The 1153433-nt window shown below is 42.1% G+C and overlaps 4 protein-coding genes, 2 non-coding genes and 2 pseudogenes across 15 annotated transcripts; 4 read left to right on the top strand and 4 right to left on the bottom strand.

Annotated features, from left to right (window-relative positions):
• Positions 1-200680: 200680 nt before the first annotated feature.
• MID1 (midline 1) lies at positions 200681-844035 on the bottom strand. 7 transcript variants are annotated; one of them, XM_022559856.3, is made up of 12 exons: positions 843783-844035; positions 825192-825290; positions 818304-818428; positions 328094-328809; positions 286404-286499; positions 257311-257418; positions 248495-248643; positions 240122-240249; positions 232258-232401; positions 212545-212706; positions 209064-209271; positions 200681-201476 (listed from the first exon to the last, which is right to left on the bottom strand). In XM_022559856.3, exons 4-12 carry the CDS (start codon positions 328751-328753, stop codon positions 201128-201130), a joined length of 2004 nt encoding a protein of 667 aa, XP_022415564.1. In that variant the 5' UTR covers positions 328754-328809; positions 818304-818428; positions 825192-825290; positions 843783-844035; the 3' UTR covers positions 200681-201127. The 7 variants fall into 7 exon arrangements, with proteins under 7 accessions (XP_022415564.1, XP_089760927.1, XP_089760929.1 ...); XM_089904801.1 differs by lacking the exons at positions 825192-825290; positions 843783-844035 and adding an exon at positions 819757-819944; XM_089904803.1 differs by lacking the exons at positions 818304-818428; positions 825192-825290; positions 843783-844035 and adding exons at positions 344210-344459; positions 345430-350217.
• On the bottom strand, positions 264407-264479 carry TRNAD-GUC (transfer RNA aspartic acid (anticodon GUC)). Its single transcript has one exon. It is a non-coding gene; the product is annotated as a tRNA-Asp (tRNA).
• On the top strand, positions 389382-389994 carry LOC111167233 (large ribosomal subunit protein uL23 pseudogene; annotated as a pseudogene).
• LOC115804222 (U6 spliceosomal RNA) lies at positions 417248-417355 on the top strand. Its single transcript, XR_004025090.1, has one exon. It is a non-coding gene; the product is annotated as a U6 spliceosomal RNA (small nuclear RNA).
• Positions 844036-844230: 195 nt separating the features above from the next.
• Positions 844231-854559, top strand: HCCS (holocytochrome c synthase). Of its 2 annotated transcripts, none has more exons than XM_022559834.3 (7): positions 844231-844352; positions 845144-845278; positions 848374-848525; positions 849352-849500; positions 850223-850342; positions 852353-852439; positions 853055-854559. In XM_022559834.3, exons 2-7 carry the CDS (start codon positions 845176-845178, stop codon positions 853251-853253), a joined length of 810 nt encoding a protein of 269 aa, XP_022415542.1. In that variant the 5' UTR covers positions 844231-844352; positions 845144-845175; the 3' UTR covers positions 853254-854559. The 2 variants fall into 2 exon arrangements, with proteins under 2 accessions (XP_022415542.1, XP_022415543.1); XM_022559835.3 differs by having other exon boundaries at positions 844238-844352; positions 845210-845278.
• Positions 854560-865895: 11336 nt separating this feature from the next.
• Positions 865896-1134035, bottom strand: ARHGAP6 (Rho GTPase activating protein 6). Of its 3 annotated transcripts, none has more exons than XM_089904800.1 (13): positions 1133846-1134035; positions 952519-952678; positions 922065-922136; positions 915182-915438; positions 912718-912913; positions 907346-907401; positions 904445-904595; positions 903228-903376; positions 896108-896287; positions 882536-882633; positions 872507-872772; positions 870602-870682; positions 865896-867889 (listed from the first exon to the last, which is right to left on the bottom strand). In XM_089904800.1, exons 1-13 carry the CDS (start codon positions 1133888-1133890, stop codon positions 867204-867206), a joined length of 2397 nt encoding a protein of 798 aa, XP_089760926.1. In that variant the 5' UTR covers positions 1133891-1134035; the 3' UTR covers positions 865896-867203. The 3 variants fall into 3 exon arrangements, with proteins under 3 accessions (XP_089760926.1, XP_022415559.2, XP_022415560.2); XM_022559851.2 differs by having other exon boundaries at positions 872507-872775; positions 1133846-1134034; XM_022559852.2 differs by lacking the exon at positions 1133846-1134035 and adding an exon at positions 965956-966252 and having other exon boundaries at positions 872507-872775.
• On the bottom strand, positions 955676-956780 carry LOC111167210 (zinc finger CCHC domain-containing protein 17 pseudogene; annotated as a pseudogene).
• Positions 1002664-1007855, top strand: AMELX (amelogenin X-linked). The gene is given in 4 exon segments (XM_089903900.1): positions 1002664-1002854; positions 1005260-1005307; positions 1006680-1006724; positions 1007478-1007855. Coding segments are annotated over 4 exon segments (549 nt in total). The 5' UTR covers positions 1002664-1002776.
• Positions 1134036-1153433: the final 19398 nt, after the last annotated feature.

The following is a 1153433-nucleotide window of genomic DNA, read 5'->3' as shown; positions in this document are numbered from 1 at the left end:
TTGTAGTTTTGATTTGCATTTTTCTAATAATTGGCGATGTTGAGCATCTTTCATGTGCCTATTGGCCATCTGTATGTCTATGAAGGGGTTTTAATATTTGTGTTTATTCCCCTCAGTGGTCCTGTGGGGTAAAAATTATTATACCCATCGTTTAGAAGACAAAGCTGAGGCTCAGAGAGGTGAAAACACAGGGGAATTACCCCAAGATTCTGATTCAGTCCATCTTGGGTGGGGCTTGGCATTAACTTGGTAAAAGGCTGCTGGGGGATTCTGGAGTGTGGTTGAGATTGAAAAGCCCTACCCAAGTTGGCATAGCTCATTGGTGGTCTGACCAGAGCTCAAACTTGGCTCTTCTTGGTGACTTTAAGTCCAGGAACGTTTTCTTCAGCATGACAACTCACCATCGCTTATGTTAGTCTCTGAGTTGAACTGGTTGGTCTAACGCAGTTGTCCTCAAAGTGTGGTCCCTGGACCCAGCAGCATCAAGATCCTCCAGCAGTTTGTTAGAAATGCAAATTTTCTGCCCGAGGCTGGACCTAGAGAATTGGAAAGTCCGGGGACAGAGCCCAGCCATCTGAGTTTTAATAGCTGATTCAGATGCAGGTCAGGTTTGAGAACCACAGGTCTAAAGTGATGGGAGAGTTGTGATGGAGGTAAGATGCTAAAACCAGAACACACACGTACACACAGGCACGCGCAGACACACACACACACACACACCTGGAACAGGCACTGCCTCTGGGAAATTAGCCTGGGTGTAGCGGGGCAGAATGAGTGTGAGAAGGGATGGAAAAAGTAAGAATCCATGGGCGTTTGGGGAAGTATGAAAATACCAGGGCAGTGAAAAGAAAAAAAGATCTTATTGTCCCGGGATGAGCCTCTGCTAACTTAATGTTACCTGGGCGGCCCTGAAGGTGTTAGCAAGAATTCCTGCATTCCTTTGTTGTGCTGGCAAGTCTTTTGTTTTGTTTCCTTTTTGTTTTTTAAAGTTTTGGGGGTCTTCTGAATCAAGCACTTGGTAGAGATGAACATTGTTGCGTGATTACACGAGCCCCCTTCTACTTAGAGCCAGAGTCACATTCTTTGCTTCGATTTCAGCCCAGGTGCCTCTTTTTAATTGCATTTCATATTCAGCTGTGCAGCCATCTCCTTCCCAGAGAGGGCGGCCCCCTAATCACTACAGTGCTTTTGCTCCTGCAGCTGGGACTTCAAAGACCCCAGAAGTCATATTGTAACGCGAGCTCCACAATAGGCATCGTTAGTCGAGGCTTGTCAAGGGGAAGGGACACCTCAGTGTGGCACAGAGGGGTGGAAGAATCCAGCCTCACCCTCAGTCCCTTTCAGAGCTTCCCCCTCCAAAGCATCGCCATTCCCAATTTGAAAATTGCACCAAGACATACATAATTCAGGGCTGTGTACTGGTCGCCCAGAGCGAGGGGACAGACATTCATGCCCCGGCAAAGAATGTTTGTTTCAACCGAACGTTCACAGCACCAGCTGCCAACGGGAGAAGAAAAGCAGAGAGGGGGACTCGCACAGACTGACATGGGAAAGTATAAACAGTGATTACAGACTCCGAGAAAGGACTCTTGTTGGGTGAAATCACATCATCTGATTTGGGTTTTGTTTTTGCAATTACTGGATCTAGAGAGTGGAACTGAAAAGCACATGCTGTTTCCAAGATGAGTGGGGCCATGTGAGCTCATGACGGTTTCAAGTCTGCACTTTGACATTCAAGTTGGACTCTTAAGAGTTAACAAGAGCGGCCCTCGCTTTCTGTAGTAGCTTAATTTTAAGTTCCAAAGCACAGTCTCTAGAAGCAGATGTGATCACTTGCAGTTTTGTTTGATTTTTCAGCCCAGAACTAAGATACATAGGGTATTGATTCTGAAAGTGGGAATTCTGAAGGTGAAAAATTGAGATTGGCCTTCTTGGTCAAATCTGTGAGTTTCTCAAGGTTAAGGAGTGATGTCTCCAAGATCTTTCTTCAGTGTCAGTTCTAATTCTTGTATATAGATGATAACCATTACATATTTTTGAAGAATAGATAAGTGCTGAAAACCCATTTTTTAGTTGTGACCTTTTAGAATAAATCAAGAAAATAATCCTGGCAGAGTTTTCTGAAGACACAGAGCGTCTCCTCAGAAGAGACCCATCTGTCATTGTGTAAAGTGTCACAAAAAACACTCCGTGTCAAAAGAAAATGGTAATTGGCTTGGTGTTTCACGGCCTGAGAAGGGCTGCTGGGTTGAGAGATCCTGAACTTGCAAAGAATGAATCTGAAAGTGGAGTCTGAAGACTCTGTGCCCTGGTGTATCTTTGATCCAGCTGAACCTACAAAGAAGCGTGGCAAGTTCTAAATGCTGCAGAGACCAACGGCTCAGGAAATCCATGCCCATGGCTTTACTGAACACGCCACATCAAAGGGAAAAATGCCCTACTGACTGGAAAGTTCTTTTGGTGTTCAGTGTTGAGAGAGAATAGAAATGAGATTAAATTTCAGGATTTCTGGATTTGCTTAATAGATTCTCTCTCTCTTTTAAATGTAAGAACTTGAAGTGATTTTGTAGAAAAAGTCTCCAAAAGGCGCATCTCATAGCCATGTCTGAAGGGGAATAAAAATACAGCTGTAGATAGAAGGAGCATTGTAATCTTTAGAGAAGTGGTTCCAAAAGTGGTTTTCAGCCTTGACATTCCACATGGCTGAAATTCACCAGCACAAATGCTCCCACAGGGAGACTCTGAGTTTGTGGGCAAACCCGAGGACAGTGTTTGCACCCTGACTCTTTTCTTGGGGATTCAGAGAGGCTGAGGCAAAATGTTGGGGAATGATATGGGAGGAATAAGTATACTAATTTATATTTTTTAAGAAGAAGAGATACTGTGCATACGTCAGTACGTCATATTATTAACAAACTGCTCGTACCCTACTTCACAGCCGCTGATGCAGAGCTGTGTTGGTGGATGTCTGCTTTTCCCTCCTGTATCTGGAAGAGTCCATTCCTGCTTAAGGCTCACCAGTAAGACAAAAGTCAGTGTCTGAAAGTTTCAGTTCTCATCTGTAAAAGATGTTAATTCATCTGTCCATATAAACTGGTTGAGGACAGTACCTGACACATGAAAGCTCAAAAATGTGACTGTGGTAGAGACAGCGGATGCTCACCAAATCCGTGTTCTCTCTTCTTCCTGCGCACACAGCTAGACTACATTTCCCAGCATCCTTTGTAGTTAGGTGTGGCCATGTACTAGTTCTAGCCAGTGGGGTGTGAGCCAGCTTGTATAGCTCACAAGACCAATGCTTAAATTTGTAGGAGTTCTGCCAGGAGGTTGATGTCACATTTCTAGCTTGAAATCAGCCATGGTGGGAATATTACACCATGGATATCAGCAGGTACTACAGCCAGCTTTTTTGCTTTTTTTTTTTTTTGCTCTTTTGGAGAACATTTACCAGAACACGACTGACTGGGAATATATCTATTTCCCCTTTCTCTCATCCCAGAGCCTCATAACCCACTGTGTATGTGTATAACTCAGAAAGTGTGTGTGTCTGTGAATCAAGATCAGGTTTGAATAACTTCAACAGAGGAGACATTCTGAAAGGATGGAAGCTGACACCCGAGGTTAGGTGGGGCATATGGTGAAGGGGGAGAACAGTCTAATCTTTGCCCTTTGAAAATAGGGATATTTGTGGGGCTTCCCTGGTGGCACAGTGGTTAAGAATCTGCCTGCAATGCAGGGGACCCGGGTTCTATCCCTGGCCCTGGAAGATCCCACGTGCTGCGAAGCAGCTAAGCCCGTGCGCCACAACTACTGAGCCTCTGCTCTAGAGCCCGTGAGTCACAACTGCTGAGCCCACGTGCCACAGCTACTGAATTCCGTGTGCCTAGAGCCCTTGGTCTGCAACAGGAGAAGCCACAACAATGAGAAGCCCACGCACCACAACAAAGAGGAGCCCCCTCTCGCCGCAACTAGGGAAGGCCCATGCACAGCAACGAAGACCCAACACAGCCAAAAAACAAACAAAAAAAACAAATAAATAAAATAAATTTATTTTTTTAAAAAAAGGGATACTTGAGACGAGGGCTACATTTTTATGTGTTGGGTCTCTTGAGAAATTTCAGGTCTTCTTTTGCCCCCCTGCTTTATCTGGTTGTCACTGGTCCACCTGGCCGGTGGGTGCCCTCTGCAGCCTGGTGCAGAAGACACCCACCGGCCAGGTGGACCAGCCTAGTATGCCCTCACTCCCAAGCACTCGGTAATGACAGGCACCAGGGAAAGTGTCTTATTGTCTCTGCACTCCTGTGAGGGAGGCTGACGCCAGGACAGAGGGGGCTCAGTCTGGATTCTCCTAACAGCAGACCCCGAGATGAGGATTCAAGGGCAAGTCATTTATTTGGAAGGCGATGCCGGGAAACAGCACACGGGGGCAGGAAGCAGTGAGGCAGGGGGGAGAGGCGGCCGACAAAAGGTGTGTTATCCAGCAAGTCGCCTCTGCAGGCGACTGGAGACATGGGAGACAGTGTGGAACACGCATCTCAGAGCTCTCACCCCAAGGGGACAGTGGCTGCGGTATCTTATCTGTCAGCTCTCTTCGGTCAGTGGCATGTCTAGGATGCCCATAACCTGTCCAGACTGCCAGCTTGTGTCTGTTCTTTCCCTAACTGGCCTCTGAGAATCTCTTTACTCTTTGCTTTGTGAGAGGTGAGCTGACTCCCCTATTCTGAGCTCTCCGTGTGGACATCACGTGTATTGTCCTGGCGGCCCTTGACCCTGACTTTGATATAACGTATGCACCCTGACCTCTGTTGCGTTCAATCCCTTCAGTGCCATCACGTATAAGAAGAATGATTTGAAGAATGATTTGAATCACACTCTTAGAAATGACAGAACTGGAGAGTTCTCTTACAATCTCACATGATTATAGTCATCTTGGATTAGGTGTATATTTCATCAGAATTTCTGCCTTGTGGTAGATACCACATCCTAATCCCTAGGACTGATGAATATTTTACCCTATTTGGCAAAAGGGACTTTGCAGGTGTGATTCAGTTAAGGATCCTGAGATGCAGAGATGATCCTGGATTGTCTGAGTGGGCTCGTAAAGGTTCACATGAGAGGGAGGCGGGAATGTCAAAGTCAGAGAGGGTGATGGGATGATGGAAACAGCGTGGAGTTATGCAGGGCCAGGAGTCAAGGAATGTGGGCAACTCTTAGAGGCTGGAAAAGACAAGGAATGCGTATGAGACCCATGTGGATTCTGCCCTCTAGAACTATAATACATTTGTGTTGCTATAAGTTTGTAGGAATTTGTTACAACAGCAAGAGGAAACTAATATACCCACACAGTCAAGTTTTAAAAATTATGTATTTTGTAAAAATTATGTATTTATTTGGCCGCGCTGGGTCTTAGCTGTGGCACATGGGATCTTTTGTTGCGACATGCGGGATCTTCAGTTGTGGCATGCGGGATCTTTTTTTTTTTTTTTTTTTAGTTGCGGCATGCCTGCGGGATCTAGTTCGCCGAGCAGGGATCGAACCCAGGCTCCCTGCTTTGGGAGTGCAGAGTCTTAACTACTGGACCACCAGGGAAATCCCCCCAAATTATGTATTTTTAAATTGCCTTTGAGGGGTCCAATGTAATTGTGATGTTTGGGAGTCTATTTTCAGTTAGTTTTGGGAATCAGCTCAGTGGGCTAACTGTGATCAAATCAAGGTCAGGGTTGGTGTGTCTCTGAGGTCTATCACTTTATTGTCTGGGGCTTCTCAGCACAGAGCCCCTGACCTTGCACGCAGGTAGGTTAGCCGTTGCCGGGAGAGAAATCTGCTGGTCATGGGGGCCGCTGATTGCGGTCCAGGTATTTCTGGATTAACTGCTGCTTTTGATTACCCGAACTATTTGTGGATAATCCCTCATCCAGATAATTGAAAATTCTCTGCCTGAGCACACTCTTTTTTTGGCCGCTTGGAATCCTAAGGTTTTGCAGCTCCAAGTCTCTGGTAGGACCTTCCAAGCACCAATAACTTTTATCTTCTCGCAAAACTGGTTGGCTAATTCAGGAATGTGCTTAATTCTAGGTAATAATAAAAAATATTTCCTGAACACTTGACCAGTCAATCTCCCAGCTGAGCACTTTTTAAGATCATTACGTTTTTGAAGACTTTGCTCAGAGCTGAGTCCCCCAGGGCCGCCCTCACTGTACAGACGAGGATGGGGGCTCTGGGCAGCTCACTTAACTAGCGCACGGCAGAGCCCTCCCCCGACACCAGGCAGCCAGATTCTCGAGCCCACGCTTCTAACCAGCACTGATACTGTCACCCTCTTTTTGGAAATGGCTCGAGTTTGTTCTCGGAAATAGACCTGAAGTTGGCATCTCTCTTTAGCCGGTAGTGGAAGAGGCCACGAACGAGTCAGGAGGCAAAGCAGCCTTCTGGGAACTGTCGCGCGTTCTCCTGGAGACACGTTTTTGTGAGGGGAGGGCCTCCCTGGGTGTGATGGATGCTGGACTTCACCACCGACGTTGTAAGGTCTCAATGTTTCGTGATCAAAATGGGTTAAAAAGTGTTCCTGCTCGTGTCCAGTGGTGGTTCAGAGAGAATGTCTAAGCAACAGAAAAGCAAGGTGCTGCTCATTCTGCACTACCGCTCCCTTGATCCAGTTGCCGTCCGCGTTTGCCAGGCATGTCAGTGGTCTCAACCTGGGTTCAGTTTGTATGATGGCTGGGCAGCATTTACGGACTCAGGAATTCCTTCCTTTTAGACTGGAAGATTCCTTCCCTTTCGATTTTAGAAACTGTAATGCTAACACAGTGGGTCTCGACCGGGGCACTTTTGCTCCTCATGGGACATCTGAGGTATTTTTTTAAATAGATCTTTATTGGAGTATAATTGCTTTACAATGGTGTGTCAGTTTCTGCTGTATAACAAAGTGAATCAGCTACACATATACGTATATCCCCATATCTCCTCCCTCTTGCATCTCCCTCCCACCCTCCCTATCCCACCCCTCTAGGTGGTCACAGAGCACCGAGCTGATCTCCCTGTGCTATGCGGCTGCTTTTGGGAAGTGTTTTTGATTGTCACAACTGGAGGACGGTGCTACTGGCGTCTGATGGGGTGTATTAGGTTCCTGGTGCTGCTGTATCAAACTCCCACAAGCCAGGTGGCTTAAAATAAGGGAAATTTCTTTCTCTCGCATTTCTGGAGGCCAGGAGTCCAAAAGATGTCTGCAGAGTTGGTCCCTTCTGGAGACTCTGAGGGAGAATTCAATTCAGCCCTCTGTCCTCGCTTCCGGGGGCTGCCGGCAATCCTTGCGGCCGCATCACTCCAATCTCTGCGTCCAGCTTCACGGGGCCTTCCCCTCTTCTCCCGTGCCTCAAATCTCCCTTTCCTTTCTCTTGTAAGGACACCCGTTACTGGATTTAAGGCCCACCCTAAAGCCAGGATGATCTCATCTCCAGACCCTTAACTTAATTACATCTGCAAAGGCACTATTTCCAAATAAGGTCCCAGTTACAGGTCCTGGGGGTTAGGACTTGGACATATATTTCGAGGGGGGACACAGTTCAACCCACTACATGAGTAGAGGCTGGGAAAGCTGAGAACCACGCTACAATGCACCGGACGGCCTCCACCACAAAGAGGCTGAGAAACCCCGCTCCGCCGTGAGTGAGAAGTTCGATTGTGGCAGAGAATACCTTTCAGCACGCTCCGTGTCCTTCGCCAGCTGTCACGTGCAGTGTGGCCCAGCCAGGCAATGCGGTCAGATGCCAGCTGTCACCGCCCAGTTCATTTCCAATGAGTGGAGGCCATTAGCGCCCAGCAGGTGGCCTTCAAATACCCACTCTAACCAAGGCTGGTGTGCCAATGACAGGAAAAGTGAATGCAATGTTCAGAAGCGTGTGTACTCCAGTGTAGACGTAATCAGGTTTGCACCTGTCTTGTCAATGTGCATTAAGAACCTCTGATTTAACGGCGTAGACGCCCAAGGCTGCCCCCTTCTCCAGCCCCCTCCTCGCCGTCATGATTAATCTCTTGGGGAATACGTGTTATGGAAATTTGTACCAGTGGTCTCAGGCTTTCTCTGTAGAGCGATAGTAAGTATTCCTGATTTTGCAGGTCAAGAGGCAAAGCGGAGCCTCGTCTGCAGGTTCTGATGGAACGAGAGAGAGAGTGCTGCCACGCGCTGCCCCATTTGACCACGTGGCTGGTCTTGGCTGGTGGGCAAGTCGGTGTCCAGTTGCCGGCCGCTGGAGCCTTCCAGAGGCCCGGTGGCCCACCCTTGGGCTGGGGCCTGGCGCTGGCTGAAGCAGCGGGGGGCTGCGAGGAGGGGCCCACACCGCCCTGCCCAGTTTCCCTCTGTGCCTCAGGGACGCCAGGTGCCAGCACACTCGTCTCTTCTCCTGAAGCGCCAAGTCATCTGAACCTGGGCGCCTGGCTGCAGGGCCCGGGATGCTCAACGCCCAGCACGTGCCCACAGCAGAGGCCCCGGTGTAGAGCTGGAGACCAGCGCGCATCCAAAGCAGCGGCCACTGGGCCCGGACGCAGATTCTGGGTGCAGAGCGGGGCGTAGGGGTGGAGGGTGACGTCCTGGCTGCTCTCCGGGTTCTCAGGTGCCGGCCTGCTCCAGCCACATCTGCGGACCACACAGCACAGCCGGGCGGGAGGGGCATGAGGACAGGGGGCTGGATTTGGCCCGCGGGCCACACTTTGCCAGACCCTGCTTTGACCTTCTGGCAGATACTCAGTCCTTTTTTGGCTTGACCGACTGCGTACCTCATTTGCAAAATCATGGTGTTGAAAGCAGCGAGGACCATCTGACAGCCCTGAGCTAAGCCAGTCCTCGGGGTTTTTGTAGGTAACGCGCGGAGGCTCGGGAAAATGGGAGATGCACAGCTTCCCTTAGCAACTGAGTGTGCGACCCGGGAGACCCCCAGGATCAGGGTGGTGAACCGAATGTTTTTGCCTTTTGAAGTTTAGCTTCTCTTCTCCTTCTAAACCCTCAGCCATCTTATTGGAGCAAATATTCCTGGAAAAGTCCAGGCGCTAGGGGTCAGATTCTATTTCATCGCTTGTCTTTCGCTGGACAGTCGTCAAAGGCAAATATTAGAAGCAATATATTTGGAAAGAATAAAAGAGCGGAGAATTCCGTCACCCGAAGTTGCAGATGTCATTATGAAGTGCGTGCTGTGCACACCAGCCGTCTGGCATTTGCAGTATGGACGCCTTCCCAGTCAAAGCCCCAGAAAATTGTCTGCTCTCATAGTAGCGACCGGTGTCAGCAAGTGTTCTTTCCTCGCTTAGAAACTTCATCACGATGCCTTCTCAACGATCAGCTGTCACCTCCCATTTTATTCAGCTAACCTCACACTGTATCGTCCTTGCGGTGCGCACTTCCCAAGCCTCTCTAAGCCAAGTTCAGCCAGGTTTGTGGAATGTCAGCTCTTTCCCCGTCCCCTCTTAAATTCCTCTTTGATGCCGTTCGAGCATGACTGCAAAGCCCGGGGACATTTCCCGAGTCCTTAATTGTGCACAAATTCAGAACTAAGTAAATTTCAGGCCTGCCACTCGACCACGGAAGTGATCAGCGGCCACCAGAAACGGAGAGGTTTTTAATGGAAAAACGAGAAATCAAAGATAAAAAATGAGAGATCTGAGCCTAGAAAAGAGGGTAGCAATTGGTTTTCAGCCCTCCGAACCGCACTCGTGCCCCAGTCAGTCGTCATTAGTGACCTGATCGGTGCTGACAGGGAGCTGTCTTGGAGCGGGGGCTCGACACTTAGAGGCGCGGCCTGGGTCTTTCTTTATCTTTTGGAGCACCTGAAATTTTGTTGTTGAGGTTTCCTCTGGGCCCATGTAACATGCCTGTAATGTCGGGGAGACTAACAGCACTGGCCTTCTCCAGCCCCTAAATATGGGCTTGCGGGCTCCGGCCTTGACCTTCCCGTCTGTCAAGCTGTTTCAGCGACCTCATGCAGGCTCTTGGTTTTGACCATCTCTCCCCAACATCTGGCCTTGCCCTATCTCCAGGGACTCCAGATTGGCTTCTGTACCTTCCTGATCGGGTGCACCTGGAGGTCCCCCAGGCACTTCAGTCTCAACGTGCTGTCTATAAGAGACCCGCTTTAGATGCAGAACACCGAAAGCTTGCAAGGTTTGTCGTCTGTTCGTATGTGGGAGGAGACGGATGAGAAGGAGTCAGTGGTGACACTTTGTCTTCCTGGAGCTGACTGGGAGCGTGGAGAGGTATTGGGAAGGTGGGCATGGTGGTGATTAATGGGGGTGATGAGCCACTTAGAAGAGGAGAATAAGGTTGTGGTGGGTGAGTTGTTTTTCAGTTGCAAATTACAAAGACTCAAAGTAGCTTAAACACATGCACACATACAACAAAGAAAGGAAAAAAAAAGAAACTCGATAATTTTATTGACTCAAGGAATTGAGAAGGCCAAGGGAGTGGTTTCAGGAACAGCTGGATCCAGGTGCTCAATTAGTGTTATCTGTCATAGGCTGGGTTCCTCCACAAAAGAACCTAAGACAAAGGCTTGTATCCTGGTAGTCTATTTGGGAGCAGCATTGGAAAGGGAAGGTGGGAGACCTAAGCAAAAGATGCCTGAACAAGTTGCCTGGCATTATGGGAAACTGGAGCTCAAGCTGTGGGATCTTCGGGAGGTCCTTCCAGGGCATCTCAGGACTGTCCTTCTCAGAGACAGAAGGGGGAAGCATGGGTTCATCGGCTCTGTCCTGCAGGCATCAAGCGTGGCCCATGGGTGTGGACTCCTCCCACATTGATGGCTGGCACGTGCGAGCACTGACAGCTTCCACAGTTGTCCCACCGGAGAGAAGCCTCCGGGGAGAAAGTGAACTCGCTGCGGCCACAGGGAAGTCACAGGGTGGCACATAGTGTCAGGTCGTGTCTGCACGAGCCTGGTCGAAGCCTGCGTGAAATTGATCTCGGCAGCAGTGGGGTAAGGGCAGAGGCCAAGAGGATTGGGAGTGGCTCAGACAGGGGTCTCCCTCACCATCAGTGTGTCTCCATCTCCCTGTCTCTTGTTCCATCTCTTGACTGTGTGCATCTGCCTGATTCTCAGACAGGCTTATCCACATGGTAATAAGATGCCCCCGCCCCGGGAAGCGACAAGCTGTCATGGTCCTTAGAGTTCATCACTGCAGAGAAAGAGAGAGGCCCTCGCCGCCTTCTGCCTGATGTCCAAAAACTGATTCTGATCATCCCTCCGTGGGGCGTGTGCTCATCCCCGTGACCAAGAAAGCAAAGGGTCTCAAATCCTTGCCCTGCTAGAGTTGCGTGGTGCTGGCGTGGGGCTCTTTCCCAGTGGAGAGGTGGTTGGCTCTGGCACACGCAGAGATGTGCTGTCCGGGTCTTTCTTCCAGCTTCAAGAAAAAGCTGGCCGCTGAGTATGTGTTTGGCCAACTGCCTTCGCTTTGGAGCCAGGGTCACGCTCTTCCAAGGGCAGTCCCTGGCCGGGTCCTGAACAAGACAAGGCTACGAAGTGCCTAGCCACTTCTTCCCAGTGCAGAGGCTCCTCTAAGGGTGGCTTTTGCTCTGGGCCTCCCAGTTGTGATGATGGAGAAATTGTCGGGTCAGCGTCATAGTGTGGCATCTTCTTCTGCCCCGATTCCTCTTCCTCCCTTTTCTCCCCTCAGGCGTTTCTCTCCAATACATCTTTCGCATTCCTAAGTACATCTCGGTGCTCGCTTCCTGGAGGACTCAGCTGGCACACGGACAGAGGAAGAAGTAACCGACGTTCACCCAGGGGGTGAGACACCTGGAAGGATGAAAGGAGGGAGGAGGGAGGCGAGAACCCCAAGCTTTGAGTGGGTGCAGCAAAGGGCTCCCAATCACCTCCTCGTTGGTGATTCTTTTCAAAACCACTTCCAAACTACCTCTCTGAAACTGGCCCTAGAAATACAAGGCAGACCTGGATTTGAAAACTATGCTTTAGCTTTGGGCAACCCACCAACTGCAGGGCCTGCACTTTCGTGAGGCCATGGGTTCCATCAAGCTGGGGCAATGAACACAGAGAGCAGGGAGACAGCCCGCTTACCCACACTTTTCAGGGCAGCCCATGCAGCCAAGGCCACTTCTCGTGGAGGCATTGACCTTGGTCAGAAGCTGATGTAGGACCACACGAATTCCAAAGACTACCTGCCATTTGAGTTGCCTTCTGCCCGCAGGCATATTACGGAAGGGGATGAGTTCTTTTGTTTGGGGGTCGGCTTTAGCCTTGCTGAACTGGGAATCCAAGGTCCAGGGGAGAGTGAGGAAACAGGTTATTACCCTAGACTTGAGTGTCATCATTTCTCTGAGACCACTCTGTCTAGTGTGTCTCCAGAAACCTGGTTTGCATGTCATTGGCCTTGGGCTTACAAACTGGGAGTGAATTTTATGGGAAGGTGGCACATAGAATTATGGGTCTATAAATGGCCATCAGAAGAAGCCAGCCAAGTAAAAGGCATGAATTCCAGGTCACATGGTCTGAAGAAACTGAGCTGCAATCGCTGTTATTTTCGCTGGCAGGCAAATAAAAATGAACAGAATCCTTATTTTTCTGAGTGTATGAGAATCATAATACATTCCCGTAGTGACTTCTCATGACCTGAATTCAAGAGAACAAAATAGAAGGTCTGGTTCACCCATCTGACTTCTAATCACTGAGGTTTGATATGAATACAAATAATGATGGACTTCCGTGGAAGCTTTGTCTTGGAAATCCAGTATGCGTCACTGGCAGTGTCCTAAAACTTTTCCCATGGCCCCAAGGGGCAAATTTAAGGCACATGCTATTACAAGCATGTCTGTAGCTGGATAAATTTAACAAGCAAAGGGCTGTATAATTACTACTTGGCAATTTAAAGAATTGAGCTCTTTTTTGTCCATTCCTGTTAAATCATGAACTACAACAAAGGTGAGTGACTTTGTTGTACTGAGTCCCTGTGGGTGCAATCCAGGGAGAAGTCTTCACAGGTGCAGCTAAAGACAGGAGAGAGGTGAGGTGAGGTGATGGGCTGACAGTTTAGGCAATGCAGGGGCTCACCATGTTCTGGGTTTTCAAAGACAGAAAGTGTATTTTATCAATGTCGTCAGAGATGTTGGGCTCTTGGGAATTGACTCAAGCTAGCCAATCACCTAAGACACGGAGGGATAACACAGAACACAAATGCAAGGTCTAACCGGGTGCCGGGCTGGAGTATTTGTGCCAGCCATCCTGATGCCTTCTGTCCTGGTGTCCAGACATGTGGGGAGTTGGCTTAAAAATGAGAAGACTGGGTGGATGACAAGGAATTAGGATCAAGGCTGGTGGATGGTCAAGGCTACTCCATCCAGGTCACGGTGACTCTGTTAAACGACTCAACTCTCTCCCTAGTATTTATCTCTAAGAATGAGAGCGTTTGTATTTGTCAGATTCAGTGCTGGCTTCCCTCTCCTGGATAAACCCTACCATATTTTGCTTCTATTATACACATGTTTCTAGTCTACAGGTAGACCAGTATCATCTCACCGTAAAAAAAAAAAAAAAAAAAAGAGCCTTTCTTTAGAAAGAATATAACACAGTGGAATAGTTTACAATCACCTTCTAGACCTGCCTCTCTAAGTTGAGGCTGGTGTAATTCTGATCTTACCAGGTTAGGGGCAACTTCTTACTCGTCCTCATTATCTCATTGGTTTTTTTTTTTTTTTTTTTGCAGTACGCGGGCCTCTCACTGTTGTGGCCTCTCCCGTTGCGGAGCACAGGCTCCGGACGCGCAGGCTCAGCGGCCATGGCTCACGGGCCCAGCCGTTCCGTGGCATGTGGGATCTTCCCAGACCGGGGCACGAACCCGTGTCCCCTGCATCGGCAGGCGGACTCTCAACCACTGTGCCACCAGGGAAGCCCCTCTCATTGGTTTTTGAAAGTGTTGGGATGGACATTTCAAAACACAAAGAGATAGGCAAACAAACACAAGAAGAGTTTTTCTTTCATTTCTTTTTTCCATGACAGTATCAAGTAATAATCACATTAACCACACTGGGATTTTTAGCCCTATATCGGTGAGATTTTCTTTATCTTTCAAATTTTGGAACTTGGCGTGCTCATCCCAAGATGGTGGACAGGGCAAAGAGAGGCATGCCTGTAGCCAAGCTTGGCTGGTATGACAGAGTGACTTTGTCTCCTCTGGGGCAGAAATGATGAGAGCTGGTGTTTTCTGCTTATGATTTACTCTTCTCATTGGAAGGTTTCCCCTCATAATATCATTAAGATAGCAAGTCACAATTTTGGAAGAGGAAGCTCTGTCTCAGGAATTTTATACTTGTATCTGCAATTCTCTTCCCTTTCTGCAGCGTGTCTAAATTATATCGGGTTGAAGCAAGAGTCTGGCAGCACCTTGCCTTATTGACAAAAGTGTCAGTTTAGACATCCCTTCTTTCCCAGGCAAAGGAAAAATTGACACACTGCCAGTGACCGGAAGCCCCAGTGCCCGTTAATCTCCAGATTAACCAATGATTTTCCAGAGCCTCAAGGTCTTCATGGAGCTCTGGATATCTCCCTGACTCTTCAGTCACCCATTTACACACATGCTCCTGATTCCTAATTGCATTCATGATATGTGAATTTTGCCTGTTTAATTTTCTAAAAGTAATTTTATTTCTCTTATATGGCGAAGATGGTTAGTCATCAAATTTACAGTGTGCTCCCCTATATTTCTGAGCCTTTTGGGAACTGGGGGTCATCTGACAACTTCTAGTGAAGGAACTGTGTGTGGAAATGGCATGTGTTACTTATGGGCCAGGGAAGTGAAGGATTGGCCCATAAGTGACACATCCCTCTCTTTCCCAAGCATGGCAACCCAGGAATTCACATATTATGATGGCAACGTCACCAGATGGAGGAAGCTTGGATCCCTGAGTCACCAGATGGAAGCGAGCCCTGGCCAACTTGCATTGGACTTCACGTAAGTAAGAAGTAAATTTATGTTGTGCTCAGCCTTTGAGATACTTATTACTGCAGCATAGCCAATCCTATACTGACTAAACTTAACTTCCAGCTTCTCGGAAAAATATACACTGTCTTCTCTGTGAACTGGTTACAAATATATTAAAAGTATGGAGATCTCAGCCTCAAATGTCTGAAGTATCAGAATAGGCTAGGTGGAGAAACCTTCTGGTTAGACCCCTTTAGGACTCAAACTAAAAAAGTAAACAAAAATGAACAGGCAAATACAAACCCAAGTTTTCTGCTCAAATAATCTCTTCTTCTAAACTACCCAGGACCCCAGAAGTTCTGTGGTTTGTCAATGCAGAACTGCAGAACACTACCTCTTCAGGAATATTAAGTGTTTACAAGATGGGTACAGTTGGCTTGAAAGTAGTATTGAGGAGTGTCCCTGGTGGGGCAGGGATTGGAGGGGACTATGGGAATTTGTGCATTTGCCAGTGTTTTCTGTATTCCTGTCCCTTATCTTCTGGCATTCATTCTTTAGTTACTGGGCTAATGATAGGCAGACAATGCATGGGCTTAGGATACTCATAACACACACACACACACACACACACACACACACACACACACACCCCGTTCGGTGTGGGGGGAGATTAGATGTTTTGAAAAAATAGCAAACTTATGGGAAAATCAGAAACTTGTTGGACTTCCTTACCTTTATTCTTTGGGGCTCAGTATTGTTTTTATTTAGGTTGACATTGGGAAAGGGGGTTGGCTATGGATGGCGTTTCTGTCATATCTTTCAGAGCTTAGAGCCTCTAAAGCTCTTCACAGGACCCTACTTAGATATTTCTTCAGAGTTATATCGTGTATCCAATTCTTCTCAAATGGCTGCTAACAGCCATTAAATGCAAATTAAGCATTTTTGCAATAACAGAGGGTATTTACATTTCAGAAACATAGGGATGGGTTAGTAAGAGTTTGTGGCAAAGCCTGACTAGTTGATCTCCCAACTGTTTTCCTTTCTTTTCAGGGCACAAACTTGACAACATTTCCCAGATTCCTTGTAGTTAGATGAAGTGTTTGTGAAGCCATCTCCAGGCCCGGCCCATCAAGAGTTTCCTTGTTATTTCCCATACTTTCTCTTTCCTTGAGGGATGACCTAATGCAGAGCATGTAGTGTAGGCCCTCAGGACCCCCAGGGATGTTAGAGCCATTAGGTGGAAGGAATCTGGGTCCTAGAATAACTGTGTGGAGGAGAGCCTGCCTGATGGACTGCATTGAACTGTGACATGCATGAGAAATGAACCTTTAAATTAATGTGAGACCCCTGACATCTGGGAGTTGTTTGTTGCAGTAGTTAATCTACCTGACTAATACAAACCTCTTAGGCAGTCACAGTTTATTCTTCCCTAAGAAATGTGCACCCTAAACACCTCCGCTAAAGCTCAAGGGTTTGAGGATTACTGCAAAGCGTTTCCACCTTTGTGAAGAATTTCCAGATGCATCCTTCTGAAATCAGTGTTGATTATGTCCTCTTTCCTGACAACATGATAACAAATTTTTACCTGTCTGACGTCACCTTGTCACACAGTACTGAAATTCACCGTTAATGATGTAACTTGACAACCTTAGGCAAAAGGGGGAATTTATATCCTATGAGGAAGTGGGGTAAACAGTCTCCAAAGATGGGCACCATCCATTCCTCTCCTCCCTGTACACACATGCTGCTCCACCCAACAAGGGTGGCATCTATATCCCCTCCCCTGGTATCTGAACCATGGCCTTGTGACTTGCTTTGCCCAATGGAATGTCAAGGATATGACATTCTAGGACTTCTGCGTCCAGGCCTTAAAAGGAATGGCAGCTTTAAGGTCCTCCCTCTGGGAAGCCAGCTGCCATTTGAGAGGTCTGACTATGCTGAGACCCCCATGCTGTGAGAAAGCCCAAGGCGACCACGTTGAGAGCCCACTTAGGCACCAGATGTGAGTGAAGGCTTTGTGACCCTTCCAGCCAGCTCAGATGCCCACTGAATACAGCCGAGTGAGTGACTCTAGCCAAGGCCAGAAGAACCACCAGCTGAGCCCAGTGAACTCACAGATTCGTGCGGAAAAAATAAATCGTTTCTGGTTTAAGCCAAGTTCGGAGTGGCTTGTTACACAGCAATAGATAACCGAGACAGAAGGGACTCTAGGTGTGAGGTTCTGACTGGTTAAGGAAAGACTTGTGAAATCTCCCATGGGATTGTTCACCATTGTGTTTTAACTCATGAAGGTGGAAACATGGCTTTGAAAGAGGTCTGAGAAAGGCTTTTATGGTCAGGGGCATACAGTAGCCACTTTCCCATGCTCTTACTTGAGCCTTGGCAAATATTTCTTCAACAGAAGTTTTTTGAATGAAAGTAATTATCACGTACCTCTCTGTTCCGTGTCTTAGGCTGTGAGCTCTTTTGGGGGAGATCATAGTCTGGACATAGAACAGTGCCTCCACGACGTTGCAGGCTTTAAAGGTTTATTGAGTGAGTTAATGCTGGGCTTGGGGGTGGGCCTCATCCTTTCAGTGGATGAGGATGTGATGAAGAGGAACCCTTGCCTTGCCCCTAATGTCTCACCCAAAGGTCAAAAGGAAGCAGCTAAATGAAGAAATCTTCAGTGCATCTAGACAGTTGCAGTAAATCAATAAATACACCTCTGTATGTTGCAAAAAAGAATTCAGTTGCCACTCAATAGGAAAAGAAAAGAAGTTCCTTATCATTAGGCCAGAAAGCACCATCCGAGCATAAGGATCAATCAAGTTGCATTTGCAACACTCTCTTTATTGCTCTTAGGGTCCTTTTCTTGAGTCATGATTTAGCACTCACTATAGACAGGGCAGTGACTCCAGGTACAAATAACAGCAGAGATGGCCCTGGACTAGGAAAAGCAGATGTGAGAGGGAGCACATCTGACAGAAATAAGCCTGCTGGAGACAAAATATGCGAGGGCTGTCACTTACCTGCTTTGCCTCAGATTTTGGGTATAGTTACCTTGACTTCAGTAGCCAGGTAGAGCTTGTTCAATTTATAAGTCAATTTATAACAAAGCAACAGGGGTTCCTTGACCTGGGACTTTATGAAGATAATAAGAGGATTAGCTGAGAGGAAATGAACCAGGCTATGGAAAGAGAACTATATCCATTTCAATACTGTTAAATAGATATTTACCACAAACTCCAAAGAATATACTGCAGGGTTGTGTTATAACTTCCAGCTACTGTGTTTTAGGGAGCTGATCAGAACTTCTACAAGGACTCAGGGTGTAACAGGGACTGGAGGTAGGACTTCCTACTCAGGATTTCCTTCCTTCCTTCCACCCACCTACCCATCCGTTTATCCACGTATCCACCTACCCACCTACCTACCCATGTGTCACTTCCGCATTGTATCAGGCACTGTTCAGGGGGCCGGTGGTACATTTTCAAGCAAAACAAAACCCATCTCTGTTATCTTGGTGTTTATGACCTGGATGTGCTTTTTAGAATTTAGGCATTCACACCTCAATCTGTTTGGGGGAATTTACAGTTGAATTTCTTGTTAGGAAAATATACTTGGCATCTTTGAAATCCACCAGTGGACTCTTTTCGTACCTACAGTATCCTACTTCAGGAAAAAAGAAACTGTCTCCTGATGCAGCTGGAAGAAGCCACCCGCATAACGTCCTATCTCCATTCCCAGTTACAAAGGTGGGTAACTTGTTATCATCTTATAACGATGTGGCCGTGAACTTCACAGTTCCCTTTGGCTTGGTTTTCTCTCCTAGAACTTGGAACCTGCAGTGGTTGTAAACACTGGACAGGAAAGTGGATACACGATATTTTTAAGAGGAGCTACTCATATATGATCCAAGGAATATGAGAACCAAATGTGACTTCTGAATAATGAATCATTTATCGAAGGATTTTGTAACTCACAGCATCAGGAGTGTATAATATCCATCTACATATATGCATATGCACATTTTTTAATGATACAAATATTTAAAAAATAAGATTTGGATGCTCGTGCCTGTGAAGCCCTCCGTGAGCCCCTAGGCTTTTTAGTGCTTAATTACAGACTGTTTCTCGCCTAGTACATGCACGTCATGGCTGTTTTGGGAGACTGTTGAAATGTGCAGAATCCCCCATCCTCTGGCACAGCAGGAGAAGCGTAATAATCATTTGCAAACAAATAACTGAACTCTGACCTTTGTGACTTTTCCTGTCTTGTGATGACTTCTTTTATTTTAATCACAATTTTATCTCCTTCTGATCCTGACATTTACGCTCCGGTTTCTCTTGATCTGAGGAAGCTTTGAAGTTCATTTGAACCCGATTTCTCCTGAGGAAATGTATTTCAGCACCAGAAGACTCAGTTATCTCCTGTGACTTGCCCCAGGCTCCAAAGCCCTCTGGAGATCATCCTAGTTCTTTGCAAACATACCCAGGGAATTTTAATGCCCAGTTAATTGGAAGGTTTTACAAACTTCGGCCCTTCTACCTGCCCAGATAGCACAGTGTTTACTGTGGAAAAGAAAAATTTTAAAAATTGCAGAATTAAAAAAATTGGTTGTGACTTGTCATGTTTTTGTGCCAGTCTTCATTTCTGTACGAGATCAAAAATGAATGAATGAATACTCTTATTCAGTTTTTGTTTTGTTTTGTTTTTTTGCAGTACGCGGGCCTCTCACTGCTGTGGCCTCTCCCGTTGCGGAGCACAGGCTCCGGACGCGCAGGCTCAGCGGCCATGGCTCACGGGCCCAGCCGCTCCGCGGTATGTGGGATCTTCCCGGACTGGGGCACGAACCCGTGTCCCCTGCATCGGCAGGCGGACTCTCAACCACTGCGCCACCAAGGAAGCCCTCTTATTCAGTTTTTCATTCTTCTACCTTACAAAAAGTGTGAGGCCGCCGGTGAGAAATGGGAGCGGTCTCTGAAACATGACTGTGAGCCATGTGAAAGAAGGACTTGGCAATGAAATAGACAATCACTCAGCACAAGTTTCATTCAAGTTGTTCATTCTCACTGGGGATTTAAAATATGCCTTCATATATCCAGAGAAAACTCTAATTTGAAAAGATACATGTACCCTAATGTTCATTACAGCACTATTTACAATAGCCAAGACATGGAAGCAACCTAAATGTCCATGGACAGATGAATGGATAAAGAAGATGTGGTACATACACACACACACACACACACACACACATATATATGTATGGTATCTATGGTGTGTGTATATATACACATATATATACACATATATATATATACACATATATATATGTAATGGATTATTACTCAGCCATACAAAAGAATGAAATAATGCCATTTGCAGCAACATGGATGGACCTAGAGATGATCATACTAAGTCATAGAAAGACAAATATCATACGATATCACTTATATATGAAATATTTTAAAAAGTGATACAAATGGAGTTATTTACAAAACAAAAACAGACTCACAGATGTAGAAAACAAACTTATGGTTACCAAAGGGAAAGGGTGGCAGGAAGGGATAAAAGAGGAGTTTGGGCTTAACAGATACACACTACTACATATAAAATAGATAACCAACAAGGACCTACTGTATAGCACAGAGAATAATACTCAGTATTTTGTAATAACCTGTAAGGGAAAAGAATCTGAAGAAGAATATATATATATATATATATATATATACACATATATATGTAACTGACTCACTTTGCTGTACGCCTGAAACTAACACAACATTGTACATCGACTCCAGTTAAAAAAACATGCCTCCTTATTCAGCAATGTAACACATTCACAATTTTTCTGGACTCTACCTGTGGCATAGAGTGAGACACACCTCACACCTGTAGATGATAAAAAGGGAAACAGTCTCCTCCGCTGACCTCCCAATCAAAAACATGCTCAGTGGAAACCAGCAGGAAGGAAGAGCTAGCTTTCTTCCTGGGTGGGAAAATAATGAGTCATCATATCCTTGTGGTAAACAGAATTATCAATTCATAAATTCCGTGTATTAGGTTTTCACTTTCCAGGGGCTAATGCCCCATTATTTTACTTATGGGAAATAGCACCTTGTAGTTCCTGGTACAGACAGCTGCCAGATGACACGTGCCGGCATCTGTCGGTCTCTGCCCACGTCTAATGAGTGTGTTCTCCTCATTGCGATGCCGCCTCTAAAATGGAAGAAATAGTAACAGCTTCTACCAGCAGCTGTGGAGGGGGATGTCTTCTTCAGGGCAGGCACGAGTTGGGAATACATTATCTGTTTGGCACAATTTATCCACGGCTACTGCCTGACCTTCTCAAAACAGAAAAGGTCATCACAGCCTGGCTCTCCCAGAGCTGAGCTGGGCATAGTCGTTCACCACTGGAAAGGTCCTCCTCTCTCTGCATTCTCTCTGTAGGATGTGTCACAGGTCACTGTTTGAGGCCTCAGTTTCAGAGATGAAAATATTTAATGGTGTTGAGTCCACTGTTCTCTCATCCAAGGAGTTTATTTTGACCCTTAGGGTACATGAAAATCTGTCCTATGAACTGATTTCCTCTCCTTTTTTTTGGACTATATTTGCCATAAGAAACGAATCATCAAACAGACAAATGTGACATCATAAAATTCAGGCACCTTAAAAAAAAAGAAAGAAATCTATGTACACGGTTCTGAGCTAATCCTTGTTAAAAGTAATTTTCTTTGGGCTAACATGACCTACAAGCACATTCTTTCAAAACTAGTCATTGTTTTGGGGCTGCTGAATGTTTTGAGCTCACAAACCACGTACATTTCTTTTCACTTCTTGCTTCCTGTATGTTACAGCCCCGTACAGACACTGGACATGCTGGCTCCATAGCTAATGTGGTGTGGGAGTTGGTATGCTAGCTATGTCTCTCAGACAAATGTAGATGTGGCAAGTCTTTGTCTAGAAGGCTGGACGGGAGCTTAAAGCGTGGGCTCTAGAGAGGAGATAGCAGGGCTGAACCGGCAGGAGGTCCCAATTTTAATGCCAGTAATTGCTAACTTTGTGACTTTGGACAAGTCACTTAAAACAATTTTTCCCCCAGAAAGCAAAAGGATTGGCTGTGTCTTCTAAGAGCCCATCACTTTTACAATTCTGGTTTCTAGACATTCACCTATGTGGGGTCACCCAGACTAGAGGGTCAACTAGTCTGTAACTTTGCAGCCGTAGCTCATGGTTCCTGCCCATGTTTAGCACGCTTCCTAAATTTGGAACACCTGACCATTTTTTCTTTGTAATAGCACTTGTATTTTTTTTTAAATTTTATTGAAGTATAGTTGATTTACAATGTTGTGTTAATTTCTGCCGTACAGCAAAGTGATTCACTTATATATATCTATACATTCTTTTTCATGTTCTTTTCATTATGGTTTATCACAGGATACTGAATAGAGTTCCCTGTGCTCTACAGTAGGACCTTGTTGTCTATCCATCCTATATATAATAGTTTGCATCTGCTGACCCCACACTCCCAATTCCTCCCTCCCCCACTCCCCTTCCCCCTGGCAACCACAAGTCTGTTCTCTGTGTCTGTGTTGACTCACTGTTTACAGCTTAAATTTATTGAAGGCAACACAGGTTGGTACTGATTGTAGCAGAAATAACTACAATGACAGAAAACACTACCCAGGGGTCAGGTTAACAAATTAAGGAGAACTGGAGATGTTTTCAGAAGAACCGAGGGAATTCGTTGCTAGCAGACCTGCACTATGAGAAATGCTAACAGCAGGTGGGAAGGAAGTGACACTAGATCACAACTTGGATCTTCAAGAAAGGATGAAGAGCAGTTCCTGGTGTGCTGGGTGATGTGGCAACGGTGTCCCTTAGATGTAGGGCTGGAACGTGGCACAAGGAGCCATGTTTGGGGTACCATGATGGTGTAAGAGTGACATGAAGGTGCTGCTGTAGGATTTCAGTTTTCCCCAGTAAAGAGACTGCATCTAGCAGAGCAGCCTCAGTTGGAGTCACCCTCTGACTTTCCACGACCCATCTCTCTTTTTCCGCTTTACAATGCAGAGGTTAGTGGAGATGGATGAGAATTCCCAACCTGCGTCTTCCATGTCTTCAGTGGTGCTTCCAATCAGTAATGAATCCCTCGGGTTCATGGTGTTGCTCGTAATGGCCATTCTAGCTCTGGAGGGAGGACTCTGGAGCCTTCCACACACCTCCTACCACGGGCTGGGAGCACAGTTGGTATTTAGCTCATGGCTCAGCATACGCTCAGGATTTGGAAGAACTAAACACAGGTGGACCTGAGGTTCCACTGGGCTTACCACTAGGTCAGCTCAGCTCAAATTCTGTTTAACTTCTGATCCCCATTAAGTCCCAACTCTAACACATGTGCAGCAGAAACATTCCGCTGCTCTAGATGCTACTGTTGTCTCAATGTCCTGGAGGGCTTTGAACGCTGACCACCAAAGGGAAAAAAAATCCCAGCATCTACTTTCCTTGGTGGTGTGTTCTCCTTATGTCTTTGATGAGTATTTCCCTTGTTCTACCACAAAGGGTTCCACAGCAAAGTAATAGCCTATTTTTCTTAAAACATTTTAAATGTTCAAATTGGGAAGCCTGACCTCTTTTGCCAGTGGCGGTTATTAGTTATACAAATTGGGGAACTGGTTGGGGGCGGGGCGGGGAGAAAGGTTGAGGGAGGGTGTTCTCTCAGGGAGAGCCTCTGCAGGCCTGGGGGCCATGGTCTGCGTGTCACCAGCAGCACATCCCAACAAGGGACAGAGTTCCTAACACGGGCCTCTGTCATGGTGGCCAGGAACCTAGTTCTGCCCGCTGTGGGCTGGGGAATCTAGACCGCGATAGGAAGGCTGCTCTTATTGCTGGTTGGTATTAGTTCCCTATGGCTGCTGTAACAAATTGCTACAACTGAGCGACGTGAAGCACCACAGATTCCTTATCTTATTGCTCTGTGGGTCTAAAAATCAAGGTGTGGGCAGGGCTGGTTCCTTCTGGAAGCTCTGAAGGAGAATCCCTTCATTGCCTTTTCGGCTTCCTTGGCTCATTGGCTCCCTTTCCTCCAGCCATGGCAGGACTCCAAAAATCTGCTCCCGTCAGCATGTCCCGTTCTCTGACTCTGACTCTCCCACTTTCCTGTTGTACGGACACTAGTGATTCCTTTGGGCCCATCTGGATAACCCTGGAGAATTGCCCCACCTCAAGACCCTTAACTATTTCACATCTGCAAAATCCCCTCTGCCGTCTAAGGTAACACCTTCTTGGGTTTCAGGGCTGAGGATGTGGACATCTTTGGGGGCTATTACTCTGCCTACCACGCCGTGGTCTGCATATGACAATTCACGATGGAGTTCATTAACCCAGGAGCTCGGGAGCATGAAAGAAGGATGTGGCACAGAGCCAAAAATAACTCTAAAAACTACTCTGAGAGGTCCTGTCGCCCATCTCCAGGTCCTAGTCATCAGTGATCTTCACCAGGCAGCTGCAAGGATGGTCTCCATTTGGTCTGGTTGGGGCTTCTCTCTCTCTCCAGCTTCTGCTGAATCTTCTCTTCTGAGCTCACGAAAGGGGGTGGGTGCATAGAAATAAGCAAGGATGCGTGATCATTTCACATCTTTGCATTCTATAGTGCTCCAAACCTAGAGGTGCTTAATAAATAGGTATTATTACTGGTGGTGGTCCATTGTTAGCACTTTTGTGGCAAATATCGGTTGGCTACCCCTAAATCCCAGATGCCCAAAGTGAATGCCAAAACCCTGGGGCTCGGGGGCTGACAGCAGCTACGGTTGTCGTCGCGCTGCAGCCAGTTGTGCAAAAGAGCATTCAGAACAGAAGGGATCAAGTTCTGCTCTTCCTCTCGGGGACTGGGAAAAAGCACGCACAAGAGAATGAGCTCCAGGGCGCCGAAGCCCGGGAGGAATATTTAGGCCAAGGCTCTCAACCAGGGTTGCATACAGGAATCACCTGGGGAGATTTCCACAGTGCCCTTGCTCGGCCTGCGCGGCCCGAGATTTGCATGTAATTGGTCTGGGCATCAGAATTGTAAAAGGTCCCCAGATGATGCCAATGTTGAGTGACCGCTGAGAACCAGTGAGTGAGTCGTCGGAAGCAGGCTGCACGGAGGGAGGACCCCAGGTGAGGCAGCCTTGCACCCACAGACGCCGTCCCCATCAGAGCCTCACTGCCCTCCGCGTGCGTTCGAATCTCCGGGAGTCTTGTTAAAATCAGATACTGACTCAGCCGGTCTGGGGGAGGCCCCGAGGTGCTGTGTGCATTTCTCGCACGCTTCCAGGTGATGCTGACGCAGCTAATCCAAGGACCAGGCTTGAAGGAGTGAGGATCTCGCAACTCATTTCACAGAAGAGACAATGGAGGCCCGGGGCGCGCGGCTAAGTTTCCAGAGATTTGTGGCTGAGTTGGAACTGGATCAAGTCGCCTTCTTCCCAGTCCAGTGACCATCCTACGTCACAGGCCTCTCTCAGGTGAGCAAAGGATTCAACTGTGCTCGCTATGTTCATCAGTGAAAATAGGGCCTTGACTGATGAGACAAAAATTACCAAGATTTTAAAAAGTACGGTAGTGGGAATTAATTGTTTTAATTCCTTGTGAGCAAAGTGGGCATACGTGGTTTATTTGCTTAAGGCACCAAAGTCTATGTCGATTCAGGTTTTATATATCAGTTTTTTTCTTTATGAAACACTATTTTAATGAGAAGAAACCCTGATGACTGTTAGTGGGCTAGGAGTGAGATAGGGGCTCTGAACCCGGCACATAAGCCTCGTTGAAGGAATCAGACCAAATTTCTTCTAGTTGGAGATAGCTGTTTCAGACCGGGAGTGCTCAGACGGACACGTCGGGGGCTCTACGGCCGGGGGTTATCTCTGGTTGGTCTGTTACCACCAGCAACAGATGATTTTCTTTCCTTCCCTTTTCCTTATTTTTTTCCTTTTTCCCTCTTTCCTCCCTCCCTCCCTCTCTTCCTTTCTCTCATAAACATTCAATGGGTGACCGTAAAGCTCTTCGGTCTCTGAGAATCTCCCCACCCCAATTCAGTACAAATGTTTTAGAATGTTCTTGAAGCCGGGTCGATGAAAAGGAAGGCAAAGTCAAGTTGCCAACTTTACCATTTTGCCCCAAGGCCAAATGGAAGGAGGTGGGCTGTGCTAAGAGCTTTATATCTGGGAGAGTGCTGGCCTTCCCATATCCCCTGCCCCCCCCACCCCGCATAGCTCTTTGCCCTTGGACAAGCCACTTAGACCTCTCCTAACCCCACTGGTTAGAAGCGGGCAATGAGTTTATTTTTGAAGTGTTCTTGTAAAAGATAATTCAGGGGAAAATGGAAAATTCTTCCTGAAGGGCGCTGCCCCTGTTGTTGCTTGCCTAAGGTGAACCCTGATGAAGACCACCGCTTAAACATTAAGACAGAGGAAAGAGTAAAAAGGACTCTCTTAGGGAGGGCACAAAGTACAGGACGACCATGGCTTTATTTTATCATTGACCTGACCCCCACGAGTACCAGCTGGCCTGGCAGGAAGAGGTCCTAGCACTGCCAGGCCCTCGAGATTACAGGCCTGGTGTTCAGAAGCCCCGACAGGCCCCAGGCAGACGGGGGTCAGCATGGCTGGTGGCTGTGCACACAGGCCTTCAGCGACACACCCTGTCTGGTCTACATTGGGAACAGGAATTCTCTTGATGGTGTGTCTTCTTGGGACAGTGCGGCTCTATGAAAGCAGAATTAAAACTCACATTGCTTGAAAAATCACTACCTGGAGATGACATTTATCCAGGAGGAACGGCTAGAGAAAGGTTGGTAGCGAAGAGAAATAATCAAATGTGAATAGAACCCCGAACCCTGTAATGTCGGTGGCCACCATACTCAATATCAGTGACATCTGGGGAGGCTGTGCTGTTGGATTGGTGGTTTTTTCCAGTTTATATTGACTTTATGTTTGTTTATAAATTTATTTATTTTTGGCTGCGTTGGGTCTCTGTTGCGCGTGGGCTTTCTCTAGTTGCGGTGAGCAGGGGCTACTCTTCATTGCGGTGTGTGGGCTTCTCATTGCGATGGCTTCTTGTTGCAGAGCTCGGGCTCTAGGCGCGTGGGCTTCAGTAGTTGTGGCATGCGGGCTCAGTAGTTGTGGCTGGCGGGCTCTAGAGCGCAGGCTCGGTGGTTATGGCGCATGGGCTTAGTTGCTCCGCGGCATGTGGGATCTTCCCGGACCAGGGCTCGAACCCATGTCCCCTGCATTGGCAGGTGGATTCTTAACCACTGCACCACCACGCAAGTCCCTATATTGACTTTAAAGTCTGCCCTACATCTGAAAATACCACTGGCAAGAAAGCATGACATTAGCCTGAAGAAAACATTGAAAGCAGTTCTTTACAAAAACATTTCTTGGTGCGGTTCTTGTATTTTTCTTGCATTTCTTGGGTTTGTGTTCTGAAAAGGTGAAGTTTGGATACTGAAAAGAAGTGCGAGGAGCACCTAGGGATTGTGGGTGAGGAAATGGATCATGACATTGACTCTAAGCCCTGCCTTATGGCTGACAACCAAGTAAGCTGTATGGATGACCCCAGGCCACTTGCCAAAGAGCTGCCTGGGGTCTTGTTTAAAAATGTACATTCCAGGGTGCTGTCATTGAGGCTGACAACTCAGTGGGTCGGGGAAATTGTATTTTGAAAGCTCTCCTGTTGGTTCTACAGCTTAGCCAGATTGAACACAGGCTAGGCTGCATGGGGCACGTGATCCCTTAGGGCTAAATCCAGGATCTTCGGCCAAATAGGATTGATGGGTAATCGAACTAGATCAAGGGCGCAGTGACTTTTTGGAAAAAAGTGGTTCCAGAGAAAGGAAAACAGCTAGCAATTCTTGAATACTTACTATGGGTCAGCCACCATGCTAAAAGCTTTGTAGAGATTAATCCTGGGCATTTATTTACTTATTTTTAGCAAATGAGGAAACTGACACTTTAAAAGCTTAGGCAGTTTGGCCCAGGTCATACAGTTACAAGTGCTGGGGTGGTGGTTTGACCTCAAGTCTGTATGACTCTGCAGTTCAAAGCCCAAGGGCGGGGGGGGGGGGGGGGGGGGTGGCGGGGAGGGAGAGAGAGAGAAAGTTGCATCTCCCCTAACAAAAAGACATACAATTTTCCTTTGGAAGAAGTTCGGTGAATTTACATATAACTACTACAAGGACCCGACAAAAGGACATTAGATGATTTTCAGTTGCTGTTAAAATTCTCATTATGTTTGAAAGGATGAATCTTGTTAAATGTGGTCCAAACAAAGAAACTTACTCTTAGGGAAAAATTATAATCAGATATTAAACATCTGTGTGATTAATTTTATTTGGTTGACACCAGAGGCCAGTGTTTTTTCTTGGTATAGCCTTAAATGTAATAAATTGATGGTTTAAATATAATATTAGCTGTATAATTTTATTCTGCTTTGTTAGCTTATGTTAGCCCAGTAAAATCTGACAATGGAATGAAAGACTCTCCTTGGGGTGATATTTTAATTGTCATAAAAATGTCATATGGATTAAGGGGCCAGCTGAGCCCTTATAGTTTCTCAGGGACTAGAGAAATCATTTAAAAAAAAATGCATATGCTATTTCCGAGATAAAATGCTGGCCATGATTCCAGCCATAATGTTCTTTTTATGTGAATTTTGCCAAATACCAAACCCTGAATTATACTAATACCCAGAAATCATCTTCCAAAACACGTGAGATACTAGAAATTTCTTCCTCCTCCTCCTTCACTTATTGATTTAATTTATTTACTTTTGGCTGTGTTGGGTGTTCGTTGTTGCACGGGCTTTTCTCTAGTTGCGGCGAGCCGGGGCTACTCTTTGTTGCGGTGCGCGGGCTTCTCATCGCAGTGGCTTCTCTTGTTGCGGAGCACGGGCTCTAGGCACGCGGGCTTCAGTAGTTGTGGCACGTGGGCTCAGTAGTTGTGGCTTGCGGGATCTAGAGCGCAGGCTCAGTGGTTATGGCGCACGGGCTTAGTTGCTCCGCGGCATGTGGGATCTTCCCGGACCAGGGCTCGAACCCGTGTCCCCTGCATTGGCAGGCGGATTCTTAACCACTGCGCCACCAGGGAAGCCCCTCCTCCTTCACTTTTTGTTACAGGGAATTTTGAATTAACACAAAAGTGTACATCATTGTGTAGCAAATTCCTTATACTAAAAATATTTAATTCCATAGCAATTTCTGCCCTTCCACTTCTGCTCAACTTTGAGTCCAGTGGATTCTCTGGTCCTTTATTTCTGGCAGGCTTTTCCTGCAGCAGTTGGGAAACACAGAGAGTGAATAGGTTTTTCCTCTCAGCTATGATTACCTCCTTCTTTGGAATGTCTGTCAGCCCTTCCCCCACCGGGAAGAAATACATGGAGACTCTAAGACTGAGTTACTTAGATAGTTAGGTTAGACCGTTGGCAAACTACTGCCCTGCAGGTCAAATCCAGCTGCTACTTGTTTTTGTAAATAGGGTTTTATTGGTACAGTCACGCCCATTCATTTACGTTTTTATTGCCCGAGGCTGCTTCCCTGCTGCAGTGGTAGGGTGGAAGGGTTGTGACGGACTACAAAGCTGAAAATAGGTACTTTCTGAGCCTTTCCAGAAAAAATTGTCTAACCCCTGGTTTAGAGGAGCTGCTGTTCAGACGAGGGTGTTAAACTAGGTCAGTGTCTTTATTAGTCAGGGTGTAGTCAGAAAAAACGAGTGCCCCCGCAGATGAGAGTTTAATACCCAGGCTGAAAGAATGTTGACCATCTGGAATTTGCTGGTTACTATGACGGAGGAAAACAGTCATCTATGGTTTTTTTTTTAATTTAAAAAATTTTTTATTTATTTTATTTTTGGCTGCATTGGGTCTTCATTGCTGCGTGCGGGCTTTCTCTAGTTGCTGCGAGCGGGGGCTACTCTTCGTTGCAGTGCGTGGGCTTCTCATTGCGGTGGCTTCTTCTGTTGCGGAGCATGGGCTCTAGGCACACGGGCTCAGTAGTTGTGGCTCGCAGGCTCTAGAGTGCAGGCTCAGTAGTTGTGGCGCACGGGCTTAGTTGCTCCACGGCATGTGGGATCTTCCCGGACCAGGGCTCGAACCCATGTCCCCTGCATTGGCAGGCAGATTCTTAACCACTGTGCCACCAGGGAAGTCCATCATCTATGGTTCTGAAAGCTTCTGCCTGAAGGTGACACACATCACATTTGCTTCTGTTGGATGACTAGTCAAAACTTAAATGAATCACCACCATAAGCGGATACACACACTTAGAAAATACTGAAATCCTTCTAATGTTTCTAAAATATCTAACAATATTTCTAATAATTTAACTGGGTTGCAGCCTTGCATTGTGTTTACTTAAGAATTTGCTGAGGAGTTTCCCTCTTAAGACTTCAAATGCCTTCTTTCTCAACATTATGTATACAAATCACTGTTTGGGAAAAGAACTGGAACATACATGTCTATATCTAATTAGAATTCTTTTAGTTTTACACAGACTATTGAAAGTGACTTAAAGCAGAAGTAGTGGAAAGAAACAAAACAGTGACATTTGCATATAGTTGGAGTTTGGAGGAAAAATTCTAAGTGCTTTCATTTGTAGGCACAGCATGTAATAAGTATGCTGATAGGCAGAACTTTGTCTCTGCCAGAAGCAAACACCTCTCAATTCCCAGGAACGTTGACTAGAGTCTGTCATGGTTACAGGGCTGACGGAATGTTCTGGAATGTTCTCGGCATCAGTCTGCAGTTTCTGGGAAAAGTTGTGCTCTTCTGGACCCGGTTTGTTCACTCCCCTCCTTTTGGCACCTGGTTGTGAAGAAGGGGAAGGTCTGTAAAGATATTACTATGGAAGAGGAGTCCTCAGATGAGGGTCCTCAGGGGAAATCTAGCTCACTGCTTGGTTTTGTAAATAAAGTTTTATTGGAGTACAGCCATGCCCATTCTTATCCACGTGCTTTATGGCTATTTTCCTGCTACTGCAGCAGAGTTGAGAAGTTGTGGCAGAGACCGTCTGGCCTGCAAATGTGAAAATATTCACTATCTGGTCCTTTGGAGAAAAAGTTTAGTGACCCTGCTTCTAAAGTCTTTCCCATCTGCAGAAAAAGGTCTACATGTAAATTTTACACCCACCTGGAAAGTTAGGTTAAACCTTTCAACCATATATAGAAGAACATGATGCTGTAACAAAGGAATTTTTAAAGGATTTTAATCATTCCTTTTGGTAAATGGAATATTTTTCTTCTTCTTCTTCTTTTTTTTTTTTTTTTTTTTTTTGTGGTACGCGGGCCTCTCACTGTTGTGGCCTCTCCCGTTGCGGAACACAGGCTCCGGACGCGCAGGCTCTGCGGCCATGGCTCACGGGCCCAGCCGCTCCGCGGCATGTAGGATCTTCCTGGATCGGGGCACGAACCCGTGTCCCCTGCATCGGCAGGCAGACTCTCAACCACTGCGCCACCAGGGAAGCCCTCAAATGCACATTTGATGATACTCACACACTGAAAACTCTCCAGTGGGTCCTCATCACCCACACAACGTTTAGAGAAATATTCAAACATTCTAGCAAGGAATTTAGGTGCCTTCATGACATGGCTTTTACTTAACTATTCAGCCCCATCTCCCACCATCCCCTTCCCTCAAACCTTTTGCTCCTTACTCCAGCCAGCACATACTCATGCTCATGATATTACCTCTGACCTGAGTGCCTTTTTCTACCTTGATGCTGCTTCCTGCTCTTCATCCTTTAAGTTGAGCTCAAGCATCACCTCCTCCTGGAAGCTTTCCCTGACTGTCCCACATCAGTCGATACCCCACACTGACACCAGAGTCACCTGCCTCTAATGCACATTTTGATGATACTCACATACTGATAGACCATAGATGTGTGGCGAGTGGTTTTTATATTCTAAAAAGTAATGTTTGAGCTATGTATAGGAAAAATAAGGGTATTTCCGTTCCAGTGAGCAAAGAGTCAGAATTTGGCTTTGAGTATATGTGAGGGGATTGGATCCAATGTACTGCTGAGACTGTTTTAGGAGAGGCTGGGCTGGTGGCTGTTACCTTAGGAGGAGCTCTGTAGTTCAACCAGAAGAAGGATTCCCAGGATCTCTACATCTCTAGATAGTAAAACTGGAAGGGGCTACTGATATCTGTGCCCTGAGCCTCAGCTGGAGAGGGAATCGGTGTCTTTTTACTTGGGTCATTGGCTGTGATGTTGGAATCCAGTAGCAGCATGGAGGAAGCCCCCCTGTGGGAGACACTGTGACACCACAAATGGGGAGACACTGACCTGGAGATCAGAGGGAGAGCCAGGGAGAGTGAGGTAGCAATGGTATTTGAATTCCGGATCAGCATGCCTTGAGTTAGAACTTATGTGAATCAATAAACCTCTCTTCTTTTCCTTGAACAAGTCTCAGTTGAGTTTGTATCACTTAAGATGCAAAGATTCTTGATTGTTACTAAGTTTGACAAATTTATGTTTTATTTTTTTCTTGACAGCAGAACCGAAATTAAATTTATATAAGCCACATCTACTCTGTCACAAGGATGAATGCATCGATGAACTTTTATTAAAATCCCTTGTACTACCTTATGACAGATAAAGAGAACTTATGAAGGGTGATAAGATGGCCAATGATAACTTAAAAAGGAACTGTAAGATCTGTGTGCATGGGCCAAACACTAGGATTTGTAGGTCTTGGAGAAGAGAAAACATACTTGTGATCTCGATGTATATGAATGGTTGTTACTCAGAGGAGGGTGATGAGACTTCCGCTCCAGGAGATAGGTTGGAGGTTCAGGTATGGTGGAGAGAAATTGTGACAGTGATCAAATACTGAAGGCATTTATGGAATCTTATTTGGAGGCTGAAATGAAATTTTATTATTTGGAAAATGACTTCTGTGGGCTTTGCCTTAAAGCCAGGTTAGGTCATTTGTTGGAATTAGTTTTTCTGTATCCTGTAATGCAGAATGGCTCCACTTCATAACTTTCTGAAACTTTTAGCGTTATTAACCAGCAGTAAGACTCAAGTATTGAACTTGGCTCAGGAATGACCACTGGAGAAGACCCTTTGGTGGCATGTGACATGCAGCTCTATTGTGAGAACACGGGCTTCCTTGTCCTTCCTTGTGTATTTCTGGAAGAAGAGATTTCACTTTTCCTTATTCTAATAAAATAAAAAATAATGTATGTTTAAGAAAACTAAAGAATATCTCTACTGTCATTTTTCAGTACTACCAGAGTTAGAAATACAGTGTCCCTACCTTTCATACCTATGTTCTTCCTTCCTTTCTTCCTTCTATCCATCCATCCATCCATCCATCCATCCATCCATTTATCCTTTCTAGGAATATTCATTGACTGCCTATGATGTGTCAGAATTTGGGCTTAGGTCCTTGTACTTGTAACACGGTTCTCAGCTCTCCTGTAGCCCAAGCTCTGAAAATGGAATCCCCTTCTCACAAAATGGCCTCTTCACAAGTCACTATTTACCCTCACAATCAGTTTGTTCTAACCCCTGGTTCCTGAACCAGCCAGGCATTTTTTTTGCCACTTCAGACCTACCTGTTTTCTTTTCTTGATCCTTTTCTTAGCATTCGTGGTGGCCTCAGCATAGAGAGTTGAAAGTACTGAGGCAGATTTAGAGCTTAATCTGGGTCGGGGAAACACTGCTCCAAATTCTGATTTTTCGGTAGGAGGTTGGCTAGACACCTCTTGGCATGGCCTTCATTTTCTGTCTTTCCAGGCTCTCTGTTTGGCTTCATAGTGAGTTGGTCTTGTCTCCTGGGTTGCAAGATTTCCGTTTTGAAGCCGGGCAAAACACCGTCTACCCTCTGTTCATGTTTCCTTTGTGGATTCTCTCTCTGCCCCGTTCTCATGACTTCCAGTGAATTTTCAGCCCTTAATCTATTGAAAGAGAAATGGCTCAAGGGAGGTGGCCGTGGAATGTATATCTTAAACTTAAATTCTTAAAACTTTAACATTTAAGGTTTCTTTAACATTTAGGACACATAAAATAAATTTTAAAACATTGCTAAACATTTTCCGTGGATTATCTGCTTAATTACTTATGTGAAAAGATTTAAACTCCGCAGGCTCTCTGTCAGTTCTGCCTTCCTTCCAATGATCTACTTTTGGCTTCTAATATTGGCTTCCAGTGACTGATTCTCCCATCATGTAGCCACTAGACTTTTCCTCACCACCTGGCCCCAATGCTCCGTCCTGTCATATGGCTTTGAGTCAAATAGTTGCTTATGCCCTGGTACTCTCAGACACGCATGTGTGCACCTACACAGCAGACCAGAGCCTTCTGTTTGGAAGCCATGCATATGGCAGTCAGATCTTCTTTTCATCAGGATCAGGTTCAATGCCGTGGTTGCATCCAGTTCACTGGATGATGCCCCGATCAAAGGTTGGTTTCCTGGTCACTGGTATTAGCCTTTCATTTCCCAACTTCAATTTGAATCACGTTCACCAAGTTGAAATTCTCTTTAGCAGTCATGGCCAAGGGGGGAATGAGCCTAAAGAAAATGTTCAGACAATTTTTCAATTCCTTAAGCAGTAGAATAAATGCCTTCATTCAATTCTTAGACTATTGGCTGATCAGGTGGCCGGAGTAATAATTTGTATCGTATTTGTCAGTAATCACAGTCATCATAAGAACTGATAATGTTTATTCTGAACATACTGGGATGGGCCCTTGACAGGGATTATCTCATTAGTTCATCCTTGGATACCAGTCATATGGCCAAAACAGCCATTTGAGGGAGAAGAAAGGGAAAGCTGGCTGTATTTCTCTCTCTCTGTCTCTCTCTCTCCATCCAATTTTAAAAAATATTTTTCGGTTTTATAACTTTTTACTTTGAAATAGTTTAAAACTTACAAGAAGTTGGAAAAATAGTACAGAGAGTTCCTGGGCTATGGCTTCCTCCAGTGATAATATCTTACATAAAAGTAGTACATTGTCAAGACCAGGGAATTAACATTGGTACAATACTATTAAAGCGCGCGCGCGCGCGTGTGTGTGTTGCGTAGGTTCAAATAACCGTCACAATCAGGATACAGAATTGTTGCATCACCACAAAGAAACTCCCTCACGTTACCCCTCAGTGGTCACCTCCTTCCCCCAACCCTAACTCCTGGCGACTGCCGATTTTTCTCTCTCACTGTAATTTTGTCCCTTCAAGGTGGTTGTATAAATGGAATCATACTCCATGTAACCCTTTGAGATTGGCTTTTTCACCCAGCATACCCTTAAGCTCCATCCAAGTTGGATATATCAAGAGATTATTATTTTTTGTGCCCTTTATTACAATGAGACTTTCTTAAACAGTGCCCTAACTGGAGTGTTCAGATTTCAGCCAACTGTTGCTCAGTTCTTCAGCCTGTACTGGGCAGGGTCCCCTTTAAAAGGTCAGCCATGGGGCAACCTGGAATCTAGGAGGTTAGTCTTTGTAAAGACGCTTCTGGCTTCGATCAGCCTCTTGCCTTTCACCCAAAGTGTGGAATCTTCCTTCAGCACCTCGTCTTGTCTTTCCCTCGTTTCCAGCCGTCTCTTGGTCTTAGCCCCTGAGATGAGCGTCTGTGATAAGGATTTAGATGCAGTTCTTTTATTGGAGAGGTGATGGCAGGCAACAGGAATGAGGGACTAAGGAGAGGGAGGAAAGGAGGGTGGAAAAAACCAATAAACAGTACGTTCATGAGTGTTACAGCTGCGGACAGCTGGGGCTCAGTCCTACCAGGGACTCCTACGGAACTTTGTAGAATGTGCTTTAGAATTGCCACTCTGAAGCATGGGACGGGAGGCATTTACCCTCTAATTCCAGCTCTCCTTAGTGGAACGTTATTCCAAGTACATTAATGCCCTGCACTTTGGGACGGTCCCTGAACAGGGGGATTGAGAGAGCTCTGGGCTCTGCAGAGAAAACCCCAAGAAAACACAGTGGAGAGACCCAGCCTGGCACCGAGGTGAGAACCAGCAGTGTGTTTGGGAGCTGGCCGCCCCCACGGCGCAGGGTCGGATGGGGTGGGGATGGAGAGGTGTGTCCAAGGCAACCTGGCCTGGCGCGAGCTCTTGCCATCTGACGGCCAGCTCCCTGGCTGCGTGTCACACCCTGACCTCCATGTTCTCTGGGGACCAGGTCAGGACCGGTCAGGAAGCTGGCTGCCTTCTGGTTTGCACAGCTACTGATTCTTCTGCTTTCTCCAAATGTTCACGTCACTCACTTTGAGAGCGTATCACTCTTTGGAGGGCTTCTATCCATGAAATTAAATGAACCTAAACCTAAATCTGTTTTTCACCCCGACTAGCTTCAGATAGTTTAAATAATAATTTTTCCCCATGTATCAACAATTTGTTGATGAAAAAACCAATGTGTATGTGTACAGGTGTTAGACAGTTAATGAAAATACTTGAGGGAATTCCCTGGCGGTCCAGTGGTTAGGACTCCGGGCTTTCACTGCCAAGGGCCCGGGTTCAATCCCTGGTTGGGGAACTAAGATCCTGCAAGCCACACAGCGTGGCCAAAAACAAAAACAAAAACAAAACTTGGATGCACAGAAGCAGACGTGCTGGTGAAGCAGGTACGATTAGGATATGAAACTGAGTTTTAAAAGTCTGTGAAGGTTTCCAGTAAGACATAAAAATTATTTCCAAATATTATAGAAAGGACAGGGGCTACTTTGAGAATATGGAACATTGTGAGAAAAATCTTAAATACTCAACAGAGAAAATTGGCTGAGAAACTCATATAAGAACTGAGTTGTTGGGGGTTTCCCTGGGGGCACAGTGGGTAAGAATCCACCTACCAACGCAGGGGACACGGGTTTGAGCCCTGGTCCAGGAAGATCCCACATGCCTCAGAGCAACTTAGCCCGTGCGCCACAACTACTGAGCCTGCACTCTAGAGCCCATGCGCCACAACTACTGAGCCTGTGTGCCACAACTACTGAAGCCCACGTGCCTAGACCCCATGCTCCGCAACAAGAGAAGCCACCGCAATGAGAAGCCCACCTACCACAGCAGAGAGTAGCCCCCGCTCGCCGCAAATAGAGAAAGCCCGCGCGCAGCAACGAAGACCCAACACAGCCAAAAATAAATAAATTAAATAAATAAATAAATAAAAGAACTGAGTTGCTTTATGGAGGGTACAAGAATTTGATAGAGGATTTGAAAATCTGGCTAGGAATTTGGATGTTAAAATTCAGAAAATTGAAAACTTTTCAGAAATAAATTTTTTTCCCTGTAAGATCAGTCCTTAGAGCTGTGAAAGTCCCCTTCTCACTAGAGAAATCCAGGTTGTGCTGCTGGGAGTCTAGTTTATTCTTCTGCCCTCCCAGAGGGGCCCCGTACTCACCCTGATGTCTTATCCGAGTGCAGTTTTTCTAAAGTGTTCTTTCTTCTTCTTGTGCATATGGCCATGTGCTGCTGCTTGTGGCTGATGTGTTTATCTGTCTCCTCCATTAACTTCCTTGATGTCAACCTTGGAGTTTTAATCTCTTTGTACCTGGGCTGCTAGCACAGGGCCCTGCATGGAGTTGGGGTCCAGGAATCTTTGCAGCTGATGTTGGGGATGCAGGTGGCGGGTAAACTACAAAAGGAAGGTTCCCACTTGGGTCTTCAGGGGACATAAGAGTGGGTCTTGGTTTTGGTCCCAGTGAAGCAATTCCTGGCGAGGCTGCTGCCTGCAGCATGAGACACAGGGGATGACAGTCACCTGTGCGCAGGTGTCCGGCCAGGCTCAATGCTCGTGGCTGGGGAGTTGGGTCATATGGCTTTGGTGACTAAAGTTCCTGTCCGTAAAAGGGAAGACGCATGATACAGAAAGATGAGCAGGGGTATAAAAGTCAGGTTTAAATCCCAGATAAGGACTTGATGGAAGTTGGATCAACACCCTTTTCCCCAAAAGATTAGCTGGCTCATAGGGTTGGGGTGAGGCCAGAATGATGGGACGAGGGAAGGCCGGGTCCTGCTGGAGCCAGCGATCCTGCTTCTCTCTGGCTTCACTGATGACACCATTGGTAGGCATCACCTAGACAACCGTCTGCCTATCTGGCTATTACCCTTCCCCTGTTTTACCTTATGAAAAATGTTATTAAAAATCACACTAGCCCACTGTTGCACTGATCTCTTGCTGCGTAACAAACTAGCCCCAAACTTAGACCCTTGAAACAATGATTTATTATTTGGTACAGTGTGGCGCGTCTGGGATTTGGGCAGGGCTCAGAGGGCTGGTTCTTCTGCTCCAGGTACGTCAGCTAGGGTTATTCATTTGGCTGTATCACCTGGCAGCTGAACTGGGCCAGAACATCCAAGAAAGCTTTGCTTATGGATCTAGGACCTCAGTGCTACTCCACGATGCCATTTGGTCTCTCTCTCTTTCAGTCCCCATATCTTCATGTACGTAGTTTGGTCTTCCTTGCAACATGGTGTAAGGGCTTGGGCTTATTTTCAACAGGGTGGTCAGACTTCGAACATGGTGGCTGGTTTCCAAGAGCAAGGAGACAGAAGCTGTCATTATTACTCAGACCTGGGCTCAGAAGTGCCAGAATGTCTCTGCCACCACAAATTATTGGCCAAAGCAAATCACAGGACAGCCCAGATTCAAGGGGAGGGGAAGTGGACTCATCTCTTGCAGCATGCTCATGTGGGGGTGGGAGAACTGTTGGGAGACTTCTCTGGAGGTCACTTACCACGTGCATCTAACTAGTCCGGTGGCAACAGTGGGCTCGACTCAAGGGAAGGCAATGCTAGGCTGTACAGTGTGGCCTGGCCTGATAAAGCCACCAGCCAGCCATTTTCTAGAGAAACTGGAGTCAAAAGGAGAGAGAGAGGGGGAGAGAGAGAGACGGGGAGGGAGGGAGCAAGGAAGAAAGGAAGGGAGTGGGGGGGGGGAAGAGGGGGGAGAGAAAGAGAGGGAGGGAGGAAGGGAGAGGTGGGGAGAGAAAGAAGTAGAAGGAACCATGAGATGCCACCAGCTGGAGAGCATGGAGACATGCAGAGAGAAAGGGAGATTCTTGGAGCCACAGACCATGACTGAGAGAGGCAGAGAGAGTTAGTGCTGTCTCTGACGGGAGGCTTTCAGTTCCAGTGTTAATTCCAGTGAGTCCACGTGCATTCTGAGATACTCCTTTTGACCTGAGATAACCATGTGTGTTTCTTTTCTTGATTTCTAACAAAATGATTCAAGAGGTGGATTTGAATCCCAGCCCTGCCACCTACTGTAACTTCCTTGGACAAGTTACTTCTGTGCTTCAGTTTTCTCATCTTCAAATGAGAATAATAATTACGCTTATGTCCTATGGTTGTTTTCAGTGTTATAATATTTATATTAGGATGGTTAATAGATTTGTAAGCCTTTGGAACAGTGCCTGGCCTGTAATAAGCCCTGTATAAATAATTGTTAAATTAAAAAAAAAAAGACAATGTTTAGGGGTGTTGTGTTGAACGAACAAATGATTCTATTTTGGAAAGCAAGGTATCTTATTGGGAAAAATACATTATTTTCCCCTGTAATCAAGGTCAGTCAGTCCTACCAGGCTGTTATTGGGTGCCACTGAACTAAAAACATGTAGCCTGAAAAATCTGGAGCCAAGTTGTCTGCGGAGTAGCCGGAACTGTGACTGTAGTAAATCACAGAGCTGAGCCATCTCGATCCTTATCAGGAATTTAGAGCTTCTTTGAGCTTGCTGTGCTCTTTTTTCCATCCTTTTTCTTCTCGCTCACTTCTGCCCTTCTCGAGATAACCTAATTTATAGAATTATCTCCAGATATGGTGGTTGACATGACAGCCTGAGTGGAGAAGAATGCCAGAGAGACCCAGTTGTAACCTGTTGATTTATGGTCAGTTCGCTCCACTGTCACTTGGTGATTTAACATCAAAAGAACCGATGAAGGCAATCATGCTGGACAAACAAATATACTGTTGCAAGTGACTTGGCAAAAAAATTTTTTTTATTATTCTGGCTGTGTATAAAGTGAGCTAAAAGTGGCCCTTGGTGCAATCATGCAAATGCCTTCTGCCCTTGTACCATATGTTTCTTACATTTTCTTTTATCACATGTGATTGTATATTATAACACACAGCAATTCCAAAGGGGAAACAGATGGCTGCATGTTGCCCAGGATTCTCTGGAAAAAAGGCAGAAGGAATCTGGGCCTGGCCATTGGGAGGTGATAATCACTGGTATTTAAGGAAGGCTCACATTGTCGATAAAGAGTCCAAGTGCTCAATCACGTCTGAATGTGTCTGTAATGGGCATATCCATTAACAACGGATTTAATGTATTCCTTTACATCTGCTCAATTTGAATATGTTGAGACAAGCAATATTTTAAACTAGTTTTTCTTTTTAAAATCTACACATTTCAAAGCTAAGAGAATTCAGCACCACCAAACCAGCTTTACAACAAATGCTAAAGGAACTTCTTTAGGTGGGAAACACAGAGAAGGAAAAGAGCCACAAAACAAACCCAAAACAATTAAGAAAATGGTAATAGGAACGTACATATCAATACTAACCTTGAATGTAAATGAATTAAATGCTCCAACCAAAAGACACAGACAGGCTGAATGGGTACAAGAACAAGACCCATATATATGCTGTCTACAAGAGACCCACTTCAGACCTAGGGACACATACAGACTGAAAGTGAAGGGATGGAAAAAGATATTACCCGCAAACGGAAATCAAAAGAAAGCTGGAGTAGCAATACTTGTATCAGATAAAATAGACTTTAAAATAAAGACTGTTACAAGAGATAAGGAAGGACACTACATAATGATCAAGAGATGAATCCAAGAAAAAGTTATAACAATTATAAATATTTATGCACCCAACAGAGGAGCACCTCAGTACATAAGGCAAATGCTAACAACCATAAAAGGGGAAATCGACAGTAACACAGTAATAGCGGGGGACTTTAACACCTCACTTACACCAATGGACAGATCATCCAAACAGAAAATAAATAAGGAAACATAAGCTTTAAATGACACAATAGACCAGATAGATCTACTTGATATTTATAGGACATTCCATCCAAAAACAGCAGATTACACTTTCTTCTCAAGTGTGCATGGAACATCCTCCAGGATAGATCACATCTTGGGTCACAAATCAAGCCTTGGAAAATTTAAGAAAATTGAAATCGTATCGAGCATCTTTTCCGACCACAATGCTATGAAATTGGAAATCAATGACAGGAAATAAACTGTAAAAACCACAAAGACCTGGAGGCTAAACAGTGCACTAGTAAATAACCAAGAGATCACTGAAGAAGTCAAAGAAGAGATAAAAAAAATACATAGAAACAATGACAATGAAAACATGACAACCCAAAACCTATGGGACACAGCAAAAGCAGTTCTAAAAGGGAAGTTTATAGCAATTCAATCTCACCTCAAGAAACAAGAAAAATCTCAAACAAACAATCTAACCTTACACCTAAAGCAACTAGAGAAAGAGCAAAGAAAACCCAAAGTCAGTAGAAGGAAAGAAATCATAAAGATCAGAGCAGAAATAAATGAAATAGAAACGAAGAAAGCAGTAGCAAAGATCAATAAAACTAAAAGTTGGTTCTTTGAGAAGATAATCAAAATTGATAAACCTTTAGCCAGACTCATCAAGAAAAAAAGGGAGAGGACGAAATCAATAAAATTAGAAATGAAAAAGGAGAAATCACAACTGACACTGCAGAAATACAAAGGATTATAAGAGACTACTACAAACAACTATATGCCAATAAAATGGACAACCACAAAGAAATGGACAAATTCTTGGAAACATACAATTTTCCAAGACTGAACCAGGAAGAATTAGAAAATATAAACAGACCTATCACAAGTAATGAAATTGAAACTGTAAGTAAAAATCTTCCAACAAACAAAAGTCCAGGACCAGATGGCTTCACAGGAGAATTCTATGAAAAATTTAGAGAAGAGCTAACACCGATCCTTCTCAAACTCTTCCAAAAAATTGCAGAGGGAAGAACACTCCCAAATTTGTTCTACAAAGCCACCATCACCCTGATACCAAAACCAGACACATATCACAAAAAAAGAAAATTACAGACCAATATCACTGATGAACATAGATGCAAAAATCCTGAGCAAAATTCTAGCAAACAGAATCCAACAATGCATTAAAAGGATCATACACCATGATCAAGTGGGATTTATCCCAAGAATGCAAGGATTCTTCAATATATTACAAAGCTACAGTAATCAAGACAGTATGGTACTGGCACAAAAACAGAAATATAGATCAATGGTCCAGGATAGAAAGCCCAGAGATAAACCTACACACCTCTGGTCAACTAATCTTTGACAAAGGAGGCAAGGATATACAATGGAGGAAAGACAGTGTCTTCAGTAAGTGGTGCTGGGAAAACTGGACAGCTACATGTAAAAGAATGAAATTAGAACACTCCCTAACACCATACACAAAAGTAAGCTCCAAATGGATTAGAGACCTAAATGTAAGACTGGACACTATAAAACTCTTAGAGGAAAACATAGGAAAAACACTCTTTGACATAAACCACAGCAAGATCTTTTTTGACCCACCTCCTAGAGAAATGGAAATAAAAACAAAAATAAACAAATGGGACCTAATGAAATTTAAAAGCTTTTGCACAGCAAAGGAAACCATAAACAAGACGAAAAGACAACCCTCAGAATGGGAGAAAATATTTGCAAATGAAGCAGTTGACAAAGGATTAATCACCAAAATATACAAACAGCTCATGGAGCTCAATATCAAAAAAACAAACAACCCAATTAAAAAATGGGCGGAAGACCTAAATAGATATTTCACCAAAGAAGACATACAGATGGCCAAGAGGCACATGAAAAGATGCTCAACATCACTATTAGAGAAATGCAAATCAAAACTACAGTGAGGTATCACCTCACACCGGTCAGAATGGCCATCATCAAAAAAGTCTACAGGGACTTCCCTGGTGGCGCAGTAGTTAAGAATCCTCCTGACAATGCAGGGGACACAGGTTCGAGCCCTGGTTCAGGAAGATCCTACATGCCGTGGAGCAACTAAGCCCGTGTGTCAAAACTACTGAGTCTGTGCTCTAGAGCCCACGAGCCACAACTACTGAGTCCATGTGCCACAACTACTGAACCCCATGGGCCCAGAGCCCATGCTCCACAACAGGAGAAGCCACTGCAATGAGAAGCCCACACACCGCAATAAAGAGTAGCCCCTGCTCGCCACAACTAGAGAAAGCCCATGCGAAGCAACGAAGACCCAATGCAGCCAAAAATAAATAAATAAATGTATTTATTTTAAAAAATCTACAAACAATAAATGCTGGAGAGGGTATGGAGAAAAGGGAACGCTTTTGCACTGTTGGTGGGAATGTAAATTGATACAGCCACTATGGAGAACAGTATGGAGATTTCTTAAAAAACTAAAAATAGAGCTACTATATGACCCAGCAAACCCACTACTGGGCATGTACCCTGAGAAAACCATAATTCAAAAAGACACATGCACCCCAGTGTTCATTGCAGCACTATTTACAATAGCCAGTACGTGGAAACAACTTAAATGTCCAACAATAGATGAATGGATAAAGAAGATGTGGTACACATATACAGTGGAATATTACTCAGCCATAACAAGGAATGAAATTGGGTCATTTGCAGAGATGTGGATGGACCTAGAGCCTGTCATACAGAGTGAAGTAAGTCAGAAAGAGAAAAACAAATATCGTATATTAATGCATACATGTGGAATCTAGAAAAATGGTACAGATGAACCTATTTGTAGGGCAGGAATAGAGACGTAGACATAGAGAATGGACTTGTGAACACAGTGGGGCAAGGGGAGGGTGGGACGAATAGGGAGATTAGGTTTGACATAAATACACTACCATGTGTAAAATAGATAGTGGGAATCTGCTGTGTAGTACAGGGAGTTCAGCTCGGTGCTCTGTGATGACCTAGATGGGGGGGGGGGAAGGGCGGGAGGGAGGTCCAGGAGGGAGGGGATATAGGTATACATGTAGCTGATTCACTTCATGCTACAGCAGAAACACAACATTGTAAAGCAATTTTACTCCGATAAAAAAAAAATCTACACGTTTCAGAAAAAGCAAATAATTTCTTGGAAAGACAGTTCAAAATATGGCCAGTTTTCAACTCTGGCTCCCTTATTGTTGAGACTGCTAGAGAATCATTTGCTCAGTAAGAAAAACTGGGCTAAACTGGTGGGAAGGAAGTAGGGAGGGAGGTGACTTGATACTTTCCTTCACATGGTTGAAGAGTTCTTGTTCGCCCCCAGCCCCACAAAGTGAAAGCATTTTGCCCTTAGAAGTGGGCTGGGACAATCACAGTACGGGCAGCTGGCCATGCAAATTGCACAATATATGTTGCTGTCTTTGCTCTGCAACAGTACAAAAATGATGAACCTCTCAGCATGAAAAAAAAGAGACAAAATCTGTGACCACTTTGTTGGATTGTACTGATGACCAGGCTATCGCCAGGCTATTTCTGTATGTGGCTCTACGCCCACCTGCCCATCACAACATTTGTTCATGGAGAAATGTGTGTAGTGGTCTCTTAAAAATTGGTGATGTTCTCACGACTCGGGGGGTGAACTACAGATGTATGAAGGAAAATGCCTTTTCCAAAAAATGGTGGGGAAGTGTAAGAGCTAGGATTCGAATGCCAGATGGTGGCAACAGTGGCTCATTTTTTTTTTAAGATACTTTTCCATTATGGTTTATTACAGGATACTGAATATCGTTCCCTGTGCTATACAGTAGGTCCTTGTTGCTTATCTATTTTATATATAGTAGTGTGTGTCTGCTCATCTCAAATTCCTAATTTATTTCCCCCCCTTCCGTTTGGTAACCATAAGTTTGTTTTCTATGTTATGAGTCTGTTTCTGTTTTGCAAATAAGTTCATTTGTGTCATATTTTAGATTCCACATACAAGTGATATCATATGGTATTTGTCTTTCTCTTTCTGACTTCACTTAGTATGATCATCTCCAGGTCCATCCATGTTGCTGCAAATGGCATTATTTCATTCTTTTTTATGGCTGAGTAGTATTCCATTGTATACACGTACCACATCTTCTTTTTTTTTTTTTTTTTTTTTTGCGGTACGCGGGCCTCTCACTGTTGTGGCCTCTTCCGTTGCGGAGCGCAGGCTCAGCGGCCATGGCTCACGGGCCCAGCCGCTCCGCGGCATGTGGGATCTTCCCGGACCGGGGCATGAACCCACGTCCCCTGCATCGGCAGGCAGACTCTCAACCACTGCGCCACCAGGGAAGCCCCACATCTTCTTTATGCATTCATCTCTCCATGGACACTTAAGTTGTTTCTGTGTCTTGGCTAAACAATAGCTCAACTTCATGTGCTCTGGACTGAGAGCCCTGCTCTCCTCTCACCACCTGTAAATGTCACTTCCCTCCACACCCTCTTTCATGTCTGGCTCCGTCCCTCTCCTTTTGGGGACCTCAGCTACACTCATGCTTCCTCTTCTACCTGGCGCTGTTCACCTTATCTCTCCTAAGGCTCCCTCTGATTCTCCAAACTCAGTCACCCGACCCTTCCAGAAAGTTCCATCTCCAGTTCCCATAGGCATATTCAACTCAAAAGGACCCAAACTGGACTTAGCACTGCCCACCCTCTCTCCCCACCTTCCCGTCCCCTTGAATTCCTTTCTTTACTGATGGCCTTGTTCCTTGTTCCACACTGCGAGAGTATTTTTTCTAAAATAGAAATCTGATTATGGCATTCCCTCCATCAAGCCCATCAGGAGAGCCCCATGGTATTTCGGATGAAGTTCAAACATCATAGCAGGGCCTATGAGACCCCCTCATCCTCCCACCCGTGCTTGTCTTCTTTCTCTTCACTCCACGGGGGTCTTGGCAGTTCCTCAAACGTCACTTGGACATTCACACGATGCTCCCTTTCCCTCTGAGACAAGCCCTTTCCTTTCTCCTCTCCTCGCCTCCCCTGTTAAGAACTGCGCATGTCCTGGCATTTCTTACCTCCCCCTTCCTGTGAGTTCTTACTTAAGGTTGTGGGCTCTTCCAACCAGTTGGCAGCATCAGAGGAGGCCACAACGAGGGACCCACATCCCTGAACAAGGAACATAGAGGGACTCCTCCTTTGTCTCCCTGGCCGGAGGGGAAGCAGTAGGGAGGGTGGACAGGCAGGAGAAATGGCAGTTGGGGTAGAGGTTCAGAGGTCTCATGGACAGATAGATGGACAGACAAAGTGCTGTCATGGAGGGAGAAATGAGGGCAGAGAATAGGCTACTCATAGCGGGGCTGTGGCCACCCACACCAGCCAGCCCTTCCCCTAGAACGTTTCAAAGGCCAACATTTGGTGGAGGGCTTTTATGTGCCTAAAAAGCCCTATGTAGATTCTGTGCCAACCACTTCCCTGGAATTTTTTCATTTAATCTTCACAACAATCTAAGGAGTTAATACCCTTATTAGCCCTATTTGTTTATTTATGAGGTGATAATTCAGTCTATAAAATTCACCATTTTAAAGTGTACAATTCATTGTTTTTTAGGAGATTCACAATGGTTGTCCAACCGTCACCACTAATTCCAGAATATTTCCATCACCTCTCAAAGAAACTTGGTCCCCATTAGCATTCACTCCCCATTGCCCACTACTCCCATCACCTGGCAATCACTAATCTTTCTCCATGATTCTAGACATTTCAAAAAATGAAATCACACAATATGTGGCCTTTTGTGTCTGGCTTCTTTCACTTAGCATAATGTTTCAAGGTTCATCTGTGTCATAGCTTATGTCAGTACTTCATGCCTTTTTATGGCTGAATGATATGCCACTGGATGGCTAGATCATATTTTTTTATGCGTTCATCCCTTGATGGACACTGGGGTCATTTCCACCTTTTGGCCATTATGAATAGAGCTATTGTGAGCCCCATTTTACAGGCAAAGAAACTGAGGTCCAGGGGGATTAATTAAAACATAATAATGAAAAGTATTGCTTTTTGAACCAGACAGACCTAGATTCAAAACTTAGCTTCGTCACTCACTAGCCATATGACTTTGGACAAATTATTCTTCCTCTTTAGTGTCCAGAGTCGATACAAAGATAGTAATATCATCTGAATGTCAGGGTTGGTATGAGGATTCTTGGTAATTCATATAAAGGAGTCTTTTGGACATATTAGGACTTCCATGGAGAGTAATGATGGGACCCTTCACGCCTGGCCCTTCATAGGTGTCCAATAACTAATTTTAAAGAAATGAATAAAAACATGATTTGAATTCTGATTTGGTCACTTATCAACTATGACTTTGAACAAGTTACACATCTGCAAAATTGGAGGTGGCAGCTGTCACAGGAGTCATAAATGAGGTCAAGCACAAGATCTGGCAGAGTCCCTAGCACATGATAGGGACTCAGTAAATGTCAGTTCTCTTTCCCATAACGCCAGCTTAGTATTTCCCCTTTGATTACGATGCAACATACACCTTAACCCCTGAACTAAGCTTTCAGGTCTGCATTTACCTGTAATTTTTCACTTTTGAGTTTTATAAAATTAATCTTATATATTATTGGGGAAAGAAAAGTACAGCATTAAAAACATGATCTGGGAGCTGCTTTTTTGGGTAAACGCACAGTGTGTTCATGAAACATTATTTTCCTTTTGCCAGAACCTTTTTGTTGTTATTGTTGTTAAAGCAAACTTCTCAAAAGTCAATAAAGTAAAATTGAAAGGCACCAAAACATCTAGCTTCTGCAGAAAGGCCTAAGTGTAAATTGATGATCTGGTGTTCTCAAGGGTTCTGCTTAGCGAGAGGGCGAGGACAGGTCTAAATGGAGAAGTCATTCCAAGGAGCTCCATTCACTTCGCAAGGGATGAAGTGTAGGTCGGGGTTGGGCAGGGCGAAGGGAAATGTCTTAGAAAGAGGTCATCAGATGTCACTCAGGGATTATTAATTTACTGAAAAGTCTACCTTTGGCCTGGGGATTGACTACATTTAGAATTTGCTAGCTGTTTCCTTTGAACCCTGCGTCCAGGCATCTAGAGGAGTGCTGGCTTGCTCCTGTGCCGCGACCTTGCAAACCTGGCCCGCGTCATCACCCAGCTTGGGCCTGTGGCCGGGTTTTTTGTACACCTGAGGCTGATGACGTGTTTCTGCTCAGACTGTTCCGTAACATCAGGGTTTCAAAGATGAGGAGAAAAAAAAAAAAAAAGAAAAACACATTGGGCTTCATGGTATTTTGGTCGTCCACTGCTTTTACCCAATCATTAGAATTCTTAAGTCTAAGGAGATAAAGGGCACAGAGGCCACTTAGGATCTGGTGAGAAATGAGATGTGTGGTGTGGAAAGAAGGTGAGAGGGTGTTAGGGCAGGTTACTTAGCAACAACATCACTTACTGGGAAATTGGCACCAGCGCACGTTACTAGCGTTGATACTAGTATGATACCCATACTCTTTTCATCTTTTCTCTTCCCCTGCAAATGGTTTATCAGTACGTATTTTTATGCTATTTTAAAGTCTCGGTTGGTATTTATCCACTTCTGCACTTCAGGAATTTTAGCAAATTCATAGAGACAGAAAGTAGAATGGTGGTTTCCAGGGGTGAGGGGAGGGGAAATGGGTTGTTTAATGGTCACAGAGTTTCAGTCTTGCAAGATGAAGAGTTCTGGACATGGACAGTGGTGATGGTTGCACAGCAGCACGAACGTGCTTAATGTCACTGAACCGTATGCTTAAAACGATTAAGGTGATAAATTTTATGTGATGTGTATTTTATCACAATTTAAAATAATTTTTAATTTATGCTGCCAATCTTAAAGCTGTTGAAGGTAGTAAGTTCAAAGCACCAGTTTTGAAATGAAATACATCATTTTGATGCTGTTTATTACTGCTCCTGTCACCTTGTATCGTATATATGTGTGTGTGTGTGTGTGTGTAATGTATTTAATTTTTTTAAAGACTTTGTTTTTTAGAGCAATTTTAGATTCACAGCAAAACTGATCCCCCAACATGTACAACCTCCCCCATTATCAACATTCCCACCAGAGGGTTACGTTTGTTACAGCTGATGGACCTATTGAAACATCATTATTATCCAAGTCCAGAATTTACAGTAAGGTTCTCTCTTGGTGTTGTACATTCTATAGGTTTGGACAAATGTACAGTGATGTGTATCCACGATTATAATATCATCCAGAGTAGTTTCACTGCCCTAAAAATCCTCTGTGTTCCACCTATTCGTCCCTGCCCCGAGCCCATGGCAGCCACTCATCTTTTCGCTGTCTTCATAGTTTTGCCTTTTCCAGAGTGTCATATAGTTGGAATCATACAGTACGTAGTCTTTTCTGATTGACTGCTTTCACTTAGTAATGTACATTTAAGGTTCCCCCATGTCTTTTCCTGGATCGATGGATCATTTCTTTTTAGTGCTGAATAATACTGTGTTGTCTGGATGTACCACAGTTTATTTATCCATTCACCTACTGAAGGACATCTTGGTAGCTTCCAGGTTTGGGCAGTTATGAATAAAGTTGCTATAAACATCCATGCGCAGGTTTTTGTGGGGACATAAATTTTTGACTCCTTTGGATAAATGCTGGATGGTATTGCTGAATGGTATGTAAAGAGTATGTATACTTTTGTAAGAAACCACTAAACTGTCTTCCAAAGTAGCTGTACCAGTTTGCATTTCCACCAGCAATGAATGAGAGTTCCTGTTGATCCACTTCCTCACCAGCGTTTGGTGTTGTCAGTGTTGTGCATTTTGGCCCTTCTAATAGGTATGGGGTGATATCTCATTATTGTTTTAATTTCCAGTTCCCCGGTGACACATGATGTAGAGCTTCTTTTCATATGTTTATGTGCCATCTTTATGTCTTTGTTGGTGAGGTGTCTGTGAAGGTCTTTGGGCCATTTTAATATCAGGTTACTCGGGTTGTTTATTATTGTTCAGTTTTAAGAGTTCTCTATATATTTTGCACAGCAATCAGATGGATCTTTCGCAAATGTTTTCTCCTAGCCCATGTCTTGTCATAGCATTCTCTTGACATTGCCTCATGCAGAGCAGAAATTTTTAATGTTAATGAAGTCCAGTGTGTCACTTATTTCTTCCATGGAATGTGCCTTTGGTGTTGAACCTAAAAAGTCATCACTATACCCAAGATCATCCAGGTTTTCTCCTCTGTTATCTTCTAGGAGTTTTATAGTTTTTCATTTTACATTTAGGTCTATGATCCAATTTGAGTTGATTTTTATAAATGGTGTAAGTTTTGTGTCTAGATACAATTTTTCTTCGCATGTGGATGTCTAGGCGTTCTAGTACCATTTGTTGAAAGGACTACATTTGCTCCATTGTGTAGCCTCTGCTCCTTTGTCAAAGATCAGTTGACTATATTTGTGAGTCTATTTCTGGGCTCTCTATTCTGTTCCACTGATCTATTTGTTCTCTTGCCAACACCACACTGTCTTGATGATTGTCATTTTATACTAAGTCTTGAAGTCAGGTAGCGTCAGTCCTCCAACTCTGTTCTCTTCCTTGAATATTGTGTTAGCTATTCTGGGTATTTTGCCTCCTCATATAAACTTTTTTTTTTTTTCATATAAACTTTAGAATCAGTTTGTCAGTATCCACAAAATAACTTGCTGGACCTTGTATCATTTCAAAACACAAGTTACAACATGGTGTATATATTTTCTTTCCCAAAGATAAAATTATACTTGCACGAAAGGAGAACGTAGATTTTTGTGCTGATACAAGGCTGGTAAAACTTTCTTGAATATTCATACAAGACATCTCTAGTTAATACAATTAGCCATAAACTTTTAACGGGTTCCGTGGACAGTTAATTCATCTAATCAGCTGAAGGTACAGCTGGTCACCTTCGAGCCCTTGATGTTTCAAGAAACTATTTAGAGAAGATCTAAGGCAACTGGTTCTCAAAGTGTGGCCCTGGCCACAGCATTGGTACCACCTGGAAACTTGTTAGAAATAAAGTTCTTGAAGTTCATCCCAGACTTTCTAAATCAGAAATGCTGGGGATGGAGCCCAGAAATCTGTTTTAACAAGCCCTCCAAGCGTTTTTGATGCACACTGAAGTTTGAGAACCAGTTCTCTAAGGAAAGAGTATGAAACTTATAGTGATCAGACTTTGTTTTCTTCTTATGCCTTATTGTAATATCTGCACCAAGCTTGCAGAATGAGAGCTTAGTAGAAAGAAAATACCGCAAATAACGAAAGAACATCAGTCTTTGAAATGATGCATCAAAACAGAACATGATAAAATGACATCATAAAACCTCATGACTGAGCCCAGAGTGATGTAGAGGAGTCTTTAATTCACAATGTGAAGGAGGTCTAGACTAAAACTTAGATGTTTCTATTGAAAAAGAAAGTGGTGTTCATGGATAATTAAATACAGTAAGTCCCCTATGTACGAACCTGCAAGTTGCAAACTTTCAAAGATGCAAACGTGCGTTTGCATGTCCAATCATGTAAGTTAGTTCACGTGTCTGGCGTATATTGTCGCGTGTGTACATCCTCTACAAGTGGAACTGAACTCATTCGTATGTAGGGGACTTACTGTAGTATGATTGGTTAATTAAAAAAGACATTTTAGGAGCTGCTAAGGCGTTTTGAGGGGTGGTATTAGGCAGATGCATGCTACCCTTCTAGAGGAGAGTTGCAAATGGTTTAGCTCTTCAGTGGGACCCAACACAAGATCCCAGTCTGAAGGTCTGAATGGTTGATGTCTTCATCATAGTTGGGAAGGATTAAAGAACACCAACCATACTGTCAGCCTTGACCCACCAGAGGGTGAGAGGGATGATAGAGGTTAGAGGGCACTTCTGAGTAAGGTTAGAACGTGGTGTGTCATTAAAATGAAACTGAAGACTCCAGAGATTCCAACTCTGCTAATGTACACCAGGTATTTAGGCTTTCATGATATTCTTCCAGGTACCTTTGAAATAAAAGCAGAACAACACAAAATCACTTTTTCAGCCCTTCCTGGCCACAGGATTGAATAGACCTCATTGACTCTTGGTTCCCCAATATTTCTCATATATATGTCTGTCCTTGTATGTTAATGAATGTCTTGCCAAATTTTGTTCACAAGTCTGAATCCCTCCTAAGGGCCTTAAGCCCTTCAAGACTAGGGCATCCTACTCTCCTCAGCATCTAATACGCACTAAATGTTATTGAAGGGAAGGAGTGAATAAATGCATAAAGGCTAAAGATTAAGATTAGGAATTAGGATCTTAGGGAAACTCTATGAGGTAGTGAGTTTTCACCATTGAAAACAAATTTTAAAAACTTAGAAACTGTGTGGTAGAAATCTTTTGGGGAGTTTCTGGTCACAAGCTACCCTCTCCGTTTGAGAACTGTCCTCAAGAGTGCAAACGTCTGTCCTGGTGATCACTGCTTTTTTTCCAGCATCTGGTCGAATAGGCACTTAATACATATTCGTTGCAATATTGGATATATGGATGACCCTCTAGCAGCCTCAATTATGACATGTGAGCATGCCCACTCTGGCTAAAATGGACTGGATCAGGTTTGTACTCTTGACCCAATGGGCCAATGAGATTTTCTCCTGGGAACTTAATTTGGTACTAAAAGACAGCTGAGCTCTGAGTGTCCTTGGAATAGTAGTATGTACGTATGTATGTATGTGTTGGCTGCGTTGGGTCTTCGTTGCTGCGTGCAGGCTTTCTCTAGTTGTGGCCAGTGGGGACGACTCTTCGTTGCGGTGCGCGGGCTTCTCATTGCAGTGACTTCTCCTGTTGCAGAACACGGGCTCTAGGCGCACGGGATTCAGTAGTTGTGGCTTGCGGGCTCTAGAGCGCAGGCTCAGTAGTTGCGGCACAGGGGCTTAGTTGCTCCGCGGCAGGTGGGGTCTTCCTGAACCAGGGCTCAAACCCGTGTCGCCCGCACTGGCAGGCAGATTCTTAACCACTGTGCCAGCAGGGAAGCCCAGAATGGTAGTATTTAAGTTGAGGGTCTTGTCAGGTTAGCCATATTCTGCCACATGGATGGAGATGCAGGAAAAGCCAATCAACACGGATATGCATGCATGTACACATGTGCATACACACACATACACATACACACCCCTCAGCCTTTTTTTTTGGCCTCCTTTCTGGTTCTTGTTTATATTCCCTCCCTGAGGCCCAACTTCATCCCTTCCTTTGGTTCTATAAGACACCCGTATCCTTAAAATAAATCCTTCTCCTGTCTAAACCACCTGGATTTTGGCCACATGCAACCGAGAACTAATAGCAAATACATTGTCACCACAATCCATTTTCCTTCTCTGCTATTTCAACATTTGGAAGGTTTAAAAATCACCCTAGTAAATATTTGTCTTAATTTGAAGCAATTTCCATTTCCCTGGACTTTAGCTATTTTGAAATGCCTACTTGGCCCCCTTCTGCTGTTTGAAAAGCAAAGCAAAACAAAGGCAACCATGAGCCATCAGCTGATGTGAACTCTTAAGCTCTCTGTGTAAATTATGCCTTTGAAACTCTTGGAATCTTTCTGGGAAACTGTTGCCCAGCAGGAGAAGAAAAGCTAACAGGTTTCAGAAATAAACTTGAAATATTACTCATTGCTATGGAAAAGTACAGCTTAGAAGTACCAAAGAAATGAAAACAAGCGAGTTATCTCTAGTGTCAGGACTCACAATAGTCAAGAGTGGAGACCCAGAGCGAGATGGCTTATTGATATGTTGCAGCCATGCAACTGGAGGGCACACATTGTAAAAGTAGCATCTGGGTCTTAGCTTTGTCCCCTCAGCTCCTAGCATAGGGTCTCACCTGAGAAGATGCTCCACATATGTTAGTTGAAAAAAGACTGAGTGATGAAATAAAGTGTAGTGATTAAGTCTGAAGGTCAGACTCAGAGGGAAATTGTGTGACCGTGGGTGTGTCACTCGTCCATGTCTTGGCTTCCATACCTGTAAAATGGGGTGAGAACAGAGCCAACGGTTCCAGAGATTGCTTCCTGATCTCCGCTTTCCTGATTAAGAAAGAACTAGCAACGCTCATGCAACACTAGTTCTGCAGTGGGTTCCAGAGACTATTCCTAGGGGCCCAGCCCAAAGCCCTTCCTGCAGTACAAGGACCCTGCTTGTGCTCCATGGAGACAATGTAGACAGAAGTTCCTGGCACACAATAGTTTTCCAAGCCACGGCTCTATGAATGAACATTAGTAAGTGCTTCGTTAAGTCAATACATGTTTAGGGAATTCCTAATGCTGAGAAGTTGCTAAGCAGGCTCTGGATTCTCTTGTATCAGGTATTTGCTATATGCCTTCAGCCTCAGTTTCCTTCTTTGTGAAGTGGTAACAATAACTTCACCCACGTCGTGGGAATGCATGAAGGATACATGAAATGATGCATATAAAAAGCAGCAGTGAGGTGCCTGGCACAGAGGAAGAGGTCAGTTAGCCATGGAAATGGGATTGGTTCTGTGCTAGGTGCTAGGACACAAAAATAAATACCTGGGCTCTGACCTGATGGAGCTTGTAGTGGAAAGGGGAAAGCAGACATTTAAGCAAGGTTAAAGACAGCACAAGAATACCCTGAGAGAGGAGCACAGGCCACCAGGGGGCAAACAGCTGGGACACCAAAAGCAGCCTTGCGGAGGGAGGGTGGAGGGGACAGAGACGTAGCCTCGGAGACAATGTGCTGAAAACCAGTTGGCCAAGGACCAACTTGCTGAGAGCTAATTGCCCAATGGGCAAGTCACCTAATGCCTAGTGGCTGATTCATCCAAGTTTAAAAGTTTACTTACAAAACACTTTAAGAATATCCTTCTTGGGCTTCCCTGGTGGCGCAGTCGTTGAGAGTCCGCCTGCCGATGCAGGGGACGCAGGTTCGTGCCCCGGTCCGGGAGGATCCCACAAGCCGCGGAGCGGCTGGGCCTGTGAGCCATGGCCGCTGGGCCTGCGCGTCTGGAGCCTGTGCTCTGCAAAAAAAAAAAAAAAAAAAAAAAAGAATATTCTTCTTGAGTCTAGTCAATTCCTGTATTTTCCCTAGACACAGTAACTTGTCGAAAGTTCTGGGTTTTAGGGTGGTTTTTGACTTCATGAATACATTTTCCATTAATATTTGTGGAAAACCACGCTAGTGAAGTTCTGTATTGAATATATTAATAATTATGAATATTTTATATTATGAATATATTGAATATATTCCAAAACAGTTATTCAGTGTTTTTTTTTTTTTTTTTTTTTGCGGTACGCGGGCCTCTCACTGTTGTGGCCTCTCCCGTAGTGGAGCACAGGCTCCGGACGCGCAGGGTCAGCGGCCATGGCTCACGGGCCCAGCTGCTCCGCGGCATGTGGGATCTTCCCAGACGGGGGCACGGACCCGTGTCCCCTGCATCGGCAGGCGGACTCTCAACCACTGCGCCACCAGGGAAGCCCTATTCAGTGTTTTTATTTACCATAGTTAAGAAGAATATGATCCTAAAAATCAAGTATTTCATTAAATATATTCAAGAAGACTATCCCTTAAAGGAAGGTTTTAGACAATGGGTAATTTTGGCGAATTCAATCAGTTGGTCATTTGGCAAATCCATCATTTTGCAAATTGATCCTTCAGTTAATTGCATTTAAACCTATTGATCATTTGGTGTGTTGGGCATTTGGCTAGTTGGCCATTGCTTCTTTCAGACTCTCTTTCTCTGTGCATCTGTCATTCACACACAGACAGCAACGCATGTAGTTGTGTTGTCTCCTTGTCCCCCAGTGATAAATCCACACGATATTATACAAAATGGACAACTGAAAGAGGGAATTGCCCAACAAAAAAGCAAGTGCAGCAAAGAAATGAAAAGTGATATGAAATGCAAACCACACATAAATGGAATTTCAGAAGAGAAAGCTGACTGCGGAAATACTGATGCTGCCACCATTTAAGAGACTTGAGACAAGCAGCCAGAGAAACGTAGTGAAGGGGAACAGAGCAACATAAATGAGCAAAGTGGTTGTGATGAAAAGGATGAAGTTGTCCCAGAGGCAGTGATGCTGGCAAAAAAGTTCACTGAAGGAACTCTCAGAGGTACTTCATGATACTGAAGGGACAAAGGATAGAATGGTAGAAGCAGTTCCAGGTTTAAAAAGGAGTATGACAGTTTTCCAAGGTGTAGAAAAGATACTCCATCATGAGTGAAATGGTTTACAAACAAGTAAAGCACTTTGATTCTTAATGTTTCTAACGTTTTATTAGAATTAGAGTGTACCAAGTAAATAACAGTTTTGCTGTGTTTTATTTCCCTATGCATTTGTAACGGACAATAAGAGTTTTTAATAGTTTGGCACACTTTGTAATTGACAGTACAATCACCTTTGTCCTGATTGATGGTTAGGTTCACTTGGCACAGTTCCAGCTTGCACGGTCATTTATGGTCCTGCGCCGCCATGCAAAGGAGCACTGCCTGTGCATCAGATCAGGCAGAAGGGGGATAAAACCTAGGGCTGTTGTCTGTCTTGCGTTCCCTTTGATGTTCCCACTTCAAGAAATATACAAAATTCAAACATTTTGCATTATAAAGCCTGACCTCTGGGCAATTTCAGAGCAGTGAAATGAACACCGTTCCTTTCCTCTCTGGCAGCTAATTCAAATGAAACAGGTGGTGAGGACCAGAGTACTGTACTTGTGGAAGATGAGAGAGAGTTTTGATGGCATCTGGAAGGATGTTATCTGATAGCTAATGGTGATTTTTCTCCCATGCGTCATGATTGCCCGTCGGTGGAGCCGAGCCGTGCTCTTCACACAGTCAAGAACAATTTTCTCCTTCAGTGATCTTTTCCAAAAGCGTTCTCACTGATGAGTTATTTTTCATTATTATTAGAATTTAAGTACCACACTTAAGTCAGACCTCTGCATTCTGAGATGTAACCTTTAGCTGTCACTGTAAAAAGATAAAACAGAAGTGAAACTATACACCTGGTTAAATGAAAGGAAACAAAGAATGAGGACCATTTATGCAAAGATAGGAATATGAATATTTGTGTGCTGCTGCCTAAGCCACTGAGCTGGTTCTGCAACAGAACTCACTAAACACTTCTGTCTTGATTTTAGGACCATATCTCTCATAACTACCTGCAATTATTCCTATTAACCACTTGAAATTATGTCGATTAACTATAAAATTGGATTAGTAGTTCTCAGGGATTTTTTTTCTCTGAACCACTATATGATCCAGCAATTCTACTCCTGGATATATATCTAAAAAAACCAAAAACACTAATTCGAAAAGATACATGCACCCCAGTGTTCATAGCAGCATTATTTACAATTGCCAAGATATGGAAGCGACCTAAATGTCCATCAGCAGATGAATGGATAAACAAAAGGTGGTATATATATACATATATATATATAAAATGGAATATATTTATTAGTATTAGTATATATATATAATTAGAATATATATAATGGACTACTTCTCAGCAGTAAAAAAGAATGAAATTTTGCCATTTGCAGCAACATGGATGGACGTGGAAGGCATTATGCTAAGTGAAATAATTCGGACAAAGACAAATACTGTGTACTATCATTTATGTGTGGAATCTAAGAAATACAACAAACTAGTGAATATAATGAAAAAGAAGCAGACTCACAGTTATAGAGAACGAACTAGCGGTTCCCGGTGGGGAGAGGGAAGGGGGAGGGGCAAGAAAGGGGGAGGGGATTCAGAGGTACAGACTATTAGGTATAAAATAAGCTACAAGGATATATTGTATAGCATGGGGAATATAGTCAATATTTTATAACTCTAAATGGAGGCTAACCTTTAAGAATTGTGAATTGCTGTATTGTGCACCTGTAACATATTGTACAGCAACTTTACTTCAATTTAAAAAATTGTAAAGAATGTGAGACGCTTCTCTCAAGTGTCTGCCGGCTCTAAAACGCAATGGTTTCAGACTCACCTCAGCTCTGTAACTTAGTAGGAAAAAAAGTTACAGAAATTTATTTTGAATATTATTTTTAAATGCCCTGAAGAAACGGAACAGATAAAACGTCAATTTAGGGTTGGAGAAGGAAGTAGTAAGTCCAAAAGTTAGGGGTATGTTGCAAGAGAATCTCCATGGGCTGAACTGATTACTGTATAGTCTAGTTTCCTTTCCCCAGCGAGCCCAAATGGTTCAGATGAATTAAGCACTTTAAGACTTGGCTCTTACAAATACAATAAATAATACTATTTACTGCTTTTGGGGACAAATGAAAGAAGCAGAGTTGGCATAATGACTCAGCCTTAGTGTCTGCTACTCCTGACTCCAAGAGGAACACCCAGCATTATGTCTGTATAACGTGGAGGATACCAGTTGGGAGACAATTCTCCATGACTATTCCCATGTTTCCACAGGGTCCAGGTTTTCTGGGCAAAGGTCTCTGAAGCTGAGATAGCATCTCCCTAACGTCAGAGAGATTTAGAGCCTGACCTTAGGGCCATTTGCTTTGTGATCAGGGTAAGGAAGCTAGAGACACCCGCCCAACCCCCAGACGGATGAGCTTTGCTTCCTGAGTCATCTTTCTGTTTGTAGGAGGGGACGATGGGCAGATGTGCTGGCAGGCTATAGAAGCTTCGGGTCTCCTAATTTGGGAGCTCTTCTTAGAGGCTGCAGCCCTGTTGCATGCGCAGGTAACGTTTGGCTTTCATTCCATCACCCCATGGGGGTGAGGGCTCGGGAAACCGGTGCAAGGATGCTGCTCTGGCTGGTTTTGCCTTGAGTAATAAATTGTTCTCCAGTTCTGAAAGCCTCGTGCCTCCCATCAGATCAAATAGAATAAGGTCTCAGACTTTTCAGAGTTTCTGACTTCATATTATGTACCGGGTAGAGTTATTATGGGTATTAAATTAGATATATAAGCATGGAAGAGCTAAAAAATGGTTTCTTTTAACTTCCCTGCTCTGATCTGAATGTTTGTGTCCCCCCCCCAAATTCATATGTTGAAATCCTAATCCCCAATGTGATGGCATTAGCAGGTGGGGCCTTTGGGACGTGATTAGGTCGTGGGGGTGGAGCCCTCATGAATGGGCTTAAGGTTCCTGTAAAAGAGGCCCCAGAGAGCTCCCTCGCCCCTTCCAGCAGGTGAGAACACAGCTGAAGTGAGCAGCTGCAACCTGGAAGACGCCTTCCCCCACCTGATCATCCTGGCACCCTGATCTCGGACTCCCAGGCTGCAGAACAGTGAGAAGTCAATTTCTGTTGTTATAAGCCACGTAGCCTGTGGTATTTGGTTACAGCAGCCCAAATGGATTGAGACATTCCCTAAGGCTAGATTAATAGTAGCTAACAAATATTAGGTCTTATTATGGGACAGACACCGTGTTATGCATTTTCCACTGAAGCAAGTAAACCACTACCTGGACTTTTTTAGAGGAGGACACTAGGCTCAGAGAATTGAATGAGCTTGTTCAAAGTTGCAAGGTTTTTTTTTTTTTTTTTTGTGACTGCGTTGGGTCTTCGTTGCTGCACAGGGGCTTTCTCTAGTTGCAGCGAGCAGGGGCTACTCTTTGTTGAGGTGCGCGGGCTTCTCATTGCGGTGGCTTCTCGTTGCAGAGCATGGGCTCTAGGCGCGCAGGCTTCAGTAGTTGTGGCACGGGGACTCCATAGTTGTGGCTCACGGACTTAGTTGCTCCGTGGCATGTGGGATCTTCCCGGACCAGGGCTCGAAACTGTGTCCCCTGCATTGGCATGTAGATTCTTAACCACTGCGCCACCAGGGAAGTCCCAAAGTTGCAAGGCTTGTCGGTGGCAAAACAGGAATTCAAGTGCCCTGAGAAGGCAGACCTAAGTCAGAAACCTCTACACTCTCCTGTTGCTCCCGACAAAGTGTCTGATTTTCCCATATTAAACTTAAGATTGCAAAAGAACCAGCCTAGCCATTTGATGCCACGTTACTTAGTAATTTATTTCCTCTTGTGCACGTGGGCATTTCCTTACCTAGAATCTGGTCTGTGAAGTTAATAGGGGTGTAAATCCCTCAGAATCACCATCTGTGGGCCTCCCTGTTAGCAGGTGACACTAAGCTTTTAAGGGCTAATTCCAACGAGAGAGCCTGTTAAAAACGCTCCAGGGCCCTCGCGAAGCTACCAACACTCATGACCGACCGTGCACCTTGGAAAATCGACTTGTTCCCTTGAAGTCTCATGATAAGCCCTCTGCCTTTGAAGCTTAGGAAAACCTGCTTTATACGGCCTGGGTCAAAGCAGAGAGGGAGAAAGAGAGAGAGAAAGTGGAAAAGAAGAAGACAGGAAAAGTGAGAACATGAAAGAGGAAGAAAGGGAGAGAGGAGGAAAGGCAAGACAGAAAGGAGGGAGGGAGGGATCTGACAGGAGAGTAAATCAACAGAGCCCGGCAAAGTCTGCACTGACTGAGGATTAGAGGAAATGGACCAGGGGACAGCAAATTAGGAAATGCATAATGCATAGAGAATGCACTTTCTGGTGCAGTCCTAGATCAAAGATCCCACAGAAGGGCCTGGAATCCATAAGTTTACTTTTAGTGCCAGAAAATGTTTCAGAAAAGCCTGCAAGAAGGCCTGGGAAATTTTCTTTTAGGATCACATTTACCCCAAAGGAGTCAGCCAAATGTTTTCTATAGCACCAGGCAAGATTTCTTCTAGACCCCTCCTCTGCCAGAAGATTCTTCTTCTGTCAAAAAACACCCAGTATGAAGAGAAAACGGGCAAGAGAGAGATCACCGTGGGGAAAGGGGAGTGGGTGGGCGCTCGTGAAAAATAACCCAAGCAGAGGAAAACACCGAGTCACTGGGAGTTACAGGGAACTGAAATACTATCATGAGAAAGAAAGTAGCTGTGTGTGTTAATTTTTTGCATTTCTGTTATGCCTTGGGGACCAGTAGTAGGAGGTTATGACTGCCCCCAGTTATCTCTGTGTGTCTTATAAATTGTGACCCGATCTTCTCTATTAAACTGCTCATCTGAATTGCAGACAAGAGATTTTGCAGTTGATGGTAGGCATTGAAAAGTCCAGGTCACGTTTACATGGAATCTTTGTTTCAAGATACCTTTATTTGCCTACAGTGTGGTAAAAATAATGACGGAGTCGTGCCGTGGTGATGTTTGCTAGACAGTTTGCCAGTATATCATCACAGTCTCCAAATCATCGAGGTACAGATGGGTGACAAACACCTACCCTTGGCCAAAGAGAGAGACGCAAGGCATGGCTATTTACATTTCCACGGTTCTCACTGAGAAGCATGAGTCACATCAGATTTCTGCAGTGTATTAGTTTCCACTGGCTTCTGTAACAAAATACCACCAATTGAGTGGTTTAATGCACCACAGATTTAGTATCTTACAGTTCTGGAGGTCACAAGTCTCAAATAGGTCCAGGGGCTGCATACCTCCTGGAGGCTCTGTGGGATAGTCTGTTTCTTTACCTTTTCCGCCTTCTGGAGGCTGCTCAGTTTCCTTGGCCCACGGTTCCTTTGTCCATCTTCAAAGGCAACAGTGAAGCATCTTCTCTCCTCTCTGAACTCTGCTTCCATCCTTATATCTTTCTCTCTCCCTCTCCCCCCCACCACCTCCACCTCCACGGGCCTCTATGATCATATTGAGCCCGCTTGAATAATCCAGGATCGTCTCCCCATGTCAAGATCCTTAACTTCACATCTGCAAAGCCCCTTTTGCCATGTTAGGTAAGATAGTCAGAGGTTCAGGGCATTAGGATGTGGACATCTTTGGGGTCATTATTCAGCCTATCACATGTGGTCTTTGCGTAAGAGCAGCTTGTTAAAATATAAGGTATATGAATATATTTATCAATTAAAGCCATATATATGTATTAAGGTCCCATATATTTGATGCAAAAATATATATCTTCTTTAGCGCTTATTATAACTGGTTTAATGTCATTTGGGCTTTGGTTCTCCAACTGAAAGGCGAGTGAAATGTAGTCCAGATAACAGAGGTATTCTATATTATGTTTTCCTAGTTTCTTGACCTGCAATATATTAGCTAAGAAATCCTCAGTCCACATGCACTGGATGGAAGAATGGTGGCAGGGTCCAATCCAAATATTGAAGATATTCAAATATCGACATACAGAGCTAGACTTGGTTCTAAATATTGATATGCATCTAGATATTGACATATAGAACTTTCAGTAAGGGCAATACAAATGTATCATCTATCTGTAATTGATCCCCCATTCACTTGGAACTGGACTGGGTGTTTTCCACACATATCTCATTTATTACTTACCAGAACTTTCTGAAGCTGGTATAACTACATTGATTTTACATGTGGGGCAACTGAGGGTCCGGGAGAAAAAGTAACTTGCTCAAGGCCAAAAACATGTTAGTTGCAATCTTGAGGGAGCCACCTACTGTTCTTTCTGAGGAGTGTATGTGAGGAACGCCCCATTCCCAACACACAAACACAAATTCCTGTGTTCGTTCATTTGGCTGACATATTGTAGATGTTTGGGAAATTCGAGTTCCCTCATTTTAAAATTTGTTTTTTATGTTTCTTTTAATTTAAAATATTTATTTTATTCAAGTATAGTTGATTTACAATGTTGTGTTAGTTTCTGCTGTACAGAAATTACCATTATGGTTTATCCCAGGATATTGAATATAGTTTCCTGTGCTCTACAGTAGGACCTTGTTGTTTATCCATTCTATATATAATAGTTTGCATCTGCTAATCTGAAACTCCCAATCTATCCCCCCCATCTTTTTAGAGGCATGTGCAAGATCAGATCAGAATGAGAGTTAACCAGTCAAATTTTGAAGATACAAAACATCTGAACATGAGATACTTGAAGCGTAGTTCATCTTCATTACTTCCCTCTTTATTTTCATTTCATCTTGGCTCAGTTCTTGTAGCTGAAATGGCTTAATGGTCATTACTGTTGTATAAATTTGCTACTAAATTTATTTCCTCAGTTGTTCCTCACAGATGGTGGGAACCTCCCCTCATTGCCTTTCCTTTTTCCACCTACTACGAAAATGTCTCTCTGAACATCATGCCACTCTCTGGGCTCTGAACATGGCCCATATTAAACATATTGATTTCAAAGAAATAGCTTGAAGGTCCCACCAGTTGGGTGACAGTAAACAGTGGGGGGTGGGGCTTTGCTGGTTCATGTCAGGGGCTGGGTTTGTGGTCTTAGATCTTATTCAGCTCAAATCCCAGGGATCATCAATAACAATGATGAGGATAAAATAGCCTCAAGAAATACAGATGAAAAAGGAGTAGAGGCCTGTTTAGTGAGTTTCCTTCAAAGTTCCAGGAAAATTGATAATCCCTAGGGGAGTGCCTCCATGGAGAGCAATTCTGAAAGAAATGTCAGGCCTCTGTTTAGACTGGCTGCTTGGGAGGAGGAGAAGAGGCTCGAGATGGGGGGAGGGGAGGTGAAGTAGGGGTGCTCATTCAAAGGAAAATGCTCTTACGTTCCCAATCAGCATCCCAAGGTTGTAAACAGAGTCGTGTGTTTGTACACCAGTGTCCTCCTGCCTGGCGAGTCCTTCAAGTGCACTTTTGTTTAAGTCATCTCTAATTTCATTTAAAATATAACCAAAGGCGGGCTAAGAGAATCCACACATCATCTCATTTTCACTCCCAGAGACCAGTTTTTACTCCAAGTCATCATGAGAACCAAGGCCGTGTGATCTGAGTCCTACCTGCCTTTCTCTGGCGATCAGGCCAAAGTCTTGTCATGGATATTCTAATTTATATTATTGTTCATCTTATACAAAATCACCCAAAAATGTCGTCCTAGGTCCTTTCCTGACATTGTAGTGAAAGGAACACCAGACTTGGAGTCAACAGATTTGGGGGGAATAATACCTACCGGGAAGCATCGTCATGAAAATTAAACGCAGTTGTTGTGAAAGCTCGAGATAAATGAAGTATTTAGTGTAATACAGATGTAAATATGTTACACCAGGAAGCAGTGGGCAGTTCGGAGGACCTATAACATTAAAAGTAATTACTGTGCAGAGAGTCCCTGGAATGACAAAGGGCCACAGTTTCACAGAGAACAATAAGAAACCAGAGAATTGTTTTAGAGCCATACAAATTCTCGGAGTATCCCACAAGTTACAGGTAACACCGCAGCACTAAATTTTACCTGCACTTCGTAGGTGACAACGCTGGTCCTGGAAGCCAGGTCTTCTGATTCCCAGTTGAATTCTTGCTCTGTGATAAGACAGGGTTCCACAGGACTAACACAGAGTGCCTTAAACGATCCTCTTAATATACCTACTAATGGTCGTATATGTGAACACCTAAATAAATAGTGATTCAGTGTAAGGTAAAGCTTTGGAAAAAGACAAGCGCTAAGGGTTTATACACTCAGAATACATTCCTAAGGAATGGGAATTAATATATTAGTTCATTAAGCAAATTCTATTTGAATTTTTGCGTTAATCGTGGAACCATGCTGAAGCTGTCTAAGAGGTACGCCACATTACAGGAGACGTAGCTCTTGAAGAACTCACAATCTAAGGGGGTGGTGGGGTTGTGAGTGTTGAAGAGGGATGAGACATGCACCATATCGATCAGAAAAGCACCATGTTGGGGAAGGCATTTAATGAGGCCCCGGAGGATGGGCAGGGCTTTCTTGAATAGAATTAAGAGCTAAGAGTAGTCCATTGCATGCAGATGGAAGAGTTGCCTGGGTGCGGAGAGCAAGCAGAGAAACTGGGGTTTTATTTTTCTGGGAGGTAAGGAAAAGAAATACAATAGTTCAAAGCATCATGTGTTGTGGATGTGTGAACCACATCTAAAGCACTCCCTCATCACTATTTCTATTTGTTATTATGAATTCAAAGTCTTGTAGAAAATGTATACTATAAATGTGATATTCTGTGGCAACCACACATTTTGAGGGCGTGGCATGTTTGTCATTCTTCCTTTTTCTGGTTCCTGTGAGACTCTTCTCCTCTCTTCTATGTGGTCTCAATGGGGCTCTCTGTCACTTACAGGAGAGGAAACATAAACCAAGCTTGACTCATCATGGTGCATTACAGTAGACGTGGTGATTGGTTAAAAGATGGGCACGGGGACCATACCAGACTAATCAGAATAATTCTTAAGCGGAGATCTTAGGAAAGATCAATGTTCGTTCTTCACTTTGCTAGAATAGAAGAATGTAAATCTTGACCGGCACGTAGAGCGTGACAAAGATTCTCTCCTTGAGCAAACTTTAGTTAGGCCCCTCTGAGCCCTCTTCTCAACTGGGCCTCAACCTTGGCCTTCTGTGTCCATCCTTTCCTTGCTGGCCTGCATAGCCCAGTCTTAGCAAAAATCCTGCTAAGTCTGTTTATTGAGAATCTCACCCACCCCCACCCCCCACTTGATTTCTGATCACCTTTGATATATGATCAAGTTTCTCATCCTCCACTTTTGATGTCTAAGCCCTTGGCCTGCGTTTAGCAAGAATCCCTCTACCCTGTGTGTCTCTAATGAGTAATTTTCCACCCACTGACTCCCTCACCCTGCTTTCTAGCTATAAATCCTCACTCGTCCTTGCTGTATTAGGAGTTCAGCCCAGTCTCTCTCCTCTACTGCAGTAGTGTTGAATAAAGTCTTCCTTATAATGTTAACAAGTGTCGGAATAATTTTTTCCTTTAAAAGGGACTAACAGAACTCGTTGGAGCTGAGAGATGGGGAAGCAAAGAACTGACCACATTTGAGACCCTGTGCCTGAAGCCACATGCGCGCATGGACTTGCCAGTTATATGAGCCAGTTATCACTCTTTTACTTAACCTAGATGGCACTGGGTTTCTCTCACTTGCCATGGAAAATGCCCTAATAAATACAACTTCTTATTCCTCTTAGGAAGATAGACATAGACTTAACTGAGTAAAATAGCATTAAAGATAGAAATCCAAGAATGCCCAGGTTTTCCCCAGGCCCTCCTTCTCGTGGCAATGGGAATAGCAGTTGGTATTTCTCATGGGTATTTTGTCCTTTCAAAAAAATTAACATTTTAAAAACTTCTGTTGTAAGGCAGACACTATGCTAGACATTTTCATATAGGCAATTTTATTTAATCCTTCCTCTCAAAGAAGTCCTTATTATACCGAATACACAGATAAGGCAACCGAGGTCCAAAGTTTTAATGAATCTTGGACTGTCTCCTTCAAATCACACAGTCTTTCTTCCACGGCTCTCTAAATATCCTTTGACAAGGAATTCTTTACATAGCTTTTTCCCTCTGCTTTAAGAAAATTGTGGTGAAAATTTACCAAGCATTTTACGTTGTTTCTTGATTAGTTTCTTCACACTCAAGCAAATATGCTGGAAAAGAATGAAACAACCTTAAATCTATCAGACTTAGTTTCTGTCCTTTCTTTAAAAACAATATAATATTTACCTAATAGCAGGAAGGGAAGCCTCAATGGATCAAGATATGAAACACTCCCTGGAAAAACTCTGGGATGCCTCTAGGCTTTTACTGCGTGATTGCCTTGATGTGAAAGCAGCCCAAAATGTAGACGTTTCCACAACACAGGGACAGTGTTTCACAGCTGTCTCATGAAAGCACTCTTACTGACTCTCAAACCAGACAAAGTTTCTGTTTCATGAGTTTTTTTAAAGCAAAAAACCTTTTGACTTCTCTGGAGACAACCATTTTGAGACTTTCATGAAATCCCTTAAATCCTCAAGGCACGATAAATTTCACAATTGGATACCAAATGATGTTCCCAATCTTAAATCAGAAAGAAGTTACTTATTTTTAATCTAGCTGGGTTTCTAAAAAGATGGGTATCTAATTCATTCTCTTTTGAGCCAAGATGTTTTTTAAAAGTCTTTTCATAGTTTTCCTCTAGAAGAAAAATATTCATATTTGTTACTTTACAAGAAATATTCTTTTTGTTTTCGTAAGTGACATCTATACAGAGAACAGAATCTGGCATTGTTGTCAGCATTGCCAGAGAGTTTCTTTGGCTTGAGACTGTGAGTAAAATGTTGTTCAAATGGCAGTGCAGGTTGTTAAACTTCTGAGGGGTCTTCTAGTTCATTCTTGAAGGGCTGAACACAGCATTTAGCGTGGTGCCTTACGTGTATTACGCACTCAATAAATGAACAACCAGTATCCAGTAAGTTGCGGGTTGGGATATCTCACTTTCACTAAGAGCAAGAAGCAGGATAGAGAAAAAGTGAGTAAACAAAGAGATCATCAGAAAGACTTACTTTATTTGCGGCACATGGACTCTTAGTTGTGGCATGCCTGTGGGATCTAGTTCCCTGACCAGGGATCGAACCTGGGCACCCTACCTTGGGAACAAGGAGTCTTACCCACTGGACTGCGTGCCGCAACTAAGACCTGGCACAGCCAAAAAATACATAAATTAAAAAAATAAAAAATACATATATATTTAAAAAATACCTACTACTTAAAAAAAAGACTTTGATTGTAATCTCAAGAAATAATTTCAGGGACACAGTATCACAAGATCTGGCAACATTAGCCCATCTGTGGCATTGAGTGGGTTGTTTACAGCTGGTTTTGTTTTCTTGAAAAAACAAAGCAGTACAAATTTAAGCCGAACAAGGCTTTTGCAAACATGAATATTTTCCAGTAATAATGTAGTATGAAAGTTTCAAACCATGGAAATGTAATATTCAAAATTGTTTACATCCCTCTTTCCCTCCCCTTCCCCTCTACCCCTTGCATCCTTTGCAAAGTAAAAAAAAAAGTGTAAAAGCATGTTTTAAGCATGTTTCAGTATTTGTCAATTCTAACGATAAACCCAGGGCCCATGAATCACTCCAGTATACAGTTCCAACATGAAACAACCAAACCCACCCCTCCCTTTAAAACACACACACACAACTATTTTTAATAGCACTTTTAGGTTCACAGCAAAACTGATTGGAAATTATAGAAAGTTCGCACATACCCCCTGCTTCCATAGGTGGACAGCCTCCTTGACATTCCCACCAGAGTGGTATATTTGTTATGACTGATGAACCTATATTGACACATCATCGTCACCCAAACTCCATAGTTTACATTAGGGTTCACTCTCGGTGTGGTATAGTCTATGGTTTTGACAAATCTATAATGACACGTATCTACCTTTATAATATCATACAGACTGTTTTCCCTGCCCTAAAATTCCTCTGTGTCCTGCCTGTTCATCGCTCCCTTCCCTACTAGGCCCTGGAAACCATTGATCTTTTTACTGTCTTCATAGTTTTGCCTTCTCCAGAATGCCTTATAGCTAATTCCCTTTTCAAGTATTGCTCAGGATCACAATAATGAATACAGTTGTTTGATAGGTATATGTAAGCCCCCAAGTCACTTATATTTCTCTGCTTGCTGAAGGGTACAATCATATTGGATAGGTTAACCACTTTGGGCGGGGGGGTGGGGGTTAAGTCTTTTTAAAAATTTATTTGATTGAAGTATAGTTGATTTACAATGTTGTGTTAATGTCTGCTGTACAGCAAAGTGATTCAGTTATACATATATATATATATACATTCTTTTTCATATTCTTTTCCATTATGGTTTATCACAGGGTATTGAATGTAGTTCCCTACACAGTAGGACCTTGTTGTTTATTCTATACGTAAATAGTCTGCATCTGTTAACCCCAAACTCCCAATCCATCCCTCCCGGGTCAGGATGGAGTGGTGGTTAAGTCTTAAACCCTCATTTCTGTTTCCAAAAGTAAGACACAGTTGGTTTAGAAATTAATGTCTAGTTCAGGAATGTAGATTTTTTTAATAAGAGAAAAGATCAACTAATGTTATTAATTAAGGAGATGGAGAAATATATAATCACATCAATAGATGTATATAAGGCTTTTAATAAAATGCAATATTCACGATAAAAATCTTGGTAAACAAGGATTAGAACAAAACTTCCTTTACATTTTGTAAAGAATAATTACAAAGAGATTATAGCAAATTTCACACATAATGATGACTTGTTAAATGTATTCCTTTAAAATCATGTGTAAGAAAATTTCTTGCTGTCAATAGTTCTATTCATCATTGTATTAGAGATACTGGCCGGGAAAATTACTATAGGAATTGAAAAAAGAACTCTCATTATTCACAGATAATATGATTATCTACATAGAAAACTCCAGGTCATTTGCAGACAAGTGTTTGGAAACGCTGAATACGAAATAAACACACAAAATTAATGCTATTTCATTTCACCAGTAACAAACAGAAAAGGAAAAAAATTACATCAAAATTTTTAAGTATTTAGGGATAATTTTCACAGAGCTTTATGGAAATAATAAAGAGTTGTTGAATGTCATTAAAGAGGATTAAAAAATGGAGAGTCATATTCATAGAAATGAACACGTGTATTAGTTATCTCTTGGCACATAACAAATTATCCCACACTTATACTAAGTGGTATAAAAATAAGAGGTATAAAAACAAACATTTATTATCTCACAGTTCCTGCAGTTCAGGTACTCAGGAGCAGATTAGCTGTGTGGTTCTGGCTCGGGTCTTTTGTGAGGTTGCAATCAAGGTGTCAGTTGGGGGAATGTGGTGTGATCTGGGAGCTTGACTGGGGTAGAGGATCCACTTCTAAGTTCACTTACATGGCTGTTGGCTGGAGGCATCAGTTGCTCACCACACGGGTCTTTCCAAGTGGCAACCTGACAGCTGGCTTCCCCGGGAGAGAGAGATCCAAAAAAGAAAGAGTCTCTGAAGTCACTTCTGCTTTTTTCTATTTATTTGAAACAAGTCACTAAGTCAAGCCCGTACTCAAGGGAGGGAGAAATAGTTTATCTTTTGAAGGGAATGTCAAAGAGTTTTTGGACATATTTTGAACTGCCAGAAACCTCAATACTATAAAGATACCAGTTGTCTACCAGTTCATCAGTAGATTCAATGCATCCTTTTTCCTTAATTGTAAGTTTTGGATATATTTTCCTAAACACTTAGATTTATAAGACTTTAAAAAAATGCAAACCTAAGTAACATTTATACAAATATAAGTGATAAAACCTATCAGCAACAAACAATAAACCCAAAACTCAGGATGAGCTTTACCTCTAGAGCAGTGGTTCTCAAACAGGGGTGATTCTAAGATCGGATAGCATTTCAGTTGGCTTCCAGGGGACATCTGGCAATATCTGGCAACATTTTTGCTTTTCTTGTCTGGGGAGATGCTATTGGCATTCTGCAATGCACAGGACAGCCTTCTGCAGCAAGTGCTGAGGTTGAGATACCTTGGGAAAGGGAGTGGGTTTGAGGTGGGGCACGTAGGGGAAAAAATAATAGTAATGTTCATTTTTCTTGAATTAATGCAGCGATGCAAACACAGGGATATATTTTATAATGATTTAAAAAACATGTAGCATAAATATTGTCTCGTGTTCACTCAGTAATAAGCACAATAAAAAAGAAAAACTGTTGAAACAACAGGACTTTGGACTCATTGGGCTTGGAAGGCTCGGGAGCTTCCTGTTTTGAACACTTAGATAAATGGTGGTACCATTTAATGCTACATTTTTTTCCCCTAAGATAAAAGCCTGCCCAGAACATCGCTCTAGACACTTAGCATTTTACTGAGATGGAAAACAGCTCTTCAACATCAATATTTTGAAGATGACCTTAGACGCAGAGTGCATTGGCGAACTCTGATAAATCTCTCAACTTGGCCATTTGTAAGTCACAGTTTACCTTTTCAAATCCTGCCGACCTTAAGTCATTGTTCCACCTCCTCTGAGGGAGGGTCAAAAGAATAAATTCAGCAGTGAAGCAGAGACCTTGTAGCACTGGAAACATCAGGTAAGCAGAGGCCTCCGAGATCTCACAGCTCAGACGCTGGGTTAGCTGGCTTCAGCGCCCTGGCAGAACTTGCTGGCAGCCTGAGTCAGCGTCAACCAGCGGACACTGGGCAGGTGAAAGCAATTCACCCTGAGCCCAAAGCCCAGACCAACCACATTCTCTTGGGGGCTGGTCTAGGGCATCTCTAGCCTCGCTCTGAACTCGCACATAAGTTCGTGGTTAGCCTCGGCTTTAAATGGATGAAAATCAAGTCTTCCGTGATTAAAAACAAATGCTATGTTTGGTGCCACAGTTGCAGAGAGCTGCAGGCCTGCTATGTGTATCTTATACCGGAATGAACTGGAGGAGACAGAGTAAGAGATGGAGTTTGAGGTAACATGTGATCTTTTTTACTTTTAGATGATTCTCTGATTTCCCCCTTACCATGTAGTTGAATTTTCACACATGATAACAATATTTTTCCTTGCAGCAGATGGGGCCTGTTATGAAAGGGGTTTTGCACCTTATTTTGTCTTTCATATGTCTAAAAATTATACATAAAAACCCCAAATGGGAGCAATTCGCCTAAACTCTGCCAACCCTTTGTGTTTTTAAACAGCCAACCAGGAGGCAGTGGGGCTGTTTGAGTCTTAAAAGTGTGTAATGACCCCCATTACGGAAATTTGAAATGCTATCCAATCTTAGAGAACCCCCATTTCGTGGGGAAAAAAAACTGCCCAGTGACAGCTTTGGACAAAGAAGGATGACATGTTGTGAGTCCAAAGGTCAAGGCAAAACCAGCCCCACAAAAGATGGAGCTTACCCAGCATTAAGCCGTTTTTAACGTCTGCTACTTTAAGCATATTTTAAAGTGGGACCCTGACCTGAGTAAAATTTCCTGGTAAAGGCAGAGCCATAGCCATCTCATATGATTCTTCTCCAGGATTTCAGCAGAGTTTTGGACTGCTAAATGTTGAAGAGATTATAAAAAGAGGGAAGGATTCCTTTTGTTATCGAACCAGGTTCATTTTGCATAACTTACAGCAAGCCAAAATGGTGAGATGCTGAGGTTTGCAACAAAGAGAGGGTTTATTCGCAAGGCAGACAAGAGAGGAGACGAGAAAACAAGTCTCGTATCCACCTTTCCGAAGGGGAGGGGCTCGGAGTATTTATGGGATAATGAATAAAAAAGCAGGGCGGTCTGAGGTATGGGAAGCGCCGGGAAAGGTGATTGGAGAAAGGTACAGTGATTGTTTTTCTGCTCAGGCGTAACTAAAGTACAGACTTCTGCACCTTCAAAAATGGAGGTGCTTAGCACGATCTGAGGGTGGAGCTTTTGGCCCTCTGATGTCAAAACATCACTGAGCAGACACTCGCGCATGCCCAGTTGGAGGGTCGGTGGCCCTATCCAGTCTTAACCAGCTCAGCTCAAACTAGACACAGCTGACTCCAAGTTCCCGGAAAACAATTTGGGCAAACATTGTTTAGGGCTACCTGCTGCTTGGAGGACATGCAAGTCTTCTGTAGCAACAATTAAAACAACCTTGATTACTTAAGGCAGGTGCAATGTGATTACACATGGTTTCACTTTCAGATTTGGCATAATACTTGGGAAAATTCTTAGGTCGTAAAATGACAGGGATTGAAGAGGCCTCTACCCTGAATCCTGAAGGACAGGAATGTGATGGAATGACAGACTGGTGGAGTGAAAAACTGGTGTCCTACCAGGTAGCTACCTGTGTGATCCTGAATCTTTCTCCTCTCTTGATCTAGTTTTCTGTTTTGTGAGGTGAGAGTTTTAGACCCATAATCTCTGGAATCCAATTCATTTCTAGCACTCTGTGATTCTTACAGCTAATGAAGTTTCATCTGCCAGGATATTCTTTCTCCCACTTCTTTTATATTTTAAAGTCCATATGAAATTGTAAAAATTGTATCTGTAAATCTTACCCCCTATAAATTGGGCTGAGTTAGCCCAGTCTGGGTGAAATGGCTGAAATGAGTTTTGGCACGTTTTGGCGTGGTCATTGGCCCAAAGATGAGAAGCAGTGATGAAGATGGAAGAAACAAGGGGAGAGTTCGTCCCTCTTTCGTATTTGAGGACCCGTCAGTGTACATGGAAAATGGTGGATGAATAAGATAATCTTTCGCATTTTCTGCTTCTCCAGGAAAGACAAGACTGAGCATGTACTTTGTGTTCAGGACAGCACAACCCCTCCGTGGGTGTTTATGGTTCATGTCAAGCAGGCACAGCTGAACTTATCGTTGCTCAATTATGTTAGCTATCTATTGCCATGCAACAGTATTACCACAAACTTATCAACCTAAAACCATGCACATTGTTCATCTCCTGGCGCGGCTTAGTTGGGTCCTCTGCAAGGCTGAGATCAGGGTGTTGGACAGGGTGGCAGTCTTATCTGAGGTTCAGGGTTCCCTTCCCAGCTCACTCAAATTGTTGACAGCAGTCAGTTCCTGGCTGGGTGTCAGACCGAGGCCTCAGTTTCTCGCTGGGTTGGACACCCAGCCAATCAACCCTTTCCACCAGCAGCTCTCAACGTGGCAGTTTGCCTCCTCCAAGCCAGAAAGAAGAGAGAGGGAGACTCCAGTAAGATGGGGCTCCGATTATGTAATCATGTACACGTAGGCACGTACCTCCTGTCACCTTTACCACATTGAATCTCACCTTTCTATTAGTTAGATGCAAGTCACAGGTCGTGCCCACACTCAACCGGAGGGGATTACACAAAGCGTGGACAGCAGGAGGTGGGGATCACGGGGGCCGCCACCTCAGCTGCTCCCAGCTTGCCCCCTGATAGTTAATTAATGAGTTCACCCGACACACATCCACTGGGCGTTTATCATAGCTTGACCCTGTGCTGCGTGCTAGAGCATACAAAGAAAAGAGGCTATGGTCTCTGCCCTGGGAGCAGCCGATGAGTCGGTGGGGGGTGGTGATGGTGCCACCGGCTTCTTCCCACAGTTCGGTTCTGCTGTCCTGGGCGTGGCTATTCTCCCCAGCACATGGCACATGGGGCTGAGCCAGTGTTCCGCACTCCCCTGCACTCAAGGCCACCGGTCTGGCTGGGAGGCCGTTGGCCTTTAGAGTGCAATCTCCTGATGACCTCCAAAACTTGCAGCGCCACCTGTGGCGGAACTGCTCCTGTTCATCACTGACTCACTTCCCCCAACCAGAGAGCCCTCCCCAGAGTCCATCCAGCTGCTTTTTCTTTTTCTTTTTTTTTTCGTTACGCGGGCCTCTCACTGTTGCGGCCTCTCCCGTTGCGGAGCACAGGCTCCGGACGCGCAGGCTCAGCGGCCATGGCTCACGGGCCCAGCCGCTCCGCGGCATGTGGGATCTTCCCGGACCAGGGCACAAACCCGTGTCCCCTGCATCGGCAGGCGGACTCTCAACCACTGCGCCACCAGGGGAGCCCTCTTTTTCTTTTTTTAATATATATATTTTGTTGGAGTATAGTTGATTTACAATGTTGTGTTAGTTTCAGGTATAGCAAAGTGATTCAGTTATACATATACATACGTTCATTCTTTTTCAGATTCGTTACCCATATAGGTTATTACAGAATATTGAGTAGAGTTCCCTGTGCTATACAGTAGGTCCTCGTTGATTATTTATTTTATATATAGTAGTGTGTATATGTTAATCCCAAGCTCCTAATTTATCCCTCTCCCCATGTTTCCTCTTTGGTAGCTGTAGTTAGTTTTCAAAATCTGTTAAGTCTGGGGCTTCCCTGGTGGCGTAGTGGTTAAGAATCCTCCTGCCAGTGCAGGGGACACGGGTTCGAGCCCTGGTCCGGGAAGATCCCACGTGCCACGGAGCAACTAAGCCCGTGAGCCACAACTACTGAGCCTGTGTGCCACAACTACTGAAGCCCACGCGCCTAGAGCCTGTGGTCCGCAACGAGAGAAGCCACCGCAATGAGAAGCCCGCACACCACAACGAAGAGTAGCCCCCGCTCCCTGCAACTAGAGAAAGCCTGCACGCAGCAACAAAGACCCAGTGCAGCCAAAAATAAATACAATAAATAAATTTATTAAAAATAAAGTATTAAAAAATCTGTGAATCTGTTTCTGTTTTATAAATAAGTTCATTTGTATAATTTTTAAAAATTAGATTCCACACATGAGTGATATCGTAGGATATTTGTGTCTGGCTTGCTTCACTTAGCATGATCAACTCTAGGTCCATCCGTGTTGCTGCAGATGGCATTATTTCCTTCTTTTTCGTGGCTGAGTAATATTCCATTGCATATATGTACCACATCTTCTTTGTCCTTTCCTCTGTCCTGGATAGATTGCTTCCGTGTCTTGGCTGTTGTAAATAGTGATGCAGTGGATATTGGGGTGCACGTATCTTTTCAAAGTATGGTTTTCTCTGGATATATGCCCAGGAGTGGGATTGCTGGATCATATGGTAGCTCTATTTTTAGCTTTTGAAGGAACCGCCATACTCTTCCCCTTAGTGGTTGTACCCATGTATCCAGCTGCTTTCTCATCATCTTTTCCAGAACCTCTGCTGGGGTGGTGATCAGGGTGGGGAGTTGGGGACGTGGCACTGGCCTTTGAGACTTCACAAGACCCAGTCCATCCTTATAAGTCATCTCTGTCTTGGGTTAGGTTTCCAAGAGGTGGAGCCAGTGATAAGGATTCATGTAAAGGTGGTTTTGAGGAAAAACCCATCAAAGGGCAGAGGGGAATGTGGGCCTGGGCTGAGGGGGGCCCGTGAGCGTGTGGTATCCAGCCAAGCCCCATGGAAGGGAATTGTGGAGCCAGCTCTGGAGCCTCTACACCTCAGAGGAGTTAGATACCGGGAAGGTGACCTGGGGGCCTTCTATTCCTGTACCCATGAGTCATTGGTGTAGAGCAGCTCCAAGGTGATGTGAATTCTTCCAGAATTCCAGAAGCTTCCGGAGCTCCAGAAAGGAGCTCCCCGTGCTCCTTTCTGTGGGCCACGCAGGTTCCAGTAGTCTCAGGGCAGTTTTTCGACCGAGAGAGGTAGGAGCTACTTGTGAGTAAAAAGACTGGGGGAGCTGGTATGTACAAAACATGGCGCAGAAATCCCAGGGGGTGTGTGATAGCATCACCCCGATTAAAACCTCCTTGAATTTCAGCACTTCAGTTGACCTTCTGTGTTCTGCCTGAACCCTGACAATTATCTGCCTAGAAGTTGATTGCCCGACTTTGCATATCGCTCTAAAACCATATTTAGGTTTCCCCCATGCATGAGTTCTTACTCTTTAGACCAAGTTTTTGCAACTTTAGCACGACATTTGGGGCTAGTTAATTCTTTGTGGTGCAAGCTGTTCCGTGTATTGGTGATTTTGTGATTTATAAGAAATATATGCCTATTTGGTCATTCAGATGACTAAACTATATTTCTCATATATTTGGTCTTGATCCACAGTTCTTGACTCACATCTCCCCAAATCCTTGGAATTTCTTGAGTGAAAAGGACAATGGGAGTATCTTTTGTTACAGTATTTGGCTACTTCTCCTCAGTTCCAGAAAACTGGAATTTCAGAGCCGTAGAGGAAAAATGGTTGTCTTGTAATTCATAACAAGCCCCGTTCCACCACAATAGGGTTTATATTAATGAGGTGACTTTTGGAAAGCACCTAAGGATGGGGGCTTGTTGCCAGGGGAATCAAACTCGATTAAAGGGTTGGAAATTTCAGTCCCACCCTGTGATTTCTGGGGAGGGGAGAGAGGCTGGGGGTTGAATCCATCACCAATGGCCAGTGAGTTAATCAATCGTGTTGTTGACCTGAAACAAATAGACTTCCAGAAATTTCTCTAGCAAAGTTGGGTTTATTCGGGATCGGCAGAGAATTGCAACTCAGAGTCTGCAACCGTAGCAAGCTGTGTGCAGGCAAGGGAAGGAAAAGGAACTTGGGATGGCTATAGTAAACAAAGAATCCATGGCTTTTCACTGGCTGAGTCCTTGCCAGGAAAGAAGAGGATGCTTTCTTCTTTGTGTTGGGCTCTGCTGTAGTCACAGGGCATTACAGCTCCCACTTGTGGTCTCCCAATTCTAGTTATGTGACCTTTCTGTTTATTGAGTTTTTAGATTTCCCTCTTTTGATCAAGATCCATCTCTGAAAGCATTGCTGGTCAAAAGTCAGGTTTTCTAGATTCAGAGGCTTTTTTTCGTCAACGTCAGGAAGGACCTTTCTTGGATTGGATGTGAAGTCTCCTATTGGAGAGAAAGTGTACAGAGTGGAAACCTATTAAGTTCACATTTGAGTTACATGGAGGGGTAGGAGGGAGAACTCTCAGGTATTTTTTAATCTAAAATCTCTGTTATCAAGATCGTGGACACTGGAGATCATCTGAAGCGTAATGTCATCGTCAAAGATTTGGTGACAGAATTCTGAAAGGCCTGGTCCAGATAGCTTGGGAAAGCTGTATCATCAGATGTCATCTGCTTCATTTCTGGGAAATCTTTACTTTCAGGTCGCCAGATAATGTGCAGATCCAGTCAGGGCTTGGCAATTTCTTTTGGTGTGTCACGTGAATTCAAGAGTCTACTGCCTGGAGTTGGATGGCACAAGACTTTGTTAGCAGTACTTGATAAGGGCCTTTCCGGTGAGGTTGAAGAGAGTTTTCTTCTGATGGTGTCTTTTCCAATAGACAAAATCTTCCGGATGCAAACTATGTATGATGCTTAAGGTATTCTCCCAAGGGCACACTGTGGAAAGATTGCTTTACCAAAGTATCGTTATTTATTTTTTAATCGAAGTATAGTTGACTTACAATGTTGTGTTAGTTTCAGGTGTGCAGCAAAGTGATTCAGTTTTATATCTGTATTCTTTTTCGGATTCTTTTCCCTTATAGGCTGTTACAAAATATTGAGTATAGTTCTGTGTGCTATACAGTAGGTCTTTGTTTATTTTATATATAGTGGTGTGTATATGTTAATCCCAAACTCCTAATTTATCCCTCCCCCCTTTCCCCTTTGGTAACCATAAGTTTGTTTTCTATGTCTGTGGGTCTATTCCTATTTTATAAACAAGTTCATTTGTATCATATTTTTAGATTCCACATGTAAGCGATATCACATGATATATGTCTGTGTCTGACTGACTTCACACAGTATGATAATCTCTAGGTCCATCCATGCTGCTGTAAATGGCATTATTTCCTTCTTTTTTACGGCTGAGTAATATTCCATCGTGTGTATATATATATATATATATATATATATATATATATATATACCACATCTTTATCCATTCGTCTGTCGATGGACGTTTAGGTTAAAGCGTCGTTACTTTTGATAGAAGAATTAGGCCTTTTCAATACTGGAGTATCTCTTCTTTTAACAGTTGTGGGTCCCAAGAAGCAGAAGCCAAGTGCATTGGGCATCCTGCAGCTGTCTCAAAGGGTGAGAGTTTATGAGTTCCAAAAGGGGTGGATCTGAGATTTAGAAGGACCAATGGCAGTGCTCTCAGCCAAGGTGTTTGGAGGGCCTCTACAAATTTTGCCAGTTTGAGTCTTAATAATGCCATTAATGTGGTCAACTAAACCAGAGGCCTGAGGATGCTAAGCCCAGTGAAAGTGTTGTAAAACCAGCCAAACAGCACAGCTGTTGAAGTACCTGGCCAGTAAAAACAGGTTCCTTGATCACTATGAAATTCGAGAGGAGTTCCCCAGGTAGGGATAATCTTTTCCAAAAGAACTTTACCCACAGAAGAGGCAGTAGCCTTTCTGCAAGGGAGACTTCAGTCTAGTGTGAAAACATACAGAGCATGACTAAAACATATTTATATCCATTAGATGGAGGAAGTTGTATGAAATCCATTTGCCAGGCTTCGAATGGTCCATTAGGAAGTTTAAAATGTCTGGGAGTAGTACGATCAGACTTCCCTGGGTTGTACATCGAACAAGTAAGATAAGTGCAGTAGGCAGTTTTTGTGGCCTTGTTCATGTTTCCCCACCAATGCTGAGTCATGAAGGCTATCATTTTGTTAGCGGACCAATGGTTTAATGCATGTATGGTGGTGAGAAGTGGGAATTTTAGAGTCTCTGGTAGGACTGGGTTGTTATTTGGTTCAAACCAGAGCTTTCTCTTTTTATCAAACCAATGATTGCTAAACTTCCAATCTTGTTTTTCCTTTTCTGAAGCCGATTGTTGGGCCTTTCTAGCCAGTTTTTCTAAATTATCATCTGGGGATAAATCCCTTAGGGCCATGCCAGCGGTTTGGGTGCCGTTGATCCCGTTAAGAGCGGCATTCCTTGCAGAAGTATCAGCAAGGTGATTTCCCTTAGCTTCCAGAGAGTCAGGTTTAGAATGCCCTGGAATCTTAATAATAGCTAAACAGCAGATAAAAGTACTGCGTTCATTAATTCCTGAGCGTGGAGACCATTTTAAATTTTACTTACTTTAGAAGTAAGGAAACCACATTGCTCCCATAACATTCCAAAATCATGAGCTACTCCGAAAGCGTATCTACTATTAGGATAAATATTGGCAGTTTTGTCCTGGGCTAAAGTACAAGCCTGTGTGTAATCCTGCTTGTTGGGCCAAAGTAGCCATAGGTAAAGATGTCGCCCCAACATCAAAAGGATTTGTAGTAATATACCCAGCACAATATTTGCCTTTGTCACCTTTTAAATAAGAACCACCAGTAAACCGTGAGAAGTCAGTGTGACCCAATGGAACTTCCTGTAGATCCATCCTGAGTCAGGAGGTGCTACATCAGGGTTAAGTAGTCATGAGGGACTTCATCTGTGACAGGAGGGAGAAAAGTAATTGGGTTATAAGGTTATTACAGTGTAAGAGAGTTACGTGAGGAACAGTTAACAAAAGGACATCACAGGAGGTGAGGCGCCTGACTGAGAATGTGGAGTGTGATGAGGACTCGGGAGATCTTCTGCATGCGGTGCAAAAATGGTTAAAGGGGATCCAACAGTGATTTTCTGGCTTTAACCAAAAGCGCAGTGGCCATAATAGCTCTAGGGTAAGAGGGGTATCCCCATGCCACAGGGTCCAGTTGTGGGCCACAGTATCCTATGGGTCCATGGTGGACCCCACGTTCTTGGGTGAGTACTTTGAGGGCATTCCCTTCCTTCTCATACACTAAAAGGAAAAGAGGGAATCTGCCAATTGGGATACCCAAGGGCAGGTGGGTTCGTCAAACTCTCCTTTAAGGCCTTGAAGGCCGTGCCATCCAGTTCATCCCATTAAATTGGGTCCAGGTTGTTATTGTTGAGTACAACATACAGACGTTTGATCATAAGAAAGGAATTTGGAATTCAGTTTTCGTAATAACCAGCTAGCCAGAGAAAACCTTGCAGTTGGTGCTTGGTTTTGGGTTTGGGGAAGCTTAGGATACCATGAAGCCTATCTGGATCTAGGTGTAGCCCTTGTTCTGATATCAGATGCCCTAAATACCGAACCTGGCTTTGGGCAAACTGCAGTTTTTCTTTGGCAAACTTATGTCCCTTTAAGGCGAAAAGTTTTAGCAAGTGGATGCTGTCTTCCTGTGAGGAGGCTTGAGAAGGAGAGCAAAGAAGCAAATCGTCCACGTATTGCGACAGAGTAGAGCCTCTAGGGAACTTCATGTCATCCAGATCAGCCTTCAGGATTTGCAAGAAATAAGAACTCTCAGTAGGACGCTGAGGCAGTACTGTCCAGGTGAATTGTTCTTCTTCCCAAGTGAACGCAAAGGTATTGGCTATAGCTTCATCAACTGGAACGCAAAAGAATACACTGCATGAATCAATTACAGTAAAGAACTGACTTCTGGTGGGAATGGATGTTAGTAACGTAATGTATGAGGGTTAGGAATAACACGGTGTCAAGGGTTAACAATGTTTATTGCTTGGAGGTCCTGAGCAAACCTCCACCCTTGGTACCTTGTGTTTTCTCACCGGTAAAAAGGAGTTTACAGGGGCTAGTAAAAGGGGTAATGAGTTCTTGAGCCTTGTAATTTCATATTATGGGCTTTATGTCTTAGAGGGTTTCTTTACTTATAGGGTATTGATTAATTCTGGGAAGAAGTTTTGAGGGGTCGATTTCAATTTGGATTGGAGTTGTGCCATGGGTTTTCCCAACATCAGTTGGAGATTTTGCCCACAGAAAAGTGGTAGCTGATTGAATAGAGACAAATGGTCAGTGTTTCCAGAATCTGCTCTAGTTCCGTCAGAGATGGAACAAATAAAAGACGTCAAAGGGTCATTCAATTCACCTGGTGGGTTATTTTGATGACTACTGTCAAGTTCTATGATTATTTCCCCCTTTTGGGAGAAAGAAATCCCAGCATGATACTTGTCTAAGAAGTCTCAGCCTAGTAAATGCATTGGGGAAGAGGAACTAAGGAGAAACGGTATGTATCTCTCAAAGGGCCTAAGCATAAGGGAATAAGTTCAGAGACAGGACCCTCTTGAAGTTCATTAGAGATCCCACTGTTTGAACTGTTTTAGTATTCCGAGGCAGGGGCTTTGTAGTAGTGGGGTCGAGCACCAAGAGTGTAGCTCCGGTGTCAATTAGGACTGGGCATTTCATCCCCAATCTGGAGAAGTGCTTCACCAAGGCAATTAAGAGGGAGAATTGGGAAGACCCCCATCACTGAGAATTGGGGGGATGTTGGAAAGGCTGGTGAGGGAGCTGAAAGCGTCTAGAGCACTTAACTTTGTAACAGTCTCTTTTCCAAAGCCCTGCCTCTTTGCAATGATAGCAGAAACTAGGAGGCTTTTGGTCTTGTTTAGGAGCCTTCATTTGCTGGAGTTGAAAATTAAGAATTTTGGTGGTCTTCCTTGGAGGTGACTTATCTGCAGTGCGAGAGAGCTCGTTTGTCAGATTAACCAAATCCGGAGTGGACATAGTTTGCCTTTCCACCCTGGTCCTGATAACTAGAAGGGGAAAGTGGCGGTTCAGCCCATCAGTAAACATAGAGTTAAAAGCTACTCAGGTGGAATCAACATCTGAAGGAAGACCAGAATTTCCTTTAAAGACAATCTGGAGTTGATTGTAATAGCCATGAGCAGATTCACCAGATTTTTGTGTGCAAGCCTGAATTTTGTTCCAATCCATAGGCTTTGGAAAAGCCCTGGGAATTTCTCCATGAAGTTGCCTAGTGATTGCCCTGATCATATACTAAGTTAGCGGGCTTGTCTCCCAGGTGTAATTCTAGACACCTTTCTGAACTTTCCCACTTAGAGGTTTTCATCCAGTGCTGGGCCCGGCCTTCACCGACAAGTATATGAACAGCTGATATAAGTCAGAGAAACCAGGTTGAGAAGTTTGCATGACTATATTAAATTCCTCAGCACATCTGTGAGGATCTTCAGTTACTCTGGGAAAATCTTTGTGGCTCACAATTCAGTTTTAGTCCAGGGAATATAAGAAATTAAGGGTTTAGCTTCCAGATCTTCAGAAGGCTTAATTTTAAAGGGACAGGTTCTGACATGTTCAGAGGAAGGGAGAGTGAGTTTCAGAGGAAAAGGGAAGTTTGGCAAGAGAGTATGGGTGACTTGAGGGTATAGTGGAGGCATGGGCAGCACAGAAGGGAAGGAGGAAGAGGGTGCCGGAGGCAGAGCCTGCCACGGAGAAGCCCAAGAAGAAGAGTGAGGCTGTGGGTGCCCTTTTACATTCCTCTAGTCGTTTGTTTGCCTCAGTTAACCTTCAAATCTTATTTTGCACAGGGACAATGTTGTTATTCTTTTTAATTGAAGTATAGTAGATTTACAATGCTGTGTTAGTTTCAGGTGTATGGCAAAGTGATTCAGTACATATATATATTCTTTTTCGTATTCCTTTCCATGATAGGTTATTACAAGACACTGAGTATAGTTCCCTGTGCTCCACAGTAGGACCTTGTTGGTTATCTGTTTTATATATAGTAGTGTGTGTCTGTTAATCCCAAACTCCTAATTTATCCCTCCCCACCCTTTTCCCTTTGGTATCCATAAGCTTGTTTTCTATGTCTTTGAGTCTATTTCTGGTTTGTAAATAAGTTCATTTCTATCATCTTTTTAGAGTCCACATGTAAGTGATATCATATGGCATTTGTCTTTCTCTGTCTGACTTACTTCACTCAGTATGATCGTCTCTAGGTCCATCCATGTTGCTGCAAATGGCATTATTTCATTCTTTTTTATGGCTGAGTATTATTTCATATGTATATGTGTGTGTGTGTGTGTATAGCTATATATCTCACATCTTCTCTGTATATATTCCCATCCATTCGTCCGTCGATGGGCATTTAGGTTGCTTCCCTGTCTTAGCTGTTGTAAATAGTGCTACTGTGAACATTGGGTTTCATGTATCTTTTCGAATTAGAGTTTTTGTCTTTTCTGGATATATGCTGAGAGGCAATTTTAGATTCCTGATAACATTGGGAAGCCTCAAAAAAACCAGTTGAAACAAGAATTCCTCTCAGTTCTGGAAATTTGAGCTATTTGGTCTAATTTGGTTTTTTTTTTTAAATTAATTTATTTTTGGCTGCGTTGGATCTTCGGTGCTGCGCGTGGGCTCTCTCTAGTTGCGGCGAGCGGGGGCCACTCTTCATTGCGGTGCGCGGGCTTCTCATTGCGGTGGCTTCTCTTGTTGCGGTGGCTTCTCTTGTTGCGGAGCACGGGCTCTAGGCGCACGGGCTTCAGTAGTTGTGGCACGTGGGCTCAGTAGTTGTGGCGCATGGGCTTAGTTGCTCCGTGGCATGTGGGCAGGGCTCGAACCCGTGTCCCCTGCACTGGCAGGCGGATTCTTAACCACCGCGCCACCAGGGAAGCCCCCTAATTCGGTTTTAAGGGAATTAAGTTTGGGGATTTCAGAAGTTCTCAGGGGGTTCAGAGAGCTTCCAGGTTAGGGAACCAGTACACTTGCATATTGCCACCCTGCCAGGCCCCAAACTCCACAAGGACAGAAACTCCTTTGTTCAGGAACTCGCCCTGTGTGTCTCTTCATCTGGTTGTTGATTTGTATCCTTTAATATTCTTAATAATAAGTTGATAATCTAGTGAGTAAACAGGATTCCTGAGTCCTGTGAGTCATTCTAGCAAGTTAATCAAACCCAAGGAGAGGTCGTGGGAAACTCTGATTTATAGCCAGATGGTCAGAAGTACACGTGACACCCTGGACTTGAGATTAGCGTCCTGAGTTGAGCGGGTCATAGGGACCTCCAATTGTAGCTGGTTGTTCAGAAGCACAGGTAACAACCTGGGCTTGTGATGGGTGTTTGAAGTGGAGGGTGGTCTTGTCGGACTGAGCCCTTTACCTGTGGCAACTGATACTCTCCAGGTAGACAGCGTCAGAGTTGAGGTGAATTCTCGGACACCCTGTTGGTGTCTGAGAATTTCTTGTTGATATGGGGAAGTCTCCACACACACACACACACACACACACACACACACACACACACACGCTGGAAATGGGTCCAAAAACCCAAAAGAGCTTTGTAAAATGTTTAGCAGCGTCCCTGGCCTCTTCGCACTCGATTCCAGGAGCTCTCTCCCAGTTGTGACAAACACAGATGTCTCCAGACATTGCCAGATGTCCTCTGGGGGCAAAACTGCCCCTGGTTGAGGACCACTGCTTTAGACCGAAAACCTAGCCCAAGGGCTGAGGAGACAGCATTGCAGGCTCCCCGTCTCCACTATGAAAGCGGAAACTCCTGGGGTACACCTTGTTTGTCTCAACTGGTGCCTGGAACTGGTTCAAAAAGGGTTAAAGAAAAACAAAAGGAAAATGCTTTTTTTTAAAAATTGGAGTGTACTTGCTTTACAATGTTGTGTTAGTTTCTGCTGTACAGCAAAGTCATTCAGCTCTACGTATCCATATATCCCCTCCCGTATGGACCTCCCTGCCACCCTCCATCCCACCCATCTAGGTCACCACAGAGCACCGAGCTGAGCTCCTTGTGCTCTACAGCAGGTTCTCATTAGTTATCTGTTTTATACATAGTAGTGTATATATGTCAATCCCAATCTCCCAATTCACTCCAACCCCTCTTTCCCCCCCTTGGTGTCCATACGTTTGTTCTCTACGTCTGTGTCTCTATATTTCTGCTTTGCAAATAGGTTCATCTGTACCATTTTTCTAGATTCCACATATATGCGTTAATATGTGATATTTGTTTTTCTCTTACTGACTTCACTCTGTAGGTCCATCCATGCTGGTGCACATGGCACGATTTCATCCCTTCTTACGGTTCAGTAATATTCCATTGTATAGATGTACCACATCTTCTTTATCTGTTCATCTGTCTATGGACATTTAGGTGGCTTCCATGTCCTGGCTATTGTAAATAGTGCTGCAGTGAACATTGGGGTGCGTGTATCTTTTGGAATTACGGTTTCCTCTGGGGGAAATGCTCTTATCAAGTACAATTTTGATCAGAGTCATTGTTGTCAGGTTACACAGCTAGATACCTGTGATGCTTGTTGGCAAGCACCCGCTTCTGAATCAAAGAAGGATAAGGCTCTACACCACTCAAGTCTCCGCTAGTTACTAAAAGCAGAAATAGTGAATGGTGGAGACCTGGAAGGGGGTTTGACTGCCTCTCCAATCATGGCTGCAAACACAGCTATTTAAAGATCACCCAGAGAGAGAGCCTTGTCCATCCAGTCTATAAATACTAGGTTTTTTACTGTGGTCGCAGCCTCTTCCCATTACGCACACCTCCTGCAAATAGAGAAAGGAAAGGTGGAAGCTTGGGGCCATTTCACCCTCATTGGTCACACGTAATAAGACTGACCACTCCAGTAAGACCAAAGTTGAGATCCGTGCCTTTATCTGACCAAGCAGAGTAGAATGTGAATTTTTATATGTACTATAATCTTCTGAATCTTACATTCTTTTGACAGTAGAGATGTGTTTTAAATCAGCATCTAAACTCTGTGGCTTTCTAAATCACAGCAATTACTTAATGCATTTTCTTTAATCATTTCCATTTCTTCCTCTTCCTCTACCTCTTCTTTCTTCTCTGATATTCTTACCTTCTTATTTTACAGGGTTAATTTTGTCTTTCTGAGCTGGGTGTTTATAGTTTTGCCCACAGAATGCTAAGATCACAGATGGGTTCAGCAAACTAAAACAAAATGCAAATTTACCCATTGGATGAAGGTAGACTGGTGGAAAGGGAAGCCTCAATCAATCAAACACCTGCGTGGTAGAAATGAGTTCGTTTCAGCCCAAACCAATCAACCTCCCAAATGCATCCAGGAAGTGATGGGTTTTCATAGCTATACATGTTAGGGAATGGTAGTGGAGATTTATTAAGGTAACTCTTCTAGTATCTTTTTGTATTGCCTCCATACATTTCAAAATGACTATAAAAGAAAACAAAGGCATGAGACACACCAAAAAACTTTGGAGGCCCGTGTAGTCCTCTCAGTAACATCACTAGACAAAGGGCAGGCAGGCAACATGAAGAGAGGGCCAAGTTTGCCTTTGGTGGCCATCTGGCCCAGGTGGCTCTACATCCTGGTCTCAGCACCCTTGCTCTTCTCTGTGTCCCACTCCCCTTGGGGGCACAGATCTGGGTTTCCTCTCCTTTGTGTTTCACGTATTTCCCTTCCTCTTTTCACAAATCTTCTGTAGTCACCTGCGAGAAAAATGGTTGGCCAAGGAACTTCATTTACATATTTAAAAATCATTCCCTATAAGCGCCTCTTCTGTCTCCACCCAGGATATGGGGGTTGCTGAATTTTTCACTTTTCATATATGCTGCTGTGGATTACAAACAGCTAATACCACCTCATTTTCTTTTACTAAAATATAGAGAATGTTTCTTTTTGTAGATGATATTTTTGACATGTTTTAGAATTTTTTACTATGAGAAACTCAACTGTGAAAAGATCAGTTTCCAAAGTGTTTCACTTAATTACATGTTGGTGCATCCTGTGTTCATTCCTGCAAAGGTTCTTTGATAATTTTTACTAGAAAAATTATTGGAAAAACTTTGATGAGGTTCTGATAGAGGGCAGGCATTACACCTAGCGTTCGGGTTCAGAGACGAGTATAATACTACCCCTGTCCTTTAGAGCTTTCTTATATATTAGAGGAGTCAGAAATAGAAATACAGTTTAGCACCATAGGGAGCTTGAGGACAGGGACTAGCAAATAAGAGGTCAAGTAATGTCTGTTAAATATCATGAGAGCGATCTTAAAAATCAGGCTTGAGTGGACACACACAAAAAAAGCCAAATATAAAGAAACTACAAAAAAATAAACATAAAGTAGACAAAAAACAGAAAGAAAAAAGGAAGACATTGAAAACCGTTAGACATTTACTTCCTCGAGACAGACGATTGGGCTTAATGGTCGCTCTAGCTCTCTTTGAAAATTCTGTTGGCATATCCATCGTTAACATCCCTAGGTAGTAGCCTCAAATGTGAATTTATTAGAACAGCACAGTTTATAATGCAGCCACTAGATTCACAATGACTTGGTCCATTAATATGCTTGTGAAAATAACAAGGAATCATTTCTGCACCACCTCTCAGCCCGACTCGGCAGTGATCCCAGCCCCAGGTTAATTATCCCACTCAGGAAACTAGATGCCCATGTCTCTCCCTTGCTGTTTTGGTTGTATCTCCATAGACTTTCATCATTAGATGAAATTACTACAGTATTCATGGCCGGTGTGCAGAAAGTCACAGTTTTTGCAGTTCTTATTTCCAGAACCTTGTCATCCCCACAACTTTAACAAGGTCCGACATTCGTGTTCTCTTCACATTCTCTTGGGTTCACTTGAAAAGCAGGTAGGACAGTGTACTTGATGACTCAAATCCCCAACTTTGCAAGCAAAGAGAAACCATTTCCTTAATAGAAATGTTTAAGAAAAGTGAATCCCTTCTCTCCATCTTTTTCCTGGAGGCTGCACCTTTATAAATGGCTTGGCCTGATGACCTTTAAATGAATAGGACACTGAGAAGGGTCTCTTCTGTGGAAGAAAATGTTATCACCATCAGATGTGACTTAGAGTTCCCTTCTTTTCTGAAGTATGCAGAACTGAATTTCCAGAGAGCCAGATTTAGAGGTGCAGGATGGGGTGAGATGGCAGGGGTTTCTCCCTTGTATTGAACTGGGGTCGGCATCCTGCAGGGACCTTCCTCGTGCCCAGAGGGTGCTGGGGAGTCTGAGCCGGACACCACGTCAAACTCGCATCCCCTGTGCTGGGTACTCAGTTCTGGATGGATGCTTTCTACTTCACGTTTAAGCTCCTTTAGTCTCATTTCTAGGCATCCAATTATACTTGTCTCTTGCAGGCAATGTTTGAGGTCAACACCTGGTGTTTTATTTGAAGAGCTAGAACCCGGTCCTCTTAATCAGTCTCCGCATTTGGCCTTTGCAGCTGGAAAACATGTTTGCTCACGCTGCATTTTTACCACACAGGAAATCCTCCAGGGAATTCGGGGTCCATGTGGTACCTTTGAAGTACCACAAACAATTTTCTCTTTCCTACTTTCCTCCGTGTTTTGTTACATTATTTTAATCGATGTATTTTGTCTGATGTATTATATTAGGAGAGCTTGAAGGATGATGTGCTTAGCATACAATGTCTCTTACGATTAAATTTCTTTGCAGAAACCCAACGCCTCAGTTTTCACTCTGCTCACTCCTCCTGGCGCTGGGTTACAATGACGCAAAACAATGCCGGGTGCGCCGTGCAGGAAAATCACTCAGACCCCCCATCTCTCACGTTCCTGCCCCAGAGCTGGAAATCCCTAACTCAAATTTGTTTTAGGTTTAGAAACTCTAATATTTACAGCACATATTTCCTCCCTTTATGTGTCCTGCATGTCCAGTGAAACCTTTGATGATATAAATTTCTATGTATGTGCACATACAAATGTTGTTTGACCTCGTATTATTTAATGATGGAAGCGCACCCCAGCTCTGATAAAGTTGACCTACTTAGCGTCTAATGCAAGTCCAAGGAAGGTAAAGACAAATACCAGTCCTGCTAACCTGCATTTTTATATTGGCTTAAATTTCATTTAATGGAAATTCCTTGAAACTTAAAGACACTGATGTTTTTCTTTCTTCTTCATGCATCCGTCATGCCTGGAAATAAGACATGTCCAAGAACAACCGTAGGATTCTCTCTGCTTTGCGACTTGCTCCAGAGAAGAAAAAAAAACAAAGGCCCCCTTCCTTTGCCACGAATATTTAAGTCCAAGTAATTCACAAAGTCTTTGGGTAGAATCTTAAGAATAAAAGCAGACATTTATTTAAAACCATCAGAGTTTGATCTAAGAGAGCACAGCAAAGCGATACAGCATCAAATCCCATTTTAGAGATAATAGGTGGAAATGTGAATAAAAGTAATTCTTTTCTAGCTATTTTGAGAATTTCTTTTGGAATTTCTAAGAGTTGCTTGTTTTTTTTTTTCACACAAGTGACACATTACGCCTTTTTCTTTTCCCACTTCCTTTTCCCCCTTTAATATTTATTTATTTATTTATTTACATCTTTATTGGGGTATAATTGCTTTACAATGGTGTGTTAGGTTCTGCTTTATAACAAAGTGAATCAGCTATACGTATACATATGTTCCCATATCTCTTCCCTCTCGCGTCTCCCTCCCTTCCACCCTCCCTATCCCACCCCTCTAGGTGGTCACACAGCACCGAGCCGATCTCCCTGTGCTATGCGGCTGCTTCCCACTAGCTATCTACCTTACTTTTGGTAGTGTATATATGTCCATGCCACTCTCTCACTTCGTCCCAGCTTACCCTTCCCCCTCCCCGTGTCCTCAGGTTGTGCTTAAATGAACCTAGAAACATGCATTTGTCAATAGAAGGTCCAAATAATGAATTTATGATGATCCTCTCTGCTCAAGAGGTCAGAGAATCTCTGACCTTTGCAAGGGTGGAATCGTTTTTGGCTGTGTTAGACGGAGTGCAAGCCAGAGGCCCAGTCAGCCATTTTATGTTTGATTTTATCTCAAGCATGTCAGGGTTGATTCGTCCAACCCAGATTAGGGTGAGAGTGAGGCAGGGAGTTGCCGAAATTGGAACAAATAAGAGTTGTTTTCAGGCTGAATGATACACAAAATCCATAAAGAATTCTCAGATGTTTTCAGTAAAATGAATGAGATTCAGAATTTGCCATAGTAGGTTGCCACGAAATATAGTTTGGACCGCACAGCACAAAAGGTTCTGGAATTGATGAGACGGATGCATGTGGCTGGTTTTATGTATATCGTTTCCCAAAATGACCACTTCCAAGTTTGTGTTCTAAGAATAGGTGCATCTGGCTCCATCTTTTAGGCTGAAAATCTATACATTTAAGGGGAGTATTAGTTCTATGAGAAAAGGTAAAAGTTGTTTCATTTGCTGTAGAGATCCCCTGCTGCATTATTTGCTATATAAAACCTATGTCTGATCGGTCATTTGGTACCTTTTTTAGGATTAGCCAGGATCAAGTATTCCACTGGGGACCCTTCTCTGCAGCCCAGAATTAATCAGCTCTTGGGCGCCGCTGGTCCTCCCAGCTTCTCACCGCACTGCAGCCTCAGCCTGCCCTTCCGTTTAGCTGTCAAGAAGCAGAATCATTCCAGGGACACCTGTAAACATCAACGGCCAAGGCTATTGGTTGTAGGCTGAGTGTGTCCGGGAGCTCTCACAGAGCAAAATAGGGAAGTAACAGAGTCAGGGTCACTGGTGGGGAGGGAGGATGGAGGAAGGAAGCTGGTGAGATAGTATGACTCATGCTGACCCAGGTTGTGTTTTTGCTGGCAGCATCGTTATTCCTTTGCCCTCTGGTACTGCATCAACCTGATGCCCTGCCCAGTGTGCTGGCACAGAGAGAGAGGACCTAAGTTCATGCGTTTCCAAGCGTGCTGACGTTTTTTTTTTGTTTGTTTGTTTGTTTTGCGGTACGCGGGCCTCTCAGTGTTGCGGCCTCTCCCGTTGCGGAGCACAGGCTCTGGACGCGCAGGCTCAGCGGCCATGGCTCACGGGCCCAGCCGCTCCGCGGCATGCGGGATCTTCCCGGACCGGGGCACGAACCCGCGTCCCCTGCATCGGCAGGCGGACTCTCGACCACTGCGCCACCAGGGAAGCCCGTGCTGATGATTTTTAACCAATACATTTGTCACTGTCCAAAACTGTGGTGAAGGTCAAGTGCTTTTGTCCGGCCAAAGAGATACAAGTCTATTTCTGATTGTGCCCGGGCCAGTTCAGCTCTTCAGTGACTTTAATGAATCATTCATTTATTGAAATACAGTTATTAAATAACTGAAAGAGGTTAGCCTTTAAAAATACCTTTCAGCCTGGTTCTACAACCAACATATTGGTCAAAATGAGGCTGGATTCTCCTATCACCATCTTCCAGGGCAATTTGGAGTCTAGAAAGGCCCATTTCTGCAGGGATATGATGGAGAAAATGCAGGGAATAATTGGTTCCATTCATTTTTAAATTCCTTTCAAAACCGTGAGGAATTAATTCATATTCAGAGAGAACTGAACAAAGCCTCAGAGAAAGCCATTGTGTTTTCACAGATCTTTTGGAGTGGTGGGGTAGGGAGAGGTAAGTAGCCGTGATGAGTAGTTTTTCATAGAAAACGTTCATTCGTGAGAATTTCATGTATCGCCCAGCAATCTCCAAGCCTGGAGGAAAATCACCATCCCAGGACTCACATATTTTGTCTTACGAACGTTGCGCATACAAACATGTATATGTATGTGGTGTTTGAGTACATTTACACCTGTGATTCTCATGGTTCTGTATCCGAATCACTTCTGGGAATGATTGAGTCCTAATAGAACTGGCTGTACTGCTGTAACAAACGGTCCCCAAATCTCATGGCTTACTACAGTGAAGACTTAGTTCTTACTTGCCACATGTGTTCATTGTGGGTCTCCCATGGCTCTGCTCCCTCCTGTGTTCACTGTGACATCAAGGTGACAGAGTAGCCTCTAGCTGGAATACTACTGGTTGTCACCAATGCTCAGTTTCATTGGCCAGGGCGAGTCACATGGCCCAGGTTAAAGGTGGGCTTCGGGAAGTATGGTTCTCCTCAGGGAGCCACAGCGAATCTTTGTGAATAATAATGCCATCTCTCACAGGGGCGTTTAAGTGCTGCAAATTCCTTGATCGACTTCAGATCTATTAAGAATTTCAGGATGGGACCTGAGGAACTGTATTTTCTAAAGTTCTGTAGCAAGTATGATGAGTAAGCAAGGTTGGAAAACACAGACTTATATAAGTCTGTGTCAGGCCATTGCAGTGAGCGTTGTCCGTTCTGCAGTTACGTGAAAAAGCAGATTTAGTGCATGTTTTAGTCTTCCATAGTCAAATAGTTCAATAATTAGGAGACTTGGGGGTTTTAGAAGATTGCTTTTTTAAAGTTTCAAATATCCTTTTTTGATAGGACAGACAATATAGAAGTATAAAATAGTCTCAAAATTGCTGTTGGCTTCATGGAACACTGTGATTTATTCAACGATAAGAACGCCCCCTGGTAATAAAAGTATGAGACCTTCACAGGTAATGGATGAGATCAGCATGTAAGTAAAAAAAATTGTAATGCAGTGAGGTTCTGCCTGAGACGCGTGGCCTCAAACAAACTCAGAGGCACTCGTTTGGGTTTGGTGCTAACGTTATAGTGGTGTTCGCACCATCTGTGGAGGTGAAATAAATCACGTGCTTGTTGATGTCGGAGTGGTGGGTACTGTGAGCTAACAGTACCCACACTGATTCCATTTGGAGGCTCACTGCATGTACACAGCTTGAGTTAGAACAGTGGAAGGAACGCTGGATTCAAATTTAAAATGTACCTTCTATAGCAGACCGTAATGGAAAAGAATATTTCTGAAAAGTATATGTACAGCTGAGTCACTTTGCTGTACAGCAGAAATTAACACAACCCTGTGAATCAACTATACTTCAACTTAAAAAATCGGATTGAAAAATAAATAAAATATATCTTCTGGGTGAGCCCTAAATACCTTACTATACCATCTGATCTGGTAATCCAGGGAGAGAATTTGTCTGGTGTCAGTGCACTGGCAGTGCGTCCGGGAGTATGTTTGCCCACGTGCTCTGGACTTGGCTGCTAGAGAGGATCCGAACCTTCTTTCACAGCGTCAGCAGCCTCAGAAACACTGGCCTCCCGCTTGTGGTTCCAAAGCAGGCAGGAAGGTGCTCTGTTGGCTTTACTCCTGCTGCTCGGACCTGGGGTGACTTGCCGGTGTATGTTGAGGTTGCCTCGCAGTCACACTTCTTCTCATTCTGCTATGAGACACTGTGGATGAGAAACAGTGATTAGTCCTTCAATCACCTGCACTGGCCTACTTTTGAACCCACAGCTGTTTGGGGGAGGGGGAGGGGAGGGAGGAGGGTTAGAAAGGCCCTCAGACAATATGATGCTAGCCCCTTAATCTGATAAAGCCCTAGACCCACGCCTTAGAGAGATGAAGTGTCTTACCCCAAGTGACCACAGAGCCAAGTAATTCTAGAGCTCATCCTCTCCTGTGTGTTCCGATTTCTTTAGCTACTCCCGTTAGGAGATGCTGTATACTGAGAGCACTGTGGCCCAGGGCAGCATCGTCCCTTATCCAGACTACTCCAGTGGCCTCCTAACTGCTGTCTCCATGTGTACCAGAATGTCCCCAGTCCATTTTTGGACAGGAGCCTGAGGGAGCCTGATATGTCAACATTAATTCCCTTGAATGTGTTTACCTGGTGCCACCATGCTGACCTCTATGGCCAACCTATGTAGCCTATCCTGGCTCAATTCACTGATCAATCTTCCTTGTTTCCTCTGGGCCTACATAGGTCCTATGAGTTCAAACACCCAGACAGGCGATGATATCCACCTCTGTGTACTATTTCTAATTTGTCCTGTCGTTCCATTTAATTGTGAGGTCAGTCATTCTCAAATAATCAGTTGGTTTGCCTCAAAGTCCCAAGTTATTCATCGGGTTATAAATAGCCTTATATTTATAAGAAACCGTACGTAGATATCTGAGATTGATGAGCAGTATTGATTTTTAGAGTCGAGGTAACTGGCCCTCAGCTCCTGGAGAGTAAACGCAGTGTGGCTTTATCCAAGCTTGTGTCACTTTGGGAACATTCAGGTTCCATGTAGGGTAGACCAATAGTTCCCAACTTAGTATGATTTTGTCCCCCAGGGGATATTTGGAGTCTAGAGAAATTTTTTTTTTTTTTTTTTTTTTTTTTGCGATACGTGGGCCTCTCACTGTTGTGGCCTCTCCCGTTGTGGATGGACGCGCAGGCTCAGCGGCCAAGGCTCACGGGCCCAGCCGCTCCGTGGCATGTGGGATCTTCCCCGACCGCGGCACGAACCTGTGTTCCCTGCATCGGCAGGCGGACTCTCAACCACTGCGCCACCAGGGAAGCCCTCTAGAGAGATTTTTAATTGTCATGACTGTTGGGGAGGTACTAGTGGCATCTAGTGGATAGAGGCCAAGGATGCTGCTAATAAACATATTTCAATGTACAGGTCAATCTCCCCCAACAAAGAATCGTCCAGCTCAAAATGTCAGCGGTGCTGGGACCGGTAAACACCAGCGTAGATCACACGATTTTGCTGGTAGGCTCTAGCATAATGTAGAAGCAGTTATTTTCTTTTCCTGACGTTAACAACATGAGTAAATGGACTCTTTCAGTCAACTTATTCGGTAGAAAATACAAGTATATGTGCTGGTAGGGGGCGAGAAGAGAAATATGGAAAGGAGCAGAGTGGAGAGGCATTTTATCATTTGTAGAAGACAAAGAAAAATCATCGAATTAGGGACCTGACAATTCCCCCTCCTCCATGGAAATGAAAGTAGTCAGTTGCTCCAAGAAGCAGCTTCTGGAGGGACAGGGAGAGAACACGGCCAAAGCCTCAGGCTCATGACCTTTAGCCTCTCTGGAGCTGAGAATGGCCTCAAGCAAGTATGGCCTCAAAATCACTGGCAAGAATCTTCACATCACATGCACCTGAGCTGAAAAGTAAGGTCATTATGTAGGATAACATGTCTGGGATTTTTTGTTTTTTGAAGCCCCTTTAAGATTTACATATGCAACAACTGTATTCTCTATTTGAGGTCTTCCTGCAACACAGCAACTCATATCTTCTCTCTGGATTTTTCTGTAGGTACTTTTATGGGTTAGAAGAAGAGAAAAATGTGGCTCAGCACAGGCAAGCAGAAGTAGTATGAAAGACTGGTGGCAGAGCATGGCGAAGGGATGGGAATAAACACGGATGTGGTAGCCAGACTGTGCAAAGGACAGAAGTGTCCTGGCCGAGACCCCGAGGGCAAGTGAGCAGCAGGAGACTGGGGTGCTGGGGAGGGGCGGTGGAGATGGCAGCAGGAAAGCAGACGACACATCCATCATCTTGCAGGAAACTGAAGGGCTTCTGCTGTCCAGGCAGCTGCAGGCAGGCCATCTTGTCAGATACTGTGAAACGTTCGCACTCGAGCAGCCAGAGCTTTAGTGTCCGAAACACTCAGCCTTTTGCCCTTTTTTTTTTTTTTGCCATTCGTATTTCTTCCTTTGTGATACGACAGTTTTTGAGTTAAACATTGCAAGTCCTCATTTTCAAGCAATGTAACAGCTACCTTCATTGCGAAGGTCTCTGCACTTTGCACCTTTGTTCCTTGCAGAGTTCTTTGGCACAGAATAGGTGCCTATGAAGTGTTGAATTAAAGAAAGTGCCTTGTTTTCCATGAACATGTTCTTGAGGATTAATTCAGCACCTTGGACCCTATCTCACAACCAGCGCGACCCAGGAGTGCTATGGGGGGGTTCATTCATCGAAGCCAGGACAGAAGACACACCAGCTGGCTGGGGGGCAGGTCCTCAAGAGGAAGAGACAAATCAGGGTGGCTTGTGCCCTCTAGAACCTAGCAGTCATCACTGATTTTGAAAACAATTGCAGGGCAAACCTTGGTATTCGTTACTTAACCTTCTCGTTTTGTCTATTAGCCTCCACAGGACCGAGACATATTGGAATTTCTTAGTGTGTTGAAGTGCAAATTTATTTTTTAAAATATTTTAAAAATTGAAGTACAGTTGATTTACAATATCGTGGTAGTTTCAGGTATACAGCACAGCAATTCAGTTATATATATAACTTTTCCCTTATAGGTTGTTACAAAATATCGAGTATAGTTCCCTGTCTATACAGTAGGTCCTTGTTTGTCTGTTTTATTTTAAATTGAAAGTTTATTTTATTTTTTTAAAGTTATTTTATGTTTTGACTGCGCCGTGTGGCTTGTGGGATTTTTCATTCCCTGACCGGGGACTGAACCCAGGCCCTCGGCAGTGAGAGTGCAGAGCCCTAACCACTGGACCGCCAGAGGATTCCCTATCTATTTTATATATAGTAGTGTGTATCTGTTAATCCCAGTCTCCTAGTTTGTCCCTCCCCCTCCCCCACTTTCCCCTTTGGTAACCATAAGTTTGTTTTCTATGTCTGTGAGTCTCTTTCTGTTTTGGAAATAAGTTTATTTGTATCTTTTTCTTTTCAATTCCATATATAAGCTATATCACATGATATTTGTCTTTCTTTGTCTGACTTACTTCACTTAGTGTGATAATCTCTAGGTTCATCCATGGTGCTGTAAATGGCATTATTGCATTCTTTTTTATGGCTGAGTAGTATTCCATTATACACACACACACACACACACACACACACACACACACACACATCACATCTTCTTTATCCATTCATCTGTTGATGGGCATTTAGGCTGCTTCCATGTCTTGCCTGTTGTCAATAACGCTGCTGAAATGAAAATTTAAACCAAACTGAAAATAAGGCTGGGATGTGTGATCAGGCCTGCGGGCCTCCATTCTCTCAGGGCATCTGTGGTAACCCTTGTCATGTGATAAAATATTTCATGTCTTCAGACACCCCGTTGCACCATGAATTACTGTGCAAACTGGAATAAGCTTTCAGGAGGACCAATTGGGACAGGTATTAGGAGTTTTAAAAGTGTTTTTATTGTTTTGTTTAAATGAGTGATTACTCCTCTAGGAATTCAGGCCGAGGAAACAGAGATGTACATTCATAAAGGCATATCATCAAAGAATGCCACTGAAGCATTGAACATTGGGAAAAGACAAATCCACAGACCTAGGAAATTGGCTAAATTGGTTAAATAAATCGTGTACCTTCCTTAGAAGTATTGGCAGTTAGTCACATAAACAAACACGTTTCCAAGACAATTTTTGTGTAACACTTGGGGAGCACAGCATATGCATAGGTAAGTGATGACTGGTGCTTCCCTCTAGGTGATAGGAGAATGATTCTTTTTGTTTTGTTTTTGGTGGTACGTGGGCCTCTCACTGTTGTGGCCTCTCCCGTTGCGGAGCACAGGCTCCGGACGCGCAGGCTCAGCGGCCATGGCTCACGGGCCCAGCCGCTCCGCGGCATGTGGGATCTTCCCAGACCGGGGCACGAACCCAGGTCCCCTGCATCGGCAGGCGGACTCTCAACCACTGCGCCACCAGGGAAGCCCCAGAATGATTCATTTTTATTTTTTATACTTGTATATTCCACAGTTTATTTAGTTATTTTTTTAACATTAATGTGAGTTAAGGGAGTTAGAAAAAAAATTCTCTCAAGACTCAACTTTGCCTCTTTGCTTTTGGTTATAAGATTCACAAATTACAGCAGTCTCTTGCCCTTTCTAGAGGGGTAAGGTACAGAATTCTATGGGAACATCATTTACTGTCCCAACAACTCAAGGACATAGGTACTATGATTATCCTTATTTTACACATGAGGGCGCTAAATTTAGAGAAGTAACTTTCCTATCACACATACCAAAAAAAAAAGGTGGCCAAGTTGGAACTCCGAGCCGGGTCTACAAAGCCAGGTATACAGTACTCAATTCACACTCACTTTAGAAAGTGAGCATTTAAGTATGAACTTTCTAATACCTGTCAACGTGGATGTGTCTTAATAAATGCAGCGAAAGAACACTAACCGTGGAAACAAGCCCTTGAATTTGAAGACAGGTCTTCACAAGTCAGTTAATCCAGAACTGCAGTGAGACACGCAGTTTCGCCTGCAGCCTAAAGCTGTTTCCATCAATATGAAAAGTGGGACATGAACTTTTGGTTGTCTCCTACTCAGTATAGGGTGGTTCATACTCCAGGCTTGTCTTAGTTTGCAAGGACTACCATAACAAAATACTGTAGACCAGGGGGCTTCAACAACAGACATTTATTTCTCACAGTTTTGGAGGCTGGAAGTCTGATAGCAAGGTGCCAGCCAGGTAGTTTTCATTCTGAGACCTTCTCTTGGCTTGTAGGTAGCCATCTTCTTGCTGTGTGCTCACATGACCTCTTCTTTGTGCATGTGGGTGGGGGGGGGAGAGAGAGAGAGATCTCTTCCTTTTCTTTTAAGGCCACTAATCCTAGTGGATTAGGGCCCCACCCTTATGACCTCATTTAACTTTAATTACCTCCTCACAGGCTCCGTGTCCAAATAAAGTCACATCAGGGGTGAGAGCTTCAACATATGAATTTGGGGCAGGAGCAGAGATACAGTTCAGTTAGTAGTAGTGATGGATCAAAGGTCTTATGTTTTGGTCCTATTGACCTTCCCAGGCTGGCAAAATTTAGCTATCATAGCTTGGGCTCCTATAATAAAAATACCAAAGACTGGGTGGCTTAAACAACAGAAATATATCTCTCAAAGTTCTGGAGACTGAGAAGTGCAAGATCAAGGTGGTGGCAGATTCCATGACTGGTGAGAGCCCACTTCCTAGTTCATAGATGGCTGTCTTTTTGCTGTCACCTCACGTGGCTGGAAGGAGTGAGAGAGCTCCCTGGGGGTCTCTTTTAGGCACTAATCCCGTTCATGAGGGCTCCACCCTCATTATCTAAGCACCTCCCAAAGACTCCAAATACCATCACAGTGGGAATTAGGATTTCAGCCTATGAATTTTGGGGGGACACAAACATTCAGTGTACAGCAATAGCCTTGGCCTTCACACAACTACATGATTTACCTCACTTCACAATTTGTAGCTAAAAAAACCTAAAAACCAAAACCCCAATACTATGCATCATCTCTGCACAGCCCATTGCAACAAATGCTTTTATTTAAAATTTGCCAAAGATAAAGGTTTAGAAAACTCATCAGTTTTGATATTCCCCCAAATGAAGATCAAGGTGCAGTGTTTGAAGACATTATAAAACTGTTGCTGAATGTTCATGCATAGAGCTGCTGTGCAATTTTGGAGACTAGAACAACAAAGAGGAAAATGCCACAAAAAGCTACGCAAAACCCGGGCTCTAAAAAGACCTCTTCTTCAAACTCAGGCAAATAAGTTGATTTTTGTACACAAATCCCTACCCTTTTGCCCTGGAAGATATTTAGAATGGAAATGAAAGGTGTGGCTTTTAAAGGAAAGCCTCTGGGTGTAGCAGCTCTGAACACTTCATCTGTGGAATTGTCTAATCTTCTCCAAGAACCAAGCTACAAAGTCTTTATTGTATCTTCTCTCTGAATAACAAGTAAACTCTTTTTTTTTTTTTTTTTTTTTTTTTTGCGGTACGCGGGCCTCTCACTGCTGTGGCCTCTCCCGTTGCGGAGCACAGGCTCCGGACGCGCAGGCTCAGCGGCCATGGCTCACGGGCCCAGCCGCTCCGCGGCACATGGGATCCTCCCTGACCGGGGCACGACCCCGTGTCCCCTGCATCGGCAGGCGGACTCTCAACCACTGCACCACCAGGGAAGCCCAACAAGTAAACTCTTTCTTCATCTTTTTTTGTGGTGGGCTTATGGGCAAATTCTACAACCAGTGACATTTTCCCCCAAACCTATGAGCATTACTAGCATCTGAATGCATTCGTGTGACAGCTAGTTGGAATCCAGTTGGGTTCCCCCAGTAACAGACTCTGAGCCCAGGGTTTGAGCATCAGTAGTTTATTTGGGAGGTGGTTTCAGGACACTGTGGTGGGAGAGGGAGAGAAGGGAAGTAAGACAGAGAATTGTTGAATATAGGGTTTGATATCAAGCAGATCATCACTGTGGGCAACTGTGGCTTAATCCTGCTGGGCACTCCAAAAATCTGGATAAAACACGTGCCTCAGAGTTGTCCCACTTGAGGTATTGATACGCCAACTCCCATCAGTCATTGGCTGAGGCAACTCCGAGGGAGGTAAATTCCCCAGTTTGTCCTAATTGCTATTGCTGTCCCAACAGCAATATTATGTCTGGCAGCCAGAGAACATTCTCAGGCAAAAAATAATGCAGGTCCTGACAGTTGGGAGTTGGCTGGTATTCATCGAAGTGCTAAGAGTGAGGGGATACGGGTAGGGTGCCGATGGCATCTGCTACAGATTCATTTGCCAAATTAGTACTTGGATCCGAAATGTCTTTTCTCCTGCGGTTCTATGAAGCTAGGAAGCATACCTAGAAAACTTCAGGGCTATTTCAAAGGGCGTGAAGTGGTATGACCACATTTGAGAGTAGTTTGTTATCTAGAAATGATGAGAGGCGTATCCTATTTCCCATCAGTTGTTTCCTAGTTCAGAGAAAGAGCCTCGCATGTGAAAAGAGAGAAAGGTACAAAATTTCTGTTGCAGCAATTTTGCTAAAGGGAAAAAACCAGAAATAACCCATATGTCCTTCAACAGAAAAGTTGAATGCAAAAAGGAAATTGTTGAATGGCAGATCCAGAATATCATGTATGTACTGTTTCAAGCTTGAAAAACAGCTTTTTATATTGTTTATGAATACCTACCCATGCTGGAAGAGCATAAGGCGTGCATGGGAATGAGAAACACCAAATTCACTGGCAGCTACTTCTTGAGAGGGGGAGAAGCAGGTGGGATAAGGGAAGAGGGACACAGGAGCCTTGAATCACATCCAAAATTATTTGTTTTTAAAGAATTATCTGAAGCAAATATGGCAAACGTTTAAGATTTAACAAAGTTTTCTAGTAGGTACATGGATGTTCTTTAGAATATCCTCTCTATTTTTTTGTATACCTGAAACATTTCAGACTATGACAGAAAACAAAGCAAAAACAAACAAAAAAAAGATGAAGTTTTTCTTGCGGAATTTGTATTTTTGCCATTTTGGGGGAAACAAAATTGTACAACAGAGTGGTGGAATTTGGATTTTTTCCTACGGTGGAATTTCAGTTTGTATTTTGAACCTTCTGGTTTGCGGTTTGAACTTTATAGTTTCAATTTTGAATTTTCTAGTTCTAATTTTGATTTCCAAAGCCGGACCTACTGTGTGATGGTACTCACTTAAGAAACCTAATTATTCCCTTTCCCTTCCCAAGTTTTGGGACCAAGAAATGGAACTCCTGCGGTGAGATGTCCGAAAAGATGATCTGGTAGTACATCACAAGTCCAAGCTCTCCGTCAGGAGCACCAACATAAAACACGGGTCCTAAGCAAGAGATAGAGAAGGACTTGCTGCTTTTAAAGACTTAGATTCTGGAATTTTGTACATTTAAGTGTGCATTAAATTCCTGTCAAAACACAACCATCTGTGACATTCCAAATTTCTGGGTGAAAAGCAGTAAAAGAAAGAGCCGGGGGAGGGGGGAGTTTGTTACTAGTTACCTGCTGAGGTCAGGAGGCAGATTGCAAGGACGATGAATCAGCACTGGCTCACCCAGTCTTTTTTGGACAACCTGGCTTCCAGAGTTTTCCGCCCTCCCTCTCTGCCTGGGCTGAGAACAGCCTTAGGCAAAACCGAGAAAAAAAAACAAACCAAGTTTGTCTTGGGCACTCTCTCTTCGGCACTTCCATGTAAGGCCAACCACAAGAAGACAGACCGTTTTAAAAATTGATAATATGTTCACACGGTTTAAAATGCAAAAAGTACAAAAGGGTTTACAATGATAAGTCTCCCTCTTACCTTCCTTCTCCAGGTACCTGGGTCCCCAACCTGGAGGCAGCCAACACTGACAGAATGTTTTATGTACCCTTCCAATAATATTTTATGGCTCTACAAAGGTGTGAATATGTACTTTTTTTAAAAAACATAAGATGTACACAGTTCTACACCTTACACTTTCCACTGAACATGTATCTTGGATATTGCCTCATATAAGTATATTAAAATATTTTCATTTGTAAAAATAACACATAATATTCTATTGTATGGATGTACATAATTTATCGAAATAGTTCCCTCTTAATAGGCATATAAGTTCTTTCAAATGTTAGGTTATTACAAGTAATGATGCAATGAATAAGCTTCACATGCGCTATTATGTGTAGAATAAATTCCTGAAAGTAGAGTTTCTGGGTCAAAAGGTATATGTATTTGTAATTATGACAGAAATGGCTAGATTGCTCTCTCTAAAAGTGGTACCAGTCTTCTACTCCCATCAGCAATGTACAGGAGTACTCATTTCCCCAAATTCTCACCAACAGTCTGTTAAACTTATATTTGCTGAATTAATACAAGAGAAATGGTATCTCAGTGAGCGTTTAATTTGCGTCTCCTTTATTACCTTTTCACCTGTGAAAAGTCATTTTCAACATGGGAAATTTGCTTTCTAGGGTACTAGAAGCTCTACAAAGCTCTGATGGTATAACACATCCAGATTCTGGAGAAATTAACAACATATTTTTTTCTGAGTATCCAATAAAGGGAAGGAAAATTATAAAGGAAAAATGGTGATAATAATAATAAAAACAACAAGCATGATCAGACCAGGAAAGTGGGCAGGAAGCAAACAGAAATTTTAGAGTTGCCCTGGGCACAAATGCCACTATTACGGCAGGCAGGGTTGAATGGGGGGAGAAAATTGGGTACTTAATCTCGGGCTTCTGGAAAATGGGGCTGCTGGCCCTGAAACTCCTGCACTGAGCCAGGACCCTGGGAGGGGGCTCTGGGTGAAGAATAACGTCATGAAGATATTAAGAAGAAGAATGATGATGATGGCTATAACAAGGTCTTCCTTTGTTAACCTGCAGCCACAGACCTGATATCACTTACGTTCTGAGGTTCAGATTTATACTAGTCCTGAATGTGGATACATTAAAGTAGTTCCAGATAGGTAGCTCCTGGAGTCCATCAGAAGTCAATACAAATCTTTGCTAGAGGAAACAACAATAAATATGAGCTCACCGTAAAAAACTTACTAAAAAAATGAGGAAACAAGCCAGTACAAGTGAATCAGCAAAAACAACTAGAAGATGTTGACTCTCAGGACTTAAGACATTAGGATTATCAGATAAAGACTATGCAATGGCTATGTCTATGAAATGTTTGCAGACAGAATAACAATGAGCGAGGAGCAGGAAACAATAACAAATATCCAGGCAGGTTTTCAAAAGAGCCAAATTGAACTTTTGGAAATGAAAAAAACAATCATTGTAATTAGAAACTCTGGTTATATGCCTGCATAGGTAGGAAAACTATAAAGAAAAGTGGGGAAGAGGTTGCAGGATATGGCAGGAAAGTATATCCTGTAGTGCGGAAGGAGCAGCAGTGTGATTGAGTAGTCATATGTGGAGATTTCTGGAGTGCTCACAATGTCTTAATTCTTGACCTGGGTGGGAGTTACACAGATGTTTGACTTATGGTTATATAATTTGCTGAATTTTGTGTTTTACACACTGCTATAGACTGAATGTTAGTGTTCCCTCAAAATTCGTGTACTGAAATCTAATGCACAATGTGAAGGTATTAAGGGGTATGACCTTTGGGGAGGTGATTTGGTCATGAGGGCAGAGCCCTCATGAATGGGATTAGTGCCCTTATGAAAAAAAAAAAAAAAAAAGACTCCAGAGAGCCCCCTTGCCCCTTCTGCCATGTGAGGACACAGCAAAAAGACAGCCATCTGTGAACTAGGAAGTGGGTCTCACCAGACACTGAATCTGCCAGCCCCTTGATCTTGGACTTCCCAGCCTCCAGAACTGTGAGAAATACATTTCTGTTGTGTATGAGGCACCCGGTCTATGGTATTTTTGTTGTAGCAACCCAAATGGACTAAGACACACACTTTTCTGTACATGTGTGGTATTTCACAATAAAAGTGATTAAACTATGTTTAAACAGCAGATTAGACATAGATGAAGAAAGATTTAGTGAAATTGCATAAAAATTTGAAGAAATTACCCAGAATGAAGCAGTGAGTAATAAAGGACTGGAAAATACAAGAGTGAAGAGACATGGAAGAGAGAAGGGCTGATACAGATCCAATCGGAGTTCCATAAAGAGAGAACAGCTACAGTGAGGCGAGGAGATATTCAAAGAAATAATGACTGAGATTTGCCGGAACTGATGAAAATTATGAATTCACAGATGGAAGAAACACCATGTATACCAAGAATGGTAAATAAAAAGAAATCTCCTAAACATGTAGTTATAAAACTGCAGCCATGGATAAAAAACGTTTTCATCTTCAAAGGGATGAGCCAAATAATGGGGAATATCTTTTAAATGTGGGCAGAAAATAGCCCTCAACCAAGCATTGTATTCTTAGCAAAGCTATACTTCAGGAACAAGGGTAAATTATAGGAGTCTCTAAGGGATTTATTTTAGGATGAAGGAAAATAAATTCAGAATAAACATTTAAGATGCAAAACAAATGATCATGTACATTTATAAAATCATATGGAAATGTAAATGAACGTTATCTTTATAAATAACAGTATGAAAACGTTATCTAAAATTCTTCAGAAAAGTAGTGGGTCAGGTGGGAAGGAATTATTAAGTGTTCTAAGGTCTTTCAATTTGTTGGGAAAGAGTTAAAATATTGATCAGTTTTATATTGTGTTAAGTGTAGGTGATAAATTTTCAAGGCTTTAACTTCTAAGCTAGTAGAAGAGAAAAGGAAATTTAAAAAAAATCAAACATATGAGGCTACCCTAACACCAAACCCAGACAAAGACATTAGAAGAAAACTATAGACCAGTACTCTCATGAACATAGATGCAAAAATCCTCAACAAAATATTAGTAAATCTAATTTACAATATATAAATTGAATTATATACCACACAACAACCAAGTGGGATTTATCCCAGGTATGCAAGGCTGGTTCAACATTTGAAAATCAACTAATGTAATCCATCACATCAACAGGCTAAGGAAGAACAATTACATGATCATATCAATAGATGCTTTGAAAAGTCTTTGACACTCTGAGACATCACCAATGCCATGTGGTTTCTTCTAGTGTGTGTGTGTGTGTATATACATGCACACGTGTATGTATATATGTATGTGTATCATATGTTTGTGTATATTATATATACATAAACATAAAGGTATATATATTTCATTTATTTATCTGATATTTATCCTTATACGATGGGTGAATTATAGAACTTTTTGTATTTTTTTCCCCCAGTTTTTAATCTGATACCATGCCCAATTTATCGACGAATCTATCTTTTTTTCATTGACTTGAGATGTCAATTTTAACAGATACTGAAATTCTTGGATGTATTTGGGTCTATTTCTAGGCTTTCTATTCTGACTCAATGATCTTTTCGTATTTCCATGCTAAGCCCTATTTAAGGTGTTACGGTTTTATAATGGGTTTTATTTTTATTTTTTTAAATTTATGATGTATTTTTGGCTGCATTGGGTCTTTGTTGCTGCGCGGGAGCTTCCTCTAGTTGCAGAGAGTGGGGGTACTCTTCGTTGCGGTGCGCGGGCTTCTCATTGCCGTGGCTTCTCTGTTGTAGAGCATGGACTCTAGGCGCGTGGGCTTCAGTAGTTGTGGCACAAGGGCTCAGTAGTTGTGGCTTGTGGGCTCTAAAGCTCAGGCTCAGTAGTTGTGGCTCACGGGCCTAGTTGCTCCACGGCACGTGGGATCTTCCCGGACCAGGGCTCGAACCCGTGTCCCCTGCGTTGGCAGGCGGATTCTCGACCACTGCGCCACCAGGGAAGTCCTTATAATGTGTTTTAATATGCTATAGGGCTCGTCCCCCTTTATTATTCTGTTTAAAATGGAAAAGCTACTTTACATCCAATTTAGTAATTGTCAGGTACAAACGGTGACCAGGAAAACTATTGGCACTTTATACCAATAACTATGTGTGAGCAGGAACAAACTACGACGTGTGAGCTGGGGAGGAATGAGGAGAACGGGAGATGAGTCAGTTCAGCACAGATATGGGTCAGTTGGCCCAGCGACCCATTGGGCTACAGATGCAATTGCTGCAAATTAATTAATGAAGTATTACTTGATTTACGATGTTGTGTTTATTGCTGCTGTACAGCAAAGTGAGTCGGTTATACGTATATATATTCTTTTCCATTACGGTTTATCACAGGGTATTGAGTATAGTTCCCTGTGCTCTGCAGTAGGACCTTGTTGTCTATCCGTTCTATACATACTAGTTTTCATCTGCTAACCCCAAACTCCCAATCCATCCCTCCCTGAACCCCCCCTCCCCGAACCCCCCCTCCCCCTTGGCAACCACAAGTCTGTTCTCTATATCTGTGAGTCTGTTTCTGAATTAGTTCATTTGTGTCACATTTTAGATTCCACATGTAAGTGTTACCATATGGTACTTGTCTTTCTCTGTCTTACTTCACTGAGTATGATCATCTCTAGGCCCATCATGTTGCTGCAAATGGCCTTACTTCACTCTTTTTATGGCTGAGTAGTATTCCACTGTGTGTGTGTGTGTGTATACACATACATTATATGTCACATCTTTCTTTTTCAAAACATGTTTTTGTATTGAGATAAAATTCATTATTTTAAAGTAGACAATTTTAAAGTGTGTGGGTTGGTTTGTTTTGTTTTGTTTTTTGCGGTACGCGGGCCTCTCACTGTTGTGACCTCTCCCGTTGCGGAGCACAGGCTCCGGACGCGCAGGCTCAGCGGCCATGGCTCACGGGCCCAGCCGCCCCGCGGCATGTGGGATCTTCCCAGACCTGGACACGAACCCGTGTCCCCTGCATCGGCAGGCGGACTCTCAACCACTGCGCCACCAGGGAAGCCCGAAGTGTGTGGGTTTTTAAAGTATATTTGTAGTGTTGGGCAACTATCACCATTACATAATTCTAGAACATTTCTATCATTCCAAAACAAAATCTGTACCTCTTAGCAGTCGCTCCTGGTTCCCTTCTCCCTCATCCCGTGGGAACCACTAATCTAGTTTCTGTCTCTATGGAGTTGCCTCTTCTGCATATTTCATATATACGTAATCATCTGGTATCTGGAGTTTAGTGTGTGGCTTCTTTCAATTAGTGTAATATCCTCCAGGTTCATCCATGTTGTAGAATATGTTAGTACTTCATTCTTTTTTTTATGGCTGATAATATTCCACTATACAGGCGTACCACATTTCATTAATCCTCTCATCCAGTGATGGACATTTGGGTTTTTTCCTGTTGTTTGGCCATTATGAGTAATGGTGCTATAAACATTTGGTTTTTTAATTTTTATTTTATATTGGAGTATAGTTGATTTACAAGGCTGTGTTAGTTTCAGGTATACAGCAAAGTGATTTAGTTATACATATATCTATTCTTTTTCAGATTCTTTTCTCATTTGGTTACAGAGTAGAGTCCCTGTGCTATACAGTAGGTCCTTGTTGATTATCTGTTTTATATATAGTAGCGTGTACCTGTTAATTCCAACCTCCTAAATTATCGCCCCTCCCCCCCTTCCCCTTTGGTAACCATAAGTTTGTTTTCCATGTCTGTGAGTCTGTTTCTGTTTTATAAATAAGTTCATTTGTATCATTTTTTAGATTCCACATATAAGTGATATCATATGGTATTTGTCTTTCTCTGTCTGACTTACTTCACTTAGTATGAGAATCTCTAGGTCCATCCATGTTGCTGCAAATGGCATTATTTCATTTCTTTTTATGGCTGAGTAATATTCCATTGTATATATGCACCACATCTTCTTTATCCATTCATCTGTTGATGGGCATTTAGGTTGTTTCCATGTCTTGGCTATTGTGAACAGGGCTGCTATGAGCATAGGGGTGTATGTATCTTTTTGAATTATAGTTTTGTCCAGATATATGCCCAGGAGTGGGATTGCTGGATCATATGAATTGCCACAATTTACATTTTCATCATTGTGTATTGATTATTGTAGGGGATATGCATCATCGTTGTGGCTCCCCATCATCTTTTTCAAAGCCTTTCTGTACTTGGGGAAATGCACAGGTTATGGGTTCTCAGTCTAGTAACCAATTGTGCTGGTTTGCCTGAGACTGAGGGGTTTCCTGGGATGCAGTTCCTTTAATTGCAAAACCAGAAAATTCCTGCCCAAGTTGGGATTAGTTGGTCACCCTGGGTCTTATTTCCCAGATCTAGAATCAGAGCTCAAATCCCCAGGCTCTGTTGGGGCTAAGATGTGGCATATAACCAAGGCTGTGCCATTTAGAACTGAAAAACACCGAAGACCTGGATTCAGACCGGAGCTAGGAAGGAAACGAACTGGCAGCGAGCTTCCATCTTGCTGGCAGGGATGATGCTTCCCGCTGGCTGACTTTCAGGGGTGGGGGCAGTGGCTGCAAGATTGAGGTCCTGATGCGCAAGGGCCAGAGGCTTGAAGCTCTATCATTTGCAATCAAGCTGAAGTTCTGGCACTAGGGGCTTGGTGGTGGCAACAGTAAAGCGGCAGTGGCGTCTCCCCCCAAATCAGGCTAATTTGCTGCATGGTTTTGGCATTTTTCCTGGAAGCTACGCCTTGGATTTGTTTCTTCAGCCCTCCCAATGATTCCGGAGCTACTGAATATCTTTCAGTAAGCCCTTTTCCTCCTTAAACTCACCAGAGAATAGATTCCATTGTTTACTAGTCAGAATCCTGACCAATAAAATAAAATTTGAGTACTTCATATATGTGATGATGGATATAGCGCTTTTTTAAGTGTATATTTTTTCACTGCTTTTTTTCCACTAAAAATTGTTTTTGGTAGATATTTGAAGGGAGAGGTGAAACAAATTGCTTAAGGGAGATTCTGCCATCATTTCATATTCTTAACGTATATTTGTCAAATCTCTGGCACTATAGTTATAATCACTCATTCTCCTTTGTTCCTTTTTCTGGCTTTTTCATACCCTTGTGCCCCATTGGGTTTGCTAAGCAACAGGTATATGCTGTTATAACATAGGGTGAAAAAATATGGTGAATATGTAAGAAGGGTGTTTGTTTATCCCCATTGCTCTATTTTTTCCCCACTTCTAATGTCTTTAGCTCTTTAAATAATGCCATTTGAAAAGTTTCTGGGGGGGGACTCATTTTCCTTAATTGCAAGCCAAATTTTATACTTTTAAAAATAAGCTTTTAATTTTGGAATAATTTCCTATTTATAGAAAAGTTGCAAAGATAGTACAGAGAGTTCCCGCATACCCTTCACCTGGCTGCCGCTAATGTTAATATCTTACATAATCACGGCATTACTGGTTTATTTTCCATGACACCTAAATTATAAAGAAATGTTGGACCTTGAAATATCACATACTATCAGTACCCTGAGAGCAGCTTCTCATAAATAAACAGAGGGCATTTGGATTTTTTATTATTTTTTTTAAATGTTGAGCCTTCTTTTAATTTATTTATTTTTATTTTTGGCTGTGTTGGGTCTTCGTTTCTGTGCAAGGGTTTTCTCTTGTTGTGGCAAGCGGGGGCCACTCTCCATCGCAGTGCGCGGGCCTCTCACTGTCGCGGCCTCTCTTGTTGCAGAGCACAGGCTCCAGACGCGCAGGCTCAGTAGTTGTGGCTCGCGGGCTCTAGAGTGCAGGCTCAGTAGCTGTGGCGCACGGGCTTAGTTGCTCCGCGGCATGTGGGATCTTCCCAGACCGGGGCTCGAACCCGTGTCCCCTGCATTAGCAGGCAGATTCTCAACCACTGCGCCACCAGGGAAGCCCTGGCATTTGGATTTTTAACAACAGTGGCTTCCTTTATTCTTTGCATCCAGTCTTGCTATATATTTTGATGTGGAAGCCTCTGCTGCCAATGGACTTTACTCCGTGTAGGCCTCATTCTGGCCTTGCTGTTTCTCATTAAGCCAGTGTCCTTGGGTGGTGTGTGAAGATCACAGCTACAACCCGAGGAGCCACCCAAGGATATAGTTTGTTGGAGGTAGGCCCATTACCAATGTAAGCTCAGCATTTTAGCATCTAGTTTACAGGTACTGGGGAAACGAGGAGAGCTGGCAGTAAAGGCTAGATGTCCAATCCACCTGGAGGTACAGTCCGCCACGAAATGGAGCTTCTCCAGCGTTCTCACACACAAGAGGCTCTTATTCAGATGTAGATTCTGACTCAGCAGGTCTTGGGCGGGGACTGAGTGTCCCCTTCCTTCTTGTAATGTGGATTTGTATCACAGGCTTGTATATTTCTCCTCATATATGGACAGTCTCTGAAAACAGTTAAATATTACAAAAAACACAGTAGATTTAGACGACTAATTATGACCATTTAACACATTTTTGACTGGATACGTATTACGGCCACAGGCGTTAGTTTCTGCAAAAATCCCCCAGTCAATAATGTGTTAAGTTCAGACTTTAGGATCCCGGAGAGGAAGAAAACTGGAATTGATGGAGAGTTTACCGTGGGATTTGGGAGGTGCTGGAAACTTTTATGGGTTTGTTGAACGTCAGAGTTGAAAATATCCTCCATAGTCACACACCACATTAAGGATGAAACATGGAATAGAATGAATTATTTTGTCTTAGGGCCCAGCTTGACATTTCATAGAAGACTTTCTTGTAGTTTGATAATACTCTGAAGCCATTTATTTAAGGAATCCATGACCCTGTGATAGTAGATCAGAGAGGGAGAACACGGTATTTGAAGATACTTATAGATCAGATCAGTTCTCAATGTGGTCAAAAGAATTGATCTTACTACCGTCATAGAATTTCCAGGCCAGATTAAAAGTTTCACTAAGATCAGCTCATGAGATTTACAATAGAAGTTGCTACCCATGATATAAAAACGTGATTTGAGTTTAGGAATGAAAGAATCATTTTATATCAGAGCTACTATAGATCTTTTGTGCCTATGTGCAATTTATTCTAACGGACCAATTTATAAAACCATATGCAACATTTCTATTTTCAGTAAGCTATTAAAAACCAAACCAAGGAAGCTGGAATCTATGTTGAAAAACAAGTCAAATGCCACCAAACATGCTGAAGGCTACAATTCTTTAAAATTCATACCTGTAGAGTCTCTCTCTCACCTGGGAAAAGGAGAGTATTTTCTAAGTATAAACTCCTTGAATGCCATGAGAGTTGAGAGGTGAATGTGTGCTTGAGGGTAACTTTAGTGCAATAATAATTAAATTGCATCATCATAAAGGAGTCTGTGTGGGTTTATGTTATCCAGAAAATCAGTGGGCTTCTGGGATTTCCCACTCTGCTGAGGTGACCTCTAAGCAATGTACATGTTATTTATAGGAAAAGAGCTGTAGGGTGGAAAAGTCCAGTTTCTCTTTTCCACTCAATGTTAAAAGCCCACAGTGGGTTTCTCTCTCTGAATAGGGCATTACCCAGATTCTGATCTATTAGAGAAAATTAAACTGATGATTAATTATAGTAATAATAGAATCCAATGTAATATTTTATGTATGTAGTATTCTATGTATTAGTTTCCTATTGCTGTGTAACAACTTACCACTAATTTAGAGGCTTCACAGAGCTTCAGTCAGGGTGCCAACCGGGTTGCCTTCTCATCAGAGGCTTGACTGGGGAAGGTTCTGCTTCCATGCTCTCTCAGGTCATTGGTAGACTTTGCTTCCTTGTGGTTGTAGGACTGAGGTGCCGGCATCTTCCTGGACGTTGGCTGGAGGCTCCTGTAAGGTCCTAGAGGCTGCCAGCAGTGTTCTGCCGTGTGACTCTTTTCACAGGTAGTTCACAACATGAGTGTGTGTTTCTGCAAGGCCAGTGGGAAAGTGTCTCCCTCTCCAGTCTGCTAAGATGGAGTCTTCTATAATGCAACCATGAGAGTGACATCCTGTCACCTTTGCCACATTCTGTTGGTTAGAAACAAATCACAGCTTCCACTCACATGCAAAAGGAGGGAATAATACAACAGAATGACTCCTTTGGGGTCACCTTAGGGTGTGTCTACCACAAATAGTGAGAAATGGGGCAAAACCTGGGGCACTGAATTACTGTTTTTGTTTGAGTACTTCTGCTTCATTCCACATGGTACCTCTTTTACCATTGAGTGCCTGTCTCATAGCAGGTGTGGAATGAACTGAGGGACAGTGATCCTTCTGGAATGGGCCTCCTTTTGCTCCCCTCTCTGAGAAGTATGCTGGAGGCAAACACCAAGGGAGTTAAAGGGAAGATATTTTCCATGCTGCCCCCCAAATAAAACCCTGGAAAATGACAATATCTATAAAATTATAAGAAAACTTCAAAGTCACAAGAAAGATGCCAACTCCACAGCTTTCATCACCTCAGTGATTAGGGGAATCATTCTATTGGTGTCGGAAGAATTTTTAAAAATTATTATTAAAGGTGACACACGACACCTTTTCTACTGACCTCAATCAAGAACTCACTCAGAGAATATGGGGGTGACTCTAGGTATATTTGTACCATCTTTGAAAATCTCATCATTGTGGCCTTTAGATGCCACCACGGCCAAGGTCTGGGAAGAGAGGCAGCTCAGCATACAGTTGTAGAGGTTGTGCACTGTACAACCCTAGGGGTGCCATTTACATAGACCACAGTGTCTATTCCAGCCAGTCCCTCTGAGGGAAAAGGGTCCATCACCCAATTCTCCCCAGTGTCAGTATTATTCCTGGTAAGAATGTTCTACATATCAGTGGACCATTTCACGTTCAAATGCAGCTGAGCTACAGAGCCACCCAGGCATATTATCCTGATTCTACAGATGAGGAAACCAAGGCTGAAAAGGTTTACATAACTTGCCTAGCGTCTAACAGTGTAAGAAACAGGGCCAGGGCTGCAACCGAAGACCAGGAAGTTGAACACAATGTCCCACTTTTCCCCAAAAGTCTTATTTTATTTTTTTTAGAGCTGTTTTCTTTCTTACTTGTTTTTTTTTTAATATCTGCCCTTCCCAGTGCTCTTCTCCAGATAAATCAGGATCACGCATGCAGCCTGCCCTGGGAGTTCCCTCTATAGGTGTTAAAATCTCTCACCCTGTTAGAAATTCTTCAACTAACCCTAATCCACACACACGCGCACACACACACACAAATGTTTGGGAACCTGCACTGTCCCCTTGGATGGAGTTCCCCTGCTCCCTTCTACATGCCCATTACATGGTGACGCATTCACCTTTGAGTGTCTGGCTCATGGCAGCTGGGTGGACGGTGATCTTTCTGGAACTGGCTTCTTTTTGCTCCCCTTATTTATTTATTTATTTATTTTACTTTGTTATTATTATTTTTAATATTTATTTATTTGGCTGTGCTGGGTCTTAGTCACGGCATGCGGGATCTTAGTTGTGGCATGCATGTGAGGTCTAATTGCCCGACCAGGGATGGAACCCGGGCCCCCTGCATTGGGAGCACGGAGTCTTACCACTGGACCACCAGGGAAGTCCCTTGCTCCCCTTTCAGCAGGACGTCGCCAGTTACTTGGCATCTTGAGCAGAATCCATGCATTTTTCACTTCAACAAATACTTATTGAGCCCAGTGTCCCAGTGACTGAACTCAGGAAATGAAGGCTCTCTCAGTCTGGTCATCAAGGGATTTTTAAGTTGCCTTCTCATCTTCCCCAGGGTACAGTGGTGTCGCCCCCAGTCCTGCAATGATTGCACGTCTGACACATGATTAATTCTGTTAGTGGGGGCCGACTTCACTGTATCTTCAGGGAAGATATGTTTCTCTTTGGCTGCTGCCACCTAAATGTGGTCGAGTCAATGGTGGGAATTTAAGAGAGTTTTCTTTCAAAAAACACAGTAGAAATATTCCGTCAGCTTTTCAAGGTGGAAATAACCACGGGGGGGAAATGCCGCAGCAGGTATTTCCCTGGATTTTTTTTTTTTTTTTTTTTTGTAAGTTCATCCTGCAATGGTTCTTTAGAAGTAGAACCAGAAAGGAAATCTGGATGGAAATTCTTTGTCCAGGGTTTATCACATGAACGTGAAAGAATGACAAAAAACTATCTATAGGCTGACTGCCACTCTCTTGAAATATCCGTTGTTCTCATTGGATTACCATTGTTAACCTCATGAAATTTAATGGCGTTCGATAGCTGGCAAGGTCTACCAATGGGTTTATTTACCCATTGTCCCAGTGTGGTCTATTAGATTTTTGTTCAGCAAATATTCACTTGGCTCACCTAGCCACGCGATCACCTGCATGAGTGTATATTTCTCTCCCCCACTGAGCTGCACCATGTGACCAGTTTGGGTCAATGAAACGAGGGCAGGAGAGGTGATGTCTCAGTTCTGAGACGAGGCCTTAAGAAGATCGACTCTCTGGGAGTTTCTGACTTCTGCCAGGAGAACTAGATGCCCAAGTAGTGGCCACCCGTCCACCAGAGCCCCAGAACAAGATGCATGGAGCACATCTGGGCCCAACCTGCCATCTGAAGCGCAGCTCCACAGCCAGCCTGCAGGAGCGGGGAGCAAGCGACCAGGGAGGAAGAACTGATGGGAGTCGGGTGCCCTGGAGATTTGGTGGGGTTGTATTTCATAGCTAATCTAACACACCTGGTGATAGCCGAGCACAAAAGCTACAGCATAACTGCGGTTCCTCTACTCCGGCACATCTCAGACTCGAGCTCACACCAGAGTCACCTGGAGGGCTTGAGAAACACAGATGACTAGGGCCACCCCCAGAGAGCCTGAGGCACTTGGTCTGGGTTGGGGCCCAAGGATTTGCATTTGTATCAAGCTTCTTGATGCTGCTGCTGCTGGACCAGGACCCACTTTGAGAACCACTGATGTAAAGCCGTGGATGTGAACTGGGTCAACCGTGTTTGGTCGATTGTGCTGCACAGATAGCAATGGTTCAGTTCTTCAGATGTAGCCATTCTGGGGGGACGTGATAGAAGCTGGGGACAGGATTATGACCCAGAGAAAATAGGCTGCAGGGAAGAGGATACCAGTAGTATTGGTGTTGCCGGGGGGACTCATCTTAAAAATGGATTTTGACCCCCAAAGGACTGGCATACGAGGCGCTAGAGACAATAATCTCTGGGGAGTAGCCCAGATAGACCTAGGCATGAAGAGGCCAGATTGGGGGTGCTGATACAGTAACTCGCATTTTCATCTTGTTAATAAACGTTTATGTTTTCCCTCCCAGTCTGGAGACCTGGAAGATAAGACTAGAACACTTGGGTTTCTTGAAACACTTAAAAAAATATCCAATAAAGACCATGAATGTAGGCATCTTTACATCAGGGTGAAAAACGAACAACTTTAGGAATCATCTGGAAGTTTTCAAACATCTGCAGGCCCCATGTAGATTTTGCCTGAATACAATAAGTGTGTAATTTGGAAATGGGAAGAGACAAGTCTAAAACGTTAACTGTTGGATCGTCTTGCACGTTCTGCTCTCGGTGTAGATGAGGTCCCAGTGGCCTGATGCTGACGTATTTATTGATACAGTGAGAGGCAGGAAGCTGATCCCAGCTTGGCCAGGCACAATTCCCAGGAAAAAAAAGTAATGAAATCAGATCACTTATTTGTAAAACGTATCCAGCTTTGAATTACATAGATTCCCCTGATAGCCCAAATTAGTTATATAATGGAAGAGAGTTTATAGGAATCACTTGATAAGTGATGGGTAGATGGTCCATTTGATTGTTGAATTAATTTATCCTTATTCATATTTACTCATAATCTCTTTTGAAAACAGTTCTTGCTGACCCAACCCTAATCCTCACCTCCTGAACTCAAGAACACTGTCTCTCAAATTTCACCACGTAGTAGAAGCTACTGGGGAACTTTGTATATCCAGATGCCCAGGCCACACACCAGACCAAGTTCATCAGAGTGTCTGGTAGCAAGACTCAGTGAGGCATTAGGATTTCTTTTGGACAGTTCCCCAGGGGATTGCAAAGAGCAGCTTTGTGTGGGAACCCCTGCTCACCTTGCTATTCAGTATTGCCATTTCCCGGGAGTTCTTTAGAAGTGCAGAGTCTCCAGGGCAGCCCCAGACCTACTGAATCAGAATCTACTTTTTAACAAGGTCCCAGGTGATTTGCTTGCACATTCAAGTGTGGATAAAAGTCACACGGTCCAACACCAGGTTTCCATCTTCCATCGGCCCCAGCTGTGCGGACCACTTCCTGACTTCCAAGCAAAGTGGATGCTGCTGCCCCCTCTGCACTTGGCAATGAGCAGGGCAGTGATTCCCTCACGTGTCCTGACAGGTGCAGAACGTCTCTCCTCTCTTTGTTTACTGAGCAAATATTGGCACTTCTCAAAGGGAGAGGAAGAGGGAAGAGGGAGAGGCAGAGAGAATGAGAGAAACGGTCACCAACACATATTTCTTATTTCACCTCAAAACTGGCCCATCGAGCCTTGGCTGTCACAAATTCAAGGAAATCTCCAGTTCCTTTCACCGACGACCAGGAGAAAAGTAGCTTAAGGTATGCGCCATATCAGGGTCTGAAGGATGGGGGTGAAGCTCCCTCTATCCCAGGGGTTGGCAAACTTTTTCTATCAGGGGCTAGATAGTAAATATTTGTGGCTTTGTGGCCATATTTTCTCTGTTGTAACTATTCAACTCTGCCATTGTAGCGTGAAAGAAGCCATAGACAATGTATAAATGAATGGGCGTGGCTATGCTCCAATAGAATTTATTTTCACGAACAGGCAGCTCTTCCACTTGGGGGTATATACCAGAAAGAATTGGAAACAGGTACTCAAACCCTTGTACACGAATGCTCATGGCAGCACTATTCACAATAACCAAAAAGTGGAAGCAACCTAAAGGCTTATCAGTGAATGAATGCATAAACAAACTGTGGTCTATCCGTACAATGCGATAGTATTTAGCCATAAAAAGGAATGAAGTACTGATCCATGCTTCAGTGTGAATGAACCTCAGAATCGTCATGCTTAAGTGAAAGGAACAGACACAGAAGGTCATGTTCTGTATGATCCCATTCATATGAAATATCCAGAATAGGTAAATCTATAGAAACAGGAAGCAGATGGTTGGTTGCCAGGGGCTGGGGGAAGGGGCAATGGGGTGTAACAGCTTCATGTGGACAGGATTTTATTTTGAAGTGATAAAAATGTTTTGGAACGCAGTAGAGGTGTCTGTACAACAATGTGAATATGCTAAATGCCACGGAATTGTTCGCTTTAAAATGGTTCATTTTATGTTATGTGGATTTGGAATTATAACTCAATAAAAAAAGTTAAAAACAAGCCCCCCCCCCCCCCCGCAAAACCAGGCAGCTGCTGGATTTGGCCCCGGGGCCATATTTTGCTAGGACCTGCTCTACCCCATTTAGACCCCACGTTGATAGATGATAGACTCTAACTCTGCCTGGAAACTGTTTCCAGGTCTTCTCTGTGAGCAGACATCATAGCTACGTGGTCCAGCTCTGGACAGTCCCCCTCATTTCACCTCTGCAGCTCCATGTACTGTCTTGGGTCCTGGTCTGGTTCTGGCTCTCCAAGCTTGGAAGGAGGCACCACATCTATTCTAAGATGTCTTCCGTTGTGCCTTGTAGGCTTTGGAACTGACCTTGCAGAAGCTTCCTTTCTCTTCACGGGCTCTTCATGCCTGAAGCACCTTCCCTAGCTAGTGTTAGACTTGGCCTTTCTCTTTGGTGACACCCCAGCCAGCTTTTAGGTTTTGAATCTATCAGCCTGGAGGGCAGACAGACAGACAGACACTCAGTATATCCCATTTCCCTTGGGGTCAGTGCTGTCACAACCAGATTTCTTATTTGTCTTTTCCCAGAGGAGCCCTAGCTAAGCTGCTGTTTCTTCTCCAAGGGATGTTAGTTCCTAGGGTAATATCTTTCTCTGTTGATGCCTGACCTATGTCAAGCACAGCGAATGACCCAAGATTTTCCTATGCAAGGGTAATGAGTCTGCTGAAATAAGGGTAGAAGACCCAGACTTCAGTATCAGCCCGGCTGATCCTACCTTTGTGGTCTTTGTGCATCATTTAACACTGAGCCTGAACTTTTTTTTTTTTTTTTTGTCTCTAAAGAACATCTGATCCTCGTCTGAAGGCTAAAGTGTTTTGTGAGATGTTTTCAAGGACTAGGGAAGAAAATGGCTTACATCACTTCCTATCACATTCTGTTGGCTGGAGCTTAGTCATATGGCCTCATTTAACTGGAAGGGAAGATGGGAAATGTCATCTTCCTATATGCCCAGGAATAAGTTACAGCATGTTGTCCACCCTAGCTATCTATAGTTTTCCCCCCCATTTTCCCTCTGGTGGATGGAACACAATCTTTGTTCTCCTCCTGTAAGTGGCATGGTGCTATAGCACTGAGGAGTCACCATCTCATTTCTTGCCTGATGTATCTTGCTTATATTAACCTCAAAGCCTCATCAGGTTAGTCTTGAAAACTCTCCAAAACAATCAGATCTGACGTTTTGACAATTCAGACCTGGCACTTCCCAGTGTTGGTAGCAGGAAATACAAACAGAAACAGAGCTGTACCGAATTCCTCCCCACTCAAAACCAAAGCTGCCATCTTAATAGTGATTATACCGTTAAGTCACCCCATTAACTTCATGCCCTCTTTCCTGACAACCTGAAGATAGTATATCTTAGTTTCTGTAGTAAGAGAAAATTCCATTTTATTTGCCAAAGTAACATACATACAGACATATTTCCAATAAACTGGTTTTTTAAAATAAATTTATTTGTTTTTGGCTGCGTTGGGTCTTCGTTGCCGCGCGCGGGTTTTCTCTAGTTGCGGCGAGCGGGGGCTACTCTTCGTTGCGGTGCGCGGGCTTCTCATTGCGGTGGCTTCTCTTGTTGCGGAGCACAGGCTCTAGGCACGCGGGCTTCAGTAGTTGTGGGTCGTGGGCTCAGTAGTTGTGGCTCGCGGGCTCTAGAGCGCGGGCTCAGTAGTTGTGGTGCACGGGATTAGTTGCTCCGCGGCATGTGGGATCTTCCCGGACCAGGGCTTGAGCCTGTGTCCCCTGCATTGGCAGGCGGATTCTTAACCACTGAGCCACCAGGGAAGCCCCTGTTTTTTATTTTTTATTCAGACAAAACAATGAATAGGAAACACATACCGAAAAGCTTAAGTCAACATATTGAAGAGAAATATTTTGAAGACAGCCAGTTTAAGATTCAAGTTGCAGGCTTGCGTCCTGTGGTGTGAAGTTTCAAGGTGGGAACTGATGGCCCTCATGCTCTCACATTTCATGATTTCTCCATAACTATTACAGTTTATTTTTGCATTACAACTGTAATAGAAGAAGTAAAACCTTTTTCTTGATACAGGGGTCCTGCCCATCTTGTCCCCACAGCATGGTCACTGGTGCAAGATTGAGGAGATAAGGGAAGAGAATTAGCCCGTCACTTCAGGGAGACAAAGTCTATGGATACATAGAAAGCAGCTAATGTTAGCATCTTTTCCTAAAAACATCCATTGGGCAGGAAGGATGAAAGTGATTTCTACTGGAAGCCAGCTTGATTTTATTTCATTCCTTTGTAATAGAGAGGTATTGTTTAAAAGAGGAGAATTAAAAGAAAAAAATGTGGTAAAATGACAGAAAGACTAAGCTGAAAAGGAACTTTCTGAGGTTTAGCCAATTTCCTTAGCTCCATTCACTCAGTTTGGTTCAATTCTATACATTTAAATCAACAAACATTCACTGAGTGTCTGGAATGTATCAGCCACGGAGATGCAATAAGTAAGATCCAGGCTGCCATCAAGTATCTCAGTCCTGAACGAAATTGGGTCATTTGTAGAGACGTGGATAGATCTAGAGTCTGTCATACAGAGTGAAGTAAGTCAGAAAGAGAAAAATATCGTATATTAACGCATATATGTGGAATCTAGAAAAATGGTACAGATGAACTGGTTTGCAAGGCAGAAATAGAGACACAAATGTAGAGAACAAACCTATGGACACCAAGGGGGGAAAGTGGCGGGGGGGGGAGTTGGTGGTGCGATGAATCGGGAGATTGGGATTGACATATATACACTAATATGTATAAAATACATAACTAATAACCTGCTGTATAAAAAATAAATAAAATTAAATTAAAAAAAAATCTCAGTCCTGTGTGAAGAAACTTCACCTGGAGATCTGAGGGGACTGATCTGAGTCCCACAGCTAGTCAGTGGAGAAAACAGGGCTAACACCCCTGCCTCATGACTCCTGGTTCAGCAGTCTGCCACCCAGACAATTTCCTATGCCAAGTCAGAGATGAGCAGCAAATAACTCACCCCAGTACTCGTGTGTTTCATCTATGTGATGTTCAAAAGAAGCCAGCCAAATGATCTTTGAGGTACTAAGTATGAGAGGTGAGATTTTATAGGAAGGGAGAAAGGGAGAAGGACAAAGGAAGTAATGATGCCTTAGAAAATGTTGATAATTTAGACACTAGAGTTAGTTATAGCCACTGATCCCTGAATTTCCTGGCTTGGGAGGAATTATGGATCTCAGTATTAGCTATAGTAGTAATAACGGTAGCTATGATATGAGTAGATAATACTTTTTGAGCGCTTACTAGGTACCAGTGACTCTTCTAAGGGGGCATACTTGAAATAACTCATTTGTCTAAAAATAAACCTATGATGTTAAGTATTATAGTCATCTCCATGTACTTATTAGCTCTTGTCATACGTAATGCTGTGTGACAAAGCTCCCCCAAACTCAGTGGATTATAACAGCCACCATTTACTATGGCTTTTGAGGATGTGGGGCAGCCGGTGTTTCTGCTGGGCTTGGCTGGGCTCACTCATTCATCCCCAGTCGGCCGCAGGTCCCCTGGCAGTAGATCTAGGATGGCCTCAGCTGGGTTGACTTCACCACCTGGCTAGCCTCCTCCACGTCTCTCAGGTCCCTCCCGCAGGCTAGCTCAGGCTTTTTCCCGTGGTAGAGGCAGGCGTGCATGAGCGAGCGGTGGGACAAGAAGAAATGCACGAGCACTTTTGAAGCCTGCTTGCATTCTGCTGTCTTGAAGTCACGGGAAGAACTGGGACCGTCATCGCAGACATCTACCACAGAGGTTAAGTAACTTTTCTTTTAGTGAGGACGTGGGTAAGTCTGTGTGTAGTAGAGGTCCCAAACCATGGTGGATTATTACTAGTGCAAAGACAGGCAGTCCAGGCTTGTGTGTTGGGTGTGCTCAACAAGGTCTCCAGGCGCCTGCGATCTTTTTATCTGCTTTCTCTGCCTTTCCCTCAAGTGGTGGACTCACGTGTACGGTCTAAGACTGGCCATCACTTCAACCAAAGTAAAGACGGTTCTCAGGGAGGGAAGAAAAGTATGCCTCCCCTCTCCCTTAAGAATATGAGTAGAAATCTCAGGATTTCCACTCCTGGTAATATAAACTAGGTAATAGGGGTCAATCTTGTCACAACTAAAGAAGCTGTATGGATTATTCTTAAAACCTAGGACGCATTCAAGCGCTAATACGATACTGAGCAATTATTGGTCTGACATCGCAGAGAGGCTGAGACCTCAGAAAGAAATGAGCACAGCCTTTGTCTTAGGGGATGCTTAGTTGTCCTTTTGGTGACCCCAAGGGACTAGGACAAAGGTCTGAACCCTCTTTAGGCTGGGCCCCAAAAAAGCCCCAAAAGATCGTCTCCTAGAAGTAAAGGTAAGCTGGAAGTAAACTAACCCTTGCCTCATCTGAAACAGTTTTGTGAAAATATGCTTTTCCCTCAGAAAAATCTCAAATCTAAAACTTAGATCAAGGTGACACTAAACTGCAAGCACTAGCCCCAGGTCCCTAACAGAGATCAATAGAACCAAGAAAATGTCACCTAAATCTTCAATTTGTTGGATAATATTAAAAAAAATTTTTTTTTAATTGGCAGGGAACTGGAAGATATAAAAAGTGATATAGAAATTTTGTAAAAGAGCCAAATAGAAATTCTAGATCTGAGAAAGACAACAGTAGAAAATAAGATTAACAGCAGATTGAGAGTAAGCTCAAAGCAACAGTCCAAGATGAAGCACAGAAAGCCGAAGGATGAAACTCAGAAGAGAAGAGAGACAGAAGATAGTGGTAAAGCTTAATATATGTTTAATTGGCATCTCAGAAACAGAAGGGAGAGAGAGAAATTGGGAGAGAATTTTTTTTTTTTTTTTTGCAATGCGCGGACCTCTCACCCTTGTGGCCGCTCCCGTTGCGGAGCACAGGCTCCGGATGCGCAGGCTCAGCGGCCATGGCTCACGGGCCCAGCCGCCCCGCGGCATGTGGGATCTTCCCGGACCGGGGCACGAACCCGCGTCCCCTGCATCGGCAGGCGGACTCCCAACCACTGCGCCACCAGGGAAGCCCTGGGAGAGAATTTTGAAACGATGAAGGATCAGAAACTTTGAGAAATGATGAAAGACGTCAATACACAGAAGCCCACTGAATCCCAAGGTGGATTTTTTAAAAATCCATGCATAAACACATCTAAGTTCTGAAAACAGAATTAATAAATCATATCACTTTTGTTCTCACTGTCCAGCTCTTGGTCATGTAGCTACACCTCTCTGCAGGAGAAGCTGAAAAATGTTGTTTTTATTCCATTGTTTCTTCAGAGCTATACGCCCTGACAGACACTGAGAGTTTATTACCATAAGAGAGAAGAGAAGCGTCAACATTGACATTGACATCTTTCCAAGGTCACACAGCTAGGAGGTGGCGGATCAGGTATTTCATTTGGCGTGGCCTGGCTCCACAGCCTGTGCTCTCAGTAGCTATGCGGAAGGCATGGCCCACGGTTTGGGTTTGCAACCTTTGACCACAGGTCAACATAATGTATTAATTAAGCAAATAGACTATTAAAAGCACATTGGAAATAGGGTAACCAGACCAGGATCGTGCTAGTGAAAAAGCTCTTCTCAAACATTTCAGTGTTGTTCGTGTTCATTAAGGATTCGCTGCCCACGATACAAGGTCCAGACGTGCACAGCAGGCTACAAATACTCCAAGTCTGATTAGTATTTATGAGTACAGGGGACGAGGTTTTGGTCTCTTCACAAGTTAATTCTTTGGGTCTCAAAATGAGAGCCTCAGGAATGCAACTAGAAGAGATGAAAAGTTGACTCTTGGCTTTCAGCGTCCAAAGTCAATTTTTTCAAACGTGATCTTAGATATATATCAAATAGAGTTGTATATTTTGTTAAGAAGCTGTAAGTCAGGGCCCTTAGCAAACGATGGCCCTTGGGCCAAATTCCTCCTGCCATCTGTTTTTGTTAATAAAGTTTTACTGGTACACAATCATATCCATTCATTTATGTATTGCCTATGACTGTGACTGTACTTCCGTGGCAGAATCTGAGTAGCTGCGACAGAAACCACCTGATTTGCAAAGCCTAAAATATGAACTGTCAGGTCCTTTTCAGGACCAGTTCGCTGATGCCTGCTCTAAGCCAATGACAGTTTCATGCAGCTATAGGCAAATATAAATTCATCTTCGTGTTCAGCCGTATTATGAAGGAACATCTAGGCCCTTTATCTCCTCTCGGCCTCCCTTATTTTCAGGTGGGAGATTTCTGACTGTGTGAAACCTCCTCATGTTTAATGAACCCCAAGAGTTGAACTTGACAATTTTGGATATGGTTTTTAATACGCAAACATTTCATAAATTCTCAATTTCTGATTTTGGGTTTTTTTTTAACTGAATTAAATCATCTTCAAAATTTAATTTGGTGAAGCAGCTTGATAAGTGTAAGCAAAACAAACCTTCCTATGCAATGAAAACTCAGCCCCCTAACCCCTAAAAGGTCTGTTTGGTATACAGGTTTCTCCAAAGAAAGGAAGTTTTTCTCTACAACGTGTGATTGAAAACCAAAGACATGTTTTTCTAAGGTCAGACCATAAGGAATCATAAAATCAATATTTCTAACGTTTATGGATTTGCTCTCATTAGTTTTTGGCAGTACATGATTTCTTGATTTTTGAAAGTGGTACAGCATGGTGCAGAAAGCTTCTGGAACATGAATAAAAAATGTATATATATATTTTATAATTATAGTGTAAACAAACTCCAAGCATATGGATTACATTTCCTTTTAAAAATAAAGGGTTTTAGCATTTAATGGGAAAAGCGATTTGCAAGATATGCTTTGGATTTTGCCAAAACCGAATCACTCAAAATGTACAATTAACCCTAAACGAAACCAAATTCAACTGTCTTTGCTTTAAATGACTAAAAAAGACAGCTCCCATTGTTGCTCGTGCCTTCGAGTTCCCAGGTCGAGAAAGGGAAGTCGGATGTGCTGTCAGCTAGGCACTGTTCTTGGTAATGTCTGCCTCAGAATGTGGTTGAGCGGGAGAGTGTTTCCCGGGGGGAATATGTGTGACCTTCTCAAGTGTAAATCGATTTTGACTAGTTGTAATGTTTAAGAGGAATTATAGAGAGGAACTGACGTGTTTCCTGGTAAGGGATCAAGTTGTTAATTTCCACCGGCTGTGAAATACTTATTGTTGTCCTGAGAGCTAAATAATCTGACAAAAGTCTTCTACATTTTAATGACCTTTTATATTTGTCACGAGAGCAGTGGAGTGGTCACAAATGTACCATTAAAAAAATACTTTAGGTTTTTCTCTTAGATCACGTTCATTTGCAGAAACACACATTGCTCTTTGCAAACCAAGTGGGACTGACTAATTGTCAGGCTAATACACCAAGGAGTACTTTGCTACTTGCTATTTTCGGTTAGTCTCCCGTTGCAGGAATCAAGCTGACTAGGGAGAGGCACAAACCAAACTGTGAGCCGGGGCTCCTGAGAACTCTTGTATCTCCCAGTCTCTACTCTTAAAATAATACATGTGCCTCCATTGAGGAGACAGAAAATTATGAACCAGGAGTGCTTTGGAATACGCAAGTGATTCTTATGAAAATTTAAATGGAACCTACAGTCTATAAGCCATTTGCAAAGAGTCAAAGATGGCAATAAAATTGAAGAGTATGAGATAATGATGCAAATAAATTCTTAGTTCTGGACAGAATGGGGAAAACATAGGGGCACTATTTAAACATTGAAATCTAGAAGCATAGTTAGAACAGATGCAAAACCACTATATAAACGGTATAAATAAATACAAGTGTGAGAGAGAGGGGGAAAATGATGGGAACATAAATGGAGGGAAAGAAATGAACCCTCTGCTTGCTTCCCTTCAAGGCTCGTGTAACATATTAAAGCATTCATTTTACTGTCTCACAGAATTTTTCATTTTTCAAAGAACTATCCAGTCAGGAGAGGAATTTTATATTTTCATGTACATTTCCTCAACTCTTTGATGCAACAATAAGGGCACAATAGCAAAAGGAAACATTGAATCTGGCATCGCAAAGGTCAACTTCTTTCATGTTTCAATAACACATTCTTAGTATGTTGGCTTTGTAGAACTCAGTGTGACTAACAATTCTTCACGCTATACATCCATTTTTAAATTGCACGTTTCTTCCAAACATCACTAAGTTCATTAATATTTAGGTTTCCTATTTTCAGTTCCCACCAAAACTGATTTAAATGTGAAATCCACACTGTTGACAGAGCGGCAAGGCTGCAAGGGACAGCAATCACCCCCGTTCCCCGTGAATCAGCCGCTTTTGCAGTTCAAGAGATTGGTCCCAGAGGTCACATCATTATTTCCCCGAGTTGCCCATTATGTGGTTAACATTTACATAAATATTAGGTACACTCGGTCCCTTCCCTGTGGCTTTTCCAGAAGGACTGCATTCCTGTATATTTATTAGGCACTTTCAAAGCTTCTTGTTGTTATATCTTGCAGAAAGGAGAAAGTCAGAACTATAAAGAAGTCTTAGATTTGTATAAATCAGGGCTGTGTTCTTATAATCTTATGAAGATTTAATAAATAAAGGCATAGCTGAACTCTAGAAGGCAGTTGGGCAAGAGTAGCCTTCTCTATCGTTCTTTCTGGAAAATATCCATGGGTCATTACCGTCTCTCTGGTCATTACACACTTCTTCCCCTCTGCCTTTATTTTTAAGGCTTACTTTCCCTCCTGGTATTATACTGCACAGAATTCCTTGTCAACTTCCATCAGAGCCCTCGGTCTCTCTAAATTTGCCTGTTACTTTAAACTTCTCTCTCGGTTTCACCCTATTTTCGTTTTATCAGGACTAGTTAATTTCCTGTGCCTGGCGTACTCTTCCGTTTCTGGTGCTTGGTGGTGGCATCAATGCAAGGTTCACAAAATTGTTTCCACTTCCTCCTTGCATCGAGCGGGCCATGAGATGATGTCTACATGGTGGATTGGGGACAGGGGTGATGTTTGCCCTGTCCAGGACCAGTCTTTGGAAAGGCCTGCAGTATCCTCCACCTTCATCCTCCTTTGATGGATTGGCCAGTTAGAGAGAATTCAGCAGTGTCGTTCCAGGCTCTGGAGTTCTCTGAGGCTCTAGGGGTTGGTGGAACCCCCAAATACAAGGAGTCTGGTTGAAAGAGAGCTGCCCAGGACAGCCGTGTGATGGGGGACATCCGCCTTGGGCTCTGTGTCCGCACAAACACTTCTCTTGTGTTAAGCCATTGAGATTTGGGGCTGTTTCTCACAGCGGTTTGCCTGTGTTGACTCTTGCAGTGATCTCGTTTAGGACCTTCAAGATTCAGCTCAATCATCATCCCCTCTATGGAATCTTCCTTCTATGGACTCCTGGGGCACCTTCATTTGCTGTAAGGCTACACAGTTTCTTCAGTTACGCGTTGAAACTAATATCTTACCTCTGGCTCTTTCTTAAAGAAAGCAACTTTGTATTCTAGCGCCTACTGCAGTGCCTGGCCCAGAGCAGAAAGATGCTCAATAAATCTTGGTAGACGTTGCCCCTCCCTGAAAAGATGGCATCACGAATGGGAGAATTTCACCCACGGTAGCCTTTGAGGATGGAATGGGTTTGGTGGTGATTGAAGGGGTTGGGGGAATCAAGCACGTATCCTTCAACACCGTCACCTACTCTGTTTACTACACGAGAAATGCTTTGTCATCATTCACTTCCTCGTGTAAATAAAGACAAGTTTACAAAATATTGATATGATGATCGTGCTTATGGATTCATTCTTTCAAGCATCTGTCTTTGCCTAAGTGCTGTTCTAGGTACTAGGGGAAAAGGTAAATATGACAGATCTGGTTCCTGCCTTCACAAGTCTATTAAGTCTATTTTCTGAACCATTAACATTTTGATATCATTTCTGAGACTCACCTTTCCTTTGCATGAATCACAGGGATGTTGATGAATTTATGAAGCGTAGTGTATCCCCTTTGCGCGAAACACAGAGACCGGGCGAGCAGTAGAAGCCTCTGGAATTCTAGACACTATAAACAGAGTATCCGTATAATTGCTCGTATCCTAGCTTCTACTGTTCATTTGTAAGGACTTTATTATCTGACTACAGAGGTCACACATGACATACTTTAATTTCTCCACTTGCATTTTTTTCTTCTTTTCAATATTTGAGAGCTCCTTGAGGATGGAGACTAAGTCTTTAATTCAGTTCAACAAACATTTATTGACACAATGATCTATTTAATTACTCTGGGGAAAAAAAGACTGCAGATTCCTCAAAATTCATTTTCTACTACTTACAAATAATCCCTTTCAAGTACTGAGCTTTCTTTGAAGCATTTACTGCTCAAGTCTTCTTTTTTTTTTTTTTTTTAAACATCTTTATTGGGGTATAATTGCTTTACAATTGTGTGTTAGTTTCTGCTTTATAACAAAGTGAATCAGTTATACATATACATATGTTCCCATATGTCTTCCCTCTTGCGTCTCCCTCCCTCCCACTCTCCCTCAAGTCTTCTTTTATGCTGCAAAAGATTTTACTTACCCCAGATTTCTTTTTCCCATCTTTTCTTCCATACTTATTTACCCAACATTCTCTGAGTCCATATTTTTAAAAAAAATTCTATCATTGAATTAGTAAATTAAATCAGACGTTGAATGTCCAAGGGAAATTTTCTACATAAAGGAATTGTATGAGGAATGCAATCATTTAATTATTCATATTTTTTTTTTGTAAAGGAGAACTTTAAAAAAACCAGGTTTGATGAAAATAGTAGCATGTTTACGTTCAGTTTCAGTTCGTTTCATTTTCCTAATGTAGGGCTTTTCAGAATAAGGTTTTTCATGCCTACCCCTCAGCCGCTCCTCAACTTGATCCACTTTTGGTGGAAAGGGGGATTAAAAATGTGTCACAGTTACTCGGGAGCATGGTTTAGAGTGCTTCAGGGAGAGCGTTGGCACCCATCTTAGGAGGAGGAGTTGGGAAGTCAAAGGAAGGGAAGAGAAAAGTGGGAAGAAACCACCAGAAGGAGAAAGAACTCAGAGACTCCTCCTTGACACGGCCCTGAATATACAGAAAATAGAGTTGCCAGATTTGGGCAAGAAAGACTCAGAAAAGACCAAAAATTTAAAAACCCCAACAATAACAAAAAACAGGATACCCAGTTAAATTTGAATTTCAATAAACAACAAATAATTTCTTAGCGTAAATATGTCTCAAATATGGCCTTGTGACACTGCTGAGATCCTACCATTGCCTGGGACATACTTATATGAAAAAACTTCGCTGTTTATCTGAAATTCAAATTTACGTAGGAGTCTATTTTATCTGGTGACTCTAACAAAAAAGCCACTCTGAAAACGTGAAGAAACGTTCTTGAAATCCTTTGAGTGTGTTCATAATTGGCTTTCTGTATAGAAATAGGGCCTCCAAAGGCCCATTTATCCTAGACGTTGTGAGCTAGAACAGAGGGTTAAGTATAACTCAGACGTGATCCCGTCCACTCCTGGGCTAAGGAGGGTGTTAAATAAAGAATCAAGAAGCACCATGGAAAGAAATGATTGTTTAGTTTCCCAGAAGGGACAGTCTAGTTGGTGGCCCTGTCTGGAGGCCAGTTCTTTACAACCCAATGGATGATTTTCCAGTGGGGGGTGAAGAGCCCCGACCCCCGTCCAGGCTGAAGGGGCTGTAACACGCGGAAGGGACGGGGTGAGCTGAGAATGAGTCCCCACGGTCAGAGCCCAGAGTCGGCAAGTGGCAGGAAGTGGCCTCCCCTGGGAGATGCCTGGGGAGGATGGGGGCACCGGATGGGTACCCTACGGCAGATTTTTGCAACCTCGGCACTATTAACATGTTTGACCAGATAATTGTCACGGGAGCGCGGCTGTCCTGTGCGCTGTAGGAGGTTTCGCAGCATCCCTGCTGCCTGCACTCACTAGATGCCAGTAGCAGTCCCCTCCTCTTGTTCGACAGCCAAAAATGTCTCCGGCCATTGCCAAATGTCCCCCGGTGGGCAACATCACGTCAGATGGGGTCTCTGTCCTATGGAGAGAGAAGCCACGGAACGGAGAGCAGGAACTGAATGGGAAAATGTACCTGAGAAACAAACGGGGCAGGCAAGGATCTGCAGCAGGGGGAACTAAGTCTCATGATCATAGCAGAAGTTCAGCATTGGGTTATTCGCTCAGGAAGCACCCCCCCTCCCCGTCCACCTGCCGCCCACCCTCACGGCCTGCAGAGCCTCCGAGAAATGGAAGCCTAACCCAGAGCATCTCCAACGGCACAGGGGGAGGCTTTAAGAGAGGACTATTATTATTGGGAGAAATAAACCACTGCACCTCTAACTGATCTTCCTGCCTCCGCTTGCGCCCCCTGCAGTCTCCTCTCCACATAACTGTCAGAAATTGGACCTCATGACACCCTTCAAAAGACTCGGTGGCGGCTTCCCCTTACACTCAGGCTAAACCCCACCTCCTTCCCATGACTTGCCAGGACCTACCTGTTCTGGCCCCTCTCTCCTTGCCCACCTTCATGCTGCCCAGATGGTCACCTTGATCGCTACTCTGTAGCCACACTCCTCAGCTTGCTGGTCCCACCCCAGGGCCTTTGTCCATGCTGTTCCGCCTACCGTGGATACTCTCCACAAGGTCTCTGCTTAAATATGACCTCCTTGAATTTTCCACCAGTTTTACCTGACCAATTAACAGTCCCCTGCACAACTTACACATTTGCCCCTTACCGTGCTTAAATTTTTTAAAATTTTCATTGAAATACAGTTGATTTACAGTGTTGTGTTAGTTTCAGGTGTACAGCGAAGTGATTCATATATATATATTCTTTTTTTAGATTCTCTTCCGTCGTAGCTTATTACAGAATTTTGAGTAGAGTTCCCTGTGCTATACAGTAGGTCCTTGTTGTTTATCTATTTTATATACAGTAGTGTGTGTATTTTATCCCGAACTCCTAATTTATCCTTTCTCCCTCCCCCTTGGTAACCATAAGTTTGTTTTCTATGTCTGTGAGCCTATTCCTGTTTTGTAAATAAGTTCATTTGTATCATTTTTTTAGATTCCACATATAAGTGACATCATACGGTATTTGTCTTTCTCTGTCTGACTTACTTCACTCAGTATGATCATCTCTAGGTCCATCCATGTTGCTGCAAATGGCGTTGTTTCATTCTTTCTATGGCTGAGTAGTATTCCATTATATATATGTACCACATCTTCTCTATCCATTCATTTGTTGATGGACACTTAGGTTGTTTCCATGTCTTGGCTATTGTGAATAGTGCTGCTATGAACATAGGGGTGCATGTATCTCTTCGAATTATCGTTTTCTCCATATCTCTTCCCGGGAGTGGGATTGCTGGATCATATGATAGCTCTATTTTTAATTTCTTAAGGAACCTCTATACTGTTCTCCATAGTGGCTGCAACCAAGTTACATTCCCACCAACAGTGTAGGAGGGTTCCCTTTTCTCCACACCCGCTCCAGCATTTGTTGTTCGTAGATATTCTGATGAGGCCCATTCTAACTGGTGTGAGGTGATACCTCACTGTAGTTTTGATTTGCATTTCTCTAATAATTAGTGATGTTGAGCAGCTTTTCATGTGCCTCTTGGCCATCTGTATGTCTTCTTTGGAGAAATGTCTTTTTAGATCTTCTGCGCATTCTTTGATTGGGTTGTTTGTATTTCTTTTTGATATTGAGCTGCGTGAGCTGCTTGTATATTTTGGAGATTACTCCCTTGTCAGTCAGCATGCTTAATTTGTTATAGCATTCATCAGTGTTTCTATTCCATTTATTTTATCCATTTATTCGCTATATTCATTGATACTATTCAGTATTTTTGTGCTTACTTTTTTATTGACTGTATATTTACAGGGTCATTTACTCGTCTCTGTCTACATTTTCAGGGCCTAGAAGAGGGCCAGGCACATCCTAGCAGCTCAGTAAATATTTGTTGAACAAAAGAGTGACTGGCAATGGGCAAAGCTAATTACAGGAATGCTGTAATTAATCATATATATGTTTAATCTAAGCATTTATCAATGCAGTTAGCATTTCTCAGTTATTCTCCACGATCTCTTTGTATTTTAAGTACCGTTGGAGAACATCAGATCATTTGCCACTTAGAAGGAAGGACCGTATGGCCCATAGCGTCCCAATTTATGCCTGTTGTCCCAGTGGAATGATTAATAGCACTCTAACTCTCCAAAACCTCCTCATTTCGACAATAAATTAAATGTATGTAGGGTACTGATGTGTCTTTCATGGGCAATGAGTCGTAGCAGTTGAGACTAAAAAGAGATGAGTGGGGCCTGGAATTGTCAAGCGTGACGTCATGGAAGATTCTGAAGTAGAGTTGAGCCTGGAAGGATGGCTAGGAAGAAGGAAGGATTATTTGGATGGAGAAAGTCACATGCGCAGAGGGACAAAGATGTGACTGCGATCCAGGCAAAATGTGATGGAAGCTTTAGGCAGATTGTGAATAGATCCCAAGGCTAAGACTCAGGCCTCCATCCCCTAGGCCTGTTATGCTCCTGTCACGTAAACACAGATTTCGATGGCTGGGTTGGAATGTTTGACACTCACTGAAAAAACAATCTCTTAAAAACAAATGACTTTTTCAAATCAGTCCCAGAAAAGATGAGAGAGAAGATGATATGGGCTTTAGGGAAACCTAGATGAGGCAGAATTGGCTCGTTAATGGCAGCTGTTTCAACAATTAGAGTTAAGTTCAGCACAATGATTCCATTTACTTTAATGAAATCAAGTCTTACATTTCAGCTTCTTAGTAGCTTCCACTCTACCAGCAGAGCCAGGAGAGCTTGGTTTTGGTATAAGCCACTGCCACTTTTGTTTAGTCAACATTAAGACAAGAAACCAGGAGGAGAATGTCCGCTCTTGCACCCTTGAGAAAATAAGTCACTAAGGACTTGATCCCAAGCAACTGGAAGAAGGTGAGCGTGGCTGACGCATCCATTGAGGTTAGTAATGTTCATTGTTGGGCCAAGTCTTAGTTCCCAGCTAGGTCAACAACATTTTGAAGTCTCATTAAAACAAGCAAACAAACAAAGTCCGTCTTTCAGTCAAGTTCACCTCTCTGAAAGTTTTGTTTTTCTATAAAAAGGATATTTTATCATTCAGATGCATTTGATTCAATGGGTGCGTTTTCAAGACCAGATGGACCCCCCCTCTCCCACCATTCTCAGCTAGAGACAGAAGAACACTGCTTAGACGACGACATGGCCGCGGATTACAGCCTGAAGTCTCTTGTCGCAGGTGTTTCCACGGAGACAAGCTTTTTGGTTTAAAAGCATCTTTGTCCTCAGAGGCACCCTCTGGGTTCCTCTAGAGAAAACGCGCTTCATGAAAGAAAGATAAAACAAAGGTAGAGGCAGATGTCAACTACCACAAAGTGTCTAGAGTAAGAAAAATGTGATGTCACCCTAATTGTCACCAAAGGATTTGAATTTGGGCTGAGAGTCCCTCATCTACTTTTTTGGGAAAAGCTGAGGGAAGCCAAGTTCCCTGGCTCTTACACTTCCGTTGCTGTTTGAGATGTTCAGTTGCGAAGGATCGTTGTCTCGGATAGGTGATAGAGCAGCCTTTAGATGGCCAAGACCCCTGTGCTGAGCTGCAGGCCGGGGTGCAGCTGAGGAATCAGTGACAGATGATCCTATACACAGTAAAGTCCAAGTTGGTGTCAAATTCTTTTTGCGCTGGGCTCAATTTAGACCTCTGTTTGTTTCACTGTTGGCCGTGGTGTTTCTGGGAATGAAACGAAATGTAGAGCTCTGTTTGGATAAATGTCTTCAGCTTGCTTAAGAATAGACTAGGAAGATTAAGAAGAGAGAATGGAAATCTACAAAGAGTAATAAAAGTGAAACCAATCATCTTTTAAAACTTAACTCATCTCTTTTCAGAATTGGATTCGATTTTATTTCCATTAAGAAGAAAAGAAATTATTAGAAAGACTTTTTTTTCTCAAAATAGAAGGAAACAATAGTCAAAAGAACATTTCTAATTAATAGGGTACGATTGACATTCTGAAATTTCCAAGGCTAGGGCATAAGAAGCCTTGCCAAGTTCTCTTGGGATGCTTGCTCTGGGGGAAGCCTGCCGCCACACTGTGAGGAAGTCCAAGCTAGCCGAGTGGAGAAGCCGCACGGAGAGAGAGATGACTGAGCGGCTCCAGCCATCCCAGCCATCCCAGGCACCATTCGTGTGAGTGCAAACCCTTCAGATGATCTCAGCTCCAACCACCTGACAAGAGACTTCTAGCAAGAACCATCAGCTGAGCCTAATCCACCCACAGAATCACAGAGATAATAATAATACATGTCTTAAAAGCCAGTTGGGTGGTTTGTTGTGCAGTAATAAATAATTAGAGCAGACCCTGAAAGCGACTTCACCTTGCAGATTTGGTGGTAACCAGAGGAGTAAGATACAGAGGCGGCTGAGAGCCTCAGTTTTGCTGCCAGGTTGCGTGGGGTTGACTCATGGGTTCAAATTCTGACCCCATCACCTTGGGTGATTACTTACCCCCTCAAAACCTCAGCTGCTTATCTGTAACGTGGGGAGGAGGAGGATAGTATTTTTGAACGGTAGTTTTGAAGCGAAAATAAATTCGTGTAACGTACCTAGCATGCAGCTTGTCAAAGAGTACACGCTAAATAAATTTCATCTGTTTTCATTGTTCACTAAAATGGCCCATAGAAAGCCATAGGCTTTGGGGGAAAAGTAACCTGTTTACTTATTTAGAAAAATGGTCTCTATATTTGGATAACTTATTCTGCCGTTTCCAGTGGGCTGCCCACCTCTCTGGAAAAGAATCATCTCTGAGATGGTGAACTGGGCCCATTCAAAGGTCGCTTTTGGGAAATGATGTTCTCTGTCCTATGTGGGTGAAAAGCTTAATGTTTCTTCTAAAAACCCACCAACAGAGAAACAAACACAGAAATGAGTCTTGAGGCATCTGTGGCAAAGTTAACTCCGCTGGGCCCTGGGTAATGTATACTGTACATTCCAGGAATGGCACTGCCTTGGAAATTTATTATGTGTAACATTTAATAAAGGGAAGAGCTTAACGAAACACCCTGTAGACCTGCATTCTGATTGAGGATCTGCTTTGATGTCTGTCTGAGAGCAAGTCAATGGAGCTCTGTCTCTTATTTCCAACTACTATAAAACAGGACTATGAGCACATTCGGAGCACCCTCAAACCCTGCGAAATAAAAGAGGCGGGTGGAGGACCTGAAAATGAGGATGCTTATCAGAATGGCCAGAAGGTGTGCATGGTAATACCATTAGCATCAGGACAGTCAGGAGTCCCTCTGGGTCTCAGCAGGGGCAGATGGCGGAAGGAGCAGGACCTTCCAGCCTGTTACTTATTGATGCCGGAATGTTCCGAGCCTAGAAAGAACCACCTTCTTATCTGTAGAATCAAGTGGCACATATGGTGTGTGTGTGGGTGTGTGGGTGTGTGGTATATATATGCCTACATACGCCATGTAGTCCATATCCCATATCCAGGTATATGGACACTGGGGTATCTTTGGGAAAAGTCCTGTTGAAATCATACCCACCTGGCTTTGATCAAACTCAAGCCTTGAAAATCAGTGGAGCCTGTGGTTGACACCTGCAAGAGGTCTTGGAAATTCACCCTATCAAAAGTTGAGCCACTGGAGGATTTTCCAATGACCAGGAAGGGCCCGTCTATTGGATATAATGATGAGAGGGTGTCAACCGCAGAGAGAACTGGTCACATTTCACTGAGAGGGACCCCTTCCATTTTGGGAGAGTTGCCTTTCTAAAGCAATGGTTGACAAATACTTGGCTTCTCTGGGATTCATATTGGAATTCCTATCTCCTAGCTCTTGGTTAGGCCTAAATCCCCTTTGTTAGCGTCATAATTCATCCCAAATTTGGCACATTCTGTTGTAGACTCTCAAAGTCATATGTCTCCCCAAATCATATGTGAGCTTAGGGATCAACTGATGTGGAGGGGTGGAGAGTAGATATAAAAGATGCTTCCGTCTCAAGATCTTATGGAGACAGCTGTTGGAGCCCCAGGGCACCCAGAGAGTATTAAATAGAGCTAGAGATGGAAGGTCAGTGGAGGCAGGGCCGGGCATTTTGTCCCGTTCACGGCAGAAATCCCAGCGCATTCTAGGACACAGCAGAAATTCTAGGACAGTGCCCAGAATACAGCAGTGCTCCAAGAATATTTGTTGGAAGGATGGTGACTTGAAGGCAGTGTTGGGCCACAGATGTAGCTATTAGATGGCAGGTAGTGATGTGAAAGGTGGGTGACCTGCAGAGGATCTTGTTTCGGAATCAGTGAAGAAGGACCCAGGAAGACAAGCCAGGAGCTTCAGCAGGGTCTCTGCTCTGGTCCTTGGGTGGAGGAAGGGAGACTCTAAGGCAGAGAAATGATGTGGACAGACCCCTGCGGGACTTCCAGGTTAGGGGTGTGATGTTTGTGAGGAGACTTGCATCCTGAAATCGAGAGATAAAGGGCGTTTCCTCCAGAACGTGAGCAGCTCTCAGAGTGACCTTGGGTGCAGGAGCCGATGGCACGGGTGCCTGATGTGTGTCACACTGAGCTCAGTGGAAAAGACGAGACCCATCTGTACGGTCAGGCCACTCAAGGTGGCTGTTCTCTCGCTCTTGGTACATCCCCTGCTTCGTCTACGCCTCCTCACACCGTCGTGCTTGCCCCCTGCCCCTCAGGACGGAACAGCGCCACCTGGTGGTTTATTAAAGGGAAACACCTGCCCTCCCGATGCTCGTTAACCTGAGGGGCTGTGCCGGACGTGCCTCAGCTGCTGGTATAACTAATGAGCCTCTGACGTCAGTTCCTACCGGTCGTCTCCTTCAACCCTTGGGCAGTGAAGGGTTCTGTGGTGTCTTGTCTCGCGTCTGTCGGACACGGTGGGGTGTTGCTCCAGGACCTCTCTTCAGGTGTGTAAGATTCCCCCACCTCTTAAACCATTCATGCCCCTGTCACTGGTTCCGGGCTCTTTATTCCGTTTTGCGTCCGGGCAAGTGCAGGGTCTGCAAGCCTGCGGAGTGCAGCCCAACACATCCAAATCTCCCCACGGTGGTAAAGGAGCTTTTTTTTTCCCCCAAATGGTCAGGTTACAGTGGAAACTAGGAAGAGAGGGTATTTATAAGAAGACAGGCAGAGGGCTTCCCTGTTGGGTCACCATCTTGGTTGGGCCTCTAAGAACTCAGAGTTCTTGTAGAAGAAATATATCATTTATGGCAAAAAAACCCAAAAAATTCCCTTGTTCTGTAGCAGAGGCGAAGGGGCTGTTTTAGCAGGTGATTGATCTGTATTTAACCATTTTTTCCCTTATATTCCTCCTCTGGCCTTATCACCTTTCCTTTTGTCAAATCCTTTTAAAAACATGTTCGGGACGGCAGAACCTAACCATGCAATGTGTGCGAGGCTCTTCATGGATTTCAAAACACTTCCACACTCTCACCACAACGGATGCTCCACAGACTAGCGTGATCATATAACTGAGTCTATCAACCTTTTCTCTAAAGGGCCAGATGGTAAGTGTTTTCAGCTGTGTGGACTATACTCTCCATCGTGACTATGCAGCTCTGCACGGTAGAGTGAGAGCAGCCATTGACCATGCGTAAAAGAATGAGCGAGGCTACGTTCCAATAAAGTTTTATTTACAAAAATAGGTAGCAGGCCAAATTTGGCCTGTGGGCCGGAGTTCGCAGGCCTTTGGACTAGACTCCTGCTATTTAAAGGGTGCTCTGTAGGCAGCATCACCAGCCTCGCCTGGGAGTTTCTTAGCAGTTCAGAATCCTGGTCCCAGACCTCCTGAGTCAGAATCTGCCTTTTAACGAGACCCAGGTGAGCAGCAGTGAGCCGAATGGTGTAGGTTCCTTAAAGGAACGATTTGATTTTCCTCTCCTCATTGCTCCTGAAATCTACTGGGGCACATCCATTTTCCCCACCCCTGTCCCACTAGATCATATCTCAGGCTAGGTGTTTTGGCGTCTTCTGGGCACTAGAACAGTCTCATGTATAGCTTTTAAGAAGTCTGGGCCAATCTAAATGGATACTTTCTTAGCAAAAGCAATTCAAAGGTTCTCGGCTTTCGCCTTAGGCAGCCTGGCAAGCTGGGAAACCTTAGAGAAGAAAAGGCACAGGGTCTCTTCCTCACGCCCATCTTGAGCCTTGCCCTCCTTCCCCCGCGGTGTCCAGGAGGAGGGAGGAAGATGAGGGGGTGAACCCTTCCACGGGTGACACTCTCACCATCGGCTGTTGGGGTCCAGCTTGGGCAGCGCCCTCTTTGTCACATGTGGTACTGCCGTGGGGTGGGGGGGTACCTACTCCTATGGGTCCTCGGACTCTTCCTAGTTTCCCCACCGTGTTATGACAGTCGTGTTCTGGGGAAGGTCACTCTGGCCCAGCTACCTTCAGCATCACTCTCTGGGCCTTAGGAAGACGCAGCCCCTCCCAGCTTTGGACGTGGAGGCTGTGCCAGCCACAGCCTCTGACTTCTCCCCTCATTTTTTAAAAAAAATTATTTATTTATTTATTTATGGCTGCGTTGGGTCTTGGTTGCTGCGCACGGTCTTTCTGTAGTTGCGGCGAGCGGGGGCTACTCTTTGTTGTGGTGCGCGGGCTTCTCATTGCAGTGGCTTCTCTTGTTGCAGAGCACAGGCTCTAGGCGCGCGGGCTTCAGTAGTTGCGGCTCACAGGCTCAGTAGTTGTGGCTCGCGGGCTCTAGGGTGCAGGCTCAGTAGTTGTGGCGCACGGGCTTAGTTGCTCCGCGGCATGTGGGATCTTCCCAGACCAGGGCTCAGACCCATGTCCCCTGCGTTGGCAGGCGGATTCTTAACCACTGCGCCACCAAGGAGGTCCCTCCCTTCATCTTAAAACTTGCCCAGCAAGAGCGGAGTCAGGTGCCAATCTCCACCTCCCAAACGCTGGGACACGGGGAAGATCACTGTCCCTGAGACTGGCTTCTGTCCAAAGGGCACGAGAGCCGACTTGTGACCCTCCCCTTTCCACACGCAGCTCCCTTCTCTTGGGGCCTGGGCTCCTCTCGTGTGCAGGCAGGTGGTGGGCAATGAGTAAGGGTCATAGGGACAGTCTGGAGCCATTTAGCAGATCCTTCATGGACAGACTTACATCATCTATTGTCTTTAGCTTTAGGCTACAGGCAGGGACGTGCCCCCGCGGTAGGCCGTCTAAGCGTGTTAATTCCAGCCTCTTCACACAGAACGGGGTAGTGGCACTTAGATGCTAAGTGACTGTCACAGGGTCCCTCAACTATTTAAGGGAGAGCCGACGATCCACATCTCTGATGCCAAGGCCCGGCTCTCCTTCTCCCAAAGCTTACCTTACAGACCCTTTCTTCCAATCCCTCATTTTACATAGAAGCAAATGAACCCAGAGGTAAAAGTGAAGTTGTTGGGGCTTCCCTGGTGGCGCAGTGGTTGGGAGCCCGCCTGCCGATGCAGGGGACACGGGTTTGTGCCCCGGTCCGGGAGGATCCCACATGCCGCGGAGCGGCTGGGCCCGTGAGCCGTGGCCGCGGAGCCTGCGCGTCCGGAGCCTGTGCTCCGCAGCGGGAGAGGCCACAGCAGTGAGAGGCCACAGCAGTGAGAGGCCTGCGTACCGCAAAAACAAAAAACCTCCCTCTTTCCAAGTCAGTTATTTGCCGTTGGGAGCAGGTCTCTTTCAAGATTCAGGAGTTCAGGGAGGGCTTCCCTGGTGGCGCAGTGGTTGAGAGTCCGCCTGCCGACGCAGGGGACACGGGTTCGTGCCCTGGTCCGCGAGGATCCCACGTACCGCAGAGCGGCTGGGCCCGTGAGCCATGGCCGCTGAGCCTGCGCGTCCGGAGCCTGTGCTCCGCAACGGGAGAGGCCGCAGCGGTGAGAGGCCCGCGTACTGCCAAAAAAAAAAAAAGTGAAGTTGTTGGATTTCCAGCAAAGAACCATTTTGCGGGGGGAGCAGAAGATCCAGCCATCGGATAAATAAGGGGAGACTTTAAGAATTCAATAAAGAAAATCCTGCTTTTTACACATGTTCTTTGAGAAACTGGGGGTGAATTGACAGGGAAAAATGTTTACTCTGTGAAAAAAGTAGGTCTCTAAATAAAATACATTAAGTGATTGCAGTTCTGTTTTAAAAACATACTCACATGCATGTAAAAGTACTGGGAATGGTGTCACGTGTTACCGTTCTTGTCGGTCTCTAGGGGGTCGGTTGGGAGCTCTCCTATGTGTCCACCTTGATGATGCCCTTCTTCGTGTTGGAAGTTTACTTTCTTTTAAATTTATTTTTTTGGCTGTGTTGGGTCTTTGTAGCTGCATGCAGGCTTTCTCTAGTTGCGGCAAGTGGGGGCTACTCCTCACTCTGGTGAGAAGGCTTCTCATTGTGGTGGCTTCTCTTGTTGTGGAGCACGGGCTCTAGATGTGCGGGCTTCAGTAGTTGTGGCACGTGACCTTCAGTAGTCGTGGCACGCGGGCTCCGTAGTTGTGGCTCGCAGGCTCTAGAGCGCAGGCTCAGTAGTTGTGGTGCACGGGCTTAGTTGCTCCGTGGCATGTGGGATCTTCCCGGACCAGGGATCGAACCCATGTCCCCTGCATTGACAGGCGGATTCTTAACCAGAGCACCACCAGGGAAGTCTGAAAGTTTACTTTCATAAAAAGGAATCAGGCACATTTTGACCAAATACAGAAAATAGGGATGTTTGGTTTTAGCTTTGGTTACTATGATCTTTCCATTCTGATTTCAGCTCAGCCGGGAGAACGAGAGCAGTAACCAGCCCTTGGAATTCAGGCAAGTTTTCTTACCTGGGATTCATCATCTCTACCATGTGAAAAAGACAACGGTGAGTTTGATAAAATATAACTCTTGGGGAAAATGATTTATCTAAAGCAAATCGTTTCGGGGGAAAAAGCCCTGAGTGTGTTTGGGTGAACATCGTGTTGGTGTCGGTTCTGTGATTGGCAGGGCCTCGGGATCGGAATCTTCTGTGTGTATATAATGCAGCCGCCAGGAGCCTGATCTGCCTTCACCTTTGATTGGCAGAGGTCAAGGTTTCAACTGGGAAGTTTGTTGATTTATTTCTTGGTTTCCTGGTGTCCAGTTTGACAATCATGAACTCAGTCCCCAAACCACAAACTCAGTTCCTGTTGCCATACTGAAAGCATTTAGATGACAAACCAAGTTGGTCATCATAACCTTGAGATGGGTGGGTCCGTGCAATATTGAGGGGTGAGGACATGCGTCTCATGACCAAATCCGAGTGCCTTTCTCATATGTCCTCCCCAGTCCCACGTGCCTTTCACTGCATCCTCATCGCAGCTGGAGAAAATCCACCTTATCCTTCCAGCTCCTCCACAAAGTTGCCACTGATAGCCCTCCTTTCAACCTTCCACCCCAAGTAGGAAGTAGAGGAAGTAGTTCTTTCTTCCTTTATGGTTCTTGACACCTGGACTTGGGGCTGTTTACTTGCGTGTCTTCCTTTCCCTGGGATGTAAACTCCTTGAGTTTTAAGACTATGTGTTATTTATCATTGGATCCCCCAAACAGCTTAGCACAGGGGCTGGCACAGAATACACACTCGGTAGCCTTTCTCTTGCAGTCTAGTCATTATTATTCTGCAAGTTATGCATGCACGCAGGTCCAAAAGGGACATAGTTCCATAGGCTTGCCCCCTCTAGTAAGTTCTTACTCCATTCTTCCCACAACCTCAACTGACTGTCTGGAAGCTGCTCTTGATGCCTGTAGGTTACGAGCTTATATCACCGCTTCTTAATTTTTCACTTTCGCATCATCTACTGGCTTCCCATTTTGGAGGTTGAGGATTGAGTTTCTTTTTTGTTCGTTTGTTTGTTTGTCACCACCTCTTTGCCCCCCACCACCACGTGCACAGCTCCTGTCCTCCCATCCTGGAAATGGTCATTCTATATTCAAGATTAAACATTCAACATTCCGAGTTGGCATGATCATGACAACGTATTGCTGTTGACAACGGAGCCGTCCCAGCTGCTCCTGTGGGCTCCCTCTGGAAGTAGAAATAGGCTTTTAGTTTTTCTGGTTGGCTTAGTTTTCTAGGCATGTATCGGATGCATTCTCAAGCCTTACCTCGGCTTTATACCTCTCCTCTGTGCATTCACACACTCCTTTCTGCGGTGGAGTGCACCCCTTGGTTGATTCCTGAGGATGGGTGCATGGCACATACATTTGAGACATTGCATAGCTGAAAATGTCTTGACCCTTTATTGATAGCTTTATCTGGCTATGGAATTCCATGCCAAATGTCGTTTTCCCTCAGCAGTTGGAAGGCATTGCTTTAGTTTCTTTCAGCTTCGATCCGGTGTTGCTGTCGAGAATTTCGATGCCGCTCTGATTCCTGGTCCTTTGTGTCAAAACTGTTGCTTTTTCCTCCCTCTCTGTAGACACTTTGACCATCTTCTCTTGGTGCTTAGCGGTCTTAGGTTTCATGATGAGACAACCTGGTGGGAGTCTGTTGTTAAGCATTGCCCTGGATGCACTGTGGGTAAACTTTGCAAATGGCACAATCAAGCCTCTTGTTTCTGGGAAATTTTCTTGGATTACGTGATAATTTCCAACTCCCCGTTTTCATCGTTCTCTACTTTGTAACCCCAATTTTTTTTGAATTTTGTGTTTCTGGACATTTTATGTCACCTCCCCCTCCTTATTTTTTCTTCTCCCATTTTTCTTTGTCTTTTAAGGTGATTTTGTGGCCGATTTTCTCACCTTTCCTTCCAATCCTTAAAGTATTTGATTTCTGCTATTAGACTCTAAAATTCTAATTGCTGTCATTTTTATCCTCAGTGTTCCTTTTTTCATGACATTTGTCCTTGTTTCATGCATGTGACATTTTCTGTCCTTCTCCAAGGATATTAATTTCCTTGATTTTCCTTCTCCTTGAATTTTCCTTCTCCTTCCTTCTCCTCTTACTGCTCCAAATTTCTTCCTTTTGCCTTATACGCCACTTCCCCCAACTGTTTGGCAATCCTTGACCATTGATGTGTAAGAGTGGGGCGCTAAGACTGACGGGAAGCTCTGAGCACATGGGGGAAGCTGTGTACTACAGGCTTAGTTCTAAGGCAACTGGCCTGTTGGATTGGGAAGTTTCTGATGTCAGTTTCTTCAGACAAGTCTTTCTGATAAGCTTCTGATACGATTGCTCTGAGGGGACTCCTACACGCCTACCTGCACACTGGAGCATATGCAGAGCTGTCAGCATTGTGGGAGCTGAGTATGGGAAGCTGGGAGAAGTTGTAGTGTTGGTGTCTCAGTATTTAGAATATATATGTTGGTTAATTCCATTCTCTCCAATGTGGAATCCTTGCCCTAACCTAGAGTTTCTCAGCCTTGGCAGTATTGCCATTTTGGGTGGGATGACTCTTTGTGGTGGGGGCCGCTCTGTGTGGTGTAGCATCTTGAACAGCATCCTGGTCTGTACCCATTACATGCCAGTAGCATCCATCCCCCCAGTTGGTACAAAGATGTCTCCACACGTTGCCAAATCGCCCCCAAGTTGAGAAGCAGTTTCCCAGGCAGAGACTCCCTGTTTGTCTCTTTTCTAAGAATAAACACTCATTTTTGTTCTGGGTTTAGTGGACATTAGAACCTTAGTTGTTGAGAGGATCTCTGAGTTGAACTCTTTCTTAAATAAACATTCTACTAACCCTTCTATCATTAGCTCTACGTTTGTACTTTTTTGCTGGAGTGTCTGGGCCAATCAATGCCTGAGCCTTTGGAGGTTCCTTAATACTGGTTTTCCCTTGGCTTTCCCCACTGCTGATTTAGGGTCCCATTTTCTTGGGCCTAATAAATCAATTAACACCAACAGCTGCTGAAGTTTGGTTCCTATTATCTCTTTTTCTTCATTGTCCCAGGTTTCTGCCTTTCGTGAATGTGTTTAACAGTCATGAGAGTTAAGGAAAGGATTTGAGGAAGGGGAAGAGGTACAAGTGTGTGTTAATGGGAAGCTGAATCAACCATTTTCAAGTTGTAGAAATGTTATCTATAATTTTTTGGGAGGGGGCACAGGTAGGGAGCTGTCTCGTGAGAACTGCAGGAAGGAGCAGTGGCTAATAGGTGCATTTAAAGTTGGCCTGTTTCAGTACTCCAAAGACCAACCAAAATAGCATGTTTCCACCAAATTATGTCGTGGGTACACAAAGCACTTCAAAGGGAGGTGGACGTGGGGAAGAAGCCTGCTACGTACTTGGCTCCGTGACAGTATTCCTTGAGGACGATTTGCTCACACCTTGAGGTGTGGTATTAATCCCCTCATGTGCCATGTTTGGGTCATGAGAGTCTGTCCTCATCTTTCCTGTGTGAGAAAAGGAGAGAAGGAGAATTGAGTCTCTGGGAAGTGTGAACATGGTGGCTGGAACGCATCGATTCCAGTGGCCTTAGCTTTAGGCCTTAGCCTGCTCTCCGTGCCCTACCCCCACTCTTGTCAATTATAGGAAAGGTACGGTGGTTCTTCACTGGCCCTTCCCTTCCAGAGCTCCAGATTCTGTCCTCTCTGGTTTACTTTCTCCTCAGGCCCAGTCAGAGGAGTCGGGGTGGAAGGGTGAGTCTATTTACTGTGGCTCAGCTGCTCTGTCTACTTTAGGGGGACAAATTCAGCAAGTCACAGCGTCTTCTGACTAGGTTATACCAACTGGTACCTAGTCAGAAGACTGCTATGACTTGCTGAATTTGTCCCCCTAAATTAGAGTAATACCACCTGGTACCAAAGTTACCACTGGTAGGGAATACACTTGATGCCAATATGTAGCCACTGCCTGAATCATATATATGAGTAGTTTGACTTCTTAACCTTTATTCTTCCAAAAATAAACAGAATAACATTTTGTGGGAAAATTCCTGATACACACTTTCCTCCTCTAAGATTGGATAATCCCAAACAGAACTTGAAACTATTAATCATTTTATAAAACACTTCTCACTTGATCGTAGCTTAAGTAATACAAACAATATAGAGGTTTTTAGTGCTATCACAAATACTCTAATTGTCTTCTCTTTGCTGGCATGCCATAGGATGTCCGTCCTCTGATTGTTCTGAAGGTAGGCATGACCAGATGACTTGGATTGGTTTTAAAAAAAAAAAAAGGGAGGAGATGCTTTAAGAGTCAGTATTTAACTTAGCATTTACTTTCTGCCTAGCTTGTTTATTATGGAAGAATATCCAGATGGAGTTTCCACCAACCTTGCTCCCCAAGTGATTGCATTGAGCGTAAACCTGTGCCAACTGCTGTAATGCATATAATACAAGAAAGAATGAGGTTTTTGTTGAGTGAAGCACTAAGACTTGGGAGCTGTTTGTTACTGTAGTATAATCTAGTCTCTACTGACTGATACAAACTTGATACTTGATGGAGTTTGATAGAAACTTGACAGTTGATGGAGTTTGTATAATTCAGAAGTGTTCATAATATCTTCCAGTGAAATGTGTCTGTGTGTGTGTTAGACAGATGCAAACAAAACTGCTTTGTTTGAACCTGGGTTGGGAGTCTGGAGACCCAGCTTGGCCCCTCCTTCGCTCCCTGTGTACTCCTGAAACACCTTCTCACAATCTTATCAGAAGACAGTTGGAAAACCATTACTAAAGGCTCCCAAAGTAATATCGAGAAGTTTTCGCGACAAGAGTTTTAGGCTTTCTTGTTATCCAGCGGCAGTGGGGAGAAGTCCACTCCTTAACCACTAAATAATAAGCTAAAACTAATGATAATCAGGCAAATGAAATAAAGACTAAAGCAACAGAGGTCTTTGCCCAGTGAATGTTACCGTAATCACATACCTGCGGGTTCAGTATGAAGGCAGGGTTGTGTGCTTGCGTTTCCATATGCAGCAGAACTTTGAGAACAGGACTGAATAGTAGTACGGGAACCGGGAGATACTACAGTAGCTTGTCCTGCCCTGGGTCTGCTTTCATCTTCTCCAGCTCACCTGATTCCTCATCTCCATCAGCATGATCTTTTAGTCCAAGCTAAAGGTCACAATGCTTTCAAGCATCCTCAAATGTTAGGGTGTCCTAGTCCTTTGAAAATCTGAATTAAACCATGGCCTCCAGGAAAAAAATCACATCTACACACTTCATATGTACATCAAATTGCAGGAGTTTTAAGGCCTACCTGAACCTCAGCTTAAGAAATCCTGGTCAAATAGTTCTCCAAATATATCCAGAATGAATTTGGCCTCTTGAAGACGTGTGTATTTCTTTATTGGGTTGAGATGTGTGTGAAATAGGGACACTATATTTAATAGTTTTTCATATTGGTTAATATTTCAAGAGCATCTCAAATGGTAGAATTCTTTAATTCCATCTTTTTTTTTATGTAGGTAGAAAATAGAGAACATACGGAATCATGTGGAATCATACGGTATTTGTCCTATTGTGACTGACTTATTTCACTTAGCATAATGCCTTCAAGGTCCATCCATGTTGTAGCCTGTGTCAGAACTTCCTTTTTAAGGCTGAATAATATTCCATTGAGTATATAGACCACATTTTGTGTATCCGTACCTCCGTTGATGGACACTTCAGTTGCTTCCACCTTCTAGCTGTTGTGAATAATGCTGCTGTGAACATGGGTGTGCAAATATCCAAGCACTTGCTTTCAATTCTTTTCAGTATATATCCGGAAGTGGACTTGATGGAACATGTGGTAATGCTATTTTTAAATTTTTTGAGGAACTGCCACACTGCTTTCCATAGCAGCTGCACCATTTCACTTTCCCCCCAGCAGGGTACGAGGGTTTCTCCATGTGCCTGTCAAGAGTTACTTTCTGTTTTTTGATAACAGCCATCCTAATGGGCGTGACGTGGTATCTCATCGTGGTTTTGATTTGCTTTCCCTTAATGCTTAGTGATGTTGAGCGTCATTGCATGTGGTTATTGGCCATTTATATATCTTTGCAGAAATGTCTGCTCAAGTCCTTTGCTCATTTTTTAAATTGGGTTTTTCATTGTTGAGTTGTAGGAGTTCTTCATATATTCTGGATATTAACACTTTAGCAGATAAATGATTTTCAAATATTCTCTCCCCTGGGCTGCCTTTTCACTGTGATAGTGTCCTTTGCACAGTTTTGAATTTTGATGTAGTCAAATTTCTTTTCTTTCTTTGGTGTAATATCCAAGAAATGATTTCCAAATCTAAAGTCACGAAGCTTTCCTCCCATGTTTTCTTCCAAGAGCTTTATGGTTTTAGCTCTTACATTTAAGTCTCTGATCCATTCTGAGTTAACTTTTGTATACGATGTAAGATACGCGTTCGACTTCGTTCTCTTGCACATGGATATCCAGTTTTTCTAACACCATTTGTTGAAAAACCTGTCCTTTCCCCATTGAATGGCCTTGGCACTCTTCGAAATTCACTTGGCAGTGTGTTGAAGGGTTTATTTCTGGGCTGTCTATTCTATCCATTAGTGTATACATTTGTCTTTATGCCAGTGCCACACTGTTTTGATGACTGTAACTTTAATAAACTTTGAAATCAGGAGGTGTGGGACTTGCAAATTTGTCCTTTTTGAAGATTATTTTGTCTGTTGAGGTCCCTTGAGATTTTATATTAATTTTAGAATAGATTTTCCTTTCTACAAAGGAAATTTTGTAATTGCTACAAAAAATTAGTAGGATTTTGATAGGGATTGCATTGAATCTGTAGATATCTATGGGTAGTATGGACCTCTTAACAATATTAAGTCTTCCAGTCCATGAACACAGGATATCTTTATTTGTGTGTTCTTCAATTTCTTCATTGTTGTGTAGTTTTCAGTATAAGTCTTTAACCTTCTTGCTTAAGTTTAATCCTAAGTATTTAATTGTTTTTGTATTATAAACGGAATTATTTTTTCACTTTCCTCTTTGGATTGTTCATTGTGTATAGAAAAAGCTCATTTTTGGATGCTGATCTCATGTTGGACAACTTTACTGAATTTGTTTAGTAGTCTAAACGATTTGGGGGGGAATGTTTAGGATTTTCCATGTATAAGATCGTGTCATATGTGAACAGAGGTAATGTTCTTCCTTTTCAACTTGGGTGTCCTGTGTTTCTTTTTCTTGCCTAATTGCTTTGGCTAGAAGTTTCAGTACTATGAATAGAACTGAAGTGGTAAAAGTGGGCATCCTTACCTTGTTTCTGATCTTAGAGGAAATCTTTCCCACCTTTCACCATTGTCTATAACGTTTGCTGTGAGTTTTTAATATACGGCCTTTATTATGTTGAAATTTTCCCTTCTATTCCTAGTTTTTTTCTTTTTTAGCATTTTGATCACAAAAGTGTGAAGTTTTTCAAATGCTCATTCTGCATCAATTGAGATGATGATGTGATTTTTTTCATTCTTTAATGTGGTGTATTACATTGATTCCATATCTTTTTTTTTTTTAACATCTTTATTGGAGTATAATTGCTTTACAATGGTGTGTTAGTTGCTGCTGTATAACAAAGTGAATCAGCTACACATATACATATATCCCCATATCTCCTCCCTCTTGAGCCTCCCTCCCACCCTCCCTATCCCACCCCTCTAGGTGGTCACAAAGCACCGAGCTGATCTCCCTGTGCTATGTGGCTGCTTCCCACTAGCTATCTGTTTTACATGTGGTAGTATATATAAGTCCATGCCACTCTCTCACTTCGTCCCAGCTTACCCTTCCCACTCCCCATGTCCTCAAGTCCATTCTCTACGTCTGCGTCTTTATTCCTGTCCTGCCCCTAGGTTCTTCAGAACCATTTTTTTTTTTTTTAGATTCCATATATATGTGTTAGCATATGGTATTTGTTTTTCTCTTTCTGACTTACTTCACTCTGTATGACAGTCTCTAGGTCCATTCACCTCACTACAAATAACTCAACTTCGTTTCTTTTTATGGCTGAGTAATATTCCATTGTATATATGTGCCACAGCTTCTTTATCCATTCATCTGTCGATGGACACTTAGGTTGCTTCCATGTCCTGGCTATTGTAAATAGAGCTGCAATGCACACTGTGGTACCTGACTCTTTGAATTATGGTTTTCTCAGGGTATATGCCCAGTAGTGGGATTGCTGGGTCATATGGTAGTTCTATTTTTAGTTTTTTAAGGAACCTCCATACTGTTCTCCGTAGTAGCTGTATCAATTTACATTCCCACCAACAGTGCAAGAGGGTTTCCTTTTCTCCACACCCTCTCCAGCATTTGTTGTTTGTAGATTTTCTGATGATGCCCATTCTGACTGGTGTGAGGTGATACCTCATTGTAGTTTTGATTTGCATTTCTCTAATAATTAGTGATGTTGAGCATCTTTTCATGTGCTTTTAAACCATGTGTATGTCTTCTTTGGAGAAATGTCTATTTCGACCTTCCCCCCAGTTTTGGATTGGGTTGCTTGTTTTTTTGATATTTAGCTGCATGAGCTGCTTGTATATTTTGGAGATTAATCCTTTGTTAGTTGCTTCGTTTGCAAATATTTTCTCCCATTCTGAGGGTTGTCTTTTTGTCTTGTTTATGGTTTCTTCTGCTGTGCAAAAGCTTTGAAGTTTCATTAGGTCCCGTTTGTTTATTTTTATTTATATTTCCATTTCTCTAGGAGGTGGGTCAAAAAGGATCTTGCTGTGATTTATGTCATAGAGTGTTCTGCCTATGTCTTCCTCTAAGAGTTTGATAGTGTCTGGCTGTACCTTTAGGTCTTTAATCCATTTTGAGTTTATTTTTGTGTATGGTGTTAGGGAGTGTTCTAATTTCATTCTTTTACATGTAGCTGTCCAGTTTTCCCAGCACCACTTATTGAAGAGGCTGTCTTTTCTCCATTGTATATTTTTGCCTCCTTTATCAAAAATAAGGTGACCATATGTGTGTGGGTTTATCTCTGGGCTTTCTATCCTGTTCCAGTGATCTGTATTTCTGTTTTGGTGCCAGTACCATACTGTCTTGATTACTGTAGCTTTGTAGTATGGTCTGAAGTCGGGGAGCCTGATTCCTCCAGCTCCGTTTTTCTTTCTCAAGATTGCTTTGGCTATTCGGGGTCTTTGTGTTTCCATACAAATTGTGAAATTTTTTGTTCTAGTCTGTGAAAAATGCCCTTGGTAGTTTGATCAGGATTGCAGTGAATCTGTAGATTGCTTTGGGTAGTAGAGTCATTTTCACAATGTTGATTCTTCCAGTCCAAGAACATGGTATATCTCTCCATCTTTTTGTATCATCTTTAATTTCTTTCATCAGTGTCTTATAGTTTTCTGCATACAGGACTTTTGTCTCCTTAGGTAGGTTTGTTCCTAGGTATCTTATTCTTTTTGTTGCAGTGGGAAATGGGAGTGTTTCCTTAATTTCTCTTTCAGATTTTTCATCATTAGTGTATAGGAATGCAAGAGATTTCTGTGCATTAATTTTGTATCCTGCTGCCTCACCAAATTCATTGATTAGCTCTAGTAGTTTTCTCCATATCTTTTTAAAATGTAGCATTAAAAATATTTTGAAATAAAGTCCAGGCTAAAGGAAGCATTGATGTGTTGTCTCATTGCTATCTGTGCACATAGACAAGGCCTCTCCACTTTTCCTTCTGAGAAGTCCCCTTGATTTCCTAGGCTTCGATCTTTTGCTCCTCACTTTCCTTGTGGTCTCCTCATGAAAATGTCCTCAAGTATAGAAATACTCACTTCTTAAGAAAAATACAACCCTAGAGGCATAGATGGTTAAAGCTTAAAATGACTTCAGAGTTTATTTTGTCACAAGGACACAGAGCTTGCTTTTTAAAAAATGTTATTGAAGTATATTTCAACAGTTCAGGTTTCTTATTTCATTATGTGTTTAAGGCTTGGTACATACATAAAAGTAGAAAAGTGATTATATATCTGGAACTAGCTGTGAGTAGATTCAAAACTATTCCACTTCAATTAGAAATACGTCTTTTTCCCAGTTTTACCTTTGTGAAAGCTATTTTATTGGTGTACATTTGTATGCTAATCAGAAAAAGCCAGTTTACCAAAAAAGTTTCACTTATCTCATTGAGTGTTTAAAACAACCCAGTGAGGTAGATATTATAATTCCCAGTAGACACATACAGGCCAAAAGTGATTACAAAATAGTGGTCAAAAAGACATGTGGAGAATTCGAGAGAGAAGGGATATGATTACAACTTGGGAAAGGAGTTAAAAGTGTAAGTTACGTTGTACAGAATATAAGGATGAAACACTTCGATGCAAGCAAAAGTTTTAAAAGGGATTTACTAGTATTAGCATTATAATAGAAATAACCATGTGAAGTCATGAGCTTAAATAGAAAAATCATTCTAGCTCTGTTACTACAGTGACCTGGAAACAAACTGTTAGCACATAGGTAGAAGTCCTTACTATGCACCCTGTCTGCCCAGATTTGGGCTCTTAATTCTGCTTTCCAGTAAAAGAGCATTTTGTGATTATTGGATTTTATATTTTGCTGGAGGGATAAACAAGGTGGGTATGAAATACTTTACCAAAAAGGTGAGTTTGTGGAAGGCTGAGTCCATGAGGAATACTGAAAAGGAGAAAAATTAATATAAAGTACCCAAAAGGAAATCATAATAAAAATGAAAGATGACAAGCATGGCAAATATTCTGTTCTATATTTTATTCCCTAAAGGGAGTATTGACTTTCAAGGGTGTTGGTAAATAAGCTCCCGAAATGCTTGGGGATCCCCCTACCCTCATCAAGAAAACTGAAATTAAAAGATTTTACGGTATAGCTGATTCACTTTTTTATACAGCAGAAACTAACACACCATTGTAAAGCAATTATACTCCAATGAAGATGTTAAAAAAAAAAATCCCGTATGTTTCAAGTCAAAGAAAAAAAAAAAGATTTTATGGTGGCCAAGCCAGGTTGATGTTGCCAAAACAGAAGGATGGGCTACGTGGAGACCGTTTGTTTTAAAAATGTAAGGATTTTGGCTGTACGTCAGTGCAGCTAGGGGGAGGTAATGTTTTCTTTTCCCCATCCATCAGAGATCTTGCTGCAGGCAAGGTCATGAACTGGACCTTGTTGCAGGCACGCCATCAAGGTTTGCACACCTGGGTATTCGGTCTAAGCTGGAAGCTGGCCTCTCTCCCTAAACCGAGGGCTCCCCACCTTTCTTTGGGGGAATAGCCATATACCATAAAGAATTTATGTTTATAAAGAATTTACTCGGGCAAGGGACCCCATTGGAAGCAGGGAAATTAGAACTTTCTGGGGACATATGTACCAGCTGAAAGCCGCACCCAGTGATTCAGCCCCCCTCCTACGTGGGAGGAGCTGACTATAATTATCCCTGTCAAGAATGACACTTCTCACCAAATTAATTGCAAGGGTATCAGCTTTTGCAACAGTGGAAATAATACTCCATGAAACGGCACAAAGTATCTGGTTTCCAGAACCAGAACTTTGGAACTTTTCATACAAACTTAAAGAATCTAAAATGAGACATTGTGATTTAAGTGATGAAAGTGGAAAATTAAATCATCTTACAAGCTACACACCAAGTCCCTAGTTTCCGGGTGTAGATAAGACAATTCCACCAAATTGAGATGAACTACTGAAAGAGATTAGTACTGTCAATGAAAAGAGTTAACTTGAAGAGAGGTATTTTGTGTTTTATTAATTGGGGAATTTAAAAAAAACTGGATGAAACGCCAGTAATTCAAAGCAAAATTATTTTTTCTGCACTGTGCCTAAACTAGCCATGAAGAATACACTTTTGGATCAAATGCAATTGATGGCTGTAACTGCATTGGGAAGGATGGTGAGATGCACCCTTGTCCAGGGAGAGAGGGCTATAACCAAATTAAGGATGTCTGCCCTAGACACCAGCTCAAATTCCCACACCATGCTAAGGGTTCTTTGCTGTGAAGTGGTGAGAAGTTACACTCCCTATATTTGAATAGCTTCCAATCTGGTTTGGGAATTGAGACACAGAAAGGTGAGGAAATAGAACATTTCTCAGGCAATAGAGACACTCCTATAAAGCTTTCCTGTGCCCCGCCTCGTGGGACTAATTGCTCCCTTTTGGCTACTTCCATTAACATTTTTACCTGACTGTTGCTCCCCTGTTAGTTTGTAATGCCCTCAAGGGTAGTGACTGCACTCAGTTGCCTACAGAGGCCCTAGAACCCTGCTTCCTGAGCTGAGGGGCCTTCACTGACAAAAGGATGAGCATACCACGAGGGTTATGGGAAAGAACAGAGTGTAAGTACCAGGCTTGGCTCTGTTACCAGGCCCTTCTTGTCCCCTAACCCCCGGCCCCAGGTATTCTGGGCCCATTTCTACGGCTGTCCCACTGAGTCTATCAGCTGCGCTTTCAACTTCCAAATAAATTCCTCTTCAGTCTAAGATCCGCAGAGTTGAGTTTCCCTTGCTTGAAAGTGTTACCGAGCCACATTCATTTCGCTTGCCGCGCAGCAAGCCAAAACGCCGAGACGTTGAGCTTTGCAGCAGAGAGAGGGTTTACCCTGAACTCTAGGGGCGAGGGATATTTATGGGGTAATGAATACAGAAGCAGGGCGGTCTGAGGGGGCGGGGGAGTGCGGGGAAGGGTGATTAGGAAATAGGTGGAGTAATTGTCATTCTGCGCAGGCGTGTCTAAGCCACAGGCCTCTGCACGTTAAAAGATGGAGGTGCTTAGCATGATTTAAGGGTGGAGTTTCGGCCCTCTGATATCAAGGGATGGACACTCGCACGTGCCCGGTTGGAGGGTCGGTGGTCCTATCCAGTCTTAAGCAGCTCGGGCCAAAGTAGACACGGGTGACTCCAAGTCCCTGGAAAATAATTCAGGCAAACATCTTTTGTTTAGGCTACTTGCAGCTTGGAGGACGTGCAAGTCTTAAAACGACCTTGATTAGTGAAGGTGGGTGAAATGGATTTGACTAATGATTACCCACAGTTTTAAAAGCAAGCACCCAGCCTGGGACTTTGTTCCACAGGTATCTGGCTTTTTGTCCCCTTCACGCCTTTGCCCCCATCACCATACTTCTTGTGTGATGTGGGCTGATAACGGGAGTCACATAATCTAAGAGCCGATCAAAACTCCCAGAGCAACGGATTGCCAGCCAGTTGACCCTGGGTTCGAATGTTAGCTCTGCCACCTACTGTTGGATCTTGGGCGAGTGATTTCTCCTTCCTGACACCCAGTTACCCACAATGAATCGGACACAAAGTCTACCTCGGGAAATTGCTATGAGGACCAAGACAGAGAATATATATACTAGGCATACAGCTCAGTACTGGTTACCCACCTCCCCTGTCTCCCCTACTCTAGGTGCAATTATTGAGTCATTGCCATGTCTATTTTGGATATTGTCATTTAAATCCTTTAGCCTCTTAGGTAGCGATGCCTTGTTTCCCGCGCTGCAGGGAAAAGGCCTGACCTCCCCCAGTCCCTGGAGGGTGGGCTGTGTGCAGTAGGTGCTCATCATACACATGTAGAGTGAGTGAGTGAGTGCTTGGGAGGTATATTTGCAGCCACAGGGTGGGCTCGTCTTTCTTTACTTCCTTAGCGTCGTGCTGCCTGCCCTCCATGGCCTTGCTGACTGGTCAGAATTGCAGCCTCTCTCCTGGAGGGGCTTCTAGGGGTAACACTGGACAGACGAGGACTGATGTCAGGGTTCCCCTTGAAAATCCTTGCAAACCGGCACTGGACAGTGTTAATGGCCTCCAGCCACAGACCCCTAGGAAGATACTTGGAGGTGAACAAATTAGGTTCCTTACTCACAGAGAGCGAGAATGCACACCTGGGGGCCAAGCGGGACGTCTGAGTCAGAGAAAAGGCTTGTGCAGAAAACAGGTAACGAAGCACGCATGAGGCTGCTGTTCTTTCAAAGGCCCGTTTGCAAGCCTGGCCCTTGGCCTTCATCTGGGAATCTAGACTTCGGGAATGTTCCCACCATTTCCAAACTGACAAGGGTGGCTCACTGTGTTTCAGCTGCCTGTGCAAGCAGTGAGGTGGTGCTGAGCATCTGTTTTTTTTCTGGGAGTCTGAAATGTTGGTACATGCTAGGCAGGAAGTGCCTGTGTGATCAGCCACCAGTAAAAACATGGGCCACTGAATCTCTCCTGAGGTTCCCCGGCGATGGCGTTCCACAGGCGTAGTCACAGCTTGATCCGTCCTGGAGGAATTAAGCATGTCCTGTGAGAGCCACCGGGAGAGGACTCTGGAAGCTGGAGCCTGGTCTTCTCTGGACTTGACTCAGGCACCTTTTCCCTTGGCTGACTTTTGCTTTGTATCTTTTCACTGTACTCCATCTTGGGGTTCCCTGACACACTTACTACGGGATTTGAACTCAAGGTAGGTGACTCTGGGGAGGGTGTGAGGAAGCGGGACTTCGCTCTGGATGGCACGATCTCGGGAAGCAGGGGTCCTTCTGGGACTGGGTAACACGATAACCCTCACTTAGGAGGAGGGAAAATGAGCCAGGAGGGGGGACATTTTGCCGTTTGTGGCTTGGGCGATGTTGGTGTTTTGTCTGTGTTCAGACATGACTGCAGAGGACTCCTGTTTCTGTCTTGATGCGTCCCGGTCACAGGGTGACCTTGACCGATGCTGCTGTTTTGTGAAAGTGTTCATGTTCAACAGAAGAACACCAAGGCCTGGCTGGGAGTGTCTGCCAGCTCCTTGATGACAGGGGCTCCTTTTCTTTTTCTCAACAGTAGTTCAATCTGAAATTGTCTCGTCTGTGAGGCCACAGCTTTCGTTTATACGGAAAAATGTCTCCATAATGGTTTAGGCCTTGATAATTATAACAGGTCTCTAATTTCCTGTGTCCACTGAGCGAAAATCCTACTGACCACAACCCTGGAAGAGTCTCGACCCATAGGCTGCAGATCAAATGACCTTGCACCTTGTAATGACTGCTCATCAGCGTACTGCCTCCCCCTGGACAGCGGGCTCTCCTAACGTGCATGCTACATCTAATTTCATGACTTTGGTCACTAGCACTTATTTCAACAGTCTTGTGTTGGGGATACAGTCCTGTGCATTTTAGGGCAGCACTGCCCAAGGCCATTCACAGCTCCCTTTTCCTGAAGCCCAAGGCTACAGCTGTGGCTCTAGCCATCTCTGCAGGCAGCTACTTGCAAGACCTAGCACTATTTTTTTTTTTTTAAATTATTATTGGAGCATATTTGCTTTACAGTGTTGTGTTAGTTTCAGGTGTACAGCAAAGTGAATCACCTATACGTGTACATATGTCCACTCTAATTCCCTTCCCATTTAGGTCACCACAGGTCATTGAGTAGAGATCTCTGTGCTATACAGTTGGTTCTCATTAGTTATCTATTTTATACGTGTATATATGTCAATCCCAATCTTCCAATTTGTCCCACCCCCACTTACCCCCTTGGTAACTGTAGGTTCTTTTTTTTTAATGTCTATTTAGGCCTTCTCTCCATTAAAATTTTTTTTTAATTAATTTTTATTTATTTTATTGTTGGCTGTGTTGGGTTTTCGTTGCTGTGTGCTGGCTTCCTCTAGTTGCGGCGAGTGGGGTCTACTCTTCGTTGCAGTGCGCGGGCTTCTCATCACGGTGTCTTCTCTTGTTGCGGAGCACGGGCTCTAGGTGCGCGGGCCTCAGTAGTTGTGGCTTGCAGGCTCTAGAGCACAGGCTCAGTAGTTGTGGCGCATGGGCTTAGTTGCTCCGCGGCATGTGCGATCTTCCCGGACCAGTGTTTGAACCCGTGTGCCCTGCATTGGCAGGTGGATTCTTAACCGCTGAGCCCCCAGGGAAGCCCACTGTAAGTTCTCTACATCTGTGACTCTGTTTCTGCTTTGCCAATAAGTTCATCTGTACCATTTTTCTAGATTCCACATTTAAGCGATATTATATCATATTTGTTTTTCTCTTTCTGACTTACTTCGCTCTGTAGGACAGTCTCTAGGTCCATCCACATCTCTGCAATTGGCACTATTTCATTTCTTTTTATGGCTGAGTAATAGTCCATTGTATATATGAAATCTTCTTTATCCGTTCCACTGTTGATGGACATTTAGGTTGCTTCCATGTCCTGGCTATTGTATTGAGTAAATACTGCTGCAGTGAACATCGGGGTGTATGCATCCTATCGAATTATGTTTTTTTCTGGCTCTGTGCCCAGGAGTGGGATTAAGACCCAGTGCTTTCTGACTCCATCCTGCAGCTCCACAGGCATCTGGCCCTCTGACAAGCACACTTCTTTGCCCTTTGCTCTGGGTACACCTGCAATCCCAACGCCAACCAATTTCCAGCAGCACCAGCTCTGGGCTGCCAGGCGCAGGTGGGATGTGTCTTCCAAGCCCATCAGGAGCTGCCCCTTCCCTTCTGTTCACTTGAATATTCCACCTCTCCCCAGGGCTCCTCTTTCCACGTCTGAGCAGTGGGGCAGGGCTGCAGGTGCAGTAGCTCAGGAAGTGCTCTGCCGTGAAATGGGATGCTCTGTTCTGCAGCTCATGGTGAGAGGGTTTTCAGGGAGCTCTCTCCTCTTGTTTGGGAAGGGATTGGGTCTAGGAGCTCTGCTGCTTCCTGGAGGCGACTTCATCTTATCTTTAAACCTGCATCCCTCATCATGGCCTCTTTGACATCTGAGGTGGGGCTTGTTGTGCTGACAGGGCCCGTCTCAGTGCATCCTCTGGGCGGGGGGAGAGGTGGCTGCCGGAAATTGGTGGTCCCCTGAGCTTAGGATATCGAAATCCAGTGCCTTTTCTCTGCCGTGAGTTCTAACTGCTAGTTCCAGAGAAGGAATTCCATGCAGTACTTCACACCAGTCATTCTAATTTCATCAGTCAGCAATTGTGGAGGGCAAAATCTTAACATTAGGGAACCTGGTTACAGTTGTGACAGAGCTTCTCAATTTGTCCCGTCCAAGACAGGAGCCCCTGGTGCTTATGGCTCTTGAGCCCTTGACATGTGACTAGTCTGCATTGAGATGTGCTGTGTTGGTAAAAACCACACTGGATTCCGAAGACAATAAAATCCAGAATATAAAACATCTCATTAATAATTTCTATATGGACTACATTTGTGATAATATTTTTTGATAATTTTTTTATTGAAGTATAGTTGATGTACAGTGCTATGTAAAATGCAGAGGTATGGTATAGTGATGGACAATTTGTAACGGTTGTACTCCATTTATAGTTATTTTAAAATATTGGCTATCTTCCTCATGTTGTATAATATATCCTTGTAGCTTATGTTTTACATAATAGTTTGTACCTTTCTCTATATTGCCCCTCCCCCCTTCCCTCTCCCCACTGGTAACCACTAGTCTGTTCTCCATATCTGTGAGTCTGCTTCTTATTCACTAGTTTGTATCTTTTAGATTGTACATATAAGTGAGATCATACAGTATTTGTCTTTCTCTGACTTATTTCACTTAGCATAATGCCCTTCAAGTCCATCCATGTTGCTGCAAATGGCAAAATTTCATTCTTTTTTTATGGTTGAGTAGTATTCCATCATATATGTGTGTGTGTGTGTGTGTGTGTATATATATATATCACATCTTTATCTATTTATCTGTTGCACTTAGGTTGCTTCCATATCTTGGCTATTGTAAATAATTCTGCTGTGAACATTGGGGTGCACGTATCTTTCCAAATTAGTGTTTGTTTTTTTCAGATATATACCCAGGAGTGGAATTGCTGGGTCTTATGGTAGCTCTGTTTTTTTAGTTTTTTGAGGAACTTCCATACTGCTTTCCACAGTGGCTGCACCAATTTATGTTCCCACCAACAGTGTACGAGGGTTCCCTTTTCTCCGCATCCTCGCCAACACTTGTTATTTGTGTTTTTTGATGATAGCCACTCTGACAAGTATTGTTATAATATTTTTGATATAATGGGGTAAATAAAATATATTATTGAAATTAATTTTACCCATTTCTTTTTTTTTTACAAGAAGGTTTTCAAGTGACAGCTGTTGTTGTTTTTCATTAATTAATTTATTTGTTTATCTTTGGCTGCCTTGGGTCTTTGTTGCTGTGCGTGGGCTTCCTCTACTTGTAGCGAGCAGGGACTACTCTTTGTTGTGGTTCGCGGGCTTCTCATTATGGTGGCTTCTCTTGTTGTGGAGCACGGGCTCTAGGCACACAGGCTTCAGTCATTGTGGCTCGCAGGCTCTAGAGCGCAGGCTCAGTAGTTGTGGCGCACGGGCTTAGTTGCTCTGCGGCATGTGGGATCTTCCCCTACCAGGGCTCGAACCCATGTCCCCTGCATTGGCAGGTGGATTCTTAACCACTGCGCCACCAGGGAAGCCCTACCCATTTCTTTTTTTTGCGGTACGCAGGCCTCTCACTGTTGTGGCCTCTCCCATTGCGGAGCACAGGCTCCGGACGCGCAGGCTCAGCGGCCATGGCTCATGGGCCCAGCCGCTCCGCGGCATGTGGGGTCTTCCCGGACCGGGGCACGAACCTGTGTCCCCTGCATCGGCAGGCGGACTCTCAACCACTGCGCCACCAGGGAGCCCCCATTTCTTTTTAATGTTTCTAAAGGTAGCTGCTAAAAATTTAACAGTACCTATGTAGTGTTATATTTCTATTGGGCAGGGCTGTTCTAGACGTAGTGTCTGCAAACCATGGCCCATTGATGAAATTCAGCTCACTGCCTGTTGGTGTAAATAAAGTTTTATTGGAACACAGCCATGCCATTTGCTTCCCTGTTGTACAACAGCAGAGTTAAGTAGGTGAGACAGATCATATGGCCTTCAAAGGCTAAAATATTTATGATTTGCCCTTTTGTAGACAAAGTTTGTCGGCTCCCTGTTCTAGACTACCAAATAAAATGCGTTTTGTAAATTTGTGGAATTTATTGAATTGTTAATTTCATATTAAATATACATCATAGTCTTTCACTTCACAGAAAATTGATGCATTTAGGCTAATCCTATATTAGGTTGGGTAGTTAAATAATCATGACACCGCACGGCCCAAATTGGGTAGCAGAGGATTTTCTCCATGAGTTTCTCATGCCAGTATCCTTAGAGTTCGTGCTCCCTTACTCCCTAAAGATCCCCACCACACAGTGAAGTTAATACACGCTCAGGAATTGAAGACAGTTTCCGGGGAAAATGCAGATGACCACTTTGACCTAAGTCTGAGCGACAAGCAGGGCTCCCTATGAAGATAAATGTCCACTGTGTGAGCGAAAGCCATGAGGATTCAGTGGAAATGCCCATCTCAGCCTCAAATCACAGGCTCGAGGTATACACTGGAATTACAGTTCTGCAGAAAGCGGGGTCTCTGCAGAACGCAGAGCAGCCCCTTCCACACTGTCACGGAATCGTATCGAGCAACATGTGGTCGCTTCTGGACTCGCGCTCAGAGCCAGTTGTCGTCATGGTTCCACTCCTCATTTCCCTCCTGACCTTTCATCTTTTTTATTCTTGTCGATTTTCTTTGGGAAGCATTACCATTATGGTGGGGTGGTGTATGTCACGAAAGCACGTTGTGCGTCGCGCTGAAAATTACGGCCACAAAGCCTGCTTAAATTACACCCTAGTGGTATTTTCTTGGAAGTCATTATGAATTTTGGCTCCTCCTAACCTTTGCCATTGGGGATCACATAGCACAGCTTAGCGTTTCCGTTGCTGTGCTTTATAATGGTGGTAATGTAAGAATTTACTGGGGACTTTATATATAGAGACAAAGGCCATTTTATGAAGCTATTAAACACCATGGATTTTTCCACATGAGAGATCAAGCTTATTGTATTTCCCAAGTCTCCCAGCAGTAACCCTCCCCCCGCACCCCGCCCAAAGCACGGCCCCGTTGTGTGCGACCGTGTGGTTTGCCTAGCCGTCCCTCAGCCCAGAGTTCTCAGCATCTGACTGCAGCCCAGCAAGATCACCAATGCATGGCTGCCAGAGACAACTCTCCCCTCTTTCCGCAGGCTTGTTACTGCAGGACACCTGGCCTCTATGCAGGAAAGGTTATTATATTTCCTACTGACAGTTGAAGCTTTTCATGGGCCCAACAATGCCATTTTTTTTTTATAGCAGAGATTAAAGTTAAAGACATGACAAGCAGAGAGCAATGTGCTTTTGTGTGCGGATAGCCAGACGGTTTCAGCCAGAGACGGCAGTAAGCTGCATGATCAAAATTCTAACTTGAAACTCCCAGGGTTCTCAAATTAGATGCTTATCTTCTCTTTTATGGGCGAGGCTTCATTTAAAACAAAATTTCTAATGGGGAAAATATGGTTTCACTCCCCAAATGCCTTTGCTAAGGAAATGGTAGGCTGCTGAAATAGATGAGACATTATTTGCATAGAAAATCATCAAATAATATACCTTTCTGTTCATAACATCTGAAAAGTCAGACCCATGTCCATTCAGGGGGAGGGGTGGTACCAATTAAGGCTCTCATTGTGGTAATTTAGTTCTTCAAATCAATTGTGTTTTATGGAAATGACCAAAATGTTTCTTAGATTTGAAGGTTTGTGTTTAAAAAAAAAAAATTAAGAGTTCTCTGAATCTGGAGGTATTTACTGTGTGGTTTTAGTCGCTGATATAACTCTAAAAGTATGTGAAGCTGCCTCTGAGATATAAATCATTCGACCACCAAACGTCCTCGTTTCTTCTTTGATTAGGAGAGGTAAGTTTCTGTCTAACAGTGGGCTGTTGAGTGGGCTGCGGCGCCGTGGTGACATCGGGACATCCAGATGGAGACAGTAGCGCGCAGTGGCAGCTCAGTGCATAGAAAAAGCGGGCTAGTCGTTGTGCATGGTTAAATCGCAGCTGGGCAGGGGCTTCTGACCCCTTGGATGGACATTGCACCGGCGACATGAAGATTTTGCTTCGAATTCATTGAGGTGACAGAGCGCAAGCGTCCACTCGGTGACCTTGGCTGCCTCGTGCGCCTTCCGTGGACTCGAGGCCCCCGCGACCCGGGCCGTTGCCCCGCGAGCGCGCGGGAAAGGCAGCCACACGCTGGGTACGCTCAGCACTTTGGATTTTGTAATTTTCACCCACATCAGTTTTCTTTGGGACTCCGAGTTCATAGGAGTGTCCGAGGCGGGGAAAGCTTGGAGTTGGAGGCGGTCGCAGGACTGCAGGGTACACTGGCTTCCACTGACTGATATCTGCTGACAGGATGCTCTCTGGGGAATCAAGGTGCTGTCGGAAGGACGGAGCTGGTGAGGGGGAAATACAAGACGTTTTAAGGCCCATCTCCTGAGAAAAATCAACTTAAAAGAAAGTGAAATGACGGAGGGCCTGACCCGAGCCTCCAAACACGGTTGAGGAGGCACATCTTTTCAGCATCGGCCATAAAAGCTCCCCGTGTTAGGAGGGACCCGAAATGTGATGGTGTGTCAATTGTTTTAAAACTCTCTTGTTGCTTCTTAGCTGCTGCCCGCAAATGTGGTAAAGCTTTTTTCTTTTTTTTTAAAGTTAGTTTTAGAAGCACAAAGAGGAAAATAAACAACACTAAATGCCCTGAGTTAAATGCACAGAGAACTTTGTGCTCAGAAAAAAACATCCAAATGCCGGCTCTCCTTGGCTTGTGGAAATTTCTAGACCCCAGGCGTCCAGGTCCCTGATACTACTTTTCTTTTGGCTGCTCAGACCTCCCTCTCTGCACCTGCCTCTGTCCGTTCAGGGTCCCAAAGCTCTGCAGGTATGTGGTCACCATTGGATGGGGGAACCCTGTCCTCTGTTCACTCCATTACTCACATGCTTGGGAATGTGGAGAATTGGATTCAAGGAGAAATGAGACGAAAATGATTTTTAATTTCAAAGAGAATCCGAGATATCTCTACGCTGTGAATATACGAATACGGTACAATTTATGAGGTGCTGGAAAATATACTACGTTACACAGTCCAATTTCACGCAATCCGTGGAGCTCCAAACGCCCTTTAGAGTGTCTGAAGCCAACATTTACAAATACAATTTTAAATGGAGGATAACTAAATGGGTGTGATTATTCTGTTTGGAGGCTGCTAACGAGTTCTCAAGAACGTAGCCTGAATGGGTTGTCAAGGTAATGTCTGGGAAGGTGGCAGAAACTGTCACTAAGCCAAGTGGAAAAATTCAACCCTGACTCCGTCATATTCCAGGAATTCTCAAGCAAAAAGAAATTCCTGGACACCTCTCGGAGCCCTTTTGTATTCTCTTCCCTTTCATCCTTCAACCGTCTTTTCCATTTCCCCATAGATGACCAAATGAAACAGAAAGTTCCCGAAGAAAACTCATATAAAGAAGTTGAGTTCAGGGTCAGTGTTTTATTTTATTTTATTTTTTTTCTGTCCACGGGTCTTTCTTTTAGTTTATACCCTCTGGGCTGATTCAAATTAGGAGAGTATTTTGGACTCTCTACGGAGGACACATGGTGGAATACCCTAAATTGAAAATGCATGTTTCATGATAACAGACATTTCCACTCTTGCTGGGCATTTCCAATTGCTGGAGAGCACCTCTGTGACATGAACTAATCCACAGACCCTCTGGAGACTCGGCAGAGAAACTGAGGCCATGAAAGTGATTACAGGGCCATTAAGTATAAATGGTGGAAAAGAAATTACATTTGAATTTTTTTCATGTTCCGCTTTCATATAAATTACCTAAGACAATGGAAAGAAAAGACCATCTGGGTTTGGATTTCATAAAATGAGACTCACATCTGCTTTGGTATGTCATATAAATATTCCCTCATTAGAGAGTTCAGTCTATGAAACACTTTCCGTCAAAAAAGCATTAAGAAAAAAGGGGAGAGATGGCTTTTCATGGGTGCTGATTATTTTTAAAGCCTCAGTCATAAATATTAACCGGAGAACACCTCAGAGGATTGTACGTGACTTTATTTTTAGAAATTAAAATGTCTTAAACTCTGTGTCTCCTTTGGCCAAGGAATGCACATCGCTTTTTTATTTGTTAAACAGGAGATTTGGTGCTTTTTTCATCAAAAATCAGAGGTCTCTTGTGTTCAGCTCAGCTTTTAGAAAGGGCTGCGAATGGCAAGGCACGTGTCTGTAGATACACCCTTTGGCCTCAGCAACGTGAGATTAATGTTTCTAGCCACATTAAATTAGTTAGCTTTCCAACAGTCTCTCTTGCCACCTCTTTTTCTAACCTTCTATCTCTTGACTCCATCTACTTTATATTGTTTCAACCTCAAACTTCATGTGATAACAAGATGGCGGCAGTAGGTCTAGACTTTTGCACCCTCTTAGGTTCAAACCCGTGGAGGTGAGAGGTTCCTTTTCAGAATCTTACTGATGCTGAATGGGTGATGTGCCTATCCTGAAACTAATCGGTAATCACAAAGCCTAGGGAAATGTGGCATTCTGACTGGCTAAGGCCTAATCACATGTCCCACTCCTGAATCAGGGGAGTCCTACCCGAAACTTACGGGCCAAAAATAAGGATGGGTGATGGCTATAGTAGGCGGTTTCTAATATGGCTCCCAGCTATCCCTGCCTCCTGCCATTTATGCTTTTGCGTATTCCTGTCCCCTTGACTCAAGGCTAGGTCTGGTCACTTGCTTCTAACCAGTGGAATACAGCAAAGGTGATGGTATGTCATTTCTGTGATTATATTACATAAGATAGTGACTTCTTCCTTGCTCTCGGACTCTCTCTATTGGCTTCTGAGCTTGCATACTTTGATGAAAGCGAGCTGCCGTGTTGGAGGAGCCCATATGGCAAAGAACTGAGGGCAACCTCCAGCCAATAGCCATTGAAGAATAGAGGCCGTTCGTCTACCCACCCTCTAGGAAGTGAATCCTGCCCTCAACCGTGTGAACTTGGAAGCAGATCGTTCCCCAGTCAAGTGTTCAGATGATACCCCAGCCTTGGCCAGCCACTCAATTGCCAACTTGTGACGACCATGAAGCAGAGGACCCAGCTAAGCTGTGCTCAAACTCCTTACTCAAAGAAACTGTAATAGTCAATGTTTGTTTTATGCTGCCAGGTTTGTGGTAACTTGTAGTACAGCAGTAGATAACCAATACATTGTACCAGAGGGATTGGGGATACAGATGCTGGAGAAGGGCAGTGTGTTAAAATGTACTGGGGATTTGTTTTAATCAGGTGTGGTAAGATACATAGACACAGAAATGATTATCACTAGGGAGAAAGTTCATACGGATCTCTAGAAACAGGAGTCATGACACACTACACAGGGCCACACCAGGAAGGGACCTAGAGCTGGTTAGGAAGTGGAGGGCTGAGGAAAATCATGGGCAAAAGGCTTTACTGTGGTTTTCACAGCTAGGAAGGGGCAAGGAAGGATATACATACTTGGGATTGGCTAGTTTGAATAATTTCAGGATGTAGGGACTGCCCCTAGTTGCCCGGTAGCTGGTCCTGGGGTGATACTAGGGCAGGGGGGTTGTCTTAGTTGATTTTGGCTGCCATAACAGGATCTAGTAGACTGGATGGCTTATAAACAACAGAAATTTATTTCTCACAGTTCTGGAAGCTGGAAGTCTGAGATCAGAGCTGCCAATACAGTCAGATTCTGGTTAGGGCCCTCTTCTGGGTTGCATACTCGCATGGTGGAAGGAACTAGAGATCTCTTTGGGGTCTCTTTTATAAGGGCACTAATCCCATCCATGAGGGCCCCACTCTCATGACCTAATCACCTCCCAAGGGCCACACCTCCTATCATGTTGGGGGTAAGGATTTCATTTCAACATATGAATTTGGAGGGAGTGCACAAACATGCAGATCATGCCAGGGATAGCGGCTCAGTCTGAGAGAGCCTATCGAGGAGGCAGCTGGCAGGTATGGGCTGTAGATTGATTGGTTTGCTGTCTCTAGGAATTAGCTTTGGGATGGCAGGTCTTTCTAGGATGAACCACCCCCAAATGTCAAAGCGTCATGAAATACAGAAAATGAACACATAATTCATACAAGTAGGTGAAGTTTGGGCAGCAGAACAATAGCTTCCCACAGCAGCACCTTGTAGGCATGAGTTCATTGTCTCAACAGTCCTGTGAAGTGGGTAGAAATTGCTTTCCCCCTATTTTTGTAAGGTGAGAAGACTAAAGAACAGAGGAATTAAATAACCTGCTCAAAAGTACACAGCGAGTCAGGAGAGCACGAGGCAAATGCGACTAGATAGGGCAGAAGATGCTATTGGCAGAGCACATTTTAACCTTAAGTTGTGTGAAATCTGATTGCTTCCTAGTCTCTGCGTAGTTAGTAATACTCAGGGAATTTCAGGTTTGAGATATTTTAGGTGCCACAGAACAGGAATCTTCTCAAGGCAAACTGCTGATCCATACCAAGGGGTCTTAAGAATTGGCTAAACTGGTTGATCCAGTACCAGCAGGTCACTGTCGCACACTGTCAGCCCTGCCTGCCCCTCCCCCCCCCAGCCTGCTGTTGGGCCTGCCACTGTATGTTCTTTCCCGAGCGGTTTCTGGGTCAGTCCTAAGCAGGACTGAGAGTGTCTTTCTCCTCAATCTCAAGTCCACTGGTGGTGTGATCTGGAACTGGTTTTGCTTTCCTTGACCTGGGCTCTGCATTGCCAGGGCTGGGCCATTCACACATCGTGACTCCTGTGTCCCAGCTCTGGTAGCACAGCACGCATGCCTGGGGAGTGCCTGGTTTCCCTGCCAAGAACTGCATCTTCCTGCCTGAGTAGGGTCCCTGGGACATGGTACTCCTGCAAAGAACTGAGAACTCTCCTCTTCAGGGATGCAGTCATGCAATCCAATAGGGCAGGGGCTGCACCAGATGGATTGTAAGAGCTCTTCCTGCCTTGGAAAGCCATGGCTCTACGTTTGCTTGCTTTGCTTGGTCTTGTATCATGGTACTTTTCATTCTTATTTGATCTCTCTTATTGGTTGAGATCAATGACTTTATGTATCTTGCACATACATAGTTTTAATTAAAAAAAAATCTAAAACAGTTTCAGTAGTTCTTACTTTGGAAATGGATCTAGGAAAAACAACGTTCCAAAGAAAAGTAAATCATCTCATAAGTAAAAAGAGCCTTTTATTTTTAGAAAAAAGTTCCTTTTTACGTTGCTCTTTTACATTGATCCTGTATGACGAACTCAATGAGCGCAGAATCCCAGTAGCCTGGGGTGTGTCTGCTGATGGTGGTAGCTGTGTTTCAGTTAAAAGCAAACCGGCTCACAAAAAAAGGCAAAGGTGTCCATTAACATCGCTGATTACTTCCAGCACATTCTGGAGGTCGTAGTCAAGATTAGAGTCATACTGCTTAGTTTTATTTTTAATATAATGACTGAGGTGTTCACACTGCTTAACAGAATGGAATGACCTCAGATATTATTTCTTAACATAGAGCAGGAGTTGGCAAACTACAGCCTTTCGGCCAGATCTGGCCCTCTGCTTGTATTTGTCATTAAAGTTTTATTGGAACGCTACCATGCTCATCTGTTTACATACTGTCTAGGGCTATTTATGCACTACAGTGGCAGCACTGAGTAGTGACAGAGACTATATGGCTGGCAAAACCAAAAATATTTCTCTTCGTCACTCTACAGAAAATGTCTGCTGGTGCCACACCTTAACGTTAAGGACAGTTAATAAAGTCTAAGCTTTTATTCTGTATTTCATTTCACTTTATTTTACGGTGCTCATTTCCTTTTGAGCAATGAGCAATTGGCGGTTTTTCAGTCCATTTATATGATACCTTCTGCTCAAGAATTTTAAGTCTGTTTGCTTATAGATTTACACACCTGGTACAAGGCTCATAAGCTCTTTTTCCAGACTCCGAGAGGTCAATTTGCCTTCATAAAGTTGCACATGTGGATGGTAGTAGGAGCCTAGAAGAGAGTTCAGGTTTACAGTTCAAAGCCACTAACTGGTTTTCTGTCTACCGCTTAACCTGAATAATACCAACAGCAAAATCTGTATCAATGCCAACAGCCATACTTGCAGACACAAATGCATCTTTGAAAAGGCAGTACAGATGTCCTCTAGTCCTTGATGCCTTTCCTAAGTGGCTGAGTCAGAATAACACTTCCACTTTGTACTCCTCAGTGTGTCTCCCCTGGACACCAGTCCTGGACCTCATGTCATAAGAGTCCTCCTCTGTCTACACTTCTCCTCAAGCCCAGGATTCCACTGGGCTAAGTGGATGTGGTGACCCCTTCTGGACCACATGCCTTGTACCCAAGACCTAGGAATTCCCTGCCCAAATGCCCAAGGCTGCTTCTAAGCCTGCATGGATTCTTCCCAATGTCCCTCCTGTGTCTGAGGGCAGACAGTGTTGCTGGGCACATGCCCAGGCCTGAAAGCTGGCCAAGGGGCTGCTGTTTGCAGAATGTCCAGATGGCCCTTGCGTGTGTACCCTGGGGTGTCTACTGTCATGTGTCCGAGGCCCTTCATGGCGTGAACCTCATTGAGCTTGTGACTGTGGTGACTTCCAAGCCTGGTTATTTTGGGGATTTTTACTCTCGGAACCCAGCCACCATGCTGTGTGGAAGCCCAAGCAGCCACAGAGAGACCAGGTGTGTGAGTGAATGAGCCTCCAAATGATTCCAGGCCCTGCTGTTGGGTTGCCCCCATCTGAGGCCCTAGACATTGTAGAGTAGGGATAAGCCATTCCTCTGCCCTTTCCAGATTCCTGGCCCACAGAGTTGTGAACGTAATGAAATGGTTATTTTTTGGCGGTAGGTTTGGGATGGTCTGTGGTGCAGCAATAGTGACGGGGACACTGACTTTCCATTTGGTTGTCATTTTAGTGACATGATGGTGGCATTCTATCAGTCCTCAAATATCTATCGGGCTCCCCAAATGCCTTAACCACTGTGTGGGTACCAGCGACGTGGAATCATTGGAGAGGTGGCTTTTGCATTCCAGAAGTTGACGGTTGAGCAGAGGGAGACTGCTTGTAAACCAGCTAGTTCAAGAATGGGTTTGGGCTTCCCTGGTGGCGCAGTGGTTGAGAGTCCGCCTGCCGATGCAGGGGACACAGGGTCGTGCCCCGGGCCGGGAAGATCCCACATGCCGCGGAGCGGCTGGGCCCGTGAGCCATGGCCGCTGAGCCTGCGCGTCCGGAGCCTGTGCTCCGCAACGGGAGAGGCCACAACAGGGAGAGGCCCGCGTACTGCAAATAAATAAATAAAGGGTTCTAGGTGACATAGTGAGTTTGCAGGGCATGGGCAAGAGTTTAAAAAAGATCTACTTTTCACCACCCTAGTGTTTACAGACATTGTGAGGAACCTATTGTGATAAAAAGTACAGACTGCCTCTATGAGGTGAGAGGTCTAGAATGTGGTCCATTTAAAATAATGATTAGTGGCGTGCAATGGTTTCTTTCCCACTGAGCGGTTGATGGTTTCATTGCACTTGCTGTGTCCCAGTGGTATAGAGTTACTTTTATATGAAGTACTAAGATAGCTTTTCAAAAATAAGACAGGAAGTTTCATGCTCTAATGAACTAATAGTAAAATGTCAATATCCTTAACTGGACAAAAAGAAGGTGAATGTTTGAGCTCAACTCTGCTATGAAAGTTCTTTTCTTTGGAAGAGTTCTTGTATTGAATAATGCTTAATTTGACATTGTCAAGAATTTATAGTCATTACCATTAATGCAGCAAAAAATGTATGACAAATAAGCAAAGACTGTATATAAAGATTCCATGAATTTGTTGTCCAAATGGTTTACTCTAAGGTTGGGGCACATGAATAAGCTACAATGATTATATGAAGTCTTCACGAATTTTTAAATGTATATAAATTTAAATTAGCAGTGAGTTCAAAGAAAAGGAAAAATTTGGACTGACGGAGGCCGTGCTGACACACCATTATAAAAATTCAGAGTAGCCTCCTATAGTTTCTTAAATTTTTAAATTTAACTTGCTTTTTTAGATTCTGAGAGTGACTCTCAAGAAACTAGAGACAAGTACTTCCAAAGCTGGGTCAGAAGTGATTTTGAATGGTGTTTTCCAGAATCTCCCTTAAAGTGTTTCTTTCTCCACCTCATCCTTCTCCCAGCTCAGCCCTCTTCAAGGCTAAGGAAGTCCCTGCTCCACATTTGTTTGGGTCTCAGAAGGGGGCAACCTCTTAGCCCCAAACCATCCACTCTTCTAAAATACCCTTCTCCAAATGCAGTTTCTAGGTGTTACTCGACAAGCACCTGCCTGCCCGGATTTCCAGGGTAAAGAAGCAGACCAAGTTTACCTTGGAGAGTAAATGCCCCCAAAGATGAAGGAACAGTGCCGTCCAGCTGGGTAGCCCCGTGGTTTTCAAATCCGCTCCGTGGGACATCTTTAGTGCCCACTGGAGGGAAGTAAAGGGGACTGTGGCAGATGGAGTTCTCCGTGCTCCACCTAAATTTTAATCAGATGTGTCCGGGTTTATCTGTTTTATATCAATAGAAGATCAGCCTCCCTTGCAAGCTTTCATCTGGGGACCTTTTGTAAGTCAGCGTAGCACTTCACTGTGGATATTCACGTCGCTTGGTCCTCAGAAATACCGGTGTTACAGAATAGCTTCTGGGCGGCTCTAAATAATTTGCAGAAAAAGCTCATTTCAGTTTTCCATCTCCTACTCATGGTTTAGCCTAGATAGACCTTTTTAACACCAAGAACGAAAATAAACAACCAAAAGAGGTCAGTTGTTGTTGGAATCATGAATAAAGTAGTGGTGCCGGATCCTCCAGATCTCCTGCCTTTGGCTCCAAAGGAGACGATTCTCAGGATTTGGACATTCATTTTATTAAGTTACTGAAAATTATTTAGTTGTTTAATTGTGAAAAACACAGAGACATCCCAACTTAATGACCTGTGTTGACCGTGACATGGTTCCATCTGGAGCCTCACTATTTTGCTTGTTTTACAAGGCCATTTGGGGAAGGGAAAGGGGAGAAACATCGGGAAGGTCACGTTGAATCTCGTGTTTCAACCGAAGAGGATCTTGTTGATCTGAACAAGAAACTTGTGCACTGTGGCAGTCCCAGCCTTTTGCTGGGACCCTGTCCTTTGGTAGTACTCCCCGCCCCCCCAATGTCTTGTTCAAGGTTGCTCTCTGCTGACTCCTCTACCTCAAGGCAATCAGTATATCATAAAGGGGGAGAGAGGGATTTATATTTCATTATTGCAACTACTTTGTGTTACTTAGTGTGGCAGGCTGTCTCTAATACAGCCCCCAATGACCCTCACTTTGTTATACTCATGCCCTGTGCAATCCCTTTCTCTTGAGTGTGGGCTGCCCTAGTGACTTACTTCTAACCAATAAAATATGGCAAAGGTGATGGGAAGTCATGTCTCTGCTGTTGTCACCTGCAACTTGCCAGCCAGCTAGGGGTGGCCAATAAATGTTGGTGTGACCCACCAGGTTACCCTAGAGTACCTTATCTCATAAGGGGTTCAGGTTTGTATTAAGGTAGACGAGCTGCTGTTAACAAAAGGTGACAAAATGTGTATTGGCTTTCATGCCACAGAAGTCCATTTCTCTTTTATTAATTTAATTTTTACTTTATATTGGAGTACAGTTGATTTACAATGTTGTGTTAGTTTCAGGTGTACAGCAAAGTGAATCAGTTATACATACACCTGTATCCATTCTTTTTTAGATTCTTTCCCATGTAGGTTATTACAGAGTGTCGAGTAGAGTTCCCTGTGCTCTACAGTAGGTCCTTGTTGATTATCTGTTATATACAGTAGTGTGTATATGCTAATCCCAGACTCCTAATTTATCCCGCCCTCTACCTTTCCCCTTTGGTAACCATAAGTTTGTTTTCTAAGTCTGTGAGTCTGTTTCTGTTTTGTAAATAAGTTCCTTTGTATCGTTTGTTTAGATTCCACATATAAGTGCTATCGTATGATATTTGTCTTTGTCTGACTTAGAAGTCCATTTCTTGATCATGAAACGGTACTGGGTAAGTGAAGAGTTTGGCAGACTGTCCCTCCCTCCCCCACACAGCCATCTGGGGCCCAGGGTGGTGGAAACGACACCACTTTTCACACAGAACTTCCAACGTTGCTCTGGGTATGGGGGTCATCATGATTCTAGCCCCCAGGAGGGCAAGAGCATATGGAAGAATTCCACGTTAGGAGATGTATAAGCAGGCCTAGGATTGGGGCATGCTTCTGCTCACGTTTCATGGGCCGGATCTCAGTCACCCGGTCACACCTCACTGCAAGGGAATCTGGGAACAGCCGCCTTTAGCTGAGCGGCCATTTCCTACTGACAACTCTATACTAAGCAGAGAGCAGAAGAAATTTTGGTGGGTAGCAACGTTTTCTGCTCTACTGATTCTAGGAAATTGCACGCTTTGCAATGGGGTAGGCAGATTAGCGTCCAGATATGACATGAAAGGTTTAATGTTCTAGACCTCTTCAACAAGGCCTGTTGCTTCCCACCCTTATCACCAGTCCCTTCATTGTTGCTTCTTCCACCCATGAACCAGCCAACCAGATCTTCAGCTACGGCCCATGACTCAGTATTGAAATTAATTGAGGGCTTCTGTCTTCCCACATCCTGGGCAAAGAGGGAAGTGAGATATCCTGCTTGACTGTATATTGAGGGGATTTCTTTTGTGCACTGTCCCTCTGGACCACCTGCAGTGGGAGCTGTCATGCTCTGAAATCTGCATCAAGCTAGCGCTGGTACCTTATAGACCTGCCTCTGAAATTTCCCTCATCAGAATCACTTCCTTGTTCTTAAACCATTGCTTCCTTCAGTATCACATTTGCCTCATTCTCTATGTTCTTTCCTTAGATGAGCAGGGATTTAAATTTCTCCTTATAGACTTACGACTTCCAATTTTCTACCTCTAGCTTTAATGTCTCTGAGCTACAAACTTTCCACTAGACATTTCCAAGTCCATGTCAACGGGCAGTCCACATTTCACATGACTCATTGATACCACTCCTGACTACTAATTGACATTAGCCAACCTCTGTCACTCCTTGTCTTTGTAACACATCACCATCTCAAGTTACTCGTCCATTTACTTGTTTGGCTCTTTAGCATCTATCCTAGGTATGTACCCTCCACAGGTGCTAAGACTTGGTTCACCTTGTGCAGACCCTAGCACAGTGCCTGGGAAATAGCCAACGCAACGCTCCATAGGTATTTGGCAAATGGATACATGAAGAATTCATTATAAGGAGGTCCCCTTGGAGTATAGATGTAAAGCTAGGAAAACTTCAGTGGAATAGCAGACATCCTGACTGGGTGAGTTGGGAATTGCTTTCCCACCAAGACCACTCACAATGGCGGAGAGGTAATTACTGCGTAGGAAAAAATACAGTGTTGAGTCCCTAGATCCCTTGATCAGAACGGGCAAACATTTTTCTATAAAAGGCTAGATTATACTTTAGGACTTCTGAACCATATGGCCTCTGCCGAAACTGCTCATCTCTGTCCTTGTAGCACGAGAGTAGCCACAGATAATATGGAAGCAAGTGGCCATGTTGCAATAAAGCTTTCTTTATAGACCCTGAAATTTGAATTTCGTCTAATTTTCATATGTCACCAAATATTATTCTTTAGATTTTCCCCAACCATGTAAATGTAAAAGTCGGGAATTCCCTGGAGGTCCAGTGGTTAGGACTCCCTGCTCTCACTGCCGAGGGCTCAGGTTCAATCCCTGGTTGGGGAACGAAGATCCCACAAGCCATGTGGCACAGCCAAAAAAATTTTTTAAATAAATAAATAAAATAAAAATGTAAAAATCATTCTGAGTGCACAGGTCATAGAAATACAGGCACTGGGCTGGATTTGGCTTGCGGGATGTGGTTTGCTGACCCCTAACCTAGATGGTCAGACAATTCAGCCTTGTATGTATTGGGATTTTTTTCCAGCTCTCAAGGCTACTTTATAAATAATGTTTCATAAAACATTTTCATGTCATCTTCGGACTTGAGTCTCTAGGGGCGCTCTGGGTTGGGGGGAGGGAGAAGGAAAAGAGCCTCCCAGGCCTAAATGGTTAACATTTATATTGCAACATGAATTATTCTCTGCTCCAGATTGCCTATGTCAAGATGATAAAATGATGCAGTCTCTTGAATTTGATTCCAGCTGTTCCCGTCTTTGATATGATTTGTGAATGACATTTGTATTCTTTACTGGTGATTAGTTAATGCTGGGAAGGACGGCCAGATGATAGCTGTCTAGAATTCTAAAGCCAAAGAGTTACTTGGCTAGAAACCTGTTCAATAGAATATCGTTACAACATTTACCACAAATTCATTTAGCATTTGTCATTAGAAGGTTCTTAGCATCAGGGAAAGCAATCTATAGCCAGCAGGATTTCTGAGACCATTGGATTATACCATGATTACAGAACAAGGGTAACCCGTGATGCATGGCTCTTGTTTAGAACTCAAGTGAATTCTTTTTTTTTTTTTTTTTTTTTTTGCGGTACGCGGGCCTCTCACCGCTGCGGCCTCTCCCGTTGCGGAGCACAGGCTCCGGACGCGCAGGCTCAGCGGCCATGGCTCACGGGCCCAGCCGCTCCGCGGCACGTGGGATCCTCCCGGACCGGGGCACGAACCCGTGTCCCCTGCGTCGGCAGGCGGACTCTCAACCACTGCGCCACCAGGGAAGCCCTCAAGTGAATTCTTAAAGAAATGATTCCAGTTTTTCTGAGAGCCCTTTATTGACTTGTTCATAGATGACATCTCCACCGTGCGTCTCAGTTTGGAAGCCAAGTATCACAAGTTACTGGACTTAGCCCACGATGATAATGGTGACCATTTATAGAGCCACTTACAATATGCAAGGCATTAAACTATTTTACACTCGTTTTGTCTTCACACCAGTGCTTTCTTAAAAAAACTTTTATTTCATATTGGAGTTGATTTGCAATGTTGTGTTAGTTTCAGGTATACAGCAAAGTGATTTAGTTATATATATACGTGTATTCATTCCTTTTCAGATTCTTTTCTCATATAGGTTATCACAGAATATTGAATAGCGTTCCCTGTGCTATACAGTAGGTGCTTGTTGATTATCTATTTTATATATAGTAGTGTGTAGATGTTAATGCCAAACTCCTAATTTATCCCCCCCCACCTTTCCCCTTTGGTAACCATAAGTTTTTTCTTTTTTAAAATTAATTAATTAATTAAATTTATTTATTTATTTTTTTTACGGTACGCGGGCCTCTCACTGTTGTGGCCTCTCCCGTTGCGGAGCACAGGCTCTGGACGCGCAGGCTCAGCGGCCATGGCTCATGGGCCCAGCCGCTCTGCAGCATGTGGGATCTTCCGGACTGGGACACGAACCCGTGTCCCCTGCATCGGCAGGCGGACTCTCAACCACTGCACCACCAGGGGAGCCCTTTAATTTATCTTCGGCTACGTTTGGTCTTCATTGCTGCGCACGGGCTTTCTCTAGTTGTGGCGAGCGGGGGTTACTCTTTGTTGCGGTGCGCAGGCTTCTCATTGCAGTGGCTTCTCTTGTTGTGGAGCACGGGCTGTAGGGATGTGGACTTCAGTAGTTGTGGCACGTGGGCTCAGTAGTTGTGGCTCACGGGCTTAGTTGCTCCGCGGCATGTGGAACCTTCCCGGACCAGAGCTCGAACCCGTGTTCCCTGCATTGGCAGGCAGATTCTTAACCACTACACCACCAGGGAAGTCCCACCATAAGTTTGTTTTTGAAGTCTGTAAGTCTGTTTCTATTTTGTACATAAGTTCATTTGTATCATTTTTTTTTAGATTCCACATATAAGTGATATCATGATATTTGTCTTTCTCTGACTTACTTCACTTAGTATGATAATCACTATTTGCATCCATGTTGCCGCAAATGGCGTTATTTCATTCGTTTTTATGGCTGAGTAATATTCCATTGTATATATGCACCACATCTTCTTTATCCATTCACCTGTCGATGGACATTTAGGTTGCTTCCATGTCTCGGCTATTGCAAATTGTGCTACAGTGAACATCAGGGTGCATGTATCTTTTCGAATTATCGTTTTCTCTGGGTATATGTCCAGGAATGGGATTGCTGGATCACATGGTAGCTCTATTTTAAGTTTTTTAAGGAACCTCCATACTGTTCTTCATAGTGGCTGTACCAGTTTACATTCCCACCAACAGTGCAGAAGGGTTCCCTTTTCTACACATACTCTCCAGCATTTATTGTTTGTTGTTGGTTTTTTTGGTGTGTGTGTGTGTGTGTGTGTGTGTGTGTGTTACTATTTTATCTTAAATTTTGATTTTTTATTTTATTTGTTAAGACATTTATTTATTTGGCTGTGCCGGGTCTTAGTTGCGGCATGCAGGCTCTCCATTTGCCACATGTGGGATCTTTGTTGCGGCATGCGGGATCTTTAGTTGCGGCAGGTGAACTCTTAGTTGCGACATGTGGCATCTAGTTCCCTGACCAGGGATTGAACTGAGGCCCCCTGCATTGTAGTTTTGATCTAATAATGAGTGATATTTCACACCAGTGCTTTTTTTTTGGCTGCACTGCATGGCATGTGGGATCTTAGTTCCCCCGCCAGAGGATGAACCTGTGTCCCCTGCAGTGGAAGGACAGAGTCTTAACCACTGGACCGCCAGGGAAGTCCCTCACACCACTGCTTTTAAACATTATGCTATGCTGTCAGAACATCTGTCCACCCCCCAAGTCATCAGAAAGGCAGCCCATCTGGTCTCTTCTCTCTGCATCCTTGTGGCCTCTTAGATTGTGATTCTCTGTGGGTAAGGATGGGATGAGTGTAATTCGGAGTTCCTCAGCCTCAGTACCATTGACACCTGGGGCTGGATCATTCTTTGTTGCCGTAGGGACATTCTTTGTTGTTCTGTGCATTGTAGGATGTTTAGCAGCATCTCTGGTCTCTACCCACTAGATGCCAGTATCACCCCCTCCCCAAGATGGGACAGCCAAAAAACGTCTCCAGACACTGCGAATGTCCTCTGTCCTCTGGGGGATAAAATCACTCCAAAATGAGAACCACTGGTTTAACTCAATCTCCCTGATGTAGCATCAAGCATATAAGATTGTCCTTGGGGTCCAGCCTGTATTTTCACTTCCTGCATGAGACCATCTTGTAATGAGTTTCTGTTTACTTGAGGAATTGAAATGGGAGCTGTGTCTAATTTATCATGAATTCTGTTTCATGGAAAATAGAGTTTATTACCATGTTGGCAACAGTGGCTGAATTCTCTACTCGCGATCTCTGGATCCCAATTGGTATGAAGAAGGTATCAGTGTTTTCAAGTGAAGAGAGCAGAATATAAAGGAGTGACTCTCTCTTCCCTCCCCCCTTCCCCCCATCTCTTCTGGATCGACATCTTCATAACCTTGAGCCTGAGGTAAATAAACCAGTGTTTTCTCTGCTTGTGGGGAGGGAAGCGTATTTTTTGTTTTCCTTTGTGCCATTCTTTATTTTCATAACGTCCTGCAATAAACATATATCAGTTTTCAAAAGTCAGATAAAAATTCCTTTAAAAAATGAAGTCACTAATCCATGCTGAGATTTCTAGCTGAGGTTAATAGTTTCTTTGGACGATGTGAGACTTAGCTTTCTGATCAGAACACTAATGCCATTGTAGCTGCAACGGTGAAACGTCTTACGGAGAGCTTGACGGGCAGATCTAGGAAAATAATATCTATTACTTAATCATGAAAATAAAATTAGAGCAATGTCCTGAAAATTAGAAGTGCCAGGGACCTGGAAAAATAAACATCCCACCGCCAGTTTCGAGTTATTGAATATTTTCATTAAAGAACAATGGAGGACAGGAATAGCAGTTGCTTTGAATTACATGCTATTTGGGATCAGCAACAGTGGATTAACGAGGTTTTACTATGTTTCAGATGTTTGTCAATGATTGATTGTCAGCATTCATATCTACATATGTTTACCAGGCTTTAGGGGCACAGGGTCTTCGAGACAGAGGTTATGTCTTTTACTGATTCTGTACAAGGCCAGACCACACTGGAGAGCCCTAATATGTTGGCAGGGTATGTTGACCATTGATAACAGTGTGCGGACCATTTAGCTCAGAATCCCAAGGCCAAGGTGGAAACAGCCTGGGAACAATGCCTGCAAAAGCTTTTTACGACTAAAAAGCCCCAAGCAAGCATATAGCTTTCCCAATCACAGAGGCACTTGGCTCCAGCCTGTCATTAAAATGTGGGCACGGACCCAGCCCCGGGTCCCAGAAAGCAGCCCCCTTCCAGGCTCAGGAGCAGGCTGCCCCTGACAGAGCAGGAAGCCCTGGCCGCGGGCCCCCTGGAAGCCGAGAAGCCTCCTGAGTGGCCCAGACGCCAGCGCCAGCCTGTAGAAGTTGGAGAAGTGATGGCTTTCAGGCTGGGGCCTGCAGAAGCAGAATTCCCCAATTCCCAGCCAAAGAACATAATCCTGAAGTTGAAAAACAAATGGCATTCATACAAACTGAGCCCAACAATTCCCTTTCTCCGTTGGAGAGGAAATAGTTGGGAGATGGTTGTGGACAAACAGTACACAGGGCCACACTCCTTCCTTCCTTCTTCTGGCAGAAGCTTGAGGAGACTCAGCTCAGAGTTAACAAGGTCAGAAGGTTCTGTCTGCCGGTCCCTCTGAGTGGCAGCACCCTCCATGGGGCTCCCTACACCATCATGACAGATTTCCTTTGGTTCTGAATTTTTGTTTAGCTTCTGGTTCTTTGACTGATGGAAGCAATTGGATTTCTTAACCAGAATTAAGTCGTTAAGTCCCTTATTGCACAAGGGAGGAAACGTTCTCAAGTAATTTTCATTCAGATGAAATGGGGGTAAACCGGTCTTGAAATAGAAGGAAAGAATTAAAATAGTAACTATTCCCAGGTATGTTTTTCTCCCGTAGGAAACAGTGGTTTAAAGTTTATGGAGCAGGTTAATGAGTTGGAGAACCTTGCCTGTTGGCCCATGTCCTAAAATAAGACTTTTTAAACACACTTCAAAAATATACAACACTTCTCATTAATGGCCGATAAAGAATTAGGTCTTGAATCAGGATGTAAAGGCAGAATGATTCATATAATAATATGTAGCAGAAATGGGGTTTTTCAGAAATGAAAATTTTCATTGATTACATGATTCCCAGAAGCATATGGATGTTTATTTTGCTTTGCTTTTTTTGTGTCCTTCTTTATTTTTCAAAAATTTCGTTAATAAATATATATTACTAGACTGGAGAAAACAGACTAAATTTGAGAGTTGACAACTTGATGTGATATAAAGAGGACCTTTCGAGAAGTGGAGTTGCCTTCAAACATCTGTAGAAAGGGAAAAAACAATTTTTTTTGGCTTTGCTTGAAGGCGGGGTGATGGATTGGGGGACCTTTATGCTTGTTGTTTTATTCTAATTCTGTTTCTCCTTTATGGCTCCAAAGCAGAAACGTTTGTTCCCTTTTCTAATATTAAGTTAATAGGAATTAAGTGAGCATCTACGGACTCATCGTCATTGCTTATTTTCTCTTGCTGTCAGTTTTTATTCCGCTGTATCTATTGTATCACCTACACCAGCACATCACTTCCTTTTGTTCTGCGTGAGATGCTGGATCCTGGAAGCACCACCAATCTCTGTGTTATATGGCAACAAATGAGAGTGAGTTAGGCCAACCATCACTTGAATAAATTCTTTAGCACTCGTAACAAATTTGAATTGTGTACTGCATGAATCTAACATTGGTGTCCTCCTTTTCTTTTTTCCTTCACTTATTTCCCTTCCTCCCTCTCTCTCTCCCCTTTTCTCCCCTGATCTCCTTCTCTCTCCCTTCTTGTCTCCCTTCCCTTCTTCCTGCTCCTTCTGTCCCTCCCTCAATCTGTCCTTTCCTTCCTCCTTCCTTCCTTCCCCTTTTTTTTTTTTTTTTTTTTTTTTTTTAGTAAATATCCTAAACCGTGTTAGGTACCAGAGATATTAAAAAGTAATGATTAAGCGCAACCCCTCCCTTCAGGGAACTTACACTCCAACAGAGGAAAAAATCCTTTGGAGGGGGGAAAAAAAGGGAGGGGGCGGGGTGAGAAAAAAATCCCTCAGGGGAAAGCAGAAATTTGTGGATTCTTCTGAGCTGTGGAAGGAAGGAAGATCAGAAAGAAAAGATATGATAGCTATACTTTTTTTTTAATTGAAGTACAGTTGATTTACAGTGTTGTGTTAGTTTCAGGTGTACAGCAAAGCGATTGTTACATGTCTGTATTTATTCTTCTTCAGATTATTTTCCTTTATAGGTTATTACAAAATATTGAGTGTAGCTCCCTGTGCTATACGGTAGGTCCTTGTTGTTTATTTTATATATAGTAGTGTGTATATGTTAATCCCAAACTCCTAATTTATCCCTCCTCCCTCTTTTCCAAAGTATATAATAGCTATACTTTGGAGCAGCCGTATCCTTTCCAAAAGCAGTCTCATAGAATTATCGTTCTATGCAGAATATGTCTCCAGGTTTATGTCCCATTTGTTTATTTTTGCTTTTATTTCCTTTGCTTTAGGAGATGGATCCCAAAAAATATTGCTATGATTTATGTCAAAGAGTGTTCTGCTTATGTTTTCCTCTGGGAGATTTATCGTTTCTCATCTTACGTTTGGGTCTTTGATCCACTTTGAGTTTATTTATTTTTTATTTTTTATGAATTTATTTTATTTATTTATTTTTGGCTGCATGGATCTTTGTTGCTGCACGTGGGCTTTCTCTAGTTGTGGTGAGCGGAGGCTACTCTTCGTTGCGGTGCGCGGGCTTCTCATTGCGGTGGTTTCTCTTGTTGCAGACCACAGGCTCTAGGTGCACAGGCTTCAGTAGTTGTGGCACACAGGCTCAGTAGTTGTGGCTCGCAGGCTCTAGAGCGCAGGCTCAGTAGTTGTGGCTCAATGGCTTAGTTGCTCCGCGGCATGTGGGATCTTCCCGGACCAGGGCTTGAACCTGTGTCCTCTGCATTGGCAGGCGGATTCTTAACCACTGCGCTACCAGGGAAGCCCTGAGTTTATTTTTGTATATGGTGTTAGAGAATATTCTAGTTTCATTCTTTTACCTGTAGCTGTCCAGTTTTCCCAGCACCACTTATTGAAGAGACTGTCTTTTCTCCATTGTATATCTTTGCCTCCTTTGTCATAGATTAATTGACCGTAAGTGTGTGAGTTTACTTCTGGACTCTCTCTTCTGTTCCATTGATCTATGAGTCTGTTTTTGTGCCAGTATCATGCTGTTTTGATGACTGTAGCTTTGTAGTATAGTCTGAAGACAGGGCGTGTGATTCCTCCAGCTCTATTCTTCTTTCTCAAGTTTGCTTTGACTATTTAGGGTCTTTTATGTTTCCATACAAATTTTAAAAAACCCTTGTTCTAGTTCTGTGAAAAATGCCACTGGTATTTTGATAGGGATGGCATTGAATCTGTAGATTGCCGTGGGTAGTATGGTCGCTTTAACAATATTCTTCCAATCCAAGAACACGGTATATCTTTCCATCTGCGTGTGTCATCATCAGTTTCTTTCATCAGTGTCTCATACCTTTTGGAGTATAGGTCTTTTGCCTCATTAGGTAGGTGTATTCTTAGATATGTTATTCTTTTTGATGTGATGGTAAGTGGGGTCATTTCCTTAATTTCTCTTTCTTGATAGTTCATTGTTAGTGTATAGAAATGCAACAGATTTCTGTATATTAATTCTCTATCCTGCAACTTTACCATATTCATTGATGAGCTCTAGTGGTTTTCTGGTGGCAACTTTAGGGTTTTCTATGTATAGTAGTATCATGTCGTCTGCAAACAGTGACAGTTTTACTTCTTCCTTTTCAGTTTGTATTCTTTTTATTTCTTTTTCTTGTCTGATTGCTATGGCTAGGACTTCCAGTACTATGTTGAATAAAAGTGGTGAGAGTGGGCATCATAATCTTGTTCCTGATCTTAGAGGAAATGCTTTCAGCTTTTCACTGTTCAGTACGGTGTTAGCTGTGGGTTTGTCATTGACGGCCTTTCTTATCTTGTGATATGTTCCCTCTATGCCCCCTTTCTGGAGAGGTTTTATCGTAAATGAATGTTGAACTTTGTCAGAAGCTTCTTCTGCATCTATTGAGATGATCATATATATTTTCTGGTTTTATTGAAGTATAGTTAATTTACAGTGTTGTGTTAATTTCTTCTGTACAGCACAGAAATTCAGTGTTATATATATATTCTTTTTCATATACTTTTCCATTATGGTTTGCCACAGGATATTGAATGTAGTTCTCTGTGCTATACAGTAGGGCCTTGTTGTTTATCCATCCTGTGTATAATAGTTTGCCTCTGCTAATCCCAAGCTCCCATTCCTCCCCTCCCCTCCCCCAGCCCCCTTGGCAACCACAAGTCTGTTCTCTATATCTGAGTCTGTTTTTGTGTCATAGATATGTTGATTTGTATTGTATTTTAGATTCTGCAAATAAGTGATACCATATGGTATTTGTCTTCTCTTTCTGACTCCTCTTTAGTATGATAATCTCTAGGTCCATTCATGTTGCTGCAAATCGCAAAATTTCATTGTTTTTGATAGCTGAGTCATATTCCATTGTGTGTGTGTGTGTGTGTGTGTGTGTGTGTATACACACCACATCTTCTTTAGCCGTTCTTCTTTCGATGGACATTTAGATTGTTTCCATGTCTTGGCTATTGTGAATAGTGCTGCTGTGAACATAGGGGTGCATGTACCTTTTGAATTATAGTTTTGTCCAAATATATGCCCAGGAGTGGGATTGCTGGATCATATGGCAATTGTATTTTTAGTTTTTGGAGAAGCCTACATACTGTTTTCCACAGTGGCTGCACCAATTTACATTCCTGCCAACAGTGTAAAAGGGTTTCCTTTTCTCCACACCCTCTCCAGCACTGTTTGTAGACTTTTTAAGGATGGCCATTCTGACTGGTGTGAGGTGGTTCCTCCTTGTAGTTTTGATTTGCATTTCTCTAATAATTAGCAATGTTGAGCATCTTTTCATGTGCCTCTTGGCCATCTGTATGTCTCCTTTGGAGAATTGTCTATTTAGGTCTTTTGCCTATTTTGGGGGTTGTTTGTTTTTTTGTTGTTGAGTTGTATCAGCTGTTTGTATACTTTGGAAATTAATGCCTTAAGTCGTATTATTTGCAAATATTTGGAAATTAATGCCTTAAGTCACGTTATTTGCAAATATTTGCTCCCATTCCACGGGTTGTCTTTTCATTTTGTTTATGGTTTCCTTTGCTGTGCAAAAGCTTGTAAATTTGGTTAGGTCCCAATTGTTTATTTTTGTTTTTATTTCTATTGCCTTGAGAGACTGACCTAAGAAAACATTGGTACAATTGATGTCAGAGAATGTTTTGTCTATGCTCTCTTCTAGGAGTTTTATGGTGTCATATCTTATGTTTAAGTCTTTAAGCCATTTTGAGTTTATTGTTGTGCATGGTGTGAGGGTGTGTTCTAACTTCATTGATTTACATGTGGCTGTCCAACTTTCCCAGCACCACTTGCTGAAGAGACTTTTTCCCATTGTATATTCTTGCCTCCTTTGTCGAACATTAATTGACTGTAGGTGTGTGGGTTTATTTCTGCACTCTGTTCTGATCCATTGATCCGTATGTCTGTTTTTGTGCCAATTCCACACTGTTTTGGTTACTGTACTTTGTTGTATTGTCTGAAGTCTGGGAGGGTTATGCCTCTTGCTTTGTTCTTTTCCCTTAGGATTGCTTTGGCTATTCTGGGTCTTTTATGGCTTCATATAAATTTTAGGATTATTTGTTCTAGTTATGTAAAAAAAAATGTCATGGGTAATTTGATAGGGATTGCATTGAATCCATAGATTGCTTTGGGTGGTATGGCCATTTTAACAATATTCTTGCAATCCAAGAGCATGGGATATCTTTCCATTTCTTTGAATCATCTTTAATTTCCTTCATTAATGTTTTGTAGTTCTCAGCATATAAGTCTTTTACCTCCTTGGTGAGGTTTATTCCTAAGTATTTTATTTTTTGATGTGGTTTTATTTTTATTTATTTATTTGGCTGCACTGTGCAGCTTGCGGGATCTCAGTTCCCCCACCAGGGGTTGAACCCAGGCCACAGCACTGAAAGTGCTGAATCCTAACCACTAGACCACCAGGGAACTCCCTTGACGTCATTTTAACAGGAATTGTTTATTTACATTCCCTTTCTGATATTTCATTATTAGTGTAAAGAAATGCAACTGATTTCTGTACATTAGTCTTGTATCCTGCTACCTTGCTGAATTCGTTGATCAGTTCTAGTAGTTTTTGTGTGGAGTCTTTAGGGTTTTCTACATATAATATTATGTCATCTGTGTATAATGACAATTTTACCTCTTCCCATCAATTTGAGTACATATTTCTGTGGTATCAGTTGTGATTTCTCCTCTTTCATTTCTTATTTTGTTTATTTGGGTCTTCTCTCTTTTCTTCTTGGTGAGCCGGTCAGCGGTTTGTCAATTTTGTTTACCCTTTCAAAGAACGAGCTCTTGGTTTTACTGACTTTTTTTCTATTGTTGTTTAAATCTCTGTTTTATTTATTTCCTCTGATCTTTATTATCTCCTTCCTTCTGCTGACTTTAGGTTTTGTTTGTTTGAGGTTTTTCTTATTTCCAGAAGGCGGCCTGTATCACTATGAACTTCCCTCTAAGAACTGCTCTTGCTGCATCTCATAGATTTTGTATGGTTGTGTTTTTATTGTCGTTTGCCTCTAGGTATTTTAAAATTTCTTTGGTTTCATCATTGACCCATTGGTTTTTTAGTAGCATGTTGTTTAGATGTAATTGTTTTCTTTCTCATTTCTTTTTCTGTGGTTGATTTCTAGTTTCATGCCATTGTGGTCAGAAAAGATGCCTGAAGTAATTTCTATACTCTTAAATTTGGTGAGGCTTGTTTTGGACCCTAGTATGTCGTCAATCCTAGAGAATATCCCATGTGCGCTTGAAATGTGTATTCTGCTTTCTTTTGGATGTAATGTCCTGAAGATAACAATTAAGTGTAACTGTTCTATTGTGTTATTTAGAACCTCTGTTGCCTTATTGATTTTCTGTCTCAAAGATATGTCCATTGATGTGAGTGGGGTGTTAAAGTCTCCGACAATTCTTGTATTCCTGTCAATTTCTCCTTTTATGTCTGTTAGTATTTGTTTTATGTATGTGGGTGCTCCTATATTGGGTGCATATACGTTTATGAGTATAATATCCTCTCCTTGTATTGATCCTTTTATCATTATATAGTGTCCTTCTTCATCTTTCCTTATAACCTTTGTTTTGAAGTCTATTCTGTCTGATATGAGTATTGTGACACCTGCTTTCTTGTCATTTCCCTTTGCATGAAATATCTTTTTTCCATCTCTTCACTTTATGTGTGTCCCTTGCCCTAAAGTGGGTCTCTTGTAGGCAGCATATTGTAGGCTCTTGTTTTTTTTATTCAATCTGCCACTCTGTGTCTTTTGATTGGAGCCTTTAGTCCCTTGACATTTAAGGGAATTATTGATAGATATCTATTTACTGACATTTTAAACCTTGTTTTCCCATTGATCTTATATTTCTTCTTTGTCCCTTTCTTTTTGTTTTTCCTTTTGTGGCTTGAGGATTTTTTTTGTATTATGCTTTTTTTCTCTTCTTTTTGTTTTTTGTGAATCTATTGTATGTTTTTGATTTATGGTTGCCCTATTTTTTAAGTATGTTAACCCCTCTATATCTACTTGCTTTAGACTGGTAGTCATATAGGCTCAAACACATTCTAGAAAAAAATATCTACCTTCTCTTACTCTCCTCCCTGACATTTTATGATTTTTTTTTACATTTTATGATTTTGACGTCCTCTTTTGCATCTTCATGTTCATCCTTTTGCTATTCATTGTGGTTATCATTGCTTTCACAGAAATTTTTTGATTTTTTTAAAAAAATCTGTGTACTGGCTTATTTAAGTGATTTACTTTCCAATTGTGATCTTCCCTTTCCTCTATATTCTTACTTCTTTTCTATTTAGAGAAGATCTTTTAATATTTCCTTTAGGATAGGCTTAGTACTGCTGTATTCTTTTAGTTTTTGCTTGTGTGAGAAATTCTTTGTCTCTCCTTTCATTCTAAATGGTAATCTTTCTGGGTAGAGTATCCTAGGTTGCAGATTTTTTCCCTTTCAGGACTTTGAATATCTCTTGCCACTCCCTTCTGGCCTGCAACGTTTCTGTAGAGAAATCAGCTGATAGCCTTATGGGGGTTCCCTTGTAATTAACTCTTTGTTTTTCTCTTGCTGCCTTTAGAATCCTCTCTTTATCTTTAACTTTTGCCATTTTTATTATAATATGTCTTGGTGTAGGTCTGTTTGGGTTTATCTTGTTCAGAACCCTCTGTGCTTCCTGTATCTGGATATGTGTTTCCTTCTTTAGGTTTGGGAAGTTTTCAGCCATAATTTCTTCAAATACATTTTCAATCCTCTTTTCTCTTTCTTTTCCTTTTGGAACCCCTATTATGCATACATTGGCACACTTTCTATTATCCCATAGGTCTCTTATATTGCTTTCATTTTTTTTTTCATTTGGGTTTCTGCTGTTGTTCTAATTGGGTGATTTCCATTATTTTATCTTCCAGATCACTTATTCATTCTGCTATTCATAGCCTTTATTTTTTATTTTAAAAATATTATTTATTTGGCTGTGCTGGGTCTCCGTTGTGGCACACAGGATCTGCGTTGCAGCGTGCGGGATCTTCATTGCCATGTGCTGGATCTTTAGTTGCGGCATGCAGAATCTTTAGTTGCAGCATGAGGAATCTTTAGTTGTGGCATGTGGAATCTTTAGCTGCGGCATGTGGGATCTAGTTCCCCGACCAGGGATCGAACCCGGGCCCCCTGCCTTGGGAGCGTGGAGTCTTAACCGCTGGACCACCAGGGAAGTCCCTTTTCATAGCCTTTATTTCAGCTTTCTTCTCTTCAAATGAATTCGCTAATTTTTCTTGGCTCCTCCTTATAGCTTTTAGTTCTTTTTACAGTAGTCTGCATTTATGTCAATAGCCTTTCTTCATTCCTTCAGTATTTCCATTATCTCCTTTTTGAACTCGGTGTCTGTTAGACTGAAGAGGTTTGTTTCGTTGTTTGTTCTTCGAGGGGAATTCTCTTGATCTTTTATTTGGATGTGGTTCCTTTGCTTCTTCATTTCACTTGTATTTCTCTTGCTCTTTGAGTTTAGAAATAATTCTGTACTGTGGTCTTGGAGGGCTATTTTTGTGTGGGAATGTCCCTGTGTAGCCTGCGTGGATTTGATATGTTTTGGCGCGAGGGCTGTTTTCAGTACGGATTCCTGCCACCGCTTTCCTCCGTGTGTGCTGGCCATTGACCTCTTGGTAGGAGGTGTGACTGGTGTTATGGATATTGAGTGGGGCCTCCTCTTTGCTCTGTGGTTGTCACTGCCCTGTCAGGGGCAGGGTCTGCTCCCTAGTTGCTGGAGTGGAAGCCCCCAGGTCTGTTTCTGAGCTACAGTTCTGACCTGCGTGTGAGGCAGGTGGGATTGGAGGACTCCCACTGGGAGAGGAGCCACTGAGTATTCCTCCGCTGGAGCTGTTCACCTGTGAGCGTGCTCTGTCGTGTCACTGTTCACCCATCGTGCGGGCTCACAAAGTACACTGTTGTTGCCATTGCCCTCGGCCCCACCCCAATCGTGGGTGTGCCGGCAGTTGGCCCTGGTGTCTCTCAGGCACTGTTTGCACCAGGCCACCAGGACAGATCCACTGAAGTCAGGTCCAAGGACTGCAGTTATCATGCACCTGGACCTGCTGTGGGAGCTGTGGAGGCAGCTCAGACTCTGGCCCAGCCCAGCCCAGCCCAGCCCAGCCCCCATGTGTACGCACCCACAAAGCCCCCAGCTGCTAAGGTCAGACCTGTCCCAGCCACAGGAGCACCTGTTGCATTCGGATGTTCCACAGGTGATGAATTTGCAAAGCCGTCAGTGGAGGTATAAATCAGTGGTTCACACAGCCCAGGAGAGATTTCAGCTCCGCTTCCTAAGTTGCACAGCCCCTGGGGCTCAGCTGTAATTTCAGCCCCACCACTGCATGTGGGCAACCCACCAGTGTCTGCTCCTGGGGCTGCCAAGGAGGTGGCCGGGGCATGAGAGCCTGCCCAGGCGGGAGCCTCTCCTGGAGCCTGCAGAGGCAGGGATTGGCACGCGGCGAAAGGGGCCGCTGTGGGGGCCCCGCCCCTCCCTTTGCATGCCGCTTAACAATGGTGCTCCGTTTCTATGGCAGCCTGGGCTGCTTCTGAGAACACTCCCCGCTGTGGTGCCCCAACTCCAGCCCCTTCAGGCTGTCTCCATGCAGCCAACAGCAGTCCTCTTCCCAGGTCTGTCCTCTAAACCCCAAGTTCCAGCACTCAGCCCCCACCCATACCAGAGGACACGCGTCTCAGGCTGGGGCGTGCAGGATGGTGGCACGGACCTTCTGTGTAGGTCCCTCTCTCTGTCCTGCCTGCTGCCAGCCAGTTGTTGTGCTCTCCTCTAAGCCTCAGAAGCTCCTTTTCTGTCCCAGCTGATCTCCGCACTGGTGAGGGGGCTTCCCAGGGTGCGGGAACCTTTTCTCTCCTTTAGCTCCCTCCCAGGGATGCAGATTCCATCCCACTTGCTCTTTTTTTTTTTTTTTTTTTTCCTTTCTCACACCCGGGTATGTGGAGATCTTTCTTGTCCTTTCAGGTGTTTGAAGTCTTCTGCTTTTGTTCAGTAGGTGTTCTGTGAGAATTGTTCCATTTGTAGATATATTCTTGATGTATTTGTGGAAAGAGGTGAGTCCCACTTCCTACTACTCTGCTGTCTTGATTTCTCTGCTGACCATATGGTTTTTATTCTTCAATTTGTTAATGCGGTGTATCACATTGATTGATTTATGGATATTGAAAATTCTTGCCTCCCTGGGATAAATCCCATTTGATCATGGTGTATGATCCCTTTAATGTCTTGAATTTGGTTTGCTAATATTTTGTTGAGGATTTTTACATCTATGTTTATCAGTGATATTGGCCTGTAATTACCTTTTTTGTGATACCTTTGTCTGGTTTTGGTATCAGGGTGAGGCTGGCCTCATAGAATGAGTTCAGAAGCGTTCCTTTCTCTTTACTTTTTTGGAATAGTCTGAGAAGGATAGGTGTTAACCCTTCTCTAAATGTTTGGTGGAACTCACCTGTGAAGCCATCTGGTCCTGCACTTTTGTTTGTTGGGAGTTGTAAAATTACTGATTCAGTTTCATTCACGTTAGTTGGTCTGTTCATATTTTCTATTTCTTCTTGGTTCAGTCTTGGGAGGTTGTACCTTTCTAAGAATGTGTCCATTTCTTCAAGGTTGTCCATTTTATTGGCGTATAGCTGTTCGTAGCAGTCTCTTAAGGTCCTTTGTATTTCAGTGGGGTCAGTTGTGACTTGTCCTTTTTCATTTCTGATGTGATAGATGTGGTCCATCACCCTTTTTTTCTTGATGACTCTGGCTAAAGGTTTATCAATTTTGTTTATCTTTTCAAAGAGCCAGCTTTTAGTTTTATTGATCGTTTCTCTTGTTTTTTTAGTCTCTATTCCATTTATTTCTGCTCTGATCTTTATGATTTCTTTCCTTCTAGTAACTTCGGGTTTTGTTTGTTCTTCTTTCTCTAGTTCCTTTAGATGTAAGGTTAGATTGTTTATTTGAGATTTTCCTTGTTTCCCGAGGTAGGCTTGTATCACTATAAACTTCCTTCTTAGAAGTGCTATTGCTGAGTTCCATAGGTTTTGGATCATCATGCTTTCATTTTCATTTGTCTCTAGGTATTTTTAAATGTCTTCTTTGATTTCTTCAGTGATACATTGGTTGTTTAGTAGCATATTGTTTAGCTTCGATGTGTTTGTGGTTTTTTGCATTTTTTTCTTATAGTTGATTTCTAGTCTCATAGCACTGTTGGTCAGAAAAGATGGTTGGTATGATTTCAGTTTTCTTAAATTTACCGAGGCTTGTTTTGTGGCCTTGCGTGTGATCTATCCTGGAGCATGTTCCTTGTGCACTTGAAAAAATGTGTGTTCTGCTACTTTCGCATGAATGGAGAAGTGGCCTTCTTTAGGACACGTCCTGTGCATCCCAGTAGTGCACTCCCCTCTCATCACCCAAGCTATATGCTTTAGGGGTTCCCCCTATGAGGGCTAATGAGTCCTTCTGTTGTGGTGGGCTATGTGGGTGACCTGGTAGGCTTGGGTAGCTCCTAATCCAGTTGGTTGCCAGACCCTGCCTTGTGTGGAGGCTGCCGGGTCATGAGGAAGCTGACTGTAGAAACCCAGGGGATTCCAGGGCTAGTGCTGGCTCACTGGTGGGTAAAGCCAGATCCTGGAGTTATTGCTGGACTACTTGCAGGCAGAGCTGTGTCCTGGAGCTTGGGTGCAGGGCCCAGGTGATCCCAGAGCTGATGTCAGATCTCTGGTGGCAAGGGGGCGGTTGCTGAGACAGTTGTGTACAGGGTCCAGAGTGTCCTGAAGCTTACGTTGGCCTGCTGGTAGGCAGGGACAGGTCTTAGCTGGTCCCTGGGCAGGGTCTGGCCTACGGTGGGCAGGCTGGGTCTGTAGGCTGCAGCATTATAGTCTTGCTGCATCTGGTACGTGCACCCTGGCGGGTGAGGCTGGTCTGGAGGCTAATGCAAGCTGCCTAGAGGGCAGAGCTACTGCCTGCCCGTTGGTGGGTGGAGCTGGGTCCTGGCCCTCTGGTGGGCAGGGCTGTGTTTTTTTTTTTTTTACATCTTTATTGGAGTATAATTGCTTTACAATGGTGTGTTCGTTTCTGCTGTATAACAAAGTGAATCAGTTATACGTATACATATGTTCCCATATCTCTTCCCTCTTGCGTCTCCCTCCCTCCCACCCTCCCTATCCCACCCCTCTAGGTGGTCACAAAGCACCGAGCTGATCTCCCTGTGCTATGCGGCTGCTTCCCACTAGCTATCTATTTTACATTTGGTAGTGTATCTATGTCCATGTCTCTCTCTTGCTTTGTCACAGCTTACCCTTCCCCCTCCCCATATCTTCAAGTCCATTCTCTAGTAGGTCTGTGTCTTTATTCTTGTCTTACCCCTAGGTTCTTCATGACATTTTTATTTCTTAAATTCCATATATATGTGTTAGCATACGGTATTTGTCTTTCTCTTTCTGACTTACTTCACTCTGTATGACAGACTCTAGGTCCATCCACCTCACTACAAATAGCTCAATTTCATTTCTTTTATGGCTGAGTAATATTCCATTGTATATATGTGCCACATCTTCTTTATCCATTCATCCGATGATGGACACTCAGGTTGCTTCCATCTCCAGGCTATTGTAAATAGAGCTGCAATGAACATTTTGGTAAATGACTCTTCTTGAATTATGGTTTTCTCAGGGTATATGCCCAGTAGTGGGATTGCTGGGTCCTGTGTTTAAGGGCTATGTGTAGAGGCAGCTGTGGGCTCAGAAAGTCTTCAGGCAGCCTGTCTGCTGATGCGTGGGGCTGTGTCCCTACTCAGTTGCTTGGCCTGAGGTGTCATAGCGCTGTCATACCACCAGCTGTTGGGTGGTACCATGTCTTGACACTAATGAGCTAGAGGGAGGATCCCACCATGGTGCCCTCCTGCACCAGTGTCCATGTGGTAGAACCTCCCCAGAATGGCTGACACCAGGGTCTCTGTCCCCAGGGTTATCTACAGGCACCCCCCCCCGACCTCTGCCTCTCCAGGAGACTCTCTAAGACCAGCAGGTGGGTCTGGCCCAGGCTCTTATCAAAATAGTGCTTTTGCCTTGGGTCCCGGTGCATTTGAGATTTCGTGTTCCCCCTTTAAGAGTGAAGTCTCTATTTCCTCCAGTCGTTTGGGACTCCTGAAATTAAGCCCTGCTGGCCTTCAGAAGCAAATGGTCTGGGGCCTCATCTTCCTGATGTAGGACCCCCAGGCTGGGGAGCCTGACATGGGGCTCAGAACTCTCGCTCCTGGGGACTTCCCTGGTGGCGCAATGGTTAAGAATCTGCCTGCCAATGCAGGGGACACGGGTTCGAGCCCTGGTCCGGGAAGATCCCACATGCCGTGGAGCAACTAAGCCCATGCGCCACAACTACTGAGCCTGTGCTCTAGAACCCGTGCTCCACAACAAGAGAAGCCATTGCAATGAGAAGCCCGCACACCGCAATGAAGAGTAGCCCCCGCTTGCCGCAACTAGAGAAAGCCCGTGCACGGCAACGAAGACCCAACACAGCCAATAAATAAACAAACAAACAAACTCTCCTGTGGGAGAACCTCTGCACTATAATTATTCTCCAGTTTGTGGGTCACCCACCTGGGTGTATGGGACTTGATTATATCGTGAGTGTGCCCCTCCTAGCCATCTTGTTGTGGTTCCTTCTTTTTGTAAAAGTTCTTTTCTGGTAGTTTCCAGTCTGTTTTGTTGATGGTTGTTCTGCCAATCGTTCTGATTTTGGTGTGCCCATGAGAGGAGGTGAGCTCTGGATCTTTCTATTCCGCCATCTTGGCCAATTTCTGTATTTGCATTTTTTGAGGGCTCCGGTTCCAGGAAGAAGAGGGAGACGTTTATTCTTCCGACATTCCTGCCTCCCTCTCTGCCAGTGTAACTGACAGCGCACTGGGCGGGCCCGGGGGTGTCGAGCCAGTGAGCTGGACAATGCCTGCATATCAACAGACTCCTCACAAGTGACCCAGCGGCCTGGGAGCAGAGGAAGGAATAGAAAATTGGTAGGAAGGTGATGTGAGAAGGTTCCGTGGACAGAAGGGATGTCGTCATGATATAGGATGGATGTCACCATTGAAGTGTTCATTAGGTCACTGGTCCTCAAAGAGGAGTGACTGTGCCCCCATCCCCCACCCCGCAGGGCACACTTGGCAGCTGTCTGGAGACATAGTTGGTTGGCACACCTGGGTCGGGGGTGGTCAGAGGCCAGGGATGTTGCTATACATCCTACAGTGCACGGGAGAGCCCCATAATAAGGAACTTTGCAACCCCAGATGTCCATGGTGCCAAGGCAGAGAACTCCTGCTTTAGAGACGGGACAGCTAGAGAAAGGACTGAACGGAGTCGAAACTGGGCATCAGAAGACTTTGTCCACAGGGACTTCCCTGGCGGTCCAGGGGTTAAGACTTCAAGCTTCCACTGCAGGGCACATGGGTTCAATCCCTAGTTGGGGAACTAAGATCCCACATGCTGCTCGGCCCCCCCAAAAAAGAAGAAGACGACGACCTTGTCCACGGAACAAGTGAGATGAGGAAGAGAGAGTATATCCGGAAATATACTCAAAAGATACCTGCTTTCCCATCCTGTGTGTCCATGAGGGTGGAAGATTGTACTTGGCAGTCTCATTAGACCCTCAGTACGTAAGCACACAAAGTTCGTAATATCCTGCGTAAATTGAAAATGAAAACTTGACACCCGGACTGTAATTAGCGAGAATGAACAACTTCCTCATTTCTACCCAATTCACCAGGGCATTGTAACACTCAGTCATCTCATTTCCTTCCAGAGCTGTAAAGGTGTCATGATTTCAGTCTCCCTGCAGTGGAATTTTTCTGCAACACGGAGCCTGGTCATTGCACTTTGGGGATGTTTTTGACGGCTGGGTCTGACAGCGTGAAGGGAAATTGTTCACATTTGTGTCTCGGATGCTGTCTTGAGCTGTGTTGATTTTCCTCCAGTCAGAGCTGTCCCCGAGGACTTCTGGTTTTAAGCGCAAAAGCCTCAGGAAGAGTGAGCTGCCTTTAAAGGTCAGCTGCCCCAGCATGTACGGTCACTCTCTGAAATTGTGCAGACGGCAGCCCAGAGCAGTGCTTCTGTGCTGATCCAGGAGAATCTCTTTGGCCTGGTTCCCTGCAGGGAGTGGGAGGCCTGTGGCATTTCTCTGGGCTGTCCTCCATGCCCGGGATATCTCCCCGTAGCCATCTGTGAGAACGATTGGACTCTCATCTGTTGCTCAATAAATGTTTGCGTTGTTCAAGCCCCTCCACCAAGAAAAGATGGATTGACTTGGAAATTTTAGAAATACATGTATTTCGGAGCCTAGAAATGAAGTCCAGGAGGGAGCAGCTGGCCTTACGTTTTTGGCACCGAGTCCAGCAGCATTGCTTAATGAGAACTGCCTGTCTAGCAGGATCAAGGGCCCGGGCTCTGCAGGCTGGTTGGCCCCGTGAACTCTGGGGTTGAGGGTTCACGCCCTGGCACTTCTGCTTCCAGTCAATCATTTGAAAGTTGCAAACATCCTCCTACCAGCAACCTTCTCCATTTCAGGATGTCCTGAGTGCCAGGTCCGGAATGCGGGGAGAGAGCAAGTGGCAACCGACAACAGATGCTGCGATTTGGACGCCCTGCCCTCCTTTCTCTGTGTGTACCAAGTCCCCAGGGGCTGAAGGGCAGAGGCCTTGAGTGGGCTTATTGGTCCACGATGAGGGCTAGACATTTATTCTTGTTTGCGTCTCTTGCTGCTTCTGAACCTGGCCTCGTCCAGAGGGATTTGCCCCAAGGCCTGACATAGGGATTTAAACCAGGAATAGTCATCTCTGTCATCGTCTACAGGAACTTATCTATTGGAGTAACAGACTCCAAAATGCAGTAGGCCCAAGCAAAATGCATAGCCAGCTCCCTTTGGATAGGTTTGCCCCAAATTTTCCAATTCCACATCCTGTATTCCTCAACTAACCCTGTCTTGACTCCCACTTTCATTCTTCTGGGGGTGGGGTGGTGAATTGTTGGCTCCTAGGAAATGTTCCCTGCTTGGAAGTCTCCTTGGTCTGCTGTTAATACAGGTACCCCAGCTTTCTTTGGGTGAGTGTTCGTGTGCTATATCTTTTACCATCTGTACTGGAGGAACTTCAACACAGCTCAACAGTAGCTGGGTTCTCTGTCCTTGAACTCCTGACGGGCAGATCTACTCGCCCAATTTGGAGGGTTTCTCTTCTGTTGGATGACATGAAGACAGGATGGAATTTGCTAGCAGGTAGATTTTCTGGCTTTTAGTTTGATATTATCTTTCATCCTGTAGGTATATGTGGTTTCTGCCAATATGAAGCACTTATTCATTGATTTATTTTTAACACAAGTCTTTTAAAGAGAAGAGTTGAAGTCACGCAGGGTGGGGGGCTTAAGAGAAAGTTGCAAGCAGAACACATTCATGAGACGTTGGAATTCTAGGCTAAATACTTCTGCACATACTGTGTGGCAGACGTTGAGCCAAGCCAATCCTGGTCTCAGACTTCAGTAATGTTACAGTCTAGTGGTGGCAAAGAAACGGAAGTAGTAAACAGAATTTACAGAAAGAAATGCTGGTCGAGAGCTAATCAAAAATATTAGCAGTAGGTAAGGAGGTTAGGGAAGGGTGGTCCCAGGAGAGGTCTGTGGCAGAGCAGAGCATCGCTCCAGCAGCCAGTGTAGCCGGAGTGCAGGGAATAAGGCGAGAATGGTCCAAGATGATGCTCGGGGAATATTCAGGGAGAAGGCCGTGGAGGGTCTCACAGGCACTGTGGAGGAGTTTCATGGAAAGTATCAAGACACGGAACACTCTGAAAAAGTTTAAGTCAGCGTGTGTGGGTCAGAAGCGGGGATAAGAATGGTGGAAGCAGCACGTTGGGGTATGTGTGATGTGATCCCACTTAGACATTACCTTGGCTGCTCTGGGGGATGAGTTGAAAGACAAGATGCAGTATGGATTACAGGTAGACCGGTTAGCAGGTTATGTCAGTGAGATGTGAAAGCTTGGAGGTTCTGTGCAGGCGTAGGGAGGAGGTCAGCTAGAGCTCTTTAAGAGAGAAAATCAACAGGACTTGGTGACAGACTGGACACGGAGGGTGAGGCAGCCATCAAACATGAACGTTTCATTTTTGGTTCGTGAAACTGGCTGGAGACGGCAAGGTTGGGGGGAAGAGACCCCGAGTGCCTTTTTGGACACATTGCATCTCAGGCGCCCCTTAGGCGTTCGGAAGCGATGACCAAGTAACCGGGTCAATATATGGGGCTGAGTTCAGCAGGGAAATGAGAGCTGGAGATAGAGATTTGGGAGGCATCTGCCCAGAGTGGCGAAGGAGGAGACGGTGTGGATGGCGTTGTCTAGGGAGGGATTAAAAAAGAACGGAAGCGGGTTAACATCTCAAAAGCTGCTGTGTGCCGAGATGAGGCCAGACATTCATGGGAATACGTATGGACGCAGCTGGCATTGCTGACATCACTGAACACTTCGGTAGATGGAAGACACTGAATGCCTGATGCGAGTGAGTGGGGAGGTATGATGAGAAGCGAGGAAACGGAAGCAGAACATCTGAACTGCCCTTTGTGAAGCTTGACGGAAAAGAGGCGGGAGAGAGGGCGCAGAAGCTGAAGGGAGAATAGACTGGGGAAGGGGTGAGATAAGCTTTATTACCTGAAATATTTTACTAAACAACCTTTAATGACCATCATCAAATATTGAGCTTTGGGGGTTTCCCTGGTGGCGCAGTGGTTGAGAGTCCGCCTGCCGATGCAGGGGACGCGGGTTCGTGCCCCGGTCCGGGAAGATCCCACATGCCGCGGAGCGGCTGCTCCCGTGAGCCATGGCCGCTGAGCCCGCGCGTCCGGAGCCTGTGCTCGGTAACGGGAGCGGCGACAGCAGTGACAGGCCCGCGTACCGCACAAAAAAAAAAAAAAAAAAATTGAGCTTTGAGGATAAATAGACCATGCTAAAGAACCAATGTTCATGAAATCATTTTTCTATGTCTCTCCTTAATTGGTAATTGGTTTTTGGCCATGACAGATTTGCTTGTTAATTGCCATACTTCCTATCTAATCGTGCCTTTATAATTCTCTTAGAGAACATGGCTGAAAAAGATTCAGAGGGAGACCTGAATTCCTTTCCATAAATCACCCATATTAAGACAGGACAACGACAAGAGAGGTTCTTCCATAAGCCCTTGACCCCATTTTTATTTTACATTCTTGAAAGTACATCCCACAGGGAAAGGGATCTTGCAAGTTCCACATGTCTCTTTTTATGCTCCTATTATAATCACAAGCAGCTCTCTTCTTCAACCTATTTTGCTTCTCTAATTTACAAAATAATAATTTGTAAAAGAGGGGAATGGGCGCTACTCTCTGGAGTGTGTGACATGCCCTTCAGGTTGACTTTGAAAGGTGATTAATTACAGCAGCATCTGTTTCAAAAGTTCAAACTAAATGTACTTCTCAACTCTTACTAAAGGGAATATATTTTACACCTGTGACTTGTGAAAAGGGCTGACCTAAGTCAAAATTATGAAGGAGGTAAAGCGAATCATTAGAACGGGCACAGCCTACTCTGTTGAACGAAAGAATCTTTTAATAGCCCTTGAGTGGCCCTGTCTTAAGCACTCGGTAACGGATTCTCCATGAGTTCTGTGATTGCAGAATTGATGTAATTCAGTGTTGGAAAGGACTTGTGAGCTCAGAGGCCCAGAGCCATGAGGGGACATGGCTGAGTCCCCAGCGAGCGAGGGATAGTTAGACAATGCACTGGAGGTTTCAGGCTGCTGGTCCAGTACTGTATCTGCTGTGGCCAATCACAGCGTGGGACAAATGTGCCCCGTGCTTGTTTTTGTAAATAAAGTTTTATTGGAACAGAGCCACACCCATTCGTTTACACATCCTCTCTGGCTGCTTTCACTCTCCAGCTGCAGAGCTGAGTAGCTGTCAGACAGTATGGCCTGCAAACCCTAGAAGAGTCCCTCTCTAACCTTGACAGAAAAGGGGCCGAGACCTGTGCTGCTAGGTAGCATTGGCTGCCATCCTGGCCGCACTTGAGAATCACTTCAAACAAAAGCACGGGGTGCTGCTGGGCCACACTCTGGACCTTCCCATCCCATCTTTCAGGATGGGATCCAGAAATTGGCATTTGTTTAAAAAAAAAAAAAAAAAAGATTTTCCTGCTCAGCCACGTTAAGAGTCACTGCATTACATCGTGCTGCCTCTAAAGCACATGACCTTGAAAAGACACTTCAGGCTATAAGTGCGTGTTTATATGGGATACGAGCCTGGAGAATGCCCTCTAGAGTGGCACTTCACACACTGTCCGCTAGTATCAGAATCCCCCGGAGGGCTGGTTGGAACTCTGATCGCTGGGTCCCAGCCCCGCAGATTCTGCCCAGTAGGTCTGGGGTGGTTACACGTGCCAGAGAGCTGGCACCTGTAACAAGCGTGCAGGTGCCACTCACGCCGCAGACCCATGACCGCAGTCTGCAGAGCGCTGACTTAGGTCAGAAAGGCTCCCATCTCTAATGAAAGTCAAGTCCTATTAGCCTGGGGAGGGGGCTGGCGATAGATTTATGGACCAACTGCTGGGATGGTTCCAGACCATGCTGTAAAGACCACCACCCGTCTGCTCAAATCGTGCTTGTCTTCCTCTCCACCCCATCCGGAAGCCTGGAACCAAGCCATTCTTCTTCCAGTCTCCGCTCCTGTACAGGTTTTCTCTTACTGCGTCTTTACATTCTCCGGGGACTATTTTGTGTCTTGTAAAGTAGCTGTATTTTGATTAGAGAGAGGCCGGATTGGTGGAGGCAGGAAAGTTTCAAGCATAAAAGAAAATGGATATGTTGCGAAGGAGTATAAAAATTAGCAGAAGTTGAATCAGTATTTGTGGAAATCGTGAATGTGAACACACACACTGGCAAAAAAGGCAACAGAGACAGGCAGAGACAGAGGGTGTGGGAACCACAAAAATGATTTTATTTTCAACCAGAAAGCAACAGCAATGGAGAGTCTGGGCTGAGGGCCTGGCAGCGTGACTCAAGTACCAGGGATTGAATTCGTTCGGGTGCAAGAGGCAGCATACAGAGACCTTTCATTTCCAAGCTAAGCAAATCACATCCAAATCTTTGTGACACTTGTCAGTGGATTTCTATCTACACAGGCTTGGGATTGCTTTTCAGATTTTTCAAGCAATTTTGTAAATATTTTTTTTAAAGGGAAGGAGCCACTGCAGTGAAGGTTTTGGTGCCCCCTTTCTTTTCTTTCTGATATACCAGGCATTGAATCAATTACAGGAAAAGTAAAAAAAAAAAAAAAATTTGTGAGGGCTCTGATTTAAAAAACCAAACCAAAATAAGAGTTTCTCATCTGCGGCACGATTGATATTTTGGGCCGGATAATTCTTTGTCGTAGCATCCTACAAAGCGTAGCACAGCCTCTGAAGCAGCAGCCCTGGTCTCTACCCACTAGATGCCGGTAGCACTTCCCCCAAGTTGGGCCAACCAAAGACGACTCCAGGCATTACCATATCGCCCCCTGGTTCAGAAGCGCTATTTTAGAAACATTCTCCCGCCCCCATTACCGTCTCTGTATCCTTTTTAAACCAGATCATCAGGTTCCCAACACCGAAAGCACGTGTATGCTCCCAGACATTGTGGGTCTCTCTGCAGGCCCTGCATATGTGCCCGGAGCCGAAATGGAATGCCGCGTCCACTGGGGGGCGCTGGTTCGGTTCCTCAGGAAGTCTGTAGATCTCAGTACCATGATAAAATGCCTCTTTGTCCTCAGGCCTTTTCCTCTTCTCCAGCAGAAACTCTCATCACTATGGGCAGTCAGTTTTTGAAGTCATTTTCTTTGAAAGCTGGAAAGAAAATCTTCACCCAAGCCCACTCTCATCTTCATCCATCTAGATTCCTACTTGAATTATATGGCCAGACACTTGTGACATGGGATCCAGGGTTCTTCATTTGTATCCAGCAGAAAAGAGAGAGGTACCATGTTTCTGAGTTCTGTTATGAGGACTGGCTACATAATTTGCAAGGCCCAGAGCAAAATGAAAACGCAGGCCCCCTTGTCCAAACATTATTAAGCACTTCAAGATGGTCCTAGCACTGTTCACACACCCATGACGTCGCACCTGGTAGCCTTGGTTGCCGCTGCATCACTTTTGTGTATTAACGTAATTGGCATTGCCAGCTCTTTCTCCCCTATTTTGCGGTGCCTCCTGTGAAGTAAGAACCTCAGAAACAAAAGGCCGTGCCCCCAATCCGTTTAAAGAATTGTACTGCATCAAATGTTTATAGCATATATTTTTCTGGCTTTCAAAGAAGATCCACATGGAAATCTTTCTACATCGTTACAGTAATGAAAGTAAACACTGTGGCCTTTCATCATATACATATTTTCCTGTAAATATGACAACATGGAAATAGTAATTGCTATTATCCACAATGTTTTTAAGTTAGCAAAGAGACTTCCACAACAGAATGATACATAATCCCTCTTGTCCATATAAAAATAACCAGAACACAACCTAAATGGCTTTCAGTGAAAGCTGGAGTAGTAACTTCTTCATATTGAAAAGCATTATAATTCATGGAAATACTGTCCTCGTAAATGCTTTAGATTAACATCATAAGGCAAACTGGAGCATGTATTGTACCTGGAGACCATGATTTTAAGAACCTCAGAAGCTGAGTTTTAGACCCTTTTATTTAAAACCTGTTAGTGTACAAAGTGCATGAAAATATCCATTATTCAGCTACCAAAAAAGTACGTAAAAATTACTAAGCCAACCCTTTTGGTTTATTCAGGCAAGGCCAATGCTCATTGTTTTTATATCGTAAGAAGAAAAAAATCCCATTAAGTTTCCAGAGAATGATTAATGTTTTTTTTTCCATTGAGGCGTCCATCTTTTAGATGTGAAATTGTCCTAAGTCGCTAACAAAATATTCATCTGGGTATAAATTATATAGTAAATATATAGAATCTATCTGTTAAGAAAAAGGAGCGCACCTGCCAGTGAAGAGGCCGGAGCACCGGGCAAGCCACCCGTGAAGTCCAGACTCGTCATCACATAACACGATGCTGAAACAGTGGGTCTATGGACGAATTTCAAAGAAACAGTTGGTTGATTTGCTCAAAAACAAAATCAGTAAAAACAATGTCTAAATCCCCCAGTCTGTTCAGTCAAAACGGCCAACCCCGTAGCCCAGATAAATATTTTAGCAAATGAAATGGTTGATAGATGTCACGCCCTTCGTCAAGGTAGAACCAATGCCAGATTCCTGGCCCAAGTCCAAGGACGGCTTAAAAAAGTCTTAATTCACGGACCGCTCCAACGTGTCAGGTCAGCACGCCAAGCATCCCATCTGACATGGTGTTAGCAGGTTCTACTAGCAGGTTCCGGAGTGGGAATAGTGAGTTTGATTTTTTTTTTTGCTTTTTCTTACAACTCTATGGTAAACTACACTAGAATATAGAGGGACTTCTACATCTTTCAAGATGTGTTTAATAAAAGTCTGTTTATAATAACTTTTGAGGCACGTATACTGGAGAACAGTACTTTATGCAATGTCCCTTGTCATTACCAACTCATATATATTAAGTGTTTTTCGGGTGACTTACAGTTGAATGTGGTAGTGGCAGCTGGGACCACGTGTTGACGTCCTGGAGAGCAAAATCGATCCAAAGTGGTGTTGCCATTTGTGACAGAAAATGTTTATTTCCTCAGCCCCAGAGACAAAAATTATTCGGGGGAGGGGGGACACAGGACAGCTATTAAACATAGTGAAGAAATTTCACAGGCCTAAAGAAACTATTAAAAGGAAATAGATTTCTATCACGTCACAGAATCCCACTTCCGAGGAAACGCAAATCAGCCCGAATTTTTGAATAATCAGTAGGACTCAAGGCGACTTTTTTCAACTGCAATCTCATTCTTCATGTTCTCCCAGCATCCTTAATCCTGGGAAAAACAGGGCCATACGTGGCCAAAGGTTTCAGAACCTTTCTTTCCAGCATCATCCCACCAGCCATCGGAGGGTAATTACAGATTTCACTATGGCAGATTCCAAGCTCCCGAGTCGTCTTTCCATTCTCCCTCTTCCTCTCTCCATCCTACACGACCCAATAAATTTTTCTGACATCGCAGTTAGAACACTTCAAGATAAACCAGAGTAAGAAAGCCTGTTTACTTCCCTACTGGATTCAAAACTACTTTTTATTTTGAAAATAGCTGCAGGACACAGGATGTGAGAAGGGTAGATAAGCACACAAAACGTTTTTCTCGAGCCCAGACACTGTGCTGAAATAAAGGTGGTCAAGAGCTGGTACACTTCCGGGCCTCCTAATGTGCAAAACCAGAGAATTCCTAAGAGTTGTAATCCTGGTTATGTTCCTTTTATAAATAATCTATAAATTTTCCTGTAAATACAAAAAAAAAAAAGGTGAAGAAATTATTAAAGCCTGTACTCGATACAAAACACAGTGACAGGGAGGAATCGCCCGTTTGGAGTCCTATCTTAGCTGATTTCTGGATACTTTTTGGTGAGATTTAATCACATTCTGGAAGCCTGTGTTTTCTGTGTCCCCGAAATGGTGGCCACCACCCTTTTCATTCCCCGGAAGACAGCTCCGCGCGGCCACGTGCTCACGGCAGCTGCTCGGTGCAGTCTAGATGGTCTGGGATGGGAAGGCCGGTTATGATGGTCAGACATTTGTTCCACACAGTGAAGGTGGGGCACACAGGCTGCGAGAATGTGATGTCGAAAGTGTAGAGGTGGATGGAGTTCAAGGCATCGTAGAACGCGATGGAGCCGTTATCGTAATCCAGCAGGATGCCGACGCGCCGGAGGTGGGGGGCTGGCTCGATGGGGATCTCCTTGCTGTTGTGTCTCACCACCCAGGTATTGTGGCAGCGGCACAGCGCCCATGAAGCAGAGTTCTTGCCAATCCACTCATGCTTCGGGGCTGATTTGTAAGCGAGGCCAATGGCATACCTGCAGACACAAAACAGCAACGACAAAAACCATGAGCCATGTTGCACACACGCGTGAAATCCTTTCTGCGGTCCTCAGGGGTCAGGAAAACGGGATCCTCTTGTCGTCCCTGTTCATTCTTCAGTGAAAGCTGGCATGAACCCTGGACCCACGTTCCTCATCTTTTTCCCTTCCGAACATAGAGTGGGCAGAAAGGGGACACTGTATTGCCCCACATTCCCGTTTTCAGTTCAGACGTTACAAGAGAAATTGGAACTTTGTGTTTTGCTGTCTTTTTTTTTTTACGTTCACGAAGACCCACGCGACGAATTCTCTAGACCAGTGCCGTCCCGTAGAACTTTCTGCAATGATGGACATGTTCTGCTCTGTTCAGTATGGTAGCCACGAGCTGCAATGCGGCTATTGGGCACTTGAACTGTGGCTGGTGTGAGCGAGGAACTGAATTGGAAATTTATTCAATTTTAATGAAATGAAACTATTTAAAGAGCTCCCAAACTGGACAGCACAACTCTAGACTTCTCCTTTTGACCTTCTTTGAATTTTTCACCTGACGCCTTGTCTGTCATTTTCCATGATTTCAAAAGGCAAGCATGGAGAATGATTTTCATTTAGGGGGATAAGTTCTTTGTCATCTCCCAGCCTCAGTTTTCTCATCTGTAACACAGGGACCGTCATTGCGTCTCAGGGTTATTTTGAGGAGTTCAGGAAAGAATACGTGTACAACCCCAGGCACGAGGCCTGGCATATAATACCCACTAATTGTTATTAGTTTTGCCCAGTGACACACGACTAATAACTACCAGAATCAGACTTTGAACGTAGAATGATTCAAAAGGCCACAAACTTACATAACACCCTCTAGTGCCTTTCCTCACCAGAAGAGCCCCTTCGGTTTTATTTCCTACTATACTTTTTAAAAATCTGACTCTCTCTGAGAAGATGGGCATTCTACTTATTCTAAATGTCCTCACTGCTCAAAAAAAAAAGTTAAGAATTCTTTCTACAGTGTTTTCACCCTGCTGGAGTTTGCCTCCGTAATATTTGCGGTATTTCATAGTTATTGAGATAAGCAAACCCCTTCATTCTCAATAAATAGTGAGCGATTCAGAGTTCCCTTCTTACAGGAGAAACTAGTCTAGCTGGATATTGACATATGGTACCTTACCCACTGCAGAGAGAAAAACTTCATTGGTCTTTGATAAAAAAGAAAAAAAAATGACATTCTTTCGAAAATCATGTGCTGGATGTAATGTACAATAAGAGAACACACCATGACTGAATTAAAAGAGGATGGACTTGGTCATCTGTTCAGCCCAGGGTAGCAGCCTGTGTGCCGTCAAACCGGCCTCTTCTCTTCCCTCGTCAATCCTGCTCTGCATCTCAGGGACAATCCTGGGGCTGCATTTCCCAGAGTCCTCCTTCCAATAAGAGTCTGCATCAGATTCAGCCACTGACACCCTTGCACAAGATCCAGAAGTTCTAACAGGAGGGGAAACACTGTTTTCCAGACAGTAGACAGCAGAGGTGAGGTCTGTGGAAGCTTCCAGGCAAACTCCTGGGTATAAGTTGTCTCTGGGCTGTGGGTAGCTTTCCAGCTTCATGGACTGGAGCAGTGGGCTCCCTGACCTGCGCTCCCAGCCCTTCCAGGGCCCCTGGAAGCCTCTGGCTCTCTTCCTCCTTGGTGTACCTAGAATGACTTCTGTTGTTCTCAGAACCCTAACAGACACTTGGGAAAGGGTTTCGTTTTGCAGTTTTAAGTATCCTCCCTCAAGACGTTCTCTCTGTCCTGGCAGCTGCCATTTCCCTTTTCAGATAATGTGGCACTTGCCTTTGCATCACGACATAGCTGCATGTCTGTACTGGTTCCTTCCTGTTGCTACACGCTGTTTTCATTTTTTGTTAAAGAACTTTGACGTTTCTTTTCCATATGAACCTTAACTGAACCCCCTACAAAGCAGCTGTGGCAGGTATGACTGACTTCACGTAGCAAGGGGGAAACCAAGAGGTTAAAATGAGGGGCAGGGGCTTCCCTGGTGGCGCAGTGGTTGAGAGTCCGCCTGCCGACGCAGGGGACGCGGGCTCGTGCCCCGGTCCGGGAAGATCCCACGGGCCGCGGAGCGGCTGGGCCCGTGAGCCATGGCCGCTGAGCCTGCGCGTCCGGAGCCTGTGCTCCGCAACCGGAGAGGCCGCAACAGTGAGAGGCCCGCGTACCGCAAAAAAAAAAAAAAAAAAAAAAAAAAAAAAAAGAGGGGCAAAGTCCAGACTCGCTTAACCCGGGGCCCAGTAATCTTTGCGTGAACCCACATTAGCACCATTTCCTAAAACACCAAGAGCATGTTAACAGCCTTAGAGTAAGAAAATAACTCCGTGTAGAGTCCATTAAGCAAAGGAAACCCCCATTATATTATCGTTAATCTGTAAAACTATGTACATCTTGCCACCGAGCTTGAAAGGTGCAGGCAGAAGGCAGTGTTCCATTAAGGTGCGCAGTGAGACTCGGAGAATTCAGAAAGTATAAGAATTATGTTTCTCGGCAGTGTTAACATGCCCCAGGGCATGGATCATACCGTACATGTTAATTTCAAGTCAGGACTATATGTCACGAGAAAATATCTGTGTCATTAGCTGGTGCAAATCAAGGTATTACAGGCATTTGATTGTAAGCGTCACCCTTTCCTCCCAGGAAATGTTCAACTACTTTCTGAGAATTTTCTGCAACGGACACAAGTTTGTAAAGATCCGAAAGCCTGGCGATTAATTTGAGAAACTTTTCCCCTCCTCGTGAGTTGGTTTTGACATCTGCTGTTTTCAAGGTAGTGCTAATCTATGTTTGTATAAGTGAAGTGGTCTGGTGGAATTCCCCACACCATTCATCAATGGCAATGAGATCATAATGATCAGGTATCATTTATCATAAGTAATTATTAGTGGGATTGTAATTATTTAGACACTGGATTCCATCCCAGATTAACAGAGCCCGTTAATTAACTGGAAATATTTGCTCTTTTGCGCCTGCAACAATTCACTGTATTTTCCTTTGGGCTTTTATCTTGTCCCAGTGCAGCTACAAACTATAAATGCCAGTCTGGCCCAGAGTGGGGGAAGGATTTGTCCTCCACCCTCCAGGGGGATGTTGGAACAGGAATGTTCTGGGCAAAGAGAACCGTGTGGGTGGCAAGAGAAAAGAAACCTACTTGCTTGGCTAATATGGGGACCGTTGTTGGGAGAAATAAGACACCCAAGTTTATGATTTGACTTCTTGGATTTTGCACGACTTGTACCAACACTGGAAAGGACTTAGACACACTGCACTGTCTGCAAAGATCTGAATTGAAAGTTTGTTGTTTTGGGTTTTTTTTTTTAGTAAATAAGAAGTGTTTTAGTATCCTGATCTCAAAAGTAACACTGTTATAATAATCATCAAGTTAGGCAGTTTTTTTTTTTAGGCACAGATTAAATTATCAGTCGTTAAGTACACCACAGTTAGCCCCAAAGCGTATTTTTTTTTCATTTCCTTTATGGTTTATTACAGGATACATATTTTTAAAATTTTCCTTGAGGCATAGCTGATTTACAGTGTTGTGTTAGTTTCAGGTGTACAGCAAAGTGAATCAGTTACACATATACACAGATCCACTCTTCTTTAGATTCCGTTCCCATACAGGTCATTACAGAGTACTGAGTAGAGCTCCCCGTGCTCTACAGCAGGTCCTTACTAGTTATCTATTTTATATATACTAGTGTGTATCTGTCAATCCCAATCTCTTCCTCCCCCCACCCTGTAACCAAAAGTTTGTTTTCTACATCTGTGACTCTATTTCTGTTTTGTAAGTTCATTTGTATCATTTCTTTTTAGGTTCCACATATGAGTGATATCATATGATATTTGTCTTTGTCTGACTTGCTTCACTCATTACGATCATCTCTGGGTCCATCCACGTTGCTGCAAATGGCATTATTTCGTTCTTTTTGATGACTGAGTAATTATTACAGGATACTGAATACAGTTCCCTGTGCTCTACAGCAGGACCTTGTTGTCTATCCATTCTATGTGTGTTGGTTTGCATCTGCTAGTCCCACACTCCCAATCCATCCCTACCCCGCCCCTACTTGGCGACCACAAGTCTGTTCTCTACGTGAGTCTGTTTCTGCTTCTTAGAGGGTTTCATTTGTGTCATATTTTAGATTCTACATATAAGTGATATCACATGGTATTTGTCTTTCTTTTTCTGACTTACTTCACTTAGTACGTTCATCTCGAGGTCCAGCCATGTTGCTGCAAATGGCGTTATTTCGTTCTTTTTTTTATGGCTGAGTAATATTCCGTTGTATATACGTACCACATCTTCTTTAATCCATTCCTCTGTCCATGTACATTTAGGCTGCTTCCATGTCTTGGCTGTTGTAAATAGTGCTGTTGTGAACACAGGGGTGCGTGTATCTTTCCGAATTAGAGTTTTGTCTGGGTATATGCCCAGGAGTGGGATTGCAGGCAACTCTATTTTTAGTTTTTGGAGGAACTTCCATACTGTTCTCCATAGTGGCTGCACCAGTTTACATTCCCACCCATGGTGTAGGAGGGTTGCCTTTTCTCCACACCCTCTCCAGGATTTGTTATTTGTAGACTTTTTGATGATGGCCAGTCTGACCGGTGTGAGGCGGTACCTCATTGTAGTTTTGATTTGCGTTTCTCTAATAGTTAGCGATGTTGAGCATCTTTTCATGTGCCTCTTGGCCGTCTGCATGTCTTCTTTGGGAAAAGTCTGTTTAGGTCTTTTGCCCATTTTTTGATGGGGTTGTTTGTTTTTGTTGTTGTTGAGTTGTATGAGCTGTTTGTATATTTTGGAAATTAAGCCCTTGTCGGTCGCATCATTGGTGAATATTTTCTCCCCGTCCGTAGGTCATCTTTTTGTTTTGTTTATGGTCTCCTTTGCTGTGCAAAAGCTTGTAAGTTTGATTAGGTCCCATTTGTTTATTTTTGCTTTTATTTCTACTGCTTTGGATTCCTATTGCTTTGGTAGACTGGCCTAAGAAACCATTGGTACGATTTGTGTCAGAGAACGTTTTGCCTATGTTCTCTTCTAGGAGTTTTAGGGTGTCATGCCTTATGTTTAAGTTCTTAAGCCATTTTGAGTTTATTTTTGTGTATGGTGAGAGGGTGTGTTCGAACTTCATCGATTTACACGTGGCTGTCCAACTTTGCCAACACCACTTGCTGAAGAGACTGCCTTTTCCCCGTTGTATATTCTTGCCTCCTTTGTCGAAGGTTAATTGACTGTAGGCGTGTGGGTTAATTTTGGGGTTCTCTATTCTGTTCCATTGATCCATATGTCTGTTTTTGTGCCAATACCATGCTGTTTTGATTACTGTAGCTTTGTAGAAGTACTGTCTGAAGTCTGGGAGGATTATGCCTCCTGCCTAAAGCGTAATTATAATGTTTCAAAAATACAGCATGGTGGTTAAGAGCGGGGGTTAGCAAACTACAACCCATGGGCCAAATCTGGCCCTCTGCTTGTTTTCATAAATGAAGCTGTATTGGCACCCAGCCACACCAATGCACGGATGTGTGGTCTATGGCTGCTTTCCCACCACCACAGTAGAGGTGAGCAGTTGAGACAAAATCATCTGGCCTGCAAACCTAGAAATACTGGCTCTCTGGCCCTTTACAGACAACGTTTGTGGACCCTTGGTTAACAGCTTGTACCCTGATTACAGACTCCCCAACTCTGTCACTATGAGCTTTGTGCCCTTGGGCCTCGGTCATCTCATCTGTAAAATGGGATATTAGCACCTACCTTTGTGGGGCTGTCAGGGTGAATAAATGAGTTGCCATTCGTAAAATGCTTAGATCAGTGCCTGGCACATAGCTGTGCTAGATAAGGGCTGGCTAAATAAAAATCATAATTGCTCAGAAAGGGAGCTCGTTAAGTGGGCATTTGTGAGACAGATGGCCAGGGTGAGAGGTGCAGTTTATGGCTGTGGAATAGGCAAGGTCAGCTTTGTAAGGTGAACTTGGTAGGGTTAACTAATTCCCACGTGGACTGCCCTGACCTCCACCCCTTAGGCTCAGAGAACTCAATGGGCTCAAAGCACTGGGCTGGATCTAAGGGACCCTCTGAAATGAGTCCTGGCCAAGGATCACTGCTTCACCCCCAGCCCCCAAATAGCTCTCAGCTCTTTGTACTGATGGGCCCAGTCTAAAATCACAAAACATACAAGGCGACAGAAATTAGTTTAAGTGATGAAGAGCAGGAATTTAGAGTAGGAATTGGAGAACTTATTCTGTAAAGGGCCAGAGAGCTAATAATTTTGGCTTCATGGACCACAGGATTCTGTTTTACCTCCTCAACTCTGCTGTGTGGCTCAAAGGCAGCCATAGACACTGTGGAAAAGGATGAGCCTGGCTGTGTTCCCATAAATAGTTTATTTACAAAAACAGACAGTGGGCTGGGTTTGGCCCAAGGGCTGTAGTCTGCTGACCCATGCTTTAAGGCATGAAAGAGCAGTGTTAGCATACTAGCTAGCTCTCCCTGGGACCAGGGCTCAATTCTTGCTGTAAATAAAAAATGGATGGCGTTAAAACGAGTACTTTTTCTTATTGGCCGAATGGTTAGATTAGATGATTGCTTGGTGTATTTCCACTCCCTCCTCTCGACTCCACGTGAAGAAAATATACTTCCCGGCACCACTAGCCTTGGGCTTGGCCACGTGACTGGCTTTGGCCAATAAGAAGTTAGCAGACATGATGCAAGCAGCGCTTTGAAATGTGCTTGCAGAGTTGGGCTTGTGCTCTTGGGCTCCTTGAGAAGGACGTGGCCTGGGTAGCCCACATGTCCAAAGAGGATGAAGAAACCCATAGAACAGACCTAGATCCAACCTCCAGCTTAAAGCAAGGCCCAGTTAAGATTAGCCTTGAACAGCTAACCCACAGATGTGGGTGTCAGTGAGCAACAGTAAATTATTATTGGTTGAAGCCACTGAATTTTGGGGTGTTTGTTATGCAGCATTACTGTAGCAACAGCTGACTGATCAAGATTTTCTGCATATCATGATTCAAGATGGACTCCGGTATGTGTTGATGCTCTGGCAAAGTCAGATGTGCCTTTTTATAGTTGTAGGACAACATCCATCAACAGACGAATGGATAAAGAAGATGTGGTGTGTGTGTGTATACACACACACACACACACACACTCTGGAATACTACTCAGCCATAAAAAAGAATGAAATAATGCCATCTGCAGCAACACGGACGGACCTAGAGATGATCATACTGAGTGAAGTAAGTCAAACAAAGACAAATATCATATGATATCACTTATGTATGGAATCTAAAATACGATAGAAAAGAATTTACTGACAAAACAGAAACAGACTCACAGACGTAGAAAACAAACTTTCGGTTACCAAAGGGGAAAGGGGAGAGGGATAAATTAAGAGTTTGGGATTAGCAGACACAAACTACCGTGTGTCAAAGAGATGGGGGACAAGGTCCTGCTGTGTGGCGCAGGGAGCTATGTTCAATACCTTGTAATAATCTGGGACGGAGGAGAACGTGAAAGAATATATTTAGATAAAATTGCCTACCATGTGCTTCCGCTTATGACCACTTCCCAGTAATGCCGGCCACTGTCAATGAACACGTTTCCAGCTACGCCGTAGCTGCCTTGGCTGGTGAAGCGTTCAGGCGTGTGGCTCTTTTTGGATGATGACTCATCACGTTCTACTGTCAAGTTATCGTGGGACACCTTTAGCTTGCGATGTGCAGATTTGGGGTCCAGTTTAAATGGTTGGCCTGGAGACGGTTACAAAACAGAAAGCGGAAGATGAAAAGAACTGTTGATTTTAACACGAGCATGAACGTATTTTCAGAATCAGCTTTAAAAAGTACCGGAAGATGGTAACGAGCACGTCCCTGCCATCATGGGCTCGCAGTCGGTCAGTTCTAAGATGCGGATGCAGGGGTGCTACGCTCACAATTCGACAACAGCTCGGGCGAGGATCCACCAGAACATGTGGTGTGAGCTATCCTGGGGGAATCCCAGCTGTACACCAGCGGCACAGGTACATACTGGCTGAACAGCATCCGGGAAGGGAGGAGAAAATGAAGGCTTCATTTTCAACCATTCCCATGTTCAGTCAGCTTAAAATGGGTTCATGCTCAATAGACTTCAGACCAGGAACCAAACAAGTCAAGACTGCAGGTTTTCACGTACAGAATAACCTACAGGCTTATATTACCTTGAGATTGTTCCAAATTAAAGCAATCCTCTCACGAGCTTACAGTGACTATAAAGTTGTCTGTTTTTCAGCCCACAAGATCAGGCAAACAGCGTGATGGTGACACCTGGGTTTTGCCTCGTGAGTTCATTTGTATGTATAAGAAGCTCCTCGCTCTCTCACATTTGTGTTTTGAAAATTGAACCATTATAAAATCTTGGGAGAATCGCACCTGAACATCTTGTTGTTAACTGTTACTTCTCTGAGAATTCACCATTGGTGTGGAGGCCACCCTGTCATTCAACACGACGTCGGTACAAGGCACTTAAAAGGCAGGAAATGAGGTACAACGTGATGCAAAAACACCATGATGTTCAAACTCCACAGCCACTGGCAGCTGGGAGGCTGCTTCCGCGCAGTGCACGGGTCTCAGACAATCACAGGAAAAAGTCTGGTAAATCTGACTGTGGCAATACACGATGGCTGAGAAACTGAGGCAGCGAGCCTGGAGCAGTGTGTGTGACATCGCATGCAGGCAGGCCAAAGGATTTCTAGTCGCTGCTTGGATACCGACATGACGTCAGCACTTCTAAAATCCTTTCTTTTAGATCGGGGACCAGCATACTTTTTCTGCAAGAGGCCAGATAGGAAATTTTTTCAGCTATGTTGGCCATGTGTTTTCTTCTGGGGCTATCGAACACTACTGTCCTCGCATGGAGACAGCCAGAGACATAGGTAAACAGATGGGCGTGGCTCTGTGCCAGTAAAAGTTTATTTACAAGAACAGGCAGCTGAATCTGGCCCACGGGCTGTACTTTGCTGACCCATTTTAGATTTCTGTTCATATCAGAGAAAAGCTTAAAGGGGAGCTGAGAAAATCCTCAAGTGCCCAGCAGGCAGTGGGTATTCTCAAAGGCTGTAAGACCGGCTGGATTCCACGTGTAGTTTAAATTTTGCCTTGGCTTGATTAAAAAAAAAAAAGAAACAAAACTGTCCTCAGGAATGATCCCACCGGCAACTATTAGGGATAAAGTATGAACGAAGACAAGAAGAGTCTGAAGGTAGTCTGGCTTAACAGGTGAGATAAACCATAATGGAAAAGGACATGAAAAAGAATGTATGTATAACTGAATCACTTTGCTGTACAGCAGAAATTAACCCAACATTGTAAATCAACTATACTTCAATAAAATTGGGAAAAAAAAAAAAAGGTGGAAGATAGAACGTGCGTAAAAATCATTGGACCCTAATGGGCGGATTAGGAAGGCCTTCCATAAAGGCGCGCACCCATCACTGACCGTGAAGGCCCTGTTCTGCTTGCCCTTCTTCCAGTGAGGAAGACCAGAACGTTACAGCCACCGAACAGACTGGCCTTCTAACGGTGAACTACATCGTGTTTGCTTCAGCTCCCGGCTTCACCGACACATGCATGGAGCAGGGTCAAGCCATCTGATGTCAGGCCCAACACCCTGCCTTCTCGGAACTAATTCCACTTGCGCCTCGGATGTGTTTCTCAAGGAAACTGTGACCTACTCTGTCTAGGTTCAAGGCTTTCGCTTTGATGAGGGCAAATGAGCGCAGGGAACAAATTAATCATTGACTTGGCTAAACAATTCAATGCACTGTAGGACTTGTACACCTAAGAGTTTAACAAACTATAGCCCGCAGGCCAGATTCAGCCCACTGCCTGTGTCAGTAAAGTTTTGATGAAGCACGGCCATGCCGTGCTTTTTGCACGACAGAGTTGAATACCTGTGACCAAGACCATCTGACCTGCACAGCCCCAAATAGTTACTGTTTGGCACGTTACAGAAAAAGTTTACCGACCTCTTGTACGTAAGTTAACAACATCCGGTCAATGACTGCATGTCTAGACGTAGAAGATGACATTACCTGTCTATATGAAATGAATACATTATGTTTGGTAAAACCGGTGAATTACAAACAAGATGTCTCTTAGATCTACTCTATGGAATTAACCTCAGTGGATGTATATATTCATTTTTTTTCTTAGTTACTCTCTGAGGACGTTTTCTTCTTTACCAGCAGAAACACGGAGAGGAGAAAGTAGCTTATGTTTAAGAGTTCTGTATCTTAAACACGTATACCTGGGATAAAGTTACTTGACTACTGAAATCAAGGATTTGGCTTAAATGAGGGTTCCTCTTAAAAAGTAGTTCCTGTTGGCTGGCAACCCTAGAACGCGCTGCGATATTGACACACTCCAAGTGACTTTCTCTTGGGAGGTCTTATGCAAAGAAATACCACATTGTACAGCATAATATTTCTAGCTCAAAAAGATGTAAAGAAAGATGAGCATAAAATAAAACACAGGTGGGCAGAGAGGGGGGAGATGACAGTGTTACAAGATGCACGTACCGCCTGGCTCGCCCTGTGTTGTAGGGGCCATCCTGAGGATTGTGGGACGTTTCCCGTCATCCCTGGCCTCTAACCACTAGACACCAGTAACATCCATCCCAGCTGTGACAACCAAAAATGACTCCAGACATGGCTCAGTGTCCCTCGGGGGACCAGAATCACCTCTGAGTGCGAACCACAGACCTGGACAGCTATCTGGAGTAAGAGAATTCCTGAAGAAAGAGTTAGTAATTTGCTGTTCCGCTACGGAAAAGAATACTATCTACCAGTTACAGCGCCCCGACTCTGTGTCAGGCTTGGAACCGAGAGGAATCTGATGCAAAACGCACGATCGCACACTGGCTCTTTGCTTGCTTTCTGAGGCTGTCAGCGATACCCGCGACCGAGAAAAGGAAAAGAAGGGGCGCTAGAGGCAGCTGAAAGGAGGGCAGATGAGAGACGACAGCTCTGCTGAGCTGGCGGCACGTACTGTTTGTCTTCAACTTCCCAGGCTCGCTGCTGCGGCTGCCCGCCTGGTTGATGGCCTTGACAATGAAGATGTACTTGGTGCCGCTCTGCAGACCGTGGACGGTGTAGTGGTTCTGCTTGATGTTGGGCACGATCATCCAGCTATCGGCCGAGTTACACAGACCTGCAAAGCCAAGCAGACGTGATGGGTTCTTTGGTGCAAGCATGGGGTAGATCTGCATAATGTTAAGGTCGCAGGGTTTTCGGTTATTTGAACCGCAAGTGGAGAGCTTTGTCACTTCTTAGGGAGGCCACCAGTCATCTCAAGGGCTCCGTCTCCTGCCTATAACTAGGATGGCAACCTGTAGTTATTATTATATGTTCCTGCTGTGTGCTCTAAGTGGAAAGACCGACTAAGGTGATTATACTGCAAATCCTGTTCAGTGCGACTAGGAGCAGCGAGGATTGTTCCGTCCAGCATCTTAAGCACCGTCTAGGTGCATGATGTGTTACTAGGTGCCGTGGGATGGAAAGCAAGCAAGTAACCACGGATCCCTCCCCCAGTTCTCACGATGATGACCGTTCAGTGTTTGATCTCATCCATTTTGAGACTCACAGGAGGTGAGGGAGAGACCCGGGTCACGTATGAGAAACTGACTTCACTAACGTAGATGTAGTAGAGGTTGCATTTCTTGCCTCTCCTTCTTCACCCTGCCCTGGATCCACGTCTAGGTGACTTTGCAGTTGCTCCTTCTAAAGACACGGGGTATATATTCTCTTACCTCGTAGCTTTGGATTTGGCCACGTGACCTGCTTTGGCCACTAGAATGAGGCTGAAACGATAACGTGCCAGTGGCCAGAGGAGGCATTCCAAGGCCTTGAGGGTTTGTTGCCCCCTCGTGCCACTGCCACAGGGAGGACGTGCCCGGTAATCTGCTCCTCTCATCGACTGCCCAGCCGATTTGGGAGTGAGGCCAGCAGAGACTGGCCAGCACCAGGGCAACTTCTGACAGGGGACCAAAGAGAACGCTCATTGGGGTTGTTTGTGACCCAGTGCTCTCCTGGTCGTGCTTCAGCGAGTCAGGACATGTGTCCCTAAGAGAACCCTGGAGTGGCAGCACCTGAGGGCAGCTCAGGGCCCAGGGTGGCTCTGAGAAAAGCATCAATAGGGATTGGGACCAGCTGCATCCCTAGCATGGCTGGTTCCAAAGAGCAGGGCCGCTCCCCCGGCTGCATCCTGCAGGGTGTGGTTTGAGGGGCAGGCTGCGGATGTAGGAGGTTTTGGAAGAACATGTAGGAAAGAGGAAGCCGTCTTGTTTTTCAGCTGGCTGATGCTGAAAACATTTCTTTGGTACTGGGCCCGACTCTCCTCTCCGCCCATCAATCTCCACGCTAATCGAACCTTTTCCCAGCCCCCTGGTGACCGGGCTGTCGTGGCGTTTCCGGACTCTGGTGAATTTCCTTCACCAATTCTCGGCAGAGGGCTTGGGCCCCTCCACTTCCTGAGGGGCGCTCAACTTGCCTCCCCTCCTTCCCTTTCAGGGGATTTGCAAGTCAAAGCGTTAGTTCTTTTGATCTTGAGGCAACTTACACCTTAACCATATGCCCAAGAAGCAGTCCCTTCATCTTTCTTTGGTCTTACCTCTTTGAGACTCTAATAAAACATTTCTGTAGAAAGAAAACTCACAAACGCATATCCCTACTAACCCACAAATACCTGCACAGCATTTCAAGATGTTCACGGCCCCATGACAGCTGTTTCTCAATCCTACTAAATACCGTCTCCGACTTTTCAGGTCAACATTGTTCACGGTAGTCTCACGGTTGAGACGAACGTGAAAATATTTTGTTAATTGTGAAAATTCACCTCCTACGATTTGTATCTTGGGTGCACCGTATTTGCAGGTGCACTTCAGAGAGTCTTAAGATAAGCACACATATATATAGTCATAAACATGAAAAATCCTGTGAATTTTCTCTCACCTCTTTTCACTTCCATCTGTAAACATTTAAACCAGGAGGACTGCAAGAGTTGACAGAGCCGCCATAAAGCAAGGAAATGATGTGAGACTCACAGAAGGGGTTGAGTGTGGTGCGCTTGTTTTCGGAGACATAACAGAGCAACTAAGGCACCATCCCCCCAGCCCCAATTTCCCCCTAATTCTCCGACCGGTTGTCACTTGTATTAGACCCAGGTGAACATCCACAAATAGCTTAGTAACATGGGACTCTCCCAATTACCTATCTCCTTTGATACTTTCTCACCTTCCCTTTTCCTTGAACACAGCAGTGACAAGCTCGACACTTCCAGACAGTGCCGCAACCAAATTGTAGATTTTGATCCACCCAAAATTGGATCTCAGCTCTGGGCCCCAAGAAGCCTGTAACTCAGTTTATTATTAGCGTTTTTTTGAATTTTATTTTATTTTTTTATACAGCAGGTTCTGAATAGTTATCTATTTCATATGTATTAGTGTATCCACGTCAATCCCAATCTCCCGATTCATCCCACCCCCCCCCCCACCACCACCACCACCACCACCTCCTCCCGTGCTTTCCCCCCTTGGTGTCCATACGTTGGTTCTCTACACCTCTGTCTCTATTTCTGCCCCGCAAACTGGTTCACCTGTACCATTTTTCTAGATGCCACACGTAAGCGTTAATATATGATATTTGTTTTTCTCTTTCTGACTTGCTTCACTCGGTATGACAGTCTCTAGGTCCATCCACGTCTCTGCAAATGACTCAGTTTTGTTCCTTTTTGTGGCTGAGTAATATTCCATTGTACATACGTACCACAACTTCTTTATCCATTCGTCTGTCGATGGGCATTTAGGTTGCTTCCGGGACGTGGCTGTCGTAAATAGAGCTGCAGTGAACATAGGGGTGCATGTGTCTTTTCGAATTACGGTTTTCTCTGGGTATATGCCCAGTAGTGGGATCGCTGGGTCATATGGTAATTCTATTTTTAGTTTTTTGAGGAACCTCTATACTGTTCTCCATAGTGGCTGTATCACTTTACATTCCCACCAACAGTGCAAGAGGGTTCCCTTTTCTCCACACCCTCTCCAGCATTTGTTGTTTGTAGATTTTCTGATGAAGCCCATTCTAACTGGTGTGAGGTGATACCTCATTGGAGTCTTGATTTGCATTTCTTTCATAATTAGTGACGTTGAGCTGCTTTTCATGTGCCTCCTGGCCATCTGTGTGTCTTCTTTGGAGAATAAGGTCTATGTCGGTCTTCTGCCCATTTTTGGATTGGGTTGTTTGTATTTTTTTTTGACACTGAGCTGAATGAGCTGTTTATATATATTTTAGAGATTAATCCTTTGTCCGTTAATTCGTCTGCAAATATTTTCTCCCATTCTGAGGGTTGTCTTTTTGTCTTGTTTATAGTTTCCTTTGCTGTGCCAAAGTTTCAGTAGGTCCCATTTGTTTATTTTTGTTTTTATTTCCATTTCTCTAGGAGGTGGGTCTAGAAGGATCTTGCTGTGATTTATGTCATAGAGTGTTCTGCCTATGCTTTCCTCTACGAGTTTGATAGTGTCTGGTCTTATATTTAGGTCTTACATCCTTTTTGAGTCTGCTTTGTGTATGGTGTTAGGAAGTGTTCTACTTTCATTTTTTTACACGTAGCTCTCTAGTGTTCCCAGCACCACTTATTGAAGAGACTGTCTTTTCTCCATTGTATATTCTTGCCTCCTTTATCAAAGATAAGATGACCATATGTGTGTGGGTTTATCTCTGGGCTTTCCCTCCTGTTGCATTGATCTATATTTCTGTTTTTGTGGCAGTATCATACTGTCTTGATTACTATAGCTCTGTAGTATAGTCTGAAGTCAGGGAGCCTGGTTGTTCGAGCTCCGTTTTTTTCCCCTCAAAATTGCTTTGGCTATTTGGGGTCTTTGGTGTCTCCATACAAATTTTAAGATTTTTTGGTCCTAGTTCTGTAAAAAAAAAAAAAAAAAAAAAAAATCCATTGGTAATTTGACAGGGATTTCACTGAATCTGTCGATTGCTTTGGGAACTGTAGTCATTTTCACAATATTGATTCTTCCAATCCAAGAGCAGATGGTGTATCTCTCCATCTGTTTGTGTCATCTTTGCTTTCTTTCATCAGTGTCCTGTAGTTTTCTGAGTACAGGTCTTTTACCTCCTTTGGTAGGTTTCTTCCTAGGTTTGTAATTCTTTTCGTTGCCGGGGCGAATGGGATTGTTTCCTTAATTTCTCTTTCTGATCTTTCGTTGCTGGTGTATAGGAATGCCCGACATTTCTGTGCCTTAATTTTGTATCCTGCAACTGTACGAAATTCATTCATTAGTTCTAGTAGTTTTCTGGTGGCATCTTTAGGACTGTCTATGTATAGTATCATGTCACCTGCAAACAGTGACAGTTTTACTTCTTCTTTTCTGATTTGGATTCCTTTTATTTCTTTTTCTTCTCTGACTGCTATGGCTAAAACTTCCAAGACTATGTTGAATAAGAGTGGTGAGAGTGGACAGACTTGTCTTGTTCTCTTTGATTTCTTCAGTGATCTCTTGGTTATTTAGTAACGTAGTGTTTACCCTGCATGTGTCTGTGGTTTTTATGGGTTTTTTCCCTGTAATTTATTTCTAATCTCATAGTGTTGTGCTTGGAAAAGATGCTTGACATGATTTCAATTTTCTTAAATTTACCAAGGCTTGATTTGTAACCCAAGATACGATCTGTCCTGGAGAATGTTCCATGTGCACTTCAGAATAAAGTGTATTCTGCCACTTTTGGGTGAAATGTTCTAAAAATATCAATTAAATCTAGCTGGTCTATTGTGTCATTTAGAGCTTGTGTTTGCTTGTTAATTTTCTGTCTGGATGATCTTTCCACTGGTGTGAGGTGTTAAGGGTCCCCCACTATCACTATGTTACCGTCGATTTCTCTTTTATAGCTGTTAGCAGTTGCCTTACGTATTGAGGTGCTATGTTGGGTGCATATATATTTATAATTGTTACATCTTCTTGGGTTGATCCCTTGATCATTACGTAGTATCCTTTCTTGTCTCTTGTAACATTCTTTCTTTTAAAGTCTATTTTATCTGATATGAGCGTTGCTACTCCAGCTTTCTTTTGATTTCCATTTGCATGGAATATCTTTTTCCATCCCCTCGCTTTCAGGCTGTATGTGTCCCTAGGTCTGAAGTGGGTCTCTTGTAGACAGCATATACAAATACGGGTCTTGTTTTCGTATCCATTCAGTGAGCCTGTGTCTTTTGGTTGGAGCATTTAATCCATTCACTTTTAAGGTAATTATTGATATGTATGTTCCTATGACCATTTTCTTAATTGTTATGGGTTTGGTTTTGTAGGTTCTTTTCTTCTCTTGTGTTTCCCACTTAGAGAAGTTCCTTTAGCATTTGTTGTAGAGCTGGTTTGGTGGTGCTGAATTCTCTTAGCTTTTGCTTGTCTGTAAAGCTTTTGATTTCTCCATCGAATCTGAATGAGATCCTCGCCGGGTAGAGTAATCTTGGTTGTAGGTTCTTCCCTTTCATCACTTTAAACATATCATGCCACTCCCTTCTGGCTTGCAGACTTTCTGCTGAGAAATCAGCTGTTAACCTTATGGGAGTTCCCTTGTATGTTATTTGTCATCTTTCCCTTGCTGCTTTCAGTAATTTTTCTTTGTCTTTAATTTTTGCCAGTTTGATTACTATGTGTCTCGGCGTGTTTCTCCTTGGGTTTATCCTGCCTGGGACTCTCTGCGCTTCCTGGACTTGGGGGGCTACTTCCTTTCCCATGTTAGGGAAGTTTTTTGACTCTAATCTCTTCACGTATTTTCTCTGGTCCCTTCTCTCTCTCTACTCCTTCTGGGACCCCTCTAATGGGAATGTTGGTGCGTATAATGTTGTCCCAGAGGTCTCTTAGGCAGTCTTCATTTCTTTTCATTCCTTTTTCTTTATCCTGTTCCGCAGCAGTGAATTCCACCATTCTGTCTTCCAGGTCACTTATCCGTTCTTCTGCCTCAGTTATTCTGCTAGTGATTCCTTCTAGTGTAGATTTCATTTCAGTTATCGTATTGTTCATCTCTGTTTGTTTGTTCTTTAAGTCTTCTAGGTCTTTGTGAAACATTTCTTGCATCTTCACTACCTTTGGCTCCATTCTTTTTCTGGAAGGTTGCCTGTCTCCACTTCATTTGGTTGTTTTTCTGGGGTTTTATCTTGTTCCTTCAGCTGGTACATAGCCCTCTGCCTTTTCATCTTGTCTATCTTTCTGTGAATGTGGCTTTTGTTCCACAGGCTGCAGGACTGTAGTTCTTCCTGCTTCTGCTGTCTGCCCTCTGGTGGATGAGGCTATCTAAGAGGCTTGTGCAAGCTTCCTGATGGGAGGGACTGGTGGTGGGTAGAGCCGGCTGTTGCTCTGGTGGGCGGGGCTCAGTAAAACTTTAATCTGCTCGTCTGCTGATGGGTGGGGCTGAGTTCACTCCCTGTTGGTTGTTTGGCCTGAGGTGACCCAGCACTGGAGGCCACAGGCTCTTTGGTGGGGCTAAGGGCGGAGTCTGGGAGGGCTCATGCATGCCAAGGAGCACTTCCCTGAACCTCTGCTGCCAGTGTCCTTGTCCCCACGGTGAGCCACAGCCGCCCCCCGCCTCTGCAGGAGACCCTCCAACACCAGCAGGTAGGTCCGGTTCAGTCTCCTATGGGGTCACTGCTCCCTCCCCCTGGGTCCGGATGTGCACACTACCTTGTGTGTGCCCTCCAGGAGTGGAGTCTCTGTTTCCCCCAGTCCTGCAATCAAATACAGCTAGGCTTCGAAGTCCGATTCTCTGGGAATTCCTCCTCCCATTGTCAGACCCCTAGGTTGGGAAACCTGACACGGGGCTCAGAAACTTCACTCCAGGGGGTGGACTTCTGTGGTATAACTGTTTTCCAGTCTGTGAGCCACCCACCCAGGGGTTACGGGATTTGATTTTATTGTGATTGCAGCCCTCCCACTGTCTCACTCTAGCGTCTACTTTGTCTTATGGATGTGGAGTGTCTTTTCCAGTGAGTTCCAGTGTCTTCCTGCTGATGACTGTCCAGCAGTTAGTTGTGATTCAGGTGCTCTCGCAAGAAGGAGTGAGCGCACGTCCTTCCGCTCTGCCATCTTCTCACCAAATCCAAAGGTCTTTAAAACGAGCTTGGCGTGTGTGTATGGATGGAGTGGGTGGGATATATATGTTGTCAAGCAGGTCTTAACCCCACACTTAATTTTTTTCCAAGTTCTGTTTTCCCCCTTGCTTTATCCAATATTCTTTTTCCATCCCTTAATGATCCCTCAGAATTATTTCACAACTTCCCAGTTACTTTCAACCTCAATGCACATCGCACCTGTTCCCCTTTCCCCAGCACAGGCTGGGCCTGTGCTTTGGGGAGCTACAGTGGGCCAGATGGTTTTTCCACTCTTCTCCTCTTTGTCCCACTCTAAGCACTCGAAATCGAGACGAGGCGGGGGGCCTTGTGTGTCTCTCGGACATCTTCGTCTTCTCCCACTTGTAAACTGTAGATTCTCCACTCACTGCAGTGAGCTGCTGCTTTGACTCAGGGTTTCTCTGCTACCTCGTGCCAACTTTAGGATCCCCTCTGGCGTTGACCGTCTCTGTGCTCACTGCCATGCGGAATCCTCTCATCTACAGCCTCATTAAAGCATGCTTTTTCTTACCCTCCTTGTCACTGCCCTCCCCCAAGTGAAGCCTCTTCTTAATTGCCTGGCTGTCCAGTGGTTAAGACTCCGTGCTTCTACCGCAGGGGGCGCGGGTTCGATCCCTGGTCAGGGAACTTTTACTCCCAGTAATGCCTCCCTGGGCAGCTCCTGAGCAAACCCAGGTCCCGTCAGCACGGACGTAGCCCCACATTCTCCTGAAGCCCAAAGCCCAGCGAGTACTCTGGAGACTGAACTCTGTTGCACGGAAGCTGGCCCTTCTAGTCCCAAAGCGGAAGCCCTGGCAGCGTGTGTAACTCACTTTAGATATTTAATAAGAGCATTACCCTAGTAATAAAGCAACAGACACCGAAAACAAACTTACGGTTACCAGAGGCGAAGGGACAAATTAGGAGTTTGGGATGAACATATGCACACTATTCTATATGAAACAGATAGATAGATACTCAACAAACTCCTACTGTAGAGCACAGGGAACTCTACTCAATATTCTGTGATAACCTATAAGGGAAAAGAATCTGAAAAAGAATGAATATGTACATATATGTATAACTGAATCACTTTGCTGTACACCTGAAACTAACACAACGTTGTAAATCAACTACACTCCAATAAAAAATTACTTAAAAAACAGAACAAAACGATGAGCTTTTCCACTGCCTAGGACAATCCACTCGTATTCCTAGACCTTTGTCAACAGCAGTCCGGCACAAATGCAAACAGTGACAGCATAATCAAATGAGAATCCTATCAATGTCACTGTGTTTACACTGTTCCTGTTTAATTGCATATGTTACAGCGAAATGAGTATTGTGGTCAAAGAAAGCAAATGTAAAAATGTTTCAATAAACTTTACATCACTGTACAACCCCAAAGCTGGGTTTAATGCGGTGGCGGAATGCTTTCAGCAACATCATAGAGCAGATGTCTGAAATCGCTGCAAACTCCAACTTGGCTTTTGCAATCCGAAGCCTTAACCCAACAGAAAAAGATTTACTATGTTTCAGAAAACTTTTCCAAACCAAAGGAGGGACGCTGGCCATCCTGATTAGTTTGTGAACAGGTCACTAATTATTTTACTTGATATGAAAAGAACAAAATGTTTATGGAGTAGTTAGTAAGATTTGATTGGCTATCTTTACCCTGGGACAATCTGCTTTGATGAACGCTACCTCTAACTATTTCGGCTTACCTTTATATTATTGTCATGGCCAAGGTCATAACTGAGAGGTTGCTTACAAACGCCAAGAAAGCAACATCGACCGTTCTCTTTCGGGGGTGCGGTTGGTGGGATGCCTCGGTGTACACCATTATTGCATTGCTAGTGTTGGTCTAGTGCCAGCACCACTTAACTTCTTGCATATGGTGCCAAGCGCCAGACTTCTCTGCCTTGATACCCACCCCACTGTGCTGAGACCGTTGACCAGGTTTTATTCATTCATCAGTCACTTTACGAAACATCCATATAACTGTCCTGACTGAAATCTCTACTTTTCTCTCAATTCGTTTCCAGTCATCTTGGAGGGGGTGCCAACATTCACCTTCTCCAATTCAGCTTGAAGTATTCAAACAACAGTGCAACTCGGCAGTTGATCAGTTCATAATACAATAATTGAGTTTTGTGATTTTGTACTTTTTCTCTCTCATTCACAAGGGGTCAGAAGCATCTCCCTACATAATGCCGCTCCTCACAAGATGCGAATTACAGGGGTCAGCAGCATCTCCCTACATAATGCCGCTCCTCACAAGATGCGAATTACAGGGGTCAGCAGCATCTCCCTACATAATGCCGCTCCTCACAAGATGCGAATTACGTCTGGGCCTTCAGAGCAACTGCCTGTCATCTTACAGTAAAACATTATGTATAAAACATTATGCAACACGGACGCCCTTCGGAGAGGCTGCACACCAGCTTCTCACACCCTTTGTTTCTTTGGACGTAAGTGAACATTCTTTTCCTTCTTCTCAATCCACATAGTAGATGTTTCATAACTTTCATGAATGTTTTCAAAATGACTAAAACAAATTAAATACAGATAATTACCTTGCCATGAAGGCTTGAAGACACGGATCTTTTGACTTTTGCCAAGGATAAAAACAATAGGCTGCTAGGAGAAGGCTCCAACTGAGGATTTGCAATGATGCATTAAAAGTAGTTCTGGAAAAAACTGTAAAATTGAATACATAGCTATTTCTCATAAGCAGTTCGTTAACCTCTGTAGTCGTAAGCCTGTTCATAACAATGAAAAATAAAAAATTAACTGTCATTAAGAGTGTATGAGTTTGATTAGAGAGAGTCTTTTTACAAGATTAAAAAGCTCCATAGATAGTATCGAATTCTCCTTCACTAAAGTCACTTGAGGGCAATTAACTAGAATTTATTATGACAAGTGCAGGAACTGTGACCTAGGGACAGTAAAAGACTGCCTAGTGGCACATGGAGCTACAGCCAGCTTTGGAGCATTCTTTCTCCTTCTTTCCAGTAGCGTTTGTACTCTTAGATCTTATCATTCAATAGAACATCTCCTTTCAAACGGTAGGACAGAAGAACAAACAACGTGCGAGGAAGGCCTTTCACGCGAAGACTGTGTAAAATGCCATTATGTAGATAATCCGGGCAGATCGCACGACGGACCTTTATGATACGACAAAAAATATAATGACGGGTGAGTCTAGGCTATATTTTTGTAGGAACAGTAACTTTGAATAGCTGTGTGCCAACGCTGGCAAACACAGGGCTAAGACCTTTACTTTTAATGTCTCAGCCATGTGAGGTTAAAACATTACCTCTTCTTACAGATGAAGAAACAGAGGATGTTCAATAATTTGCCCCAAATTATAGAGCTAGTGAGGTCCAAAGCTGGGATTCAAATCCAGATCTCCCTCAATCACTACAACTCTGCATAACAACAGTTCAGAAAAAAATTATCTATGGCCCAAAAGCACATGAAAAGATGCTCAACCTCACTAATCATTAGAGAATTGCAAACGAAAACTACAATGAGGTGTCACCTCACACTGATCAGAATGGCCATCATCAAAAACTCTGCAAATAACAAATGCTGGAGAGGGTGTGGAGAAAAGGGAACCCTCTTGCACTGTTGCTGGGAATGTAAATTGGTGCAGCCACTATGGAGAACAGTACGGAGGTTCCTCAAAAAACGAAAACTAAAACGACCATACGACCCAGCCATCCCACTCCTGGGCATAGATAAGGAGAAAATCATAACCTGAAAAAAACCGTGCACCCCAATGTTCACTGCAGCACTGTTTACAATAGCCAGGACATGGAAGCAAACCTAAACGTCCATCAACAGAGGAATGAATAAAGAAGATGTGGTACATATACACAATGGAACAGCGCTCAACCATACAAAAAGAATGAAATAATGCCACTTGCAGCAACATGGATGGACCTAGAGATGATCATACTAAGTGAAGTAAGTCAAAGAGAAAGACAAATACCGTATGATATCATTTCTATGTGGAATCTTAAAAAAATGGTACAGATGAACTTACGTACAAAACAGAAACAGACCCACAGACTTCAAAAACAAACTTGTGGTTACCAAAGGGGAGAGGTCAGGAGACGGGTAGATTAGGAGTTTGGGATTAACATCTACACACTACTATATATACCACAGATAACCCACAAGGACCTACTGTACAGCACAGGGAACTCTGGTCACTATTCTCTAAAAGCCTATATGAGAAAAGAATCTGTAAAGTAACGGATACACGTATATGTATAACTGATTCACTTTGCTGTACGCCTGAAACTAACGCTGCATTGTAAATCATCAACTATACTCCAATATAAAATAAAGAAAGATTAAATTACAAAAGAAAAGAAAAAATAATCTGAGAACGTTTACGTCTCAGTTACCTTTCATCTAAATTCATTCTTGCATTGTGGCAATTTGACCCTGTAGGCCTTGGGACTTCACTCTACTGCTTTAATAGACAGACATTAAAGAGACAAACAAATGCTGATACTAACAAGCTGACTAGAGCATCCCAGTTAGTTAGATGAACAAGTGCAGTTTCAGTGGTTTCCATCTGTCCTGGGAGGACAGGCCTTTTTAGCATCTACGTTTTAAATAAGGCAGATCTTGCACTGTGTAGCACAGGGAACTCTACTCAGTATTCTGTAACAACCTATATGGGGGAAGAATCTGAAAAAGAATGGATATATGTATAACGAAATCACTTTGCTGTACACCTGAAACTAACACAACATTGTAGATCAACTATACTCCAATATAAAATAAAAATGAAAAATACTAGCTAAACAAGGACCTACCGTATAGCACAGGGAACTATATTAATTATTTTCCATTATAGGTTCTTTCTTACAAGATAATCTGAAAAAATAACTGAAACTTTGCTGTACACCTGCAACTAACACACTATTGTAAATCAACCACACTTCGATAAAAAAAAATTATAAGAACAACAAAAGGCAGGTCTGTAATCTTCGTTAAGCCACGTGCATTTATTTCCTTGTGGCAACTGCTTTCTGGGAACAAATCCCCTTCTCTGGCATCACCCAACGTAAAGCTCTAATTTCAGTAGTATTGTTGTCGTTGGATTTCTACAGGTGTGGCCTTTTCTCATCTATTCCATTCTTGTGTCTTTTTTTCGTATCCTTTTCCATGCCAACAGCATGGAAGTCAAGGTAGTCACAGTTTAGTCACCTGGGAAACCCTAAGTTTCAAGCAACAGGTATCTTCCTTTCATCTTGGGGCTGGAATGAAGTGCTGGTACGGAGCTAAGGCTCTATAGTAGATGGTCCTCTGGCCCCACTCCCTTCCTTCTTGCTGTATCCACGCATTTTGTTTGCTATATAACCTTGCAGGCCTCTCATTGTGACTCCAGGCTCACTCGTGGGAATGGGTTTGGCCAATGGCATGTCAGCTAACGTGACAAAGACAGAGGCTTGAAAAGCATGTGGGCAACTGGGCCCAGCCATCTGCCTTCACCTCTGCAGTCCCCTGGAGAACATGCTTGAGGTAGATTGCAGGAGAGAGCTGTCCAGCAGTGGAGATGCGCCAGTTACCAGCCTGAGCTGCGAGGGAGCCTAACCAAGATCAGCAGGTTAGCTGACCCCCAGCTGACTCCAGATGCACAGACAGTAAGAACTAGACCTGTACGGGGTTGAGTCCTGGTTCTGTTTCTCTATCTTCATTTCTCACCGTCTCCCCTTCCTCACTCAACTCTCTAGCCAGGCTTAATTAGACGAGATCTCCCACCGCACCCTGCCACCTTCTGTCTCTATAGGTTTGCTTAACATGGCCGGCTGGTATGCCTTTACCGTACTGATAGGTACCCACTCTCTTCCAAGACTTAGTGATCACTTGCCCCAAGACCTTTTGGTTGTACCACCTCTGCCCTCTCTATGCCTTCTACCTCCTCAGGCAGCTTGGCAAAGCTGTTCTCAACGTTTCATGATTTTCCCTTTCGCTCCCAAATTACACATTCTTAGAAGATTGTAATAAAAGCTAAGTAAGAGTTTAAGAAAAGCTTCCAAGGCAGGCTGATTAAGGAGTGAAAGGTCAGAGGGGTCAGGAGGGGAAGCTGGGAAAAGGGGCTATAGGGAGGGGGGGGGGCATTTGTTGGTATGAGTCACTTATACTTTAGCCCCTTAGAGGTGTGGGTCTTTCTGCATCACTCTTTTAATTACTCCTAAATCAAATTTCTACTTGAAGCGTCATGCGCCTCAGAATTACTTGTGCTAGGAAAGAACAGTGTAGTTACAAAAAGGTTTATATAATGAAAGCAAGGCTGGTATGGATTTATTCAAAACATTTCTTTGTTGAAAAGTGACTGCTATTCTAGCCTCTTCTACTTTGGCATATTCTATTTTTATTTGCTAAAGAAGCTTTCAAACTTGCTCCCCTAAAAATACATTTCTTCTCGTCCTTTGCCATGTACTTAATTCAAATAACTGCGGGGCGAGAGGGAGTGCTTCCTCTATTATCATCTCTCTGGCCAGCTACTTGCTGCTATTCTAGATCATCACATTGTCTCCGATACGGAATATCTCATGGGCCCCAGTGAGAGAGGGGCTTCTCTGTGTTTCAAATAAGGTCTAAAATTCTTCCTAGGTGGGGGCCAATTGTTAATATTTCAGAAGATGGCCCTGCTCGCCTCTGAATGAGACCAGGTATTTGGTATTCTTCGGCTATTCATTTTATTAAGTCCTTTAAAAAAAAATGTGAAATAGATTCCGGAGACAAGATGGCAGAGGAGAAGAACTTGAGCTCACCTCCTCTCATGAAAACACCCAAATCAAAACTGCTGAACAACCACTGACAAAAAAGACTAGGACCTACCGAAAAAGATATTCTACATCCAAAGACAGACAGAAGAAGCCACAACAAGACGGACAGTAGGAGGGGTGCTTTTGCGATATAATCAAATCCCATGCCTGCCAGATGGGTGACCCAGAAAATGGAAAATAATTATATTGCAGAGGTTCTCTTACAGAAGTAAGCGTTCTGAGCCCCACTTCAGGCTCCCCAGCCTGGGGGTCTGGCACCAGGAGGAGGAGCCCCCAGAGCATTTGGCTTTGAAGACCAGCAGGGCTTGAGTGAGTGCAGGAGCCCCCACGGGACACGTGGTAACAGAGACTCCACTCTTGGAGGGCGCACGTAAGGTTTCCTGTGAACTGGGACCCAGGGCAAAGCAGTGACTCGACAGGAGCCTGGGTCAGACCTACCTGTGGGTCTCGGAGGGTCTCCTAGGGAGTTGGGGGTTGGCTGGGGCTCACTGTAGGGGCAAGGGCCAGAGGCCCCAGGAAATGCTCATCAGTGTGAGCTCTCCCGGAGATCGCCATTTCGGCACCGAGACCTTGCCCCCCCGCCCCCCACCACTGCCTGGGTCCAGTGCTGGTACACCTCAGGCCAAACAACGAACAGGGTGGAAACACAGCCCCAGCCACCCATCAGCAGACAGCCTGCCTGAAGTCGTCCTGAGCACAAAGTCTCCTCTAAATGCACCTCTTGACATGGCCCTGCCCACCAGGGGGCAGGCAGCAGTCCCTCCCACCAGGAAGCCCGCACAAGCCTCTGGACCAATCTCACCCACCAGGGTGCAGACACCAGAAGAAAGAGTGAACTACAAACGTGCAGCCTGAGAAACAGAGACCACAAACACAGACAGTTACACCAAATGAGACGGCAGAGAACTATATTCCAGACAAAGGAACAAGAGAGAACCCCAGAAGAACAACTAAGTGAAGTGGAGATAGGTAATCTACCTGAAGAAGAATTCAGACTAATGAATTAAAAAAGAAAAAGCAACGCAAACACAACACTAAAGACAGTCATCAGATCACAAGAGAAGCGAACAAAAGAGGAAGGGAAGAAGAAAGACTTACAAAAACAAATCCAAAAACTTACAATGAACAAGATGGCAATAAGAACATACATATTGATAATTACCTGAAATGTAAAAGGATTAAATACTCCGACCAAAAGACATAAACTGGCTGAATGGATACAAAAATAAATCCCGTATATGTGCTGTCTACAAGAGACCCACTTCAGACCTAGGGACACATACAGACTGAAAGTGAGAAGACGGAAAAAGGTATTCCATGCAAACGGAAATCAAAAGAAAGCTGGAGTAGCCATACTCATGTCAGACAAAATAGGCTTTAAAATCAAGACTGTTACAAGAGACAAAGAAGGACACTATATATATACAGTGATCAAAGGATCAAGCCGTGAAGAGGATAAAACAATTGTAAATGTATATGCACCCAACAAAGGAGCACCTCAGTATGCAAGGCAAATGCTAACAGCCGTAAAAGGAGAAATCAACAGTAACAGAGTAACAGTGGGGGACTTTAACACCCCACTTACATCAACGGACAGATCATCCAGACGGAAAATCAATAAGGAAACACAGGCCTTAAATGACACATGAGACCAGATGGACTTAATTGATACTTATAGAACATTCCATCTGAAAGCAGCAGATTACACATTCTTCTCAAAGGCACACATAACATTCTCCAGGAGAGATGACACTGCTGAGCCACAAAGCGAGCCTCGGTAAATTTAAGAAAATTGGACTCGTATCAAGCATCTTCTCCGACTACAACGCTATTAGATTAGAAATCAACTACAAGAAAACCCACAACTGTACAAAACACAAACACGTGGAGGTGAAACAATATGCTACTAACCAACCAATGGATCACTGAAGAAATCAAAGAAGACATGACAAAATACCTAGACACAAACGAAAGCCTGATGACCCAAGACCTACGGGACGCGGCAAAAGCAACTGTAAGAGGGAAGTTTATAGCAATACTGTCTTACCTCAGGAAACAAGAAAAATCTCAAATAAACAACTTAACCTTATGCCTAAAGCAACTAGAGAAAGAAGAAGAGACAAAACCCAAAGTCAGTAGAAGGAAAGAAACCCTAAAGATCAGAGCAGAAAGAAATGCGATAGAGACAAAGAATACGTAAACAAAATTGATAAATCTTTAGCCAGACTCATCAAGAAAAAAAGGGAGAAGGCTCTAATCCATAAAATTAGAAATGAAAAAGTTGAAGTTACAACAGGCACCACAGAAATACAAAGGATCATAAGAGACTACTACAAGCAACTCTATGCCAATGAAGTGGACAACCTATAAGAAACGGACAAATTCGTAGAAAGTTACAATCTCCCAAGACTGAACCAAGCAGAAATAGAAACTGTGAACAGACCAATCACAAGTACTGAAATGGAAAATGTGACTTAAAAACTCCCAACAAACAAAAGTCCAAGAGCAGATGGCTTCACAGGCGAATTCTACCAAGCATTTAGAGAAGAGTTAACACCTATCATTCTGAAACTCTTCCAAAAAAATCGCAGAGGAGGGAACACCCCCAGACTCATTCTACGAGGCCACCATCACCCTGATACCAAGACCAAACAAAGATAGCACAAAAAAAGAAAATTACAGGCCAATATCCCTGATGAATACAGATGCAAAATTCCTCAACATAATACTAGCAAACCGAACCCGACAATACAGTAAAAGGATCATACACCGTGATCAAGTGGGATTTATCCCAGGGATGCAAGGATTCTTCAACATACGCAAATCAATCAGTGTGATGCACCACATTGACAAACTGAAGGAGAAAAACCATATGATCATCTCAACGGATGCAGAAAAAGCTTCTGACAAAATGCAACACCCATTTATCATAAAAAACTCTCCAGAAAGTGGGCACAGAGCCTCAACATAATAAAGACCATATATGACAAACCCACAGCTAACATGATACTCAACAGTGAAAAGCCGAAAGCATTTCCTCTAAGATCAGGAACAAGACAAGGATGCGCACTCCCACCACTTTTCTTCAACATAGCTTTGGAAGTCCTAGCCATGGCAATCAGAGAAGAAAAAGAAATAGAAGGAATCCCAACTGGAAAAGAAGTAAAACTGCCACTGTTCACAGAGGACATGATACTATACATAGAAAATCCTAAAGATGCTACCAGAAAACTACTCGAGCTCATCAATGAATGTGGTAAGGTTGCAGCTTACAGAATTAATACACAGAAATCTCTTGCATTTCTATATGTTAACGATGACAGGTCAGAAAGAGAAATTAAGGAAACAATCCCATTTACCATCACATCAAAAAGAATAAAATTCCTAAGAATAAACTTACCCAAGGAGCCAAAATACCTGTACTCGAAAACTATAAGATGCTGATGAAAGAAACTGAAGATGACACACACAGATGGAAAGGAATTGGAAAAATCAATATTGTTCTTGAATTGGAAGAATCAATATTGTCAAAATGAGTATACTACCTAAGGCAAGCTACAGATTCAGTGCACAATCCCTGTTAAATTACCAATGGCATTTTTCACAGAACTAGAGCAAAAAAATTTTTAATTTGTATGGAAACACAAAAAACCCCGAAGAGCCAAAGCAATCCTGAGAAAGGAAAACAGAGCTGGAGGAATCAGGCTCCTTGACTACAAAGCTACTATGGCATTGGCAGAGAAACAGAAATATAGATCAGTGGGACAGGATAGAAAGTCCAGAAATAAACCCTTGCACCTATGGTCAACTAATCTATGTCAAAGGAGGCAAGGATACACAATGGAGAAGAGACAGCCTCTTCAATAAGTGTTGCAGGGAAAACTGGACAGCAACATGTTGAAGAATGAAACGAGAACATTTTCTCACACCATACACAAAAATCAACTCAAGATGGATTAAAGACCTAAATGTAAGACCAGATACTATAAAACTCTCGGAGGAAAATATAGGCAGAACAATCTCTGCATAAATTGCAACAATATCTTTTTGGATCCACCTCCTGGAGTAATGAAAATAAAAACAAAAATAAACAAATGGGACCTAATTAAACTTAAAAGCTTTTGCACAGCAAAGGAAACCATAAACAAAACAAAAGGACAACCCACAAAATGGGAGAAAATATTTGCAAACAAAGCAACTGACAAAGGATTAATCTCCAAAATATACAAAAGCAGCTCATGCAGCTCAATATCAAAAAAACAACCCAGTGAACAAATGGGCAGAAGATCTAAAGAGACATTTCTCCAAAGAAGACATACAGATGGCCAAAAAGCACATGAAAAGATGCTCAACATCACTAATTATTAGAGAAATGCAAATCAAAACGACCATGAGGTGTCAGCTCACACGGCTCAGAACGGCCATCATTAAAAAATCTACAAACCATAAATGCTGGAGAGGGTGTGGAGGGAAGGGAACCCTCCTATGCTGTTGGTGGGAATGTGAATTGGTGCAGCCACTATGGAGAACAGTATGGAGGTTCCCGAAAAGAACTTAAAATAGAACTATACCATATGATCCAGCAGTCCCACTCCTGGGCATGTATCCAGAGAAAACCATAATTTGAAAAGATACGTGCACCCCAGTGTTCAGTGCAGCGCCACTTACAATAGCCAAGGCGTGCAAGCAACCTAGATGTGTCCATCGGCAGAGGAGTGAATAATGAAGATGTGGCACATATACACAACGGACTAGTACTCAGACATAAAAAAGAATGAAATAATGCCATCTGCAGCAACATGGATGCACCTAGAGGTGATCATGCTAAGTGACGTAAGTCAGAAAGGCAAGTACCCTGTGATATCACTTCCATGTGGAATCTAAAAAAAGATACCAATGAACTTGTGTACAGAACAGAAACAGACTCACAGACTTCAGAAACAAACTTACGGTTACCAAAGGGGAGAGGTCGGGGGAGGGATAGATTAGGAGTTTGGGATTAACATCTCCACACTACTATATATACAACAGATAACCAACAAGGGCCTACTGTACAGCACAGGGAACTCTGGTCACTATTCTCTAATAACCTATATGAGAAAAGAATCTGTAAAGTAACGGATATACGTATCTGTATAGCTGAATCGCTTTGCTGTACGCCCGAAACTAACACAACACTGTAAGTCAACTGTACTCTAATATGAAATAAAAACTAAAATAAAAAATAAAGTGACACAGACCCAAGGTTAATAACGACAAAAAAATTCTGAAGTAACACTCAGAAAAGAAAACTAAATGTATGATATAATGACTAAACCATGTAACTCCCACCCAGAAAGTGCTGTTAACCCCATGATCTCCCCGTGTTTTTCCAGTGGTGCTACTGCCCTCCCATCCAAGAGGCAACCGTCATCCTGACTTTTATTTATAGGTCTTACACCTGTGTGTACATCTCTAAACACAAGAGCTTTTTATCTTTAACTTATGTACAAACAGACTCCTAGTGCGGTCATCCTTTTGTTTCCCGATTCCTTTAACAATATGTTTGTAAGAGTCGTCCACGTGGTTTGCTAGAGATCAAGAATTTTCAACGCCATCTGGCCTGTTATTTTTCCTAGCACAGTACGAGTGAGTGCTACCGTCTTCTTGGTTAGGAAAGACAAACCGATAAATATTGTGTACTCTTTCCGTCCTCGTCTTCCCTCGATATTTAAATTCAGAAATGCAGTCGATCTGAAAGCAGTCACCAAACAGAGAAGTCAAGAGGGCGTGCGATACTCACTCACAACATTGGCTTGTCCGGTGAATATGGTGTACTGCAGCTCGTAGGAAACCACACTGAATTCGTCATCGGAGGTCCAGTGAACGGTGATGGTGTCATAGGAAGCCGTGCAGAGCTCTTCTCTAATTGTGGGGGGGTTGGGAGCTGTGGGGAGCAAGACGGTCATCAGCAGAGAAGCAGACACCTCTGGGATACATCTCAAAGGAGATGTCTGACAGTCAAAGCAGGCCTTTTAAAACATATCCATGAGAACTGCTACCCAAGAGATGGTGACGCCAATCCAAAGAGCATTTGCGTGGCTGGTTATATCACTGTGATTTTTCCCAGGTAGTGTGACTTCAGCCAGCCAGTACCTTCTCTCCGTTTATCATGAAAGCATGTTCAGAAGGGTAAGCAAACAAACTCTCTTATTCGTGAAAGAAAACATGTCAAACAAAAAGTAAACAAGATGAACTCTTGTCATTTCATCCCCATTGTGGGGATGGCAAACTTCTTCGGTAAAGAGCTAGATGGTAAATATTTTAGGCTTTGTGGGTCCTCTGGTCTCTGTTCTGTACCGTGAAAGCGGCCAGAGACAATGTGTACTCAAGTAGACCCGGCCAGGTTCCAGTAGAACTTTATTTACAAAAACAAGTGAGGACCAGATTTGGCATGTGAGCCAGTTAGCCAACCTCTGAGCTACAAGATGCCACGTATTTTTATATTCAGGCGCCCAACTGCAAAAATACTGATGTTTGTTATCCCATAACATATCAGTCAGATAAGTGTCTGAAAATTTTCTTTCATTACATGTTTTGAGGCCTTATAAAAATGTATTAGTGTGATTCAGTTTTCTTCTCATTTTTCAGTTGATAGGTGATATGTCAAATTAAGAACACGATTGCCAATCAATCATATCTAAGAAGTACATTCTCCTTCCTCAAGAAAAACAGGATGCCTTGGCATTTGATTAACTTATCGTTGGGGAAGGCTGCTGTTTTATGTCTTGAACACATTCTGGAGTGGAGAAGTCTAAATCCTACCCAAATGATGATTTTAAGTGGACTTCTACTGGACGGATTTCAATAACTGCTTTTATGAGACGAGTTTGTGAGCAAGAAAAAGCCTAGGCAGTGAGTGCTTTGCACCGGCAATAATATTTTAGAGCAGGAGCTGGCAAGCTATGGCTATGGGCCAAATCTGGCCCACGGCCTGTTTTTGTAAATAAAGTTTTATTGGAACACAGCCAGGCTCATTCACTTATGGACTGTCTCTGGCTGCCTTTGTGCAATAGCAGAATTGAGTAGTTGCAACCATATGTCCTGCAAAGACTAAAATATTTACCATCTGGCCCTTTACAGTCACAGTCTGCCGAGCCCTGGTTTAAAGCGTCGATCCAGGCCTTTTTTTCCATTCTTCTGTACACCAGAACCTAACTTCAAAACGAGAAAAATATATCTGCATCCGACGGATGAGCAACGTTTGCTTACACTATTGGAGAACTCTTTCCTGCGTGAAACTTTGATTAGGATGCATTAGTCCCAAAGAAACCCCAAGAGGGAGGGAAGTTTATGAAAATGGTAAAATTTTAAACTTGAGTCGTTTTAGTACTCTGCACTTCGCCACTTGACGATACCTGCGGGACACATATCGTACGAAGCAAGTCCCTTTTACATCTGTGGCATCAAGTCAGTTAGCCCAGCTCAGTCTATTGATTACTGAATTCCACAGACATCATGGCGGCAGCCGCTGCATCACGGTGTGCGTTAAGGGATACTACTCAGCCATAAAATGAAATAATGCCATGTGCCATGGACTTAGAGATGATCACATTAAGTGAAGTAAGTCAGGCAGGCAAAGACAAATACCATATGATACCACTTACATGTGGAATCTAAAATATGACACAGATGAACCTATCTATGAAACAGCAACAGACTCACAGACACAGAGAACAGACTTGTGGTGGCCAAGGGGGAGGGGAGGTGCGGGAGGGATGGAGTGGGAGTTTGGGACTAGCAGATGCCAACTATTATATATAGGATGGATAAACAGCAAGGTGCTACTGTATAGCACAGGGAACTATATTCAATATCCCGTGATAAACCATAATGGAAAAGAATATGAAAAAGAATATATTGGGTTGGCTAAAAAGTTCATTTGGGTTTTGCCGGAAGCTTGTGTATACTATATATATATATATATATATATATATATATATATATATATATGTATATGTATAACTGAATCACTTTGCTGTACACCTGAAACTAACACAACATTGTAAATCACCTCTACTTCAACAAAGTAAATTAAAAAAAAAGAGATAACTTGAAAAAGAAAGTTGTGTATCAAGATGGAAGGGCTCTACAGAGCCTTAAAGCGTTCTTTCTGGAATATGACTTCATACATCTGTCTCCTGAAGTATCCACAGGCAAGATTTAGTGTCATCAAAAACAGAAGTATAAAAAAAAAACAAAAAAAACAGAAGTATAGATCAATGGAACAGGATAGAAAGCCCAGAGAGAAGACCACGCACCTACGGTCACCTTATCTTTGATAAAGGAGGCAAGAATATACAACGGAGAAAAGACAGCCTCTTCAATAAGTGGTGCTGGGAAAACTGGACAGCTACATGTAAAAGAATGAAATTAGAACACTTCCTAACACCATACACAAAAATAAACTCAAGATGGATTAAAGACCTGAATGTAAGGCCAGGCACTATAAAACTTAGAGGAAAACATAGGCAGAACACTCTATGACATAAATCACAGCAAGATCCTTTTTGACCCACCTCCTCGAGAAATGGAAATAAAAACAAAAATAAACAAATGGGACCTAATGAAACTTCAAAGCTTTTGCACAGCAAAGGAAACCATAAACAAGACGAAAAGACAACCCTCAGAATGGGAGAAAATATTTGCACGTGAAGCCAAGAATTAATCTCCAAAACATAGAAGCAGCTCATGCAGCTCAATATCAAAAGAACAACCCAATCCAAAAATACGCAGAAGCCCTAAGCGGACATTTCTCCAAAGAAGATATACAGCTTGCCAACAAACACATGAAAGGATGCTCAGCATTGCTACTCATTAGAGAAGTGCAAATCAAAACTACAGGGCTCCCCTGGTGGCGCAGTGGTTGAGAGTCCGCCTGCCGATGCAGGGCACATGGGTTCGTGCCCCGGTCCGGGAGGATCCCACATGCCGCAGAGCGGCTGGGCCCGTGAGCCATGGCCGCTGAGCCTGTGCGTCCGGAGCCTGTGCTCTGCGACGGAAGAGGCCACAACAGTGAGAGGCCCGCATACCACAAACAAACAAACCAACCAACCAACCAAAAAAAAAACTACAACGAGGTGGGCTTCCCTGGTGGCGCAGTGGTTGAGAGTCCGCCTGCCGATGCAGGGGACGCGGGTTCGTGCCCCGGTCCGGGAAGATCCCACATGCCGCGGAGCGGCTGGGCCCGTGAGCCATGGCCGCTGAGCCTGCGCGTCCGGAGCCTGTGCTCCGCAACGGGAGAGGCCAGAGGCCCGCGTACCGCCACAAAACAAAAACAAACAAACAAAAAACTACAACGAGGTATCACTTCACACTAGTCAGAATGGCCATCATCAAAAAATCTAGAAACAATAAATGCTGGAGAGGGTGTGGAGAAAAGGGAACCCTCCTGCACTGTTGGTGGGAATGTAAATTGATACAGCCACTGTGGAGAACAGTATGGAGGTTCCTTAAAGAACTAAAAAGAGAATTACCATACGACCCAGCAATCCCACTCCTGGACATATACCCTGAGAAAACCGTAACTCAAAAAGACATGCGCCCCAATGTTCACTGCAGCTCTATTTACAATAGCCAGGACGTGGAAGCAACCTAAGTGTCCATCGACAGATGAATGGATAAAGAAGATGTGGCACATGTATACAGTGGAGTGTTACTCAGCCATAAAAAGAAACGAAATTGAAGTTATTTGTAGTGAGGTGGATGGACCCAGAGTCTGTCGTACAGAGTGAAGTAAGTCAGAAGGAGAAAAACAAATACCATGTGCTAACACATATATGTGGAATCTAAGGGAAAAAAAAAAAGGTTCTGAAAAACCTAGGGGCAGGACAGGAATAGAGATGCAGACATAGAGAATGGGCTTGAGGACACGGGGAGGGGGAAGGGTAAGCTGGGACAAAGTGAGAGTGGCGTGGACATATATACACTACCAGATGTAAAACAGATAGCTAGTGGGAAGCAGCCGCATAGCACAGGGAGATCAGCTCGGTGCTTTGTGACCACCTAGAGGGGTGCGATAGGGAGGGTGGGAGGGAGACGCAAGAGGGAGGGGATGTGGAGACATATGTATACGTATAGCTGATTCACTTTGTTATACAGCGGAAGCTAACACAACACTGTAAAGCAATTATACTCCAATAAAGATGTTTAAAAAAAAAAAGAACAGATAGAAAGCTTGGAAATAGACCCATGATACGTAGAACTTGACGTACAAAAAAGGCAGCACCACAAAGGTGGCAAAGCCATCTTCATGAGGAAGGAATAGATTGCTTAGAAATTATGTTGATAAAACTGGTTCAAAATATGACGAAAAATTCAGTTAAATCCCTACCTTACACTAAATACAAAGGTAAACTTCAGATAGCTTAAAGATATAAATGGAAAAGTAAAACAGTGAGGCTAACGGAAGAAGCAGAATATCTTTGTGACTCAGGATGGGGAAAGGTTTCTTTAACAAGATCCAAAAATACAAAACTTAAATCACTAAGATGTATACTTTAAATATCTTACAATTTTATTTGTCGATTATACCTTAATAAAGCTGAAATGTTTTAAAAAATGAAAAAAATGGTAGAATTTATTAGTGAAAAACAAAGATTTAGTGCCATGTGCTGTGACTCGGATGAATAAGTGATATACCGATCGAGAGACGCCTTCCACGGAGGAGGCCCAGCTGCATCATAAACATGCTTATTACTGTCCGTGTGGTCCCTTACTGTTAGTGTGGGATCACCCTGCATGGGTCAGTGGAGAAATATTTACTCTCCCATCATCTAAACAGTTCATTGAATTATTTCTCCATCAACCAACGTAGAAAGGTTTGGTTCTCTCTGCACTGCAATACATGATTACATATAAAGAACACTGTGTTTGAAATCGGCAGGTAGCTGGGAGACACGTGGCAGGGGCTGTAATCAGGGAGGGAATGTCACCCCTCCGGGTTATTCACTTGACGTACCATTTAGAGGCATGTCAGAGGCGAGAAAAAAAAAAATCTTGTTTTCACAGCCAGGCAGACTAGCCCTGTTTTGATTATAAAGCCAATGGGGTTTGTCCTGAAAAGTCAATATCCAGCTTACGGTAAACGAGAACAGCAGCACGTTGCCAGTTTCAATATTCATGCAGCTGGTATACCAGAACTGTTATTTTCTTGCCTCTGTCATAAACAGGACACAAGAAATGGTGGGCTAATGCCCCACAAACACTCCATTTCCTGCTTACGAATGTCTGATAAACTATTTGGACTTGGCAGTATCAGCCGAGCATTGTATGTTATGGCCAGGATCGATGTTATGTCTAGAAATGGTCCAAATTTGTATCGGAGGGTGACAGCTAAGAAGGCGTAATAGCAGGTACCCCATATGGTCTTTAGTTTGGCATAAACAGCCATCGGGATGATATATGGCGTACACTCTACAAGTCAGTGCAAACTACTTTCACAGTTTCCCCTGCAGTCAGTACGCTGGCATTCACATAGAGATTAGAATGGGCATACGTTATTGAAATGCTCTTAAACAATTCTGGGGAAATGGGAAGGACATTCTTGACAATAAGACACTGATTCTGTGCAGAATGGCCACGTGCCCGGCCGAACACTTTTTGCTCTTCTCTGCCCTTGGGCGTGACCTTATGACATGGATCTAGCCCACAAGACACGAGTGGAAGTTTGCTAGATGGATCTTTTGAACAAGCTTTTGGTTTTCCTCATAAACAGACTTGGCTGACGGAGCTTTTGGTCATCATTTCCCGTCTGTCCCTCTCTTTTTGTCCGTAACTTGGGCATAACGCCTGGAGGTGGAGTAGTTCTGCAGTCACGTGGCAAGACAATGACGGTGGCAGAGCACAAAAAGAGAAAGAGCCTGGGGTCCGACGTCATCACTGAACCGCTGCCCAGCCCTGGACGGCAACAGAAGCCTCTGTTCTCCTGTTTCTGTGATAGGAACACTGTCTGATGGGTTTAGTCACTGCTAACTGGATTTTCTGTTGCTGTGACCACACTCATTCCCAAATGATATAAGAAAACAGGAGATTTTTAATAGGATGCCATCATCAAAGGCATCTCAGCCCGAGAAAGGCTCACCTGCATGGTCCAACACAGTAGCCACGAGCTCCGTGTGGCCCTTTACATTTCACTTTAATTAAAGTGAAACAAAAGTAAAAACTCACTAACCACATTTCAGGTTTTCAACACAGCCCCACGTGGCTAGCAGGTATCCTACTGGACAGTGCAGAGTGCTTCTATCATCCTAGAAAGTTCTGTGGCATGGTGTTAGTTGAGGTCAATCTCAGAGTGAAAAGCTACACTCATAAATAGTTGAAATCCAGTTTGGTTTCTTACTGGACGTGCTTTTTGAGTCAACTTATTTCTTCCTTCATAGGCATCGTATGGTGTGAAAGAATCACCTAAGATAAGAAGATGTTTCTGGGGTGACTCGCCTCCCTTGCAAATGCACAAAGGCTAAAACCGGCACCACTGATCTGGGTACAGTGCTCCTTGAACATAGAAATCCTTTGCTTTCTAGCCACAGGCTGTAAAAATAAACATCACCCAATGCTCCGTCTCTCCTGCTTCCCCTTTCCCAACTGCTCTCCCACAAACACACATACACAATGAGGGTGGAGACACTGGTGCCGCGCTAAGTTAGGGATGTGGTCTCTTGAAGGTGGCACATTCTAAATTCAGTGCACAGCTGGCTTCACTGTAGACGCGGAGCTTCACTGAATTCCCCGCGGCACCCGCGGCTCTGGATAACGCAAATAAAGTCATCTGAACAGTCAACATTCTATGAGCGAATGTGGTCAGTTCTTGCCTTAGCGGTCGACGGCTAAGAAAAATTCGGAAGCGTGGTTAGGAAAAGGAGTAGCCAGAGGTTTCTTTTATTATGGCTGCTTTCGTTTCTTAAGCTTGACCTCACCCCCCCACCCCCACCCCCCAAAAAAGTGCCTATCAAAAAGCACAGAAGTGAAACATGGCACCAGGAATACAAGTGTGATTTTTGGGACATCTGCCACGGTGACCTTTGCCAAGACGAAATTGAGTCTTTTACTAGAAAGTAAGGAGGTCTTTGGAGCCTGTACAGACCTGAGCTAAATCCTAATTCTGCCTCTCCCTAGCTATCTGACCTCCAGCAAGATGGATGACCTCTGTCGTTTGCAAAATGAGGATTATAATACTTTACCTCAATTCGATGTTGGGAAGATTAAACAAACACAAAGAGCCAGGGCAGAGCAGATACCCCCATTAGAGTTAGCTGCTAAGTTTTTCTCTGCCAAGGCACTGTGAGAGTCATCTGCCTTGCTGACATGAAACGGAAAACAGCCACGCTGCCCCATGTACCTCTCTGATGGCCAACAGAGGTATCATGTGTGGTACCCACACGCCGAGAGTGCGGGAAATGGTGGTCAGTATGCTTTCAATGACCGAGATTCTCTTTTTGCCTCTGTCCCCAGTTTAGTCTTGGACTGTATTATTTTGGTTGGAAAACAAACAAACCAACCAACCAACCAAAGGAATACCAAAAATGTTTTACGGGGATATTAGACTTCATTCCTAATGAAGTATCACTGAACGTACCCAGTATTAAAGAAAACACAAAAGACAATACCTGTAAGGTAATCCAGACATTCTAGCAATTTCTTCTCTCGGGAAAAATCTAAGGCAAAGGTGTCAAAGGTGTCGTTGAGGTTGATTTCAGGAATTAGCACCTGGGATGATGCCGTTGCCATGGAGACTCTGTAATTGAAACAAAACAACTTTTTAGAAATGTCAAGCTGGCTTTTACCATCACTGCATAGGAATGAAAAAATAAAAGGAAAAGAAATATCATTAAGAAATCGTGTTTTTTTTAAAATTAATTTATTTTTGGCTGTGTTGGGTCTTCACTGCTGCGTGCGGGCTTTCTCTAGTTGCGGCGAGTGGGGGCTGCTCTTCGTTGCGGTGCGAGGGCTTCTCATTGCGATGGCTTCTCTTGCTGCGGAGCACGGGCTCCGGACGCGCAGGCTCAGCGGCCATGGCTCACGGGCCCAGCCGCTCCGCGGCATGTGGGATCTTCCCGGACCGGGGCCCGAACCCGTGTCCCCTGCATCGGCAGGCGGGCTCTCAACCACTGCGCCACCAGGGAAGCCCACCACTGCTGTTTTTACACGTGAGCCTCAAGAAAAATCTCGGAGTGGCACAACAGGCAACACAATGCAAATGAGTATAAGCTACGAGAGGAGGCAGAGGAGCTGGGAAAACAGAAGAATGGCTTCCTCCCTTCCTTTTTACTATCGGGACAAAATTCCCCATGGAGGCGAAAGAATATTCATATTTCACATTGCTGTATATTTAACTCTCTGGCCCCCGCACATCTAACTCCAGCGAGAAGCGCATAGCTCCAGGCATTTCTTCACACATCTGTCTGGGAAACTGTTTGTTCTCTTCAGACTCAACCCTGCTCCACTTCAAAGAAGAGTCTTCCAAATTTCAAGCTGCATAAAAGGCAAAGTGAAGATTAAAAAAGAATGTTTCCAGATATTGGATTAGTTTAATCAATGACTAGCCTCTCCCTAAAATAAACATTAAAAAAGGAGTTTTTGTCAGGCTCGTTTTCATTCTCCTTGTCTTCATGTTCTTGCACCATATTCCCAGCAGATGCCACGGAAAATATACATGAGCTTCCTAACAAATTCCCCTGATGGGTCCACCATTTCCCCTCTTCATTAAGCTTGCTAGGTAGATAGACTTCTCGTTTGTAATCGGTCTCCTGCAGTGGACTGTCACGTTGATTGGGAAAGTTATTATTAATAGCAGAACATTTTGACTAATTAACGATGCAAGTGATTCTTCTAAGAACAAGAAAATTATGGGATGATGTAAACCACTTCTGAGCACATCAAACTATGCTAGACTCATAATCTTGATTTTGGTATCTCAGGAAGTTCGATAAACACCACCGAGGACCTACTATGTGCAGGATACTGTGTAGGGTACTGGGAATTTTTGAGCAAAGGAACAACCTTTAAATGATTTAGCCATAACCTAGTTACTTATTTTCTAACGAAGGGCATTGATGCTCATTTATACAAGACCACAGAGCTAGCTGGCAGCAGCCAGGAAGACAATTCTAGGTCTGTACTCTTCCATTTAATTTAGAAAAACGTCAACCTGGTTACACTAAAAGACAGATCTCCTCTTGCATCTCCTAATGGCTCTTAAAGTTTTGGATTTTATAAAGAAATATGTCTTGGCTATAAAAATTACATCTGTGGGCACATCTATACAATGGAGTATTTTTCAGCCATAAAAAGGAATGAAAGACTGACATATGCTATGACATGGATGAACCCTGAAAGTATTATGATAAGTGAAAGAAGCCAGACACAAAAGGCCACATATTGTATGATGTACTTGGATGAAATGTCCAGAACAGGCAAAAATCCATAGCGACAGAAGGTAGATCAGTGGTTGCCAGGGGCTGGGGGCAGGGGACAATGGGGAGTGATTACGTGTGGGGTTTTCTTTGGGGGTGATGAAAATAATTCGGAACTCGATAGAGGCAGGAATTGTACAACACTGTGACTGTACTAAATGCCCATGAATTGGTCACTTTAAAATGGTTAATTTTATGTTATGCAAATTTCACTGCAATAAAAAAGTTACACCTGTGAAATGCGCGAAATCCTTAAAGTTTCTATAATTGTACTTCTGGTGCATATTCAGTGCTATATAGGGAGGGAAGTAGAGAAGATAATCAACAATGTAATAATTGGAATGATACTGAGATCCATACATGAAAGTTTGAAGAGGAATAAACTCTGGAAAGAAAAGTTTCAAGTGTTTGAATGAGGATAGAGAATCTAAATTCACCGCCTGATCCTTTCACCAGGAAACAGCGACAAGCAGGGAGTTGTGTGATTTTATTGGCTAATTACTGCACCCAAGAGAATTGGACTAATTATTATGACAAACAACTGCTAACTCAGACCGATGGATAAAGGGATGGTTGCTAGGCACTTTTCACAGACGGTCAACCTGGACTTAAAAAACGCCTTCCTTATGACCTATAATCACAAACACTCCTTCAAACTCAGAGAGGTCTTAGGATTAGTCACCAAATATTCAACGAATACTGAGTAAGCCCTTCAAATATGTCATTTACTGAAGAGCCCAACAGATTTGCATCAATGCAGAAAGGTTCAAAGAAATGCTACACTGCCATTTGAATTCCTCGAATAAAAATTTCAAAGTGAAACCCCAGTTATTTCTGTTTCATGATGTCCAACAGGGAGAACTGCACCAAGCTATCGTGAAACAAGCACCGAACTTTCTATTGTGTTTCTCTGCTGTTCCCGCGTGGCACAGATCTTGTGCTCACCAGGTTGGGAGATCTCGAATGCTCTGAACAGATAATCTCAAGCTGGTACTTCCCCTGTCCAGTGGCACAAGCTTCTGTTCAGGTTCATGCAAAATAGATTTCATTCCCAAGTTTCTCCTGGCTCTATGGTCCACAAACAATTAGCTAAACCATGCTTTAGTCAAGGGACACTGTTGACAATGCCTGACATCTTGATGGTGGGAACTTTGTAGAGCAGGAACAGAGAGGCTGAAAGTTCCTAAGCCTGGGAGGCAAAGACTGACAGCAAGACTCTTTGGAGATGATTGCAGCTTTTAACACCTACACATTTTTTTCTGATAGAAGGAAAGATATTTATCTTCGGCTACAATTTCAAATTCTTAATTGGACTGACAGGCGAGCGGAGATCTGCCAAATTCAACATTTTAGGCTATGTTTTTCTTCCCCAAATCCTTGTTGCCCATCTCTTGGCCTTTCAGATAAATTGCCAAAATCCACCAGGGCCATCAGCACATGCCACTTTCTCAATTCTGTGCTTCTAGAGTCGTGTGTGTGTGTGTGTGTGTGTGTGTGTGTACGGGAATATGTGTACACATGCTTGTGGCTGTGTGTCAAGCTCTTAACATACTGGAGCAAATAACGGCATTGTGTCCTACCCTGACACTTAATAGGGTGGGCTGCACGCTACTTCCCCTTTCTATTTTGACTTTGATGCCCCTAATCTCCATGACACTCAGTTGCTAGCAGCCACATGGGGCCAGTTTTCTGGAAGGAAGACACGTCTAGAGCTAGAGTGCTTCCAAGATTTCTGCCGAACAGTCAACACCAGGGGAAGATGCTCTACCCTTCCCACTTAATATTCCCCCATGCCCAACCGCCTGACAATGGCACCTCAATGGGTCTCTCTCGGGCAGGTGGGCTACGACGCACATCACCATGGTAAAACCCGGTGAGTTCACACAGTAACAAAGTGTGGTTTACTTCAGTCAGCTCAGGAATTCCCAAACGCGTCTGACCCTGGAACCTTGTTGTTTTAACACCAATTAACACCCTGTAGAACACATTTCAAAAATCACTCGTCACATGCACTCTAATTCTTATAAGTGCCATCTTTCCAGCTGATAACTGGAGTTCTCCGGTTTGTACTCTGGGGAACTCTGCGGGATCCTTGAATTGCCTATGGCAGTGAGGGACAGAGGAGTCATCCCTGTCCACATCCCAGTGGAGTCTGAGTCCCTCCTAGGAACTCTGAAAAACGGGTACCGTTCAGAGGGAGTTTTCTTCTTATCATCCTCTTGACACAGATAATTTGCTGCTAAAAATGATTTTAATTTTAGATGTCTCCTAAGGAGTAGACCAACTTTCTTATACTTGGATTGAGTGAAGAGTTTTGCTTATTTCACATCATTTTAGAAAAGTGCACATAGAACTATCTATTAGCGAGGCTTGAGAATATAGTATGTTATACAATGCATTTGCATCCATTTAGTGAGTGGGAAGGAAGGAAATTAGCATTTATTGTAAGTTCACCTTGAGACAGGAACTCAGCTAATATCTTTACTCCATTATTTCATTTTATCCCTACAGCGACCATATTAGGTAGGAATAATCGGCCCTGTTTTATAGATTTGTTCACACATTCATTCAGATAAGGCAGTTTGCTACGTGCTGGGGCCATAATGGTGGAAACAAGATGGCCAGGGGTCCTGCCCGCTGGGAGCACATGAGCAAAAGGAGACTCACAAGGATTAGGGAGCAGCCCCAGTGCTACCTGTAATTACTCCTGAGCAAATTAGCACAGAGCCAAGCGCTCGATTCCAAAGCATATGCATCTCCTACAATGTAAAACTTGAGGCTCTCTCTCCCCTAGGGGTTTTCTGATGTTTCTGAATTGAAAAACTTGTGGTCTGATTCAGCTTGTAGGCGAACATGTCCACTTTAAGTGGTTTAACGATGCAGAAAAATCACATCCAACTCTCACTTTAGGGAGGCCTGCAGGATTAAAAGTTTGTTCTGGGCATTCCACCCTCGAATAGAAGAATAAAGATAGTTTAGAAATACACAGGCACCAAAGCCCAAGGCAGACACAGTAGTAAACACGACTGTGAAGTCACGTTCTAGAGAAGAATGTTAAGTGATATGAAAACATAAATCCAACAAACATTATGGACTATCTACAACACTTAAGGCCTGTTTATAGGAGTCGCCAGCAATGTTATCGCAACTACTGATAGAGGTAGCTAGTATGAGTCCAGTTTTCTAAGTCAAAAATAGCTCTTGGGGACTTCCCTGCTGGTCCAGTGGTTAAGAATCCGTCTTGCAATGCAGGGGACGCCGGTTCAATCCCTGGTAGGGGAACTAAGATCCCACATGCCGCGGGGCAACTAAGCCTGCACGCCACAACTACAGAGCCCGCACTCTGGAGCCCATGCGCCACAACTAGAGAGAAGCCTGTGCGCTGCAATGAAGAGCCCACGCATCACAACGAAAGATCCTGCGTGGGACTTCCCTGGTGGCGTGGTGGTTAAGAATCCACCTGCCAATGCAGGGGACACGGGTTCAAGCCCTGGTCAGGGAAGATCGCACATGCCGCGGAGCAACTAAGCCCGTGCGCCACAACTACTGAGCCTGCTTGCCACAACTACTGAAGTCCGCGTGCCTAGAGCCCATGCTCCACAACAAGAGAAGCTACCGCAATGAGAAGCCCGCGCACCACAACGAAGAGTAGCCCCCGCTCGCAGCAACAAAAGACCCAATGCAGCCAAAGATAAATAATATATAAATAAATTTATTTAAAAAAAAAAAAAAAGGGCTTCCCTGGTGGCACAGTGGTTGAGAGTCTGCCTGCCGATGCAGGGGACATGGGTTTGTGCCCCGGTCCGGGAGGATCCCACATGCCGCGGAGCGGCTGGGCCCGTGAGCCATGGCCGCTGAGCCTGTGCTCCGCAACGGGAGAGGCCACAACAGTGAGAGGCCCGCGTACCGCAAAAAAAAAAAAAAAAAAAAAGGATCCTGCGTGCTGCAACTAAGATCCGACGCAGCCAAAAAAAAAAAAATTTTTAAAGAAATGTTTTCGTTTTTTTTTTAAAAAGCTCTTGGAGAAGCCCAAAGAACAACAGTCAAAAAGTGACATTTCTAGGATTTAACCCAGGATTCCAAATTCCAAGTCCAAGCCCAGTGCCTTTTTACTATATTCTAATTGCTGGAAAGGGAAAAGGGCTCAGGAATTGACCAAGAGGATTGACAAATAGAGACAGAAAGAGATAGGATGCAGAAACAGGGACAAGGGCTCCTAGCAAAATTTTACAGGCACTACGTATTCACATCTGATGGAAGTGTAGACTTCTCATAAGCAGTGGGCCAACTTTCTTATGCCTGGATTTAGTGAAGAGTGTTGCTAATTTAACATCATTTTAGAAAAGTGTACATACAATCACACGGAGAACTATATATTAGCGAGGCCTGAGAATACAGTATATGATACAACTCATTTGTAGAAAGAGCAATCGGTCACGTTTCTGTTCTTGATGAGATGGGCTTGTGAGAGGTGGAGCTGAATGGATCCGGGTATGACCTGCTGGGTCTGAGCGAGATCACATGTGGGCATCCATGCGCTGTGTTAGACTTCAAATGCAGGTCTTAACATCCAGTTAAGTTCTCTCTTAACTGTTACGGGGCCACATTCTCCCCCCTGCTAGGTGAGAATTTATTCGTGTTAGACTGCATCGGATTTTTAGGGATTGCTGAGACGTGCAGCCCACACTAGCCATTTCATCTGGACATCTCACAATTTACAGCTGGAGAAAAGTCCTATCGGATCCCAGTGGGAAACCATGACGTAAGTGTAAACGCTGTCTAGCAGAGTGTCCTGGGGACACTGGAGTATTAGTGCCGCGTGCAGTTTTTAACTTTAGCAGGAATATTTCAGGCAACTGGGTGCAGCTGAGAGCAGCGAAGACAATTAAATACTTGGAACCTAGGAGTCATGAGGAAAGAAGCTGGCCGCTCTTGGAGAAGGGAGGAGACCATGTTAAGGATATAAGAGGGGTGGTAACCAGCTGTTATCCACGTGCTTTGGAAGAGATAAGTATCTAACCAGTCTCAGAGGAAATTTTCTCAAATAGAAGAAGTAACACAAAGAAGCCGGTTGGATTCTCGACCAGAGTTGTAAAGATACTCTACCCTCCTCCCATTGAAGGAACAGTGAAAACGGAAGTACCACCACCTGCCTCTATGTGGTATTCTGAGAATCAGCAGTGTGCAACACAAGCAAGCCCTCCATAATCACTAGTTTTCTTTCGCCTTCCTCGAAGAAATTCAAGTCAGAAGATGGTATTTTTTGCCCTAGGCCAAAGGTTGGCAAAGTACCGCCTGAGGGCCGAATCTGGCCTGCCGCCTGTTTTTGTCAATGGTCTTATTGGAACACACCCTCGCCCGCCCATTCATTTCCATCTACACCAGGCTGTTGGAGACCTACCCAGAGTTGAGTAGCTGTGATGGGGACCTGATAACCTGCAAAGCTGAAAATATTTACTCTCTGGTCCTTTACAGGCAAAGTTTGCAGACTCCTGGGCTTCCCTGGTGGCGCAGTGGTTGCGAGTCCGCCTGCCGATGCAGGGGACGCGGGTTCGTGCCCCGGTCCGGGAGGATCCCACATGCCGCGGAGCGGCTGGGCCCGTGAGCCATGGCCGCTGAGCCTGTGCTCCGCAACGGGAGAGGCCACAGCAGTGAGAGGCCCGCGAAGTTTGCAGACTCCTGCTCTAGGATAACAGACCAGCATGAAGGAGCTGTCTGGGGGTCTTCTAGGGATGGTCTTCTATTACGGCTTTGGAAGAGGATCAGTTGACTCTGAAACTTTGAACGAATGAAGAGTCAAGGCCACTGGCATTGGTTGGAGATGTCATTTAGGTGGCATTAGGTGCTTTTCCTGGGCTCCACAAGAATTGCTATGTGTTTGCATCAGTGAAGGTGAATAATTTTATGCCCATCAAGTACGAGCACTGAAGGCACAGTGACCCCTGTCAGTTTCACCGCTGACCTGCCCATTCAAATCATGTCATTTTTATGTCCCCCTACCATAGAATAAAGAATATTTTAAAAGAAGGAGGTATGAAGTTGACAGTTTTGTCCTTTCTTTGTCTCCCACATGAGTCGGTCTTGACCTTTCAGGAGAGGCAAAGCTTCTCAACCAAATAAAAACAGGCCTAACAGAGAATAACACCTGGGCGATTTTGAAAAACTAGATAAGCCCTGAGATGGAAGAAAAGATTCCCTTTTATGTTTTGGTCTTCATTTTGATGCTTTGTTATCAAGTACACGATAAGATCAGGTCTGAGAGTCACAGTAAATGCTGTTTTGTGCCATTGTAAGCTTTCTTCCCCCACTAAAAGCAGGCTGATTTCATTCTTTCTAACTGGCGGACTCTTGTTTCAAAGGCCTTGAACTCTAGGCTGATACTGAAAAGGCTTTGACATGTCAAAGGAAAGCATCTTTAGCTGGAACAAAGCACCTCAAAGCCTCTATTCTCTGTGGTACTCGGCCTTGAAAATGCAAACAAAGGCAAGGCAGGGCAAGGCCAACCAATCACACCCCAGACACAGGCGCCCAGGCGCCGAGAATTTCCCAGCAGCCCCCCGCACTCACCTCTCAGTGATATTCTTCGCGGTCTGTAGGAAACGCGCGTGATCATTCTCCTTCAGAGAGTGTTCTGCTTGGGAGATGAGTGATGCCGACCGCTCAATGCACTGCTTGCAGTTTGCAATCTGCTGAGCCAGTTTGCGAAGCCTCATCACCTTGAACAAAAGAGGCACGAAGATGGTTACACGGGTGGGCTCGCTTAGTGAAAACGTGTCGGGCTGGACCCTCCCGGTGTGTGCGTTTTATTGTATGCGAGTCATCCTTCAGTAAATGTTCAAAAAGGAGGCAGAGAAAGACGGAAACCCCAGTTATGGCACTCTTGTCTTAGCTATTCTTTATCTCCTTGGAGAAGTGTTGCTAATTTGTTTTAAGAGGAAACCCTGACTTGCGAATTGCTTCCCTGTTGATGGGGGAAAAAGGTGTTGCCCAGTGTGAGTTACAGAGGGTCACCGGACCCCTTCCCTCACACAATTACCATAAGATCGTAGGGAACCCTGAAACTTTCTCTAGTTCCATTTTTCAGCTGGGCCATTGAGAAAATAAAACACCTCTATAGGTGCAAATGTGTGCCTTCAGTCAAAACCATTTTCTAAAAAGTTCTTTGCTATCCATGTAATAAAATCGCGATGTAAAAACATTAGGCATCACTATTTCCCACACTATCTCAAACTCATGTGTTAAATTAAGAGAAAGGGAGCATTTTTTTCCCATTGATTAATATTTTTCCTGTTGAACCGATGAGAGAAAGCCAAAAAAAGCACAGCTGGGCCATTTCCCCTCACCGGGAACGTCATTTCCAGGCACTCTGTGCTTACTTGATAACTAAAACTATTTTGATAAGCATTTCCCAGTCGGGATAAAAACGCACGTTTGGTTCCAACCTCCATTCCAACTCCTGATTCCGTCTTGCTTGCAAACGACCCTCAAACGTAATTGACCATAACCTCTGGGGCAGGCCCAGATAAGTCCACGGTAACCCACTTGACCATTTGCTCTGGTGTTTGAAATGTGCTCAGAGATGAAGCCCTCTGGCCAGAAGCCAAGTTCAAATGAGACGGCTAATTGGAATTGCCGTGCGCCTGGTGCCCCGGTGCACACAGCCTGGGACAGGTCTTGGCCGGCTTTATGATCATTCCGGAACGGAAAACAGCCCTGGGTGAAAGGCTAGGGAGGCTCAGCCTCCCTCCACAATTCCTGCTAACTCCGAGAAATTCCTCCTTTCTCCAACTCATCATTATCGTCCCCGCGCAAGTCTAACAGAAGAAAAGGAAGGAAGGAGGTGTCAGGACTTGAGGCCTCTGAGGACTGTCCAATTTCAGCTCTGTCCTCCTGCAGCAAACAAAGGAAATGAATGCTGAATCGTGAGGCATCGGCCACAAGACCGCAGGCAAGAGTGAGAAAGATTCTTGAAAGTAAAGGCTTTAGAGAAATGAACTGTCAAAACTCTGGGGCAAAGAGTATGTTATCTTAAGCCCGGTAAGAGATTTACCTCATTGTATATAATTATAGTGACCATCACCGCAGATTAACTGTGTTCATTAGTTGAATAAAATAACACTTATTTTACACCAAATAGAATTCAGCTGCTAACATCATTATACCCAGAGGTAAAGCTAAGAAAGGCACAGAGTCCAATTCAAGACATTAGAACGTATCCTTAAGAAACTGTCAGAGGAAGAAATATTTAATCACATAACATAAAGAATGCTTTCAATTACACGGCAGAATTGAAGATATGTAACACAATTCTAACAACAACAACAAAATAAGGACCAAATATTCCTTCTGAATAACTTCATGTCCTTTCGGTATACCTAATAATAGTGACCCCACAGATGACAGAATGGAAAAATGCTTGAACTCCATTTTCTTCTTTTTTAAAAAATTTCTATCATGATACTGGAAATTAAAAGCGACATAAGAGGAAAAGGAAGAAGAAGAAAAAAAAAAGCCCTAAATCATGCATAAGTTGAAGCAAGCCCAAATGAGAGCCTCCTTTGAAAATACAGGAATTTTTTACAGAAAACTGTTGGCGTAATTATAATTTTAGTTCAGTGTACAAATTCCATCTGATATACCAGATTGGAGCTTTTCAAACCTGGTGTGTGCAAGATTCAGCTGGGGACCTTTGTTAAAGAAAAACTGTAGATGTTTGGGCCGGCACTCGCATATCCTAGGTGAGGAGTTGTAATTGGCAGGGTGGCAGGAATCCGCATTTTAACAAGCAATGAACGTTTTTTTGATCTGCAGGTGATGAATCGTCAGTATGGAGAGGATTAGCATTTAAAAGACTAAATGAAAGAGGAGAGGACAAAAGAAGGTAGCAGAAAGCATTCCTGGTAGAAAGGGCAAGATAAGTTTTGTAAAACTTATTTCTGTGTGTGTGTGTGTGTTGTTTATGTGTGTGTGTGTGTGTCAGTGCTGGGTTTGATGTTATATGTATTTTTTTTTACCGTGGGTTTCAGTAAAAAGAAAAAGGAAAAGAAAAACTTTTCTAAGTTAGTTCACGAACTATGGTCTGTGGACCATATCCAGCACACAACCTGTTTGTGCAAATAGTTTTCATGGCACACTGCCACGTGCGTTTGTTTATGAATCACCTGTGGCTGCTTTCACACCACACCATTGGGCAGCGGTGAGCTGTTCCGATAGAGACCGAAGGCAAAACCTACAATGTTCATTATCTGGCCCTTTACAGAAAAAAGTTTGCTGACTTAAATGATTCTGATCAGATGGCCCTGGATTTGAACACACTCTGTAAAACACTGTCCTATGTGGTACCACACTTCAGAATCAGACACTGAGTATTTAGCAATATACGAATTTCTTCATTAGAAAACACTTCTTTAATATATTACTTAAAACTTTTTCCACGTTGCCAGCGTTCTTCTTTTTTTCCTTTGGGAAGTGCGACTGCACACTGTAATCTGTGGAATTCACTCCACACTCATCATGGAAATACTCTGCCTCCTTTTGGGGACACAGGCCTATTTAAATCAATTTATTTGCTGTTTATTTTACCTTACAAATGCTTTTTAAAAGTGGCCCATTGTTCTTCTTTAAATGTATTTTAAATGCTTTCATATATACGTAGGGTTCCCATCCCAAAATTGTTAGGTCCAAACCATTGATCCTCAGTTAAAACAAGTATCTCAATCAACAAGGACTGTCCTCAGGGTTTCTATCAGGCTATACAAAAGCCCTGACATGTAGTCCAGGGGAATTATCTTACATTTTGGAGATTCAGAGTACATAAAAGCAGTGACGAGAAGGGACCCTTTTTCTCTTCAGCTGCAGCCTTCTACCACAGGTACGTGTCTGAACATAAACACATAATTGGCTTAATCTGGAGTTTGCTGTCAGCTTTTCCTGTGTTGGCGTGAAATTTATCCCCTACTACTGAAGAAATAAGCCAGTTCTTTCCCGGGGAGTCTCAGAGCTTGAGACTCTCCAATCAGTCTCAGTATAAAGGCTGCTGAGCTATTTATTTTAAAGAAGGTGCAATGGTCTGAGAGCAGGAATTACCAGCATGTGCTAACGTGTGACATCGCCTGATTGGCAACCTCCCCAGTTGGAGGATTTGCGGTGGGTTTGTTTCCTCCAGATCGAATGGCATTGTGATTGGCGCCAGAGACAGATGAGGGCAAAGTCGCTAGCCCTTCTCTGGATTGAGTGTCTTCAGACTTCCCAACCACCAGCCTGGGCACCCTCACTGGGCACCAAGTCCATACTTGCCCTCCCTGCCCAGCCTCTCTGATTTCCAGGGCGTTGGCACCCATGCTCTTCTTTTCTTTAAAACGTATCTCTGACACCCAATGCCCTGGCCAGGGACTTACTCACTGTGAATTCCTGGGTCTGGGATGAACCAGTCCTCGGTCGTGTACCAAAGTAGTAACTCAATGGAAAGCTGAACGGGGCCTTCCTCTCTTCATCTTTCCCAAGTAACACTGCCTTCTGAGATTATATCCCTGAGCAGACGTGCACTTTCAAAAAGTGACACATCTCAAACATACGGACCGTTTTTAAAGTCATATGATCAACTTTCCCATACACAGTACCGGCTTTAGCAAATCTCAGTGCTTTCATCATATTAGCGTCTGATTTTTCAAAAGGAAGTAAACTATTATCGATGGCATTGAAGCCTTTGTGCGTCCCTCCCTAATTTCATTCAGGTCCCTCTCCAGAGGAGAGCACCCTCTTGATGACTCCCAAGCATGTTGATGTATATATGCCTAAACATTATATGGGATTTTTTTGGTAGTTCATCAAATTTTATATAATATTCCTCATTCCCTAAGAATCATCATAAAACTTGCTCCCATTTTTGTGATCTGTCCATATGAATACGTATCACCCTAGTTCGTTACTTTTAATTTCTGAAGACTGTTCCATTGTACAAATGTACAATTTCCTTGTCTTATAAACAGCTTTACTGAGGTATGATTAATATATAAGAAACTGCACATATTTCAAGTACAAATCTGATTCGTTTTCAAATACGTGTAAACCCATTAAACAGTCCTCACATTCAAGATAATGAACATATGTATCACCCCCCCATTCTCCTGTCCCTTTGTAATTCATCCCGCCCACCCCTCTGTCACTCATCGCTAAGCATCCACTGACTCGTTTTCTGTCACTGTAGATTATTAGAAAGTGTTATTTCTAGAGTTTTGTATGAATATACTCATGCAGTATATACTATTTTCTGTCTGGCTTCTCTCACTCACCATAATTATATTGAGATTCATGTTGTTGCATGTGTCAAGAGTTCACTCCTTGCTGGATAGCACTGCATTGTGCGCAAATGCCACAAACCGTTCGTCTATTCATCTGTTGATAGACTTCGGGTCATTTCCAGTCAGGAAATTACCCTTAATATTACCCTTAATATTAACGTGAAAATTCACATACAAGTTTTATATAGACATCCGCTTTCATTTTTCTTGGTAAACACCTAGAATGGCTGGATCGAATGGTAAGTGTATGTTTAACTACTTAAGAACGGGCCAAACAGTTTTCTAAAATATACCGTCTCCATTCTTAGAAACAGTGTGTGAGCTATAGTTCCTTCACATTCCCACCAACACTTGGCATGGTCCATCTTTTTAAGTTAACTATCCTAGTAGGTAAGTAGTGGTATCTCATTGAGGTTTTAATTTGCATTTCCTTAATTATTAATGACTTTGACCATCTTTTCATGTGCTTACTTGCCATCCTTATACCTTCTTTGGTAAAGTATCTATCTATTCAAATCTTTTATCCATTTTGGTGAAGGGGTCATCTATTTCCTTATTAATGAGTTTTGAGAATTTGTAATATATTCTGGATACAATTACTTTATTAAATAAATAATTTATAAGTATTTTCTCCTAGTATGTGGCTTGTCTTTACATTCTCTTAAGAGTGCCTTTTGGGGCTTCCCTGGTGGCGCAGTGGCTAAGAGTCCGCCTGCCGATGCAGGGGACATGGGTTCGTGCCCCGGTCTGGGGGGATCCCACATGCCGCGGAGTGGCTGGGCCCGTGAGCCATGGCCGCTGAGCCTGCGCGTCCGGAGCCTGTGCTCCGCAACGGGAGAGGCCACAACAGTGAGAGGCCCGCGTACCGCAAAAAAAAAAAAAGAGTGCCTTTTGAGGAGAAGTTTTTACTTTTGGTGAAATACAGTATATAATTATCTCTATAGTATGTAAATATTTCTTTTATGTTTCTGCCAGTGTATATAATCTTTGGCCAACCGAAGTTCACCAAGATTTCCTCCCATGTTTTCTTTCTTCTAGAATTTTCAGTGTTTACCTTTTACATTTAGGTATATGATCCATTGACATTTAATTTTTGTATGTGGTGTGAAGTATGGGTCAAGTTTCCTATTCTTATGTGTAGACAGCCTCCCCTATGTGGAGGCTAAAACTCAGCTTCCAAAATTCCCTTCCCGCTCAGTTTTCTTTGCCATTTCAGTGCACACGTTTTTCCCTCCGAAACTTCTAATTTGTTATTTTTATATCGTTTTTTTTCTTATTTCACATCCTTCTTTTGTGGTTTCACAATTTTTTGCTCTTTTAAGATAGAAGTTATTCCTTCATGTATCTCTTTGAACATCTTCTTAACATTTTCACATAAAATTAATTTCAACTGAGGTGAGAAGATGTCTTTGATTCTGTTGGCTGTATTTTTAGAAATTCAAGATCTCTTTATTTGCTTTGGAATTGTGGTTTGACTTTCTGTGTTCAAGGGCTGAAGTCATTCATAATGTTTTTCTCCCTCACCCACCTTGCTTAGCCTCTCCTGTCTGTTTTACAGTCTCCTTCACCCCATCCTTGGGGGTCCTCATTCCAGAATCTTGTATTATCTCTGCATTTCTGAGGCTCCCGTTTTGTGTAGGTATCAGAAACAGTGCAGAGCCAGGCTCCAACCTGGCTGACTTACTCTAGACTCCCAGGCCTGAAGTTTGCTAACAGCTATGGCCCTAGGTGAAAACTGGCAATAATCTGTTTTCGGTCCCTTTGAATGAACTGCGAAGCCTTACACAGCCCATGGCATCAACCAATGAGCCTGATTTCACTTTCCCATACCATCTGGAGCACTTCTAGCCCTTTTACCCCAATGTTTCCAAAACTATTTAGCCATAGGAGTTGAAGGTGTAGCTGCTTTACTCTCTTCCAGACCAAGTCCCAGGAGCCTGCGTCTTAAAAAGCCACCATCATGGCTTTGTAGTTTTCTTCTATTTCTGGCCCATGGAGATGGTTATCTGGTTTTGGGCCCAGCTATGTGTCTCTTTGCTTTTCTGTTTTACTATGTTCCCTATCACGGACATGTGTCCAGGGTAGAGTGGGTGCACGAGAGCCTGAAGCCCATGCATCACCATGGCTGGAACTGGGGACACACACACCCCTTCGCTACTTTGCTCTAGCTCACGAGAGGAGCCCTCATGCTGGGAAGCTACGTAAGGGAAAGGAAGACCTGCCGGCCAGGAAGTTGTGGCGGAGAGTCACTGCAGGCTGAGTAAGGGCCCCCAAAGATGCCCACATCCTAATCCCAGGAGTTTTAAAAATATGTTACCTTACATGACCAAAGGGACTTCACAGATGTGATGAAGTGCAGGATCTGGAGATGCGGGATATCCTAGATTATCTGGTTGACCCCAATGTAATTATAAGGGTCCTTATGAGAGAGAACCAGGAGAGTCTGTGCCAGAGAAAGAGATTTGAGGATGGGTGCAATGCTCAGAGTGATATGAAGAAACCACAAGCCAAGGAATGTGGGTGGCTTCTAAAAGCCAGAAGAGAAGTGGATTCTGCCCTAGAGCCTCCAGAAAGAAAAAGCACTGCTGAAATCTTCACTTTAGCCCAGTTGTGACTGATTTTAGACCTCTGACCTCCAAAAGGTCAGGCGTCAATAAATCTCTGTTGTTTTAAGCCACCAAGTTTGTGGTAATCTGTTCCAGCAGCGATAAGGAAGTAATATGCATATTGAGAGCTGATCCCTGCACACGACCACGTAAAGGCAACAAATTACCTTCCTCGTGTATGTTAATAATTAATTACAGCTGTTTTCAGGCTCTCACGTGCCTGAGAACCCGGAAGACGTCAGGTATTAAGAGAAATACACATGGTGCATGATGACAGAAGAGGAAGTAGATTCTGTACAGATTCCAGGATAATTTGTATGTGGGGGGAAAGTAGCTGTTCAATGCATCTGAGTCCGTCCCTGGCCAGGGAAGAATTGTGTATTAATTTGATAATCTACTGGAACAGCTTCCAGAACTATTTGATTTGACTTCAACTTTTCTGATCACCATCACAGTGTACATGTATAAATATTTTTCAATGCATACAGACAAAGCAGTCTAAAACATTCTACAATATTAGAAGCACCTTTAAAAGTTTGAAGAAAACAGAGAAGAGCACATACATTAGCTGTTGTAATCTGTGTACTAAATACTTGCCAAGTGGATTTAATTATACGTGTCATAGTTATGAGCAGTAATAACAGAGATTCATGAACTGACTGGATCTGGAATGAATGTTTCTAGTTTTAGATATTTACAAAATTGTCTTGTGAGGGTGGCAGAGAAATGGGGAAAATAAAGTAGATCATAAGTATTTCAATAAAAACATGACTAATTTAAAAATAGGATAAAGTGATGGATTCTTAAGTTATCAACATTTCTGAATGAATTTTGAATAAAGAAGAAGATGGCCATAAAGAATATAACCTAAGTTTGTGAATTGCTTTTTGAATATAGTTTACTATAAAACCATAGGAATTTTAAACATACACACATTAGCAAAGAAGTACTATTAATATTGTATATCCACAAAGGGGTATAAGATATAGTGAAACTACAGGAGTTTTGCCACGATGAAACTGACACCTGTCTAAATTCCCTCAAGAGCATGAGAAAGCACTTCATAATTTCTGTATATAAAGTCTGATTGATTTAAACATTTATTTAATACTGTTTTGATTGCTAGGATATAGCAATAAATATGAAATGAACTTTTCCTCTATGGAACCCACCTTCTCATAGAGAGGAGAGATGGAAAACAGTAGCTACAACAGACCAGAGCTCCATGCTGTGCCCTGGAGCTGGGTAGCGGAGCAGCCTTTGTATTGCAGGTATGCACAGGAGACCGTAACACAAAGAAAGGGTGGAGGAAAAAATGGCCAACCAAGAGGCTTTGAACTACGTCTTCAAGACTTAGGAGGAGATTATAGACAATATAGAAGAAGGGGTCATTCATTATTTCCTAAGCTATTGAAGTGCATGGGCGTATATTTTCTCTAGGTAGAGAATACAAAACCTTCGGCCCTAGAAATCGTACCTTCCCTTCTTTGATCTTGGTTCCAATAATTTGTCGTCTTTGCTGAATGATCTCAATAAGAAGATCACACTCCTCCATCAATTTGGCTTCTTGACGTGATGCATTGACCTATGGGATAGATAAAATGGTGAGCATGAATTTGGCATTTGTTTTAGTTAAATGCTCTTTTTTTAATGTAGACTAGTATATTTCTGGTAAATGCTGAAAACATATTTTATTTATTTATTTATTTATTTATTTGCGGTACGTGGGCCTCTCACTGCTGTGGCCCCTCCCGGACGCGCAGGCTCAGCGGCCACGGCTCACGGGCCCAGCCGTTCTGCGGCACGTGGGATCTTCCCGGACCGGGGCACGAACCCGTGTCCCCTGCATCGGCAGGCGGACTCTCAACCACTGCACCACCAGGGAAGCCCGAAAACATATTTTATTAAAGAATTTACTGAGGTATAGTTGCTATACAATATTATATAAGTTTCAGGTGTACAATATACTGATTCACATTTTTTAAAGGTTATATTCCATTTATGGTTATTATTAAATATTGGCTATATTCCCTGTGTTGTACAATATATCCTTGTAGCTTATCTATTTTATACATAGTAGTTTGTACCTCTTATTCCCCTACCCCATCTTGCCCCTCCTCTCTTCCCACTCCCCACTGGTAACCACTAATTTGTTCTCTATATCTGTCATGAAAAGATATTTTTTTATTTGTCTACTTTTTTCTTTTTTTAACATCTTTATTGGAGTATAATTGCTTTACAATGTTCTGTTCGTTTCTGCTGTACAACAAAGTGAATCAGCTATACGTATACATATATCCCCATATCCCCTCCCTCTTGAGACTCCCTCCCACCCTCACTATCCCAGCCCTCTAGGTGGGCACAAAGCACTGAGCTGATCTCCCTGTGCTACGCGGCTGCTTCCCACTAGCTATCTCTTTCACCTTTGGTAGTGTATACATGTCCATGCCACTCTCTCACTTTGTCCCAGCTTACCCTTCCCCCACACCCTGTCCTCAATTCCATTCTCTACGTCTGCATCTTTATTCCTTTCCGGCCCCCAGGTTCTTCAGAACCTTTTTTTTTTTTTTTTTTTTTTAAGATTCCATATATATGCGTTAGCATACCGTATTTATTTTTCTCTTTCTGACTTACTTCACTCTGTATGACAGACTCTAGGTCCATCCACCTCACTACAAATAGCTCAGTTTCGTTTCTTTTTATGGCTGAGTAATGCTCCATTGTATACACGTGCCACATCTTCTTTATCCATTCATCTGTCGATGGACACTTAGGTTGCTTCCATGTCCTGGCTATTGTAAATAGCGCTGCAGTGAACATTGGGGTACATGTCTCTTTTTGAATTATGGTTTTCTCAGGGTATATGCCCAGTAGTGGGACTGCTGGGTCGTATGGTAGTTCTATTTTTAGTTTTTTAAGGCACCTCCATACTGTTCTCCACAGTGGCTGTTATCAATTTACATTCCCACCAACAGTGCAAGAGTGTTCCCTATGAAAAGATACTTTAAATGTTAACTCTTCTTCCAATAATGCAGGGATGGCAAATATAGGACTTACATGTCCACCCCCTATCTTCTTGCACCCCCGGAAAACATTTATTATCCAATGACAGCAGTCTTTTTTGCTAAGCCATACTGAACCTCAGGGTCTTGCTTTTTTAAAAAAAATATTTATTTATTTGGCCACGCTGGGTCTTAGCTGCAGCATGCGGGATTTTGTTACCATGTGCGGGATCTTTAGTTGCAGCAAGCAGGATCTAGCTCCCTGACCAGGGGTCGAACCCAGGCCCCCTGCACTGGGAGCACGGAGTCTTAGCCACTGGACCACCTGGGAAGCCCCTCAGGATCTTTCTTAACACACCATGTACGTAGCTATTACCAACTGATTGAAAACTGACACTTGAAATATATTTGCAGTTCCTGCTTTTCTATTTTGAAGGAAAGTGCAATTTTAGCCTGTTAAACATAAAAAGTTAGAAAAAACTAATATTATTCTTTTATGGAGGACAGATTATCATCAATATCTTTTGGACAAACTTTCCAAAAGCAAGATAGCAAGGTTACATTACATTTATTTAACTTTTCTTTTATATACAGACATGAACTTTGTATTTTATCTCTATAAAAACATCAAAAAGGAAAAGGATGGTTGAATATCTTATTAATCTTATGGCATAATTTTAAATCTTACTTCTGGTATACTTCAGGAAGGCCGGGGTTCTACAATGAAAGCCTGCCATTCTCCTGGCAAGGTAGATCATTGTAGAATGGCTTGTATTTGAAGTTTTTAAGGCTCATTGCATGCAAGGGAGGGTTAAAATTAGCTCATTCTTGGCAACTGGGCTTGGGAAATACTCTGCACGTGCTATTTCCTCCATCTCACGACAATTCTGAAATGCTTATTCACAGACAGAGACCCAGAAATCACAGCTGTGGGAAATGGAGAGAGCATGCGTGAGTTTTATGATTTTAACACAGCGCAGGAGAAAAGCTTGCAGTGTTACAAAGAACGACAATAGCACTGATTACTCCAGTATAACTCAGGGAGGAGACGTGGCCCAGTCATTAAGCCCTTTTGATTAGGGATACTTTCTTTAACTGGAGTAATTTCAGTCTCTATGAATGACACAAACCGGAAGTGGGGTCAGGAGTTCAGAATAAAAATTCACTGATGGCTGTTCAGAGAAATCATGTCCTGTTTCCAGAGACCAGGATTCCTTGAGTTTTATTCCTGATCACTGTAAGACAGGGCAGAGAGACAACTCAAGATACTGCCTTATTGAGGAGATGGTGGTCACTGGCCATTTGCAGCGAACTATGAGATCATGTCCTGTGTCAGATTAGCACACAGACATACTTGCTAAATGTTTCATAAACAAAAGAAAGAATTAAGAACGCACTGATGGACAAGCACAGAACGTGGAACTCAGGCTAATATTTCAAGGGAGTTAATCACTGGGCTCAATTTCTCTTACCATTACTTTTCTGTCATCATTTCTAGTTCCCCTTGAGGCTTCTCAAATAAGTTGAGCTATCTATGGAAATATTTACTTGAAACCCCACTACTCTCGAGAAATTTCTTGTCATTTCTTTTGACTTCAAACTGAATTTAATAACTGACTACAACCGAGCTGTGAAAAGGATGGGATCGTATTGAAACCATGGGCCCCTAGAATGAGCCCTCAGAGCTAAGCTGTACTTGAACATACAATCAAGGTAAATCCAATTGGATGCAAGCTCCATGAAGGGAGGGATCTTGGGCTGTTGTGTGAAATGAGGCATCTATCCCAAGCATCTGGCACCATATTTGGCACAGAATAGGCATTCACAAACTGTCTGTTGAATGAACAGATGGTGAAGAAGATCTTCCAACAAGAGACAAGGTAAAATGAAGTGAAGCAAGTAGCTATCATGATATATTACAAGCACTCAATAGGCAGGTATTGGATTTGTTGGTTTTCCAGGACTGTACAGACACAAAAATATGTCTTAAGTTTTTTTTTTTAGGGGGAAGGGTGTTGATTTTCTTTTTTTTTACAGCCTTATTGAAATATACTTCACATATCATAAAATTCGCCCATTTAAAGTGTACGGTTTGTGGGTTTGAGCGTATTCGGAGTTCTATAATCATCATTACAATCTAATTTTAGAAAACTGTCGATATCCCCTAAAGAATTCCCATACCCACTTGCAGTAACTCCACATTCTTGCTACCCACCCCATTTCAAGGCTTAGGTACCCACTAATCTATGTTCTGTCTCTTTATGGATTTGCCCGTTCTGGACATTTCATAAAAATGGAATCAGACAACGTGCGATCCTTTTTGTCTGGCTTATTTCACTTAGCATAACGTTTTCAAGATTCCTCCAAGTCACAGCATGTGTCAGTACTTCATCCCTTTTTATGCCAAATATTATTCCATTTAAGCAATATACCACATTTTGTTTATCCATTCTCTAGTAGATGGACATGTGGGTTGCTTCTACTTTTTAGTTACTATAAACAATATTGCTATGAACATTCACGTATAAATTTTTGTGTGCGCGTATGTATTCATTCCTCTTGAGTATAGGAGTAGAATTGCTGGGTCACGCGTTAATTCTGTTTAACTTTTTGAGGGACTGCCAAACGGTTTTCCAAAGGGGCCGCAACATTTTGTATTCCAACAAGAAGTATGTGAGGCTTCCAATTTCTCCACATCCTTGTCAACACTTGATACTGTCTGTCTTTTTTGTTTTATTCATCCTAGTGAGTGTGGAGTGGCATCTCACTGTGGTTTTGATTTGCATTTCCCTGATGGCTAATGATGTTGAGCATCTTTTCGTGTGCTTCTTGGCCATATGTGTACCCAATTTAGAGATAAGACTATTCAGATCCTTTGCTCACTGTGTAATTGGGCCATTTGTCTTATATAGTTGAATTGTATGATTTCTTTATATATTCTGGATACAAGTCCCTTGTTAGCTATGTGATTTGCAAATCTTTTCTCCCATTCTGTGGGTTGTCTTTTCATTTTCTTGATGGTGACTTTTGAAGCACAGAAGTTTTAAATTTTGATGGAGTCTAATTTATCTCTTGTTCTACTGTCACTTGTGCTTTTGGTGTTGTAGCTAAGAAACCTAATCCAAGGTCATGAAGATTTATACCTCAGTTTTCCTCTAGAAGTTTTATCTCCTACACTTATGTCTACAAACCATTTTAAATTAAGTTTTGTGTATTATTATGAGAAGTAGGGGCCCAACTTCATCCTTATATTTACGGATATCCAGTTGCCTAAGCACCATTTATTGAAAAGACTATTCTTTCCTCCACTGAAGTGTCTTAGCACTTGGTCAAAACTCAACTGACCACATTGTGAGGTCCTTAGGTTTTGAGGTGGCTGCTAACATATTCTCTGGTTAAAGATATTCTGGGTTTCATAACTCAAAAAGACACATGCACCCCAATGTTCATCGCAGCACTATTTACAATAGCCAGGTCATGGAAGCAACCTAAATGCCCATCGACAGATGAATGGATAAAGAAGATGTGGTACATATATACAATGGAATATTACTCGGCCATAAAAAGGAACAAAATTGGGTCATTTGTACAGACCTGGTGGGACCTAGAGACTGTCATACAGAGTGAAGTAAGTCAGAAAGAGAAAAATAAATACCGTATGCTAACACATATATATGGAATCTAAGGGGAAAAAAATGTATTGCCGGGATTGGCCTCCTGTCAGGCTCCCTACTGTACTGTATGCAATTCCATATATACAATGGAATATTACTCGGCCATAAAAAGGAACGAAATTGGGTCATTTGCAGAGACGTGGATGGACCTAGAGACTGTCATACAGAGTGAAGCAAGTCAGAAAGAGAAAAACAAATATCATATATTAACGCATATATGTGGAATCTGGAAAAATGGTGCAGATGAACCTGTTTGCAAGGCAGAAATAGAGACAAAGACGTAGAGAACAAACGTATGGACACCAAAGGGGGGAAAGGGGAGGTGGGATAAACTGGGAGATTGGGATTGACATATATATACTAACTAATATGTATAAAATAGATAACTAACAAGAACCTGCTGTATAGCACAGAGAACTCCACTTCACTGTATGGTAGAAACTAACACAACATTGTAAAACAACTATACCCCCCCCCCGAAAAGAAAAAGAAGATATTCTGGTTTTGACTGAACCTAGTAAGACCCTGCTAGTAACTCTAGAGTAGGTGCCATGAAATGTGGTATGGAGTACGAGCTCTGCTCGTAGGATGCTACTGAGAAAGTGGAGGAGTATGTCCGTTTCTAAGTTGTCCTATTTTGTAAAATGAGGTGAATATTATCTGCTCTCTCAGTCAAGTGGGATTTTTGTGGTAAATACAATACCACAAGATATGAGGAATAATATATGGGGAAATGACTTACATTATGAAGCCACAGACAGACCTGAGGTAGTATTGTCTGCATTGGGAAGTAGTTTTGTTAAGAGACTATGATTTAGTTTGGGATCTATTTCACTCTCAAAATCACTGCAATTTGGGTTACTCTATGGTAGGAAAGGTGTCTCAGTCACCATCATAACGTGGGGTTCAACTTACTCCAAATTCTGACTCATCCGCGTCGGCAGGCGGACTCTCAACCACTGCGCCACCAGGGAAGCCCTCATCTGATCATTTTAGGTCAAGTATTATCCTTAGATCTTTCAAAGAATACAGATGTGACCTTCCTTTGAAACTGGGAAAGTTGAATCTCTTTTCCCACTTTGATGAAGCTTCCAAATATCTGTAACCCTACCGTTCTTATATTCCAAAAGGTGCAATAAAATGAGTTGAATGCTATCCTATATTTCTAAAATCCTTCCAGTACAAAGAAGTTTTCCACAGTTGTGCTGTTTCATGTGTCACTTAAAAAAAAATAAAAGTTAATGATTTCATTGGACTTCATTTCTTATACGGGCTATTAATTAAAATATGGCAGGGTTTACTGGTTACTTGCAGTGTGTTCAGGTGTTTCCAGTTCCCTGGAAACTGGAAGCTCCTGGTTATGATTTTAGCTTGTATTTCTGATTCACATCTTTTGATTCAGAAACCACGAAGGCTGATGGAAGTGTTTTGAGTAGGGCCAATCTAAGGATTCAAGAAACAACCGCCAAACCTTCTTTTACAGACCTACACTTCTACCTCTGTGTCGTAAGTCTCCTTCTTGGTCCTTAACCTGAAGACAAGGGGGGTGGAGAGCATTAGGAATGCTGGCCAGTGGTAGCAACTGCTGTATACCACCTCTGGACCACATGGAAATAGGGTGCTTATCCCATAGAGCCCTTCACATCGCAGGGCAAAATATAGCTTAAAACTGAGCCCTCTTCCCATTTCAGCCTCCTCCCTGCTACTTTTTTTCTCACCTTCTTTGCACTCATGAGTAAATATCACATCAGCCCCTCATGAGGAGAAATTCGGTCACTCTCACCTCATCTGTGTGATGGCCTCAGCCACGTGCTCACCATGTATCTTCTCTACATCTGGAGTTACAGCTTCCTTTCTTTTCTTTTTTGGCCGTGCCATGCGGCTTGTGGGATCTTAGTTCCCCGACCAGGGATCGAACCCGGGCCCTCGGCAGTGACAGCACCGAGTCCTAACCACTGGACCACCAGGGAAGTCCCTACAGGTTCCTTTCTTGCCGCGAAATGCGTCATCCTACCCACCGTTGTCTCCTAGTCTTTAGTACTAACTTTGTCTCTTTGCAAAATACTCGAAATTAAATTCTTCTAAAGTGAGATCTAATCCCAATTCTTTCAGAACTTATTCTTTCCGGAGTTATCACCCTATCTTTTTTAAGGCCCTAACGAACACCTTTTCGGAGACTGGAAGTACCATAGCCGATGTCACACAAGCTCAAGCCGTGACTGCTCTCAGAATACACTTGCAGCCTTCACGGTGAAAGAGCTACATACCGCTGTTGACCCATTCACTTATTCATTCAAATAACAGCAACTGGGTTCCCACAGTGTATGAGCCAGGATTCCAAGTGCTGGGCATACACTGTGACCCAAGAGAGACAAAGTTCCCATTATCACAGAGTTTACATGTAAGCGAAGGGCAACAGGCTGAACAAGCCGAGAAATAAATAAAAATTTCAGATCGTGACGTGTGTAAAGGAAATCACAGAGGGTAATGTGATCGAACACGGCTGAGAGGAGGGTTGTTTTTTGTTTTTTGTTTTTTTGCGGTACGCGGGCCTCTCACTGTTGTGGCCCCTCCCGTTGCGGAGCACAGGCTCTGGACGCGCAGGCTCAGCGGCCATGGCTCACGGGCCCAGCCCGCTCGCTCTGCAGCATGTGGGATCTTCCCAGACCAGGGCACGAACCCGTGTCCCGTGCATCGGCAGGCGGACTCCCAACCACTGTGCCACCAGGGAGGCCCTAGGGTCTTTTTTAATAGTGGTCATGATCAGACAAGAATTCTCTGACAAGCCTCTCGAGGGATGAAAAGGAACCAGTCAAAAGATGTGGAAAGGGTGTCTGCAGGCACTCCTGATGCTGCTTTTTTGTTTGTTTTTGTATTTAGCAATGTCTTTTTATTTTATTTTTTGAAACATCTTTATTGGAGTATGATGGATTTAACAGACCTCCTGGCAAACATTTAAAAATTCGTTTCTGACCTCCACGTCAATACTTGGGGCCTTTTCACATCCATTTGCAGACAGGCTCAGAGCGTGAAAAAAATGAGCCAGCACCCAGCTGCGGTTGAACAAGACACGTTCCGCCTTCTTGTTGCGGCTCTCGTAGAACCATAGGATGGGGACAACAGAAGTGGCACAGCACTAAGCAGGAAGCGCCGGCTCTGCAGCCACTTAGACTGGGTCTGAGTCCCCGCTCTAGCATCTGTTGGTGGGGCGACCTCAGCCAAATCACTTCACACTTCGAAACCTCCTTTTCTTGTTTATAAAATAAAGAAAATACGATCAACCAGGATGACTTATTTTTAGGATTTAAGATTATAATCTATGTGTGTGTGTGTGTGTGTGTGTGTGTGTGTATTTCCCTGACGAGCAATGGTTCATGATTAGCCAGTGTTCCTGGAGTCTTCATGGAGTGTAACTAGTGTGCATTTCGAGAATGGACTGTATTTATCTTCTATCTAGGGTGTCCACAGGTGTCCTAAACTAACTTTTTTGGGGGCAGGAAGGGTAAAATGGGAAGGGAAATTTGTAAGATACAGAAGAAGAGAGTCTTGCTTGTAGGGGGTTGCTAACCCACTGTCTCCTATTCCTAGGGTAATTTTGCAGCTTCTCTTTGACAGACTCTGACTTTCTGATCCATTATAGCCCAGTGAAAGAGAAACTGGCAAGTTGAATAATGAAGTGAGGCCATTGCTCCTGTCTCACCCTAGTAGTAGCCCTGAGAGCTAATTCAGCACAGGGCCACCGGCCACATTCATGCTTGGATCAGCTGCCAAGAATCAGCCACAGTCCCATGTAAGTTGCCACTGGGTGCACAGTTTATCTGCCTTTTTTAGAAATGCAGTTACATGTACACATTCCCCAGATTAGTTAATGATCACGTAAATGGGTTGGCTATTTTCTCCAGAGCACTTGGTTAGCCAGGCCCAGTAAAAAGTGCCCCCCGCTAAATTTTATGGTGTAATAGTGCTAACAGTATTTCACAGAAAGGGTGGCGTGAAACGGACAATTTATTATTTTGGTCTTGTCATATGTATATAAACATTCAAGGGATCTAATTACATCCACACACTAAAAATTGTACTACGTGTCTGTGAAATGTTCCTTAGAAGTCTGTAAAGTTTCTAAGTATTTCTAAAAACTTGCTCTTTAATTTTTAAAACAAATATATTTATTTATTTTTGGCTGCGTTGGGTCTTTGTTGCTGTGGGTGGGCTTCCTCTCGTTGCGGTGCGCGGGCTTCTCGTTGCGGTGGCTTCTCTGGTTGCGGAGCACGGACTCTAGGCACGTGGGCTTCAGTAGTTGTGCCACACGGGCTTAGTAGTTGTGGCTCGCGGGCTCTAGAGTGCAGGCTCAGTAGTTGTGGCGCACGGGCGTAGTTGCTCCACGGCATGTGGGATCTTCCTGGACCAGGGCTCGAACCCGTGTCCCCTGCATTGGCAGGCAGATTCTTAACCACTGTGACACCAGGGAAGTCCCTGCTCTTTTAATTTGACTTGTATTCCACTGAGATGTTCAGTGCAGGGTATAATGCCATCAGATTTCAGATATGTGTGGCCTTCACATCTTTAGAAATATTTTATGGAACTCTTATAAGGAAATATCAATGGAGAAAAATATCTGGCCACTTCGCACAGGTGGAATTGGACTAATATGCATGTTAAAAACCTCTAGATTTTCAGAGTAAAACCTTTAAACTCCTCTTGTGAAAAGGATATGCTGACTTGTTAGATCACTTCCTATTCATACCCAATGCAAACAATGAAGTAAGCTTAGGAGAGGATGACCCCGATGTGCTAGGGAAAGGAAACTTTATTTCAGGGTGTTGAGCAAAGAAGGGTGCTGGCATTGCACAATTCCACAGGCCACCATTCACTTTGGGTTTTTTTTAAGATTTTTTTTTTTTTTGATGTGGACCATTTTTAAAGTCTTTATTGAACTTGTTACAATATTGCCTCGGTTTTGTGTTTTGGTTTTTTGGCCACGAAGCACGTGGGATCTTAGCTCCCTGACCAGATATCGAACCCGCACCCCCTGCATCGGAGGGCAAAGTCTTGACCACTGAACCGCCAGGGAAGTCCCCACCATTCACTTTGAAAGCACGAGACTGGTGCCCCCGCCAACCTGTGCAGCCCAGGAGAGCCCCCTACCACGCTGGCCCACCATTAGTGTATTCTTGATATTGTACCCCTTTGGTTTAAGACTCTAAACCTTGATCCCCTGAAATCACTACCAACGAGACTGGGGGTTTAAAAGACAAATGTCTACTTTACAAATTTGCCTAGAATTGGTCCTCCTGGCAAAAGCAAAGCTGTACCATGATTCAAATGATGGTGACCTTGAGAAAGGTCAAAACTCTTTTTTGGAAGCTCAACATTGCTAATTATTAGAGAAATGCAAATCGAAACTACAATGAGATATCACCTCACACCCGTCAGAGTGGCCATCATTAAAAAAATCAACAAATAAGAAATGCTGGAGAGGGTGTGGAGAAAAGGGAGCCCTCCTACACTGTTGGTGGGAATGTAAATTGATACAGCCACTATGGAGAACAGTACGGAGGTTCCCTAAAAAACTAAAAATAGAGTTGCCGTATTATCCAGCAATCCCACTCCTGGGCATATATCCAGACAGAGCTATAATTCAAAAGGGTACATGCACCCCTATGTTCACAGCAGCAGTATTTATAATAGCCAATACACGGAAACAACCTAAATGTCCATCAACAGATGAATGGATAAAGAAGATGTGGTATAGGGACTTCCCTGGTGGTCCAGTGGTAAAGAATCCACTCTGCAATGCAGGGGACGCGGGTTCGATCCCTGGTCGGGGAACTGAGATCCCACATGCCGCAGGGCAACTAAGCCCGCGTGCCACAACTACTGAGCCTGTGCACCTCAACTAGAGTCTGCGTGCCACAACTACAGAGCCCACGTGCCCTGGAGCCTGTGCGCCACAACTAGAGAAGAGAAAACCACACGCCACGATGAAGATCCTGCATGCCTCTACAAAGATCCTGCGTGCCACAACTAAGGCCCGAGGCAGCCAAAAATAAAATAAATCTTCTTAAAAAAGAAGATGTGGTATATACATAAAATGGAATATTACTCAGCCATTAAAAAAAGAATGAAATAATGCCGTTTGCAGCAACATGGATGGACCTAGAGACGATCATATTAAGTTAAGTAAGAAAGACAAACACCATACGATGTCACTTACATGTGGAATCTAAAATATGACACAAACGAACATATCTACGAAACAGAAACAGACTCACAGGCCTAGAGAACAGGGTTGTGGTCACCAAGGGGGAGGGATGGATTGGGAGTTTGCGGTTAGCAGATGCAAACTAGTATACACAGAATGGATGAACAACAAGGTCCTACTGTAGAGCACAGGGAACCACATTCAATATCCTGGGATAAACCATAATGGAAAAGAATGTGAACAAGAATGTATAGATATGTATAACTGAGTCACTTTGCTGTGTAGCAGAAATTAACACAACATTGTAAGTCGACTATACTTCAATAAAATAAATTTTAAAAAAACCCTTTACGGTTTGCTGCTATGTTGATATTGCTGCTATGGTTTAACCTCAACAGCACTTTTCTCTATTACTAAGAATATGGAATTTTGAGTCTGCATCCAAACTTAAAGGGATTAGTGTTATTGTATCTTAAAAACACTATTATTTCACACTGTTATATGTCACAGCGTCCCTAACAATCCTGTCTCGTTCAAAAAGAAAAACACCGGAGGAGTGAATTCCCATATGCCCAGGGCTGGAGCAACTAAAGCACCACAGAGCAGCAGATGAGCTGAGGATGTGGCCAGGAAGACGAGGGTACCGGGAAATCTGTGTGCAAGTAGGCTCTACGTCCCACTGCAGACTGCTGGCCAGGTGCAAAGAAAAATGTGAGGATCTGAGGGTGCTTTTGGGTTTTATTGTCCCAGGCAGCTGTAATGAACATTCCAGATCCTGGGGCAGAAGTTAGACAGAGCCGCCAGAAGGAACAATGAAAGGGATTCTAATATTTGAGTTTGTATATAAAACTGAGCCAAGGAGAGCTGAGGAAAAAGCAGACTGTATTACTGTAATTCATCTATCAATAATATGTTTATATGTAATCTTCATCCTCAAATTCTCTCACACCAAAGTCAAATATTTGTGGACCGAGCTGAAGGAGACGAGAGAGAGGAAGAATTGGCCACGTTCCCAGGGTCCCTGTCTTTGGAGGAGAAACTAGAGTACAGGATAACCTTTTAAAATATAATATTTAGCATGTTAACTTAATATTGAACACTTTTCACTAAGACTTTTAAAAGTCCAAGAAAGGCTTTAAAAAAAAAATAATGGAATTCCTTCATCAAGTGCTTTTGGTGAGAAGTAGTGATAGCATGGATAGAAGCCACATGTAATCCAACCTTTACTGTAGAGTACAACGTGGTGGAAAACGATTTGGCCCAGAGGAGACCAACTATACATATTAACTATCCAGATGGGATTTTGTTTTATTTCCACTATGCGATCAAAATAAAAAGCTCCCAGGAACCTCATGATAAATCCTCTTTTCTTGAGGTTTCTAAAATTATGAAGCTTGAACGCTGGATAACGAATCGAGATGCCATTAAAAACAGCAACAGGGCTCCCCTGGTGGCGCAGTGGTTGAGAGTCCGCCTGCCGATGCAGGGGACACGGGCTCGTGCCCCGGTCCGGGAGGATCCCACATGCCGCGGAGCGGCTGGGCCCGTGAGCCATGGCCGCTGAGCCTGCGCGTCCGGAGTCTGTGCTCCACAACGGGAGAGGCCACAACAGTGAGAGGCCCGCGTACCGCAAAAAAAACCAAAACAAAAACAGCAACACACTGTGGTGAGCTAAGCAATAAAAGCCTTCCTATAAATGAAACATAATGGTAACGATACATTAAAACTGTCCGGCAAGAACGCCCGCCACCGCTAATGCCTAAAACTTGGAAACGTCACCGCAAAAGAATTTTTCTCCCAAGAGTAGCACGCGCAACGTGACCATCCAAGATGTTGTTGACGCTGGTCATTCTGCAGTAAAGCAAAATCGTCTAACGAGGTGAAATTATTTGTTTGTTTAAATGTATTTATTTTATTTATCTATTTTTGGCTGTGTTGGGTCTTTGATGCGCGCAGACTTTCTCTAGTTGTGGCGAGAGGGTGCTCCTCTTTGTCGCGGTGCACAGACTTCTCATTGCGGTGGCTTCTCTTGTTGCAGAGCATGGGCTCTAGGCGCGCGGGCTTCAGTAGTTGGGGCTCGTGCGCTTCAGCAGTTGTGGCACGAGGGCTCAGTAGTTGTGGCGCACAGGCTTAGTTGCTCTGCCACACGTGGGATCTTCCCGGACCAGGGCTCCAACCCGTGTCCCCCTCGTTGGCAGCAGATTCTTAACCACTGCGCCACCAGGGAAGTCCCGAGATGAAATGATTTAGAGTGAACAAGGGCTAGAGGAGGCAGGAGTTCAGAACTCAGGGTCCTGAGGAAGTCTTCCCGGGATCGAACACCAGGTCTTTCTTCCTTACTAGCTGTATGTTCTCGGCCACTTGCTTCAACTATCCATTTCTCAAGTGCCTCATCTGCATAATGTAGAAAATACCAACTTCTACCTGGCTGACCAGATGTTCCCCCAGGGGACAATGGCAATGTCTGGAGACATTTTCCGTTGTCACAACTGGGGGCAGGGGAGAGGGTGTGTGAGTGCTACTGGCATCTAGAGGGTAGAGGTCAGAGTTGCTGCTAATTACACATCCTACGATGCTCAGGACAGCCCCCACTAGAAAAGAGAATTATCCAAGCCTCAAATGTCACCAGTGTCGTGGTAGAAACCCCGGGGGTGGACTGCGGTGAAAACTAAATGAATGAGTACATGGAAAGCCACTGAGAAATGCTCGGCACGCTATAATTACTCAATAAATGTTAACTACCACTGTGGTTAAGAAGCTCTGTTTATCTGGAATGTCCATATACAATCAACACTTTATGTTCTAGGACCACGTGGCCTGGGCCAACTACCTGGGGACTTTTCTAGCATGAATCAAAACTTGTATCCTTCATCATCTTTCACCAAAACAATAGCTTTGGAAGCTATAACATGAGGACCGATTCCAGAATTTTCGAGTTACTTTCAAATCCCGAATACAGTATTTCTTAGTCTTCTTGGTGCAATGGGAGGTGAGGGTTGGAGATGAGTCTTCCGTGATCTGGAGCAAGCGTTGGGAAACTTTGCTGGAAAGGGCTAGACCGTAAATATTGTAGCTCTGTGGACCGGAAGGCGTCTGCCTTAACTACTCCATGCCCCCGTCGTCATATGCAAAGCAGCCACACATGATACGCAACCAAATGGGTGTGGCCGTGTCCCAATAAAACTTTACTTAAAACACAGGTGACAAATCAGATCTGGCCCTAGGGGCATAGTTTGCCAACCTCTAGCACAGAGTCTATGGAGTCTGGAGCCTTTGGGCTTTGACGTGAAAGAGCCGCAGGTGTGAAAAATGTGTTGAATTTCTGTGAGAATGTTTTCTTATTTGCATACTTTCAATGAAGATATCTGTAAACTCTGTGGCACTTAACAGGTGCTTGATAAATAATAGTTTTCTTCCTTCAGGGCATGAACAGACGCAAAGACTGAACTCGTAGGATTTCAATTTGAAAGTGAAAACATACTTGCAGTATGGTTTTTACTCTGCCCGCCATGTCCTGCCGACTTCTGTCCCAGTTATACCAAATGCTGCTCTTCCCCTGAGGTGTTTCTCGGACTACACTCAAGTTAACTTCAGTCTTAACATTCTTGGCATGAATGCCGCTGACTTCCCTTTTTGTGTTTAATGGTAACTCTGTTCAAAGCCGTTCCAATATGAAGAAGCAGAATGGAAGGTGTTGCTCATAATTCATTCAAAAACAATAAACTCCTCCCTTCCTTTCTCTCATTAATTACACACTTTAGAACACAAGCGCTCTACACCCTTCCGTTTGGGTTGGGCACACTGAATGGAAAAAAAAAAACAAACCTGTTAATCTGTCATGGGCAGTTGTCTCTATCGAGTCTTTTCATAAAGTTTCTGGAGAGTGCTACTTTCTATGAAGTGATTCTGAACCAATGTATTTGGCAAAAGTCTCCTTTTAGACGTTGTGGTCAGAGCTGAAAAGTAACTTCTGGAAGAGGATGGTTGAATGCCGGGGAGGATGGAGGTGATATGTTTCAGGGAAGGGAAGTCATTTCTGATGGAAAGAGGAAGCTTTTATCCCATGACCTTCCATTACTCATTTTCAATCTTACATGTCATTTCTCATTAAGTGGCATTCTTTTTAGCTGTTGTGCCATGATTCCTGAATAGCAATGGACTGGAAAAATACAAAGTTGGACTCCTATTCAGGCTTGACTTACTCAAGGGTGGATGCCATCTGCTCTCCTGCAGAGTTGCGGAGAACAGGGGTTGGAGGCCGGCTCTTTGGTCTTCCTAACAGTGAGTGAAGTAGACTTGATTATGTCACTGATTAGACTTGCACTTGGAAGTATAACTGGAAAATGTCAAGCTTTGTTCTGGCTTTCTGATATATCCACAAGCACTAACTACGACCCATCTTGCCTGGTTGTTGTCACTCTAGAATACCAGCAGAAGCTGGGAGGTTGAGTTCTAAATATTTCTGATGCCCAGTGTTTACTATTCATATTTATTCAAATACAGTGAAAGGGACAGTTTAGAGAAAACGAACAACTGAGCTATGGCCGCAATGGGGAACATGGATTGGGTGCTATCATTCCGTTTGAGGGGAGGTCTGTGGCTCTGCTCCCCTTGGGGCGGAGCATGAGGCCAGGATGAAGTACTAGTTGTCACCAGGAAATACCAGTAGGGGTGTGGGGAAGCGAGATAGGAGGAAACGTATGCAGCCAGTTAAGTGTGATTTTACCAAGGCCACTGTGGTCAAACGCAGATGAATCCCAATGGGTAACTTTGGGAAACAGTGCAGAATGCTGTTTCCAGCTGATGGGGAAGGAGAAGGCTATTTATCTACTATGTCCCATCAGTGGCTGGTTGAAGCCTGTTGGGGGGTGGGTGGGCATGAACTCCTCTCTGGAATTAACTGGGGTGGGGGTGGGAAAAGCCCCCAGGCAGAGTCTTAGCCTCTTGCAGCTGGAAGCTCTCAGGCCCGCGGACACGGGACTGGTGAGTACATTACGGGCCTGGCACTGACAGTTAGAAAGGAGTGACTGCTAGCTGGATGTTCCTTAAAGAAGAGCTGTCATAGAGGTCAGAGGACACTGGTGTCACAGTCGTCCAGTCTGTCCTATATGTAGCTCCAGTGACTTACTTAGGACTACTTGCAGAGCTAAACGGAGTTTGCATCCGACAGCACTTTCTATCCTAACCTTGGTCAGTCCTAACCTTGGGGCCACAATCCACCTACAAACTTCCATTTGCAACGGACCGTGAACGGGTCTAAATCTGAGCAATGGGTCTAAACTCCAGCAACAAAGTTGCCTGGAAAAGAAAACGCATGAAATCTAAATACATATATTTCTCTCCCTCTCCCCCCCCAGCCCATTAACTGAAAGGTCAGCTGTATTTCTATACACAAACCTGACAGCTGTTGCCTTCTCACCTTCCTACCTGGGCAACAGAAGGCTCTGCTTATGTTTGTCAGGATCAGGGGGCGGCAAGGAGGTGGCATCCTGCCAGGTGGTGGGACCGCTGCTTTCTTTAATTTTATTACCAAGAACAAAGCCCTCTTATTGTTTAACAGGACACTTAAAGGCAGGCCTCATAAGCATAGCTCTCATTTTTTTGAGACCACAAATATGAGGAATTCTTTAAGGCCATGTCATGAAAAACAGAAGGAAAAAAGTACTTTATTCTGCAAAAAATTAAAGCAACCCTTTGTTGAAGCAGTCGGCGCCCGACTCCAGGTCAGCACGTGTGCGCACTCACTGTCTATGGCATTCGTTTCCATTGTCCACTGAGGCGGCCATTGTTTCGTTAAGGTTAGATAGAGGCTATGTCAGAGCTACAAAAGAAATCACCTTCCTCTAGGAGATCATCTCTTTGCCATCCTCATTCCCAGATAACACGCTAAAAGAAGGAACCTTGTGCACCAAAAATAAACAGGCCGACACTCTCCCCTTGCAAACTCTATTTATAAAACTGGGAACCACACGGATCTTAATGCAGTGATTCTTCTGATTCTGCCAGCAAACTCAACTTTTGATGCCGTCCCTGCTTCTTAGCTCTGAGTTTTAGAGTACACGTGGCGAAAGCTACTGCTCTCCAGAGATCTTTGCAATAGTCTTAGTAGCTAAGGAACCAAAGTAAGAGGAAATGCGCATGCCCTTATCCCTCCCTGAATAAGGATGTTACCGTTGTACAAGTGATGATACACGAAGCAACCCTATGGACTTGTTGAGCGCCTACCACGCTAGAAAGGGAACTTTGCCTTTTCGAGAAAATGACTGCACTAGAAAACAATTAGCAAACATGCCAAGCGCGCACATAATTAACGGCTAAACCATGGGCTACAGAAGTTCTAGCACCGTGGGGTCCAGTATGACAGCCACTAGCCACTTGCAGTTTCTGAGCACTTGACATGTGGCTAGTGTGAACCGAGATGTGCCGTGAGGATGAAACACGTACATCAATCACTCTTGTACTGATCACGTGTTGAAATGATGTTTTGAATATATCAGGTCCAATACATTGTCTAGTACAATTAATTTTCACTATTTGGTTTTACTTATTAAAAACTGTGTTTACTCGGAAATTTAAAATTATATATGTGGCTCCCATTATATCTCGACTGAACAGTGAATTGGGAGGCTTCACTCTGGCGGGGTTGGGGGTGTGGTCTTTCCTAGGCCTCACGTTCTTCTAACTGACTTCCTTTGCATCTTTCACCTAGTGGGTCTGCACCATCTCTCTTTGAAGCTAGCCAGGCTTACTTTCCTAGGGTTCTCTTCTGAAACTGCGGTGGCACTCAAAGTTATGAAGTGAGGAGAAGGGGAGATGGGAGGGAAACTGGAGAGCACTGCTGCTGTTCAAGATGGGCTTTGCCGGAAGGACAGTGACAGGTGAATCTAATCTGGTTTGAAAGAGACGAGGAAAGACCACAGAATTCAGATGTCTGTCAGTTGCTGATTTTGAGGCTGCAGTGTGAGTGTGTGTGTGTGTGTGTGTGTGTGTGTGTGTGTGTGTGTGTGTGTGTGTGTGTGTGTGTGTGTGTGTGTGTGTGTGTGTGTGTGTGTGTGTGTGTGTGTGTGTGTGTGTGTGTATCATGAGAGTCTGATATCGAAAACGTCACCGTCTTCAGACCTAAGTTGACTATCCGTACTACACTTGTGGAGGTGTTTAAAAGGGTTTCCCTCCACTTAATTCCAAGTGGCCTTCTGGTCATTTTCTAAGGAAAAGAAACATACTGTCCTGCTTCCCAAGGAGTCCAACCAACTAGGAGAGGGAATACGCGGGCACTTAAAGGTCATGAGGATTCTTGCCCAAGGACTGTACCTATATCAACAAATCACTATGCAGTTCTCCTTAAGCTTTTAAGTTGAAATTATGGATCTCATTATTCTATTCATAAATTCAAGAAATTTTATGAAACCAAGAATAATCACTCTCAGGGGTCCCTGAATCAATGTCTGATTAACTCAAGTTGAACAGACTCAACTCCATTAAACAGTCACTTCCATCTATATATTAGTTGATTCAGTTCCAGTACACATTTTAAGAATTGAGGTAAAACTTACATACAGGGAAATGCATAAATAAATCTTAAGGGACAATTCAACGGGTTTTGATAACCAACCTAACCAACAGCTTAATCAAGATATGTTTTCATTGCCCCAGAAAGTATCCTCAAGCCCCTCTTCCAGTCAATTTTCACCCCCTCAGGTAATCACTGTTCAGATTTTTATCACCAAATTCCTGTAACATTTTAAATTGTGTTTATAAATGTAACATATGCAATTTACTTTATAACCACTTTAAATGCTTAACGGGACAAAATTAAAACCCTAACAAGGTAAACCTTCCCAAGTCCTTAGGTAGCTCTCAGAAATCTAATAAAAACTTACAAATGTAGTGAAACTCTAGTTCTAGTGAACATTCTAACGTTGGCTTGAAACAAACGACTTTATGCTTTCACCTTAAAATCAGAGGTCTAAAATAAATTACATGTTTCAGATTAGAATCTCAAAGCTAACCTGTCAAATTTCTGTAGTGTGTCATATTCTCTTTAATGCTACAAACCCTTAAAATACAAACGTATGTTTTAGTCCTAAACTGTAACCCAAAATACTGATTCTATGCCTATTATTTACGTTTTCATTTTTTTTGTTGTAACATCATTCTCAAACTTCCAGGGGAGGAGGGAAAAAAGAACTTTATTTACTTAAGGAAGCAAACTGGTCATCTCAAAGAAGTTGAGGTTACCAGGTCAAGGATTAACAGTCAAAGATTTGAGAATAATTCACAAGACCCGAAGGCTCACTGGTTCTGCTGGTACCACTCATGTATACCCATTGGGCCCTCGCTATCGTGGGTTGGACAGGGTTTCCAATTCCCCAGCAGATGGGAATGTTTCTGGTCATGAGAGTTCCCCCTAGGAATTTTTAATCATGTCTTTCAACTCTATCACCTGGTTTGGGTAGCTGAGGTCGGGTAACCACTCCAGTTGCTTTACTACTTGATTGGATTCAACCCATTTCTTTACTGGCCGATTCTTGTTCTGTCTGGCTTCAAGTCATATTTCTGTGGTGACATTTACCTCAAAGGGCCATTAGGATATTGAAGTCAGGAAGTTACAGTAGGAGTCTGTCAAGTGGTCATTATCGTTTCTCATATACATTTGCATAAGGCCTACCATTTTTGCTTTCCCTACACCACAGTCTACACCTTGCTGTGGAGCTATACCCACTCGATACAGTAACCATCTCTTTCTAACACCTGCAAGAACAGACAAGGCACCATCTTCCTAACCTGGGTAAATAGATGGAAGGTATCCTTGAACTTAGCACAGCCTAATGCCAAGCTTGCCAAGTCAGAGAATTAGGCTACTATGATAGTTTTCATCACCTCATATATATGAACCTGCTGTTATATCTAGTGAAAATACTTTTAAAAGCATAGTAAAAGCTCTATCATAAATTCCTAAGCCAGGAAGTTACCTCACTTGGTTGTAAAAATCTTTTGTGCTGGTCCTCACTGAAAGCCTTGTACATTCAGGGGTAGCCTCAGGCTTTTTAAATAGCTGAATTTAAATTTTCATATTTCTGTTCCAAACAAAAAAAGCCAGCGCTACAACTGCGCTCTTGTTAACAAACATTTGATATGCATGACTCATCTATTTTGCTGGGGAGTTTCAAAATTAGAACAAAGCTTTTCACTTTTCCCTACAACATTTAGCAATTAAAAACAGAAGTCAGTTGAATAAAGGTAAAAGATGATGTGTCCTGTTTTTCTCATAATCTTATATACAGAGATAATTTCAGCTTGATTATCACAAAAAGCAATTTTATATTGAGAAAAATAATTTCAACTAGATATTTTTAAAAAACTTTTATTGACGTATAGTTGCTTTACAATGGTGTGTTCGTTTCTGGTGTACAGCAAAGTAATTCAGTTTTATCTATCTATATTCTTTTTCATATTCTTTTCCATTATGGTTTATTACAAGATATTGAATATAGTTCCCTGTGCTATACAGTAGGACCTTGTTGGGTTTTTTTCTTCTTTTTAAAAAAAAATGTATTGCGGTATAGCTGGTTTATAAACTAGATATTAAGACCCAGAAACAAAAGAGGCTGGTTCAGTAACAAAATGATGGATTGATGGGTGGGATCACACTTGTCTCTGGATGGCAGGCACAGGAGCAATAATGGGACTCAGTTTTCTACCTGACGGTCACCTTCTCACCTGGGATCATTCCTTTCACACCTCGGACTGTCTCACCTGGATCCATCCAACTACCACCATCTCAAGTGAAAGCTGAGTTAGAACTATGATGGCAATTAAAAAAATTTGTCATGACCCATTCTTATCATTCTTTATATCACACCAGAAACAACTCTGCTGCTCTAATCAAGCATCTAAATATTTCAAGGCAAGAAGGTTGTGTGTGGAATAGGGTAAGGGGAGACATGATAAAGAATTCCTGTGTTATGGGGAGAAACTACATTAAGATATATGTCAGTAAAACCATGACTTTGCTCTTCATTCCTAATGCTCAACCATTTGGCCTCCCCAACTAAGGCAGATTATTTCATATCTAAGTACTAGCCTTGGAAATCTGCATTGCTGAATCCAAATATGTAAGAGGGATTGTCTTCAGAGGCAGGTACACGTGATCATGCTCCAATACAAACCACCTGGTAGGATTCTGAATCTGACACAATAGTTCATTCCATCCAAATTGGAAAGACTATAGATGATAAAAGGTTTGGATCATGTTTTAAAAAAAGTTTCAAAGCTGAAATTTGGGAACGTTATTCTGAAAGTAATACCAAAGTAACTAAGCCTTATATTCATTCATTCATAAGATTCATCTCTTATTCCAAAATACTGGAAGACGTTCTACTGATGTCTTCTCATTATTCTTCATGAATGTAACTAAGAAGGAAACAGGATCCAATGCCCTTTATGAATCAATTTTTTTACGGCAAGAGCACAGACATTCAAGTATGTGTTACATACTACCTTAATAAACAAGTTAAATTTAATCTCCACTGAGAAAAGCTAAATTTGCTTCTTGAGTTGTCAATTTTAGCAACCTTGGTTGAGTAAACTGGATACAAAGCCATTAAACACATGCAGTAGCCAAAAATGAATCTTCTCATGATTCAAAGACATGGAAAGATATCCCATGCTCTTGGATTGGAGGAATATTGTTAAAATGGCCATACTACCCAAAGCAATCTACAGATTTAATATGATCCCTATCAAAATACCCATGACATTTTTTCACAGGCCTAGAAAAAATAATCCTAAAATTCATATGGAACTGTAAAAGACCCAGAATCGCCAAAGCAATGCTGAAGAAAGAGAACAAAGTAGGAGGCATAACCCTCCCAGACTTCAGACAATAATACTACAAAGCTACAGTAATCAAAACAGCATGGTACTGGCACAAAAACAGACATATGGCTCAATGGAACAGAACAGAGAACCCAGAAATAAACCCACACACCTACAGTCAATTAATCTTCAACAAAGGAGGCAAGAATATACAATGGGAAAAAGGCAGTCTCTTCAGCAAGTGGTGTTGGGAAAGTTGGACAGCCACATGTGAATCAATGAAGTTAGAACTCACCCTCTTACCATACACAGAAATAAACTCAAAATGCCTTAAAGACTTAAACATAAGACATGACACCATAAAACTCCTAGAAAACATAGGCAAAACATTCTCTGACATAAATTATACCAATGTTTTCTTAGGTCAGTTTCCCAAGGCAATAGAAATAAAAACACAAATAAACAAATGGGACCTAATCAAACTTACAAGCTTTTGCACAGCAAAGGAAACCACAAACAAAATGAAAAGACAACCTACAGAATGGGAGAAAATATTTGCAAATGATGTGACCAACAAGGGCTTAATTTCCAAAACATACAACAGTTCATATAACTCAACAACAACAAAAAAACAAACAACACTATCCAAAAGTTGGCAGAAGACTTAAATAGACATTTCTCCAAAGAGGACATACAGATGGCCAACAGGCACATGAAAAGATGTTCAACATTGCTAATTATTAGAGAAACACAAATCAAAACTACAATGAGGGGCTTCCCTGGTGGCGCAGTGGTTAAGAGTCCGCCTGCCGATGCAGGGGACACGGGTTCGTGCCCCGGTCTGGGAAGATCCCACAGGCCACAGAGCGGCTGGGCCCGTGAGCCATGGCCGCTGAGCCTGCGCGTCCGGAGCCTGTGCTCCGCAACGGGAGAGGCCACAACAGTGAGAGGCCTGCGTACTGCAAAAAAAAAAAAAAAAAAAAAAACTACAATGAGGTACCACCTCACGCCAGTCAGAACGGCCATCATTAAAAAGTCTACAAATAACAAATGCTGGAGAGGATGTGGAGAAGAGGGAACCCTCCTACACTGTTGGTGGGAATGGAAGTTGTTGCAGGTATGGAGGTTCCTCAGAAAACTGAAAATAGAATTACTAGATGATCCAGCAATCCCACTCCTGGGCATATATTCGGACAAAACTGTAATTCAAAAAGATACGTGCACCCCTATGTCCATAGCGGCACTATTCACAACAGCCAAGACATGAAACAACCTAAATGTCCATCAAAAGATGAGTGGATAAAGAAGATGTGGTAGATATATACAAGGGAATACTACTCAGCCATAAAAAAGAATGAGATAATGCCATTTGCAGCAACAGGGATGCAACTAGAGATAATCCTACTAAGTGAAGTAAGTCAGAAAGAGAAAGACAAATACCATACGATATCACTTATATGTGGAATCTAAAATACGACACAAATGAACCTATCTATGAAACAGAATCACTGACATAAAGTACAGACTGGTGGTTGCCAGGGGGGAGGGGGCTGGGGGAGGGGTGGAGGGGGAGGTTGGGGTCAGCAGATGTGAGCTTTTATATACAGGACGGATAAACAACAAGGTCCTACTGTAGAGCACAGGGAACTATATTCAGTATCCTGTGATAAACCATAATGGCAAAGAAAAGAATGTATCTATAGGCATAACCGAATCACTCTGCTGTACAGCAGACATTAACACAACACTGTAAATCAACAATACTTGAACTTAAAAAAAAAAAGAATCCTCTCCAGAGAAGATGAAGTTCTGTGTAGTCCAAGAGTTCCTTTTCTCCTTTGTCCTGAGAATCCTAAGACTTAAACTTAAGAGACCAATCTTTACCACAGTGGCTTCTCATAATCCAGTTTCTGAATGCCACCATATTTGCAGTATCACCTTATCCTTATTCCAGAGCTGTTCAACGAAGAGCCATGGATGACTGTGGGTTGTCTGATGTGGTTCCAGAATCTGACTCTAAATATACCTTGAGAACATTCTCACAAGGGCTCATGTGGGGTAGGAATCTAACCCTTATCTGCAAGTGACAGTGGATCACGACTTTGGACGTTCAAGTTGGCCCCTAGCAGGATACACGTCATCCAAGATCAGACACCTGTCCACAAGATACAAACAGCACCTCTGGTGTTCGGATGGTGGTCTTAATCCAGTGGCTGTAGATGGAGCAACTGTCAAGGTTTCCATAGACAGAGAATGCTCTGACATAAAACGACACAACAAAATGAATTGAAACATAAAGGTTCATCTTTCTTTTAACCCAGCAATTTTTTCCTTATTTCAAAGTTTACATTTGAATGCTTTTTAGAGCTTGGTGAATGGCTGAAAAATTCTTTTACAGACCCGCATCTGTTTTCCCTAATCGGTTTTTACCATTTCTTAAGCTATTTTATTAAAATAAAAGAAAAAAAATAATTTAAAGACTTGGTGTGAAAATCAACGGCAAAAGGACACAAAAAAAGTGAGTATAAACAAGGCAAGATAAGCCAAAGGACTAAAAAGCTAAAAAGCCAGGACTTTGACGGGATGCTGGCTTAGAGAATGGCCTGCTAGGATGAGCTTGGGCAAGGACGGTGAAGTCCGCTGAGCCTTTATCTTCTCCAAAATGCTATGGCAATTAGACATCCTTTCATAGTTTTTCTCTACCATCTCAATGTGGATTTAGTCACTGGTTACCGGTAATTCCCAAAATGAGTATCTATTGCATATCCGGGTATTGTATTCCCTGTGAAAGAACTCGATTCTCAGAATGTGTGGAGAATATGATATCCGTCATTGATTCTAAGTATTTGTTTAGCTAATAAACTAGGTCCTCTGATTTTTAAAAGAAAATGGGGAGGGGGCTTCCCTGGTGGCGCAGTGGTTGGGAGTCCGCCTGCCGATGCAGGGGACGCGGGTTCGTGCCCCGGTCCGGGAGGATCCCACATGCCGCACAGCGGCTGGGCCCGTGGGCCATGGCCGCTGAGCCTGCGCGTCCGGAGCCTGTGCTCCGCAACGGGAGAGGCCACGGCAGTGAGAGGCCCGCGTACCGCAAAAAAACAAACAAAAGAAAAGAAAATGGGGAGGAAGACGAGATGATGAAGAGAAATAGTCCATGTATGATCTAAAAATGTGAAGTGCTACAGCTGATCCAAATTCTGACCACTTTTCATGGACTCGTTCTACACCCCATAACTAACTCCAAACTCAACCCAAGGCAATTTTCTATTGCATTCTTCCCTTGCAGAAAACAAAACTCTGGCTAAAACCCACTAATTTTTAGAATCCCACCAAATTACACAAACATTTCCTGGGAGTTGACCTGATGTTGCCTTTTCAATGCCTCTATCTCTGAGTCCTAGACTGCCTTGGCCTCATACCCTCTGTCCTCTAGTTTTAAAAAAAGTTGGTACTTACTATCAAAAAGCTATTTCACTTGCTTGTTTAAAAACAAGCTATGAAAACAATGGGGATGGGGGTGGGAGACCTTCAAACTCTTTTCATTCTAAAGAAAAGCAGAAGTGAATCCCAGGAAGGAGGTGTGGATTTATAAGGATGTGGCATTTCCTCAGGATTTGGTGGGAATTCATTGATTTCATTTACAACAATTGAGAGTTGCCTCTGGGCTTTGAGTGTTTTTAGCTCCAGCTGGCACAGGGATTATTTTCCCCTGGAAGGCTCATACCCGAACACAAGGACACCTTCAGGCAGAGGAAAAGGAAGAAATAAGGTCTAGGAACCTAGGATGTGAACCAGGAAATTCTTTTCCACTGCGCTGATTTAAAAGACTGTCATGCTGGTGCCTAACAAATCCCACCACCTTTTTTGGAGCTTACTAGTGCTGGGACATTTTCCCTTGGATGTGTGATCGTTTTGCATCAAGATATCCACACTATTTTCCCAATAACCAAAAATATCATTTCCTGAAAAGAGTGAGGGATGCTAATTGTAATTGTGAAATTTACACAGCGTTCCTCAAGCCCTCACTAAACCTTCAAAACCAAATAAAGTTCAAACTCAGATGCAATGTTAAAGTCCACTGAACCCTCATCTCTCCAAAGCCAGTTCCTACTTATCCACCCTCAAACACTTTCTATTCCTATAGAATGAACTCCTGGCTTTGTGTACATACAACTCTTCATTTTTCCATCCCCATGCCTTGGTTTGCCCTGCAAGCAGTGCCTCTCCCGTGTCTCCACAGGCCCGAATGTTACATACCCTTGAAGGCAGCCTCACACCGTGTATGACCTCTCCCAGGTGAAAGAAATTTCTCACTTCTCTGAAATTCCAAAGTATATAATCCCAACCTCTCTCATGGCAATTCATTTTTCTATTTGGTATTGCTCTTTCATCTTAGTTGAGATAGTAAGCTCCGTGTGGGCAGGGTCCTTTCCACCTAGCACAGGGCAACACACACAAGGAGGACACTCGCCACGCACTAATGGAATGAACTGGTGCGACCACTTACCAAACCAAAGTAACTGACCTCAGACAAAAGTTGACACCCTCACCCAGAAATATGTGTTTAGTGAACACAGCTCGGAGATCAACAGTGTCCAGAACAGGAAGAGGAGAAAGTCAGGTTAAGCTAAATTATCCACATCTTGGAAATAAGGCAAAAAAGAAGACTGAGTCGTTCTGGTGTCATACTAGAGCGGACTCCATGAAACCAGCCTAAGGAAGGGGTCATCTGACTCTCCAGGCTGGGATGTAACGGAGTTTGACTTTCTATTTACTATTGAGGAGGGCTTAGTCTCTGCAAAGTTAAATGTTAACTTAGAGAAAACTGATGGTATGCAACTTATTTTGCTCAAAGGTAATGATTTTATTGCCCCTTAGGTCACCAACCAGTTTTGCATTGAATTTAGCTGTCTTACTCTAGCATCCTTTTACCTCCCAACCCCCATGTTTGTACGTGTCAGTCTCTGATACGAATCCTCCTTTAAGCCAGCTTTATCATCTTGCTTATTCCTTCATCAAAGATTAAATGAGGCAGACTCATTTGATTATTATATGAGATTTAGATGCTCAATTTTTTAAAATTATACTTTGAGAATATGAATAACTATGAATAAGGGCACACGTAAAAATAGGTACTGCTGGTATCATTATTTTTCTACTTATAATTTTCTTTGATTTTTATCTAGAATCAACTTCCTAAGTACCAAATTTATTCACACACACATTTCTTTCCATTCCAAAGGATTTATACAGAAATAATAACAGTGAATGGAATGAATATTCTTTACTCTTTGTCTAGAATAACTTCTAATGGCATGTACGTGTCTACTTGAAAGTCTGCTGCCATCAGTTCAGTAATACCTTTATTTTAAAAGCCTGTATGTCAACTAAATACCTAATCTTTTGAAATAAAAATAGAATCTGCTTGTAAATTTTGTGAATGACACATCTATCTATCATTTGAAATTACTGAACATTACAGAATGTAATTTTACATGTTAGGATGAACAGCATTTTTGTAAGTTCAAGCCATACTAATATTGCATTAGGAGCGAGACAGTTGTTCTGCAATCACTAAAGGCCATAATAGAAACCAGACACTAATGCTTTAAGAAGTAACTAGCTGAAACTGAATGAAATAATCACCTAATCCATAATGCATTTGTAAGATTTTGCCATACAACACAGATAATTTTTTCTTTTCTTTCTTTTTTTTTTTTTTAACTGAAGAGAAATAATTCTTTCTTATGGTCCTAAACATCAAATGCTATCACGTCATAAAAACGAAATATAGCACATGGATCATTGTTTTGTTCATCCATTTAATTCTATAATACCTATTCACTTCACCCTATAATGAAAACATTATGCTTGTTCACTATTATTTACAATGTTGTTAAATCAGCAAGGCTCCAAATGCTCCCTCGAAAGATCACTGCCAAAATCGAATCTGTTCTAAACGGAGGGTTGGAAAGACCTGGGTTCCGCAACTCGCCCTTGCTGTCAGTGCTGCCTGCATGCTCTTGACTTAACCCCAACATGCTGCAGTTGTGGTCAATTTCATGGAAACATATCTGACAACCAAGGTGTATTTAATACACACCTGTAATGGGATGAATTGTATCCCCCCCAAGAAAAGGCATGTCCAAGTCCTAACCCCTGGTATCTGTAAATATGACCTTATTTGGAAATGGGGTCTTTGCAGATGGAATCAAGTTAAAGTGAGTTCATACTAGAGTAGGGTGGAGCCTAATCCAATGACAGGCGTCCTTGTAAGAAGGAGATTTGGACACAGACACAGAGACGCACAGGGAGGAGGCCACGTGACGACAGAGGCTGAGATTAGAGCGATGCAGCCACAAGCCAAGGAACGCCAAGGATTGCCTGCATCCACTAGGAGGTGGGAAGAGGCATGAAAGGACACTCCCCAAGAGCCTTCAGAACGAGCAAGCCCTTGCCAACACCTTGATTTTGGACTTCCGGCCTTCAGAATGGCAAGAGAATCAATGTCTGTGTTTTATGCCATCCAAGTTTGTGGTGATTGGTTACAGCAGCCCTCAGAAACTAATACAACACCTTTTAAATAGTGCTTTTTTGGGCTCTTCTTTGTAAGAGTGATTCAAATCTACAAGATTAGGAATGCTAAGGAAAGCTGGATCAGGGAGAGCTGTGATAGGGGCGGGGGCAGAGCAAAGCAGTGGATGGGGAGAGATTCTCGAAGGTTCTAGTTCCTTCTAATTTCATCCATGTTGGATATCTAGCTTCCGCAAAAACTCTGACTTTAAGAAGATTCCCATTGGAGAAATATAAAGGGTGAGGGTATAAAAACCGTGATCAAGCAGTTTTCATATGAAAAATAGCACACAGAGATACTCACCTCCACATGTTGACATGTTTGGATGAGTTTAGCCAAGAGCGTCTCCAGTTCCGTGTTCCTCTTAATAAGGTTGGTGAGGTTACTCTCTAAGTTTTGCTGTTCAAAAAAAAGAGAGGAAAATATTATTCTGCATACTTTTAATACTTTAGTATATACAAAATTACTCATACTCAGGAAAATGGATACACTTTTAAAGAAATCTCAATGAAATCTACACAGTTTCAAGTACTTATAGATTTAAACTGGATTTTGAAAAGTCACAGTGTAAAAGATTATTTTCAAAATGTTCAGATCTCACTCTTTTTGTTCCTGCTTCCTGTACGAACTCAGGCATATTTCACTGAATAATTAGTCATAGGTTATTTCCAGGTTGTGAACGAGGGAGAAAAGAGGTAATTGGATTTCTAATTCCTTTACCTGAATCAGAAATGGCAATAATAGAAGGAATATATTCCCACATCAAATCAACTACTGTTGGATTTTTAGAATTTACCATCTTATGGGCAGGCTGAGGTCAATCCGTGGGACGAAGGTCTGAACTGTCCAGCTATTGATGACACTGTGGTCATTTATAGGCATTGATAAGAAGTCCTCATCATACACGTTTACTCATAGTACGTTTCACTGTACACGCTTCTGTTCTTTGCCTATCAACCTATCAATGCCAGATCAAATTTCCTTCAATGCTACATTTTTCACATCACTGTTCTCCTTAAGAATCTAGAACTATTCCCTGTTCCTTTAGAACATCAACATTTTTTGAAATTTAGTTTATTGAAGTATAGTTGATTTACAATGTTGTGTTCATTTCTGCTGCCACATGCTCCACCATGTTTCCCCTCAGGTCCCCACTGCCCCCTCGCTCTTCCCCCCTTCTCATGTCTGCATTTCCTTTCATTTCTGATCCTCGGAGACTTTCCACTTACGTTTAAGCTTGGTTATTATTCTTTAAAATCCATTTTAAAATATTTTATCTGTAATTCTCATGTGTTCAGAATTCAGAGGGAGGTTTGGGGCATTATTTCATCTGGACTGGAAGATCAACAGGAAGATCTTCCATTTCGACTTTGAGACCCTCAAAGTGTCTCAAATATAAATATTTTAAGGGAGAAAAAGAATCGTTTCTCCCCTGAAGGGTGGGATACCACAAAAAGTCAGAGAATGAACCAGACAGAGTGATTTAGGTGCGACTTAATGACCTCATGTTTGCATCAACGAAAAACTTGCTTTCAAAGCTCTTTACCACCAGCACAAAAGCCAAATGTTTTTCTACCGCTTGAATTAAACAAAGTGCAACCACTTTATGGTCCGAGACTAGAGAATAATTTCGACGCCTTCCATTATTCAGTGTCTTTGACTTAGATGTGACCACTTTATGGTATATTTATTTGTCAACTTCTTTTTGTATGTTCGTCTTAGGGAATCCTTTTACTTTTCTTTTTGGCTGACCCTTCAGAGCAGGAAATTACCAGGGAAATACATCATGAAACTGTTTAAAGTTCAACTGTCATAGGTACGACTTCTTAAGCTAGTCAGCAAGAGATCCAAATAAATATAATCTAACACAGTTAGACTTTACAAACATCTGCTTTTCCCTCCCTTTATTAAGGATACATCATGTATAAAATCTGTTTTTAATCAACTAATATGCAGACTAAAGCCTGTGGTTTAAACACATTGACCTACCTAGATCCTTTGGGGTTATTCAAATTTAAAAAGTACAAGTGTTACTGAAGCCCGCAAAGAATTACCAAGTCACTTAGAAGTATAATAAAGGGAAATGAAGCTGAGAGAGAGACTTGTTTCCAAGAGGTACCAAAGGGACTGACAACACGTTTCAAGAGAGCCCGGGTAATGGGCAGGTAAACAAATCCAGTCCTCAATGAACCATGCATCCATAAGCTTCCACTACGGGGACTTCTGTGGAGTTTTCTCGAATTTAACTGTATCACTAACCTCGTGTGTGGTGATCGGCAGGTCCTGTAACCCCTTGATTTTGACTGTGCCTTGTGCAAACGAGAGATAACATTTTTTGGCATCAGAGTCTTGGGGCTAAAGTGGATATAAGTATCTACTTCCCTATGGATATCTAAGGAATTCTACAGAGTACCCCCCCAAAAAGTTCTAGTTTCCTGTTCTCACCTCGAAAACATCAATACATTTCCATCTCCTTATGGAGCTGAACTTTGTAGAAGTCCAAGGAGTCAGGCATGAGTGGCCACACATGTAGAGTGAGGGGCCGGGGGCTACGACCCCAGTTGAATTCTCCTGGACAAATGACGCTTGGGCTCAGTTTTCCCATCCATGATGTGTAGAAACAATAAATGCACCCATTTATGCTACTGTTCAGTTCAGAGGAGAAAATGAAAACACACCAGGAACTATACAAATGCTTGTTGAAGAAATCATGAATTGTAGGGTGAAACATTGTTTGGTGTCAGTACCAGACACTACGGGGGGCCAACCCCATGCCTGCAGCAGTCACCGTTCTCAAGCTTGCTGGTGGCTTTTTGCTGCAAGTAGCTGTTCCTTTAGGCTCCAGGGCTTTTCCTGGCCCCAGGCAGGGCGGGCGGGGGGGGGGGGTGGGGGGGGTGCTGGGGAGGAGGAGGGAGGTTGATGCCCCTAGGAGCAGCCCTCATCCAGCAACTATTGGCAGTCGGTGGATGAACTGCCCAGCTTCCCCACCTCCAGGTGGGATCACTCTGAGTCGTGTTTCAGAAAATCTCCCGAGCGCCCGCACGGGCAGGAGCCCGATGCCCACAGCAATCACCTGCCCCTGACCATGCCCTCTTTCCGCTTCCTCTCCTTCGCTGTTCCGCCTCCCCTCTCCCTTCCGGATGCTTCCGGGATCACCTCCCAATTCGAATTCTGAGTTAGGGTCTTCTGGGAGAATTCAACTAAAACTTTTTCCATAGACGTCCTAATCTGTTAGTTTTGAGTATTCCTTCTTATGAGGAATAGCCAAATTAACAGAAGATTGTATTGCTTTTGAAAGATATTTGCTAATACAAGGGTTTGTTTTCTCTTCCCGCTTTCTAACCTTTTGTACAGATCACATAGCCTCCAAATTCCAGGCTCTAAACCAGCAGTGTCATTAGAAATACAGTGTGAGCCACAAATGGGAGTCACATCTAAAATTTTCTAATAGTCATATTTCTTTAAAAAAAATTAAAAAGAAACAGGTAAAATTAATTTTAACAATACATTTGACTTAATTTCCAAAATATTATTATTTCAACACATAATCAAATATTTTAAAACTGATGAGCTCTGGTACATTCTTTTTCTTTCTTTTTACTAAGTCTTTGGCATCTGGTGTGTGTTTTATACATATACCATATCTTGGGGTCAACAAAGCTTTTCTGCAAAGGGCCAGGTAGTAAATAGTTTAGGCTATGTTGGCCATATGCTCTCTGTCGCAGCTCCTCGATTCTCATGTTTTAGTAAGAAAGTGGTCATAGACAATATGTAAACAAGTGGGCAGGGCTGTGTGCCAATAAAACTTTATTTACAAAAACAGGTGGTGAGGGCTTCCCCGGTGGCGCAGTGGTTGAGAGTCCGCCTGCCGATGCAGGGGACGCGGGTTCGTGCCCCGGTCCGGGAAGATCCCACGTGCCGCGGAGCGGCTGGGCCCGTGAGCCCTGACCGCTGAGCCTGCGCGTCCGGAGCCTGTGCTCCGCGACGGGAGAGGCCACAGCAGTGAAGGCCCGCGTACCGCAAAAAAAAAAAAAAAAACAACAGGTGGTGAGGGAGATTTGGCCCATAGGCCAAGCTCCTTCCTGGGCCCGGGCACATGCTCTTCCCTCTGGAATGCATCTGCATGGCAGAAAGTAATTCTACTACCAAGGAGAGAGCATAACAAAACCACAGTATGTGTTGAGTACCTGCTGTATATCATGGCTTAGTCCGTTCCCATTATAAATCCTCAAACATTCACTGTGGGACCAATTAGCATGGAAAACTGAATATTCATTGGAGGACACTTCTGAAATTGAATGTAGTAAATCAACTAACTAGTAAGTTCATTTAGCAACTACTATAGATTGTTAAAACAACGACTTCTACCCTTTAAGGCTTTTCTCACTGGTAGTGTTGAGTGTGAACCCAAGAAGAGGGACTTGACAGTTTAGAAGCATTCTGAAGGGATGCTATACCACTCCATTAGATCACAAGATCTCAGGGAAGGCCAATACTACATTGTTGAAAAAACAAGCGTTTACGTGACTAGACAATCTAGCAATTATCACTGACACATCTATTTCAATTTCTACCTAAAATCAAGTTGTTCCTAGCCTTAATTCATTGTCTCTCTCCCGGGTATTTTTTTATAGTACTCCTTTTACTTTATGAAGGGAAAGGAAGCCTTTGTTGAGAAAGATGAGGCTTTTGTAAGTGTGCGACTATTCGTTGTAATTCAACACGCCCCCTCCTGCCAAGCCATCACCACCAAAGAGGAACATAAATAATTCAAGATGGTCCTTCTAAAGGTAAAGATGCAATGAGTCAGATTTCGTTTCTCCATATTAAGCAAAAGATTGGGTACAAGTCAAATTTGTGAAAGACAACATTGTTAAACATGTGTTGCTTCAAGAGTGAGGCTCCCCTGCATACTTTCTCCGGAAAGGATGACTAATTTTTCCTGTAATTTTTGTTTTAACACATACACTTCTAATGCATTTTCATGGAGCCAGACTCAGCCTCCTGAGTTGATCACTGAACAATCATGGCAGGATAGCTGATTTTACAACCCATCTCAATACAAGCCTTTAGGCATGGTTATGGACACCAGCTGAGAGGAGTAAATCCAACTTAACAGATGACCTTTGTACTTCTACATACACCGAGACCCAATCAAATAGCAAGGTAAGCAGACAAAAATACCCCTCATTTTAGCCTTTGGAGACCTGTACCTAAGGATCAGATTACAGGAATGAATGACTTGTCATTGAGGACTACTATGAAAATGTATGCCTGAAACAGGAGATTTCAGTAATTCCTTTCGGGTTTGTCCAGGCCTAAAGAATGTTTGCCCTTATTCTGAAGTCAACGCTTCAGAATGTCTTTAAAGTATAATATTAAGTCTGGATACCTTTCAAGGCAAACACAGATCTGGCTTGTTCCATTCCATAATATTCAGAGTGACACTCAGGAACTGTGTTCATGGCCCTGACACCCAACACCGCCCCTCCAGCACAACCAGGATATGAACACGTCGAGTGCCACCATCCGTATTTTTTTTTCTAACCAACTTTAATCACAATCCTTAATATAAAAACACACCCATATTAACACATGCCACCTGCATAAAAGCATAAATTCTTAACATGTAACTAAACTCTTCAGATGTTTTAATTACGTTGCAGGAATTTAAGGCTATCTTCAGGTTCAACTCACGACAGACCGCAAATCTGTGTGATTTATGCTGGTTTGATTTTTTAATGCCTTTTTTCATTGGTTATGATAGCTAACATTTCCAAATGCCCTGGCAAGACAGGTCGCCCAGGGAGCTTCAAAAACATAATAAAACCCAATCTGCATACAAATTTAAGTCTAGTGTTCCATGGACGACAATTTAAGCCATTTTGATATGCAATACTGTAGTTACCTTGTCAGGTTTTATTTGATATTTCTATATTAACACCACAGAATCGGCACCATATATTTATAAATTCCATCGTCAGGAGTTCAGTGTTTATTACTGTAATCTGGTAGTCAATAATATACAGAGAACAATTTTTAAATACCGTTTACGGCCTAGAAGAACTTTCAGATGTTAACGGAGATAAATACATCTCTTAGTATAATTATATTCATTTAGTTGTGATTTTAGCAGATCCAACGATGACTACTTATTTCCAGGTATTAGAGATGTGAGTGGCCTTTCTTGTTCATTCGACATCCCTCGGCCCTATTTCTGCCTGTAGTAAGAGAGCTGAGCAACTGACCAATAACACATTTGTCAGTTTTGAGAATCAATATTGAGTGAAGGGAGCTGGACTCCTAGGAAGCTTTGAAAGTCTCTGAACTTAAAAATAATGAACTCCTACAAACTAGTGGTTATCAGAGGGGAGAGGGAAGGGGAGAGGGACAATATAGGGGTGGGGGGGGGAAAGGGTTATTATGGGATTATATGAAATCATGTGTGTGAAACTTTTGAAAACTGTAAAGCACTATGGAATTTAAAGAATCTTTCATTCAATAAAAAAGGAAAATCTCGATTATTAAAAAAATAAATTGATCTCCTAAGAGAAATGTTCTAGAGAAAATGACTATGACTTTTATCATTGGAACATACGGGGAGCATTTTGTAAGATGACAGCATAGGGGTAAGAGCCATGAAGGTCCAATATGGCAGCCGTCCTGCAGTCTTCTTTGGTCACTGGCCCCAGTCAGGTTCTCGAATTTTCCTCAACCCAGCACTCTGGGCTGCCATAGAATTAGGTGGTGGGGCTTCCCTGGTGGCGCAGTGGTTGGAGTCCGCCTGCCGATGCAGGGGACGCGGGTTCGTGCCCCGGTCCGGGAGGATCCCACATGCCGCACAGCGGCTGGGCCCGTGAGCCATGGCCGCTGGGCCTGCGCGTCCGGAGCCTGTGCTCCGCAACGGGAGGGGCCGCAGCAGTGAGAGGCCCAGGTACCACAAAAAAAAAAAAAAAAAAAAAGAATTAGATGGTGAAAAGATTATGGGACTATTGGAAAACACACTAATAGTAGTTATTTTGATCAAGTGAGAGCTTTCAAGTTGGGGAAATATTTAATCTCCTAAACCAGGGGTCAGCAAACTACAGCCCACAGGCCAAATCCTGCCTGCTGTCCCATTTTCTATGGCTTGCCAGGTAGAAATGGTTTTTAAATGATTTTTTTAAATCAGAAGAAGGATAAAATTTTGTGACACATGAGAAATATATGAAATTCAAATTTCTTTGTCCATAAAGTTTCATGGGAACACAGATACTCCCATTCGTTGATGGTTTCTCTCTGCTTTTGTGCTACAGTGACAAAAACTGAGTACTGGCCCTTTACAGAAAATTGCTGTCTCCTTGGGAAAAAAAAAATCTTAAAAAATAATCCACGGCCTTCTTATTTATTAATACAGAGTATTTTCTCTATTGCTCCAAACCACTTAAAAATTTCAATGTAACTCAATTTGCTTAACATGAGAGTGTGGGAGTATGGCTAAAATTTCAATCATTCAGGTACTCAAAATTCTAAAGGAGAAGATCTTTCTGTTGGATACCCAAATAATTTTTAACTCACAAAAGAAAAAAAATAGCATTAAATCACCGGTAAACTGCAACGTCTGAATAAATTCCTCTGCAACCTTTGTTCAGAGGAGCAGAAGAGTCAGACCAGGAAAGAGTAGGAAAGAATCTTAAGTTGGATCAAGGCTGCTATAGCAAGAACATGGTCAAGAGTGAGTAAAGAAGACAACGGGCATATATCTGGAGAAAACTCTAATTTGAAAAGATACATGCACCCCAATGTTCATGCCAGCGGTACTCACAATAGCCAAGAAGTGGAAACAACTTAGATGTCCATCGACAGATGAATGGATAAAGAAGATGCGGTACATATGTACAATGGAATACTACTCGGTCACAAAAAAGAACAGAATAATGCCATTTGCAGCAACATGGCTAGACCTAGAGGTTAGCATACTAAGTGAAGTAAGCCCGACAGAGAAGGAAAAATATCATATGATATCACTTATATGTGGAATCTAAAATGATACAAATGAACTTATTTACAAAACAGAAACAGATTCACAGACACAGAAAACAAACTTATGACTACCAAAGGGGAACATGGTGGGGGGGATTAATTAGGAGCCTGGGATTGGCAGATGCAAGCTACGGTGTATACAACAGATAAACAACAAGGACCTACTGTAGAGCACAGGGAACTATATTCAGTGTCTTGTAATTAACTATAATGGAAAAGAATATGAAAAAGAATACAGACACATACACACACACACACACACACACACACATATAACAATCACTGTGCTGCACACCAGAAACTAACACAACATTGTAAACTGACTATACTTCAATTTAAAAAAAAGGCACAGCACAAGGATTAGTGAGTTCTTTCCATTCTGCAAATAAGTGTAAAGTGTTGGGTTCTGAGCACACCTCCAATGTGAAATTACTCATCGATTGCTGCTTCCATCAGTTTTCTTTTCCTCAGCATCTTCTTTCTTAATCATAAAATACACCTCAAAGGAGACCTTAGAGCACTGGATAATGAATGTCTTTAAAATCTGACACTGATGGATGTCATACGCGTTGTTTGTATATGTCACTTCAAGCTTTACTTCCTCCATCACTCAGAGATTGAATAATTTTGATTTTATCCCCTTTTCTCTGTCTTAAGTAGACGACGACGTTGCCAGATACTCATTAACAAACATGTTCTGGCCTTTCTACTTAAATAGGGTTTTAACTGACACCATCAAACATTTTTACCAGACCTGGATGTCTCATGGTGGATGCTTAGCCTTCGATGAATGGAAACATTTCTTTTTACATCTTTATTCTTAAGATACTGTGGGAAGACCAAATCTTTTTCTCAGCCAGCACCTATACTTCATGTTGAATGGAGTGAATATATCGAATGTATTTCAAGTTAAAACAGTTGAGTCTTTGATCTAATAACTTTGCACAGGTAACTATGATTTGCTTTGTTTCTACAGCAATTTTTATTTCCTCAAATTTTTAGGTTCTTCTGTAATTCAAAAAGATACAGGTACCGCAATGTTCATTGCAGCACTACCTACAATAGCCAGGACATGGAAGCAACCTAAATGTCCATCGACAGATGAATGTATAAAGAAGATGTGGCCCATATATACAATGGAATATTACACAGCCATAAAAAGGAACGAAATTGAATTATCTGTAGTGAGGTGGATGGACCTAGTGTCTGTCATACAGAGTGAAGTAAGTCAGAAAGAGAAAAACAAATACCGTGTGCTAACGCACGTATGTGGAATCTAAAAACATGGTACTGATGAACCTAGTGGCAGGGCAGGAATAAAGATGCAGACGTAGAGGACGGACTTGAGGACCCGGGGAAGTGGGGGGGAAGCTGGGACGAAGTGAGAGAGTAGCATTGACATATACACACTACCAAATGTAAAATGGATGGCTAGTGGAAAGCTGCTGTGTAGCACAGGGAGATCAGCTCGATGCTTTGTGACCACCTAGAGGGGTGGGATAGGGAGGGTGGGAGGGAGGCTCAAGATGGAGGGGATATGGGGATATAGGTACACGTATAGCTGATTCACTTTGTTATACAGCAGAAACTAACACGACATTGTAAAGCAATTATACTCCAATAAAGATATAAAAAATAATTTTAAGTTTTAGAGGAATACGCCTTTTCTGGACCCGCTGCTGAAAACGAATTAGAATTCAATACATGGTCAGCTTTGCTCTTGAATTTGTGGCATTCCCAAAAAGGGTTCATGATGTTCACAGAAGTCATATCCCCATTCTGGGTGGTGGAAAAAGTATTAAAGTCAAGGGAGGTTACAATCTTCGACTAAAAAAATATATAGATTAAAATTCCATTCCATCCAAAGTGGGTCTGGTCTGTTAAGAATTTACAAAATCAATGTTGTGTAAGAGAATTCCCCATTTGGGACAGCCTCGAGAATCAAAGAAGAATATGAAAGCATGGCATTGTTTCTCAGCCCTGTGTAACCTTCAAAGGCAGAACCTTCCTTGGGTTTCAGGCGTCTGAATCTCAGATTCCTTGAATTCACTGCATCCTTCATCCCTCACTTCACCACCTTTACTTAGCCACTTCCTCTGCTTTTAGTAGGACTGAGGCTGTCTTTATCCAATCAAAGTGAGTTGACTGAGTCCAAATTAAAGCAACATGAAAGTTATGGAAGGAGGGAAGCAAGGTGACAACCATCCACTGGGTGAGTGGTTCCCACCCTGGACTGCACTCTGCCCTCACTTGGGGGGCTACACAAATACCATGCTTGGTCTACACCCCCTTCCCGACCAGAGACTATGAATTACTTAGATTGGGGTGAGGTCCAGGGATTGGGATCTTTAAAACTCCCGAGGAGGGGCTTCCCTGGTGGCGCAGTGCTTGGGAGTCCGCCTGCCGATGCAGGGGACACGGGTTCGTGCCCCGGTCCGGGAAGATCCCACATGCCGCAGAGCGGCTGGGCCCGTGAGCCATGGCCGCTGAGCCTGCGCGTCCGGAGCCTGTGCTCCGCAACGGGAGAGGCCACAACAGTGAGAGGCCCGCATACCACAAAAACAAAAAACAAAAACCAAACACAAAAAAAACTCCTCAGGAGATTCTAACGTGCAACCAAGTGTGAAAACTCTTCCTCAAAACCAGGTTGCCAAGTAACTGGATTGTGATACGGTGTACAAAAATTAATCATGTACTCAATTTACTAGTCTTACACTTTAAGAGTTACTCAGGATAAAAGGAATATTTTTGTAATGCAGCATATGTACATAATAAGTGCAGGAATAAAATTATATATAGCTACACTAGAACTGTGAATTTATGTGAATGTATCATAGGAAATCCCAGGAACTTTACTGAAACAGTGCTCTGCAGGGAACACTGACTATTACTGTTAAGAAATTTAGAGGGGGACTTCCCTGGTGGTTCAGTGGTTAAGAACCCGCCTGCCAATGCAGGGGACACGGGTTCGAGCCCTGGTCTGGGAAGATCCCACATGCCGCAGAGGAACTAAGCCCGTGTGCCACAACTACTGAGCCTGCGCGCTAGAGCCCGCGAGCCACAACTACTGAGCCCGTGCGCCACAACTACTGGAGCTGCGCGCCTAGAGCCCGTGCTCCGCAACAAGAGAAGCCTCCTCAATGAGAAGCCCGTGCACCGCAATGAAGAGTAGTCCCCGCTCTCCGCAACTAGAGAGAAGCCCGCACGCGGCAACGAAGACCCAACGCAGCCAAAAATAAAATAAATAAATAAATAAATAAATAAATAAACGTTAAAAACGAAACTTAGAGGGCTTTTTTGACTTGAAAATATAGGGGAATGCTTTCTTGAATCATTCACGTATTCCTAATGTCTAAAAATAATTCCTGAGTGGTTACCTCAGTTTATACTTTGAACAGTATTAGTAGCATACAAATTTGGTTTGTTGATTTTAACAGTCATTACTTCCCCAGAAATATAAGAGAAGCAGACTGTAGATGTTTATAATTAAACAAGATTTTTATATGGTAAATTAAAGATTTAGGAAAAAAAATTTAAGGACTCTGATGACAAAAGAATAGATTCATTCCCCTACCCAGATTCTTTTCTTCTTTTTAACATCTTTATTGGAGTATAATTGCTTTCCAATGGTGTGCTAGTTTCTGCTTCATAACAAAGTGAATCAGTCACACACACACACATGTTCCCATACCTCTTCCCCCTCGCGTCTCCCTCCCTCCCACCCTCCCTATCCCACCCCTCTAGGTGGTCACAGAGCACCGAGCTGATCTCCCCGTGCTATGCGGCTGCTTCCCACTAGCTATCTATTTTACGCTTGGTAGTGTATATATGTCCATGCCTCTCTCTCGCTTTGTTACAGCTTACCCTTCCCCCTCCCCATATCCTCAAGTCCATTCTCTAGTAGGTCTGTGTCTTTATTCCTGTCTTACTCCTGGGTTCTTCATGACATTTTTTTCTTAGATTCCATATATATGTGTTAGCATAAAGTATTTGTCTTTCTCTTTCTGACTTACTTCACTCTGTATGACAGACTCTAGGTCCATCCACCTCACTACAAATAACTCAATTTCATTTCTTTTTATGGCTGAGTAATATTCCATTGTATATATATGTGCCACATCTTCTTTATCCATTCATCCGATGATGGACACTTAGGTTGTTTCCATCTCCTGGCTATTGTAAATAGAGCTGCAATGAACATTGTGGTGCATGACTCTTTTTGAATTTTGGTTTTCTCAGGGTATATGCCCAGTAGTGGGATTGCTGGGTCATATGGTAGTTCTGTTTGTAGTTTTTTAGGGAACCTCCAATTCACATTCCCACCAGCAGTACAAGAGTGTTCCCTTTTCTCCACACCCTCTCCAGCATTTATTGTTTCTAGATTTTTTGATGATGGCCAGAGGCAATACAACTGCCTTGAGGATTAGAAACTCCTCTGTGGTTTAAAAGGTAAAATGCAAATGTCTGAAATGATGGAAACCACAGGGATAACATTTAATTACTTCCATCTTTGCTTTACTATTGTTTCTTTGATGCATGGCCATCTGTCTGCTAGTTAAAACAACAACAACAAAAACAATCTGGAGAGTTAATTATTTAATTTGCAGTGCTTTGCAACAAATTATTCAGCCATTTTCCCAGAGTTGGTTTGTATACACATGACTAAAGACAATTTAAGGGTCATTGTATTTAAAAAATGAACTAACTCTCATTTCCCTGGAATATATTTTAATTTACATATACAGTGTTTTGCTAAAAGGAAAGACAAAGAACGAATGTCACTTAAAAAATGTTTTTAAAGTCAGTTCTTTTAACCCAGTGGGAGAAAATGGTCCAATATTCAGAGAACTTGGAGGAGACTTGCCGGTTATAAGAATCATGAATTACGACGTCTCCTCTTGTCCTATCTGTACAGTCTAGAACAGAGACCAGGAATTCCTGGATCCACAGCAACAGCTTCCCCAGGGAGCTGGTTGGAAAGGCAAATTCTTAGACCTGCTGAATCAGAAACTCTAGAGGTGGGGGGTCCAGCAACCTGTGGCTTAATAAACCCTTCAGGGGATCCTGTGAGTGCTAATGTTTGAGAACCACTTACACGAATGTTGTAACATCCTTCAGTGTGTGTGTCTGGGCGGGGAGGTGGTTAAACATTTTAAAGACAGGAAAAGCTATAGGTAAGCGATCCCCATACTGCTCTTTCCACCTTGCCTTTCTCATGGACACCTTTGGATCTAATCACTCAAGTCTCTGTCATCAGGCCCTATACTTGGGCTTTCCCCTGGTTCCTTGGTCTCCACTGGGGAACAGGAAGCATAATGGAAGAGGGTGCAAGCCAAGACGCAGGGACAAAGGAGGGCTGGAGAATTCTGGAGGTGGGGGAAGATGACGCAACGTCATGGCAGGGGGAAGCTTTGGGAATGGATGTGCACCTCACTCATCCATGCTTTTTACCCCTTTACCATTAGCCATTCCAAATTGCTTTTTCTAATAAAAACATACACAGAACTCAGATGTTCAGAATGTGCCAGAGGGGAAAACAACAACAACAACAGTCCTGGTGAAGTTGCCCTCGTGTATTCTCGATTACTTATAAATGCTGTTTAAAAAAATTTTTTTTGAGTGCTGTTGAAAGGGGGAGAGAACCCAAACTCATTTGTTTTTGACGAAAATACAATGCCCCCCCCCCCCGCCACTGGCTGGAGTAAGTGCACCTCTTGAAGATTTCGTTTGACACGAAATGTATAAAGCTGAAAGCCAACATGTTAAACTTTGCCCTCAGGGTTTTTTAGTGTGACCTTTGTCATTTGATTTTCAAATGTCTGTGACTTGGTCAACCACTGTGATAGGACATACGACATCAGAGACTGCTCAATAATTAAGCGGCGGTAGTAAATCACACGTAGTGGCCTTCCGCTAAGCACCGTCTTCCTCCAACGTCTTTCTTTTATTTGAATGAAGTGTCACTTAATATGGCTAACGAATACATTTTCGAACCAAAGGCATTTACTCTAAAGGCAGACTTTCACACCGTGTGTTTTTGACTGCAAGTTTTTTCACCACAACGTGTTCTTTCCATTTCCAAACAATTATGACACAGCAGTGACTTCAAATATACACTTTCCCTCAGTAAATGCATTCTTTTACAGCTTCGATTCTCTCCTCTGTCCTGATAATCAAATTTTGATCTCAGATCTCAAATCTGACCGACTCTTAGCTATGATGATCCCTTGTTATTTTAAACTCACCATTCTTAACTGCATCACGTGCCCCTCTGAAATTTCTTCCTACTTTCTAGTCTTCACAGAGGATATAAAGGATATTACCATTCCCCAGGTGAGCACCGGAACATCACCTGAGACTCGGACTTCTCATTTGTGCCTTCCCTTAATCACTCTCTAAGGCTGTTTGGTTGTTCATTAAAAGACCCTTTGGCTTCAGCCTTCCCTTTTCTTCCAAGGTTACCACTCTAACCATCTCCTTCCATAAATTGCTGGTTTTCATTCCTCTAACGTTTGCCCAGCCAGTCGGCTGCGTGCATGGCCACCAAAGTCATCATCCCAGTAAGCTTGTATTTTACTACACCATCACATCCTCAAAAGTTCAAAAAGCTGTCCATCCTTAAAGGATGAAGCTCAAACTCCCGAGTTGGGATGCGAAGTCCTCAAAACTATAGTGGGTTTAATAATTCTAAAAGACACATGCACCCCAATGTTCACTGCAGCACTATTCACAATAGCCAAGACATGGAAGCAAACCTAAATGTCCATCGACAGATGAATGGATAAAGAAGATGTGGTATATTTATACAGTGGAATATTACTCAGCCATCAAAAAGAATGAAATAATGCCATTTACAGCAACATGAAAGGACCTAGAGATTATCATACTAAAGAGAAGTCAGACTGAGAAAGACAAATACCGTATGATACCACTTACATGTGGAATCTAAAAAAAAAAACCCCAAAAAACAAAGATACAAATGAACTTATCTACAAAACAGAAACAGACTCACCGACTTCGAAAGCAAACTTATGGTTACTAAAGGGGAAACGTGATGGGGAGGGATAAATTAGGAGTTTCGGATTAACAGATACACACTACTATATATAACACAGATAATCAACAAGGACCTATTGTACAGCACAGGGAACTCTACTCAGTATTCTGTAATAAGCTACATGGGGAAAGAATCTGAAAAAGAATGGATATACGTATATGTATAACAATCATTTTGCTGTACACCTAAAACGAACACAACATTGTAAATCAACTATACTCCAATATAAAATAAACAATTAAAAGAAAAACTGCAGTAGGTTTAGAATTTCCCCAGTAGAAGCCAGCTATAACTACCACCGCCTTGCACAATGAACATTCAACTTCAGTTACAATGGATTCCTTATTGGTCAAGAACTGCCACATCCGTTGCTCCTTCTGAGCCCTTGGGCTGCATCTTTCCACCAATCTAGAATTTTTTCATTCCCCCCATGGCATCTCAGAATCTAGCAGAGGGCTAGAGGCACCAATAAATGCTTATTCGATAAAGGAGGACGTGAGTAATATTCATGCGACTAAAGATTTTCTATCAGTAACAGAAATTACATCAAGCCAAATCTTAATTCTATTTCAAAACTGGATAGGATTAAATCATACCTTTCCGAAGACATCAATACATATTTGAGACATCAAGCCAGAGTTCACTAAATCATAAAAACACTTTGATTAAATTAGTTTCAGAAATTGCTCTCCGGCCAAGGAACTATCTACTACGCAATGGATCAGGCAATAAATCTTAGACTCTATGTGCTGACAGGTGTAAGATGATTTATTGAATTGTAAGACAAGGAATTGTGAAGCATTACTAAGAAAATACACACTCTCTTCCAACGCAACATGATTTTACTTAACAAAAGCAATTTAGGAGGAAACTGTACTATTAAAATAATAGTAAATGCTTCCCATACAGCTCTAATTCTATGCATTAAAAATAATCCAGGAATGAAATCATTAGATCGTGCTGCTGGCTGGAGATCAGACGGATGACTTAATAATGACCCATCTCCGTCAAATAAAGCTCATCTCTGTCTGGTAATAATCAGAGAATTTACACTACCAGTAACCTCCAGTACTTCTTCAACCACATGTTAGCACTGTGATTTTTATTCTTCTATCCAATTTTTCTTTGCAATATTATTCTATTTTATATAATGACAACTAAAGAAACGTAGCTGCATATTTAACTTTCTCTTCCTGATTAAAGTTGATTACAGTGGTTTCCTGAATTTTAACATTTAATCAGTTTTCTTGAAAATTAATACTATTTACAGCTATAGTTTCCCCAACAACCAAACAATCAGACATTTTAAATTTTTTTAAAAATGAAGGGCGGGGGAAGGATAAATTAGGAGTTTGGGATTAATAGATACAGACTATTATATATAAAATAGATAAACAACAAGGTCCTACTGTATAGCACAGGGAACTATACTCAATATTTTGTAATAATCTGTAAGGTTACAGAATGTGAAAAAAATAGATATTCATGTATGTATAATGGAATCGCTTTGCTGTACACCTGAAACTAACACAACACCGTAGATCAACTATACTTCAATAAAAATAAATAAAAAAAAAATAAAAGTAAGCTGGTACAAGACTAGAAAAGAAATTTTTTTAATGTATCTAAGGGGAACTTCATGTAGGTTTAATGAAACGTGGCATCTTTGGTGCTCAGGATACAAAGGTAAACCGGAGCATCATGGGAGGGATTGATATGATTATGCCACAGCATATATGCAGAAGAGCTTGGAGGTGGACCAATCAGAAAGGCGTGTTTTGTGTTGTCAGGATGGAATGATATTGCTAGAGAATCTGACAGTCCTGCTATTGGTCGCTAGCTCCCCAAGTGTATTCTAGTCCTACACAAAAATCTTAGATCTAGAAAACAGGGCCCCTTAGGAGCCCACTCTAGGATGGTATGCCAAAGAGATCTGATTCTGGCTACAGCCAGCCCTTGGGATCAGAGGGAGGCTAAAAGACAGCAGGTAAGTGGGTTCCTGGCTCCTTGTGGAATCTAGACTTGTTGGCATGAATGTTAATGACCATTTAGTTCCTGAGACTTTACAGAGGAAATGAGGGCCAGTGGTTGGTTATTGGACGTGCAACACCAGAAGTGGGTCTATTACGCTCCTGATATATGGACAACAGAGCGATTGAGCCTATGTTCACCACCACTGTACAGGTGCTTTATGAGATGGGAATGGAAGCTCGGATAGAGGCAGAGCCCTGCATGCTGCCTGCAGAACTTCAGAAAGTAGACCCCTTTAGAGGGCCTTTGCAAGGTTCCAAGATTTGGGAAATTCCCAGATCCTTCAGAGCACCAAGTACTCATGAAATCAGTCCAGAGAGTTCTGCCTGTGATCTTAGTCTGTTTCCTGCGCTGTTAGTATTCCACACCAATGGTTCTAGCTGTTGTTTGCAGAATGCTCAGTGGGTCATAGAAAGAGGTTCAGAAAGAAACTAGCTCAATGATAGAATCTGATGCATTGCTTCAAGGTATGAGAGTCAGTTTGTCCTTGACCATCTGAGACAAGAATACCTTATCCTTGGAGTCATAGGCCATGAAGTTGAATATAGGGTACGGGTAATGAGAATTCCACCCAAATAGTCGATTTGGTGAACATTAAATCTACCAGTGCCAACGTCCTCTAGTAACACATACTGAGACTCTCCCTGCCTCTTCTTATAGTTAGAGGACTTCAGGTGGAAAAGATGTAAACTCCCTAAAGGAAAGCATCATTAGGACAGGACTCCCGTCTCTCTTTTTCCCTACTCGATTCAAAGTACCTGACGCATCGTAGATTAGGTACTTTGTTTGTTGCATAGTAGATTCTCAACAAATATTTGCTTAACAAAATGGGTGGATGGGTGGGTGAGTGGGCAGATAGATGGCAGGGTAGGTGGAGGAGGGTTCCTACAGAGTTTGGGAAAATAATTCAACACATTAGTCCCAAATCCTGAGAATGAATTTAGGGGGTACAGAAAGTTCTCCGATTACAGAGCTACGCTGGTGCAGCCTGGAAGTTGGAAGTTTTTCCAGTTCCCTCAAATGGGCACTTGTGATTCTACTGAGAGCTTTCTGGAAGGATCCATTCTGACATTCTATGGAAGATACCAAAGGCAGTAGGCCTGTCTCCTTCTCTGTCAAAAACCTTAATTCTTTCCTGTACTTGTGCTGGAAAGAAAGGCCTCACTCCCAGGGCTCCATATCTCCTCTTGTTTGCCTAGAAAGTTGCTACTGCAACTTAGCAGATGAAAACCAGCAGACACTAGTTTGGGGATTACAGACAAACAGAAAACATGGAGTTCAGGTGCTAGTAACAGGTTTTCCCTCCAGTCATTCAGAGCTGGTTATTCCAACTTCTCAATATCTACAATCACTAACTTTAAAACTTGAATCTGAAAATAAAATAAAATAAAATAAAATAAAATTAAAAAACTTGAATCTGAAGAAAATATTCTTCAAGGTACTCCGAAGCGGGCTACGTGCAGGCCATCCCTTTTGATAACCAATTACATGCATCGAGATGGAAAAACAGGAAGAAGTTGTCACTTGACAAGCATTTTCCTTCCTTTAGTCCTAAAGTACAACGAGGGTTTAAAAACGAGGACACGAAAGTCGTTTTACATGATTTGCATTTTGTAGTATAGCCAAGGATCTCCTCAACACATCAGCCTGAAATTGTAGTTTAGTGTCTGTTACAAGACATTTCCAAGAAGCGTAAGAGGAAATTGCAGAAATGAGTTCAAATCACAAAATAAAAACCCCAAGGGTGAATTTTCTGAGCACAGGTAGGCAAATTAAGGGATGGATAGAGGAATGTGGGAGGGTAGTGGCTGTAAGGGAGAAAACCATACTTCAAAGACTTCTGGGGCTTCCCTGGTGGCGCAGTGGTTGAGGGTCCGCCTGCCGATGCAGGGGACAGGAGTTCGTGCCCCGGTCCGGGAGGATCCCACGTGCCGCGGAGCGGCTGGGCCCGTGAGCCATGGCCGCTGAGCCTGCGCGTCCAGAGCCTGTGCTCCGCAACGGGAGAGGCCACAACAGTGAGAGGCCCGCGTACCGCAAAAAAAAAAAAAAAAAAAAAAAAGACTTCTGGAACCTTCCAGAGCTAGATATTTCCACTGGATTTTCCAGGCCTAATCAGACTCCCTAGGACTCCGGTTTGTTTATTTCCAGGCAGCCATTTTACCATTTGACTTAAGAGTCAAATCTATCTGGGGAGTTTTTTCACCACTAATGGAACCTAGTGTGGATTATGTTCTTATGGCATAAGATGGAATTTGGCAAAATCAATGGCCATTTGACATGGTTAACACACTTCTGGATCATATCAATTAAAGCCTTCACAGAATTTTCACCTAAATTAAACATTACAAATGTACAGCTGGAAGGCAGGTTCAAAAAAATCTCAACTGTATACATTACAACCATTAATGTGTTTTGCAGATTTTTTTTTTAAGTTGGGATGAATCCAAATTGACCATGTGCATGCTGTCTTTGGCAATCATATGGTTTTTCCAAAACAATTATAAAAATAAAAGGAACATTTGCTCCTTGCTACTAGTGTATACAGTGTCTCCATAGGGTACTTTGTGCTCTTAGAATAAGTGTTCAAGACCTTAAAAAAAATGTTGTAGCCCATTATTTACCAATGTCTGCTAGTTTTAAGAAATGAAAGGGCTACGATGAGGGCTTCTGGGGTGGGAAATTTAAGACTTAATGTGGTGATTAACATCAGAAATAATATCTAGGACTTCCCTGGTGGCACAGTGGTTGAGAGTCCGCCTGCCGATGCAGGGGACGCGGGTTCGTGCCCCGGTCTGGGAAGATCCCACATGCCGCGGAGCGGCTGGGCCCGCGAGCCATGGCCGCTGAGCCTGCGCGTCCGGAGCCTGTGTTCCGCAACGGGAGAGGCCACAACAGTGAGAGGCCCGCGTACCGCAAAACAAAAACAAAAACAACAACAACAACAAAAAATCTGCCTGCCAATGCAAGGGACACGGATTTGAGCCCTGGTCCGGGAAGATCCCACATGCTGTGGAGCAACTAAGCCCATGCGCCACAACTACTGAGCCTGCGCTCTAGAGCCCACGAGCCACAACTACTGAGCCCACGTGCTGCAACTACTGAGCCCATGGTCCGCAACAAGAGAAGCCACCGCAATGAGAAGCCTGTGCACCGCAACGAAAAGTAGCCCCCGTTCGCCGCAACTAGAGGAAGCCCGCACGCGACAACAAAGACCCAACCCAGCCAAAAATAAATAAATAAATAAAATATTTTTTAAAAAAAGAAATAGTGTCTAAACCAAACACTGAAGAATAAAAGGGTTGAACTGAACCCTTGCTGCTCTAAATACATTCTTTCCTTCAACTAATATGACCTTATAATGAAAACTAAAAACTTTTAAATGATCACAGATTAAACACAGCAGCCAGGTTTACTAGACAGTAACATCCTTAATGACAAAAGTACCTTTGTGCTAATCTTAGTGTCTTCCCCTCTGAACACTGAGTAGGATCAATAAATATCTAAGTTGCAATGGAACATAAATGGACCTTGGTGCTGGGAGTAACTGAAGTACTCCATTCCATTCTATTTCAAATGCAAAAGATTTCAAAGATACTCCAACCATGTCACATTGGTAGGAGCCACCATAATTACATTTGAGTTTACTTTTCTTAAGCAGTTTTTAGGGCAACTCAATTCCAGTTCATTAAGTCGAAGTCTTAGTTCAACTAACATGTACCCAACATATAATAATCCTCCCTATATGACACACTCACTGGTCTATAAATGCTCATGATAAAACACACACAACAAAGTCTACAAACTTCTAATCCAGTTCGAAGTATGTTATGTATTGATGAGCTTTGAAAGATCAAATATTGACCATGAGATAAATCTCAACACCTCTGACAATATTTGATTTCAGAAAAACAATGTTCACAGCCACACAAACAGCATTAGGAACGTACTCGAGTTCTCATAGCCTCTATGGTCCTATCATTCTTCATAAGTTACTCTTGAGTTTATCTGATTCCAAAGCACTTGGTCATTCTCCCATCACAGTAGAAAGGTGGGCTAGGACGAGGTAATGACTGATTTGCTTAGAACTAGAGGAGGTAATTCCTCTTTCCACACAGCTCTCCTCATGCAATAGGAGTCGGACTAGGAACAATAATAATAGTAGTAGATTAGTAGTAGCAGCAGCCCTAATAGCACAATAGGAGGAGGAGGAGTACTAGTAGTAGCAATGATAATAGCAGCTACCATTTATTGAACATATACTATGTGCCGAGTATTTCGCATATTTTATCCCTAGTCCCCTTAATAATGCTATAAGGAATGTATTATTACCCTGATCTTTACTGATGGAGAAACATACTCAGATAGACTTACTTTCCCAAGTTCACACAGCTACTGAACGCTGGAGCTGGACCTCTGAGCCCAGTTCCATTTGACTGCAAAGCCTGTTCTCCTCCTCCACCATCCAACTTCTGGAGTAGATTTATGTCTTGATCCTTATGGCATCATTCTCTAAAAAGTCAACTTATTTCATTCTTTTTTGCTGTTGTTCTTTTGCTCCCCTGTAACCTCTTGTAACATTGGCCTCCTTGTAACAGGAAAATGCCTGTTATGAGCACGTGCTGCACTGGCTTTACAAATTGCGATGCCAAAGGGAGAGTCAGTACTTCAAAGGGAAGGTAGGGCTTTCCAAGGTTACACTTAAGGGGGAAGAGCCAATAAGCAAGGTTCCTCATCTAAGTGCCACTGGTTAGAACCAAGAGGATTTGAAATCTCATCAACATTAGCTGCACCATGTGGAAAGCCCTCTTCTGGGAAAAGGCGTGCTTAGAACTGCTTACCAGGACTCAATGAAAAGACCTTAGTTTGGGAAAAGCTTTTCTACCATGAACTGAAATCTTTATCAGAAGACTTTTCAGAAGAAGGGAAATACTGTTTCATTTCCATATCCAACTCACTCTAAATAAAACAAACTCTGGGTCATTGACCCAATTTAGCATTTCATAAAAAATAACAGGACTGAATCCAACTTAAGAGTAGAAATATATATAGTATTCCATGTCATCATTCCTTCTTTAACACCACACGTTGCTCCCAAACTTTTTTTTTGTAGTTTATTTAGTTATTTATTTTTGGCTGCGTTGGGTCTTTGCTGCCGCATGCGGGCTTTCTCTAGTTGCGGCGAGCGGGGGCTACTCTTGGTTGCGGTGCACGGGCTTCTCATTGTGGCGGCTCCTCTTGTTGCGGAGCGTGAGCTTCAGTAGTTGCGGCGTGTGGGCTCAGCAGTGGCGGCGCACGGGCTTAGTTGCTCCGCGGCATGTGGGATCTTCCCAGACCAGGGATCGAACCCGTGTCCCCTGCATTGGCAGGTGGATTCTTAACGACTGTGCCACGAGGGAAGTCCCTCTCCCAAACTTTTACTAGGACTTCATTCTTATTTAGATCTGTATCAATTATAGGGAGATCTATCAATATTCAGCCTGATGAAAGTTTGGGTTCAAATTTGTAAGGAAAGGCTAATAGATGAACTCAGACTAGGTAAAAAGCGGTGCTGTCCCATAGAGTAAAAATGCAACATAATTATAAACTCTAATTTGTGAAAATATAGGCTATCTCCTTTCAAAGATAAATTTTAGATCATTACGTATGTACACCTTGACTTACTTCAGGATTTTCACAAGAAAAAATATCTGGGTGTAAGCGCGTTTGTGAAACCTAAGGTAGAGAACATTACGGAAAGTTTCAGCCCTTCTTTCTTGAAAAATGTGGAATTTCGAGCCCAGATGAATGAAATTTTCAACACCTAGTAGGCTATCATGATACCATTTGACAAACTCAGAAGGTAATTTTGGGAGCCTGGGTCTGTTGTGAAATAAGAAAAAAAATATTGTTCTCCACCCTTTGCTCAGTCTCCAATCATGGAAAGGCTCTTACCTTCCTTCAGTACATCTAGTAATCCCTTTGCTTGCCAAAAGGATGAAAGTCACACCAATATTCAGGTCAGAAAATTAAAAGAGAAGAAAAGGCCCCAAGTAAATGTCTTCAAAATGCGATGTATCCCTGTAGTGATAAGATGATTTTTTCTGAATGACGGAGGAAGCGGGGCGGGGATTGGGAGAAAGGAACCCATCCCAAATAATGCTACTTTAAAGCCCCCAAACAAGACTCTGCTCGATCTGTTGCTCTTTAAAAACTTTTGTTTATCACTTTATACTAGTCATGCTTTTCACATTTATATTATCTTTATTTTTTCCTTCTTTAGTTCTGTTTGGCAGCGCTGGCTGCTGGAAGAAACAAATAATACATCTGAATAAGCTTACAGTGTAGACTTCCAGAACTTTAGAAAAATATTGAATATCGCTAATGTATTTTAAGTGGAACTCCCAAACAACAGCATGTCCTCTAGGGGCTTCCCATGGTACTTTGAGACTTTACAAGATAAATGGCCAGGCTCCATGAGGCTGCTTCCTGGATCCATCCTGCTGTGGAGTTTCAGGCACGCCTGGAATGTTCTGGCATGACGCTCTCTGCTTATTGTCTTATTGCATGGAATTTATGACTTAGGAAAAAAAATTTTTTAATACTTTAAGGTAATAATTATTCTTTAAGCAGTAACAGCAAAACCCCCAAACAAACCAATATTTAGAAAGAGTGAAAGGAAGAACAATTTTGTCTCAATTTGGGGGAAAAAAAAGTTCTGAAATGTTTTGGTTTTGTTTCATGAAAATTATTTGTCAAGGGTTCAGTGGCATTTAATGACCACGCTCTGTCTCCTTTACAGCTGTTTTCGCGATGATAGTGTGAAACGAACAGAGCTTATTTTTTCGAACATTTTCCATGCCTCTTGTCCATCCTACAAAGACAACCTCAAGTGCAGAGCTTACCTGGGAAGGATCAGGGAACCATCAGTAGGTGTCTTAGCACCTAACACTTGCTTGTCCGAAGACATGCTTGGTATTAACTCCTATCACTGATCTTCTAGAACACTCCTTTGGAACACTTTATTTCATAAAATCACCTCGGGCTATACAACTCTCAACTGCGGAGGGGGGGAAAATGCATCTCCTTCAGCGTCCAGAATCAAAGATTAAGGCAGCAGTGAAGCTTCACTATGATGGAGTGAGCACAGTGAGGAAAGCAAACTTAGAGCCATTCTCACATCTGTGGGGCGTCAAAGAGGGGGACATGGGGGGGAGGGCATCCAAAACAGGGCGATCAGAGAGATGGATGAGGGACACTTCCTGTGGGAAACAAATTTGATTTTGTTTCACCATCTCTAGTGTTTATCCATTCAGAGAAATCTTTGCCAGAAAGTCACTTTCTCATTGTAAATATGATGTTGATTTTTTCAGGACAGGAGCACTTTTACTGAGCATACTGTTTAGACAGAAAATGGAAGAGATCGAGTCACTTTTGCTGAAAAATACAGGTACGTAGGTAGCTACCAAATAGAGGTAAATCAATTTCCAAGGAAAATGACCAGATTCAATGGCTTTTGAACCTTCCAAGAAACCTGTTTTATGAGTGCATTTTGGAGGAAGGGCTACACAAACAGTAAAAAAGACCAAAATTGTCATTAAGAACCAAACACATAACTCTCCAGATTAATTGTGATGGCTTCATTCCCACCCCCGTGGCCTTATTCCATGGTCACTCCTGAGGACTCCTGGGAGGCATCTCTAGCTCTCAGATATAATATTCAAGTTTGCTCAGATTTATTCAAAAGAAATCTGAATAAAATATCCCCTCGGGGCTTCCCTGGTGGCACAGTGGTTAAGAATCCTCCTGCCAATGCAGGGGACACGGGTTCGAGCCCTGGTCCCGGAAGATCCCACATGCCGCGGAGCAACTAAGCCCATGCACCGCAACTACTGAGCCTGCGCTCTAGAACCCACGTGCCGCGACTACTGAAGCCCGCGCGCCTGGAGCCCGTGCTCCGCAACGAGAGAGGCCACCGCAGTGAGAAGCCCGCGCACCGCAGCAAAGAGTGGCCCCTGCTCGCCGCAACTAGAGAAAAGCCCGCGCACAGCAACGAAGTCCCAACTCAGCACCCCCTGCCAAAAAAGAAAAAAAAAAAATCCCCTCACAGATCATCAGAGCAATGATAAAGAATTAGAGATTTACAACTGATTTCTTCACTGGTTGAAAAGAAAAATCGCAACCCGTTTTCCTTAGCAGAATTTTTTTTTCTTCTCGCATTGATGGTCTGATCATATTGTCTTATTTTCTGCCTTTTTCCAGTTGAAGAAAATCCCTTGGACAGAAATACTACTGATTGGCTTATTACTTCAGTAGAACAGAGACATTGTGATTATTATTATCATCTTAAATTTGATAGGTATCTTCAAAATGAAGACCCCTCATAAGAACACAGATAATGAAAATTTCTGTGCTCTAGACTAAAAGCATCTACATTAAGATACTTGTTTTAACTTACATAAAGGTATGTATTCAACTTCTACAGAAATTGGGTATGGGGCTTCCCTGGTGGCGCAGTGGTTGAGAGTCCGCCTGCCGATGCAGGGGACGCGGGTTCGTGCCCCGGTCCGGGAAGATCCCACATGCCGCGGAGCGGCTGGGCCCGTGAGCCATGGCCGCTGAGCCTGCGCGTCCGGAGCCTGTGCTCCGCAACGGGAGAGGCCGCAACAGTGAGAGGCCCGCGTAACGCAAAAAAAAAAAAGAAATTGGGTATGTTGTACACACTGCCTCAAACAGAAAGACTACATCAAGTGGAACAACATTTATTGAAGGTTGGTATATTTGTGGTCTGGTATATGGGTTTCCACTAACCAGTTGTGAGGCCTAAACCAGGGGTTGGCAAACTATAGCCCTCGGGTCAAATTGGCCAGCCACCTGTTTTTATACAGTTTCACTGGCACACAGCCACGCCCATTTGTTTACATCCTGTCTACTACTGTCTAGGGCTGCTTTCAGAGCGGTCCCGACTGAAATCGTATGACAGTATTCAGGAGCTGGCTCCTACAATGTTTGCTGACTCCTGCCTTTAGAAACTCATCTGGGCCTCAGTCTCCCCATCTGTGATTGAGAGGTTGGGCAAGACTGACGTTTTTCAACCAAGTTTGCACCTTAGAATAACTGACTCACTTTGCCGTACACCTGAAACACGACACTGTACATCAACTATACTTCAATATAAATGAATGAATGAATGAATGAATGATTCACTTGGGGGAGTTGGGGGAAATCTCAGGGCCTGAGCTGCACCCCAGGGGATCTCGTTCCATCCGGCTGGGCCCCCGTTCAAGGTGATCTCTGTGCAGCCAGGGCGAGATCCACTGGACTGGACAACAACAAAGGCCCTTCCAGCTTGCGGCTTCCAAGACGTGTACTTCTTGTGAAATAAACAGTATCTGCAGGCAGGAACAAACACTTGGAAACGATGCCTAAATAACTTCAACCTCAGCACTGAAGACTCACATTTGATTTATGCCATATTCCAAGTCTCCAACTTGAGGAGCTGAGAATCTACAGCCTTGCACAGATACACATGCAGAGCTATATACATATAAACAGTTCCTTCGGAAGACAGCTACCCCTGGAAGGTAGTCCTGAACGTGAACTGCCACAACTGGGAAATCTGGGGCATAGGAGATAATATCAAGTGCACCTAAATCACATTTGGGGAAGGGATTAAAGAATATTTAATAAGCCTTTGGAGGTTGAAATATTGCTGAAACAGCCTGGAGGACGGCATGGGCGGGCCCAGACTGCTCAAGACAGGGCGGGGGCCTGGGGTGGAGGGAGCCTGCTGTGCGCAGCCTTGCGGCGGCTGCCAGCCTGCCACTCAGGGCGTCCACAGATGGTGGGAGGGGATTCTGCAAGGGCTGAGCTTTCTAGTCTCAAAACAGATTTGGTTTTGGAGGTCACACAAACAAGTCAACGCCTCTGAGAGTGAAGCTGAGCTTTTTTCCCCTTTGCACTGCCGGCAAAGATGCTTTGGTTAATTACAGGTATCCCAGCCTTGGCACCACTGACATGTGGAGCCGCACGATTCTCTGCCACGGGGGCTTGTCTTGTGTATTCAGGATGTTGCGCGGCATCCCTGGCCTTGATCCACTAGATACCCCTCGCCCTTCAAGTTCTCATAATAAGGCAATTGTGTGCTGCTAAGTTTACCCGCTAAGGTCTTCATGATTTCTTATCATCCTGCCTCAAAGGGGAATTAAAGACAACTGTTCTGAGGCAGCAGGGAACAAACTAATATACATAAAAAACATGCATACTATATACATATATATATATATATATATATGTATACAGTATTATTTTATCCTGCCCCTTGTGAATGACAAATATTTCATCACCTCTGTCTGAACTAAAGTCTTTAAAAATCGAATGGTCTCTCTATAATACTTTCTCAAAAGAAATCACTGGGGAGCAATTTGTCGATTCAGAAATGAATGCAGAGACCTAAAAGGCAATATTTTTCTTGCTTATGTATTCAAAGTTCAAAAGAATGGCTGGTGGGCTACGATTTTCCTTTTTTACCTGATGGGCAAATTGTACTGCATTGTCTGATTAAATTATTACCGGCTGTTCCATTTGTTTCTACAAGTATTTACTACTGATAAAACACCTTGTAGGGCTTCCCTGGTGGCGCAGTGGTTGAGAGGCCGCCTGCCGATGCAGGGGACACGGGTTCGTGCCCCAGTCCGGGAAGATCCCACATGCCGCGGAGCGGCTGGGCCCGTGAGCCATGGCCGCTGAGCCTGCGCGTCCGGAGCCTGTGCTCCGCAACGGGAGAGGCCACGACGGTGAGAGGCCCGCGTACGCCCCACCCAAAAAAGAAAAAAAAAATTGGAGAACACCTTGTAGCTTCTAGAAATGCTCTAGTCACCGAAAAATGAATAATCAGATACCAAAGAACTATGAGATACAGGCGCTGAGCTTGAGAAATGAACAAATGGTTGGGGCAGGAAGGCTTGAACCCAGAAATGTTTATAAAATAATACGGAATGCAGTGTAATTCTGAAGGGGTAGTAAAGACAACATGGCATGTCTGAGATTAGAGAATTTCATGAAAAGCTAACCTAGAGTAGTCCTCGGTGAGCCTAGAGTTAGTCCTTTAAGAATCAACTGGGGAGGGGGAAGGGTAAGCTGGGACAAAGCGAGAGAGTGGCATGGACATATGTACACTACCAAACGTAAAACAGACAGCTAGCGGGAAGCAGCCGCATGGCACAGGGAGATCAGCTCGGTGCTTTGTGACCACCTAGAGGGCTGGGATAGGGAGGGTGGGAGGGAGGGAGACGCAAGAGGGAAGAGATATGGGAACATATGTATACGTATAACTGATTCACTTTGTTATACAGCAGAAACTAACACACCACTGTAAACCAATTATACTCCAATAAAGAGGTTAAAAACAAAAAAAGAATCAACTGGAGTTAGTAGAGGAAGAGGTAGAAGGCTTGAGGAGGAAGATTATCCACTTTGATTTATATCAACTTTACATTGTCTAACTTCTTAGAAGAATCTAGAATGTTTTTATAACTACAGAGAAGGCTTAAAATTTGCAAATAAGTTGGGGGATGGGGTAGAAGCCTTCAGGGGAGAAGAGCAATGGAGAGAGGAACTTTGGACTTCCCAAGGGTCAATCGTTACCGGGTTTAATCCTCAATCATACCTCTGTTGCACCGATGAACACCTAAGTCTTGGAGAAGTTAGTTGCGTTTTTTTTTTCCTTAACCTAAGTTCACACAAATTTAAAATGGCAAGGCCAGGGCACAAGGTGAAATCAGACTCCAAGCCTGTCTCAGACCTGCTGAATCAGAACCTGCATTTTAATAAGACCCCCAAGTATACTTCCTGTGTACATTTATACTTGAGACGTTCTGGTCTAAGAAACTAATTTAAACCTACAATTCTGACTGATAAGCAATCCTAGAGAGAGGAACGGATAACAGACCCCAAACCCTTTCATTGACTAACACGTGGTGACCATTTTCACTTGTGTACATGCTTTGCCAAAAATAACTAAATATGAATAAGAATTCATGTAGGTCTCTTAAGAGATTTGAAATGTCAAACTCATAGACCAAGATGCTAAATTTACATTTTTAACCACGGCAAATAAATCATCACATTTCGAGTGATGGAATGAATTCAGGGATCATCAGATATTCATTCATTCCTTCGTTTAAAACTAACGTATAGAGTAGCCAGTGAATATTGAATAATTCAGCATTACTGTAAGTAAATAAAAATTATTCCACGTGGATTTCCATATTTCATTTTTGTATTTTTACTCCATTATTTATATTAGAATGGAAAATAGATCGGCTTCAATCTAGTTACCACTTTAAAGGAAATTTCTCTTAGTCCAGGGAGCCCTTGTGTCAGAAGTTAAGGCAAAAGCACTTTGTCCCTCCATCACCCAAGCTCTTTTTCCTTCTCATTACTTTTTTGAAGTGTGGCATGTTTGGGCCATAGTTCTTTCTGCCTTAATCATAGGTGATGATTAGTTCGGGGCAGGATGGGGTCCCTCCTGGGTCTGAGCCCCCAAACTCGGATTTCTCTAACCATAGTTAATGCTATTTAATTTCCATGACCTCACGTTCCAAGTGATTAAGGAGGTTCGTATTTAACCAGCTTCCCCCACCCACTAGACACTGAGCTAGACACTTGGACCTATATTATCTCATTTAATCCTCCCAAGATCCCTAATGAGCAGGTATTATCATTCCCGTATTTTTGCAGGGGATACGTGGCTGTTCCAAGGATCAAATAATACTGATCAAACTGTCAATCTGGAGGTTTACAAATGCTAGTTATTCCTCTTGGTAATAGCTGGTTCTCAGTGTTGAATAAGCAAATACCCTTGAACCACATCTGAAAACAACTTCAAGCAGCATCTTGAAAGAGAATCTCCCCCCCCTTACCACCCCACAGCCCTGACCTACAGGACTGTTTTCTAGAGGTACAAAGGCAGCGTGATGGCCTTGCCTAATACGTTTCCAGATGAATTTCTAGAATAAAAGAGAAACTGGAACCACTTTATTTGACGAGCTGAACACTATAAATGGGTGAACACTCGTCGGCCGCGACCCTCCAGTGCTTTATTCAGCAATCCAGGGGCAAGAAAAGCACTTCCCTCCTGGGTGGAGTTTGTATGGGGACCTTGGGTCTCCTCGATATTCCAGAAGCGATGGGCCATACTGAGCATGAGTCGGAAAGCCTGCCCGTTTCACTCCTCTCAGCCTTAAATCTGACGCCACCAACGAAGAGCAGCTGAGCTCTGGACAGCCACATAAAGGGTCAAAGGACCGAGAAATAAACCTCTCTACCAGGCCAGGATGTTCATCCTAACACCTAAGTTTGTAAAAATTCCCTAACAGATAAAGCCAGCTCCCCAGCTGGCTTGGCCACACAACAGCTTTTCCTCCAGTGGCCTCTCACAGCGTCTTCCTAGAGATGGGTCCTTCCACAGTGGAAATGACATAAACTGCTCCCTTGCCTGGATATGCACCCGACCTATGAGCCCCGGTCAGGAAGGAAACGGAGACCTCTGAGGAAAGCACGTGAGAACGGCTAGCAGTTCAGCCCGTGATCAGCGGACCTTTAGTAAGAAAGGGTCTGGCCCAGATTTTTTCACGGACTGGAGTCCTCCTATGTTGCCCTGACTGCCACTGCAAAGGGATGCATGGTGCGAATGTCACTGTTGTCCTCTCTGAACACTGCTTTTCCTTGACATGTGTTTTCCCTTCGGCTTTTGGAATTAGGCAATTTCCAGAGAGCAACACGTAAGTCAGCAATTTTGGACAATAAGTCATATTAAAAACTATCTCATGGATTGAGTTTCATGGACTCTTCTCATAGCCCTTTTCTATACTCTTATCACAGTTAAAATTATGTCTAGACCATGAAAGCAATGACGTGTCTTTGTGACTCATTTCTGAATTCCCAGAGTTTATCCAGGGCTTATCTCATTAGCTAAACACAGATATCCTTTAGGTGAATAAATATGGGTCCTTTTCTTTTTATAAATTTATTTATTTATATTTATTTTTGTCTGTGTTGGGTCTTCGTTGCTGTGCACAGGTTTTCTATAGTTGTGGCGAGCGGGGGTCGCTCTTCACTGCCGTGCGCGGGCTTCTCATTGTGGTGGCTTCTCTTGTTGCGGAGCACGGGCTCTAGGCACGTGGGCTTCAGTAGTTGTAGCACGCGGGCTCAGTAGCTGTGGCTCACGGGCTCAGTAGCTGTGGCTCGCGGGCTCTAGAGCGCAGGCTCAGTAGTTGTGGCGCACAGGCTTAGTTGCTCGGCGGCATGTGGGATCTTCCGAGACCAGGGCTCGAACTCATGTCCCCTGCATTGGCAGGCGGATTCTTAACCACCGTGCCTTCAGGGAAGCTCCTCTTTTCTTTTCTTTTCTTTTTTCTTTTCTTCTCTCCTCTCCTCTCTCTCTCTCTTTCTTTCTTTCAAAGCAGGAACTGACAAAGCAGATGGGGAAGATCATTTATAAAGACACAAAGGGGGTAGAAGATTTTCAGCCTTTCCATATCGTTTCAGTAATAAGAACCCAATCTATCCCCATGGATAAAAGCTGTTATTTGCCTGACCGTTCTCCCCAGCAAGCGGTAAAGGAGATACGAGGGAGGAGGGAGACGATGACCGCGTTGCTCCATCCATTCTGTCGCAATGGTACAGAACACCCAGGGCCGCTACAGTGGAGGGGCCGAAGGCCTTCCCCTCCGTCTACAAGCTCCTTCGCTTCAGAGCTTTCCTCCTCCCCCAGCCCCATCCAATAGTGAAACCCCTCCTTCTTCCTATTCTAAGGGAGACAGCTGCTAACGCAGAGCCCAGGGCCGCCTTGCTCCATCCTTCGTTCACACACCCAAGGCAGTCTACAACAAAAAGCAAAGCTGGCCAACTGAGCTTGTGATTGGTCCAGGCTGCCCACCTGTCATGTCACCTATATTTGTCTCATCTGTCTTATCTGTATCGAAATGTGACAGTCATGGCATAAACCCGAATGCCAGCTTCTCTTTCCTCGGAAACAGCTGGAGTCCTCTGTCAACACCTGGGGTGCTGATTCCATCCAATAAAGCAGGAACATGAAAGACTAGCTCGTCCCCCTGGACTTCAAAATGCTGCCTGTTTTTAAAGTCATTTCTTTCAGTCCACCGCTCACTGCTTCTTAAAAGTCCATTTTACTACTTAGCTTGGTTTAAAAAGAAGGACAAATCAAAGTTTCCACCCAATTATAATTCCCCAGAGGGTTGTTCAAAATTTCCCATGTCAGCCAGAAACACAAATAGACCCTATAACCACTAAGTAATTTATGATACTGTCAGGAAATCCACGATTGGATTACACCAATGAAGCCTTTATTGTAACAGTAAATGCCCAGATATAATAATAACCTCATGCTCATGGAACGCTTACTATGTGCCAATCACAAGGCTAGGCACTTTACAAGCATTTTCTTTTTTGATGAGAAATGCAAAATGTATTCTCCTCTGTCAGCTTAAAAGCTATCCTCATGGGTAGGCAAAGTCCTTAAGTATCGTGCCCAAAAGTCTAAAACATAAAGTGAATTAAGTTTTAAGTGGATTTTGTAAGTGTATTGATAGTTTTATCAGATTTTTCCAGAATGTCACGTACTGAGAATATATCCAATCTTTAGCTACATTCACCTCCTCAGGCCACTTGTGTCCTCTTTATTATTTTACCCATCCAGTGTCCAAAAATTTGCCAGCCTTTCTAAGAAGAACCTAATTTATGAGTTGTCAGTGATAGAGAATGAAAGAGAATTCTGAATATCACAGCCTTAAAAAATGAAATATTTAGTTAATGTAAGTTCAGCAAATCCTGCTAGCTTTAACTCTGTAACTGGTCAAGACGAATTGTGCTCTTTCAAAACTTTTCAACTTAAATTCAAATACCATGCACAAATAGATACTCCTCACTTAACATTTACCCACTTTATATATTTAAATAAAATTAAGCAGTTAACTATATATTAAGACATTCAGGAAAAAAATTACGCTATGAGGGAAATCGGTGAGCCCATGGAAGCTTCAAGGACAATTCATTAGTTTCCACACGAGTATCTCCTTTCCTCTGAGGTGTCCCCAAGGTCATCCGGGGGCCCTCTGTGTGAACTCAGCTCCTGGCATGAGACCTGGCCCTTCAAGATAACCCAGTCTACGCTGGCTCAACTGGAGAAAATGTTGGCATGGAGATATCTTAAGGCAGCTTTTCTGGTGGCCCTAAAGGCAACATCCACCATCCATGATGGTGGCCTACAGCCCGGCCAGCTGTGTGTGTAAAGTCTCCAAACCTCAAAGGAAACCTCGGAAATGACGGAACCACTTGAAAGGCAGTGCGCTGTTAGCTGGAGAAGAAGTAGCCGAAGAGACACAGAACAACTGGGCGGCAGGGAACTGTGTTCTAGTCCTAGCTCAAAGTCCTCTGCCCAGGTGATGTGGGGTCACCCCTCTTACCACTGTCAGCCCCAATGTTGCATCTGGCTCTAAAGTATTCCTGAAGCCTGTGGTAGGCATTCAGAGGCTTGAACAGCAACCTCCTTATAAGTGCATCAAAAAGCCAGAAGAAATAAGGACACGTGGTCACCAGTATGTCGCTGCACTAGGGGAGCAGGAAAAGAATCACACTTATGTCTGGACCCAAGAGCCACTCATCAGTGACCACTCCTATTGATCCTGGGTCTTCAAGGACAAGATACTGACTCTTATCTATTTGCATGTTTCTGTTGAGTGTGGGAGGTTTTGACCTATGACACTACTTCACTTTGCATATTAAAAAAGAGACCACAAAACCTAAAGTAATGTGAACATCTTTTCCCCCTTCTGTTTCTTCTGTGGACACAATGACCCTAATCTTTCTGATATCCTCATTCGACCTTGCCTTCAGAAAACCTACATGACATCAGCCTCTCTCACAAAAACAAAACTCCTTCAGTGTTACGCTATAAAGAAGAGGAAAAATGCCCCAAACCCTTAACCTGGCACTCAAAGACTCAAACTCTTCCCCCAGCAAGACTCTTCCGACATCCTCCCTCCTGGCCGCTCCATCGGCAACCTGGGCTCTAGCCAGCATTGTCTAGAATCTCTAAGCTGTCTTGCGGATTCCTGCCAACAGGTCTCTGCTGGCCTCACTCCTGAGGAACGCCTTGCCCTTCTTCTTTGATGCATAATCCACCCATCTGTCAAGGCGGCTTAAAGCCCACCACCCTGAAGCACGGTTTCTTGTCTACTCAAACCCAGAGCTGGCTCTTCCTCCCCCGAATCCCGAAACACGCCTCTAACCCATCAATCCCGCACCTGTTCATCAACAAGCATTTATTCACTGTCACGCCCCCGCCCTTCGCCAGGTGCTTGAGACACAGAACTACAAAGCCCATGAAAGCAACAACGTGGACTCTTACCTCACACGCAAATAAGACAAGCACTGGTTAAAAAATAATTGGCCGGGCTTCCCTGGTGGCACAGTGGTTAAGAATCCGCCTGCCCATGCAGGGGACACGAGTTCGAGCCCTGGTCCTCGAAGATCCCGCATGCCGCGGAGCAACTAAGTCCGCGCGCCACAACGACTGAGCCCATGTGCCACAACTACTGAGCCCGCATGCCACAACTACTGAAGCCCACGTGCCTAGAGCCCGTGCTCTGCAACAAGAGAAGCCACAGCAGTGAGAAGCCTGCGCACCGCAACGAAGAGTAGCTCCCGCTCGCCACCACTAGAGAAAGCCCGCGCGCAGCAACAAAGACCCAACACAGCCAAAAAGAAATAAATAAAAATTAAGAAAGAAAAAAGAAAAAAAAATAATTGGCAGGTGGTCTGCCTCCAAATTCCACAGCTTAACCATCATGCCATTCTAACCCCCTGGTTTCTTACAGTATTTTTACGTAATAACATATTGCCAGGCGCGAGGCTGAGGGTTTACATGAAACATTTTATCTTGCTTTTCCATGATTCTACGCAAGTAAGTACATTATTAGCCCTGTTTTACAGAGGAACTTAAGCTAAGCAACAGGTTCAAAGACTACATTTGTTTCCACAGCCACGTGACTAAAAGGTACCTTGCATACTTGTCTGTGCATATCCCAGAACTCTCTGAGCTTCTCAAAAATGATTCCAATAACAATAAATCATCAGGCAATAAGACATTCCTATCCGCAGTTGAAGGAGGGAGAGGGGACTCCTCAGGGGGAATAGGCAGATGAGAAGGAGAGAGGAGAAAGATGGAGCCTTAAACTTACTGTTAAGAACATATCCCTAGAGATGTTTTCTTTTACTCCATATATCATAAATAGTTTTTGTACCCAACTAAGAAAATTAAAATATAGGTTTAACATATTTGACAAATATTTGGAAACTGTGTTTCATCACATGGGAAGTTTTAAAAAATATATTGCAGACTAAAGAAATGTTCCCATGAAATAAGTACAAGCAGAATCACAATTTGAAGGGGCCAGTTGGAACTGGTGAGACCTCATATAACCAAAACATTTTGGAAGACATGTGTCTGAAGTTCACATATCCCCAGTAGCATCGTGTGACAAAATGTCATAAGGTATATCTACATGTTAGATTAAAATCTAGCCTAGAATTATTGTGAACTAGTCTGAAAAAAGATACCTGGGTTTCACAAGGGATGTGGTAAGTGGCAAAAATAAAGAAGAATGACTGATACCAAACAATCTATGGTAAGTGGGAAAAATTAAAAAAGAATGATACCAAACAATCCACGGACATCTAGTAAATTCAACATTGTTTTCTAATAAACAGCTTGGCAATGGTAGGTGAAATGGCCCTTATTCCAGGAAGCCTTTCTCCATCTCTCAGGTCTGGGGTTGGTGTCGTCCCTGCTTTGGGCAGCGTGCCTCCTTCCACCACCACCAGAGGAAATGTTCACCCACCGGCACTCTCTGCTGAACTTTAAGCTCCGTGAAGGAGAGAGACCGTTTCTGTTCATATTGCCTTCATCTACGCAGCAGATATTAACTTACTTTTGCGTGACCTCTCAAAAAACCCCGTATGTCACGGCTTCCCTGGTGGCGCACTGGTTAAGAATCCGCCTGCCAATGCAGGGGACACGGGTTCAAGCCCTGGCCAGGGAAGGAAGATCCCACATGCCGCGGAGCAACTAAGCCCGTGGGCCACAACTACTGAGCCTGCGCTCTAGAGCCCGCGAGCCACAGCGACTGAGCCCACGTGCCACAACTACTGAAGCCCGCGCGCCTAGAGCCCGTGCTCCGCAACAAGAGAAGCCACCGCAGTGAGAAGCCCGCGCACCACAACGAAGAGCAGCCCCCGCTCGCTGCAACTAGAGAAAGCCCGCGCGCAGCAACGAAGACCCAACGCAGCCAAAAATAAATTAAAAAAATAAATAAAAACCCATATGTCAAATACGGGTAATGGGAGGATAAAGGAAATGGTAGGTATAATGGATCTATCAAGTGTCCATCGCATAGGAGCATAAAACAAAGGTGAGTCGTTCTACGAGTATTTGAGATCTAGTTTATCAAAATTCACACCATTAAATTTAAACCAGTGAAATGCAATACAGACCAAAATAATGATTCACATCCAGCTGGATAAAATATAATGTAATATCTGGCTGTGCTCTTATTTAGAAATTCTCCTATAGAATTCTTTATCGTGTTTACGGATGAGTATCTGCAACGTTATCAGGAATGGAATTTAAGTTTTCATGTAGCGTTAACAGCTGATCATCAGTGAAGCCGCTGACAAGTATCTATTGGGAATTCATTAGCTGCAAGACCCTGTGGTCAGTCTTAGGTGGGTGATGGCACAGTGAGAGCCAAAGGTCTCTGCCTAACTTAGGGTGCTTAGATTCTTGAGGGGGACATAGCGTGTGTTCAGCTGACTGGGTAACTAGGTATACACTGGAGTGATTGTTATGGGTTGGATTGTGGCCCCTAAAATTTCACATGTTGAAGTCCTAATCCCAAATACCTCAGAATGGAACCTTATTTAGGAATAAGGTCACTGCAGCTCTAATTGGCTGTGATGAGATCATACTGTAGTAAAGTGGGCCCTTAATCCAATATGACTGGTGTCCTTTTAAGAAGGGGAAATCTGCGGATTCCCTGGCGGTCCAGTGGTTAAGACTCTGCGCTTCCACTGCAGGGGGCCTGGGTTCCATCCCTGGTCGGGGAACTAAGATCCCGCATGCCTCGTGGCACGGCCAGGAAAAAAAAAAATTATGCCAAGAAGGGGAAATCTGAACACAAAGACAGGCACAGCGGGAGAATGCCATGTGAAGAGACACAGGGAGAAGACAGCCACCTACAACCCAAGGAGAGACGCCTGGAATCCACTCTTCCCTCACAGCCCTCAAAAGGAATCAACTCTGCTGACACCTTGATTTAGCACCTCTGGACCCCAGAACTGTAAGACAATACATTTCTTTTCTTTAGGCCACCTAGTTTGTGGTTCCTTGTTGTGGCAGTCGTGGCAAATTCATACGGTGACAAACACGAAATTCTCACAGATGAAGGTTTCTCAACCTGGGCACTACTGAGATTTGGGACCAGACAAGTCTAGGTGGGAGCGCCCATCCTGCACCCTGTAGGATGTAGCAGCATCCCTGGCCTCTATCCACATATGTATGCAACACACACACACACACACACACACACACACACACACACACACACACACACTTTCACTGGAACCTGCACTAAACCGGCTACTATTTTCAGAGAAGAAACAATCTATAGAAACTCTAAGGAAAAAGGAAAAAGTCTAGCTCAGTATCTACTTACAACTTCCCCAACGGCAAATAAAGTACAAGACTTTAAAAAATATAGACCCTTATGATCTATAAATGACGCTGAAGAGTGAAATCCCATGTCTTCACCTCCAGATGAGAAGGGCTACATAGGAAGGCTGAGATTTAATTGGAACCTTTATCAAACTATTATAAAATTACAATGGGATGATCCATTGAAAGGGTTTTTTTTTTTTTTTTTTACAAATAAACTCCCTAGGCCAACAGAAGGCCAATTAGAGTCAGAAAAGCAAAACAATGATTTGCAACTTCAGCTTCAGCTAACTTGAAGTCTGACTATGCTGAAATTGAAGGGCAAGGAAAGGTCAGTTTTTCTTGGTTTGTGTATTTTTATAGGTGTAACTAGAGGAAAGAAACAAGAGCTCCAACACTGTATGCTGGAACAGAGGAAAAGAAATTACTGCATCGTAATTCCTCGAAAACTCCGGAATGCGTTCTATTAAATTCTCTTACATGTTATGTGGTTCACAAATCAAACTTTTGATCCAAGTTTGGAGGACTGAGAGGCTTCTTCAAATTCAATCAAAATGATGTGAAAAGGTACACATTATGATATGCTCCATTTAGAGACTTACGCATTTGTCAGGAAGACTTTTCTCTTTTTATCTTAAAACAGAGTTCAGGAAATGCTGGTTTAGTTTTCTCTTTGCTTCAATATTTTAAGAGTACTTCCCAATGCATAGTTTCCGAAAGCATTAGATTCCTGATGCTATTTCAAATGATGTGAAAGATTTTGCTTGCATGAATTCTATCTACATGCTGGAATTTTTAAATGTTTTTTTCCCTTTGTGTCTAGAAAAAAAGGTGTAATGTACAAAAGTATATTCCAATCCTCTATATCAACACACGTACACTGAGAGTTCATGTGAGCAAAAAATGTCCCTCAAAGTTGAGTGTTATTGCAAGAAATAATTATTCTTCATAATCACTGCAGAATTCCCCCTCTTCAAACAATGGACTTTTACTAACAGAAGTAAAAAAAAAAACATTTTCAAACAGCAGACACCTGAATCCTTACATATTCAATTAACTAAAACAAATCTATCATGTTATCAATGAAAGCATCCTCAAATTCCTACATGCTTTGTGTTTCCACATCATCACAAATCCATTTCTGTACGAGATGCTAAAGCCTCAGGAAAATACATTAAAAGAACACATTTACCTGATGAACCTAGGGGCAGGACAGGAATAAAGACACAGACGTAGAGAATGGACTTGAGGACACGGGGAGGCGGAAGGGTAAGCTGGGACGGAGTGAGAGAGTGGCATGGACATATATATATACACTACCAGAGGTAAAATAGATAGCTAGTGGGAAGCAGCCGCATAGCACAGGGAGATCAGCTCGGTGCTCTGTGATCACCTAGAGGGGTGGGATAGGGACGGTGGGAGGGAGACGCAAGAGGGAGGGGATACGGGGATGTATGTATATGTATACCGGATTCACTTTGTTATACAGCAGAAACGAACACAACATTGTAAAGCAATTATACTCCAATAAAGACATTTTAAAAAATGGCTAATAAACCAAAAGAAAAAAAAACACATTTACTTTTTCAGATCAAAGTAATTGACAAAAATACCCTTTCTTGGTTTTGGTCCTTTCTGTATGCTATTACTTTCTTCAAAAATTCAGTGTTTATACTGTACATAGGTTTTGAAGTACCATAGGTACCCAAATGTCATCTATTCTGTGATTTTTAAAAATTCTAACCTAAGTGGCATGTTTTAGAACAAACAGCCTATGCTAGCACGTTATTTGTTTAAATGCTCATAAGCACATTTTGTGAAATGGCTGTAAATAAATACTTATAAACATATTTTGTTGAGCGGCTATAAGGGTGTTTTGGTGCACTGGGTGCTGTTTATATGCTTATATTTCTGTAATTAGAAGATAAAATCCACTAGATCATTAATTCTCAGGCCCTCCCGGTAACAGTATAAAATGACCGCTAACCCACTGGCTTGATTAGACAAGTGTGCGGGGCTCTTAACTGAAGAGTTTCATTTTCATCACAAAAAGGGCTAGGGCATTAAAAGTGTCTCCTCTTAAATCTGGAGATGTAGATAACTAAGAACTCCTCTGTGATGGTACACAAGTCATGAGAAGAACTCGAGGATCAGGTTTAAATATCAAGTCTGGGAGCTGCTGAATATGGAACCTCATTGTGGTGCTTTGACAAATGGTCATTAAAGGTAGTGTCAAGCCAAATGAAGGAACATTTTTTGAGTTAAAAAACCGATCTGGCAGCTTTACGTTTCGGAAAAGCAAAAACACCTAGGTCCTTGAAAACCAACTTACGGTTACCAAAGGGGAAAGGTGGTCATGGGGGGGTTGATAAATGAGGAGTTTGGGATTAACAGATACACACTACTATATATAAAATAGGTAACCAACAAGGACGTACTGTAGAGCACCAGGAACTCTACTCAACATTCTGTAATAACCTAAAAGGGAAAAGAATCCGAAAAAGAAAATATATAACTGGATCACTCTGCTGTACATCTGAAACTAACACAACATTGCAAATCAACCATACTTCAATTTTTAAAAAAAGGAAAAAAACCCACCTATGTTCAATCACCCTAAATATTCTGTCCCCCACCAAAAAAGGGTGGAGGGATCACCTTGGTTTCTAAAATTTGATAGCCACAGCAATCTCTGAAGAATTTGTTTTAGCAGCACAATTCACACACGCACTGCCTTTGCTATTAAGAACTCTGGAGGTGTGTTTTTGGCTACCTTCGTGCGCGACACTAGAAAACCAGGCAGCATCTGTCTTCCCTTGTCTGTATCACCTCGATCCTCTGGCTCAGCTTTCTAAAGATGGTTTTATACCAGTCACCTCACTTTGAGTGAGGCATGCTGCCCAAGTGATGCTTTTGTCCCCCAAGTGACGTTTGGAAGCAAGGATTCACTTCGGCATGCCAAACTCCCTCAGCATACCAAGAAATAGCCACCAAATCACAGATGTGGTCCATTCATCCCAGCATCCCCCAAATAAACTACGCGGTCCTGGTAAACACAAGCCCCCATCAGCGCCGAGGAGAAGTGATAGGAGCCATTTGTGAGACGTGGTGATGAGCCCTGAGCGGTAATACTTTTGATCATGTGATTCATTTTGTTTGCTCAACACAGTGTGTGTTTGTCCTGAGAGGAAGGACTTCAGTATATATTTACGCAAAGCTCTTAATTTATACTTCCTTTCCTTTTAATTGGCATCTTGTTACCTAAAATTAGCTGGTGAACGGAGCAGACAGAGCGTCTCATGATCAGAGCAAACTCTCTCGGCTGAGTTTGCAATAATTAGACCCAGCGTCGCCCGCAGATGAACAGACACCTGGAGGCCTGGCTTATTTCTTCCCTGGTGCCTTCTCTCCATATTTAGAGAGTGATTTTTTAAATCTGACGTATAGTCATATTAATTATCATTCCCTGAGGTGGAGTTTGGCTCCTAATTCATGTTAAAAGTGAAGTTCAAACATTCTTGCCTGTAACCTTATGGCATAAAAAGCCTCCACGCAAAGGAATTCTTTCGTGAAACCCGAGACGATCGGGACACTCTACTTCACCAATACGCTGGATATCATTTACGCAAGGAATAAAAGGTCACGTGTCCTCTAAAATCCCACATTTGCTATAGGCATTTCTCCTTCTATTCTTCTGTTTGGGCAGTAACTAGATACAGGTACGATGCAAGTGAAATGAGTTTTCCCTGATGAGTAAGGAAAGTAAACGCCCCCAAAATGCCCAAACCCAGATTTCATCTGCCATTCCTTCCCACGCGCGCACGCTCTCGTTCTCTCTCGCTCTCTCTCAACTGCGAGGATTGAAAATGATCCAGATTTTTCAGAATTCGCCCTCACCTTGACAACGCTAACATTACAAGCAGCAGTCAACTTTTACAAGACACCCTTATTGTGTAACACGGCTAGGCTGCCAAAAAGACGTGCTATAACGAATCAGATAACAAAGGCGAAGAGAAAACCTTCACCTGCCACGCAGCTAGCAGTGAATATACTTTTTCTTTCCATGACATTTGCTGGCAGAAAGGGGTTCAGCTTAAGGCGGATCGGACTAACCTTCAATTTGTCATAGCGCTCACTCAAAGCTGCCACCTGATGGTCTCGGTGCCGCCCGACCAGTTTACACAAGGCACAGATTAACTGGTCATCGGTCACGCAGTACATATTCACCTTCTCATCCTCGTGCTCCAGGCACATCAGCCCCCGAATGTGCGAGTCCGGGATGGGCTCAATCAGACGGTGGCCTGTAAAGGGCTTCTTGTTCGGGTGAGTGGCTTTCAGGCACTCGTCACAGTAGGACACTTCACAAGTGACACAGGTCTTCACGGCGTCTTGGGCAGGATCCTGGTCACAGAACTGGCAGAGGACTTTCTCGGCCGAAGTCATGCTGTTGGCGTCGAACGGCCGCTCCCGGCGGGTCTCGCTGGGGGAATTGGGCCCGCTCACCGAAGCTTTCTGGAACCTGTCGATGATGTTCTGCAGGGTGACGTTGCGCTTGAGCCCGTCTAGACCTCGCTGGCTGAGCGTGATGACATGTCGGCAGGTGGGGCACTGGAAGGCAGTGATGGACTCCACGGACTCGTTGGTGGCGCAGTGCGACACCAGGATGCGGTGGGCGCAGTTGAAGCAGAGGCTGTGTGCGCAGGGGAGCAGAAGAGGGTCCTCAAAGAGCTCCAGACAAATAGGGCAGGTCAGCTCCGACTCCAGTGTTTCCATCTTCAGGCAAAGCTCTCCTGGGTCATCAGCAAAATCCAAGGAAGCTGATCAGCTATCTGGAAACAGAACGTAAGATCTGATTAGGCACGAGGGGGTCAGCCGTGCGGGGCTGTCAGCTTTGAATACATCTCAGAATAATTCCCAACACAGGTCACGGAAGGGTAAATGTGTGTACATTCCAAATAATTCTCTCTCTATTCACTGGGGAAATGGGGGGTGTGGGGAAACACCCTAAGCCAGCAGACCAGCTAACATTTCCTCAAGGTTCCCGTCACTGAAAGCGGCATTTTTTTTTTTTTTTTTTTGCGATTTTGTTCTTTAAAGGTTCTCATTCCAAACTGGCAAGTTCTTGAAACTGTAATTTCCATATCTAATCACAATAATCTTACTGTAACATGGCCAAGTTTTCCTTGTGTTGAAAATGAAAATGTAGAAACATTAATTAATGAACTACGGAGTCTTTCGTAACTTTGAATTTATGAACTTACATGTTAAGTATATGTGTTTTAAGGGCCTCTACTCTGCCATGCGGAACCAGGCTTCAGAGAAGGAGAAAGGCACTTATTGTAGAAACGGGCATGAAATGTGTATGAAATCAAACGCGTGATTTCAGGGGTAATGCTAACGCTTCAGCAGGGAATGTCAGTTTCCAAAATACATTCCCGAGAAAAAACAGTGACTTTCACAAAGATGACTGTGATAAAGGTAACGTTTCTGGCATGCGTTTGTTACTCTTCTGAATAATTCTATTGTTTAATTCCAGCGGTGGGACGTGGGTGGGCAGAGGGAAGCAAAGAAAAATATCTGGGGGCCTTTTCAGCGGCTGCGGTGAGCTTGGGGACCAATGACTAATAACGACATAGTTCATTAGAACAAGGATTTTCCTGGCTACAATATTCATTTGCTAAGTTGTGACAGCGGGGACGATTACAGTCGAGAAAGCAGTTGAAGGCAGTGGCACTCCTCCGAGGAGATTTACAAGGGCTGCCGACGGACCCTGCCACAGCCCTCCCGGCCTGAAATCTCCCATCAAGGGCTTGTCACTGTCGCCAGCGACAGGCCGGGCTAGCAGGAGGTCCAGCCTCACACTCAGGGCCACGTTGGCCCGGGCACGACCTCCGGCAGCTTTGTTGCTCCCCTCCAGGCGGCCTTCGGGTGGCCCAGCTGCACGCTCCCCTCGCCAGGAAGACTTGCTGCTTTTGTGAACTCTCGCCTGCCTCCCCTTCCAAAACGGGAGGGCAAAGAATCCCACATAAACCCCTGCTCATTAAGAGGGAAGAGGCCTCATGCTCATTAGCAGGCCTGGGAACCAAGCCTCTTTGAACCTTCTCCCTTTCAAGGCCATTAGCAGAGGTCTGCGCAACAGTGACAGGCATATTAGATGCAGCCCACTGCGGGCTGTGGGAGAATCGTGCAGTTCACCCAGTAGATGCAAGGTTCAAATCACACTGGGGAGGGGGGGGGCGTTTCTCAGCCTGATTCATAGGAAGGCTTCACATCCAGAGCTATGTTTAGTGATTCTGACAATCAGCCTTTTTGTATTCACACCTCCATTTATTTACAAAATTCGCAATTTCTAGAATGCCCTGACCCTCTCTGAAACAGCATCCCTCAGAAATACCATGGGGTGCTGTGGTTAAACTAATGCTCATCTTGCTATCAACTGAACGGTAACTGATCATTAAAAGTGTAAAGTATGTGCTAAGCTTGTTACAACTTAAAGGGCGGCTGGCTTCATCTTAAAGACCTCTCCAGCCATCTGCTAATGTTAACTACGTAAGAAAGGATAAATGGGCAGCTGAGATTTGAAATATTAAAGGTTTCTCATCTTTCCACAACCTACAGTGGAAACCCCAGGGCTGCTGGTGTGAGAAACTTACCAGCCCCGCTTGGTCCCGGCCAACCCTTCCTACACAAATAGCTTGGAAGAAATGGAAAGGTTTTACCTATTAATCATCATGGAAAAACAGAATTCTCTCTACATCAAATTTCTTCTCACTTCCCATCAGAAGCATGTAAAGGAAAAAGGTAGCCCCTTTGGTCTGCTTCGTTCTCAGGTGAAACAGAAACACCTACCGATGGATCTCAACAGGGGGCTGAGCGTCAACTATGCCTGGAGAGTTTTGACGATTGTATTTTTAGGCAGGTGCTAGAATTCCAACCCGGAGCGGTGCAATCAGAATTTCTAGAGGTGATGACGCTGCCGACCCCGATGGAAATGCTGACATTTTATTCAAGAGACATTTACCGAATGCCAAGCACTGAGCTGGCTCCAGGCTTCCTCCTCTTCCCCTTTCTATGATCGTGGACCAAGCCAACAAACATCCTCTCCCACCTGGATGATCGCAGTATTTTTTCTAAATGGTCTCCTGGCTTCTGCTCACTCTTGCCCCTTCCCCGCCCCGCGCCCATAGTCTATCCTCCATTCAGAAGCCTGAGCCTGTTAAAACACGACAGAGCCTGCCTCGCCTCTGCTCTACCCTCCAGGGGTTTCCCATCTCACTCAGGGAGAAATTCACCAGAATAAACCCAGCCCCAGAAAACACAGACTCAGACAGTGACCTCATTTCCTCCCACGCTACCCCTTGTTCTGCTCTGGGCACATGGTCTCCTTGTGATTCCTCAAGCACGCCACGCACGTCCTGTCTCCCCTTGGCAAGGTCGTTGGAATGACTCTCCGCTCCGATGTCACCTTCTCTGTGAACCCACATGAAAGCGATTCCCCTAAGACCACCGCGACCACCCACCCACCCATCGCGGCAACCCTTCTTCCCCCATCTCGGTTTGTTTTCTTCTATGACGTGCATCGCCGACATAGTGTATTAGTCTGTTCACTGCTCCGTCTCTCCCCATGGCCCCAGCATTAGAATATCAGCTCTACGAGAGCAGAGACTTTGCTTTGCTCTTTGAGGGATGTACAGCCAGCACCGGAACAGTGCCTCGCACACAGTAAGACTCGGACATTCGTTGGTGGAGTTAATACAAAGTACTGATGTTGGGGACGAAACCGAAAAGAATAACCCTTGCTTTCAAGAATCTCTCAAAAATATGAGAACAGAGGTCAGCAAAGTTTTTGTACCAAGGCCAAGACAGTAAATATTTCTGGCATTGCAGGACAGACACTCCCTGTTGCAATTACTCAATTTTGCCACTGGAGCACGCAAAAGCAGCCATACACACTACAGAAATGAAAGATCATGGCTGTCCAATGGAATTATATTTACAAAAAGCAGGTAGCAAGCTGGATTTGGCGTGCGGAGCTTATTGTGCTGACCCGTGTTTCAGAAGAGAGAAACATGTCCAGCCAGCCAAAAGAGAAATGGAAAGCACTCTCAAAGAAGTATGAATAAAATGCTGCGCCGGCAACAACGGCCACACCGGGAGAGTGAGACTTCGACAAGCGTGTACAAGTTTCGAGTGCTAACGGGAAATGCCATGCGATGGGATTTCACCCTGACATCAATGGACACGATGTGAGTCAAGTGCTCAGGGGCAATTTACGTAAGAATGATTTAGTAGCAGCTGCTCAGAACTGGACCTTTTTTTTCTTTTATTGCCCTAGCACTTGGCGTGGGGCTTTATGCAAGTCTCTACGCTGTAAATGTTGGTTAATTCTATTAAGTGATGACAAAATATCTAGATGCAAAGTGAGGTTCAGCCCATTTTCTGAACCTTTGGCCTCTGTGCTGCCAGAAAGGAAGGGATTTTGATTTGATATCTACAGCGGATCTCATTTCTACTACTTTTATCCAGATTTTGCCATGGTAGCGATATTCTTGTTAAACTACTCAACAATAAATTGCTACTAAGCATGCACGGTTCATTTTCTAGCTTTTCTTTAAAATCTTTTTTTGAGAAATGAAAATGCCATTCATTCTTTCACCAAATACTGAAGTCCCTCTAGGTGCTGAGTCCCGGGACAAGCAATGGTAACACCTGCCCCGCCTACTCACAGCGGATCTTCTGGTCTATCATCAGGGGAGAGAACATACAAACAAATGGTTTTCCAGCATGACAAAAGACACGCGCCAAAGACTGGGGGAGAAGAGAATGGGGAGGCTTCCTGAAGGAGGCAACACGCACGTGGGTTTTCAAGATGAACAGGGGTTTCACCAAGCACACAGAGGTGTGAGAGTAGGGGTAGATTGTGTGCCAAATGTTAGGCGGGAGGGAGGGAGGGAGGGAGGGAGGGAGGGAGGGAGGGAGGGAGGGAGGGAGACAGGGAGAGAGAGAGATTCTTAGCTTTCACTACAATGGAAGGAAATCACACGTGCATATCATTGTCAGGAAATGCTATAGCTCAACGTTTTTCTGAATGGGCTGATTGGTTCTCATTCAGAGGAGGATGTCGGTCATCATGGGAAGCCTCGCAACAAACTGGGGACAGAAACAATTCACAGCTCACACCTCTACTCGTCCACCGTTTGTGGTTCAGAACAGGACACAGAACAGTGAATGAGAGGAGAGAGTTGCGTGGGTGGCCAGATAATGCGGGATGATCTGCAGCTCTGCTATTAGCTGTGTGTCCCTGGGTGAGTGTCCACAGATGTTCCCTCCAATTCACTCCAGTCACATCCCTCAGCAGCCAAGTCTTTGGTCACAGGACGCAGCTAAGCTCTGGATGCTCGGAAGCACTGGGCCCCAGACATCTTTTCAAGAAACTTTCTTATAGATTCAAAACGTCGAAGGAAAGCACTTCTTTAAAATGGAAACTGAGGGCTTCCCTGGTGGCGCAGTGGTTGAGAGTCCGCCTGCCGATGCAGGGGACACGGGTTCGTGCCCCGGTCCGGGAAGATCCCACATGCCGCGGAGCGGCTGGGCCCGTGAGCTCATGGCCGCTGAGCCCGCGCGTCCAGAGCCTGTGCTCCGCAACGGGAGAGGCCACAGCAGTGAGAGGCCCACATGCCGGAAAAAAAAAAAATATATATATATATATATATATATATATATATATAAAATATAAAATATATTAAAATTAAAAATATATTGATGGAGAAATCAAAAGCTTTACAGACAAGCAAAAAAAAAAATGGAAACTGAGTAAATGGATATTTATTTTCCACACGTCTCCCCTTGCTCCTTTACCTCCACTCCCACCCCTCATTCTGTGTAGCACTGAGATGGGGCTCTTCTGATTTTCCTCTCTCTCCTCCAGCTAAGCAAAGCCTAGGTGTTTTCAAAAGGCCCAGCCAGCCTTCCATCCAATAGCCATCCAGGTTGATCCATGTACTACTTTCTCTGACACCTAGGCTCATGTCTTGCAGCGCCATCTCTTTTCAGAATCTCAGTTCAGCACTGACAGTACCTTGCTTCATTTACTGTATGCGCTTCAACTCAGAGCGTGCATCTCGTGGGACTCACTAGCTTCCCTCCCAAACCCCTGTGCCTCCCAGGCCTCCTGCTATCTCCTCATGGCGCTCCCATTCTCCTGATCAACACGAGTCAGAGACCCGCCTCATTTTCTACTCCTCCCTTTCTGAGGCAGGCAGAATAAGGGCCCCCCGAAGGCTGGCCACATGCTCACACCTGACACCGGTGGATGTTTTCGGTTACAAGGCAAAGGGGAGTTCAGGTTGCAGATGGATTTAAAGTTGTCAAGCAGCTGACCTTGAGACAAGGGGATTAGCCTGGACCGTCCAGGTGGGTTCAATGTAATCACGAAGGTCTTTAAATGTGGAAACGGGAGGCAAAAGAGTAGAGTCAGATGATGCCACGTGAAAGAGACTGACAAGCTACTGCTGGCTTTGAATATAGGAGGCCACAAGCCAAGGAATGTGAGAAGCCTCCAGAAGCTAGAGAAGGGAGACAAACAGATTATCCTCTAGAGCCTCCAAAAGGAACACAGCCCTGCAGATACCTTGATGACAGCCCAGTGAGACCAGTGTCAGACTGATGACCGCCAGTGTTGTTTCAAGCCATCAGGTTTGTGGTAATTTGTTACAGAATCAATAGGAAACTGTACACTCTCCGTCCCCCAAATCCAAACCATTAGCCAAGATACGTAAATGTCAAACCTTAGTAGTTCTTTGACTGGTTTCTCTGTTCTCACCGCCTCCGTGTTGATCTAGATGTCTACTGCATTCCAAGACTATTGCCAAAAACAAACGAACGAACAAAAACCAAAAAAAAAAAAACCCACACAAAAATATCTCCTAATTTGATTTATTACCTCCAACCTTTCGTCTTTCAGTTTCATCTTTGCAACATGCTTCAGGCATCATAACTTTTTCTGGTCACTTCTCTTAAAGGCTCAAAACACTGAGCAGCTCCCTGCTGCCCAAAGTATGAGTCCTGACATCTGATCTCCTTTTTCAAAGCCTTGCCCAACTTTCTCCCAAACTGCTTCTTTAACCTTACTCCCTATCACTCACCTCCTGTACCAGAGACCCAGTAAATGGGAGCATTTTCTGCTCTTAGCAACTGCCCTTGCTTTTCTTCCTAGCACAAATCATTTTCACCCTTGTGAGTTTTGTTTTGTTTTTTTTTTGGTTTCATGTTCATTTTCTTGTTTTTGTTTTCTGGTTTTTGTAAAATGACAGCCGAACCTCCTAGAAGCCCAAAGAGCCCTGGCCACTATTGTATTTGGGGATTTCATACTGAACAAAGAAGAAATGTTTTAAAAGATGGCTCTAAATACTGTGACATGTCTGACATGTTTACAATTAGCCAAGTAAAGCTTTTAGCCGAAAAACACAAAACGAAGTAACTACCCTATTCACAAAATAACTAAAACATTGATTTGAAAATAGTATTTCCTAGTACACAACAGAGTGATCAGTAATGAGACTCAGGTTTAAAGTTATACGAGTTATCTCCTTTCATCCTTCATTCAAAAGATTCAGATTAGCTCTGGGACCGATACAGGCAGGCATGAGTGAGCACAAACTCCGATCTCATATGGAGGTAACATTCATAGTCAAAACTTGAGACCAACAGAAAGACTGCGGGAGGGCTAGCGGCGGGGGCCGTAGGGGTGACAGCACCTTGGCACCCAGGTGATGGTGAAGGTGATCTGGCTGATCCAGCTGCCCGGGCAGATGCGCCCTTGCTCCCTCTGGGCTCTAGGTATCATCCTCTTGAGCTAGCACTCATTCCAGGACGAGGACTCTCCCGGAGGGAGAAGGGCTTTCTTCTGTCCAAGGTACAGGATACGGAAGGAAACAAATCGGAGGAGAAAGTTCCCAGTGGAAAAGGAAAGACATTGGGACTTCAAGAGTTCAGGTGTAGGGTTCAGGCTAGAGAAGGGAGATGGCTGAACTCAGGATGGGTGCCCTTATGGATCACTGTGATAGGCCAGGGAGATGGAAGTTAAGAGGGTTCATATCTGTGTTCATATCTCTTGGATTCGTCTTTTTTGCCCCCTCCTTTGAAGTAAAGGGCAAAACTATTCACCTGACAAGTCGATACAGAGAAAACATTTAACCCCCTGCCTAGGCTGTCACAACGCTTGCCACCATCCTGCTGGGTAGCTCATTTTACAATTGCACAACTTTACTGCTTGGAGTCTCTCCTGACTTCCGCTATGACTTAATGAAGATAACCTGCATCTTGAAGAAACATCTAGGACCCCTGTGAGGACGGCATGCATTGCCAGGTTTAATCCATGGTCAAAGTCAATGAGCAGACTTTCCAGTTCAAAACCCCAGTAGCATGGAAATTTTACCCATATAATCAAGAGGTGACCAAGGATTACGAATCTCCAGACCAAGTGCATTCTATGAATTCAATCACCCACTAGAATAAGGAGATATTCAAGTGTCAGCAAGTCATCCCTGAGTTTTTTATTCCAAATTTCTCTTAATGGAGACGCTGACGTTCTAATCGTAAGGCAAATCCATCTCTCAATGCTTTCCCACAATGTATTCTATGTCATGTCTGCATACTCCATCAACAATAATAATTTTTCTAATTTGGGGTATATGACAAAGAACATGCATTCTAGCCACGTATAATTTTACTTTCAGTCCCTCACTTTGGAAACTCCAAAAACCATCTCTATGAGGGAAATCAATGTGTCACTGGACAAAGGAATAAACTTGGATACCAACACTGGGTGGCCTGTGGTCGACCGTTAATAGCAGGTGGCTCTCAGCCACTGCCTGGGTGATTCCCAAGGACTTCGTCCGTTTTTCTCCCCCCAAATATCCCCCGGAGTATGGAAACTAAGCTTGATGTTACCAAAACATACGTTTTACGAAAACATAACTGAGACTGCAAACACCGTCAAAACGGCACGTTACACCAAGCCACATAAAAACGGTTTGGTAAAAGAGATTCCTAAAAGCGTTGTGAAAACGAGACAGCGCCAGAAATGCTATGCATAAATTTAACTCTTTAAGAATTAAAAGAATTCTTTTAAATTGCACAAACAGCATCAAGTCAATTTCCTATCCTCTCTCCTCACATGAGTAATTAAGGTTGAGGTGACTTACTGCCGTCTGGATTTTTGCTATGAGATTATCTCTATTACAGAGCCACAGGTGGAGTTGTTGTTTTTTTTTTAAGGACTGTGGAATGATGTTTTTATCTTGGAGCAGCAGAAATACAGACTGTCAGAGGACTAAATACTTGGGAATTGGGAAACATTGGAATTGAACCTCAGTTGGTGAGGCAGGGTTTGCAACAGAGACTAAACTCAGAAAGGACGTGGTCTCATCTCAGATAAATATAATCTCCAAACCCCAAACATGACCTAACAGAAACTCGGTAAAAACTGGGTGCTACACCCCAGATGAATTCACCAGAAATCGAGTATTTTAAAAAACAGAATAGGGCTTCCCTGGTAGCACAGTGGCTGAGAATCCGCCTGCCAGTACAGGGGACATGGGATCGAGCCCTGGCCAGGGAAGATCCCACATGCCGCGGAGCAACTAAGCCCATGTGCCACAATACTGAGCCTGCGCTCTAGAGCCCGCGAGCCACAACTACTGACCCAAGTGCCACAACTACTGAAGCCTGTGCGCCTGGAGCCCGTGCTCCACAACAAGAGAAGCCACGACAATGAGAAGTCCGCGCACCGCAACGAAGAGTAGTCCCCGCTCGCCGCAACTATAGAAAGCCCGTGTGCAGCAACGAAGACCCAACACAGCCAAAAACAAAAACAAACAAATAAATAAATAAATGTATTTTTAAAAAAACAACATAATACAAGCACTCAATGTCTGCACATTCAATCCTGGTTTAGTATTTAACTTTGAGTTATACAAACCACACAATAAAAATACTACCAGAGGGCTTCCCTGGTGGCACAGTGGCTGGGAGTCCGCCTGCCGATGCAGGGGACACGGGTTCGTGCCCCGGTCCGGGAAGATCCCACATGCCGCGGAGCGGCTGGGCCCGTGAGCCATGGCCGCTGAGCCTGCGCATCCGGAGCCTGTGCTCCACAACGGGAGAGGCCACAACAGTGAGAGGCCTGTGTACCGCAAAAAAAAAAAAAATAATAATACTACCAGAATGCTACTTTAGTGATTAGTATCCTGGCTGATTTGAGAAGCAGGTGGGTCAGTAAATACACAGTAAAACAGAGCCATGGGATGATGGAAAGAGGGGCAAGGGAGATTCAACTGAATTTAATGGCATTCTGAAAGACTAGAAATTGAAACCACCACATAGGCTATATCCCACCCCAAATTACGGTACAGAACAGTCGAAATGCAAAAGGACTCTTAAAGCAACAGTAGAAATAATACATGGAATAGGAACAGTTGAAGAAAGAAGTGATCCCGCAGCATTCTATAGGTAATGCCTCTGAAATGTCACTGTTGTTGACCTCCGACCGTCAGCACATTCAAATTCATTCACTTCATTATGAGAGACTAGTAAAAAATTTCTGCCAACCAAGTTGTAGGAGACCAGAGGGACTGATGGGGAAAAAAAGGGAAGAGAAAATAAGCACAGAGGCACTAGCCTCAAGTTTTAAACTGACTAATGAGTACAAGAGATATTTTTAATCGCTTGTCATTTCATCTGTATTCTAGGGAGTGCTGAAGTTCAAATGTTTTACCGGATACCTGAACTGAGAACCAGGAAAGGCTTTTAATTTCACCCAACACCCACCTGGTGGAATTCATGCAAATTGAATTAAACTGTTCACAAACCCTTTCTGTCCTTCCACATCTGTCTAGAACATGCTCATTTTTTAAATAATTGGATCTCTAGGACATTCTTTAAAATAATCACATACTCTCTTGCCCATGCAACCTGATTAATAATGAATGAACATTCCTGAAAAGAATCACTTGGAAGCCTGGCAGATGTCTTTAGGGATATGAAGCCTTTAATGATAAAAATTAAGGAGAAATGGGAGCTAGGTCACACTGTCTGGTTATTTTAATTGAAACCCAGTCTTCCAAATTTACTTAACAGAATGCTTAAATACACCTTCTGGAGTTCATTTATACCAGCAGACAAGCAAAAAGACACAAATGGCGACGGAAAAAAGCAATCCTGATTTCTGGAGGAACGACTGCCCGATTCTGCCCTGTCTTAACAGTGAAGAAACCCCTTCAACAGTCTCAGAAACGCAATTTGTTCTACTGAAAGACGGATCAACAGGTTAAAAACAGGAAATAGAACATTCGTCCTTAAGAGTTCTTTTAGCATCTCTCCAGATTCTTACAAAAAGATTGCCTTGAATACCCACCAATGGACTGCACCCTAGTTCTTTTTGAAGAAACATCGCCGTAGGCAGAGGATGGGGACCCACGAAATGACAGACAGGCCACCGAGACCAGGTGGTGGGTGGCAGGCAGTGCTGGAGCGGTCCTGTGTGTCTGTGCAAGCGTCAACGGTGAAACACAACAGGAAAGTCGATGCGACAATTCCAGGAAGGCCAGCTCCGCGTCATCCAGCCCGCCAGGGCTGCTGAGTTGAAGAATCAAAACTCCCTCTTGCTTTCTAACTGCCTTTCCCTCAGACCCTGCCGTGGCTTCCCTGGGCCCTGGCCCACTCAGTGCTCATCTGAACCAAATGAAAAGGCAGCTCGGGTCAGGTCAACACCCACTGCCTCGTCTCCCCCTGCCCGAAATCATGACTTGGCACCAGGACCTGTACCCTCACTGCTCACAGGGACCAGCAGTGGGTCAGTGTCCTACAGCTGAGCGCCGGATGCCAGCTTTCCACACTGCCAACGGGAGCCGTCCCACGCCAGCTCCCGGGGTCACCAACGGGCACTGGCTTCCCTTGCATTTTGATCCTTTCGGCCTCTTCCTGAGCACATGATCACATTATGCTCTGGACGCTGCTTTGTTTTTTTTTTTAAATAATATACTTCTCATTTTGCATCTATCTTCTGAATTAAAATATACCATCTAGGAGAAGTTTTTTTAACGCTATGTCAGGACGCATGATCTCTTGCAGAGACACAATAAAGCAGTCATTGTTTCTCTGAGAAAGAGAGATCTAAATTGCAATCTATCATCCCGAGAAACAACTGAAAATATACATATGAAATATACATGTATGTCTATACACCCACAAGCAAGCTTTACATAGATATACTACATATATGTAGGTATTACATACACATATATAGACATATATGTATATATGTACATATAATGCAAGCATAAACACACACACAAACACACAAAGCAAATCTGTGATGGGTGTCCCAAATTTCAGTCTCCAGAATGGCAAAGAAAGAGTGAATCGAGAACGGAAAGTAATCTTTTAAAAACCGATTGTCTGAAGGAAGAAAGGGAAGTAGTCTTCCTCAAAGCAAAAAAAAAACAAAAAAACAAAAAAAAACCTGCCCTGCTTATCACACTGCACAGGGCAAAAAATTGCAACTAAAGTAAATCATCAGAAAAGTGTAAAAAAACCAAAAAACCAAAACCATTTAAAAACCCACACTGCTTGCGAACCTGCACAATTCGATTTGTAAACCAGACATTTGGACTCCACCAAAAGTGTTTAAAGAACATTTTTTTTTTAACTTTAAAGAACATTCTTGATACAGGGCCAGCAGGAGGCAAGAACAGCTTCCCCGTGTCACCTGGTTCGCACGTTGTGACAGCTACTTTCATGCCACTGCAACCCCTCATGGTAAACCAAAGCACGTCTCTCATGTTTGGACATAAAAATGCAAACATACATTTTCTTGACTTGCGTCTCTACTAATCATAATTGCATTTGTCTTTTAACAATAGGAAAAGGGGTTACTCAATTTCACCTACAGATGGCTGCCCTAAGAAGTCTTCACTCTCCATGGAAGGGACACACGTACATCATCCAATAGAACAAAAGAACTGTTCATCAAGAGATTTGAAAGCACCGCTTTTGTTAAAACAACATTAAAATTGTCAAGATTTCTCCAAGACATTTTGGCGTTGTTGTGGAAAAGTTAGCCTGAAACATCAGGAAACATTTACTCTGCCCCTCAAAAACCAAAGAAAGTGATAAACAACAAACTCTATCATCTTCTAGAGAGCATAATCTCTGACCACCTCAACAGGAAATTTCCCACTGTCAGGGGGTCTCCGACATTTCGTAGCTTTTAGAGTTTACGTTAAGAAAGAAAGCATCCGGTTTTAAAGACAAATGGAACCTATTTTACACTGAATTGAAAATGACGGATGTTTCCCAGGTCTATGCGGTACGGGTGTCAGGCAAGAATCTGGTTCTGAAGGCCGTGAGAGCAGACTTGAAAGAGCAGGGAGTGGGAATGTGTCCCATCTAGTCTCCTGACAAAAATCTAAATCGAACCTTCTGGAAGAGCAGGCCCAACAGCATGGTGGTGGCAGAAATGGAGGCCACTGAGTCCTGTGAAACCAACCACAGAGGAAAAGTGCCTTCCCTGAATGCTTTTCCAAGTGTATATTCATAGTTGAGTAGGCACTTCCACATACATTAACAGAACTATTTCTATGTCTATATAAAATCCTATGTATGTCTACAGTGTTATTAGTTCTTGGAGCCACATATAAACATGCATGTGGATACATCTGTACACACCCACACACATACATGTACAAAAGCACCTTTGCAAAATTCCTTGGAACTTGCTAGTATTCCCTCTTCACAAACCTCTGGGTTATAGCATCCCTCCTGCATGAGAAAAACTTTCCTTCCTCTGTGCAAAAACAGAAACCTGTAAATAGTTTATATATGAAAAACCAAACCAAACAAACAAATGACCAGAAAGAATCTGCCACTCATATTTGAAAAGGGTGACCTGGAAACCAGCAAAACCACACAAGAGGTCTAGTCTCTGGAGGACAAGACCAGCGGAGCTGGATTTTGACAGCAAGAAAATCCCACCTGGAAAACTGCTTGCCTCTTGGGGAAATGCTTTCTTACTTCATTCCTCCAACACCCCTCTGGAAGGCAGAGAAAATGCACGTTCTCCCCTTCCCACTTCTTATCACCATACACAACTGTGCACTCAGGTAATGACAGTGTTACACAGGAACTAACTACTTATTGTAAGAAGAAGTAGTTCTTCTTGGGAAGAACTGCAAGATTGGGAAATTCTCTCAAATATGATAATAGCTCCTTTTCTCAAAGGAAATCGCTTTTCCTCTCCGTTTTTAAAGCTAGCCACACACAAAACCCTAGTGCTCACAAGACCCTGAAGCTACTTTGCCATGTTAAAAAATAAAGTAACCCTGCTTCACAACTCCTGGTTAACTTTTATGAAGAACACGTTTTAAACATTTCCCGTGATCACTCAGGCCCTACAGTCAGGGGATGCAGTCTTTTGTTTTAAGGCAACAGAAAGAGGAGGGACTCTTTTGTTCCGAGTTGTTATTGTAAAGCACCACACAAGGGATGGGGAACATGGGAACAGGGCAATGAGAAGGACAAGAGTGCTGACAAACGAAAACAGGATATTAAGAACAGTGTCGGAACTGGGTGTCCCGACAGAACAAAGGCAGGAGGCTTCTTGGGAGAAATTTGACCAAAAATACCTTGAACTGATTTCAATGCTAATGGATGAACTCGTTTTCCTGGCAGCAAGAGATCTTTCTGGGGCAGTAATAAAATCAGTTTATCATTAACACACACACACACACACACACACACACACACAGAGTATCATAAAATTAAAACTGCTTTCAAATCACACTAAATCACCCACTTTTCAACTTGTGATCCACTTCTTGAAAATTCTAGATCTATGTTCCGCCCCATCTAAAATCAAATCCTCTTTTTTGTTCGGTAGCTGAGCTAACTTAGCATGTATTCCTAAGGAAATCAAATTTTTTGATTAGCATACTCTAACTTACATTTTAAACATGACCTTTAAGTAGAGCTTTCCAGAACTCCCAGAGAAGCTAAGGAATGGGTTCTACTTTGAGAAACAATCGCTGCGACTGACTTGCTAACATTAACATAACAGCCAGGTTTTGTCAAGTCATGCTTTTATCATCTCATACTTTTCTTCTGACGCAGGTTCTGCTAAAGCTGCTAGTAGGACGATGGACTTAAGATCATCGGAGTTTATCTAGTTTATTGGACTTATCACACAATAAGAATTATTATTATTTGCAGTCTCTAAGCTAAAGGCGTTTAGAACAGTAAACAATATACCCTATCTTGCACTGCACCTAAAATTGCAAGCTTTTCCCCTCTTCTCTAAGTTCTACTATTCTCTTTTCCTTTCCCCATCCTTTCCTTCTATTGTGAGATGAGAGATGAACCGAGAGGCTTTCGTCTTTCAGATCACGCATTTCATCCGCCTTTCTCTTTGACGTGTTGTCAGAAAACTCAGGGTTAAGCCCTGAGCTCAGCTGGCCCCACCTGTCCTCGGTCTAGTTTTGGGGTGAGGCCATCGGTGCGGTGTCGTGCAAAGAAACGTGTACCTCAAAACCAGATAAGCCTGAGTTCAAACCCTGGCTCTGCCATTTCCTAGCAAAGGCGGGCAGGGGCCAGCTATGCAACATATCTTACACTCACAGATCCGCTTCCTATTTTCTACAGCTTCCTTATCTGTAAACTGTGACAATGAGAGCCATCTTGAAGGGTCCTTTGAGGATTAAGTTGTGAAGCAAAGTCTTAAAATTTCCTTGCAAAACTGTAGCTCTCACATCCTTCTTCCCCTCTTGTCCTGAATCACCTCTTCCCACTCTTCTTTCAATAAATTCATTATCTGTAACTTTTTTAATTGGAAATCTCTTCAGACCACGTTCGGAAGCAGGAAGGCTACACATCCATTTATTCATTCAATAACGTTCATTGAGTGTCTTATGTGAAGGAACAGTATAAGTAATAATTCCTATTATTACTAATTCCTATAGTAATAATTCCTATTATAATTCCTATAGTAATTAATTAATTAATACTATAATTATAATACTATAATTCCTATAGTAATTAATTAATATAATTCCTTTATAATTCCTATAGTAATAATTCCTATTATTATAATTCCTATTATTCCTAATTAATGTTAATTACTCTTTAATAATGGTCTTCACAAAGGCAACCTCATCGATTTCCTAGACTTGGATATACCTCTTTTCATTACCACTGGATCGCCTATCATGATCTTGAGGCTTCAGTTCTCTGCTCCCCAGTGAAGGTCTCCCTTTCCCATATGCATCCTTTGCCAGAATTTTTGATTTTGCAGGAACTGAGGGACCCTGGCATGGGGTGGGGCATGTGAGACCATCAAGAACAGTGAAGGGTTTCAGGCTTCTACTTGCAAGCTGATCAAACAGTTAGCCTCCTGGTTTCAGGGGTGCCGGCAGGAGACGCGGGACCGCTGCATCAGAGACAAAGAACGTTTCGAGTCAGGGCACAGCAAACAGCGTGTGTTTCCTGTTCATGTCGGTTCCCCTTGTCCCCAGGTCCCACGGAGCAAATGTCCCGGGTGCATGCTGCACACACAGGGGTTTGCATCACAGCTGAGCAACCCCAACCTTAGGAAGCCTGAATCTTTGATGATGGACCGCAAGCAAACAAGCCCAACATCTGCCCTGGAGAGAGTCATGATCTTTGTTATAACGGACAACAAACCTGCTTTCTACCCTGGAGGGAGATGCTCTGTCTCTGTCTTCCAAGGCTGTTCGCTGTACAAACATCCTTGAAAAGACAGTCTGGAACAAAGGCAGTCAGTAGCTCAGCTGACCAGGGGTACAGAAACGTGAGAGGTCCATAGAGAATCATTCCCCAAGACACAGCTCCCGTCCCCCTCCTGGAGAGCTGGCCAATACTGGTCCCTAGAGTTCAGATCACCACTGGGCTTTCTGGCATTGGTGGCAGAGGCAGCTAACCTGACATGAATGACCTCTGCACCATGGAAGACCACAGGCAAGAGGGGCTCATAAGAAAGTGTTCCAGGGAATTCCCTGGCGGTCCAGTGGTTAGGGCTCGGCGCTCTTACTGCCGAGGGCCCGGGTTCAATCCCTGGTTGGGGAACTAAGATCCTCTAAGGTCAGCTGACGATGCACGAGGAAAACTGGCAGAGAGCAGGTACGCCCCACCCAGAGGTTTTGCCCAAATACAGAGCCCTTAATAACTTCCCTATTCGTCCCAAATCAGCCTGTATCTGGTCTGGAACTTCAACTCTTCGCTACTCTTAACCTAAACTCATTTTAAGAGTTTGGAAGAATAAGCCAGTTTTGTTACTTTTATGACATTAGAAATCCTATATGTACATTACTTTGGCTTTCTTTAAGCATTAAAAAATTCTTTTAGAATTACTTTTGGAGTATAACCAGAGAGAAAGTCACCTCGCTGATTATTTCTTCATTCAACGGGTATTTCTGAGGTTCTGCTGTGTGCCGGGCACTGATGGAGGCCTCAGGAATGCACTGGTGAATATGACAGCAAAGGTCTGCCCTGAGAGAGCTTACATTTTAATGAGAGAAACAGAAAATGGGCGAGAAAAGATGATAATTTCAAAGAACCATACATAAAATGAAAGAAACGAAAAGGATGACTTGAGAGAAGGCAGAGGGGTGAGTGCAGGTCTGCTTGAGCTCGGAAGATATTTCTACTCTGACCTGTGTAGGCTTTGATGATACTTTGGCTTTTCCCCCTGCCCATAAACAAGCAAAGAACATCTTCATTTCAGGATAAAACTTTCCGGCATTTGAGCAGAAACTTGTGATTTAATTTCCCAAGTTGTTAAATATTTACTTTCAGATTTCCTTAAGGAATGATTTCTTTTTCAAGGACATTAAAATCCAACTTTGACTATTTCTAACATGAAAACACAAAGTGATGAATTATTGGAAATCAGTGACCTCTCTGTTTACTTGATCAATGCAGTTGGAGAGAGAAAAGCCACAATCACACAGTGGACCCCCAAAAATAGGAATTATGTATGGTAGTTAGAATTCCCTGAGTGTTCGGTGGCAGGAAGTTAAACCAAAGTTGAAAGGAACCATGGACATGCAGTTAAGGTTACAGGGAAGGATGTGAAGGAAATTAATTGAGGCACTTCAAGAGTCATTGCTTTTCTCTGGACTTACCTGTTTTTGTCTCTCTAGGAGAAGAAATTTCAGAAAGGAAAGGGAAAGAACTAGTGAGGAAACAGCGCAGGGGAAATGAAGAGCCAGGGCTTCATGACTAGAGGATCAAAGATGAGTTAATACTAGAAGGTCCCAATGCCTAAGAGCCCTGTTGGGGTCTTACTGACAATAACGGCATTAACGAAAGGTATCTCAACAGAAAGAAATTCACTGAATAGACAGAACTGGAATAGATGGCAGATCATAATCGTTAGATCCCATCTCTTCAAGAAGAGGCTAGAAGGCTAGAGACACCACAGAGGGAACTGTCATGCGAGAATAAAGAGTTGCTACTGCAGCTACAGCAGAGGCCAAGGCGAGGGTTTGGGGAAGTCTGAGTGGAGGCTGTCAACCACTCCACACGGAAACACACAAGAAGGTTTAGGAGAGGATGGAGTGGCGAGTTACAAAGCAAACAATTCTCAGAGTGACGTATCCCCAAGCCAAAGGCTTTCTGGCCTAAAAGCCAAGATTTAAACTGTTTCTTTGAAGTCTTGATAATTCTGCAAAAAGAAATATGTAAAACATATACATATTTGTGATCCATATGAAAACAAATCCCATAAATGCTATAAGCCTTCTTCTAATGACTTTAAAAAAAATTCTCTCAAGGCAGGCTAAACTCTGAGATTCTTCTTGCATTACCAAATTATGTTTCCTTGTTATATTTTTGAGAGGTATTATAAATGTAATTTTTAAAACAGGAAATCACAATATTACCTTGGAATTAATGTCAAGTGGTATGATCTTAGGGTCTTGTTTGTTTGTGGTATAGGATTATGTGAATCTTAAAGAAAAAAAGGTTCATTGTAAGCTAATAAGTGCGCATTTCACCTTGTACATTTCATCCTTTCATTGGATCAAATTCTGTAAGAAGCTGGCTTTTTGGATATAAGAAAAGGCGACATTCAAAGGACTCAGTACTTGAGATGCAATCTAGGGCTTAAAAATTCACTTACAAAAAAAATGTCTAGCTTTGACAACAGTGACCTTTCCAGGTAGCTAAGCTATCTTCAAGTGGAAATATATTTATTTTGATAATAAATCAAAAACAAGTTTTAATGTCTGATTTATCATCTTTACGGTAAGGATTGCTGGGTTATCCCTTGTTACATAGTTTCTTTAGCTTGTTCTTATTTAAATCAACATCCACTAGATTCAGGGCTTGGCTCCAAACAATTCTGCCCGTTGTCTACATCTGTTCTTTCCATTACAGATTCCTCCAAGTGACTCTCCCTCATAAATGGATGCAAATATTCCGTTTCACAACTCTATTCATGTTCTTCTTTAGAATACAGATTGGGAAATCGCTCACTCCTGGGGTGCTGGGCAAAAGGTGTAAGACAAGGGTAGTGTGACTTCCCAGAAGGGAGCTTTGTTGTGTCTGAGCCACGGCCAGGCAACCTCCGCCCACCATCAACGGCCAAAACATCACGGTCCAAAGAGGGGTGCTCTGCTCCCCGTGCCCGCCCCAGCCTATCAGCATCTAGAAGCAATTCTTTGCATGGGTGCTTCTTCATCAATATCCTGACTGGCGGCTCCGAGGATTAAACTCAGGTCCTTTATGCACATCAGCCCCCTGGAGTGTTGAACTCCAAAACCTCTATTTTCTCCCCCGAGTCTACCCTGTGTCTCACAAAACCCTACTTAGCCACTGTGTTACACAGCTTTTCTCATTCTGGGTTAGTAAAAGAAAACAAAACAAAACACCAGACCCTACAACAATTTGATGGAGATGGTAATGATGGAGCGTTTGGGGCGGAGTGGGCAGATTCCAAGTTCTTTCAGAGCTGAGGCTTGGGAACCCACTTCCCTTCTTTATCATTAAGACTTCGCATTCTCACCAGCGGAATCTTGTTGACAATGCCACAAACGATCAACTGGCTGAATGAAAACTGTGTGTTTTGTATGTGTATACGTATGCCCATTAAAAAAAAAAAGACCTCAAAACTAGTGAATGAAAATCAAGACCAGCGTCTTCTTAATCAAGCAGAATTTCCTGCTTAGTAACTGCATTTTAAAAAAAAAAAAAAAAAAAAAAAGACCATCTGGCCTCTCCGCTACTTGAGGGTTTTCGCTTTTCACTTCCTGGTTATCTTTAGCAGAACATTATAATTTCACTTATAAATTCTTTTTACCACGATGCCATTTCCTTCGTGCACTACTTTAAGAAACAGAGAAGGAAACATTGTTCTATCTCTAGGAAAACACTCCTCAGCTCTAAATGGCAGGTTTGAACAGGGAAAAGTATACTTGAGAGAGAAAGATGCAAGTCAAATCACAGTGAAAGCATCATCTACTCATACTTCTTTAAACATAAATGGCACTGGCAGGGAGCTCTATTGCTCTATAGATGTACAGATATGTATCAATGTAGATCCATATATAGTAATATTTAAAGTCCAAAACCAAAAAGCCACCACTGCCCTGCTCATTTGAGGCGTTCATTGACCTTAAGCACTCTTCAAGAAATAAGTCAGAAAGTGGAAGATGCAAACTATTATATATACAATGGATAAACAACAAGGTCCTACTGTACAGCACTGGGAACTATAATCAGTATTCTGTGAAAAACCATAGTGGAAAAGAATATGAAAAAGAATGTATAGATACACGTATAACAATTGCTGTACAGCAGAAATTAACAGAACATTGTAAATCAACTGTACTTCAATAAAATAAATTAAAAGAAAAAGAAAATGGAATTCACTTCTGCGTGGGAACTAAGAGTACAATAAAAGTACAGGCAAACTTCAATTAATTGAAATTCTCTGGAAATAGAAGAGTTCTGGTTAATTTAATTTTCTGGTTAACTGAACTCCAAATAGAAACCTTATTTTAAAATAAATCCCTGTTGAAGCATTCCTAAAATGCTTGAGTCCACTTTAGTTGCATAACTACCAACCATATAGTAGATCTAATTGAAAGATTCTTAGGTAATTCCAAATTTTATTGTTCCGTGAGATCATCATTATAAAAAGACCATTTTTTCCCTTTAATCATAAAGAGAGAAGATTTAAGAGACCGAGTTGAATGTATATTTGTATCCATGACAATCGATTTTCACATTAATCCAAAATATCACCTTTTTTTCCTTGGATCTCTTGGAAAAGTACAACATAGAAAACTGTGCTTAATAGATTGAATTATTTTGGCAAAATTCAGGTAAGTTGGGGTTTTTGCATGTTTTCATGCTAAAGGAAACTGACAAAAACTCCTTCTCTACCTGATGTCCGATAAGTATGAAAAATAATTTTTTTAATTAAAAAAAATCTTATTGGAATATAGTTGATTTACAATGTTGTGTTAAAGTGTACAGCAAACTGAATCAGTTATACATATACACATATCCACTCTTCTTTAAAAGAATAATTTTACGGACCTCCCTGGTGGTCCAGTGGTTAAGACTCCACACTCCCAATGCAGGGGGCCCAGGTTTGATCCCTGGTCAGGGAACTAGATCCCACATGCCACAACTAAAGATCCCGCATGCTGCAACTAAAAGATCCTGCAGGCCGCAACTAAGACCCAGAGTGGCCAAAGAGATAAATATTTTTTAAAATAATTTTAATATAGTACTTGCAATCAATTTTATTAACACAAATTAAAGACCATGTAACTTCCTTTGATGTACATATTTAACCTCACTGAGCAAGCTCTAGGATTTAGGTTTCATAATGGAACATAATGGCGGCTCAAAACTGGTCCCAAATGGCCTTCCACAGTGTGGTCACCACCAGCTCGGGCCTCACGTGGGCTCCACGGCCCAATTTCCCTCAGAACTTTACACCGTGCCACCTCAAGCTACAAATAATGACACCATATTGAAGCAAATCACTGCCCAACAGAAAGAGACCGCTACTCTTACATCAAGCTTGCTGCCCTTTGGTGAAGATTACCGTAAAAGGAATCCCTGCATTGGGTAGATTGGAAAATGCCAGCTAAGATCATTTCCAATTCCAAATACCTTCCACTGTGTGTGGGAAGATAAGACTGGGGCTCCCGTCCCTTCCCCACTTCCTCCCTCCCCCTCCCCTCTCCTTCTCTCTCCCCCACCTCACACCACGTTTTTTGGGGGGGGAAGGGAGAGGTGTTACCATGCACTCATCCTCAAAGCAGCGCTAGGCAAAATCTCAAGTATACTGACATCCTATTACTTGTCAGGAACTCTGTTAGCTACTGGGCACACAGAGGAATTTTTATTTTTTTTTGCGGTACGCGGGCCTCTCACTGTTGTGGCCTCTCCCGTTGCGGAGCACAGGCTCCGGACGCGCAGGCTCAGCGGCCATGGCTCACGGGCCCAGCCGCTCCGCGGCACGTGGGATCTTCCCGGCCCAGGGCACGAACCCGCGTCCCCTGCATCGGCAGGCGGACTCTCAACCACTGCGCCACCAGGGAAGCCCAGAAGGGTTTTTATAAAGATTTCCATAAAGGACTGAATGAAGCTGAAGGGATCAGCCATATCTCACTTATGGACCTACAAATCATCTCCTTATAGCTACTGATGGAACAATGATGCCAAAATTTAGTGGCAGAATTTTGAAAATGGTACAGTCGTTATACCCTAAAAATAGAAATTTATTGTAAGGCACAAATATACCCATTTATGTATTAATTTTACCAACTAATATATCTTTGGCACAAATATATTGATTACATACTGAGGATATGTGTATTGAGTATATATATTTTATCAATAGATCTTAATCTAAAACTCAGTGGAGACCTTGCCATGATCAATGGAGTTTTCTCCTTGCTCATTTTGCCTTCTATGTATACTGTCTTCTCTCAGTATCTTTTCACAAAGTCTCGCCTTGAAGAAGGGTAACAATGCCCCAAACATAGGCATTTTTTTTTTTCCTAAAGGCCCCTCAAGGGATACAATAGACCTAAAACCTTGGAGACTTCTGCAGAGACTTTCTAAACTGGGAGACTCAAAAGCAGTGTTAAGGGACCCGAGGGCAATTCGGCTCCAACATCTGTCACCACAGAGATTTCCAGGTTGACTGGGTTGATATGACGTCCAAGGGTCTGGGCACGTAGCCCCATCGCATTGAGAACCGCCAAACACTCTTCCAGCTCATTTTTAGAAGCAGCGTCAGGAAGTCCTGTAGACTGTTACCAACTAACTCGATGCAAAGTTGCTCTTTCATTAAATACTTAAATGGCTTCCTTAGAAAGGGGCAAAAAGGTCTTATGCTGCATTACTTAGTTAACTATTATACCCTAATAGACAGGGTCCTTGTATTGATTCTTCACTGCACAAAACAAAGAATGTCTGTAAAAGGAATTAACTTAATGGAAATAATATTTATTTGGGGGAGCTGGAGACTTCCAGACAATAATAAAGAATGCATTAATATACCTAACACCCAAATGGTTGACCGGTAATGCAATTTCTGTAAGGTTTCCTTTGAGTTTCCTCTTTTCAACCATTCCTTCATATACCCATTGCTGACATTTTTTTTTTTTAAATACCAGCAATTTGTGGAATACTTTATATAAATTGTCTCTAATCCCTACCCCATCCCTAAATAGTCGGTATCATTTCCCCCATTCTGCAGATGGTGAAACTGAGGCTCGGAAGTTTCTGATGTACAAATGTAAAGAAAATCTGGATGCTGTAAATTCGGGTAGGGCTTCAACCACTTCTGAACTTTAATAAAAGACGACTAACACTTAAGCATTGGTCGTGCGTCTTCACCAGGAGCCAGTCAGGAATTTCACAAGCTAAGGCCTCCCCAGTCTCCCTTAGAAGGACTGACATCTGGATCATATTGGCAAGTCGGTGCTTTAAACATGAGAGAAAATTAGGACAAAAACCTAACACTGAATTACTTCCACGAGTTCGCACACCAGTATCTCCCCAAGTACTTTCTTTTTTAATATATAACCAGCTTGTCATCCATCCTTCCTACACAGTGAACAATGGCTGTGACCTCCCAGTTAGCAAGTTCACAGGAGAAATATATCAGTTATAATTAATGTTTACTGGAATAAATGTAAACATTTAAAAACACACAACTGTTCTAAGCACATGTGATTTCCATTTTATTTTATGAAACACTAAAAATCCACTTGTCCATCCCATTAATTATAACCTGCTCTCAGCCCTGACCTGTACGTAATTCCCTCTGACGTAAATTGGAACAAGGTGCTCAGAATGGAAGCAGTCTATACCCCAACCGGGCTACAAAATGTCAAGTTCCCAAACCTCTCAAAAGTGGAACCTGACGTTTTTCTAAGATTAGAGGCAGTTGATGCATTTAAAAAGAGGGCTTAAAAACTCACCACAGTTAAATCCTACAGTAAGTCCTGAAATATCCAAAATAAACAGGACTAAGGGGGCTCTGGGGACACCAAAACCCCACTGAGAAGCAACATTTGGTAGATTGCTCTTCCCAGCCATTTTTCTACACATCTTATCCGCAAAAATGGGATCAGACTTCACATTTGATTTTGCAAGTTGGTACATTAAATATAAAATATTGGGTGATTTTTCATGTTCAGAGACCCTTCTGATTCCTCAACACTAATCTTAAGTACCTTTTAGTACAACTGAAGTATTACTGCCACTTGCCAAACCAAACAGACCATGTAAACTGAAGATTTAACAATATTAAAATGTGAGCGCTTTCTTTCTTCCCATTATAACATGCACTGTAAGCGAGGGAGATATTGCCCCTGGGGAAAGAAAATTCGTTCTTGGTGGCAAAAAATCTTCCTCCTGTGATGGACAAAGCACAGATATATGATATAGTTGTACTATTAAAATTTCATGGAGGGGGCAATTAGGACAAAAATGTTTTAAAAGGCTCGATGGGGGATCAGTAACGAAAAGAGGTTGGGAAACGCTGTATTACAGCATCAGACTTGTAAATAGGGGCCTTCACATTGCTGGAATTCAAAAGACGAATTTTTCCATTTTAAGTGTCTCACCGTTGAATGAATTCCAGCCCATTTCCGAGTTGGAAAAACCGAGGTTCCAAGAGGCAGATCTTTACAGAGTTGACTTTCTGTGATGTGCCTACGGTCAGCTCATGTTACATCTGCCATGTTCTGACTAAAGACTCAGTGGGGTCTGGAGTAGGAGGCACATGTTGGATGAAAAGATGCTTTGAAGACAGATGAACAGATCATCTCTGAAACGCCTAGGAGGCGGGGTGGGGGGTGGGGGGTGGAGTCTGCATTTCAACACTTATGAGCTCTTGCTCTGTGCTGCCCTCTTGTGCTGTCTGGGCCTCCAACACGTCTTTTCCCAGCAACCTTAAGACGCCCCAAATTGATGGACCATCTGTCCTCCAGTGTTGCACGGCACCCGCACCCAGAAGGAGGTCACAGAGAGAACGCCCAAAGACACAGATTTCCTTGCAGGAAGAAGCAAGTGTGTCGGGGAGGAAGGAAAAGCCATAGCGTTTCCAAGCTGAAAATCTTCATCACTTTCTGTGGGTGACAGAACGCCGAAAACAGTGGCATTCTGCCTTAATCCCCAGAACCTATGAACATGAGATATCACTGCCCTGATTGTGTTGTGTTATACAGCACACTTGACGTTAGGGGAAGATGATTCAGATGGGCCTGACCTGACCACACGGGCCCTTAAAAGCTGAAAGCTTTTTCCACTTGACGGCAGAAGAATGTAGAGATGCTACATGTGCGAAAGACTCAGTGTGCCGTTGCTGCTTTGAGAATGGATGGCCACGTGAGAAGGAACGTAGGTGGCCCCTAGGAAGAAAGAGTGGACCCCAGTTGACAGCTGTCAAGCAAATGGAGAGTTCATTTCTCCAACTGCAACAAAATGAATTTTGCCAACAACTGGAGCGAGCTCGGCAGGAGAGTCTCCCCCAGGGCCTCCAGATCAGAGCCTAGCATGGCCAACAGCTTGATTTCAGCTTCATGAGACCCTGAGCAGAGAGCACAGCGGGCCACCCGGACTTGTGACCAACAGAACCATGAGCTAACAAATGGGTGTGGTAATTTGTTACGCAGCCATTGCAAGCTAATACACCTTCCCTTCGTCCACTCTACAATCATACCAATGGGTGGCATCCTGGCAATATGTCTCCTAGGTCACAGACCCCGGTCGGTGACATCAGTTCAAATAAAGTTTCCAATCTTGGGACTCTCACTGACCGTCTCAACCCTTTGAGAATCTACAGTCAATCCTGCCTAAGGGATCAACTGTCCCTTAGGCAAGGGACAGTTGATCCCTGCCCTGATCAACTGTCCCTTAGGAAGGTTTTCATCACCTTCCACTTAATGATCAAGTATCAAGTTCTCGGTGCTCACCCGCCTTCCCACCCTCCACCACCTGGTTTACTGAGTGATTAGCATCTTCTCCAGCTCATACATCCATCCGATGTACTGCACTTGAATTGTCTTTTAACTGCTTAGAACTTCTTTCCTACACCTAGAATGTTTCATCTACTTCACTAAGTCCCCAATGACTTCATTTTCCTATAACGGGTTGCTCAAAGGATTAAGTCAGAACACTCTTCCACGCCTTCACCTTCCGTAGGAAAACCAGAAGCAGTGATTGTTAAGTCGTATGCCAAGGTACAAAGAGTAAGAAGGGGATTAGGCAACAGACGTGGCTGAACTTGAAGTTTTCTCAGTACAGTCACCCCTCAGTATCCAAGGGGGGTTGGTTCCAGGACCCTGGAGCAAAATCCACAAATGCTCAAGTTCCTTATATAAAATGGCCCGTTGTTTGCATATAACTTACTGCACAACCTCCGTATACTTTCAGTCATCTCTAGATTACATATGATACCGAATACAACGCAAATGCTATGTAAATAGTGGCAAATACAATGTAAATGCTACATAAATAGTTGCCTGCGAGGCAAATTCAAGTTTTGCTTTTTGGAACCTTCCGGAATTTTCTTTCTTCAGAATATTTTCAATCTGCAGTTGGCTGAACCCACAGATGATGGACGAGCGGATGCCGACAGTATTTCATCACCTCTTGTACCTGCTGCATGTTTTAAATCTTTCTAGGCCTCATTTTCCTCGTTTGTAAAGGAGGAATAGTGATATTTAACTCATAAAGCTGCAAGGAGGAAGAAAACAGTGACGGCCCATATAACAGAAACTGGATTATGCAAAAAGTTAAATATCACCGTGAAATCAACTTGGGTAATAGTTTGCATAAAATACTTACAATTTTTCAGAAGGTAGCTTTGTAAGTGATCTCTTTATCTCTTCTATTGTCACAAGAATAAAGTCAGTTAACCTTCTTTAACGCAGACTTTAGCCTTGACAATAGACTGCGGTATGATGTGGAAATCGTTACATTTGACCTTAGGATGCCGCATTCATTACTCTGACCAATAACAACAAAAGAGTTTTAGGATCAGGAAGAAAGTTCTGCAGTTGTTATATCTGTTAGGATATTTCTGTCGGTTGTCCTGTGAAGTTCAGTAAACCACAAGCCCCCTGAGGACGGTGCCCGTGTTCAATTCATCTTGCACTACAAGGTCTGCTGAGAACTATGGCCTCAGCAGGCACATGACTTAATTATGCGCCAAAAGAAATCAGTTAAAAGAGTGAAATTTGGGCTTCCCTGGTGGCGCAGTGGCTGAGAGTCCGCCTGCCGATGCAGGGGACACGGGTTCGTGCCCCGGTCCGGGAGGATCCCACATGCCGCGGAGCGGCTGGGCCCGTGAGCCATGGCCGCTGAGCCTGCGCGTCCGGAGCCTGTGCTCCGCAACGGGAGAGGCCACAACAGTGAGAGGCCCGTGTACCGCAAAAAAAAAAAAAAAAAAGAGTAAAATTTAAGCAGAAAACTGTGGTGAGCTCAAAAATTGATTTTTTTCCTGAATTTTCTTATTTACGATCCTAGTCAATATGGGTTTCACTTTCCTTCAAATTAACAGATCTCAATAATTCTATGACAGAAGCAAGGAGGGTCATTTGGGGGCGGGGGGTGCAGGAAGTGGGCCAGACCTCCCCCAAGTCTCCATGGTCTTCAGCTTCTGACTTGTGCTCATATCGGAAAATAAACTCAAAAACTGTGACATAAGACGGCTGGCATATTTCAAACTGTTTTCCTCCTTTTGCATATCCAGCTCATCACCCAGGAAGTGCTTCCAGTGTATTTCTAATGGCCGCATCCTGTAGGAGCCATCTAATACCAACTGCTCCTTTGCGGATTGGAACATTGGGGACTCTTACGTCCAGATTTAAGGACACTTGCAGAAGAGCTATTCTTTCTGTAAATCACTTGTCATGAAAATAACAATGGATGCGCTCATTAGTCAAATTAAAGATCATCCTTATCAAATGCAGATAAAGTATAAAGAAGCGTTGTTGACAGTTTCTTTTTAAAAATGTGAACTTAATGAATAACTTTGAATTCAGCAGCCAGGGGCAATGAAAAACTCCCAGGACTTTAAATTCACAGCCTTGGCAGACTTCTCGATGGCCTATGTTCAAGATATCCATAGCTTCCCTGACTTAAAAATCTCAAAACCACACAAGGTAGCATTATTATAGTCTAAACACACTTTAGAAAAGATATACTATTTGCTGATTTTTCCTTATTTGCTAACAAGGCAGTGAAGTCTCTCAATAGCTCGGCCTTCAAACAGGTGGCATTATTTGATGCTTTAACGTGTACACTGGCTTAAGGAATGTAACATGCTTCACAACTAAGCACTGATCAATCCTAGTACCTTTCTAAGCCATGACCCTGGAGTCTGCCAACTTCGGCCGAGGCCAAGTCTAGCCGTCTGCTTGTTTTCTGTGGCCTACAAGCTACAAGTGGTCTTTACGTTCTTAGGTGGTTAAAAAAAAGAAATCAAAAGAATACTATTTTGTGACCCAGGAAAATGATATGAAATTCCAATTTCAGAGTCGACAGAAAGCTTTTTTGGAGCATTATCACCTCCAATTGCTTACCGATTGTTTACGGCTGAGCTGAGTAGTTCTGACAGAGACTGCATGGCCCTCAAAGCCCACAATATTTACTATCTGGCCTTTACAAATAAGTTTGCTGAACCCTGGCCTAGATTTATGTGGTACGAGAATGGTGCAAACAGCTCAAAACTTTGCCCCCCTAGGAGTTCGCGTCTGTCCATAGATCCTGGAAGTCTCATGACCTAGCTCTGAGCACTACCGCCCTTGTTACCCTTAAACACACACACACACACACACACACACACACACACACACACACACACACACTTTTTCTTAATTTGGGGGGAATAAGGAAGAAAGTAACCAATAGCAGGGTGGTCAACCTCCAGTCTCTATGGCTGTGGGAATATTCTGCTTATACCCTTTAGAGAGACAGAATAGGAGTATTTTAAAATCCGGGAGAAAATCTACCAAACACTTAGCAAGTGGTTCCTGACCTTTTAACCACTACTACCCCCCTTCCCTTGTTTAAGGGGGGGAGGGGTAGTGGTAATCTTTGTTAAAAACAGCTTCACTGAAATATAATTCACATATCACAAACTCAACCACTTAACGTGTACAATTCAGTGGGTTTTAGTGTCTTCACAGAGATATGCAACCATCACCACTAATTCCAGAACACCGGCATCACCCCAAAAAGAAACGCCCCACCCAGTAGCAGTCACGCCCCATTCTCCCCTCCTCCCAGCCGCTGACAACCACTAACCTACTTTCTGTTTCTATAAAATGTGCTTATTCTGCACATCTCATATAAATACATCATTCAATATGTGGCCCTTTATGGCTGGCTTCTCTCACTTAGCATAATACATTTAAAAACCTCTTCACTTTTAACTTCACAAATCCCCCGGTTTAGAAGTATCTGATGAAAATCATCACTTTTAAGTAATGACTATCCAACTTCCTTTGAGTTTTTTGAAATGAGGAAAGTAGCCCACAAACTTTTCTCACAGGCCAAAGGGACGCCCATGAGTCTCAGCAGCGCCACTCAGGGCATCAGTCGGCCCCCATACGCTCATCCTACCATTTACCCAATAAATATTTGTTGAGCATCTGGTATATGCCGAGTACTGCGCTAGACGGGGAACAAAGACATGCCCCCGAGCTTCAGATCTATGTCTTCACAGCCTTACTTTTCATTAGATACTGGCTGGATCTGTCAACCCTTACATAGCGTATTGCCAACACACTGTGTGTATTTTCCAGAGTTTTCATCTTTTATATAAAAATGATGTAATTTCTTAAGGTGCTCAAAATAAAACTTGGCCTTCAACTTGCCAAAGAGCTGAAGAAAGCTCCCGATACCTCACACGCTCTTCTTTTCAGCCCCCTATTTTCTTCTCCTCCATCTTAGGACTCCTTTATTTGATTAATATTTTCACTCCTGTAATACCCATCAACACGATATTGCAAATGTCCGTGGAGGATCAGACAAGCAAAGGAATAAAATTCAAACCTTGCCCATTACTGATTTTTTTCTTAGTATCTAAATGCCGGCCATCATGTTATTGCTAGCTCACTAGTAAAGACTCAGAATTTCCATTCCAGAAGTAAGCTAGGCCAAGTCCCTATAATCCAGACAGCGAGAAGTGAAAATACTGGTCTTAAGGTCACTGGGTACTGGAAGCCAAATGGTACCTCTTTCCTCCAATCAGGTGAGTCTTTCCCACGGACAGATCATTTAACTGTCGGACATTTGTACTTATGAACATTGCTTGATCCTAAAGGATACAGTCCAAATCAAACACATCTGGGCATATTTAACCCGGAAAAGTGCCCCCAGAAGGTCTTGTTAGCTTTGTCTTTGAAGTGCTGTCAGAGAACAGAGTAAACTGCATGTGCTCTGTGCTGTGTAGAAGGGCCAAATGTGTGTAAAAGCAATCAGGAGACACACACAGATTTCACCTATGGACAAACTGTACCTGCAAATGCTGTCCCAAATTGGAATGGACCTCGGCAGAACCCCCTGCCGTGTAAGCATTCCTGGGGCCCTTAGATGCTGGTGATATTATAGGAATTCAAACCGCATAAGGTTTGAAGCGGTGGACCAGACCTTTCACTCGCACGGATGTAGATTCTCCGGCGAGGCTGTGATCAGGAACCCATGCGGAGAGATTTTTAGCTTAAAGCAGCTATGATGGTTCAACCCCAAAGGTCGGGGTATGTTTTCGAAAGTGATAATGATGAGGTCTCAATGTCAACGGTAACATAATCTTTAAACGATTTATGCAGCAATTTAGCAAATGAAAAGGAGAGCGTTAGTTAACATTTATAGGTAAATGTTGGAGATTTTTAACCTGTCCAGATAGTATGATATTCTTTCTTAAACAAATATCATACGATATCACTTATATGTGGAATCTAAAAAAATGAACTTATTTACAAAACAGAAACAGACTCACAGACTAAGAAAACAGACTTACGGTTACTAAAGGGGAAAGGTGAGGGAGGGATAAATTAGGAGTTTGGGATGAACATACACACACACTCCTATATATAAAATAGAATATCAACAAGGACCTACTGTATAGCACAGGGAACTCTACTAAATGCTCTGAAATAACCTATATGGGAAAAGAATCTGAAAAAGAATAGGTATATGTATAACTAAATCACTTTGCTGTACACCTGAAATTAACACAACATTGCAAATCAACTATACTCCAACATAAAATAAAAAATTTAAAACAAAACAGAACAAAAAACAAACAAACAGAAAAGATATTTGGGCAAAGGCCAAAACTAGTCTTTGGGAATTAAAAAGAAAAATATATTCATATATATAAATATGAATGATAAATGCTTACTCTTTATACAGAGATTCTTAAAATGATCATTAGACAAGAGCTCCATGAGAAAACTTGAAACTTAAAAACATAAGGCAGTATGTATTTTTAACAAGAAAAGTAGGAACCATAGGGAAGAATCTACCTTGACATTAATTATGAAGAACACAAAAATTTAAAATCTGGTGGCACGCCATTGCCTTAGGCTGGAACTAATCCCAAATATTCTTCATTTCTTGATATGACATTTTCTACCCTTGGTTCAAAATTCAAAACCTCGAAACTCTTGTACACTAGTACAATAAAATGCTTTTAGAAGCCTTTGTTATCAGGGAAAAAAATGAATTGCTTCTGCTATATACAAGTTTAACACTGACAATTTTTTTCTTATATTAAATATTACTTTCTTATCCTGTTATAACTTGAGGGGCTCCAATGAGATTTAGTACCAGCTAGAGTATTTGAAAATCCCCACAGCTTCAGTGATGATGTTCCATTACATGGATGGGCCATTTTATCCCAAACAACCAGTAAGTTCCATTAAAAAAATTCATTTTCCATTCATTAATTCAGTAATCCATCCATTCAACAGGGAGATAATAATAAGCTTTGTGCTAGGCATTGGGGAAAATTCCATTGTACAGGTTCTAAGAGGTGTTTAGGGGCTTCCCTGGTGGCGCAGTAGTGAAGAATCCGCCTGCCAACGTAGGGGACACGGGTTCGAGCCCTGGTCCGGGAAGGTCCCACATGCCGCGGAGCAACTAAGCCCGTGCACCACAACTACTGAGCCTCAGCTCTAGAGCCCGCGAGCCACAACTACTGAGCCCGTGCACCACAACTACTGAAGCCCGCGCGCCTAGAGCCCGTGCTCCGCAACAAGAGAAGCCACCGCAATGAGAAGCCCACGCACCGCAACGAAGAGCAGCCCCCGCTCGCCGCAACTAGAGAAAGCCCGTGTGCAGCAACGAAGACCCAATGCGGCCAAAACTAAATGAAATAAAATAAATAAATTTTTTAAAAAAGAGGTGTTTAAAAGAAATGCCAAAAATTAAAGGCTTTGTTTTTTCTTTACCGACATTTTATGGATTTGAGTGAATGTTCAGCTGCTGTGATAACCTCAGCCAATCGATCACGATTTCTAAGAAGATACTGTACCCCTAAAAGGTCACCTTACACATGCCCTGTATATAAAGGAAGAAGGGAAGGCAAAAAAGAGCACAATTGGGGACCAAGGTCACATTATTAGGTTTTTCCCATGACACTGCACCTTTAAAATAGAGCTTGTCAAGCGATAATGGAAATTAGAGAGATGTTATTTTGGATCCAGCAACCCTTTGCTACATGACTCCAAAAATGAATGAACCTCTTGCTCTGCTCATAAGGATTGCATAGGAGACAGAAGCGTGCATAAAGTCACCATAACATAGATCTTAAATGAACTTAAATGAAGGATGCCTGAAGTTATAATGTTGTAACTTCACTGAGGCTTTCTGAAAGAATACTACATGAAGAAAACTGGTATCATTTCCTACAAGAAGGGCGATTTTAGCCTATATAGTAATCTGTATTCTCACTTTAGAAGTAAAAATTCCTCTATATAATCCTATAAACAAAGGAGGATCATTTTCTTGGCTCATATGGATATAATATTTCTTCCTCTAAAGTCTTCTCTCAACATAATCTACAAAGCCCTTTGGGCACTTTTTTTTTTTTGGCGATACGCGGGCCTCTCACTGTTGTGGCCTCTCCCATTGCGGAGCACAGGCTCCGGACGCACAGGCTCAGCGGCCATGGCTCACGGGTCGAGCCGCTCCGCGGCATGTGGGATCTTCCCGGATCTGGGCACGAACCCGCGTCCCCTGCATCGGCAGGCGGACTCTCAACCACTGCGCCACCAGGGAAGCCCTATAAAGATATTTTATCGGGACTTCCCTGGTGGCCCAGCGGATAGGACCCTGTGCTCCCAATGCAGGGGGCCCAGGTTTGATCCCTGGTCAGGGAACTAGATGCCGCATGCATGCCCCAACTAAGAGTTCGCATGCCACAACTAAGGAGCCTGCCTGCCACAACTAAGGAGTCCACCTGCCGCAACTAAGACTTGGCACAACCAAATAAATTTTTTTAAAAGATATTTTATTATCTATCCAATTTTATATCTGTTAAGATAATCATGATATCCAGTGTAAGTGATACAACATCAATACAAAGTAAAACAAAACCACACTTGCGTGAAGTCTTATTTTAATGTTGTGTGTTCAATTTGTATTTTAAAGTATTGAGTATAAGCTATTTAAGAAACAAGGGCTGTTATCTTTCTCCAGTAACCACTAAGCTTCAGCCATAATGTGGAAAAACACATTTGAAGAGATTAGTAGTTATCGCCAGTGCCCAGATGGGCACCCAAACCTGGGATACAGGCCCATTTGGGTGTGACAATTTTACCTGGGAGATACGAACACACCTACATTGGATTATGAAGCATTTCTTCACCTTTTAAAAACCAATACAAATGAGATACCACTATACACCTACTAGAATGGCTAAAATAAAAATAGGGTCAACAACTAAAGCTGGAGAGGATGCAGAAAACCTGGATCACTGACACTGTGCTGGTAGGTATGTACAAAACGAAATATGTATTTACCACGTGACCCTGCAATTACGCTCTACGGTCACTTATTCCAAAGAAATGGAAATTTATGGTAACACAAAATTCTGTACACAAATGCTCATAGCAGTTTTATCTGGAATAGCCCCAAACTAGAAAGAACCCAAATATCCTTCAACAGGGTGAATGGTTCAACTGTGGTACATCCATACCGTGGAATACTACTCAGTAATGAAAAGGATCAAACTACTGATAGATACAACAACCTGGATGAACCTCCAGAGAAATATGCTGAGTGGGGAAAAAAAAGCCAATCTTATATATGATTACATTTATATAATATTCTTGAAGGGTCAAAATTATAGAGATGGAGATCAGATTATTGGTTGCCAGGGGTTAAAGATGAGGGATGGGGTGGGTGAAGAGTGCACAGCACCGCCTTGTACATTGTTTTGCAATTTCCTATGGCTCTAGAGTTATTTTAAAATAGAAAAAAAAAATTTAAACCATATTCTTATATCAGCAGAGCCCTGGGAAACAAAAGTATCCAGATAGCCATGTTCACAGTTGTAGGGTTGGTCAGTTTTACGGTCTCAGCTCTCAGTCGTGGCCATTCTAGGCACCATGCCCTGTAAACTACATTCTTTTCCATTTCTACCTTGTGAAGTATTTACTGTTCTGCTTAGTATTTCATTTTTGCTTTAAGGGCATAAATACATAAACATGAGTATAAATGTAATTTCGTTTCTGAGATAGTTTTAAATATAAGGTATGTAATATATACAAGATTGTAACCATTCTAAAGGATAAAATAGATGAAGAGGAAAAGCATTCTTGAATGATGCTATGTGACAAAGACTTTCCTTGACCAAACTTTCGTCAGGCTCCTCTGAGCTCTCCTCTTGACTAGGCCTCAACCTTGACCTCTGTCCTGGCTGTGTCTGCACAGCCCAATGTTAGCAAGAATCCTGTGCTAAGTCAGTGTAGAGGTAATCCTCCACCCTTGATACCTGATCACTGCGGCCTGTCTTCAGTAAGAATCCTGTTAGGTTGGTTTAGCAAGAATCCCCCTACCCTTGATGTCTCCTCTTAGTTATTTTCCATCCACTGATCCCCTCTCTCTGCTCCTTGGCTATAACTTCCCAGCTGTCTCTGTTGTATTCAGAGTTGAGTCCAACCTCCCTCCCCTACGGCCACTGCAACAGTCCTGAATAAAGTCTTCCTTACTGTTTTAACAAGTGTCAGAATAATTTTCTTGGGCTTCCCTGGTGACGCAGTGGTTAAGAATCCGCCTGCCAATGCAGGGGACACGGGTTCGAGCCCTGGTCCAGGAAGACCCCACGTGTGGTGGAGCAACTAAGCCCGTGTGCCACAACTACGGGCCTGCACTCTAGAGCCCACAAGCCACAACTACTGAGCCCACGTGCCACAACTGCTGAAACCCACGTGCCTAGAGCCCGTGCTCCGCAACAAGAGAAGCCACCGCAATGAGAAGCCCGCACGCCGCAACCAAGAGTAGCCCCCGCTCGCCGCAGCTAGAGAAAGCCCGCACACAGCAACGAAGACCCAACGTGGCCCAAAATAAAAGAAATTTAAGAAATTTAAAAAAAAAAAACAATGAAAGAGAGTACGTAAAAATATTTTAAAGAAAAAAGAATAATTTTAACATATGAAAACTAATGATGATTGATCATGCTCATCAATGAGATTCGGTACTATTTTAGCATATTAGGAGAATTTGTCCTACAAAGGTATATTTTTCAGCAACAAATTAGTTTCCTCACCCATTACAGGGATATTTTTATATATACATGCACACACACAGATATTTGCCTGAAGAGATAGATGCCTTTAGAGTATTACATCCATATAAGACGTTACTCCACTGTGTGTACATGTGTCCACACATGCATGCCTCTGGGTGGGTAGGTATGTATTCATTCCAAGGCTAACAGGTGGAAATATCCATAAAACCAAGACTTCTCTGAAGCCTTTAGTTTGTTTCCACCAAAAGAGAAGGTAACCTAACATTTCTTAAATGCCTGACATGTAACCAATACTCTAAGTGCTTTACACTTCATTTTTTATATATCATTCTTCATTTAGTTATTACATAAACCCTACAAGTTGGTAATAGCATTTCCATTTTATAGGTAAGGAAACTTGGGAGGCTTAAGGAATCAACCCAAGGTCACAGCGCTAGGAAGTGGCACATTAGGGGCCTCACTGGAGGATCTCTGATACTGTGCTTCCAAATCTACTGCCTGGAGTGATTCTCTCAACAACTGTATCACTGTCAAAATGTCAAACACCACTGCACTAGACCTGGCATTTTCTTTTTTTCTTTTGTTTTAAAGAAAGATCCCTTTCTTCCAAGGAAATCTTAACGAGAAGCCCAACATTTTGGAAGAGCAGAAAAGCAGAACACATCCAAGCTCTTCTTGCTGGAAAGGCAGGGAACCAGAGGATGGTCCTTACTCTTGCACGTCTTCCCTCTTCCTGAGTCTGGGCAACATCGTTCTCCTCCTGCCCTGGGCAGCTCTGCAGAAGTCTTAGGGCTCTGAGAAGCAAAGGTCAAGATACTTCACTGGACTACCACTGGCAGGGAATTCTCCAGGGGTGCCTTGCATTTTGCACACCTTAGGAGCAGAGGCACTGACGGCCCTTGTTCCTCATGATCTTTTCAAAGCCTTTTATCTAGCAAACAACCTTGGGAGGTAGAGATAATGTCTCCCTCCAGAGCAATGGGCAGGTGTGTGCTTACTAGCAATAAGAGATTCAGAGTCTCTCAGCTCAGGATCCACACCCGGGAGGCAATTCTCCCGCCTGCCCGCACAACATCTACCTGGGGTCCTCTGTGTTGTCCTGAGGGAAACTGGGAGGCAAGGAGAACGAATGTGAACATGAAGCTCATGCCACTTGCAGTGCCATGAGTAATACAGTCCTCTGTCTCTGACCCAGGAGTCTCAGGTCTTCTGCCAGCATCCAAGAAACGGTGGCAGGCTAAGGTGCTGGTGTGCAAGTGGGATGAAGTCTCAGACACTTCACAGTTCTTGACAACCACCATTTTATAACTTAGTCAACACACACTTATATAGTACTTACTCTGTACCAGGTGCTATTCTAAGTGGTAGACGAACAGTAACTCACTTAATCTTTGTAACAACCTTAGAGTATAGGTACTATGATTATTATTTGCATCTTATTTCCATTTTACAGGGGAGGTAACTGTAATCACACACGATTGAGTAGTTGGATCATTTCCATAAAACGATAAGGATTTGCTGTGCATATTTATAAGCACTAAATGATCTTCCTTTTTTTTTTTTTATTTTAGCACTACCCGGGCCTCCCACTGTTGTGGCCTGTCCCGTTGCGGAGCACAGGCTCCGGACGCGCAGGCTCAGCGGCCACGGCTCACGGGCCCAGCCGCTCCGCGGCATGTGGGATCCTCCCGGACCGGGGCACGAACCCGCGTCCCCTGCGTCGGCAGGCGGACTCTCAACCACTGCGCCACCAGGGAAGCCCTGATCTTCCTTATTAAATGAAAAAACGTACATTGAAACCTCAGACCAATGCAACTGTCCTCCTCTTGTTGGTCTTGAACATAAAGCTCCAGTCTTCGATAAGGGTGACGGAGGACCCCTACACTGTGCGAAAGTATGAAATCATTTTGTCAGTGATGCATCTTGACATTTGGCAATCTGGGAGGAAAAGCGGAAACTATTTCCTTAAAGACTTTCCAGGACCTTGAGTATTTCAAGTGGAAGCTCTTACTTCCTTGGAAAATGGTCACAATTCCAACAAACTGAATACTAACAACATAAGCATCCTCCCCAAATTAGACCCCCGATAGCGAGCTTTCAACACTTTGGAGGTTATCTTTACTTTATAAAGCTCGGCCTCTTGACATGCTCTGGCTAGCGAGTAGAAGAGAAAGTGATCAACAGGCTTAGAAATCCAGACTCTCACATGAATGTATGCTGTGAACCAGCCCCACTTCCATTCATATAAACTCTTTAGAATTAGCTACATTACTACAGGAGCCCCTTTTGGATTATTTCGAACATACTTGGGGAAAGGCAACAAGCTGTATCTCTTTGGTGAATGATTAGAAAGGTAGGTAGACTGAAAAATGAACGTCAAGAACAATCTGAAATGGAAGATGTAAACAGACGTTGCACAAGAAATGCAAATGGCCCTTAATATACTCAAAGTTGCTCAACATCACTCACAAGAGAAATGTACACAGCGGTATCTCTTTTCATGGATCAAGTAGACAAAGATGTACACGGTGGACAATGCCCTGTCTTGGGGAGGCTCTGAGGAAGCACTCCCACACCCTGGGTAGGCAAATTTAGTTATTCGTCAAAATTAGAAACTGCAATACACCCTTTGACCCAGCAATCTCACTCCTGGGGATTTACAATTCAGACACACATCCTCCACACAAACTGGCGAATGCACAAGCCTTTTCTATGTACATTGTTTAATGGCAAAAGACTGGACACAACCAATGCGACCAGTACGAAAAGGATCAAGTGAATTATGGTATATTGTCACTACGGAAGGCTATGCAGTTGTTGGGAAAAAAAGAAAAAAGAAAGGACGGAGGGAAGCTCTTTGTGCACTGTTATGAAAAGACCTCCAGGAAAAATTGTAATGTGAAAAAAAAAAGAAAAGGTTGCAAATAGGGTATACGGAACGCCACTATTTATGTAAAATGAGAGAAATATATTTGTATCTGCCTATGACAATCAGAAAAAATTGCTGGGCGTCTGCCATCAACACCTAGAAATAAATAACATCATAGGAGCCACAGAGTATATTTCACCACTTCCGGTAGCTTAGAAGTGACAGTGTTTGTATACCAATTAGGGATCCCAGAAATCTTCTGAAGAAGTTTTTCTTCAAGATGCTAGTATTCAAATTAGCATAAGGATCAGACATGGAAAACAATCCTCTGAGTTGACTGTTTCAATCAACTTTTGAAGCCCCCTGGGATCACAGTTAGGGCTTGTGTCTATCCCAATTACTTTCATACTGTTTCTTTAAATGATCCACAGCTAATCAGCAATTTACCTGGTTAAAATTCAGTTTGGGAGTGCTTTGAAGGGGACGCTCCCTTCTTAGGTTTTCTGCCTGCAGACACAGGATTTGCAAAGGAGCTAACAACAAAGGGATTTAATCAGAAAACAAGAGCAAACGGTTGATTTTTGAAGAGGAACCACGAATACATATTCTTGTGGGCTCTTGCCTGATTACATTTGTTAATAAGGAATGCCAAAACGTGTGCACCAAAAACCCTTCAAGGTCTTTTGGTAGCAAATTATACTTGTAAATTTGATATCAGATGATCACTGGAAGAACTCACACTCTTTGAAGATTTGAATTCATAAACGTATGAAAGAAATAAACGTTTTTTTCCTCTAGTGATAGAAAGTATTAAACGGCAGGGAAAAAAATGTGCTTGAAATCAACTGAGGAAATAATGCATTTTGAAAATTATTCAATAAAAATGTTAAATAGGAAAAATATGTTGGGCCAGTTTTGACTGGATGAATAAACCAGAAATATGCAATGGACAAACTTAAGGATGATGGGCTGAGAAGTATCCCATCAACCTCCCCGTCTTATTTAATTTTTTCGTTATTCAACTATGCCACAGTCATCTGTTCCATCCCCATAAGACAAAGAAAGGAACACTACTTCAGATCAGCAGAAAACTGGCCAGCCTCTTGGAGCCTTTAAGAGGGCAGTGGCTCCGGATCAAGGAGAAACGAATGTCTTTGAAGACTGCATCTTAGATTGTTCTGTTAATACATAAAATCCTCTCTCTTTAGCATGCAGAAGACTCATTTCAAAAGGAAAAGGCAAGTCCATGAGGATTACTTTGGCTTCCTGGAGGTCAGAACTAAATACACAAAATGAATAAAATGACACTGAAATAAACAAGAATGTGAAATTGCTCATCCACAGGAATGATGTAACGAATCCCGACATAATTTCCAGGCAGAGAAGCAAAACTAGGTCAAAGCACGTTGGCCTAACATAATAAGCATTTTTGCTCCCAGAATTTTACCATGTAGGTTGTGTCTGCAGGCATTAATGTCTTCTGTTATCAATGTTCGGGGCTGTCACAAACTATTCATATCTTATCACTCTTTGTTAGCTAAACCAAAACAATGTAGTTTACATGTGGACTATTCAATTCTGACAGCTGAAATGTTAGAGAGGGGAAATGTTAAAAATATTCAGAAAGTGTCTCCTCCAGGCTAAGAAGCATTAAACAATAAATATTCATTATTTAATAGTCTCCTATCGTGTTTTTCTCTACACAGAAAGCCATACCTCTCTCAATCAATTATTACGACTTCGTTTCCTTCTTTCACTCACAGTCATATAAAAAGGGCAGCCGCGTCAATATCTCCTTAGAAATCCACTTTGAACACTGACCAAGGAAAAAAACCGCGGCACTCACTGGAGAGCCAATTTTTCTATTCTGCTTTCCCCATAGGTTGACTGAAAGAACTCACACTTTCTTCTCCCTTCTATTTGTTCCAGTTCACTTTTCTGCACTATCTCCACCAAGCCCAGCTGACTAATTCGTAGAAAAAAAGGCCTCATCTCACTCCTTAAACTTTCTTCTGTGTAAACATAATCCTCCTAGTTTTTACTCGACAAAGTAGCACAAAAGCAAGTATAAGACTAGTTGGTTTTTTTCCTAAGAGCGATACAGTCTTTCCTGATTCTTGATTCACTCTAAACCATCAAGCTATTTGAAAATTGTGCTGGGATTTATTAGCACATTAAATTAGTATGTTACCCCCAAACATCCAAATTACACCTTACTAGAAGGCACGCAGTACAGTCAAAAGAGAATAAGATAAGGAAACTAGAAGACGACCCAGGTTCTAAATGTAAACTTTGCTCCCTGATGGAAGGTAAAGCATTCCCCTGTACGAACATTTTCAAGCCATGAACGCTCAACTTTTAACCAGAACTTTCTGTCTGACTTCCTAATGCATCTCCTATAGGAGACTTGATTCTGTGTAGATTTCTAATATTTGGTGATGCCTTCCATTTACATTTCGCTTTATCTGGCCACCCATGTAGTTACTGGTAACTCAGCAGGGCACTCAACGAATTCCAGTTGTCCACAAACAGCTCCTTTGCTCTTCATTGCTTAGGGAAGTTCACTTCAAAATACATGCAACTGAAGCCACACTTCACAAGTGGACATATAACAAGTAAGACAGTCTACCTCGTGGACCCTTTGAAAATGTATTAGTCCTGGTGTCTCCATAAACCACTCAGTGTCTCAGATATTTCTACTTCATCAATTTACCCGTAACTCTCAGATGGTCTGTCACACCCAGAAGCAGTGAAAATGCTTTGTCCAGCACATGACTTGATTTTCACTGCAGAAAATGTGGCCGCCATCTGCATGGGGCAGAGCGTAAGACTTCAGTGTCCTTCCAGAAACAGACGCTCAGTTGCTGAGTGACCTTGGGCACGCCACTCATCTGGCAAAATAAACCCACTGCACACGGACCAAAGGCTAAAACATCAGGTTGGGCTCAGTGAGAAGAAGCAGCAGATTCATCTCTGTTTTTAGGCTTTGAGCTGTTGGACAGCATGTCCCATTTCTTAACCATTTCTGTAGTCCCATCAAGGAGTGTATAAGACAAGCTGCCTACCGAGCTCTGGGTTGTGGCCTCACCCAGAACACTACCGAGAGGACTAGATGGCTAAGCAACCACAATCTAATTTTTCTCTAATGTCAATCCATTCAGGCCTTTGCTCTTTCCCCAACCTTTCTAATGCCCTTTCTTCCTCACACCCCTCTGATCTTAAAGGGCATTTTCCATTCTCTTTCCTGCCAAAATTCATCCAGCATGCACCTGAAAAATATTTGATTCTTCTTTCATTTTATTTTTTATTTGTTTTTCATTGCAGGACAGTTGATTTACAATGTTGTGCTAGTTTCAGCTGTACAGCAAAGTGACTGTTATACATATACATGTATCTCTATTGTTTCCAGATTCTTTTCCCTTATAGGTTATTACAAAATATTGAGTATAGTTCCCTGTGCTATACAGCAGGTCCTTGTTGGTTATCTATTTTATATATACTAGGATGTATACGTTAATCCCAAACTCCTAATTTATTCCTCTCCCCCGCTTCCCCTTTGATAACTATAAGTTTGTTTTCTATGTGTGTGGCTCTGTTTTGTATATAATTTCATCTGTATCACTTTTTTTAGATTCCCCATATAAGTGGTATATGATATTTGTCTTTGTCTGACTTACTTCACTTAGTATGATAATCTCTAGGTCCATCAATGTTGCTGCAAATGGCAAAAAATATTTATTGATTCTTATTGGGTGTCAAGGCACTGTGCTTGGACTTGAGGTTTTCAAGGTAATTAAGACGTAACTCTTGCTCTTGAGTAACTCAGTCCCGAGACAGGCAGACAAACGAGTAACTGGAAATATATACACCGTTTAGGATACTTCTGTGGATAAGAGGAAGTTCCAGCTATATCCTTTCCATTTATTGTGATCCAAACAGACAGTGCTCAGCGTACAAAGACTGCACTTACAAACAACCCAAACCCACAAACGCCACCAACTCCCCTCACTCGGTCCCCTGTGGTTCCCTGGCTGTCATTCACAAAGACCCCAGGGAGTCCAGAAGTTCCGTCAGGATGCTGAGAAAAGAACAAGTGAAGAGGTTCAACCCACTGGCAGACACACCAGCAAGTCCCGTCTGCCAAAGGCACAACCCTGCCCGCAAATATTGTCCCTGAAAGAGCATTCGTGATTTCTGCAGCTCCAGGCTCTAGTGGCTGCTATTTCCCCAATTAAAGGTTCATCCTGAGGGTTTAAGGGCTGAGTCAAGAGTTTTAGCGCATTCATATTGTTCCTCTCCCAACATCGGGTTGAGACTATTGTCTAGAAGAAACAGGAGTGTGGTTTGGAGGTGGGAGAGGGGAGGGTGGGAAGATGGGAAATTATGGGAACTCAATTCACTGTGTATTAGGATAGGCCTGGGAGACACATCCCAGTGGGACCCAGAAGATACTAGAAGGGTGGAGAAAGGTGAAAACTAGCGCAAACCTTTCCTATTTCAGATTTGCAAGACTGGCCTGTTACCAAGAGTTTGGCAACCCCTTCTCCTTCTATGTTCCGTCCTGTATAACATGGAAGCATGTCTTCAAATGCAGAACTTAATCAGATTGGTTATTTTTTAAAATAGTGTTTTAGTCTCAATCATTGCACCATTTCTCACTGGAAAATGTTCCGGGTTTCGAACAACAAACTCTTAGAGCACAAGCATTCCTAGATTGGGGACTGCCTATGAGTTATTTTTTTCTATTGAGAAAAATTAATTGACTATTTACTAATTATGGTAAACTTATTTAAACTAGGAATTCATAAATTCCTACAAATGGATATGTGGGTAAAAATTAACTAAATTTCACAATTACAAATCATTTCTCAAGTCTCAGTTCAGGAAAGTTTTGGCTACCATCAATTTATTAAGCGGATTCTTACCCATATAAATATAGCTGCAGGGACTGTAGCAAAACCATGTTTGCAGCCCCAAAGTGGCCTGACGTCTAATAATCACTTAGAGTAGTTTTACTGAATTAACTAAGGAATATACTCATTCTGTAAGTTAGTCAGTAAATGTCCCTGAATGATATAAGAAATGAAGGCGAGCCTTTGTATTATTTCTCCTTTTTGACTATTGCAACATAAATATTTGACTGTATATAAAAATCTACTACTGATGATCAGCACCTCTTCCTTTTTTTTTTTTGGTTGCCGTTTTTACTTAGAATTCTCTTTTATAGCACAAGGCACGTAAGTTCTTAGAGTTTTGTTTTGTTTTGTTTTGCTTTAAAGGAAAGTCCCTTCTAAGCATTTTTTTTCAGTGCCTCAATTTTCTCACCTCCTTAACACCACGTGACCTTCTGTAGGCCATTAACTATTCTGCTCTGTGTCAATGTACTGTCTTCCTCTGGCGGGAAAAAAGATCTTGTGGATCTGGAAGGCTCCCTAATATTTTGTCCTTTCATTTAAAGGAATTTCTAGAGCCTGCCAGTTCATAAAGCTAGGCAAACAATCTTCTACAACAGAACCCCTGAGATGCGTTTCATGTGAAATAAAAGGAATTAATAATGAGGCAGAAAGCATCGTGTTGATAAACTGTCCCATATCTTAATGGAGATTAGACTCCTGTTTGACCTGGCTTTGGAGCCCTTTCTTTAATCTCAGTGTATTTGATATTCTCTTCCTTGAATGAACTCCGTTTCACTGTGGCTTTGGTCACAAGATTAAAGAATCGCTAGCTAATTGTTCCAAATAAGCAAAGCAATTCCGTCTGATTCTGATCCCGGCTCCCAGCAGAGGCGTCCACCGCCTGGCCTTCCATCATAGACACTTCAAGCCTGACCTCTGCAGGTGGATAATTGAAATGCACACTGCCCAATCAGATCTGGGTATTTCTTTTTAAAAATCCCACCAAGTTCTGAAAACACAAACATTCATATGTGCAACGGGGAAACTGATATAATATGCTGGACTTCCCTTTTGTTTTGTAAGTGGCTTTTTGAAAGTAGCAACCTCTTGATTGAAAAGCATTTAAATTACATCTGCAACATACGCCGGGCTGGTCGTGGTTAGCCATTAATTCTTTTTGCCTGTTGAGAAAAATCCAAACGATTTGGATGAACTGTGATCCTCAAATCATGCAGGCTTAAAAGTGCCCTGATCAGCCCCACCTTTTTCTAATCAAACAAATTACTCTTTGTTCAGTGACCAAATCCCCCTCTTTCACCAACGCACAGCCCAGGTTGCCATAGCTACCTTGGATGTCTATTTACTACACGGGATCAAAGCCAGGAGACATAAACATACACACGTAGCCTTAAAACTTGCTGGAATGTCTGAGGATAACATGCAACTACCAATTAAAGGATTTGCTCGCGGCCTACGCGGTCCCTAGCCAGGCAAACTACGAGTACACGTCATAAGGAATGGCAAAGAAAAGCCAACTTGAAAACACGATTTCAACACGACCAATAAAGATCTTTAATCTGACAGTAAGTCACGACTATAACATTCCCTGCCAAGGAGAGACAGTAGGGAAGAAATGAAAATTCTAATGTGCGCTGAAGATACTGGACCTCCAAAGCACGTGCTTTATGATGACGTAGAGGGGTGGGATAGGGAGGGTGGGAGGGAGGCTCAAGAGGGAGGGGACATGGGGACATCCGTATGCATATGGCTGATTCGCTTTGTTGCACAGCAGAAACACTATTTTGTAAAGCAATTATACTCCAATAAAGATATAAAAAATAAAACCAAACCAAACCAGAAAAACTTAAATAAAACCCTACAATGTCCGGTGAAATGTCCGGTTAGTTTCAGTATCTTTCTAGTTGGTGTCATAAAAGCTGCCTCATCTCAGTGTTGGGACAAATGAGAACAGAAATGCCTTTTACACTTTTACACGCTTGACTTTCAAATGAAGGAAAACATAAAACATACTTGGAACACCATATGCTGGTTACAGAATAAGAAAGGGGAAGCTGTAAGAGAGTCCCCTTTTAATCCCTAGATTCACTGTTGATTCTGAGCCTGTGACAAGTAGCCTGTCTTTCTGGGTGGGTAGTATTCATCTCAGACTTGTACCTAATTTGCTGTGTATCCTATACTTCAACTTTCTCCGCCTTCACCTCACCAGTTGTTCAATGAGGATCAAAATGCCACCTCATTCTCTCCTGGGGATGTGGCAGAGAATAAATAGATCATGTTCCTAAAGGACTTTCTAATCCTCAAAGGAAAGATTAATACAAAGACATTCATTATTAAACCAGATGTCCTTGGGCATTTTAATTCCAATCTGAAGAATGCAAAACGGGCTAAATCAAACTGAGTCACAGCTTCCTCGTAAGAGCAACATCCTAGCCTTGTGAATTTAGCGGCTGCTTTAAAGCGCTGGCTCACCGCCTTCTCCTTTCCCTTCACGCTATAAGGCGACCGCAAGGATGTTTCAGTCCATCAGAAATAGAGTGAGTACCCTCTTCCCTTGGAGTGTTTTTTAAAATCATCAGGATATTAAAAGCACAAACTATATCTGGTAGGCAATTTTGTCTGAAGAACGTGATTCCCCCCCCCCCCCGGCGTGAGAAAGAATTATTTGTTCTTATTTGTAGGGACAATGGGTGGCGTGCTATTTCAGGATATTTGCAGTTGTGGGAATGCCACAGGCAAACCTGTTGTTTTTGGCTGGGCTGCTAGAACAGGTGGCCATGCCTTTCCTTTTGCCTGGGAACACAGCAAATTCCTTCTCAAGGAAGTTTCAGAAGTTTCCCTTTTATGATCAGAGGGCAGAGAAAGGTTGGCACACGCTTTAAAATTACTTCCTGATAAAGGCAAATAGGGTTCACCCTTTTCTTTTGGCCTAACTCAGCGTGACCTTAGGAACACTCAAAGAATACTATCCCTCTGCACCATTCTTTTGCCGCCAACCTAGCAGAAGGCAAATCCCCTCTGAACCTCATCGCCAGTCAGGCAGCTTTCTAATTCTGCAGGCCACTTCTGGCTACCCGCTGTGGCTAGTCAGGGGCGGGGGTCTCTCGGCTGCCACGCCATTGTTCAGCATTTGTGCAGCCCTAGGGACGGATCACTCCTCAGCGAAGAGATTGGATTTCACTGCTGAGCTGATGACACATGGACCTGTTTGATAGTTAACCCTGCAAATCCAGCTGGGGCTGCCGGGCTGAGATGACAAATTGGCTGGTGGGTGCAATTCACCCCACCTGGATGCAAGTTTTCCCCCAAGAGAAACTCAAATCAACTTAGGTTTAATCCAAGTCAATAACTCCACCATCTCCTTCCCCTCCACATTCTTGTTCTGGCTGTTGCGGAACAACGTGTCAGATTCCTGAAACGCTGGACTGCCCAGATTCTTTGGATGGGCCATGACTCTTTCCCCCTCCTTTTTTGCCCGCCTCCCATCCCACCCCTAGCCCACCCTCTTTTCAAGGACTGCACAGGCCAAAAACTTATTGGACATACAGAGTTGTGGGATGAAAAGCTGCTGGGAGTTCCCTGGTAGCGCAGGGGTTAAGAATCCGCCTGCTAATCCAAGGAACACGGGTTCGAGCCCTGGTCCAGGAAGATCCCACAAGCCGCGGAGGAACTAAGCTCGTGCGCCACAACTACTGAGCCTGCGCTCTAGAGCCCGCGAGCCACAACTACTGAGCCCATGCGCCACAACTACTGAAGCCCGCGCACCTACAGCCCATGCTCCGCAACGAGAAGCCACCGCAGTGAGAAGCCCACGCACCGCAACGAAGAGTAGCCCCCGCTCGCTGCAACTAGAGAAAGCCCGCACACAGCAACGAAAACCCAACACAGCCAAAAATAAATAAGTAAATAAATTTATATTTAAAAAAAAAAAGAAAAGCTGCCCATTCATTAAATGACTAAGGAGTTATTCCATGTGTACCCTTAAAACTTCACTACCGGGCTGAATTCCAATTCACATGAATGCCAGAAGGAGCCAGGCATGAGAAAAATCATGCCAAGCTCGGGACAGCACGCCTCTGGCATCAGGCACAGGGAGTGCCTCCATTCCAGAGGAATCGTGTGGGAACAGAGATTCTGAAAAGTGAGCTCGGACACCACCGAGAGGACAGGTGGCTCCGCGCTGGATCAAATGACTTTCTTTGTTCCAGCCAAGGACCTTTGTCAAAAATGTTTTGCGTTCCTCTTTCTCCTTTTGCTAAATCCTTTCCATTTAGGCTTCTCGCTTCTTTTCCCCATCCCATCGGACTGCTCGTAAAAAGAATGGGGTCAGACCAATAAGTTTGCAGAACTTGAAACTGATCAGGGGCCCAGTCTCCAGCAAGGCAAGAGCAATTGACTGGAAACACACACACACACAGCACTTGCCGGAATACGCGTGCTTTTCTATGCTCACTGCCACTTGCCAAGCACACTTGCTTAGCGAGCAGGTGAGGGGGCCAGAGGCAGAGGGTCTTTTCAAAACCTGAGCGTACGGAGAGCTCTGCTTCACCTCCCCAGGCTGCAGGAAACGGACAGAAAGTTCTAACCCCCTCGCCCCAGCCCCTAAACGCAAAGTTTGCTTCCTATGCAAATCACTTTGCCCAAATCGCACAGGGCGGCCAGCACCCAACCCACTTAGAAGAAGGAAGTGCAGAGCTTGTCTGGTGGTAATATGGATGCTAACTTTTCCCACCCACATTTACTAAGAGCTGGCAAGGGCGGTATCGCTCCTCTTGGAATTCTCTGCCCTTGTCAGCCTACTAGCATGTTTTTCCAGCCTTTCAGCCCTTTATATGAGTACTGATCTTGATACTGAAATATTGACATAAGATTCTTCTAGAACTTTGGTTGAGTTATAAATCACACCCTTTTCTTGGCTTGGTACACTCACTTTTTTCTTTTCTTACTGGCAAAGCTATAAACCTCGGCCTGGGCTGATAAGGAATTTTATCACCATGCCCCGCAGCCACAGAAGAAGCTGCTGGTTTAGAAGCCTTTTCAAAGACTCATGGAAGTCATCCCCGAGCCGTTTCTCAGCTCACTACTTTCAGGGCTGTCTTCGCACGTCCAGAAGCAATAACAGTTTCAAAACTGCTAGAACATAAAAACAAATCTGCATTTTTCTGGAAGGACTGTCTGTGCTAATTTCGGGCTGGTTCCGCCTTCTCAGCCATAAACACAGTAAGTGCTCAGGATGGGAAGCCAAAATGAGATACGAGGCCCCGTGTAATTCTTTTTCAGGATATTCAGTTGTCTTTATTCTCACCCAAAGCATAGGAGAGAGGCTCAGAGCTCGAGATAGATCCTGAACAATAACTTCCAGCCGCTGCAAACTGGAATTGATTTACATATTCTAAGAACCGCTCTTAAGCCCTTTACAATGACTGCCTGACATCACCAATTCCCATGGAGAGAGGTGGGGGGAACCTCAGGAAATCTGCTTCTTGGGTTCCTTTAGGAAAATGCAGCCCCGTCTTTCCGCCAAATGGAAGGACTCGGCCAGGCATCTGCTCATCCGCAGTCACATCCCAGGGGTCCCAAGCGGCGCCCTCCCTCTCCACCCACCCGTGCAGCCCCCCGGAGCTCACCTGCCTCATGTTTAGACTTCCATCACCCATCCGGCAGGGAGCGAGCCGCCTCGAAGCCCACGCAGCGGTCTTCCAGGGGGAAACACCAAACCCAACAGAAGCCCGCAAGACAAAAGCAACTCAGCGAGATCCCCCGGCAGCTGGGAGCACGTTTTCTTCCTCTTTTTCTTTGATCTGTTGCTACACGCACTCTGCCCAAGACAACGTCAAGTTTCTCAAGCTTTGCTTCCTAGCCTATGAAAAGTCGGGCGCAGGGAAGCGAGGACCGCCTGGCTCTTATTTCAAATCGGGTCTCAGAGACGTCGTAGGTGGCTGGCTGGGGCCCCGGAGGAGTCTCGCCAATCAGGAGGAGGGGGTGGGCCCTGGGAGCCGGAGGGGCTGTCTCCGCGAGGATTCGAGAGCTTTCAGGATTTCAAGGACTGGAGGCAGCTGGAAACAGTCTCCGAGCTGAGCTCCCGAAGTAAAAGATGCGTTCTATTCTTATCTCACAGCTCTGGGTCTGCCCAAAGCTTAACTAGCTTAAGGCCTGGCCTTTTAAGAGCTCCCTAAAAGCACGCAAGCATTTGGAAGGGGCAGAATGATTTGAGCCAGAAAAGTGCACACTCAGGGATCAGACGGATTTTCAAAAGGGTATCTTGCCCCAAACACTGGGGAGGAAACCAAATTGTTACTCAGAACACCTGAATTGAAACCAGCACTCAGGGGAGGAGGGTGTCACCCACCTCACTTCCATACAGATGAACTGTATAGCCATCTAAGAAGCACAAATCTTAATGGGAACGTGCACACAAACCTGCTGAAACACGGCAAATGAACAAGTATCTCTAACTAGTGACGGCCCGAGGCACAATTTTAAATAAAACTGTTATTAGAAAAACAGGCACTGGTGTTTGGTTAAGAAGAAAAAAATTTTAAACAAGTGTGTCTACCTTTCACTAAGGTTCACCTTACCTACAAGGTTGATCTGGTGAACTTATTAAAAGGGACGAACCGGACATCCTCTCAGCTGGATGGGAGGAGAGCTAGCTGGCTTCTTAGCAAACTTAAACCCACACTTAAAAAGCATTTCCAGGGCTTCCCTGGCGGCGCAGTGGTTAAGAATCCGCCTGCCGATGCAGGGGACACGGGTTTGAGCCCTGGTCCGGGAAGGTCCCTACATGCCGCGGAGCAACTAAGCCCCTGAGCCACGGCCATCCCAACTAGAGAAAACCCGCACGCAGCAACGAAGACCCAATCAAAAAAAAAAAAAAAGAAAAAAAACATTTCCAAAGTTGGCTTTCTTAGTTTACTGTAAACAGTAACTCTTTTCAACTCTTAACCAATATGATCGCAGTGGGAACCTGCCTTTTGGGTGGCAAAAAGTGCAAGCCGAGCAAAGACTACTTTGTGTAGCACCAGTGATATAGTTTTTTCCCAAAGAAGTGGCCAAAATTTTGTGAGATTAATTCAAGAAAGAAAAAATTTTGGTATCAGAGAGGGGAAAAAAACCCAACTTAGCAAATAATGAATGGGCAGCTTCAGGTGTGTCAGCTGTATGGGTTCAATAGATGTCAGCTGTGCCCAGTGCTGTGAAAACTTGGCAGCCCAGTATCTGGACCTGGAGGTCTGCAGCCCCGTTCCAGCCGCAACCCCCCCCCCCACGCTACCTTAGCAAGTTAAGGGACCACCTAGTGACACAAGCTGACCTCAGTCCTCCTCTTGTATTTACTACAGAGCCCTTGATTATGACCTAGACCAGGGTTTCTCAACCTCAGCACTACTGACATTTGGGGTGAGATCATTCTCTGTGGTGGGCACTGTGCTGTGCACTGTGGGGTGTTTAGCAGCATCCCTGGCCTCAGCCCACCAGATGCCAGGAGCCCTTCCACAGTCATGACAATCCATAATGTCTCCAGACAACACCAAGGGCAAAATCATACCCAATTGAGAACCACTGATGTACCCGCCTTTGAAATACTGGTTCTCAAACTTAACTGTGCAAAGAAACCTCTGAGGACATTGTGAAAAATGCCAATCCCTGGGCCTCTTACTCCAAGGGAATCTGATCAGTAGGTCTGAGGAGGAGCCTGGGAATCTGCATTTTATCCCAGTGCCAAAGGACGCTGATTCACTTCAAGAAATACTGTACCTATTCCTGACCTAGGTATGCCCTCAGCCCCAGGACACAGGAAACTACCCAGGGCTGCTACCATTAAACATCACCGGAGTTAAATCCCAAGGCATATCTATTTATCACCTTCAACAGAAGCTTCTCACGACTGCATTTGCCTTCAGCTGTCATCACCTCCAAGGCAAATATGACCTGGGATTTCCTCCTGCAGTCTCTGGGCCCTGTCAAAGTTTCATCCATCTTTCTTCTCCTTTGGCCCGTTCCCACCCCATCCTACAAGGTCAAAATGTCACCACTCTTCTGTGGCTTCCCCAAACGCCCCAAGACAAAGTAATCCCTTCTCTCCTCTCTACAGTTTATAGACACTGAGTGATGTGCTGGTAAATGTTTCACAACCAGCTCTCAAAAAAAAAAAAAAAAAAAGCCAAGATTTGTTGCAGCCTTTGCCAATTTCCATAGTGTTAACAGTCCCTTGTTTCCCGCAGTAAGGACCCTAAACACAGAGGTGGGAAGAGCTGTGCTGAGCCAGGAGATGGTAAGCAACAGCTTGAGCAAACCGTGATACATCTCTGCTGTTTCACGTCTAAGTTGCACCGTAACCTTCTATTCTTCAATCTGTCTCTCTTAGCAAACTATAAAACTCTCGAGGGCAAGAATGGGATCCTATTCATCTTTGTAACCCAGCCACCTTCATCGTACCCACGCGCCCACAGCGCAGGAGGTAGTCAACAAACGTGTGCGGAAAGAGAACGAAATGCTTCCCTGAGAAAAGGGACACCAATGTGACTGCGGCCAATGCCATGTTATGGAAGGGAAAAGAATCTCTTGGGAAATTCAACTATTAAAGTTACACTTTTACCATAATTTAATATCTATTCTGTATTTATGACAACAATAAGCATAATGCCATCTTTATCCTAACACTCCCACATCCAAGGTCACAGTGCAAGAGAAGAGACCAGCCTCCTAAAACACAACCTTACCTTCATGGACGTATTTGTGACACAGTCTATTTTCTACGTTTTCATATGAAGGCATCACACACTTCTACATGTACATAATAGACATCTTATCAGCTACAGATGACAAGATCTCTAGGAGGAATACGTATATGATAATCTCCGGGAGGTGCATGAAAGGGCAGTTCCACTGGTAAGAGATACAGTGATGGATTGTTGGCTCTCTCTCCCATCTTCTCATTATGCATAAGGACAGGAACGCCTACGGTGGGGTTATTAACAAACACTACTTATGAGTATCTACTCATATCTACTACCTATGAGTATAAGCCAAGCATTTTGCCAGGCACTTTACAAATATGCACCATTTCATCTGCACCAAAATACCAAAACATAGACGTCACCACTATCAGGCTAAGCGTGAACACACAGGATCGTTGAGGCAAAGAACCCAAGGTCTGAGAGTTATCAATTGCTGTACTAGGAATTAAACTTATGTGTTTGGGATGAGAATTACTCTGCTTTTTGTTGTAAAATATGCTGTCTCCAGAAATGATTCCTAAAACTCTTAAGAAGGGGCTTCCCTGGTGGCGCAGTGGTTAAGAATCCGCCTGCCAACGCAGGGGACACGGGTTCGAGCCCTGGTCCGGGAAGATCCCACATGCCGCGGAGCAAGTAAGCCCGTGCGCCACAACTACTAAGCCTGCGGTCTAAAGCCCGTGAGCCACACTACTGAAGCCCGTGTGCCTAGAGCCCATGCTCCGCAAAAAGACAAGCCACCGCAATAAGAAGCCTGCGCACAGCAACCAAAGAGTAGCCCCCGCTCGCCGCAACTAGAGAAAGCCCATGCACAGCAACGAAGACCCAACGCAGCCAAAAATAAATAATTAATTAATTTAAAAAAGAACTCTTAAGAAAAGGGAACAACGTAAATAAATGAAGTCTACTTTTTCATTTACAAATAACCATACTTTTTCAACATTTCTAATTCAATAAACGGCCCTTTAGGGGTTGTCCGTTAAGGGAGGATTAGATCCACTTACTGGAAACAGTGTAAGCAAGTAAACTGAAGCAAGTAAAGAAACGTGCTTCACCAAAGGTTCAGATGTTCTGTTCCCTGGGCTGTGATTAACAGCATTTGCAAATGGCAGCTGAAGGGATGTGGTAGTCTTGGCAAATCTTTCCTAAGACAGCAGCCGAGGTGATGATCCTGTGTAGTTACGTGCAGGTCTGGTTATAAACAGACCTCCACAGCAAACATAACATGGGTTCCTGGGCCAGTGGTCTTGGACAGGCCCTACTGGACATGGATGGACACTGGGATAACACCTGAGAGGACAATTAACAGTACCTGTGCTACCTCTTTCAGTGTTCTGTTAGGTCAAAGCATATGGGATTATGTGTACATAAAAAATGGTTGACTATTCCTATAGTTTACTGAGATATGTATCAGGACATATCATCAAAAGTCAATGAAAACCAAGCTGAAGGTGCCTACTCAGCCACCTGGAAAATGCCTGCTGCAAGGGCACAGTCTTGAGGGGCTATAAAAAGACATTTTATTCTCCCTCAGAAGTTCCAGAAATCCAGTTGCTTTATGCTTATGGCAGCCATGGAAAATCTGAGGTGATTAGTGTAGGTGATTTAAGTGGACAAGGACGTGAGTCCCTACTTAGGAAAAACAAAAAGAAAAGAAAGAAAATCCCACCTATAGTTCTTATAGGATGTCATAAAAAAGAAACAAGTTTCTACTCACTGAGTACAAGTACTCATTCAGTGAGTTTCGTTCAGTTGGTTAACCAAAGCAATGTGGCATACCACAAGCATGGGTTGCAAATACGATTTGGAGTCCATTTTTGATGTTAATGTGGCCACAAAACTGGCTGATAGATGTCACGTAAACCAAATGACATCTCTAAGCCCAAGGTTTTTCAGGGGACAGTTGGGCAAATTAGGGACTGAATATTTGCGTCCCTCCCCAAATTCATATGTTGAAATCCTAACCCCCAATATGATGGTATTAGAAGGTGGTATCTTTGGGAGGTGATCAGGTCATGAGGGTGGAGCCCCCATGCATGGGATTAGTGCCCTTGTAAAGGAGACCCCAGAGAGCTCTCTCGCCCCTTCTGCTACCTGAGGACACAGAAAGAGGACGGCCGTCTGCAGCAGGAAGTAGGCTTTCACCACACCCAGAATCTGTCAGAACCTTGATCTTGGAACCCCTGGCCTCTAGAACTGTGAGAAATACATTTCTGTTGTTTATAAGCCACCCAGTCTATGGTACTTTGTTACAGCAGATCAAATGGACTAAGACAAATGAAATCATATATGGGGAAGTTTTTTGCAACTATTGCTTACTGTATGAATTTGGATGACAGACTCTGGAAAGAAGGGAAGAAATCTGTGGATATAGAAACAGAACAAATAGACACACCATGAGGAAACTTTTAGGAGAATATATCCTAAAGGGCAGACTTTCAGACAGGACAGGGCTGACTAGTCATCAGGGCTCAATTTTAAATAAATTGAGCTTGACATTTCATCACGTGAAAATTAAGGAGTTAAAACAATCATGTTATCTTAAATTTTAACTATAACTTACCATTTAATGATTCTATGCTTTTAGAGGTGAAATATTTTGACATTGTTTAGTTTTTGTTGATTAACTATGGCAATCCTTCGTTATTTTCCTCTTAATGATCTGATAAAGGTGTATGCATGAATTTAGCAAAAGCTTTTGTGGAATTCCCCTACTTTCAAAAATTCTCTACACTCCCAATTGAACCTTCTGCTTCATGTCAACTTAATAATATCTTACTTCTCAAGAGCTTCAATTTCTGAATCATCCACTTTTCCTTACTATAATCTTACATTTAAATTTATAAGAGAAAAATTATTATAATAATTTATCTTTTACTTCTCTTATTAACCACTTTTCTAGATTCTGAGGTCATTGAGACCTTTGTCAGTCTGGCTTCTGTAGAGAATCAGAACCAATGGCATATTTAACATATATACTGAAATGTATTACAAGAACTTGACTTATGTGATTATGAGTACTGGTACGTCTGACATCCATAGGGCAGGTGGATAGGAGCTCATTCTATAGTTATCAGGCAAAATTTCTTCTTCCTCAGGGAGAACTCGGTTTTGCTCTTCAGCTGAATGGACAAACCCACCAACGCTATCAAAGATAATCTCCTTTACTTAAAGTCAACCGATTATAGATGTTAACCACATCTACAGAATACCTTCACAGCAACACCTAGACTGGAGTTTGATTGAATAACTGTACTATAGCCTAGCCAAGGGACTGCTGTATGTCCCTTCTAACAAGTAGCACAGAGGATATGATCAATCAGTCAATGAAAAATGTTCACTGAATTGTTGTGAATAATAGTAATAATAATAATTGAAAAACCTCCACTAGTAGAAGGTCCTCTTCTTTCTAAATAATGAAACTTTGCTAATAGATTTATTGTACACTTATCAACTACAACACTAGAAGGTAGGAGCTATAAAGTTTTGAGATAAAATGTGATCTCGGGCTTCCCTGGTGGCACAGTGGTTGAGAATCCGCCTGCTGATGCAGGGGACACAGGTTCGTGCCCCGGTCCGGGAAGATCCCACATGCTGCGGAGTGGCTAGGCCTGTGAGCCATGGCCGCTGAGACTGTGCGTCCGGAGCCTGTGCTCCGCAACGGGAGAGGCCACAACAGTGAGAGGCCCACGAACCGCAAAAAAAAAAAAAAAAGAAAAAAGAAAGAAAGATCTCTAACTGATAATTGTATACCAACTCATACGATTTACCAAATACCAGGATAAAATGCAATTATTTTCATACAAAGACTCAACATTTTTGCATCCCATGTATTCTTTCACTGGAATCCACTCAAAGATGTGTTTTAGCAAAAGGAGGGAATTAACCAAGAAAGATAAGACAATGGGACTCAGAAAAGAGAGAAACACAAAGACCATAAAGTCCAAGAGGATAGATGCAGCAGTCTTAGAAAGGCCCGAGGCTAATTTGTACCAGGAGGATGGAGGATTCCTGGAGGTAGGTCACCAGGGAACAAAATGATACCGATAGATCACATTTGAGAATGAACAGATATACTTAAATATAAGCAAAAGGTGAGGCCATTATTAACTCCAGGAAAAACAAAAGAATGCACAAAAAAGGAAGCATAGCGTAGCACACTACCGTGGCAGAGACTACGGGTGTTTATTTGGGGGCAGAAATGTGTTCAGCTGAAGAACATTTCCCAGCCTCCCCTGCAGGTATGGGTGGTCATGTGAAACTATTACGACCTATGGAATTTTAATAGAAGCTGCTGTGTAAGCCTTCTGGGAAAGCCCTTTAAAGGAGACACAGACTGTACGCCCTTTGCCCTTCCCAGGCTTCCTCACCAGGAATACGATTGCAATGCCTGATGTAGTGGGACAATTCTGTCGCCATGAGGATGCAATACATGGTAAACCTGGAAGAAAGGAAAGGTAGAAGGATCTTAGATTGCTGATGACATCTTGGAGTCTCCTAATGAGCCCTTAACTTCATGTTTTGTGAGAAAAATAAACTGCTAATTTGTTTGAGCTGATGTTTTGGAATCTGTGTTACTAGATGAACACAATTCCTAACTGAAATGATTATATCAAGAGGAAGTGGGGTGGGGATGTGTAAGAGAGGTAATTCCTTTTTGATATATGGAGGATGTTAAAGATAATGTCTAAAGTTCATAAACCAAGAAATAGTAATAAAAGCACATTATGGAAAATATGAAAGTACATACCAGAGGAAACTTTACAAGTTGAAAGTGATTACTCCTAGAATGGAGTGGGATGGGGTAGGAAAAGCTTTTTCTCATTACATGTCTTTAGTATATCTGTACTTTGAACATGTATTACTTTGATAAAAATTAACTAGGGGCTTCCGTGGTGGCGCAGTGGTTGAGAATCCACCTGCCAATGCAGGGGACACGGGTTCGAGCCCTGGTCTGGGAAGATCCTACATGCCGCGGAGCAACTTAGCCCGTGCACCACAACTACTGAGCCTGTGCTCTGGAGCCTGTGAGCCACAACTACTGAGCCTGTGTGCTGCAGCTACTGAAGCCCACACGCCTAGAGCCCGTGCTCCGCAACAAGAGAAGCCACAGCAATGAGAAGCCCATGCACCGCAACAAAGAGTAGCCCCCGCTCGCCTCAACTAGAGAAAGCCCGTGTGCAGCAATGAAGACCCAACGCAGACAAAAATAAATAAAATAAATTTTAAAAAATTAAACTAATTCAAAAGAAACAAAAAGATATCCGCTGGTTATTAACTCAATTTCCTGTCCTCAAATTCACTTCCTGTAAACTAGCAATACTTTATGATTATTTAGCCCATAGTTGACCAAAGAGTCAGAGTGAAGCTTTAGAGAAGTTACACGCCTGACGGCCCATTCTGAACCCCAAGTGCAATGTCACCACCTCATGCACATATGATCTGATTGGCATTTCTTCTCTCTCCCACCACAGATTTAACATACTCAGAGTTTATGACTGATTTGCCATGCGTAGCGAGTAACACATATATGAGTCCTAATCCAAACTGCTTTCAACAAACCTTCTAGATCTCCAGGAATGAAGATTCTACAACCCAGATGTCTTAATAATTCATTAGACTAATCCAAAACCCCATTTTCTTCTTACTCCTAATTGGAATCATTCTTGATTTAAATCCTCTTTGGGGGCGGGGGGCTTAAGTATGGCTAGGAATAGCTGGTTACTGTTCTTCATATTATTACCACTTTACTCTTTATCCTTATTCTTTTATCGCTCTGACTTTTCTTATATATGAAAATGATTTCTTACTTTTATCATATATGAAAAGGATTAGTCTCTCAAACCTTTAACATTTTAATGCCCGAAGCTGATTTTTAAATTAGACTTAAAGATGAAAAAGAATTAACTTTTGCGAATCAGAGCTCAGTGTGTATATGTTAGAAACAAGCAAATCAGGCTGGTTCACTGATAATTACATGGACAGAAGGTGAACAGAAATTTTAATCAAAAGAAGCTTTGAACAGGACTTGAGCTCCTTGCCTGTAAAAAGACAATACTTTATCCTTTAGACTGGAACTTCTCAGACGCACAGAATGATCGCTGAAATTGCTGTATTTTTTGCTGATTGATGAAAACCCTCTCCCACTTCACATGTAATATCAATACTTGCTTTAAGATGGCTTTAAGAAGGTAAAGATAAAAACTACTTAAGGATCATGGTTTACATGTCTCTTTCCTTTGCTAGACACAGATCAGGGGTATGTTTTACTCTTTTTTTAAAAAGCCAAGGAAATAATATTTGCCCTTATTTCCTTAGGACTAGGCAGCTCAAGATGAGCTTTTCCTCTGCTGGAAACCACCATGAAAAGTCACACGTACTGAGGGAGGCTTTCCTATACTAGTCCCCTGATGCAAGCTAAACATATTGAGTTGTGGTAAGGAAACAGAAGCAGATGGTGAACACTAGTGCCTTAGCTTTCTCCATATTTATTAAAGAGTTCTAAATGTCTGAGAAACTGCATTCAAACGAGGCTTCATTGTACTTCTCCTTTAACTTACTAATTTACAAAAGGAAGGACTTATATTGCCTATTTTATAAAGTGTCACTATTTGAAATCATCTTAATGGGAGTGATTCAAAAAACATCATACAGGGCTTCCCTGGTGGCGCAGTGGTTGAGAGTCTGCCTGCCGATGCAGGGGACATGGGTTCGTGCCCCAGTCTGGGAAGATCCCACATGCCGCGGAGCGGCTGAGCCTGCGCGTCCGGAGCCTGTGCTCCGCAACAGTGAGAGGCCCGCGTACCGCAAAAAAAACAAACAAACAAAAAAAACATCATACAATGAACAAGATAACTATACTCTTATTCGTAGCATCATCTATGTTGTATCAGAAAGACCTACTGAGGCGCTTCCCTGGTGGCGCCGTGGTGAAGAATCCGCTTGCCGATGCAGGGGACACAGGTTCGAGCCCTGGTCCGGGAAGATCCCACATGTCGCGGAGCCACTAAGCCCGTGCGCCGCAACTCCTAAGCCTGCGCTCTAGAGCCCGTGAGCCACAACTACTGAGCCTGTGCGCCACAACTACTGAAGCCTGCACGGCTAGAACCCGTGCTCCACAACAAGAGAAGCCACCACAATGAGAGGCCCGCACACCGCAACGAAGAGTGGCCCCAGCTCGCCGCAACTAGAGAAAGCCCGCGCGCAGCAACGATGACCCGACGCAGCCAAAGATAAATAAAATAAAAAGAATTTTTTAAAAAAAGAAAGACCTACTGATATTTCTCCTAAACTATATCTATGTGGGGAAGAGATCATTCTGTTACGGTCATCTTTAGAAACTAACCAATTGGCGATACTTACCTTCGACTGGGCAAACTAATCTAACCCAACTAAAGGAACTTAAAACAAGCTGATACACCACACACTAAGAGGTCTTAGTTAAACCTTAAATTAAAAAGTGGATACGTGCACCAGAGATACATGCTATTTCATCCAATAAAACCCACCAGGAGGTACTTATGCTGAGTAAAAAGGGAGGAAACGAAAGGGTCCTGTATCTGTCATGGTCCAGTGACGCATCAGGTCCTCTTGAAGATAAGGCCAGTTTATGGTTTGTATATGGGAAATTGGAACACATCTCTCTGACGCCCAAACAGGTGCTCTTTCCAGCACGATGCTGCCACCTAGTCCAGACCCACCTCCCAAAGCATCACACTGCACCTTCGAGATAAGCTAGGAGCTTACCATCACATGTGAAAACAAACTGAAGCGCTTTCATGATTTGTATTTACCTTGAATGGTTCTCTAAATTTAGACTGTGTTCACCTGATCATTTGTAGTTAGGGAGTAAAAAATATATATATGTCTATTGATAGGAGATTCCTCATCGAAAAAAGTGTCGCTGTTTGTGCCATGAAGGGCAGGATGTAGATTTTAGGGCTATTTCTTTAGGATTGTGAATGAGGTCTCCCTTCTCCATTCAAAAGTCCCCAATGGATTTCCCGATGGAATACATTCCTGTGATTCATTTCCACAGTTAGGAATGCAGTCCATGAAGTGTTTGGTTTTTTTTCTCCCCCATTCAAAGCTAATTTGTACATTAATGCTTTAACCATTGATTTCATTAGCAACATATAGTATCTGTAGATCTCTGTGAATTGATTTTCATCACTCTCAGGGCATCCAAAGGTCTCAAGTGTGAGGACAAGCGCCTCCTATAAGAGAAAGATAAAGCAGAAACTAACACACCATTGTAAAGCAATTATACTCCAATAAAGATGTTAAAAAAAAGAGAAAGAAAAACAGGCTGAGGGCTTGCACGCATTAACCTTGTGCTAACAAAACATGCACTGGTACGCCTTCCTTACGCTCGAACGGCCAATCACTCATCCAGCAACTATTTATTGAGTGACTACTATGTGCCAGGCGGTGTTCCAGGCGGTGGAGGGGCAGGCAGACAGGTGCAGACAGGCTGAAGGCTGCCTGAGCATGCCTGTCAGTGAAGGGAGCCAGAGATCAGTCAACAAATAAATGTAAAGTGGGTCTGATGGTGAGAGAGGTAAAAGGGCAGGGAGTACTGGTGGGGTTGGGAAGTTGATATTTTAGAGGGCGATATTTGAGCAAAGCTCTAAGGAAGGAAAAAGGCCCTTTTCACGAAGATGGCGCCGAAGGCAAAGAAGCAAGTCCCTGCCCCTCCCAAAGCCGAAGCCAAAGCAAAGGCTTTGAAGGCCAAGAAAGCAGTGTTGAAAGGCGTCCACAGCCACAAAAAAAAGAAGATCCGGACGTCACCCGCCTTCCGACGGCCCAAAACACTGCGGCTCAGGAGGCAGCCCACATATCCTCGGAAGAGCGCCCCTAGGAGAAACAAGCTTGACCGCTATGCCATCATCAAGTTCCCCTCACCACCGAGTCAGCCATGAAGAAAATAGAAGACAGCAACACACCCGTGTTCACTGTGGATGTCAAGGCCAACAGGCACCAAATTAAACAGGCTGTGAAGAAGCTCTATGACATTGACGTGGCTAAGGTCAACGCCCCGATCAGGCCTGATGGAGAGAAGAGGCATATGTTCGACTGGCTCCTGACTATGACGCTTTGGATGTTGCCAACCAAATTGGGGTCATCTAAACTGAGTCCAGCTGACTAATTCTAAATAGAAAAGTTTTCACTATTAAAAAAAAAAATTCTAAGGAAGGGAGAGGAAGCGTGACTTTCAGCCTTGACGATGGATGGGGCAGAGCCATCCAGGCAGAGGGAACAGCGACTGCAGAAGCTCTGAGGTCAGGGCAAAGTAAGGATGACAGCAGTAGGAGCTGGGGTCTCAGGAATGTCTGAATGTGTGTGTGTGTGTGTGTGTGTGTGTGTGTGTTGGGGGGCAGTGTTTGTAGGTCATGTCGGGTCTAGCAGATTACGGGAAGAGCTTTGGGTTTCCCGTGGAGCAAGACGGGGAGGCGTGGACGATTTGGAGCCAAGGAGTGACTTTTTAGAGTTCAGTGTGACTGCTGGGAGGACAGCAGCCCGTTAGACACAAGGAAAGTCGCTGACGAGGCTCTTGTGGTCACCCAGGTAAGCGATGGTGGTGGAAGGTATAACAGTGGAGGTGGGGAGACCTGGCTAGATTCTCGATGGTGATTGTAAAGATAGAGCCAGTGTGATCTGCAGACAGAGTGAATGTATCAGATAAACAGAGGAGATTAGGATAACTTCCAAGTTCTTTGCTGGAACTGCTGGAAAAATGAAGTCCCCACTGACTGAGATGGGAACGCAGTCAGGGGAGCTGTTGGAAGGAGGGGCCACCTCTCTGCCTCAGCCTCCTGTGGGAGGGGGAGTCTGGAGGCAGTGGAAGATGGTCCAGAAAGAAAGCAGGTCCAGGGATATATGAAGGAAGCCAAAACGTTTATGCTACACATGGAAAAAACCACTGCCCATAAGTACTTGGTTTCTTTTTTTTTTTTTTTCTTGCGTTACGCGGGCCTCTCACTGTTGCGGCCTCTCCCATTGCGGAGCAGAGGCTCCGCGCAGGCTCAGCAGCCACGGCTCACGGGCCCAGCTGCTCCGCGGCATGTGGGATCTTCCCGGACCGGGGCACGAACCCATGTCCCCTGCATCGGCAGGCGGACTCTCAACCACTGCGCCACCAGGGAAGCCCATTACTTGGTTTCTTAATCCCAAGCAACACAGTATAGCACACTGGCGAAGAGCACTGATTCTGAAAACAGCCTCAGTCCAACTATCAACTCTGACACTTAGTAACTGTGAATATGGCCCATCTGCTTATTCTCCCTCAAAGTTATTGTGATTTGAATGAGGTGATTTGTTTACAGTTAATGTTATTTAACTTTTACCGAGTGTTTACTACATGCCAAGTGCTTGTGAGCACGCTGAATTCTCCTTTGCCCCGAGGAGAACAGGCACTCATATCACCATCCCCACTTTCTGAGAGAAAACTGAGGCACAGAGAGGCAAAGTGTCTCACCAAGGTCACAAAGCTAAGAGGCCACAGATCCTGGTTTATGTACTCAGGCTGACTAGCCCCTGAAAGCCTGCTCTTAATCACAGAACTATGAGAATGCAGCACATGGTAATCGCCCACAAATCGTGGCTTGTATCACGATGAGGTGACTACCGAAACAATGAAAACACCCAATGGTCAGTTTGTACGACTCCACTTGGAATCATCACGTGGCTCGGTTTCTACCGGGCCTCACTGTCTCCAGCTGTATTCTGGGTACACAGCCTGTGTTCTTCTGTCCATGGAATGCACAGATATGCTGAAGGCTTTGCTGAGGAAATCAGAACAAAGCATTCATCATTTGAAAGTTCCCTTTAAAAGCCTCCTACACTGTTGGTGGGAATGTAAATTGGTGCAGCCACTATGGAAAACGATATGCAGGTTCCTCAGAAACCTAAAAATAGAGCTACCATATGATCCAGCAATCCCACCCCTGGTCATACATCCAGAAAAGACAAAAACTCTAATTCAAAAAGATACATGCACCCCAATGTTCACAGCAGCACCACTTACAACAGTGAAGACATGGAAGCAACCTAAGTGCCCATCAACAGATGAATGGATGAAGAAGAGGTGGTGCATATATATACAGTGGAATACTACCCAGCCATAAAAAAGAATGAAACAATCCCATAGGCAGCAACATGGATGGACCTAGAGATGATCATCCTAAGTGATGTAAGACAGAGAAAAACAAATATGATATAATATTACTTATATGTGGAATCTAAAAAATAATACAAATGAACCCATATACAAAACAGAAATAGACTCACAGACATAGAAAAGGAACTTATGGTTACCTAAGGGGAAAGGGAGGGGAGGGATAAATGAGGAGTATGGGATTAACAGATACACACTGCTATATATAAACTAGATAAGCAACAAGGATTTAGTGTATAACACAGGGAACACTATTCAATATCTTGTAATAACCTCTAATGGAAAATAATCTGGAAAAAATTATATACCTGAATTACTTTGCTGTATACCTGAAACTAACACAACATTGTAAAGCAACTATACTTCAATTTTAAAAAAGTTCCTTTTAGGGCTTCCCTGGTGGCGCAGTGGTCGAGAGTCCGCCTGCCGATGCAGGGGACACGGGTTCGTGCCCCGGTCCGGGAAGATCCCACATGCCGCGGAGCGGCTGGGCCCGTGAGCCATGGCCGCTGAGCCTGCGCGTCTGGAGCCTGTGCTCCGCAACGGGAGAGGCCACAACAGTGAGAGGCCCGCGTACCGCAAAAAAAAAAAAAGTTCCCTTTAAAAACACCCAAGGCACAGGAGTCCTTCAGAGTCAGAAAACCCATCACAAGTGTGCAAATGTTGGTTTCTCACTGTTGTTAATAACATTCAAGACTGTAACTTACTTCTGTGCTCCAGATATGGACTAGGAAACAATCGCTCAGATACACGGGCAAGTAGCTCCAGGGTAGACAATGACCTTCAGACGCTCTCAGTGTTCTGTCCTCTCTCCAAATCTTGGAGGTCTGGCTTCAGCCCCAAAGTGCTTGCACATGGGCCTGTCCTGCATCTCTGCACCTTATTTCTTTCAATTATAGTTTCTAAAACCAGTTTTCATTTTATTGAGGGCATGTTTCCAGATGTGTTTTTAAATTAATCAGTGCTACTAATAAAAGACAACATGACCCCTGAAGCTGCTGGCAAATATATTCCATCACGAAATGTACTATTTTAAGGCTCATGTGTCTAAAAAAGCCTAACTGGACCACGCCATACCTATTTTTTTTTGTTGCGTATCTCGGGCAAGTCAAAATCTCTGTGTTTCGGTGTCCTTTACTTGTACAATGAAAGCATGAGTTGTCTTGTCTGCCCACTGAAATCACCTGGAGGAGATTTAAAAGATACTGGTACTTATCTTTCTCTTTCTGGCTTACTTCACCTAGTATGATAATCTCTAGTTGCATCCATGTTGCTGCAAATGGCATTATTTCATTCTTTTTTATGGCTGAGTAGTATTCCACTGTGTATATGTACCACCTCTTCTTCATCCAGTCATCTGTCGATGGACATTTAGGTTGTTGCCTTGTCTTGGCTATTGTGAATAGTGCTGCTATGAACATACAAGTACCATATGATACCACTTACACGTAGAATCTAAAATACAACACAAATGAACCTATCTAAGAAACAGAAACAGAATCAGGGACATAGAGAACAGACTGGTGGTTGCCAAGGGGGAGGGGGGTGGAGGAGGGACGGAGTGGGAGGTTGGGATTAGCAGATGTAAGTTTTTTTTTTTTTTTTTCTTTGCTGTACGCGGGCCTCTCGCTGTTGCGGCCTCTCCCGTTGCGGAGCACAGGCTCCGGACGCGCAGGCTCAGCGGCCGTGGGTCACGGGCCCAGCTGCTCCGCGGCATGTGGGATCTTCCCGGACTGGGGCACGAACCCGTGTCCCCTGCATCGCCAGGCGGACTCCCAACCACCGTGCCACCAGGGAAGCCCAGATGTAAGCTTTCATATAGAGAATGGATAAACAACAAGGTCCTACTGTAGAGCACAGGGAACTATATTCAGTACCCTATGATAAACCATAAGGGAAAAGAATATAAAAAAAAGAATGTATATATATGCATATATATGTTTAACTGAATCACTTTGCTGTACAGCGGTAATTAACACAACATTGTAAATCAACTATACTTCAATTAAAAAAAAAAAAGATATTGGTGACTGGGCCCTACCCCCAGAGAGTCTGATTTAATGGATCTGGGCTGGGCTTGGGCGGAGAGATTGTTAAAGATCTCCCCTAGGGAATTAGAGTGAGCAGTGGGGAACCAGAGGTCTGTCTAGAACAGTGGTTCTCAAATTCAAAGAGGCATCAGAATCTCCTCGAGCGATCGTTAAAACACAATTACAGGGCCCCGCCTCAGAATTTCTGATTCAGCAAAGCCTGGGGTGTGGCCTGGAAATTTGCATTTCTGCCTAGTTCCCAGGTGGGGCCGATGGTGCTGCTTTGGGAACCACTTCTCTAGATCAGCCCCCTTCTCCAAACTCCCGCCCTCTGGCCAAATCCTACCCACCACCTGTTATTGGATGGTCTGCCAGCTGAGGATGGTTTTTAACATTTTCAAATGGTTGAAAAGAAAATCAAAAGAATTCTGTTTCCTGTCATGTGAAAAGTATATGAAATCCATATTCAGTGTCCATATATAAAGTTTTATTGGAAGGCAGCCACAAATCATTAAACCAAGCTCAGGGCCTTGCGTGAGTGCATTGCTACGTACAAAGCCAGGCCTGAATGACATCGGCTACTGCAAGCTCCAAGCCTGATGTGTTTACCGTCTGAAGCACATCAGAATAGGCCACCCCCAAATATACCACTTTGGCATCAGGATTATTTTGGGCTGAAGGCAACTGAGAACCAAGAGATGTAGGCAGAGTTCTCCGTCCTCCTCTTACCTGTCTAAAATCGGCATGAATTCCCCTCTGTGCAAGGTCTCTCCTACCCCACCCCTTTCACCAGGGAGACGAGAGTGACTCTTATCATGGAAGACAGAGTGTTAACACGAAGATGAGTGTGCAGAAACACACTGCACGAAAATAGCCCTTATCTTCTAGGAGTCCCTCCATATCTCTCCTAGTCACTTCCTCACATTTTATTGTTCCTTGAAGCCCAAACCCTCCTTTCTTTGTGAAAAGCGTACATGAGCCCTCGAGTCTAACTGCTTCTTTCAGTTTTATTCCTTTTCTGTGAACTCCAGTGCACGTAAATGTTGTTAACACTGTGTGTGCCATTTATCCTGTTAATCTGGCTTTTGCTAGTTTAATTCGCAGGCCCCAATGAATAAACCTAAGAGAGTACAGGAAAAGTTTTTCCTTCCTGACACTCCTTACCCAGGAGATGGGAAAAGGTGAAGTTTGCAGGCTCTCAGTTCTACAGCAGCCCTTTACCATACCTCAGTTTGTCATCAGACATGATCAAAAGCCCCACTCCTGGGCTTCCCTGGTGGCGCAGTGGTTGAGAGTCCGCCTGCCGATGCAGGGGACACGGGTTCTTGTCCCGGTCCGGGAGGATCCCACATGCCGCGGAGTGGCTGGGCCTGTGAGCCATGGCCGCTGAGCCTGCGCGTCCGGAGCCTGCGCTCCGCAACGGGAGAGGCCACAGCAGTGAGAGGCCCGCGTACCGCAAAAAAAAAAAAAAAAAAAAAAAAAGGCCCACTCCTGACTTTTCCTCGCAGCCTACGTCATACAACGCGACAGAATAAAGGCCACTCCATCAGAGAGAGCCTCTTGGAAACAGGACGACTTAAGTCAGGTCACCTCACAATAGAAAGACTGTGGACGTTTACATGATCTTGTGTCCTTTCTGGTAACAAATACCCGTGAAATGACCACCAAAGATCCAGATGCAGCAAAAACCTCAGGCTAATACCCATCGTGTATGCTAACGAAGGCTCCTTCTAAAAAATGGTAGGCATGCTATGGCCAGGAAGAAGAGGGGGTCTGCTATTTCTTCTTAAATATCTGAAACCCGAAGTTATTTCATGGCATTTGAATAAAAAAATCCCATATGTAAGAACCCTTTGGTGATAAAGAAGGCATGAAAACACATTCTACTGGAAATAAGCACGTACGTTGTAAAACTTTCTTAAAAGCCCCTTCTCCTCCTGAATCATGCCCCTAATTTAAACCCAAGTAATACCATCCACGGTTAACTAATATGGTTTTATTTCTCCCTGTTTCTCTGAAAAGATGTGTATCTTTTCAGGTAACCATTCCCTTGACAAAGAGGTTGCCATGGATACATTTTTTTTTTTTAATTGAGCGCTGGTATTTTAAAGCCTGTGCAATTTAGTGAAGTCTACCTGGCCTGAGGGTTATACTCATTTAAGTGCCTGTCTTTAATGTTCACAATTTTATCTTAATACAGCTGCTCTGTGCCTTTGACGTGTGGTGTTCAGGAGGGGCTGGAGATGGCGTGGGAGTTCCTTAAGGAAAAACCAGTAAGACAAATATCACACGACCCACCTAACTGCAGTTGATTAAGTGGATGCTTCACTTGCCTGGAATTTGTCTGTTCTCGGCACGTTTAATAATGAGTCACGCTATGCATTTGCAAGGCGCCCAGGGCCCAGGGCCACGTGATGATGACCTTCTGAGCCTAAGTCCCTCGTCTTTGTTCAGACAGGCCGCTAATGCATCCCACAGAGCTGACCTAGTGCTACTTCAGCGGGTCTCTTTTTCTTCCGCGGCTCAGCTTAAATGTGATATTCAGGAAATCGATTGTCAGGCACGCAAATCGAGAGAAAAGTGTGCCACATTAAATCATGATGGTTTAATAAGGCTTTACTCGTCGGCAAAAGACTTCTGGTCCTCTCCTGAGTTGAGGCAAGACAAAAAGCGGAACCTGCCACAGAGAAGGAATCTAGCACTTTCGCTGGCGTTCCACCTTTGCGGAAGCATTTAGTGAAATAGGACCCAACTTGCGTATTGTGGCTGTCACTATTCTACTTGAAAACATAAGCGACTAGGTATCCTACTTTACTCATGAACTTACTAGGTGAGGATCTCTACCATTATTATTACACTTGAGGGGAAACAGCAAACATTTCTATGAATGTAATGGCACCAAACACTCAGGAATGCTTCCTGGTACCTCAAGAATTTCTTTTCAGAGCAAAAGAAATCTTGAAACTTTCATCTGTTACTAAAAATAGAAATTAATAAAATACGTATTCATTTTCCTTCAAGTTCAATTGGTTTTCTTCTGTAATCTATAGAAAAGGAAGCACATGTAAGAAGACGTATACTTAAATGACACCCTTTTCAATCAGACGTGGAATCTTGCCAAAAAAAAGGTCTAGAATTAAAGAATTGCAGTGTTGAAATTCTCCAGATCATCTATACACTGATGACTTTGCCTGCCACAGAACTATTAATTTGGTATTTGTCAGGGCTGTAAAACTTTACATCTTTATGTAGTAACTTACTCTCATGGAAGTATACTAATTAGGGTGACATGCAGCAATAACATAAAACCAGTTGCTTTCCATGGGCTGAGGGGTGTCTACCACAATCGTGCCTTTGCTCAAGAAGGCTGAAAGCAATTTCACATGAAGAAACTAGTTTCATTCTTCAATTAACAATTGAAATCAGTGCTTAGCTGTCCAAGATTAAATACCAAACACATTACGGGCACCGAAAGCATTTTTAAACCTGCGTCCTTAACGCAAAACGGATAACCAAAAAGGACCTACTGTGTAGCACAGGGAAATCTACTCACTATTCTGTAATAACCTATATGGTTAAGGAATGTGAAAAAGAATGGATACATGTGTATGTATAACTGGCTCACTTTGCTGTACACCTGAAACTAACACAACATTGTAAATCAACTATACTCCAATAAAATTTTAAAAAAAATAATAAAAAAATAAATAAATAAAGTGTTAAATACAAAATTACCTCCAACGTTCCTAGTATTTCAAATAAAGGATGGACCAGCGGTGACTGACACTCGAAATTTTTTTTTTTTTTTTGACACTCTAAATTTTCATTTTAATTTTAAGCAATGGATGTTTTTAAGCAATCCAGATATTTTCAATTCTTAAAAAGCTCTGTGTCTGTAGGAGGGAGTGAGTGAGTGTGTGCGCGCAGAGATCTGTCCATTAGAAGCATTTGGGTGCATTTTCTTGTCACAGCTGGAAAACATCTGTTTAGGACAGAGGCTCATAAATTCCATCTGGTAGGTTCCCATTGAGCTATCTCATCTGGGATGTTTCCAAGGGCCCCTTTTCAAAATCTTGAACCTTACAGTGTCACCTGTGTCAACCGTCATGTCCCAAAGAGTGCTGCCATCTGTGGTATCCTGTTTCTGAGCACATCACATTTACACAGCAGGTTAGAAGGTTTTGTTCAAAAAGAGATGTTTTATGTTCTCAAAAAAGGCTTGAAGGTTTCCAACAGCTAAGGTGAATATTCAAACACATATTTTAAAACTGGTTTCAATAGGGGTCAGCTTTACTTACTGTTAGCAATAAACCAGCAGTTTCCCAGGGCTGCTAGAAGCCATGGAATTCTCGTAAGACTGCGTCAACCTGACCAAAAACCCATGGTAAATTCTGTGTGCACAGTGTTGAAACTATAAAGCCCACTTATTGCTCATTCCCAAATAAGTATCCCAGTTCAATCAAATATCACCATTTGAATGACCTGGGCTTGCCAAAACCGCGTAAGATGGTTCTTTGGACACAAGTTCACCATCTTCTTAAGTGTGCTGGCTTTCCAAATAAAGTCTCTATTCCTTGCCCCCCACCCCCCAAAGAATGATCCGGGCTCCTAATTAGTGCCCCCAAATTAGACAGCATCTGTTTAGAAGTACACGGAATTGGGCTTCCCTGGTGGCGCAGTGGTTGAGAGTCCGCCTGCCGACGCAGGGGACACGGGTTCGTGTCCCGGTCCGGGAAGATCCCACATGCCGTGGAGCGGCTGGGCCCGTGAGCCATGGCCGCTGAGCCTGCGCGTCCGGAGCCTGTGCTCCGCAACGGGAGAGGCCGCAACAGTGAGAGGCCCGCGAACCGCAAAAAAATAAATAAATAAAAAATAAAAAAATAAAAGTACACGGAATGAATAGTAATGTACCAATGTTAATTTCTTAGTCCCGACGAATGTACCATGACAATGTAAGATGTTAACGTTAGGGGAAGCTAAAGACTTCCCTGGTGGTCCAGTGGTTAAGACTCCGCGTTCCCAAAGCGGCGGGCCTGGGTTTGATCCCTGGTCAGGGAACTAGATCCCGCATGCATGTCGCAACTAAGAGCCCGCATGATGCAATCAAGAGTCTGCATGCTGCAACCTAAACAAAACAAACAAACAAAAGATCCTGCATGCCCCAGTGAAAATCTGCACGTGGCAACAAAGATCCCATGTGCCGCAACTAAGACCCAGCACAGCCTAATAAATAAATAAATATTAAAAATAAATTAGAGGCATCTGGGTGAAGGGTATGTAGGAACTCTCTATGCTATCTTTGCAACTTTTCTGTAAATTTAAAAATGTTCTGAAATCAAAAGTTTATTCTTTAGAAAGTACAGAAATTAATATGGGCGAATACACTGAGGGGAAGTGGTAAAGGATGGCCAAAATTCTCTCAGAGGAAAAAGGATTACTAATAGGCAATCATTTATTGTTGTTTGTTATGTACCGGGCACTAAACTATATACCTTAACATTAAGTCATTAAAATGGTGCCCTTTAAGCTCACTGATAAAGGAATACTGTTGCCTACGCTGATTAACAAGAGAACCAGTTCTTAAGGAAAAAATCCCAGACATGCGATGTTTAGATTTCAGGAGGAGAACCTTCCTTTATCCTTCCTCTCTGTTATCTCCCTGTTTTCTCCTTCCCTGGGGTTTTAGGCCCACTTCAAACCCTATCTTTATTCCTTCCCTAAACGACATTTCTTTGTTATTACTCATATGCTATTACTCAATTGTGCAGAATAATTGAACGTCCAATTATTTCAATAGTCAAATATTTGAATTTAGAGACAGTAAAAACCAATACTCAAATATTTAAACTTGGAGATTTCTAATACATATTATTTTCCATATGAGAAAGCAAGGATGTGGTCGACGTGTTCACCCTAGTTAGAGCCAATCTCAGTCTGGTCACGAGGCCCCATTGTGAATTCTCTGGACTTGAGTTCCTCTTCAGCATTTGTCGAGTAACCTAATTAGTATCTCAGCTATTCTTAGCTCCAGAACAGGGTCCGAAGTTCCCATGACAGTCACACAGCGCAATTTCAAGCGTGACACAAAAACATTATTCCCTTCCATACTCAGAAAGTGAAAGATGCACAGATTACAAACGTCAACAGTAGGTCTCCAAAGCCCAGTTTCCTTTTAGACCTCTCTTGCCTTCCTTGTAATTTCACTGAGACCCACTGTCTGTATCACTCTTTTTTTTTTTTTTTTTTTTTTTTTTGCGATACGCGGGCCTCTCACTGCTGTGGCCTCTCCCGCTGCGGAGCACAGGCTCCGGACGCGCAGGCTCAGCGGCCATGGCTCACGGGCCCAGCCGCTCCGCGACATGTGGGATCCTCCCGGACCGGGGCACGAACCCGTGTCCCCTGCATCGGCAGGAGGACTCTCAACCACTGCACCACCAGGGAAGCCCTGTATCACTCATTTAACTATTGATTCTATTCTAGCTTGCATTAGCTTCTCTGTTGTTATTATCATTATTGAAGGCAGACATCTCTTTTGAACTTCTTCCCAGACTTTATGGGTACGACTACATGGCACCTTGCTCTCAGGCTTTTTAACTACAGCAAGTATGGAGGTGAGGCAGTGCCATGTGGCTGAAAGCCCCAGGGAACAGGTAGTCAGGAACGCTGTCTCCAATTCTTTCTGCCACCAGCAAGCTTTGTGTATCCCAGGGCAACCTGGTTCACTTCTCAGAGCCTCAAAGTCCTCAGGGGAGCAGCGAGGGGTTGGACTTGACTCAGATAAACCACTAGGGTTTACTGAGCACCGTGCTGGACGCCTCTTGGGCACCATGTCATTCCTCTCATTGGCCCCTCTTCCTCCAGCCCCTGCCATGGTGACCATTTCTACATGGGCTTCAACCAGTTTCCCTTGTGTGTAACAGATGGTGTCTTGCCTCTGGGTGTACCAAGGGCCTCTCGATTCCTGCCTAAGGGCTTTTCTGACTGGGCATCGGACTGTATCTCAGCTTTTCTGGACGCACAACTGGAAGTACAGGGAGCCAACTCTCACAGGGCCACACAAGACTGCTGGGGCACGGGAGCCTCTTGTCCCACAGATGAGTTCTGAGACGCACTTGATAAGCTCCTCAAAACACTCCCTGGGATAAATCTCCTTTGCCCATGGGAGAAGCGAACTTGATAATGCCCTTGGCCCAGCCTTCCCACTATCTCTGTGACTCCCCCGTCGCACACTGTTGCCCCCTGAGACCACTTCCCATACAGACTTCCTGCAAGTAGACTCTGCGCTTCAGGATCCGCTCTGGGGGGTATCTAGGCTAAGACAACAGCCTACTCTACATCAGACATTGTCATCCTTTTCTGCTCTAAATTTGGATTGTTCTGCAATTACTTGCTGGAAGACTTCAGTTCTGACCAGTGGTTCTTATAATGCGAACAGGCTGGGAAGAGGCTGAGTGGCCAGGATAACTGAAAATTACTTCCAGCTTTTTGCCTGACTTCGAGAGGCCACCGGGCATAAGGTTCTGGTACAGTCCCAGGGTGTATTTGGCTACATCACGTGGTGACCTAATATAAGTGGAAAGGAAATATAACAGAGAGTAATTTAAACAGAAATAGGCTAATGAGAAAGACCCAGAAACGGCTCTGCTCTCTTCCAGTCCCTGATGTTCAGCAAAATGTTAAAGGAAGGACATTTCCACCTGCATTTCTGCTCAAAACGGAAGTTTTTAAGTTCAGGAGAAAATTTTCTAAAAAAACACATTGTTGCAAGTTGCCAGAAAATGAGAGAAGTATGTCATCTCTCCCTTTAGAACGAAGGGACATTAACCCTTGTTGCAAGGGGAGGGAGAGTATTTTTGGTAAATCAAGTTTGGAAAATAAGTTAAGCAGGCTCTCTCTTTTCTAGATGGCAGGTTTTCCCTGAACCTTGAAAATAATATATATTATGATTCTTTGAGAGGGACACCCAGAAAGCAGCATTTCCCTAATTTATTTTTCCACAGGTCATTTTCCAGGACAAGAAGGTGTGGAATAGGCTTAGAGAAATGAAAAGAAGGCTGTCTTTTTTGGCATGATTTGAATGTCTTAAGGACGATGTAATAGGTAAATACTTGAGGCTTCTTCTCTCACTATGATCTTGATATAATACTACTGGATAAAATGTACAAATGACCTGGGCTTTGTCTGGTGAATTAGGGTTTATACGGCATTGCCTCACCTTACCTGCACCCTTTAATCTAAACAACAATCTGGGAGGTAGGCAGAATAGGGATCCTTACTACTTAGTAGAGGACATCAACGTTCAGCATTTGCCTACGTTTACTTCTTTTTATTATGTTTTTAATTTTTGGCTGCAATGGGTCTTCGTTGCTGTGCGCGGGCCTTCTCTAGTTGCAGCAAGTGGGGGGTGCTCTTCGTTGTGGTGCGCGGGCTTTCTCTAGTTGCAGCAAGTAGGGGCTGCTCTTCGTTGTGGTGCGCGGGCTTCTCATTGCAGTGCCTTCTCTTGTTGCAGAGCACGGGCTCTAGGTGCATGGGCTTCAGTAGGTGCAGCACGTGGGCTCAGTAGTTGCAGCACATGGGCCCCTAGAGCACGTGGGCTTCAGCAGTTGTGGCACATGGGCTCAGTAGTTGTGGCTCATGGGCTCAGCAGTTGTGGCTCGCGGGCTCAGTAGTTGTGGCTTGCAGGCTCTAGAGCACAGGCCCAGTAGTTGTGGCGCATGGGCTTAGTTCCTCCGCGACATGTGGGATCTTCCTGGACCAGGGCCGGAACCCGTGTCCCCTGCATTGGCAGGCGGATTCTTAACCACTGCGCCACCAGGGAAGTCCCTGCCTACATTTAAATGACAGAGGAGGGAGAGCCAGGATATAAGCTCTACATCTTCTCCTTCCTGATCCAGGATGCTATCCACCACCAAACCTATATTGTGACATTTTTATTAGTTTGTTTGTTGAGCTTATCATTCGACAAAAGAGAAATCACTTTGTATTTTTACTAGTTATTTGGTCTTTTCCCAATAGTACTGCCACAAAAGGAAATATATGAGGTTGGGAAGGGTCAAAATCATCTCTGGAAAACTGTTAAGAGTATTATGTGTTCTCTTAGCTCAACTTCAAATGGCGAATTAAAGTGTAGAAGTGTTGGCGTAAAAAGGTGCTACTGATTGGGACCAAGATGGCGGAGTAGAAGGACGTGCTCTCACTCCCTCTTGCGAGAGCACCAGAATCACAACTAGCTGTTGCACAGTCATCGAAAGGAAGACACTGGAACTCACCACAAAAGATACCCCACATCCAAAGACAAAGGAGAGGCCACAATGAGACCACAGGAGGGGCGCAATCACAGTAAAATCAAATCCCATAACTGCTGGGTGGGTGACTCAAAGACTGGAGAACACTTATACCACAGAAGTTCACACACTGGAGCGCAGGTTCTGAGACCCATGTCAGGCTTCCCAACCTGGGGGTCCGGTAACAGGAGGAGGAATTCCTAGAGAATCAGGCTTTGATGGCTACTGGGATTTGATTGCAGGACTTCGACAGAACGGGGGAAACAGACTCCACTCTTGGAGGGCACACACAAAGTAGCGTGAGCATCGGGACCCACGGGAAGGAGCAGTGACCCCAGGGGAGACTGAACCTGACCTACCTGCTAGTGCTGGAGGGTCTCCTGCAGAGGCAGGGGGGGGCTATGGCTCACCATGGGGACAAGGACACTGGCAGCAGAAGTTCTGGGAATTACTCCTTGGCCTGAGCCCTCCCAGAGTCTGTCATTAGCACCACCAAAGAGCCCAAGTAGGCTCTAGTATTCGGTTGCCTCAGGCCAAAAAACCAACAGGGAAGGAACCCAGCCCCACCCATCAACAGTCAAGTGGATTAAAGTTTTACTGAGCCCCGCCCACCTGAGCAACAGTCACCTCTACTCACCAACAGTCCCTCTCATCAGGAAACTTGCATAAGCCTCTTAGACAGCCTCACCACCAGAGGGCAGACAGCAGAAGCAAGAAGAACTACAATCCTGCAGCCTGTGGAACAAAAACCACATTCACAGAAAGACAGACAAGATGAAAAGACAGAGGGCTATGTACCAGATGAAGGAACAAGATAAAACCCCAGAAAAACAACTAAATGAAGTGGAGAGTGGCAACCTTCCAGAAAAAGAATTCAGAATAATGGTAGTGAAGATGATCCAGGACCTCGGAAAAAGAACAGAGGCAAAGATCGAGAATATGCAAGAAATGTTTAACAAAGACCTAGAAGAATTAAAGAACAAACAAACAGAGAAGAACAATACAATAACTGAAAGGAAAACTACGCTAGAAGGAATCAATAGCAGAATAACTGAGGCAGAAGAACGGATAAGTGACCTGGAAGACAGAATGGTGGAATTCACTGCTGCGGAACAGGATAAAGAAAAAAGAGTGAAAAGAAATGAAGACAGCCTAAGAGACCTCTGGGACAACATTAAACACAACAACATTCACATTACAGGGGTCCCAGAAGGAGAAGAGAGAGATAAAGGACCAGAGAAAAATATTCAAAGAGATTAGAGTCGAAAACTTCCCTAACATGGGAAATAGCCACCCAAGTCCAGGAAGCACAGAGAGTCCCATACAGGATAAACCCAAGGAGAAACACACCGAGACACATAATAATCAAATTGGTAAAAATTAAAGACAAAGAAAAATTATTAAAAGCAGCAAGGGAAAAATGACAAATAACATACAAGGGAACTCCCATAAGGTTATCAGCTGATTTCTCAGCAGAAACTCTACAAGCCAGAAGGGAGTGGCATGATATACTTAAAGTGATGAAAGGGAAGAACCTACAACCAAGATTACTCTACCCAGCAAGGATCTCATTCAGATTCGATGGAGAAATCAAAAGCTTTACAGACAAGCAAAAGCTAAGAGAATTCAGCACCACCAAACCAGCTCTACAACAAATGCTAAAGGAACTTCTCTAAGCGGGAAACACAAGAGAAGAAAAGGACCTACAAAAACAAACCCAAAACAATTTAAGAAAATGGTAACAGGAACATACATATCGATAATTACCCTAAACATGAATGGACTAAATGCTCCAACCAAAAGACACAGGCTTGCTGAATGGATACAGAAACAAGACCCATATATATGCTGTCTACAAGAGACCCACTTCAGACCTAGGGACACATACAGACTGAAAGTGAGGGGATGGAAAAAGACATTCCATGCAAATGGAAATCAAAAGAAAGCTGGAGTAGCAATACTCATATCAGATAAAATAGACTTTAAAATAAAGAGTGTTACAAGAGACAAGGAGGACACTACATAATGATCAAGGGATCAATCCAAGAAGAAGATATAGCAATTGTAAATATTTATGCACCCAACATAGGAGCACCTCAATACATAAGGCAAATACTAACAGCCATAAAAGGGGAAATCGACAGCAACACATTCATAGTAGGGGACTTTAACACCCCACTTTCACCAATGGACAGATCACCAAAATGAAAATAAATAAGGAAACACAAGCTTTAAATGATACATTAAATAAGATGGACTTAATTGGTATTTATAGAACACTCCATCCAAAAACAACAGAACACACATTCTTCTCAAGTGCTCATGGAACATTCTCCAGGATAGATCATATCTTGCGTCACAAATCAAGCCTTGGTAAATTTAAGAAAATTGAAATTGTATCAAGTATCTTTTCCGACCACAACACCATGAGACTAGATACCAATAACAGGAAAAGATCTGTAAAAAATACAAACACATGGAGGCTAAACAATACACTACTTAATAACGAAGTGATCACTGAAGAAATCAAAGAGGAAATTTAAAAATACCTAGAAACAAATGACAATGGAGACACAGCGACCCAAAACCTATGTGATGCAGCAAAAGCAGTTCTGAGAGGGAAGTTTATAGCAATACAAGCCCACCTTAAGAAACAGGAAATAGCTCGAATAGACAGCCTAACCTTGCACCTAAAGCAATTAGAGAAAGAAGAACAAAAAACTCCCAAAGTTAGCAGAAGGAAAGAAATCATAAAAACCACATCAGAAATAAATGAAAAAGAAATGAAGGAAACAATAGCAAAGATCAATAAAACTAAAAGCTGGTTCTTTGAGAAGATAAACAAAATAGATAAACCATTAGCCAGACTCATCAAGAAAAAAAGGGAGAAGACTCAAATCAATAGAATTAGAAATGAAAAAGGAGAAGTAACAACTGACACTGCAGAAATACAAAAGATCATGAGAGATTACTACAAGCAACTCTATGCCAATAAAATGGACAACCGGGAAGAAATGGACAAATTCTTAGAAATGCACAACCTGCCAAGACTGAATCAGGAAGAAATAGAAAATATGAACAGACCAATCACAAGCACTGAAATTGAAACTGTGATTAAAAATCTTCCAACAAACAAAAGCCCAGGACCAGACGGCTTCACAGGCGAATTCTATCAAACATTTAGAGAAGAGCTAAGACCTATCCTTCTCAAACTCTTCCAAAATATAGCAGAGGGAAGACACTCCCAAATTCATTCTGTGAGGCCACCATCACCTTGATACCAAAACCAGACAAGGATGTCACAAAGAAAGAAAACTACAGGCCAATATCACTGATGAACATAGATGCAAAAATCCTCAACAAAATACTAGCAAACAGAATCCAAAAGCACATTAAAAGGATCATACACCATGACCAAGTGGGGTTTATTCCAGGAATGCAAGGATTCTTCAATATATGCAAATCAATCAATGTGATAAACCATATTAACAAATTGAAGGAGACAAACCATATGATCATCTCAGTAGATGCAGAGAAAGCTTTGGACAAAATTCAACACCATTTATGATAAAAACCCTGCAGAAAGTAGGCACAGAGGGAACTTTCCTCAACATAATAAAGGCCATATATGACAAACCACCAGCTAACATCATCCTCTACGGTAAAAAACGGAAAGCATTTCCACTAAGATCAGGAACAAGACAAGGTTGCCCACTCTCACCACTCTTATTCAATATAGTTTTGGAAGTTTTAGCCACAGCAATCAGAGAAGAAAAGGGAAAAAAAGGAATCCAAATCGGAAAAGAAGAAGTAAAGCTGTCACTGTTTGCAGATGACATGATACTATACACAGAGAATCCTAAAGATGCTACCAGAAAACTACTAGAGCTAATCAATGAATTTGGTAAAGTTGCAGGATACAAAATTAATGCACAGAAATCTCTTGCATTCCTATACACTAATGATGAAAAATCTGAAAGTGAAATCAAGAAAACACTCCCATTGCAACAAAAAGAATAAAATATCTATGAATAAACCTACCAAAGGAGACAAAAGACCTGTATGCAGAAAATTATAAGACACTGATGAAAGAAATTAAAGATGATACAAATAGATGGAGAGATATACCATGTTCTTGGATTGGAAGAATCAACATTGTGAAAATGACTCTACTACCCAAAGCAATCTACAGATTCAATGCAATCCCTATCAAACTACCACTGGCATTTTTCACAGAACTAGAACAAAAAATTTCACAATTTGTATGGAAACACCAAAGACCCCGAATAGCCAAAGCAATCTTGAGAACGAAAAAGGGAGCTGGAGGAATCAGACTCCCTGACTTCAGACTATACTACAAAGCTACAGTAATCAAGACAGTATGGTACTGGCACAAAAACAGAAGGAGAGATCAATGGAACAGGATAGAAAGCCCAGAGATAAACCCACGCACATATGGTCACCTTATCTTTGATAAAGGAGGCAGGAATGTACAGTGGAGAAAGGACAGCCTCTTCAATAAGTGGTGCTGGGAAAGCTGGACAGGTACATGTAAAAGTATGAGATTAGATCACTCCCTAACACCATACACACAAATAAGCTCAAAATGGATTAAAGACCTAAATGTAAGGCCAGACACTATCAAACTCTTAGAGGAAGACATAGGCAGAACACTCTATGCCATAAATCACAGCAAGATCCTTTTTGACCCACCTCCTACAGAAATGGAAATAAAAACAAAAATAAACAAATGGGACCTCATGAAACTTCAAAGCTTTTGCACAGCAAAGGAAACCATAAACAAGACCAAAAGACAACCCTCAGAATGGGAGAAAATATTTGCAAATGAAGCAACTGACAAAGGATTCATTTCCAAAATTTCCAAGCAGCTCATGCAGCTCAATAACAAAAAAACAAACAACCCAATCCAAAAATGGGCAGAAGACCTAAATAGACATTTCTCCAAAGAAGATATACAGATTACCCACAAACACATGAAAGAATGCTAACATCACTCATCATTAGACGTAAAATAGATAGCTAGTGGAAAGCAGCCGCATAGCACAGGGAGATCAGCTCGGTGCTTTGTGACCGCCTGGAGGGGTGGGATAGGGAGGGTGGGAGGGAGGGAGATGCAAGAGGGAAGAGATATGGGAACATATGTATATGTATAACTGATTCACTTGGTTATAAGGCAGAAACTAACAGACCATTGTAAAGCAATTATACCCCAATAAAGATGTTAAGAAAAAAAAAAAAGAAAGAAAAGAGACAAGGAAGGGCACTACATAATGATCAGGGGATCAATCCAAGAAGAAGATATAACAATTATAAATATATATGCACCCAACACAGGAGCACCTCGATACATAAGGCAACTGCTAACAGCTATAAAAAAGGAAATCGACAGTAACACAATAATAGTGGGGGTCTATAACACCTCACTTACACCAATGGACAGATCATCCAAAATGAAAATAAATAAGGAAACAGAAGCTTTAAATGACACAATAGACCAGATAGATTTAATTGATATTTATAGGATATCCCATCCAAAAATAGCAGATTACACTTTTTTCTCAAGTGCGCACAAACATTCTCCAGGACAGATCACATCTTGGGTCACAAATCAAGCCTCGGTAAATTTCAGATAATCGAAATCATATCAAGCATCTTTTCTGACCACAATGCTATGAGATTAGAAATGAATTACAGGGGAAAAAAATGTAAAAAACACAAACACATGGAGGTTAAACAATACATTACTAAATAACCAAGAGATCACTTAAGAACTCAAAGAGGAAAACAAGAAATACCTGGAGACAAATGACAATGAAAACATGACAATCCAAAACCTATGGGAGGCAGCAAAAGCAGTTTTAAGAGGGAAGCTTGTAGTGATACAATCCTACCTCAAGAAACAAGAAAAATCTCAAATAAACAATGTAACGTTACACCTAAAGGAACTAGAGAAAGAAGAACAAACGAAACCCAAAGTTAGCAGAAGGGGAGAAATCATAAAGATCAGAGCAGAAATAAACAAAATAGAAACAAAGAAAAGAATAGCAAAGATCAATAAAACTAAAAGCTGGTTTTTTGAGAAGATAAACAAAGTTGATAAACCATTAGCCAGATTTATCAAGAAAAAGAGGGAGAGGACTCAAATCAATAAAATTAGAAATGAAAAAGGAGAAGTTACAACAGACACCACAGAAATACAAAGCATCCTAAGAGACTACTACAAGCAACTCTATGCCAATAAAATGGACAACCTGGAAGAAATGGACAAATTCTTAGAAAGGTATAACCTTCCAAGACTGAACCAGGAAGAAATAGAAAATATGAACAGACCAATCACAAGCACTGAAATGGAAACTGTGATTAAAAATCTTCCAACAAACAAAAGTCCAGGACCAGATGGCTTCACAGGTGAATTCTATCAAACATTTAGAGAAGAGCTAACACCCATCTTTCTCAAACTCTTCCAAAAAATTGCAGAGGAAGGAACACTCCCATACTCATTCTATGAGGACACCATCACACTGATAACAAAACCAGACAAAGATACTACAAAAAAAGAAAATTACAGACCAATCTCACTGATGAATATAGATGCAAAAATCCTCAACAAAATACTAGCAAACAGAATCCAACAACATGTTAAAAGGATCATACACGATGACCAAGTGGAATTTATCCCAGGAATGAAAGGATACTTCAATATACGCAAATCAATCAATGTGATACACCATATTAACAAATTGAAGAAGAAAAACCATATGATCATCTCAATAGATGCAGAAAAAGCTTTGGACAAAATTCAACACCGATTTATGATAAAAACTCTCCAGAAAGTGGACACAGCGGGAACCTACCTCAACATAATAAAGGCCAAATATGACAAACCCACAGCAAACATCATTCTCAATGGTGAAAAACTGAAAGCATTTCCTCTAAGATCAGGAACGAGACAAGGATGTCCACTCTCACCACTATTATTCAACATAGTTTTGGAAGTCCTAGCCACGGCAATCAGTGAAGAAAAACAAATGAAAGGAATACAAATTGGAAAAGAAGAAGTAAAACTGGCACTGTTTGCAAATGAAATGATACTATACATAGAGAATCCTAAAGAAGCCACCAGAAAACTACTAGAGCTAATCAATGAATTTGGTAAAGTTGCAGGATACAAAATCAATGCACAGAAATCTCTTGCATTCCTATACACTAGTGATGAAATATCTGAAAGAGAAATTAAGGAAACACTCCCATATACCACTGCAACAAAAAGAATAAAGTACCCAGGAATGAACCTACCTTGGGAGACAAAAGACCTGTATGCAGAAAACTACAAGACACTGATGAAAGAAATTAAAGATGATACCAACAGATGGAGAGATATACCATGTTCTTGGATTGGAAGAATCAATACTGTGAAAATGACTACACTACCCAAAGCAATCTACAGATTCAGTGCAATCCCTATCAAATTACCAATGGTACTTTTTACGGAGCTAGAACAAAAAATCTTAAAATTTGTATGGAGACACAAAAGACCCCGAATAGCCACAGCAGCCTAGAGGGAAAAAAACGGAGCTGGAGGAATCAGAATCCCTGCCTTCAGACTATACTCTAAAGCTACAGTAATCAAGACAATATGGTACTGGCACAAAAACAGAAACATAGATCAATGGAACGAGTTAGAAAGCCCAGAGATAAACCCACGCACCTATGGTCAACTAATCTATGACAAAGGAGGCAAGGATATAAAACGGAGAAAAGACAGTCTTCAATAAGTGATTCTGGGAAAACTGGGCAGCTACATGTAAAAGAATGAAATTAGAATACTCCCTAACACCATACACAAAAATAAACTCAAAATGGATTACAGACCTAAATGTAAGACTGGACACTATCAAACTCTTAGAGGAAAACATAGGAAGAACACTCTATGACATAAATCACAGCAAGATTTTTTTTTTTTTTTTTTTTTGTACGCGGGCCTCTCACTGTTGTGGCCTCTCCCGTTGCAGAGCACAGGCTCCGGACGCACAAGCTCAGCGGCCATGGCTCACGGGCCTAGCTGCTCCGCGGCATGTGGGATCTTCCTGGACCGGGGCACAAACCCATGTCCCCTGCATTGGCAGGCGGACGCCCAACCACTGTGCCACCAGGGAAGCCCAGCAAGATCTTTTTTGATCCACCTCCTAGAGTAATGGAAATAAAAACAAAAATAAAGAAATGCGACCTAAGGAAACTTCAGAGCTTTTGTACAGCAAAGGAAACCATAAACAAGACGAAAAGACAACCCTAAGAATGGGAGAAAATATTTGCAAACGAATCAACGGACAAAGGATTAATCTCCAAAATATATAAACAGCTCATACAGCTCAATATTAAAAAAACAAACAACCCAATTCAAAAATGGGCGGAAGACCTAAATAGACATTTCTCCAAAGAAGACATACAGATGGCCAAGAAGCACATGAAAAGCTGCTCAACATCACTAATTATTAGAGAAATGCAAACGAGGTATCACCTCACACCAGTTAGACTGGGCATCATCAGAAAATCTACAAACAACAAATGCTGGAGAGGGTGTGGAGAAAAGGGAACCCTCTTGCACTGTTGGTGGGAATGTAAATTGATACAGCCAGTATGGAGAACAGTATGGAGGTTCCTTAAAAAACTAAAAATAGAATTACCATATGATCCAGCAATCCCACTACTGGGCATATACCCTGAGAAAACCATAATTCAAAAAGACACACGCACCCCAATGTTCGTCACAGCACTATTTACGATAGCCAGGTCATGGAAGCAACCTAAATGCCCATCGACAGACAAATGGATAAAGAAGATGTGGTTCATATATACGATGGAATATTACTCAGCCGTAAAAAGGAACGAAATTGGGTCATTTGTTGAGACGTGATGGATCTACAGACTGTCATACAGAGTGAAGTAAGCCCGAAAGAGAAAAACAAATATCGTACATTAACACATATATGTGGAACGTAGAAAAATGGTACAGATGAACCGGTTTGCAGGGAAGAAATTGAGACACAGATGTAGAGAAGAAACGTATGGACACCAAGGGGGGAAAGTGGCGGGGGTGTGGGGATGGTGGTGTGATGAATTGGGAGACTGGGATTGACATGGATACACTGATGTGTATAAAATGGATGACTAATAAGAACCTGCTGTATAAAATAAATAAATAAATAAATAAATAAGATAAGTAAGTACTAGGGAGGTAATATACAAACGAGTAATATAATTAACACTGTTGTATGTTATATATGAAAGGTGTTAAGAGAGTAAATCCTAAGAGTTCTCATTACAAGGAAAACATTTTTCCTTTTTTTTTTTTTTTTTTTTTACTTTAGATGATGGGTTGTTCACTAAAATTACTTTGGCAATAATTCCATGATGTATGTAAGTCAAATAATTACGCTGTGTAACTTAAACTTAAAACTTGTATGTGAATTATATCTCAATAAAACTAGAAGGAAAAAAATTAAGCGATAACAAATATTTTTTTTAAAAAGTGCTACTTTTGTTTTAGAAAACCTTAAACCCGAAAGGTAACAGATGATAAATTGGAAATGGATGAATCAAACGCATTTAGTACCCATGTTACCAAAAAGAAACAGGTTATAATTTGGCGGGGGGGGGGGGGCGGTGGTTGTAGGCTTAAGGAGGCATCTGATTCCATGTGTCCAAAGCGTGTAGTGAACCTCAGCACGACAATCCTGTCCCTTTGTGCAGGTAACTATGGCAACTACAGTCAGTGCCATTCAAATGTGGTCCTGGATGAAATCACTGAGCAGCAGAATGGTCTTCTGTGCAGGTAAAAGAAAAGCAGAATTATCACAAATGACTCAGCCGTGTTCTTCATTCCTCATTTTAGGGACCTCCTCCCGTTGTCAAAAGTTAGTTTTCCTTTCACCTTGTACACATCACTGTGTGCCTCTCATCTTTCTGAAAAAGTATTGAACAAAATTCCTCAGTAATCTCCAGCCACAGGTTCTAACTATTCCAGTTATGTTTTATTTTTACCTTCACCTCCGGCAGAAGAATATGAGAGTCCACTGCCAATGGCATTTCTAAGGTTTCATACATGTGCTTATCAGCAGCATAAAAACAGATTTCTCTGAGGCTTTCCCTCTATTGTATATCTGAGCATATGCTTTTGTAGCTATGCTTTTGTTACAATGCCTCAATGACCACGTAACTTTGGGTAAGTCCCAAAACTGCTTCAGTTTTTTCATGTACCTCTAGGGGTTAAGGTAAGAATTAAATACAACCAATCATTAAATAGGGTACAAACATGAACTCTACTATTCTTTTCTCTTTTACGTAAGTGTAGTTGATTTTAAATATTGTGTTAGTTTCAGGTATTCAGCAAAGTGATTCAGATCAACCGATCTATCTATCTATCTATCTATCTATCTATCTATCTATTCTTCTTCAGATTCTTTTCCCATATAGGTTATTACAGAATATTGAGTAGAGTTCCCTGTGCTATACAGTAGGTCCTTATTGTTTACATATTTTATATATAGTAGTGTGTATATGTTAATCTCAAATTCCTACTTTATCCCTCCCCCCTACTATTCTTGAATATAGGACATTGTGCTACCCACTGGAGATTCAAAGCTCAATAAGAGGCTCTTTTCCCTTGACAAGTTGAAAACCAAAACCCAAAAACCAAGTACCATGTATCATAATATTGTAATCAACAGTCTATTGGCTATTAAGCAATGATATGTATAGATACACACTAAACTGGCCATCAGAAAATTCACTTTTAGTCCTACCTCTACCCTTATCTAGCTGTGTAAGCTGGTAAAACCAGTTAACCTGTTTGGGACTCAGTTTATCCATCTGTAAAGTAAGGGTTGAATTAAATAATTTCCTAAGTCCTTTGATTCAAACCCATGCTCTAGCATTTCTCATTATATCTCTCATTTCTAATACTTATTAGAGGCGAGACTGTACCTGGAAGACACTTGTAGTTGACCGTCCTATAGCCATGGCCCCTTAATCTTGGCTAACAGCACCCTCCCCCAAGTTTTGTCAGGTCTGGGGCAGCAATATATTCAGGGAGGTGTGCTCTCCTCAACTCCACGTGATGATGTGGAACTGTCAAAGCCACAAAAAGGGGGGATGTGCGAAGAGTAACTCTACTTCCTGCCTTTGGATACGGGGGAGTGAGGAGGTGATGCCTGGAGCTAGGGCAACCATCTTCCAACCACTTGCTGATGTAAGGCTACCTAGTGAGGATGCAGAATGGAAAACTGAGACACATCAGGATTCTTTTTTTTTTTTTGCGGTACGCGGGCCTCTCACTGTTGTGGCCCCTCCCGTTGCGGAGCACAGGCTCCGGACGCACAGGCTCGGCGGCCATGGCTCACGGGCCCAGCCGCTCCACGGCATGTGGGATCCTCCCGGACCGGGGCACGAACCCGTGTCCCCTGCATCGGCAGGCGGACTCTCAACCACTGTGCCACCAGGGAAGCCCCATCAGGATTCTTGATGATACTGTCATGCCAAGAAATGAATCAGTCCTTGAACTGTGCTTTAATTTGTGTGTGAGAGACTTTTTAAAAAAAGAAGAAGAGGGCTTCCCTGGTTTAAAATATCTAAATCTTGTTAGATATTTTAATAAAATAAAAGTATTCAATGTCCATCTAGTGGCCAATACGAAGACTTGGTCTCATGCCTTGAAATTCAACAGTAATATGACACTGGGAGAGCCAGCAGGAGGATCACGTGCGATATTAACAGGAGTCAGGCCGCAGGCGGATTGCATCACTTTTTCCCACAACATAGAATTCAGTCACATGATCGAGACCTATTCATGTGGGAAACTGGGGAAAAATGGTCTTCCTGTGTGTCCAGGAAGAAAAACAAAATATAACACGATTTGGTGGCCATATAGCAATCTCTGCCATACCGGATTTCTCATGTATGATACAACAGTTAACAATAATTGGTGGATTCGTCCTATGCCCTTAACCATCTCAGTGACGATGATCTCGCTTACGATGATCTCCTTTCACTCATGTTTTCTATTTTCCATTTAAAAATGAAAGGCAAGTTAATAATTAAGAAAGCTAGCTCAAAATCTATATAAAGTTAAATATGGGGAAATGGCTTTAAAAATATCAGATAAAGTTTGCAAAATCCACGGACAAATTCTTCCCAGGGAAGCAAAGCAGCTACCCCTCTAAGTAGGTGCATATAAGTGGTATTATTTATACCTAAACATCCACTAGGAAGAATGCCCGTAAAGAAAATGATGTCCTTAGGCACATACATTTTTTTTTTCCTTTTCTCAAGCACAGCCTAGACAGCTTATCTTCTCCTGCAGCTTGTAACACACACTCTGCATTTCCACTCTGTCTGGCCTGGCTGGTTTTAAAGGAAGATGTGGGGTTGTGAGAAAATGCCAAAGGAGAAATCCACCTCTCCTTGTAGCTGAATCACATTTACCAGGAGATATAAGCAAGTAAATGTGTGCGCCTGCTAATGGCAACAGAGTTTTCGTTTTATGAGTTGTATCACATTTATGGCAACTTCTACTTTTTGTAAGCAGGCACAAGAACAGAATTACAAGTTATATCCATCTAAATAAAAAAATGCCATGGAAATAATTTCTATATATGTTACCTAGAAGATAAAGAAGTCTCCAGCATTTCCCAAAGAACTCTAGCTGGCATTACAATTTTTTAATGCGAACCATGTAATGTGGAATACTATTAACATAGGAAATGATTTAAAATTTTTAGCTTAATGAAATGCAATGTACATTCTCATTCGAATTTGGTTTTGCATTTCACTTGAAACAGGGCGTAAATATGAATTTACTGATTTCGATATAGCTTGGCTTTGAAAATAGTAATTTTTGAACACTTAATCCTAAAGGGTCCACCTCACTGGAAGACTGAAAAGAAATGGTCCTCTTCAGTAATAGTATGCACTTCATAACTTTTAAAAATGTATAGTAAAATAAACTGATATATATTAAAATAAATATATATTAAAAGAAAGAGAAAAATACAGAGACGGCATACATGTTTAAGATAAGATTATGAAAACAAAAGATGTCAAAGAAAGTTCACTGGAAACTAAACCCACGGCCACTAGGGAGTGAAACCTCTGTGTTGATAGGGATACTTTAGTGGAAAATTTTCAAAAGCACTACTTGCTCAAGTTATTTGCTCAAGTCACTTATCTCCAGCTTGATTTTTGCCTCAAGAGTTTCACATCTAAGTGAGTGTGTTCGAACACATCCAGGGACAGGAAACTCATTCCCTTCCTTGCAATCCCTTCTACAGTTGGGAAGCTCTATAAGTTAGAAGATATACTGTCAGGGTAAGTAAATCTAGCTGCTACAACAAAAGACCCCCAATTCTCCATGGCTGGACACAATAAGGATTTAGTTCATGCTCATATCACAGTCCAACATGGAGTTGCTGTCCCGATTCCTCTCACGCACCCAGGCTCCCAACCACCATCTTCTAGGGTCTCAGAATTTTCCCCTGGGTCTTCTGCACCTGGCTGGCTGGCAGGCTAGGACATATAGCGTATCAGGGTCCCAAGGCTGGAGATGAGCTCACAGATCTTTGAGGGCACTGGCTGTGTCTGTTAAGGAAAGCTATCCTTCCATTGAGCTAAAGTGCTTCTTGCAGGAGCTTCTCCCTATAGGACCCAGCTTAAACTTGAGTCGTGTTGACTAAGTTTAATTCTGCTTTTGTACAACAGCCCTACAGATATTCAAAGATAGTCGTCATGCTTCTTGGTTCACTTTTGTTTTGGGGCTACTCCTACAATTAGCCAACTTGTTCTCATATGGTCTGTTTTTATGTCCCCACGTGATCTTTTGTTTTTCTTAGCTCCAGTTGTTCTATAGCTTGAGTAAAAACTAAATGAAACTGCAGTGCTTGCTTCGGCAGCACATACACTGAAAACTGGAATGATACAGGGAAGATTAGCATGGCCCCTGTGCAAGGATGACACGCAGATTTGTGAAGTGTTCCATATTTTTTACGTGGCTGGACCTAGAGACTGTCATACAGAGCGAAGTACGTGAGAAAGGGAAAAAAAAATGTCGTATAATATTGCTTATATGTGGAATCTAGAAAAATGATACAAATATTTGCAAAGCAGAAATAGAGAAACAGATGTAGAGAACGGACGTATGGATACCAGGGGGAGAAGGGGGGAGTGGGATGGACTGGGAGATTGGTATTGACATATATACACTACTATGTATAAAATAGACAACTAATGAGAACCAACTGTAGAGCCCAGGGAACTCTGCTCAGTGCTCACCTGTGGTGACCGAAATGGGAAGGAAATCTAAAAAAGAGGGGATATATGTATACGTATAGCTGATTCACTTTGCTGTACAGCAGAAACTAACGCACCACTGTAAAGCAACTATACTCCAATAAAAATTAATAAAAAAAATACTGCAATAGTGGCTGCCAAGCTACATTTCTTCCTTTTTGCACTTAGTTTAATGGTAGGACTGATACTCTATTCATTTCACGTTGTTGGATTTGAATACTGTGACTAGCCTAATCCGCACACATTTGCTCCTATCTGTTCCATCTCTGGCCCTTTAAACATATGACATCCCTAAAAGCAACTGAGCGGTTTAGAGCCAGCCATGAACACAGCCAGATGCTCAGACCAAAATCTTTGTAGTTACCCACGGTTTGTTTCTTTCTCTCAAATCTGACATCCAGTTCATCGGGAAATTCTGTCAGTCTCAGCTAGAATCTGACGACCTCTCACCATATCCCACTGCTCTGGTCCAAGCCACCCCCATCTTTTGATTGCATTCCTGCTGTAGCCTCCTAAGGCGTGCCTGCTTCTACCGTGCATTCGGCCTGCACCCCCTCCCCAGCCTATTTAAAGCTGTCATTCTTTTGAACTCCTCTGCTCAAAACTCTTCAACGGCTCCCATTTGCACCCGAGTAAAAGCCAAAGTTCACGCAACACCTACAAGCCTCTAAAAGGTCATTGCCGGGCAATCCATGACACACACCTCATGCTCCCGTGTCAGGGCCTTTGCACTTGCTCTTCTCTCTGCCTGGGATTCTCTCCCCCAGGAGAACAGCATGATTTGCACTTCTTTCGGGTCTCTGCTCAACTGTTATCTTTTCCAAGACACTTCATATGACAAGACAACTTCCTCACTCCTCTCTCTTTCTGCAGCTTTGTCTTCATAGCATCTCTCACTACCTGACATATTAGACACTCGTTGGTTTATTGTCTGTCTCCCTCTATTAGAATATAAGCCGAATGAGGACAGGGACTTGTTACATTGACTTCTGTAGCCTCAGCATTCAGAATAGAGCTGGATATATGGCTGGTGCTCAGTAAGACTTGCTGAGGGAGGCATGAACCCTTTACTGCCCTCAGCTTCCGGCTCCGCCCCCGGCCTGCCAGGTCCCTTGGTTTTATGTGTTCTTTTCACAGTGAGGTTACCTCCTGTCCCTTGAATTTGTACTTCAAAGTATGAGTTGTTTCCCCAGCCTTAGATATTACCCTTCAAATGTATAAATTAATGAATAAAATGTAAGCTTAATTAAGGCACTAAGTAGTTTCAACTCTAAGTTAACTTAGGCAAGACCGATTCACTAATTCTCGTGTTTTATTTCTGCCTTCTGACTTAGAAATCAACTCCTGTGCAATAACCAAAATTCTCTCTAAAACATATTTTCAGCACTAGGCGTTGGTTTCTGTTTGTTTATAAATTTATTTATTTTTTATTTTGTTTTATTTATTTTTGGCTGCGTTGGGTCTTCGTTGCTGCGTGTGGGCTTTCTCTAGTTGCAGCGAGCCGGGGCTACTCTTCGTTGCGGTGCGTGGGTTTCTCATTGTGGTGGCTTCTCTTGTTGTAGAGCACGGGCTGTAGGCACGCAGGCTTCAGTAGCTGTGGATCGTGGGCTCTAGAGCTCAGGGTCAGTAGTTGTGGCACAGGGGCTTAGTTGCTCCGCGGCATGTGGGCTCCTCCCGGACCAGGGCTCGAACTCATGTCCCCTGCATTGGCAGGCGGATTCTTAACCACTGCACCGCCAAGGAAGCCCGGCACTAGGCATTGTTAATGCAAAAATCAGCACAGCACATTTCTCAGAAAATATTTGCTCTTAACAATGGAAGGCAAGGTCTATACCTGCCTTAATCTTTCTTTTATATCATCGACCAAAAAGGTAGAAATAGAAACCTACATTTCTTTAAAGAAAAAAAGGAAAACAGGGCTTCCCTAGTGGCGCAGCGGTTAAGAATCCGCCTGCCAATGCAGGGGACACGGGTTCGCGCCCTGGTCCGGGAGGATCCCACATGCCGTGGAGCAGCTAAGCCCATGCACCACAACTACTGAGCCCGCGTGCCACAACTACTGAAGCCCACGTGCCTAGAACCCGTGCTCCACAACAAGAGAAGCCACCGCAATGAGCAGCCCGCGCACCACAATGAAGGGTAGCCCCGGCTCGCCGCAACTAGAGAAAGCCCACGTGCAGCAGTGAAGACCCAACACAGCCCAAAATAAATAAATTTAGAAAAAAAAAGGGAAACATTGTTTTTCCAATGAAAAATACAAGAATTGAAACATGAAAAAGGAAATTATCAGAAAATTCCCCCCAATGTGAAAACATAACAAAATTTAATTATTTTGTAGATGGAGGTTAAAAAAGACAGTGATACAGTTTTAAGGCCTTTTGCCAAAAGCTACTGTCATTCCTAGCCATACCTTTTAAGGTTTTCCTCCATGGGAATGCAAAAGAAAGTTATCAAAAAATGTCTGTTGTGTAAGTCGTCCCTGCCAAGCATCCTCCTTGAGTAACAGAAAATTCTACCACTATTTTAAGAGAACTGTTCTTTAGCTTCAATTAACCGCACTCCTTAGTGAAGCATTATGAAGATCTGTGTACCATTTCTACGGTCATTCAGACAATGAATATTTATGGAGAGCATGTTTTATATACAGAGTTTGAGAAGAGAAAAAGATTATTCTCGGGGAGGGTAAGGGGGAGTCCTGAGAGGGAGGGGATATAGGTACACATATAGCCGATTCACTTTGTTGTACAGCAGAAACTAACACAACAATGTAAAGCAATTATCATCTAATGAAGATGAAAAAAAAAAGGTTATTCTCAGCAGAGGTAGTTCTAGCAAAGGTGGAATTTCTGCCGGGTCAACTGAACCTTTAGTGCACGTAGATATAGACACTAATATAGTTATCGTTACATGTAGATATAAATATAGCAGCAACCAAAAGGAATTTGATCTTATTCTACCTAATAAATTTATTCATGTACTTCCTCTACCTTGAAAATATTACCTAAATAGGGAAAACACTTTTGTCATGAGAAGAATTTCCCCTTCCAATAGCATCAGCTACTTTTCCTTTCTTGGGTAAGTCAGTTATTTACTTAAGAACAATTTATGGGGCTCCTATACATGCCAGAGTGGGTAGGGCACTGGAGATATAAAAATGTATAAAATCCCCGAAACCCACAGTAGACATGGGGGTAGAGTCAAGGGCAACAATAGGACTATGTGCTACAGAAGACTCACTCTGATACATTCATTCATTCAACAAATCTTTACTAAGTGCCTTCTATGTGCCCGGCACTGTTCTAGACGCTTAGGATACATCAGTGAAATAAACTGACAAAATCTCTGTCTTTGATGTGCTGCCATAGCATGATAGAAAGATAAGGAACAAGAAACAAAATAAATTATACGGTATCTTAGAAAATAAGCCCTATTGGGAAACAGAATATGGTAAGGGGCAGTGGGAGTACTGTCGGCAAGATGTGGGGTTTGTAATTTACACAAGAAGTCAGAGAGGACCTCTTAGGAAGGTAATATATGATCCTCTCACCTTAAGTAATGTACATTTGTGGGGTGACACCAGTATGTAGTGGAAAACCTTGACTTTAGAGTCCAGTTGGCTTGGATCAAAATGTGTTCCATGTTATTTAACAATCCGAGCCTGAATTTCCTCCTTGACAAAATGGGAACAATAACATTTCCATCACAAGTTGTTGGGAAGATTGAAACAATATTTGCCAAACCTCTTTTTTAAAACATACACCTGAAGTATAGTAAGTACTCAATCACTTCAGACCCTGGACTTGCCCTACGGGCCATGAGACAGCCTGCTCTGTATGGCTTCCATCTGTGGAAAGAGCCACCCACCTTCATCCCCCAACACTCAGGCCAGGTCAGTCAGCTTTATTCTCAGAATTTTCTTAATTGGGCCTAAGAGAGAAGAACACTTTTCTCTCAGGTTATGATGTAGTGAGGATGTGAGCCCAAGAGCTGAAAGTGACCAGAGAGCCCCTGTCTTGTCAAGACAGCTGGCCCAAGAGACTGAAGTGGGTAGAGAACGAACAGAAAAGATAATAAGCAGAGGCTGTATTCTTTCACTGTTCTATTCCTAATTCCGTGGGTCCTCAGCTGCCCTTCTCTAGTAGATTGCAAAATTTGACCCCAAATTCCATCAAAAAGTAGAATCTATCCACTCCTTGAATCTGGGCATGGTCATACAGCTCTTGTAGGTCAACAGGACACCAGCGAACGTGAAGCAAGTAGAGGCTTAAAAAGTGTTTGTGCTTTGGGAGCTGCCCTCTCTTGCTGCCGGGTACCTTTCCATTAACCTATGCAATGGTCCAGGCCAGCCATCTAGAAGATGAGAGACATGGAGAGCATAGATCATATAGACCATGTACAAGCATCATAGCTGATGCTTCGTAGACCAACCAGTCCCCAGACGACCTGCCAGCTGACTACAGACGCATGAGTGACCCCAGGTGAGACCACCTGAAGAATCATCCAGCTGAGTCCAGGTAATTGCTGGCCCACAGAATCATGACCTAATGATTGTTGTCTTAAGCCACTAAGTTCACAGATAGCTTGTTACGCAGCACTGGATAGCTGATACACTCCTCTCGCACACACACCCAACACGAACAAACTTTCCATTCCTTTCCCTAAAATAAAAGATTTTTTCTTTTGCCATTTACAACCAAAAGACATCCTGACTAAAATGAAAGGGCTTCCTGTGTCCGTGTCAGTGCCTCGACGCTCTGTCCATTCATTTAGTTTATTCTGTGACTCGAACTATGCCCCTCAATCCCAAGCTTCTCCTCCCAACCCCCATGTTGCCATTACCCACTTATGCTCTGTCCTCACAAGTTGCCAAAGAACCATCTCCCCCCTTCTCTCCATGCCCAACAACCTGCAGGTTGGACCCCTTCCCATGGCCTTGGCCAAGGGTCTGTACCTGCCACTTCCTGTTGGCTCTTCCCAATGCCAACTGCTTGATGATGCGACTCTCCATCTGTTACTGACCATCGGACCTACTGCCACCACGCCTCACTTGTCTGTGTAGACCTCCTCCTGCGAAGAGGAGAGCTATCCACCGGCCAAATACTGACAGCCAGCTTCCTCCTTGGATGTTCTGTTCCATTAGGCCCAGATTCTCATGCTCTTATTCTTTTGGTTTTTGGTTTATCCTCTGTCTGAGATACAGCGGGGCCTGGGAAGTCAGGTGAATCTCCACGAGCTCTCATATCCAGATGGTAAATTGTAAACCACAGAAGTAGATGATGAGCTTTAAAAACAAGTCATAAGGAAATACTCTTTCTCTCTGCTGGAAGAATATTGACAAGGCTGTTGTTGCAGAGACCTGTGGAGTCTGTGGGCTGCCTTTGGGGTGCATAGACAGTGAAGATGGTTCTGAATAGTATGAGCTGGATAGGTCAACGCTCAACTCGTATTCCCTTAAGCCTTTCCATTTCTGTGCCTGGTGGCCTGACACCTGCCAGCCCCTACATCTCTTTGCTAGAGAGCCTCCTCTGGTGCTGGAACCGATTTTTGCTTGCTCTGGCAAGGTCAGAGGTACTGGAGAATTAAAGTAGTCTCCCACCTCTGGCCCTGTGCAGTCCTTACCTAGTCAATGACCAGAGTTGGTATATAAATACCCCAACTCCCTTGTCACTTGGCTGGGATACCTCTGAGGAGTCTGTTTGACACTGGCTCCCAGAGTTCCCCAGTAGGATTAAGCTTCAGATGCCCACGGTGATAACTTACTTGAAACACAGTCTTTATTGGTTTCCTTCCCTCCTTTGTCTTTCTCCTCCAAATAAATCACTTGCGCTTGAAATTTTGTTTCAAGATCTACATCCAGGAGAGCCCAAACAAAGACAGTAACCCACCTACTGAACGCCCTGAAGGACAGGAGTTGGATCTACGAAGCTGATGGCAACAGTTTAGGGGAAAAGAGCCTAACGATGTGATGATGAACAGAAGCAGCCACTGGGATGGTAAAGAGGCTAAGAGCTGCCACTGGGCCCCATGTGCCCTCTGTCCGAGAGTCTGGCTGATTTTCCTGATAGTGGAGTAACTGAAACAGGCCGAATATAAGGGCAAGTTTTCGTTATGACCTGCTTCATCTGTAACGTGGGCATCGGTCTCTTTGCCCAATATCCACAGGGCAATAAACTTGTGGAATTTAATTTCTTTGCATGTGGAGCTATTCAAGCATTACTCTGCAGATTTCTATGGGAGAATGATACTCTGATACGATTCTTTGTCTAAGAGCAAAGTACAACTTAAACAGATAACCAGGGGTGTTCCAATAACTATGTTCAAATATTTATGCAACATTGACTTTTTGAGCACAGAGTTAAATTCCTTAGTTCTTTTGCCAAATGCCTTCAGACTTCATTGACTTTTTTTGGAATTAGTACAAAAGCAGAGATTATATCCAAAACTTGTACAAGGATTCTGTGTGGTCCAGAAAATGATGAGTCTTTACTGGTACATATGAATTAAATATTGAACATGTTTACTTTTCATCTTTTGGGACAGAGTGAACAACCAAACTGACTGAGGAAAGACTGCTATGTAAATCTTGGACCTATTCTTCTAACAAAGAGCAGAAAAATGCTTAATAGTTCTGAATGATGAACCGTGTAAGAAAAAAAGTGATTTCGGCATCTGGGAGACAAGGCTGACCATCTGAAGAGGGCTCCCTTTGCTCGCAGCCAGTATTGTTGTCACTGCTTTGTCAAGAATTCTGAGATCCTTCGAGCGTGACAGGGAGGATAGGAAATCAAATCTCTCTACTTAACAGAGAACGTATTAGAACCGCTTCAAAATTAGCCTTGGCTCGGCTTAGTGAAATTTCCCTATTGTTCAGCGGTGGCCCACCAGATCCACAGCATTCCAGTGGTAGCCCTTTGCCTGTAAAAAGCCTCGCAAATCAGAGGACCTACGAAATGAAGATGACTATTCCTCTTCCCCAGGTTCACAAAAAGACTCCAACCTGCTCAGCCTTTGGAGTAGGCTAAATATTCGAGGCATCCCGACTTAGGAGGACACGCTTTATTCTCCAATGCACAATTTAACGTGTAAAATGCCTATGATATCGAGCCAGAAATTTCTGCTATGAAACTCACCAGCCCTGCTGTGCTCGAGAAATCAGTTTCGAGAATGGTAGAGTAACCAAGAGACGTGAACTGGAGTCACTCCTCTCTGGCGTCGCTGAAGTTGTCTCCAGTGGGATTTTACTTGGAAGGCCTTCTCCCTGAGGACTTCTCCCCAGGTCTGGTTAAATTAATTTGACTTCACTGGCCTGAGATAAGAGAATTATAATTGCTTCTCCACTCGTCATCCCTTCCACTCTGCACCCGCACACAATCTTGGTGTTTCCAACCCTCCTGAATGTGTCACTGCAATATCCACGTGACTTTCTAGTTGACACCAACATGTGCATAAAATCTGACCCTCACAGCTCACCTTTTATGAGTGAGTACACACTCACCCTCTGTGTGTTCACCTCCCTTTGGCCTAACAACAGTGTGCCCAAATTTACAGTCTTCGGGGCACCAGTCAGTGACGCAATGTAGCAAACAAAGGATCTCTTGATTCAGATTGTACCAATGTCAAATGCTGATGTGTGTAAATCATTAACTGTGTTTTCACTGGTGAGTCCAGTTTGATCTTTCATTGCCTGGTGACCCCTGGGGTCTGCGGCTCCCCAAGAAGCAGGGACGTTTAGGATTTTTTATTACCAGCTCATAACTAATTTATAGATTACTATGGAGTCAGGTGCACAGATTCAATGCCTCATCTATCACTATAAGTAGCTCCAGTGTTAAGGGCTGGCTACTTCCCAGCAATCAACGAAGAGAACAGAGACGAGGAAAAGGGACAAGACCCATATGCCACAGAAGGGACATCTTTCCGAAGAAGCACGAATGTCTCAAGGTAAAGAATTTACTACTTACAAACGACCAAGCTCTCTATCTCCTAAAGGTAAAACCCACTGTATGTCACATGGTAAAAAAGAGAAAAAAGAAAAGATCATTAAAATTATGTTTTTCCTCTCTGATTTGCCTTCTTCAGTGAAGATTTACCAGCACAGCTGCATTAGACTCAAACTTGTAGCAAGTACGATTGCTTTTTAAAAAAGAGAGGGCTCTTTCTTAACTAGAAAATTTTATCATGCCAGGAAATGACCTTGAAAGAAAAGGAAAACACTGAAGCCTAATTACAGCTTTGATAACACATGTGCTATGTCTTTTGCACAACAGCATTGAGCGTAGAGTTTATTTCCTTATGATTTTCTAAAGAGTGTGGTATTATGTGCACATGTTGATATGTGATAGAAAGACTTGAAAAGTGCAAATGCTAAAAGGGCTGTTTATTACATATCTTCAAAGAAACCAGCGACTTAGGGATGTATAGCACATTCCTGAGTTTTACGTGGTTTCCTCGATAGCATTAAGAGTTTTCCGCGAAGATACTCTGGAATTCCATCTCCATCACAGCCAAGTATATACTCCCACCCTCTGACCCCTCAGTCACGTCCACAACTTTGACACACAAAGCTCGTTCTCCCAGAGCAAAGGAAAGATGGGCTGCATAAATAAAACCTAAATCCAGTGGCATCTGAAACAAGTACTAGTGGAATAAAGAAATCTCTGAACATATTCATAAGGGGTGTTCCTTTATGGTACTTTTCTCTGTCTCAGGGACAGCACCGAAGCTGTGCCACATTCTGAAACTGTTGCTATGGCAAAAGCGTCTTGTTTTATTGACTATGGAGCACATTGTTGTGTTTAAGTCATGTAAATGATCAGGATACAAAGGAAAGGGCCTCGGCAGGCCCTGCTCAATCACGACAGCGCTGGGGTCTCTCCCCCTTGACACATGCATTTACACAGCCTGGGAAGGCATTTCTTTCAGAAAGCTTCACTTGCTGGGTGTTGCTAACTGGTCTTTGGAGACATTTATGAGATCTCCATATCTTTGAGAATTGATTCTGCAGGGGCAAAAGAATTCACAATGATGAAGCCCTTGCTTTTGTTTTAAGGCCAGGATCTTTCTATAGAAAATTTGCATTCTCTCCCTATTAACACATTTTTGTTTCCAGGCTCCTGGTCTTGTCTAATACTTCAACTTTCTATCAATTTCTGTCACTTAGAAGCAAAGTAGGAGAGTTTCTCTTTTGTTCCCCACTTATCTCTCAAATGTGTGTTTTTAATTAAGTATTTTACTACAGCATCAATTCACACTGATTAGACATAATTACAGAAACAAAATATGCAGAATACATTTTAATAATGCCTGCCACCTCTGAGGAAACAATGAGGATCTAATTTAATGATCTAAGTGTTGTTTGAAAGCAAAGCAGAGTTAAAAAATAGTAATATATTTTGAAAAGGAGTTTAATAGTATTTTTGGATACAAATGTAATCTAAAATGCACCATTATCTGGGGTTTCAATACATGTAATTTAAAAAAAAACCACTGAGGGCAACATTTGTTTACGTGAAGAATCAAATGACACTCTTTAATAATTAAAAGCTTGATCCAATGAAAACAGTTTCAATTGTGACACTTGAGACAAGCTGTGATAATTTGCAGCCCAATTTCTCAGGGAAATTTTACCACTATGAAAATCGATTTTTGACAGTATTCTGTCAGTGTCGATTTCCAGGGTTTGACACTCTATGTACTTATGAGGAATGTTATCATTGGGGGAAGCTGCATGAAGCGTACATATGAATTCTCAGTACTAGTTTTGCAACCTTTTGTGTCTTAAACTATTTCACACTACAAAACAGTTAGAGCAAAAATCCACTTTGGATGCCGAATAAAAATGTATTTTTCCGACTTGTAGAAAAATGTGCTGTCTCAGTAGAGCTTAGATATTACAATTACAGAGCCATATGACATATTACTCCCAGCACTTGTGTAGGGGTCTGGAGTCAAAGGAGTTTTGGACAATAAGTTAACTTTCTCAACAAAAATTCTATGTACTCCACATTTTCAATTCACTCAGAAAAGAATTCTGTAAACAATTATAAGTGAGAGCTCTATTTACTTTTACTACTTCAGACGTCCCTCCAGTAGTTATTAAAACAGCATTTACAATTCCCATAAACCTAGTCGTGTCATTGGATCTCTCACTTTAACTTTGTTGTCCTCTTTTTAAAAACTTGGTAGTTAAAATCCTAGTTTTGCATTCCTCCTCTTCATGAGTGAAGCTCAGAGATTTAAAAAAAAAGAATATAAAACATAGCACAGGGGCTTCCCTGGTGGCGCAGTGGTTGAGAGTCCGTCTGCTGGTGCAGGGGACACGGGTTCGTGCCCCGGTCCGGGAAGATCCCACGTGCCGCGGAGCGACTGGGCCCGTGAGCCATGGCCGCTGGGCCTGCGCGTCCGGAGCCTGTGCTCCGCAACGGGAGAGGCCATGGCAGTGAGAGGCCCACGTACCGCAAAAAAAAAAAAAAAAAACCATAGCACAAACCAAGATTATACCTAATGTAAATGTCTGTTCATATTTCACTTGGGTGTAACCGCGTGTGTCTGTGTATGTGTGCGGAGGTGTGTAATCATACAATGTCAGGATCAAGAGAATCATAGGAATCACCTAATTCAACCTAAATATTAACATATTAAACATACATATATTTGATATTTATAATACATACCCCTGGTTATATAATAAGTCTTTGCCTTTCCATGGCATTCTTTAAGGCGCCATGATAGCACACACCTAATTTTATCCTAATATTATTCTGTGAACTTGCTAGAGGTCGTTACCATTATTCTCACTGAGAAAACGGGCAGCTAACTTCTAAAGAGGTCCAACCGCTAGCTTACTCTTGTAAGGCATGCCAAGGTGAGGTTGGGGATTAAAACCCAGACTCCATACTACTCAGCCGTCAACAAGAATGAAATAATGCCGTTTGCAGCAACAAGGATGGACCTAGAGATTATCATACTAAGCGAAGTAAGTCAGATAGAGAAAGACAAATACCGTACGATATCATTTATATGTGGAATCTAAAATATGACACAAATGAACTTATCTACAAAACAGAAACAGACTCACGGACATAGAGAACAGGCTTGTGGTTGCCAAGGGGGAGGGGGTTGGGGCAGGGATGGACTGGGAGTTTGAGATTAGCAGATGCAAATTATTACATATAGGATGGATAGACAACAAGGTCCTACTGTAGAGCACGGGGAACTATATTCAGTATCCTGTAATAAACCATCATGGCAAAGAATATGAAAAGGAATGTATATACACGTATAACTAAATCACTTTGCTGTACAGTAGAAATGAACACAACAACTATACTTCAATAAAATAAATGAAAAGAAAAACAAAACCAGATTCCACATCCTTGCTCAAGGTACTTCATTCTGAGCCACAGTCTCTAAGGCCACGGTCATGATTAAATTATCTTGTCTGGCATCTCCAATAGTGCCACTTGGCGAAAATATTTAATTAAAAGCGATAACAGGAGTTAGTTATCGTTTTTTATTTATTTAATTAATTAATTTATTTTTGGCTGTGTTGGGTCTTCGTTGCAGCGCGCGGGCTTTCTCTAGTTGCGGCGAGCGGGGGCTACTCTTCGTTGCGGTGCGCGGGCTTCTCATTGTGGTGGCTTCTCTTGCTGTGGAGCACGGGCTCTAGGCGTGCAGGCTTCAGTAGTTGTGGCGCACAGGCTCAGTAGTTGTGGCTCGCAGGCTCTAGAGCACAGGCTCAGTTGTGGCGCACGGGCTTCGTTGCTCTGTGGCATGTGGGATCTTCCCGGACCAGGGCTCGAACCCATGTCCCCTGCCTTGGTAGGCAGATTCTTAACCACTGCGCCGCCAGGGAAGTCCCCCTCTTTTTAACTTATAATAAATAAAAGCATTTTGGAACACTGGGCTCTGTATCATAACTCTTTTTCTTTCCCTAACAGCTTCACTGACATACAATTCACATACCATACAGTTTATTCATTTAACGGGCACAAGTCAAGGTTTTATTTGAATATCCACAGAGTTGTAGAACTAGCAGCACAATCTAATTTACAGAACAGGCTCAGCTCCCATAAAAGAAACCTTGTATCCATTAACCATCACTCCCTACTCCCCCCACCTTCCACTCCCAGCCCCGAACAACCACTAATGTACTTTCTGTTTATACGGAGATTTACTTAATCTGGACATTTCATACAAATGGAATCACAGAACATGTGATCCTGTGTAACTGGCCTCTTTTACTCAGCGCAATGCAGCATGTACCGGTACTTCAGTCCTTTTTATTGCTGAGTAATACTCCATTCCATGGATTTGCTACATATTATTTATTCCTTCATCAGTTGATGGACATTTGGGCTCTTTCCACTTTTTGGCTATTGTGAATGATGCTGTTATGGGCATTTATGTACGAGTTTTTGCGTGGACATATGTTTTCATTTCCCTTGGGGCTATACCTAGAAATGAATTGCTGGGTCATGTGTTAACTTCATGTTTAACTTTTTGAGGAGCCACCAGGATATTTCCAAAATGGCTGCACCATCTTACATCCCACCAGTAATTCCTTTTTTTAACCTGAGCTAACAAAGTCACTCTGAGGGCTTATGTTTTGACTGTTACTAGTAAACTCCAAAGTCCCTTCTTTCACTGGCCAGTTGAAAGATGGGAGAGTGTATTTGCCTCACCATGATTTCAGAAAAGTGATCAGGAATTAGAATGGGAAGCAAGGAAATTAAGGAAATGTGTTTATCAATTCTACATCTAGAGTGTGAATTACTTTTCGGCAAGGAAAATTAAAATTTTAGATGACAACAAATACACATTCACACAAAACTCAATTACCCTACAAAAATAAAAACAAACCAACCAGTCAAACAGGAACTCCCAATGTGCAGGCGTTTGCTTCTTCATCTCCTGAAGAATTAGGAGATATTTGAACTGTTTTTATAGTTTTGTAGTTTTCAATAGCAAGAGATATTTTGGGCTATAAAGACATCCATGCAAAAGCCCTCACACCTGCTCCCTGCCCACAGACACACAACTATGAAAAAAAATCTCCAAAGATGCATGAAGAAACCTTTTATAATCTCAAGGATTCTTAAGTTTCTAGACAGGGATCAATACAGACTTTGGCTTTTCAGACAAGTTTGGACACCTTCTGGAATTTAAAACACATACTTGGCCCCTGACAAATCAAGTAAGAGTCTGGAGGTGAAGGAGGTTGCTTCTTTTGTGCACAAACCTATCAATGCTCTGACTAGCTCTTTCTGTGTGGCCAGAAAGGTGCGTGCCAGAGAGGGATGCAGAAGTCTCCTGGCTGGCATTGCTAGGCAGCTGGGGCTGAAGTGGCCATGTTTTCTCCTTCTTCTTGATTCTTATAAGATCCATCAGTTGGTGCTTTTGACTTGTTCCTATCCGTGAGCTATGTGGCTGGATTTGAGCGAAGCCACTGTGTCACTCCCAACGATGATAAGTCAACAAACGTTCCGGCTGGGGAACCATCTCCAGCAGGGAGAACTGGAAGGTACTGAGCGAAAATGGAAGAGAAGCAGAGGAAGAAGGGATGAGTAAACAGAAAAAAAGAGAGGAAAAAGAGCGTGTGAAATAGGGAAAGAGTACGTCCTGGGACACAGGTCAGAAGGGGGGAAGGGTGGCAGAGAACAAAAAACCAAGAGCTTGGGCTGAGGGTGTTAGCCCTTGGTTGGTACAATGATTCGCTGGTAATGCCCAACGTGAGTTTGCCAATGACTTCAAACCTCAGCAAGAGTTACCAGTGGTTTCTAGCTTTGCAAACTGAAATTGAAACTCAAAATGCCTTTGATAAACTGCAATTAAATATTACAGAGAAGAAATGCCCTCTAGGTTACAGAATAACACAAAAAGAGAAAAATCAATTTTTTTTTAAATGGGAAAGGAATAAACAAAGCTATCCAGCTACCTAATAGCAAGCACTGATCGTAGAAGTAAGTCGAATATGGAGATACACTGAAGTATTAGCTACCCAGCCTGCAGAAATCTGGCCATGCAAACTATTTCAAAGGTGCTCTGCCTATAGTTCCGAGCGCCACAGTTAAAGAGGGGTGTGGAAAACTTGGCAAGAGTTCGGGGCAAAGCCACAAAGAAGATCAAAGAGTTGAAGAAAAGGGGCCTGAGAGGAACGACTCAGGGAGCTGGAAAAATTCAATCTGGAGAAGAGAAGATTAAGGACATAATTGAGGAGCTTTTCATAGGCAAGGTGGCCACCTGCCCTCCATCGCCACTACGGACGGACAGAGACGCAAGAGGCTTAAAGAGGCAACATGGGGGATCTCAGTTAACTTTAAGGAATTCCCTGACATGAGAAACGGCAAATAATGAAATGGGCTCCTGATCATGGATGGGAATAAGGAATATCCTCTAGTGTCTTAGAAAAGAAGTAAGACTCTCCTAGGTGTGGGATGGCTTACAGACCTTGCTACCTAGAGCTGGGGCTGGGATGATAGAGTGGGTCTATTCTAACATTCTAGAACACAATGTGGTTCGACTTCACACTCACGTATTCATCATTTGCCTGACCAGATTTCTCACATTTCTTGGGCCTGACACAAAACACCTTGTCTGGCATGCTACTTTGAGATACAACCATTTCACCTGTGAAAAAGGACACTGGAAGAACATCTTTGAAGAGTGGGAATCTGTTGAGGGAAACAAGTCAGCTAAACAAGACTCACCAGGGTGGGGGTGGGGTAAGGCACCTCGGAGTGCATGCTGGGATTAGGGCTAATTAAGATGTTGACTGAATCTATGCTAATCACGTCCCACCAGACTCTGCTGGATTAGTATGTAAATTGGTAAACTCTGTTCTGAAATTGCCCTACCAGCTGAGGTCTAATTACTGACTAGACATAACAAATAAAAATGGGATTTGTATTTTAGGATGTTTAATTATGGAAATACACGTCTGGAAAAAATACCAGTTGTACTGCACAGAAAGAGAATTCATAATGCTTTACCCAAAGTTTATGAAATTTTACAACTTTAATAAGAGCACCGCGAACTAGGATGGGTGGTGGGGGACTCCTTTCAGAGATCTAGCATCTGTGAAGGGAGACCAGAATCACAATTAATTCGCTGCTTGAGTAATTTCCCCAAAGCTTCTCAAAGACTAATTGTTTCATTGCTGATACACAGCATCTTGTGAGCTTTCAGTTCTATCACCAAAAGAACTGGAACTCATCCATGAAGAAAAACCAAGATGCTACGGCTTTAACTCAACTACTCCGTAGCATGCATTCGGATGGAATTAAAAGCAACAGGCCAACAATATTTGTAGGAAATGAAACCCCTAACATAGTTTTTCTTCCCAGAAATTATTCTATGATACTGTAATCATTAAATTTATAAATGAGAAAATCATTGGTCCAATTCTGAAGCAAGAGTGTGTATTTCACGGTTTTAGAGAAAAGCAGCTCAGGCCTAGAATTCACTGAATGGGCACCTCGGGACACAAACTTCTTTGCAACTATTTATTGCCTCATTCTGTGACCCACCCTTTCCAGAAAATAACTTACATAGGAACAGTTATAAACAGAGTTTTAGACAGAGTTGTGATAGCTCTGTGTGCCCACTGTATTGCTATTTCTCCCATAATTTTAAAGGCACATGGGTGATCATTAAATCTTTATTAGGCTTTACATCATGAAATAAATTATTCATGTTGTGCTAATACATCCTGATATCTTTACAGCCCTTCTGCCCACATTTAGCTAAACAAATCTCATTTGCATAACATTTTTATTTTAATTTAGGACAGTTTTGTTATGAAAATATAAGGCTTAAATGCCTATTATGTCCCAATTATGTGCCAATTTCCCACACTTTTCTTGGGTCCGTACGGTGCATGACTAATGAGGGAAAGTTCACATAATTAACAAAGACGGATGATTTCCTTTCACTTACAAGAAGTTTTAGAATGTTTGCTCTTGCTGTTACGTGGCAAGAGGATGGGTATTATGAAACAAATTCGGTGAGTAAGCTTGTGTTTACAGTAGCTTCAAGCCTCTACATATTTGAAGTTACACAGGTATATGGAAATTAAATTTGTTGATCACCTTAATCTGAATTAGTCAATATAAAGCGTTAACTTATCTTTGTGGTGCAGAACTACAGGGAAGAATAATACAGTATTACTGTGACCTGAGGATCTCTGAACTCTGAATGGAAATTCATTGAACACAATAATTTTTCATTGAGGGATCAGGCTTTGCAGATCTTACTGGCATGTTGATGACTGTATTTATTTAGGTTGCAATTATGGATTTTAGCTTCATTCGTTTTAGAAATATAAGACACGCTAGGAGATGTTTGATTACCTCACGGTGGATGCAAAAAATCTGAACAAACTTTCCCTTTCGATAAGATACTGAGTTCTCACCGTCAAGCAGTGCTATTAAGTTTGCATGATGACATCTTCCTGTAGGCAATGTATCACTGAAACATTATTTTAAGTGCTATTTCCCAATGCCCAAAGGCACCTGTCAGCAATTATGTATTATTTACTATTAAAACTAATCGTGACCTACTCTCAGCATTGATCCCAGGGTCAGGTACTCTGGGATGATCATTCTAACTTGGTCCCCTCCTTGTCAGGAGTTTTGGGAGAAGTCAACACGGGGTTAGAACATTTGGAAGGTTCACAGAGAGTGTTTTGCCAACACGTATGTAAGCAGAGCGTAAGCCTGAACAGATGTCACGTTGAATGTAAATCTCTCAGCCACTGGCTAGCAAGCTGTTGGGTAAACCTCCTATTTTTTGGAATTCTCACTTTGAAGCAAATTATACAATTGTAGAGCGTTATCCTTTCAACAAATGGGCTTTGAAATCCTCTTTCATTAAAGCAAGCTGCAGATTGTTTTGATAAATAGGAATATTGATCCCCAAATGTGCCTAACATGGGAATATGAGCAAACTCTCCTAGTCTGCTCTTCCAAATGGAGAAACATCATGGGGTCCTTCTCCGGCAGCTCTGAGTGCCCATCTTAGCTCAGTAGCTTGAGAGGCATGAGAGCCAGTCTTCCGGGCTTAAGGGCAGAAACCAGGAGTTCAAGTCCGGCTGTGCCATTCTCCAAGACTCTCTTTCCTCCCCTAGAAAGAGGAGCCTTCTGAACAAGAGCTGCAGGGAATAAACGAAAGCAAACGTGTGCCCAACACACCGTAGATACCAAATCATTGTTTGTGAAATAAACATCCAGTAGAAAGGGTTAAACACATCTAAAGGGCTTCCCTGGAGGCGCAGCAGTTAAGAATCCGCCTGCCAGTGCAGGGGACACGGGTTCGAGCCCTGGTCCGGGAAGATCCCACATGCTGCGGAGCGACTAAGCCCATGCGCCATAACTACTGAGCCTGCGCTCTAGAGCCCATGAGTCACAACTACTGAACCCACGCGCCGCATCTACTGAAGCCCGCGCACTCTAGAGCCCATGCTCCGCAACAAGAGAAGCCACCGTGATGAGAAGCCCGTGTACCACAACGAAGAGTAGCCCCCACTCGCCGCAACTAGAGAAAGCCCGTGCACAGCAACGAAGACCCAATACGGCCAAAAATAAGAAAAATAAATAAATAAACACATCTAAACTTTTCTGTTACATAAATTAAGAAGCCAACTTAAGGGGCAAGGTCTCATATCTTCCTGGTGAGCTAGCTGTAAAAGAAAAAAACCTCACCCTATTCCTGTCAATAATATCTCTTGGTATTTGTTACCTAGTGGCTACCGTATTATTTTTTTAGAGCCCATAGGTACCTGTTCTATCACTTCACGTTGCAACTTCTGCAAAGATTATAGAATAGTTTAAAGAAGATAACAAGAGAATGTAAAAAAGAAGCTTACACCTATCTTTCTTGGCAAGAATGATTTTCCTTTTAAAGGCCACCTACAGTGAGCGATACTCAAATCTTCAGACACACAAGGCAGCTCTACCCAACAGACTCTTCAATGATAACGATACTGAAGAAGAACCATATTACGGACCAGGGCTTTTCAAAAGATGTAAACATTATTTTAGAATTCCTGAGGCATTTAAAAATTTTATTTCAAGGTCTGGTATACTGAACCCAAAGCCTTTAAACACACACTAGCAGAGTGAGAAATGAGACCTTGGGGTCCAAATGTTACTCTGGTACCTCTCTCTGCCTAAATTTCCCCATCTATCAGGCCAGTGATTCTATAGCATTGTTGTAAGGATTAAATGGAAGAATGTACAGAAAGTGCATAGCACATGGAGGCATTGGCTCAACACCCCTGCATCTGACCATCTTAACCTTCTCATCGCCTTGCTTTTTCCCACTTCCTTTTTTTTAAATTTTTTTTATTTTTTAGCGGTACGCGGGCCTCTCACTGTTGTGGCCTCTCGCGTTGCGGAGCACAGGCTCCGGACGCACGGGCTCAGCGGCCATGGCTCACGGGCCCAGCCGCTCCGCGGCACGTGGGATCCTCCCGGACCGAGGCACGAACCCGCGTCCCCTGCGTCGGCAGGCGGACTCTCAACCACTGCGCCACGAGGGAAGCCCCCCCACTTCCTTTTAGAAGAAGACTATATCCTCGTGGCAGATTTCTCCAGAGGGCCTTGGAAGCACTTCGTTTTTGATCATGTATTTTTGTATGATTGCAATATGGTTTTCTCCATGTGGACATAAATTCTCAAGGAGCAGGGAAATAGGATCTTTCTCTAAGGTTGCCGTTATGCCTAGTTCAGCGCCCCATACCAATATTTTATTTTATCACGCATCACATCCTATCCCCGTTGCCCTCCCATGGATATGTACAGATAGCTCTCATACTAAACAGCCCATAAAATTAAAATTACTTATTAAGTGAGGCAGTAGAGTGTTATAATTAAAACCGTGGGCCCTGGAGCCAGGCTACTTGGCTTCAACTCCCTTCTCTCCCCGTGCGAATTGCTCAAACTTGGGCAAATTATATAATCTTTCTTTCTCTCAGTTTCTTCATCTGAAAAATGGGATGATAATGATACTAATATCTACCTAAGAGGCTTGGTATAAAGCGTAAATATAAGGTGCTTGGAGTGAGATAAAGCACTCAATAAATATGAGTTCTTGTTATTCCTATCACTGGTATCTTCATAACTGGGCTTTGAGCTACACGAGCAAAGAGGTATTTCTGGCCACCACTGTACTCCCAGCACCCAGCCCAGTGTACACACATCTTCTCAGAGTCACCCACCCAAGTTATCCAAGTCACAGACCGTTTCCTCTCAGCTGTCCTGCCGACACGCTCTTTTTATCTCTCAAGCTCTTCCCCGTCCCCTCTTCTACAACTCTTCTGTCCTGCATCCCAGCTGGCATCTTAGTTGGGCCTCCATTTCCATAGGACTCTCTCTGGAAGCTTCCTAACAAGGAAACCTGATTACTTCACCTTCTCCACTTGAAATGCTTCCGTGGCTCCTCCTTACCTACAAGATCACGGAATAAATAAATATCATGTAGCTATAAAGAAATATTCAAAAGGGTGGGAAAATCAGAATAATGTCTCCCCAGTGATGTCCGCGTTCTGATTCCCCAAACCTGTAAATATGTTACATGGCAAAGGAGACTTTGCAGATGTGATTGAGGATGTTGGGATGGGAAGATTTCCTTGGATTAGCCTGGTGGGTCCAACGTGATCACAAAGGTCTTTTTAAGGGAAACAAGGAGACAAGAGAGTCGGTGTCAGAGAAGCAGACATGACGATGAGAGCAGAGAAGTCGGAGGGATGTGAGGCCATGAGGCAAGGAATGCCGGTGGCCTCTAGAAGCTGGGAAAAGCACGACACTGATGCTCCCCTAGAGCCTCCAGAAGGAATGCACCCCTGCTGCCATCTTGGCTTTAGACCACTTCAGACCTCCAGGACTGTAAGAAAATAAATTTGTGTTGTTTTAAGACACTAGATTTGCGGTAATTTGTTACAGCAGTGACAGGAAACAAATACACAAGGCAGTTGGATAGATAGTGCTGACTAAATAAATGTGTTGAGGTCAATCAATGACTATACTATGGGTGCGCCAGACTAATGCACCGATACATCTAGAAGTCTTTTTTATTCATGACATGCCACTGTTTCCTCTCTCTCAACTCAGTGCTTTAGAAGGGGGCTGGGATGCTTTTCCCAGGTTTCTACAGCTCTGTCCTTTCCTCACCTTCCCTGCAGGAGGCAGGAAGTGAGGCCTAGCGGGGTGGGAAACCTACGTGTCTATACAAATAGAGGAGGAGACCCACTTGCCTCCCAGCTTGCCTGCAGACTGGGACCCCTACTAGATATATGGTGAAAACCAGGGCAGGTGTGGCCAAAAACCAAACCAAGTTTACTCACTTCCCCTATAACCAAGCAAACCTAATATGCTGCTTTCTGCATTTTAATATGCTGTCTCTACTCTGACGTTTCAAAAGCAGTTTTTACACGTAAATACATACAGCACCTGTCGAATCCCTACATACATATGTTGGCTGCCAGCTCATAAAGGAAGCAGAGAGCACGGTGAAACTGTCAAGGGAGATTCTCTGGAAGCATTAAGATAAGCTGTAGGGAATGATCAAGTGATCTGGGATCTGGGAAGAAAGAAAGACATGGCTGTTAAGAGAGTGACACAGAAGTGACTAAAAAGTACCTTTGCGGAGCAAGGGACAGATCTGGGTTTGCGACCTCAGTAGTCACATGACATGATTTCATTCTTAGTTCTCTGGGTCTCAGCGTCCTCACCTTTAAAATGGGCATAACAATACCTATTTTGCAGCATTGTTGAGAAGATTAAATGATAACATGCTTGTGAAGATGCCAGGGCAGTGTCTGCTACATGGTGGATTCAAGAAAGGTTCCTTTCTTTCCCATGATGCCCTTTTCCGATTGATATTATTGTAAACTATGTACTTTATTGTAATGCATCATTTAACGAGAAAAACGTTTCACAAAAACCATCTAACAGAAAAAAAGCTAATAAGTCAAGATAAAAAAATGAGAAGGAACAGTCATTTACAAGCTGTAAAGATTAAGCTTGTGAAAACGTTTTGGTCCATATTTTCCCAACCTGCACCATGACTGGATTAATTCATGAGAAACCTGACTTTTGAATTCTTGAAATGCCCAGCCGTGAGAATAACACACAGTGGATCTTGTGCAGTGTGAGAGGATTATTGATTAACTCAGCTCCTGGATTCTAAGTAGCCAGTAATCTATGTTAAGGTATCAATAATTCAGAAGAAGGAGCATTTTCTGTGGTCGCTGAAACCACATTTGCACTTGAACCACGTGAACAAGCAGACAACTGTCAGAGCAGCCAAAGTTGGTCTCTTCCCTTCTAGCCGTGGCCACCTCTGCAGGGAGCCCCAGCAAAATACAGTTTTTATCTCTAAGGGCAAATGTGGGCCACACGGGTGACACCCAGACACTCAATAAATAGAGGCCTGATGAATGACAATTGTGTAAGGTGGTGGTGAAAAATGACCAGCAGAAGTATTTTAAAAGATCAACCTGGAAAGAAAATCAATTCTAATAAACTCGATGCTCTCGGGCTCAAATATCATGAACGTAAATAGTCTCTGAAACTGCAATGAGCAAAGCAGCAGAGGGATAGTAAATAACACTGATCAAAGCTGAAAACCTCCTAGGCATCCTCTGAGTTCACAGATAAATTGATTAACTGTTATCTCACACCCAGGACCCCCAAATTAACTGCCTGCGTTCTGTAAATAATTCCCAGGCAAAGATAAAACTGTTTGGTTAAATTAGCATTTTCAGCTGAGGAAGGATGAAAACGGAAGAAGAATGAAAACCAAAACTGAAAGGGAATTGGCTTTCATTTTTTTAAAGAAAGAGCATATATTTTTCAGGCATTCGTATTAATGTACGTGCAAAGAAACTTTATTTAAATAGTTATATACTTAGAAAACCTGATTTCTGAATACTCTAATAATTGGGTCATTTTAAGACGGCAGAATTAAGGAGACAAAACTCTAGGGGCCTAATCTCAATTGAGGTTAAAGGTGCAGACCTGTGTAATTACTTGCGGCTGAATCATTTTACTTGAGTATCGTTTTCATGATGTACAGATTCAACTGGAATGATCGTAAGTGTACTCTTTGGTATATGTTAAGTTTAGAAACTAAACATCTACTTTGCAGAACTTTGCACAGCTTGCGAAATTTTTAGTTTTATTTTAATGAGGAGGGGAAAAAATGCCGTCAGCTCCATCAGGCAGCACCCAAACTTTGTCAGGGAAAAACCACCACGGCAAAGATTACCACCCCTCCTGTGCTGTGGACAGGAGGGGCAGCAGGGTTTGCAGGAATTTGGCTCTCAGCTCTGGGGACAGGCTTCTGGACTTGTCCGTCACAGAAGCAACAGCTGTCTGTCACTTATATCTTCCCCATGCGCACACCAGCTTGGAGGACTTTAGTAGTCTGTTTGAGGGATAAATGGCCTCCAACTGAATTCATATGTTTCTAAACTATTCCGACTCAAGTTTACCACGATATACTAAAAGGATATATATATGTATATATATCTCCATACAAATACCAAAATCAATTCTAAAAATAACAGAATGGAACTAGGGAGTAAGACATAACGTTGGCCAAATAAGGCCACGGGAGCGAGCTGATTCCTTGCAAACGCTGAAGGAGCCTTGCTACCTGCGCTTTCTGATTCTGGAGCAGCTTCCTCACTGCTTTCCCATTAGAACACCGGCTGAGTAAGGAACAGAGGATGTAAGTTCCTCGTGACTGACTCAAAATTCCATTTTCCTCATTTTAGTGGGACCACTCTCCCCTTATCTCACACTGTCTAGAACTTACTCTTGGGACTGTTTGGTTGATCAGCAGTGGTTTGGGTCCGCACGGCCCTAGTTACAAAACAGCTGAAACGGGCGTCCTTCCTTTCTAGAAAGGCCTGATTTTTCTCCCACCTCCATGCAGTTATATCCTCAAACTAATCACATTTACATATAACTGCTTTACAAATATGATTATCCTATAAATAGCAGCATTCCGATACGGAGAATAGGGTCTGCGTGTGTTCTGTTTAAATCAGTTGCTCAAAAGTGATGCTAATCAACTTTGGGAAAAGTCAGATTATGCTCTGACTACCAGCCCTTTGTGCGGGAAACAGCGCCTTTCTCAGACGTTAGCCAGAGACAATGCAGGACATCCCCCAGCATCGCTAACCAATTTCCCTTCCTTCCAACACCGCCACTTTAATAAAGCAGTTAGAGTAGCATCCCAGGAGCAGTAGGAAAAAAAAAAAAAAAAAAAAAAGGAGCCTTACCAGTTTCTCCTACGGTAGACAGACGAGAGAAAACCACCCCCAGCTGCTCTAGGCCGGGCAACTGGGTTTCTTAGAGTCACTTGACTGAGGGGACCAAGAAGGCTGAAGTCTTCCTTTGCTCTGTTTGGTTTCTCCCCAGCAAGCCCTCCCAGGATCTTTCCCACAAAGCGCTCTGCTATTCTCTAATCCCCTCACAAGGAAAACCGGCACACACACCAAATGACTCCTGCAGAAGCGCCTCTCCTGGGGAGTGGGAGGGGAGGGGGTGAAAGGGGGTGTTTGCTGGCAGTAATTCCTACGAGGCGGATCCTCAGAGAGGCATGGGACCCGGACAGCAAGTACGGAGCCCGGGACCGGGATGGGTCCCTGGCAAGCGTGGGGATTCGCGTTTGCTCTCTTTCTCGGTGCCCTCCAAACGCTCAGGGATGGGCAAGGCAGCTCGCCTAAAACTTCATCTGACTTCTACACTCCTTTCTACTCCCTCCCACGACAGAAGAATTTCAAACAAGGTAGGTAGAAATCAGCTAGAAGCTGCCCAAATCTAGCTAGCACTTTCAAAGCCCTTGACAATTTACAGCAGCTGTTTCTCATGTATCCCCAAACTGAAAATAAATTGAAAACATCGAGACAAGGCAGAATAGCAAATAGGAAAACGTGGATGGACATGCGCTAGCGAAGATCCTGAAAATGACTGTTCTGACCTAAATACATTTTTTAAAAATAGCAATGAAAAGTCAGTTGCTAAGTTGTAAGGCACGACCTTTTTTAAGATCTAAAGTTTACCTTGTCTTCCCGAGGACAGGGTTCACCCTGGTACTTCACAAAAATTTTCGCACCTTACAAATCCAAATCCCCTTCCAACCGAAGACAAATAGCTTACATATATCTCAGAGATGCTATAATCAATCTGGAATTCCTCCCTTTCCCCTCAAGTTTTGAAAAAGACTTACCTTTCTAGTGTGTCATTTGAAACCCCGAAACGAATAAATCAAGGAGGAGATAAGCAGATGGCACCCTTCTACATTTTGCAGTGAGGGCTGTCTGCCTTGGGGTCATTATTTCTAAGGAGACGCTGCTGCGCGGGTGCCTCTGCTCGGCAGCATGCCATTTGGGCCTTTGAAACAAAATGAATCGGCTTCACACCACCAGCTTTGCTACATACTAACACTCCAGAATGCCCCAACTGGGGCAGGCCGCCTCTTTCCGTAGTGACCCTGCACAGAATCAGAAGTGACGGTTTGATGGATGAGTCTCCCAAGAGACAATGCAATCTGTGACATCACGGTTCTGTCTGCACCCCCTACCCCAGGCCCCATCCAGCCTCTCCTCTCTCGATAGAAAACTGCCCCTGCTTGGTGACAGTGCCATCTGAAAAGCAAAAATGAGCCCGGGGTGCAAAACAAATGCTATAACTTATCTGTCCTTCTTCACTTCAATTTTCTGATTCCCCTTGGCTGGGGTAATGAAAGGAGGACCGAGATATGAATGGTCTGGGGAGAAAATTCAGACAAAACCAAACAAAAGCGCAGAATTCGATATTCTAAAAGTTTATCACCGGACAGCAAAGTAGTAACCTTCAAAAGGAACATTTTATTTTTCCTATCACTATTGAACACCTCCACAGTGACACGCGATTTAAGAGATTTTACGATGAAATTATAAACAAACAACTGCAAGGATATTTCAAGTGTCTGTATGAAGACTTTCAGACTTAACCGCAACTCACTTAATACCACATTTTTCTTGATTAGAAAAGATTTTCCTCTTCCTCACTCTCAAGTAATGTATAACTTTTGAATTAACCTTGGCTACTCGCTCTATTCTGTGTTTTAGTTGTTCTCTGAACCAGTACACGTCACCAGTCTTAACGGTTAAAGTAACGCTTAGTGGCTGTATCAATTTACATTCCCACCAACAGTGCAAGAGGGTTCCCTTTTCTCCACACCCTCTCCAGCATTTATTGTTTGTAGATTTTTTGATGATGGCCACTGACACAGCCATGGAGAACAGCATGGAGGTTTCTTAAGAAACTAAAAATAGAACTACCATACGACCCAGCAATCCCACTACTGGGCCTATACCCTGAGAAAACCATGATTCAAAAAGAGTCATGTACCATAATGTTCATTGCAGCTCTATTTACAATAGCCAGGACGTGGAAGCAACCTAAGTGTCCATCATCGGATGAATGGATAAAGAAGATGCGGCACATGTATACAATGGAATATTACTCAGCCATAAAAAGAAACGAAATTGAGTTATTTGTAGTGAGGTGGATGGACCTAGAGTCTGTCGTACAGAGTGAAGTAAGTCAGAAAGAGAAAAATAAATACCGTATGCTAACACATATATATGGAATCTAAAAAAAAAAGGTTCTGAAGAACCCAGGGGCAGGACGGGAATAAAGACGCAGACGTAGAGAATGGACCTGAGGACACGGGGAGGGGGAAGGGTTAGCTGTGACAAAGTGAGAGAGCAGCATGGACATATATACACTACCAAACGTAAAACAGACAGCTAGTGGGAAGCAGCCGCATAGCACAGGGAGATCAGCTCGGTGCTCTGTGACCACCTAGAGGGGTGGGATAGGGAAGATGGGGGGCAGACGCAAGATGGAGGGGATATGGGGATATATGTATACATATAGCTGATTCACTTTGTTGTTATACAGCAGAAACTAACACACCATTGTAAAGCAATTATACCCCAATAAAGAGGTTTAAAACATAAAGTAAAAGCAAAAAAAATAATTAAAAAAAAAGTAATGCTTAGTAAGTCCACTTGAACTTCTAATACAAACGTACTTGCAAATAAAAGCTCTAATATCTCTGCCACTCTCATCATTACCTCCATCCTTTTCACCCATTTAAATTTCAGATGTGTGGCACAAGGACAATAAAAAACCCAGAAGATATCTATATCTATATTATGTCTGTCTCATCTATCTCATCTATTTATCTATCAATCTATCTCATCTATATCTCTATCTGTATCATCTATATCTATACTCTTTTTCTAGCTTATCTATCTACGAATGATCAGTAGATCTAACTATATAAAAATCAAAATCTTTGGCATGGCATAAAACAGCATAAGCCAAGTCAAAAGAAATGACGAACTGGGACAGAGGGCCTCTCTCCTTTATGTTTAACAAGTGGGTAAACTTTGAAAAGAGAAAAACCTACCACCCAAAAGAAAAATGGGCAAAGGTTATGAAACAGAGGTGACATATAATTGGTCCTTAAACGTATGGAAAGATGTTCCTTCTCGCTTGCAGTAAGACATGCAAATGTAAACTACACCAAGATATCACTTGTCACCTAATGGACTAGACTAAATCCAAAGGTTTGGCCTCATACATCATTGGAGAAACAGGCACTCCCATAGGTTGCTGGCGGGAGTACAAAACACTACTACAAATATGGAGGGGGTTTGGCAATAAGTAACAAATTTAGAGATGCATGGACCCTTCCATCCAGCCATACCCCTTTCTAGGCATCTATTCCACAGAATCACCAGTACAAGCATAAAATGTCATACGTTCAAGCAAAATAATGGAAAGCCCAGCAGTAGACTGATTATTCCATAGTACGGCTCCATAGCAAAGCTCTGCCCAACTGCAAAAGGAAGGTCAGATCTCCATGTACTAGTATGACGAACGCCCAGGTCACTGAAACAAAGTGTAGAAGAGGGCGTGGGGCTGTGAGAAATCAGGAAGTGGGAGGACTAAAAGTCCTAACGTAGCGTAGGCGAAACTGTGATGTTTGGTAGCTTAGGTTTATTAAATGCATTTCCTACTAACAATATTTTCAACTTACATTGGGTTTATCAGGATGTAACCCCATCGCAAGTCGAGGAGGATCTGTAGTTTGCGAATCCCAGACAGAAAAGGATAAGCAAACACAGAGGAATCTCAGGTCCGTTTCTGCCCTTCTCCCCCTCTTCACTTCCTTTCCCTATAAAAACCTATTTTTATTAGATTTTTATTTATCCTTCCAGAGTTACCTTTTCTTGTAAATACAGGCACAGGCATGCAGACACTTCTAGTCCTGCAGCTGGGCAAAATCATCTAACACCAAGTCTGTATTATAATAAAGTATTGAATATCTCATGTAATTTATTGAATACTGTCCTCAAGGTGAAAGCCAGAATGGTTGTCTGGGTCTAGAATGGTCGTAAGTGTATGGGTTGTCTCCACTCATGATCATGGGGCTGAGTGCGGCCTGCCGCTGGCCAGCATCACGAGAGAGAATCGGACTGCACAGCGCTTGCCAGGGAAACGATCAAAGTTCAAAATTCGAAGTACGGTTTCTACTGAATGTGTATCGCTTCCATACTACCATAAAGTCAAAAAACCATGGGACTTCCCTGGCAGTCAAGTGGTTAGGCCTCCGTGTTTCCACTGCACGGGGCGCAGGCTCGATAGTCGGGGACTACCTGTATAGCCTAAGGACCCCAAAGGCCCTCTGCCTGGTTTTGAAAATAAAGGGTTATTAGAACACAGCCATGCCCATTCATGGCACGTTGTCCACGGCTGCTTTCCTGCTACAGTGACAGAGCTGAGTAGTCGCGGTAGCGGACTGAATGGCCCACAAGGCCTAAAATGTTTACTATCTGGCCCTTTACAGAAAAAATTTGCTGATCCCCACTCTGTGTGATGAGATGACTTTTAGCATACTGCAAGAGACACTCTTAAGAAGATGAGGTAGATATCCCTGGTTTCTACTTTAAAAGAGGTTAAATTGAGATCAGAATACTTGTGTTCAACTCCTGGATGTCTCTGTCTGGTTACTTAACTTCCTTGGACTTGTTTTCATCTTCTGCAAAGTGATGACCCCTGGCTTTGCTGTGAAGATTAAATAAAACAATGAAACAGGGCTTCCCTGGTGGCGCAGTGGTTAAGAATCCGCCTGCCAATGCGGGGGACACGGGTTCAAGCCCTGGTCCGGGAAGATCCCACATGCCGCGGAGCAACTAAGCTCTTGCGCCACAACTACTGAGCCCACGTGCCACAACTAGTGAGCCTGCGCCCTAGAGCCCGTGCTCCGCAACAAGAGAAGCCACTGCAGTGAGAAGCCCACGCACCTCAACGAAGAGTAGCCCCCGCTCTCCGCAACTAGAGAAAGCCCGCGCACAGCAACGAAGACCCAACGCAGCCAAAAATAAATAAATAAATAAAAAACAAAACCCAATGAAATAAATATGAAAGCACCTTGTAAACTCTCAACGACTATACTAAGATTTATTTTTAATATTATTATATTAGGAGGTGATAGGTAACACACATATACACACATAATCAGTATAGACAATTGATATTAGAGTAGCCATGACATTTAAAAAATTTGCAGCACTTAACAAGAAAACATTGCGTTTAAACTTTTCTCCACTTAACATTTCTAGGTAATATTATACTTATATCAGCCATGGTCACAGGATAACTCTCAGCTCCCATCTGCTCTCCACAACTAGTCGAGTCATTGCATCTGATCATGTGACAATACTGACTCGCAGGTAAAAGCCTACTCAGGACAAGGTCTTCAGACTGCAGTAGAATTGTTTGGTTTTCAGAAAGCTCTCGAAATTTTGAGACTTGAAGATATCTTTAAGTTCTAGTAGTTAAAATTCATCTAACAGAGGTTATCTTACTATGAAGTATGGCATACTAAATGTATTTGGGGTCCACCTGGGGACTATATGTGACAAATATGTACTCAGATTTGAGGAAGAGACTCCCACCCTCAAAATTCATGTTTGCATAATCACTTTTTCTTCTTTGAATGTATTATTTAAAGAAACTTTTAAAAAAATTTTTATTTATTTATTTTTGGCTGCATTGGATCTTCATGGCTGCGGGAGGGCTCTCTCTGGTTGTGGCGAGCGGGGGCTACTCTTCATTGCAGTGCGGGGGCTTCTCATTGCGGTGGCTTCTCTTGTTGCAGAGCACGGGCTCTAGGCATGCAGGCCTCAGTAGTTGTGGCTCGCGGGCTTCAGTAGTTGTGGCTCGCGGGCTCTAGAGCACAGGCTCAGTAGTTGTGACGCACGGGCTTAGTTGCTCTGCGGCACGTGGGATCTTCCCAGACCAGGCCTCGAACCCATGTCCCCTGCATCGGCAGGCAGATTCTTAACCACTGCGCCACCAGGAAAGCCCCTGAATGTATTATTTTTAACATAAAAACCAGAACTTCTTTTTGTTAGAACTATCAGTGGTTTTTCTTATACTCAATGATCTTTCCTTTTCAGTTAACGAATTTCTAGTAACTGATTTTGTTAAAGTATTTTAACTATTTCTAAACCATACATATCTGTGAGTCTCTAAAAAGTGAACTGCCCCCAAAGTGCATCAAAAGCCCTTAAAATATGCACATCATTTGACCTGCACCTCTACTTTTGGGAAATAATATTGAGGAAATAAGGCTACACATACCACTGTGTTCAGAGAAGTACATACAAGTGATGTATAAATTAGCAAAGCAACATCAAAATACTAGTGACAAAAGAAATGTCCCCAAAGAAGAAATCAGCTACAGAAGTTGTGGTATGGTCATTCAAAGGAATACTGCTATTCCTGCTATCTACTCCTATATAAACAAACCACCCGGAAACCTAGTGGCTTAAAACAAGCCACATGCACCGTGCTCACACACCTGTGATTTTGGAAGGGTCCAGCGTGGACAACCGCCTCTTCTCTACTTCCCATCAGCTACTGTGGCTTGCAGGATGGAGGCTGGAGCGATCTAAAGACTTGCTCACCACGTGGACAGCAGCCGACAGTGGGTGTTGCCTGACGCCTTAGTGGGGGCTGGTGGCTAGAACACCTACATACAGCCTTTCCTGTGTGGCACGGGCTCCCTCAAAATACGATGGCTGAGTTCCAAGGGTGAGTGTCCGAAGGGAGAAGTAGGCAGAAGTCACATCCCCTTTTATGATCTCTCTTGGAAATCATATGGTGTCACATCTGGTGGACTGAGGCAGTCATAAAACTTCACCCAAGTTCAGGGTAAGGGGACGTAGACTCTACCTCTTGCTGGGGCATGACAGGTCCAGAAAGTGAAGGGGGTGATGGAAAGGTTGTCGTCATCATTTTGCAAAGTGTAATCTGTCATAATTATGCAGTCATTAAAAATGATACAGCAGATCCAATTTATTGACATGGAAAGACATTCAAATGAGAATGAATGCTGAGTTGCTAGAATAGCCAATATGGTGCCATCCACTAGAAAGAACACAGGCACATAACTCACACTCAACAAAAACTGGCTGAATAAATTGTTGTATAGAAATGAATCATGTTTTATGCTTGCGTCTATATTGAAAACATTCTAAGAGAAGCTACATCAAAATGTGAACATTGGTTATATTTCTGTGATGGGATTACAGTTTCACTTTTTTAAGACAGTGAGTTTATAATATTCTTTTAATGAATGTTCATAGAAAATTAAAAGGTATTTCAAAATGAACCTCAGAGGACAATAGTCTGAGTTGATTGTCAGAAAGGTTGCCCTATTTTTTTAAAGATAATTGAAAGCTAATTAGAATGCTCCCTGCCAAGCACTTTCTCCTTTTTCTGCCTTTTGGAAGAACTGATTGTTTAGCTATCTGTAAGCATTTAATTGATGTAAAGTATAATATTTAAAGAATTTAAGGGACGTAAAAATAAAACTTTCTCTTTCCTTTGTAATAACTAAAGAGCACCAGGAACATAAAATACAATTACTTTAAACTATAAGATACCTCATTACAGTAATTTGTCTCCAAATTAGTCATTGGTGAGAATAACAGTAATCAATTCACATTTTCATCACTGAAATAGTAGGCTATAGTTCAATGGGGATCAGGATATCAGAAAAGAAAAACTGTGGTGTGCATGTAAGGCACCATGCTACACTATCACTACCTTTTTCTTGAACATTACTATTTTTAAAATATATGAAAATAGAACTTATTTTTGGAAGCAAAATTGCTAACTTCTCATATAGCAAATACTCTGAAAGCGCTGCTTAACCAAGATGTTAGAAATGACACATGAACCAATGTGAATGGACAATTTCCCCTCGTGCTGGGAGAGTGATAGTGTCAGATTTGGGCATCGGATGAAGCTAGATTAAACAAACAATCCCGATAGAATGAGAGTCATTTGTGCGACACCAGAAGAATACAGTTTTAGCTGAACTCCTAAACTGGTTTAATAGTCATCAGCTTTTAGTAAGCCTTGTCATGTTTGTATCCAATTGTAGTCATTTCCTTTTACTTGACTCCAATTGAAATCTCTAATATTTTATGCTAGAGCTCTAACTTCACTCCTTGAAAGGTCACGCCTCTGAAGGAATGCATGGGTGAACTCAGCTCTGATTCTCTAGAAGCAAAAAGAGTTCCACGGTCAACTCTTAATGACGAAATCATTAACATCCTGAATAAACACAGTTCATCTTGTCTCTGGAAGCTAGGATCTCTGATCCTCCTTTTTGGAATCGGATCATTAATCACTTGAATCACAGGCGTGCTCACACCCACACTCACCCCCACCCGCTCCCACCTCCAACTCCCACAGGCAAGATATTATTCATCCAAAGAGTCAATCATTTCGTCTTTCCAAAGAGTTTTTGTTTTTTCAGTTTGTAAGTTAATTGCTTCAAGTAATAAATGCTCAGTGTGGAACTGTGGATATTAAAAAAAAAAATCTAAGAAAAAAAATCACCTATAATTCAAAACCGAAGTGACAACCACTATTAATAGTTTGCTATACATATTTATAGATAGATGGATGATAAATGATAGAGATAACATTCAACAAATTGAGTTCATACTGGAGATATATATATATATATATATATATACATATATACATTTTTACATTGTGTTTTTCAAAAAATGTCATTATTTTTGAATCTTTAACAGCTTTACTGAGGTATAGTTTACGTATCACAAAGTTCACCCATTTTAAATGACTTTTAGAAAAGTTATCAAGTTCTGCAACCATCACCAAAAGTCACTGTTAGAGTATTTCCATCACTCCAACAAGACCCCCGTGCTTCTTTAGAGTTTATCCCCATTCCTACCCCCAGCCCCAGGCAACTACTTCCTATTTCTATAGATTTGTCTGTTCTGGATACGTCCTATAAATGGGGTCATACAATACGTAGGTCTTCTGTGTATGGCCTCTTTTACTAAAAAAATTGTTTTTGAGCGTCATCCATGTTGTAACATGTACTATGACTCCATTGGTTTTTAACCCTCAATAGCATTTGTACCTCTTCATCAAACCTAGCATAAAAACACTCAGCTTTAACCACTCTTTGGGTCTTTATTTCTTTATAAAGGCTCTTGTGTCATGTAAAACTTTTGTTAAATAAATATGTACGCTTTTCTCTTGTTAATATGTCTTTTGTTACAGAGGCCCCAGTCAAGAATTTAGAAGCGTAGAAGAAAAAGATATCTTTCCTTTCCTCCAAGAGCTGGTTGATTCATTCAACAAATATTGATCAAGTGTCTACTGTGTGCCAGCCCACTGTCCGAGATGATTAGTTCACACTAACATACAGGAAACACAGTTGATCCTGCTTTCCCATGGGTTAGAGTCTATTTGGGAAGAAAAACACTCAACTTGAGGGGATAATACAGTGAATGAGAACTATGGAATGAGAGGTACAGGTAGCATTACAGCATGGAAGAGCAAACACCTAACCTCTTCTATGGTTCTGTGAGCCCGCACTTGGAACTCCAAAGTTGGTATAAAGATTATTTTAAGATGATGACATTTGAGATTCAACAGATACAGAAAGAAGTCTTCTTGGAGTTTCCCTTATTTGACTAAAAGCAGAAACTTAGGAGAAATGAAGACTACCATAAATTCCCTCTTGAGGGTGGCTTCTACTCCCAGGAGACAGACCAAGAGTAAACCCACCATAAATCCTCTCTTGGGGGGAGTTTCCTAGTCATGCATAAGCAAACATTATCATAAACTTAAAAAAATCTGCCATTTGTTCTTCTAAAAACCCATTTGACTTTCCAAAAAAGACCTATTTGTTCTTCCCCACATATGTCTTTACTCCCCACTCCATTTTGCCTACTAAATTAGGTATATAAGCCCCAGATTTTAACCACTCCTTTGAAATACTCATCACCAAGCCCTCCCATGTATGTGTGCAGCACATGTAGATGAAGTCTGTCTGTTCTCCTGCTAATCTGTCTTTTGTTAGTTTAAATTCTCAGGTCCCTCCCAATCACAAACCTAAGAGGGCAGAGGAAAAGTTTTTCCTACCCAACAGTTTTTTTTTTTCCCCCCCAGAAGAATCAACTTTGGTGACGAATAAGTAGGAATTAGCCAGGTAGGGTAGGAGAGATGATGGAGCCTGCTCCAGGGAGAGACTTGTACAAAGACCAAGAAATAAGAGAGAACAACACATGGGCCGACAGAAGGAAATTCGCCAACACTGGAATGTGAATTTCACAAGGGAGAGTGAAAAAATAGATGGAGTTCAATAGATAGACGGGGGCTAGACTGCGCTGTCCAATATGACAGCCATCGGCTCCACGTGGCTAACTGATCAACTGAAATGCAGTGAGTCTGGCTGAGATACGCTGAAGATGGAAAAATACACACAGGCGTTCAGAAATTTAGCATGAAACAAGAATGTAAAATATCTCGTTAATAATTTTAAAAACACAGATCATATGTTGAAATTATAATACCATGGCTATATTGGGTTAAATAAAATATATGATTACATTGAGTTTTATTTGTAATTTTGCTACCGGAAACGTTTTAATTACACATGCAGCTCACATGATATTTCTACTGGACAGTGCTGTTCTAGACCAGGGAGGGCCTGAAAACCTAGATTAGGATTTGTTGGTGTATCGAAAAATAACATCGGCTCTAAGAGGTCACTAGCAACTATTTCAACGAGCTACATCCTGATTAATAATTGTGTTGCCTGGAACAAACAGGAGGCTGACCTTTGCCCATAATCAAGCCAAATGTTTTTTTAAAAAAAAAACAGTTTTTTGAGAAGTCATTACTACAACAATTCTCACGGACCTCTACTTTCTTATATATTTGCTACTAACTCCCTCTGTTTCAAGAAGCGTAGGGCCTGGGGATACCCCCCGGGTTCCCAGTACCATTTACCCCATTTATAAAAGAACTGGGAGATTGGAGACTCCATTTATTTCAGAAATCTACCAGGTGGTTTTGCTTTTCAGTTAACAAAAATCTGCTACTTCCTCCAAGAAATAGAAACAATGGATTAACAGGGCTACTCTCAGCGGGTGAAAATGCTGACTTTATTCTACAAAGGGACACCACAGCCAGTTCTTAATGGCTCTTTAATGATCCATCCAAGGATCAACATTCAAAGGACTGGATCCCAGAATGCCTCAGGGGACGTTTCCTAAACTCAAATTACAAGTCCAAACAAACCCCAAAGAAACACTGAAAGAAACCTACAGAAGCTTGGAGCAGGGGAATTTGGGGATGAGAATTGTCTCTCAGTATGCAGAAGCTTTCAAAACCTGTGATCACTCATCACTGATGAGGGTTTTTTTCCATGAAAAATTCACTTTGAGTCTAATAAAAAAGAGAAGCTCAAATATCTTTCCTGATGATTCAGTATGTTTGTTTAAAAACACATAAGACTCTTAAGAATTGATTGAAGGATTTGGTCTCTTTCTACATATCTGGCGTGGTGTCTGCGGGTGTCCTGTGGTGGTGGTTTGTTTTTGGAGCCATGGCTGGGAGGCAGGGGGTGGGTGTGCCCTGACTTGTGCCGCATGGTGATGGAAAGCAGGTTTTCTCCATCATGACACTATTGACATTTGCGGCTAGATCATTCTCTGTCCTGGGGGCCGTCCTGTGCATTATAGGATGTTTAGCAGCATCCTTGGTCTCGACTCACCAGATGCCAGTAGCTTCCACATCCCGCTGGTAACAACCAAAAATGTCTCCAGACTTTGCCACAGGTCCCCTGGAGGCAGAATCGCCTTCCCCCACCTCCTCTTGAGAACCACTGACGTAATCCCTTAAAATACAGTATTTATAGAGACACAGACTTCAAAGCATTGATGTGCATTTTCCCGGTTGTTTTTTTACCCCTTAAGTGCTGTGATGCAGACCTAGACATGTGTGTCTCTAAAATCTTTCTAACAAGTTGGACAGCGTTGGAGAGAACACGTTTTCCACTGAACCCTGACCCCGTCAGGCAAGCTGGGAGTCCAGCCTCAGTCTGGAGGGATCTTTTACTGGGGAGGCTCTGGTCACACGTCGACATTCTGTTGTGGTGAGTCCTGCCCCCATCCTCTGCAACCATCCCAAAGAAACTTGAGAAACAAGATAGTCTCTTAACCCCGATTTGTGTTCACCCTTAAATTTAATAAAATGGCCCATCTCAGTGTAACAGGGAAGGGCCAAATGTGACTACATGTTGGATCTGTTTCTTTTACTTTCACCCTTGCTTCCCACTGCTTTGGTTCACTAAAAGGATACTGTCTATACATAATGGCCTGCCTCGGGGAACCCTGCCCCTCTGCCTGAATGTTAAACTAAAGTGCCTTTGTTGAGGGAAACATCCGGACCCTCTCCACCTGTGGATGGCTGTAAGAAAGAAGAAATTAACACATCCCCTCCCCGAGGCTGGCCATTCCAGGGGAAGTTTGCAAATCTTACGGCCTTTTTACTTTACCTCCTCATCTTCTCCCCCTCTCTGCTAGAAAAGAAACTGGCATCCAAACCCCGATAAGATGGTTATTTTGAGACTGTAGTCTGCCATCTTCTCGGTCTGCCAGGTCTGCCGGCTTTCCGGATAAAGTCGTCTTCCTTGTCTCAACACCTCACCTCTTTATTGGCCTGTCTGCGAGCTTGGACTCGGTAACATTAGTTTTTCAAAAATGGATCTCATTTAAATGGACAACCGACATCTTGACAAATGCACGATTCTGGTTGAGAGCGCACATTTAATAGTGAGGTAGACTGAATTTATATGGGTGTGCTCTTGTGAATGTTGTCCTAAAAGTGATTCAGAAAGGGTAAGAGGGGGCATAGCTCAGTGGTAGATCATATGACTGCAGAAAGGGTAAGGGGTGCCATTCTATGATAAGGGGATCAACATCCTGAGTGTCCCCCACTATTCACTTCTACAATCATACACCCACTGAAGAGGAGCCGGATATGCTATCCCCAAATATGCCACTTGGGCATGATGATGACTTTGAGCGAAAGGCAACTGAGAAACAGCAGGTAGAGAAAAAGCTCTCTACCCTCCCCTATTTGCCGAAAGGCAGGGCATACATTTCCCTCTGTGGAGATGTCTCCCCTCCACTCTCCGGTATCAAGAGGAGACGACTTATCACTGGAGATGGCAGTGAAATCTGCATAAACAAATCTTACTGAAATAATCCTTATCTTCCATTAGTCTCCTCCATGTGTTCCTCACAATTTACTGTCCCCAGAGTCCTGAAACCCTTCTCCATTGTCTTGGCACATGTCCACCAATTTATAGCACTTTGTTGAAATCGTAATATAAGCCTCTAGGTCTGATAGCCTCTTTGGGGTTTTCACTTCATTTCTGTGAGCCCCCCCATATGCATATTTAATAAACCTTTTTCTCCTGTTAATCTGTCTTTTGTCAGTTTATTTTGCAGGGTCCCAGTCACCGAACCCAAGAGGGTAGAGGAATAAGCTTTTTTCCCTCCCTGACTCCATGTTGGCACCTGGAAGAGGCCGCCCATGTGGACATAGAACAGATCAAAGCAACAGGTCATGCTGCAATTGTGCAAATATGGGGGACTGATGCCTCCTATCTAGAACAAGTTTTACTAACACTTTTATTCCACCAGTGGGCCTTGCCAGTTTTAACCATCACTAAGTAACTAAATCCCTGGACAATCCCCCCGCCCCACCACCCTCCTACAAAGAGTTGCCCTTTTGAGAAGCAGCTCCATTGCAAACTGGAGTCTGCAGCTCGGTGCTCTACCCCTGTGACTTATGCTCAGAGGCTCCCATTAGACCCATCACTTGTTTCTGTAGTCCTGTTTTGATAGGTGTGGCTCGTCTTTCCCCAGGGCGGCGTCCTGCATTTGCCCCTACCCTCTGAGGAATGTATTTCCTAGTGGCACCACACTCAGTCTCTGTGAGGCAAAATAAATTTCTGGACATCACAGAGTCTATAATTTAACTCAAACGACCACAGATATACTCTTTGAACATGTTAAAGAATTGCCTAGATCTTTTCACTTAACACCATGCAGTTTTTAGATAGACTCTTGGATGCAGGTTAGGTAAAGTGACTAGCTCGGTACTTTAGTCAAGTTTTATTGTAATGCAGTTGAAAGGTAAACTTATCCTACGATGTAGCAAAACACCATTATACTTTTCCTCCTTTTTAATATATTGTACATCTCATGGACTGTGTGAAATATGAGTAATAGAAATTGGGGTAAAAAGACATTTTTAGAAAGTTCTTTACATTTAGGAAAGTGGGATTTCAAGTAATGGATTACAGGGCAAAATCTTTCATGGTAGCAGAGCAAAGAAAGAGGGAGGTAGCTTTAAGATATCTTAGGGAAAGAATTAGAGTTGCCTTGGATAGATAGAATTAAAGGACAATCAATATTTTTGACTAAATAATTTTTTTAAAACCCAGGTCACTCTTACTGTATGATGATGTGAAGCCTACCCATGCAATGGAAATGTTCTGTTCTTACACTGGTGGGAAAGTAAATTTGTAGACTTTAGCAGTTTTTTAATGTCATCTACAAAAAACTTTTTTGAAACTATGGAGACAAGAAAATCATTTTTTTAGACAACTAAAGAGAGGCTTGCAAGCCTGAACACAAACCATTAACAATGCAGTGCTGGAAACTCTGTTTTTTTTTTGTTTTTTTTTGCTTTTTTTAATGTAAAGTCCAGAACAGGCAGACTATCGAGTTCGAAAAAGAAATTAATATAACCTCACAGGCAAGAAGAAAAGCAAATACTCACTCTAAAGCAGCTACTGTTCATGCAAGCAAAGGTTAGAGCAACAAGGCTATTTTCTAACAAAGTGTGAATCCCATTAGTGCCGAAGTGTTATCCATTCCTTAATCCTTACATCTTAGCCTGAACAGATTGAGGATTTTACTTCCATCATGATCTCAAGACTGGTAAATAGGACCCACAGAGATGTGCAAAAATGGTGAAACCATTCAAAAGGCATTTTTGTCTTAGTGTAAGACTTTGACATACACACAATAGGCACTGGCCAAAGTCTGCGCAAATACCTCTTTAGCATGCTTAGGTGGACAAAGTAGGGAGCTGCCCCCCCGCCCCCCGTTTCCCAGATTCCCTTGCGGCCCCCATTGTCTCTTCCCAAATACACAATGATGCCATTTCAGGATTGGTACACTAGGTGTGGAGCACTTGGAAAAGTTTCTCTGGGGAGCTCAGAATTTAAACTTGTTTCATTTAAAGAAGAAGAAGAAGGAAAGTAGAGGAGTTGCAGCAGCAGCTAAAAAAGTAAAACATCTGGAAATTATCAATGACTTACTTAGTTGTGTGCCCAGTACCAAGGTGATATACTAACTTTAATATTGCAGTCCAGTGGACATTGACTGTTTATTACAGCAGTTCATCTGCAAGGATCTGAAATCAAAATGCTTGCATATGATTTTTGTTTTTCTGTATCAAGATCTGTCAAGTATGTCTCCTAAGCCAGATTGTGTCATTGAGCAGAACCAAATACAGTCACAAAATGAAGTTACCTATTCTCGTAAAGAAAAATCCAATGTGAGAAAAGCTCATACCTTGGCAAAGATTTTCAACATGGTTGCAATCAAGTCATTTTCCAATTTTATAAGTAAATAACATTGACCACATGAAATATTCTGCCAGAAGTATACATAGTCGCGATGACTTTTCTTTATTAAAGGTGTAAAGCTAAGTGTTCAAATTTAAAATTATTGGACTTGGGTTTCAGCACTTAAATGTATGTGGTGAATGGGTAGGATAATTATACCACGATGTGTTTAACACAAAGAACATTTCTATCTTGAGGAAAAACCTTCTGATTCCCAACTGCACAAAGCTGTACCAACTTGCCAAGAATGAAGAAATAAAAAAAGCTTACTGGAAGTAACATTTGGTTGTTCACATTAGCACTGAAGACAACTGTGGTTTAGAAATTTCCCCTCTTTTAATTATAGCAAGTAAACTATTTTGCCAACTCTTTCTGGGCAGCTCAATTTTCATCCTAGGTGACTAGCCTGAAAATGAAGCTGTCGAGAGCCCTAGGTTAAAACTGTTTTTCTGAAAAGAATGTGTATTATATAGCATGTCTCCAAAAGTTGTGGAGAATCTGTTCAGAAAGATACGTCGTCTTCAAACTGAGTCTGATGCATAGTTTTATTACTTAAGGTGAAGAAGATCCATATGGAAAGTTCTTTTTTTTTTCTTTTTGGTATGCGAGCCTCTCACTGTTGTGGCCTCTCAACCACTGCGCCACCAGGGAAGCCCTGGAAAGTTCTTTTAAATAATTTAAATCATATATACATCAGGACTTATTTTAGGTATCTTACTTATTTGCCTTTATGTACACACCATTTTCAGAATCCATGACTAAGTTGAATACATGCCATTGTGGTTTTTTTGAAAGCAAACTAGGTTTGCACCAATACAAGTTCTTACCCGACATTCACTTAATCACCAGGAAAGTTCTTTGGTAGTTATGAAAAATTCTATAGGACAGTTTACTCTTTCCTGCAATTAATGAATATTATGAACTGAATGTCTGTGTCTCCCCAAAATTCATATACTGAAGCCTTCACTCCTAACGTGACTGTATTTAGAGATGGGATATTTCTGGAAGTAATTAAGGCTAAATGAGGTCATAAGGTGGGGCCCTGATCCAATAGGATTAGTGTCCTTATAAGAAGAGACACCAGAAAGCTTGCTCTGTTTCCACATGCATGCACTAAGGAAAGGCCATGTGAGGACACAATGAGTAGGCAGCAGTCTGAAAGCCAGCAAGACAGCCTTTACCAGAAACCTAATCAGCTGGCACCTTGATTTTGGACTTCCCAGCTTCTAGGACTGTGAGAAGTAAATGTCCGTCATTTAAGTCACCCAGTCTGTAGTATTCTGTTATGGCAGCCCGAACTAATACGATGAACAACACAATTTAGTAGCACAAATATATTTTAGTTAGAGTCTTGTCATTACGGTAGGATTCCTGGAGCAAGCACAAAGGATACTGGGATTTAAGAAGGAAAAGTAACCGAAAATCACACAATAAGCATCTTTAGCCTCTAAGAATTTTTACTGCTTCACGCTCAAACGGTACAGTTTGCAATATCCACACAATTAAAAGTGATATTTACCTATGAGCTTATACGGTCTCACTAAGTAACAGCAAAACGTAAGGAGATAGTCATAAGTTCATTATATCCAGAGTCAGGATTTTTAGCCATTGTAGGCAATCTTTAATACATTCTTTTTGCAACACAAAATAAAGGTGATGGATAATTCACAAAATAAAATAAGACGTGGCCTACGAATTTTAGAGGTGTTTTGAATCCTCTCTTCCAATATAATTTTCTCATTTTAAAAATGAGAAAGACCAAAAAGTAGAAACAATCTAAATGTCCACCAACTTGTGAATGGATACATAAACTGTGATCTATCCATGCAATGGAATATAATTCAGTAATAATAAGGAATGAACTATTGATATATACAACAATATGGATGAACGTTGAAACATTAGGGTAAGTGAAAGAAGTCAGTTGCAAAGGACCACATATTGCATGATTCCACTGATAGGAAATGCCCACAAAAGGCAAATCTCTATACACACAAAATCGATTAGTGGTTGCCTGGGGTGGGAGATGGAAACAAGGAGTGACTGTCAGTGGGCAAATGGAATCTTTGTGGGTAATGGAAAATTTCTAAAGCCGGATTGTGATGAAGGTTGCACAACTCTGTACATTTCTTAAACTTATTGAATTGTACACGTAAAATAAGTGAATTTTACGGTCAGCAAATGATATCTCAATAATGCTGTTTTATAAAAAACGAAGAGAGGGGGCTATGAAATGCTGAGAAACACACCCGCGGTCACCCATCTAAATGAAAACCCAGGCCAAAGCCTCAGAAGATTCAGATCTTCATTCAGATCTGTCAAAACTTTAGATGTATTTCAACCTCGTCTATTAACATACATTCTTGATCTCTCTAGTCTTCCACTGGAAACCGAGTTAACGGAAAACAAATACAGTGGGTGGTTCTTCTAACTCTGAGTTTTCATTCAGTAACTCTAACATATATAACATCAATTTTTTTCCAAATTAGAGTAAATATTATTTTAGATGGTAAAATTGAGATCAGAGTGTTCCATTAAGAAATTACTAATCCAGGTAGGTTACCATTTTTTTAAAGCAAATAACCAAGTATACATTCTTTTAAGATTCCAAGACTCTGAACAAAATTTGTGGAGGCTTTTCAAATATCCATTAGTACTAGCATGAAATCGGATGCCACTTTCCTTTCTTTATATTGATATGACACCAAGTTGCTTATACTGCACTCTCACCCCCTTCCAGTGCATGTACACACACACACACACACACACACACACACACACACACACACACACACACACCTCAGGCTGACTTTTACCTTTCAAAGCTTGGCTGACCCCTCTTCCTTGAAAGCTATAACCATCCCCTTCCCACCTCACTTTCCACCTCCGGTCTGGGGAATTCCGCCTTTCAGATACAGGTCTGATCTTGTCTTCTCTGGAATCCTGCTCCTCTTTCCCATCCACAACCTCACTTTTCTTCCTCGTAGCACGTTAAACACCTGTTCTCGAGGTATCACTCACATTAGACTGTGCTTAGATATGGAACTGTCTCTGCCTCTAGACGGGAAAGCGCAGGGATAATAAGGTCTTAGTCATATATGGATGTTTAGGGTCGAGGATAGAATTTAACACACCGTAGGTATTCAGGAAGTGTCACAAAAGGGAAGGAAGGGAAGGAAGGGAAGGAGGGAAGGAAAGAAAGAAGGATGTGAGGGAGTAAATCGTGCATGGCTGCCTCAAGGATTCTCTCCATTAATGCGTTTATTTGTCTTGTGCACTTATAGTTCAACCCTTTGTCCACAGCCCTGATGAGCCCCAAATCACTTCCTGTTCTGCACCTCAGGACCACTTCTCCTGCCATTGAAGGGAAGAGGCTAATGACCCTGAGGGAGAGAGCGCCCTCTTGGGAAACCCCATCAAATCAGAGGGGATCTGGGGCCCCAACGACTCTGAAAATACTTTAGAATCTTCTCAACTTAGGCAGCTCGGAGGTTTACAACTGGGAGCCAGATGCTTGCGTATGTGAGGGTGTGGGCGCAGCAGGGAAAGTGAACTTCGGACGCTGTAGGCACGTCCCGAGTTTAGCCCAATTTCCCGAGATCCTAAGGGACAACCTCAGTGGAGTAGGGGTCTTGATCAGCAACACAGTGGTAGCAGTGACAGTGACAGGAATATATAGTACGGGCCACTGATTACGTAAAGGTTTTACACAGCTTACCTCACGGGACCACCCAGAATAAACACAATTTTGGGTACAATTTGTTCCCATTTTATTGTATTTATTTTTTGTTCCAATTTTCAAGATGAAGACACAGATTCGGGTGGGAGATGTAACCTGCCCAAAGTAATGGACTCAGCAAGCGATACTTGGAACGCTCTTCTCCCAGATGGCTGCTCCCTCTCCACGTTTCTTTACCTCTTCTCCACTGTCTCCTTTCTTTCTTTTTTTTTTTGCGGTACGCGGGCCTCTCACTGTTGTGGCCTCTCCCGTTGCGGAGCACAGGCTCCGGACGCACAGGCTCAGCGGCCATGGCTCACGGGCCCAGCCGCTCCGTGGCATGTGGGATCTTCCCGGACGGGGGCACGAACCTGCGTCCCCTGCATCGGCAGGCGGACTCTCAACCACTGCGCCACCAGGGAAGTCCTCCACTGTCTCCTTTCTACGAGGCCTCCCATGATTTCCTTATTTAAAACTGCAGCCTCCCCCAAATCCCTTCCTTGTTTATTTTTCTTCATTGCACTGACCACCTTCTAATCCTTACGGAGTTTACACATGTATTTTTATAACGTCTATTCACAAACATTCCCCTCCACAAGATACAAATTCTTCAAGGACAGTCATCTTTTTCTCTCTCTGTGTTGAGGGCTCTATCCCTGGCACCTAGACTGGTGGCCCGGCATACAGAACGTTCTCATCAGTATCTGTTGAATAAATGAGTAATTCAACAAGGACTGTGATGCCTTGTTGAGCCTTCTCAATGATTTTTCCAAAAGATATTACACCATTTCACATTCAACTTGTTAATGACATTCCGCTTTCGAGCTTTCACCATTTCCAATTGGTAAATTTAAGTGTCCTACAGAGAAGTTCGCTGAAGACAATGCTGGTGCCTTCAGAAGGTTAAATTTGCAGAGAACTTTAATAGTGTTAAAATAACTGTTAAAGCTTGACAGAATGTTAAATGTTATATATGCAGGTACACTATCAAATCTGGATTTTCCTTTTTCTGAGAGTTAAAAATGTGATATACTTAATCTAGCTAAAATGAATACTCCTTTATATACGTATTATATATTTTAGGGGCTATCTCCATTGAAAAATGATGTAGAGGCACCCTCAGTGTCTGAACTGAATATAAGTTAAGTTCTCTGGGGGTAGAAATAGTTGCCCCACCACTTTGCCAAATGCAGCAGCTTCTAAAGTATGTTTCCTTGAGATGCTTCCCATTAAGGATGTCACGAGACCAAGAAAGTTTGCCATCATAAAGCCTCTGGGAGGTCTGTACAAAGACACCTGTATAACTTTGTTCAAGTGTTTCCTCAATTTATGTGACCACGGTACCTACTGTGTGTGGACATCTGGAATAAGTCACTTTGAGAAAGCTGGTTAAAAGCAGTTACTTAAAATTCCTGTATTACATCCTATACCAAATACCCCAACCATTCTCATCTTTGAGGGAGGAAGGGAGAGACGGGGGAAGGAGCGAGAAGAAAAAGGAGAAGAGGATGGCTTAAAATCAGATATTTTGGGCTTCCCTGGTGGCGCAGTGGTTGGGAGTCCGCCTGCCGATGCAGGGGACGCGGGTTCGCGCCCCGGTCCGGGAAGATCCCACATGCCGCGGAGCGGCTGGGCCCGTGAGCCATGGCCGCTGAGCCTGCGCGTCCGGAGCCTGTGCTCCGCAATGGGAGAGGTCCGCGTACCGCAAAAAAAAAAAAAAAAAAAAAAAATCAGATATTTTGTTCATAATGATTTTTTCTGTCCCTTTGGTGGGTTCAGAAATGTTCCTTTTTCTTTTAAAATCGATACATAAAGACTCAATGCCAGTTTTATTTCATCTCCAAGTTCTGATGAACAGAAATGAGATTTATTCTAATATAAATCACTAAAACAAATCTATTGCCAAAACATCTCTTAAGTATATGTTGGAGAGCTTTTATAATACAATTTGTATTGTGAGACCAGTTACTGCCTGTTGTACCAAAACCATATGGTGTTCGTTTCACAGGAAAATAAGATGTAAAAAGAATGCTTTCAAACCAGTGCCTAGTCAAACACTCGGCCCATCCCCTTTCTTCCCCCAGTGCCTTGTCCAACAGACGCAGTAAGCTTTCTATAAGTCATCTCACTTTTTGAAGTGGTCACAAAATCTTTCCTGTTTATACTTTAGTTCTTCTACATAATTATGACATTTTAAAGACGCACTGAGCTCTAAGCTTCACTTATTATGTCTTCAGCAGGTCAAAGTTTTCCTATGAATTTTATTCTTAAAAAGACGCAGTTCAATGAAAGCCCAGGGACCACTGCATCCCACCACTCCCATCACCAGTAGCTTTGTCTCCAGAACCTTCTAACGGTTGTTGTGATTTGCTTTTGAGAAGGCAGCAAAGCTCTGTCACGCTGATATAGCATGTGACTATCAGTAAAAGTAACAGAGAACCCAAATGCTATTGTACTCACAAGTATTACTGAAAAAGAAGATGAGTTGAGAAATATTAAACTCAAAGAATGAGAGAAAGGAAGAAAAAAAAAGAAAGGTTATAATCACCTAGCTTCCTTTCCTTTATGATTTTGTTTTGATTCTCAAAACACTGTTAAATTTAATTTGCTAAATTTTGTTAAGTATTAGATGAATGTTGGAAAAGCTTTAATAAGAAATTTGAGGCTTTATTAAATCCCTTTGTTAGCATGAACCCAATGGAAGTTTTATAGCACTCTGGGGTGAATTTCTTGCGTCTTAAAAATTGAGCCAACTATGAAAACTGTATCTAGGTGAGTAAACGTGATTTCTCCCAGGCAGTACGGCAGTAAGTTTGCTCTGAGAAATCCATACTCAATCCTTGCCAGGAGCATTGGGTGAGGTATCACCACAGAAGAAGTAGAATACAGTGCATGATTTTAAGAAGCTTAGAATCCAGTTGATAAAACAGGGAAGGAACAAAGTTACAATATTTGCAACTTTGATTTACAAGAAATGGTACAATATGGGATCAACGATTTTATAACCTGCTAAATGTGTTGGCCAGAGTTCATTATATGTTAGATGAAAGCTCTGGAAAGTGGGATATTGCCACCTAGCTCAATAAACATTGTCAATACCACATGAGAGGAACTTTGTAAAGCCCAAGGGGATCACTTTCACACCCTTTGATTTTCTTCTTTTGTTTGCTTTTTGAGTCTTCGTTGCTGCGCGTGGGCTTTCTCTAGTTGTGGCGAGCAGGGGCTACTCTTTGTTGCGGTGCTCGGGCTTCTCATTGTGGTGGCTTCGCTTGTTGCAGAGCACAGGCTCTAGGCACGCGGGCTTCAGTAGCTGTGGCACATGGGCTTCTGTAGTTGTGGCACGTGGGCTTCAGTAATTGTGGCTTGCGGGCTCTAGAGCGCAGGCTCAGTAGTTGTGGCGCACGGGCTTAGTTGCTCTGCGGCATGTGGGATCTTCCCGGACCAGGGCTCGAACCCGTGTCCCCTGCATTGGCAGGTGGATTCTTAACCACTGTGCCACCGGGGAAGCCCGACACCCTTTGATTTCATAGAAGTTAGTTAGATTCAGGAGTTTCATAAAGAAGCCAGTGTATTCTGATGGAGGGAACTTGGGCTTTGGGGTCTTATGATTCCCACACTGTTTGTGCCTCTTAATAGCTCTGTGATCTTGGCAGGCTGCTTGACATCCCTAAAACCCGGTTTCCTCTTCTGCGAAACAAAAAGTCCTACTCCATTGATATTGTCGAGAAGATTAAATGAGATGGTGGACATCCTTAACTCTGTATCTGGCACATGACGGAAGCCCAGAAAACACTGGTTTCTTTCCTCTTAATAAAAGTGAATATTTATCGACGGCGTCTCAACCACTGCACTTTATTTATTTATTTATTTATTTATGGCTGCACTGGGTCTTTGTTGCTGCGTGCGGGCTTTCTCTAGCTGCAGCGAGCGGGGGCTACTCTTCGTTGCGGTGCGTGGCCTTCTCATTGCAGTGGCTTCTCTTGTTGCGGAGCACGGGCTCTAGGCGCACGGGCTTCAGGAGTTGTGGCTCGTGGGCTCTAGAGCGCGGGCTCAGTAGCTGTGGCCCATGGGCTTAGTTGCCCCACGGCATGTGGGACCTTCCGGGACCAGGGCTCGAACCCGTGTCCCCTGCATTGGCAGGCGGATTCTTAACCACTGGGCCACCAGGGAAGTCCTGAGCAAACATTACTAAGTACTCACTTTGTTTCAAGCTCTTTATGAATGGCTGAATTGCAATGATGAAGAAAACAGGCATGGCCCTTGCCCTCATGGAGCTCACAACCTAGCCTAGGGTTTCTCAACTTCAGTGTTGTTGACATTTGGGGCTGGACAATCCTTTGCTATGGAGAGCTGTCCTGTGCACCATAATACTGAGCAGCATCCTTGGCCCCCACCCGTTAGACAGCAGGTTGTGACAATCAAAAATGTCTCCAGGGCTTCCCTGGTGGCGCAGTGGTTGAGAGTCCGCCTGCCGATGCTGGGGACGCGGGTTCGGGCCCCGGTCCGGGAAGATCCCACGTGCCGCGGAGCGGCTGGGCCCGTGAGCCATGGCCGCTGAGCCTGCGCGTCCGGAGCCTGTGCTCCGCAACGGGAGAGGCCACAACGGTGAGAGGCCTGCATACCGCAAAAAAAAAAAAAAAAAAAAAAAAAAAAAGTCTCTAGACATTGCCATATGTCTTCTGGGGAGGGAACTGCCCTGAATAAGAACCACTGCTCTTGTGAATACAATATTAAGAGTCTTGTGCTTAAGGAACTAGGAAACTCCTACTGAGCCTGAGGCTCTTTTAAGATACACAGTTTGTCTTTAAAAAACAAACAAAAAACCGCCAGAGAGAGAGGGTGTGGAGAAAAAGGAACCCTCCTACGTGGTTGGTGGGAATGTAAATTGTTGCAGCCACTATAGAGAACAGTGTGCAGGTTCCTTGAAAAACTGAAAATAGAACTACCATACCACCCAGCAATCCCACTCCTGGGCATATGTCCGGAGAAAACTCTCATGCAGAAAGATACATGCACCCCTATGTTCATAGCAGCACTATTCACAATAGCCAAGACATGGAAACAACCTAAATGTCCATCGACAGATGAACAGATATAAGATGTGGTACATGGATACAAGGGAATATTACTCAGCCATAAAAAAGAGTGCAATAATGCCATTTGCAGCAACATGGATGGACCTAGACATGATCATACTAAGTGAAGTAAGTCAGACAGAGAAAGACAAATACCATACGATATCGCTTATATGCGGAATCTAAAAAAAAAAGATACAAATGAACTTATTTACAAAACGGAAATAGACTCACAGATATAGAAAACAAACTTATGGTTACCAAAGGGGGAAGGAGGGGAAGAGATAAATTAGGAGTTTGGGATTAGCATATACGCACTGCTATATATAAAATAAACAACAAGGACCTACTGTACAGCACAGGGAACAATACTCAATATTTTGTAGTAAACTATAAGGGAAAAGAATCTGAAAAAGAGTAGGTATCTATCAGGCTGTACACCTGAAACTAACACAACACTGTAAATCAACTATACTTCAATTCAAAAAAAAAACAAACCTCAGTCATCTGCCATAAGGTAGAGCCTGACATGTAACTACCACCTCACAAAAAAGTTTCACATTCCTCTACTGAAGGCTTTCTTGGTGGAACTATCTCTAGTTTGGAAAAAGAAGTCATTAAGATTTGCTCCATAGGGAATTCCCTGGCAGTCCAGTTGTTAGGACTCTGCGCTCTCACTGCCGAGGGCCTGGTTGGGGAACTAAGATCCCACAGGCCACCGGGTACAACCAAAAAAAAAAAAAAAATTTGCTCTATAGAAATACGTTTCATAGTCAACTTACCTGAAACAGAGTATACCATAAATTAATTACTATGTTTCCAAAATAATTGAAAGGGATATACAGACATAGTGACTCATACTATAGTTTTATAACTGGGCAGCTGAGGAAAGCACTGAATTGGGGGTTGCTAGGTTCAACATTGTCAGGTTTATCAGAGAATTTTCAGGCTGCCGGTGCTATTAGCCCTGGCAGGTTAACTGTTGCAATCCAAAAATGACACAGGGAAAACTTAGTTCTCTACACCAGCGGTCCCCAACCTGTCTGACACCAGGGACCAGTTTCCTGCAAGACAACCTTTCCACAGACGGGGTGGCGGAGGTGGGGAGGTAGGGGCGGGTGGGGGGATGCTTCAGGCGGTAATGCAGGCGATGGGGGGCAATGGGGAGCAGCGGATGAAGCTTCACTGGCCCGCCGCTCACCTCCCGCTGTGTGGCCTGTTAGGAATTGGGCCGGTCCCCTGCTCCGCACTGAGACTCAGGAACCCAGGCTTCCGTAGTGTGTGGGCGGTGATGGAGGTTTTCACAGACTGTGACTACAATTCTGATACCGTAAATCCCTTACATATGAATGAGCTCCATTCTGAGAGTGCGTTCGTAGGTCCAATTTGTTCATAAGTCCGACAAAGTTAGCCTAGGTACCCAGCTAACACAATCAGCTATATAGTACTGCACTGTAATAGGTTTACGCTACCTTTCACACAAATAATCCTCTGGCTTCTGGACATCCTGGGCTTGATATAAAGATACTGTCTTACTGTACTCTGTGCAGTACTATACAGGAAAGTACACAAAAGCACAACCACTTGTAGAGGATGCACGCACGTGACGGTATACACCAGACACGTGAATTAACTTACGTGACTGGACATGTGAACGCACGTTCCCATCTCTGAAAATTCGCAACTTGAAGTGTCATATGTAGGGCACTTAGTGTATTCCATTGGTAGGAATTCAGGTACATGACTACTGCTAGATACAAGGGAGGCTGGGATATGGAGTCCCACTACGTGTCCAGGGCGGAAAGGAGAATTGTCTGGTGAACGTCTAGCCATACTTGGCCCATATGGTCAAAATCATTTTCATTGCCCAAGAGCCATACATTGTCTCATGTTCTGATGTATAAAATCAGAATATGGTATACTTTATAAAGATTCTGTGAGGACTAATGAAAGATGTGTAAGCTACATTCTTCCCAAAGATTTTGTGCTATGTATATATCTGATATCTAGAGAACAATACGCTGTGCTAATTTATAGCCCCATTATGAATAGACACATTCTTAATCCCTGGCCGACATCCTGATGTGGTCAATCCATTATCATTCATTACAGAAAGGAGAACGTGCTATGCTGTACAAGTTCATGTCCCTAAATGACGCTGTAATATTTTCTTTTGCTCTCAATGTGTGAATTATTAAAAATAAGCTAGCTACAATGTCATCATTTTTGATTATATCAAAAACAAAGGCAGAGACAGGACTGCTTCCAATCTGTGAAGTTATTTAGCATTTAATATTCCCTTTGGGAAATCAATATGGTTTGGAGGAGATTATTTATATACCACTAGTCAAGTGTGGTTTAAATAAATGCAGCATATTGCTAGTACTCTGTGAATGAATCTTTCAATGTCAAGACCTCACTATTGAATAAAGAGATATATCATAAATCAGCTAACGGGAAAATGGTTAGCAGAAATTTTCTGGTCATTTTACTGATACAGATGAATATCTTAGGTTCTGTTTTTCTCGGATTTACTCAAATCATAAAATAATGCATGTCTGGGCATTGCATGCCAAGCTATTAACATGTATTCATTATTTAAAATGTATGTTCTATGAAACTAATTTTATTTTAGGGGAGTGAAATGTAGGCTGGTGGTTCACACGTGAATAAATAATCATGCTTTTCTTTTTATCCCACGAGGCAAAAAAAAAAGGAAAAAAAGAATTAATTGAATGACAACAAAGTAATTCCTAACCTTAAGTAGTCAGGGTGCACTCTGCATGATTCAGGATACAAATCAGCATCTTGACCTCAAGCTTCATGGAAATTTGGGGCAGAGAAGGAGAGTTAGCAGGGCGGAGAGAAAAAGGACGATGAAGATAAGCCTCAGGTCACTGAGCTAAAGCACGTGTTGGTTAATTTCTCCTTAAGCTGCTTGACTCATATCAGGAAACAAAAATTCCTGGGAGAAACTGCAACTAAAAAGAAAGTGCAGCTAAAGAGATCGACTTTTCCAAAGCAATCCTGGGGGGTATTTTTGGAGTGAGAACCCACAAACCTCAGTGTGAACAGAGAACCAACGCTGGCTTTCCCTTTCCCCATTTACCTGCTCTCCATACAATGAGTATGCCCTGCTTTAAGCACATAGAACATGGAACCGGAGGGATAAATTCATTTGTCATTATTAAATTTACAAAGGGATACCACTCTTTACTGCAACAGTCACTATAAAATGTATTTAACTAGTGACTTTTCCTCGGAGCCCATAAAAAACATCGTGGTTTATAAAAGTTATTTTCGCATATTTACGTTGAACAATATGAAATGGTCACTACCCAACCATTCTGGCTGGCAAAAACAACAGTTTCTTAAGGTCCAGCAACCTCAAGATTTAGCTTTCTGAGAACATATCCTTTATAAAAAGCAAGCGGTATCCTGCTGACAAACCCTACAACAAACTGGATGGGGAAATACTTAATGGAGTAAAATAATTCAAAGGGCATTATTTTGAGGTAATTAAAAATCCCCAATATTCTGACCTCCAACACTCTCAAAGTATTGGACCATGACACTTCAAGTGTGGACCAAAACACTCAAGAAGTTCTGAACCTACAAACTGACACTGTCAAAAAATCAACATTGTCCAACAACTGACTGACTGCACCAGTTTGCCAGAGCAATAACCAAAAAGATAGATCAGTCATTGGCGTCACCGAAGAAAAAGACGTTGTTGGCTGATGGTATCTTTCCTTTTCCACCGTTATAAGTATCATGTGTGCAATGCACTGCATGGTTGATATCACAAATCTGAGTCTTTTAATATCTGGGAGAGACAGAACAGCAGGCTGCAGGCGGGTTAGGCGAGTTTTGCCCTTTCTGGCTCATTTGTCTAAGAAAGAATTTGGTGAGTTGACAAGTTTCTGAAAGTAGAGGAAAATGATTTGAGTGAAGGCAGCCAGAGGCAGTTAGCAAATCCTGACCACCATCATAGTTGTCCCCCACCGAAATTTCAACTCCAGTCCAAATTTATACAAGTGGATTCACTTACGTGGTACAGAATTCATTTTTTTATTAACCATCATTGGGTCCTTTCTTCTGAACCCTGTACATTTTTGGATGGCAGGCCATTTTGGAAGCTGTAATCCCCTTGTGACAGGTTATAAGAGCCAGGTAAAACTTTCGTATTTTGTTCTCACTTAGTAGACTCATCTTTAAGCAATGATGACTGTGATTCCAAAGATGAACTTCAGGAAAGGAAGTGAGAAAGTCAGAAAGTCTGGAGAAGGTGGGAGGAGGGAGTGTGTGTGGGATGTGTGGGGAGAGAGGAAGACAGCAGATTCTTCCCTTTTTTTTTTTTTTTAAAAAAGTGATTTTTCACTTCTAAATGAGACAGCTCCATTTAACTGCCCCGAATTAATTTATGGGTCTAACCATTGGGAAAGATTATGTGTCTGGAGTCCTCTGGGGAAAGAAGCTACCTGGCGGTCCAACGTTCATGGTCAAATGTTATTACAGGTGTGGGAACTCATTGCTGGCAAAGAGAGAATTTCTAGGGCAGGAAATTTAGGTGGGGTTCCTTGATGGGGCGGTGGGAGGCAGCCAAAGCTCTGTGCCAGTAAAGGGTATATATAGGTAACTACCGCAGCTAGGATTTTCTGCTCTGTACTTTAGAATTTGGGGGCGATCCATGATTTCCCTATAGAAATGCACGACCAATTTTATGTGTCCATTGACTTAATTTTGCCCAGAATTTACACTAAAATACGAAGCAGCCAAGTTTTTCTCTTTTTAGAATGATAAGATTATCTTTTATAGTTCTAATTAGTAAGTCACATAAATTAACAAGTACGTTATTGGGCAACAATCACGTCTTTGCGATCAAAACCTGTGTATAGTGAAATGACCTATCTAACAAATGCATGAGTCCCTTAGAATAACTCTGGAAAAAACCTGTCACTGTATTAACCAATTAACCAGTGAGTGATCAGGATAAATTGATGAGGTGGACACACACTGAATTATTTTTAAAATACTTTTTTTTTCTTTGAAAATTACTCAAGTAATTCATGGTCACTGTAGAACGATTGGGTTGGCCGAAAAAATTCGTTTGGAAAATCCGAACGAACTTTCTGGCCAACCCAATACTAGAAAATCCAGGGGAGTACATCAAAACCACTTATGAGCTAGCCCACCTTCCAAAGTCAACCACTGGTAGCAATTTATTTTGTAAACTTCCAGAGTTTTTCCCACGTAAATAAAATAAAATATAATATAATACAATATTAAATATTTTAAGTGGGATTATTCCACATATACCACTCTGTAATCTGCCCTTTTAATAGTATCATTATCATTTTTAACCACTATGTAATATTCCACTGTATGGATATGTATACACCATACATCATTTCAACTAATCCACTTTTGCTGGTCCTTTAGATTGTTTACAGTCTTTTGGCTTGATTATGGATTATTGTTGTCCACATCATTTTATATTCATGTTAGCAATTTGTCCAATTACTTCCTTAGGATAATTCCCGGAAGTAGGATTGACTGGTAATAGGATATATTTTTTGGTGGACGTTTTAACAGAGATGATGAAGTGCTCTCTTTGAAACTTGTATTCACTTGCAATCTCACCAACCGTGTGAGAGTTATTAGTATGTTTTAAGAGTTTCCAGCCAGGCCATTCCCGACTTGGGAGGAGAACAGGGCGTATTTCCTACTTTCCTCTCTTCTTTCCTTCTCTCCTTCTATTCCTCCCCCTGACAAACACTGATCCATCACCTACCACTTTCAGGCAGGGGACACCAAGTCTCCGGTCACATTAGCCAGCATGTGTGGGAGGGTAATGATTTTCTATGATCTCATCTTTTGCCCTCTTATGGAATCCACATAAATATTATTGAAAATTCCAACATGTCGACCTCCAATCTCCCTTTCCCAGATGCTTTTCACATCTGGAAGTAACACACATCCTTCATTTTACTCTGGAAATACTGTCCCTGGAACCGTGGGGGACAGAAACCAGCCATGTCCCATCTTCCAGCTGACGGCTCAACACACTAAGTAGCTCTTCCTCCCTTCTCCCCCTCGGTGATGATTCTATGGTGTCTCTTCACCACATTCCCACTCCCCAGGCCCAGCTCCAAAGCAGTGCAGAGACAAGAGTGCATGGGTTACGCAGAGGCATCTGTCAGTGCCCTTCCTCCCTTATCCCAGACTATTACGTTAATGAGCTACTTTCATGATGCTCTAAGAAGCCAGGATGAACAACAGTCTTTTTGTCAAGGAAAGTGACAGTTAATGAGAGTTCTCTGTATCGTTGTGAGTAGAAAGCCCCTAAGTAACTTGTAAATTAGTGAGAGGAACTTCAGAGCTCCCTCTATGCCCAGAATGCTCTGACAAGTTTCAAATCATTAATGGACCGCTTTCAAGCCCTTGTGATGTTTGGGCTTTTACAATGACTACTAAAGGCCAACAAGCCACACCAATAATTATAAATTAATAAAACACATTGAGCTGTACGTGACGTGAAACGTGATTAAAACACTCCCAACCATACTGATCCCACAGACCATACTAGGGGCTTAGGAATTCTGGCCAGTCCTCTTTCAAGTGGTCCAAAGTAAAATTACACTGTTTTTTAATGGGGGTTTTCTTCTCTTTCCAACTATTTCCCTTCACGTAGAGAAAAAGAGAGAGCAGGGAATTCCCTGGCGGTCCGGTGGTTAGGACTCAGCGCTTCCACTGCAGGGGGCACTGGTTTGATCCCTGGCCGGGGAACTAAGATCTCACATGCCGTGTGGCATGGCCAAAAAATTAAAAAAAAAGAAAGAACAAATGTTAGGATCATTGAGTTGATGAGGCAAAGGGTTAAGATGCAATAGATAGCGTATGAAGGTTTCCACTGGCCAAATGTTGAAAGTGAAGCTCAAGTGAGTTACGGTGGCACGTTCTCACGAGAGTACCTTCTAATTCTTTTGAACACTTCAGTGATTCTGTGAATGACTTAACTTAGTGGTTCTCAACCAGGGGTGATTTTACCATGAAGGGGACATCTGACAATACCTGGAGCATTTTTGGTTGTCACAAGTGGGATGGAGGTCTACTGGCATCTAGCGAGTGGACACCAGGGATGCTGAACAGTCCTACAAAGCTTAGGACAACCTCTCACACCAGAGAATTACCAGCCCTAAATGTCAATGGTGCCAAGGCTGAGAAACTACGATTTAATGTACTTCAAATTCAGTTTGTTTGATTCAGAGTTGATACGTGAATAATTATTTCAAGCCTTATCAGCTGTGACAACATGTGATCTTAAAATTCAACTCTAGCCAAGATTATAGGTAGAAGCCTTCATGTTCTTTTTTTCTTTTTTCTTTTTTTTTGTCCATACCCCATGGCATGTGGGATCTTTGTTCCCCAACCAGGTATTGAACCCACACCCCCTGCACGGGAAGCACGGAGTCTTGACCACTGGACCGCCGGGGAAGTCCCAAGACTTCATTTTCATATCGGGAAACTTCTGTAGAGGGGTAGCTAGTGCCTCGGTAACATTTGAGTCCTTCTGAAAGACCATTGTTGGAGAAAGAAAACCATGAAGAAGAACAATGCGAAATGTGCCTTTTCTCTTCAAGAAACTACTGGATACATTTTTAGGTTCTAGAAAAAAATCATGTAAAGCTTGGCTGCTTTCCTTTTTAAACGCGTTCTAATTGTAAGGTGAGGGGTTAAGGAGGATTCCTATTGAAAGTAATTCCTTCAGATCAGCTGAAATCTCCTGCAAGTCCTGAAAGAACAAGAGACCACTATAGGATGAGACTGTACCTCAGTGGTTCTCAAAGTGTGTTCCCTGGATCGGCAGCAGCCACAGCAGCATCACCTGGGAACTTGTTACAGATGTAAATTCTGAGGCCTCACCCGGACCTACAGAACCTGAAACTGATGGTGTCTCACTGTGACTGACCATGTCTTCCAAGTGATGCTGATAACATGCCCAAGTTCAAAACAACTTTAGCTAAAAAAAAAAAAATGTTGGCAAGATAGGGAAGACAGAGAAACACAAAATTTCTTAAGGAAGATCTAGGTTTGTGTTACTCAAGAACAAATCAAGATATTCTCTTAACCTCAACAACTTTTTTTTTTTTTTTTTTTTTTTTTCTGGCCGCGTGCACGGCTTGCAGGATCCTAGTTCCCTGACCAAGGATCGAACCCTGGGCCCACAGCAGTGAAAGCTCACAGTCCTAACCAATGGACTGCCAGGAAATTCCCTTAACCTCAACAACTTAATTTAAAAGTACAAAATGTGAGTTGGGGTTTTCACTTAGAATCTCATTTCCAGGGCAGCCTGTGATGTCATGGATACGTAGACTTAAAGCTCATGGGCTGAAACCTGATAGGTGAAAAATGATCTCTTTATTGTATTAATTTGTATTTCCTTGATTACTAATGAAACTGAACACCTTTTATGTGTAGGTTATTTATATTTTTTATTTTGTGAATTGTCTTTCATATCTTGTATGTACTCTTTTATCGATTTATCTTGTTTATATTAATTCCGTCATATATACATCGTGAATATTTTCTCATTTGATTACAGTCATAGAAATTTAAAAATTTTATTTCATCAAAAAAAAAAAAAAAAAAGCTAACGAGCTGAGATAGTCCACAGATCTTTAGAGCTGAAGTCTTGCCATTTAGTAAGTTTTAGGCCAGGGGGGGCGACAGGGAACCCTCTCCTGATGACATTCCTGGGCACATTCAGGCTTTTCATGATTAAAGAGGGGGAGGAGTTAATACTTCCTATCACATCTGCACTCATCTCAGTTTCAAGTTTTGAAAAAAATGTCATCATTCACGTTGGCATTTTTGTGCCCTGTGACAACGGGATTCAAAATGCAGAGACAAGAAAATGCCCAGCTTCCAGTTACTATTCTAGCACTGGCCTGGTTTAATCATTCTTTCTTCCCAGGTGCACCCCTGTACTTAGAACACTTGGAATTTTATGCTCTGACAGAATTCCCTCTTACAGACGCCATAGCAAGATGCTTTCTCTTTACATTTTGAAAAGATTACCTTTAGAAGAAAATGAAGATACAATGAAAGCGTGAGGGGAAAGCCTTCTTTTGTGCCAGTCCTTGGGCACCCAAACAACCAGAAACACTCGTGATCATGCCAGCATCCCAGCCTAGGGAAGAATCATGCCTTCCTGGAGCACAGTTTAAAGTGGAGCCCAGGTGAAAGTTGAGCAGGAGAGGGCACAGAAGACCCTCAATTCCAAGGGAGCCCTAAGTGAGGTGACTGTGGAACCTGGAAATCTATACAGATCATGGGGCCTTCGTGCCCAAATGAAGAATTCCTCTTCTAAAAGAAGTGGCACAGATTCATCTTTGACAGTTGCTGATCTTGTGTAGAGCTAGCACAGTCTGTTTATAATTCATGAGCAATCTAGCTTTGTTAATCGGATCTGGAACATTCTAACACGGTTTGTGTTTCAATTGTCTTAGCGGCACTGCTGATTTCACTGTAGCTCATGCTTCCAGATAGCCATGGATAAAAGTCAGTCACAGGTAACACACCAAATAGCCTCATTTGTAATACTCCAAACATTATGAAAAGAGAATGAAAATGAAATCATGTCTGGTAGGGCTTGAAAAGATTTCATATCCAAGAAGCCTGCCAAGATGTGAACATGAGGGAACAATACCATCAGACCTAAGGGGGAAAAAAGCTACTAAAGCAATTAGTGATAATATGTAGAATGCCAAGCTTTCATTAAATAAAATTCTACCGTTAAAATACGACAATTTCCCAAAGTGCTTACTGTTCTAATTTTATATGTGATCAAGACATAATATTCTCTTTTGTATACTGTACGTATTGCAATTTTTAAAGAAATAATTTAATCGGCATGCATTAGAAAGTCAGTTTTTTCCTCAAAAATGAAGTTAGATGTTGAGGTTTTCTTGTGTTAAATAGGATATTTTCTCTCTCTGTGTGTGTGTATATATATATACACACACACACACGTATGTATATATATATATACGCACACGTGAATAGATAGACTTCTCTATAATCAGAACTAAAGGACAGCTTTCTACAGTGTGAATTAAAGAGTAATTAATCCAATGCCATATACACAGGACTGAGTAATAACAGATGTACAAGGTCTGTATGTTTCAAACTCGGAGACAAATTCATATAAAGTATATTTTTGTGAGTTTCTGCCTTATCAGATCTAAAGATACAGCCCTCTTAGCTAATGTTTCAGTGACATCAATCAATCAACAAATATTTTCCATGGTCATTCTGTGCCCAAAACACAGGATCAAATTTCCCATCACCCAAAGTTCAACTCGGAACATAAGGATTATGGGGGCAAAAAAACTTCCTTAACAAATGATGCTAGCAAAAACCAAGAACTGCTTTCTTGGGCAAAGGAGATTAAATCTAAAAACATTTCTTTCTGAAAATTAAGGCCAAATCAATAGTTTTGCACTTCAAACAGAATACTTTCTTTTATAGGGTACAGGCTGGCTATTTTGGGGATTATGCAAAGAAAAATTTTCAAATTGCCACACACACAGTTCTTTGGCCATATCTTTACACGGTTGAGTAAATGTATGGTTAGGAAAACCATTTTATCCTATGCCAGGTACAATTTTAAAAGTAAGCACATGGCTGCATAAAAATCATATCATAGATGATAATTCTTGTCCAGAGTTGGGAGAAAGGGGACACAAATTTCTCCAAAGCCCCTTCCAGTTCTCGTATTTTCTTTTGCCATGTAAAAGGATACACTCTGCTGGTTTATCCCACGGAAATTCATACTGCTATTATAAATATAGAGCAAATTATATAAGCAAATGTGAATTTGGAGTCTCAAAAATTCCTTTAGGAATATATGATATGATCTGGGTTGTTAGTAATGCTGGCCACTTATTTATTATTAATCAACGGGAGATGATAAATCTTTAAATAGTCCCCGAGGACACAAATGACCATTCCAATGGGGGAAAAAATATGAGACAAACAGGAATTAGTCAATTGTTCTCTCCCACCAAACGAACCATGAAAGCAGCAAAAACACCTTCCCTGGTTGAGAAACATCCTGTAATTTAAGTTGCAGGGTTAATGCATATCAGCCCTCAAGGGGAAAACTGAAATTTATCTTATCATGCTAGTTTTTAAAATTATTTATTTACTTATTTAAGCAGAAAAGGAATTTCTGAGATGACTGGAAATCTAGCTCAGAAAATGCACAGGAACAAAGGGAGCCCAGGCAGTCAGAAACCCAGCCCAAATCACGTCTTAGGAAAATCCCTGTAGCAACCTCTGACACTGAGAGCCCCCATTAGAAACGCAGAAGCTGCTGTTTCTGGAAAGTGTAACTGTCCCTTTCTTGCTGGTCACCCCCTCCTGCCAACCTTATCAGAAAGACTTTGTGTCGGGACTGAGGATCTAAAGATCTAAAGAACTTCTAGGGGAGTCACTGAAGTTGAGGTGGTAAAGAATGGATGGAGGTGTAATGGTGCCCTCTGCTGGAGAGACTCAGTAATGCTGCCCAGTAAGTTTCCTACTGGGGCTGAAGTAATTTTGGGGGCGGGGGGTGAAGGGCACAAGGGTGTTTCTGGAACAAAAAGTCCTGAGAAGTACTCTGCAAAAAAGTAGTTGCAAAACCCCAAACCACATGAAATTAGCTTGATTCTGAGTTGACAGTAGAATTTGAAACCAGCTGTATTTCATCCTAAAATGTTAGCACTATAAACCCTTCATCAAACCTGGAGACAATTATTTTCTCACTATCTGGACAAGACCACATTCGTAGCGGCTGAATTTTTCCAGGGCAGACTTTGCTTTCCCATTTTCCTTTTGCAGAGCTCCCCTCTCACAGACTTGCATAAACAAGCCTCCACTCGAGGATGAAGGATGCTCTGAGGTTCAGCCTTGCTGGACCGTCCATGATTCCCCTACTAAAAATCATCAGAGGAATTTGTTATGAAAGCACACATCACCATGGCCTTCCCAGGCTTCTTAGAAATACAGAGGAAGGCCACAAACGGATTTAAAAAAGTCATTTGAGAAAGTTTAGGAAAACAGCGGTATTTCATTCAAGGAGTAGTTTCTTGACCTCATTTACCAGTTCTGGAAGCACAGTTTACATATTTAAACTACCTATCATTTAAAATAGCTAAAACTAAATAAGGGACAGTAAAAGGAGACTGTCAAAATGCACCGCATGCTGACTGAACTTTTGGTAATAGGCATACTGTCGGCTTGACTACCTTCAATGATGTCTGCTAACCTCTGAGATATTAAGGAAACATCATTTAAATAGAAGTGATGAGTAAGAGAGACAAAATATAATTGCTTCAAGGAACCAAAACACTTTGTCTCCTGGCTAGTGTGGCTTTTTCTTTTTTTTTCTTGTTGTTGCTGTTTGTTTTAAAACTGAAGCCATGACTAGACACCCGAAAGCCACGACTTTGGTTGGGTAAGTGAATGACTGATGGATTCATTCACTCAGTTACACACCTGTGAGGTTGGCTTCACGGGTGTGCAACCTGTGTAGTTGCACGGGGCCCCGTGCTTTGAAGAACCGTGAGCGTGGTTTAATGCTCTACTGTCAGCATCTTGAAATTCTTATAATTTTTAAACCAAGGGCCCCGCGCCCTCATTTCGCACTGGACTCTGTGATTCAGCATGTAGTTTTGAGCACTGTCTGAGGCTGACCTTCCTGGACAACACAGTGATGTCCAAAGTATGATGTTCTTGTTGAAGGAGCTTATAGTCTAAGAAAGGAGATAAGACATGTCCAAGGACCATGAGAGCATGCAGCCGAATATAATAATTCAATAAAAAGAGGCCTGGGCGCTCTGTAGTTCAGAGGATGATGGCAAGATCATTTCCAGCTGGGAAAACCCGAAATGCCTCATGAATGGGGTGTCATTTGAGCTGGGCCTTTCAAACTGATTCTTTAGTACTTATTTCTCTGCAGGAAAATAGAAAAACAAATAAAATAAATAGAGGAGCTTTTCCTTTTTGCCATCTGGTCCACTTTGTGGTTTTACTGTTTTTCTTAGTCACCTTAGTTGACTTTGGACTTTTAATCACAGGCTTTCAGTGTTTTTGTACTCATAAAGTGTGGTCTTCCGTAGAGAAAAGAGTTTTAATTTTTAAAAATCGGGGGACGGGTTCAATTTGTGTGCCTCTCAGCAAGCTTCGTTGGAGATGTCAGATGGAACCAATGGGGGGCCTTCATTTTCCATGGAGGTTGCTCCGTTGTTATAGCCTCGTGGCTATGAGGCAATGGCTGTGAACTCAAAATGTGTAGTATTGTGTAAGCGATTCAGGGAACACTTCCCCACAGGGGGATAAATCTTATCACCTCACTACAAAAAAAAGGAGCCTTCTTTTTCCTTCCAGGGATGATGTCAGTGTGACACTGATGGTGCCAAACCTCTATCTAGAAAGCCAACTACGTCCACTTTAGGGCCCTAAAGAAGCTCAATAAAGAAAATCAGGCACCAAAGCTATAATTCGTTGTACCCAAATGTCCAGATCGTCTCTCTCTCAACTTCCACAAGCGCCTTCCCAGCAAACTCTCTGCTTAAGAGAAATTTGGTTTTGAGGACAGCAAAGAGAATACAAGAGTATTCTCTAGGATCTGAGGTAAAAATTATACATGTAGGGATAAAGCTGAATGCAACCAATTTTTTAAAAAAAATTATTTTTAGGATATACTGGCCACGTTAAATATTAAAAGTGAATTTTAAAAATCTTCGTACATTAGTGGACGTAACCACATGCCATGCTTAGGGTCAACGTCCTTAGAAAAAGAAGAATGTACTGCATAAAAGAAATAATACCGTCAATGAAATTTGCAGAGTATGCAAATATTTTTTCTTTCCTGCACTGTTTCATAGTTACTCTTAATATGTTCTATAATATATTCCTAGAATGTAGCCTCTTTAATTCTTAAGGGAACAAGGTAGAAGTTAAAAAAAAAAATCCACTACATGTTTTTAAGCCTCTCATTGTGGATAAAGCTACGTAAGCAAGGTGCGATGCAATACATTATATGTTCTGACATTTTTCTTTTAGCCTTGCCTTATCTAAGCTTCATTTCTCACTAGATATTTACACCAGAGCCAGCAGCAGATACTCTCTGTATATCGACGAAGCAGCATTTGTCATTTCTTACAAAACGGATCCTTTTGGCTTGCCCCATATAATACAATTAAGAGAGAGCTCTTAATATTTTAAGAAGCTAATAATCTAATTCCCTACGAGGGAAAAACAGTAAACATTTAAATGAAATTATTTACTTGTACTTTGCGACAAAATCAAGACAGAAAAGTAGGCATTTTTAACACTGTAGGTTTTATGACTCAGGTTAAGACCGAAGGTCAGGGATTTTACGTACTCAGTCTGTAACATAAAATTTAGTTGAGTGTTTCTTTCTCTGAGAAAAGAATACTAAAGATACATTTGACTCAAATTCAACAGCCAAGGCTGCTTGAATGAAACCACTGTCTGGCAGAATTTATGAGAGCAAAAGAAAACCGTGTAAGCAGCAGTTGGCTTTAGAAAGGGGAGGCATAACAGAAGCAAATCCAAGAACAGCAAGCTTTACCTTTGCCCTCATTTCCCATTTTAAGAACTGTGGCAGCATCACGTTTCCAACTTGAGCCTTCTGGTTCTTATAACCACTACGCTTTGGCATTCTGGCAACTCGCTGACCCACATTTTTGGTGGCCCCACTGTGGTTCGTGTGGGTCAGGGAGCCAGGAATTGCTGACTAAACTCTTTCTGAAGCTTGTGGCTACACAGGAACCAGTGGGCAACGGTTGGATTCCTCTTCTGCGCCCGGAGCACATGACATAGTGGGACAGGGAAGGGGTACAATTAGTATATGTCACAAGACTGCTTTCTGGATCCCCATGGAATGCTGAGAAGAGCTGGAGCAAAGAAATAGGTCTGCAATCAAACCTCCATTTATGTAGTGTCTCTGTTATGTGGCAGAATGAAGATTCATGCTGTGTCTAGTTCATCGCTATTTCTTTTTCAACTCTGCCTTTTGACTTATGAAGAACGTGCTCATCAGAGCCATGGGTAGATCCAAATGAAATGAAAATTGGTCTTCATTCTGCTCAAGTAGAGGGGATTTTGCGACTTTTTTTAAAGTTTTTTTTTAAGACTTGAGAGCATCGCTGTTCTGTCTAAAGAAGTGGTTCTCAAAGTGTGGTCCCCCGCCAGCAGCGGCAGCATGGGGAGGGGTTAGATGGATGGAAATGCAGCAGACTCCCAGGCTCCATCTCAGTCCTACTTAATCAGCATTCTGAGTCTGGGTCCCAACAACCTGGGTTTTGCCAAGCCTTCCACGTGATTCTATCGCATGCTCAACTTGAGAACCGCTGATCTAAGGAATCAGTGCGGAGGTGACGTCTATGACAGTAAACAGTGTTGCCCTCCCCCTGGGAAATGGGCTGCCTGCTAATGTGTTACCAGGGGCGCTTCAACTTTGTATTTTGTCCATGACATCAGACCACTCTAGTTTAGCTGAAGAAAATAAGCCACCTGCTCCCTCAAGTACTGTCATTTGGCTGGTTCAAATTCAAATTGTCCAAGGTTTTCCTAAAAGCCCAAAGCGCAAAATATCATTTGTATGATTGAATAGTAATTCTTTGGACCATTCTCCATATATTGTTGCTGGTTTCTGTGCAATTAAAACGCTTATTTTCTCTCTGAAATAAATTTTGCACAATTTATAGGCTCAAAGATTTTTAGAATTGGAACGGATCTTTACAATTCGTCAGCATATATATATTTTTTAACCCAGGGAGAAACTCAGGCCACAAGATGAGGGCTGTGAGAGGTGATGCAGAGGAATCTTCACGGGTGAAATGGGACTAGGTGGCCAGCAGCTAAGCTATAAATTCCTCTACTAGAATCTGAAATCAAGGACCACATCGTATTCGTTTCTTCTCTCCCTTCCATATCGCAGTTCTTGGAACAGTGTTGGCACGGTTCGATCAATGTTTGTTGAAAAATGATATGAAATAAAACGTGTGTTCCTTTTTTCCCTGCTCCTACAGGGATGAGGGAAGATGAAAATTACTTCAGTTTCTATTAAATAATAGGTTACTTCTTTGAAGTTACCAACCTAGGAGGCTGTGATCATATAAAATGGATTCTATTAACAAGAGGCCCAGGACAATGAACGGGAATTATCAGGACTGAGATCTGTCGGAACGGCCATTTGGAGATGTTTGCACAGCACAGGCTCGTTACTGTGTCTGGCTCAGGTCAATTTTATTTAGCGCCATGAAAACAGACTTAGCTTATGATATTTTAAGCATTTTAAACAAAGCGAGACTTATGCTATGGGGTGTGACATTGGACCTTCCACTGTACCAGGTTTTCCCCAGATCTGGAGAGGCAAGAAACTGTTTCTTTATGCATCGCGAGTGCAAAGTGGGAAGCCCCCTCCTTCTCCCTTCTAATATCACCAGGAATGAATAGGCAGCATGTTTCCCATAATTCAGCAATAACTGGGCTATTATTCTTTAATGTCTCCGTTTATTAACGTAACCAGTATCATTCCTACCATGCCCATGTAATTAAATTACCCAACAGACATTTGATATGAAGCTCTCAATCCCCACAGAAGCCCAGAATTTCTATGCCCCTTTGTGAGTCCCTAATGAATGAGTGGCACAGACACTTCTGTCATCCACGTTCATTCACTGTCCTCTCTGGCTGCTCCGCTGTGTCGCAGGGCCTGGCTCCTGCAGACAAACTGGGAACCGTTCAAAAGTAGAGGAGGGTCACGTTTCCAACAGCAACAAGCACTAGGTATGCTATCACCTTCCTTTCTGTTTGTCCGGCTAAACTAGAGGCTGACCAAATTAAATTCTGAAACCACTGCCTGGGTGGATCAGTGGTACATTCTTTAACCTTGGCTCCCGAATGCTAATCCTTCCTTGGGTCATGAGTATAAAGGGAAAATCAACTGAAAAAAATTTTTTAAAGCAACCATTGTGTCCATCCAAAGATATGTCACCTTGTGACTTTGTGAAAAGGAAAACAAATAGTTTTACTTAATAATTAACCGTCTGACTTTAAAACTTTGCAAATGGAGCTATAATAATGAAGCTTCCTCAATCCAGATGCTATCCCAATCCAGCTTGTGAAAAAGGTACCTGTGATTATTAATAAAATAATGGATTTTTCTTACATCAACTGTTTATTTCAAGCTATTAATTACAAAACACAAATCACGCGAAATGTTGTAGAACTTGGACATGAATTCTTTAAAATAATCAAGAGACAGTACAGTAGGAATTCCTTTATTCCTAGAAATGGCACTTTAGAGACTCTAGATGTTTCTAAAGACTTTTTAAAAACTTGTATTTTGCATTTAACAAAATGTAACATGATTATCTTAGTACATATTTGTTATGAGGAGAGAGTCAGATTTGAATGCATACCTTGACACCTGATTTTTGAATATTTAATTACATGCTTTATATATGGCAGGAAGAGTATAAGGAGATGTAACTGTAGAGGAATAAAAATTGAGATCTAATCTCAAAGACAATTACTTTGCTTTAACCTGAAAGAAGCATCAAATCAAAGTATATGATGCCCACATTAAGGAGATTAGAAATGTTTCCAACCAACCAACCAACCTTTTATTTTTTTAATAAATTTATTTATTTTATTATCTTATTTTATTTATTTATTGTTTCTGGCTGCGTTGCGTCTTCGTTGCTGCACGGGCTTTCTCTACCTGCGGCGAACGGGGGCTACTCCTCGTTGCGGTGCGCCGGCTTCTCATTGCGGTGGCTTCTCTTGTTGCAGAGCACAGGCCCTAGAGCTCGCGGGCTTCAGTAGTTGTGGCACACGGGCTCAGTAGTTGTGGCTTGCGGGCTCTAGAGCGCAGGCTCAGTAGTTGTGGCGCACGGGCTTAGTCGCTCCGTGGCATGTGGGATCTTCCCGGACCAGGGCTCGAACCCGTGTCCCCTGCATTGGCAGGCGGATTCTCAACCACTGTGCCACCAAGGAAGCCCCCAACCAACCTTTTAGAACGGCTATTTGAGAGAAGAAATCACATCTTACTGGAATCTAGAAAATTTAAATGTGGCTAAAATCTGAGTAAAAATTACTCTTACTTTGACTGCTCTTTAATGTTAAAGTTTGTTTATATATGATCAACATAATTTTAATTTATGTGATGTCTCAACTGCACAGATACACAGAAAAAGTATTAAATTTAAATCCTGAAAATATTTGAGGTGAAAAGAATACTTATAGTTATTAGTAACTATTCTGTTAGTCTCAGAAGAACTCAATAAAGGTACAAGAAAACATCTAAAACATACACCTGAAACTAACACAACATTGTAAACCAACTATATTCCAATAAAAATTAAAAAAAAGAAAACATCTGAAACAGAGGGGACAAATAGAAAACGAACAACCAGGTAGGAAACCTAATCTTAACAATACCAATAATTATATTAAGCATGAAGGGACCAAGCACTCCAATTAAAAGGCAGAGAGTGTCAGACTGCACTTAAAAATATATATATAAGTAATTATATGCTATGTAGAAGAGACACACTTTAAAGATAAAAACACAAAAACATTAAATGTAAGAAGATAGAAAAAGATATACTATGAAAATACTCAGCATAAAAAATTAGCTGAGCTATAATAATGTCAGATAGGATAGTCAATGAACATTTGTCAGAGACAAACAGGAACATTTCATAATGACAAAAGGGCAAATTGTCATGATGACATAATGACAATAAATGTGTATATATTTAATAACAGAGCTTCAAATTAAATGAAGAAAAAGTGCCAGAACTAGAGAAGAAAAAGACAAATCCGTGCTCCTAGTTGCAGATTCTATACCTCTATTTATTTTTTATTCATTTATTTTTAACCATTTTTTTTAAACCACTTTTAATTCAAGTATAGTTAATTTACAATCGTGTTAGGTTCAGGCATACAGCAAAGTGATTCAGTTATACATCTATCTATCTATTTTCAGATTCTTTTCCATTATACGTTATTACAAGGTACTGAATATAGTTCCCTGTGCTATACAGTAGGTACTTGTTGTTTATCTATTTTATATATAGTAGTGTGTATCTGTTAATTCCAAACTCCTAATTTATCATCTCTCTCCCTACCTGCCCCTCTGCTAATGCTTTCCTAACCATGTTTGTCTTCTATGTCTGTGAGTCAATTTCTGTTTTTGTATATAAGTTCATTTGTATCATTTTTTTTAAGATTCCTCATATAAGTGATATCATATAATATTTGTCTTTCTCTGACTTAATTCACTTAATATGATAATCTCTAGGTCCATCCATGTTGCCGTAAATGGCATTATTTCATTCTTTTTTTTTAAACTTTTAATTTTATATTGGAGTATAGCTGATTGACAATGTTGTGTTAGTTTCAGGTGTAAGGCAAAGTGATTCAGTTATACATATACATGTATCTATTCTCTTTCAAATTACTTTCCCATTTAGGTTGTTACATAACGTTGACCAGGGTTTCCTGTGCTACACAGCAGGTCCCTGTTGCTTATCCGTTTTAAATATAGCAGTGTGGACATGTCAATCCCAAACTCCCTAACTATCTCTTCCCCCCACCCTTCCCCCTGGTAACCGTAAGTTCGTTCTCTAAGTCTGTCTCTGTTTTGTAAATAAGTTCATTTGTATCATTTCTTTTCAGATTCTGCCTATAAGCAATGTCATACAATATTTCTCTTTCTCTGTCTGACTTACTTCACTCAGTATGATGATTTCTAGGTCCATCCATCCATGTTGCTGCAAATGGCATTATTTCATTCTTTTTAATGGCTGAATAATATTCCATTGTGTGTGTGTGTGTGTGTGTGTGTGCGTGTGTGTGTACACACTGTAGCTTCTTTATACATTCATCCGTTGATGGACACTTAGGTTGCTTCCACGTCTTGGCTACTGTAAATAGGGCTGCAAAGAACACTGGGGTGCATGCATCTTTTCGAATTAGAGTTTTCTCTGGATATACGCCCAGGAGTGGGATTGCAGGATCATATGGTAACTCTATTTTTAGTTTTTTAAGGAACCTCCATACTGTTCTCCATAGTGGCTGCACCAATTTACATTCCCACTAACAGTGTAGGAGGGCTCCTTTTTCTCCACACCCTCTCCAGCATTGATTATTTGTAGACTTTAAAAAAAAAATTGGAATATAGTTGTATTTGTAGGGTTTTTAATGATGGCCATTCTGAACAGTGTGAGGTGATACCTCATTGTAGGTTTTTTTGGCGGTATGCGGGTCTCTAACTGTTGTGGCCTCTCCCGTTGCGGAGCACAGGCTCCGGACGTGCAGGCTCAGCGGCCATGGCTCACGGGCCCAGCCGCTCCGCGGCATGTGGGATCTTCCCGGACTGGGGCACGAACCCGTGTGCCCTGCATCGGCCGGCGGACTCTCAACCACTGCGCCACCGTGGAAGCCCCCTCATTGTAGTTTTGATTTGCATTTCTCTAAAATTAGCAATACAGATCAACTTTTCACGTGTCTGTTGGCCATCTGTATGTCTTTTTTATTTATTTATTTATTTTATTTACTTATTTTTGACTTCATTGGGTCTTCGTTGCAGTGTGCGGGCTTCTCATTGCGGTGGCTTCCCCTGTTGCGGAGCACAGGCTCAGGAGTTGTGGCACATGGGCTCAGTAGTTGTGGCTCATGGGCTCTAGAGCACAGGCTCAGTAGTTGTGGCGCACGGGCTTAGCTGCTCCATGGCATGTGAGATCTTCCCGGACCAGGGCTTGAACCCGTGTCCCCTGCGTTGGCAGGCGGATTCCCAACCACTGCGCCACCAGAGGAGCCCCATCTGTATGTCTTCTTTGGAGAAATGTCTATTTAGGGCTTCTGCCCATTTTTTGATTGGGTTGTTTCTTTGATATTAAGCTGTATGTGCTGCTTGTATATTTTGGAAATTAATCCCTTGTTGGTAGCACTGTTTGCAAATATTTTCTCCCAGTCCATAGGTTGTCTTTTCATTTTGTTTATGGTTTCCTTTGCTGTGCAAAAGCTTTTGAGTTTAACTAGGTCCCATTTGTTTATTTATTTATTTATTATTTTTTGTGGTACGCGGGCCTCTCACCGTTGTGGCCTCTCCCGTTGCGGAGCCCAGGCTCCGGACGCAGAGGCTCAGCGGCCATGGCTCACGGGCCCAGCCGCTCCGCGGCACGTGGGATCTTCCCGGACCGGGGCACGAACCCGTGTCCCCTGCATCGGCAGGCGGACTCTCAACCACTGCGCCACCAGGGAAGCCCCCATTTGTTTATTTTTGTTTTTATTTTCATTACTCTAGGAGATGGATCCAAAAAAATATTGCTGTGATTTATGTCAAAGAGTGTTTACCTGTGTTTTCCTCTAGGAGTTTTATAGTTCTACAGTATATATGCCTCTATTTAAGTAACAGATACAACAACTAGACAAAAAAAGTCAGGTCTTTAAAAAAACCCCAAATATTTAAAAAGTAAATAACACACATCTAAATAATCCACGAGTTAAGGAAAAAAATCACAAGGAAAATTAGAAAGTACTTTGAACTGAATGAAGAACAAAGCTCAATATATCAAAATCTGTGAGATGCAGCTAAAACACTGCTGAGAGGGAAATTTGTAGAGTTAAATGTCTATAAAAGAAGAAAAGTTTAAAATCAGTGATCTAAGTTTATACCTTAGGTAGCTAAAAAAAAGAGCAGCAAATTAAATCCAAAGTAGTGGAAAGGAAGGAAAAGTGATACATCACAATCAGGAATATAAGGTTAATTTAACACTCAGAATCAATCAACCAATAAAATTCACCACATTAAGAGGAAGAAGGAGAAAAATCACATGATCATTTCAATAAGGGCAGATAAGGAGTTTTATAAAATTCAACATCCATTCAATGACATAAAACTCTGCTAACTAGGAATTGAAGGCAATTTTATCAACCAAATGAACAGCACCTATGGAAGAACCTACAGTTCACATCATACTTCATTGTGAAAGATTGAACACTTTCTCCCAAGGTCAGGAAGAAGACAAAAATGTCTGCTCTAACCACTAATATTCAACAATGTACTGGATACTATAGCCAGGGCAGTAAAACAAGAAAAGTAAATAAAAAGACATAAAAATTTAAAAGGAAGTAAATCTGTTCTTTGGAAAAAAATTGCATGATTGCTTATATAAAAATTTCTGAGGAACCTACAAAAAATTGCTCAAAATAATAAGTACATTTAACAATGTCACAGAATACAAGATTAATATAGAAATCAGTCATATTTTTTATAATTGCAGCAGGATAAAATACAGGGACTTGATTTAAAGATGTGCAAGACCTAGACGGAAAACTATAAACTACTGCTGAGAGAAATTTTAAAAGACAGAAATAAATGGAGAGATATACGATGATTATTGCTTGGAAGATTCAATATTGTTAAGATGTCAATTCTGCTCTAATCGATCTATAGATTTAATGCAACTCCTGTTAAAAGCCTCAAGGCTGTTTTGTAGAAACAGGTAAGTTGCTTCCAACATTTACATGAAAATGCAAAGGAACAAGAATGGCCAATCTTTAAAAAAATAACAAAGTTGGAGAACCCACCCTAGTTTATTTAAAAACTAATTATAAAGCTACAGTAGTCAACACAGTTTGTTTCTGGCTTAAGGACAGACTGAGACCAATGAAACGAAATAGAATCCAGAAATATATTCACATATATATGGTCAGTTGATTTTCAACAAAGGCGCCAGCGTAATTAAGCGGGGAAAGGAACAGTCTTTTCATAAAATGGTGCTGGAATAACTGGAAAATAATGTAAGAAAAAACGAACTTTGACCTCTACCTCACATTACAGTCATTAAATCGAGATGTAGCATAGACCTAAACTTGAAAGCTAAAATTGTAAAGATTCTAGAAAAAAACAAAGGCAAACATCTCATAACCACAAAGTAGAAATACATTTTTCACAGAAGAAACAAAAAATAATAAACATAAGAAATTGAAAATTGTGCTTCATCTAAATTTAAAAGTTCTGTTGGACTTCCCTGGTGGCGCAGTGGTTGAGAATCTGCCTGCCAATGCAGGGGACACGGGTTCAATCCCTGGTCCGGGAAGATCCCACATGCCGCAGAGCAACTAAGCCCGTGCGCCACAACTACTGAGCCTGCGCTCTACAGCCTGTGAGCCACAACTACTGAGCCCTCGTGCCACAACTACTGAAGCCCGCACACCTAGAGCCCATTCTCTGCAACAAGAGAAGCAGCCATCTCAATGAGAAGCCCGCGCACGACAATGAAGAGTAGACCCCACTCCCCGCAACTAGAGAAAGCCCGCGTGCAGCAACAAAGACCCAACGCAGCCAAATAAATAAAAAAATAAAAATTTTTAAAAAAGGTCTGTAAAAAGAAAAGTTCTGTGCATCAAAGACACTGTTAAGAAAATGAAAAGGTAATATATAGACCAGGAAAAATATTTTATCTATCCATCTAGCCATCCATACACACACACACACCTGACACAGTAATTGTATCCAGGATATATACTGAGTTGGCCAAAAAGTTTGTTCGCTTAATGAATACGCTGCTCAATAAAGTTCTTGGTGAAAATGAAATATGTGTCTTTTATTTTTACTTAAAACTGAAGGAACTTTTTGGCCAACCCAATATAATACCCCTCCAATTCAATAATAAAAAGGTAATCGACCCAATAAAAATGGGTAAAAAATGTGAAGAGAAATTTTACAGTGGAAACTATATGAACAGAATAAGTACAGAAAAAAGGTTTTTAACATCGCTGTTTACCATCAGGGAAACGTAAATTGAAAACTCAACAAGATATCATTTCATACCCATGGGAATGGTAAAGATTAAAAAGACATCACCAAATGTTGGTGAGGATGTGAAGCAACCGGAAGAATCTTCCTACATTACTGGGGCGAGTGGAAAATGGTGCAAGCCCTTTGGAAAACTGTTCTGCAGTTTCTAGTACATACACCTATGCTGTTCCCAGCAATTCTGCTCTCAGGTATTTACCTAAGGGAAGTGAAAACACGTGTCCTCACAAAGACTTACACACAAATGTTTAGAGTAACTTTATTCATAACAGCTCCAAACTGTATATAACCCAAATGTCCATCAGAGGTGAATGGATAAATAAGTTGTGGTATGTCTGTGCAGCAAAATACTACTGGGCTATAAAAAGGAAGAAAAAATTGATGTAGGCAACAGCACGGGTGAATCTCAAAGCATTATGCCAAATAGAAGAAGTCAGACACAGAGAGTTCACAAGGCGTGATTCCATTTATACGGTGGTGAAAGTGAGGGCAGCCAATGTCTATGGGGAAGGGCCTGGAGGAACTTTCTTGGGGTGCTAACAGTGTTCTAGTGGTTGGACTCGCGCTTCCTTGGCGTATGCATTAATAAGGCTCATTAAATTGTGCCCTTCTGATCTGTGCAGTTCACCTTATGTCAGTTTTTACCTCAATTAACAAGTTCTGGTGATTCCTATCTTTTTCATAGCAGTGGTTTGTCAGTCACTGCTAGCTTGTTTGAAATACAACATAGGAATCTCGGGGGTCAACTGCTAATCAAGGTCACTTCCATTTGGTATCTCTTCCCCTCTCTTTTCCACCAAGAGTCCATCAGACATAGTAGGAATTGAGAAACACATGCCTCCAATTACATCCTAGTTTCTCTCTGTCCTTACTGCTCTTGCTGTTTATACTGTATGCCCTTTTCTCCCCTACCCTAAAAGAAAATCTATGATCTGTTCTCTAACAAGGTTAGGGAATTTTTGTCGAATTTTAAGTGTAGGTGAGTTTCAAGCTGAAGTTCTGTTTAAATTTCTTATTCTTCCAACTTCAAAGTATTCTGCCTTTAAAGGCAAGGGATTCCTGCCTATAATATTATATACTTATTCATGATTCTTGAGGTACACCGTCAGGGTGTGCTACCTTCGAATATTTTTCCAACCTCTACCATGGAGTACATATTACACCTGAATTAAAATCAGTTGTCAAGGGTTAGCTGTGATATCCTTAATCTAAAGTTGTTGATTTTACCCTAATTATGATTCTCACACTGAGTTTGAAACCACAGGGTTTTTCTGAGTTGGGTGGGAGGGGTTGTTTTTAAAGCAGCACTTCCTAATGGCTCTATTATTGAGTTTTTCTTTGGAAAGAGCAGAGAATCATTTTGTCCTCGATATTCATAAGCCATGTTTGCTGTTGTTGTTGTTCAAGACTCCAACTCCCTCCCTCCCCCAAAGAGAGCCAAGGATAAGGCTGTTCACGAGTGTTAAGAGTTTGATGATGGAGGTGGAGTGTTGTTCTCAAGGCCACCAGGCTGTCTTCAGCCCCCGAACATGTGGTGGAAAGCAGAAGACATGCTGGCGTGTGAACTTCGTCCATTTGTGACCAGAACATCAGACTTCTGAATTCCAAGGTGTTTGGATTTTGCCAGGGTGACCTCCTTTTCCCTGCTACCAAAGAATTCTTTGAGCTAAGGCTCATTTCCTCTTACACTTATTTGCGAGAGCTACTTAAGATATTTTGTTAAAATGAAAGTGCTTAAACCTAATTTAAACTTAAACCAAGAAGTGGCATAATATCTCTAAATAAAATCAGAAACCCCCAAATTCCTCATTCTTTCATCCCTAACCATGGTTCGCGATAACATCCTAAACAATCTTTTTGTATAATCAAGTATTTATATATAACCACAGGCTTTAGAGGATTTGTACATATATGTGTATAGTATAGATTCCCATTCAGATATAGTTTATATATATAAAATATATTTTGAAGAAATACATGTATAGAGTTATTGTATTTACATTGTATATATATATGTGTGTGTATATATATATATATATATATATATATATACATATCCTCTCACACAAATATGTAAGCACACTTTTATTTCAAAATAGTCTCTGCATTTCCCCTCCAGATCTGGGAAATAAAGAGTCTAAGAATATTGCTTTTCATTCTCAACAAAGAAGTGGGAAAGAGCTTATGAAAACCTTATTTTGATCCCTTCAAAAATATGCTTAGGAACGAACGTAAGCTCCAAGGATAAGGGCGATTTGACAGAATTGCGATTCTCAGAGAGCAATTTTCTCAGAATTCTCGAACAACTGGTTTCTACAAAACCAAGCAAACACATCAAACACACACACACACTGGGGCCCTTGTCAATGAGGCCCTCGCTATCGATGCTCAAGGGATGCTAGAAACGACTCTGTTCCTGGTTTCAGTAAATCTGCTCTCTGGATGGATCCTGCAGCCCCAAATTAAGTAGGTTTTGGTGTGTAGATTTGGGCCAGCCCCTCACGGAAAATGTCGCTGTTCCCAGTGGCAGAGCCTGGAAGGAAAAATATCACAGAAGGTCCCTGCCACAGTCTCAGAAATTCCTCCTCTGTAGAGTGACGCCGATGGCAATGCGTGAGACAGACAGCGGGAAAGAGGGAGAAAGGAAGAAAGGGGGAGAGGGTGGGAGGGAGGGACAAGGGCAGAAGAAGGGCAGGACAGCAAGAAAAGAGCAAAGAGGCCAGGAGTAATGCAGTGAGGGGGAGACGCAGAGTGGAGGGAGGGGCTGACAGGACCGGAGCGGAGCGACGACGTAGGAGAGCAGAAGTACAAAGGGACCTAGAGACACTAGAGAGAGACCAAAATAGAACAAAGGGAGGGTTGCAGGGACAAAGACACACTTAAAGGAGAGGAAGATAGAAGGATAAAGGGGAGAAGAGGGGCAGATTTGCAGAGACACAGGGACGGATAGAAAAGGGTCTGAGGGAGGCTGTGCAAGAGGGGATGTTGGTCTGTACCCTGCAGGTCTGCAAGCCCTGTACTTGCCCAGACTTGAGACCAAAGAAAGAGCCCGGAGACAGCAACAGAGACATCAGTGGTTTACTGGATACGGATCTTAAACACCTGAAGCCAGGTCCTGGAGTCTGTGTGCAGCAGACGGCGGGCAGGACATGGCAGCAGCCTTCACTACTCAGGAGAGAAGGAGGCTACCCTTTATAGGGGGAACTGACGTCAGATGAGCTCATCAGTTACCAGGGACGAAGCAAGCCCCATAATTAAGAGGGTTGGACAGTCACGTGAGTGAAGCAGGGACTGTTGAGCAGGGGATGTACAGAGAGCAAGAGAACAGCCATGTGGAATGACCTAACCATACGGGAGACCACGCTGGCGGCTAAGCCACCAAACAAGGCAGCATGGGCATGGCCCAGCTGTGTGGTTGGGCACCCCTGTGATCCATCCCTTGGACTGCTCCTCTCACGAAATGCACAGTCTCAGAGGGCCGAGTCCAGGGAGCTTCGGGTCACCTCTCCAACCACCAAGCTGTCCTGATCTCATTGCAAACGTAGATATCACCACTCCGGCCTTCTCAGTGTCTTGATGAGTTACAAGAAGCATTGTCTTTTCCCTCCCCAGTTATGGCTCAGAAGAAGGGCGCACACATAACAGGAAATGCTAGAGTAAAGCCGGGGGTGGGTGGGTGGGTGGGGGGGTGGGTGGGCTGGGGCGGGAAGGAGAAGCTGTAACCCGAGGTAGAATCACCCACAGCAGGTCTCACTGCCTTTCACAAGGTCATGGGCAGATTTTACCAGTCATGCCATCTCCAGTTGGTAAACAGACGGAGGCCCTGCCCAGGAAGGATTAAGACCCAGACCCGAAAAGCGAATGAGAAAGTCTCTGGTATCAGGATGCTTTGTCTGGAACCTTGTTTCTCCAAGAAGTCAGTGGGCATTTCAGCCAGAATGACCAGGTTTAGCAAATACACAGACAGATGCCCGGTTCAATTTGAATTTCACATAAACCATAAATAACACTTTAGTAGAATACTTTTTGAAGATAAATATATCACACATAGAGAGGGCGAGAGAGACATGACACACTGAAAATGGGGGTGAAATGGGAAGGGGGAGGAGAGAGAGTGGCAGAGGACAAATGCAACGTTTGGGACACACTGATACTAAAAAGTTATTTGTTGTTTGTCTGAAATACAAACTGAACTGGGCATCCTGTAGTTTATCTGACAACCTTGGTTTCAGGTCTGTTTTTTTCCCCCTGTTATTTTCTTAACCTATTTTCACTAATTCTACTGTCTCATCCATCCTTTTTATATCTATGGTTAATGACATCTATTGTGATTTACCCTCACAGTGTAGCAATTTTCTGCTAAATACAAAAAAATTTCCTAAACTTTTGTCCCATGTGCCAGGGTTTTCTTTTGGTTTGTTTTGCTTTTCATTCTAGCATCTCTTTTGATTCAAGCAACATTTTGTCAGGAGAAAAGACAATGTGTTTACTTCTTCCAATAGCAGAAAACCTGGTATGGTATGGGAAAGACGTCAGTAGGTTGGATAAATTGTTGAGTGAAGATCCAGTGAACGGAAATAAGATTGAGGAGGGGCGGTTGAGGAGACTGAATTGCACAATTAGACATCCTGTTCCTGTAGGTGGGTAGCACGGCTTCCCTGTCCAGGAGCTATATTACTGCCTTCCCGTAGGAGTGGTGGGTGGGAAATGAGAATAAATGGCCTCTGAGATTCCATCTAACTGGGGTTTTTCTGGCATTGATTTTAAAAATGGGCCCATTGAAAAACTCTATCGTCGAGCCTCACCATTCTGTGAAACACCTCCCATAGGCCTTTAGAAGAAATGAGCATAGAAAACTTGGGAACCCCCCAAAATGATTAAGCTAATGTTTTAACCTTCCCGTCAAATATTCTCAGAGAATATCAGGGCACTACAAGGACTTTGGGGTGATCCCAGCATGCCTTGGGGAAGTGCCAGTGGGTGGAGTGGCATGTGGATATTGCTAGCGAAGGATAAACGTATGAAAGCGTGGCAGCAGAAGACGGAAGAATGCAAAAGGAAGATGAGAAACAGTAACTGGGACAAACAGGGCTCTGACCATGGAGAAACAAAAACCCTATTCAACTTGCTACTTGAACATGGAGTGCAGTGTATGCCACAGCAATACTCTCCCTATCCACCGCCCACCCCCACCCCCCCCACCGTGTCCTAAAACGTAGATTCTCTTTTCTGAGCATATATAGCCACAGCATTGGAGAACTCAGGAGAGAATTAGCCAGAGGCTAGGTCTTGGAGGATAGGTTGCATCTGTTCTGAATATGTTCACGGCCCACGTGTGGGCACTGACCTCCTGTCAGAGAGGCCTCTGAAGTGCAACCCAAGAAGATGTGTTGACCCAGAAAATGTTTATACAAAGCTTACATACTTGAAATCTTCTGTGCCTTTGGCACAGCAGTTAAAGCTATTCTAGAACTGTACTGCTATCACCTTCTTCTTCTTTCTTAGTTTTAGAACTGGGATGCTGTAAGGCATAAGGGGGAAAGATAAATGGAGAAAATCCAATATATGAACAGATGTTAACTTACATTTATGGGGCACCTCAGACTTTACACAGGGCTTGGGGTTGGCTATACGCTCACATGGGACCCTCCCAACATTGCAATGAGGTAGGAATTATTGATGGCATTTTCGAGATAAGGAAACAGTAACTCAAGAAGTGAAGGTCCAGCCAGGGACCAATATCAGGGCTTTTAATTTTCAAGTTCCACGCTATTCTCGCTAAACCAGAGGTGCCTTCCCCAAGGCTACATGATTGATATGAGGTAAATTGACCTTTATGATCTTTCTTTGTGTCCAGGCAACTTACAGAGGTTCATGAAAAGAGAAAGAAGGGCAGTATAGTGATTAATTACTGAGTCCTGGAATCAAATCTCTGTTCCATCATTTATTAGCTGTACATCCAAGAGCAAGTTTCTTTCCTTTCCCAGACTTAGTTTTTCTAACAGTAGAATAGGTTGAAAAAGAATATTTTCTTCACTGAGTCGTTGTGAGGATTAAATAAGTTCACATGTGTAAAGTCTTAGCATAGAAAATGCCCTCACCTGGACTTCCCTGGCAGTCCAGTGGTTAAGACTCTGTGCTTCCGTTGCAGGGAGTGCGGGTTCGACCTCCCCGGGGAACTAAGACCCAGTGCGGCCAAACAAAAGAAAATGCCCCCGCCTGCACATACTGTTGTTAGTATGACGATTATCTCAAGGTGTGGATTATACTCTTTCCTTCAGTGTTGACTCGCCCATGAATCTAGAATGTTGCTTGTGGAGTCTCGTTTTGTGGGCTTGTTCCAAGAGCATCAGGCATTTTGAAAGAAGGGATTAAGAGCTTCACCAAAAAGTAACTTATCTTAAAGTCCAGTCAGAGCAATCCATAGAAATATTTTCTAATGATTTTTGAGAAATGTGCAAAATGATCAGAAATCAAACGTGAGATGTGGAACAAAGCCTATTAGCAACTGAAGCTGGACTTAGAGGAAATGCACACAAAAGGGGAAAAATTCACTGTGCTCCCGCCAAGGGTATCTGTGTCTTGTCAACATCATTTTTGCTTAAATGCCTCTAAGTTTCTAAAGCCCGGAAGATAACCTTGGACTTTTAAAGCTAGGATTTTGCTGATAGGATATTAGATGATGAAGCATTTCATGACACTGTTATTTAATTAGGAGAGAAAAGATAAACTTCGGAAATAAACTGAGACTACCAATTTCAACACTAAAAGCCTTAAAGTATGGAGTTATTCTGAAAATGTTTTGAGATGGGGAGAGACCTGCATGCTAGGGATCTGTGTGCAGAAAGGATGTGGATGTGTAGATCAAGACAGCAGCCTTGGGCTCTGGGCTACACCCTGAATCACTGTACGTGGTAACAAGGTAGGACAGAGACATGCTTTCTTTTCTTTTCTTTTCTTATTTCTTCCCAACGCACTCTTTTTTTCTTAGGTGATTAAGAAGATTTCAGTCTTTGAAAATAAGCTTTGTTCTTTTCACAGCTGTTAAGAATCTAGAGGAAGGTGGTTGCTCCAAGCCTGTCCACTGGGGGAAGGAGACAATTGTTCATAATCTGCTGAGCTTGCAGTCGGAACACCATGAAATACAGCCCAATGGAAGACTGATTCCACTGCTGGGAGTGGGGAGACATTCTACTAAAGCAGCAACTTGCAAAATGAATTGTGTAAAATCATGTCTCAAGAAGAAGGGGGATTTAAGAAGAAAAATAATACCAAGTGACATTTAATTGAGATGTTTTGTCTTTCCAGGAAAATTAGTTGATGAATAAATATACTCAAGGTTACAATTGGGTGGAATGTCTGGAGGAATAAGTGGCTAAAACTAGCTATATTCAAGGGAGTGAAAAAAGCATGTTATATTTCTATAAAGCTCTTGGTAAAAAAATAAAAAACTGGAGGAATAAGCAGACCTAGGAAACATTTTGAAATAAGATGAATTTGATATCGAGGCCTCAGTCTTCCAACTTGGTTCCCTTTTCCCCTTTTCAGCTCCTGTTGCTACTAAGAGACCTCGCCCCATCTCTCTCTGTGGCCCAGTGCCTTCATTCCTCCCTCCCTCCTGTATTTTTTATCAATTCCTGATCTCAGATGAGAGTCTGAAGCCCTGGCATTTAAAGTTATAAGAACTGATACGAGAGGACCACATTTTACCTCCCCTTTTCCAGAGCTGCATTCTAATAGGGATCAAAGATTCACGTTGAAGTCATGATTTTACGTGGCGTTCAAGACTGCGGCCAGAAAGTGGGAAGAGGGAATAAGGGAGTTTGAGGAGGAAGGGACCAAAAGAAGGGTTTTCATGAAAACACACTATGTTAAAAAATAAGAATCCCCTCTACACATGTGGAGCACGGACCTGCCAAAGGCATTATGTGCTTACCGTAGAAGGTCGAATTTAGCCCTTCCAACAACCAACCGAACTAAATCTACTTTTCTCAGGAAGCAAAGAAAGGGAATGTTGTGCAATACCTTATTATGACTTTTCTTTGGTAGTAACTTAAAAACACTTTAAATGGTAAAGACAAATTGCTTGTGGTTTACACATCCAGAGAGGGCAAGATACTTTATCCCTGACTTCTCGATTTCTTCAAATAAGTACAAATTATTCTCAGTAGAAAAATTAGACTCATTTTCTTCACAAGTCTATGAGATTTTCACGTCCCCATCCTAACATAAGTGGCCCTGTGGCATTTCAAATCTGCAGTCATTGGAACAATTGGTTGACTTTGGCAGTCTCTATGACTAATGCGTTAACTCCAACCCATCAAATGAACTGAAACCGAGTGTGTTTGAATATTTGGTCTACAGATAAGCCTGTGGGGGACATTCAAACAAATGAGGTGAACTTGACTTTTCTGGTCCTTTCAAGATTATGTTCAGGGGAAAGGTTACCCAACAGTTTAGAAGAGCCAAGCCAAAAACATCCAATTCCAAAGCCTTCCTTTCAACAATAGGCTGTCTTTGCATTTTGCTAAATTTTGTTACTTGGAATTAAAAGCTTATTAGAAGCAAGTCTTCCCTGCAAGCTGACATATTCAATTACAGTCATCTGTTCTAGAGAACAGACTGCGTCTAGACAGAAGAATACCACTGTGGCTTAGAAGGAACACGATGCGTTACAGAGGCTGGACTCTAGGGCTGGGTGACCGTTTTTACGATCTGCGCCGGGAACACCGTTTGATAAACTGTTTCACAGCTTCCCAAATGCACGTCGGTACAAAACGACCTGAATGGCTACAGCTGAGAGCAAAAAAACCCAATGAGATTAAATGACGAAGATCTGGTGGTGATGGGAGAAGAACGCGTAAGCCGAAGAGAAATAGGAAACAGAGCATTAAAAATTCAAAATAAAATCGAGCAAACAACACCAGATCAATAGAAGCGAAAGCCAAGATTCCAAGCTTTGCAACAGAAAAAAATTCTCGTCTTTGTTGCATGTTCCAGGATCTTCACAACGGTGTTTAGGGCGGGGGTGTGGGATGAGTTATTATTCCCACGTATGTGGAATAAAAACAAGCAGTTGGCCGGCTATAAGAAATTAAACATCAGTCCCGGGAAGCTTCCTCCCAAACAGAACCATACTGAGTGCATACCACAGGCAAAGGAACAGGCTACGGGAACTGGCTGGTCCTGATAGAAACTTGTAAGAAAGCAGTCTTCATGTTTTGAAATGTTTAGGCTTAAATGCATGTCTAGCACTTCAGCGACTTAAAACGCAGTAGACATGTTTGATCTTAGGAAGAATCTCAGTTTAAATCAATTTTCCTAGGATGAGTTTACACGTGCTATAAATCATGCGTGCTTTGCAAACCACTGCCAATAGGTAAGAGTAGGATTCTGCTCCCCGATGCACCACCCCTGGCCCGGCCCATGAAATCGGTCATCATTTTGAGAGTCATAAATACAATCATTGTCAGCTTTCTGGTTTCCATGGCTTAGAAATCTGAGAAGGCAGGGGTTCATTTCTTACTACATTTGCCCCCTAGGTTGGAGAAGGAAGACGCAAATAAAAGGAAGGACATGACGTGCCGGTGGTTGCTAAGAAACATGCAACTGAACACAGGCTGCCACTTAATAGTGGCCAGAGGGGGTGTGTGCTGTGATAACATCAGCCGTGATAGCGCTGCCTCTCAGCCCAGCAGGGGCCAGTGCGGTGGGGAAAATGAAAAGGAAGGCGGTCTTGTTAGGGAAAATGTAAGAAGATCTGGAAAGGGAAATGAAAGTCTGAGGCCCTTCTCATACTGAGATGGTGCTACCGGTGCCTTGTGGGTAAGGGTTAAGCTTCGTGCTATTTTCTACTAGTAATGAAGGTGGACCGGATTAGGACTGATTCCCACTCTGCTACTTGCTCACCTGGTAGCCTAGAGCTCTTCTTTGAAAGAGCGGGGCCCTGTGGGTTCACTGCTCAGGACTCCAAGAGTCACCGCATATTCCTGACTAGATTAGCCCCATCCAAAGGCAGAAGGGGCTTTAGCCCTGAGCTAACTAGTTACCTAGCTCCAAATAGCCATAGGACAGACATACTGCCATGATCAGCACAGCCCAGCGGTCCAGAGTACAGCCTCTGGGGGTCTGGCTAACCTGGGTTCAAATTCTGATCCTTCCGCCTGGTGACCTGGGGCAAGTTACACAAACTCAAGTCTCGGACTGCTCACTGTGATTAGAGGCACATAATAGTACGCACAGGCTAGTTCTCAGCCCAGCACCCCGTGCCCCTTTTCTTCCAGTAACGGACCTCCCCTGCTCTTACTGTGGACAAATCCCCAGCCAGCGTAGGCTCTAGTGGGGTTACAAGTAAGAATACCAACACCTGCCAAACCCACCCCTGTCTCAGCTACAGTTAATTGGCACAAGGATTTGGGCAATGACTCACACCAGGTGGACCAGAATCCTGCCACTGGGATTGTAACTAGATCAGGGGATGGGGTTCACATATGTCCAGGGCAAGAGCCCTTCTCTGCAGTGGTGAAGCTGGCAGGGCTACTGGCAACCACTTTTCCCATCACATGGATAAAGCTGGTCTACGGAGGAAGAGAATGACATTGACAAGCAAAGACATGCACAGGTGGGAGAAAGAAGTGCCCCAGGTCATTTGAATACCTGGCTCTAGTTCCTGAGTTCCCTGAGACCATCTTGGTTCCCACCTACCACGGATCTAGGTGACAGTCAGATGAGAAAAGAATCTTCAGCACAGTGCCTGACACAATGTATTTCAAAAATGTTGATATTCATACTCTCTCACGCCCGGGTGAAGAAGTTCATTGAACAGCTGCTTCTCACCCCATTTGTTAACTGAATCCTATGGAAAGTGGCCTGTCCAGGATGGAGGAAAGAGGACACGATGTGACTACAGAGTGATGATCTGCTGTGGAGTGGCCCCGCTGACAGCGACCACCCCCACTGTACCCCCCGACTCACTGAACCAAGTTGCTGCAACTGTCCAGCTGTTCCAGCTTCCAGATGGACTTATTCTTAGTGGCCAAGAGTTCCTGGGTTTCACCAAGTTAAAAGCAAACAGCTAAACGAAAAGGGCTGGACAAAAACATTACAGAGACTAGATCCCGGCCCCGATTCTGCCACGTGTAAGTTTAAGACTAAGCACCGCTTTGGGAAGGGGTGGAAATTGAGTTCACAACACTACTGAGAAGATCCCATCCTTAACAAGTATAAGCTCTAGAGAGTCTGAGAACATGTGGAAGAGTTATGAATATTTTCCTAGAGGGCAAGAGAACTGGTATTGTGACTAAGGCCATTTCTACACATGCAAAGGAGAGAGAAGAAGCAAAGATTCAGTCCAGCAATTAATGCACTGAGCATCTTCTGTGTGTCGGCACTGAGGTTAGAGAAATTAACCACAGCTGTTATTCTTGTGGCGTTCACAGGCCGACCCCTGAAACAGACCCAGAGACAAGGACTAGGAGAGCTGTGAAATCCCAGAGGAAGACGCAATGATTTACGTCTGGAAGAAGGCCAGGGAAGGAGACACAAAAGAGATAATGTTTGATCTGAGCTCTGACATTCAACAGGCAGAGAAGAGCTGGGAGGTCTTCGTGAGCAGAGACAACGTGGAGTCAGGGTGGCAGGATGGTGCAAGGCATGCTTGGGAAGAGCCGAAGAGGCAAAAAGGACTGTGGCTAGAACACAAGGTACGTTGGCACTGATATCCAGCTACGCAGGTGAGGGAGCCATTGAAGACTTCAGAGCTTGGGAGGGAGGTGCTCAGTCTGTTAGTGGGCTCAGCATGGGGACAGGGGAAGGCTGGAAGGGATAGGGGACACTAGAGGAAAGAAGGGCCATCATAATCGTCGAGGACAGACTTGACGAGGATTAGCACGACAGCGAGAGTTAATGTAGTGGCAGCTGGGATGTGAAGGTTTTTTCTTTTTTCTTGGCTGCGTCGGGTCTCGGCTGAGGCATGCGGGATCTTTCGTTGTGGCGTGAGGGCTTCTCCCTAGTTGTGGTGCGTGGGCTCCAGGGCACGTGGGCTCAGTAGTTGTGGTGCGTGGGCTTAGTCTCCCCGAGGCATGTGGGATCTTAGTTTTCCGATCAGGGATCCAACCCGTGTCCCCTGAATTGGAGGGCGGATTCTTTACCACTGGACCACCAGGGAAGTCCCTGTGTTTTTTTTTTTTTTAAAGCAATCTATGAGTCAGAGGATTCCAAAACATTCACAGTCTGTTTTAAAACTCAAAATATTTGTGAATTTCAAGTGAAAGCAAATCTTCAAAAATCGCAACTTCAAGACCTCATTGACCCGCTATATAAACTTTCCTAATTAAGGCAAGGGCTGCGGATAAGACAATAACATGATCATTTGTGTGTGTATATTAAAAATGTTTTCCCTAGGCTTTAAACTCATTTCTTCATGGAAAGCTTTAAACTCATTTCTTCATGGAAAGCTTTTTCTCATTACCTTCCCTCTTCTGAGTATTTAGAAGCTACCCATTAAGTAGTCCTTCCTTTGAACCCCAAATTTGTGGGATTTATTTTATGAGAAGACCGTTATGCACTTAAGATCTGCGCACACCTTTTTAAAAAATTTTTTTAAAATTTATTTTTATTTATTTTAATTATTTATCTTTGGCTGCATTGGGTCTTCGTTGCTGCGCGCGGGCTTTCTCTAGTTGCGGGGAGTTGGAGCTACTCTTCGTTGCGGTGCATGGGCTTCTCATTGTGGTGGCTTCTCTTGTTGCAGAGCACGGGCTCTAGGTGCATGGGCTTCAGTAGCTGTGGCACGCGGGCTCAGCAGTTGTGGCTCGCGGGCTCTAGAGCGCAGGCTCAATAGTTGGGGCGCACGGGCTTAGTTGCTCCGCGGCATGTGGGATCTTCCTGGACCAGGGCTCGAACCCGTGTCCCCTGCATCGGCAGGCGGATTCTTAACCACTGTGCCACCAGGGAAGCCCGCGCACACCTTTCAAAAGTTCCTCACACTATACCTTTCAAAACCAAAAGCTTCAGACATCAGGCCTGATCTTGCAGGAAAAAAAGGAGGAATTTTTTTTTTTACATGTACCAATTCTTTAAGCTTCCGGGATCCATTTAGTGAGCTGGAGATGACAACGGTTCACGAGATTCTAGTGGCCCAAATCATGAGGAACTTACACATTCTTGCTGCCCCCGGGAATGATATTCATATATTTCCGTTGACAACTGGCTCCAGCTTCTCCCACCTGGCTGGCCTCTCCCCTGCTTGCTGTCCACAGGTCCCCTCTTCAAGCAGTCCCATTGTTCTCCGGCCCCCGCCCATCGGGTCGGCTGTCATGATGCTAAGACACAGAGCCAGCAACGGCAGGGCCAGGGCTTCACGGTCCCAGGCCCGGGTTCAATTTATAGCCCTTTCCCATGGGACAGAAAACAACTAAATGTGAAAACTCACCCTTGATTTATGAGGTGCACTTTGTGGAGTCTGAAATTAAACGGCAAGCAAGTTGAGATCACGCTGGTCAGTGCTGCTAGCCTTAAAGATTTATATACTAGCCTGGACGACTCAGGAGGAGGTCTGAGTTACAGACGAGCGCGTATTTATAGGTTATTGATGCCTTTACATCGAGAAAAAACTTCTCTTAATTTACAGGAATTGACTATAATGTTGGGTAGTTATCACCTGAGTAACTTATTGTTATGAATTAACCCACCCCCGAAAGCTAGTGCGAACTATAATAATTACAATGAAGTGAATGAATGGAACACAAAGTAGGGTTTAGGGAGATGTAAAACCAATTTCAGGGTTATCAATACACACGTTGGTGGTCGTGTAGCACGTATGCCATGTCACCCAGAAGAAAAATGGCTTCACCCACAGTGTACAGTAGACGGTGGGTTATGAGATAAGCAGGGGTCTGACCGCTGGTACTTTCAGCCTCATTAATTCCACGTGCCAGAGAAACGTGTGACAGGGCGTGTCGGTACCATGGGGCTGGGGCTGGGAGGTACACTCTGGTGCTGTCATAAGGCAAGAGCGTCTTTGCTGCTGCTACTGCAAGAGCCCCTTCTTTCTACTGCTCCTCTGCAGTCAGCTCTGGGCTCATGCATAGTTTTCATCTGTGCAGAACAGATTATTTCTGGAAGGTTCTGACCCTATCCTCACGCACAGCCACACTATGTAACGTGGGGTGTTTCGTATATCTTCACTGCCAGAAATGTCTCTGCTAAGAGTGCACCATTTCCCCATCCTCTCTTTCAACTTTATCTGAAATTCCCATCATAGGGGCTCTTCCTCAATGTTCGATTAGGCCTGAAAGAGCTCTGTCTCCACAGGGCACTGATACATTGCAGACAGTGTGTGAAGAGGAAGGCGCAAAGGGTCCAAGCAGAGACGTCATCACCAGAAAGGGTAGACCAGGACCTCACGACTCCCAGTGCGGTCCACGCACCAGCGGCATTAACATCTCCTGGGAGCCCGGTAGAAATGACGAATCCTGGGCCCCGCCTCAGACCCGCTGAGTCAGAGTCTGCGCTGTAACAGGATGATTTGACTGCACATTACGGTTTGCACTGACCTTGAAGAAAGAAGAGCAGTGTTGTTTGGAACAAAGGATGGCCAAACCAAGATGACTAAAGAGACGGTTGAAGAGAAACTCGCTATTGTGCCAGGGAGCAATATTCCACCCATTGATTCCCGAAGCAGGGTGAGCATCGGACCATTCACGAATGTACATTTCCAGATCACATTTCAGAATTCAGGTTCTATTGATCTGAGGAGGTGCCTAGGAATCTCCATTTTTAGCAAGCACCCGTGTGCTTCTCCTGGAGCTGGTTGTTTTTGGGTCTCCCATAGATCACTCTGTGTCCCAACTAGCTACTACCTACCACTGCTTCTAAGCCACCGTCATCATAACTTCACGGGCATCAACGTCACGATCTGGTCGCTGAGTAACCCGGGACCATTCTCAAGTCCACAGCCATCTTCAGACTTACTGACCATGAACACCTGAAATTACAGACCTGCATTTGCTGTTGGCCTGACTAGACTTATCCAAGACAGCTGATGAAGTGAGTCTATATTCAGAAGCATACTACTGAGTATACTTTTGTTGAGGGGAAATGCCAGTGATTCCAAATGGGCAGGGGGACACAGGGTTGTGTCCTCAGTATCACGCACCTGCTGGCGATGCTGTCACTTCATCAGAAAACGATACAAAGTCAACATAGGATTTCTCTCAGTAATTTTCGCATCTAAAACAAAGGTCTCTACTTCCTGAAACAAGAAGGGAATTTCAGGCCTGATGCTTGATCAACGGTCAGCATTTGCCCTCCCTGTCCCCTCCTGAGGCTTCAGAAGAAACACCCAGCTTTCCACACGGGGCCCACTTCTCTCCTGGAGTCATAGGAAATGCTGGCTTCTCTTGCAAAGGATTTTGCCTCACAGGGCGGCAGTTTGGAAAGAGTCTTCTTTTCCCTAAAAATGCCAAACATAGGGACTTCCCTGGTGGTCCAGTGGTAAAGAATCCACCTTGCAATGCAGGGGACGCGGGTTCGAGCCCTGGTCAGGGAACTAAGATCCACATGTCGCGGGGCAAGTAAGCTCGCGTGCTGTAACTGCTGAGCTCGTGCGCCTCAACTAGAGCTCACGTGCTCTGGAACCCGTACACCACAACTACAGAGCCCAAGAGCCCTGAAGCCTGCACGCCACAACTAGAGAAGAGAAAACCCGCACGCCACAACTAGAGAGAAGCCCGCGTGCCGCAACGAAAGATCCCGCATGCCTCAATGAAGATCCCGTGTGCCGCAACTAAGACCCAACGCAGCTAAAAAAAATAATAAAATAAATAAATCTTAAAAAAAAAAAAAAAAAGCCAACGTAAGGAGTATGGTGCAGGGACCAGGAGTGTGAATTCTCCGGCCAGTCTGCCTCCTTCAAGTCCTACTAGTCTCTTACAAACGATGAGACCTCGGGCAAGTTCCCCTGTGCCTCAGGTGGGCCCCTAGAAAACGGGATCCTCATAATACCTCTGTCACAGAGCCGCTGAGAGGATTAAATGGGAAAATGTAAGGTGATGGACCTAGTAGATAGCATCGTCAGCCTGTTCCCCAAAGCCCCTCCACCTAGAAACTTGCAAGAGCAGATGGTGGCCAATTGCCCAGACCCCTTCCTCCATGGCCTCCTGGGTACCCAGATTTCTCTATCCTCTGCAGGGAAACTGGCACCCAACTGGGGACATTGTTCTGTAGGGCAGCCCATCAGATGAGGACATGTTTTTCTCCCTTTCTCTTGTTCACCTCACCTTTCAGAGTCTAGAGTCCACTACCGCATTCTTCATTTGCTTCTTCAAAAGAAAAGTCTGCAAGGACTTCACTCTAACAGGCCCAGTGAAAATGCATCTGAACTTCCAAAGGCCCTGCCCCACCCTCTCACCCCCGCCAAGGCCCCTTTCATCTGGCAGTCTCTAATCTAGAACCAGTTAGAACGAACAGACCCTGCTCCTCTGTAAGTCCTGCCCCTTTCGGCAGATGCCTGCCGGATCTGGCCCCTGTTGCCTCTGTTTGCTCAAATGGCTTTTGTCGTATTGAGGGGAAATGGGAATAGGACATGTGGTGGGAAGGGGTGGGTAGAAACAGAAATCTTCAAAGACAAAACAAATGAGCGCTGAGCCCCCAGTTCCATGTGTAACATCCGTGGGAGTCACGAGGTTGCCGAAACGGTGGCAGTCGTCGGCTAACTAGGAGGGTGAACGGTATGCTGTGCTGGTTTGGCTGAAAAGACTGTCTTCCCCAGTAAGCAAATTATTGATTATAAACTGTTATGATTCCATCGGAGCCGTTGTGGCCAACTGCATTATTCCATCTGCCTTAAATGTCTGCTGTGTTCCCATGCCAAAACCCTTATGAAATTTCCACTGGAAAAAAAAAATGAGTAGCAAATTCGGGTCTCAGTGCTCATATATAATTTCAGATTTCATTAATGGTTATTAAATATATGCCCTGAGGAAGGATAAAGTTCTTCATATGAATGGAAAGAGAATTGAATTTATAAATAAGGTGACTCTGTTTTCAAGGACTATTCATTAGACATATCCAGGACATACTTTTCTAAAAAAAACTTTCAAATGAAAGGTGTTTAAAATCTCACAGGATAAAAATGTTGGGAAGGGGCTTCCCTGGTGGTGCAGCGGTTGAGAGTCCGCCTGCCGATGCAGGGAACACGGGTTCGTGCCCCGGTCTGGGAAGATCCCACATGCCGCGGAGCGACTGGGCCCGTGAGCCTGCGCGTCCGGAGCCTGTGCTCCGCAACGGGAGAGGCCGCAACAGTGAGAGGCCTGCGTACTGCAAAAAAACAAAACAAAACAAAACACACACACACACACACACACACACAAATGTTGGGAAAATGCAGTCTTGCTCAAAAAATTCAAAACACCCCTAAGTCCAAAATACTGTTCTTTGCCTGGAATTTGAAAATGAATTTGGGGGAAATTTTTTTTTAAGTTGTAAAAATATTTTCATATGGCGGCCAAAAGATATCCACATTTAGGAAAGATGGGTGTATCTATTGGTAGGTGGAAAACTGGATGCTAACTAGAACGTTGAAATAAAAAAAAAAACTCCTTTTAAGAACCACAATTATAAAAAGATGAAAAGAGGCTATTTAAGTAATTTTGACTAAGTGAAGCCCTTCGAAGCTTTAGGCTGCTAGAGCCACGTAACCTGGACAATATATTCTTAGGAGGAGTTGTCAAATGCCCAAGTAAGAAATTCAAATCCTTTTCAGGCCTGTTGCAAATCTCCCTGAAAGCTGTACAAATGGCACACTTTTCGCTTACAGCGAATAAGTAGATGGAGAATGTTTTTTTAACCTTAATGAGTGCAAGTTAAGTATCTGCCCGAGCGCTAAACTCCTAAGGAGAGAGACTGTTGAACTCAAGACATTTTTGTACCAGGTGAGTTTTCTGAAATCTATTTACACTGAATTGTCTTATTAGCCAAGAAGAGATAAGATCTTTTTTTTTGTCATCAGCTGGCCTGCTGCTGCTACATGAAGTATCATTAGAGATAAAATATACAGAAGGTCTTCAAGAGTAGTGAGTTCAAATTTCCGCTCTTCTCACTCAGAAATGAACTTGGTGACATTTTCTAGCCAAAAAAAGAGCTTTTATAGATAACCTTAACACAAATAAACTGTTGATGCAATGAAGACAATTTTTCTATTTGAATTTTATGTCATGAGACCCCCTGAAATGGAATTTTATCTTTGAAAACAAGTAATTCCCAGAGAGGGGCTGAGATGAATAAAACCTCCCTCCTGCCCTATCTTGTATTCATTTCTTGAGTGAGGTGCACCGTGTGACGGAACAGCTGTGATTAGCCCGACCTGTGGGACCAGTAGGCCATTTTCTACTGACCCTGTAATCTCTACGATCAGTCTCAGATCTAGGGAACATTTCCCTCGGGAAATTCACATCATCGCATATGAAAAGTCTCATTATTCAAAAACAGTAATTATTCAGTTGTAGAATACATCAAACATAGTTCTTATTTTTACTGTTTTCTAGGTATCCGAATTCAAGGAAGTTGGCCCCAAACATATGAAAATGTTGAGCTTTACATTATCCTAAAAGTTTTTTTTCTTATAAGTTTGATTCTAAGATACAAGTTCTTTTTTTTTTTTTTAAAACCAGGCTGTTGCTCATACCAGAAGTGCAATCAATGCCAGAGAACTTGTAGGAAAGGTTTGAAAAAGCCATCTTAAAGTGACATTTATATAAGGGGATAAGCACGAAAATGCTAGTGTAAATCCTATCCAGCTGGTTATAAGGTGGACTGTGGTTGACGTTTGTTTGTAGATTGAAGATTTAAACAGAAATGCTTTGGAAAAATAAGCGAAAAGCAACATGAATCCAAATGTGGCCTCTATTAGGCTACAGAGCAGTAAAAGGAATTCCTAGAGAAGACTGTAGAAAACAAAAATCAACTCCCCTCCCTGAAACGGTTACAAAAAGTAGAAAGTAGAAAACAATGAAGAATACTGAATCACTTCCACTGTCCAGTGTACAGAGTTTTTTCAAGAGTTGCTGATAGGAGATGGTGGCTAATCTGGCAACGAGCACAGAAAAAAGAATTTTTAAAACAGACAAACTAAATGTCAAATGGTGCTTTCATGGAGCAAGGGGAGACCTGTCATTTCATAGGGAGCATGAGAAGAAGAACAGATTTATGTTTCTTAGCAAAGACATTTGGTACAAGGCAGACTAGAGCCTGGCTAAATCAGAATCTCATCAACCCCCAAGCCAGGGGTGCTTATCGCCCCCATAAAAGCTCAGGTGGCAGCTGTGGAATCTCAGATGAACTAATAAATATGGAGCGAGCGAGCTGAGTTTAGCAGGAAAGAATGTCAGCAATTTACCAGTGGACGCCTAGGAGCTCGTCGTAACCGTCTTGTCACGGTTTTCAGAGAAATGAAGTTCCAGAAATTTCAGAACGGCAGAGAGGGCCCACTGAAGTCAGGAAATTCAGGACGAAATTGGGGTGGGACAACTGGTGAAAAGGGGACATGGCTTGCTTTCTGTTGCTAAATGCTTCCCCATGCTTGCACACCCAAACTTACTGTGAGAAAGCAGAGAAAGGTGTACTTTGTAAAAAGTTTCTAATGAACTGAATTCCACTACGGGGTGAATCTGGCACTAATTTTCTTGGTGACGTGACACCACCTTAAGAAATGAACAAGATATCCAGGAGATAACCCTGTTTCTCTATTTATGCACACACTCAAACATACAGTCTCATAGAGGGAAGCAAAATTAAAAGCATACAGCAAACAGCCATTTACAACATAGAAGGTTTCTGTAGTCCGTGTAAATTAAGCTCCTTTGGAAGGAAAAAAAAAAGCCCACGCTATGTATTTATGCAGGTGTTTTCAAACAAGTTTCTCAGATTATTTGATAATTATAATGCTATCATCTACGAACGAGCAGTGAAATTAAAAATCAGGACATTGCATGTGGGGAGCAAAGCAGAGAAATTTCATGGGGAGCTTTTAATTCTGGGAGGAACATTTTGAATAGAGTATTAAGATTGATTGTATCTAATTAAGATGCTAAATCATACAGTGAACAAAGACAAGGGAAAACACTAGGGTCTGCGGACTTGCAGCGAAGGCCTTCAGGAGCCCCCGCTCCCTCCCTTCACAGCCGAGGAGCCTGAGTTCCCGGACATTCCTACCGTGTGAAATCACACACACAAGCTCGGGTCAGGGCTCTGTGTGTCCAGTCGTTTATTCATGTATCAAAAGGGGGAGATACGCACACATTCAAACACACAGAGAAAGAAAGGATGTGAAAACAATGCAGTGTGCGGTTGTGGGAATGTATCATTCCCCCAGGAAGAAAACACACACGCTTTGCAGAGAAAAGGAATTCATCAAAGTCGAGCCTTCCTGTTGTGCGCTGAAAGGCTGGGTGGCAGATAGGGACTCTCAGATGAAGTGAAAATGACAAGGGGGTCCTTACACTTGAGCGTGCATCAGCTTCACCTGGAGGGCTTGTCAAGGCAGTTTGCTGGGTTCTACCTCCAGCGTTCCTGACTCAGTCTGGGGGTGGCCTGAGAACCTGCATTTCTAACAACTGTCTCTGTGGTGAAGCTGCTGGTACCCAGATCACACTTGGATTTAGTGCCCTGCACTAGCACAACTGAGGCTGGCTGAAACTGGATTACTGAACTGATGGACGAAAATGGTGCTCTTCTACTGGATCACATAAAATACGGTGTGCGCATCTATCCCCTGCGAATGAAAGCGGTGACGAAACCTAAGGTTCCTAGCAGTGCCATCAGGAAAATATTGACAAGCAACCATTAAAAAATTTTTCCAAGGAGGGGTTTAAATGATCTCCGGATGCAAGATCAATGGGATGGAACTTAAAAACACAGCTGTCTCAGTAATAAAAGCTAAATGAGTAGTTACTGTAATTGTAGAGGTGGATGCACGCAGTTCTAAGAAGTGTGGGAAATGTTTATGTCATTTTGGGGTTAAATTAAGTATTTCTGAAACGACTTCATTAGAAAAGAACTTTTTAATTACCACAACTTTACATCCAAACTCTTCCTTTCTAAAGAAAAGCATTACGGAGTTTAAGCTGGAGAGTCTTATTACTGGATTTTACTTTTCAGCAGAAAATGCAACTCTATCAAAATGAAGAAATTAATGTTCTGTTCAAGCCTGCTATTCAGAACAATGTAGTTATTTATAAATCAGGTTTTCTATTTTGGCTAACTTAATATGTACAAGGAAGAAAAATAATAAACATGTAAATATAGATTTGGGGGCAACTCAAAAATTTATGAATCATGGTAATGGTGTTAAACCATATTAATGTACATCAACTGCCCTCATAATTCACTTTATACTTTGCATTAAAGACCAGTTTATCTATCAAGACAAGATACAAAGCTTCTTTGTTCTAAGTTGGTTTATTTCTTCTCTTGATTAACCCTCATCTGAATCTGCAGGCCGTCGACAAAGAGTTTTGTTAGGTCTCCAAATGGCTGTTTGTCTTCTTGAAAACAATCTTTTTTTTGAGGGGGATTGAACCCGTGCCGCCTGCAGTGGAAGCGCGGAGTCTTAGCCACTCGAATGCCAGGGAAGTCCCTGAAAACAATCTTTAATAGTACTTTTTTACCATGTCACGCTCCTCCACATGTAATTAAATAGAAAAGCTGCAAAAATTTAAAGAATGCAAATCACAAATTATATCTGTATAACAAGCAGATGAAGTGAACTATTGAAAACCTGTACGCAGTTAATTAATTTTGCACCGGCCGGCAAATGATTACAGATGTTCCCCACTCGTAACCTTTCCCATTTTGCATTTCCTTCATCCTGTAAAACGCTCATTTCTTTCTCAGAAGCTCCCAGATAGTAAATACTCCATTTTCAAGGGACGTGGACAACATATACATACATCATTCTAGTTGGGCAGTGAAGAAGGTGGCTAAAATCATGTAATTTCTCCAGTCATTTTACCTTTGCAGATGGGTGACAAGACCTTCCCATAGAGTGAACCTCTGCAGCACTTCCTCCTAAGCGCTGTTGCCCGGCTTTGGGCCTCAGCTGAATACTAGAGGGAGAGCAAGGGGGTAGGCTCCACTCGCATGTGGCGCCTCTAGGCTGTGGGGCAAGTGGCCTTAATGATTTGCAGAACTTTCTCCTGCAGTGTGAAGGGGTTGGAAACACAGATACATCAAATCTGATTTCCCAGGTGATGTGAGATAAGGAAGACTTCTGGTGAACGATGCCCCCGGGCAAGATCACCTTAGTCACTTTCTGCTCGTCTGCGAAGCCACCTTCCTTTACCTGCTGCCTTGGGAGCACCCGTGCAGTCTCCCTGCTTCAGGGAGTACCTTCACCTCGCTTTCCAACGCCCCCTCCGGCCCCCCCACCCACCGGTTTCTCCTTAGTCACTTTTGTCACTGACATCACTGTGTCGCCCACTTGATACGTGATTCTCTGCACCCATTCCAGCTGCCCAACTTTCTAGTTTTAACTCCTCTCTTCTGGGCCACCTCCGCACTCAGTCCTCCGATAAAAGGAGTATCCGTGTGGTTGGTAAACTGCAACTTACAAACCGATATAAAAAGTATTCCAGGGACTTCCCTGGCAGTCCAGTGGTTAAGACTTCACCTTCCAATGCAGGAGGTGTGGGTTCGATCCCTGGTCGGGGAGCTAAGATCCCACATGCCTCGTGGCCAAAAACCCAAAACTTAAAACAGAAGCAATATTGTAACAAATTCAATAAAGACTTTAAAAATGGTCCACATCAAAAAAAAAAACAACTAAAAAAAAAAAAGTATTCCAGGCAAGTGAATTCAGCTGCCGGATATATTAGGCAAGAGTAAGCCTAATGGCACTGTTGGTGGGAATGTAAATTGGTGCAGCCACTATGGAAAATGGTACGGAGGTTCCTTAAAAAACTAAAAATAGAGCTACTATATGATCCAGCAATCCCGCTCCTGGGCATGTATCTGGAAAAGAGGAAAACTCTAATTCGAAAAGATACATGTACCCCCATGTTCATCGCAGCACTATTCACAACAGCCAAGATACGACCTAAGTGTCCATCGACAGATGAATGGATAAATATGTGGTACATATATATAATGGAATACTATACACACTGAGTAGTACGAATACTACTCAGTCATAAAAAAGAATGAAATAATGCCATTTGCAGCAACATGGATGGACCTAGAGATGATCACACCAAGTGAAGTAAGTCAGAGAAAGACAAATCTCAAGTGATATTGCTTATATGTGGAATCTAAAAAACTGATACAAATGAACCTATTTACCCAACAGAGATAGACTCACTGACAAAGAAAACCAATTTATGGTTACCAAAGGGGAAAGAGGGGAGGAGGGATAAATTAGAAGTTTGGGATTAACAGATACACACTACTATATATAAAATAGATAAACAACAAGGACCTACTTATACCACAGGAAACTGCATTCAATATCTTGTAATAACTTATAAAGGAAAAGAATCTGAAAAAGAATATATGTGTATGTATAAATGAATCACTGTGCTGTACATCTGAAACATTGTAAATCAACTACACTTCAATTAAAGAAAAAGAGAAGGCTCAAGGGGAATCTGGGTTGGACCCTCAGCCGACCCACGCGGACACTTCTCCTCTCCAGTGTGCTCCCTCACCGTGCTGCTGTGCCTGTTTCCCACAGGACTCCCCTTCCAGGACGCCCGGCCTCAAGGGTGCAGTCCGCACGCCATCCTGGGAAGCGCTTTTCCAAACCAATCCACTTTTCTTTCCTTTTTTTTTTTTAAACATTTATTTATTTAAACTGCGCCGGGTCTTGGTTGCAGCATGCGAGATCTCTAACGGCGGCATGCAGGGTCTTTAGTTGCGGCACGTGGGATCTAGTTCCCCAACCAGGGATCCAACCCGGGCACCTTCACTGGGAGCGGGGAGTCCCCTCCACTGGACCACCAGGGAAGTCCCTGAAACCAATCTATTCTTCGAATTGAACACTTTGCATTAAGTCATCCACCAACCACAGCCCTGAAAAATGAAGGCTCAGTGCATGACAGTGATGTGAGCCCTGGATAGTCAAGGGCAGGTGAAGGCTTTCGTTCAGGGACAATAAAAGCACACGCTGTCTCTCATTAATCTACAACAGCTCACTCTTCTCTTCATTCTGCTGACTTACCTAGTTAAGTCCCCCTCCCCCTAAAGATACGAGAAGAATGGAGTATCACTATATACTTCATTCCAAACCTGTAAAATGACTTTTATTTTCTTGGGTATGCCTCAGATAACAAAGAAACGTTTAAAATTTACATTTCCTTTTTATGCTGTCCGCATACACATCTCATGTGCTTTTGTGACTGTATTATGTGCCGGGGGGCGGGGGGGTGGTGGGGAGAATGTCAATATGAAGTTGTCTTTGTCTTGTCAAAAAAAAAACAAAAACAGAAAAGAAAACTGGACTCATCTTGAAAATACTGGGTTGCCCTAAGCTTTGGGTAAACATTGGGAAAAGTCCAGAACTGTCTGCTCTTCCGGCAGAAGAATCTATAGAATATTCACACCAATCAATAATTCCTGCCTGGAGACTAATTGTCTAAGCTTCACGATCACTTTTATTTTCTGTTAATGACTGTGTAAGTACCTGAGAACGAACGGCAGGAAGTTATCACACGGCTGGCATCAACCATCATCTCTTAGAGCAGCTAACAGTAAGAAAATCATTCCTTTTACTAAAATACAGACTAGGGCTTTCAAGTAAGTTGTTACACAAGTCTAATTATGTAGAACCTGCATTCCGTTCTGTCATTCCCCACCCCCCTTTATCCCCCCTCTAGTGTGCACACACGTGCGCATGCGCACACACACACATACTACACTTGTAAACCTTCTATAGATGGAGAAGATGCTGCTTTCCTTAACCGGTAAAGACCTATTTTATTTATTTATTTATTTTTTACAAATTTATTTATTTATTTATTTATGGCTGCACTGGGTCTTCATGGCTGTGCACGGGCTTTCTCTAGTTGCGGCGAGCAGGGGCTACTCTTCGTTGCAGTGCGTGGGCTTCTCATTGCAGTGGCTTCTCTTGTTACAGAACGTGGGCTCTAGGCACACGGGCTCAGTAGTTGTGGCTTGTGGGCTCTAGAGCGCAGGCTCAGTAGTTGTGGTGCACGGGCTTAGTTGCTCCACGGCACGTGGGATCTTCCCAGACCAGGGCTCGAACCCATGTTCCTTGCATTAGCAGGCAGATTCTTAACCACTGCACCACCAGGGAAGTCCCAAGACCTATTTATTTAATCAATGGTAACGTGCTCCACCAAGCACTGTTAGGGGCTTGCTCTCTAACCAAGTACAATGAAGTGCTGGCTACTCTCGGGGCAGAGTTTTGCATAAACTGGGACTCAGGTGGTTGAAAAGGGTCCAAGGAACTCTGTGAGGCTGTGTGTCCAGAATCCTCCATGCGCACCTCGGATGTTCCTGTCATGAGGTCTTGCTAGAGAACACTAGTTGGCTGCCTCTTTGGTTACAGGGTAATTACAATTGAAAACAAGCATAATTCTGGGCCTGGCTTTCAGATAATCGAAACTTATAACATTTGGAATAAAGTCCTTTTACTTTTAATCAATCTATGAGTGGAAGATTGGCTCTGATCCTTCACTTCTCCCTGTGTCCCAGCCGTGTCCCTGTGTTGCCATGGTACACTGTGAGCAGGCTGTACTTCTCTGCCTCTTGACTTGGCCACGTTCTAGCCCAAGGAATGAGGTCGAAGTGGCACTGTGCCAGCCCTAAGCCCAGGATTCAAGAGGCCTTGTGTGTTTGCACTTGCTCTTGCAACTCTGCCAATGCCAGGAGAATGAGATGCCTGGGCTTGCCTACTGGTCCCAAGAGAAGAATGGGAGGCACTTGCAGCAGAGCCCTCCTCAAGCCAAGACCAGATAAGCCAACCCTCAGCTGATCAGCAGACTTGGGAAACATCATAAATCATACCTGTTCTAAGCCACTACATGTGGGGATGATTTGTTATGCGGTATTAACTAACTGATATATCATGAAATCAGTATCAGGCAGGTTTGGTTTACGGCACTAATTGGTAGCGGTCCACGTGATTAGTTTATTTTTAAATGTGATATAACAATACAATCATGTTACTCAATATAATCTTGAGAGAATCCTAATAGAAACAGATTAGCTTTTCAGTCGAACGGCTCTATATCCATTCACAGGGAATGTTCCCTCATCTTTCAGAGCCTCAGTTTGGGCATTTGTAAAGCCAGGATTATCATACTTACCTTGAAGAGTAGGAGTTAAGGGGTAAAGTATGTAGTTTACCAAGCATATGGTAGAACAGTAAATGTTAGTTTTTTTTTTTTTTTTTTTTTGGCCATGCTGTGCGGCCTGAGGGGTCTTAGTTCCCCGACCAGGGATGGAACCCGCGCCCCCTGCAGTGGAAGCACGGAGTCCTAACCACTGGGCCACCAGGGAAGTCCCTTAGCTATTATTTTTATTCAGTACAATGTGCAAGAGAAAGTGTAATTTATACTTGAGTCAGTATTTGTATTCCATGATTTTTTTCATCTTTTAATTTTTTGCTCATTTTCTTCTGTTTCCACTTACACAACTCCTCTCTGTTCCTTGCCTTAGGTCTTTTGAAAAATTCAAGTACAAAATCTGCCATTCTTTTTGCCCAGTGCCCAAAAGGGATGATTTATCAAAAGCGGTAAGTCCCACTGAGCTATTTATACTGCTCTGGACACCAGTTTCATGTTATGGACAAATTTTCAAACATTAAGTTCTTTTGAAAGAAAATCAAGCATAGAAGATCATTAAATGTCCTCCTTAAAAAGTGAACATTTTTTTCTCTCCCCTCTCTTCCATAAACTCCTTCAAATAAGTATTGGATATAATTGAGATGTTTTCTAATTAAACCCATCATCCACTCTGTGTAAAGCAATGACAACAAGAAAATGCTTGCCTTCCTTTCTGTTGTAGCTACGGAAGTTATTTCACTTTGCAAAGGATCGTCAAATGATTTTGCCAGGAGCAAGCAACCTTTTTCTGGAAAGGACCAGATAGTACATACTTTCAGCTTTGTAAGCCATATGGTCTCTGGTGCGACTATTCAGCTCTACGGTTGTAGCACAGAACCAGCCATAGACAATATGTAAGCGAATATGTATGGCTGTGTGCTAATAAAAGTTTGTATACAAAAGCAGGTGGGCCATAGTTTGCAGACAGCTACTATAAACTGTAAGACAAAAGTCATGCTGATATTAATGCAAAATGAGCCACACTAAAGTTCAGATATTTTCTTTACTATAATATCCATACTATATGTAAATACCTCTTGGGCTTGCTTTTAAATATCAGAACTTTTTAAAGGTTTTGTGTAGGACAATCATAAGGTTGGGTTTTATTCATGGTATCTATCCTCATGGTCCAAAGTTCCCCAACATTTGCAGGACAGAATATTTTAGTTTCAATCCTGCCGGCAGGCTGATTTAATTCAATTTCATTCTAATTATTCTGTATAGGACATTCATTCTGCTATTTCCACAAAGATCAACATTGGGTCTATGTAGCACCAATGTAATAGTATTTCCATCTATTTGCATGTTACTCAGTCCTGTTTTAAATGGTGACCGTATTAGACAAAACATTTTTTTGTTTTCCAAATAAGAACCAACAAAAATATCAAAGGAAATACATGTCCCCCCCCCGACCCCAGCCCAATTTCATGTGGAATCTCCCCCTGGCTTCCCAAAGCTCATCATTAAGGTGCACTCTGACACCACTTTTATTTAGCTCTTCCTCATGTTCACAGGATCTCACACCAACCCAATAATCATTCTGGTTCACCCCCGTGAAGACTGGCTAACTAACACGCTCAGCCCATAAGAAACAAGTTAAAGAAAGGCACGCACGTGCACAGAGTTCACACGGACCCAGCTGCCCTGACGCGCTATGGAAGTATTCACGTGCAAGCTGAGTCTGGTGTGCAGATGTTGGTGAACGGTTCATGAAGACCTCCACGAGAGCATCAAGCCTGCCGCCGAGTGAACTAGCTAAAGGTGAATTTCTTCCAGGCTTCCATCGTTAAAAACATTTCATTCACTAAGATGGGTTTCAGCAATCTCACAGTGTGACCTTTATTTTATCGGGTAATTTAATCTGCCCTTAATTTCAAAGGGGGGTATTCTGAAATAAAGCTAGACTGCGCCGTGTGTCCCTTTTGTGAAGTAAGATGCAGGTTCCTCTCGTCTTCAAGAAGAAATGATTTATCATGCAGCATGTGACAGATCAAGCCGTAAGATTCCCTTTCATCTCTGAGCCTGTCTATATTCCCAGTTTTTAAGACTCTGGATTTTCTTTGACTGCTCGGATTTTGATTATTTTTGGTTTCAAACCATTCTAACCAAAAACGTTGCCAAGGTGGGCTTTGAAAAAAAATTCTAGTTCATCATTGTTAATGTAAAGAAAGACAGGGTCAAGAAATTCATGTGAAACTAGATTCCTGGTTTGGACAATGAGTATGTGTAGAAACATCAGTGTTTCTCAAAGCCCACTTCCTGATACCGTATGAAAATAAACGGCTGTTTTTAATAGCAGAATTTGTGTAACGATTGTTAATACAAAGCTAAAAGCTGACACGGAACCCTTTCATCCAGGAAGCATGCTGCCTAATGTGCAGGCTGAAAGACAAAGAAAAAAAATCGGAAAACAAAAAAAAAAACGGTGCTCAATTCCCCAATGCAGAGCTTCCTGCCTTAGGGTCCGAGCAGGGTGCAGACACTCAAAAACCCAAGGGGAGGCGGGCAGAGAGCAGAGCCGAGGGCACTGATAGGTTATGAGAAAAAGAACGACACAGTCATGGCACAAATGGTCCCATCGCTGTGTGACTGTGTTCGGCAGACAGTCTGTTGCCCTGAGCCAGTGGTTCACAACGTGTGTGGGGTGGGGGGAGGGGGAGGTGATTTTGCTCACCAGAGGACATCTGGTAATATCTAGAGACACTTGTGGTTGTCACCACTAGAAGGGGGTGCTACTGGCATCTAGCGGATATACAGGATGCTTAGGCGGCTACTACACATCCTACAGGACACAGGGCAGCCCCACACCGAAGAACGGTCTGGTCCTAAATGCAGTAGTGCTGAGACTGAGAAACCCTGTCTGGCCTTGGAGGGTATCTGGGGGGCCTGTAGTGAACTGGAGAGCACCAGCTCTCTCTAGGGGCAGCAGCTCGAAGGTTCCAGCTGATGTGGGCATGTGGGAACCTTCCATGCAGGAAGAGAACCAAACAAAGGACTGAGATTTATTCAGGATATGATGGAATGACTTCAAATTATCTTTAGAGCCAGATGAGAAGAATTAAAATATCTTAAGACTTGTTGCCAGAAGGACAACACAAAGAAAGCCAACTTCTTTCAACCTAAATCAGATGAAAGAAATGGGTAATGAAAAGGGGAGAAGGGAGGGAGAGGGATGGACTGGGAGTTTGGGGTTGGTAGATGCAAACTATTACCTTTAGAACGGATAGACAACAAGGTCCTACTGCAGAGCACAGGGAACTCTACTCAATACCCTGTGATAAACCATCATGGAAAACAATACAAAAAAGAATGTCTAGATGTGTAGAACTGAGTCACTTTGCTGCACAGCAGAGATTGGCGCACATTGTAAATCAACTCTACTTCAATTAAAAAAAAGAGTGATAAAAAAAAGAAATGGGTAATGAAATGGATTCAGGGTCACAGGTTGACACGGTGATTCTAAAACAAAGGATATCCATGGAGGCACGGTGCATACACCCTGGCTGACAGCAGCCTCCCTGTCCTACACCCTGGGTCAAATCTCTAACCCAGAAGCTACCATGTTAACATCCTCAGTCAACCCATGATGGAAACTCAGTTGAGTTAATAAATGAATTTCACAGCGTTCTTTTGTTTTAAATTTAGGAACACATTTAGTAACTGTAGTGACAATCTGGGTATGTGATTGAAAGCATTTTTGATTTTTACGAGTATTTTGGCATTTTAGAAAATGGACATATTTGCTTAGTCAGTAAATATTTGTCAAATTATTAGATGTATTAGCCTTTTTTTAAAAAAATGACTTATTTATTTATGGCTGCGTTGGGTCTTTGATGCTGCACGCCGGCTCTCCTTAGCTGTGGTGAGCGGGGGCTCCTCTTCGGTGCAGTGCGCAGGCTTCTCATTGTGGCTTCTCTTGTCGTGGAGCATGTGGCTTCTCGTTGCGGAGCACAGACTCTAGGCGCCGCAGGCTTCAGTAGTTGTGGCACGTGAGCTCAGTAGTTGTGGCTCGCGGGCTCTAGAGCGCAGGCTCAGCAGTTGTGGTGCACGGGCTTAGTTGCTCTGCGGCATGTCTGATCTTCCTGGACCAGGGCTCGAACCCGTGTCCCTTGCATTGGCAGGTGGATTCTTAACCACTGTGCCACCAGGGAAGTCCCCGTATCAGCGTTTTGATTCAAATTTTAAACGTGAAATTGACTTTAGACTTGTGATTGTAAATCGAAAAGTATAACAGAATTTAACTGTTTGGTAAATAGTATTGGACTCTTAAGGTGAACTTTCAATTCTCTAAATAAGTATGGATACTCCAGATATTTAACAGACTCAACCACTGAAATGTTTAAATGGTAAAAGTCTAAATATTTTAAAGTTTTAATGGTAATAAGTTGAAACATTTAAAGTTTAAGTGGTAATGAACTTGAATAAATTAATGCATGTATTAGATTTACAAAAGTTATTTAAGTTTTTTAAAAAGATTTTGCCTATTAGGGTTGTAAGTTTGCCCAGTTAGATAGATACTTGAATGGTTAAACAGAAAACAGAATATATTAACTATATAAATGTAGATTACAATGTATAAAGAATTTTAGCTAATTAAATTTAGAAATGAGAGCAATTGTTTGAGTTTAGATTGTTTAACTTAAATTAATTCAACACTAATCAAAACCCTCTGTAAAATTATTTGTTCTTATTATATACAAAAATGTTACTTGAATTATAAGCAGAAAAAGAATATTCGTAAGTTGAACTTAAACCTTGAGGGATATTTTGATTTTTGTCACTTAAATAAGTTAATTATCAATTTAAAGCCTACAGAACTGTATACAGCCCTTTAGGGTGGGAGGGAGGAAGACGCAAGAGGGAAGAGATATGGGGATATTGTTATGAAGCAGAAATTGTAAAGCACCATTGCTTTACACCACTGTAAAGCAATTATACTCCAATAAAGATGTTAAAAAAAAACAAAAGAAAAATGCCAGCCTTAGACATTTAAAAAATCATTAATAACAACCAAACTTGTCTTTTAGCAATCAAGAAATAATGTTAACTATTGAGCAAAGGTGATATGTCAGAAAGGTGTACAACTTTCCAGGTTCCAAAGGTACAGGATTTCTGGAGCCAATCCTATGTACTCCATTTGTCTCAAGGAAACTGCAAAGCAGAGTTTCTAGCCCCTGGACAGATAAGGCAATGGTGCTGACTAGAATCCTTTCTGGAAGCTCTGTTACCATTAAACAGAATGTAAGAATGTTAGTTCTGAAGGACCCTCCTCCCCAGGGCTGAAATGGCCAGGACATCCAGTGTAGAGGACGTTTCCAACAGGGTTACTCATACACCCTCCCCCGTCTGTTAATTTGTTAGGGTTCATTCTACAATACTTTCCAATTTTTATACAGCAGTTTCTACAGACCTCAGTGAGTTCCTTTTCTGCATGAGTAGATGAGCAAAGAGGTGCCATGAAGCAAAGTACATGGCGACAACGCACTTATGAGAACTGTCTGACAGCGCTGGGTAGGGGAGCGCGTTTTCGAGTACAGGAGGGGAAAGTGAAGGCTGGCATCTACTTTTTCCTCTGATTTCCTATCATTTGAAAATGATACCAAGACTATGCTCTGCAGTTCCGTGATGTGCAGTTGTTAAAAGAGGCATATGATTTTCTTTTCTTTTTTTTCCTGCTCTGACTTTAGACGATGTATCAGGATGACCTATGAGGACACCTCATAACAGCTAGAATCGGTATTTAGACAGAACTGATGACAGGATAGTAAGCTGAAAATAAAAGCGAAACCCTTTTTATCTTGTTACCTAAAACAAAACAAAACAAAACAAAACAAAACCCAGGAAGCTCTCAATTTAGCGCTAAACCAAACAGCACCATCTGCTGGCTGTTTGCTAATAAGTGTTACCTAATCAGGGCCGCCGAACAAAGGTAATGGATCTGAGAAAAGGGAGAAGCGGGCTCCCTCCCCACTCTTGCCTCGGTGTCCTGGGACTCCCTGTCACAGGCCCTCTGCAACACAAAGATGACAAGGCTTGCTTCTAAGAGCAAGCATCCCCATTTCCGCTGGGACCCGTTTTTTCCCCTTTCCTTGGATTCAGCTTGGCCATCAACAAATACATTTCTAAGCAAACAAAAATTCCGCTTAACTTCCTCATTTTCTTTTTCCACTCCTGCTCTTTTCAGTAAAGAGATTAACTACAAGCTCGCCAACCGATCAGCGCAAATACACTGAGACTCTGAATCTTTCACTGAAGCTCCAAAAGGAAGGCCTGGGTAGAAGGAGGTGAAGGTAACTGAGGTGCAGCTAATCTAGCACCAAGCAGGCTGTTTCTACCCACTGGCTTCACGTTTCAATTCATACGGCATCAGGACTAGCTCTCAGCTGAGATGATACTGCTGGGCTTTTTGACTGTCTTGCCATTTCCACAGATGAGCTGGCCTGAACAAGATTTATATTTTAATCAAATACAAATCCACATGAAACCGTCTTTTTCAGAGTTTCTTTTCCTGTGTAGAAGTGAAATGAGGGAAAACACTGACCTGACTGATCAGATTCACCACTCCAAAGAAGCTCAAATGTCATCACCATGGCAACAGAACAGTCAGGGTCCACCCTGTCTCTTCCCTCAGACTGGAAACTGCATAGCGCCCTCACTAATGAAGGAACGTGGTGAATACACTAAAAACAGTGAGTTTGGGGCTATGAGGAAGGGTCTTAAGACTGATCAGCTTCATGAAACATTCTATCCTGTTTTTAGTTTTCTTTCTCCAAATTAAATTAGCCTCTGAGGACCTGCTTTCCATAAAGGATTTGCTCACTTGCTGGCTCACTCTGTGCTTTCAGAAGGATCCCATGTTATTGAGCCCTTTGTTCTGGGAAATGACAGGGATCATTTCTACTTTGGAACTCAAACTGGGCAAATCTCAGGCGAAGTGATGCAGAAGGTCAGTCCAGGGTACATATCGCGGGGGGGGGGGGTAATTTTAACATATTAAGAAGGTATGCAAAAGATCCTCTATTCGTTAGAAGATCGTTTATTGAAAATTCTGAATGAGTTTCTGACTAAACTCTTCCAAGGCTGGTGTTTAGGTAGGCAATCAATTAGCTTTAGAACTCAGGAGAAATGTCCCTTTCATCAATTATGTGCCTGATATTTGAGTTCCTTTTGAGGGAAAATTAACCTACACAGCTAGTCTAAACCCCTTCATTTTATCATAATTAACCATTTCTTTTTATCCATTCTTAAAATTGTAGAAAATGGCTCAAAACTATCTTCCTTAAGATTCTTTTTATGTCTTAAAAACCTAGGTTTCGCACAAGGAGGCCAATTTGCCAAAAGCTAATTTTCCAAGAAGCCAAATACACCAAATCTACCCACCGTAGGTTTAATCACTTTAATAGTTTTGAGTGGAATGTTGGATTTTAGTGATTGATATATATTTTCTGAAATGTAAGTAAATTAAGGGCAGCATAAGAATTCTAAAAATGCTAAAAGTCTGGCAAAAGAGAAATACTGTGAAATTCTCATACGGAAAACTATTTTTAATTTTAAAATTGGCATTTTTTATATATGCCAATATATATAAAGACTGTTTCAGCTACTTCTGATTTCAGTCTGGATGTTTTTAAAAGACACTCCCTGGGGCTTCCCAGGTGGCGCAGTGGTTGAGAGTCCGCCTGCCGATGCAGGGGACACGGGTTCGTGCCCCGGTCTGGGAGGATCCCACGTGCCGCGGAGCGGCTGGGCCCGTGAGCCGTGGCCGCTGACCCTGCGCGTCCGGAGCCTGTGCTCCGCAACGGGAGAGGCCACAACAGTGAGAGGCCCGCGTACCGCAAAAAAAGAAAAAAGAATACGGTATCTAAAAGACACTCCCTGTTTTTTTCCATTTATCTAGTTTTTAATGGACTATTGGTCTTTCCCTACTACATCTAGCAATTAAAAATTTTTTTAAATTGTAAATTAAATTAAATAGAAATTAAATTAAACTTTAATTAAATAAGTACACGTAAAATTTAAACTACAAATTAAAAGGCAGATCAGATAAGTCAGCATTTAAAATTAAAAATGAAGTTGAAATTTAATTCAAAGTATTGACATTTAAATCCAAAAGCAAATATCCATAAATTGCCAAACAATTCTATCATAGGGTTTGATTATACATCACTCACACACACACACACACACACACACACACACACACATACACACATATAATTTTCTTTAAACAGTTGAGATTTGACATGGGAGGTAAAATCATGTAAAGTGCAAAGGGAGTATGGTGGTAACCCAGGAAGGACATATGAAGAGTTGAGTGAATGGTAGCTCAATTCTGAAACACATTAACTATAAATATGTAATTGGACATGAAGGATTACAAAAATGAACTGGTTAAAACAACTAAGAATGCTGAAAGATGACTGCAAAACCAAAATATTTAATTTAATTTAAACTGAAAAATGACCAATTCTGATATTTTGATTATTGATAATGAAATAATACATTTCTGAACATATATTTTATTAATTATTTAAATCGTGGCTTAGTTGCTCCGCGGCATCTTGGTATTGGGCACACAACTAAATACAATACCTTTTAATAAATCAGGACATTTATATATTAGCTTTAGGTGAACGGATGAGAATCACTGTGTGTGCGTGCATACATAAGCATGTGTGTATTTATGTGTGCAGGTTTCAAATTTAGCTATTTCTTACCTCTCCTCCTTCAATCATTGTGTTCTGACCAGTGCAGAGAAGAGCAACTCTAATGATTTTTCCATTTTAGATGCTATGATTCTACTAATGCAGCCTCAGAGTACATTGTTTAGTCCCAAAGTCACACTGTGCCTCGCATCAGAGCTTTTAGTCAACTGATACCGCCAATTATTTTTTGCTAGAACTGATGGAAATTCAAATCGCCCTGATGCTACTGTTGTGCGGTTGAACTTTCTTGAACTTAAGCACTAGATTTTTTTCCTGGTTACATTTTATCTTGTTTTACACACTACATTGTATTATTTGTTGTGTATTAGTTAAGTCTGTGATTTCTACCTCCCCCTCAGTCCTTTGCTCCATTTTGGCCTAAGGTAGCCTGTAACAAGCCTGTCACTGAAGAGTGATACATACTTGCTGAACACACTTGTCCTGTCCCCAGAGCAAATACCTCTAATACCTTCCAAGATTCCATTTATCCAACCCTTTGAAATTAATATTTTCATCTCTCCTGCCCTCTTTTATTTGAAGTTCAATTATTGAAACATAAGGAAAATGCACTTACAAATGGCATTTTAGTAAAAACTTAATTAATGAACAGATGATGCCAAGTTAATTAAAAACTGAGATGAAAACAATCTGATAAAATCATTAATCTTCCTGAAAGTGTTTAATGAAAGCATAGAGTATATCTTCATTAATATGAATGTCACAAATGTATGTTACAGTGACAGCTACATAATCAACTCTAAGTTTTAGGCAGCCATCTAAAATAACAAAAAGAATATTTAAATTATTTATATTTTATTGGGGATTTGGGTATATTTCAATGGTGCATATATCCAGCAGTCTGAGAACTCACGCTCACTCTAAACAAGATAACAATAAAGAACCAAACCATAAAGAGAAGAAAACTTCAAAAGCTCAACAATGAAGAAGAGACAACTTCTCTTCTTCAATTCTTGAAGAAGAGAAGAAATCAAAAGTTTGAAGTGACCTTCCCCATCCCAAACTCAGAATTCTAAAGGACACTAAGAAATTACGGATTTAGTGAGGGAATTCTTCTGAAGTCTCTTGAGTAGCTCTTCCTCATGTTAGCAAAATCCTTCTTGGAAATAATTATGGCCTCAATTCTAAAACCTGATAAACTTAGGAAAAAGTTTTAGTGCCCAGTGTCACTCATAAACTTCAAAATGAAACATTAAAATAAAGTAACAAACAGAATCTTGTAATGCTTTGAAATAAAAATAATCCCCAATCCTGGATGATCTCTTGCAGAAATATTAGGAAAGCTCAGTCAATGGAAATCCAATTTCCAGACCGGGGCACGAACCCGCGTCCTAATGAGAAAGAGATCATGTGAACATTTCAAGAGATAACAAAAGATATGTGATAAAAATGAATGTGTACTTCCTTAAAGAATTAAAGAAGAATAGAAATAGTGCCCATTAAGATGTCACTGAAGACCCGTCTTACCCTGAAAGCTAACAGCCACGCCCTAGCGCATCACTGTCTAGAGCTTTCTGTGATGACGGAAATGTTCTCTACCTGTGCTGACCCACAGAGTAGCCACTAGCCACTTAGAGCTACTGAGTACTTGACATGGACACTGTGACTGCAGAACTGAATTTTAATTTCATTTTTATCCATTAAAAATTAAAAAGCCACACGTGCTAACGGCCATTATAAAGCACACTACAGCCCTAGGGGGTGTTTCTTTGTTCAAGGTGGGAGGGAGGGCAATAACGTACAGTGTAACTGTTATTCTTGATAGTTTAGCAGTTGCTGTTATCAATTATTAAGACATTTTTTAAAAACAAATAAAAAATTTTTAAAAACCGATAATTTTAGGTAGATAGTATAATTTTCTATCTAAGCAATTAAAAGGAGTTACCTTTAAAAATACAGTCTTAATTAGGATTGTGTAAAAGGGAGAGAGGTAAATTTGCAGAAGTCTGTAGCACTGATCTCCAACAGCAATACTGACACGCTGAAAATGGCGGAAAGGTAATGCCATTCACGACAGCAACCAGAAAAAAGAAAAACCATCTCTACCTATTAGAGAACATGAGAAGAATATAATATGGCTTATCCAGAAAACAAGAGCATAAGTCTATCAAAGAATATCCTGCACATATCTTGGGGGGCGCTTTTCTTCCAGATTTTCAGACTAACACTAACCTTTCAGGCCACAGAAGAAGAAAACTAACACTGAGTTATGCTAGACGTTTTCTCTATCGCTGCTCATTGTAGCAGAACGACTGGATTCAATACTTACTTTGCACCTTTTTTTTTTTTTTGCGGTACGCGGGCCTCTCACTGTTGTGGCCTCTCCCGCTGCGGAGCACAGGCTCCAGACGCGCAGGCTCAGCGGCCATGGCTCACGGGCCCAGCCGCTCCGCGGCATGTGGGATCTTCCCGGACCGGGACACGAACCCGCGTCCCCTGCACCGGCAGGCGGACTCTCAACCACTGCGCCACCAGGGAAGCCCCCGAGCGTGATTATTAATGCATGTGCTGGAACCTACATGTCTAAGTGAGGGCTGGTCCTTGGGAAGAGCCATCTTGGAAGTGCAGGCGTAAATTCTAATTAAGCTAAACTCGTTCAAGAATTTCTGAATTACTCTTTTAAAAGTTCCTCCAGACCAAGTGTACAAGTAACAATAAAATTAGCCTTATAGATTTTCTGTGAGAAAATAAAAAAACCAATATTGTGAAGAAAACAAATAAAATTTATGAGGAATACCTTTAAAAATGACTTTAACTTGAATTCTGGTACTCCCGGAAAAGCAGCTTTGATTCGAAGAGAATATGGAGGCAGTCAAAGGCTTTCCTCAAATTCGGAAGGGGGCTTCTAGGAGCTTTCATGGGCTTTAGAGATTGGTGGCTTTGGCTCTTGACTACATCTAAGTCCACTTCAAATCTCAACAACTTTTATTTTCTTTGCTAAAGTGGTATAATTCTAACTACTCCTCTGTTTGGCGCGGATGGTCTTGAAACTGTCTTCCAGCCCCAGAATGCTTTGAATCTTAGGAAGAAGCTAACTGCAATGGGATTTTCTGGAGGTCCTGAATGGCAGTGAGCAGTGGGGCAGGGGATGGGGATGGAGCAAGGAGAAAATGAAAGAGAGAGGGAAGTGCTGGGGGGAGGGAGGGAGGGAGGGAGGGAGGGAGGGAGAGGGAGGGGGAGGGGGAGGGGGAGGGGGAGGGCGAGAGGGAGAGGGAGGGGTGGAGGGATAGGGAGAGGGGAGAGAGAGAGAGAGATGGGGGGAAAGATGAGCAGGCAGGGGTTGGGAGTGAGGAAGGACAGAGAATGGGGACTATAGAGCATGCGTATGAGAAGAGATGATCTATAATTAACTGAGCTATAGGAAGGGCTAGTTGGGTGGGGAAAGAAGAGCAAGGCAGATGGGAAAGAAAGGAGGAAGAGGGAGAATGCGGGTCAAGAAACCACACATTAGACATTTCCCAGCATTGGACACCAAAGACTACTCGACTCAGATGTGCTTGACTGCTACGTAGTGTGGGAGAGGGGAGGGGAAGGGAAGCAAGGAGGCAGGGAGTGTCCATGCATTTTTATATACTGGTCAGGTCCAGTACTCATTAGACTGAGTCATGAATGAATGATTTGTTTTGACATATCACACTGAGCTCCTCAGGATGGAAGCACAGCATTAAGTGCTACAAAAGAGAATATTTCTGACATTAAGGAAGGCCCTGCATCAGACAGAGACACTATAAATTTCCTTCTACCTGTCAGGAGAGTGTACTATATGAGACCCTGCAAGGTAGCCTTGGCCTCCCTGAAGACCAGCAATCCTTTGGATTCCTTATTGTGGATAATGGGACCCAATAATGCCAGCCTGTATATTCAGGTTGATTAAAAAACAAGTGACCCCAGGGAAAGAGAGATGTCTTCTGCTAATTAAACCAGCAATAGCTTCAAGGGTTCTTAAACCTCAGGTTCCTACACAAACAACTCCTGACAGGTAGACAATGGAGGAAGCCTATTCTCTTTTGAACAGCTGTGAGTTAGAAGGGCCAGATGGAAGGAAGAGATTCAATTCCCACAGTAATTGTCCAGATTATCTAAAGGCATTAAGGCTTGCCCTCTATTCCTTCTCCATCAACACGAAGAAGGGTTTCCAAGAGCCTTAACCCCCAAGACAAAGCAAAACACCAGTTTTTTCCCAAAGCAGAATGCCAACAATAAACTGCACTCATAGAGCGATTTTGCCTTTTTTCAAGATGCCTTTCTACTATCCTGTTTGATCTTGGTAATATTACGAGGTAGGCACAGGCAAGTTTTCAAAATGAGGACACAGATGTTCTAAAAGGTGAAGTGATTAACCTCAGGCCACACCAGACAAGTTAGTTACAGAATCCAGACAGAGCTCAGAAGACCTGAGGTCTATTCCAATATTCATGACAGCCAGAATATCCAATTTCAGGCTTCTCACCGGAATTAAACTTTAATTTAACTTTATTTGAATTAAGGTCTTGCAAAGGTGATGAAAGAAGAGCAACCAATTTAACCCCATACAATTACTGAGCACCTAGAATGTTCTAGATGCTATTTTTGTGGTTAGGTTACAATAAACTAGATGTAGTCCCTATCTTTAAAACATACTGTTTAGGGCTTCGCCTGGTGGCGCAGTGGTTGAGAGTCCGCCTGCCGATGCAGGGGACGCGGGCTCGTGCCCCGGTCCGGGAGGATCCCACGTGCCGCGGAGCGGCTGGGCCCGTGAGCCATGGCCGCTGGGCCTGCGCGTCCGGAGCCTGTGCTCCGCAACGGGAGAGGCCACAACAGGGAGAGGCCCGCGTACCGCAAAACAAAAAAACAAAAACAAAAACATACTGTTTAGCCTGGGAGACAAGAAAACAGGGAAATAAACAATTAAATGAGTTAGATGTTTCCAGGTGGAGAAGGTGGCAATGGGAATACCAGTCCATTCACTTATTTTCAATTATATACTCAATAAATTTACATTAAGCAGTCACCATGTGCCGTGCACTGTGCAGCCATGTGCTGAGGACACAGAGATGGAAGGGTACATGATTCCTTCTCTCCACAATCTACGAAATACATATGTAACGGCCAAATGCTGTGCAATGAGGTTATGTCTAGGGCAGAGATGCACATACGAGAAGCAATGGAATCACAGAGAAAGGAACTGAAAATCTACCTGGGGAGTGTGAGACACTTCCACCGAGCATGCGTAGGAGCAGGAATTATGTATACTTAACTGAGCTGCAAGAAGGGCAAGTTGGGTGGGGGAAGAGCAAGGGAGATTGACTGGAAAGGATGGGAGAAGAGGGAGAACTGGGAATCTGACTCCGAAACTTCTAACACCCCGTCTTGCCCTTATGAAACTTGTCACATAGCCAGAACAGGCCACATGAACAGAGAACTACAGTAAACCGTGGTGAGTGCTGCTGTGTTTGCGAAGTGCTGTGCTAACACATCCTCTAGCAACTCCTTCTGCGTGAGCACATGAGGAAGCATCGCAGTGCTGAGGACTGAGCTGGCCCTTGGAGCACGGCCAAGTCTATCAGGGGGAGAAGGCAGAAAGCCATTTCAGGCAGATGTGAACAAAGAAACAAAGTCTCCAAAGCATGAACACGCTCGGCGATACGGATTGGGAAGTTTGGAAACAGGATCTGAGATTCGATTGAATAGAAGAACAGAACAGGAGGCAGGAAAGCGAAAGCTGTAGAACACATGGGACCTTGGAAACCTGCAACGTAAGTGAAGAGAGAGGGGCGGAAGATGGCTCGCAAGTTTCTAGCTTCACTGGCTGAGCGGCTGGAGAAGAATTCGTGGAGGTAAGAGACACAGAGAGGAATGGTTTGGGGGTGTGGTCGGCAGAATAATGGTCCCCAAAGGTGTCCATGCCCTCATCCCCAGAAACTATGAGTATGTTAGCTTGTACGGCAGAGGGGGTTTGGCAGATGTGATTAAATTACGAATCTTGAGATAAAGAGATTCTTTTGGATTCTGGAGATTATTCAGATGGACCCAGTGTAATTACAAAGGTCTTTGAGGAGAGAGGTAGGAGAGTCAGAGGCGGGGAAAGAGATATGATGATAGAAGCAGAAGTGAGTGAAAGAGAGGGAGAGAGGGGGAGAGAGGGAGAGAGAGGGAGAGAGAGGGAGAGAGAGGGAGAGAGAGGGAGAGAGAGGGAGAGAGAGGGGGAGAGAGGGGGAGAGAGGGGGAGAGAGGGAGAGAGAGGGAGAGAGAGGGAGAAAGGGAGAAAGGGAGAGGGAGAGGGAGAGGGAGAGGGAGAGAGAGAGATTGATTTGAAGATGCTTTGCTGCTGGCATTGAAGATGGAGGAAGGTGTCATGAGCTAAGGGACACAGGTGACCACTAGAAACTAGAAAAGGCAAGGCAACAGATTCTCCCCCAGATCCTCCATTAGGAAGGCAAGAATGATGAACCATTTTGGACTTTTTCGATTGTTTTAAGCAACTAAATCTGTGGGAATCTGGTATAGCATCAGCAGGAAACTAATACGGGAACAAACAGGAAGATTAAGAATTCCATTTTACAACTGTTGAATTTGCGTACCTGGGGTGCACCTACTTGGAATTCACACGAAAGCGAGAGTAAAACATGTTGAATTGGGAGTCTGCAGTATATAGGTCATGGTGATGCCAAGGGGCTGAAAGGGGTTATCACTAGGAGCGAGAACCAGAAAGTGGCTGGAGCTACACCCTAGCAAAGAGCAACCTTGAAGGATTTCACAAAGGAAAAGGGATCAGCTACAGAAATGAGGAGGTGGTGCGAGGGAAACTTCGAGGGTGCTGCGTCACAAAAGCCTGGGTGAGATGGCTAGCAAGGCAACTGTCAGTGAAGTTAAAGTCTATCTGAGGCCAGGTGGGAAGAGCTCAGAGAAGAGGGCGCTGGACTTGACAATATGGCAGGTCTTTGGTGACGCTGGCAAAAGTAGCTTCAGTAAAGCTGTGGGATGGAAGTCAGATCAGGTGGAAGAGTGAATGGGAGATGGGGAAGTAGAGACAATGGCAGTCCATGATTTCTAGGAGGTTCTCCTGAAAGTTGGGTGAACAGCAGGGTGAGAACTGGGTGGGTTGAGGGAGAAGCATTTGAGTACTTGCTTGGTTGCTACTTTTTGAAGTTGGGGGTTATCTGAGCATGTTGTAGACGGAGGGGGAAGATATTAAAGTGGAAGAAAGAAGAGGGAATGATGGATAAAGGCTGAATTCGCTGGAAGCCTCCATTTTAAGAGTAACAATTTCAAGAGAGCCCATCTTTATTCATGTGTTTACTGTGAACACACAACATGAGACCAACTCCCAACAGCCTTTCAAATGTCCATTAGCTGAGAAAGTGAGATGTCTTCACAATCCTGTGGTTTTCACAACTTGCCTCATGAATCTCTACCCATCACCAGGGCTCTGATGGTGGGAGGGGTGTGGAGGGGTGGAGAATTGAAAGTAGGGTTTTTATTTGTATACGTTGCAGGGAGCATCAGAAATAAGTAAAAAAAAAAAAACTTAATCCAGGCACTTGGTCCTAAATAGAGAGAGAAATCTTCTACTTTGTTTTGGGAGTTATACTAAACGACCTGTTGAAACATTAATTTCAGCCAGGAGCATACTGTTAAATACAGTTTGGGAGGAGAGAAGCAATGAATCCAATCAGTCTCAAAGAAACACAGATGCAGGAAGTAACAATAAGTTCCTGAGTTCCTTTATACCAGGTTGAGTGTTTATAGTTTAAGCTGAGAACTGAATATTGAAATGGCCTACGTAAGTCAAAAAAAGAGTAGTTTTTAAAAATATCAAATCTCCTTTAGTTTGTGAACACAGGAGTTTTCAGTGATGTAAAATATAAACAGTGCACTTTTCACTTTTTGAAAAATGTAAGGAGTAAGAGTTATATTTGAAAAATGAAATTTCCTGGCCTGTCATCATAGAAATTTGCCCTAAACACTCAGGACAGTGACACCCTAAGTGATATCCTGTGATGTACAGGTCCATTAAAAATAATACTCTCAAGATGGCTGCACTGCTGTTTGTAGGTTTAAATCTGATAGATGCGTTATGCACGTTGAACAAGAAAGGAGACCATCGAATTCCTTTTAGCGACCTGAGGAGATTGCCCAGAGCCTTTCTAGTGCATTATATGACATTCATTTGTTGTTGCTAAAATCCCCTAAGATTCCATAACTTGTGTTAAATTCAAACGTAAAGTCACCATTTGCTTTTCTGGGTTTAAAACAGTTTCTATCTACACCTCCATAGGTACACGGTATTGAGGATGATCTTTTGGATAATTAGTAATACTTTCCATTAAGTTTGGTCAGTGTTATCCATTGTTCCTGGAAATCTGATTTTGTATATATAAAACAACAATACAGAGGGAGGATCCAAGATGGCGGAGTAGAAGGACATGCTCTCACTCCCTCTGGCGAGAACACCAGAATCACAACTAGCTGTTGCACAGTCATCGAAAGGAAGACACTGGAACTCACCACAAAAGACACCCCACATCCAAAGACAAAGGAGAAGCCACAATGAGACTACAGGAGGGGCGCAATCACAGTAAAATCAAATCCCATAACTGCTGGGTGGGTGACTCACAGACTGGAGAACACTTATACCACAGAGGTCCACCCACTGGAGTGAAGGTTCTGAGCCCCACGTCAGGCTTCCCAACCTGGGGGGTCCAGCAATAGGAGGAGGAATTCCTAGAGAATCAGACTTTGCATCCTAGTGGGATTTGATTGCAGGACTTTGACAGGACTCGGGGAAACAGAGACTCCACTCTTGGAGGGCACACACAAAGTAGTGTGCGCATCACGACCCAGGGGAAGGAGCAGTGACCCCAGGGGAGACTGAACCTGACCTACCTGCTAGTGTTGGAGGGTCTCCTGCAGAGGCAGTAGCTGGCTGTGGCTCACCGCGGGGACAAGGACACTGGCAGCAGAAGTTCTGGGAAGTACTCCTTGGCGTGAGGCCTCCCAGAGTCTGTCATTAGCCCCAACAAAGAGCCCGGGTAGGCTCCAGTGTTGGGTTGCCTCAGGCCAAACAACCAACAGGAAGGGAATCCGGCCCCACCCACCAACAGTCAAGTGGATTAAAGTTTTACTAAGCTCTGCCCACCAGAGCAAGAGTCACCTCTACCCACCAACAGTACCTCCCACCAGGAAACTTACACAAGACCTCAGATAGCCTCATCCGCCAGAGGGCAGACAGCAGAAGCAAGAAGAACTACAATCCTGCAGCCTGTGGATCAAAAACCACATCCACAGAAAGATAGACAAGATGAAAAGGCAGAGGGCTATGTACCAGCTGAAGGAACAAGATAAAACCCCAGAAAAACAACTAAATGAAGTGGAGATAGGCAACCTTCCAGCACAAGAATACAGAATAATGATAGTGAAGATGATCCAGGGCCTCGGAAAAAGAATGGAGGCAGACATCGAGAAGATGCAAGAAATGTTAAAAAAAAAAACCTAGAAGAATTACAGAACAAACAAACAGAGATGAACAATACAATAACTTAAATGAAAACTACACTAGAAGGAATCAATAGCAGAATAACTGAGGCAGGAGAACGGATAAGTGACCTGGAAGACAGAACGGTGGAATTCACTGCTGCGGAACAGGATAAAGAGAAAAGAATGAGAAGAAACGAAGACAGCCTAAGAGACCTCTGGGACAACACTAAACGCACAACATTCGCATTAGAGGGGTCCTCGAAGGAGAAGAGAGAGAGAAAGGACCAGAGAAAATATTTGAAGAGATTATAGTCAAAAATTTCCCTAACATGGGAAAGGAAATAGCCGTCCAAGTCCAGGAAGCACAGCAAGTCCCATACAGGATAAACCCAAGGAGAAACACACCAAGACACATGGTAATCAAATTGGCAAAAATTAAAGACAAAGAAAAATTACTGAAAGCAGCAAGGGAAAAACGACAAATAGCACACAAGGGAACTCCCATAAGGTTATCAGCTGATTTCTCAGCAGAAACTCTACAAGCCAGAAGGGAGTGGCATGATATACTTAAAGTGATGAAAGGGAAGAACCTACAACCAAGATTACTCTACCCAGCAAGGATCTCATTCAGATTCGATGGAGAAATCAAAAGCTTTACAGACAAGCAAAAGCTAAGAGAATTCAGCACCACCAAACCAACTCTACAACAAATGCTAAAGGAACTTCTCTAAGTGGGAAACACAAGAGAAGAAAAGGACCTACAAAAACAAACCCAGAACAATTTAAGGAAATGGTAACAGGAACATACATATCAATAATTACCCTAAACGTGAATAGATTAAATGCTCCAACCAAAAGACACAGGCTTGCTGAATGGATCCCAAAACAAGACCCATATATATGCTGTCTACAAGAGACCCACTTCAGATCTAGGGACACATACAGCCTGAAAGTGAGGGGATGGAAAAAGATATTCCATGCAAATGGAAATCAAAAGAAAGCTGGAGTAGCAATGCTCATATCAGATAAAATAGACTTTAAAATAAAGACTGTTACAAGAAACAAGGAAGGACACTACATAATGATCAAGGGCTCAATACAAGAAGAAGATGTAACAATTATAAATACATATGCACCCAACATAGGAGCACCTCAATACATAAGGCAACTGCTAACAGCTATAAAAGAGGAAATCGACAGTAACACAGTAAGAGTGGGGGACTTTAACACCTCACTTACACCAATGGACAGATCATCCAAAATGAAAATAACTAAGGAAACAGAAGCTTTAAATGACACAAGAGACCAGATAGATGTAATTGATATTTATAGGACATTCTATCCCAAATCAGCAGATTACACTTTCTTCTCACGTGTGCACGGAACATTCTCCAGGATAGATCACATCTTTGGTCACAAATCAAGCCTCAGTAAATTTATAAAAACTGAAATCATATCAAGCATCTTTTCTGACCACAAGGCTATGAGATTAGAAATGAATTACAGGGAAAAAAACGTAAAAAACACAAACACAGGGAGGCTAAACAATACGTTACTAAATAACCAAGAGATCACTGAAGAAATCAAAGAGGAAATCAAAAAATACCTAGAGACAAATGACAATGAAAACACGACGTTCCAAAACCTATGGGATGCAGAAAAAGCAGTTCTAAGAGGAAAGTTTATAGCTATACAATCCTACCTCAAGAAACAAGAAAAATCTCAAATAAACAATGTAACGTTACACCTAAAGGAACTAGAGAAAGAAGAACAAACAAAACCCAAAGTTAGCAGAAGGGGAGAAATCATAAACATCAGAGCAGAAATAAACAAAATAGAAACAAAGAAAACAACAGCAAAGATCAATAAAACTAAAAGCTGCCTCTTTGAGAAGATAAACAGAATTGATAAACCATTAGCCAGACTCATCAAGAAAAAGAGGGAGAGGACTCAAATCAATAAAATTAGAAATGAAAAAGGAGAAGTTACAACAGACACCGCAGAAATACAAAGCATCCTAAGAGACTACTACAAGCAATCTATGCCAATAAAATGGACAACCTGGAAGAAATGGACACATTCTTAGAAAGGTATAACCTTCCAAGACTGAACCAGAAGAAATAGAAAATATGAACAGACCAATCACAAGTAATGAAATTGAAACTGTGATTAAAAATCTTCCAACAAACAAAAGTCCAGGACCAGATGGCTTCACAGGTGAATTCTATCAAACATTTAGAGAACAGCTAACACCCATCCTTCTCAAACTCTTCCAAAAATTGCAGAGGAAGGAACACTCCCACACTCATTCTATGAGACCACCATCACCCTGATACCAAAACCAGACAAAGATACTACAAAAAAAGAGAAAATTACAGACCAATATCACTCATGAATATAGATGCAAAAATCCTCAACAAAATACTAGCAAACAGAATCCAACAACACATTAAAAGGGTCATACACCATGATCAAGTGGGATTTAGCCCAGGGATGCAAGGATTCTTCAATATATGCAAATCAATCAATGTGATAAACCATATTGACAAATTGAAGAATAAAAACCATATGATCATCTCAATAGATGCAGAAAAAGCTTTGGACAAAATTCAACACCCATTTCTGATAAAAACTCTCCAGAAAGTGGGCATAGAGGGAACCTACCTCAACATAATAAAGGCCATATACAACAAACCCACAGCAAACATCATTCTCAATGGTGAAAAACTGAAAGCATTTCCTCTAAGATCAGGAACGAGACAAGGATGTCCACTCTCACCACTATTATTCAACATAGTCTTGGAAGTCCTAGCCACGGCAATCAGGGAAGAAAAAGAAATAAAAGGAATACAAACTGGAAAAGAAGAAGTAAAACTGTCTCTGTTTGCAGATGACATGATACTATACAGAGAGAATCCTAAAAATACCACCAGAAAACTACTAGAGCTAATCAATGAATTTGGTAAAGTTGCAGGATACAAAATCAATGCACAGAAATCTCTTGCATTCCTATACACTAGTGATGAAAAATCTGAAAGGGAAATTAAGGAAACACTCCCATTTACCATTGCAACAAAAAGAATAAAATACCCAGGAATAAACCTACCTAGGGAGACAAAAGACCTGTATGCAGAAAACTATAAGACACTGATGAAAGAAATTAAAGATGATATTGACAGATGGAGAGATATACCATGTTCTTGGGTTGGAAGAATCAATATTGTGAAAATGACTGTAGGACCCAAAGCAATCTACAGATTCAGGGCAATCCCTATCAAATTACCAATGGCATTTTTTACGGAACTAGAATGAAAAATCTTAAAATTTGTATGGAGACACACAAGACCCCGAATAGCCAAAGGAGTCTTGAGGGAAAAAAAACGGAGCTGGAGGAATCAGACTCCCTGACTTCAGACTATACTACAAAGCTACAGTAATCAAGACAATATGCTACTGGCACAAAAACAGAAACATAGATCAATGGAACAAGATAGAAAGCCCAGAGATAAATCCATGCACCTATGGTCAACTAATCTATGACAAAGGAGGCAAGGATATACAACGAAGAAAAGACAGTCTCTTCAATAAGTGGTGCTTGGAAAACTGGACAGCTACATGTAAAAGAATAAAATTAGAACACTCCCTAACACCACACACAAAAATAAACTCAAAATGGATTAGAGACCTAAATGTAAGACCGGACACTATAAAACTCTTAGAGGAAAACATAGGAAGAACACTCTTTGACATATATCACAGCAAGATCTTTTTTGATCCACCTTCTAGAGTAATGGAAATAAAAACAAAAATAAACAAATGGGACCTAATGAAACTTCAAAGCTTTTGCAAAGCAAAGGAAACCACAAAGAAGACGAAAAGACAACCCTCAGAATGGGAGAAAATATTCACCAATGAATTAACGGAGAAAGGATTAATCTCCAAAATATATAAACAGCTCATGCTGCTCAATATTAAAGAAACAAACAACCCAGTCCAAAAATGGGCAGCAGACCTAAATAGACATTTCTCCAAAGAAGACATACAGGTGGCCAAGAAGCACATGAAAAGCTGCCCAACATCACTAATTATTAGAGAAATGCAAATCAAAACTACAATGAGGTGTCACCTCACACCAGTTAGGATGGGCATCATCAGAAAGTCTACGAACAACAAATGCTGGAGAGGGTGCGGAGAAAAGGGAACCCTCTTGCACTGTTGGTGGGAATGTAAATTGATACAGCCACTGTGGAGAACACTATGGAGGTTCCTTAAAAAACTAAAAATAGAATTACCATATGATCCAGCAATCCCACTACTGGGCATATACCCTGAGAAAACCATAATTCAAAAAGACACATGCACCCCAATGTTCATTGCAGCACTATTTACAATAGCGAGGTCCTGGAAGCAACCTAAATGCCCATCTACAGACGAATGGATAAAGAAGTTGTGATACATACATACAATGGAATATTACTCAGCCATAAAAAAGAAAAAAATTGAGTCATTTGTTGAGACGTGGATGGATCTAGAGACTGTCATACAGAGTGAAGTAAGTCAGAAAGAGAAAAACAAATATCGTATATTAACGCATGTGTGTGGAACCTAGAAAAATGGTACAGACAAACCGGTTTACAGGGGTGAAGTTGAGACACAGATGTAGAGAACAAACCTATGGACACCAAGCGGGGGAAAGCTGCGGTGGAGTGGGGGTGGTGGTGTGCTGAATTGGGCGATTGGGATTGACAGGTATACACTGATGTGTATAAAACTGATGACTAATAAGAACCTGCTGTATAAAAAAATGAATAAAATAAAATTCAAAAATTAAAAAAAAAACAACATAGTGAGATCTCGAAACTTTAAGAACAACAACAACAAGAATACATTTTTCTAAAACTGGTTATAATTTGACTTCTTGGATTCAGAAGGTACTCTGGTATCTTTCACCGCTTCAATGTTGTTATGAGCAATTGTCATTTTTATATATAGTACTTTAGACATACTAGGTTTGTACGGCATTCTCTAGATGTTGCTTTTCTACAAAATAAATTCCCCGTGTCAGCTTGAAAGAAAAAAAGAGATGAAGATGTCGTATAAAGTCCTCAAGGTGTTTCAAGAACTGTGAACCATTTAGAATGAACATATACACACTACTGTATATAATAGATAATCAACAAGGACCTACTATATAGCACAGGGAACTCTACTCAGTATTCTGTAATAACCTATATGGGAAAAGAATTTGAAAAAGAATGGATATATGTATATGTATAATTGAATCCCTTTGCTGTACACCTGAAACTAACATGACATTGTAAATCAACTATACTCCACTATGAAATAATAATAATAATAAAAAAAGAACTCTGAACCACTCCTAAATCTGCGAGGTACACAGTACTTTTCCTAGGTGCTTTGCATTGCTAGAACATTGTTTATCTGTGCCATGTAAAATGTCCATTTCACACACACACAGATAATCATCCTATGGGCCGCTCACCCAACAGGATGCTTTTCTGATGTATGTGTAATAATGACTTATAAAGTACACCTCTGAGACAAGAGTCCAGTAATATCCTAAAGAAAAAGCACAGAGATGAACGCGGCTTCAATGTGATCTGAGGGATAACAAAAAGGGTTTATATCGGCTTCTCGGTGGAAAGTGCTGGGGGCGCCTTTTGTGTTTCCTGTTTTGGTGAGTGCCATTGCCGCTGTTCCAGTTCCTCAGGATCGAAACCACCCAGTCATCATTACAACTCTCCTCTTCCTCACACCCCGCAACCAATTAGCTGCCCAATCCGGTTGATTCTATGACCTCAACGTGTCTGGCATCTGACCCCTCCTGTCTGCCGCCCATAGTTCCTCCTGCCTGGATTCTGTCATGGCCTGGGTATTGGCAGCGTCCTTTCCCCATCACTCCTCTCTACCGCCACCACATTTCTCTTCCTATGATTTGGATGATATAATTTCCTGGCTTACAAGCCAGGAGGAATCCCTATTACAAACAGCATGAAGTGCAGGATCCTCAAGCTGATTCAAACTGTATCAGTATGGTCCAGGGACCAGTGTGGCTCACCATGGGGGGACAGAGACAAATAGGGAGTAATCACTGAGAAACCTCTCTAGACATTCTTTCCTGTTTTCCTATAGTTGTTCTGATTCTATTCATTGAAATGTAATTATATGTCTGTTGCATCTGCTAATGTAGTTTTCAAGTTTGTAAATTTAAAAAATATTTTAATACCTTTTTTCTAGTAACTCAGTTTTACTCTTGAAAAACATACGTATCAACAGACCACACACCGACAATTTAAAGCTGGTTGTGAAGCACTGTTCTACAATGGTGTTACACCAAGTGTGGTTCCTGAACTGGCAGCATCCCCATCATTTGGGAGCTCGTTAGAAAAGCAGAATTTCAGGTCCCACCCCAGACTTACCAACTCAGAATCTCTGGGAGTCGATACCGGAAGCCTGTGTTTTAACAAGCCCTCCAGGTGCTGGCTAACATTTGAGAGGCACTGATTAACAACCTTTCCACTGCTCCTTCAACCCCCTGCAGCCCCTGGTGGCTATGAAACACTTCAAATGTGGCTACTACAATTGAGAAACTGAATCTTTAACTTTATATAGTTTGACTGAAATCTACATAGCCACATGCATCCAGTGGCTGCCGTGTTGGACAGCACTGGTCTACTCCCTATACTCTAACCTTAAATGGACAGCTGCAGTGCCACCTCTGTGCCATATCTTTAAGCTTTTCAGTCCACCGAGGAAGAACTGTTTTCCAACCCCAGCACTCTCATAGTAATCTATTAAATTTCACCCATCTGTCAATATTTTCAACCCTTCCAAGAAGACCTCCAGGATCTTCCTTATTTAACTTAACTTCCCTCCTTGTTTTCTTTTTACGGTGTTTTTCTTTTTAATTCTCTTATAGAACTTATTACTCTCTGTTTTGTGCCCAAGTTATTTAGGGATGGGTTTGTCCTCCCCCAGATGGAGAGATGCTGGTTTCATCCCCTTTAATCCCACAACAACGCCTACACGGTACTTTGCAAATGGGAGGCATTCATCAACCACGTAATTGAATTAATAAACCTCCATGAAACCAGAGAGAAAAGTCTTCAACACCAACAATGCATCCCAGTGTTCTTAGAAGTCAAGACAGGATGAATTGGAAGACTGGGATTGACATATATACCATAATATGTATAAAATAGGTAACTAATAAGAACCTGCTGTATAAAAAATAAATAAAATAAAATTCAAAAATTAAAAAAACAAAACAAACAAAATGTTAACATATACAATTTAGTTTAGGATAGGAAAAATGTTAAAGTCATGGTGAAGCATTTGTCACAGGATCAAAATCCATTGTTATAAAAATAAACACAGTGCCTGCCTCATCATTTCTTTAGCAGCAGGAAAGCATTTTCCCTTGGCCTCCATCCTCTACCTCCATCAGAACTGTTCCTTAACTAAATTTGAGATTAGAAACAGACTCGTAGCTTTTTTAAAAAAATGCCACTGCCATATTCTTGGTGATAAAAAGCAGTTTTCCTATCAATTTCATGAAAGATATTAGACTTCTGACTGGATCAACATTTTGCTACAAATAAAAAAGGTAATCTTTATCTTTACAGAAAAGGTGAGGAGAAAACACAATTCATTCTGCTTTATTTCAGAGTTCTATGCTTGATCCTGATCTTACAAAGCTATAAAAGTAAAATACAAGAAATTAACCACACCAAACCAAACGTTAGGGTGGTTAATAATTAAGTATATTCTGCCATCAATGTAATGAACCTCAATAGACTTTCATACAGATTACATACCCACAATGACTCACAAATACAGCACTGCAAAGAACTTACACTTCACAATGCCCTCACAGAAAAGTGAATGGGAAACGCATGTTACTTTCCAGCAATGGGAATTGGCAGCATTCATATTACATTTGAAAACCTGAATGTCAAATACAATTGACAGTTTTTGGAGTGCCTTTCATTACGGGAACTCACCAGCTAACATCAATGCCAACTCTCCTTACAAGTTGTATTTTCAAAATTTTTACACTGTCTGATTGTGGCATGGTAGAAAAGCGCACGAATCAACAAGCTCCAAGTGTCCACATGTGACACATTTGATGCTCTTCTCAATCTGTTCTGAGAAGCCTGGAAGAATGCAGGTTTCTAGACAATACTTTCTAATTTATTGTGGGCACTAATTTAGATGAAGAATAGGCTGGTAGTCCAAGATAAGATAATATATCTCAATAACCCACCATTTATTAGAACATAATGGCAAAAAATATTTTAAGACACGAATTAATGAAAAAAGATATCACGGGGGCTTCCCTGGTGGCGCAGTGGTTGAGAGTCCGCCTGCCGGTGCAGGGGACGCGGGTTCGTGCCCCGGTCCGGGAGGATCCCACCTGCCACGGAGCGGCTGGGCCCGTGAGCCATGGCCGCTGAGCCTGCGCGTCCGGAGCCTGTGCTCCGCAACGGGAGAGGCCACAACAGTGAGAGGCCCGCGTACAGCCAAAAAAAAAAAGATATCACGGTACAAAAAATATATTCCTAACTATGTAAAAACAAAGTAAATATATGTGAAAATACAGAAAAATAACTCCAAACTGTTAAAACTGGTTTCCCTTAAGTAATGGTGGAGGGGCAATGAGGAATATATTTTTCATCAATCTACTTTATGTATTTTTGCTAGTTTGAATATTTTGTAACAAGAATGTTTCCATATACTACGTGTATAACCAAAAGTAAGAATTATTTTAAGAAAATAACAAAAACATTCTATTTAAAGAAAAGCAAAAGAAATATTTTTTTTCCTGACAGAAGATGTTTTCCTAAAATGTCGTATAACCCAGAGCAAGTTTTTAAAAAATGTTTTGTTAGGAAAACATAATAAAAAATTAAACAGGGCTCCCTAATGAACTGTGATTAACTCTTATTAATGATAATATTTATATAGTGCTTTATAGTTTAGAAATTATACTTCACATTCATTATCACAGTTATTAACTTAATGGTGAGACAGATTTCACCGTCATCATTTTACAGATGAGGAAACTGAAACTCAGGGATGTTAAACTATTTGGCTGTTACCACCCAGGTCATAAGTGGCAGGTCCAGAATTTGATCCAAATTCTGACTCCAAAGCTCAGGTGTCAGCCACCATACTCCCTCAACTCAAGGAGATACAGCTCAGAGAAACTGACTAACTGAACCTGATTAGAGAAGTTACACAACAGAATCTAGGCAATTAATGACTTTGTAAAGTTTAATGGATTTATTTGAAGCAATTCTGTATGAAATAGTAATACTTTATACAGCCTAAACAGTCTCTAATAACTTCCCTCCATACTCCTTCTAGCGATCCTTTCTTTAATTAGAAGAACCAGCAGTGGGAGAGAATGACTTAAGTTGCCCTGGATCCCAATCCCATGCTCATGGTTGTATCACATTTTAGGTCCATTCATTGTTCATTCAGTTATTCCACAAACATGTATTGCTCTCCCCATGTGTTGCTTATGATGTGTGCAGGAAATGGTGTCAGGGAGAAGAATGAGGCATCATCCCTATTTCTGGGGAACCCCACATTCCTGGGAAAATAGGTAGAAAATAATAACCCCATGTGAAAGAAAGAAGGGCAATACCAGTGTATGTGCTGATCTGAAGTAGTTCTCAAGAGGGGTGACTGTGCCACCCAGGGGATGTTCAACAATATCTGGACACAGGTTGGTGGTCACACTGGGGGAAATAGCATGTAGTAGGCAGAAGCCTGAGATGCTGCTAAACATCCTATAAAGCATAGGACAGCCTCCGTGGCAAAGGACTATCTGGTCCAAAATGCTAACAGTGCCAAGGTTTAGAAATATTTTGCTATAGCATATTACTCTTTCCAGATCTTAAGTGAGGAAATTTACATCAGCTAAACAGAGGAATTTATAATTCCGCAATAATGAAATGCATTAAAAATGTAAGTCATCTATTCTTTTTTTTTTTTTTTTTTGCAGTACGCGGGCCTCTCACCGTTGTGGCCTCTCCCGTTGCGGAGCACAGGCTCCGGACGCGCAGGCTCAGCGGCCATGGCTCACGGGCCCAGCCGCTCCGCGGCTAGTGGGATCTTCCCGGAACCCGTGTCCCCTGCATCGGCAGGCGGACTCTCAACCACTGCGCCACCAAGGAAGCCCATCTATTCTTGAATAAATGCCCTAATCCTATCTTTATCTGTCTGTGGGATTAAGACAAAGGATAACTTTTCTAGAAGCGGGCTAATAATACATAAGAGGATTCTCCATCCTTAAGGGAATGAATTCCTATTCTTTTGCCCCACCCTTGGCCAAGCTCCCATCATCTCTCCCTTCTGAGACTGCTGTGCACCAGGATCAGATTGTCTTCTGTTCAGCCCTCTTAACAGATCCCCACCGCACTGGGAATAACATTCAACCTGGCTTCAACACCAACAAGGTGCCTGTGACCGGGACCCTGACGACCTCGCACCACCTTGTTCCCTCTGCTTTAGCCACAATGATCCCAACTCAGAGGCTTCACATACTCTGTTTCCTCTAAAGCTCCTCCCCCACCACTAAATCCTCAAGTTTCACATCATGACTTAAACAGCATGCCCTCAAAAAGGCTTTCCCTAACTCCCCATTTCCTTTCATCCTCTCCTTCCTTATGCATTCTCCCTGCTTCTCCGCCCTACTCTGTGCTCCTTGCCCCTGCGGCTCTGTATAACTCAGGCACCGTTGCTAGTGGGCTCTGGGTTGGATTCAGCCAGTGGGAAGCATCAGTAAGAGATCTGAGGGCTGGAGGAGATGGACATCCAGCTATTTCAACCTCCTTTCCTACTTAGGTGCCATTCTGGGAGAGTTCCTCCTGGTAGCACCCCGGGTCCTGCTCTCATTAAGCCCTGGTGCCACATTCTGTCCCCTTATCCACTTTAGCTGATATGAGTTTCTGGTTAAGGTGGCATCGCTCCTGTGTCCCCTTCACCGCCCTCACCTCTGCAAGTGGGCCCTTCATTAACAAATTTTCGTCTGAACCATCTAAAGTGAATCCTGTTACTGGCCAGCACTTGGACATTCATACACCTCAATCTAAATCAGTACAGATTCTTTGGATTATTTTTCATACAGCTACTTCCACAGCCCCCGGGCATTTCTCCTCTGAGCTTGTATCGTATTTTATCAATGCGCACATGGGTGGTTGTATTTTGATTCTTCGTGTACTATCTGTCGCCTGACCCAACACAATTACGTATGTTCGACAGGGATCATGGCTGTTTGGTTAATGACAGTTGAATGGATGAATTAAATGGCAGGCCATGTCATCATTGAAGACAGACACCTGAAATTGTCAGGAAATAAATCACTATTAAAAAACAATGTTAATATAAGGAATTTATGGATGAATAAAACAACATATGTGAAGGAAAATGCTTGAAGCTTTAAGCACATTCATGCACGGAGTCAACTGACATTCGTCCAGCACCTTGCAGTGCCCACATAGAGGCATGAAAAGGAAACTTGTCTATTTTCTCAAAGGATTATAGGCCAATGGGGAAGACAGAAAGGTAAAGGTAATGGGGCACCTGAGACACTTGAGCCAGGGGCACAGTAGGGTCAAGAAAGAGACTGCTATCAAAGGGGGACGATTTACAAGGGAGGCATCTGGAAGTAAAAGAAAAAAATTAAGAGCACGTTTCAGTTTTGTTCAGAAAACACGATGGCTCATAGGACCGTAAATTCTTTGTTCGTCAAATTCAGGAAGGAAGAGAAGGAAGTAACATCCATGCCAAAAGGTTGCTTTGGGGTAATGTCTCAGCCCAGATAAAAGGGTCCAGTTCACACTGGCAGGCGAAGATGCAACGACATGAAAATTGCCTGCGTTTTACTACAAGACTCCAAACATGTGGGTTCTGATCATAATGGAAACCCAAATGGTGCAATCGTGAAGGCCTCCAGCTAGAGTTCCTGCATCTTCTGAGCTGAGAAAGGTTTAAGTAATTTACCCGCTGTCAAGTTTGATACACATGTGTGTGCCACTGGGTGGTATGTATGGGTGTGTGTGATTACAATATGACATTTATAATCCTCAAGGTAACAGTTATGTTCACTAACATTCTTTCTGTCTTGAAATATTAAGAAATAGTCTAACATCTTTTTTCATTGAACGGATACTTTTTTTACCCTCCTGTCTACAGGCAAACAATTATATCAACAAATGATTTTCTCATCTTCATGATTCTTGTCGATGAGTTGCCCCAGTCCAGAGGGGTCACGATGAGTCACAAATCATTCTGATTAGAAGCAAATAAACACTTAGGTCCTGTCGTCCGTCAGACGTTAGAACAGGGGTTGGCAAACTTTTGTTATAAAGGTCAGCTAGTAAATGTTTTAGGGTTTGTGAGCCATATGGTCTCTTTCAACAATTCAACATGGTCATCATGACATGAAAACAGCCACACACAAGATGTACATGAATGGGCATGGCTGTGTTCCAATCAAACTTTAGTTACAAAAAGAGATGGCAAGCCAGATTTGGCCTCTGGGCTACAGTTTGCCAGCCCTGCACCAGGCTATACAGAAGGAAAGGGAAAAAACGAACTGGGAACAAGGGAGACAGCTCCAAAACAAGTGGGAAAAATAGAATCATTGATGCAAACACTGCAGTGGTACCAAGGAGAGAACGCTCTAGTTGTAAGATATACTAAGAGAATGATAATAAATCAATAAACTCTGACCTGCCACGTGAGAAAATAAAACTAATCGGTAGAATCTCCTACCAACTATAACTACTGTGCAAAAAAGTCCTATTTTGACAAATATAAATAAATATATAGCTCAGACACAGGAGCTAACTGTGACACAGATAAGCCTTGAAAACACGATGCTTGGTGAAATAAGCCAGACACAAAAGGCCACATATTGTACGATTCCACTTAGATGAAACGTCCAGAAGAGGCAAGTCCACAGAGACAGAAGGCAGATTAGTGGTTGCCAGGGGCTGGGGAGGAGGGAACGGGGAGTGACTGCTGGTGGGCGCAGGCTTTCTTCTGGGGCTGATGGAAATGTCCGGAATTAGAGAGTTGTAATGGCGGCACAACTCTGTGAATGTACCAAAAACCCACTGAACTGGGCGCTTTAAAGGGCGAACTTTATGACATACGAATTGTATCTCAAGTTTTAAAAAGGGGGCAGGACATTCTCACTGAATGCCTCCGCCTTTCCAGAGGGCAACATGACGCAATATATGGGGTTGGCCAAAAAGTTTGCTCGGGTTTTTCCGTAAGCTGTTACGGAAAAACCCGAGCGACCCTTTTGGCCAACCCAATATATTAAAAGTCCTACAAATGTGAGAAGCGAAAGAGAAAGAGGAGCTAAGAAGATGTGGAAACGGAAAAGCAGCAAATCAATCAATCAATCAATCATGTCAGCAACTGGGATGGTCCTCTGTATACCAAGTCGAACACAAAAGGGCGTCTACCACGTCCTGAGAGCAATTAAAAGGTAATACTTTACCCTTCCACCTCCCTGCAAAGTGGCCATGGATGTGTGATCTGTTTACCTGAGTTAACAACAGGTTTGCCGGGACATAAGATGATTATCGCTGGGCACTGGGCTGGGAGCTTTTTAGGCTCTGCTGATCGTTCCCAGGGTTCCGCAGGGTATGCGTTCTAAATTCCATTTCGCAGATGAGCAAACGAATTGTCAAAGGCCATGCTCTTTCCCCCATCCCTCCTGATCTCTCAGATCTCACGTGGGTGGTGCCTCTAGCAGGAGGTGGGTGTCAGCCTGCCCCTCACTTCCTGAATGTTCCCCAGCTGTGTTCTTTTCCCGAAGGGGGGGTGCAGACGAGGCCCTGCAAACCAGTTCACAATATCGCCATCCGGTGCTCAGCAGCGGGCTCGCAGCTGGCTTTCCTGCTCTTTCCCCTGCCCGTAACTGCCACAGGGATCTATTTAGATCTTCAAACAGCCCAGTCCAAAAATGGCAGAAGGCCTAAATAGACATTTCTCCAAAGAAGATATACAGATGGCCCACAAACACATGAAAGAATGCTCAACATCACTAATCATTAGAGAAATGCACATCAAAACTACAATGAGGTATCACCTCACACCAGTCAGAATGGCCATCATCAAAAAATCTAGAAACAATAAATGCTGGAGAGGGTGTGCAGAAAAGGGAACCCTCTTGCACTGCTGGTGGGAATGTGAATTGGTTCAGCCACTATGGAGAACAGTATGGAGGTTCCTTAAAAAACTACAAATAGAACTACCATACGACCCAGCAATCCCACTACTGGGCATATACCCTGAGAAGACCAAAATTCAAAAGGAGTCATGTACCACAATGTTCACTGCAGCTCTATTTACAATAGCCAGGAGACGGAAACAACTTAAGTGTCCATCGACAGATGAATGGATAAAGAAGATGTGGCACATATATACAATGGAATATTACTCAGCCATAAAAGAAACGAAATTGAGTTATTTGTAGTGAGGTGGATGGACCTAGAGTCTGTCATACAGAGCGAAGTAAGTCAGAAAGAGAAAAACAAATACCGTATGCTAACACATATATATGGAATCTAAGGGGAAAAAAAAAACGGTCATGAAGAACCTAGGGGTAAGACGGGAATAAAGATGCAGACCTACTAGAGAATGGACTTGAGGATATGCGAAGGGAGAAGGGTATGCTGGGACAAAGTGAGAGAGTGGCATGGACATATATACACTACCAGATGTAAAACAGATAGCTAGTGGGAAGCAGCCGCACGGCACAGGGAGATCAGCTTGGTGCTGTGTGACCACCTAGAGGGGTGGGATAGGGAGGGTGGGAGGGAGGGAGACGCAAGAGGGAGGGGATGTGGGGATATATGTATACGTATAGCTGATTCACTTTGTTATACAGCAGAAACTAACACACCATTGTAAAGCAATTATACTCCAATAAAGATGTAAAAAATAAAAATCTTCAGTCATCTCATGTCCCTGTCCCCCCACTAACTCCAGCTTAAAAAGTCAAGCTCTTCGCCCAGACTTAGAAGGGCCCAGACTCCCTGGTTCCTCGGCTAGCACCCGTGCCGCATCCTGCCCTTGCCCTTTGTGCATCAGCCTATGGGCCTTCCTTCACATCAAGCCTCGGAGGCTCGGCCCGGCTGGTCCCTCTGCCTGGAATGCCCTTCCCACGCCGTCCTCCTTCAGGTCACCTCCCACAGAGACTGTCTTTGTCTACTGTTCCCAAGTAGCAACAGCTCTTCAACTCCTTTCTTCTTTCTGGTTTCCTCTTTCCTTTCTTTCCTTCCTCCTTCCGTAGAATGTACGCTCTTTGAGAACAAGAACTCTGTGCTGTTCACTGAGGATCACCTGTCCCAGCCCATTGAAGGCACTCAATTATTTGTTGAAAGAATTAATGGATGAGGATGAAACCTGGCAAAGGTCCTATGTTTAGCTAATGATTAAAGATGGAAATCCCACAGCACACAGCCTTGCCTCTGCGGAGCGCTAACCAATAAATGGGAGTTCTTTTTTTTTTTTTTTAACACTTTTATTGGGGTATAATTGCTTTACAATGGTGTGTTAGTTTCTGCTGTATAACAAAGTGAATCAGCTATACGTATACATATATCCCCACATCCCCTCCCTCTTGCGTCTCCCTCCCACCCTCCCTATCCCACCCCTCTAGGTGGTCACAAAGCACCGAGCTGATCTCCCTGTGCTATGCGGCTGCTTCCCACTAGCTATCTACCTTACGTTTGGTAGTGTATATATGTCCATGACCCTCTCTCGCCCTAAATGGGAGTTCTAATGACCACAAACTTCAGAAGGTCCTCATCAACACCGACCATTTACAACTGCCCTCACCCCCAAAGTTCCACGTCTGAGACAAGTTTCTGCCTGGAGAGAGTTTTTATTACAGACTCATAAAGCCCTGCATCATGTGGTTTACAGGGAAAGTGCTAATGCAGTCACAATTACATTGGTGTGAACACACTGCCATCGAAATGGAGCAAACACAGACGCAGGCATTTAAGAGGAATCAGCTGCCCCCAACACAAGGTCAACCGTCACAGAAACCAGTGAGCGGGCACGCAGCTAAGGAACTTGAACTGAGCGACTGAAGGTGACAAACCCTGTAAATCAGCGAGTAAAATGACACTTTGCACCGACACCTCGGGGTAACCAGCTCACTACCCAGAGAGCTATGCATTTGGGGGAAATCTATAAGTCATGGATACCACGTGCCCCGATACGGTGACTGTCATTCCTTTTTTGTTTAATTAACCCAAACACACAAGAAACATAAACATCAGTCCGTGGGTGATTTCTTTCTTTTCTCTTTGGAAGCAGGTCAAGAAACAGGAAGGGACACGACTTCATTATACATTCAGCACTTACCTATGGTTTTTTTTTTTTTCTCTTTCTAATCTTTGAAATAACCGTTGATCCATTAACAGACTTGAAGGTGAAAAATGTCAAGCCTTTGACCTTTTCTTAATTCACACACATACCGAGCCAATGAAAACATACCCACACACCCACCCAGTCCATCTGCCCACAGTTAGTACTTTCCATGGCCTCCGTGACCATTCTAGAGCAAGGTTTCTCACCCGAGGCACTGCGGACATTTTGGATCAGATAATTCTGTTGGTGGCAAGGGGATGGGGGGAGGGGAGATGTCTTGTGCATTGTTCAATATTTAGCAGCCTCCCTGGCCTCCACCCGCTAGATGCCAGTAGCGCCCACCCGTCAGCTGTGACAACCAAAGATGCCTCCGGACATTGCCAAATGTTTCCTGGAGGGCAAAACCAACCCAGGTTGAAAACCGCTGTTCAACCAACAAGGACCTACGGTACAGCACAGGGAACTCTACTCAATATTATGGAACAACCTAAATGGGAACAGAATTTGAAAAAGAATAGATACACGCATATGTATAGCTGAATCGCTTTGCTCTACACATGAAACTGTCACAACATTGTTAACCAACTATACTCCAATATTAGATAAAGAGTTTAAAAAAAGCGACTGTACATAAAAAACTAGAAGAAAAGATCAGCAAATGTTCTCTAATTATTTTCCTCTTTCAACATATGCTGACACATTTTATCTCTTGGACACTATAGACTTATCAATCCAGAATGTGTACACGCATTGCCCCGGTATCATTCGTTGCTGAGTCGTGGACATTACTCAGCATCTTACTGAAATGCCAGAAGGCCAGAGCTGCTCTTGGAGGAAGACTCCCTGAAATTCAATGCAGAATTTTATGCCTTCATAAAGAACTGTATGCCAAGATGCCACTTTCTTAAAACAACCAGGGCCTGTAAATGCCTCTAAGACTCGGCAATATTTGCAATTGGTGGACGGATCTCAAAGCTGGTTTCAAACCAGACATTTAAAGATCATAATATTTGTACAAAGAGCTCTTTAAAGGGAAAGAAGAGAGCTGGTTTTAGTTTGAAACCAATGAAGAAATAAGTCGTTTGTCTCTGCCTTTTGCTAAAGTAACAAACCTCTCTTAATGACGATGTATTTAGATTAACAACAGAAAGAGCGGAACTAGCCCTGGTATCGGCCTTACAAGATCTTACATTCTGCAAAGGCCATTAATCAGCAAACAATCTCTAAAGACAACCTAAAGAAAATGTGTTCCAACTGCCTCATTCCCTGGTCTTGGTAATAATCCAAGAGTAAATCCTCCAAGTCTAAATCCTGCTACCCATAAAACTTCTTATCTGCCTTTACTCAGTAAAAGCCATCAACCAAATCTCTATACACTGCTTTTCCCATGGAGGAATGAGGCTGTAAGTTTGTTCACTAAAAGGCACTAGGTGGGAAGAAAGACTAAGCAAGAAATCTGCCATAAATCTTCATCAGCCTTCTTGTGTAAAGCTGACATGGATTTAGACAAAGCTTTTCTTCAGGGTTTTCATGAACTTTATTATTTGCCCAGGAATAATTTATCCTAATTGGAAAACTGCATTTTAAAAGCTGTTGACAATCGTACATGGGTTACTTCACATTACACAGGAAGCTGACCACCGTAACACTTCTGCGGCATCGTCACACTATCGAGGGATTTTGTTTTGCTTTTTACAATTTTCTTGTATGATATTTTATGGGTTTTGATTTAGCACCAGATGCATGTTTGGTATGAATGGTATAATTTCTTTAAGAGGGTGTTTACAGAGAGATGAAAAGTAGATTAGTAGCATTTTATAATCTTATTTCCTGATGGGTTAATGACATGCATGGTGCGAACCCCACATTTTTATTGGGGCTGAAGAGAAATATATTTGACACAATCCATTTCAATCTAACTTGTGGTTTTGCTTTAAGCCCTCGACGAATAGCTTGCATCTTGTGATCTATTTAATACCTTGCCTTTCTTATGAACAAAACCGAAACTAGGCCATGTTCAGGGTGGTCAGCTGGAAAGAATGTGGCTCATCAGAGAGGGCGGGTGTATACCCAGCATTCTTCTCGAGGAATAGCAGGGCTCCCCACAAATGTGGAGCGTGGGAGGTCTGGGCCCCGAGTCTAACTCTTGACTAGGGGCTGTTTGAACTTTTATGAATGACAATTTAAACACCCTTCCTTTCTATAGGTCTCCCATCAACTAATTCAGTTTAAGAGGAGTCTAAATGCGTCCAAGTCACCTTCATGTAATTTCTAGAATAACCGATCATGAATAACGAGCATCTCGTAGTTATAAATCAAGGAAATTAATGATTTGAACACTACTTGAATAAAGTGTGCTATTGTTTCCCCTCTCATCCCCCCCATTCAATGGAGGTACATCTATCAATATACCTTCTCTGCAAAAATGTGGTTGCTAATTTTCAGGTGACCTAACAGAAATTCATCTGTGTAAACTACTGCACAGTGAAATGCCTTACGGGCCAGGCATTCACTGTATTCTTTCTATTTTCAGATGTTAAATACTACTTAAAAGCTAACTATTTAAGAAGTCTGAGGACAACTGGACTTATATTTAGAGTGGGACGCAATAAATCAGCTTTACAAGGAAGCTGCCATTTCTCCCATTTTACGGAGAGGTAAAGCGATTCGCCGGAGTCATGTAGCCAGCGAGGAGCTGAGACGGGCCTTGAAGGTATCTCCACCCGAGCATGTAGTCAGTGCTTTCCCCTCCGCGGGGAAGAGGGAGTCATCGCCCTGAGGTGGGGCGCTGTTGGCTCCCATTGCGAGGACGTGGTGAATGGAACCACTGGTACTCCCATGCCAAACCAGACACGTGTTTGATAGGACACCAAAGTATTAAGGGCATCACCAGTCAATATTAGTACCTGTGACTAAGTATCCTTCCTATATGTTACTCCCTCTCTGAGACAAACCAATACGCAAAACCCCGTGCTTGATGCATTGCTTAGTCCTTAAAAATCTCACCCGTGCTGACCAGTCAATCTGTTTTCTTCTCTAGACGTTACCCATCAGCTGTTCTTATTCTGCCAGCACTTTAAATGGCCAGAAAGCAGGCACTGAGCAGGGGCCTGGCCTTTGGAAGTGCCTTCGAGTACAGTAACAGAGCTGCACACTGGAGCGGTGGGTTCTGAAACAGCAGTTTTGCTTTTTTATAAAATTTTATATCTTATTTATTTTTAAAAGAATTTTTTTGATGTGGACCATTTTTTAAAGTTTTTATTGAATTTGTTACAATATTGCTTCTGTTTTATGTTTTGGGTTTTTGGCCGCGAGGCATGTGGGATCTTAGCTCCCCGACCAGGATCGAACCTCCACTCCCCGCAGTGGAAGGCGAAGTCTTAACCACTGGACCGCCAGGGACATCCCGACAGCAGCTGTTTTATGGTTAGCAGTGCCCGGGCTCCAGAGAGCATGGCAGGTGCTGCGTCTGCGGTGGGCTTTGCAGATGGGGCCTTGCCAGCTGTGGCTGTGACCTAGAGAATTAATTCCTTATATTTTCCTATTAGAGCAATTATTCTCTACGCCTCCCCTCCCCATAGTGTGTCCCCTACAGGGTCCCTCTCGATTTGCTTTGTCACCCTCCATCAAAACGTCCCGAATCATCTGTCTTGTCCCCAGAACTTGGAGCCCCTCGAAAGCTCACTGCTGTGGATTGCCTTAGGGTCTGACAACCGTGCCCGGCTCACAGTGATGCTCCCCCCCCCCCTCCCCTTTCCTATTTTGGTTTCTATCTTCTGAAAGTTCTCATCTGAATTCTTTCATTTAATTCTTTAAACTTCACTGACTCAGGCTCCACAACAGCACTTGACCACTTCGAGTCCTCACTGCGTTTTGCTTCTATTACTGGTTTACTTTCCCTTAGATTTCTAGTGCAAGTCAGAAAGGTGAAGAAGACACACTGCACTCTCTGGAGTCTCTGGCGAGCTATGCGGTGAGGAATATCTTTAATCATTCTGAGTTCACTGTGATCCTCATTCCTACTTCTAAGGAGAGAGCGGAGTCAGGAGAAGGGAGGGAAGGGAAGAAAGGGAAGGAAGGAAAAGAAGTAAAGGGAAGGAAGAAAAAAAACGGCAAGAAAGTCCATCTGTATGGTCACTGTAGGAACTTTAGAGACTGTGTTTTGTAAGCACCTGACATTTAACAACCATTTCTTAGTTGGCAGCCATTTTTGTGTTCCTGAGTCTAACCATGAATACTCCAGGGCCAAACAGAAGACACACCACATATTGGAGTAAGAGAAGATGTGCCTTGGATTGATTTTTTGTCACCATGATGGTAACTGTGGGTGAATTTTCTTCTTATTGGTGAATATCATTGGAATTTTTATTTATAAGGTGAATTCACATTACATTTAGATCTTACTGGTGTTGGGATCAGCCTTCTAAAATATCTGATATTAGCAAGCAGCGCTGAGGTGAGGTCATCGGATCAACATTCACATCAGAGACAACCCCTCTCCAAACCCCTCTCACCCACCAGGCCACCATTACTAAAACTACTGTGATGTGGCCACCTCTACCCTGGTTTCTGCAGACAGTTCTTTAACACAAATTTTGTCCTCCTTCCTTTTTCCCCCTCTCAAGCAAATGTCAGTGAGGAATAATGGGCAAGTAGACAAGCACCCAAAAAACTGTTTTAAAGAGAAATGTATTGAATTTGGGCAAAATGATCAATTATTGACCACCATGCAGAGTACGATGAGGGGCAACAGATACTGTAATTTGTAGGAAACTTAGATTTCTAACCATGCATGTAGGCCAGAGCATGAAGGTCGCAGGGAAAATCTTATGAGAGTAACAAGTCAGAATCAAATCCCTTGGGCTATTTTATAAAAATATCGTAAGTGAAAACCATCATTATGAAAAAGCATTCATTTACTGAGTTAGTCAGTATATGGTTTGGGTGAGACATAACAAAAATCATGACAACTCAACAGACTTCCAGAACTTCCAGGAAGTTTAGGGTGTGGTTGAGATACCAAACAGACTGATTAAAGTCTCATTTCGAGCCATGAGGGAGGTGAAGAGATGGTAGCATGCCATGAACACTTTCACCCACCAGATGGGAGACCAGCAGGCACTCTTCCTACATCTTCACAACTGTTAGGCAAAGCCAGTATGTTTATCTCCATATTTCTCAAAGGAGAAATTGAGACCTAAAGAAAGCAAGAAACTACCAAAGTCCAGACTTATTGGAGGTAGCTGAGCTGGAATCTAAACTCTTTTCTGGACCTAGAAGTCTTTTTGATCAGGCACAAGAGGGGACCTAATTATACTGTCCTTCAAACCACCAAAAGTACTATGGTAGGCACCTCTAAGATGGTCTCTGATGGTCTCTACCTGCTGGTATTCATGACTTGGTATCTACCTTCCCTTAAGTAACTTGCCTCTAACTAACAGAATACGGCAACATTGAGGGAAGTCACTTCCATGACTGGTGAAAAAAAGATTGCGATCTCCATCTCGTTACTCTCTCCCTAGCTGGCTTTGATGAAGCAAGCTGGCATGTTGGAGAGGCCCACATGGCAAGAAATGGAGCGTGGCCTCTGGCTAACAGCCACAAAGGAAATAAAGCCCTCAGTCCAACAGCCCTCAATGAACTGAATCCTGCCAACAACTACACGAGTGAGCTTGGAAGCATATTCTTCCCCAGTCGAGCCTCCAGATGAGACTTCAGCCTCGGTGGACACCTTGATCACAGCCTTGTGAGACCCTGAGCAGAGGACTCAGCTAAGGTATGCCTGGACTCCTGACCAGGAAAACCTGTGTGATAATGAATGTGTATTGTTTTAAGCCTCTAAGTTCTGGGGCAATTTGTTAGGCAGCAATACATTCCTAACACAAGAGCCTCACAGAAAGGCCAAAAATAAAACCAACTGGCTTGACACATGTAGCTACCAGTTTGAGACCCACGGAATACAGTGATGCTATTTTTTCAAAGTGACAGATACCTGAACTCCTCCACTAGGTCATACCCCCAAAATAGGCTAAAAACAATGGAGTGAACAGATTGCCTGCTGGGCCTAATACCTTTGCTTAACTCATGTGTCAAAAGTATAAAGCAGAAAGGGTGCAACCATTAGGCAGAAAAACAATCAATGAATACATAGACGTAATGAATTAATATAAATGAACAAAGAACAAGTACATACTGAGTGATGGAAATTTTAGAAATCACTTTAACCAGGCTGGAGTTACAGAGAATTCCAACCTACACTGAGATTTAAAACTAGGGGGTGGCTGAGTCATCACCTAAGGCATCACTTTGGTAACCTGGCTGGTTAGGCTAGCTCTGTTTGGTTTAGCTGCATCAGCAGGGAGCAGTCCTTTGGGTTAGAAAGTTTTCATCTTTTTCGGAGCTTTTATTTTTTAATAAGTGAATAATCAAGACTCAAATTCAAAAAATTTCTGGCCTGATTACATTTAGTAATATGAGGAATTAAGTAATTTCCCTTGGCTTTAAAAATTAGTCAAAGCTCATTTGGAATTGTTAAAATTCCTATTTATTTGATCTTGTTATTCTCTTCATCTATAGATTAGCCTTTATGTTCAATATCAGTTCCTTTGTATAACTATTAGAAGTGACAATCGACAATTTCCATACTAATGGGAAACCACAGCCCTAAACTTTATTATCAGAATGCAGAAACGTATAACTTTCCATTCTGAGGTCAGTACGTATCCATCATACTAAGTTATGCTCCATCAGCACTATTTCTTAGTACTTGGAACAGAGTCTGAGTTTGAATTCTTGTCAATTCACTTTCTAAACAAGTAGTCTTAACCTCCTAACTCTGTTTTATAATCTGTAAATGAGGATGAATATAAAGTCCTTGAGATGGAGATTTCCATATAAATTAAGTGACATAAGTAAAATGCTTATATTATGCTTGGCACATAACAAGCAGCTGTTACTATATTTTAAAGATTTTCTCCTTGTCTTTGGTTTTCTGTGGTTTGAATATGATATGGCTAGGTACAGCCTCTTTGGTATTTATCCTAGTTGTGTTTCACGAACTGCCGGGATTTATGGTTTGGTTTCTGTCATTAACTGTGGAAAATTCTCAGTCACTGTTACTTCAGCTATTTTTTCTGCCCCTTTCTCTCTTTCTTCTTCTGATATTCCCATTACGTGGATGTTATCCCTTCTGCAATTGTCTCACAGCCCTTGGATACTATGTTCCTTTTTTTTTTTTTTTCTCTATTCTTTTTTTCTCCTTGCATTTCAGTTTTGGGAAGTTTCTATTGGCATATCTTTCAGCTCACTGATTCTTTCCTCGGCCATGTACAGTTTACTATAAGCTCATCAAAGGCATTCTTCGTTTCTGTTACAGTATTTTTGACTTCCAGCATTTCCTTTTGATTCTTTCTTAGAGTTTCCATTTCTCTGCTTATGACACCCATCTATTCTTCCACGTCGTCCACTTTTTCCATTAGAGCCATTAGCATATTAATCACAATTACTTTAAGTTCCTGGTCTGATAATTCCAAAGTCTGTACCATACTTGAGTCTACTTCTGATGCTTGCTTTGTCTCTTCAGATTGTGGTTTTTCTTGCCTTTTAGAATGGCTTGTAATTTTTTGTTGAAAGTTGGACATGATGTGTTGAGTAATAGGAACTGAGATAGGCTTTATGTTGATCTGCCTAGGAATTAGGCTGTGTTTGTTGTAGCTGTAGGTATCAGAGGCTTCAACTTCCTTGAGTATCCTTGTTCTGTTTTGTGTTGTTTCCCCTCCTGTGGTCTTTGTGTTTCCCTAAAAACTCCTGCTTAGAGTCTGAGCATCATAGTTATTTCGCTTGTAATCTACTGTCATTAGACAGGAGTCCTATTAATGCAGTGATAGAGTGGGGGGGCATTCTATAATCCTATGATTAGTTCTTAATTTTTTAGTGTACCTGTGCCCATGCAATGTGATCCTCACAAGCACTTCTTAGCTTTTGCTGTTCCCCTCAAGCAAGGTAGGAAGGCTAAAGAAGGCTGAAACTGGGTAATTTCCCTTCTCTCAAGTCAGATAAAGCTCTAGTAAATTCTTTTCTCTTGCTGGTGAGGTTTTTGTTGTAAAGAATGCTCTGGGCTTGTTTCAAAATAGTTACTTTTCCCCTGAGCTTATTTCAAAATTGCATTTCAAAATGGTTTCTTTCCCCCTCACTCTGCCCAAGCGCTAGAGGATTTTTCTCTGATTTTCACCTCGAGAATTTGGTGAGAATCCTAGAGGTGAAACACGCAAAAGTATGGGGTCCCCACTTAGAATGAGCCTCCAGTAGTTTTTAACTCTCAAGCTAGTCGATACTCAGCCACCAGCAATTCACCGAAGTTCTGGTTTAAGTGTGACTACCAGCTACTGGGGCCAGTGGCTTCCGCTTTAGGTAAACTGATTATAGTCTCTGTATCTGCCTGTCTCTCCAGTTTTGAGGATGGCACTTTGTCTTGTGAGTTCATTCTCTGATGGAGCTCAGTTACTGATTTTCACTTTGTTCAGCCTTTTTCTTGTTAAGAGGGCAGAAGTGATGGTTTCCAAGCTCTTTACATGCTGGAGTGGAAACCAGATGGTTCTGCTGTTAAAATATTTTAAATTTATGAACAAGTTACACTCTTCTCAACTAGAGAGATCTATAAATCTACAGATCTAGAAATCCAATTGTCCAAACGTGTTTCTATCACGGCACTCAAGTTCCTCACATTATCAACCATGTCTTATTACATGAAACAAATCAGAAATAGGAAAACAATTGCTCCTTTTTCATAAGTACAAACATTACCGCAGTTCATTTTGAAAATACATTTTAAGTAATCTAACTGGCAATTAATGATCTGAAATAGGAAAGAAAAAAATTCTCTCAAATCAAAGGGGGAGGGATGGGGAAGGAATTCTTTTCCTACTTAGAACTGAAAGACACATATTTAGTTAGAATGCTCATTAAAAGAATCAATTCCAGGAACTTATAAAGAAGGACTGTGATAAATGACATACTAGTTTTCTACTGCTGCATAACAAATCACAACAAATTTAGTGAATTAAAACAACACTTTTTATTATTTCACAGTTCTGCAGGTTTGAAATCTGGACAGGCTCTCTTTGGTTCTATGCTCAGGGTCTCACAAGGCTGAAATTAAAGTGTTTGACAGCTAGGACTCCTATCTGAATGCTCTGGGAAACAATTCACTCCCAAGATCATTCAGATTGTTGACCAAATTTAGTTCCTTGTTGTTGTAGGACTGAGGTCTCCATTTCCTTGTTGGCTGCCAGTGAAGGGTTGCTCAGCTTTTACTGGCTGCTCTTCCATCCGTACACATGGCTCCTTCCATCTTCAAAGCCAGAAATGTTGCATCAAATCTTTCTCATGCTTTGAATCTCTCTGTCTTCCTCTTCTGCCACCAGCCAGAAAATGTTCTCTGCTTTTAAGGGCTCGTGGGACCAGATCATGCCCACCAGATAATTTCCCTATTTTAATAGGGAATAACATAACGTAGTCATGGGAGTAACATCTCATAACATCACAGGTTCCAGGGATTAGGACAGGACATCTTTGGGGGGGCATCCTAAAAATTCTGCCTACCACAAATGGGTAAGCAGAGGGCTCTTAGGATGGGAAAAGTCAGAAACATTCAGCACATTGGAAAATTTTCTAAGAACTAGGCCAATTCAGTCTGCAGAAGAGAAGAAATGGGTAACAGGTTCTACATTTTTCAAAGGCCACGTGTAGAAGAGATGGTATACATATAGTCACCCCACAAAGAAGATTGGGTAGCTATTGTATCCCGAAGTATGTGTCAGATGTTGAAAAAGTAAAGATGAATAAGATCCATCTCTGGTCTCATGGAGCTCACAACCTGATGTCCAGAGAGGAGAAGCTGACACAAAAGCTTCTAAGGCGTTCCTATCTGACAGACTTCTCTAGAATGAGCCTATGTTCCTTCTCTCTATGATGAACTTACATATGATAACCATCAAAACTCCTTCCTATGAGAGCCACCTCTCTACCGACCTACCATGATGTCCCTTTTTATGCTGCCGTTATCTGTGATGTACCTCTCTATGATGCAGTCAATCTACAATGCCCTCCTCTATAGTGCCCCTTCTGTGGTATTCCTCTTCATTATGCCTATCTCCAGGAAGCCATGATCTAAGATGCCTGTTTTTAAGAAGCCCTACTCTGAGAATCCATTCTCTTTGTAAAACTACTTTTTTTTACAGTGGTAGAATATTCATAACACAAAATTTACCATTTAAACCATTTAAAAGTGTACAACTCAATGGCATTAAGTACATTCACAACATTGTATTACCGTCACCGCGATTGATTTCCATAAGTTTTTCATCCTCCCAAACTGAAACTCTGTACACATTAAATAACTACTCCTTATTCCGTCCTCCTCCAGCCCCTAGTAACCTCTATTCTCCTTTTTTTCATTTTATTTTAAAAATTTATTAGGCTTCTTTTTGACTTCCTTCCCTCAGCTTTAATGAGGTACACTTGACAAATAAAATTGTATATAGTTAAAGTGTACAATATGATGATTTAACATATGTATACGCTGTGAAATGATTACTGCAATTAATTAACACATCCATCACCTCACGCGGTGACCTTTTGTGCATGTGTCTGTGTGTGCGTGGTGATAATGCTTAAGAGCTACTCTCTTAGCAAATTTCAGATATATAATACAGTATTGTTAACTACAGTCACCATGTTGTACATTATATCCTCAGAACTTATTCATCTTAGAACTGGAAGTTTGTACCCTTTGACCAACATCTCCCCACCCCTCAACCCACCCCCTCTCCCCAACAACCACCATTCCACTCTGTTTCTATGAGTTTGACTTTTTTTTTTTTTAGTTTCCACATACAAGTAACACCAGCCAGTATTTGCCTTAGTCTGGCTTACTTGACTTAGAATAATGTCCTCCAGATTCATCCATGTTGTTACAAATAGCAGGATTTCCTTCTTTCTACGGTTGAATAACATTTCATTGTATATGTATATATATATACACTATATATATGTGTATGTATATATATACACTACACACACACACACACTCTACATCTTCGTTATCTATTCATCTGTAGATGGACACTTAAGTTTTCTGTATCTTGGTTGCTGTGAATAATACAGCAATGAACATGGGAATGCAGATGTCTCTTTGAGATGCTGATTTTAGTTCCTTTGGATGTATATCCAGAAGTGGAATTACTGGATGATATGGTAGTTCTAGTTTTAATTTTTGAGGACTCTCCATATTGTTTTCCATAATGTCTGTACCAATTTACATTCTCACCAACATTGTACAGAGATTCCCCTTTCTACACATCATCACAACCATTTGTCATCTCTTGGGTAACACAAGGATACAGTTTCATTCTTTTGCACATGAATGTCCAGTTTTCCCAACACCATTAATTGAAGAGACTATGCCAATTGTGTGTTCTTGGTGCTTTTGTCAAAGATCAGTTGATCATATATGTGTGGGTTTACTTCTGGGCTCTTGACTCTGTCCCATTGGTCTATGTGTCTGTTTTTATGCCAGTATCATACTATTTTGATTAGTATAGCTTTGTAGTATAGTTTGAAACCAGGAAGTGTGATGCCTTCAGTTTTACTCTTTCTCAAGATTGCTTTGGCTATTCAGAGTCTTCTGTGACTCCATACAAATTTTAGGATTGTTTTTTTTCTATTTCTGTAAAAAATGCCACTGAAATTTTATAGGAACTGCATTGAATCTGTAGACCACTTTGTGTAGTAGGGACGTTTTAAAAATATTAATTCTTCCAGTCGAAGAACATGGGATATCTTTCCATTTGTGCCTTCATCAATTCATTTAATCAATGTCTAACAGTTTTTAGCACACAGGTCTTTCACCTCCTTGGTTAAATTTACTCCTAAGTATTCTATTGTTTTTGATGCTATTGTAGATGGGATTGTTTTCTTAATTTCTCTTTCAGATAGCTTGCTGCTAGTGTATAGAATCACAACTGAATTTTGCGTGTGGATTTGGTATCCTGCAACTTTAGTGAATTTATTAGTTCAAACAGTTTTTTGACGGAGTCTTTAGGATTTTCTTTATATACTTTTCCTCTCTCTAGTGTCCTTCTCTCTGGCACCCTTATCAGTGGGATAAAATGTCCTTTAGGGGATGATATCCTTTTCTTAGAGGCATTTGAGTAGAGGCAAGATGGCCAGTAGTCATGGATACCATAGAGAATTCTGAGGTCACTTCTGACTAGGATAGGACAGCAAAGTCCATCTCTGCATAGTGGCTTTGAGCTATTATTTCAGCATCTGTGATATATTTTCACTGACTCATCCAGACACGCTCCATATTGGTCCTTTCCTACGGCCAGTGGCACATACCATGAAAAAATGCCAGGGCACAGTCTGGTGTGCTGTTTTTGGTGAGGTAAATTTTTTTCTTTTTTTTTTTAAGCCTGTTTTTGCTTCTATTTAACCATAGCTTTTATAGTGGTTACTCTGAGCCGGGGACTGTTGTAAGCACTTTATAAACATGAACATATTAAATCCAGTTAATTCTGATTTTACAGATGAGGAACTGAGAACAGAGAAGTTGAGAAACGTGCCCAAGTTAATACAGCTGGTAAGTGCAGATGCTGGGACTCAAACCCAGGCAGTCTGGCTAAGAATCTGTACTCTCAAGCATTGAGTTGAAAGGTTAATAAATTTATTTTTGAAGATTGACCAGGTACAAAACAAAGATACAGTTCTTGTGCTTACTAAGGAGTCAAATCAAGTCCAAAGAGGGAGAGAGGCTTCCATTGACGGTGATTTTGACACAGAGAGTACACGAATGTGAGTGAGGGAAATTTTGGGTGGGAGGGTAGGCAAGGGGCTAGATCACGAAGAAGAGACTTGTCAGGGCTATTGAAATTTGAAACCATGAAGGATCAGACTAGGACTGACCCACAACGAAGTTTCATATGAAGAGTAGTGGAATGAAGAAAATGTAGATAATTTAATAATTTGTTTATAAAGCTAAATGTATTTAATATAAATGACTCTTCTTTAAGATTACATCCTGCTGGGCTTCCCTGGCGGCGCAGTGGTTGAGAGTCTGCCTGCTAATGCAGGGGACACGGGTTCGAGCCCTGGTCTGGGAAGATCCCACATGCCGTGGAGCAACTAGGCCCGTGAGCCACAACTACTGAGCCTGCGCGTCTGGAGCCTGTGCTCCGCAACAAGAGAGGCCGCGATAGTGAGAGGCCCACGCAGCGCGATGAAGAGTGGCCCCCGCTTGCCACAACTAGAGAAAGCCCTCGCATAGAAACGAAGACCCAACACAGCAAACTAAATTAATTAATTAATAAACTCCTACCCCTAACATCTTCTTAAAAAAAATAGATGACATCCTGCTTATATTTTTTGATGGTAAAATGTCCATTTTTTGAATATTTTGTGTGTAAGAAGGTTTTTTTGTTATTGTTATGTCATTAGTGGCAAAATTTAAAGTCAACAACTCATATTAGTCCCCTGACATTAAAAAAAAAACAATAATAAAATACCTAGGAATAAACCTACCTGAGGAGGCAAAAGACCTACTCAGAAAGCTGTAAGACACTGATGAAAGAAATCAAAGATGACACAAACAGTTGTAAAGATATACCATGTTCTTGGATTGGAAGAATCAATATTGTCAAAATGACTATACTATCCAAGGCAATCTACAGATTCAATGCAATTCCTATCAAATTACCAGTGGCGTTTTTCACAGAACTAGAACAAAAAAAAATTTAAATTTGCACGGAAACACAGAAGACCCCAAATAGCCAAAGCAATCTTGAGAAAGAAAAACGGAGCTGGAGGGATCAGAATCCATGACTTCAGACTATATTACAAATCTACGGTAATCAAAACAGTATGTTACTGGCACAAAAACAGAAATATAGATCAATGGAACAGGACAGAAAGCCCAGAAATAAACCCATGCACCTATGGTCACCTCATCTATGACAAAGGAGGCAAGAATATACAATGGAGAAAAGACAGTCTCTTTAATAAGTGATGCTTGGAAAACTGGACAGCTACATGTAAAAGAATGAAATTAGAACATTCTCTAACACCACACACAAAAATAAACTCGAAATGGATTAAAGTTATAAATGTAAGACTGGACAGTATAAATCTCCTAGAGGAAAACATAGGCAGAACACTCTTTGACAAGAATAGCAGCAACATCTTTTTGGATCCATCTCCTAGAGTAATGAAGAGAAAAACTAAAATAAACAAATGGGACCTAACTAAACTTGAAAGCTTTTGCACAGCAAAGGAAACCATAAACAAAACAAAAAGACAACCTACAGAATGGGAGAAAATATTTGCAAATGATGTGACAGACAAGGGATTAATGTCCAAAATATACAAACAGCTCATGAAGCTTAATATCAAAAAAACCCAAACAACCCAATCAAAAAATGGGCAGAAGAACTAAACAGACATTCCTCCAAAGAAGACATACAGATGGCCAAAAGTCACATGAAAAGATGCTCAACATCAATAATTAATAGGGAAATGCAACTCAAAACTACAATGAGGTATTACCTCACACCAGTCAGAATGGCCATCATTAAAAAGTCTACAAATAATAAATGCTGGAGAGAGTGTGGAGAAAAAGGAACTCTCCTATACTGTTGGTGGGAATGTAAATTGGTGCAGCCACTATGGAGAACAGTATGGAGGCTCCTTAAAAAACTAAAAACAGAGCTACCATATCATCCTGCAATTCCACTCCTGGGCACATATACGGAGAAAACCATAATTCGAAAAGATACATGCACTCCAATGTTCATGCAGCACTATTTACAATAGAGATTTATACAGTATAAATATTTTATAAATTTTTACATTTATAAAATGTATAAATTCATTAATTAATAGGCAAGACATGTAAGCAACCTAAATGTCCATCGACAGATGAATGGATAAAGAAGATGTGGTATATTTATACGGTGGAATATTACTCAGCCATAAAAAAGAATAAAATAATGCCATTTGCAGCAACGTGGATGGACCTCGAGATTATCACACTAAGTGAAGTAAGTGAGACAGAGAAAGACAGAGACAGTTTTGACAGAGGAAAGAGGGGTGAGGGGCAGGTTACAGTGGGATAGATAATTCTCATTTATCTTTAGGCAACTGAACTCGAGTGACCACGCAGAAAAAATATATTTTGGCTCCTTATCTGCATGTAGTTGCGTTCTGCTGGTTGTTAGGTTGCCATATCTTTTATGGCATAAAAGGGGAAGAGGAGTGCCATAAAGAAATTAAGTAATTTAAGCCATAGCTCTGAAGCAAAAGTACTGGCAACTCCAAAATTACTCATTTGTCGCAGTGAAAAAATCAGCCACCAGCTTTTTTTTTTTTTTACCACCCCCTCTCTTTCAGTTATGCCAAAGTAGATTAACATCAACATCCTAAAAATCTCCTCCCTGAGCATCTCTATGAGGGATCAAAGTAATGACCAGGGATGCACGTCTCCATCAGCATGTCAAGTCATTCCAGTCCTGTTCTGCCTGTTCCAGAGTTGGGAGGACCCCTGAGACTGGATTTTATGTCCTTTCCAGAGTGTGTGTGGCAAAGAACACAGGCCTCCCAGCCGCCAGCCTGATCTGCTCTAGGAGAACTCGTGTGGGAAGCATGCCCAGGCCCCCCTTGAACCAATGTGGAGAGTTAATCACCAGCCAGGGCACTGTAAATTGAACGTTCACCTGTGACGAAGTGGTAAAGCCAGTCTCCCTGCATGCCTCCCTTCAGACTACACGATTTCAGTGAGAAGGTTGTCTTTACGATCTGATGGCCTGGAAACATTAAAAAATAAAAACCTGAATTGGCCTATTCCTGGAGCCTAGTGCTGAGCCTACTGGGATAACATCAATCTGCAGGTTTCCCCCAGCACTGAAGACATATTTCATCCTATAATTGAAAAACAGACTTGATTTAGATTCCACTGTGTCAGAGCTTACACTTGGGTCTCTTAGTGGAGAGGTCTGGGCAATAGGGAGACGGTCTCGTTCTGAAAAAAAAAAGACACTCCATAGACACTTGTGGAGAACGCTGCAAAACCGGAGCCAGGGTGATGTTTGAAAAAGGATTCTGAGACCTCTTGGTAGATTCTGGGGTTAGATTGAGGGATGTGAGGCATGGAGAGCCCAGACATGAAACAGAGCAAGTAGAGGCCTCCCATCCCGGAACTAGCATTTGTGGAGTCCCACCGCAGGCTAGGCACTTGACGTATCAGTTCCCTGAATCCTCTCAACGTGCCTGAGACTGGTTATCATTACCTCTATTTGAAAGAAGTGTAAAGAAAGTCCAGAGAGAAGGGTAACAGAGCTGGCAAATGACCCAATGATGATTTGAATTGGAACCCAAGTCTGTCTTGCTCTGAGATCATATTTGTTTCCTGTGCTCCGCAAGAAACCTCGTTCCTTCCCTCTGAGCAGATGCCTATTGTCCTATGGGCTGAGTTTGGAAAGTTGTGATGTTTCTGCCAGAAGGACAAAGCAACATAACCCAAGATCACATGCTATCGACTCAGGCATTTTCCTATGGAGTTTATGTTGTGAACTGATAGCATCCTTTTCCTCATTTTCTCAGGGAATGCCTGGAAATCACATGTCTCTGCTCAGGGCTACTTTAGGAAACCCAGATGACAATGGGAAGCCCTCAGAGCCTAGCAAATTCTGGGCAAGTATCCCTCTCATGCAGAGATGGACCTACTTTTCCTGAAAAGGGTTGGTGAGTTGATGTTTTAGGCTTTATGAGTCAGTCTCTGTCACAACTACTCAACTGTACTGTTGTAGCCCCAAAGCTGCCGTGGACGATATACATCAGTGAACAAGTGTGGCTATGTGCCAATCAAACTATTCATGAATTTCATATAGTTTTCACTCGTCACAAAATATTATTCTTCTTTTGAATTTCTTTTTAATTAAAAAAATGTAAAAACCATCCTTAGCTCATGGGCCGTACATAAACGGGTAGAGACCTGGATTTGGCCTGTGGGCCACAGTTTGCCAATACCTGCTGTAGAGGATCATACTTTATTGTTTCACGTATGTTCCATAGTTTACTTCTAGAAAATTTACAAAAGTAGAACAGAAGATCTGTTTACAACTAATTAACGAAAACTACTAAGTGTAACTAGGCATTTTAAATCATAGTAACGCCGTATATGTATAACAGATTCACTTTGCTGTACACCTGAAACTAACACAACATTGCAAATCAACTATACTCCAATAAAAATTTTTTTAAAAAATCCTAGCAACACCAATTTTGGGTTTCTAACTCTAGCTCACGGAAAATGAGGTTCCGTATGACTTTTAAAAAAAATTATTTCCTTCGGTTTTTAATCCAAAATTGGGGTTTATTATTATTATTTTTTTATTGGAGTATAGTTGATTTACAGTGTTGTGTTAGTTTCAGGTGTACAGCAAAGTAATGCAGTTATACATACATCCATTCTTTTTTAGATTCTTTTCCTATATAGGTTATTACAGAATATTGAGTAGAGTTCCCTGTGTGTATGACTTTTTTAAAAGCTATGTTTTACTTGAAATTTTCATTGAGGTAAATATAGATTCACATGCAGTTGTAAGAAACAACCCAGAGAAACTCTTTGTACCATTTGCCTAATTTCCTCGTATGGTAATAGTTTGTAAAACGATAGTAGAATATCACAAGGAGGATACTGACATTGATATAATCTACTGATCTTATTCAGATTTCCCCGGTCTTACTTGTATTGCTGTGCGTGTGTGTATTTAGTTCTACACAATTTTATCAAATGTACAGATTTGGGTATCTGCCACCAGGATCAAGACGCAGAATAGTACCATCGCCACAAGGATTCCTTGTGTTACCCTTTTGTAACTACATACATCTCCCTCCATCCCTTCCATCCCTAATCCCTGGCAACCACTAATCGGCTCTTCATTTCTGAAATTCTGTCTTTTAAAGAACGTTATATAAATAGAATCATACAGTATATAACCTTTGGGGACTGGCTTTTTTTGACTCAGAATAAGTCCCTAGAGGTTCACCCAGGTTGTTGAATGTATCAGTTGTTCATTCCTTTTTACTGTTGCGTAGTGTCCCATGGTGTAGATGTACCATAGCTTCTTTAATGCTCTACCTGTTGAAGGACACTTGGGTTCTCTCCAGGTTCAGGCTAACATGAATAAAGTTTCTATGAATGTTTGTGTACAGGTTTTTAAGTGAACATTTCATTTGTCTGGAATAAATGTCCAAGAGTGCAATTTCTGGGCTATATGGTAATTTCATACTATTACTTTTTAAAAGTTCCCTTTGAGCATGTTTCAAAATAAGCTTTTTTAACATTATTTCAAAAATACTCAATAACAAATGACAACATGGTAAAGGCCCTTTAAAAATTTCCTGCAGCCTTGCATTCCCATTTTATAGACCCAGGAACTCCAGACTAGAGGACTAAACTGACCCCAAAAAGTCACAAGTTACAGAATGGTCAGTGCAGCGTAAGCCAGGACAAGAAATCGCTTCTGTCTTGCCATTTAATGCTCTCTTCCTATCACACTGCCCCAGTGAAATTACAAATGGAAACGGCCAAGGATGGGGTGCCTCTCATCACAGAAGAAAGGACATGATTTTCTTGGCCCTTGGGGATGTTGTGAGCTCACATCCAACCATGCGTCCTTGACACGGCCCCACTCAATGGGGTCTTGTGTGGCTTCTCCACTCAAAACTTGAAACTGCCTCAACGGTGTGAGCGAGTGATCAGGGACAGCAAAGTGTGAACATGACAACAATGTTTAATAATTCTCCCGGGTGTGTGTGTAAACTGGAAACTCGAATGCTCTGTGACCACAGCAAACAAACCCTTTTCATGAGGCCCCCAGGGGTTATGCAGCTGCATGGTTAACAAGTTGATTCTACTGATTAGAGAAGGTTGAAGTAGTTTGGATAAGTTAACAATTCCTCCAATCTAAAGCCTTATGGGACAAGTGCTGAGGTCCTGAATGGTCCAAAGAAGAATTTATTTCATTTCTACATGAGTTGGGACAATTGATTTTTTCACTCCAATGGCCATGACTAGAACTGCAGAGTCCCTACGTTTTTCAGTCTCTCCTCAGAATCTAGGAGGCATTGCCACAGTGTGTCCATATCTTAAACTGGTTCTCCTCAAAACAGCGTCTTTGGACCAGCAGCATCGCCTGCAAACTTGCTAGGAACGCAGACTCTCAGGCCCCGCCCCAAGAGCGGCAGAATCAGAATTGCTGCAGCTAAACCCCAGCCATCTGCTTCTTTACTAGAGCTTGCCTGGAGATGCTGAAGCTCACTAAAGCTTGAGCAGTGGTACAAGTACTTCAGAACTACATTTCAAGTAGACAACGGAAACGGAAGTCATAGCTTGCAAATAAGTTTTAAAAAAAAGAGCCAACAAAACAGTTTCAGTCCTTTTCTGTCAATTACAGACTCTTTACGAGGTCAATGTTGACATCAGCATAAGCCAGAGTTGTTATTTCTGACACTCAACGGATCATAGCTCTCTTCACACGTGCTATACGTACGCTATGTTTCTAATGAAAATGTTCAGTTTGCGCTTCTACTTAGCACCTATTCAAAATTCTTTATCAAACTGTAATTTCCTTGAGGGCAGAAAACGTGTGTCTCCATAGCCTAATAAAGTGGTGCCTAATAAACGGTTGTTGAACAAATGAGTGGTTTGTGCTTTATATTACAGTGGTTTCGTCCTCCACTGACCAGTGCACTTGAAGGTTGTAGAAGATTCTGGAATTGCGAAAACACTCTGACTATCCTTAAGTATCCAGCAGATTTCCCTGAACACAAAGGACTTGCAGAAATTGTTCAATAAACAACAACAACAACCAATGAAATCACATCTTTGGTGTTACTGCACTGACTCCAAATAATTTTACTGGGGACATTATTTCCATGTGCATGTGGGAAAAACTAATTTCATAGGTGCCATCTGGAATATTGTTTAAAATATATTATTACCTACAAAATGGAACTTGAGAGCGTGTCTGGGGAGGCTTGTAAGTAAACAAAGGTGCCCTGTGACAGAGGTACCTTCTTTCAGAAGGGTCACTCATGGAACAACAAAGTTGGCAGGCCCCAGCTTCTGCTTCTACAATTTTTTAAAAAAATTATTTATTTAATTAATTTATTTTTGTCTGCGTTGGGTCTTCGTTGCTGTGCGCAGGCTTCCTCTAGTTGAGACGAGTGGGGGCTATTCTTCATTGCAGTGTGAGGGCTTCTCCTTGCGGTGGCTTCTCTTGGTGCGGAGCACAGGCTCTAGGCACATGGGCTTCAATAGTTGTGGCACGCGAGCTCTAGAGCACAGGCTCAGTAGTTGTGGCTCACGGGCTTAGTGGCTCCGCCGCGTGTGGGATCTTCCTGGACCAGGGCTCGAACCCGTGTGCCCTGCATTGGCAGGCGGATTCTTAACCACTGCACCACCAGGGAAGCCCTACAATTCTTCTAGTTAAGAAACCAAATTACACTGTCTTACCAGATGATCCAAATTCTGGCGTTAAGGTAGGGATGTCTCAAGCTCTTTGTTTGAAGTTGAACCTTTAGACTGTTCTGCCTGTTGGTTATTCTGTAAGAGTGAGAGTAACTGACACGACCACAGAAAGGTATTACGACAAATAGGCACTCTTGAAGGATCAGGTATGTGTAAAGGAAAACACATCTATACTCAAGGATCTGAGATCACTTGGCAAGGAAGATTTGTGCTGTTCAATTTTCATACAGCTCATCTGAAGGACGGGAAATTCTAAGCGCTCTCCTCAGTGCTCTTTGTTATACAACACTACAAGAGGGATACAAATTTTGTAAACTACCTTTCAGTAAAACAAGCAAATAAATCATTCATCTGTGCCTAGGCATTTAAGAGGAGGGAAAAGTGAAATTAAGCGTTTATGATAAGAAGACTTCAGCAATGAAGTACTTTGGAAATCTACAATTATTAATAATTGTAGGATAACTTCAACATGGTTTTCTTTCCCATCCAAAGAACATTTCCTTGAGGGTGACAGGAAGACGAAATGGCTACAGATATTCATTCATTTCCTTCGTGCAATATTGCTGCCATCTTTGCATATTTATAGGAACAGGATTTTGTTGTTGATCAGGCTTTTTGCCCTCTTGAAATGGGGCTTCAGGACACGTAGATTTCTAAAAGGACGAACATGTTGCTGATCCAAGAGGAAATACAAAACCAGTCTGGGTAAAATATCACCTTCCAGACAAATTTTAACTCTGTACTTAATTTGTTCAGCTATTTCACAGAGAATCTGTCACCAGGCAAAACTCTTAAAAACTAGTTTTGGGGCTTCCCTGGTGGCGCAGTGGTTGAGAGTCCGCCTGCCGATGCAGGGGACACGGGTTCGTGCCCCGGTCCGGGAAGATCCCACATGCCGCGGAGCGGCTGGGCCCGTGAGCCATGGCCGCTGAGCCTGCGCGTCCGGAGCCTGTGCTCCGCAACGGGAGAGGCCGCAACAGTGAGAGGTCCGCGTACCGCAAAAAAAAAAACAACAAAAACAAACAACTAGTTTTGAGCCAACATGCGTTACAACAGTTGTTGGCAATCCCTGAATATTTTCGTAGCGTTAGTTCAAATACACTGAGTAACGTCTGATATACAAAGCTTCAGGCTGATCTAGTCTCAGAAAGATTCTCTAAAGTTATAAAGCTGTCCACTGTGAACTGAATGGACAGTGTGGTAGAAAATGAATGTCCACCTTCAACTCTGGCAGGTCACTGTCTCAACAGGCTATCAAGCCTTTTCATTAGTTATATTAACAAAGAGATCCTAAGTCCCGCCTAAGTCCATGGACCTCTGAAGGAAGTCTAAACAATTCTGAGTGATTTGGAGTAAAAGCAGTATTAACCAACAAAGTCAAAAGCTTGTTAGCGGGCACTCTCTCCCCCAGAGAAATTTGTTCTCCTAACCTCTATGCCATTCTGCACCTCCCAGGGCATTACCAGCTAGTGATGGTTCTTCAATGTGGGTTCTTCTTTTCTGTATCTTTCCTTAGCTGGGATGGGAAGCAACACATATGTATTAGTTTTATTTTGGTTTATTTATAGGGGAGTAATTTGCATCATGTGCACATCTCTCTGTGCGTGTGTGTGTGTGAGAGAGAGAGAGAGAGAGAGAGAGAGAGAGAGAGAGAGAGAGAGAGAGAGAGGGAGGGAGGGAGGGAGGGAGGGAGGGAGGGAGGGAGGGAGGGAGGGAGGGAGGGAGGAAAGGAATACTCAGAAATATTGAAAAAGTTTGAAGACCACTCATCTAGTCTTTTCAACTAATTAAAGGAAATTAATTTGAACTCTAATTTATCTCCCTTTTCACATCCCTCTGTATGTGACTCACAGAGCACTATATTCTTTTTCTTAAACACTCCATTATAGTTGTTACATTTACTCTATGCAATGGCCTCAAATTTCTCCATCTCATTCTTCTTTTCTCCCAAGTCATGAGGAAGTGGGCGTGTTTTTTCCCACCCCTAACTGCTTCCCTTTGGTACACACTCATTTCCTCCCTTCCATTTTCACAAATTCAATATTTGGAACCCAGAAAGAATAAGAAACGAATAGAAATCATTACAACCTAAAATTTCTCACTTGGGAATTCCATGGAAACCTCCTGCCTCCATGAAATCCTAGGATTTGATTAAGAGCCATATTTTATGGAATGCCATGAGAGCTCTCACCTATCTGGCCTACTTTGTAACATTCTACAAGTTACAGGACCCGGTATGTACAGACATGTCCTCCCAAGCCTTTCCAATCAGTGGGCTAGGGAGAGCCATTATAGTATTCATTATACCTTTTGCCAGTCTTTTTTCAAATCTGGGATCATAATTGATGGGTTTTATTTATCCCATCGGTAGAGCCTTTGTTTCATGGATCTCATTTTCTTGAGCAGTCCCAATGGCCTCAAACCCTTACTTGCCATAAAAGTCAGATAAAATTGCCCAGCAAGAGGCCCTGGAATAGAGCCAGTCTGTTGGAATTTAAGTGACGGGCCTTGCTGCCCTGAAGCTTATCTGTGCTGGACATGAGCATAGCCCGGAGGGCAAACAGATTGCGTGGCACACGTCAGGGTAACATAAGTGTGCAGGGGAGGAAACAGCGAACACTTGCGGGGCAAACTGAACTGGGAAAATCCACAGAGCCATGGTCGGTGAGCACAAACCAGTAGGTCGGCTGTCCCATATTCAGTAAATGAAAATGTGAGGTTTCTTTTGACCTCGTGTGCTGATGTAAACTATGGTGCACACAACCCCCGAAGACAACGCATTCCACAGCAGGCCAGGGTCCGTGAGTCATAATGTCATCCTTGAAAAAGGTCAGGAAGGTAGAAAATATGATCTTTACAATTTTTGTGTACCTAAAGGGTCCATGATCTATTAAACAAATGGAAAGAGTGATGGTTTCAGGGAAACACTAAAAGAGTCTTTAAAAATAGTCAGTTGATTCCAGTGATTTACGTCATCAAGAAACAGACCATCTTGAGTAACACATGGGCAATAAAAGCGAGCACATGTTTGCATTCTAACCAGGGCACTAACGGAGGTGCTACTGCATGGTATCAAAGTAAAGTCTGCCATCTTCAGAACTGCCCACTGGAGTTTTAAATACAGCTGTGTAACTTGGACTCAACAACCGGTAAGCTTTCCAGGGCCACTCCGAACATCATGCCCTGCCGCAGGTAAGAATGGATAATTCACCGTTAACGCGCTATGTCAAACTCATTTCCTGCAATGGACCTTGAAGCGTGTGACTGACTGTAAGATCCGAACGTGCCATAAAGACAATTCCTTGGGTTGCTGAATTACGAACATAAGTTATTATGAGCGAAGCACAGTAAAAGTAAACGAGCGAGTCCAAACCCACAGGAGACTGGATTTGGAATTTCACGCGCAGGCTCTCTAAGACTCGCAGTTAGGGAGTCAAGTATCGGCTACTTGGGTAAAGCTTGATAGTGGAAATGTATTCAGAAAAGACACCCTCTCCCTCTCACTCCCCTTCAGAAATTGAAAGGGTTCAATAAACATTAAGCCAGGTTCTTCTGGCTCAGTAAATGACTCCTGGGAGTATGGAAGGCATTTGGAGGATTAACTCTTTAGGCCACCAGGCTAGCATAATTCTAGGGCCACTGTCCTAGAATAATCATTTATTAAATCAGAAATAGCCAATCAGCTCTGGAGCACCTCAGAGCTAAGGAGCCGGGATTCCTGCTACACTGGAGTTTTTTGAGTAGGGACATTTAAAAAGCAAATTGTGGGGACTTCCCTGGTGGTCCAGTGGTTAAGAATCCATCATGTAATGCAGGGGACGCCGGTTCAACCCCTGGTCAGGGAACTAAGATCCCACATGCCACGGGGCAACTAAGCCCGCGTGCCACAACTAGAGAGCCCGCCTGCCGCAACTACAGAGCCCACGTGCTCTGGACCCTGCGTGCCACAACTAAGAGCCCGCGCGCCGCAATGAAAGATCCCGCATGCTGCAGCTAAGACCCGACACAGCCAATAAATAAATAAATAAAGCAAAGTGCGTTCACACTACTATTACAGAATACGACTAATGACAAAAACCAGACAAGCCCTGCCATTTGTAGGGGTCAGTTTCACCGGGATGAACCCCGCAAAGACATTATTCCGCAGCCAGTCTCTGGCACCTGCCCCTTGGCTGGCTGTCTTGTCACGTGGAACAATAGTGCCCCTTTCACCTGATTCCTGCTGTCTTCCATCACTCGCCCGCTTTCATTTCTGTGCCATCTAATCCTCTTTTTTATCAAGACACCTAGAGAACAATGTCTTCTCAGCCCCACCGACTCAAGCACAATGACCATTTTTGTCTCGTATCATATTTCTTGATTTTTTAACGTTACCTCCTCATTTCTTGCTTACTTCTGTAGTTGGCTCTTCCTGCCCATTTGCTTTAACTTTGCAAGCATTTCCCGTGAAGTTTCATCCTCACCCTTTCTTTTGTGGTCTGTTTTCTCTTTCTCTCTCTCTCACACTCTCTCTCTTTTCGGTCCCCAGTATTTTCTAGCAATTTGTGGCTTTCGCCCCTTCTTTTCTTGAGCCCTTTGTCTTCCACCTGCTTGTTTGCTAGGCTTTTGTTTATAGATGGAGGGTGGACTTGACTGGGGAGGGGAGAGTAGATTTTTGTTGCTTTGAGACCTCCTTTCCTCTATCATCTCCTGCTACTCTTTTTTTTTTGCGGTACGCGGGCCTCCCATTGCTGTGGCCTCTCCCATTGCGAAGCACAGGCTCTGGACGCACAGGCTCAGCGGCCATGGCTCACGGGCCCAGCCGCTCCACGGCATGTGGGATCCTCCCGGACCGGGGCACGAACCCGTGTCCCCTGCATCGGGAGGCGGACTCTCAACCACTGTGCCACCAGGGAAGCCCTCTCCTGCTACTCTTTTCTTTCCTACACTCTTTTTTCTTTTCCTTTCTTTGTTTTACCCCTGCCCTCTTTGGACTTCCACATAACTTTTAAATCATCATATTTGGTCTTAAAAAAAAAAGCGGCCTTTTCTTTTCTTATGTTTCATTCGACTTAAAAAAAAAATCAGTCAACAATGGCTACAGCTCATCCAAACTTTCAAAGGGAAACATACATTTGTATACATGTAACATACATACATACATACATAGACACGTAGAGTGTTGCTATATTATCCATAGTGACTCTAATAGATAAAACAAGAACTGGGTGTACTAACAGTAGTATGTGGAAATATTCTACAGGAACTATATAAGCCCTGAAAAGGTCTTGGAAGCAGCAATAAAAATTAATTTTATGATAAATATATTTTGGCATATGACAATATTCATGTTTCACTGGAATTACTACTGTTATATATTGACATCTAAAGTTAACTGTGAAACTCCTGATCAACAGCAATAAGTTACATACAACACACACACACACACACACACACACACACGCACACACGCACACAACTCTTCTTTTCCGCACAGAAGGCAGGTCATTTAAAAATAAACTTTTGTATAATCTAAAACTCACATATTGACTTATGCTACCAAAATACAGCCTGGAGTAAGCAGAGAAACAAATAAATCAAATGGACAAGTATATATAAAATAGACTGCTGCAGAGATAACACGGGACAGATTTTATTAACTAATTTATGACCTACAATCTGTCGGCGGAGACCTTCCTCCTCCGCAATTTCAGTCTTCCTGAGTCGGATAAACAGATCAGAAGGCCTGATGGTGTGCAAAGCTCACATCTTTATCTTTGCAAGAACTTTATTTGGGGGCCTGGAAACAGAAGTTCCCACCATTTTTCATTCACTGTAACGTCTGACGTGCTTTCTCTTTGCTGCAACCTTCACTTCGGATCATTCTACCAGGTTCCTTCTTTATCTTTGAACTACTGGCAAATGATTTACTATTGGCAGGTCACTACATTCACAGACAGTGTGAACTCTCTCCGGTTTGACGCTGTCTAGCTCCTGCTATAGCACTGTGACTCCTCAAACACCCAGACGTGGAGCAACTACTACTGCAAATGCTAATTCGAAGTTTCTACTGACTGCTCCTGCTTGGAACTCGGCAAAACTAAAGCCAAGTGGGTCTTTATGAAGTGAAAAGGCAGCTCCTCTGGGAGATACAATTCGGATTTAGAATCGCCTTTTTAAATTGCTCTTATACCTTGAAATACATTTGCGTCAAAAAGGACCACACAGAGAAAAAATTATAAAGGCAGGGAAGGTAGTGGAAAGAGGAAGGTCTTAAAAGCATGCCTGAGACTTCTAATTCAGATCACAGCTTCCACTCCACTTCCTTCTCCGCTCCTCCCACACACCCAAATCCCTGCCTGGGTGTAGACAGTAAACTCTCAGATATCCACATGGGGAACCAAGCACAACTTGCTTATCCAAAAAGTCATACAAATGTGTCACATTCTGCCACCCGAACAAGTGAAATAACGAAATAAAATGCCTCCCACTCTCTCCCACCCATTTTTCTGTATGAAAATAAGTGTTTCGTGCATGGAAAAATAACCGAATGGGGTCTGGATGGGACACTTAATCTTTCTGATAATTCAGTGGGAGATAAATGTGGCTATAAAGAGACAATAGTGGGTCAAGAACAGAGGGAAAGAAGTGGAACCAGGCAACAGGGGGAGACTTTTCGTAGTGACTAGGATCCTACAAAGCCAGAACACCTGCAGAGACGGACGCTAATACCTGGTTTCCACGGGGGGCTTAACCCCTTCTGCCGTTTCACCTGCTCATTGCAGCGTTTTCCTAACCCGATGGCTGCAGCTTTCACTGTCTAATGGCTCCCTTTAATGAGGGAATATTTGGAAGCCAGAATGGAATTCGCTGAGGTCACTCAAGGGCAGCGGAATTACATATGTCGTATAAAATGCTCTCGCTAAACTGATGCTAGAAAAACAGAATGGGAAAGCCTTCACCCGAACCCTACAGGGAGTATGTAGTTAATCGACTGTGATCACCTGTTAGTGCAAACTCTCGGGTTACATTTTCCTAAATCCCATAGTCCTCTTACAAGTGATAAGGGATCTCAGCTGAGAAAAGCAATGTAGCTTATTCCTATATGGGATCCCTTAATCCAGGCTGAGAGAGAGGAGGAGAGGGGGTTGGAATGAAATAGAAGGAATTCACTGGCCAACTGAAGCCAATAGCTGCCCTGTACACGATCAACAAGGCGAAACTTCACTAAGGTAAACTTCCAGAGTGTTGAGACCTCAGCTGTCAAAACTCTCACACCCCACCCCACCCCACCCCACCCCCTCGGAAGTTCTTGAAAATAGCCACTCTTCCTCTAGGCTTCATTGCTGGTCAATTTTGGAATAATAATAGGAACTCATGTAGGTAGGGCCTTCGACCATATCTGAAGTTACCTTGATTGTCCCAACAACCCTGTGAGGTGGATGCTTACGGCCTCATCTTCTTTTTTTCTTTTTTGGCCATGCTGCACGGCTTGCAGGATCTTAGTTCCCCGACCAAGGATCGAACCTGTGTCCCCCGAAGTGGAAGCGGGGAGTCCTAACCACTGGACCTCCAGGGAATTCCCCTCATTTTAAAGATGGGAGAACTGAGGTTCAGAGAAACTTAGCATCACAAAGCTAGTAAATGGATGAGTGAGGACTTGAACCCACGCCAAGCCTTTCGGCCCCAAAGCTGGCGCATCTTCCACTCCATCAGGCTACAAACGATTCCTCTCTCTACTGTCAAACCAGGTCAACTTTCATTGTTCCCTACATCATTAATGACACCACTATTCCTCTAGTTAGGAGGACCAAATTCCTGGGAGTCTGCCTTGCCGCTTCCTGGTCCCTCATCATCGCTCATGTCCCATTCATTACCCACTGCTTCTATTTCACCTGTGAAATAGAACTGAAATCCACCCACTTCTCTTCCTCTCTACCTCCACGATATTAGTATAAGTAGACATCATCTTTCCCTGGACTCCTCTTGTAGGCTCACCCACATTCACTCTGATGTCCTCCGATCTAGTCTCCCGGATGCTGCCAATGTGGTGTTTCTGGAAGACAAATGTCATCCCTTGTTGAAAACTCCCTGATACAGTCTGGCCATTTCCTACCCCTCCAAACACTGACTCACATCCCTTCCTACTACCTCTCAGTTGAAGCACCCCTTTCTTGGGGAAGCTTTCTCTGACTTCCCTTGATGATCTAAATCCTCCCAGTACAATCTCATGGCAACATATAACTATACAGCTTTTATTCTAGGCAGACTTTTACTCTTGTTTGCATGATACGCCATCAGCGCTTGTCTCCTACGCTAGACTGTTCTGTACTTGAGTGCAGGCACCACTTCGGTCTTAGCGTGTAGGGTGATGCCTGGTTCAAAGCAGGAGTTTGATAAATATCGTTGAATGAATGTTGAGCTTCTCCTTTTTTTCTCTTTCCCTGCTCTCTTTCCGTTCCCATGTCCTCATCCCTATCCCATTCCTTGTCCCATCGTCACAGGCTCTTGCTTTCTTACTTCATCTTAATGGGAAAGAAACCCCCGCCAAAGCAGTAAATACGGCAACTACAATTGATGCTCTCTCTAGAGCCAATACTTTCTACTAAAACACTCTTGACACCTTAAAAGACAATTAAATCATTTCATAATGCTGACATTTTAGGCATCCCTGTGGGATGGGGGAGATACACTCTATTTCCTGAGTTCTCGGGGGAAATGCTTTCCAGTTTAACAAGGCTGACATTGGGATGTATCTTACACTTGCTGCTGCCCAGGGGGCAGTCACGATACAATTGTCATTGCCCACCCATGAACCTTCTTGGTCCTAGAAGTTCATATTTTTGTCACTTCTATTGAGTTCTAGGCATTATTTGAAACAAGCTCCCCACATTAGGAGACGAGAAGTCACATGCCTGGCAAAGCCTCTCAAAGAAATGAAAAGGAGGAAGGGTTTCCCCCAGGCCAGAAGGAGATCGTCTTAGGGCTCAGGTGGGACTAGAGGAAAGGCGTCTGGACAGGCACCTAGGAGATCAATGGAACCCACCAAGAGTTCTGGTTCTTAACACATTTGTGGAAGTGTGTCAGAAAGGCTGAAGAATGAATGCACTGACAAGTGTAGTCGCTTGGTGGATATTCCTGGGGGTATGAAGGGATAACTGCATTCCCAGGTAGGACCATTTGAGGAAGGAACATAGTTCTGGTTGTTGCCTTTTGGTAGAGACTCAGAGATAGTAGAGAAGCTCTTTAAAAAGAAATGCAGTGGGGCTTCCCTGGTGGCGCAGTGGTTGAGAGTCCGCCTGCCAATGCAGGGAACGCGGGTTCGTGCCCCGGTCCGGGAAGATCCCACATGCCGCGGAGCGGCTGGGCCTGTGAGTCATGGCCGCTGGGCCTGCGCGTCCGGAGCCTGTGCTCTGTGACGGGAGAAGCCACAGCAGTGAGAGGCCCACGTACCACAAAAAAAAAAAGAAAGAAGGAAAAAAAAAGAAATGCTGTATTTTGGCACAGAACATGATGGCATCGTGCAGAAAAGCATACACATGACAACTCCAAATGAAAAGTGATTTAGCAAAGTTGGAATCTTAAAAAGTTTACCCTGACTATATTTTCCATTTTATTTATGCAAAGGAGGAATACATGATTTTTGTAAAACATTGCTCTAAATAAGCCTAGAAGAATTCTTTCAATAAAAGTAGCATAAAATGTTTCAATGCTAAGAAAACACTGTTAGGGTCTAAATGGAAGAATGTTTTTTCTTTCTTAATGCTGTATCTTACAATAGAGGTTATCTCAAGTTCAATGAAAATAAGTCAGAAATAGAGAGTCACTTGATCTACGTTTTCATAAAGCCACTTCTGTGGACTGAATTGTGCCCCCCCCCCACCACCAAGTTCATATGCTGAAGCCCGAACCCCCAGTGCGGTGATATTGGAGATGGGGCCTTTGGGAGGTAACTAGGGTTAGATGAGGTCATGAAGGCTGGATCGCCATGGTGGGATTAGTGCCTGTATAAGAAGAGGAAGAGAGAGAGACTGCTCTCTCTCCATCATGTGAGGACACAGTGAGAAGACGGCTATCTACAAGCCTCCAGAACTCTGAGAAATGAATGTCTGGGATTTGACCACCCAGTCTGTGCTGTTTTGTTATAGCAGCCTAAGCTGACTCATACACCTGCCCTGTTTCCTCATCAAACCAACACCAAATGGTCCCCACTTGCCTTAGCCAGGAGTGAACTTTGGGCAGGGCACATCAGCCCACAGGACACATCCCGTCCACATCATAGGAGCGACATCAGATTAAATGTTATATTCCACTGGGGTGGGATGTGATGTGTGGGGAGTGGGAGAAAGAGAGTGGGACCTGAGGATAACCTTGGGGTCATAACACCTTAGAGAAGTCCATCCTCAAGACCCCTGGATAACCACTGTTATGAACTGAAGCCAGGGAGAATTCTACTTATTGTTAGTAAAACAAGTTTTGCTTATAAAACGTGTTACTTTGGGGAAAACACCTTAAAAGGGGGAAACTTATGTCTGAGACAGCATAGATTGCTACCGAAGCCTTTAGAACAAGGGTCTCAAACACAAAACCTACAGGGGACAAACAGGTAACACACATTAGAAAAGAGGACCTGGTACAAGACATTAGAAAGTATATCATGCTTCACTGAAAAGCATATTTTAAATCTCCGAGTGGGCAAAATGACATATGGGACACCAGTGTTCGTCTTCTACTTCTTCAACCCCTTAGTTGCCTTTTTTTTTTTTTTTCCGCACGTGGGATCTTTCGTTGCAGCATGCGGGATCTAGTCCCCTGACCACGGATCGAACCGGGGCCCCGTGCGTTGGGAGCTCGGAGTCTTAACCGCTGGACCACCAGGGAAGTCCCCAGCCCTTAACTGTTTACTGGAGGATGCCTCATCCACCCCGACACATTTCAGATCCAACTAATACTTATTGACTGGCCTCCTGCCCAGCACTGTGCTAGGTGCTTTCAATACTCATAACTGTCCAGTGAATTGTGTATTTATGTCTCCAGTGATAGATGAGGAAATTGAATCCCAGAGAAGTTTAAGATGACTTAGCCAAAGCCACCATCCACTACTTTGGAAGAAACTTGGGAAACACGCTATATTCTTTTGTTTCTTAGCTTTAAGCCAAGTATATCAGTTCGAATAAACTTGTTATCTGTTCTCTAGTAGTTTATGTACTGTTTTGTCCCCCAAGGCAATACATGATGACTCTGTCAGTACAGATCGAAATAGCTGCACAATTAGATACTCATGGGGGAGGGGGAAATAATTCTGGTTTAAATAACCAAGGCCTCTGTTGCAGAACAATAGCTATAAATAATGCAGTATTTCCTGGCTCCAGCTGTTTGACCAAAATTCCAATTCTGTCACGTGTTAAAACTGAAACTGTCAAATTGAGGAGGTTCTGCTTAATTTCATGTCTGTCTCAAGTTTAGACAAGTGAAGAGCAACTCACAAGAGAGTGCGCAGTTGGAGCCAATCTCTATGCAGATCCAGCTATTAAGCACCCGGCATACCTGAGAATGCTATATTCCACAAAGCACTGCTATCCATTTCCATTTTCCTTTTTTTTTTTTTTTTTTTTTTTTTTTTTTTTTTTTGCGGTACGCGGGCCTCTCACTGTTGTGGCCTCTCCTGTTGCGGAGCACAGGCCCCGGACGTGCAGGCTCAGCGGCCATGGCTCACGGGCCCAGCCGCTCCGCGGCACGTGGGATCTTCCCGGACCGGGGCACGAACCCGTGTCCCCTGCATCGGCAGGCGGACTCTCAACCACTGCGCCACCAGGGAAGCCCTCCATTTTCCTTTTAAATAAAAAACAAAATTAACTGAACCCTGGGCAATACTACATAAAGTAACTCAATTTCTCCGAAAGCTTCACTCACAGAAGATTCCCTTACATGTGATTGCAAGCAATTAATTAAAAAATGGAAATGTACTTTCACATTTAACTAGAAGTCCTAGTCTAGTATCTATCACCTCGCCAGCCAAGCATTCTTCAAATATAAATATATTTTAAATTGGTTTTGCCAGTGTCCTAGATACTTCGAAAATCCTGCTGGTGCAAACCACTTATTGATTCACAGTCCCTGCTTCTAAGCCTCACGTCTACAGCCCTAGAAGTAACAGCAGGTGCTCTTGCCAGCCTCATAAGAATTGTCACTGGACAATTAGTAATTTCCAGTGGTTAAAAGCCAGTATAAAAGCTCTCGAGTTACCTAGTACTCTGGAAACCTCTCTTCTTAATGTGGTGCCCTGGGAACCCCTGACAATCCAAGAAAATGTGGCCTTGAAGAATACATTAGCAAAATAGAAATAGGTATCATCCAGCTCTCTGTCATTTAGAGACGCTCTGCAGGGCATCTACCGGACACGTTCTGACCTGGAAATCATCTGGTCACTGAAAGCATGAACATCTTGACCTGTGTGTTAACCTGTTTTCTGCCCACGAGTTGGAAAGCTCTGACTTCAGCAGTGCCCCTCAGGACGATCAGCCATAAAAGTGAGTGGTCGAGTAAGTCTGTAGCAAATCATACTTCAAATGTTGCACACCGCGCAGGCAATGAGACTTCTCTTTGCGGAAATGCTATCAGTTGCACGAAGATTTGGTTTAAGTTCATCTGTCTCTTGTATACCCGCTTTTCCTCCCGAGTACTTAGCATAGGACTTCAAAAGGCACTCAATAAGTATTTGCTGAATGAATGTAACAGGAATTAATAACACAAAATGTTTTTGAAAAGGTAATTGATGTCAAATGGTAGGCAGAGAAAGCCAGAGAAAGTTCACCAGGGATAGGAATGCTGTGTACAAATTTGGTACAGGGTCTAAGGAAAGAATTTACAATTGATAAATAACTTTTGAAACCAGGTTCTTTTATGTCATTGCCTCTGGACTAGGCCACACTGGCGGCAGGAGAATCTCAGCCAAACACACTGTGATAGCAGTCTGAGAAAGGGAAGTATAAATGATAACAAAACGTTAGAAAGGATCCCAGGAGGAAACACTTTGCCATCAGCTTTCCAGGAGATCTTTAAGAATAGAACAACAATGACAACGACAGCAACACACGCACAAACACTTATTTAAATTCTTTATAGAATAAAGGGGGAAAACTGGATGACATACAGAGGACCTTGACATCCCCACCGTAGCATGAAAGATGATAAAAATTAGGGTATTTTTCATCACATTGAGCCCCAAGGCTTGGGTTAACACAGTGTAGTTGAATTTTGACTGGCTCTATCTGTATTCTGGGCCTGGATTGTCAAAGACGGTTTCCTAGCTTTTACACATCATGACAGATATAGAAATTGACCCTATCTGTACAACATACTGGGGCAAACTGAGGAAGCTATGTGGTCCACGGATAGCCTTCAGAGGGATACGGCCAGCCCAGGCACAGCCAGATGACCCAGATGCCAAAGAGGGATTAAGTCCTGGGCATGTCTGCAACCCACTGATCATCTCCCAGTACTCTTTGGCCCATCTGTTGGGAAGCTTTGCCTTAGAGAATGTTCCTCGGGATGATCAGGCAAAAATGGAGCCATCAGGTAAATGTGCGGCAAACCATACTTCATATGCTGCACTTTTTCAGGGAGTCACAACACACACTAGCAAAGGACTGCACTGATGCTCCGTTACTCTCTTTTTCCGCCCCCAGGACTTTTCATCCTCCTTCACCAGGACACTTACTAACATCTCACAGACCTAAGGAGGCTGCCGAATGGTTCCAACGTCCACACAAGCACGCAGCGCCAGTGACTCGAAAACAGCTAATGCAACACCACCACATCCTACCTGCCTTTCACTGCAGGATTAGTTCTGACACTGAAATAACTTTAATCTTCAAGAAGGAATCTTCCTGGAACTCTATTAATGGCAGAGTGTTAAATACAGTAATCACTATTACTGCCCCCGAATGAGCTGCCGAGCAGCCAAAGGTAAGTAGATTCAGGAGTCAGGGCTCCCAGTCATTGACAGTAATTCATAAGACACTGGCAAGGAGAACTCTAAACAGGAGATTCCCCAAACCCCAAGCTTACCCCCAGCGCTCCTCGCCCTAGGAGACTTATCTACCTTTCTGGTTATATATTCCTTTGGCTGTTGATGTAATTACTGTATAATAACTGCGTACATATCAACTCACAGAAAAAATGGCAGACGTGCTAGTTGATTTGGCTTGGGGCCATCTCTTCGGCAGGGTGAGACAACCCGGTGTAAACATGTTATTAACCGTGTATTTTAAAATAGTGTTTTGTGTCTCCTGGGTTCCTAATTCCCATCAAAAGCAATACAATATCAAGACTCCTGTTTTTCTGAGCAGCACCTAGGAGATAACAAGCTTTAAAACATTTGCATTAGTCTTCTCAGTTCTGTCGCTTGTGTTATTAATTTTATTTACTAAGACATCTACTGTATTACACACACTGCTTTTCTCGGTTTTATTCCCACTGAGGTGAGCAGGTTTCATTTAAACTGTGTTACCGCGAACAGTAAGGCTTTTTCAAGTCGAGAGCGCTACATAAAACTGGCCATAGCTTTTGTTTTTATGAATAAGCAGTTGCCAATCCCTGTATTAAACCAATAGCCTCACTAGGGAATAGACTATGACTTGCAATTTTTAAAAAAGTGGCCATTCTCTCAAATCTGCTTGTTTGCGCTGATTACTTTTCTTGAAATTAATTAAAAAAATAATTTCTTAATATGAGAGATTGGAAATTGGGTCCTTGTGCCACTTGCCTGCTCCCCAAACCCTTAGGATTAAGTCGCTGCGACAGAAAACGACAATATTTCTCTGCGAGATGAACAATCAAATCGTTCAAACAAGCTCACTCAATTAATAAAACCACCTTGCCATAAAAAAATAAAAATTTGTACCCAATTCAAAAATCACTTTGGATGGCTGTACTATTAAAAAACAAAATCGATTTTCTTTTCAAAAGTTTTACCTACGCCCCAGAACTCAGCTGCAATAGCTTTTTCTTTTCTCACTCAGTTGCCTCTGATAATTGACCATTCCCGAGTATTACTAAAATTCCCCTGCAAGTCTGTTAAACACTTTCACATTTCCATGTTTAATTACATTCAGATTTCAGTTTTTGTCTACATATAGAATAGAGCCAAAATTTAACTCAATCGACTGCAATGCCTTTGACATAAAGACTTTATTCATCATTCTTGCCTTATGTATAAATAGACACACGCTACTTGTCAAAATACAAGAGTGGGCTTCTTTACATTGTCTAGAACAAAGAGCCCCGCTCGGCTTCTTTCTTTCCTCAGTGTCTCAGAAGGTGTCCTTTATTACATGCGCAGGATGCAAGGATTTTGCTGCCGCATGAATGAAAAATGATACCTTCAGACTGCCTTTTTAGTGACAAATTGCACTTCTGCAGACTATCACACTGCCTGTGGTTTTAAGAACCCCGCTTAGATTTACTATTACTTCCTTGGGGAACTCAGCCTTCTCGCAAAGCACCCCAGGGCTCATTTCCACTCTTTCAGAGCGCAACAAAGATGAGAAAGTTTGCTCATCGCGGTGGGAGAGAAACTCTTGGCTAGTAAAAAAACACTCTCTGGAACGTCTAAGGAGCGAAAATCACTGCCTCTGTGGATTCTTGGGGTACAAAACAGGCAGGAAAAGTTGTCAGGAGGTATTCGCGAAGCATTGTGTTTGTTCAGGAAGGAGCTGTGGAGTTAGAGGCTGAGCGACGCCTCTCCCTTTGCTTCCTGGGTGAGAGCAATGAGGCGTGCCCCTTAGCAGAAGCAAGCAGAGAGAGATCGGTAAAACTCACCGGCTTCCCCATTTTTCCTAGGACGGGGTTTTTGTTCCTCAACTGTGATCTGGAAGAGGCAAACCTGTAGGTCCTCCAAGCAGGCTGCCTCGGATCAGCTGAATGACTGGGGCGTTCAGGAAGCTTGCTCTGTCCAGCTCGGAATCACTCCCCCTCTCCGGGCTGTGTGCTTCCACGCCTCCCAGTCAGCGCAAAAATCCGCCAAACTCAGGTCAGCCTAACAGGTTTCCTTATATAGGTAAACACGAATTGCATTCCTGGTGAAAGAAGTTAACTAGGAAGCCCGGTAACCTGGTTAACTCTACACACGCCAGAATGGCTCAGAGTCAGCCAGCCTGCGTATGGTTTGGTTGCAGTACAAAGGGATTTGTGCGATTTAATTAAAATCATCTTTATCCCGGCAGTCTGTAAAATTGGCTCTTCTGGTGTGAGTCAACAGCTAGTATTTTATATCATGAGCTATGACCGACCTTATATTATATAAAGGCACTGTAGGGAGAAAAATCGAAGCATAGGATATAACTTGTCTTGAAATTATTTTCAAAGAAGCAAATAGAACATGTGATGTGGAAAGAACACGAACAAACCTCTGTCAAGTAAGACTCCAGTGCCTTGTTTGAGCAGAGTAACTAATAGTTATTCAACTTTCCCAGGCCGCTAGTAGATGATGCAATGAGATCATTTTGAGTTTACTCCTTTTACAATGCAGTAATTGCTACTGTTTTTTTTTTTTTTTTTGATGGGCGAAGTGACACATAATGACATCTATTTATTCCCCGAAATAACCCTCCTGAGCCCACATACTGAAGTGTTATTTGATGGTTTCAGGAAAGAAATCTAAGACTTGTGAATCTGCATAATTACATGGAAAAAAATTTAAACAACCTCCTAGACTTCAGAAGATAAGAAAATGTATCTTTAAAAGTACTCTGTGGAAGGTCTAACTCTAGGCTCAAAGCAGTTTTTAAACGTAAGTGTGTAACACATCAATTGTCTAATAATTGGCTCTCCCCCCTACATTTATCTACCATGGAGGAAAGTAATAATTCTTTTCGAGTCTAACCAATTCCACTGAAGTCTCAATATGAAGTACAGACTCAAGACTTAGCACCTGAGTGATGGAGGTGAAGATTGCCTGCTAAATAAAACTTATCTTAAAATGAATCATTTGTTCCTATTTCATCCACTGGTTGACTGCTCCTTGAGTAACGCCATTCTTAGCAAAAATAGCTCCGTGTTGCGTTTTAGGTCTCTGCTTGGGAAAGGGGAGAGAACGAATGTTTACACACTACCGAAGCCAGCACCAACACAAGCCAATGATGAAGGGTTTCTGCTAAGAGCAGGAGAGTGCAAAAAACATGGGGCAGGAAGAGTAACTACTCTTTGATTGCATTTTCCACTGGGTAAAGACTTTTCCATCCAATTTCTCTTCATATCTCCACAGGAAGTGTGTGTTATTACTTCCTTTTCACGATAACAAAATTGACTCACAGAGATAAAGTGACTGGTCCAAAATCTCGGGATCCACTTGTAGCAGATCCAAAATCCCAGATCTTCTAGAATTGACTTCCAAGAGAATTTTCAAAAATCAAGTCAACTTGAAGAGACAGAAGGACATTAAAATGGCAGTTTTCCATGTTCAAATATAAGTTTTAGGAATCACATGTCCAGAGAATTTAAAGGCAATACACAAACTGATTAAAATACTCTTTATAAAGTCGTAAGTTACTGCTAAAATGACTGCCTTTACATGACTCCAGAATGATCCTAAAATGAGATATTAAGTGTATTTCTATTGAATACAAATTTGGGTTAAAAATATTATGAAAATATAACCTTGCAAATATTGCACACGTTCTTCTGTTCACAGTACACACATTTCTATTATATCAAGTTAAGACTCATCTTGACTGCCCCACTGGAAGGAACATTAGTGTTTTCTACTTATTGGGTCTTCATTAATCTTAAATAAAACTCTGTGTGCCATGCTAGGTAAATAGCTTTCACTAATATAGCCCATTTATGATCCCGCAGCTTTTAGGTTCTCGTAATTCCCGCAGAAGCAAGTTCTGTTTGTGCAGGAACTTTAGACTTTATTAACATGTCGATGCAAGACAAACAATGCATTTTTTTCCAGGGCAGGCTAAACCTTTAAGTGCCTTAAGCTGGCCTCCAAATTTGTTCTTACAATTCTAAGCAAACAATCATTTGGGCTTTAAACATAAAATGTCTTAGGCTATAATTATTGAATTGGAAGGTCAAAACGAAATTTGGATCTGAAAGTAGCCTGTTTCAAAGAGGGAATATAACCCTCTGCTAAATGCATTTTGGATGCCTCAAGAAATGGTTTCGGAAAGACTGGGTTGCGGAAGCAGCATGAAATCAACCTAACCATAGAGGACCCCAATGAGAGAGTACTTACAGCTGAATAATTACACCACGCCAAAAAAATAGCACTTATGGGAAACTAAATAAAATACAAGACCGATTTGAAGGGCAGAAAATATCACTGTGGTTTAAAGAAAACATCAGGGGACAGATTTGAGAAATTCCCAATGACATATAACTAATGAGTAGTTGAGCTATAATTCAAATCTCGGTCCATCAGACCCCAGAATGTCCGCTCCTTCTACTGAACCCTGAGGGTACCACACTATCCAAGAAAGAGCAAATGCCTTAGAGGCAGAAGATGCTTCCATTCTGGTTCCGTCTCTTGGCTGTGTGACCTTGCATGAGTTACTTATAATGTGTCTGAGCCTCACCTCCAAAATGGAAATAAAAATGGGTGCGTGTCTCACAGATGACGGAAAGTACCGAATGCGATTTTAAAAAAATCCTGCCACGTATTTATTGATGCCTCTATGGTCCGGGCATTCTGCTAGGTTCTAGGAATACAACCATGAGCAAGTGAGGCATGTCCCCCCCTTCACGAAGCTAACAATCTCGAAGAAAAGCCTGTGCACGTCTATATTATGGAATGTGAAACTCTAATGTTTCCCTAAATTTCGTATAACACAAACGTGTTTAATTGAAGTTGCACCTCAGTATAGAAATACTAATAGGCAAATGTCCAAGCTAGTGCTCGCACTATAGTTAGTGCAAGTTACTCTTACTGACCAGAGCCTGGCCTTTCCATGATTACACTTGTTCGACCTGGGCTAAGCCAAATGCCGCCATCATAATGACAATGTCCTTTTATCTCACAGTTGAGGGGGATCAGCATGTTCAACTGAAAAACATCTCGAAGATACTTAGGAAGCTGGATGCACATGGAGTTATTTTATCATTAGCTCTGTATATATGAATGGGATGGAAAAGCATATAAAAGATTCCCTAAATATGTCAGCCAGCTATCCATCTATTAATCTATTATTAATTCACTTCTACGCACTAAACATTTAATTGGTGTGCCCAATGGATAAGGTTCTCTGAGGGATACACACAGAAAAGGATGTATAGAAAAAGAACGGTCCCTAGCTTTAATGGACGTTTCTAGAAAAACGTTATGGTGCTCAAGAGCTGTATCAGGCACAATGGGTGAGGTGATGCTCTGGTAACAAGCAACCCCCAGATCTCAGTAGCTGACAGCGACAAAGGTGTATCTCTCACTCACGCTGCACACTTATGCAGATCACTAGGGAGGGTTCTCCTATCCAAAGTCACTCAGGAACCCAAGCTGATGAAGGTTCCTTTCAACACGTACTTCCATGGCTGCTGAGACAGGAAACAGGGACTTGGTGAATCATGAAGTGCCTTTCAAAACTTCACTCCATAAAGGATACAAACTTCCGCTCACCTTTCATTGGCCAGAGCAAGTCCTCTGGCCCTGCTTAACTTCAGAGAAAGACAGGAGAACTAGAATACATGACGAACGAAGACATGACAGCTATGGCAAATCATCTGGCTGGAGGAATGGGTCCATTCAGTAGACACATTCACGACCCCTATGGCATAATGACTGGCGTTTGAAGTTTGGAAATCACTGACCAGATCCAATTTCTAGAAGACTGGGAGTTTAAAGGTGGACTCACAGATTATCAGTGGTTCTGGCTGAACCTTGAGGGAAAGAGTGACATTTGAAAAGGATGTCCTGAGGCAGGCTCTTCTTAATATTTCTATCAGTTACTCGAGTGGTGAAATAAAAGGCAAGTTGATTTAATTTGCAGATGGTGCCAAATTGGATAGCTAACACCTCAGAGGATTGTATTATAATTCAAAACGACCTTGAAGAGTTGGGGGAAAAAGACGTTAAGAAAGAAGCTTGTGTCCAACAGTGATAAACAGAAGACTGGAATGAAACGTCTGCAAAATGGATGGTAGAGAAACCATATTGAGCTCATACTAGCCTACAAGTTGAACATATGCTTGCAGCATAGCACTTTTACTTGTAAAGCCTTTGGTGTGGTGGTATTAGCCACGCAAGCACTGGAAAATAGGTGTTCTCAGAATACTACTTCACTGGGGATCCACATTTTCAGAAATAAGAAATCGGAGCAAATTCAGAAGCAAAAGCAGAAATTTCCAAAAGACTAAGTGCCCTAGGTCAGGAGTGAGCGAGCTGTTTCTGCGAGGAGCGGGATAGTAAATATTTGCAACTTTGCCAGCCATAAGCTTCTCTGTTGCAACTACCCGATCCTGCCACTGTGGTCCAAAACAGCCACAGATGATATGTAAATGAATGGGCGTGACTGTGTCCCAGTAAAACTTTCTTTACAAACCTGGGCAGCCAACCCTGGGCTATGCTTTGCAGACCCCTACTCTCTACATTATGAGAACTGTCCCAGAATGGCAAGGTACTCACATTTACTGCAAGTGCCCAGAGAGCAGGAGGGACACTATTTTGGCCTAGTTCGTTTAATACTGCTTTCCACACAGGTGCTAGTGAATAAACTGGTGAAATAAATACAATTAAATTAGCCAAAAATGTTACTATACTGGTCTCCTTATTAAATATTCAAAAAGAATTGGACTACGTAATTCTTGAAAAGGTCATGGAAATAAAATCCAAAATATAGTTTACCTTCTCAATTTGTTAAACATTTATCAATTACATTGCCTTTTAGGTATAAAAATATTACTGGTGAAAAATATAATAAACCTCGAAAAGAAGGATTACAACAATGAAATTAAAGGGAAAACAATTGCAAAGCAGAATATGTGCATATAGCCCCTTTAGTTTTTTCCCAAGTTCTTTGTAACTAGCTGAGGTTGATAAAGCAGACGTCTTAATTAGACACAGGTGAAAATGGAGACAAGGAGAGGTTAACTCAGTTGTCTAATGTCACCAAGCTAGTGATGATGGAGAAGAAAATAGGACCCGGGTTCCCTGGGTTTACAATTCTAGACCACGATAAACACCAAATGCATAGGAACTCGGAAAAGAGAGCCAATACGGAATGCAATGAAAATCCTGCGGCGTGTCTTTCTGGGTGCCTGGAGGAAAGCCCAGCACCGTAAATATCACCTCTCCTTCCCTCCCCCAAGCGCCCCGCACCCCCTCCCTCTCCAGTCTAGTCTGCTTTGCAGTCAACCCCACGGCCTATCCCTCCTTTGATCAAGCCCTGAAAGCTAAAGCCTAGTTATGGGTGACTGTGTGTCCAAACGCCCCTGAATCCCGATTCTGACTACTTCTTTCTATCGCCTCTGACCCTTCCAGTCTCTCAGCCTCTGCGCTATAGGGCGGGATCATTCTTAGTGCTGGGGGCTGCCCTGGGCATTGCAGGATGCTCGGCAGCATCTCTGGCATCTTCCCAATGGATGGCGGTGGCACTCTCTCTCCCCTTAACTCCAAGGCGCGACAACCCAAAGTGTCTTCAGACATTGCCAAATGTTCCCTGGGTGCTGGGCTGGGGTGCAAAACTGCCCCTGGTTGAGAAACTCTGAACTAGATCACTGTAGTTGCTTTTTCTTTTAGTGGGATTTTAGTTCCCCGACCAGGGATTGAACCCGGGCCCACGGCGGTGAAAGCGCCGACTCCTAACCACTGGACCGCCGGGGAATTCCCCATAATTGCTTCTTAATTGCTCTCCCTACCTCTGCCCTTGCCTCTCCACAGTCTATGCTTCACAGAGCATCCCAAACCATCTTTAAAAAACATACATCAGATCATGCCATCCTCTGCTTAAAACCTCTAGCAGGGGACTTCCCTGGTGGCGCAGTGGTCAAGAATCTGCCTGCCAATGCAGGGGACGCGGGTTCGAGCCCTGGTCAGGGAAGATCCCACATGCCGCGGAGCAACTAAGCCTGTGCGCCACAACTACTGAGCCTGAGCTCTAGAAGCTGAGCACAGATTCTCCCCTAGAGTATCCAGAAGGGACGCAGCCCCGGAGACACCTTAATTTTAGCCCAGTGAGACCTGTGTTGGACTTCTGACCTAAAGAACAGTACAAAAATAATTTGGGCCGTTTTAAGCCACTAAGCTTATGATAATTTGTTACAGCAGCAATAGGAAACATACACCTGGCATCTTCACGGCTAACCCCTAAAGCCTCAGACTTTATGCAAAAGTTTTCTCCAGGAAGAGGCCATCCATGATAAATGACAACCCGAAAGGACATCACCACCCATCCCACATGCAGTGGTTCCATCTCAATTGCCCTATTTTATCACCTTCATAGCTCTGATCACTATGTGACATTACCAAAAGGCAAAAATGATGACAAACTAAAAAATAATAATAATAAATGGGGTGGTCTTTTTATCTGCCTTGGAACAGGAATGTTGGAGAAAGAACCAGGTTTGGATTAAGTAAAGAACGCTTATGTTGGATGAAAAGACATTCTTGACGGTAGTTGGAGTAATTGCACAATGAAACAGGCTGCCAAGAAGGGCCACGGAGGACTAGATCGTGGCAACACTTACAGAAGAGATGAGATAACTCAAGTCAGGAGAGTAGGTGGAGCTCAGCCGAGAGCATTTACTTGATGACCTGCTTGTTCTTCCTCCAGCTTGAAAATGTGTGTAGCACAAAGCAATGAATCACAGGACAACATCTGCATGTAATTGCATTTCTGTTCCAATAATAAATGTTTCAACTGCTATGCTATTTATGAAAGCTGTTATCATAAAGAGCCAAGTGGGGGAAATTGGAAACACAAACGCTTATCTTAAGAAACCTTTCCTTTGCAATTCAGTGTCCAAGTACCCAAATACCCAATTTGCTGTAGTATATGAAATGTCCTGGGGAGTTTCTTTTTTGAAATTCTATTTGAAAGTGATTTTTAGGTGTCTAAGTCCCTGTAAAAGCCCTTTCTGTCACCCATGGTTTTCGTAATATTTTTTTGAACCCGAAGAGGAACAAAGGCTAGAAAATTGTTCATTATTTCCCTCACGGACTCGTCGTCTGAATTTTGGGCCCATGGTCGATGGGGGAGAGGAGGTGTTTTGCACTTTCTTTTCAGTCAAGATTGTTTACTCTCAAAACAGAAAACGAGAATGACAGATTCTCCCACCCACCTCACTCCCACAAACCTCCCCACCCGCCAGGATTTGGGCCCTTTGAATAACTCGCGAAATGCCAAGACAGTTTAAAATTATTAACCACCCATACAGAAAAGAATAGGCAACAAGAGAAACTCTTATTTCCTCGGATCAGCCTGCCCCCTCACCTTCCCACGGTGGCAGATCATTTTCCCATAGGCCCTGGTACAGGAGAACCCGGCTCCTTCATTCAACGATCCCCACGCCACCAGTGCCACCAGTGCCACCAGTGCCACCAGCAAAGGCTAGCAATCATTCCGGCCTCTTAAACTTAGCTTGGAGGGAATGCGTGGCCCGCGAAATCAAGCAAGCTGAATTTTTAAACAGTTCACTTTACTTGCAGTTGCGTCTGTCAATTTGGGTAAAGCATGAGCATGAAAACTCGATCAAGCCGCAGAGAAAATAAAGCCAGAGCTCTTAGAAGCCTGCCTCTTTCCATTTCACCAGGCAGGTGTTTCAGGATGATGTCTTTGACAGTTGCTCTTTTAATGAGACGGCAAAACACCACGCAGGAGGGAAAATCCTCAAAAAGCAATGAAAATAAGCAATTGTACAATAATAATTCTAAACTGCCCCCCCCATTTCCCAAGGTCTGTATCTCTTAACTCCTACCTGCTTAGCTCTCACTACATTAGCACTGTTTACAGCACCACAGTTGAATATCAGAATCAAAAGAAAACTTCGAACATCCTTTTAGGAGGACGAAAATGTATCACAGCTTTCCGAAGTTATTTTTAATTAACTCTTTAAAACCCAAATCGATAAGAGTGGTTGCACTATGGAGTGGCTAGTATCTAGGCTGCCTGAGATATCTCTTTTTCCCCACCCAGGGACCCTGACCTATGGTACAGATGAGGCTGGAGACAGATATAGAGATTTTCATTCACTTACCAAGTAACACTGATTAAATACTATGTGTCAGACACACGTTCACATTTGGGGGTAGATAACAGCAACCTAACTAAAGGTTGGAAGAGTTTCAAAAGTTACGTTATAGTGAAACATATAAAATATTGCATTTTCTTGTTTTTGCATTAAGAGCAATGTGCATTTAGTGGCATTAGAAATCAATAAGAACACATTGCCAGCGATAAGCGACGTTGATAGCATGTTACGATGTGATGAAAAGGGCACTTCACCTCCTTGGTATCCTTCCCCAAACCATGACCCCAGTCTAATCATGAGAAAAACAAGAGATAAACCTAATGTCTTAGTGCATTTGGGCTGCTGTAACAGGATACCACAGGGTGGGTGGCTTATAAATAACAGAAATTTATTTCTCACAGTTCTGTGCGCTTGAAGTCTAAGATTAGGCTGCCAGCAGGGTCAGGTGAGCACCCTCTTCTGAGCTGCAGACTTCTTGTATCCTTACCTGGCGGAAGGGGCTAGGGAACTCTGTGGGGCCTCTTTTATAAGGGCACAAATTCCAATCATGAGAATTACACCATCGCACTGGAGATTAGGATTTCAACATATGCATTTTGGGGAGACACAAACATTCAGACTGTGGCAGCTAAAATGAGTGACGTTCTATAAAATACCTGACCGGTACTCCTGAAAACTGGGAAGGTTTGGAAAAGGAAAGACAGAGAAACTCACAGCCCAGGGGAGCCTAAAGAGACATGATGACTAAATACAATGTAGTGCTTTGGATGGGATCCCGGAACAGAAAGAAGACATTTGTGAAAAAAACTAGAGAAATCCAAATAAAACCTGTAGTCTAGTTAATAGTAATATACTGGTGCTGGTTTCTTAGTTTTGACAGAAGTGCCATGGTACCGTAAGATATTAACATTAGGGAAAACTAGGTAAAGAGTATAAAGGAGCTCTCTGTACTTATTTTGAAACTTTTTTGTTAACCTAAAATTATTCCCCCCAAAGTTATTTAAAAACAGAACAAAACAAGAACAACAAAACAACATACCACATTCATTTTACACTGTGGACAGAGAAGGAAAAACAAGATTGAGAAAAGATCCATCGAAGAAGGACAGAGACCAGAGGCAGGGAGGGACATACAAAGAGCAACAGACAGATAGAGAAATAGACGGGTGGGCTCCAGGAGAGTTAGAGCTCCACTGCCTTGTTATGCGGCTCCCCGCTATTCTCTTAAGCTACAGGGATCAGAGAAAAGGATCATTCTCTAAAAGAACTCAGAGATCTGACATAGTTTGGAAACATATTAGCATACAGAGAATCTTCGCAACGTCAGGTATATTTTTTTCTATGTGGTTCTGAAGGTTTTGTAGGTGTGTCAATGAATAGCTTCGGTTTACCAAGTTTTTCAGGAACCTCGGAGAGACTGATCACCAAACTTTCAACACTGAAAGCTGTCATTTGCCAAAGAGTTGCTCTCTGAGAATGCCACTCTCTCTACTGTCCCAATGCCACCAGGGATACATTTAGAATTGGTATTTCACTTAGTCCTAATAAGCACTTCTATTTAGAAATCAATCTAGTTCTTGGTCTACTTGGGAATATATATGACGGGAAGCAAAAAAAAGATAGTAAAAAAAAATCCCTGAAGTTAGGTTCTGTTTTTATGGTTGCACATATGAAGTCTTTGGGGTTCTCTTCTTAGAAGAGTTGTCCCAGTGTTTCACAGGGGTTTCCCCGATCCTTTAACCCCCCCCCCCAACAGTTAATCTGAATTAATGCAGGCTAAGAATTTCTGCTGACCGGTGTGCACTCATTTACACTTTCTATGGTATTTTCTAAAAAGGACTTGAAACAGTATTAACAATAAGTGAGGACAGTCCGGACCAGGTTAAGTGTGAGATATTAACAGCCAACCATGTATTTCGTGGATGGGATACTCACACCTAGGTCTCCAAATCTTTTATTGAGCTTGATTGGAGAATCCACGTACATATTACACGGAAGAAATCTCTACCTACAAACCGATTGAGATTTTTGGTAATCTCAACACGGTTGCCATGTTGAAAACGCGAGACGAGGGAGATAGACCTGGGAAGACATCTCAGGGGACTGCATATTTCAGCTTGAATTAATTTTATATCATAAATGTGAAGTTCTTGTGAGCTTGGATTTAAACTTTAATTCGGCAAATTACATAAACTCTTCAGCGAGAGCCAAAGTTCTAAAGTGCCCGCTTCTATTTGTTTTCTTTTTCCCCTTAAACAGCATACCAAATCTGAATCTGATTAAGTCTGCTGAATTTGTTATCAGTGCTAGGAACTATGTATTCTGTACAGAAAATTAACTTCACTTAGAAATGCATGTTTTGGTGGTTTTACTCCTGAAAAAATGCTGATTAGAAAAGCAATAAATCCTGGGAGAGGCCAAACTTCATTTTTCCCAATAATGAAAACAAGGCTGGATTTTGAGGGATGAAGACACATAATGACTTTACATTAAATTTGCTGTCAGTAAGGGATGTCCTGGTTACTCTCTGCCTGAGCACAGTACGTGGCACTTAGTATATATCTAGCTTTCTTCCTATGTATCTACCTATCTAGCTAGCTAGCTTTGTATCTATCTGTCTGTCTGTCTGTCTAACTACCTACCTATCTATCTATCTATCTCAAAGTTTCTCAACCTCAGCACTACTGACATTTTGGATCAGACAATTCTTTGTGTGTGTGTGTATGTGTGTGTATGGGGAGGGAGCTGTCCTATGCACTGTGACAACCAAATATGTGTCCAGATATCGCCAGCTATTCTGGGGTGGAGGTAGGGCAGAATCTCTCTTAGGTAAGAACCACTAATTATTTCTATCTCTATGTACGTACATACCTATAAAAAAAAAATGAACGAACGGACTTTATAGTAAAACATCCAGGCTTCAACCTGGCGTGACCAACTAAGAAGGTGAGGAAGATTAGCGGGATTTATCTCATATGATAAAATGCATAATATATATCTATTATAATAACAAACTATAATACTATTGGGTTGGCCAAAAAGTTCACTCGGGTTTTCCCGTAAGATGGTGTGGAAAAACCCGAACAAACTTTTTGGCCAACCCAATATGTAATAAATGAAGACAATATTTTGGGATTCCCGTATGTTTCCCTCCCCTATGCCCTCTACCTACTACTCTTCTGCATACCAGGCGGCAACACACTTTTTCTGTGCACACTGCTTTCAGATATAGCTTAGAACACGTAAGTCAATTGTTTTGCAAAATCAACTTAGTAAAGTCCTAGCAGATCATAATAATCTGAAAAGCAAAGCTCATTTGATATATAAAAAGTAGGCTTTTGAGGGGAAAAAAATGGGATTTTTTTTATTTAAAAAGTTTTTCTTTAAATATTAAGAGCCAGGGCCCCAGCTGATTCAGACCACAGAAATTAAAAAAAAAAAAAACAACAAAACACCCGACCAAAGAGATTTGGTTTCTGGAAGCAAAGACAGTACTATCCTATTTCCCATCTAAAAGATGAGGAAAAGACAACTTTACGGGGTACCCTGCCCACTAACCCAGTGGCTTGCACACAGTAGGTACTCAATCATTATCATCTAAAATAAATTATGGCACATTTTTAAGAATATATAACTGGTATATCAGTACTTCATTCTAAACTTTAATCATAAACAAGACCATAATTAGAATAACTTGGATCACCTTCTCTGAATCAAAAGCCCAGAGTCTGCATTTTCACAACGCGCCAGACTCCTCCATATACCACAGCTGAGCAGGACACAGACATTCAGCTAGGAAGTAGACAGATGGCCTTGCATGTGCCATTAAAGCTCTTTGAGGCTCTTTGATCCCATCATCTGTAAAAAGGGAGAGAGAACAATTTCTACCTTTTAGGGTTTCTCTGAGGATGAAATGAGATCAATAAGACCAAGTGCCTTATTATAAACATTTAGTCATTTCCTTAACGCCCCTGGAGACTGGCTTCCAAGGTCAACAGCTTTGAATGCAGCACCAAAATTAATGTCCCTCCTGTGCTTAATCAAGAACATATACGTGAAGCCTTCTGAGAAGAGTAACATACATTTATACACGATATAAATGTGGATACGGTGGCAGCAGTGTATGCCTTACTCTTTCAAGGTAACTCTTCCATCCTATCCCTCCTTAAACAGAAAGAGGATGCATTTAAAAATATATGACTCCCTTTTAACCCTGACCATTGTTTAAGGGCCCCCAGGACACATAATCCCAGGAGGTGGACAGAGAAGAGATCAGCTTCAGCTTAAAGTCAAGACTGAACTGTTTGTCCGGAGCTGCCCTGGCTGACCCAGCTTACTGACCCTTGTCTAGTTTCCAAAACATGGTGGATTTGACTATTCTATTCCAGGTTGCGTGACCACCGTTAACTCGACCCCTGGTGTAAGTGACCTCCACGGCCTCATTCTCTCACTGCCTCATTAATTCACTCGTTCCTTCTCTGATGAACTATATTCAAGTTATAGTTAAACAGTGACACTCAGTGTTGCGGAAGATCCAACGATGATTCGGGAATTTACTGTGTGAACAATCTGCTCTCACGCATACACACATACACATAATACAGATGTATGTGACATAAGAATCCAACTAATATGCTTCTAAAATCCAATGAGAAAAAGACTACAAATAGAGGCTTATGCAAGCCTTCGCTGAAGGGCATCTAATCTGGTCTTTGAGGCATGGACAGAATTTGGTCTTAAGGAGAGAGTGACTATATAGGTGTTCATTTTATAAAACGTTGTTAAGCTGAACATATACACTTAAGTTTAAAACATTTTGGCAGACTCTTTAATCATCATGTTTCTAAAGTTGGCACTACATTCTCTGCCCTTTTGACCATTCCAAAATATGGTACCTGAAATCTATATTTTAATTAGGCTAACAAAATTATTTTGTCAAACCACTTCTAACAATAATTGGGGTGTACTGATGAAATGGAAAACCGGGATTGGGATTCATCCATCTAAGTCATCTAAAACCCTGAAACCAAGATAATTTTCCCTAAGAAATAGAATCTATAGTTCTCTTCGCTTTCCTTGACTGAATATTTCCTCTTGTAACATATGGATAAGATTATTGGTCTCCCTGAGGTGTGTGGCTATTAATGGGAGTTACTAGGGCAATTTGTTCAAGTACTTTAATGAGCCCAGTGTATTTGAGATCAGTTCAGGATCTCTTTCTTCCATGGGCAGACTGACCAAGGGTTCAGGAGCTAGTTCATCCATCACAGCATAAAGGGCCTTAACAGAATCTACGTAATGGGTGGAGCGTGAACTACTTACCCACAGTCCCCTGGGGGAAATTGACAATTAGATTGGTAAGTGGCTTGGAGAGCCAGGGATGGCTTTGGGAAGGATGAAGAAGAAGAGGTGGAGTAAGATATAGGAGAAAGTCCAACTACCGAGTGAGAAAATGTTTCAGTGGCTGGTGGCTTTGGAGGGTAAGAGATTACGAATCAGGGGATCCAGGGGTTAAGCTTAAACATGGGGATTTGTATATTCTAGTTATGTTTCAAAATCAACTTATAATAAATGACACAGACAAAACAGAACTGTTAAGGATAAAAGAGTAAGAACAAAATAATGGACAAAAGGAAGCAGTTGGATTAGAAAGCAAGTCAGCACAGTTATTACAACTGAACGCAATTATTAGCTCTAAGACCCTGGTAGCCAAGGAAGAAAGGGAAATGAGACAAATTACACCGTTCATGTGACATACAGAAAGAGACAACCATTTCACCAGCATGAAGACGTAGATATTTTATTCAATGGATCTTGTGGTAGACAGAATAATGGCCTCCCAAAGATGTTCATGTCCTAATCCTTACACCTGTGAATGTTACCTTACACAGTAAAAGGGACTTTGGAGACATTATCAAGTTAAGGGTCTTGAGATGGAGAGGTTCTCTCACATTATTGTTGCGGACCCAATGTAATCACAAGGGTCCTTATATGGGAAAGAAAGAAGTAGGAGGGGCACAGTCAGAGAAGGAGATGTGATGATAGCAGAAGAGGTCTCAGCGGTGCCATTGCTGGGAAGAGCCCAGGACCCAAAGAATGCAGGTGGACTCTAAAAGCTGGAAAAGGTAAGGAAACAGATTCTTCTCAGAAAACTTCAGAAAGAGCTAGCCCTGCTGAAACCTTGATTTTAGCCTAGTGAGATCTATTTTCAGACTTCTAACCACAAAATTGTAAGATAATAAATTTCTGTTTTTTTTCAAACCACTAAACTTATGGTAATTTGTTACAGCGGCAATAGAAAATGAATACAGATTGTTTTTATAATGGATCAAGAGAAAAATCATTAAAATATAACTTTTAGCTCACTTCTGCTGGAAGTAAAAATAATATGGCTGAGTTATATAACTTTCTGCTGAGGCTGACTAGGTATAAGAATCAAGACTAGAGAATTTGGAGTGATTTCTAAACCAGGTACATCAAAATCTGAGATGATGATGAAAAATTCAGATTCCCAAGTCCTCCAGTCTTGCTAAACAGACTTTGTGGCTAGGACCTGGGACTCTGTATTTTTAACAAGCATCTATAGTAGTTGTCATGATTGCAAACAAATTACTACACGTTTAGCAGATCAAAACAACAGACATTTATATTTCCCAGTTTCCGTGGGTTAGAAATCTAGGCATGCCTCAGCTGGTTCCACCACTTCAGGGTCTCCTAAGGCTGCAGTCGATTCACCAGCTGGGGATGGGGCCTCATCTGAAAGTTTGACTGGGGAAGGATCCACTTCCAATCTCACCCAGGTTGTTGGCAAAATTCAGTTACTTAAGGGCTTCTGGACTGAGGGTCTAGGTTCCTTGCTGGCTGTTGGTTGGAGGCTGCCCTCAGTTCCTTTTCAGACAGACCTCTCCAACATGGCAGTTTGCCTTATCAAAGCCAGCAAAAGAGAGAGTCCACTACAAACGCAGGGATTACAATCTTAGTAATGTTATCACTGAGGTGACATCCCCTTACCTTTGCCACATTCGATTGGTTAGAAGCAAGCCACACGTCCCACGCACACTCAAGGGATTACACAATGGTGAGAAAACCAGGAGAAGGGATCACTGTGGGGGTGGGTCTTCTTAGAGCCTTTCCACCGCAGCATTCCGGATGATGCTTGCGTACAACCAAGTTAGGAAAAGGACTAACCAAGGAGACTAAATGATTAGAAGGAAACGACCATTTCATTTGGGCTTTTGACAGGAAGTGGACATGAAACATTTCAAGACTGTGGGCTCTGGTGATATCTCAGCTGTGTCCTTTACGTAAAAAAAAGATGTTATGGGTTAGCTCGGTGTCTGGACCTTGGAGACAGTCATTATCATTACCCCCAGGCCCCTCTCTGCTGCCGGCTCAGTTGCTCCCTGTCTCTCAGCTGACCTCAACATCTCAGGGTAGCAGCTTAAGTGGGAGGGAGAGAGATGAAGGAATGAAGGGGGATAAACTGACATGGTAATAGTGGGTCTCTGAAATTCATGAGTTTTGATTATTTTTACTTTCTTGTCAAAAAAATGTAAATTCTGCCCTGTTACGATATAAAGAGAATCCCTTTCACAATTTATGCAGTCGATTTTAAATACTAATCCTATTTCAAGCTCCATCACATTTTCCTCAAATATTGAAATGATAATCTGGCAGAAACACTGGCATGTGCTTGCCAAGCCCTCCTGGGCACAAAACTAAACAATATTTCCCAGCCCCTTGCAGTGAAGTGAGGCCAAGGAATGGAGTTGGCCTGTGGCAAATGGCCTGCCTCCTCAAGCCTCCTGCTTAGGCCGTGAAACTCTCTCTTCACTCACCCCTTGGCCAGATATTGAGGACACAGCCAATGCCTCTGAGGCCCTAGTAGTGACGGAGCCACTAGAATGAAGGCAGATGAATCCCCAGACAACTACTCCCTTTCTACTGTCATTGGCCAACTGCGCTGGAGTCAAATGTGAGTAATCAACAGCTGTGGGAAGTCACTGCTCATCTCAGCAGCTGACATTACCTACCCTGACTAAAACGGTTGTATTATTTTCTTTGTAGGACAAATGTCACACGCTGGGTATAGAGGGACAATGTAACAGAACAGGTCATGAGGGTGGCGATGGGGGCATACACCCTTTGTGTTCTTCCCTTCTAAACTACACAGTACCCTGGATCATGCTACACACCAGTTCTCTGTCTGTGGAAAATGAGGTCTTTTCTCAGTGAGTCTGACAGAGTGGGGCCTCCTATTCTGACTCAGACACTGATTCTAAGGGGGCTGACTGCCTGGAATTGACATACTCCCACCCAGCTGACTTGAAATCATGATACTACTAGAAGACCCTGCTTCCAACCTGTGCCCCCAGACCAGAGAGCTTCTGTATTAATGCTAGTCTGGCCCAAGCAGAGGTGGGCTACAGCCTTTGCACACCCTTTGTGTACTGGAAAGTTTGCTTCCACTTGACGGTCCAGTGATGGCTCAGGCCCAAATGAGATGGCTCTCATTTCTACATTAACACACAAGCCTGTGCCATTAAGGTACCAGCCTGTCTTGTGTCAAGATCCAAGACTTAACATTTAAAAAAAAAAGTTTTTGGCTGCATTGGGTCTTCGTTGCTGCACGCAGGCTTTCTCTAGTTGCGGCGAGCGGGGGCTACTCTGCGTTGCGGTGGCTTCTCTTGCTGCGGAGCACGGTCTCTAGGCGCGTGGGCTTCAGTAATTGTGTCACACGGGCTCAGTAGCTGTGGCTTGCGGGCTCTAGAGTGCAGGCTCCGTAGTTGTGGCACACGGGCTTAGCTGCTCTGCAGCATGTGGGATCTTCCTGGACCAGGGCTCGAACCCGTGTCCCCTGAACTGGCCGGCGGACTCTTAACCACTGCGCCACCAGGGAACCCCAAGACTTACATTTTTCTTTTTTTTTTTTTTTTTTTGCGGTACGCGGGCCTCCTCACTGTTGTGGCCCCTCCCGTTGCGGAGCACAGGCTCCGGACGCGCAGGCTCAGCGGCCATGGCTCACGGGCCCAGCCGCTCCGCGGCATGTGGGATCCTCCCGGACCGGGGCACGAACCCGTGTCCCCTGCATCGGCAGGCGGACTCTCAACCACTGCGCCACCAGGGAAGCCCAAGACTTACATTTTTAAAAAGAAGAAAAAGACCACTGAAGCCAACTAGTAGCAAAGTTCTCGCTTTGCAATCACGAAGTTCTCGGAGGAAGCAACTGTTGGAAAATACACTGCTTCCCACTGAGCTTTTTAGAACAGTGATAATCATGATCATGGGCACAGCAACTACCAGGAGAATAATGCCATTTAATATGTGTGAGGCCTTTGTGCTCAGTATATCATGTTTGGTACAGTTTTATTTAAACTTCTGAGATAAAGTATCAATATTAGTATTATACTGCCATGTGCTGATAATAAAAGTGACTTGCAGAGAAGTTGCCACACAGCTAATAAGTAGGAGGAGCTGGGATTAGGAGGCAAATCTAACTCCAAAGATGACATTATTAACTCTGTGTGTGTGTGTATGTGTATAATGAATAGATTTTGTAATGATTAGACTTTATATATATATATATATATACACACATACATATATATATGTGTGTGTGTACTGAATAATATTTAAACCATATAGATGTATGTGTATATATGCAATGAATAGACCTTAAACCATATTTATATGTATGTATGTACACATATACTTATTTAATAGAATTTAAACCATATATGTATATACATCTGTGCATCGAATAGACTTTAAACTATGTATTGGGTTGGCAAAAAAGTTCGTCCGGGTTTTTGTGCCATCTTACAGACAAACCCGAACGAACTTTTTGGCCAGCCCAACATTTATATGTATGTGAGTGTGTGTGTGTGTGTGTGAGTGTGTATGTGAGTGTGTGAGTGTGTATGTGTGTGTGTGTAATGAAATAGAGTCCCCAAGGAGGGAATGCTTACTTTGCCAATGCCCCAAAACTAGTGACCGAAGTAGAAGTCTATCCTGAGCTCCCCCCATCTATAAAAGGGACCTTCCTGAAGTCTAAGTGTTAATAAGGGTAACTTCTAATAATTTCAGCAGATGTTTGAAATGCTTTGCAAAGGGCCAGAAATATGCATCTCCTGCATCATGCCAATAGAAAAGGCCATGAGATGGTCTAAAACTGGAGTGTTCTATGGAGTATAATATTAAAGATTATTCCTAGAATTTATTATAATGTTGTATTTAAAATGCCTGGATTAAAAAATGAACACATGATATCTCATACAACTAATTCAGAACTTGTGAATTAATATGTATGCTAATTTTTAAAAGTATAGTTCTTAAGGTTTTTTGATACAGAGGGTTTAAAAATATGTAACATCTTTAACTTTAGCCTGCACATATACAGAGCTTTGGAATATCATCTCCCATATCAGTTATGAACAATTATTTGGTAAAAATACTTAGGGCTTAGGCAGAAAATTCTCTTAGTTGATATTCAACTAATGCTTGCTTACTTATTTACTGAAGGAATAAATGAACAGATGACTGATATGAGAATCACACTACTGAACCTGATGATAATTAAAGGTTATAAAGAATATGCCTCAGATTTTCCTGAGTAAAACAAATCAGACAACACTATTTGTCACACATACAAGACAAATGTCAAGTTACTAAGGGGAACCCTACTACACTGTTGGTGGGAATGTAAACTGGTACAACCACTATGGAGAACACTATGGAGGTTCCTTATAAAACGAAATATAGAACTACCATATGATCCAGCAATCCCACTCCTGGGCATATATCTGGAGAAAACCATAATTCAAAAAGATACATGTACCCCAATATTCACTGCAACACCATTTATAACAGCCAAGACATGGAAGCAACCTAAATGTCCACTGACAGAGGAATGGATAAAGAAGATGTAGTACATATATACAATGGAATATTACTCAGCCACGAAAAAGAACGAAATAATGCCATCTGCAGCCACACAGATGGACCTAGAGATTGTCATACTGAGTGAAGTAAGTCAGACAGAGAAAGACAAATATCATATGATATCATTTATATGTGGAATCTTAAAACATGGTACAGATGAACTTATTTACAAAACAGAAATAGAGTCACAGATGTAGAAAACAAATTTATGCTTACGGGGTGGGGGGGAGTGGGGGGAGGGATAAAATGGGAGATTGGGATTGATGTATACACACTACTATATATAAAACAGATAACTAATAAGGACCTACTATATAGCACAGGGAATTCTACTCAGTACTCTGTAATGACCTATATGGGAAAAGAATCTAAAAAAGATTGGATATATGTGTATGCATAACTGAATCACTTTGCCATACAGCAGAAACTAACACAACATTGTAAATCAACTATACTCCAATAAAAAAGTTTTAAAAATGTTAACTGATGATAGACTTGGCAGTTTCGTTGAAAGTATGAATTAAATTCTGATATGGGTCCCTGCTGCATATTCCTCAATTTGAGGACTGTCTTATGCCAACTCAGGATGCCATAACAAAACACCATAGACTGGGTGACTTAACACAAATTTATTTCCTCACAGTTCTGGACGCTGGAAGTCCAAGATCAGGGTACCAGCATGGTTGGGTTCTGGTGGGGGCTCTCTTCCTGGTTTGCAGATGGCTGCCTTCTCACTGTGTGCTTACATGGTGGAGAGAGACCAAGTTCTCTGGTGTCTTCTTATTAGGGCACTAACCCCATCAATTGGGCCCCACCCTCATGACCTCATCGAAATCTAATTACCTCCCAAAGGCCCCATCTTTAAACATCATCACATTGGGGGTTAGGGCTTCAACATATGAATTTTGAGGGGACACAATTCAGTCCATAGCATGGAGTAATAAGGTCGTGATTCAATTTTTAATTTTCTAACCAACAGTTGGTTACGTTCTAGAATTCTGTTACACTGACCTCATATCACAAGCCCCTCACTATCTTGGTTGTGTAACAGGGTTTCTCAACTTCACCACTATTGACAGTAGGGGCTGCTGTCCTAGGCCTTGGAGGATATTTGACAGCATGCTTGGTCTCTACCCACTGGATACCAGTAGCCTTTCCTCTAGTTGTGACAACCAAGATTGTCTCCATTCATTACCACATGTCACCTGGGGTGGTTGGGGGGGGGAGGCTCAACTGTTCTGCTTGAGAACCACTAGTGTAGAAGAATGATGAGCACGTGTGGGATGCCTTCAGCGGGGAGCTGTAACCCTATGACCTGGATTCACTTGCAGGTATCAACATTTATCTGGGTGGGACTCAGGCCATTGACCTTCTTTTGACCTTAGCTGGCTCCAAGCCTCTTTACAGGTATCCTGAAGTTAACTGGTGACCTAGTCCGATCTCTCCACCCAGTTTATTTTTAATTTTTTTTATTGAGATATAATTGACTTATAACATTGTGTAACTTAGGGTGTACAATGTGTTGATTTGATTCATTTATATATTACAATACAATTACCACTGCAGCATTAGGTAACACCTCTGTCACGTCACACAACTATCATTCCTTTTTTTGTGGTGAGAACAATTAAGATCTACTCTTTTAGCAACTTTGAAGTTTATAATCCAGTATTGTTGACTATAATCTCTATGCTGTGCATTAGATTTCCAGGACTTATTTATCTACTAGTTGCACGTTTGTGCCCCTCAACTACATCTCCCCAATTCCCCCACCTCCATCCCCTGGTAATCACCGCTCTACTCTCTGTTTTCATGAGTTTGGCTTTTTAAGATTCCACGTATAAGTGACATCATACAATACTTGTCTTTCTCTGTCTCGCTTATCTCACTAAGCATAACGCCCTCAAAGTCCATCTATTTTGTTGAAATTGGTAGGATTTTCTTCTTTCTCATGGCTGAATAGTATTCCATTGTGTGTGTGTGTGTGTGTGTGTGTGTGTCTACACACACACATACATAACACCGTTTTCATCCATTCATTTGTTGTCAGACACTTCGGTTGCTTTCATATCCTGGTTATTGTGAATAATACTGCAATAAACATGGGAGTACAGATATCTTTTCAAAATCCTGTTTTCATTTCCTTTAGATATATAGCCAGAAGTGGGGTTGCTGGATCGTATGGTAGTTCTATTTTTAATTTTTTGAGGAATCTCCAAATTGTTTTCCATAGTGACTGTACCAATTTACATTCCCATCCATCCAGTTTACATTCTGGCCACATGGATAGAACTTTTTTTGTTCTCGTCAAAATACCTAAAGTTTAAACTTTAATTCTCACCTAACTCTCCTGGGAGCTGGCAGAGTTACTTCAAAAAAAAAAATGTACCACTATACAGGCTACTTTTAAAATTACTTAGATCAGAACAGATATTAAATATGATACATTTCACTCTCTTGACATTGACAGCTATTAAAAAAAATTTGATGAGCATAAGTGTTTACATGTATCTTCTTCTTTAACAGAGTCTCCAAAGCAAACAATCTTTTTTGCGGACACTTAGACGAGGTCTCCATAAGACTTGTAGCAACATTTACATTTTGTTTCAGTGGTACAGGAATGAATTGTTTTTCCTCAGGGGAACAAGGCCTCCAAAAATACCTTAAGGGAATGCTTAAGGGAAACAGACACAAATGCTGAAGTTTCCTATTGCAGCCCAGAGATAAACTGAAGAACCTCTCTTATCCAAAGAAGCAAATGGAGTTAACTCCTGAATTTGCTACCAAAAATATATTTTCACTGATGCTCCCCGTGAGTTAACTCAAGTCCCGCCCCCCACCAAAAGCATTATGTAGTAAGTGGGCAGGTGTAGTTTAAACAAAGAAATACAAACAATTATGCCTCTACACATGAAAAGAAAAGTTCTCCAAGTCATCCTTGGAGAACACTCAAGTGTCTCCTCACTGTGTTTCCTCAAGTTTCCTTCAAGTTTCTGTGTCAGATTTGCCAATGCTATTGTTGACAGAGTCTTCTCAAAACCAGAACATAACATTCTATGCTTATTCTCTCTTGGTCATTCTCTAATAAATTTATTTAGAACCAAGACATGGTATTCCAAGCTGCAAGGTCCTCAACACAGCATGAGAAATCTGGGTTTTCCTCCATCTGCCCCTTATATCTTTTCTCTTAATAACCGTCCAGTAATCCGATTTGAGCCTGCAGAGAATTCAGTTTGCTCACTTGCTTCCCAAGAACCCAGGCTGAAAAGAAGTCTTGTTATTGTCAAAGCAAACAACATAATTTGAAGACTTGTAAGGCATTAAAAGGATAAGAAAGAAAATGAGGTCCTAGTCCTTCAACACGTGATCCCTCAGTTTTTACTCTTCAGTGGGAAGCAGAAGGTGACTTTGTTTTCAATACAAAGTAGAACTTAAAAAGAAAAACTTTTGTAAATAAGGAATTTTCTCGGTTGCCCCATGGATGATTTTCAAGGGTACAGGAAAAGCATGTGTTACTACCGAGAGGATGTATTCCTGATCAACAGTTGATGCAAAAGCTTCTTTCTTGTCACCCCAACTTGCCCACGTTAAGCCTCACAGCTAAAACCACATGAGAGTGCCAGGATATATTTATCCCCCTCTATGCACAATTCTTAGCTTATACTGTTGGTTCAGATCATCTCCCTCAAGATATTTTAACCAGAAGAAATATTTTGCTTTAAACCAAGAGTCCCAGGTCTCGGTTTAAAATCTGTAATGTGCTGAGAACATTTTGCGGGGCAGCACTCTGCTACATCTGCCTACCAGCTGCCAGAAACGTAAATACATAGAGCAAATCTCCTACCAGAGATGCAGGTAACTTTGATATCTTAGAGGAGAAAAGGTAACACAGAGAAAAGCTGTCGAAACGGAGCGGGAAATTCCCCTTCTTACCTTGCCCTAGACATCCCTCACCCCATCCCATGTTTTGAAAAGTCATCCTACAATTCAGAGCTCGAAGCTCAGACTTCTCATGTTCTTGTTGTGGCTTCTGACCTTTCAGCTGACCCACTGATAACCCAGCATAAGAGACATTAACTAACCATATGCTGAAAGGTTGGACCATCCCTTAGGGGGTATTGAACTACACGGAGAACTCTATGTCCTGGCAAGGGAAACACAGTCTAACCCAATTTTTTTTTTTCACCACTACATGCATTTCACGGGCCTGGGAAAAATGGATCTTCTTACTTGTTTAACCAAACTCCATCAAAACAAGACTGGGTGTCGCCCAAACAACTAATCAGAGCCTGGATTTTATTGTGGCTCGAGGGGAAAGCAGAAAGATCATTGACATTTTCTTGGCTCTCAAGCTACATTAGGGGACCTCCCAACCCACACATTCCTCAAGGGATACCAAATGTCACTATAATTGATATGGAAAGGGGTATTAACTCAAGAACCCAGATATCCTCATTCTTGTTTTGGCAAATTGATTGACATAGATGAGGGTAGTCATCTACAAAGACATCGTGCTACGCTTGTTCTTAGTGCCTTCTTAGAGTGCAGTCCAAAATACTGAGCTAATTCTCAAAACCTCGCCTCTGATGTCAGAAAACTTGCAAGAACTCTATGCGTTGTTATCAGCAGAGAGCTACTGCTCAATCAGAAGGCAAGGCCTGCTACGTAACCTCCCTTCCAGAGTTAGGGGTCACTGTCTTCCAACAAAGTAAACCTCTAACACGAGGAAGGCAAAGAGCCAGAGTTCCTTTCTTAAAACCTCTAGGTCAAGGTGCCAGATTTTCCAGCCATCTCTCCCAACCATAGGTGGCTTTCCCAGTTTCAAGCGCTTATCTAATTTTTATCCCCACCGCCCCTACTTTGCTTCAAGCCATCTTGTCTTCCTTGCATAATCACATCAGACTGTTTTGTTTGGTTTTGTTTTGGCAAAAGTTATTGAGGTATAATTTACATATTACAAAACTCACCCCCTTTATGTGTACATTTCAATGATTTTTAGTAAGTTCACCAAGTTGTACAACTATCACTGTAACCCAGTTTTAGAACATTGCCATCACCCCCAAAGAGATCCCTCTTTACTATTTACGGTTAATCCTTGTTCCCACTCAGAGAGTCCTTGGAAGGATTAAATGTATTACAATGTGTGAAGCCCTTAGGACAGTCCTCACTGAAAGTTAGTGATGGCCAACGAATTCTTCATGTTTTGCCTTAGATTCCACTCCCTTTTAGAAGCTGTCTCTGATCCCATACGTATGAGCTTGCTCCTTTAAATCAATGTTTCCATAATACTTTGTTCTTGTTGTATCATGTTATCATTGCCATCATATTACCATTTACTGGCCTGTCCCCTGGCAGTCTCTGAGTTTTGTAAGGCAAATTAAACCGCTTCGATCACTTCTACCACATCTATCTCCCAGAGCATAACTCACAGTAAGTGCTCATTAAAATCTTTGCTGAATTGAAAAACTGTGCTAGATGTTCTCTAGATTCCATCCATTCTCACACCTTTCTTTGTCCAGTTTTCTCTGCCAGAGAGACCTCCATGGACCGTAGTACCCAGACTACTGACCACCTGCAATTTGGTTGGGTTTGGCCAAAAGGAGGATCTGGCAAGATTGAGCGTGTCATCTGATTCCTGTTGGGACCCTAAATGGTACAATGACTGAGCATAGCCATTATTATACAATTCACATTCCTGCTGGGGGGTTCGGGTGGCAGAGGTTGGGGGGCCTCTTTGCTGTATTTTGTTGGAGAGGTGGTGGTGCGGGAGAAAATTATTTCATTATTAAAATAGCCTGCGATGTTTATAGTTGTTATTTTTACATGTATACATGTCATTTGCCATATGCCAGCATGTGTTATTGCCAATGGCTTCCATATGGATCGTTCTTAAAGCATTTTGCTGGTGGATCTTGCTACAGTGCACTCTGCAGTGAAGACTGGGTAGTAGCTTGTGATTAATGGAAAATCGTGGTCCACCCAGAGTGCTAAGATTCTTCAAGCATCATGATGCTTTCTGGTTCCAGCTAACGGTACATTTCCCAGGTAACTACTTCTAGTTCCATTTGAAAGACAATGCTGATATGGGACGCCATAAGTTCCATTACAGCAATAGGCTGTAGACAGCCATGTATCAAACTCTGAAACCAGGGAAGATCTGTAGGTCCAAAGACCACCACCCACACACCTGTGTGTCTTATGTTGATCTGTTAACATCTGTTGAGCACACACTCCTTATAGAGCACGGTCTTATTTGGTCTGTTCCATAGAAATAAGAGGCCTGGACTGAACATTCAAATAGTTTATCATCTAACTATGGCTTTGTGTCAAGGAGGTGTCTTTTATATGCATGCATATGAACGTAGAGTTATAAACAATCACCCACAAGGACCTGGCATTATTATCCCATTTGCATGACTTAAAATGTTTCTCTAATATGATCAAAGCTCAGATTTCAAAAGCCCTAACTAAATTCTTTTGTTGAAGCCATCAAAATGTGTCACGCACTCAATGTGAGAGGCTACGCAGAGGAATTGGTGAATTTATAAAACTGTGTACTCTAAAAAAAATAGCTGTGCTACTTTCCTATGGCTGCTGTAACAAATTACCACAAGTTTAGTGACCTAAATCAAAGCCAACTTATTATTTTACAGTTTTGGAGGTCAGAAGTCCAAAATGGGTCTCGCTGGACTAAATTCAAGGTGTCAGTGGGGCTGTGTTCTTTCTTCAGGCTCTGGGGGGGAATCCGTTTCCTTGCCTCTTCCAGCTTCTAGAGGCTGCCTGTGTTCCTTGGCTCGTGGCCCCCTTTTCCATCTTCAAAGCCAGCGATGGCTGGCGAGCCTTTCTCACATCAATCATATCACTCTGACGCTGCTTCGTCCTCACGTCTCCTTCTCTGCCTCTCCTGTCTCCCTCTTTCACTTACAGGACCCTTCTAATTACACTGAACTCAGCTGGATAATCCAGGATCATCTCCCCATTTCAAGATTTTAACTAAATCACATCTGCAAAGTCCCTTTTGCCATGTAAGGTAACATACTCATAGGTTCCAGAAGCTAGGATGTGGACATCTTTGGGGGCCGCTATTCTGCCTACTACAACAGCTATTAAATAATTATTTAACATTTTAGAGACCTGTGCCTTTGCAGTTATAAATAATGAAACGTGGTGGAAATTAAAACTATTTTATGAGTGCTTTAAATTTCGCCCTATAGACACAAAAAAATCCCTAGACACGTTCTGTTGCTTTGATGTCTTTACATATTAAATAACTATAAAAATAACCACTTCAAAGGGCTTCGATTTTTGAATTTGAAATTAATAATGCAGGTAAAGTTACTGTTATAGAGAAAGTGCTTGAAAGAGTCTCCAGTCGTTACACACCATTTTAATACATATCATTTTCCCTGAGTTAGGAAACACAAATATTTCAGTAGTAATAATGATAACCGTTTAGGTTTCAGATGTCATTTTGTGATTTGGAAAGCCCCATGAAACGGTTTCAGTTTGTATCCTCTCATCTTCAAAATTAATACAGGAGAAACACAATTTTTGAGTCTACATATAATTTTTACTTATACGTAGTTTGGGGTTTGGCTTTCTACAAGATAGGAACTAGAAAAATTTTTTGGTTTCTGTGGTCGAAGCTAGGAATTCTTCCCCCAAACAACAAGCCAACGATCATATGTGATTATCCATTTGAGCAACTGAGAAGGTAACTGCAAGATTTGAAGAAGGCCAGGTTGGACTTAGCACCGTGAAGGTTATCATAGCCGTGTATTGTACTGAAAACAGTGAAGTAAATGGCTACCCGACAAAACTTATATTGATCAAAAGGTTAACTGATTGCCTGGTTAAGGACAAGGGTGGTGTAAACAGAAAGGGCGCCTGCTTTTGTGGTGCCTACATTCTAATGGAGGGTAAGAGGGAAATAATATACCAACAGGTAAGTGAGCCAATATGGGAATAATGTAATTCCAAGAAGGGTAGATGCTATGGTGACGGCGACAGGATGGGCTGTGTTTGCGGGAGAGAGGAGGCAACTCTAAGGGAAGATGTCTCTGGAGAGGGGACATGTGAGCCATCATTTGATGATACGCAATTCACGCTGTATGTTCTTAAGAGCCTGGATCACTACGGCCCCTCTCTCCGTCTCCAAAGTGAGGTGTGTGTGCTACTGAGTGAGCCAGCTAATCAGATGGAGTACACGGGAGAAAGATGAAAACATCTATTTGTATTTATGTTAAAATAGAAAACAAGGTAGAAATTAAAAATTGGTATTATGTAAATTTTTACTTTGGCACCCTACACTTGGTCCCTATGACAGTCACTCTCCCTCTGGAGTATTTCAACGTATTACATTTTATAAGACCCTATTAAGTGAACTTAAAATGTTATTGTCTAATTTTAACTAGAATAAACCTCACATAATGGACCAATGGTCTTCAAAGTTTTCTGTAAGGAAACCATGGGTAGAGGTAATACTATTAACGCAATTTCAAGCTAATAAGAAGAAAATGTCAGAAGCAACTCTTTTTCTCCTCCAAGTAGGCCATCGACAGCCACATTATGACTCTTCATTCAGAGCCAAAAAGAACTCAGCCACAAATATTTAACATTATCAAGAAACCCATATAAAACATGTATTGACAACCACCTCCATTGTAGACAAACCGTACCCAGCCTTTCCATAGGATGAAGCCATCACGATGAGCAACACATCTCAAAATATACTGGTTCCTGACTCATGTGTATAACATAAATTAATATACATATATTTAGGTTTTGTGTGCATTTATTTTTGCTTCTAGACTCGCACAATCAAACATGCTTTGTGATCCCTGCCCCAAACTATTTGACAGTTTATGGCCCTTGTCAGCGACTGTCGGCAACCATATATGGGACAACCCAGCTTTGAACTCTGAAACGAATTTTCAAGATGGTGTGAAGTTTTGAGCATAATCAAAGTGCCAAGAATCACATAATCCAGCAGAATCTGGGTGGAGCAGCAATTCCCTAGTGCTTTGGAAGGAACATTCCAGTTCCAGCTAGAAGCTGCAGGGAATCTGAGCCGGTCCCTGAGGCAGTGCTCTAATTCCTATGCCTTCAGTTCATACAGGATATTGGCCAAGATTCCTCTGCAGCTCCATTCCTCAAAAACAGAGTTCCGTGAGTCTACACAGGGTCTGATCAGTGACAAGTTTTATGTGAGTGAGTGTGTGTTTGGGTGCATGCATGCACACACGTGTACCAAAGTGAGACCAACCAGGGTTTCCTTTGACTCGTTGTGATTTTGTCAAACACCGTTGAGATACTTTGATGCTTGGATAAAGTATTTCATAAAAGAGGTTGTTACTTTCTCTGGTCAGTGGCCAAGAAAATCCAAACTGCAACTATAGGCATGTTGACCCAAAACAAATAGACCGCCAGATATTTCTCTAGCAAAGATGGGTTTATTTGGGATCAGCAGAGAATTGCGATTCAGGGTCTGCAACCGTGGTGAGCCTCGTGCAAGTCCCCACATGGCAGAGGAAGAAGAATGCTTTCATACAGGGGAAAAGGAAGTTGGGAGGGCTAGAATAAATGAAGAGTCCATGGCTTTTCATTGGCTCAACCCTCGCCATGAAAGAAGAGGAGTCTTTCTTCTTCCTGCTGGGCTCTGCTATAGTCACAGGGCATGACAGCGCCCCCTTCTTGTCTCCCAGCTCTATTTAACTGAGGTTTCTGTTTATTACTTTTACAGACACCAAAGAAAACCATACTTCGAAAACATACATGCACCCCGATGTTCACTGCAGCACTATTTACAACAGCCAAGACACGGAGGCAACCTAAACGTCCCACGATAGAGGAATGGATAAAGAAGATGTGGTACATATATACAATGGGCTATTACTCAGCCATAAAAAGGATGAAATAATGCCATTTGCAGCAACATGGATGGACCTAGAGATGATCGTACTCAGTGAAATAAGCCAGAGAAAGACAAATATCATGTGATATTGCTTACACGTAGAATCTAAAAAATGATACAAATAAACTTATTTACAAAATGGAAAATAAATGGTTACCAAAGGGGAAAGGTGGGAGGAGGAATAAATTAGGAGTTTGGAATTAACATATACACACTACTATATATAAAATAGATAATCAACAAGGACCTACCGTATAGCACAGGGAACGCTACTCAATATTCTGTAATAACCTATATAAGAAAAGAATCTGACAAAGAACAGATATATGTATATGTCTAACTAAATCACTTTGCTCTACACCTGAAAGTAACACAATATTGTAAATCAAATATACTCCAATATAAACAATAAAAAAATTCCATTAAAAGAATCTATGGACAGGACTTCCCTGGTGGCGCAGTGGTTGAGAGTCCGCCTGCCAATGCAGGGGATGTGGGTTCGTGCCCTGGTCCAGGAAGATCCCACATGCCGCGGAGCGGCTGGGCCCGTGAGCCATGGCCACTGAGCCTGAGCGTCCGGAGCCTGTGCTCCGTAACGGGAGAGGCCACAACAGTGAGAGGCCCGCGTACCTACCGCAAAAAAAAAAAAAAAAGGAGCTATGGACAATAAAAAAAAGTTAAATGTATTTTTTTGCCAGTTTTTTTACCTTGTTCATTTTTTTTAACATCTTTATTGGAGTATAATTGCTTTACAATGTTGTGTTAGTTTCTGCTGTACAACAAAGTGAATCAGCTATATGTATACGTATATCCCCATATCCCCTCCCTCTTGCATCTCCCTCCCACCCTCCCTATCTCACCCCTCTAAGTGGTCATTAAGGCACCGAGCTGATCTCCCTGTGCGATGCACCTGCTTCCCACTAGCTATCTGTTTTACATTTGGTAGTGTATATATGTCACTGCTACTCTCTCACTTCGTCTCAGCTAACCCTTCCCCCTCCCCGTGTCCTCAAGTCCATTCTCTACGTCTGCATCTTTATTCCTGTCCTGCCCCTAGGTCTGTCAGAACCAGAGTTAAATGTATTTATAAGTTATGTTTCCATTTTACTCTAATGGTATTGATGAAATAATTTGCAATTTTGTTTGCCCTTAAGTATAGGAACTAAATACATCATGTAGCTGAGTCCTTTTTCGCCATGAATAAAGAACCAATGTAGCTGACGATGGCCTATGATATAAGGCAACTGCTAATCTTTCAGGATTTCTTCAGGATTAGATTGTGGATGCTTCAACATGTACAACAGAACGCATTCCCGGGAGAAGAAGGACAGTAGAAATTCAAAGGTGCCCCAGACCTACCATACTTCACATTTATCAAATTGCTAACTGTCCTGTCAAAGGATTTTTCTTTCACTCCCTTTGCCTGTCCCCTTGGTCCCCTCTTCAGTAAGGCAGGTACACCCACTTTTGGAATACAGACTAACTCATCCCATAAATACGAGCAGGGTAGAGTCACCTAAGACCCAGCTGGTCGTGGTGCATTTCATTCTCATTTTTCATCTATATCTCTACCATCCCATGCTCTGAAGTGTAATACTACAGAAAGAACATGAATAAAAGCATCTTGTGCATGTAAATCTATGTGTGAGTGTGTATGTTTTGGTCATGGTGACCACTATCTCTGAGGAGACAGATACCTTCATTTGACCTTTGATGGTGCTGGTACGGGTGCTAGAGGTGGGTGAGCATGTATGCATGCACAGACATTGGCAGAGGGAGAGGGAACAGGCTTTCATAGAAGACCCTTTCCCATACTGTGGGAAAGAAGATAGAGTCGAAGCCTCTTGAATTACTAAACAAATACTGCTTGAGGGCCCATCCCAGGCAAAGGAAACTTAGGAAACTGGCTTGAATGTCCCATGAAAACTCTATATTTGGACCTGATTATGTGTTCCTTGGAAAATCTCTTCTGTCCCTTTCTTTTTTTAATTAATTAATTTATTTTTAGTTGTTTATTTTTGGCTGCGTTGGTTCTTCGCTGCTGTGCGTGGGCTCTCCCTAGCTGTGGGCGGGCTTCTCATTGCGGTGGCTTCTCTTCCTGCGGAGCACGGGCTCCAGGCGCACGGGCTTCAGCATTTGTGGCTCTCGGGCTCTAGAGCTCAGGCTCAGCAGTTGTGGCGCACGGGCCCAGCTGCTCCGCGGCATGTGGGGTCCTCGCAGACCAGGGATCGAACCCGTGCCCCCTGCATTGGCAGGCGGATTCCCAACCACTGCACCACCAAGGAAGCCCCATGTCCCTTTCTTATTTTTACCACATCTACCCTGAAGGTAGATTCTGGACTTTAGGTTCAGGGAATCTATGAGTTCCGGGTCGACTTTAATAAAAATATTTCTAGTTCTAAGCAATTTGGGGGTCAGGGACAAACTAGCCCCTATCTGGGTGAAGTGGCCAGCTCAGAGGGGACCTCACAGACTTGATCACCTTTGAGAAGGAAAGGGGTGGGCCTGGAGTCTCTCAATCACCTTGGCCTCCACTTTCTTCTCCACAGAGACCTACTTAGACACGTCCATCTTTGAATACTGAGGTCGTAGTGGATTTCCTCTATAAAGGTCAACGTCCCAGGGGGCTTCGAAAGCCCAATGTCCTAAACCAAAAATACAGAAAACCAAACACCCCCCTGCTCTTGTCGTCACAATAAACATGTACCACAATAGGATGGTTTAAATTTTTTCCCATGTGGAAGATCTGATTAAGTTTAAAGTAGACTCGGTACACAGTTCTTGCCTGCAGCTGCAGTTTACGATGAGGGTAACCCAAAACACATGACCACATGATAAAACAATGTAATGCAGCGCTTCAAGAATTCCGAGTGGACAGAAGGTTGGAAAGTGATCCTTTGTGTAAATAAGAGCTGGCCTCACATAACGGTAGATACTTGTAGATTTAAAAATCCAAAGAAACACGCACTTTCCCCAGGATGCCATTCTCAGGATAATAGACACGATTCCAAATGCTTTTACACAAATATCGTCATGTGAAGTACCTGGATGTCTATCATTCTCCAGTACTATCTATTGGAACAGAATGTCAACCTGGAACTCTCTGGAGGGGCTTTTTATTTTTATGAAAGTAAATTCAAAAAAGATTCCAGCATTTCTCTTTCTTCTTGATCTTGCTGTCAGGTCACCAACCAACTTGCTTCTTTCTGATGTTAGCCCAAGTGAAAGAAACTTCTTAGATGACTTTTGCAGGTTCCTCATTTCCCTGCAACCCATTGCCTCTTTTCCTGGCCAGTCCAGATACATGTCTTCGGACCCTCCACGGAGGTACAACTTGTAGTACTGCCCCTTCCACTACCACCAGCGACCTGCTCCAGCACTTAGGAAACTTTTGCAGAATGTTCTTTCTTGCTCGCAAGTATAATCCTCTCATAATGCATGAAATATTAAGAGATAAAAACAGTATTTTGGAAAACATTTTGGATGCCATATGCAGGAATTGGACTACGCATGAAATGGTGTGATTTACTGGAGAGAAGACATGCTCTGCAGTTAGTAGCCTTGATTCACGGCACTCACTCTGCCATTCACCAGCTGGGGGAAGTTGGCCAAGTCATTTGGCCTCTCGAAGCCTCATGATCCTCCTTATCTTAAAAGGGACCAAGAAGGGCTTCCCTGGTGGCGCAGTGGTTGGGAGTCCGCCTGCCGATGCAGGGGACGCGGGTTCGTGCCCCGGTCCGGGAAGATCCCACATGCCGCGGAGTGGCTGGGCCCGTGAGCCATGGCCGCTGAGCCTGCGTGTCCGGAGCCTGTGCTCCGCAACGGGAGAGGCCACAACAGTGAGAGGCCCGCGTACCGCAAAAAAAAAAAAACAAAGAAAAGGGACCAGGAATATCTCTCTTAACAACCTGCAGGGTGTTTGTAAGTATTGGATTATTTGTAAAGTGCTACAAATAAGTGGGTTACTTACTGGTATCCAACGACTCGTTTCTGTGCTAAAGGAAGTTAGAGGTACTTCTAGAGATTATTTGGTAAAACCAGTTCATTTTCTAGATGAGTGATCTGAGGCACAAAGAAGAGAAGAAACTCAAAAGTTTGGCATGGTTACCTAGTAGATGTGTTTTCAAGACACACAAGAATGACACCAACAATTCTGTCGCCCGGTGTGCCCACTCGCTGTGATAGTTTCCACGATATCTATTCAGAGCCGATTCAGACAACATGACAAGAACATTTCTTCTCCAGCTACTCCTTTCAAACATTCTCTGCTCCAGCTCCCTTCTCCCTCCTCCAAGATATCCCGGGCAGATCCTTTAGCTGCCTGCCTATTCTGATCTTTGAAAATGCCCGGGCCAGTCCAGTTTAAACTTCAATCTCATATTCAATTTATCATGAACACTTTATCTGGGTGCCCAGTACGGGGCCTTGGCCTGAAGGGTTTTGAATGGGGGGAGAGATTTTTGACTTCTTTCATACTGCCCTCTTCTGGGTTCTTTCCTCCTGTTCTGTATCACAGCCTAGGAAGAAAGAACAGGGGTGGTGGTACCTGGGGCAGACATCCCCGACAGAAGAGGGCTTTTGCAGTCTTCTCTGTTGACTATTCCTGCTCGTCCTTAGGGGCCTCGTGCATGCATGAAACCAAACACTCCATCCGACCTGAGGCTCATGGATATATTTTTGTAGAAGCACCTTGGGATGGATCCTCCCACCACACAGTTCTCATGCATGAAGCATATACTTCAGCTTGAACCCACTGCAAAAATTGCCGCTGGCCAAACAGGCAGCCATCATGACGTGATGACTCAAGACCAAGTACATTTCTTTGTGTCTGTTTGACTCGTGGGAAACCCAAACGTCCAGGTTCACCCAGAGTGAGCATTCCTTAGTCTCTGTATTGCTATCTCTCTACATTGATTGCCAGGCTCCTCAGTCCCAGGGAAGAAATCAGCAAGTCCGTTACACAGGCAAACAGCCAACTGTGGAATTAAATGACATCCTTCATCTCTAATAATGATGCTCTAGAACCTTCTCCAGCACTTGATTTAAAATTTAGAGATGTTCTCTGATGATTCTCCACTGTATTCGCAGACTTCTACCCATACAGGTTGAGGGAAGTGGTGAGGAAACTGCAGCTATCTGGGGCCCCCCAACTCTCACTGAGTTCTATGGACTTTGAGAATTGAAAGTGGGAATATTTGGTGCCTGCTGTTTTCATTCTGGTGTCTTTATCTGCTCAAATCTGTTAAGCCCCTCTAGTAAATTTTTCAGTTCAGTTATTATACTTTGCAACTCCAGATTTTCTATTTGGCTCCTAAAAAATAATTTCCAGCTCTTCATTAATATTCTCTATTTGGTGAGATATTCTCATACTCTTCTTTAGTTCTTTAGACATGGTTTCCTTCAGTTCTTTGAACATATTTAAAATAGCTGATTTAAAGTCATTGTCTAGAGACTTCCCTAGCGGCACAGTGGTTAAGAATCCACCTGCCAATGCAGGGGACACGGGTTCGAGCCCTGGTCCAGGAAGATCCCACAGGCCGCGGAGCAACTAAGCCCGTGCGCCACAACTACTGAACCTGTGCTCTAGAGCCCGCGAGCCACAACTACTGAGCCCAGTGCTGCAACTACTGAAGCCCACGCACCTGGATTCCATGCTCCTCAAGAAGAGAAGCCACCGCAATAAGAAGCCCATGCACCACAAGGAAGAGTAGCCCCTGCGCACCGCAACTAGAGAAAGCCTGTGCAGCAACAAAGACCCAAGGCAGCCAAAAAAAAAAAAAAAACCAAACAACAACAAAAGAACCCCAAAACAAAACAAAAACAAAAAAAGCCCTAATTGTCTAGTAAGGCCAAAATCTGGCTTTCTCGGGGACCGTTTCTATTGACAGTTTTTTTCCCCAGTGGATGGTCCATACTTTATTATTCCTTTCCATATCTCATAATTTTTTGTTAAAAATGAGACATTTAAAATAATACAAGGTAGCCACCCTGGAAATCAGGTTCTCCCCTTTTCCTAGAGTTTGTTGTTATTTTTTTGTTGCTATATTTGGGTTTTGGTTTTTGTTTCTTGTTTTTTTTTTTTTGGGGGGGGGTGACTTTCCTGAACTAATTAAGTCTGTATTCTTTTTCATTCAAGGCCACTAAACTCTCTTCTCAGTTAGCCAAATAGACCTCTATTCACTTTTCTCGTACTCTGTCAAACTACAAGAGAGATGAGTCATCCAGGGAAAGGAGGGAATTAGACCCAATGATATATCTACACATGCCTATATATCTGTATCTATATCCTTTAGGCTGAAGGCTGAGAATGTTCAAGGAGTGAGTGACAGCAGGAATTCTAGAGATGCCACACCAGGACCTTGATTCCATTACTGGTCACTGGGAGCCAGGGACGACTTTGGGCAGATGCAGAAGAAAACTTTGACTAAGTCTAGACCTATACTGCAAATGCAAGATGATGCCATTTCCAAGAGTGACCAGTTTAATATAGTGGAAAAAAGTACATTTCAAAACTATTACAGTCGTTGGATGAAGTATAAATATGACACTAATTAATGTATTTGCCTCCTATGTCAACCTGTGGGTCTGGTATGAACGTTCTAGGGATCTCAAAGTTCACCAATAAGGATTATTCTCTTAATCAAAAACTTAGTCCAAGATGCAATTTTTTTCTTAGGTCCTGAAGGATGACTCCAAGGTAGAGAAATCACAAGGGCTGTCGTTCCATCAGATCCCAGCTCACTATTCTTCTAGCCTGCCTTTGCTTTCGTTCTGGTGGTAGAGATTTCTCCTGTTCACACATATCTGCGTCTCCTCTCCCCTAGAGCTACGTCCAGTTGTTCAGAGTCATGTGACTAGTAATAGCCAATATGCTGTGGGAAGAAGTGACTTGTGTCGTTTCCCAGCTGGGGAATTTTATTGTCATTGTGAGACCCTGCAGCACTCTCTTCCCACTGCTGTCATGACTGGTGATGTTCCGCATGCTGCTAAGTCTATTAGCCTGGGTTCCAGAGGCAGAACGACATAGAGAAGCACCCTCTACAGACATCTGCTATTTATCAGATGTGATTAAAAAAATAAACCTCAGACCAAGCACAAGTACTGAAATTGAAACTGTGATGTAAAAACTCCCAACAAACAAAAGCCCAGGACCAGATGGCTTCACAGGCAAATTCCATCAAACATTTAGAGAAGAGCTAATACCTACCCTTCTCAAACTATTGCAAAAAACTGCAGAGGAAGGAATACTTCCAAACTCATTCTATGAGGCCACCATCACCCTGACACCAAAACCAGACAAAGATACCACACACACAAAAAAGAAAATTACAGGCCAGTATCACTGATGAACATAGACGCGAAAATCCTCAACAAAATACTAGCAAAGCAGATCCAACAATATGTTAAAAGGATCATACGCCATGATCAAGTGGGATTTATCCCAGGGATGCAAGGATTTTTCAATATTGACCAATCAATCAACGTGATACACCGTATTAACAAATCGAAGAATATAAACCATATGACCATCTCAACAGATGCAGAAAAACCTTTTGACAAAATTCAACACACACTTATAAAAACTCTCCAGAAAGTGGGTATAGAGGGAACCTACCTCAACATAATAAAGGCCGTATATGACGGACCTACAGCTATCATCATACCCAACAGTGAAAAGCTGAAAGCATTTCCTCTAAGATCAGCAACAAGACAAGGATGTCCACTCTCGCCACTTTTATTCAACATAGTTTTGGAAGTCCTAGCCATGGCATTTGCATTTCTCTGATGCTTAGTGATGTGGAGCTTCTTTTCATGTGCCTGTTGGCCATCTGTATGTCTTCTTTGGAAAAAATGTCTATTTATGTCTTCTTCTGCTCATTTTTAATCAGGTTGTTTGTTTTCTTGATATTGAGTAATATGAGCTGTTTGTATATTTTGGATATTAACCCCTTATCATGAAATCCTGCCATTTGAAATAACATGGATGGACCTAGAAGGTGTTATGCTTAGTGAAATAAGTCAGAGAAAGACAAATATTGTATGTTATCGCTTATATGTGGAATCTAAAAAATAAAACAAATGAATATAACAAAACAGACACTCACAGATACAGAGATCAAACTGGTGTTTACCAGTGGGGAGAGGGGCAAGATAGGGGTAGGGGACTCAGAAACACAAACTACTATGTATAAAATAAGTAAGCTACAAGGATATATTGTACAGTACAGGGAAATATAGCCAATATTTTATAATAACTTTACATGGAATATAATCTATAAAAATACTGAATCACTATGTTGTACACCTGAAACTAATATTGTAAATCAACTATACTTCAATGAGAAAACGATAAATAAGTACTAGGGATGTAATGTACAACATGATAAATATAATTAACGCCGCTGTATGTCATATATGTAAGCTATTAAGAGAGTAAATCCTAAGAGTTCTCATAAGAAAAACAACTTTTTTCTATTTTTAACATTTTGTATCCATATGAGATGTTCACTAAACTTACTGTGGTAATCATTTTATGATGTATGTAAGTCAGATCATGAGGCCGTACACCTTAAACTTATACAGTGTTGTACGGCAATTGTATCTCAATAAAACGGGAAGAAAGAAATCAAATTTATTTTTGTAAAAACAAAATAAACCTCATCGTGCTACCTGACTAGGAGTCTGGAGGTCTTTTTTAGCGTAGCATAATCCGTGCTATCCCAACTGGTGTCTTACTTCATTTCGCGATTTTAAGCTTGACCCGCGTACAGTCCTCTGGTTTGGCCCTCTGCACTCTTTTTACCACATATGTCATATTCATCAGCTTCCTCGTGCTTATTTGAGACAGTGGAGGGAGGAAAAGGGCTCATATTGTTTTCTTTTCCTCTGAGCCTCCCACTAACATATGAAGTTACGACACAAACCATAACAAACCAGTCTGTTCTATATTTAACTAACATTCTCATTCTCATTCTCTCTCTCTCTCTCTCCCGCCCTCCTTCCCTCTCCCGCTCTCTCTCTCTCTGAAAGACAGATGAGACTACACACATACTCAGAGTTCCAATGCCTCATTATAACTTCAGCAAACCACCATCGTCTTGGGTTTCCTCTCGCTGCTCTGTAAAGCAAGGACAAGAGTGGTATTTCCCAAGGTGGTCATGAGAATGAGTGTGTGTGGGTGCGGGGGGAGTGTTCGGGGAAATGGGGTGTATTTTGCATAACGTGAGCTATAATTGAAAGAGGCACTCCATTCTAAGGGAGCGGTCAAGAGAACTAGTATGGACCTCCAGAGCATGCTGGAATCTGTTTTATATTTTCCCACGTTTGTTTCATGCTAAACTGTTTGGGTCCCCATTCCCCATTGAGATATTTGGCCCCAACGAAACACTACTTACTAATTTAAGAATAGTAGCCAATCCAATAGGAAGAAGAATCATTCTTGTATCAGTGTGCGGGGTAGGGAAAAAATGTATTTCTGCAAATTCTAAATGCTTTCATTTTTAACTTCTTCTCACTTTGATTATAAAATAACCGGCCACTTTTCATTAAAAGATTAGTATGCTTGTACAATGTTGAAATAATGATTAAGCCTTATCAAAGGATATGCAGGGTAAACTACATTTCATTTTCACCCCAGGCATCCAGATTCCAGTCCTCCCCAGGAGCAACTCTTGCTACTGTTATATATTCTGAGCATACACAGACATAATATATGATATATACAATGTATAAAACCTACCCCTCCCCATAGTTATCAACAAATATGCGAGCAGACTGTGTACACTGTTCTTAACCTTGTTTTTTTTTTTTTTTAACTGAACAAGGTTATCTTGGCCATTGCTCCTCTTCCATCCACATAGAATGACCCACTTTTTCTAATGGCTAAATAATATTTCATTGTACATTTAGGACTTGACTTGGTGCAGTTGGCCAAATGGGAGGTCTGTAGGTGGGTCTAATTAAAAAATCGTGAGATGCAGTAGAACATGCGCTGTGATAGCACAGGCTATGCTGCATTAACAATCCCCAGATGGTGGGCATTTATCTTGTTTTCAGACTGACTATTACAGACAATGCCATGAAGATCTTGTCTGACCACTGCATACATGTGCAGATATATATGAAGGATATATTCCTAGAAGTAGGGTTGCTGACATAAGGGGTGTGTACATTTTCTTTTGTTTTAACTAAACTTTATATACAATCAAATGCATCCTTTTTAAATGTGCAGTTACCACCAGCACAATTAAGATATTGCCTCCCATCATTAAGCTAAGACTTTCCCAGTCTTCCTTTCAGTTCTGTGTGTTCAATATATCACAGTTCTAGCCAGTAGGGTATAAATCAAAGTCCATTGGGACCTATCTAGGTACGATTTTATTTACCTAATAAAGGGATGGGTGTGCCAGCACTGCTCCCTCCCTCCCTCCCTCCTCACTCCTTACTGACTTGATTGCAGACATGGTTCCTCATGCTATGGTTCGGGGGCTCTGGGTTGCCAGCAGCCACGTACCTCTAAACTTCAAATTACGTGAGAAAAGTAAACCTGGACTTATTTAAGCCATTGTGCCCCACATATTTTCTTATTTTCAGGAGATCAGACGAACATTCCTCACGTTCTTTATTATTCATCTAAGCAATAGCAAAGGGGATCGCCAGTTGACATGGTGTGATTTTCATGTTTACTCTTAGGTTGTTTTAACAGACACTCGCTTAATCATGGCTGAAGGTGGAGCCTCATTTGTTTAAAATCTATTCATTGCTTTTTCTGTGACTGGCCTGTACATGTCTTTTGGGTATTGATTTGTAAAAACTCTTTATATCTTAATAGCATCGGCTCTTCATCTGTCATATTCGTCTTTTGTCTTTCAATTTTGTGTACGGTAGGTTTTTCACTGGTCAGAAATATTTACTTTTAATATAATGGTTTTCTTGAAGTGAGATGTCCTGCGTTCAAATTAGGTCATCATTCTAAGGGAAATGACACCTGAAGTTTCAGAGAAGCCTGACTTTCCTAAGTGTGTATCCTTCCAATCTTTGTGAAAATGTCACTCCCTGAGGCCTTCCTGTGTAGGTTATATACAGAGAAGTGGATCATCTGTCTAAGAGAAGTCCTACTTAAAGCACTGGAAAAAAAAAATGGCTTTCTGTGGTTTATAGAAAGGTGTACTCATACTTCCAATCTTTTCTAAAAAAACACGGCTCCTCTATGACTTCAGCTGTATGATATGGATAGCTACGTGGTAGGTCCAAGTTGGTCTCCCAAGATCAAATGGTATCTCCCTTTTGATGATCTCTACTAAAATAATTTGTTTTAGTTCATGAAATCTTCCAATGTCATTATCAATCGAGTGCCAAAATATTATCAACAATTTAGATTATTATTATTAACATAAAAAATCTAAGAACCAGGGACAATCAGCTTAGTGTGGGCTTTTCTTTCCCTCTATGGCTATATAAGGGTGGGCGTTCGTTTTTTTTAACCTACATGAAATTAGAATTTTACAGTACATGCCAAACAAAATCAGCCTTTTCCTCAATCCCATTTCAGTTTTAGACTGTGATTTCGCTTTGGCTTACATTTTAATAAAGTTGGCATTTTTACCTCTGCTGCATCTGGAAATTCCCAATTGGCTTTGTCATGATGCAAACTGAAATAGTAATTCAGTTGGACTGCATTTGCTTTGAGGAATGAACCACCACTTTTTACATTTTTCTCCCCTATGATTTATTGATTTGCAAGATGTGCTATGAAATATACATATATGTGTATATATATACACACATATACACACACACACAGAGACTGAAGTTAAAGAAGAGAAGCAATGCGTGCATGGTTCAGCTTACTGCTAATTTGATTTCTTTGTTTAGGGCAGCTCCAAGGAGTTAGAAGCTGAAAAAAAGTGAACTCAAGAGAGAGGACAAACAATAAATATATATGTAGATTGTTGAAAATACAATTGTTTCCATCCCTTCACTGCTTTTGGAAAATAAGCAGTATTGTTTTATGTGTTCAGTATTTAAGAAGAATATATACTGATAAAACAGTAACTACAGGCAAATCCACTAGATACCCTAAACCAGTGTTAAGTCTTAAATGTTTGAAATATTGTGACAGCAATCGAAGATGTCTATAGGGTCCTGCTTTGTCACCATCTTTGAAAGTAAACAGGAGTGTAATTTGCCAGCCAAGAATGACCACCTGATGATGGCACTTTCTTTTTTGGCTCGAGGTTAAACGCAGGTGGCCAACTGTCCCATTTACCCAGAACTGGGGCGGTTCCCAAGATACAGGACTTTCAGTGCCTGGGAAAGTCCTGGGAAAACTATGACGAGCTGGTCAGCCTAGAGCAGGGAAACCTGTCACGGGTGTTAAAACTGTACCCATCTGGGTTTGATATTGGAATACATGACTGTCCTTCATGCGCCCAAAACTGACATCATCCCTAGGACATGCTCATAGTGTCAAAATGGAAGAAAAAATTCTGAAACCACAGTATTACGTGTTTTATAAGTTGAAAATGAATGCTTTTTGTAGTTGAATGTCTCCAGAGTGATCAGGATATTGATATAAATGCAATATATTCTAAAACAAATTCAGTTAGAGAAAAACAACCTTCCCCAAGATAAACGTCAAGTCTAAGATGTAATCAACTTAGTGTTTTGCTATGACGGGAAGAGGGACGTTTACAGTATGGGTGGAGAGGCAATATTCTGTTCAGAAAGCCATTGAGAAAGCAGCTTCTTTTATCGTTATTAGCACTGGACTCTCCAAGATAGTGGAAAGCCCATTTTATGGGGAAAAAAATCACCAGTGGCTGACATTTTGGTGGCAACTTAAAAAAAAAGCTATACCTGAATCTGCCACTGTCGTCCCCATTCAGCTAGGCACAGAATTGGAGACCGTATCTAAACGCATCGGATGTGAAGAAAAGACCTCTGAAAAGGAGCTATTAACACTCCCAGATCATATATTAGGTAGTTTACAAACAACTAGGCACCTCTCTTATCTGTCCTTCACAATCGGCCATTTTGTAGGAGGTGTTTCGGTTGAGAACTTTTCCATCTACTTTTGAGTTGATGGCTAGACAAAATGCACAGGTGAGGGATGAGACCTGGCTGAACTTTTATTCTTTAAGAAGACTCAGGCTGTAACCCAGATGTCAGCCCAGCCATGCTTTCCCTTTTGATTCTCACTAAATCAGGTGGTACCTCCATCCCAACAGCAGTACAGATCCTCCAGGGATTCATGGGGGCGGGGGGGGGGGCTTGGACTTCTCCTAGTTGTTTTTGACTCTAATTCCTTCTTCTGACGAATTAGTGGTGTTTGGACTGCGTCACCCTTTTGAGCTCATCTATTTTGCTGGTCATGGGGTTGTACCAGTCAGATTTCCCTTCAGGGCTATTTGCTGCCAGGAATGTGGTTAGCAGACAGCCGCCAGTGGTACCTACAGATCTGCGATGACATTCATGCCATGGCTACACTGCCTCAGGGCCACTCCCAGCCAAAGAATTAGCAGGAAAGGAGACTAGATCCCAGTCCCTATCTGACGCGGATTCCCTAATGGCAGAGCTTTGCTCTGGGAGTCCCCATCGTCTAGGCCACGATGGTCTCAGAGCTGCACTGCTGGCCTGGAGGCTCCTGACCCAATCTCGCTTCCTTCCTTCTTTCGTGCATCATGGATTAAAGGCTCTCCCCGCCTCCTCCTGTTCTACCTCCCCCTTATCTTTCATTGGTATTTTCTCCATCTGTGTATCTGCTTCTCAGACGACCTGAATTGACACATAGTTATTCTTATTGCCTTATGCTAGATGCCATTCAAAGTACCAAGGACACAAGGCTCTGTGTTTAGCAGTTTTTTACTGAAGGTTGGAGGCAAAGGATGGCATTTACCCTGTAACACACAAAATGATGTAAGACTGCATCTTTAGCATCCTTGTACTCAAAATCTTTTGTTTACACCCCATCTTCGAACTTCCCATCAACTCTTTTCCCATAGGCTCCAACCTCTTGCCCCATCTTTCACATTCCCAGCCTTGCCTCATTTCTTTGACCTCCACTCCGTACTCAATATTTGCTATGCCCCCTAGATCTCTGTTAACTTCCCCCTTTACAAATTATGTAATTGGGATATCACCTGCCACAGTTCAAGCAGTTTATTATTTCTCTTTCTAAAAGTAACTGTGAGGCCAGGGCAAAAAAATAACATTTTTTTCTAACTCCACTATGCATACCATGAATGACTAAGGATAAAGGACCACAATTCTCATATTTACAGATGAAACGAGAGATAACTCTACCCAACCGGAAAGAGGATTTCTTTACCCCTATGATGTCATGAGAAATAAACGAAGGGAAAAAAGAGTTAAATTGGGTCAAACCCATGGTATTGTAATAATGTTTTACACATTTGGGATTTACTGTAGAATATTCTTATTTGCCATAACACCACCTTAATTTCAGCATCCCCTGATAGTCACTAATTCTAATGAGACAGAATGTGGAAGAGATGAACTAGCTGTTTGCTAAACCCATTTTCCTCTTTTGTTGGGCAGTTCGGTGTGATCACATGACAGAGTGTGGCCAGTGAAACATGGGCAGGAGTGATGTACACCACACCCCACCAGGCCTGGCTCGTAAAACCCCTCATTCGTAGACCCCCCCCTGCTCTTTCCCCCTTTTCAGCAATTGTGGAAGACAGCAAACCCACATGATGGAAAGATCCTGGGTCTCTGAAATTAGGTATGGAGAAGAGCATCCTACCTATCAAGAATTTTGCCAATTTTTATTGGGTGGCTCTTTTCTTTATTATTAAATTTTGAGAGTTGTCTTTATATTCTGGATACAAATCCTTTATCAGATATATGATTTGCAAACATTTTATCCCAGTCTGTGCTTGTCTTACGATTCTCTTAACAGTGACTTTAAAGGGCAGAGTTTTAAAAATTTGATCAAGTTCATATTATCAATGTGTTCTTTTATAGATCACATTCTGGTTTTGTATCTAAGCAGGCTTTGCCTAATCCAAGACAAAACATTTCCCTTCTATTTTCTTACAGAAGTTTTATAGTTTTAGGCATCACATTTTGATCACAGATCAAATATGTTGTGTATGTCATAGGAGATAGAAATCAAAGTTTCTTTTTTTCGGTTTATGGATATCCTAGTTGTTCCGTCACCGGTTTTGTGTTTTTTTGCAAAGATTATCCTTTCTCTACTGAATTGCTTTTGCACCTATGTTAAAATTCAGTTGTCCATATATACGTGCATGAATTAATAGGTTCTCTGTTCTATTCCATTGATATATTTGTCTGTCTTTATATCAATACCACACTGTCTTGATTACAGGAGCTTAATAATAATTCTTGAAACTGGGTAGTGTTTTGCCACCTTTTTTCTACTTTTTCAAGTTGTTTTGGTTATTCTAGCTTCTTTGCATTTCCATATGAACTTGAGAATCAGTTCGTCAATATCTATTAAAAAATCCTACTGGGATTTTGACCAGGATTGCATTAAATGTATTGATCAATTTTGGGGGAAGTGACATTTTAACTATATTGAGTCTTTTGCCCTTTGAACAAGGCATATCTGACTTTTTATGTAGGTAATTATTTAATTTCTCTGAAGAATGTTTTATAGCTTTACCCGTACATGTCTTTTACATATTTTGCCCAATTTATCCCTAAGCATTTCACTTTTTATGCTACTGTACATGGTATTTTAATTTAATTTCCTACTGTTCCATGCCAGTATATAGGAATAGTTATTTTTGTGTATTGATCCTGTATCTTGCAACTTTCCCCAACTCGCTTGCTAGCTGCAGCAGCTCTTTAATAGATCCATCGTATTTTCTACATAGGCTATCACGTCATCTGTGAATTTAGACACTTTTACTTTTTCCTTTCTACTCTTTAGTTCTTTTCCTTAACTCATTTCTCTGGCTAGACTATCCAGTACAATTTTAAATAGAGGTGATGAAAATGGACAAACTGATCTTGTTTCTTATTTTAGAGAGAATGCTTTCAGTCTTTCACCATAAGTATGACGTTAGCTGTGGGTTTTTCATAGACGCCTTTTATCAGATCGATGAAGGTCTCTTCTATTCCTGTTTGCTGAGAGGTTTTGTCAGGAATGGACGTTGGATTTTGACAAATGCTATTTTCTGTGTATATTATCACATAGGTTTTTTTCCTTTTTTTTTAGTTTGTAAATATAATGAATTAATTGGTTGATTCTCACATCTTATGCCAAACTGCATTCCTGGGATTAACCACACATGGTCATGATGTATTATAATTTTTATATATTGTTGGATTTGATTTGCTTAATTTTTTTTTTTTTTTTTTTTTCCGGTACGCGGGCCTCTCTCTCACTGTCGCGGCCTCTCCCGTTGCGGAGCACAGGCTCTGGACGCACAGGCTCAGCGGCCATGGCTCACGGGCCCAGCCGCTCCACGGCATGTGGGATCCTCCCGGACCGGGGCACGAACCCGTGTCCCCTGCATCGGCAGGCGGACTCCCAACCACTGCGCCACCAGGGAAGCCCTGATTTGCTAAATTTTTATTTAGAAGTTTTCTGAGAAGCATTGGTCTAGCACATATTAAATATTCAAAAAAGGTTAATGACCCAACTGCTCCAATGTACATACCCCTTCCGCAGTTGCTGTTTTTCTGGAGTGAGATAAATAAAGCTACAAAAAATATGCCCAGTAGGACTTTTAAGCACCTGGGCAAATTTAATTAACTTGTTAGGCGTCGTCATAGGAATTTAGGTTAAATTACATTTAAACCTAAGCTGAACTTCTATTTCTTAGCTACATGAAAATAATGAGCACATGTCCCTTCCTGTCTGTAACAAAGGGTCTCTGGAGCTGAGGGTTTACTTGCAATCTCAAATTCCTCTCTGGCTTTCTACGTTCAGTTTCAGACTTATGCAAGCAGCAGAAAAGCCCACCGTTCAAAATCATGGCTAACAGGGTGTCTTTACACCCACACAGGACAGTAGGGTCAGGCTTCCAGTAGAGAGAACTGGGGAAGCCATCCAAATACATTACGCTCTGTTAAATCTCACACTTCAGATCCATTCACCCCTGAGCACACATTATGTCCAATTCACATTCTATATACACAAGGCTGTTATGCAAACTGAATTCCAATGCTTGTAATCTCCTACCCCATTCTTACACGTCAAGCAAAACCAAGGCCAACCTGATGCGAGAGCAGACAACTCGTCTTCAGATCTAGTCCTCTGTGTCATCACCTTCCAACATTTCCTGGGTTAGTGTCATGGGCTGCGCAACACAGCCACTCAAACTGCCCAGACAAAGGAAAAGTAGTCTGTTCTGTTGTCACCTATAGACTGTTTACACAACAGCTGGATGTGGGCCCCTGTCCCTCAACCCCGGGTAAGCGGCTGAGTGTCAGGAGGCCTCGGAGTAGGGAGACAGCGAAAGAATCAGCAAATGTTTGTGGGTCTAGGTGGGGCTGTCTGTTGGGCCATAACACGTAATGTAATACGATCTAAAATCTCCACATAGCAAACAATGTTTAAGCTTTTAGCACATTTGTGTCTAAGGACCTTGAACGTTTACAGTCACATTCCATACTAGGCTGAAGCACTCAGGGTGTGGAGGCAAGTTAATCCCAGGGGCCTCAAATACCTGTAAGGCAGGCTTGGTGGGTCTCCCAATTTGTCTTCTGACTATCTTCTGAGTGACCCCATTTGGGGTTCAAAAGCGACTACTATAATTTAATCTAGTATTTTGTAATCAACTTCAGGTATGGTGGAGTGGAAGTATATTTTTAAAATGAATCATAGCCCTACTATTTACCTAATTTTTTCCCCTTCTCTTGTTCTCTATTTGCTATTATTATATTCTAGGCAAAGAGAGGATGGTAAATTAGTAGAAGTCTTGTTTACTGGGAGATATTGCTAAGAAAGCTCTGAGCTATTTCTCATGAGCACATATTTCTAAATTTTAAGCACTGAGCGAAAACGAAGCATTTTTCCCTCAATTTCTTCTGACCAACTTATTTGGAATGCATATTCTTTCATTCACCTTTTTTGGGAATTGCTGTCTGGGTGCCCAATGCAAAGTTTCTGATTTTAAAATAGTAAAGCCTTTGTGTGCAAAGATAATCTCTTATATTTATTTGTTAGATACCAGCATATCTAACACAATGCAAGTCACATTATAAAACTTCCGTAAATACTTACAAAGAATTTGAAAAACTGTGTATTTAGGGTAACACTTTTTGTTGTTTGGACATTTGGTCCAGTGATTTCCTTAACTCTTTCTTGTTTTTCATGATTTTTATCATAGACAAATCCTTCTTTCACTCTAGCAGGAAGTAGATTTTCTTTTTAAAAAACACATAAATATAAAAATTTATATATTCTATATTTGTATATTTTTGTATTTATTTATGTACTGATGTATTTATTTCCTTCTGAAAACATAATTGGCCATAAGTATGAAAGGAGGATACTGCCAGAGACCACACTCTGTGTGTTGAACAATACTTTGGCAAGACTTTGTGAGCTACAACCTCCCTGGAAGGAGGAAGCACAGAGTGGCACATATGCTGAGCTGACACTCCTAATGATGGATATCTTCTTCAGATGGACACCACCAGCAATACCGCCTCCTCGCATCATCACCACCAAGCTGCCGTCTCTGTCCTAGCTCCATATTTAGGTTTAAACTCTAGGATTTCCCATTTCTACTGTGTGTTTTGCTAGTCTTTAGGGTAGAATCCCCTCAGCGAACAGCGGTCTATCATATTCTAAAGATGCAATCTGCTACGCATTCCGTCCTACTGGTCTACCTAAAATTGTGTAGCCTGTGTTTGTCCTTTCAGCCTCTTGTCTTCATTGGATGTGGGGAGGAGGGAAGCAACAACTCTTCCTTATGGAAGAATTCCAATTAATAAAAGTAGAAAAAATGATGGAAATCAAAAATAGAATTTCTAAATAAAACAGTTGTAAATGAATTTGAAAACCACAGTGATAACTGAAGATCCACCAACGGGTGCTTCAATGAGTGGGTAATAGTCTAAGAAGAAACAGGGTATTTGCTTCAGTAGTATCTCTCCCAACATATTTAGTAAGTACAAAGGGAAAAAATAGTACGTTATGGTGGAGAATCCTGGCAGATACCACCTTAGCCAGGTGATCAAAGTTAACATCACCAGTAATACCTGTGGACACCATGCACCCCCAGATATGGTACCCTGAGAAGTGCTCCTCGCTTCAATAGTACTCTTGCCCCTAATGCACAACCTCAGTCTGATCATGAGAAAACATCAGACAAACCCAAATTGAGGGGCAACCACTAGTCTTCAAAAGTGTCAAGATCTGGAAAGAAAGAGAAACTCTCACAGATCAGAAGAGACTAAGGAGAAGTGACAGTTGCATGCAATGTGGAATCCTGGATTGGATCCTGGAACAAAAAAAAAGGGTGTTAGTGGGAAAACTGGTGAAATCTGAATAAGTTCTGTACTTTTGCTGGTAGTTTTATGCTGAAGTTAACTTCTTAGGTGTTAAGAATAGGGCAAGCTGGGTGAAGGGTACATGGGAACTCTCTGTACTATCTGTGAAACTTTTCTGTAAGTCTACAATGATCTCCAAAAGAAAAGATTAACTGTTAAAAAGAAATTACATCTTAGGTTCTAAGGGGTATCTTGTAGCAATCATGTTTAAAAAAAATTAGCTCCAGAAGTTCCCTTTTAATCCTTTTTTACTTCCCAATACCTCTACCCTTTTTGCTACTTCTCCAAATAAAAGATTCTCAAGGTTGACAGAATGATTCATTAGTTCCATAACCTGCATTGAGATGGCTTCTCCTCTCTAGTGTGAAGTGTCCAGTGCCCAGTAGTCAGTCATGAGTCTTCTCCTTTTTAGCAAGATTCGCACCTTTTCCACTCGGAAAGATGGCCCTTGTAGAGAGTTCATTCTAAACAGACTCAGGCTCCAGGGGGTGGGGGACCAAACAGAAATGGAAATATACTGGGCAACCACATCACCAGTCAGAAGAATACTTGGTGAAGTTTGGGAAGGTAGTTCATGTCTTGGACAGAAAACCTAAGGAGCTATTTTACACTGCAGAAAATACTGGAAGGTGAAGTAGAATGATCACATCTTCTAGAGAAGAGCCTCTTGATTTAAACCCTGTTGGGGCTTTTAGGACAAATTTCCTGCTCTCACCTCTGACTATTTTCAAAGAAAATTATTTGTTTAGTTTTAGATATTACTGTTAACGTTCCTTCCTTCCTCATTCAGTGGGTATTTGGGCTTCTCCCATGTATAGGGCGGATGCTGGTCAGAACCCTGTGGCCAGTATTAAGTGATCCCATGGAAGAAGCCTGGGACTTCAAGTTGGAGGAGCTGCCTCGCAGTTCCATCTCTGGCTCTGTTGGTAGATGAACCTGAGGTGTAGAGCTGCAGTTCCCCTTAGAGAGCTGGCTCTCCAAATTTCTTAGATGTTTAAAAAATACAGATACCCAGCCCACCTTTGGAAATTCAGATTCAGTAGGGTTTTTGTTAGGATTCTGACGTTTTCCAAGAAACAAGAAGATTTGTAATGTGCAGCCAAGTTTGAATTTCCCAAAGATGCTTGATCATAAGCCTCACCAGGGAAACATTTCAAAACACATGGGCTGGTAGAACTCAAGAATCACCATTTATTCCAAGTTCCATGGGTGATTATTATCCTAAAGTTTGTGAAATACTGATCAAGAGACAGAATTGGAATGTAGGCTTAAATAGCTGGAAAGTATGATACACATGTAGATTTTGTTATTTTTCATTGTATCCACGGATGACGTGTTTAGCATGACACAATTCCAGAACAAGTGATGACCTTGACTGAAAACAGTATTATATTCATTTGTATCTTCTGAGCTTATAGAGGCAGGAGGAGGCTTCCCAACCAGCAAAATTATCACGATCAACCCCTAGGGATTAGAGCACTGACATTTGACAGCTACCACTGCTTTCTATGCAGACCATCTGAGTAGAAAAGTAATTGTGTTCTCATGAGATTATGACCCCACTTTACAGGGTAAAATCAACAGATTTCAGGTATTCCCTCTAAGGTAAGTGTCCCAAATGCTCTATCGTAGAGCATTAGTTCTGTCTAGGGATCATGGTTCTGTGCAAGAGGTAATTCCATGAAAAAGGAGTTGTGTGGACAAGTGGTTGGGGGAAAAATGTGGTATTTTAGATTCGTCTCTTGGAGATTCATAGCACACATTAGCATATTTGAGGCTCTGATAAATCCTACACGCCTGATTAACATTGTTTAATCCAACATTTTAAATTAACTTTAATATAGAATTCTTTTTTTTTTTTTTTAATAGGGATGCCTAGTCACATCTGGCGAATCTGCTCCTTGAAGAAACCTTGAGGAACATTGTTCTAAGGTACTAATGTTGTGCCGACACCTAGGAGAATTATTTATGGGATTTAATACTGATGACAAGGAACAGACGTTTTCTCTGTTCTCAGAAGATGCAATTAAACAAAAAATTAGGTACAAATGAAAAAACGTATTTGTTTAATAACTGATGGCAATAACCACATAGAAAAAAGAAATGTTCTGTTTTATATGTCTGTTTATATTGTGATATTTAGGGAATCAAACAAATTATGGATTACCTAAGTTCGAAATCAAATAACAGGCATGTATTAAATACTACTGGTTACTCTTTGCTCTGTTAGTTGCTGTGGACACTACAAAGTGATATGGGACACAGATTTATAATCTCTATTTCTAGATTTATAATAGATCTGTCATATTAATAGTGAATGTTTATTGAGTCTCTATATGTGCTGGGGTCCAGTCTAGTGCTTTACGTGTATCATCTCACTTAGTCCCCACAACTGCCATATAAGGTAAGTACTGATATTATGCCCATGTTTTTTGAGGTCTGGACCTTTTCTAAGTCATACTGATATTTAGTAGCGAACCTAGTGTCTAAGGCTTGAAGGTTTCACTCTAGAAACTCCAAGCTTGACCAGTACACGGCCTCCAAACCACGTGCCTGGGTCCTTGCTAGCTAAGCGTGTGGAAGAAAGGATTCCTGGGCTTGGAGGCTCATCTTAAAATTCCCCACTTGCTGTGGCCTGACTTTCAAATCTTAGCTTTGTTTGATTTAAAATATGCTTTAAAATTTACATTTATCTTTTTATTTATTTATTTAATTTACGGTACGCGGGCCTCTCACTGTTGTGGCCTCTCCCGTTGAGGAGCGCAGGCTCCGGACGCGCAGGCTCATAGGCCATGGCTCACGGGCTCAGCTGTTCCGCGGCACGTGGGATCCTCCCGGACCGGGGCACGAACCCATGTCCCCTGCATCGGCAGGCGGACTCTCAACCACTGCACCACCAGGGAAGCCCTCTTTTAATTTATTTAAAAGCATATATTTTATATATATATATATATATTAATATATATATATATATATGTATGTATGCAGTGTGTATTATCAGGTTGAATCACCATACAGTACACACAAGCAACATACATCCGGTGTATCCCAAACATTGGCTTTTACGTTCAAGAAAGCTCGTATCCCTTGCTTCTGTAGGAACTAGTGTTTTGAAAAACAGCTTGACCAAGTTCATTTTTACCATCCTACTTCAGTGGCAGCCCACATGTGAAATTTCAGCCTTGTTTGGGCTCTGCACACAGGCAGATTTCATAGTCTGTCATTATTTCTCAGCGACATGGAATTAAAGGCCTTTCCTTGTGTCTGTTGGCAACTTTTGGTTCCTCGATCATACTGAGGCACTATAAGCATGAAAAACCCTGCTGGGTTACCAGGAGTTTTAGTCTAGCGTACCAGATATGATTTCAGGTCAGCCCTACTTGTTCGTTTTCTCTTGGTCGAATTTGGTCTTCTCCTATCCCTTTGGGCTTCTGTGTTTGGATATTTATTTATGCTTCTGTTGTTTTAGAATGCGGCTTTCTTGTTCCATGGGACCCTTTCAAAATATTAAGTCGACCACGAAGATGACAAAACACTCTCATTGCTTTATCTTTTCTTGTGTCTTCTTATTCCCTGCAGTTTCTTGGTGGGAGGCTAGGGCAAGGCTTGCTACTGACTGGGTGCCAAGCTGTTCACCGTGTCATGTCTTTTGAATGTGCACATGGCGACAGCTCATGCGCAGGGCCAGAGGCGTCCTTGGATGAGCCCCTTCCCTTCCAAATCCCTTCCAGGATGATTTTCCCATTTCCTGTCCTGCTGATTGCACCCTTGGAAGGGATTTGAAGTCTGGAGTGTCTTTGATGTTTTCTTCTGTCCATGCCAAAGCCTCCCCAGGAGACGACAGGCACTCTCAAGCCTGTGCAAATGGGTTTTTAAGTCAGTGTGTCTGCCAAGCTGTTGTGTTTCTTTGCTGTCCCTTTGATGTCTATCTAGCATGGTGCCTCGTATGCCTCACCCAGTGCCTGGCATGTAACAAGTCCTCATTACCATTGGCTTGGTGTGGAAACTTGCACGGAAAATATTTCTGGAACTCCCCGTTACCCATCCCAAGTGTATTTCCTTTTTCCCGTTCCATCTCCTTCCCTCTCCCCTCTACCATACAGACGTTTGCCAGATGTGAAGAATTTTCAATACATTAAAGTAAAAAAACCCAAAACAAACAAATAAGAAAAACCAAGAAGAGATAAGAATGTGTTCCTTTAAATAACAGACTGCAGGATTGGAATAAATGTGTCACTTGACTCGTACACTGAGAACCTACGGTTTCAAGGCTTCAGATCTTCTGACAAGGCTTTGGACTCATCCAGTTAGCCCAGTTTAAATATATTCCTTTCTTGGTCTTTCTGAGGTGCGAGAAGGGTATTTATGGAGGGGCTGATCCAAAAATGAGGCGTTAACAAATCAGACAATCGCGTTCACCACCTATCGGCACATACATGAGAGTCTACTGACAACTTTCACCATGTTCATTTTATTTTATGCTCACTAGTTGCTTTCCAAATGAAACTTTTTACCCTGAAGAAACTACTGAAATAAAACACAAGGGGTACAACTTTAAAGGATGCTATGTTAAATTTAAAAGTTGGATAAGCCACTGACATCATTAAAAAAATATATATATATGCGTATATTTCAGTTCCCAGACTTACAGTCATCAGACTGTTCCAGTGTAACTCCCTGGGAGGGAGTACAAAGGAGGACATTGAGACATGGCGAGGTTAAGGGACTTGAGTCCAAGGTCATTCACTGAGTCATGTTTTCTCTCAAGACTTTCTTGAAGCATTCTCTTCTCTTTCCTCCTGGCTGATGATTCCAGCTCCGCTCTTTCTGGGAATGCCTTGACATTTTTCTTCCTTTTCAACTTGAATTGTTCTACCTTTCCACTTCTTTGAGCTTCTGACAAGCGTGCATATCTCTCCTTCAGTCTCTGCCGTCTGGCTCATCTTGGTTAATATCTGAAATGAATGACTTGCCGATTGTAGATTATTAAGACGAGTCTAGTGCTGGCAGACTTCAGCCCTGGGAGTATTTCCCAGGGGACTGGTCAGGCCGGATAGAGCCATAAGCTTGGCAGCACTGTGTTGCTTCGAATGATAATAAATAATGCAAGGGAAGGGGCAGTGTTTCGGTGAATAAGGGCAGAAATATTACTTCTGTTGGCTCTTTAGTAACTATGGAAGGCAGAGGAACAGAGGCGCAGATAATCCAGATACCTAAACATGATATTTGTACGTGGCTTCGTAGCGCCCCTTTTGCGGTGAAACTTGAACACGAGCTTTCTGACCTTCCAAACATTCACAGGGGTGTTTAACAACTGGACTGAGGCACTGGGCAATTGGTCCAGATTATTTCTCCTGAAACCCTCCCTCCAAACCTCATTGGCTGAAGATGGGCTGCTTCCCATTCTCTGTTGCTTCTTGTGGACCAAACTGTTCTGGCTGAAGGTACGTGTTTGCACACTTCAATCTGCCTTTCAAATGCAGGAACAAAAGACTTTCTGGGGTTCAGAGAGTATAGGCAGAACAGGTTAAACAGTTTGAGGTCAATTGGAGGCTTGGTCAAAACACAAGCCATTACCAAGAGAGTTCAGACCAAAGGTGGCAGGGCCAGTGAAGAAATCCTAGAAAGAACATAGGCCCAAGATCCCATGAAGATTAGGACCAGGCACTGGGGAACCTGGGTGAAAGCAAGCAAGCCAGGCAAATGTGATATAATGGGAAAGTAGAAAAGATTAGCTGGTGTCGTCAGAACTGTCCTCTGCAGAGGGCCAGAGAACAAGTCTTTGGGGCTTGCAGGCTACAGGCTCCGTCCCACAACTCAGCTCCGCAGCAGCTGCAGTGCGGATGCAGCCACAGACATCACGTAAAGGAACGGGAATGGCAGGATTTGTCTTGCTGTGAGTCCGTTTGGCCTGTGGATCATAGTTTGCCGATCATGAGGCCAATAGAGCCAAGAGCACACTTGCAGCCAAAACGTCCTTTGGGTTCTATACACAGTCCCTCCTGGTCGGTCCTGTCTTCACTTAAAACCTCCCCAAGGGGCAGAGGACTAAACAAATGACTACAGTCGCTTCCAACAAGGCAGAATAATTTGGAGGATTCTTGACAACGAGGGGTCAGAGTTCCTCTAGTTATTACTCTATATCTAGATAGAGGGGTGAGCATTACCTCGGAAATGAACCAAATTACTTACGTTTATAATACATTCCCCCCAGTTAGATACGTTACATACTTTTATTTGGAAGTTAAATTTTAGAAGTGCTTTATGTTGAGGTTTCTTGAGATATTTTGAACCAAAATTGAATATAAGCCACTATTATTATTATTAAATGGCCTCAACTTGAAATTTTATGATATGAGTAATTTGAACCAAGTTCTTGGCTTAAATTATTTCAGTAAGTTGAAATAAAGGAAACACTAACACTCTCTCCATCCTTTGATTCATCTCTGGCCTAGTGTTTTGTTTAATGTTCTCCTTAAACATTATACCTTTGAAATACAAGCTTTTAGAACACGATGGTGGCTAAATAGAGAAGGATGAACCAGAGGAGAATTTCAAATCACCTTGCTCTAGGAGAGTTAGAATATACAGAAAACATTAAACTAACCCTTTTAGGAGTAAGATATCAATTCTATTTTCCTTGTACCCTCTGGGCTTTTCTTGAATCTTTGAAATCCCCTCTCTATAACTGGAATCCCTGTGAAGATATTTCTGTATATTTATTCTCAAGTAGCATTAAAAACACTTTTTAGAATTCTTTGCTAACTTAATTTTATGGTATTTTATAATTTTATCAGCCTTGTAAGTTATCTGGATGCAAACAATGCAAGATAGGCAAAGTCATAGCTGCTCATCTGTGGGATGAGTAAAGAGAGAAAAATACCTTTCAATATTTTCAGTTTCCATAGTGTCTTATTAGTTCTCTGGAAATTTAATTTCGAGCCTGCATCATACTTTGCAGATTTGAGTTGAAGTAAAAGAGCCAATTTCAATAAAATATCAGGAAGATGTTTTCCTGTTTTAAATTTCATTAGACTGAAAACTGGTGTAAGACACACTTCGATCCACGTCTCAATCTACTACCTTGTAACATGGGAGTTGAAATATTAAGCAAATTGTTTTTCATGTAAGAAACTTGTCAGCAATTTGCTTTTACCTTGTGAAAAAAAATAATAAGTCTCACATCCCAAACCAGTAAACAGACTATAGAGTCATTTGAGCCTTAGGGCTGTGAATATTCTGATTATTAAATCCATGCATTCCTTTGGGCATAAATTAAGTAGGCCACAGGGCAGTTGGAGGGTGACCACAGCTTGACAAACCTTATGGTTCAGCAGATGTGGTTGTAAGATATGGCTTCACTGAAAACTACTCACCAGTAAGCAATTTTAGAACTACACTCTGAGGTTTTGATTTAAAAACCTGGAATTTCCAATAGAAAAGGAGGGGGTTTATATCATATTGGTCGTGAGATACAAAAATACTTAGTTGCCTCAAGTAAGCAGTAATGTGAACCAACAGAGTATTTCAAATTGCAGTATTTCTACAAATGTGTAAGTCATGAGCTGAGAAAGGCTTTCAGCACAAACAATGAACCTATTTCACTTTCTTTTTGTTAACTTCCAGATACCCAGGGGCTTTTCGCGGTATATATATTAGAAACCTTCATGTGGATCATTTGCTTTAAAAGATCAGCTCAGTATCTGAGTAAATTATTTGAACAGTGTATTCTCTGATTTGGAAAATAATATGTGTATTGTCACGTAGGTGTAGAATTATTGAAATGTTCCAAGATTTTAGGGGAAGCATCACAGCCACAATCATTTCCTTGGCTGTGGAGCTGAACACTATCATTTATAATATACATTGAGAAATTCCATAAAATCATGAAATGCACAGGAATCGAGTAAGTACCTAGACATGTGGGAGAAAGGGAACGAAGGAACTTCAGAAACAACCTAGTGTCAACCTCATGCTTCCAAGGTTTGGGTTAATAAGAATTGAGTCAGACCAGCAGTACTACTTTGATCTAGATCAAAACTTCCCACTGTAATTCCCTGGCTATGAGAGGAAAGTGGATTTCCAGATTTCTCTTTGTAAAGGAAAAAAATAAACGTGAAAGATGCTGACATACTTCTTCAATGGTTTTAAAACTTGTGGTTAAATTTATGAAACTCAGTAAGTTACAATCCAACATTTACATAAAACAGGAGGGGGCTGATGAAATTAACACGTCCAAAACTTACAAAGGAAACCTCTAAGATAAGGCGGGATTGCCGGTAAAATTTCCTTAACAGGCTGCTGGTTCCCCACCTGGGGGATAATTCCTACTAGGTGAAATACTTAGTGCACAGAACCTCTTGATTGGTTCCAGTTCCTCGCTTACCTTCCCATGGACTGTTCAGAGTATTTACTGGTTTTATTAGTCAGGACTCTTTGCTTTCCCAATCCTAACAACATTTATTTTAAAATATCCCTGTTTATTTCTAGTGTCCTTGAAAATGACCATATAAAACCTCACTGCACTAACTCGTACAGGCGAATGAAGACCAAGAAAAGGAAAAGTCGTGTTCTCATTGCCTAAGAAGCTGACAGTGTTTTCTCCCTAGACTGTAAGTTCTGCGAGGGTAGGGATATTAAGTAGTTGTCCTTCATGCGCTAGTTATGTGGTTTGCGCGTAATAGAGCAATTCAATCAATATTTCAGTTTGAGCGATTACACCTGGTGTTCTCAGCCCCTGTGCAAAGTGTTTCCTCTACTTATTACCAATTACACTTCACAACGACTTTTCTAGTTAGGCAATATTATCCCCATTTTATAAAGTCCCAATATCACACAGCAGGAGAGCAAAAAGAATTGGGATTAGATCCTAAGTTTCTTACTCTAAGCTTATTACTTCCACACCAGCTGCCTAAAACAGTATTCAGTGGACAGAAGCAGTTGCAAAATCTTTCCTCATCCCAGCAAATAAAGGATAATATTTGATTCTTCTCATTTTTATCTCAATATCTGATATAGGTATCCTTAACCAAAAAGGAAGCGTTTTGAAGTTCATTATTTCTTTCAGTTGTGAAGGAACCCAAAAGTCATCAGTTAACTATTCAGAGAAAAACCTTCCCCATTCCAATATTTTCCTAATCACGTTCCTGGTTGGAACACAGGCACTGAATTTGGAAACTGAAGCCCATTTCCTGTCTAAAGTGGTTTTCGTTCATTGAATGTGAACGCTTGTTTTTTATTGCAAAGTTGTTTACAAAGCTTGAGTTGCTGGAATTCATTTCTTTAATGAACAAAAGAGTGATGGAATATGGAGCTGGAAGGAATTCACAGAGGGCTGCATGCAACTGGCAGCGTTTTAAGGAAAAGTTTTCAGTTCTCATGGAGGCTCCTCAGTCCAAATTGGAGGAACATTCAGGTAAAATTCTTTTAATGAAAGAAATGAATAACTGAGAAAAAGGAAGTTGGTAACCTCTTCAAACTAAACAGAGCTTGTTCTCATCCAAAAGAATCATTCATTCAGTAGATATTAATGAACATAAAATCCTTACGACATGCCAGGCGTCAGGATACAAAGTTCACTAAGACTGATCTGTACTCATAAAATGTAACCGGTAATTTTATGTTCTTAGGAAAAGTGGCAAATGACTGCTATTCTTAGAGGCCATTCGTTGAACTGAGAGCAAATTATATTCAGAACCCTAACAGGTAGAACAATAAAATCAACACATGAGGCTGAGATCAGCCGGAAATACAAGTCCCCTTCAATACCAAAACTCGATAGAGAGTTGACTTATAGAATATATGCATCAAAAGAAAGCATGCTTTTGTTTTTTAATTTTTTTAAAAAAATGTAATCAAAACAAAATGAACGATTCCTTAATGTTCTCCAATTTAAATTGAGATACAATTCACATACCATAAAATTCACCATTTCAAAGTGAACAATTCAGTAATTTTCAGTATATTCACAGAGGTGTGCAATCATCACCATTACCTAATTCCAGAACACTTTCATCACCGCAGTGAGAAAACTCTGTACCCTTTAAGCAGTCACTCACTCTTCCCTCCTTTTCCCAGCCCTGACAACCACTAATTTACTTTCTGTATCTATGGATTTGCCTATTCGGGACATTTCATGTAAATGGAGTCATACAATATGTGGTCTTTTGTGATTAACTCCTTTCACTTAGCATTATGTTTTTGAGATTCATCCATACTGTAGCATGAATCACTTCATTCTTCTTTATAGTTGAATAATATCCCATGGTATGGATAGAACACATTTTGTCCATCTATTCATCAGTTGATGGGCATTTGGGTTGTTCTCACCTTTAGGCTATTATGAATAATTCTGTGACGAACATTCATGTACATGTTTTTGTGTGACCATGTTCCTTTCATGGTCAACTTAGAAACAAAGAAAAGCAAGAGTCAGAAAGGTACCCAGCACTGTGCCAATGACAGCAAATGTATCAGTAGTCTGTTCCTTTTGTTGCTGAAGAGTATTCCATTGTATGAAGATATGACTATTTATTCATTTACCAGGTGTTAGGATGCTTGGGTTGTTTCTAGTTTTGGGTAATTATGAATAAAGCCAGTATAACACAGGTTTTGGTGTGAATATAAATTTTAATTTCTCTTGGGTAAGAATCTAGGAGTGGATTACTGCATCATATAATTCTACACTTAACTTTATAAGAAACTGCTAAAATCTTTTCAAGGAAACCCAACCCTTTTCCATTTCTACCGACAATGTATGACTTCCAGTTGCTCCATATCCTTGCCAACATTTGACATTGTCAGATTTTTGTCTGTTTCATTTGTTTTTAACCATTCTAATATGTGTACAGTAGTATCTCATCAATAGTTTTGATGCTTCAAATCATCCTAGGTGGGTTTTTTAATACTGTTTTTTATTTGGCAGGCATTGGGTTGGCCACGAAGTTCGTTCGGGTTTTTCTGTAAGATATTACGGAAAAACCCGAACAAACGCTTTGGCTGACCCAATAACTTGTTTTGCTGTTACTGTTGTTGTTTTTCTCCTTAGCGTTTAAAAAAACTTGCACAGATGTAGAGAGAATAGTATAATAAATCTGCATAAACTGATTACCCAAGTGTCAATGATTATCAACATTTTGCCAATTAGTTTCATCAAGCACTACTACCATTTTCTGTTTTTTCCTGTAGTTCTTTAAAGCAAATCTCATACTTTATTTCATGTCACTATTAAATATTTCAATATGAATCCCTTGAGTGACTTTAAAAATAAAACAAAATGTAATCAAAACAAGATTAACAATTCCTTAATGTTCTCTAATATATAGTCTACGTTCAAATATGCCCAATTGCCTCAGAAGTGTCTTTTTAAAGGTTATTTTGTTTAAATTTAATTTCCTTATGACATTAAGTGGAAGCTAAAAAATCCGAGGTCCTACTCTCTCCAAATGATTGAGGTTCCACTGAATTTTCAGAAATAGTTTGAAGTTAGTTCAGATTTTATCCAAGTTATAGTTTAGCTATTCCAAATTATATTTTTATTGCACAGAAGCAGTCGGGGATTATAAGGCAGATATTAAGAATACAGAATTGGTGTATCATTTAACTCACAGATCAAAATACTTAAAAAATGACTGCTACAATTAAACAGTGCAGCCAACTGATTCTGTTGGCAGTGAAAACATGTGTTGGCATTACCAGCCCAGGGTACGGCAGAAAGGACAAATACAGAGGTGGGGACACAGGAAGGGGTTCTTTATTTGGCCACCAGACAGGAAGACTTGCTTCTCTCACCTGGCATTGTTCCATACAAGGCTTGTTCATAGTAGGCCCTCAAAACAACTGGAGAATTAATTAAACATCCTATCAAGAGGTGTATCAGGGGCTTCAGCCAAATAAAATTTTGGTTTTGTTTCGGAATAAAACCCAAATAAGAAAATTTTAAGTCATGTCAGTTTTAACTTTCACTTCATTTAATAAGCAGACAATATTTTAGTTTGAATTAGTTCCACTTTAGCTCACAGTTGAGTCATACAAAAATCCAGAAATCACTATGTAGATTTGAAGATAAGCAACTTGTTCTGTTCTAATTTTTAAATTAATATATCAGTTTAAATTCCTGGTGGTAACAAGACTTTTCTTCAATGCAAACTGTCGTGCTGTGTTATATGGCTCCCTACATCCCCTCAGCTCTTTTTCAGAGTTTGCACAAATGTATTTGCTAGCTCTATTACCGCTTGGTCCAGATAACAAGGCTCAAGTAAATGTAGCCTGTACAATAAGAATATAAACGCTGTTTAAAATCAAACTTCAGAGCGGGTCAACATGGCATAATCTGTCTAAGTGATCTGTAATTCGCCTCTCTAGATAGTCATCACGGCCCTGGAGCAGTTTAAAAGGTAGTAGCTGCCAAAAACTGTTTACCATTAAACAAAGGTTTGCTTTTCTTTTATGTGGCAGGAACAAAGGTGCACTTCTAAATCTGTGTCTGAAAAATGTGTAGGCTTCGAAGACTCCTATCCACTCTATAACTCTTGGTTTTCGTATCCAAAACAAACCTTTTAAAGTGTTCTGGGGGTTTGGGTTTGTTTCTTTTGTGTTTTTTTTTAGCTTAAAAATTAACAATAATTTTATTTGTTTACTTTCGCCTGGGTCAGCAATTTGTTTTTGTTTTTTTGTTTTCCCTTGGTTGGGTGATCTGAGCGAAGGTATGTGGGTTTTACTTCTGGGGGCAAAGCTGACATAAAGAAAACTTGGAAAACCCAAAAGAGTCCTGAAAGGAGGGTGTATTACACTGAAATGTATCCCAACAATTGGCAGAATATTTAATAACACTGAGTCATCATGATGGGGAATGTCCCCTTCATAAGGACAAAGATGAGTTTTCATCATGGAGAATATACACCTCTCTTATTGAACCATGGTGCAATTTAGCAGTCCATATACTTGCCTTCCATGGTAGCTAAAAAGTAAACATTAGCATTTTTGTTCACTGTTCAATTTCATAAAGCTAGCCCACTGCATTGCTTCCATCTTCAGAAACGCCTAGTTTCATTTTCAAGGCAACTCTAGAAGACATGACATTTTAAGCACTAGGGGACTCGACACTCATACATACATAGCCTCTCATGGATTCAATTAGTCACCATTAGAACCTGAAGATCTAAGTTTCTAAGTTTCTGCTTAAGGCAGGTCTCCCCCAGGGCATTGTGCTCTGTCACAGTTACATTTGGTTTCTGCCAAGTTCTCTTTTTGGAACTTAGATTGTCTCTTTAGACCTTCACCAGTGGAAGGACAATGCCAGGCTTTTCATTAGTGTAATGGACCCATTTGCCAAAGCTAATGGAATATGATGTTACTGATCAAATTCCTTAAACATGTTGGCAAAGTCATTGCTTGATTCTACCTATTAGAATTGTGGTTTTCTTCCTTTCTTTTGTTTTTTTTTTTTTTTACTACCAGATGAAAGAGAAAAAGATAGCAATGTTTTATAACCAGAGTTTTTCAACCTCCTTGGCACTATGAAGATTTGGGGCTAGATCATTCTTTGTTGTGGGAGCGGTCCTGTGCATCGTAGGACGTTTAGCAGCATCCCTGGCCTCTACCCACTAGATGTCAATACCCGCCCCCACCCCAGTCGTGACAATCACAGATATCTCCAGAAACTGCAAAATGTCCCTTGGGGGACAAAATCATCCCCTGTTGAGAACCACCATTTTATAACCAGCAAGACAAGTATCTATCTTCTGCCTTTTGAATTACTTATTCATTGATACATTCCACAGTCAACTACTCTATAAAAGAGTGGTGCTGGACACTAGGTGGTACTAGACATGATCTGTGCGTGATGCTTATCTTCACAGAGTTTATGGATTAGCCTAGGAAGCCCCCAGTCTAACCTTGTTCCTAACATCCCCCTAGCAAGAGCCCTGAACCACAGTCAATATAGGCTAGGACCCATTCTGTGAACTCACATCTAGCCTTGCCTCATGACCTCCCTATTTGCCCCCAAATCCCCAAACCACAGCACCTGTGTGGCCTCCGTGACCATTCCAAAGGATGATCCCACTCTCTTTTGAGCTGTTTCACAGTACTGGGTTTGTACCATTCATGACCTACTGCCTGGTTTATAGGCGCTATGTACAACTCATCATTTTCTTATAGCACCCCCCTTAGATGGCTGGTTGGTTGCCTGGATGGATGGTTGGGTCAATTACTGTGGAGCACCTTGGTAGCCAAACTAAAGAGTTTGGAGACAAATATTTTTTTTTGAGTATGAGAATGACATGACCAAAACAATTACTTAGAAATATCATCATGTAACACCGTGCTAGAAAGATTGGAGAAGGGAAAACCTGAAGGCATGGAGATAGTAACAAAATTATTTTATATTCTTCCTATGGATCGATAAAGTACATCAGCAGAATAATGGCAACGTGAATGAGGAACAAAGGAACAAAAAGGAGAACTATTTTAAATAAAAAATAAATAAGGTTTTGAAAGAGGAAGTGACCATTACAAAGGAAATGGAAGCCAAAGGACTCCGAAGTTTGGAGCGTGGGGATCTAAAAATATGGTTTCTTCACTAAATACAGATAGAAGTATTGAGATGAGCCAGGGATGTTCTGATGGACTGAGGTCATCATTCTTCATGTAACTTCACTCCTTTGAAAGTAATATCCTTATGAATATCCTACTCTTAAAGTCAGCAGTAATCTAAGGGCAACCAAATTCGGGAGTCAGATGATTCACTCTGTGAACGTCACATGGAAAACACTGATGAGTAAAGCAACAGAATATGGATAAAAGAGGACTTACAGGATCCCTCCACTGCTATGAAGAGAACAGACTATGGTGGGTCTAGGGTAGAAGCAGGGATATCATTTAGAAATCTATTACATTAGACTCTGGTGGCAGGGATGGAGGCTATGAGAAGCGGTCAGATTAGAGATACATTGTGAAGACTGAGCCAACAGAGCTGTAGATGAATTCAGTGTAAGAAGTAACTTAGGGACTCCCCTGGCTGCGCAGTGGTTAAGAATCCGCCTGCCAATGCAGGGGACACGGGTTCGAGCCCTGGTCCGGGAAGACCCCACATGCCATGGAGCAACTAAGCCCATGCGCCACAACTACTGAAGCCCGTGTGCCTAGAGCCCGTGCTCCGCAACAAGGGAAGCCACCGCAATGAGAAGACCGCGCACCGCAACGAAGAGCAGCCCCCGCTCACCGCAACTAGAGAAAGCCTGCGTGCAGCAACGAAGACCCAACGCAGCCAAAAATAAAATAAAAAAAAAAAGTAACTTAAAAAAACAAACCAACCCAAGTTTTATGGCATGAATTACTGAGTTGAGGAATCTAGGGAAGTAGCCAGTTTGGGGGGATATCAAAAATTCATTTTCTGACATGGTAACATTAAGGAACTTGTTAGATATCCAAGCACAGATGTCAAGTAGCCATTTGGAAATATGAATCTCAAGTTAGGTGCTTGGCTGGAAATAAAAACACGGGAGTGGTATTGCACAGCGTTCTTAATTGCAGACAACAGAATCCACTCTTGCCAGTTTAAATAGAAAAGGGATGTTACGTAGCTCCAAGAATTTTGGGGTGAGGTGGAACAACACTTGGTTGTTATGCAGCCAGAAACAATGCAGCCAGGGCAAATGTCTAACCACACCAGGGGAAAGTTCTAATGGAAACACCACTGTTGCTACTACCCACTGTGATGTTAGAAACTGGACATTGGAAATCTATCTGACTTGCCTCAGACAAGGCAGACACCTCAGCCATCATGAGAGGTGACCCTGTCTCTCCTAGGCATGACTGCACCCAAATCTTGCACTTCTGTGCATTTGAGTCATAGAACTTTGGTCACATGTCTCCATTCTAGCTACAAGAAAAACGTACAATTTTAGCTTTACAAGCTCTCCATTACTGGAAGGCAAGCTAGAGGAGTTTGGAATGAGTGTTGAATAAGTCAATTTGCTATATCTGCTTTAGGGAGTCATTGGTGTATAAGCGGTATTTACAGTTTTGGAATTGGGCGAGGCCACCAGGGGAGAGAAGAGGGACAATGCCTGGGATGAGTCCTTAAGCACCCCAATACTTAGATGTCCAGGAAGGAGACTGAGAAGGGTCAGGTAGTGAGGAAAAGAACTAGGAAAAGTGTGGTATCCTAGAAGCTCAAGGAATAAGTGATCAACTGAAGTGAATGGTGCTTTGAGATAAATTATGGACAGAGAACTGCCTACTGGATTTGAAAACACTGACATCATTTGTGACTTTGACAAGAGGCATTTAAATAGATTGATTAGAATGGGTGCAGAAGAGCTCTGGAGAGGCTGAAGTGAAGACAATGTGTATAAAGGGGCAAAGACGTGTTGCTGGGAGTTGCTGGGAGGTGAAAATGGGACCAAGTGAAGATCTTCTTTCAAGTGGGAGGTGTTTAAAAATTTAAAATGAGAGTGGACAACCTAGTCTTGTTCCTGACCTTAGAGAAAATGGTTTCAGTTTTTCACCATTGAGGACGATGCTGGCTGTGGGTTTGTCATATATGGCCTTTATTATGTTGAGGTAAGTTCCCTCTATGTCTACTTTCTGCAGGGTTTTTATCATAAATGGGTGCTGAATTTTGTCGAAAGCTTTTCCTGCATCTATTGAGATGATCATATGGTTTTTCTCCTTCAGTTTGTTAATATGGTTTATCACATTGATTGATTTGCGTATATTGAAGAATCCTTGCATTCCTGGGATAAACCCCACTTGATCATGGTGTATGATCCTTTTAATGTGCTGTTGGATTCTGTTTGCTAGTATTTTGTTGAGGATTTTGGCATCTATGTTCATCAGTGATATTGGCCTGTAGTTTTCTTTCTTTGTCACATCCTTGTCTGGTTTTGGGATCAGGGTGATGGTGGCCTCGTAGAATGAGTTTGGGAGTGTTGTGATGAGTGTCAATAGTTTCTTCCTTTTTACTGCTGAGCAGTATTCTAATTTACAATCAAGTTGCTGAAAAAGACGGTTTTACTTATTCCTTTCTAATATGGCCCTTTTTTAAAAAACTGCCTTATTTCACTGGCTAGGAATTCATATCGACTAGAAGTAGTGAGAATAAACATCCTTGCCCTATTCCTAAATCTTGGGGAGAAAATATTCAGTCTTTAACAGTAGAGTATGATGGATGTTTCGGTTGATGCCCTTTATCAGAATGAGGAAGTACTTTTGTTTTCATGATGAACAGACGCTGAATTTTGTCGAATGATTTTTCTGCATTTATTGAGATGAGCATGATGAATTTCATTGACGTTTGAGTGTTAAACCAATCTTGCGTTCCTAACATAAGTCCTACTTGGTCATAACTTATTTTTTTTTCACGCATTTTATTTGCTAATATTTTGTTAAGAATTTTTATGTTTATGCCCATGAGGGATACTGGTCTGTTATTTTCTCTCCTTTAAATGTCTTTGTCTGGTCTTGGTTTCAGGGTGACACTCGCCTCATAATTTGAGTAGGAATGTGTTTCATCTTCCTCTATTTTCAGGATGAGTTTATATAAAATTGTGTTATTTCTTCTTTCGATGTTCATAAATTTTGCTGGTGAAGTCATCAGAGCCCAGAGTTTTCTTTGTTGGAAGGTGTTTAAATACAAATTTAATTTCATTATTTAGTATAGGATTACTCAGGTTACCCATTTCTTCATGGGTGAGCTTCAGTGTTATGTTTACGACCTTTGAGCAGTATTTTTCATTGCATTTACGTTATCAAATTTATTAGTATAAAGTTGTTCATAATAGTCCCTTTATTCCCCTTTTGGTGCCCTTAGGATCTTTTTTTTTTCTTTTTTTTTTTTTTTCTTCTTAGGATCTTAAATGATGCCTCCTCTTTTATCCGGGATACTGTTCATTTGTGAGTTCTCTCTCTTTTCTTGAACAGTTTGGCTCAAATTTTATCAATTTGATTGGTATTTTTCAAAGAAACATTCTGGGGCAGAATGGAGGTTTCGTGAAGTCAAAGGTAGGAATGCATAACATGCTTTGAAGAGAGACAAAGGCCAAGCCAGCGCTGCAGGCAGTCATGACTAGAATTCTTAAGCCCTGTGAGAAATCAGGCTGTGCATAATTCTGTTCTAGCGCTGGCTTCTCTTGGTTGCGTTAAGTGACCACTTAGAGTGAAAGCAAAGTTCAGCTCCCCATGCTGAGCTGTACACCTGAATGCTCTGGAAACCTGTCCTAATTTTATTCTCCTTCAAAACCCTACAGCCTGCTGACCAGGTGAAAGAAAAGAACATATGGTCTCTATTTAATTCCTTCGTGCTTAGCGCCAAGACAAGAGGAGGTTGAAGAGTGAAGATCTCTTGGCTGTCTGCAATGCTTTCCTTTAATCTTACTTTATTTACTAAGAGCTAATAAAAAATCTGAAGTGCTTAAGTCTCGAGTGTTGTTTTTCTTCTGGGCATTGGTATTTGATTTGTTGCTTGGCCTGAACCCCCCTAACTCTTTTTTTTTCCCCCCTAACTCTTTTTACTGCTGAATGTGCCACTGTGAACCTCCTTTTTAAGGCTCTTCTCGTTCTCCTTTCTTTGATATATTTTTCAGCTTCTCAAAGTTTGTCTTTTCCCACTCATTCAAATTATTCTAAGTTATTTTAAAATATAATAATATTGGGCTTATAAAAGTAACAATTTAATTATAAAAGTAATAGTTACATGAACAATTTTGGAAGAGAGGAGAAAATCATTTCTAATCTTACTGCCCAATTGCAGTAGCTTTTTATTCTCTTTTAATATACGTATCGCATTCTGCAAACTGACAGTCAGAGAGTGTACAGAATTCTTCCCCAAATGTCTTTCATTCCATGTTATCCTATCAACACGGTTCTCTGTTTGCTAACTCTCCTTTGTAATTGCTAGGTTGGATATTCAAGTGACATTGCCTCAATTTACTTAGCCATCCTGCTATCAGTGGGACATTTAGAATGATACTATCTGTTTTTAAGGCCATGTTAACACTGACAGGAGCTTTGTAAAGCAATCAAACCTGCACAAAATTAACATGTAAGGGCCAGTAATGTGTGACATTTTAGATATGAAAATGACAAGTTGTAAAAACTTTGTGACAAATAATCAACAAGAACAGTAATTCTTCTTGTTGAATAATAATAATTATTATTGTGACAAATAGTTCTTCGGTTATTTTCAAGACATACAGCTGTAGATGGGGGATGTGAGCACAGACATGACTGGAGTACCAGCATCCTTCTTCTAGAAAAGGGGAGGATGGTTATTAATGGAATCATCCATCCCCACAGAGTCAATTTCCTGCCATATCATTTCTGAAATTTATCCTTGAAAATGTGATCCTTGATACTATATCCAACTCCCAGGTCAAACTAACTTTTACCTTTAATATTTGTACAAGATAAATATTTATTTATCAATTATGTAGTAAGTAGCTTTTTAATTATCTTCCCGATTCTAAGAGTCACATCTTCTAATATTTGGAGCCTTTAAAAAACTGAACTGTTCTTCTCAGAGGTTCATATTTCTCTATAGACAATAAAAACTGAGAATAAGAGCTTAAGAAACCTGAACGCATCGTCACTATTAAGCCTGATCACCTTGTTTTTTGAAAACCAGGAAATTGTAAAATAGACGGAAACATGCTCTTACCCTTTGTAAATTACCCACTGTACTACCTCTTTGTAAATATTGTGCTTCTTAGTATATCAATTTCTTTTCTTTTTAAAATTATTTTAACTTGTTAATAAAATACTTAGGATAGGGTACTAAGAGGTACAAACTATTATGTACAAAATAAGCTACAAGGACATATTGGACAACCCAGGGAATATAGCCAATATTTTATAAAAACCGTAAGTGGAGTATAACCTTTAAAAATTGGGAATCACTCTGTTGTACACCTGTAAAAAATTTAAAAAATAAAATACTTAAAATGTACAGAAATCCTTGAGATTCTTGATATGATCAACTCCTAGTCAAATACATTTTACCAATACTGAAACCCTGTAATACTCTTACTAGATTACTTTTTCCTTACTCATTCCATTTTTAATACCTTCTCCCTTTTTAATACATTTTTCTTTAATTCTATTTTGTAATACATCAGTATGCCTGTTTTTGTTTGTGTGCACACGTATGTGAGATTTGATATTTCCCTGAATATCCTTTTTTTAATCCCTTTATTTGAAAATATTTTGTATCACTTTGTTTTATGTTTCTCTTGTGAGCAGCATATATTTTATTATTTATCCAATCTGATAAACTTCATGGTTAAGAAATATATTAATCTTTTTGCATTTATTCTTACTGACAAGTTAAAATTTCTGTAACCTTTTACTTTTTTCTTCATTCTCTGCTACTAATTTTGTTTTCCTTTTTTGACTTCTGTTGGATTAATAACTTTTTCTGTTCTTCTTTTAAAAAGATATCGTTTGCATTTATATTACTTCAGTGGCTCTTCATGTTAACATACATTGCAATTCTACCATTTTCTAACAACTTTAAGGTTATTTGATGGTCCCACTCTTTTCCAGGGCAAAGCAAGTACTTTAATGCCTTAAATTCCATAGAAAATTCCACACCCTCTCTTTTTATTATTGTTCATAATTTTACTTTGTTCTCCTTCAAAAAATAAACTTATTTCTTGTCAGAGTTATGTCCATTTACATATTAATTTTATGCTCCCCTTTTTTTCTTGTATCCCACATTTCCTCCAGGGTTTACATTTCTTCGTGCAGAAGCCCCTCACTCCTTGGTACTTTAGTGAGGGTCTCTTGAGGGTAAATTCACTTAGTCTTTGTGAAACTGAAAACGTCTTTATTTTGCTTTTGCTCTTGAATGACAGTTACCTGAGTGTAAAACCCTAGGTTGACATTTACCATCAGCACTTTGAGGCTATTAATCTTACATTATCTTCTAGCATCTATTTCCAATTATGAAGAAATGTCCTGGGAGTCTACCTGACAACAGTCCATTCTCTGTCTTTCTCTCTCTGGCAGCTCTTAAGACCTTTTGTATACCACCCTTCATGTTCTGTAGTTTCATTACTATGTGTCTAGGTGTAGATTTATTTTCATTTAACCTCCTTAGCGTGGGGGGCATTCTTTTAAATTGAGGACTTGTCTTTCTCCAATTTAGATATATGTAAGCTATTGTAACAGTCATTTCCTCTAATATGACACCACTTCGACCAGTTAGGGGGTTGAGGTACCTCATCCCAGTCTCGAGAGGGTGGAAGTCTAAGCTCTGCACCTGGTGTTTGCTGGCAAGGGTGGTCATGTGCCTCCAGTCTTCTCTGTGGTGTTTCACTAGAGTGGTTAGTATCTAAAAGTTCTTTATGTTGCTAGTCTGTCCTTTTCCTGATCCTTTAGCTAGAGAGAGATGGCTTTTCTCAGGTGTTTGGGTTTTTTGGTTTTTTTGTTTGTTTTTTTGTCTGTGCCTGTTAGCATTTCCAGGTATCCAGTCTGGGGCATATGATAAACAAAGGAAACCTCAGGTTCCAAGATCCCTAGTGGGTCTGCCTTCTTTTCTACACCTTTCTAAGCATTATGTTTGTTTTATGTGTTGAGTTCAGAGTTTTTAGTTCTACCTACTTGGAGAAATAGGGAAAAGTATGTCTGCTGCATCCTCTGGGAAACAAAACCCATGTATTTTAAAGTCTTTGTCAGTTTCCTCTATAAATTAATTTTAAGTGGGAAGAACAACTAATTATTTACTTATCAATATTTCTGGCTATGTTTCTTGCATTAGATTCCTTCACTTGTTTTTGCATTTTGGTTTGTAAGATCATTTGAAGAGGAAAGTCTTGCTTTATTTCTCTTTCTCTCTCTCTCTCAATTATCACCCATCTCTTCCTAGTAATTTTGTTTTTCTTTCTCCAGACCCTAGACACCAATTCTAGAACCAGGTTTAAAATGTAATTCAGGGTCTCTGCTCTTTGCACTAAGCAAGAGATATCACAGACCTGGGTCCCAAGCCATTTGGTGATTTGGTTAAGCTCCAAGTTAACCAACTACGCCTGAGGCTTCCCACAGGCTTGGCCCATAGGTAACAAATTGTGAGCATGGTCCCGGGCAGTGAGTGGCAGCAGGTTTCTCAGCCTCCTTTCATTCGTGAGGTAAAAGGAAGCCCCATCTCAGCCCCAGCTTTAAGTCATGAGCCTATCCTAGTGCATCTCGAGTGGAGATGGAGGATCAGAGAGTACTTTAGTTGCTCCTACGTTGCAGAAGTCCAACTACCTGCTATCAGACTCAGATTCCAAGAGGTCGCTTGCTTCACCGCTGCCTGCCATTTTGCTCTTCTGTTATATTTCTGGACCACAGAACTGTTTAATTACATGCTCTCTAAAAAAATCTTTTTGATATCTCATTGTCATGTGCTGGGAGCAGAAACTGTACACCAAAGCGTGAACTTACTGGGTCATCTAGATGGAAAATCTAAACTTCTCTTAAATATGTTTTGGAAACACTTGGAGGAAATAGTTTATGTAAGATAACAAGCTCCGAAATCCAAAAACATCTTGAAGTTTGTTTCATAACAGAACCAGTTTTTTTAAAGAGTGACATCGTCTATTTATTAGCCATTTTGATATGTAATTATGCAGCTCTCTTACATCCGCTTCACCTCAACCTACTATCTAAATATGGGGAGATGGTAACTTTCTGCTACATTGTTATTGAACATTATTGGGTAAATATAAGCCAGTTGTTTACCATGATTAAATTAACTTTCTTGTAAACTTTATTTTCTGGTGCTAATAACTGTCTCATTTTCCTTTGCTTCACTGTCTTTTTACTTATGGTTAATTCTTCCAATACTGTAAAATATTATGGCAATGCAGATTTCTATGTGATCAAATCTCTCAGTCCCTATACCCTTTTCTCCTTTCTGACTTTCTTCTTATACTCTTCATCTTCTTGTTCCATTAGGACCAGTTACTTTCTTGGACTTCTGACAGTTGTCTTCTTGAAACTTCTCTTTCCCATCAACCTTCTCCTCTTTCCTGTGCTGCATCTCTCGTTTTCAGGACTTGAGTTCTTCTTTCTTGGTTTACTATAGTATGGCCCATGCTCCAGGAACTTCCTAAGATGCACTAGAAAAACCTTTAAATATGTCTGTTTTGCTCTCATAAAATGATGAGTTTACTCTCATAAAATGATGAGTTTAGCTAGTACAGCATTCTCGGTTGGAAATTATCTTCCCCCAGAAGTTTTGGAAGTCACTGCTCGATTTTCTTCCAGTTAACAGAGTTACTAAGTCCAAAATAGTTTTCATTCCTGATCTTTCATATAGGACCTGATTTTTTCCCATGGAATATTTTAGGATCTTATTTACATTCTGCAATTTCATAACTGATGTACCATGATGTGGGGTTTTTAAATTCTTCGAATTATGCTCTTGGCGGGTCTTTTCAAGATGGCTATTTATGTACTTGAGTCCTAGAAATTTTTCTTGAGTTGTGTGGCAGAGACACCTAAACTCCCATTGGAATGTTGTTTTTCCCCTTTGTTATGGTCTGAATGTTTGCATCCCCTCAAAATTCATGGATTGAAATCCTAACCCCAAGGTGATCATATGAGGAGGTAGGGGCTTCGGGACGTGATTAGGTCACGAGGGTGGAGTCTTCGTGAATGGGATTAGTGCCTGTATATAAAAGAGGCTCCAGGGCGCTTGCTAGCCCCTTCCACCATGGAAGGACATAGCAAAAAGTTGGTAGTCTGCAACCCGGAAGAGGGCCTTCCACAGAACTTGACCATACCGGTAACCCTGATCTTGGACTTCTAGCCTCCAGAACCGTGAGCAATACATTTCTGCTCATAAATGTATTTATACTGGGTATAAATGTAATTTATACCCATAGACTGGGTATAAATCACCCAGTCTATGGTATTTTTGTTATAGCAACCTGAATGGACTAAGATAGAAAACAGAGTTTTGTTTTTTCCCTCTCCAGAGTCCAGCCCCCTCCTTGCATCCAGGTAGGCCAGATGATAAGTTCTCCCCAGTGAAGTGGGAGAAGAAGTGACATGTGTTACTCTGGGCCAGTGTAATGAGGAAGTCGGCAGATTGCTCTATTCTCTTTTCCTCCACTTGCCAGTGAATATGAAGGTGCAAATATCAAGGTGCTGGGATGGCAGAGCCACAAGATAGAAGGCTCCTGGGTCCCTTAGTCATCACGGGGAAGAAGCAGCTGGTAACCAGTAACCAGGAATGTTTACCTGTTGTGTGAGCGAGAAATGTCACTTTAGTTTTATTAAGCCACTGACGTTTAGAGCTTATTTGTCATAACACTCAGTGCTCCCTGACTGATACGTTTCTCCGAAATATTCTGCCAACTGCTTTCTCTGCTCTCAATTTCTGGAATGTTGGTCAGTAAGATACTAGACTTCCCAGATTAACCTTCTAATTTTTAATCTTTTTTTTCACTTTGTATCTCTGACTTTTTTCTTTTCCACTTTGTATCTCTGACTTTTTTCTTTTCCACTTCTAGCGGTATTTATTTGAAAATTTCTTCCAACCGTTCTATTAAAAACATTGGCGGGGAGAGGGAGGGAGCTATCATATTTTTCATTTCCAAGAGTACTTTCCTTTGATTCTTCTTCTTTTATAGCATGTAGTTCGTGTTTGATTCAATATTTTCCTTATCTCTGAGGATAAGAATTATAGCTTTTAAAATTATTTTCCTGCTTCTTATATCATTTATTTCCTTTTTGCATGTGTGTATTGAAAGCCATTACTCAATGTCTTATGATCCAGGGTAGCCCTGTTTCTTTAGATTGAAGCACTAGAAATCTGACTGAAAGTTCTAAGTGTGGCAGGGGGGAGCGGTGATGCTCTTGGCAACTAGTGGGCTTCCTGTAGGGCAAATGGATGGCCCATAGCTTCTTCATTGGACCTCCAGTTCTGTGCCTTGGGTTTTCAACTTGGCCCTGATATTCTGAGAGCCATACAGGGGCAGGAGGCCGGGTGGGGGCGTGGAATGAAGCTTCCGTAACTTGTTATGCACACTTGCATTTCACCCTCACCTCCACCTTAAGATGTGTCACGTGTTCCCCCCCGCCCCCCATCCTCCCGCATTCTGAAGCCTCTCTAGTTCAATGTCTCCATGGAATAAGACTCCTGGTCTTATTACAAGGATTAAGGAGAAATAATTACCAGATAAGAAAGCTAAGGCTGGACTGTGGAAGCAGAGCAGGACTGCCCAATTGGCATAGTCCAGAGTTTTACAGGTCAAGTAATGTATTAATGATTATTTTGGCCAGGATATGGGCAACACAGGAGAGACAGTAAGTGCTGTATGGTTTGGGGTCCTATCTGATTGACCTTCCTGTAGGATAGAAGGATCCCAGCAATGATAACCTGGATCATCAGGATATCTCACTGTGGGGTTTTTCTCAAAACAGAGCCTGAGATGACGACTTGAGTGACTCTGGCACGTGATATTTGAAATAGAACTGACAGAACAAGGAGAGTGAGACAGGAAGGGAGAAAAAGCCACAAAAGGCTGAGTTACTGATTTAATAGAGTGTGGGAAACTGGGGCTCAAGCCCAATCAAAACCATCTGAAGAGCCAGTAAAACAGACCTCAGAAACGTCACATCAAATGAAATGGAAATAAGGTTATCTGTCTATTGACTCTCACTGCCCCTCTTATCAGGGTCATTAACGTGACCCTGGGAGCATTAACGTCCCCCTCACACTTCAGAGCAGTGGTTGTTTAACACCTAAAGAGTCTCCCCTGCTTTGGAGAGAGTTCCCACCATCCCAACAAAGAGATGCTGAGATGGAGATGCTGCAAGCTGGCAGAATGCACCGAATGTTCATCCCAGCTGCACGGAGATCAGTTAGACTAAGAGCACAGAGTGAAAGACACCATGAGGATCTGCTACACAAGGGTGGCGGAAGATGATACAAGTGACCAAACAAAAGAGAGAAGCACCTGCCTAGCTCAAGGGAACCAAGGTCAGAGGGTTCAAATAGAGATCCTCCAAGGAGCCCTCAAAAAGGCCCACATGAAAAACAAACAAACAAACAAAAACAGCTTGAAACAACTGTCAATCACGGCAAAGGCAAAGCCAGCTCAGAAGGGACCAACGCCATTCGTTCCCTCTGCCCTTTCCGACTCCTCCCTATGTGCAGACGCTTGAGCCATCTGGTCAACAGGCTGGAGGATTGGGGAAGAGGAGAAATGCAAGTCCATGCCTCCTTTCTCCACTGGAGGCTTCAAGCCTGGGGAACTGATGAAGTGCTACCTTTAAATCAAGTTCAGAGTTCTCATTACTATCCTGGACTCGACACTGATTTGTGAACCAAGAGTGTTTGCAACTCTCTATAACCGTACGAGCTACATGTTACCTAAGAAAGAGCAGAAAAGTTTCCATCCTGGGGCAGGGGACATTCAACCCTTCCAAACAAAGTTCTATGGGGGATGTGAGAGATCAGTAAGATTGCATTTTGATTGCAGCATCGGCTGTCCTTATGTGATCTAAATGTATCAGGCCATTTTTATAAAGTAAAATTCATCTTTGCTTTTCTTTTATTTCTGAGTGACCGTATTTCCCGAAATGAAAAAGGTGATGAAGGATCTGACAGACAGGAAGTTTGGCTTGAGGCTGTAAGAATCCAAATCCTTTCCCGTTGCTGATAAGGCCTGGTGTGGTCCTGAGTCTGCTTAGCCCTCCAACTCATGTAATACCCTCTTTTCTCAAACTCTGTGCTCCAGCCACACTGAAATTCTTTCACTTCCTACAGAACATCACCATGAAGCTCTTCCCCAGTCCTCCATATTGTCATTCTCTCTCCTTTCCCCCTACCTCATCTTTTACACCCACCTAATTACTTATCATTCACTAGAGCTCAACTTAAATCCTGCCTCCCCCAGGAAGACCCCCACCAAGCGTCCAAGTTTACATCATGTATCCTTCAGGTGGTGAAGTAACTCATGGTGCCCCATCCCTCCCAGCGCCTTATCACTACTGTATCTACCTGTTTACTTTACAGGGCACTCTCTGCCCTCACCCACTACCACAGTCTCTGTAGGAGGTCGTCTGTCTGGTTCACATCTGTAGCCCCAGAAATTAGCACAGCGTCTGCCATATAGTGGAAACGCTTGTCAAATGAATTAACTTCTACGTGCATGTTCATAAAACATCTGACAAATGTACACAAATTAAGCCACAGGTTTTTAAAAAATCAGCTTCGCAGGAAGGAAGAAAATGACAATGTATTGGAACCATCCTGGAAAATTCAGGATTTATGGTGGCTGTATATTATATCCCTTAAGAGAGAGTTTCTCAAAGTGTGGTCCCTGGACCAGCAACATCACTGGGGAGCTTGTTAGAAATGCAAATTCTCGGCACCTCCCCCTAACCAGAAACTCTGGGGGAGGGGCCCAACACGTGTGTTTAACAAGCCCTCCAGGGTACACTCAATTTTGAGAACCACTGCCCTAAATGCCGCTCCCCCCAAAAGCGCTTAAGTCGTATTTGGAAGGAGGAGATGGTGTCTATTAAACATCCCTGAAAGTCGAGACCCATGTGATCTCCTCCTTCTTGATGCCATTCAAGTTAACCATCTAAACTAAAGACCTCCCCACACAGTCCATTACCAGAGGACTCAGCTGGAAAGGATTACATGTGAGCAGCATTGTCAACATCTACAAACGGGGTCCAGGTGTGCGCATCTGGTACTCCTGGCTAGGAAATCACTGGATTACTTGCTTCATTTAGTTCTACATTTTAACGGTCTGACATTTTAAACTGCATGGCTGAGTTTTTAATCAGATGGGCCTATATCTGTACCTATCTTGGCACGATGACTCACTTTATGGGAGAGTTGAATTAGCAAGGGCGTTAAGCCTCAGGTTTGGCCAAAGGGAGAGGAAGTGACACTTGAAATGTCTGGCTGATCTATATGTGACCTCGAGATGTGAGATCAAAGCCTCCAGGTGGAGAACAGCGAAGAGCCACATAGAAATCAACCAGACCCTGCAGTGAGTATAATATGCTGATTCCTTTACCCAAGAAGGTTGTATATTCTTAAAATCCTATCAAGCTCAGGGAGGGGGGAATTCTTGTACCTTGGATCACATTCTGTTTTACCCATGAGGGCCACCAACAAGACCAATGGGACAGACCTAAGACATGGGAAGGAAAGTAAGTTTTTAAATGGAGTAAAAACAAAAATAAAATTTTAAAAACCAAAACACAAACAAAAAACAAAACTAGGAGAGTGAAGGGAAGGAAGGAAAACGAGTGAAAAATTTTCAATTCAGGTTAACAAAAAACAAAGAAAAAATAAATAATGTGCCAGACACTATGTAGAGGAGGAAAAAAAGAGAGAAGAATAAAAATGCTCATCATCAAAAAAAAAAATTGCTCATCATCTTAGTGCCAAAGGCTATATACTTATCCTCTACAACGTCTCTGTCCATAAGGAAACTGGTAGCCACATGAAGCTATTTAAATTAAAATCAATTAAAATTAAAGAAAATTTAAAATTCAGTGCCTTAGCCACACAAGCCACATCTCCACTGCTAGTCATATGTGGCTATCATATTGAACAGCACAGATTAGCACGCTCCCATCACCCTAGATGGTTCTATTGGACAATGCTGCTCTAGAACTTACTCTAAGGTCCAACTTCCAAGGATACCCAAATTCACAGAATATGTAAAATCAAAGGGAAATGGCCAAGGATGTAAGTAATTTTGCTTTGTTGATGAGTTAGAATTCTCCCTGAAATTCAGTGCAAACATGGCCTGATTTGTTTAGCTACACATCTCTCAAGCATATACACAATTTAACACAATGAATGTTAACTTGAATGCCTGCTCTGGGCAAGGCACTGCCTTGGGTACCACCTGAAGAGTCAAGATGCATAGAATGTAGTTCATGTTCTCCAGGGTCATATTCGACAGAAAATGTTAAGACCAGGACACAGTTATAAGAAAAATAGGTGCATTGGGAGAGGTATAAATTAAGGTGTGGGTCTCCAGCGTTGCTATGCATATCATAATAGCCTTGTTAAAAATACAAATGCTCCAGCCCCACCTGAAGAGAGAGGCTTCCAGCATCAGGAATATACCTCCTTCACAGAAGCAGACACCTGCAGGATGGCTGTTGGGTATAAAGAGAGAGGGCAGTGTAGGAGAATGGGCATTCTCCTATAGGCCAAAAGAAGGAGGTTTTATAAACTAGCTTTGGCACAAACATTTGTGTGTTTTTGACCAAACCACTTCAGCAACTTAACGAGTGACTACTGTCAAAACATCCCATCATGATTTGTTTTTGAATCTTCAAAAGCCAAAAGGACAGTTTGAATCCTTGAGTAGGAAAATGATCTCAGGAGTTAGTGAGATCTGAATGGAATTAACAGGGAAACAAAGTCCTAAAGTCACCAGAGCTATTCAAAGGCCTTAAGCCAACCTAGAAGACAATATAGCCTATCCTTTGTGGACAGACGAGTCATCTGTTATACTTAACAAGCTCTTAATTAATCTAGAGGGATCAGCAATCCTTAAGGGAAGCACACACTTTTTAAAGATACAATAACTTTGGATTATAGGAAAGCATCCCTGGGGATTGCAATATGGAAAGCTAAGAGCAGCTGGCAAATATTATGCCCCAAAATGCTGGGCTTATGAGATGACAGAAACTCTGAGGTTCTTAGCCAGGGAGTAACTTTGGGAGCCTACGTTATCAATAGCTATCTCCTGGCCCATCCCTCGGCAGTGATGCCTTTAACGTCAATGGCTGACTGACTCGGGCCAGTGAGATGTACACCTGCCCTGTGTTTGAACGAAACCAGAGAAATCAGCATTATGTTTGCAGTTGACTTTGATAGCATCATAACCTAAAGTCATGTATTAAAATTTTAACTTTTCCATTCTCATCCTGGTTTCATTTTTGTTCTTCTATTCTGGGGTATTGCAAAAACTCATCCCTTCTTTTTTCTCTTTCTTTTCCTTCCTTCCTTCTTACTCCCCCATCTTTCTTCCCTTTTTATTTTTTAAAGGTTGGAGATGAAGGGGATTGCTATTTCTTAACAGGATGAAGCAGGTAAACAGCAAGAATGTTGATTCACTCAAGGCTGTCTTAACTTTCTTTGTCTGAACATATCCTGTCCCCACCACCACCAGAATGCCTTCTTTAATGACAATTTCCTGTTGTACCAGATTCCAAGACTTTAATCCTTGTGAAGGGCCATGCAAATGTTAGATTTGTAAGTCATGTGCAGTTGTTTCAAGGAATTTTTATTGAGTTACACTGGACATGCAGGTTAACAATGCAATTTCTGGCTTTTATTAAACACTAAAAGTCTATGTTTCAACTAATGCAATGAAGAAAACTTTGGGAGCGATACATAGTACACGGGAAGACCATCAGGCAAGGCTGTACTGGTTGTACACTGCTCAACTCCAGGGAGAGCCATTCACAGTCTTTGAAGTGAACAGTGTCCCTGGGAGTTGTACAGTGTACAACCTGCTCAACTGTTCATAACAGCCTTAACAGGAAGCTTTCTAAATAATTATCATAGATTATTTGTTCACTCAATTAAGTATTTATTGGGTGTTTCTAATATGTAGGCTCTGTACTAGATAGATCCTGGTGAGCAAGAATGATTGAGTCTCTCTCTTCATGGAGCTAACACTATACAGGCAGACCTCACTTTATTATGCTTTGCTTTCCTGCGCTTCACAGATACAGCGTTTTTTATAAATTGAAGGTCTGTGACAACCCTGCATCACGCGAGTCTATAGGCACCATTTTTTCAACAGTATTTGCTCGCTTCATGTCTCTGTGTCACATGTGGTAATTCTTGCAATACTTCAAGCTTTTAAATTATTATATTTCTTATGGTGATCTGTGAGTGGTGATGATCTTTGATGTTACTACTACAGAAGGATTACTGCTTACCGAAGGCTCAGATGATGGTTAGCATTTTTTAAGCAATAAGGTATTTTTAAATTAAGGTATGTACGTTGTTTTTTAGACATAATGCTATTACACACTTAATAGATTATAGTTTACTGTAGACACAACTTTCATATGCACAGGGAAAACAAAAAAGTCATGATTTGTTTTATTACAATATTCACTTTATTGTGGTGATCTGAAACTGAACCTCCAATATCTCCAAGGTATACCTGTATTAGGAGAGTCAAATAATTAAGCAAGCACTCATGATTAAAGCCGGGATACAAGACGAAATACATGGTGCTATGGAGCACAGAGGATGGAGTCCCTTTGGGAAGGGGCCAAGAGAGGTTCTTAAAGGAACTGATGGTGATTTCAAAACACTAGGAATTAACAGAAATTCGGCCAAGTGAGCGGATATGGTTGGCTTGGGGAGGTAGTAGGGGCTGCTGAGAAGAGAATGTTTCCGGAAGAACATTATGCATGAAAAGGACAGAATGATGTGCGGCGCACTGAGTCATCAGCTACTTCCTGCTGCCACTTTTGTTGGAGCCAAGTGTACCTGTCCTCTCAGCGCCCAGGGCAGAACCGAGCCATGGGTCCTGCTGGGGGAAGCCATCATCTCTACGCAATCACCTGGACAGCTGTGTTTTGCCCCTACTTAATGACACTTGTCTCTAATCTTATGCTTTGTTTCAAAGTAATCAGGCTATTTTACTCCCCACTTGGCTGGGGGAGCCCACTGAGAACAGGGTGTATTAGCTCTCAATGTCCTGTTATTATTCTATCTGTGCATGTGGTAAGTATCCAATAAATACTGGGAGAAAATAATTGAACCATCATCTAACTTATGGTAAATCAACGTGAGATAAGGACTTGGAAACTTTATTTTCCCTTTTCCCAAACTTTCAATTAAGTTAAACCAACATAGACATCTACCTCAGGCAGTCTCTGAGCCTGGTTCTTCTGATTTCAATTGTGCCATTAGTCAACACATAAAGTGCAGTTTCCTGATATTGTAATATGACAGAAAAGGACATTTAAACAAGTAATGATATTTGCAGCAAAAGACTCATGATCTCATGTTTTGATTCCAATCTTATAAACACTTGAAAGTAGCTTTATAGGTGTCTTGGGCTAATTCTGAGAGACCGTACAGTTCTTGTGCAGTCATTGGAAAGAAAACACAGTATCCTGTTCCAATAAAAGTTTCAGACACGGCAGTAAATCAAGCTGTCCTTTCAGAATACAACATTAGGCCGTTGGTTTGGGCATAACATTTGGTAATATCATTGAGACACTGAAGGCAGTCGTCACAGCCCACATATATCCCCAGTTCCAAGGGCAGCTTTATACCGAAGCCAGAACATGACATTGGCATGTGGTTTTTACCTGGTATGGAGGAGACCATAGAGACAGCCTGAGATCCATTAACAAGATTAATCTTTGCCTTGACACCAGGGGAGTAGCTTTTCTGAAAGCTCATCAAATATTTTTGTGTCTTCACTAATAAGTGTGCAGTAACAGTGGGAGAAAGTTCTAATTCACTTCATTCAGCTTAGCACTTTTTAAAACATGTTAGATTGCAAATACGTGCACTGACCTAACTCAACTGCACCGTTCCTTTCTCTTGCTAGTGACAATGTACAGTCACAGTGAAGATAAGTGATCTAAAAAAGTGGGTTTTCATAATGTGGCTTATATCTTCAGCTTGCATTTAAAGTAGGAGATTTTACATCTAATTTTCTCCTGGTTTTCGGACTACTTTAATTTCTCACAAGATCTGATTCCAGAAGAGCTGTGCCAGATTTGATCAGCCATGACGGTGGTAAAAGTTAGAGAAATACTGACCTCCAGATTTCTCTGGAGAACAAATTCAGATTTAATGCTGCCAATACTCCATATTTCTTGGGAGAAATATGCTAGAATCTTTGATTTCACCTACAGGGGTACTCAATAAAAATGAATAAGGTTACTCATTTAAAAGCCTCCCAGCTACCATATGTTCTCATTACCTTTTTTTTTTTTTTTTTTTTTTGCGCTACTTGGGCCTCTCACTGTTGTGGCCTCTCCCGTTGTGGAGCACAGGCTCCGGACGCGCAGGCTCAGCGGCCATGGCTCACGGGCCCAGCCGCTCCGCGGCATGTGGGATCTTCCCGGACCGGGGCACGAACCCGTGTCCCCTGCATCGGCAGGCGGACTCTCAACCACTGCGCCACAAGGGAAGCCCTGTTCTCATTACTTTAAATTCTGATGATCTTGGATCACACTGGGCTGTTTCAGCACTTAATTTTTCATAGTTTCTTGAGACTTTCAAACAAAGCAAATATACTCTTCAGGTGTAAATAATTGATATGTTACAGCAGAGATATAAACAGCTTTACAACTGAGCATCTTTCCATATTTGCTCTGCACATAGTTGTCCCGTGATTTTTTAAATAAAAGAATGAATAATTCTATCAATATTTCTCCATATCAATCAGCCAAAATATGTTAAGGCCAGACTGTGACTTGGATAATTTTCGAACAATATACTTCCAACTGCAAGATACAGTGCAAACTGCTCAGCACATTCTGTGCACCACTGCTCTGGTCCCTAGGTCTATGTTCTCTCACAGGCCAGCCCAGCTCCCAGGAATAGCCAGTAAAGTGACTGTGCCGCAGTCACCTCAGTGGGCGGCCCCATTCTCCAGGCCACAAGAATGTTTACCTTGCTCTGTGGGACCCTCAATAGCTCCATTCTCTCCCAGAGCTGAGCCCTCAGGCTTCCTACAAAAATCCTTCTCATAACTGAAGGTTCAATCCTGTGCTAGTTTCTGGAACCAATCTTTAACTTCGTTGGAAGGATTTCAGGAACTCTTTTTAATAGCTAGAACACGCTTTCATACTCTCTTGGTGCTCCTGTAACTGGACGTCTTCTTCGTCCCCAGCATAGCTGCCTCACCTGTGGCCTCCCAGCTCACCTCTTGGGTTCAATCTGTATCTTAGTAATTGGAATGAGCTCGGCATCCTCGGGCATGTAGTGTCTTCACCCCTTCTAGGCACCTTGCAGGGGTGGAGGACTGCGTTCTCTTGCTCCGGATCGGCTCGGGGAAGAACACTCCTGCAGTCTCCTGCCTGCCTGCTGCGGGGATTGCTCAACACCCCTCTGGCTCCCGAATTTCCTGCCGGGCTGTTACTCCCACTTGCCAGACACTCCACAAGATCTTCTAAGCCCTGTTTGCTGTAGGCATGATGGCTGGGTACTGTGATCCACTTATGTGTTAGCCCCCATCCTCTGCGAAGCAAGTGCTGAGACACGACGAAGTGCTCAAGGATTTCATTAGGGGGCACGCCTGTGTGAAAGGAACTAGGCTGGGGAGTGGAGAAGGACGGAAGAGCAGTCAGACTGTGACACACAGTGACTTCCAGTGAAGGAGAGAAGGGGAGAACGTAGAAGCTCCTAGTCGGCCCATCAGTCTGAGGAAGGTTCGGAAGAGCTGTCAGGGCATCTCAAGCAAAGTCACCCATCAAAGGGGTACTGTGTCTTCCGGGGACGGGCTTGCCTTGCTATCCCCTCATCATGAAGCCATTGGCAGGGAGCAGCCTGTGGGAGGGGGGGGGCGGTTTGGCACACACACCTCACGATGGACTGCACGGGGCAGCAGCTGGGGCCCTTGGTCGGTTCCCTGTCCCATGGTCACAGGCCTGCCAGGTGCACACTCAGGGCCTTCACAACCTGCCAGGGTGGACTTTCTTCCAGCACCTGAAGCTGGGTCTGTACCCTAGGAGCTAGCCCCACCCTGGCAAGTGTGCTGTTTTATCTCCAGGACCCAGCCTCTCCCAGCCTGCTCACGGCTCATCACAGGTAGCACTTTCATGTGTGAATTCCCTCCTGGCATTTCTCAGGGAATGTATGTGTGTTTCTAAAATCCAAATTCCAAAAAAAAAAAAAAAAATTAGTTGAGACATCGAAGAAATAAGAAAAGGTGTTATAATCATTCTCCTCCGAGAATTAAGACTGAACAATCAACATAGAGACACAACGGGTTTGACGAAAGTCACTGCCACCAAGTCAAAAGAGCGGGAAACTCTTGACGCACAGAGTCAAAGAACAACGTCGGCATTTCCAGAACTGGGACAGGAGTCCCGAAAAGAAGTCAGGAGCCCGTCAGTCAGCCTTGCTTGCCCCTGTTGCTATGTCATACATGTATGTTCATGCAAATAAGATAAATATTAATAAGTTTATATGCCTAGTATACTTTGTACAAATCATATCATTGGTGTTCAAAAAAAGGCAAGTGTTTGAAGCAAGGTAAGTTCTTCAATTGGCAATTTCCGTGTGTAACTCTGGGTAGCTTTGTTAATCTCATAAGGACACCTGAATGTAAGGTTATTCGGATACCACCCAGTAACACTTGCCAGCATTTTCCAGTCTTTGAATATTTGTTATAGGTCCCAATTCTTTGTAGATAAGGCTAAACCGAAAATTCCTTATTCAACAATTTTTGATATCCATAATTCCTAAAGAGCATGAAGAATGTTGGAAGCATTTTAACAATAATGCATAATAGAGAATGGCTTATGAAATTCCCCAGAATTCTCATTTCTTGTTCTGAGTCCTGAAGATTGGAAACACTGAGAGAGAAGACTTGGGAATTCTCCAGGAATGAGGAGAGAAATGACGATGACTAAAATGAGCCTTTGCCAATCAGAATTCAACGTTCTTAGCCAAGCAGAACTTGAACCTCACTGCTCTGTGAACCTAATTTAACCGCTCCTTCACAATAAGGAAAATAATCATATCATACAGGCTTCAACTGTGAATCTTTCCATTTTAGAAACAGATAAGAGTTTTCTTGTAAATTATGCGTCCTCTATAGGGCTTGGCAACCACATAGCGAAAATGGAAAGAGATACTCCAATCTAATAAAAAGAAAAGTACAGCCTTTCATTTATGATATTGCTGCAGAAGGTTTCATACACTGGATCCTTGGTGAACAGCTCTAAAGAGCTATTCCTGATTCTACTCCAGCGTCTTGGTTTGCTTGGAATGCCACGACAAAATATCACAGACTGGGGGTAGGGGTGGGGTTCAACAACAGACATCTATTTCTCCCAATTTTGGAGGCTGGCAATTCCAACATCAAGGTGTTGGCCAATTTGGTTCCTGGGGAAGGCTCTCTTTCTGGATTGCATTTTGCTGGGTCCTCACATGGCAGAGAGACACAGAGAGACAGCAAGCTCTCTGGTGTCTCATTTCGAGAGCACTTTTCCCCTCATGAGGACTCACCCCCATGACCTCATCCAACCCGAATTACTTCCCATCTGAAATACCATGACACTGGGGCTTATGACTGGAACATATAAATTTGCCCAGGGGTGGGGGGGAAAAACATTCAATCCATAACATCCAACATGGCTTCCTGACACCAGCCCCAGATCATACAAAAAGGGGTCCAATCCTGGAAGGGTGACTGGACAGTTCTCAGCCCGTCTCCTTGGTGCTCCTTACTCCTCTGCAGGAACCAGTCCCTTAGCGTCCTCCTCGGGTCCCTCTCTGGGGTCTGGGCAGGGACTGAAGGGGGCACTGCACTCCCATATACTGAGGGCAGACCACGTGCAGGGGCTCCACAAAACATCAGCAACTCCCATCCTTCCAACATCCCTAGTGGGAGCCCTCCTCTGTTTTACAGACGAGAGACATTTGGGGTTCAAACAGTTTCAGTAATTCACACGTCCATACCGCACAAACAGCAAGGACTAGACCTAGTTTTTTAAAGATATACCATACACCATAAAATTCACCCTTTGAAACTGTACACTTCAGTGTTTTCTAGTACATTCACAAGGTAGTACAACCATCGCTACTATGAAATTCCAGAACATTTTGTCATCCCCTCAAAAAACCCCATACCCATTAGCAGTCATTCCTCATTCCTCCCTTCCCCCAGCCCCTAGAAACTGCTAATCTTCTTTGTCTGTATGCAATTGCCTACATTGGACATTTCATAGAAATGGAATCATACATGACGTGGTCTTTTGTGCCTGGCTTCTTTCACTCAGCATAATATTTTCAAGGTTCAGCCATGTTGTAGCATGAATCATTACCTCACTCTTCTTTATGGCTGAATAATATTCCATTGTATGGACTGCACACATTTTGTTTATCCATTCATCAGTTGATGGACATTTGGGGTGCTTCTACTTTTTTGGCTATTATGAATAATGTTGCTAATAACATTCATGTACAAGTTTTTGTGTCAACATATGTTTTCACTTGTCTTGGGCATATACCTGGGAGTTGAACTGCTGGGTCATATGGTAATGCTATCTTTAACTGTTTGAGGAACTGCCAATAGACCTAGATTGGAACTGTCTAGTTTTGATCTGTCTGGGTTGCTCCCACCACATCAAGCAATTATCACAGTTCCTCTTAATCTTTGCTACACATTCCAAGCACCTGGGGACCTTTAAAATATACTGAAGCCCAGGTATCTTCCTGCAAGAGAGCCTGACTTAATTGGTCTAGGGTGGGGCTTGGACACTGGCGTCTGTTTAAAGCTCTGAGTGGATTCTACTAGGAAGCCAGGGTTGGGAACAATCACATTACGCTTTACATATTCAGGTCTGTAGACCTTTCAGCTGAGGTTGGCCTCCCTACCGTTGATAAAGAGAAATGACTGGCTAAAGAAGTCTGCGGAATTGTTGCTTGTCTCTTGACCACATCATGCTTTAAGAGAGTAAAGATGCACAGGTCCCTGACAGAGGATCAGACGTGTCTCGGAAGCACGGTGAGACCATAGTGGCCAGCAGGCCTGTTGGGGCCCAATGTACATCCATGGAAGTCAGGGCACATCCCCTTTCTTGAGCTCCGGGATGACCTGGTTGTCTATCAACCTCACAACAGCGCTCTGAGGTGGTAATGGCCGTGATGCCCATTTTATAGACCAAAACTCTGAAGCTTGGAGAGTCAGCAAACATCACCCAAGGTCCCCAGGGGGTAGAGCTGAGATTTGAACTGAGGGCATCTGGCTCCAGAGCCCTCAGTCTTAACTGCTTTGCGATACTGACTCTGACTCTGTTCCAATAAACAACTTCATCGGTGATGAGAAATATTTCTGTACCTTAATTACTGCAAAAATATCACCAAACACAGTATACTCTATGACCAAAACCAAAACACTCTGTTGAGAAATGAACCAAAGAGTCTGACATTTGGCCAAAGGCACTAAGAAAATTAACACTGATATCAGAAAACTTCAGATACTCCGGCTTCCAAACTTGTGCACCTGACCCTAGGGCACAAGATATTTTTTCTCTCTACCCATGATGGAAATATTTAACGTTTCTTTTCTGCTCTGGGGATGCTCTGATAATGCACCATGCCTGATAACATCGCCCTGAATCTGGGAGGAGTTTTGAAACGCTGAAAAGTTTGCTAAGCATTTATCAGCACTGTGCAGCCTGGGCTGCTCTCTCCTTCTACCAACCAAACCATATCAATTTCCAAACTGTCTCTCTCAGTAGCCTCTGGTTTTATTTAATTTACTGCACTTGGAATTTGATAAGCTCCTGGCTAGCTTTCGCATTCTTTCGCATCCTCGTAATTCGCATATTATCTTTCAGTTTTCAGTTTTTCGAATCTTCTAGTTACTCCTGGAGAAAAGCTGCTGTACCGTTTTATCTGGTTAATGCCTCAAAAACGTAGTCAAACACAGGGATATACCGTTACCCAGAAATGTCACTGTTGTCCAGACACTCCTCAATGCCTGGCATTTTGGGAGGTCCAATTTTGTTCACGGGCCCCATTAGGGTTCTACCGATGAAAAAGAATGCTCCCATTCTACAGGAGCTCACACTTCTGTGGGAAGGACAGACAACAGCCAGTTACAAAATAATATAAGCATTCTGGCCGGTATGTCCGTGGTGCTGCCCATATGCCCGTGATTGCAGCAGCCTGCACAGACTGTGGAAGCCAAGGAAGTTTTAAAATTGGAGGTTGTAGAACATAAGTAAAGAAGTTCCAGGAGGCTATGAGAGTGCATGTGATTCAAGCACAGATTTGGGGGGCAGGGAGCGAAAAGACATAAAAATCGTTAATCCTCATACAGTTTTAATACACACCATGCGTAGTTCCTCAGCTTAATAACTCCCAGTAACCCTCACAGCACTTGAGAGGTAGCTATTACTATTTGCCCATTTTTGAGATGAGGATACTAAGACAGAGAGCGGTCACAGGGCCCAGTAACGGATGAAACTATGATTCGAACCCAGGTAGCCTGGCGTCAGAGTGCACAGTTTAATTCTGACAGGCTGGTGTGGAGAGCATGTGTCAAATCCCGAATGACTTGGCCAGTTCATCCCATTCATTTGTTCATTTGTTCATTCATTTGTTCAACACATACTCCCAGAATGCTGCTATACGCCACGCATGACGATAGGCTCGAGGACGAACGAGACAAGGCCCTTGAATTCTACCCTTAAGGCAGTAGTGTAGGCAGGGCAATGGGCAGGCTGCCATTTAATTAAGATGGAATAGAATAATAATACGACACGGCCTCTCTGGGTGCCACAGTCCAACAGGAGGAAATGCTATAAAACAGGAAATACTCCAGCAAATAACCTCAGTCAAAATCATGAAAAGAAAATTTAGGCGCAACAGGAGACCTAATACAGGTAAATCTCATCATGTGTAAGTGGGAAAAGACCAGTAAAGAAAATACTGTTTCACGCAGAAGAGAAGGAATACTGTCCAGAGACAGCTGATGCCAATGGAAAGGGAAGACAATTTGGTATAAGGGGGTTACATGGAGCAGAGGGCAGGGCAGGGCAGGCTTGCTGGGCTGGTAAGTGGTACCTGGGGCACCATGAACAATGCTTGGGTCTCTATCCAGATCCATCATGGCTTCTCCCAGAACACCCAAGGATGTTGCCAGCACATATTAGCATCTGGAGGCAAGCCTTAATAATCTCTCTGGCTGGCCAAGAGGAACACTCACCTAAAGGAACAGAGTTCTGAATTCTTCCGGAAACACACTCAATTAGAACACTCTGCTCTCAAGCGATAACGACTTCAGCAGACGGGGCACACAACATAGGATCTCGCCAAGTCCCCACTGCCTAACTTGCTCGAAAGTGAGCCTCCCTCACCTCCCCTGCCGCCTCCAGAACTTGAAAGTGACAAGCGGGGGCAAACTACTGGGCTTAGAAAGTTTTCCTCTGAAACTCCTTCTTGAACTGAAGCAGGGACAACACTTTGGGAAGCTCTTTCCAAAGCAGATTTTTCTGCTTGACCAAAGATGTAATTTTTCCTACAGGAAGTTAAGGCACCTCATGCTGGTGTAATTGAGTTTCCCTGGGAAGAAGCTGCCGCCCCCTGGGTGGTCACTGCAGCTGAAAAATTAAACGCAGATGTTTGGCGGGTCGCCTCCCCATGCATCCTGCCCTTTGTGTTTTTCCTCTTAGAGCGATGGGAGTGCGTTCAGGATGTCCCTAATGCTCGCCCTATGTACTCATCAACAATATGTCCATGCAGTTGGCTGTTATACAAACCTCTGAAATTAATCAATCATCCAGTGACTCCAGTCACCTCCCGTATTGTTTATCCCTTCTCCCAGCCACTGTCCTAGCAATGGACACAGCAGTTGTATCCCTGTTATTTGAGGAATGATTGTGGGAAAACTCACAAGTTTGCGAACTGCAGATTTTTAAAGCTGTGTTCTTATTTTAGAAACAACTGTCGATGATTTTAACCTTTCCAATGAAGGTAAAAAGGGTAATGGTTGCTTTCCTAGCGTGGCGCTATTAGGCAAGGGTGATGGATATCGATTTGCTAGTGCATTCCCCTATTAATAGTAATTTTTGAGAAATTATGAGTTGGGGAAAAGAAGAGGTTAAACTTTTAAAACTCGCCTTTACAAATATCCTACTATTTCTTCTATTACAAAAAACATATTTATTCCAATCCCCCTCCAGTTACTCCGCTCTTTATTTCCTATCATTCATAACACAACTCCTTTAAAGAACTGTCTGTACTCCAAGCCTTTTCCTACACGTTCCATGTTACTTCAATTTCTTCATCTCACAACAAAAGCCATTCACTTGAAAACCTTCCAGATACAAAACAAGTCAGCTCTGCTTTGGGGCTGAATCTCATTTTCTTTCCACTCCTCTACTCTCTCATTTTAGGACTATGTTCTAATTAGGGGCTTGTGCGTCAGTTCAAGGAGGGCTTCTTTTTAGCTCACGGCTATGCTCTCCCATGGTGGGTCCTTAAACAGGCCAATAAAATCATAGTGAAAACTCTAAGACTTCATTCTACAGCACAAATATTAATCTATTGTCAGCTATATTTGCAGGCAGCAGTATTTTCTAGTATCAACAAGCCTGTCCAAATCTGATACAATGCCCCCAAAAGCATTATGATATACAATGAAAATACTGTGTTTCCACTCTTTTTAGTCAGGGCCATTAAATAGTGTGTGTGTCCACGTGTGTGCTATGTATCCTAGAAGTACACGAATGCCACTCAGTCATGTTGCACTTCTATAATTGTGCTCATCGAATGTGTTTCTTCCCAAAGTGATAATAGTAGACTAGAGTAATGGATTGGTTTGCAAGTACATTCACCCTTTAATGGTAAAGACTGCCAGCAACTTTTGAGTAATTATCGGGTGGAAAAAGGAATAAGTCGAAGTTTTCAAAACATGCCGTTATTTCTTCCATCACTCAAGCCTTCTCCAGATACTGCCCATTTCCCGATTTCCTTTTACAACAGAAGTCCTTCAAAGTGTTGTCTCTACTTCCGGTTTCCAATTTCCTGCTCGCATGAATTTCCACCTCGGGAACTTCTTCTGATCAAACTTTTGCAGGCACCACTCACCAACGTTGTTCTGCTGAAAGATCGCTAGTTAATTCCACGTTACTAAGTCCAACCTCAATTCTCAGTCCTTTTCACGTGGGGCTCATGAGCAGCATTGTCCAAACTCATCACGTTTGGACATACAACATGTCCAAATCGGAACGTTTAATATTCTCCCTCACCTGCCATTTGCTGCCAATCCTGCTCCTGGTTTTTCAGTCTCAGTTAATAACAACTCTATCTATCTTTATGCTTTGGCCAAAGACCGTAGAGACACCCTTGACTCCCCCATACTCACATTTGATTCTCCAGCAAATCCTACCATCTGCGCTCATCACCTCTACTCTGACCACCTAGGTCCAAATGACCTGGTCTAATCTCTTCTAGATTATTAAAATGGTCCCCTGGCTGCTGGCCTCTCAGCTTCTGGCAAGACTGGGTTTTTTATATATATATATATATATTTATATATGTATATATCTATACATTTATATATATGTACATACATACACACACACATATATGTATATATATAAAATACATTTATAAATGTATTTTATATATATATATTATATATAAGAACATCAACTCCTCAAGACTCTTCTCTTTTTTGATGTTTCCACAAACTGTTAGTCTGAATCTGATTATAAAAAATTTTTGGAAAAAAAAAGAACGAATACAGCAGTCTATATACAGGAGTCACGCATAAAAAACAAGTTCTGTGGTGGGGGACAAAAGCATTATGACCTTCCAGGAGAAATGTAAGTCTATCCATTATCATCTGGTGAGAACATTCTCAACTGAAATAAGGACGGAAGAAATTACTTTGATTTATTCATTTTTAAAAGTTCTTGTATTCTGGTTTTATTTTCCTTGCTTCCAACTCTTAAGGGAAAAAAACATCCACATAAATTAAGTTTTTAGATCTACTCCAAGGGAAGGGAACAAGTTCTTCTTTGTGCAATTTTCAGAGTAATCTCCCTCCATCTATTTTAATATATGGACTAACTCCCCATTCCATGCCCAGCTCCTATTCCATGTATATGAATTAGCTCCATGTTGCCTAAGAACTTAAAAGGGCAGTAAATTAACTCTACTGAATCCCATTCACAAATAGAGGATAGCAAAGTAGCACTGAAAGCTTAAAGCAGGGTTCAGTTAGCATCAAACTCTTTTACTTGTCCAACGGATAATCATGCCACTATTATTTAAGAAAATAAAATTTGTGATGTAATATCACTGTCAATTTATTTCGCTATAAAGCTGTGGTTTTCAGCTGGGGGCAATTCCTGCCCCTCTCCCTGGGACATTTGGCAATGCGTGGAAACATTGTTGGTTGTTTCAACAAGGAAAGGGGCGGAGCTACTGGAGTCTAGTGTGTAGAGCCCAGGGATGCTTCTAAACATCCTGCAATGCACAAGACAGCACCCCCCAACGAAGAACTACCTGGCCCAAATGTCAAGAGTGCCAACTCTGAAACATTGTCATTTAAAGTTAAAACAGGCCTTCCCTGGTGGCGCAGTGGTTGAGAATCTGCCTGCTAATGCAGGGGACTCGGGTTCGAGCCCTGGTCTGGGAGGATCCCACATGCCGCGGAGCAACTAGGCCCGTGAGCCACAACCACTGAGCCTGCGCGTCTGGAGCCTGTGCTCTGCAACGGGAGAGGCCGCGATAGTGAGAGGACCGCGCACCGCGAGGAAGAGGGGCCCCCGCTCGCCGCAACTAGAGAACGCCCATGCACAGCAACGAAGACCCAGCGCAGCCGAAAATAAATAAATAAATAATAATAATAAAAAAAATAAAGTTAAAACATTTATCACTCTGTCTGACCATGGGGTATAAATCCAATTAAAATAGATTTAAATTTTATGAGATTTTTGGTTTTCAGACTTTTGGTGCCTTTCATTGAAGACACAGCACTTACGATTTTATGTAAGTCACCCAGGTGGCACCAAAGCAACTTGTGGAAATACTCTGAGAAGAACTCAGTGGCAACTAATTTCCTGAAGCACTGATCTGGCACCAAACTGACACTCCAGAGATGAATACAAAAGCATGAAGCAAAGTGCACTGCACATAGTTAGGTGTTGACAGTGTCTAGTGATTTATTGACTCTCACTCAGAATGTGTTTGCAATTCAAGTTTCTGGATGGTTTGTTAGTATCTACATTTATCAACCTGATACGGTATTCAAATACTTTGGGGCCCAGTAGGGTCCCGCAATTTCTATCAACGAAGGTGATGTGAGATGATTTAGGAAGATTTTATTCTAAAATGCTCAAATCAACCTCTGTTTCAAGTATAGGCATATGTGTAGGTTTTGATATACCTCTGTAACCACTGGGGACATCTTACATCGGAAATCCCGCATGTACTGTATTCTCTACTTTTAGAGACTAACTGAAACATTATTAGCTTCCAGAATGTGGATACCTGAAGGACTAATAAATATCTAGTGCAACCACACCTCTCTCATTACAAATGAAGAACGAGAAGCTCCCAGAGGTTAGAAGACCCTTCCAAGGCCACAGAGCTGGTTAGTGGCCAACTGTGGACAACAGCTCTGCTCTTCTCTTGGAGCATTCCGGGATTTTCCCAATAGACTAATCTTTCTTTGCTTGACTTGTTTGGAATCAAACTTTCTAAAACGGCTGTATACATTTGCATTGTCTAGTTTATTTTGAGTCTATAAACTTGATATAAGTCCCTGAATAAGTTATTTATCATTTCTCTAAAGTTAAAATCTTTCCACTAGGTTCACAGCACAATTCGTCTTTAAAGTGAGCTGAAAATTATTATTATACAGACCCAATAAATGCAACATATAATACATAATACTTAATACACAGTAACTGTCATTAATAATTTTTTTGCCGTAACGGCTTTTGAAGAGTTGTATCACTTTGGGGACAATTCCTTTTTTCCCCAGAACATCAACTTTTTAACCCCAAAACACACTAAATAAACTATAAGAAGTGACATGTCAACGTATTAATGTAGGCAATGACATACCAATTTACCTGACACAACAATTTTTAGTCAGAAAATTCAATAGTATGGAACAAATCTCAGGTATACCGTGTCTGAATAAACCCAAAGAATTCTGTTTGGTCCTTACACCAAGCAAGCGGAACGAACAGGTTGATGGCTGTTGGCCACATGTGCCATTTCTACATTTTTAAGGACGATCATATTTAACCTTAATGTTTCTCCAAAAGTGACTTTCTGTGCTACAACTTCATTTGTAAGTTTGAGTATAATGTAACCATAAGCCTTAAAAGTTAAAAAACTGGTAAGGAAAATGGGTCAGAAAAAGAAATGACAACAAACCTTCAAGACATTATATTTTACATATAAAATCTATTTAAGTATTTACCTATTTAATTTATGTAGTATCTAATTAACAAAAGCTTTTTTTTATTTAATCGTTTTCAGGAATAAATTAAAGTTAAGTAAAGATAGAGTTGAAAGTGATTTGGGATTTTTATCATAAATCCGAGTAGTCAAGCACCATCCACACTTCAAATTCTACAGGTCACCTTTCCCTGTTCCCCAGAACAAATTATTAGAATATTTCATTCTAGACCTTCTCTTTGCCTATCTTCTCTTTATACCTTTTCCTGTCAGCTAAATACTGAAGCGTCGTAACAGACACTTCAGAAATGCCTGGAGTCAGGCATGTGACTTTAATAGGAGGCTCTGGCTAGAGCTTTTTGCAATGAAAACCAATTAATTCTGCATTCAAATGGAAATGGAAATATTTCATCCCGAATTATCTTTACAAGGTGATTCCAGCTTTTACATATGAGAATAACAGTTGAGATTTTTATCTGTGAATTTCTCAGGAGCTCCATTTTCAAACTATGTGGTCTATTTTAAACACACCATATGGATTATGTACTCTAAGAACTACTCTGGGCTAAAAAAAAAAAAAAAAAAAAAAAAAAACTGTGCAAACACAAACTACCCAGTTCTAAAGTCCCAGCTGGCACTTCTGTTACCCATAAGTGCTCTCTTCTGTTTATGTCTCTTACACCCACATGTATATATGTTTACAGTTGGAATCCTTCACCCTTGTCTCTTGAAAATTCCTTGAGCAAAAATGCAGCTCAGAATGGGACTTCACTCCATTTCTGCAGGTCAATATTCACCCCCCCCCCGCCCCGCAGTGTAGACAAGGCTCAGGCTGCAGGGGGAAGGCTGCCAGGAGAATGCATAGTCCAGAATCTTCTCCTCCCCCCTTCCATTCTAATTTGCTTGTCTGCTGTTCCATTCACTTGAGGCTTCACCCAATCTGCTGAACCAGCACTTCCCGAAGTATGAGCCTTACCGGCTGTTGACAAGAGTCCCATGGAAAGAAGCGTCCCACGGCAAAAGTGTGGGGGGTGAAAACTTCTCAAAACCTTTTATGCCCAGAGCTTTCCATGTTAACGTTCATTGTAAACATTCATTGCGATGGGTCAGTGGAGTACAGGCTCTCTTATAGTCTGTTTAAATATGGAACTCTTCCTTTTCTCCTGGGTGCCCTACAGGAAGAATATTCCACAGAACTCATTTTGGGAACTACTACCAATGTTACCAGCTAAAGGGAACTTCTCAAGCTCTAATACTATATCCCAGGGCATGAGTCTCAAATAGGACATGCAGGCCTCCTAGATGGCTGCTGGGAAGCTATTTTTAAATAAGTGGCACTATTGGCACATGTCAGGACCCGCCACACAAGTGGTTGACTATTTCAGCCCTGATAATGTACTCCCCTGTGACACACTCACGTTGTCACACATCTAGGAGTGATAGCAATGATTTCAGGGATGATGAGACACGTGAGGCAAAGCAGAAAATAGAAATTGAACTGTGTCATTTAGGGTTTATGAATTACAAGTAGCAGCAATCCCTTTCGTCCTTCCGTCCCCCACTACATGATGATTACCTTGAGAGCAGGACCAGGCTGTCCTCAGCTGTGGTCCTGGCACATTTGTGCACTTAGTGAGTATCTGCAGGGTGACTCAGTGATCACCAAATCTGGGCACTCTACTGTTCGTCTGTCCCCGGTCCAAAGTGACCTACACTGAGTGAACCATCAGCTCTCTCGTATTTAAAAACTCCAGTAAAGAGGCTTCAAGGCATCCTTCGTACTCCGCCCCAGAGTTGCATGACACTCACAGCTAAGAAAATCATCCTCAGTCACACCTTCTGTCTTGTGCAACTGTCTAAAAGGCACTTGAGGGATGGTGGCCATTTCCCTGGAGGTGTCAAGTTCAACCACACTGTTTGCCTCAACACTTTCGCAAAACTACCAAAGAACAGGATTTTTCTTGCTGCATGAGTAGATGAAGAACAGTCTCTGGAATCTTTTCCACTCTCACCTTAAAATATTCACGCACGCACGCACGCACACACACACACAAATATATCTGTATGTCTCTGTGCATTCACAGATGTGTGCTTGCATGTACTAGTATCATCTGCCTAGTCCTATACGTTCAAGGCTTCAGCCATTTTCGGGTCCTCATCCCCCCGCGAACTTTGTTCATTTAATGAGCCACTGAATTTGATCCATACTGTTCCGGAAAGGACACTCACATTCACTGGATCTTCTCCAAATTTCTACCATTAGTTCTGGACTTCCTTCCCTCTCACTTACACTGTGCAGTAGGCTCCAAACTAGTAGAGAGATACTTTCAAACTCCCATCCAGTATTGCATTTTTATGGCCCTTTATAACCGCTAAAATGTCTTGCAATGTTATTTAATGCTTGTGACAGTCTGTGTGTGCAGATGAGGTCACTGTGGATGGTAAACAATTAGCTCAGCGTCCCACAGCTAGTAATTTATTTGTCAACAAATCACACTTCCCCCAACCTTGCTTTCTCCTCATGGACCTTTGACAGTTTTAAAAACACAATTAAAAAAATTTTTTAAAAGACGGCTAAATAGGAACTTATTAAGCAGGAAAAGACAGAATGTGTCTTTGTATCATTAATAAAGTTATTAGCTCTTAAAATCATAAAATAAGTGACTACGGATCAAAATTAAATAGATTCTACTTAAAGCTAGTTAATTTACACTATGAAAAAATGACGAGATACTTGTTGTGGTTAACACCTAAGGGCATGTGAAAAGTGGTGTGTTACCATGAAAGGGCTCTGATATTCCCTAATTAATTGTTGGGATTCGTGGATCTTGCCAAGTAGAACGTACAGCGTATGGTGGGTGCATACACTGTGTTTGTCTATGCTTTTCTCCCAGCATAGGCGGCCTCTTCCCGGTATCACCAACCTGCCAAACCCTGCCCAGCCTTCGAGCTCCCGCTCACAGGCCACCCTTCCCTCCACTCTGCAAGTCTTCTCTGCTACCCTAGGTTGATGCTTTTAACTCCCGTAAGGTGCTCATCAGATGCTAGCCTGTACCCTGGTTATCTAGGTACATATCCTCCGCCCTTAGAGAATTCATTCACTTACTGATTCAACAAATAACCCTTCAGCGCTGCTACCATGCCAAGCACTATTCCGGGATCTGAAAACAGACAGTCTTAAGAAATAAATTCTGCCTCAGAGTGCAATCTCGGGCAAGCACCTGCCATCTTTGTTATGTCACATATGTTGATGAATAGCGCTGCTGTGGCTGGTTCAGCATGTCTGATCGCAGACTCCAGTTTACAGAGAACTGTTTACTCTTCCCTCTCTGGTGTAGCCTGAGACTGTAAATCCAACAGAAAGACATCTTGCATTTCAGCCTTGCATTTAGCATCTAAGAGCTGACTGCACTTCAAACAGAACGGTGCTTCTATTGAGAAAGAAGTATCCCTTACATGAGTCCGGCATTCCATTAACCAATCAAAGAAAGTGTTGTTTAAACATGCCATTTCCCACTGAATTCTTCTCTTAATTATGTAGCTCAGAGCAGTAACAGTAGTGCAGAAATCTGTCCCAGCCAGGGTTCTTTTCCACTAAGGAACTAATTAGAACTTCTTTTTTATATTTATATTTATATATAAGAGGGAGTTAATTTTGCAAAGTGTACTGAGTTCAACAGTGATGAGAAGGGTCCATGGCCTCCCTGAATAATTAGGAACAATTGTTTCAGTGCTTTGGTGCTAATTATAACTGTCAGTTATATAACTCACCTATATAATAAACTCTTCTAAGGGACTCTTTCCACAGCCAGTGTAAACGAATACACTAAGGAAAACAAAGAGAAACTGAGGGAAAAAAGGGAAAACAACGTTCAGAAGTTTCGGTAGACCCTAGCAATTACAGACTCCGTCATTACTTTATATCTTGGTGAATTCTTTCAAAGCAGAATTTGAGACAGTTCTTAAGTAAGTACATAAATTCCGAATAAAAATAAGAAGCTGAGGTCATGAAAGGATGTAGAAAGATGTACACTCATACAGTTGATGAAAATAACAGGTGTAACTCTGACCTTCTTGTTGGCCAACGCAAAAAGAGAATAATGACCCGTAACTACGTTCTCCTTAGCAGAACGGACCACATATATGTGTCTTCTCTTTGGCTGAACACCGCAACTGAGATTGGATGGTAGCTTATCCATCTTTGCCTCCCAGTTTGCTAAACTGGATCTCCCATCCCAAGCGGAGGTCTGGGCTCCATTAAATTTGACTAAGTTTCCTCTGTAATTGAAGATAGTATTGTATTAAGAGCTTATAACTAGGATGCCTGCCTTCCCTCCTGACTCCCTGTAATCCATTCTTCAGAGAAAAGTTAGAGTGATCCCTCAGGAACGTAAATCAAAGCATGTCTCTCACATGCTTGCCATCCTCCCAAGGGTTTCCGTTGCATTTAGCATAAAGTCTAGACTCCTGTACTCTGACACCTACGGCTCTATAAGATCTCAGCTCGTACCTCCCTTCCTTTCCCTCAACTCGGCTTGAAGCACTGTGGCGGGGGGGGTGGGGTGGGGGTCTAAGCTCCTGCAGTTCCCTCTGCCTGGAAAGTTCTTTCCTCTGACTTTCACATACTTGCCTCTTCATTCATTCAGCTTTCATGCTAAATTCTCAGGAAGCACTCTCCTGACCACTGCAGAACCAGTCTGCACATGACTTTTGAACGCATTGCTAGGTCTTCCTTCCTCCCCCTTGCTTACCGTCTGAAGGGATCTTAGTGCCTATCTTTGTTTTCTTGTTTTTCAGTGTCCTCACACCAGCACATAAACTCTTAAGAGAAGAGGCATGTGTATCTTACTTCCCTCTCCATCCCAGGAGCTCAGAGCCACGCATGACACATGGTGGTGATAAACCAAGCAATCCATGAAAGCCCATACACTCTAAACTGATTTTATTATAAGATGTACAAAATGAAAGAGGTATGTAACTACATCACGGTTGACTCCCTTCCCAAGCTATGGGGTAAAAGTCCAAATCAGTGTATTCATTTAATGCAGGGATCAGCAAACTCTTCCGTAAAGGGCAAATATTTTAGGCTTTGTGGGATATACCGCCCCTGCCTCAACTACTCAACTCTGTCATCGCAGCACGAAAGCCACTACACACAACACGCAAACGAGTAGGTGTGGCTGTGCGCCAATAAAACTTTATATGCAAAAATAGGCACCTGTTGGATTTGGCCGGTAGTTTACTGACTACTGCTACAATGTGTAGATCACAATTAGTATCAGGAAAATAACAGTTAAAAGTAAAAAACAAACAGAAAACAAAATCAATGTTAAAAGGCATCCAGCAACAGGAGAGGAAAAATCTGTATGACTAGAAAAATAATGAAACCAAGTAATAGTAAGAAATGAATCCATGATAAGAACAGTAAGAGAAAGACCAAATAGTAACAATGCCAATGGCCACATCATGGTTTAGGCCACACTCACAGGCTTCACTCTGTGATTGTGAAGAGATAACCCTCCCTCTCGAGAAGATGCTGAGGAGATCACACTTGGAAAAATGGACACAGGTCCAGGCACTTCATTAAAGAGAAAATGGAAAAAAATGTCCAAAAAATTGGAAAGCTTTAACGGTCACTGGCTCAGGAAGCTAATGCTTGGAGAATGATTAAAAAGACCCCAAGATCTGTAACAAGGTGGGACAAATGAAGACGACAGAGGACACACCCAAGTGCTCAAGTAAGAACATTGCAAATACTGTAGAAAGAAGAGGTATACGCTGTTCATCTATCTGGAGACTTGAAAACAGGAAATAGAATGAAATTCGGATAATACATATTTAAGCCAAATTTTCCTACCAGAGTTCAGAATAAAAAATCTTAATATCCAGATTTGTTTTTCAGATTTTTAAAGTCTCTTCCAGTGATCCCAGAAACTGTTTCCAAGAATATGAGTATTTACATTTATTTAACACTTCATAGTTGTCCAGATACATTTGGAAACTCCATTCCAATTTGATCATTAAGGCAGGCCGGAAAAAATTTATTATCCCCATTTTGTAGATGAAGAGACAGAGGCTCAGAGAAGTCACTCATTAGCTAGTAAGTAGTGGTAAAAAGCCCAAGTTTTGAAGATGTGAATTCAAATTACTCAAAGTCTGATTTGCCCATTTACCAGTTTAAGAAAGAACTTACTCTAAACATGTACGTCTTCATGGACTCAAAGAATGTCACACTTGGAGAATTTCTGGCTATACATTAGATTTAATGGAATGATTATTTTTAAGTGTAGCAATGCCTGGGCCCCATCCCAGAGCAATTAAATAAAAATTTCTGGGAGTGGGATTCAGACATGAGTTATTTTTAAATGTTCTAAGGCATTGCCGAAGTTGAGGATCACTGATCGAGTACAGAGGTCGGCAAACGTTTTGTGTCAAGGGCCAGGCAGGAAATAGTTGAGGCTTTGCTGGCCACATGGTACCTGCCACAACTGCTCTGCTGTTGCACAGTGAAAGCAGCCATAGATAATACGTAAACAAGTGGGCATGGCTGTGTTCCAATAAAACTTTATTTACAAAAACAAGTGATAGGCCAGATTTGGACCAAGGGCCATGGTTTACTAACCCTTGATCTAGAACCTTTCTGTGGAAGAGACGCCTAGAGATGTTAACTATTTTACCCAAGGTCTCATCATTCATCAATCACAAACTCAGGGCTGGGATTCTGCTCTTCTCTCACTGGCCTACCACGGTTCCACTACTAGCTTGCTCTTGGTCTCTCAAACCACAACTTTGGATATGCTATGCTTCATTTTCCACAAGCTTAAAACGTCACTCTCAGAATAACATATCATTTATTGGGAAGAGGGCTGCCTTTGGACATCGAGAGCTGTGGTTTTGAGTTGCAGCTCTTCCACTTACTAGCAGGGGAACCTCTGGCAGTTCCCTCAAATCATCTGGAGTGTCTGCGTTATAACCCACGAGATTCCCAAAGGAAAATGTCTGTATGGATTAAATGATTACTGAATGACCTGGTACCATGTGTGGCACATAGTAAGTGTTCAATAAATATTTATTACACAACCTGAGGACTTTTACTGTTTTAAGATTCATTTTTTTGTTACTTCATGTGGAAAAAAATTGGAAAAACCTAGAATATTAGGAAAATAGAAACATTTCACCAAAATTTACTCTCACTGTCGGAGAGAGGAACAGGGACGTATGAAAAAAGGGATGGGGAGAAAGGTAAAGGAGATATGCAAAGAAGCTCCCCCAAGAGATTCTGATGGCCATGGTCCCAGCCAACCTCACGACCAACTGAGAATCAGTGCCCTAAATTTTGACTAATTTTCAATCATCCTAGAAGTTGAGGGGAGATGAAGAGAGTGTGAAGATTCCATGTTTTCATTCAGAGATATAAGATTTGGGGTGGGGGTTTGTTCACGCCATCCTCCTAAACTTGGCTAGTTGAATATGAACGTAAATCTCCCAATCCATTATTTGCCACTGAATATGAGAGACAGGGTTAGTCAAATTACGAATTCAGGATTTACTTGACATGATATGACTGATTTAAACTTGATACCGTTAGTGAATTTACTTTTCAAAATATCCTGGGTGACCATCAAGCTACCTATTTTTCCACTGAGATTTATAAGATTTCTATGTCATATATTCTAAAATATTAGGATGGTCTATAACCAGGAACTGTTGGTTGACTGTACAACATACATTTCCTTACCTCCTTGCTAAGGGATTCCTATTTCATTCAAACATAGCTCATTCGAGTGCAATCATATGTTTCATGCTAGGGAGTCTGATCCTATTTTCAGCTCCACTCATGGATCTGATTGATCTAGGGGTAATAAAGGAGGCTTCCCACCAGTGATTGGACAGAGAATGGGTATGTCACCTTATTCTGGCCAATGAGAGATGAGAAGTCAGGGAGGGGCTTCTGAGAAAGGTTTACCTAATTCTCCGGAGAGGGCAAGAGGAGAGACTCTCTCTCCTCTTTCCCTAGAAAGTACTGTGTCCATAGGCAACGCCTGGAACCTGAGCTGTCATCTTATCTGTAGTTAAACTAATCATAAAGATGACCCAGACAAGTGGTGTCCAGAACCTGGATCCTTGCTGATATCATTAAGTCGCAGAATCAACCACCCTGAACATGCTCCATCTACGGATGTTTGTTTATGTGAGCTAATACCTCTCCTTATGGTTTAAGTCAGCTTGATTAAGAATATCTTGATTCTGAATGCATGCTACTGAAACCTTTTATCTGATGCTATTTTGTGGATGTGTTTCTCTCCCATCTCTTCTAAAACCGCTTTTCAACTTACATTTTCAAAATACAAAAAGACAGAGAGTGAGGACTGGTACAAGATGGCGGAGTAGAAGGACGCGCTCTCACTCCCTCTTGCGAGAGCACCGGAATCACGACTAACTGCTGAACAATCGTCGACAGGAAGACACTGGAACTCACCAAAAAATCCCCCCACATGCAAAGACAAAGGAGAAGCTGCAGTGAGATGGTACGAGGGGTGCAATCACAATAAAATCAAATCCCATAACTGCTGGGTGGGTGACTCACAAACTGGAGAACACTTATGCCACAGAAGTCCACCCACTGTAGTGAAGGTCCTCAGCCCCACGTCAGGCTTCCCAACCTGGGGGTCCAGCAATGGGAAGAGGAATTCCCAGAGAATCACACTTTGAAGGTTAGTGGGATTTGACTGCAGGACTTCAACAGGACTGGAGGAAACAGAGACTCCATTCTTGGAGGGCACACACAAAGTAGTGTGCGCATCAGGACTCAGGGGGAGGGACCAGTGACCCCAGGGGAGACTGAACCAGACCTACCTGCTAGTCTTGGAGGGTCTCCTGCAGAGGTGGGGTGTGGATGCGGCTCACCATGGGGACAAGGACACGGGCAGCAGAAGTTCTGGGAAGTACTCCTTGGCGTGAGCCCTTCCGGAGTCCAGCATTAGCCCCATCAAAGAGCCTGTAGGCTCCAGTGCAGGGTTGCCTCAGGCCAAAGAACCAACAGGGAGGGAACTCAGCCCCACCGATCAGCAGACAGTCGGATTAAAGTTTTACTGAGCTCCGCCCACCAGGGCAACACCCTGCTCTACCCACCACCAGTCCCTCCATCAGGAAGTTTGCACAAGCCTCTTAGATAGCCTCATCCACCAGAAGACAGATAGCAGAAGCAAGAAGAAATACAATCCTGCAGCCTGTGGAACGAAACCCACATTCACAGAAAGACAGACAAAATGAAAAGGCAGAGGACTATGTACCAGATGAAGGAACACATAAAACCACAGAAAAACAACCAAATGAAGTGGAGATAGGCAACCTTCCAGAAAAAGAAGTCAGAATAATGATAGTGAAGATGATCCAGGACCTTGGAAAAAGAATGGAGGCAAAGACTGAGAAGATTCGAAAAATGTTTAACAAAGACCTCGAAGAATTAAAGAACAAACACACAGAAGAATTAAAGAACAAACAAACAGAGATGAACAATAAAATAACTGAAATGAAAAATACACTAGAAGGAATCAATAGCAGAATAACTGAGGCAGAAAAACGGATAAGTGACCTGGAAGACAGAATGGTGGAATTCACTGCCGCAGAACCGAATAAAGAAAAAAGAATGAAAAGAAATGAAGACAGCCTAAGAGACCTCTGGGACAACATTAAATGCACCAACATTCACATTATAGGGGTTCCAGAAGGAGAAGTGAGAGAGAAAGGACCTGAGAAAACATTGAAGAGACTAAAGTCGAAAACTTCCCTAACATGAGAAAGGAAATAGCCACCCAAGTCCAGGAAGTGCAGAGAGTCCCAGGCAGGATATACCCAAGGAGAAACATGCTGAGACACACAGTAATCAAACTGACATGAATTAAAGACAAAGAAAAATTATTAAAAGCAACAAGGGAAAAACGACAAATAACATACAAGGGAACTCCCATAAGGTTAACAGCTGACTTCTCAGCAGAAACTCTACGAGCCAGAAGGGAGGGGCACAATATGTTTAAAGTGAAAAGGGAAGAACCTACAACCAAGATTACTCTACCCAGCAAGGATCTCATTCAGATTCGAGGGAGAAATCAAAAGCTTTACAGACAAGCAAAAGCTAAGAGAATTCAGCTCCACCAAACCAGCTCCATAACAAATGCTAAGGGAACTTCTCTAAGTGGGAAACACAAGAGAAGAAAAGGACCTCAAAACACAAAGCCAAAACAATTAAGAAAATGGTAATAGGAACATACATATTGATAGTTACCTTAAATGTGAATGGATTAAATGCTCCAACCAAAAGACACAGAATCACTGAATGGATACAAAAACAAGACCCATATATATGCTGTCTACAAGAGCAGACCGATCACTGAAAGAGAGGGGACGGAAAAGGATATTACATGCAAATGGAAATCACAAGAAAGCTGGAGTAGCAATTCTTATATCAGATAAAGTAGACTTTAAAATAAAGAATGTTACAAGAGACAAGGAAAGACACTACATAATGATCAAGGGATCAATCCAAGAAGAAGATATAACAATTATAAATATATATGCACCCAACATAGGAGCACCTCAATACATAAGGCAAATGCTAACAGCTATAAAAGAGGAAATCGACAGTAACACACTAATACTGGGGGACCTTAACACCTCACGCCAATGGACAGATCATCGAGACAGAAAATTAATAAGGAAACACAAGCTTTAAATGACACAATAGATCAGACAGATATGATATTTATAGGTCATTCCATCCAAAAACAGCAGATTACACTTTATTCTCAAGTGCACATGGAACATTCTCCAGGATAGATCACATCTTGGGTCACAAATCAAGCCTCGGTAAATTTAAGAAAATTGAAATCATATCAAGCATCTTTTCCAACCACAACGCTATGAGATTAGAATTACAGGGAAAAAACATAAAAAACACAAACACATGGAAGCTAAATAATACATTACTAAATAACCAAGAGATCACTGAAGAAATCAAAGAGGAAATCAAACAATACCTAGAGACAAATGACAATGAAAACACGATGATCCAAAACCTATGGGATGCAGCAAAAGCAGTTCTAAGAGGGAAGTTTATAGCAATACAATCCTATCTCAAGGCACAAGAAACACCTCAAATAAACAATCTAAACTTACACCTAACAGAACTAGAGAAAGGAGGACAAAACCCAAAGTTAGTAGAAGGAAAGAAATCAAAGATCAGAGGAGAAATAAATGAAATAGAAACAAAGAAAACAATAGCAAAGATCAATAAAACTAAAAGCTGGTTCTTTGAGAAGATAAACAAAATTGATAAACCTTTAGCCAGACCCATCAAGAAAAAGAAGGAGAGGACTCAAATCAATAAAATTAGAAACGAAAAAGGAGAAGTTACAACAGACACCAAAGAAATACAAAGCATCATCATAAGGGAATACTACAAGCAAGTCTATGCCAATAAAATGGACAACCTGGAAGAAATGGACACATTCTTAGAAAGGCACAACCTTCCAAGACTGAACCAGAAAGAAACAGAAAATACGAACAGACCGATCACAAGCACTGAAATTGAAACTGTGATTAAAAATCTTCCAACAAACAGAAGTCCAGGACCAGATGGCTTCACAGATGAATTCTATCAAACTTCTAGAGAAGAGCTAAAACCATCCTTCTTAAACTCTTCCAAAAAATTGCAGAGGAAGGAACACTCCCAAACTCATTCTACGAGGCCACCGTCACCCTGACACCAAAACCAGACAAAGATACTACGAAAAAAGAAAATTACAGACCAATATCACTGATGAACACAGATGCAAAAATCCTCAACAAATTACTAGCAAACAGAATCCAACAACACATTAAAAGGATCACACACCATGATCAAGTGGGATTTATCCCAGGGATGCAAGGATTCTTCAGTATACGCAAATCAATCAATGTGATACACCATATTAACAAATTGAAGGATAAAAACCATATGATCATCTCAATAGATGCAGAAAAAGCTTTTGAAAAAATTCAACACCCATTTATGATAAAAACCCTGCAGAAAGTAGGCATAGAGGGAACTTTCCTCAACATAATAAAGGCCATATGTGACAAACCCACAGCCAACATCGTCCTCAATGGTGAAAAACTGAAACCATTTCCACTAAGATCAGGAACAAGACAAGGGTGCCCACTCTCACCACTGTTATTCAACACAGTTATGGAAGTTTTAGCCACAGCAATCAGAGACGAAAAAGAAATAAAAGGAATCCAAATTGGGAAAGAAGAAGTAAAACTGTCACTGTTTGCAGATTATATGGATTTGGTAAAGTAGCAGGATACAAAATTAATGCACAGAAATCTCTCGCATTCTGATACACTAATTATGCAAAATCTGAAAGAGAAATTAAGGAAACACTCCCATTTACCATGGCAACAAAAAGAATAAAATACCTAGGAATAAACCTACCTAAGGAGACAAAAGACCTGTATGCAGAAAACTATATGACACTAATGAAAGAAATTAAAGATGATACAAACAGGTAGAGAGATATACCATGTTCTTGGATTGGAAGACTCAACACTGTGAAAATGATTAGACTACCCAAAGCAATCTACAGATTCAATGCAATCCCTATCAAACTACCAATGGCATTTTTCACAGAACTAGAACAAAAAATTTCACAATTTGTATGGAAACACAAAAGACCCTGAAGAGCCAAAGCAATCTTGAGAAAGAAAAACGGAGCTGGAGGAATCAGGCTCCCTGACTTCAGACTATACCACAAAGCTACAGTAATCAAGACTGTATGGTACTGGCACAAAAACAGAAATAGAGATCAATGGAACAGGATAGAAAGCCCAGAGATAAACCCATGCACATATGGTCACCTTATCTTTGATAAAGGAGGCAACAATATACAATGGAGGTGCTTACTGCATTTGGTCTCCTTTGGAGGTACATCCTCTAAGTCTGACACAGGAAAAAGTTAAAACTGTTCTGAATGAGTAATCCCCCTACCCCACCATCTTTTAACTCTGATTTATTCCTAAGCTGAAAGTATTTGGCACTAGTTGAGCTAAAATAAACTAACTCTTATGACATATCAGTAAATCACTGGCCGAAATAAAATCTAAAATTCCTCCAGAGTACTTCACATAAACGTCAGCAGAACAATTGAGTTGAGGTAAAATATTTTGTTGAAAGGCCCCCCCCCCAAAAAAAATTCACCTGAAGGAATTTGTTTCCCTAATCTCTGACAATGTTTAATTTTCTTTTCACAATAATTACAGAAAAAATCTCACTTGTATGTAAAATCCCCTCTTCTCTCAATTCTTCTTTGCCTCCCTTCCTTTTCCATATGTTTCCCAGAAAATGCAAATAAAAACATTAAGAAAATGTTTAAACTCTTAGCTAAATGATAGCCTCTCAAGATCTGGCTAAAAGAAATTATGCATTTACTCAGTATTCACAGCTTCTAGGTTAAAATTCTAGAAAGACAGAGTGTTATATTTCCAGTCTATCTATCTGATTTTCCTTTTAGCTGACCCAAGAACAGGCTCAATTACTCCAAAGACTTCGTAACCAGGGCACATTTGGGAGAACAGTGATTTCTCAGCCCCTAATTAAACAGCCTTGAGGAACACACACACACACACACACACACACACAAACACACCCCACTCAGTCACTGCACTTTTGTCCATTCAAAAACTTGTAAGAATGACTTCAGCTCCATTGTGCTTACGAGTCTGTCCTGCCTTTCTGTCACTTGAAATTCCAAAATGATACAGTCATTTTAGAAGCCAGAACTACAGTGTCCACACCACGTGGAAAATCTTTAGGCCAACTTTTTCCGGGTTCACCACGAAATGAACAAGTCAACAAAATGTTGGGTGGCTCACAAGGCAATCAATTTTTCCTCTAAGATGTTGTGGTATCATTTTCATATTTACTTCTTTTTTTACAAACAGATATTCATTGGAGTATAACTGCTTCACAGTACTGTGTTAGTTTCTGTTGCACAACAAAGCGAATCAGCCATATGCATACACATGTCCCCATATCCCCTCCCTCTCGAGCCTCCCTCCCATCCTCCCTATCTCACCCCTCTAGGTCATCGTAAAGCACCAAGCCGATCTCCCTGTGTTACGCTGCTGAATTTTTTTAAGGGAAAAATATCTCTTAACTGCCTCTTCCTTTTGTTGAGAAGCAATTTTGAAATTATCTGGTGGTTTGATCAATTTCTCTTATTTTTCTCAACCTTCCTTCAATTGTGCCAGTATTTTTCAGGCCACTCTCCTTTCTAGATGCAAAGATTGCACTTGGATTAGGAAAATCGGGATCAACCCCAACTCTGCATTTATTAGCCACGTGGACCGTGGCTGGTCCTGGAGTCCCTCCTCTGAGCCCAGTGGGCTTATCTGTAAAACAATGACATAAGTAACTATAGCATGAGTAGAGGATTCAAAGAAATGGGGTTCTGTGAAGAAGGCTTTCTAAGTGCCAAGATGCTGCACATAGGTATTTTTTTATTCAGACACATCTGTGTGATGAGGAATATTTGGCAAAAGAATGCACTGGCCTTCTTCCTCTAGGAAGAAAGGGTGCTGTCTCATTTATCAGCACTCCGTGCTATAAGGACAAATGTCTTCCCACTCTGATCTCCAGAAAACTCTCCTTCTCAACATTCAGAACCATCCTAGTCCAGTTCCCAGAAGATAACGCCACTCTTACCATTTTTGGAGCTCCGTCTACTGGTAACATCTCCCTACCACTTCACTTTCTTTCATCTCTCTGCCCCTTGTCTTGTTCTCCTCTGCTTCTTATCATTAAGGCTCCATCTCCTTTCCTGACCAAAGGAGGATAGGCTGCTCCTTGTCACACCTCCCATGATTTGGGGGTAGGGGTAGATGACTAGGAGGTGATGAAATACTCTCTACTCTCCTCTGCAGCTTCTAGGTTCCTGCCTCACCAATATGCAATTATACTCTTAGTGTTTAAGTCTTTATCCATATGCTTATGCCTCTCTCCTTTGCCATTCATTGTTGTTACATCCTGGGACACTTTCTCAGGACCTTTAAGACCCTGAGCATCCAACACAATCTTCCCTTTCAGTGGCTATCATCCTTTAAGGCTCTAACAACCCTGTCGAAACCCTTTCTGACACCACACCTCCCAGATCCTTGTCCTTTAGGGCACTAAAAACTCATTTCTTTGGCACTTCGCCTACAAGGAAGCATCACAATACACTTAACCATTGATTGCTACCAAAATCTCAAACTGTGAGAGTCCTCGAAGAAGTTACAACCTCCTGACCTTTCAACTCTTCCAAATCCTAACTCCTCCTACAGCTCTTTCCTCATCATGACACCCACTTCTTGACCCCTCCCTGCTTTCCCAGTGGATCACCATCTGTGGTCAAACAATAGGCCCTGAAAGGTGTCCATGGCCTAATCCCTGGAACCTGTGAATATGCTACATTATATGACAAAAGGGATTTGCAGATGCAATTGAATTAAGGATGTTGGGATAGAGAGAGAATCCTGGATTATCCTGGAAGGCCCAATGTCATCATGAAGGTCCTTATAAGAAGTAGATAGGAGGAGCAAGGCCAGACAAGGTGATATGACGATGGAAGCAGAGATTGGAGTGATGCAGCCACAAGCCAAGTAATGTCAGCGCCCTCTAGAAGCTAGAAGAGGCAAGAAACAGATGCTCCCTTGGAGCCACCAAAGGAACCAGCCCAGACACCATAATTTCAGCCCAGTGAAACTCATTTGGGACTTCTGACCTCCAGAGCTGTAGGATAATACATTTTCAATTTAATCCCCTAAACTTATGGTAATTTGCTACAGCAGTGAGAGGAAACTAACACACCACTCAGGCAGCTGACTGCCCTCTTAACCCAGTTCTGAGAGTGCCAGTAGTCAATAATTTCAGTTTCGCCCTTATCTTCACCCTAGAATTCCTCTTGTTTGGGGCCTTCCTGGATTCCTGCCCTGCCATTCTCCAACTCTGATTGACTGCTATCCTAATGATGGACTTTTTCATTCCTGCTCATCAGTTTCTAAATGATGTTGGAACAGATCCCGAACTAGTTAACTGGGGTCATTTATAAAATCACTGGGTTTTAGATTTTTTTTTTCCTTTAAGATTTCTCACTAGTGGCTTAGTAACAGAAGGTACAAGTATTTCTCCTCTGCCTGGGATCCCAAATCCATCTCCTCCTACTTCACTGTTGGATGAACTCACCTTTTCTGAGGTTAAGATCATCTACAGCCTTTCAACTTTGCTTCTATCTTTACTCCTTTTTCTTACCTCTTGCCTCAAAAATCAGTACCTTTTCTCCTTCTCCAATCCACATCCTCTCCATGCCACCTGGGTCTCATGCCATCCCACATATTCCTCAAGTTCACTCCACCCATTAGCTTCTGGCATTGGAACACATACAGAGGGGTCATTAGCTCCACTCCTGTGTGCAGGGAAGCAACATCTAAGCCATGCAGCATAAATCATTCTCTAGCTTTTCCAAAAGATATCCAGAGCTAGAAATCCATATCTTCTTTTACTTCCCCTTCTATTGTTTGCTTGCCTTAAAAATCAAGAAGTTCTCAAGTGGGAAAGAATATTCAGTTGTTCAGCCTTTCAGAGACACACAGGAAAAATGGCAAACATAATGACATTAATAGGAATTCTCTGAGATCATGCAGATTGAAAATTTCTGTACCAATGTCTTCATAAACATAAAATGATTCTTTGTTTTGTTTTGGAAAATAGAGGCCCTCTTCCCATGAGTCCTAAAGAACGTTGTGTTTTATGTAGTAAGCACTAGCTGTTTATTGAATTAAATGGTCAAAGCAGCTCATTGAAATGGAAATTTTCCATGAGCTGATCATCACGGGCCATACAACTCTTAGCCCAAATAGCTGGATCTGCCTTCAGGTAAGAATCTCTCCATCTCTGTCTCGGTAAGTTGGTTACAAAATATCATTTTCCTCAGGGTATAACCTTTATCATATGGCTTCCCGTTGTTGAAAACACAATTATCTGCTTTCTATTGCTGACACTATCATATTCTTGTTATAGGTTTCAAAAACCTCACGTAATAGTTCAAACAATTTTTTGCTGGCAATGGAAGCCCATGGATGAAGAGAAAGAAGCATACAAGGGAAAAGTGATTTTAGAAAAACAACTGACTTTATGTAGACGTTAAAGATGCCAACATTTTTGGGGAAAAAAATCTTGCTTATTTTAAAATGTCTAACATTATTCTAGCCAAATAAATACAGAACTAAGCTCTCGTAGAAATATAATCCTTGTGGAAAAGATATAGATTTTTTTCATATAGCTATTTACTTTTTCCTTAAATTAATTGCATGTGTATGTAAAGTCCACAGACCTATATTTTAAAAACATATTAAATATATTAACCTTCTCAAAAATTATATTTTCAATGAATTTACATATATGTGAAATATGTAAGCCATTTCAATGACAGTGTAAGACTACGCTAAAAACCCAATTTATGAAAATATCTTTAAAAAATTATGAAGTGTAAAAAAGAGAAGCAATATAGAGTAGCAAAAAGAAAGTACATGTATAAGTCAAGCTGATCTGGATTTTAATCTTTATCACTCACTATATAACATTTAACAAGCTCAATCCCATTAATACCCAAAATTCGGTATAATAAATTCAGAAAATATGAATGATAGACATCATTCAGTACGGTTAATATATATAATAGGTTGATATTAAGAAACCTTCCAAATGTATCTCACCCTGGTTATAAATCAAAAAGATAACTGTTCAGGAGATGTACAATTGTCTGGAAAGTAAAGTCCTAATAAAACCCTAACATAACAGGAAAATGAATTGACGCGGATAGGTCAGTAGTGCTATAGACATAAAATACAGATCATTGATGTGTTTGCCTTAAAGTAATTTGGGCTAAAAATGAAGTTGTTTTCATCAAGTGAAGCTTAGGTATATTTTAACATTTTACTCTGGCATCATTATCATATGGTATTTGAAGAGAGAAAAATAGGTATATAATTTTGAAATAAGGAAATGAAAAAAATTTTTAAATGGGGACAATAATAACGTAATTCTCATCTTCCAAGGCTATTATGGTGCTTAAATGAGTCATAGCTTCTCCGAAAACCTGGGTTTCCCCTCTTCCTTCTGTTAGATAGGAATATTCTTTCTTCCTCAAGAGTGCCCAACACAATGCTTTGAACAAAGCGGACATTCAGTAAATGTTTACTAAGTAAATCAATGCCTTGAAAATCATTTGACAATGTATAATATCTGCTTTCCTCCACACTGAGAAAGAAACCCCTCAAAATCAATCAGGTCACTTATTTCCCTTCACATAAGAACTGCATCTCAATTTATTTTGGAGAACCTTACACTTTGAGTTTCTAAGGTTTTCATTCAAATTATTTATCTTATATGGGGCTTCGGAACCATGTGAGTAAAAAAAAAAAGCGATATCAAACTTTAAGGAAAAGAAAAGCACATCATCTTATCCACGCTGCTTCTGCAGAAGATTTCATACACTTGGCCTTTGATAAACATGTCTCTCCAAAGAGCTATTCCTGATTCTGCTCTAGCATGGCTTTCCCAAGACCAGAACCAGCTCATGAAACAGTCCAATCAGGGAAGGGTGACTGGGCAGTTCTCAGCCCTCCTCCTTGGTGCTCCTTACTCCCCTGCAGGAACCAGTCCCTTAGCGTCCTCCTCGGGTCCCTCTCTGGGATCTGGGCAGGGACTGAAGGGGGCATTTCCCTCCCATGTACTGAGGGCAGACCATGTGCAGGGGCACCACAAGTATCATCAACTTCCATCCTTCCAACATCGCTAGGGGGAGCCCTCCTCCGTTTTACAGATGAGACACATTTGGGGTTCAAACAGTTTCAGTAATTCACATGCCCATGCCACACAAACAGTAAGGACGACAACTGCTTTTTTTTCCCCCCCAAAGATATAGTTTATATACCATAAAATTCACCCTTTTAAAGTACAGTTCAGTGGTTTTCAGTGTATTTACAGTGATGTGCAACCATCACCACTATCTAACTCAAGAACATTTTCATCCCTCTAAAGAGAAACCCCATACCCAAAAGTGGTCACTTCTCACCTCTCCCTCCAGCCCTAGGCAACCACTATTGTACTGTTTGTAGCTTTTCTGTACCTTTCATATAAATAGAAACATACAACATATGGTCTTTTGTGACGGGCTTCCTTCACCTAGGATAACGTTTTCAAGATTCATCCATGTGGTAGCATGCATTTGAACTTTGTTCCTTTTTCTGGCTGAATAATATTCCATGACAGAAAAAAAATATTTTTAGGCATTACGCTGTTAGACAAAAACTGTTTGTGGTCATAAAGTTCAAACACCATAAGGCAGAAAGATATAAAAAAGAAAACACCATTTCTCAACTATCAGATTGGCCAAAAGCTAAAAGTTTTATAATACTCTGTGCTGCCGAGGCTGCAGGAAACCAGCATTCAAGGGTTTCTAGGGCAAGGGTGACAAACTGGTTCATTCTTTATGGAGGGCAATTTGGTAATATCTATTAGAATTATAAATTCCCCTTCTGGAAATTCATTCTATAGATACATCAGCACATATGTGAAACAATGCATTTGTTTCAACATCATTTGTTGTAGCAAAAGACAGGAAGCCACATTACAGTACACTACTACTGAACCCGTTAAATAAATGATGGTACGTCCATACAGTGCAATACTCTAAAGATTGAGAAAGTTCCTTACACACCAATATGGAAAGTTCTCTAAGATACTGTCATACCTGAAAGAAGAAGGTGAAGAATACTACATATAGAAAGTTTTTTCATAAAGAAAGGGAGTAAAGTAGAATGCACATATTTATACTTTATATGCATGAAGAAACTCTGGAAGGATAACAAGAAGCTACTCATTGTGCTTACCTGTTTCGTGGAAGAGGGGCATAAGTTGGGAAAGACTTTTGGCTGTGCATATGCATGCCGTGGTAGGCAAAATTCTAAAAATGCCCCAAAGCTTCCTGTCTCCTGACTACTTACTCAAACACTCACCTAGGTACTGCTGTGAAAGGACTGTGCAGATGGAATTAAGGTTGTGAGTCAGTTGATCCTAAAGTAGGAAGATTTTCCTGGAATATCTGAGCGGACCCAATGGAATCACATGAGCCCTTAAAGGCAGAGAGGAAGGCAGAGGAGTCAGTTGAGAGATGACGAAAGCGGGTAAGAGAGACTTGACCCACTGTTTCTGGAGGGGGCCACTAAGAAAGCAAGAGGAAGGATGCGAGCAACTGCTAGTAGCAGAGAGTACTCCAACTGACAGCCAGCAAGGAAACAGAGACCTCAGTACTACAACCACAAGGAATCAAACTGGCCAACATCCTGAATGAGCCTGGAAGCACATTTTTCCCCACAGCCTCTTTAGGAGAGCCCAGGTAGCTGACAGCTTGCTTTCAATCTTGTGAGCCCCTGAGCCGAGAAACCAGCCAAGCCAACTTGGACTTCTAACCCACAGAGCTCTGAGATTTTGTGGTGTTTTAGGCTGCAGTGTTTGTGGTAATACGTTACAGCAGCAATAGGAAACTAATACATATATGGCTGTACTGCTTATCTTTTTATGATAAATAAAGATTTAAAGTTAAAGAAAATCCAAATAGACCTCACTAAGATAGCTGAAAATAAGGTTATCTTTCCAGGAGCGTAACTATCAAGTCAAAAGTTCATGGTACTTTTCTTTCTTTCGTGTGCCTACACTTAAATAATTTCAGTCTGAAATCACAGTTTTGATAAAAATCCCTTGGGCAGCAAGTCTGTCTTATAAAACCTGAATGGTAGGCTTGTTTTCCCAAGGCCCTCTGTCTCCTAAATCTAATGTCTTCTCTAAAAACTAAAATGCCAGGATATAAACACAGTTTATTTAATTCTTAGAACTGATAAAATTAAATTAATAGACTCTAAAGAGACAGACACTTGGCTTAAAGGAGAATGTTTGCCTTCTCTAATTGAAATGTCTAAAGGTTAAGCCTGCACTTTGTCTAACATTTAACTACACGTTTCTTCCCTTTGGTATTGGGTATGTTCCAGAGTTTTGTTAAAGGAGTTTATTGTTCCTCCATGGAAAAAAAAATGGTCAAATAAGTGGTCTTTAATACAGAATTAAGATGAAAGCTCCAAGGACACCAGTTCTCTTTATTATCATTTAGCTCTTTATAGCTAAAAACTCTGTATGAAAACAAAAACCTTCCAAAATTAACTACCTTCCGTGAGAAAAAGCAAAAATCGATTTCCTTTCTAATTTGTTAGAAGTTAAATTAATCTCACTGTTGAGAAAAACCTACCAATTAATGCCACTGTTAGGGAAAATCTACTTATTTTCAAAACTGTCTCTCCTCTCCTAAGACCTGCGTCTACTTCTTGCTACCCACTGTTGGTCAACATCTATCACAGTGGTTCTCAACGAGGGGCAATTCTGCTCCATGGGGCACCTTTGGCAATGTCTGGAGATATTTTTGGTTGTCACAACCGGGGGGTGCTACTGGAATCCAGTGGGTAGAGGCCAGGGGTGCTCTTCAACATCCTATAGTACACAAGACAGCCCCACAACAGAGAATTGTTTGGCTTCCAAATGTCAACAGTGCTGACGTTGAGAAATCCTGGTCTAGATGAATCTAGAAGGACGGCTTGGTAATGAATAAAGATGTGACGTTCTCCATTTAGGAGAAACAGGGGAAGCCATGTTAGTACAGGATGGTGATAAAAGGGAGAAAGAAAGAAAGAAAGAAAGAAAGAAAGAAGGGAAGGAAGTTCTTTCCTTCTAAGTTTCCCCCAAACTGAATTGAGTATCGTTATTAAATTTAAATTTATTAAAAAGAAAGTCAAATTTAAAGTTCAGTGCCTCAATCACACGAGTCACACTGCAAGCCACATATGACAAGTGACTACCAGGTTGGGAGCATGAATTCAGACAATATTCCTGGGACATAGTTCTGAGGAAGAGGCTTAATCGGCAAGGTTGACTGCTATGGAACAAGACTGCTGAGCGATCACTAAGGAAAAGGACATGACTTTCTTACTAGTGTATCATGGGTGACCTCTGAGATACAAGCTTTCAGTGAACAGATGAACTTTAACGAAGATTTCAAGGAAGATTGTTTTGAAGGAGTAGGAACAAACGTTCATTTTTATTTACTTATGTTTATTTCATTTGTTTGTTTTCTTGCCTTTTTAGGACAAGGAAAACTGGATTGGTTATACTAATAAAATGTGGTTATACTAATAAAATGACCACCAAGCAGTCTCAAGTCTCATTGTGCAAAAAGTTCTCCTCTGAAATAATGAGAACTTCAAATAATTTCAGAAAATTTTCACAACTCAAGCAATCACATAGGAAGGGGCATTTATCATGTATGACCTTTAAAGTGAGGTATAAACTGGTGAAAAAAGAAATGATCTAGCACAAAAAACATATGCTTCTCTCCTTGTTCCTCTTATACCCAGTTGTAAAGTCCAGTTCATGAAATATAGAAAAAACAAAAGGTGATTAAATCTAAATAATCAGCCAACTGGGGTGAGGGGAATGCAGAAAGGAGAGTGTTTTGGTTACACTGGTGTCTGGCATGAAGAGAATCAATTGGTAAACTGATTCGCTTTTGTTTTTTTCACTCTTCAGCATTTTCTGAATGGTATAGAGAGCTTAAGTCTGATTCCCCCATTTGAAACCAAAATGGATTGGCATGACAACTATTTCTTTGAGTAAACCATAAAAAAATAATTTATTCAACTGATTGCTTCCTCCATCCTGGACAGTTGGTTGCCATCCTGGACCGTGAACTGTCATTCTGGACCTGAGAAGCCCTTCCTTCATGGGGAACCTGGGCTGCTCCCGTGACGCCACACGGCCCTTGAGGGGCATGCTCTGTGGCTCCTTGGAAGGGATATGCGAGCTGGAAGGTTGCTACGGAGCAGCAGACATGAGTCACTCCCTTTTGGAAAGCTCAACTGCTGTAAACAACCATAGATGGCAGATTTCTGGGAGGGAGTCTGCTCATCCAGTCTCTAAAAAGGGAACACTTTTGCCCAGACCCTTGAGAGCATTTGGTTCTAGCACTCTCTCGGCTTTGGGTTAGAGAATCTAGCTGAGTAAGATCTAATCAATATCATCATGCATTCGCTCTCTTTAAAGTCACTGACATGCCAGCCTGGGGGCGAGAACTGAAGCCCAATGCCACATGCACTTCCGCCTCTGTAGGTTGGTTAGCTTTGCCTTATGTCACACCGTCGCATCCTAAATAGGTCTACAAAGTCATGCGGATAGATCCGCATGTTCTATGTAACTACTGGAAAATAAATAAAACACCATCTTCCCGATGTGAGACCTACAGCATCTACCATGTAAAGGGAGAGCATTCTATTATTCTTGGTGATAAAAGTAGATATTACATAGAAGATATTCACATAAACAATTCTACTTCCAACTCATTAGTAGCTGAATTCTCCTGCCATGCTATGCTCTCCCGCTGATTTTGCAAGTCACCAGCCCTCAGTCTGTCTCTCCAGTCCCCGCCTGCCCCCCCAACCCCCGCTTCAAGACTTTGACTCGACACAGACTTCTGTCTCTCTAATCCCTGCCCATCCACCACCTTGTCCAACATTTCAGAAGGACACCACAGGATCTTGGCATTGAGCTTGTGAAAAGTTGCCAGGCCTAACTGTATCAATGCCCCTACTGAATGCTCATACAATGAAATTGGAGTTTAGTATGAAAAACTCCATCGCTTTCATAAATGCTGCGATAACACTCATTACACCAACACAGAGCAAGAGAAAGGTGCTCAGACTTAATCCGTTTTAATCTTAGTTATTTCCTAATATAAAAGACTGTGGGACTTTTCACATTCTTTTGGAAGGATTAGTGAAGGCAAACATGAATAACAAATTGACATTTCTGAGTTTTGGAAGAGCCAAAAGCAATACAAAAGGAAGGCAGACAGATCAAATTTCTGAGCAGAATTATTTTTCTAAGCGGAGTTTAACAGTTAACATTAGGAACAAATGTTAAACAGCTCTGCACAGTTATTTTTCTGTACCTGGAACACATTTTGCCAAACAGTTGAAATGACAAGTTTGAAAGACACATCTTGATGTCATAGAGACAAAGGAACTTCGTCTATGTGACAGGCATGAGAGAATTTTTTTAAAAGAAGAGTTTCTTGGATAACAATTTTTATATTCCTTCAGTCACTTAGTTGTCTGAGATATTCCAAAGCTAACGGTGTCTATTACTTTTCTAGTGAAGAATATGTTGATTCCTTTCAAATCACTGAATACTGGCATTAAGAGATTTTGAAATAATCTACTTTGGCCTCTTCATTTCATCGACGAGGAAAGCAAGGTCTACGAAGAGTCTCCAAGCCATGCAATGTCACAAAATCAGAGATCCATGACAGTTTAGGACTAGTACGCTGTTTTTTGATGATGCAGTCCACGATCTTTTCTCATTGTCCCTTTCCTCGAGAACATTCTTTATCGTTGTATAGTATTAACTTCCTCCTCCATTATAACCCCATTCCAATTTGCTTCAATGTACCTTGAATCAAAATAGCAAGAACAAACTGGTCCTTGTGGTTTTGCTTGTCTTAATGCCCCCACTGAGGGCACTGAGAAATGCTGTGAGGATGGGTTCCACCCAAGCCCTTTGAAAGCAATTCATGTCTAACTAATAGAATTGTAAAATGAAAAGATCCCTAAGGGACTAGTTCCAAGATGGGACTCTGGGTCTTAACACACTCCACCTTCACCCTTAATCCTAGACGTGGGGTTCAGTCTAAAGCCGGGTTTCTCAACTCTAGCCCTATTGACTTTGGGGGCTGGATGACTCACTGATCTCGAGTGCTGTCCTGCGCGTTGCTTAGGAGGCTTAGCAGCATCCCTGGCTTCTACCCATTGGATGCTAGTAGCACCCTACCATTGAGTGGTGATAACCAAAAATGTCTTCAGACATTCCAGATGTCCCCTTGGGGGGGCTAAAATCACCCCAGATTGAGAAACGCTTGACACAAAATAGGAACAAAAGCCGAGATGAAAAGTGCGATAAAAAGGAACTCACTGGCACCTTCGGCTATGAACCTTCTTCAGCTCTAAAGCCACTTAAATGTTTTGGTGGAAAAAAAGGAAACTTGTTTTAATCAACCCTATGCCTTTCCTCACTCCCCCTACACTTCTGCCTTCAAAGTGTATTTCTGTTGCCATGAAAACAGAGCCTGCCTGTTTGTAATTATAATATTACTCTGTAGAAAATTTCAGAAAGGGCCAATTGGTGCACTTCCAACCTTCAATTCACTCTCTCCTCTTCTCCATTCCTCAGCGGGGAGTTTGGAGAGAGGGGAGGAATGAGAGGAGAATGCTTCCGTACGCTCAACTCTGGCCTCGTTCTGATGCCTACACTCAGTACCAACCTCTCAGGTCTCCAGGACCTGACCACCAAACCTCAAGCACCACCCTGGCTCTGCCCCAACTTCATGCCACGACAAGGTTCTCATCTGCTCAGCATTTTCACCCAAGACCACAGAACTTTGGTGAGAGATGGTCAGGACTCAACCATAGTGATGTGATGAAGGAAGGGAGGGAAGAGGTAGATAACCCATTCTTAATCAAAAATGAGTAAGGATATTTTATTTGTAGCTTGGGTTACTTCTTAGAATATACCAATGATAGCCGTGCTGCAGAAATTTAATAGACATGTTTAACATATGTGGTGCTTACGTAATTTCTTCTCCGGCTTTTCATAGATTGAGATATAAATAATAAAATGCTCAAATCTGAAGTGTAAAGCTCCATGACTTTTTACATATGTACACATTCATGTCACCGCCTCCCAGATCAACACCGCATTACCCTAGGTTTCCCTGCCTCCAGTTAAAACCCACCCACCACCTCCCAAGGCAAGCAATATTCTGATTTCTATCAATGAAAGTTAGCTCTGCTTTTTTTAGAATTAAGTTGCACAATATGTACTCTTTGTAGCTTTTTTCCCACATAACGTTTCTAAAGTTCATGCATATAGTTTTATGTGTCAGTGGTTTGTTCTTCTTTGTTGCTATGTAGTATTCCATCATGGAAATATACCACAGACCCTGTTAATGGATATCTGCGGGGTTTTAAAAAATATTTTGGGACCATTCGTAAAGAAAATGTATGCAAGGCTTTGTTCGGATATATGCATGTGGTTCCCTTGGGTGTATAACTAGGAGTGAAACTCTAATATTAACGAATAGAAAATATCAATCATTAAACTGAAGTTTTTATATCAGTATAAAGACTTAAAGGACACAACGATCATCACGCATTTATTTTGCATAAAGGAAAAATAGATGAACTTTTAAATTATGTATCAAGAAAAATATATACCAACATAGCTAACAGTAGGGTGAACACAGAACGTGTCTTGAAACTGGGAAACTTTTCAGAGTACAAAGGGCACTGTTAATATTTGCACTGGGGCCATTTAACCCGGAGTTGCCTGAGAAAACTAAATCTTACGGTCATTCAAGCTAATCCTGACTGAGAAGATGAAAGCTAGGGCCAGGTATCTAATGCCAACTTCAGAATCAAGTTCCTTTTTTGACCTTGGCCAACTTGTTTAAACCCTTGGCCTTTAATCATGACATTGGTCAGAATCTTTTCCACTGAAATTTTATGAATACTTCATTAAGTGGCAAGTCATAAATCATAAATCTCAAAGCCAATAGAGCTGTCTAGGAAGGACTGAGGGCTGGAATGCAGACTTCCAGGGTTGAGGTATACGCTTTCAAGAGCTTGGCTATACCCGCATCTGAAGTGCCACTCAATTAATTTATGAGGTTCTCGCTTCTTTTTCATTTTCTCTTTCAGTTCTGAAGACATTCTGACTTAAGAATAAGTTTAGTCTAGCCACATATGCTCTATGTTATTTCACTGAAAAGAAGTGAACTGCAAATTACATCAGCGGTTGCTACGCGTTTGGCAATATCTTTCTTCTTCATGCTTCAGTCACTGGACTTACTGTGTGATGAGAATCCCAGAAGCCCAGTGCGACAGTGCCTGAAATCTTGACTAAATCAAATACCATGAAATTGTTTCATCAAGCTGATTCTCAACATTGGATGGGAGGGGGTGAGAGTCACCCCACTGAAGCTGCTGTTCTTAGGCTCACACGACAAAACAATGCTTTATTTCTACAGTGTTTAAAAGTGTGAAAGCTACACAAGACAATAACCATAAACTAGCAACGCCTTTTGAATGTGAACGACTGCCAGGTTTTACAGGCATTTAAAACTACATTTGTTGAAAGACAGAGATAGAAAATGGAAAACTAAAATGGCACCCCTTGAAAGGAAAACAATGTATACTGGCCACATTTAGAATGTCCTCAGATTTGCTGTACCAGAATGATAAGTTGCATAGAAAGAGTAAATTTAAGTGGAATAACGATGATCTGATACTAAGGAAACTGTGCTTCCTACTGCAGAAAAGCAGCCACTCCAAGTGAATTCACTGGCAGTCGGAGCCTGTTACAAATTTACAGGTTAGAACGAGGACTAGAAATACAGTACAAGATTAGAAAACTGAGATAATACTTGTAACATGAATTCCTTGTGGAACAAGCCTTGTTTTATAAAATCATTACCTTAATGTTAAGTTCATCTTTTCTAACATTTTTGGCTGAGTCTGTACCTTCTAAAAATTAACCAACGTGGTCACATTTTTGCATTAAAAACAATCCCTATCTATGCTAATATACAGCCCAGTAATCATACTCCTGGGTCTCTATCTACAAGAAATGAAAATTCATGTCCACATAGAAACGTATACACAAATATTCACAGCAGCTTTTCCGGTATTAGTCAAAAAGGGGAAGCAACCCAAACATCCATCAACTGATGAACAGATAAACAAACTGGTATGTCCATACCATGGAATACGACTTAGCAATAAAAAGGAACAAAATCTTGATACATGCAACAATTTGGATGAGTCTCCAGATAATTATTCTAAGTGGGGGAAAAAATCTCAAAAGGCCACGTACTGCATAATTCCTTTTTTTTTTTTTTCTTTATGCGGTACGCAGGCCTCTCACTGCTGTGGTCTTGCCCGTTGCGGAGCACAGGCTCCGGACGCGCAGGCTCAGCGGCCATGGCACATGGACTTAGTTGCTCCACGGCACGTGGGATCTTCCCGGACCGGGGCACGAACCCGTGTCCCTTGCATCGGCAGGCGGACTCTCAACCACTGCGCCACCAGGGAAGCCCCATAATTCTATTTATATAAAATTATCAAAATAGAAAAATTATAGAGCTGGAAAAGAATTTAGTGGTTGCCGAAGGTTCGAGATGGTAAAGCACGAGCGGCTGTGACCAGAAGAGGGTGGAGCATGAAGGAGCCTCGTGGTCATGGAACATTGGGTATCTTGACAGTGGTAGTGGCTACACGAATTTACATTATGTGATAGAATGCAATAGAACGATACCCACACATGGCACCAATGTCAATTTCATGACTTTGACACTGTAGTATATAGTGTCAAATATCTATATACATAAGATATAACCACTGGAGGAAACGGGGTATATGGTACATTGGATCTCTGTATTATTTTTGCAGCTGCCTGTAAATTGAATTAGTTCAAAGTAAAATCTTTTGAAAAAGGTACAGCCACATTTATGTCTGAACACACACAGGTTTTGCCCCCTACCTTTTGAGTCATTACCTCCTAGGAAAAAATCCTTCCTAAGGTCAATTTTCATAAGTAAGAAATAAAATCACCATTAATGGCAAAGAGGAAAGTTTTCACGCATTTCTGACACCCAAAAATCAACCAATTTACGCTAAGGCAACACCAAGTCACATTAAATGAACCCAATCACGTCAGTACTGTACACAAGTTGTTATAACATAACAAGGAAATGGTCTTTTAATTCCTCACTAACAGAATTGTCTATCTGTCTGTGTTTCACTCTTTCCCAGCAGTTATGTACTGTGCATGCAAGTCTGTAATCATAATGCCTGCACCTGACACTGTTAAGCAATTGTGCATTTAGTTAAAAAAATAAAAAGAAGAGCAATGACAAAACCATCAGTGATAATACAGATGGTGCCTGAGATCATCATTACTTGAAACAAGAAAGCCAGGCATTTTCTTGGAGGAAGAGGTGCAAGATGCCATATGCCTGTTCCCTTTCTACGGCACACAGACGCCCGGAAGGCAGGGTGAATCTAGCCCATAAATACAAGTAGGAATATTAGACCAAACTCCCCTGAGAAGTCCAATTCTTATAACCTGAATGGCATAAATTGAAAAGAAAGGCTGAAATGGTATATGACTAAATCTTCAAGGCAACTTGCAGCTGGATGTTAAAATTATGAGGAAGTTTGTTTCTCATATATTTTTTTACACTTTCCACATTCATATTTTACTTACAAAATCAATTTTTGAAATATATGTAACTACTGTAGAGCACAGGGAACTATATTCAATATCTTGTAATAAGTTATAATGGAAAAGAATCTGAAAAAGAATATTTTCTATATATATACACGTGTATATGTGTAATGGAACCACTTTGCTGACACCTGAAACTAACACAGCACTGTAAATTAACTATACTTCAGTTAAAAAATGGTTTCAAAATGTACACATACACATTGCTATGTATATATGTACACATATCTGTGCGTACACACCTATAAATGGCAGTGCTCACCAAGGGTCCTTGATCTGAGACGGAATGGTGGTAGACACTTGCTCCCTCCAGATCCCCTGAAGTCCTTTTCACTCCTTCTGGGCCACCTCCCCTGGTTTTGGTACATTTTGGCCTCCAGTGACTGCACGCGGCACTGCCCTTGGACTAGGGGAGCTACTTCGGCTACACCACATCCTGACATACCTGGTAGTTGACCCTTAGCTCATGACTAACAAGAGGGGAGCATGTAAACAAACACAGCTCCAGGCACCACAGGAGGGGGCAGCCTGTGAGGTGTAAGTTGCTCTTGGAGCTACCCTGTGGCCCAGCAGAAGGAAGATGCGACTTTGCTTGCCATTGCATCCCTGCTTGGCTTCAGCCCTGGCTGCCTGCTCCCCCAATCCCTTCAGCCGCATCACCTGCAAGTGTTTTCTTTATCACTTACATATAAATCCTCATTTCAGAGTTTCCGGGAACCAAACTGAAAACAAGACTACTTTTCACATTAAAAATTTTCTGAAGCCAAGGCATATCTTACAACTGAAATGAACATTTAATGCAGCTTTTGTTCTTGAAAGATCTATTATTAAATCGATGCTGCATCCTCTAATTGATGACGTCTAAGAGTACAAGCTGTGTGAGGGCAAGGTGGGTCTATTTTATTCTCCACTGTGCATCCAATGCCCCCAAACATTGCCTCAAACATATTTTACTCATTAAATTTTTGTTGAATTAATGGATCAAAAAACATAGTTTTATAATGTCTTGTATTATTATTCAAGTGATGAATTTTCTTGATGGTAGGGCATGAATCATGTCTGTATTTATGCTTTCCATAATACTTAACGCAAAGTCTTGTCCAAATTCAGCACCAACAAATGTTGACTACAATTGGAACACAGATGCAAAAAAATTTTACAGAGGGAAAAATACGTATAAACTAGGAAAAAGCAGGAGAGAGAAAAAAAGGAAAGGGAAAGAACAGTTGGGGACAATAGGAATAAAGAAAGACTAGAGGGGTGAAATCACAAGAAATGACAAGTGGCAGGTCAACTTTCAAGTGACAACAAAGAAGAGATTACAAAAACCATAATGGCTGGGAATAAGATGTGAACAGGAGGCATCTGATCTACATCGAATTTAAGCAGGAAGAGTACACGCTTGTTTGTTTTTTCAAGACCAGAAAATTAAAATCTGGAATAGATCTCCCAGAGTATGCAAAATTCCCCATCCAGCAACTATGGACAGGAAGTAAGAAGACGCCCTAACACAGCACCGTAACACAATGGTTTGCAGAGCTCACCACAATGCCAGGGACTTCTAGACACAACCATAGTATGAGAAGACTCTGAAAGCCAGGCTGGCAACACTGGGCATCCATATTCTTTGGGCCAACCAACGAGCACTCAAGTGCCCTTTCATCTGTCCTTCACCACGGCCAATCTTCAGGACTGAGTCATTCTTCTCTAGTATTCTTTAAAGACAGCCAAGCAGACATGGGGATGCTATTTGCAGTTTGGTGAGGACCTGATCAAAGGTAAGGTGACTTTTGAAGCTGTCCTGCACTAAGAGGTGTCTAGATAAGACAATAGTGTAGAGGAACAAAAATACACTATTTCAGTGGGAGCAAAAGTACCGCTATCTGTGTTTGTGCTAAAGCACACATGTGTCCATGTGTGCTGTGATGTGTCTAATCACAGTTGGCAAGTACTGCTGTGGAATTTGCTGAGTTAAGGGAGTTAGTATCATTGGGAGGGAATGAAGTCAACGTAAAGGATATAATGCTTCCTCTGATACACAGAATTCATCTCAATCTGATGAGTCCCCCCTTTTACCTGGCATGCCCAAACTCTCCAAGAAGGGGCGGAAAGCGGCGGAAACGTGAAGGAGACAGGAAACACAGGGCAGGGGAGACCCAGCAATCTGAGGCAAAAATTCAAACTCTATTCAGGATGGGAATGGGAGAGGTGCAGGTGTGGGCAAGGCCTCAGCTGCACCTCCACTCGCACTTTCTTGCCCCCTCAAGGAGGGAGGGAGCAAGAAGAAAAGCACTGCAGCATCAGCCTGTCGTCCCCAGAGGCTCCCCCATCCATCCCCACCTGGCTCAGCTCTCAGGGCCATCGCTTCCATCCAGGCTCTGTCTGGAGCACGGGGGGTTGGCTCAGCCCAACCTCCTTTACACACAGGTTGCTATATCCTCGTCTGAACAGGGCCACCCATTGGCACGGCAAATGTGGCTAGAGCGAGTAATGAGGAAACGTCAAGAGAGGTGAGCAGAGAAGTGGAGTCACCTAATAAGAGACGCCTTCCAACTGGAAACCCTAAAAATCCGTGCTTCTCAACCAAGGGCAATTTTGCCCCTCCCCCCCACCAGAGAGCACTGGGCAATGTCTGGAGATACTTTTTGTTGTCATAGCTTGGGGTGGGGATGCTGCTGGTTTCTAGCGAGTTTCTAGCCAGGCATGTTGCCCAACATTCTATAATGCACAGGACAGCCTCCAACAGCCAAGCATTATGTGACCCCCAAATGTCACTAATGCCACGGTTGAGAAACCCTGGCCTAAAAGAAGCCAATCCCAAAGGTCAGCTTGGTGATGGAGAAGCAGCCGGCTTACACGGCCAAGGACAGAGTTGGAGAGAGCCAGGCAGGGGCTCCACAGTCACAGTCCAGAGCCCACCTCTTCACAGCTGCATGAGCTCAGGCAATGACTACACATTTCTCAGTCTCAGTTTCTTCATCTACAAGACCTGGGTCCTCACAACTGCACAGGTATTCGCAAGGGTTAAAGAACATGTTGGCCATAAAGCACGTCTCAGCAGGCACTCAACAAAGAGCACTTCCCTTCCCTTTTCTGGTTCCAGATAATTTCTGGAATGAATACCACAGAGGTAGAGGGAGGAAGGGGACAGTCCGACCCTCTTCCCACAGCCCGACATTTTCAGGGTTCTTTGATCCTCCTTCACTTCTCTTCTGTTTTCTTTCTCCTCTACCTCTTTTTTTTTTTTTTTTTTTGTGGTATGCGGGCCTCTCACTGTTGTGGCCTCTCCTGTTGCGGAGCACAGGCTCTGGACGCGCAGGCTCAGCGGCCATGGCTCACGGGACCAGCCGCTCCGTGGCATGTGGGATCCTCCCAGACCAGGGCACGAACTCGTGTCCCCCGCATCGGCAGGCGGACTCTCAAGCACTGCGCCACCAGGGAAGCCCTCCTCTACCTCCTTTTGAGAATTGAGATTTCCCATCCATCAGTGATCACAGACTCAGGCAGGGGCTTGAGTTACCACTGTTTTCACCTTGTGACTCAGGAGGATCCAGCCGAGTGAACTTGCCAGGAATCTAGACACAAAGAAACCAAGAGGCCTCTCGGAAAACTCCTCATCCTAAGAGAGCAAAGGGTCAACAGCAAAAGTGTGTTTCAAAGACAAGAGGTGAGCTTTGAAAGAAAGGGGTCATCCTGAGCACAGCATAGGTCCTATAACACAATTGTTTCCTCGTTCAGTCACTGTGGAGTCACCCTGAGTCTCTGGACAAAGAAACTCTAATAAATATCTACTAGAAACCATAATTGTTTCTGCAAAATTTCCGAGGGCTACTGAAAGTGCAAAGGAACAGAAAATCTGTGATCGTGGAGGAGTTGGCACTGGAGGAGGCATTGATCACAGTGGCTGCTTCATTCTGATAACCATACTGGTGACACGGTGGCCACCAGACACACTCTTGACAGAGAGCATCGGTTGCAACAGCAGCAGCAAGGCTCTCGAGAGACATCGGCAGTGGAAGTAGTTTCTTTGGGGTCATTAAAAGCCATCAAATCCCTCCCCAGTGGACTTCCCTGGTGGCTCAGTGGTTAAGAATCCACCCGCCAAGGCAGGGGACACGGGTTCGAGCCCTGGTCCGGGAAGATCCCACATGCCGTGGAGCAACGAAGCCCGTGTGCCACAACTACAGAGCCTGCAAGGCACAACTACTGAGCCCGCGTGCCACAACTACTGAAGCCTGTGCGCCTAGAGCCTGTGCTCCGCAACAAGAGAAGCCACCGCAATGAGAAGCCCGCGCACCACAATGAAGAGTAGCCCCCGCTCACGGCAACTAGAGGAAGCCCACACACAGCAACAAAGACCCAACGCAGCAAATAAATAAACAGATAGCTAGCTAGCTAAATTTTTTTTTTTTAAAAATCCCTCCCCCCAGAGACCCAGAGAAGGGGAGGGGAGAGATGGCAGGCACTTCCCACAGCATCGGGAAGGAAGTCACCTTGTGAGTATGGGGGCGCATCCCCTGGAAAGCCCCAGTGCTCCGGAGGGACCACTCAAGCAGTGGAGGCAGACCAGCCAGATAAACACCGGTGGTTGTCACTGGCATCTTCTTCTCTTCTTTGTGTCAGAGGAATAAATATACTTTAATAATTTACTGATTACAAAAAGTAACACTCATTTTAGAAAGGCTGGAAACTAACAACAAAAAAGAAACATGGCAATTGTCAATCATGCCACTGCTCAGAGATGACCTCTTGCTGACGTTGCAGTGCATTTGCTTTGGTCCTTTTCTTTGCTGCGGGTATTTTTACATAGTTGGGAACATGCTGGATGTCCATTTCCATGGCCATCTTTTTTTTTCCAGCTCACATGGAGATGGTCTAAGAGGTCGAAGCTGTGGGAAGACTTACCATGGCCCCTACCCACCCAGCTCCATGAGGGGTGGGGAAAGTGAAGTTAGTATTCTTATCACTTACCTGATCTCCCAGCAATGCTTGTAGGTCACTGTACCCTCACTTCCCCATTTCAATTAAGAAAATATATTAAGTTCAAATTTTTCCCGTTAGGGTGAGGGAAAGGGAAGCCAAGGTAGCTTGACCTGCATGGCAGCGCGTTAGGAGACAAAGGAATACCCAGGAGCCCTCCCTCACCCAGACAATCACGGCACAGTCTCTCCTGGAATCAGACAGCCTGGAACACATACAGTGTAAATAAAGACCTAAGGAGGAAATAAAAGCCTGGCTCTCTATAATATATTAGAGGAATGCAAAACACTAGACCTAAGTCATTCACATTCAATCTCTTACATTCCATTATTTGTATCTGAAGCTCCTTTTCTTGTTCTTTATGTCATTTTTTTGACAGGATGTTAATCCTCAATCAAGATTGTAAAACTAAACCATTTAAAATATATGCATGCTTAGCAAAAGGATCCCAGGGTTTAAGAATCATTTTTAAAATTAGATTTTTCAATTCCGTTCAATAAACATGTATTGGATGTAAGCCCCAGAGTCTCCAACTCCATTCATTTGTAGGCACGAAAGGCCCCCAAGAGGCGAGCCCACTCTAGCCCAACCCCAATTAATCTGTCCTCCAACTAGTAATACTTTCATCGAGAGCTTCCTATGTGCTGAGGTACTGGGCAAAGAGGTGTTTGAGTTCTGTATCTAATACGTCTACAATCAACACACATTTCTGTCTTTACTGTAGACAAGAAATATTTCACGTTCCTCTTAACTCTCCTATATGTATATATGTACAAATGTATATAACTCTCCTATACACTAAGTCCCCTACATACGACCCTTCAAGTTGCGAACTTCCAGAGGTGCGAACGTGCCCCTGTACACCAGCTGCCCAGCTGCTGTACTGTACTTTTCAAGGTATTGTACTGTAAGATTTAAAGTGTTTTCTTTATTTTTTATGTTTGCTTTTTATGTATTGCTTGTGTGAAAAGTATTATAAACTTATTACAGTACAGTACTATATAGGCGACTGTGTTTGTCGGGTACCTAGGCTAACTTTGTTGGATTTAGGAACAAGCTGGACTTAAGAATACACTGTCAGAACGGAACTCGTTCGTACGTAGGGGACTTACTGCATACACATTTTACATATACTTGATAATAAATGGCGCCAAAGTATGGCTTCAATGTTGGGAGGCAACAGGAAATACTGGGAACTATGGTGACCCAGAGTGTTCATTATGCACCTAAAGAGAACAGTCACGACTGATCCTCGCTGATTGATGCCTGTGGGTTCGTGGGGTCAAAGTCAAGTGTTTCAAGAAAACCCCAATATCTCAGTTTTTAAATTAAATCTCCCTTTTCTAAAAGTTCAGGTATTTTATATACTGTGTAGGCCCAAAAGAAAATGACGAAGATGAGGAACGTACTCTCATCCATCTTGAGAGCGTGCATACACTGGTTCAACCTCTATGGAAGGCAGTTTGGAAATATCTGTCAAAATTAAAGCGCATATTCTTTCTGCATCAGATATCCCAGTCCTAAGTATTTATCCTGCAGAGATACTCTCACATTTGTGAATCACATACATGCCCACCAATGTAAAACTAATTAAGTAGATACAGTACACCCATGCAATAGAACTCTATGTCGCTATTTAAAAATTGAAGTAGCTTTGTACAGAATGATTTCACAGATAGAATGCCAAGTTAAAAAAAACCCCACAAAGTGCAGAACACTATACACATATGCTAACATTTGTGTAAAAAAAAAAGATGTATACATATATAACTGTCTATGCTTCAAGATGGCCAAGGGCCATTGAATCTCCCTCAGACTTGCATGAGAGAAAAAATAAAAATCTGTATGACTCTGGATTCACAGCTTTTGGCCACTCTTCCACGGCCTTGAGGCACTTATCCTCTTCCATAATCCCCAGTCCCTGTTTCCAGATGGGCACTCCAACTTCTCAGGGCAGCTGGAGCCCGGCCCTGAACAGCTAACAGAAGCTGTGATCACCAGACTTTACCATTTCTCTTTCCCTGGGTGGGACACTGCCTCTGGCCTTCCCTGGCCACTCCTTCCCTTGCTGCTAAACAGTACCTGGGATATGGGCAGCCGCCCCACCCCACCCCCCCAGAATGAGCCCTCCCTTTGCCATGCCTCCATGGGCATCAAGGAATGGACTACTGTCTCTCTCTTCTGAACCGAGTCCTTCTATAGCCTGGGTAAAGCACCAAGTCCAGGTGTATTCCATGGAGCACAAGAATCTCATTACTTATATGGTCAAATAAACCTTACGAATGCCGCACACACTGGCATATTCATAAGCACACTAACTTGATAATGACTCTGAAGACTGCAGTGGAGAAAAACAGTTGCCCGTTGCCACCCGACAGTTACCCGAGATTATGTGATGAATGACTCTTCCCTCTTTTTGTTGAATGCCTGTGAACATCATGCAGAACTGGTGTTTCCCAAGCATAACACACTTGGGAAAATCTATTCAAATCCAAGCCCAGCTTCCATTCTTTGCTCCAGCTTGCCCTTTATAAAAGAGACTCCAGTGACCTTCCCAAACAAAGCCACAAGGGTTACGGTCAACTACAAAGAAAAGAGACTAAACAGGAGAGGGAAAGAAACCCAATAAGGAGGAGCATTTCAAAATTAAATGTCTAATTCTATGATTTCATGGTTACGTTCATTTCAGACAGAAAACGAACCAGATCGTGGAAAGTAAATAAATCAGACAGCAGAAGGCAAGCAGGCGTGAGAACAGACAGGAATGTTGAAGGTCACGGCAGGCAATGGGTCGTAAGTCAGGAGCTAAGAGAATACAAGTGCCTAACGGGAGGTCAAGGTCAGTGGTTCCACTCTGGGCCGCCCATCAGAAACTGTTCAAAAGCCCCCAGAGTGAGATGGGTTATGGACTCTTCCCCAACAGAAGGTTCAAAGGTGACTACCTTAGGTTTGATTGATCTGAACAGTTAGAGGACAACTTGGTTCCTCACGTTGTACACCTAAAGGAAGCCATTAAGACGGCAAACACTGTAGATTTGTATATTTATTGCCATAATTTTATGGCAGACTCCTTCTAGCAAAATTTTTATATTATGACAATCTAGAAATAGATTACATTTCTCCTTCATGCGAAGGTGCCACATGAGCTGCAGCAGCCCTTCCCCAGAGATCCACTCAGTCCAAAGAAGGCCATGGGGCACATGGCTGGATGCCAGCTCAAGTCAAGTGACTTGCCTCCTACACCTGGCTCCACTGGACAGTTTTCTTCACCCTTCTAGGTCTGAGGGTCCTCATCAGCTAAATGAAATTTGGTACTAGATGATCTTTCAGTTATTTGAATATACTACGCACTTTCCCACCTCTGATTTTTCACACATCCTGTTGCCTCTACTTGAAATGCTTGTCCTTCACTCATTACCAGGCTGACCCTCCAAATCCTTCAGGTGTCAGCATAAATACCAAATATTCTGGAAGACCTTCACTTCTACCATGGTTACGTCCCCTACTGAAAGTTTCTTCTATCATCCACCAACATAATTCACATCAGATTTTACCATAATTATTTATTTTGGTGTTCGTCTTTCCCACTAGACTTTAAACACTGCCAGGAAGGAAAACATCTCTTTTGTTCAGGGTTATCTCTTCACTACCAAGCACACAGTTAGATGAAGACATGAATGATATCAAAATGGAAACCACCAAGTCTCATTTTTAAGGATTTTTTTTCGAGATCTAGTATACCTCTTCATTTAAATTTAGCAAAGTAAGTCAAATTCACCAGTCTCGTGCTTTAGAAAATCAATTCTTGAATCCTGATTTCTTATCTAGACGTTTCCTTCTAAAAATAAAGTGTTCTACAGGTTCAAATACATTCCTGTAAAGTTGTATATGTTTTGAGTATGTGAAAATTGGTTTCTATTTTAATTATACTCAGCAACTTAGAAAAGGTTTAGAAAAATGCCTACCATGCAATATATGTTGGATATGACTTTTATTATCCTTAGCTCTCTATTCACGGGCAGGGACTGGGAGGAAGCTGCTGCTGTAAGGTACAGAGTACATGCGGGCTCTCCAGCGCAGTCCGAGGCAATTGATAAAAATTGAAATGGCAACATTTCTTTGGGTCGGGGAGCCCAAAAGAGCCGAAGTCATTTAGAAGTCCCACGAGAATCGCTTGGGATCCTCCAAATTCTCTCACTTCGGTGTGGGCAGTGGCAGCACGGGAGAGGACAGAAGCCAGGATGGAAACACCAGTTAACACAGGGAGAGTGACAGGATGAGAAAACACCAGTACTCAAGAAGCAGAGATTGGAACTGCCAAGAGACAAAGATTATTAACGTCCCGGGTCAAATGTTTGCCAGGCTTTCCTTTTTAGGTGTCTTCAGAAGGACAGGAGAGCAAGTGGCTCATGGTAAGAGGCATCCCAAGCCTAAAACCTTTACAATTGTCCTCCAGTTCTTTAACTTAACATGGAAGATCTCATTGGACAGCACAGAAGCGCTGAGCTGAGAGAAAAAAAAATTAAGTTTCTCCATTAATAAATAATTTGTTAGCCTACCGTTCTCATGTTATAGTTTTGTACCATTTCCTGCCATGAAATAACAGAAACTAATTTTCACCTAAAACTGTATAAAGCTTTACATCTGGGCATTTAGAGACTACTGATTCATCCATCACTAAGTTGTCACAAGCGATGTATGTATATTGGCCTCTCTCAAGAGGTCATTTACGAGAGGAAAACACTATCATTAACTTCACTTCCAACAGTTGGCCAATTATAATCTGGTTGTTCCTTTCACAAAACATCTGTGACATTGCTGGAACTTGTCATTAAGTCCCCTGGCAGCAGGCTCTACCTCTCATCTTTGCCGGGCACTGGCTTCTTACTGCCCCCTTTTCTCACCCAGCTCCACATGCTGTAACTGAGGACTGTGGCTGGGCTTGCATGTGTAATTAGAGTTGGGCCCCTTTGCCAGGTGGTTTCTCCCTTCTCTACTAATTAGTCCAGTTTTCCCTTTAAGGCATGTAAGAACTATCAGTTGAGTCAAATGAAAACTATAGGCTGGGTGACAGCAGTTTTTAAAACTGTGGATCATTTTCCATATTATATCACACGGTCATGAGGATTACTCTGCACTTATGGGTAAACTCTCCAGCTACTCATTAGCTCAGTCCAGACACATCGAGGCTTGTCCTGGTTAACCAACCTTTTAAGCCATGTGACACGGGAAAAACAAATCCTTCTCCAACAGGTGTTAAACTAAATATCATACTAAGACCTTCCTCTCCTGGTGGCTTTTCTGGTAATTTTTCTCACGACACAACAATTCCAAAGACAAGGATTTGGAACAAAAAGCAATAAAATAATGGTATCTTGAATATCTCAAGAAGCCACAGTCGTATTTTTTTTTTAACATCTTTATTGGAGTATAATTGCTTTACAATGGTGTGTTAGTTTCTGCTTTATAACACAGTGAATCAGCTATACGTATGTTCCCATATCTCTTCCCTCTTGCGTCTCCCTCCCTCCCAACCTCCCTATCCCACCACTCTAGGTGGTCACAAAGCACCGAGCTGATCTCCCTGTGCTATGCGGCTGCTTCTCACTAGCTATCTATTTTATGTTTGGTAGTGTATATATGTCCATGCCTCTCTCTCGCTTTGTCACAGCTTACCCTTCCCCCTCCCCATATCCTCAAGTCCATTCTCTAGTAGGTCTGTGTCTTTACTCCTATCTCACCCCTAGGTTCATATGGTAGTTCTATTTGTAGTTTTTTAAGGCACCTCCATACTTTTCTCCATAGTGGCTGTACCAATTCACATTCCCACCAGCAGTGCAAGAGTGTTCCCTTTTCTCCACGCCCTCTCCAGCATTTATTGTTTATAGATTTTTTGATGATGGCCATTCTGACTGGTGTGAGATTATATCCCATTGTAGTTTTGATTTGCATTTCTCTAATGATGTTGAGCATTCTTTCATGTGTTTATTGGCAGTCTATATATCATTTAAAGCTTGTGTTTCCTTATTTATTTACATTTTGGATAACCTGTCCATTGGTGAAAGTTGGGTGTAAAAGTCCCCTACTATGAATGTGTTACTGTTGATTTCCCCCTTTATGGCTTTTAGCATTTGCCTTATGTATTGAGGTGCTCCTATGTTGGGTGCATAAATATTTACAATTGTTATATCTTCTTCTTGGATCGATCCCTTGATCATTATGTAGTGTCCTTCTTTGTCTCTTCTAATAGTCCTTATTTTAAAGTCTATTTTGTCTGATATGAGAATTGCTACTCCAGCTTTCTTTTGGTTTCCATTTGCATGGAATATCTTTTTTCCATCCCCTTACTTTCAGTCTGTATGTGTCTCTAGGTCTGAAGTGGGTCTCTTGTAGACAGCATATATACGGGTCTTGTTTTTGTATCCATTCAGCCAATCTGTGTCTTTTGGTGGGAGGATTTAATCCATTTACATTTAAGGTAATTATCGATATGTATGTTCCTATTCCCATTTTCTTAAATGTTTTGGGTTCGTTATTGTAGGTCTTTTCCTTCTCTTGTGTTTCTTGCCTAGAGAAGTTCCTTTAGCATTTGTTGTAAAGCTGGTTTGGTGGTGCTGAACTCTCTCAGCTTTTGCTTGTCTGTAAAGGTTTTAATTTCTCCATCAAATCTGAATGAGATCCTTGCTGGGTAGAGTAATCTTGGTTGCAGGTTTTTCTCCTTCATCACTTTAAATACGTCCTGCCAGTCCCTTCTGGCTTGCAGAATTTCTGCTGAAAGATCAGCTGTTAACCTTATGGGGAGTCCCTTGTGTGTTATATGTTGTTTTTCCCTTGCTGCTTTTAATATATTTTCTTTGTATTTAATTTTTGACAGTTTGATTAATATGTGTCTGGCCGTATTTCTCCTTGGATTTATCCTGTATGGGACTCTCTGTGCTTCCTGGACTTGATTAACTAGTTCCTTGCCCATATTAGGGAAGTTTTCAACTATAGTCTCTTCAAATATTTTCTCAGTCCCTTTCTTTTTCTCTTCTTCTTCTGGAACCCCTATAATTCGAATGTTGGTGCGTTTAATGTTGTCCCAGAGGTCTCTGAGACTGTCCTCAGTTCTTTTCATTCTTTTTTCTTTATTCTGCTCTGCAGTAGTTCTTTCCACTATTTTATCTTCCAGGTCACTTATCTGTTCTTCTGCCTCAGTTATTCTGCTATTGATCCCGTCTAGAGTATTTTTAATTTCATTTATTGTGTTGTCCATCGTTGCTTGTTTCATCTTTAGTTCTTCTAGGTCCTTGTTAAAAGCTTCTTGCGTTTTGTCTACACTATTTCCAAGATTTTGGATCATCTTTACTATCATTATTCTGAATTCTTTTTCAGGTAGACTGCCTATTTCCTCTTCATTTGTTAGGTCTGGTGGGTTTTTATCTTGTTCCTTCATCTGCTGTGTGTTTTTCTGTCTTCTCATTTTGCTTATCTTACTGTGTTTGGGGTCTCCTTTTTGGAGGCTGCAGGTTCGTAGTTCCCGTTGTTTTTGGTGTCTGTCCCCAGTGGCTAAGGTTGGTTCAGTGGGCTGTGTAGGCTTCCTGGTGGAGGGGACTAGTGCCTGTGTTCTGGTGGATGAGGCTGGATCTTGTCTCTCTGGTGGGCAGGTCCACGTCTGGTGGTGTGTTTTGGGGTGTCTGTGGACTTATTATGATTTTGGGCAGCCTCTCTGCTAATGGGTGGGGTTGTTTTCCTGTCTTGCTAGTTGTTTGGCATAAGATGTCCAGCACTATAGCTTGCTGGTCGTTGAGTGAAGCTGGGTGCTGGTGTTGAGATGGAGATCTCTGGGAGATTTTCGCCATTTGATATTATGTGGAGCTGGGAGGTCTCTTGTTGACCAGTGTCCTGAAGTTGGCTCTCCCACCTCAGAGGCACAACACTGACTCCTGGCTGCAGCACCAAGAGCCTTTCATGCACACGGCTCAGAAGAAAAGGGAGAAAATGTAGAAAGAAAGAATTAGTAGAAAGAAAGAAAGAAAGAAAGAAAGAAAGAAAGAAAGAAAGAAAGGAGGGAGGGAGGGAGGGAGGGAAGGAGGGAGGAGGGAAGGAAGGAAAAAAAGAAAGAAAGAAGATAAAGTAAAATAAAATAAAGTAAGATAAAATATAATAAAGTAATTAAAATAAAAAAATAATTATTAAGAGAAAAAACAAAAAAATGGACGGATAGAACCCTAGGACCAATGGCGGAAGCAAAGCTATACAGGCAGAATCTCACACAGAAGCACACACATACACACTCACAAAAAGAGGAAAAGGGGAAAAAAATCATAGATCTTGCTCTCGAAGCCCACCTTCTCAATTTGGGATGACTCGCTATCTATTCATGTATTCCACAGATGCAGGTACATCAAGTTGATTGTGGAGCTTTAATCCGCTGCTTCTGAGGCTGCTGGAAGAGATTTCCCTTTCTCTTCTTTGTTCTCACAGCTCACAGGGGCTCAGCTTTGGATTTGGCCCCGCCTCTGCGAGTAGGTCGCAGGCGGGCGTCCGTTCTTCACTCAGACAGGACGGGGTTAAAGGAGCCGCTGATTCGGGGTGTCTGGTTCACTCAGGCCGGGGGGAGGGAGGGGCACGGAGTGCGGGGTGAGCCTGCGGCGGCAGAGGCCAGCGTGACGTTGCACCAGCCTGAGGCGCGCCGTGCGTTCTCCCGGGGGCGTTGTCCCTGGATCCCGGGACCCTGGCAGTGGCGAGCTGCACAGGCTCCCCGGAAAGGAGGTGTGCAGAGTGACCTGTGCTCGCACACAGGCTTCTTGGTGGCGGCAGCAGCAGCCTTAGCGTCTCATGCCCGTCTCTGGGGTCCGCGCTTTTAGCCGCGGCTCGCGCCCGTCTCTGGAGCTCCTTTAAGCAGCGCTCTTAATCCCCTCTCCTCGCGCACCGGGAAACAAAGAGGTAAGAAAAAGTCTCTTGCCTCTTCGGCAGGTCCGGACTTTTCCCCGGACCCCCTCCCGGCTGGCCGTGGCGCACTAACCCCCTGCAGGCTGTGTTCACGCCGCCAACCCCAGTCCTCTCCCTGCGCTCCGACCGAAGCCCGAGCCTCAGCTCGCAGCCCCGCCCGCCCCGGCGGGGGAGCAGACAAGCCTCTCGGGCTGGTGAGTGCCGGTCGGCACCGATCCTCTGTGCGGGAATCTCTCCGCTTTGCCCCCCGCACCCCCTGTTGCTGCGCTCTCCTCCGCGGCCCCGAAGCTCTCCCCTCCGCCTCCCGCAGTCTCCGCCCGCGAAGGGGCTTCCTAGTGTGTGGAGACCTTTCCTCCTTCACAGCTCCCTCCCACTGGTGCAGGTCCCGTCCCTATCCTTTTGTCTCTGTTTATTCTTTTTTCTTTTGTCCTACCCAGGTACGAGGGGACTTTCTTGCCTTTTGGGAGGTCTGAGGTCTTTTGCCAGCGTTCAGTAGGTGTTCTGTAGGAGTTGTTCCACGTGTAGACGTACTTCTGGTGTATCTGTGGGGAGGAAGGTGATCTCCGCGTCTTACTCTTCCGCCATCTTCCCCTTGTCCTAGGGTCGTATTTTGCAAATGTATCATTGGTCCATTTTTCCAACAGGGTGACAAGAGAATTAGAAACTTTCTGGCAGTAGCATAGGTTGTTCCAACACTTCCAACACATCAAGTCCGTAGGTTACCCTAGCACGAGGACTAGTAGCTTCCAGATGTTAACTATGGGGCATGTGGTATATACTCTTACTTCCTTCTCCAGGAGTTCTCAAAAACTGGTCCAGGGACTGGCAACGTCAGCATTACCATGGGAATCTGTTAGTTGGGCAACTTCTTGGGACTAACCCAAGACACAGTGAATCAGAAACTCTGGGGGCAGAAGACAGCAATCCGAGTCTTAAGGAACTCTCTGGGTGATTCTGGTGCATCTCCCTCAGATGGAGCTCCACTGCCAATCATACGGCCAAGCAGATACGGGCAAAGCCAGTCTGTACAGATTTTGGTGGAATCCTTAAAGCTCATCCTGTTACTATGCATCTTAGATCACAGAAAACAGAGTGTTAGGATCAGTGTTAGCCCTACGAAGAAAAGGAAGAAGGAAAAAGTGTACCAATTTCCTGGTAAATTTCCCCAATGGTTTTAACAATCTTTACCATATGCAAAGCATAATGTTCTCAAAGATTAAATACCACTCTTGGGACTTAAAGAGGAATAGAAGGCCATACTTGGGGAAAGAAATTTCTCTCTTTCCTGCTATGAAGAAATATAACACTTATTAGGTCATTCCACAATCTAGTGCACTGGTTTCTAAGACAAAGAAAACTTTTAAGACAGAATGGCCAAGATGAATCAGAATACCTTCTGTAGTGACTTTTCCGGTGCTGCTGACACACAACTTCTCCGAAGAGCTTTTTCCTAAAGAGAGTAACCTAATTACTCAAGTTCTCTTTACTGCAGTGACAAAGGAAGGGGGAGGGGAGTTCAGGTGAAAGTGTCTTGAAATCAGAGCCCCAGACCTACGCACATTCTTCACATTTGTGGCATTCTTGAGGCCACTGGACCACCCCTAATGACAGAGAAAAGACGACTAACTGGAGGCAGCACAAACAGCAATTATTAAAGCCATTTCCAAGTGGGTAACTCATGAAAACACATTTCTTTATAGCCATTAAGTGGCAGTAAGGATAAGGGAGGGCGCGCCAGCTAATGTAAGAGTGTGAACTGAGCAAGCGCCTTCCTGAACTTATCAGCAGGAGAAGGCTTTGAGGGGATGGAGATGCCTGGGCGCTGAGGTCATCTCAGCTCTAGCAGCTACCCCACCACTTCCCAGTGCTGTCAAAATCCAACTGTTTATTTGGATTAGCTCTGCCAATTTACAATAGATGCTTCAAGGAAATCAAAATAATTTACTGTGCTAAGTGAAATTTTAGGACCAGGACCAGCCAGGTAATTTAACCTGGAGGCGCAGCCACTTCGTTCATTAGCACTGACCTTGGTCAGTTTATTAAATCCCTCGTTCCAGCGACCCCATGAGTCTAGTGGGAATATTACTGTCATCTCGTTACTGGATGACTCCCGAGAGAAATGGATGAAAAGAGCTGGGCATTCTACAATATTCTAGGTATTCTTATTTTTATTTTGAAGAACCAATTAGAAGTGGTCCATATTCCAAGTCTCTGTCACTGAAATTGAATGGGAAATTACTGAGCCAGTGGCAGTCATACTGCTGTGCGTGACGTTGACCATTAAAAGGAGATCAAATGTTTCTTTGAACAGCAGAGCTTTTCTTCATTCAGAGTGAGTGTGTGTGTATGTGTGCACGTGCACGCGTGTGCACGTGCACACACACACAGAAGAAAGAGTAATTTAAGACAACCGAAAGGCTGATTGTCGACAGTGCCTAGGAGTCTGAGAAGTTTGGGATGAGCGAGAGTGACATAAACACCATTAAGCCCTGATTCTTTTGGAATAAATATTCTAGAGCTGATCTGGCAATCCAAGCCTTCAAATGAGGAAGTGGCTACACCAGCAGGGTAGACGCCATAGTTTCGGCCTTCAAGGTGGCCCTACGTTCACTATCTGCCTACCAATGGCATTTCTTTGAGCCTCCTCTGAGCCCTCCCTAGGTAGCACCGGTCCTTCCGGCTCAGCCAGCTGGGGTTGCTGTGCCATGGCCCAAGGGCGGGACAATTCAAATTCATTATGTCAGATCAAGGGAAGAATTCCAAACACTGGGCCCTCCACCAAGAATGCAGCATCCTGACCCTCCTACTTCGAGCCCTGAGAAGTTTTCAGTAAAAATAACCTAGCTAAGCATAACTCCTGGGGAACATAATCTCAGTGAGGTCACAAGGAGCTAAAAAAAAAAAAAAAGTCTTTAGAGATCAAAGAGTTACACTAAGAAAGGGTCAGAAAATTCAGGATGTAATGATTTATCTTATATGTTTCTGCTCTTTCTGAGCCTCAGATGGGTCTGGGATGCGGGGATACTGGGATGAGGCTACCTGTCCCACAGGTAAAGCCTTATGTTGAATCAATTCCTATTACTTCCACGCTGAAAAGAAACCTCATTTTACCTTTTCAAATAAATGAGTAGTATGCAGCTAAATAACGTTCAAAACAGAGAAAGTCATCATTGTGACAGACTTGTAAAAGGCACTTGCAGGAAATTGCACAGAATAAGCAGAATAAATATCACTGAAGTGAACTGGACGCTTCGTGTAACAACCGCCTGAAACGCCAACTTTCTTTCAAATTTCACTTTTCCTCCTTTCTCTTTTTTGCCAGATGAATGTACTTCCAGCTGGACCAAGGAGAAGCAATGGTGTCAAACAACGACTTGTTAAGAAATACACACCTGTCATAAATGCAAGATTCTCTCAGGGGATATATTGAATTGCGTTCCCTGCTTCCTATGAAAAGGTGCAATGAAAAAATGAATTAACTATCAACTACCAGATGTTTCTAGCATCTCTATTAGTCTGAGAAAGATGAAACAATTGCTGCATTGTACAGATGTATAACTCACATAAACATAAGTATTTAGGATGTGGGAAGAAGGCTCAGCTAAATGCGTCTTGAGAGTAATTGATCTTTTCTTTTTGGCAATGCTTCATAATAACAGGAAGAAATCTCTTCTCCTTGAATTGACACATCTTCTACCAACACAAAGAATAGATGGGCATTTTTCTAAGGGCACAATCATACAGATATGCATTTTTAGTTTGACTTTGCTTCACTGCATCAATTATAATTAACGTGAATTTGCTGGTGATTTTCATACATGTACATTTCATGATTTGAAAGCTGGCTAGTTCCAGAAAGTTCCAAGTACTGTAAATCCCATTCTCTAAATAACAAGAATGGATTCTAGTGAGGAGAGACATTGTGACCAATGGTGTGGGAAGCACAGAGCTGCCTGCTCTGTAAAAATAGTAAAGGAGAATATATACAAAATGTTTGAGTTCCCTTCGACTTCACCACCATCGGCTCAATGTTCAAGTATGTGGCACAGTCAATGTGTCATTTAAGGGAAGGCACAGAAGTATATCATGACAACAGCCTCGATGTCTCCCTCTGGCTCCACATTACTGTGCCTCCCAGTTGACTGGGCTTTGAATTCACTCCGCTGCCATCTCAGTTCCAGAGGAGAACCATAAAATGGAAAGCAGAAGGGGAACACCATTTTGTGTCACATAGTACACGACTCACAAACAGGACTCACTCACACTTGGCTCACATGTCAAAGCTGATGGACTTTCCCTAGTGGCTGCACAGGCCCTTTCTGAAGGATTCTGAGATCATATCTGGGCAGAAGGAGGGTTGGAGTCTCTTAGCAACATCTGACAGTACTCCAGAAAGACAGGGTGTCAGCTCTCGGGCAGGAATTTTCCAGCTTGGAGCCTGGTAGCAGTTAAGGCAGTGGGCTTTCTGATCAGCCAGACCTTGGTTCAAAACCACAGCTCCACTACTTACAAGCTCAGACATTCTAGGAAATTTACTTCACCTCCCTTAGATTATTATCCCTACTTGAGAAAACAGGAAACAGTGAAAATTACCCGAAAAGGCCACTGTAAAGATTAAATGAGATAATGTATGTAAAGGTTCACCCATTTCATGCCATAGAGTAAGAGCTACAAGAATGACAACTGTGGCTATGACAGTAATGGCTGTCCTAACAGCAGTAGTAGCAGCAGTAACAGTCTAGTAGTAATGGTAAGAGTAGGAGTAGCCGTAACATTACTTAGTAGTTTAAAGACTCAAATGTGAAACATTTCTGGTATGGATCAGAGATGAAAACTAATATCAAAGGGGAGAGAGGGAATGGGAGGGAGGGAGAGGGGGAGAGAAAGAGAGAAAGATTGAGAGAGAGAGAGAATGAGAGACTGAGATTGAAAGAGAGGCGTTCTGACTAGCCAAGTAAACTGGAACCTGAAGTCATCTCTGGAGATCATACCGACGGTCATCATCCTTCTATTGAAGTGACCCCCTCAGCCCCAGTGAGGTTTACCCTTCCCTCTTGGGTGTTCTCATAGTGTGACATGTGCCATATCTACTGGACTAAAACTGTGTCAGTACCTCTGAGGTGAAGGTTACGGTTTGAACTCTCTGAGCAAAGTGAGTATAAACCAAGGAAGAAGTGAAGCAATGACTGGTGGTCAGGTGCCACTGAAAATCTTGAAAACATAGAGAAAACAAAAATGGAGGGAAAAGCCACCATCCCTTAAACTAATCCTTCATCCCACTGGTGCCAGTTCTTAGGACTCTGCTTTCTGAGTGGCACCCAGAGGTGAGTTATCAGGTGGCTTGGAGAGTTGAGAGCATCTGTGGGTGAGTAAGAAAGAAGGAACCTGGTGAGTAGCTGAATGCCGAGAACACAGGTGGTGAGTATGTCCCCTCTGGATACTGGAGCTGCTAACTGTAGCAGGGTGGGTTTCAGAGGATCAAAGACTATCGGTGTTTTACAAAGGCAGCATGTTCCAGTAAACTTGTTAGAAATAATGGCCACCCTCCAGACAAATAGTGAAAAAAGGAAAATTCAGAGGGAAGGGTTTAAAAGAATTTTAAAGAGCAGTGTTGGTAGAATGATAAAGAAATAGTAGCTATAGATCATAGACTTTTATTCCTGGAATAAGCCTTTGAGATCATTTAATCTAATCCCATTACTTATAAATGAAGAAATACACACCTTATGAATAACAGACCTGTGGAAATAACCTATTAAAACCCCGAGTTACGGACGCTGGTGGGGAACCCTGACACCCAAGGAGACGGGAAGAACCCCCAAGTGAACCAGATCTTGGTTCATGAGCCAGGGGTTGGGCCAAAGCTCCTGTGGTGGGAGCGCCAAGTCCAAACCACTGGACAAACAGAGAACCTCAGATCCCAGGGAACATTCATTGCAGTGAGGTCTCCCGGAGGTCCTCATCTCAGCACCAAGACCCAGCTCTGTCCGACAGCCTACAAACTCCAGTGTTGGAAGCCTCAGGCCAAACAACCAAAACAGGAACACAATCCCACTGGTAAAAAAAGGAACAAAAAAATGAGATGGTAGAAAAATATGTCACAGATGAAGAAGCAAGGTAAAAACCTACAAGACCAAATAAATGAAGAGGAAATAGGCAATCTACCTGAAAAAGAATTCAGAGTAATAATAGTAAAGATGATCCAGAATCTTGGGAATAGAATGGAGGCATGGACTGAGAAAATACAAGAAATGTTTAACAAAGATCTAGAAGAACTAAAAAACAAACAAACAGAGACGAACAACACAATAACTGAAATTAAAATACACTAGAAGGAATCAATGACAGAATAACTGAGGCAGAAGAACGAATAAGTGAGGTAGAAGACAAAATGGTGGAAATAACTACTGATGAGCAGAATAAAGAAAAAAGAATGAAAAGAATCGAAGACAATCTCAAAGACCTCTGGGACAACACTAAATGCACCAACATTTGAATTATAGGGGTCCCAGAAGAAGAAGAGAAAAAGAAAGGTCAGAGAAAATATTTGAAGAGATTATAGTGGAAAAGTTCCCTAACATGGGAAAGGAAATAGTCACCCAAGTCCAGGAAGCACAGAGAGTCCCATACAGGATGGATCCTAGGAGAAGCACACCAAGACACATATTAATCAAACTAACAAAAATTAAATTCAAAGAAAAAAAATTAAAAGCAGCAAGGGGAGAACAAAAAACAACATACAAAGGAATCCCCGTAAGGTTATCAGTTGATTTTTCAGCAGAAACTCTACAGGCCAGAGGGAGTGGCAGGATATACTTAAAGTGATGAAAGCGAAAAACCTACAACCAAGATTACTCTACCCAGCGAGGATCTCATTCAGATTCGAAGGAGAAATCAAAAGCTTTTCAGACAAGCAAAAGCTAAGAGAATTCAGCACCACCAAAGAAACTTCTCTAGGTGGGAAACACAAGAGAAGAAAAAGACCCACAAAAACCAACCCAAAACAATTACGAAAATGGTAATAGGGACATACATATCAATAATAACCTTGAATGTAAATGGATTAAGTGACCCAACCAAAAGACACAGACTGGCTGAATGGATACAAAAACAACACCCATATATATACTGTCTACAAGAGACCCACTTCAGACCTAGGGACACATACAAACTGAAAGTGAGGGGATGGAAAAAGATATTCCATGCAAATGGAAATCACAAGAAAGCTGGAGTAGCAATTCTCATATCAGATAAAGTAGACTTTAAAACAAAGAATGTTACAAGAGACAAGGAAAGACACTACCTAATGATCAAGGGATCAATACAAGAAGAAGATATAACAACTATAAATGTTTATGCACCCCAAGTAGGAGTACCTCAACATAGAAGGCAGATGCTAACAACCATGAAAGGGGAAATCGACAGTAACACAATAAGAGTAGGCGACTTTAACACCCCGCTTACATCAATGGACAGATCATCATCATCCAAACAGAAAATAAGGAAACACAAACTTTAAATGACACAACAGACCAGATAGATTTAATTGATATTTACAGAACATTCCACCCGAAAGGGGCAGAATACACTTTCTTCTCAAGTGCACATGGAACATTCTCCAGGATAGATCACATCTTGGGTCACAAATCAAGTCTCAGAAAAGTTAAGAAAATTGAAATCGTATCAAGCATCTTTTCTGCCCACAATGCTATGAGACTGGAAATCAATTACAGGAAAAAAAAAAACAGTAAAAAACACAAATACATAGAGGCTAAACAGTGCACTACTAAATAACCAAGAGATCACTGAAGAAATCAAAGAAGAAACTAAAAAAAAATGCATGGAAACAAATGACAATGAAAACACAATAACCCAAAACCTATGGGACGCAGCAAAAGCAGTTCTAAGAGGGAAGTTTTTAGCAATTTAATCTCACCTCAAGAAACAAGAAAAATCTCAAATAAACAATCTAACCCTACACCTAAAGCAACTAGAGAAAGAACAAAGAAAACCCAAAGTCAGTAGAGGAAAGAAATCATAAAGATCAGAGAAGAAATAAATGAAATAGAAATGAAGAAAACGATAGCAAAGATCAATAAAACCAAAAGCTGGTTCTTTGAGAAGATGGACAAAATTGATAAAACTTTAGCCAGACTCATCAAGGAAAAGAGGGAGAGGATTCAAATCAATAAAATTAGAAATGAAAAGGGAGAAGTTACAACAGACACCACAGGAATACAAAGGATTATAAGAGACTACTACAAACAACTCTGTGGCAGTAAAATGGACAACCACGAAGAAATGGACGAATTCTTGGAAAGGTACAATTTTCCAAGACTGAACCAGTAAGAATTAGAAAAAATAAAGAGGCCAATCACAAGTAATGAAATTGAAACTGTGATTAAAAATCTTCCAACAAACAAAAGTCCAGGATCAGATGTCTTCACAGGCGAATTCTATCAAATATTTAGAGAAGAGCTAACACCGACCCTTCTCAAACTCTCCCAAAAAATTGCAGAGGAACACTCCCAAATTCATTCTACGAAGCCACCATCACCCTGATATGAAAACCAGAAAAAGATACTACAAAAAGGAAATTATAGACCAATATCACTGATGAACACAGATGCAAAAATCCTCAACAAAATACTAAGAAAACAGAATCCAACAACATATTAAAAGGATCATACACCATGATCAAGTGGGATTTATCCCAGGGATGCAAGGATTCTTCAATATACGCAAATCAATCAATGTGATACACCATATTAACAAATTAAGGAATAAAAACCATATGATCATCTCAATAGATGCAGAAAAAGCTTTTGACAAAATTCAACACCCATTTATGATGAAAACTCTCCAGAACATGGGCATAGAGGGAAGCTACCTCAACATAATAAAGGCCATATATGACAAACCCAGAGCAAACATCGTACGCAGTGGTGAAAATTGAAAGCACTTCCACTAGGATCAGTAACAAGACAAAGATGTCCATTCTCGCCACTATTATTCAACATATTTTTGGAAGTCCTGGCCACGGCAATCAGAGAAGAAAAATAAAAGGAATATAAATTGGAAAAGAAGAAGTAAAACTGTCACTGTTTTTAGATGACATGATACTATACCATAAAAAATCCTAAAGATGCCGCCAAAAACTACTAGAACTAATCAATGAATTTGGTAAGGTTGCAGGATACAAAATTAATGCACAGAAATCTCTGGCATTCCTATACAACAAAAATGAAAAATCAGAAAGAGGAATTAAGGAAACAATTCCACTTACCATTGCAACAAAAAGAATAAAATACCTAGGAATAAACCTGCCTAAGGAGGCGAAAGACTTGTACTCAGAAAACTATAAAACACTGATGAAAGAAATCAAAGATGACATAAACAGATGGAGAAATACACCATGTTCTTGGACTGGAAGAATCAATACTGTGAAACTGACTATACTACCCAAAGCAATCTACAGATTCAATGCAATGCCTATCAAAGTAACAATGGCATTCTTCACAGAATTAGAACAAAAAATTTTACAGTTCGTATGGAAACACAAAAGACCCCAAATAGCCAAAGCAATCTTGAGAAAGAAAAACGGAGCTGGAGGAATCAGGATCCCTGACTTCAAACTATACTACAAAACTACAGTAATCAAGACAGTATGGTACTGGCACAAAAACAGAAATATAGAACAATGGTACAAGATAGAACGCCCAGAGATAAACTCATGCACGTATGGTCACCTTATTTTTGATTAAGGAGGCAAGAACATACCATGGAGAAAACACGGCCTCTTCAATAAGTGGTGCTGGAAAAACTGGACAGCTACATGTAAAAGAATAAAATTAGAACATTCCATAACACCATACACAAAAATAAACTCCAAATGGATTAAAGACCTAAATCTAAGACCAGAAACTATAAAACTCTTAGAGGAAAACAGGAAAAACACTCTTTGACATAAACCACAGCAAGATCTTTTTTGACCCACCTCCTAGAATAATGGAAATAGAAACAAAAATAAACAAATGGGACTTAATGAAACTTCAAAGCTTTTGTACAGCAAAGGAAACCATAAACAAGACGAAAAGACAACCCTCAGAATGGGAGAAAATATTAGCAAATGAAACAACGGACAAAGGATTAATCACCAAAATATACAAACAGCTCATGCAGCTCAGCATCAAAAAAACAAACAATTCAATTAAAAAATGGGTGGAAGACCTAAATAGACATTTCACCAAAGAAGACATACAGATGGCCAAGAGGCCTATGAAAAGCTGCTCAACATCACTAATCATTAGAGAAATGCAAATCAAAACTACAATGAGGTATCACCTCACACTGGTCAGAATGGCCATTATCAAAAAATCTGGAAACAATAAATGCTGGAAAGGGTGTGGTGAAAAAGGAACCCTCCTGCACTGTTGGTTGGAATGTAAATTGATACAGCCACTATGGAGAACAGTATGGAGGTTCCTTAAAAAACTAAAAATAGAACTACCATACGACCCAGCAATACCACTACTGGGCATATACCCTGAGAAAACCATCATTCAAAAAGAGACATGTAACACAATGTTCACTGCAGCTCTACTTACAATAGCCAGGACATGGAAGCAACCTAAATGTCTACTGACAGATGAATGGATAAAGAAGATGTGGCACATATATACAATGGAGTATTATTCAGCCAAAAAAGAAGTGAAATTGAGTTATTTGTAGTGAGGTGGATGGACCCAGAGTCTGTCAGAGTGAAGAAAGTCAGAAAGAGAAAAGCAAGTACCATATGCTAACACATATATATATGGAATCTAAAAAAAAAAAAAAATGGTACTGATGAACCTAGTGGCAGGACAGGAATAAAGACGTAGACATAGAGACTGGACTTGAGGACACGTGGTGGGGAGGGGGAAGCTGGGGCAAAGTGAGAGTAGCATCGACATATATACAGTAGTGAATGTAAAACAGATAGCTAGTGGGAAGCAGCAGCATAGCACAGGGAGATCAGCTCGGTGCTTTGGTATGACCTAGAGAGGTGGGATGGGGAGGGTGGGAGGGACGCTCAGTGGGGAGGGGATGTGGAGATGTATGTGTGCATGTGGCTGATTCACTTTGTTGTACGACAGAGACTAACACAGTACTGTGAAGCAATTATACTCCAATAAAGATCTATTAAAAAAACACGAGTTATTGTACTAGAAAGAGGAAGAGAGTACAGAAATGGAGATGCAGACTTACGAGTCATCTAGGTACATGCAGTAATTGAAATCATGTATGATGATACAGTTCAACCTAGCAGAGGGAAGAGATGCATTTCAGCTTCCAAGCAAAGCACGTAGAGAGTGACACACCCATACTGAAATAGCCAAATGGGAAACACCCAAACAAAGAAAACTCTATGGTCCAAACCATGTGACTCAGAGGGAGCTGGACAGTTACAGTTCATTATTTTTTGGCATATCAGTTGAACTTTATTTTTTACTCTTGGGATGATTCTGCTTCTCAAAGATTGTTAAGGAAATAAAGGCAGATTCAAACTTTACACAGTGTGATACTGTTTGGCTAACAACTGTAAATATGTAAAGGAAAAAGAATATAAGAAAGACCTTTTGTCTGTTGGTAAGCACTGAAAATATTTAGATGGAAGGTGAATCAAATACATATGATTATAGTACAGAATGCAAAATAATTCATCATTCTTGAAAGCAAATGTATGAGTTAAAATAGTTTCAATATTAAATAATATGGCTCTACAATCTCAGACAATTCCAACAAAAATCATGAACTGCATATACACAGGGGAGGGGAGAATAAAAGCAACTAATAACCTCATCTTACATGGGATACAAATAATTATATTTCCTTTGTGAAACTGACAATTAGAGATATACAGGCTGTATTTTTTAAATTTAATGGTAACCATTATAATGAAAATACATTCAGTGTTTCCAGAGGAAAACAGCCCAGGAATTAACTAATAATAGTTATATACTATTTACTATATACCAGGTACATTCAAGGTATTTATTTATATGGCCCTCAGAATAACCCTGTGAAATGGGTACTATTTTTATCCCCACTGTACAAATTTTACAAATGAGGACATTTAGGTACAAAGAATTTAAGAGCTACTGATTCTTGAAAAGTTGAAATGAGATCCATGCTCAGGAAAGCATATGCTTGAGCTAATGGTCTTAACTCATACGCAACACATGCATCAAAAGATGGAAGCCAATAGGGACAACAGAAAAATATTTTTAAATGTAAACCAAGATGTTAGAAGATCAAATACATTAGCATAAATATAAACACAAACTTGTTAAACTCATTTTTGAAATATTTAATATTTAATAAGGCTGATTAAAAACCTGACAAAGAAAGATTAAAGAGAAAATTATAGCCTAAATCATTCTTAAATCCATAAGCAAAAATCAACATTGAATAGAAGCAAATCAAGACAGTGAATTAAAACAACTGCTGTGTATTATTAGAATGACACATCTTAGAAACATGGGATTTGTCTAAGATTTACTGCTAGGAATTTTATTATTTTGATTGAACACTTAAATATGTCAGAGAAGAAAAACGTTATTTCAGGTACATCTCAGAGGAGTATTTTGTTAAATACAATACTTGTTGCCAATTTCTTAAAATTCTAGAATCCAGAAATATGACTATTTCCATATCATAATAATTAACATCTCTGTTAGGAAAACAGTATCACAGTTGAATGTCAGCACAAATGCATTCTCACAGAAATCAAGAGCAACTCAGGATGCCCAATATCACCACATTTCCTGAAATTGTCCTAGAAGTTGTAGCCAACGTACTAAGACATGAAAGAAAACATTTATAGTTATTCCCATAGAAAGGGAAAACTCTTACTTTGTGACTGATTTTTATCTATGTAGAAAATTTAAAAAACAAAACAAAGCTAGTATTGGTATAAGTAACAGTAAAGTACCTCAAGATAAAAATATAGAAATATAAAATATTCTTCTATATACCTCTAGTAATAATATAATGACATAAATATTATAGTCACACTATGAGGAAAAAACCCTAGATTTAATCTAGGATTAATAGGGAATGTAAAGAAATTGTTACATCTATTGTGAGACTTAAGATTCAAACACTTGAAAAGGCATTCCATTTTCCTGGATGGAAAGACTAATGAGTAAGACGTCAACAATTCTTCCCACGTAGTAAGATAAACCTAATTCCAACTACAATTCCATCACTGCATTTGAAGAGTCTTTAAAAAGTTATTCAAAATTATATCAAGAAGATTAAAGGGATATCATGTAAAAATAAAATTTTGAAAGATAAAGTGTGAGAAAGTATGATCTACCAAATATTAAATTATACACATGCAAATTTGATACATGAGAATTTACTAGATATTATATAATTACATTTATTGTATATTATAGCTTATTAATGATAAAAGGAAGGCAAATTCACTAAACAGTACTGTGACAAAAGCACAGATTTTATCTTCGTAACTATATATATTCCAAAGTAAATTTCAGGAGAATTAAAGATTTAAATACAGGAAACTTCCAGCTACAGTAGCACTGACATGGTGCTACTACAAACGCATATAAATGCTGGATACAATAAAAAAAAATTTTAGTATACAGCCGACCTTGAAAGAAGGAAAGGAAAGAAGGCAGAGAGGGAGGGAGGGAGGGAGGGAGGAAGGGGAAAAGAGAATAGAGAGAAGAAAATCCTTTCAAAAAAATAAACAGATAAAAAGGGAAAAAGAAGGACTCTCAAGCCAGAGTAGTAAATGAGTAAACTGACACCAAAGTGTCCCAAGAGGACATGGACCTTATTAAGACTGGGGTCTGTTCTGCTTTGGCATGTGGGTGGTCTGGGAATGAATTTATAGGAGCCTGTATTATGGATATACCAGTCCAACAAATTATATGAGCCCCCCTATTGAAAGTCACACAGTAAGTCCTAAGGAGGAGAAAAATAAATCCATAGACATAGGGAAACCACACAACACGAAAGACTACTAGAAAATTTTTAAAGCAGCCAGGGAGAAAAGACAGATTCCATATAAAAACAAACAAACACAGTTAGACTTCTAGCAGACTTCTCAACAGAAGTGGAAGATAATGGCTTATTATCATCAATGTGCTGAGGATAACTGTCAATCTAAAATTCCATACACAGAAAAAATATTCATAGTGGTGGGAAAATAAAGGTATTTTTCAAACAAGATTGAGAGACTTTCCCATTCTCAGACCTTTAATAAAAGGATTGCCAAAGCTTAGTTATAACTCAGGAAAGAAAACTGACATGAGAGGCAAGAGTGAACAAACGGAAAAACGAGATAATAAATGTAAACAATCACTGCTTGTAACTGATAACAATGAACATTACAATAACGCTGACTAATGGGTATAGTAACAGTAAGTTGGAACTAAAAATCGAGACCACAATAACATCGATAGGGCAAAGAGAATAATCAAAGTGAAAGAGTTCGAAGGTCTCACATTGCCTGGAAAGAGGCTGACTGTAGAAAGTGATTGAGACCTTTTGTAGAGTCACAGAGGCACAGTCATGAGCATTACTTGAATGAGAACACAGAAACCCATCTGGGCTGCAGACAGGCAGCAGGCTGGGACTGGGCTCCACATGAAGTACTAAACAGCTGGAACCCGAGAGCTCCTATAATCAAGTGGCGCCCCAAATCTAGACAGAAAACTCAAAGCAGCCTGTGTGTTCACCCTGATTGCTGAGGATGCTTTCCATGCTGCCCTGTAGCAAGGGAGAGGTTCCCTGCTGCCTTGTAGGAAGAGGCACATTCCCGCTACCAAACACAGGCACATACTGCAGGCTCAGCAGCACCATGGGCCCAAGACAGCTCTCTGTAGGATGGTGGATTGAAGGGAGACCTGCATCTTCCAGTCTCTTGCTTCAATTTCCCCGATAAAAGCCCCTCCTTTAAAGAGCCCCATATGCCAGAGTGGACTTAGCTCCAAATCCAGAGGCATAACATGGGATGACCCAGAAGAATCCACCTGGCATAAAAGTCATATATGCTTTTTTAATTTTAAGGCTAACATTAAATTACCAGAATGCAATAATGCCAACCAGCAGAGAAATATGGGGAGATAAAAACAACTCAAACAGAAAAGTGAGAAAAAATTGGAAAAAAGAAAATGAAAAATAAAAGGGCCGAAATAAATTTATATATCGCAATAATCACAAAAATATAAAGAAATTAAATCTACTTGTAAAAGGATATTCTCCAATTGAGTAATACAACGAAACTAGTTTTGTGGTGTTTATAAGAGACATAACTCAAAGACAATCCACAGACTTGAAGAAAATCATTGCACATCATTTATCTGATAAAGGGCTTGTATCCAGAACACACCAAGAACTTTCAAAACTCAGTAATAAGAAAACAAACAGCCCAACAAGATAAAATTGTGCAAAAGATTTGAATAGACACTTCAAAAGTAAGATATACATATAGAAAAAAAAGAAAAACCACACACACACGAAAAGATACTCAACATTAGTCATTAAGGAAATACAAATTAAAATCATGAGATACAATCATATGCCTACTAAAATGACTAAAACTTTAAAAATTAACCATACTAGGTGTGGGAAAGAATTCAGAGGAACTGGAACTCTGAGACTGCAGGTGGGAGTATTAATTAGCACAACCACTTTGGAAAACATTTTGGCAATTCCTTAAAAACTTAATTATATACCTCCCACATACTCCAGTCATTCCAATAGAATACATACTCATGACAAATAATTGCACATAAATTATCATACCAACTTGTAATAGTCCAAAACTGGAATCAGCCTAAATGTCCATCAACAGCTGACTAGATTCAGAAAACTGTGGTATATCCGTACAATGGAATACTACTGAGCAATCAAAAAGGAATGAGCTACTTATACAGGCAACAACGTGGATCAATCCAAAATAATTACGCTGAAAAAAGCCAGACTAATAAAAGTATAATTCAAACTATAATTCAATTTACATAAAACTCCAGAAAATGCAAACTAACCTATAACGACAGAAAGGAGATTGGTGGTTGTCTGGGGATAGGAGATGGCAAGGGGCCGGAAGGAAAGGTTAAAAAGGGACACAAAGTAACCTTGTGGGGGAGTTGATGGATATGTTATCTTGATTTTAATGATGGATTCACATGTGTATACATTTGCCAAAAGTTATGAGATTGTACATTTAAATATGTACAGTTCATTATATGTCAGTTATACTTCAATAAAGCTGTTATTATAGAATGACATACAAAAGGTTAAAGTAAAAGAATGAAAAAAATATTTGAGGCACATTCCAAAAGAAAGCTGGTACACATTAAACAGAATAGATTTGAGAGCAAAAGAAAAAAATTTTAAAAAAAGGTTTTAAGGTGAAGAGGATCTTCATAAAATGGTAATTGAAAAAATTCACCAGGAATATGTGAAGATCCTGAACATGTGTGCATCTGACAGTGTGGGCTCAAAATATATAAAGCAAAAAGTGAAAGTAATATAAGGAGAAATGGTGAAAATGATACTCATAATAGTAAACTAAAATAACTCTCTCAGAACTCAAGTATAGGACTTCCCTTGTGGCACAGTGGTTAAGAATCCACCTGCCAATGCAGGAGACAGGGGTTTGAGCCCTGATCCGGGAAGATCCCACATGCCGTGGAGCTACTAAGCCCACGAGCCACACCTACTGCAGCCTGCGTGCCTAGAGCCCGTGTTCTGCAACAACAGAAGCCACTGAAATGAGAAGCCTGTGCACTGCAAGGAAGAGTAGCCCCCGCTTGCCACAACTAGAGAAAGCCTGCTCACGCAACGAAGACCCAACACAGCCAAAAATCAAATAAAGTTATAAAACAAACAAAAAAAGAAACCAAGTATATAGCAAGGACAAAGAAGATTTGAATGACACAATTAACAACCCTGAACTAAATGAATTAGAAAATTCCCTGCACTCCACAATATCAGAGAACTGATTTTCACGTATTCATGGGACATTTATAAAAATGACCATATAATAGTTCACAAAGAAAATTTCAACACCAAGGAGTATCATACAGCCCATGTTTTCTAATCGTAGTTATGATACAGCTATAAATTAATCTTTAAATGATAAAAAAATGCAATATGAACTAAAAATCACACATCTAATTTCCAATATCACACATCAATCTGGATATACATGTTTACCTCTACACCCTCCCCAGACTCCCCTAAAATTACAGTTGTAAAACGGCCAGGGGCTTCCCTGGTGGCACAGTAGTTGAGAGTCCACCTGCCGATGCAGGGGACGCGGGTTCGTGCCCCGGTCTGGGAAGATCCCACATGCCGCGGAGCGGCTGGGCCCGTGAGCCATGGCCACTGAGCCTGCGCGTCTGGAGCCTGTGCTCCGCAACGGGAGAGGCCACAACAGTGAGGGGCCCGCATACCGGAAAAAAAAAAAAAAAAAAAGATCCAAAACTCACAAGAATAAAGAAGTGGGGAAAAAGCCTGTACCCAAACATTTGGAATGTGAAACACAGATGGAATTTAAAATGGCAATGAGAAACTCCTAAAGCAAGCCAATTCATACCACAGGACCCCGGGATCATTCAGGAATTGGAGGCACTGCATACCTTTAAAATTGGGTTACAGGCAATGCAGAAAATAGTACGATTAGTCGCATTTTAAAAAGCAGTTCAAGTCATGTATCTTTTCCTTAACCCAGGTGGTCTGGACTACTCTCATTTTCGTAAAAGTTTGCAGATATATTTTTGGGAGGTGACGGGTTGCAGGTGCTTTGGGTTTAGGGATGGTCAGGGGAAAAGATGCAGTAGTGTATACAGGGAAATTAAGTGAAATTCCACTGTCTAATAAGTGATATCCTACTGAGCAGCTTCCAGCCAGCATTAAATCCCCTAGGACGGAGATAGAGCACTTCCCCCTGGGGAAACTCGTCTCAAAGAAAAGACTCACAGATCCTGAGATTTGGGGAGCAAAATAACTCATCCCAATGATTCCACATTGAAGCCCACTGCTCTGAAAGGCCCTCCTTCCCCAATACCCACACGGGAATCCAGAGCGACCAATTAGCTCCTTTTTATAAGCTGGAAGCCAAGGATCCCTAGACCTTCCAGAAAGCTTCCAGCAGGAATGACAGATCAATACCAAAGAGGACCTGAAGAAAAGATAGGTAGTCAGGGAGGACACTTTAAAAAATTATATCATCCAAGAGATAAGAAAAGATATGGCATTCAGAAAGGAAAGACAGGGTGGTATTTTTAAAAAGAAAGAAAGAAATATCAGACTTTACAAAGTAAAATCATGATAATAGGCATTAAAATGTATGAGAAGGATTAAAACTTGAAGTTGATAATGCTGCCAAAGAGGTAAAACAAAAAATTGGGGAAACTAGAGAGAAAGATAAAAAAACTAGAGGGTAAGTTTAGGAGGTCTAAAATCCAACTTAGTAGAAATTTCAGAGAGAGCAGAGAATATTGTAGGGAGGAAAGTATGTAAGAAATAATACATAAATTTCCCAGAATTTAAGAAGTTTCCAGATTGAAAATTCCTGTCAAGTGTGTAACACAATGCAGTCTTTCATCAGGTTGAGCACCACTCTGCTTTATTATATGACTATGAAGTAGCATACCATGAACTAATTATATTCCCAGGAAAAGTACAAATGCAGTACTGTTGTCACAGAACCACTAACAGTCTAGGATCATGATACATAGCAAAAGCAGCCCAGGGTATCTCTGTATCCTTTATAAGAAAAGCTTTCCTATATCACCATGGAGAATATTGCTAGAAACGTTCTACTATGAAGAAATATATTCACAAGGGCTTTCCTGGTGGCGCAGTGGTTAAGAATCTGCCTGCCAATGCAGGGGACACGGGTTCAAGCCCTGGTCCAGGAAGATCCCACGTGTCGCAGAGCAACTAAGTCTGTGCACCACAACTACTGAGCCTGAGCTCTAGAGCCCGCGAGCCACAACTACTGAAGCCCACGCGCCTAGAGCCCATGCTCCATAATGAGAAACCACCACAAGGAGAAGCCCACGCACCACAAAGAAGAGTAGCCCCTGCTCACCGCAACTAGAGAAAGCCCGTGCGCAGCAACAAAGACCCAATGCAGCAAAAAAAAAATTAATTAATTAATTAAAAAAAAGAAATATGTTCCGAAGAGTCAAAAGGTGAAAGCAACCAAGTGACCATCAACAGATGAATGGATAGACAAAATGTACTCTACCCACACAGTGGAATATTACTTAGCCTTAAAAAGGAAGGAAATTCTGACATATGCTCCAACAGGATGAATCTTGAAGACTTTATGCTAAGTTAAGTAAGCCACACACAAAGGGACAAATTCTGTATGCTTTCACTCATACGAAGTAGGTAAGAGTTGTCAGAGTCATAGAGACAGAAAGTAGAATGGTGGTTGCCAGGGCCTGGAGAAAAAGGGGGAATACAGAATTATTGTGTAGTGGATACATGGTTTCAGTTTTACAAGATGAAAAAAGTTCTGGAGGTGGATGGAGTGATGGTTGCACAGCAATAAGGATGTGCTTAATGCTACTGAACTGTATATTTAAAATGATTTAAATGGTATATTTTGTTACCTATCTTTTACCACAATTAAAATGTTAAAAAATAAGGTATTAAGGAGTTGTGGGAAGTTAAACATTTAAAATTTTACCTTTTCTTTAAAAAGTAAAAAACCTTTGATTCAACATTCCCAGCCACACATGTATGGATGTATACATACATACAAACATGTATGTGTGTATAGCACTTTACATTTAATATTTAACTTAAAATTTTTTTTTATTGGAGTATAGTTGATTTACTATGCTCTGTTAGTTTCTGCGGTACAGCAAAGTGAGTCAGTTATACATACACATATATCGACTCTATTCCCATATAGGTCATTACAAAGTACTGAATAGAGTTCCCTGTGTTATTCAGTAGGTTCTTATTAGTTATCTATTCTATATATAATAGTGTGTATATGTCAATCCTGATCCCCCAATTTATCCCCTCATCCCCCGCCCCCGCTTTCCCTCCTGGTAACCACAAGTTCGTTTTCTACATCTGTGACAACTTCTGTTTTGTAAATAGGTTCATTTGTACCATCTCTTTAGATTCCACATATAAGCGATATCATGATATTTGTCTTTCTCTGTCTGACTTACTTCACTCAGTATGACAATCTCTAGGTCCATCCATGCTGATGCAAATGGCATTATTTTGTTCTTTTTTATGGCCGAGTAATATTCCATTGTACATATGTGCCACATCTTCTTTATCTATTCTTCTATCAGTGGACATTTAGCATATTTAACTTCATGTCTATACTCATAACTGATCTAAAGTGCACAGATCTTCATGTAGATAATCACATGACTACAGTTAATCAAACTGTAATTTTACTAAAAATCGTTTTGAATTCATGGTGGTCATAATTATGCTCAACTTAGCATTACTTGCCTTATAATTAAATGGCTTAACATAAAGAACTAATGTGCAGAAATTTTTTTTAAAAGGAAAGACACAGAGTGGGTGATCATAGGAGCTTTGCATTCTTTAAAGAGAATGTTCCAGAACATTAAACTTATAATAGTGTACATTCAAATTCAGAGGAATGAAAAAGTGTGTCTCCCTCAGTTTTCTGCTGAGAGATATCTCTTCTTATCTTTCTCCTGCTCTCCCATTATATCCTCTTATCAGGTCAGAAACAAACTTTAAAATGCTACCTTCTGTATGTTAATTTTGTATCCAGCAACTTTACTGAATTCATTGACGAGCTATCTGTTGCTTTTCTATACACTAACAGTGCAATATCAGAAAGAAATTAACCATTTACCATCACATCAAAAAGAATAAAATACCTAGGAATAAACCTACCTAAGGAGGCAAAAGAACTGTACTCCAAAAACTGTAAGATGGTGATGAAAGAAATTGAAGATGAAACAAACAGATGGAAAGATATACCATGTTCTTGGGCTAGAAGAATCAATATTGTTAAAATGTCCATACTGCTCAAGGCAATCTACAGATTCAATGCAATCCCTATCAAATTACCAATGGCATTTTTCACAAAACTAGAACAAAAATTTTTTAAATTTGTATGGAAACACAAAAGACCCCGAATAGCCAAAACAATCTTGAGAAAGAAGAACAGAGCTGGAGGAATCACACTCCCTGACTTCAGACTATACTACAAAGCTACAGTAATCAAAACAACATGATACTGGCATGAAAACAGACACATGGGTCAATAGAACAGGATAGAAAGCCCAGAAATAAACCCATGCACTTACGGTCAATTAATCTTCGACAAAGTAGGCAAGAACGTACAATGGAGAAAAGACAGTCTCTTCAGTAAGTGGTGCTGGGGAAACTGGACAGCTACATGTAAAAGAACGAAATTAGAACATTCTCTAACACCACACACAAAAGTAAACTCAAAATGGATTAAAGACCTAAATGTAACACTGGATACTATAAAACTCCTAGAGGAAAACATAAGCAGAACACACTTTGACATAAATCACAGCAGTATTTTTTTGTATCTATCTCCTAGAGTAATGGAAATAAAAACAAAAATAAACAAATGGGACCTAATTAAACTTCAAAGCTTTTGCACAGTAAAAGAAACCACAAACAAAACGAAAAGACAACCTATGGACTGGGAGAAAACATTTGCAAACGATGCTACCAACAAGGGATTAACTTCCAAAATATACAAACAGCTGATACAGCTTAATATCAAAGAAAGAGCGCAATTAAAAAATGGGCAGAAAAGGGCTTCCCTGGTGGTGCAGTGGTTAAGAATCCACCTGCCAATGCAGGGAATACGTGTTCAAGCCCTGGTCCAGGAAGATCCCACATGCCGTGGAGCAACTGAGCCCATGTGTCACAACTACTGAAGCCCGCACGCCTAGACCCCATGCTTTACAACAAGAGAAGCCACCGCAATGAGAAGCCTGCGCACTGCAACGAAGAGTAGCCCCTGCTCATGGCAACTAGAGAAAGCCCGTGTGCAGCAACAAAGACCCAACACAGCCAGAAGTAAATAAACAAAAATAAATTTATTTTTTAAAAATGGGCAGAAGACCTAAACAGACATTTCTCCAAAGAAGACATACAGATGGCCAACAGGCACATGAAAAGATACTCAACATCGCTAATTATTAGAGAAATGCAAATCAAAACTACAATGAAGTACCACCTCTCACACCAGTCAGAATGACCATCATTAAAAACTCTACAAATAATAAATGCTGGAGAGGGTGTGGAGAAAAAGGAACTCTCTTACACTGTTGGTGGAAATGTAAATTGGTGCAGCCACTAGGGAGGTTCCTCAAAAAAACTAAAAAGAGAGTTACCATATGATCCAGCAATCCCAGCCCTGGGCATATATCCAGAAAAAACTATAATTCAAAAAGATACATGCACCCCAATGTTTGTAGCAGCACTGTTTACAATAATCAAGACATGGAAGCAATCTAAATGTGCATTGACAGATGAATGGATGTGCTACGTATATACAGTGGAATAGTATTCAGACATAAAAAGAATGAAACAATGCTAATTGCAGCAACATGGAAGGACCTAGAAATTATCATACTATGTGAAGTAAGTCAGACAAAGACAAATATGATGTGATATCACTTATATGTGGAATCTAAAAAAATGATACAAATGAACTCATTTACAAAACAGAAACAGACTCACAGACATAGAAAACAAACTTATGGTCACCAAAGGGGATCCCGGGGAAGGGGGATAAATTAGGAGTTTGGGATTAAGATATACACACTACTATATATAAAATAAATGACAAGGACCTACTATGTAGCACAGGGAACTATACTCAATATCTTGTAATAACCTATAATGGAAAAGAATCTGAAAAAGAATCAGTTTATATATATATATAAATATATATAATTATACATATATATAATCACTTTGCTATATACCTGAAGCTAATACAACGTTGTAAATTAACTATACTTCGATTAAAAGGAATGGTAAAAAAAAAAAAAAAAAAAGTTATCTTCTACTCCATCTCAGTCAGCCTTGAAGGAAAGTCAGTGTTCCACCAGCACTTGTTGAGTATGCATCTATTTATGGTCTCTACGTCAGAGATTTTACGAGCTTCCTGATAACTCAGATATGTTTTAACTATCTCTTCTCTCAAGTAATCAAAGTTCTTCATTTCTTTCCTGCTTTGCCTTTATTGGAAGAAGACAGTTGAAATCTGTATGTTTTAGATTCAAATCATGTTTTAATGTGGTCACTGAAGAAACATTTTAAACGTAGATTAAAGCTTTATAACTATAGTCTTATATACTATATGATGCCATTCATGTGAAATCCAAGAAATGGCAAAATTTTCGTGACAGAAAGACCAGTTGTCTGGGGCTAGGGGTGGGGAGAGGGGATTCACGGTGAAAGTTGGGATGGTGATAATCAACTGAACACCGCAATTCACTGTACTATATACTAAAAATGGGTGAATTTTATTGTGTATAAATAATACCTTAATTTTTTTAAAGTGCCTTTTTAAAAAGGAAAAACAAATCCAGCCTGTAGTCTCACTACTCAAGCACAACCACTATTAATCGACGTGTTCCCTAATGTTTATCATACATTTTTCTTCATTTATAAACATAAATGGGCTCATATAGCTTTTTTGCAGCCTGGTATTATAACAATTTAATGTATTTTCTATATTACATGGTCTTTGAAATCACCATTTTCACTACCTAATATTCAATCAAGTGACAATTACTTAACTGTGAAAACTATTTAATCACGTGTCTACTGTTACTCGTATTGGTTCTTGCCCATGACTAATTTATACAAACATTACTGACAAAAAATTTTTGTACATAAAGTTTTTTCCTTCAAAATTTAGAAATATTTTTTAGACTATATTCCCAGAAGTATAATATTGAGCCAAACAGTATAAGCATGTTTAAGCCTCTTGCCAAACTCTAGATTCTTGCCAAAAGAGCCATACACATTTTTACTGCCTCCACCAATGCTTAATGCCCTTTTCACCCGTCCAGAATGGGTTATTATCATTTTTTACATCTTAAAGACTTCCTAAGGAACCTCTCCCCACAGCCTTTCAGCCATAATGAACTCCTGTAACCTTTTTTGCGTCAAGCTTCTCAAAATATCTTTTTCAGACCCTGAAGAGCCAAAGCAATCTTGAGAAAGAAAAACAGAGCTGGAGGCATCAGGCTCCCTGGCTTCAGACTACACTACAAGGCTACAGTAATCAAAACAGTATGGTACTGGCACAAAACCAGAAATATAGATCACTGAAACAGGACAGAAAGCCCAGAGATAAACTCATGCACGTATGTTCACCTCACCTTTGATAAAGGAGGCCAGAATATACAGTGGAGAAAAGACAGCTTCTTCAATAAGTGGTGCTGGGAAAACTGGACAGCTACATGTAAAAGACTGAAATTAGAACATTCTCTAACACGACACACAAAAGTAAACTCAAAATGGATTGAAGACCTAAATGTAAGGCCAGACACTATAAAACTGTTAGAGGAAAACATAGGCAGAACACTCTCTGACATAAACCACAGCAAGATTCTTTTTGACCCACCTCCTAGAGAAATGGAAATAAAAACAAACAAATGGGACCTAAAAAAACTTAAAACCTTTTGCACAGCAAAGGAAACCATAAACAAGACCAAAAGACAACCCTCAGAATGGGAGAAAATATTTGCAAATGAAGCAACTGACAAAGGATTAATCTCCAAAATATACAAGCAGCTCATGCAGCTCAATATCAAAAAAAACAAACAACCCTATCCAAAAATGGGCAGAAGACCTAAATAGACATTTCTCTAAAGAAGATATACAGACTGCCAACAAACACATGAAAGGATGCTCAACATCAATAATTAGAGAAACGCAAAAATGCAAAACTACAATGAGGTGTCACCTCACACGGGTCAAAATGGCCATCATCAAAAAATCTAGAAACAATAAATGCTGGAGAGGGTGTGGAGAAAAGGGAACACTCTTGCACTGCTGGTGGGAATGTGAATTGGTACAGCCACTATGGAGAACAGTATGGAGGTTCCTTAAAAAGCTAAAAGTAGAACTACCATATAACTCACCAATCCCACTACTGGGCATATACCCTGAGAGAACCATAACTCAAAAAGAGTCATGGACCACAATGTCCATTGCAGCATTATCTACTATAGCCAGGACATGGAAGCAACCTAAGTGTCCATCGACAGATGAATGGATAAAGAAGATGTGGCACATATATACAATGGAATATTACTTAGCCATAAAAAGAAACGAAATTGAGTTATTTGGTGGATGGGCCTAGAGTCTGTCATACAGAGTGAAGTAAGTCAGAAAGAGAAAAACAAATACCGTATGCTAACACATACATACAGAATCTAAAAAAAAAGAACGGTTCTGATGGACCTAGGGGCAGGACAGGAATAAAGATGCAGACGTAGAGAATGGACTTGAGGGCACAGGGAGGGGGAAGGGTAAGCTGGGACGAAATGAGAGAGTGGCATGGACTTATATATACTACCAGCTGTAAAATAGCTAGCTAGTGGGAAACAGCCGCATAGCCCAGGGAGATCAGCTCGGGGCTTTGTGACCACCTAGAGGGGTGGGATAGGAAGGGTGGGAGGGAAGGAGACGCAAGAGGGAGGAGATATGGGGATATATGTATATGTATAGCTGATTCACTTTGTTATACGGCAGAAAGTAACATTAAAGCAATTATACTCCAATAAAGATGTTTTTAAAAGTACCTTTTTCTTTTTGTTCCTGTCGTCATTCCCCATTTTCTCTTCCTTCTTCCCTTCTCTCATCCACTGCATCCCCCTCCCATTCCCAAGGCAACTGTAATTGATATTTTGCTTCTTTATCAAACAGAACACCCGTCATAATATAAATCTGAGAAGGTTTCGCCTCAGCCAGAACAGAATCTAAGGCATGGGAATAAGAACAGCTCTTCGTGTAACACAGTGCAGAAGATACTCAAAAAAATCAAATGCATTTTAGAGACTGGAGTGTCAGAGGCCAGGGACTGCAGACCTTCCTGGTGATAGGGAGTCTAGGAAAGCAGAGAGTCAAGGAGTCGGGCTTGAAGGCTGTCGTTTCCTTTCTTAAATCCTTCCTTAACAAAGCAGAAATCTGGGGGTAGAAGAGTCACTGGGACCTGGTGAGAATCAGGCACATAGTAATCAGCTAATGGCTGAATAATAAACCATTGTTATTGAGCAGAATCGATAAACTCGTAAACTGCCCTTCCCAGTTTGGACTCCAGGGTCAGTCATTCCCTTGGATCTCCTGGGAACCTTCAGTTTGTCCACTATGCCTCCCTGTCTCTCTCTCACACACACACACACGCACATGGTCCTTTTCTTGTGAAGTCTCAGTCTTACTCTATATTTCTATTCCCTTCTCTTGCCACTCATTGACCAGTGGTGTATCAAAAGGGCGGGGAGGGGAGGTAGTGGTATTTTATCACTGACAGTGTTTACAATCACACACAGGTGCATGGTAATAATGAAAATAAGACCAACTTTCAGCCAGTTTTATTAGTCTTTTAAAATTATGTGTATACGATATACCTCCTTCTCTCTGGACCCAGGGTGGACTGGCCCCCTGCATACACTGTGGCTGGTATATTCTTTTCCCCCACTTCATTTATCTTTTCATTACCTCACAGCTTCAGCTAACTCATGACTTGTGAATCATCCTAACCACAGCCTCTCTGTTTCACTGCCAAGGTTGCCATGTGTGGTCACCCAGGTTCTGTACTGCACAACTGTGGGAGTCCTCATGGCTCTCCTTCTACCTTGCTACTTTTTACCTTAGGCTTTTGATCTTTCCTAAAGAAGAGCTGGAAGGAAGATCCAACCCTTCATTTTGCACGTCCTAATTGAAATTTCCAAGGGGCAGGGATCTGACTGGCTTGCCTCGCCTTTCCATGCGAGGCCACGTGGGAGGATCAACTCCACTGACTCATGGACACATCTTGGATCCAGTAGACGATCACCCTGCTGCATCCTAGACCAATTCCTGTGGAGCGGAAAGTTGCACTTCGGAAAGGGAAGATTTAGACATGCAGGCACCTGATAGGCATACCTCATGGAAAAAAATCTTGCCTTACTTACAGGATATCAGTAGCTCACACAACGTACTGAGTGGTATTAGCAAATGTACAGCATCTCCACAAAAACCAAGGACCAGTTTGTTTACTCGGAAGCCAAGAACAATACCCAACCACTCTAGTCTCTTCCAAATGAGGCCAACATCACAGCTTTCCCACCCTTGTACAGCTCCCACCAAAACTCTACTGTCTTCAGAAGGCAAATCCCATACACTTACATTGCTCGCTTCTATATCAATGTCTCCTGTGGGCGCCTTTGACTGCTGAAATCTAGGTCACGGGCAAGTGTCTGGCTCCAAATGAGGCTGTGGGAGAGTTTTTTGCCTTCTACTTTGGGAGGCAAGAAGTTTCCCACTGATTACAAGAGTGTTTAAAAGAATCTAGACAACAGTCATCCACTATATCCTTCCTTCTTTATGACCAAATTCACATCCTCCTCCTAAGACACATCATCAGATTCCCTCAGGCATTGGGCTCTCAATCTCACGGAGCATACCTGTACTGTGGCACGCTGTGCTGGAATTACGCATCTGTGTTTCCCTCACTCATAAACTCCATAAAACCCATGAGTGTCATGGGTGTGCCTTCTTTGCATTCATTATTCTTCTCCCTATTTAACATGTAACCAATGTCTGGCATATGGTAAGCACTTAATAAACGTTCCTCTTGGAAGACTGAGTAAAAACTGAAGAAATCCTAATTCAAATGTTCTTTATCTGCAAATAGTTCAGTGATACACCATTAGCTGAATTCTTTGACTCAATCCCCCCAATTCAAGGGAAGATTTTAAATTCTGACGCAATAATATAGCATTGTAATGTACAAAGTGCCTAACCAACACTAAAAACCTTTAAAATAGTTTGTGGTTTTCTAATACGCCCAAGGGAACTTAGAACACTAGCATGAGTCTTCCCAAAATTAGCAATACACAAGCAATTTGAATTCAGGACCCCATGATATTATTAACAAAGATGTGACTTTGAAATGGAGACACAGTAGTGAAGAAGAGTCCAGAGAGGGGACCTCAATGTAAAAGTCATTTAAAATGAGTTCCGTTTGTTTTGTTAATAACCACGGGGTCTGCATCAATGTTACTCTGTCTTTACTTTGACATCATAAAGTGGTCTCCATGGACCTGCTGACAGCTTCATGAGCTGACTGTGACAACAGTCTATGTCCAGTGAGAGGAATAGGGAAGTAGGGAGTACATATTTTTATAAATGAACATAAAGGGGGCTTCCCTGGTGGCGCAGTGGTTGAGAGTCCGCCTGCCGATGCAGGGGACGCGGGTTCGTGCCCCAGTCTGGGAGGATCCCACATGCCGTGGAGCGGCTGGGCCCGTGAGCCATGGCCGCTGAGCCTGCGCGTCCGGAGCCTGTGCTCCGCAACGGGAGAGGCCACAGCAGTGAGAGGCCTGCGTACCGCAAGGAAAAAAAAAAAAAAGAACATAAAGGGAAGAGTGAATAAGCAATTTCCCTTTCTATGTTTGAAATGTACATGCTTAAATTTTTGAAAAAGAATTGGTCACTTGCAGTCAATTCAAGGAACCTAACGTCGATCTTTGATAGCCATTTAATTGAAACTGTTATGAATCAGTTCTGCAAGTGGGACAATTCACCGAGTACCTGAATGGCAGATCCTCACCCCGCACCCCCAAATTGTACAATTCCATGGCCCCGTAGCCTTGCAGAGTAGACAGCGTATGCAGGGGATGAGAGTGAGGTACGTAAAGGGGAGAAATAATGCAACATATACCAAATGTATTAGAAAACACTCAAAAAAGATACCTCCTAGAGCTACTCTGATCACTGAGAATAGAGGTAGAAAAACAAAGTCAATTTCAATACTCATTTCCACTTTTCCCTCCACATTTTTAAAGGTGAAAAAATAAAATGAGAAACCTGAGCCTAAGTCATCCAGTCCCTCTTGCACAATGAAATTTCTTTGATAGGAAAATCAGGCGAACCTCCCTGTGCTAAATACATTCACTGTTTGCCTCAATTTTTTGTTAAAGAGGAGAAAGAATCCAGTTACAATTGCTACAGTAGCACGTTTATTATCACAGGGCTACTTTAAACATATTGAGAGCATTTCAGTACAATATAGATAATTTACTTTCCAATTATGACAGGCCAGGTTCAATTTCACGGTAGACTTGGCTAGCAAGGAAGGATGGTCTAGCGTTCATCTGTGGTCTCCACATAGCTCTGGGCTTAATCTCAGCAGTATACAGTATGAACTATGAGGGACCATTAATTAAAGTCCAAAAGACCAAGTGGAAGATGGATGTTTATCCGACACAACTACTATTTTCTCGGTCTGTTTCTACATTGTGCAAATAAGGATTTTCTCCATCAAATGAAGAAAAGAAAACATTTCAGAAATGTCTGTATTTCCAAATATTAGGCTGAAATTCAAATTTTTCTAATAAATTTTGACAGTGTTTATACATGTTCTTAATCTCATCATTTATATATTCTTTTTTCTTCTAAAATGACTGATCTGTAAATGCATGTGACTTTGGCAAATAGCAGAACTGTGTTTCTCACTATGGTCTCAGCAGTTACGACTTCTTTTTCCTACAATAATTGACTACTAGGTTTCTCTTCCTCACCCTTTCATCCGCCATCCCTTCTTTGCTCTATTTTTCTTCCAATTTCTCTTGCCCTTCCCCTCTTCTGTCTTTCTCCATCATGTACTGTAGGAATATAGAACTGTGATATATTTTTATTTATAAAATATCTTGCACTTTAAATCAAATGGAAATGATGCTAACACTAACTTCACTGGGTTCTTGTGATGATTAAATAAGTTAATGTAGGATTGGGATTAACATATACCCACTACTATATATAAAACAGATAACTAATAAGGGCCTACTCTATAGCACAGGGAGCTCTACTCAATACTCTGTAATGACCCATATGGGAAAAGAATCTACAAAGAGTGGATATATGAATATGTATAACTGATTCACTTTGCTGTACACCTGAAACTAACACAACATTGTAAATCAATATGCTCCAATACAAAATTAAAAAATTAAAATACAAAATAAAAGAACTGGAAAAAATAAATAAGTTAAAGTATGCAATATGCTTAGAGCACTGCTGGGTACATATAAGTTAGCAGACGTCATCTTTATTTTTGGTAGCTATTGAATTTTATAATCCTTGTTCTTAATTTCAAAGCAGATGAGTGAAATGTCTAGCATTTCTCTTAAAAAAGCCACCTGAATAACTTACTCTTTATTTGTTCTTCAGTCTCCTCTCTTGCTTTGAGGAATTCCCAGCATCCCCAACTTTTTAGAACAGTGGTTCTTCATCTTTTGGGGATGGCAAGAGAAGCTCTAGCCTTCATCGCCCAAAAACTGCCCATACACTAACCCAACACTTTGCACACTACTCGGGGTTTCACTGACATCTTTAGCTCATCTACTGGTCGCTTAGTGGTCCATTTGAGAAACTCTGCTCCACAGAGAAGTTTTCCTACCCTGATTAGTACCATGTTACATAAATGAAAAACAAAAAGCATGTGCTTATGACAATACCAAAGCGGGGTGTGGGGGAGAAAGAGGGGTTGGGGTGCTCTTTGAAAATATTTGGTCACTGCTATTTCCATAGTAACTAAACATAATATTAGCCTTGGGAAAAATGTAAAACCTCACGGGTCCTCTTCGCACTTATTTAGGCTTTGGCATTATGTTATTTTGCATCACGTTGGAGGGATTCATCTTTGTAGGTGTCGGGACCGTGATCCACACATCTTGCCTCAGGACTAAAAACAGTATGGTCAAGTGAAGAGAGCAGGGATTTTGGAAGTTTATGTCCTGGAGTTTGTGTTCTGGTTCTCTTCTTTCACTTCCTTGCTTTGGATGAGATATTACATTTCTCAGAAGCCTTGTCCCTTAACGTTTTAAGAAGGTAATACCACCTACTGCACAGGCTGTTGGAGACAATATGAGATTGGTGTGTTACGATTCATAATGCTTGTAGGCCCCCTTTCCTTGGATTTTTAGTAGTTAAAGTTTGCTGAATGAACAAATGATAGTGAAGCCTGCTGCCCTTACTGTTTTAAGAGCAATTTTAGGGCTTTCACACCATGATCTCCATGCCTTACTGATCTTCTCTGAGTGACAGATTCTGCTTTTGTTGGTTTTACTGTAAAATTTGAATTTAGAAACATAATTGTGGCATATAGTGTTGCTGTTGTGAGGATGGGACATCCTTAAACAACACAGAGAAACTGTCCATGTGCCTATTTTCTTTGACTTTATAAGGGAAGGTATAGAGAAAAAAATGAGGAGATAAGAATGAGATGGTAAAAATGGGTGTGAAGTATCTGTATTCCTTTATATGTTTTATAATAGAGAACAGTACAATTGGTATTAATCCTCTGATGCTTTAAACGTCCCATTTTAAAGACAAATGCTTATTCTTTTACCCTTATTCATGTTCTTCTACTTGCTTCATAGTCTAATAGGTGAAGAAATAAAATATCACACCTGGCAATGGTTTTTCATGGCAATATTCGGTTTGGAGTATAAACTTCTTCATACTATTTGATAAATTAAGAATTGCACACAAATTCCATCTGCTTATGCCATGTTCAGTAATTGAGCTATTGTAAGCCAAGCAATTTTTCTTAACTTATAAAAGAATTTCCACTGAGAGGAAAAATTAATATTCCCTTAACTCTTTCCCATCCACATCTTATGCAAAAAGTACACTTTTTTCTGTACACTTAAATATTGCTACAGGGACTTCCCTGGTGGCACAGTGGTTAAGAATCCACCTGCCAATGCAGGGAATCCGGGTTCAAGCCCTGGTGCGGGAAGATCCCACATGCTGCAGAGCAACTAAGCCCGTGCACCGCAACTACTGAGCCTGTGCTCTAGAGCCCGCGAACCACAACTACTGAGCCTGCGTGCCACAACTACTGAAGCCTGCATGCCTAGAGCCCGTGCTCCACACAAGAGAAGCTACCACAATGAGAAGCACGTGCACTGCAACGAAGAGTAGCCCCCGCTCACTCCAACTACAAAAAGCCCACGCGCAGCAACGAAGACCCAAGGCAGCCATAAAATATAAATATAAATATATATATATATATATATATATATATATATATATATATATAGCTACAAAATTCACCGATCAAATACCCACTCAGAAAACCTAAACGTTGAGATGGATACCTCTGAGAACAACTGTCCGAATAACTTCTGAATTTCCATTCTACCAGGCACTGGGTAAATGTAAAACGTTAGAAGCAGGTATTTGGGTAGCACGTGATTTTCCTTTGAGGGACAGAGGCATACATGCAGAGGCTGAATGATGCAAATAGACTAGCATTTGGAAAATCATCCCTTTAAATCTATGTATCAGGACTTTTTCTTCCTTTTTCCCTTCCTAACCTTGATGGTTACTGTACTTCTCTTTTCCTATTTCCCCATCCTTCCTTTGATAAAAGCAAAGATGATACTTGCTTTTTTAAATTTCCATATCGGAAGCATTCTAAAAGAGACAAGTAAGTTCTGCTCCTTTTTTTTTTTTTTTTTTGGTTTTCCTTCTTTATTTTTTCTTCCAGTGATGTGAGGATAGCTATTAAATGATTTTTGAGATGCTGAATTTATAAAGACATGAAATTTACATGAAATACCAACCATTTCCACCAATAAACACTTACTGAGCACCTACTATATGCATCAACATTAGGCACTGAGGACACAAACATGGGTTAGGTATAATTGGGGCCCTTTACACAGGAACTGTCTATTGGGAGAAACAGATGCTTAAATAAGTAATTATAAAACAGACAGACTCTCTAATCAGTATGTGCCCAGGAGTTTGCTGGCACAGAGGATGACATGATGACTTCTGCCTAGAAGGAAAGGGTATCAGAGATATAACATCACAAGGCAATGATGTAGAAATGAATTTAAAAGGTGAAGGGTTCCAATAATGGCAGAGTAGATCACTGAAAGCACCCCTACCCTGAAGGAAAATCGGACAACATATTTAAGACAGCTCATTTATGGCATTCAACAACAAGGAAGTAAGCCATTTTATTTTATTTTTATTTTTATACACCTTTATTGGCGTATTAAAGTCAAAGAACTGGAAACAGAATCACAAAGAGGTAATCCTGCCATTTGGGTACCCCTTCTCCCTGAGGGAGATTTGTCAAGTGCAAGAGAAGTCACCTTCCTCCCCACAGATACACCAGAAATACATCTACACGTGGAACAACTCCTACAGAACACCTACTGAATGCTGGCAGAAGACCTCAGGCCTCCCCAAAGGCAAGAAACTCCCCCACGTACCTGGGTAGGGCAAAAGAAAAAAGAATAAACAGAGACAAAAGAATAGGGACGGGACCTGCACCAGTGGGAGGGAGCTTTGAAGGAGGAAAGGTTTGCACACACCAGGAAGCCCCTTCGCGGGCGGAAACTGCAGGTGCCGTAGAGGGGGAGTTTCGGAGCCGTGGAGGAGAGCGCAGCAACAGGGGTGCGGAGGGAAAAGCGGAGAGATTCCTGCACAGAGGATCGGTGCCGACCGGCACTCACCAGCCCGAGAAGCTTGTCTGCTCCCCCGCCGGGGCGGCCGGGGCTGCGAGCTGAGGCTCGGGCTTCGGTCAGAGCACAGAGAGAGGACGGGGGTTGGCGGAGTGAACACAGCCTGCAGGGGGTTAGTGCGCCACGGCTAGCCGGGAGGGAGTCCGGGGGAAAAGTCTGGACCTGCTGAAGAGGCAAGAGACTTTTTCTCCCCTCTTTGTTTCCTGGTGCGCGAGGAGAGGGGATTAAGAGCGCCACTTAAAGGACCCCCAGAAGGGCTTCCCAAGGGCTTCCCTGGTGGCGCAGTGGTTGAGAGTACGCCTGCCGATGCAGGGGACACGGGTTCGTGCCCCGGTCCGGGAAGATCCCACATGCCGCGGAGCGGCTGGGCCCGTGAGCCATGGCCGCTGAGCCTGCGCGTCCGGAGCCTGTGCTCCGCAACGGGAGAGGCCATAACAGTGAGAGGCCCGCGTACCACTAAAAAAAAAAAAAAAAAAAAAAAAGATCTCCAGAGATGGGCACGAGCCGCGGCTATAAAGCGCAGACCCCAGAGACGGGCATGAGACGCTAAGGCTGCTGCCGCCGCCACCAAGAGGCCTGTGTGCGAGCGCAGGTCACTATCCACACCCCCCTTCCGGGGAACCCGTGCAGCCCACCACTGCCAGGGTCCCAGGATCCAGGGACAACTTCCCCGGGACAACGCACGGCGCGCCTCAGGCTGGTGCAACGTCACGCCGGCCTCTGCCGCCGCAAGCTCACCCCGCACTCCGTGCCCCTCCCTCCCCCCGTCCTGAGCGAGCCAGAGCCCCCGAATCAGCGGCTCCTTTAACCCCGTCCTGTCTGAGCGAAGAACAGACGCCCTCCGGCGACCTACACGCATGAGCCCCGGGAGCTCTGAGAACAAAGAAGAGAAAAGGAAATCTCTTCCAGCAGCCTCAGAAGCAGTGGATTAAAGCTCCACAATCAACTTGATGTACCTGCATCTGTGGAATACGTGAATAGACAACGAGTCATCCCAAATTGAGGAGGTGGATTTTGAGACCAAGTTTTATGATTTTTTCCCCTTTTCCTCTTTTTCTGTGTATGTGTATGGTTCTGTGTGAGATTCTGTCTGTATACTTTTGCTTTCACCATTTGTCCTAGCGTTCTACCCATTTTTTTGTTTTGTTATTTAAAAAAAATATTTTCTTAATAATTATTTTTTATTTTAATAACTTTATTTTATCTTACTTTATTTTATCTTTGTTGCTTGCTTTCTTTCTTTCCCTCCTTCCCTCCTTCCTCCTTTCTTTCTTTCTTTTTTTCTCTTTCTTTCTTTCTACTTTTTCTCCCTTTTCTTCTGAGCCGTGTGCATGAAAGGCTCTTGGTGCTACAGCCAGGAGTCACTGCTGTGCCTCTGAGGTGGGAGAGCCAACTTCAGGACACTGGTCCACAAGAGACCTCCCAGCTCCACATAATATCAAACGGCGAAAACCTCCCAGAGATCTCCATCTCAACACCAGCACCCAGCTTCACTCAACGACCAGCAAGCTGCAGTGCTAGACACCCTATGCCAAACAACTAGCAAGACAGGAACACAACCCCACCCATTAGCAGAGAGGCTGCCTAAAATCATAGTAAGTCCACAGACACCCCAAAATACACCACCAGACGTGGACCTGACCACCAGAAAGACAAGATCCAGCCTCATCCACCAGAACACAGGCACTAGTCCCCTCCACCAGGAAGCCTACACAACCCACTGAACCAACCTTAGCCACTGGGGACAGACACCAAAAACAACGGGAACTACGAACCTGCAGCCTCCAAAAAGGAGACCCCAAACACAGTAAGATAAGCAAAATAAGAAGACAAAAAAACACACAGCAGATGAAGGAACAAGATAAAAACCCACCAGACCTAACAAATGAAGAGGAAATAGGCAGTCTACCTGAAAAAGAATTCAGAATAATGATAGTAAAGATGATCCAAAATCCTGGAAATAGAATAGACAAAATGCAAGAAACATCTAACAAGGACCTAGAAGAACTAAAGATGAAACAAACAACGATGAACAACACAATAAATGAAATTAAAAATACTCTAGACGGGATCAATAGCAGAATAACTGAGGCAGAAGAACGGATAAGTGACCTGGAAGATAAAATAGTGGAAAGAACTACTGCAGAGCAGAATAAAGAAAAAAGAATGAAAAGAACTGAGGACAGTCTCAGAGACCTCTGGGACAACATTAAACGCACCAACATTCGAATTATAGGGGTTCCAGAAGAAGAAGAGAAAAAGAAAGGGACCGAGAAAATATTTGAAGAGATTATAGTTGAAAACTTCCCTAATATGGGCAAGGAACTAGTTAATCAAGTCCAGGAAGCACAGAGAGTCCCATTCAGGATAAATCCAAGGAGAAATACAGCAAGACACATATTAATCAAACTGTCAAAAATTAAATACAAAGAAAACATATTAAAAGCAGCAAGGGAAAAACAACAAATAACACATAAGGGACTCCCCATAAGGTTAACAGCTGATCTTTCAGCAGAAACTCTGCAAGCCAGAAGGGACTGGCAGGACATATTTAAAGTGATGAAGGAGAGAAACCTGCAACCAAGATTACTCTACCCAGCAAGGATCTCATTCAGATTTGATGGAGAAATTAAAACCTTTACAGACAAGCAAAAGCTGAGAGAGTTCAGCACCATCAAACCAGCTTTACAACAAATGCTAAATGAACTTCTCTAGGCAAGAAACACAAGAGAAGGAAAAGACCTACAATAACGAACCCAAAACATTTAAGAAAATGGGAATAGGAACAAACATATCGATAATTACCTTAAATGTAAATGGATTAAATTCGCCCACCAAAAGACACAGATTGGCTGAATGGATACAAAAACAAGACCCTTATATATGCTGTCTACAAGAGACCCACTTCAGACCTAGAGACACATACAGACTGAAAGGAGGGGATGGAAAAAGATATTCCACACAAATGGAAACCAAAAGAAACCTTGAGTAGCAATTCTAATATCAGACAAAATAGACTTTAAAATAAAGACTAATGCAAGAGACAAAGAAGGATACTACATAATGATCATGGGATCGATCAAGAAGAAGATATAACAATTGTAAATATTTATGCACCCAACATAGGAGCACTTCAATACATAAGGCAAATACTAACAGCCATAAAAGGGGAAAGCGACAGTAACACATTCATAGTAGGGGACTTTAACACCCCACTTTCACCAATGGACAGATCATCCAAAATGAAAATAAATAAGGAAACACAAGCTTTAAGTGATACATTAAACAAGATGGGCTTAATTGATATTTATAGGACATTCCATCCAAAAACAACAGAATACACATTTTCCTCAAGTGCTCATGGAACATTCTCCAGGATAGATCGTATCCTGGGACACAAATCAGGCCTTGGTAAATTTAAGAAAATTGAAATTGTATCAAGTATCTTTTCCAACCACAACGCTATGAGACTAGATATCAATTACAGGAAAAGATCTGTAAAAAAATACAAACACATGCAGGCTAAACAAAACACTACTTAATAACGAAATGATCACTGAAGAAATCAAAGAGGAAATCAAAAAATACCTAGAAACAAATGACAATGGAGACACGACGACCCAAAACCTATGGGATGCAACAAAAGCAGCTCTAAGAGGGAAGTTTATAGCAATACAGTCCTACCTTAAGAAACAGGAAACATCTCGAATAAACAACCTAACCTTGCACCTAAAGCAATTAGAGAAAGAAGAACAAAAAAAACCCCAAAGTTACCAGAAGGAAAGAAATCATCAAGATCAGAGAATAAATGAAATAGAAACAAAGAAAACAACAGCAAAGATCAATAAAACTAAAAGCTGGTTCTTTGAGAAGATAAACAAAACTGATAAACCATTAGCCAGACTCATCAAGAAAAAAAGGGAGAAGACTCAAATGAATAGAATTAGAAATGAAAAAGGAGAAGTAACAACTGACACTGCAGAAATACAAAAGATCATGAGCGATTACTACAAGCAACTCTATGCCAATAAAATGGACAATCTGGAAGAAATGGACAAATTCTTAGAAATGCACAACCTGCCAAGACTGAATCAGGAAGAAATAGAAAATATGAACAGACCAATCACAAGCACTGAAATTGAAACTGTGATTAAAAATCTTCCAACAACAAAAAAAGCCCAGGACCAGATGGCTTCACAGGCGAATTCTATCAAACATTTAGAGAAAAAAAAAAAAAAAACATTTAGAGAAGAGCTAACACCTATCCTTCTCAAACTCTTCCAAAATATAGCAGAAGGAGGAACACTCCCAAACTCATTCTACAAGGCCACCATCACCCTGATACCAAAACCAGACAAGGATGTCACAAAGCAAGAAAACTACAGGCCAATATCACTGATGGACATAGATGCAAAAATCCTCAACAAAATACTAGCAAACAGAATCCAACAGCACATTAAAAGGATCATACACCATGATCGAGTGGGGTTTATTCCAGGAATGCAAGGATTCTTCAATATATGCAAATCAATCAATGTGATAAGCCATATTAACAAATTGAAGGAGGAAAACCATATGATCATCTCCATAGATGCAGACAAAGCTTTCGACAAAATTCAACACCCATTTATGATAACAACCCTGCAGAAAGTAGGCATAGAGGGAACTTTCCTCAACATAATAAAGGCCATATATGACAAACCCACAGCCAACATCATCCTCAGTGGTGAAAAACTGAAAGCATTTCCACTAAGATCAGGAACAAGACAAGGTTGCCCACTCTTACCACTCTTATTCCACATAGTTTTGGAAGTTTTAGCCACAGCAATCAGAGAAGAAAAGGAAATAAAAGGAATCCACATCGGAAAAGAAGAAGTAAAGCTGTCACTGTTTGCAGATGACATGATACTATACACAGAGAATCCTAAAGATGCTACCAGAAAACTACTAGAGCTAATCAATGAATTTGGTAAAGTAGCAGGATACAAAATTAATGCACAGAAATCTCTGGCATTCCTATACACTAATGATGAAAAATCTGAAAGTGAAATCAAGAAAACACTCCCATTTACCACTGCAACAAAAAGAATAACATATCTAGGAATAAACCTACCTAAGGAGACAAAAGACCTGTATGCAGAAAATTATAAGACACTGATGAAAGAAATTAAAGATGATACAAATAGATGGAGAGATATACCATGTTCTTGGATTGGAAGAATCCACATTGTGAAAATGACTCTACTACCCAAAGCAATCTACAGATTCAATGCAATCTCTATCAAACTACCACTGGCATTTTTCACAGAACTAGAACAAAAAATTTCACAATTTGTATGGAAACACAGAAGACCCCAAATAGCCAAAGCAATCTTGAGAACGAAAAATGGAGCTGGAGGAATCAGGCTCCCTGACTTTAGACTATACTACAAAGCTACAGTAATCAAGACAGTATGCTACTGGCACAGAAACAGAAATATAGATCAACAGAACAGGATAGAAAGTCCAGAGATAAACCCACGCACATATGGTCACCTTATCTTTGATAAAGCAGGCAGGAATGTACAGTGGAGAAAGGACAGCCTCTTCAATAAGTGGTGCTGGGAAAACTGGACAGGTACATGTAAAAGTATCAGATTAGATCACTCCCTAACACCATACACAAAAATAAGCTGAAAATGGATTAAGGACCTAAATGTAAGGCCAGAAGCTATCAAACTCTTAGAGGAAAACATAGGCAGAACACTCTGTGACATAAACCACAGCAAGATTCTTTTTGACCCACCTCCTAGAGAAATGGAAATAAAAACAAAAATAAACAAATGGGACCTAATGAAACTTCAAAGCTTTGGCACAGCAAAGGAAACCATAAACAAGACCAAAAGACAACCCTCAGAATGGGAGAAAATATTTGCAAATGAAGCAACTGACAAACGATTAATCTCCAAAATTACAAGCAGCTCATGCAGCTCAATAACAAAAAAAACAAACAACCCAATCCAAATATGGGCAGAAGACCTAAATAGACATTTCTCCAAAGAAGATATACACACTGCCAACAAACACATGAAAGAATGTTCAACATCATTAATCATTAGAGAAATACAAATCAAAACTACAATGAGCTATCATCTCACACCAGTCAGAATGGCCATCATCAAAAAATCTAGAAACAATAAATGCTGGAGAGAGTGTGGAGAAAAGCGAACACTCTTGCACTGCTGGTGGGAATGTGAATTGGTTCAGCCACTATGGAGAACAGTATGGAGGCACCTTAAAAAACTACAAATAGAACTACCATATGACCCAGCAATCCCACTACTGGGCATATACCCTGAGAAAACCATAATTCAAAAAGAGTCATGTACCAAAATGTTCACTACAGCTCTATTTACAATAGCCTGGAGATGGAAGCAGCCTAAGTGTCCATCATCGGATGAATGGATAAAGAAGATGTGGCACACATATACAATGGAATATTACTCAGCCATAAAAAGAAACGAAATTGAGCTATTTGTACTGAGGTGGATGGACCCAGAGTCTGTCATACAGAGTGAAGTAAGTCAGAAAGAGAAAGACAAATACGTATGCTAACACATATATATGGAATTTAAGAAAAAAAATGTCATGAAGAACCTAGGGGTGAGATAAGAGTAAAGACACAGACCTACTGGAGAATGGACTTGAGGATATGGGGAGGGGGAAGGGTAAGCTGTGACAAACCGAGAGAGTGGCATGGACATATGTACACTACCACAGGTAAAATAGATAGCTAGTGGGAAGCAGCCGCATAGCACAGGGAGATCAGCTCGGTGCTTTGTGACCACCTAGAGGGGTGGGATAGGGAGGTTGGGAGGGAGGGAGACGCAAGAGGGAAGAGATATGGGAACATATGTATATGTATAACTGATTCACTTTGTTATAAAGCAGAAACTAACACACCATTGCAAAGCAATAATACTCCAATAAAGATGTAAAAAAAAAACAAAAAAACATGAGAAGGGAATGAGAAGCGGAGAAGTTGAGTAGAACTTCTGACAGTCTCCTAAGTCTAGGGGAACAAAATTGGGAATCCGGAATCACCAAAGTGAGTGGGAGCCTGCTAACCATGCGAGGCTGTGGAACGGGACCGTGAGGGGCTGGCGTGGAGGAGTCAGGCTGCTGGAAAAACATCATCCCTCACGAGCAACTGCTGACTGACTAAATGATCAGATCTGTCCATCAAGGGGGTGGTGGCCCCTCTGTTTGCCAGCTGCCCCATCAGAGAGCGTACAGTGGCTTGATGGCTATGTGGCAGAGGCGAGGTGGGGCGGTGTGGCCCAAACACCAAAAGAATGTGAATCCACAGAATTGGGGTTCTCAAGTAGGAGGATTTAGGCAAGAAAAAAAAAAGAGTGGAAGAGACATGCATCTGGGACCACCATCTCCAGCCAATTACGCCCCATTTGGAACATTAAAATAGAGAGAGGGGGAGAGAGGGACAGGGATGGGGACGAGAAGGTGGGAAAATAACCCAATTAAAAAACAGGAAAGGGCCTCCCTGGTGGCGCAGTGGTTGAGAGTACGCCTGCCGATGCAGGGGACACGGGTTTGTGCCCCGGTCCGGGAATATCCCACATACAGCAGAGCGGCTGGGCCCGTGAGCCATGGCCGCTGAGCCTGCGCGTCCGGAGCCTGTGCTCCGCAACGGGAGAGGCCACAGCAGTGAGAGGCCCGTGTACTGCAAAAAGAAAAACAAAAACAAAAAACCCCATTCTATTATATAGTGATCATAGTTTCCTACAATTGCACAGAAGACATGTTCCTTAAATCCACCATGATATTAACTAATTATGTTAACATCAATTTCACTTTGCACCATACTGGAACTAGTTTTATTTCAACTGTGGTTTGTGGACAGCTGTGATCTCTCTTCATTCCCAGTCCCCTTCTAGATCCCCAGTATTTAACAGTTTGAATCTCCAAATAAAAATTTCTTACCTTGTTGAAATTTTTTTCTAAGTTCTAAAAACTTTGGGTTTCATGTTGACCACTCAGAAGAAGTGGGAGTTGTTCAAATTTGTGCACATTTCTTGAAACAGAGTTGTGAGTGAACAAAGGCAAAGTTTCCATTTTGTAGCTCAGTGATAAATGAGGCAAGTCTAGCACAGCTCTTGTACAAAATACAAAACACAATTTGTCTTCCTCTTCCTCTCATTATGCTTAGAAGGACCAGGTGACTGCCCCACAAAGTATTTATTCCAACAGCAAACGTGGTCTTATTGAACTGGTTTCTGTGGACGCCATGTGTTTATAAATCTCCTTATCCTGTTACCTCCTCTTCTCTCAAGCTGATACTCTGTATGGTATGCATTAATGCAAAATTGTTTAAAGGGTGAAAAATCAAAACTCAGGAAATTTCTAGTTCAGGATCTTCGGAGCAATGAGAACTTGGCCATATTATATATTCTGGGTAAATTATGACACGGTTTTTACCACATGAACAGAACTGCACTGAAGGTATAAGTTTACAAGGGAGAGAGGAATAGAAAAATTACATTCAGGCCACAACACCCACGTAATTGGGCTGTAGAACTTTTGGAATTTCCTGACAACTGTTCTAAAAATTGGACTTTGCACGTTGATATTGTGGTAGCAATATTTGTATTTAGTTTCCATGGGCTTATTAAAGGAAGAAAGCATTCTAGGGAAATCTTCAACTTAGCAGTCCCTAACCCAAAAGGTCTTAATTCTTGTGTCTTTATGGGGTTGCAATGGAACAACAATAAATCAGAACAAAAGATTAAAATGTCTTTATGAGTTCTTATTCTTTACATTTGTATTAAGAATCTTTCCTGAGAAATTACCATTCTGCTAAAGTGAACTTTTAACAATTTATCATTCAGAAATATCAAAGCACAGGTATCTGTGCTTTAAAATTTGTTTTTGAGCAAGAAATAAATGGGTAAAAGTGATGGAAAAAGCTGAACTGGGGAACTATCATTCATATTCATTTCCTCTCTCCCTCTCTCCCTCTTTCCTGACCACAGCCTTAATAACTAAAGAATCAAGTTTTAACAAGGATAAATCTTTAGCACTTCTTCTTGCTTCATATATGCAAATAGTAACCACAGACAGCAATATGGTTTTCTAGATAAGATCAATTAATCCTTTGGTATCTGCTAAGAATTAGAAATCAGTGGCTATGTAAATATCATTTCCTTACCAACTTCCTGAAGGGACTGAGGATTTTAAATAAAATTTGTTATTAAATTCTCAGTCTGAAAAGTTACATCCTTCATGACTGTAACATCAAAAGCTCTTTTGAACTGCACAGATTTTAACAGTTGAAAAAAAGAGTATGTGAATTACCATGCTTCCTAAGTTTAATTCAGTTTCAGAAAGAGGGTAGAAATACATCAATTCACCATTCATCTCCTGGAGTGGGTGAGAAAATTCCACAAACAAAATTGAAAAGCCTTTACTGGATTAGAGTTAGAATTTCATTCTTAAATTTATGGAACACGAATATAAATGATTATTACTAACAATTCTGTTCCCCCGAGTAACAACGATAACAGCAGCTAACACTTGATTTCTCACTTTGTGTGAGTCATTGTGCTACTACGCCCTTCACCCCCTTATCTCATTTAAGCCGCTCAAAAATGCTATACCCAAACATGTATAAAATAGATAACTAATAAGAACCTGCTGTATAAAAAAATAAATAAAATTCTATATCCGAGATGCTATTACTACATCCTTCAGATGGAAAAGGCAACAGCTGCTTAACAAGGTTTAGGAACTTGCACGGCAAGAGCATGTTTGGCAACAGGTGCACACTGCTGGTGCGCAGCTAGTGAATACCATTCAGTAGAAAATACAGGAACAACCGCAACACGTGGCCTTCCAGAAGCTGAATCACAGCGTCTGGAGAGTGCAAAGGGGAAAAAAAAAAATGAATTTAGAGTCCTGCTATTCCGGACAAGAAGTTGATTGCTGAAGAAACAAACACTGCAGAAGTGTTCCATCTTTCACCGGGGGGTGTTAATATATTACAAGTATTTTAACTACACTCTCAGGAACAAACCGGTAAACAGAGACAACCCCCTTTTAACTCTATGATGTGCTAAAAATTGAGAAGTGGCAGCTCTCGTTTATTTGGTCAGGTTAGCTTCTTGAAGGTCATTTTTCAAGGGCAATGTATGTAATCGGGAGAAAAAGAAATTCTTTTATTTTGTGGCATTCGTTCACACATGGAAGAAGCTAATTGAATTTTACCATTCATAATCTTGTTCATTTATCAACAGCCCAAAAGGGAGAGGGATTTGAAAACGCAATTAAAATAAAAATGTCATCTCAAGAACCAATCTTTAAATTCATCTATTGAACTTTCAATTCTTTGTTTTAGATTCATCTTGATTTCTGTCCCATCTATACAATCCCATCTTTTAAAGAGTCAAGTACTTCCACAAGGTTTTAACAAGGTCCCTGATCCATTGAAAAGTTACCTGTCCCTCGACTCCAATGTTCCCCGTCCCATAGACACTATGATAGACATATATTGCTACTTCTGCTTATTTCCATTCTGGTCATTACCTATTACTTCTACCATAGAAGACGAAGGTTTTGGTAATTGTTCCTCACCCCGACTCCCCACAGACACCTCCCATCTCCAACCCTCCTAAGCACTGACAGGGTTCAGGACATGCTACCCCCAAATACGGCACCTTGTCGTATTGCATTTTTCCAGCTGAAGGAATTTGAGAAAAGGCAGGTGTGCGAAGGACTTTCTGACCTCCTGAAGCAGGTCAGAAACCCCTCCGTGAGAGGTGCCCTCCCTACACGGGGAGGAAAGAAGCACCCTCATCTCCAAAGTCAAAGGGACACAGAGAGGAATCTGAATGAACCGGTCTTGCTATGTTTCCCTCACTTCACTCTACTCATTTCATACCCTTTGTCCTATGGTATCTTTCCACGACTTTCTACTCTTCATCAAACCTGGCACAAAAACACGTTCAGCCATTGCTTCGGGTCTTCATTTCCTTATGCAGGCTCCTGTGTCACATACAAGTCATGTTAAATAAATTTGTATGCTTTTCTCGTGTCAATTGGTTTTTGTCAGTCTGATTTTCAGACCCAGCCAGGGACCCAAAGAGCATTAAGGAAAACTTTTTCGTCCTTTACAGTATTCATCCTGTAATTTTGCTTAGGCTGTCATTTGCTTTTTACATTATTATGACGCTGTAAATCCTATTTATAACTGAGTCATGTTATATACTATGACTGTTTTCCCATGCAACGTTTTGTTTTTCTCACAGTTACTAATGGTCTTGTGTTTGATTGCTTAGTTCTGTATGTACTTATTACCAACACATTTTCCAATTATCCTCAAGTTGTGTACATCTTTCAAGACATTAGGACACAATGACACCTCTGGATAAATCCAGAGTCTTCTGATAAATCTGATACATGAGTCTTCAATCAATCTGGACTGATTATCCTTTATACCCACATTAGTTATCTACTGATATAAATTTAGTGGCTTCAAACAATACTCATTCATTATCACATTGTTCCTCTGGGTCAGGGGTCCAGGTACGGCAGAACTGATTCTCTATTCAGAGTCTTACAGGGCTGAAATCAAGATGACGGCCGTGGATGCATTCCCATCTGAGGCACGGAGTCCTCTTCCAAGCTCATGTGGCTCTTGGCTGGATACAATTCCCTGTGGTGATAGAACTGAGGCCCTCAGCTTCTACAGACCACCCACCATTTCCTGCCATGTGATCCTCTCCATAAAATAGCTGTCTGCCTCTCTAAAGCCAACAGGAGAGAAGATCTGCTGCTTCGAATCTCTCCGACTTCTTCACTCTAGGATCTCTGGACCCTCTTAAAGGGCTCACCTGATCAAGTCAGGCCCACCAAAAATAATCTCCATTTTGATGAACTTAAAATCAACTGGTTAGGGGCTTTAATTACATCTGCAAAATCTCTTCACCTTCACCATATAACTTAACTTAAATCATGGGAGTGATATCCCATCATGTTCACAGACCCTGCCCAGACACAGGGGAGGGGATTATTCACAGCCTGTCTATCAGGGATTGGAAATCTTGGGGGCTGTCCTAGAATTCTGCCTACTACTACACCTAATAACTGGAAGTCATCCAGGAATCTTCTTTCATTACCATCATGGGGATTCCCTTAGCCTTTCTCTTGGGTTGGAGTCCCTGTTTCCTGGACCCTATGCCTTCTTTCTTAACTCCGTAATTTTGTAGAAGCACATCTCAAACAGCTTCCTGAAAAGGGCAGCATGGGAAGCTAAGTTCTGTTTTTAGACACTGAATATGCAATTCTCAGTTTGAAGGGCTTTTTCCTCAGGATTTTCAGTGTGTGCTGCTCCATTGCTTTCTAGCTTACACTGTTGCTACTGATAACTCTGATGTCTTCTAATACTTGATACTGTGTATAAAACTTGCTTTTTTCCCCCTCCCTCAGAGTTTGTAGAATCTATCTTCTGTCCCCAGCTTTCTGAAATTCATTGATAACAAGCCTTGGAGTGGGTCTACTTTATCCACTGTTCTGGACACTTAGTCATCCCTTTCCATTGGAACATTCATGTTCTTCGCTTCTGGGAGATATTTTTTGAATTATTTTATTGATGATTTCCTTTTCTCTGTTATCTCTGTCCTCTATTCATAGAACTTCAATTATTCCAGAACATTCTAGATGGCTCTTTTTTTAAAAAGAATTTTATCTTACTTTCCTCTCTATTTTCTATTCTACTTTCTGGGCAGTTGCCTTAATTTTGTCTTCTAACAGTGTGTGTTAGCATGCTTTTAATGTCTAAGATTTTGCGTTCACTGAATTTTTTTATAGTATCTATTTCTTGCCTCACAGATTCATATCTTCTCTGAAGATATTAATAAAAGTTATTATGCATTTTTTTTTCTTTCCATTGGTATTTCAAGTTAGTTTTAAAAAAATCAATGTCTGGCAGTCCTTGACTGTCTGGTCATATTTAAGGGTGAGGCACTAAAAAGATGACTGGGAGCTCTTGGGGGCAATGCTTGTCAATGGTGCTTTTCTCTCTACGGTGATATTTGGAAGACCTCGGATTCCAGTATCCTCTGCTCATTTCTTTTGTAAGTTAGGTTTTCAGAGAAGATACTTCTGACCTCTTGCATTGAAAGCACACGTCGGGCTTCCCTTAGTGCAGTGGTTGAGAATCCGCCTGCCGATGCAGGGGACGCGGGTTCGTGCCCCCGGTCCGGGAAGATCCCACGTGCCGCGGAGCGGCTGGGCCCGTGAGCCATGGCCGCTGAGCCTGCGCGTCCGGAGCCTGTGCTCCGCAACGGGAGAGGCCACGACAGTGAGGGGCCCGCGTACCGCCAAAAAAAAAAAGAAAGTACATGTCTGGCTGCCAAAATTCTTGAGCCATGGGAGGGGAGAAGGCTGGAGATCTCAAGTCTCATATATAAGGTTTATCTTAATCCCCATGTTTTCTACTTGGTGTCTCTGTTTTAGCTGTGCCTCATACTGTCTCGTTCAAAGATCATCTGTTTATCCTCTTTACAGAACAAACCTCAAGCCTCTGGCCAGAATAAGGGAGGGCTGTTTGCTCAGCTGCCGAAATTTGGAATGGAGATATGAGGGGCTAAATTCTTAAACAGACTTTCAACCAATTCTTCCACCTGCCAAACTCTGCTCCTTTGGAGGATTCTGCAATGGACATTAGGTCATTTCTCCCCTTTCCCAACTTCCAGCTTAGGCTTCAGCTTTCTCATGTCTGTGAAGTCATTTAACTCCCATCTACCTTCATACCAACCTCTAAGATTTTGTCACTGTTGTCTCCTATCTCATTCTTTGTCCTTGTCTATTTATATCTTCTTTTCACATTCCTTTACTCTCATTTAGTGGGATTTGGGGAAGAAGAGGAGTTAAAGTACTTATATGTTCAACCTGCCATTCTTAACTATTTGCATAGAAGACAATGAATCAAAGTTTTGGGGGGTAATCTCACCAGATGATTTGACAGCCTGCCTGGAAGAATATACTAGTGAGAGAGGCAATAGACTTGCGGACAAAAATAATGGTGAGACATTTCTCTACAAGATATTAGAATATAAGTACATCATTACTAAAATGGAGTCATTTTAGTGGTTACAGACATACGTTAATGGAGCAAAACACAGCAAAACCAAATACATGAAATATTTGGTATACGATAATGTACAAACTCGAACGGTGAGAAAAGGATTAACATGCAAATTAGCCAGTTGACAAATGACATTATAACAAACAACTAACAATTTTCATATACATATGTATAAAGCCTTCATCAGAATACACTCTGAGAGTCCCTACCACCTCCCAGCATCAGAAAAGGGTCCCAGGGGCTGACAAGGATTCCAAGGATGTCTTTCAGTATTTGCTTGTATCTCTGCCATTTCTCCTTGCTCTGGCTCTTGTGGGCCATCTGAAGGCAGCTGGCTTTTCTGACACCACCTGCCCACAACACACACATGCACACCCTAAGGGATCATGACAGCCTTTACCACCACTCCCAGGATCATTGAGCTCGGTCCTTGGTCCACAGGCTCCCACACTGTCTGAAGTTCTGCCGCTTCCTTAAGGCCCAGTTGAGAGTGGGACACCTTCTCCACTGCCCTCAGAACTCCCAGCTCTTATCCATGGGGCTTGGCAATTTTGCTCCTTAGGGGCTGGGACTGCTGCCTCACTTCTTGAACTCTTTGAGCCCTGATCTGGTTCTCCCTGACCTCTGAAAACAAGGGCCCCTTATCTGTCCCCTGAAGCAAAAAACTACACATGCCTCCAGACAGGAAGCCCTGGGGTTCCACAATTCTGTCATCTTGATTAACAAATTACCCCCCAACTTTGCACCTCAAGCAATAACATGAGGAGACATGTTTTGCTCGAAACCCTGCAACTTGGGGCTGCTCAAAGGCTGAGAGCTGGGACATGGAATTATCTGAAGGCTAGTACACTATCATTTCTGGTGGCTGATCGTGGCCGCCCATGTGGGAGACGGTCTCCGCTACTGCTGCCAAGTCAGGAATGAACACATGGTCTCCTCATGTGGCTGAGGCTTCCTCACAGCATGGTGGGTGGATCTCAAGGGTAAGTGTCCCAAAGAGAGAGCACGTCAGGTACAGCCAGAACACTACTTACGACCTGGCCTCGTAGGTCATACAGTGTCACTTCCACTACATTCTATTTGTTGAGCCCATCCCAAAGTTCTACTCAGGCTCAGAGGAGGAGAAATGGATTACACCTCTTGATAGGGTGGTGGCATGGTTCTAGAGGACCATGTGGGACTGGATATGTTGCTGTGGCAGTTTGAGAAAATATAATTTGCCATACCTGCCTTCCTAAGTTAAAAAAGAAGAGGAAGAAAAAACAGTTTCCTTTATCTGTGTGTGAAAAGCCCACAGGCAAGAAAAGACACAGTTAATTTCTCAGTCAAGTTACCCTGCCCATCTGGTTTCATGGTTGCCATACAAGTGCTAACAAATGCTTCGCTACATCAATTAACTCTGCTTTGCTCCAAGGTCATGGAATAGCTCCTTAACTAGAGCCAGTCATCTTGAAAATAAATGATACTGCTAACAAGCGCAACCAGACAATAAAAAGAATGGCTCAGTGTAATTCCATTTCCACTAGCACATGATCTATTAAAGATACATCAGGAAAAAAAAGATATATCAGGACATCTTCTTTGCCTAAATAAGGGCAGCCTATAAACACTTACAGTGACAGGAGTAGGAAATCATCTTCTGTATTCTTTCCAAGTAAATTACTTGTACATTACTGCTCTATTGAACTCATTTATAGACGAAAAGATCACGTTTTATGTTTTTGTTTTAACTAAGAACAAGCCACTTATTGCTAAAATGCAACATTACTGTCTTGGCAGCCACATTTAGCTAAATCTTTGTAGAGGTTCTGTCATTTGACTTTCTATCATGACTACACTTTTTGCAAATGTACCCGTGAAAAATTAGCAATTGCCTTTTGCAGTGTTTTTTTTCTTTTAGGAATTACGCAATCTGCTTAGAGTTCTAACATATAGAATAACTGCATTTCCTTTATTATTATATTATAAACAGTTAATAATCTAAACCAAATTCCTGGTTAGTTTCACTAAATGACATGCCAAAAAGTTGCCTGAGGCTAGATTCTAAAATTCATAAGCGATATATTTGCATCTGGAATAGGGCGAGGGAGAAAGTTTGATTTGCTTATATCCTTTCTTGTTTCAAATAAATAAGATTTGAGCTAAGTAAGGAAGCTTTGTCCCATGCACTGAGGGTCTTTCTTAACAAATGAGTCAAAAAAATAATGTGCTAATGACCTTAAATCTAATGTGAACCAGAGACATGGCCCATTTAACTCCCAAATCTGACTCTGATCAATGGAATTTCCTGGGAGACTTGTTAGAAATATAGATGCCTACAACGACCCTTAAGAATTTGCTTACGTCTGGTGTAACACCCCAGAATCTGCATTTTACACAATGTCCCTATTTGGAGACTGATACAAATGGACCGATTATCCCAGATGATGTTTTGTTGTTAGTTTTGACAATGTAATAAGAGAACTCCTACTCTATGCCAGCCGTGGTTCCAAATGCTTTACAAATATTAACTCATTTCATCCTCATAACAAGCTAATGACGTAGGGGCCATCACCCTCAACTTACAGATGAGCAAACTGAACGACAAAGACGTCAAGTAACTTGTCTAAGGGCCACTCTTGAACCCAGGCAGCCTGGCTCCAAAGTCTGTGCTCACATTCACTGTGCTTTGCTGACTTCTGGGAGACTTAATCGCAAACACATACAAAGTATTTGTGGCCATGGACCTACAGGATCAAAGACCAATAGACTGGAAGTCGTCAGCTTCCCTTTTTCTCAGCCCTTTGTAGCTGGGGTTACCATGGTGGGCTCGACGCCATGGGGTTTCTGTGACAATGTAGCCATGGAGTACCAAGTCCTACCACCACGAGGAGACAGTGCTACCCAACTGTCGGCCATCCTAATTCCCCTAATTCCCATTATGGCAATCATCTTTATCCTCTGGGTTCTCCACTGGGACAGCCTGGAACTATCCTGCCGTCGTACCCATTCCCAACTCTTGCCAACTTTGTCCCTTGAGTGACCAACTGATGGGTGCCATTTCCCATAACCCACAGCTACTGCCTGAGGGCCTTCTCTGAGGGACTCATTTACAACCATAAAGTTTGTCCTCCCAGTGACCACCACTCTGACCCAGCAACCAGACCACATTATCCTGGACACATCCGCCATCCAGAACCAAGCCCTCATCTTTCCCTAGGTCTGGTGTCTTCAGCCTCACCCTAGCCCATGCCTCAGAGCATTCAAATCCAGAAATAAAATACACAGCTCCCCAGCATGCTTTATGGGGTATTCCACATCCCCATGTCTGGAAATAAGCTGATAGCTCAAAACTATACTTACAACTTGCTATCCCAACTCATTCCTTCCCTAAAAATGAGGGCAATCCAAAAATGAGACTTTAAAAGCTTTAATTTACATATAAGTAACTTATGATGCCTCTGAATTAGACATTTTCAACTTTTGCCTTAAAAAGATGGGATCTGTCAGATCCCATAATCTGGTTGTAGAAGCTTAACTCTACGAATTGACTCTATATAAAATATTTAAAACATAAGAGATGTGTTATAGAAGTTCATTACGGTCCTTTTTTAGCTCATCAAGAGGTACATTAAGATAACTAGGGCTAGTTCTTAGCTGCACATGCAGTATGAATGGGTATAAGGCTAAATTTTTCATTCCTAAGCATTTGGGTCAAGTTGTCTTGGGTGTGAATTGCCAGTTGAAACAATTAACTCCACTGAAGTCTTGCCTAATTCACAAAGCTTCAAATGAGGGTCACACAGGAGCACCAGAACACTAAACTGGTTACACTGAAGGGGTCACCAAAGGAAGACTGCATGCTAATACTTACCCTGCAGGCAGAAATCAACAGAGACAAGGAACCTAATGATGAAGAATCAAGTTCTTGATGTAACTGAGTATTAAATTCTCTCTTAAGCCCCTGGCTTTTCACTTCATTTAAGTCTACTTAAGCAACTGACCTTTTATCAAAGGTCACCGATGAAATCCTGGCCATCAGGCTCAACAAGTTTGTTTCAATCTTTTCCTTCTTTCCATTCTTCTGGGTTGCCCCTACTGGACACATCTTCTTCCCAAAGTGTTCCCGTGATTCCAGGACAGGTTTTTTTGGTTTGTTTTTTTCTGGTGTTCCCACTTCTTCTCTGTCCATTTCTTAGTTTTTATTCCTTTTTTTTTTTTTTTTCCTCCTTAGGCTTCTAAATGAAGGCATACCTCACAGCTTAGTTTGGGGTCCTCTTTTAATATTTACTCTTTTGGTTAGTCTGTTCACTCCTTTGGCTCCTATTTTTCTATCTCAAACCCTGATCAACTTCTTAAGCATGGTTCTACACTTCTAAGTTGCTTGTACACATCGTTACCATGTACACATCGCTAACCGATGACTCACCGACCGCCTCAACTTTACACCATGCTTCTCTTCTTACATTCCCTGCCCCGGCACCCTCAAATTCCCCAATATAGCTCCTCTTTGTGCCTTCCTTTCAAGCTACCCAGGCTCACAAACTTGAGGTCACCCAGGACATCCCCTTCTCATCCGCCCTTGTACCTTAACAGCTGTTAATTACTACAGATTTTGCCTCCCCAATTCATTCAGGTCTATGTCACTCCTCTCCTTCCCCAATGACACTGTGTTTTACACCCCCATTACCTCCTGCCTAGAGTTAACATCAAGAGAAATACAAGTGTTCTATTTGTTCAAAGATTATTAAATCTTAAATGGGTTATTCACGTATCTGTTCCAGATAACACAAGGCAAAAAACACTGGATGATTATCAATCCAGGGAAAATAACCCAAAAGGCTAAAATGAATGCTGTGTCTTTAGATAGAAGCTAACTGTTGTAGAAAGAATTAATATTTACAAGGGGCAGGGCTCCTTTTTAAAGGAGACAAGGCAGACTCCGTGCTCCCAATACAGGGGGCCTGAGTTCGATCCCTGGTCGGGGAACTAGATCCTACATGCCACAACCAAAATAGACAAAGCAAAGGTAAAAATCCATAGTTTCTTCCCTCCTCTAGTCAGTGTATAATACAGAGATGATGGCGACATAAGGATGCATATCAGTCTTTCCAAGTGCTTTTTATAGAACATCTGAATCAGGATCATCTGTGGGTATCTGTTAAAATGCTGTTTCCCAGGCCCCATACTTTACCCTTCTTTTGTAGTGTACGTAGAACATCCTTTTTAAACAAGTTCTCACTATGATTCCTATGCACATTACAGTTAGGGAACCGCTAAAATCTAACAAGAAAAACGGTTATAAAGCTTAGATAAGAGTATTATAAATTACATTCTTTTTATACTTGTCTCTCTTTTTCAAATTTTTTAGTTATGTAAGAAAAGGAATGTGTGATTTTAAAAACAAATTTGTAGACTATCCCTGAATTTTGCCTACATATATCAGGCAATAACTCATAGATAAATTCTTTCAAAATACTAGGAGGATTCTGTAAAAGAAGAAGAGATTTGAGGCAGAACTTTTCCATATATTCTCAAAAGTACAATGAAACTCAAGAGTGACTTAAATAATCTAACGGGATTCTTTTATTCAAAAAAATTTTTTCAAAATTCCAGATGTGTAGGAAAAAGATAATAAAATTATAATACCATTGTTCTTTTTTAAAAACTCAAGTTCTCTTGCTAATAGTTAAGAATACTGATTTATTTAAAACATAACATGTTTCTGCTTCATAACAACATCTGTATTATTTTACATTTTTATTGGCAACTTTCACTGTACCCTGGTGATTTCTAAAAATCCTCATACTTCCCTGCTGGTCAAAGTTTCCAAAAAATAATAAACAAATGATTATTAACTCTGATCTTTTTATTCCATGACCATGTATCCCATAAGAAACACTTGAGAAAGCTGAGCTATTAACTTTGGGGAAAATAAGGTCCATATAACCAGATCTGAACTGTAGAGATTATTTTGAGGTGGGCAGATCATCAAGAGTAGATAGTGAAATACCCACCACAAGTGCATTATTCCCAAGAGAGGGTGTCAGTATCTGGACTTCCATCAGCATTAAACACACTCCTAAGTTTTCCTCCTCACAAAAGCAATGCCCATTGCTCACAGAGAAGCTGCCATCATGGCAAGTGTTGCCTATTGCTAAAGTTTCTAGCCAAGTTGTTCTCAACTGGGAATGATTTGGACCTCTAGTGGACATTTGGCAATATCTAGATATTTTATTGGTTGCCAGACCTGAGGAGAACTGTTGGTACCTAGTGGGTAGAAGCCAGGGATACCGCTAAACATGTATCACGCACAGGACAGCCCCCAAAACAAAGAATTGTGAAGCCCAAAATATCCATAGCATCAAAGTTGAGAAACCCTGGGCTAAACCCACAGTTCCATAAATTAATACCCACTACCATAAAGTCCGAGGCTCTGTCTGTTCCTGCTTCCCAACCTTCCAGCATAATAACCATCATCTGAATCAAGCACCTGGGCTTTGGAGTTCTTTATACCCTCATATTAATGGTTACTAATCTCTTTGAAGCCTTCCTTAATCCATGACCTCGCCCCTAGCCCCTGAACCAACTCTGTCCATCAGAGAGTTCAGATCCTTCCATATCACCTTAAACTTCTATTAGTACTATTTGCACTGGAACTAAAAGTCTGTCCCTCTTGCTCTCAAGAATCATCTTCTTGAGTGTGAATTCTTACCTAAGTCTCCCTAGCATTCAACACAGTGCCTTAAACATAATAGGTGCATAATAAATATTTGTCAAACTAATGAAATAACTTTAGACTTGCGTTGTGCCAAACATGGATGATGATTCACGGAATACAAAACATAACCTTTGCCCTCAACTACTTCCATTCTGGGGTGAAGACACACACAGGAAAGCATAGCTGATGTGTGAATTCCCTTAGAATCCAGGTAAGCAGAGAGTGCCTCACAAAAGTGAAAATTTAGATATACCTCAAAGGATGAGGCTATCTTTTGTGAGTTACTAAAAGTGAGGCGGCCATTCCATGCTGGTAGGAGGTGGGTGTGAAAAATGGAGCTTGGGCAAAACTGGTCTTTGCAAAAGCATTTTGCCAAACAGAACTATGGCCTTTGAAAGCACATTCTTGGGCTCCTCTTTCATACTCCTTCTCATACAGTATTCCGAGGAGGTAGGGGTTTTACAGAAAAGCAGTGGTAGAGGCCTAGGCATTATCATCTCCGAAAGAGAACTTTGTGTCTGATTGTACTTCTTAGGGATCGATTTCGCTAGTGTAGTAGATGCTGTAGTGCACTGCCCAGACCCCCAAATGCCATGCATATTGGATAGGGATGGCTCACAGCTGAGTTCCTCTCTGGGAGCTACTCATCGCTTAAGACAGCCACCTCACCCTAGTTCACACCCGCCTCTCTGAGTGCAGCTTGCATCCAATGATTGTTCAATGGTGAGGGATATAAAAGCCTGGGCCCCTTGTCTCAAGGCAGGACAACTCTGAAGATCCGTCAAAGCTCTAAATCTTCCTAACCCACGACCATTTCAACTCCTCCCTCTCTCTATCCTACTTCTATCATTCCTCCAAAGGGGTTGAGAGCACTCTCCAATAAATTATTCGCATGAAAATCTCCATCTCAGAGTTTGTTTTCTGAAGAACCCAACTAAGACTACAGGAGAGGAAAAGAACCAACAATACAAGTGGTGGCAATGAGAAAGGATGGGGTCCAGCAGATTTTAACACTGTCCTTCTTGGGCAATCAGCAGTTAGGCCACTGTAAGTAGGTAAAGAATAACTGGTCAACCACCTTGCTCACCCTGCAGTATTTCATTCCTACTACCGAGCTGGTACCCTGGGAATTTTTCCCACCTACCCTCAAACAAAACCTGCTTTCAAAGCCTCAACCATGTGGGAGGTTAAATGACTGACAGTAGTTTAAAGTCTCACCTACCAGAAATCAGTGTTTCCATTTAACCTCGATGCAAGCTAAATCAAGGAATCAGCTTGCCGTAGGAGAGTGGCTGGGGAACTTCAGGAGCCCTGACGGTACCTTTGAAATCACAGCAGTCAACCTGTATGGTGGCAGAGTCAAGGCCACGAACTCACCAAACTCCATTTTCTTATCCACCTAGGCTCCATGTTATAGATTTCCCAGCCTCCTCTGTGATGCTGCCGGGCCATATGAATGAATCCTGGCCCACATAGTGTGGGTGGAAGGGATGGCTGCACACTGCGAGGCCAGGTCCTTAACTACCACCACCACCCCCCCACCGAAAAAAAACAGACAGTTCTCCGTGCATCCTCTCTTCCTTTTTCTACCATTTGGTTGAAAATAATCTAGTGAAACTCTGAGGCCTCAGGGGAGAGTAGAGCCATAAAACGTATGGAACCTGGGTCCCTGAGTGGCTGAATGTAATACAGCCTTCCGACGCACCGTATCAACCGTGCTTGGGTTATGCCATGGAGATTTACAGGTCACTTATCAAAACAGATAGTTTTGCTGACCTTAACACATTTGACTGCAGTCGTAAGAGCTAGGTTTGTGAGAAGGTTCCTCGATATTTGAGGAAACTTGTCTCAGAGAAGCCCCACACATAAAAATATCCTAGAAGATTCAGGAAAGAGCAAAGACTTCTTTGCCATTATAGGCTTAGCTAGTGGAGATAATTTAATCAAAGGCATAACCACTTACACAGCAACAAACAACTGGCATCCTGTATTCAGCTATGGAAGATGTAAGTGGATCATGTAATTGCATTCACCCATACATATTATACACATCATTGATTGTGTGTTAATGTGTTTAAATTTTGTTTCAAAAACAAAGTACACTGTCAGCACGCTCTGCGTAAACAGACTCTGAGAAAAAATGATGAACAATGTCTGGGAAAAGAGAAGGAAAACTTGAGGAAAGTGAACTAAGATTTTCACTTTTAAGTCAAAACTTGGATAAAATATAAGGCTGGTTGGGTAAATATAGAAATTATACAAGCCAGAAATTTAAGAAATGCGTATTTTAAAAGCCAAGATAAAGAAAACATGATGAATATTAACTCACTGTTACCCTGCTTTCTAGATTCCTATATTCCATATTTGGAATAGAAAATAACCAAGTGAAACAGGATGACTTGCTTTTCTCTTTTAAGTGAATTTTCTATGTTGAGGGATTTGGCTATGCTTCAGTTCTCTGGAGGGACTATTTTTTTTAAAAAAACACAGATTGTTATCTTTGAAACCATCTTCACAAAGGGCTCAAATTTGAAGTAGTAAGAAACTTTGGTTTCAAACCTAGAAACGCATCTGATTTCATTTTATTTTAAATTTTATCCTCAAAGAGCACATTACGTATTTACGTATTTTAAGTCACTCTGGAAGGGGGCGTTGAAAAATCTTTCAGTTCACAAGAGTATTCACTAGACTGCAACATTTTCGTCCAGTTACTAATGTCTGAACACCTCTAACACTCATTGCTGGTTCAACCCACGATATGGGTGTGTGTGTCTGCGCGCGCGCACACACACACACACACACACACACAGGTCAGTTTGTTGCATCAGAGGCACTTTTAAGTTTCTTTAAATGTGGGATCACACACTGCTTCAGGGGAAAAATGCATTAGATAAGATACAATGAATGGGTATTCAAGCAGCTACACACATTCAACTTGAAAAAATCTGAGGAAACTCAAATTTATGCTTCTGGTACTAGGAGTCTGTGCACCGTCAACACAACATTTTGATAAATTATATTGCTCTTGATTTCAATCAAAAATGCAGAAAAATGACATATTTATAATTAGGTTTGCAGCACTGAGTATATTTCTGACTGGATAAGATTTCTAGTTTAACTAGGTATCAACGAGAACTAAATCCAATGCATATAATTTTACACATCTGCTGATTAGCAAAAATGTCCATAGACTGACTTCTGGCTTCATACATTTCAAACTTTATTGTTTTCCCCACTATCTACATGCTTTTGTGCCACATCCCACAGGGCACACTCACACCCCAATCCTGTGCTTCAAGTCATAACACAGAGTGAGTCAGCAGAGTGGACAGAAGGAGTCTTCATGGAAGCCATCCCTACACTAGAACAACTAGTGGTAATATACACAGACGAGACTGATAATAAATATATTCCACCACTAATTATGGGGGCGTCAAAGTACATGTAACAGCTGGGAGTTTTATATCTGTATTTTTCATTCGGGAGTAAACATACCAAAAGTTAGCTATGTGTATCCCCAACTCAACTTTCCCTTAGCTAGATTCCCCAAAAGCCCACGGCCTCTCAAACACCCTGAAGAGAGGTATAATGGAGGGGACTTTGAAATGGGAAGAGATAGCAGTTTTAGCCCACTGTAGTTAAATTATATTACTTTTGCAAATTTTACGAAAACACAGAACATTTGAAAACAGGGGCTCCTCCCAGCATTCTAGAAGGGACCCATCCAGTGGCGGGTCCTCAGGTTTAAGCTTTAGTAGCTTCAGGATGTTTCTGGCTTATTACCATTTCACCTACAATTATTTCTATATATACATATATGTTTAAGTTTATATTTCTTGTGAGATTTTATGCCAATTTTATCAACGGCTACAATTAAACAAACATTTGTTTTGACTTCTGCAAGGAGAATTACCTCTATTTCTACTATTTTCGTATCACAGACTGAGTCTGTTCAACACTACTCATTTTAACATTTGCAATAAAGACGAGATGTCATTTGACCTTAAACTTACATAATGTTATGTGTCAATTATATCTCAGCAAAGCTAGGGGAAAAAAAGATTGCATTTGAACTGACAATGACCTTTCCTTAACAATAGAGCTGTGAATGAACTTTGCTCCAAGAACTCCCACATGTTCCATTTTTCTTATCTTTAATAATAGTCATTAATCAATCATCATATATGCACACACACAAATACACACAGAAAGACACATGTAATTTTTCTTCCTCTATCACATTCTTCTAGCCTAAACCAGATTTTTTTTGCTCACGGGGAAAAAAATCTATAAATAAGGTGTTAAAGAAATAAGAAAAATACATGAAAAGTCATCTGACATGTTAACACAGTTAAGGAAATCAATGCCACACCCCATTCCGCAGATTCCATGGGCAGATTTTCCTCTCACATTTTATACCATAGTTATATACAACTTCACATTATCATAAAGCATGCCTAAAATTAAAATACTTTAAAATCTCATTACCAGCATTTTAGTCAAAGTCAAAAGAAGGGATTTAAGTTGGTGCCTTTAGTTCAAGAAAAAATTTATAAGATTTTACTATTCTCATTATTTAAAATAAAGGCTGTTGGGATACAGCACACCTTGGGGAATTTTCCTTTAGAGCCGTAAATGTACTAGCAAGAGAAAAATAGTATATTAGTAGTATACTAGTACATTAAAGAGTGCTGGTACATGCCTTGGCTCTAAACTGGTCTAATATTAAAGAGTTATGATAAATTCCTTCATCATTTGAGAGATTCACCCTGGGCCGGAAGCCAAGGGTTCTGGGATTAACGAGACGAGCACAGTCCCTACCCTCACAGAACTCATGATCTACTGGAAAATACAACTACCCGAGAAGTCACAATCGAGTGTGACACTTGTTACGACAGAGGAATTACAAGGGGCTTCAGGAGGGCAGAGCAAGGGAGCTGAACCCAGGAATGGCCTGGGGAAGTGATGTGTAAGCTGAGACTTAGCAGATCCTTCTTGGTGCAGTTGTGTTTTATTAAAAGTTTGGATCTATGCAGAGTGGAACAGAGATTGGAGAAGACAACATGGGGGCAGACAGAACAGGTAAAGACCACTGACATTGACATGGACACGAGAAGATGGCATCCTGAACCAGGGCAATGGCAAGGAAAACGGGCAGAAGTAGATTCATGAGCTATTTCCGAGCTAATATCCACGGACTTTAGTGATGAGTTAGGATGAGTGGTAAGAAAACAGGGAGAATTGGGAATGTAGCTGAGAGTGGAAGGTGACGGTTTTTGTTTTGTGAAGTCGGACGAGTTGAGCTCTTTGGCTTCAAGATTTCTATTTTAGTTGATTCTCCAGAGGCAGACGCAAACATGTCAAATTAGAGCTTGGCCTTGTGATTCACGAAATTTTTAAGAATGTGCATGCGTGGTGTAATCGCTGCTATAATTTAACGGGGCTGCTTTGTGCCCTAAAGCTGAGAAGCAAGCATACCTTTGTGTGTTCGGAATGTTAACTGAATTACCTCCGACTTTAGTTTATGTTCCTTAAGTACAAGCTCTTAAGTCAGGCAAAAGGGATCACAGTTATGTAGTACCATACTTAACTATCCTTTTTATAAGCAAGGATTTTTATACCGAAAATAAACAGAGGCACACAGACATAAACCCATAAATTATGTGGGCAAGTACTTTAAAGGAACATGTATTTGCACGAGGACCAAGAGAGCTTTCCTAAAAGGGACTAGGTCCTGGGAATTCTCTCTAAAAGTGATTTATTTCTGTCAACATTCTTCTTCAGTTTAAACATACGCATTCACATATATTTAAATTTCTCCAGACATCTGACTTTAAAGTTTGACTTCTGATGTTCTGAATAAATACCTTCAGCAAAAAAGCAATAAAGTAAGTTAAGGCAGCTTTTCTTTTTGACTCTACCTTTCTTGTACAGATCTTCCTCTAACCACCTCAAGATTATTTGATAATATTTCTTCAGAGATGGTTCCGTATATATATATGTATAATATATACATAATACGTATCATACACACGTATGTTACGAACTATTGAAATGTTTTTTATTGCTTTGAATTTTTTTCTTACAGAAGAGTTCTCAGCTTTCTGGCAAGACAGATTTCAAACTTTATAAATGTATTTATATAATCACTTTCAACAAGCATTTATTAAACATCTACTCTGTATAGGTGTATGTGCTGGTGTGTGTCAATGCATATTAGTACCATAATAAGTCAACTGTCAAAAAACAACTAATAAGTAATAATGTTAAAAAAAAATTCACAGCCACAGGTAAAAACAGGCATATGCAACAATTTTCTACCTTTCTAGTTTATTAAGGGACAAGTGAGAATAAAACAAACTTTTATGAAGCTTGGTCCCTGGTGTATGGTAACAGGAATTGTCCGTTCTCCAGCCTTGATAACCCATTCGCCATAGAATCCGGACAATCACCTTCAACAGAAGGGTACTGCACGTGGCCAATGGCACAGGTCAAGTTATTTCACATTCTAGGTTATTACTCAGTGCCCAGAAAGCCTTCACATTATTTCTCTTTCCTGTAAAATAATCTTTAGTTCCCAGGAGGAGGTCATTTTGCATTAAATGATGAAACTGCACTTTTGAGTTCTGTATCCTCTTAGTGTGTATCATATTAGTACATTATCCGTAATAGAAAAATCTCATCTGTTAGTTTAATGCAAAGCTTTACTTTCCCCTCACTTATAACTTACAGAAAGACATGTTGAACAAGTTAGTTATGTCAATACATGTCTGTTAAGCCCATGAGCTGAATTCCAAAAGGACTGGAGGAATTTTTTTAAACGCTCTGCTTACACTGCTGCTACGTTAACATCGCTGACCCAATTAGAAACATACATGGACAGTTCTGTATCTGTAACATTCTGTATGATTTAAATGACAAGGTACCTTAAAATGGAGCCAAAATGTGTGTTTTGATGTTCCAGGAGAGATTCTCTCTGGCAGAGGGAATGTGATTCTTCAGCTAATTAGAGAGTGATCTCTCTTTAAATCTGGAGTTGGAGATCCCCAGCATAAGAAAGAGAATGGGCACAAAAGTTACCCAGAACAGAGTGAATTTTTGTATCGTTCCTCAGGCCTTGAGGTACCAGGGAATTTTGCTGGTGTGAAGACGGGTACAACCAAAGAAAAATCGCTCCTAGGAGTTGCTGACTTGCCCTGGGTAGCCCACCACACACCCAACGGCTGCCCCTGGGAAGACCACGCCTTGGCTCCCCCGTTGCTACGTAATGACACATCACGGACAGACTCTGTTCCCTGGTTCCAGGGTTTGTCCCTCAGTTGCTGCTCCATCACTGCCTTTACTCAGCTCCAAACCTTTGGCTCTACTTCCTGCCTCTCCCTGCCAGTCCCATACTTGATCTTTGGACAGATTTGGACACATGGATATCTGGTACCTTGTCTGAATATGGTTTGAACTCACTCTCTGGCACCCATGTCTCTGGCTACCCCTCCATCCAAACTCTGGTGTCCAGTGCATCCACTAGACTCAATCCTGCCCAACAAGAGCAAAGCAAACAGTCTGAATTGTCCTAAAAGGACTGCATCAGTCAATCGGGACAGGCTTAGTGACGCTTATGTAACAAACAGCTCCAAATTCTCCATCGGCCAAAGCAGAGGTTTATGTTTGGCTTATTCTACACATCCATCGTGGCCCAGCTATGATTCCGCTCCAAGATACCTTCGCTCAGAGGCTCCTCTACTTGGAACATCCCTGGTCCCCATGGCTAGGGGAAGAAAGCACGATGCGGTGCAAATGACCTCTTAAAGACTTGTCCAGAAGCAATACATTCCCAGACACATTTCATTGGCCAACACAAGTCATGTAGCCCTGCCTCATGTCAAGGGGGCACAAAGGTACAATCCCACCCAAAGGCAGGAGAACCAAAGATATTGCTGAATAATATTACCTATTACCACAGGCGTCAATTTTGAAGCCACAGTTTTCTGATCTCTTTGTTCATGGAACTGGAATATGGATTCAGTGTTGGTTGGCTCTATCTGTTAACTCTTAGTAATCCCTAGAGAACGTTTGATTTAAGGTTTAATTAAGATACAAAAGGGATTGGCTGAGAGGAAGTAAGTCCTTGATAAAGAAAAAAACTTCCAATGCTGTAACTACTAACTGTCATTACTCGCAATATATTAATAACAGCTAGGGCTTCACTTATCAGGCATTTGATATATGCCTCTAAGCTCTTTACATCTATTAATTTGTTTAATCCTCCAGCAACACCATGATGCAAGTACTCTTTTTATTCCCATTTTATAGACAAGGAAACTTGACACAGTGGTGTTTAGTAACGTGCTCAGCGTCAGCAGCTATCATGGTTTACTGGACGCTATTTTAATCTTTAAAATATTAACATAAGAGTGTTATATAGTTTGGCTCTTCTACTGTGCTAACTCCAGGGTTTCCACACTGGGTTACTGTAAGCCTCCGGGCTCATGATTTCTAAAGCAATGTCACAGTCTTTAGGCTTTAATCCAGAGAATATTTCTGGCACATCACAGCAAAGAATGGAGTAGAGGGGAAAGTGCAGGACTTCTGATTCTGACTAGAATGTACAAAGTCTTAAGAGAGCATCATTCTCACCCCACCCACCAAAATAAGCCTGATAAGCCACAAAATCAAAGTTTTATAAACTCTATCTAAGAGTGGGGTATGCAAAGAACCCTAAATGAACACATTTCCAGAAAACAATGAGCCTGTCCTAGGTGAGAAGAGAGCCGTAACTGCTCTCACGCGGAGCAGGAAGATGAGTGGAGAAGAAATTCACACGGAGAGGATAAGGAGAAAGAAGCCAAGATTGCAGTGAAAGTTCAATGGTCACATGTGGTCTGGCAGGACAGAGGACAACACCAAGGGTTCAGCCACAGAGCGAGTCCACGCTGACCCATCAAATCATTCCCACGGCTTGTCACCAAGTTCTCAGGGGTATTGTGCCGAAGGCTGGGACAGGACAGAAGACGGATTTCCCCGTGAGAAGAATAGGGCCTTTCCCAAGTGCACGGCAGCCATCTCCCATCTCTAAAAGCAGAACGGAGAAAACTGCATCAGTGGCCCTCTGGGCTCTGAGGTACCAGAGGCATGGGGCTTGTCAGTTGAGAGAAATCCATCTATGACACTCCTACAAGTCAGCAATAAGGAAACAGTAAGAATGGACAAGTTACCAAGGAAATGCAAATTAAACCCAAATTTAAGAGACAGACATCAAATACCGCTGAGAATATGGAGCAACTAGAATTCTCATACATTTCTGGTCAGAGTTTAAAGGAGTACAACCACTTTGGAGAACTGCTTAGCAGTTTCTAACAGTTAAACACATATCTGTCCTAAGAACCAGCATTCCACTCCTGCGTAATTACCTAAGATTAATAAAATACACGTCCAGAAAAAGAGTTGTTTACCAATGACCAAAGCAGTCTTACTGATGAGCTCAAAACTGGAGACTACCTATGTGTTCATCGACATGTTGGTAGATAAAATTTTGTATGCTCACACAATACAATACAATCAAAAACATAGATGATTCTCAGAAACATTATTCTGAGTCAAAGAAGCCAAGCATGAGAGTACACGTGTGCATCCATTTATATGAAGTTCTAGAACAGGCAAAATAATGCACGGTGATGAAACCCAAGACAGTCGTTGAATTAACCAGAAAGGGGCACAAGAGAGCTTCTGGCATAGTGGAAATGTTCTATTTTTTGGCTTCGGATGGTTAATACCGAAATTTAATCGAAATGAATTTTTGTGCAATTTACTATAGCTTAATTATAGCTCGCTTTTAAAATGTACAAGGTTAAATATCATTCTTTCAGAACACTGTAATGAGTCAGCTCCAGAGTCCATGATACAAGAATATAAGCCAGGTCCTGTAGGCCCCGCAAGGTCAATATAAAACAATCACAGCACTTCTCTTATTCAGAGCATTTAACAGCTGGGTGCAGACACGATGGGACTTGCTTTAAAAAAGGCACAACCCCACACCTCATGAGTGATCCTACCCTTTCATCTGTTTGTATCCAGTGTTATCTCATGCTGATTCACCCAAAACCTGCTGATGTGCCACTGCCATAATCTCTCAGTGTCAGCCCTTAATTGTTCAAGGTCAGCCCTTAGAGCACTGGGGATTCCCAGTCTAACCACGCAGAGCTTATCAACCTATGGCTTGCTAGAGCTCTACCAGTAACTGCTTGATTATTTTGTTATTGCCATTTCTGATCTTAACTTCTCCATACAAGCCTGTGCAAACACATTCCTGTGAGGCTCCTTCGACACGCTCAGAAACAACTACTCCTATAGAGAAGGAAAGTGGTATTAGGCAGTAGGGTGACTGTAGGTGAGAAAACACACAACTTGTCTTAATACTTCCTAAAGTGGCACTTCTCACACTTTAATGTGCAGAGGAATCACCAAGGAATATTGTTAAAATGACGATTCTGGGGCCTTCCCTGGTGGCGCAGTGGTTGAGAGTCCGCCTGCCGATTCAGGGGACGCGGGTTCGTGCCCCGGTCTGGGAGGATCCCACATGCCGTGGAGCGGCTGGGCCCGTGAGCCACGATGGCCGCTGAGCCTGCGCGTCCGGAGCCTGTGCTCCGCAACGGGAGAGGCCACAGCAGTGAGAAGCCCGCGTACCGCAAAAAAAAAAAAAAAAAAAAAAAGACGATTCTGATTCAGCCGGTCTGGAGTGAAGCTCCAGATTCTGCATTGCTAACAAGCTCCCAGATTACGGGCTGTTGCTGGTCCACGGAGCAAGTTTTCTTTTCTCTAGGGTTAAGTTCTCTGTTTCTCAGAGGTGCCTCTCTCCATGTGTGAATTCTCAGTCCAGGCTTCAACATTTGACTGCTTCAGGTTCAAACATGCAGGCTAGGGTCCCAGCAGTGGACCAAGGATAGCTTTTGGAATTCAAAATCAACATTCTGGAAAGGCAATTTTCATGTATTAACTCAAAATTAATATCAGTACATCTCCTCTGATGTATTCCCATCACCCATGTGTAGGACTTCCCTTGCCCAGCAGCTTCCAGAGAGTAGGCAGACCTTGCAGAATCATCTGGTACTAGAGCCATGGACCATATGCAGGAGCTACACCAAAACTTCCGCTCACACTGCTTAGCAGGAGCACGCTGCCTGACAGCCAAGGAGGCAAGGAGGGGTGCAGGTCAGTAAGTCCCTCTCTGGAATGGCTCAGAGCCTGCTTCCATGACCAAGCGGGGAAACAGCTTCCTTCCCCAATGACTCTGCTGAGTACAATGTTGCTCCTCAGAGAGATACAAAGGAACACAGATTTTGCCTCAAAGTGACCTTCTGGTAATAGCATTACGAGAGATGGTAAGATTATAACGACAGTATGATACTTGGCATCCAAGTCTTAAATCTTTCAAAAAATACTTAAGATATTATCTCTGCACAAGAATTCCAGACCTCCTCTTTTATTTTTTTTAGAAAAATACACTTGGGTCATTGAATCTAAATAATTCAGAATATTCATAAATCCCCCAACCATTTTATTTAAGCATTTGATTTATCATTCACAACAAAACTTTCTACGTAAAACAAGAAATACTAATGCTTAATGTAATATGATATACAAGAGTTATTGCAATTGATCAGGTTTAATTGGATTAGTGGCAGGACTTCCCTGGTGGCACAGTGGTTGAGAATCTGCCCGCCAATGCAGGGGACAGAGGTTCAATTCCTGGTCCGGGAAGATCCCACATGCTGCAGGGCAGCTAAGCCCGTGCACCACAACTACTGAGCCTGCGCTCTAGAGCCCGCGAGCCACAACTACTGAGCCCATGTTCCACAACTACTGAAGCCCGTGCGCCTACAGCCCGCGCTCCGCAACAAGAGAAGCCACTGCAGTGAGAAGCCCACACACCGCAACGAAGAGTAACTCCCGCTCGCCGCAGCTACAGAAAGCCCACGCACAGCAATGAAGAGCCAACACAGCCAAAAATAAATAATAAATTAATTAATTTAAAAAACTGGATTAGTGGCATTAGTTCTTGAGCACACACTTTGTCAAAGAAACAAAAACAACTAAAACATATGTGCACACACAACATGGCAGCAAAAGAAGTCTTCAATCTGCCCACAGTTTTGCTACTTTAAGAAGATGAGCCCGTCATAATGCAATGAATGTTTAAGAGTTCTAAATTTTGCATAACGAGCTTAAAAATGTATACATAAACCCTAAATGGAGGCATCCAGTTAAGTGCTGCCTCTAACGTTCAGGAATCCACCTACATACAGAAATCTGTGGATTTATTAAGAAACAAACACTGGAGGCGTTCAGCTGGGATTCCTGGTACTCAGCAAGACAACTACATAAGCATATAGCAACAGTCAACTCTTTTATTTTCATTGCTTGCCTTCCCTTAAAGTCTTCCTCTGCCATCGTAGGACATTTTATGACAGTGGTTCAAGGTTGTGGGAGTCTTTATTTCTAAAAAGTAATTCTGCGTAACTCAACATTGCAATACTAAAGCACTCACCTAGCAGTGGCCCAATACTTTGGTAGCAATTATAAAATGGATACTCTAAGTCAAGCCTAGTTTTCCTAACATGGCTTTAGCTGAAGCATCCGGATTTCTCTCCACACTCAAAATGAGGAGTGATAAAATCTGCAGGTGATCAGATATCTGAGGATAATTAGAGGTAAACTGAATTATTACAGAAAAGCCCTGGGTTCTTCTGCAACATAGTATAATCACCCCACCACCACCACCTGCACTACAGTCACCACTGGCACCCTTATCACTACATCGTTACAATTATCATCACCATGACTGCCACCATCATACACTAGTGATGGTACAGAAAACTGTAGAAGCCTTATTGAAAATAATTTTGGCAGTAACTATTAAATCTTAAAAATTCATAACCCACTTGCATCCTATAAAAATACATATGCAAGAAAAGCATGGAAAAACTTATAAAAATGTCAATTCTCACCAATAAAATTCCAAAGTCCCAACAGGATTATTTTTAGGCAAATTGACAAATGGACTCTAAAATTTACATAGAAACATTGCTTGAAACAAGGAAAAGTCACAAATGCCCTAAGTAATTTCAAAGACAAATTTATTTACCAAATGTTTATCAAGTGGTTATTACATGCCAGGTACTGTTTTAGCCAAAGGGATGACTAAATAAAATCTTGGTATGTTCCTACTACAGAACACTGGGTTCATGTAATAAGAATAAAAGACACCTAATCAACTAATGTGGAAAAATCTACAAGACATATTGTGAAGTTAAAAAAATCATGGCACAATAGATGCAGTATCAGGCTGTTCCCTAAAACTCATCTCGATCTGGGCATGTAAAAATATAACTGCATAGAAAATAATCTAGGAAGATATCTACGAATAGGGGATGGATGATAACTTCTGGAGAGGAAAGTGGGATTGAGTCATGGACAAATCTGGCTTTGTGTAATATTTGAATTCTTAAAAGAAGAATGTGTTTATTACATGCATACCTAAAATCTACCAGGCTACCAGAAAAATACTGATGAAGTATTACTTGTCACAATCTAGTCTAGAATAAACTGTACGTAATGGAATGTTTTCAAATACCATTTTTCTAGGAATTCAAATTCCGTAGGCTAATAACGACAAAGTTTCTTTTTGTTTAAAGAAAAGGCAGGAAGGGAGGTGGTAAGAGGGAGAACATACCAGGATGGTGCTAACCATCAGTTAAACGTAGATTCTAATCCCTATTCTAGTACCTGACAAACACATATGTCCTCAGAATGTATGCTTTCAATAACAAGTAACATGATATCTAACAAAAAGTGGCTTAAACAATAGGGATTTCTTCACTCACACAACCAGAAATCTAGAAACAGAACAATGCCAAGGAGGACAACTGCAATAGTTCTCCCTTGGCTTTTACCTCATAGTTGCAACATGGCTGCTGCAGCTGCAACAAAACACCACATCCTTACAAGACAGCAGTCCCATGTAAGAAGGAACGAGGTCTTTTAAATATGCAGGTCTCTACTTTATTAGGGAGGATAGCTTTTCACAGCAGTCCCCACAATTTCCCCTTACAATTAATTGGCCAGAACCAGGTCACATGGCTACCCTCAAACGAATCACTGGGAAAGAGAATAACGTTTGACTTAAGCCCAAACACATTTCATATCCCGAGACTAAGCCCTCCTTCCCTGAGCACATAACTACCCGCTACCTGCAGTAATTCTGGGTTCCTCCGTTAACAAAAGAATAAAAAAGAAATCACCACTGAACAGCCAATGAACTGCTACAATAAGTGATTAAAGGTTCAGTTTGGTCATCTGTAAATTGAGCCAAATGACCTATTCTCATAATTGTCTGGTACGCTAAGTGCGACACTATATGGTGAGCACTTGACTTATACTAGCTGCTTGATAAATCTCAGTTTTCTTCCTCAACCCCTTCGCCATCAGTAATTATAGCATTATTATAGCACATCTTTCCTCTGAAAAGATAGACATCAAGAAAACGAGAAGGTGAAGTATCTAGATATAGTTCTCCATTCCTTGCATTTAGGTAGTTCTATGTACAAAATATATTCTGCAACCAGAAATGTCACTACCTGCCTGAGAACTGTTACCTAAAATGCCAAATTAGTTTCTGCAAAGAGTCCTGTAGCAGCACAACTAAGTGATAGAAGCCATTAGAGGAGATATACCATCAGGGAAAGACTTTTTCAATATTAATTTCAAGTTTATGTCTTGAAGAAAAAAGGGATCCATGTAAGTGCTAACTGGACACTATAACCTCATGTGGCGGAAGGGAGGAGGGAGCTAGGTCTCTGGGGTCTCTTTTATAAGGGCACTAACCCCAGACTCCCACTCCTTTCTTCACAACTCAGGATGACACATTTACTTTCTCATGAAAAACATTTCCCTGCAAACTTCAAAACCGTAACACCCGAAGTCCTTTGCACGTGACGATGATTTAAAATTATTCCACTATGAACAATCTGATGACAAATCTGGCATTTTGATTTTAGCCACAGCAGGCAGGGGAAGAGTAAAAGGGCTCAGAGTTGGGCTTCTCTCCATCCAAGTAGACAGATTTACCTCGAGCAGTAGTTCTCAAACTTGCGTGTGTATCTGAATCACCTGGAGGACTAGTTAAGCCACAGATTCTGGGGTCCTGCCTTCAGTAGGTCTAGGGTGGATTCCAAGAATGTATAGTTCTAACAAACTCCCAAGTGATGCTGAATATGCCATTCAGGACCACTCTTGGAGAGCCACTGCCCCCGAGTGATGCAGGAGCCACGAGCATAAGTGATGGCATCAGTCTCTCGCTGAATCCTCACCTGTGAACTCAGACTCATCCCCAGACAAACAACAATGGAGAGAAGAGCTGTGAAAGGTATGACATTGTTGAATAATTTCAAATTATTTCCAGGCTGCAGAACTCGAGACTGGAAGACTTCATTTTGGGGTAGACCCCCTTCAAGTAAGCTTGAAAGGAGAAGAAAAAGGCCACCTATCAAAGTAAGCCAGCTTCTTACCATGTCACCTGCCAACTTTCCAACAAAGAGAGAACAAAGTAACACTCAAATTCTGAATGCTTTCAAGGGTTTGCAAGTATTTCAAGTAAATTATCCTTCCTTTCTTTTAGGCCTCAAGAATTTAGGGCTTTTTGCATCTCTGCCATCACAAAACTCTGAGATCGGCTCGGGCTCCATCACAAAACCCAAGAGCGTGGCCCAGACAAACTGGCTAGATGAGCCTGCTGTCAACTGCTTAGCCAACAAAGGACCGAAGAACTGGATTAGAAAAAATTTTTTCTGTCATTTGAGGCAACAGATTTTTCCAAACAATATTTTAATTTGCATACCAAGCCAAATTCCCTCTCGGAGGAGGGATAGAGCACATTCCATTGTGTAAGATAATACTCATTCCCACACGGTGATGTCAGGGCTCAGCGAGCAATGCTCTTTCTGAGATCCTTTTCCTTGCCATTAAGGTTCCTATTATAAAATTTTAACCACTTCAGAATCGAGCAAGATGTTGCAAATCTTTCTGTTAGCGTTTTGGCAAAAGCGAAAGAGACAAGGCTGTCACCGACTGCCTCATGCACAATTATTTAATGACTTTTCCCTAATGGTATGAATAGGATTTCTGAAATCTATCTGCACCTCCCAGGACTTTCTTCTCATAGGAATACTGATTTGGGTAGTTTATTTCTGCCAGCTTTTGACGTTCAGGGAGCAGTCTGATTGTTTGCTAAAATGATAGGAGGCCTTTCAGGGCTCTAAGACTAAATCCTGGTAGGAATTTTGAGGTTAATGGGAAACACACTGGGCATTTTGCTAGTTAGGGGAATACTAGGGCACAGGGAAGATTAAGGACAAAATGCTCTCTAACACATAAATGAAATAAAATGGCATGAAGAAGTATAGCACAGCAGGGAGATTTTGGCAAGAGCCTGTTCTTATGATTACTTGAAGTAACACCAAGTTAAAAAAAAAAACCCACAATACTTTACCTACTAACTATGTATGTATCTTTTCTATCTGCATACATATCCCATAATTTTAAGATTAAAGAAAAAATTGGATTTCCATTTGAACTCCAACCATGTGCTACTTTGTAACTGTGAAAAGCTTGAAAAAAAAAAATAGAACAGTGAAGAAAATACAGTATCAACCAGCCTGAAATAAAGGTCGTTCACTTTTAGTCAATTTAACAAAGCTAATTTTAAAATGCAAAAAAGGAGAAGAGGAACAATTGAAATCCCCTTGACTTTTTTCCTCGTCCTATTTACCTCTCACTACTGAATTTGTTGGGAGCCCTTCTAGTACATGGGTTTGTACTTTTATTTTATCTACATAAAATAAAAATATATATTCCAAACATATTCCAAAAATAATAAAAAATATATATATATTCCAAAACAATGCTGAATATAGTCTTGTATGTTTTCTATTATCTACATAAACGCTACCAATACAGTATGTAGGATGAGGAAACTTTTTTTTTTTCAGTGTTATACTTCTGAGCCTATAGATTGAGGTCATCTTTAACAGCAGCATCACATTCCTTTCTATAAGTACACTACAGTTTGTCTTTTAGCAAGCCAATAAAAGCTTCCACTACTGTTGGAAATGGTGTTGTCCAGTTGACAATTACAAACAATGCTACAAGGAACAGTCTTCTCCATGTTTCCAGAGGCTAGAGTGGAAGTTTTGTTGTGACTCCGTCGAGGACAGAGTGTTGGAATGTCTGCACGCTTTTGGCCATGTTAGATACCATCAAAATGCTCTCCCAACGGGTGACCGCAATTAGTATTCCAATCAGAAGCACTGACAGTTTCTGTCTTCCCTCATTCCGGCCAAAACCCCAACTAGGTCATTCTTCAGTTATTCCACTCATCCAAGGATCCCTGATCAGCAGCCACGATGAGATGTTGGCCCACAGCTGGAAGGAGACGACCGTGGGCACCTCTTACACCTCTACCCAACAGCATCCCCCATTTCTAGAAACAGAGCCTCTCTTTTCTACCGAGAACTGTCCTCCCACCCGGTGGGTTGTTGGTCACAGTCACGAAGGAGCTTCTCCCTATAGGTATAATGACCCATCCAGGGGTGGAGAACAGAATATGAACAAGCAGAATTTCTCTTTAGTGGTTAATATGGGCTCTGAAAGAAAAATCTCGAGCTTACTTAAAATTTTAAAGAACTTGAGGAGTACAGAATAAGCTGTCTTTATCTGCCTGAGGATAAGGGAACAAAGAGGAAAGAGGAATCAAGATTAGACAGATAGCAATTCCACTCCTAGGTATACATCCAAAAGAACTGAAAACAGGGACTCGAACAGGTATTTCTATACCGAGGTTTATTTTAGCATTATTCACAATAGCCAAAAGATGGAAATGGATGTCCATCAACAGATGAATGAATAAACAAAACATGGTATATCATACAATGGAATATTACTCAGCCATAAAAAATACAGTACCGATACCTGCTATAACATGGATGAACCTTGAAAACCTTATGCTATGTAAAATAAGCCAGACACAAAGGGACAAATACTGTTATGATCTCACTTATATGAAATATCTAGAACAGGTAAAGACAGAAAGTAAATTAGAGGTTACCAGGAGCAGGGGGGAGAGGGGAATGGGGAGTTACTGCTTCATGATTACAGAGGTTGTTTAGGGTGATGGAAAAGATTTGGAAACAAATCGTGGTGATCTTTGTACAACATTGTCAAGGTAGTTAACGCCGTTGAATTACACACTTTAAAATGGTTAAGATGGCATATTGCATGTTACATATATCTCATCACAAAAAATTTTTAAGAACTACAAGACCTTTGAGAATGAAAAAAAAGATCAGACATATAGACAGACAAAAAGACGCACATATATATCTCCCAATGACATCGTTAGGCTCCCTGGAGCCTGCCATGCCTGAAATCAAAACTAATTATTTTATCTCTTAGTTACATAAATCAGTGTATTCTATTTTTTTCTTTGTCAGTTTGAATTGGTTTTCTGTCACTAGGAACTGAAATAGTCCTAGATCAGGTATAACAGTGTATGGTCAGAAAGGAACAAAGTATGATCTTCAAATCCACTTAGGTTCTAAACATTTTACTTAAACCTCTGCTGTTTGCAGGCAATCATTCCTCTTATTCTAATTGAGGGTTTGTTTTGTTTTGTTTTGTTTTGTTTTTTGTGGGCTATTAGAGGAGCTGGTAATAGCTTGAATAAACATGGCAATTCCATAATTTCCCTTCACTGCTTGATACAGGGTCTAGTATCCCAACCCAATTTTTTTCCAGATACATTTCTCCTCTGGTTAATGTGCTATGGAGAAATGAATGACATGCTGAAGAGGATACCAAGGAAAAAAAGAGTCCACAACAGTGAGAAGACGGACATTAAAAAATGATTCTTTACTGCCAAACAGAAATGATCCAAGATCCTAAGGCAAAAATAATTCTCACATGTTAAGCAATCATATTGACCTGGAGAGTGGGTGCTCCCTTTTCAGAGCCACCACCCCTTCTTGGAGGAAGCAGGAGTTCCCTCCTTTTGTGTAAAGGCAACTAAGCATTCTTGCCTTGATTTCACCTGCTGTTCAGTAAGGAAACTGACCAATCCTCAGTGGCAAAGAAGAAGGGGAGGAGGAAAAAGAGAACTGCTTCCCCTTGGTTTATCACTTTGTTTAATTCGATATTTCTAGCTTCACAAAAATTTAGCAACAGACAACATAAATGTAGCAATATAAAAATAACGGGAGATGTGCAAAACTAGATAGGTAATTTTAGACCTTAATAAATTCATGGGAACAATTATACTTTGAATCCAACAGTTTCCCCTTTCTCAGAAATTACACATACAGCAAACCTGGCTGACTTGACTATAATCCTGCTCCTACTATGATTTTAAATGAAGCAACAAGTAAAAGAAATCCATTTGCAAAGAGACAAGATGTAAGATTAAAAGTATTATTTATTGTAGAATTTCTTAAGGACTTAAACATGTGAGGTGTACAACAAAATTGTCTAGGATTCCAAAATAAGTAGTAACTGTGATAAAAATCCTAGAAATACAACAGTCTTCCGAACGAACAAGAAAGGGAGAAGAGGTTTGCTTGTGCAGAGTAGGGGAAGCGAAAGCACGTCAACAGTAAACTGGCAGACCCTGGAGACCGCAATAGGCGGAACCCAAGTATAAGTAAGAGGGTAGATTGCTTTGTAAGTGTTTTCACAGTGGCCAAGCACCAAAAATGCAAATTCAAACGGAAATTAGGCAAATATACCTAGTATCTGTTCAACATGAAAAGAAAACCACAAAGATAGGAAAGGAATACTACAGTATATGGAAGTTTTTTCCTCCCATGGTTCTCTTCTTCTTCTTCTTTTTTTTTTTTTTCTTTTTTTGGCTCTGAAATAGCGCCATAAGGACTGGAAGGACGGGAGAGCAAAGGAACCAGGGAAACTCCTTTAGAAAAACAAACAGGGTTTCCAAACTTCATTTATGCTGCCCTTCATCCAGTTTAGTCTGTTTCTTTCTCCTCTAAATGCTGACGTGGGTGCTTTTTCTGGCTGGTATTCATAAGCAAGACATTTTTGAAATATGTAGCTTCATACCAGTAATGGGGTGGGGTGGGACACCACACAAAGGAGCTTGCCTTCCAAATATTAGCACAAAGAACTGCTTCTTGAAATGTGTAACATTTCCAACTCTGGGAAGGCACTGCTGGCTAAGGAAGCAACACAAGAGGACTACAATGTATAGTCATATCTCATTAGAATACAATCAAAAATATGAGCTGCTATTTCCACTTCTGACTCCATGTGAGTTTTCAGTCTGTTTCTCATTCATGGAGGTTCAGTTGAATGAATAATGCCATAGTTAGAGGGAAAAATTATTTGGCAGAAAGGAGGGGCAAGGAGGGGACAGGAGAAATAATTGACATGCCGAGTCATTTGATATTACCAGTTAAACTCCAGAATTGGGGTTTTGAGGATAATTCCAAACAAAATCCCAGACATTGGTTTGGAAGCTGTTTCTCTAATCTGTGTCCTACTTTTGTGGCATTCCAATGAATGATATCCTCAAATTTTAACTGTTTTCTTCAAACCGAATTTCCTGTGAATTGGCAACAATGTAATTGGATTGAAGAAAATACGATTACTGTTGAGAAGGACATATTTTCTCTGAATCTTTTAGAGGAAAATCTATTCTGTTTTGGTCAAAGTACGAACCAGAGTTATAAATAATTCATTATACAGTTCTATGATAAGTTTAAGGGCTTACTTAAATACTGACATTTTCTTTGTAATATTAGGCTATAATAATTAAATGTATCACAGGGAGTTGGATTCTTCATTAAAAATCCATTTTACTAGCGGTTACCAGTGGGGAGGAGGGGCAATATAGGGTGAGGGAGTGGGACGTATAAACTATTGAGTGTAAGATAACGCTACAAAGATGTATTGTACAACACAGGCAATATAGCCGATATTTTGTAATGACTGTAAATGGAGTGTAACCTTTAAAACTGTATAAAAATTAAAAAAATAAAAATCCATTTTAATTCAAGGCCAAAGTCTTAACTTCCTTCCTACAGTTTTTTATCTTCTCATTTGTGCACATATTTCCTTGCATCCATTCATTGGCTCACTCTAGAAGCTGAGAGCTGTAAAACTGTTGCATACATATGTTAATAACTATCCTTTATTAAACAGTAACTGTAGTAACTATATGTTATCTAATTTAATCCTTGAGACAATGTTTTCATCTCCATTTAACAGATGAGAAAGCAAGTCCCTGAGGTGTTGGATAACTTGACCACAGCTGCATTTAAACGCAGACCGAACGCCAAAGCCTGTGCAGTTTTCAGTATGCTATGCTATCGCCAACTGAAAGAAGATGGCAATACCGCCACAAAGGGGGCTATGTTAACATACCAACTAAATGTTTATAGAGAATAAATAGAACAATATAGCAGAGAAAAGACCTTTTCCAAAATATTAGTTATAAGAGCTCTAAAAAAATTCTAGAACTACATCCCCTTAATCCCAAATCATTAGTATTACTCCATTATTTACATTTATATTACTGGAAATTTAATGTTTTTTAAAAGATATTAGTCAACTGCTTGACAGTATTTTCATCACTACAGCATTTACTACTTAATAAAAATTCAAATTATACACCAACTCAAATTTCTCAATAAAATACTTATATTGGGTTTGAAAACTATTTCCTTCAAGAAATTGGCCACAAGGCTTCCCTGGTGGTGCAGTGGTTAAGAATCCACCAATGCAGGGCACACGGGTTCGAGCCCTGGTCCGGGAAGATCCCACATGCCACGGAGCAACTAAGCCCGTGCGGAGCAACTAAGCCCGTGTGCCACAACTACTGAGCCTGCGCTCTAGAGCCCGCGAGCCACAACTACTGAGCCCGCATGCCACAACTACTGAAGCCCACACGCCTAGAGCCCGTGCCCCACAACAAGAAGCTACCGCAATGAGAAGCCCACGCACCACAATGAAGAGTAGCCCCCGCTCGCCACAACTAGAAAAAGCCTCCGCACAGCAACAAACACCCAACTCAGCCAAAAATAAATTAATTAATTAAAAAAATAAAAAGAAATTGGCCACACTCACATCATCCTTGTGCCTATCTTCCTCTGTACGGCAGAGGGACTTGACAATTTATCACCAGACACAACTAAGAAAAAGGAGAAGTGATGTTCAACCAGAGAATAAATTATCACTCTCCTGCCACCACTGTCCAGCAGCCCTACTGCCATCCAGAGGGAGTTGCAGGGAGTATTTTAGTCAAGTTACCTAACGTGGCTACATTGTATCATCAACTAATAAAAGCTGAATTAGTTACCTCACCCCTCTTCCCAGTATTTCACAGAGGTGAAAAGTGAAAATGAGATGGACCACACCTGGGAGACAAGGGAAGGACTTGTACACCAACTTAAGAATCTAACATCTATTTCTGTTAAACAGGGAGATATGAAAATATGTATAAAGAAACATTTTCTTATGTGCTTGAAATATTAACTATCATTGGAATACAATGTGGTGTCTTCTTACCAAATAATAACACATTTGAAACAAGGTTTTCCAAAGCTATGGTGACTTACATAATACTAAGAATGAAGGTCTGTTATGACTTCCACCATACATGTTTCCCATCAAACTAGCCCCAAAGACAATTTGTAGCAACACGTAGAGCTGAGAATAGATAAAATGGAATAAAGTCTACTTTTTCTATGTAGCCTCGAATCCACCCCTCCGTATTTGTGTGTATGATTTATATTATCTTAAATAGATCTTAAGATTATAAACTAACATGATTTCCTATAACGATCATATAATACTAAGCTGTATATATATAAATGATAATATTCTAACTCTTTCCAAATCTCACAATTTTGTTAGCAGTTCGGTATATACCTTTTTACATCTTTCTTAGGCTCATTGTAATGTGTATCTATTGCCTTTTTATTATTTTAACATCTTCAGTGGAGTATAATTGCTTTACAATGGTGTGTTAGTTTCTGCTATATAACAAAGTGACTCAGTTATACATATACATATATCCCCATATCTCCTCCCTCTTGGGTCTCCCTCCCACCCTCCCTATCCCACCGTTCTAGGTGGTCACGAAGCACCGAGCTGATCTCCCTGTGCTATGCGGCTGCTTCCCACTAGCTATCTGTTTTACATTTGGTAGCGTATATGTCCATGCCTCTCTCTCACTTTGTCACAGCTTACCCTTCCCCGTGTCCTCAAGTCCATTCTCTACGTCTGCATCTTTATTCCTGTCCTGCCCCTAGGTTCTTCAGAACTTTTTTTTTTTTTTAAGATTCCATATATATGTTAGCATATGGTATTTTTCTCTTTCTCACTTACTTCACTCTGTATGACAGTCTCTAGGTCCATCCACCTCACTACAAGTACCTACTGCCTTTTAATTTTCTTCCAAAAATAGGATTACTCTACAATTTGCTTTTCTCATTTATCAATAGTCAGTATTCCTCTGCTTAATACGTGAAAACATGCGTTCTATTTTAATAGTTGCATAGTGCATCACAGTATGAATATACAATAATTTATTCACCTGTTCCTATTTTTAAAAATTTATTTATTTTGGACTTGCCCTGAAGCATGTGGGATCTTAGTTCCCCAACCAGGGGTCAAACCCGTGCCCCCTGCATTGGAAGTGCAGAGTCTTAATCACTGGACCGCCAGGGAGTCCCAACTGTTCCCGTTTTTAAAGGCATCTTGGCTATTTCTAAGTCATTTGCTTCTTCGAGTGATGCTACAATAAACATCCCTCTGCATATGTTTATCTATTGGTGGTTTTATTTCTCTAGAACCAAGTCTCCAAATTGGGAGTACTGGGTAAAAGCAGATGTTCATTTTAAAATCAAATAGATGCTGCCAAAAATCAATAGCTTTTCATGTTTAGCTTAATGTAGGAACAGATATTCACATATAGAAATATTTATTGATATGTCTGTAAATTAAGCTATGTGAATGCACAGATTTCCTTACTCTGTCAACTGAGAGGACCTACTTGCAACAAGCCCACTTCATACCCAGATCTTGGATTTTAATAACACCCTCCAATGAAAGGGACCAGAGAGCCTTGTAGTGATGGCTAAGTCTAGGGCTAGGGCAAGCAATACACAAAATGAGCCTGGAACAATTTGAACAAAAAAATGAGTAAAGTAGTTTTGGATTATAACCCTAAACAAAATAATTACCCATGAGTCCATACTGGTAGAAATAAATAATTGAATAAATAAATGGGGGAGACCAGACATATCTTCCATGCAGAAGAATTCCAAATAATTCATGTAGATCATCTGCCCCCAAGGAGGTAGAGGATAATTCCTCATTCCTTAAATATGATCTGGGTATAGTGACTTGTTTCCTAAGAATGTAGTACAGAAAGGGGTTAAAAAAAAAAACCCCAGTAATTTTACAGTGTAGAAACTTGACAAACACTACCTCAGTCAGGTGATCAAGCTCTGTATCAACAGTGATAAGACATGTTGGCAGTATATACTGTTGATAATGTGATGAGAATGGAACTTTACCTCTGTGGTCTTCCTCCCAAGAACCCACAACCCCAGTCTAATTATAAGAAAAACAAATCTCATTAGTGGGGTATCCTACAATATACCAGACCAGGACTCCTCAAAACTGTCAAGGTCATCGAAAACAAGGAAAGTCTGAGAAATTGTCACAGCCAAAAGGATGTGAGTTAAAGAGACATGATGACTATATGTCAATCAATGACTAAAACAGTTTCTTGGATAAGATTCTGGGACAGAATAAAGACATCAGGTAGAAACTAAGGAAATCTGAATCAACAATGAACTTTAGTTAATGATGTTTCAATACTGGTTCATTGGTTTTGACAAATGTACCATACTAATGTAAGACGTTAGTAGGGGAAACCAGGTGTGCAGTATATGGGTACTCTGTACTATCCTTGCAACTTTTCTGTAAATGAAAAGATATTCTAAGATAATAGTTTTATTATTTTAAAAAACAATAGCTCTTAAAATACCAATTAAACTGGGGAGTGAAAGAAAACCATAATAGCAAGAAATACAAAATACTTCAAAATACATTTTTAAAAGGTATAGAACCTACATGAAGAAAACTACAAAATTATATTAAAATTATTAAAACAAGATCTTTTAAAGGTAGAGAAGTACCAGGGTCCTTTTCTGGAAGACTTAATAAAAAGGTCAATCTATTGGTTTAATACTATTTCCACAAGAATCCAAGTGAACTTTATTCGGATTGTTGGACTTTTTTTTTGAAGGTGGGGTAGGGGGTGAAGAATCAGATGAAAATGGTTATAAAGTTTTATGAAAATAAGAAATTTTTGAAATGTGATAAAGAAAGATTTGCTCAACGTTTTAAAACATATAATAAAGTTACTATAATAAAAGGGTATGGCATTAACATGAGAAAAGACGAAGAGATTCAAATATATAAGAATTCAATGTCTGTTAAAGCAACTGTTTCGATTACAAAGGGAAAAAATATATGATGTATTTGGAAGGGAGAAAAGGAAGGAGGGGAATGGAACACTGAAAGCAAAACTAAAAAGCAGAAATGCATATGACATGTTGAAAGGATTCAATGAACTCAAGCAGGAATACAAGGGAGTAGTTGGGGATTAGGGAAAGCAGACAGGAGAAGGTTTGGAGAGGGCCAAAATGTCAGGCTGTAGTTAGGCTTTATCCAACAGTTACAAGACTGCTAAGGAAAAGTTTGAATGAGACAGAGAGTTGGTGGGGCAGGGGTAGAAGACTAACATTTACTGAGTACTGACTGTTGTGCAAGGTGTTATTCTCAGAAATTGACATAGATCATTAAATCCGCATTGCAACCTTATGAATTTGGTAGTTTTCAATTAGTAGTTTGTTGTTCTGGTTCACCCTGTTGTTTTATATTTTGTAGTAATATTTATACTGTCATTTTGAATTTTTTCCTGTGGTATAAAGCAAACAAGTATACTATTAGTATTACAAAAAGATTTTCCATATAAGAGAACAAAGTCATAATTATAAAATTAAAGCAGAAAACTAGTATTGTTAATTTGAGTTGAAAATATGTATTATTAATATGAACTCATAAGTTTTAAAAATACATACTTTCTGGTTCTGACAAGTAAAATGACCAGTAGAAATGAACGCCCAAGCCCTTAGATTCTTGCCTCCAATTCCATTCCCCTCTGAAAGGTATCAGAGTTTCTTGGAGAAACGGTCAATCCAAGATCTGGTTCAGTGGCAGGGAAGATACAAGATGAACCTGGGACATTTTTGTAGTGCCAGAAATCAAGGAAGCTTTTAAAGACAAATAGAATCATTTCCAAAGGACACTGGAACCAGCTTAAAGAGGCTCCTACTAGTCAAATATATGAAAATCTGAGCATCAAACAGTAACTGCAGTTCAGTGTCCACATTTTACAAGTAGTAACTGTAGAAACTCAGGCTGGGGGAAGTGAAATACTTTGTCTAAGAATATCCAGCCAGTAAGAGGTAGAGTCGATGCTGACTGAATTTTCATGACTCCAAAGCATTGTTTCTACCATACGCCATGCTCCTCGACCAAAGCAATGCTTAACTGAAGAAACAAGTGCAGAAGTGAGGAGCATAAGGGGAGACAGTTAGGAAGAGGCAAGTAAGGAAACGTGAACTCAGTTTTCACTGGCAAGGATTTTCTACTAACTAGCTCCATGCAACACTACAAAAGGATGACTATGGATACCCAAGCAGTGGCCGGATAAGATGGCATATTAGAGAAACCACTCAAGTCCTTCCAATAGTGGAAGTCCTGCCTCATGGTGACACTTCCCTTTCTGAAGTCCCTGTAACAGTGGTCAAATCCCCGCTCACGACACAGGATGTTTTCCAGCCCAGGTATCTCTGATATGGAGATGCCTAAAGACCTGTTGACTATTCCTTCAGTTCACCCTGGTGCCGTTGGGGGCTACAGCCAGTCCTGGAATTCAGCGTCTGATGGTCTCCTAGCCTTTCCCAGCAGGCTGCAGTAACTCTTCTCACCTCTTTGCCCCCAACAGGGACCCTATCCCTCCTTTAATTTCACCAAGAACTAAGACCAGGCCCTAGAATTTAATCAATTTTTGCTGACCACATGAGGCTAACAGGAGAAAACTATAATGCAGAAGAGGACATTTAAAGCTAGATATGAAATAGTACAGCTCCTGGTACCCACCATGTTACAGCGTAGAGCCCACCTCTCATTACCTACTCCTCCTGGGAGGGTTTTTGACCTTTGTCTCCCCCATACCCAAACTCTCCTGGGACCTAGAGAGAGTAAACGCTAGTTTATCCTTGATTACCAGCCTCGGGTTCCCCTCCTGTGAGGGTCCAACTCTGGCCTACTATGAAGAATTATTAGGCACATGGCTTAGAGTTACAGCTTCCCTTTGACATAACCAAAAAGTTTACTGTGGGCATTTTTCTTCCCACAACTGAAGAGCAATCATCCTCACAGTAGAATCAAGCCTCCATCTCTAGCAACAAAATAAACCACAGAAACTTCAACACTAGCGTGTCTTTTTCTCCCAAGGCTCAAATATCCCAGAACTAATTTCTTCAATTAAGGTCCAGATTAAAATTCTGGGACTTCCTTTCATCTAGATTCAGAAGTCTCAGTGAAAGAAAAGCCGTCCCCAAGCATGTGACCTACGATGAAAAGAGCACCCTTGCTATGGGGGAGGGGGAGATGGGAAGGGAAGAATCCATATAGGGTACCCATTTCCTCCCCAGAGCAAACACCAAGGAGCATATTACTACCTCACCTCCTCTCACCCATTTTATGATTCAACTAGACCCAAGAGTTTCACTTCATTCTACATCTCAACTAAGAAGGTGTACTGATAGATTGTGACCTCGGGGTGGTACAGCGTAGAGACGTGCAAGGTGGTCGCAGCTCTCCCTTGAAAACAACCTCGCCACCTCTGTCCCCAGCCATCACCGGCTGCAGTCCAGCTGCCTGATGCTTGGGAAGGGCAGGCAATGTCCCTCCCTCCCTCCCTCCCTCAATCCCTCTCCACTTCTCCCCTTCCCCCTCTCTTTCTCTGATCTTATCTGCCTACTGACAGCTGAAGCTTTGGACCCCACCCAGGGAGAAGAGAAGATCTGCACACTCCACTCTTGTAGCCTGGCGCTGGACCCCTGGGGGCTGACCTCTATGGACTACATGAATCAGCCCCCCAGCGGCGAGTCCTAGCATAATATCAGAGAAAGCAAGAAGATTCAGTTTGAAGTAAGAATTCCCCCAGCGCCCTAGCTGCAGGGCCATCTGAAGCAAGCTCTGTTTGTTGGCCGAAGGTCACAGCCTAGGCAGCTGGCCTCCTTGACTGAGCTCTCCTTGTCTCTGGGTCCTGGAAACTGTTCTCTCCCCTCCACTCTTCTGGCTGAGGATGTAAACAGCATCAACTCTTACTAGCCCCAGGGTACTGGATCCTCTTGACGCTTCCACACCTTTGTAACTAGACCCTTTAGTAAACTCTCTGCAAATGACTCAACATGAATGTGCTGTCAGCTTCCTGTTCATACCATGACTCATCTAAGTGCTCAGGAAAGTTGTACCTTAACTCATACCATTGTGAGATGGATTTATGCTCTGAGACGTCTGCTTTTTTGAGGCAGGTACCTACATTCTCAAAGGATCCCTCTGACTGCAGTCGCTGTGACACGATATGGCCTTTCCTCTGACTCACTGTTCCCAGTCCCCTCTGAGCTTCTGCCCCCAGCAGCACACACACTTGCCTTGTAATGCTGAGGTACCCCTGCTCGCTATGATGGGCGCTGAGATGTGCTATCCGGACTCCCATTCAAGGAAAGCCTTGTTGCCCCAGCTGCTGAGAACGCCACGGGCCAAAAACCCTGAGCTGGCCACTTAGCAGCACAGGGCTGCCAAAGTCAAGGTGAGGTCCTTCCCAGGCTGGCGTACACCCGATGACCACTGGTCAAAGCAAAGGTATAAAATCCCTGACTTTTGGCCTAAAGCAGGACCGCTATAATGGGTAATTTTAGACCAGAGTTCCCCACGGGAATGGCCAAGGCTAACAAGGCCTGCATGGCAGCTCAACTTTACCCTCTACCCAGTCCTGCTTCCTTCCTCTCCCTTTCCCAGGTGTCGACCTCAAGGGCATCCCTATTAGACATGCGCACACTGAACCCCCTCTCACGGTGTGCTCCCTGAAGAAACCAACTCACAGCACTCAGCTGCAAGATCCCTGCTCAAACAACCCTCAGCCAATACTCCCATCACAAACTCCGCAGATGGTCTCCAGAATCCATGCAAGCTACAGGGAGGGCGCTTTCCTTCCAGGCGGAGCCCCCTCCCCCTGCATAAGCCATCTGGGCTTCCGCAGATGAGTCAGGCACCTGCCCCAGCCCTCTGGGGTCCTCGGATGCAAAGGACAGACCTCACATGTCTCAGCACAAGTCCCATAGGTGCTCTCCTCACTGTGACAGGGGTTACGGGTAGAAGTCCCCTGCCCTCATTCTTGGATGGTGGGGGAAATGGTGGGACTCTCAGTGCCACTTCCTCCAAGGAGACCCCGTCACAAACACATCTTTCTTCTCTATCCTCCTGACTCATCTTCCATGTCAGTGAGTCCTCTGTTCAGGTTTTCCATGGCCTACTTAAAATGACTGTCCTGGTGGTCTCTTGGAACGTGGTGTCCCTTGGCTTCATTCCTGAGCCAAAAACGACCCTGGGAGAGTCCCATTTTAAAACTACGGGACATTATGGAAATACTTGAATATGATAAGATTATCTTTTCAAAGAATTCCAGTGGTGGTCTTCCCTGAGGAGGGAAACGGATGTGCAAAGGAGGAGAACAGAACTGAGACGTACTTTTCATTCTCCTGTTTTTGGGGATTTTTGTACCATGCACACACGTTATACCTATTAGCTTGAACCTAACAAAACTACCAATGTTTGACAACTTTTGATCTACAATTTTCTTATTACCTTGTTTGTCCTCAGCATAGTCAATTGCAGGAAACCAGAGGTGAATTACTTGATGTTTCCCCCACCATCCAGTTATGACAACTGTTAAGTGACCGAAGCTGTCCCTTATCCCTTGCTCTCAAACCTTGACCCCGCTATATCATTTTCCTACTGCCATCTTCTGCTCTCGAGGTTTCTGGCAGCAGACAGGAGCTGAATGCAACCTTAGGAAGACAGGAGCACTCCCACTGTCACTACGCTGTATCCAGTACTGTCCCCAAGGCCCCAGATAAACAACCCTCTTCCAAGGCTCTAAGACACCACCTTCTCCCTCTGGCCTTCTACTGAATTTCTTCTCACTGCCTACAGCCCAGTGAAGAGAGACTGGCCATTCCATGGTACTGGCCATGCCTATCCAAGGATCTCTCACGGTATCAGCCTCATGTGTAGACATAGCTGTCTCCTTCATTACACTATTCATTTTTTTAAGAAAAAAAGTTCATGTCTTTATCCCCCAAATGAGAACCGCGCCAGGATCAGAATAGCAGGTACTCAATAAATGATTACTGAGTGAACGAACGACCTCATTATGAAAGCTGGCATGATTTCATAGCATAAATGAACTCAGCAAATACTTTACGCTGTACACTCCTTATTCTGGTTTCAGTGCAATATTCTGTCTCGATGTGCAATGGGATACAACTGTGAATCATTAGCGTATGCAGACTCAATTACTCAATGGTCCGTGTATGATAGATGTCTTGGATACACAGTCCTAGCACACAGAAACACACTCTTTCTGAAAACATCCCTTGACAAGAAGGGTAGCCAGTAAGACCCTGGCTCCTACAGACGATAATTCCGTTATGCTTCAGAGCCTCCAAATTTCTATCTTGCTTCTAAGTGATGAGGAATTTCAAGTCTCTGAGGAGTACAAATAACAGGAGAAAACTTTGTCAGGAAACTACAGGCCCCCAGGGCCAGAGTTTAGAAAACACTCATGCAGGTGAGGCTGCTTTCAAGAAGTTTTGACTGTATAAATTCCTCTTTGTCAGACTTAACCATGTATTAGTCTAAGACAGTTATTCTATTTTCTTACTATAAGTATGCACTGTGTCCTGCACCTGGAGCTCTTGCCAAATTGTAGATTTATTCCTCTTTCTATACATCTGTGAAAAGAATGTGTGTTCTGTTTCATCAGGGAGTTACTCGAAGTCACAGGTTGCTAATTCCAAATGAATAGAAACAGTGATTAATCTGGGAGATGCGAGCTCGCCACTATTCATGTAACAGATGTCCATTATGATGAGTTACACATTTGTTCCGTGTTTACACTAAAACACAAAAGAAGACTCAACTATGTTGTTAAAAAATAAAAAGAGAAAAGAATGAAAGGGGGATGGGGGAAGGTAGGGAATTAGAACATACTGGAAACTGTTTATTCAGGCGCCAGGTTAGATGCGACCGACGTGCGGTGCGGTACGTCCGCAGGGTGGCAGGTAGAGAGGCAGAGAGTGAGGGAGCGAGGGAGCAGCCAGGGTAAATGTTCCTGGCTTCACGTCAGGGTGTGGATATTAACTCAGTTCATCTCACTTGCCTGACAGAAGCACTAATGCCAAACCCGGCAATTTCATCAGCATGAGCTACGCAGAAGATGGGATTTCAGAGGGAGGCACGAGAAAAGGAGACTGATGTATGTAATTTTATTCAAATAATTAAAAACAAAGTTGGCAGTCTATCTTCCTGTCAAGAAGAATAAATATCAGACTCTGGAGTTGGAAGGCCAACTTCACTTTGGTCCAATACAAACTTTAGAGTTGATTCTTCACAAAAAAATCCATTCAGAGTGATCCTTCTATGTGCCTTTGCAGTTACTCTGTGCGCAGAGCTGACGTAGCAAGAGGACAGAAGCCAGGAATAAGTGCGGAGGAGGCCGCCTGACTGAGCCACGCTAGGGCTCTTAGTCTCACAGCCATGAATACAGGGTTTGTATAACTGAGCTATTTCTCCAAAATCGGATGAGCCCAAGAGAAGTTTCCAGAACTTTCCTTTCTCTCATTATTTGCCTCCTGTCCTTATAAGCCCAGGAACTAAAGCAAGGCCAGGCACACGGTAGGAACTAAGTACACACATATATACACTGTTTTTTTTGGTTTTTAAACAGCCAACCGTCATGACTTTTTTTTAACATCTTTATTGGAGTATAATTGCTTTACAATGGTGTGTTAGTTTCTGCTGTATAACAAAGTGCATCAGCTATACGTATACATGTATCCCCATATCTCCTCCCTCTTGCGTCTCCCTCCCACCCTTCTAGGTGGTCACAAAGCACCGAGCTGATCTCCATGCACACACGCTTTTTTAAATGAGTTGATTGAGCATGCGCTGGACTTAATGAATGACACGTGCACACGGATTATATTTATCAACAGATTAATTATCTTACAGATTTGCAGGCTCACTGGATTATAGCAGAGGCAGTATCACAACCAAAAGCTAAAGAATCTTCTTTGCATGTCGTAACAGGGCTGTAGCGTGTCAAACTCTCTCTCTCTCCAGAGTTGCTTTTTAATAGCAACACTTTTTAGAGAAGAGGGCAAGCTCCATTCTGTCACTTAATAAAGAGAAGAAATTAGCATGGCCAGCTGGTAAAAAATGAATAATTCCAACAGACTCACTGAGGGTTTTGCTTTTAAAGCATTTTAATCACTATTCCTCTCTATTTCAAGTAACGTATCCAATCTCTCTTCAGTTGCTCCTCACATGTTGAGTTTTAAGATGTGAAACACTCCACTTTTACATCTAAGCCCTTTTTATTATTGGAAGATTATGACAGAAGGGAGCAATCCTCCTCGCATCTGTGACACAATTCCACTTAGAGAGCAAAGGTATCCTTCAGAGACGTCCTCGTGCCGATGACACTTCCGGGAACCATGTAAGGCAGCAAGCAAGAGCCTATTCGCTTACCTTACGCAATGCAGGGAGGGACACACTGCAAAGGTGGTCAAAATGATTAAGGAGGAACTCAGCCTACTAAAAATGACATGTTGCAATGCCTAGTTTGAAGTGTTGGTAAGCGGATACTTGGAGCCAGGTATAAGGTTCTGAAGACGTCCTCAATCTCTTTGCCAAAAAAAATTAATGTTTTTATTTAGTCCAGTCCCACCAAGTGAGCTAAGTTGATGATGACAGAGGAAAAAAGCTTCCATTTTCGAAGGCAGTAGGAATTCGGAGAATAGTGGGTTCAGCAAACTTTGTGTAAAGGGCCAAACTGCAAACGTTCTTGGCTTTGTGTGCCACGGGATCTCTGCGGCAGACACTCAGCTCTGCCGTTATGGGGAAAGCAGTCATAGTCAAAAAGTAAAAGAAGAAAAAAAAAAAGGCAGAGCTGTGTTCCAGTAATACTTTATAAAGGCAGGTGACAGGCTGCATTTAGCTCACAAGCCGTACTTTCCTTACCCCTGGGATAAAACATACATGTCTCTCCAAAACAGACTGAAGATGCCAATCTTTAGATTCAATTGAAAATTATAGTGTTTCTTCATTCCCTGTATTTTTATTTATTTTTATTTCCATTCCCTGTATTTTTAAAACATGCTCAGCACTACCTACGATTCTTGTGTGCATCTTCACAATGTTCCAATAGCATGTTCCTTAAATCAATCCTTGAGATGCACTTCTCAAACTATCTACATAAGCTTAGACTCAATCAGGAAAATAAAGTCACTCTAAACATCCCAGGAATAAAGAAGTCAATACACGAATTCGGGCTTATATCAGGGTTGGAATATCTGGGAGAGTGGGATCAAGCAAGTCGACTCCAAACTGGAAAACACAAAAACAAAAAAACAATTAAAAAAAAAAAAAAGGTCACTACCAAAGAGCAGGGAAGCACGCACTGAATCCATCAGCCCATCACCATAGTGTGGGTGGTTATCAAAAGCACTACAGGAATTTTTCCAGTTTGCGAGAATCTATGAGCAACCTCTCAGCAACTGTGTCAGTCTGCATCACCAAAGCGTCTTGGTTCTCCATCACTCCCTGAAAAGCCACTGTGAGTCTCCTGCCTGCCCAACATCCAGCTGCAATCACCCCTGAACATAATCGCTTCTATTCCTTTCACCCGAAAAAAAGCTTATGTTACTCCCTTTGGCAAACTCTAACTCAGGACCGTATAGGGAAGGAGACTGGAAGGGATGTCATGCCCACCTGGCTTCTCAGAGATGTAGAAGAGATCTTAGAAGGGGAGGTAGTGATACGTATTGTACTTGACCATGGCTAAGCCACCACATTCCAGCCCTTTGTCAACGTGGCATCCATACCGTCTCCCTTTACCCATTTTTAACTTCCAAATAAACAACATAATGCTTCTGTTCTACTTGATGCAACGATTCCCTATCCACCGCAAACTCACTCAAGCTTGCCCCCCAGGCGGAGCCACCAAGTCCTGTTCGTTATTTTATCCATAAATCGTTGATGGCTGTCTTGCAGTTCAGTCACAATAGCTCTTTCCTACTGTGCAATTTAAAAACTGAAATACAGGTTTAACTCAATCCTTATATTACATAACCAAGAGAAGGACACATTTTATTGATATATACAGATATCCATATCAAAACTGGACGAAAAATGCCTTAACACAACCCTCATTTCTACAACTGGTCACATGACCGTTGCTAGCTCTTATACCCGTCTTCTTTTATTACTCATGGGGATCACATGAACCCAGAACACTCGAGTGGGATCATCATGCATTCTGAACACCAAGCTGGGATGTGCCACCCACCAGCCATCGTCAGGTGACCCGCGTGCAGTAGCCCAGCCTAGGTCTCTCCAGCTCCCGGGGCCCCAACAGACCCCAAGGTCTCACCCACTCTAGTGACCCACTTCTTGGCAACTGCCTGGCTCAAGCGAGGCAAACAGATCAGGGTTCGGCATACCAAGGAACGGAGTGGAACCCATGTTTTAACCTTTAAATCTGGTTCCTGGTCTTCTCAATGGGTACAAAATTTAGCTTCACCTTCAATTAATATCATCTTCTCTCTTCCGCTCTTCCTCTCTCTCTAAGATCTAGATTTTAGAGATAAGATCTTCATTCAAATTGCACCTAAAAGGCATGTATTAGCTCCCTGTGATCTAAGCCGGGTAGCTGATTATAGACTAGGGTTCGTGGATTTAGATTCTGCATGAACATATCTTGCTTTGTACCAAGGAAAAGCCTATTTCAGGACTTCAAAGTCTAACTCCCCTAGCCAGCCAGTTCTCAAATGTGTGCTGGTGGTCAAGGGCAAGGATAATATGCATGATGTTTCAGTGCAAGCCCTACCCCCATCCGTAAGAAGCCAATTGAGAAGCATTCTCCTTAATGACAGGTGTTTTAATGGGCAAAGGATAATGAGGTTTCTTTTTAAAAAGAGGAAAAAAACGGTCAAAATATTATCATCTGAATAATCTTTGCCAATAAAAGCCCCCAAAATATCCAGTTAGAATACCAGTTTCCAAAGCCTCTCTCAGTGGACTTGAGGACACGGGGAGGGGGAAGGTAAGCTGGGACGAAGCGAGAGAGTGGCGTGGACATATATACACTACCAAACGTAAAATAGACAGCTAGTGGGAAGCAGCCGCATAGCACAGGGAGATCAGCTCGGTGCTTTGTGATCACCTAGAGGCGAGGGATAGGGAGGGTGGGAGGGAGACGCAAGAGGGAGGAGATGTGGGGATATATGTATATACGTATACCGGATTCACTTTGTTATAAAGCAGAAACTAACACACCATTGTAAAGCAATTATACTCCAATCAAGAGGTTAAAAAATAAAAATCGTACTGGGGTACTAACCTGCCTACTGAAGAGTTAATTACCCAGGGAATGTATTTGTGTTTGACTTTCTTTTATTTGATTAGAATTCATATGCTCTGAAGTCGCATGTTAATTCACAGATTTTTGCCCAGTGGTAAAGGTAACCTCAAAAGTTGTAGTTTTATTGCCCTGTAGCATGTTAACCAGTTCTGAATCTATCCTAGCAATATTATTCCAACACACTGTTTTTCCCCTCAGAATGTCTATAAATACCAAATTCTTCAAAATGCTCTTCGCATCATCTTAACCCTCTTAGGGTTTCCATTATTAATGAGTAAATTCTTGACATGCATTCATTCTCTATTTGTGTGAGACCCCTGTTTTTAGCTCTTTAAAAATTATACTTTGACAGTACCTACATCATGAAGTTATTATGAGAATAAAATAATGCAAATAAAGTAATTAAGGCCCTGACATTTTAAGCAGTTAATGAATATTAGCTATTATTGTTAGCTATAATTAAATGCAGTTTGATGCACAGGAAATAAAAAATGTAGCATACTCCTAACTTGACCCAGAGATACCCATGCAGTTAAACAAAAATAAAGAGAATATTCATTTAATATTCAGCTCCACCTTGATTTCCCTTGGGACTTTTGACTCCTCTTGAATCTAGCCCAGTGAATTAAGCTTTTGAATTAATAGCCATTTTCATGGATGATGCCATACCTTATAATTACTGGGATCTGTAACTGTTGGGATCTGTAAGGGTATACAGAAGAATCTATCCCATAAAGAAAAAGAACTTCCCCACTTCACATGACCAATAGTAGATAATACAATTAAAATTAGGATTGAAGTAAAAAATCCCGCTTTGAGAGACCCAATTATTCTTCCTCATTTTATTTCCTTCAATTTTAATGGGTTATCCTCTGGATTTTTCCCCCGAAGTTTTTAATAGCTACGTTCTTCCTATCTTCCTTTGTCTGAGTTCAGAAAGAAACGAAAGGACAATAAAGGGAGAAGCATGACCAATTCCTCCAGTTTCACTATGATTTTCGTTGCTATTTATACTCAGATAACTTCCTCAGATTATAAATCCTCAAAAAGAGAACTCAATTTTAGTTTTTGTTTTTCGGATTTTTTTTTGTTTGTTTATCTGTTTTTTGGAACCTGGCATAGGAGTTAAATCAGCCTTGGCTCAAATAAGCTTTGGCTCAGAGGAACCAACTGAATTGAATAATTAAATACATGTTGAAACAACACTTCAAAAGTAATACATAACCTTTCCATACTGATGTCTAGAAAAGAATAAAAATCATCTGTAGAAATAAATACACGTACTGAGACACACAATTTCCACGTACAAGCACAGGGGAAGCAAATGGAACTGGGATTTACTCTGCACTGTACACAAAACCACAGAGCCTGGGTCATCAGATACTTTTTAAATAACTTCAAACACTGAAACACAATGCAGAAACCTACTGCACTCATTTTAAAAAAGCAAACAAAGGAATATAGGGACTTAAATCAAGATTAAACATTCAGCTGTTGTTCAGTTCCAGTGAACCAAAGAAGATCAAGTTGAATGTGAAAGAAAGTGAAGAAGACAAATAACACATGTAGTACTCAAGCGTTCCTTCTCTTTATGGAGCTTATTTGTGTGTCTAGACACGATCAGATGTTTTATATATAAATATATATATACACACACACACATATATACACACACACACACACCTATGTATACTTCAGATACATAACGTGTGTATGTATGCCTACCTGTTTCATATATATTCATACCAACACACATTTCTTAGCCTTTGAAATGAGAGAATGCCACTAAGCAAGTGGAGAAATCAGTGGAGGCGGCCCTCATTCAAGATTACTGTAGTCCCTGGCTACTCAAAGTGCGGTCGCAGGATCAGAAGCGTCAGCATCACCGGGGAGCTTGTTAGACATGCAGAGTCTCAGGCTCCACCCCACATCTCCTGAATCAGAAGCTAGATTTTAACCACGCTGCCTGGTGATTTGTATGTACAAATTCAAGTTTGAGAAGCAGTGGCCTAGATCCGTGCTACCCACGACAAGAGCTATTAGCTACCTGTCTATTCACCTGACATGTGATTAGTGAGACTGAGAAACTGCTTTTATTTTAATTATTAAAATGTGAATTTAAAAGCTAATACTTGATTCCATTACTGGAGTACTTCTAAACATGTTGGGAACAACTCAGATATACGAATCTAAAGACAGATCAAGTATTTCTGATGAAAATTTACTATCTGAATTGAGAAAGTGCTCTAAGTGTAAAATACACACCAGAGTTCAAAGACTTGGCATGAAAAAATGCGTGCAACATGCCATTGATAATTGTTTAGAATGATTACAGGTTAAAATTTCAGATATGCTGAGTTAAATTTAATACATTCTTAAAGCTCATGTGCTTCTCAACTTTCTAAAAATATGACTACTAGAAGATAGTGCCTCATGTATTATTTTTACTGGACAGTACTGCTTTAGAGCCACGGTTCTCCAATTATAAAATTACTGGTGCCTGGGTTCCCATCCCAGAGATTCTGGTGAAGTTGGTCTGGGATGAACCTGGGCATTAGGATTTTTCAACTCTCCTTGGTGATTCTACTGAGCCGCCAGGGTTGAGAACCACCGCCGCAAGGTTAATAACAGATTCATTAATCACAGCTGATACATAATGACCTCCTAAAGACCTTACATCTTTTAAGAGCTCCCATCATTCCTCAGCTCAAAGGTGGAACTGGAGAAGTAGTGCGTATTTCTTACCTAGAGGGCAAAAGCACCCCACTGATGTTATCAGGGCTGGAGGCTGGGTGATATTATTCTACTTCAACTCCAGGCAGAATCAAACATACCAAAACAGATGGAAATCGAGGTTTTCTCAGTGTCTCCAGAAACCCGTCCCCAGCAATGTCAGCAATTTGTTCCCATATCTGACGCAGTGGATCTCCAACTTCCGTATGTTTAACAGAATAACCCCTTGCGTAGTTTGTTTAAAAGCAGATTGCTGGGCCCGAGCAGGTCCTAGGAACGCTGTGGTAGGGTGACAAACCATCCTGGATTGCCTGGACTGTCCCGGTTTGGGTTTCAGCACCACATCCTGGGAACGGGTCAGTTCTGGGCAAACCAGGCCAGGGGGTCATCCCACCCCGGCGAAGTGCGTGTTTAACGAGCAGCCCAGGTGACCATCCTGGGCGCCAGGTGAGCACAGTTTGAGAACCACGCCTAGAAACACAAGTTCTTTAATACTTTCTAGTGACGTTCCTTCTGAATTAACCAAGCGCCCTAAGAAAGCAGCCACTGAAGTGACACAAATAGTTCAGCAAATAACCGACTGGAGAAATGTTCGAACCTAATTAAACATACCAGTAAATTGTTTAAAACTGTATGCAAGAACAGCTACAAAAAGGATCACCCTGGTAGCCTTGAAGGGAACTATTTCAATGTCAAGAATTCAGCAGATAGGATCTGGGGAGGCCAAGTAAGTGTGTGGCATGAGGTCATGTCAACCTCGAGTTTGATCACTGCTTCTGTCATTTGCTAGCTGTGTGGCTTTGGGGAAGTTCCTTGACCTCTCTGTGCCTCAATATTTTCATCTGTAACGATGAAATAATTTATCCCAACGCTGAAGCTTAGCCATCAGAGTAAAAAATAATGCATTACATCAGACTGATCCCAGTTGAGGGATAGTCTACAACATACCTGACCACTCCTCCTCCAAACTGTCAAGGTCTTGAAAAACAAGGAAAGCCTGAGAAACTGTCACAGCCAAGAGAAGCCCAAGGAGACAGGATGATCCGCTGTAATGTGGTCTCCTGGAAGGGATCCTGGAATAGAAAAAGGACACTAGGTAAAAACTAACAAAATTCAAATCAAGAATGAAAGTTAATATTAATGTACCAAAGTTGGTTTATTGCTTGTACAAATGCAGCAGGCTCATGTAAGACGTTAGTCATAGGGTAAACGGTGTGTGCAGTGTATGGGAATTCTCTTTATGGCTTTGCAACTTTTCTGTAGATCTCAAACTACTGTAATTTTAAAAGTTTATTACAAAAAATGCCTAGCATAGTAGTGCCCAGGTCAGAAGTACACAATTAACAAGAGTCATTACTATTACTGTGAACTGTAGATTACGGATGATACCGAAGCAAAGAACAGCATCCTCATCCAACATTTTCATGAGAAACCAGGAGCTTGAAAGCCTTGGAGATGAGGGTTGAGGGAGGAAAAGATGAGAGGGAAGACGAAGAGGCCATAAAGACTGTTTATTTCGTCTACAGCCAGTCCCAGGCCTGTAACTTCTGTCACGTGACCCTGCTGGTTTTCTCCCTGACGTTGTTCAGAGTTTGTAATTATTTTCTTCATTCAGTTGTTCTCAGTTCTGAGCCCAAACTCCCTTACCTCTCCACCACGGACTAGAACCAGAATCCTTTTATGTTTTCTTCTCCTAGCCTCCTTGTAGCTCCCCCGCCTCTCAAAAACATAAAAGCACGCAGGCAAAGAAACACAAACACCACTCCACTGACCAAGTAACCTCGCTTGGTGGGGAAGCCCTCAACATTTGAGTCCAGAGTTGCTAGGTTACATTTGCAAATAGAGGTGATTGAGCTTAAACAGAAAAACTTTAATATTTGCTTGTAGTATATTGTATCTTGTATTTTTGGGTTTTTTTTTTTTTTTTGCGGTACGCGGGCCTCTCACTGTCGTGGCCTCTCCCGTTGCGGAGCACAGGCTCCGGACGCGCAGGCTCAGCGGCCATGGCTCACGGGCCCAGCCGCTCCGCGGCATGTGGGATCTTCCCGGACCGGGGCACGAACCCGCGTCCCCTGCGTCGGCAGGCGGACTCCCAACCACTCTGCCACCAGGGAAGCCCTACCTCATGTTTTTGATTTAATTTAAGCTTCAGAAAAATTTTGTTGGTTAAGCAGGGCAGATGTTTTTACCTCCATTTGAGTGATATAAAAAATTTTAAAAAGAAAGGAAGCAACGGGGGGAGGGAGGGAAGAAGGAAGGAGAGAGGGAGAGAAGAAAGAAATTTAAAGTGACAACAAGATTCATACAGTTAATGTGTGCATCATTGTTTTAATCTACTGGGGCCGCCCTTACAAACCATCACAGACTAGGGGGCTTAAACAACAGAAATTGAGTTTCTTACAGTTGTAGAAGCCGCAAGTCCCAAACCAAGGGGCATCGGGGTTGGTTTCTGATAAAAGCTCTCTTCCTGGCGTGCAGATGACTGCCTTGCTGTGTTCTCACTTGGTGGAGAGGGAAAGTTCTGGTGTTTCTTCCTCTTCTTATAAGGACACCAGTCCTATCCAATTACCACCCCTCTCATATGACCTCACTTAACTTTAATTACCTCCTTAAAAAAAAAAAAACCCTTCTCCAAATGCAGTCACACCTGAGGCTAGGGCTTCAACATATGAATTTGGCAGGGGTGGGGGGGTGGGGAGGTGGAACCCAATTCAGTCCATAAAAGGAGGAGCTAACACTTCGAGAACCGGGAAGAAGTACCAATTAGACTAGAGGTAGCTAACTGTGGCCACGCCCATTCAGCCACATATTGCCCGCAGCTGCAGAGCCGAGTACTTTCCAGACAGAGACTAGGGCCCACAAAGCCCCAAATACTAACTCTCCCGCCCTTTACAGAAAAAGTGTGCCAACTCCTGGGTTAGACTGGTATATGATAGTTCGTCCCACCCACAAGATGACTCCACAGGTTGGTATTCTTGCCACTCCACTGGGAGCAGAAGTGACTTCCAGATTCACAGCCCGCAGGGAGGGAGCTCGAGAGAACTCAAACATGGGAATAGAACATTCAGAAAGGTATCCTTTCCAGGCCACCCCACCGCAGGGCCTAGGGCTTTCCTCTTAGACCTTGCAACTGTGGGTGGATGTCGGCCCTCAGCACAATGGCTTCCGACAACCCTCTCAGCCTTGCAGACCCTTTTTGTCACTCAGGCCCAAATGCCCCGCTGTCTCCAATCACACCCTATCAGTGTTTGCTGCAAGCTATTTTAGGCGCTCAGTTTCTTGCAATTTTACTTTGTTTCAGTTTATGTTTTGCACCGGGGCATGTGTTTTGTATGGTTAGGATTTACATAGAAAGCAGATCACTTGAATTAAGGGAGCCTTGCAATAATTATGGAGACCTTAAGGGGTTTCCAGGGATAATTTCAGGACTGTTAGTCCCAAATGCAGTTGTTGGTCCTTTTCGTTATTAGACAGTACGTTCCCTTTTCTTTTCAGCATCCGATATTGAACTCATGGTGCTTTCCTTATTGCATTGATTACAACTCAGGTTCCTTTTGATAGAGGCATTTGCCAATAGAAAACAGTTCCTAGATCCTCTTGGAATTAGCAGAGACATTCCCCAACTTACTTACTCAAGAATCCAGAGCCTTTCCATTAGGCCTATGGTAGAATTTAAGGAAGCAAAACTACAATTGGGATTAATTTTACTGTTGGCTAACTGATCTCATTATTATTTGACTTACTGATCTCCTGTCCACACAGACAAATTATTTGCATGTAGATTCCTGCTGCTTTAGTCTGTCCAGAATCAATTCCTCTGAGGAACATCCTCTCTCCCATTTCATGTGGTCCTAGGTGGGCTATCAGTTACAACCCTCGGAGCCCCCGCGAATCATATTACCCTGTTCTACCCCTCAACAGAGTCATTGATCCGAAAGAAAGTATGTGACCTGATAGGAGCTAATTACCCAGGATATTAAAGAAGTTGGGAGAGAGGCTGTCACACAGATGAACACCGGGCTGAGAGAGGGAGGCAGAGCCCCCAGATCCAGCCCTTCCTGAAGCCTTCCCCACCCCTGGACTTCCTAGGGATGTGAACCAATAAATTCCTTTTTCTGCTTGACTAATTCAAGTTGGGCTTCTCACTCAAAACCCCAAATGTCCTCACTGATATAACAGGCTTCCAGACAGATTTCTGAGTGTCCTCAGAAACATGCATCAGCAGCTTCCAGCGGGCACCAGGCACTGAGCTCTGGGATCCATGGGTCCTCATCTGAGCTGCAATCTTGGAACTCCCGGGCTATCCCTCTGCTAGGTTCGAGGGCTTTAGAAACGGAGAACCTATGGGACATGGGGTGCAACACAGTCCCTTGGATATATTTATGCCTTCTGTTATGCACAAAAGTGCATTCTGGACTTGCTTTCTTACGTTCTACTTCTCCCTGTCCTTTGGCCCTTCTTGGAGTGGAAGCGGGACAAAAATCCTTGCGCTGCTGACACTGATGGTATCAATCTCGGGAAAGAAGAGAAAACCAAGTAAGATCAGTGGACCCCCAACAATGATAATGCTGAATGGAGTGGGATGGCCAAAGTCTGGGGCCAGGTTTGGACCCCAATCCAACCAGTGGTCCCAAGCACCGCAGAGGTAACCGGGAAGGAGAAATAAAACCCACAGCCCACCACCAAGTGGCTGCAGAATTACCCCTTCAGTGAAGACACATGTTTTTCTCCTTTGTTTTCCACAAGATACCTTTCTAAACCCATCTAAACTCTGCCTCACTAGATTCTTTGTCACCTGAAGTGTTAGCTATGACTCAGAGTTTCCTGAGATAAACTCTACAACCTCCCTCCTCCCCCAGGAAAGTTCCTGACTGAGGCCCACCCACACCAGCCAAAACTCTGATCCAAGTGGCTGGGAGATACCTTAATGCCGTTTAAACTATGCACTTACATGTGTTTGCAGGTCATGATAAATAAGCACCCTCCTTTGTTGTCTCATTTCTTTGCAGTTTAACTTGGCTTCCTCTGTTTCTAACTGATGGGAACTAAAGTCAGTTTTTAAGATGCACAAGGAAGGAAAGCTCTTTGTGTTAAAGGCGGTCCGCCAAGGTGCTAATTCCATCTTTGGTAGGTTTTTCCCAGGACTGTGTTCCTTATCCAGGAATTTCCCTGAGCTTGGTGGTTCGCTAGTCCAAATTCCAGCTTTGAATAAATAAACCAGCTGAAGTGCTCCAATGCCTTAGGGACTAGCAGGGCAGCTTCTGAACTTCCATCGCCCCCCAGTGGCAGTTTCCTAAGTCTTTTTGTTAGTTACTCAAAAAGATTTATGTTAAGATTCTTCCCTCCAGAGCTGTTTAAAATTTTTTTTTAAAAAAATTCTCACACTGAAGATTATGAAATGTGTGTGTGGAGGTGTGTTAGTAATGTTGAGTTGATAACTTCTGGGTCACAGGGTCGTAGATTCATGCAATTGACAGATCTCACCAATCAGGATGCCCTTTGGAAAGAATTCCTACCTATCATAGCTGTAGAGTCCAATATTAAAGCGATTACCCCAAATGCGTTTTTGTTTTTAATTTAGAGGATCTAGATCAGGGTTTCCATTTTTCTGGTTCAATGAAATCACTGTCATTGACTATAATTTTTAAACTCATGCTACCCCTTTGTAAACTTTTCCACCATAAAATGTTTGGTAACATTGTCCGAGAAGGTGAGAAACCATTTAAAGCCAAAAAATATGAAGGTTTACAAGCCATGTATATAAAACTTTGTAAAAGCCAACATCAAACCCACACAAATAACTAGAAATTATCACTGTTAGGTTGTCCAAACCTGCAGACTAATACACAAAGTGGCAGAATCAAATGAATGGAAGTTCGTGATTTCAAACTCTAACCAAGTGAAACTCAGAAATAGGTGATAGAGTTGCCCCGAGTCATCATATCGAGATAGTTTAATGATACTGAAGAGTCTCCATGGTCAGTAGGAACTGATGGTGTAACACTGAATTCATCCCCCACCCGTCCGCTCACCTATCATCCCATCCCCTTGTCCATCCTCCCACCCATCCATTTAGACAGGTTTAGGAAGATATCCTGTGGAAAACAAAAGGGAAAAAAAGTGTTTCTTCACTGCAACAATAACTTTGCAGCCTCCTGGTAGCACGTTGTGGGCACCTCCATCCATCCGGCTGTACATTAGGTATGTGCCAGACATTGTGTGAGGTACCAAGGACAGAAGATGGGTAAGATGTACTACCCGCTTTCATGATTCTCAAAGCAAAAGAGACTTTTAAGATTTTCTCAGTATGGTCTCTATTCTAAGGCTTCATTCTCAGAGCAGGTGGAAATAACCAGTACCAAATCGCCAAGTCCAGAAAAGACTCTCAGCGGTTAGCATCAAGTGGGCCTAGAGACCTAGTTGGCCTTGATTGCATGGGGGTAGAGATGAGACCTCATTTGGCCACAGTCATTGAATGTTTTCTCTGAAAAACAAAACGTGGCCTATGTGGGCTTCCAAAAACACAAGCTATTTTGAGGGAGAGAGCAGCTATACCTATGAAACAGCCAAGGGACACTTTTATAACGTAACAAGATCACAGCCTCACGTTATATATAGTCAATGCTTTTTTGTGGCTGGTATTATTTCATCTCATTTTCGAGAAAAGGAGGAAGTGGAATTTAGGAAAGCAAGTCCAGACTCAAGAGGCTTACTTTCAACTCAGAAAGGGGAAGGTTCTTGCCTGCCTACCCACGATGGGGTTATTACTTCAGCTTATTTTTCAGATCCCAGTAAATTCTTTTGGTTCACCACCTGCTAGACCCTGCCTCCACACCCCTTTTCAATTAGAGGCCAGGCTTATAGTCCTTTAGATATAATACTGACCTGGTGCTAACCTCCTACACCCCAAGCATTCCCGCCACTCCTAAACCCAAAGTGGAAATGTGTGTCCTTCAGCTTTCTGTACTCAGATCTTGACTCCTTTCCGGCCAGAACATTCTCCTCCTCTGACCACCCCTCTCCCCTTACCTTTGGAGGATAAACTTCATCAAATCTCTTTTGCTCAAGTATCCCAAATCCTGGCGGTCTGGGGGCCTAATTATTAGTGTCAAACTCTATCTTTTCTCTCTTTTTTCCTGTCTAGCATAATATCTTGCACATAGGAGGTGCTCAATAATTTGTTAAAAGGAAGGGAAGGGGCAGTAGCGGGAGAGAAGGACGGAAGGAAGGGGGAAGGCCAGAAGGAAAAGAAAGGAGAGGTAGAGAAAAGAATTCTCTTACAAGGACCTGCTATCTCCCTAATTAACACCACCCACCAGTTAAATGCTCACTTGTCCTTAATGAATGCCCTCAGCACACTTTTGAAGTTTGTTTTCAGTGATGTGACTTTAAACAAATGTAATCTATTGGAGTTAATAGTTCACAGTGATAGTTTTCAGTGTTTTCCTGTGGTACTTTGGGGGCCAGACTGAGCTGTTCTCTGTTAAAATAAAATAATACCCCCCCACACACACAATTTTCAGGAAACCTTTAAATGGATAGAACATTCTTAAATTTAGCCCTTTTCCCACCACACAATTCTCATCTATATTGTCAAGTGTTCGCAGAGAGCAAAGCGTATGAACACAGAACAACAACACAAAATCCAAGGAAGTTCCCAGAAGTGGAAATTTCTTTTAAGTATTTAACCACTAGTATAATATGCAATCAATTGTTTCTAGTTCATGTGATACAATAAAATATATATTTCATGCTGTTTCCCATGGAGTAGTAGCCCATTTTCATTCTAGCAGTCACTTTTTGGTACTAGAATTTCCAGCACCATAGCAGACTCACCTGAGGATAAACATATCACACTGTAGGTGACCTTCAAACCGCATCAGTGCCACACAAGCCTTTCTCACCTCAGGGGGCTCAGTGCTCAGTGCTACAACCCTGCAAAAAGCAATGGAGTCAAGTATGAGGCCACTCTGAGCAATTACAAAGGCATTTTAAAAAATAAAGCAAGTATATTATTTTCATTGATAATTATTATTGAAATTATTCAGATAAAGCTAGGGGCTAATTATATTACGATTGTAAACAGTAGAATAGTCATACTCATCTCTTCTACTCCCTAATTATAAAGGTGAATTAATTTGGGGTAACTGAAAACTTTAGACAAAGGTTCCTGCTTCCACGTGAGAGAAGAAAGATAATCAATTTTCCTTCAAGAAGAGGTACTTTAAAGTAATGCTTCTGGAACTATCCATAGTGAAGGACTGGTTGTCTTGTTTTGTTTTTTTAATTTCTAATCAATTGCCCACCGATATTTTCGTAAAAACCAAAACCAAAAAATTACTAATGGAATGAAATAAAAAGCAAACGTACAAAATGTACGCCAAATTTCTTTATTCTCAGATTCATGAGAAAGAAAATTACTCTCTTAAACTGCTACAAAAAGTTTCTAAATGCTTACTCTCAATCTCTGTATTTCTTTCTACGGACAACACATAGGGTACTCGAAAGCCTTGCCATCCAAAGTGTGCTCCTTGGACCAGAAGCACTGCCATCACCTGGGTGCTTCTGAGAAATACAAAAGCAGATTCTCATGCCCCATCCAGAGTAAGCGAATCAGAATCTGCATTTTAACAGGATCCCTGAGGGATATGTACACCCAGTAAAGTATGAGAAGCAATGGTCTAAACTAGAAAATCAAAAGCAATTGTACAGATACACAGATACACACATATCACTTTCAGACCACAGAATGTTTTAGTATCAGCTCACCACATTTTGTACAATATTTAATACATTTGCCCTTAAGCAAAGTGTAAGCCTTTGTCAGCTAGGCCTGGACTTCCTACCGCCTGGGGCTCAAGATCTGATTCACTTGAATCTCCAGGTCCTCAGGAGATCCAGTTTCCCTAAGTTATATGGTGCTTCTCAGCAATCTATGCTCCCACGGTCACCTCTGCCTCTGGACTCCTCTTTCTACCTGTGCTGGTTCAGTTCACATTGACTCAGATGAACAAATCAACCCCTCTATCGTCTTCTACAGAAGCCCATTCACCAAAGCATTTGTTGATTTTGTTAAAACTCGGAATAAAAAGAGATAGACGGATATTTCTTGAACATGTTAAAAAAAAAACTGTATGCCAATCTAAAAAGTTAACCCAATGCTTAATGGATAAATAACACTAGACACATTCCCACAAAAATTAGGAATGTCCACAACCACTTCTAGTAGTTAGTATTTTGCTGCAAAGTCCTAACTTTTTTGCAATTAGCAGAAAAAAGAAATTACAGGCATTAGAGTTAGAAATGAAGAGGTAAAATTATTATTAGTTGAGATTATATGAAAGAATCCCTGGAAAATCCAAGATAAAGAAACAAAAAATAAGACTAACGAAAACACACGAATTCAAAACATTGCAAAACAGAAGTCGAATGTAGTCAACAGCTTTCATAAATATACCAATAATAAGTTTGAAGATATAAAAAAGGAAAAGATTTCCCTTACATTGCAAAACCAAAGTTTAAATACCAAGGAATAAACTCAACACTTTAAAATGATTTTAAGAAACACTTTAAAATTGCACTGAGGGACACAAAAGAAGACTTGAACATTTGGAGAGGGCACTGCACATTCATGTATAGGATGACACATTTTTCTAAAGACTTCTCGTTTTCCTGTATATATAAATTTAACATAATCCCAGTAAAATTACCATCCAGATTTTCCAAAAAAATACAAAAATAAAAAACTCGACCAGCCAACTCCAAATTTCATTCAGAAATATAAACAAGCAAAAGTATCAAGAAAAATTCTGAAAAAAGAAGAAGAATGAGAGAAGAATGACTTGCCAGATGGTCCCAGTACTTTAACATGATATTGGTGTGTTGTTCATGGACATAATAATGGCTCGGAGTAAAAAGCCCACAAACAGATCTGAGTATACATGGGAATTTCGTGTCTTAATAATGAGGTGATATCTCAAATCTCTGTATGTGTGTAGGGGGATATGGGGGGATGGTTTATTGAAAAAATAGTCCTGAGACAATTGAGTAACTGAAAAAAACAGGGGAGATTAGAGCTGTACTTTATTCCTTACACCAGAATAAATTTCAAATACATCCAGGGTTTAAAGTAAAAAGGCATAGCAGAGCAGCTCCCTCGCTGCCATCTATTGAAAGTCAGCCCTCGACACAAGGGTTTGTAAAAAAATAAATAAATAAAATAAAATAAAAATAAAATAAAGTAAAAAGGCAAAATTTTTATAAATTTGAAAAATCGTAGAAGAATTCATTTAGGACTTAAATGAAAGTAATTCTAACGACACCCCAACACCCAGAAACCATATAAGAAAAGACTGTGAAATTAAGGTGCATAAAAATTACTCAAAGCAAAATTCACCACAAACAAAAGAAAAATGACTGAGAAAATATTTCTAACTCATTGTTATGGATCGAATTGTGTGCTCCCCCTCCAAATTTGTACGTTGAGGTCCTAACCCAAATACGACTATATTTGGGGATAGGGTCTTCAGGGAGGTAACGAAAGTAAAATGAAGTCTTAGGGGCGTGGCCCTAAACTGACAGGACTGGTGTCCTCTCAGGAAAAGATACCAGAGAGCTCCCTCTCTCCACATGCATAGAGAAGAGGCCAAGAAAGCAGCTGTCTACAAGCCAGGAAGCCAGAAACCAACGCTGACGGCACCTTGATCTTGAACCTCTGACCTCGAGAGCAAAATAAATTTCTGTTGTTTAAGCCACTCGGTCTGTTTTATTCTGTTATGGCAGCCCAAGCAGACTCACACACTCATACTTCGGAAAAAGAGTTAATTTCCTTACTATGTAAATAGTTCCTACAAAATCAGTAACAAAAAGCAATACAATGTATTGATGAAGGTGTGAGGGAATGGGCTCTCTCATACATTCTGAGAGGGACTGGTACAACCACCTATGGAGGGTAATTTGGAAATGCCTACCAAAGATAAAAGCAACTTCCTCTTGAGCGAGTCATTTTGATTCTAGGTGTTTATTCCACAGATCTGCTCGCATGTGAGAAAAAATGTAAGTATTACAATATTATTCATTGCAGCATTGTTCGTAATGGGAATGCATTAGAAACCATTAAATTTTGTTCACTGTTAAGAGACCACTTACATAAATTATATTAATCTATACAATGGGACAGTGTACAACTGTTAAATAAAATCAAACTGGAATGCTTTATGTATCAATATGGAAAACCTCCAAGATATTTTAACTGAAGAAAACAAGGGTGAAAACTCTATGTGAAGTATGCTACCATTTGTGTAAAAAAAAAATGTAGGCAGGGAGAGAACAGATGTTATATTGCATCTAACAGTGTCTGATACACCGGAATAACCCCCAGTTAGCCTTTAAAGGGCAATTCACAGTGATGTTTGTACAACACTGTCAATGTACTTAATGCCACAAAATTGTACACTTAAAAACAGTTAAAATGGCTTTTTAAAAAGTCAATTCAGAGGTCATCTCCTCCAGAGTAAAGGCCATGGCTAAATACATTTTCTTAATCCTCCCACAGTAAGTTTATAGAGTTACGAAATAAATGAAATTATCTGAAGATGTGTCTGTCTCACTACCTAGAGTATTGGTGAGGCAGCAGGGAACATGTCCCACCCATCCCATGGCCTCCGAGACTGGCTCCATAACCAGCACATGGTAGAAGCTCAGGAAATGTTTTCCCTACAGATTTCAGACTCAAGACTGCAACGTCAGCTTATTGCTGAGTTTCCAGCCTGCAGGCCTGCCCTGCAAATTTAATACTCGGCACTGCTCACAGTTGTGTGAACCAATTCCTTAAAATAAATTTCTTGATATGTAGCTAGCTAGCTAGATCTCTTGTTGGTTCTGTTTCTTTGGAGAACCCTGATTTGGGGCAAAAGAGCACTCCTCAGATAACCTCATGCGTTAGGCTTCCTACTCACATGGCTGCCTCTGCTTCTGACGTAACATCAAGGAAAGTGCAACTGAAGAGGGGCAGAGTAACATATTTTAGCATTTTTGTTAACAATTTATTTCATACTTTATAATTCACAGTATATTTCTTTGGCTATAAAGCCTTATATTGCCATTGCTGGAGAGAGAGACAGACTGACTGAGAGAGAGAGAGAGAGAGAAAGAGAAAGAGAGAGAGAAGAAAAATCCAAACCTTTGCTATAATATTCTGATTATATCTTTTAAATATTTGTACCAATAACTCTGTATTTAGAGCCTGTATATCTTTGGTTTTTAATGCATAAGGAGACCAAGCAATAAAATAATATCACAAACATCTGTTCCTAGGATTCAAGAGTTAAAGTATGAATTTTAATATCCCCCACAGCATATTTCTTGGAAAACTGTGTCTGATGTGGTGGTGGTAGAGAATGGTTTGTCAACTTGTCTTTTGCGGCTTTAATTCTTCAATCCCACTTTACAGTGAATCCAAACCACTTAAGAGAGCCTCCCCCTCCTTCCCCTACAGCCACTCATAACTTACCTTCTTGATTTTCCTTCCATTTTTACTTTTCTTCTCTCCAATTTATTAATTCACAATGCTTACGATAACAAACAAAACTGCCGAAGAGGCAGGAATATATTTAGGTGAGCTAATCAAGCATTCCCTTCGGAGCAGGGAAACCCAACTAGTCCGAAGACTCTTTGGTAAGTACGGAATGATAGCAAAGGAGAACAAAAGCCGTGAAGGCTATCACCATTCATCCCTGTGGTTTGACCATCCAACCACACCAGATGACTTACGTTTCTTTATTTGTAACCAGCTCTCACTTCCCTGAGTTTCAGTTCTGTGCTCTGAACTGCTTCTTGGATTTCACTGTTGATAACCATTGTCATCACAACTGCAGTGTTTCGAACAATGAACTCATCTTGCCCCTAAACCCAGACATTTCTCAAAATCAGCAGCCATTTCTTTTACTGCCTCTCTTCTTGCCTTCTTTATCTTAATTTTCTCTTTATACGGCAAGTTGGTAGTTTCAGACGTAGCCTACCATGTTGTTGTTTCCCTTCAAAAGAAAAATTATGTTGCATGGTCCTTGGCTATGGTTTATACTTAAAAAGTGAAAGGCAAATCCAATACCAGCAGGAAATTTCATTAACATAACCCTATTATTGCTCCATTTCTCTTTAATTTTGGTAATTATTAGCAAACCGGATCCATTACCAATTATTTCCACAGGGGAGAAAGGATGAAATCTCTCACTCCTCTAGGCAAGTCTATCCTGATGTTTCCTGCCTGGGTGGCTGGTAACACGTTGCTCTGCACAGCTCCTCTCCGGAGCAACGTGCATTTCACCCGTTGTGACCAGTGGTACACTCCTGTCATTCTCAGTCCACCATGTCAAATCTGCTCACCCATAAAGGCCCACTTGTGGTAACAACTGGCCTAATAACTTAATTACAATAACATAATAGTAATAACAACAACAGTTTACTATTAAACACTAGCTTTTCCCCCCATTTCAGCTTCAGAATAACTGGGGTGAAAATAGATAACCAACAAGGACCTACTGTACAGCACAGGGAACTATACTCAATATCTTGTAATAATCTATAAGGGGAAAAAAATCTGAAAAAGAATACATAGACAGACAGATGAATCACTTTTCTGTACACCTGAAACTAACACAGCATTGTAAATCAACTATACTTCAATAAAAATTTTTTTAAGTAAAACAAAATAGGGTAAAAAGGAGGAGAATTAAGTTAAATTGTCCCAACATAGTTACTTAGTAACTACACACACACGTACATGTACATGTATATCTATATTATATACTGTCCAAGCTGAGGAGGAAGGAGCCCATGCTCTAGCTGCCAGGTATCAAGGACAGCAAGTTTCTGGCCTTTGGTTTGCCTAGAACAGGGTCTCTCAACCTTGGCACTATGGACATTTGGGCTGGATAATTCTGTGTTGTGAAAGCTGTCCTGTACATTTCAGGATGGTAAGCAGCATTCCTGTCCTTGATCCAGTAGATGACAATAGCAATCCCTACCTCCAGTGTGACAGCCAAAAATGGCTCCACACATTGCCAAATGCCTCCTGGATGGGATGGGAGTAACAAAATCCCACCCCCACCCCCACATGAGAACCACCGCTACACAGGGGAGCAAGCCCCTGCCCCCTATGAAACCTCATACATGATGGATCCCAAACAGAGTAAAAGGCTGGGCATCTCCCTGTCAGCGTTCATCAGAGGACAAGCTTCAGTTTTCTGAACTGGTCCCATAGCAGGCCTGTCAGTGCCCTCCCAGGCCCACTTGGCACATATCAAGGAGTGTTCAGTCTTAAATAAGTTCAGCTATAAATTAGAGAAACTTCTTCAAACAGTCATGCCCTGTGTACATCTGGAGATATGGAACTAGGGTTCAGGTAAGTTGAGAGTGACCCACAATAAAAGGCAGTTATCTATCACCAGTGAATTAAAATTAATTCATTTTTTTAGAGGTTTATGTTAAGAGACCCTGGTCTCATCAAAAAAATAAATAACACACACACACACACACACACACACACACACACAAACTTGGAACTGGCAATAATATATTCTCTGAAGTTATTACAATAGTATTAAAAATATTAAACAGAATGATAACCTCCAGTAATTTAATTTTACTGGCAACAAATCCCTTTGAAGAACAGTGGCATTTACTGTATTTCAAAGAGTGAGAGGCAGCCCTGGCCCTTGAGAGAGACATGATACAGACATGGTCCCTCTGCGTACCGATGCGGCGAGTCCTGGTGAACCCATGCAGACCCCGTGGAACACTGAGCTATAAGGACGCCCACTGGCTGTGTCTTAGGAACTTGCCTTCATGCATTCAGACCTTAGCAAAGACTGTGAAGGTCAAGGACAGCGCTGGCAGGGGGCCAAGTGAAGGTGTCCAGGCATAACTGGAGAGTGGTGAAGAGCGAAGTTGAGAAAAGCAAATTCTCCCTGTTGTCGGGTCAATAACTCTTCTTTTTAAAACCCTCCTATGATGTGGCACATATATACAATGGAATATTACTCAGCCTTAAAAAGAAATGAAATTGAGCTATTTGTAATGAGATGGATAGAACTAGAGTCTGTCATACAGAGTGAAGTAAGTCAGAAAGAAAAAGACAAATACCGTATGCTAACACATATATATGGAATTTAAGGGGGAAAAAAAATGTCATGAAGAACCTAGGGGTAAGACAGGAATAAAGACGCAGACCTACTGGAGAAAGGACTTGAGGATATGGGGAGGGGGAAGGGTGAGCTTTGACAGGGCGAGAGAGAGTCATGGACATATACACGCTAACAAACGTAGTAAGGTAGATAGCTAGGGGGAAGAAGCCGCAAGGCACAGGGATATTAGCTCGGTGCTTTGTGACAGCCTGGAGGGGTGGGATAGGGAGAGTGGGAGGGAGGGAGACGCAAGAGGGAAGACATATGGGAACATATGTATATGTATAACTGATTCACTTTGTTATAAAGCAGAAACTAACACACCATTGTAGAGCAATTATACCCCAATAAAGATGTTTAAAAAAAATAAAGAAAGAAAGAAAAAATAAAAAAATAAAACCCTCCTATGGCTTCACATCTCACTTAGAAGAAAATGCAACCCCCCCGCCGCCCCCAAGAAGCCGAGCACGCTCCAGTCCCCATATCCTCTCCTACGTTCTGCCGTCACTCACCCCGTGCAGGCCCCGCTGGCCTTCCCCTGCTCGTTCCAATCACAGGAAGCTCTCCTTTGCTGTTCCCATTGTCTGGACCACTCTTTGTCCTGACCTTTACACGGCTGGGTCCTTCTCATGAGTCAGGTCTCAGCTAAAATGTCCCCCCCTTAGAGAAGTCTTCCTGATGACCATATCTGAGGTTGTATCCAGGGTTCTCAATCTGCACTGTGCACACGGATCTCCTGGGGAGCCTGTTACAATGCAGACTTGGACTCAGTGGTGGGGGGATGGTGTTGAAGCTGTAATTCTGCATTTCTAACAAGCTCCCAGGAGATGCAAATCTGTTGCTTCATGGACCACACTTGGAGTAGCACCATCGCCCTTCAATCTCTGTCACACTACTTGGTTTTTCTTCATGGTGTTTCTCACACTTTGAAATTATTTGTTTGTGTACTGGATTGTTCATTGGTTGCTTGATCTATTTGTTTACTTAGAAGGTAAATTCCCTAAGAGCAAGGGCTTTGTGGAGCGCGTTCACCTGTGTGTTCTCAGCACTTAAGACCTGGCGCATCACAGATGCGCCACATGTACTGTTGAATGAATGATATTGTTCAAGATTCATCGACTCTTCTACCCTTTCAGTGCCTGCCTACTGACTGCTTCAGTGACTGACAGTGCTAGCCACTCAAATGCCAGCCCAGGAATTGCTAGCTGCAGGTCCAAGCTGAGATACGAAGTTTGTACTAAAATATCAATCTGCTGTCACTAAGCGCAACTTTAGTTGAGATGATGTATTTTTCATAGCAAGATTTTCTTGATGAAGGAAGCAGTGCCTTACTTTCCCTCTGGTCCAAGGTCCTCATCTCATGGCAGACTGGTAAGTGTGTGAACTAGACCCACTGGGGTGACACACTGTGAGTAGCACTAAAATAAGGGATAGAAAGCTTTAAAAATGTATTTTCTGATTTCAAATAACCATAGGTAGGTAGCATAAATAATATAATTTTAAATACACGATTACAAAATATTTTTGTCATGTACTGAAATAGAGTATTGTCTCAGAGACAAGGAACTGACCCCCTGTCTTTCCTCCTTAGCTATGCCCTCCCAGGCCACCTGCACTCCATCATAACCAAGAATTTTCCCACTTTTGCCCTGACAGAGTCATTCCCCTGCCACTTACACCACACTCCTGCACGTCCATGCCCACGCTCCTCCCCACATGGCCATGCCCCTCCTCTCTGCCTGGCCATACAGAGCTCATCTGGGTCACATTTGTCCTGCCACATCCATTTTCCTTCTTGGCCACACCTATATCCCATGCAAAGCTAGCTATGTTCTCCTGCTGACACCCTACCTTCTGTGTCACATCCTCATTCCCAGGCCACACTCTGTTCCCACACTCTGGCCATGCCACTCCTGAATGGGCCAAACCTTCTGTGCTTCTTCCACCCAGGGGCCTGATCCTGGCAAACCCTGGGGATGGGCTCCAGGGATCTAAGAAATTTTGACAGAGAACAGAGAATGGCAGGAGAGATGGGAATTAACAGTAGAAGAAAAAAAAGAATTATGGGAGAGAAGGGAGAATTCTGTGAGAGAGAATTGTGAAAGATGATCAAGTATTGTGACAATGGAAAATTGTGGGAGAAAATGGGGAATTGGGGAGAAAAAAGAATTGGAAGAGAAATGGGAAATTATTAGAAAGAACAGAAAACTGTGGATGAGCTGAATTGTGGGAGACAAGGGTAGTTGTGGGAAAGAAGAGACAATTGTGGGAGAGTTAGAGAATTGTGGGAAAAAGCAGAGGCTTGTGAGAGAAAGGGAAACTCTGGGGAAAAACAGAGAATTGTGGGATAGATTAGGAATTATGAGAAAAACAGGAAATTGTGGGAGAGAATTAGAGAACTGTTGGAAAGAACAGAGAATTGTGCATGAAAAGGGAATTGTGGAAGTGACAAGGAATTGTAGGAGTGATAGGGAAACTGGGGGGGGGCACTGGGACATTGTGAGAGAAAAAAGAATTGTGAGAAAGAAAAAAATAGACAATTGTGAGGAAGAACAAAAAATTATGGGAGAGAAGAGAGCATTATGGGAGAAGAAAGAATTGTACACAAGAGAATTGTGAGAGAAACAGAACTGGGAGGGGCAAGGGGAATTGTGAGAGAGAAGAGAATTGAGGAAGAAATGGAGAATTGTGGCAGGCACATGGAATTGTGGGAGAGAACAGAAAAGTGTGAGAGAGATCAGGAAGTATGGGAGAAACAGGGAATTGTGGGAGAGAAGGGGGATTGTGGGAGTGACAGAAAAAACAGACAATTGTGAGAACAAAGAAATGTGGAGAGAAGACAGTATTATGGTAGAAAGGGGAATTGTGAAAGTTAATGGGATTCTAGGGGAGAGAATAAATTGTGGGAGGTAAGGAGAATTGTGAAAACAACAGAGAATTTTAGGAAAGAACACAGAATTGTGGAAAAGACAAAAAATTAAGAGAGAAACAGAAATCTGAATGAGACAAGAGGAACTGTGGGAGATGGGGAATTGTGGGAGAAAAGGGAATTCTGGGATAGAACAGAGATTTGTGGGAGCCATGGGGGATTGTGGGACAGAGTAGAGAACTGTGGGACAAAACTGAGAATTGGGGGACACAAAGGGAATTCTGGGATAAAACAGAGAATTGTGGGAGAGATTAAGAATTATGGGAAAAAACAAAGAATTGTGGGAAAGATAGAGAATTGTGGGACAGAGTAGACAATTGTGGAAAAATAAGGAAATCCAGTGAATGCAGAGAATTGTGAAAGTGACAGGAACTGTGGGAGGCACTTGGGACCTTATGAGAGAAAAGGAAATTGTGAGAAGGGAAAAGCATACAATTGTGAGAGAGAATAAATAACTGTGGGAGAGAATAGAGTGTTATGGGAGAAGAAACTATTGTGATAAATGTGGTAATATGGGAGAGAAGAAAAACTGTGGGAGAAATGGAGAATTGTGGGAAAGAACAGAGAACTATGGGAGATGAGGAATTCTGTGAAAGAACGAAGAATTGTAGGAAAACAGAATTATGGGAGACACATGGAATTGTGGGAATGACAGGGAATTGTGGAAGAGAAGAGAGGATTGTGGGAGACCTGTGGAATTATGAGGGCAACCTGAGAATTGTGGGAGACGGGAACTGTAGGATAGAAAAGAGAATTGTGGGAAAAACAAGGAATTGTGGGAGTGACAGGGAATTGTGGGAGAGAATAGAAAATTGTGGGAGACACATGGAACTGTGGGAATGACAGGGAATTGTGGGAAAGAACAGAGAATTATGGGAGGCACATAGAACTGTGGGACTGACAGGGAATTGTGTGAGAGAACAGAGAATTATGGGAGGCCCATAGAACTGGGAATTGTGGGAAAGAACAGAGAATTATGGGAGGCACATAGAACTGTGGGACTGACAGGGAATTGTGGGAAAAAACAGAGAACTGTGGGAGAAAAAGGGAACTGTGGGAGACAGGCAGAATTGTGGGAGAGAGAGAATTGTGGGAGTGACAGAGAACTGTGGAAAAGAGAGAACTGAGAGAATATAGAGAACTGTGGGAGTGAACAGAGTATGATGGAGGAGCAAGAACTGCGAGAGATAATGGGGTACTGCAAAAGAGAATAAAGAATTATGAGAAAGACAGGAAATTTAGGAAACAGAATTGTGAGAGTGGAGAATTATGGGAAAGAATAGAGAATGGTTGGAGACACTGGGAATTCTGGGAGTGACAGGGAATTGTGGTTAAGAACAGAGAATTGTGGGAAAAACAAGGAGTTGTGGGAGAGATGAAAAATTGCAGTACAGAGTAGACAATTATGGGAAAAACAGGAAATTGAATGAGTGCAGACAATTTTGAAAGTGACAGGGGAATTGTTGGAGGCATTGGGGCACTGAGAAAGAACCATGACAAGGAAAAAATAGACAGTTGTGAGAGAAAATACGTTTTATGTGAGAACAATTGTCATAAATAATGAGGTAACGGGACAGAAAAAGAACTGTGGGAGAAATGGAGAATTGTGGGAAAGAACAGAGAATTGTGGGAGACACATGGACCTATGGGAGTGACAGGGAATTGTGGGAGAGAATAGAGAATTGTGGGAGACGCATGGAACTATGGGAGTGACAGGGAATTGTGGGAGAATGTGGAACTGTGGGAGTGACGGGGAATTGTGGGAGAGAATAGAGAATTGTGGGAGGCAAGGGGAACTATGGGAAAGACCAAAGAATTATGGGAGAGAATGGAGAGAAAGAGAATTGTGGGAGTGAATAGAGTATGATGGAAGAGCAAAAACTGTGAGAGGTGATGGGGTACTGCAAAAGAGAATAAAGAATTATGAGAAAGACAGGAAATTTAGGAAACAGAATTGAGGGAGAGTGGAGAATTGTGGGAGAGAATAGAGAATTGTTGGTGACAGTGGGAATTCTGGGAAAGAACAGAGAATTGTGGGGGACAGGAGGAATTCTGGGAGTGAGGGAATAATGGGAAAGAACAGAGAATTACGGGAGACACATGGATTTGTGGGAGGGACAGGGAATTACGGGAAAGAACAGAGAACTGTAGGAAAAAGAGAGAATTATGGGAGACAAGAGGACCTGTGGGAAAGGAGAATTACGGGAGACATGTGGAATTGTGGGAGTGACATGGAATTGTGGGAGAGAATAGAGAATTATAGGAGACATGTGGAATTATGGGAGAGATGGAGAACTCTGGGATAAAACAGAATTGTGGAATACATGTGGAATTGTGGGAGTGACACAGAACTGTGGGAAAGAACAGAGAATTGTGCATGAGACAGGGAATTGTGGGAACCACTTGCATTTCCATAAACTAATAATGAACTAGCAGCAAGAGAAATTAAGAAAACATTACCATTCACAACTGCAACATAAAGAATAAAATACCTAGGAATAAAGTCCCCAGGAAGTTGAAAGACCTGAACATTGAAAACTGGTTGGCCAAAAAGTTCATTCGGGTTTTGCTGTAAGCTGTTACAGAAAAACTGAACAAACTTTTTGGCCAACCGAATATATGATTTTTATTAAAGAAATCAAAGAAAACACAAATAAATGGAAGGATATTCTATGCTCATGGATTGGAAGGATTAATATTGTTAAAATGATCATACTAACCCAAAGCAATCTACACATTCAATGCAATCCATATCAAAATTCCAATGGCATTTCAGACTTCCCTGGCGGTCCAGTGGTTAAGACTCCACGCTTCCACTGCAGGGGGCACAGCTTCGATCCCTGGTAGGGGAAGTTCCGCATGCCATGTGGTGTGGCCAAAAACAAAGAGAAAAAAAATCCAATGGCATGTTTTCACAGAAATAGAACAAACAACCCTAAAATTTGTATGGAACCACAGAAGACCCCATATAGCCAAAGCAGTCTTGGGAAAAAAGAATAAAGCTGGAGGCACTACAGAGTCTGGTTTCAACTATATTACAAACCTACCATAATCAAAACAGTATGGTATTGGCATAAAAACAGACACATAGATCAATGGAATGGAATAGAGAGTCCAGAAATAAATCCATGCATACATGGCCAAATAATTTACAATAAAGGAGCCAAGAATACACAATGGGGAAAGGACAGTCTCTTCAATAAACGGTGTTGGGAAACTGCACAGCCACATGCAAAAGAATTGAACTGGACCACTATTATACACTATACACAAATATTAACTCAAAATGGATTAAAAACTTAAAAGTAAGACCTGAAACCATAAAACTCCTGCTAGGAAACTCCTACAAGTTTACAAGGCAGTAAACTCCTTGACATTGGTCTTGGAGATGATTTTTTGGATTTGGCAACAAAAGTAAAAATAAACAAGTAGGACTACATCAGACTCAAAAGCTTCTGCACAGCAAAGGAAACTATCAACAAAATGAAAAGGAAACCTACCGAAGGGGAGAAAATATTTGTAAATCATATATCTGATAAGGCATTAATATCCAAAATATATGAAGAACTCAATAGCAAAAAACAAACAATCCAACTAAAAAATAGGAAGAGGAACTGAGCAGATATTTTTCCAAAGAAGATGTATAGATAGCCAACAGGTACATAAAAATGTGCTCAAAATCTCTAATCATCAGGGAAATGCAAATAAACCCAGATGAGATATCACTTCACACCTGTTAGAATGACTACTACCAAAAAGACAAGAAATGAGGATGAGCGTGTGGAGACAAGGAAGCTCTCGTGCGCTGTTGGTGGAAATGTACACTGATGTAGCAACTAAAGAAAAAAGCATGAAGTTTCCTCAAAAAGTAAAAATAGAACTACCACGTGATCCAGCAATTCCACTTCTGGTTATTTATCCAAAGGAAATGAAAACACTAGCTTGAAAAGATATACACACCCCCACGTTCATTAAAACATTATTTACAATAGCCAAGACATGGAAGCAAACTAACTGCCTATCAATGGATGAATGGATAAAGAAGATGTGGTATTTGTATACAATGGAATATTATTCAGCCATAAAAAGAATGGAATCCTGTCATTTGTGACAACATGCAAAGACCTTGAGAGCACTATACTAAGTGAAATAAGTCAGACAGAGAAAGACAAATACCATGTGATCTCACTTATAGTAGAATCTTAAAAAAATGAACTCACAGATACAGAGAACAAATTAGTGGTGCCAGAGGCTGGGGGTTGGGGGCGGGGTGAAATGGGTGAAGGTGGTCAAAAGGTACAAACTTCCAGTTATAAAATAAGTAAGTCCTCAGGATGTCATATACAGCATGGCAACTGTCGTTAATGGTACTGTGTTGTATATTTGAAAGTCACTAGTTGAGTACATCTTAAAATTTCTCATCACAAGACAAAATTTTGTAACTAAGTGTGGCATGGATCTTAACTAGACTTATTGTGGTGATCATTTCCCAGTATATACATATATCAAATCATTATGTTGTACACCTGAAACTAATATAACATACATCAACTATATCTCAATTAAGAAAACAATTAAAACAACCCCTCCACCACAAAAACTGTGGGAAAGGAATTATGACAGAAGCAGAGAATTGTGGGAAAAGAGAATTGTGAGTGAGACAGGGAATTGAGGGAAAGAATAAAGAATTGTGGAAGGCATGGGGAATTCTGGGAAAGAACACAGAAATGTGGGAGACACAGGGAACTGTGAGAAAAAACCAGAATTGTGGGGGGGAGGGAACTGGGGAAGAAATGGGGGAATTGTGAAAGAGGTCAGAATATTATCAGAGAACAGAGAATTGTGAGAGAGAATGGAGAACTGTGGAAGAGATGGGGAATTATAGGAGAAATGGAATTATGGGAAAGGAGAATTGTGCAAGGGATGAGGAATTGTGAGAGCTCTGAGAACAAAAGCAACACTGTAAACGTAAGTAATTGCAGGTTTGGAAAGGAGACTAATTTTACCAGGACCAGTCATAAATTCTGTTTGTAACTCTAATTAGAGATTCAATTTTTTCTCTCTGCTAAACCCTGGGTCTGACAGCAGCAGTTCATATCACATTACCATGGATTGGCAAACCCGCATACACTGCCTCGTATATGTGCGTGTACACATACACTCACATACTCACACACATATACACACACACAAATGCACACATACACATACATAAAAATAAATACATACATGTCTTGGAAATTTCATACATGAGCAGAAATAAACCTAATAAAATGGATGGGAAATTTTTTAATATCCTAAAAAATAAAACAAAATGAAAAACTGATAGAAAATGAGAGAAAATGAGACTGCCAGTCTGGGAATCCGACATATGAGTAATAGAAGTTACTTAAAAGAGAGAATGAAGAAAGCGGAGGGGAGCAAGTTATTAAGAAAATTAATAATATAAGATAATAACCCTAACATGAAGGATATGAGTATCCAGAATGAATGGTCCCTTCAGGTGCCAAGCCAGTGAAAGCAAAGAGGTCTATATCAAGGCACATCTTTTCAGGCCACTGGAAGAAAGAGACGATGTTAAAAATATTGAGAAAGAAAAAAAAGAAATGACATCTGATTTCTCAACACCAACAGTGGGAACTAGAAGACAAAGAAGCAATCACTTAACAGTTCTGAAAGAAATGTCTCTAAACCTAGAATTATATATCCAAGCTAGCAGTCAAGTGGGAGGGTAAAACACAGACATTTTTTGATTTTCCAGACCTCAAAAACTGATGTGCTCCCAAAACAATGCAAAGAAGAATACATGGTATCCAAGAACCAGAGATCCAGCACAGGACAGGAAAAGGTTGACAGCAAGTCCCAGGAAGACAATGGGCAGAAGTCATTTCCAAACAGTCTAGAACTGAGCAGTGGCAGAGGTGAGGTGTTTATTCAAGAGTGAGGACCCAAGGGAAAAAAAAACCAAAAAAGGCAACATATAGAGTAGTTGATATATTTGAATGCATTGAGAGGAGATTTACAATGCTGACGGGTAATCATTTAAAACTAGACAAAGGGGGAAAACAAGGCAAGTATTAAATTCTAGTGGAAAAGTTACACAAGAAAAAATTTCATCACTGGTCATTACGAATATTTTTAGAGTCATAATAACATAAATACTAAACCGTGATTTATCCAAAATTGTTGATAACTATTGGCAGACGGGAGGAATGTGTTTGTGTGTGCATGTTGGTGTTAGCGTGTTACCTGGAATGTGGAGGGACAAACAAGACAAAACAATTCAGAGAGTGGAAATTGGGGTCGAAGGTGTCCTGCCAGTCTTCTCACCCACCTACCACTCTTCCTGTAACACCCGACGACGTTAGCAGCTCCTTCTCTATAAAGCATTCTTGTTACTTACACTTTCCTTTCCACCCACTTCCTGCACATCATCCTCACAGTAGTCACTTCTTCCTTTTTGGCCAGGAGTAGTCTGCACATACATATACTGACATGTAAGTATTGTTACTTGTTTGCATGCCTGTCTCTTCAATTACCAAAGGCTTTTGCCCTTTTGGTGCCATGTGACCCTTTGGAATCTGGTGAAGTCTGTATCTTCTCAGAATGATATTTTTACATGCATAAAATAAAATACAAGAAATTACAAAAGAAACCAATTACAGTCGCTCCTCGGTATCCGAGGGGGCCTGGCTCCAGAACCCACCACGGATCCCCAAATTCGAAGAAGCTCACGTCCATTGGCAACCCTCCATATCCGCGGTTCAACCAATCCCAGATGGTGTAGTACTGTAGCATTTACTGGGGGAAAACAAACAAACAAACAACCCTGCATATAAGTGGACATGTGCAGTTCAAGCCCGTGTTGTTCTAGGGTCTACTGTATGTTGAAGTATAGTTATCAACATATTTTAAAAAACAGATTAGGCTAGGTTCCCCCAGGAAATATACACCAATGTAACAGAGTTTTTTTAATGCTGTCTTGATCCAGTTTTGACGCTCTGGCTAGAGGCTGGTCAGTTCCCCGACTTCAGCATCTACGCTCACACCCCCCAATCACCTCCCTTTCTGGGATCTCACACTCGGGGCCACTATCCACCTGCCCTTATCACCCCAGGGCCAGGTACCAAACAACTGGGGACAGCCCCTATGCTCCAGAGCCTGCTGAAATTATTCCAATTAGCCAATTCTAAACGTGCTTGCCCTGCTTTGCCCATCCCTTCTTATGGAAACCATAATAAAGGCTCATGCCCACAGTCCCCCTCTCTTCCCCTGCCTCGTGATCAACCCCAGCGCCTCCACGTGTGGCGCCCCACAGTGTGGTGTGTCCTCCATCTCTTGGGATCTGTGAGTATAATAAACTACCTTTTTAATGGCAGTTCTTTCCCAATCTGTCGGCCTCACCAAACCTAAATAACAATTACACTTATTAAAAAGGCTGAGACTCCACAAGATTTGTGCATACAAATGTTCTCACGGGGCTTCCCTGGTGGCGCAGTGGTTGAGACTCTGCCTGCTAATGCAGGGAACACGGGTTCGAGCCCTGGTCTGGGAGGATCCCACATGCCGCGGAGCAACTAGGCCCGTGAGCCACAACTACTGAGCCTGCGCGTCTGGAGCCTGTGCTCCGCAACAAGAGAGGCCGTGACAGTGAGAGGCCCGCGCACCGCGATGAAGAGTGGCCCCCGCCTGCCACAATTAGAGAAAGCCCTCGCACAGAAACGAAGACCCAACACAGCAAAAATAAATTAATTAATTAATAAACTCCTACCCCCAACATCTTAAAAAAAAAAGGTTGTCATGAACAGCTTCGAGAGAGTGATAGAAAGACAGGGCAAAAGGAGAAATCGAACTGTGATGCAGTCACAGTGGAAGCCTCAGCTGACCCTAGGAGCAGCTCTGAAGCTGGGATGGCCCTTCTGAGTTGTCGCGCTTGAGGCTAGGGGCCTGGGCTTAGGTACCCTTGCAGAGACGACTCAGAGGCAGCAGCCTGTCCCCAGAGAGGGAATGTGATTTTGCTTGAAGCAGTTCTCTTAGGCAGAGGGCAGTTCCTGGAAAGAGACTTCACAGATCCACTACGGTGATACAGAAAGACATATGCTTCTTATTAACACTTTAAAAAACAAGATAAACTTACTTTAATTTCAAAGTAGTGATGAATAGTATTTTGAGACAGAAATAACAATCATATGTGACATTATTTCTCTGTGAGTGCTATCAGTGCCACATATAGCTAACACTACTAAGATTTGTTGCCTGCCTTCCTGAAGGAAAAAAAATGCTAAATTTCTGTTACAGGCAAGTGAAAATACAAACCTTCAAATCCACACACCCAGTTAAGAAGACCTGGGGAGCCGGGACCTTGTTTTGTTCATTTTTAGATCTCCAGAGTCGGCCACAGTTCTGCACACCTACTGATGTTTCTTGAGTCATTACTATAATTAAAACTGACGGGATACAATTTAAAAGACAGAAATTTTAAAACGAACTCTTCCAAAGCAACGCCTCCGCAGCCTAAAGCAGCTACAGCAGAGAGCGTCACTCTACGGTGAGTCTCTGGGCCAGCCGAAGCTTCTCTCTGCCCGCTCTGGCCAGGAGGGGCGGAGCCGGGGAGGGACACTCGCACTTATAGGCCGAGGAGGGAGAGGGCGGGGCCTGCTCCTCCGTGATTGACGGAAGCCCTTCCCTTTCAGCCCGCGTGCCCGCCTTCCACGCTCCCGGAAGTTCCGCCTTCGGAAGAGGAAGTAGCGGCACGCGAGAGAGCCTGCGGTGACCGGGGCAACCAGCGGTGACCGAGCGAGGGGAGGGTGGTGCCGGCGGGTCGCTGCCACTCCGCGCCGGAGTTGGCGGTTAGAGGCGGGGCCGGCAGCCCGGGACCGGAGTCAGGTGCGGAGGGGCGGGCTGGCTGAGGCCGTGGGGGTCTGAGATCCTGGGATTCGACGGTAGCACGCGCGGGGACCGTGCCAGGAAGACTCTGGCCGCGCCTTGCCCTCTACTGTCCTTTCCTTCCTTCCTCTAATCTTTTTTTCTACGCCATACCCTTCCTAGGCTCCCAGACCCTCGCTGAGCTCCAGGGCCGGGGGTCTAATCTGGACTCAGTGGGCTTCCTTTCTCCCATCGGATCACCACCTAGAACCCCCTTCTCCCCAACCCCGGGCCTACACCCCCTCGCTGTGACATGACTTCTCAGGGACCTCCTCACGTCACCGCCAAAATCCGCACACCCTTAGAAACGTGTCCCCAAAGGTGGTGTAGATTTCACACTAGTATTTCCCAAAATGGGTGATATGCTAAAGCTCCACTTCGAGGGCGAAGTGGCGTCCCTGCCCAGCACATTTCCATAAGGATGACGAGGAGAAGAAACAAGCGTTGGCCAGATTAAGAACACTAAGGGGGCTTCCTTGGTGGCGTAGTCGTTGAGAGTCCGCCTGCCGATGCAGGGGACGCGGGTTCGTGCCCCGGTCCGGGAAGATCCCACATGCCGGGGAGCGGCTGGGCCCGTGAGCCATGGCCGCTGAGCCTGCGCGTCCGGAGCCTGTGCTCCGCAACGGGAGAGGCCACAACAGTGAGAGGCTCGCGTAGCGGGGGGAAAAAAAAAACAAAAAACACTAAGGGAGTAGTTGGAGCCCAGGCATCAGCATTAATCTATCTCTTTGCTCTGGCACCTGTGAATTTAGAATTGCTTGGATTCAACACTGCGATTCCAACCATGGGTTTGTCTGTATCTACCCCTGCTGTTGCAGTTCAGACGTCAGATCATCAGACAGCAGCCCCGCCTTCGGGATGCCCAATGCATGAAGGGAAAATGAAAGGTAATCTACCATTTGTCTAGGAAATAAAAACGAGAATTCTCAAAAGAATCTTCAGGAGACAGTACAGCATGCTGGTGAGGCTCCTAGGCCTGGGAGTGAGGCGACCTGGGTTCACTCCTTAGGTTGTTACTTACAAGTATGTGACTGTAGACAAGTTACTTCTCTAAGTCTCTGCCCATCCTCCGTAAGCTGATATAATAATGATATTTCACAGGGCTGGTGTGATGATGGAGATAGTGCATGAGAGTGTAGGGATTCTTCCCATACATCAGCCCCCACCCCCAGAGTTTGCCATTGTCTACTTCAGCGGTTCTCCCCCCCTCACCCCGCAGGACACCTGGCAACGCCTGGAGGCATTTTTGCTTTGTCATAACTGAGATAAGAGGGTGCGTCTAATGAGTAGAAGCCAGGAGTTCTGCTAAACATCCTGCAATGCACAGTGCAGCCCTTAAAACAGAGGCCCCAAATGTCAAGAGTGCCCAGGCTGAGAAACCTTGGTCTAGATCTCGCTGTCTTTCTTTACCAAGACAGCTTTACTCCTCCATCCGTTGGAGTACTCTCTGTGTAAAAGTAAGGCACTGCCGGGACTTCCCTGGCAGTCCCAGTGGTTAAGACTTCGCCTTCCAATGCAGGGGGTGCGGGTTTGATCCCTGGTCGGGGAGCTAAGATCCCACATGCCTCACGGCCAAAAAACCAAAACGTAGGGCTTCCCTGGTGGCGCAGTGGTTGAGAGTCCGGCTACCGATGCAGGGGACACGGGTTCGTGTCCCGGTCCGGGAGGATCCCACGTACCCCGGAGCGGCTGCGCCCGTGAGCCATGGCCGCTGAGCCTGCGCGTCCGGAGCCTGTGCTCCGCGGCGGGAGAGGCCACAACAGTGAGAGGCCCGCATACTGCAAAAAAAAAAAAAAAAAAAAAAAAAACCAAAACATAAAACAGAAGCAATATTGTAACAAATTCAATAAAGACTTTAAAAATGGCCCACATCGGGCTTCCCTGGTGGCGCAGTAGTTGGGAGTCCGCCTGCCGATGCGGGGGACGCGGGTTCGTGCCCCGGTCCGGGAGGGTCCCGTGTGCCGCGGAGCGGCTGGGCCCGTGGGCCGTGGCCACTGGGCCTGCGCGTCCGGAGCCTGTGCTCCGCGGCGGGAGAGGCCGCAGCAGTGAGAGGCCCGCGTACAGCAAAAAAAAAAAAAAATGGTCCACATCAAAAAAAAAAAAAGTCATTGTATGATGGACTTGCTGTTCATTTTTTAAGTGCAAAGGGGAGAATGGCAATGCTTTCATTTTTAATCGGTCCACCTTCCGCTTTAGATTGTCCGTGTAAAAGTATGGCCTGAATTCACCTGACGTGTGACTTCTTGTTTCGAGACGTGAGGGCAGGAAGCAGTGTTGCATGCTTACTGAGTGCTGACACTCCCTCGTTATAACAGTTATAGCTTTTATAGCTGTTATATAACAGTTATAGCTGTTCATTCCCTCCGTCAGTCAGCAAGGATTTGCTCCCTGCCCACTCTGTGCCAGGCACTGATGGGTTCTGTGTGTTTGTTTTTGCACTGAGAGAACAGGAGTGTCCGAAACAGACAAAAATCCTTTGCCTAGTGGAGTTTACATTCTCATCCTCATAATCCTGCATGGTAGGTTTTCCCCCCGTTTTATACTTAAGGAAACTTTCAAGTCACACAGCTAGTAAATGGCAAAGCCAGCGAAAATTCTGGGACCTTGGATAAGGACCAGTCCAGTGCTCTTCTGGGGTTTCTTCATACAGGAAAGAATGGAGGCAGACTTGGACGAAACAGGTGTGTGCCTGCTCTGAGCATCCCCAGGAAATCACAGAGCCCTGTGTACGGTTTGATTTCATTCGCTGTGTATCCAGGAGAGCCGTCAGCTGAATTTGCATTAGGAAAGAATGTAGGTATCTGTAGGAGATCGAAGGGGCTAGTGGTTATATAATATGAAAAATGCAAACAGGATTTTCTCTGCAACACCCAGCTGGGACCAGTGACCCAGAGAAGGTTGGCACTTGGAATGGTGGCGAGGAGAGGAGATGGAACAAGTCTCCCTCTACCCCTCAGGAGACAGCTGTACAGGGTCCTAGGGAATGAGGGTCTGGGAGGAGAAGCAGAGGAAAGGAAGTGAAAGGAAACGTCTTTTTTCGCGTAGGGCACCCAGCATTCAGTGTATTCCTGGTGCCAGCTGCTGCCGCTTAAGATAAGGGTTCCTTTACACAAGCGCTGTCTTCCTGGGCCGTAGCTCTCCCAATGCCTGCCCCCCACCTCCTGAGTCTACACTGCCTTCCGGGTCCGCACACTCGCTTCCATCAGTACCCAGGATCCTTGGGCACTCACTACCCTGCCCGCTGCTGTTCTTGCAGGTGCAGAGCTTTCCTCGTAAGTGGCATCTGGATCCTACGTGGATTGTGGAACGTTTTCTTTCATGTGTGCCCTTGCTTGATAAACTTGCTATCTGCTGACAGGGAATAGAACCTCGGCCAAGTGCTAATTTTCTGTGCCCTGTTTTAGTCCTGGAGCAACGCACAAGCAGAGTGGCATTCTTTTCTCCAGTAGCCTTTCTGAAGGCTCCTCTGCTCATTTTTTATCTCCTGTCCCCAGTCCCTGAGAGGAGGCCTCAGTAATGAAAGCCTGGCCTCCTGTGTCCCGGTTGGGGTTGGATCTTGTCTGGAATTTGGGAACAGAAAGTCAGGGAGACCCAGTCACATGTGGCCCCCGGCCCCACGGAGGTTCCTCCGTAGCAGCTCACAGCAGCTACCTTCCACCCCTTACTAAAACCCTGGTGTGGGCAGTAGCTTCTCTTGCAAATGCTGAGGCTTTGGGGTTTATTTTTACTAGGGGAATGACACAGTAAGCCAATGGGTACCCCTTTCTCTTTCAAGGGGAAAGTAAATTTATCGAACCTTTTGCTGGTCTTTAGGATGTTAGAATGTTGACTAGCTTAGCTCTTGGCAGCTGTGAAGAGCGGCAACCTGGCTTTGCCTGTGCTGTGGGTCACTAGTCAAACATTCAGCTCTTTGGGCCCAGGATGAGAGAGGCAGATGTCCTGCCTTTGTGGTGACACCGTTTTTACCCTTCAACTATTTCAGGCGGTGCAGTGAGTGCCGAGCCATCTGACCCAACCTGTGGGAGCAAAACGGACTCTGTGCCTGCGCACCAAGAACGCGCGTACGAGTACGTGCAGTGTCCCGTCACTGGCGCGATGGCTGAGAATAAGGAGAACCTAGATCCTTCTAACCTGGTAATCCGCGCCCGGCCCCTCTTCCTAAGTTTTTATGCAGAGATGCTTTTACAGACTCCAGGACAAACTGCTAGGATTGATTCTTCTGTCCTTTTAAAACAAAGAAGTCTGATATTCCATCCACAGTGAAAATCTAGAATGTGTCACTAAGTGTAGTTTCAGAGAGCACCTGAGAAAGCAAAGGGCCATCCCGAAGCTCCAGAGTGGGCTGACCAGGAATAAGCCAGGCCAGAGGACATTGCCTTTTGGGATAGAGTTTTAGGAGGGCAGGAAATTCAGTTAGGAGCACAGCTAGAATTCAGAGAGGTGTTCGTGGTCTGGGGAAACCTCGTAGGCACGCTGCAAGATTGGGGCGCCTCTTAAGGCACACCTGGGTGCCAGCCTGTACGGCAGTGACAAGGGTGGTGCAGTGTCACGTGGCAGCCAGCAGTGGAATGCCATCGAGAAAGCAGTGGTATTCTGCTATATATCTGCTTATATCTGTCTATAAATACACACATACAAACACACATGTATATACATAGCCCCACCTTCTCTTTTCCAGGAGTTTGTAGCAGTTCCTGCCCATCATGGTATTAGTTTTTACTTTTTAATCCTTGAGGAGAAAGAGACCAAATTTTTAAGTACAGCGTGCATTTACCATTTATGAGAACTCAAAACAACGAGGAAAACCAGCCAGATGACCTGAGAGTCTGCAACTCTGATGTCGCTGGTCTAATAGGGAACCTGTGCTGTGTTCGTGATGCCTTGCTTTCTAGGAAGTAATTATATTGTTTCAACTTTATATCTCTAACCTTTTTTTAAAAAACCCACTTATTTTATTTAGATGCCACCACCTAATCAGACGCCGGCCCCCGATCAGCCGTTTGCACTGTCTACTGTGAGACAGGAGTCGTCTATTCCGAGGGCAGATTCAGATAAAAAGTGGGTTTATCCTTCCGAGCAGATGTTCTGGAATGCGATGTTAAGGAAAGGGTGAGTGAGTAAGCACATTACTGAGGGTATAAATTTGCTCATGAATCTAACCTCCTTCACGTTTAATTCTTAGATGAATTAAACGTGAAAGAGGTTGTTAATCCCCCAGACGTACAGTAAATATTGATAATAACTGATTTTTCAGACTCATCAGAATATAAGTGCAAGGCCAATGTGTTAGGATTCTCCAGAGAGACAGACCTAACAGGATGTGTATGTCTTTCTGTACATATAGAGAGATTTGTGATAAGGAATTGACTCACAGTCATGAAGGCTGAGAAGTCCTACAATCTGCTCGGCAGGCTGGAGACACAGGAGGGCCGATGTTTCAGTTCAAGTCCTAAGGCAGGAAAAAAACCGATGTCCCTGTTGGAAAGCAGGCAGGCAGAAGGAATTCCCTTTTACTGGCAGAGGCTCAGCCTCTTTGTTCTGTTTCAGTCTTCAGCTATTAGATCTGGGCACTCTCTGCCCATTTAAATGTTAATCTCATCGTAAAATTCACCCATCATAGCTAGTAATAGTTAAAAAAAAAAAAAAAAGGTAACACTACTATATAAAATACTTGGGAAGGGTAGGGAATCCGTGATGCTAATTGAAAAAGTGTCACCTTAAAAATAGATGGATCCTTGATTATTTGGGTAAATCTGATTTTTGGTGACTCGATGAATACATGGCATTTCTCAGTAATATTTGTCAAGTTTTACCAAAATGTTCTTTCCTAGGTGGACATGGAAGGATGAGGATATTAGTCAGAAAGACATGTATAATATCATTAGAATTCACAACCAGAACAATGAGCAGGCCTGGAAGGAAATTTTGAAGTGGGAAGCCCTTCACGCTGCGTAAGTCTGTTTGAAGTCTTAAAAAACATCCTTCCAGCATCTTCCTAATGTCATTGCCACTTTCTATGAAAAGAAATAGAGAAGCATTTTATTCAGACAGTGTGCTATTCTGATACAACATTTTAGGTAGTAGGCCTGTTCCAGAACACCCCGCTCAGCCATGTGAAATGGCAACTAGTTAATTATGCTCGTGGGTTCGTTGAGTCCCAAGTACAGAAAGGACAGAGCAGGGATGGCTCGTCTCTGCTCCCTGATGCATGGGGTCTCAGCCACCAAGACTCAGTGGTCAGGGGTGGCTTTGACAGCCGTGGGCTGGAATCCTCTGGTAAGTGATACCAGCTGTCGGCCGGGACACCTGCCCATGGCCTCTAAATGTGGCTGCTTTGGCTTCTTCACACCGTGGTGGCTGGGTTCCCAGAGCTAGAGTTCCAGAAAGCGGCAGGGAAGCTGCCTCTCCTTTGATGACCGCCTGCCCAGATTCAAGGGGAGGGGCCGTAGACTGCAGCTCTCAACAGGAGTGTCAGAGTCCACTGCAAGCAGAGCATGGGGGTTGGGAGATTCTAAAATGCTCTCTGCCCAAAGGGAGCTGGGAAAGACAGTTTTGTTTGTTCACTCAGCAGCGTTTATTGAATCCCCATTAGGAGCAGACATCACGAGGCATCTTTGCACATGGCCCTTTTTCTCAGGGAGACTAACCAAATGCAGTTGTGAGCTAGTGGCGATGGGCCATCAGTCTGTTCAGAGCCGCGGTCCTCATGCCTCAGCTTGCATCAGCATCACCTGAGGGTTTGTTCAAATACCGAGCGCTGGGCCTCACCCCTAGGGTTTGTGATTCAGTCAGTCTGGGGTGAGGCCCAAACTTAGCATTTCCAGAATGATGGCGGTTTGAGGGCTCCCCCTGGAGAAGCGTGGGGCGGGGGGTGGAGTCTCCACGGAGCCAGATTTTTATCATGGTCGGTGGCTAATATTTTTAATTCATGGCAAAATGCGAGTGATTAATTTCTTGGGTAAAATCCACTTAATGATTTTTAAGGTGCTCTGTTTGTTTTTTCATGCTTGGACTCTGCAGTTCATTCGTCACCCCCTGGCTGTCACTGGGCCACGCTTCCCCTCAGTTCCCCGGGGCGGGCAGGCGTCACCCTCCTGGCTGGCTCGTGACGGGGGCTCCGAGCGTCTGCAGCGACTCGTGCTGAAAGTGTGCTGTCCTTAAAGCCGAGAAGGGAAGGAGCTCGGCCAGTCCTCGCCTGGGGGCCGCCACACTCGGGGTGCTTTGCTCCCTCCCAGTTCATTAGAGAGACCCGTCCAGGCCGAAGCCTGTCTCAACAATGACAGCAGCTGCCAAGACAGGTGGCCTCCGGGAGTTCCCACTCCCTCCACAGGGGACACTGCTGTGTGCCTCGTGCTAGGCCTACCGTGAGCCCCCCAGTGCCGGGGCGCGGGCCGGCGGGCACCTAGGACGTCCAAGCCCAGGGTCTGCCCAGAGGCTGAGTGGACTGTCTAGGCAGAACCTTGCCCTCCGTCAGCTTGTATACAGTTACTTAAAGAGATGGTTCCAACACTATTACATTAGTTCCTAGGGAATCAGCCAGCATTTTTCTTTCCTCACGAAGGCTGTTTATTGGTTTCAAATGAGAGAAGAGTATAGGATTTTCGTATATTCATCTGAAAAAACCCCAGCTGCTCTTCATGAAAGCGAAGCGTGATGCCCGATGCCTCACACTTTTCTTCCACCCCATGTGGAAAGGCCCTGTTTCCTCACTCCTGCCAAGAGCAGTGCAGATGTATGGAGGGAAAGGGGGGGAGTAAAACGTACTTGATCCAGAAGTAAAGCACAGAATTTTTAACGAATAGGGATATTTCTTTGAATTCTTTCGAAGTTACCTTTCTCTGTAAATGTGATATTATGTAAAATGCCTACAGAAAAATGTGTATTATTGAGAAACTGCAACACCCTATTTTTCAAGGGAAAGAAAATATTTTAATAGACTTTTCTTCCTTGGGGATTTCTAGGGAGTGTCCTTGTGGTCCATCACTGATCCGGTTTGGAGGGAAAGCGAAAGAGTATTCACCAAGGGCAAGAATTCGTTCCTGGATGGGGTGAGTGTCAGTGCAGAAATGTTCTTTTCTGTTCCTCAGGTCAGGGTCTGCTTTCTCTTGGCAGCAAAACCAGACAGTGGAAGAACTGTGGTGCCGGCTTCCAGAACGTCATCAGCGTTCAGCTGTAGCCCTGTGCTCCCTCAAGGCGGCCGCTGGCGGGCAGATTGCTTAGGGTGCCGCGGGTTGCTTCCTGTCTAATTCTTATAGGATTGAACCAAGTCATCTTCTGTGTTCTCGCAGCTGTCCCCTCTCTCCTCCCGCGCTCCATCTCTGTCCGCCTGTGCAGTCAGCGCTCCTCTTGTAGTCGGGTTTGCAGCTCACACCCGCATTTCTGCAGGACCTCAGCTGACCTCCCAGGCCTGGGCGTCTTTCCCGCCGTTGACCTTATTCCCTTGCAGCAGATAAGCTGTCCTCTGATCGGGGCTCCTCCGGCCCTCCAGCCCCACCTGCCTTCAGCGCTGTGGACTGCTCTGACCTCCGAGTCTCACCTCCCCTTAGACGTGGACTCCGAGAGCAGGCCTCCCCAGGCGCGGCCTCACCGCCTTGCTCACCGCCTAAACCCGAGCTGAACACCCCACCAGCGTTTTAACCCCCGCCGCCATGTTTTCATTCCAGGTACGAGCTGCCTTTTGACAGGCACGACTGGATCGTCAACCGTTGCGGGACAGAAGTCAGATACGTCATTGACTACTACGATGGTGGCGAGGTCAACCACGACTACCAGTTCACCATCTTGGACGTCCGGCCGGCTCTGGATTCGCTCTCGGCCGTGTGGGACCGGGTGAAGGTCTCCTGGTGGCGCTGGACTTCCTAGCCACTGCTTTGTCAGACATGGGAATATATAAACTATTTTTTTTTCTGAGCAATACATTAAACTACTTTCCCCAAACTGAATTGCACTCCTGATATAATGGAAGTGTCAAGGGGGTCGTCACACCTTACATGTCACTTAGCAGAGGGCGCTCTGCACGTGCTCTTCTGAGCTCTGTTTCCACCTTGCAGTTGATACTGCATCATTTTAAGTTTTCTTCCCGTTTACGGAAGTGGGAAGCACTCCCTGTAGCATTGCCTGTGTATTGAATCTAGAAAAGTCTGAACAACCTCCGAGAAAGACCTTTGCTTACAATATGAAGAGAGCTGCTTTTTCCCTCCTGTTTTCTCTTAAATACTGACACGTAGATCTGAAAGCCCATGGGATGCTCAGGAGCTCTCACCTGGTCCAGTGTTTCAATTAAAAGGGTTCTGTTAACGCTTTTTAAAAAGTCACCAACATTTCTAAAGTCCCTGCAATATAGTAGTGACCCCTGAAGGAAACGCAGTCACACACTGGAAATGCGCTCAGCCAAACTGAGGTGTGTCTTGGCTCTACAAATTTTCGCTTATGTGAATTTTTCACACTGGACCTTGATCTAGAATAATTTCAGCTCCCCCATGACTTGATGATGCACGTGCACTGGAGTATGTGTTTTAACTTTTTAAATATCTTTGTTTTAATTCCAATTGTTCTGATATGTAACTCTGCCCCCCCGCAAGCGGGCCTCACTGTACTGGCATTTGACAACTTAATCCCACCCTTGAGTCCCATTCCTTCCCCTGCCTGAAGCCTTTCTCTGCTTGGCCTCATCTGAACCATGAAGGTCTGGCTGAAGTCGCAGTGCTGGGGACAGTCCCACTCTAAAACACGATTGTATTTTGTCCACTGTTGTTAGAATTCACAAGGAGAATGTTCTTCCCAGATGTTGAAGGGTTGCACCAACTCACTGTCTCCGTTCACATTTGTTTTTTTAAGGGAGCTCTAAGTTTGCCATTGAAATTCTTTATACCAGTAATCCATACACTGGTTGTTCAACTTATAGCAGCATGTTACAGATGACTGTTGGTTGTTGTTTTGGGTTTTTTTAAAAAGTGTTAATAATATTAACTCCTTTCATTTGAGTGCTGTAGTGTTAAATTAGTAGATGGACTTAGCAGTTTGGAGTGATTCATTTGGTATGAATTTCATTTGTTGTGTCTCTTTTGTGTGGAGTTTTAAAAATCCAACAACCCTAAACTCTTCTGCATTTCACAATACTTGTGTGTTTTCAAAGAAAATAAAGCTGATAGTTAACAGGTTTTGAAAATCTTTTAAGAGTAACTTTACACTTACTTCATCAGACAGATGAAATATTTCTGATCTGAGGAAAATAATTACTGTTGGCATGTGTTTTGGTCCTAAGTGTCACTGAGTAAGCATAGGTTAAGGCATTATTATGAGAAACCACGTGTTGTAACTGGAAACTGAAAATTGAGCCGCAGGCAGGGAATCACCCCTTTTATAGGGTTCTAGTATTTCTCGAGAAAAACCACCTCTAAAGTAAACTGTCAGGTGAACCCGATGACAAGATCACGTTTGTACACCATTACTCCACTCCGAGAGAAGACTAGAACCCTGGATATAAGAGCTGCTTGGTGTCCAAATTATACTTGATTGTATCCAGGGATCAATACTTCTCTGCTCTGATAGGAGATTTCATTTATAACTTGAAATCAGTTTGGATATTCTCCAGGGTTTTAAACTAAGTCTTCAGTCGTAGACTCTTCAGAATCAGAACAAACTACTGCATCTAAGGCTAAGCATTAGCAAACGAGGGGAGGGTTTAAACTGGGGCCGCAGGTTAAAATGCAGCAGTATGCCTAGTGGATAAAGAAAACGTGAGGGAGATGACTAGTATTCAGCCATAATAAGGAATAAGATCTTGCCATTTGCAACAGCATGGCAGGACCTTGAGAGCGTTATGCCACGTGGAATGTCAGACCCAGAAAGACAAATACCATATGATCTCCCTTATATGCGGAATCCCAAACGGCCACAAGCACCCAAAATCCAGAGCTCGTAGGTAGGACGTTGACATTGATGTTGGCGCTTGCCCGAGTGCGGGGCGAATCTCCAGTTACAAAGCAGATAAGTACAAAGTACAGCGTGGGGACTATAGTTAATAAAACCGTAGTGCATATTTGAAAGTTGCTAAGAGAGTAGATATTAAAGTCACCACAAGAAAGGAAAATTTCTAAGGTGACAGGTGTTAACGCCTTCTTGTGATGATCATTGTACAACATATACAGATATCGAACCATCATGTTGTACGCCTGAAATTATACGGCATTAATTATACCACAATTTTAGAAAAAGAAAAAAAGAACGAGTGTCCTGGAGGCAGACGGCTGGCTTAGAGCCACGACTCAGCCCTTCACTCATCTCAGTATCTCTGGGCCTCAGCTTTCTTGGCCATAAAAAGAATTAATAGAACTGACTGTTTTTGTTTGTTCACATGGCTATTACAAATACCATCAACTGGGTGGCTTATAAACAATAGAAATTCATTTCGTACCGTTCTGGAGGCTGGAAAGTCCAAGATCGAGGCACTGGCAGATCCGGCGTCTGGTAAGGAGGGCCGGCTTCCGGGTTCAGGGATGGCGTCTCCTTGTTTTGTTCCCGTGATGGAAGGGCGAGAGAGCTCGTTGAGGTCTCTTTTATAGGGTAACTAATCCCATTTCTGAGGGCTCCTCCCTCATGGCCTAATCACCTCCCAAACCACCTGAAAGCACTTAGGGCCTGCAGCTGGGAAAGGCTTAAAGAATGTCAGCCATCGCCTCATCATCACCAAGGGGGAAAAGGCATGGATGGGAAGAAAAGAAGTGCTGAGAAATAATACCCACCCTCTGACTCCTCCCAAGAAGAATCTGTCTAGAGGGGGGACGGCAGGGCCTCCTCCTGATGTGGAGGATTAGCAGGTACTCAGCTGCTTGCTCTAAGCGAGCTCACGTTATTTAAAATCGCTAAAGGGAAAGACAGGTAGCAGCAGTCTTTGACCTTCTAAAGAATATAAACACAACAGGGTGACATTTGGTTTACTTAATATGCCAGATCCACTCGACAAAAATAAAGATTATAATTAGGCCCTTGTGCTTCCTAATTTGAAATGTAGCTCATTGTGTCCTCAGGATCACAAAGGTATCCCCTCCATGGAAACTGAATATGTACCCAGATTCAAAATGGATTTACAACGTTATGTTTACTGCAAGTAAAATGTACCAACGATCATTTCGAAAGCAACGTATTCCTCCTTAAGGTGAAATTTTCAAAATTACATACTTTCTTAGATATATAGTATATTAAAGCAACATATCTCACTTCTCCACCCCCCCCAATAACAGAAATAACACATTTTATTGCTGCAATGGAGGGGAAGCCATAGTATCTTAAATAAAATTCTCTGCCATTTGTATATGTGGAAAACATCTAACTTCATGCTTCTGTACTCTACTCTCTTGCTTTGAAGAGAAAGCTGACGGCACTTTCTGCCAGGTTTTTAACACACACCACGTGGCAAGCATGCCACTGTTTTTGTGAAATCATAGCAGGTACTGGAAATTAAAGTTTCTAAGACAAGTTTCTTCTTGGGGAGCCTATATCGATTTGGGGGATGAGGCTTACACTTATAATTAGCTTTTACTTAATGCTTTAACAGATACATCGTCACATGTGACAGGGGCTGCAGAAACTATTCACGTTGAGTGGTATAACCTAGGAATTGTGAGAAGGGAGACGATTTCACAGTAACAGTGGAGTCCTGATGGATGATTAAAGGTTATCATTTTGGAGCTCTGTGCGGAATCGTCTTTTATACACATTGCTATTCCTTCTACATTTAGGATAAGTTAATGTGATGAGTTCCTGTGGCTCTTCAGTGGCTGGGTATGGAATAGTATCAGGATGCTTTTGGCTGCAAGGAAGAGAATCCCTGCTGGGACTCACCACCATAAGTGCAAGATTGGGCATGTGCCTGGTCGATTGCATCTCTCCCGATGACTTCCTTCCAAGCTCAATTTCAACCTCGTCTCAATGGGCTGATTTCTTTCATCATCATTAGATGGCTTCTAGTTGCTGCCTGAGCTTTCCGATCCTTATTTACGGCCAGTGGATATGAGGCGGGGTGGGAGGGGTAAGTCTCCCACAACCAATGGAAAATAAGTTTTCTCTTTAATCGATCTGGGCCAGTTTGGCATTAGGCCTGGGTCCTCACACCCCTCACCTTTTACATTCCCAGGAGAGGGCCTCGTGCTTAGATTAACCCAGACGAATCATTTGGAGAAAACTGCAGTGCCCACTAGAGAATTATATCACTAATTAATTTAAAAATCCCATCCTTAGTTGTCATTTCATTGAAGTATTTTTCCTTCACTCTCTTAGGTTGGCATTTCAAATCTGGAGGCGGTGGCTAGTGGAATGGAAGAAGAAAGTGTTGGGGTTCTTCATTTCTAGACTGATTCCCTGCATTGGCTAGGGGGTTTGAACAATCACTTTAGGTCTATAAGCCTCACTTTCCATAGACTCTCTTGAAGGTTCCTTTCTGACCAGAATTCTAGCTTTTATGTGGCCTATTTCTCTCACGTTCGATGGACTGGGTTATGCCATGTTTTATGCTGAAAAGTTTTAAGCTCAGGGAAAATAATGTGGTTTGAAAACCTACTTCAAACTACTTTTTACATAAAGTACATCAATGGATGCACTCTTTTTTTTTTAACATCTTTATCGGAGTATAATTGCTTTACAGTGGTGTGTTAGTTTCTGCTGTATAACAAAGTGAATCTGTTATACATATACATATATCCCCATATCTCTTCCCTCTTGCGTCTCCCTCCTTCCCACCCTCCCTATCCCACCCCTCCAGGCGGTCACAAAGCACCGAGCTGATCTCCCTGAGTGGATGCACTCTTAAAAGACTACATTTCAGATAATTCCTGGTTAACCAGTGCTTTCCTCTTCCTCTATAAAATGTGCTGGCTTAGAAACAACCCAAAAGTCCATCAACTGATGACTGGACAAATTGTCGTCCATCCATACAATGGAATCTTATTCAGCCATAAAAAGGAATGAAACACCGATATATGCTACAATGTGAATGAATGTGGATGAATCTTGAAAACATTATGCTAAGCAATACAAAGGGCCAAATATGGTATGATTCCATGTATAGAAATGTCTAGAATAGGTAAATCTATAGAGGCAGAAAGTAGATTAGTGGTTGCCACAGTTGGGGTGAGAGAGGAACGGGGAGTGACTGCTAATGGGTGTAGGGTTTTCTTTCAGGGGTGATGAAAATGTTCTAAAATTGATGGTTGCACAACTCAACTCTGTGACTAGATTGGAAACCACTGAATTGTACACTTTAAGGGTGTGAAGTGTCTGGTATATACTTATAGCTCAATAAATCTGCTTGCAGAAAAGGAAAACAATGTGCTGGCCGGTCCCTACAGCTAACAGATGCCCCTCTGCTCCTAGTAGCCGAGCAGTCAGTCTACCAAGAGTCAGTAACTTAATTAAGCAAAACGAAAGACGATGCATAAACCAAGTCTGTACATACTAAGGAGTGATTAAGAAGGGTTTAAAGGAGAATCACTAAAAATACTGCCATGAAACTGGAAAGCACTGGGGTAATCCTGTAAACATCCAGAATAATTCTTTGCTCACCGCTTCGCAGTGGTTTCTACACTTTGCTGCAAAGAAACTGGAAGCGGGATGTTAGACGATGGCTGTGGATGAGCTAAGAAGCGGGAGGTGGGCTGCTGGCCCTCCTGCACCCAGAGAAAGAAACAGCCTCGGCTCCACGCTGGAAGCTTAGCAAATGGTGTCCTTTTGTGCTTTCAGTTAAAACGTAAGGCAAACTCATTTTATGATTTCCTGTTTCATCTGACTTGAAAAAATATGTGACCACCTAGAGGGGTGGGATAGGGAGGGTGGGAGGGAGGGAGACGCAAGAGGGAATAGACATGGGGATATATGTATATGTATAACTGATTCACTTTGTTATAAAGCAGAAACTAACACACCATTGTAAAGCAATTATACTCCAATAAAGATGTAAAAAAAAAAATGACTCGATACTGTTCAGACAAAGTATTGCATTAGGGCAGCATTTTGGGTCTTGCTGCCTTTCCCCACTCCACCTCTCCCCATTCCGTGGTTTCCCCAGCTAGATGCTCTTCAAAATTGTGTGTAGATCAGAATCCCCTGGAGGGCTTGTTAAAATGCAGATTGCCTACCGCCAGGGGTCCTGATTCAGTAGGTCCCATGAGAATTGGCACTCCGAGAGCGAGCGTGCCCAGGAGATGCTGACGCTGCTGACCCTGGGGCCAGGGTTCCAGCTGCTGACCCTGGGGCCAGGGTTCGAGCTTCCCGTTCCTCCTGCATCCTTCAAATCCTCTGCCCTTCCACACGCCCCATCTTTGCGATGCATTTACAACTGCCATGTATTTACACAGCCGTGGGTCAAAGTTCCAAGTAGGAAATGTGAAAGCAAATGTTACGTGCAAGTGCCACTTGTCCAACGTTGCTTATTCCCAAGTCGTCCTTGAAGTTCTCCCACTCCCCTCAGTTCTAAATGTTGCAGAATTCCACCTTTGTCTTGTTTTAATAACGAAAACCTTTCCTTTGAAAGTTCATCTCACATCGCTTTGGTAGGTGACGATGGGGGCTGGGGAAGGTGACAATGGGGTGAAGACAGTGCCCACCCAACGGGGACACAGAAAACCCCTCTGATACTGGGTACTTCTTCTGTGTGAATCGTGGTCTCAAAAGGCAAATGCTTTCCTGGTGGCCGCTCCCCTGAGCTGCAGAGGTGTTCTGGGTTGTCTCTGCTGATTGAGTTTTCTTCACCATACTCGCTTGCAAGGGCGTAACGAAGTGCCACAAACAAGGTGGTTTGAACACCAGAAATGTATTCCCTCCCAGTTCTGGAAGCTACGAGTAAGATCAAGATGTTGACAGAGCTGTGCCCCCTCCGAAGGTGCTAGAAGGTCTGTTCTGGGCCTCTCTCCCAGGTTCTGGCAGTTCTTGGCTTGTGACAGCAGAACTCCAGTCTTCACAAGGCGTTCTCCCTGGGTATGCGTCTGTCTCTGCGTCCAAACTTCCCCCTTTTTATTAGGGCAACAGTCTTGCTAGATTAGGGCCCACCCTAATGACCTCATCTTAAGTTGATCGTCTGCAAAGACCCTCTTTCCAAATAAGGTCACTCACAGGTGCTGGGGGTTAGGACTTCAGCACCTTTTTGGTGATGGACACAATTCAACGCGTAACATTCATGTTTGCAGAATGGCTGTGAAAAACCTCACCAGTGCCAGGCCAGCTTGTCCCTCTGGCGTCTGCGCTCTGTCACTGCTGAATTGCTTCTTTGTTTGCACACTTTGCTCGGCAGTGACATTGCAAACCAGAACTGCCCTTGGTCCCTAGCAAGTCTTTGCCCTTCTGCCAAGCTCAGCTGCGCTCACGGCCACAATGGCATCCGCCCCTCCAGATGGGATAAGCAGCTGATGGCGGCCAGCTCACCTCCTGCGAAGCAACAGGAAGGAAAACCAACCAGGCGGCTCATCTGCCCTCAGGTGCCCCTCATGACTGAGTTTCCCAAGCAGATTCTGGACCCAGATCCTTGGTCTTTGACCAAGTAAAGTGATTTTACTTTAAGAAGACTCTGACCACTGAGTTGCCATGTTTCTTTCCTGCATGAATAAGCGTGTTTCTAATTCCTTCTCTAATTCATTTTACCCTTGTGGAGAAGAACACTCAGAATCCCAGACTTGGCATAAAGACGGTTTTAAGCTGAAGACATTTGAGATTCAACAGATGCAGAAAAAAGCCTTCCTGAGCTTCCCTTATCTGACTAAAAGCAACTTCTGGGAAATGACGCTACCATAAATCCCCTCTCTGGGGGAGTTTTATGGTCCTGATGGAGACAGAAAGACTGATCTTACCTGTATAGACAACCATTATCAAAAACTTTCTTATCTGTCTGCTCTCCTAAAAACCCGTTTGTTTTTCTTAAATAAACCTATTTGTTTTTCCCTTAGAAGCTGTTTCTCCCCACTCCCTTTTCCCTGCTAGGTTACGTCTATAAACCTTTAACTATTTAAGGACCCAGATAATTCTTCTGTTGGTTCCTGTATGCATATGAAATAAACCCTTTTCTCCTGTTAAAGCGTTTAACTGGTGATTAAACACCTACACCCTCTAAGCAAACGTGGGCATCTTGTTTGTAAGGAAACAAGAAACAGCTTTGCTCCCCCTAGTGGACAACGGGAGGTTCGGTCCAAACAGCAGGTCCGCACACTTGGATGGCCCGCCACCAAATCCTGGTCCTGCTACCTTCCAGCTATGCGACCTTGGGCAACCCATTTGAGTCTTTTGTGCCCCCTGGAAAATGAGAATAGTCATGGTTCCAGTCTACCGCTTGTGGGGGATGAAATGAGTTAATGTGAGTGAAACTTAGACCGAGCAGGTGTCGTCAATAAACGTTAGCTCATCGTACCTGCATTTCGCAGCCGAGGGCCCCAATTTATTTTTTCTAAAGTGATCTCACATGGGACACCAATTATACTGCCAGTTGTTGAATACGTGTTGTATGGCTGCCGCAACTCCAGGTATTTTCTCACTTAACCTTCAGAACAATCCTGGGAGTTGGGTGTTATTATGCTTCGACTACTCTGAGAAAATGGAGAATTAGCCACTTAAAGTAACTGGTACCCAGCTAATGAATGATAAAGCCGGTAGTCAAGCTGTGTTCTCTCTGACCCTGAAGCCCACACTTTGAAACGTCACTGTTTCTTCAATCATCAAATACTTATTGAGCGCCAGCCAGGAACCATGGAAATACACACCTGCTTCTCACGTTTACTATTAACGTTTAAATCTTAGGAGTGAAAAGGTTATGCATCACAGGCCACCCGCCCGCCCACAGTGTCTCCGTGCTTGCCATCAGCTTCTCCCCAGGCTGTCTCCTCCTTTCTCTAAAAACCTTTTTATCTGGAAAATAAAGTCCTACCTTCGTACTTGCCAGACGGTGGGCGGCCTTGTACTTTTTCTCCACTGCGTGGTAAACTGCTCGATCGTATTTATACACATACGTTCAGCCAACATTTATCAAACACCAACTCTATGTCCGGTCTCTGCCAAGTCCTGAGGACGTAGTCCCCAGCGTCACGGACAGAGTGGGAATGACCTACAGATAAAAATGTACGGCCGTACCCATAATGCACAGCGACGCTTGTTAACATGGCCACCTGCGCCAAATGCCGGAGTAAGCGGCGATTCAGCGTGTTTGTGGGAGGGGAGGAGTCAAGCTAGTTTTACAAGAAAATTAGCATTTGACTGAATAGGAAAAACAAGGAAGAGCATTCGAGGCCCTTGGGACAGAGGCAGGAAAGCGTGTCCTGTCCGTGGGAATGGGGAGTTTTCTGCACGTGGCCAGAGTATACGGGGAGAGATGAGATGCAGACGGCAGATCGAGACCAGATTGTGGAGCGTCTTGACGTCATCACGAAGGATGTGGACCTTGTCCTGTAGGCCAGAGGGAAAAGCTGGCCCCGATGTTTTTTAAGCAGGGACAAGCCTACGACAAAATGAGTCAACAAGCCTGGGATCCCAGGGAGGCTGCAGGTGAGACTCCCTGGACGGAGAGGTGGGTAGGGGCTGGAGACCACGTGGCTCCACGTGGAAGTCGAGGCTGCAGTCGGTCGTTCAGGGCTGTTGAGGCACCGTGGGGCGTTCAGTGTAGATGTCAAGCAGGCTGTTGGGGACCTAGTGGCTAGCAAGGCTGCAGACCAGGGTGGCCACACTTAGCAAATAGATGCTCAGTTCAACTGGAATGTCAGATAAACAGCAAATCCTTTTGCAATATTTGTGTGTCCCATGCAATATCTGGGACAACGAATCTTTTAAAAGTATAAGTATATCCCAAATGGTACCCGAGATACACTAAATTAAGATTAGTCATTTACCTGACATTCCAGTTGAACTGGGCTTCCTGTATCTTATCCGGCGACCCTACCTGAGAGGTACCAAGGTGGCGCACTCTGGATCCTGGCCCCTTTCCCTACCATGCCAGGATGTGGAGCTTTTATTACTAAACCTGGGATGGCCCAGGCAGACTGGGATGAGTCTGAGTTGCTCACTCAAGTCTGAACAGATGTTGCTCAAATTGAATTGAGAGAATTTTCCGACCCTTCTGAAACCTGCGGGGGCCTTCGGCTGGGGCTGGTGCTCTGTGCACCGTGAGGAACCGCAGACCACGCCAGGCCAGGGGTCCGCACCCCAGAGACCACTGTCTGCAGCTCCACGTCTTCACGACGTCATCCGCCGCCTTGACCGTGCCAATGAATTCCAACCTTCATTGGAACTTTCCTGTGGTTTGGATTTTCTTCTCGAGAAGAATATTTGCTACTGATTTAGTCCTGTTTTAAAATTCTGTCCGGTCGAGATGTTGTCCTGTTTTCATCTCTGTGTGACTCTTCCTCAGTCATTTCCTTTCTTCTCAGTTCGCTTGAGTCCACCTCCTGCAGTTTGCTTATCAGAGAGACATACACCACAGGCCTGGACCCGGTCCTGGCATCTCCTTAGATTTAATCCCAATGCTGTTTCTCTGCCAAGCAGATGTGTATTAAAATGTGCATAAGAAAAGCAGCAAGCTGGGCTTTTTTAGAAATTTCTTCAATTTGCACGAACTCCATTGGTAGATTTTTTTTTCTATAAAAACCCACAACAAACGTATGTTAATAGCTTCTTAGATCAAGACAGATTCCTATTTGGCCATTTCTGCCATCATTCTGCCCCACTGGCAGAGACACAAAAACGGTGATTGAGTATTCAAAGATGCAGAGACATCTGTGGCACGTTGGAGCTTTTTTCTTTTCTTTTTTTCTTTTGCGGTACGCGGGCCTATCACTGCTGTGGCCTCTCCCGTTGCGGAGCACAGGCTCCGGACGCGCAGGCTCAGCGGCCATGGCTCACCGGCCCAGCCGCTCCGCGGCATGTGGGATCCTCCCGGACCGGGGCACGAACCCGTGTCCCCTGCATCGGCAGGTGGACTCTCAACCACTGCGCTACCAGGGAAGCCCCTGGAGCTTTTTTCTTGATTGTAGGATCTCTTTGCTCCCAGGAATGAGTGACTTCAACAGCCTGTTAAATGGTTCTGTCCAAATTGAAAGAGTTTGGTTTTTTTTTGTCTTGTCAGGTATTATAACGTTTACAAGGTGTTAGAAATGACTCCAATTTCGACTCAGGTCTTTGGGGCTTGTGTGTGTGTTTTAAAACAGCTTATTTTCAGGCACAGAAGACAAACGTATGGACACCAAGGGGGGAAGGGGGGGGTGGGATGAATTGGGAGATTGGGATCGACATATATACACTATTGATACTATGTATAAAATAGATAACTAAGGAGAACCTACTGTACAGCTCAGGGAATTCTACTCAGTGCTCTGTGGTGACTTAAACGGGGAGGAAATCCAAGAAAAGGGGATATACGTATATGTATAGCTGATTCACTTTGCTGTACGGTAGAAACTAACAACATTGTAAAGCAATTATACTCCAATAAAAATTAATTTAAAGAAACAGCTTACTTTCAATGTGATAAAGGCATCTGAGAAACAAGCTTTCACTCGCTAAGCTAAAGTTAGGGCCACTGGGCTTAAACCATCTAAAGAGAAAGGGAGAGTGAATATTGTTCATTACATGTACGTACATGGGCATAAACAGGCACAGCACACACACACACACACACACACACACACCACAATTTAATTATATAAAAAATATTTCGAGCCATGTTTTCTGGACTATTCTTGATCTATTAATAGATAGACATACTTTACCTTTTGTGACACAGACGTCAGCCTCAGGGCCATCTGACCTGGCAGTTTTCGAAACAGGACTATTAGGGCAAGAACCTGGTCGGGGGGGGGGTCCCATATATCAGGCAGTTGAGTCCAGAAAGGAGACAGAGAACTGGGCAGACTGGTGTCAAATTCAAAGCCAAGAAAACACAGAGTCAGCGGGAGGAGAAAGAGAAGAAGTGGCACAGGAGAGCAACCTGTGGTCCACAGTCAGACAGCGTTTGCTCTGGGTCTTGTTGGCAACTTTGGGCTGCGTGTGGGCAGCCAGGAGGAACCAGAGGCCGGCAGGCGAATCCCTCCCGAGTTCCTGCCAGTGGCAGAAGTGCTGGACCCAGTGACAGAGCTTGAAGATATCCTTATCATTCCCCCGATAAGAGGCATCAGATAGCATTTTTAGACTTCATTATTTCAGCCCGGAAGCAAAAGGAGCATCTAAGGCCTATAGTGCAGATGTAATTTACAAGGATTGTGTTGGGCAACACCTGTCCAGCAGGTGGGAAACCTGAGTTCCCATCCTGGAGCAAACCACTTCCTCATCGACAATTGAGTTTCAAATGAGTGACAATCAGCCTTCACTTGCTTCAGTGTCACCGGTTACGTCCCCAAGCCACCTGATATTTTTTACTAGCTCTTTAGCTGTGTATGTATAGTACTGCCAGTATCTATTACACTTGGACTTGGGGATAGGGAAGTGTACGTTTGGAATGGGGAGCGAGTTCATTCACTAGATTTAATGCCAGGGAACGAAGGCTTTGCTTAACTTTTTATTCATTATGGCACAAGTAAGAAATTTAGGAAACACCACTGAAAATGTCATCGCCAATATGAAAATTAAGAGTAGCATGTTTTATATTAAAAAAACCATCTTTTTCTATAATACACATTCCCTTATGAAGTGAAAAAAAATTTTCATAAAATACTGAAGCGAATTGCCACCTGCTGGCCAAAAATTGTTTTGCAGCTGAAAAACTTCAAATTTACTACCGCACTGTGGTAGGAACACTTTACACTACACATAAAATTACCAAAGAAAACATTTCCTCAGCCTTTGGCACAATGTAAATACAGAGCTTAATCTTTTTCCAAATATGACTTACTTCACAAAGCACTGCATATAATTTGGTTAATACTGATTACGGGGCAAAAGGAAAAACCATGTTCTGTAACTTGAATACTCTCTTTTGACCCTCAAACACTTTATAGTTGGATTCCAGTTTGCAGTTTTGAAAAATACATAAAAATCGTACATTATAAATATATATTATATATGGTCTATATAAAATTGAATTTGACCTAAAATGGGAAGGACAACTTCTTAATTATTCTTTCTTTGTCAGGCACGGCCTTTCTCTCTGAATTCTTTCTGAACAGATTCTAAAAATATATTCCATAATGTACCAAATTTAATATTTTCCCTAAAACATATTCAATATGAAAAGGCATTCAGTGACTATATTTTTCGTATCTCACTACTAGAGAAAAATATGGCTTCTCATATTCTGTTTTATTTTGTTTTGTTAGTGTTTCCCTCAGGCATCGAAGGAAGGGCTGTCCCCAGTTAACAAGCTATGGCCAAAGCACAGAAACCTGCTTGTGCGTATTCTAGAACACTCTATAGAATCTCATTACTTAGAATAAGTGATTTAAAAATGTGTTCCTTCTGTTTTCTGTGAATATAACATATAGGATTATCATACATAATCTGTTACAGAATATACAAGAGTCAAAACTGAAGACACATAAATACAATTAAGCTATACCAAAGCAAGAGTTGTATCTTATACAGAGCCAATGTGAATAGCTTTTAGATTGGATATTAGCATCCACTTCTGGTTTTGTTTTTTCTGAAGGCTGGCTATGCAATAGAATCTTATTATAAATGGCCAGGGTCCTAGTGCTCTATATCTTTAAGTGAACTGACTTTTCTCGTGTTATTTTTTTTTTTAAAGTGTAAAAGAAGAAAAACAAGTAAGTGCCCAATTGTCCAACACCCACTTTTTCCCCTACTGAGTGGAAGAAGGCTGTTTGGGACGTGAGGGCTGAGCATGGAGGGCTCATCTCATACCAGCGTTTCCGGGAGGGCATCGGGGTTGTCGGTGGATAAGAGCTCCCAGATCTGCCACCGCTCCCTCTGCCAGTCGAGCCAGCTGGGTTCCCCCAAGGTCTTACTGTTCCGATCGCTGGCGGGACTGGGGTAGGCGCTGCTCGCTTTCTGCTGGGCGGCCTGACGCTCTCGCTCGGCTCTTTGGATTCCCTCTTCCAAAGCTGTTCCCGAGCCTCCTTCTGGCCTCTGAGGCCTCCACAGCGGCGGCTCCGCGGGCTGCTGGGCCGATGCTAGGGCCTGCTTCCCTGGACCAGGATATGGAGGAGGAGGCCTCTTGTCGCGCCTGGCACCCTCTGCAGGTCTCTGGTGCAGAGGCTTGGCTCTCCTCTGCAGCCAGGCCGCCTCCGGCTCGCGCTCCGCGAGGTCTTCGGTCCAGCACGGCTCCGGCCTTGGCCTTGGCGCGCGCCTCCCGCCCCCGCCGCCCTTGATGGGGGGCGTGCTGCAGACGCGGGCCACGGGGGCGTGCGCCCTGCACTCGGCGATGGTGCTCGTGGTCTGAGTCCTGCCACTGACCTGCGCACTGCTGTCCAGTTCCATGGGGCTCCCCTGCCACCGGGGCCAATTTGGGGACAGGTTCCCTTGCGAAAGAGAACACGGCCCCGGTCGGAGGGAGCTGCTTTCAAAAATGTCTCCGTAGGAACCTGGGAGCCGGAGAGAAGGGCGAGAAATGGAATTGGTTTGTAGAACCCCTGTCGGGATGCCCTGTTATCTCCTTCCTACTGCCAATTTCAAAAACTGAAGAAGCGCCGACACGCTTAGTTGTTGTTGCCTAAAGTAAAAGACCTCCTAGTAAGAGACATGTGCAGTGCTTTTTGATTACTGGCACAATTCGTGAAGCAGCTCCAACGACAGATGCCTGGACTCCGACAGGTTAGCTGTCAAATGCAACCGGATAGTCCTTGGCCCTAAGTTATGTTTTAGGAAAGCCCCCTTCTGCGTGGTTATGAAAACTTTTCTGAACCTAGAAGGTGAAAGGAACATTCCCTTCCTGTTCAGTGCAACTTGCAATCCAGAGGAGACACAAACGTTTCCATGTTTCTATTGTGTCAATTAAAGCTGTAGGAATAATGAAATGAATCAAAAGTGCCTCATTTGGTGCCAGAAGATAATGAAGACAGCAGCCGCTGTGTACGTTCCACCACCTCCACTGTGGGAGAGACCGGCTCGTTGTTCACCAAATCGTCCCCTTTCCCTACTGGATGACATTTCCCAGCCTCCGTTGCAGTTAGGAGGGCCACATAAATGAGGTCTGGCTAACACATGTGCAGAGGTGTGATGTGAGCCATTTCTAGGCCTGGTCTAATAAAAAACTGAACAAACAAACAAACAAAAACCCAAATGCACTCCTAGTCTTTCCTGCTTGCTCCCTTCCTTTAACTTCTAGCCCAGGATGGAAAAACCACGGAAGACTCCAGCCTCTGAGGATGGGGGAGCCACTGGCTAGATGGAACTTGAGCCCCTGAATGACTCTGTGGAACAGAGCACTCCCACCCTTAATCGTCCTGCACAATCCACAGTGGACTGGGCGGTGAGGGAGAAATCAACCTGTGAGAGGTTAAGCCACTGACATTTAGGGGGTGTTTCTTACAGCAGTTAGCCTTCCCTAACTGATACAACTTTCCTCAGGAAATTGAAAGGAGAGCAAAACAGTGCATTTCACAAGCAAACGAGGGGTTCCTGGGGCCTATGTCCCCAGGCTGCCTTTTTCCTATGGATTTGCACTGTCCTCTCATTTCTTTTTAGCAGGCAGGGAAAGAGAGCAGATCATTTTGGGGAGAGAGGGGCATATGAGCATTTATACAGGGACAGATCAGAGTTGAAACAGCGAAGGAAAGCAGAGGAGAATATCGTGGAATACTTTATCCTTGGGGGGAAAGGCAGTAAAGCACTTCATGGGATACAATGAGATGTAGTTAGATAATGGATCAGTAGTCAAACTGGATTAGAGGCCATTAAATTAAAAATGTACCACGCTTTAAAACTGTAATATGGGAGGTGTTACAAAACAATGAGAAAGGGAACATATACACACATGTACACACACATATACATACATACACACACATTTGGGAGAAACAATAAAACAAAACAATTTACACACTTCATGCAATATATTAACATGTATTCCAGATGGGTTAAAGAATTAAGGGTTAAAATAATGGAATACTATGAAAGGGAAAAGTGCATAGATGACTGACTCTCCAATGCTTAAGTAAAAGTAAAGATTAATTTTGTGAAATAATTCACAACAAGAGAGAGTGATAGACTTACTTATATAAAACATTGAAAAAATTTCAGATATCCAAAAAGGGGAAAAAACTGCAAGGGATAATAATATCAGTGGCAAACAAAGGGGACAAAGGGTTAACGTCTTTATGATAGGAAGAGTTTGTAAGAAGCAATTTTAAAAACACTAGCATACACAAATAGCCAATGACATAACTGATAATCAGTGGGGGAAATTCAGCTGATCAACAGAAAAATGAAAAAATACTGGTGAGAAAGAAAGGCAAATGAAAATAATACAATTTTGCTCTTTAAGGAAGCCAAAATGCAAACGCAGTGATGTGCAATACGAATGAGGTTCAAGTGACACGGACAGTACAGTGAAATGGCACTGCCACCTACAGCTTATGGGGCATAAGACAACGCATCTTCTGTGGAATGTGAAGTGACCGTACCTCTGAATTCTTGAAAAGGTTCATCATTTTTGACCCACTTTCCTATTCTGTTTTTTTGTTTGTTTTGTTTTTGTTTTTGCTGCACCACGCGGCTTGCAGGATCTTAGTTTCCCAACCAGGGATTGAACCCAGGCCCTCAGCAGTGGAAGCTTGCAGTCCTAACCACTGGACCACCAGGGAAGTCCCCCACTTTACTATTCTGGATTTGTAACTGGCTTTCTGAAATTTTGTGAATTTGTTAATAACTTAAAATACCAAAAAAAAAAAAAGTTACACAAAAGAGGTCCCTGACATCATAACTTATCACAACATCAATAAAAAATGGAAACAACTCATTGTCCCAGCATTGGGCTCTAAACTACGAATATGCATCTGGCATACTACATGGCTCTCAACAATAATAATGGAAAATAACTGGAGAATGGACGGTAAACAAATCACATAAAGGTACACAGAGAGAATGACTGTAACTATTTTTAAAAACTCTTGCAGATGAAACGAAATAAAGTCAAAGACTGATGTACTTTGGTGGAAAGGATAAGTATAGCTTTATCCCTTTTTTCTCTGTTTCCAGCATTTTCCAAACAATATTACGATGATAGTAAGGTGAAAATGAAAGGAAATTAACTTAAAAAGTAAATGAAATACCAGTTTTAAAAAATTATCCTTTACCTGTCATTCCTGGGTCTTTGGATCCACTTTTTAATGTTGAATGCCAAGTTCCCCAGATATTGAAAGCCTCCTCTGCCACATCTAGGAAGAAGTGTATAAAAAAGGTATGTAACTCACAATCAAACCGAAGAGCAAAACATCAATAAACAAATATGTTTATAACATCTCTTTTGCTCAAAGTACTATATTCGAGATTGTGATGGATACAAGGCAGAATACGATGCAGACCTGCCTTTTAAGACGCTTATTCCATTTGAGGTTTACAAAAAGGCTCTTTCTCTATGATGGCTGTGGTAGACAGAATAAGGACTCCCACAAAGATGTCCGTGTCATGATCCCCAGAACCTGTAAAGATGTTATATTCAAAAGGGACTCTGCAGGTGTGCTTAAATTATGGATTTTAAGATGAGGAGATGATCCTGGATTATCCGTGCGAGCCCCATGTAATCACAAGGGTCTTTATAAGAGGGAGGCAAGATTGAAGATGCTACGTTGCTGGCTTTAAAGATGGAGGAAGGGGCCAGGAACCAAAGAATGCGGGCAGCCTCTGGAAGCTGGAAAAGGCAAGGAAACAGATTGTTCCCTAGAGTCTCCGGAAGGAACACAGCCCTGTGGACCCATTTTAGATTTCTGATGTCCAGAACTGTATGATAATAAATTTGTGTGTTGTTTTAAACCACTAAGTTTGTGGTCTTTTGTTACGGCAGCAATAGGAAACGAGTAGAATTGTGACGGGTGGCAACAGCTCTGACCGCATTAACATACAGACAGAGGAATAGTTATAGTTTCTTTATCTGGCAGCAACAGAGTCAGTCCTGCACGTAGTTATTCATACATCCCCTTAGTCTGTCTGTAAATATTTACAGCCTAAGGCACTATCTTAGGTGTTTTCACCGTCTCATTTAATCCTCACTACAATTCTGATAATAATGATATTTCTAGAAGCAAACGTCTACTGGATGCTTCCCTGTGTTCCGCAGTTCATACGCATTCTCTCATTTGATCCTGAAGAGATGACCCTGAGTCCATTTTACAGATGAGGCAAGTACTTTCGCATTTTAAAAATAAATTTTATGCCTGATGGGAACATGGGTTACTGTTTTCATTGTAAATTTAGAAAACATTTTGACACGAATATTTGTAAAATTAAAAAAACTGCTGTGATTAGAAACACCAAAAAAAAAAAAAAGCCCTTTCAGAGTGGCTCTTCGGATTAAACTATGAATTTGAGATAAAATAGTAAGAATTTGTACCGTGTCTTCCAATTATTACTTTAAAAGTGTCCTGTTGAGTCCTGACCCTGAGGAATTACTCTGTGGAGGGAGAGAACAGAACCAAACATTCGGTGGTCAAATGAATTTGAGAAAAGCTGCAACCCATACCCTCCCTCCCATTGTGGAAATCCATGGTGCCCACTAGCACTTTAAAGAGTTTGAGAACTTGTACAGTAGAGAGACCGTTAGCTTGGTTAACCCAATATCTCCCAAATGTATTTGACCATGGAAACCTTATTCTGCCTAAAAACGTCATCTCCCATGGAGACCTCTTTGGAACATGCCAGCTTGTTATATAGTAAGTTCAGCTTGTTCCTTTTATAAAAGTTAACAGCAATGGTTCGGTGACATCTTAGCCTAACAAATATGCACCCCAACCCACAGGCCAGGACACATAAAGTTCCTCGGATGCTGGAGCAGAAAAGTCAGCTGGGAATGTCAGGGGCTGCCAGAGCTTGAGACTGCTTCCCAGCTAGCTGGGTCTGCAGGGACTCAGACTCAGAGTCGGTGTTTGGCAGGTCCTCAGTAAATGCTCATTGAATTAGAGAAACGTGAAATGGTGAAGGGATGGAGAGGAGGTCCAAAGCACCCACATCAGGCCACATGCAATCAAAGTCACTGGTGGAGTTACCTTTCCCAAGCCTTGGTCCAGGAGAACTCTCCCTCGACTTCGAAGATGGCAAGTGGCCCACCCGCACATACTGCTCTGGCCCTTTGTAAAGCTTCTCTGAGCCCCCCGGGGCCACGTCCTCTTGCATAGCCAGCAGGGAGCGCTCGGACAGCACTGGGGAGTTGTTGTCATAAGGGGAGAGGTCTCCGCTGGAGGCCTTGTTGGAATCTGTGGACGAATGCCTTCCTCCCATGGAAAAGGAAACTTCCGACCTCAGCATGTCAGGGCTTCTGGCACAAGGAGACAATTACAGGTGCGTGAGTGTGTTAACAATGAGCGACCAGATTCAAACAATCCGACGGTTTCACACAAGACAGGAGGAGAATGCATGGACACGGGCTGAAACAAAAGGAGCTTCTGAGCAAGGTTCCGAGACTCCTGTGTCAATAAGGTGAAAGCGTTTCTATGAAGTGGCCAGCAGATGGCAGTAAAACCCAACAGATGTTACAGGAAACAGCAAGGCGAAGTGGGGCGGGGGAGGGTGAAACACATGGATGCCTGTCTTCTCCAAGGTGCATCACTGAAATGCCTGTTGGATCAATCCCTGTTTCGATTTAAAACTTAAAGTCTGATGCTATCTGTTAAGTAGGGAAAACTGTAGATAACTCTTACTTTCCTCAATATCCTGAATTAAAAATAATTCAGCTAAAACTGTGATTGAAACTTTACACGTAGTTCATTATGGCTTTACGGACACCTTTTCTCCCCGCACCCCAATACTTAGTGTAAGTGAATCCATCCTTCCTGAGGACGAGGACAACAACGATGATGCTGCTGATGTGATGACGATGATGACGACGATGACGATGCTGCTGCTGGTGGGAATAACTGTTTCATGGTTAAAACGGTGGCTAAAAGGATAAATATATGACCATCACTAGAGTCCATTGTATTTAAATACACCTAAAAAGACTCTACAAGGCACTAGTGCTTTTACAAATTGATGTAAAACGTACTAGTTAGCATATCCATTAAGGTTTATGTGTGCATGAGTTGTCACAGCAACAGAAATAACCGTGAAAACAGTGAGCGGAACAGGAAGATGAGAACAGCAGGAACGTGACAAGAGTGTTGAAAGTCTTACCTGGGAACATCTGTATTTTCTACCTTCCTCAAAACAGTGGCCCTGACATCTTAAAGGGAAATGATCACAGATTGATGACAAGTTCCCAAACCCGTTTCTGTTCCCCACCCCCCACCCACGCTCCCCCACTTCACTTCTCTTTACTTGTCTTTGCTTTCTTTTGGTTTAGTTTTTCAAAACAAATCCTTTGTGATCTTAAAGAAGGTAAACCCATGCCCGAGGCAAGGCTTTCCTGACCAAAGGGTTCTGTGCATGCAACACGGAGGAAGGACGCTCTCAGGGGGTCTAGCTTCACGGTGGTCTCCAGCAGGGGGTAGTGCCAGGGGAAAGCATCTCAGCAGCTGTGTCATGCTTTCCCTGTCACCGAGGCAGCTGAGGGAATTTCTTACCCACATGGAATAAACAGTCCTTTCCTTGCCTCCTGTTTAAACCGATGACCGATAACCTTATGGGAAAGAGCCAGAGGACAACCACGAAACTTTAGGCCTCCAGTGAATGAAGGAAAAATAAAAGGAACTTACTACTTCTGCTGGGAAGTGGGGGAAAAAAACGATTTAACCTCCACCATTTAATTAAAGGGGGAACCCTCCCTAATTCTAGTGGAGGGGACACAAAACAAACCAAATGGACACTTGTCTGTCGTCATGGGGTTCGACTCTCGTTGAGGATGCTTTACTACGAAAATGAGAAAAATACGAACGTGTTGAATTGGTAGCAACACAGAGCTCAGCTCAGAATCAGGGTCCTACGTTCTGACCAGGGCTAGATATCAAATTGCTGGGCTAATTTCAGTTGTCTTCCCTGTTTAGTTGGCATTTTTCCATTCATTAACGAAAATGTCTTATGTCTACTCGGCAAGAATAATCATAGTGTTATATCGATAAGAGTGGGCACATAAAGCCTTATTTTATGGGCTGTTTTAAAGAGAGTCAAGTCAATTCACTTGCCAAAACAAAATAACTATCAGGGCTTCGAATGCTTTTTGGCCCCTTTACAATAGGAGGAAAGTTTCGGAAAGGTCGTATCGTAGCTCATGGATACCACAATAGTTCGGTCTCATAGCTGGCTCTTCTGTCTTACAAAACATACAGAAGAGCATATATTGAGCAAAGTATGATAAGTTGCAGATTCAGCCGACAGTTATGTGCATAAAGAAAAACACCTCATGAAAGAAATTTCTTGAACATCTCAGTACTAGGGACATTTGGGTTTCTCCCAGGCAAGCAGGTTATTTTTACCTACTTGGAGGTAAAAATTCTCTCTCCACATAGAACCACGGGTCATGAAATAAAGAATGTATCTCTCTTTGCAACGACCGCTAAAAGGCTCTGAGGAATTGGGGCTCCACTCGAGTTGGCGTATTGGAGCTTGTGTGATATTGGAGCTTGTGTGAAGCCTTTGTGTGTTTCACACCCCAACTCCATCTTACCTTATCACTCTTTCCATGCTTTCCTTTCCCTGGCCTTTCAAGTTACTTACTATGATATTGTTCCACTTTACATATTTTTGCGAGCTGCTTCAATACATTGTTTTTGGACTGGTGTACAGACAGGGAAATCAAGTCCATGTCGCTGGGGGTATTAAAAAGGCAGCATGCTTCATGAGAGCATTCAGTTTGGTTAAAACAAAACAGAGAACAATAACGGCAATAACAAAAATAACTGAAGCTGTCACATTGTTTTTTCCTCCATGATCATGGCTGTGATGGGATCTGATCCAGCAGAGGTGAGGTGGCGGGGGGGGGGGGGGGAGGTGGAAAGCCACTGTCCTCTTCCTCTGTCCTTTGGGCTGACTCTGCAAAACCTCACTCAGCGGTTCTGATGCGGCCGCATCGCTATCACCTGGGAAATGCATTACTTGTTGGAAATGCAAATTCTCAAGCTCCATTCTGGACCTCCTGACAAGACTGGCCACCATATGCAGGGCCCAGGGCAAAATGAACATGCGGGGCCCTAAGATTAAAAAAATGATTAGAATTTCAAGACGGTGACAGCAGATCACTAAGCCAAATGGGTGCTCCTTCTGAGTACGGGGTTCAGCCCATGAAGCTGGCTTGGCCGATTGAAAGGGAACCTCTGGGGGCAGGGCTTTAAGAGCCCTCCAGGTAATTCTGATGCTTGGGGAAGTTTGAGAACCCCAGATACCAAACCTACCTGCCTTCCCTCAACCCACAGATGTGACCGTGAGCTATGGATCTAGTGAGAGTCAACTCAGGAGGGAAACCACAGATAGTGGCCGAAACCTCAGCCCTGGCTGGCAGCGGGGGTAAATGTGGCGGTCCTGACCTTGAGGTGGCTGGCGCCGCAGCTGAGTAGAGGAAAGTAGTGTGCCCAACGCAGCCAGCTCCGGTCTGCAGGATCCGGATAACTGAACGTCGTTTGGTGATGGATCAGAACGTGTTAAGGGGAGGGGGGGCAGGAGGGGCCAACCTGCCTTTCTCCGCTCCTCTGTGTCATTCTCCTAAGTCCACCCATCAAAGTCACCACAGCTGCGGCCCCAATCAGGGGAGAAACTGCAGGAGGTGGCTAGAGCTAATCCCTGGAGGTAGAGGTGAATGAAGCAGACACGGACCACGAACCTCCTCAGGGTGGCTGGGGTCACAGCCAGGGACACGGGCAGGTGGGGACACCCCACGAGAGGTGATACCTCTTTTCCCAGCCAGCGGATACTGATTGAGTGCCCATGGCAGACAGCCTGTGGTGTATACACTCATGTGAGGTAACCCCTTGGCCTGAGAGAAGCACAAAAGTTGCTATTTATGTCGAGTCCGTTATGTGGCAGAAATTGTACTAAGCTACTGTTAACAACTCTCCTTGTTTCTGATCACAAGTCTAGAGACGAGCCAAAGAAATGAGGAGATATCAAAATTACATGTCTTTCTAGCAGTACCGGCATTAGGGGTCGAGACTCCTAAAACTTATTTCATAAATACTATTCAAAATGATTAAAAATCAAGAGTAAAATGCTTGTTTTATGCTTAGAGCTGGTGGGCCCTTTTATATGTTTAAAGTATTTCGTATTTATCATTTTATTTTCTCGGCAGAGGTCAATAAGATGGTGGCCAAATGTGCCTAAGAACCCATGCCCAAGAACTGTCTTTCCACACGACAGCCCACCAATTAATAAACAAAATAAACAAAATAAAACTCCTCAGAACTCTCACTATAACACTGGCAGTTCAGAGTTTTAAAACATTTTAGTGTCATTCCATCGCTTTATCATTAAATCAATTGGAAACAAATCCAGGACCCTCCCTCTGGAAAATAAGACAAGCAGCCACCGACGTCTTCTCTAAGATTTGCCTCTAAAATGATTCTACTCTAGGAAGACAATTTGAAATTCAACACTCCGAGTAAAGGCAATAAAATATTCATGCATTTATCTAAACTATTTATTCTAACCAGTGATTCACTAGATGAGAAATCATTTAGAAGCACAAAATGTTCCCTCTTCCTATGTCTTGGAATTTCATGGATTTGAGTGGATGGATACACTGCCAGTTGACATGGGGTTGCTTCCATGAATGGAGAGCTTTCCCGTGAGACCTGAAAGCCCCGGGACCATCCACAGCATGCATGGCCAGTCTCAGCCAACCAAACAAGCATGAGATGGACGTGGAGAGCTAATCACTTTCTCACCCTTAGCTGGTCCCTCCAGGTCAGGGTGTAAACACGCTGGCAGGGTACTGTGGGCAGGCCTGTACTGCAGCCGGAGGCACAGAACTTGTTCTGTGGATAAACGGAAAACTCCGGTTCAATCACCGGAAGTGGCCAGCCCAGCCCCTCACTGAGCAACCCCAGTGAGAAACACCTTTGGGGATTTCGAACTTGCATCGGCTTCATGCTTGGCTTAGCCATGAACGGGTAAACCTCAGTCTGGTGGAACTCAAAGCACATAACCATCTCGGACACTATTAACGGTACCAGGAAAGGAATCCACTGCCACAGTAGCTCTGGACTTATGGACGATTTTCACATTCATTATATGCTCAGTTCTGCAAAGCATCCCTTATGCAGAATCCTAGGGACAAATGCTCCCTGCTCCAAAGAGACGCGGACCTGGATCCGAACTCCCACCAGGAGATAAAGCCAGCATCCGGGACGTTAGAATTCGCCCAGGTCTCTTAACATTTTTTGATATGTTGCTCATCAGAGATTTTTGGTGTTCACTTTGATTTTTAAAAAATGCTACACTTCAATATTGTTCATTTTGATGACCGTTTTAACACACCCTTAAAATCTGCACCTCACTCCCCTCACCCTAGTCCCTGCCCTGCCACGATAATGTACTTCTGTTCTGTTGCAAATGCCTGCGTTTTAACATACTTTGTCCTCTTTGACTCCATTCTCATCCCCTATTACCTTACAACCCTAAATCAAGGGGGAGGGTCTATTTTAAGTATCTTTGAAGAAAAGAGCACATAATTCTAATAAATATACCAGACAAGCAATTAAAAAACTGGAAGTCTTTCATTGTTAGTGATATAAATCTCTTCTAATCTCCTCTTGGCATTCCATTTTAGTTGAAGCCAAAAATGTAAGTAGACAAGCACAAGAAAAAAATACTGAATCCTACTCTCACTCCCCCAATTCTGTTGTCACACATAAAGAAGGGAAAAGACTCAAATCAAAACATTAAATTCCCAAATATCACTAAATGTTTCATCTTTCAAAACAGAAATTTTGATGAATATGTTCTCGTTCTTGGTTTGACACTCTTTTGAAAACTTACTTGTCCACTCCAGATAAAATCTTGTGCAGTTCCCACGTGGGGCACAGGAATCTAAAACCGTATTTAGGTATGTGAACTGATGGCAAAGAACAGAAGCTTCAGGAAAAAGAATCAAAGGGTTGGAAGAGAAAAATGAGGCAGGTCGTGCATATCACTGCACTTATGATGTTCATTTTAGAAGCTACTGTTGCTTCCCACTCTGTGGTCTTCCTGCAAATCCTTTCCATTCTTACCTTTTATAGCCCTCGTAGCTGAGTTTTCACTAAATAAGGTCTTCGGAACAAGAATTCTGTCCATTCCCATTGCGCCACAGCTTATCCAGATTCTCGACCTCATGACCTGCAAACACAATCGCTTCCAGTCCCTTCAGAAATCTACCTGGCCTGGTGCGAGCAGGTCATGTTCCCAACTTCAGTGCCTTTCACCCTCACCCCTCTGTCTGTTCCAGAACTACGCCATCATCCTGATGCCAATCAGATCAGGTGAGCTCTGCCTTTCAAGACAGTGCCACAACTTAACGTGGATGGGTTCTCTCGCGCCATATTGCCTTCATAGGTTGCTATCTCATGGACAGCAAGGTAGAATCTAGTGACACCCAAGTTTTTGGTAAGTAGCTGTAAATGAACAGAATGGTGAAATTCTAAGTAATGTGATAATAATCGCTAACAAGTACTAAGCATTTATCTAAAAACCAGATTCTATTCTAATAGCAGAACAACTCCATAAAGTTAGTGTGACTTTTTATCTCTAGTTTACAGATGAGGAAACTGAGACAGAGAGAGATGAATTTCTTTACCCAAGACCGCGCAGTGGAACTGGAATTTGGACTCAGGCAATGTGGCTCTGAATCCAAAGCTCATAACCAGCACGTTGTATCATAGAAGGGTGTGCTATTGATGGATAATTGACATGTCAGTGTGGCCGGCACTGTCTGGCATTTGGGGTACTATAATTTGTCACCACTGTATTCTGTCGTTACCATGATCTATCATCACCGTAATTCTTTGCCGCTGCTTCTTGATTTAAGCACCGCTGCTAAGCTTGCTATTTAAGGGCTTCTGCCCTCTGTGCTGGCCAGCCTCTTTATCGTGTCCCCAGCCAGCTGACATATTTACTTTTATGACCAGGCCCTGATTCAAGCTCCCCAAACATCCAGGCCTATTGACAACCTCTCCAGCCTACAAAGTTCCCTGCAAATCCGTGCTCTTCTCAGAAGATATCGAAACTCCACGTGGATCTATGGTCCGGAGCGCTGGTTCCCTTCTTTGTCAACACAAAGACCCCTTTGGCATGTAACAAATCACCTACCTCAAGTCCCCGGATGGCAGTTCTTAGCCTGGCTGCTTGTGAGAAACACAGGGGAGCTTTTAAAAATCCCAGTGTCCATACTGCACCCCGGAATAAATGAATCCAAATCTCTGGGGGGGGGTGCCCAGGCGGAGCTGTTCTTCAAGCTCCCCAAGTGATTCGAACGGGAGGCAAGGCTGAGAACCCGGGGCTCAGCACGTATCATCTTCACCCTTGTAGGCCTCCTTCGACAAGTCTGCAAGTCCTTAAAGATGTACGCATTTATACAGAGAATGGACAGACAACAAGGTCCTACTGTAGAGCACAGGGAACTATATTCAGTACCCTGTGATAAACCATAAGGGAAAAGAATATGAAAAATGAATGTACATCTATATGGATAAATGAGTCACTGCTGTGCAGCAGAAATTAACAAAACATTGTAAATCAACTATACTTCAATAAAATAAATACTGAGAGAAGAAAAGAATATGCCTTGAGATTTTAAGCTTTTGCTACTCAAAGTTTGGATCATGGCCCAGCAGCATCACAGCATCATCTGGGGGGGGGGCTTGTTAGAAATGCAGTTTCTCAGACTCCCTCCCCTAGACCTACTGATTCAGAAAGAACATTTTAACAAGGTCTCCTGGTCACCTGGATGCATAGTGAAGTTTGAGAAGCACACCTTTGAAGCACGAAGAGACTACCTACGGCGCGAGGGTTAGGACTTTTCAAGCCTCAAGAGGCCATTAAAAATAAATATTTATTTACTAATGTATGTACTTTCACTTCACGGTAGCATCATCAACCTTCTGGGCTGCTACCTGACCTGTACCTAGAGGAAAACAACCACACACTCGCTTCTCCTCACTGCCAAAGTCTCCTCCAAATGTTTTCTGTTCGATACTGCTAGTCTCTGACATCTCCAGTGCTCCTGTGAGCTTACCTTCCTTTTCTTGAAGCCCTGACACTCACCTAAGAATCGTGGTGTAGGGTCAGCTTGCCTAGGCCTTACAATTCTTATTCCTATAGGGACAGGGAACAGAAGACGCTGCACCATTGTACAGTTTGGGATGGGCTTAATATGTACACTTCCTCCTTTTCCTAAGAGTAGGGAAAGAAAGGCTCACTTCTTGGCATTTACATGCAAAGAGCGTATTGAAAACCACATCAAAATAACTTCTAACATCTATTCTTCAAAGTATAATATTCATATATTTTAAAATGTCACATAAAAGCAGAAATTCGATAAGTCAAAAAGCAGTGGCTTTTTTAGGTGTGTGCTTTCTACCTTTCCCACAGAGAAGTGTTTTAAAGGCAGCTTAACGAGGGATTCACAAAGAGAAAGGCTGCCATGTCTGTTTTCTTGCACAGGGGAGGGAAATAAGTGAGTTCCTTTAAAGTCCGGTGACACAAGATCTCCTATGAAGAAAAGCCCTTTGTTTGTTTAAATTAGAATCTCCACCTTGATGATAGGAATCTAGGAACATTTTAAGTGAGCCCAATTCTCTGATATGAAACGCAAGACCATGAAATACCAGCCCGTGTATACAATCTGAATACATTTTTATTCCCTCGTGGCTCTTAGGGTTTGAATCCTGGCAGAATGTCTTACTTGAAGCAGAACTTATCTTGATAATGATTGGCACAGAAATGGATTTTTAAAACTGCTCTTGAAAGCACAATCCCCTTAAAAATTCTTCCCTGTTCTACAGGACATGGAACAAAACAATGTGCAATTCCTTTCCACCAAATTTCTCTAAAGAATGTAATTTTTACATACCTGAAATAGTTTTAAATGAAAATTAGTACATCACGTTCGACATCAATACAAAAGAACAATTTAACACGCGTCCACGTTTCTGAGATACCATTGAATAAGACATACCATGACAGTATTTTATGTATGACTCAGAGGGGAAAAAATGCTATGAATTAATTTAAGACATATCGTTGATTATAAGATTAACCTCAATTTCAGAGATGATAAAACCTGGGGGAAAATGTGTCTTAGAATTGTTGAAATTCAGTAGATTAACAAGCACAGCATAAGAGGATACTTTCACGAAGGAAACAACGTTTCCTGTCACAAATTTAAGGTTTGGTGTCATGGTGGCAACATCACTCCTGGTTCATGACGCGATATTATCCCCGTAACTAGCTTTGTTAAAGTTCACCCTCATACACTCTGCCTCTATAGCAAATGGTTAACATAAATCATAAAATCTGACTAAGGGGAAAATTCAGTGCTTCTCCTTTGGGGGAAAAATGGTGGCTAACCGTAGCCTACAGCAAGGCTTGTATTTCCCTCATTGCAAACATGGGTGCTTGTGTATACCGGCGTGCATTTTTCTCAAAAGGATGCTAGCTATAAAGAGCGGGAGAGTTAAGAGGGTGAGCATCTCTAATTTCATGGGTACCTAGGCCTTGGCTGAGGCCTGTCTTGTGGTTTGCTAATGCATCTGTCCCGTTGGTAAGTTACACACGTAAGATGCATCCAGGCGCAGCCTTAGGGGCCCCTAAGCACAGTTTTTAGGATTCTAGAAGTGGAATCACTGATGTACATTGCTGTCAGTTCCTGAGCTTCCTGCCAGTGTGATTTAGTAGGGTTTTTTTTTTTTTCCCAGTAAACACAGTCAAAAGGACCTCAAGGGGCTAGAAAAAGAAAAATGAAACAGAAAAATCCCATAAAGCACTTTCGAGTTTGATAAGTGGATTCGTAAGACAAGCATTTTCTGTTTAGGTGGATCGATCAGATTTGCCAGGAAGTCAGCAAAATTCCACTCAAGTCACCCTGCGTGGAGTTATGTAAACTTTTCTAATTCTTTGGAAATGAAAATAGAAATCCCCAAGGCGGCTTTAGAAGATGGAAAAACTGGCATACTCACGAAGATTGAGAGGCCTTTCTTCTGAGTAAATAGTCCACAACATCGGGATCGGTCTCTAACAGGCTCACCAGCACTTCATTCTGGAGATCCGGGGGAACCTGCAGGGGCCAAATGCTGAGGCATAAATAAAACCACTCCAGAAGGAGGCGAACTACGGTCATTGGCAACTTGACAACAGCATGGAAAAGGGTGCCTTAAAAGTTGTAAGAAAACAGAGTGATCTCTTGGTTAAAACCAAACCTACACCAACCCATACAGCCAGTTTCATTCTTAGGACAGACTGGATGATTACCAAATAGTCATATTCAACAGTCAATTCAATTCAAGTGGGGTGAATTGTCACGCCACTTGCGACTGGAGACACAGCCTAACCATTTGGGTACCTCTGTTGCTCAGACTCGATTTTCTCGGCCTTCAATAAGCAAAATATTGTGGTTAAGAGGAACGGTGTTTGTAATCTACTGTCCAAATGGGGACACTTTCTAGAGTTCATATTTAGAACTATGCCAAGACAAAAGGCATAAGTTAGGACTGTCTTGGGCAGTTCTGGAACATAGGATCAGTTTATCGAGGACAGGCCCTGGAGCCGGAGACTGCTTGTATTTGAGTCCCAGTTCCACTTGCTGGGTGTGGGAATTCTGGCAAGGTATATGACCTTTCCAGGTCTCAGTGCCCTCAACTGTAAACTAGAGATAATAAGAGTACTCACCACAAAGGGCTGATGTGGTGAGTAAAGGACTTACTACATGTTGAGAACTTAGAAAAGCACCTGGCAAATAGAAAACACTCAAAAACAAAATGTTGACTAGTACGTTTGCACGTGCCACTTTGTCATTCAGTGCCGGCCTTCACTCTTTTCTTGCCTCCTGGTCTATCAACAATTAAAAGTTTCTTGCTGGGCTTCCCTGGTGGCGCAGTGGTTGAGAGTCCGCCTGCCGATGCAGGGGACGCGGGTTTGTGCCCCGGTCCGGGAAGATCCCACATGCCGCGGAGTGGCTGGGCCCGTGAGCCACGGCCGCTGGGCCTGCGCGTCCGGAGCCTGTGCTCCTCAACGGGAGAGGCCACAGCAGTGAGAGGCCCGCGCAAAAAAAAAAAAAAAAAAAAAAAAGTTTCTTGCTTCATAATTTGATGAGGCATTCACTAGACTGTTATAGATGAGCTTCACGTGTTTCTCTAAGCCTAATCCTCAGTGCATTAGAAGATGACCTTACAATCCTACATCACTCACGTAGAAGTTTTTTCTGGGAGAAAAGACTGAACTCGGCTCCAGTGGTTTTCTACTCTGTAGATGCTGGTAGCTCAACCACAGGAAATTCCAACTGTTGAGGGAAAATACATGTTCAGTCTGATTCTCTCACATGTGAGCTCGGAGACAAGACCCTTAAATACCGTGGGGACACGTCTTCTGAGAACGAGTGTTGGTGGAAGAATGGCCTTCTGCCTCTTGCAGAACTCAATTCTTCCTGAGCTCTAAGAAGCTGGACGCAATTTTATTAACAAAAGCGGGGATGAAAAAGCAACAAAATGCTTTCCTCCTTTCATAAATCTATTCTTCCTACTTCATTCTGAATCGTCATTAATGACATTGCCAAACCCTAGTCACACAAGCTCAAAATCTGGGCTGGATTCAAGTTTCTCTGTGTCCTTTTCCCTCCCTGTTCGGAGCTGGGAGATCTACTTGATTTCATCTCCGTGATGCCTGTCACTTCTTCCCTCTCTTTCCCATTCCAACTGCAGTGATCCAGGTTTGAGTGTTCATCACCCATTTGGAGTGGTCATCTGTTGGCCATTACCAGCGTTCATCTCCCTCTTCTTATAACAGTCATACCCCAAGTTCCCTCTGGAGAACTAACTGCTCTCCAACCTCCAGCTGGAGGGTGAGGTGTAACCTAGCCTAAGTCAATGATCATTCCACTCCCAGACTACCGTGGTTGCCTGAGCGATGAGCATGTGACTGCATTAGAAGCAATGAAAAGCTGTGAGAATTTCCCAGAGGCTTCAGAGGGACAGGATACAGGGCCTGAGGCTTGTGCCGAGACTGAAGAAACCATTCCAAGCAATGGAGAGAAAGCAAAGGGCTCTCTTGACATCACTTGAGTCCTAGGTAAAGCTACGCCTGAAGCCACATCTGCTCTAGATGGTTCAGCTGTGCGAGCCCCCAAATTCCTTAAGCTGGTTTGAGCTTTTAGTTGAAAAGAAAGATATATCCTTGAGGCTTTGATGCAACAGCTTGCTAACTTGTGTACTATTTCCTTCAACTTGTACATCACATTTCTCCTCTATGTGGTTGTCAGAATGCTCTGATCAAGACACTTGATCAAAACCCCTTTTGATCAAAGCCGCTTACTTGCTTGCTTGCCTCCATCTGTATTTCTCATCTTCTCCCCTAGCAGTCATCCTCACACACCCGCGACCTCAGTAGCACTGTGCTTCTCACTCTGACCTTTCCCCGCCTCATTCCTTTAATTCGTTACATAAATATTTGGTGAGTGCTTACTGAGCGCCAGGCACTGGATGCTGGGATTCCGCGGCAGCAAACCCAGCAGACAAGAATCCATGTCTCCTTGAAGCTGACAGTGAATATGGGAAGGCTGGCATGAAACAAATGAACAGAAAACGTAGCATGGATCCCATGGAGAAAGGTAAAGCAAAGAAGGGCAGTGAAGAATCCTGGGCCAGGATTCTTGCAATTCGTGCAATTTAAATAGGACTGTCAGAGAAACTGACAATTTAGCAGATGAAGGAATTGAAGAAACTCATTCCAAGCAGAAGGAAGAAAGAATTAGCAAGATGTTGAATCAGGAGCAGTTTGGAGGCCAGTGAGGTTGGAACAGAGTGAGAGGAAGAAGGGAAGCGGTAGGAAGTATAGGTCAGGTAACCAAGGCCAGATGTTGTGCAGTCTTACTGCATGATAATGACTTCTGCTGTCAGTCTAAGTGGGTGGGGAGCCACCGGAAGTTTTGAGCAGAGGACTAACATGACTTGTCATCACTCTGGCTGCTGAGTTGCTAGGAGACTGTAGGGAAGCAAGGGGTGAAGCCAGGAGTGCAGATGGGGGCTGTCGATACATCCAGAAGAGAGATGATGGGGGGCCGAGCCAGCATGGTGAGCGGATGAGAAATATCCGGATCCTGGAGACAGTAGACGATAGCATTAGCTAATTGACTGGATGGAGAGAGAGAAGGAAGAGGGAGAGGGAGTGGGAGAGGAAGAAGAAGAGAGAATGACTTCAACGTTTGGGGCCTAGGCACCGGGGAGGATGGGGTTGCTGGTAACTGATGTACAGAAGCTGCAGGGCGAGGAGGGTCAAGGCTGGGGGGTCAAGATTAGGGCTGTGGCTTTGGTGTAAGACTGAGAGGCCTGTGAGACATCCAAATGGAGGAAAGATCCAGTACGTGATCGGAAATAAAGATCTGGGGTTAAAGGGGAGTCCTGGGCTGAAGATAGAGATTTGGGGGACACATATAGATGGTATTTAAAGCTCTGTGACCAAATGCAATGGCCTGGGAATGAGAATGGAAGGAGAAGAGAAGGGGCAGGGCTTTTAGGTCCAGGCTGAGAGATTGTTCTCTTACTATATTGAATACATTAAATAAATAAAAAGACTGATAATTTTGACAAACAACATGACCCAACAGATATACTTGATTACATCAGTTTTTCCAAAAGTAATATTCAAAGGGTGCAAATGAGAAGAGAGAGAGAGAACTCATTAAAAAAAAAAAAAAGAACAGCAAAGCAAAAAATAATATACGCCAAAAATGTATATATTGAATTTTTTAAAAAGAATCTTCCATGAGCAAATTAGGAAGACTATTTCTATTTTTGTCCAGTTGGGTTAAAATTTCCTACGCTTAGACATGTAATACAAAGTTTTGCTCCAAGCACCAATCCACCCCCACCAAGAATAAACAACTGGAGTGCACGGCCTTCAGAGCGGTGCACACATCACAATATTAGTTCTCTGAGAGTATATGGTGTGTCTAATGATAACTTATCAACTCAGATACATTATTAGAATAGGTCAGAGGAAGGATCATTATTGGAAAATAACTTGCCATAAAGTTTTGCAGAAATAGCATAATTTCTGCAATTCAGAGTTTTTACTCATTCAGCTAGGCTTTATTCCCAACCAATTATAATTACTGAGGCTTATTTTCTGTAGCGTATGTGACCTTTACTTGGTAACAAATGCAAATAGAAAGGGTCAGTGCTATAAACCTATCTACAGTTTCTTTTCGAAAAGACTCACGACACCGTTTTGGCTTGGAGACACTATTTACAAATAAGTGAAAAAATACAGCTTAAAAATGTGGATCCATGTATTGCAGGAAGAGTAGATAATATTTTCCTATGCATTATGCAAGACTGACTACAGTGTACATAATCCATTATTTTAATTAGCTTATTTATAGCCCACTTTGATTTAAGGCAGCTTCCAAATTTCATATGATAAAACCACATTTGTTTTTGTTTTTTAATAAAGGAATGGTTCAGAAAATTGGAACCAGTGGGAAAATGAAGGTAGAGAATTTGAAACGATGCCTGGAGCTGACTTTTAATATTCATACTACAGCATCCAGTGCTGTCTTCCCAATAATTCCTGTCATCTCTGTCCACATTTGCACATTTCATTTCCTATTATTTAATAAAAATTTCAAACTACTGGCTCAGTTCAATTGGATGAGCATTCATTTTCTATTAATTTAGATACTTAACAGAGAAACTAAAGTCAGGGGAATGAGCCGAATAGAAACATCGGCTTACAGTAAGTAAGAAGAAATATCCACGCAGGCCACTGACATACGCATTCCTTTTCAGTAATTAGGATGCTGTCGAAAGAATATCTGACCAAGAATCGATAGTTCCCGACGTCGCGTTTTGGCTCTGCTGCTTATAATTAATATAAACTTGGACACGTCGGCCATCTTCTTTAGGATTCTATTCCTGAATCTGAAAATCCGGGCATATCCTATCTGTCCCCTTTGCCTTTATGGAGATGTTATGGGGATCAAAAGGTCTAACAAATTCGAAAGTACCTGACTAGTTGCAAAGGACTTTAGAATTAAAGATTTTATTGGAAATAGACAAAATAATAAGTTAAACACTTAAAATAATAAAAGCAGATAGCTTGGAGATGCTCAATGTTTGTTCTGAGACTTCTTTCTTGACTAACAGCCATCGATTTCCACCTTTTATCCTGTGTGCTTGCAAAGAAACATCATTCTTCTCTTTTGCCTCACACTTCTGGTGGGTAACTAAGTTATGGGATTTCCTCTCGATACGTCTCCGTTCTTGACCACCCCTTGATTTCTAGGGTTACGGTGTGTGACCTCTTGGCCCCTCAGTTGCAATGTCTTGAAGCCAGACTCTGTGTAGCTTCTCCATTTTGGCTTTTTCTCCTGTGCCAGACCTCAAGTCTTTGGGCCGGTCACATCATCAGCAGGCAGGGATTATCTGACTTGACCACCTGGAACTGAGAGAGGGTCCTAAGGTTGCAGTTCCCTGTCAGCTGGCCTCCTTCACAGCTAGGCCAAGATCATCTGAGCCGATCCTGGCCAAGGTACCCTAAGGCGGGGGGCTCTTATAGAAGCTTCTGGAAAAGGTTCTCCTCCATATTGACAAGAGATGCAGGAGAGAAAACATCTCTCTTTGGGACTGGATGTGATAATGGCTGCACGAGGTGCTGGAAATGACTGTGGTCTCTTGCAGCTCAAGATGGCGGACCAGAGAGAGCATAAGTGCGAGTGAGCCGCTAAAATTGTGCCCCCAGACTTCTTATTATGTGAGATAATAAATCCTGATGTTTGCCACCACCTATAGTTGATTGTTCTCCACCTTGCAGTTGAAACTCCTACCTGCATAGCCACGACCTTTCACCCACTCACTCACTCACTCAATTTTATACGCTTCCAGAACACCGGGTAGGGTGGTGCCTTCTACGCAATGGATGCTGAATAAATGTTGCTGGAATGGCTACAAATAATAATAAAAAATAACCCAGAATTATTGGTCTTCATGGTGTACACTGGTTATGTTGCCTTTGTCTAGATGCTTCTCTCTACTTATAAGTAGTACCAATGTCAGGCTCTAGCAAAATTTCCTCGCTACTCATTTCTAGAGTTGGAAGATAAATTTCCTTCCCCAACTGAGGCGCACCAGAATTTTTCTAACAAGTTCTTAAACTACTGTTTCCATTAACAGAAAAACTCTAAAAATGAAAAGTATGACTCAATAATCAAGATTTTTTTCTTCTGGAATTTTGTATATAGTGAAATGAAAACTAAGGAGTAGGATCGTGAAAAACACATTACTTTTTAAAATCAACCAATTCTGGACATTTAAATGAAGGAACCAAACCCATCCCAAAGGGCTTCTTCCCTTACAATTTATTGTTTCAAATCAAAATCTCTACTGCGTTTCATGGCACAGGGAGATCAGCTCGGTGCTTTGTGTCCACCTAGAGGGGTGGGAGGGAGACACAAGAGGGAGGGGATATGGGAATACATGTATATGTATAGCTGCTTCACTTTGTTATACAGCAGAACCTAACACACCATAGTAAAGCAATTATACTCCAATAAAGATGTTAAAAAAAATCTACTGTGTTTTAGTCAACTGTTTAGTAACTTTAGATAATTTCTAACGGTACCATTTATGGTTGTTTTTATCTGGAGACTCAACTCCTTAGATTTTCATATGTTCCTTCAAAGGATAATGCTATCTCAAAACTCAAAAGAACTTTGGACTGTCCTGCTTCAGAGAAAAAATGTAAACACTGCACACATGAAGGAATAAAAAACTGTCACAATTAAAATCCACCCTATCGAATTCAAAATGAAACCTTGAATGATTGCCTAGGGTATAACTGCTATGATGTATTTTATTCCATAAACCAGAGAGAGTGAAAAATGGTTTGACTTTTCTCCATTTACTAAGTCACCATAACAAACCACTAAGGGCATCTGAAAGGGCGCTTCCCAGGACCCGATCCCACTGTACTGTCCTTGTGTAGGTGTTTCACACCAGTCCACCACTTGGCACTGAACCAAGAAGAATGCTTTGCATTTAAAACTCTAACAGTCCCCAGCAGAAGTACATGTCATTGGAAGTCATGATGATATTTTTTTTAAGCTAACAAACACACCGAGAGAAATCACTTTGGCTATTTATGGGAGCAAAAGCTCACACATGCGCAGGCCCAGCCTAGAACTTTTGTGTAGCTCTGGGGTGGAGGATGGCTTAATATTATATAAGGAGGTCTCAGTGCATTTAAAGGGCCAGAGTGCGTTAAGTTCAAGAACTTTTTCTCACGTGCCTGACACATGCGAGGCAGCGTTTTTGGCAGTCGGGGAGCATTATTGAACAAATATAGTCGAAGAGCCCAGGACTCATGGAGCTGTGATGGGGGATGACTCGAGGAAGGTGAAGAGCTGCTGCCCCTCTCCACCTGCGTGTGTCACCAACAGTGCATGCATTCTGTCACTACAGACAGGGACAAGGTGAGCAGGCTCTCACAGCCATCTGCTGGCCTGGACATCAAGTGGGTCGGTGTTATGGTCAGTCCAGAGGGATTAATGCTGTTGAAGGTCCCCTTTCTGCGCCATTTTCAAACTGGTTAAAATACTCTCCCCCGCCCACCCCCAGCCAAATGAATTCCATATCTGAGACGTCACATTAAAGCACCTCATCTTTTGTGAGGGGAGGCATCACACTGTAGAAATAACTCACTCAGTTGCCGCATCACTCAGGCGAACGACCTTGGCTTGCTCCTGGTGCAATGGTGGTGCAGTTGCGAAAAAGCTGGTGATGGACATAATGACTAGCCCGACCCCTGGCGCACAGACAGTGGTTATTTTAAAAGCAGTGGTTATATAAAAAGGGAAATGGAAATCGTATATAATTATCTGGATGGGGGTGGTCTCTTGTTCGATGCCCTGGATTACTGCTTGACTCCTTTTGACTTGGCATGTGAGAGAAGTTTTAAGAAAATGTAATTTGTGCCGGGAGAGAAGAGAACACAGAGCAAAGCCTGGCTTCTGAGCTTTGAGCCCTCATCACAGCCTCTGACCCTTGCTCCCAGTACTTCTCATTCGAAATTTCCCACGTGCGCTATGCTGATCCCCAGCTCGGGCTGACCAATGAGCAGGGTGGGAACGCGCTGGCGTTCCCACGCTTCCGCAGCAGGCACTTTCCATCAGCCCACAAGGGCGGTGCCTTCTCCTCTTTCCCTCTCTCCAAAACAGAAGGCCTAGTAGTATCAGCCCTGAGACTGAGCTGACTGTCTTCTCCACTCTGCTCTGAAGCTCTTAGTAATTCTGAGAGCCACGATGCATTTTCTCTGGCATTTCCGACATCAATTACAGAAGCCACAACCTTCCCAACAATTAATGTGTTCATGATTGAGCTGGTGAACGCTTTCTGACTCATGGTGATAACACTGACCATTTCTAGGTATGCATGATTCTTCTCTTTTATTTCCAGTGTTCCCAGAGAGAGCATCATTTTATGTTTTCCAATTTTTAGATAGTTGTTGATATCAGAAATGGACGGTTCTGATTTAAAGTTTGGGGGAATCTAAGGAGTATGGGCAGCAAACCCAAAACAAACAAACAAACAACAAAAATGCATTTTTCTCTAGCAATGCATTATCGCAGTGTGTTTTTGTAACAAATTCTTACCGAGCACCCATTTCCTGCCAAGTACTTTCCGGGTGCTGTGGCTATCAGTGAATAAAACAAACAAAAATCCCTGCCTTCATAAAGTTTGCATTCTATTAGGTTTCAACAAGCATAATAAATAAATATACAGTGAGCTGAAGGTGATAAGTGCTAGAGCTAAAAGAAAGAGAAGAACAAAGGCTAGGAGTATATATGTGTGGGAGTAGGTCGCAGTGTTACACAGCGTGGTGAGGGTAGGTTTTACTGCGAAGGCGACACCGGGAGGTGCTTTGATAGGGCAGGCACCTGATCAATTTCTTACAATAATAGCAGTGATCTCTCTCTCTCTCTCTCTCTCTTTTTGGAGCCCCTAGTATACGTCAGTTCCTGTCCTAAGTGCCTTAGGATGTCATTTCTAATTCTCAAAATAATCCTGTAAAGCTTCATCTCATTTTTGTTTTCAACAGAAAAAATGAAGACTTAGGGAAGGTAAGCATAGGGCCAAGATCACGTAGCAAATACATGGCTGAGCAGAGATTTGAATTCTGGGAGCTGATTCCAAAGCTCATGGTCTTCCCACCGTCTTGGGAGTTTCCCAAGATGTGGTTAGGAAACCATCAGAATGCCCTGGAGGTATTCATTAGAAAGTGCACAATTCTGAGCCCCATCTCAGTGCTACTACGTTTGATTCTCTAGAGTGCAGCCCAGGAATCTGAATGTCTGACAAATTTTTCTTGCGACTGTTGCATGTTCAAGTTGGTGAACCGTGGTTATGATCTGCTGCCTTGGTCTCTTGCTAGAGTGATCATGATGGCTGTTATCATGACCTCTTTCCAGCTCTAGGATTTCTAACCCAGTGCCTGAAAAGCAAACAACCGGTAAAAAGACTGTCCTAGCCACACTCTCGAACTGTGTGTCAGCCTCTAAATCTGGTTATCTTTTCTGTATTATGGGACCAAGCCAGGTTCTTTTCTGTCCTTTCCCATTAACTCGGATACTGGCCACTTGGGAGAGGCAGTCCAACATGAGAAAACGAAGGACATGATAACACTCAGAACAAGCTTTGGGTCCCTGCCAGGCCTCTGTGGCATCAGTTCTTCAATGGAATCGCTGCTTCTAGGATGCATTCTGCCTTCAGGGACAAACTCACAGCCACCTTTTCGAACAAGTTTCCCTTTCTGATGCCACTGGGAAGCAATGCCTCCCTCTCTGAGCTTGTAAACCCTTCCAAGGACTGTGAAACAGCACAATTGCTAACCACCTTTAACCATCAGGTCCTGTCTAGCATCATCCTTCCTTGTTTGGAATTACTGTGCTAATTCTGAAAGCTTCTTAAAACAAAACAAAATGAAACAGCTATCTACATGATTGAATTTTTGTCCATCCACACAGACCCACTTTGCCAACCAGCCACCAGCTTTGGTATAACAAATTAGATCCTGAAATGCCAAATATGCCGAAAGAATCTACAAAGTGATGTGATTAATTAAAAAAAGAGCTGAAGCTAGGTCTAAGGCATAGAACCATGCAGATTTTAGAACTAGAAGGGATCTTGGTTATCATTCTAACCTAGTCCTTTGATAACTAAAGAAATGGAAATCTAAGAAGATGAGGTCACACAGCTAATGTATAGTAAAGATAGGACTATAGCAAAGTTTTCTGGTTCCAGAGCCAGTTTTCTTTTCTTTTTTTTTTTTTTTTTTTTTTTTTTTTTTGCGGTACGCGGGCCTCTCACCGTTGTGGCCTCTCCCGTTGCGGAGCACAGGCTCCGGACGCGCAGGCTCAGCGGCCATGGCTCACGGGCCCAGCCGCTCCGCGGCATGTGGGATCTTCCCGGACCGGGGCGCGAACCCACGTCCCCTACATCGGCAGGCAGACTCTCAACCACTGCGCCACCAGGGAAGCCCCCAGTTTTCTTTTTATTGACACAGGCTTGGGATCTTTGTCCTACCTCTCCTCCTACTTCCTTGTCCCTTTCCTCAACACATAATTCTCATAATCTGCCTAAGGAGATCAAGAATGCTTATGTTAATGGTTAACTTACTCTGAGAAAGGTATCCTTAATTCCTCCATGCCTAAACCTTTTCACAAGTATAAGGAGTAAGGATTAGTAATACAGAAATCATACGTCACAGAGCTACCACTGAGTCATTCATTAATTCGACCAATATTTCTTGTGTTTTTACCATGTACCAGGTATAGGGGTAATGCAGTAAAGAAAGTTAGGTGGGGCTTCCCTGGTGGCGCAGTGGTTGAGAATCTGCCTGCCAATGCAGGGGACACGGGTTCGAGCCCTGGTCTGGGAGGATCCCACATGCCGCGGAGCAACTGGGCCCGTGAGCCACAATTACTGAATCTGCGCGTCTGGAGCCCGTGCTCCGCAACAAGAGAGGCCGCAATAGTGAGAGGCCCGCACACCGCGATGAAGAGGGGCCCCCGCTCGCCACAACTAGAGAAAGCCCTCGCACAGAAACAAAGACCCAACACAGCCATAAAGAAAGAAAGAAAGAAAGAAAGAAAGAAAGAAAGAAAGTTAGGTGGAAATGAGCAAAAATTCACCCTGTCAGGGAGCTCGCATTCTAATGGGGAAACACAAACAAGAGAAATTAGTAAAACCCTTATTGGTAACGGTAACTGCTAAGAAGAAGAGGCAGGGAAAGGGAATAGGAAGTGAGGATGTGTGTGTATGGTGGTGGTGTGGTAGGGGGCTGGATTTTAGACAAGGTGACCAGGGAAGGCCCTCGCTGAGAAGTACAGATCACAACTGGGGAACACAAATAAGCTATTACCCAAGAGAATCTCGGTGTCGGTCTCTACAGGGAATGGCAAACAAAGATCAGACGTGGAAAACGTTGGAAAAGATGGAGTATTGATGTTCTTCTGCTGCTCTTAATAATCCAGGCAGCAGGAACTGGAAGGAGAGGAATGGCACAGCTCAAACGGCAGCAACTGGACTTTCAAGGAGGCCAGGAAGAGATGTGTTAGCGCCTGAGGTGGAAAGAAACGCCTGATGGTTTGGTTTCACGTAAAGAACTCTGCTTAGAATACAGAATTTAGAGAATGCAATTAAGATTGACAAGACGTATTATTTTGTCTTAAAAAAGCATCTAGAGAGCATGAGGTATGCCAAGACTACTCGGCAAGATGATACACGACTTAAAACTTCATGAAAATGTTGAAAAATTCAGACATCTGATTCATCCAAATATGTAATTAATCATGAGGATTGTGGCTGAAGGGTGAAATTTATATAGAGTTCATGAAAATTTCCACTTTTTTTTGAGAGCTTACTGCATGCAACACATGGGCAGTGCCTCAGATACTCAAAGAGGAGCAAGACACCATTCTACCTCAGTGAACTTTTCATTGTGGAAACCCATTTTCACTTCCTCCTGGGCGTCCAGCAGGAATACATTTCTCAGCTTCCCTTGCAGTTAAGTGTGGCTTGGGGCAGAGTTCTGGCCAATGGGATTGCAGTGGGCATGATGGATGTCCCTTTTGGTTCGGCCCATAAAGGCCTAGGGGACTGAGGAGTCTCAATATGCAAGGAGCTGGGGTCCCTAAATCGCCACCTGGAACGCTGTCCGCTAAACATCTGATTAAACTTTATGTGAATAAGATACTTACGTCTGTTGTGCTGAAGTACTAAGATCTGAGCCAACTTGTGTTGCTCAACTAATACAATTATTAATTAACATTTGCATAGAATTTTGCAGTTTGCAGAATGCTTCTGCATATCAAATGATTCTGGGAACCACCCCAGGAAATGGGTCAGATTTTAATTTTTTCCCATTTCACAAAAGCTGAAATTGATGCTTATGGAATATTGAATTACTTGGTCATGATCACAAAGGTGAGACAGAGAGGGCAAATATTCGAAACTACTGGCTCTCAAATGCACAAAAAATAACTGATATAAGACAAGGATGGAAATAAATCTAATGCAAGGCATTTGATAAATATAGACAAAATATTAAGGAAATTCAAAAGAGGGAACTACCATACTTGGTTGAAGAAGCCACGAAAGGCTCTAGTGGAATAGGTAAGATTTATGGTGAGCATTTGTAAATTCAAAAGAGAAACGGGAGAAGAATCATGAAGAAAGTTCCTGTAAATTTTGACATGCAATACGAGTGGTGAATAGACGTAGAAGAGAGTTGGCATTTGTTCTAATGATCCAAGGGAAGTTGGAGCAAGCAATGCAGTTTTTTGAAGGAAAACAGGAACTGGTGATTCAACACAAATCAAAAAAGTATTTACTGAGTGCCTGTCAGATGGAGGGCCTTCCAAAAGTGTACAGAGGATACAGAGAGGAGGTAACAAGGGCACAGCCTGTGTTTTAAACGCGCTTATGATCTACTAGGGGAAATAGTCAAAAATGACTTCAACACAATGTTGGATACGGTAAACATCAATAGGAACAGTAACAGGGTTCAAGGGACAGAGAAGTGACACGGCAAAGTGACGCAAGAAGGACAAAGGAAAGATAGGTAAAGCTTCATGCAGGACACAAGACGTCCAGATTGGCCTTGGAGGAGGCGCCATTGCTGAGGATGGTTATAAATACATGAATTCACGAGGGCCGCGTAGAGCTCCAAAAAGAAGAGTTTTATCAGTTTGGGGGGCAAGGACACTGCTATATAAAGAATTAAATGATTCCAAAACATGACCATTGTTTAGGGGACAACAGAATGAAATGTATAATTTGGATATGTTTGTTTCAACATGGAATCACAAACTTACAGTGACATCATAGGTATGTAAATTTCTATTAACAGCCTGGCTTCCTATGAATTCAGTTAATGACCAGCACTATGGACCTAAGTTGTGCTGTGCCTAAGTTTCATTATGCCACCACGAGGCAATCAACAGGCAGTTGACTGAGATGTCTTGCCAAAGAAGGGCCACTTACCATGAACAGGGCTTCATAATTTTCAATCATTTTCTGCACCACGGCAATGATGGCTGTGCTCTCTTCAGCCCGGGCTGAACTCTGGACCGAGAATTCCTTGTCTGACGACTTCTGCTTGTGCAGCAGGTTGGGTCCAAATATGGTGGCCAAGTTTAGAGATGTCATTTTGTTCCCAGGGACCTATAGAAGCAGAGGACACAGGGACCGTTGTGATTTTTGCTTTTCAAAATACCAGATGGTTCAATAATCAATATAACCTTTTTACTTTCTCTCTCTTTTTTTCTGCAAGGACTATATCATCTCTGTCAGAATCCATGGATAGCATCATTTTCCTTTTGCTTCATATCTTGAATTGAAGCTCAAAGCTCAGTGCTCATCTCAATAGCATACTGAGTAAAATTTTATAACTGTTACTTTTGTGAAACTGGTACTATATAAAATTTCTATCCTGTCTGCTCTTTAAAAATATTGAGGTCCGTCCATCCAACTGACCATCTTATCCATCCCCCTATCTATCCTTCATCCATCAATCCATCACCTATTAATCCATCCACTCGGCACCTACCACAGGCTAGGCATTTTTCATGGATTCTGATTATTCTAAAGTGTTTCCCAACAGTGACCACAAACCAGTCCTTATTCTAAAGGGTTCACGTTCTAGAGGATAAAGAAAATGATCAATTACAAGCATTGAGTACAAAGTATGAAACTATCAATTCTGGAGGCCCCAGGGACACTCCAAAGAGGTGGCAATATTTGCACAAAACCTTGAAGGAGAAAAGAGTTTGCTGGGATGAAAAGCAGAGGAACTGGCGCAGCGGGCACCTTCACAGTGGTGAGAACACGATATGCAAAGACAGAAACATGTAAACTACGCCAAGGCCTGCCAGGAAACTCAGCATGGCAGAAGGTCTTGCAGCAAAGGCTGGCGAGGGCCAGGTGAAAGTCACTGTTACATGTCCCCTGTGGGGCAAAACTACTCCTGGTTGAGAACCACTGGTCTAGGCCAATTTTTATCTCTTGTTGAAATGAGTTGAAAATCTACGAGTGCCCAGAAAGGCATGGGGACTGTGGCTGCTTGGTGAGGATCCTTTGCCTGGGACGACCTGCACAGCCTTCAAGAGGCAGCTGGATGCACAGCATAAAATTCCTGACTCACAGGTGAGACGAAGCCTCCTGAGTCCCGACCTTGCCCCGTGGAGCCCTGAGCTGGTGGCTACCCAGCCCTGCAAGCCCAGCATGGCACATGGGGTGTGTTCTTTTTAGAAGGCGAGGCTGTTTTCAGGTTTGCTGCCAAGTGAACCGATTTCATGTGGTAAACACTGGGAATTTTCAAGAAAGTGCCCTTAATGTACGACTGTTCAATTACGTTTTTCCTTTGTTTCATTTCACTGATACAAAACTTGACAAGTTTTCATGTTATTTTTCATTTCTCTTCCTGGAACTTCATGGCTGAGGATAAAATCAAATATGCACCATTTTCAAATTCATCCCTTTAGAACTCAGAGGCATTTGGAGAGCTTCCCCTTCCCCTCTTAAAGGAATATCAGGGCTTTCTCATTTTTTTACAAAAACATGATCAAATGAAAGATTCTGTTTTCTTTGAAAAGCGTGTTTAGTACAAGGACAGTCCAGAACACCGTTTCCGCTCTCCTTCTCCTGTTGCTATTCCGGGAATGCAATACAATCCCTCTGTAAAACTGCACAGAGACGCCAGCTGCAGACCACACTGCTGCGGTGTGTTAACACCTTTTTGCTTCATTTTGGTTTTATTTTATTGTTTTTTAATCTGGAAAGGAGACTTGCTCACAGACAGCTTCTACCCTTACCTCTCAGGTTGCAGCATATCTATCATGTCTCTATCTATCTATCTATCATCTCTCTATCTATCATCTATCTCTACGACCCCCCAAGAGCGCACAACATAATGTGTACTTGGGCTTGGTTCATTATTTAATTGTCAGCCAGTGTTATGTTTCCAAACGTTATCAGGAAAACATTTATCTCTACTAAATAAGCATCCTAGGTCATTTCTGATCCAAATATGAAGAGCTCACATTTATTGATACTAAAGGTTTAGCATGTAGGTGGGGGAGGGACAGATTGGGAATTTGAGACTAGCAGATGCAAACTATTATACAGGGAATGGATAAACAACAAGGTTCTACTGTAGAGCACAGGGAACCATATTTAATATCCTGGGATAAGCCATAATGGAAAAGAATATGAAAAAGAATATATACGTATATATACACATATATAACTGAAATTAACACAACATTGTAAATGAGCTATACTTCAATAAAATAAAATTTTTTTTTAAAGTTTAGCATGTAGAGTCACTGGGCTAGAGGCTTTCCACAGGCTGTTTCAATTCCCTCTCACTATATGCTCCCGAAGCCGCTGCTGCTGTCGTCCTTATTTTACAGACGAGGGAAGTGGTGCCCAGAGCCGGGCTCCAGGCAGCCCCCCGCCACTCACTCTTGCTGGCAGAGCCGGCATAGCGGGGATGTGGGAAAACTGGCTCCAAAGCCGGGCTGGGACCAGGGTGAGGGGAGGCACGGGTCCTGCTACAGTTCCGAAGCCAAACTCCCACTTGTTAGAGGCATGCACCTCAACAAAGGTCAGTAATCCCGGCCTTGTGTCAGCGGTTCATAACTTCTTTTTTGCCTCATAGACTCTTGGAAGAACTGGAGGCCAGCTATGGACTCTCTCTCCAAAAAAAGTGTACATTCACACCACATATTCCATGCTATGCTGGGGGGTTCTTAGACAACCTGAAAAACCACTGCTCAAGAGGTTTCAATGATGTCCCTGCAATAGTCTTTCTAGAGGAAATGAAATCTTTCTTATACTTGGGAATTTCTCTTTTCCCCTAAGGAGCAAAGCAAATAGCAAACTAAAAAAAAAAAAAAAAAAAAAAAAGGAATAAAACAAACGAAACACAAGATAGCAAAAACATTCAATAAAATACCACTATTTTCCCCTCCAAAGGCACTCATTGACTAGCCAATAATTTTTCTCAATGTCTTTCTTTTAGACATCTTTAAGTTAGTGATACTTTGAAGTTTAAGCACCTATTAGAAAAGAAATATTACATTCATTTTATAGAGGAGGAATCTCAGACCTTCCCCTACCCCAACTCTGTTTTCCTTCCTCTTCCTCTATTTTACAAAAACAAGGTCACATAGCAAGGTGCTGGCAGAGCCTGGGTGAGCCTCCAAGCTCCTTGACACTCTGATTCAGTTTTCTTCCTGTTGCAGCCCATAATAACTACCCAACAGATAGGTAAGACATCTAGCACAAACTAACAAATAGGTAAGAGAGAAACTTGAAAAATTCTTCGTTTCTTGATTATATTTTACAATTGAATCTTTGTCTCACTCCAGTCTGCCCACTCTGAATTCTTTACCTGCTCATGCCAAGCCAACTTAAAAAATCGTGAGCAAAAAAACCTCTCTCTCGTTCCTCTCCCTCCCCTTTTCACTTCTACCAGAAGGGGTTTTCAGCTAATTCCCATCCCTATGCCATGCTTATGTGGTCCACTTACTCAAGCCCTACACACCCTTTGATATGTAGTTTAAATTCAATCTCCTGCACAAAGCCATTCCTAACTTTTCTGCTCCACGTTCATCACTTCTCTGAAGTTCTGCAGTGACTCTGCGTTGCGTCCTCTAATTCTATATTTGCCTTGTGTTTTTACCCCCTCCACCTCCTAGATGCCACAGCATCCTGGGAACGGTAGTTAGAAAATTCCTGAACAATGCTCACTGGTTTAGAGGAACAGAGAGTAGGCGCTCAGAACTTACGTGATTCAAATACCAAGGCCATTCTTACACGGAAACGTTTATAATGTGAATTGCTGTTTTTCCATATTGCTATTCCTACAAAACCTTCCTAACTCACCCTCTTCCTGTCTCTAAGCAATCTAAAACACGGATTATATCACCTTAGTTGAATCCTTCCGAAGATTCATGGCTTAAAAGAATCAGCCACCTTCCCCTGACAAAGGCATTCAGTACTCTGGGAACATAGTCCAACTTCCCCTCAGACCTCATCAGTACTTTCCCACACCGCAGCCTTAACTCTAGTCCAAGACGGCTGTGTGAGTTACTTGCTTTCCTGTAACTTCTAACCATTTCACGGAAGCAGGGCTCTCCTCATATTTCCTCTGTTGCTTTAATTTTTGGTTACTAGCCCTTCATTTCGATTCAAGGTTTAGGTCAAGGATGTCTAGAAACCCTTGTCATCTCCTGCTTCCCGTACAACTTTGCTGTTACCAGAATATTTTTATATTCCTTGTAATAAACTAGTTTTCTCAATGACTGTGCAGTGCCAGTTGAAGAAATTTTATCTCCAAAGTTCAGATAAGGAAACCCAGGTTTAGGAAGATTAATACATTTGTCCAAGAACACATGATCAGTGAGATGTAAAGCTAACAAGTGTTCTCAACCAGGGGTGATTTTGAGCTTCCCCTCCTTCCCGGGGAAACCTGGCAATGTTTAGAGACACTTTCAGCTGTCACAACTGGGGCAGCATCATGGGCCGGGGCGGGGAGCTGCTACTGGCATCAAGTGAGTAGAGGCCAGGGATGCTGCTAAGCATCCCACAATGCACAGGGCACCCACGCAGCACAGAATTACCTGGTCCCAAGGGTCAATCATATGGAGGCCGGGAAACTGTGAGCTAGACCCCCAGCAGAGTTATTTTTTCCTATTTGCTATTCTATATTTCTGTTCTCCATAAGTCAGAGTGGTTTGGGTTTGAGGCACAGCTGGGACTTTGCTAGTCAAGGGACTGAACCGACTACTAGTCAATATGACACTTTTGTGTGAATTAGAAAAAGGACCCCTTCCTCAAGAGATTTTACTGCCATCCGCTGGGATATTGTCCTAATATCTCTGCAAATCTGCATTGACTATGGGGGACATGGCACCTCGCCCAGAGTCACGAATGCACAAATGCACAACTTGCACTAGCGTTAAGTGGAGGCTCCCTGGGGAACGCTGGGTAAGTTACGTAACCCCTCCAGCCCTCGGTTTCCCCCGCGGAAACACAGGGACGACGATCTCTCTCTCGCTCAATGGAGGATTAGCTATAATATATGTACAAAGGCCCAAGCACACGGCCGGCATGTGGTAGGAGAGACGTAAATGGCAGCTAGCTGGTACCTATCCGAGAATACTTTCTCCTCTTTGCCATAGGCAATGCAGTCTTGTTCAGCATTTGGACCGAAAGCATGTCTGCAAATGATTTCAAAAAGGCACGAGTGAGTTCAACTGGACATTTTGCTTTCCTCAATGCCTTCTTAATCACCTAAGACCCGACTTTCTTCTCACATAGTACTTAAGAAACGTCAGAGTGGCAACTGACATACCTAGGAACCCAGACAGGGCTCTGTCTTGACCCAATGATTAGGCAGACGATTCTACAGCTTCTCTTATATCTATATTCAATAAAGGCTGACACCCAGACGGGTAATATAACTACTTAACAATTATGAGAATTACAGTATATCCTTTGAAGAGCTGTGTCTGCTGAAAGAAGGGGGCAGTGCCATATTATGAAACCTGAAGCCAGCAGAAGTTTCACTAATAACTGCTATAGAGATAAAGGAATAACTCAGGAAAGTTCCATTCTCACATTGATAGGGAGGGTGAGGATAAGAAAGGGAGAACTGCCTTTCTGAAAAAAAATACATATGACCATGGCCTTTGGGAAAGAAATCTGACAAACACAGAAATGAATCCACAACACAGCTGTGTTCTGCTTAACAGGATTTAAAATAAAAGCTTCTGGGATAAGTAAGCTTGGAATGCCCTTGCCTCCTTCTTGTTGATTTACAATGCATGCCAACATATTAAAGGGTCTGAGATCTCCTGGGGAATCCAAGGTCAGGGAGAAGTATGACTGCATGGTTTCAAGAAGGGAAACAGGTCTCTTGTTAAGGTAAAGATTAAATAGGTTGCTTGCTAACAGGTCACTTAAAATTGTCCAAGGGAGAAACTGGAAAACACCTTGAAGCGCAGGAGTACGACCAAAGAGAACCAGAGCCCAAGACCGCAGGTGGGGGGCCAGGTCCAACAAGAACATCCCAAAAGGGTCCAGAGGACTGTGCAGAACCTGTCTTTAGCAGTTGGTACCATGTGGCATTGAGATACATGGCAACAGTCAATAGATCTGACTTTTCAGTTCTTTCTCCACCTGGTTTTGAAGCAGGATCCACCCTCCATTGCACTGAGCCAGTCCCTATTTTGGGGGGAGGGCTGAAGGAGAGAAAGCACCTCTAAGATGGAAGATCCTAGACTTCTAGCCATAAGGCACATGGATGCTCCAGAATAAAATGGAAGAATGAAGAGGTGACATCATGTTTGGGCTTCAAGGTAAAGAAGCAGATCAAATGAGTTACAAGGATAGCCATCTCCCCCCGCCTCCATTACTCCATTTTTCTCATGCTTGTAAGCACCTCTGTAGCTCACGTTCGTCTCCTTCACACAAATGGAAATTCAGGGTTTTGAGTAAAGCATCATCATGGAAAATGACAGCCTCATTTGGAAGCATCCTTGAAACATACAAGGAGGTTAATGGCCAATGCGCTCTTAGGAACGGTCCCTCCAGAGTGGGGGGGATAAAGCCTGCATTAGCTCTCTTCCTACATAGACACATAGGCCAGGAAAGGGAAGCTTCATTTTCTCCAGGTGAAACATCTGACCAAATTGGTAGCTCTCCCCATTTTTTTTTAAAAAAAAGTTGAAGTATAGTTGATGATTTACAATATTGCGTTAGTTTCAGGTGTATAGCATAGTGATTCAGTATTTTTACAGATTATATCCCAGTATAGGTTATTACAAGACAGTGGGTATAATTCCCTGTGCTACACGCTATATCCTTGTTGCTTATCTACTTTATGTATAGTAGTTTGTATCTGTTAACCCCACTACCCGAATTCATCCCTCCCCGCATCCGTCTCCCGTTTGGTAACCGCACGTTTGTTTTCTATGTCTGTGAGCCTGTTTCTGTTTTGCATAGTCATCCATTTGTATTATTTTTTAGCTCTCCCTTTTAAAACAGGAAAAAGGAAGAACCAGAGCATCTGTTGCGGTGGCGGTGGGGTGCGCACCTCTTGCCCGTCTTTGCTGACGTTGTCCTCGGCGTGCCTGGCCACGATGGAGAGGAACTGCAGCAGCCGGTGGAGTGTGTCGCAGTTGCAGGGAGGTAGAAGGTAGATGAGGAGCTGCAAGGTGCCCAGCTGTTCCTCAGGCTCCAACACTAAGCAAGGCAAAGAGAGGCGCTCCGAGTGAGTCAAAGGGGGACGTCATGCCCTTCACGCTCAACTGCCTTCAGAAAGGGATTAGCACGGCAGGTCATATTTCATTCCTTCACCCACTCTCCCATTGCTTTAGCAATTTAACAGTAAGGTTCTATGAGGGATAGAAAGATGAATTCGACCTGGGGAAATGTACCATCCAGAGAAATCCTTATAATCCAGGTTAGAAAGGTAACTTCATGTCCCTCACTTTCTTCTCCCTCCTTCCCCTGGTATAAATCATCACATACTTTATGGATCACAGTCTTTCATGGTAGTTAGCTATTTGCTAACAATGTCTGAGAATCTGTGAATGTTCTTAAATTTGAGTTTAGAACACATTTGAGGCCCTTGTCTGTTGAGCAATGTAGAAGAGGTAGACTTTTCGTTGGCAGTAACCAAGGCACGGCCCAACGTCAGTGTCTTCTCTCTCTTTTGTGAGCCTATCTTAACTGCAGCATGGATGAAGAAATTCATGGAGGCTGAAACAGTTCTGGTGGTTCCTCCTCCCTCTCCCCATCCTTTTCCCCTGTGTGGGATCTGTGTCTCTAGCCCTGAAGCAGCCACACTGAAAGTCCTGATACTGGGCTATGCCATCCTGCTTTCCCTGGAAAGTTTCCTGCCCCCCCCCACCCCCCGCTTTCTCACTCTAGGATGTTTCCTGCCCCCCACCGCTTTCTCACTCTAGGTTCCAGAAATGCAAACTCATTTTTAGGCCCAGACTCAATGTGAACGCTCTCTGTTCCTCCAAAGCATCAATTTATAGCAATTTCTACTATCCTAGAGTCGTTTGAAGGCATCCCAAATTTTTCTTGGCTACTTCCATTTGTTTTACTGCAACTTTCTACTTGCTAATTCTCCCCAGGGTAAATCTCAGAAAATTCCCCAAATAGCCCGCTCATTAGAGACTGATAAATAAGGGCAAAAAAAAAAAAAAAGCTATTAGAAAACACATGCATAAGGTTTTGATGAATGAGTGGGACATCCCAGTAACCCAGGAACACATTCCTGCAAATGGCTGCATTACGCACACAGAGTATTGATGAAAGCTGTGTACAGCTCCCTGGTGAGAAGGGGGTCCGGCATGTCCCTCAGGAACTCCTTCAACAAGGCAGCCACGTCATGAACGCTGTGCTCTTCCTCCAGGGACACGTCAACCCCACGGTCAAATTCCTCACGTAACTGGAAAGACAACGGTTCAAGTGGCAGTCTCAGAACACCATACCTCAATGTTCAGCGCCCAGCAAAAGAAGTGCTATGACGTGCAGCATCTGGTATTAAGTTTACCCAGACCCCAAGAAGCAGGAGCAAACAACATGTCACCTTGATCTACAAAGTCTATGCAAACCCAGCCATGAATATATATATATATATATATATATATATATATATATATGAAATGAATTATTAAATAAAAGTATCTGTGCATTTACTGTTAATGATGCAAGCAGAAGGGCTTGATAACGACATCCAGAAGGTTGGGAGGAAGAGCTAAGGGGTTAGGTCAATTCTAACTGTGGGAGGGAGGAATTAATCTATTATACACTGGTTTTGCATGTCAGCAAATTTACCATGTTGGAATTTTGACATTTTCCAGAAATACTCGACAAGAAAGCAAAGAGATATTTCTGCAAACAATGAAATTAAAAACCCTGATAGGGGCTTCCCTGGTGGCGCAGTGGTTGAGAGTCCGCCTGCCGATGCAGGGGACGCGGGTTCGTGCCCCGGTCCGGGAAGATCCCACATGCCGCGGAGCGACTGGGCCCGTGAGCCATGGCCGCTGAGCCTGTGCGTCTGGAGCCTGTGCTCCGCAACGGGAGAGGCCACAACAGTGAGAGGCCCACGTACCGCAAAAAAACCCAAAAAACAAAAACAAAAAAACCCCCAAAAAAACCCTGATAAACCATTTGTGACTAAGCCTTGAAAGATGACAATAACGAAATAAAATCTGCCTTAGATTTGTCAAAGTAGCCTTATTAACATTTTCCAAGAATATTTCCTGCTTTCATCTCCTTTAGCGTTTATAACAGTAGGAAAACACAATAGCAAGAAGAGAGTCATAACTCTACACCCTATTTTCATCTCGGACAGCTCAACTTCTCTTAGGTATTGTTTGTTCTCTGCTGTTAAAATAATTTTGTGAGTTTATGAATGTACTCTAGGCAATAAACTTCTGTAAGTGTTCATTTGCTATGTCATTCATTCACCCATTCATTCAGCAAAGATGTACTGCACACTTACAGTGTACCTGGCCTTGTTACAGGTCCTCAAAATACGGTGATGAGTAAAGAGGCAAAGCCCTCCCCCTCCTCCAGCTCTCAGGCTGACAGACAGGTGATAAATTGGTAATCCCACCAATGATTAATTAGCTCTTTATACTGTGACATTTGTTCTCAAGAAAAAGTGTAGGATGCTAAGAAGTGACATAACAAGATCAAATGGTGAGTTAGAGCATATTTCACACTTGAAATCTAATCACTAATTTTATATATATTTTTGAGAATCCTTACGTAAATCTCCATGCAAAGGTTTTCCCTTTAGTGGATCCAGATATAACTGAGGAATAGTTTCCGTCACTAGCCACCTCGCCACCTGACAAGAATGCCTGTTGCTGTCCCGAATAGCGCATCAATTCCAGGCAACTCATCCTTACTGTGCATCGGGCAGCCAGAATGAAGAAGGCTTCCATCAGCACCACTCCTAATCGTGGTCATCTAAACACACCATGTTTTTCTTCTGAGCGCACACGCACACGCACACACCCACACACACATGCAGAAAGAACGGATCGTGGGAAGAGCTTGGTCTAAACTGTGTGATCCTGAATTAAATTTCTTAATCTCTCTAAGCCTTAGAAGAAGTGGGTGAAAGGGGCCTGTCTCCCAGCCGGTGGGCGGATTCAATGAGACAACGTTGATGCAAATATTCTGCAATTCTGCACAGGTGAGAGGCCTAAGAAACGTTATTACTATGCTAACTTTCTTCCTGCTAATCTTACTGTGAAATGTTAAATGTTCAATAGTATCTTATGTGACTGTTACAAATAAAACCAGCCAACCAACCAAACAGAAAACATACTTCTTTTGAAAACCCCTTTTGTCTTGACAAAAAAAGAAAGACATTATGAGGAGACACTTATTTCAGTTAGTTTCAATAATATGAACAAATAACGTTTCTTCAGCTTCATCCAACTGAAAATTATTTTCATTTGGCTTCATTTTTGAATTGCTGGGTTCCTTACTTCTTTCTGTTGGCACCAACAGAGGGAAAATAACATTTTAATTTTCTTTTAGCCAGCAAATGAATTCTCTTCTCAAAGGATGGTTTGCCTTTTCTGAAGCCGTCATGAACACAGATACCTGCCGGTCATAGGAGCCTATCCCTGAAGCTCTCATATCAAACTTCTTTTGCAAGAATGCCGCACAGTGCAGAAGGAAACTGAGGGGTACAGTCCCCACATGGAACATGGGACCTTGGAAAAGTAATATGAATTATTTACTTTTGAGAAAGTAAAGCTATAAACATAGTGTTTTAAAAGAAGAGATATTAATGGCATTACTCATATCGCATTTCAGTAAAAATGGGTGCTGTACAATTGTTTTCTATTTATGATCACTTACTGATCAGGTACTCTCCGAATCTCCTACATTTACAGTGTCAGTAAGATGTTTATAAATTAGTTTCATTTGGCTGTACATGCTGTGGGCACGTCCAGGTGTTTTGCTTTCAGTTGTATGATCCTAACTCTTTCACAACCTTTCTGAGATTCTGAGTTGTTGCCTTTTACTTCCTGGGACTCAGTTATACTATAATAGGTGGGAGGGTACAGAAAAGATATTCAGAAATGAATTTGCATGAGTTTGAACTTTGCACGATGTAATTCAACTAAAAGTCAGGTGAAACGTACAATATAATCTTCACTTTTCACTTACTTGTCTCACTCTCTTTTTTGAGCTTCCAACTCGGAATATCCCCACTGTCTGGAGGCCTGCAAATAAGCAAACAAAATCATCAATCCTGTTTTGTGACTTGAAACTGGAGGAAATCAAAATAGATATAAAAGGGAATGCCAGCACCACGCTGCAACATGCAGGGCAGCATAGTAACTTGACAGTGTGCCCTAATGCTTATTTATCCCGCACTAGATTCACCAGGTACCTAGAGGTTAGCCCTGAAAGTACCAGGATCATTTTACGTTAAATGTTTCTGATGAAAAAATTTTCTTGCGTTATTATGTATTTCCACACTTTCTCCATATGAAAAAAATAATGTAACATTTTCTTCATCATTCAGAATAAACATGAATTTTCTATGAATTTCCAGCCCTTTATCAATTTTAAAATAGACATTTCTTGCTTTACTGATCATAGTTAAAACATGTACTTATTAAAGAGAATCTATAAGGTGCAGAAAAATGTAAAAAATAATATACTTTAAAAAATACCTGATGCAGAAGTAATGACTTAATATTTGGGTTTATTTCTGTCCAGTCTTTTCTCCATGAAAAAAAAATATGGGGGGTAGAATGCTGCTGCTTTTACTCAATATTATGCCACAAGAATTTTTTATGCCAGTAAAAATTCTGTGTCAATGTCATTTAAAATGGATGCAAAATACTCTATTGCATGAATGTGCCACAATTCACTTCATATTCTCCTCTGAATGACAATATAGCTCCCCGCAACATATATGCACTTGTTTTGATACCATACCTAGCCCTATTAGGAACAACTTTGTACATAGGTCTCAGTTTACATTTCTGATTCTCTTAAGATCACGTCCTAGAAGTGGGATTATGGGGCCAACGTGTGAAAAAGAGTTATCCAGCCCCAAATGTCAGTAGTGCCAAGGTTGAGAAACCTTTGCTCTAAAAAATTAGGTCTCTTAAAAGAAACATAATCTACCACAAGTTAGACATTTCAACAATAGTTCCTTAATATCATTAAATATCCAGTCAACGTTCACATAAGGTTCACAAACTGTGATAGGCTGGCGAGCCTTGTAGTCTCTTAATGTGTTTATTTCCCCCTCTCTGCTTATATGATTTCCTCGTAATTGGTTTGAGGAAGAAATAGCATTGATTTCCCACTGTAGATTTTCCCACTGCCTGGATGTAGACACTCTGTGGTGTCATTTATGTGTTCCTTTCTCCCCTTTATTTCCTCTAAAGAGATAGTCAGAGCCAGAGTTTTCTCTGATTCAGGTTTGGATTTGGGGGCGAGAAGACTTCACAAGCGGTATTGGGCACTTCCTTAAGCTGGCACATAGGGTCTGAATGACTCTCCTTTCCTATGCAAGCCATCAGTCACTGCCACTGATGATTGTTGCCTACGTTTGTTGTTTCATTGGTGGCTCATCTTCTCTTCACTTGGGATAATCAGTTACAAGGGTGATGCCAGATTGTAGCTGCCAGGGGCGGCTTGTAGCCACATGAAGTGTGAGAGTCCACAGACCATGAAACACAGTCAACACTCCAGCAATCAGACTCATGCTCTCATGGCATCATTTGCCTCCTGAATCTACCTGTTCCTGAATCTAGATATAATATTCATACTTCCAGTATGTAAATGGGAATTTGGGGGGCTGCTTTGCTTAATCTGCTTTTATCTGGGTTCTTCTCTCTTGCCACGAAAAGAGTTCTGACTAGTCCAATATATAATGATATTGGAAAGAACTGAAATCTTTACAACATTATTTCTTTCCATCCAGAAACAAAGTAGATATCTTAATTTATTTCTTAATTTCTTAATATTTCTTGGTAAAGCTTTGCAGTTTTTGTCACAGAAGTTTCTTACTTCTTATTACAGATATTCTACGTAACTATACGTTTGAGACTAATATAAATGAATTATTTTATTGTTATAGTACATAACCTATTATTGCTCTTACATAAGACATGGATATCTTTTTGTGTGTTTATTTTATGGTCTTGCCACATTGTGTATTGTGTATAAGATTTTTAAAATTGGTTTTCTAGAATTTTTCAGTTAGAAACGATAATATCCATAAATATCCCATTTATCACTTTTATTTCTTATGAGCGTTATCCTGAATTTCCAGAATAATTTGAGAGAATCATGCCGAGAGGCTAGTTATTGCTGACTTGCATAAGTACATCTTGGTGCTTTGTACTTGGGTGGAATTTTGCTTTGCATCTATTCTCAAAAGACTTGTGTTCCTTCCTTGTTGCTGCCATCAATTCATCTGCCTTATAACTGAGTCCAACCCCCAGCCTAATCTATTGCTTCTACCCCTCTGGGAGCTTGAAAACAGGATAATCAAGGTATTAGAATCAAATACAGAATTATATTTCTTCGTCTACAAAATGAGCATAATAAGTATCCACCTCAAAAGTTGTTCAGTGATTCAATTAATTAATGTATATAAAATACTTAGAATTCTATCTGGCATCTACTATTATATAGAGAGATATAGGCCCTAACTGAACTAAATGAGGCTTTTTGTGCAAAACAGAAAACTGTAATATAATAGTAGGTCTTAGCAATTTTAATTTTGGCTGCATTTATTTTCTTGTTGGTCCGATGGTTTCCAAGTGGCTGAAATTTCTACATAAGTGAGATATCACATAAGGGCACTTTCTTCCCAGGTGGGACTATTCCTTTGCCTGAAGTCCTCCATTCTGTTCAGAAATGCCCATTTCTGTGTCACTATTTCCTAAAGTATAGTATTTTTCCACTCAGTAAAAGCGACTGTGATCCCAAAAATAACTAGCTAGTGACTGATTGCTATAATTCCTATGTATCAATTGATTATAACCTGTTTTAAGTTTTTTTAATTAATTAATTAATTTTAGGTTGAGCAGACGACAGCCTTCAGACAGCCAATGCCATTCTCTGACATAAGCTTTAGAGTCATTTTCCTCAAAGAGAAGATACAATCTAGGCATCCGGTAACCTTGACTTGAGACAGTCACTGTTAAAAACAGGTGTCCATCAAAAAAGGCATAGATCTGGCAAAGAAATGTGACTTTGCTGTACCCTGTGCCAGAAATGGATATGATCGCCTTTCTCTCCTTTTTGTCAGAAGCTGAAATGGAAACTAGAACCAGGGCACCTGAATCTCAGGCTTAGGGAATTCAAGTAATGAGGGCAGGCATAATAAGGACGAGGCCCCACCCTAAAATCAGCCTACATCCTTTAAGTAGAAGAGAGTTTGACTCTTTGTTACATTGTCTGGGTTTTTTTTTTTTTTTTGTCGTTTTTTTTGTTTGAAATGTGTGCTTCGGGGAAATTAAGGATGCTTAAGGAACTTTGGCCTAATAGTGGAGAAAGCATTTGGGTGAAGTAAAAGTGAGGAAGGGTGGCGTACACGAATATATAGATGGAGTCAAGATAACTGTCCAAGACCAATTGTTTTTGTTTGTTTCTCTCTCTCTCTCTGTTTTGTTTTGTTTTGTTTTGTTCTTGTGTGTGTGTGTCCAAGACCAATTTGGGAGAGACTGAAAAGGTCTTTGACAAATGTCTATAAAGCTAAAGTGAATCAAACTCTCTGCTACCCATTTCAAACACTGGCAAATGAAGTCTTACAAAAGAATTGTTTTTGAAATTTGCTCTTTTTTCATTGGTTTAAAGTGACCAAGATTAATATCTGTTTGAATTCGAAACTATCTCTTATTTTTCCAGAGCCATTTGGTCTAAACATCATGGAAACTCAGAGCAGAATCAGGGCCTTGAAAGATCATGTAGGTTTATCTTCTTTCCTTTAGGCCCTAAACTGCATTGCAACTATTTCCCCCGCACCCCCCAAAAAAAGCGGACTTCCCTGTTTTTTAGTAATCTTAAAGGAAATGCTATTTTACAACTTATAATTCATGAAAATTTATTTTCAAAAAGAAAATACAAAGACATGCCAAGTTTTCTTTCACAAAAGCAGTTACTCAACCTGGCACTGCATTTTTGCATGGTTAGAGTAGAATTTTCTCGTTTAGAATTCTTTATAGTGCTACAGTTCACTCTCTACATTCTTTATAGGGAAAAATTATAATTATAAAAGTGTGAGTCGCTTTCTCTACCTCGTAGTAAAGTTTAGGCTGAATTTAAATATTCATGTAAATTCTTTAGGTGCTAAAAGCAACTAAAGAACTCTTTAGTTGCTAAGCTATTTTGAAAAATAATTCTGTTCAAGTAATACTGATTGAAACATTTACATTGTGTTATCATGATACTAAGTATTGGGAATTCAAAATGTCTAAGATATTTTTATTGATATCCAGTTTACTTTCCAAGGAGAAGAGACAGATAAGAATGTACACTCACACACATACATATACATATTGAAATTTTGTATAAACAAAGTTTCAATACATATTACTTATATTAAGTCACCCATATGATATCTAGTGATTTCCATATATAATGAATTGATTAAGAGACCTGGACATATCCTAGTCATTTTTATAAAGTCCCACTTTTATTAGAAAGAAATAGATGAGAATGTCAAGAGTAGTTATATCTATATGATAGCCTCAGAATTTGCTTTTCTGTTTCTTTTTTTCTCTATTATGATGTGTATATTATTTTTATAGTGAAAAAGCAATTACAGTGATCTATGTCAATTATTTCTCAATAAAACTGGAAAAAAGAAGCAATTATAAACTCTTCTCATGTCCATAAAACGCATGCTAACATTATAGCAAACAAATTCAGATCGCAGACATGGCTGTTTGATGAGCCAAAAGTCTAAAGTTCCGCAAAAATTTTAAAGAGCTGTAAAGTCAGCGTATTAAGTGGAACTGAGTTTCCAAAACGGTCACGATGAAGAAATCTTAAGTGGACAGCTTTCCACAAAAATGCAAAGAGCAATATAGAAAGAAACCTATTGTCCAAAACTGTGTATTTTCTATTCACTTAAGGAATGGTTCTCTAATCTATTTTTTTTCTGTAAGAAGCTGGACTATTATTTTTTAAAGGAAGCCTTGTGGAACCTCAATGTATAAAAAAGATAAAAGTGGCTCTGCTTTGTTTGCAGGGGGTCCTGAGGATAGTCCCAGCCCAACAGCCCTTGCCCTCCCCTCAATTCCTTGATCTCCAGGGTCACTTCTGAGGACTCTTTAGGGCTGGGGAGCCTGAATACCATCAGGTGGATTCGCGCCGCCCCAAATCTGGTTCAGCCCTACTGGGTTATGATAAGCAAACGTTCATATTTGTAAATTTTCTTTGCAAAGGAAATTTCGGCCTAGAGCCTGATCAAATGAACATCGAATTGGAATCGGGCGCTTGAATGAATGATGCCTGAATACATGAAAGTCTTCAGTACTTGACTGCTGACAAACAAGTTTGCTTACCATGTTTTTCTAGATGTTGACAGCAGCTGTCCACCAGCCTGGGGACCTGTCTGTAAATGGGATTCAGACTGAGTTTCTTATCTCTGGCTTTTTCTTTTTTGCTTTGAGCTTCGGCAGGCAAGGAGAGCTGTAACGCTTCTAGCAGTCGAGACTGATTGTCGTCAAGATCGGTGATAGAATCCACTGACATTGCACCCTGCAAATTATACACAGACATGAACACAGAGTGCACATGGAGAAAATACAGACTGCTTCCCCCAACGCCATCCAATAAATCCTTTTGCCCACGACCACTAATCACACTCGAAATAATACTGTTTAATTGTGCGGTTTGTATTTTAAAAGGAAAAAAGGTTAGGAAACCTCCCCAGCATAGGGTAAGGTAATGACAGTTACAATTTCAACAATAGACAACTTCTTCCAAATGGAAGACAAGAGATGGCAAACATACAATTAAAATATTTTGACCCAACCACTTCATTCCTTGAAACAAGAAAAAAATCACATACTTGACGAATGAGGTAAAGTCAGAGAACTCTTGTGAAAAAAAAATAATTCAACTCTCGAAAGTAGATTTTAAAATAGGAGGATTCCATAAACAGTCTTAGTTTAGTTTTCCCCAAGACGTGACACAATGAACTTTATTAGGGGAATAGTCCCAGGAGACAGCTGTAGGGAAGTAGGGAAATGAGAAAGGGAAGTGAATGCAGCTAATGAAGGGGGCATCACCAAGCCTGTGACAAGCCTGTGATAAGCCTGTGACAAGCCTGTGGGCTGCTGGAGCCCAACTGCCCTGGGGACCTGGGAGACCGTGTACATCATGCACCCCAGAGCTATTCCTGCTAAGGAGTAAGGGAGTTGGGGGTATTTATACCACGAGTCTCAAGAGTCATTGATTAAAGACAACTTCTGGTAGGGGTAGGGAGGTGACATTAACGCCTTGCTACTTGCAGCCCGTCGTCTCCATAGGTGGGCGCCTCTGGCCATCAGAGAAAGCCCCCAGCCAAGAGATGACGTAATGACAGGTGGAAGGAGGGCTGGCACTCTAGGAACGGTAAAAGGCTGAGGGTAAGGGTGCAGGGCACCACTCATGTCTGTATGGCCACCAATCCTTTGATGAAGCATAGAGGAAGAAGTTGGCTGCTAGCAAGGCCTGGCCAGAGGGGAGGGCATTTGGGAGGCCCATTGCCTGGGCTCTAGATTCTCAGAAAGCTCATATGTGGCATTTTGGTGTCATTGCCACATAGGCTTATATAAACAGTCTGAGAGACTGCGCCAGGATTGGAAGAACAATTCTCTTGTCTGTAAGGTAGAGAAAGTGATGGGGGTCTGAATATGCCAACTTAGCTTTACACACGGTGAATCCCTGAAAACAGTGGTGGGTGGCTCAGGTGCCCGAGTCTTGGAGAGGTTCTAAATGTTGGAGGCTGATTGAGAACTGCGGATTTTAACTGGGAAGTGCCTCAGGTTTTTGGTTTTTTTTTTTTTTTTTTTTTTTTTTTTTTTGCGGTACGCGGGCCTCTCACTGTTGCGGCCTCTCCCATTGTGGAGCACAGGCTCCGGACGCGCAGGCTCAGCAGCCATGGCTCACGGGCCCAGCCGCTCCGCGGCATGTGGGATCCTCCCGGACCGGGGCATGAACCCGTGTCCCCTGCATCGACAGGCGGACTCTCAACCACTGTGCCACCAGGGAAGCCCGTGCCTCAGGTTTTAACTAGGGCAGTAGTCAATGGCTGGAGGTGGCAAAGATTTGGGGCTTCAGGTGAAAGGCAAAGGAGAGATCTCCCAGTGACCTAGGAAGTTTCAGAGATGCTTATCACCTGACTAAGCTAATCACCAACCAATTTGCCTGGAAACTCAGCTTTCCTGGATTGAAATTTGAAATGCCAAATAATAGCACACTGCCTGGAACACAGTACTCAATAAATGGTACCATATTATTACAGTATTGATTTGAAAGAGGACATGTGTGTGTGTGTGTGTGTGTGTGTGTTTCTACAGTTATGTTTGAGAAAAAAGCCATGTTCCGTTGGTAGAAAAAAATCTCATTGCTTATGAAGACCAGCAGCAAGTTCACTCGGCCAGGCATAGTTCTTGGATGAGATGAAGAGATTAACAAAAACACCTGGCCCTGCCCTCAAGCCTCAAAGTCTCATGGGAAATTCTGGTACCACAACAGAAGGTTACACTAGAGTAGGATCAGTGGTGATGTCGTAGAATGTTCTGGATATCACGGGTAAGCAAGGAGAGGCACCCAATATCTTTGAAAGAGGTCAGGGAAAGGCTGTGAGGGGTGTGTCAGGTGCCTTGGGGCCGGTGCAAATTCTCCCTGAATGGGGTTGTTGACAGATACCTGGACACAAACTGCATTTCCAGTTTTCACATGAGCCAAGACTCAGAGAATAACCTTAGAACTCTTCCGTTGTCCTGACATCGGGGTCAGAGCAAACACTGGTCAACTCACCCTCCTCCTGGCCCGAGGAGCCGGCTCTGGGGTACTGGGGGACGTTGACTCATTTGGTGTTTCCGAGGTGGAGCTGAGAGATGAGTTGCTGCTTGAGAGTTCTTTGTTTTGTCTTTTATTTCCAAATGGGAGGAGGGAAGCCACAAAATCGGAGGCATCCTTCTGCTCGCCCCTCTGCGAGTCCTGCTTGAGTTTATAGGCCCGGTCGTTTGCGATGACTTGGGATAAGGGCATTCCAAACGCCTGTGGGATGAACTCTGGAATCAAAAACCAAACATTCACTTTCAGAGAAAGACTGCACCAGGGGAGACTCTCAGTCATGTTGCAGATCAAAGGGCAGACAAAGTCCAACGACTGTTTTCTGAAGAACTGATTCATCCATCAATATACGGAGATGACTGTTGAGTTTGTTAGAGTGGCTGAAGTTTCTATCTCAATAAAGAAAGCTAGGATGTATAAAGAGCATGGGTTTTAAAAATCTAAGCCTCGAGTTTTTCTCGACGTATCTCAAGTATGTTTAAAGGACATAAATTTATAGAGAAAGGTGACAGTTTTTGATAGGATGAACATAATACTTCATCCTCGTGAGTAAACGGTTTTACAAAATGTGTCTTTGATTGATGTCTCAAGAGCCCCCAAAGCTTACAAGGCCTGAGAAGACTCTGTGCGTATACATTCATTCAACTGTCACTTACTAATACCTACTGTGTGCCGTGTCACGGTATGCAGTGGGGAGTACAAAGCTTACAGAAAGTCCAGTCCTCGCTCTTGAAGGGTTCAGAGTGTGGGGTGACGTGGGGACTGGAGAATCAGATACGTAAATAATTGTAATGGTGTCTGTCATGTGTGTAAGAGAGAGATGCCAAAAATTACTGAAATTCAGGTAAGTGGCTACACTCTGAGGTTCCCAGTCAAAGAGCTTCCAACATGTGAAATGACAACTCAAGAGACAGAGGAGCAGCTTGGGAATAAGTTTGTTCTTTTTTTCTTTGTGTTCTTTGTTCCCACATGCTGCCTCCAATTGCTGGGTTAGGGCTGTCACGCTCACGATCTATACTCAAGCCATTCTCCGGGCCACATGCAGAAGTGGATTCTCACCACTAAATATCCGGTGAAGAGCCCAGAATGTAATTTATTAAATCCTCTAGTAAGGACAATTTGGGGGAAGGAGCATAATGCAGAAACCTACGGCTTTATTTGGAGATGTATACACAATTGCATTCTGCATCTCTATAGTAAATGCACTTGTATACACGTACATTGTAAGCACACTGATCCTTAGGGCCACGCATTTTATTCGTAATATTTTAAATTCATGCTGAAAAGCATTAATAATTATATTAAATGCATTATTTCTTTGAGACTAAAAATTACATCTCCTAGCAGCAGAAAACTGGAGTCTAGCCTCTCCCTTGTTTTTATAACCCTTATGAATAAAACCAGAATGAGCAAGGGAAAACAATTCTAAGGTTGAAAATGCTAACATTAAATCAGGTGGAAAGAGGCTCTAAAAGGTTTTCCTCTTTGATCCACGGCAACATTTTGAACATCCCTGGGCTAATAGTCAAGTCTGCATTAAAAGCAGAAATGGCACTTGAGGGCTTCCCTGGTGGCGCAGTGGTTGAGAGTCCGCCTGCCGATGCAGGGGGCGCGGGTTCGTGCCCCAGTCCGGGAAGATCCCACATGCCGCGGAGCGGCTGGGCCCGTGAGCCATGGCCGCTGAGCCCGTGTGTCCGGAGCCTGTGCTCCGCGACGGGAGAGGCCACGACAGTGAGAGGCCTGCGTACCACAAAAAAAAAAAAAGAAAAAAGAAATGGCACTTGAAAAGCCTGAGCCTCTTGTTCTATCAAAACATGCAATTCATTTTGAAGTGAAAAATCAAAACTTCAGCATTTCGGGATTTTTCAGAGGATGCTTATCATCCTCTACAAGTTTGTTAACTAGTCGGCATACGTTAATGCAAAAAACAATTCAGGCATTTGTTTTGAGGGATCAATGCGGACAGTGTAGCAAGATCCAATACTCACTACTGATAAAAGGTCATTTCCACTACTAGCAAAATTAGAAACCAAAGGGGACACCTCAGGGTTTGTTGTGTAAATCAGTGCTATCTTGTCTATGGGAATAATCAGATAGTCTTCCTTCAAAAAGCTTGGGGCAAATCTAGGAACATGCGTATGGCAAGGCTGATAGCTACTTGGAATATATAAAAACTGTTGGTGGGTAATGATAGCAGAAAGGACACTGATAAATGTATCAAGTGACCTGTGTCTGCTCAAGTAGGCATACTCATAGCAGGGATTTAATGTGACATGAGGACTATTGATTCCTCTCCTAGACATTTTTTCCACATAAAGGAAACCAACCAGACTCGGCTAGAGATCTCTAATATCCTTGGAAAAAAGAAGCAAGATGGTTTCCTTTGGTATCTGTCATTTTTAATATCTAGAAGTCTGCCGCTCTACTTGTAAATTGGAATAACTGAATAGAAATTAAACAGATGGAATACATGAAGTCATTCTCCCCAAATGACTCTTATTTCTTTTCTTATTCCTGCTTTTCTCTAATAGGCTTTCTTTCCTGGCTGAGTTTATTTATTCTTTCAGTGGTAGTGTTTTGATCTAGTCTCTTTAGTTTCGCATTGCTTTCTCCAGAGAACTCTCTCACAAGCTTCAGAAAGGAGACAGATCTCTCTATGCGCTAAACTTGTGTCACAGTGTCTAGGTCCTGGAAAATTCTAGGCAGGGTTCCTTGAATGTGATTGCTTCTCAAAATATGGGTATTGTGAAACTGAGGACTCAGCCCAAGGCTGTTGAGCAAAACCCTCCTTTCTGTGTAAATAAAGTGTTGGGCACACATGCTTATCTGTGGGTTCAAAGCTCTTCTGTTGGGGAGGAGAAGGGAACCTACAGACTCTGTGTTGATAGCAGCTAATAAATTTGATAATGGGTTTTTCAAACCATAAAAATATTACCCAAGACTCAGTGTTCTGGGCCCAGGGACTGTGTGTATCGTGTTCTAATCTGTAGTATGTGTTTACTAAGGAGACTGCATCCCCTGCTGTCCTCATTGGTGGAGACTGTCTCTGCTCCCTCCCCATGACCCTCAGGGCCAGGAGGTGGTGTGCTGGTCGCTCAGCTGTGCTTCAGCTTCCAGATCCTCTCCCTCCTGCTGTGTGGCAGAAACCTGGTGCCACTGCAAGCTGCCCCTGCCCCCATGCTCATCGCTATCTTCTATCATCACCGTCAGAACCCCCGTCTAACATCATCCCGGGAGACGTGGATGTCTGCCCAAATGACCCATCTGATTCTCTGTCCTCGCATCTCCTTGACTTTCTCCTCTCCTCTTACTTTTTCCTGCAAGCTACCTTTTTCACCAACTCCCTCGGTCCCATCCTGGACCTATCCTCAGCAGAAGTGATTTGGCCCCTGGAATCAGGCTTCCTTCCTCCACCGTGGTCTCACCCTCCCACCCCAAGTTCATGTTTTACACTGCAGTGTGGCAATCCATTTAAAGACACCATTAAGCCACCCCATCCTTAATTCACTTCGATGGCGTCTCAGTGTTCTTAGCATGCAGACCGGAAGTTGTGCTGCGGCCCACCCAGTCCTGTGCGAGGTGGCCCCTCCTATTCCTCCCTGGAATCACACTCCCCCTGTTTCTCTCATCTCCAGTAACAGCACTCAATACATTTTCTTTGAGAATTTCTAAAGAGTGATAATTGATACTTGATGTTTCTACTGTTATTTAACATGGCACAAAATAAAGTTGTATCAACTATTCCTGCGTAGTGCTACTTCACAGCTCACGTATATTAACCCATTTAGACAGTGAGGGACAATAAAACACGGCATGATATAATTTCGGCACAAAGAAAGGTGCTAGACCTGAACCATCACCAGAGTTTATGTTGATAAACATTTCATCATCTGAAAATATCCTGTAGACAGGGGACCTAGCTCTCAGACTTAGGCCACAGTAAAACCTATTTCCCTTGTGCTCTGATTAGGAACCACAATAATTGGCACAAAGTAGCCATTTTGAAACCTTTCCCCAAGAGTGATTCTTTTTGACACGAGAAAGAAATTTTCTGAAGTTCTGAAAGTTTAAAAAATACTTTTTGGATGCCAAGTAATTTAACTAAGAGAAATGAAGAACCTTGGAACTATTCTGTATGAAAATATGTTTTCTGAACCAGCATCAATCCTGAATTACTTTCTGTATGGAAATCAAAAGTCATATGGGCACTGCTTAAGTGGCAGGAGGGACACAGAAGTGTCACATGATCTGCTGTATATTATGTTAAGGCAATTAAATAAAACACAGGACATGATTCATTCTGATTGAATCAATTAATATAGCAGCATATCAAACACTTAATGAATCGCTTTATTGGGAGAGCGATTCGATTCTAAAAAGCTGCTCCTATTTATTTTTAGATGACCTAACCCAAGAAGTCATCTAGAATTTCCTGTTTTCCTTCTTTTACTCTTGGATTCAAATGATTGTCATTTTTCACATGTGCAGCTGTCATGAACCCCAATGCTAATATTCAAATGGAAGAGAACAATGTGAAATGATCACAACCATGCGAGACCTGCACATTGCCTCATCACACCCCGGTTCCCAAGACATCCATGTAATGGATGCGTGGACACACACAGGACTTCATGTTCAGAAAAGATGCCATGTAATTAAGCTTCACTTAAGCCTAGGACATCACCTTTTTAACTATCAACGCTATATTTTAAAAAAACCTCTTTTGCCATAAATCCTGGTATTCTTCTCCTTAGTTGGATGGGTGATGTGTTTTTTCTTTGGAACCACCAGGACCTGCCTTCCTTTTCCCAGCCAGCACCCCTGTGCAACCCTATAGAACACTGCCAAGTTTTCACTGAGCCTATACAATACATAAATATGATTTGGTCTAAAATGTATAATAGTCCAGTGCATAGTGGTTGATTACTTCCCCTGGCCCTTCCTGCCCTACCCTCACTTCCTGCTGTCTTCTTACATAAGCGAGCACACATACATCTCCCTCTGTTGAGGGAATTCAAACATCTGCAAAAAATGTTCACTGTGCTTAGTTTAGCCGGAATGGGCACTTCTGAAGAATCACCTCAAGTCTACATCGTGAGTGTTCAGATCCTAGTACCATTATCTTCATCCTAGAACAAACAACTTTAAAGATAACACATTGCTAACATCAGTCTGAACGATCCCTTTAATAACTCTATAAACACTGAGAATTCTCACGAATCCTCTAATCTCACGAGATAAAGATGGTCCATGGCAGGAAGAGAATGAGTAAAAACTCTAATTTAATAAAGCTACGCTGGCTACTAACGTTCCTTTAAAAAATAAGGGTAAGAACACACGAGCCAATTAAATACAATACAATTTATCAGACAAGGATAGGTATCTGGACAAGAGTTAATGTCTTTTGCATTCACTATGCCAGCAGTAGACTCTCCTGTGGTAGAAGGTGCCCTGGGGAGTATACTGGTTAGTGTGGACCAGAGTTCGCTTCTTAGAAGGTGCACACTAGTAGTTTATAACATTACGCATGCTCAGCACCCCTGCAGGCCAACGGGATCAGATTTTCTGGGGTGGGGGTCTGGGCACTGGAATGTTTAAAGGTTTCAAAAATTATTCTGCTATGTAGTCAGGGGTAGGGATCACTGCCATTTTCATGTCCTTTTCTTCAGTTTGAGGTCAACATTTGAAATGTCTGGAGATATTTTGGTTGGGGGTGGTGCTACTGGCATCTAGTGGTAGAGACCAGGGATGCTATTAAATATCTCAGACAATGTACAGGACAGCCTCCACGAAAAGTAATTATCCAGTCTAAAATGTCAATAGTCCCAAGGTTGAGAAATCATGCTCTAAGGGAAGTAAAACATTGGCTTTCCATTCTTTAGAATTCTTTAATCTCTTTTTAGTCCAAGAACCAGATGTCATGACCCTTTAGGCACAGTTCAAGATATGGGTGTAGAATCTCGGATCAACGGTGTGTCTCGGTCTTGTCTAATACTTATCACAAAGCATTTATTTTTATACCTTCAGTTTCATTGCCTTTCATTACTTTTCAAGCAGAAATTCGATCATTAGATAAAAGAACTCCAAGGTGAGATATATGGCTTTCCTGACTCTACACTCATTCCCTATGTCATATAAAATGGAAATACATTCGTATGACCACACCATTCAGCAGTCATTTCATATGAAACCATAGAAACAAGCCACAGAAAGATGTACTGGGTTAATGAGGCCCAGGTGTCCATTATGCAGGCTCAATGAATATTAGTTAAAAATGACCACAAATACCTCTGAAAGAGTGGCTAAACTCTCGGTTTCCTAAATAGATATAGAAGGGGACGGTATGAAGAGAGTCAACAATTCCCAAAACTGTACACAGGGCAAAAAAATAAGCGTGCTGTGATCTAACATCACAATGCTGAGAATGTCCCATCTTCAGTAGCCACGAGGGTGAGACTGTTTCTTTCCAGTAGTCATGGTGGGGGAATCCAAACTCCTTCTCATTCAACTAGCCCTGCCTAACTATCTGGATTTGCCAGACAGCTGGTTAGCGTTAGAGATGCTATCCACGGCTGCTCAACCTGGTTTTCCTTATGCATTGCTGATTGGCTAGCATCATAATTGGAACCATAAACTTGGCAGAAATCACTTTTTGCTCAAACCAGTTGAACTCATCAGTTCAGTACAGGGCCACTCCAACAGCCTTCAATGACATTCCATCGTAGAAATCCAGTTTACATAATAGAGCTGAACCACATAAATCAGGGCAATTCAAAAACCCCACCAAATTCAACCATCAGGCTCCACGGGAGATGCACTTGCTTTAGTTCATTCTGTCCTTTACCTCTGTCTTTGTTTTTCTCCTTCCCTAGTGAATCCAGTTTCTTTCTCAAAGATTTCTTTCGCTTTTGTCCATCTGTAAATATTAAAAGAATGAAAAGTTGTAAAAACAAGCATATAACTGACATTTTACATTATGAATAACTACATCTGAGCAAAAGCATGACTTCTCACTTTACTCAGAATTTGGCATTTTAAACAGAGTAATGGCCCTGAAAATACATGAAAATCCTTGACTTGGATTGCACACACAACCAGAATCTTGGTGTATGCCCTTAAATTGTGTTTCAACCATGGGAAGTACAGGAAACTTACCTCCTTCAGAAGTCATTTAGTTTTGACACTCAGATATGTTTGCTTTTTCTCTTACATGAGTCTCTTCCTATTCTTCATGTTCACGCAAACCAATGTTATCTCGAATAAAATCTCCATGAGAGGGGAGCGCCAACAATACATACGGCTTTGATATTCATGAGCTAGCAGAGTGTAACTGGATAAGGAAATGAATTCGGGGTCCATAGAACTCAAACCTAATTATTGCTGCACCATTTACTCATTATGTGTCTTGGCACAAGTCTCAGGGTCCTCATCTGTAAAATGGGAATTTCGTGGAGTTGTTGCGAGAATTAAATAAAACAATGCATATAAAGTGTTTAATGGGGAGCCTGACACATTCCATAAATTCAGATCTACTTTCTTTTGGGGGGTTTCATAGTATTCCATAATATGCCTATACCATAATTTAATTAACCATCCCCCCCCCCACTGATGGACATTTGGGTTGTTTCTAATTTTTTACTAGAATAAGTAAGGCATTTATCCTCTTAGCATCTTGCACTTGCAACAAATGTACTTAACTGGTTAACTCACCAAATAATATAGATACCCCTCATATCAGTAACCAGCTGCAAATGAATTCCTAGGATATCATCATAAAATATTGGCAGCCATCATTGCAAGGATGTGTTTTGGAATAACGCAGCTGTCAACTTAATGTGTGGGAAGCGCAAATCGGGAACCCACACCGCTACCAATCAGGAGAAATGCAGCCCATGCTGCAAGGAAACTTATGTGTAAATGGGGGATTAAGAATTGTCTTTTTTCATAAGATATACTTAAAAGTGTAGTAAAGAAAGAGATTCAGCCCGATAAAACTTAAAGGCAAGACTCTGATTATCAGGAAAAGACAGACTAAGCATTCTTCAACAGAAATGAGGGTTCCTGGGATCCTCATGGGGCTGCAGATGTTCCCAACGCCTCCTCTCTGAATTTTTGGAGGCAAAAGACATCACAACATAATCAACAGGCACACTCAATCCCTCCTTCCTTTCAAAAAGCAAAGCAATATTTTTAACGTGATTCTCCTCCCATGAAATGGAAATCGTTCATAAGAGTCTTCACTCTTGCAGTCGTGAGATTTGTATAGATGAAAATTATGTAAATCAGTTGTGATGTGGCAAAGAGCCGTCAATCTCTTACATCATGTGTATGTTCTTTTCTTCAGTGTCTAAACGATGATCTCACCATAGGGCCTTACATGGCTTGTTACATACAGACAGACATTAAACATACTAACTGCACAAGATTCTAATCTGTTCTTCAGATAGGACTGACAGGTATTTTACTTTGTAATACTTTGTTCATCACTAGTTCATATAAACAAATATATTTGACTATAACAAGATCATATTTCTTCAAAAAATTCTATCATTCCTTCATTTTAATATTTAGTTGACACAGAAGAATAACTAAACCATATATTAAAGCTTAAGTGCGGTGAGGGAGACCATCAAGACGGTGGAGGAGTAAGATGTGGAGATCAGCTTCCTCCCCACAAATACATCAGAAATACATCTACATGTGGAACAACTCCTACGACGGAACACCGACTGAATGCTGGCAGAAGACCTCAGACTTCCCAAAAGGCAAGAAACTCCCCACGTACCTCGCCGTGTGGCTGACAGGGTCTTGGGGCTGCAGGCGGGTGTCAGGCCTGAGCCTCTGAGGTGGGAGAGCCGAGTTCAGGACCGGTCTCAGCCACCGGAGACCTCCCGGCTCCACATAATATCAAATGGCGAAAGCTCTCCCAGAGATCTCCATCTCAACACTAAGACCCAGCTCCACTCAACGGCCAGCAAGCTCCAGGGCTGGACACCCCACACCAAACAACTAGCAAGACAGGAACACAACCCCACTCATTAGCAGAGAGGCTGCCTAAAATCATAACAAGGTCACAGACACCTCAAAACACACCACTGGACACAGTCCTGCCCACCAGAAACCATAAAACAGGCACTACTCCCCTCCACCAGGAAGCCTACACAACCCACTGAACCAGCCTTAGCCACTGTGGGGCAGACACCAAAAACAACGGGAACTATGAACCTGCAGCCTGTGAAAAGGAGACCCCAAACACAATAAGTTAAGCAAAATGAGAAGACAGAGAAACACACAGCAGATGAAGGAGCAAGGTAAAAACCCACCAGACCAAACAAATGAAGAGGAAATAGGCAGTCTACCTGAAAAAGAATTCAGAGTAATGATTGTAAAGATGATACAAAATCTTGGAAATAGAATGGAGAAAATACAAGAAACATTTAACAAGGACCTAGAAGAACTAAAGAGCAAACAAACAATGATGAACAACACAATAAATGAAATTTAAAATTCTCTAGAAGGAATCAATAGCAGAATAACTGAGGCAGAAGAACGTATAAGAGACCTGGAAGATAAAACAGTGGAAATAACTACCACAGAGCAGAATAAAGAAAAAAGAATGAAAAGAATTGAGGACAGTCTCAGAGACCTCTGGGACGACATTAAACATACCAACATTCAAATTATAGGGGCCCCAGAAGAAGAAGAGAAAAAGAAAGGGACTGAGAAAATATTTGAAGAGATTATAGGTGAAAACTTCCCTAATATGGGAAAGGAAATAATCAAGTCCAGGAAGCACAGAGAGTCGCACACAGGATAAATCCAAGGAGAAACATGCCAAGACACATATTAATCAAACTATCAGAAACTAAATAGAAAGAAAAAATATTACAAGCAGCAAGGGAAAAACAACAAATAATGACAAGGGAATCCCCATAATGTTAACAGTTGATCTTTCAGCAGAAACTCTGCAAGCCAGAAGGGAATGGCAGGACATATTTAAAGTGATGAAAGGGAAAAACCTACAACCAAGATTACTCTACCCAGCAAGGATCGCATTCAGATTTGGTGGAGAAATTAAAACCTTTACAGAGAAGCAAAAGCTAAGAGAATTCAGCACCACCAAACCAGCTTTACAACACATGCTAAAGGAACTTCTCTAGGCAGGAAACACAAGAGAAGGAAAAGACCTGCAATAACAAACCCCAAACAATTAAGAAAATGGTAATAGGAACATACATATTGATAACTACGTTAAATGCAAATGGATTAAATGCTCCAACCAAAAGACATAGACTGGCTGAATGGATACAAAAACAAGACCCGTATATACGCTGTCTATACAAGACCCACTTCAGACCTAGGAACACATACAGACTGAAAGTGAGGGGATGGAAAAAGATATTCCATGCAAATGGAAATCAAAAGAAAGCTGCAGTAGCAATTCTCATAATAGACAAAACAGACTTTAAAATAAAGACTATTACAAGAGACAAAGAAGGACACCACATAATGATCAAGGGATCAATCCAAGAAGAAGATATAACAATTGTAAATATTTATGCACCCAACGTAGGAGCACCTCAATACATAAGGCAAATGCTAACAGCCATAAAAGGGGAAACTGACAGTAACACAATCATAGTAGGGGACTTTAACACCCCACTTTCACCAATGGACAGGTCATCCAAAATGAAAATAAGGAAACACAAGCTTTAAATGATACATTAAACAAGATGAACTTAATTGATATTTATGGGACATTCCATCTCAAAACAACAGAATACACTTTCTTCTCAAGTGCTCATGGAACATTCTCCAGGATAGATCATATCTTGGGTCACAAATCAAGCCTTGGTAAATTCAAGAAAATTGAAATAGTATCAAGTATCTTTTCCGACCACAAAGCTATGAGACTAGATATCAATTACAGGGAAAAATCTGTAAAAAATACAAACACATGAAAGCTAAACAATACACTACTAAATAACCAAGAGATCACTGAAGAAATCAAAGAGGAAATCAAAAAATACCTAGAAACAAATGACAATGAAAACACGATGACCCAAAACCTATGGGTTGAAGAAAAAGTAGTTCTAAGAGGGAAGTTTATAGCAACACAATCTTACCTCAAGAAACAAGAAACATCTCAAATAAACAACCTAACCTTACACCTAAAGCAATTAGAGGAAGAAGAACAAAAAACTCCCAGAGTTAGCAGAAGGAAAGAAATCATAAAGAGCAGATCAGAAATAAATGAAAAAGAAATGAAGGAAACAATAGCAAAGATCAATAAAACTAAAAGCTGATTCTTTGAGAAGATAAACAAAATTGATAAACCATTAGCCAGACTCATCAAGAAAAAAAGGGAGAAGACTCAAATCAATAGAATTAGAAATGAAAAAGGAGGAGTAAGAACTGACACTGCAGAAATACAAAGGATCATGAGGGATTACTACAAGCAACTCTATGACAATAAAATGGACAACCTGGAAGAAATGGACAAATTCTTAGAAAAGCACAACCTTCCGAGACTAAACCAGGAAGAAATAGAAAATATAAACAGACCAATCACAAGCACAGAAATTGAGACTGTGATTAAAAATCTTCCAACAAACAAAAGCCCAGGACCAGATGGCTTCACAGGCAAATTGTATCAAACATTTAGAGAAGAGCTAACACCTATCCTTCTCAAACTCTTCCAAAATATAGCAGAGGGAGCAACACTCCCAAACTCATTCTACGAGGCCACCATCACCCTGATACCAAAACCAGACAAAGATGCCACAAAGAAGGAAAACCACAGGCCAATATCACTGATGAACATAGATACAAAAATCCTCAACAAAATACTAGCAAACAGAATCCAACAGCACATTAAAAGGATCATACACCATGATCAAGTGGGGTTTATACCAGGAACGCAAGGATTCTTCAACATATGCAAATCAATCAACGTGATACAGCATGTTAACAAATTGAAGAAGAAAAACCATATGATCATGTCAATAGATGCAGAAAAAGCTTTGGACAAAATTCAACACCCATTTATGATAAAAACCCTCCAGAAAGTAGGCACAGAGGGAACTTACCTCAGCATAATAAAGGCCATATATGACGAACCCTACATCGCTCTCAATGGTGAAAAACTGAAACCATTTCCTCTAAGATCAGGAACAAGACAGGCTGCCCACTCTCACCACTGTTATTCAACATAGTTTTGGAAGTTTTAGCCACAGCAATCAGAGAAGAAAAAGAAATAAAAGGAATCCACATTGGAAAAGAAGAAGTAAAACTGTCACTGTTTGCAGATGACATGATACTATACATAGAAAATCCTAAAGATGCTACCAGAAAACTACTAGAGCTCATCAATGAATTTGGTAAAGTAGCAGGATACAAAATTAATGCACAGAAATCTCTTTCATTCCTATACACTATGATGAAAAATCTGAAAGAGAAATTAAGGAAACACTCCCATTTACCATTGCAACAAAAAGAATAAAATACCTAGGAAGAAAACGACTTAAGGAGACAAAAGACCTGTATGCAGAAAACTGTAAGACACTGATGAAATAAATTAAAGTTAATACAAACAGATGGAGAGATATACCATGTTCTTGGATTGAAAGAATCAACATTGTGAAAGTGACTATACTACCCAAAGCAATCTACAGATTCAATGAAATCCCTATTAAACTACCAATGGCACTCTTCACAGAACTAGAACAAAAAATTTCACAATTTGTATGGAAACACAAAAGAGCCCGAATAGCCAAAGCAATCTTGAGAAAGAAAAACAGCTGGATGACTCAGCCTCCTTGACTTCAGACTATACTACAAAGCTACAGTAATCAAGGCAGTATGGTACTGGCACAAAAACAGAAATAGAGATCAATGGAACAGGAAAGAAAGCCCAGAGAGAAACCCACACACATATGGTCACCTTATCTTTGACAAAGGAGGCAAGAATATACAATGGAGGAAAGACAGCCTCTTCAATAAGTGTTGCTGGGAAAACTGGACAGCTACATGTAAAAGAATGAAATTAGAACACTCCCTAACACCATACACAAAAATAAACTCAAAATGGATTAAAGACCTAAATGTTAACTATAAAACTCTTAGAGAAAAACATAAGCAGAACACTATGACATAAATCACAGCAAGATCCTTTTTGACCCACCTCCTCGAGTAATGGAAATAAAAACAAAAATAGACAAATGGGACGTAATGAAACTTAAAAGCTTTTGCACAGCAAAAGAAACAAAAAAGAAGACGAAAAGACAACTCTCAGAATGGGAGAAAATATTTGCAAATGGAGCACCTGACAAAGGATTAATCTCCAAAATTTACAAGCAGCTCATGCAGCTCAATATCAAAAAAAACAAACAACCCAATCCCAAAATGGGCAGAAGACCTAAACAGACATTTCTCCAAAGAAGATATACAGATTGCCCACAAACACATGAAAGGATGCTAACATCACTCATCATTAGAGAAATGCAAATCAAAACTACAATGAGGCATCACTTCACACCAGTCAGAATGGCCACCATCAAAAAATCTACAAAAAATAAATGCTGGAGAGGGTGTGGAGAAAAGGGAACCCTCTTGTACTGTTGGTGGGAATGTAAATTGATACAGCCACTATGGAGGTTCCTTAGAAAACTAAAAATAGAATTACCATATGACTCAGCATTCCCACTACTGGCATATACCCTGAGAAAACCATAATTCAAAAAGACACATGCACCCCAGTGTTCATTGCAGCACTATTTACAACAGCCAGGACATGGAAGCAACCTAAGTGTTCATCGACAGATGAAGGGATAAAGAAGATGTGGCACATATATACAATGGAATATTTCTCAGCCATAAAAAGAAATGAAATTGAGTTATTTGTAATGAGGTGGATGGACCTAGAGTCTGTCATACAGAGTGAAGTAAGTCAGAAAGAGAAAAACAAATACCATATGCTAACACATATAAATGGAATCTTAAAAAAAAAAAAAGGTTGTGAAGAACCCAGGACAGGAATAAAGATGCAGACGTAGATAATGGACTTGAGGACACGGGGAGGGGGAAGGGTAAGCTGGGACAAAGTGAGAGAGTGGCATGTACTTATATATGCTACCAAATGTAAACTAGACGGCTAGTGGGAAGCAGCCGCATAGCACAGGGAGATCAGCTCGGTGCTTCGTGACCACCTAGAATGGTGGGATAGGGAGGGTGGGAGGGAGACGCAAGAGGGAGGAGATATGGGGATATATGTATACGTATAGCTGATTCACTTTGTTATACAGCAGAAACTAACACACCATTGGGAAGCAATTATACTCCAATAAAGATGTTAAAAAAATTTTAATTAAAAAATAGAAACTGGAAAGAAAAAAAAAGCTTAAGGGATTTATTTTTCATAACCAGTGGACAGATCCTAACTTTCAAACAAGTTGTCAAAGAACCAGAATACATGTAGGATAGGAGACATTTTCTTTTCTTTTGTTTTCTTTTTTTGTTTTTGCGGTAAGCGGGCCTCTCACTGTTGTGGCCTCTCCCGTTGCAGAGCACAGGCTCCGGACACGCAGGCTCGGCGGCCATGGCTCACGCGCCCAGCCGCTCCGCGGCATGTGGGATCTTCCCGGACTGGGGCACGAACCCGTGTCACCTGCATCGGCAGGCGGACTCTCAAGCACTGCGCCACCAGGGAAGCCAGGAGACATTTTCTTTTAAGATACAGTAGAACAATTAAAAAAAATTTTTTTTTTAACTAGAGGATGTATGATATATGTAGATGTGTATAAATATAAATGTACAGAGTAAGTATTAATGAAGAAGTCAACTCTCACATAACCAACAGCCAAGTTCAGATGTAGACTACAGCTAGTACCCGAGGAGTCCTCTGTATGCCTCCCTTCCTGTCACCCCTGGTAATCTCTGGACTGACTTTTGCAGTGTCAATTATCTGCTTTCCTTTATAGTTTTACCATCTATATATGCATTTATAAAGAATATAATTCTGTTTTTATCAAATTCATAGAGATGGAATCATACTATAGGTATTCTTTCTTGCCTCATTTATTTCATTCATCAGCACTTCCTAAAATACACCCTGTTGAGGCAGGTAGCTGTAGGTGATTGCTATTCAGTGTTTTCTTGAATGAATATACCACAGTTAATTTTCCCACTGAACTGTTGATGGAAATTTGAGTTGTTTCTAGCTTGGGACTATTAGGAACAATGTTTTTGTTCATGTCTTCTTATGTACAAAAGTCTCTCTGAGACAGCAGTTCTTAAAGTGTGGTTCTAGCACTAGTAGCATCAGTATTACTTGGGAACTCGTTAGAGATGGGGATTCTATGGTCCCACCCCAGACCTACTGAATCAGGAACTCTGGGGTTGGGGCCCATTGAGCCCTCCAGGGGATTCTGGTTCACACTAAAGTCTGAGAACCACTGTTCTAGGATATATATGTAGAAGCTGCACATCCAGGTCAGTGTGTATGTAATCCTAGGCTTTTAGGAGGTAACAATGAACTGCTTTCCAAGTAGTTTTCCTAATTTATACTCCCACCAGTAAGAGAGTTTCCATAGTTCCACAAGGATACTATGTATTTCAAACTCCAAAACTCTAAACAATATCTTGAAGCCTCCTTATAGGAAAAATATGATCTTTGTGAATATTGGTCTATCATAAAAAATGCTTAGCTATTTACAACAAATATTATACTTTCACTTAATTAGATAGAGGTGAAATTTATTAATAGGCAACTAGACAAAATGATGGATGATGTGCAATAATGTGTAAGGAGGCACTGCTTTAGCCATTTTCTCATTTAAAATCCTCAGGAAAATAAAAAAAAGAAAATAAATAAAGTAAAATCCTCAGGAAAAGTGACCAGAGCTGTGCAATAAAACTAGTCACTCCTCTGCTCCCCTGTGATCGATCAGTGGTTTGTTGATTGAGTCTCCAGTTTTTGAAGAATGTCTTTTGTTTCCACAGAGCATAGAGAACCTGCTCAAGAGACTGCCGTATTATGTGCTTGCAACCATACAGAATATTTTGTGTTCAACCAGTTCCTCGGATGCCAGTAAGTGGGTTAAGGGCCATTCCACCTTTTAAAGAAATTCAAGCTTCCTAACTACCCACACTGCACAGCAATGTTTTTATAATGCAAATAGTGATGAGTGTATGCTTACTAACTGCTCTCAGAGTGGGCACTGTCTTACGGACTACAGAGACCTGCAGAGAAAACTGGGGTCGCACGTCCTGATCAAAGCCATCTTGGAACAAGCCCTTGAGGACTGCCCTCCACGTGCCTGCGGGAGACCACATCCTAGATGGGAAAGCCCACAGACGTACACGACACAATAGCAGACAGCAAGACAGCAAGCCTTCCGCATGCGAGTGACCACAAAGCAAAGGAATCATCGTTATGGAGTGCGGTTAATCTGGCCATCTTGGGGGAGGCCAGTACCAAACAGGGTCTCCAGGAGGGCTGACAACAAGAAAACATTAGCTTGCTCCCCTAGGACAAGGCTTTTCACGGCCTCACTCGCTGTCAGCTAGTGTTCCAGTTTAAGGCTTGTTGGTTTTTCTACCTAGACGAGAAGCTCTCTGAGGGTAGCACCATGTCTCCTAGGCTTTTGTCTCCCTCCAAGTAAACAGCACAGGGCAAGGCACGCCATGAGGAATTGTCAGCACTGTCCATGGCCAGAAGTCAAATGGAAGTTTTGGGTTGGTACCAAAGAGAGCCCAGGACCACTGAAGTACACAACTCCTAATTTTAATCAGATCGGATCAGATTCAGAGAATACAGGTTATTAAACAGTATGTTCCATATTAAGCTGATTCTAGAGATAATGATGATAAAAAATATTGTCCAAAGAAAGACTTGTTTTTGGTGATAGATGGAAGAGTCAGGGTTACTTTGGGGGCATGGCTCTTGCCTGCAAGGGGGCAAGAAGAAGCTTCCTGGAATACTGGGAATGCTCACTGTCTTGATCTGGTTGTCGGGTACATGGTCCGTGCATATTAAAAACCCATTGAGTCGTACGTGTGGACATTCATATTTATGTACATTACTACATATACGTTATTCCTCAATAAAAATAACAAGAGACTTTGTCATTTTTACAGAATGGCACCAACATAAAAATTGCTTTAACTGAATGGGGCTGAAAACTCAGCAAGAAAGTCCTGCAAAAGAAAGTTCTCCCATGTCTAACTTTTCTAAATATCTGAACGCCCATGATCTCATCCAGCTACCACAACTTCCCTGTGACACAGGCATACAGGAACAATGAAGCGCTAGTGGGTTTTGAGTATGTATCACTACTAGAAGCTTAGTATCTACGACCTTATTACATCCTCACAGCAGCTCTACAAAGCCCACACTATTATATTTTGCTCTTTTATAGATGAGGTTAGGAGAGATTAAGTAACTTGTCCAAGGGCAGAAGTTGGTAAGTGGTAAATTTAGAACTTGCACCCAGGTCTAGCCAACATCCAACTGGTGCTCTTAACCTCTACCTGTGCTGTAGGGAAGAACGTGTGGTGTCTACTTGAGGGAAGTGACATTAAAGACCAGATATAGGGACCCACATGCCCAAGGTAATACAGAGTTAGAGAGGAAAGAGAAACGAACAATACTGAGCTCTAAATGTTCACCAGGATTCGCATGAGTCATTTTTGCATATATGATATTATCTAATACACATCAACATACAATCCACTGAGGTAGCCTTTTGATTTATTCATTTTAAAGTTGAGAAAATTAAAATCAGAGAACTAAAGCAAATTGTCCCCAAATCACAGGACTGGTAGGCGGTAGAGCTGGAATTCAAACCCAAATTGCAGCTCTTTCCAGAAAGCTTGGTTCTGTCTTGAGAGGGGTAGCTACGAGGAGAACCCAGATGCCTGTGACGAGAAGCTGAAAATCCTTTGTTTAAGGTCACTTTGCCTCTGCATCATGAGAGATGGTTCTGGAGGTGTTTGTAAGACAGTGGATGTTCATTCGTAAGGGTCATTTAGACTCCTCCCTCCCAGAAGCCTGGGCGATGGACAAGAACACACTAAGTCTCGTTCCTTAGTGAAGCAGTCACAGAGAATGGGTGTAGACGGCTGAAATTCACAGGTGCACTTGGATATGGGACAGGGCATCAACATTTAAGCCCCTTTAAATCCCTTCGCTTGCAGAGTTCTGCAAAGATCACATTACTGGAAAGGAGAAGACATTGCCTGCGCTGAGACACGGAATGAAGTGGAACAGGACTTACTAATAAGTGCAGCTCTGCGGTCAAAACCCTCTGCTGATGCTGCCACAGAGCTCGTCCAGTGGGTATGCCATGACCATATCCAGCTCCTCACTATTCACGTGGTGTTTAGCCCGCACAGTGACTGATTGATTGATTGATTGAACTGAAGTAGAGGTGATTTACAATGTTGTGTTAGTTTCAAGTGTACAGCACAGTGATTCAGTTATACGTATATATGTGTGTGTGTGTATATATGTATAAATATATTCTTTTTCAGATTCTTTTCTCTTATAGGTTACTACAAAATACTGAGTAGAGTTCCTTGTGCTATTCAGTAGGACCTTGTTGATTATTTTGTATATAGTAGTGTGTATATGTTAATCCCGAACTCCTAATTTATCCCCCCCCCACCCCCATTTCCCCTTTGGTAACCAAAAGTTTGTTTTCTATGTCTGTGGATCTATTTCTGTTTTGTAAATAAGTTCATTTGTATCAACTTTTAGATTCCACATAGAAGTGATGTCAAATGATATCTGTCTTTCTCTGTCTGGCTTATTTCACTTAGTACGATCATCTCTAAGCCACGCAGTGATTTATAAAAACTCGAGCTCTAATGCGAAATCTTGGGAAGTTCACATACATATCTGGATTTCTAACCTCTTGAGAAAGGTGGGAGACCTGATAGCACTGGCTCCCACATTCCTCACACTCACCCCAGGCCCGCATAGACACCTAACCCTGGGCCACTGCACACCTGGCAAGCCTTCGAGTCTGCAACTCCATTCTAGCCTAAAAGGAAGGTTCTAGCTTGTTTCAAGTCTTCAAAAAAAATTCCTGCTGAGAAAAGTTTGAAGGAATGCTTTTTGGCACCACCTGTCCTGCTTTTCCCAACCACAGCTGCCTTGCTATTTACTTGGACCAGAAAAACAGACTCTCAGAGAACGCAAACCAAAGGAATTCATAGGCAGTGAGGGGAGCTCAGTAACAAAGTGAGGACAAAAAGATATAAAAGAAACACTTGGTGGCAGAATGGGAAGTGGCCCTTTAGAAACCGCATATAACTTACGCCCCAGTTTCTCAGCCTTGGCACGAGTGACTCTTCGTTGTGAAGGGCTGTCCTGTGCGTGGAGGGTTATTTAGCAGCATCCCTGCCTTGAACTGAACAGATGCCAGAGCACCCTTCCCTGTTGTGACGACCAATAATGCCTCCGGACATTGCCAAATGTCCTGCAGGGACAAAATCACTCTGGCTGCGAGCCACTGGTCTGCGCATAACTCTACCTAGAGAACAGCTCTGGGCTCAAGCCATGTGGCATCCGAACTATAAAACATCCACACTTTCCCACTTGTCACCATGCTCACTTTATACCCCACCTCAGCTTTTGTTTTAAAGAGAACAATATAAAAATGTTTATGAGTTGTTAAGCCTTCATATATAATGTTGAATTTTGGACACAGTAACAATTCCCTTCAATTTATAAAGAAATGTGAGTCTGCCTATAGCTATCTTTATACCAAATTGCTAATTACAGGGAGGGGAATACAGCAAGTTCCTTGAGTAAACAGCCTTCTATTTCTTTACATGAAGTTCTTTTTCTCCTTTGATGGTGGTGATGATGGCGGGGAACACCAGATCGAGTCATCTGGCATCTGAGGGTGAACAGTTGTGTAAGTGGAGTGTCTTTAGCATTCCGGGAAGACTCAGGGGACACCATTTCTTCTTCTTCTTTAGTTTTTTTAAAGAGGACTAAACAGTGTGGATGAAGAGACCTACTGGCCAGCCCTCCATTGGCCAGAACAAGGATTCAGGAGGAATTTGCAGGAAGACAGTTTTGTCAACAAATGGAACTCTTCAGCAACGGAATGAGCTGCCTCACAAAAAAAGCACTGTTCACTGTGGCCTCTATCTTGCATGCTCTCTGTCTTGCATCCCTCACTCTGGTGGAAGCCATGGCATGAGAAGCCCTTTGCAAAGGGCCATGTGGTGAGGAACCGGAGTCTCCAGCCAGCAGCCACATTGATCTTCCGGCCCACTCATGATTTCAGATGATTGCAGCCCTGGCTCAGGTTGATGGCAACCTCACGAACCAGAGCCTGAACCAGAACAACCAGGATAAGATGGTCCCAGAAACTGTGTGAGATAAGAAATGCTTTTTCTGTTGTTGTTTTTTTTTTTGCGGTACGCGGGCCTCTCACTGCTGTGGCCTCTCCCGCTGCGGAGCACAGGCTCTGGATGTGCAGGCTCAGCGGTCATGGCTCACGGGCCCAGCCGCTCTGCGGCATGTGGGCTCTTCCCAGACCTGGTCACGAACCCGTGTCCCCTGCATCGGCAGGCGGACTCTCAACCACTGCGCCACCAGGGAAGCCCATGTTTGTTATTTTTTTAAAAAAAGAAAAAAAAAAAGATGCTTGGCTAAATGCATGTAGTATCCTGGATGGGACCCTGGACCATAAAAAGGGTGTTAGTGAGGAAACTGGTGAAATCTAAACAAAGTGTGTAGTTTGGTTGAGAGTAACATACCAATGTTGGTTTCTTAGTTGTGATAAGTGTACCAAGGTTATAAAAGATGTTATCATTAGGGGAAACTGGGTGAGGGGCATATGGGAACTCTGTATTATCCTGATAACTTTTCTGTAAATCTAAAATGATTCCAAAATACAAAATTTATTTTTAAAAAAGCCCTTTCTCCCAGGCACTGGATGTATTCAAACAAAGGTTGAAGACTCATTTGCCAAGCATGTGAGAAAGTGGAGGCTTGCACTGTTCACTGAAGAACTTCTAAAACACGGACTCGGGAGCTGAAACTTACGGCAAGAAGGTGACTCACACGCCAGAGTTTCTGACCTGGCTGAAACTATTGGAATAATCTTCCTATTCACATCTCCCTGATCTGAAAGAAAACATGTGTCTAGGCCAATATAAAGCATCCATTATATCTGCCATTCTGTGTAGCATGTTTTCTGGAAAGGGAGTGGACAGTTGAGAGGCTTGACCAGATTTGTTTATATGGCTCTGGTGATGTTTTCCTATGTGGCTGATTAGATTCTCTTCAGATACCTCCTATTTCTTGGGTTCTCTAAATCCCTCTTCTGCTTGAGTTATCCAGACTTTGTGCCCATCATTGGCATCCAAGAACACTGCTTAGCACAGAAATCTGTTTATTTTTCATGTACTGATGCCTATCCTAATAAACCGAAATATAGTTTTTAAATTATATATATGAAAGTACATTAGGTGAGTCACACAATCTATGGCTGTCTTATAAAAGTGTTTACTAAAACTATTTAATTGTTTACCAAGACTAAAATTCATTCTTTAGTCTCATCTACATTCCCCTTTTGATGGCTCTCAAGCCACAGACCTCCCCCAAAATAAAGCAAGCAGAAGACTAAACCAGATATTTTATTTCTAGTTTGGAGCAGATTTGTCAAAGAAATAATATTATTTATGGCTCCTGGCACTTGAGGGCCATTCATTGGGCCCACACTCCAAGTCTAGTGTTTTCTAATAATTAATCTCATCAATGTAAGTTAATTTGGCCAAATAAATCAACATTGGAAAACACATAGGGACTGATGAGAGCTGGGCAACCAAAACCCCAGTCAAAATCATATCCCAGGGCTTCCCTGGTGGCACAGTGGTTGAGAGTCCGCCTGCCAATGCAGGGGACACGGGTTCGTGCCCCGGTCCGGGAAAATCCCACATGCCGCGGAGCGGCTGGGCCCGTGAGCCATGGCCGCTGAGCCTGCGCGTCCGGAGCCTGTGCTCCGCAACGGGAGAGGCCTGCGTACCGCAAAAAAAAAAAAAAAATCATATCCCAGGAAAAGTCGGGCTGGACATTGGAGCCAGTTAATGCCATACCCATGCTCAGTGGAATGAATTCAAAATTGCCTCTGCTACTCTGAGTTGCCTGCTCCCTATTCAAAGTGCATCCCAAGAAAAGGAAAGGAGAGCAGCCCTGACAGGAGGGAGTAGTAGTTGCCAGGAAAGTGGCTACATCTGCTTCTTGGCAGGAAGTGTGGCAACAATCCCAGGATAGGGGAACCAATAGGACCAGTGCATTACTCTGGCCTAAGAGTTACACTGGGATTAACCCCAGAGATTTAGGACACGAGCCAAAGCAGGGCTCTCTCCTCTGCTCTAAGACAAGTAATCTCTATTAAAGGATGATGTGCCTCAGCACATGACGAATTCCTTGGCTTAGGAGTATTATTTATACTACAATAGTTAATCCATTCAAGGTGCATCTTCCCCCTAGAAAGTGGGCTCATCCTCCATAGATCGATCCATCCATTGCTCCATCTATCCCTCCATCCAACATTAAGGATGAGACAGAGCTAGGTGTTAGTTATGAACCCAGATGAACAAGCATTGTCTCTGCTTTTGAGAAACTCAGAGTTTAGTGCTAAAGACAGATACATGGAAACCTCATTAAAACAAAATGAAGAAATGCTTCAGAGGAGACGGTTACTAGGTGGTAGATCAGAAGCAAGAAGGCTGTCCTTGACTCTGCTTGGGAAGGCTAATGTTCAAGTTCAGTCTCTTAAAGGATGAAGTTACCCTTCTCAGGGGCCTTTGAATTTTGCTGGGGATTTCTCCCAGTAAGTCACATGGTGACTGCTTCGTCTAGGAAATCCTTTCCTATCCTAAGCCTCTTAATGTTTTATGCCTAGCAATCCAAACTTTTATCAAGCAAGCATTCTACTGGTGAAAAAAGATGAGAAAATCACAAATTCAGGAGTGGACTGACAGTTTCTTTAGTGGGAACTAGGGCTTAAGAGAGTGAAAAAGAAGAATCCTGGAAGAAAACAATCTACATGGAAAAAGTGGAAAACAATGTACTCAAGCCCAAACTGGTCCTGCCTTTCAGCCAACTTTGAATCTCACTATATATCTTCCATGCTACAGACTGTTGGTTATTTAATCAAATCTATAGGTCAAAATTTCCATTTATATATCACCTCATCCTTAGCAGTTTTTCCATTAACCTTGATTGAAATAGAAAGCAGGTAGAAACAGGGTGATTGAGTCATTCTTCTTGGTTTAAATCCCAGTGAATCAAACACTGTTTCTTCATCCTGCTAGCACCTTGTGGATTAGAGTTTTCAAAATCTGTTTCCAAAGTGTCTGTTTCTTGGGGAAAGAAATATTTATGGTATTCTCAAGCAATGCAGATGCCTCTCCTTAGAGCCGAGGCTCCCCAAACTACTTGAGAAATGTAGTAATCCCCACAGTTTACATGTTGAAGTGGTGGTGAAATTATCAAAGCTGTGGTCAGAAAATAAGAACATTCTGTGAGTCTCTCACTGTTGTAAGAAAGTCAGCTCTTGGAGGTCACCATGCTTCCAGCTAAATTAAACACTAAGAAACCTTTCCCGTTTTCTGTAAATTATTTGGCAAGGTAATTCGTTCTGAAACTTTTTCTCAAGAGGAAAAAAAAAGACCTTGTAGATTCTTGAACCTCTAAACAAGTGTGTTTCTATTACAGAAAATCATTGAGATATTTGATTTGTTGAGCACGTTTCGTTATTCTATCAAAACGTGAGGTAGGGAAGTTGTTTGCCTGGCTTGGATGCCATGGGTTTAAGAGCTCAACTATGGTTTTTCCTTAGCCAGGCATTCTTTGTAATCACTGCTTACTGTAATAACTGGTCGTGAACAAATTATGCCCTAGAAGGATCTTTTCCTTTCTGTCATTTTTTCCACTTTCAAGCGTTATGAGTTAAAAAAAAAGGGGGGGGGGAGCTATAAGCTCGTGTTCCAAAGGAGTAGCACTGCTGTTACCTCTTCCCAAACTAGGAGCTCGCCTGTCCTTCCAGGCTCTTGAATTTGCATCTCTTATTGCACATACCCTAAGTTGAAAACAGTATTTTTAACTTAGTCTATGGAGGTCCTGTATTTGCAGAGACAGAAGTTTCCAAATATCAGAGCAAGAAAAATGGCTTTTGGCAAATCACTTCCTTAAGTTATATTTATTTCCTGGAGCGTAAAGGAAAGAAAGCAGGTGGGAGAACAAAAAGACAGAAAGCACTCATCCCAAAGAAATGCCCTGGATTGTTAACTCAGGGAAATTAATTGCAATTTAGAGGAGTTTCAGCATTACACATTTTAAAGCCAAAGCCTGCAGGTCTAGTTGAAAAGGTAGAGTCAGACAAGGGTATTGACACATGGTGTGATCTTTGACCTGTCTAAGGGGCTAATGCTACCTACCTTCTTTTGACAGATATCGTTTTATAATGAATAAGTAAGAAGGGAATCAATTATCTTTAAGTCATAGACTTTAGGCCTTGAAAACTCCTCAAATTTTCTGCTGGTTGCTGCCATGAAAACAGCTCTCATAGATTCAGTAACTGGACAGATGGTGCAATTAGATGAAAACTGTTGTGTTTGATATTCTTTGAGCCATTTGAAACAATTCTTTATGACATAGAAATAAATGTGCTATGATTGAATTTTTAATCCTTTCCATTCAATTTCTTAACAATTTCCGGAGCAACAAAAGCAAAGCACTCTGTCAGACACTAATGTAAATCAATATACAAACAGTTTCCTCCCCGTTGCTTGTTTGCAATGGCAGAAGATGACATTGCTATTATGTACACCAATGGTTACTAATCTAAATCCATCTTTATTCTACTACACCCCCCCCCCGCACCCAATTTTTTCTTTCCCTATTCTGTTAGGTGCTCTCCCTCCATGTGGTCATGCACCCTGGGATGAGGCCTCACCCCAGGCTCAGGAAAGGAAACTTAAGTCAAGCTAGTTCTTGTGATTTCTTTCTGCTTGCTGTATTGATTTGGGCACTGGCAACTGTTGCGATTCTAGGGATCGAGAAGGGAGGGAAATCTGCTAGGAGGCAGCAGTGAAAATCCTTCTCTACTATTAAAAAGATACTTGCTGAAGAGTCACTGCTCTTCTCTGCCTCTTCATGCTGCCACAGAAGCAGTGATGCCGGTAGCTGCTGCGGTCATTTTGTGACAATGAGGGAAGCCAGCCAAAGAACAAAGTGACCCATGATTATGGCAGAGAAAAAAGGTGGAAGGCCACTGAATTTATGAGTCCTGGAACTAGCCTATCTGTGGGCTCCTAGTGAAGTAATATAATCAATTTCTTGGTTATATACGTCACTTTTGGTTTGGTTTCCATAATTTGCAGCCAAAGCATCTTAACGATGGATAACCCAAAACTCCAGTTGTGGGATGTGATTTTCCTACGTATATTTGCACCAGTCTTGTCATATAATGCTACATAGCCCTAAGAAAGACATCCCTAGAAGATCTGAATTTGTGTGTGTTGGGTGGCATCTAAGATAAGGAAGGAGGGTAAAAGCAGGAAGATCAGATTACAAAGAACTGTAAATCTGTAAATAAGTAAAGTCCTTAAAGAGAAAGACAGTTAAATTCTCAGTTATCAAACCAGATAGTAATAATAAAGCTAATAATCAACCCATACTGGAGACTGACTTATTATTAAAGTCACCCACCTGATGCATAACTGACATTCCTATAACCTGCATGGTGGCACCAGCTGTTTGAGCAACTCATTAAAATACTGACATTTCTTTCTTGTTTAGCTTCACCAAGGGAATTTATTGCTCACTTTGAAAAAAAAATTGATTACATATAATATAAACACTAAAACATCTGAGAGTTATGAAAGTGTGATAATTAAAAAACACTCAATTATGGAAGAGTAAAACTAAGAGAGTGAAGAAATTGAAATGAATAGGATGGTATAGCTGATCAACCACATGGATAATAACTGTAAATTACTATATCAAATTAATATTAATCTCTTAAATCAGAGGTCAGCAAGCTTTTTCTGTAAAGGTCCAGATAGCAAATATTTTTGGCTTTGTGGGCCATATGGTCTCTGTCAAAACTCCTCCACCCTGCTGTTATAGCACTAAAGTAGCCTTAGACAATACCGAGACAAATACATAGGGCTGTGTTCTAGTAAAACTTTATTTACAAAAACAGGCAGTGGGCTGGATTGGGCCTTTAGGCTGTAGTTTGCCCTCTCCTATCTTAAGTGAAGACCACCTTAAACTACTTCTCCAGAGCTTTCCACTTATAAAAAACTTTATAAACACCCACTGATTAAAATTTTAAATAATCTTGAGGGCTTAATTTCAAATTATCTAGAAAGCTTGATTGGTTTAAAAAACACTTGGTATTTAATTTCAGTTGTTACTATTTGCCTTTGTTTTTGCCCATGGAGAAACAAAGAAAAAAACAAAAATGGAAGCTCCTATTCATATTTCAAGGATGGGACATCTTTGTAATTATCAAGTTTACTTTTGGGCCATGATCCCAACGGAGAGAAGAGTGTAGTCTTGAAATCTTTGAAAGGTGCCAGAATATTTCACAAACTGCAATGACAAAAGTTTTGTCCAAGATGCCAAAGCCTTGTGCAATAATAGCTGCTACTCAACACAGATACATCCGTATGTGTAAATGTGACCAGTAGAGACAAGACCTCAGCTAGAAAACGATATTGTCTAAGAACATAAAGGAAGCCATTCGTGAATATGAAGGCACAAAACATATGGCTTAAATAACCACAGACTATTGCACTGGCTTGCCTGCTTGGCACAGAACAGAATCATACAGCAGCACGCACTTGAGAACTTGACATGGTAAAAGCCCTGGGGTACAGAGGAGAGCACCCAAGAAGAAAATTTCAACGACAACCTGCAGGGAAACCTCTCTGTCATTCCTGGGTTTTATTGGAATAGGTGGATGAGGCAGCTCCTACCTGTAAGGGTCACCAAAGGTAACTTGGACAGGACGATAGCCACTGCTCTGTTTTAATACAGTTGATGTGTCTGTGCTTTCTCTGTCGACAGATTAAGAACTCCTTGAGGATGTGGACTACTTTTAACATGAGAGCAGTGAAGCAGCACGGGAAGCCCCTGGATGGCACGCCAATGTTGGGCTCTAGATAGAGAAGGTACTAGATGCTTAGGCCAAGGGTCTAGCCTAGGTTCCTTTCTGTGGCCCTAGGGAACCAATGCCCCATCCACCTTACCAAGGCCCTAAGAGCCACAGCAGTGAACAAGTGAAAGGTTTCCCTGCTGCCAATTTTGTTCTTTTCTTCTGGATCGCCTCTTTTCCATTTCATCTGCCTTTCAAGATTGCGTTATTCAAACTGTGGGTCATAACTTATTAATGAATCATGAAAACTTAGCGTGTCATGACAAGCGTATTTTAGAAAATGATATAGAATCAAATAGAAGACAATAGGAGAGAACATTATAGAGGATATCAAAGTGTATAGGAGAGAACATTATAGAGGATATCAAAGTGTATCTCAGATAACAATAAACACCATCTGGTTCATGTGTTTGCTGGGCTGAGATGTAAAGTAAAAGATACAACTAGCTCTATAGCTCACACACTAGAGACATTTGTTGAGGGCCGCGGAGCCCAGTGGTCTAACGTTATTCTTTGATCACCCTATTTGGGGATGTTTGTTTCCTATCAGCATTTCTACCTACACTGAAGTTTGTGGATTTTACCCCAGGTTGCAACTTCAACTTTACTTACACAAAAAGCTTTGATAAACACTTCTCGTGCTTCACCTCTTCAAATGGACAATGCCGGCAGGGATAACATAGAAATTGGACAGCTATAGTTTCTGTCTAGGGTTGTTGCATAAACACCCAAGCTCAATCTCCTTGCCCATCAGGTTGCCCTTATTTTTTAAATCAACATTCGAATCACAAACCAAAGACAGCTGCAGTGTTAGCCAACCAAGAATATCATTTTCTTGATTTCATTGAGTTGTTTACTTGGGGTTTACACAGCCTGCGGGACAATGGTGAGGGACCACTTTATATAGAAGCCATATAACAGCAATTTTGAGGCATCAGAGTACTCTTTTATTAGACTATTGCCGACATTTTCTTAAACCATCAGCTATCCCTCATTCCATGAGACTGTTCTTAAAATACATAAACGAAGCCTTTCTCAATTGTGATATCAGAAATTAAGTGAAGAAAAAAAGGGCACTAAAGAAAACTTGAACATGCATTTCTCTCTCATGAAACCATTCCGCTTTAAATACTTAGTTTCCATTATAGTGAGATAAAGGCTACACTAAGCAGCTTTACAGATCGGGCGTAAGTCAGTCACTTCCTTTTATTTTACCTTAGATCACAGGTGAGCCATTTTTTCCTGTAAAGGGCCAGACAGGAAATGTTTGAGACTCCCTGAGGCATATGGACTGTCACGACTATTCAACTCTGCCATCGTTGCTCCAAAGCAGCCATAGATGATACGTAAATGACTAAGCATAGCTGTGTGCCAATAAGATTTTATTTACAACAACAGATGGTGAGCTGGGTTTGGCCAGTGGGCCAGTTCACTAACCCCTGCCTTAGACCATTGGTATTAAAATGCTATCAAAATAATATTAATTGAATCTGATACATAAACAATACTCCGTTGATGTGTTCTGAATACATGAAAAGTTCATGAAGGCCATTAGGCGTTGCTTAAATATTCGACCATGGTCTCTGCATTTGTCTCCTGGGTCTGCTGTTAAGGATTGAGCCATTTACAGACTAGAAAATCTGATCCAAGAGCTTATGCAAATGTATAAATGTGCCACATCTTCTTTATCCATTCATCTGTCAGTGGACACTTAGGTGGCTTCCATGTCCTGGCTATTGTAGATAATACTGCAATGAACATTGTGGTACATGACTTTTTGAATTATGGTTTTCTCAGGGTATATGCCCGGTAGTGGGATTGCTGGGTCGTACGGTAGTTCTACTTCTAGTTTTTTAAGGGGTGGGTTAGGGAGGGTGGGAGGGAGATGCAAGAGGGAGAGGATATGGGGATATATGTTTATGTATTGCTGACCACTTTGTTACACAGCAGACACTAACACACCACTGTAAAGCAATTATACTCCAATAAAGACGTTAAAAAAAAACAACAAAGAGCTCATGCCAAGAGCTGCCTTTGACGGGTAGAAACATTCCATGGTCGCCTCCATGGGGCAAACTCAAGCTCACAGGGAAAACTCTATTGATAGATATGATCCCTCCCACCGAAAGGCCTCCTGATTTCTACCACTAGGTTCTCTATAGCATCTTCACAATTCCCTTTTTGAAATATCAGGTTTAGAAGGGGTAACAAATTAATAAGCTCATCAGTCATCTTAAAAGGTTTATGTAAATCTTATTAGTTTTTATTTTGCTTGTCTCCTGGTTGAATAGATATAGAGGAGGGAGGAGCCACGAGACTGGAGAAACCTAGGTTCCTGCATAACTGTGTGGAACACTCTCCCCTCCCAATCCTCATGGCCAACCTGCAGTGGATGGTGCCTGAGCAAGAAAGAAACTTTTATAGTACTAAGGTACTAAGCGGTTAGCCTATCTCGACTAATACAAGTATATATCTGTGAGATACATTCCCAGAAGTAGCATTATTGGGCCATTTAAGAGTTAGATGTTGCCAAATCGCCTTGTAAGTTGCTGCAACGATTATAGTCCTGTCAACAGTACATGAGTGTCTGTTTTCCCAGAAAGTATACCATCCAACTTTTGGAGCCATTCCTATCTAAGAGAAAAAAAATTCTCCTTGTCATTGAGCTTGCATTTCTTGAATGACTATGAGGGTGAGAGCATCTTTACAAATATTTATAAATCATTTGAATTTCTTTCTCTGTGAGCTGCCTATAATTTGTCCACATTTTAATTATGTTCTTTCTCATATTAATTTGTAATAAAGCTTTGTATCATAGAGAAGTTAGCCTTTAGTTTGTCAAATGTGTTGTAAATTTCTACTTTATTTATTTATTCACTTATTTATTTGCCACACAGATGATTCTATTTTTTTTTAACGTAGTGAAACAGGTCACTCTCTTTATGTTTTCTGGGTAGTGCCTTCCTCCATGTAAAAATATATTAATATCTAGCTATGTTTTGTTTTGGTGCATTTATAGTTTCATTTTTTAAATCTTCAAATCTTCCTTCCACATCAGTTTATTTGGATGTAAGGAGTAAGGTCAGAATCCCGATTTTTCTCCTCAATGGCTGTCTCATTGTCACAAATACAATACTAAGCCATCATTTCCCCCTGACAAGAAATGCAATATTTATGTCATAAGTTCTCATTTATTTTAGCTCAGTTCTGAACTCTACTGTCTCCCATTGATCTACCTACTGTGAAGCAGTACAATATTCTTTTAACTGCTTTAGTTTTATGACATTTTAATAAATGGATAGGGATAATTTCCATTTGACCTCTTCTTCAGATTTTCCCCTGCCTACTTACTCTCATATAATTATTCGCCAAGATGATGTTTAGATCAATTTAGTGATATTACAAAAACAAATTGTATGTTTTTTGGAATCACATTCGGTTTATAGATAATTTATGACATAATTTACGTCTTTATATTGTTGATTCTTTTTATTCAAGAAAAATATAAGTCTTTTATATTTATTTCTAACTTCTCATTCAACTTAGAGTCCATAGTCTGAGATTATAATCATTCCCTTGGATACTGTATTAGTTTCTTACGGCTGCTGTAACAAATGACCACAAACTTAGTGGCTTAAACAACTCAAATTTATTATCTGACATTTCTGGAGACAAGAAGTCTGAAATGGGTCTCACTGGGCTAAAATCAAGGTGTCAGCAGGGTTGCGTTCCTCTCTAGAGGCTCTAGGGACAATCTGTTTCGTTGCCTTTTTTAGCTTCTAGAGGCCTCCTGCATTCCTTGGCTCATGGCCCCTTCCTCCACCATCAAAGCCAGCAACACTACATCTCTCTGACCATTCCTCCAAAGTCGTATCTCTCTCAGATGGGAAAGTTTCTCTGCTTTTTAGTACTCATGTGATTAGTCTGGACCCTCCCAGATAGTCCAGGATAATCTTGCTGTCTCAAGGACCTGAGATGATCACATCTGCAAAGTTCGTTTTGGCATGTGAGGTAAATATTCAAAGGTTCCAGGCCATCTTTGAGGGGTCCAGTATTCTGCCTACCACAGATATACTCTCAACTGCCATGTCCCTCTCTACCATTATTGAACTCAACCAGAAAATCCTAACTCTACTGAGAGGAAATTTTGGATTAAACAGGGCTGGGAAACTCAAACTACAAAATGGTGTGTTTGCTTTAGCAGTGTTTAGCTGCCCAGATGTTTATTTTGCAATTTAAATTCCCAGCTACTACCCTCAAATAGACCTTTAGGGCTGCCCTGCGATCCTGCAACGTTGCTGGTCCATCAGCTTCCCTCTTTTCCATTCCTCTCCTCTTTCCTCAAACCTCTAGGAGCTCCTTCCCAGCCCCACTCCTAGCAGATGAAATCGTTTCCTATTTTGCTGTGAGTGAAGAGGCAATCTGGAGTGAAATTCCATATGCTCTCCCATCATCTTCTAACCTACCTACATCTGTACCCATATAACCAATGTCCACCTACTACTAAAGCTCAGGAGGAGGTCAAACTCTCTACCTGTGCCTTGGATCCCACCACTGGGAATAACCCCAGTAATTTCCCAACCCACCAGTCGTCTATTCTTCCCTCTCTATGGTGGACACCAGCAGCCGATGAATATGTTATATTACCGTTCACCTGAGCCCTGGAAGCACCAGTCTCATAGAGGGAGAGGGTCCTCCAAACAGGCACCCGTAAATAAATTATGTTTCTCATTAGGCTTGGTATCATTTCTTTAGGTTCTAGGCCCCAGCAACTATTTATGTTCCTGAGGAAATTATTCATACGGTGAATATGAACCCTGTTTAGAACCTCCACTTAGGGGTTTACATGGAACCAAGTGGCTACCCTCGGACCAAAGCTGCCATCATAGCGCTCAGCACCGGCCATGCATTTGAAGGATCTTGGTAAATATTCAATGTCTATAATCAACTGCCCAAAACAATCGTTTCAGAACTCTTCGGTGATGTCTGTTTTTTTCCACCCAGCCACCCAGTTCCTTCTCTCCTTCGTAAGTGAGAAATTATTTGTAAACCGTTAGCTCCTACTTTGATGGAAAATATCAAAATAACTCCTGTAACCCAAATATCTTTGCATATCTTGATAGAACAAATCTTTCCCTGAATGTACTAGGACCAACATAGTCTCATAAATAAGCAATGGAGACAGAGCTTCTAGCAGATAAGTTTTATAAAATTCTCTGTTTGGTAAAGGTTATTTATTTAGTGGACTCTATAAAAAGCAAGAACAAAGAGAAACATCAAATTAACTGGATTTGAAAACAAGGCTACAAAGAATATTTTTTCCTTGGTATCTCATCTGATGTGCATCCAATCTGGTTTTCACATAACTTTTTAGAGTCATCATTCCCTTCACTATAAATTTGGTTTGCCAGAAACATTTCTATTAAAAATTTTTCTTAGGAACTGAAAGAACATCTGTTCTTGTAAAAGGGACACAGGACGATTGGGCCCCACCTGGGCCACCTTGTGAGTTAATGGGGAGGCGAGGGCAGGCCTCATCTCCACCCTAAAACCAAACCAAGACAAGATGAGGCAGAATGAGAAGGTCTTAGGGAGAAGCAGAAACCTGGCCTGATGGTGATTAGCACTCATTTTTCACCCATTGCCGAAGGGATTTTCTTCTTACTTGACCTGAGGATCTCTGTGTTACATTAGTATGAAAAGATATAACAGGGGTAGGAATTTCCTCCTGGAAGGAACCGGCTGTGGTTGTGGTGTCAAGTAGCACATGATGAGAAAGCCAAGGGAGCCAGGCACCAGTCAGTGAAACGTGCCTGTCCACCAGCCTCTTGGCCTAACCGACCTCTCCCTTCTCCTGAACTCTTTCATGACCTCCAGCAGAGTCCAAGATTCCAGCTTAAAGAATGAAAGTGGCCCCTCTTGCCACTTCTATTTAACACAATATTGGGAGTGCTGAACACAGCCATCAGACAAGGAAAAGAAATTAAAGGCATCCAAATTGGAAGGGAAGAAGTAAAACTGTCACTATTTGCAGAGGACATGATACTTTATATAGAAAACCCTAGGGACTTCCCTGGTGGCACAGTGGTTAAGAATCCTCCTGCCAATGCAGTGGACACGGGTTCCAGCCCTGTTCCGGGAAAATCCCACATGCCGCGGAGCAACAAAGCCCATGCCCCACAACTACTGAGCCGGCGCTCTAGAGCCCATGAGCCACAACTACTGAGCCCGTGGGCCTGGAGCCTGCGCTCTGCAACAAGAGAAGCCACCACAATGAGAAGCCCGCACGCCGCAACGAAGAGTAGCCCCTGCCCACTGCAACTAGAGAAAGCCCGCGTGCAGCAATGAAGACCCAATACAGCCACAAATAAATAAATAAATAAATAAGAAACCCCTAAAGTCTCCACCAACATACTATTAAAACTAATAAATGAATTCAGTAAAGCTGCAAGATACAGGATTAATATACAGAAATCTGTTGCTTTTCTACACAGTAATAACAAACTATCAGAAAGAGAATGTGAAAATCAATCCCATTTAAAATCACATCAAAAAGAATAAGATACTTAGGAATAAACTTAACCAAGGAGATGAAAGACCTTGACTCTGAAAACTGTAAAACACCGATGAAGAAAATTGAAGATGATACAAAGAAATGGAAAAATAGCCTGTGCTCTTGGATTGGAAGAATTAATATTGTTAAAATGGCCATACAGTCCAAAGCAATCTACAGATTTAATACAATCCCTATCAAAATACCCAAGACATTTTTCACAGAACTAGAACAAATAATCCAAAAATGTATATGGAAGCACAAAAGACCTGGAGTTGCCAAAGCAATCTTGAGAAAAAAGAACAAAGTTGGAGGTATCACTCGCCCAGTCTTCAGACTATACTACAAAACTACAGTAATCAAAACAGCATGGTACTGACACAAAACCAGACACATAGAGAGAGCCAAGAAATAAACCCACACACCTCTGATCAATTAATCTCTGACAAAGGAGGCAAGAATATACAATGGAGAAAAGACAGTCTCTTCAATAAGTGGTGCTGGGAAAATTTAACAGCTACATGTAAATGAACGACATTAGAACATTTCCTCACACCATATACAAAAATAAACTCAAAATGGATTAAAGACTTAACTATAAGACCTGAAATCATAAAGCTCATAGGCAGAACACTCTTTGACATAAATCGTAGCAATACTTTCTTGGATCTGTCTCCTAAGGCAAAAGAAATAGAAGTAAAAATAAACAAATGGGGCCTAATTAAACTTTTTGTTTTTGCACTGTAAAGGAAACCATTGACAAAAATGAGAAGACAACCTATGGAATGGGAGAAAATTTTTGCAAATGATATGATCAATAAGGGGTTAATATCCAACATATAAAAACAGCACAACATCAAAAAAAAAAAAAGCCCAATTTAAAAATGGGCAGAAGACATGAATAGACATTTTTCCAAAGAGGAAATGCAGATGGCCAAGAGGCAGATGAAAAGATGCTCAACATCGCTAATCATCAGGCAAATGCAAATCAAAATCACAATGAGATGTCATCTCACACCTGTAAAATGGTTATCATCAAAAAGTCTACAAATAACAAATGTTGGTAAGGATATGGAGAAAAAGAAACCCTCCTACACTGTTGGTGGGAATGTAAATTGGTACAGCCCTGTGGAAAATAGTATGGAGGCTGCTAAAAATAGAAAACTAAAAATAGAACTACCATAAGATCCATGAATTCCACTCTAGTATATATCTGGAAAAAAATTTAAAAAGGTACATGCACCCCAGTGTTCACAGCAGAATTATTTACAATTGCCAAGATATGGAAGCAACTGAAGTATTCACAACAGATGAGTGGATAAATAAGATGTGGCATATATAGAGAATGGAATATTACTCAGCCATAAAAGAATGAAATTCTGCCATCTGAAGCAATGTGGATGGACTTAAGAGAATCTTACGTTTAGTGAAATAAGTCAGACAGAGAAAGACAAATACTGTATGATATCACATATCTAAAAACTAAAACAAATGAATGTATATAGCAAAACAGAAACAGACTCACAGATACAGAAAACAAACTAGTGGTTACCAGTGTGGAGTGGGAAGGGAGAGGGGCAAGACTGGGGTAAGGGATTAAGAGATATAAAGTACTATGTAAAAAATAGGTAAGCAACAAAGATATATTGTACAGCACAGGGAATTAGAGCCATTATCTTGTAATAACTTTTTTTTTCAACATCTTTATTGGAGTATAATTGCTCTACAGTGGTGTGTTAGCTTCTGCTGTATAACAAAGTGAATCAGCTATACGTATACATATAACCCCACATCCCCTCCCTCTTGCGTCTCCCTCCCACCCTCCCTATCCCACCCCTCTAGGTGGTCACAAAGCACCGAGCTGATCTCCCTGTGCTATGCGGCTGCTTCCCACTAGCTGTCCATTCTACATTTGGTAGTGTATATATGTCTATGACACTCTCTCACGTCGTCCCAGCCCACCCCTCCCCGTCCCCGTGTCCTCAAGTCCACTCTCCACGTCTTATCTTGTAATAACTTTTAATGGAGTATAATCTGTAAAAATACTGAGTCACTATGATGTTCACCTGAAACTAATATAACATTGTAAATCAACTACACTTCCATTTTTTTAAAAAAAAGAATAAAAGTGGCCCTAAGAGCCATCATCCAATAAAAAACTCTGTGTGGTCACTGTCTTTGTGCTACTCTTTCTAGTCAACAAAACCGAGCCTCCTACTACAGAGGTAAATTGCCCAAGCTCACATGTGGAGGGGGGAGGGGGTGACCGGACAAGTCCTCATATTCTGGTCTTCACACTCCCAAGGCAGTGCCCTTTCCATCGGACACAGGTGAGCCAAGAAAACAGCTCCACCAACACTGCTGTTGACGGAATGCGAGCACATGTGTTCATGTGTGTATTAAGGTTGCTCAGCCTCTACACTTAGGCCCTTGGGCCCTGACAATGCTTGCTGTGGGGGACTGTCCAGTGTATTGCAGGATGTCTAACAGCATCCCTGGCTTCCATGCAGTAGATGTCAGCTGCATCCTTCCTCCAAGCTGTAAAAACTGAAAGTGGAGCCAGACATTGCTAAATTTTACTTGGGGAATAGGGCAAAACCATCCCTGGTTGAGAACTACATATCTATGTGTATGTGTGTATATATGATATGAATGATTTTATGAATATTCATGAAGCATCCCCTCAACTCCCTAAAAAAAGAAAACAAAGGAGAAGTTCTGCAGATACTGAAATCTTCCAAGGCAACCTTCTAGCTTTCAGATGCTTGCTATCCCTCTCCTGCTTTCCTTTAAGTTTTAGGCACAGCAGCCAATGTTGCGTTTTTACGGCAGGTTTACTCTATTTGTATAACATCACAGCTTTTCACTTCACCTCAAATTACCTTACGGCTACACACGAATACACATTAAAAAGTACCTTTATAGAAGATAGTCAACTTTCAGAAACAGGCTTTACAGATCAAAGGATTTCAAATACATGCTTCTCATCTTTACCAGAATCAGGATCTGTGTTTGTAAAAACATCAGACAACCAGGCCTGCACTGGCTCCAGTGTCATAGTGGTGAACCCCAACAGAGACAGGCCAGGTGAAAGACTGGATAAAAATGAGTTAACGTTGGTATAATCACTGATTCTGAGTTTGCATAAGGTCAAATGAGAAGTTTAACAGATTGTTAAAACATTCTTTTCAACTGCTTATTTTGAAACCATATTGAGATAGACATGGTTTTTCTTCTAACCCTTTAAGTTGACCTTTCTGAAACTTCTTTTTAAGTGGTTGTGCTGGAGCCACGTAGACCGTTGAGATACACATGGCTTTCCCCTTTACTGCCCCAAGTTGATCTTCCCTTTAAATACACATAATAGTCGACATGTAAACTGTCCCACTTGAACACATCTTTCAAAATGGTTGCCAGCGCCAGCCAGTGACCCAGAAGCTACAGCTTCCTCCCTGTGTTAATAGTGGGGTTGAGAGGACTCTGCAGCTTGGGGCTGTGGCAGAGCAGATGTGTGACTTCCAGCATCCCCCATGTGATGGCAGATGGGGCCTTACCTTTGGGAATGGTGATCTGACAGCTCAGGTCACAGTCCTGCTGCAGCTGATAAAAAGCCACTTCCTGCAGCCGGGCTCGCTCCAGCTCTGAGAGGCTCTGGATGGAGACTGACCTCAGCCGTACGCTGCGACCCGACATACTGTTCCACGTGAAGTCACCCTGCAGATCAAGGGGAAGCACATCAAGGGTCACACAGTAATCTACGACTCACAAGCCTCAGCCTCTCTCTCAGTCGGTCATAACGTCAAGCAAACTTCATTTTTATGTTCCCAAATTGGCTCTCAATCCCTGAAATCAAATCCACTCTTACTTAACTGTGGATTTACTCAGTCAACTGCCAACATCAAAATCTGGAGTATCTGCTAGGTCATCTGATCCCATAAAATGATGCAAAGAAAACTATGTGGAAAGATGCTTCAAGGGTCCTGCCTCCCCTCTTTCATGGGAACACATGGGAACTTTTCGGTTTTTCTTTCTCAGTAACAGGAAAAACTACCGCTAATTGCCATTGTGCACACTAGACATAGGAGGGTAAACGTATATTGATAGCCTACCGTGTACCAGCAAAGTGCCACGGGCTCTTTAGTTACTTCCTCTATATAATAATACAATCTAGTATATTTATTATATATGACACAATATATTATTATTATATATAACTCATACTTATGATACGTTATTGTAATATATACTTAGGATACATTATGTTGATATTATAGTAATATATAGTATATATAAATATAATATAATATAATATAATATAATATAATATAATATAGAATAAATTGAGGCTTAGGAAGGTTAAGTAGTTTTCGCCAAATTGTAAAACTTACAAGATTTGAAACTAACCAGGACTCCAGCTAAAAACTCTTAGGCTTTTAAATTCTGTGCTAAATTGTAACCACTGAGTTTCTATTTAGAGCAGTCTAATGAGCTCTTTTGATCACAGTAAGTATAGAGATATGATCAATAAAAGCTACACATATTTATAGAGACGTCTGATGCTAAAATACTCCACATCAAAGAATCAAAGCAAAGATTCCCACAATCCTGAGTCTATCTGTGTGCTCACACACACACCTCTGATGTCACACCTCTGAGAGTGAATATCTCTACCCTTGATGCAGACAGTGAGAAAGCGATGACCTAGGAAACAATACTTCACCATCCTCTGAAGCCCAATGTCCCCTCACTGAGGAGGAATTCCTGCGAATCACAGATATCAACCAGGGTACAACAGCTTTGAAGAGGTATCTACGGTTTCGTTAACAATCAAGAAAAATTCTGGGAGAAGGAATAGCGCTGGACCCTACAGACACTGCCAGGGACTTCTTGTGGATGTGGGGAACATTTAAGGAATCCCAGAAGACTTCACCATCCTCACTATTCACCTTAAAGAAGAGAGACAGAAAGGCTGGCCCCAGCGACTGCTAAGACACGTTTGTTCCCTACTGGTAGCAAATTCCTGCCTAGAAGGTTCATTCCAAAGAGTGAACGGCACTGTGTTAATTCTTTGTTATTTTTTTCCTCTTTATCTGGGATTTCATGGATTTATTTAACAAATGGAGATATCATACTCTAGTAGGGGCAGAAAATAAACAAGAGTAAGTAAAGAATGTAGCGTGTTAAGTAAGGATAACTGCTAAGGAAGGAACAAAAAGCAGGGAAGGGGCCGGCAGTGTGAGTAGAGGACAGGGATTTACACTATTAGGTGGAAGGGCTGGGAAAGACCTCACAGGGAAGTCCAGGTTTGAGCAGAGCTTAAAGGAGATGAGGAATTTTTGTTTGTTTGCCTTCACACCTGTGCATCTGCATCCAGTGGGTGAGAAGGAGGGGTACCAGGGACCCAGGAGGGGCACAGGGAACAGGGTGTGGGAATGCGTCAGGGCCGAGGAGTGAGTGCATAAATCTAGGCAAAGCGGGTAGGCTGCAGTCACATTCGGTGAACTGAAGAACATTCTTCCAGGCCCAGTGTATTTTTTTCTTTTTTCTTTTAGTATAGCTGGACTAACCACAAGTTTAGACAGGAACTGGGGACTTAAGTGTTGGGTGTACCTCTCACTCACACCCTTTAAGATTAGGGCGCCACAGGCACGATATCAGTGAATTGCTCTCCCCTCACCCAAATGGGAAGCTCCAGATGAGCTGGGGCTTTTTAAATATGAAGGCCAGGTATCTAAGGGAGCCCGCGGCTACTTGAAGTGTCAAAATGGAATTACATATCTATTCTTTAAATGCATTTAAAAATATGCCCTCCGACGGCCTCTAGTATCTGTAGCAGGGGTTGGCTATCTTTTTCTGTAAAAGGCCAGATAGTAAATATTTCAGGACTTGTGGGCCATGTGGTCTCTGTCAAAATTACTCAGATCTGCCTTTGTGGCATGAGAGCAACCATAGACAGTTTATGAATGAACGGGTGTGGCTGCGCGCCAGTCAAACTTCATTTACAGAAATAGGTGGAAGGCTGGATTTGGACAGTGGGCTGTAGTTTGCCAACCTTTGAGCAACAGCTCATGACTGAAATAAAATTAATCAATCCCTAGAAGACATATTTTATTTTTATTTAGTATGACCTCCTGCATAATTAATTCAAACAAAGTTCAATGAGCACCTATTACGTGCTAAAAACAGTATTAGGCTTGGGATTATCAAAATGACAACACAGTCCTCGTTCTTTTTTTTTTTGGAACCAACTGACTCACACTAGTAAATACAAAGTAAAGCAATGATCTTGGCTTGAGCTGTCTGGTTCAGTGATGGGGCGGAACGTCACACACAAGCTCAGTCACTGCAAGCAATGGTTTTCTGGCTGTGACCACTGGCTGTCACTTCTAACACAGTAGAATCATGTTAGGGGGAATGGAAAAAGTGAGCACCACTTCTTACCATGTTCTCCCTAGTACCGCCAGTCTCCCTCTGCCCCTGTGTTGGATACAGCAGAGATCACCCACCAATCAGCCCAAGGCAGGCCAAAAGGGAGGGGCCAATCACTCTGTTCTCCAACTACAGCCAGACTCACCTCCACAGCAGTGCCTGTGGCTCTAGCCTGGACTCCTGTACAGGAGTCTGGCTCTGGCGGTGGCAGCTGGAAGAGGGTAATAGGACCTCCTGCTGAATGAAGGAGGTTGGGTGAATGAATGGGTCAGGTGCAGGGGTCACTTGCAAAGGGACTGGAGTGATAAGAACTCATTCAGGCAGATACTTTTGATATCTCCCAAACCTGCCTGTGGCAGGAGGGGAAGCCATCTCCCATGGGAGAGGAGTCAATGGGGTGGAAGGCCATATTCTCACTACTGAGTCTTTGCAGGAGCCAGCGCTTCCAGGCGCAAGGCTCCTGATTCCTTCTCTCCACCACCCCCTCCACTCTCTCCACTCTCCCTCCTCGTGCTGCTTCTTCTTTTTCTTCTTCTTTGCTGCCTTGCTGTCTTTTGACGTGTGCCTTGCCCTCTTGTGTGTCACTCTCAGAGTCTGAGCTGTCAGAGTCAGATGACTTCCTGTCTCTATGTTTCTTTTTCTCCTTTTCCTTCTTTCTTTTTCTAGAAGAATTTCTCGTGGGGTCAGGCTTTTCAAACTCTGCTGATTTTGCCTCTTCCTTCTCCTCTTTCTCATTAGGTATCAGAGAGTACTTGCTCCCACCTGGTTGCATGAAACAATGCTTTGCAAAGTGGCCTTTACAGCCACACTCCTTGCAGGTAGTGTTCAGGACAGCCTCGAGGGTGATCTTCTGCCCAGTGTAATCCTGGAAGGACCGCCTCTGCCTCTCTTATTGCTCAGTGATAACGTTGTTGGCGTCAAGGTCCTTCCCAGTCCCTTGGTTGACAGCTTTCATGGAGAGGGATACTTTTATCCTTTCCCTTTTTATCTCTCGTCCAATAAGCTTCACCCACACTTTCTCTCCGACATCTACTATCTCAGAGGGCTTATCCACGCGACAGGATGACATGTGAGTTCCATGGACCAGACCTTGCTTCCGACAGCCTGGGATTTTGATAAAGCCTCCATAGTCTGTCACCATAGCAACCTCTCCTTGGAAAATAGTGTAGAGAGCAGGCAAGTTCTCCATGGTCTCGGGTCTTCCTGAATTCATCCTTAATGTTCTATGGTTCCTCCATTTCTCTTCTGCTAAAGCTAATTCAAGTGTCTCGGTGTCAGCGTCCGGTCTCCACGCCGCAGCCAGTCCTTGTTCTTAAGGAGTTACATTTTGGTAGGAAGAACACACTCGGTCCATGAAATACAGAGATTATGATACTAGGAGTAAGTACCAAATGCAATGGGATGCCTAGGAGAAAAGGCTTTGACAACTATCTGGGGATCAAGGAAAGCTTTATAAGAAGGCAGCGTTTCCCAGGAGACCCGTAAGTTGAATAAGAGGGGTAAGGGTTTGCTCCGTAGAAATGCAACATTGGAACAAAGGCGCCAAGGCAAATCAATTTGCGAGAACGGCCTTGTTTGGGGGAAATTACAAGGCTAGAAGGAAGGACAGAGCAGGAGGCGAAGCCACGCAGAACTCAGGGCCATATCCTGGAGGGCTTTCTCGGCAGGCTTTGCAAAACAGGTTGGATTTACTCAGCAGGTGATGGCTAGTCATTAAGGAACCTTGAGTAAGAGAGGAACGTGATCAGATGACTGGAAACACATTTCCAAGGGAATCGAGGGAGGGTGCAAGCCAAAGATGCAGAGATCAGAAGAGACACGGGGCTAGGTATGATGCTGATTCAAATTTGAACAGATAGGGAGATACGTAGAACCATAGAGATGCCTGGGGACAAATTGTATGTAGTGGAGGGCAGGGAAGGAGTAATCTAGGATGACTTAAACATTTCTGGCTTGAGCAACTGGGAGGATGGTACACTAAATCACCAAGATGAGGAAGGGCAGAAGGGAGAGGAAAGATGTTCAAATGTGACATTTTGAAAGTGATATTTTATCTCTAAGAAAGAAAGAAATAAAACACATGACCAAATCTGGCAAAATAGAATCGGGCCAGTTTGCATCTTTCTTGAGCCTTCATTTTCTTCTCCCAACTAAAACAGTTCCAACGCAATCAAGTAATACATAGTTCTGGAAACTGCTCACAAATGGCTACACTTAGCATAATAAAAAAGTGAAGAGTGTGATGCTTTCAATTTCTCTGAGTCCATTATACATCATAGCCCATGGCTCTTAACTTCGTAGACTTTTTAAATTCTTTGGTAAATTTGGAATTATCAGCCAAAAGAGAGAAAAGGCTTGGTCTGTTTGTAATGACTTGAATTTATGGAGTTGTTGTCTCCTAAGACTTTAGTTCTTATAGCAGCTGATGGCTCAGGAGAAGGCTACAGCCAAATCCCAGAAAGAGAAAAGAGTGCGGTGCTTTCTTGAAAGCAGGGCAGCTGCATTCATCAGGCTTTGGAAGAGTCATTTCACAGAGGAGGTAATACTGTCCCCAGAGCCAACTGGTTCTTAAACCCATCCTTAGCACACGGCTGAAAAAACAATTTTCTTGGGAGAGAAGGTCATCAAATAATTAACAAAGAGGGACTTCAAAGATATCTCCAAAGCTACCTATTACCAAATGTGCGGCATCTTAAAAAATATCAGTTACATTTTTGATTATGGGTAATGGACCAAGATGCTTCATAATCCATTTTATACCGCAAACGTGAATAACTGAAGCCTGAAGTATTCACACAGACCTGGAAAAGTCTGTACGGCCCACTCCAGTTCATCACCCTCCGCCCTCCACCATCTCATTGTCTTTTGCCACCTGCCAATCAGCAGTCATGAATACATCAAATAATCTGCATCTTCCCCTGTGTCCCGATTTTCTCACCGCTCCCAATCTATATTTCTACCATTGTGAATTTTAATGATTTTTTTTCAGATTAAGCACATGCGATTTCAACATGTTTTTTAAAGTTGGAAACACGTGAGGTCCACTTTTGGGAAATTATCAAATTAACACAATTAACTGACAGGTTAAAACCATATTCATTCATAGTATCTTGGGATAAAGTCAAGAGGTATCAGTGCCTGCCCTAAATGACATAGAACAGCGTTCTTCATTTTTATTTTTATCCTTAATGCAATATAGACATTTTGCACATACAGTCAAGGAAATGTCACAACACGATGGCCGGGAAACTCTGCGAACATGTCTTAAAACTACAGTTGTATTGCTTTTTAAGGCGTGATAATTTAGTGTTGGCTCACAATAAGTTACTTGGTCGAATGCATCCACATTCCTAATTTCAGTCCACATCATCTTTTAAAATTAATTTGTTTAAAGAGCCCTTTCTCAAAACATTCACCCAAGGTTTATCCAAATTATCCCAAGGTTCAAATCAGAGTATTCGCAGTGAAGTACCTAGAAGTCTAAAATCTAAACTCAGCCTCTTTCTCTTCTGCCTTCTCACCTCTCCCTTCAGGTTGCTACAGCTGAGGACGGAGTCCCCAGATGCGGCACCCGTGGGAACCACACAGACCAGAGTTGTGGGGAGTCGCCGAGCAAATCCATGAGGTTTGCACATCTCTTCAGTGGCCTCTTTCTAGAATTCCTAGGGGTCACAGTGTTTCTGTGCGTAAAATATGTTTGCCTTTATATTACGAAAATTGTCAAACATGAGGAAAGAAAGAGATTAGACTAATGACCTCGCCGAGGTTCTGAGGCAGGTGTCTGCTCTGCAGTTGAGCACCCTTTTTTTTTTTTGGTTTCCTGATTGACTGACCCATGCAGCCAGGATTGAGAACCACTGCGCTCCAGGGTTGATCAGATTCAGGTTGGGTTGTAGTAAGTCTGCTGTTCCTAGAAAATTCAAGAAGTTCGCCACCAAAGAAAGATGCAAATTTACCACAAGATGTTACTTTTTGAAACAAAATGTGAGCTTTAAGACACTCAGGAGTAAGCACAATGTGCTTTCCTTTTTTCAACAACAACAACAACAAATGACTTGAACCAGACACTCAGATTCTAAAGCCTATGCTCTTAGCCACGACAATATCCAGGCTGGTGGATACAAAGCTTGAGATGCCCTTCAGCCTGCATTTTGTTCTGCAGAGGTAGAGAGGAGTATAGTATGGAGTTACTGGATAGGAGGTGTGGCAGACAGAATAATAAGATGGCCACGTCTTAATTCCTAGAACCTGTGAATATGTTGCCTTCCCTGGCAAAAGGAACTTTGCAGATGGGATTAAGTTAAAGGATCCTGAGATAGGGAGGTCATTCTGGGTTATCCAGATGAGTCCAACCTAATCATAAGAGTCCTTACTAGAGAGAGGCAGAGGTGGCTCTGTGTGTGTGTGTGTGTGTGTGTGTGTGTGTGAGAGAGAGAGAGAGAGAGAGAGAGAGAGAGAGAGAGAGAGAGAGAGAGAGAGAGAGAGAGAGAGAGAGAAAGAGAGAGAGAGAGAGAGAGAGAGATTGATTTGAGGATACTAGGCTGACAGCTTTAAAGACGGAGGAAGGAGCCATAAGCCAAGAAATGCAGGCAGCTTGCAAAAGCTGGAAAAGACAAGGCACACATTCTCCCCCAGAGCCTCCAGAGGATGCAGCCTTTGATTTTAGCTGAGTGACACTGACCTCCAGAACTGTAAGACATTAAATTTCTCATGTTTTAAGTTTATGGTAATTTGTTACATCAGCAATAGGAAATGTAACAGAGAAGCAGTAGGAGGGAGCATTAGAAGAGAAGGTTGGTGAAGGTCAAGGGGATTGAGCTCAGACGAGGATAAGCTCCCAGACACTTAAGAAAGTAGGTGTTGACCTCCCATCAGATTTTTATCTCCCTCTTTCCTGGTGCTACAGTGCTGCTTCATACTACGGGTACCACCACCAATGATTTGAACTGGAGAGGTTCCAAGACTGGAATTTCGAAAGCACTTTCCCCACTAAATAGAATTTTAGAAAGTTACACATAGTAAATATTTCAGGCCTGTGGTTCATAGAGTCTTTGTCACAGCTACCCAGTTCTGCCAACGTAGCACAAAGGCAGCCATAAACCACATGTGAACAAAAGTTCCAATAAAATTTTACTCAGACACTAAAATTCTAATCTCATCTAATTTTCAAGTCACAAAATATTATTCTTTTGATTTTTTTCAACCATTTAAGAATGTAATAACCATTCTAGGCACGTAGGTCATACAAAAACAGGCAGCAGGCTGGATTTGGCCCACTGGCTGCAGTTTGCCAACCCTTGATCTAAAGAGATTGGGATCATTTAGGACGCTACACATACTTATTTAGCATCTACTACCATGTGGCAGAGACCCAGTCCCCAGCGCTCTGCATCGTGAGCTACATACATCAGCTAGATTCGTGAGGGCAAGAAGCTTGTCTGCTTTACTGACCTGGGTGTTCCCAGTATCCAAGATACTACCTGGCAATTAATTATCACTGAAGAATAAATAATTCACAAGCAATAAATATTTGTCAGTCTAGGGACTACATGAATCACATACATCATGAGTTCAATAAGAAACTGGAAACTAACCAACTCAGGTAATATCGTATCTATGAGGGAAGATGTCTTCTGGATTTGAATAAACCGCTAAGAAACAGTCTTTTGAAACAGAGCCTGTTGTTGAGCCCCAAAATGCCGGTATATGAGGGCAGAAAATAAGTGTAAAAATATCGGACCTGAGGAATAATGAATCTGTGACACTCACACTCATATGTCAGATGTCTTATGAGCAGGAAGACACAAACACGAAGGTCAATGTTGCCCTGTGACCCTCATCACGTGGGCCATGAAGCAATAAACAAGCCGCCAGACGCGTGCCAAAGCCCACCAGCACAGCCTAGGACGTGTTTCTGGCGGTTCCTCAATTCTCAAACGCACATTCCAGTCCAGCATTTTTCTTTGGTGACTGTTTATCTCATAAATGGATGACTCATTTTAAGGCTCTCTGGATCCAGTTTTTGAGTGGTTGTCACAGGACTTTTTTTTTTTAGATTGAAAGTGGATGATTTCTAATTTGTTTCAATTTCATAAATGTGAGGTTGAAAGTGACTCAAATGTTTCTGGATAGACAAAAGCCCTTGATAGTTATAAAAATATCCTTTTTATTTTCGGGTACTATGGGACAGCATTAATAAAAGGTAACAATACGATACAAAAGGATATAGCACAGTGGTTCTTGGGGCTGAGTTTGCCCTCTCAGGGGACATCTGGCAATGTCTGGAAACATTTTTTGGCTATCATGACTCTAGGGTGGGGTTTCCTACTGGCAACTAGTGAGTAGACATCAGGGATCTGCTCAACATCCTACAATACACAGGACAGCCCCCTGTGCCTGCAATAAAGAACTACCTGTCTCCAAATGTCCACAATGCAGAGATCGAGAAAACCTGGCATAGCATAAGCTGGGTCTGCTGTTAGGCCCAAATTACACACAATCTCCTCAAAATGATGGTGTCAGAAGACAGTAACACTCATGAGTTTTGTTTATCATCAAAGGCATGCACCATGCACTATATACTCTTATGCATCTGTGCATGATTATGTATATTATACATGCATTATTCTGTACATTATGGAAATCAGTAAGCAGAATCATAGAAGCTATTTAGAACTAGCATTAAGAAGCACAAACAACACAAACCAGTTTAAAAGAGGCACGCAAAAACAGCCTCAATACAACAGAATCTCGATTAACTGGAGAACAGCTCACCGACAGCATTAACTAAAGAGATTTCCTTCCCGCCAGAAGTATATGTCTCCACGTTTAGAAAAAAAAAACAAGCAAAAGGCAAACTGAAAAACCAACCATCTAATATCTGGGATTTATTCAGAAAGGTCATTCTTTTGAGCTAAATTGCATCTTTACAAACAGACTTGATTCTTCCCATGAAATACACTTGATTGAAATACTTTTGGTTTTGGTCTATACCACATTGTTTTATTATGTCCTTGAAACTAATCTCTAATTGCAGCAGCTCTTTAACCTCATCCAACTATAAACTTCCCAAGGCCCAGTGAGCCAGCAAGAAGTGACGCGAGGCTGCTCACAATACGGCCTGCAGACAATTCTTGTAAACGTGCAGGTTTCTGGGCTCTAAGGCAGATTTAGGGAACTAGGGTCACAAGGAATGGGGCCCAAGTACCTTCATCATAAACCAGAATCCTCGGGTGATTCTTATCTTTGCACAATAAAGATTGAGGCTCACTGGTATGGTAGTAAAGACTTGGATTCAAATAGCTATGAGCTCTTCGGCAAGATTCAGAACATCTCCAAGCCTCAGTTTTCTCACCAATAAGATGGAGCAAAGAAAAAGACTTAACTCCCAGGTTTGTAGTGACGGTATGAGTCAATGCAAGTGAATTTCTTGCAGAGTGCTTATTAGCTCCCAGCAAGCCCTGAATGTGTGGTAAAGTTACAATTAATTTTAATCATCATTCCTCTAAATTTGCGTCCCCTTTTTAAGCCTGGCAGTTTTAGTGACACCAAAAGCTCTTAAGAAATGTGTGTTGAATTCATGAATAAATGGTTCCACTCTGCGTAAGATGCCTTTTCTACGTGTCTACAAGCCACCAGCTGGACTGTGGTTCCATATAGGTGAGAAGCAGAAGCAAAGACCAGATCAGTAAGTTAAGGTCTGAACAGTGGCATGCCATTTACATAAACCATGCCAGGGGCTGAAGTTCTTTTGTTTTCTACTGTGGCCAGCTGTCATTTATTAATAATTAATAATTGCTGAAGCATGGCATAAGTTTAAATACCAGGCTCACAAGCAACATTTCTGAAAAGGGCTGCCTAGTTCTTTATAATTCCAAAATAAACACATCTCCAATGACAAGGAACTCCTTTCCTCATGAGCTTCTGGGCAAAGCCGAGGGTATCTGCAGAGCTGTCACACCCCTGTTTGGACTCTTAAAAAGAGGTTATTCCTTTATGAACTCAACAAAATACCATTTGCTAATTCTTGATTCTTCGAGCACTTCTTCTCAACAGATCTTTAGGAAGATTTAATACTTCTATATTGTATATAATTTTTGTTTTCTTTATCTATTCTGGTCCTTTTTTTAAAAGCAGAAATTTTAGAAAAGTCTGAACGTTTGGTTGGTATAGCAGTCCATTTTAACCTTTTGCCTTAGTATATTCGCTATCGATTGCTACATAAGGGGTACCAAAATGTTAGAGTAACATGGTGGGAAAATGCGCCTCACTCATTCAACAAATATTTAATCGGCACCTTCTATAGGCCAGGCACTATTCTACGTACGTGGATTCATTGGTGAGCAAAACAAAGAGCCCTGCGGCTCAATGGAGTGTCTAGGCCAGTAGAGGAAACTGATAAGAAACAAACATAATAAATGAGTAAATTACACAGCAAGTTACAAGGCGATAAGGCCTAGAGAAAAAGAGAAGGCAGGGGAGTGTGAGGGGAATCAGGAGTGCTGGGAGGGTTTCCAGGGCAACCTTACTGCGAATGTGATATTTGAACAAACTCTTATGGAGGTGAGGTAATGAGACAGGCAGATTTCAGGAGATGAGCATCCCAGGCAGGGGTGAGTTGACACGGGGGCAGCTTGGGGCAGTGGCTAAAAGCAAAGGTTGGCAAGCTAGGCTGCCTGGGCTTGAATCCCAGTTCTGCCACTTTCCAGCCATGTGGCTTTTAGCAAGCTTATTTTCTCTCCCCATGCTTTGTTTTCCTAATCTATGAAATGGGGATGATGACAAGCCAGGGCTTGGTAAACTACTGCCTGTGAGCCAAATCCCATCTACTGATTGTTTTTGTCAATCAAGTTTTATTGGCATATTGCCACAAACATTTCTTTAGGTATTGTCTGTGACTGCTTTCATGCTACAATGGAGGAGTTGAGGGGTTGTAACAGAGACTGTCTGGCCTGCAAAGGTGAAAATATTTACTATCTGGCTCTTTATGGAAAAAGTTTGCTGACCCCTGTACTAGACTAAAAGTAAAGGCACACCTATGATGAGGATTTGTCTTTGGGATCAACATTTTCCTCCTCTCCTAAGATTTTGTTTCTCTGGGCAACATCCCAAAGAACCTGTAAAGAGATCACATGACACAGTAAGACTTGGGGATACTGTAAAGTATGTAAAAGCTAGGGTTGCAATAAAAGTGGTTATCTGCAGATGGCCTATTTATCTGGATTATTGATAAACCAAAGTAGAAATGAACATTGTCAAACCCAGTGCTGTGCTACCACCACTCAAGAAACAAAAAGCAACACCAAAAAAACCCAAACGTCACTCGTCACACACATCTTGTTTCCAGTGGAAAGAACCTTTCCGATGGTTGGCATAAAGGGGAAAAGAGCCACATATTCAAAGTTCCCAAAGGCGAAAGCGTCAGAACAAAAGGCAAATTTCATTTCTGTGTATCCCTAGTTGAATCGTGGACTTGTCTACCAGCCACCAATTTAACTTTGAGTTTTAAGCTTCACTGGACTCTTGGATGGGGAAGGGGTAAACGGGCCTCTGCACAGATCCCAGGAGTGTGGAAAATGGAAACACTTACAAGAATTAGAAACTTCTCAATGACAGCTCTAGCAGCGGATAATTTTGCTTGCCTTTCTATACTTAAACTTAGTTCACTGAAGTCAGAACGACAGACCTCCAGAGACGGACTGGACCTTGGAGATAACTGCTAACTACTCTGCTAGCTACTGTTCTAGGTCCTTTATTTATATTAACTCATGTAATTCCTGCAGCAACTCTAAGGACTATGTTACCATTATTACCCCCATATTTCAGATGAGGAAATCTTAAGTGACTTGTCAAGATCACACACCTAGTAAATGGCAGAATTAGAATTTGAAGCGTGGCTGCAGGTTCCAGAATCTAGACGGTAACTATCAGAGGTATTGCACCACTTCTCCTGAGAAGTCAATCCAACCCCTACCTTTACAAAGGAGCAAAGCAAAATCCAAAGAAGTTAGGTGACCCTGCAGTAGCAGAGTGGGATCTGGGCGGTAAGGGTCACATTCTGTCTTCTTCCGCCACCGAGTCTTTTCATTCTGAGACATAACCTCATAATAGGGTAAACCAGATGATTTAAAAATCCGGTTTATGATTAGCCTTATCTAATATCTGAGCTGTTCTCCGAAGCCCATATTTATCAGAGCCACGGCGACTAAAATGTTGCCCCAAGTTCAAGAAGTCTAGAGGGGAAGATAAGCCGCTTTACCCTTTCAGACCTGAAAAACAGCCTGCACTGAATCTTTGGAGAAATCAGCCCAGTTCCGTTTCATCACGGCATGCTGCTTCCGGGTCCAGGTTGCTCATTTCAAGCTGCTCCAACATTATCATTCAGTCTAAAAATAACGTTCTCATAAATCTCTATTGGCACAGACCGTACTTAGCTGTCACACATCTCAGACACTGATCAATCCACTTTTCTTCCCACATCACAAGACAAATGTGGAACAATCACAACACTTTATCACAGTATCCGGAAAAGAAATAGAAGTATGGATATTTACATTGCTTACCCATGAATTACATTCCGCTGTGTCTTTGCTGTCCTCTCTAATTTCACTGAACTAAGCTTGTAGTAGGAACTTGAGTCTGCTTGAAAAAAATTATTTTTTTTGGTGAAAAATGCATCCTGAAATGGCAGATTGCAACGAGTGTCTGAGAAATGGCCCAGCTGGCATAGCTGTGACTCCCAGGATACCTTTTGTTGCCAGAGACCTCCGCTACCATGAGTCTTGGGGCCAAAAAAATGCAATCTTTTCATCGGACCATTGAGAAGTTCCTGTCCCTTCAGAACAGAGGCAGGCTGTGCCGCTGAGTGAGTGAGTGTGTGAGAGTGTGTGTGTGTGTGTGTGTGTGTGTGTGTGTGTGAGAAAGGCAGTGCTAAGGGGGAGGGACGAAAAGAAGGCAGAGAAATTGAAACTGGATTTCCTGCTTTTTATTTTCATAGGACTATATTGAAGAGATATTCTGGAGTTAGGAAAAGATTCCTCTTAAAAAAAAAATCCCCTTTTCCACAGGGATCTACGAATGGTAATTGGATTGTAACTGTGCAAACTGTCCTTATTAGGAATCAACCAAAGAATGACGGAAGCCTTGGGTAAAACCCCTGAGAGCATGATAAGGCACATAGGGTGCTCTCTTTGTTTAGGATAAATTCTCGATTCTTAAATTACATTTTAAAAACACTGCCTTCTTCCTTTTTCTAACACTAGAAAAAAACCATTAAAAAACAAAACGGTTTCATTCTCCTTTATTCTCAACTACAACACATGCTCTGAACCTTACGCGCTTTGTGGAACAATAGTCCTTGAGGAATTGTTCACTTCCTGAACAGAGGGTACGGAGGTCAGAGTGGGTGTAACCACGTGGCCATGTTTAAGAGGGTGCAGGTTGCCGGTGGAGGTGGCGGGGAGATAGATAGCCATGAAGAGCAGAGAGAAAAGGGAAGATTTAAAACATATCCTGATCACTGACTACCTGGATCTCCACGTATTCCACGTGGCGCTGAACCAAAACTAACTCAAAAGGACATCTTTGTTTCCCAGTCAATATGAAGTTATACTCCTCTTGTGGTCTCAAGTGAATTCCAACAAAAGAATCACTGTGATTATAATTGACAAACTGAGAAATGATTTCACGGAAGACCTTACTGACTCAAAATTTACGGACTCGGTACATGTTTTCACTAGGATTCTGTGAGGTTAATCATCTCTTGATGTAAGCCACACATGGCTTCTGTTGCTGCTGGTATTTAGTAAGAGGAAAGAATTTAAAACCAATAAAATACGTCAGACGGTTTTCTTTACTAGAACAATTACACTTAAAGAGAAATTCAGAGTAAAAATTTACCTGTTACGGGATATACCTTCGCCTCCGCTATCCTCAAAACTCAGATGCTGAAAAGAGTCATCATTCCAGCAGATAATCAATATGGTTCATGTAATCTGGATACTCATTTATGGAATTTAAACCCTCAATTAAAGTTATTTAATATAATATTTCACATGAAATGATAAAAACCTGGAGACACCACCTCTCGGAGCCACATGTGGTAGTCCCAGGCATGGACCACACCTCTCAATATTCAGGCCCTAGTGTCCCCTGCTCTTCAATCCTGACTAGCTCTGTGATCTGCTTTAGCCAATCAAATCTGGCAGAAACGATGGTGAGATAATTCTGGACCTAAGACTTAAGAAGGCCTGACAATTTCTGCTTTTCCATTCTTGGGACCCTTGAACCACCGCGTCATAACTGTGGCTACTGTACTGGAGAGACCACGCGGAGAGGCCACATGGAGAGTGAGAAGAGCTTAGCTGTCCCAATGTCTCAGCTCCCAGACAACCTCCCAGTTGAGTGAAGCCTTATAAGCGACCGCTGTCAAGGCCAGCAGAAGTGTCCAGCTGAGCCCAGGTCAGATTGCAGAACCGTTGGCAAATAAAAGGGTGGTTGTTTTAAGCCACCGAGGTTGGGGTGGTTTGTTATGAGGCAGTGAATAAGCAAATCAACGTGTTCTTGTGTTGAAGATAGTGGAGCCACAGGATAAAACAGCCTGGGTCCTTGGATCCTCGTTTGGAACACAGCTGTCCCACCAATCGCACACACTATGAAAATATGAGTGAGTAACAAACTGTATGGTGAGATTCGGGGATGTATGTGATATGGCAGTCAACCTCACCTCCCTTAACTTCTTTTGTACACACAGATCACAGTTCTAAACGGTTTGAATCTGGAGTCCTACCCCTGGAACCTCTCGTGTACTTCTCCCCACTGAACGACATGGCAGGTCATTCCTTCACGTTCTACGTGGAAAGAGAGTAGCTGCTCAACCAGACGATAAAATAAAAACTATTCTTTATAGGTCATTTTGCAGAACGTGTAGAAAGTCTTTTAGGAGCAAGAGGATAAATATATGTTTAATGACATCCTCCAGGTTGTAAATAATATATAGTCAATATTTAGAAATAGGTGATGGTCTTCTCTTTCAGAATTATGACTTAATCTGATAAAATGGCATAGTGAAATTTCATCTAGATCACATTTATTACTGATAAACCTTTCGTTGGTCCAATTACCCTCTTTTGACCGGTACCATAGAATTGGCACTTGAGGTGTTGCTGTTTTTTCTGATTGAGCATAAAAAAAGTGAAAAAACTGTTAAGGACATTTCAATCCTTCTGATACCGATACAGACTGCAGTGAAAATCTGATCTTTTAGTTTAACTGTCAGACTCTACTTTTGTATTGTTCAGAACTTTCAGAGGTGAGGTGACAAGTAAAAGCACAGAAGGATGATTCTGTATTCTCTTCCTGGCTGTCATTTGCTTCCCTAACCATAGCTATCTGTCCTCTCCCCGCCTCCAGCACTTGACTTTGGTCTAAGTTCTAGTATCCTCCTGCTACTACTGTAACCCACTTGCAGAGAGAGTAACTTTTAGATCCTTTAGATCTAAATATCTACCATCAAAGCCAAGTATTAGGTAACTGGAAACTGTTTCCAAATGCAATAGATTTAACCCTTAGGCTGTATCACAGCATGCCAATGACATTTTCTTCAATGAGTCCCTTGGAAGACATGTGTGCAAAGTAAGTAGGACACAGAGCACACCCAACGAGAACTGGAAGGCCCCTCTGTAACTGGGAGAAATCTGGTAAATGCACGGAGGGCAGCTGAGTCCCCAAAGTCTTCACGGAACAGAGGCACAGAGATGTGCACAAATAGAGGCAGGGAAGCAGGAGGAAGCAAACAGAAAGCTGACGGGCAATCACCTCCGGGAGTAAGGGTCAGGGCACTGGTGTCTGTTTGGAAGAAAGAGAAATAGTCATTTTAGGAAACTTCCCAAGTGTCATACCCTTTACAAGGAGGAATATGCATGCTACGTTTTGGGGTAGAGGTGTGACACAATGAAAGGGGTGTTTTAGGAAAGATGAATGATGCAGAGTGGTGCAGAACAGATGGGAAGGGGAGAGGTCTACAGGGATGCTTTCTTTATGACAGTCTCTCAGTGTGTCCAATAAATCTGGATCCCCAGGGAGTCAGATCCAGTATTATACTTGGAGAAATACCTTCAGGGGTATAGTGAGATGTTCGTATCTCATTTTATGTGTTGGGGAGGGTAGACCTACAAAAGATCATTTTCTTCTGATTCTCATAGAGACGTATGGGTGTGACGTCACTGGTTTCAATATGATGCAGAGGGTGGCACTTCTTGTGTAGGCTGCTCTTCCACGCACATTGCCAGGAAAGCTGCTATAAGGATGGATGCTGCAGGTTCCACCCAAGAAGGACACTCAGATGAGAGGACGCTCATTATGGGTAAGATGTCAGGTAAACTCTCTGAAGAGCAGGTAATTTATTCAGATGTGAGCAGATTCACTGCTCATTAAATAAGAAATGGATTTTGGAACAAGATTATCTAAAAGATACAGGGATACTGAAGAAATGTTGCCCCAAGCTGGAGAACTCAACCCCAAATTAGATATTTACAAATGAGCAGGAAGTAAAGCAAACCTTAAGGAAAGATGAATATCATATTTAGAAGACGGAAAAATCTGTGCTGAAAACTCTTAGGCAAAACAAAATAGGCAACAATAACAAAAAACACCGAAGTGAATTCCTTTCCACTTTCTCATTTCAATGCTACATTTGACAACGTTTTGTTTCATCAATTGCACTTAACAGTTTGCAAAAGTCTCCTCTCATTGAGGTTCCTCTCTAGTAGGAAAGGAAAACAACTTCCTAAAACTTACATTAGACTTAATCCACGTATTACCTTAACTAATTAATTTGGAGTATCACCAAATGCATAAACATCAGTCACCTCTAATCTATTGCCCAAGATGTGAGATGCTGACGATAAAACTTTCAGCTCCAGTTTAAGATAATTTATCTTATTAAACTCCTTCAACAGGTAGTTAAAAATCGGCATGAATTGTTGTAATACTTCAGCCTAAGTGGGAAAAGGCAACTTACACATTTTCAGTCGAAGGTTGGTAGTTAACTCACCTAAATCTTTACTCGTATAGCATATGAACAAGCAAGCTGTTTTAAATACAAGTATATGCCTCTACATTACTTGACTGCAGAGAAAAAGTCTAGTTTTAATAATATCCTTGGAATAGTTGCTTCAAAAGCAAAATCAGTTCAGATGCAGGTGGTGATAAATTTTAGAACAAACTCTACAAGGACCAGCCGTTCTCTATCCTGGTTGTGCATTAGAATTACTCAGTGCATGCCTCAATTAAAAAGAGAAAAGAATTACTTGGTGCGGTTTTCAAAACTACTCATGCCCGCGACCGCCTCCAGACCAACGAGGTCCAATAGACCTTTCGGCGATTATGGAAATTTTTGTACAGTCTTATATGCTGCCCACCAGCCACCCATGCTAATGAGCACTTGAGATGGGGCTAGCGAAACAGAGTCATTGAATATTTAATTTTATTTAACCTTCATTGATTTAAATGTACGTAGCCACTGTGGCTACTGGCTATTGTACTGGACAGTGCAGATATAGACCAAACCAGTAAGACTCTTCAGGGTTGGGGCTTAGGCACTGGCAGGTTTACAAAGTTCTCCAGGGGATTCTAATATGCAGTCCAGGATGAGAACCACTAATGACCTGGAATTAAGGAAATCATCAGGGGTGGCAAATTCCTTGCACTTTTTCCATAAGGCATTACTTTTCTCCAAATTCCACTAAGCATGTGCCATGCACCTTTGCCTCTCTCGCTCCTGTCTCCATTCCTCCCTTCTCACATCCCACCATACTGCCACGTGAAAGGTGCACTGTCTATCTATTCCTCTATTTACTGACCCTGCCAGATTTCTCTGACACCAAGCATAGATTCTGATCCTTTCCCCTTCTCTTTCAGGGGCAGCAGAAATAAAATCTAATAATTCTACCCATTAAGAATTAAATTCCCTAATTTGTACGCCCATAATTTAAAATTGTTTTCCACTTGCACAGGCTTGATCCAGATGCCATTTTCTATGATTTCTGCCATGGATGTGATGGGGAATATTTCTAACCGTAGCGCAGTTAAGCGACCACAGTCTTTGGGACGGTGTGATAAGTGGGTCTCATCTGACCACAGTCTTTGGGACGGTGTGATAAGCGGGTCTCATCTGCTCATTTGCAGCTGTTCCCTTCAAATGGGATGCGGTGTTACAGCACAGTGGTTGCATGGCAGTTTCTGTGGTCCTACCACCTGGCTTTGAATTCCAGCTAAGCCCACAACTAGCCATGTGAGTATCTAACCATTCTAAGCCTCAGTTACCTGCTCTGTAAAGTGGAGATAAAAAGAGTCCTGTGGGAGATGTAGAGAATAAACTAGCAGTTACCAGTGGGGAGAGGGAGTGGGGGAGGGGCAATACAGGGGTAGGGGAGTAAGAGGTACAAACTATTAGGTATAAAATAAGCTACAAGGCTATATTATACAACATGGGGAATATAGCCAATATTTTATAATTAACTACAAATGGAGTATAACCTTTAAAATTGTGAACCACTATATTGTACACCTGTAACATATAATATTGTACAGCAACTATACTTTAATTTTAAAAAATAGCCCTGTGGGGAGGATGGAGCGATGCATGTAATATGCATGATGAATGAGACACGTGCTACACACACACTCTCCTAGACCCAGATTTTGACACACACGCCCCCGCCCCCGCAAAACACACACACAATTTTGTGGTGAGTAAAGCACATAGCAGGATAAAACTTTTGGGAGGAACTCATGGAATTCGTAAAAACGTGTTCCAAGCAATGATTAATTAATGTGGCAATATGAAGACCATTTGGAAAATGGCTACAAGGAAAAGTAATATGATACTGTGATTTTTAAGAAATATTGAACCTATTTATTCTAATGAGCCTTCATTTTGATTGATTTCCATACCACCAGTTAATATTAATGGGACAAGGAAGTGTGTGCTAATAAACACAGATAAACACTTTATTCATAAAAATGGTAAGACTCAGAATTCCAGGGGATTTAGATAGGTGAGGAACAACTAACATTTCTTGTGGATGTAAATATGTACCCATCATTATTCCTAGCCCTAATTATGTACTCCCTGCTTTAATCATTAAACAATTTTATGAGGTAAGGTATCTTAATATGTACCCATTTCACAGATAAAGAAAGAAATTAAGCACTAGGAGATAACTTGTCCAAGGAAACAAATTGTAAGTGACAGAGCTGGGATTCAAACTCATGGGCCTTAACCCCAGAGTGTGGGGTCTTAACCTCACCTCCCTACGAGTACCAAACCTTTCTCTCAAGGTATGGCGGGGTATGGCTCAAAGAGTACATCAGAACGACTGTGTAAGGTGTCTCTAGGCTCATCTCAAATCCTCTCTCACTTAGTTCTCTTACAAAATAAAATTCTGAAGTTTCTAAGTTATCCATTGTCAATAAGAAATTACTTCTAACATCGATTGAGGCACGACTTGACCTTGAGGTGGCAACTGCTGATCTAGAGCACAGGTGCACACACTACAGCCGTGGCCATATCCAGCCCCTGCTTGTTTTTGTAAACTAGAGCCCAGCCAAGGCCCATTCATTTCCACCTTGTCTAGGGCTGTCCTGATACAACAGCAGAGTTGACTGGTTGCACTAGAGACGTACGACTCCCAACGCCTATAATATTTACGACCTGGCTCTTCACAGAAAAGGTCTGTTGATCCTGTCCTGGACCCACCGAAAAGAAATCACCAGACATGTGGCACAGGAAACGACAGAGTTTCAGAGGAACCACATCTTTTTACGGCTACCGTTGCAACATGTACATATGTATGAGCAGATGGGTCTACAGAGATTGCTCACTAGCATATTTTTCCTTTATGTTTCTTTTGAGGCGCCAAATGACCTAGACACTTTAGATATGGAGGGAATAACTTGTGATGTCTCACTACGGAGGGAAGAGGAAGATTGGGACTGTTTAGACGTCAGATATTTTCCCAGAAAACTCTAGCTTCATAGGACCCCTCCCTCCTCTGTTACCGTCACACTCACCACCCCACCCGTCACCTTTCAGCTAGTTTCTTGACTTAGTTAATAACATTGGAAATCTATTTGATTCTTTACATTTGCGCCATTTCACTCTCGCTAGATTGTACATAGACACAGCACTTAGAAGAAACAGCACTTACATTTTGTGCTTTTGCATATCTGTTGGTTGAAAGAAAGCTTTTGGGAAAGTACACCTCTGAGTTTATACTGAAAACCATTTGTGTCCATTAGCGTGGAAACAACAAGACCAGCTGGTAATATTTATATTTAGGACATTTGTTCCGAAGTAGCTAAAATCACTTCCAGTTAAAATGAAAAAAATCTTGCTTCCTGGCTTTCAGTATTAAGGGTCAAAACATGTAAAAGGGGCAACTGAACAGAGCGAAGCTAATGTGCACGATGACACGAAGTGCCAGGTAGGACGTGAACGAACCATCTGCACTTACCGGCCCAGAGCTGGTGTCTTAGTTGCCATTTTTCAGACTTTTTCTTCCCCCCAGAAATGTTTTCTCTTCAACATACTACGCTTAAAATGATAAATTAAAAAGTGTTTCACAGACCTGGCTAAATAGTTTTGCTTTGATATAAGGAAAAGAATGCTTCCTTTGAGCAATGAAACATACAGAAAATGAAGTTTAAAAAAGTAAAGTATAGTAAATTACTCAGGCTTGGAGAGTTATAACTAATGGGTGCATTTTAATTAATTAATTTATTTTTTAGCTTTGGCTGGGTTGGGTCTTCGTTTCTGTGCGAGGGCTTTCTCTAGTTGCGGCAAGCGGGGGCCACTCTTCATCGCGGTGCACGGGCCTCTCACTATCGCGGCCTCTCCCGTTGCGGAGCACAGGCTCCGGGCGCGCAGGCTCAGCGGCCATGGCTCACGGGCCCGGCCGCTCCGCGGCATGTGGGATCCTCCCAGACCGGGGCTCGAACCCGTGTCCCCCACACTGGCAGGCAGACTCTCAACCACTGCACCACCAGGGAAGCCCATGGGTGCATTTTTAATAGACTTGATTTCTTAGAGCAGTTTCAGTTTCCTAGCAAACTTGAGTAGAAGGTTCAGAGATCTCCCATATACCTCCTGCCCCTACTCACGTATAGCCTCTCCCATTACCAACATCCCCACCAGAGCGGCACATTTGTTACAGTGGATGGGCCTACACTGACATATTATAGCCATCCTAAGTCCATCGTTTACATTAGGATTCACACTTGGTGTGTGTTCTACTGGTCTGAGCAAATGTGTAATGACATGCATTCACAATTATAGCATCGTACACAGTAGTCTCACTGCCCTAAACGTCCTCTGTGCTCTGCCTGTTCACCTCTCTCTCCCCCCAGCCCCTGGCAACCACTGATCTTTTCACTGTCTCCATAGTTTTGCCTTTTCCAGAATGTCATCTAGTTGGAATCATGCAGTACACAGTCTTTCCAGACTGGCTTCTTTTATTACGCACTGAAGTTTCCTTCATGTGTTTTCACAGCTTGATAGTGCATTTCTTTTAGTGCTAATAGTCTGTTATCTGGGTGCACCACTGTTTATTTATCCATTCAACGACTGAAGGACATCTTGCTTGCTTCCAAGCTTTGGCAAGTATGAATAAACATCCATGTGCAGGTTTTTGTGTGGCTATAAGTTTTCAGCTCCTTTGGATAAATACCAAGGAGGGTGATTGCTGAATTGTATAGTAAGAGTATATTTAGTTTTGTAGAAACTGCCAAGCTGTCCTCGCCAACAATGTACGAGAGTTCCTGTTGCTCCACATCCTCATCAGCACTTGGTGTTGTCAGTATTCTGGATCTGGGCTACTACAGTAGGTGTGTAGTGGTATCTCTTTGTTGTTTTAACTTCTATTTCCCTGGTCACATACCACGTGGAGCAACTTTTCACGTGCTTATTTGCCATCTGTATATCTTCTTTGGTGGAGTGTCTGTTATGGTCTTTGGCTATTTTTTAATAGGGTTGTTTGTTTTCTTATTGTTGAGTCTTAAGAGATCTTTGTATATTTTAGACATCAATCTTTTATCAGATGTGTCTTTTGCAAATATTTTCTCCCAGTCTCTGATTTGCTTTCTCATTCTCTTGACATTGTCTTTCACTGAGCAGAGTTTTTAATTTTAATGAAGTCCAGCTTATCAGTTATTTATTTCATGGATCATGCCTCTGGTGTTATATCACCACACCCAAGGTCATATGGGTTTTCTCCTGTGTTAACCTTCTACGAGTTTTACAGTTTTGCATTTTACATTTAGGTCTATGGTCCACCTTGAGTTAATTTTTGTGAAGAGTGTAAGGTCTATGTCTAGAGTCAAATTTTTGTTTGTGGATGTCCATTTGTTCCAGCACCATTTGTTGAAGAGACTCTCTTTGCTCCATTGTACGGCCTTTGCTCTCGTGGCAAAGATCAGTTGACTGTATTTATGTGGGTCTATTTCTGGGCTCTCTATTCTGTTCCATTGATCTATTTGCCTATTCTCTTGCCGATACCACACTCTCTTGATGACTGCCATTTTATACTAAGTCATGAAGTCAGGTAGTGTTAGTCCTCCAACTTTGTTCTTCTCTTTCAATAACGTGTTGGCTATTCTGCGTCTTTTGTCTTCTCACGGAAACTTTAGAATTAGTTTGACAATATCCACAAGATAACTTGCTGGGATTTTGATTGGGATTCCCCTGAATCTTTAGATCAAGTTGAGAAGAACTGACATCTTCACAATAGTGAGTCTTCCTAATCATGAACATGTGCTGTCTCTCCATTTATTTAGTTCTTCCTTGATTTTATTCATCAGAATTTTGTAGTTTCCCTCACACAGATGGTGTACAAATTTGGTTACATTTATACCTAAGTATTTCATTTTGGGGGGTGCTAATATAAATGGTATTGTGGTATTAATTTCAAATTCTACTTGTTTACTATTGGTATATAGGAAAGCGATTTTGTACATTAACCTTGTGTCCTACAACCTTGCTATAATTGCTTATTAGTTCCAGGTTTTTTGTCGATTATTTAATTAATTTATTTATTTTTAATTTTATTTATTCATTTTTGGCTGCATTGGGTCTTGCATGGGCTTTCTCTAGTTGCGGTGATTGGGGGCTACTCTTTGCTGTGGTGCGCGGGCTTCTCATAGCGGTGGCTTCTGTTGTTGTGGAGCACGGGCTCTAGGCACGTGGGCTTCAGTAGTTGTGGCACGTGGGCTCAGTAGTTGTGGCTTGCGGGCTCTAGAGCGCAGGCTCAGTAGTTATGGCACACTAGTTGCTTCGTGGCATGTGGGATCTTCCTGGACCAGGGCTCGAACCCGTGTCCCCTGCATTGGCAGGCAGATTCTTAACCACTGCGCCACCAAGGAAGCCCTTTTCGATTATTTTAGATCTTCTGCATAGATGATCACAACATCTGTGAACCTGGCAGAGATCCAAGAGGTAAAACTTGCAAAAGTGTGGAGGCCTCCTGATGACTGGGTTTCCCTGGGGATTTTAACTCTCAGAGTGGTCCACACTGACTCTCTAGCAATTCACCAATTACAGTTCAGGTTTCCCTACCCCAGCACTGGTTCCCTTGGACACTGCTGCTCCAAGAAGTTGTGATTCTCTGTATTCACCTGTTGGTCTCTCCAATTTTTGGAGGCATCAGTGTGCACTGTGACCTCCCTTCTCTAATGGATCTAAGCAGAGTTGTTAATTTTTCAGTTTGTTCAGACTTGTACTTTTTAGGTAGAGTGGTGTCTTTCAAACTTCTTACATGCCAGACCAGATACCCAAAGTTCTGATGCAATTTTTTAAAGATAATATTTACATACCATAGAATTTACCATTTTATAGTATATGATTCAGTGTTTTTTAGATATATGCAGATACATGCAACCATTACCATTATCTAATTCCAGAATATTTTAATCACCCCCAGAAGAAACTCTACTAGCGATCACTCTCCATTCCCCTCTCACCTCCGGCCCTGATCACCACTAATCTACTCTATGTCTCTATAGGTTTGCCTATCTTTGACTTTTAATATAAGTGGAATTATACGAAATGTGGCCTTTTGTTTCTGGTTGCTTTCTCTTAGCACGTTTTCAGGGTTCATCAGTATTCCTTCTTATGGCTGAATAACACTCACTGTACGGACATACCAACTTTTGTTTATCCATTCATCAGTTGATGGACATTTGGGTTGTTTCCACTTTTGGGCCATTCTGAATGAAGCTGCTGTGAATTTTCATGTACAAATTTTCATGTGAACATGTTTTCAATTCTCTTGAGTATATGCCTAGGAGTGGAACGGCTGGATCATATGATAACTCTACAAATAGCCAGACAAAGCCAACAGCAAAAACAACAGGAGTTTGAACACCAAGATTTCAAAGTAATTTTAGTGCAAAACTCATTTTCCACTTCATTCCTTTCATGTGAGATAAAATATCAAGTACAAGCAAACCCATACAATGCTTCTACTTCATACAGATTGGCTTTTGGAGCTTTTACCAAGCAGTGAGAAAGAATCCAATTCCTCAGTTTCTTTTCCCTTCACAAGCTGATGATCATGAGTGGCTTGAAAAATTTTAACATTTGGAGTGTTCATTTTTTTTAGAAACTGAGCCAGGTAATGGCTCTACCAAAAAGAGCAAGTAAACTCTCTTAATCCCTTTATGTTCATATTTTAATTCCAATGACTAAGTGTTGATATCTAGCCTGGCAATTTTACATGTTAAAGTAAAGTACAGTTCAGATCCCAGCTCCTTTCAAGGAGATATTCTTGTCCATATAAGGAGAGAAGCTAAAAACAAAACGCTGCACAGGACAGTTCGGTAGCCTTGTTTTAATTACTCTTGTGTTCTTTGATTTTATTGCTCTTCAGGTGAGGAAAAGCCAAAAGAGCTTAATACCTCCTGCAAGATAGTCATTCCACACTGCAGTGCTTAATAGGGTCAGAAGCAAATAAACAGGAAAGATAATCACCCTTGGTGCCTTCTGGCTCTACAGAACAGTCCCTCACAGTCTCCACTGTCGAAAAATGGAGAAGGGCTTCCCTGGTGGCGCAGTGGTTAAGAATCCGCCTGCCAATGCAGGGCACACGGGTTCAATCCCTGGCCCGGGAAGATCCCACATGCCGTGGAGCAACTAAGCCCGTGCGCCACAACAACTGAGCCCGCACTCTAGAGCCCGCGAGCCACAACTACTGAGCCCACGTGTCACAGCTACTGAATTCCGCATGCCTAGAGCCCGTGCTCTGCAACAAGAGAAGCCACCGCCATGAGAAGCCCATGCACCGCAACGAAGAGTAGCCCCCGCTCGCCGCAACTAGAGAAAGCCCGCGCACAGCAATGAAGATCCAACACAGCCAAAAATAAAAGAAAAAAGAAAAGAAAAATGGAGAAGCCACTGAGACAGATAATGTGGTTGGCAGAATGATGGCACCCCCGAAGACGTTCACACCCTAATCCCTGAAACCTGGAAGTACAGTTGACCCTTGAACAACATGGGTTTGAACTGCATGGGTCCACTTATGTGCAGTTTTGCCCCCCAATAGTAAATACTACAGTACTACACGTTCGTTCTGCGGTTGGTTGAGTTTGTGGATATGGAAGCGTATATGCGGAGGAACCCTGTTTACTGAGGGCCACTGTAAGTTACATGCTAAATTTCAACTGCGCGGTTTGGGGGGGTGTGTGTTGGTGCCCCTAACGACACCCCCCCTTGCATTGTTCAAGGTTCAACTGTATGTTGCCTTACGTGGCAAAAGGGACTTTGCAGATATAATAAAATTAATGACTTTGAGATGTGGAGAGTCCCCTGGATTACCCATGTGGGCCCAATATAAATATATGGGCCTTTGAAATAGGAGCACCTTTTCCAGCAAAGTTCAGAGAGGCAAATATGACTATGGAAAACAGGTCAGAGAGACGCAATATTTCTGTCTTTCAAGTTGGAGATAGGGTGCCATGAGCCTAGGAATGTTGGTGGCTCCTAAAAGCTAGAAAAGGCAAAGAAATGGATTCTTCCCTAGAGCCCCCAGAAGGAATTCAGCCCTGCTGACACTTTGATTTTGGTCCAGTGAGACCTGTGTCAGGTTTCTAACCTACAGAGCTGTAGGATAATGTGTGTACGGTTTTAAGCCATTGAGTTTGTGGTAATTTGACACAGCAGCAATAGAAAATGAACACAGAGGGAATCAAAATTTCTGTGCCTACAAGGGACTCATAAACTATTTAAGGCAGGATTTCCCAAACTGTTCCACGATCAAGTAAGTCTGAGAAAGTTGTTCGTGTGAGCCCCATCTTAAAGAATCACAATAACCATAACTAAGGAAAACTTGAGAAGTCCTGCAGAGGGAACACTGTAACTCAGAGTATCTTCTAAATACATTTGCTATAATCTCACCTCCTTTTCTTTTCAGAACATGTCTTCACACCCCTCAGATTCCTCAGAACATAGCTGGGAAACGCTGAACTAATCCCACCTGCTCAGTTGAGAACCTGAGACCCAAAGGGAAGAAGTGACTTGCCAAGATGGCACTTTGGCAACACAAAGACACAGCCCTGGCCTCACACTCTGTCCCACCGACAAGAAGACAACATTTCCTGGCACCCAGGTTTATCTAAGTTAGCCCTCTGGTGGGAGAAGATGTTATGAGGAGAGAATCACCACAACGAAACTCACGACATAAAATGCTCTACTCAATAATATCAAAAACAATATGGCTATTTTAGCACTGAACTTATTTTATTGTTTAAAATAAAAGTGTTCAACAAACTATTGAAAATTTACTAATTTCATATTAACAAGAAGAACACGATAAAATATATACTTTCCCACGGTGATTGAGCACGTTCCTAAAAACGCCCAATTCTGCTGCCAAAGTCCATTTTCCACAAATTCTGGTTTCCATAAATGCTAATTTGACAAGGAACAGAGGTACAACCAAAGGCTGCTGTTTTCCTTCGTAGCACTTAAATAATGCTTTCTCCACATTTCCCACTGCCTGTTCCAGGAACACTGTCCTTTGATGTCTTTCAGATATATATTATCCACATCCTTTTTCAGAAACTGAATACTTTTTTCCACCACCTCAGTTTTTAAATAATAATAATAGTAAAGATTACAGCTAATAAAGCTAACAACTTGGAATACTTATTTTGTACCAAAGACCGTGCTACGTGCTTCACGTGAAGAACCTCATTTAATCTTTACAACAACGGATTAAGGTAAGTATTACTACTAACATCTCTATTTTACAGATGAGCCGACTGAGGCACAGAGAATTTGGGTACTCTGCCCAAGGTCACACAACAGGCATGGCGGAGCCAGAATCTGAGCATAATTTGATTTAGAGTCAGGGACCTCTGTAAGCAGTAGCCCAGTGGTCCTCAACTGGGGAGGGGGGGGGGCGGGTGACTCTACCTCCCAGGGGACATGCGGCAATACTTGGAGACATTTTTGGTTGTCACAACTGAGGGGTGGAGTGCTACTGGCATCTAGTGGACAGAGGCTAGGGATGCTGCTAAACATCCTACAGTGCCCAGGACAGCCCCCCAAACAAACAGTGATCCCACTCTAAGTGTCAAGAGCTTCAAGATTAGGAAATAGTGCCCAAGTCGAATGCCTCTCAAGGAGAGGGCATTTTGAATGGGCCAATTGTTGGTGAGATATGTGCTTCTCATTTCCAGGTTAGAATCTCTATCTGGGAAATGAGGTTATCTCAACCGGGGGTGGAGTGCACTTAGAGCCATGGGGTCCGTTTGGTGCATCTTCTCATAGCATCCGTTTACTCAATAGTTTCAGTTGGCATTTTCACACTGTACCCTGGCACCCTGGAACTCTAGGTCATTTAAATTTTTGTCCTTCAGTGGACACATGGGGGGGGCAGTAGCCCACTAGAAAGTGTCTGAAAAGGGCCGAAAAGAAGATTTTGGTTTTCATTAGCCTTGCCTCATAGCCCAGAAGACACAACAGCAGTGTCTGTGTCACAGATAATGGCAATAGCAAAGGGACGCAGCCACAGTGGGTTGTTCGGGATGTAGTTAAAATATTTTTGGAGAGCAGTTCTGCATATCTACTCAGAATGTAACGATGCATACATACCATTTGACCCAGCAATTCTACTTCTAAGAATGTATTTTATAGAAATACAGAAGGTGCAAGATACATTCACGAAGATATTCACCTCAACACCACCTCTGAGAGCTAAGAAAAAAAAAAATCAACATAAAAGCAACAGAAATGCATGCCTATGTTCACCAAAACGTGCCCAAGAATGTTCATAGCGGCACTATTTCCAACAGCCAAAGACTGTAAACGACGCAAACGTTCATCAAAGTAGAATGGATGAATTGTGGTATATCAACACAGTGGAACACTGTGTAGTAATGAGAATGAATAAACAAACTCCAACCACCTAGAACAATATGGATGAATCCCACAGACATATCGAATGAAAGAAGTCTGACACTAAAGACCACATACTGTATAAAACCATTAATGCAAAGTATAAAAAGAGGCAAATCTGTGCTGTGAAAAGACAGGTTAGGAGTTATCGTCGGGGAGAAGTGACTGGAAGGACGTTCAAGGGGGGCCCAGGGTGCTGGTCATGTTGTTTCCTCATCTGGCATAGGTGTGTTCACTTTGGGGAAACATTAAGTTGTAAGCTTATGTATGATGGTATGATAGGTGCACTTTTCTACATGTGCATTCTATTCTATCTATATATATACATACACACACACACACACACACACACACACACACACACACATGCATATATAAACATCAACAACCTAAGTATCTATCGGTGGGTGGCTAGCTACATAAACTATGAAATGGGATGTCTACTCAATGGAATTCTATGCAGCCATTAAGAAAAATGAAGTAGCTCTCTCTGTATAAACTTGGAAAGCTGCCCACTATATATAAAGGTAAACAAGGAAGCAGCAGAACAGCGTGACGTCTACTATAATTTTTTACAGGAAATATATGTGAGCCTGAGCACAGAAAGAGCAGAAAAAATATTCTCAAATGGTTAATAGTAACTATTGCTTTAGGAGGGGATTCTTAGGGATTTTAACATTCTGCCTAATGTATTTCAATATTGTTTGAATTTATTTACCAACATGTATTATGCTTGTACTCAGAGAAAAAGGACATAGAGAAAATTAAGATGAACAAAATATGCCTTACATTTGAGATCATTATTTCATCACTCAGGAAGATGAGGGATTTTGCTGGATGAAGGAAATGATAATGGAATAAACCTAGTGCCTCGCCTGCAGGGTCGCCAATTGAACCCAGTGAGGGTGGTCACATTGGTTTGTTGCCGGCAGTCTTAACACTTGATTCAAATTAACACTTGTTTGCTGGGCTGCCCCACATTCTAATCTAGTTGTGGTGTGACCACCGCAAACAGGATTTTTGGCCACACAAAGAATGTGTCTACAAAATGGCAAAACACCAAACACCGAGTGCTTTGTGACCACCTAGAGGGGTGGGATAGGGAGGGTGAGAGGGAGGGAGATGCAAGAGGGAAGACATATGGGAACATACGTATATGTATAACTGATTCGCTTTGTTATAAAGCAGAAACTAACACACCATTGTAAAGCAATTATACTCCAGTAGAGATGTTAAAAAAAATCAAAAGAAAAAAACGGCAAAACACTTGGATTTGTTTGATTAAATGAAGAAAACCATGTATTGAGAGGAAGGAAAAATCAACACAGCTACATCCAAAGTAACCTACTCAGATGGGTGGTTCATGAAATGCACTCATTCATTGAATCAACATTTTAGCCTCAGGCGGACTCTGTGAGAGATTCTGTTTGAAATGAAATACTCGTGGGTGCATCAGGAGACCATGAACAACACTTTTTCTGCCCACCAGCAGCAAATGTTTTCTGGGTGCTCACCGTGGATCTGCCAGCATGCTAAAACTCAGTGGGTCCGATACTCCTATTTTATAATCAACTGCAGATGCTACTGTGTTGAGTGTACTTAATTCCACTCATGGCACTGAATGGAACTTCGCTTAAAAGAAAAAAGCCCACTGATTTGGGCAAAGTTGATAGAACTACAACTTTTCTTATACAGTAAATGTCTAAGAGACATATGTAACAATTCATAAAGTGGAAGAGATTGTGTCCCATGGAGTTCAACCCTGGTTGCACATTACATTCAACTGAAACAGAATTTCTAGGGGGTGGTACCTGGCTGTTAATATTTGTAAAAGCTCCCGAGGTGATTCAAAAACACAATGCATTGGAGCCACTGCTCAGACCGATTAAATCAGAAGCTAGATGGAATGGGACCCAGACAGGAGTATTATTTAAAAGCTACCCAAGTGGCTCTAAAGTGTAGTCTGCATTGAGACCAATTTCTTCTAAATTTATATTATAAAAGAAGACAGAGGTGGCCCTTCCAGAAGCATTTTGTAAAGGGACCCAATATTACGTGGTTTCAGCTTGTGCAGCTTTATGAGAAAATTGACCACAAGGTGATATTCTACCATGTTACGGCATCAGATGTCTCAGCTGATGTGTATATATTAGCTCCCAGTTCCTTAAGTGCTTACTAGGCTTAAACACTACTCCACATACTTCATTGAGATAATTTCATTTAATCCCCATAATAATTCTGTGAAGAACTGAGTAGGAACAGATCTTTCCAGTTGAACCACCACACAGTTGTGGTGGGGGTTTTTTTTCCCAGAAGTTTTGCTTTTACTCAATTTAATAGCTGATCTGTGACACCCAGACCCTTTCAGATTCTCTACCTATTCCACTTCCTAATGGACGGGCTGGGAGAATAAGTTAAGGAAAAATCTACATATGCACACTTAAAATCTTGAAGATATCTTTGGATGTTTGTTAAATAAACTTTTAAAATAATTTTAAGTCAGCATGAGTTTAAGGCATTCTGCAATACCCCTGATATAAACAAGAGTTAAAAGCAACATTCTGGAATTGCCGTAGTCTATGAGAAATAAGAAAATCCACGTTTTATATTCACAGAGAAGCCACTGTACAACAGCAACGTACTCGTAAACACAATTCGAGTTTACTAACTTTAGTCTGAAAGCACTGCCATACACAGGGCATCAAGTCCTAGGCAGTCAAGGTTACACAGACTAAGGCAGTATGAGGAAACATTTCCTTAAAATTGAGAGCAGGAAATGGGCCAGTTATTCCCTCCATAATGTTAAGATTCCCACTCTGAGCAGGGCAGATCTTGAGAACAAGAACAAGCCATAGACACGATTTCCTGCAGCCCGTTCATTTATAAACGGGTTACCAGGGCGGAAGAGGGCCTCCTCCACTCACGCATTTCTGAACAGAAAAGAGGTCACGCTTATAAACGGACTTTCTAGAATGTACATATTTCTGAATCCTACATGCTTCCTCTCTTTCTCCCATTCCTTAGACTAATTTACATGAGTAGGATATGATTAAACTGTGATTGCCCGCTTGTTTTCATTAGCCACAGCATAAATCAAATCTTATGCTTCTTTTGCTGCTCAAGGGGTGCTTATAACCTGCAGTATAATTTTTTTAACATCTTTATTGGAGTATAGTAGCTTTACAAAGTTGTGTTAGTTTCTGCTGTATAACGAAGTGAATCAGCTATACGTATACATATATCCCCATATCCCCTCCCTCTTGCGTCTCCCTCCCACCCTCCCTATCCCACCCCTCTAGGTCGTCACAAAGCACCGAGCTGATCTCCCTGTGCTATGCGGCTGCTTCCCACTAGCTATCTATTTTACATTTGGTAGTGTATACATGTCCTTGCCACTCTCTCTTTGTCCCAGCTTACCCTTCCCCCTCCCCATACCCTCAAGTCCGTTCTCTAGTAGGTCTGCGTCTTTATTCCCATCTTGCCCCTAAGTTCTTCATGACCTTTTTTTTTTTCTCTTAGATTCCATATATATGTGTTAGCATATGGTATTTGTTTTTCTCCTTCTGACTTACTTCGCTCTGTATGACAGACTCTAGAGCTAGGTCCATCCACCTCACTACAAATAACTCAATTTCGCTTCTTTTTATGGCTGAGTAATATTCCATGGTATATATGTGCCACATCTGCTTTATCCATTCATCTGTTGATGGACACCTAGGTTGCTTCCATGTCCTGGCTAGTGTAAACAGAGCTGCAATGAACATTGTGGTACATGACTCTTGCTGAATTATGGTTTTCTCAGGGTATATGCCCAGTAGTGGGATTGCTGGGTCCTATGGTAGTTCTATTTTTAGTTTTAGTTTCATACTGTTCTCCATAGTGGCTGTATCAATTTACATTCCCACCAACAGTGCAAGAGGGTTCCCTTTTGTCTACACCCTCTCCAGCATTTATCGCTTGTAGATTTTTTGATGATGGCCATTCTGACTGGTGTGAGGTGCTACCTCATTGTAGTTTTGATTTGCATTTCTCTAATGATTAGTGATGTAAAGCATCCTTTCATGTGCTTGTTGACAATCTGTATATCTGCTTTGGAGAGATGTCTATCGAGGTCTTCTGTCCATTTTTGGATTGGGTTGTTTGCTTTTTTGATATTGAGCTGCGTGAGCTGCTTGTATATTTTAGAGATTAATCCTTTGACAGTTGCTTCATCTGCAAATATTTTCTCCCATTCTGAGGGTTGTCTTTCGTCTTGTTTATGGTTTCCATGCTGTGCTAAAGATTTTAAGTTCCATTAGGCCCCATTTGTTTATTTTTGTTTTTATTTCCATTTCTCTAGGAGGTGGGTCAAAAAGGATCTTGCTGTGATTTATGTCATAGAGTGTTCTGCCTGTGTTTTCCTCTAAGAGTTTTATAGTATCTGGCCTTAAATTTAGGTCTTTAATCCATTTTGAGTTTATTTTTGTGTATGGTGTTAGGAAGTATTCTAATTTCATTCTTTTACATGTAGCTGTCCAGTTTTCCCAGCACCACTTACTGAAGAGGCTGTCTTTTCTCCATTGTATATTCTTGCCTCCTTTATCAAAGATAAGGTGACCATATGTGCATGGGTTTCTCTCTGGGCTTTCTATCCTGTCCCATTCATCTCTATTTCTGCTTTTGTGCCAGTACCATACTGTCTTGATTACTGTAGCTTTGAAGTACAGTCTGAAGTCAGGGAGCCTGATTCCTCCCGCTTCGTTTCTCTTTCTCAAGATTGCGTTGGCTATTCAGGGTCTTTGGTGTTTCCATACAAATTGTGAAATTTTTTGTTCTAGTCCTGTGAAAAATGCCATTGGTAGATTGACAGGGATTGCGCTGAATCTGTAGATTGCTCTGGGTAATACAGTCATTTTCACAATGTGGATTCTTCCAATCCAAGAACATCGTATATCTCTCCATCTGTTTGTATCATCTTTAATTTCTTTCATCAGTGTCTTATAGTTTTCTGTATACAGGTCTTTTGTCTCCTTAGGCAGTTTATCTCTATTTTATTCTTTTTGTTGCAGTGGTAAATGGGAGTGTTTCCTTAATTTCTCTTTCAGATTTTTGGTCATTAGTGTACAGGAATGCAAGAGATTCTGTGCATTAATTTTGTATTCTGCTACTTTACCAATTCATTGATTAGCTCTAGTAGTTTTCTGGTAGCATCTTTAGGATTCTCTATGTAGAGTATCATGTCATCTGCAAACAGTGACAGTTTTACTTCTTCTTTAACAATTTGGATTCCTTTTATTTCTTTTTCTTCTCTGATCTGATTGCTGTGGCTAAAACTTCCAAAACTATGTTGAATAAGAGTGGTGAGAGTGCACAACCTTGTCTTCTTCCTGATCTTGGAGGAAATGGCTTCAGTTTCCCAACATTGAGAACAATGTTGATTGTGGTTTGTCATATATGGCCTTTATTAGATTGAGGCAGGTTCCCTCTATGCCTACTTTCTGGAAGGTTTTTATCAAAAATGGGTGTTGAATTTTGTCCAAAGCTTTTTCTGCATCTATTGACATGATCATATGGTTTTTCTCCTTCAATTTGTTAATATGGTTTATTACATTGATTGATTTGCATATATTAAAGAATCTTTGCATTCCTGGGATAAACACCACTTGATCAAGGTGTATGAACCTTCTAATGGGCTGTTCGATTCTGTTTGCTAGTATTTTGTTGAGGATTTTTGCATCTATGTTCATCAGTGATATTGGCCTGTAGTTTTTTTTCTTTGTGACATCTTTGTCTGGTTTTGGTATCAGGATGATGGTAGCCTCGTAGAATGAGTTTGGGAGGGTTCCTCCCTCTGCTATATTTTGGAACAGTTTGAGAAGGATAGGTGTTAGCTCTTCTCTAGATGTTTGATAGAATTCGCCTTTGAAGCCATCTGGTCCTGGGCTTTTTTTTGTTGAAAGATTTTTAATCACAGTCTCAATTTCAGTGCTTGTGATTGGTCTGTTTATATTTTCTATTCCTTCCTGGTTTAGTCTCGGAAGGTTGTGCTTTTCTAAGGATTTGTCCATTTTAGTGGCATAGAGTAGCTTGTAGTAATCTCTCATGATCCTTTGTATTTCTGCAGTGTCAGTTGTTACTTCTCCTTTTTCATTGCTCATTCTATTGATTTGAGTCTTCTCCCTTTTTTTCTTGATGAGTCTGGCTAATGGCTTATCAGTTTTGTTTATCTTCTCAAAGAGCCAGCTTTTAGTTTTATTGATCTTTGCTATCGTTTCCTTCATTTCTTTTTCATTTATTTCTGACCTGATCTTTATGATTTCTTTCCTTCTGCTAACTTTGGGGTTTTTTTGTTCTTCTTTCTCCAATTGCTTTAGGTGTAAGGTTAGGTTGTTTTTTTGAGATGTTTCTTGTTTCATGACATAGGACTGTATTGCTATAAACTTCCCTCTTAGAACTGCTTCTACTGCATCCCATAGGTTTTGGGTCGTCGTGTTTTCATTGTCATTTGTTTCTAGGTATTTTTTCATTTCCTCTTTGATTTCTTCAGTGATCTCTTGGTGATTTAGTCGTGTATTGTTTAGCTTCCATGTGTTTGTATGTTTTACAGAATTTTTCATGTAACTAATATCTAGTCTCATAGCGTTGTGGTCGGAAAAGATACTTGATATGATTTCAATTTTCTTGAATTTACCAAGGCTTGATTTGTGAACCAAGATATGATCTATCCTGAAAAATGTTCCATGAGCACTTGAGAAGCAACTGTATTCTGTTGTTTTTGGATGGAATGTCCTATAAATACCACTTAAGTCCATCTTATTTAATGTATCATTTAAAGTGTGTGTTTCCTTATTAATTTCATTTTGGATGATCTGTCCATTAGTGAAAGTGGGATGTTAAACTCCCCTACCACGATTGTGTTACTGTCAATTTCCCCTTTTATGGCTGTTAGCATTTGCCTTATGTATTGAGGTGCTCCTATGTTGGGTGCATACATATTTACAATTGTTATATCTTCTTCTTGGATCGATCCCTTGATCATTATGTAGTGTCCTTCTTTGTCTCTTGTAATAGTCTTTATTTTAAAGTCAATTTTGTCTGATAAGAGAATTGCTACTCCAGCTTTCTTGTGATTTCCATTTGCATGGAATATCTTTTTCCATCCCCTCACTTTCAGTCTGTATGTGTCCCTAGGCCTGAAGTGGGTCTCTTGTAGACAGCATATATACGGGTCTCTTTTCTGTATCCATTCAGCCAGTCTATGTCTTTTGGTTGGAGCATTTAAACCATTTATATTTAAGGTAGTTATCCATATGTATGATCCTATTACCATTTTCTTAATTGTTTGGGGTTTGTTATTGTAGGTTTTTCCCTTCTCTTTTGTTTCTAGAACTTCTAGAGAAGTTCCTTTAACATCTGTTGTAAAGCTGGTTTAGTGGTGCTGAATTCTCTTAGCTTTTGCTTGTCTGTAAAGGTTTTAATTTCTCCGTCGAATCTGAATGAGATCCTTGCTGGGTAGAGTAATCTTGTTTGTAGGTTTTTCCCTTTCATCACTTTAAATATGTCCTGCCGCTCCCTTCTGTCGAATGTTGGTGCATTTAATGTTGTCCCAGAAGTCTCTGAGACTGTCCTCAATTCTTTTCATTCTTTTTTCTTTATTCTGCTCTGCAGTAGTTATTTCCACTATTTTGTCTTCCAGGTCACTTATCCATTCTTCTGCCTCAGTTATTCTGCTACTGATTCCTTCTAGAGAACTTTTAATTTCATTTATTGTGTTGTTCATCATTGTTTGTTTGCTCTTTAGTTCTTCTAGGTCCTTGTTAAACATTTCTTATATTTTCTCTATTCTATTTCCAAGATTTTGGATCATCTTTACTATCATTACTCTGAATTCTTTTTCAGGTAGACTGCCTATTTCCCTTCATTTGTTTGGTCTGATGGGTTTTTACCTTGCTCCTTCATCTGCTGCATATTTCTCTGTCTTTTCATTTTGTTTAACTTACTGTGTTTGGGGTCTCCTTTTCACAGGCTGCATGTTTGTAGTTCCCATTGTTTTTTTAATTTTTTTGCGGTACGCGGGCCTCTCACTGTTGTGGCCTCTCCCGTTGTGGAGCACAGGCTCCGGACGCGCAGGCTCAGCGGCCACGGCTCACGTGCCTAGCCGCTCCGCGGCATGTGGGATCTTCCCGGACTGGGGCATGAACCCGTGTCCCCTGCATCAGCAGGTGGACTCTGAACCACTGCGCCACCAGGGAAGCCCCAGTTCCCATTGTTTCTGGGGTCTGCCTCCAGTGTGTGAGGTTGGTTCTGTGGCTTGTGTAGGCTTCCTGGTGGAGGGACTGGTGCCTGTGTTCTGGTGGATGAGGCTGGATCTGGTCTTTCTGGTGGGCAGGACTGTGTCCAGTGGTGGGTTTTGGGGTGTCTGTGGACTTAGTATGACTTTAGGCAGCCTCTCTGCTAATGGGTGGGGTTGTGCTCCTGTCTTACTAGTTGTTTGGCATGGGGTGTCCAGCACTGGAGCTTGCTGGCCGTTGGGTGGAGCTGGGTCTTAGTATTGAGATAGAGATCTCTGGGAGAGCTCTCATCGATTGATATTATGTGGGGCTGGGAGGTCTCTGGTTGGTCCAATATCCTGAACTCGGCTCTCTCACCTCAGAGGCTCAGGCCTCACACCAGGCTGGAGCACCAAGACCCTGTCAGCCACACGGCTGCAGTGTAGCCCAAACTCTGCTTGAAAGAATAGTTTATCTGGACCATCTCTGCTAAAGATGGAGACCCCAGGCTAACCACACCTCCTCACTGGGGAAATCTGGTTATAGCATCCAGGCACGCAATATGAAGGATCTGCGGTTTGGCTCTCTGCAGTTTCGGTTACCCACAGTCAACCACGGTCTTTTTCTTTTCCTTTGTGCTTAGTCTGGTTTCACTGGCTCACAGGGGGCCGCATACAGAGGCCTCACACCTGGCACCTGGCACCTCAAACCAGAGTTTCTGGCGCAAAACGCTGCAGTATAATTTTAAAGCTGAGTTAAGCAAAACTCTCTGAGAACCATTAATACACTTTTGTGGCTGTAGCAGAGAACGTGCCAAATCCAAACTGATATACTTTTTGAATTATTGGCACCATGGTTCCAATGCTTCATAATGAAGGTGAAGACCACTGGCACATACCATTTTATTTTATTTTTTAAATAACAATTTCAATCTTTTTTAATACTCTGAAAAGTGGATGGTTCTTCCCACCAGATATTTTTTTGAACAATAATTTTACCTAAATAACTATTGTGCTCCTTTCCTCTATTTGTTTTTTTTAGATTTGCCAGCTGCATTTTCCTTTGGGGGGGGGGGGGCTGTGTTGTGTCTTTGTTTCTGTGCACGGGCTTTCTCTAGTTGTGGCGAGCGCAGGCTACTCTTGGTTGTGGTGTGAGGCCTTCTCATCACAGTGGCTTCTCTCATTGTTGAGCACGGGCTCTAGGTGCACAGGCTTCAGTAGTTGTGGCATGTGGGCTCAGTAGTTGTGCCATGCAGGCTCAGTAGTTGTCGCTCACAGGCTTAGTTGCTCTGCGGCACGTGGGATCTTCCCAGACCAGGGATCAAACCTGTGTCCCCTGCACTGGCAGGCAGATTCTTAACCACTGCACCACCAGGGAAGTCCCTCCTTTCCCCTATTTATCTCTTCACTATTTTCTAAAAGCAATCACAGAATTTTAGAACTCAGGGTTCATCATTCAGATCTTCAAGGACCCTGAAACAGTGGTTTTTCCACCACAGATGCTGGGTCCAGGCACCCACCCCACTTCTACACCTCTACACTCAGCTCAGTTCTTAGGTAAGTGTAGATCTGCAGTTCTCGACTGGGAGAAATTTTGTTCCCCCTCTTCCACAGGGAACATATGGCCATGTCTGGAGACATTTTTTGCTGTCACAGCTGGGGGAGGAGGTGTTCCTGGCATCTAGAGGGTAGAGGCAAGGGATGCTGCTAACATCCTACAGTGCACAGGACGGTTCCCACAACAAAGAATTATCTAGTCCAAATGCCAACAATGCTGACTCTGAGAAACCCTGCTGTAGGGGTTCTCAGAGATCCTTTTTCCAACCACATATTGTATGATTCCATCTTTATGAAATGTCCAGAATAGACAAACCCATCGAGTCAGCAAGAAGATGGGTGGGCGTCTAGGGGTTACTGAAGGGCAATAGGGAGCAGCTGCTAATGGGTATGGGATTTCTTTTCAGGTGATGAAAATGTTCTGGAACTAGATTGTAGTGATGGTTACAAACTTGGTAAAGATACAAAAAATCATACTAAAACCCACTCAATTGTACACTCTAAACAGGTGAACTTTATGATATGTAAATGATAGAGCAATAAGGTTATTAAAATTCTTTTTATAGACCTTTCATTAAGTAGTTTTTATTTCTGACTAAGCAAGAGCATTTTTGAATAGCTCTAGGTTTAGCTGGAGAATATTCTGTGGCAACACTTTTTAAATGCAACACTATATTTTATAGGAAAGACATTAAAGACTTTTCCTTTTTTAATTAATCTATTTCTAGATGTTCCCATAATGTTATTATTTGGTCTGGGGCCCTGAGATATACTGCATTCATCTGTGAGCTAAGAGGTCAGGAGGGCCTGGGATACGGTGGGTACCCAGGGGTCTGGCCTCTGCTCTCGCTCTCATTGTGATGTAAAGATGGCCAAGTCATCTGGCCACTTCCTGCTCCAACGTCCTCATTCCTGACGAATTTTCTTGTTAGAAGCCCAAGAAAGCAAGGATGGTGAGAGCAAATGCTCAGTGCTTTACAACTGCCAACTGTACACAACTCACATTCCTTGCCCTGGTATCCAGGGTCTCTCTCTTCCCAGCAGCCACCTGCATCACTATTTTTCTATCTAAAGTCTCCACTCCTGCCCAGCTGGTCTCCTTCTGCACACCCAAACACGCTCTGCATTTTTCCGTTTCTGTTCTTTCCAGTGACAAAGCCCTATGATGGAATAGCCTCTACATCTATCCGAATCCTTTGCATCCCCAAAGCCCAGACATCATTCTACCTTTTTTCCAAAGCCTCCGGTTCATAGTAAACGATAGCAGTTATTTTAGGTGGCGAATTGTACATTTAGCTGCTAAGAGCATGGAAGCACTACAACATGTCACCTCTGGGATCTCTTCTCGTACTACAGCCTTGACCTCATACCACGCCAGGAGCATTGGCTTCCCGCCAGTTCTCCCACGTTCCAAGTACGCCTCCATGTTGGCGCCTTCGTGCTGGCCCTTCCCCTAGAGATGCTCAGGTTTTGTTTAAAACCAACCACCCTACTGAAACTTGCAACTCAGCACGTCTAATGCCCCTTAGCCAGCTCTATCTTTTCCTTTTCCTTAGCCTTTCTCACTTTTTAAAAATCTCTAATAGTATTTTATTTTTTAGACATCATTATTGGAGTATAATTGCTTTACAATGGTGTGTTAGTTTCTGCTTTATAACAAAGTGAATCAGTTATACATATACATACATCCCCATATCCCCTCCCTCTTGAGCCTCCCTCCCACCCTCCCTATCCCACCATTCTAGGTGGTCACAAAGCACCGAGCTGATCTCCCTGTGCTATGCGGCTGCTTCCCACTAGCTATCTATTTTACGTTTGGTAGTGTATATATGTCCATGCCACTCTCTCACTTCGCCCCAGCTTCCCCCTCCCCTCCCCGTGTCCTCAAGTCCATTCTCTATGTCTGCGTATTTATTCCTGCCCTGCCACTAGGTTCATCCGTACCTTTTTTTTTTTTTTTTTAGATTCCATATATCACCTTTTAACATATCATTTATTTATCATATCTATTGTTCACAGTTGCTGTCTGCGAGACTGTGAACAGGGATCTCTGTCTTTTACTCACTGATACACTCCATGAACGTAGAACATGCCTGGCATGTGGAAAGTAACCAATAATTCTTTAAACATGTAGAATGCTAGAACATGAGATGGCACTTAATAAACTTTAGTTTCACCATCATAATTGCCATCATCATCAACTGTATCATCGTGGGGCAACTCCTGTACTATTATTCCTCACCACTGCACTGTCTTTAACCTTTCCTGTTTCTATATTTTATATAATGTATAAAGATGGTAAGCTTCTGAGGTTAGAGACCAATGACGTGTATATATTTTTGATATGTCTTTTTTTAGATTGAGATATAATTCACCTGCCATAAAATTCACCATTTTAAAATTTACAATTGAGTGGCTTTTAGTAGAGTCACGTGGCTGTGCAACTATCACCACTAATTTAATTCCAGAACATTTCCATCATCCCTTCCAAAAAAACGCCAAACCCATTAGGAGTCACTCCCTATTTCTCTCCGCCCCACCTCCTGGCAACCATGAATTTGATTTCTGTCTCTATGGATTTGCCTATTCTAGGCGTTTCTGAAATGGAATCATACAATACATGGTCTTTTGTGTCGGGCTTTTTTCACTTAGCATAATGCTCTCAAGGTTCATCCACGGTGTAGGGTATGCCAGTACTTCATTCCTTTTCATGGCTGAATAATACTGCATTGTATGGATAACATGCCATATAGTTATATGTGTGCTATGCTTTGGATATTACAGATAGATAATAAATATTTTATCCCAGTGATTTAAAAATTTTGGCGATATATGGCATGCTACTGAGAAGAGACTTAGCACATGACTATGAGTCTCCTAAGAGCACAGTGGTGATGAAGATGATTTATCATAAATCATAAAAAGAGACTTTATGATTCTCAAGCTATTTCAGCACTATACTGGGGAAAATGTCATCTATAATTAGAACAAACTTGCACTCACTCCGTAGAATTCTGTGACAGGTGACTGTCACAGAACTCTTCCATTTCACTTCAAGTGAAAATTCCTATGATAGAATGGATGTGAGTAGAATTGAATTAACTTCTGGTATTCCTGCTAATTTATTTCCTCAGAGTTATATCAACTTCAGATCTAGTTAATACTCCAAACAGACATACCATTCATGATGTGACTTTTTAAGTAGAGGTTTGGAAATAATTCTCAACTACTATCACTGAATTTTATATAATTTAGGGATGTGCTGAAGAAAATACTAGCTGAAAAGCTGCTCAGGGCGCTGTCCAAGTTCAAAGGGCCATGAGCTAAAACAATAACTGGAATGGATTACAGGAATGACAACACAGCCAGAACTGGGGACATCGCCCGTACTTAGGTCTTACCATATAGTTCTTGTTCCCTGTAGAATTAGTAGATGATGTTAAAATAGTATTCTGACATTTTACATTCATGTCCCTGTGGGTAATTCCTTAAGAGATGAAGATGAAAGGTATGCTAACTAAACTGTAACAATATAAGACTTTTCTGTCCAAGAACAATAGAAGAAATTCTGCGTATCGAATATGTGAGAATGATCATTTCCAACCTTTTGGGTGGTGAACTATTTCCTTTGTTTCTTCAAATTTGCTCTCTTTCCTCCTTGAGCAATTACTAAAATCGTCCCTCGATATTGGAAATCATGCTAGGAAGAGTCAAATGTATGCTGAAGGCTTTACTAGCTTCCCCTTAATGGTGTTTCCCCATTCTCCAGGCAGTAAGGTAAGTGTACAAGAGTCAAGAACATTTGCTCAGGGGCCAATGGCCCAACCACGATTCTGACCTATGCTGTCCTTTGCCAAAGCCAAGTTCTCTCCACCATAGCATATCGCTTTTGTTTGAAAACTACCAGTCTGTGTATGTGTACATTGAATCCCGTTAGGAAAGTGCAACTTACTTTGGTGTATTATATTTTGCTCAATAAGCAAGTAAAAACGCTTGTTCGTACATTAGTGTGTTACCTCTGTTAACACAGACGTAACATTTTCACTCCCGACACTTACCAGTTAATTACAACCCAAACAACATACTATCCATCTGCATATAATTTCCCTTATTGAAAGTTGCTCCACCAGATACTTAGCAAATGCTTACAGACCTTTCAAATTACAAGCTGTATGAGCTCTCTCTATGAATGCTTATATTATTCAGATATTTTTTTTACTAACGATCTAAAAGGGATCCTATCACTTTCTAAAACTCATTTTTTTTGGCTTTGATTTTTATGTTCAGCTTTTCCCCCCCTGAGAATGAACGTTAAATAAACCTAAGGCCTACAGAAGATCCCGCACTATCACTCATCGCTTTCACTGAACGCGAAGGAGAAATATTATACCCTAAACTTCTTTTATCTCCCCTGCATTTGTTCCATTCACCAATTATTTAAAAGAAATAAAATCTTGGTTTCCCAGAGGCTTTCAGGCATGAGTCCCTTAGATAACTCTTGCTAATATTTTGGTGAATATCTCCCCAAATGGAGATAGGGAGAGAGAGGGAGGGAGGAAAACAGGAGCGAGAAGTAAAAATCTATTTTTTCCCACTTAACTATGTATCACAAACATTTTCTGTGCCAACAAATACAGACTGATACCCCTTATATGTGCCGTAGTTGATCTGAAGCGTCCCCTATTGGTAGAGATTTTGCTTTAGATGTTAGTTCATAAACACTTCTATCTACTTTATACTGTCCTTGGAAACAGCAGGCACTGCCTGTAACCTAATATTTCCCTGATGACTCAGTGTGTACGTATCCGTTAAGGTACAATCCCTGAAGAAGCAGAAAGTCCAGGACATTAGGCTGAAAAGACTGAAGCGGGCCTATATACAATTAATATGCCCCTTCCCAGTCCAGCCAAAGAACTATTGGAATACTCTAGAGGGACCGCCTTTCCCATAGGCCCCACGTCTTTTGGTGTCACTGCTCTCCCTCTCCGCCCTCCTTACCCCTTTCTCTGCCACAAACCCAGACATAGGCAGAGCGTGTGTTAGTCTCCTGAAGGTGAGAAGCAAGATTTGTTCCAACGCCCACCCCCAGCATTCTCTACCCCAACTCCAAGTGGAGCTTTCTTTTAGAATCTGTGAGCAGTTTGAGAATCGGGTCACTGTCTTATTCATCTTTGTACTCCAGCACCAATGACTGTGCTAGGCACACACTAAGGGCTCGATAATGGCTGTTTAAGTTAGATCACAGTTTTGGCCTTTAAGGGATATGTTCAGAGCTTATGACCCTAGGACCACCTCCCTTTACTGCGTAGCTGTTTTATCTCCTACTGCTTCAATAATGTTTCCTTTTTTCTTTTCAGAACTCTTGCGGCTTGCTTTGATCACCATCTTGAATACCATCACAGTGCATTTCCTCTTCTTATATGTGCCTTTCTTCTTTCCGGTCCCTTACCTCCATTACTGCTTTTCTTACGCTTTTTATTCCAAGTCTACTCACTTATTAAATGTTGTTAGCCAGTAGAAGATTCCTCTTTTTTTTCCCATATCTTCAAACGACCAGCCATAAAACATAGTTAATTCCAGCATATTCTGGAATATGTACTGATGGTTTGCAATCAATAAAGTACGTGAATGTGGGTGAGAGAGGTTTTTGTTTGTTATTATTCTTTTCAAACTACACCTTGGGCTGAAGCCTAAGAAGCTAATAATAATTAAAAAAACTTTATTATATTAAGCAAATAAACTCAGTCCCAAATAAGGGAAAAATCAATTATGTCTATTATAGTATATTTGCTTGTAATATATTACAATTTGAACTAACAGGTGAGAGCCAAATGTAGTAACGATGTTATGCTAATAGATTCTAAACCTATTACAGCATCTCCCTTTTTAGGTCCTTATCAGAGGCTATTTGTATGAAAGTCCAAAGGAGCAATTGACAGCAATGCTGAGTTACCCATCTTAGCTGTTTAAAAGGCCCATCTAAATCACGGCAAGATCTCTTTGTCTAGGGAGATTCCACATAGATCAAGGACATTTTTAATATTTTCATTATGTCATGGATAACTTCTCTATATTTTCATCAATTAATTGGCACATTTATCCAGCACCTACTTTGTAAAAGAGATTTTTCTAGGTACCAAAGAGCTCCCAAGGAAGTATAAGACACAATACCTGACTTCTAAAGGTTGCAAAGGGACGTCAGTGTGTTTATCGGAATCAATTGGTGGTGGTGTCCCTGAGTTCAGAAGAGGGTACAATTCCACTCCAGCAAAACAAACAAAACAACCATCTTGGAGAATGATATTTTCTTCTAAGTAAATGTCTACAGAAGAAACATTTAAAAGCTGACTTTGGTTCCAGCTACTTAAGAAAACCTACTCATAAAATTTTTCCAGAACACTAGATAGTCGGAGACCTGCTTTAAAAGAAGATTCAAGAGTTGAGCTCCTAGAGATGATAAGAAAGGCTCCTGGAACTCATATCACCTCAATTATTCAAAGATCACCCACATATCTCGACTACTGCTGAAAGCCAGGAAGTTGAGCAAAGGGGGAAAAGCCCAAAACAAAACAAAACATCCTCTCAGCGTTCGAAAACCAAGGCCACAAGACTGGAATTTTTGAGCTTTTCTCAAAAGTGAGCCTCCCAGGCTACCTCTGCTCAGAGCACCCCTTTACTTACAGTCCACACATACTTCTAACAAGTTTGGGCACGTGATTTTCCAGCGCACTGTAAATCAGAAGCAGCAGATTAGAAGGGGAGAAGTTGCTAGCATAAGCAATGTGAGAACAGCAAAATGTGATGGGCTGTAAGTCAAGAAAAAGAATAACTACTACCCAAAAAAATGGGCAAAAGAACTTACTAAAAAATTATAAAGCACCACACAAACATTTTCTATATGTATAGAATCTGTTGTTGTTGAGTGCCTACTTTTTGTCTGAGGCCAGGCACTGCAGGAGGTGAAGACATTTAAAATATGCTTCCTCTCAGAGCTCAAGGGTGCTTTGGCTCTTGACTACCACGGCTTCTCTTTATCCAAAGCAGTTGATTGGGACACAGCAAGGAGGTGTTACAGCAGTAGGTTAGATTCTAGCTGCCTGGAATTAACCCATGCTTTCCTCATCTCTGACCACTGGCAGGCAGGGACCATCTGGTTCCTGATTTGTGCCAAAATCCCAGCCTGAGGTCCTTCCACGTGAATTGCATGTTTTGCAGCCCTGCTTGATCCTACAGGAATCAGGAGAGAGTTAGAGCAGCTGTTTCTGGGCCAGAAGGTGTCTGAATGTAATATTTTTATAACCCTTTCTTGGACCTTCCTTCTTCCCATTAAGCAAGAATGGGAACCTATAATTCATAAGGGCATTTCTTCACTCGTCATTTTGGAGAAAAGCTTTTAGAAACAGCAATAAAACCATGCATGTGTTTGTCACCTAAGTAACACAAATGGTCTTAGGTTCATAAGTATTCAACATATGTATTTGAAATGAATGCATAAGTGAATAAAGACACATTCTGGGGTCATTCTGCCACAGATATTCCAGAGATACTGCCATAGAGGAAAATATTTTATTCTTGTGATCCATTTTTAAAATACTGATTAAAAAAAAAAGAAAATATTTGAGGTCAAAGAGTAAGAAAAACAAGAACACAAATACTTTGGAAATGTTATAGCCTCTACACAACAAAATAAGTAGTCAATCTAGTAAGTTCTGTTTTATGAAGTCAACTTACTCATAAATGAAACAATAGCTTATAGGAAAAAATTTTCAATTGAATTTTTTCCCCCAAAACATTGAACTTTTAAATTCTATATGTGGGACCTACAAGAGATTTCAAGCACAGAGATCCATATTTTAGTACCTTGTGACTCGGGATATGCAGTGGGGGAAAATAAATAGAAAGAACCCCAAAATTTCTATTGCATTTGCCGTCACACTGAACAACTGCCCGTAGTGAATTGGCAATGACTCACTATCCAAAGGACCAGAGAAATTAATGCCATAACAAAGGATCATTTCGTTGATCCTTGTGGCCAAATATATGATTCTCTCTCATTGTCGAAAGGTAAGGCAAAGTAACGAGAAGAATTTTGTAAAACCACAACACCACTATTAGTTCACCAACGACTTGTCCTTAATTTTTTCAGGCACTTCAATATATGTAGTTCAATAAAATAGGGCACAGGATTGCAAAAGCATATAATATGATCTACATTTTCCTTCCTCTCCCTCCTACTCTCCCTTACCTCCTTGCTGCGCACCCCCCAACCTCTTCTCCCTCCAAGTAAGCGGACAGCATTTCTCCTAAAATCCATTTTGCAAGTTCATTCCAAAGCAATCCTTCTTGCCTTTGATATACAATAAATATACGCATAAATAAATGCAAACTATGGACACAATTGGACTTTAGGACCATATTCTATGTTCCCTTTCATTCATACACTTTGCATGTCATAAACTCCCACTTTCTTTTTTGTAATTTCTCTCTCTCTCTGGTTAAAAGGTCTACCTTACTTTCTTCACGATGGCTATTCATTCCCTACTAACTCATCCTCAGAGATCACCTTAGAATCTTATTTGTTAGCATTTTTTAAACATTAACCGTGTGCCAAGTGATGGGGTTGGGGAAGGTGAGGATTTTCCATTCCCCCCAGAGATGTCTCTCACGTAGTTTTCACACAAATCCTCTTAGGTAGGTTCTATAATTACCTTCATTTTACTGACGAGAAAACTGAGGCTCAGATAGACTTAGTATCTTGTCAATGGTCCCTAAGCCCTCGGGGAAGCCGGGCTCAGGACCCACATAATCTAATTGTTGTTCAGGCGAAGGAGAGGCTGCTGACAACACAGGGACAAGACAACAAAAGGGACAGTAAGGGGACTCTGAAAAGAAAAGAGAGAGTAGAATTCGGACTTGCTTACTAGAGAATGTGGGGTTGTGCCAGAAGGAGGCAGGCTAAGAAGGGTCATCATACTGAGAGAGGCTGAGCTGCTCCGTGGGGTGTGGGAGCCAGGGCAATGCTTCCTGTGATACACATTTGTTTGCAGGAATCAAAATACATTTTTAAGTGTGTGGTGTGGTATGTGATATGTTCCTTGCCTTGTCTTTCAGATCATGACTAAAAGTTTGGTTACTGTGATAACCTTGAGTTCATGGGTGCTTGGATGGCAGATGGGTTGCAGGATGGGGCCAAGGACAGGGGACTTTATCCTCTTTCCGTGGACACCAGAATGGTGATAAAGGAATAATCACAGGGAATGAGAAAATACCTTCAATGCAAGTAGAAAATAGAGCAGTGGTGATCCTGAAATTATAACCCCTCAGAGAATTATTGGAAAGAGCTTTCGGATTTTACCAGAATGGGGATTTGAATCAATTTATCCTGTTCTGAAGGCTAGGGAACCCTACACTTTGATTACACTTCAGAAACTCAACCATCTAACATTTTTTGGTAAAGAACAATGTTGTTTGTTAGAACCAGGGGACAGACAATGACATAGCCACTTATTAACAGTAAATCTGAATATATCAGCATGTGCAGTCAACTAATTTGCTGACTTAAAGACAGCCTGATGACATTTTTTGCCTGGTAAACCTATTATTGCCTATAATGAAAGACTCTATATGCACTGATCACAACATACAGCCTTACATTTGATCACAGCTTCTAAAAGTCATGATGCAGGGGTTTTTAGTTATACTCAACACATTTTCCTTTCAGAAACCTGATTGGCTGTTCTAGATGCCATGAATGGTATATAATGAGCTCTTAGTTGGAAGAAATCTAAAGGATCAAGCAGCATCCCTGAGTTTCAGACAGAAACTTAATCTGAGTACGCACATTCAAAGGTATGTGGATTTTATTCATAACCTGGTATCCTTTCTATCATACTTATTCTCTTTCTGCATTTCATGTTCAAAAGATGCCAATTAGACTCTGATTACTTAAATGAATTATATTACTTTCTAATGGAGCAAAATATTTGTCTATATTTCTTTAAATTTTAGGTCCAGAATCCCGAAGCACTTCTCAGGGCCAAATTTCACAGCAAAATATTTATTTTAATTACTTATCAATTAAGGTAAAAATAATTTTTCACAGGCTGTGATCCATTTCTTGGAAGAACATCTCATTTGATTCTATCAAATAGAACCATCAACTGAATGATTTCCTTCATTAATTCAAATTTTAAAAAACAGATTTAGGAGGTAAAAATGTCAGTGGACTTCTCATAGCCAGCATGAGTACACTTGATATTCACTTCCTGTGCAAAATTTAAGGCCTTTCTTCTGATACTTCTCAAACTTAGTCAATAATTTACACCACAAAGCAATGTATTTCAGGATGGCTTATTTTGCTTCATGTTCCAAGGGTCTTATTTGCAGAATAATTACAGTGCAGTGTCAAACAAAAGGAAGATGTCATTAACTAAATATGGAATCTTTCAAATAAAAGGCATTGAAAATTCATGGAATAATCACAGAATATTAGCACCGTCCTCTCCCTTCCATTCAACCACATCTTTTGCTCCACATCTGGAGCTCAGGGATATGTCACCTGAGGGTCTTGCCTGAAGTCCTACGGGTCAGAACACCTGAAACTAAATTCCACTCCTTCCTTATTCTGTTTCCTCAGATGATTGGTCTTTGTTTTTAACAGTAGCAGTGCTCAGGTGGACGGTACCAAAAAACATTTCTGTGCCTCCTGGTTCTAAAAGTATCAGATACTGTGCACCTTGATGATCTCCTCAACTTTTAGAGCCAACTCTATTCTTTTAATCATTAATTATAAGCTACATTTAGCTTCTATGACTCTAGAGGCTATATAGGTATAGGAAAATGGCATGCAAAGTCGTGTAATGATAGGTCATTTATGTTCCTACAACTTGTTCAGCTCTCAGCCTAAATGAAAAGCATCTTTATTACCACTGTAATTCCAGAAACAATAAAATGGGTTCAGAACTGGAAATCATATAGGAATGAAGTAACCTCACAAGGAATGGTCCTATCCTTTTTACTAGCAACAGACTAATATGGGTTATGTGGGTTTTATGAAGCATTAATTACGGCCATACTTGAGAAGAGATAAGAAAAATGGGTGTTGACTTATATTTCAGGGCCATCAAGAAATGGGGACCTGGATTTTGTTTGCCTGCCTCCTGGGAGCAGCCTTCTCTATGCCCATGAGTAAAACACCCCCTTCATAAGTCAATGTCCAATTTCACAAGCTTGGAAGTAAAAGTCTGCCCCACAGTTGGTAAACGTTAGGGTTTAAAACAGTACAAGATCAGATATCCTCAAATGCCTCTGTGTTTAAGAAACACTATGAAGAACTTGTAATAAAAAAAAAATGGATCCCCAGATGCCAAAGATTCTGATTCAGTACAGCTGGGGTGGGACCAGGAGATTCTGACGGAACACTCAGATTGTAAATAACATCACCCATCTCTAGATGGAGGAAACTTTTGGAAGGGACCCTTGAAAGGCCTCCAGAGAAAGTACTTAATCGGCCTTAGGCGAATATTACAAAAATGTCAGTTTTCTCTAAAACCCAATTTCTCACAAGATCCAAATATTTTCGTGCTCTCCAAACTCCACTGCCGTTGTCCTTCAGAGGGTAAGATTTTGTGTTAGGAATTCCTTTCTTGACCCACCTCCCCGTTCTGAGAGGCCTCATCCTTTTGGGTGCACCTGTTAAGCACATGACTTCCGTGTGGTTGTCTGGAATCCAACCTATGCTCAATACATATGGATATATTTTACATTCAAATGTACCAAGGACCAGAAAGTCTGACCAATTCTCTCTAACCACAGACACAGAAGAGGTTAGGTCACATGCAGGCAAGGCAGGATCCATCTGCTTTTCGGTGGCCTAAAGAGCAGTTGATACAACCAGAAGCCAGCAAAGCTTGAATATCTACTTCCTCTCTTCCTCTCTCACCCATAAGACCAAGGTTCTGTGCTCTGCCTTCCTGAAATCCTACATTGTGGCAATTCCTAGTCCCCTGAGGGCCCCTGCATTACAAATTCAGTCCCTTTTCCACTCCTCAGTTCAACACCCCTATCCTCTGAGGGCTTCTATCAAGAAGACAGAGGAAAGGCAGTTAACTAAAACTAAAATAATTCACATTCAGATGAGAGGAATAAATCCTCTTATGAAATATGAGCATTTCAAGAGAATGGAGCCTTAATCAACTCGCTGCCTGAGGGGGGATGATCTGCAAGATTCTCTCTCCTCTCCCTCTCCCCACACTCCAGGGCCAACCAGAATTCCACAATGCGGGCATCAATCACTTGGCCTCCACTTTTGAAAAGACAGAGAGTCCTGGTTTAGATAATTATTCAGGTTGTTCTTTATTTTAAGCTTAAAAATTTTTCTGCCACTGAAACATTGACAGAATAATAAAAAGATGACAGAATAATGAAAAGAATCGGCCAAAACTTCATAAATCAACTCTTTCATTTTCCATGGGACTTATAATGTCTCCACTTTACCACACCCATCTTGTTTTCACATTCATCGATAATTCACACTTAGTCGTTTTTGTTGTTGTTGATGTGCTATTTACTTTGCACGCCAATTATGAGTAATCTCGTTGGTACTTAAGCACCTATCCACCTCCTGATCTATAAGGGAAGGTTTGTGAGACAACTCTCTTCTTGCTGGTATTTTGTAATTGTGTAAGAGAAACATATCATTCTTCCCAACATGGAGTGAGTGTTAAGAAATGGAATATTGCCTGCCATACCAGTAAACAAAGGATGTCACAATCCTCAGGGACTGCAGCCACCGCCACGGTGAGCTGGTGAGCCCAGAGGGAACTCAGGAAGGGAAGAATACCTGCCATCTAGCAGCCATCACACTGCAGCCACCCCCCGCGGTGAGCCCTGAGGAAACTCGGGATATGAAAACACAGGATACTGGCCCCAGATAGCCGAGGTGCCTATCAAAGAAAGCATTTCAGTGAGCCCAGACTCTTCCATCTTCCCATACATAGAAAAGCGCTAAATTCCTTAACTTGAGATGTCTGGTTTTCGTTAATTAACAATAATCTTTCGACGTTCAGACTACCTGCCCTTTGTTGCAAAACTTCTATATATCCTGGCTCCCCCCTTGCCTCCTTGGAGCAGTTTTCTCAGGGTTACTTGAGATGCTGTCTCCTGGGCTTGAAGTCCTAAAAATTTCTGCCGAGTACAACAGAACTCTCAACTTTTAGATTGTGAATATATTTTTAGTCGACAGTTGCATCAAGAAATGAAATGATAGAGTAGGATAGAGTAGGATTCATTGACAACATGGATGGAGGGGTGTCTGAGGATCACTGGAGGATAAATGTGTGCTGGTTTCTGCCCCCAGGTCATTTAGTTGTTCTGGACCTTTTTAAAATAAGAGGGCTCCTCTCCTACACAGCGTACATGTTCAAACTAAAAGTAGACCTCAAATATATTCTGCACTATATAGATTTTTAAAAAGTAGCTTCAGTCTGTCTTAATGTGAAAATTGCACATTGACTTAATCTCTTCCTCTCTCTCTCTCTCTCCTCTCTCTCTCTCCTTCTTTCTCTCCCTCTCCCTCATTCTTTTTCTCCTCCTTTCCCCCTCCCTATAAAAGCTACCACCTCATCCTGGGCACCCTGGTTATATCAACTTCAGCTATGAGGTAATTTTTCTCTTTACTAATTTTGACCATCGTTTGAGTTAACAATGCCCTGGGCTCTGTAAAGAATAGTGTGTTGATTCTTCATTCAAGGTGTTTCTCAGTCCCACTTTTTCAGTTCTCACTACCAGCTTCCTGGTTTAAGCCCTGATGGGTCACCTCAAGCCTGCATTGCCCCAGAACACTCCTACCTGGCCTCTCTGACTCAGTTTCTCCTCTTACATGGCTATAAAATTTATCCATCATGAACTACCACTCAGGGGGACTGCATAGTAGGACAGAAATGAACTGTGGCTGAACAGCTTTGCTCTATCCCAGCCTGTAAAACATGGGGAATCAGGTAAGACGTTATTTAAGGCCCTTTCCAGCTGGAAAACTCCTGCTTCTAAGATATTCATACTCTATGCATCTCCCTCATTTGCCTTTACTGAAATATTAGCGACCAAGCGGTCTGTGAGACATTCTGTAGAGCGATGGAAAGCATGAGATTTCTAGAAATCGGGTGTGAGGCTCTCCTCAACCCCATACTAAGCATGTGACCTTGGGCAAATCATTTTCTCTCTCTGGAACTTTAGTTTCCTCATCTGGAAAAGGGAAATAAGAATAATACCCACACTTCAAAATGTTATTGGGGGAGCAAAGTAATTAAGCACTATAAAAGGTGCTTTGTTAAGTATAACTTGAACAAGGTTAAGAATTGTTCGTTGTATTGATATCAAATGTTGTACACGAAGGAGTCCCCGGGCCTGACGCGAACTGAATACATAATGTTTAGAAAGGAAGGAAACTCTTCCTTCTTTCATAGGTTCAAATGACAATCCATGAGTTTGTTTACTCATACAAACTGAGGAAAAGTGTCAAAAAAATTTTGAGGCAAGATTTTCCGTTAAACCTTAAAAGGTTGACATATTTGACCTGAAAACCTGTGTTTCTAGGATGAGGGACAGTGTTTCTGCCTCCTTTATCTTTTTCATTGTGACATCAAATCAAAACAGTATATAATTAACGTTATATGACATTAATTTTCCATTTTGTTTTTCTCTTGCAAAGAACAGCAGGTGCCGGGGAATTAAACAGACTTACTACTTTTGTAACCTCTGTCGAGCTCATGTACCTCTTTAACTCTCCGTGACCTTGTCTGTGAAAGTGAGGGTGAAGATACTTGTCTCAGAGTATGTGGGAAAACATGAAAAATGTGTGTCATGGATGTAAGGTAGAGCCTCACCCATAGGAAGCACCTGACAAACGTCTACCTTATTCTTTCCTCCATAGAGCATATTTTCAGGTTGTCCGTATTGACGGGACTGCATCAGTGAGTGTGCGTTTCATGTAACTAAATTAAAACAAATGTATTCTAATGTCTCTTTCTCCTAAGGTGCTTACCCCTCTGAAGTGGTACCAGAACGTAATGAGACAGCCGGTACGTAGATTTTTTTGTCGTTCTTTATTCCCTTAAAATATCAAGCATGCATTTCAATTCCCTTTTAAGTGAGGTAACATATCTATGCCACATATAGACACTAATGGGAAATCTAGTTGTAAACTGTCATATCTATATACACAGTTAGAAATTCTTGCACAGGGAAAAATGAATAAGTGTTAATATTGTCACAGTGACCAAGAAAACACTGCTACTTCTCCAGCTGGAAGTGTTGACTGAAAAAAAATGCAGAACATGAGTGCTGTGAGTTAATTTTTATTTGGGACAAGGTGAGAACTATAGCCCAGGAGACACATTTCAAAGGGCTCTGAGAAACTGCTCCAAAGAAGTAGTGGGGAAGGTCAGTATATACGTGATTTTGGTGGAGGAGGAGTACACGCAATCGAGCACAGTTTTTGCAGAAGGTTGCTGCAAGTCATGAGGAGCAGACATGAAGGATTTTAGTGCTTTTCTAGATGGGAGGAGATTGAAGAACTGGGCTCATAAAATTGTCTCCTGAAAAGAGCTAACCATCTGAAGACCTGTTCTGCCAGTTTTTCCCAGAGCACAGAGTGGCTCATTCCTGATCTCCACCCCGAACTTCTTGCAGGGGGTGTTGAAGGTCAGAAGCTGCAGTGGCTCATAACTTAATCCTTGTAGAAGCAGATGGCAAGTGCCAATGGCAAGTGACAATTTGTAGGTGACAGATGTCAATGGAGCTGATGGTAAACCCGACTCTTTGTTTCTCACCAGTACCCGTCCTACGGTTACGAACCCATGGGTGGCTGGCTGCGCCACCAAATCATTCCCGTGGTATCCCAGCAGGCTGCCCTGCAGCCTCATCACCACTTCCCCATGGTGCCAGCCCAGCAGCCCGTGGTCCCCCAGCAAACCATGATGCCAGTTCCTGGCCAGCACTCCATGACTCCAAGCCAACCCCACCAGCCACACCTCCCTGTGCCCGCCCAGCAGCCCGTCCAGCCACAGCCTCACCCGCCCCTGCTGCCCCAGCCGCCTCTGCCTCCGATGTTCCCCATGCAGCCCCTGCCCCCCACGCTTCCTGACCTGCCTCTGGAGGCTTGGCCCGCAACAGACAAGACCAAGCGGGAGGAGGTGGCGAGTACACCCTGAAGTCGCTGCAACACCTATGAAAACGGCAAAGCGAGACGAGCCCCCAGAGTTCTCAATTCCCACACAATCCAAGGCCTAGAGTTTCAGTAGCAACAGTTTGATGATTCTGTGAGTCCAAGCCTGTACTGTAAGTTTCTACTATAAATGCGTTTATCTACATGGCTTAGTAATTAAGACCGTAGCTTTCACGGTGGGTTTAAATTCTATAATTACTTTGAACTCCTACCAGAATATATATTATTGAAACCTGTTAATTTTAAGGACAACACTATAAGGGAATATTAGTTCTCCTTATCTTTCAAAGGTTTGACCATCGAGAATAGGCTAGAATTGCACTGGAGATTTTTAAAAAGGGTAATTTTTGACAGTGAGGGGATGCAAATATTTGAACGGGTAGGTGGGAAATCTCTTTAAGAACCTAAAAGAAAATTACTTGTCTAAAGTGGTTTTTAATCCAACCTGGAGGAGGCTAAACTAGACACATTGCTAGATTCCTTTTTCAGTGCTGGGATTCTATAGATTAAGCTTTTAGCAAGAAGTCTTCACAGTTAAGCACAAGATATCCTTTCATTACAGAAAGCTCTTCCAAATGAGCGGGAAATAGTCAATAAAATAAGTGACCCTTATCCGTATATATAAATCCTTACTTGTGTGTATATGAGATTATATAATTCTACTGCATGTATGAATTCAAATGTAATTCCAAGTTATAAATGCCATCGATGATCTTCTACTGAGAAAGTGAGGAGTGAGGTAGAAATGACCTGGATGGGAAGCCAGGATATCTGGGCTCCTGTTCCGGCTTTGCACCCAAAGAGGAGATGGTATTGCACAAGTCACTTCAAATTTATGGGTGTTTTCCCTTCTTTAAAATGAGAGAAAGCAACTAAATCAGACAATTTTCAAGCCTCTGTCTAAGAACAAATACCATAGTTTTCCAATAAAATTATATGTTATATATGGCTTCAAAATTATGGGCACATTTGTGGCGAATACAGAGCATATTTGAAAATTGATTGTATCCCAAATAAGCTGGTGCCAATAGTGGATTATTCTACTCTAAGGCACATGTTCCCTGTTTGTACAGAAAATGCATTTATTTATCTCTTTATTAATAGTTAAGGCCATGAACTTTATAAACCTTGCCAGAGCTATTTATGGAAAGGTGACTTCGGGTAGGTAGTTTGAACTCTTTAAAATTCCCGTGTAAAATTAGAGTATAACAATAAATGCTGGAGAGGGTGTGGAGAAAAGGGAACCCTCTTGCACTGTTGGTGGGAATGTAAATTGACACAGCCACTATGGAGAACAGCATGGAGGTTCCTTAAAAAACTAAAAATAGAACTACCATACGACCCAGCAATCCCACTACTGGACATATACCCTGAGAAAAGCATAATTCAAAAAGAGACATGTACCACAATGTTCATTGCAGCACTATTTACAATACCCAGGACATGGAAGCAACCTAAGTGCCCATCGACAGATGAATGGATAAAGAAGACGTGGCACATATACACAATGGAATATTACTCAGCCATAAAAAGAAATGAAATTGAGTTATTTGTAGTGAGGTGGGTGGACCTAGAGTCTGTCATACAGAGTGAAGTAAGTCAGAAAGAGAAAAACAAGTATCGTATGCTAACACATATATATGGAATCTAAAAAAAAAATAAAGGTTCTGAAGAACCAGGGGCAGGACAGGAATAAAGACGCAGACGTAGAGAATGGACTTGAGGACACGGGGAGGGGGAAGGGTAAGCTGGGACAAAGCGAGAGAGAGGCATGGACATGTATACACTACCAAACGTAAAATAGATAGCTAGTGGGAAGCAGACGCGTAGCACAGGGAGATCAGCTCGGTGCTCTGTGACCACCTAGAGGGGTGGGATAGGGAGGGTGGGAGGGAGGGAGGGAGACGCAGGAGGGAGGAGACGTGGGGATATGTGTATACGTATAGCTGATTCACTTTGTTATACAGCAGAAACTAACACACCATTGTAAAGCGATTATACGCCAATAAAGAGGTTAAAAAGAATAATAAAATAAAATTAGAGTATAAATAGTGATAGCTTCTTAGAGTTGTCTTATGGAAAATAAAATAGAGTGATGAGCTCAGCGCCAGGCATGCAGAAAGTACTCAGCCAAACGCAGCGATGGTTATTTTATTCTTGAATAATAGCTCTAAGTGTTCTGAAGGCAGGGGCCTCCAGCCTGGACACCTCGTATCTAAAGACAATGAGATAACAAAGAAAGTTTGAAAATTACAGAGTTCAACTTCGATGGCTGTAATATCGTTTTGGTGAAACTGAAGCCGTATGCGTGACTGTACGTGATACTCACTAGGAATATTTGTCAATTGTTTTACTTGCTCTTTTTGCTATTTTTTTCCCCAGGATTGAAAGATCAGAAAATGAGAACCGGTATTCCAGTTGCTTTCAGAATGACACAAGAACACAACGAAAGATTTGTTCCTACCATCACTTAGCAAATTCTGTAACTGAAAAGTACCATTAGCAAACAATAAAATGTTTGAAAAACCATTCATGTCTTTGTGTTGAATTAAACTTAAAATTTCATGTCACTTGAAAGAAGATACAATAAATGGCTCTTCTTGAATAAGATAGGAACTGCTCATTTACACCTACAAGTTGACCATTCTGCATGCAAATGAGGACTATATTTCTTTTTGGAGAAAATTAAAATTACACCATCTCAAATCTTTTAAAAAACAGAAGTTTATACTGTAGTTGTAATAGTTGATAACCTGAAAAATTATGAACACGTATAGTCACTGAACCTGAACCAAAAGAAGGGAAGTTTGCACGAAGAATTCTTTACATTAAAAAAGATAAGATTTTGAGAAATATTTCTATTACAAAACAAATTAAAACTTGGAACGCTGGCTTTACACTACACCACATTAGTAACCAAACTCTGGTCTTGTGATCTAGCTCATTCTACTGAAAGTGACTTTTTGATGAAATTATGTGGTACGTATAATAATGTACTGAATTGTAAATTATTGAGGTAGTTTTCCTAAGAAAACTTCTATGAAATGGAGCTTTAAATAGAGAATCACAGTGATTTTATATACAAGTCATTTCTTTCACTTCATAATCTTTAAGATGATCAGTTCTACTGTATAGCCTTCAAAATGTTAACAGATGCATAAAATGGACTCAGTACAAGTTTTCTTTCCCACTTATATTTATATTTGAATCCTTTTTTCCTCCTACACCCAAACAGAATTGTAAACAGTCTTTTTAGTGTGGGTATTACACAGTACCCACAGTAACTTTATTCCAACACCTTTATGATTAAGGCCCCTTAATCATTTTCTGGAATGAATAAACAAAACTTTACTGGGAGGGTGTTGATATTCAAACAAATAACTTGATTTTAAAGAATTCAGAGTCAATAAAAAAGTAGGAAAGCTTTTAATCAATTGGCATAGGCCAATTCTAATCAATTTAGTAAATATTTATTCATCACCTTTTAGGGCAAAGCACTATTCCATGTCCTGATAAAAATGGTAAGTCCCCATCCTTAAGGAATCTGGAATCTACCAAAGAGATAAAATAAGCTCACAGATAATGATAAGAGAAGGCCTAATAATATTAACACTATGACAGAAGTACAGTCAAAATGCCCTGGCAAAGGTGGCAGACATCGTTAGCTAGGTGTGCAACACCTTTCCTCACCACTCCTTCCTTGTCGGCTGTGCTGGAATTAATCCGAGCATCGGGCCTTCCACAAACTCAGGAGAGAGGAGCTCCCTCCCCTGCCCCACGGAACGAATGTTCACTCCTCCAGTTACCATAGCATACCATATCCATACCAAATGTGGTATCTATTTCCCTTGCTGATTTAGGGATTGGTTGTGGTGGAACTTAAACAATGAATGAGGCTAAAAGGGAAGTCTAGTAGGAGAGGAGGAGCTTCTGGGGAAAAGAATTACCCTCTAATTTAAGATGTATACATACATGCTAGGAAAAAGTGCTGTTCTGTCTCTGGATCTATTTGTTTGAGGATGTGATGCCTAGAGTTGTGTCTGCCATCTTGTGACCAGGAGGGGCAAGTGGCAAGGCAGAAAGCCCCTAGGTCGTTGGTGGCTTCATCGTGTCCCTGAATTAACCAACCTTGGAACCATCTATCTCTAGATGAATGATACACTCTATTTCTATGCTAGTGTCTTTCAGTTGTGGGTCACAATTGATTAGTGGGTCATGACATCAGTATCAGGACCCCTATCATTTATGATATGCCAGCAAACTTTCTCTTCCAACAATGTAAAGCTTCTATGGCCAGGACTAAGGAGAATTATTTTGTCAATGACTTTCCTGAAAAAAACGATCCGATAGGAAGATAGATAGAAATACATATCCTGGTGTATTCTCCGAAATATATGCCTCCACCATACTCCGCCTTCCACAGCTCACGAAAATATTGCCATTATGTTTACTCCTACTGAGAAACATTTTAAGGGCGTAAGGAATGATGTTACTTGAAGACTGTGTGTGATATTGGAAAGAACACGAACTTCGGAGTCAGACTGGAGCTGCTTTCAATTTTTCTGCTCTAAGAGGATTCTCTATTTAGGAAAGCCATGGACAAAATAATTCTCCTTTTATAATAATTCAAATTATATATATGCATATATATATATTCAAATCATTTTTTGAATTACAGAGAAAATGTCAGGTTTTGGACTCTGAAGACTACTCACTGTGGTATGAGATGTACTGCATAAGTTAATTGTATAAGAAACTGAAACTTGTGTATTAAATGCCCAAACATGTGTTTTCACATAATCACCTTCATCACAGTCTTCTACGATGGACAGGCATATTGATCACAACAGAGCATCTGCCTGACGGCCCAGAATGAGACTTACGGACACCCATCAGTGACGTGTGTTGTCTTGGAAATTCAGAGGTAATGCTGCTGTTATGCCTGTTTTAAATTGCCCTGTATTGCTTTGTCGTTCTAACCATTGCTTTCTGCTCCTGGCTATCCCTTCTTCTTTGTGTTAATGTATATTTACACCTTCTAATATGTAGCTTACTATGTATATATATTCTTCCTAACAAAATAAAGTGTGTTGACCTTTGGATTGTTATTCTGGAAGTTCCACAGTCACTCTGAGACTATTTTATTTCCTGATTGCCTAACTGTGGCAGATGGCTGCAACGGACAACATACATGTAGGTGTATGTGGCTATCACTACATAGTGTAACAAAGCTGATAAAAATTGAATAAAAAGAGCATTTCTAATTAATTAAAACTCAGGCTTAGTCAGCCACCCAATGTTGTACGTTTCTGAATCAAATATGGAAGAAAAATCACTAGATGCTAATGACCAAGACTCAAAGTATCGGTTGAAATAAATAGCAATACTGATCATAAATGCACTAATAAACCCAAACTTATACATAAAGACTTCTGAAATCCGTAAAAAAGCAAAAGTATATTATTTAACAAGCTGTGCTATGTCTTTGAAATGAAGCGAAAAGATACAGATGAAGTTGAGTAGACTACCTCAAGGAAACTCTCATCTCACCATAACCACTCCCATGTCACTAGTACATCTGAAATCTGCTCTGCTATCATTCACTGCTTGCTAGTGAGACTTCAGTATGCATAATTTTTTCCAGGGTGCAAACACACGTATAGGAACTACCCCTAGAGAGTCATCAAAATGCACGGAAAGATATGTTCAAAGATGTTGATTACAGCATTATGTATAACAGGGAGAAACCGGACCTCACATAAATTTTCCTATATGTATCTGAAGGAATTGTGTGATAAAAAGGATGCTCTAGAAGAAAATTTATTAGTGGAGAAAATGTGATAAAGTAAAATTTAAGACCAAGACTATACCATATGTGAATATTACACATCACCGTAACATGTAAATAATTTAAACACACATACATAGATGTGCATAGAAAAAAAACTAGGAGGAAGATACATCTGTTTGTATGAAGGTCCAATTTTTCTACAAAAAACATAAGTTACTTCTGTAATCAGGAAAAATTTACTTTTTTTAAAGTTTGTTTTCCCTTTCTCCCGCTTTAATCCAGACACACCCCCTTCCTTCGGTTCCCTTTGATGTGAGTTTTGGATCTTGGTGGGCCCCCTGCAGGTAAATTCCAAGCACAAATCAGTTCATATGTACTTGATTTTTTGGAGGAACATTTGGACCAAAGACAGGTGAAGGGAAAGGGGCAACTGGCTTTAGCGGGAACAAAAACGAACAATACAATCAAACAGCAAAGAAGATATGAGCCTTATAAAGTTAAGGGAAAAGAATTAGAAACAACAAAAATAAAATAAAATAGAAATGACCATCGAGGCAGCTCCTGCTGAAATTCTATCAAAGATTAACTGCATTCAACGAGCAAGCAGGTCAAAGAGAAAACTCAATGTCTAAGCCCTAAACCCTTAAAGAGAGGGGGCTTGTGGTGACTTTCCAAATTAAATGGGTTCTCTTTTGATTCAAATAATACCTGAACTATTGCTGACTTAAAATTAGTAAATTATCTAATTTTACTTTTGGGCTTCAGCTAGCTATAATGTACAGTTTTTCTCTCCTATGCTTAATTACATTGGGTCTGAATCATCTGAACAGCTCAACCTCAATCAGTAACAACTCCAATTAACCAGAAAATGCACACAGTTCACTTATTAGAAAAGGCGAAGGAAAATGCAATCTAACAAGCTAATTTCCAGGCTGCATTTTCATAACCACCTATCTTTTTTTTTCTTTTAGGTGAAGTTTGGTTTTATTAAATTGAAAACAATTTGAAAGAAAACTCAAGGTTGGAATCTTACTTATTTAAATTAATGAGTAACGCTTATTACTCATTGCCAGATATATGGCTCTCGGATGATGAGCTGTTTGGAAGGCAAGAGCCTTTTAACAAGCAAAGCAGCAAAATTAGAAAAAAAGTGTAAAGTGTTACTATAATATAAAAAATGTACGATTAGCATGCATTGAGGACGGGAATCAAAGGATTACCTGGAGGTAATCTTCACTTAGAGACAGGAATAGTTGTCACATTTTCCAAATCAAAATTTAGATATGTAGGGCGATAATATAATGGAATATTTAAAATCAGAGACATACACCGACTGGCAATTATGCTCTACACTTGCACCGTTCAGTACGCATCCTCATGCGGCTATTCAAATTTTTAAAAATTTAAATGAAATAAAATTTAAAATTCAGTTCCTCAGTCACACTAGATACATTTTAAGTGCTAAAAGGCCACGTGGGGCTAGTGGCTACCATACAGAACGGATACAGAACATTTCTGTCACCACCGAGAGTTTTACTAGACAGCGCTGCTCTATACGCTGCTTCCTGAAGTAGAAAAGCAACTCTTACGAATTCCAAGATTTTAAACAAAAGATGAAACAGAACAGATTTGCTGGTTAAAACTGAACATCTCTAGCCATTTTCCAAGCATTCCAGGAATCACGATCTTGTACGGGAATTTTCGAAGAACTGTAGAAGCGCCCTTCTCTTCGTCAGGTCGAATCACACACTCCAAAATGGTTTCCCCTCTAGTTTGCTTTTAAAATAGACAAATCCAGAGTTCCACTAAATTAATTTTTCTTGTAAGAGACACTAATTTAGTTCCAAAGAAGTGGTCATTTATTTTCAGACCTCTACCAGCCACGTCCGCACTGGCGGTACGAGGTGGGGGCTGCCCTTGACCTAGGGCTTCACTGGAAACAGGCCAAAGTGTAAGCTGATGGAAAGATAAAAGAAAAAACTAACAAACTTTTGTCCATCCCTGAGGGTGGCTGACTGCCTGTAAGCGTTGGAAAATATTTACATTCTTTTCTATTTTGTGGTTCAAACCAACAGCGCAACATAGGACAAATGGGTGCGTACACATACACACACACACATACACGCATACATGCCAACTGAGTTTACCTGCAGTAAAAGGACATGTGTGGAGACATATACCATTTGAACAACTTGAAATTTTAAACAAGACTTCTCTCCACTCTAATCATTTAGAGACTGAGAGACTATATGGCTATTGTATTCGTTATCATCGCCAAGGTACATGATACTTCTATCAAGGGAAAAAGGTCAAGTTGCTCACTTTATTTACAAGCAATGTCAAATTGACCACTTCCTCTCCCAACTCAACACAAAATGAAAACACTGACTTTTCCCCTAAATCTGAAGTGTGCCGCTTAGTAGTAACCGCTTGCCAGAAATACTAATACCGAGTTTAAGGCCAAGACTTTAAAAAGAATACAAAATAGCAAGGAACTGTATTAACTTTTTAAAAAAGAGATCTGACTGTGAATGGCTTAACATGGAAATCACAAGAGAAAAATGATTTCAAACGATCTCCCACATTACCAGAACAGAGTGGTCTCTAGGTGGGTTCCATATTGCTTTAATAAAATAGCCATCAGTCTATGTTTGTTGTGAAATTCTTGTCAATCAGAATTTTTACTTACTGTTTTGTGATTTGGCTTCTAATTCCTTTTGCCCCCATTTGGTCTAGAGCCTTATCAGCAGGGGTCATTGGCTGAAATTTACTTATTCAAAAACACTTCCCTACTGGGAAGAATTCATCCTGGCTTCATCTGAAACACCTGACTCTTCTGAGAAGATAAATAATACTTGAGGAATAAGATAGGGCTGGGAGTGGTGAGGAGAGAAGAGGTTGAGGTGGGAGGAAAGAAATGGTCATTTAGGTCCCAAAATATTTGCCTCGATAAATCACACCTGAATCATCCATCAAAAAAAAATCCAGTTCAGTGAAGCCCCCTTACAAATGCCATGCCCTATGGTCAACAAAAAATAGCCCAGGGTCCAGCATTTCTTTTCTTTTTATTAATCAAAAATATTCACAACAATGTTAAATAACTTCCTCAGAACAGCCAAATCTTGTTTTCCTCTCCAAAGAATTTTCCACGCTTCAAGTTTGTCTGTGGAATGCGGGGGCTCTGGGGTCAGTGAAGTGTCCACACAAGGGCAAGGATGGCTTCCCAGTGGGGTGTCTGGGTTCAAGCTGTCCGGGTTCACAATCGTGACCTTTGCCTACCTGCTGTGGAAACCTGGACAAGTCTCTTAGCCTCTCTGTGCCTCAATTTCTTCATCTGTAAGTCGTACTAACATCCATCTCTGGGTCTTTTCATGTCAGTGAGCTCCAAGTTCCATAAATGTTGGCTACCACTCTTATATTCAGAAAGGGAGCCTTCTCCCGGCTCTGTAGGCCCACAAAGGGAACACTACACAGTTGGAAGCAGGGATGATACAGGATTTGGAAATAACATGGAAGTTTTCTAGGCCAAAGGCTCCAAAGTCGAACACATCTGTCAGGTCTCAATGTGCCTTCTCTGACATACAGCTACCTGAACACCTCCCTTACTGACTGCTACACTGCATGATCCTTGCGTTCTCCTATCTGACATCCCCCGAGGCTGTCCTTCGCCACCCCCAAGGTCACTCTAAGGGTAGTAGGAGAGTAAATCCACCAGGAGGGTGGCATGGACTGCACAAGGCTCATTGGAGGCCAAAGCATTAGACCTCCTCTCTCTGAATGTCTTCCTTTCACCTGCTTGGTAAGGCCTGGCCCCCGTGTATACTGACTTCCAACTCTGAACCTTCCCTTGTCACTCTGGCATTGGTCACAGTTCAGCTAATTCCACTTTAGGGATTTCTCTACCAAACTGTTTTTCACGAGAGCAGTGGTTCTCAACCAGGCGGCTGTGCCTTCTAGGGGACATCTGGAGATGCCTGGAGTCATAATGGGTGTGTGTGTGTGTGTGTGTGTGTGTGTGTGTGTGTAGATGGGGGTTGAAGTGGTACCATCGGTAGCTAGTACGGAGAGACCAGGGATGCTGTTGATACTCCTCCAATGCACAAGACAGACCCCACAACAAAGAATGGCCCAGCCTTGAATGTCAACACTGCTCAAGTTGAGAAACCCTACTCTGGAAACAATGCCAATGTTGAATCATACTGTGTGTTCAGAACTTAACATAAGAAAGAATGAGACTCTGAACAAATGTACGAGTCTGTGTGCATTTCTAAAACGTCATGGAGAAAGAAAAACCAAAAGCTCACATCTTAAAGTTAGTAAACTTGATATAGGATCTCATACAAAGGGCTTTTCACTTCTTGTACCCACTGCATCAGAAAAGTCTAAAGAGCTTGGGGAGTGACCAGGCTATTAAAGAAAACTTGCAAGATGAAGAGACGGTCACTCCAAGGTTAAACCAGCTGATGTCTCTAAATCAAAGCCATTCTGCAGAAATTAAAATAGTTGCTTCTTCTGAAGTTCCATAAAAGTGGCTGCATTACCCGAGTAATAAAGAGGAGAAAAATAACCAGACCGTGAGTCATTAGAGTAACTACTGGATCAGAACGCATTGAGTTTGCCTGGGAAGAGTCCTGTTTTGGGATTTACTTGACTTTGGCAGACTAATGAGAAATAAGTAGTTGTGTCCATAGGGTGGGCGGGGATTTAAGATGCCTTGATTCTCGTGACTTTCAGAACCATCACTCTCCAAATATTTGATGAATATAATAAAGTTTTTGTTACAAAATTATTACCAAAAAACCTCTGACAACCATGGAGAATAGAAAGCAGTGTGCTTTAAGTAGAGGAGACCTACTTTGATTGAGGGCAGACCTCGGGCAATCTACAATATTGGATGGACCCAAGACACAGAACATCCTATCTATTCAAATACCAAAATCGAGACACTCTTCCAAGTGAGATTAACCCCCTTCCCCTGCCCCTGTACGCGTGAGCTTCAGCTCAATGCCTCATCTAGGGACTTTTTCTTGTTGGCCCACACGGGCTGGAGTGCTCAGGCCTCGAGTTTTCCCAGAATATGTTGGGCATGCTGCTACTTCAAGCAACTACTTGTTTCTACTTTGGTCTCCCCACTAGCTGATAAAGTCCTTGAGGAAGATTTAGAAAAATACCTGGAGACTGGTCGGTGTCGGTGTGGTTAATATTTGCTCAAGGAACCATCATTAGCATTAAAAAGCCACCACACTGTCATGCAAAAGTAAAGATAATATAACATTGAACATTTACTGAGCTCTTGTTATATTCTAGGTACTGTTCTAAGCACATGACATGTATTAGCTCATTTAATTTTCACAACCTTATAGAGGAAAAGTTGTCTCTGTCCCCAGTTTACAGAATGAGGACTTGTCTAAACTTTAAACTAGAAAAAGAAATGAGGCATTACTTAAAACACGCACATCCTGTCCCATGTTTGATGAGTGCCATTTAAAAGGTAAACTAATTTGTCATCTGCCTCTAAGATCCTAATTAAAACAACCTGTATCCATTGCTAACAGCAAATATAAATTCAACTTGATCTGAGTCATAAAGCTCGTCTCCTGTTGTCACTTAATTTTTCCTGCCCATTTGACCTCCCAAGGATGTGATAAGGAGCTAATTGTAAAGAAAGCTAAAGAGCTCCTAACCCAATAACTCCTCTGCAGTTTTGGTCAACCACCACAGATGGGGAGGAAAGCTCTGCAAATGTGGGCAAGTACCACCACACCAGGGCAGCGTTGCCATGGCAACCAGGAGAACCCCATCCATTCCAGCTGTGGGTGCGAACCTGAGCATGACCAGCCCTCACTCCTTCCTTGGTTCCAAAAGATGCAATGAAAACAAACAAACACAAGTCCAGTCCTTATAGGAATAGCAAGGTGCTGTCTTTCACTGATTCGTTCAGAGAAAGCTACAGTGGGAACTAATGACATCTTAGAAAATTCAGGCCTTGGCCCTACATTATCTTCCTTCCCAGGAAGAGCACTGAACTCATATTCAACACACATGGAAAGACCAGTTCTAGTGATACTGTGAAGTTCACCGAGAATGGTCAGAATAGGAAGGCTGCTGATATACTATTAGCATGACATTGAATCAGAACCGACTGGCTCGCATACTTTCTCTACCCGGCATCTGATGTCCAGATTAAAATATATGAAAAGGTTCAAATATCTCAATAGCGTCCTGCATTGAAGTGTCCACAAATGCTGGCTATCAAGGTGGCAGTCCAAACTGGCTCCTTCCACCGGGTCCTGACTAGAGAAGGAAACATTGGCGAATTTGCACAGCTGCATGCAGTAAGAAACCTGGGCTTGGAAGATTTACAAAATCCAATTTTCACCCTGTGATGAGGAACTTGGGCTCAACCTGGTTTCCACAAATAATTTGTTCTTAATCTGAAAATAGGCACAAGTGAGTAACTTCAAAATCTTTTTTTAAGAAAAGACAGTGATGGATTTTTAAAAGTATTTACTGAACATTGCTTAAATGTGCAATTCCTATCAGCAAGATTTCTGAAGAGAGTTGGAAAACGAAAGGCGATTTACTGCCTTTGTGGCTTATTTTCCCACAGGTAGGAAAAAAACGTTCCTGATGAACAGCGATAGGTATCCAGGAACCTGCAGTTACTGCAGCCTGAAGTAGATTTCTCTTACAGTTGCTAATAACTATAAATAATCAGAATCGCTATATTAAGTCTTTGCTCTCTTTCAAAATGGAATCATTCAACAGATTGTAAATGATGGGGATTTAAGAGCAATAAATTTTCTCCAAAAGTAACTTGGTTTTTAACAAATTAAATAATTAATATATATTTAAACTGCTTTATATGGATAGTGGCAATGTGCGCACGACAGAGAGAGGAAGAAATCTGCAAATGAACTGAAGCAGCATGGTAACGTAGTTTAAGGTAAGAGGTTGCCGACCTGCAGGAAAGCCTGTGATTTCACCTTCTGGGTGTTAAAAACATTCACCAAATAAGCTAATGTTTCATATGATACCCTCTGTTCCTTTAGGAAGGATTCAAAGAAACCTTTACTTGTAGCTATATAAAACCAGCAAGTCTCTAAGCTCTGTGAACACTTCGGTGATATTCTAAATTAATACTAAGAAAAGATGAATTTTGAGGTCTTTCTATGAAATAGTAAAAAGCTGGAATCACAAACAATGAGGTTTGTACGCGAGATTGCAAGCAGCAAAGCCAAGGCTTTCTGATTTTCCCCATCACTCATCTGTCTGCTGCATGGAAGAGTCAGAGCACATTCTGTGCTTTCACGCCGGTACCCGTATCGCTTGTAGATGACATAGAACCTTGATCCTCCATCATCCTGAGGGGAGGGGCAGGACATGCCCTTGTCCCAAATTTCTGTCGTTACATGGTACCCAATGAGCCAGACCCAAAGAGAGGCTCAAAGGCAATGACGATTAGTCTCAGTTCTGTCACGGACTAGCCAGGTGACCCTGCCACAACGGGGTCCACTCCTACACTCAGTTTCTTTATCTGTCTCAGAAAAATATTGCAGTAGAAGGCCACTAAGACCCCTGCGACAGTAACAATATAAGGCAATGTGCATTGCTAAAGTCAAATTGCATCAATTTTTAAATACCGAGAAAACAGCCAAAAGGAAAGGTACAGAAGAAATGGCAGGTCCTTACTGAGATTCCCTTTAAGCTTTCAATAAAAATATGAGTGTCTTGGCAATGATATGTAACATTCCAGTCAGCCTGGCTCGAAGGCTCTGAACCTTCTCCTAAAGCAACAGGCAGAGACATGTTAAGTGTCATCTGAACCATCTGAACTTTGAAGTTGAAAGCGACTCTGGTGCTGGAACAAGCTGAGTGAATCCCTCCAAAGCAATTGCTCTCTCATTCTTTCCTGCTTGTGTCTACCTTCCCCTGATGCAGCTCCAGGATTACTACCCCATGAGTGGTCCATATCTTATTGGCTTGGGCCCTGCCTTGTTTCAGCAAGAGGCACAAACACACAGAGACTGAAATGTACACACAGTATCTTCTTACCTCTCCAGGGTCCTTACATCTCAGTGGTAGCAGCAGCTCCAGGCAGATCTGACTTCCCATCCTCCCCACACAGAGCCCCTGGCCAGTGTGGGAACAGAGAAGGAGCCTGGAGACAGGGATATTGCTCAGAGAGTTAGAGCAGCCAGGCAGGGCAGGAAGGCTCCCTGGCTGGAATGTGCAGCTAGAGGCCCTGGGAGGGAGAAGGCCTGGGGTCACTGTGACCCTCTGAGTCAGACACCCTGGGGAACTCTCAGCTCTGAAAGGCCTCCTTTGCAACATGAGGTGGAGAGGCACCGAGAACTTACTAGGGGTAAAATTCCAAAAGTTACAAAACTGAGGTAAATGGTCATATGGATGTATACCAGTTTAAAGTAAATGGTAGAGATGCAGTATGAACGCTGGAGGGAATGCATGTAAATGAAATGCTAACTCATATATCTGATAAGGGGCTTGTGCCCAGAATATATAAACAAATCTTACAACTCAATAGTAAAAAACCCAAATAACCCAACTTTTAAATGGGCAAACGCTCTGAATAGACATGTCTCTGAAGGAAATATACAAACGGCCAAGAAGCACATGAAAAGATGCTCAGCATCGTTAGCTATCAGGGGGATACAAATCAGAACCACAACGAGACACTGCTTTGGAAAACAGTTCTTCGTTTCTCAAAATGTTAAACGTATAGTTACCATATGACCCCAAAATTCCACTCCTAGTTATATGCCCAAGAGAACTGAAACTATTCGTCCACACAAAAACTTGTACGCAAAATTGTTCACAGCAGCATTACTCATAATAGCCCCAAAGTGGAAACAACCCAAATGTCCATCAATCAATGAATAATGAAACAAAATGTGACATATCCATCGAATGGAATTATTCAGCTATGAAAAGGAAGGAAGAACTGATACGTGCTACAACGTGGATGAACCTTGAAAACATTATGCTGAGTGTACGAAGCCAGACACAAAAGACTACATATTGTATGATTCCATTTCCATGAAATGTCCAGAACAGGCAAATCCATAGAGTGGCAAAAGATTAGTGGTTGTCAGGGGCTGAGGCAGATGGGAGGATTGGGGGCAGTAATGACTAAGGGGCACAAGGTTTCTTCCAGGGGTGATGAAACTTTTAAAATCGATTGTGGTGATGGTTGCACAACTCTGACTATACCGCTAAATTACACCCCTTAAATGAGTGAATTGTATGGTATGTGAATTATACCTCAATAAAGCTGTTCCATTAAAAAATGAAATGCTAGCTCTTACTGCCTTGCCCCAACCCTTCCCCGATTACACTGGGCTCTTCTGAGATCACCCTCACTCCTGTAGATTCACCTATGTGGCTTGGCTGGCCACAGGCTTGGCATGATGAGAGAGGGCTTCCCCAAGCACGGAACCGTGACTACTGGCCCCTGGCAAACCAGGACCCTTCTCCTCAGCTTCATTTCTAGGCCACTGTTGACAAGAATTCTGCTCCGGCTTCATGGTTTGGCCCCTCTCCGCCCTGACTCCTTCATTCCCGGGTGGTGACTCCATTCCCAGCACGCCCATGGTTCCCATTTGTGAGAGTCCTTTCGAACTTACAGTTGCTCCTGTATCCCATGTAGCTGCCCTCTCCAAAGATGACATGTGACTTAAGCACAGTGGCCCCTCACAGCTTAGTAACTTTCTCATAGCTGAAATTCAGTAGTAAATTGTTACCCTTCACCTTTTTTTTTTTTTTGAAGGGAAAGGGGCTATTTTTTTGAGCATTTTAAAAATAAGGGTATTGCCTCTAGGCGCTATTGTGCATTTTTACAGTTATAAGTAAAAACGAAATTAGCAGGTGATGCCAATGAAGGAAGCAATTCAATGAAGAGACTACCACAGTGGTCACTGGGTTAAAGAAATCCAACATTCTTACATAATTTTATCATTCACGAAGAGAACTACATTAGAGTTACTGACACACTTTAATTACTGATACTCATTAGTATTATTTGTTTCCACATCCTTTATCTTTCCAAACTATTCTTGGGCACAATGTACCAATGCCTACGAAAATTATTTTCTTAATGATAACTAGTTCCATCCTGTCCCATGCTCGAGATTTTGCTTGAGTCAGTGCATTCTGTTATTAGGACTAGTCTTAAGAGAAAGGTTTACTAGTGGCCCCAATCAGTTACCATGCACAGTGTCTGGAATTTATCACGTTCTGGACCAGCATGTAATTTTTGCCTATTCTGGATGTGTCTGAAAGTTTTTCAACCTTTAAAAGTCCTTAAAGTTATTCATTTTTATGCAAATCAAAACTACAACGAGGTGCCACCTCACACTGGTCAGAATGGCCATCATTAAGAAGTCCACAAATAATAAATGCTGGAGAGGATGTGGAGAAAAGGGAGCCCTCCTACATTACATTGTCACTAGGAGTGTAAATTGGTACAGCCACTATGGAGAACAGTATGGACGTTCCTCAAAAAACTAAATATAGAGTTACCATATGATCCTGCAATCCCACTCCTGGGCATATGTCGGGAGAAAAAACAGAATTCAAAAAGATACATGCACCCCAATGTTCACTGCAGTGCTACTTACAATAGCCAAGACATGGAAGCAACCTAAATGCCCAGTGATAGATGAATGGATAAAGAAGAGGTGGTAAATATATACAACGGAATACTACTCAGCCATAAAAAAGGGTGAAATAATGCCATTGGCAGCAACAGGGATGGACCTAGAGATGATCATACTCAGGGATATAAGTCAGAAAGAGAAAGACAAATACCATACGATATCACTTATAGGTAGAACCTAAAATATGACACAAATGATCTTAGCTTTGAAACAGAAACAGACTCACAGACATAGAGAACAGACTTGTGGTTGCCAAGGGGGAGGGACGGATTGGGAGTTTGGGGTTAGCGGATGCAAGCTATTATATAGAGAATGGATAAACAACAAGGCCCTACTGTAGAGCACAGGGAACTCTATTCAGTATCATGTGATAAGCCATACTGGAAAAGAATATGAAAAAGAATGCATATATATGTATAACGGAATCACTCTGCTGTACAGCAGACATTAACACACTGTAATCAACTGTACTTCAGTGAAGTTAATTTTTTTAAAAATTATTCATTTTTACAAGTTGGTACCATTGCCCTCTGAAGGACGTCGGTGGAAGGAGGAGGCTTTTCCGTCTGAGGGATAAGCAAGGCTGCAAATGAACGTTGCCAACAGACCCCGCCTGTGTGCATCTGTGCTGGAATGTTCATACAGGCTTTTTCTCAAACACACTTGAGTGCTGTGGGTAATAGATGTCAAATAATAAAACTCAGAGGCACATGCTATGTTACTTTTTAAGGGAAAAATGTGGGGGGAAATCAAAGGGTTTAACAATTTTATTCACTGGCTTATACTCAGCGACTCCGAAAATTTGGCCACTGCCCAGGTTTGTGAATTTCTATGGAAAATGAACTGTGCTTGGCAAGCTTGCCGAAATATGAGGCTGATAAAAAAATGTTTCATGCTTTCTCAAGACCTTATGCCACTAACTGTGTGGGATTGGAAAAACTGTTCAAATGTCAATTTAAACACTGTAAAGAAATGATTTTCTATACCCCTATGAACTGGCATTATGCTGTTGATTCCAGAGCATAACTTGAACGAAAGTTTCCTTGAGTTTTAACTAGGAAATGTTTCATGGAGAATATGGACTTCAGATTAGACAAGTTGAGCTCAGTAGAGTTCTATTCAGAATCAGAAATGTTACTGCAACGCATTATCTTACAACTATGGAGAACTGACTGAAAATTCAATTGACACAAAGGTTGTTAGGAAGCAGGTCCTGAACTCAAAGAAAGGAGTAGAGGCCAAAAGAAATAAAACATTACTGTAACAGCCCAAATCATTACAGAAAAGAACACTGTGGTGAATTCCATCGCAAAGTTCATGACTCGTGAACATTATCTTCAAACCAGTCATCTCTGAGTTTTATAGAGTCGACTATGCAACTGGCTTCTTGACCCTTCCATCTGGTATCTCAGGGTCATCTCAAACTTCATTTATCCAGTGCTGAACTCTTGACTCTCCTTTCTGGCAAACGTCTTTGTACCTAAGCCTCCTACATCTTAAGAGGTGTTTATAAAGCATTGATCTCAGGGCCTGGCATGCAGACCTGCTCCACAAAGGTTGATGATGAAGATGACAATTTTTATGCACCCAGTTAGTTGAGCCAGAAACCAAATGTTTTTTCTGAATTCTTTTCTTCACTTCACGTCCCACATTTAATCCATTCCCAGGTTCTGTCAAGTCTGCCTCCAAAAAAAATCAGGAATCCTACCTCTCTTCTCCAACTCTGCTTTCACCATCCCACCTCCAGCCTCCATCACATTTCTCCTGATCAACTTTAACAGCCTTCTAACCAACCTAACCATGTCCACTCTTGCCCTTGCACAACTGATTGTCCAGAGAGGAAACCGGAATGGTCTCCTTAAATACACATTATCAAAACATATATGGTGCTTATCATGTATTTATTCAATATGTTAAACATCCTTTTGAAGTAGGTGCTATTATTACTTCCATTTTACGGGTAAGGGCTTGAGCAAAGAGACGTTGGAATATGTCCAAGATCACTCTGCCTCTACGGGGCAAAGCCAGAATTCACACTCAAGAAGTCTGAGTCCGGAGCTGAGCGTTCAGCTGCTACACAAAATACCACGCCATACCCAAGCTTTAAAAATAACAAGCAAGCAAGCAAAGACTGTCAGTTCACTTCACTTAAAATAAAGTCCATCTGCACAGGATTTCCCTGTGCAAAAGGGTCTGGGCTGACCTCCTCGGCCTCCCCCATCATGCCTCTCTCTTTCCTCCTGCTTGCCTGACACTCATAAACAAGACAAGCTGAGTGCTGCATAGGTTTCTGCCCGTGCTGTTCCCAGTGCCTGAAATGTTCTTCCCAGGAATTTTCACAGGGCTGGCTCCTCCTTCTTTATTCTGTTTTTGTCCATGTTTTTATTTTATTTATTTTTAACATCTTTATTGGAGCATAATTGCTTGACAATGCTGTGTTAGTTTCTGCTTTATAACAAAGTGAATCAGCTATACGTACACATATATCCCCATATCCCCTCCCTGTTGCGTCTCCCTCCCTCCCACCCTCCCAGTCCCACCCCTCCAGGCGGTCACAAAGCACTGAGCTGATCTCCCTGTGCTATGAGGCTGCTTCCAACTAGCTGTCTATTTTACATCTGGTAGTGTTAAGTCCATGCCACTGTCTCACTTCGTCCCAGTTTACCCCTCCCCCTCCCGGTGTAATCCCGCTCCCTCAGTAAAGCCTTCCCTGACCTTCCCAGTCTGAAATCAATGTTCCCTGGCTTCTCAATCTCAACATTCCACTGGTTTTCTTCTCAGCACTTATCTCAGTTTGTAATTGCTTTCATATGCTTGTCCATTTGTCTATCGACTGTCTCTCCCATTGGTCTGGAGGCTTCACAACAATAATATTGTTTACAACTGTATTTTCACCATCTAGCATATTGCCTTGCACTTAGCGGGTGATGAGAAAATTTGATAACCGTTTGGATGAAGACAAGAATGCTTTGGCAGTATGAAACGTCCACTTAGACCTTTGGTTCTCCAAACGTGACTGGAATCACCTGGGGATGCTTTTAATCAAAAGTAGAGTCCCACGACTCTGCTTTTTTAAGCGCTTACTTTTGAGGCCTATCACCTAATTTTGTAAATAACTTTTATAATTTTGATTTTGACATGATTTGGCAATGAGTACCTCATAGAATTCTTGTTTGGCAGTTACTTTTAAGTAATCATTGTGTATTTTCAGGAATACTTGCTAGGAGAGAAAAAAGTACATTATAAATCGCTTTCATGTGTGATAAGATTGTTAAAAACACTGTCAATGAAATTGACATCCTATGTTTTAAGATACATAGCTAAGAATTTACATAATTACCTTGGGAGCCAATAATTTCCTTTTCAGCCTGTAGACATTTGTGTGGGCTCCTGGAAAGCTTGTGGTTCCCCGGCCGGTAATCAGATAATGGTGTGTAATGAACAAAATGGACCAGCTGGAGTCCAGCCCCAAATCAACCGCAACAGGACTCCTGCCCAGGAATCTGCATTTCAAGAAACTTTCCAGGAAATTCCTGCGCAAATAAAACTTGAAAGCTATTTTTTTCTCTCTATTTAGACTTACGTGTACTGTTTTAGAAAAATATACAACAGAAATGTGTCCACTTTTTAAATTTGTGGTTTAATTCTGAGAAATTCAAGATAATGTTTCACATAAAGGAAAAGCATACACTATTAATTGATGTTAAGCTCACTAAGTGTCCAGAAATGCAGTTTATCAGCAATCTTTTCGGTAAAATTAATCATCTTTGTTAAATATATTTTGTTAGCCTCCATGTACACATGGGATGAAAGGGACAGGCGTTTCTCACCTTGGAGAGGAAGGATGAACCATTTGGCCAGATGGAAAGAATAGGAAGGCAAGTGCCTTAGCCCATAACTCGACTATGTTTTAGGCTATAAGTGGATAGTGTTAAGAAAATAAAAATCAAAAGCAGGAAGAGGTTTCTTGGCTTGCTCAAGAGATAAAGGTGGCTGTTTTTTCTCTTTTAGGGAAAGATACCTAAATTCCAGAATATGACAGAAGAGCTCAAGTTAAAAACAAAAACAAAACAAGAAGACATCCAGCACTGTTTTCGATGTCGAATAAATAGACGTGGTAATAAACCGTGCCCTTGTCCAAAAAGCAAAGGGAAGCTTTAGTGAGGACCTCACCAGGTCTTGCTTTGTCTCTAGCTCACCCACAGGTTCTCCCCAGTCTTCCTTGACGCCTCTAGGGCGTTCAGCATTAGTGCTTAACAGATGCTGGACATGCTTGCCTGCCTGGTCTGCTGTGACATTCCTCTATTCACGTGGCCCTTCCCTGCTCAAAACCCTTCCACTGTTCATCAGTCAGTTGAGACCTTTCGGCACAAGACCCCAGGCTTTCCATGACCTGCTCCGAATCCATTCCTTCAAGTCATTCTCTGGCCCTTCTTCCCAGCAAGCCCTGCGCACCCTGCTCAACAGAACTGCTAACCCTCATACTTTTCGGATTCTGTCTTTGCTTCTGTCATTGGCTTTCTCCAGAGTTCCCTTCACCCTCCTATTTCACATTAAATATCCCATCCGTTATTACACCTTGCTTGTATCTTCTGGGCACTAGGTTCCATCCCCTTTTGCCTACTCAAGGGCATCACCCCAGCCATTCTCTTATACATCATTAATTTTCTCTTCTCAATTGGATGAGTCCCATTAAAGTAAAAGTAAACATTAAAACGTACTGATATAACTCCCACCATACAAAAGTTCTCGATCACACTTCCCTTTTTAGCCACCTCCTCATTTCTCTCCTTCTTTTTACAGAAAATAAAGCCTTCAAAGAAGTGTTCATATACCCTACCTTCCATTTCCTCTCTTCCCAGTCTTTCTTGAACCCACTTCAGTCAGGCTTTTGCCCCCTCCATCCATCAACACTGCTCTTATTGAGGTTACCAGTAACCTTGACACTGCTCGATCCTCTGATCAATCCTCAGCCTTCATTTTACTTGACCCGTCAGCAGAAAACCCCATGATGTATCCAAACCAGAGCTCTTTTAGGAGTCCAAGTGGGTGCTATTGACACGCATGCTAATTGATAATTGTGCATTACCTAGGATTGTATCTGGCAAACAGACTTACTGTCATCTACTCATCGGAAGCATCACACCTACCTATCACAGCCCATCGTCCCCTCCCTTTAAAACACTTTCTTCTCCTGGCTTTTCAGATGCCACACTCTCCTGGGTGTCCTTCTAGCCCACTAGCCACTGATTCTGTCTCCTATGCTGCCTCCTATTTCCTCCTCGCCTCCCTGAATGTAACGTACTGTTGGAATTTCCCATAGTTCTGTCTTTGGATCTCCTTTATTTTTCATCTGCAATTACTCTATTGGTGATTTCAACAAATCTTAAAGCTTTAAATGACATCTATACACTAATCACCCCCTAATTTATATCTCCAGCCAGGACCTTTATGCCTGAATTCCCTAAGTTCTTCAACTTCCTCTCAACCCACTCCTCTATGGTTTCCCCCATCTAAGTCGATGGCAAGTTCATCCTTTCAGTGACTCAGGCCAGAACCTTGACTCCCTATCACCTCTGACTCCATATGGTACTCCACAGCCAATCCATTAGTGAATCCTACTGTTACTGCATTCAAAACATGCCCGAATCTGACCTTTTCTCATCATTTCCACTGTTCCACTCTGGGCCAAGCTAACATCATCTCTCACCTCGATTAATAATAAAAATTTCTAAATGACTCAGCATAGAAAGTGGTTCTGCAAACCCTCTCTAAAATACTCATTTCTCCTCACTGAAGATAATTTTCCTTGAGAAAATCTTCGGATTGTCAGTGAGTCACTTCCAGTCTTATCTTTTTCTAGAAAGGTATTAATGCAGATGACGCAGAAGAAAACAGAGGTGCAGAAAAGCTCTCCCAAATCCCACCGTGGGGACTTGGATTGCTACAGAGAGTGGTTTATTCTTTGGCAGTTCACAGGATTCTTAATGATGCCTGAATTACCCTTTCGTGCTCAGAACAAAATAGTACCATTCCATGATGTGTGTTTATTCTTCATGTGGACAATGTATAGAGTGGGCATTCCCATGCATTTTGGGGCTGAGTGAGCTGCTCTTGGTAGTATCACCCTTCCTGCCCGTGATTGATCCTGGAACCCAGACCGAAAGCCATCAGCCTTCCTTACAGCCAGAGGCACGTGATGGAAAGGTGTCTGGAGGCTTCTGCAAAATGTTCCCTTGACTGTAAGCAAGAGACACAGGAAAAAGGAAACCTTTTCTTCTTCTATGCCAGGGTTTCTCAACCTCAGCACTATTGACATTTGGGGTCATCTGTTGTGGGGACTGTTCTGTGTATGAAGGCTGTTGAGAAGTAACACCGACCTCTACCCACTGGATGCCAGCAGCATCTCTTCAGTTGTGACAACCAACAATGTCTCCAGACATTGCCAGACGTCTCCTGGGAGTGGATTACCCCAAGTTGGGAACCACTGGCCTAAATACTGTCAGATCTATCCCCAAACTGCCACAGGTTCTCTCAATACCAGCTTAGAGATGCTTAGGGGGACACAAAGTCAAGAGAATTGCAGGAAAAAGACCAGAGTCAGCTGCGTGAAACCCATTATACCTATAGATTTTTGGTGACACAAGCCTCTACAAATCCTAATTATTTAAGCTGGTTTAAATGGGTTTGTTTGGCAATTATTATCAGCCAGGGGCATCAAAGTGATCCAGGGTCCACCATCACAGTTCACAGCACATTGCTTCATTCCAGGGCATCCTACAGCTTGGAGAAATGAGCCAAGTCCCACCTTGGGGCACGATTCTATGGGTTCAGCTTTATGTGTAGGACAGAAATAAAATGGCTCATTTCCCCATTTGTTAATTGCTGCTTGTGTACACTTGTTATGGAATTGTATAATTTCAAAGCAGGAAGTGATTTTAGGGAAGGAGAAATAAGCTAAAACCAACGTCTATGTTTATCATCAAAGGAAGGCTTTCCAAAGAGGATTAAGCCATGTGCCCGCAAATATCAGGAACAGAGCCATTATCCACTTCAGAACACTTCCTGAGAAGGACGAGTCACCATACATCTTGCGTAAAAAGCAAAGGGAGACATGTTCTTATGGCTACATACACTTAAATAGTCCCTTCTCCCTAAATAGGAATGCTACATGGTTTCAGTGACTAAATCAATTATCCATCTACAGTGGACTTCGTGCCATTTCTGTAGGCAGATCCGTCATTTAATTTTACCATCTAGCAGGATTTTTTTAATCTGAAAACTGATGAACAAATAGCGGTGGCATAACCGGCAGACTGTTAAATTCTGGGTATGAGGGGAGGGGAGAAGATAAAAAATTATAACCTACCTCTTAGGGTTTTTATTTTTCATATACATATTAGTTTGTATTATCTTTCCTTATTATAAAAGCAATGAAAGCTTAAAACTAAAAAACATCAGAAATATAGAAATAAGCAAAATCAATAATATTTAAATAATCTATAATCTAAGAATCAATCACTGTCTATATCTCAGTGAATATTTTCCCAAATATCTTTCTTGCATATTGAGATATTTCTTCCCAAATAGTATCATATGATTTTGAAATCTACTATAATGTATTTTAAAAGTTCCTTTTATCAGATGTTCAAGTTCTTCCTAATTCATCCCCATCTGTAAACAGTGCTTCATATGAATGGCTGGCTGAAAACAAGTTACACAGGCTCAAAAACAAAAATGTAAGGGCAAAACACAAACAAAAAAAAAGTCTGCAAAATGGGCCAAGGCTTAGGATATCATTGGCTTCAGAATTCTGCTACCATTCACTTGTACATCCAATCACAGAAACCAGCCTCAAAGGGGACAAAGGGGGGACTTCCCTGGTGGCGCAGTGGTTAAGAATCCGCCTGCCAATGCAGGAGACACGGGTTTGAGCCCTGGTCCGGGAAGATCCCACATGCCGCAGAGCAACTAAGCCTGTGAGCCACAACTACTGAGCCTGCACTCTGAAGCCCGTGAGCCACAACTATTGAGCCCACGTGCCACAACTACTGAAGCCTGAGCACCTAGAGCCCGTGCTCCGCAAGAGAAGCCACCGCAGTGAGAAGCCTGCGCACCGCAACAAAGAGTAGCCCCCGCTCGCCGCAACGAAGACCCAACGCAGCCAAAAATAAATAAATAAATATTTTAAAAATAACTAAAATTCAACTTAAAAAAAGAGAGGACAAAGGGGAGAGAAGAGCAGCCAGCTTTACAACAAAGGAAACTACCCCTGCGACAGACATGATAGGGCAAACACTAAATGAACCTAATGGAGAAACATTCAACAAATGAATCCCAAACAGAGTTTCTCGGTTTATAAGTCATAGAGTCATTGCCTAGAAAAAAACAGGTTTTCCTCAATCGTATAATTAATAAAAATAAATAATGTGCTCCTCTACAAAAATCCTGTGATGGCAAGTCCAAATATCTAGATTTACATATATATCCACAAATCTGTATTTATATCTATATCTATATTTGTATTAATATCTGTATTGATACCTATACCTATGCCTATATCTATATATACATACCTGCAACGATACCCATATATCCATCCATCTATATATCAGTGGTTCTCAGACTTGAATGTGCATCAGAATCCCCTGGAGGGCTTCTTATTAAAACAAAGATTCCTTTATCCCATCCCCAGTTTCTGATTCAGCATAGCATTGACACAGTCTAAGAATTTGCATTTCTAATAAGTTCCCAGGTGATGCAATGCTGGTGGTGTAGAGTCTACACTTTGAGAAGCGCTGCCTATACTTCTACCTCTATCTTTATCTCTATCTCATTACCAATCTATATTTTAGTAAACATATGGCTATCCCCACGTACGTACTTTAACTTTCATTATCATCCACTGTTAATATAAATCATAGTGTTACATACTATACAAAAGAGATATCATGGTGTTCTCAAATTCTCTCCACTTAATTTAATAAAACATTGTATAAAAATTATTACCATGTACCTTCTTCTCCCCAGGATAATAGTTAAATCACGGTACATTTCTTGCCTTTACTTGGTTTTCACTGCCTTTGGCTTTTAACTTGATGTATTTACATCTTAACGATTCAGATTTATTTTCCAAACAGTGAGATGAAACAGGGACGACTCAAAGCCAGCTTCATTTTGAAACTGGCCAAGCTCTTGTAAACAAGCTCTTGACGGAGCAATCTATAATTCTCTAAACAGTTGGGGGAAAATATCACACGGAAAAGCAGATGTTATTCTCCTAACTTTTTTTTTAGGTCTACAATTATTGTCTACAGTGCTGAACCAACCATATTACTTCAAGGAAATTTTGGCTTTGCTGGATGTCAGCCACGTTAGCCATACTCAAGATGCGGTTCGAAGAACAAAGCTTCTCAGAGACACTTCTGTTGCCTGCTTCCTCATGTTAGTTTGATGGCGCTGGATTTAGGGGTTGGGTTGGTTCATGTTTGCTGCATGCAATGGGAACACAGTTCCCCAGATGCCAACCTTAACCTAAATAAAAGCTAGGCCTGCATCTCTTCAGGGTCAAGTTAAAGAATACGGGCTGTGCTGTCTCAGACCTCAGTGGGTACCAATTAGAGACAAGACGTATACACAAGGAAATGTAATTGGTAATTTTAATGGGTAAACAGTTGCAGGACTGAGAAAAAGAAAGTCACTTTGCGCTGGTGCAGCTGGGAAAAACTTCATATTCCATTTGTTCAAATCTTTGAGAAACAAACGTTATTTCTCCAGAAAGCAAAACGCAGACGTTGAAAAAGGAGGCAAATTTTTACAGATGAGGTCAAAGCAGAGACTGTCTGGATCGAGGAGTTAATGTGTGACAAGACAGGGAATAATCCCAAGAATGATGGATTTCACTACTGAAATGATTATAAATTACAGGCCACCTGCATCCTATCCCGAATGTCTTTTATGGTGGGAGAACAGGGTAGATGGAAGAATGGGAAAAAAAGTTGTGCCCTAATGGAGAAAAGGAAAATGTGTGTTTTGACCAGTTCAGAGAAAGTCTCTCTTTCCACCTTAATATATCTGTAGATGGATAGATGCGTGTGCATGTACACACTCACATTCAGACTTTACAGAATAATTCCAATTTAAATATAAGATCCCCTTTTTCCAATTAAGCATTCAAAATGCCCCTAATTGCAAACATTTCAGCAAATAGCCACTGAATAAATGATATAGTCAGCAACACTGAAATAAAATTGCCACTAAAAAAAACTATGCCAAAAAAGAAAGAACTCATAGGCTGTAATAATACAAAACTCTGCATTTTTTTTTTTTTTTTGCGGTACGCGGGCCTCTCACTGCTGTGGCCTCTCCCGTTGCGGAGCACAGGCTCCGGACACGCAGGCCCAGCGGCCATGGCTCACGGGCCCAGCCGCTCCGCGGCATGTGGGATCTTCCCGGACCGGGGCACGGACCCGTGTCCCCTGCATCGGCAGGCGGACTCTCAACCACTGCGCCACCAGAGAAGCCCCAAAACTCTGCATTTTAACATCTACAGCTGTATATGTGTTAGGTACTGGGTTCTTTTGTGTTAAAGACATGTCGAATACAAAAAGATAATTTATTGCAAATTGTGAAGAGAATTTACTGGAAGCATTACAATAGGAGAAATGGTGACTGTAAGAATTTTCAGATGCAACAATTGGCCTGTAGCTCCAATTTGTTTAAAACTTTGTTCTATTAGGCACAAATTTAGTTGCAAAATGTTATTTTGAAGTAAAAATTAGTATAAAAGATGGGATAAGTGAACATTTTCCAAAATGAACATCTTTTCTAAAGAAATATAATATTATATATAAAGAACAGTGAGATAAATGCCACTCATGAGTAACTTCTCAATAAAATGCATGAATGCATGAATAAAAGAATACATTTTTAGAAATCTGTTGGTTCTCAGATTTTAGCTCCCAGAACTTCAACAGATATCACACACACACACACACACACACACACACACTCATTTTCAAATTGAACGTAATCCTATTAAAAACAAAATTGTGCCCAAAGAAGTTACAACTGCCCATCACACCGAAAGATGCACAGTTTAGCTATAGCCATTATAGCAGGTTCCACATTGTTCAAATTCAGATTTTAAAAGCACAGTAACACACAAAGCAGTTATCAAAACAAGTATGCATCAGAAATTCAAGAACATTTGTCACAGGAATAGGGTAAAACTTTTTACTCCCATCATTAATATAAACTGACCATAAATATCAAAGCTGCCGGTATCTTAGCGAGAAATCTTTATGAAGGAATTGCAGTTGAAAATGACAGCTCTGGGGCTTCCCTGGTGGCGCAGTGGTTGAGAGTCCGCCTGCCGATGCAGGGGACGCGGGTTCGTGCCCCAGTGCGGGAAGATCCCACATGCCGCGGAGCGGCTGGGCCCGTGAGCCGTGGCCGCTGAGCCTGCGCGTCCGGAGCCTGTGCTCCGCAACGGGAGAGGCCGCAGCAGTGAGAGGCCCGAGTACCGACAAAAAAAAAAAAAAAAAGGCAGCTCTGTAAAATGAGATAAGGGACCAACTAAGGGATTATCTTTTCTTTGTACTGTGATGAGATATACATGAGTAAGACTGAAACACTGACGTCAACTTTAGAGTTGCAAAATGTCTCAGGTCTGAGGAACATCTCTAGAAATTGTCAGAGAATAAAGAAAATATTTTAGTTAATCATCTATAGTACAGAGCTTCACAACCTTGGTATTCTTGACATTTGGGGCTGGGTCATTCTTGGTCATGGGGGGCTGTCCTGTGCATTGAAGGATGTTTACCAGCATCCCTGGTCTCCACCTACTAGATGCCAGGAGCAAACCACCCCCTCCCAATTGTGACAAAAAAATGTCTCCAGACATTGGCAAAAATGTCTTGGGGTTGGGGTGAGGGAATTCTCCCAGTTAAAAGCACTGATAGCACACGTTTACGTAAACTTGTTTGATCAATTGTAGCAAATATTATAAAACTGTCCAAAAATTTATATTCATGCAGAACTCATTCTGTGAATTGTGCCAAAGTGTTGTATACAAATTTTCATATTTAATCAGAACAGATTGACAAATCTGGAATGACTGCTTCTTAGGCATAAACATTATTAAAATCCACTAAAATACTTCTGATGATCTTATGAAACTTTCCAAGGATTCTCATCCAGAATTTGTGATTTGAGGCTTAAACCAAAACATTATCACTGTTTTGCATAACGCTCTCTACAAAATGGAAGCACAGATTGTGTTATCATTGGAAACTGCATGGGAATGATGTTGCTTATGTTATACTATAGATGAAGGAAAACAATCTGTTTCTCCTGTTTGAACAGAATCTCAGAGTAATATTACTGAGGATGGTACACCCTGAAATTCTAAAGATTTTTATATTAGTTATCACATTTATCTTAGATAAATATTGATAGTCTGCATCAATTACTCAGGAATCAACTGGCAAAAAAACCCTTCCTGGGGAGATTATTTCAGAAATATTCGACTGCAATAAGCATTTAAGTGAGATTTCCCTCTTAAAATTTGTCTTGGTAGAACCTGCTAGTAAAGTGAACAAAGGAAAAGTATATGCAGGTCAAAGGTGGTTGACTCTACTTTCAGTTTTTTATTCTGAGAAATTAATTTTCCAAATAAGGAAAATAGGCAAATTTTCTTGGCTAAATTTATTTTAAAATATGTGACTACGTCGTCTAATGATAATAAATTCAGAGATTAAAATGCTTACCAACATCTATTAAAATTATGATATATTCATTGACAATGCAGAAGAACTATTCAAATTTGACAAGAAATGTTGGGAAATTTTAAGAATAGTTATTGAACAAGTCAAGTGGGGACAACATGCTTACTTCAATAACAAAAGACGAAATATGAAAGCTATTACTATTTTTCTAAATTGTTTATTTCGTTCCCATCTCTTTTTATAATTTTCTGATGAAGATGATTCATTTATCACTAAATGTAATCACCTTATCATATCACCAAAAGACATTTCATATAATCAAATGCATGTCAGAAAAAATATCTTTGTTAGTCTGTACATATAAATTATCCGTTCAGAAAAAATGGTCACTGTTATTCACATTCCCATGCAGACAGACATCTCAAACCTAAATTTTGATTCTGTAATTATCTGACATTTATTATTGAAATTATAAAGATTGAAACTATAAGGTTCTAAAATAGATCTCATTGGAAAAAGGAAAACATCGCAGATCAAACTTCTTTTTTTATAAAAAGTAGTTCTTGCTAGATTAATAGCTCTCCACTGGGGTGCCTTTCCAGCTCATAGGAATTTGGGGATATATGGAGGCATTGCTGGGCACCACAACTGGGGGGAGGGCACTACTGGCAGCTGGTGGGTAGAGACCAGGGATGCTGCTAAACACCCCATAATGCATAGGACAACCCTTCAAAAAAATAATCTGGTCCCAAAGTTAACAGTGCTGAGGCTGAGACACCCTGCTCTAGATAAAAGTATTTTCTGGTTTAACTTGTGCAACAAAGCACCCAATTCAACTGTGATGAGAATCCCTTTTTGGAGAACATGTGATTACCAACGACATTTTTTTTCTTCCATGGAAGGCAGAATTTTAACTATCCTTTCTTGCTACTGTTGGCATCTTATGGAGCAGGAAACAAAATGGAAGACTGAAGGGACAGTAGAAGCAGCCTCAAACGAGCAATCCTTGCACTGCTGTTCTCTAACTGAACCTATCTTATTTGAGCAGAAAGTATGTGCTATGATACCAAGTCAATGCGATGCCCTCATTGCAAAACAGGAATCACTTGACATGATAAGAAAAACACATCATAAAAACTAATACGGCTGAAGCTTAAGCAGTGAGTGTGAACGACTGTCTTCTTCCCCTCCCTGATGTCAGCCATAAGTGATATTCTGTATCGTTCAGGAGTCACTATTAAAATCAAACTTTTAACAGCCCTAAGTAAACATCTTCATTTTCCAAAGACCTAAGTGATGGTAGAGTAATATGATTGCTTACAGCTGCAAATGCCTCATCGTGAACTAAACACTTGTTAAACTTTGGCTAAAATTTCTCTTCAGTGGCTTATAGTGTCATTTCCAAATAAAATCATTTTTTAAAAACTAATTCACTAAATAATGCCATGGTAGACCCCTTAATTAAGTCATGAATAGATGATGCAAATAATCCATTGATTACACAATAAATGCACATTAAGTTAAAACAAAACAACCTATGTTCCTAAATATAAAGTACTTTATAATTTTACATTAGGGACTAGTACTGTGTAAATTACTCACGTTTTACCCCACCCAAAGGAAAGAAAAAGAGAAAACTTCATGCTATGAAGGAAAAAAATATTTCCTGTGTGTTTACTTTTCCTGGGTGTCTATGATATTCTTTAGATTATAAGTCATCGACATTTCAGGAGACAGGTGTCAAGATTCTGAACGGGTTAGGAATGAGAAGCTGAGGTAAGGGAAGGGCATCTGGCATTCATTCCTACTAAGAAACAAAGTCGTGCTCCCACAATCCATTGCAAAGACTTGGGGAAAAAAAGTTCCTCTTGAATTGCAAATAGTTCAGGATGAAATATACAGTCATTTACCCTTCAGTATGAATTACTTTAATCAAATTCTTTTGCTCTAAAGCCAAACTGAGTTCAGCCCCTTTAAGATTTGGAGAGACTTGATCTTGCTGGATGTTTTGCAAAGTACCAAATAATTTTGGAAATGTCAACACCTCTGGGAAGGGCACACCAAGTAAGCACCATGATTCAGAGGTATTATCACTATTGGTGAGTATTAGAGACATTTGGATACCAAAAGAAAAGCAAGAAACATCACTTCACCAAAACATAGTGACTACTTACCAGGCCCTCTACTAGGTGCCAGGAGTGCAGGTGCTGGGGTAAAAAGATAGGATAAACAACCAGGTCCTACTGTACAGCACAGGGAACTATATTCAATATCCTGGGATAAACCATCATGGAACAGAATATGAAAAAGAATGTATATGTGTGTACAACTGGGTCACTTTGCTGTACAGCAGAAATTAACACAACATTGTAAATCAGCTATACTTCAATTTAAAAAAAAGATAGGAGTAGTTGAGACTGAACCTAACTTCACACGGCTTCCTAGGAATTTTGAGTCAAACACAACCTGCTTCTGGGTAATATCTTATGCTAAAAAGGAAAACAGACTGTGTTTATCGAAACAAAAAGACTTCATTTACAACAGGCTTGGTGACCACAGAAGTTAGCTCAAATCTTTGGTTAATCTACTCCGTTAGAAGGCACTTTACAGGGACGGCAAAAGCATGAACACAGGCATTGCTGATTTAGTCAGCACCTGGCTCGCTTCTGGGGGCATGTATTAACGTGGCGCCCATTCAAACATGCAGTGATAGTTTACATTGAATCCCTGACGTTACAAGAAAATCACTTTTGTGTTGTGAATGCTGTTGTTTGGTATTAGATTGGTGATAATGTTCTTATTTTACTGAAGGAAGAATGATAACGTGTCTAAAGTCATTTCTGAACTTTGTACATTCAGCCCCAAACATCTGACTAGTATTATTCTGTGTGGTAGTATAGCTACGGTACATGCCATGTACCCAGTGATTTAGTGGACAAAGCATGAATAGACTGGATTGGGTGGGCAGCAGTACAAAATCTTTTTAGTGCAACTTATCTCCAAGTCTAACGTTATTTTGGTGCCCTGAAGTTGCCAAAAGGCACCTGAGGCTTTTGTGTACAAAAATTCTACTGTCAATTTAATTTTCAACCCATTCAATCCAAAGAGTATGAACCCACAGCTAGACTGTTCTTCAGACCAGGTAACTGAATGTTCTAATCAAACTCTCTCAGGGCTATAAAATAGCTAATTCTGTGAAAGGCAATCGATTTGATAATCATAGAGGCATGCTGGGGACTCATTAAAACAGGCAAGTGTTAGAAAGGAGCTTTTCCTCTAAATGGCAGCTCTAGCATCTTTGTAATTCAACGAACCCCATTACGCGGACACAAGAACAGATTCCTCACTTTAAATAATGAACTTCACGAAGGCTGACAAAACTGGGCACTGCTGACGCCAGGGTCATGAGCTCATTATGGGAAGTTCCTGGAGCTGGTGCTGGGAGAGTGATTCATTTGTTCTCTCTGTGATGGCAAAGGTTTTAAGGATCAACACCGGAGTAGTCATTTTTTTTCAACATTTCAATTTAGTAACTAAATAGTCTGACTCGCTCATTTCTTTTTGCTATCTCATCTCTTTCCAGCAAGTTGTTCCAGAACTGCGTCTGTGTTACAATATATTCTCAGGCGGATCCTGGCCATCGTTTCATAATCACCGCCACCACAATGACAACAAAAACAACAACAAGAAAAGGTAACGATTAGTTAGCACTTACTATAGGCCAGCTACTGTCTTTTGTTTGCGGCACGCGGGCCTCTCACTGCTGTGGCCTCTCCCATAGCGGAGCACAGGCTCCGGACGCGCAGGCTCAGCGGCCATCATGGCTCACGGGCCCAGCCGCTCCGCGGCACGTGGGATCCTCCCGAACCGGCGCAGGAACCCGCGTCCCCTGCATCGGCAGGCGGGCTCTCAACCACTGCGCCACCAGGGAAGCCCAGGCCCGCTACTGTCTACGCATGCTCCTAAGCCCCGAGTGCTCAGCCATGCTGACTGAAAGTCCGAAGGAGACCCACCAAATTTCTCAAGGGTTAACAAGATACACATGTGTCTTAGAGTTCCAGAGAGCATAGCAACTACCATTTTGGTATCTCTGAACAGGCTGGCTTAATGTTGAAAAACAAATAAGTGTAATCCTTCATGCATTCCACAAATATTCACTGAGGGCCTCCTGTGTGCCAGGCTCCAGATATGCTCACTCATTCAGTCATCACAACAACGCCAGTTTTCCCACTGTCCGGGCAGAAAGGTGGACAAACTTGCCCACAGACCCACAGCTAGTAAGTGGCAGCATCAAAATGAAGAGAACAGATTTACTTAATCATCCAAGTCACTTGACAAAGGGTGTCACCATTCATCTCGGCACCCAGGCTAGAATCTTCAGGATCCCCCCCTTCCTGCTCTCCCTTACTACCCCACAAAACTGGCCAATTCTCCTGAGTGGCTTCTCTGCCCTCTTCCTTATTCCTCTGCATTCCCACATCCCTGCCTTGGCCCTGGCCCATATAGGCTTTTTTTGGTTTTTTATTGAGGTTAAATCCATGCAAAATCAAATTAGTTGTGTTTTTTTTTTTGCGGTACGCGGGCCTCTCACTGTTGTGGCCTCTCCCGTTGCGGAGCACAGGCTCCGGACACGCAGGCTCAGCGGCCATGGCTCACGGGCCCAGTCGCTCCGCGGCATGTGGGATCTTCCCGGACCGGGGCACGAACCCGGGCACGAACCCGTGTCTCCTGCATCGGCAGGCGGACTCTCAACCACTGCGCCACCAGGGAAGCCCAATTTTCTGTATAATTTAAATTAAAGCTTGCACAGGTGTTTCAGTCAGCTAAATATTTTAGCCTGGACTATTTTAGTTCTAAATTATCCAAATAATTATCTCAAAACTTCCTATGTAATTTAGCATGCAGAGAATGCCTCTGTGTGAAGTGGTGGTATATTTTTCAATCAGATGTTATTTTTCTGCTAACACTATACCATTTCTACTAGTTCTTAAAGTAACTAGTGATCATAATTATTGGGATTTAGTCTTCTGGCCATTTTCTCCTGCAGAATTTACAGGGAACCTATGAAAGTTCAAACACACTGTATTTTTGGCAAAGGACACTCATACTTTGTCTGCATTTTACTGCTTCCTTTGAACCTGGGAGCAGCTATTTTAAGACTGTCTAGACAATCACCCCCAGCTTTTTCCTTTCTTTTCACATAATCACTGAGCAAGGAGGGTAGTAAATAGACGATGCTGGCACTCTCTCATCAAATATACTATACAAATAGAGTCAGGAAGAAGAATGCCTTTCATCTGGCTCACAAAATTGAGAGGCTTTAATATATGGTCCCAGACTTCTACCAAGTGATCAGTCTTTAAATCAGCAAGAAGGTCTCCCACCACCCATACCTCTGCATTGTAGTATCAGGATTAGACTTTTTGGTTGAACTGTATGAAATGGTTAATATTTTTTACTATTTTGGATGTATAAAAATGGCAATTTCAAATGATTCAACTCAAGAGATTTGGGAAGGAATCTGGGGATGGTCTGGTTTCACTTCCCTTCTCCAGTTCCCAGGAAACGCTCACCCCTGACTCTAGTGACGACCCAGAATGCACAGCTTCTGCAGGAAACCATTTCTTGCCATTACAGGAAATAAAGGAACCAAGTACAGATCCCTGGGCATTCTCCACATGCTTGTTCTACTTAATTCCTCCAAGTCAGTAAGACCCCAGGGAGACAGCACAGAGTCTACTTCACCTCTTACAGTCCTTTCTTTCAAGAGGTGACAGACAGCTTTCGAGCTCTCCCTCCACAGGACTCCTAGAGTGCACTGTCCCCAGGCTCTTTAATGGGTCCTGAGAATGCTTCCTGATGTCTGATCCTCCAGGGAATCTTCCTACCGGTAATCTCTGATGATCGCAGTATTTCTTTTTGGAGGAAAAAACTGCACCAGGATGGAGACAGACAGGCAGATATGGATATAGACACCTAACAATAATCAATTCGTTTTATCTGCTTCCTTATGTTTTATTATTAGTGTACTTGTTTTTCAATAAGGTACAGACACGTTATTTTTCTGCAAACACTATGCCATTTCTACTGTCACTTTCAAGTGCTTTCTCCACCCTTACCCCCGTTTTCCCCCACTTCCTCCGCTGCTGACATGTGTAACCAAATTAGCTTGGGGGTCTGAGGTCAAAAGCATTTCTCCTGAATACAAATTGGAATGTCAGAAACAAGAGCAGCCCAAGAAGGCTGAGCCACGAGTCTGGGATTTTCACTTTGATGCCACTCACGGTGGAGAACTTTACCTGTGCCAGGCCCTGGGGTAAATGCAGTGGTGGTGGTGGGGATACAAAGTCGACAGACACTCAGTCTCTACTTAAGCAGATTACAGTTCTGGAGAGGAATACAATTATAAGACCAAGTGGAGCAAGCACAGCACATAGCACCAAGTCAGAAGACGTGGGTTCCAATTCTAGCAGCCGCCACTTACTAGCTGTGTAATTGGGGCAAGTTGCTGGACCTCTCCCACTTCCTCCCTTGAAAATCACTTAATAAGAAGAAGAATTCTGATCTTATTTTTGCTTTCGCTTAATATTTAGTAAGCCATTACTTTTAATGAGGATTCATTGCGTGCATATACTACCCCATTTCACCCTCAACAATCTCACTCTTAGAACGAATTATTACTTTCCTCCTTTCAGATGGACAGATTAGGCTAAAAGAAGTAGATTAACCTCACCGCTGCCACAGGACTCTTTCCTGCAGGACAATAATGAAGTCCCAAGTGGAAGGCAAATTCCTCTAGAGTTCTCGGCAATTTTTCACTTTTGAATTGCCAGTATCCTCTCACTTTCAACTTTTCACTTCCCAGTCACCCTTTAACACAACTCAAGTCTGTTTTCTACTCCCACTATTCAGAAAAAAAAACTGGTTTGGTCAAGATCACCAATGATGTCATGCTGTAAAGTTCAAGGGGGACTGTTCTGCCTTCGTTCTACTTGACCCCTCAGCACCATTAGTGGACCACTGACCCGGCCACCTTGAATCCGTTTCCTCTCTCGGCTTTTGTGTACGTACACCACTTTCCTCACTTCCTCCTTCACTAGCCACTAGATCACTAGCTTCTTTGGTACTGCTTTTCCTCCTTTTGAGCTCTAAGTGATGGCCTGCCTCATGGCTCTGTTCTAGGCTAACATCTCTTAAGTCAAACAACCTTCTCAAGATGTGCCCAGGATCTGTGAACCTCCTGAATCAGATTCACCAGAAACAAGCTCCACGAAGGAAGGAAGCTTTTCACATTAATTACTGAATTCCTGGCACCTGGAAGAGTCCCAGGCATACCTTGGTGCTCAATGAATATTTGTTGAAGAAATGGATTGCCTGAAGGGCTTGTGGAAATGCATGCTCCTGGGATGTACTCTTGGATTCCCAAATTGAAATCACAGTATATCTGACATCTGAGAACCCAAATCTAAATCGCTGGTCTTCTGTCACATGACCTTTCATCCACGCTCTTTCTTCTACCCAATACCTTCTCCCCACTCCTCATTCTCCAGTGCTCTGGGAAGCCTTTCCCGAACCCCGTCTCTACTCAGACTGAGTCAAATCTCCCTATTATGCCCACTCACAGAACCCTCTCCTCTGCGGAACTTACTGTCACTCTAGTTTTACACGTACATGTGAGACTGCTTAATGAAGTCCTCTCTCTCCTGCCAGCCTGCCTCAGTCATGTAGGTTCCTCTTTACCATCATGTCCCCTTTTCCTCATCTGAGTCTCACCCACAGTGGGCCCTCAATATATATCAGTGAATAAATTCATATCTGTTATATGGATTAATGTTAACATATAAAATCATATTAATAATAAATATATAAATATGTTTAGCTTATAAATTAACAATATAATAAATAATTAATTTTTAAGTGATGACACAAATTTCTCTCTCCAGCTCCAAGCTCTCTGAATTCTAAATATATGTGCGTGTGTGTGTGTGTGTATACTTCTAGGGGCTTCACATCTCCAACTGGATGTCTAATGGGTTTCTCTATTTCAAACTGTCCCAAACGCAAAGTTTTTATTTTTCTCCCCACAACCTTGTTCCTCTCTCAATATTTTCTTCATGTCAGTAAATGGCATCATCTACCCAGCTGCTCAAGAAAGAACTTGGAAGTTGAATTTAATTCCTCCTTTTCTTTCACCAGCCCCTTATGTCATATCCAATCAAACACCTAGTTCCGTTGCTTCTACCTCTAAAATATATTTCAAATCCAACCCTTCTTCATCTCCACAGCTGCTGCCCAAACCTAACCCTCCATCAACAGTCAACTGGATGGCTGCCACGGCCCGGTAACCGCCCCGTGTCCATTCTCGCTCTGCAACAACCAGCTTTCTACATAGAACTAAAAACGTCAATCAAATCATCCCGAGATACAGACTTATCCCGATGGTGTCCTGCTGCAAGGGAATGAAGGAGATACACCTTAGCTGGGCCCTGCCTGTCCGTCCACAGCACCTGATGCCATTGCTCCCTTCTCTCACTCGACTCCCGACCCTCCGTTTCGCGTATCATGTTCCTTCTGTCTGGAGTGATGGCCCGTGTGTCCCCACCCCCTGCTCATTTCACATAGCTGGCTCCTTCTTATCCTTCAGCGCTCAGATTTAATGCCAGCTTCTCAGAGCGACCTTCTCTAATACTCTACCTACAATTAGGTTTCATCTTCTGATACGTGTTATCACAGGAATCTGTCTTCTACACAGCATTTACCACGATTTGGAATTACTGATTTACTTTGGTTCATTATCTTGTTTCTGCATGGAAAGCTCCATGTTAGTCTTATGCACCATTTCACCTTCCAGCACCTCAAACAGAGCCTGGCACATGGTAGACTCTCAGTAAATGGTTGTTGTACGAATGAACGGAGAAGAAGAAAACAGTCAAAACAGAACAGCTCCAACAGATTTGTGGATGACAGGTCCTGGGGGTACAGGGAGGGGTTGACTACGAAGGGACAGCATGAGGGAATGTGTGGGGTGGGGGGGGTGACAGAACTCTTCTGGGTCCCTATTGTGGTGGTGGTTAGACAACTTCATGTGTTTGTCAAAACTCAGAACTGTACCCCCAAAAGATGAATCTGACTGTATGTACTGAATAAATTAAAAATGAATTAATCAAATTGTATGTTTCTGAAACCTAAGTCAAGCCAGAATCAATCTAAGAATCCAAGCTCCACAGGTTCGGGGCTCTTCTGTGGGGTCCATTAACTGCCCATGTTCATGGTCAAGTCGTGACTCAAACCATACTTCCCCAATTCTCATTTACCAGTTTAAGGAAAGGAAACCGGAAACAAAATAAACATGTGGAGGATAAACAATACAAGAAAAGACACTGTGGTAAAATAACATTAAAATTAATCACGTGATAAAATGTCAGCATTTATTTGTGCCATTTGCCTCTGTTTGTACTGGCTCACTCCAGTGGTGCCTCCTGTGCACACACCCACAGCTGACCTCGGCTTTGTGCAAGTGATCATGACTAAACTTCACATATTATGCTGGCATAATCTATCCCTTCCCTGGAGGGCTGTTACACACAGGGAGTTAGTTTCACAGCCCAACAACGTTGCTTTCGCAAAATATACCATGGTCAACTTTCATTAGAACAAAGTTATATGGGCTGATACGTTGTTGTCTTTTGCCAAATTATTACTCGTCATTGTATATTCACCCAATATAAGCCGCCGACAAACCCCATTCAATGGGGGGAAAGCAGGATGCAGAGATATTAATAGATTCTTTAGACATGAGTTGCATTCTCTAAAGTAAGCACATGACATACAAATTTCATCTTGTGACCTTCCCCCACCCCACCCCCGCTATAGACTTTTATCCACTAGAACATGTTGATGGATATACCATTTCAACATGAAATATTTGGCTATCTGACTGATTTAGGGAAAGGGAAATGGTGAGCTAATTTCCTCTTTTATCAAGCTGAATCACTGAGCTCGCTCTGTTGCTACGCACGCATAAGTCAATGCCATAGCAACTTCTTGGTTTGCTCTTCAACACTGCAGCAGAACAATGCTATTGGGAACATTTTTCAATTCTTAGATTTTATTTGTTCTCTTAGAAGTTTAATTTTTATATTATATTTTACAGTACAGGGTTATTTAGTTATCCTTTGGAAGTTTTATCATTGGTTTTTTTTTTTTTTACATCTTTACTGGTCATTGTTGAGTGCCATATATATCATCAATACCAATACAACAAGAAATGCTTACTTCTTGGAAAATTCTCCCATAGTTTCCCTTTATTTTTCTCAATCCTTAGTTCATAATTAAAAGTTTGTACTTTGGACAGTATACACTGGATCCTCTTTAGGATCTTCTTTGTGAGGATCCTGAATTTAAATGGGACTGAAATATATGACATGAAATTCATGAAATAGAGAAATGCATGAACTTCTCACAAACCAATTTGAGTAAATTCAGTGAAAGCCTAATTATCCCTTGGTATGTACTAGGAAGTGTGCCAGGTTCTAGAAAGAGATAACAAAATCTTCACTATCAAGGGATTCAGAAAACAACTAAGAGGCAGAGATAAGAGCATATTCTAGTTTCTATGAGCTCTTGCTGTAGAAAATAAGGGACGTGTACTCTGCTACTTTGGGGTTTAGCTTTTTCACCTACAAAATATGCTGTAATATCTAACTTAAGGCTAGTTTAAGAAAATCACAAGCCACATCACCTAAACTGCTACTCTCTTTAAAGTGTCATTGGTTTCGCTTTCAGATTTTTCAGCAGTAGTGTATAGGACTGATGAAAAATCTGAAAGTGAAATTAAGAAAACACTCCCATTTACCACTGCAAGACAAAGAATAAAATATCTAGGAATAAACCTACCTAAGGAGACAAAAGACCTGTATGCAGAAAATTATAAGACACTGATGAAAGAAATTAAAGATGATACAAATAGATGGAGAGATATACCATGTTCTTGGATTGGAAGAATCAACATTGTGAAAGTGACTCTACTACCCAAAGCAACCTACAGATTCAATGCAATCCCTATCAAACTACCACTGGCATTTTTCACAGGACTAGAACAAAAAAATTCACAATTTGTATGGAGACACAAAAGACCCTGAATAGCCAAAGTAATCTTGAGAAAGAAAAACGGAGCTGGAGGAATCAGGCTCCCTGACTTTAGACTATACTACAAAGCTACAGTAATCAAGGCAGTATGGTACTGGCACAAAAACAGAAAGATAGATCAATGGAACAGGGTAGAAAGCCCAAAGATAAACCCATACACATATGGTCACCTTATCTTTGATAAAGGAGGCAAGAATATACAATGGAGAAAAGACAGCCTCTTCAATAAGTGGTGCTGGGAAAACTGGACAGCTACATGTAAAAGAATGAAATTAGAACACTCCCTAACACCATACACAAAAATAAACTCAAAATGGATTAAAGACCTAAATGTAAGGCCAGATACCATCAAACTCTTAGAGGAAAACACAGGCAGAACACTCTATGACATAAATCACAGCAAGATCCTTCTTGACCCACCTCCTAGAGAAATGGAAATAAAAACAAAAATAAACAAATGGGACCTAATGAAACGTCAAAGCTTTTGCACAGCAAAGGAAGCCATAAACAAGACCAAAAGACAACCCTCAGAATGGGAGAAAATATTTGCAAATGAAGCAACTGACAAAGGATTAATCTCCAAAACATACAAGCAGCTCATGCAGCTCAATAACAAAAAAACAAACAACCCAATCCAAAAATGGACAGAAGACCTAAATAGACATTTCTCCAAAGAAGACATACAGATGGACAACAAACACATGAAAGAATGCTCAACATCATTAATCATTAGAGAAATGCAAATCAAAACTACAATGAGATACCATCTCACACCAGTCAGAATGGCCATCATCAAAAAATCTACAAACAATAAATGTTGGAGAGGGTGTGGAGAAAAGGGAACCCTCTTGCACTGTTGGTGGGAATGTAAATTGATACAGCCACTATGGAGAACAGTATGGAGGTTCCTTAAAAAACTACAAATAGAACTACCATATGACCCAGCAAACCCACTTCTGGGCATATACCCTGAGAAAACCATAATTCAGAAAGAGACATGTACCAAAATGTTCATTGCAGCTCTATTTACAATAGCCAGGACGTGGAAGCAACCTAAGTGTCCATCAACAGATGAATGGATAAAGCAGATGTGGCACATATGTACAATGGAATATTACTCAGCCATAAAAAGGAACAAAACTGAGTTATTTGTAGTGAGGTGGATGGACCTAGAGACTGTCATACAGAGTGAAGTCAGAAAGAGGAAAACAAATACCGTAGGCTAACACATATATATGGAATCTAAGAAAAAAAAAAAAGAGGTCATGAAGAACCTAGGGGCAAGAGAGGAATAAAGATGCACACCTACTAGAGAATGGACTTGAGGATACAGGGAGGGGGAAGGGTAAGCTGGGGCAAAGTGAGAGAGTGGCATGGACATATATACACTACCAAACGTAAAACAGATAGCTAGTGGGAAGCAGCTGCATAGAACAGGGAGATCAGCTCGGTGCTTTATGACCACCTAGAGGGGTGGGATAGGGAGGGTGGGAGGGAGGGAGATGCAAGAGGGAACAGATATGGGGACATATGTATATGTATAGCTGATTCACTTTGTTATAAAGCAGAAACTGACACGCCATTGTAAAGCAATTATACTCTAATAAAGATATTAGTAAATAAATAAATAAATAAATAAATAAATAAATAAATAAAAGTATCATTGGCTGATGAACCGGAAGAATAATTGACTTGTTCCTGAAACACCTGAAACAGATTTCAGATTCCATATTTAACTCTAAGATTATTTAGCCACCTATGCCAGTATTCCAGTTCGTTAAGGAATTAATACGTGTTATTTTATGGATAGGCAATACATTTCACTGAAATTTTAGATATCCATCCACCCTTCTACACTCATATGTTAACGTGTCCAAAACTAGTAAACTTTTGTTCGTCATTTTTGATTTAAGCATCTACTTATGATTTGAAGAATGTGCATCACGTACCTTAGAAAATATCAACTTCCTCTTTGCCCAGATGCTTTTTAAAATGTCTCAGGGAATTTTCATCCTTTCATTTCTGATCAGGTGGAGATCTGTACATTCATTACATTAGACTTGTTCTTGAACCAAGCTTACAGTAGCTAGCTCCTGGTGCTCTTAGAAGTGGGCGCAAAAGGTTCAATTCCATAGGTCTGTGCTGATTGTAATCATAGAACTGGAAGGTCCTTGTACTTATTGATGGATTATACTTTTAAGTTATGTGTATACTATGATAAATAGTGTTTGCATTTTTAGGAGTATTAACTTGTTGCTTTAATAGATAGTCCTGAGGTTAATATGCATTTGAAAAGCTATTATAGAAACACACTTTACATCCATAATTCTCAGTGTGTTCCCAGGGCCAGAAGCTTCTGCCTCAGCTGGAAACTTGTTAGAGATTTAGAAATGCAAGTGCTTGAACCCCACACCAGGCTTACGAAATCAGACCCTCTGGGGGTGGGGCCCAGCAGGCTGTGTCTTAACAAGCCCTCCATTGGATTTCAACGCATACTCAATTTTGAGGACCACTGCTTTATATAATTCATATTTTTCAGGGGGATCATATATATACTTAAGTTGAGAAATAGCCCTTTTCTTCTTTTTGATGTTGTGTCTTTTTTTGTCTATTTGCTTGTTTTGTGTTACTTTTGGTATTCTGAGAAAAGTAGGATTCCTGCCTATCCTACTGTGGTTATGACACAAGACCACCTACCTGATGAAAAACTTAAAAGTCATTGTAAACATTTTAGCTTCAAAATGCAATCTACTTTAAAAATGCATTATTAGAGCAAAAATAAGAGGATGACTAATTTGAATAACCTAGCAGCTTGGGACTGAAGAAAGAACAATGGCTTAGAGTCAGAGGAACTTCAGCCTAACACTTACAGGTTAAGTAGGGGTTTATCAACCTCAGCACTACTGACACAGTGGCATTTAGGGCCGGATAGTTTTATGTTGGGAGGCGGGGCTGTAGGATATTCTGGCAGCACCCCTGGTCTCTCTACTCACTAGAAGCCAGTAGCATCTTCAACCAAATTGTGTCAATCGACATTGTCTCATTGTCAAATGTCCCCCCAAGGTGGGGGAGGGAATAAATAGCTCCCATTTGAGAACCACAGGGTTAAATAACTTGGACCAGTTCCACTAGTCCAGCAGAAATTCTCAACCTTGGCTGCACAGAAGAATCAATAAAAATACTAATGCCTTTGGTCCATCCCAGCCTGCTTGTATCAGATCTCTGTGGGTAGGCTCAGGGATCCACAGGTACTTTTTCAAAGCTCACCCAGTGGTGTTAAGGTGCAGCCAAGACCTAGAAGCACTGCACTGACATCACTGTGCCTTATTTTCCTTACCTAGGAGATGACTGCAATACTGTTTGTTCTAACCACCACATAGGACGATCCAAAGATTGAATGAGAGAACGCTTGTGAAAGCACTTGTTCCACAAAGCATGAACTGTGTTAAGGGCAGCAGAGAAAAATAATGCATTTGAAAAAGTTGCTATGGAAATGAAAAGCTGTATTCAGCCCTTGATTATGAATTAGGATGATTTATATTCACTGTCTCTCAGACACACATCTCATTTACAATAGGGAAGAGATATGGGGAATTCGCAAAGTCTCTCTTGGAAGTAAACTCGTAGCGTTCTTTAGTCCTGGATGGACAGAAAACTGTATCAAATCAGATCAAATTGGTCACACTGTGTACCAATGATAACGTGCACATCTAAGATCAAATCACTAATCTTTCCATCCTCTTGGCTCTCAAGAACTGATTTTAATAAGTAGGAAAAATGCAGATCCATCTGAAAATAAATTGCCTCTTTAAAAATTGTGAGAATGTAGAAAAATCATACACATTAAAAGTCTGGTATAGGAGTCAACTGTGTCCATATGTATTATTTCTTTTAAAAAGAAAGATTAAAATATCTAAAACAAACAATACCAAATGTTAACAGTTATTAAATCTGAGTGACAGACTTTTGTTTAATTTTTTCTGTACTTTTCTTAATGTTTGAAATATTTGATTAAAACTAAAAGAGGATGCTAAAATCAGTTTGAACAAAGCACTAGAGAATACTCTGAAGGAAAATAAAGGAGAAAACATGTTTTAGTTGCTGTAAGGGGACCAAGAAGACGCCACAAGGATGGTGAAACCAGCTATAGGCAAAGGGGCTCCATCTCACAGTACCTGGCTCAGTTTACATTGCTGGCATATGTAGGTAGGAGACGTCAGGCCTTTGACATTCAAGATCAGTTGTGAACTTGCCCAACATGTAAGGAAATCTTATTAGTTTACTTTTGTCAAATGTTCTACCAGGGTTTAAGCTAAGCAACCTATTATGAAATATCTGCTACTACCCTCCTCTACTCCTTTCTAATATTTCTAGAAACCAATATGGCAGCAACTGTGACATCTTACATAACACAGTGACAGGACAGCCTTTTAGGCGCATCTTTTAAAAGAACCAATTCATGGGACCTCCCTGGCTGTCCAGTGCTTAGGACTCCGCACTTCCACTGCAGGGGGCATGGGTTCCATCCCTGGTCAGGGAACTAAGATCCCACAAGCCGTGTGGCGTGGCCAAAACAAAACAAAACAAAAAAACAAAACAAAACAAAAAACCAATTCGGGCTTCCCTGGTGGCGCAGTGGTTGAGAGTCCACCTGCCGATACGGGGGGGCGCGGGTTCGTGCCCTGGTCCAGGAAGATCCCACATGCCGCGGAGCGGCTGGGCCCGTGAGCCATGGCCGCTGGGCCTGCGCGTCCGGAGCCTATGCTCTGCGATGGGAAAGGCCACAGCAGAAAGAGGCCCACGTACAGCAACAAACAAACAAACAAAAAAACCCAATTCATCTGAAGTCTTACTGTACACACGTGTGGGCTTCATCAGATAAGTAAGTAAAACAATTTTTCTCCTGGAGTAGGAGTTGGCAAACTGCAGCCCGGGTCCAAATCCAGTTTGCTATCTGTTTCTATAAATATGGTATTAACTTGATACAGCCTGGTCTGTTCCTTTACATACAGTCTCTGGATGCTTTCAGTTATAATTTCAGAGTTGAGTAGTTGCAACAAAACCTGTGTAGCCTCAAAGCCCAACATATTTACCATCTGACCCTTTGCAAAAAACTTTCATACCTCCTGTCTTAGAGTGTAAACATATAAAATTTTCCTATAGATAAAAATAAGTAATTGGAGAGGGCAGACAGCAGAAGCAAGAAGAACTACAATCCTGCAGCCTATGGGAAAAAACCACATTCACAGAAATATACACAAGATGAAAAGGCAGAGGGCTATGTACCAGACGAAGGAACAAGATAAAACCCCAGAAAAACAACTAAATGAAGTGGAGATAGGCAACCTTCCAGAAAAAGAATTCAGAATAATGATAGTGAAGATGATCCAGGACCTCGGATAAAGAATGGAGGCAAAGATCGAGAAGATGCAAGAAATGTTTAACAAAGACCTAGAAGAATTAAAGAACAAACAAACAGAGATGAACAATACAATAACTGAAATGAAAACTACACTAGAAGGAATCAATAGCAGAATAACTGAGGCAGAAGAACAGATAAGTGACCTGGAAGACAGAACGGTGGAATTCACTGCTGTGGAACAGAATAAAGAAAAAAGAATGAAAAGAAATGAAGACAGCCTAAGAGACCTCTGCGACAACATTAAACACAACAACATTCACATGATAGGGGTCCCAGAAGGAGAAGAGAGAGAGGAAGGACCCGAGAAAATATTCAAAGAGATTATAGCTGAAAACTTCCCTAACATGGGAAAGGAAATAGCCACCCAAGTCCAGGAAGCGCAGAGAGTCCCATACAGGATAAACCCAAGGAGAAACACGCAGAGACACACAGTAATCAAACTGGCAAAAATTAAAGACAAAGAAAAATTATTGAAAGCAGCAAGGGAAAAACGACAAAAAACATACAAGGGAACTCGCATAAGGTTAACAGCTGATTTCTCAGCAGAAACTCTGCAAGCCAGAAGGGAGTGGCATGACATATTTAAAGTGATGAAATGGAAGAACCTACAACCAAGATTACTCTACCCGGCAAGGATTTCTTTCAGATTTGATGGAGAAATCAAAAGCTTTACAGACAAGCAAAAGCTAAGAGAGTTCAGCACCACCAAACCAGCTTTACAACAAATGCTAAAGGAACTTCTCTAAGTGGGAAACACAAGAGAAGAAAAGGACCTACCAAAACAAACACCAAACAATTAAGAAAATGGTAACGGGAACATACATATCGATAATTAGCTTAAACGTGAATGGACTGAATGCTCCAACCAAAAGACACAGGCCAATGAATAGATACAAAAACAAGACCCATACATATGCTGTCTACAAGAGACCTACTTCAGACCTAGGGACACATACAGACTGAAAGTGAGGGGATGGAAAAAGATATTCCATGCAAATGGAAACCAAAAGAAAGCTGGAGTAGCAATTCTCATATCAGACAAAATAGACTTTAAAATAAAGACTATTACAAGAGACAAAGAAGGACACTACATAATGATCAACGGATCGATCCAAGAAGAAGATATAACAATTATAAATATATATGCACCGAACATAGGAGCACCTCAGTACATAAGGCAAATGCTAACAGCCATAAAAGGGGAAATCGACAGTAACACAACCATAGTAGGGGACCTTAACACCCCACTTACACCAATGGACAGATCATCCAAACAGAAAATTACTAAAGAAACACAAGCTTTAAATGACACAATAGACCAGATAGATTTAATTGATATTTATAGGACACTCCAACCAAAAACAGCAGATTACACTTTCTTCTCAAGTGCACACGGAACATTCTCCAGGATAGATCACATCTTGGGTCACAAATCAAGCCTCAGTGAATTTAAGAAAATTGAAATCATATCAAGCATCTTTCCTGACCACAATGCTATGAGATTAGAAATCCATTACAGGGAAAAAAATGTAAAATAACACAAACACACGGAGGCTAAACAATACATTACTAAATAACCAAGAGATCACTGAAGAACTCAAAGAGGAAATCAGAAAATACCTAGAGACAAATGACAATGAAAACACGACGATCCAAAACCTATGGGATGCAGCAAAAGCAATTCTAACAGGGAAGTTTATAGAAATACAGTCCTACGTCATGAAACAAGAAAAATCTCAAATACACAATCTAACCTTACACCTAAAGAAACTAGAGAAAGGAAAACAAACAAAACTCAAAGTTAGTAGGAGGAAAGAAATCCTAAAGATCAGAGCAGAAATAAATGAAATAGAAATAAAGAAAAGAATAGCAAAGATCAATAAAACTAAAAGGTGGTTCTTTGAGAAGATAAACAAAATTGATAAACCATTAGCCAGATTCATCAAGAAAAAGAGGGAGAGGACTCAAATCAATAAAATTAGAAATGGAAAAGAAGTTACAACAGACACCGCAGAAATACAAAGCATCCTAAGAGACTACTACAAGCAACTCTATGCCAATAAAATGGACAAGCTGGAAGAAATGGGCACATTCTTAGAAATGTATAAGCTTCCAAGACTGAACCAGGAAGGAATAGAAAATATGAACAGGCCAATCACAAGTAATGAAATTGAAATTTTGATTAAAAATCTTCCAACAAACAAAAGTCCAGGACCAATTGGCTTCACAGGTGAATTCTATCAAACATTTAGAGAAGAGCTAACACCCGTCCTTCTCAAACTCTTCCAAAATATTGCAGAGGAAGGAACACTCCCAAACTCATTCTATGAGGCCACCATCACCCTGATACCAAAACCAGACAAAGATACTACAAAAAAAGAAAATTACAGACCAATATCACTGATGAATATAGATGCAAAAATCCTCAACAAAATACTAGCAAACAGAATCCAACAACACATTAAAAGGATCATACACCATGATCAAGTGGGATTTATCCCAGGGAATGCAAGGATTCTTCAGTATACGCAAATCAATCAATGTGATACATCATATTAACAAATTGAAGAATAAAAACCATATGATCATCTCAATAGATGCAGAAAAAGCTTTTGACAAAATTCAACACCGATTTATGATAAAAGCTCTCCAGAAAGTGGGCATAGAGGGAACCTACCTCAACATAATAAAGGCCATATACAAAAAACCCACAGCAAACATCATTCTCAACAGTGAAAAAGTGAAAGCATTTCCTCTAAGATCAGGAACAAGACAAGAATGTCCACTCTCACCACTACTATTCAACATAGTTTTGGAAGTCCTAGCCACGGCAATCAGAGAAGAAAAAAAAATAAAAGGAATCCACATCGGAAAAGAAGAAGTAAAACTGTCACTGTTTGCAGATGACATGATACTATACATAGAGAATCCTAAAGATGCCACCAGAAAGCTACTAGAGCTAATCAATGAATTTGGTAAAGTTCCAGGACACAAAATTAATGCACAGAAATCTCCTGCATTCCTATACACTAATGATGAAAAATCTCAAAGAGAAATTAAGGAAGCACTCCCATTTACCACTTGCAGCAAAAAGAATAAAATACCTAGGAATAAACCTACCCAGGGAGACAAAAGACCTGTATGCAGAAAACTATAAGACACTGCTGAAAGAAATTAAAGATGATACCAACAGATGGAGAGATACACCATGTTCTTGGATTGGAAGAATCAATATTGTGAAAATGACTGTAGTGCCCAAAGCAATCTACAGATTCAATGTAATCCCTCAAATTTCCAATGGCATTTTTTACAGAACTAGAAGAAAAAATCTTAAAATATGTATGGAGACACAAAAGACCCCGAATAGCCAAAGCAGTCTTGAGGGAAGAAAACGGAGCTGGAGGAATCAGACTCCCTGACTTCAGACTATACTACAAAGCTACAGTAATCAAGACAGTACGGTACTGGCACAAAAACAGAGATACAGATCATTGGAACGGGATAGAAAGCCCAGAGATAAACCCACGCACCTATGGTTAACTAATCTATGACAAGGGAGGCAAGGATATACAATGGAGAAAAGACAGTCTCTTCAATAAGTGGTGCTGGGAAAACTGGACAGCGACATGTAAAAGAATGAAATTAGAACACTACCTAACACCATACACAAAAATAAACTCAAAATGGATTAGAGACCTAAATGTAAGACTGGACACTATAAAACTCTTAGAGGAAAACATAGGAAGAACACTCTTTGACATAAATCACAGAAAGGTATTTTTTGATCCACCTCCTAGAGTAATGGAAATAAAAACAGAAATAAACAAATGGGACCTACTGAAACTTAAACGCTTTTGCAAAGCAAAGGAAACTACAAACAAGATGAAAAGACAACCCTCAGAATGGGAGAAAATATTTGCAAACGAATCAACAGACAAAGGATTAATCTCCAAAATATATAAACAGCTTATGCAGCTCAATATTAAAAAAACAAACAACCCAATCCAAAAATGGGCAGAAGACCTAAATAGACATTTCTCCAAAGAAGACATACAGATGGCCAAGAGGCACGTGAAAAGATGCCCAACATCACTAATTATTAGAGAAATGCAAATCAAAACTACAATGAGGTATCACCTCACACCAGTTAGAATGGGCATCATCAGACAATCTACAAACAACAAATGCTGGAGAGGGTGTGGAGAAAAGGGAACCCTCTTGCACTGTTGGCAGGAATGTAAATTGATACAGCCACTATGAAGAACAGTATGGAGGCTCCTTAAACAACTAAAAGTAGAACTACTAGCAGCAATCCCACTACTGGGCATATACCCTGAGAAAACCATAATTCAAAAAGACACATGCACCCCAATGTTCACTGCAGCACTCTTTACAAGAGTCAGGTCCTGGAAGCAAACTAAATGCCCATCGACCGACGAATGGATAAAGATGTGGTACATATATACAATGGAATATTACTCAGCCATAAAAAGGAACGAAATTGGGTCATTTGTAGAGACGTGGATGAATCTAGAGACTGTCATACAGAGTGAAGTAAGTCAGAAAGAGAAAAACCAATATCGTATATTAACGCATATTGTGGAACCTAGAGAAATGGTACAGATGAACCAGTTTGCAGGGCAGAAATTGAGACACAGATGTAGAGAACAAACGTATGGACACCAATGGTGGAAACAGGAGGAGGGGGGTGGTGGTGCTGTGATGCATTGGGCGATTGGGATTGACATATATACACTAATATGTATAAAATGGATAACTAATAAGAACCTGCTGTGTAAAAAAATTAATAAAATTAAATTTAAAAAATAAAAGATTACTTTTAATGGTTAAAAAAATAAGTTATTGGACAAAATTCAATGTTTTACAATGATTGTTTATATTGTAGTCATGTGATAGTGTATATTTATACTATATTTCTCTTTTAATACCAATAAACCAATTATAAAGATTAAAGTATTAATTACCAAGTTTTCTCTTTCAAAAAACTGATGTGGTCTACCAAAAATCTTAACAGAGGATGTGTTGATTATTAATTATTAACGTGTTGTTAAAATATCACTGTTTGATCATCTCTCAAACTGGCCCTTTTCCAGAGTAACTTATTTTTCTTATATAGCTATTTTCAGTTTCATAACTGCATTACTGGTAAAAACACTTATGGAAGTTTATTGACGAAGAATTTTCCCTTTTGAAAGAAACAAAAAAGTCATATTTGTATGCTAAAGAGAAATATAAAGTAACAATTTCTTTCATTCCTTTAAAAATAATTACCTTAATGGAGAGCAAAGATGACATTTATGTGTCAGTATAAGTAATAGCCTATTTTTAGTTTATTTCACATGCCTGGACTTTGCAATGTTTGGGGAAATTTTAAGAAAAGGGGATACTTTTGTAGTTACATTAAATTGTATCATTCCCAGAAGCCTCATAAACTGAAAATGAAACCTTAATGATATCCTCAAAATGACCTCAAAATAGGAAAATGGTAAGTAATAAAACAGAGTGTAGAACTATGGTTGTCAAGGCAACCATAATCATAATTCCTTTGATCCTTAGTGAAGCATCCACTGCAGTTCAATATAAGTTCATGTTTCCTTAGGAAGCTTATATAAATTCAAAGTCATTATTATCTACAGCAGTATCATTCTAATCAAGCAGGTGATGACAGGGATGTAAAACAGGAACTGAAACGCCCATGGCATTCACATTATGGAAGAAAGATGGGAAAACTGCACTTGCTAGCCTATGCAATGGCCAAGAGAACACTTCTTTCCATTCAACACACATTTGTGGTACTATGCTAGCTACTGCCATGTATGGAAATGTGAGTCCCATACGTAGATAATGGAATAAACACAGATTAAATGAGCTACAATCCCCTTGTAGATCCCCATAGCCTTAGAGAGCCACGACAAACTACAGAATGGCTGGTACGCACAATCCACAGATTCCGATTTGAAGAGCTTTTCCCTAAAGGTGAACATTTGCGACCATCAGTTTGCCTTCACAGTGAAGAGAAGAAAATCTTTTCCATACAATTTTGAGGAAGCTATTACTACTCATTGTATCTCATTTGATGCTGTCTTTAGGACTGACGAGGATGTTGTTTATCCCAGGAGATGGTCAATATCTGAGAGGTTGGGCAGCCAGAGGTGGCCTCGATGGACCCTAAACAATCTCTGCTCATATTTTCCAACTCAGACACTCCCCAGTCTGAAAGTTTGTAAAGACGGCTGGATGTTTAAGGTCTAAATGCATTTTCCCATGGAAACAACGACATACATAGTCGTTTCGGTTCCCAGGCCAGCCGATATGGTCTCATTTAACCCATAACACACTAGAAATGCAGAGTGGGAAATATTACTATAAATGGGAACACCATTCTTCTCAGACCCTGGAAAAGAGAGAAGATTGTCCATCATGGTATACAGGAATGAACACTGGGTTGGGGACAGAGGTCCCGGTATGTGCCTCTAGGTCAGAGACCGTGTCCGGTGAGTACTGCTGATTCTCCTGGATCCATCTCAGCAGCCTGACCCACCAGAAAAACTCCATCCATAACTTGTTGGATAAATGAAATAATGAGCACCTTGCCATGTGATTCTGGGCTAGTCATTTCAGCATTTTGAGATTTGGTTTCCTTCCCTATAAATTAGATGTTTGGGAAGAGTAGCCCAGGGACTATGCTTGTCTTGTTCTCTATTCATATCCCCCTAAGATTCATGGGCAACTCATTTTAACCCTGTTTTTTTGTGGGGGGGGTTACTACAGGGATAACAATAGTTTCCACGAGGGGCAGATGGGAAGATGTATCACAGGGATGGAGACAGAGTTAGGATAAGCATTTTACCACAGGTGGAGCTTAGAGTATCATGGTTTTGGAAAGGAAACTGCTGAAAAAATAGACACCTACCAGCATTTTTTACTGAACCAATAATGCAATAACAAACACTCCCCAAATACACCCTCGCGGCAAAGTCCTTTTTGAATAACTCCCACCCATCTTTTGGGTGTCTCCTTTCCTTGATTTTTTTCTTTATTTCTTTATTTTTTGTTTCTAGGACATTTATCACCATCTCACTTACTTTATTTTCTGCTATTTATTGGCTATCTCCTGACACAGTAGGATAAAGTAACAGCAGGGCAGGGATGCGTCTGTTTTGCTCAGAGCAGTGTCTCCAAAACCTAGAATAGTGTCTGCTCATAGCAGACATTCGATACATAGTTATTGAATGAATAAATGAATAAACGGATGAATCACTGAATGAGAGAAAGGACTGTACTCTTCTTTAAATCTAAATAAAGGAGTTAGACATTTCAAAGTATGTATTTTCCAAAGAAGAAAAGGAGGTATTAATTGAAGACAAATTTTGGAATATTATTGAATCTAGTAGGAGAGGAATAATCATTTTTGTCAGAAAAACTAAGGTAAGGAGACCCAATACCCCAGACTACTACCCATTAAATTCAGTAACCCAGTGGTTGCTTAGATAAAGATGCTCTTGACATAACACCTATACAGGGATACCTCAGAGACATTGTGGATGTGGCTCCAGACCACCGCAATGAAACAAATATTGCAATAAAGTGAGTCACACGAAGTTTTTGGTTTCCCAGTACGTATAAATGTTAGGTTGACACTATATAATGCAGTCTATTAAGTGAGCAATAGCATTACATCTAAAAATGTACCTATCTTTATTAAAATATTGCTAAAAAGTGCTAACCATCACTTGAGCCTTCAGCAGGTCACAGTAGTAACATCAAAGCTCACCGATCACAGACCACCATCACAAATATAATAATAATGAAAACGTTTGAAATATTGTGAGAATTACCAAAATGTGACACAGAGACACAAAGCGAGCAAATGGTTTTGGAAAAATGGTGCAGATAGACTTGCTCGACGCAGGGTTGCCAGAACTTCAGTTTGTAAAAAATGCATTATCTGTGAAGTGTGCTAAAATGGGGCACAAGAAGATGAGTTATGCCTGTAAACATGTATAACAAAGGAATGCTGCTTGGATTTCAGGCTATACTGAGGCCTGGGAGCCAACCTGGTACAGTGGAAAACAGCTCAAGCCAGGAGACGCCAGACCTTCAGAATCAGGGGGTGTGCATTTGATTTCCTGCTCTGCCTCCTAATGCCTATTGACTTTGCGCAGTTAGAGAACCTCCCACGTTTCAGTTTTGTCATTTTAAAAACTGGAATATGATCCACGCCTTGCAAAATTGTTGTGAGGGTGAAACGAAAAGATGTAAGTAAACCCAGGAAATAGAGGGCCTTTAATAGGTGACAGACACTCTCACTGTTGCTTGCCATCACACTCCTAGCTCTGCCCTCAGTAGCAGCAGCCTTATTCAAGTCCCCAAATCCCTCTGGTCTCCAGTTCCCTTTCCTACAAAATGAACAATTGGGTTAGAATGATTCCAAATAGATCTGCCACTCTGAAAACTCTGTACACTCAATTTTACTTCCCCAAGAATGTAATTATGGGGCTGGGTGAAACAGACATTTTAGAGATAATCTAGATTGATCTAGAGAGGCTTATTAAGTATTATGAGTTGTCTGTGTTGTAATTCTATACTCATAACCTTAAAGTATAATTTTTCCTTAAAAAACCCTCTGGAAGAAAAGCTTTCCTTGTCTCAGCAATTCCAACTCCAGATAGCCTTCCAATGTTTGGGAGGGGCTGAAGGGGCCCAAAATTATAAAGATGAATGTAATTGGGTGCTGAGATCTTCCTTTTGCATTTATGACTGTGTCTTGAAACAGAATCCTAGAAAAGAGAAGTGTGGTTCAGAAACACCAAGAGACCTCCTAAGAATCCAGCAGGACTTCATATACGTTTCAGTTGATTTACACCGTAAATTTGTTACTCATTTGCAAGTTCCCACATTTATAATGCCCCAAACGGGATGAATTTGACAACTTGTGAATCATAAAAAAGGAAGAAAAGCAAGTTACTAAACAAATTATTTTCCCTTTGGGTCACAGGCACCTCATAAGATAACTTTGATGACGCACCTACATCACAGAGATATTTACTTAGGATGAGCAGAAAAGAATTTACTTGCTGCCATCTAGCCTTTAAAAATCCTTAAAAACTTTTTTATATATTCAAAGAGCTCCCAGGGGAGAAAAACCTTCAAAGATTTAGGTCTATAACTTCTGCTTTAAAAAATGGCCTGAAATATTTCCAAATACACTAGTGAAAAAGAACTCTCTTGAGTACAAACACAATTTTTGATATCTTAAAGCATATATTGGTTTGAACAACACACCTCTGGGTCATTTTCAAATTACATAACTTTGGTCAAATTCAAATCACACACACACACACACACACACACACACGCACGCGCGCGCGCGCGCCACACTGCCCCACCCACTTCTCTCATTTCCTCCTAATAACAACCAGAAAACGGAATGTTTTACTGCAACCATACACACCCTTTCCATTTGCATGAAAATAATGCCTTTAACCCATTAAAGAAGCACAAGAACATAATCAGGGCTGAAATTAGTCAAAATGAAGAAAAAGTTTTTTAAAGCAAAAATAAACCTTAAATTCTAATGTAATTTTACCTGGATAAACAGCTACTATGTTAAAATAAACATCTGTATCACACAAGTAAATACAGGTGACCGAGAAACGCCCAACTTACAAATATCCTGTACATGGGAACAGCCAAGCCAAGCGAGCGGACGAGGACCAGGGCAGGCTCTCCCCAGCTTGAAGGTGGGAGAAGAATTCCCTTAGGATTCACCTTAGTCTCTTCCTGCTGGACACGGACGGTGGTGGTGATCAAAGAAGGGGGAAATGGGTAGCCGTGATTCTCATGCCACCACAGTACTCCCTTCCCACCATGCTCACCAAGGAATCCATTTCCTATAAATGTTACAAAGAGTGCCTCGGTTCCCAGGCCGGTCCATCAGAAGTCCGCTGGACCCAAAGTGCAGCTGGAACTGTGCTATTAATACTAGGCTGACTTCCCATTTGGAAACCAACTCCAGCCCTGACAGTGCTCGTCAGCTCCGTTATGGTTAAATGGATTTGTAGGCGGTCCTGGGAGCCTGCCAGTTAGAACATCCTTTCTGTGGGAAAATTCCTGCCGAGGCCCAAACAACTCACTGACAAACACAGTTGTAGACCACACGTTGGGAGACCCTTAGGCATTGACAAATCACTCCTCATCTTCTCCTTCTGGAAATGCCTGGGTGATCATTATAGTAAACCCTTGCACAAATAAACATGCGGCAGGTCAAACACTCAGCACATGACCTGCTCCACGGTAACGAACGGGTATTTTTGCTGTCATCATTCATATGACAACAGATCTACCCCTTCCCTGACACACACATACACGTCCATATAGACACATTACATACATGCACACATACACACACTCCGCCATACAATGCTCCATACAAATATGTTTTCATCTATACAGAAATGTCTTTGTCTTTTCTTGGGGAAAAGATGAACCATAATCAAGGCTTGAGCTCTGTACTCTAAATGTTGTTCTTTTGCTCTGGGGATTGACTTGTACTTGTTCATCCATATTCTCAACTGGCTCTCCCAAGCCCAAAAGATAACTGGGGGACAAACAGTCAACGTATGGAGATGCTCAGCCATGGGACGGGAAGTGAAAGAATCGTAATCAAGATTAGACCTGGGACCTAAGTAACATCATGCTCAAATCAACTGAGAAACTCACTATTGCATAGTAGTCCTCTTAAGTTAGTGAAACTTACTCGTGCAAAGGATACGGCTCTCACCGATGGCAAAGAGAATTTGGTACAAGTTGATGAATTACAATTTCAGATAGTCCACCCCCCCCCACAGAGCTGACAAGACAACAGATGAGATGTTGGATGATTACGCCAGCAGATTGTAATCTGCTAGGAAACGAAGGGTGCTCACAGCCTACGCGCCTTAAAAACACACACGGTTAACCAGCCCAAATGAAGCGATGGTCGTGCTGAAGCAGGTACATCCTGTATACCCTCAGTTTATGGAGCAAAGGAAGCCAAGGCCTTTATTATTTACTTAAAGACAGCACAGGAACCACTGCAGACCACAGTAGTATATGAGAGAGCAGAGGGTCTTCCAAATCTGATACCTTCTTCAGTCACTTGATCAGAGTCGTTAATTAAAGGGCAAGGGCAGACAAGGACCAAACTCACTATAGTGACTTGTCTTCCAGGGAGGGGACCAGAAGACAGATTGCAGCACACCTGAATAAGCTCCCTTAATTCTCCAGTGGAGAGCCATAAATGACACTTCAGCTTTGGTGTTATAGCTTTCTTACTTAACCACCCAAAGGATAAAACATTCTAGCACCCATGGAGAATCTGAAACGAAGTAAGAGCAGATTTAGGTTTATTTCTTAAAATAAATGCCTGAGAATTGGCATATAAAATATCAATATATCAATCCATATGTAGGGACTTCCCTGGTGGTGCAGTGGTTAAGAATCCGCCTGCCAGTGCAGGGGACACAGGTTCGATCCCAGGTCCGGGAAGATCCCACATGCCGCAGAGCAACTAAGCCCGTGCGCCACAACTAGAGAAAGCCCATGCACGGCAAAAAAAGACCTAACGCAGCCAAAAATAAATAAATAAATAAGTTCATTTAAAAAATACACATGTATACTTTATACTACGTATACATACTATGTTTACCCAGATTGATGTATATATACTGTGTATATGTATACAGACTATTTTTTTTTCATATAGTGTGGATCTTAACCCACTTGAAAAATGCCTTCAAAGTGTATTAATGAGTTCAAGCATGCTCAGTTCCACATCCACCTGTGGGTAGCTAATTACTGATAGAAATTACTGCCTCACTAACTAACATGTTTCCAAACTGAAGGTAAGTTACAAGTATGCACATCTGCTTCGGTTGTGAAAAGCACGATCCTTTGCACCACTGCACAGATTTCAACAAAAATATGCCCTCCAGGGTAGCCACAGCTCCTTGGGCTATTCAGTCTGATCAATACACAGAGGTAAGCCCCCCGAAAAAAAGCGTTCTCTTAAGGCACTTGGAAAGACGTCAAGAAAGAATTTCCCCATCCAAGTTAGGTTAACCTGCACGGTGTAGTGGAGACAGAAGAAGGTATTAATTCCACACAGTGCTTTCTCCCAGGCAAAAGTATTTTAAAATAAAAACAATGGGGAAAAAAGTTCTAGTTTCAAGTCACTCTGAGAACTAAACTCCTTCTTTTCAGGGAATTTACCCATCTTGACCAGTGCTTAGAAGTCTTCAGTGTTGATGTATTTGCTGGGGTGTCCTCGTTTGACCAGAAGCAATCTGTCTCAGGCAACAGTAATGCTTACACTATACTAAAAAAAAGAAAAAAAAAAAAAAAAAAAAAAAAAAGAAAGGATGGCAGATGCGTCAGCCTGGGCTAAGCTGTCCCAAGGGCCACACCTATTTCTTGATAGTTGATCATACCCAGTGTAGGATGAGTTTGAATATGTGGCAAGTGGCCCCCTCACCCCACATTTCCATCCCCTCTTCCCCAGTTGTTCCACTTCCTTTCAGCACTTTCTGGTCACCCTCCTTGACCTCATCATCGAGGAGGGTGTGCCCATAAAGTGGCGCACCCTCTCCAATGAAGGGCCTAGGATTTCTAATGAGACAATCATCTTTTGTGGCTGCATCAGGTAAACTTTTCATGCAGAGATGCTCAGAATACCTGAAAGGACAGAGCACCTACCATTTTTATTACTGTTGTCAAGGTAACAAAACAGGTTGTATCTGTGGTGCCAACTGGCTAATACATGGTTATATATATGGAAGAATTTGGTCTTTCATAAAAGCTGATAGTGATAATGCTGGAGCGGTAGGTGACCTTTACCGTCTCACACTTCTTCAGTGGTTTCCGTTATCTACCAAAGAGAATCTAATAGTGGTGAACGTCCGTACTGGTTAGGGTCAGTTTACAACACCTGGCCCACAGGATTGTTGTGATGACTAAATAAGATAATAACTGTAAAGTGTTTAAGATAGAGCCTGGCATCTAGAAAGAGCCACCACTACCTCCACCATCACCATCACCATCACCATCACCATCACCATCATCATCACCATCATCACCATCATCACCATCACCATCACCATCATCATCACCATCATCACCATCATCACCATCATCACCATCACCATCATCACCATCATCACCATCATCATCATCACCATCATCACCATCATCACCATCATCACCATCACCATCATTATAACCACCACCACCATCACCATCATCAGGACCTCCACCACCACCACCATCACCATCGTTTCTTGTGAAATGATGACTACTAATTACAGAATTTTAGTTAGGAAAGGAATGTGCTCTATGGTACAGTAAACTCAAAGGTAAACACAGTAATATATAGTCCTTTTATATAGAGGGATGCCCCAATAGTGTATCAGCCTCAGTATGTTTGCCCCACAGACCATCAACACACTTTTCTCCCATTACCATGGAGCCTGACCCCAAAAGGTTTAGGTAAATGACCAATTTCAGTGAAGTAATGGACAAATTTTTCTGGAAACTTACCAGATATAAAATGTAGCAGAAATGGTTATACATTCACATAGACTTAAGAACTATGACTATCAGGTACTAATTAACAAAGAGGGCAAAGCTACAATGGCAGGCACTTGGTCCCACCTGTCTCAACATCTTCATCATAAACTTACATAAAGGTATAAGTCATGCTTATCAAATTTGTAGGTGACACTAAGCTAGGAAGAGCAGACAATAGGAGAGAGAATTAGAGTTTTAAAATATAGTTTAAACTTACATATAATAATTTAATTAGATCAAAAGTTTAGAATGAGACTAAAATCAAAAGATTCAAAAAATTAGAGAGGTTTGCTTTTAAATTGTAACAAAATTAATGTGAGATAGAGAAGCAATTTGAGGAAGAGGTAGAGCTCTAAGACAGTCCACTAAGCTCAAATGAAGTCTGACAAAAGTGCTAAACGAGGTAATGGAAACTTGGGCAGCATGAAGAGAACTTTAGAATCCATCTTGATAAAAATGATAATGCAGGGGGCTCCACCCAGGTCAAAGCACCCCTGGAGTATCAAACTCTGTTCTGGAGGCCACACCTTTGAAAGATATTGACCCATCCAGCAAGCCCTGAAGGGGGCAGTGTGGATGGGGAAGGGAAGGTTCTGGATATATCATCATTTAATAAACCTTTGAAGTCCACAAGAGGAATCGAGGCTGTTTAGTCTGGAGCGGCAGAGACTGTGGGGTATGAGGAATGCTGACATAAAATATCTGAGCGGCCACCAGGTGGATTCGGTAGTAGATCTGGCCTATCTTTCAACAGAGCAGATTTGAAATGACTGAATGGGAATTCCAGGGAGTAGGCCTGCGCCCTTCCCAAGGAGACTCTTTCTAAAGAAAACATTTACCCACGGATAAGTGACTTAGGGGGAAGAGGACTCAGTAACACTCAGAGGTTCATGCAGATAACCATTTGGTCATCCATTCCCAATATGGAGAAAAAGGACTCCTGCTTTGGGTGAGAGGCCAAATACAGGACCTTTGAGGTCCCACCACTGTGATTCAATTCTCCTACATCGTTTCAGTGAAATATATGAAGAAGCAGCAGGGGTTCATTAAGGGATAAGGGGAGGCTTAGAAATGAGAGAGAAGTTTATTGATGGCTTTGGGTGGCTGAGGTGTGTAGCAGGGTGGCGTAGTCTCCATGATAAAGGGCTTCATGGTAATTAATAAAGGCCTGAGTAAACTTCAGAATTTTGTTTAAGGCTGGTCCTTTGCCGGAGACAACTGGGTGGAAGGCAGTTTTGCCAGCACCCTGTGGGCTAATCCATGCCCTCTGAAGAATAGAATGATCCCTTATGTTCTTCCACGTTCCCTACAACACTTTAGGTACTAGGTACATGGCAGGTGCTCACCAACCACTTGCTACTTGGTTAACTTTCCACTTTTTCTCCAAGGGACTCAGGTTAAAGAATGAGGAATAATTAGCTAACAGTGGAAACTCTAGTTTGGCAAAGCAGCTGTTTGCTTGACTGCTCTCACTAGGGTACATGACTCTAACCTGATTGGAAGTATTTTGACGTCAGAATGATAAAAATGGTTTTGGCTGTTTTGTGGCAAAATAACATAGTGTCAATATGGGGTTTTTTTCTTAAATACTTTCATCACTGCTGATTTTTTTTGTCTTTTGAAAAACATTGTTATACTTTTCCATGTCTGGTGGGACATTAATGAATTTTGTTAGACTGTGCTTCAGTACTGTGATGATTTAATATAATTATTTGATATAATATTCTAAGATATATAGCATATATATTTTAATATGTGCACATTTTGATATCTAATAAAACTTTCTAGAAGATTTACATCCATCTAATCACTATATAGTTAAATTATACCAAAACAAATTGAGAATCTATCACATAATTAAATAACATAAAATATTCACGTTGCCTTGACCCAGAAATGAGGAAAATGGTGCTACAGCGTTAAACAAGTTTAAAACATTGTTGCAGGGCATATTTGCTAGACGGAGTGTATCTTCAACTACCGCAGCGCATCTTCGTGGCTCTGTTGGTAATGCACTTGGTACTGAGACTGTGCCTCTAATGAATTTGTTTTCACCTCTTTCTGCTGGGGAATTTCGTCCCAGCTATATTACCTGCCAGTAGATGATAGTCCAACTGAGAATGCCACCACTTTCCCTCTTGCCGTCTCTGAGTATTTCACTGTGGATTTTAACTGCAGTGGTGGTGCGCTTATGACCCACCCCTAAACTGCACTGAATTGGGAAGTCATTTTCTTTTAGTAACCTTTTATAATTAATATCAAAATAACAGACACATACACAATGCATCATTCTTTACAGACATTAGTTCATCATTGGACGTAATCACTCCCAGAGCACTGGGGATGGATGAAATCCAAGGGGCTCTGATTCACAGGATTCCTGGCTTTTCTCCCATTCAGTCGGTGGGAAATTCTCTTTTCAAGTTAGATGAGGGACAGAGTTAAAGAAATCTGCACCCCACACTCTCATGATTTGGCTCATGTCTTTATGGTTTCCAAATCTGATGTGTCTTTTGGTTAGTTGATCAGACTTCTAATTCTATCCATTGCATTCAAATAGCTGTAGTATTTTTTCTCCTTTCTTCCCCCAAAGTTGTAGCATTTTCAGATATGGGGTCTCTCTGGCTAGCTGCACAGGACTGCCTGAATGACACACAGCATCTCTCCAGTGTGCTAAGAAGTCACTTAAAGCCCAGGGATTACACTGGGCATCCTACAAGTCATGACCAGCAGTGACCTAGGGACACAGTGATTTTCTTAATAAATATCTGCTATGTGGACAGAGGAGCTAGAAATACCAACCAGGTCTGCTTTTTCTCAAACTTGGGTCTTTACTATGACTTTTTAAAAAATTGAGATAGGGCTTCCCTGGTGGCGCAGTGGTTGAGAGTCCGCCTGCCGATGCAGGGGACACGGGTTCGTGCCCCGGTCCGGGAGGATCCCACATGCCGCGGAGCGGCTGGGCCCGTGAGCCATGGCCGCTGAGCCTGCGCGTCCGGAGCCTGTGCTCCGCAACAGGAGACGCCACAACAGTGAGAGGCCCGCGTACCGCAAATTAAATAAATAAATAAACAAATAAATAAAAATTAAAAATTGAGATAATTCACATACCATAAAATTCACCAAAGTGTGCAATCTAATGGGCTTTAGTATATTTGTAGACTTGTGCAACCATCACCACAATCAATTTTAGAATATTTTCATCACCCCCAAAAGAAACCCATACCCAATAACACTTACTCCCCATTCCAATCTCCCCCAGTCCCTGGCAACCATGGATTTCTTTTCTTTCTCTATGGATTTGCCTATTCTAGGTATTTCATATAAATGCAATCATACAGTATGGGGCTTTTGTGTCTGGATTCTATGCTTAGCATAATGTTTTCAAGTTTCATCCATGTTGTAGCATTTATCATTCCTTTTTGTGGCTGAATAATATTCTATTATAAGCATATATCACATTCGCTTATTCATTCATCAGTTGATGGACATTTGGATTCTTTCCTCTTTTTGGCTATTATAAATAATGCTGCTATGAACATTCATATATGTGTTTCTGTACGGACATAGGTTTTTATTTCTCTTAGGAAGACATCCAGGAGTGGAATTCCTAGGTCATATGATAACTCTCTTCTTAACTATACCTTAATTGTTTTCCTCAGATAGCCATGAATGATGTCAATTCTTCTCCTACAATTTAGTAACTCTATTGCCTTTTTATAAGAGAAAAAATCAGTTTTGGATATTTCATTCTATTTTATCATCATAAAGGTCGCTCATTCATGTCTAGCAACAGTTTAATGCAAAGTCCTGCAGAAAGTCAAAATTAAATCCTAGGTATTTATCTTCCTAAAAATAAATTCATCTTAATTTAGAAAAATTCTGTATATAACAGAATGGGTAAGTTCTCCATTGATTAATAATACAAATGGACCAATCTGAATTAGTGACGTGAGAAAAAACTTTTTATATGCAACCTTGCTTTAAAATATTCAGGAACACATAATCACTCAGAATAAAAGAAGAAGAAACAATTAGAAAGTAAGAGGGACTTTTTATAATTATCAAATTAATTCTGTAAATGTCTCTTAAAGGAAGGTTAAAGGTAACCAAACGGTCTTGCTCATAAGTACTGTCAATATAACCTCCAAATCTCATTTAACCTTTATTAATAAAAGGCTTATTCAAAGTGTGTATCAGTACCAAACCTCCTGTCACCATATTTCAGTGCATTCAAAATTCCTAACCGCCTTAGCATAAGCAGTATTCAACACTGCAACTGTGCACTGTATTGCTTCACACTTTAAAAAAATATTCCTTCCCCTGTCTTCTAAAAAGATGCTCTCCAAGGATATTATAGACTTCAGATTTGCCCTCTTTCTCCTGCCTCCTTCAACATCAGTGAAATCATTTTGTAAAATCCATTTTGTAAAATGGGATCGAAGAGCATTAGCAGTTTATCAATCAGTCACACAGATAAAATTTGCCTTTGAATCTTATACTAATACCATCCACAAACACAAAATGTTTTTTCCACCTTTTTAGTTGACTAAGAGAAAAATACAAATACATTGCCTCTGATACTTCACTTTAAAGGCCCTCTTAAAGCAAGAGGAAAAAACCATATAAAATAAAGTTGAGGTGCAAGATTTTCGAGCAGTGTCATTCCTCCCGGCTTTGATGTTTTGAGATGGCGACTGAGTTCCCCAAATTGCTAACGAGGCTATCGCCCTTACAACCCAAGTGCTACGCCTTATCCCCACATGGCTGTTAAGTATGTTAAGGGAAGTGAAACTTCTAGGGTCAGCAGCAGGATGGTGTTGACAAGGAAAGCCTCATGCATGGTGCAATGTGGGTTATTTTTCAAACTGGCTCCAAACTTTAAAAAGCCCACAAACACACATTAGGGTTGCCTTCCTTCCACCACTCAAAACAATCCCACTACTGGGCATATACCCTGAGAAAACCATAATTCAAAAAGAGTCATGTACCAAAATGTTCATTGCAGCTCTATTTACAATAGCCCAGAGATGGAAAAAGCCTAAGTGTCTATCATCACATGAATGGATAAAGAAGATGTGGCACATATATACAATGGAATATTACTCAGCCATTAAAAGGAACGAAATTGAGCTATTTGTAATGAGGTGAATAGACCTAGAGTCTGTCATACAGGGTGAAGTAAGTCAGAAAGAGAAAGACAAATGCCGTATGCTAACACATATATATGGAATCTAAGAAAAAAAAAATGGTCATGAAGAACCTAGGGGTAAGACGGGAATAAAGACACAGACCTACTAGAGAATGGACTTGAGGATATGGGGAGGGGGAAGGGTAAGCTGTGACAAAGCGAGAGAGAGGCATGGACATATATACACTACCAAACGTAAGGTAGATAGCTAGTGGGAAGCAGCCGCATGGCACAGGGAGATCAGCTCGTGCTTTGTGATCACCCAGAGGGGTGGGATAGGGAGGGTGGGAGGGAGGGAGACGCAAGAGGGAGGAGATATGGGAATATATGTATATGTATAGCTGATTCACTTTGTTATAAAGCAGAAACTAACACACCATTGTAAAGCAATTATACTCCAATAAAGATGTAGTTCACCCCGAACCTCACTCTGCCCAGTTCCCGTGCTTGGAATACGTGCTATTTCAATATTTACCTCAGTCAAACAACATTAGCAAGGCAAATTTTTCTCACATTACTGCTCGGCCAAGTACAGAGCTCTGAGGTGGCCTGCTCTGCCTGCCATTTTTCCACGTGCATGTAACATTTACATACATGTATATAATTCTCACCAACGCAGAGGTGACTGTTAACCATCTGTATCTTAGCAAGAGGGAATTAATAAAGTAATAGAGGTTGTATGAATTTCCTTTATAATATCAATGACATACAAATTCCAGATACGTATGAATCTCCTTTATAATATCAGTGACAAATTGTGAACTCAACTCAGCTGGTAAAGATAAGTCCACTCAACTTGCTTTTAGACAACCCGAGTTGGAATTTTTCTTCTACCAATAACTAGCCATGACCTTGGGAAAGTTACTTAACTTGGTTAGCAGCCTCTGTTAGTTGCCGACCCAACAGTCATTTCCCCCTCCCTCCTGCTTCCTAACAGAGGTCTGATGTTGTTTGGCTATTCGACCCTCCCGACCCTCCCCCGTTTGACAAAGGGTAGATGACCTATCCCTGGTTCCATGACAGATCCTCATTATATATTTTTAGTCAGTTGCGGTTATACTATTCCATTTGCCAGGACTGTTTTAAGAAGGGAAACGGATATCAGATTAAGTTCCATTGCATAACAATTAGCAAAAGAGCAAGAAATAAAAATAACAGTGGCTTTAAATAAGATGCAAGTATAATTCCCTCTGGGGGAAGAGAAGTCAGGTGTTAGGCAGCCTGGGGCCGAGGCTCCCATGAGCTTACCTGACTGTCGTTTCGCTGTGCTGCCTCAGGTCCCACATGGCTGCTTGGGCTTTGGACAGGACATCTGTACTTCAGCCAACAGGAAGCCCTCATTGGCGGGGACTCAGTCACATGGTCACAATTAGCTGTATGGGAGGCAGTGAAAGGTAGGCAGAGAGAAAGGGCAGCAACCGGCAGTCATTGCCGCAGCATGTGACCCAATTTCAGCCAATGAGATATGCAGAAGCTTCTAGGAAAGTCTCCTGCTAAGAAGGAGACAAGGAAGAGGGGGCCTGTACTTCTTCCTGCCGTCACTGTTGTATCTAGATATGATGTTAGGAACTGGTGCAGCAATCTTGCTACTAGCCTAAGAGTAAAGCTAACACACAAAGCAGGACAGAGCCTGCAGGGAGAGAGACCTGCCACTCTAATACTCTATACAAGGATCCCACGCCACTCTGGATTTCTTATCATGTTAGACTGCAATTTCATTGCTGTTTCATTCTGTTGGAGAGGGAGCATTCTGTTACTTGCAGCTGAATCCCTTCTAATTCATACAACCTGTCCAACAGGCTTCCTAAACTTGACGATAGTTATTTCTCCCTCTTGGTCTATATTTTTACAAGCTAAAAATTCTAGACATATAAAAGACCAACCAATATAAAATAAAAGGCCAAAGTAACAGCGATTGTTTCAATCACCATTTTCAAAATACACCTTGGTTACTGCTAGTTTTATTTAAAAATGAATGCAGAAAACCATATTGCATTCATTTACTCAGGTATTGAAATATTTCCTAAAAAACATAACAGTTTTGAAATCTTGGCTTCACCATTCTGGCACGGTGATCCAGAGCCAGTGATTTAGTCTCTGAGAGTCCCAGTTTCCTTATATGTTTTTTATAAAGGAGAAAATACCAACTCTTTTAGGAGCACGTGAAGGTCAGACATATACATAAATGACATAATGTCAGATATACAGTAGGTGCTCAATAACTGGCAACTACTATATATCACGGCAGCCACTGAGGACACAAAGATAAAATGAGTGGATCTGGTTCAAAGTTGCATTCCTCCCTTCTTTCCCTCCTTCTTTCATTCATTCATACACATGTACATACATATATATTCCACCTAGTTCCAGAAGCACTGAAAGCAGCCAGGAGGTAAATATAAAAATTACAGCAATGTTTTCACTTATAGAATGAAGTGTACATACCAAGGGTCTATGAGTAGTCAAAGCGCAAAAAGCAGGAGGCAGCAGATGACCCAAATGAGTAGAAACCATGAGGGAAAGAGAAGAAGAGTCAAGATATTAGAAACTAGAGAGAAGAAATGGATTTAAAAAAAGAGAGAGGGGATTGAGGGAGGGAGGGACGAAGGGAGAGAGGAAAGAGAGAGACGGAAATAGTGAGTGAGTGAGTGAAGTTGAGTCTACAGCCTGGTAAACGTCCACCATCACTAAAGACTCAAATTTCGCACAGTGATGAGTTCCTTCTGTGTCCTGCCTGGGGTGGTGTTCCAGTTCTCCCAAGGGCTAAGATGTTTTTCTCCTCTTACATTCCTTCTCTTGTAACTTTACAATGAATTTTTGCTATCTGAAATAACCAAGCATGCCTCTGTTCTCTGCACCAGAAGAGATCCTGAAACAACGTAAATGGTAGCAGAATCCATGGAATTAACAACAGCGTGTACTGCATAGCACAGGGAACTCTACTCAATGCTCTGTAATGACCTATATGGGAATAGAATCTAAAAAAGAGTGGGTATAACCATATGTATAACTGATTCACTTTGCTGTACACCTGAAACTAACACAACACTTTAAATCAACTATACCCCAACACTTTAAATCAACTATACCCCAAAAAAACAGGGTGAAGGGAATGTGTGTACAGTGATAAGTGAAGAGGGCTGAGATGGAAAGGTGTTTAAGCACAGATGAAGGAGAAGATGCCTGCAAAGGAGATCAAGATGTACTGCCTCGGGAGGTAGGAGGAGAAATAAAGGAGTTGCGGAAAACGGAGGAAAAGAGGTTGTCAGGGAGAAACAGAGCTGGATTCAAACAGAGCCACAGAGCTTAAATGCAATAAGGACTCGTCTTCCTGAATTGGTAGTGAGGTCGTCTGTAACCTTGGAAAAAGGAGATTCAAGAGAGTGATGGGGTGAAAGCCAGCTAGCAGAGGGTTGAGGAGTGAATAGAGATGAGTATGTGAAGTAGCTTTGAGTGTAAACTGCCTTTATGCAAGGTTTAGCTATAAAAAACAGAAGAGGTGGCTTTCAGGAGAGGTTTCATCAAGGAAAGGTTTTGATATGAGCAGATAATTAAGTGTGTAGAGGAGAAGCTGAAGCTAGAGGAGAGTGAGATGACACTATTTGGAGTGGACCCTGAGGAAGCATGATTGCATGGGATTTGGATGGGAAGACATATATCTTTACCTCTGAAATGGGGCCTGTGCTGCTTATTCGAATCTCATTTGTGATAGGTCTTTTACCACAGGACAAGTTGACCCAGTACTTTCAAATGGAACTATCTGTAACAAAGGAATATTTCAAGCTTTAAATTAGCTTGTTTTAAGCTTATGAAGTATTATGTATAAACAATATGGCTGTCTATAATTTGCCAATTATTGTTACTTGTTCTGGATCATAAGCCCATTTCATAAGAGCACGGATGGGGCTGGGTTTCTGGAAGTGATAAATCTTATAGTTGTGGCTGGCCAGTGATTCACCCAGGAAGTCTGAGAGACCAGGATGTTGTTACCTCCAGATCCTGAAGCTTTCAGGCTTCCATCCTATCAGGCAGGCACATCTGCTTCTCCAAATGAAGGAAACAAAACAAGAATAGAAGAGACAGTTGGCAAAGCCACAAGGTCAATCTTTGCCCTCTCCTTCCTGGTTTCCTGTACTGATCTGGGACTATCTACGCGAGCTGCCTTGGAGCAATTCTGCACTCTGAGAAAAAAACTAAAATAGGAACGATGAATAGTGCTTTCCTCTTTCAGCATCTCTGAAATGCCATTTGATTCATTTACTCATCCCGCAAATTTTAACTGACTTCCTACTATGTGCTGGAATTAGTTCTAGATGCTGGAAAAGCATGGTGGTCATAAAACAAATTTCCTATGTAGTATACATGTCCATGGGTCTTGCATGAGGACTGATTATTAATAAGGGTTCTTGTATAGCACAGGGAACTATACTCAATAACCTGCAATAACCTATAATGGAAAAGAGTCTGAAAAAGGAACTAGATAGATAGATAGATAGATCTCAATCACTTTGCTGTACACTTGAAACTAACATGACATTGTAAATTAGCTAGACTTCAAAAAAAATAAGTAGAAAAAAAGTGGTGCTTCTGGAGAAGAAAAAAAAGGACTCTTATGGTTTATCTAAACGGATGCATCTGTAAATCTCACTAAGCATATTACATTACTGTTTACAAAAGATGAGGTTGCTGTTTATTTTTCAGCATGAAGGATGCACACGTTGTACTTTTCATTTATGAGGTACAGCTCAGGGTAGACAAACTCTTAGGATAAATACTCCATTCTGAAACCCACAAAAGATAATGAATTCCAAAGCTTACATGTGTACAAATTGTCAGCATGGCCCATTTGGCCCACGGTTCCATATGTGCCAGAAGATTCAGGTGATACGTTAGAGAGGGCAAGTTTATTTTCTTACCATCTAAAACAGCATTCTTACCCCTCCTCCAACACTAACTTCCGGACTTGCCTTAATCACATTTGGACTCACCTTCCATTAATTTGTTTAAAATTGTTTTAAAATTCCTAAGTTAACAAATGTTAGACTATATCACTTCTTAAGATACAGGATTGAAAAAGAACGAAGACGCTTTCAATTTATGACTCCCATAAGGTTAGCTCTTATTCTAACATCACGTTTCCTGATACTGCTGTCGTCAAGCTGAAAGGGTACATATTACCTATTCTGTTAAGTACTATGGTATCATGTACACCTCCGGAGCCCCATAGGCTATAAAAGTACCTGACAGGAGCCCGAGGAGGAGCCGCCCGGGCCCCGCGTCCCCGCCGCCGCCGCACGGAGATCGCCAGGGCCGAGCGGCGCCACCGGGAGCGGCCGCGCGTGCAGAGCCCGAGCTGCCCGCGCCCGAGCGGCGCGCGCCGTGGACGGCGGCCGGGATGGAGTCTCCGGAGCGGGACGCCCTCCGCGCGCACATGGTCCTCGGCGAGTCTCAGGAGGGCCGAAACCAGCGGGGCCTCTGGAGTGCCTGGCCGCGGCGCCCTCGCCCGCGCCCACCCCGTCACCCAGCCCCTTGGAAGACCTCGACCTCCAGACCCGCACCTCCCCGGGACGCTTGTCCCCAGATTTAGCTGAGGAGCCGAGGTCCTTGGAACCATCTCCGAGTCCTGGTCTGCCAGAGGAGCATGGGGAGGTGGCCATGGCGCTTCTGGGCAGGCCTTGTCCGGGCGCCGTGGGCCTGGGGGAGCTGGCCCTGCGCAGCAGCCGCCGCGCCGGGCGGCCGGGGCGCAGGGGCCTGGGCCCCGCCCGGGCCCTCCTAGAGGGTCGGGCTGCCTCCCCCGACTTGGGGTGGGAGCCCTGCCACCTCGAGCACCACCCTTGCCTCGAGTCCTTTAACCGGCCGTTAGCATTTTCAAGAGGTCCCCTCAGGAGTTCTGGTCGCTAACGGCCCCCTCCCCAGCCGGGACCTCCTGGCGAGACTGTAACTAGTGATGTTTGTACAACCGAAGGCTCTGTTTTGTGGTTTAAGGAAAATAACGTTGACTACGTTTAAAAAAAAAATGACAAAGGAGGAAAGGGTTTAATAAGTATTTGTGGAATAAAATAATTTACTAAACAAGTAATTGTCACCCTTTTAAAATCTGTAGCCTTGAAACTTCCCATCTCTCTACTTTCACTTTTTTACAGAATAGAGAATCCTAATATTTTCATGGATTCTTACCATAAAGACTTGGGTGCTATAACTGAGGTGACCATATGTCCCAGTTTGCTTAGGGCTGTTCCAGTTTATGTCCAATATCCCAGGGTCATTATTGCTAGTGACCCTTTCCTAAGGGTCCTGGTTTGAATGAAACTGCATCCGCTATTCCCCTGGGCTCCCTTGAGCCACTCTACTATTCTGCATGTGGATTTCAGGAGCAGGTGAAACCTTTCGCGTACATTGCAGTTGTTTCTGTTTGTTTTCTTTCTCAGTCCCCTTCCTGACGATAAAGTGTTTCTATGTGTCTTCAGACTATTCAGTAGCGATTGTCTAGGAAAAGTCTAAGCCAGCACTTTTCAAATTTTAAAGTGCAACGTATCCCCCGGGGCTGTTCTGAAAATTTGGATTCTATTCAGCAAGTCTGGGATGGGAACAGAAATTTTGCATTTTTAACTGGCTCCCAGGTGATACTGATACTGTTGGTCTGATTGGCCACACATTGAGTGGCGAGGGTCTGCAAGTATTCCTAATTAACCACAACGGAGAGACCAGCCATTATGATACAGTGTCACTCAGTGCTTATGAGCATACACTTTGGACGCCACAGCACTGAAGTCAAATCCTGCCTCTGTCACTTACTACCTGTGGGATCTTGATCTCTCTAAGCCTCAATTTTCTTATATGTAAGATAGAAAGAATAATATCTATCTCAGGGGAATGGTGTGAGGATGAAATGAGATAATAAATGTAAAACAATCCTGTCCTCACCCATTGGAAATGTTACAAAATGACGGTAGTTGAAACTGTCGTCATAAGCATCAGTGAGGTTTGCCTTCTTCCCCCTTCCACTGTATCCAGCACTTCCCTGCCATTTCCTCCACTTTATTCACAGCTTAACAATCCAAGGTACTCGTTCAGATAAACATCAGAGGATAACGAGTACAGTCATACTGTGAATGGTTCCTTAAAAACGGACCTTTGGGTGTGCTAAATTATCAAGTTGTCAGTACACGCAGGAGTTGCAATCAGAGTTTGGACAGATCCACAGGAAAGCAGGAGCAAAAACATTTAGCTGAAAATTGGTGATAAACTCCAGTTCGTGGGTGTTCAGTTGGCACTGGGTAGATTCTCCTAGTTTGCATGTGTCAACAGTGGCAGCCATGAGCAATACGACTGTAATACTATTCTAAAACCCAGTATTACCAGCAGAAGAAACAGTGAATATTAGAAAAATAGGGAAGCTGAACAAACACTCTTCAAACTAGGCCTTGGTTTAAACTTTGTCTCCTCTTTTTCCTAATTGTGTATCAGGAGGCAAAATTCCAAGTATTTCAGCTTCACTGTCTTTCCTTTAGCCTTTCAAAAGTCACAGAACCGGAACCTTTGTTTTAACTATCACAAAGTGATAGGATTGAAATAGCATTTCGTAAACAATAAGTTGCTGTTTAAATCGATGGGGGTCACAATCATTGTTGTCTTCACATCAAAATCATTATCCCCTTCCTCATCTTTAAGGTCGTCTCCAGCTATAAACATTTCCCTTTCCTCTGATGTCAGTCCTAATGTAAGACCGATGTTCTCTCTTTGGGTAAAGTCAACAATGGAAGGGGAAAAGTGAGATCAGAAACTTGGATAATTCTCTCACTAGAAAATTTATCTCTGACTATCTGGTCATCATAAAACTGGATGTTGAGTTTGAAGTCACAATGTGCTGTATTTTTACCTCCTGCAATTCAAAGCTCACTGGAGACTATACTTTTCTATCGATTCATTCATTGACTTATTTAACAGCTGACGAGCACAGTACCTATGTCATGAAGAACAAAAGAAAAGGGCTCTCCCACTGAGCGCTCACAGAACTACCTGGGCATGTTTCCTGAGGCCCATCACTTATCTACAGGCTAATCATGCTCCATCCTGAGATAGAGGAGCACCTTGGCACCTTGAGGACAGGTGCGTTCATTTTCAAAGGAAATCTACAAGAGAAAATATGCTCGTAATAAAGATTGACCCAACTATCAGAATGACTGACAAAGGGGACATATTTATTAAGATAAGTAGAGTTAACATATTTTTTCCACCAGGTTTACACTTGGCACTGACAGATCTTATTTGGTGCATAAATCTCAAAAATTCCTTAAGAAGGTCTCCATGTAGACAGAAATCTCCAGCACATTTCCATTATCTTATTGGAGGGATGGCTGTTTCCTAAAGAATGGGCAGCAAGGACATGGGCAGCATCAAACTTTATGTGTTCACTCAAGTGTTCCTCTCAACAAATTAGTTCTACAGGCACACGGCTGTTTATCCTGTAAACTAGCAGCTGGCAAACCATGACCCATCAACCAAATCCAGCCCATTGCTTGTTATTGTAAGTAAAGTTTTATTGGAACCAGACATACACATTCATTTACGTATTTTCTAGGGCTGTTTTTGTGCTAAAATGGCAGAGTTGTAACAGAGGCCATAAGCCCAGAAAAACTTAAAATATTTACTATCTGGCCCTAACTAATTAAAATATTATGTACTTTACAAAAAAAAAATTAAACTTGCCCTGACAAATAATTGATTTAATTTGAAGAATTCATAAACGACTTTAATAATTTAAAATAATTATAATCCTTAATAGAGGCATTAAAAGCTAGTACAAAGAGGTTTTTGCTAAAATTTTCTCTACCGATATCCCTTTGGTATATAGCTAATCACTAACAAATGAATCAAATATTATTTATGAGAAAGACAATGCCTAGTTTTACATATTGCAATTCAAGTGGGAAAAGGCAGGTAGTAACATAGATATTCAATATCTTTGATTTCTGCAAGTATATCATAAAGTAAATACTAGGACTTGAGGTTATGCTCATATCCTAAGTATCTACATAATAATTTGGAATAGACGAATTCATCCAAAAGACTCCTCTGTAACATAGGAAATGCCCCTGTATCATCTTAATTTAGATTTAATGTACCTCGTTATATATATAAATATATATATATATTTTTTTTTATTTTTTTTATTTTTTTTGCGGTACGCGGGCCTCTCACTGTTGTGGCCTCTCCCGTTGTGGAGCACAGGCTCCGGACGCGCAGGCTCAGCGGCCATGGCTCACGGGCCCAGCCGCTCGGCGGCACGTAGGATCCTCCCGGACCGGGGCACGAACCCGTGTCCCCTGCACTGGCAGGCGGACTCTCAACCACTGCGCCACCAGGGAAGTCCCTCAATATATATTTTTAAACAATGCAAACGTATAATTACTTGAGGACCTAAAGCCGATAAGGAAAAATTGTATTTAAATGGAGAAAAGAGTTATCTTTGTGTCCTGCTTTTAATTTTAAGACATGAATACTTACATCTGATAAAACAAAAAGGGAAACAAGACCAGCTGCCATAAGTAATTGCAACTTAAGTCCAAGCTACTTTTGAAATGTCCCTTCTCTCTCCTTCCAAAGGCTCTCAAGTATCTGCTACAGCTTTATTTTCACAATATCTAGATGCGTCATTAAAATCAGATGGGAAATTCAACAAAAGTATATTTTCCTAGGTAAATGAAGTACATAAATCAGAAAGTATTTTAATATCTATATTTATTACCACTTTTACTACCTCTTTCCAATATGTACAACTAGACATTATTTTTCTTACTACAAATACTTTCTGATTAATGAATCAGTGATTCACTATACACTACATATAACTATATAAGGGGGTAGTGATAAAGAATTTTATTTTTTAAAATCTCCATGTTTAGAGTATTAATCTCATATACCTCATTTCGTGTGCATCTTAAATAATAGGAAATTATTAATAACTTAATTAGAGCAATGATTTACAATTCTAATTGTATTGAAAAGCTAAGGAAAGACTTTGGAAATTCAAAAGCCAAGACAGCTCATGTTGCTTTATTCCTTTCTTCCTTATCAGGTGCAAAAAAATTACTCAAGAAATGCTTACCATGTGGAGATACTGAAAAAAACTATTCATACAAATTCCTAAACGTGAAACTAAAGGTTCTAACGGTCTGAATTTTTATATGAATGTTTTCTAATTTTTTTACTTCCATTTATTTTTTATAATTAGAATGCTAAATCTCTGCCCACCAGTATTGACCTTTAAAAGAGCTGTGGTAGCCAATCCTCAATCCCAGGATACTAGAATGTTAGTAGGTGAGAAACCAGCCCAACAAATTCCTGCTTGATAAGTAAAATAAAAAGTAAAATGTAAAACAAGAGATCATGTTTTCTCCACTTTGGGGGGAAAAAAACCCACATCAGTAGCCCTCTCTTGAGTTTATAATGAAGACAGTGTTGAAAAAAAAAAGAAAGAAAAGGAAAGAATAAAGTGAGAAAGAAAAGAAAATGGTAGCAACGTTTACCCAGATTTCTAAAACACAAGGGTTAGCATTTGACCAGAGAACTTTAATTTTGAAAATTAAATCCTTGTCTCTGGATTTGGAAAACAGAAAGCCTATATTTCAAGCATATAAATAACGTAAAGGAATTGTGCCTTTACTATGAAAAGCTACCTACCAAAAAAAAAAAAAGTGACATTCTGAAGGGCATACCTTGAGGATGTTGGTGAGGTAAATTTGATTTGTGATTTATTTCCTTTGCAGTGGGACTCTGAATGATGACAAATAAAACACAGTGTTTGTAACCAAACTTTTCTTTCCTCTAGGAAAGGCAACCAGGATTAAGTTGACCAGCATTCGACTGAAATAGCAGCATCCGCCCTTCTGATTAATATTCCAATGACCAAGCAATTACCTGCCTTTCAGCTATACAACATAAAGTACCAGAATCAAGGCCAATAACCCATGGAAATTATCCAAAGATACAAACACAAGCCTGAGGAGACATCTCTACGGCTTGGCCTGCTGAAGCAAAGGACTGCGCTTTCAAGAGAAGCCCTTCTTCACAGGGTCACCCCCTCCGTGGTACCAGGCATGGAGCGAGCCCAAGACAGAGCAGCTGTAAAATCCAAAACTGGATCCAGGAGGACTGCAGCTTACTTGGCCAGTATCTTGGGAGCCACCGTGTAGATCTTAAGAAAGCCTGTCTCTAGGGTAGAGATTCGGTCTTTCTGGCCCTTGGGGTGTTTCAAACAATAGGGGCTTGGTGGCTATAAAGGAAAACCTCTAAGGAAGATTATTCACCAGGGCAGAGAAAACATAAAACACTTCCAGCATCACAAACATTGCTACCGGACAATGCCGTATATCTAGATGCTGTAAAAAATTTAAGGTGTCAGACTTAAAATTTCCTTTTCAAAATTTATCTGCAGTGATTTCTTCTGTCAATTCCCCAGAAGTGGGCAATCTAATACCGTCTTTGGAGCTACGGTTTCAATGGCTAATCATATGTTTGCTTAGTCAAATTGGAAAACCAAATAACTTAGAAAGAGTATGTCTTCCCCGAATGTGCTAATTTCTAGTTACTCATGGCTATGTGTAAGAAATTAAATTAAAACCTGCTCTTCACGTTAACAGACAAAAAGGGCTTTGTCTAACTGTCTAAACTGACTTGCCACACAGGAATCTAAGTGATAGCCAGATGTTACAGCGGTTGACTCATCCTTTAAATATCAGCTCCTCCGTTATGTCATATCTCTGAGGAAATATCACCTTCTGAGAAAACTTCCCTTGCCATCCTACCAACTCCGCTCCATCATTCTGTCCTCTTACTTATTACCATCTGGCACATTACACATTTACTGACTTGTTGTCAATCTCCCTGTTCTGTGTAATCTCTAAAAAGGACGTATTGAACTATTTTATTCACTGATGTATCCATCATGTCTAGAACAGTACTTCTGTTTTGTTCATTTTGTATATGCTCAGTAAATACTTGTAGAATGAATTTATGAATGGAATCTCCTGAAAATGGATATAGAATTTTGTGCATGAGCATTTCTATGGAGAGAACATCTACAACTTAGATATTATTCTGTATGGATTAGGTCTGTGGTCTAAAAAGACTAAGAACCTCAGTTATACATGTATAATGCCATTTCATTATCAGTAACATTATTATCGGCAACATCCATAAATGAAAATTCTGCAGCTGATCGAATGCTCACTTTACTAGAATTATACAAAATAAACAAACATAAATTGAGAAAACAATGATGTAGACTGTTTATATTTTAAAAGCTTGTCACTGTTGTTGTAAAAAATAGTAAAATTTACACCAAAAATAATTTAATCCATGCTAAATAACTCAGATCACTCCAAATTTCTATTCTGACCCTTCGTATTGAACACGTGGATATATTTACATATGTATAATCAATAACCATGTACTTTTTGTCTGTCAAGGTCTCCCTAAGAGATTTTAGCAGGAGCTCCAGAGGGTCACGTTTGGACGCAGAACTTGGGGCCTTCTAAGGCAGACCTATACAAGCCTAGGCTGTAATTCTCAGCACCAATGGCTTCTCCCTGCTATGTCTGCTTCCCCACCTATCCTGTCTGCTAAGTATAAACTGCACAGTCAGGGCTGAAGGAGCCACAAAAGTGAAACAATGTGTGTGCATGGTGATAAGAATTCTGGATGAGAGCAAGGGTTAGGAGGGGAAGTTGAAGAAGGACAGAAAAAGATTGGGTCAATGATGTACAAAAATAGAGACCAAAAGGGCTTAAAGGAAAGTGATAAGAAAATTAAATTACAGAGAAAAGAACAGGAAGATAAAACAAGTTCAAAATAGCCAAATGGATAAGAAATACAAACAAAATGTTAAAGAGAGGGGGAAAAGAATTGTAATAATAAAGGAAAAAAATACACAGCAAAGGGAAAAGAGAACATGAAAAAGGGATAAATAGTGATACATCATGAAAAGAGAGAACAAAAAAATATATATAAATACAGAAGGAAGAAAATAAAGAGATGGTCATGCTCACATACTCACAAACCTGGTGGAGGGTGGTGGGACAGCAGTACCAGAAACTCATCTGTTGACTAATATGATGTAGTAGGCACAGTAACAGCCCTCCAAAGAGGTCCACACAGTAACCCCTGGAACCTGGTAGAAGGGACTTCGCAGGTGTGATTAAGTGTACGGACCTTGAGGTGGAGACATTACCCTGGATTATCCAGGTGGCCCTAATCTAATAATCCCAAGGGTCTTTAAAAGCCAGAACCGATGGAAGGAAGGCACAAAGGCACAAAGAGATGCAACATTGCTACTTTGCTGACCGTGAATCCCCAATTCACATTATCTTCTCCCACTCCCCGCCTTGCTTTCAACCTTGATCCTTGCTTAATATGAGGCTCCAACCCCCAGCGCTAAAATCACATTACGACCGTCTTCACTGACAAGTGAAAAGAAGGAAATAAGTATTACAAATATCAGAAATCTTTAAAAAAAAAAAGACACAAAGAGGTGATCAGAGAATTAGAAGTATGTTGAAGCGTGCCTTTTGTTTTTAATTTCCTGAAAGTGAGCATAGAAAGGAATCAAAGGCCTTCCTTCTTACCTCAGCTTTGTCACTTACTAGATGGTGGGATCTTGGTAAATCCTTGAATCTCTCCCTTCTATAAACAGATGCTAATAATGCTTGCTTGCTCTCCTCACCCCACAAGGCAGGAATAGTTAATATGACTGTTACATAATAGAGTCTATAAACTCTACAGCCCTGTACAAAAGTAAAATCTTGCTGCTAATCATTGGTTCTAGATCATTCACTGCCCTTTTTCCTTAAATTATAATATTCAGAGACACTGTACCTTTACTATAGATCGATAAGCATGAAGAACATTTTAGCATTCCTTTTTCCTGCCTTCCAAACCCTACACAGATGAGCTGCTGATCTCTAGTGACTTACTTGAGGATTGAGGGGAAAATGTGTCCTTGAAAAAAAGTGAGTGACTCCTTTTAGTAAAACAACAAAACATCCATCTATCTTTCTCACAAATTTTCCACAGATTAACTGTCTTAAAACATGTCCCACCTGAGTACAAGTGGCCTCTGACCCAGGGTTCATGATAAGTTCCATGTTATGCGTTGTAGAGCCTTTGAACGCGTAAGATACTGAAAAGCTCGTGGGGAAGTCCTGTTTCATTGCCATGATACCCCTGACCCAATGCGCTGTTTTTACACTGGAGCGATGACCTAAACGGACAAGAGCTCTTAAGAATATTCCTTGTTTTTCTTACTCTGTCACTTGGGTTCCCCAGCATTGTCTCTTAGTCGCTGCTAAGTTTGGCATAGGAAAAGATAAAGTATCCCAGACTCTGGAGTCTACAAGAATTCTTCAAAAATGACAAGGAGGAATCTGCAAACAAATGAGGTTCTTGAAGAGCATATCATTCTGTGAATTCTCACCAGAAATAAAAATATGTGCCATGAGCCTTAACAAATAAAATCCTTTAAACAACAAATAGCAATATTTATTCCTTCGGGCGCTTGAAAAAACTATGACTGAAATGTCTCCACTTATTTGCTTGTCTGTCATGTAGGAGCTTGAACTATCCGGAAGAGAATGTCAACTCCAGAAGTAAACCCAAAGCTTTCCAATGAACTTTCCTCTCAAGATAGGGAAGCTCTGAGACTCCCTCTGGCCAGAGGTGATGAGCTTCATAGCGTGTTTCTAACTAAGGTTACTTAATGAGCACGGTTCTCTGCTTTCCTGTGGCAGCCTTAAACTCTGCCCTCAGAGTGAAGCAGAGGAGTCTGTGAGATGGGCTGGAGGACAGCGAGGGATGAGGGCAAAGAGGAAACCCGGTTAGAGTAGCTGGACTGTCCAGAGCCACTTGGGACTCTGCAGACATTCCTACACAGCTCGAGACACCCTGAAGACCTCCCAATTACAGCAGAATTTGCTCAGTAACAGCCGCAGTGCAGAAGCAGATGCATAGGGAATAGAGACACATCTTCAGAGGCCTCCGTGTTCAGAACGGCAGAGCAAACTCTACCCCTCAGTCTGCTACCCTGTGACGAGCGGCTCACGCAGCAATCTCATGTCCCGAACACGGGCCTCTCAAAGGCCGGCCGTGGGTGGCTTAGTCATGGCTCTGCTCAGCTCTGGCTGTAGGGTAGATGCACGGTGCTACTTCTCAAAACGACACTTCACACACTTTTAGGTTTCTGCGCTAATAATTTTGAGGAAAACGGAAGTCAATACGTACAGGGTAAAACTTCATTTATCTGGAAAACTTTTGCATCTATTTCCCAGCCTTCCTTAGCAGTGCCCGATCAACGATCATTCTAGATTACATTCATCAGTGATGCTGCTATCCCCAAATCCTCAGGCTGCGACGTGGTTTGGCCTTTTTTTTTTTTTTCCACTTAGCAAAGTCACAGTGACCTTGCACAGAGATGATACAAATGACTTAGTGAATTAATTGTTGTATCCTTTATTCACTTGTTAAATCCTTTATTCAATAAGGATTTATCCTTATTGAACTTCTACATATATGTTAGGCTGTGGGTTCAATGATTTATACTTTTGACCACTTAACAACAGGATAAAATGTTTACAATAAATATTCTGCCACCAAAATAATATAACCATAGCTAAGATGCAGCAGTTTGATTCCTTCACATTAGGAAACGATTGATGCTGAAGACTCATGCTGTGGTTCTAGTTCCTACACTTAGCTGTTTTAAGAAATATGGTTTCACCCAATACTCTATAATGGCCTATAAGGGAAAAGAATCTAACGAAGAGTGGATATATGTATATGTATAACTGATTCATTTTGCTGTACACCTGAAACTAATACAACATTGAAAATCAACTATTCTCCAATAAAAAAATTTTTAAATATGTGCTTTCCGCATAGCACAGGGAGACCACCTCGTTGCTTTGTGACCACCTAGAGGGGTGGGATAGGGAGGGTGGGAGGGAGACACAAGAGGGAGGGGATATGGGGATATATGTATACGTATAGCTGATTCACTTTGTTATGAAGCAGAAACTAACATAACAGTGTAAAGCAATTATACTCCAATAAAGACGTGTAAAAAAATATGTGGTTTCTGAGCATCCCAGATACTCAATCTAGATCCCAGTAGAGGAGGATCAGGGAATTCGTCTGCCACCCTGGATGATTTCAATGCAGCCAACCTTTACAGAATACTCTAGGAGAATACTCATTTTTTTCTAACCGTAATATAGATGGCGAAGAAAAAAACTGACAAGTTAGAAAATCTACTCTAGGTTTTACAAAAATTTTAACCTTCTGAAGTCAAAGGAGCCAATCAATATAATGACTCAATTGAGGGATATTGTTTTTTTCAAATTTTAAATAAATGCTATTTTTTAGGTTACAGCAGTGTTGTTTAAGGAATGAGGCAGAGAATGGTGTGGCACTGCGGCACAAACTCCCTGAACGTGTACGTTTTCTCTGACATTTTGATTTTTTACAATACTTTCTCGCCTGTAATGTATTCTCAACAAAAATCACATAAAATACCAAGTAACGAGCAATTTTTTGAAGAGACACCCAGATCAAAATAATTATTCCACTGGCTCTCCGAAAAACAATTCATGATTCAAAAAACGCACACACAAGAGTGGAAGATCTGTTTAGGGGCTGTCAGTAAATCAGAAACTCAAAGTAATTTGCAATTTAACACTTTGTGGCTCTTATCCTCTTCAGAAGGGTTTTACTAAATTCAATTGTAAGTCTAATTTTAGATAATCAAACCCCAAACCAAACCAGTGCCTAGGTTGACATTTTTTTTTAACCTGGACTGAGTCTCCAAGACTTCCCTCCTTAGGCTGAGAAAACAGGAAAAAAAGAGCCCCCTAGACTTTCAGCTGGGCATGGTTCCTGGGTTTGTAACTGCTGATTTCCCCATGAGTCACACTTGTTCCTAGTAAATGCCAGGCTTTCCCCTCCTGGATGCCTGAAGAGAAACTTCTCTTTGACAATGGAACACTGGAAAGTGATGAGGAAACCACACCACTGTGTCCAGCTCAACGCGACACAGAATGGCCTGGTGTTTTAGAGCACAGCTTGTCCCACTTGAGTGTGCAAGAAGGATCTAGAAGGCTTGTTAAAACACATATTCCTGGGCCCTACCTCCAGAGTTTCCTGTTCACCAGTTCTGGGATGGGGCCCGTGATTCTGGAGCCAGATAGCTCTCTGTTGCCAGGCCGCTGTGCGCATTGTTAGATGCTTAGCAGCATCCCTGGTCTCTATCCACCAGATGCCAGTAGCTCCTCCCCAGGTGTGACAACCAAAATTGTCTCCAGACACTGCCAAATGGCCTCAGGGGGCCAAATTGTCTCCATTGAGAACCACCATTGAGAACCAAAGGCTTAGAGGATGCGTCCTGAATAAAAAAAGATCTGAGTTGGGGGTGGGGGAGGGATGGAGTGGGAGTTTGGGGTTAGCAGATGTAAACTATTATATATGGAATGGATAAACAAGGTCCTACTGCAGAGCACAGGGAACTATATTCAGTATCCTGTGATAAACCGTAATGGAAAAGAATACAAAAAAGAGCATATATATGTATAACTGAGTCACTTCGCTGTACAGCAGAAATGAACACAACAGTATAAATCAACCATACTTCAATTAAAAAAATATCTGAAGTTGGCTGAACCATTTTACTACCCATGTGATTCAGGGTAGCAGTGACCAAATTGTTAAATCAAGAGTGGAATTGTCCTTCCCCCACAGAGCTGTTGTAAGGACTGATTGAACCAGGATGTACGTGACCGTGTAGCATGGGGCCTGGCTCCCAAGCTGGGTTCGATAAGGGGTAGTGAGCACGCTTTTTAAAAAGAGCCAACATCCTCCAAACTCTGTTTATCACGGAAGGGTAAACATCTGTCTACTGAGTTAGAGAAATTAGTGTTCAGAGGCAATAACAACAAAATAAGCCCAACATCTATTTCTATAGTCATGAGGCTTAAAATCTAGTTCTGTGACTAATATGCTGAACATATTATTGTGACCCTGAAATCATCTCGACTTAAGACATACTTGTGTTTCTCAAGTTGTCTCTAAAGCAAAATGTTATGCCCGTTTGTCAAATCTCTTTCATCCCAATGACCTTAGAAAATAAAAATCACTTGTTGTCCGAAGAGCAAACACAACCTGAGGGGTTGAGACAAAAATTTCACAAGAAACTGGCTAAAAGCGTAAGGCAACATTTACGTATCTCATAACCTATCAACACTCTCCTACAAGGAACTCTATTGTTAGTTTTTCTCTTTTGCCACCAGGAGGAGTACAGAACTTTCTCACGCAATCACAAGCATTTGTGAGATATGCATTACAGAGGCTGGCGGAGTTGAATAATGCTTTTAGTTACTTCCTAACAGGATAAAAATATCTCCTGGCATGAATTCAGCAGAGAAGGCTGTACGAACCACTTCTGTATATAAGGTTCTTTTAAGCTTTTCTATTCCAAACACTGCAGCAACAGCTATTTTTAATCCTGGGAGGCAAGAGATGACAAAGTTAACTGTCTCCTGGTGCTCTTTATTTCTTTATGTTTAAGATGAAGAATTAGGAATAAGACAAGTAAAAAATAATGTTACATAAGAGAAAGTTCTGCAATTTAGAGATTAAGTGTATGGCCAGTGACCAATAATTTATTATGGGGAAGAGGGTAGAAAGAGGTGCACTGAAAGAATGTAGACAGAAATGGCCACATGGCTCCCTTTAGCATCCCTGAACCAAGTATTAAGACGATGCCATTCACATCCCTACGCAGTTCTTCCCATTTTTATCTATTCCACCAACAAGTAGTGGACACATGTTATCAATATCTTGGTAATTCTGTGAGCAAAATTTCTTAAGGCTTTTATTTTTATAGTGTGTTTTACCATCCTGCTATAATAATTGGTATGGCTCTTCAATGAATAATGAAGTTCTCCAAGATAGAACAACAAACGTTTAAGCAGAGGAACCACAATGGTTTTCAGATAATCCCTATGTTCATAGAATAATATGAAATGGCTTTGAACGTCTCTGCCTGCAGAAGGTAAAATAGTAAGACTTTATGACAGTGATGACAATGGTGGTGATCGTGTTGGCTGTGGTAGTGACGGTGGTAATAATGAAGAAGACGACGATGGTGGTGAAGGTGATGGAGACTTTAGCTACATTTCATGAAAGCCTACCACCATAGGAAAGATAATGGGCTAAGCAATTAACATGAGTAGCTAATTAAAACTTCTCCCAACCGGAGGAGGAAAGAACGGAGCTGTCTTCATTTACTTGTTTTAAAGCTGGGACATCAGATCATCCTCAAAAACCTTTCAATGCCCCCAAACACAAAGATACATAAGCAAACAGATAGATATAAAGGTTTTTGTTAACGAAATACTAAATTAATGATTATTATGTAGAGAGTGCTTTTATGTTCAGACAAAATTCCATAGAGCTGTATTTGTGAAGGCTGGCTCTTCACTGGTGAGTTACTGGTGCATTTTCATTGATGTCCATATACAATAAGGCAGGAATACACATATCATATGGATCCTGCACAGAATTTTTTCTTACTACAATGCAGTCTTTTTAATTTTCTCTACTGTTGTGACATTTTTACAATGAGCATGTGTTATATGTACAACCAAAGCCAACACAGCTTTGTCATCTTAGAACAAACAAAAGATGTAGCTTCCAAGGATATTCTCAGAATAATCACTTGTGTTTATGAATCTGAAACATGGATGTGCATAGTTATTAAACTGTTTCCTAAGTCACTAAAGAGTCACCGAGTTTTTACCAAAACAAAGTACAAATGAAACTAACCAAAAATACTAATGAAAACGCACCTGTAATAAAAGTCAAAAATAATAAGTCCAAAGAAGCTTATACTTATATCAAATTTCACTTGGATCTATCTGTTAGGAATTTACCTAAATGAAGAGGTGGGTGTGGCATCTGTAGTCATATTATTAGCAACAATAACTATTATTTTGTGTCTGGATATGTAAACTCTAAATTATTTATTAGATTTTCTATTTCCTCTTGGCTAAAATCACTTTGGGGCTTGAGCCAAAGCCACCCCTAAGTAAAAGACATGAGTCAGATTAGCATTTACCAGAACATTCCAAAATCAATAAAGCATGTATTTTTAAGAGCCTTTTTTTGCAGGCTATCTTTAGGTCACCAAAGGAAGGAGTTCTAAAAAACCAGGACTGGGAGTTCCACAAATAAACAGCCTACTTCATGGTTCCTTGTGGAGAAAAATCTGGAAACTCTCAAGGGGGTTTTATTGCTGATCTAAAGTGACTTGACAAAACTCAGGATCTCAAATGAGGGAAATCCTCTGGATAGCTATGGTTTGCCTACTGTCTTCTCAGAGTGAGTTCTAAAATCAAGACTTATTCTAGATTTACTGTATAGCACAGGGAATTATGTTCAACACCTTGTAATAAACTATAATGGAAAAGAACCAAGAAAAGAATATATATATACATATATATATATATATATGTACAAGTGAATCACTTTGCTGTACACCCAAAACTAACACAATATTGCAAATCAACTATACTTCAATTTAAAAAAAAGACTTATTCTAAGATCAAGTTAAGAAGACTGCAAAAGGGCTTTCCTGGTTATTACCTCTTTCTTCCTTCTCTACAAAACATCTTTCTACCATCTCTACAAAACAATCCAGGCTGAGTAGGAAACTCACTGAAAATAACATTTATGTGGTTCTACTATTGATTCTTGTTTGCGGTCCTTGCATTAGTGGCTGTGCTGTTCTGATCCCAAATTTCTGACCCATATCCTGAATCTGTAACTTCAGACACAAATGATCAGCCAATATGATGACTGAAAGGGTAGTTCTGTTCATTCAACTCCACCTCGCTTAAAATGGTAACAAAATACTTACTTCCTCTCATTTCAGAGGAAGGTCCACTTTCCACTTTGTGTATAAAATTCAGTTGGCTATGGCTTATGAAGAAATAGGCTGAGGAGTGACAAAACTTGAGAAAATATGAGGACTGGAGAAGAGAGAGATTATCAAACTATAAAAGGAAACAGAGTTTGGGCCTGGAAAAGAGAACAGGGTGTTTCCCCTTGCCTCTGAGCATAAATTAGAAAATACACGAAGCTTACTCACATATTTTTCTGATTCAAACAGAGTTGAAATTTGGAAAGATAGTAAATAAAGGAGCAAAGGAATTTTAACGCTTGAAAAAAGTGCAAGGAATGTTGTAGTATCAGCTTGCAGGAAAAAAAGATAAAGATAAAAAAAATTATAGGATGGCCAATGAGATACACAAAAACCATGAGAGAACTAAGGATTTCAACTGCAGAGACGGTCATGAGTCCAAGATCTAGCTGCTCTCAGTACTTCCGTCAAACAACCTGATGTGCGCTCCTATAGCCAAGATTTTGTCTTGAAAACTCTTCCCACTCCGAAGAACCAGGGATCCTTGGAGAGTAACTGAATCCATGGCATGAAGCAGGAGAAAATCAGGATGGATCTCCTATACTTTGCTGTCACTGGGAAACGTGAATGCTTTCAAGGATGGTGCTACATGGGCAAACGAGGCAGCTTAAAGGAGTTCTTACTGACGAAGGTATGACAGTTTAGGTATCAAAACAAAAAAATAATAATTTTGTGAAAAGCCATGAGAGCACATGAATACTCAAAATCAACAAATAACATGATACGCTCAAGAAAACTGTACATTATTTCCCCCGGGAATATTTACTGGAAATGCTATACATTGATGAACCCACACACATGCTTATCAAATTCAAGATTTGCTGAATTCCATTAAGTCAGAATGAGCAGTGAGATGTTGCACAAGGTGTTTCCAACTGGGCAGCGACTGCAGAACAGTGGTTCTCAGCCCTGGCTATGCGCGACAATCACTTGGAGAGATTTAGAAATCAGAGGAGGGAAAAGGACAGAGCAGGCACAATGAATCCATCCTTAAGTGAATGAAAAGGGCAAAGGGGGCCCATACATTCACTGTGTTGTGGGAGCCTCCGCTGCAAAATCACTGGGATGAATCCAAGGGGCCTTTTTTGCTGTGATTCAGATACTAGAATTGAGAGCATGTGGCCTAAGTTTTAGCAACGAGGCAATTTATGAATTATTCTGGAAGAACTATCCGAAGAAACAAGATGAAAGCTGCTGGTGGGGTTTAGCAGAAATACTTTCAAGCAAGTCAAGGATAAAGACTGTTTAGATATTATTTAAAAGTGCTATAGAGACAACCAGGTTTAGGCAGAGGCTGGCTCCCGGGTTATAAGGCAGGTGAATTTGTCTTGCGGGAAGGGGAGAGGTGGATCCAGACGTGACGAGATGCCTGAGGCCTGGGTTCGTTTCTCTGGCCCAGAGCCACCAGCCATAATAGGAACCTGGGAGCCCTGCAGACGTGAGGTGTCACATTTAAACGCTCAGGTGGGGTAAACAGGGACAAAAGAGCATACATTTTAAATAACTAATGCACAAACAAAACACACGGGTCTCAAGTTAAAAATAACAAGCAGGTGAGGATCAGCATCGAGTGAAACATACTCTCCCAGCATCTTGAAACACACTGAAGAACTGGCAAAATGTAAGCGTGTCGTTTAAGGATGGAAACATGAATAAGAGGGAACACAAAGGAAAGAAAGAAAATTAAGCTGTAAGGAGAAAAACTAGAGGCAGGTAATAATGGGAAACATAAATGGGAATTAGGGATAATGATCTGCTGGCAAGAGAAGAAATACCCGTTTTAAAACAATAAAGGTTTTTCAGGTGGAATGAGGTTAACAGTTGAAACGAAGGCAGCAGTCAGAAGAAGGTCATGGATTAAGTGGACTAGATTGAGCCAGCAGTTTCCTTCCAAGTCCAGGTCTGAGCAAAGGAAAAACACCGGGGAAAAAATCATTTGGTTAAAAAAATAATAAGAAAGGATAGGCAAAAGAGTTTGGCCAGCACTTTGCAGATAGGAAGAAAACAGGCCACAGGTAAATATGGGGAAGTGATGGATGAAGGCTAAAGGCAGCAAAGCTGTATCTTCTTACATCAGCAGGTGTCAACCCTGGCTGCGCTCTGGAATCACCGGGGCAGACTGAAAAAACACCTATGCCCCACGCTTGACAAGTGAGGTGGCATCTCTGGGGGCTGGGGCCCAAGCATGACATTTCTACAGCTCCCTCGTGACTCCAGTGAGCAGCGAGGGTGGAGACCCACTGCTTTGCACGTCCAGAGTGAAAGCCTGAGGTCCTCTGTCTTGAGATTAGCACGACAAAACAGCCACTTACACCTGAAGCACTCCAATAATTGTGGCCAAAGTCATTTCCTTATTTGAACGTGGCAGATAAATGACTTGATTTTCCACTTGACTTAAAGAGCTTTAAAATTCAGAAAGAAGAAAGTTTTCTCACCTAATTATTATAAATATTTGTAACCATCTCTAAATAGAAATCCAATGTACCAATGCTCTTCACACTGATAACAATTCACCCAGCCACAAAATAGAAACTAGCAACACTGAGAAATAAAGTGTCTTATTTAGATCATAAAATATCTATAGATTCTTTTTTTTTAAATGAAGTATAGTTGATTTACAATGTTGTGTTAGCTTCTGGTATACAGCAAAGTGATTCAGTTTTACATATATGTACATATTCTTTTCCATTATGGTTTATTACATAATGTTGAATATAGTTTCCTGTGCTATACAATAGGACCTTGTTGTTTAGCTATTTTATATACAGTAGTGGGTATCTGCTAATCCCAAACTCCTCATTTATCCCTCGCCCCTGCCTATCCCCTTTGGTAACCATAAGTTTGTTTTCTATGTCTATGAGTCTGTTTCATAAATAAGTTCATTTGTGTCACATTTTACATTCCACATATAAGTGATATAATGTGGTATCTGTCTTTCTCTTTCTGACCTACTTCACTTAGTTTGATAATCCCTAGGTCCATCCATGTTGCTGTAAATGTCATTATTTCATTCTTTTTTGTGGCTGAGTAATATTCCATTGTATATATGTACCACATCTTCTTTATCCATTCCTCTGTCGCTGGACATTTAGGTTGCTTCCATGTCTTGGCTATTGTAAATAGTGCTGCAATGAACGCTGGGGGGCATGTATCTTTTTGAATTAGGGTTTTCTCTGGATATGTGCCCAGGAGCGGGATTTCTGGATCATATGGCAACTCTATTTTTAGTTTGTTAAGAAACCTAGATTCTTTTTCTTTCATCTCTGCCCTACATCAGTGGTTCTCAACTAGGGGCAATTTTGTCCCCTCAGGGGACATTTGGCAATGTGTCAGACATTTTTTGATTGTTATAACTGGGGACATGCTACTGGCATCTAGTGAGTAGAGTCCAGGGATGCTGCTAAACAGCCTAAAATGGACAGGAGAGCGCCAACAGCAACAAAGAACGATCTGGCCCAAAACATCAATGGGGCCAAGGCTGAGAAACCCTGCTCCAAACAATAAAGTTAATGTTTCCACAAATAATAACTAATATTCGCTGCCTTCCAATGTCAACACAAATAAAACAAGTTTCAACATGCACAAATTATATGCCAAATTAAAGAAAAATAAAAAAGCCTCCCACAGAAAAGTAAAACACTAATAACATTATTTTGTGGGTTTACCACAAGGAGAGATGGAGGGCTGGAGAATCAGTATCCCGAAATGAAAACTGGGTTTCAAACTGATTTTGATTTTTGGAGTTGAGTTTACATTCAGACAAACTGAAAGTCCTTTAAATGAAGACATCTAAAGAGCACGCTTTATCATCAATATTTAACAAATGGTGTCTGAAATAATATATCCATGTTGAATATTACATTTTAAACTCCCCACATCATATATCTGAAGAAAAAATAAAGTTTCTTTAAGCCATACCCTTATATTTATTTCTACCAAACCACTTAGTAAATTTACTTTTTTTTTTGCGGTACGCGGGCCTCTCACTGTTGTGGCCTCTCCCGTCGCGGAGCACAGGCTCCGGACGCGCAGGCTCAGCGGCCATGGCTCACGGGCCCAGCCGCTCCGCGGCACGTGGGATCTTCCCGACCCGGGGCACGAACCCGCGTCCCCTGCATCGGCAGGCGGACTCTCAACCACTGCGCCCCCAGGGAAGCCCAATTTACTCATTTTATAGAAATCAAAACAGATGTGAGATGGTACGATGATTTTCAGGACTGCAAAGCAAGTAGACAGTGAGAAATAATATGACTCCAAACACGGAAAGTGGGTGTATTAGAGCTGGAGAAAGAGTCTTCCCTGGCTTAAAGGCAACGAAAACTAATCAGTCGTCTCCAGTCCCTGACCTGTGATAACAGTAATTTTAAAATGCAGACTAGAAGACTATTTTAGAGGAAGATTTATAAATTATTAAGATTATCTGTAATATGTCAGAAAACATTGAAACATGACTGCGAGTTCTAAAACAGGCAATTTAAATAATTGATGAAACCAAGTACTTGATAGTTATCGGTTATTAAGGGCCCATGAGTGGGAAAGACTGAGCCATTGGTTGTCAAACTTGGCTGTACAGTCTACTCTGATCAATTGAAGATTGGGGGTGCCTTCTTTTTTTAATGATGCCCAGGCTCCTCCCTAGACCAAATGAATCAGGATCTCCAGGAGTGGAGATTCTCCTGGTCTTTGGTATGGTATTGTACAGTACACCCCAAAGTTCAATGCGTATGTAGATTATCTAAAGATCCTACTAAAATGTAGATTCTGACTGAGCGCGTCTGGATGTGCGTGGGGTTTGGCATTTCTTGATACCAACAGTGCTGGTCTAAGAGCCACACTTCGGATAGGGAAGTGCCAAAAGCTTCCTGGATGATGCTAATTTGTAGCCAGCATTGAGAACCATCGATGGCTGAGCTCCTAGCTTTGGGTTGGGTGCTATGTGGGCATAGAAATGAAATAGAAAGTAAAAAGCAGCATTCCTCAAATAAGGAATTATTGTATCCTAAATCAGAGCTCTCACTGTCATGCAATCCACATATCTTTATCTTAGCTTCCAGTGTAGACCAAAACAATCCTGGTTACTCCTTTGGAAGGGCAGCCCATTCCACGTTGATCTTAATTCTTGCACAGACTTAGCACTTGCTGTTCCCTCTTTTGGAATGCTCTGATTTCAGCAGAGGTCTGCATGGTAGGCTCCTTCTCATCATTCATGTCTTCTCCCAAGGTATTACTCTCAACACCACCCCATCACTCTCATTTCCTTATCCTGGTTTTTTTCTTCAGGTATTGATTATTGATTAACTAATCAACAGCAATAAGTGATTAGTGAGCTCAAAGAAACCCACAGCCACTCCAAGCCCTGCTGAAACACGAAGGCATCCTGACTATTCACCAGTAGAGGAGTGTTTGGGGAGAGGAATCCTAAAGGGATAAAAAGTAATAAATGATTTTAGAAATCATACTGGCTCATATTTGGGGCGAGTCTTTACACTTATATAATAATCTTTCATCAGTTATCTCATTCAATGCTTAGGAAAAACTTAGGAAGTAGGGTGGGGATTACTCCCATTCTCAAGGTGGGAAAACTGAGTTTTTGAGATGCCACAGAGCACAAAAGTAACAGAGATAGGAATAAAGACAGATCCAAGGGTAAGGTCCCTCAGCTTCACCTAGATGCCTTCTTTATTTTTTCAACATGCTCTTAAGAACCAAGGATGCAAGCCTAAGAATATACATACATTTGAAATCAATATTCAGAGAGTAAATTTAGCCCACTACCATCTAGAATGGGAAAGTAAGGGCCAAAAGCCCAGTCTCACTGGTGTGTTCATCCCAACCCTTCACCTTACTTTCTCCCTGTGATTGCTGACGGGGGACTTTTCCATTGCCCGAGTGGAAAGCACTAAGAATTTTCTGAAAAAGACACCGCCAAATTCAGGAACTAGTCAGTTCCCTTGTATTATTCATGATTTATAAAGCAACCACTGATCTTTTTATTTAAAGGAAATGGAATTTTTAATTTTTTTTATTCCAAAGTTTATAAAAGTTGAGTAATAGCAATCTAAGAGATCATATAACGATTACAAATGTATCAGAGAACAATTTATGTTTTTGAAATCTTGACTTTTTCCTACTTAAAAAAATAATAATGTTTCTTTTAAAAAATAAAGCAGCAAAGAAAAGCAAAAACCAAAAAAACACCAGAAATTTACTGTGGGAAGAGGAAATCGCCTACAGTTCCACCCCCTAAAGAAAGTCATTGTAAATAATAATGATATAGCTTTATAAGATAAATAAATTACGAGGCCCTAATGTACAACATGGTGATTACAGTTAACAATACTGTATTGTATACCTGAAAGTTGCTAAGAGAGCAACTCTTTTTTTTTTTTTTTTTCGGTACGCGGGCCTCTCACTGCTGTGGCCTCTCCCGTTGCGGAGCACAGGCTCCACACGCGCAGGCTCAGCGGCCATGGCTCACGGGCCCAGCCGCTCCGCGGTACGTGGGATCTTCCCGGACCGGGGCACGAACCCGTGTCCCCTGCATCGGCAGGCGGACTCTCAACCGCTGCGCCACCAGGGAAGCCCGAGAGTAACGCTTAAACCTTGTTGTGGTGATCATTTCACAATATATATGTGCATCAATTCATCATGTTGCACACCTTAAACTTACACAACGTTATATGTCAAATATACCTCAATAAAGCTGGAAAAAAATAAAAACACATGTAAAAACTAATACGGCTACTATTTATTGAGTGTATAATATAGGTCACATACTGTGTTATTGATTCCTTTTTATTTTCAACGTATATACTAGAACATATGCATATACATTATAGCTTATTTATAAAACTTTGACCATATTATATGACCTATTCTATTTTGTTGTGATACCCTACCGAATGGTGGTAGATGACAGATGGAATCATGACCCTCATCATCCTAGCAGCCAACATTTAGTAAGTGTCCTCACAACAGTCCTCTGGGGTAGGGTCTAATATTATTTCATGGTCTAGTTTAGAAAATTGAATCCTGGCGAGACTGAGTAGCTTATTTAAGGTCACAGCTCTGAGTGGTAGAAGTAGGACTTCAGCTGAGGGCCGTCGGAGTCCGGAGTCTGAATTCTAATTCATGGTATTTTTACTTTGTCTTTGAGCTAAGAAAAATGTATTTTTAATGTTGATGAACAGTAACTCAAAAAAGCTTCTTTTATAACTGCCAGAACTTTGCAATTGACCGATAATTCCAGAAAGTGTACTTGGTAATAATTGAGCTCAAATATCAAGCTCATGTAGACCTTCAGAAATAGCGTATAAACTTTCTTAGGAGGTGGAGTGAACGGTGGATCCCGAGGTGCCAAATGGTATGTGGGTAGATGATGAAAATGGGGATCCTTTACAATGCAACTGGGGTTACCTTTCCATTCTAAATGGAAATTTGAGGTAAAATGAATGTGTACTCACAGATAAGTATAGTAGGTGACTATTATTTCTCCTGCACAAACCTCACACATCCTATGAATCTTTGCCCAAAAGTGTACATTTACGTGCCATGTCATGGATGAGCCTCAAAAACATGAAACTGAGTGAATGAAGTGAGTCACAAAAGGTCACATACTGTATGAGTCCATTTATTTGAAATGTCCATAAAAGGCAAATCTATTGAGATAGAAAGTAGGCTATCTGTTGCCAGGGGCTGGGGGTGGGAAGAGGGAGTGAATGCAAATGGTCAGGAGCAATCACGCTGGGGTGATGGAAATGTTTTGAAGCAGATTGCAGGGATATCCGCACAACTGTGTACACTTGTTAAAAGTCAGTGAACTGTACGCTTAAACTGGGTGAATTCTGTGATATGTAACTGTCAATAAAATTATTTTAAAGTATGCTTTAAGAGAATCAAAAAGTACTTACTTGCAAAGGAGGAAATGAAATCAATCTTATACACTCAAACTTAAAATAAATTATTTAACATTGTATCTTTTCTTAGAAAAATCAAAATGTAATAAATGAGAACACCACCATTTTTTTTACTACTTACTCAGGATTCACAGTCATCTGACCAAGCTTTCATCTGTGGTTAATATAGAAACATCCCACTGATCTAGACACCAGACTTCTAAGAAATTCAACTCTCTAAAATCAGAAGCACAACTATCAGGACTGCCTACATAATTTATGGAACCCTGAGCAAAATGAAAATGCAGGATCTCTTGCTCAAAAAGTATTCAGAATTGCAAGATGGTGACTGCAGAGCATGTAACCATGCATGAGGCCCTTCTGCGCATGGGTCCCTGAGTGACTGCACAGATCTAATGCCCATAAAGCCAGTCCTAGCAACCAAACTAGTTGTCATAAAAGCTCTGGGTCAAGGCTACGCACTTTATTCAAGAACTTTATTCTGCTATAGAACTCCACAAACTCTCACTGTTTTTCTTCTATATACATACCTAGTGGACTTGGTTCTCTAAGTCATGGGCTGTGGGCAACCAGAGTCAACAAACGAGTGAGTGAGTGAAGGCTTTCTGAAGGAAGAAGCCTCCTTCGGATGGGAAACATGAAGAAAGCGACACTAAAATGCAGACGCGGTATATGAATTATTATAATAAGAGCAAGAAAGAGTAACTTTTTCCATCGCACCCTCTGTTTGTAAAAAGGTTGACATATAATACATTTTAGAGAATATTTATCCAAAAAAAAGTGAGGACTGAATGGGGCAGTAGTGTGCTGGTGAAATGCTTAATAATTGACTCAGGGTGGGGAGGGGGGAAAGCCCTGATTTGCAGCCTTCGTCAATTTCCACGGTGTAAATACTCCCATTGTGGCAGACTTCAAGGTACTAAGGTGGGGAAACAGAAAATGGAGCTGGAAAGAGGTGCACACAATTGGCTTTCCATCCAGTGCAAGCCACCTGCAGCACACTGCTGAAATGGGGGAAACATCAGGTGCTACAGAAAGTGAAAACGTAAGACAGGCCCAAGGCTCAGGAGGAGAAATAAAATTCAGCTCTGTTTCCTAATAAAACATTTTGGTCTAAGGGTTAGCAAAGACAGAAGGTAACTGCTGCTATTTGCTAAAATGGGACTTGAATTCCAGTGGCAAAATCATCATGGATAATCAAAAACTGACTACATTATTATTTCCCTTGTCATTTTTCTTCCCAAAATAATCGTCTCTGAATGATTTCACAGTTAAAGATTGTATGCTTAAAGACAATCAACTGAAAAGAGCTGAAAACTATGCCAGTGATATGGTTTTTTTAAAAAATAGTAATATTTGTTTCTAAAAAGGAGGGCATAGCCAAGTAAAAATACTTGCTCTTTTCTATTCTAATGGCTTAACCTATGAATCACCTTGTAGGAGTATTATCATACCAGAGACATGGAACTCTTACTCTTTATAGCAAAAGCATAAGACTTCACTATCAGTTTTACTGTTAGTTTTAGCTTCCAATAGAAAAGAGGGTAAATGGGATGTTGAAATATAAACATTTCATATCACAATAGGCTAATGTTGAGAATCACTAACCCGCACTACTGCTTCCACCTTAGGAGAACTTCAGAACCTCTTAAAAGTCAAGGCATCAACCAAATTCTGGCTATGGGCATGACGTCACACAAAACACTTCCCAGCTGGTGTCTAAGGTGGCAGCCATCTGGCTCACCCGGCATGCCCCTCATTTCTCCAACCCCTTCTCAGTTGGCCTTCTTTTACTTAGAGGCATCAAGGAGAGGTCTGGGGTGATTGCCCCTCGTATAGTAGCTGCTCCCTCCTCCAAAGTGAGCAGGAGTTAAAGTTATCTGATAAAACTGTAGCCAGTCCACTTATTTTTTCAAAAGCATATATTGAGTGCTTATTATAACTGGGCACTGTTCTGGGACTCATAATTTTGTCATTCTTGGTAGGTACTGGTCCAAATTCAGAGACAGTTCTTGGAAGACAAGTTAATATACTGTGTACCTAGCAGCCCGTTTAAAAATAAGTTCTGGAATGAATGCCAAGATGAGGAACAGTGACATATTAAAGATGCCTATACAGCTATGATTATACTCATTATATCTGTTTAACATAAGCTCTATTTGAAAAAAAAATCTGAGATCCTGTATGGAAATTATTAGTTTTAATCCAGTGTCTTCTCTGCCTTTATAACTTACTGTTATGAGCACACGTGATGTCCTACCTAATTTGACATCCTTTAGGCATGGAAGATTTGATAATACTCATTATTTGGGCCCACTAACACACACACACACACACACACACACACAAACACACACACACCCTAAATGATTAGATGAGGGGAAGCTACTGCCAGTAAGAGCTGCTCATAAATAGGGCCCATCTTTGGGAAGCCACCGCCCAGTAGATAAGTACAGGTTTGTCATTCTTGGGAGTAGCTGATATTACAAGCCACTGTCATGAGATGTCCCCTGCATGTAAGAACCATGACAAGAAAAGCTGCCTCCGGAGCAGAAAAGTTAGTGTCATGTTGCCCAACTGTAGACATGTCCGAGGTCTTTGGACCTCTCTTCCGTGATCCATCCTTGGTGTCTGGAGAAAGATGGACATTGTTGATCTTTCAATATACTCCTCACCAAGAAGAAAGAATAATAACTTCCAAGAATACTGGTAACATTGCAGTTCCTGAAAGTTTGAGAAGGGAGGGACGGGGATGGAGAGCCCACATCATTATCTAGGCCATGGAGGCACATGGGAAAGGATAGTCTGCAAGGGGCTAAGCATGTATGTGTGTTAGAATATATACATATACATGCATATGTGTATAATACACAATATTAATAAATGTAATAAGAAAAATGTAACATATAAGATCTATAATGTAATACGTCACAATGTGTAATATATTTTCTCTCACATACTTAATTTCATTGCTGTCCTGGGCTGTATGAAAAAACCTGCAGCCAGCTGCCTTCTGAAACCTGGAATAATGTCAGGCCGAAAAGAATCCCCACCTTTATTTAACTCAATGATCGCGTTCTTTGAGAGACAGACTAGAGTAAGCCTTCTAGTGACAAACTGCACAGAATTGCACTATTTATTTGGGTGACATCAGGCAAGTTACTGCAACTCTCAGTTTTCTCATCTATAAAATGGGGACAGTAACTGTGTTCTCTAGGGTTTTATCAAGGTTAAAGAGGTTAGTATTTGTGAAAACCCTAAACCAGTGCTTGGTAAATAGTACGTGCTTGTAAGTGCTTATAAAATCTCTAACCCATGGGAGAATCTTACTTTTCTCAGGTGTTCACAGAGTCAATAAGAATGTCACTCATCTAGATCTAATATGAACACACAATTTGCTCTTAGTCTCTTAGTTTTTCTCTAGCATAAAAAACCCTCTTTTCAGAGTCCAAATGAATCACAGAAGAATTAAGTCACGTTTAAAATTGATGTGATTTACAAACTGGAAAAAAGCGCCATTCTCTTGCCTTGAATGCAGCAGGTGATCAATATCTTCCTCCCAAACGCAAGCAAGTTCCTTAGGTACCTGTTTTGTCATTGCTGATGTTGGCATTTTTATGTTACGTAATTAAGAAATCACACGAAAACTGTTTGATACTACTGTTAACTCACTAAAAGGCACACTATAAGATGTAGTTTAATAATCATATTCTTAATTTGGATAATTGTACTTTCATATGGCATAACCAGTCTTTCACTTCAACAGTCCGTCGTTTGATTCTTTTCATTTTTCTTGACGTGGTTTAGAGATTCCAAATATCTTAATTTCACTTGACCACTGACCGGTAGTTGAAGAAAGACAAACATGAAACCAGACGGACTGCTGGGGAAAGCAACATATGGACAATTTATTTTTGAGTCCATAGGAATTAAACTTTTAGAAGGTTCCTTTTCTCTCTTTAGCCTAGAGTCTCAATCAGCTTTTATACTCGCAAGTCAACAGACTAACGTTCTTGATGATTCACTGTTTCAAAATAACACACATTGTACTTCCAACGTTACTGCTTGAAATATTGCCGGCATTTATTTTCTTAAGCATATTTGCTAAGTGGTACTGAAACACAAAAGCCCAAGAGAAAAATCAGACCTTCTACATTTGGACAAGAGGAGGACACACACAGACATCTGTTCTTTCTCTAAAATATGATGGATTCAATAGTAGGCTTGAGTGGTGTTTGTAAGTATGACATTGTGGGAGGGAGACAGTCAATATGAATTCTGAGAAGCAATGGCTGTTCCTTGAATAGGTGGTCATTGCCGCACCTGTCACTCAGAAATAGGCTGTTGTTTGTGACCCCCCCTAGAGGGGTGGGATAGGGAGGGTGGGAGGGAGACGCAAGAGGGAGGGGATATGGGGATGTATGTATACGTACAGCTGATTCACTTTGTTATACGGCAGAAACTAACACAACAGTGTAAAGTGTAATTATACTCCAATAAAGATGTAAAAAAATAAAAAAAGAAAGAAATGTGCTATTGTGATTGTATGTGCCTCCTCAACTAAACAGAGCTTTTTCATATTCATAGCCTTGGCACTTAGTAGTTCCTGGCACACAGTAGGAAATTAAGAAACAATTGCTAGGATAAAGACTGAACAAATGGGTCACTGTCTTAAGCTTGTAGTCGAATTTGGGAAGTGAGACTAACTAACATGTGTGAGGTAATTCATCCTGAAGACAAATAATGATATGAACAGACTTGTGCAGCTCAAAATGTCAAAGAGGATGTGGAGAAATCAGATCCCTTATATGCTGCTGGTGGCAACGTAAAATGGTACAGCCACTTTGGAAGACAGCCTGGCAGTTTCCTAAAGGGAGAAGCGTAGACTTACTGTATGACACAGCAATTCCACTCCTAGGTATATTTCATCTCAAGAGAAATGAAAACATAGGTCTATACAAAACCTTGCGCACGAATGCCTGTAGCAGCATTATACATAATAGCCAAAGAGTGGAAAAACCCAAATGTCCATCAACTGACCAATGGATAAACAGAATGTGGTATATCCGTACGACGGAAGGTTATTCAGCCGTAAATAGAAATGAAGTTCTGGTACATGATACAACGTGGATAAACCTTGAAAACATTATGCTAAGAGAAAAAAAGGCAAACATGTTATATGTTGCCATTTATATGAAATATCTAGAAAAGGCAAATCTACAGAGGCAGAGGGTAGGTTAGTGGTTGTCAGGGATGGGGGTGGGAGGGTTGAAGGGAAATGGCAGGGAGTTGTCTGCAAATGGATGCAGCAGTTCTTTCTGAGGTGATGAGAAAATGTTCTCAAACACGTGGTGATAGATGTACAACTCTGTGAATGTGCTAAAACCCACTGAACTGTACACTTTAAGACGGTGAATTTAATGGTATGTGAATTCTATCTCTATTTTTTTTAAGATGCCAAAGACACATGGGTACAGGAATTCAGTAGAGAGAGAAATATTAATAACGTTTAGAAGACCTTCAGAGACTTCCAGGAGAATGTGAGAGCTGAGCTAGATCTTCAGGAATGCATTGGATTTAGGTGGGAGGAGGGAAGGCATTTTGGATGAAAGGAAGAAGACAAAGTGAGGCTGGTCATCGTTCCAATCAAGAAAAGAAAGGCCAACATATGTTGCAATAGGATTGTCAGTGAGCTTGTGCTTTCCCCTGCTACAAAGGATATCTGCCTCTGCTTCAGGTGGAATGCACAGCTAAAGAACAGGCGGCCAAATTGCAAACCATATAAGCCTCTATTTTCACTCCTGTGGCTTATTATTTTCCCTTTAAGACACTAACTTTCAGATTTCTCCATTAGACTCAATGTTTAACACTAGCCTAGCTTGACCTTTCACTGTATAATGATACTTGTCCTATGACTGTGCAGTATTCTATTTCTTTCCCAATATCTGAGGGTCTGAACTTCAAGAAGGGGGATGTCTATGTATCTAGGGGGACAGCAATGGCAGCTCCTAGTCAACTGAATGGATTTGGAAACCCCTTGCACTGTTTGTTTTGATAAGTTTTCAATAGTTTACTATTCGACATTAGAGGTCATGCCTCCACTTGGGATCAGCTCCATTCGGGAGGCTGGATCATGGTGTTGCAGAGCAGAATGCTATTTTAAAATAACATTCTCAGCACATTCATCAACATTCCAAAACTACTCCGCTTGGCTCTGATGGCAGGATCCGAGAATGGGCTGGTCATGATGACCACAAACTTTGCGAGGGATTCTTCCTGAAACACCGCTTGGTGGGGCAAACGAGAGAAGGCATGGGATTCTTGGGATCCGAAGGACATCTAAGCAAAGCTAATCCAGCCTCCCACCCAATACACAAATTCCCTCTGACAACGCTTATAGGGAGGTATCACCTTGACCTTAACGCTCACAGTTTTATGTCCAGCTAGCTCATGACTGGACAGTTTTTACCTAGATGATCCTAACAGCCTAGCCAAAACCTTGAATGAAGAGAGATTATATAAACTCTAGGAAAATACATAATGCTTAGAGTAGGTTCTTCAGTCTCACACTATTGCCATTTAGGGCTGGATAATTCTTTGTGGTGGGAGCTGTCCTGCGCATTGTAGATATTTAGCAGCATCACTGGTCTTGATCCATTGCACGCCAGCAGCACACCACCCCAACTCCACCACTGAAAACCAAAAATGTCCCCTGGGGGGCAAAACTGCTCGGGTGAGAACCAATGGTCTAGGCTGTAAATGACATTGGGGGAGCAGGTTAGGCATGTATTATTAATACTCAACAAATTATTCTGACACTCTACATTTTTTAAGTGGTTTTTCAGGGTATTTCTCTATAAGCTGGCATACTATGCAATGCTGATGCCCTCTCAGACCACAACCGGCAACTGTTTCTATAAAAAAAACTGCCCTGGCTGCAAAAAGGCAAAGTAATCAACATTTACCTGCACGTGGTGGAATTATCATGGGTTTTGTTTCATCTGTACACATGAACACTGACACTATGGGTAGTCATTATGAATAGGATAACAATAAACAGGCAACCCTGTGTATTTCAAAATTTCAAAAAAATTTTCAATCAGTTCTTGAGAAACTCAATAAACAGCTTCTCTTAAAACTATATGGTAAAAGATTACCATCCATTTTGATTCCAACTTCCCTGAATGTTTTCCAAACATTAAAGACTGTGAGTCATGCTTCGAGCCCATGTCTAATTTAAGCAAAGCTTTATATAGCAGATGAATTAACAAAACAGAAGAGCTCTCCCTCCATTTTACATGAGGAAATGCATCATACAACTTGGGCTTTATCACACAGCAGTCGCCTCTCTTTTAGAACGACATTGTCTATAACTTTGCTTGTATCAAGAGGTCTAACAAGCACTGGCTCTCTCTGTGAGTATCGGCTCCAAGATGCTGCCCTGGCAACCAAGCCACACTCGCAATGTAACAAACCCTGAAACTGGAAGCAAAAAGAGTCTTGCATCTAAACGCTGGATCTAAATGTTTCACATGTGAGCGATGTTTAAACTATCCCCCTTTTGCCTGCCACTTCCCTTCTTCCCAGGACCCTATTACATAAAGGTTTAGGTGTCCTGGGGAATAACTGGGCGTCAATGGTGGCAGGGTGTGGGAGGATGCCTAGGTTACCTCCAGTATTACATACTCTACTTAGGAGGTGGGCAATTCCTATTTATATAATCCCTGATGAAGATACACCCCAGCAATTTGGGAGGGGGACTGCCAAAACAAGTAGGTAATTTCACTTGAACACTTTGTACTAAGTGCAAATCTGATTTACTGCTTTCAACTTCTTAGAAAGGAACAGGTATCATTGCAAACAATAGTTTGCGTGGGCTGCTCAGTGTGGGAAAGTCGGGTGGCTGAAATTCAAAGCCAAGTGAAACACCAGCAGAGAAGAGCAGCTGGATTTTACCACGCAGCAAGAAAACATGGCTCCGCCCCCATCCTACCTACCGAGATGCTAGATCCTGACTACTTCAGGGGGAGAACAGAAGTGCAGTCCTGGGGTGCCCAGAGCTGAGCTGCAGGCATGGCGGAGAGTGAAGAATCCCACTAATTGATATGAAAACTTCCGCAGCAGAGAACTGAATCGAACCTGTTGTCTTTTGGCTTCGAATTCAGTCCTCGAAAGCCTTGTGTCAAACACAGTAGCCTTTGTGGCTACTGAGTGTTTGAAATGTGGCCAGTTGGAATTAAAATGTGGTGCAAGGGCAAAATATGTGCCACATTCCAAAGACTTGAAATGAAATATATATATATATATATATATATACACACACACACACACACACACGTATCTCCAATAATTTTTTTGACTGCATATCAAAATGGTAATATTTCAGATGTATTAGGTAAAACAGAGTATATTACTGTTTCTTTCTACCTGTTTTAGAAAACTTTTTTAAACATGAAAATTTTAAACTACCTATGTGGTTTGAATTACATTTCTATTTGACAGCGCTGGTCCAAAAGCTGAATGTTACTGTGAGGCATGATTTATATTGAGCTCAGAGACGCTTATGTAGGCAAGTGTTGCTTGACTGAGCTTGTCTATCTATTGCAAAATGTTAACTTCAAACATCCTTGAAAACTAAAATTTCATTCACTGCCTTCTTGGCAAAATCTGTTGGATAAACAAATCTGCTGTTTTGAGACATGAAAGCGATGGTTAACAATGTAAGTAAATTTTCTTCCTTTGCAGACATACTTAAACCATGTTAAAGCAGAGATGAAACAGGCTCTAACATCGAACCAGACCCATAATTAGGTGCTAATGTTGAATATCCTGCAATGTTTCAAAAAGACACATAGATGGAGAAAGGCCAGGCCTGCACAAGGCAGGAGAGAAGAAAGTGTTGAATATATGAATGCAAATATGTTAACAGAGATCTGAGTCCCACTACTCTGTGCTTTCCAGGTACTACTTGCTTTTCAGCATCTTCTCCATTTTCACCACCACCACCTGGCTGATTCACGGGGTCAGAGGCAAAGCCACCTTCTTTGTCTCTCTGATGAGCCTCTCCACTCTTTGCATCTCCCACTGCTCAGCTGTCTTGCACCCCACCGACGGAAACCATCCTAACATTTGGCTCCAGAACCTGCCATAGTCACAAGGAGAATTCAGGTTGGAAACAAGGTCAGCCTTGCATCAAAGCCTTAAAATTTAACTCCACATAACCCACCCGAGCAAGAGACCAAAGATGAATGTTAGACTCATTAAGAGTCAAGACTTCCAATCTATTCAAGTCAATCTTCAGTCCTTTTAATGCAACATATAAAGTAAAATATAAAAATAATCCTTTTCCTTTGCATTTGTTCAATCTGTCTAAAAACTATTCCGTGTAGTTAGAACTCAATGAAAGTAACAGTGCCTGCCAACAGGAACTGAATTTTCAGTTCATGAGTTTTATGCCCCTGAAAGCCTCTTCTTAAGAAATTTTGTATTTGTGGGTGGTTATAGGTTTTTTCTAATCTAGAGCTCAAAGAAAATCTGGTCAAAGGATACTGCTGTGGGTAACCTCAGGAAGGAAAAATGGCTCCAAAAATATTTTTAAAAAAGAGTAGGTCGCAGCTCTGAAGGCTCAGTAGAGCAAATCCTCAGCGACCCTGGATCATCTGGGAATGAGTCATTCTAGATAAGCATACATCCTGGATAGCCCAGAGTTTATGCTCTAACCATCTTATTGTAAGAGCTTTTATTTTTCTAATGGAGTCATTTCCTTATCTTTTTAAACCATTGAACCGGTTAGTCTTATAGGCATAATTATAGGTGAAAATGCAGATGGAGTACAGAGCTGAATGAGTCTGTCACAGTACAACCACACAAAGTGAACGTGTCTCCAGCCATCCACAGTGACAATTACTGTGACTGACGTCTTTTCAATGTGGCGATCAATGTCCTTAGGCCAGGTGTGAGGGGCTGCTGGCTGCCTCTCCTGTGAATGTTAGAGTGGTTCTTGGTTCTACCTTTTCATTGCCTTCTCTCTTTTCCACTGTCAGCAGTATGGGAAAATTGCTATCCCACTGTTGATACTCACCTCTACCACCAAGAGGCATGGAGGCTCACCCCAGAGTCCCAAGTGACCAGAATGTTGCCACCACGCAATCTCTACCACCCTTCCCCTCTTCGCTTCCCCTTCGTTGTCTAAAATTGCTTTTTCACACTCAAGAGCTCTCAAGACGAGCTTCTCATGCACCTATTACTAATGGGTTAGCGTGTCTCTTTCCTTCTGTAAGACACAATCCATGAAGGATGACACCACTGGGTAAAAGCACGTGCTCTCTGGATCCTAACTCTACTTCTCAGGAGAATTTCTTTTCCTTTTCTCCCTTTCTCTCTCTCTCTCTTTCCTTCTTTCTTTTTCTCTCTCTCTTTCTTTCTTTCATGCTTTATCATTAGTCATTTTTGCAGGCTGGTATCCTAAAAACTAAGGGTTTACTGTACAATTTTATATAATCACGGGGGAAAAACCCAACTAATTTTAGAATTTGAATGGATATGGTCTGGCAAGGATATTGGAAATCCTTGGTTGCTACACTAAATGCTGAATTGCTATAAAATCAATTTCTAGTCAAATAGTCAGTTGCTGCTTCAGTTTTATTAATGGTTAGAATTAAGTCAATAGCAAAAGAGCAAAGGGTATCATTTCCCCTTGGGAAGATGAAAAACAGCCTAACATGAAGGAGTCTGAATATGAACTTTGGAACCAGTTAACGTAAGTTCAAAACCTAGCTCCACCATCTAATATCTTTGAGACTTTGGGAAAGTTACTTAGCCTCTGCAAACCTCAATTTCCTCATCTATAACATAGGATAAATAAGCCCCACTAGAGAGGTGTTCTTAGGATTAGAAAGTACACATATAAGACATAGAGTAAAATGTTTGATATAGAGTAAGTATTGAGGGGGAAACATCTTTTTCCCATTTTGATCTTCTGGCAACAGGAGACTAAACTGGGCCTCACAGCAGGGGACAGCAATCCTTGAACAACTGAGAGCAAGCAAGAATGCGTTTTCCAAGATATTGATCTTTCTTCCTTTTTAGAGGTTCACGGTACTGTTTGGCCTTAGGACATTCTGACTGAGCTTACTGTAAACACACACACACACACACAATGTAAACACACACAAACCCCCCCACACACACACCATCACCACAACTACCACACCAGTTAAATAGATTATGCTACATTTGCCTACAAACGTCCACATAAAATGCATCTTACTTTCCTGTGGTTGGCAGTCGTGATTGCTCCCAGCATGTTGGCCCTGATTCATGCGTGGGATATGTGGGTTTGGGGCATTAAAATACACCCAAGTCTTCAGTGAAAGGCCAGACTATGCTCACGTAAACAGTCCTTGCTCGTTCTGTTTCTGTTTCCCATGACATAAAATAAACTAGCTGTCACATATATATTGTAAGTAAACTGAGAAGTTTCTTAAGTACATATATGGCAAACCAACTCATAAATAGATAACCGAGGAGCTTTTGTTTCATAAGTCAATGTGCTTAGACAATTACCTTACAGTGGAATACACCATTCAAGTCTAGCATTGGTTGATTTTATTTTTTTACAACCGCCTTTTTAAGATAAAATTCACATACCATATAATTCATGCGTTTAAAATGTTCAATTCAATAGTTCTTCGTATATTCATGGAGTTTTGTAACCATCACTACAACCAATTTTAGAACATTTTTATCACCTTGAAAAGAAACCTCGTAACTATTAGCAGCCACTCCCCACTGTCGCCTACACAGTCCTAGGGAGCCACCAATCTACCTTCTGTCTCTATGGATTTGCCTACTCTGGACATTTCAAAATAAATGGAATCATACAACATGTGGCTTTTTGTGTCTGGCTTCTTTCACTTAGCATAATGTTTTCAAGGTTCATCCATGCTATAGCATGTATCAGTATTTCACTCTTTTTATTGCTGACTAATATTCCATTATATGGGTATACCACCTTTTATTTACTCATACATCAGTTAATGGACATTTGGGTTGTTTCTACTTTTTGGCCATTATGAATAATGTTGCTATGAACACCCATATACAAGTTTGTATGTGGACACACATTTCGTCTCTCTTGCGTATATAATCTAGAAGTGGAATTGCTGAGTCATATGATAATTCTATATTTAACTTTTTGAGGAGCTGCCAGACTCTCTTCCAAAGTGGCCGCACCATCTTACATTCCCACCAGCAGTGTATGAGGGTTCCAATTTTCCCATCTTCTTACCAACACTTGTTACTATCTGTCATTTTGACTATTACCATCCAAGACGGTGTAAGGTGGTACATCCCTGTGGTTTTGATTTGCATTTCTCTGATGGCTAATGATTTAGAACATGTTGTCATGTCCTTATTGGCCAACTGTATGTATGTTACATATGTTTACTGGCCACTTGGAGGTAAATGTGGTGGAGGTATACGATGGAATTCAAACAGAATTGTGAAGGAATCCTACAGTTCTTTTCTTTTAATTTCTGCTAACACAATGAATGTCCTAAGGAATTTGTGAGTAACTTTAATCTTGAGACTGGAATTTGTGAGCTAACCATAAATCACTTAACCAAAACATGATGAAATGCTTTTCAACAAAACGCTGGAGGAAGCAGTAAGATTAATAACTAAAGAAAACAAATGACTTCAATAACAGAACTTTAAAAAACTATGAAAATAGAGCTATAAGTCATCCATCCATTGGTCAAATGTATTACCACTGGTTCTTGTGTCAAAGATTAAGACCCCAAACTGGTAACCTGTCAAGCAGAGTCTACTGAAGTGATGTGTGTAACTGTGTGGGTGTGGGAGGAATGGAATGATTAACAGCAAAACTAGCGACCACCCTCTCAATGCACGCTATCTGACAAGCACTGCTGTAAGCGGTGAGGCAAGCATTGTATAAGTTTCACCTCCAATATCTGTTATCCTTGCCACAACTCTGCAAGATTTTGTTGTTGTTGTTGCTCTTGGCAGTGGTTTAGCTTACTTGCTACTGAGAAGGGCAACAAAATTCTTTCCATGCCCACATTCACCTCTTGCTGAGGTTAACAGCCACTGGGGGCTCCTTGAGCATAAAATTCCATCCAGGTACTATAAGCCCACCCTTACCCGTAGCTGATTGGCCCAGGGGTGGTGACTGATCTGACAGTCACCCAATCAGTAGGGGCCTATGAGGAGGCATGCTGAGATAGTTCTCCCAGCACGGATGCCACTACCCAAACTGAGCTAATGGGATTCTCTGTTGCTAGTTAGCTGAGAGATGTAGTAATTGCTGTTCAGTGGGTGCTGGAGCAGAGGAGCCAGGAACAGTCAGAAGCAGATTTTGAAGTAGTAGAATCCCACCGCAGTCATCCATGAATTCTTCCTGTGAGGGTTGACAAGATATCCAGGGCTGGAGACCCTATGGGTATCCTGGCAATAAAGGACCTCTTATCTTGAGTAACCAAAAGGCTGTAACACAATTTCATCATGTCTTTTTTTATGGATGAGGAAACTGATCACAACACACACACAGACACACCCCATCACACTGTTTAAAATTTTTCAATAGCTTCTTCTTGCTCCTAGGCTACAATCCAATATCCTTGCTGTGTGGCTTTCAAGACCCTGTCATTCTTCTGCCCACCCCACCCATTTCTCCAAATGTTTCTTATGCCCTCTCCACCTCGCTCACTCTGAACTTTCTTCATTAGGTTATTGGAACCTGCTGTTCTTTTTTCTTTTTTTGAGGTACGCGGGCTTCTCACTGTTGCGGCCTCTCCCGTTGCGGAGCACAGGCTCCGGACGCGCAGGCTCAGCGGCCATGGCTCACGGGCCCAGCCGCTCCGCGGCATGTGGGATCTTCCCGGACCGGGGCACGAACCCGTGTCCCCTGCATCGGCAGGCGGACTCTCAACCACTGCGCCACCAGGGAAGCCCGAACCTGCTGTTCTTCTTTGTCCCCCAGAGACTTTGCACAAACTATTCCTTCTTTCTGGAGAGCTTTCTCCCTCTCTTCACCAACCTAATACCTCTTCAACCTGGGTACCTTGCCATAAACCATTACTTCTCCAGGCATAAAAGATGCAACAAGTGCCACAGCCTGGTAGATCTGATTCCACAGCCCTCAGGAAAGGGGAAGGGGGGGTGTCTCTGAATTGCACCCCATGATTCACTGGATATCTATGTCAAGTGTTCACCCAGGAGCACACGCGGGGACCTGGAGCCACACACCCTCTGGACTTCTCAGAGTGTTACTGTCAAGTTGCAGGGCTGACAGCTGTTGAGCTGGAGGACCCCTTCCACATCCTCCCAGGAGGACTGCAAAGGTAGTGCTGGGCCTGCATACTCACAGAGACACACAGTCCTAGGCAAGGAGAGGAGGAGGGACCCTTTTGTGTGCACTGTGCTTTTTGTAATGGATACTGCTGGAATGTGCAGACTGCAGCGGAGTTCGTTTTTAAACAATACTGTGGTTTTCTGGTTTGGGGGTTTTTTTGTTTGTTTGTTTTTCATTTTTATTTTATATTGGAGTAGAGTTGATTAACAATGATGTGTTAGTTACAGGTATACAGCAAAGTGATTCAGTGATACCCCCTACAAGTATCCTCTTTTTCAAATTCTTTTCCCATTTAGGTTATTACAGAATATTGAGCCAAGTTCCCTGTGCTATACAGTAGGTCTAAAGGATACTGTTTTAAATACATAGGTGATTTTGTGATTTTAAAAAGAGTACTACAGAAAATAGTGTTGTAAAACAAATAATCACCTGCTAATGTGCTTTTCTTTAAAACCGAAGTTATAGCAAAACTGAGATAGCACTTTACTTAGAAAGTTGAATTTCTTAGAAGTCTGGTGTCTAGTTTGGTGGGATGTTTCTGTGCTAACCACAAATGAACACTTGGTCAGATTTCTGTGAACCCTGAATAAGTAGTAAAAAATCGTGTTTTGTCTCGTTTATTACATTTTGATTTTTCTAGGTGGGTGGTCTAGAAGGGAAAAAATATACGATAATTTTACTAATGTATTTCAAGTTTGGTTGTGTAAGATTGATTTCAATCCTTCATTTGCAAATAAATACTTTCTGATGCTCTTATTAAGGCCTACTCTTTAAAAACAACTTTACTGAGATACCCTTTGCATAGCATAAAATTCACCTAGAAATTTACCAAACTGTGCAACCATCACCACAATCCAGTTTTAGCACGTTTCAATCACCCTAATAACATCCCTGGTGCCCATTAGCAGTCATTCCCCTCTCCCACCCCCAGCCCCAGGTAACCACTAATCTACTTTCTGTCTCTAGAGATCTGTGGAAGTCATTATATCTTCACACATACATATGAAATATAAATCAAAAATACATCTCTCCTTTAACAAAATCCTACTTCTACAGCAAGATTTTGGTGTCTGTGATGTTTAAACATTTTAAGGAACAAATAAATTAAATGTTTTAAATACATAGAAAAGAAACCTCCGAAAAACAGTCCTACAAGCAACATTTTTTCCACTGTAAAATACTATTTTAAAGCTTATGACAACCAACCAACACACAGCATTTTTCCGTCGTGCAATATTTTCCTCATTAAAGTCAAAAGTGTCCATTTTACTCTCTTCCAGTACTACCCCTACCCGCCCCCCAAATCAAACTCTTAACAGGTTAACAGAGTTTATAGCACATATTCTCAACTTTATTTGCAGACAAAACCCTGGAGAGGTTTAGTCTCCTCCAAATTTGGATCACGAGCTGAAGCAAGCAAATGAAACTTCCCCAAATGACATCCTGTTCCATAGCTTTTTAAGGGTTAGGATAAAGTTTCTAGACTCTCTTTAAAGATATTCTGGAAATTCATCAGACTAGTCAAAAAGCCACTAACTTCCTTAGCAACCGGTAATACTGTGAGGGCTCCCCGGTTAATTATAGATCTGTTATTTTAAGGAGCAATCATTAATTGAGATCTCTTAATTTAATTAACAAGGGGATATTATATAGCTTCTACAAAATAACCCTTTGCTTCTTAACAACCAATGGAAAAAATTCTTATCATGGTAAGTTAGAAGTCGCCTCCGCCATATATACATATACCATAGTTCTCAAGAAAATATTCTTCCCAAATTGCCTTTCTCTATTAGAGAACTGACCATTGGTCAACATGACAAATGTATGAAATTGAGTCATTTCCGCATAACCCTCCAGCCCAGCACGACTGTGAAAGTAGATAAATCATGTTTCATTTGGGTTTGTACCACCCAATTTACTGCACTAAAACACAACACCCTTGTTCAGGCCAATTCACGGACTTCTGATAGCAGCCCTCACAGGCTCCAGGTTGCCGGTTTCTGAGTCTAGTACGCTGCCTCGCACAAGGGAGCTGACCCGGTTTCTATTTTCAATTGGAATTTCCTCCTCTGGGGTGATATGATCCCCACCCTCAGGGGCATTTGCCTGGTTCTCTGTTCAGCGCCTCACGTTGCCCCTTGCTCTGGAAGTGAAGGGAATTCCAGGCTCACCTCCTGCAGGGTCCAGTGAGAAGAAGACTCACGGACATTACGCTTCACATATGGTGGGAACCAGGTCTTGTGAACCTCCCAAGCTCCTCTTAGCAGACACCAAGGTGATATTTACTCAGGAAGTTGCTGAGATCTAAGACAAGACCTGCAGGAAATGATAGCGGGAGGCCAGGTTGTAGGGCTAAAGCTGTAAAGACATCTCCATTCAAAGGGTCACAAGAATGCGGAAGAGTCAGCCAAAAGAAACATCACAGAGTGTAAGACGGGGCCACGTCCCTTGGCAAAACACGGGCTGCACTGGCAGGACCAACGGCTCTCTCACGGCCCAGCTCTTATGGCTGAGCGCTCAGCAAGCTATAGAGAGTTTAAAGAAAAGGGCAGTGATGTTTTTAGGGTCAGCCCTTGGAGGCCCTTTACATTCTTTCCTCTGAGGGAGTTCTGGATAACTAATGTAAAAATCTCAAATGCAAAACAAGAACCAGCACTTTAAACCAATGAGTAAATGATATTTTTCAGAGTTCAACTCTCCACTTTGAACTGGTAAGAACAGCAATGCTCACGAAAATTATTCCACCTAGAATATTTACAAAATAAGCTCTGAAAAAAATACAAATTTTATCTTAAAAATTGCCAAGGATTTGTTTTCTGGTGACTTAGAGAAGGAGACGAGGAGGATAGGTTTCAGACACTCTAAGTCATATGTGGATGTGTCTTACTTTTTATTCAAGAGTAAGCCTGAAAGTACAAACTAGATATTATTCTTCTGTGAAATTTTCCTTTAGCACTGGACACACACCCAGTTCTCCACACATACTGGTGAATAAATGAATGTTCACTGATATTTTGTCCTTATCTGAACATACTCAACTTTCTTCTCCATGCTAACCATGTGTGTCCCCTTTCTTTTGCCCTCATTCTTATATAACAGTAGATCTATCTACAGCATCTGTGGTCATCTGGACATAGCTTTAGACCAGAAATCCACAAACCTTTTGGGTAAAGAGCCAGCTAGTAAATATTTTAGAGTTTGCATGCCATATAGTCTGTCGCAACTACTCAACTCTACTGCTGTAACATGAAAGCAGCCATAATTGATATGTAAATGAATGGACACGGCTATTTCCACGGACACTAAAATTTCTATTGCATATAATGTTCACATGTTGTGAACCAGTCTTCTTGTGACTTTTTCCACTGTTTAACAATGTAATATTTATCTATTCTTAGCTTGCAAGCTGTAAAAAAAAAAGCAGGCAGTGCTCCAGATTTGGTCCATGGGCCATAGTTTGGTGACCCCGATATAGACAACTGAGTGACTGCAATATGGTAGGTGCTCTATTAGGTATGAGCACCTACAGAACAAACTGAAAAACAAAACAGGATTTGGCAACTGTCCAATCGGTTGATTCGATAGAGGAAGACAGGGCAAAGGTTTCAAACTTCAGAGAGGAGATTTTTGCATGTGTGCATTATTTTTAATTTAGCTTATCCATTTACGTGTCAAAATTGATCAAACTCATCAGCTAATTTCCAAATGTTGGCTCTGATTTGTTTGAACTAAAGGATTAATATATTTTTCTTCTGATTGTAAATGACCTCGTCCACAATTTCAGAAGATGGTTTTAAACCAGGAGCTAAATTGATAAATCTTTCTCAAGTAGCACTAGTAAATTAAAGCTAATTTTAAAATGTCCTGGGAGGTGATTCTGAATGTTTTCCTCTTGATATATTGAGGAACCAGAGCTGCTAAGCCCAAGGAAACAGGAGAAGGCCGTGGTGATTCTGTTTAACTGTTAATATATTCAGTCTATTTCTATGATATTTCCTTGATATCTATTCAGTTATATCCAATCAAAGTGGATTTGTGGGGACTGGTACCAGCGGGATGGCCCCATCATCCTGCCTTTGCTGTTTAATTAGGTCATAAGGAAATATATATTGATATCCATGACAGAAAGAACTCACTGACCAAATAGGAAAAAAATTGAGATAGGTTTGTGCCTTCTTAAAAATGTCAGTATTTTCAGAATTTGATTACATACTGTGGTAAAGTGAACGATTTGCCCTAGTTCTTCACTCCTTACTGCACTCACACCCTTGCCACGGCCCCATCATGGAGGAAGTGTACTTCCCTACCCAGTGACATTAGGCTTGGACGGGACTTGCCTTGGCCAATGGCAGGTAGGTGGAGATGAGAGTGTGCCAGAGTCCAGCCTATGCATTAAGTATTCGTAGTCGATTCCACTTGTCATATTGTGCCTCTGCACTTCTCCAGATAAGTGCTGCCCCACCGACCTAGGCCCTAGAATAAACACATGTAGAATGGAAATGACCAAGGAGCCAAGCCCTGTAGGACTGGCAGCTTGACCTCGGGTCAAACAGCTGAGCTCTGCCCGATAAGCCAACCCCAGCTGACCCACAGATCCACGAGAATAAAAGATGGTCGTTTTAAGCCACTGAATTTCAAAGTCATTTTTTATGCAGCATTAGTGTGACAACAGCTAACTGACAGAAACACAATTCTACATTTTAGACAACACAGCTATAAAGTAAAGCACCATTTTGTGTGTCTGTGTGCACGTGTGTACGCATGCCAAGTGTTCTATATTTCATTCCTTTTTAATGATATCCAAAATTTAAAAGTGTCCCCCAGTGCAGAAATCTCATGGAAGGCCCCAAGGTTCTTTACACCCGGGTTCTCCCTAGACACCCTACAATGGGTGATATGAAGTACCTACATGGTAATGATGGTATTCGCTGCCCACCTAATTAAAAGCGATAGGTGGTCTAAGAATGTCTAGATGTTGAAAAACATTCTCCCTTTCTAATAAAGCTCAAGGCAAATCGTATAGTAAAACTGAGTACTAATTGAAGTATCCAATAAGAGTGTGCCTATGTTTGCAGCATCAGACAGCATCAGCTCTTTTTACACCTTTTTTTAAACAGTGGGAACCAAATAAATGCAGGAAGTCTTTATAACTGTGTCCCGATGATAAGGTTTCACTCCGCAGCCATCCTGAATAAAAACAGCTATTAAGGTTTTTTTGAACCAGCTAATCTTGATAAGGTTCAAACGTTTCCCCAAGAGAGGTCTATGAACCGCCACTCCCTTCAAGATGAATGAATAAAAATGCATGTGTACCATCAACGCCAGGGTTTACATAACCCTTGTGCTGCCCAGAGCACAACTGGGTCGTGGCTACCGCAAATACATGTGGGACTTGTGTTTATCCTTGTTCATAAATACTTTTGGAGGGCAGAGTGCCAGCTCTCATGTACCTTTTCCAGGCGGCTGCAAGTTCAACCATGCGGCTGTCATTCCTGAAATGGATGTTCCATTAGAACAGCCATGCAAAGAGGGAGCATGGCGCATTCACGCAGGAGCCAAATTCTGTGCTGTTTCAATTAAAAGCACTTTGCTAGAGAAAACACAAGAGCTGGAATTACAAAATTACCACAACGTTCAGCTAAAAAGTACCAAACAGGATGTCTTTATCTGTGGTTGTGTATGTTGCTAACGACAAGAACACCAAAATCCTCTCTGATCTCATTATCGATTCACCTTAATTTTCTCCTGTTAGGTCTCTGCACGTTTTTGACATAAATGATCAATGGAGACAGGAATGTTCCCATTGTGCCGGAAGGACAGAGGAAGTAATTTAAAAGGTGTCATTTTATGGAGAACAGGTCAGTGGTTGCCCGGATTACAGCAGGCGCCAGAGGTAGGATGTAGCGTGGGTGTGACTACAAAGTGGTAGCATGAGGACGTTTTTGGTGGTGATGGAACGGTCCTGTATCTTGAATGTGGTGGCAGATATGCCAATCTAGACACATGATAAAATTGCCTGGATCTCTCTCTGTGTCTGTCTCTCTCTCTCCATCTCTCGGTCCTTCCCTCCCTCACTCACACATACACAAAGGAATGCATGTAAAAAACGGGTGAAACATGAACAAGGTGTGTACTCAAGTTAACAGCATTAAACCAATGCCAATTTCCTGGTTTTGATATCGTACTGTAATTATGTGAGATGCTATCATTGAAGGAGGCTGGATAAAGGGTACATGGAATCTCTTGGTTCTACTTTGGCAACTTCCTGTGCGTCTAGAATATTTACAAAATGAAAAGCTTTTAAGAGTGTCATCTCAAAGGTAACATCTCAAGCCAATGCCATTTTAACAGTCAGCCACTGTGCAGTGTTTCAAGCACTGAGACTTGGCGGTCAAACCGACAAGGATTTGAATCCCAATTCTACTACTTACTAGCTGTGTGACCTTGAAACAGATCTAAACGCAGTGCCTTGGTTGCCTCATCTTGTAAATGGGGATGATAGTAGGACCTACCTCACAGGGTTCTTGTAAGGATTAAATGAGATAATATATGTAATATGTCCAGGGCTCATGGAAAGCATTCAATAAATATTGGCGGTTATTATTATTAAGACTGCAAGTCAGCCTAAATATTTCTAAGAGCTCTAAGTTACTGATTAATTTTGCTGACATTCAAGCACGTGCTATCAGGCACGTGCTCCACGTGACCAGGGATATGGCATCTAGACATGGGCCCGGGTTCTGGCCTCCGCCCCTTTGGATTTTTCAGTTCTGTAATGAATTTGGTCTTTAGAGGTGCAATTACATGCACGATGGATGTTATGAAAGTGGATGCACAGGGGCCTCGAGGAGGAACTAACTTAAGAATGAGAGTCACTTTCGGCAGTCAAGGTTGAAAAGGGAGTTTTTCTCCCTGCTAAGCTAACTGGAGTACAGGGTGGTTCGACTGCAGTCCTCAGCTGCAACTCCTTTACCAACAGATATAAATGAGAATAAAGCACAGGTTAACCCATCGGCGTTGACGTATAACTTTCAGCGTCAAAACTCTTTACCCACCAACCAGAAAAAGAGGTAAACTGATTCTTCCTTTATCATTGTTTGGAAAATAAATTACATTAGACGATCCTATGGGGCTTAGAGGGAAAAAAATGTATTGCAGTTTGAATTTGCATTAATACATTTAGACCAAAGCATTTCTGAATTAAGCATGGAACTTCTCGATATTAAATTAATTACAACATCTATGTAGATATATACTGTATAGTACGTGAAGAGTAAGTATTTTAATAGGCTTGTGATGTGAATATTCTTAAAGACACGCACATCATATGTAGATGGAGTTGGTCTGACACATTACTAGTTTAAATGTGGTAATTAAGATAACCCACAGGGGAGAGGAAAGAGACATTCTAAGCAGTTTGGGAGTCGTCTGTATTCTCAGGAATTTAGGGTCTTTCGTAAAGTAATTAAATCCCAAACAAGCCTGAACGTGCATATGATGAATTTTCTGTTTGCCAACTCTCCCCCACTTGTGCCAAAACAAGACAAAAATCCCTGCCCTTCTCTGTGCTGGTCTGTGCCCTCTGAGACTGACCTCAGTGGATTTGTTGGGTTTGGTACTAGAAGGAGATGAGTTAGCAGGAAGACCAAAAGATCAGAGTATTTACCTATTATCCCACGCCACCCCTGCTTCTTTATATTTTGCCCTTGCTCCAATCCTCGCTGGGTCCATTTCCAGGGTCCCTTCTAGCGAGGTTGGCAGTCATCAGGTCCCGGTAACACTGGACCCTCTCTGTGCCCACGTGGTAACAGCATCCCCGCTGCTAATTGCTGTGTGCCTCACCACCCTTTATTGATTCTTGTAAACCTGTTGACACATCCATAATAGTCCGTTCCTTAAGTTAGGCCTTTTTGAGTGTCCCATCTGTTTCCTGCCACATCCTGATGGATACAATGCCCTTGCCTGTGAGTCAGCAGCTAAGGTGGGAGAATACCTCATCTTAATACCAAGTCTTAATACCAAGTTAAGACTGTGTTTTACATTTTGCTTAGACAATCAAAATGACATCATAATGGCACTGTTACAGGTCATGTACATAAAGACTTACAAAAATAATACCATGTGTGACCATTTTCAAATTCCCCCAGCACACTTGACATTCCATTTTCTTGCTAAACGATTATTACTCTGTGGATCGAATTAAAATGGCACCACCAAGTACAGAATCCAGAACCATGTCCGAGAGTCCTGTCCACAATGGGCGGCACCCACCTGGCACAGGGGAGCTCAGCAAATACACAGCTGGGGCACTCCACACACTGGTGACATGCTTCTAGTCTCTTCATTTCACCTGGACGGACACCTTTCTTTACCAGAGATTTCAGTCAGCTACAGAAAGGGGTCATTCAAAAAATATTTTTAAAGTTGATTCATCTGAACATCTTTTGCTGTTTCCATGGCAACTTTTCCCCAAAGCCATAACTCCAAATTCTTCTGGAAACTTCATCTCAGAAATCTAATGTATTTGGCACTCCTGACACTCAAATTTTACTCTAAAAATTTAACTTAGAAGAGTTCTAAGAATGTGTCAAGCAACCAAAGAAATGGGGAGAAAATCCTGACCGGTTTTCATTTCAAAGGCTTATGACATCTTTCAAGGAAAGAGCCTTTAGTAACACTGATCATATTTGAGTGAGTAAAGTAGTCTTATACGTTGTGTATAACTTATCCAAACTGAGATGTATCTCATAGCCACGTCCAAGCAGTCACCATAAAGACAGAGAAAGCAGTACCATATAAAGATGGGTGGCAGTCCTTATTGTTTCATTTGATCTATCGCTAAGTTTTTAAGTATTCAGAAAGTATTTAAGAATAACATAAATTAGAATAGTCGATCTTTTGAAAATAAGGTTAGAACCAGAAAATCTGAGAAGGTACATTATACTAAATTAACTGTATTCGTCTGTAAATGTTGGTGAGCTTAGTCCAAAATTTTGCAAGCAACTAAGACCTTTAAATCTATTCACTCCCCATCATTTTGGAGCTTACAATCTAAAACAGGCCGTGCTAATTAACATTCACTGACGTGGCCAGGACTCGAGAAAGGGCTCCACAATCCCTGTCAGTGGCAGATAGGCCACCAATACAACTGCCACCCTGGGCTGATCGGGAAGTTGTTTTCGTTTTTTGTTTTGTTATTTTATTTATTTATTTATTTATTTATTTGCAATAAATAAATTTATTATTTATTTATTTATTTTTTGCAATTGACATTTGTTCATTTATTTACCCTTCATCATGCAAACCCCACTCCTGTTTCAAGGCAATATATCATTATATAGAATTATTGGCCCATCGTTCACGTCTCCCACTATGAACTCCCTAATGGGAGATCTTCCCTCTTAAAACTAACATGAAATCATGTGACCTGTTCCAGCCAATCAGATGCTCCCATATAAGACTTTGCCACTCTAAGAAGTAATACAGAGATGCAAGGATAGTTAGAAACCATTTAAGCCTGAGCACAAATGATAGGATGATGAAGATCACAGCAAATTTCTCTAATTTTTAAAATGTGAAAGCGAATGGAGCACTTATTCTTTTAAATCCAACGCCTTTGAATCCAGTTTGCCTCCTTAGCAATAGCAGTGGGCAGTGACTCAAACCTGACGGATCTTATCCCTCCGTCCTCCTGGGTGGGCGAGGGGCCCACATTTGACCAATAAGGTGTGTCTTGACTGGGAGATTTTTAACCAGGATGGAATTGAGAGAGGAGAGCTGGGAGAAGCTAACTTCCTCCTCCTTCCTTTTGTTTTTCTTTCAGTGCTTCTGCATTTCCCCCAGAGCAGGTCAGTCCACATACATCCTCAACGACTGACTGCTGGACAGAAGCGGGCGCTAGCTCCTTACTCACATACAGTCACAGATCCAACATCCAAGCACGCGGGCTTTCTGAGAATCCCTCACATCCTAGTTGGGAGATTATGATTCCAGATATTAGCGCCAGGACTATCAGATTTAATAAACTGGTATTCCAGCTATATCAGAATAGAGGCAGTGAACTGAGATAAGACCACTAGACATTAATAAATCAAGAAGTCAGCTAAAGTCTGACACAAGAGAGAAGATAGGAAGCATTTAAAAAACAAGATCCAAGATTACAAAGGGCATCAGAGTTGAGGAGTGAAGAAGTAAAAAGCCCAAGGCAATGAGGCTTCTGGAAGGGCCACCATCACCCTTCTCAGGGTAATCTCCCTCTCCCCCGCAGTGTGAAACATCATGTTCATAACCATGACTCACATCTGGAACAGGTAACTCACATTTTGTCCAGCTCGTAAATAGCAGGGAAATATGTATAATTCATTTTAGAGACCACTATACAAAATGAACCTCAAAAAGAGCAAAGATTTTGATGTCTACAGAGATACATCTAAGGCAAGGCGTCTTAATCTCAGCACTGTTGACATTTGGGCTGGACAATCCTTTGTTAGGTTGTGCTGTGCATTGTTTAGGGTGCTGAGCAGCATCTCAGGTCTCTACCTACTAGATGCCAGTTGTGACAACCAACAATGCCTCCAGACATTTCCCAGTGTCCCCTGGTTGAGAATCACTGGCTTAGATTACCTAGAAAATGGATGCTGAGGGACATATTGCCAGACCACGCTATGTAGAGGAAGCCTTCCTATGCCTCTTGTATCCTTAGCAGGTTCAGCTGAAATGAATACTAGGTTACAAAACAAAAGACCTCTCTGAAAACTTGTACTCCATTACCTCAGGGTCGCCTCAGGGAAAGCACTGGATTGAACTCTCTGGATCACTTTGCCGCCGAATCCGAGGCTTTGTAGAGGCTTCTTGAACAGTAAGTGGTCCACCATGTAAATTAACTGGTGGTTTCCCAGCGTGGCTGATATCCGAATCATTGACTCCAAGCCTAGGCCTTGGAGATTCTCACTTAGCGGAAATTGGGTGAATCCCTGAAGCCGCTATGTTTTGCAGTCATCAGATGATGGTGAGTGCAGTTTTGAACCCGCTGGTGTAACCTATTACAGGTAAAAACACCCAGGCAGCCAGATTCATTTCCTCATAGGTATCTACTTTGGGCCCATCCTATACCAGGACCCATTCTAGGCAGCGGGGATATCGCGGGAAAAGAATGATTAGGCCCCTGCCCTGAATAAGCTTACACACCGGCAGGGAGAGTCAAACAATGTATAATGTACCAAGCGGTGGAGCAAACAACGAAGGCAGCATCTAGCGTGATATGGTCAATGGTAACTGCTGGGATCAGAAGCACTTTGGAGAGAGCAGTCGGGGAAGGCGACTTTTTTTCCTGCAACTTGTAGGATATAAAAAACAGCCACACAAAGAACGTCTGAGGCAGAAGCAACGGTAGGAACAAAGGTCTGGGACAGGAAAGAGCTGGTCACATTTGAGGAACAGAAAGTACACTCATGTGGCCGGGCAGTGGTAGGCCAGGGAGGGTGTTAGGAAGCAGGGAGAATGATGTAGGATGACTTGGAAGGCCAAGGTCAGGGCTGGAGATATTAGTCTAAGTGTAATGGAAACCAACCAGAGAGCTTTAAGCACTGAAATGTCACAGCTTCATTTTCTTTTGAAAAGGTCTCAACTGGTCCCAGGACTGGAATATAGGGTTACCATGTTGTCTTAGTGAGGACAACGGATGCTGCGGGTTTGGATTTAGGTAGCAGCAGTGCAGATGGAAGGAAGAGGATGAATTTGGGGAGTGCTGTGAAACAGACCTGGCAGGGCTGGCTCAGAGATTCAATGTCGTGGGGTGCAGGAAAGGGAGGACTCCAGGATGACGCCTAAGTGTCTGGCTCGGGCAGCTCGCCAAGTCGCCAACCATTTACGGTGATGGAAAAGACCAAGAGCGATACAGGTGAGGGACAAGCGGGGAATCAAAAACCCAGTGAAGAGTGCATATGACTGGACAATAATATCACAATCAAGTTGGGACTCAGGTGTATTTGGGCCAGGGTTATCACAATGCGGGGAAAAGGAAAAGGAAAAGGAAATAATAGAAGTTTATGATCAGAAAGGACCAGGCAAAGGGTAGCATTTGTTTTCTTATTATTGACAGATAGCTCTTCCAGGCAACATCCAAGAGGATTCCGATTGTTTATCAACTAGCAGCGGTGCTTAAGAAGTGTTTGGAAGGATGGGATAGGTAGCTTCCTAAGGTGACGAGAGTTCCAGACCAAAGAGGCCACATACAGGAAAAACTGAGTGCAGCAGAAAAGAATGCATATTGGAAGGTGGGGGCAGGTGGTGGGAAAGGTACCCATGATTAGCAGAGGTGTTAATTAAGGTGATTCAGTAATCTCCCACTTACCTGTAACTTGCAAAATTTTGGCTTTCTGAGGAGACAAATGACTAGCAAACAGTGTTATAAAAGTGAATTCTGAGCCATGCAGCAGGTCAGTACAAGTTCCGCTGAACTTCCTAACATGTCTACACTGGCAGAGCTGATGGATGATAACGGATTCATATCATCTCAGCCCTGCAACAGTGCCCAGTTCTGGGTGTCTTCGGAATTACCAAAGAATATCCTGTACTCAACACCACTGAATTATTAAGTGGACTTAATGACTTTATAAAGTCTTTCAAAATCGAATGTTCATAGAAAGCAAACTTAGAAACTATCATATTAAGACCTCAACTGATTTGGGTGAAGAAAGGCTCCCTGGCAGGGTAAGCAGCTTAGCCCTTGCAGTGGGTTCCTTAGGGAGGAGGAAACTTAAGCAGAGCAAGGAAACAGTCAGCATTTAATGATGAGGCCGTGGTCAAGAGCACAGATAGTGGGGCAACTGCACCAAACAGGAAGTGATGTCAGCAACAGAGAAGCTCAGAAGTACACCGGTCCAAGGGACGAAAATGGCTGCATCCTGACATCCAGACTCCACGGGGAGATATCCCAAGTCAGAGTCTAAGCCCCCTGCTTTTTGTCACACCTCTATGAACAGAACACACATCACCCATCCATAGATTTATCTTAGCCAGCGGCAACAGGAAATCTTCTTGTTTCCCTTTCAAAAAAGGGGGTGAAAATAAGTGTGTGCCTCCAGGGAGATGCTGGGTATAACAGTATTCATAAACTGTTCCAAAATGTCTCTGAAGAGAAAAACAAATACCATATGCTAACACATATATATGGAATCTAAAAAAAAAAAAATGGTTCTGAAGAACCTAGGGCCAGGACAGGAATAAAGACGCAGATGTAGAGAATGGACTTGAGGACACGGGGAGGGGGAAGGGTAAGCTGGGACGAAGTGAGAGAGTGGCATGGACATATATACACTACAAATGTAAAATAGATAGCTAGTGGGAAGCAGCCGCGTAGCACAGGGAGGTCAGCTCGGTGCTGTGTGACCACCTAGATAGGGGTGGGATAGGGAGGGTGGGAGGGAGATGCAAGAGGGAGGGGATGTGGGGATATAGGTATACGTATAGCTGATTCACTTTGTGATACAGCAGAAACTAACACACCATTGTAAAGCAATTATATTCCAGTAAAGATGTTAAGAAAATAAAAAATAAAAACTGAATAAATTAAAATAAAATAGAAGATAAAAAAAGATGCCCGATAATTTGTTCTAAAACTAACACTCATTTGGGACTTCCCTGGCGGTCCAGCGGTTAAGACTCTGTGCTTCCAATGCAGGGGGCACGGGTTCGATCCCTGGTTGGGGAACTAAGATACCACATGCCATGTGGCGCGGCCAAAGCATAAAAAAAATTTTTTTAATTAAAACTAATACTCAGCACAGTAATTCACCTGAAGAAGTCGCCCTACTTAATTGCATGGCTTGCCATGAAATTAGACTTCTGTCACATGATCTTGGCAGACAATCAAGGTTTGTAATATTTTGTTTGTGGTTAATGGAAGAAGGTATATGAGGACTGTTGGGAAGGGTAGGTTATGGTAATCTTTAACCCAGGCCAAGTGACCTGACTTTTGGGGGTCAACAAAAGTGGGAGAACATTGTTAAAGCCGTGATCACTGAAACTGGGGTGACTCATTATTCTACCCCCAGCACTTGTGCTGTGTTTGAGACTCTCTCTGAACCTCTGTGTTGGTCTCTCTCTAAAGTTTTGCATGTTCATTGTATAGCATATATATATATATATATATATATATATATATATGTAATACTCAGAACATTTACTGTGTCTTCTCTTTCTCGATCTTATTACACAGTAAATGTCACATCTTCTTAGAAACATACATGAAAATCAGACAGACCAGGGGGTCTCAGGCGGGAGCAATTCTGCCCCCCAAGGCACATACGGCACTGTCTGGAGATACATTTGGTTATCATAACTGGGGGTGGCGTGGGGCTATGGTACTGGCATCTAGTAGGCAGAGATCAAGGATGCTGGTCAACATCCTACGGTGCACAGGACAGCCGCACAACAAAGAAGTATCCTGCTCAAAATGTGCATTTTGCTGAGGCTGAGAAACCCTGAGAAAGACATAAAGTTATGGCACTGAACTTAATGGATATTTAAATTTTGCGTTTTGTCTATACCAGTCCAATTAAAGAGCTATCTGGTCGTGTGATTCAACAATATGGATGGTTACGTTAAGTCACTGAAGGTACGATATTTGATTGTTGGTTTATTATGGTGACAAAAGAGGAAGGGGCGAGGATAATGTGGCTCATCTATCTCAGTTCTCCGAATGAGTCCGATGAGGTCTGTGGGATCACGGCACCTGGATAAAATTCCCCGTTCTGTCACCAACTGCACCTGTGCCACCTTGAACTCCACCGCTCTAAACTTGGATTTCTTTAGCCACAAAATAGAAAACCTGTCTAACCCACCAGCCGGATTTGAGGCTGCAAATGACACAGACTGTGTCCAAACACTTTGCAACTTGTAGAAGAAAATACTAACGAGAAACTGCAGTTTCTCTAGATGTGCTGCCAGGCAAACATTGATCTGTGCATGTCACCCTTGACCCTCATACTCTAGCACCTCTGTAGCCCATCCAAATACAGGCTGGCTGGTTCAGCGCCCTAAACATCTCTCAACTATGCTGACTGCTCTCAACCTCCAGCCCAGCTCGAGTGTAGGTCACCTCCTCTCATCTCTCCCTGGCCCAAGTGCCAGGATGCGCTCTAACTTCCCCCCACCCTCGACTCCTTCCAGGGACCAGAGAAGGATTTTCAAAATACAAATCTGACCAAGTCACCAAAAGGCATCAAGGACGACACCCAGCTGGGAGGATGGAGTCACCGTAAACTCCATGTGGGAAAACCGTGGGAGGAAAGGTTGGGAGGAAAACATTAGCTGCATTTTTGTTATGATGATAAAACAAGACAGTTGTGCTATACTTTGGGAAAGTGTTAAGTGATTTTATAAATGCAGGATGCTCTTATCTACTTAAGTGTTTGTATTTCTCTCTTTGTGACCATTAGGACCATTTAAAAAGATGAGTGAAGAGTTCATAACAACTCTTAACATTTTCACTACTTAATCGTCTTTGGAAAAGTGACCAAATAGCTGGCACACAATAGGCACTCCACAGATGTTTGGTGAACGAATAAAATGTGAGCCATTGATTTCTTATATGCAATCTCACCTTGGACAAGTGAAAAAAGCACTGAAGGAAGAGTATTACTATATACTTGCCCCTGGATTATATTTCAGAGGAGGCAAGAGGTACTGAGGACACATGGAGGATAATTCTTTTCGAGGAAGATACAGACACAAAAAGCCCGCAGGACTCCAGGACAATACACAGTGGGGCAAAACCAAGATGAGAGAAATAAGTGGAATATTTATGCTAAAAGGCAAAACAAGCTCTTGGAATTACCTAAACCACTGTAGGGGAAGCTGACGAAGAGTGCAGTGTTAGAATAGATCTTAAGCCATAGAGAGTTATGTTAATATGAAAAACAATGGGTCACAATAAAGAACATCCTTTTGACTTGTGACTGATACGGTGCTGCTGAACGTTGCTGCTTTATCATTCTAAAGTATGCATAGGAAACTTCAGAGGACCCAGGTGACTTCTTCCAACTTGAGAACCAACATCTTCCCTCTGGAATCTTCCTTTTAAGAGTCTTAAATCAGAAAATATGTATGTGGTGATCTGTGCTAGAATAAAGGGCTATTTCATCAGCATATCTTCAGAGAGCAAGAGGAGACATTAACATCGGTTTGGCTCTAAGTTTACGCTTTTAGGAGAATGAGACAGCTGACTGAAAATCATTTTTAAATCGTTTTGTGATGCATTGGATGTATTTGCATAATTGAGGCAATAATCATTCATAGAATGAATAGACTTTTTTTTTTTTTTAAGGAGCCAGGTCTCACCTTTCCTCCCTCACCTTGTAAATGACATTGACACCTCAGATTGCAAATTAAAGGGCACCAGCACACAGTTCAAAATCTGAAAAAGGTAGTGCGGTGAAATGCCGATTAGACATAATGAGCACAGACCCTAGATCCTTCAGTGCAAAGAGACCTCTGCCGAAAACGGGTTGTCCTGAATACCGCTTTAAAAGGCAAATCGCTGAGCCATTTGTGTCTCAAGAAAACAAAACAAAACAAAACAACCAAAAAAAAAAAAAAAAAAAAAACAAAACAACCCCACATACAAGCATTAGTAACTTACTAGTGTCTCACTGGGGATTTCAAGGCAAGTAACCCTGGCAAAACTAGAGAACGAGCCATCATACGTTCCTAGAACGTGTGCCTGAGAAGGAACCTTAACGATTTTCTAACTCAGGCCCTCTTTTTTTCCAGCGCAGCAAAGTGAAACCGCAGAAGTTCGCAGCAAGCACAACGGCCCACCCCCGGCTGATCCCGGACCCCACTCTGCGCCCCGGGAACCAGTTGGGGCAGATCGGGGACCTCTGCACCTACCACCCCTGTCCACCTCGACTCCTTCCGTGAAAACTTTCCTTTTTTTAATGCGGAGAGTGCATTTTGGAGGACACGAATTCCAGACAGATAACTGTCTCTGCCTTATTATCAATGTTGATAATTCTTGTCTTAAGTTTCTGCCTACTTCCCTCCAGTTCTGAAACTTGGCACCCAGCACGTCCAATCTCAATAGTGAAAATCATGTCAAGGAGAACTCAGTAAAGTAGCAGATGCCAGAACAACTACAAGGCTCCGCGTCAAAACGACACATCTTAGAAATGTTCAGACTGGGCTAAACTAACAAGGACGCCTGCCGGCTTCCTGGAGGCAGCACTCAGAATCTTCAGAAGCAGGACTCATTCCTCAGAAACATCTTTATTTTCATCCTACTTTTTTTTCTTAAGTCTTTTCTCTTTCTCAAAAATAGACTCAATCTCGAATCTGGATTTGGTCAGTCGGTCGTTAACCTTGAAATCCTGACTCCTTCTTTAAAGGAGGCAAATCCCACGAGCTTTTTGTCCGGTGTGTCCTGCGGTCCCCAGCGCCCCGTAGTGCCTGGCATACAGTAGGCCCCCAATAAATGTGGAATATTTGAGTCAACAGGGAGAAGAGAGGCCACCGACACTAGACCCCCTGCCACCTTCTTGTATTAATCAGAAAATGTGCAACACTGTGTCCCCCTACAAACTCCCTGGGAGTTTGCTCCCTTTCCAAGGAGCAAACCCGCGGCATCCCAACCCGCCCTGCAGCATTTCTCCGGAGGGTCCACTGGCCACACGCTGCCATCACCAAGCGGTCCCTGCCTCCCATCCAGTTCTGTGTCGGTTCTTGCAGGGTATATGACCAAAGGTTGAGTGGGCAAACCTGGGCCCAGCCCTGGGAGCCCCGTTTCTCAGCCCTGGCCAGCGAGGCGGCGGCAGGGTCCGGCCCCCGGCCCCAGACGCAGTGACCACTGTGCGGGGCAAAGGACCACGGGCTCCGGGGATGGGGGCTCCCCTTCTAAGGGGCACCTGAGTTTCTGAGCAGATGACACTCGGGGTGACGCACGCGGCACTCTTCACCCACCCACCCGCCATACACGCCGAGGACCTCTGGGAAGCCACGGATCCTTTCAACCCCGCGCTGTCGCCTCCCAGGCCGGCCAAGTGGCGCCCCCTGTCGCCTCTGAGCGCGCCGGGACACTCACCGCGTAGTGCAGCTGCGGTTTCTCGCGGTACACCGGGTCCCCCATGTCGCCACCGGGGAGGAGTGGCGGGCTCTCGGGCGCAGCCTAGGGTCGTGGCGCCTCTCCGGGGTCCCCCTATTTTACCGCCATCCTGGGGCAGCCCCCGGACTCGAGCCCTGCTGCCTGTGCCCGGAGCGCGGCGCAAAGCGTCCCGGGCACCAGCGTCCCGCCGCGGAGCCGGCGGGGACAGGCAGGAGGCGACTGCGAAGGGGAAGGAGGAGTGGGGGGGGGAGGGGAGGCCGAGTCAGATTCGATGGGCGGGCATTTAATTCCTTCCGCTGCTGGCTGGCCCCAGTCGCGCCCGCCGCCGCCAGCTGTTGGGGGCTACAGCGACCGAGCGCGCCCACGACAGGTGTCAGGGCGGCCGGCGCTCCTAACTCCTGCCACCCCGCCCCTGCCCAGGCCCGTGGGATCCGGGATGCCAGGGCTGGGGCTGCTAAAGCCTTCAACACCAGCGACAGGGCGAGCTTGGGTTTCCAAGAAAGAGAGACTTTGACTAACTTTGAAGGAGGTGTGGATCTGATGCCGAAAGACGATTCGGAACAGGCCCGGCGAGGATGCAGTTTCAGTCTCTGGTCTTCGGAAAGCCTTCCTCTGGGAGAGTCTCAGTGGCGGAAACCGTAGGAGGGGGCAAGCGGAGAGGGACCAAGTAATGCTGCTCGAGGGAACTGCTGAGGAGGGGCGGCAGGGCTGGAGGCTTGCGGGGCCGGGCCACGTTGGGCAAACTGAGTCTCAGAGGGCTTGCAGGACCCGGGCGTGTCTAGGGAAGCGGGCTGGAAGGGGGAGCCCCGGAAAATCTGCCCGAACTCTGCTGGAACTGAGTAGGGGTGCCAGGCTGGACCTGAGTGGGGGGTGGGGTGCTCAGAGCCCTCCCTTCTATGTCTTAGCAAATCGGGAAACAACACAGCAAGGTTTTGGAAATAGAAGAAACGTCCACTATTTGCAAATTCTGCCAGCTAAACCAAATCATTTCAGCACACGCTGGAGAATCACACCACCACCTAAAACTGGCCTCTGCTCCGCAATCCCCTCGTGGAAGCCTACACTTTAAAACATCGTGAAGAGTGCCAAGGTCCCTCCCAAGGCCTGATAGCCTGTGATTTACCTGCAGCCTCTCGCAACCTGTGAAATCAATCCATCCAAGCCCAAGAGGGGTGGCTATCAAGTGGAAGATGGATTTGGGGGTGGCTTGTGTCAATTCTTCAGGGTCCCACTATACTGGACTCCCTGGGTGGCCCTCCACCTGCTGGGGGGAGGGCCAGGAAAATAGGCTGCAGCCCCTGTGTTCGAGTCCTTACAATTTGGTTGGGCGAACCACCCACTGGCATAGAAGACTTTAAAACAGTTGGCAGCATAGTTGCAAACAGCAGTGAGAATGTGAAGCCAGGGGTGCGCAGGTACCCTAAAGAATCTACTACTAGATATCACGACAGTTCATCTGCCTGGAAAACTGTAAGGTTATATCTGCTAAAGCTGATCATATGCCTACCCTCTGACCCAGCAATTCCACTCCTAGATATATAGAGACATGGGTGCCAAGGGCCTTCTCATGCACAAGAATGTTCAAAACATCTTTAAGCAGAATGGCCAAAATGGAAACAATCCAAATGTCCATCAACTGGTGCGTGATGAACCAACTGGTGCGTGAAGGGAATACATACTGCTTAGTGGTGAAAGGAAAATGCTACTGATAGACACAACATGGAGTATTCTCACAAATGCTGTGTCCAGAGAAAGAAATCAGACTCAAGAGGACGTACTGTAAGATTCCATTTATTTATTATGGAGTTGAAATTCACATGTTGAACTGAAATAGGCAAGTGTGATCTATGGTGACAGAAGCCAGAATCATGATTACCAAGATGGGGAAGTGGTGCTAACTGGGAAGGGGATACAAGGGAACCTTTTAGGGTTCTGGAAATGTTCTGTATCCTGATCTGTATGGCAGCTACCCAAGTACAGCCATATGTAAAAGTTCACTGAGTGGTACAGTTCAGATTTGTGTAATTTACACCCTTCACCATGTATATTTTACACTGCAATAACGTACAAATAAATTTAAACTCGACCCCCCGCCGAAACCAGGAACTTCCAGCCAGAGTGCCACCTGTCTTAAGAGAAAGTCAATTTCACCATTTGCCCAAGTCTCCTCCCTGCAGCCTGCCTTTGCGCAGATCACCTCTTCCTCTGCGAAGTGGGAGCGAACCCCCTCACCTTGGAGGCCCTCCCTGCTCCCCGACACGTCCAGGCAGAGCCGGAAAAACAACACACTAAAGTCCGCTCTTCACTTTCACTCCGCTCTGCTGCTGAAAGCAGCCTTTACAGCTATGTCCTCAAAGACCCTCAGAATGAGGCACAACCAGCACAGCCCTCGCCACACAGCATCCCTAAGAGAATGCAGCTGGAGCTGCCAAAGGAGGGCATGCATACACAAGTGCCCCCATTTCGGGACCTCTGCTTCCTGCTGCTCTATTTAGAAAGAGGAACTCTCCAGCTTTAGGAGAGTTCCTCTGTCGTACCTGCCATTAAGCCCTCAAAGCTAAAACTCCCTTTTCCTACAAAAACTATTTCATTATTAATATATATAGACAATACAAGGCGGGTCCGTGGATTTAAGAAAACCTTACACATAATCCTTTGATCATTACCCTTGAGTATGTCGCCTCCATGTTAAAATTGCGTCATCTTAGGTTTTGGTTTGTCTCTATTCTGCCTTTGAAAATTTTATTAAGTCACTAAACGGCATTATTGTAAGCCAAAAATAATCCATCGTTCCCAAACTGTGTACTTATACTTTAGGAATGACTACTGCCTGCTAGCAGATTTCTTGCTAAATTGTCAGTGCTAAGTTGGAGTTAAATTTTCCAGTGCGATAGGGTTGTTTTCTCTGTGTTTGAAAGGTTTGAGGAGATAGGACAAAGCATTGAAGAGAAGAAGTCATCAGTTCATGCTGCAAGACTCTTCAATTCACCTGCGAGTGAGTCACACACCGCTTCTGTTCTCAGGGTCTAGAAGGTTGTGCAGAACTCTAAGAGGTCTGTTAAGTCTTAAACAATTTAGTCATGTGATATCGCTTATATGTGGGGTCTTAAAATAATGATACAAATGAACTTATTTACAAAACAGAAATAGAGTCACAGACATAGAAGACAAACTTTGGTTACCAAAGGGGAAAGGGGATGTAAATGAGGAATTGGGGATTGACAGATACACACTACTATATAGAAAAGAGATAAACAACAAGGTCCTACTGTATAGCACAGGGAACTATATTTAATATCTTGTAATAACCTATAATATAAAAGAATCTGAAAAAGAATATGTATGTGTATATATATATATATGTATGTATAACTGAATCACTTTGCTTACCCCTGAAACATTATAAATCAATTATACTTCAATAAAAAAATCTTAACCAATTTGAATCCCACATATTATTTTTATTTGAATCTATTTCAGGGTATATTTTAAACACCACTCTAATAACAATTTCTTTCTTGTACATCTCTGCTTCCAAGTATCCTTCCCATGTTATTTAACTATTCACTAGGTTACTTATTCAATAAATATTTTTAAGTGCATACAGTTCGCAGTTATTGTTCTAGGTCATTTAAACTACGCATTAAATGGCAGGTGGATTTGCAATTCAGGTGTGATCTTTTGGGGTGATGGAGGGACATAAAGAGAGCACATAAAACCTCACTTCAGAAAAGGTTGAAGTTCACATCATTTACTGTTTAGGTTAAGAGCCTGCTTGCCTAATGTTCTCTTTTGGTTAGTCATTTTTTTTAAATAAATTTCTCTGATGTTTATAATTTCCCCCAGAGAGGACTCAAAAATAATCTCTAGGAGTTCCTCTACTAGCATCACTTTTAAGAGAAAATATGTCACGCTAACAGTAGCATTTCCACAACTTCCTGTCCCCAAATATTACAGCACTTGCAGTACTGAAGGCTGCCCTTGCTGCCAGGGCATTTAAATTAAAATCCCTGTTTGTATTTACTCTGCCTGCCTATAAGCTGAGTTAATATTTTCCACATTTCGTGCCAACCCAAGGGTGATTACTTTGTTTAAGGAAAACTTTACCTAAATCTGTGGAAGCAAATTCAACTGCAGGGTGTAGCAGGAGCTGAAGGCCCATGTGAGAAGTGCAACGCACTGAGATCAGAGCACGAGGCCCTTCTTGCACACCCAGCCCTGTCACGGTTGACAGAGTGGCGACGGGACCCTCTTGGATGGGGAACCTCTTCCCCCAAACCCACCTCCTATACTCTTCCATCCTATTATCTTGTCAACCCACCTCCAAGGGTATTTTTAAATTTTTGAAACAGGAAATTTGATAACATACAATGTGCAGCTAAATGAATTATTGCACAACATACACCCATCTAACCATCACCAAGGTCAAGGAATAGAATATCGCTAGTGTGCCTCCGCTGCATTATAACACCCTCCCCCGCGACCCCAACCCAGGGGCAGACACTGCCCTGTCTTTATAGACTTCACTTATTTGCTTCCCTTTTATAACAGGGTTTCTCCATCTCAGCACTATTGATACTTGGGGACAGAAAATTCTTCTCCCCGCCCCCCCAGCTTTACTGAGCTATAATTGACATATAGCACTGTAAAAGTTTAAGGTGTACAGTGTGATAATTTGATACACATACATATTGTGAAATGAGTATCGTAATAAGATTAGTTAATACCTCCGTCACTTCACGTAGTGAACATATTTTTGTGTGTGATGAGAACATTTAAGATCTACCCTCTTAGCGACTTTCAAGTGTACAATACTGTAATGTTAACTATACTCACCACGCCGCACATTAGACCTCTCGGAATCTGTTTATTTCATATCTGGAAGTTTTTACCCTTTGACAAACATCTCCTCATTACCCCACTGCCAGTCCCTGGTAACTACCAATCTATTCTCCATTTCTGGGTTCAGCTTCTTTAGATTCCACAAGTAAGTGAGATCATACAGTATTTGTCTTTCTCTGTCTGACTTATTTCACGTAGCATAATTCCTTCAAGGTCTATTAATGTTGTCTCAAATGGCAGGATTACTTATGGCTGAATAATGTTCCACTGTACATATATACACCACATTTTCTTTATCTATTCATCCATAGATGGACACTTAGGTTGTTTCCATATCTTGGCTATTGTGAATAATGCTGCACTGAACATGGGAATGCAGATGTCTCTTGGGGATCCTGATTTCAGTTCTTTTGGATACATACCAAGAAGTGGGATTGCTGGATCATGTGGTAGTTCTATTTTTAATTCTACATTTTTGAGGAACCTCCATAATGCTTTCTATAATGGCTGTACCAATTTACATTCCCACCAACAGTGTGTAAGTGTTCCCTTTTCTCCACATTCTTGCCAATACTTGATATCTCTTGTCTTTTTGATAATAGCTATCCTAACAGGTGTAAGGTGATATCTCATTATGGTTCTTATATGCATTTCCCTGATGATTAGTGATGCTGAGCACCTTTTCAAATACCTGTTGGCCACGTGTATGTCTTCTTTGGAAAAATGTCTATTCAGGCCCTTTGCCCATTTTTTATCTTTTTAACATCTTTACTGGAATATAATTGCTTTACAATGGTGTGTTAGTTTCTGCTTTACAACAAAGTGAATCAGCTATACATATACATATATCCCCATATCTCGCCCCTCTTGCGTCTCCCTCCCACCCTCCTTATCCCACCCCTCTAGGTGGTCACAAAGCACCAAGCTGATCTCCCTGTGCTATGCGGCTGCTTCCCACTAGCTATCTATTTTACGTTTGGTAGTGTATATATGTCCATGCTGCTCTCTCACTTCGTCCCAGCTTACCCGTCCCTCTCCCTGTGTCCTCAAGTCCATTCTCTGCATCTGCGTCTTTATTCCTGTCCTGCCCCTAGGTTCTTCATAACTCTCTCTCTTTTTTTTTAGATTCCATATATATGTGTTAGCATATGGTATTTGCTTTCTCTTTCTGACTTACTTCACTCTGTATGACAGACTCTAGGTCCATCTACCTCACTACAAATAACTCACTTTAGTTTCTTTTTATGGCTGAGTAATATTCCATTGTATACCTGTGCCACATCTTCTTCACCCATTCATCTGTTGATGGACACTTAGGTTGCGTCCATGTCCTGGCTATTGTAAATAGTACTGCAGTGAACATTGGGGTGCATGACTCTTTTTGAATTATGGTTTTCTCAAGGTATACCCCCAGTAGTGGGATTGCTGGGTCGTATGGTACTTCTATTTTTAGTTTTTTAAGGAACCTCCATACTGTTCTCCATAGTGTCTGTATCAATTTACATTCCCACCAACAGTCTTTGCCCATTTTTTAATCAGATAATTTGGTTTTTTGCTATTGAGTTGTATGAGTTCCTTATATATTTTGGATATTAACCCCTTATCAGATATATGGTTTGCAAATATTTTCTCCCATCCTTTAGATTTCCTTTTCATTTTGTTGATCGTTTCTTTTGCTGTGCAGAAGCTTTTTCGTTTTGTGAAGTCCCGATAGTTTCTTTTTGCTTTTGCTGCTTGTGATTTTGGTGTCATACCAATAATTCTTTGTTGTGGAGGCAGTTTCCTATGCATCATAGGATGTTTAGCAGCATCCCTGGCATCGACCCACTAGATGTAAGTATTATCTCCTTCCCCCAATTGTGGCAACCGAAAGTATCTCTAGACATTGACAAATGTCCCCTGGGGGTGGGGAGGCAAGATCACCCCTGTCTGAGAAGCACTGCTTTTTAGGAAGTTATGTATCCACAAATCTTAGAGCTTAGTGTTGCCTGCTTTCTAACTTCATATCAATGGATTCATAAGTATGTTTTTATTACATCTGGCTTCTTTACTCAACATTGTGTTTCTAAGGTTCTTCCATGTTACCATATGTAGCTGTAGTTTGTTCATTCCCATTGCTGTCTAGTATTCCATTGTATGTGTTTACCAATATTTATCCTTTCAGCTGCTGGTGGACATTTGCATCCTTTCCAGTTTTGGACTACTGAAAACCACACTGCTTGAACATCATTATACATATCTCCTTGTACACATGTGCCTGCATTTGTATAGCGTGCAAACCTAGAAACAGAACTGCTGGGCCATAGGCATGCACATCTTCAACTTTACTGGACAATGCCCAACCGTTTTCCAAACTGATTGTACCAATTAGAATCTTTATTTACACTATAGTATAAATAGACTGAACATAGTTTATATAAAGGCTGAACATAGTTTAGAATTGTCTCTCTTCTAGGTTTTTTCATGGGGCTACAAAGATAAAATTCAGGAAATCAAACTGCAGGATCAGGAAGGAGAGATGGGGAAGAAGCTTAAGGTCCTCCTTGTCCAAAATCGTGTCTCTTAGAAGTGAAGAAAGACCTACCGGCCCTGCTAGGGTCATAGCATTGGGAACACCAGTGCTGAGTCCGTCCACACATATGGGTAAGAGCAATGGATACATCAGTTATGCTTCTGAGGGAGGACATATTTTTAGGCAGAAGTCCAGCGTATAGTGTTGGGGGTTGGCGAATGTCAGCAAACTGTAAACGTAAGTGCCCCTTAAGGAATTACCATTTTGCTCCACAGCCATAGTGCACTCCCCCCATTCCTTTTAACCTTAACAGGGATACGGGGATGGGATGGATTCAAGGAAGAATGAAGCATCCCGTTCCTTTCTCCAGGTATATTAGAGAGAGAGAACCCCCAGCCTGAAGACACACCTGGTCCAATGACCAGTGACTGAGGCATTCCTATGGGTCCCAAGAATGTGCCCGGTGCTGTGGTGACATAGGACAGAGAAGAGAGTATCACCTAGAACTCCTGCCCTCAGCCTTGATCTCTACTCTAAAGAATATCAAGAAGGTAGACATCAACAACTAGAACTGGGAATCTGATGATCTATGGATGCAGGGAAAGAAGGTGAGGGAGGCAGGGTGAGAATAAAGTGACCATTACAATAGGTTCACTTTAGAATCACTGGTTTGTCCTTTTCTTGCCATTTTGATATCTTCACTGAAGAACTGCTACTCAGTGCCTTGGAGCCAAGGAGAGTGCCCTACGAAAGTATCCACAGAGAGATGTTTCTAAAATAAATGTTCTATTTCAGGCTCATTAGGCAAAAAAGCAGAGGCTGTATTCCCTCTAGTTATGATTTCCCAAGAAACAGTTGGAGAATCAAGAAACTACTTTTCATCATCTCCATAATCTAATGTTAGTCTATTGCCTCCACCCAACCACTCACAACCTGCTTTCCTCTGCGTGGTGTTGCGAGCGTGTAAAGCCTGCGGAACACTTGTGACACCACCAGTGCTGCCCCTGCTGAAATGATTACCTGGAATGCTAACGCTTCCACTAATCACTGAGCACCTACGTCACTGGCCCTTTGTCCAACTAGATGCTTTGCAAACAGCAAATCTGGATCCTCGGAATAATTGTGTGAGGAAACTGTGATTATCTCCATTTTATTCATGAGGGTAATTCACTTGTTTTGCACAGCCGGTAAATGGTGAAGTTGAGGTGTAAATGAAGTTGGGTCCAAATCTCTTTGCAGGCCATTCCAGTATGTTTCAAAGTAGAGACTCTTTCATTAGATCGCTGTGGTGCCTTCTTATGAAAGGGGCAGGCAGACACTGCCAGTGCCCCACCCATATCTCCCTAGGCCAGTGGTTCTCAACGGGCACAATTTTCCCCCAAGAGGACACCTGGCAATGTCTGGAGATACTTTTTACTGTCACAACTGTGTGTGGGGGTGCCACTTGTATCTAGTGGGTAGAAGCAAGGGCTGCTGCTAAACACCCTACAGCGCACAGGACAGCCTCCCGCAACAAAGAACTATCCTGCCTAAAACGTCAAGAGTACAGACGCTGAGAAACAAACCCTTCGCAGACGTAAGAAATTCACCTTCAATAATTTCCACTTAGGAGTACAACTCACACCAGCACCACATTTTCCTTTAGTGAAGTGGGTCTTGCGCCAAGGAAGGAAACAAGGAGAAATTCCCCCAGAGCAGAATGCTAGGGTCGAGCTTTGGAACCTACGTGCAAGTGGGTTTGCACCCAACATAGCGTGTCAAGAGGCTAGCAGAGCGTGTGAAAACTGGCCATTGGTGTGATCAACACTAGTAGCTATGGAGTCATTTGGAGCACTTGACTAGTCACCCAAGGAAGCCACTGTTACGTCCTCCAAAACCTCTGGTTTTGGAGGCTCAGCAGTGTTTGAATGATGACACCTGACATTACTCTAGCGCCTGGAGCATTCCAAGCAATTTCACGTGTAACAGTTCTCCCCTCCCCAAATTAATCTATTTTGTGATGATGATTTCCATTTTTTATAGGGAGCAGAACATATAAGGCAAACGTCAAGAATTTGTTGTCAGGGGTGTAATGAAAGGAGAATGAAACAGAGTGTCCTTTGCATGCCAAGTCACTTAACCTATCTGTATCCCATTAATCCACCAAATAGAGAGCATGGGCCAGAGAGTTCCAGATCCCCAAGGAATGCTTGGCACATAAAGGTCAAACATCAACAGTTCAGCAGGGCCTTCTTTGCCTTGCAGCGCAATGGAACCAAGCCTCATTTCTTGACTCTTTTTCTCTGGGACCATGCTGTATGAAAGTGCTTCTCGACCAGGGGTGACGTTGTCTGCCAGAGGACATCTGGCAGTGTCTGCAGACACGCTAGGGGATGTGCTATTTGCATTTTGTAGGTAGTGGCTAGGGATGCTGCTAAACATTCCACAGTGAACAAGCCAATCCCTATCCCCCCAACACACACACATACATAACAAAGAATGATCTGGCCCCAAATGCCAAGGTTGAGAAACCCTATCGTATGGAAAAAATTGTTCTTCTAGTCAAAATAATCCCAATATATCAGAATCTAAGCATCACACTAGGGCTTTTGTCTATTTCAACTTTGGTTGCCGTCATTCTTCACATGCGTACACACCACATATTATATGATTCCATTTATACAAAGTGTCCAGAAGAGAAATGTGAATTCTACCTCCATAAAAGCTGAGAACCAGAGAGACAGAGAGACAGAGAGAGAGTAAGGAGGGAGGGAGGGAGGGAAGGACAGAAGGGAGGTCTTTATGATAAACTGAGTAGTGCAAGAGAAGGAGGCAGCTCTCCTGGGGAGTGCTGATGTCTTCTCTCCGGCAGTTGTTAGAATGACCATCAGCTAGAGAGGCGGCACTATGTAAGCAGTTTCACTAGAGGACCTGTAACTCTAAAATGTCATAGCTAATGTTTTATCTCTTTCCTGTTTCCCTGACTACAACATGTGTGGTTCAAGGCTAAAGACTGGCTTCTGTTAATGCATTCAGTCCATTCTTTCATTCATTCTTTCAATGCCAACTGAAGGCCTTGTGCTATTTCTCTCTCTTAATAATACAGTTGCTTCTTGCCTTAGGTAGAGTTCCTCAGAAACAGAGACTAAGATGAGGATTCATGGGCAAGTGATTTATTAAGGACATGTTCCCAGGAGTGACTGGTAAGGGGTAAGCGTAACAGGGTAGGAAAGGGGAGGAAGCCAAGTAGTGGTGTGATTTCTGGCAGAGTCTCAGTCTCAGCCTGATGCTGAGAGGAGCTCTGGAGTTGCCCCACCTCGAGCCAAAGGAGTTGACCTTAAATATTCTCACAGCCACCAGTCATGGGCTATGGGAGGCCCCAGGGTGATGAAAATTCCCAGGCACTTCTTGCTCTTTGTGGGTACGGGGAAACTCTCAAACACCCCAAGGGAAATCCTCTGAAGACGTTCACAGGTGTTGGTCATTAGAAGCAAACCACACAGAAGCTGGGGAATGGAACTGACACACAGAACTGGTCAAGATCTGAGATATTCTGGGCAGAGTACCAACAGCAAGTGTCCACTACACTTTTTGCTTGAAAACTTGTTAAGCTCTAAAGGCTGTTTATGACTATTTCTGTGTCCAGATATCCTGAGCAGGGTAGAAGCTTGCAGCCCCCAGATGTGTTTCCAGCAAGGTGAGGTATGAATTGATCTTCCAAGACTCTACACTACAGCTCATCCCCTTCCTTGCTGATAAATGCTTTATCATCTGGCATCTTTGCTCACACTAGACCTATTTCATTTCATATGCTGAAAATCTTCTGAAGTGGTTAATCTGCCCACAAGCACTACGGGGAATTTCTCAGCAGCTTTAGCATCTCCAGTGGTCATTTAGCCACGGACTTTAAGTTTGGGTAGATTCTAAAAGCCGGAAACCCGTGGAACCATCCACAACTAGGTTACTTTACTTACTGGATTTATTTCCTTCCCCTGGATTATCATAAACAGGTCTAACATGGAAACAACCTAAATGTCCATCAACAGATGAATGGATAAACTATACACACACACACACACACACACACACACACACACACACAATGGAATATTACTTAACCATAAAAAAGAATGAAATACTGCCATTTGCAGCAACATGGATGGACTGAAAGATTATCATACTAAGTGAAGTAAGCCAGACAGAGAACAATAAATACCATATGATATCACTTATATGTGGAATCTAAAATATGACACAAATCAACCTAACTACGAAACAGACTCACAGACATAAAGAACAGACTTGTGGTGGCCAAGGGGAAGGGAGGTTGGGGGAGGGATGGAGTGGGAGGTTGGGATTAGCAGATGTAAGCTATTATATATAGGATGGATAAACAACAAGATCCTACTGTAGAGCACAGGGAACTATATTCAGTATCATGTGATAAACCATAATGGAAAAGAATATGAAAAAGAATGTGTGCGTGTGTGTGTGTGTGTGTGTGTGTGTGTGTGTGTGTGTATATATATATCTGAATCACTTTGCTGTACAGCAGAAATTAACACAATGTTGTAAATCAACTATACTTCAACTAAAAAAAATAGGTCTAAGATGTTGATCCCCAAGCGCACAGTTAAATTTTTCTCTGCTTCATCAATCATTTTATGACATCATTTGTTGATTATCATCTTTTTCTGGGGATTAAATTAGTACGTAAGTGTGTGTGTGTGTGTGTGTGTGTGTGTGTGTGTGTGTAGCAGTTAGAACCGTACTGGGCATATATAAGCTCTATATCAATTTTTGCTATCATCACATAGGTACAGAACTCTCAGGTTGCATGATGAGGTCTTTGTCCTCAAAACTATTCTTCCTGCCAAGGGACTTGCAACAATTTTTCTGACCTACTTGGATTTTGAAAAATTGTTTCTATCTTGCCTTCCTTTCTGCTACTTCCTTTTTTTAAAATGTATTTATTTATTTATTTGGCTGCGCTGGGTCTTCATTGCTGCGCACAGGCTTTCTCTCGTTGCAGCGAGTGGGGGCTACTCTTTGATGTGGTGCAAGGGCTTCTCATTGTGGTGGCTTCTCTTGTTGTGGAGCATGGGCTCTAGGCGTGAGGACTTCAGTAGCTGTGGCACGCGGGCTCATTAGTTGTGGCTTGTGGGCTCTAGAGCGCAGGCTCAGTGCTTGTGGTGCACGGGCTTAGTTGCTCCTCAGCACATGGGATCTTCCTGGACCAAGGATTGAACCCGTGTCCCCTGCATTGGCAGGCGAGTTCTTAACCACTGTGTCACCAAGGAAGTCTTCCGCTACTTCTTACTAGCATTTTCTCCTTCATTTCCTCTGAGATTATCATACAAGATGGGGTTAATGGCACAACTCCTCAGCACCAAACAGAAGTACTGTAAATATTAGGTAAACTGAAAAACAAGGGGGGAAATAAAGCAGAAACAGAGAGCTCCCAGAACCTCTTAATGCATGTTTTGACGGTGAGGGGACAGCCAGAGGGCTTTACTCCAGAGTATGGTTTTGTTTGTATCTATGAAAGTGTACAAGTTGAAATTCCATAAATGAGGAGCTTCTATACCACTTTCTATTGCTAATATTTTCTTTTCCTCTGAAGTCTGTCCCCAGGATTTCAGATCATGATGAGCACTTAATATATGCATGATAACTGATGTTAGAATGTGCTACAGGGGCCCAAAGCATTCTAGCAGGGGCATAAAGCATTCGAGAAAAATCCAGGAAAATACCAAAGGTGAAAAACCATCACTCAAATAATTTACAAAAAAACCGGAAAAAGAAAGCATGTTGTACTTCAACTTTGTTTTGTTTTGTTTATTCTAAAAGAACAAATGAGGAGAGACGTTTGTCTCAGATCTGGCATAGGAGTAAGAATGGTTTTTACCTTTCTAAACGGTTGAAAGAAAAATCAACAGAATAATATTTCACGACATGCAAATTACGTGAAACTCACATTTCAGCATCCATACATAAAGTCTTACTGGAGCACAGTCACGTCCATTCACGTATGTATCTGTCTATGGCTGCTTTCAACTGCCTAAAATATCTGGTCTCTTGCAGAAAATGCTCGCTGACCCCCAATTTAGAAAACTAACATAGCACTTTATTTTGTTTCGTTTTTTTTTTCTACTTTTGGTTTTCATCTTCTCCCTCCTGGAGGAGTTCTCTAAGTCCAAAGGAAAAAAATATATCTTCCATATATTTGTTTCTATTAACATCTCAATTATTTTGTTTCATTTATAGACTTGAAACAGACAGACAACTGGCCTAAGATAAAGCAGCCTGCTTAGGGCAGGCAGACTTCCGAACTGGATTCTGTTTTTCCACATATCTAAGCTTTTAGAGACATACCTATGTTATTTCTAGAAGTCTCAGGTAATTGTATGGGGGATTCATTTGGGCTGTAGAAGTCAGCCCCACCCCCATTTCTTCTAGAGCAATATAAATCATAACCAAAAGCCAACATTCCCTTGTTGTGTTCGTATGCACTAGTGTCAAATCATTTGTCAAAGTATTTCTTTCTCATTGATTGGTGTTTTCTAAGTCTCATTGAAAGGAAAGCTTTCCTTGTGTCCTCAGCTTGCAAGGGTAAACCTGCTTTTGGACACATGCTGTTCCTTGGTATCCATCACTCCAAATCTGAATGGAGTTCGCACACAACTACACTGGATTCAATTACACAGCATGCCATGTGCTCTGAGACCAGAAAAGCAGAAGATTCTAGAACATCCATGTCTATATTTGGCCCTTTGAGTCTGACGATTTTCTCCTGTCTTGAAAACCTTATGTCATTCCGAGCAAGCAAACTTGAATTGTTATTTATTTTTATGGCATCAACTTTTCAACGGGCTGTGACTTCTAAGTCATGCCATACTGGATAGACAAATGTGTATATATAAAATTTCCAGACTGGTTGAGATTCTGGAAGGTATTCAGAAATTCAACCCACTTTCTACAACTAGCACAATGCACAGAGCATCCTCTTCACAGTCCGAACGTCCCCAAATGCGGCCATCCTCCTTCCTGGCTCCTTGCCAGGGGAGATGCCCTTGGAAACTCTAAGCCACATACTGAAGATGAGTCCTTTGTTTTCAAGGGGTAAACTCCCTCCACCTGTAACACACTTCTTTCTCCATCACATCCACCAGTTCCCTCCCGCCACACCTTCCATCTCTCCTTTGCCTGTATAACTCCCACTAGCCTCTCTAGATTTCCGGGACCTTACAGACCCACCTCACCACTCTGCAACAGGAGGCTCTGCTAGCCTTCTGGTCATACCTCTACTACAGCGACCATGTTTTCTGTTTCCTCTTGAAACGCTGCTCTCATCGAAGACAGGGACTGTCATAATCATATTTTTACCCCCAGAGCCTAGTCCCGTGCCTACTACACAGCAAGCACTGGAGAAGTATCTGTTGAATACTGTTATTCAATATGCTTCCAGAAGATGAGAACAGTCAGCATTTGGTAGTTATGACACCAGCAAGTCTAGAATCACTACAACGGCAGCGACTCATTTCCTCGGACCAGTCTTGACGCCCATGCCCAGATGCTGAATGCTGCAAATGGCTCACAATTATCATCAAGACACTATGATGTGGTATTGAAAAGTAAAACCTTTTAAAATCATAATTCTGGCCCTTAGGAAAGAATAAACCACTTCTCCAGAAAAGGAAAGTCCACAGGAAATCACAGGGATGCTGTCCAATCTCAGGGCTGCCATTTTAGCTTATAGAATAAATATATTCAAGGGCTTCTCTCAAGGGAGTTCAACATGACCAAGAGATGAACGTGGCTCACAGAACAGGGGAGCTTCCCCAAAGCAGAGCAGTTTATGTAGGATCTAGGAGGTCAGGCTCTTTACTTTGGTTTCTCATGAAACAAGCAGAATCCACTCAAAATCCCATGAAAAGGCTGAGCTTTGACAAGTCTGAGTCCCATCTTTACACATTCACCCTTGTTCAAATCTATTATCAGACACTGAGACTTAGTTCCTTCCTGGTTCAACAGTGAGGGACCGCCAAGGGGCAGCATAATTTACTTCTCCTAAGACGAGGCCCACAAAGCAAGGCGCCCACTTAACTTCTGATCACAAGAGTTTGGCAACGGCACCCTTGTTCCAACAGCCCAGCCCCCTAACTCCACTCTCGTCCTAGGACTGCTAAGAAGAAAAGGGAAGGAACATGGAAGTTATTTCCTTAATGACAAACCCCCTTGGAAGCAGCAGTAACCCAAATATTAGGACCAAAGCAGTTGGGTGGGTGACTCTTTCCCTTGTAACGGCCAGATCTTAATTTCCACAAAAATGCAACTTATGCAATTTCTCTGGGGTTTCTCCTAAAGTGATAATTGGATTTTTTTCCAAAAAATTATTCTTTGAGGTGCAACACCAGACCTGGGAAGCTGCATCAAGATAATCTAAATCTTCAGAAAGTCTCACAAGCAGTTGGCTCCAGTTTTTTCTCACCACTTGCCAGTCGCTTTTTTCTTTCCTTTGGGGGATGGTAACTTTTTAAATGTCATGAATGTCTACACATATGTATGTGATTACGTATATTTATACACACACATACATAGTCTCAAGTCTCTGTAAGATACATAAAAATGATGTCTTTTTAAATTAAAGATTTTGGATAATTATGAGATATGAAAAGAAGTAGTACATCTTATGTACGTGCCAGAACTTTTAGATTGAATATCTAGATTTGTTTACAATTATTCAATGATTTAAATAATTTATATACAGGGCTTCCCTGGTGGCACAGTGGTTAAGAATCCACCTGCCAGTGCAGGGGACACGGGTTTGAGCCCTGGTCCGGGAAGATCCCACATGCCGCGCAGAGCAACAAAGGCCATGCTCCACAATTACTGAGCCTGCGCTCTAGAGCCCGCGAACCACAACTACTGAGCCCGGGTGCCACAACTACTGAAGCCTACACACCTAGAGCCCGGGCTCCACAACAAGAGAAGCCACCGCAATGAGAAGCCCGTGCACCACAACAAAGAGTAGCCCCCGCTCGCCGCAATTAGAGAAAGCCCGCGCGCAGCAACAAAGACCCAATGCAACCAAAAATAAATAAATAATTAATTAATTAAAAAATAATGATTTATATACAAATATTCAATTCTTTAAATAGTTTATAGCACTGCCTTTTTTAAAAAAAAAAGTATGGCTATCAATTAGTCTAATGCTTCGATTATTACGTCCCTTTCATTCATTTTTAGCATTTAATATTCTCCTTTCTTTTATAGTTTCTCACTTGCATCCATGGGAGGGAACAAATTGAACTCAAAGTATCAGCGAAAAGTTTGGGTAATTCTTTAAAAAGACCTGGCTATTTCTTCTGAACTTCTCTTTTAAAAGCTGCCTCAATTCCTGGCTTTGGAGGAATAATACTTTAATCCTTTTTAAAATCTAAAATTGATGTTTTGGAGAAGTGCACACATCTTAAGCGACTTCCCACACAAGACTGGGCAGCCCGCCAAAATTCAAGAGTGCCATCGAGGCAGACAACACCGCATACAAACAGCTCCCTCAGTCTCCAGCGCCTCGTTACAACTTCACAATGTTAAGACTAAACAGAAATGGGGGGGAACCCTCCTTCCAAAATGCCTTCTTAGGATCCATAAATTCCACATTCAGCTGACCTTGCAGCCTTCACTTTCTCCTTTGGCCAGAAAGCCCAGGGGGTACGGGGTCTGCTCAGTGGGTTAATCCACTGCAGCTTAGATACAACCGTCTTATCCTTGCCAGGGGCTGCTTGGAGCTGAGACCACCTAGGTGGCCACACTGTCAGGGGGGATGGAGTTTAAAGCAGAAAGCCGGCAACAGAAAATGTGTTCCGTTTGTTACTGAGACTAGAATGCAAACATAGTCTCAAACAAAGGGCCAGGCCTGTTGTGTAGCCTTCTGTGGTTGTATTAGGAAGAACACATCGTCATAGGCAACATTTTTAATAGAAAACTGGCTGAGAGCGCCACTGCAAGGTTTCCAACATTAAAGAGATATGGATTCTTTTTCTTTTTCTGGGGGAGGGGGCTCCTTATTGAAGTACAATATAATACATATACAAGCTGGACAGTACTGAATTCATAAGCGTACAATTCAGTTCATTTTGCCAAAGTGAACATCCCTGTATAATGACTACCCAGAACAAGAAAAACCCTCTCCCAACTTTACCTGGTAAAAGCAACCACTTTCCTGACCACCACCATCATAGATATTGTTTGCCTTTTTCTGAACTTTGGATCAACAGAATCCTGCAGTGGACAGTGTGTTTTTCATCTGGTGTCTTTCATCACTACTGCACATTACAGCATGCGATACTTCACCTTCACTGCTGAGAAGTATTCCATTGTATGAATAAAACATGATTGTTTTCCTTTTCTACTGTCGAGAGACATTTTACCAGCCTGGGGTTATTAATGAACAGTACCACTATGAACATTCTAGAACATGGTTTTTGGTGAACATAGGTAGGCATTTCTGTTGGGTGTATACCTGGGAGTAGAATACTCCATTATAGGGAGTATATATATTCTGCTCTAGTAGATACTGCCCAATAGTTTCCCAAAGTATTTGTACCAACCTACACTGCCACAAGCAATGTATGAGAATTCCAGTTGTCCCATATTAATGCAATACATGATATTGTCAGTTCTCTCTCTCTTCCTTAATTAGAGCCATTCTGATGGGCATTCAGTGGTACCGCACTGTGGTTTTAATTAACATCTCCCTGATGAGTAATGAGTTGGAGTACTTTTCATATGTGTATTAGTCTTTGGAGATCTCTTTTGTCAAGTGTGTGTTCCAGTCTTTTGCCCATTTTTCCATTCAGTTATCTGTCTAGAATTGGGGTTGGCAATGTTTTCATGTAAAGGGACAGATGGAAAATACTTTTGGCTTTGCAGGCCAGACAGTCTATGTCACAACTCCTCAACTCTGCTGTGACAGTGCAAAAGCAATCATAGACCACACATAAATGAATGGGTGTGGCTGAGTCCCAATAAAACTTTCTTTACCGAAATAGTCAGTGGGCTGAATTTAGCCCACAGGCCATGGTTTGTTCACCTCTGGCTTAGAAGAACTACGTGGTTTTGATATTTAAATATCAGCAAAAGTTGAACTGTGTACCAAAGCTTACTAATTGTCTATGCAACATCCACTCTTCTATTATTTACTGGTACCATAACGATGGAGGAGGTGCCATAATACCTGGCTGAAAAAGTTAAAGATATCAGAGACCAAGTGTCGGGTGGAAGGCTTCTAGAAAATTGTTAAAGGGAAGCTGTCTCAGCAAGGATGACACTCTGAGCTCCCCTCTTCCTTATTCTTTCTGTCCAAGACATGGGCATGATGGCTGGACATGTAGCAGCCATTTTGTGATCATCTCCCCTCTTCCTTATTCTTTCTGTCCAAGACATGGGCATGATGGCTGGACATGTAGCAGCCATTTTGTGATCATGAGACAATCTAGACTAGGAAAGCAGGCACTAAGAATGGCAAAACAGAGAGAACTTGAGACACTAATGATATTGTTGAACAGCTATACTAGCCCAATTCTTTCATTTGTTTTATGTGTGAGAAAACTTACCACCTACCTTGTCTAAGACACTCTTATTTCAGTTCTGTTTCTGACAGCCAAGTGTAATTCTTAATGGATAAAAGAAAACTCCCATCTTGTTTGATTATATTTTTATTCCTACTAACTCCTTACCGAAATTTTAACCTTCAGCTTCCTTGTTTAGCTATTTCATCCATTGTCACTGAACACTTAGCACATGCTCTTTTATCTTTTTGTGCTTTCTCTCTCACTGTTTCTGTCCTGTTTCCTCCCCTTGGTCGTGTAATTGTTCACTGAGAAGAAATACCCCATATTTCTCTGTGCCCACAATACTTCGAAGTAAGTTCATCACGTGTGGTCAGTGCTCCAAAACATAGTTCTCTGTGATGAGAATGTTTATGCTAAAGACGATGAAGAACATACCTCATTAGGCAAAATGATAGCATATTTTTGGTCAGAAAGACAGTTAAAGAAAGGTGACTTTGGGGTCTGTAGGCAAAGGGCAGGGCTGGGTAGCTTCTTAATAGGCATAGAGTCCTATAATACTAATACTCTAAATTTAGGCAACTCAAAGTTACGCTATTTGGGGCATTGTTTACTCTTCTGGCACACTAATGTGAGATTGATTTCTTATATCCTGAGTGCA

This window comes from Delphinapterus leucas, chromosome X (genome assembly GCF_059928025.1).
Source record: "Delphinapterus leucas isolate spDelLeu-1000000601 "Yukka" chromosome X, BTC_Dleu_Yukka2, whole genome shotgun sequence".
NCBI classification, from domain to species: Eukaryota; Metazoa; Chordata; class Mammalia; order Artiodactyla; family Monodontidae; genus Delphinapterus; species Delphinapterus leucas.
This window is presented reverse-complemented; position numbering and strand designations above follow the sequence as displayed.

What these genes read in the sequence shown, in the direction of transcription:
- MID1 (XM_022559856.3), bottom strand. Translation starts at nt 328,753, where the DNA reads ATGGAAACACTGGAGTCGGAGCTGACCTGCCCTATTTGTCTGGAGCTC. An exon ending in CCAAGATCAAAGAAGGGAAG is followed by an intron (nt 248,644 to 257,310) that starts GTACGATTTCTA and finishes CTTTTGTTCAAG; the next exon opens with GTGATGAGGCTTCGCAAACT. An exon ending in ATGTCTGGATTACCTTACAG is followed by an intron (nt 232,402 to 240,121) that starts GTATTGTCTTTT and finishes TGCTCCCCACAG; the next exon opens with CTCCCAACCCCCCCACAATT.
- HCCS (XM_022559834.3), top strand. Translation starts at nt 845,176, where the DNA reads ATGGGTTTGTCTGTATCTACCCCTGCTGTTGCAGTTCAGACGTCAGAT. An exon ending in AATGCGATGTTAAGGAAAGG is followed by an intron (nt 849,501 to 850,222) that starts GTGAGTGAGTAA and finishes GTTCTTTCCTAG; the next exon opens with GTGGACATGGAAGGATGAGG. An exon ending in AGAATTCGTTCCTGGATGGG is followed by an intron (nt 852,440 to 853,054) that starts GTGAGTGTCAGT and finishes TTTTCATTCCAG; the next exon opens with GTACGAGCTGCCTTTTGACA.
- ARHGAP6 (XM_022559851.2), bottom strand. Translation starts at nt 1,133,890, where the DNA reads ATGGGGGACCCGGTGTACCGCGAGAAACCGCAGCTGCACTACGCG. An exon ending in AACCGCAGCTGCACTACGCG is followed by an intron (nt 952,679 to 1,133,845) that starts GTGAGTGTCCCG and finishes CTTGATCTGCAG; the next exon opens with GGTGACTTCACGTGGAACAG. An exon ending in TCAGATCACCATTCCCAAAG is followed by an intron (nt 922,137 to 952,518) that starts GTAAGGCCCCAT and finishes TAATATTTACAG; the next exon opens with ATGGACAAAAGCGAAAGAAA.